Source organism: Triturus cristatus, chromosome 3_2, assembly GCF_964204655.1.
Source record: "Triturus cristatus chromosome 3_2, aTriCri1.1, whole genome shotgun sequence".
NCBI classification, from domain to species: Eukaryota; Metazoa; Chordata; class Amphibia; order Caudata; family Salamandridae; genus Triturus; species Triturus cristatus.
This window is the reverse complement of record NC_140584.1, coordinates 77,553,581-78,467,393: the sequence shown is the minus strand read 5'-3', so window position 1 is coordinate 78,467,393 and position 913,813 is coordinate 77,553,581. Positions and strand designations below refer to the sequence as shown.

At 43.9% G+C, this 913,813-nt stretch overlaps 3 protein-coding genes across 7 annotated transcripts; all 3 read right to left on the bottom strand.

Moving 5' to 3' along the window:
• Nucleotides 1–5,212: 5,212 nt before the first annotated feature.
• On the bottom strand, nt 5,213–504,530 carry LOC146856835 (uncharacterized). Its single transcript, XM_085647270.1, has 23 exons — nt 504,329–504,530; nt 487,224–487,330; nt 466,548–466,592; nt 412,910–413,063; nt 345,015–345,086; nt 320,937–321,025; nt 311,782–311,938; nt 304,189–304,266; nt 290,979–291,070; nt 289,347–289,452; nt 241,559–241,638; nt 184,124–184,192; nt 181,430–181,490; nt 145,002–145,018; nt 132,368–132,425; nt 105,015–105,107; nt 99,492–99,552; nt 86,533–86,646; nt 48,836–48,893; nt 44,418–44,486; nt 19,228–19,291; nt 6,113–6,184; nt 5,213–6,027 (listed from the first exon to the last, which is right to left on the bottom strand). Exons 1-23 carry the CDS (start codon nt 504,383–504,385, stop codon nt 5,938–5,940), a joined length of 1,863 nt encoding a protein of 620 aa, XP_085503396.1. The 5' UTR covers nt 504,386–504,530; the 3' UTR covers nt 5,213–5,937.
• Nucleotides 504,531–588,613: 84,083 nt separating this feature from the next.
• Nucleotides 588,614–795,830, bottom strand: LOC146856834 (uncharacterized). Of its 2 annotated transcripts, none has more exons than XM_085647265.1 (2): nt 795,731–795,830; nt 588,614–590,133 (listed from the first exon to the last, which is right to left on the bottom strand). In XM_085647265.1, the coding sequence occupies exons 1-2, from the start codon at nt 795,808–795,810 to the stop codon at nt 589,497–589,499; spliced, it is 717 nt and encodes a 238-aa protein (XP_085503391.1). In that variant the 5' UTR covers nt 795,811–795,830; the 3' UTR covers nt 588,614–589,496. The 2 variants fall into 2 exon arrangements, with proteins under 2 accessions (XP_085503391.1, XP_085503392.1); XM_085647266.1 differs by lacking the exon at nt 795,731–795,830 and adding an exon at nt 665,788–665,907.
• Nucleotides 665,787–828,137, bottom strand: LOC146856833 (uncharacterized). Of its 4 annotated transcripts, XR_014979818.1 has the most exons (4): nt 828,052–828,092; nt 795,731–795,827; nt 775,507–775,583; nt 665,787–665,908 (listed from the first exon to the last, which is right to left on the bottom strand). XR_014979818.1 is itself a non-coding variant. In XM_085647267.1 (3 exons), the coding sequence occupies exon 3, from the start codon at nt 719,897–719,899 to the stop codon at nt 719,279–719,281; it is 621 nt and encodes a 206-aa protein (XP_085503393.1). In that variant the 5' UTR covers nt 719,900–719,907; nt 775,507–775,583; nt 795,731–795,793; the 3' UTR covers nt 715,669–719,278. The 4 variants fall into 4 exon arrangements, 3 of the variants coding, with proteins under 3 accessions (XP_085503393.1, XP_085503395.1, XP_085503394.1); XM_085647267.1 differs by lacking the exons at nt 665,787–665,908; nt 828,052–828,092 and adding an exon at nt 715,669–719,907 and having other exon boundaries at nt 795,731–795,793; XM_085647269.1 differs by lacking the exons at nt 665,787–665,908; nt 775,507–775,583; nt 795,731–795,827 and adding an exon at nt 715,669–719,907 and having other exon boundaries at nt 828,052–828,137.
• Nucleotides 828,138–913,813: the final 85,676 nt, after the last annotated feature.

The following is a 913,813-nucleotide window of genomic DNA, read 5'->3' as shown; positions in this document are numbered from 1 at the left end:
CATTCCCCCCCCCCACTTTAATCCCCCATTATGGTTGAGAAACAGACCTCCCCACCCAGGGAACCCCAACTTGGCGGGTACCAACGTGGGCTCAACAAGACATTGGCAGGGTGGCAGAGCACGGCAGGTCGCAACAGGGGGAAAATTAAGTATGGTTAAATCACAGCAGTTAGGGTAAAGCAGGAATACAGTGAAGAATTTTACTATTAAACTAGAATTAGTGAAGGCCTATTGCCAACAGGGCCACACCACAGCCACTACCAATCATAAACAACCTTTAGTCATTGTCACTTGCGTGGCTTTCTTCAGTGGGCGTCTGACGATTTCGGGGAAGCGATTTTTGCAGTTGTTTAGTGAACATTAAGGCAGCCTTAGGATCGGTGAAGTAACAGGGCTTATTTCCAGAGTCTCTGCGCAGCTTGGCAGGGTACATGAGCGAATATGTGATGTGAAGTTGCTGGAGTATACACTTTGTTGGGAGGAAGTCTCTACGGGTACCTTGCACAGTTAATGTAAAGTCAGGGTAGAAGGGTAATGTGTTACCTTGATGCCTGACCTCCCCCATCTCTCTTGCCTTCTAGAGTATTGAGTTGAGGTCGTGGTAGTTCAATAAGCGAGCTATTATTGGCCATACGGGGGTCCCCAGGGAAGGCCGCGGCCAAGTGATCTGCGTACCTACTCAACGATGAAGAAGTCTGAAAGGGCCGCGCCGAACAGTTCACGCAGCAAAGATTCCAGGTAAGTCTCCATTTTGTCAATGGCGGTGAATTCAGGGAGTCCCACAATGCGTATGTTGTTCCTGCGGGAGCGAGATTCAAGGTAATTTTTTGCTGGATAATTTCCAGCACCTTGTCCATTTTCAGGAGCCGCTGTCAGTTCTCCGCCCCGGTGTCGTCTGCATCAGAGTTGCGAGGTGCGGGTATCATGAGTGTCCACCCGTAGTTTGACCTGGTCAAGACTGGAGGTGAGATTGTCGATCTTGGAATCTATAGTCTTTAAGATAGATTTAACTTCGAGGAGCAGAGAAAATGTACAGCTGTCCTGTACTTCTGGGGTTTCCGTCTGCGTAGTCCACTCACCAGCCGCCTGGGGTGATTCTTTGACCCTGCCTGTCCTGCGGCCCTCGAATGGAAGCCTGGATTGCTTTGCATCGGCCTTTCCCATTCCCACGGTTTGCAAGGGGCCTGCACCAGGAGTGCCGATGAGGAAGGAGCGTACCAGCGTCAGGCAGACACTGGAGTGGTGTGTCTACCCAGCCCAATCACCACCGCGACTCTCAAGTAAATGGTGCCGGGTGGGGCAGACGTCGTGTGAGTACAGTTCTGTGCGCTCAGGCAGACAGGTGGTGTGTCACGATGTTCATAAGAGTGGAGGGGCTAGCACAGCCTCTACCGCACCACAGGGTAAATGGTGATCACAGATAGGGGCCCAAACCAGGCAACAGGTCAGGTGGTGTCCGCCAAGGTTCTCTGGGGATCGAGTGTCAGCAGCCCTGATAAATACTTGGCGTCCTGTGGCAGGGCCGGCAGCGGTCAGACTAGACGGGACTGACACGCCCCAGGCAGCCAGAGCTACCCGCCCCCAGGCCAGGAGGAGGAAACCGCAATGTGGATGGAGTGGGGGGAGCAGGCCCAGGGAGTCCAGGAGTAGCGGCCGGGTGGCCCTCGAGTGTCCAAATATTTGCCTTCCCCGCTTCAGATCCTTACCCTAATGTTGATGAGTTGCACCGGGACCGCGGTGCAGCCAGCCCGCTGCGCCGCCGAGTTTCTGCTGCGGCAAACAGTTTACTCAGGCATGGGCGAGCCCAAGCCTCCAGGCCCGCACTCACCATGCAGGCTTTTCCGATGTGAGGGCCGAGACCCAGCCAGGCCCCGAACCGCATGCAGCAGGTGTCAGCGGCGCCAGCACTCCCAACCAGGCGGGGCCACCCCGATGCAATCAAACGGTGAGTTTGGGGACCGCGCAGGCCAGTCCCCTGAAGAGGGGAGCATTCTGTTCCCACCCAGTAGGCCGCAGTTCACTCGCAGGCATAGATGGTGTCCTGGTCGGCTCCGTCGGGCTCAGTTTTCGGCGATCAAGGCCGCCCGAGTCAATGAGGACCAGCGATATCGGCACCTGGGGTATTCTGCCAGCTGAGCTTGCCTGCTATGCGAGTCAGCCCCCTTGCTGCTGCAAGATGATGAAGAATTCTTTCGCCCAGCCAGCAGAGCTCGCTTAAAGCGCAGCCATCTTGCCGCTGGGAAAACCATGCCCCCAGTCTTAATCAGGGATGAACTGCATAGTGACCCAAAGAAGTCTGAGTTGGTATCTTGCATTCATGGCCATTGCAGATTTTTGCTTTTTATCAGTTAAGCCTGTTGTCGATGATAAATCCCGGGGATTTGGCATTCTCTACAATGCATGTTCTGAAACCTACGAGAGAGCCACATTTGAATGGAAAGGTGGGCGTTTTTTGGAGAGATTAGTAGGAATTCCATTTTAGTTGGGTTTAGTTTTCAGTAGTGATTGACGTCATTTTTTGAGTATTTCAGGGTGTTGTTGAGAAGGCAGATGCCATTTAGAGAGAAGATCTTCGGATAAATCTGGGTATCATTCAGGTATTGGTGATAGAGTATGCCTGAGATTTTAAGGATATTTCCATATGGTTCCAGATAGAGGTTAAATAGGGTAGGAGACAAACATCAAGCCTAGGGTAACCCTTTGTCAAAAGATACAAATTGAATAATCTTAGAACTCTTCCATCAAAGACAATGCAATCCTTCAGTATGTTAACCAGAGCACTGTAGTTGACTGTGCTGAATGCTGCCAAGAGGTGAAGAAGGATGAATAAGGCATGCGTTTCCTGAGTTGAGGAAGTAGACAGCGCTGTCACCAGCTGAAGCAGGGCATACTTGGTACTGCAATCCTGCCTGAAAACCCAGATAGGAGATCACTTAGGAGGTTATTTGTTTGGATATGATGAGAGAGTGGGGAGGCTACAGAGCTTTTAGTAGCCTTCCTCGGGGAGAGAAGCAAGGAGACAGGTTGGAAATTATTCAGGTCACTGGCATCAGATTTTTTTCAAGAGCAGAGAAACCTGGTCAATTTTTAGACAGTCAGGGAAGGAACCATGCATAAGTAAATATTTCACCAAAGAGACAGGGTAAGGACGTCGAAGCATGCCAAGTTCTTTGATTATGATTCCTGGCACAGCGTTGTTGAAGTTATTTGAAGGCTTAACCTTGGCATAAGTTCATCAAACTGAGGCCAGGTTGACTGCATCTTGCAAACTAACTTGTGGTAATCAGAGGTGACAGAAAATGAAGTAAGAGAGAGCTGAATGGACTTTACTTTTTTAACGAAGAAATTCAGAAACAGTTAAAAATGGCTTTTTATTTGTCCTCGGAGCATGGACCAGGCAGTCGCTGTATTTTTCATCAATATTTCCCTGCCAGACATTCAGAAAATGACATTTGCACTGATTGTCCAAGTTCAAAAATGTAATTTTAAGCTCCATATCTTGATGGAAAATTGAAGCAAACATGAACAAATGATCTCACCCAGAAAGCCCTTCACTAGCTTCCAGTGAAGTTCAGTATCACGTTTAGAACTCTGCATCATTCACAATTCTTAGTGGGTCAGAGGGCCCTGAAATCTCTAATAACTGGCACCGCAGTGCATTACCACCAAGTGGTAGGTGTTCAGACCCCTGTCACCAGATTCACCAATGGTCCTTCAGATATAAACTGTGGAATAAACCTAACATATTACTGAGTGCAGAAGCAATCTACCCACAATTCAGAAAACGTCTGGATATGCACCAGTTTAGAAAAGTATCCAACCCAAAGACCTAACGCGAGACAGCACTTGAAAAATGTCTGATGGAGAAGGAAATTTTTCTACACCCTTGCATCTCACTGGACTCTAATTACTTATAGGAACCTTGAAGAATAATTAACATATGATGCTCTTTTTGTACATTTGAACAAAAAAAATGTAATAAATCACAGGCATTACGACAGCTAAATGCACCTGTACGTCTGGGCCTGTGTCATTGTGAAAGGCAGAGGCACTGGATACAGTGCGCCCCGGGCCTGGAATGCCCTCCCACTGTCCTTACGAAAGAGTGAGAGCTTACTGTCATTCAGAAAGGAGCTCAAAACGTGGCTGTTCGGCCAATAAGTCTCCTCTATTTCGCCGGGGCTCTGTTGTTATGGGTCTGATGGCGCCGGGACACTCTGTTAGAGTAGCTGAGCGCTTAATAAAACACCAGCTAACATAACATAACATAACAAATATGTGTTCAGGGCAAGGTAAGTTCCAAGGTTTTGTCTGACAAAGAGAGAAACCAGGGGCTAAATCACAAAACATTTTTGAGTGGCACTACCAGTTGTAGATGTTTATAAGTAAAGTATGGTAAGTTCAAACATCTTATACTACAGACTTATGTAAGTAGATTTCTGGATGGGACACAGTGTGGCAAGGATGTTTATGCATTTTCATTGTGTGTCATTTTGTTTTGGTACTGTTTTTCCTCTGTTATGCTGCATTACTACAAGCTGATTTTGTCTTTTTCTGTGGCCATTGTGTTGTGTTCACATGTTAACTGTAGTGTTCTGCTGTGTGATGTTTTAATTGTGTTGTTAGGCTGCTTCTGTTTGCTTTTGTTTACTTTAGGGATGTCAAAATGCTGCTACTTTTCCAGCCCAATGCACCACATGCCTTTAAAGTTCTTATGACAAGCACCATTTACAACTGTCTGAGGTGACAAAATAGCGCTGCTCCAACTCTTCAACTATTTAAGACAACAGTCATGCCAAAACTGTGGTACAGACCTGCCTTAAATTAGCTTCTGGCCCTCTGCATTTCGCCGCTCTTCATCAAGAGAAATACAAATATTTTCTTTAAATAGAGTTGTAAAATTAGAAATGCAAACATGGTCTTGCTCAAATCAAAAGTATCACTAAATTGTCAATGCTTTTTTTGAACTCTGCTCAAAGTATTTCAAACAAGCTGTTCTCTTGTCCAAAAACCTCACCATTACACTAAACACTTCCCAGGAACCTCCCATTATCAACACAAAGAATGTAAATTCCGCATCAATACATCACACAAGTTGAAAAGCGAAAATGATCCACTCGATATAATGATCCTTTCTGAGATTTCAGACTAATTGTTTGCATTTGTTCCCACAGCTTACAATATGGTTGATATCAAGAACTCAACTCATCACTTACGTTAAATGACAGAATATGTCAGACTTTTTAGTAACTAAAATACCATAATTGTCAGAACAAGTGTGAAAAGAAGCTTACAACTTTCATAGTTATTTCTCCTCTTTAATCCAAAGACTGCGGACATTGTTTCAAAAGTCCATTTTGCAGCAGGTTATACGAATCCTGTTGTAGTCCCATATGTTTGTACTTAAAATAGTGTACTAGGAAAGACAACCTAGCATATCTGTCAGATGAAACATTATTATCATAGTGTAAACATGGACTCTAGTACCTATTTCGGCATTCATTTACTACTAGTGTCGAAGAACAATTACACATCCTGTTACTAAAATGTAGGGAATATGTAATATCTAATTCTTGATCAGGCAACTAGTCATCTGTAGTAAAGTACGGGGTGAAATTTAGGGTGACGATCATTATCACTACAATGCCCCAGTCTAAGCTCGCACAGTAGCTACACAAAATTTGGCACTTCAAACACTTACATTCCTAGTCATTCAGTTGTTGTCAGTCTGCCTGGAAGTTGGCACAATACAAATACTCCTTCTCTTTACTGCCCAATGCTTTGGACCAGGGATGAAGCAAAATAAACTACAATTGCCTTTCACAAAGGAATTAAGCTATAGAAAATGCTGACTCATGGGGGTTTTGTTGGTGAAAAGGCACATAACAAATAGTTCCATGAGAGAACAGTTCTTTCCGTAAAATGCTAGTTTGTGAGCTAAGAGTTTTGGCAGCTGTTGACAGGGCAGTATGGAATGACATGGCAAAAGACAAAGCCTGCCTCCTGAAAAGTCTTCTTTAATGCCACCTGAAAACAAAGGAAACCATGTGTTAGTCACAGGTGAAACACAACTTTCTTGTCAACATTTTGACGCAGATGGAGAAAAACCTACCAATTTTTCAGGATCGAGGCACAATCCAACCACAGCTCCTCCACTCCCTGGCAGTTTAGCAGCTGAACCATGCTGAAGGAAAAAGGTATAAAATCAGTCAAGACTGCAAGATAGCTATTTTAACATTTACTGCTGTTGAAGTCAGTTGAAAGAGTTAAAACATCTATGGAAAAAGTATATAATGGACCATTCTTGCTAAGATTAAAGCATATCTCAGATTTCTGATACATTTTTTAACATTCTTTTTTAATTAATTTTCACTATAATAAATAAAGAATAACACATATATTCCATTACAAGACATACATTTAGACCAACAAACATCTCTTTCTTGGCCACGTACACAGATTATGGTAGCCACTATAAGATTACATAATATGGTCATTAGTATTCTGACAATGTACTTTTTTAGATAACTAAATCTTCATCTTCTTATGGCAGCTAGTTATTGGGAGGAACCACCAGTGTGGCCAGCATCGCCGTCCCCTCTGCCAAGTTTCCTGTCAACTTCTCGTCCTTTATTGGGAATTTCATATGTTGCTCATCCGCCAAAGCCCATTCAATTAAATCATGTCTCAAGAGTTCAATCTCTAGGGCAAAACAGCTCACCAAATTAATAGTTATGTGCCACTTGGCAAGGCCCGTACCCAACAATGCCATCCTCTTTTTAATTTTATGTTACTGTTTCACGGGAATACATCCCCAGCAAATATTGCTTTAATGCATTTAGTGGGGGTAAATCCATGGCTGAATACAAACTTTTAACTACCTTTTTCTCGAAATCAGCTACTTTGTTTGAGATCCAAACTGTATGATGAAAGCCACCATCCCATGCTGACATCTCGCCCAGGCAGATCTACCAAGGTAAAAAAGTGCTAACATTTAAGGAGTAAGAGTCATTAGTAAATATTGAACCTGAACTAACTTGAAGTGTGAATTAAGTGAAATACTTTGTACTTGTTTGCACGCTGTGTTCTACTCAGAATTCGTACAAGGCTCAGGGCACTCTAGAGACCACGTCCCTCTTTTTAAGTTTGTATCTTCTCTTTTATCCTGCAGTAAAGCAAAGAATAAATTTAGTGAATGATTGCCTATCTCCGGCAGGACAAACTCAATAAGATGATGGACAGAGCGCTGAAACTTTTCAGGCACTCACCCCCAGTCACAGATCTGAGTTGAATCCATCATCGTTCTTTAGCTCACTTCGCCACCCCAGTTCAAACACAGCTATATGCAAATCAGTCTTGACCCTGTCCCTCATGGGAACAGTCCAGCCCAAACTGCCAAGCCATGTCTTCCTCGGACTGGAAACAAGCATCCTGGGACTGGTTTCGGGCTAAAAGCCCTCATCAGCCAGGCTAGCTTAAATCCAGTGGCAAAGTGAGCAAGGGACCCATGTCTGGGCATACCCTGCCAACTTAGGGCGAAAAAGCAAACACAAGGAGATGATGGACGGAGCGCTGAAACTTTTCAGACACTCACCCCCAGTCACAGATCTGAGTTGAATCCATCATCGTTCTTTAGCTCACTTCGCTACCACAGTTCAGACACAGCTATATGTAAATCAGTCTTGACCCTGTGCCTCATTGGAACAGTCCAGCCCGAACTGCCAAGCCATGTCTTCCCTGGACTAGAAACAAGCATCCTGGGACCGGTTTCGAGCTACCAGCCCTCATCAGCCAGGCTAGCTTGAATCCAGTGGCAAAGTGGGCAAGCAACCCACATCTGGGCATACCCTGCCAACTTAGGGTGAACAAAGCAAACACAAGGATATGGTGGAAAGAGCGCTGAAACTTTTCAGACACTCACCCCCAGTCACAGATCTGAGTTGAATCCATCATCGTACTTTAGCTCACTTCGCCACCCCAGTTCAAACACAGCTATACGCAAATCAGTCTTGATCCTGTGCCTCATGGGAACAGTCCAGCCCAAACTGCCAAGCCATGTCTTCCCCGGACCGGAAAGAAGCATCCTGGGACTGGTTTCGGACTAAAAGCCCTCATCAGCCAGGCTAGCTTAAATCCAGTGGCAAAGTGAGCAAGGGACCCACGTCTGGGCATACCCTGCCAACTTAGGGCGAACAAAGCAAACACAAGGAGATGATGGACGGAGCGCTGAAACTTTTCAGACACTCACCCCCAGTCACAGATCTGAGTTGAATCCATCATCTTTCTTTAGCTCACTTCGCTACCCCAGTTCAGACACAGCTATATGCAAATCAGTCTTGACCCTGTGCCTCATGGGAACAGTCCAGCCCGAACTGCCAAGCCATGTCTTCCCTGGACCAGAAGCAAGCATCCTGGGACCGGTTTTGAGCTACCAGCCCTCATCAGCCAGGCTAGCTTGAATCCAGTGGCAAAGTGAGCAAGCAACCCACGTCTGGGCATACCCTGCCAACTTAGGGTGAACAAAGCAAACACAAGGATATGATGGAAAGAGCGCTGAAACTTTTCAGACACTCACCCACAGTCACAGATCTGAGTTGAATCCATCATCGTACTTTAGCTCACTTCGCCACCCCAGTTCAAACACAGCTAAACGCAAATCAGTCTTGACCCTGTGCCTCATGGGAACAGTCCAGCCCAAACTGCCAAGCCATGTCTTCCCCGGACCGGAAACAAGCATCCTGGGACCGGTTTCGGGCTGCCAGCCCTCATCAGCCAGGCTAGCTTAAATCCAGTGGCAAAGTGAGCAAGGGACCCACGTCTGGGCATACCCTGCTAACTTAGGGCGAACAAAGCAAACACAAGGAGATGATGGACGGAGCGCTGAAACGTTTCAGACACTCACCCCCAGTCACAGACCTGAGTTGAATCCATCATCGTTGTTTAGCTCACTTCGCCACCCCAGTTCAGACACAGCTATATGCAAATCAGTCTTGACCCTGTGCCTCATGTGAACAGTCCAGCCTGAACTGCCAAGCGATGTCTTCCCCGGACCGGAAACAAACGTCCTGGGACCGGTTTCGGGCTACCAGCCCTCATCAGCCAGGCTAGCTTAAATCCAGTGGCAAAGTGAGCAAGGGACCCACGTCTGGGCATACCCTGCCGACTTAGGGCGAACAAAGCAAACACAAGGAGATGATGGACGGAGCGCTGAAACGTTTCAGACACTCACCCCCAGTCACAGACCTGAGTTGAATCCATCATCGTTGTTTAGCTCACTTCGCCACCCCAGTTCAGACACAGCTATATGCAAATCAGTCTTGACCCTGTGCCTCATGTGAACAGTCCAGCCCGAACTGCCAAGCCATGTCTTCCCCGGACCGGAAACAAACGTCCTGGGACCGGTTTCGGGCTAACAGCTAGCCTGGCTCATGAAGGGTGTTACCCAGAAACCGGTCCCAGGATCCTTGTTTCCGGTTCAAGGAAGACCTGGACTGTTCCCATGAGGCACAGGGTCATGACTGATTTGCATATACCTGGGTCTGAACTGAGGTGGCGAAGTGAGCTAAAGCATGATGATGGATTCAACCCAGATCTTTGACTGGGGGTGAGTGTCTGAAAAGTTTCAGCGCTCCGTCCATCATCTCCTTGTGTTTGCTTAGTTCGCTCTAAGTTGGCAGGGTATGCCCAGACATGGGTCCCTTGCTCACTTTGCCACTGGATCCAAGTTAGCCTGGCTGATGAAGGGTGTTACCCAGAAACCGGGTCCCAGGATGCTTGTTTCCGGTTCAGGGAAGACCTGGCTAGGCAGTTTGGGCTGGACTGTTCCCATGAGGCGCAGGGTGAAGACTGCTTCCATATAGGTGGGTCTGAACTAAGGTGGCGAAGTGAGCTAAAGAATGATGATGGATTCAACCCAGATCTGTGACTGGGGTGAGTGTCTGAAAAGTTTCAGCACTCCGGCCATCATCTCCTTGTGTTTGCTTTATCTCCGTCAGGAAGCAGAATATTGGTCATAACCTTTGTCACAGGTGGCAGTGTGCCTTAGGGAATGTCACCCATATCTCCCCAGTGATACATGCCAGGCTCTGATGATGTAGGAACTGACCCAGGCCAACACCATACGTTTCCTTAGCTTCTTCAAATGTAAAAAATTCCATTAACGTACAAATCCCCCACTGTTTGGCAGCCACACTTTCCCATTTAACCATAGACAGCTTTGCTACTATCTCTGAAGGGTTTAATGGTCCAGAGGGATAATGAGGGGGTAAGGATTCCTCTAATGTTTAGTGGTCACCATTCTTTCCTGTATCATACCGACTTGTTGGACCAAGTATAGACCATTTTTAAGGCAGTCTTATCAGACGGCAAATCTGTCAAGATTAGAACCACCAGAAGGTTTTTTTCCCCACTTGTCTCCTCCATCGAACCAATGCATCACTTACTGCAGCTAGGAAGCCGCATAGTATATCAATCAATCAATCAATATGAACTTTATTCGGATAAAAACAACATATCCATAAAAGTGCAGTTAAAAAACATTATTTACAGTTGGACATAGAAGAAATTAGTCCGAAATCATAGAATTACGAAAACGTACAGCCATTTTTAAAAAGGATCCAACTCGGAAACATAATTCATCATTATCAATTGCAAGCATCAACTCATAGGCTATTTTATAATCAGTTACGCATCGGGATTTAAAGTACGGAATCAGAAATTTTTTCGTGAGCGGTAAATAGAAGGAACAAAAGAATGAGAAATGTAACATTGATTGTTTCAGATTGTGGGTACATGGACAGGGGGTGTGATCAAGGTTCAGAGAATAGCCAGTTGGAAAAGACAGTAAGTATTTCATGGTGTCGGTCCTTAGCCTGAAGAATAGACCCCGTTCCCAACAGCCAACAGGTTTTAAGAGATATGTAGGCATTACTGTGGATACATGCTCTATTCGCATATATCTAGCAACTGAGGTTTTATTACGTTCAGCTGCTAGCCTAGTTTCTTTATACGATGCATAGAGTAGTTTTTCCACAGTTTTCATGCTTGGGGGGTTGTGGGCTAAAGGGTTTATAAAAAGATGTTCCAAATTCAGGCTAATTAAGCTTTTGTGGACTCCGGCCAACCATGATATGACCAGCCCTCTGTCACATTTTAAACAATCCAGGATAATTTCCCTAGTCAGTTGTGCGGCCGGGTTTTTCCAAATCCTAAGCCAGAATAATGTCGGGCGTGCCTTAATAAAATCCTCTATATAGGATAAGTGAAGCTCGCCGTGACAAGCATATGTAGATGAGGAAAATGGGGCACCCAATATTTTGCGACAAAACCTGTTCTCTTCTCGTTGGATAGGTGAGCTGGCAGTGTTCCCCCATACCTCTGCGCCGTACGTAACGGTTGGAATGCATTGTTGTCTGTAAATTTTGACAATAGCAGGCACTACCTCTATGTTTTTGGGTTTGGGTAGCCTGAGAATTGTATTAATAGAATTAATAAATTTCCTATTGCAATGGGCAATGTGATCATTCCACAAACCGTTAGATGCAAAGACCTGGCCCAGATACGGAAAAGTGCTGGTGCTAGACAATCTGGTAGAGTTAGATACAATAGAAAGGTTAAAATACTTCTTAGTCCCACATGACATTAAAAATGATTTCTTAAAATTAGTACACAGATCTAATGTTGCCATAAATTCCACAAAACCGTTGACCAAAGCTCTCAGGGCATTAGGGGTACGCCCCATTAGCACAGCATCATCTGCATAAAGCAGCGCGGGGATTTTATTCCCGTCGATGCTAGGGACGTCCTCAGTTAGGGGCAGTAGAGATTTAGATAGGTCATTGATGTATAAAATGAATAGGAGGGGGGCCAAGACACAGCCCTGTCTGACCCCCCTACCAATTTCAATTGGCTTAGAGACCTCACCGTTCCTTCCAATGCGAACCCTGGCTTTCAGGTCTCTGTGTATATATGCTAAAAAGGAGACTAATGAGTCGTCAAGGCCGAGAATTAAAAGGGTTTTCCACAGCTGGGATCTGTTTACAAAATCAAAGGCTGAGGTAAGGTCCATGAATGCCAGATACATTGGTGTTTTCTTAGCTACGGTGTATTTACTGACAATCAGGTGAAGATTCAGGCATTGTTCAACAGTGCCGACCCTACTCCTAAAACCCAATTGAGACCGATGCAGGATCTTGTTATCCTCAGCCCATGAATTAATTCTGTTAAATAACACCCGTCCCAGGATTTTTAGGGTGTTATCAATCAATGAGATTGGCCTATAACAGCTCGGGTTGGATCGGTCTCCTTTCTTAAAAATTGGGACAATAGTGCTAACTGACCAAGTGTCTGGGATAGATGAGTTGGTGAGATTGTTAAAAACATTCGTAAGAAGTGGCGCCCAAAAATCAGGTTTACTTTTAATAAGGTCGATAGGGAGACCGTCTGGTCCGGGGGCTTTGCCCCCCAGGCTTTGAGTTATTGCTTCTTCGACCTCATATAGTTCAATCAATATCCCACCAGTGTATATGTATTCTTTTTTGGGATTATTGGAAATTGGGGCAGCATAAATCTTACTAAAATGATCTTCCCAAGATTCACTCATAATGTTACATGCAATTGGTGTGGGGATATTACCCATAGATTTCATATCCTTAACTGCCTTCCAAAAATTCTTGCTGTTTTTTAACACATTAGCCTGCACAAGATTTGCCCAGTTGTTATTAGTAAGCTCTTCCTTTCTGCGTTTTATAACTTTTTTATAGTTTGCCCTGAGTGATGATATAGCGGACGCCACTCTGGGTTTGCTTACAAGGGCCTTTCTTAATGCTCTATTAGCCGCAGAGCATTCAGCATTAAACCAACCAAGCTCATAATTCGGCTCCCTTATTGGTTTAGACAGTATATTTTTAATGCCAGAGCATAGCCCTGAAAAGGCGTTAACTACCTTTATATTATAAAGGCAGGGCGTTAAACAAATGTCCACCAGATTTGAGTGGTGTTTAATCATTTTTTCAAATAAAGTGTTGTTGTCAATATTGCGCCAAACTACTCTGAGTTTGTCATTTGATGCCACCAGATCTCGTGCACCGAGCGCAAAATCATGCGCAGGGCGACGTGAAAAGCTTAGAGTAGTACTAATCGGATTATGGTCGCTTTGCATAGTTTGTATCACCTCTGCCTTTAACACATAACTTTCTAAAGAGGCGGTTACAAATATATAGTCAATAATAGAAGTGGAGCCTCTGCTTCTATAGGTAGGAATTGCGCTACTGTCAGGGGGGGAGGGATCGGCAATCTGCATAACATTCCGGAAATTATGGGAACTTAAAAGATTCACTAGTTGTTCCCCTCGTTGACTCAGAGGAACTCGTGTGTCAAGTCGGATAGCAGAAAAAATGTCTTTGTGAATCTTAACATTAAAATCACCGCCCAAACATATACCCATAATTTGGTCATCGCACGTACTAGATTGTAATTGTAAAACAAAATTAAACAGAGATGAAAAGTTCATATTGGGCACAGTTTTAAAATCATCATTGTAAAAATTTATCAAATAAATTGAAACTCCCCTAGTATAAAGAACTGCATGAAATTTGTCGCTGTTCGTAGGTATAATTCTGAAACGACCACCTGCCTTAATATTAATCCAAATTGACAGACCTCCAGCAGGTCTGCCTGATGTGGGGATGGGGGACAAGATATTAAAACATTCAAACCCCTCCATATACAAATCCTGGGTTGCCCAAGTCTCCTGGAACATAACAACATCCTGCTGATTAATTAATGCTTGCCAATCCACTAAATTTAGCTTGGATGACAAACCAGCTATATTCCAACTTAAGATTTTAAGTGTCTGATTATTTTCCCTGGTGTCTAATATATCCAATATGGGAGCATGGGGACTATCTTGGGTTGGTACTAGGATTGTAGCGTTAGTTCTTGGAGCATTCACTGACTGAGTACGCAGTCAATCTTGACAGTCCAAGCCCGACAACGGGGTAAATCTGTTATAAGTTGTAGTGTAATCATGTATATTACGGGGTGGCACTTCAAATACAGGTTTATAGAAATAACCTAAAGGTAGGGCCCAGATATTAGTATCTTGACCCATCTGTTCCATCTGGGGTGTCAAAATAGTTTTAGCCACTGATTGTCGTCGAAAATTGATGATAATGCAGTCACCATCGATATCTTTGGGTGAAGTCCCCAACCAGCCTACTCGTCGTACCATAATTATGTTCCCGATCAATGAGGGCCTGAATCTCTTATGTTTGGTAAGCCAATCCACGCACTTGCAGCGTAGTTGCTCCCAGGACTCAAACTGATCTTCTCTTAAGGGGGGAACACCTGCTAAAATTACGACGTATGGGCATGCCTCAGGGGGCAGGTTTAACACCTCCTTGTTGCCCACAAGATTAGTTGTTGGCTTTGGGTTAGTATCGGCCTCTTGTATGATTTTATTTATTTGGTTTATGGGTACATTTATGGTGTGTGACTTGTTATTTGATACATTACCATCTGAAATTTCAATAACACGGTCCAAAGGGCTATTGGCATCCCTAATATTTCTCACATCAAGACAGGTGCGAATCTTATTACAAGTCACGCAATTACTAGGTCCCGGAATTGGATTGGGTGTCACTTCAGTATTTGGCTGGGGAATACATTTACTATTTGAGAGAATATTAGCATTTCGCCCGCCAATATCGGCACGGTCACATGTATAGGCAACTGCTTGAGGTACCACGTTCGGAGGCTGTGGTACCGGATTAGGAAATTGAACAAGCAGCAGGCCGTTAATACGGTCTTGTAAAGAGGAGAGGAAATTATCGAGAACTGGCTTAATATGATCTGTAATAACAGTTACTAGATAACTAGTATCAATTACTCTGTTTACAAAATCATTGTCAGTAGTGGAAAAAGGGCGACTATTGTCTGTTTGTGTTCCAACCGTACGGGAGATCATATCAACCAGAGAAATGTCCTCAGATATTTGATTAGTGGATGGGTGAAACCATGAGGTTAGGGTCGAGCGTGTAGAGCAGGGTCGGCTAGGTTGTTTTCTCTTCACGCTTGCAATCTCTCCGACTTTCCTTTTGCGTTTGGCCCCCATAGTAGATGTCGGTACGTTTCTAGCATCAGGGTTTGGTACAGGTGAATCTGATGTTATAATGTCACATGCCGCTTCAGAAACTGAAGCAGGGGCTATGGAATTGTTAGCGGATAGGTCACAAGTCTCGTCAGTGAATCCGGTAAGTGGTGCAATAAGTGGAGCAGATTGTCCAAGACCGAGAGATAGCCGCCTCTCCGTAAGTTCAATTTCATTACTTACGATGCTAACTGCCCTTTCCAACATATTTTCAATACAAGTAGTAGTTGATTTCGTAACCGTAGCGTTAGTGCGCTTCCCCATGGTTTTCAAAGTGGCTATACAACAGTATTACAGGGGAGTAACAATGTCAGAATAGAATAGAATAACAATGGGGGCGGGTGGCGCTCACCTGCGCAGCGATCGATGGCTGCTTTCAATTGTCGGAGGTGTGGCCCAGACCAGACTCCTCCGGGCTCTGACGGGCAAGGACGGGCCCGCCCTTCGCCCGGGCGTCGCCCGCGCGCGTCCCGCGCCGCGTTGAGCCTGTGTGGGTTTTAAACAGGCTGGGCGCAGGCTGATCTCCTCACAGCCGGGCGCCCAGCAGCAGGGCCTCTGGGTAATGTAGTTCTCCTCCCTCACGGTGTGGCCTCGGGAAGTGACAAGCACAGATTTCCCCAGCAGCAGGGCCGTTCCCCTCACGGCGATAGCAGCAGCAAGTTTGCCAGGTCACAGGTAAGGTCTTCAAAGAGCGCGTCCCGCGCCGCGTTGAGCCTGTGTGGGTTTTAAACAGGCTGGGCGCAGGCTGATCTCCTCACAGCCGGGCGCCCAGCAGCAGGGCCTCTGGGTAATGTAGTTCTCCTCCCTCACGGTGTGGCCTCGGGAAGTGACAAGCACAGATTTCCCCAGCAGCAGGGCCGTTCCCCTCACGGCGATGATAGCAGCAAGTTTGCCAGGTCACAGGTAAGGTCTTCAAAGAGCGCGTCCCGCGCTGCGTTGAGCCTGTGTGGGTTTTAAACAGGCTGGGCACAGGCTGATCTCCTCACAGCCGGGCGCCCAGCAGCAGGGCCTCTGGGTAATGTAGTTCTCCTCCCTCACGGTGTGGCCTCGGGAAGTGACAAGCACAGATTTCCCCAGCAGCAGGGCCGTTCCCCTCACGGCGATAGCAGCAGCAAGTTTGCCAGGTCACAGGTAAGGTCTTCAAAGAGCGCGTCCCGCATAGTATAGGACAAGATGAGGGAGCCCCAGACCACCCCTCAACCATGGAAGCTTTAATGTTGGCAGCCTCACTGAGTTTTTTCTCCCAAACCAATGAGGAAATTAATCTATGCAATTCTTAAAATGCCCCACATTGTACGGGGCACGTTGAATTTTGTAGGATATAAAGGCATCTGAGCTACAAAACCTTTTGCTTCAGGGATATTCTCCCTATGATTGATAAGGATAGCATCTGCCAAAACTCCTTCAATTGTTTAAATCCCTCCACCACTCTTCCGATGTTGAGAGTATGCTGGGCTTTCTTGCCCATTGTAATCTGTATGCCCAGATTTCTAAAGCTGCCATTTGCCCAGATCAGAACTAAGTCTGGGAAGGCATCCTGTGCCGCCCTCCCCAGTTCCCCAAAACCCAAAAGGGAAAGATTTCAATTTACTCTAATTTGTTTTCAATCCAATAATTTTCCCAAGCTCTGCAAGGAGAGGCGGAGTGAGTGTACTGGATCCCTCAAAAAAGACTATGGTGTCATCAGTACAAAGCTTACTTATAACACCCACCTGGCCTTCCCAACTGCCTGGGCTGCCCATAGCCTGCATGCCATCAGCTCCATTGCCATGCTGAACAAAATGAGGCATATTTGTTGAATGCTGCATATCTGATACCCCTCCTCAGTTTGAACTCTTGCAACATGGTCCTTGTAGAGAGGTCTAACCCAGTCATGGAAACTAGGACTGAAACCCATCATTCCAATGACTGTCCAGAGATACTCCTATTTCACCGTATCAAAGGGTCGCTCAATGTCAAGGACGTCAGTGCATACTCATCACTCGAGAGTGCTAGAGATGTAAGCACATGCGTTAGTCGGCGGAGGTTGTGAGTGGTAGTCCTCCGCAGGATGAATCCTGATTGATCCGTGTGGGCCGATCTACCAATCACTGATCAACAGGGCCTTACTGAGGAGTTTCACAGTTACATTTAGCATAGACAAAGGCAAATATGATTCCAAATGCAAGGGGATTTTATCTGCTTTAGGGATCAGAGTGATAAGTGCTTCCCTAAGGAATGAAGGAAGTTTCCCCAACCGTTTGGCTTCCTCAAAGACCCTCAGTAGGATCTCCAAGAAGGACTTGGGTATGAACTGGTACAAGCCAGCAGCATACCACTGATTCCTGGCACCTTATGTTTTTGCAAGGAGGATACAGCTTCATTGAGCTCTTCCTATGAAAATAGGTCCTCTTGTTGGGCTCACTGCCATCCTGATATTTCGGGCATTATCAACTCTGAAAAGTAGTCTATTATTTCCTGTGTAGGTAAAGCTTTTGGTTGGATGTATCCTGCTGCAAAGTTACTACTGCGTGCTTTGATAATTTCTGCCCAGTTGACTTTACACCCTCCATCTTCCCTGTTTCAACCTCAATATATGTGTGTGGGGTTTTTCGTTTCTCAATAACCAAGCTAGCATACAGCACAATTTGTCCCCCTCTCTAAACTCTGATACATTTGTAAATGGTTTTATATTGTGAATGTTCCTACAAAAGTCAGAGTGAATTTCCAATTCCATCATTCCCAGATGAAGAGACAGCAGATCATTAAGCTCTTTGACTGCTAGGCCTTAGTCAGCCTTTCTATTTCATGGAAATAAGGAAGAGAAGACAGGAAAGTCTTCTGGTTTGACACAGACCCAAAGAGGACCCAAGAAGAACAAGAGGATTAAACGGTGATAGAGGAAATCTAGACATCCGCCCATTACAAAGTGGCATTTTTCATGTAAACCAATATTGAATAAGTGTTTAATGTAAATCTGTATTCATCGAGCATTTATTATTCATGGGTTGAAAGCAACTGTTAAAAAAGAGAATTGGAGAAATGGATAAAAGACATTCTGAAAAATTACCAGACATTAGCAAAGTCAAACAGCAACAACCACACAACAAAGGTAGCGCCAAAGGAAGAAACTATTCAGCAGATGGGGTTGAGACCACAGTTACTACTGCTGACCACGGAACTCCTCAGCAGCATCAGAAAAGGACAGCGGCTTACCAGTAAGTCATTGGTGCTTTCAAGACAGGAAGGGTAAGCACAGATGGATGTACAGTAGTCATTTTCACTTGAGAGATGAAAACACTGCAGGTATTGATGCCCTTGGCCTTATTAACATTGAGGGGCCATTCAAAGTGTGGCAAAATGTGGAGTTCTCCAACCCCATTAATAGGTGGGGAACCACAAGGTTTCTGGTGAAGAAGCCACTATTTGCTTTGCCATCAGAAATCTCTGACCTGGCAGCCCATATGGCGCAGGATCTCTGGTCATAGTGCTGCACGCCCCCACCTTATTTATGTCAGGGCAATTGTCACTAAATTGCCCTGCCGAAGACTGCCATGCGAGGAATGGCAGTTCCAGGCAAGGATATCAAACAGTAATTCCAAAGTGTATGAAAAAATCTCCCCCTGCAACATGGCCATTGCATTTTATTTTAAAAAAACAAACTCCTGCTATGAGAAGTTAACAATAAATCTTTGCTGACTGGGCGCAACTAAGTCAGCGCCTGCTCGGTAAAGTTCAGTGGCCTTAGTAAAGTCCCTGTACAAAGAAACCAGCCTGCCAAGTTGGGTCTGTAAATTTGTTAGATGGTCCAAAACCAAGCAAGTGAAGCCATGGGCTCCACGGAAGTGATGGACCGCCTGCCAGGGTCTTAAGAACCCCATGAGAGTTAGCCATTTGTCTGGACACACCAGAGCTAACAGGCGACATATGAACTTATTGTACTGTTTAATCCAATATACAGACCACATAGCCTCACCAGTACACCAGCAAAAACATGTACAATCTTATTCATGTAATTGGTATGTTTGATTAACAGTGAAAGGAAATGACTATGTGGGAATGCCATAGAACAAGATGAAGACAAAAAACACCAAAATTACCTGTTTGGCTATGTCAATCATTTTCAAGTTCCCTGGGCCCAGGCTTACATCTGTGAAAAGAGATCTGGAAGAATAACACACCACAGTCAGAAACTGAGGATCCTTACAGAACTGCTTTACTAACCTTTCTGAGAAATCACTTCAATGCAGGCAATATTTTAAATGGGTGAAAGTGACACAGAACAGATTTTGCGAACAATCACTAAACACATCTATATTCACATCCTGTAAATACTATGCAGGTCTGGTTCAAAGATTTTAGAAGTTACATGTAGATTGACAATCTGTCATTTGGACGATTTCCATCACCTACCATCAAGGGCATTTTTCAAGTCATTTGTCACAATCTGATGCTCGCTTGTAGCATCTTGTATTGGGGCTGTAAAGCATCTCTCTTCAGTAGCCTTAATGTATCTTGGGCCCTGAGGCTACCCAATAATTTTGAGACATTTGTATTGTCAAAGTTAGGAAAGGAGCTACAGCCCGCAAATGGAGATCAAATAAATAGAGGGCTGAACACACAGCATACTACAATTGACAGAGGCTAATCAGAGAAGACAACACATACTCAATTTAGACTAACAAATGAACCACCATTTTTCTCATGCAAATTTTGATCCGAATGGACAAACATTCTTAGAAAAATGATGACATTTATGAATTGCAGGTATCCTGTTATTATTTTCGTAGATTCTGCATTTTATGGGTTAGCGGTAGCAGATACCCATGTACCAAAAATAAATAGATACATCCTACAGGCAAGAGCAGCACATTCTTCAAACATTGACATCACTAAATCCATCTTTCTTCCACATATCTCCCCGGTAATCTCTGAAATAAAAGCATCCACAAGACAGCGCAGGCATAAAGGGGGCACCAAGGACGACGGCGCCGACTTAAAAGACAAAGAGGCTGACTTTGGCAAGAGAAAAGGAAGGGGTAAGAAGGTGTCTTCTTCAAAAGTCAAATTTACCCCCTCGCTTAAAACCTATTATAAAGTCATGTCTACCTCTACTGCCTTAGTATGTGATACCTTAAAGAGCGTGGGCCAAGGCAGTCTCCCAGAAAAAGCACCCAGCTCCTCAAGCTCCCCAAAGGAGGGGGCGGGTAACATCTTGAATGTACCAGATACAGCTTCCGACAAGATATTAAGTACACATCCAGCAGTGAGCCTATCAAATAGATACTCCGCTTTGGCTATACCCGGATTTGTTTGCAAAATCACTTAAGGCCTCTAACACTACATCCTCCAACATCACAGAAGATAACGCAACTATGGATATATCAACAGGCACAACAGGCACAACATCACACTCCCTGGCTGATATATTACTTGCTATGAAGGATGAAATGAACAATAGATTCATTGTGTCTGAGACAAATCAAGCTGAAATGACCAACAGATTTCTAGTCTCCGAAGCGAACCAGGCAGCTATTCAAGCTTCCTGTGAAGTACTAGCTAAAAAGCTAGATGAAGTCGCATTAAGAACAGATGCAATTGAATTGGAAATTCCCAAAATTAAGGATACCATGTACATTACCACAGTGGAGCTGGCTAAACTATCGACCCAGAACAAAGAACTGAAAGACGATCTTGAGCGCCTGGAGAATCACTCCAGGAGGAACAACCTAAGGCTTTTGAATGTACCTGAAGCCTTGGAGGGATCAGATATAAAGGGGTTCGTGATAGCCGTGTTAAAAGGGACAGTGTTAAAGAACGCGCCAGAAGTGGATCTAGCATGTGAGATACAAAGGGTACATCGCGATCCCTTTAAAAGGAACCTTGCTAGACAAAAACCTAGGAAGATACTGGTTAACTTTTTAACTTACTCAGTTAAGGAGCAGATTTTGTCATTCGCCCTCAAGGAAGGTACCATAGCTTTCAATAGTTCCAGCTCCTTTTCTTTTCAAATAAGATCAGACATCTCCCACATGACTGCAACACGACAGTGGGAGCTGGGGAAAAGGTTAGAGGAGTTGAAAAGCATTGGGGCCAAGGCACAGTTGAAGTTCCCTGCACAACTCTGCGTAATGTGGAACAACCAAATGCATCAGATAAGATCTGGCGAGGAGGCAGATGCCCTCATAGTGAAAATTAAAGCTGAGCGGGGGGAGAGAAGGGGGACATTGAGGAAAAGGGGAGGTATTTGTTTTCACTGATAGCAAGACCCAAGTTATAAATGCAGTTCTTTATCCCGAGGGGGAGAGGGAGGCCCAATAGGCTTGCCTATTGGAAGGGAGGGTTCCTCATGGGACGGGAGGGACTGGGGGCGTTGGGAGGGGGTGGGAGGGGCACACTGGGTGGGGAGCAGTGGGTAAAAAAGAATAAAATGAACCTCATCATACTTTAGATTTAAGGAAATCCCGTCATGCCGGTATAACAGATCTGCAGGTCAATGGCAGGAAATCAAAACAAAAGGGATAGTAAGACCATCTTTATCTTTGGAATGTTAACGGGTTAAGGTGTCCTCGCAGGCAAAGGCTGATTTTAAAATATTTAGAGCTCTCCTCGGCCCAAGTATGTATTTTGCAGGAGACGCATTTGAGTTTCACGGAAAGCCGCTCAATTTTTTCAAGAGTGCCCTACTCTTGCTACTGTACATTGCAACAGTCGATCCACAGTAGATGCGTTGCAATCTTGATTAAATATGGCGCCCCTTGTTCCATAAAAACTTTGCAGTCGGACCACACCGGGAGGTGGTTGGTTGCACAACTGGCCCTGGAGAATTCAGACTCAGTCTGTGCCTCATTTTATGGCCCAAATGAAGACGACCCGACATATATTTGCAAATTGCAATCAATATTGACGACGGAAACCCCTCCTCTTATAATTGGTGGCGACTTTAATGTTCTCTTGGACCCATCAAAAGAAGGTCCAATTTGAGTCACCATGTTGGGGCCCCTAGGGTACATCGCGCTTTGTTAAATATGTTACATGACTTGGATTTGGTTGATGTGTGGAGGGCAAAGAAGGGAGACTTACAGGGCTTTACGTTTTACAGAAAAAGTACTGTCACTCTTCCAGGATCGATTATATCTTGACGGAAAGATCCACTCTGGTCGGCCTGGAGGGGATTTCAGTCTTGCCAAGCCACCTCTCAGATCACGCCCCAGATATCAAAGCAAAAGGCTCTCGCTGCAGACAAGATGGACGCTTAATAGGGCCATGCTCAAATTATCCAGGTTGTTAAAAATTCCTCATTAGAATTTTTTCTCTGAACATGGGCTCTACAACCATGGACTTTATCTGGGATGCCTACAAGGCAAACTTGAGGGGGAGGCTTCATGGCCTCATATGTTCCAAGAATAGGGCCGAGGCTAGGGCTCTAAATACAACAGAGGAAATACTCCAGCTAGAGAATGAGAGGAACAGATTAACCCATGGAAACCCAGGTCGTCTGGCGCAAGTCCTGAGTGATCTAGACGGCGCAAGACAGGAATATAGGGGGAAACTAGATTTAAAGTGTAGGGCACAATGGCTTACCAAGCATATGCAAAATTTTGAATACGGAGAGAAAGCAGGTACCATATTGGCTTGGAAAGCAAGAGCTAATCGCTCTAAGAACGATATTAACAAATTGATAGTTAATAGCAATGGGGTGAAATCGAGTAGCATCGAAGATATGCAAACCTGTTTGCTTTCCCTTTTTTTGGACCTTTACAAAGAGGATCTGGCTCTGTTCCCAAGTTCTATACAATCATGGCTGAGGACTAAATCCTTGCCTTCCTTGTCAGAGGAGAGTCATAACAACTTAGACGCTCCCATCACTTTAGAGGAGATAACTGAGCAAATTAAAAAATGTAAGAATTAAAAGGCTGCAGTTATGGACTTGCCTCCGAATGAAGTATAATAACTGCTAGCAGAGGAATTGACCCCCGTACTGGGTATCACCTGTAACTCAGTTTACTGCCTTACTGGTAAAGTCTCCGAGTCCTGGAAGGAGGCCACAATTGTCCTGATTTTAAAACCAGGCAAGGACCCGTTAAAAGCCGACTCATATCGCCCAATCTCTATGCTGAACGCCGATGATAAGATCTTTATGGGTATTCTAGCAGGGAGATTGGTGAAACTGGTCCCCAACCTGGTCTACATTGACCAGAAGGGCTTCTTTGCAGGAAGGTACATCCAGGAACAGACACAACTGCTAATACGCAAAATTTACTTGGCCATTGAAAGATCCGATCCTTTGCCCACAGTGGCCTTGGACGCGGCAAAGGCCTTTGACAGGGTCTGTTGGTGTACCTTTGGGAAGTACTGGAGGTAATGGGTTTTGGCCCTATTTTTATCCACACCCTGAGGAATTAATATCAGGGAGCCTCTGCTTGGATTCTTTTGAATGGTTTGCTGACCTCTAGTTTTAATATCCAGCGGGGGACCCGGCAGGGCTGCCCGATTTCGCCTCTCTTGTTTAATATCTATATTGAGCCATTGGCGCAGGCTATCAGATTAGACGACTCAATTTACCCCTTTAAGTCCCAACATTATAGCTGTAAGTTAGCCTTGTACGCTGACGATTTAATATTATACACGAATGATCCCGAGGTGGTTATCCCTCGCGTGGAGGCGCTCTTGGAGGGGTTTGGGTCTGTCAGGTTATTTAGCAAACACATCAATGACCGAGGTGATGTGCTGGAACCTAGACCAATGGGAGGGCACAACTAGCAACGAGCTAAGATACTTAAGTATTTATATTGTTAAAGACCTGGAAAAAATTCCCCAGATCAATCTAAACAGAACCATCAAAGAAATAGACCGCCTCTTTAGCAGATGGAGGAACCTCCCCTTAACTATCTACGGGAAAGTCAACTTAGTAAAGTTGGTCATTCTTCCCAAGCTTTCTTACCTGTTCACCACAATACCCCTGGCCTTTCCATATAAGAGCATTAGCAAGGTGCAGAGTAAGATTGGAAGTTTTGTCTGGGGAGACAAGGGTGTAAGGCTGTCCTGGAAGAAACTGAGACGCAGACTCAATAAAGAGGGGCTGGCTATTCCTTATATCAGTTGGTATGCAGTAGCATTTCAATTTAAAGGAGTTCGGATGTTACTTGCGAAACCAGAAGAGTCGGCTTGGGGAAGGTTGTTGGGAGAAATGGCAATAACGGAAGGAGGAGGAGGTGGTGAGGCTTTCCTATATAAGTTCGGGGCTCCAAAATACTTCAAGCGAGTACGTCTGAAGGTTCTCTGGGCAGCCTTGGAAAAATGGTACAAAGTCAGAATCAGATGGGGGATAGGATACTACTCTGACCTAGCTCCTATCTGGGACTCCCCTGGAACACCTTGTTATCTCAGAAACAGTTTGGTGGTACCCATCAAGAGAGCGGACATAAATATCTGGTCCGACCTGTTAGACTCAGAGGGGATCCACCCCTGGGAATTACTGAGGGCTAGGATTGGTACAGGGTTTTCCAGATTTAAGTATCTAGAACTGGTATCCTGGTTTGACGCAAAAAAAGGTGAAGTAAGAGGGAATTGGGATATTGAAAGTTTGTGTCAATAAATACACCCAATAAAGAAAGATATATCAGTGTGGTATAACCATCTATCAGAAGCTGAAGATCTGGAAATCCCATCACTATCTTTGTTCTGGAATCAAACCTCCCTTGAACCCGGGAGGGGGGGGGGGGGCGCTAGAGGGCGCAGGGTGGAATGGCTGGCTACTGAGGTAGCTCCGCCGGTCAAGTCCACTCTTTGACCAAAAAGATATGTGGGTCTGTAACTGACTGCAACGAGCGCATGAGTGCAGCGGAAGACATTGGGCACAGGATGCGGGTATTGTGAGACCGGCCGCACTCTGTTTAAGCTGAATAAAGTCTCCTCGAGGTTTCCCCGTGTAGTGACGGGAAAGCGACACAAGATGGCGGCGCCCTACGGTACGACTGCTCCGCTGCCCATCCAGCTCCTGACCTATTAGCGGTGTGTACCGTGCTCAATTCTTGCTCCTGAATGAGCGAATCCACGGAGGAGCATCTGCTAATTTAGCCTTCAACTGCTCGCAGTGAGTATGTATGCCAGGCGTGTCTGCTAGCCGAGTAGAGGAAAGAACGAAACGCCAGCATAAAATGGTGGCCCATACTAACGGTGCCACCGCTACCGCCGATCTCCGCTATTAAGCGGCGCATTCTGCCAGTGCAGGGCGGCATAGGAGCCCTGTGGAAGTACAGGCTGGGACAAAGTTAGGCAACTAAGCACCCTCTAATGTAAGGATCCTCACCATATATACCAATGACACCTGCTTTGCTCTGGGAAGTATGCGGGCTGATGAAAGCATGTCCCTGGCGTGACTTACTTAAAAAACGCAGCTGTGAGGTGGGACATCACCGGGACAAGTACCAACTGTACCTCACCAGAACTGTGGGATTCGGAGTGTGCTGGTCCCCCTGTGATTGCGTGGTGGATGCTGCTGTTTCCACGTATGTACAGAGGGGGTAGATGAAACCTATATCGCAAAATGGCTGTACCCCACTTAACGGACTGTGCTCTGTGGCCTAGAGATAGCGGGTCACTAGGAGGTGCATGTAACATTGGGGCGCTGTCGCAGATGGAGACCCTGTGACCTACTAATAACGGGCTACAGTTCCTACTGGATGTTGGGTGCAACTGCGGTGGTGGTCTAAGCCATTGGCACTATGATATAGGCTGCGATTAACATCTGCTATCATCGGAGGACGGTGCTGTGTGACGCATATCATTGCAAGATCTCTTTGGGCGGTGCCGAGGACTGGAGGCGCAGGAAGCCGCAAAGTGGAGCATAGGACAAGCTGCCTCCCCATCGGTGGTGATAAAAAGCATTAGGTGTCGCCGTCTTTAGGGCAGAGTACAGTCATCATGGGAAAGCCGGACAAGCAGCAGTCAAAACTCTCATTTGAAACGAAGCGCCAAACCAAAGGTGCAACGGCGCTCTCGGATACCGAATTGGAAGGGGGAAATAAGACGAGCAACGCAATGGAGCAAGTCCTCAAGGCGATACAACAAAGCTTACAGGACATCAATGGCAAACTGGATTCCCTCATGCATCGTGTTGACAATATGTCGGCAAAACTGTATAAGCAAGGGGAGCGACTTGATGAGACCGAGAGGTGTATCACCACCGTGGAGGATGAATCACAAACCACAACTCGCAAGTGCACGGATATGGAAAATGTGGTGGAGGTCCTTAAAAACAAGGTGGAGGATTTGGAGGCGAGGTCCCATCGCAATAACATCAGAATCGCGGGAATTCTAGAATCCACAAATACGGGACGGATGGAGACCTATGTGGAGGATATGCTTCGTGAGGTGTTTGGTGCTAATCATTTCTCGACGGTCCTCATAGTGGAACGCGCACATAGGTCCCTGGCTCCAAGACCCCCGCCAGGCGCCACGCCTAGACCTATAGTTGCCCGGATCCTGAATTATAGGGATCGTGATGCCATATTGCGTATGGCACGTGACAAGCAACAGGTAACCTACCAGGGCAACACATTGGCGTTTTATCAGGACTTTAAATGGGAGTGGAGTATGCAATGCTTTATCCAGCTCGGCTGAAGGTGACACACGATGGCCGCTCTACGGTTCTCCATTCTCCAAAGGCAGCGCAAGATTTTATTAAGAAGTTGATTGGCCAACGCGAAAGCAAGCTGTGCAGACCCAAGATTCTGAATGAGGTCAGCCGTCATACGATTCACGAGATGGCGAGACACAAATTTGCGATGTATGCGATACGGCCAGCTTGAGCTGTGGATGTAATATGCTGGTCGGCCTGTACACTGCACTGACGCCAACTGTAAGGTCTGTACGATTCTGATGCCCACCAGAGGGACTCCCTGGATTTTGCAAAAATGGAACAGTTAAGGTTGAGTGGTCAGCGACTAGACAATATATTCCTGTTAGTGCACAGAGACGCTGCATACAATGGGGGGTAATATACATACCATGTACATTGGGCACTGTTCTTGACGGTGCTCATGGCTATGATGTTTCTATATTATTGGAGTAATTTGCTATGCCTTTGAATCCCTGCTGTGACTGGTCGCTTATCTCTTTAGAGCAAAAAAATAAAAAACGCTACAAACTATCAGTCTTGGCAAATGGTTACGAATCTTTACTCTATAGAATATAACATTCAGATATACATGGTGACGTGGCGTTATCATGTCACTTGACAAACTATTGGAAAGAATCAGATCTGCATGTATAACGTATGCCTGACCACATCCACTTTGATGGATGGAGTTGTGTGCTCTTGGCGGTACCCCTAGGCAATCCCCACAAAGGGGTTTTGTTATGTTGTTTTCTACACTAGGGATTTGTCTTTGGCATGGTTGGGGTGCTGAAGTGGGTTGGAGGGGGCGGGATTGGAAACTGTTATACAGACTGTTGTACTTGAGAAACATTGCGGATATCCAGCTGAACTGTCACATGATTGCAGTTGCCAGCTTTTCACTAAGTAACATAAGATGTACAAGAAGGGGAAATAGTACCTGTTTTTAGGATATATTTCACTATTTAACGTTGTCCGAAAATAGGCTACGGCCAGCTCATTTAAATATGATTACTTGGAATGTCAGAGGGCTCAACAACCCGAAAAAAATCAGGCAAATATTTGCTTACCTTGACAGACTACACATTGATATAGCATTTCTTCAGGAAACGCATATCGCTCCTAGTTCTACTAATCACATTGGGCGCAAATGGGCGGAGGCAATATACTCCTCTTACTCCAGAGGGGTCATCATTTTGATCAAAAAGGGGACACGACTTCAAGTAGACAGTACGTTACAGGATGAACTAGGGCGCTATGTTTTTATCACGGGGCGACTACGCGGTCAGCGTATAGCGTTCATCAACACCTATGGCCCAAACGTGGACGACCCAGACTTCTATCATGCAATTTGGCGTGAAATAAATGACTTGTCGGGCATGGCTATATTCTGGGGTGGAGACTTTAATGCTGCTCTGTGTGATAGTCTGGACAGATCAAACGCATCTAAAGAACCACATCAGAGGGCAGTGGAGGTATTGCAAAATATTATGAGTGAAGCAAGTCTCCATGACATTTGGAGAACTCGCAATCCGGGTAGAAGGGAGGCCACACACACCACAGCGGCTCATAATAGCTGGTCTCGTATAGACTACTGGTTGGGAACTAGCGAGGTACTGTTGTGGACGCGAGCTGTGAGTCACCTGCCCAGAACATTATCTGACCACAATCCAGTGCTGCCATCTATTAACATACCACACTATATACCGCCCCTTACACTTGGAGATTTAACTCAAAAGCGCTGTTGGACTCAGTGTACACTGATACTATCAGTCAGGCTATCACTGAATATTTTGAGCTGAATAAACTCAATACAGAGGATCCTGGCTTACTCTGGGAAGCGTTTAAAGCGACAATCAGGGGAGTATGTATTAGCACTAGCGCTGGTATTTTGAAGGACATACGTCAACAGCTTAGCAAATGGGAAAGCACCCTAAAAACCCTAGAGCGGGAATCCGAAAGCACACAGAATGTAAAAATATTAGGTGACATTCGGGCGTGCTATCGGAATATCAAACATACGCAGAGGAAGAACTGAAGTATGTTACGAAACGCCAGATAGCACGGTCATATGGGGAGGGGGGTAGGCCGGGAACGGTATTGGCATCCAAGATATGCGCAGGTTGTCCGCCACAGGCAGTACTAGCGATCAGGAATATGCAGGGGGAGTTACAGCAAGATGCGCAGGGGATATTGCGTGAATCTATGAGAACATATGGGGAATTGTATGCTGCGCGGAAAACGGCCACACCGTCTGAGGTCATGGATTACTTAGAGGATGTGGCGATAGCTTGGCTATCTGATACACATAGGGATTATGTGTCCTTGCCCATCACAGTAGAAGAGGTCACGGAAATTATTAAATCACTTCCTAATGGAAAAGCGCCTGGCCCTGATGGGTTAACCTGCAAATTTTATAAGTCTTTTGCAGATCAACTGGCGCCTCATCTGGTTGAAATGTACGGTGATGCGCACGACAAGCAATTGCTACTGCCCACGTTGAGAGAAGCTGTGCTCGTCGCCCTTTTAAAACCAAACAAAGATCCAGAATATTGCGAATCCTACAGGCCGCTGTCTCTCATAGATGTAGATACTAACATATTAGCCACAATTCTGGCCACCAGGTTACAACCCCTAATGACCAGACTGGTATTACCAGATCAGTCTGGGTTTATGCCAACTAGAACAACAGCCCACAACACAAGAACATTATTTGCGTTATCGCATTACTTAATTCCTAGCACCAAAGCCGCTGCGGTTCTATTAGATGCTGCAAAAGCATTTGATTCTATTGAATGACCATATCTACACACTGTGTTACGTCGAATGGGATTCCCACAATTTTTTACGATGGGTGCAGACATTATACGGCACGAATTAAAGTTAACAACTATATATCAGATGCCATTTCGATAGCAAGGGGGACGAGGCAAGGTTGCCCGCTGTCCCCATTGCTATTCGGGTTAGCACTTGAGCCACTTGCCTGTAAGATAAGGCAGGGCCATCATTATTCGGCACTCCAATTTCCGCAACGTCCATTACATATATTTCATTATGCGGATGACATGATGCTATATGATGCTATATGTGCGTGACCCGGAGAAGAATTTTGCCCCTCTGCTGAGGGAATATATTCGTTTTGGTCACCACTCAGGGCTTCAAATTAACTGGTCCAAATGCCTCATAATACCGTTAACGGACTCAACGCTTCCACACCAAACCGAATTCCCTCTAGAATGGCATTCAGACCCAGTTAAGTATCTGGGTGTCTGGTATCACCGGGATCCAGAGGTAGTGATTCGTAATAACTATGGCAGGGCGATTGACGCCATGGAGGATAAAATAGGCAGATGGATCCAACTACCTTTAACGTTAGCTGATCGTCTGGCAATTGTTAAAATGGTCGTCTTACCTAAATTCTTATATCTTTTCAATAACATCCCGATCACTCCCCCAACAGTGATTTTTAAACGAATGTCAACAATGGTAAAATGACTGCTTTGGGCAGGTAAGCAGGCCCGTATTAAACTGCATACACTTACACTACCATACTCACGTAGTGGTTTTACAGTCCCGGACTTTTTGCTTTACTTTTTGTATGCCCAAGCGCAATTTGCGCACTATTGGTATCATACTGTCCCGTATGTCACACATGTAGCCATTGAAGAAGGCGACGCGCTCCCTATACCATTATCGGCTATCATTAGTCATCGTAGGCCCCCTCTTCATAATCGTGATATAAACACTATAGACACGACAAATGCTGCCTGGCATAGAATGGGGAAATTAGCAGGCAAACTCCCGCTATATGCTCCGGCACTACCACTGTCACACCACCCAGAACTGTCCGTTACTCAAGAAAAGGTGGGCCTGAACTTGCTGAAACAGGTAGGTATAGATAAAATGGGGGACCTTTACCACAATGGTGTTTTTAGGGCACTCATCGACCTTACATACATCAGTAATCAAATGCTGCTGTTTCGATTCACGTATTATAGACTGCAAAACGCAATCAAAAAACGACATCCCTCTTATCCTGCAGAGCTGTCACAACTGTCGACATTACAGTGGATGCTTACTACACCTAGCAATGCACACATGGTATCTAAATGTAATGTAATGTAAAGGAGTTTTGTAAAGCGCAGACAGTTACCCTGAGGCATCCAGGCGCTGGTGGATAGAGAACTTCTGCTGTGGTACTATACGTTAAATTGCAGGAGGATATAGCTGACACAGCTCATGCGCTGGAGAAGTGGAATGAGGTTCTAGATGTTCCACTCACGGAGGAGGAATGGGCCACGACATGCGCTCTAACTGGCATGTTCACGCCAAACGGAAACTTGCGTATGGTGCATTATAAATACCTAACCCAAACCACACGAAACGTACTATACACCAGCCAGGTTATGTCCATACAAACAGATGTGAAATGTAAACGCTGTAAGGCGGATGGGGCTGACTTTATACATCTTGCATGGTCTTGTGCGACAGTGAATGAGTACTGGATAAGCGTTATGAGGGCATTGGGGAAAATGGTGGACACAAATATTGAATGTACCATTCACACCTGCTTGTTGGGCCTCGTTCAAGGTGTACGCGCTAGTAAGCGCAAATTCTGTGTAATTGCTCTGCTGCTAGCAAAGCGTAGAATTTCGTTGTGCTGGGATAGTAAAGTGACTCCAAAGCTTAGACAGTGGCTTCAGGATCTGACGTATTGTAGAGATGCCTTACAAACATACACGGAGGAGTTGCCCACTGGAGCCAAACCAAGAGACTATTGGACATACTTGATTGACTTTTTACAAACGCACCAAATGGATTAGTTGTGCATTCTAGTATACTTGTAGTGTATGTTAATTACTGGCAACTTGTAGGCTATGCAGTCACTGGATGATGGATGTTGTTGTGCTACAGTCTGAGGGTTTATTTCCTTGGTTTGCATATTGTATAATTTTGAAATGCAAATAAAAAATAAAAATAAAAAAAAACCTCCCTTGAACCCTCTATAGACGCCCTGTTTGAGCCTTCATTGAAATTACTATATAAATACATCAAACCCGCAAGTCCAAAAAAGAATCACTTCTTTGTCATCAATAGACTTTATTATACCCCAGCTAAGATAGCCAAGTTTGCTCCATCCCCAACACCAAAATGCCCCAGATGTATGATGCCCATTGCCAATGACCTTCACATCTTTTTTGAGTGTCCCAAACTAAAAATCTTCTGGAAGGGGATCGGTGACATTCTTCAAGATGTTTTTAAAGCTAACATTGATGTTAATTTGTCACTAGTCTTTTTTGGGGATGATAGTTTATTTTGTCAGACCGTACCGCAGATTCTTCGTGGGTTATTATTATATTTGGTGCTACTTGCACAGAGAGAGGTCTGTAAAAAGTGGAAAGATCCCCTTCCTCCGAAGAGCGAGGACTGGCTTAAAGCCACATTTGCTATGGCTCACCTGGACCATGAAGGAGAAGGGGACAGTTCGACAAACATCTGGATGCCCCTTATGAGATGGGGACGTAATCTGAGATTAATATAGTTGGTCCTATGATTACACCAAGTCCCCCTACAAATGGGACCGGTCGGGCGACCTATGCAAGTGCAGTAAGCCGGGGGGGCCCACAGATCGAAACATCGGCTTCATAAGACCTGTATAAGCTTATTGGTGAGATGAGGACAAAAAAAAAACAGCTTTGAATAACAAAGAATTTAGAAAATCAATTTCATACATCAAATTCCAAGGGAGAACTAGAGGATTTGGTTAAAAGCCAATCTACATTTCAACAAATTCTCCACTGACAATGCTTGCATTTTTCTTCTCAAGAGTAGTGCAAGATTTTATATGGGTGAAAATAAAATGGGTCAGTTATTTGCAAATGTTATTACAACTAGAAAGGAGCTAAAGAAAGTGAAATGGTTGCTCAATAGCAAGGAGTTTTTATTTACAAAGATGAAGATATTGTAAATGGATTTGCTAAATGTTATGATCATCTTTATATATATGAAATTATTTCTAAGGATGACGATTTCATATTCTATCTGAATTAAACTAAGAAATTTGTCAGAGATGCATTAAACGTTTCTTCTTCTCAACAAAACACCTCAGTGGAGGACATAATCAGCACAGGTTGTCTTGAAAAGAGGTAAAGCCCCTGGCCGGGCCAGCTTTTCAATATAGTTTTATTCTCACTCTTACATTATTATATTTCCTAAATTATCTGAATTGTTCAATTATTTCACACCCACTGGTTCTGCAAATGGCTCCTAACAAGATACTGCAATTTGTGATATTCCAAAAGTCTACACTTTAAGTAAAAATTATAGATCTATTTCTCTAGTATGTTGATTATAGGATTTTTGCTAAAATCTTAGCATCACGTCTAGAACCTTTATTGTATAGACTTACTGACTGAGAGCAATCCGGATTTGTAAAAAAGAGATTGTCCTAGGGAAACCCATGAGTATTTTTGATGTCTTAAGTAAATTTATTCATTTTGAAGCCCCTCTGGCACCTGTAACTATTGATGCAGAAAATGCTTGTGACAGAGTAGGATGACATTTTATTTTTAAACTCTTGAAGTGGAACAGATTTGGTCCCATAATAATATCTGTGATCTCTTTTCTTTATATTTGCCTAAAACGAGAGATCGTGTTAATGGTTTAATTTTAAACTATTTCCTATTGAATAGGGCACTGTGTCAGGGATGTCCTTTATCCACCCTTATATTTATTTCAGCAATAGAACCATTTTTATTCAAAACCATACAATTTCTGGTTGCAACTATGTGCCTTAATCAATTAAAATTAGCAACATACGCTGATGATGCTTTTTGTTTCCAAGTCTGAAATCTCTCTCCTAGCTACTTTGTAGGAAATTACCTCATTTTCTGAGGTTTCAGGATATAAAAGTCTTCCTCTATACAAATTCTGTACTAAACACATGTTTGACTACACAGGCTTTGCCTGGGCTCCTTCTAAAATAAAATATTTAGGTATATGGTGTAGCACGTCAGTTAGAGAAATTTCAAGAAATTCTAAAACTAGAGTCTCTCATAACTAGGTGGAATCCTTTATACCCTTGGAAACAAAAGGTCCAATGAATGATTAGATTCCATAAAAATTGTGTCATCTCACTTTGAACTATATACTATTCTATCACACCACTAACTATTCTATTCACCTTATTTAAGAAAATTGATTTTCTTTCCAAATTTTTATGGAATAGTAAAAATTCAATATTATCTTTAGCCAAACTTGAAGTTGGGAAGCAGCATGGAGGGGTGAAATATACAGATTTCCGCTTATATCATGAAGATTTTTCTTCAAGACAGGCTTACTAATGGTAACTAAAAAAGGACAATGTTACTTTCCCTGTAAGCATCTGTCCGTCACATGTAGTGCTGTAGATTCACATGCTGTGCATACTCCTGCCATCTAGCATTGGGTCTGGATGTGTGGAAGTTGTTTATCCTCGAAGAAGTCTTCTTGAGTCACGAGGCAGTGGGGCTGCACCTCTAATTGGTAAGGCACATGGGCATCAGCTACATTGTTAGATTGTTTTCCTGCATGGCAGGTGAGTATGGAGATGGAGCGAAGTGATATTGGACAGTGAAAGAGATGACCATGCAAGACCGAGAGTAATGACTAAAGAGTAAAGATGAAAGATTACTGCAATGGCCAAAGGCATCCAGGAAGGTGGGTGGATGCATGTGAATCTAGACCACTACATGTCACAAACAGATGCTTACGGAGTAAAAAATATTTTCAGTTCGAGGCATGTGTGGCTGTAGATACACATGCTGTGCATAGACTGTAAAGTGGCGGCAAGCCTGTGGGCACTGCAGTATACTGGAATAGTGTTCAGAGTACAGTGTGGCCAACATTGGCTTGCTGTCGGTCTAGTATGTCCACACAGTAATGTTTTGTGAAAGTATGTCGTGTGGCACAAGGAGCTGCTTTGCAGATATCAGCTATGGGAACATTTCCAAGGAAGGCCATAGAGGCCCCCCTTTTTCCATGTTGAGTGGGCACTAGGAGGCTTAGGCAAACCTTTCTTGGCTTTTGAGTAACACATTTGAATACATTTGACAATCTTCCTAGCTATGCCTGAGCTAGACAGAGCAGTGCTTTTCTATGGTTTAGAAAGGTCAACAAAGAGTTGTTGCACCTTTTGAAAGAGACTTAGTACTGTTTATATGGTACAGTGTTTGTTTTATATCTAGGGTATGGAGAACCCATTTTGAAAATGAGTCAGGCAGGGGAAAGAAAACTGGTAGCTCGATAGACTGGATCAGGTGGAACAAAGAGACCACCTTAGGAAGAAATTTAGAGTTGGTGCGCAGGACAGCCCTATCCCTGTGAACCTGAAAAAAGGGCTCTTCCAGGGATAAAGCCTGAAGCCAACTGACACGTATGAATTATAGCTGTAGCAACAAGAGGCACCACCTTCCAGGAGAGGGATTGAAGGGGGCAGGAATGTAGGGGCTCAAATGGAGAACCATAATTCTCAAAAAGGACAATATTGATATTCCATTCTGTAGCCCATGGACGAATGACCCTCTTGAGAGTCTCCATAAAGGCTTTAATGACAGGAATCCTAAAAAGGGAAACATGTTGCCAACTCTTGAGGTAGACAGCTACAGAGGCTAGGTGAAAGCAGATGTAAGTAAAGGCTAGCCCACAGGTCTGCAGATGTATTCTGTAACAGACAATGTGTTGGACACTGGCTGCCAAGGGATCAGATGTGTTTTGAGTGACAGTAGTGAAGAAACCTTTTCAACTTAGCAGTATAGCAGATGCGAGTAGTAGGCCTGCGTGCCTCCTTGGGAATGAACATGCATTCAGGAGGTAGTTTAAGGTAACCAAATTCTAGGACCTCAGGAGTCAGATCGCAAGGTTGAGCAACCTAGGGTTGGGGTGCCTGATTTCTTCATGGTTCAAATGGAAAAGGTCTAGCCTGTTGGAAAGCCACTTGTGAAGGACCACCAAGAGGTGGAGGAGAGTGAAGAACCAGGGCTTGGAACCACCAGATTGAGACTGAAAGACGTTCGCAGAAGCCTACCACTTCAAATGGAAGGAGGAGGAGAGTGTAAAAGTGACCGTATCATCCATATTGCTGTGGGTGTGGAAACCTGGAGGCAAAGTTTGGGCATTTGGCGTTTTCTGCTGTGGCAAAGAGATCTATGTTGGGAAACTCACAACTCTGGAAGTACGGGAGGAATGCTCATGGGTGGAGTTTCCACTCTGGAGTTGTTGCCACATCCTGTTGAGGATGTCATAGAAGGTGGATGCCTAACAGCTCCAGGCAGTAGACGTGGAGATCCTGGTGAGCGAGTACCCATTGACCTTGGACAGTCAGGTCCTGCACTAGGTGAGTGAGGTGTTTGTTGTGATTGTCAACTACAGAACTGGATCAGGAAAAGGCCTGTTGTCTAACAAGTAGTTGGTGTTCCACCACTGTAGAGAGTGGTGGGTGCGGAGGCCGATCAACACTAGGTTGCCCAAATGGCCCTCCATTTGGGACCATTGATGCTCTAAGCATTATTGCAACGGGTGCATGTGTTACCTGGTGTGAAGGACTATAGCTATACATGAGGCCATCATACTTAGGACCGAGCATGACTGTGCACAAACTGACCTGCTGATTTGGCTGGAAAATGTGGAACAACGTCTGAAAGGACTGCATCCTTGCAGCGCTGGTGTAGGCTTTGCCCAACTCAGAATTGGAGCTCACCCATAGGTAAGGTTGTACCTGCATGGGTTGGAGGTTGGACTTGATGGCATTGACTGTACACTTCAGGTCGCATAGGAGGTTGATGGTGGCCGGAATGTGGGAAAAACACTGTTGCTGAGTGGTGCTCTTTATCAATCAGTCGTCTAAGTAGGGAGACACGCATGCCCCATCTCTGCAGGTGTGTGACTACCACTGCGAGGCATTTGGTAAACACTTGTGGTGGTGTGAGGACCCCGAGGGCTGGACCTTGAATTGACAGTGTTTGCCACTTACCTCAAACCTGAGATAGCAGTGATGTGCAGGAAGGCTCAAGATGTGGAATTATGCATCTTTGAGGTCGAATGCAGCCATAAAGTGCCTTGTTGTAGCAGTGGAATGGCATCCGGAAGTGGGACCATATGGAAATGTTCCTAAAGGTTGTATTTGTTGAGGGGCCTGAGGTCCAGGATAGGTTGGAGGGATCCATCTTTCTTGGAAATGAGAAAGTACAGGGAATTCACCCCTGTTCCCTCTAGATGATGTGGCACAGGCTCAATGGCCCCTCTGAGTGCTTTGACCTCGTCCCAAAGTAGGCGCTGGTGTTTTGGAGAGAGGATGTGTCAATGGGGTGATATGTTGGGAGGTGTGGAAGTGAGCGCCAGACAGTAACCTTTTTGTCCAATACTCAGCAGTAGGAGGTGATGTGTCTCCATGTGGGGAAGGAACTCTGGAGGTGACCCCGACTGGTGTATTGTAGTGGGGGTGAGAGTAAGCCTTTGCTTGGCTGGGGCAGCTCCTACAGGGGAGACACCTTTGTCTCTACCCTTAGTGCTGTTGTCATAGTAGGCACCTGTGAAGTAGCCTCTTGTGTAGGTTTGGTGGACCTGCTGACGCTGGACAGTAGTTAAAGCATCAGGGGAGGTGGTCTGGGAGCCTCCACGGTAAGGTTAAAGTCGAAAGGATCCATGAGGGTGAGTGTTTGTAGGTCGCCCATTGCTTTCGCTGTGTCCTTTTTTTTATCTACTCCAACATCTCATCAACCTGTGGCCCACAGAGATGTTCCCCCTCAAAAAGCAGGTTGAGGAGAAATCATTGAAAGTCCGGCTTGAAGTTGGAGACACAAAGCCAAGAATGTCTGCGATGGAGCACACTAGAGTTAATGCCCCGAGCGGCCGTATCATCAGCATCAAGGGTACATCAATTGGTGGTGTTCGAAATGAGCTTGCTCTCTGAGACTATTTGTATGCCCTCTCTTGCAGTGTTCCTCTGGGAGATATTAGAGAAGCTCAGCCCTCTTGTCCTAGGAGGCCCGGTCATACCAGGAAAGCAGGTTGATGGAGTCGACGATGGACCAGTGATTGGCCGATTGAGCAACAACGAGCTTGCCCGCTGAGCCAATATGTTTGCGTTCTTTGTCCGGCGATGGGGCCTTGCCGGTACCCACTGTGTTGGCGCATTTGTGGGGGGTATGCACTACTGGGCTATTTGGAGGGAGTTGACCCGTCATGTACGGGGTTCTGATGGGGAAGCCTCATACTTCTTGCCAAATCGGGGAGTGATTACTCGAGCCTTCACCTGCGCCTTGAAAATGTCAGGGGCTGGCTTGATCATGCCCTTCAGCATGGACAAATACTGGTTAGAGCGGAAGCAGAGAAGAGTTTTGAAGAGGAAGTCCTCCTCAATAGGTTTTTCATTCATGTCCTCCTTAAATGGTATGAGGAAGTACTTCCTAGGACCTTGTGATAAGAGGTAGTGTCACATAGAGGGAGGAGATGGGCGGGGTAGAAGTCAGGGTTTGTATCTCTTGCCGAAGAGGTCTGGGGTGTGCAACATTTCGAGTTGACTGGCCGGTGGTCTGAAAGTGTCGTTTTTGACAGAAAGGAGCGGCATACGTTGCAGGAGGCCTCCTCGTAATCGGGCAAGAGTCAACGTTTGTATACTTGGTGTAGGTCGTTCTAGGGGTATTTCGCACAACACTGACAGCAGATTCTACAAAATATCAGGGGTTGACCTAATACAAAGTAAAACGTACTCGTAGACAATACCGACAGAGGGAGAGGAACTGTGACAACTGGAAGTGAGACCGCAACGGCATTGATCTAGACCATGGGAACACATGTCCAAACCCAACAGCGGAAAGAAAACCATCTAACAATGAAGCCCATGCGCATTGCCAGCAAGAGGTGGAGTCACACTAGCCTGTGACTTGAGAAGACTTTTCCGAAGAAAAACAACATACACACACCAGGACACGTCATAGGAATCCCAAGGATTTCCTTGCGTGGGCATGTCACATGGGTCTTATTCTTGGAGAGACAGAGGAATAATGTAGATTCCTCAACTTTTTTAGGATGCAGCTCCTTTATCTTTTTCTGACTTTCAAATAAAATATATGACAGCCTCTTTCCTTTAAAATGTATTTGACTCAATTATTAAAAGAGATTATTGGCAACTATTTAATGCAGGATGCTACATACTCCAACAATGATACAAAGAAAAATCTCATGCATATATTAATGTACAACCCTAAAGCCTCAATTATATCTGAATTATTTCAATATGTGTCTGTCTGTTTTATTTTGGAACAAATTATGGATGCAAAAAACATCAATTGCAGTAAATTCCACTCAAACATTATACTTTATTTACAATAATTTGCCTGTAAAGCCAAAATCAGTTTTGAATATTTATAAATCAAATGAGTCTAAATGTTGGTCTCATAAATGTAGTCATACAATAACAACAGATAAGTAATGTTTCTGTCCAAATATTGTAGTTTTCAGCAACAAAAATGGAAACAAATTAATGAACATTTTCAAGTCAGTACTCCTTTAAAGTACATAAACATATTTCTTGGCAGTGTATCCAATGTTTGGCCCCAAAGTTACTTGATAATTGAATGTTTTGAAAGCTAAATAACAGCCAACAGGAAGAATTGCTACCAATGTTTCGTTTAAGGCAAAGTAATATGCAATTTGTTTCAATCACACATTAGATACATCATGTGTTATTCTCTTATTGGTATTAACTATCAAAAAAACTAGTATGTTCACTGATTACACAATTTCCTAATAAATCTAGCTTTTAAAACAGTGGTTGAAGAGAAATGTTAAGCTTCCTAAATAAGGTGTTCTCTCTATTTTATCACTTTTTGTCATAGTTTTTCATTATCTGAATTCATGATAGTACGTGGTCTAAGTTTTTTGTTGTTCAGATTAGGTTGTTTACTGTCTTATATTTTTAATATGGTGAAAATCAATATTTTATCCCTCCCTTCCTCTCCTTAATTCATTATTCAATTCAATTAACTTTATTCTGTTTACAACTGTAAATCCATAAAAGTTCACATAAATAAAACAATTATTAAGACAGTTATAAAATTTCATAAAGCCATTACACAATTCATTACATACAAATGTCGAACCATGAATAAAATACCGGTCAAAAGCTTGGGCCCATAGGGTCAGGAATTCAAGTACACCAGTGACTGAATAGAAACCAGGATCCTGACAGGAAATATATCACATGCAGGGGACTACGTTAGTGTATGGCCTTCGAAAATAGTGCCATCCATTCAGAGGATGCCCTACATTTTACTGCTGACTTAAGAAAGTTAAGGACAAATAGGACGGAGTCGTCAGGCAGCAACTGTAGGTAAATGAGAGCTGGGCGGGCCTGACTAAACTTAGCTCTCCTTAAAATTGGAACAATGAATTTTTTCCGGGCGATCACATATAACCTGCAAAAAAATAGAAAATGAAGCAGATCCTGTGGAGACACACCGTCGCAGTCACAGGATGCTAAAAGCTGTCCTCTAGTGCACCCCCTTGGAAAAGCTAGCAGGAGATGAAAAAAGCCCAAGCGGAACCTAGTCAACAGGATACAATCATACGTGTTAAAAAAAACAGAAGATAAGGCTCTATGGCTAATGTTGTTTTGAAGATTATAAATTTCCGCACACTGGGTTTCCACAATTCCAGCTCTTCCCTCTCCAGTTTCAGTAAACTGCAGAAAGACTCCCTGACCCAAGCCAAGTCCTTTTTTAATGCCATTTCTGGTTTTATATATATTTCTGGTCTACCCAGTCTGTTAAAACAGAACTTCATATATCTGAGCCATGGTATACAATGCGATTGATCCAGAGCCATGCACTCTCTCAATATCTGCTAGGTCAGTGGCAACTCATCATTCCGCCATATTTTCAACCAAAAGGCTAGTGGTCGTAGAGCCAGGGTGTCACTCAGGAAAGGGATCCCTAGTTCTTCATGCGCAACCATATTTGAAGTTCCAATTGAAACACTGAATAACCACTTCAAGAACCTCTTCTCGACCACTTGCAAATCTTCCATTACTGCATGCCCCATATTTCACTACCATAACTGACCATCGCGACACAGTTTGCCTGATATATCTTTAGAAGTGCTGCTATAGGTCTTTTGCCTAGTTTTGTAGCAAAGTTAAAAATAGCTGCATTTGCTCGCACTAGGTCACCCCTCTTTCTCTGTTTTAAAGGGCCCCAATTCTGATGTTCATCCAGAGTGACTTCCATATTCGAGAAAACCTTGGTGCGGGGAACCTTTGCGGTGCCTACTCTGAACTGAAAGGTCTTTTTAATGTGGATGCCCATCTGCATCACAAAAGATTTTGAGTCGTTTATGGACAGATCCCTGTACCTCATAAAAGCAGAAAATGAATCAAGCAGAGTTTGTAGCCCCCTAGCGGTTCTGAATATAAGGACCGCATCGTCCGCATATAGTAAAACTGGGAGGCCATGACGGGCTACCTGCTGAAATTCAACCCTTGTATCTTGTAGTACACCATCTAGGTCGTTGCTGTATAAATTAAACAAAAAAGGGGCCAGGATACAACCCTGTCTTACACCTCACTTAATGGCCACAGTGCGGGAGACTCTTAGGTCCTGAGAAAATCTAATCGGCACCCTAGTTGCTTGATGGAGACTTTCTAAGAAAGAGACAATATTACCATCTACCCCAATAGCAAGCATGGACTGACAAAGTTTTCCCCTATTCACGCAGTCGAACGCGGAAGACAAGTCCATGAATGCTAAAAAGATCGTTCCGGGACGGGCAACCGTGTATTTATTCAAAATCATGGACAGATTGAGACATTGTGCCATGGTAGACCTTTCGGGACGGCACCCATACTGTATATTTGATAAAATAGCGTGTTCCTCTGTCCAGGTTGTCAATATTTCCAAAAGCACCCGACCCACCACCTTGACCACCGAATCCAGCAGGAAAATAGGTCTATAGCAGTGAGTGCTATCACGGTTGCCCTTGTTAAAAACTGGCACTATAGTTGAGGTTGCCCAAGACACAGGGCAACCGGATTTTGCCGCTGCATTCTGTACTGCTGCAAGTACTGGAGCCCAGAGGGTTGGGTTTAGTTTGAATAGGTCGGCTGGGATGGCATCAGGTCCCGGCGCTTTACTGCTAGTCAATCCCAAAATGCCTTCCTTAACCTCAAAACAAATAAAAACAAAGTCAGAATCAGCAACCACTCTTGGTAGAGAACAGGTTATCTCAGAAGAGCACTCAAACATATCTACGTAGTGGCGAACCCAGTCCTCTTCTATTATATTGGCAGCTACCGCTCTCCCCTCCTCAGGGTTTAAAAAAGGGCTATTAATTCTCATACAAAATCTTGAACTATCTCTCAACGAACTCCCTCCAAGCTTCCTCTTTTAAAGCAGATTTCCATCTTGCAAGTTCGAATTTATATTCCCTGCGGCAGGATCTCACCTGTATAGGATCCCTGGGGCATTTGATAAGTGCCCCCTGCAACTTCCTGGCCACCTTGGAACAGAGAGAGTCAAACCATCTGGGGGACTCAGCAATAGACTTAGAAAGTCACTCATTTTACCTGAGAGGATGTTAATGGCACCAATGACCTCCTCCGGAGGCTCTGAAGTTACAGAACAGCACCTAGCCAACTCATTGGCACACGAGGTCGACATGTACTCATAAAACACATCTGGGGATATCTGGGACCATTTCAAATGCCTCCCACCGTCTGTTGGTCTCACCACCCCACACTGGCCGGCCCCACCGCTGTGTAGCATTAAGGGCCCTTAATGCTACACATAGGGGGTTATGGTCCCTGTGAACACTCGCTTGTATGGCAACTCCTGAGAATGAGTCTAATATGGGAGAGGATACCAGAATAAAAATTATAAAAGATCCATCACCCCTGCCTTGAAAAGATGAAATAGTGGACTTGCTCCATGGATCAGATAAACAAATAAGGGACAACAGGTCAAATTCATGGAGGAGGCCATTCAATAACCCCCCATGTGGGGAGTGTTCAAAGTGAATTCCATGCACCCATGGACACCCCAAGTCAGCCACATAAACTACCCTGGGATCGCCACAGGTGTGAATATTAAAATCCCTGGCAATCAGAAGATCTCGAAAAGTCGTGTTAAGGTGCTGCTTTACAAAGGAGCCTAACAAAGTTATATGACATACTTCCTTATTATAAGATGTAGAGTTATAAACATTTATGAGGCCTAACTTATGAGACCCCCGTTCATTAGTATTTTAGTTCTTAGCAGTTATGCATAGTTTTTATTGGTCTCAGATACACTTATCCCACTCTTTGAGGTATAGCCAAAATGTATTTGCATATATCCCACTCCGTTAACTTTGAATTTCTTCTACTTATACTTTGCAGTCTTGATGACATATTGTTGGATTTTCAGCTTTTTGTTTACAAAGTAATGGCATGCACACAAGTAATCTTTCGCACAGCTGCACCAACAAAACTGAAAAGTATTTATTATACAATACTTTGCTATTTATGCTTTTTAATTTCACCATGTGCAACCTAGTTATTCTTCTACCTCATTTTATAGCGCTCTTTTTTGAGGTTACAGCTTCAATCTGCTAATGCAGTCTGTTCAACAAGAGGCCCTATACCCAGCCTTCCCTTTGTTGTACCCCAAGAGGCTCCTTTATTATAGTATTTTTTTCCAGGACAGCTGGGAGCAACATTTCCTAAAACAAAAGCCAAACCTATTAGCTTTGCCACTGCATGTTTAGAAAGCTGAGACATATTAACTTTGGCAATGATTTTTAGAAAATCTTATTTTTCTCATTTACATTTCTACCCGCCTACATTTCACCTTAACTTTTACCCCTTTTTTCAACAAAAGAGGCCCTTTTCACCATGGAATACCTACTATTTTTTAAATCTCAACACCCCTTGTTAGTCTGCCCACTTTCTTTTTTTAGATCTGGCTTAATAGTACAGCTGTTTTCAAGACCTTCTGTTACTAATTCCTTACAATATACGAAGAGTGTGTTTTGGCTCACCTCATGCTATTGGCTGTTTGGTGTTTCATTCCACCTTCTAAGATGTGCTTCCATTAGAATGCATGAGGGTCTATTTTACATCTCACAAGATAATCAATGATCACACATTTTCACACAGTTCTTTATTTGATGTATTCATTCTATATTGAAAGCAATGCATTTTTGCCACTTTTCTGCTCACAGGGAGCAAATCCAAAAGGGCTGGTTTTTACATGCTGAACATCATTTGTGCACACAACATACGATCTGAACTCTGAATGCCAGTGTTTGCATGTGTCAGAGTGTTAAAGCCACATCTAGTGGTTTTGCCAATGGCTATCTTACTTGTTTTCCAAGAGCCCATGTCTGTCATCCATGCTCCCTTTTTGTGAAGGGATGTGGTAGTCATAGAAACACTCATTGCTTGAGTTTTAAAAAAAAAATATAATCTTCCAGACCCAGGATCGGATTCAAGTGAATCTTTATTTAGCCTTTTCTCTGATTGTTTTACTTTTTTCTGTTTTTCTCCATTTGTGAATTCAAAACTTAGTTTTTTCAAAATAATTTTTTTTCGCATTTCACTCAGAAAGCACATAATACTGTATTTGGTATCTAATCAAACAAAGTTAAAGTACCACTTACCTCCTCAGCTCAAAGTTTATGTTCATAAGGTCTGCCAATTCAGTCCAACTGTGAGACTCTATTGCTTGTCTAGTTAACAAAAAAATAAAACATTCATAAGTGCCAATTGGTATATCCATAATGGTCACAGCAAGATATTTTTCAAAAAGGTATTTAAGTGTCATAAGAAATGCATACGTTTTCAATTTCATTTTTATAGCTCAATTGAACTGAATACAGAATAATGCACATGCATTAACATCTCCTTTCAGCGAGCAAAAAATGCATCGACATGAATAAAAAAGGCCAGAGCTGATATAAGGATTCGACTGCATCTTTACTGCTTTTCTCTGACTCAGAGGAGACACACGTACATCTGAATTCCAATTTACAATTAAGCCATTGTGATATTTATGGCAGGTATCTATGTAGCTATCCATCAGTTGTTATCTTCTATAGAAATGTTTAAAATAAAGTGTTTTTGTGAATGGCAGCACATATAAATTGATGGTCTTCGCCCACCATAATACTAAAGGTTAGTGCATTTCCAGGTGGGACTAATGCCTGTTTAGACTTAACGAAATGGAACACAGAGTGTCCATGGTAACCAGTCTGTAGACTAGAAAAACTCATCTTGCCTATCATAGATACGAAAATAAATGACTTACTTAATTTACCTCACTGGTAAGATTTGATCGAAAACCACAATATCTAAGGTCTTCATACAACACTTTATTTGTTAATTAACAGTGTAAGGATAAATATTTTGCCTATTAATTTTGTAAAATGTTGGTACGTTAGGTGGATTGCAAAGCAAGGTAGCATTCGTTTTTTCCTAAAACAATTTGCCAGGGCTATAACAAGCTGAAGGGAGCTGGGGTTCAATGTATCATTGCATTTTGTGGTTGTAAAGTCTGGGTATCACACATTCACAAGCTTTGCAACTGTAAAATGCAAGGATGCGGTGTATCAAAGGGCTTTCCAACAGGGCAGAGGAGCTTAAAAGGCACATTCCATCTTAATTCTGAGTTGCAATGAAATGAATCAATAGTTGGTGACCACAACTGAAATACTCCTGGAGTAGGCACAGGGGCAAAACCTTTCAATCTGCCTCCCCACAGGGTCAGAAATATTTGTTGTTGTCCGTGGATGGGAGGGTGCAGACTGATTCAAGGATGGATCACTCCCTCCCCCTGACTGACATAAAAAATACATTGCTGGCGTCTAGTGGGCTTTTTGGTCCACTGTGGGGTGGACATGTATTGGTATGCCCACCAATTGCTGCCCCCCATTGGGTAGAAACTGCCCAGTTGGGGGTGTATGGCCGATACCAGGACAGGTTCCACCCACATCATTCTTAGTTTAAAACAATTTTACCCTGGTGGTTTAGAGTTCTTTCTACACTCTGGGGAGGACAGAAAGACAGTCCAGGTCATGGTGGGAGGGGGCAGCCAGATCCAGTACAGGTGTACCACCATCCCATATACATCTTTCAAAAAGCTCTCCCAGGTGGTTAATGGATTTCTGCCCACAAGCAACAGACAGATTAGTGGAGAGGGCTGGCCCTGTGAAGGAACCAGCCAACCTCCCATTGTTTCCTTTTTTCCCAAATATGTTTTCTGGCTTTATGAAACCCCTGGGGGTGGGGAGTAAACAATTCAATATGCAATCCAGATGGGGACAGAAAGATTGTCTACGGCATGGTGGGGAGGGGTGACCCGACGTCAATACAGACCAGGTCCCCACTGCATTGCTTTTGCAACCATTTTGCCTGGTGTCAAGTGGGTTTACTGTCCCACTAGTGTGAAAAGATCCAGAGTAATGCCCCAATTTAGCCCCCTAGGGGACAGAAAGACCAATATTGCCAGATGGCAATACTGAATGTGATTTGATAGAAATAGAAATCTTGTTTTCTAAAGAGTATAGAAGATTAACCATAATTGTACTCATTTACACTTTGGAACTGATGGCTCCAATTCATGTTTACTCACCACCAACAAAATTAACTGAAACTATGGCAATTTGTGATTTAAAGGAGAAATATGGAAAGAAAAAAGAACATATACATGTTAGAGTATAAATTCCGCCACTTTACTTAATGCCCAAAAACACAAAACAAAATACTTTATTTGACAGAATACTTCTTTGGACTACATACGAGGTTGCAACAGAGGGCCTGATTTAGATCTTGGCAGAATCTTGGCAGGACTCCCGTCGGCTTTCTGTAGCAGCGTTTACATGTACTACGTTGAGCCAACGGATTCCCGCCCGCCATAATTAGATGTGGGCTGGCTGATCCTCCATCCACCTTTTCCCATCGCATTAGCAGCTCACTGCTATCGACACAGCAGACTCCTCCGCTGGCTAACATTATTGCGTCAGAGTGGCATGAATTAGCCGAGCCTGTGTAAATTTTACAGTTGTGGTGGCGCTGTCCTGGTGGCTAATTGCCGATGGCGGGATTCTGTCACGGGACATGTTCAACATTGTTCTAGTCCTGTGGCTTTTGGATGGATGCTAGCATCACACACCCGATGTGTGAACACACTCCACTTCAGACTGTGATCCTTTGTCATTCCACTACAGCAGAGCCTTGTTCATGAGTATTTTTGTAGTGAAGTCAGGTGGTTTGTTGGCCTTCTCTGTTTCTTGTTCATTTTGTTTCATTTTCTAATTATTAACTTGTGAGTTAATAAAATCATTTCAGTTTATTTTTTCACAGGCACCTCACCCCCATCCCATGTCACCCAGTCTGTGCTGAGTGAGGAGGCAATTGACCTCTTACACAACATCTCTGTAGGCTAAACTGCGATAGAAAATGGCACAAATGGTTGCATTTCTGGATGCCATTAAAAGTTCAAGTCTGGCATTCAGAGATTGCCTGCCAAAACAGCAGCATCCTCACTCACCCCAGCCTTCCAACCAGCCCTCCCTTCTGCTCCCCAACTCAGGTCCCGTCCTCAACCCCAATCCAAACTCCCACCCCAATCCCAAGCACACACATTTTTTTGCAGACACCCACTACAATAGACACAAGCAGCACAATCATACACACGCATAAACACAAACACACAAAGAAACACAAACACACAAACATGCACACACTATTGAAACTACACCCACAAGCACAACACCCGCGACCACAACAATCACCACCACACCCACCACCACACCTACGAGTGCCACAACCACACAACCTACCACAACACACATCAAAATCAAAAGTAACATTATAATTTGTATACAATTTAATTATTAAAAATGTTAATGAGGAATATGTGTAATACTTATTCTTACTCACATTTATGACAGTAACTACTATAGTTTTCTAAATTACATCTTTGTACAGTCCAAACATTAGTAATACAAAAATAACAATGGACAATAATATTTTGGTGCAAGCATTCCTCAGGATAATGGACACTTACAACAAAAATACAATTGCTTTTGTGATTTATTTTTTGTGTGTCAATGCAGGTGTGTTTATTTTAACTTAATAAGTGACAAAAATAAACATGTGCATTACACCTTGGAAAAAAAATAGAAAAATAAAATGTAATACAATACAGAAAATGCACTAGACAAGGGGAAATGACAATGATTCAAGTTAAGAACTAACATTGTTTAGTGCAATTCATAAATGATATTAAGTTTAACTTTTCCAAAATGTGTATAATCATATGTTTATAATTCAATAGTTTAAAAAAATTAATTCAACACAGCGCTATGAACACATTATGAATTTTGATTAATGTAAAGTTTTGTGAAACTGTCCATTATCCTGAAGGCAGTTTGCACCAAATTTTAAAATAACACCCAATATTCATACAGGTGTGTTTCTTTAAATTTCTTAAACTACAACATTACAAACATATGCATTATAAAAATATTGTTCGAAAGAGAGATTTAAAAATGCATGAGTCCAGAGCAAATGTATAAAGATAATTCAAAAGGAAACAAGTAACAAGAAGCTTACCTTTGATTTTGCTGCAGACAGGGTTGATTTGCTTCGTGGTCAAGTAGCAGCAGCAAAGGAAGGACTTGTACAATCGGATTCATGGCAGAAAAGGACATGGAAACAGTAAAAAAGGTAAGCTTATATGCCTATGGAACCACTAACCCAGTTGTGGAGGATTTCCTGGCAGTTGTGTTGGCGGGAAGGGATAACGTGATTGGCCCGGCGAATAATTGGCTGTGCTCCCTCTGACCGCCACTTTTTCCTACGGCACCGTTGATGTGGCTGGAAAAATCTGTCGGAGTTGGCGGGAATCTGATGGACTATCATCCATAGAGCCAACAACATCTAAATAGAGCAGGCAGACCACCTAGTAGGCGGGCGGAGATACCGACAAAAATGTGACAGCGAGACCAGCTCTGCCAAGATCTTAATCAGGCCCAGAGTTCTTGCACTCAACATAGAAAGTGAAATCAAGACATACTTAGCTTGATCTGTGAGATCAGCAAATTTCTTCATTGCTTCCAGAACTATGGGATCTCCTACAAAACAAAGCAAAATAAGAGTTACAATTCGGTTCTACACAAACTAAAGACTGTAGTTCTAAAATCAAGAACATATTATGAACATTTGCGAGGAAAAAACATTTTGTTTGACATACATAGTTTCATAACAAAGTCCTCATATATTGAGAGTAAATCCTACTTCAGATATATAAAAAAAAAATTCTACCTTAACAAAGATCACAAGTTGGAATACACCCTCATATTTTGCCAAAACAATCTTGATAAAATGTGAAAGAGGAAGACCCAGTATCTTGGGAGAAATGCTGAAGTGCTCAAGCACTGACTTCTTCAGTTATTTCTGATTTCTAGGTGGAAAATACATAACGGGTAGCTAATAGTGACCCATAGAAAAAACAATTTCTGGGGTTTCTGTACCTTGTCAAGTCGGAGATACCAAACTCATTACCACCTGAAGTGTAATGAGTGACCTAAAGTCTAGACAATTAATCAAGGTCATTCTCTAAGTACTAGTTTGTGTATCCTCACACTGCTTAAAAACTCCATTTAGCATTACCAGTTACACTTTCAGTAAGGTCAAGATCTCTCCTTAATATCTATCAAACTAATAACCTTAATATCTATCAAACTAATAAAATCAATTTTGAAGATGATTATTTTTATTTGTTAAATGTTTTGTTAAATGTTTTGTTATTCTGTGAGGACTTTGCACAGTCACATGCAGAACCTTAACACCAAGCAGGAGCAATGTTATAATAAATTATGTAATATATGAAACAAAATAGCTACCTTTGATTATTAAGGGGATGAGATAAACCAGCAAGCCACCACAATGTTGTTCCCAAACCAGGAACCACTGAAAGGTGATATGGGTTCGAAAAAATATAAAATGCCCAAATTATCAAATTACCAAAAGTGTTTTTTGTAATTCCAAAAATAAATTAATTGAAGTCTCAGTATTCATACTGCAAGGCTATACGTGAGGTACCTGATCAGAGAAAAATTGGGTGGTATCCTCGTTTAATGTGGAAGAGGTGTGGCGCAGCGACCAGGGCGACTGACTCCGGAACACGTGGGCTCACGGTTCGATCCCCAGTTCCGGTGGCAGATCAGACCAGCACCATGTGACTCTGGGCAATAGCTCGTTTAATCTTCCAGATGGCCCCCAGTGCCTTGACACCTTCGGGTAATTGTTTGCGTGTTACAAATACTGGACATTGACATTAACAATGAGAAGAACTTAAAAACAGCCTGCAGAACTGATTATATGTAGAGGAATTCCAATATGTCTGGAATCGATCTGTATTACAATGGTCTTTGAATACAGTCCGTTTTAAACTGGCATCTGTGGTATATTTTTGGGAGAGGTGATGCACCAACTTTAATATACATTATATCAAGTTTGGTGTGCTTTCCCCTTTCAGCTGTTGCAAACCTTGCTTGAAAAATTTCACTGGAGTTTTGCCTTCATTAATCCAGGAAATTGCTATTCCTCAGGAAGGTGGCAGATATTAATCAACTCTACAGAAACAATGTGTCAATACATTGTGTCAAGATCAATATTTACACAATGCACTGTTTCAACTTCATAAATATGATATTTGCTATCAGGCATTGATATATTTTTAACAGTATCCACATTGAGTATTTGTAAAGATATAAGACAATCTAGTTACACATAGGGACACATCTGAGATTATATTTTATGTATTTTTGGTCTAATGAAAACCCTTTCACTAATAAATTACTGTGAACATTTCAAACAAGGTTTCGTGATTTGTACATTGTGCATTTTATTGTTTTGTTTCAAATTCTTTTTATTGATTTGTAAAGTCAACACATAGAAATAGCACAATTGCAACATTTTTCATATAAGCCAAGAGAAACAGATAGCACATGAAGGTTACAGCTTATTCACAAGATCTTTGGCAAGCCAGGCCTACTTGTAGGCGTGGTTGTGGCATGTCACAATTGGTATCCTGCAACATTTCTTTTACCATACCTCCAAGCAGAGGATCAAAAGATAAGAAAAATGGAAAAAAGAAAACCTAAGTTAAACAATATAACATTGATGTCATGATGCATATGTTGCTTTGTTGGTCAGGAGAGGAGAGTGTCTGACCCAATGAAGAGACCACTTCCTAGAAGTAGGCCCCTGTCTGCTCCCCCGTAAGGTCATATATGAAACAAATGAAGGGCCCTCAGCCGTGGAGCGCACGCCGCCAACGGGAGCCCTTCCAATAAATAACCCACCAGCGGAGACCAAATATACTCAAACCCTTTCCTTGAGTCTTCCACAATGTCGGTCATGCGCTCCATAGCCAACGCACTCCACAGCTGCGCGTGCCATTGAGTTAGAGATTGTGCCTCTTGTTTCTTCCATGCAGCTGCCACTGCCATTTTTGCCGCCCTCAAACAGAGCCACATAACTGATCTATCCCTTTACGTTTGATGTACCAGGGTTAGATCTCTCACTCCCAGCAGTGTGTGTTCCAGTGAATTTGGGATTGGATAACCTAAAATGAGTTTGATTTGGGACAGGATCTCCTTCCAAAATGGCTGTATGGTGTATGGTGGGACAGTCCCACCAGATCTGACGAAAGTCGCCTATCAAACCGCACCCCCGCCAGCATCTATCAGACGAGTTGGGGAAGATCTTGCGAAGTTTCTGGGGGTGTAGGTACCAATCGTACATGATTTTGTAGTGAGCCTCTCCAAGAAACATTGAGCGATTGAATTTGGTTATGTCTCTACACAAGTAAACCCACTGTTTTTCCGCTACAGGGGTGTCTAGGATTATGTCCCAGAAGTGTTTGTGTCGCGGGGTCGACCTTGGGCTCAGCGCCTAAATGAGGGCGCACAGGAAGGAGATGCAGCCCTTGGAAGAGGACCCAGACCTGGCTAATTTTGTCTATGGGGAGCATGTCTCTGGTAGTGGCCTGCCGCACCAGAGGTTGCTGTATCCAGTGTTTCATCTGCAACTAGTGGAATTCCTCCTTGGCAGTCAGAGTAAATTGTTTCATGCATTCTCGAAAGGTGAGTAATTCCCCCCTGCTGAACAAATCGGAGATCATGAGACAACCCCCTACCCGCCATGCCTCGAAAGGGCCTTTGTGAAGCACTGGGGGAAATGCAGCGTTAAAATGTATGGGAGTGTAGGGAGACCGAAAAGTAGTCAATTGTACCCTCTTAGTGAGGTCATCCCAGACACGTAATTTGGTAGCTGTGGGCGTACTAAGGTAGGCATTGGGCGGTCTATCATGTTTTGGCTTCCATAGGAGGTCCCAGATGGTCCTGCTTGTTACCTGCCTATCTATGTGCAGCCAGTGCTTCTCAGAGGCTCGCAGCGACCACTCAGTAAGTACTCGCAACTGGGCAGCCCTATAGTACCCCAAAAAGTCCAGCAGAGCCAGACCCCCCTCCCTGCGGGTCTAATGAGAAGGAGATGGGACAGGCGCACCCTCTTTCCCTGCCAAATGAATTTAGTGACCATCTGTCGCAGCTCCCTGAAAAGACCTTTTGCTCCCTGTATAGGTAGCCCCTGAAAGAGGTAGAGCAAGCGGGGGAGAGCGTTCATCTTGATGGCATTGATCCTACCCATCCAAGAGATATATGCGACGCTCCATTTACCCAAGTCTGCTTTTAACTGTCGCAGTAGGGGGAGAAAGTTGGACTTGTATGGGTCCGAGACACAGGGAGTGAGCTTGATGCCCATGTAGGTGATTTCCTTGGCTGTGGAGCGGAAGGGCGTCACTCCCTCCACCTGTCACCACTCCACCTGGGATAAAGTCAAATTAAGTAAGAAGGACTTAGCTAAATTAACCCTAAATCCCGCTACTTTCTCGAACAGGGAGAGCGCCGCCTGAATAGCCGGAGTAGAGGTCAATGGCTCCGTGACTGAGAGAAGCACATCGTCTGCAAAGAGCGAGATCTTATGATCATCCGTGCCAAACCACACCCCCGTATGTCGGGGTGCTCTCTAATTTTATGAGCTAGGGGTTCAACACAAAGGGCGCAGAGCAGGGGAAACATCTAATTTTCAGAAATGTGTGGGTTTGGTAGGTTTCCCTAGATTGCCGCCGATCCCGGGGCCAAAAACTCATGGGACCCCCCTTGCAAAACGAGGTTGTTTTGTGATAGGTAATTTTGATGTCGCCTCAATAGGTTTTGGGCCCTTGCCTGTCGCGGGTACTTGACCCACCCACGTGAGTGAGGTACCATTTTTCTTGGGAGACCTGGGGGAATGCTGTGTAGAAGGAAATTTCTGGATCCACGCAAATTCCAGGACTTTCCTACACAGAAATTTGAGAAAAAAGTGATTTTTTTCAGCTAAATTTGAGATTTGCAGGGGATTCTGGGTAGGGAAATGTTGGGGGACCCACGCAAGCCATACCTTGCTGGACTCCCCCGGGTGTCAAGTTTTTGGAAATGTGTGGGGTTGGTAGGTGTCCCGAGATGGCCGATGGGGCCAAAAACTCATGGGACCACCCATGCAAAGCAGGTAGTTTTGTGATAGGAAATTTTGAGGTGGTCTCAATAGGTTTTGGGCCCTTGCCTGTCGCGGGTACTTGACCCACCCACAAAAGTGAGGTACCATTTTTCTCTGAAGACTTTGGGGAATGCGGGGTGGGTGGAATTATGTGGATCCACACAGATTCCAGAACCTTCCACTACAGAAATGTGAGAAAAATGTGATTTTGGACAAATTCTGAGGTTTGCAAGGGATTCTGGTTAACAGAACCTAGTGAGAGCCAGACACGTCACCCCATCCTGGATTCCCCTCAGTGTCTAGTTCTCAAAAATATATAGATTTGCTACGCTTCCCTAGGTGCCGGCTGCGCTAGGACCCAAAATCCACAGGTAGGCACATTCCGAAAAAAAGTCAGTGCCTAGTGGGCTTTCTGCCGCCCTGGGGTGGGGGGAAATCGGGGGCTATTGCCCCGCTATGCCCCTGAGGGGGGCAGAAAGACTATGGCTATTCTTTAGGGGGTTGGGGGCATTGGGATGCCCATTCTGGTGAGCCCCCACCCCTGCGTATAAAAAAGCCAGCATAATCGCTGGCGTATAGTGGGCTTTTTGCCCCCCCGGGACAGATCAGGGGCTACTGCTCCCATCTGCCTCTGGGGGGGCAGAAGGTCTTTTGTTTTCTTTGAGGGGTAGGGTGGAGGCATTTGCATGCCCATTCTGGGCAGCCCCCACCCGGGGCCTATAAAAAAAAGAATCCCTGGCATCTAGGGTGCTTTCTGTCTCCCGGGGGGGCAGAAAGACTGTAATTATGTGGGGGGATGGGGGCATTGGCATGCCCATCTTGGGCAACCCCCACCCCTAAATTCATCGGGGGAAAAAACCCTGGTGTCTAGTGGGCTTTCTGCCCCCCGGGGGGGCCAGAAAGTCTGTAATTATGTGGGGGGGTGGGGGCATTGGCATGCCCATATTGGGCAGCCCCCACCCCTAATTTGCATTTAAAACAAAATCCCTGGTTTCTAGTGGGCTTTCTGCCCCCCCGGGGGCAGAAAGACTGAATAGCCCAAAATAATATGGGGGAGCAAAGGCTCTTGCCCAAGGGGCAGCTCGCCCCTCCTTGGTGCCTAGTGGGTGGATCCCTGCTTGGGGATCGCCCTCCTGGGTCTATCCCCAAGCAGGGATCCACTAGGGAGGGGTACCATTGGAATGGGGAGATTCTCCCCTTTGCAACAATACCTCTCCTGACATTCTACATGCTCAGGGAGCTGAGATAGCCCCCTGAGCACGTAGAAAGCGAAAGTGAAATGAGCCTCTTGGCTCATTTCAGTTTCGGTTTCACTGAAATGACGTCAGTGCGACGTGCGTGCTGATCGTCATTTAAAAGAAACCATGCATGCAGCCTCTGGAGCCTGTGAAGCTCTTCCCCAGCTCCCGAAGCTGTTGGTGGGTTAAGGGAATCCCTCTGGTGCCCGCACCAGAGGGATTCCCTGTGCCAAGTGCGAGGACAACCGGGGCCATCGTACGCACATGAGAACATGTGTATCGGACGGCCCCTGGCTGTCCGACGCACAGAAGGGGTTAAGGCAAATATCCATTCTGAACCATTACTGAGTTTCGAAAGCAAAGCAGGTTTGTCTGCTAATCATTGTTTTATTAAAATGTAAAAACTAGAACAGAACAGGCCTTTTAGGTTGACCAATTATGTAAATGTTATTTCAATACAGCTACAATAGTATTAAATATTCTTCACTAGTAAAAAAGGGTGTGTACGGGCTCAAATGTGATCATGCTGAAAAGGGCAGATTACTGTGAGGTGCTATAAATTATTTAATAATTAAAACTGGCTTAATAAATAAATATCAACCAGACTTAATGAGTTCAATAAACTCCAAGCTATCCTATAAAAGTGTACATAAAAATTAGTTCTGAAATCATTGTATCATATTCTGAAATTTTACTAAGTACTTAAAAATTCACTAATAGCAAGTGGACGATTAATTTGGGAAGCATGGGCTTGCTACCTGAATAAAACATAATCTTGTTAAGTTATGACACATTTTGCTGAGGAAAGCTACCCAACCCTCTTTCTAGCTTTGGCTCATGCAGGATATGTTTCCTCAAAGAAATGCTTGATAGATTCAAGCAACACCAATCAAGATTAAAGTCAACAATGCAGAACCATACAACGTCCAACCAGATTAATAAGAATCAAGAAAAATGTACTAAGAAAAATGACACAAATTCGGTAAAAAAACAGATTAAGCATAGGTATCGATTTAGAAAGTTTTAAGGCACAAAGGATCAAGAAAGGGCAAAGCTTAAATTAAAGTCAATGTTCCCAGTAGACCAAAACCTAAGCATGTGTTCTGGTGCTCCGTGATAGAGCGAAGGTCAAGGAAGCCTTGTCACACGGCTCAAAGGTTTTACCTAATAATTTTGTTACATTTTTATTCCTAATTTCTTACATCAGGACAATTCAGGATACTCAAAACTACAGAGCTCCTTTAAAGTCAGACATGCAGTCGTCAAACTCCAGCTGAAGCCTTCAGTTTTGGCACAAACAGCTCCAAAAGTAACAAAACTGGCCTTCTTAATAATCAAGAGTGCTTCGCCATAGGGATAAAGATGTCACCTTGCCCTCCAGCCAAGTCATGTGTTGGAACTTATTCTCATTTTGATTATGAGAGTTTTCCAGCGGAGAAAGGGAGAAGACTGTAGTTGAAGAAGACTCCATTGAATCAGATAAATCTTGGTGTCAATCTCATGGTAGCCGTAAATGACGACAGAAAGAGAAGAAAAGCTTCTCTCTAAGTTTCCTCTCAGATTAGCCTATTGTAAATATGGATCTAGAAACTCTTCCAGATTGTAGAACCCCTTCCTCTCCTGCTGTTGGCAGAGACAAATGTCCAAATGGACTCTCGATGAAAAGCTTCTGTCGTTTGACCTCCTTCAGGCATCTCAATGTCAAACACATGCTGCTGCTCTAGTCCTCTCTGTTATAACATCTGTAATGGTACCCTCCTAAATTGCCCCTATCAGCCAAGCGTTCAGTGATTTCTTTAAAATGCTTTTCAGGACTTTAGTAGCTGGAGTTTTGTTTCTTGACCACTCACCTGTTCCTATCTAATAGGGATGGAAACTACTGCCACTAGAGGGAAGGAGAAGCCAACAGAACTGGGTTAATGCTTCTAGGCTTTTAGGCTGCACAAAGTAAGATTTGTAAATGTTACCTTTCCACTACAGATATCACAAATCTACTTTCACTACTGAACTAGATTTTTGATAATTAGGACAGAGTGACTTACACAATCATTATTTATAATCAGCAAATTGGGTGTAACTAATTTTTCCTCATGTTTAGGGGGACACAGCACAGGCACTGTAACACTAAATAGCAGAATCAGTGAACAGACCCCAACACCAGACAGATTCAATCCAATAAAGAGAGTGGCCCACAAAAAAATGATACTTTCTTAGGTTTTGTAAATGTGCGATCGGCACAGGGCTGGACTGGCCGTAGCGGGCACAGGGCCTTTCCCCAGTGGGCCGGAGGGGTGGGGGCTGATATTGTCACTGAGGGCCGGTTTTGCAGCGGTCCTGCAATATAGGTCTCTTGTAACAATAAAAGCCGAAGCGGGGCTCGCAATTAGAGCTTCTCAGTGCCACTACCCCCTCACTGCCCCCCCACCTCCCTTCGGACGGTTGAGTGGAATTGCCAGGGCTGGTTTCTCTTAAGTCCGGCCACGGATCTGCAGAACAAAGCCTACTGCTCAGGTTTTACAATACATTGTATTATAAGCTTACCATTGCTATTACCCTTTATCATGTGTCTCAGGCTCAAAATGCAAATTGTTTGGCACCATATTGCACTATAAAGCTAATGTTATGTACACCTTCATTTAGAAATCTAGACAATATCATGTGTAATTGGTATTCAAATGTTATCAAGTTCATATTAATCAACCAGCAATGTGAAACATGCATGGGGATGCTTCTGCAGAACCAGCACACAGATATATTGGCATGTGGAGAGTGATTACTAACTCCATGACTCTTCTCTCGCTTGCAGGACAATAAGCCACCATTAAAGGGATAGCTACTGTTAGGCAAAACACATACTACCATATCTAGCTACTTGTTATATTTATGAGTATAAATTAGGTTCTAAAGTTATACAATACACCCAGAATATGTTAACCATGTTTATATGTAACAGAAATTTAAAAGGACACACAGTAACTGTGTCCACTAAGTGATGGTTTTTCCATGAAAGATCATTTAATCACCATAGCTTGTCTGTAGTGACAGTCAGAATAAGCCAGCTCTGAGATCCTGGGTGAAATTCAAATTATGTTACTTGCAAGCAGACCAAGACATTCTAGACCTCTGCACAATAACCAAATAAATATTACTATTAAACAGAAACAGCAAAGAAAGAGGAACAAGAGGAGAATTAATTAGATTGTCCTACCTGATTAGACATGTGCTATTACTAGTTTTTCAACATTATTTTAAAAGACTGGTTTTCAATGATTTGCAGAAAGGTATTAATTAAAATGTAGTAAGAATTTATTTCAGTTAAGCGTTCTACGGTGACACATTAGAACAACACAGAGGATTAATAAATCTCTTGCTAATCTTTGGAGAAAACTAATAGGTCAAAACAGCAGATTTGCTTTAAAGAGATACTAGTGTTTCCTAACTGACAGTCCTAAACAATGTGTAAATGTGGCTTCACAGATAAAATGTTTGTTAAATGTCATCTTCATCCAATTGGATATTTTTCTGGATATTGGCTCAATTACTCGCTCGGTAAGGGCGGGGTAAGAAACTCTTAGACACCAGGTCTTTCTGAGGGAATTGGTGTAATTCCTTTTTCTAGAGTCCCTGCACTACATGATAGAAGTCCTGCTTATCCTGGACTTCAACACCACCAAGCTGCCTCAGAACCTCCCATTCCCTAGACAATGGCAGTATGCTGCTGATGCTAGCTTTGTAGAATACATCAGTGCAGAGATAACATGGTCGGGCTGCAATGCTGATGTCCCAGATTGCATCACTTTCCTCTTGGGACATCCTCATCAGTAAACTCGTCCCTGTACCGATTCTTATGGAAGATCTGCCAATCAAGGGAGGTGAGGAGCTGCTCACTGGGGTATGGTTGCCCTTGATGGCTCCCCTTGCCAGCTGTCAACAGAGCATGACAGATACTGACCGTATCACTCCCATTACAGCTGATGCTGAGGTCCTGGGGAGAAGACACCTTTTATTGGCTGAGGGGAGACCTGGGTAGCACATGGGCTCCTGTATGGAAGTACCTCTTCTTACATGATCACCCCAAGGTTTTGGACTGATGTTTCTGTGTTTCTGACTCTGAGAGTGCAGTGAGACCTGCTAACCAAACCAGAGTGCCAGTGCCCTGACCCTTCAAAGTATACATTTGATTGCCTTATACCCAATTGATGTAACTTTACTTACTTACAAGTCCCTCATATGGTACCAGGGGTACTCAGGGCATATAAGGGCCTATTAATTAAAGTGTCCCACCAGGCCTGTAGCACTTATGTTGCCACCCTGGATGTGATAACATGAAAAAATGTCTCCCAGCCTGCCATTGCACATAGCTGCGCAGTTTAAACTGCTAACTCGACATTGTCATTTAAACTACTGGCTTAGCCCAAGCCTCCCTTTTTTAATATAAATGTCATCCTTACAGCAGGTCTATTGAGTCCTAAGGCAGAGTGTTATATATTAAAAAGTAGGACATGTATTTTTATGTGTAAAAACGACAAATAGTTGTTTTTACCACAGAAAAGCTAGTAGCCCCATTGCATGTACTGGGTTGCATGCTGACAACTCAGCTGTGCTAACCTCTGAATGGTAAAGTTGGTACTTCAAGGTATGCAATTAACCATTACATTAAACCCGACTTGATGCCCAAGTCGAATTTAATTTAAATTATACAGAAATGCAACTTTTAGAAAGATGCAAATATGTTGTAAAGGTTTTCCAGTGGCCACGTGCAAATGTTGGTGTGAGCCTGCACACCTACCCTGGCTCCTGTGCCGGGGTAGGTGTGCAGGCTCACGCCACACCACGAACAAGTTGTGAGTGAGCGGTTCGCTCTGTTGTCCCATTTGACCCTAACCGATGCCAAAACGGGTCAGTTCGATAAACAAGGTAGAATCTTGCTTTGTTACGTATGGTGTGACTGATTACTTGAATTATCTGCACACCTTGAAGAATCAGTCACGCAGTAGTGTAGGTTATTTATTCTTCGGTCCTGATGAATTGACCCCTTAGGGGCTGGAATAGGCAAGAACCATGTTGACCTCACATTTCAGAAACAAAGCACGACTGCTCTTTTGGACCATTGTATCAAACACAAGAAACACTGATTTTAATTAGGTTAGTGAGCTACAAAATTAAAATGTACTCAAACCCAGCATCACTAAACCTATTTTAATCACCCGTTTCACCACACTACTCTTCACACCCCACATACCCACACTCATAAGATGTCAAAACCAAAAGATCTTTGGAAAAGAGCCCCTTCGCGGGTGCCCGTTGGGCGATTGCAGCGCCGGCCCGACGAGGAGCTTGCCCAGATGATGAAGCATGACACCTCTCGGGGTGTGTGAGGGCACTTGCTCCTACTGGAGCATATTCCACTGACCTGACAGACTATTAGCATTTTTACCTTGTCGAAGGAACTGCACACCCTTGCATCTAAGCCATTGAATAAGGGAGAACGTGTGCTGGACCTAAACAATAGCTCCCGGTTCCTGTTGTTTAAGTGATGGGTTTATAAAATACTGCAATAAACTGTTACGGTGAGTCCCATGTGCCACTATGTACCAAAACCAGATTATTTTCCCTTTTCCTTACTGCCTTGGTGATACCTAGCTAAATGTTGTCATCCAACTCCCTCTTTGTTAACATAAATGATTTTTTGTATGCATGTCTTGCAAGTCTATGGTATCACTGTCCTTACTTCTAATTGCGGAAACCAATACACATTTTTCATCTTTACAATCCTCCATAAACCAGGACATATTTTTAGTAATATTTAAGATAGGACTTGTTCCTTTGAAGAAATGAATTTAGAGGGAGATGCACTAAGAATACATTGCACTACAATCATTTCTGCAAACTTGCTGCACAAACTCCATTCAGTCAGCTACATTCTTATACAACATTGCTAATGACTCTCGATGCTCCAAGAGAGACTTCCACTTTACTGCTCGCCTATCGTTTGTAAGGACAGTTCCCTCCAATCAGCTGGCAAAGATACAACTGCCAAAGAGAAGCATATCCCTTCAAAGTCGGGTTTAGGGAATTAGGACCATTATCAACCTTCACTAAAATAGCCGTACCTATCAAATCCTTCCATAGCATAAGATCTAACATAATGTAATAAATCCTGCTTGTTTGATTTGGTATATTGTAAGTATGCAGACCACTCGCATCAGAACAAGAGCATCCATTGCAGGATTTAAGTCCAAGTGACAAGGTTAAAGCATTCAGCTGGATAGACATTGTAGACAAATGTTTTATGGGAGGCAATTGTAAAGCGGGGATATCCCATAATTCATCTTCAATAGCGAAATTTGAGTTTTCTAAAATATCCAGAGGTTTATAAGTATTATTAAAGTCTCCTGCAATCATCATGTGGCCCCTATCATTAATGTTTTCAATAAATGTCTGAGTGTTTCAGAGCAATTGCTACCCCTTGTTGTACAAACTATAAACCTTATGTATATATAAAACTGCTTTGACCAGAGACAGATTTAATACAAATGCCTAGTATATCATGAAAGTCAATATCAACAGATTTCATTTCTCCTAAAAGGGCAGTTTTTATCTAAATTGTAAGACCCACCCCCATATAGTTGTCCCAAACTCTTTGACAGTGCATCTGTATTGTAGTTCATTAAACTGGAATCATACACAAGATTCAGACACCAAGTCTCCTGGAAGATGCAAATATTAAGTTTATCTATGAACCCGAACCAGCCAGGGTTGACTAGCTTAGCTAGCAACCCAGCTATGTTCCAGAATAGAATGCTCACTGTATTTGTATCACAAGTAATAGGACTGGCCTGTATTATTGGGACCTTAAAATTAGGCTCATTGGTAAAATATCCATGTTGTGAATAGGGTGTATAAATAATTTAGTTAGCACGGCTATCTGATGAATCTTGAGATTTTTAAATTGTTCCAAATTTTCTGATTTTTCAGAGGTGCGCATGGATTAAAAAAACAATTTGTCACACAGGCAGTCAAGTTCCTTAAATACAGAGTCTCCTCCATGTAAAGATACGTGGGGGAACGTTTTAGCTGGTAAACAGTGAGACTTCATCACCGGGAGACTATATTTAAATTGGATGAAATTATTCACAGCCTGGTACGTACAAAGGTTCAAGCCCACCCTTCCGTCTGCAAGCTTCCCATCAATTAGCATTACCTCAATGGAATCAAATTTGCTATTATGAAGAATGTGACGTTTGCTCTCAAAACATCAGAACACATTAATGAGTGGCGAACGCTCCTTATTCAGTGTTAATCAAGAAGTCTCCATCCTCTCCAGAAAAGGCATGACAGTTTGGGAAAATTAGAGAAGTTATGAGGAAGGAGAGCACTCCTGTGGTTGTTGATTATACTTCTTTAAACTGCAATTTTAACTTAAGTGCAACAGTTATGTAGAAGTTTGTCCCCTTCTACCAAGAGAAGACTAAGTTATTGACAGGATGAGAACCTGTGTATAGCTGTGCACTATTCACAAAGTGCCTACTGTGACACTGTGTAATTGTTTAGCAAGTTGTACATTTATTTCTCACCGTTACAACTGGCAATTTGTGTAAAAGCATACCATTCTATACATAACAACGTTTCAGTAATGCTTAACAGTGAGCAATACAGTCAGCGTTAACATAATGAACATCTGCAGTAATTGTCATATATTATGCTTTCATTCACATGACTCAATAAAGTTTTTTGACATTAACAAATTCGTGACAACATATATGTCAGTGCCCAATGCATTTCGGAACCTTCCGGTTCCTTCGTCAGGGGCCAATCTGAAATGAGAGTAAACAATTTGCGAATGAGTAATTACTTCGGGGCTCAATCTCATAATGTACTTGTGCTACACAGACGTAGCTGTGTGTGTTACCTGTATGAGTGTTCTTATGTGGTGCACTCTGAAAATAACAAGCGGCAGAGAAAAATTAAGTAAAAATTAAGTGTTTTGGTATTGTCAATGAAATGCGAATACGGTCTGCGTAAAGAAACCGGGCTTACCTGAGGGGATATAAGCTTGTATCTGTGAGGAGAAAAAAGAGCTAAACTAAGCACATAATGCATCGTGCGAAATTTTTTCAGGCTGCGAGAAGACTCGCATTGTGAAGTCTAAAGATGCTAGATTTTACCTCAAAGTAGCGGTTCATGAAGTACTGTGAAAGCAAAAAAGAAAAAGAAGAAGAAAACGCATGAGTAGACGTGTCGGCGTGAAAAGATTAGATAACGGGGCTCGAACTATATCGCTTCGAAAAAGCCTTACCAATTAGTAGATCGATGATGAGGTAAACAGCAGTGCACCGCCAAAGAGGAAGCAAGTATGATACACCGGGATGCTCGCGTTTAAACGTGAGAACAGAACCGGAACTGCAAAGTTCTAACGAGATCTAAAGGAAGGACTAAAATACTGAATGAATACGCTGGTATCAGTCGGCGCCATCTTAGCAAGATATAAAGAAACCGGTAGCGCTGGAGCCTGGAAATAAAAAAACATTTAAACTGAGCATACTTAGAACTGAAAACGCATGAAATGAAAGATTAGGATCAGAATAACTGATGAAAGATTAACGTTGGCGGTAGAGGTCGCATGCGTTTATTCATAGGTCCGAATATTATTAATAAATGTGTCAAAAAGTGGCATAATCGGTATGGGAGTGACTAGTGGGTTATTTGGCTCTTAATAAAAGTGAGAGAACGGAGAAAAGAACTTAGAAATGACTAAAAAGGTGTCATAATAGAGAATTGCTTGTGATAGACTGGCGGTGAGATATAGATGCTGGTGATGTTGTATTAGCTTAGCCAAGTGGATGCCTGTATAATGCTCATGTGGATGACTAAAAAGGTGTCATAATAGAGAATTGCTTGGGATAGACTGGCGGTGAGATATGGATGCTGGTGATGTTGTATTAGCTTAGCCAAGTGGATGCCTGTATAATGCTCATGTGGACGGGTAGTGGAAAAGATGGTAGGTCATACTACCCCCGGAGGGGTTGTGAATATACCGTGTGGGAAAATTGATGTTTAAATAAAACATGACATATCAAGCCTATCATTCAACCCTTTTGGGAGCATTGTGTCTAGATATTTGATCCAATATACCTCTCTCTGCAAGAGTTTGAGGTGAGTGTTTACTCCGTTTTGTGGCATGATGTGTTCTATAATTTGGAACCTTAGTTGGGATATTGAATGACATGCCTCGTTCCAATGGTGGGCCAGAGGAGAATTTTTGTTCTTGGTCCTAATCCGGCTCTTGTGCTCTGTGAGACGTACTTTGACTTTCCGTTCAGTTTTACCCACGTACAGTTTGCCACATGGGCATTTGATTCCATATATGACATTGGTGGTGTTGCAGTCACTGGTGTGTCTGAGCAAGACGACTTTACCTGTAGTTGGATGTGTTAAAGTATTGCCCAAAATGATGATGTTGCAATGTGAGCAGTTTTGGCATTTCATGGTGCCTTTGTTGATAGTTTTATTTTTTGGTCTTCTGGTGGCTGTGATGAGTTCCCGAACGTTTTGGCCTCTTGTGTAGGCGTGCAAAGGTGGTTGCTGAAAAATATGATTGAAGTCCGGTTCATTGGATAGAAGTTCCCATCGTGTGTTAATAATCTTTTTGATGGCTATGGAGCTGGTAGAAAATTTGGAAATGAACACTGTGTTGGTTTTGTTTGGTGACTTGGTGGTTGTAAGCAATTCACTGCGTGATTTTTTCATGGCTCTTTGCTCACATGCTTGGAGTATTTTTGTGGGGTAGCCTCGTTGTTAATATTTCTCCTTGTACTCAGTGATTTTAGCTGTGCAGTCCTGTGTATCTGAACAAATGCGTTTAATCCTGATAAATTGTGAATAAGGAAGATTGTTGATGAGGTTGCTGGGATGAAAACTTGAGTGTTGTAGTGCGTTGTTACGATCCGTGGGTTTAGTGTAGACTGTTGTGATCAGGCCGCTGCCTTCAGGATTTTTAGTGATGTTGACGTCCAGATATTGAATAGTTTGTGCGTGAATTTTGTGGGTGAATTGGATCCTTGGATTGTGAGAATTCAATGTAGCAATCATCTGCTCAAGTAGTTGTTGTGAGTTAGTCCAAACAAGAAAAATATCATCAATGTAACGGCAATATGTATAGATGTTAGACCACCACTGAGGAATGTCCATGATGTGTTCTTGTTCGAACATTGCCATGAAAATATTGGCATACGATGGCGCCCCCGGAAAACCCATGGAGGTTCTCGAGAGCTGTGCGTAGTACTTTTCGTCCCATTGGAAGTAGCTGTGGTGTAGGCAGAAGTGTAAAAGTTGTAACAGGAACACTTTCTCTGTGTTATCATCTTCTCTTTGTAGGATGGCCCATTCAACTGCCTCCATGCCTGTAGTGTGTGGAATTGAAGTGTATAATGCCACAACATCTATTGTGCAAAGTAACCATGATGGTTGAATATTAGGTTGTATGTTATCCAGTTTCTTGAGAAAATCCGTTGTGTCTCTGATGTATGACCACCAGTTTTGTACAAACTTCTGGAGATAGTAATCCAAATATTTACCAATGGAATCAAATATGGACCCGCATCCTGATACAATTGGTCTGAATGGTGGTTTGTGCAGATTCTTATGTATTTTAGGTAACATATATAGATGTGGTCTGCGCGGGTCCAGGGTAGTGAGAAACTGTTTGGTGGATTGATCTATCCAGCCCATAGTGAGGGCATTTTGTAAAATGTCTTGTAAGATGGCTTCAAGTTGCGTCGTTGGATCTGTTTGTAGTTGTAGATATGTGTCTTGGTCGTTTACATGTATGTTAACTTGTTGATGATAAAAGTCGGTGTCCATAATAACTATAGCTCCTCCCTTGTCAGCTGGTTGAATTGTGATTTCAGGGTTGCTTGCTATAGTTTTAAGTGTAATTCTTTCTTTTTTCGTCAGGTTTTGATGCTTGTTTTTGGTAAGATTCAGGTTTTGTATGTCTTTCTTCACCATAATCTCAAAGGTGTCTAACATCTTATGTGACACTGGAGCTTGGAAGGTGCTTCTGGGTTTAAATTTGGATGATGTTGAGATGTCTTGGGTTACCTCTTGGGTCACAACATTCGAGAAAAAATGGCGCAGACGCAATGTGCGCATAAATTTATACAAGGTTACTTCAATTTCCAGGCTATTCGTGTGGTTGGGTGGAACAAAAGACAGCCCTCTGTTTAAGACTGCTTTTTGGTGAGGTGTGATGTTAATGGAAGAAATGTTAATGATTAAGGAATGTTCTTCCCGCCGCGTAGCGATTTTCTTCCCCTTTCCTCGCCTGGTCGGTCTGTTATATTTTGTTTCTCTTGTTGTTGGACTGGTGGTAGACCTTGATCCGGGGCCTGTGACAAAAAAGACACCGCCCTCGTTTTTTCTGAGTGTTCAGTAGTATCCAACGTCGGTGCTTGATGTCTAGAGGATGATGTCCCTGGCTGAACTGGTGTTCTGGATGATGCAATATCCTTATCCGATACCAGACTTTCTTCTGATGAATGAGTAGTCGGTTTTCGGGGTTCAAATCTTTTTCGTGCGTATATTTCAGCCCAGGTGTATACCTCGTTTAATTTGTAATCGATGGTATCTCTTCTATATTTTCTGAGTTTGCCCTCTTGGAGTTCTTTACTGTATTTGTCTAGTTTGATGTTTAAACCTTCCAAGTTAATTCTCCATGTGTCATGTTCTAACCTGAGTTCAAGTTCTCCCTTCAGTGTGGTGATTTCTGCCTCAAGATCTTTGATGGATTTGGAAAGTTCCTGTATAATTAGTAAAATGAGGTCCAAAGAGCATTTGTTGAGTATTGAATACCATTTGTTCATGAAGGTTGGATAGAGGTGAAAACGAAATAACATGGGTCTTATTGAGAGCCGGAGTCCTCTGGGTATCCGTTTGGCTTTGTGATACTGCACCAGTGTGGATACATGTAATTGTTGGTTCAATTGGCGTCTGGTGATGTATTCAAGTTGTTTGAGTTGTTGTGAGATTGAGCCGCTATGGGTATCCATGTTTTTGACTTCCTGAATTAAGGAGTAAATTTCAGTAGCTTGGTCTGATGTATAAACAATGGTAGTGGCTCGGTTGTCCGTGATGTTTGCTATTGATTCAAACGACATCTTTTTTTGTTTTTTGCGTGGGTGCTACTCCAGACTGGACAAAATAAGAGCTGAGAAGTTATGAGGAAGGAGAGCACTCCTGTGGTTGTTGATTATACTTCTTTAAACTGCAATTTTAACTTCGGTGCAACAGTTATGTAGAAGTTTGTCCCCTTCTACCAAGAAAAGACTAAGTTATTGACAGGATGAGAACCTGTGTATAGCTGTGCACTATTCACAAAGTGCCTACTGTGACACTGTGTAATTGTTTAGCAAGTTGTACATTTATTTCTCAACGTTACAACTGGCAATTTGTGTAAAAGCATACCATTCGTCATTCGAGAAAAAATGGCGCAGACGCAATGTGCGCATAAATTTATACAAGGTTACTTCAATTTCCAGGCTATTCGTGTAGTTGGTTGGATCAAAAGACAGCCCTCTGTTTAAGACTGCTTTTTGGTGAGGTGTGATGTTAATGGAAGAAATGTTAATGATTAAGGAATGTTCTTCCCGCCGCGTAGCGATTTTCCTCCCCTTTCCTCGCTTGGTCGGTCTGTTATATTTTGTTTCTCTTGTTGTTGGACTGGTGGTAGACCTTGATCCGGGGCCTGTGACAAAAAAGACACCGCCCTCGTTTTTTCTGAGTGTTCAGTAGTATCCAACGTCGGTGCTTGATGTCTAGAGGATGATGTCCCTGGCTGAAGTGGTGTTCTGGATGATGCAATATCCTTATCCGATACCAGACTTTCCTCTGATGAATGAGTAGTCGGTTTTCGGGGTTCAAATCTTTTTCGTGCGTATATTTCAGCCGAGGTGTATACCTCGTTTAATTTGTAATCGATGGTATCTCTTCTATATTTTCTGAGTTTGCCCTCTTGGAGTTCCTGTGTAGCACAAGTACATTATGAGATTGAGCCCCAAAGTAATTACTCATTCGCAAATTGTTTACTCTCATTTCAGATTGGCCCCTGACGAAGGAACCGGAAGGTTCCGAAATGCATTGGGCACTGACATATATGTTGTCACGAATTTGTTAATGTCAAAAAACTTTATTGAGTCATGTGAATGAAAGCATAATATATGACAATTACTGCAGATGTTCATTATGTTAACGCTGACTGTATTGCTCACTGTTAAGCATTACTGAAACGTTGTTATGTATAGAATGGTATGCATTTACACAAATTGCCAGTTGTAACGTTGAGAAATAAATGTACAACTTGCTAAACAATTACACAGTGTCACAGTAGGCACTTTGTGAATAGTGCACAGCTATACACAGGTTCTCATCCTGTCAATAACTTAGTTTGGGAAAATTAGCCATAAACAGAAAGCCACTTTTTGCATAACTAGAAGTAGTAAAACTACTTTCCAGACCAACAGGATTTAAGGGTCCTAGATAAATGCCCCAGCCGTGGGTGACCCTTTCTGCAGAGGATATGTGCAAAGTGCAATGTCTAGTATTGTTCTGTATAGGCATGGACTTGCTAGATCTTCGTACTCTACCATCATCCACAGGACAGGCGAGGGTACTGGGATTTCTCTCTTGACAGAGGCCTTTCTGCTCTGACATCTTGTGGTCTTACAGTTTTACATTTTGTTTATGTGTAGGCTCGGATGCCACCAGCCCATGTAACGCTGTGCTTTCTATCTGAGCAGCAGATTGTATTTGTGAATATCAGTACTCTTTTTATACGAACTGCCACTCTGGTGGCACTCAATGGTGCCATTTCCTACAAAGGTGCTACCTTTTTTAAGCTGTTTTTTCAACCCTTTAACTTTATCCCATAACTCTTATATAAAATTGAGCATCATGTCCACTGATGTAGTGTCTAGGACCTTTGAATTAGACTTCAATTATGTACTTGCAGAATTACCCTCATCCACTACCAGTGGAGTAAATCTGTTTTTACAAACAACATGTACCTCAAAGAGGACACAAGTAGTTGTAGATTGCAAATAATGTCCATCCTTTCTCTTTGCCTCAATTTGTTATGGGGTATTTCTAAGGCAAACAATGTTGGGAGCAGGGTAGGCAGCAGTTTTTGTTTAAACAATTTATCAATCAATGATTGATTGTTACTTGAACCTCTATTAGGAGTCTCTTTAGGATTAATAGAAGACTCTACTTCCTCAATCAAACCATATGTTGAGTCATATCAGCCAGGAAAATACCTCAGAGACCCAACCAAACACGGACAAATCAAGCATTTTTCTTCGTATACCTGACTTTGCCGCCGAGTCTACCAAATATTGACATCACAGAACTAGAGGGGCTGGTAAGTTTTCAAAATGTATGGCTGCAAAAATGTGATCCTGGCAAGGATGAAGGTCAGGTTGGATGGGGTAGGAGACCACTAGAGTTCCCTAGGATGGGAGAAAGGAAGAGTCATGGATTACCCCCTTTAAGCAAGCACCTTCAGTAAAATTCTCTTTCAATATTACAGGGGAAGAGCATGTACCGCTCCAGCCTCCGATTTGAGTAGTCCTCAGTGCAGGCCAACATAGTTGGGCCTTCAGTGCTACATAATATGACTAACACTGTAGCACCACTTCCTACCGCTGTTTCCATAACAGTGACACTCATGCTGGATAAACCCTGGACCACAATTTGGTCACGGGCAATAGGCCCAGGGCTGTTTCTCTGGTACAAGAGATATAAGAGGCCTTAATAGGCAGTGGAATTATAGTTTTATGGGGCTAGAATTCATTGGAGGCAAAAAACATGGCCCAAGCCAAATACTTTGCAGGGAGTTTCTTAATAGATCTGTTGAGCAGTTGGTAATGATAAATAAGTTCAAGTTCTCTGGAAAATATCAAAAGGAGCCACTTGCGGTTTCTGGTCAAAGATCAAGCCATTTCTGAGAGGCTGGAGATCACTGAGAATCAGGTCAGGCAAAACAGATACTTACATTAAATGTCCCAGAAGCTGCAGAGGGCAATGATATGAAGATCTTTGGGATCAAGTTATTACAGAATGGTGTAATAAATAGCCATAGGTCTATTACTCTTGATAAAGAAACATAAATGGTGCACGGAGATTAATTTATATTAAATATGAATAGTAAGAGGCCGTGGAAGATCCTGGTGAACATTTAAATATACAGTTTTGCCTTGAGAACCTACCTGTTACAAGGTATTTTTTTCTTTTTACATTCTGACTTCTGTGGATTCACTGATAACAGATTGTGGGGATTGGGGAGAAGGATGAATGGATGAGTTAAAGAAGATGGAGGCTAGAGTTGAGATAGCATTTCCTGATGAACCTAGACTTATATTGCATAATAACATGCACAGCATGTGCCAGGTTGAGGAGGTTGATTAACTGATCTCAACTATCCATACGGACAAAGAGAGAAGCACTGATAAGTAAGGAGTATCAAGGCGGTATAAAAGGGGGTGGTGATGGACGGAGCATCAGAACCAATCAAACACTCACACCCAGTCAACAGATCTGGGTTTGATCCATCACCGTTCTTTAGCCCACTCTGCCACCCCAGTTCAGACATGGCCATATGCAAATCAGTCTGACCCTGTGCCTCATGGGAACAGTCCAGCCCGAACTGCCAAGCCATGCCTTCCCTGGACCAGAAACAAGCTTCCTAGGACCGGTTTCTGGCATTTCAGCCGTCTTCAGCCAGGCTTGCTTGAATCCAGTGGCAAAGTGAGCAAGGGACTCACGTCTGAGCATACCCTGCCAACTTATGGCGAACAAAGCGGTATAAAAGGGGGTGGTGATGGACGGAGCATCAGAACCAATCAAACACTCACACCCAGTCAACAGATCTGGGTTTGATCCATCACCGTTCTTTAGCCCACTCTGCCACCCCAGTTCAGACATGGCCATATGCAAATCAGTCTGACCCTGTGCCTCATGGGAACAGTCCAGCCCGAACTGCCAAGCCATGCCTTCCCTGGACCAGAAACAAGCTTCCTAGGACCGGTTTCTGGCATTTCAGCCGTCTTCAGCCAGGCTTGCTTGAATCCAGTGGCAAAGTGAGCAAGGGACTCACGTCTGAGCATACCCTGCCAACTTATGGCGAACAAAGCGGTATAAAAGGGGGTGGTGATGGACGGAGCATCAGAACCAATCAAACACTCACACCCAGTCAACAGATCTGGGTTTGATCCATCACCGTTCTTTAGCCCACTCTGCCACCCCAGTTCAGACATGGCCATATGCAAATCAGTCTGACCCTGTGCCTCATGGGAACAGTCCAGCCCGAACTGCCAAGCCATGCCTTCCCTGGACCAGAAACAAGCTTCCTAGGACCGGTTTCTGGCATTTCAGCCGTCTTCAGCCAGGCTTGCTTGAATCCAGTGGCAAAGTGAGCAAGGGACTCACGTCTGAGCATACCCTGCCAACTTATGGCGAACAAAGCGGTATAAAAGGGGGTGGTGATGGACGGAGCATCAGAACCAATCAAACACTCACACCCAGTCAACAGATCTGGGTTTGATCCATCACCGTTCTTTAGCCCACTCTGCCACCCCAGTTCAGACATGGCCATATGCAAATCAGTCTGACCCTGTGCCTCATGGGAACAGTCCAGCCCGAACTGCCAAGCCATGCCTTCCCTGGACCAGAAACAAGCTTCCTAGGACCGGTTTCTGGCATTTCAGCCGTCTTCAGCCAGGCTTGCTTGAATCCAGTGGCAAAGTGAGCAAGGGACTCACGTCTGAGCATACCCTGCCAACTTATGGCGAACAAAGCGGTATAAAAGGGGGTGGTGATGGACGGAGCATCAGAACCAATCAAACACTCACACCCAGTCAACAGATCTGGGTTTGATCCATCACCGTTCTTTAGCCCACTCTGCCACCCCAGTTCAGACATGGCCATATGCAAATCAGTCTGACCCTGTGCCTCATGGGAACAGTCCAGCCCGAACTGCCAAGCCATGCCTTCCCTGGACCAGAAACAAGCTTCCTAGGACCGGTTTCTGGCATTTCAGCCGTCTTCAGCCAGGCTTGCTTGAATCCAGTGGCAAAGTGAGCAAGGGACTCACGTCTGAGCATACCCTGCCAACTTATGGCGAACAAAGCGGTATAAAAGGGGGTGGTGATGGACGGAGCATCAGAACCAATCAAACACTCACACCCAGTCAACAGATCTGGGTTTGATCCATCACCGTTCTTTAGCCCACTCTGCCACCCCAGTTCAGACATGGCCATATGCAAATCAGTCTGACCCTGTGCCTCATGGGAACAGTCCAGCCCGAACTGCCAAGCCATGCCTTCCCTGGACCAGAAACAAGCTTCCTAGGACCGGTTTCTGGCATTTCAGCCGTCTTCAGCCAGGCTTGCTTGAATCCAGTGGCAAAGTGAGCAAGGGACTCACGTCTGAGCATACCCTGCCAACTTATGGCGAACAAAGCGGTATAAAAGGAGGTGGTGATGGACGGAGCATCAGAACCAATCAAACACTCACACCCAGTCAACAGATCTGGGTTTGATCCATCACCGTTCTTTAGCCCACTCTGCCACCCCAGTTCAGACATGGCCATATGCAAATCAGTCTGACCCTGTGCCTCATGGGAACAGTCCAGCCCGAACTGCCAAGCCATGCCTTCCCTGGACCAGAAACAAGCTTCCTAGGACCGGTTTCTGGCATTTCAGCCGTCTTCAGCCAGGCTTGCTTGAATCCAGTGGCAAAGTGAGCAAGGGACTCACGTCTGAGCATACCCTGCCAACTTATGGCGAACAAAGCGGTATAAAAGGGGGTGGTGATGGACGGAGCATCAGAACCAATCAAACACTCACACCCAGTCAACAGATCTGGGTTTGATCCATCACCGTTCTTTAGCCCACTCTGCCACCCCAGTTCAGACATGGCCATATGCAAATCAGTCTGACCCTGTGCCTCATGGGAACAGTCCAGCCCGAACTGCCAAGCCATGCCTTCCCTGGACCAGAAACAAGCTTCCTAGGACCGGTTTCTGGCATTTCAGCCGTCTTCAGCCAGGCTTGCTTGAATCCAGTGGCAAAGTGAGCAAGAGACTCACGTCTGAGCATACCCTGCCAACTTATGGCGAACAAAGCGGTATAAAAGGGGGTGGTGATGGACGGAGCATCAGAACCAATCAAACACTCACACCCAGTCAACAGATCTGGGTTTGATCCATCACCGTTCTTTAGCCCACTCTGCCACCCCAGTTCAGACATGGCCATATGCAAATCAGTCTGACCCTGTGCCTCATGGGAACAGTCCAGCCCGAACTGCCAAGCCATGCCTTCCCTGGACCAGAAACAAGCTTCCTAGGACCGGTTTCTGGCATTTCAGCCGTCTTCAGCCAGGCTTGCTTGAATCCAGTGGCAAAGTGAGCAAGGGACTCACGTCTGAGCATACCCTGCCAACTTATGGCGAACAAAGCGGTATAAAAGGGGGTGGTGATGGACGGAGCATCAGAACCAATCAAACACTCACACCCAGTCAACAGATCTGAGTTTGATCCATCACCGTTCTTTAGCCCACTCTGCCACCCCAGTTCAGACATGGCCATATGCAAATCAGTCTGACCCTGTGCCTCATGGGAACAGTCCAGCCCGAACTGCCAAGCCATGCCTTCCCTGGACCAGAAACAAGCTTCCTAGGACCGGTTTCTGGCATTTCAGCCGTCTTCAGCCAGGCTTGCTTGAATCCAGTGGCAAAGTGAGCAAGGGACTCACGTCTGAGCATACCCTGCCAACTTATGGCGAACAAAGCGGTATAAAAGGGGGTGGTGATGGACGGAGCATCAGAACCAATCAAACACTCACACCCAGTCAACAGATCTGGGTTTGATCCATCACCGTTCTTTAGCCCACTCTGCCACCCCAGTTCAGACATGGCCATATGCAAATCAGTCTGACCCTGTGCCTCATGGGAACAGTCCAGCCCGAACTGCCAAGCCATGCCTTCCCTGGACCAGAAACAAGCTTCCTAGGACCGGTTTCTGGCATTTCAGCCGTCTTCAGCCAGGCTTGCTTGAATCCAGTGGCAAAGTGAGCAAGGGACTCACGTCTGAGCATACCCTGCCAACTTATGGCGAACAAAGCGGTATAAAAGGGGGTGGTGATGGACGGAGCATCAGAACCAATCAAACACTCACACCCAGTCAACAGATCTGGGTTTGATCCATCACCGTTCTTTAGCCCACTCTGCCACCCCAGTTCAGACATGGCCATATGCAAATCAGTCTGACCCTGTGCCTCATGGGAACAGTCCAGCCCGAACTGCCAAGCCATGCCTTCCCTGGACCAGAAACAAGCTTCCTAGGACCGGTTTCTGGCATTTCAGCCGTCTTCAGCCAGGCTTGCTTGAATCCAGTGGCAAAGTGAGCAAGGGACTCACGTCTGAGCATACCCTGCCAACTTATGGCGAACAAAGCGGTATAAAAGGGGGTGGTGATGGACGGAGCATCAGAACCAATCAAACACTCACACCCAGTCAACAGATCTGGGTTTGATCCATCACCGTTCTTTAGCCCACTCTGCCACCCCAGTTCAGACATGGCCATATGCAAATCAGTCTGACCCTGTGCCTCATGGGAACAGTCCAGCCCGAACTGCCAAGCCATGCCTTCCCTGGACCAGAAACAAGCTTCCTAGGACCGGTTTCTGGCATTTCAGCCGTCTTCAGCCAGGCTTGCTTGAATCCAGTGGCAAAGTGAGCAAGGGACTCACGTCTGAGCATACCCTGCCAACTTATGGCGAACAAAGCGGTATAAAAGGGGGTGGTGATGGACGGAGCATCAGAACCAATCAAACACTCACACCCAGTCAACAGATCTGGGTTTGATCCATCACCGTTCTTTAGCCCACTCTGCCACCCCAGTTCAGACATGGCCATATGCAAATCAGTCTGACCCTGTGCCTCATGGGAACAGTCCAGCCCGAACTGCCAAGCCATGCCTTCCCTGGACCAGAAACAAGCTTCCTAGGACCGGTTTCTGGCATTTCAGCCGTCTTCAGCCAGGCTTGCTTGAATCCAGTGGCAAAGTGAGCAAGGGACTCACGTCTGAGCATACCCTGCCAACTTATGGCGAACAAAGCGGTATAAAAGGGGGTGGTGATGGACGGAGCATCAGAACCAATCAAACACTCACACCCAGTCAACAGATCTGGGTTTGATCCATCACCGTTCTTTAGCCCACTCTGCCACCCCAGTTCAGACATGGCCATATGCAAATCAGTCTGACCCTGTGCCTCATGGGAACAGTCCAGCCCGAACTGCCAAGCCATGCCTTCCCTGGACCAGAAACAAGCTTCCTAGGACCGGTTTCTGGCATTTCAGCCGTCTTCAGCCAGGCTTGCTTGAATCCAGTGGCAAAGTGAGCAAGGGACTCACGTCTGAGCATACCCTGCCAACTTATGGCGAACAAAGCGGTATAAAAGGGGGTGGTGATGGACGGAGCATCAGAACCAATCAAACACTCACACCCAGTCAACAGATCTGGGTTTGATCCATCACCGTTCTTTAGCCCACTCTGCCACCCCAGTTCAGACATGGCCATATGCAAATCAGTCTGACCCTGTGCCTCATGGGAACAGTCCAGCCCGAACTGCCAAGCCATGCCTTCCCTGGACCAGAAACAAGCTTCCTAGGACCGGTTTCTGGCATTTCAGCCGTCTTCAGCCAGGCTTGCTTGAATCCAGTGGCAAAGTGAGCAAGGGACTCACGTCTGAGCATACCCTGCCAACTTATGGCGAACAAAGCGGTATAAAAGGGGGTGGTGATGGACGGAGCATCAGAACCAATCAAACACTCACACCCAGTCAACAGATCTGGGTTTGATCCATCACCGTTCTTTAGCCCACTCTGCCACCCCAGTTCAGACATGGCCATATGCAAATCAGTCTGACCCTGTGCCTCATGGGAACAGTCCAGCCCGAACTGCCAAGCCATGCCTTCCCTGGACCAGAAACAAGCTTCCTAGGACCGGTTTCTGGCATTTCAGCCGTCTTCAGCCAGGCTTGCTTGAATCCAGTGGCAAAGTGAGCAAGGGACTCACGTCTGAGCATACCCTGCCAACTTATGGCGAACAAAGCGGTATAAAAGGGGGTGGTGATGGACGGAGCATCAGAACCAATCAAACACTCACACCCAGTCAACAGATCTGGGTTTGATCCATCACCGTTCTTTACGGTCCAGGGAAGGCATGGCTTGGCAGTTCGGGCTGGACTGTTCCCATGAGGTACAGGGTCAGACTGATTTGCATATGGCCATGTCTGAACTGGGGTGGCAGAGTGGGTTAAAGAACGGTGATGAATCAAACTCGGATCTGTTGACTGGGTATGAGTGTTTTATTGGTTCTGATGCTCCGTCCATCACCACCCCCTTTTGTACCGCTTTGTTCGCCATAAGTTGGCAGGGTATGCTCAGACGTGAGTCCCTTGCTCACTTTGCCACTGGATTCAAGCAAGCCTGGCTGAAGACGGCTGAAATGCCAGTAACCGGTCCTAGGAAGCTTGTTTACGGTCCAGGGAAGGCATGGCTTGGCAGTTCGGGCTGGACTGTTCCCATGAGGTACAGGGTCAGACTGATTTGCATATGGCCATGTCTGAACTGGGGTGGCAGAGTGGGTTAAAGAACGGTGATTGATCAAACTCGGATCTGTTGACTGGGTATGAGTGTTTTATTGGTTCTGATGCTCCGTCCATCACCACCCCCTTTTGTACCGCTTTGTTCGCCATAAGTTGGCAGGGTATGCTCAGACGTGAGTCCCTTGCTCACTTTGCCACTGGATTCAAGCAAGCCTGGCTGAAGACGGCTGAAATGCCAGAAACCGGTCCTAGGAAGCTTGTTTACGGTCCAGGGAAGGCATGGCTTGGCAGTTCGGGCTGGACTGTTCCCATGAGGTACAGGGTCAGACTGATTTGCATATGGCCATGTCTGAACTGGGGTGGCAGAGTGGGTTAAAGAACGGTGATGGATCAAACTCGGATCTGTTGACTGGGTATGAGTGTTTTATTGGTTCTGATGCTCCGTCCATCACCACCCCCTTTTGTACCGCTTTGTTCGCCATAAGTTGGCAGGGTATGCTCAGACGTGAGTCCCTTGCTCACTTTGCCACTGGATTCAAGCAAGCCTGGCTGAAGACGGCTGAAATGCCAGAAACCGGTCCTAGGAAGCTTGTTTACGGTCCAGGGAAGGCATGGCTTGGCAGTTCGGGCTGGACTGTTCCCATGAGGTACAGGGTCAGACTGATTTGCATATGGCCATGTCTGAACTGGGGTGGCAGAGTGGGTTAAAGAACGGTGATGGATCAAACTCGGATCTGTTGACTGGGTATGAGTGTTTTATTGGTTCTGATGCTCCGTCCATCACCACCCCCTTTTGTACCGCTTTGTTCGCCATAAGTTGGCAGGGTATGCTCAGACGTGAGTCCCTTGCTCACTTTGCCACTGGATTCAAGCAAGCCTGGCTGAAGACGGCTGAAATGCCAGAAACCGGTCCTAGGAAGCTTGTTTACGGTCCAGGGAAGGCATGGCTTGGCAGTTCGGGCTGGACTGTTCCCATGAGGTACAGGGTCAGACTGATTTGCATATGGCCATGTCTGAACTGGGGTGGCAGAGTGGGTTAAAGAACGGTGATGGATCAAACTCGGATCTGTTGACTGGGTATGAGTGTTTTATTGGTTCTGATGCTCCGTCCATCACCACCCCCTTTTGTACCGAAGTAAGGAGTATCAGGCTGAAAGGCTACAGGTTTCTGTCAGTGCATAATTAGGCATACAAAGGAAAAGGAATGTTCCTCAAGGTACGTGGATCACATATGGAGCACATGTAAGTTAAGGAAAAATAACAGAACACAATTCTCGAATATTTATGATTGCTTAGTGCTAATTAAACTCTAATCAGTGCATTCCTGTTAAGGAATCTAAGACCATATGAGGGAGGTGGACAGTAAGACAGTGAACGCTCTCTCCTAAAATGCTAATGATCTGCAGAAGGGATCAAAACGTTTGAGACTGCAAAGCAAAAACATTCACATTACACTCCCCCAGAGATGCATCTCATGAAATCATTAAGCTTAAGATAAAGAAAGCCTTTTCAGGTATATTGTTCAAAGGCATCCACCCAATCCTGCCAATATAGAGTAGCTATTTTTATGGTCCAAATAGTGACACACCTAACAGCTTTTAGTGGTTCCCTAATGAGTTAATTGCTTCTAGCCCTGCCTGTGACTGAAGAGGTCTTTGATATCATCATGAATAAATTGCTAAACCTTTCTGACACAGAATGCAAAGAGTAAGTCTAATCCAGGGTGTTAGACTTGGCATCCTTGACATGGTTTCCTCAGACTTTTTGCCTCTGTCTTCGGTATTTTTGATGCTGTGCTGGATTTTGTTTTTGCTGGCTTAGATGCTTTGGGCACTTTGCCACTGCTGGTCAGTGTCAAAGTGCAAATGCTCCCTGTGTAAATTGTTATCATGATTGGTTACTAGTAAGCCCCTAGTAAAGTGTACCAAGTGTGCCAGGGCTGTAAATTAAATGCTACTAGTGGGCCTGCAGCAATGATTGTGTCACCCACATAAGTAGCCTTGAAAAGGTATCTCACACCTGCCACTGCAGTGTCTGCGCACAGTTTTAAACTGCCCTGTCGACCTGGCAAGTGCACCCACTTGCTAGGCCCTAACCTTCCCTTTTCTTACACGTAAGGCCAAAGGTACCTCTAAGGGCACGGTGCAGTGTATGTAAAAGGTGAGACATGTACTGATGTGTTTTACATGTCCTAATAGTGAAATAGTGCCTATTTTGTTTTTCACTATTGAAAGGCTATCTGTCCCATAGGCTAACATGGGAGTTACTTTGTAACATCTTACAAGTATAACTTTCCATTGGGACAATATGGAAAAGTGGAGTTTAGGCTCTATGAAATCATAATTTAATAGTACATCTTTTAGGGATATGGTTTTAAAATCGTGTGTTTGAAAATGCAACTTTTAGACAGTAGGCATTTTCTTATTTAACAATGCTGTGTGCCTTTGCTAAGTTGTGTATTGACGGTCTGGCTTTGGACAGGGGCTGGGGATGTGCATTCACTGTAGACAGCCAAAAAAGGGTTTGGGGTGTGTCCTGCCTTTCCTGGGTGACTCAGAGCTAAGCTGAATAGACCTTGGCGGCATTTAGAGTGGTGGGAGGAGTTTCACTTACAGCTGAATAGGCAGTGTCTCCTCTGCACACTGCTGTCTCCACCTCCTGTAGTGATGCTGCATCAGAGAGGACAGAACTGGTTTGGACTGGGCACAGAGACCCTTGCCAAAAAGAGAATAAAGACAAAATGGGGTATAAGTAGTGGACCTTAAGTCCCAATGAATAAGATCACTTCTGGACTCAAGAGAAACCTTTGCCAAGGAGAAGAGCTGGAGAGCTGTGAGGAGGAGTACTGCCCCTTTTCTCAGTGCTGTGTGGGGTTGGTCTGCAGTTGCAGCTTCTGCCAAGGAAAGGACAAAGCCATGAACTTTGCTAAGAACCCTGCTTGAAGATGAATCTCCAAGGGCTTGTGTTTGCTGCCCTCCTGTTCTGAAGTCTAAGGGACACAATGACTTCACCCCCAGCTCCCCTGAACTCCACTGCTGGGAGTTCCGACCTGCCAGGAGGTGCCTATTCCAGTTTTGGGCCTCTGGCTGTTGTTCCTGCTGTTGGGAGCTGGACTAAACCTAAAAGAAGCAAGGAAAACAATCTCCACCACCGTCAGAGCACCTGCAGTTATCAGCCTTCCCAATGCCAGCATTCGCACTGACGCCAGCACCACCAGCTCCTGCATCCTGTTATCGCGGAGCCGATAACCACTGAGGGTGACTCCACGAGTCTACGACTTAGCATCACCTCACCAGAACCGACACCTCACCGCTGACACAACCAACTTCCCCTGTCCTGGACTCGACACGTCTCCTCCTCACGGACATGACATATAACCTCCCCCATGGCATCCAGGGAGCCGGCTTCAACCTCAGCGCCAACGCCTTATCTCCACGACGCCGTGCATCATCCAAAGACTTTGTTTCAATGTACTGTTATTTGAGGTTCCGTGTGACTCCGTGCCCGACGCTGCACACCTCGTGGTCGACGCCGTACTTTGGATTATTGCCGGTCACGACATCGTAATAGCCCCAGGTGGAGCTACTTGTTTGCTACAAGTTCTATTTTTCAAATAACTGTACTAAAGTCATATTTTACTACCTGTATGTTGTTTTTTTGTCATTTTGGTCTTGTTTGGTTTAGATAAAGATACTGTATTTTTCTAAACTGGTGTTGGTGTCCATTTGTGGTGTTTGCACTGCATTACTGTGCATTTTGAGTACAAATACTTTAAACGTTGCCTTTGGGATAAGCCTGTTTGCTCGCGTCAAGCTACCAAGGGGGTGAGCAGGGGTTATATAAACTGTGTATCCTCCTTTCCCTGACTATAAGCAAGGGTTCCTATTTGGATAAAGGTACCTAACTCTGCTAATTAGAGACCCCCATTTCTAACACTGGGGAATTACCAATTCATTTTGTGAAATGACTTGGTGACACCGAAAGTGTATATCCCAGAGGGAATGAGTGGGAGGCTACCAACTTAACGGCACCGATTAGTGTGTATGCTGAGTGCCTAGATTGCCATTTAGAGATAAAACCATTTTGATCGTGATATACTTGAAAATGTCAATATACAGTAGCTATCTTTTATCGTCCAAATAGTGACAAACCTAACAGCTTTCAAAGGTTCCTAATTACTTAATTGACTTTCTAGCCCTGCCTGTGACTGCAGAGGTCTTTGAAATATCATCATGAATAAATCACTAAACTTTTCTGACACATAATGCAAACAGTAGGTCTAATCCAGGGGAATTACCAATTAATTTTGTCAAATGACTTGGTGGCACCAAAAGAGTATATCCCCAGAGGAAATGAGCGGGAGGCTGTCAACTTGATGGCACCTATTAATCTGTTTCCTGAGTGCCTAGGTTGCCAGGTAGGGATAAAACCCTTTTGATTGTCATATACTTTAAAATATATTCATTTATATAGCCTACCCGCTAAAATACCTGAGAAACATTTATAGTCACTATTAAGCAGTGTGATGGATCTATATCCAGAGTTGCTAGAGCCAAGGTGTAAGGAAGATTTCCAACTGACAAAATAAGATAAAGAAAGTTTCACCAAGATGTGAGCAACCTGATCTATAACAGTTTTAAAGATCTATGAAGAAAGGCCATTTGGCCCGACAGTTTTGTTATATTTTAGTTTCTGTATACTGTCACTAACCTCTTCCTCAGCAGGGTTAATTGTGATAGACTTAGGCAGGTTAGCCAGTTTATGACTTTGTGCATGTCAACACACTTGGGTGGGGGGTCATTCTGATGGGGTCGGACCGCAACTGATGACACATCAGATGCGGTCCGACCACCATCTGCTGCTGCGATCTGACCAATTCATTACAATGCATGCAGTCGGAGGCAGCAAGCAGAGGGACAGTCCGACGGGCTCAAGAAGCCGGTCTGACTGTCGGAGGGTCAGTAATCCCTACAATAGGAGCAGTGCCTTCTCAGGCACCGCCATAGGGATTACAATGTACCTTTCCGCCTGCCCATTAATGGCGGTTCGCCTGTCATGAAAAGGCAAGCGGAAAGTGATTTTGGGGGACCCTAGCGTGCCCCCCTTCCCCTCTGGCCTTCCGCTATGGGCCTGGGGGCACCTATGGTGTCCTCCTTAAACATGTTTTTAAAGTGTATATTTTCTATTGCAGTTTGTGCTGCAGCCAGCAGCACAAGCCTCAATTGAAAATATACACGTTGCGACTGCCGTGAAGGTGGTCACATTGTAATAAGGGCTGGGAGACTATCAGCTTATTGTCACGCGGTCCCTCTTGCGCTATGGGGTCAGTTGGACGAGACTCCGACTGGCATCGTAATGATACCCATACTCTCTTGAAAGGTAGTCAAAAAGTCTTGTAGACTGATTGGTTTGATCTGATCACAAGCCTCTGTTTTGGTGGCCACAATTCAATGAAAAATAATTTCTCCTTGCATATATGTTTGTTTTCTAGTTTACAATCAAGCTCTTGTTTCCCCATACTCAAAGAGCTGTGGTTTTCTACTCTGCCATTTTTCTTGTTCAAATAAGCTAAATTGTAGTTACTAATTCTCTTTTCAGTCTGTCAATGTTGCAATTAGCCTAGCATGTGCCTCCTGAATCTGCTTTTTTAAATGCATCAGTTCTGCCTCATATTATTAATATGGAGTGCTGCATCAAAATCCCTCTTTGTTAGGCTTTGGGTGAACACCTCGCTGCATGTTCTTATGAACACTGTTTGCAGTTAGGACTTTTGTGAGATAGCTTCAAGCATGCTTAGTGTTGTAGTGTTGTTTTGCTTCAATTGAACTCAATATATTAACACACCTGGAACCAATAATATGTAGGTGACAAGTTCAGAACTGGAGACACTCTCCATAATGACCTAGAATGGGAAGTCACCTTTGGTAAGCTTTGTAGGAGTCCCAAATTATCTGCGCAATTTGAGTCTAAGTTGCACTGAAATAAACCAATTGTACATCTCTTACATTTACTTCAATGGCAACTTGTAAGAATAGAGAAAACTAATGAAATTAGACACAGCATTTTCAGCCATGCTTAGTCTGAGAGGTGAATATGATGGTCACTTTTACCAGAAATGCCAGCCAAGGAATTCTGAATTAGAAAGCAATCCAGTCTTCGTAAATATCTGTATATTTTAGAATGGAAGGTGTAGCCCTAATGTTGACATTTTTGGACCTCCAGACTGTAACTATAATGAAACATGTTAGCTTAGGTGAGAAGATGCAGTCTACAGTACCTGTATTGCATAAAGCTCCTTGAGCTGAAATCTTTATGTTTGGATTTCCAATTATTAAGGGCAAAGGGTGGCAACCATCCATGAGTCTGAGTGACCTTTATGGTGAGACCTTAGTGCAAAATTTCAGAAAGGACACCAGAGCGGACCCAGTTAGATGTCTGGGTTAATAAAGCACATTTTCGTTATTTGTCTAATGGTTTAAACTTCTGATCCCACATCTGCTAATATACAAGTCAACATAATTATAGATATATTTAGCACTTGATCGTTGAATTTCCTTGAGACTGTTTGACCTTTATGTTGAGAACTAGGACATAATTGAAGGGTGATGTGGTGGTTAAATCTGTTCAAGGTTACATGAAATTATGCTGTGAAGCAGGGCCTACTGGAGTGGATCAAAAAAGTATGTTTAAGGTTTGGTCACTGGCCATGGTAGGGCAAGGCACTGTTCACAGTCAGAGACTACAAGTTGTTTTAGTTGTCTCCATGTGAATTGTTTGATGCAGAAACAAAACATTGACACATTTAAAAACTTGTCATGACTAGAAGATGAGAAACAGATTCAATCTTGTAAAAGTGCACAAATGGGACACCATTGGTATATCACAAGCTGGTAATCTAATAAAGAAAGTCAACATTTTGACATCTGCGGAACTACACAATTAATGTAAATTAGCCGTTGGTGAAACATTCAGATACCTACAGATAAGGCATGCCTTAGTGGTTGCTATAGAAGACATGGATGAGATCCCGGAAGCCACCCCACTCGAAGATAGATTATCGGCTGATACCATGGAGAGCAAAGCAATCTCACTCACGTACCGAAAGATAATAATTCACCAGAACCACTAAAACATTTATATGTGCGCTGGCTGGCTGATATTGGGGACTTGGAAGAAGAGGATTGGCGCGATGCACTGGCTTCCCCATGGGAGATAGCCAAACCATCACAACTGCGGTTGGTCCAACTAAAAGTTTTGCATCGCACATATATCACATGCACTATACTGGTTAAGATGGGTCATAGTTGTTCGGCTGATTGTCGATGGAAATGTAGAGAGGCAGGCACGTTCTACCATACACTTTGGAGGTGTCCCCTGATCCAGGCGTTTTGGGAGGCGATCAATAGGGTGGTTGGCGAGGTATACGGGGTTACCCTGATGCTATACCCCAAGATATGCCTGCTGAATATATGGGATGCCACGGATCTCAATCGTATGGACCAACTATGGGCAGCCACTGGCTTTATACTTGCAAAGCTTAATATTGCACGTCGATGGGGGTCCCTGAGCCGCCACTGATAGTTGAATGGGAACGGGATGTTGATTGGTGCATGTTGGCCGAACAGGCGGTCTATATAAACAGAGGATGCCCCAAGAAGTGGGACAAGGTATGGGGGAAATGTAATACATATAGAGGTAACATCTGCACCTCCCTATCAGTACAAATGCATGGACCAAGATGACTCTCAGATGAGGGAAGGGGAAGGGGGCGTCACTTCAATGATGTCTTGTGCTGGGATGTAATTAGTTGTACATGACTTGTTGTGATGCATAAGTTTTATTGTAATATGCCATTTTAATTAATCCAAAATATCTTTTTGAGTGAATTCATGATTAATACTATTACTAATAAGATGAACTCTCAGGATTCTTCTAAAATGAACACTGTTAGGAATCCTGGCTTAGCAGATATAAACTATTGTTAATTGTTTTTTTCAATACTCATAAGTTGTGTCCTGATACAAACAATTCATTTGGTCTGTTTATACAGAGTTCTTACGCTTGGCATGCTCAAAATAAGCATGCACACAAAAAAGTGTGTAGTTTATTTCAGTTGAAATATGGTTGGCTTGTATGGTTGAACATGTCTGATTCATGTAGGCCAACGGTGCAATGACCGCTTCCGCATCATGATTCGGCCATTACAGGACAAGCTCTACCGAGCACAGATTAATTTTTTCAGAGTTCTTGAAATGCATTAAATCTCACTTGGTTAGCAATTTAAAATCATCCTATTTTCTTTGCGCTTCTAAATATTTAATCTCTAAAATACATCGACCAAATTAAAGGTTTTATTTACAGTCGTTTACACTTCCTCAAGTGTTTAAGTGAACCAAAACTAACAAAGATTCGTTCATACAATATTTGTATTTGAACTTGCAGTACCAAATGGTTTTTTTGTTAGAAGCTTGAGATGAGATGTGATGAGTGTACTGGATTAACAAAAATAATGCAAACATTTCATTATATGTTATGTTTCAGGATTACACATATTTCTTCTGTGCTGCCTTCATAGGAGACATTTGTGGTACAAAGATCTGCATATTAAAACCTCTGTACCTGGGCAGGTTCCTTCAGTTTGGAATTTCAAAAGCCATTAAACCATTTTCTCAGTGCCTCTGCACTCCACACATGAAACACAACACCCACTAACTTTATACTCCTCCCCCCCCCACACACGGTTAATTATAGATAATTAATATACCGGTACCCTCAGTGCCTGCATCATGTAAGCCTCCAATGCTTTAACATCGGGATCATATATCGACCTGAACATTCCCTTCCCCCTTCGTCCCCTAACCTGGCCCCCGGGTTTCACCAAGTAACGCAACCATCTCCCTACATACAGCGATTTTACCTAAATGTATTTTAGACAATCCATGTTATGTAAACAACCAAACCTCTATATGCACTGCAGTGGGTTCACAAACATTTTTCTATGAGGAGTCGTGGCACACTCCTGACTAATATGTGCCTTACCACAACATTTCTGGGAGTATGTACACAGAGGAAAAAAAAGCTTTGTGAATTAAGACTGAAATATGCGAACAACCCCATGATCCTCGCACCCAAACAAGGCCTGCCACTTTGTAAACTATGCACTGCTATGTCATCTATCACTGCACCACATAAAGTATATCTCTTTATTATGGAAGATGCGCTACTGCCCTCAAGGCCTCAGAGTGTGCGATTTAGAAATCTTAATACTATTAATGCATAATTCATTAATGGGATAGGCCAATAGCAATTAAGCCAATTGAGTGCAAACTCTTTGCATTATCATGTAACGTGTATTATAAGAATATTTCTCGTTACAACGTGTGGTGTTACCATGCGGTAGGTAACGCTGTCATTACAACGACCGCGTTGTTACCACGCATGGCTTTACATAGCAAGTCGTTACTACGACTTGCGCTGGATGGCGTGCTGGATTTAGGAATAGTATAAATTACTATTCCTTCTCCAGATAGCGCAACAGCAGGGAATGTGTTGGATTTAAAATCCAACACATTCCCTGGTGTTGCACGCCACCTAGCGCAAGTCGTAGAAACGACTTGCGATGTAAAGCCACACATGGTAACAATGCGGTCGTTGTAATGACCGTGTTGTTAACTACCTGCATGGTAACACCCGCGTTGACACCGCTGTTTCCCATATTATAATAGACATATGATGCTCCCAGTTTTTACAGCTTTTTAATGATCAATGCAAACCATAAAGGACACAAATGGAAATTATGTTGTTTTTTGAGCGATTCTAAATGACTGTCTGGCTGATAGCTGTATGGAGCGACATTATTTTAAAAAAAGAGAGAAAGTCTCCAAATGAGGCTTAAACAGCTGTAAACGCGCACAAGGTTAATACTAAAATGTTCATGTTTTCATATTAGTGTATTGTTGTGTAGTAGTGGGATGAGAAAATAGAGCAAAACTAGACACTCTTGATGCAGTGAACCAAGGAAAAAATCCACCCCACACCTGCCAGACTCTTCCTTACTCCCTACTGATATATATGTCCCTCATAAGTGATAGTGGTGAGACAACTGGGGACTAGCAGAGAGAGAGTGTGGCTTAGGTTTACAATGGATGCTTCATGTGCCACTAGAAGGACATTCGCCTTTGAAGAGGTCAAGACATCAGGTGCACCTGGACACAAACTCATCACATAAAGTGCAGCCGTTCAACCGTGGGATTAACTACGGAACGTACCATTCAACCACCTCTGACGTACATCGCTGTGAATCACTCCAGAGTCACTCGGGTCCCGAAGGTACGCCAGCCAAAAAGGAGGTAGGCAGCTGGGGTCCATGTACACGTAATTTCCTGCATTAAATAATAAAAAGGGATTATTAACACTTTTGTAATCATTAAAACTACGTCCATAATGTTAGATTGAAAAATCTAATTAAGGGTAGTTAACAATGATTTAGACGATTGAAAGGGAAAAAAAGTTAAGCTGTTTTATGTTTCTGCAATTTTATCAATTTCTGCTAAATTAAAACGGAAAAAAAATAGTTTTTCGGGAAGGCGAATATGCACTTGTCTTACAAAAAAACAAAATGTTTTCTGCAGTGATTTTAGATTATTTAAACAAGAAAGCTGGAATGGATGCAACGCCATTTCGCAAATTAAACACCTGAGTGCAGTGACTAGCAGAAACTGTGGTAGGGGGCTGGTGGTCCTCAAATAAACACACTCTAGGGGGGCTGTGTATGAGCGCCTTTGGCTAGAGAAAGGATTAACATTATTAATATAATATTTTAACTACTGTATCTTAAACAGAACTTAAACTATTCATGTAACTTTCAGGCTTTGATATGTTAACAGAATTAATCCCTGGAATTTCCTCCCTCAGAATTAGCATTACTGGAGCTATCAAATTATTAGTCCACCCGTAATAAAGGCCTTAGCATCTCATGAACGCTTAGGCCCTGAGTACAAGCAGTTGTGTAACAAAACTTGAGCGGCCCCCCAGGAAAATACATGGAGAGGTCCCCCACGCTCCGGACCCAGTCAGGATCTCTCAGACCAGAGGCCCGTAGCCTGTGCACAGTGCCGGGGAGGCCCCTTGAACCTCGGGGGCCCACCTGCACTGTGGGAGCTGCGGGCCGCATATTACGCCACTGATTACAAGTTGGTCGGTATATTCCAACCTGCTTGTAAACCCCAGTTTATGCACAGGTAGGAATCAGGGCCGGACTGGGAACCACAACCGGCCCTGGCAAAGTGCTCGGCCGGCCCCCATGGGGGTGGGGAGGGAGAGGGGGGGGGGCGAGCTCTTTGCCAGGGTCTGTTTTCGGCCGATTTTGTTACAGGGACGATTCTGCAAAAACAGCCCTGTAACAAAAACGGCCCCCAGGGGCCCAAACCGGCCCCCACCTGTGGGGCGCACCGGGGGATTGCCCGGTGCCCGCTACGGCCAGTCCGGCCCTGGTCGGAATTACTGTTAGGTATTTAACGCATCTGATAATTATCAGATGCGTTAAATACCTCAACAACAATTACATTTTGCAAAGTTTAACAAGGCAAAAGTATACGCTATTTTTCGTATCATGTGGATTTTGGTGGGTTAAGCACTAAAATCCACACATTATTCCCTACCAACTTGTAATAGGTGTGATTTATCGCACCCGATGAATAATGTACCCCGAGGTGTTGTTATTTATCAGGTGTGATAAATAACATTTAAGCTCATAATCAATCAAGTCCTAAATGTGTGTGAAGATACAGAAGTATTTCCTGTGAAAATCCAAGAATGTGATTGTTAAACTTTCAATTTTCATAAATGAATGAATTTTGTGAATCATTTACAAAAGTAAACAACGGAAGAAAGCTTCTCCTATAAATTGCATTTTTAGTAAGAATCTCTCCCCAAAAATATGCGTGCAAGTGCATCCTACGCAATCCTCACACAGTATGACATTTATCAACTTTGTTAAACTTTGAATGCACTATTTTAATTTCGCCCAGCACTAAAAAACATTTACATTATGCAGGGGAGCACATGGGGTGCCCCCCTGTTTATCTGCACCATCAGTTCCAGGACGGCATGGACTTTACAGTCCATGCTGTACTGGAACGGGCTGTGGCTGGCCCACTGTGCTACCTTTCTAAGGCTCTCCTTGGAGCCTTTGAAAGGCAGTGCCGTGAGCCAGCTGCCACAGGACTGTCTGAAGGATTTTAATGCGTAAACAGGCAGGCAGTGAGTGGATGGCTTTGAAGGTCCTGGAGCGGGGTGGCGGTCAGCTCCAGGAGCACCAATGTCGTAATCAGGCCCTTAGATTTGTAAGCTCACATTGAAAATAGGTAAAGGTGAAGTTAGTAGACTCTCCACAAATCCAATCTTAAGAAAGGGGAGCACAACATCACAAATGGCATTCAGTTTCCCACACTTTAAGCAAGGAGAGTGGTGACACTGAGATTGGGGCACCACTCAAAAAGTAGTGTATTGGATTCTTATTCTCCCAGCACCAAGTTCTCAGAGGTTTCGTCCAAGCTTGTCAAAATCTGCTTCATTCAGTGAAACATGTGGCCCAAGCAAGTGGTGACGGTTGCTCAGCTAGTTGAAAACATATATGAGTTTCATATGCATACCTTTGCTGGCACTACACTAGGGTCAGATCGCTGGTTATGGGGGAAGCAGGTAAGTGCCACGATCTGTCAAAGCTGTCTTTTGAACTCTTTTTGCTTTTGCTGAGGCTGAATGACCTGTTCGCTGAAGAATAGCTAGTACAGAGCCTATGAATGATTCAGAGAAGAAAGGAGGCATTGATCATGGAAGTTACTACAGTGTGGTGATGCGAGTTATTTTGAATACATGGTTGCGCACGACTCGTGATGCAGACATACAATGTTGACTTACAAAAGGCATTTGTAGTACATAAAGTTGTACTTCAAGAGCACTAATTCTTCACGTAGTTCAACATCCAATTCACAAAACTAAGGCGCGATATCTCTACACACATAACTGTAGAATTTAGGAGTAAATGTAAGAGGGACAAGGGTGAGTGGTGGGAAATTGGAGAAATTATCGCTATAAAATTGGTGGGGTAAAGGGAAATTTAAAAGGAGCTTAGGGAGGGACAAGCTAATACAAAGCCCACTCACAAAAGGGTAGAACCATTGCAATTCACAAAATACAGCTCAGCAATACTACAGTCCCATTAGTGATAAAAGAGGCTTAAATATACTCTAGCCCAGCCCTGGAGTAACTCAAGAACCATACATGGCCAGCCACTGGTACTGCAACGCACTCCCACAGAAAATAATGGAAGCATGTATAACACAGACAAAAAGTGGGAATAAATGTAAAATTAATTAATTTCAAATTTAAAAATGGATATATCGATTTAAAACTTTAAAAATGTACAAATAATTCGTGCTATTACTTAATTTAATAATACATTTAAAACAGATTTAATTACATTAACTTAGTTTTAAAAGTCTAAAAATTATTCCAAATAATTAAAAACATAACACAATCAAGTTTGTTACAAATTAAATAAAACGAAAATGTTAGTGAGGGTGGTTGATTTTAATTTCAAAGTATTGTCCAAAATTATTGTTTAAATAAGTAATTAATATAATTTAATTATTTTACAATTTACTAAAAAGTTAATTTTAGGAGGTAGTTTGCTGTATATTTTTATTTAAGTGGTTCTATGTTGGTATGGTTTGGACAAATATATTTTACAGTAAATTAACTTTATTTAATTTTTAAATAATCAACTGTATTAAATCTCCCTATATTTTCCTATAAAGGGGTCAGGGTCATCTAGGAAGGGAAAGCTGTATATTACTGCCACAATGAACAAGCAGTTGTACAAGTTACTTACCCTCGGTAACGATGTATCTGGTAGAGACGATTCTAGCCGCAGATTCCTTCACGTAGAATTATCCCCAGGCATGAGACTGGATCTGGAAAATCTTTTGCCACAGCATCTCTGCACGCCGGGGGTGGTACCACGCGACCCCGCCCTGACGTCGTCTGCGGACGTGACGTCAGCGAGGTCACATAAGCCCCACCCGGACGCGCTGACATCAGTTTTCTTCGGAGAAATTTTCCATGCCACAACACGGAGCCAGCACAAATAGAACTGTGAGAGTATGGGAACAGTGTGCGAAAATATCAGTGAAACATAAAGGGAAGAAGCGAATGGTGAGGAACAGCACCATTAGGGACAGTGCCAAGCACTGCGTTACTGAAAGTCATGGAAAGGAAAGAGCAGAGCACCGTTCTGAAAAGCAACCCTGCAAAGCGAAGGCGATATCCTCCCTGGAGGCAGAAAAAAACATGTGAAAAATGTCGTGGCAAATGACAGAAAGTCTGCAACCACAATCTATAACAGCGAAGGGCAACAAGTCCCGGACAGATGAGTAACGACAAATCACCCCAAGACAACACCATCAAGGAGTGTTGTATCCCCTGTAAAAACTAAGGGCTGAGGCACAGCCAAGAGACCCCAGCCCAGAGGATTGCAGAGGAGTCAGAAACCCCAAACAATGAAAAAAGGGAGAAGATTATGAGTAGGCCCCACACTGGAAGAATCAGGGTGCAGGGATTCAAAAGTACACATGAACCTACTGTCTAAGAAAAGAAGGAGTGGAACAAAGAAACAGACTGAAGCATCCCACTAGGGAGGAAGAGAAAGAGGGCACCCGCATAAGACAAATGCCACCCGGAGGGAGGCGAGTGCAGAAGACCAAGCTGAAGGGTTCTCGCAGAACGGGGAGGAAGGGCAGGCCGTGAAGGAATCTGCGGCTAGAATCGTCTCTACCAGATACATCGGTACCGAAGGTAAGTAATTTGTACATCTGATAGAGACTACTAGCCGCAGATTCCTTAACATAGAATAGATACCCTAGCCATACCCAGAGGGGAGGAGGGGTGCAAGAGAACCTCACCAGCTTGGAAGAACACAGGGCCCCAACAGGGGATGTGTCCTGGGGACAGGAAGGACGGTCCAGACCCTCCAAGCAGAAGTAAACAAGAACAAGGAGAAAGGAAGGCCAGGATACCACAAGCCAACCTGAGGAGCAAAGGGCGTCCACCAGAAAACCCAGAGGGACAGACAGCACCCAGCGAGTACCAAAGGAAGAAAAGAACCACCCGCAAATCCAAGGAGAAGAGGAGTAACGGAGGCAGAGCCAGCTTCAGGAGAACACACACAGCGAAGGGGACAGCTGAACGGGTGTCCATCCCGAGGCAGGGAACAAGGCAGGAACGGCTCCACAGTCGATAAGCTCAGACGTGAGAAGGAAGACACAGACGCACAAAAGCCCCAGCAAAGCAAGGGACAGGAGCACACGGTTACACGCCGAGGCCCTCGGAGGTGGACCATAACTACCAGGCGTGCGCAGCAGACAGCTGGTAAATACTATGAAGTAGCGTGCCCAGAATCAGCTGAGCGCAAGACGAAGACAGAGGCAAGAGAACCCCAGAACAAGCCCTAGAGAAGGACCATCCCAGTAGCACCACCCGGCCCACGAAGAGAAGTGGGACCGGCCAGAAGATAAAGAGGGGGAAAGCGAAGCGGCCCTCGGGAAGTGAGACATATGTAGTACAGACCGAAAGCCGGCAACCAGAACACAGGAGAGCACCAGGATTACCCTAGCCCCCCTGGAACACAAGGCAGAGGCCCAGGCCGAAACATCGGATAACAAGGTGGAAACACCAAGACACGACACCGTAAACGGCATGAAAAAAGTCTGAAAAGGGAAGGCAAAATGCAGAGAAGCAGATATCCTGCAGGAACAAAGGGCAAAGTGGACGACAGGCAAACCCTGTAGAAGAAGGATAGAAACACCATCGGATACTGAGCGGGACAGAACCTGGAGTAGCGCAAGCTGCGCTAAGGCCGAAGAAAAAGAGAGACCGCACCAAGCGGTATACAGTGACACCAGGAAACCGCGAGGAACCCGAGAAGGTATCCACACCCACCCAGCTTAAGACAGAGCTATACAATAGCCAACAAGTACCCCACCTAGGGTATCACTCATCCCAAAACAAAACAGGGAAACACCTCTTAGGGAAACCCGCAGCAGAGGTCAAGAACATAAAAGACCTGTGGAAACACCACAGGCGGCTTACCAAGCAGCCAAAACATACACAGAGGGTCCAACCAGAGGACCTACACGGCTTCACTAACAGCCAAAAATCACTCACCAGAAAGCTGAAGGGCTGAATTAGCAGCCAAAAGTACAGAAAGGCCAACTTAAGGACCCTGAAGGCATTCTAAGCCACACACAGCACACAGACGGGCCAACCAAAACACAAGGCCCCAAAGAGAAAGGTGGGATTAACGCTTCCCATAAGACACCTGAGGACCGACAAGCCGAAGCTTACGGAGGGGAGGGGGACGGAGACCCGCAAGGAGTCGTTGAATAGCGGAGTCGGCGTGGGTGTTAAATAACAGAATCCCATCAAAAGGCAGGTCAACAAGACGCTCCTGAACATTCTCCGGAAAGACGCTATCCCGCAACCAAGCATGGTGGCGGAGGGCCACAGAACTTGCTATTGTGTGGGCGAGAGAATCAGAGACATCCAAGGCCGAACGGATGGGTGGGAAAAAAGGCAGACTGGATCGTGCGGGGCAGGACGGTGGCAGTGAGGGAGCGGCTGAGGCACTGGATCCCCCGTAGCAGGACGCCCCCAGGCCCCCAGAAGAGAGTTGTGGAGCGAAGCTTCAAATGGGAGAAGAGGCTCCCCTCCAACAGATCCCTGGTGGAGAACCTCCAACAAGTGGTCGGTTGAGAGTGGAACGACCGGGTTGCCCAATTGCAAAATGCCGGTGGCCGTGGAGATGGCCCAGACAAAGGCTACATTCGCCTCCGTAGGGCGTCGTGGAGGGGAAAGCAACTCTTCTGTGGGCGATGGCTACAAACTACAAACTAAGCCACCCATCCCCGTGCCCTGCTGGAGCAAAAAAAGGCCAGCCCCTGTAGGATGGAAGACCCATGGACGAGTGAGGGGCCTGAGGGGTCTCCGGAGAAGGCGGAGAAGCCTGTGGGGCAGTCAACTGCAGGGAGTGGAAGAGTGGGTCCGGGGGCTGCGGACACGGAGACGGCGTAGAACCCGCCCTAGAAGCCGCCTGGGAAAATGCAACGATGCGGCGTCCAGTCTCCGGTGAGGAGGAGACAAGGAGACGACATTCCTCCGGAGAGGAAGGGACATCCGGAGAAGAGTAGACGATCTGACGTCGGGACGGCGCCGGGGAGTCCACCATAGGCACCGGAGTGTCCTCGATCGGCGCCGAAGCGTCCACCAGGGGTGCCGAGTTGACCTCCACCACCACGTGCCTCATCGGAGAAGGGGGCAGGGTCAGAGCCAAGCAGCCAGTGAACGGCGCCGAAAAGGCGCCGGCTCGACCTCCGACGAGGCAGCCGCCTGCGCAGAGGACCGAGAGGGGCTCGGGCAGGCGCCCCAGGTCCCGGCCTCCACCAGCGGCACCGCCAGGGCCGGGGAGGAAAGCCGTTGACGCCGGACAGGTGTCGGCTCGACCTCCGGTAAGACAGCCGCCTGCCCAGAGGACCGAGGGGGACTCGGGGACGAGCCGTGAGTCACGGGGACCTCCTGCGACACCGCAGGGAACCCCACAGGGTTTTGCGGCGAGGCAGGGATGCCGTGGGTCGAAGAGGGGAACCCCGTAGGGCCAGGCCTCGACGACACCACACCTCCAACACCTGAAGCCAAACTCGTCGGCACTGGGGATGAAGCCAATGGCGAGTCCGTAGAAGGCCCAGCGCATGGCGAGGGATCCTCGGACATCTCAGGAAGAGGAGGGGGGGCCCAAAGAAGCCTGCAGAGCCGTAGCGTAGGCCTTCATCTGGGCCCTTGTCGCCCCAATGCCAGGAAACGGTGGAAAGGGTGGTGACGGTTGAGGGCGCACGTACCGAGAGGAACCCGCGCCCTCTGCAGAAGGAGGACAGGCCCTCGGTGGCAAGCTGTAGGACTTATCCGTGGGCGAACAACGCCCGTAGGGCCTCAGTGAAGGGGTATGCCGCAGCCGGAATTGGTGGCTTCTGGACCCTTCTGAGGTAGGAGACGGGCGCTGTGACCAGACCGATCTGGACAAGCGGGCTGAAAGCAATTTCATCTGACGCTCCCGCTGGGACTTCGGTTTGAGATGCTGACAAGCTTCGCAGTCCGTAGAATCATGGTGCTTACCCAAACACCACATACAAATAGGGTGATGGCCAGCCACTGTAGGATGGAAGACCCATGGACGAGTGAGGGGCCTGAGGGGTCTCCGGAGAAGGCGGAGAAGCCTGTGGGGAAGTCAACTGCAGGGAGTGGAAGAGCGGGTCCGAGGGCTGCGGACACGGAGACGGCGTAGAACCCGCCCTAGAAGCCGCCGGGGAAAATGCAACGATGCGGCGTCCAGTCTCCGGTGAGGAGGAGACAAGGAGACGACATTCCTCCGGAGAGGAAGGGACATCCGGAGAAGAGTAGACGATCTGACGTCGGGACGGCGCCGGGGAGTCCACCTCAGGCACCGGAGTGTCCTCGATCGGCGCCGAAGCGTCCACCAGGGGTGCCGAGTTGACCTCCACCACCACGTGCCTCATCGGAGAAGGGGGCAGGGTCGGAGCCGAAGCAGCCAGTGAACGGCGCCGAAAAGGCGCCGGCTCGACCTCCGACGAGGCAGCCGCCTGCGCAGAGGACCGAGAGGGGCTCGGGCAGGCGCCCCAGGTCCCGGCCTCCACCAGCGGCACCGCCAGGGCCGGGGAGGAACGCCGTTGACACCGGACAGGTGTCGGCTCGATCTCCGGTAAGACAGCCGCCTGCCCAGAGGACCGAGGGGGACTCGGGGACGAGCCGTGAGTCACGGGGACCTCCTGCGACACCGCAGGGAACCCCACAGGGTTTTGCGGCGAGGCAGGGATGCCGTGGGTCGAAGAGGGGAACCCCGTAGGGCCACGCGCTCGACGACACCACACCTCCAACACCTGAAGCCAAACTCGTCGGCACTGGGGATGAAGCCAATGGCGAGTCCGTAGAAGGCCCAGCACATGGCGAGGGATCCTCGGACATCTCAGGAAGAGGAGGGGGGCCCAAAGAAGCCTGCAGAGCCGTAGCGTAGGCCTTCATCTGGGCCCTTGTTGCCCCAACGCCAGGAAACGGTGGAAAGGGTGGTGACGGTTGAGGGCGCACGTCCCGAGAGGAACCCGCGCCCTCTGCAGAAGGAGGACAGGCCCTCAGTGGCAAGCTGTAGGACTTATCCGTGGGCGAACAACGCCCGTAGGGCCTCAGTGAAGGGGTATGCCGCAGCCGGAATTGGTGGCTTCTGGACCCTTCTGAGGTAGGAGACGGGCGCTGTGACGAGACCGATCTGGACAAGCGGGCTGAAAGCAATTTCATCTGACGCTCCCGCTGGGACTTCGGTTTGAGATGCTGACAAGCTTCGCAGTCCGTAGAATCATGGTGCTTACCCAAACACCACATACAAATAGGGTGATGGTCCGTCGCCGACATCTGACGGGCACAAGAAGCACATGTCTTGAAACCCGAAGGCATTGCACACTGTTCCCAACTCAAAGGCGTTAAAAGAGGCCTGAAAACAGGTCAAGGGAACACACTCCGGATCCGCGTTGCACGTGGAATGGAAGGAAACTGATGTCAGCGTGCCAGGGTGGGACTTATGTGACCTCGCTGACGTCACGTCTGCGGACGACGTTAGGGCAGGGTTGCGTGGTACAGCCCCTGGCGCGCAGAGATGCTGTGGCAAAAGATTTTCCGGATCCAGTCTCACGCATGGGGATAATTCTATGTGAAAGAATCTGTGGCTAGTAGTCTCTATCAGATAAGTTAATTTAACTAGCAGGGATACTTTATTCCTTATAATACAAGGTCATATAAACACCCTTGCAAACACAAGGAGATGATGGACGGAGTGCTGAAACTTTTCAAACACTCATCCCCAGTCACAAATCTGGGTTGAATCCATCATCATTCTTTAGCTCACTTTGCCACCCCAGTTCAGACACAGCTATATCCAAAACAGTCTTGACCCTGTGCCCCATGGGAACAGTCCAGCCCGAACTGCCAAGCCATGTCTTCCCTGGACCGGAAACAAGCATCCTGGGACCGGTTTCGAGATAACAGACCAATTTTTAATTTCAAAAAAAGATATCAGAAGAAGAATAAGCCATTTTTTGTTTCCTTTGTTTAAGCTGTGGCTTTATATATGCTTTATGACCTGCCTTTCACCTTGGCTGCTCGCTCTGGAAGCAGTCACTGTGACAACAGAACTCAACTGTATTATGCAGTTGAGCAGCGACATCATTTCTTTATAACATGTGACTAGAAATGTCACAAGTTGCCTGTAATAAGCAAATTAAAGTGGTGCTTTTAAAAAGGGATTGCAAGCTCCTATGTGTTGCAAGATTACATTTTTATTTAGGAAATAATTTTTATATAAATAATGCATTTATTTAAATATAAAATTTCATTTTTTTTTATTAATTGATACAATTGTTGCATTTTGCTATATGAATTTTGAACAATTTTTTAAAGTTCATATATTAATGTCTATATTTTATTTGTTTAATTTCATTTTAAGTTATTTTTTTAGTGGACAAGTGCATGGCCAGACGTGGGTCCCTTGCTCACATTCCCACTGGAACCGAGCTGCACACGACTGAAGGGGCCCAATCAGGCTGCACCTGGTCTTGAGTTGCTTGGGTTCCAGTTCTGAGAGAACCTTGCTTGGCAGTTTGGGATGGACTATTCCTACTGGACGAGGATCAAGACTGATTTGCATAGAGCACTGTTTAATCTGATGTGGCATAGTGGGCAATAGAACGATGGGTTGGCACAACAGCAAATTGCAAGCATTCCACCCATCACCTTTTGCATGTTTATTAACATACAGCCAGATGGTCTGTCTTCCTTTTACCAATATTAATCCAATAGAAATTGTTACGTTACCATAACGTAACGTAACGTAACGTATTTTGTTATGGATACGTTGTACTCCTTTATTGCCATGCTATGTAAAAAAAACACTTGGGGACGATGGGAAACGTCCGAGGTCTGGAAGAAAGCCCAGTGTATCCATTAGGTACACATTACGGGGCTGAAACGTATTGATCAACATAAGGCAGTGAGGGAGGAAGCTTAACAGTTACCTAATACCCCACTCTTTCTTCTGTTATTAACCCTTATAGAGCAGGTGTAACTAAATAAATAAACGAAATGCTTCTTATCTCAAAACAACTTTAAACCCTGTTCATGACCCTCCACCTTTTACTATAATCTTCGAAAATATATAGAGTATTAGCCATCTACTCTGTATCAGTCCATGGTTGCCGAAAGTGAGGTGCTTTTCAATTACACTCTATATTTTGATTAAACAGCACCTGAAAAGTGGCTGATACAGTCACGTTGTAGCGGAGAGTGAAACACATGACCTTTGAACCGACAGTAGCTCTGAACACTTTCCCATATTCAGATAGTAGAATTTATTGTAAATAAAAACATATTTCAGATTACCTTTTGAAGAACAGTGTCCAGTTCTGGAGGCTCACAGGTCCACGTAGGAGAAGCCCAAATCCATATTTTTTGTTTACATTCTGCGACTTAATGCCCCGTTTATCACATTATAAAAACAGTCATAGAATTAAATGCAAAACTTTGACTTAATGAGGTACTCCTTCATGGACCCGGGAAACTTGAGGGCTATGAGAGGAAGGTAATGGATAACATGTTTTTGTACAGCCCTCTTGTTTGCAAAGTATAATGACTTGTTCATCGCCACAAATCGCAATTGCTGATTTGTGCATTTTTATGGCATTGTTTAGAATGGCAACTGGTACTCGGAAACACTTTCCATGTTTTCGTTACTTAATAAATTAACAAGAAACTCACACTTCCTTTCCACAACTTGTTAAATCAGATTCCTTGACATTACGTGTTCGCGTGTCCTATAGGGATGTGGGTGAATTTGTAAATAAGCTATTTCACAAAATACCAATACAGAGAAACTATTTCAAGGGAACTGTTTGATGGATATTTTCAAGATGATATCTAGAACTATGCACTATTTTTGGGAGTAGATTCCGCTTAAATGGGAAAGCTCTTGGATCACTGGAATTTATTCAGGAACAAACCCGTGTATCAGATTCACCCAGCCTTTATCCTAGCGCCGACACCCCCCATATTTGAGGCAGAAAGGTTAAAGTATTTTGAGATGACAGAACCCCATTTACAGAAGAACATAAATGTTACGTACCATGAGGTACCAACCCCAGTAAAACAAGCTCTACATCAAGGCCATCAGATCTATAAATCATTACACTTAAGCATTCAATGGCTACAGTCCTGTATCTGTGCCAGTGGTTTCAGGTGGTGGGCACCACCACAAATCTTTGGGAAATGTGACCATGTTTCATGATCAGACTTCAAACGAGTTCCAGAAAGTGAAAGGCTGACCAGGGATAACATAGGGGTGAAAGAAAGATAGGACAGGACAACAGCACCACAAGGAGAAGGTAGGGAAGAAAGGGAACCTACAAGAGTGAGATAAAGAAACAGGGAGTGTAGGGTGGTGGAGGAAAGAGCAACGAGAGCTTGGCTGTCTCGAAAGATATTAGAGCCATCAACTTTTGTATTAATTTTACAAATTAAGCATCGGAAAGATTGGACAAGCACGACTATTTCAAAAGAATAATCTTCTGTATTCCTGAAAGGTCAAACTACCTGATGCCCTGCTCCAATTGGTGCCAGACTTTTACTGCTTTGGGGATCAGAGTATTTTCAGAACACGCCTTGTAAGACCCAATCAATATATTCCAAGTTATGTACAGCAGAACATTACTCGCAGCTGGGCTACTGATCAGTTGTGTTAATTGTTATCTTTTTCTCCCGATCAAAAGTCAAATGAAAAGCATAAAGTACTGCTCTTGGAAAAAAAATCAGCTAATATTGCAAAGTCTGGTTTTGAGCAATCGGTTAAAGGAAACGCATATTACACGATTTGCCTTGAAATTAGATTACAAAGAGGGATTAGATATTAAAAATAGTAAGCATACCACAAAAAAATCTAATTTAGACACGTAATATTCTCTCTCACACTCGTTAAGCATAAGGTGCAACACATTTAAGCCCTTAGTAGAATACTGTATATAATAGGAATTAATGAGTACACTATAAAAATATGCATACTTACCAAAACCTTGTTTCTCCATTAGATCTTTGCTAAAATCCATATAGATGAGCCCTTCGTAAACCTAGACACAGAGCACAGCTTAATTAACAGCTTGCAATTGGGGTCTAGAAGGGCACTTTAGAAATCACGGTATTCTTATTCATGTACTATCAGAAAATTGGATAATTATTTCGGAAAGGGGTACATCTTATAGCTTATTAAACACATTCTGGTTAGGTTACTTCACAGTTCAAAGTGAGTCTGCTTAACCCCCGGTAACTACTGCACAAGAAGCAGGCGATTGCTGAGAGACACTTGTGTTACGTTAAAGCAGTACCAAGCAACATTAAAATTAGGAACACAAGTGCATAGACGTCCAAAAACAATTTGGAAAAATCAAGGAACATGTAAAAAGCAAATAAAGCTACAAATAGTAAAATTCATAAGGTGAACATGAGAGATGATTTTTTTAAGTTTTAGGGTACAATGTGTCAAGAAAAGGAAAACTTTATTAAAAGGCAATGTTTGCAGTAGACCGAGACTTCACTGTAATTTCAATTGAGCATCAGCCCTGTAATGCCTCCCAGGTTACACATAATCTTTCAGCAGGGAAGGACAGGAGGCTGAAGCTGACGAGGGGTCCTCAATGCCAAATACATTGTTGTCAAGCTCGCTTTGGGGGCCTTCAGTTTTGGCAACAAAACCACAGAAGGAGACAAAGATTGATTTTGCAGGTCCCGGAGTAATTTCAAGGCTGGAGTAACTTTACCACGTTGCCCTGGTCAAACGTTTGACATCTGTACTGTCACTTTTTTGCCTTGCAAAATCTTCAAGTGATCTAAGGCTGATTTATGGAACCGGGCAGGGCTTCACGAGCCCTAAAAAGGTACAAGCAGGACAAAACTGAAAATCTGGCCTGCCAAGGGTGCCCCTTCCCTAGACCAACCTCAGCACCTTGTCCCAGACCAAATCTCGACTGTAGTCAATTCTAGTCCCTCTTAAAGACTTCAGGGAAATCCTCTGGGTATCAAGTCTATTTTCAGCCAAGGCTCCCTAAAGGCCTATTGCGGAAGGCTCAAACCTAGTCAGCTGAAACGTCTACAGTATATGGACTCCTTCTACGGTTTTTAATACTGTAGCAACAGGTGGGCAACCAAATAACCCTTGGTGAAGAGTTATTATATCAGAGTGTCAGCAGGAGTCAGGAGTCCTTCCATTATCTTTCCTCAGACAGAATCTTCTGCTTCCTTCAGATGTTCTTCAAGGTCCATGCATTTCTGAGGATTTGTTGGTGAGGTGCCATTTTTATCCTATACACTAGGCAGTGATTGGGCTAGTCCTAAACCCAATCCAAGCAACTTTGCCATGTAAGTCCGAACTCCTTTTACAGCATTTCCTCTCTCGCTTTACTGAAAACATTCTCCCGGCCAATCATTGAACTTGGTTCTAGCCTTTTCCCTTTGCAAGGGCGGTATACTTCTTCTCTGGCATATCCGTATTTAGATAAGGGAAAACCCACTCACTCTATGCTAGAACCAGTTTTACTTGCATTGGACACAGGTGATTGAGAGTGCTCTGTGGTTGATTAGGTTTCTGTTCCTGGGATCCCCACTGGGATTTTTCCATGAAATAAAGACTATGGGCCCCATTAGAATGGCGGGTGGATCGCCCCCGCCGGACCGGCGGCAGCCACCCCTGGCCCGGCGGGGGCGATCCACCCGCCATCCATACCTAAAAGACCCCCCGCCATATTAGGATGGCTGGGGGGTCCGCCGGTCAACTCGTCGACCGGGAGGAAAACATGTACAATATGGTGGCGGTGTCTGCAAGACACCGCCATCCATATTACGATGATGGCCGCAATTGGCCTTTCCGGTCTTCTGTGTTGGGGGCCCGTTGGCGGGGTGGGGGGTGCACTTGTGGGTACCCATGGTACCCCCCGACATTTGCATGCACAAGGTGGCAGGCACCGCGTGGTGCCTGTCACATTGTGCATGCAAATGCACAACATGCAGTTTTTACATTGCGGCGGGTGCTGCTTGCGGCACCGCCCTCCGCAATGTAAAATCTGCGTGATGCGCCCGCCAGTGTGGCGTGCGCATCATAATAGGCACAGCGGGACCGCCGCAGCCCTGGCGGGTGCACCGCATACTGTTACGGTGGCGGGCAGACACGTAATGGTGCCCTTGTATTCCTTTCTTCATCCACCGGGTTGATTTATCCTTGCTAAGTGATAAGTGTTTACACCACTTCAGCTTTGCTGCTCCCAAAAGCAGCTGCATTGTCATCCAGGAGGCCAGTAGTTCCCACCTAATATGCATGCTAATTGCAGTCATAGAAGTGAAGGGAGACAGCCAAAGTAGTTTGAACCCATTTGCTCTCAGGCACCACAAAACGTTGTTTTTAAACATTATCTTTTTACTAACTTTGAAAAAATATTTCCTTCACTACCAAGTAAAAAATAGCTTTTAAACAAGTCTCTACATTTTCTCCACACTGAATTCTGAAAACATACTTTTATTCACAATAAGGTCTGTTCATGGAAAATGTTAATGCCAACAGAGAGACAAAGAGACTTTGGTAACGTCACTGTGGGTACATAATTTTCTTTACTGTTTACCATGTTTTACTTTTGCACATTAGCCCACCAGCCTTGGTGGCCTGCAAAGCACAGTAAAGGGGGAATTAGATATTGTACAAAAATATGTTTTCTACATTGCAAGGCAGTGTTCCTTTAAAACCACAACATCATGAACAAGGTCTACAAAACTGATCATATTAGATCAGTCATCCAAGAGTAGTCTCTGTATGTTTAATAATTTCCTTTGTTTAGGACGCAAAGCCTCACCCACCTTTAGGTAGCATGCTTTATCATAGGGTCACACCAATCAGAAGGATCACTGGGTGTGCCCTACAACTCCCTCCTAAAAGGGAGGTGCTTTTGGAGTGTTTCTGTGTGTGATCTCAATGGCCCTATGTGAGCTGCATGTATAGATGAGGTATGCAGATTGCAGGCAAAGTGGCAAGGAAGGATAAGGGACTGAACAGTAACTTTATTCTGGTGTACCCAACGGATAGATTAAAGCTGAGAGGGGAGTGAAACTGTACCCAATAAAGGTGTGTGGTCAACATGTTTCTGTCCAACTTGTGACCTTACAAAGAGGTTCTGGGCATTCTTCAGGACCAATGTTTCATGTTGTCACTCTGTCACATGGCTGGGTTAGGCTCGGGAGAAACACTGCCATTTTTATATGCACATGTTTCTTAAGTTGCCCTCTTTTCTACATGTTGAGTTTTCACCCACATTTGCTTGTGTGACAGTGCAAGATTAGTTTCCCTGAATCCATGTTGCTTACAAATTCCACTTCATACATATACTAATTGTTAAAAAAAAATGGAAAAGGCCCCCTGTGTATTTTCTTGTGTATTTATCTGAGTATGTACGAGTGACTGAGCAAAAAGGTTCTAGATCCGTTCCCACGATTCCTTGGGGAGTCAGGGTTGTCATGTTCTAAGGATGCCCAAACCATTGGTTACCCTTCTATGTTTACCGTGACTTAGGGAGGCACTTTGAGCTAGCAGGACTATCAGCCAACATATCCTGAAGGGTGATTGCAATTTGTCTACCACCATCTCAACGTATGTTGTCCAAACAAACATACAGTTTACACTGAGAAAGTGGAAACCTAATGAGAACTATGCCAAACAAAGTGGTATGAATTGTACGTAAATATATACAGCTGTATGAAAAGATAACAATAGACAGTGACCCAAATTAGTTGTGGTACTTGTCCACTGTCATCGTCACCGGAACAAATATAAAACAATTAGAGACATATATGTAAATTAAATTGTTTCTTTGGAAACAATAAAATTACTGAGGGTAATGATATAACCCATGTAGGATAATAGGCTTCCAAGTGAAGTATATTTATATTCTACCTGCAGAGTGGTGACCTGAATAGGAACGAGTGTAGTACGCAAAGAAGCATATTATAGGTCCTCAACAGTAAGTTCCATATCAAGTACAATTAGAGAGATTTGATTGAGATGTCAGTGAACACTAATAACAGAGCTCGATTGATATTCCAAAACTAGGACCTGGATTGTGGACAATAAGGGCAAGAATACATACCCACAGCATAACAGTAAGTCATAATTTATAACAAATCGACTTATTAAAAGGATATTCCACCTCTGGTGATAAAATAACCCCAGCGATCTAAAATTCTACTCTGAAGAAAATCATTTGGAATGAATTAAGCGAGTTATCAGTGCATGGAAGAAGACTAAGGGCACTGGCTTTAAGGTAGAGTTGTGCAATATATGGATGCACCCATTGATCAATTTTTAGGAAAGCAGAATATATTTAAATATAAGATAATAATTCCTCCATGTCACTTAGTAGAAAGGGGATGATGCCTCTGCACATATCATACGTGATTTACAAGTGAGTAACTGATCAAGAGACAGTATTGCTCCTGCAATAAGTGAAAATATACGAGGGCACCTAAGGGGCATTTTTTAGGAAGTGGAATATAGTTAAATATAAGACAATCACTCCTCCATGACCCTCAGTATAAAGGGCATGATGCATTTGCACGCATTATACTTGAGTCATAGGGGAGCAATTGATCAAGGGACATTATTGCTCCTGCAAAAAATGAAAGGTGTTAAGTAGAGCCGCTAATGTGGATATAAACTGTTGGAGGGAATGATTCGCACTAATATACAACTGAGCTGGTTTTGTAAACATATCTAATATGAGGTTTTAAAATAGGAAATTGAATCTGATTTCTTTGTTTTCTAAATATTGCATATGTTTTCTAATATTGTGTCCTGAAGAGGGTGGGGTGAACCAACTCAATACCACTGAAATGCTGCATCGAAAGTACTTGGTTAATTGTTTTTGTGAAAGGTTTTTATGAATAGTCCAAAACAACTTTATCCTTGTCTTAAATTGTTTATGTGAATTGCTTTGATAAACAGTTTTTAAACTGTATGAAAATGTTTTAAGGACGTCATAAGAAGAGATCCATTTACCTGTACAAGTGGAATAATGCCGAAATTGTGTGTAATGTGTTTTTAAATACATAGGTATGATTTCATGAAACAATAATATTTGATTGCACTAAATAAAATTAGACATTTTTACAGAAGACAGTGTTCAGTGTTTAAACAATATCCCTATAAAGTCCATTTAAATACGTACATTTGTGGTGGTGTATCCTCATAGCCTCTCAACTAACATATTCCACGTGAGTTAGTTACACAAAAGGGACCCCTCATTTCTTAGATTTCTAGTCACTACGCCCATTGTGAATACCAATGTCCTAACACAGGAAAAGGTTCTTCCCCAGAGCGCTCATCAAACTTAGGTAGTATAATAGCTTTGAGTCACTAGGCCATAAACCTTCTACTATTAGCCATTTCGAACTTAATTGCCCCGGTTTCCTGCAGTCACTGGTCACCCACATAGCATAGAGGAGGAATATTAAAGATTCACAATGAAATTCTCCAAACATGCATAAAATACCAAATTACCTGAACCACACGATCCTGCAACCCTGCTACAATAAACAGCTCTTCCCTTTCCACATCAAGAATAAAATTAGCCCGGATTGATTTTGGGAGATCCTGCAAGATAAGGCAAATTACACTTTAGTAAAAAGCTACAGCATCTTTGCATCTGTTTGTCCATGGTTAGTACACTTGCTATAACGCTATATGTAATGTGCCACAACAGTGCCATTGCCATAAGTTGAAAGCCACAGGAGGATACATTCACTCTCAGTCACCATGGCCATTTTTAAAAACGTTTTGAAAAATGTCTATTTTCTCAGAATATAGCACCCTGATAAGTGGACCTGTTTTTTTCTCAAAAGATGCCGTCCTTTCTCCATGGAAGCTCAGCTATTGCTATGAAGAAAACATTTGTAAATGCATTACGTTTATTCAGTGGCACTATATGATTATCTACTGATAATCATTGATCTATGCCAGTGATGTATTTTAGTACTCAATTGCTTGGTCATATCGGGGCCTCATCCATATCTTATCACTTATTTTGAGGTGGTAAATTGTTATTTATTTATATTCAGTGACATGCAATAAACAGATTTTTTTTAAATGTCAGGCGCATGCCCACTGCATTTTAACAGGATATACAAAAAGTCCCTCCGACACCAACCAAACACAACAGCCCTGCCGCACCATAATTACCATCCAACGCCCTAAAAAAGATAATAAATTAGCATTGGCACATTTTGATTCCAAAGTGCTTGTCCTATGTTTTCCTTCAGAAAAGGTGGCAAAATTTAAAACATACTAGTCTATACTAGACTTCAAGAGAGAGTGACCGCACCTGAGCCTACATTTTGGTGTCTTCTCCCTGCGAAAGGTCATTACACTTGCTTTGACTGAGGTGTATGCCACCTGACATGTACAGCCAAAACCATTGATATTGGCCTAAGATGACCATGGATTCTTAACTATTATGCAAACTAAAATTTTGAAAATGTTATGTATCTCATTACATGCTCATGTAGTTTTAACTACATGGGCATGACAACCGGAAAAGTCAAAGTGTGGATATAAGGCACTAAATTGAATATTCGGTGTAAAAAACAAAAACCATAACCAAACTGATGACTCAACTTTAGGGAAAGTAATCACATGATAGATAAACTGAGATGGGTAGTACTTAAAGACTGTTGTAATATGTTCTCATATGGAGAATTGTAACTAGATAGGTAACGCAGACAATGACTGGTGCCCATCCTGGAAAATGCAGCGGTACATTAACCACCTGGTCCTCAAATTTTTTTCAAAACATTTTGAGGATCAATACAAATAAATGATATAGATGCCATCTGAGTGCAGATAATGGTTGTGGACAAAAATTGGAATGTTAAACTGTACAGTCGGGCAACATAATGGTAAGAGTATCAACCGTTTTCCCGAATGTTTTTTGTTACTTGATTTACATCAAGGGAAAAATGCAAAAAACAAATGACATTTAATTTTCTGTAAAGTAGGAGGATTCATTTGCAACATTAAGTAAATGATTAATCAAACATAATAATTATTCAATTTTACAAGTGTTATCAGAGATACTTTGTATTCAGGATTTTTGCAGGAAGATGTTTGTGTTCTGTAACAAGGATTCAGTTAACACGTTTCACCCTATAAACAAGGACAGCAAAGTCAAAACAAGAAGAAACACAACACAAACAAAAACCGCAGTATATGGAGAAGGTTAAATTACTTCTGATAGGTAAGGAGTCTTACGAGCTCTCCTCTCTTGACTTCCTTTGCCTACGTTTTAAGACATACTAATAAAAACCTATGAGTCATATTCTTCTTCACTTCCCCCAATACCTCTGTTATTGTCCACACGCATATCACAACCTATATAATTTATAATTCATGTGTGCTGTGTTCAACTCAATGTGCTCAAGTACTTGAAAGATTATACTTATCAGAAGTATTTTAACCTTCAACTCATACCATGTTTTTCTCTTGGTCTTGAGTATCTCCTTGTTTTTGCATTGTTATCCTTGTTTATATTTCAGTCTTGAAAAAGTCTTAGGCCTGCCTGCCGTCATAGGGAAAATTGCTCATTGGCTGAATCCTTGTTACAAAACACAAGCATGAATTGGTTTTGCTTGCCGGTATGTTTAATTGTTCAGTTAATGTGGCAAATGCATCATTTACAAACATTTGTCTCTCGCTACAAGGGTTGTATTCTAGTCAGGTACTTCCCCAGTCACAGGCAGATTCCTCTACGAGAACAGGGTACTATAGGACATAGCTAATAGCCCTTCCTTTCTGAAATTATATTTCATTTTCGTACAGGGTGCATAAAAAAGGATCGGTTTTAGGATCTCTTCACTGCACACGTACTTAGGTAACACGCAGTGTAGTTGTTGACAGTGAACGGAACATATGGGCTCGGAGCACAGTACTCTCTAGGAGTGCGATGACCTCATGTCTCCGAACACTATCTCTATGCGCTCCTAGCGAACAGCCCTGTTTTTGGCTGAGTAGGATGCAGTTTGTTTACTGACGGAGGGACAAGGGGATGCAAGGGCAGCATCAAATCCCTTGATGAAGTAAGTTGGGTTGAGGGGGGCTCCCGGTCCACTGTTTGATTTTCATCAGTGCCATAGCTTCAATATCTGGACCACTAATAGGCATATTTTGCACTAAACTGTTGGAGCGGTACAACATTATCAGACCAAGGAGGCTATTATGCGTTATCTGGACTGAGCTATACTTCCAGCTCATTGTCCTCAACATGCATTACGAAATACCGCAATGTGTGGTTTTTTTCGGAATATTTTTTTCTTTTGTACTAATATAACTACTGTAGGTCCCCTTCTCATAACACCAATTAGAGCAAGCGCCCTTGAGCTACTGCTCTATTAAGTAGAAAATTACTGAGTTCGAAGGATACCAATCTCTGCATGTATTTTTATGTAGTGTGTGACTACATGAAGAGGCTTGTGTGTTCCCCCCCGTCTAAGAGCATCTAGTTTAATGACTGGGTAAGGATGATAATTCCGGTTTTGTCCCAAGAACAAAAAACAAGCATTTGCAATGCAATAAGTCTTGCATTTGTGAGAGGTTGAGCTATTGGCATTGTAAGTGACACATGCCAATAGCTTAAACTTTCCTTTTACAGACAATAGGCGGTGGTTTTGCGCACATTTGCCCCTCAACTCATGCATGATCACAGCACAGTAGCATTTGGGTGTGATCAGAAAAGGGGAGAAGTTAAGCTCGCCCCCAGTCTATACCCCCCTGAAAAAGGCTCTAATTGCGCGCATTCCTGCGGGAGATCTGTCCCACCGGAATTCAATTAAGCTAATAGGCTCTACCTAACAGGCATGTACTTTATGTCCTGATGATGAACCGCCTATTCACTCCATGGTTCGACACTTTGATACACCTTATACGAAAAAACGTTCATTTACTTCATTGTAAAGGTGTTCCTTGCGATTTGTTCCCCATAATACTGTGTATTATTTGTGTGAAACAAACCAATAAGCTTTGCCTGAGCCTCTTGCTGTTCGCCCTTTTCTTTGTACCTCATGGCTAAGTAGGACACAGGCTTGTGTCCCACTTTTTGTATTGTTTGTACTAATTGTTTCTTAATTGCTAAGAAGTAAATATTAGACCTCTGTCCGGCTGGGCAAGTCAACCCAATATAGTAACGATTGAGTCTATATTCATTCCTTGCTCTTAATTTTTTCCTTTTAGGGACCACTGTTGTCTAGATTTATGTGAATCTCGAGGCACGAGAAAAACATGCGTTTTACCAGAGCACTTTCAGTCCTATAAATCGGATAACACAGCTATCTGTAAGAAGAGCTGTGAGTCCATAGCCATATGCTGTCTGCAGGGCACAGAGGCTGCCCCGCCCAACGCTCCTAATGTATGGAGATGACCTTCGCGTTCAGTGCTTCCAGAAGCCTTGATTCCAACACAAACTTCCTCTCGAACAAGTGGCTTCGTCCTCGATGTGTCAGCAGATTACAATCCCAATTGTTTTTTTATTTACTTGTCAATACGGCTAATGATGAAAATAGTGCAATTTTCTGGTATTTTCCATGTCGGAAGAGAAGCAATTATGCTCCTAATCAGAAATTTCCCATGATTAACCGCCTGTACTTTGTTTGAAATTGCTGCTGTAAAATTCAGAACAATTTGCTTGTAATGATTAATGACGGGGTTTATTTTGGGAGGTGGAATAAAAGTGGCCATAGCATAAATTATCCCCTAATTATACACCAAAAGCGCAAGAATGAGGAAGCAATGGAACAAGGCTGCACCATGCCTGTAGTGAATAAAGAAAAGAGTTCTCAAAATAAACAGATAAAGAATGAAACTGCAAAGGAAACTGTAATCAGCCGGTGCTCCTCTGTCTTGAACGGAACTGAGCTATCAGCACCCAGAATGAGTCAGGATGAAGCAATTAAGAGGGGCACCAGGGCACCGGAGGTAATATATGGCAAGCAGCAGGCGAGCATAAAAATGATGTAAGTAATTCCAAAAGGTCATGCAGACAGTGCTTGCATTGTAGGCTCGACCTAAGAACCAACCAACACTGTGTGTTTCACATTTGTGTGCTGTGCTCCAAATTTTGTAGTGTGTCACTTTTTCTGAGTTTTACTAACCTGAACTGTGGACAGTATGACGACTTTATCAGAAACTTTGTTTTCCAAAGCACCTAATACGACATAAACATTGTACATCGGCTAACATATTGTTATGAATATATACATAAAGCCACAAATATCATAGCCCACAAGGTACTGGACCCGTAATAGGGTTCAGAAAGTGAAGAGTATAAATCAACAGCATAAGATGTGACCTTACAAGATGACCAATTAATTTATTGAGCTTAAAAAAGTGCAAAATGTGCCTAGTCCAAAAACATATACAGCAGCTAACATATCATTACAAATACAAATTCATAAATACACTTTCAGATGTCACAGCCCATCAGACATTCAAACTAGACTTGATAGAGTTCAGAAAGTGCAAGGTGCAAAATAGCAGCAGCTGGAATATCTTTACAAGTTCACAAATAGGATCTCAGATATTGCTAACCCCCCCAATTCCCTAAATTCTAGATTAAACAGAGAAAGTGCCTCGTACAGAACATATTATGGCAGCTTATATATCTATATATCCTTGCAAAATCAGGAGTTGTATATATAACAACCCCTCAAGTCGCTTTAGCTTTGCACTTTTTGCAGTAGACATTGCACCTCTTCTAAGGTGAGGGATAAAAGAAAATTGACCATTATTCAGAAATTTCAATTTCAACTTCGCTGTAAAGTGTCCAACCAACCATAAAATGTTTCTCCGCTGGCAAGCCACTATAGCTGACATATCTGGAAAAACTCAAATCTGCACCTTGTTGGGCGTCATAAATTTTTTTTTTCTGAATAGCATTTGTGAGAATACTCTCCTTTATACAATGGTCAGAAAAATTCACAATGATAGTTCGGCTTTCCTGTTTTCAGTTTCTATTTTTGGTAATTTCTGGTGGTTTTTTTTCAATACCTTAAACAAACAATGGCTACACATTTTTGCACCATTAAAAACAACAGAAACAGCGTTTTTCCGGTGTTTATGGAATGTTTTGCTTTTAATTATTGCTTGCTTTCTGCACTGATAGTGCATGTGTATAGATAGCGTGTGTACAGGGTATATGAGGTCCAAATACATTTTTACAAATCATACTTATTGTAGGACACCATACAATACTTCTTTAGAAAGTCTTTGGTCATGCGTGTTCGCTCTTTCCTTCCTATGTAAACGTTGATCTGTGAAAAGGCCCTCTCAACATTGGCACTTGAGACGGGCAACTCCAAACCAGCCAGTAGACAATTTGCTAGCTCTGGCCAATGAAATAGCTTTCCATGCCAATATTGGTGCACCTGAAGATTGTGATTGTCTAGGACATGTTCTGCAACATATGTGTTGACTTGGGCACATATGCCCTCAGTTATTGAAGCGGTCAAAAATGAAGCAGTACCTTTCAAAATCTGGAGAAAGTTCAGAAGGGATCTAGAACTTGTGCGGAGTACCTCAGTGAGGCTTCATTAGCTTCAAATGCCATGGTTGGTTAAGGGACATTTCTATGCATCATTGCAAGCCATTTCCCATAGACTGTAAAATAAAATTTTCTGAATTGCTCCTCAACATTTCTTTGCTTACCAAGTGGCAAGAGTTCTAACATGGAGCATGTTGCAGTGCCAAAGTCACTAAAAGTGTCGCCCAGCCTACTCTCAAGGAGATGTTTCACATCTACACCAATTACGCTGAACACTTGGTAGACAAGGGTGTTTTCAGACTCTAGTATTTTGATTAAGTCCACTACAGCAGTCATGTTTTCCTGTAAAAACCTAAGCATGCAGTAGACTGTACTGATCATCACATTTCTTGCCTTTGGCATCATTACCTTAACAAAAATCCCGTTGCCACATGGATAATATGGCATTCACAGCCTCTAGGACTGAGAACCACCAGCTAAATGACACAGTTAGGATGACTCTTTGATGCCACACAAAGCACAAAATTAGAAATACTCGCATTTTAGTTCCGGGGCATAACGAAACGGTGCACCAGAATAGACAACAAAGTCAATAGCATTCTTCATTAACTCTGAAGATTATAAAGATGCTTTCAGCATACCATCTAGCAAGTGACAAGGATCTCTTACAGGGAAGCACTTCAGCTCAGGTAGCGATTTTGACAGGTCATCATACAACTTTTTCATCTACATGGCTGAATTACTGCAAATACAAGCAATATCACTCCAATCTTTATTGAATTGGTAGGAACTTTTTCCAGCAGCATTCCAAGTGACACTGCGTTCCATGTTTACCAATGTCTGGTGTCATGTTTTCACCACTATATCAGATGCTTGGTGACAACATTCTTTTCACATATACCTGTCACTACACCTTGCATTGAATGTTTAAAGCCTGGGGTGTTTGGCAATTCACCTACAATCAATACTGACTCGCTAGAAAAGGGGGCTGATATATCGAAGGATTTCACCCATTCTCTGTGGGTAAATGTGATGGTACATATTGGGAAATATTTTTATGAAACCAGCCATTTTACCTATCAGTGAAATCAAATGTAGCCAAAATATCAAAAATGATTTTGATATTTCCCGATTCTCTACAGTTTTTAAAATAACAAAATAACACCTAAAACATGCTTCGAAACACTGCATCTTTAGACCAAGGACCACAAAACTGAAAAAAGCAGAAGGAAGAAGAGACAATATTTTAGTGACATCCCTAAACAACAAAACTCAAGCAGCTTAATGTTAGCCCATTCTTTCTTGCTGCTGCCTGGTCTAACAAAGTTGCATTGTATTCGCGCGCCTTCGGGAAGAAATTAAAATGACTCTTTCACTCATCTTTTCTTTTTTTTTAAATGGCACTTGGTTTGTGGTTGCGAAGTTGTTTTTTCAGTGTTTATATGTTTACACTGGTGATGGCTATTTTCCTTCCGGTGGGGTTTTATCAGTTATTAAACCTAAAACCAGATAGCCTAATGATAGTGTAAGGATACTCTGAATTAACTGGGCGCTGAGTGGAGAACCAATGAGCCCTCATCTTAGAAAGATCTGACGAAGCTTCCTCAAGAATGCATGTTCTGATCAGTGATTCCATAAATTAGAGAGTGCTCTTGTGGCTCCCCGTAATTTCAGCTCCTTCAAGTACCCCCACAAAGCGTAGATCGGCTCTCCTGGTATAATTTTCCATTTCACTGATTTTATTCTGTGGATCCAAAAGCTTCTTTTGAATATTGCTTATGTGCTCATCCCAGTTGAGGGAACGATACTTAAGATCTAACACCCGTTGTTCAACCTCTTGCAGTTGTTCTGATGTTTGCAGCACAATCTCCTCTATGTTCCTTAGTCTTTGACAGAGCACAGCTATTTCTTGGGCCTCAATTGTGTTAAGATCTCACATTTCTACCAAGATAGTTCCTAAGAGAGGCTGCAGCAATACTGGTTAATTCTAATTAATGGGGTTTATGGGTCCAGTAATTAAAACAATCAGCGCAGTGCCCACACTTGCCTGCAACTGAGGTTGAGCCCCTATTTCTTTTGCCTGATCTGGGTGTTGTGTGACTATTATTTTCTGTGGACTAATTGATTGTACTGGTGATGACTGCTCTATACCCTGTCTCTGCATATTTGAGGATTCATTCAATGTGGGAGAAAGAACAAGAATAGCCCTGGATTATTTCATGCATACTGACACCAATCCAGGACCCGAAAGAAGCAGTTGTGCATTTTGGGGATTTCGGCGCAGCCTTTTTGAAGCCGTGCAAATAGTGGGTAGTCCTTTAGCACGTTATCAGTCCCATTTGAACTTCCCAAACTGGGGCCAAACTGTGGTAGATGTACGTGGCTTTCATCTGGGCTGCCACCTCATTCTTTCTCTCCTTTCTCCAAAGAACTATTGCCAGACCCTGTACCACCAGGGCTAATGACTCTGGAGAAAGTCAGCACCACGCCCTTCTGACAAGAATTGGGAGCAGTGCTCAATAATGTTTATGTGTCTTCTCCTTGTTGGGCATGAGACCCAAGAGTATCTACCAAAGTATCTACTTCCATGCCTAATCCTTGCGAGATGCCTCTATGTGTTGTCAGTTTCTGCAGGAGAGGCGATGTATCCGTAGCTGCAGCTGCTGCAGTTGACCCTCCCGAAGAATGCTGTTACCTCATTTTAGCCCTTACAAACTACAGTACACCTGCGGGCCCTGACCCATCTAAAGAACACTATACCCCAGCGAATGGTAGTGTTTTTAATGCTTCATTGAAGGACTTGTTTCACAATAAGGGAACACTGACTAGGAGACCCGTTATTGTATTTTGGACAACGTTTTTCTTTTCCTTTTTTTGCACCGACACTTACTTTTTATGTTTGTTTGGTGTGTATGTGTGTTGGTGGGGGATCTTGCTAGAGCTTAGCCAGGTGCAGCAACAGGACACTAAAGAAGAGGTGGGGTACAGGGAGTACAGTGGGCAATTCTCACTCACAGGGCAATGGGCAGGGGTGGGATTTGAGAGAGTCACATGCAGAGAAAATGAGAAGCTACATGGTTAAGATGGTTTATTTTATTATTCAGCCAAATTGTAGTAATTCTTTAAGTAATAATGAGAAAAAGGGGTTAAGGATGTCATTAAGACTACATTTTTGTATGGCCCAAGGGATTAAGATTGTCACATGTAATGCCAATGGGATGTTAAATAAGCGTTAATACGAGCCATGATGAACTGGTTGTCAACATTCAAACCAGACGTGATATGTTTTCAGGAAACTCATTACAAGGTTAATAATCCAAAGTCTTTTATCCCCAAAAGATACTCACATGCATTTTATGCATCAACAGGGGCTGCTGTGAGGAGAATAGCAATCTTTCAGGCAACCACTATTAACTGGCAAGTGAGAGATGTGATTAGAGATGGAAAAGGGAGGTGGCTGTGGATCAAAGTATAAGTCATGGGTAACACCCTAAATTTGGTGAATTATCATGGTCCTATTAGTGATGACATAAAGCCATTGACACAACTGCATAATTTATCAATGGCAGCAGAAGGATTGATAATCTGAGGGGGCAATTTTAATTTCATTCAGGATACTTCTAATAGAGCAAAAAAACAACTCAAAACTCGTTCGTTAAAAGTTCTTGCAGCTTTTAACCATGATTTTTAATTGATCGATTCCAGGTGCGCAGACTTTCCGCGGTATGAACAGTTTACTTGCTTCTCGCTGCAATTTCATTATGCCTCGCGCTTTGATTTTTTTCTTCTAACTTGATCAATTAAGTGGAGAGCGGTTAACATCTGGGCAAATGCTTTTTTACACCATTTGATTGTTTTTCTCCGATATGAGTTAGCTATCCCCCACAGAGATAGACTTAGATGGCGTTTTGACAGCTCTCTACTCTCAGACCAGATGTGGCTAGAAAATACAATAACCTGTATAAAGCTGTTTTTTAGGTCAATTGCAATACAGTGGATGATTCAGTAGCATTGGAGGCCTTTAAGGCTGCCGTCCCCGTTATGTCATAGCTTGCCAGTCTCATAGAAATAGGGAGCATAACGTCAGAGCGCGTGCGCTACATGCAGAGGTCGATGGTACCATGAATGCCTATATGTTTAGGGGGAATGAGGATGAGCGAAAAAAGAACAGCTCGACATATCAAGGCAGGAACTGCAATATTTCTTCTTAACTGAAGAGATCAACAGTTATCAAACTTTCCAACAAAAATGTTTGAAGAAAGCCAACATATAGGCAAATTTCTTGCATGGTCCACGAATCTTAGAAAGAATAAGCAGGAAATAAGTATAATCATGAAACCCAAAACCAGTCTCAAGGTCGAAGAAAGTAGTGAGATCGCCACAGTCTTTGTTCATCACTATTGAAAGTTGTATGAGAAAACGGATTCTATTATATGATCCAGGCTGGTCCAATCTTTTAGTATCCTCACTTTACAGCAGGTTACGAGGGAGCAAAACAATTTATTTTTAGAGAAAGTTCAGCTTGCAGAGTAGTTATGCACTTGAGAATATGCCCAAAAGCGGTGGTATCCCCACCGAAGTCTATCAAATGTTTGTCAAGGAGTTGCTCCCCTTTTAGCCAATCTGTATAATCAGTATAGGAAGGAATAGTTATCCCTAAATCTTTTAAACAATCGATACTAGTCAGTTTTCTTAAAAAAGATCGAATCGCAACAAGTGTCAAATCATATAGACCTATTAGTCTTTTGAATTCTGAATACAAATTGTTTGCTAAAATCTGTGTTTCGCATATTTTCCCATTGGCCCAAAATGGGATCCAAAAGGATCAGAGTGGCTTTTTGACAGCTCAGCAAATTTCTGCTAATACAAATTTTTAATACAATCGATTGATTATTTTTCAGTTAATCAAGAGAAGGCTGCTATTCTGATGATGGATAATAATAATCCACATTTGTAAAGCGTGAACAATCACCCGTAAGGGTCTCTAGGCGCTGGGAGCCGTCGGGAAGATTAAGCAAGCTATTGCCCAGAGTCACATGGTGCTGGGCTAATCTGCCGCCGGCGCTGGGGATCGAACTGTGATCCCCAGATTCCGGAGTCAGTCACCCTGGCTGCGGCGCCACACCTCTTCCCTGGATGCAGAAAGAATCTTCAGTTTGGTCAACTGGGAGACATTGTTTTTTGGTTTTAATGAAATTTGGTTTTACTGACCAATTTCTGATAATGTTAAAAAATCTCTACAAGGACGCCAAAGTGACTACCAATTCAAAGGAAGGAGGTGTGGTGAGAATCAGTAGAGGAACCCGTCAGGGATTCCTGGTGGCCTCAGTACTTTTTGCTCTTTTTATTGAGCTGTTAGCGGTGAGAATATGTGATGAGGGATTAATAGTTCCACCACTAGTGGGAATGTAAAAAATAAAACTTTTTTTTTACATCATACTGTACTTAAAAACAGGTGGGGGAAAATCCAAGGGATGCTGAATGCGATTGTAGAATACACAGGGGTGGGGGCTAAAAAGTGAATCAAACAAAAACTGAAATTTTACTGTTTATCTCCTTCCCAGTGGATCTTCCTCAAGGTTTAAGAAATCAGTATAGAACTCAATGCCCCATTCGGTATTTGGGTACTTATGTCATTAATAACTACTCCCAATTGTTTGAAGTCAACTATAAAGCAACTATTTTAAAGAGAAGAATTTTAATGAATAGATGGCATACACTTCCTCTATCTTTGCTAGGGTTGCCTTGATTAAACTGATAATGCTTCCTTTAGTTTTATTCTCATTGGCAAATCTTCCTATCAACATAAATGCATCATATTTTAAAGAATTCAACCAATTATTTAAAAAATGTGTAAGGAATATTAAACGGTCTAGAGTGAAGTTTGCAGATTTTACAACTGGATAAATCTCAGGGGGGGACTCGCTCTGTCTCATTGTCAGACTTACTATCAAGCTTTTAGAGAATATAGTTTGAATAATGGTTGACGCAGACGCATTTGATAATTGTTTTGTAACATGTATGGTTAAGGAGTCCTTAATCGATATACCTGCCTTCTTCAAGATAGCATAGCTCTGAAAAAAAAGAAGATACCAGACACTTCAGTCTTTTGAGCATCGTATTAAGTCATTTTATGTGGTTTGCTGGGTCTCGAAATGTCATTTGCTTACGGCAATACAAAATTGTAAAGCTTTAGGTCTTGCTCTACCTAAATCAACTATGGAAGTTTGGAAGAGTAAGGGATTCGCCAGGCTGGGGATGTTTTTGTGGTTGGAAGTCAGCTATCATGGGATGAGGTCATTTTACGTCTGGGGGGAGAAGCCCGCTGGTTAATGTTTAGTTTTAGGCAGATGACTAGTTTTCTTACTGAAAATTATCAGGAGATGCCTTAGGAGACATTTGGGGTAATTCATATCATGGTCAAAAGTAAATTAACCGGTGTGGTCAATTGGTATCGTACATGGCGTAAAATATAGAGCCCAATTTATTCTCTGAAATGCTAAACAAGATTTATAGACCAACCAGCTGCAAGATAACCAATGGGGAGTGGTAATACATTTCGGATATGGGGCTCAAATCCTTGTGAGCTGTAACTTTTAAAAGGGTGGCCTTTTTGCTTCGGTGGTTGGCATATTATACCCCCCATACTCTGCATAAGATGATAGACACAATTACTGATCATTATTTTAGATGGCGATCTAATGTGTCAACAAATATTTTCTGGAACTAAGAAACTGTGGCCAATTTTCGATAGTGCCCAAGATCACACTAGCATTGTTTGGCTCATCTCACGCTGTTATTCATGCTAACAAAAATGTGCAATATTTGGTGCAGTTGCTCGCAGCCTAATGTTGTTAAAATGAAGAACGTCAGATATTCCAACAATTGATCAATGGCAGGCAAAAATGACAAGCACTAAAGCATTTGAGGAAGCCTATGCACAATGGGTGGGGTGACTCCCGAGGTTCCCAGAAGTCTGGGATACCTTTGAGTCATGTAATCATAATTCCGCATGAAAAAGGTATTTTTTATGTATTTAGATTCAGGATGATTCTCCTATGGAAGCTTTTCTTTTAAGATGCTATATATTGTTTTGTATTAGGGCACTTTTTTGCACATTTTCTAGAATGTAGGAAATCTATTAATTTTTTTTTTAAACAGATTTTATTTGCCAAAATATCACATATGGCGCAGATTTCTGAACTCAAGAGACACCTGCCGCATGTTAGATACAAACATTGAATTTGACCATTTTACGTAAGAATTAGGAGAAAATGAAAGGCGATGCAAATAAAATCAAACCCTTAAAACAACAACCCCCACACCCCGCGCACTGCCATCTATTCCAGAGCAACATATCATTTACACAAACTGTCATTGTACAATATAAGACATCATCAGCCATGTAACAATTGTCCTACCCAGGGGCAACAAACAAATCACAGATAAAAAGTAAATAAAAGAAAACATACTGCAGGAGGTATAGAGGTATAGAGGTCACCCTGGGCCCCGACTCTGGTCTTCCGGGGGTGGCTCAAGCTCCAAGCCTCGATAGTCAGCCCAGCGCCTCCAGATCTTTTAGTGCTTCCGGGTACATTCCCTGGCCTCAAATACTGGGATCTCCAGGCCCATACAAATATCTAGACCATTGTTCCACGCGTAGATCAAAGGAGCGACCGCTGCTTTCCAGGCCCTAGCTATGTCCCTCTTTGCCAAGGTAAAGCCCGGGAGCATAAGATGGCGTTTGTAGATGTTGTCCCCAATCCCTTCCATCACATGCAGGAGGACTAGCTTTGGCGAGTTGGGGAGCTCCCACCCCAGCACTTCAGAGAGACAGGCCAGCACCCCCTCCATAATCTTGCTAGTGCAGTGCAGTGCCAGATGGTATGCAACAGGGTCCCATCCTCATGATTACATCGGAGACACGCCGGAGAAGCCACCAAGCCCGCCCTACAAAGCCTGACCCTAGTATAATAAACTCTATGTAGGTACTTGAATTGAATGAGCCATAGGCTCATTTCGATGGCTGTCCCATGCGGAGATGCCAGAGCCTCTGTCCAGTCTTCCTCTTCCATCTGACCCACATCACCCTCCCAGGCCTCCCTCAAGCGCTGCAGTGAGGGGGAACAGTATGTTACCAGAGACTGGTAGATTTTGGAGATCTTATGGTCAAGGAGGTCCCCCATAAATACTTTGGCTTCTTCCGGGCTGAACTCCGGCAGGGACTCCAAACCCTCCAAGCTGGGAGAGATAGCATGCCTGAACTGTAAGTATTTTAAAAAAATTGGGTTTTCGGCATCTGAAAGTCTTTCTGGATGTCCTGAAAGGATTTTAATATCGGACCCCGCATAACCTCACCCAGGGTGGAGATCCCAATATTATCCCAAATGCAGAACCCCTGTAGGGACGCCAGTTGTGGGAAGCGACCATTATGCCAAAGTGGGGTCTTCCGAGTCAGTCTGTTCCACCAACCCATCTTCCGTAGCGCCTGCTTACAGATTTGAAAGACAATCCGTGTGGCAGACGGTAGCGAGCGTCTCGGCGGGGCGGAGAAAAGAATCGTATGTAGAGTGTGATCCCCATGCACCGTCGCTCAACTGCATAGGCCGGGTCCGTCCTGTCCCCGTACCACCACTCATTTAAGACGAGCAGACCAAACCAAACCTACGTTAATCACCAAGTACTGATCTATGGCATCCTACGGCTGTTCCCTATAATCCTCCTTTTGGAGATTTCAGGCCAAGAGACGTCACCGGAAGGGCCCATGGGCCCCACCAGCCCGTATAGTGAGGGCCACTGGTGAGTGATCTGAAAGCCCCCGAGGGAGAAATCAGCTGCCACCACCCTGCAATCAAAAGCCCTTGGGACAAATAAATAGTCAAGGCGGGAGAAGGAGTCATGAACCACCGAAACATAAGTGTAGCCCCGTGTCGTACCATGCAGCCTACGCCAGGGGTCGACCCAGTCGAGACTAGTCACCAGGGAATATAAATTGGTAGGATGTCGGACTTCCAGTTGACCCCCTGACCTCCATCGATCCCTGGCCATATCCATCACATCGTTCCAGTCACCACCAACTACCACCAGGCCCTCGGGTATTGCTGCCCATATGGTCATAATTTTCTCCGCCAGCCCCCTGGACAGAGGCAGGGGGGGCATAAACGCTCCCTAGGACTAAGGTATCTCCACCCACTGCACCCTGCATGAACAGGTATCTGCCCTGTATATCCCCCCACGACTTAACATGTGTGTATGCAACTCTGCGATGTATTAGAATAGCAAACCCCCGGGACCCCATAACAAACCCTGAGTGAAAGACATGAACATATCCAAAGCACGGGAAACACCTTAGTCCCCATGAGGTGAGTCTCCTGCAGCATCAAAACGTAAGCGTTGGCGCGCTTGGCCAACTGCAGAATAGACCCCTGTTTGATCTTGTTGAGCGCCCCTCGAACATTCCAGCTGAGGACCCAGAGGAGCCCAGTGGCCTCCCGTGTACTATTGGTCATTCCTACTCTGCGCAGGCCCCATGTACCTCAATAGCATTAGCAACAAATCTCCATACAGACTGACAAGCTCCGGAACTCTAATAGACAGTGGAATAACACAACAACCCCCCCCCCAACCTCAACCCAACTGACCCCCCCCACCCTGTACCTCAAGAACAGTGAAGTACCTGTCGCGGCAGGCAGAGCAGGCTGACCCCAACAGGAGGTCCCAACCCTCACCCGCCAATGGATCCCCAGTTCACAGCCCATTGTCAGCTGGCCTTCTCTCCGTACGTAGAGCCCCACGAAGAGAACGGCCTTCGTATGAGCCACTCCAGTCAATGCCAACTGTTTAAGTTCAAGAAATTACACAATCATCCCGCGTTCAGTCTGCCGAAAAATGTTGTCTGGAAGTCGACCCCTCACGTGCCGAAGCACCAACCGACTGGGACCAACGCCTTGACTTTGAACGCCTGCCACCTCTCCCCCTCGGCTTCAGTTGATTCCAGACAGTCTTGAGGAGGAGTCGGACTCCCTCCCTGGTGGCGTATGGGGACGCAGCCGCACCGTCTCGTCAGTCCATAGGAACACTTCCTTCGGCGTGTCAAAGAAGTGGGTGCGGGACTGGTACACCACACATAGCCTTGCTGGATAAAGCAAGGCATAGGGAAGTTTGAGCTCCCGGAGGCGGGCCTTGGCAGCCAGGAAAGACTGCCGCCGTTGCTGCACCTGTTTCGTGTAATCCGGGAAGATCAGTAAGCAGGAATTGTCGAAGAGCAACGGCTCCTTGGCTCGGCCCTGTTTCAGGATAACGTCCCAATCATGATAATTGAGAAGTCTTGCAATTATAGGCCCCGGGCGGGTTCCCGGTGGGGGCTTCTGTATCAGGGCCGTATGTGCACGTTCCACCACAAAACATCTTAACAACTCCCCAGAGGGGAGCCAGCCGTCGAGCCATTCTGTAAGAAACCGCTCCATGTTACCACTCTCGCATCCCTCCGGGAAGCCCACGAAGCGCAGGATGTTGCGCCGTGCTCTCCCTTCAGCATCCTCCACACTCGATGCTAGGCCCCGTTGCGCGGTCTCGAGAGACAATACCCTTTGCTGCAGCTCGGTGACCACATCCTCCAATCCCGAGACCCTCGTCTCCGTCTCCGGAATACGGGCAACTGTGTTCTGCAAGTCCTGACGCAGCAGCATTATGTCGGAGCCAACCGCCCCGATCTTGGCCTCCAGGGCATCCTTGGACTGGGTGATGGTGGCCAGGAGGGCAGCATTATCTGGCACTGTGCCTTGTGACCCCCCCTAGTCACCGCTGCCTGGGTCCCTTGACCCGTGAATTTGTCAATCGTGCTCTGCTTGGTTGAGCTGCTGCCCGGCTTGTCTCTCATCTTGATGGCCCGCTCACCTCCGCAGACCCCGAGGCAGAGGTCGCTAATGATCAAAGCACCACGTGGCAGACAAGTAAATAAATCACAGTCAAGCAGAGGCAGGCAATGCGTAATACCTCGGCCCCAACAGCCTCGCGCTCGGCGACACCAGGGACCCAACAACACCCCCTGCAGCAGAGCAGACGGAGTCCAGAACACTATACACTGGTCCATGCGGCCCAATGTCCCACCGAAAGGAGCCCTCAGCGGGACCCCCTCAAGGCGTCCTCAGTGCGCACTTCCCCCCTGCTGCCCGGCAAGACCATCGAATCCCCAGAAGAGCAACACAAGGAGAAATGGGGGGAAGAGGTCAGAGTTCAGAGACGTACAAGGGGGTGCGGGCTCCAGCCAGCCACTGGTATGGGGAAGGCCACAAATGCTGTAATGGGCCTCCCTCACAGCCCGGGCCCAGCCAGACCACCGCCACTCAGCAATACAACTCCAGGACGGCGGCTGGCCGACCGCGCCACGCACACCCCACAGCACCGCAACACCACAGCCCGATACGGCCGCTGAGCCACGCAACACCCCTCACTGGAGTCCTTGATACCCGGGGGCTGCCCGCCCCTGCTGCACCCCCCGCACAGAGCCTGGCCTACCGCCGGTGTCCAATAGATGATGGGGGAAGGGAGGAAGATGGCAAAGCAATGGGCACTAGCCCCACCCATACGCCGGCGGGCCGCCTCTCGGTGTCTCCCCACAGCCTTAGGCCCTCAGGGTCCCCCTCAATGTGAGATATCTATGCACTCCCCCCCTGCGGCCCGACAAGACCACCGAGCCCCCAGCCAACACGCGCATAGAGGGGGGGAAAAGAGGAGCCAGCGTCCAGGGATGATGGGGGTGTGGGCCACCATCAGGCTGCACATCCAGGAAGCACGAAGGCACTCACGTGTCCCAGCCGACCGCTGAGACAGAAGGTTCCAAGCATTACAAAGGGCCCCCTTCACCTGCAGTATCTGGTCGAACTACCACTGCGCAGAGACGCAGCACCAAGATGACGGCCAGCTGACCACACTATGTCCTCTCCTCAATGCCAGGCAGCCGCGGCCCGAAATGGCCGCAGAGCCGCTCTGCGCCTCCGTAGGAGACCTCGAGGCTGTGGGGGCAGCCAATTCCCGGGAAAGGATCGCCGCCCCGCCAGCACCGGCCGGGGCTCCAGCGAATTCCAGTGCGCAACTTGCCAACACCGCCGCTGCCACAGCATCACACCGCCTCAGCCGGGGAGCCAGGCGACTCCCCGGGTGCACTCTGAGCCGCACCACCAACAGGCCACGTCCCCCTCCAGGTGCCGCATAGGAGACTCCACCCTTGTATTTGTAAGAATATGTATGTAAGCTGCTATACTACGTTTTGCACTACGAACTTTCAACATTTTGTCTAGGACTACGTGAACTCTATGGTCGTTATATTTGAGATATTATTCTTGAGTCCGCACAGATAGCTATTGTTGATTTCTATTCTGCACCAATTTTGAAACCTACTAAGAGTCTAATGCTTTATCGACTACAATATATACGATTGTATCTGTATATTTGCAACAAAATGCTGATATAGTATGTTCTGCACTAGGCACTTTCTGGATCTTACTTAGGACTTAATGAATTAAGCGGTCATTACATTAGTGATCATTTGTTCCTTTTGTTCTTTTTTTATCTTTCTTCGCGCATAGACACTTTTCCAAGGCTAATTAGCAAAGCAAGTACTTGATGATGTATACTTATCAAGTTTATGGCAGGAGACATCAGGAACACTATTATTTTTGTATATGCATCATCATTTGAACAGGGTACTTGCTATGGATTTTATACTGCATGTTATAGTATTTTAAATGTATACTTATTGATATATTATTTGTATTTGTATGTTTCACACGTGCTGCTCAATAAAAATAAAAAAAATAAAAAGAGCTTTGTTGTTCCATAACCTTCTATTTACAATTGTGTCCATGATTTCACAACAGAAAAATGTAATTGTTACATATGCACGAGTATCTTGCTACTATTCATACTATTTTGTGTATCATTTTGTGATGACTCTATGACTACTGACACCGAAATACCAATGTAATAGGGATGTTATAGTCCTGAAGAAGGTTTTCAACCCACTTGGGGCATTACATTTATGGCTTACACATGCTGATATAAATAAAGAGATGGTTCGGTGATAATTTCCCATAGGCCAGCTAATATGTTATGCTTTTAATCCTGTATGGGGAACCCACAATAAAAAACAAAATGATTGGGCATCATAATTAGCCAATTTCAACTTTCTTTAATTCAGATCCCTATGTATATACTCCAGCTCTCAATGGAAGACTGAGCTCTACCTATGTACATTAAACAGTACATTAGGTGTTGAAGCATGCCCAGTAATGAAGCATGCCATGGTAAGTGAGTGAGGGCATCACTTTGCAAGTGATGGGATCATGGTAGAAGGTGGATCTTTGCTTATGTATCATCAGTTTTTCTGTGTTTGGTGTCTTGTGCTGGGAGGCATTTAGATAATTGCTGCTGATGTCATCACCACAACTGCAAATGGGAGCGAAGAAAGCCATGAAAATATTAAGTTGACTTGGCTTGGCCTTGTGGGCTGTGGGAATGGTTGCATTTTCTGGAGCCCTGCGAGTAGACATGTTTTGACTGGGCCTTCCCCCACCTGTAGACATCGTGTCACCTCATATCTGATGGAGCAGTTGGTGGAAGCGAAGGAGCATCTGTTACACTGAGAGGAAGCATGAATCAGTGGAGATGAAATATTCAAATAGTGGGACACCTTCCTTTTGACACATGGAGTGAAGATGGTGTTTCCCATCTAAGAATACAATGGGAGATCACCAATAATGTATGTGAGGAGAACAGAAGGGATTTTTTTTTTACCAGAAGGGGTCAGTGGTACTTTTGATGAGCAGTGCCTCCTACTGAAAACAGCAAAGGGAGGGGTCCCGCGTTGGGTGGAACTGGGTATAGAATCACAGGATATGCAGTAGGAGAACACCATCAATCCCCTGGCTACACATTTACCTGTCCCTACTATGGAGGTGAATGATGGGCCCAAGCTAATATGACACTAGTGACATTAATTGAAGGAGACTCACCTGACTCTTAGTGTATTTCTCACTGTTTCCCAGTGATGACACTGCTGCAGCGTTCAGAAGTGCACAGCATTGGAAGGTGCGGTATAAGTAGAAGCATAATGAACATCCGAAATGTGGGGGAAAAGCAGAAGGGGACCCCATATGCCACACAGAAAAAGCTTAGAAGAGTGTCCACTAACTCAGGAGTCTTCTTAAAACAAAGGATCCTAATGGGTGCAGAGGCACAGCCTAGAGAGAAGGCGTGCAGGGAAGAGATGTCAAACGGAGAGAGGGCCCTTCTATCTGCTAAGAAGAAAATAGATCAGACATTTGGCAAAGGAGATAGGCAGATGAAAGCCTTTGAAACCAGAGTTAAGCAACTAGAGAAAAAGTCCAATGTCATTTGACATGAGGTGACTTATGCTGATACAATCTTACAAATACGGAGACAGAACTGTGAAGTGTGGAAGAGTTCACTGCATGGAAAACGGTGACACAAGCATTTGTGCTATTAGTGGTGGCATGCCCAGAAATGAAAGTGGAATGCCTAGAGCATGCAAGACGAGCATAGAACCTATGAGGTCTGAGGTGGCCAGGGATGGACGAAACCAAGAAGCTCACAGTGCTGATAGGGACCTTTTCACTGAAGTGATAGACCTAGAAGTGGAGTACAGTACCTTGTCTATGGAAATAGTGATAAAGCTACCAACAAAGGCTGGTGAAGGCAGTGGTGGGTGGAAAACAAGGCATGGTTGCGTTGTACTTAAGATAGAGTCAATGAGTGTAAAAGCCATTAAAAAATAAGTTAGTTTCCAAGGTGGAAGGATATTGTTGTTCTATGACCTCAATTTAGAGTTACTTGAAAGATGAAACAGCCTTTAAGATGTTTGCAAGAAACTGTTTTCTTTTGTTGTGTATGCCTTTGTCTTTTTCCCGACTCTCTTGAGGGTAGCTTACGAAAGCTGGTCCTATGTTTTTTGTCACTTTGATGCTGCAAATAATTATGTAGCAAGCCTGAAACCTTGTGAGGAGAGAGTGGGTGATAAAGAGACATGAGGAGGCAAAGGTGCACGAACGACCCTACACCAGGAAAAATCTACCTGCTAAACTTTACTTCATTATCAAGTGAGTAAGATCATTCTTCATTCTAGTATGATGCTTACTATACATTTTTGATTGTGTCAAAAGATAAAGGTGCATTCTTGAAGGACTTCGTTATTTATTTAGTATTTTGTATGAGTGTTTTGCGCTGGGACCTTCTTGGTACAACAAAGATAAACCTAGAAGAGAGAGAATTTTTCAGATAACATCGATATGTATTTAAAGAAGCGTAATGAAAAGATATATCAATGTTTATATTAAATGTGAGTTCTGTACAGTATTCATTTGTTTGTTAAATGATGAGAAACAGAATGGAACCATAAGAAATACTATGTGGCCAAGGACTTCAAGTATGAAAATGTGTGTCAGTAGAAAGCACATCCTTTGATCCTGCTGCAAGATCTTGCAATACATAGTTTTGGAAATAAGAATATAATGACCTGTTCAAAGAAGTTTGTGGTCACTATTTCCCAAAATAATTTACTTCATGGTTAGGCTATCCTGTTTTAGTTTAAACTTATAATAACTGATAAAACTCCATTTAACGGGAAACGTCCATCATCAATGTAAATATATATACACTGTTAAAAACCTGCACAACCAAAAACTACAATTTTATTCAAAGACAGGAAAGTGAGAGAAAATGAGTGATTTTTATTTCTTCCTGAAGAGACCACCTAATCATGGGTCCCACGCTGCAACTCTGGGCAATAGCTTGCTTAGTCTCCACAACGGCCCCCACAGCGCGAGGGATGCCTGGTTTCACCATGGGGGTGCCCAGGAGTGGACACTTCACAAGGAAAACCAGGAAGGGTTCCCTGGCGGTATTCGTACAAGCGCCGGGAAACCCACTGCGGGTAGCTGTGTGCTATACAAGTACAAAAACATTTACATTTACATTTACATTTGCTGTAAAAGGCATTAGCAAGAAAAATGGGTCTTAGATTATTCTGCTTGAATATTGTTGCTTAGGAATGCCACTCAAAATTTTATTTTCTCTTTTTGTTTCTTCCTGTTTTGTGTGCTTGGATTAAGGGTGTGTGGCTTAGAAGCTTGTTTTAGATCTGATCTCATTATAGAATATACTGTAGAGAATCTGGAAATATTACAATTAACATTTTAACAGTGATTATTTCTTTCACTGATGGGGTGAAATGGCTGGCTCATGAGAATCAGAGCCAATATATACTATCACATCTACCCACAGATACAGAATGGGTAAAACCATTTGATACATCAGCCGTTTTTCAAACAAGTCAGCAAGATAGAAGGCGATTTTTTTAAACACCACATGAACTAAACATTCAATGCAAGAAGTAGTAACAGGTACTGTGGAAAGAGTGCTGTGACAAGGCACATGGGATAGTGGCGAAAACATGACAGAAGACTTTCCACTTCAGGACAAAATTCATAGTTGCAAGGGGTCCTGTTTGTATGCATGATACCTTCAGCTAACCATGGCCTTTCACCCAACTGCATCTCATTGTTTTTGAGTTTTGAGTGCATAGTTACAATGTTAACAGCAACATTTAAATACAATGTGATGTCTGTGAAAGGTCTGGTCTGACTTAAAGTGAGACACTTGCTATAGGCAGCTATGAATGTCCTTAAAATAGCAGCACCACTTTAATTAATCGGGCAAGGAGTGTAAAAAAGCAGGGTCAAGCATGCTTAAACATCAAGTTTTAGGTATCTTAGAATGCACTGCTACAAATTATTTTGCTGCAATTCAAATCTGTAGAGGTTTCACAAGGTACTAGGCCGTTGGTAGGGTAAACCACTTGTACATGGTCATAATATTCAGTAAGTAGTAGGTGAATGATTCCCAATTGTGACCAGGATTTTGTTTATTACAACATTTGAATAAAGTACGTGTATGTTCTTTAATCTAATAATAGACTTATAAACTAGGCCTGGGCATAATCAAATTAGGAAGGCTGGGCAGATGACATGGTCCACTGAGTTGGCACACCCATACTCATCCCCTGGCTGGATTGGCCTCGAGAATCAAATGTCACTAGTGACATGTTTGGCCACATAAATTTGACAAGCTAACTAGTGGACATCTTGAGATCTGGCAAACCCTAGCAGGTGGCGCACCTCCCTGACCTGGGCAGGGTAGAAGGCTCTGCCTGCTGGCTGGTGCCACCACTCTGTGGGGACCAGGCTTCCAACAGGGATTACGGGAGCTGTTCAGCCCGTAGGAGCCCCAGATAGCTCTCTGGTTTAACACCATCCTGCCCTGTGTAGGCCGAGCCATGAGATCCTTGACATTTGTGGACTGAACCTTCCAGATGAAATCCATGGCTTCATCCTGCTCTCACAGGGGATTATGGGAGCTGTTCAGCCTGCAGGAGCCCCAAACTCCTCCCCGGGCTCAGCCTGGGCCTTGATGTTGGGTCCCGTCTCTGCTCCACACTCCAGAGGTGCACAAGGGTCCTCTGCAGGCTGCAGCCAACGTGCCCTGGCTAGGAACTATCACCCCAGTCCATTGGATAAGGGTGCCTCGGGTCAGTACATTTCACCTTCCTGGTGCCTGAGCCTGGGGAGCTAAGGAGGGCAAAGCCCCCAGTCAACCCCCCTCTCCCCTTGAGTCTGCCTGGAAAGCCATCTTTCCCCAACTAATAAACCTCAACAAAGTGTGGGCTTACAGAACCAAGCGGGAAACAAAAGTCAGAGTTAGTTGGGCCAGCTGGCCCGCCAGTCATCTTGTCGGCCAGCCACTGGTTGATCATGTGATCAGCCAGCCCTGTGACCTGATGGCTCGGGCCTACCTGGTAACCAGAGTACCGAGGCAGCAGTTGCTGACAAGGGCAGAGCACAGGAAGCTCCCTTCTGGAGCCACCAACTGACTTCTTGCCTCCGGGGCCTCTGCTGGTGCCTATTCCGGCCTTCTTGTCACCATGAGTGACCTACAAGGGATCATGCCCACCATCCCTATTCCTGGCGGAACAGGGTGGGAGGGGGAGGCCATCATGCCCCACGGCACATGGTGGAGGCAGCCTCCAATGGGCCTTTACCCTGTTCCTCTCACCGGCCTGGCGGTAGAAGGCCCCCAGGGGGCACAAGCGCCCACAAATGGAGATCAAAGCTTAGCTCAGAAGGAGACTTTCTATAAATCGCAAATAATTCTAACCCAGAATTAGGTAGTCTAATTATTTCCCTAATTAATTTAGCATCATTTGCCCATGAATATCTGGTGCACTTGGGGCGATGGAGGCGGCCCCCTTCTGTCCCCAAGCGAGCAGTTCTACTCACTGGGTCAGAGGCCGGCTATCTCAGGCCAACAGAGGCTACACAGCACTGCAGAACTGTTATGGTTTAGGGGGGATTCTGACTTAAAGGCATTCAGTCCTAATCACAGAGACGGCAGCTTCGCTGCATTGTCTCCACAGCCGAGCACATACATCAAAAGCCTGAACCTGGGGTTCCTCTCATACTGAGTAAGATTCCTATTGCAACTACACATCATCAGTAGGGTAGAACTAACCTAAACTTATGATGGTCTAAACCCAGCTTACATTGCCTATTAGCGGGTTAAAAATCCAATGCCTGGTGAATTCAGCTTTATAATGATAGGAGAAGCTTACACCGAAGGATCAAAAAGCGACTTTGCAATGCACACTTGGCCAACACAAGCCAGTTATCAATGTGGCAACTTTTCTGAGACCTCCTGCTTGAAACCCAAGAAGTAAGAACGATTGTGAGACCCCGCAGTGACAGTCTATATTCATGTTGAAAATCAAGATCATGAGAACTTTTGCCTGTCTGCTCCCTAGGAGGTTTCTGTCCTTCCTGAGCTTGCCTTAGGACACCTGCATTATCGTTTGACAGGTGCACCGCCCCAGTCAAACTTTCCACATACCCTTGTCCCTGGAGAAGGTTGTGCCTGGTAGGCGCCGGGTGCTTGGAGCCAGAAGCCAGAGACCCACGCAGATCGCCCCCGCCTCACCGGGTTAGTGAAAAATCGATAATAATAGAATTTTATCAGAGTCCTTAGGGACTCCCACTTATACTACACCTCTTAGGGTTTTCTTTCTGCACTGATTCTGTCAAGCCCATTCGCTTGACTGTAGTTTGGCTAGATGGTAGGTCATCTAAATAGTCACTAATTAGATGAAGAGGCAGTTTGCTATCTTAAGAGAATCATAATTACTCCAGCCGTTTACTCATGCTTCGTTGAATTTCTTCAGTTTGACATTCAGAACACTGGGCAGAAATCACTTTGTGTCAACACAAGTCTCATGCCTTCGCAAAGCTTTGTTTTAATTAAACAGTTGCTGTTTACCCTGGATACCTGCTCTGGATATGGGTACGGTCAAACATGATATTTACACCATCTCCTCCAGATGTTTAAGGAACAGCGAGAACTCACTGGATGCTGCTAGAACTGTGACGCTTTCCACTGCTCGTGGCAAACTCATTCCAGGGCAATCTGCCCTTCACAAGGAAAAAATAACTATCCCCAGGGCTCCCGCCAGCTTCTCCATGTTTGTTTGCATACCCACACTGGACTCCCTGAGGGTGTCCAGCTCCACCAATCCAGGTTTGAGACCTCAATTAGACTTCCTTTTGATCAGCTGAGGGCAATGGAGGCCATCGCCCATCATTTCCGGACAGCACTTGTCCATCTCTTAGATCCAACTGATCCATATTCAACTCCTGTTCACATGAAACCCTTCTTCAATTTAACCTTCGAAGTTCTTGTTTTAATAATTAATACTACCACCAAGATCTGCTCCTGTGGCAGCTCCATCTGGACCCTCGTCCCAGGCTTCCATGTGCACTGCAGGGGCCCTCCTAGTTATCACGGCTTAGCCCCTACCTCTCTCAGCACCGGTGAAGGTCAGGTACTGGGCCAATGCTCCTGTGCCATCCTTTTCAGGGCTACTTGATTTGGCATGTGAGTTGTTACACATTCCTTAGTGGATTACAACTTTCATAGCCTCCATCCTACTTTTCAACCAGCACAATCAGACACATAAGGGGAGGGCCGGACCCCTGCCTTTGGTTCTGTTTGGGAGACAACCAACCCAGTCCCACTGGAGCTCTGACCCTGGGCTTGGCCAGAGCTTCTTATCCCAGGCAAGCAGGGCAGACCTCCTCTTGCCTGCGGGTCCCCGTCCAGGGCACTTTGACACATGGCAGGCCAGGGAACACAGCCCAAAGCTGAACCCTTCTACTCCATTGTCTGCTGGCACTCTGACCCAGGGCCCACTCAGAGGTTCGTATCTCAGGCAAGTAGGGGAGGCCTCCCTAGGCAGAATGCGGTAGAGAAGTGTACACCCTTGCCCCCTGCACAGGTGGTTCTTGTTCCTTGTTGGCAGTGAAAGAAGAATCAAATAATGCTGAGTAAACAAGGGTTTAGTGATAAAGCACTCTCTGACTGCAGTCTCAGTGCCTGCTATGCAAGATTCCAACTGTCAATTCTTCGGGGTGGAATGTTCCTAGTAACAGGGTGATGGGGAGATAACAAGGAAAGGGGAAGTGGGAATTCTGATAAAACATGTAACAAGACAGGTAATAGATAGATGAATGGGGCAGGTAAAGTGAAGTGCTAAAAATTACATCATTATTATTCTAAATTACAACGCCTTCCCAAAAGTGTTTAAATTGTTTTGATTATAAACCAAATTAAAAGAAAGCATTAGTCTGTCCCAGCAGTGTACCCCGCAAATAAATAAAATTGCAATAAACACATGAAAAACTGTTTTAAAGAAATGAATAGCTTTGTGCCTTTTGTTTAAGACAGCCTGGGGTAGGAAAGGGAATTGAATTGGGAAATAGTGGGTCCAGGGTGGTGGAGATCACATGGTTTGCATGCAAGAGGTCTTCCAGTTTACTCTTAGGAAAAAGGAAAATGTCATAAGTTCGGGAAGTTCTTCTGGTCTCTGAGAAGATCCCCTCAACAGTGGTTATGAACAATAGGGAAGAAAGTTTTTTCTGCAAGTGTGTATGTTAATTTGCAGCTATTTGATGAATCTGTGACATAAAACATCATTCAACTAGAATGACCAATTTGAGGTAATCCATAATTATAGGGAACTAAGTTGAAGTAACTTCAATGCTGGCACATGTGTAAATGTCAGCATGTGTAAATTCGAACACATGCGTTAATTCCAGGTCCAATCGGTAACATACACCATATACTAACACATCATACGGCATATCTTAAATGCAAAGAAAATGCATGAATTTATGGCAGTAAACGCCAACATTATGTTCAAACTACTCACATCATCCTTCAGATTGTAGAACTGCATTAGACATTTCAGTGTAGCTGAAACAATGGCACTGTAACAAAAATGCATTTAACAATCACTTTCTTGGTATAAGCCTTTCGGGCTAATCAACTATGTCGATATGAATAAATAATATAAAAAAATGTAACTTTTTAAAGAGTTTTAAAAGCATGGGCCAAGATATCTGGAAAATAAATATTTTGAGAAGTGGTAGGACTATTCATCAGACATAAGTTGACTGATTAAAGTAGCAAAAACATGCAATTTATAGGCCCTATTCACAAAGGTAAATCAACGCATATAGATATGAATAAATAATATCAAAAAATGTAACTTTTTTAAAGAGTTTTAAAAGCATGGGCCAAGATATCTGGAAAATAAATCATTTGAGAAGTGGTAGGACTATTCATCAGACATAAGTTGACTGATTAAAGTAGCAAAAACATGCAATTTATAGGCCCTATTCACAAAGGTAAATCAACGCATATATTGGAATTAAGTGTGCAAATTCTTCAGTTTATGAATGTAAAACCGTTTGGTATTTTAAATTTGTAATCAGACCTGCTCACATCTGAAATTACACCAGTAAAATATGATATTATGTGTGAGCCACATGGGTTGGGAGGGGCATTTCCAGGCACGAGCGGAGGCGTCAGTGAGTGAGCACCAATAAAACTGCACATTTGTGGGTGTTCACCAATTTTTGCAGCCACATTCCTACTCTAGATTCAAATGGAGATTTACAACTTGCAGAAGTGAAATAAAACAAGTGATTAAATGCAAATGTATTGGGGTGGCATATTCCTGCATGCGCCACAGTCTACTTACTACCTCTCTCATGGGAGCAACTTGGAATTTACAAAAAACTCAATACTCCTAGAAAGCAGCAACATTGACAGCTTTCAGGGGGGCTGCGTCAATACACCGTGAATTCCCAAAAAGTAGCACATTTACTTTAAACATAGATGTAAGTTTACTGGAGTAGATTTCTAATTCTGGATTTTAAATAGCGGTGTTAACTGTCCTATGTGAAGTCTAGAATACTGCGGACATGCAAAAGTGCCTATATTTAACAGTAGTAGACAATTAAAAGTAGTAGACAATTAAAATTATCACTGTGAAGGAGACAGATAGGCCTGTGTCTGCAAAACTATTTACGGAATGTAAATGACATTCACAGGATGGTGCTTGTCCCGTTTCTCTGTCTAAAATGCTTGGCAGAGTGACCTTGCTGAATGGAATCTTTGGAAATATTCTTGTCTCTGGTGTTTGTCTCTGATAGTGGTTGAACACTATATACACACACCTAAGTGTGTCAATGTTTTTTTTACATGTTCATCGTCTTTTATAAACATATAGATGTGTCTAGAATGTAGACAGTATTGTTTTTATTGACAATGGTGGTTCAAATCTGAATATCATGCATTTCTGCTGAAATGATAGATGTATGATTTATGTAAAGGAGCTGTGTCTCAGCATGCTGGCCAGTGCTAGAGGACGCAAACAGAAATTAGTTCCATACTATAAAAGTTATGATATAAACAAGATGATCACCGCAGAACAGTACAGAATGAAGAGTAAGAGGAAAATCATCTATTCAGCTCTTGGTTCAAATCGTTACTTAACTGTAAAAAAAAAAAGCCTGCAACGTTTAGTGCTGAAGTGCTTTAGTGCCATGCACTCTCCTGCCATCTTGTGTTGGGTGTAGAATAATACAACCTGTTTTTCTTCAAATATTTGCTTTTGCGATGACTCATGATATATCCCCCGAAGCCCACATTGAATCAGGACTCCGATTACATCTTAGATTGCGCTTTCCACTCAAAAGGATGAGTCACTAACTTGAGGTGTAAAGCAGAAGTCTGTGTACTTAGAATATTCCATTTTCAATATTCCAGAGCAACCTGAAGAAATAGTGGCAGGTAGGTGGAATTAATCACTGCACCTCCCAATATAGTCATAAAAAATATAACCTTCTACACCAATATTGCAATATGGCCCACTTCAGATGGCCAGCTGCCAAGTGGTCATATATCAAACATAATAGAACACAAGCGATGAGAGGCAACGTATAATCAGAACAAAACCGTTCAACATTGAATCAATTTTTAGTATAGTCGGCAAATGTATCCATAGACTCCAGTTTTGCTTGAATGTTTTTTTTTATTTTTATTTTATTTCATTTCAAACTTGAAGTTTAATACAAAACAGACACACCCAAAACATTTTGCCTCAGACAACAAAGGCTTCTTTAGGGCTGCAAACAAATATAAAAAGACAAATATATATACATAGACTAAGACAAACTTACATGAAAAGGACATAATAGCATAAATACAGTTTGATATAATACTTAGTCCAGATAGAATAGTTAAAGAAACAAACTGGAATAGACCCAGTAGTGCATGAGCACCCACAATCAATCAAGCAGTGCACAATTAACTCAGCAGTAACATCTGGATGCAGCTCATCCTTCTAATATCCCCTTAGCACGAAAAATTTATAAAACATTAATTTTATAAATGCACATGTCTTCACATACAAGTGTTTTGTACACCATTTTCTTAAAAACACCCAATTATAGAAAACAGCACCTATCCATTATTTGTAATCCCACTCCTTTAAAAGTATAACAGAATGGAAACAGAGCAAGATAGCTCTAAAAGGGATAGGAAAAGACCTGCAGGTAAAGGCAACTAGGGTGACACTAGTGACATGGACTCAATATCTCATGCCCACAACAGCATGACATTGTAAATAAGTAGTATTCTACTTATCGATTCACATCACCTTTTAATTGGATACACCTGCGCATTCCAGGGAGCAAAAGTACACTCAAAAGGTCACAGAAACGTGCTAACCACAACACGTCTTGTGCAGGCGATGATAAAAGCAAAGGGCAGCCAAAGTCCTACCAGAGTCCCAAGGTCTGAAAAGGTGAAGTGAATCGATAAAGTTCAATGGGCACATATGTAGTTGAGCACTGGGGATCATTGCAATGCCTGAAGTCATAGTTCCCATCAGCTCCATTATTATTATTATTATTAGTATTATTATTATTATTATTATTATTATTACTGTAAGGCACAATGTCTGGTAATAGTGACACCAAAATGTAGTTGAAAGTATTTCCCATGAGTTATGCTGTATAATTGGTAAGGTTGTTTCCTCTAGGCAACATGGTTTTATACCAGGGAGGGTGGGGGGCACAGATCATATCTGCCAGGTTATTACTCTTTTAGATGCTTCTTTGGTGGCAGGAGACTCTATGGCTCTGACATTATTAGACGCCTAAAAAGTGTTCGATAGGGTCTCCTGGAAGTATCTCTGGGTCATCATGAACTGGTTTGAAATTGTGCCTGAGCATATTAAAGCAGTAAAAGCACTGTATTGCAATCACAGCACTAGGATAGCAATAATGGGGGAGACAATCAAAACAGACCCAACAAGGTACAAGGCAAGGGTGTCCCTGTTCCCCATTGCTGTTCACTCTTTACATAGACTCCTTAATACGGATATATGACAACAATGCCGTAATAACACCTATGCGTTATCATGGATGGGGCACAAAAGTGCTGACCTATGCTGACAAAGTTGCCATAGTCACTCTCAATCCAGCGACAGCTCTGAAAGCAATCGAAAATGAGAAAGGCATCTTTGTTTGATTCTCGGGGTACTCTTTAAATTGGGATAAAACGCAAGTAGTTATTAACAGTAATCTACAGCTTAATGATATCTGTGTGGCAGAGAAGACGGTGTATCTGGGTGTTAGTATTACCGACGAAATTGATCAAATATTGGAAAGGCAAAGAAAGATCTTTCAAGAATAGATAGTTTGCATATGTCTATAATTGGCAGAAGTAATGTTGTTAAAATGACGTTTCTCCCCAAAGTGTAATATTTCTTCCAGGCCATCACACTTGAATTTGGAAATAACTTATTTAAGCAAATTGACAATATGGTGAACAGATTTATCTGGGCTTACTCTAAAACCAGGGGGGCTCTCAAACTTTGAACAGTTCTCAAAACAGAGAGGGGTGGACATCGCACACTTAAATTGTATTACTGGGCAGCAGCTCCGCAACATATGGTTACCTTAATTGAGGAGGTGGATGAAGCTCGCTCTGTAAGAGAAGAAATTCCCCCGGGGTTTGAACTATTGCTCAGTGCAGAAGCTAGGTGGTGCCTTCGCTGTCAAATAGAACCCAGCTATTTTAAAAAGACCAGCTTCAAGGCTATCCAGGGAGCTTACAAAATCTGGACAGCACACCGGAAGAAACTGGGGCTAGGGAGATTTAATGTTTACCCTAAGATTCAAGAAAATCCTAGTCTACCGGGGACTCTTATGTACTTGAGTGAAACTGTCATGGACTTATAAGATATGGGGACTTTCATACCGATGTTGGAAAAACATCCTTTGTGGAACTGAGGACAAAGTATGAGCTTAATCAGGAGGAATTTTTTTTAATTTCTGCAAGTTCAGGATTTTGTAATTAAGAAGGATGGGGGCCATCAAGGTTTTTCTAGAAAAGAGCTAGCGGATATATTAGTGGGGGGGAGGCGGGGCGGGGCACACTGTACAATACGTTGTATTTACAGAGTATCAAATTTTCTCTCACAGGACAACCTAGAGAGGTAATCTGTAAAAATTGTAAACTAAACTGGAGGCCACAGAGAACTCTTTTTTTGGAATCCCTAGAGCTAGATCATTCTATATTATTATCGTCAACTTATTGGCTCAACACTATAAAACCATCTATCACCTATATTACACTCCTGGTAAGATTAAGGGGGGTGAAGGTACTAGATGTCCACGATGCCAGTGTTTGAGGGCAGATCTGGTTCACATGTATGGCAATTGTACCACACTTGAATTGCTTAGAGTGGAGATTAATACGTTCCTTGACAAAAGCCTAAATCTCAAAGTATACCTTACCCCTAGCTCATTCTGCTGGGTACACATAGTGGAGAGGCTGCTAATTCTGCCCAGCACTTCATGTACATGGCCATGGCTGTATTTCAATTATGTATTGCGTCAGCCTGCCTCAATCAATCCCCGCCCTCTTTTAATCAATGGCTAGCGCGATTATTAGCAATGTATAATTTTGAGTTCTCGCTATATTCACACAAGGGTAGGAAGGCCAGGAAGAAGTGGAACCAAATGTGGGCTCCCTTTATAGATTGGAAAGCTGATCAGCTAGTCTGATAGTATTATCTGGTGGGCAAATGCATAAAAGGTGCTCCTGCCATCACTGTTTGTGTTTATGCCCCTCAGGGATATACCCACAATGCATTATGGTATGCTGTCTGATCACCCCGTGTGTGCACTTTGTATATATCAGGGATGCTGGGTAGGACCCAGTCTGTTTTACTGAATTAAGGTTAAATATAGTTGATCTTATATCAGTTACTATCATTATTTATGATGTATTAAAATGCCGCTAGAGCCGATTCATAGGCTTGCCGTTATGTTGTAATTAATTTTGTATACTATGCTCTATGTGGTGTTTCAGTTTCAGTGCTCTCCTCTTGTGTTAATTGGCAAAAATGGAAAAATCTGTGCAATAAAAATGTATTAAAAAAAATGAAATGATCGCTTCATTCTGAAACTTCAGGATCATTGCCTTAATATCTTGAAGCCTCTGGGGAGGAGGGAGTGCTTGAGATGAAGTGGTGTCCAGTACTGCCCCTATAAACAGGATGCACTGAGATGGCACCAGGTGAGATTTGGTTGTGTTGATCGAAAAGCCCAGGTCGAACAACAGCGTGATTGTGACCTGCAAGTGATGGGTCAAAATCTATGGAGAGCAGGGTTTGATGAGCGTATAGGTAAGAGAATACTGGGATTATCACCCGTCTGAGATGAGCTGCAATCACGACCATCACCACTGTGAAAACTCACAGAGCTAATATCCACATTTAGCTACATGTTGTTCAATGTCTATATTAGAGCACTAGCCCTTCTAATAAGATCACAGGGCATATATTTTGCTGACTATGCAGACAACACACACTTGATCATTACTTTTGATCACATCACCCCAGAGCCCTTAACTGCTTTTCACAACTGTATGAGGGACATCTTGCAATGTTTAGGGGGAAATACTTGCCTAATGAGTTTTGGCCCTCTAAAGGCAGTGTTGCTCCAGTTGTAGCAACCTCTGACTGGAACCTGGGGGTGCAAATGTATTGGGATCTGTTGCTTGTGTGTCATGTTAACAAACTGTCCAACTCCAACTTTCCTCTGATGAGAATCTTATGTAAAATACTACCTCTTCTTCCCACTCACTGGCACCCAGTACAGGTGCGTAGAGCCATAACAAGTAGAAAGGACTATGGAAACTCTGTTCCTGGGAGCCACTCTTTACCTTTGTATGAATCCTGTTCAGAGGGCCACAGGGCAAGCAGGAGATACTGGGCCAAACAACTGGAGGGGGGGGGAGGAGGGGGTTAACATTATCGTCCTGATGTCCCAGGGCCCGACATACTATGGACCCAGAGCAACTGGCCTGAGTACCTCTTCAGCACGCGAATCTCTGCGGTATCGCTGGTCGAGCGGTCCAAGGTTTCTCAGAGTAGGGTAGACACAGGGGGATGAACACAGGCTCTCCACCCAAAATACGCGTAGCAGCAATAAAAGATTGTCTAGTCAAAAACCTGCTTTTATGAAAAAAGGAGTATTTATTTATGACCACAAAGTAAAATTCCATATTCACAAACAATACACAGAGTTGCCTAAGGTCTAAGCTCTAGTGTTTCACTGAAGGTTCCCTGAATATTACTTCCCTCAAGCTAGCAGTATTGGTTATTCCCCATTCATTATAGGTGACATTTAGGTTAAGCCCAACTAGTAGTCCAATGCCTCAGGAGTCCCACTCTGCCTCTGTATTAAAGTTCAAAGTGTTACAGCGCAAAAGCTCTATTAGGCAAGCAACTTTCCTTGGCGCCGCCTGGCCCACAATCAGTCCTACTTACACCAACAGGAACGGAGTGACTAGAGTCTCTGAGCGTACCCCCGCTCCTGGTGCTGGAGTTGCAGTGGCTGTCTCAGGTAAGTATTTCACCTGCGGCCCCGGCAGCCTGCGACGGGCTGTCCTAGAGTTCCTCATGCGCAGTCAAGCAGCAGCAGGGACTGTGGGGTTCTTATTGTTCCTTCACCCTAGGTAGGTCCTTTGGCTCTCCCCACAGGTAGTTGGGGGGGTTTGTAGAGGGTAAGGATCTCTCCACTGTAGCCCTCCTCAGCATACGGGGTCACAAGACCACAGCACACAGTCTTCAGCCCACTCTGCAGGGCAATGCTATTCACGGCAGCCCCATCAGGCAGACAGGGTCGGTGAATTCACAATGCACATGAGCGATGACCCATTCAGTGCAGCGACAATCATAGCTTATTTCACGGTGGCCTCCCCTGGCACACAAGGGTTGCCAAATTTCCCTGCACAAGGGCAATGACCCTAATTGGTAAAACAGCCGATTCCTAACACCTTGCTAAGGGTATTCACTCGTCAGGATTCGCCCTGGATGTCGCTCCGTCCAACGCTCTCCTCTTCCTCACATGACACACTGGTGTTAGCAAGCAGGTAAGCACTAGTGCTCCAGGCTCCACTGCAGGTGGTCTTGGATTCCCTGGGTGATGTCCACTCTCCCAGCTGGGAGACTAGCAGGCCTTGTCCCCCAGATCTGGTCACAGGAGGAAGTCTTGCAGAACAGAGCTTCTCCTCCTTACACAGCCCGACTAGGGGCTTGACATATGACAATTTTTAGGGTCTCAAGCTCTCCTTCTTATAGTCCATTTCCAGACACCACATGTGATTTAGTCTGAGCATTTGAAATTTATGTTATATATGTTGGGGGTCTGTTTCCTTTGAAGTGCCCAATCCTCTGTCCTCTGCCCCCTCTTCCTCCAGAAAGCAGTCTGTCACAGCAGGAGCGACTCCAAATCTGATAGCCCCACAACACAGGCCAAGGGAGGGTTTAGAAGTTTACACCTAGCTGTGACCCACAGTGATATGTGTATCAAAGGGTTACCCCAGGGCCTCAGCTCTACTCTTTATGATCCTCTTTAAAGCCCCATCTTCTTCTTGAGAGGTGCCCAAGCCCCTTTCTTGTGACCTCTGTGAATCAACGAGCCCTCTTTGAAGTGTCCTGGGGAGACTGGCTCTCCCTTTTTCGATTGTGCCCCACCCAGTTTACAGGAATGCAGCAAAACACAAAGTTGTCTGAGGGGATTCCTCCATTCTTCTACCTCCTCTCCTTGTGCTTCACCATGCATTCCTGAGTCTCCCAAAATGGAACGTAGAGTCTGCCATGTATTGTACCATTCACAAGCACAAATACAGGAAGCACATGCATACAACATTCACACAAAGCAGCTTCCCTTCATGTATTGTACCACTCGCAGGCACACATACACCCAGCATATGCATATAACATACATGTGCTGCAATGTACTGTTTTATTCCTATAGTATACAATTCACAGGCACATATACTCGCAGCACATGTACACTTCAAATGCACTGCGCAGCATTACAAACCAAACAAATAAAGGCCAAGGGAAAGTTAAGCACTGAGTAGCAGAACTTAAAATGAGTAAGCCTGTAGGTGACATAGGTAAAAAAAAGACCTGTTCGCTCCTACTTACTACATAGTCTGCTGCACCACAGTGCATATGCTGCTTAGCTCCTGGTAAAGGCAGCAACCTTTCACAACTATGAGGGGAGAGCTTTGGGCACCCCTCCCGGTCCAACAAGACCACAATCTGTGAGACATGCTAATGTCATGGGGCAAATGCATGATACGTGTTTGTCCATGATAACAAAAAAAAGCAGCATCATGAATCCTGAAATCAGTACAGTTGGGGCACTCAGGGCAGGGCAGCACATCAATCACCATATAAAGGATGTTTCCATTCCAACAACCTTATTAAGAGGTTAACAAGGATTCAGTCAACAGCAGCATTGGATGCTCTCCACTGGATCCCTGTGCACAACAGTGTCTTGTGTAAGGCATTTTATATAGTTGACAAGTCTTTCTATTGGGTTGGACCACAGTTCTCCAATGCTAACCTGCCTAAGGCACTCAAGTTTAATAAAGCCCAAGCTGGTTGGCCAAGTCTTTTCGATTGAAGTGCCTTAGCTCTAAAATCGTCTGCCCTTTACCCCTGGGCTACGATTGATCATCTAGCCTTCAGAAAATTGCTAAAAACCTTGAATTTACACATAGTAGGTCATTCCCTTTTTGCTTTTATTGTCCTGTTTAGCCAGCGCCAGAATACCTTTTTTAGGTTACAGTGCACTTTACAAGTATTTGATTAACTGATTGTTTGAAGTGAGACCAAATGGAAGAACCTCACACTGGTAATGTACGGATCCAACCTTGAAGTGAAGATACCTCCTGTGTGACTGTAGGATAGGTATGTTAAAACAGGCATCCTGCAGGTCGACAGACACCATTCAGTCTTCTTCTTCCAAAGCAAGCAGAACCTGAGCTAGGGATAACATTTAGAACTTTTCCTTTTTGAGCAACCAGTATAAAATCCTAAGGACTATGATCAGATGGAGGCAGCCTTCCTTTTTTGGGGACTAGGAAGTACCGGGAGTAGGACCACTCTTTGAACTTCCGGTTGCAAGACTCGTAGATGGTCTGCTGGGAGCATATCCGGTCAGAAGGGGAAAGGTGGGGGTGTTTGATGGAAGGCTAGGGTCTATCCTTCTTCCCAATTTGCAAGTCCCAAAGGTTTGAAGTTATGGTGCCAAAAATTGTGGAGAGGAGTATACCTGTCTTCAAACGGGTAAGTCAGACATATGGCTGCTTCCTTGCAATGGCTAGAAAAGAGGAAGAGGAGTAGGTAGAAAGCGATATAGTTTGTGTTTGGTCCTTGCCTCGTACTCTATATTGTACTCTATATTGTTTGTAGAGGTGATTCGCCTGCTGTTGCTGCTGTTGTTGAGCAGCGACCAGTTAACAGCCTCAAAATGAAAAGCCACTGCTAAAGCCGCAAGCCTTTCAAAACTGAAGGTAGGTTGTGTTTGAAGACCGGGGGATCTGGACACGTCTTTACTATTTATAAACCCCTCCAATGCAGAGTCTGCTTTGGAACAGAAGAGTCTAGATCTGTTGAACACAGGGTCTACTAGGGTAATTTGCACATCTGGCGAAAAGCCTCCGTTTCTCAACCAGGCATGACGATGTAGGAGATCAATGTCCCCATGGCTCTTGCCACTGAATACCTGGTGTCCAGGCCCAACTGTATCACCTGGTTTGTGGCAGCCTCACCATCCCAGATGAGCTCTGTGAAATGTGTGTGAGGGTCATTGGCAAGCTTGGGTGTGACCGCCTGTGCAGAATCTAATAGGGTTTGCACGTATCTACCCATAAGACAGGTGGCATTTATGGATTTGGAGCAATACTCCCCACTGAAATCATAATCTTGGAAACTTATTCGGTTTTCCTCGAATCCCTTGATGGAAAGTGGCTCCTTTAGAGGAGCAAGAGGCTTGTACCACTAAACTCTCCAAAGATGGATGAGCTGATAAGAAGCTGGGATCTCCCAAAGCTGGCTTATATCACCAGGCAGTCTGTCTTGAGATGACAGTAGAGGTCATCGGTTTCTCCCATATAGCCATTAAGGGCTCCATCAGTGCCTTATTAAACGGAATTAATAGTTCTGGTTTGTGGGAGGTGGAGTGCAGGACCTCAGTGAAGATGTTAGATTTGACTTCAGTGGATGAGAACTGCAGGTCTAACGTATCCAGTCCTCCTGATTACTGCATGACAGAAGGTCACTTCTGGTGGTGGAATACCTGTCAGTTGAAGTAGTTCCCACATCAGCTAGGTATCAAGCCAGCTGGCATTCTTTAATCCTTCTCTAGTCTAGGTCTAGTGAGCTGTCCTCTTCATCATTTGCACTGGGGACTTCTTAAGGGTCCATCTCCCCCAAAGATATATCTGCCATCTTCCAAGAGCTGCTGAACCTCTCTTCTAGAGTGATGGGATATCAGTGGTGGTGCTAGCGGGGGTGAAGATAGTGGCTGCATTGGCTGTAGCACTTTTGTGGTGCCGGTGGCATAGAGTGCGATCCGGTGGTGTCATCTGCGGCGCCATCTGCATTGTTGTTTAAATATTGATTTGAGACTGAGGAAAGGTTGATGACCAAAGGCGGTGGTGTCAGTCTTGGCATCAACCGCGCTAGCATAGATGGTGTCGGGTTTAGATGCGCCCATGACACAGGAGGGAATAGTGTGAAGGGTGCAGAGTGGTAGGATGTTGACAAACCTCCCAAGGAGTATCCCATCTGACCCAAAGGGCCAGCCGCTGCACCAGATGGGATCATAGCACTGCTGAAAAAGCTAAACATTGTGTTCAGAAAGGCTAATGGATCCATCCCACGGATTTGAAACTCTGGGTACGGTTGTAAATGCTAGAGATTTGGAGATGGTGATGTTGGCATTTGATTGTTCAAGACATGCACTGGGTCAGATGGGGCCGTACATGCCGGATACAGCGTCGGATGAGGGGAACTCGAAGGGTGCAGCAACTTATTTCTCCAAGTGTGGCAGCGAGATGTATGCCTCCTCTTCTCGTATTTCTTTCAAGAAGATTTCAATGAAGGTGGTGATTCGGATGTCTTCGACATAATACCTTGTGACTCACGGCATAGGCGCCGACATCATGCTCAAATCCTAGGCACCACAGACAGCCGTCATGAGGGTCCATAATGGACATCTGCCCACCACAGTCCCAATACGGTTTAAATCCTGATCACCTTGGCACTGACATTTCGATGGAAAACTTCACCTAAATGGATTTGATGTGAAAAAATCATCAACAACATCGATACTTCTGAGGAGAGTAGGAGAGCTCAGGAACACTGCAAGGGTGCAGAAAACAGGGCACTTACGTCATCACAGAGACAGGAGTGATTTATGGCTCCAGTGACATCATGAGGCATCTCATGCAGTGTGGAGATGAAGCCCCCATCCCCTACCAGCATGGGGAGAGCTATTGAAAACTTTCCAGATCCAGACTGGCACCTAGGATAGTCAAAAGGTTAAGAATCTGCTGGTATAAGTATGCACCAGAAATGGCAGGTACAGAAAACATGTATGACTTAGTTTTTTAAACCTTAAGCTGAGTTGGCAAACACTGTGGTGATTCATTTTGTGAAAAGGGGCATTTGGAATTGCCTCTACTCTAATGAAGGCCAGGATGTACATACTATACCCCTATTAGGCAAACAGAATCTATTTTCACAATGAGGATTGCAAACTGGATTGGGGTTTGTAAATCAAGAAATGACTGCCAGAGCTCAAATGACCAGCTCTTCCAAGATATATCTCATGGGTTCACAAAATGTATACTGAAGCAAACATCAAGCTCTGTCTAGATATCAGGAGTATACAGTGCTTATGTAGCAGTCTGCTAGCAGCGGAGGGCTACAAGCACTGTGATTCCCATTGGAGTCCATTGGCCGTTGTTAAGTTTCTCCATTGGCTGTTGTTAAGTTTCTCCATTGCGATTCATATTTGCTCTATGTATATTTTAAAGTATTGAATTTAGTACTCATTTGCACTTTGTTTTGACATATACAGTGTGATAGGAATACAACTGAATATTTCTCTACTGACCTGCTTCCAGCCAGCCCCTGCGTTAAAAAACAAAAAAAAAGAATTTTTTTTAGGACAGCAGTCTTAAATTTGCATCATCATTTACAAAATGTTAATGTATTATGTGATAATCATTTTGCTAATGTTTCTTTAGCCATCCAAAATATTATTTATTAACCAGTTTAAAAAGATTTACTATTTGATGAATTACACAATAAATTGTTAATCAGATTAATAGTCCGTGCAAGGACCAAAATAGAACTTCATCCGCACTCAGATGTTATAGAAAACATACATATTTGTAATGCACTTTAAAGCCTCAGTATCATTGTCAGCAACAAGATAACCACACAGATATCATTTGTACAACAAAGGCCATATTTCCAACCATAAAATAAGATTCAAACAGTGTAATAATGTGTCTTCAGTGATGTCACTGAGGAGGTCATTAATGGTACGATGTGTGATAATTAGTTAAGCTATCAATGGCATTTATGAGGTTATAAGCAGTGAATGGGTGGTTAAAAATGAAAAACAATATCTAAACAATTAAAAAAAAATTACAATTATTAATATTACAAATATTAAAACTAACCAAGATATTTATAATAAAAACATACATCTATTCTTACTTAATAAAAACAATTAAAACAAACACTAAAAATACCCATGAAAAATACAAAGGATTTGTTTTTATAAATCCTTAAAAAAACTAAAAAAATATAAATAGAAACAAACAATAGCATGGAAGTATTGAACTTTGGAGTCAGATTTATTATTCTAAATCCGTAAGCAAAGGTGGGTAAAGTGCTGGACCTTGGAGAGGTCACATTTGATATTTCAACTCCAAATAAAAAAAAGTAGGAAAGGTGTTAAAATTGTTTTTTTTAATTTTTTTTATTTTTTTTTATTTTAGACAACTCCAAAGAAACCACAAACAATAACATCATAATTGACAGATGATAAAGGTTATGAGGAAAAATACAAAAAAAAAAAAAAAAACATATAATGCGTTAATACCTGCTGAGTAAAAAAAATACAAACTAAACGAGTTCTTACAGAGTCCAAATGAAACAATAACAGCTATTGCAGAAAAAGAAATATGAGAAACACATTAGCAGGTTTTTTGTACACTAATTTGAAACATCTGCTGCAGTAACCCAAGCTGCAATAGGGGACCAAATCTTATCGCCTCTTCTTTTGGATTTAAGACCCCTGGTGGCATATATTGCTGTCTCATAATTATATACAGATAGAAATCTGGATAACCACATTTGAAAACTAGGGGCATCACAGTTTTTCCATAATGCAGCAAGAATAATTCTATATATCGCTGTTCCAATAAAAAGAACAGCTTCCTCGCTAGAGTTCAACTCGAGCGTACCGTCATATCCAACCATGCAGATGGTGGGTGACTCGGGCAGTTTGCGCCCAAAGATTTCCTCCCAGAATTCCCAAATAATTTTTTTTAATGGTGTAAGCTTATCGCAGTAGTAAAACATATGTGTTAACGTAGCGGGTCCCAGATTACACCTGGGGCATTGATCGTTACTTCTTCTACCCCATGAATATAATTTAGCTGGAGTGAAATAAAGGTTGTAAATAGTTTTATATAGTTGTGATTTTAAATTAGTGGAAAGTAATAGTTGTGAAGACATAGCCAAAACCTTATCAATGTCTATATCTGGGTTGTCAAGCCGATTTATCCATAATAATTCGGTCTGTACTATATCATCTGGTGAAATCTCGTGGAGGAGCGTATAGATTGTACCAATTCTGGAGGAGAGCCTAACGGTAACTTCGATAAGAGAATTTCTAATCCAACTTATGTTAGGCAGCTGGGAGTTTATATTTGATCTTACTTGAAGGTATTTTAGATAATCAGACTCAGGAATATTAAATTGATTTTGGAGAGTTGTAAAATTAGCCTTCATATCAATACCCAGAAAATCAAAAAGAGAAATAATTCCCAGTCTCTCCCATCTGGCAGAGATAGGGTCATTCATGCTTTGCGGTAACAAACAGGAGTGCCAGAGTGGAGTATAACGGCTTAACCTGGAAATATTCATATATTTTGTGATTTTTCGCCATACTTTCCATGCCCCGGTAACAGTTTTAAACTTGACTTTCTTAAAATAACTGGGCTCGAGTTGTCTCAGGAAGAGTCCTTTAGAATTGGCACCGAGGGCTAGTTCGTATATAGATGGTAAATCGAACTCTTCCCTATTAGCTACTAGGTTAACCAATGGGGCGAATTGTTGGAGGAAGGCAGCCCAAAAATATAAAAGTAGCTGTGGGATTGCTAGCCCCCCTCTATCACACGGAAGAGACAAATATTTAAGCGATCTTCTAATCTTGCCGTTTTGCCAAACAAATTTTGAAAATTGTGAATCCAGAATTTTAATAAATTTGTCTTCAACTAGCAAAGGAATTGCACGAAATAAGTACAATATTTTAGGAAAGATGGTCATTTTAATGAAGTTCCCTCTCCCTATGATAGAGAGCTGTAAGCTGTTTACTCTTGTTAGGGCTTGTTTGATTGAATCAATCAGGGGCTCATAGTTAGCTTTGGTAATTTTTTGTACTGTAGCAGATATGCAGATCCCTAAATAAGTTGCTATTTTGGTCCGTCTAACATCCACAAACAGTGCATTTTCTGTACATAATATAATGGTTTTATTTTTGTTCAAGGAGTATCCTGAATAAGTATCGAACTGCTGTGTGATTGCCTCTATCTCAGTTATGGCTGTCTCGGGGTCAGGTGTTACAACAGCAACGTCGTCTGCGTATGCCAAGACTTTGGTTTCAAATGGTCCTGTCACCACAGGTGTAATTCTACTGTTCTCTAAGATTTTAAGTATCAGAGGATTGATGTATAGGGCAAATAATATCGGAGAGCACTGGCAGCCCTGCCTTGTCCCTCTTGAAATTTTGATGGTATTTGATTCGCACCCCATAACCTGAAGCTTAGCCTTTGAATCAGTATACATTGCCTTAATTGATTTGATAAAACCATGCCCAAAATTATATCGTTCTAGAATAGCCCACAAAAACTCCCATGACACTCTGTCAAATGCCTTCTCGGCATCTAGAAGAATCATTGACATCTGGCCATCTGTTGTTGCAATAATATCAAATAATGTGATTACTCTACGAATGTGATCAGTAGTACCCTTCCCGGGAATGAAACCATGTTGCCATGGGGTGACCAGATGCACAATGACCCCCCTTAACCGATTGGCAAGTATTTTTGCGTATAATTTCGAATCTGAATTAATCAGTGAAATTGGGCAGTAGGATGATGGAGAGTCTGTGGGTTTATCTTTCTTGGCAAAGATGATAATATTGGTATCCTGCCAAGATACAGGAGTGTTTCCACTCCACTGAATTCCAAGAAATAGATCTAGTAGAAGTGGTAATATCATTTTACCAAGGACTTGGTATAGCTCCAAAGGCAGTTTGTCCGGACCTGCTGCTTTCCCCGAAGCAAGTTCCGCAAGGGCGAGTTCGATCTCGGTTAGTGTTATTTCTTTCTCCAAGTCATTCTTAGTGGTATTGTCTAGTCTACTATCTGAGCGAGTTACAAAGTTGCTCAAAAATGTATTTATTTCCGCCTTGTTGCAGAGAATGTCATCCTGATACAGACCCTGGTAGTAGTGTTGAAGTATATCAACTATATCTTTAGGTTGTGTATAATCATGACCATTCGATTTAATAAAGGAAATTGTGTTTTGGGAGGCCCTTTGTCTTGTTCGCAAAGCCAATTGTCTACCAACTTTCTCACCATTCTCGTAGAGGTTTCTTTGCTGGACTCTGAAAGTTTCCGCGGATTTCTTTGTTATTTCTTTGTTTAAATCATTTTTTAAAATTAGAATCTGATGAAGCAGGTCTGAACCATCTGTTTTTTGTGCTAATGATAGTGTATGCGCGGCTTCTAAACTAGCTAGTTCCCCTAATTTCTTGCTGAACTCAGTAGTTTGTTGTTTCTTAGTCCTGGCTACAAAGCTGAGGGTTTCCCCTCTAAGCGCAGCTTTAAAACAATCCCATACTATATTTCTAGGGGCACTGTAGCGGTTGGTGTCAAAGTAGGACTGAGCCCAGTTCCTAATAAAATTAACATACTCGCTATTAACCAATAGTTTTCTATCAAAAGTCCAAACTGAGGGTTTCCTTGCCGTGCTTGTTAGATTGATGGTGAGAGCTAGGGCATTATGATCTGAGATTAACTTAGGATGTTTTACAATCATTGCTGAATCGGAGATATCTCTTGTGGTAAATATATAGTCGATTCTGCTGTATTTATTCTATGGATTTGAAAAAAATGTGTACCCCGGGTCCCCTTGATGTTTAAGGGACCAGATATCAACTAGATTATGGCTCATCAGAAGTGAGTTAATAGCTCTAAATACTCTTGGCTTTCGACCATGGTAACTATGCCTGCCATGAATATCATAGACAGGGTCAAGTGTGATATTAAAGTCGCCGGCCAAGATTAGCGGGCCAGGCCAGCCTGCCAGCTCTACCTCTAGGCTTTCGAACATAGATGGATCGTCTAGGTTTGACCCGTATACAGAGCAGATGGTTATCCCTACAGCAAGCTCCACGATTACCCATCTACCAAACTGATCCGTTGCTTGGCGTTTGGGCCTCCCTATATTGTTTTTGCCACACCCCGAGTATTTGTCGTTTGAGTTGCAGTTGCCAATAGATTGTACCCCTGAATTTTGAGTAAACTTCTCATTGCCCAGGGTAGATGAGTTTCTTGCAGACATATAATATCTAGGGGATTTCGCTTTATTATTTCCGACAACCGCCCTCGCTTACCTCTGTCATTTAGCCCTGCTATGTTCCAGCTATATATATTTATCCTCCCCATGGTACTGAGTAGTTTGATCCTTTGCTGATATTTAAATCTATATTTGCCCTATAATAACAGAATATTCTGCCTCTTATTGTGAAGGTTTGGATTCTTTTGTATGGAGTTGTCTGTTTTTTATTAGTTTTGCTCCCTACCCCACCCACAACCCCACCCACCCCCCCTGCTCATCCCCCCCCGTTCCCCCCTGCCCCCAAAATGAGGCAATAAGACTCCATTAGAGTCTAGATGTGATGAAGGTGCATCACGCTGTCAGGCCCCCAACCAGTAAGCCAAGTAAAAAAATACCCTTTTTTCTCATTTTTTTTTTTAATTGCTCTCCTCCCCCTTTGTTTTGTTTTTTTTGTTTTTCGGGTATTCCTAAAATGCGCAAGTTGTTTCTGCGCTGGCGATTCTCAAAGTCCTCCAATTTCCATCTGATATCCCCTATCTGTAGTTCGTTTGACTCCACCCGTTCCTGGATTGTGACGACTTCGGTTTCATTAGCCAGAGTTCTAGATTCAATCTCAGTCAATCGGTCTCCAAAAGAGCTGCAAGTCTTAACCAGCTTCCTCACCACGCCTTGCACCTTACGAAGAGCTGCTTGTGCCCTGCGCCCATCCTGTGAGGTCTCTTCGCGGTGTGAGGCTATCGCCTGTAAGACAGTATCTATAGACACAACTGCCGGATTGTTTTGAGGAATTTGAATTGTTGGAGTTAGCTGCTCAGTATGAGTGTGGTCCCAGTGTAGAGCCATCCCATGTGATTTACTACCCCGCTTATTGAGGATTTTTTGTTTTAGTTTGACAGTAGTTGGCTCTCCCTCTGCATCTGTTGTGCTATCTGACTCATCGGACAGATATGAGGCTGATGTATCGCCCCACGCTGCTCCTAGTTCAGCTTTGTCGGAAAAAGAGAAAAAGTCGCTAGCTTCTTTCTCAGGATCATTGTGAATTAGGCTGGCAGCGCCTAAATTATCTAGAGCCGATATAGCTCCTTTGCCTTTAGGCTTCTCCTGGATCCTACTTAGAGCTTGTTTCGGGTCAGAGTTTGTATTAGCTATCAGCCCTGGTTGATTGTGTTGATTGTGTGATCTTTGGCTGAGACCGTCCTGCAGCAGCGCTTGCTTGCTAAGCGATCCGCACATTAAGCCTATATCTGTTTCAGCAGTTTTACTTAGACCAAGGCCCCCCACCGCTGTAAAAGATGATTCATTAGCAATGGAGGCCACAGTGTCACCATGTATGCCAAGTTGTATACCCACCTCGGGGTTTGCTTGTATCTGTGCTTGTTGTAGAGATGGAGTTAGACTGCCTGAGTCTAGCTGAAGTCCTTTAGATGAAGTAGTTTTGTTGCCAATTGACATCGTTAGGGGAGATGGGCCATTGAGAGATCCGGAGCAGGGCCCTCAGTATACGAAGCCTGTTGCTGCCTCTCCTGGCCTGGAAGCATACAGGAGCCCTTCCGCATTAGATCCACAACTGACGGCCCAGCAGCCTCTCTTCGTGCGTCTTTCTTCCGGGTCGCGACTCCCGATTTGGAAGAGTCGATCATGGCCGCCTTAGCTCTCTGATTCCGTGCGTCAGCTTTCCCCTGCACTGTTGTTTTGTCTATCCCCCGGCGCTCCGGTGCTTCCCGCAGGGCTTGCCTTGCTGCTCTTGAACGGGCAGCTGCCGGCAGAGTAGCGGACGGAGCTGCAACTTTAGGACCCATTTCCATTTCCGCGATGGCCGTGGCTTGCATCCCCACGTCCCGATACTGTTTTGTCTCGGTCCGACATGCACGAGTGCAGCAGCCCAGTCTACTTATGGGGGTGAGTGAATTGAGATGGAAAACACGATTTAGCACTGTCCAGCCAATGTAGGAGTAGCAAATCCAAGCTGCGTAGCGTGCCTGGGGGGGTGAAATCCATAGATGCTACTCGTTAATGTTAGGTTTGTGATTATTTTAGGCGACCGCTATTCACCACAAGAAATGAAGCGCTCTTCAGTAGGACTTCCAGCAGGGCCATAGCACTAATAGGTGGCTGTCAAACCTCGGCTTGCATCAGTGGTTAGGGAGACAGGGTTCTCTCAGCGTGGCTCTCGGCATGACTGGTCAGGGTTTCCTGATGCGTGAGCACCTCGATCCGTGTCAGATCGCCATCTTGCCTCCGGCACCTGGAAAGGTGTTAAAATTGGAGGGGTGAAATTTACTACCACTATAAAGGAAGTGGGAGGATGTTAATTGGCAAGACATGCTTCAGAGCCTTAAAATGAATGATGGCAGGACATTCTGGCATATTATTGCTCATGGGGCAATTGGAGGCTGTGTCCCAAGAAGGAATAATATTCTGCCAGAAAGATAGGAAGAACATTTTGAAAAACGATATGCTCAGACTCCACTCATAAAATTGTCTCCCAATGTGGTTGATGAGTACTCAGAGGGTGAAATTAGCAAGATGGGAACTGGGAAGACAGATAAGATCTTTTTCAGCCTAGAGGATACTCTTTCGGCGATTAATAGACTCAAGGCTTTAAAGGCCCCCGGTCCCGATTGTATTCCATGATTTATATAAATCAGAACCTGGGCTGTGGGCTAGTTATGTGAACATCCTCTCTAATGCAATAGCAAGGGGTGGGGAGAACCTGGACACCTGGAGGGGGGCTGAAATGATCCCGATATTTAAAAAAGACGACGCTAACTGTCTGTCAAATAATAGGTCTATTAGCCTAGTAGATCTTCAAAAAATATTTGCCAGGCAGGTCTTAAATGGATTGCGGGAGTGGATTGAAGAACGGATGATTTTAACTTCCTTTCAGGTAGGATTTCATGCTAAAGTTAGCACTTTAGATCAGGTTTTTAAATTTTCCCTCCTTTATTGGAAATATGTCCTGTTGGGCAACCAGAAACATTATGTGGCATTTGCCGATCTGCGTGCTGCATTTGATCTGATACCCTGGGGGAGACTATGGGGAGTACTGGCAATCATGGGAGTTCCAGGTGGGTTAATTGAGTTAGTAACTAGGTTGCATGAAAAAAACTACACGCAGATCAGGTAGGGTGATAGAGGTGAGTTAACAAAGAACATCCGAATTGCAAGAGGGGTTCGACAGGGGTGTGTTTTGGCTCCACCTTGTTCACCCTATATATAAATGATATGATCGGGGAACTGTAAAGGAATATAAATGACTCTCCACTCTTAATGGGGCTAAAATACCTATCCTTTGTTTTGCAGATGACTTATTATTAATTTCTAAGTCCCCAATGGGGTTACAGAATCTGCTAAATACATTTTTGGAGTTCTGTGGCCACAGAGGTTGAGAATTAAATGCAGCAAAAACTAAATACATGGTCTTTGGTAGGAATGTTAACAAGGGGTGTCCAATTATGGTGTGGAATGACCATTTAGAAAAGGTTTTAAGCTTTGAATATTTGGGGGTGACCCTCCAGACAAATTTAGGTGGGTACACCAAATAAATAAATGAGCCCTCATGATATCACATAGATCTAAGGCCATCCTACGCTTTCAGAAAAACACATATTTGCGTTCTATCTCACGGGCCTTGGAAGCCTATGGAGCGAGGCCCAAAGCGCCGCACATAATGGTGCTGAGGTTTGGGGTTACACTTATACCACGAGGCTCGCAGTGACAGAGAATTTATTTGTCAGAGCCTTGCTCTCGGTCCATGCAAGTACCCCCATGGCCCCGCTTTACTTTGATACGGGATGAAAAGAGTATCTGATCAGGCGCCCTTAAAACCACTACTCTTCTGGATTTGTATCTGGACTACTCCTGAATTAGGTGAATATAAAGATTCCTTAAGTGACGTAAAGAATATGGATCGCACCTTTGCGATCCCTTGGTTGCGGTTTGTACGCGACTAGTGCAAAAAAAAAATTGGGTTTGTGAGCCGGTTCTTGTTTAACATCTGGATTAAGCTGGAGTATTTATTGAAAGTATTGTAAATTCTAGTATTTTTTGTGCATCTGATGTTCTGAGGAAATAATTTTAAGTATTTATGCATCGTGTCTACATGTTTTTATAGGTATTATTTATTGGCTATTTATCTCTAAATACTCTTTTCTGAATATTGCACTTTTTAATACATAACAAGTTTTCTTAATTAGGAAAGTTTTATGATTGCATCTTGTTGTTTTATTCACTACATTTATGTATCAAGTTACTGAATGAAGCAACATTTGCTATATGTATTATATGGATGTTTTGTACCTTTGATGGTTTGAAATCGAATAAAGAATCTTGATGATGGGACTAACCCCACTCCAACTTGAGCAAAAGCTGGGAAAGTATTGGACTTTGGGGGGGGGGGGGGGTTAGATTTAATATTCCCACTTCAATCTGGGAAACAGTAGGGTAAGTGTTGAAGCATGGAGTGGTCAAATTTACTATTCCCACCCCAACGTTAGCAAAAGCAGGGAAAGAGTTGGAATCTGTAGGGGTAGATATACTATTCCCACTCCAATCCTAACAACATTAGGGAGAGAGCTGGACTTTGGAGTGATCAGATATGCTATTCCAACTCACATCTGGGTAACGGTAGGGAACAAGTTGACCTTTGGAGGGTTTAGATATACCAACCTGCTCCAATCTGAGCTGCAGTAGGTAAAGTATTGGAAGGTTCAAACTTACTATTCCTACTCCAAAGAAAGCAAAAGTGGGGATAACTGTTGGACTTTAGAGGGGTGAGATTTACACTCCAAACTTAGCAACAGAAGTAAGCAAAAGTAGCGAAACTGTTGGAATTTGGAGGGATTAGATTTTCTATTACAACTGCTAAACTTAAAAAAACAACATTAAATATAAAACAAAATAAACATATCTAAGCATATTTAAAATTATAAATATATTAATGGAAGAAAAATTACATGAAAAAAATGGAAATGTCATAATATAAAATACATAAAAAATGTAAAAAGTGCAAAGATTTAAAAAACACAATTCCCTCCTACCCCACACAAATACACCAACAATTAAGACTATTTAAAATATTTTTAAAGATTCAAAATTGATATTAAATTAATTATTAAACAAAAACAAAATTAAAACAAATAATAATACAACCAATTTTCTAATTAAATATAATGATCAAGCAATTAACAAATAACTAGAGTATCAATTAGCCAATTACATATATAACAATTATACATGTACCTAATTAACATACAAATGAATAACAAATAAAAACAATCACTTATATATTAAATAACACCCTAACACCCTTCAAACGCAACAAACCGCTCCTAAATGTACAATTACTATTTAAATAAAAAGAAATTCATATTTAAAATTACAACCTGTATGAAGAAATATCATATAGTAATACCTGCTAATAATACACTTAATTAAAACACTATATTTTCTGCAAATATTTTATAGAAAGCAATATTATATATGATATTGAAAAAAGCATTATATACCTAAAAAACAATATTCTCACATTCTGTATTAAGTCACGCTATATTTGTTGACAATATTTTTGACACAATATATTTGTATCACAATATTTTTTCTTTGCTTTTTGGCTGACTACAGGCATAACCCATATATGCATATAGGGAGAATGTAAGACTGTAATACGCTGATTATTACCATTGTTAAGGGGAGAAGAGGCACACCATGATCCATTCAAGGCTTCGCCTCACAAGAGTCATGGTGCATCCCTTCTATCAACAATGGTCATAAATAGCATATTATATATATATATATATTACCTACTGGCGGTCGCCAGTAGGTAGTTATAGTTAGGACCCCTTTTCCATAGGAAATCCGCAACATTCTATTTTGAATAACTTTGGCGCCGGTCGATGAATCCTCGCGAATTTCTCAAAATAGGTGGGGCGCTACGCTCCGCTCCTTCCCTGAAAGTCTCGGGGGGATCCGTCAAGCGGGGGCTGAGATAAAAGGGGGGTCCCAAAACGCGTTTTTCCCATGCAATTTTCCATAGGACCTTTAGACAGGGCTACAGCCCGAACGGCTGAACAGAATTACTAGAAATTTGGCAGAGAGGTAGTCCTCAGGTCAAGGAAGTGCCTTTTGTAGGTTTGGTGTAAATCTGTTCAGTAGATTCTGAGAAAATAGCCTTTAAATCAATATATATATCTGAGCCCGCTTACGGTACGCTTACCGTACGCTTACGGTAAGCGTACGGCGGCGTGCGCGAGCGCGATTCTGATTGGCTGTTAGATCTTAGTAAACATTCGAATCGGCCGAAACCAGGAAGCGGCGGCCGCCATTTTGTGTATTTCACTCTGAAAAAAAAGAGTGAAAACAAGGAAAGGGGGCAATGAGGAGAGTTACAGACCCCCTAACATTTGTAAGGGGGTCAAAGAAGGACAGAAAAGTACAAAAAAAACATTTATTGATTTAAAAAAAAATCACGGGGTACGCGTACGGTAAGCTTACGGTAAGCGTACGGTAAAAAAAAAAAAAAATAGATAAATGAAAAGCAGATTTAAGAGTTTAGAAATTAGGGAGCTCTAAAAAGAGCTGTTGTGTTTATGAAGTCATTTTTTTAGTGGTACCTACAAGTAAGTACCGATGCAGAGTCTAAGGTTCAAGAGGAAGACTCTGTTCCCTTCATCATTGAAGTGCACACCATCTCCTCTATAAATGTCTTGCATGTCATAACGCAAGTTGTTGTGGTAAATGGCACCCATACCATAGTCACGGAGGAAAGCAGAAACAGATTTGTTGACGTGCTTTCTTGCTTTGTCAATCTGTGGACAGAAATGATTGGACCAGTTCCATTTTTGCCTTTGGCATATGTTGGAAAACACAAAGGCAGTTTTAGGGAAAAGTGTAAACAGTTGTGCAAAGGTGTCCTTCATAAGCATTTCCAGACCTACCCCAGTCAAAGTGCCTAGGTCATTGCCACCACAGTGCACTATTATGAGGTCAGGGTGTTGGATTTGAATGAAGGATTTCACCAATGGCATCAATTGGTGCCACTTTAACCCTCTCTGACCAATCCATTTAATGTCTACATTTGGCAAAGCAAGGTCTCTCACCATATCTGTTTTCTCTGCAAACTTTTCACTCCAGAAGACATAGCTGTGCCCTACAATCCACACTGTGAACATCTTCAAAGGAGAACTGGATGCACTCAGGAGGTGTCTTTCAGTAGAATGGCAATAAGAAAAGAAAGACAGTTTGGAAATGGAGGCATACATATTTTTTTAAAACAAAAAGAACTGATTGGCTGTTTCATACCATTCTAGAATAAAAACTAGGCTGTATGTGAAAATTAATAGAAGCATGTTTTGTATTGGTACAAAAAAATGTGTAACCAAAGAACAGTACTATGGATTTGCTGTAAGGTTTGAAAAGTCAAGCACTCTTGCTCTGTGGAATTGAAACATTGTGTGTCGAACTTCTGACCTAACTGCACACAGCAGTGTTCCATGAGCTGTTGCTATGGTAGCAGGCAGAAGTCAAGTTGGGGGAAGGGTACTAGGCAGAAGTCAAGTTGGGGGCAGGGTACTTTTGGAAAAGGGTTGGTTTTCAACCAATAGAAATGTGTGAATACATGTGAAAAAAAGGGGGAAGCACTGAGATTTGAAACTTACATGTATATGTGTGGAAAAATAGAGGGAAAGTTTGCCATTATCTGGTTCTGCTGAGAGGAGAGAGGTGAACAGAACAGAGATCCTGGCTCTGATAATCTGCTGTTTGAGTGTCACATTTCTTTCACAACTAACTAATTTTAAAGGTGAGTTTACAGTTTGAGAGGGGATGTATGTGGTAACTTAAGAAATGAATAATAGAAATGGGAATTGTTTTTGTTGTAGTTACACATGGTGGTTTCATAATGTGTCAGTGTGTAAAAGTGATTTACACTTGCCCCGAAAAAAAAAAAGAGCAGTAAGTGTGCTTTCAAATTGGCAAAGAAATTTCGTTTTGGCACTAATGTGAAAACATGACTCTGTGTGCATAGAAGAATTATAGGCAGAGATTTATTGCGTCTTGCTCTGGTGATTTCACAGTTGCATTAGATGGAAAGGGGGAGCGAATTTTTGGGGGAAGAAGCAGAGGCTTAGCACACACCCATGTCCTTGCCGTGTATAGTCATGCACAGTATTTACAAGCGAGTGGGGTTTTCAGGTTTAAGTCTGTAATGCAAATACATTCAGCATCACTAAGGCTGGTTGCCCTTGGTGGAGTGTAGGCAGTCACAGAGAATGCACATGGTGGTGGTCTGAAAAAAAAACAGCTTGGACACGTGCAATTAAATAAATCAAAAATAGTGGTTTCATAATGTGTCAGTCTGTAAAAGTGATTTCAAATTGTAAAAAGAGATTTTCACTTGGCCCGAAAAAAAAAAGAGCAGTAAGTGTGCTTTCAAATTGGCAAAGAAATTTCGTTGTGGGACTAATGTGAAAACATGACTCTGTGTGCATAGAAGAATTATAGGCAGAGATTTATTGCGTCTTGCTCTGGTGATTTCACAGTTGCATTAGATGGAAAGGGGGAGCGAATTATTGGGGGAAGAAGCAGAGGCTTAGCACACACCCATGTCCTTGCCGTGTATAGTCATGCACAGTATTTACAAGCCAGTGGGGTTTTCAGGTTTAAGTCTGTAATGCAAATACATTCAGCATCACTAAGGCTGGTTGCCCTTGCTGGAGTGTAGGCAGTCACAGAGAATGCACATGGTGTTGGTCTGAAAAAAAAACAGCTTGGACACGTCCAATTAAATAAATCAAAAATAGTGGTTTCATAATGTGTCAGTCTGTAAAAGTGATTTCAAATTGTAAAAAGAGATTTTCACTTGGCCCGAAAAAAAAAGAGCAGTAAGTGTGCTTTCAAATTGGTAAAGAAATTTCGTTTTGGCACTAATGTGAAAACATGACTCTGTGTGCATAGAAGAATTATAGGCAGAGATTTATTGCGTCTTGCTCTGGTGATTTCACAGTTGCATTAGATGGAAAGGGGGAGCGAATTATTGGGGGAAGAAGCAGAGGCTTAGCACACACCCATGTCCTTGCCGTGTATAGTCATGCACAGTATTTACAAGCCAGTGGGGTTTTCAGGTTTAAGTCTGTAATGCAAATACATTCAGCATCACTAAGGCTGGTTGCCCTTGCTGGAGTGTAGGCAGTCACAGAGAATGCACATGGTGGTGGTCTGAAAAAAAAACAGCTTGGACACGTGCAATTAAATAAATCAAAAATAGTGGTTTCATAATGTGTCAGTCTGTAAAAGTGATTTCAAATTGTAAAAAGAGATTTTCACTTGGCCCGAAAAAAAAAGAGCAGTAAGTGTGCTTTCAAATTGGTAAAGAAATTTCGTTTTGGCACTAATGTGAAAACATGACTCTGTGTGCATAGAAGAATTATAGGCAGAGATTTATTGCGTCTTGCTCTGGTGATTTCACAGTTGCATTAGATGGAAAGGGGGAGCGAATTATTGGGGGAAGAAGCAGAGGCTTAGCACACACCCATGTCCTTGCCGTGTATAGTCATGCACAGTATTTACAAGCCAGTGGGGTTTTCAGGTTTAAGTCTGTAATGCAAATACATTCAGCATCACTAAGGCTGGTTGCCCTTGCTGGAGTGTAGGCAGTCACAGAGAATGCACATGGTGGTGGTCTGAAAAAAAAACAGCTTGGACACGTGCAATTAAATAAATCAAAAATAGTGGTTTCATAATGTGTCAGTCTGTAAAAGTGATTTCAAATTGTAAAAAGAGATTTTCACTTGGCCCGAAAAAAAAAGAGCAGTAAGTGTGCTTTCAAATTGGCAAAGAAATTTCGTTTTGGCACTAATGTGAAAACATGACTCTGTGTGCATAGAAGAATTATAGGCAGAGATTTATTGCGTCTTGCTCTGGTGATTTCACAGTTGCATTAGATGGAAAGGGGGAGCGAATTTTTGGGGGAAGAAGCAGAGGCTTAGCACACACCCATGTCCTTGCCGTGTATAGTCATGCACAGTATTTACAAGCCAGTGGGGTTTTCAGGTTTAAGTCTGTAATGCAAATACATTCAGCATCACTAAGGCTGGTTGCCCTTGGTGGAGTGTAGGCAGTCACAGAGAATGCACATGGTGTTGGTCTGAAAAAAAAACAGCTTGGACACGTCCAATTAAATAAATCAAAAATAGTGGTTTCATAATGTGTCAGTCTGTAAAAGTGATTTCAAATTGTAAAAAGAGATTTTCACTTGGCCCGAAAAAAAAAGAGCAGTAAGTGTGCTTTGAAATTGGCAAAGAAATTTCGTTTTGGCACTAATGTGAAAACATGACTCTGTGTGCATAGAAGAATTATAGGCAGAGATTTATTGCGTCTTGCTCTGGTGATTTCACAGTTGCATTAGATGGAAAGGGGGAGCGAATTTTTGGGGGAAGAAGCAGAGGCTTAGCACACACCCATGTCCTTGCCGTGTATAGTCATGCACAGTATTTACAAGCCAGTGGGGTTTTCAGGTTTAAGTCTGTAATGCAAATACATTCAGCATCACTAAGGCTGGTTGCCCTTGCTGGAGTGTAGGCAGTCACAGAGAATACACATGGTGGTGGTCTGAAAAAACAGCTTGGACATGTGCATTTAAATAAATCAAAAAAAGTGGTTTTATAATGTGTCAGTCTGTAAAAGTGATTTCAAATTGTAAAAAGAGATTTTCACTTGGCCCGAAAAAAAAAGAGCAGTAAGTGTGCTTTCAAAATGGCAAAGAAATTTCGTTTTGGGACTAATGTGAAAACATGACTCTGTGTGCATAGAAGAATTATAGGCAGAGATTTATTGCGTCTTGCTCTGGTGATTTCACAGTTGCATTAGATGGAAAGGGGGAGCGAATTATTGGGGGAAGAAGCAGAGGCTTAGCACACACCCATGTCCTTGCCATGTATAGTCATGCACAGTATTTACAAGCCAGTGGGGTTTTCAGGTTTAAGTCTGTAATGCAAATACATTCAGCATCACTAAGGCTGGTTGCCCTTGCTGGAGTGTAGGCAGTCACAGAGAATACACATGGTGGTGGTCTGAAAAAAAAACAGCTTGGACACGTGCAATTAAATAAATCAAAAATAGTGGTTTCATAATGTGTCAGTCTGTAAAAGTGATTTCAAATTGTAAAAAGAGATTTTCACTTGGCCCGAAAAAAAAAGAGCAGTAAGTGTGCTTTCAAATTGGTAAAGAAATTTCGTTTTGGCACTAATGTGAAAACATGACTCTGTGTGCATAGAAGAATTATAGGCAGAGATTTATTGCGTCTTGCTCTGGTGATTTCACAGTTGCATTAGATGGAAAGGGGGAGCGAATTATTGGGGGAAGAAGCAGAGGCTTAGCACACACCCATGTCCTTGCCGTGTATAGTCATGCACAGTATTTACAAGCCAGTGGGGTTTTCAGGTTTAAGTCTGTAATGCAAATACATTCAGCATCACTAAGGCTGGTTGCCCTTGCTGGAGTGTAGGCAGTCACAGAGAATGCACATGGTGGTGGTCTGAAAAAAAAACAGCTTGGACACGTGCAATTAAATAAATCAAAAATAGTGGTTTCATAATGTGTCAGTCTGTAAAAGTGATTTCAAATTGTAAAAAGAGATTTTCACTTGGCCCGAAAAAAAAAGAGCAGTAAGTGTGCTTTCAAATTGGTAAAGAAATTTTGTTTTGGCACTAATGTGAAAACATGACTCTGTGTGCATAGAAGAATTATAGGCAGAGATTTATTGCGTCTTGCTCTGGTGATTTCACAGTTGCATTAGATGGAAAGGGGGAGCGAATTATTGGGGGAAGAAGCAGAGGCTTAGCACACACCCATGTCCTTGCCGTGTATAGTCATGCACAGTATTTACAAGCCAGTGGGGTTTTCAGGTTTAAGTCTGTAATGCAAATACATTCAGCATCACTAAGGCTGGTTGCCCTTGCTGGAGTGTAGGCAGTCACAGAGAATGCACATGGTGGTGGTCTGAAAAAAAAACAGCTTGGACACGTGCAATTAAATAAATCAAAAATAGTGGTTTCATAATGTGTCAGTCTGTAAAAGTGATTTCAAATTGTAAAAAGAGATTTTCACTTGGCCCGAAAAAAAAAGAGCAGTAAGTGTGCTTTCAAATTGGCAAAGAAATTTCGTTTTGGCACTAATGTGAAAACATGACTCTGTGTGCATAGAAGAATTATAGGCAGAGATTTATTGCGTCTTGCTCTGGTGATTTCACAGTTGCATTAGATGGAAAGGGGGAGCGAATTTTTGGGGGAAGAAGCAGAGGCTTAGCACACACCCATGTCCTTGCCGTGTATAGTCATGCACAGTATTTACAAGCCAGTGGGGTTTTCAGGTTTAAGTCTGTAATGCAAATACATTCAGCATCACTAAGGCTGGTTGCCCTTGGTGGAGTGTAGGCAGTCACAGAGAATGCACATGGTGTTGGTCTGAAAAAAAAACAGCTTGGACACGTCCAATTAAATAAATCAAAAATAGTGGTTTCATAATGTGTCAGTCTGTAAAAGTGATTTCAAATTGTAAAAAGAGATTTTCACTTGGCCCGAAAAAAAAAGAGCAGTAAGTGTGCTTTGAAATTGGCAAAGAAATTTCGTTTTGGCACTAATGTGAAAACATGACTCTGTGTGCATAGAAGAATTATAGGCAGAGATTTATTGCGTCTTGCTCTGGTGATTTCACAGTTGCATTAGATGGAAAGGGGGAGCGAATTTTTGGGGGAAGAAGCAGAGGCTTAGCACACACCCATGTCCTTGCCGTGTATAGTCATGCACAGTATTTACAAGCCAGTGGGGTTTTCAGGTTTAAGTCTGTAATGCAAATACATTCAGCATCACTAAGGCTGGTTGCCCTTGCTGGAGTGTAGGCAGTCACAGAGAATACACATGGTGGTGGTCTGAAAAAACAGCTTGGACATGTGCATTTAAATAAATCAAAAAAAGTGGTTTTATAATGTGTCAGTCTGTAAAAGTGATTTCAAATTGTAAAAAGAGATTTTCACTTGGCCCGAAAAAAAAGAGCAGTAAGTGTGCTTTCAAAATGGCAAAGAAATTTCGTTTTGGGACTAATGTGAAAACATGACTCTGTGTGCATAGAAGAATTATAGGCAGAGATTTATTGCGTCTTGCTCTGGTGATTTCACAGTTGCATTAGATGGAAAGGGGGAGCGAATTATTGGGGGAAGAAGCAGAGGCTTAGCACACACCCATGTCCTTGCCATGTATAGTCATGCACAGTATTTACAAGCCAGTGGGGTTTTCAGGTTTAAGTCTGTAATGCAAATACATTCAGCATCACTAAGGCTGGTTGCCCTTGCTGGAGTGTAGGCAGTCACAGAGAATACACATGGTGGTGGTCTGAAAAAAAAACAGCTTGGACACATGCAATTAAATAAATCAAAAATAGTGGTTTTATAATGTGTCAGTCTGTAAAAGTGATTTCAAATTGTAAAAAGAGATTTTCACTTGGCCCGAAAAAAAAAGAGCAGTAAGTGTGCTTTCAAAATGGCAAAGAAATTTCGTTTTGGGACTAATGTGAAAACATGACTCTGTGTGCATAGAAGAATTATAGGCAGAGATTTATTGCGTCTTGCTCTGGTGATTTCACAGTTGCATTAGATGGAAAGGGGGAGCGAATTATTGGGGGAAGAAGCAGAGGCTTAGCACACACCCATGTCCTTGCCGTGTATAGTCATGCACAGTATTTACAAGCCAGTGGGGTTTTCAGGTTTAAGTCTGTAATGCAAATACATTCAGCATCACTAAGGCTGGTTGCCCTTGGTGGAGTGTAGCACTGTGGACATGGGCTTTTTAAAAAATCTGAAAAGTGGTTTCATAATGTGACAGTTTGTAAAAGAGATTTTCACTTGCCCAAAAAAAAAGAGCAGTTTGTGTGCATTCAAATTGGCAAAGAAATTTCGTTTTGTGACTATTGTGAAAAGAAATGTAGTAATATATTTAAATACAATAACAGATTTTTTTTTTAGTTTTTTTCAGGTATTGCTGAAGAACAGTGAACAAAATTTAAGATGCCTACAAAATCTCGAGTTCAAAAAACGCTAAAAAAAAAACAATATTTGAAGACAACTGGAGGACCAAAGTTAGTAGAAGATGCTGATGTTGGGAAAAAGAAAAAATCTTCTGGTAAGCAAAAAAAACAATTCCTAAACAAAATATTTAAAACAAAGAAAAATGTACAAAATGTCTGTTCTCGGAAAAATGTAACAAAACATAGAGAACAGCAAAAAATTGAGAATTTAGTTAATGCAAATATACCTTCTGCAATTGAAAAGTTTAACATAAACAGAAAAACAGCATTTAAAGAGATACGTAGAAAAATGTTTCAGAGAAGAGTTATGTCCAATTTGATAAAGGATATAAAGAAATATAAGCAAAAGGCTAAATATTACAAGAGAAAAAAAGAAATTGAAGCCATTGCAGCAAAAGCATTAGAATTAAAAAGGAAACTATTCATATTAATTTTGAATAGGATGCGTACATTAGATAAAATGGTTAAAGTACTGAAATCACAAAGCAAAAGCAAAAGAGTAGTGAACAGAACAAACTTTTGTAAAGTGTTTTTAGGAAAGTGGATGCATAGTTCAAGTAGTGAACCTTTTTTTAATGAAGAGAGCTATTTTCAAAGTAATAGTTTGCTGCATGCAGTTGACACCAGAGGTCGTTCATACGAAGTAAAAAATGGTTGCATAATGGAGAAGGAGATAATGGTTCCAAGAGATGAGGTACAAGTGATGGCAGATGAGGCAATGGGGAGACGTCCTAAAGCCCCAGTGTACACTTGGAATTGTAGTAGTATTTGCACTGTGCGTCAGGAATCTATTGACAGATTTCGAGAGTTTCTAAGAGAATATAGTAAAAAAAGTGTAAAACAAAAGATTAAGGTGCTTCAAAGTCTGGATCCATGCAGAGTGAGAGAGAATACTGGTTTGCAGGGTCATTCTCTTGCTTGTCTATCTAGAAAAGTGTGCAATAGTGTTTTCTATCATTTTAGGATGCTGGCTGTTCATCATACTGAAATGAGAAAGTTTGTGAGACGGTTGTATTTTGCCAAAAGTCCAGCAATAAAGTTAAATGAATTGAATAGGGCTCTGTTCCGAGGAACGGTATCAGATGTAGAGAAGGTTGTTGATGAAATTCAGTTTTGTTACTTTGGTCCTGAACAAAACAGTGCAGAGAAGGACACAGTAAATGAGGAAGAAGTGGAAGAGAATGTAGAACCCTCTGTAAGTAACACATTTAATGATCACATAACAAAATTTGCAATAGTCTCTAATGAAAGACCAAATTTTACTTGTATTTGTTGCCGCAGAACTCATTATAGAAAACAAACTAGGAATGTTGATCTCTACAGAAAGAGTGAAAATGAAGATAATTATAAGTGGAAGGATTTTGCCACATATATATTTCTAGAAAATTGTTTTGAATTGGGTGAAGATCAGCGTATTTGTAAATACTGTTATAACAAGTTAGAGGAAAATAGAATGCTGACCAGAGCTGTACATAATAATTTAGAATTGGATGCTATTCCTGCTGAACTTTCTGAATTAAATACATATGAGTCTATACTCATTCAATGTGTTCATCCGTTCCAGACCATAGTACGTATGGAGCCCAAAACTGGTAAATTACCTCCTTCAGATTTACTGAGAGGTTTAAAAGGTAGAGTGGTGTATTTGCCCTTGGATTTGAAAAAAAATATGGAAACTATTGATGCGGATACTTTGGAAACTGAACCATTAATTATTCTGGTTAATGGTGTACCTACAAAGAATAAGAAGATTTGGCAGGAGCTGGTAGATGTGCGGAAAGTACAAAGAGCAAATTTGTATTTGAAAAAAAATAACAAATGGTATGAATCAATTTATATAGAAGAAGAAGAAGAAGAAGAAGATTTACAAGGAGACACAGAAACACCAACTGGACAAATTGAAAAAGTGGACAAGTCAAAGGAAGAAGAAATTTATGAACATTTTAGCATACATCCTCTCCATTCGAAAGAAGTTATGGGAGACAATATTGATCTCTTTCAGATGAAGAAAGCAAAATTAAATCCCGTGAGTGTATGGGAGGAGAGCTTGGAAGCTCGATGTTTTCCCCAGCTGTTTCCTAAAGGAAAAGGAGGACGATACGATGAACGTCCAGAACAGATTCCAGCTTCAGAGTATCGAACTACAAGACTATATGCTGAAGATCCCAGATTTCGACAAAATATTCCTTATTTGTTCCATCTTTTATTTGAAAGCGACTTGTCTGCACTGTCTTATGCAGTAAATCACATTTTAAAAAGTGGAGTACATTTACAAAATGTGTCTGCTAAGGATTTCATGGAGAAAGTGCAGCACCGAGATGATCATTTGGAAACACAACTGATCAATCTGATGGCTTGTCAGCGTGGGACAAATGAATATTGGTACCGACGCCATGGTGAACTAAAATGCATGTTACGCAATTTAGGAACACCAACATGGTTCCTTACCCTAAGATGTGCCGAGTACGCTTGGGATGATTTACTGGATTTTCTACGAGAGGCCAATTCAAACATTAAAAACATCGAATACAAGACAGCAGGAGAACTGTGCTCATTGGATCCGGTTAATGTTTGCAGATATTTCAATCATAGATTTGAGGCTATGATGTCCTTCATCTGCAATAAAAAAAATCCACCCCTTGGAGAAGTAGTGGATTTCTTTTGGAGAAAAGAGTACCAGGCAAGAGGTGCTCCTCATATTCATATGCTGCTGTGGATCAAGGATGCCCCAAAGTTTGGAACAGATACTGATGAAGCAGTGTTATCTTACATTGAAGAATATGCAACATGTGCTATACCAAAAAGCACAGAAGAGAACAAGTTAAAGGAGCAAGTTCTACGTTTCCAAAGTCATCGGTGTGGAAAATACTGTCGACGGAAATACAAGAGCAAAGAAAAATACTACACTAAATGTCGATTTGGATTTCCTAGACCTGTTCTTTCAAATGGAAGAGTCAACAGTTTTATGTCAGCTGTGAGACATACTATCACAAGAAAATCACCTAAGAATACCTACAACCTTAAAAGAAAAGAAGAATCTAAAAATATAAATGACTACAACCCAGTCATTTTATCCATGTGGAACGCTAACATGGATATACAGTATGTTGCTGACAATTCCATTGCTGTTGCTCGATATGTAACGTCTTACATTACGAAATCAGAAAAAACAGAATTGAAGGAAATGTGGGAAGAGATTTCTCACGAGAAGACTGTCAGTAAGAAGCTGTACAGTTTCAGTTTGAAGATGTTATCGCATCGAGAAATTGGATCCTACGAATGTTCAGATAGGTTATCTTCTGCAAGTCTCTACTCGAAGTCAAGAAGAATAATTTGGGCAAGTTTAGGCCTTGCAGCAATGAGAAATCGGGTACTGAAATCTGTTGGAGAAATTGAATATTTGGCTGAGAATGACCCAGAAAGTACAGATATATTGAAAACAAACATGTTGGACACATATTATCCCAAGAGAAGTCATCATCTGGAGAACATGTGTCTCTATGAAGTGTTACAGAACTACATTTATTCACGGAAAGCTGCAGAAGACATTAACAGTGGAAAATATAAAGTTGTTGGTGAAGAAGGATGTTTGGTGAAGCAAACCAAAGGAAGTTTGATAAATCACCGGAAGCTGAGTTGCGACACTACCGACAAGAAAGAATTTTACTACTTGGCTCTTTTACAGTTGTTTAAACCATGGCGTACAGAGGATGAACTACTGGGAGAATTCCAGAGCTATGAAGATTCTTTTAATGCTTGTAAAGACAGCATACAATGCAGTACATTCTCAACTTATCTGCAAATGTTAAATGAAGAAATTGAACAGGAAACTACAATTGCAGCAGAAATAGCTAGAGACAGTTCTCAGGACAGCCAAAGTTCAGGAACATACAGTCAAGATCCCCTAGGACAACCAATCGTTGAAAATGAAGCATCAATAGCCATGAATGAAGTGGAAACAGCTATGAATCAAGGTCAAGAAGAATTTATAGACTTAGAAAATTTGGAAAGACAACTGAATCAAGAGCAGCAACAAATTTATGAAGAGATCAAAAACAAAATTGATCACGGATTTCTACATATCAAAAAAGAGTGCTCATGCACATCATTTCATCCAATCAGGATGTATGTAAGCGGACAAGCTGGCACTGGAAAAAGTTTCCTAATTAAAGTCATCAGAAGCTACCTAAAGCAAAAAACGGATTCTACTTTGTCTTGTGTGGTTACTGCTCCAACTGGGTTAGCAGCATATAACATAAAAGGAATCACCTTACATCGTTTGCTAATGTTACCAGTGGAGCATGAGAACAAAATACAATTCAACAAGCTAACAGGAGAAGCATCCTTGGAAGTTTCAAGAGTATTGAAGAAGATGCAAGTTCTCATTATTGATGAGGTGAGCATGGTATCGAACTTAATGCTTGCCTTTGTGCATTTAAGAATGCAGCAAATTTTGAAGACAGACTATGACGTGTTATTTGGTGGAAAACACGTCATAGTTTTTGGGGATCTTTTGCAACTTACTCCAGTTAAAGGACAACCAGTGTTTAATACTGTGACACATGAAGACACGAAGAAGTCATTGGGAAGCATTGGAAATACAAATATTTGGTCCTTCTTTGAGTACAAGGAACTTACAACTAATATGAGGCAAGCAAACGATGAAGAATATGGAAGTATTCTGAAAGATATCAGGATTGGAATACTCACAGAAGTTGGGAAAAAAGCATTACAGAGTCGGCTGCTACATAATTTATTTCCAAAGGAAGAAATAGTTGCAGAGAAAATATACAAGAATATTGCAGAAAACAAAAGTGTCATCTGCTTAATGCCAACTCTACGTGAATGCTCAATATTTAATGAGGAGCTTTTGAAATTGGAAAAGGAAGACATCAGGAAATTGGAAGCAGTGGACAAAATTGAGGATGGAAGAATTACTGTCACAGTAACAGGCAAACTGAAAAATAAATTGGACTCACTAGAGAAGAACATCTCCAAAACAGCAGGATTAGAAAAAAATCTATATGTTTGCATGAACTGTAGAGTGTTTTTAAGGAGAAATTTGGATGTTGAGAAAGGCTTAGTGAATGGAGCAATGGGAAGAGTTGTGGGTTTTATTAATTATCAGAAAAAAGAAGGAATTGAATGTTTAAAAATAAAATTTGATCAGATAGAAGAAGTTAAAGATATTTGTCGTTGTACAGTTCGTTTTATGCTTGTGAAAGACTTATATGTACGTAGGAAGCAGTTTCCGTTTTCTCTAGCATATGCTGTAACTATCCACAAGTCTCAAGGATTGACTGTAGATTGTGCATTTGTGAACATTGGTTCAACTGTGTTCAAAGAAGGTATGGCTTATGTTGCTTTGTCACGAGTCAAAACATTATCAGGTTTATTCATGATAGACTTTGATGATTCAAAAGTTAGTGCTGATACAAATTGTGTAAAGGAGTATAATAGATTAAGAAGAAGCTATGCTCCTCATTTAGGTCAGTATCCTGTGTTGGAGAAACGTGTAGTTTCTCGTAAAAGGAAAAATGAGAATATCTGTAGTGAAGATGTAGAGAAGAGGAAAAAAAAGAGGAGTGATGTAATTGCAAGCAAAAAGAGTAAGGAAAAAGAAGAACAGGTTGTAGGATGTCATTTTGAAAATAGCTCTGGTGTCAACTGCTACGCAAATGTAGTGCTGAATGTTGCATTTTATCTGGAAAGTTTGCAAGAGCAGATAATAGTAAATCAGGGAAAAAGATTCTGTTCAGAGCTGAGTCTCCTTTTTCAAAAGCTGAGTAAAGATAAAACTCAAATAGAAAGTGCTACTGACATTAGAAAACTTTTAGATGTATGTTCAGGACGAACACAGTTTTCTCAAAATGAACAGCAAGATGCACACGAATTTTTGATGTATTTTCTTCAGGTAGTGGAAGAAGAAGGAGTTCCCATTGACATTTTTTTTGGTCTCTCTTATAAATGGGAACATAGTTGTGATAATTGTTATAATATATGTGGCTCTATTGTTGATAATGAAAGGTTTATTTATTTGACATTGCCAGAGAGTAAAACAGTCACTTTTGCAAAATTAGTTAAAGATGCTAATCATAGCATGAAATGTGGTGAGTGTAATTCTGACATGTTATCAACATTAATTTTAAGGGAATACGGACAGTATGTAATTTTAATGATGCAACGATGTAGAGCTGATGGATCAAAATTGGATACTTTAATAAAGAAGTTTACAGGACAGCAATTATCAATTTCAGGAAAAACTTTTGTAACTGTTGCAATAATTTTCCATGATGGACCTACTGTTACTTCTGGACATTACACAGTTTATCTAAAATGTGAAAAAGGCTGGACACTGTGTAATGATTCCCAATTGATTTTCAAACAACGTTTGCCTTTTGATTTAGCAAATTCCTATCTAATCTTCCTGAAACCTAAATTTTAGAGAGACTTGGCAAGATCTGGACAAAATAATTTTACCATTTTACTGGATTACCATTGCAATTTTGTAGAAAAAATATTTTTAAAATTATCATTTGGCCTAAAGGAAAGATAACCAATTGTAATGTGGACTTTTTTAATTTTTAATGCAATTTTGAAAAACCAATAATTTAGAGATAATCGGTAACTTCTGCACATTTTAAATTTTGGAATGCTATTGAACTGCCATTGGAAATTTTTTTCAAAAATGATTTAAAAAATTACTATTTGGCCATGTGGAAAAGTAAGCAATTCTATTGTGGACTAAATAAATTATTCAAAAAATTTTCGTGAACCAAAATGTTACAGAGAATCGGTGAGATCTGGACAGATTAAACTTTAGAATTTTAATGGATTTCCCTTGGAAATTTATTCCAGGAAAAAAAAAAAAATACTATTTGGCCTAAAGGAAATAAAATCAGATGTATTTTGGAGTTATTTGAGATATAATATTGTGATTATACTTCTCAAACAAACATATCAGACGGTATTTTAAAGAAAAAAGTATTGTTTTTAGATGATATTTTTTTAGAATAATATGCATTTCTGTAATGATAAGTTTAAGTGAGAAGAGATTCTGGGCTTTTTTAATACAATCTTTGTGATTGTTAATTTTTTTTGCCCGCTGTAAAATGATGAATGCAATTGCTTTCACAATTAATAGTGAAATGCAATTTATTCTGAAAACAGCAGAAATAAGGCAAAAATATTTTTTGGTAAAAAATGTAAATATGTGTACTGTATTATTAAATGGTTTAAAAATATTAATACTTTTTTCTTTATTTTCAGATCGATATAGAAAATTTTCGGAAACTACAACCATTTTAAAAACTATTTTTTAAAAAAACAAATGAATAAATATTTTTTTGAGTGAGTATGGTAAGTCAATAATAAAAATTGTAGTCTCTCAAGGACTTTATAATGTGATAAATGATTTTTAGTGTTTTTTTTTAAAAAATAAAAAAAAGGTACGCTTACCGTACGCGTACGGTAAAAAAAAAAAAAAAAAAGTTTTTAAAAACAAGTAAAAAAAAGATGGAAGATAAGGTTGGCTCTTAAAAGAACCGTTGTGTTCATGCAGGGACAGAGGAAAGGAAGCATGGGAAAATCATTCAAAGCTACAAATGTGCTGATCTATTTTGTTGTTCACTAGGGAAACACTGGTCTCCCTATGACAAATTAGACCTTTACAAAATGTGCAATGAATATCAACCTTCCGAAATCGAAGGTTCATTTCCAGAGGGCCAGCAAAAGGAGATTCTCCCCCCACAGATGAAGGGCTCACCTGACCTGCAGAAGAAGGAGTAAGCCCTGCAGGTGATGGTCCAGGCTGAGCTGCTGTGGATGTACTGGCTCGTCTTTCTGAAGAGTTACCTCCAAAAAGATGACCATGTGTCCTTCTGTGTACATCCTGGAGGTGTCTCTTCATGGTGTGATTCCCAAAGGAATACTTCCTGTTAGGATTACCTCTAGAAAGTACACGCTTACACAGCTTGCAAGTAACTAAGGGTGCATTCACCTTTTGCTGGCCTTCTGGAAAAGTAAAATAATCCCAAACATAAGAAGGCTTTACTTTCCTCGCTCTCTGCCTCAAGACAGTGCTGCTGGTGCTAGCCTCACTCTCAGAAGAGCTCTGCTGTTCTGCCATCGTATCCCAAAGACAAACCAGCTCCTTCTCCCAAGGGATCACAAGCAGAAATGAGGGGAATGGGTGTGGTGTAGGAGAGTTCTAGAACTGAAAGTACTTTCAACCAATCAAAAGTTGTGTTTCATGATCACATGACCTACCGTACGCTTACGGTACGCTTACGGTACGCTTACGGCAAAAAGTACGCGTGCGCGTAAAAAAGACACGCGCTTCCGCGCATGCGCATAACAGTCACTCCCCGGCACTTCCGCGTAACGTGCGCGTGTGGCGTAAGCGCGCACGCGTCCCACGCGCAGTACGCGCGGTTACGCAAATTGCGTAACTATACGCAAGCAGCGTAGATAGATTACGGACGTTGCGTAAACCGTACGCTTACCGTGAGCTTACGGTACGCGTACTAAAAAAAATAAAATAAAAAAAAATAAAAATCTGGTAATAAATTTTACATGTTTATTTTAAAAAATATATTAAAAAAAAATATTTAAGGATTTTAAAAATTTAAGCATAGTCTTTATAAAATGAAAGAAAATTAAATTAAAAATATGTTTGAAAAAAATGAAGAATAAAAAAAAAAATTAGCATTTAAAAAACCTTGCAAATTCACTGAAAAAACCATGGGTTACACACACGTTATAGTAAGGAATTAGCATTTAAAAAACCTTGCAAATTCACTGAAAAAACCATGGGTTTCACACACGTTATAGTTAGGAATTAGCATTTAAAAAACCTTAGAAATTCACTGAAAAAACCATAGGTTTCACACATGTTATAGTTAGCTGGACATTTTACTCGTAAAAAACCAATGAAATTGCCCCGTTATAGTTAGTTCAGCTAACTATAACTCGCGCGCCCGCAATGCACTGCTGATGACGTCACATATTACATCACTCATGACATGGTCAGTGACATCACTCATGACATCACTGATGACATCTCAAATGACATCACTGATGACCTCACTGATGACATCATCCTTGTGATAGAGTGGCAGACCTCCTCTCACCTTAATATAAGCTTTGATACACACATTCAAAAATAGAGACTAAAATTTTCAAAACAATGGACATACCAATACCAGTTACAACAACCTCTTCAGTAATTCTAAGATCAACATACACATCCACTCATTCACCAACAGTCCTATACAGTCACTCATACATGTACTCACTCATCATATGTACTCATACACCTATACATCCTGTTACATAATGCCACTCATCCATAGAGTTACTCACACACATAGTCACTCATGCTAATAAAGAATCAAACATACATTCACCTGCATATACAGTTATACACACACCACCACACTTACTTCTACGGAAACTTACACATACTTAGTCTTTTAAACAATCACTTATAGAAACACATACTTATTCATACAGGAACTCTTTCAATCTGTCCCTCTCACATATACTCACATATATACACCAATAGTCACATATACTAGTTTAAAACATATGTAGTTACTCCTGAAGACACTATTGGGACAGTCATTCACTCACTAACACACCCATACACACACTCATCCACCCATACAGTCCTGCACACATGCTGTCTTCAACACATACAAACAGTGAGTCACTCATTCATGCACCTATGCACTACGTAATACCCCCCACCGAACCATACAGACACTCAGACTGATACTCAAAAAAACAACTACTAACCTATATAGACACCCATGTAGCTACTCACCAACCCATGCAGCCACTTATACACAAAGTGAGAGATACACTTAATCAGTCAGTTACACAATCAATTTTTTAAAAACAAATCATCCATTTAGACACTTATATACCCATTTATTCTTCCATCGACCTTGAGATATACATATATAAAACATATTTAATTTTCAGAAAAACACACATTCACTGGATGATGTCATCAGTGAGGTCATCAGTGATGTCATTTGAGATGTCATCAGTGATGTCATGAGTGATGTCACTGACCATGTCATGAGTGATGTAATATGTGACGTCATCAGCAGTGCATTGCGGGCGCGCGAGTTATAGTTAGCTGAACTAACTATAACGGGGCAATTTCATTGGTTTTTTACGAGTAAAATGTCCAGCTAACTATAACATGTGTGAAACCTATGGTTTTTTCAGTGAATATATATATATATATATATATTACCTACTGGCGGTCGCCAGTAGGTAGTTATAGTTAGGACCACGTTTCCATAGGAAATCCGCAACATTCTATTTTGAATAACTTTGGCGCCGGTCGACGAATCCTCGCGAATTTCTCAAAATAGGTGGGGCGCTACGCTCCGCTCCTACCCTGAAAGTCTCGGGGGGATCCGTCAAGCGGGGGCTGAGATAAAAGGGGGGTCCCAAAACGCGTTTTTCCCATGCATTTTTCCATAGGACCTTTAGAACGAGCTACAGCCCGAACGGCTGAACAGAATTACTCAAAATTTGGCAGAGAGGTAGTCCCTAGGTCAAGGAAGTGCCTTTTGTAGGTTTGGTGTAAATCTGTTCAGTAGATTCTGAGAAAATAGCCTTTAAATCAATATATATATCTGAGCCCGCTTACGGTACGCTTACCGTACGCTTACGGTAAGCGTACGGTGGCGTGCGCGAGCGCGATTCTGATTGGCTCTTAGATCTTAGTAAACATTCGAATCGGCCGAAACCAGGAAGCGGCGGCCGCCATTTTGTGTATTTCACTCTGAAAAAAAAGAGTGAAAACAAGGAAAGGGGGCAATGAGGAGAGTTACAGACCCCCTAACATTTGTAAGGGGGTCAAAGAAGGACAGAAAAGTACAAAAAAAACATTTATTGATTTTAAAAAAAATCACGGGGTACGCGTACGGTAAGCTTACGGTAAGCGTACGGTAAAAAAAATAAAAATAAATAAATGAAAAGCAGATTTAAGAGTTTAGAAATTAGGGAGCTCTAAAAAGAGCTGTTGTGTTTATGGAGTCATTTTTTTAGTGGTACCTACAAGTAAGTACCGATGCAGAGTCTAAGGTTCAAGAGGAAGACTCTGTTCCCTTCATCATTGAAGTGCACACCATCTCCTCTATAAATGTCTTGCATGTCGTAACGCAAGTTGTTGTGGTAAATGGCACCCATACCATAGTCACGGAGGAAAGCAGAAACAGATTTGTTGACGTGCTTTCTTGCTTTGTCAATCTGTGGACAGAAATGATTGGACCAGTTCCATTTTTGCCTTTGGCATATGTTGGAAAACACAAAGGCAGTTTTAGGGAAAAGTGTAAACAGTTGTGCAAAGGTGTCCTTCATAAGCATTTCCAGACCTACCCCAGTCAAAGTGCCTAGGTCATTGCCACCACAGTGCACTATTATGAGGTCAGGGTGTTGGATTTGAATGAAGGATTTCACCAATGGCATCAATTGGTGCCACTTTAACCCTCTCTGACCAATCCATTTAATGTCTACATTTGGCAAAGCAAGGTCTCTCACCATATCTGTTTTCTCTGCAAACTTTTCACTCCAGAAGACATAGCTGTGCCCTACAATCCACACTGTGAACATCTTCAAAGGAGAACTGGATGCACTCAGGAGGTGTCTTTCAGTAGAATGGCAATATGAAAAGAAAGACAGTTTGGAAATGGAGGCATACATATTTTTTACAAAACAAAAAGAACTGATTGGCTGTTTCATACCATTCTAGAAAAAAAACAAGGCTGTATGTGAAAATTAATAGAAGCATGTTTTGTATTGGTACAAAAAAATGTGTAACCAAAGAACAGTACTATGGATTTGCTGTTAGGTTTGAAAAGTCAAGCACTCTTGCTCTGTGGAATTGAAACATTGTGTGTCGAACTTCTGACCTAACTGCACACAGCAGTGTTCCATGAGCTGTTGCTATGGTAGCAGGCAGAAGTCAAGTTGGGGGAAGGGTACTAGGCAGAAGTCAAGTTGGGGGCAGGGTACTTTTGGAAAAGGGTTGGTTTTCAACCAATAGAAATGTGTCATTACATTTGAAAAAAAGGGGGAAGCACTGAGATTTGAAACTTACATGTATATGTGTGGAAAAATAGAGGGAAAGTTTGCCATTATCTGGTTCTGCTGAGAGGAGAGAGGTGAACACAACAGAGATCCTGGCTCTGATAATCTGCTGTTTGAGTGTCACATTTCTTTCACAACTAACTAATTTTAAAGGTGAGTTTACAGTTTGAGAGGGGATGTATGTGGTAACTTAAGAAATGAATAATAGAAATGGGAATTGTTTTTGTTGTAGTTACACATGGTGGTTTCATAATGTGTCAGTCTGTAAAAGTGATTTTCACTTGGCCCGAAAAAAAAAGAGCAGTAAGTGTGCTTTCAAATTGGCAAAGAAATTTCGTTTTGGCACTAATGTGAAAACATGACTCTGTGTGCATAGAAGAATTATAGGCAGAGATTTATTGCGTCTTGCTCTGGTGATTTCACAGTTGCAGTAGATGGAAAAGAGGAGCGAATTTTTGGGGGAAGAAGCAGAGGCTTAGCACACACCCATGTGCTTGCCATGTATAGTCATGCACAGTAATTAGAAGCGAGTGGGGTTTTCAGGTTTAAGTCTGTAATGCAAATACATTCAGCATCACTAAGGCTGGTTGCCCCTGCTGGAGTGTAGGCAGTCACAGAGAATACACACGGTGGTGGTCTGAAAAAAAAACAGCTTGGACATGTGCATTTAAATAAATTTAAAAAAAAGGTTTCAGAATGTGTCAGTCTGTAAAAGTGATTTCAAATTGTAAAAAGAGATTTTCATTTTAAAAACTATTTTTTAAAAAAACAAATGAATAAATATTTTTTTGAGTGAGTATGGTAAGTCAATAATAATAATTGTAGTCTCTCAAGGACCTTCTAATGTGATAAATGATTTTTAGTGTTTTTTTTAAAAAATAAAAAAAAAGGTACGCTTACCGTACGCGTACGGTAAAAAAAAATAAAAAAAAGTTTTTAAAAACATATGTAAAAAAAAGATGAAAGATAAGGTTGGCTCTTAAAAGAACCGTTGTGTTCATGCAGGGACAGAGGAAAGAAAGATTGGGAATATTAGACGGTACGACAAGTGTGCTGATCTATTTTACTGTTCACCAGGGAAACACTGGTCTCCCTATAAGTAATTAGATCGTGACAAGTGGCGCACCGTACTTCAACCCTCGCAAACCGAGGGTTAATTTCCAGAGGGCCAGCAAAAGGAGATTCTCCCCCCACAGATGAAGGGCTCACCTGACCTGCAGAAGAAGGAGTCTGCCCTGCAGGTGATGGTCCAGGCTGAGCTGCTGTGGATGTACTGGCTCGTCTTTCTGAAGAGTTACCTCCAAAAAGATGACCATGTGTCCTTCTGTGTACATCCTGGAGGTGTCTCTTCATGGTGTGATTCCCAAAGGAATACTTCCTGTTAGGATTACCTCTAGAAAGTACACGCTTACACAGCTTGCAAGTAACTAAGGGTGCATTCACCTTTTGCTGGCCTTCTGGAAAAGTAAAATAATCCCAAACATAAGAAGGCTTTACTTTCCTCGCTCTCTGCCTCAAGACAGTGCTGCTGGTGCTAGCCTCACTCTCAGAAGAGCTCTGCTGTTCTGCCATCGTATCCCAAAGACAAACCAGCTCCTTCTCCCAAGGGATCACAAGCAGAAATGAGGGGAATGGGTGTGGTGTAGGAGAGTTCTAGAACTGAAAGTAGTTTCAACCAATCAAAAGTTGTGTTTCATGATCACATGACCAACCGTACGCTTACGGTACGCTTACGGTGCGCTTACGGCAAAAAGTACGCGTGCGCGTAAAAAAGACACGCGCTTGCGCGCATGCGCATAACAGTCACTCCCCGGCACTTCCGCGTAACGTGCGCGTGTTGCGTAAGCGCGCACGCGTCCCACGCGCAGTACGCGCGGCTACGCAAAGTACGTAACTATACGCAAGCAGCGTAGATAGATTACGGACGTTGCGTAAACCGTACGCTTACCGTGAGCTTACGGTACGCGTACTATAAAAAAAAAAAAAAAAAAAAAAAAAAATCTGGAAATAAATTTTACATGTTTATTTTAAAAAATATATATAAAAAAAATATTTAAGGATTTTAAAAATTTAAGCATAGTCTTTATAAAAGATAAGAAAATTAAATTAAAAATATGTTTGAAAAAAATGAAGAATAAAAAAAAAAAATAGCATTTAAAAAACCTTGCAAATTCACTGAAAAAACCATGGGTTTCACACACGTTATAGTTAGGAATTAGCATTTAAAAAACCTTGCAAATTCACTGAAAAAACCATGGGTTTCACACACGTTATAGTTAGGAATTAGCATTTAAAAAACCTTAGAAATTCACTGAAAAAACCATAGGTTTCACACACGTTATAGTTAGGAATTAGCATTTAAAAAACCTTAGAAATTCAGTGAAAAAACCATAGGTTTCACACATGTTATAGTTAGCTGGACATTTTACTCGTAAAAAACCAATGAAATTGCCCCGTTATAGTTAGTTCAGCTAACTATAACTCGCGCGCCCGCAATGCACTGCTGATGACGTCACATATTACATCACTCATGACATGGTCAGTGACATCACTCATGACATCACTGATGACATCTCAAATGACATCACTGATGACATCACTGATGACATCATCCTTGTGATAGAGTGGCAGACCTCCTCTCACCTTAATATAAGCTTTGATACACACATTCAAAAATAGAGACTAAAAATTTCAAAACAATGGACATACCAATACCAGTTACAACAACCTCTTCAGTAATTCTAAGATCCACATACACATCCACTCATTCACCAACAGTCCTATACAGTCACTCATACATGTACTCACTCATCATATGTACTCATACATCTATACATCCTGTTACACAATGCCACTCATCCATAGAGTTACTCACACACATAGTCACTCATGCTAATAAAGAATAAAACATACATTTACTTGCATATACAGTAATACACACACCACCATACTTACTTCTACGGAAACTTACACATACTTAGTCTTTTAAACAATCACTTATAGAAACACATACTTATTCATACAGGAACTCTTTCAATCTCTCCCTCTCACATATACTCACATATATACACCAATAGTCACATATACTAGTTTAAAACATATGTAGTTACTCCTGAAGACACTATTGAGACAGTCATTCACTCACTAACACACCCATACACACACTCATCCACCCATACAGTCCTGCACACATGCTGTCTTCAACACATACAAACAGTGAGTCACTCATTCATGCATCTATGCACTACGTAATACCCCCCACCGTACCATACAGACACTCAGACTGATACTCAAAAAAACAACTAATAACCTATATAGACACCCATGTAGCTACTCACCAACCCATGCAGCCACTTATACACAAAGTGAGAGATACACTTAATCAGTCAGTTACACAATCAATTTTTCAAAAACAAATCATCCATTTAGACACTTATATACCCATTTATTCTTCCATCGACCTTGAGATATACATATATAAAACATATTTAATTTTCAGAAAAACACACATTCACTGGATGATGTCATCAGTGATGTCATCAGTGATGTCATTTGAGATGTCATCAGTGATGTCATGAGTGATGTCACTGACCATGTCATGAGTGATGTAATATGTGACGTCATCAGCAGTGCATTGCGGGCGCGCGAGTTATAGTTAGCTGAACTAACTATAACGGGGCAATTTCATTGGTTTTTTACGAGTAAAATGTCCAGCTAACTATAACATGTGTGAAACCTATGGTTTTTTCACTGAATTTCTAAGGTTTTTTAAATGCTAATTCCTAACTATAACGTGTGTGAAACCTATGGTTTTTTCAGTGAATTTCTAAGGTTTTTTAAATGCTAATTCCTAACTATAACGTGTGTGAAACCCATGGTTTTTTCAGTGAATATATATATATATATATATTTACTGAAAAAAACATAGGTTTCAGGGGCGTTATAGTTAGGTGGACATTTCCCTCGTACAAAACCCTAGATATTCCACCGTTATAGTTAGTTCAGCTAACTATAACTCGCGCCCCCGCAATGCACTGCTGATGACGTCACATATTACATCACTCATGACATGGTCAGTGACATCACTGATGACATCACTGATGACGTCTGAAATGACATCACTGATGACGTCATCCAGTGAGTGTGTGTTTCCATACATTTTAAATATGTTTAATATATATATATAGGGAAGAACCTATGGAAGAATGAGTGGGTGTATAAGTGTGTGAATGGATGATTTAGTAGGTGCGTGACTGACTCTATAAGTGAGTCATTAAACGTATCTTACTGCAGACTAGTGACTAAACTGTGTGAATGTCTGTATCTGTCTGTCTGTTGGTGTGTAAGCAGCTGCATGGTTTTCTGAATAGCTATATGAGTGTCTCTATGGGTTATTGATTGGTTGTCTGAGTATCTGTTTGGGTGCCTGAGTGTTTGTGTGGGTGGGGTGTGTGTGACTCTGTGCATACATGTGTGAGTGGGTGATTCTATGGGTGCATGGTTTTAAGAGTGCATCTGTGATGGACTGTATGGTTGGGTGAGTGTATGTATGGGTGTGTTAGTGATTGAATATATATCTCAGTGGTACATGTGTGAGTAACTACATATGTGAAAGGTAGTATATATGTGTGTAAGAGTATATAAGTGGGTATATGTGAGAGTGTGTGATTGTGAGAGTGGCTGTATGGATGAGTGTGTGCTTGTATCAGTGATTGTATAAGAGCGTAAGAATGTGGTACTATTTTTATGAGTAAGTGAACTTGTGTGTGTATAACTGCATATGTGAGTAAATGGGAGTGTGATTAATTAATTGCATGACTGACTAAGTGTGAGAGTACCTATATGGATGATTGGTGGTGTGTGAGTGTCTATGTAGGTGTATAAATGCATATGATAGTCCTGTACTGAGTGACTGTAAGTATTAGTGACTGTACAGGTGAGTGAGTGGATGTGTGTGTAGATCTAAGAGTCAATGAGTGGGTATGTAGTTATTGGTATTGGAGTATCTATGGTTTTAAGAATGGACGTCTGAAATTTTGATTGAGTATATCAAAGGGTGTGAGAAGGTGCACTAATTTATCACATGGATGACGTCATCAGTGATGTCATTTCAGATGTCATCAGTGATGTCATCAGTGATGTCACTAACCATGTCATGAGTGATGTAATATGTGACGTCATCAGCAGTGCATTGCGGGGGCGCGAGTTATAGTTAGCTGAACTAACTATAACAGTGGAATTTCTAGGGTTTTGTACGAGGGAAATGTCCAGCTAACTATAACGCCCCTGAAACCTATGGTTTTTTCAGTGAATATATATATATATATATATATATATATTCATCCAGGTGACTGTGTCATCAGCACCACTTGATTACTACTGCAAGAAATGTTTACTAAGTAAAATACTTCATTTTTTCTGAATTGTACGGCACTTTTTGTGAAATAAACAACTTTATCAAATACATATTTAGAACAAACTAAATTAATGACTTACCACCTGCCTCGGAATATTTACATTGTACTTCAATGTAAAATTCTGTTTTGGTAGCGCAATTCTAAGAAAGAGTGTAAAACAGTAAAGTCATTTTGATACATTGATTACAGCATCATCGTTCAGTATTGGGTATATATCAACACAAAAACACAGACACACATATGCACACAAAAATAACAGAAATGAAGTGGGCATTTATATGTTCCCTGATGTTTTAAATCATTCTTATTTGGGCTCTACTCCTCAAACTGGCAATTTACCAAAAAATAATCCTGGGATTCTGGGAACTGATAAACTGAGATTCTCTGTATGCTGCTTTGTCTTGGAATTGCCAATGGTAAGGTTCTAGACTTCCTTAGCAAGGTTATGAACATCTCGCACCAGAATCCTAGGTTTGGCAGTCAAGCTTAAATTAGAAAATAAATCAAACTGTGAGTATGAAATCTTGAAAAAACACAGAAGGTCATTAGCAAAGAAGCATGGTGTAATCGTCCTGAAATTCATGTAACTGATGCAGATGATGTCTATCTGAGCTGCATTGAGGATGTGAGCAACTTGGAAGTAAACATATTTTGACAGGACCTTTTCCACATAGTTGTAATTTCCCTCCTCACTAGAAGAGAATATGCATATCCGGTGATTACAATTTGAAAGAATGCATGGTTGTGGTTTTTGTAGTGGGGACGATTTAATGTTTCTTTCTGTCATTAAGAGGGGCAAATAGGGAAATTATTCAAATCATTTAGTAGAATGAAAAGGTGCTAAATTCTGTCTGTTTATCCTTTTGAAAGAAATGTAAGCCTTTGATATGAACTAGCTCAATATTGCTTTTGCATTGCCAGTCAGAAGGTAACGCTGAATTTAAAACTAATGTAATATTTATGGTAATAATTAGCTTTAGATTTACCAAAACAATATCAAATATTGAAACTGTAGTATAAAACCGACCTTGTGATTTAAGTTTGATCATATTAAACATTGCCTGACTGCACTGATCCAAATTTTCTTTTGTCACATTCTGTGCTCATGATCTACTATATACTACCACAAAATCACTTTCCTCAGGGGCTCAGTCAGTATGTCTTCACAAAAGTCATGTTAACTCACGTTTTCTGACCAAAACAATTGGCCCCTCTAACAAGGCCATACAATGGACCCCTGAGAAAATTGTCAGACCCCCTTGCAATATATAGTTCACCGAAAAATAACCCAAAGATTTAAAAGACGTTACAGTTAGGTGAAACAGTCAGTTGAAACATACTGTTTCAAATTAACAAAACCACTGAAACTCAACTATTATAGTTACCTCAAGTAATTATAACTTGTGCCCTAAAGTAACTATACCTGGCATCCCTCCATGCACAGTGTTTTCATCAATGATGTAATTTCATAAGTTACAGTCATATTATCAATTATGTCATGGTGCAGCGGCTCAGTGGCGACGATTTAAACAAAATTACATATTTGGCCCATAGGGGGACCACCAGGCATTTCCTACCCTGCCCTGTATATTTTCTTTTTATATTTTTTCTAAAGGACAGAGGCCACAAATCATAAAATGGCTGCTGCCACATTTTTGTTGATGTGGTGGTAGACAATCAGATCTTATCTTAAGATCTGTCAGCTCCACAGATTTTCCAGGCGTGAATTATACTAAGTTTTTTAACCTTAGTTTCTCAAAAACGTCTGAAAGTATATACAACAATTCACAAAAAGCACGCTTACTGGACCCAATCCGGGGAAATTCAGTTCAGTCATTTTTTACGCTTGACAGATCATCCCAAAGCTTTCCAGGAAGGAGCTGAGGTGGCTAAACTTTCTTTTGGAAAGTTTTGTGAAGAGTCGGTAAACAGCGCCAAAGTTCTTAGCAAGCCCATAAATTATTTTCCTATGGAAACGAGGTCTAGAGAAACTAGGTGAGGAGCCTGTATTGTTTCCTTTGCGGTACCCTGGCAAGGCGCTGCATTCAATAGCTGTGCTGGTGGAGACCACAGGAGGGGAAGCATGATAAATGACGCTAGGTATGGGCCCCATTTGTCTCTGCCATTCCTTTCTCAGACGTCAGCACCCAAAAGTATCAATGTTTGACACCTGCACAACATGGAAGGATTCATAATTTTCAAACTGTCAATTATCATAACAATTGCCATGATTAATAAATGCAACATAACAAAGGACGTTATGGACATATCCAACCTATCCGTGCACTTGAATCATTTAAAAATCAAAAAATTTTCTTTCACAATTTGTTTCAGAACACTTTTATTCGTTGTATCTCATCAGTAAATGTTGGAGAAAAGGAAGCATGTTTTAAGGTTTCTTTCTATTCGTTACAAACAATTATTTTCCCCACACCTTAATCGATAAGTTTCACAAGACAGCTTAATGTGACTTGTGCTTAGCTAATAGCATTCATATTCATTTACCATATGTGATTGGAGAGACACAAATCACGAACTAAATTATTTTATGTTTTACTTTTGTATATTTACACCACTTCCTGTGCTTTTACTTGCAGTACAATGTAATTTTGAAAGAGGAGTATGAATGCTAAAGTAAATATTGACCAGTTATTGACATGTCTAAGAAAAAGAAATGTAATTGTGACTAAAATAACATTTTGTTCCTGCCACAATATAAACAGGGTAAAAGCTGTATGCTCTGAATATGTCAATGTTACAAAAGGTACATTACCCTTTCTCAGAACAGTAATGATAAAACTTCTTGCATGTTGCTTGCAGAAGCCTTAAACCTCCCAGATACCTTAAAATCAAGTGTTAAAAGAACATTATTTTAAACTCCAGCCTCCAAAATCATCAAGTCATTAAAAATTCAACTCTCCGTCAAATTCTAGAATTTATAAAATGAGCATGAAGTATAAATGCATTGATACAGTTGTGTCAGGATATGCTGGTTAATCCAAATAGCAGCTAAAGGAAGGAACACACGAGTAAAAAGATAATAGGATGGCAAAATGAAAGCAAGAAAAGAAAACTTGGCAAAAGATACATTACATAAATGATGAAGTGGATGGCACAAACATTTCATAAAGATCAAAGAAATCCAGAGAATTGCTAATGAGTGGAAAATTAATTCTAGGGAAATCCCTCAAATGTGGCAGTTACCTTGAGCTATTCATAGTTTGATAACAATGAATGGAGACCTTGAACTCTGAATTTCAGAAAACACTACTTTGATAAGGAAAATATCATTAATTTTCATGACACAAAGATGTGCAAGAGACATCCGACTGTATGTTTTAGTAAAATGATCTTCAGAGCAGGGGTGAGAAAAACTATGTATGGAATTAATGCATTATATAGAAATCTCAGTAAATATTTTGAACACTGTGTGACACTATTAATGTGGTAGGACAAGACATGGCTGTGAGCTGTCATCTTTGCCAGAAATATTTTCAGACTATCTTTGTCAGAAGTATTTTCAAACTACCTAGCACATCTGCTCTAGAGATAAGTAAGTCAATTGCATGAAACTGTTATTGAATCAGAAATTGCTTTTGTATGATAATGGCTAGTAACCTACTCCGCAAGTTAAACTCAGCTATGCAAGACATCATGGCTTAATCAAGGACGCTGGTGCATACAATTAGTTCTAGCTGCTGCAGAGACTGATATTAGGAATGAATAATAAATGGTGAAAATCCATGAGATCCTATTTGTGGAACAATTTTTATAAATGTTTCTAAAAAGTACAAATGATTATAGAATCAGCTAAATAAGAAATATCATTTTGTTCTGCTTTATAGACTTTACTAAGCTCCACAAAGGGAATTTTCTCAACCTATTCAGTATATTGCCTAAGTATACAGAAAATTAAACAAACAATGCACACGTGTCTGTGTGGCTCAATGGTTAGAGCGGCATACCCTGATGCAGAGGTCTGGCCTGGGACCAGGGTTCAATTCCCCGCCCTGGCGGGTCTTGGGCTCAAAATTCCACGGACCTGATAATTCTCGCCTCGGTGCCTATTCCAATCATGGAGTCCCACTCTGCAACTCTGGGCAATAGCTTGCTTAATCTCCACAACGGCCCCCACAATGCTAAAGGATGCCTGGCCTCCACCTTGGGGGTGCCCAGGAGTGGACGCCTCACAGGGAAAGCCAGGATGGGTTCCACAGTGGTATTCGTACAAGCGCCTTGAGACCCTTGCGGGTGAGTAGTGCGCTATACAAGTATCAATTTACTTTACTTCGCAATAATTGCAAGGATAAGTATGCAAAATAATCACAACATATCCAGAAAATTCCACGCTACTCTCTTGGTGTTTTCTTGAATTCTTTATTTAGAAGAGAGGTGTCCACGTATGTCGGGAGGGCCGGTTTAATGCCACACATTCAGGCCACCCACCCATTATGTAAATTACTTCTAGTTAAATTAATTACATTTTTAAAGTTTGAGTAGGCAGTTGCTGCTTCTAATGGTTCTTTATTGGATGCATAATATTAAGAATTCATGCATGTTAAAATATGGAAGGTTACACGACAAGAACCTATAAATAAATGGCAACATTAGCACTACGGTGTAATAAGCGTGGGTAATGTCTGTGGTAAATTTGTAATACAATAAATACTGAATATTTCGATTTTGTTCTCCTTTTCTTAAAAAAAAATAAATCCTATACAGGTATTCATCGCTCCCTCTAAAAAGAGAGCTAAGAAACTCTCAGTAGCCGTTTTCTTCTCTTTATATACATATTGGCATTGCATACACCTGTAAATGTTTTCCAAAAGCAGAGTTAGACACAGAAAATATAAATGGATTTAAATTATAGAGAAATGTGGGGGCGTGGCCAAGGAAGATTGCCAAAATGACACGTCCTTGGGCGGCTCCTCGCAGGCTCCGGGGTTATCCTTCAACATCACAGTGGTGGCCGGCACAGGTAAGGGCAGCGTTGCGAGGCGGGGGGAAGGGTCCGGGAAGTCGACAGGCGACGGGCTAAGTAAAATTGAATGAACATATAAATAAAACCCCTTACCTTGCGCTTGCCGCATCAATGAGTTGAGACACCTGCCTCACCCTCCACTCTTACCTGTGCCAGCCGTCACTGCTAAATCCTGCAGTAATTGCAACATCGTCAGGCTTTTAGCCGTGGACCAGGAAAAGAGTATTATGCTGCACCCATGGGCAGTTTTTTGCCCGCCTCCGGGGGCTACTGAAGCGATGTGTGAGCCTGGTGAGGGGCGGGCCTGCCGACTGAATGCGGGCCTAAGACCGGCCCTTGAAGAAAAGTCAGACGTACTGCGTGAACCAAGCGGTCGCGACAGGGGGAGCCCCACAGCGAATCGGTACAGCGGCGGCAGATGACGCCAGGGTCAGCCTGCACTCGCCCCCCCCTCATTATACATGTTAGGAGGCAAGGAGGAGGGTAACCGAAAAGTGATGGTTGCCGGTGAATAGAGTGGCCCTAGTGGGCTGAATGAGCTGATGGGGCATGCGGATCACCGCAACGCTGGGCTATTGTGGAGCCCTGTTGTTTTTGGCCATGGGAGTGTGCCCCGCTTGGGACTACTGGCGAGTGTTGGGAGGCTTGCGGACACAAAACAGGTGAGTGCTGGCAAGGAAGGGCCCTCCCAAGGTTTGCCGCGCAGAGGCTGCTGGTTATGAAGTGGTGCGGGAGCCCTCTACATCCCCCTGCCACAAAAGGCATCATTGGGGCAGACAGCAGTGAACATGGGGCCTGCGCTTGAGATCTGGGGGCCACCCAGGTTGCCACTGGATGAGTGGTCTGACTGGGGGCATAACTGTGACCGTGTGGGGTGGCCTCTTCTCCCAGGCAGGGACTAACAGGGCACTGGAGAGCAACCTGGCGCATTTGCCGGACCCCTGAGGCCTCGAGGGGTCACCCCTGGCTGGCGCCTACATCATTGAAAGTAAGGAGGGGGCACTTGGGGTGTACCTGGGACACTTCTGGGGCAATCGGCCTCGAGGAAGCTCAAGAACAGTGTTGTGGGTGCAGTGGGGCTGTGCACCCTGTGAGAGGTGGATGCCCGGTGCCCAGAGATTCAGAGCATAACTGTGGTGTCCTCAAATGTAAATTTCTAATGGGGAAGGGAAAAATGCCGAGTCCCCTGTAGAAAAACACCATGGAGCACTATACTACCCATCCACCAGCTTCACAGAGACAGACACTCGGGGGGATTTCGCAGTGATCAGCGAATAAACCGCCCTCGGAGGAGCCATCCCGAGCAGACTTCCTGGCGGCCATTCAAGGGCCCTGTGTGGCATTGGAGGGAAAGATAGAGACTATGTCTATTAAGTTCAACCTCATCCGTGCAGACCTGCAGAGGGTGTCGAATAAGGTGCATGCCCCAGAAGGGTCCATTGCCGAACTTCAGGCAGAGCTGACCTCACTTAAAAAGCAGGTGACCACCATAACATCAAAAACTGGGGCCCTGGAAGCACGGGCTGAAGACGCAGAGTGGAGATCACAGTGAAATAATGTTTGCCTGCTGGGATTCCCTGAACGGGCTTAGGGTGGTGCAACAGAGAGCTTTGTTGAACGCTAGATATGAGACACGCTGAAACCCAGCAGTTTCTCGCCATCTTTTTGCTATCAAGAGGGCAAACCAGGCGTTGGTGGCCCCTGAGACCAGGGGTGTCCCCGTGGGCTATCATAGCACAAGTCCTAAACTACAAAGATAGAGACTGGATATTTGAGGAGCCCGAGAAACTGATGATGCCCATTATGAGAACCATAAGATCTCCATATACCTGGAGTGCACATAAAAAGTTCAGGGGAATCGGAAATCCTTCTTGGAGGTCAAAAGGTAGGCTGAAATCATGGGACTAAGATGCATGCTCTTGTATCCTGCCAGACTGCATGTGATCTCAGAGGGCAGGTCTCACTTCTTTGACTTACCAGAGGATCTCTGGAGGTGGCTAGAGATGTGGGAGAAGGTGCCATGGAATAAAGTGGGCTCCTGGAGAAATGGGGCTCGCAATGAAGTGGGGCCATACAGCCCAGATTGAAGGGACTGCACAAAGGCATAGTTGGGGACATGAAGGTTGGGAGTCCTCGAGGATTGTAACTCAGGGTGATGGTCTCAAAATGCTGGATTCCTCCACCGCTGTGTGTGTCAGAGGGGAGCTCGGCCACCCCAACAATGGACATGGAAATCAGTGACACCGCCAATTGACAGGGGCACCCCGTGCTACTAGTGTATTCCTTTTTGGGGGAGGCCATGGGGGGTCAGAAGGATCCTATCAAGGGTGTGGATGGAGCTAAGTTTTGTTTGCCTCCTGGACTTCGTATTGGTCTGTTTCATTATATGAACATGGGACAGTTTTACAACACTGCAAAGGGGTTCTGGGGAGCCCTCTCCACGTAAAGTGGTAGTCCACGTTTGAGGGAAAGGGTTTAGGCTGATGGTCCTGAAGCACATTGACAAAAATGAGCAAACAAAACCGTTTGTTGTTGTGTCATTTGTCCAGGGTGGTGGGAGTTTGTCAGGCTTCAATAATAGTTCTTGTGGGGGGTTGGTGTGTATTTACAGTGCATGTGCTAGTCCAAAGTGCTGAGTTTCGTATGGGTGAGGGTTCCTGGGTTGGTTTTCTCTTTGGGAGGTGGGCCAGTCCAGGCTTGGGAGGTGGACAAAAACTTCTAATAGCTGACTGTACAAATATTGTCACAAGTAATGTCAGGGGGCTGAAGAGATACGCTTAACGGTACAGGGTTCACCTGTATCGGAGGTGCAATCAGGTCCAGATTGCCTGTTTACAGTAAAGACATCTAATTGGTAGTGAGGCTCAGAAGTTGGCAAAAAAAAGTAGAGAGGACAGTTTTTCTCAGCGGCCTACACATCTTATGCTGGGGGGGCGCAATTTGGAATATTGGATGGTAAAGATATTACTATTCTGTACACTTACGTCCCCAATGTAGAAGGTGGGAAGTATTATGAGGTGGCAAAGGAGCTGCTAGAGGGCAGTATAGGCTCCCTGAAAATCTGGGCAGGGGATTTTAATTGTGTCCTAGATGGGAACAGGGACCGGAATCCATCTAGGCAAGGTACGAAGCCCCTTATGACACAGCCACTCACTCAAAATCTGGGGTTCTTGGATGGCTGGTGCACACTCCACCCACAGGAATACACTTTCCACTCATGACGCATAATACATATCGTACCCTGAACAGGTTCTGCTCCGTTTATGACAGGAAGGGGATGCGAGCACTGGCCAATGTTGGCATATGTCTCTCAAGCTTCTAAGAAATGTGTCTGTTGAGAGTCACTGGTGGATGAGCTCAAGGATACTTAGCATGCGACTGGGGTTCCACTGCCACTCAGGCCACTGAGTGGGAGGCCCTTAAGGCGGTACTGAGGGGGTCTTCATAGGGACCACTTGCAGTGTCTGGAGGCAATTGAAAGCAAACATTAAGGTTCAGGAACAGCAATTAGCAGAACTCCATAAGAGGGAAGCGAGCTCTGCGGATGTGCATTGGGGTTGTAGGGACTATGCAAACATTACAGGTCTTTTGGGAAACTCTAGACAAATATACCCCTAAGGCTTACCGAAAGTGTCTATATAGGAAAGGAGGTAAGTCAGGCAGGCTCTTAGCCTGAATATTAAAACATGAACAGGAGGTCCCACTTATACTTCATCTTCGAACACTGGGAGGGGGTAAAAGGGGGGGAGTTTGGTGACAAGCCAGGAAGATATCCAGAATACCATTGGGGTACACTTTTGAGACGTCAATTGTGCCAAGGAGGTATGTCAGCAGGGTACTGCAGAGGCATTTCTTGCGGGATGAACCTGCCACCCCCATTGCCAGATTGTTCACGCGACTTGGATGAGGCCATTTCACTGGAGGAATTAAAGTTGGCCTTATGAGATCCCAACAAAGCTAAGGCCTCGGGTGGGGATGGATTCCCAGTAGAAGTCTTTTAGATGTACTCTGCATTGCTCACAGAGAACCTCTTGGAGGTCTTTCTGGAGGCGCAGAAAGAAAAGATCCTCTCCCTCACTATGCGTGAGGACATTATCTGCCTCATGTTAAAGCAGGGGATCCCAAGGACCCCTCCTCATATAGACCACCCACTATTATCAACTTCAATGTCTAGATTCTCTGCAAATTATTGGCCACAAGATTGTAAGGAGTAGTACAGGAGCTGGTGCACAAGGATCAATGTGGGTTAATACTGGCTCTTAGCACAGCCCTCTATATCCGTTGATGGTCCCATGTACTGCATGAGACCGCAGAGGTAGACTAAAATATGGCACGTGTATCAATAGACTTGGAGAAAGCATTTGATACAGCTAACTGGAGCTATCTGATAGCAGTATTGCGGGGGATGAGACTTGGGCCAGTCTTTAAAGATTGGAAGCAACTACTTTACACCAAACATCTGGCTAGGATTAGAGTGGGGGGGTGCAGTTTTAGAGGCCTAGGTGGTTCAGAGCTGTCCTCTTTCGTCACTCTTATTTGTCTAGGTGCTCGAGCCTTTAGTGATTCTACTATGTAGGGAGCAGGAACTCTGGCACAAACGGGTGGGAGAGTCCACCCATATCATTTCATTATATGCAGATGATGCGTTGATCTATGCTCATTCACCCAAGGAGGCGCTGCCACTGTTGATGAGGCACATGGCCAAGTTCGGAGGGATTTCTGGCTTTCAAGTTAATATTAGGAAGACTCTGTAATTGCCAATGGGAAGGCAAGTGGCTACACCCCGTGAGCGGCTTCCTGACCTCTACATCAGATGGGAAACTGAGAGCCTTTGATTTCTGGGAATTATTGTTACCCACAAAGAGACTACTCATCAACGTTTGAACGTAGATAGAGTTCTGGAGGGTCTTACAGGGTTGATTGGGTTTTGGAACTCATTGCCCCAGTCGTTTAGGAGTAGGGCAGCCATTGCTAAGATGGCTTTTCTCCCCCAATGTCTCAATCTGGAACAGAATTTGTTGTTCCAGCTTGGCCCCACGAGTATGTAAAAAACTGAGTAGCCTGTTAATTTCTTTGTTATGGGCGGAAAGGCAGAGCAGGACCTTGTCGGTCCTTAAAAGGGAATTGGAGGAGGGAGGCATGGCTTTTCCTGACATGCAACTCTATTATTTTGAAGTCCACTTACAACACGCCGCTGGGTAACTCGCGCAGTCCAATAACTGGGAAAAGGCTCTTATGAGGCATGATTGGGGGGGACACTCTGGCACATCTGCTGATGACAGGGGGCTGTTCAGAGATTTCAATTCTGTATCTGGTGAGGCACTCAGCCGCGATATGGGAAGCAGTGGTTAAAAAGGTGCTTTGCAGGGCTCCGTTTGCAGGGAGCTATGTCTCCGGGAACTCGAGCCATTTCATACTATCGACCTTGATATGTCCATCGAACGTTGGAGGGCTGGTGGTTGTCTCCTAACTGGGGACATATACCCGGGTGAGGTCTTTGAAAGTTTCTAGGATGTGCAGCACATGTTTAAAGTGGGGCTGGAACACTTTTTGCAGTATGCTAAATTGGAAAGCACTGCGAGAGAAGTATGGTGCACTTTCTGGTGGCACCGCTGCCGTTCCAGAATTGGGGGAGCCCCTCACATAAGTGGATTTTGCCTGTGGGCTGGTGCGAACGGTCCCTTGTAACAGGAGGTTTACGTTATTACATTTCAACTAACTGAATCACATGTATGTGACACCTTTTCAGCTGAATAGGATAGATCCTACCAAGGCAAACAAGCATTGGCATAGCCAATAGGTCTCGCCTTTGGGACATTATAAGTGTTTAGCCATGCAACAGTTGATGTTGCACCAAGGATATTGTGCTGCATAATTAAATACTTATAAGGTCCTATTGGCTATGCTAATGCTTTTTTTTTTTGCATTCCCCCGCCTCCCTTTTCTGTACTCATCCCCAGCTTCCGCTGCGTCGCCTTCTACATATGTTTGATGCCAGCGGCGAGCGAGTCATGCAAATTGGGTAGCAGTGCATAGGTTTCAGCAGGCATATTCAGGGTTAACACCGAATAAGCAAAATACAGGACACTTACAAATCTCTCGTGGAAACCATCACGTTTGAAGCTGAAGTGGAGTTCACTAGTTGGGAGAAGTCCATCCCTTCATACTGGGTAACTTGCTCCTGCAGGGAGGAAGCAGTTCTGTGACCTAAATGCATGAAGATGCCCGTGGTATGGCCAACACTCCTGGATCTGAGCAAGGATGAGTGCAAGAGGATTCTGCGCAAATAACCCTTATAGAAGGTTAACCTCTCACCAAGAAACTTGCAACAAAAACGGTAAAACATAAACGTGCGTTGCAGAAATCTGGGTGTGGTGTCCTATACTAGTTAGCTAACTCAGCCTTTCAGTATTTCTTTCGAAAATGCTCTCATCCTGGGCTTTCCAAGCATGCACATCCTGCATTGCCGTTATCCTACTGGCAGACAGATCTTATCAGTCATGTGTTATTTACCACCCTTGTAAATCAGTATCGACTTCCTACTTTTCAGTTTGAAGAGGAATCCCAGACATACTTCACTCTTACACTCCCCCAAAAAATCACAGCTATTAACTAGCTATTTAACAAGACACTTTTAAAAATGTGGCTCATCTCTGCAAGGTATCCACTTACTAACAGGCTAACAAACTGGAAGACATTGTATAAGTTAATTCTTTTTTTAATAGGGTTGTTCATTTGTACCTAATGTTTACTTGGTTATATATAAGGTAACAAAAATGCTTATAACTCTTTATTATAACTTTTCAACATGCTGCACAGCAGCCACACTGCTCTACAACATAGCTTAAACACATTGTCAAATCCAATAGCTCTCGCTAAACACTTATAAGGTCCCAAAGGCGAGACCTATTGGTTATGCCAATGCTTGTTTTTAAAGGAAATCTGCCTTACTGGGCAAAATACTTTACCCCATTATTCAACGAGCTATACATTACAAACTCCGTCCAGGATTCCTGGAGAGGCAGCATTTTCCTGGCCATATATAAAATCAGAAACCCTTCAAAACCAAGCTATAGACTTATAGTATTAACAGACATGGAGGCGAAACTATATGCAGCCAATCTTCTACAGCACCTCAAATCGTGGCTAGAAGTATACAACATTTTACACCGACTACAAACAGGGTTTAGGGCTGGAATGAGGACTTTAACAAATCCAACAGCCCTGACACTGTTAGGAGAAAAGGCCAAAACAAGAACAACGCAGCTATTTACCTCCTTTGTAGATCTCAAGTCTGCATTCTATCGAGTGCCACGTGAGAACTTGTGGAAAAAAATGGCTGTATGGGGCATACCGAATAGCCTATTAAAGGCAATCAAATAGTTATATACAGAAACTTGGGCCCAGGTCAAAATTGGAGATGGCAAGAGTGTAACAAATAAAGTATACACAAACAAAGGATTAAAACAGGGGTGCGTATTAGCTCCATGCCTGTTCAACATAGATCTAGCACAAACCGTACGGAACATCAATGCTCACCCGCCCATACTGGCTCAAGAAGAAATAGAATACCTGCAGTACGCCGATGACATCGTCTTATTGAGCCACACGCCAATAGGCTAAACCTGAGGAAGACCAAGGTGGTTCGATTGGTAGACTCGAAGAACAAGAAGTACACCTGGTTCTTGCAAGGGAACAAAGTCAAGGAAGTTAAGTCATAAATATTTAGGATTCAACATGGAGCATCAAATGAAAGGCAAACAACACTTAGAAACAATTCAGGCAAAAGCGCAATCTTTAACCGACGGCTTCAAAACCTTAAACACGAAATTGTGCTGTCTTTCATTTGACCATCTTTTAATAGTGATGAGTACTCAGTTAATGCCAACAGTGACTTATGGTATGGAAACACTGAAAGGACGTGCCGAAGGCATCTTAAACAAAATCCAAACAAGCGTATACAAATCTGTGTTCAGCATCACGAAAACTGCATCTCCAGCACAGGTGCGTTTAGAGTTTGGACTGCTGAACCAAAAATACCAATGTCAAGGAACCCTTGTAAAACTATGCTGGAGACTACGCTCGTTGGAAAGAGGGTCAATCAACCACATTTGCTGGAAGGAAATTGAGGAGCAAACACAGCAAAATAAAAGATATCATGGGGGCTATATCTAAAACAGGCTATCAAGGAACTTGGAATACAAGATGCCTAGAGTGCACGTATTGGGAAACAGGCCTTTTATAAAGTAATAAAAGCCACAAACAAGCATTTTTCATACATTACAGATAAGACAAGCCTTGCACTCAGACGTCACGCCTGGACAGTGATAAATTCCTATAAAAACCTACAGCACCAGGATTACCTTACAGCACATATTTCACTGAAAATAAAACACCAGTTTATGCAGTACCATTTCGGAAAATGGGAAACAAAAGATCTAATGCCATCCTGGAAGGATCAGATATCGAACAAAGAATGTCACTCATGTAAATATAAGGAAGAAAGCCTTGCACACGTATTCTGTGCTGGCCCGAGCTACCTGACAGAAAGGAAGAGAATGCTGAAAATAATTTTTAGAGAGTTAGAAATAAGAACATGGAGGCAAGCGGTAACATATTGGCTGGGAGGCTCCTTTATACTGTCATATGCCGGGGAGTGAAATTCGTATAAGTAATTATGAAAGCAATAGAACAATCAATTTAGGGCACCAGCACCACGACATAGAACTACAACTGGGAAGCAAAACCAGTAGACCATCAATATTAAAGCAAAACAATGGTCTTTATATAAAGCACCTGCACTTTAACCCAGGCTTTACTTAACGTACAAGGGAAGAACAGTAATTACTTTGAGTAAAAGATCGGAAGGTTATTTAATAGAAATTAGTGTTGTAAGAGCGGTTAAACAAAAGAACAAAGAAAACTCACTTTAAACCCTAGGACAACGTGAAGAAAGACATTCAAATTAAAATGTACCTCAGCACAATAGCACTATAAACATTGACTCTTGCACTTTAAACAACGGGATCACACAATGATATGAGGAAAATGGGCAAGCTCCGAGTTGCAAGCTCTTAAAGAACAATCATTTGAGTCAAGGCCTCATAAGAATTGCATTAATGAAATTTTTATATTCGTTTTACCTTGGAGTTTATCGGTCCACTTTAAAAGACTTGTTAGGAACCTACGCTTAAATCAATTTTTATGAAATGTAAGGAATGAACGATTGTGTAATAGTTTTTATTGACTAAATACAAAAATAAATAAAATATGAAAAAACGAAATACTATGTAGTTGTTAATTTGATTTTTTAAAGTTTGTATAAAATACATATAGACACAGAGAACTAAATTATTCCACTCATGATAAAGTGTCACAATGAGTCAAAAGTTAGACTTTATAGTGATTCTTTTAGGCACACTGCAAACATGGACATGTCACAAATAAGCAAGCTGAACATTTAGCAGTTATGTTATTTAAGTGGGAGATAACCAAAATATCAAATTCAAGAATTTGCCATTAGGACTCTCTCATCCCTGGGCATCCAGTGCATCTTTTCATCAATCTCGTATGGGTGATTGCTCGTTCTCTTATTTGAACCCTATGTTTTGGAACACGCTGCCCGATTCACTGAGAAGCTGCCAATCTCTATCTTTTGCAAAAACCTCAAAACGTGATTGTTCTACTTCTCTTCTTCTTTCTGTGGCTATTTACCTACCTATATTTGCCTAGCTCTGGGAAACCCTTTTGGGTAACTATGCACTATATAAGGCTTTATGATAATATTTGGGATGGTCGCTTCAGAAAACCTCTCCGCATTACACTGAAAACAGTAAAACGATAAGTTGTGGTTCTTCAAATAAGAGCCAACTGGGAGCTATACACCGCCAACTGTAAATGGCTGTTTCTAGTACCTACCAGGTGTCTCAGACTGCCGAATTCAATGTGTCTCAGGATATGGTAATCTACGGGTCACTGGTAAAGTAAATCACATTAGCCTGCAACACTAACCTGCGACTATTGCTCCCGCAAAGACAAACTTGCTCTTGTGCCGCTTCAAGAAAATCCACACGGACAGCATCTTCCGTGCGGCACAGGCAGAGGTGGCTTTAGCCTCGGACAGCAACACCTGACGCGCACACAGAAGCTACTAATGCGCATGCGCTGCTACAGGTGGAAGTAAGCTTGGTAGAGTGACAAGTGTCTGGGGATGACCAGAACGCACACGTACAGAACCGTGCGCTGGATCCAGGTGTCTGAAGCAGGCGGCGCACCACCCAATCCGCTCCTCCAGAAACTACGAATCAATTTTCATGGTTCCAGGGGTTCTGGACACGCTTAGACACAGATGTAGGACTAAAATAGTGTTCTCACTCACTGGGCTGTGCTGAAAACAGATACCCATCTTCTTTTTTGATAACTATCTACTTTTCTAAATAAGTGTAAACGTGGCAGTGCAGTTAGCTTTCTCAAGCTTCCTTTCCTTGTTAGTGACACAAGAACCTGGTCCTTTCTGCGCCCGGTGTATAGTTGTACACTTCAGACCAAAGTCTATCAAGCTGCTACCTTTCAATATGTCAGAATAATTCGCCATCATAATCACCAACGGGTAGGAGGTTGAAAGGGAATACCGAACCACGAAACCTCATTAAATTTTCCGAATTGTAGGCGCCATCTTAGAATAGTAAATACTCGCAGCTGTTTGGCGGTCACGTGCCTTCAACTGATCACTTGCTTATATTTTACTAATTAAATGTCCAATGGCAAATTAATTGATAAACAGTGAACGATGACTGCTCGTTTTATAAGAGAGTTTTTGCATACCACAAACACTTTTTACTTTTGACAGCTGTCATAAACAGCTGGGGAAGCGGCACTATGATGAGGCCTACTGGGGACACAGAACAAGCAGTCTAGCGTACATTTCAAAACGAGTGGTGCGCACGCGCGCCACAGCAGACATGTGCTTTCAATTATCGCACCCGTATCTGGGCACGATAATTGAAACCACATGACGGCCGGTGCTCGTAACAGACACCAATAGGTCGTGGGCGGAGCTATGCGCCCGCCTTTGGCCAATTGTGTGCAGTCTTTCATTTAAAGACGCACGCAAAGGCCAATAGCATGGCCCAAAAGGAGGGTTCCAAAACGAGCGTGTGCGATTCCAGGCTCCGTTTTGGAACCCTCTACAAAAGGACTCGTGCTGCACACTGCATCGCTAGGCGCGAGACCTAAAAACATATGCATGTTGTGGAGAGGAGGGTACCACATTTTTACATCTCTCTTGGCTCTGTGATGAGGTTCACATGTTTTGGAGGGAGGTGATGCCTTGAGTTGACATGGCTACGGGGGTCACAATACCCTTTAACCTAGGGCTTGCTGCTAGGGGTGGTGGCAAAACTCAGGGGACAGAAGAGTCCCTGTAAGTCTTTATAACTTGCACTCCTTTTGGCTCAACAGCGGGTGGCTATTGGGTGGATGAGGACTTGTGCGCCACAGGTGGCACAGTGGTTCAAGAATGTGCGTGAATGGGGGGAGCGAAGGAACAACATTTGTGTTTATCGGACAGATTTAATGAACATGGAGACCCACATACCTACTCGGAATTAAGAGAAGTGGGAATGCAGACTAGCACTTAGTCATGTTGTGTGTTGGAGCCACGTCCACCAGATGTAGTCATATGTATATGTTTGAATAAACCAGCAGACTTGGTCTATGCAGCAATGTCTCCCTTGTATTGTCCCTTAATGTTGGGAACGTCTGATATGCCATGGAGCACTTGTAACTGGTGAATTGCACTGGTTATATGTTTAATTGATTGTAAGAAATGGGAAAATTAAGTTTATAAAAACAAATAAAAGAGAAATTAATATTGCTATGTGTAACTATTCTCAATAATAGTTATAATTCCTTGTGGAATCCTTTTTAATCAATCTATGGATTTAGAAGAAAGCATATTGTCTAAGAACAAGTAATCCTTGGTCAAGTGATAGTAACATGTATCTCTACACAATGCCATCTCAGCTTAAAGATCGTAACGGTCATAGCAAACAATTTAAATGATTTGATGTCTCAGGATAAATTCTCACAATTCAACTGTATTCAGACACTTTTGTCTTTAAGAAACAATTAATGCTAGACACCACTCTATTAGAATAACGCTACTTACTAAAACCTTGTTCCCTAACAAGCTGCACCTAAACCCAGTACTTTTAAACCTATTATATCACATTGATGTCTGTCAGTAAAATGCATGGCTGCGGGGTAATGAGCATCCACATTCTTAACCGCACATAAACACACCAAAAATTGTAGCTTCACAGATCAAATAGTAATCCTTCTAAAATATTAGCCTACAAGGGCAAATCATGTCAGAAATTCCATTCACTATGCCACTTGATAAATCTTCTGATCTAAAAGATCTTATTATTAATGGTATTCCAATCTATGTAAACGTATTTCATACAAATATATACATATCTTGAAATTACATAACAGCAACAAAAAACCTGAGTGGTAACAGTAGCCAGACTCTACCCTTTCTCATTGCAAAAGAACTTGTAGTTACAATGCCTCTGACAAACTGCTTTTCCTATATGCAATCCTATAATTGTCCAAAATATAATCAATCAACTATGGTTCCAATCTTTTCATGAAATTAGTGTCATTTTATTTTGCTGTTCACAGTGTACTTGGTGATAAATCTAAAATGAGATTGATTTTCAGTTTTTCTCAATTTGGGTGCCAAGAGATCGCTTCTACAACTCCTAACAGTAGAGCTAAATTTAATTATATTCTATTGTGAGGAGCTTCCTTCTTTAAAAATGTGCCTCAATGCTATAAGTATTCAGACTAGAAAAATTCTGGAGTACTCTGAGCACCTCACCATATGGAATAGAGCCCATTAATTTTGAAGAGTGATTGCTCTTGGTGTGCAAGATTATATTAGTGGCTGCAAATTAACAAAAGAGTCAATTGTGAAGCTCACTGGACGTAACATATACTTTCAAACCTAGAAACTCTATTCTCTGAAAACTACAAGTGAATGTCAAATTACATATATATATATATATATATTCACTGAAAATAACCATAGGTTTCAGGCACGTTATAGTTAGGAATTAGCATTTAAAAAAGCTTAGAAATTCACTGAAAAAACCACAGGTTTCAGGGGCGTTATAGTTAGCTGGACTTTTCACTCGTACAAACCATTGAAATTCCCCCGTTATAGTTAGTTCAGCTAACTATAACTCGCGCGCCCGCAATGCACTGTTGATGACGTCACATATTACATCACTCATGACATGGTCAGTGACATCACTCATGACATCACTGATGACATCTCAAATGACATCACTGATGACATCATCCAGTGAATGTGTGTTTTTCTGAAAATTATATTTGTTTTATATATGTATATCTCAAGGTCGATGGAAGAATAAATGGGTATATAAGTGTCTAAATGGATGATTTGTTTTTGAAAAATTGATTGTATAACTGACTGATTAAGTGTATCTTAGTGAATACATGGCTTAGTGAGTAATGTTAAAATGTGTAAATATCTGTATCAGTCTCTCACTTTGTGTATAAGTGGCTGCATGGGTTGGTGAGTAGCTACATGAGTGTCTATATAGGTTATTAGTTGGTTTTTTGAGTATCAGTATGAGTGTCTGAGTGTCTGTATGGTTCGGTGGGGGGTATTACGTAGTGCATAGGTGCATGAATGAGTGACTCACTGTTTGTATGTGTTGAAGACAGCATGTGTGCAGGACTGTATGGGTGGATGAGTGTGTGCATGGGTGTGTTAGTGAGTGATAGACTGTCTCAATAGTGTCTTTATGAGTAACTACATATGTTTTAAACTAGTACATGTGACTATTGGTGTTTATAAGTGAGTATATGTGAGAGTGAGAGATTGAAAGAGTTCCTGTATGAATAAGTATGTGTTTCTATAAGTGATTGTTTAAAACACTAAGTATGTGTAAGTTTCTGTAGAAGTAAGTGTGGTGGTGTGTGTATAACTGTATATGCAAGTAAATGGATGTTTGATTCTTTATTAGCATGAGTGACTATGTGTGTGAGTAACTCTATGGATGAGTGGCGTTGTGTAACAGGATGTATAGGTGTGTGAGTACATATGATGAGTGAGTACATGTATGAGTGACTGTATAGGACTGTTGGTGAATGAGTGGATGTGTATGTGGATCTTAGAATTACTGAATAGGTTGTTGTAACTGGTATTGGTATGTCCATTGTTTTGAACATTGTAGTTTCTATTTTTGAATGTGTGTATCAAAGGTTATATTAGGGGAAGAGGAGGTCTGCCACTCTATCACAAGGATGATGTCATCAGTGATGTCATTAGTGATGTCATTTCAGATGTCATCAGTGATGTCATGAGGTATGTCACTGACCATGTCATGAGTGATGTAATATGTGACGTCATCAGCAGTGCATTGCGGGCGCGCGAGTTATAGTTAGCTGAACTAACTATAACGGGGGAATTTCAATGGTTTTGTACGAGTGAAAAGTCCAGCTAACTATAACGCCCCTGAAACCTATGGTTTTTTTCAGTGAATTTCGAAGGTTTTTTAAATGCTAATTCCTAACTATAACGTGCCTGAAACCTATGGTTTTTTCAGTGAATTTCAAAGGTTTTTTAAATGCTAATTTCTAACTATGCCTACAGAGATAGGACATGTGAAGAAAGAAGAAAAAACGCACAGAAACAAAAAAAAGAAATGCAGAAAGAAGCAACAGAAGTCCTCAAAGACGAAGAAAAGTGCAGGAAGAAGGATAACGTGCAGAAAGAACAAACAGAAGAGCAGAAAGAAGCCTTGTTGCAAAATCATCCTGTACACTCAACTTTTTCAGACGGATACTGGTGGTAACTGAGTCTGACTAACCAGTCCTAGAGCCAGTGCTATGTTAAAAGACACTCAGAATACAGTGAAAACACTTACATACACTAGGGAACACTATGCGTTGGGGTCCCCCTGTGATCAGCATGACCTCCTCTGTAAGCCCCTAGTATATAATAGGGCAGGGGATTAAAATTACCTCTTAAAACGCGCCACAGGGCGTGTTTGCACACGTCACCTCAGGCCCCGTCCCCTCACTTCCCCACTGTGTAAACACGCCCTGTGGCCGTTTTAAGTTGGGAGATTAAGTCCCCTTGAATCCTGAGGGTCCCTAGGGTCCAACTAGACCACTAGGTACCTCCAGTAAGCGCCACAGAGCTGCGTTGCAGAGAGATGTAAAAAGGGGCACGGCCTAGACCACCTCTCTGCAACGCAGCGGAGTGGTGCTTACTGGAAGCACCTGGTGGGCTAGTTGGCCCCCAGGGTCCCTCAGGATTGAAGGGGAATTATTTCCCCAACTTAAAACGCGCCACAGGGCTTGTTTGCACACGTTAACTCAGGCCCCGTCCCCTCCCTTCACCACTGTGTAAACACGCCCTGTGGCCGTTTTTAGTTGGGAGATTAAGTTCATTTGAATCCTGAGGGTCCCTAGGGTCCAACTAGCCCACTAGGTACCTACAGTATGCGCCACAGAGCTGCGTTGCAGAGAGGTATAAAAAGTGGCACGGCCTGGACCACCTCTCTGCAACGCAGCTCAGTGGCGCTTACTGGAAGCACCTGGTGGGCTTGTTAGCCCCCAGGGGCCCTCAGGATTGAAGGGGAATTGTTTCCCCAACTTAAAACGCGCCACAGGGCTTGTTTGCACACGTTAACTCAGGCCCCGTCCCCTCCCTTCACCACTGTGTAAACATGCCCTGTGGCCGTTTTTAGTTGGGAGATTAAGTTCATTTGAATCCTGAGGGTCCCTAGGGTCCAACTAGCCCACTAGGTACCTACAGTATGCGCCACAGAGCTGCGTTGCAGAGAGGTGTAAAAAGTGGCAGGGCCTGGACCACCTCTCTGCAACGCAGCTCAGTGGCGCTTACTGGAAGCACCTGGTGGGCTAGTTAGCCCCCAGGGGCCCTCAGGATTGAAGGGGTATTATTTCTCCAACTTAAAACGTGCCACAGGGCTTGTTTGCACACGTTAACTCAGGCCCCGTCCCCTCCCTTCACCACTGTGTAAACACGCCCTGTGGCCGTTTTTAGTTGGGAGACTAAGTTAATTTGAATCCTGAGGGTCCCTAGGGTCCAACTAGCCCACTAGGTACCTCCAGTATGCGCTAAAGAGCTGCGTTGCAGAGAGGTGTAAAAAGTGGCACGGCCTGGACCACCTCTCTGCAACGCAGCTCAGTGGCGCTTACTGGAAGCACCTGGTGGGCTAGTTAGCCCCCAGGGGCCCTCAGGATTGAAGAGGAATTATTTACCCAACTTAAAACGCGCCATAGGGCGTGTTTGCACACGTCACCTCAGGCCCCGTCCCCTTCCTTCCCCACTGTGTAAACATGCCCTGTGGCCGTTTTTTAAGTTGGGAGATTAAGTCCCCTTGAATCCTAAGGGTCCCTAGGGTCAAACTAGCCCACTAGGTACCTCCAGTAAGAGCCACAGAGCTGCGTTGCATAGAGGTGTAAAAAGGGGCATGGTCTCAGAACACCTGTCTGCAACGCAGCTCCCTGGCGCACACTGGAGATACCTGTTGGGCTAGTTTGCCCTCAGGGACCCTCAGTATTGAAGGGGAATTAATTCCTCAACTTATAACTGCCTGGGGGCGCGTTTGCAGAGTGCTGCAAGGAGGGGGCGTGGCCTCCAGCGCGATGCCGGTCTTTTATTTATTTTATTTTTTTAAGAAGGAGGGCTGTGTGGCCCCCCTTCTTTTTCTAATTTACTGGCCCTGGGGACCCCATCCCCCAGGGCCTGCACCCTATTTTTTTTGTTGAAAAAAATAAATTTGGCCCTACCAAGACCTTAATCGGCCCCGGGGACCCCAACCCCCGGGTCATGCCCTTTTTTTAATTTAAATTCTTTAGGAGGGGGCTGCGTTGCCCCCCTCCTCAGGCCACTTATGGCTCCGGGGACCCCATCCTCTGGGGCCGGCCTTTGTTTTTTATTATTTTAAAAATATATATATTTATAGAAACACCTAGGACATGCTGGACAAACCGTATGTACCTATCACCATGACGATTTGCGTGATATTCATTAAAAGGCGACTATGCATAGAATGAATCCACATGGAATGTATTTACACCGCGAGTGAAGTTCTGACGTGTCTGACGCCCTACCGTGCCTAATCCCGGCGCCCCCGCCGGTGGGTACTCTCCAAGTAGACACCCTTGTCGTTTATTTATACAAACATGGGTAGCTATTGACGGGCACATTTAATATACACGCACACCAAGCCATTCAAAGGGGATTCGACCAAAATTCGACCAAACTATGCAAGAAACCCCCCTCACGGTTAATAAAAAACACATCCACCGCCAGATGTGTAATACTTTTTATTTTACTCTCTGGAAAGGAGACGAACCTCACTTGAGAGTCACAGCTTGCTCCTGGCTGAGCCCAATGCTGTGTTACACCCACCAGTGCCCGCCGATTGCCTCACACCTCTGTGTTGTATTCCACCAGCTAGTGCGTATGCTATAACACTTTCTAGCCCATGTGCACTGTAACACCACCCCGTGAATATGTCATACCACACTTGCCTTCGCACGGGTTATATTGCCCCATCTAACGTGCCTTCCTCGATGTGTATGTTATAACGCACAGCGCTATGCCATACATATTACAATCTGGGATCTATATCTTTGTCACAGTGCATATGCAACGTTACACTCCCCAGCACATATTTTATATTACAACTTTAGAGACTAGTTATGTTACACAACACTGCCCTGTGCATATTACACTCCAAGGCGCATATCGCATAGCATGCGCTAGTGCCTGTGCTATCTCGCGCTCTCCAATGAATCTGTCATTCCGCACAATGTATTGCATATTATATTTCACGCCCGGTTCATCTTATATCACACTTTTTGGTGCATAGTTTATACCATATACTACTTCTAGTTTTCATTTTCAATCGTGCTCTCAGGACTATGTTCTATATAACACTGCGTCCACCTACCCTTTTCACGGGCATTACATTTTGCGATGGGGGTGGAGGGTCAGTGGGTGTTTCTGCCAAGTGAGCCCGGAGTCACAGTCACAAACGTCCTCTTCTTCCTGAATAAAAGTGAGATTATGCTGCATACTTGTTCATATTTTAAGTAGTTCGCACAGACACACATTTTAAAAACAATAAAGTTCCTAATACCCACCTTCTCTGAACAGTTAGCTTGCTGCCCCATCCACCTCCTCCCTATCCTCTGTTGTCTGAATCCATGGACTAGCCTCCTCCCTCCTGCCATGCATGGTCTGCTGTGCTGCCACTGCCCTCCATTTAGCATGATGTACCAGTCCACTCCTCCTGCCCTCCATTGCCCAATTCTATGGCCCATCATTGACCTCCTGCTTAGCCTCTGTGCTTAGCTTGCTGCCCCTATTCTCCTTCCCCCTGCCCTCCGATGTCTTTGTGCATGCCCCTGCTCCATCCTTTTTGCCCACTATGTTCCATGGACCTGCCACTCCTATCTACTCTGAGTGTTCTGTTGAGCTGCCACTCCCCTCCCACCTGCCTAGCATTGTCAGATGGCTGTAACCTGTACCTGTCACCTCCACCCTGCCTGTCCACATGCCATGCCCCTATCCCCTTCCACCTGTCCTCCATGGTCCATTTTACTGCCACACCCTTCTGCCCTCCCTGATCTGTTGTGCTGCAACTGCTCCTCCTGCCTGCCCCGCGCGGTCTGTTGTGAGGCTCCTTCCCCTGAACTCTCTTGTCTGTGCCCAGGTCCTGACCCTCCCTTCTATCCTCCATGGTCCTTTGTGCATGCCCCTGCACCCTCCTTCTTGCCCATCATAGCCATTGTGCTGCCACTAACCCTCCCGCTTGCCATGCATGGTCTTCTGTGCTGCCATGGCCCCTCCCACCTTCCCTGTGTGGTCAGCTAGCTGCCCCTGACCCCCTCCCACCTTCCCTCCATGGTATGTGTGTATGCCACCATAGTCTCATTGTTGCTCTCCATGGTCTGTCTTGTTTCTAGTGCCCATCCCGTCTGACCTCCATGGTCATCTTGCCGCTCCTGCCCTGCCACCTTGCACCCAGCCCTCTGTTTCCATGTGCAGACCCCCTATTCCCTCCCTCCTGGCTTGTCTGTTCCATTGTAATGCCCATGATCCGTCCCTCCTGCCCTTTATGGTCTGTTATGCTGCAGCTTTCTCTCCTGTCTGTCCATTATGGTCAGCTAGCTACCATTGCCTCTTTCCCATCTGTTCTCTGTTGTCCATGTGCATGGTCCTGTCCCCTCCCTATTGCTTTCTATGGATTGTTGTGCTGCACTCCCGTCCCGCATGCGCTGTGTGGTGTATTGTGCTGCTGCAAACCCTGATGCCTGCCCTGTAGGGTCAGTTTGGTGCACCTCTGCATGTCCCTCCTGTCCTCTGTTATCCGAGTCCATGTCCCTACCCCAATTCCTCCTGCCTACCATGATTCAATGTACTATACTTGCGAACATTTTGAACTTGGTAAGAGGGAGATTTTGAAAAAAAAACTGGGGTATTGATTTTCCCCTTTGAGTTACATTGAAAAAGAGGAGATTGTAGACAGGAGACAGATCAAATAAAGCCCATTTGAGCTTAAAAACATTGGATGTTTCCTGGCTGAAACGGGTCTGTTGGCATGTATGGTTGTACTACCACTGCCTCTTCCTTCTGCCCACAATGGTCTATTATATTGCCACAGCCTCTCTTGCCAGTCCTGTATTGTTGGTTTGTTGCCCCTGCCCCCCTTTCCACTGCCCTCCATAGTCTGTTGTGCTGCCACTGCCCTTCCTGCCTGCCCAGTGTGGTCAAATTGTTGCCTCTGCACTCTCCTACCTGCCTTCAATTTTCAGAGTCCGTGCCCCTGGCCTCTGCCTCTCAACAGTATCCCAATGAACAACTAGATTGCTAACATTCTATATTTATTACAAAAGTGTGGAACGCCTGACGTCATCTTGATGTAATCAAAACTGTAATGCCTAGAGCATTTCCTTTAGAAATTACATATATGAGAGGGTCTTATTTGCATCAAAATTATGGTTAGTGCTCTAAAAAACTAAAATGAGGACATATTTTCTGAGTTTTCAAATAGCGACAAAGAACTTTTAAATTATTTGTAATCTTTATGTTTTTTTTATCCAGTTGACCACTTGATTAAATGTTGCACCTTGGTGAGAGGATGTGGTGTTACTTCCAGAGCTGCAGACTTTGCAACTGGGGAACCAGGTTGGAGTTTCTGCTTCAGCTCATCATTCTGTGATTGTGGTCAAATCACTTAATCTCCCCATGTCTACAACCAAAATGAATTTGATCTTGTGTGATGTAACCAATGCTCATGTAAAGCATTCCAATACCTGACAAGTCTGCACTATATAAAACTGCAAATACACAAAAAATAAGTGTTTTGCACACTTCTGTCATTGGGCTACATGTGGGCTACATCTGGGTGATATTTGTGCTGCATTTAGGCTCTTTTGTGTCTGGTGGCCATCTTGGGAGATTTATTTGTTATGAAGTTTCCTAATTTCCTCATTTACTGGAGTCTCCTCAGTAGGAAATGCTTTCAGTTTTTTACTTTGATTCCATCAAGAAGGTATTCAGATATGTCACACATTTGCCATAAATTCTGAATGTTAGCACTCTAGTTGCTCATTAGATCACTGTAGTAAAGCTACTGCTCACCACGGAAGTCTGCTGCTGGTATTAAAAGTGCATGTTTCAGTCTGCATATCAGAAGTTTTTAATGAAATAGAAGAGGATTTGAGTAGTCACTCAAAATGTGCCCTAATTTTTCTTTCTGCAGAACTAATCATAATTTCTATGGCAAAATGAACCCCCTCATTTTGTTCCTTTGTAAATTAAATGTTTTAAGTGTTACCACTTTATTCCAATCAAGATGGCTTCAGGTGTGTCATACTTTTATCATAAGTAAGACTGTTAGCGCTCTGGTTGTTCGTTAGAACACTCTGGGACATTCTGTCATTGGGCTATACTTGGGCTACATCTGGGTGATATTTGGGCTACATTTGGGCTCTTTTGTCTCTGGTGGCCATCTTGGGAGATTTATTTGTTATGAAGTTTCCTAATTTCCTCATTTACTGCAGTCTCCTCAGTAGGAAATACTTTCAATTTTTTACTTGGTTCCATCAAGAAGGCATTCAGATGTGTCACACATTTGCCATAAATTCTGAATGTTAGCACTCTAGTTGCTTATTAGATCACTGTAGTAAAGCTACTGCTCACCAGGGAAATCTGCTGCTGATATTGAAAGTGCATGTTTCAGTCTGCATGTCAGAATTAATTTTTTAATGAAATAGAAGAGGATTTGAGAAGTCACTCAAAATGTGCCCTAATTTTTCTTTCTGCAGCACTAATCATAATTTCTATGGCAAAATGAATCCCCTCATTGTGTTCCTTTGTAAATTAAATGTTTTAAGTGTTACGACTTTATTCCATTCAAGATGGCTTCAGGTGTGCCATACGTTTGTCATAAGTAGGACTGCTAGCGCTCTAGTTGTTCTTTAGAACACTCTGGGAAGCTGCAGTAGAACACAAAGGAATCAACTGACAGTCTCTGCCCTTGTTGGATGTACATGTTTTGCTCAGAATGTCAGACTTCATTCTCACATGACTGAGAAAGATAATGTGAATATACAGAAAATATGCTCTTAGTTAGCTTATAGATCACCTTCCAAACCTCTGTGGGAAAAGCATGAGAAACATGATTCATAATATCACGCCAGAAGGCTTTTTCACATGGTAAAATCACCTTAGAACACACCACAATTCCTAAAATGAGTATGGTACCATCAACAAATGATGTATAATGTAACTAAAGTCTTAAAACCTTCTATTAACTGCAATGCTTTTTAATGAGGTGCTATCATGTATATTGGTCCCAAGATGGCTGCCAACACTTCTTGGATGAAGTGCTGACAGTCAATCAGATCTCACGATGAGATGTGTGGTTAGGCTCCGCCCAGATATATATGTGATTTTACTTTTGATTTTCTCAGGAACTACTGAACGGATTTACACCATTTAAGCCAAAGGCACATGCCTGACCTGAGGACTACCTCTTTGCCAAATTTCAAGTAATTCTGTTCAGCCGTTCGGGCTGTACCTTCGACTAAAGGTCCTATGGGAAAATGCATGGGGAAAACGCATTTTGGGACCCCCCTTTTTTCTAAGCCCCCGCTTGACGAATCACCCCGAGACTTTCATGGTAGGAGCTGAGCGGAGCGCCCCATTAGTTTTGAAAATTTCACGAAGATAAGTCAACCGGCGCCAAAGTTATTCAAAATTGAATTTTCAGATTTGCTATGGGGACTCGGTCCTAACTATAACTATCTACTACTATATAATATGTATATATATATATATTACATCACTGATTACATATGTGTCTTTCTGAAAAATAAATATTTGTAATATATGTATAGCTAAAGATTAATGGAAGAAGACATGGGTAAATAAGTGTCTAAATACAGTGATGTAATATCTGACGTCATCAGCAGAGGATTGCGGTCGCGTGAGTTATAGTTGCCTGCACTAACTATAACGGGGGAATTTCAATGGTTTTTTACGAGGGAAATGTCCAGCTAACTATAACATGTGTGAAACCTATGGTGAAAAAAAAATAATATATATATATATATATATATACATATATATATATATATTCACTGAAAAAACCATAGGTTTCAGAGGCGTTATAGTTAGCTGGACATTTCCCTCGTACAAAACCCTAGATATTCCACCGTTATAGTTAGTTCAGCTAACTATAACTCGCGCCCCCGCAATGCACTGCTGATGACGTCACATATTACATCACTCATGACATGGTCAGTGACATCACTGATGACATCACTGATGACATCTGAAATGACATCACTGATGACGTCATCCAGTGAGTGTGTGTTTCCATACATTTTAAATATGTTTAATATATATATAGGGAAGAACCTATGGAAGAATGAGTGGGTGTATAAGTGTGTGAATGGATGATTTAGTAGGTGCGTGACTGACTCTATAAGTGAGTCATTAAACGTATCTTACTGCAGACTAGTGACTAAACTGTGTGAATGTCTGTATCTGTCTGTCTGTTGGTGTGTAAGCAGCTGCATGGTTTTCTGAATAGCTATATGAGTGTCTCTATGGGTTATTGATTGGTTGTCTGAGTATCTGTTTGGGTGCCTGAGTGTTTGTGTGGGTGGGGTGTGTGTGACTCTGTGCATACATGTGCGAGTGGGTGATTCTATGGGTGCATGGTTTTAAGAGTGCATCTGTGATGGACTGTATGGTTGGGTGAGTGTATGTATGGGTGTGTTAGTGATTGAATATATATCTCAGTGGTACATGTGTGAGTAACTACATATGTGAAAGGCAGTATATATGTGTGTAAGAGTATATAAGTGGGTATATGTGAGAGTGTGTGATTGTGAGAGTGGCTGTATGGATGAGTGTGTGCTTGTATCAGTGATTGTATAAGAGCGTAAGAATGTGGTACTATTTTTATGAGTAAGTGAACTTGTGTGTGTATAACTGCATATGTGAGTAAATGGGAGTGTGATTAATTATTTGCATGACTGACTAAGTGTGAGAGAACCTCTATGGATGATTGGTGGTGTGTGAGTGTCTATGTAGGTGTATAAATGCATATGATAGTCCTGTACTGAGTGACTGTAAGTATTAGTGACTATACAGGTGAGTGAGTGGATGTGTGTGTAGATCTAAGAGTCAATGAGTGGGTATGTAGTTATTGGTATTGGAGTATCTATGGTTTTGAGAATGGACGTCTGAAATTTTGATTGAGTATATCAAAGGGTGTGAGAAGGTGCACTCATTTATCACATGGATGACGTCATCAGTGATGTCATTTCAGATGTCATCAGTGATGTCATCAGTGATGTCACTGACCATGTCATGAGTGATGTAATATGTGACGTCATCAGCAGTGCATTGCGGGGGCACGAGTTATAGTTAGCTGAACTAACTATAACAGTGGAATTTCTAGGGTTTTGTACGAGGGAAATGTCCAGCTAACTATAACGCCCCTGAAACCTATGGTTTTTTCAGTGAATTTCAAAGGTTTTTTAAATGCCAATTCCTAACTATAACGCCCCTGAAACCTATGTTTTTTCAGTGAATTTGAAAGGTTTTTTAAATGCTAATTCCTAACTACATCAGGCCTGAAACCTATGGTTTTTTCAGTGAATTTCAAAGGTTTTGTAAATGACAATTTTGAATGTATTAATTATTATACTGATTTTTTTTATAATGATTTACTACATTTTTTAAACTATTTATTTTTAGATATATATTTTTAATTACATTATAATTACATTATACATTACAATACAAAATATACTTTCTCAGAATGAATTACTTTAGTTTAAATACTTGGCAAATAGGCAACAGACTTTTAAGTACAGTAGTTACAGTTGTTGCAATGGACAACACAATTTCAAACACAAAGCAACATTGAACTCAATGTGAATTTCTACTTAAATGCAATTAGTTACTTTATGGATTACTTTTCTAACCACAGGACTGGATCCTAGATTCAGTCCTTGGACATCTCCTGTAAACAGTTGAATAAAAGCGCTTTGGTTACAGTAGTAATTTTTAAGGAATATTATTGTATTTTAAAAGTTGACACTTAGAAACTTTTTCCCATAGAATCACCAATGTTATCCTATGGCAGAAAATTCACTTAGCAGGTAAGTAGTGTTATCGTTACTTTTTCTTACTCAGTGGTGGATCCTGGATCCAGCACTGGCCAACCTCCTGTAAACAGTTGAAAGAATGTGTTTAAGTCATACAGACGATTTTTTAGGAATATTTTTAGTTTGTGAAAATAGACACTTAGAAACTTTTCTGCTCAAAACCACACAATTGATTCCTATGGAAGGAAATACAAGTTACTGGTAAGTACGCTTAAAATTACTTTTCAGGGTCAGTGCTGGGCTAAAAGATGCAGCCCTGGATTCTCTCCTAATAACAGGTGAGTAAATTGGAATTCGTAGTTCGGCTGATTTTAGAGGAATATTTGTACGTTTCAAAAATGGACACTTTGAAAATTTTCTGCTGAAAACCACACAATGGATTCCTATGGAAGGAAATACAAGTTACTGGTAAATACGCTTAAAATTACTTTTCAGGGTCAGTGCTGGGCTAAAAGATGCAGCCCTGGGTTCTCTCCTGATAACAGGTGAGTAAATCGGAATTCGTAGTTCGGCTGATTTTAGAGGAATATTTGTACGTTTCAAAAATGGACACTGAAAATTTTCTGGTGAAAACCACACAATGGATTCCTATGGAAGGAAATACAAGTTACTGGTAAGTACGCTTAGAATTACTTTTCAGGGTCAGTGCTGGGCTAAAAGATGCAGCACTGGGTTCTCTCCTGATTACAGGTGAGTAAATCGGAAATCGTAGTTGGGCTGATTTTAGAGGAATATTTGTACAATGGTGAAGGAAGGTCAGGGATGTGCCTTTTGCAGGTCTGGTGTAAATCTGTTCAGTATTTCCTGAGAAAATAGCATTTAAATCAATATATATATCTATAAGCGCGCTCCGAGCGCGTACGGTAAGCTTACCGAACGCGCACGCTGCCGTGCGCGAGCTTAATTCTGATTGGTGGTTACATGACTGTAAACATTCGAATCGGTCGAAATAAGGAAGTGTCGGCCGCCATTTTGTGTGTCTCACACTGATAAACAAAGGTGGAGAACGTGAAAAGGGGGCAACGAAGAGAGTTGCAGACCCCCTAGCGTTTGTCAGGGGGTCCAAGAAGGTCCCAAAAGTATGAAAAATACATTTTAAATTTTTTTTAAAAAATCGCGGGGTGCGCATACGGTAAGCTTACCGTACGCGCACGGCAGAAAAAAATCATTAAAAAAAATAGAAAATATGAATAAATACATAACTTAGCATTTAAAAAAACGTACAAATTCACTTAAAAAACCATAGGTTTCACACACGTTATAGTTAGGAATTAGTATTTAAAAAACCTTGCAAATTCACTTAAAAAACCATAGGTTTCACACATGTTATAGTTAGCTGGACATTTCCCTCGTAAAAAACCAATGAAATTCCCCCGTTATAGTTAGTGCAGGCAACTATAACTCACGCGACCGCAATCCTCTGCTGATGACGTCAGATATTACATCACTGATTACATATGTGTCTTTCTGAAAAATAAATATTTGTAATATATGTATAGCTAAAGATTAATGGAAGAAGACATGGGTAAATAAGTGTCTAAATACAGTGATGTAATATCTGACGTCATCAGCAGAGGATTGCGGTCGCGTGAGTTATAGTTGCCTGCACTAACTATAACGGGGGGAATTTCATTGTTTTTTTACGAGGGAAATGTCCAGCTAACTATAACATGTGTGAAACCTATGGTTTTTTAAGTGAAAAAAAAAAAAAAAAATATATATATATATATATATATATTACCTACTGGCGGTCGCCAGTAGGTAGTTATAGTTAGGACCCCTTTTCCATAGGAAATCCGCAACATTCTATTTTGAATAACTTTGGCGCCGGTCGATGAATCCTCGCGAATTTCTCAAAATAGGTGGGGCGCTACGCTCCGCTCCTTCCCTGAAAGTCTCGGGGGGATCCGTCAAGCGGGGGCTGAGATAAAAGGGGGGTCCCAAAACGCGTTTTTCCCATGCATTTTTCCATAGGACCTTTAGACAGGGCTACAGCCCGAACGGCTGAACAGAATTACTAGAAATTTGGCAGAGAGGTAGTCCTCAGGTCAAGGAAGTGCCTTTTGTAGGTTTGGTGTAAATCTGTTCAGTAGATTCTGAGAAAATAGCCTTTAAATCAATATATATATCTGAGCCCGCTTACGGTACGCTTACCGTACGCTTACGGTAAGCGTACGGCGGCGTGCGCGAGCGCGATTCTGATTGGCTGTTAGATCTTAGTAAACATTCGAATCGGCCGAAACCAGGAAGCGGCGGCCGCCATTTTGTGTATTTCACTCTGAAAAAAAAGAGTGAAAACAAGGAAAGGGGTCAATGAGGAGAGTTACAGACCCCCTAACATTTGTAAGGGGGTCAAAGAAGGACAGAAAAGTACAAAAAAACCATTTATTGATTAAAAAAAAATCACGGGGTACGCGTACGGTAAGCTTACGGTAAGCGTACGGTAAAAAAAAAAAAAAATAGATAAATGAAAAGCAGATTTAAGAGTTTAGAAATTAGGGAGCTCTAAAAAGAGCTGTTGTGTTTATGAAGTCATTTTTTTAGTGGTACCTACAAGTAAGTACCGATGCAGAGTCTAAGGTTCAAGAGGAAGACTCTGTTCCCTTCATCATTGAAGTGCACACCATCTCCTCTATAAATGTCTTGCATGTCATAACGCAAGTTGTTGTGGTAAATGGCACCCATACCATAGTCACGGAGGAAAGCAGAAACAGATTTGTTGACGTGCTTTCTTGCTTTGTCAATCTGTGGACAGAAATGATTGGACCAGTTCCATTTTTGCCTTTGGCATATGTTGGAAAACACAAAGGCAGTTTTAGGGAAAAGTGTAAACAGTTGTGCAAAGGTGTCCTTCATAAGCATTTCCAGACCTACCCCAGTCAAAGTGCCTAGGTCATTGCCACCACAGTGCACTATTATGAGGTCAGGGTGTTGGATTTGAATGAAGGATTTCACCAATGGCATCAATTGGTGCCACTTTAACCCTCTCTGACCAATCCATTTAATGTCTACATTTGGCAAAGCAAGGTCTCTCACCATATCTGTTTTCTCTGCAAACTTTTCACTCCAGAAGACATAGCTGTGCCCTACAATCCACACTGTGAACATCTTCAAAGGAGAACTGGATGCACTCAGGAGGTGTCTTTCAGTAGAATGGCAATAAGAAAAGAAAGACAGTTTGGAAATGGAGGCATACATATTTTTTTAAAACAAAAAGAACTGATTGGCTGTTTCATACCATTCTAGAATAAAAACTAGGCTGTATGTGAAAATTAATAGAAGCATGTTTTGTATTGGTACAAAAAAATGTGTAACCAAAGAACAGTACTATGGATTTGCTGTAAGGTTTGAAAAGTCAAGCACTCTTGCTCTGTGGAATTGAAACATTGTGTGTCGAACTTCTGACCTAACTGCACACAGCAGTGTTCCATGAGCTGTTGCTATGGTAGCAGGCAGAAGTCAAGTTGGGGGAAGGGTACTAGGCAGAAGTCAAGTTGGGGGCAGGGTACTTTTAGAAAAGGGTTGGTTTTCAACCAATAGAAATGTGTGAATACATGTGAAAAAAAGGGGGAAGCACTGAGATTTGAAACTTACATGTATATGTGTGGAAAAATAGAGGGAAAGTTTGCCATTATCTGGTTCTGCTGAGAGGAGAGAGGTGAACAGAACAGAGATCCTGGCTCTGATAATCTGCTGTTTGAGTGTCACATTTCTTTCACAACTAACTAATTTTAAAGGTGAGTTTACAGTTTGAGAGGGGATGTATGTGGTAACTTAAGAAATGAATAATAGAAATGGGAATTGTTTTTGTTGTAGTTACACATGGTGGTTTCATAATGTGTCAGTGTGTAAAAGTGATTTACACTTGCCCCGAAAAAAAAAAAGAGCAGTAAGTGTGCTTTCAAATTGGCAAAGAAATTTCGTTTTGGCACTAATGTGAAAACATGACTCTGTGTGCATAGAAGAATTATAGGCAGAGATTTATTGCGTCTTGCTCTGGTGATTTCACAGTTGCATTAGATGGAAAGGGGGAGCGAATTTTTGGGGGAAGAAGCAGAGGCTTAGCACACACCCATGTCCTTGCCGTGTATAGTCATGCACAGTATTTACAAGCGAGTGGGGTTTTCAGGTTTAAGTCTGTAATGCAAATACATTCAGCATCACTAAGGCTGGTTGCCCTTGGTGGAGTATAGGCAGTCACAGAGAATGCACATGGTGGTGGTCTGAAAAAAAAACAGCTTGGACACGTGCAATTAAATAAATCAAAAATAGTGGTTTCATAATGTGTCAGTCTGTAAAAGTGATTTCAAATTGTAAAAAGAGATTTTCACTTGGCTCGAAAAAAAAAAGAGCAGTAAGTGTGCTTTCAAATTGGCAAAGAAATTTCGTTGTGGGACTAATGTGAAAACATGACTCTGTGTGCATAGAAGAATTATAGGCAGAGATTTATTGCGTCTTGCTCTGGTGATTTCACAGTTGCATTAGATGGAAAGGGGGAGCGAATTATTGGGGGAAGAAGCAGAGGCTTAGCACACACCCATGTCCTTGCCGTGTATAGTCATGCACAGTATTTACAAGCCAGTGGGGTTTTCAGGTTTAAGTCTGTAATGCAAATACATTCAGCATCACTAAGGCTGGTTGCCCTTGCTGGAGTGTAGGCAGTCACAGAGAATGCACATGGTGTTGGTCTGAAAAAAAAACAGCTTGGACACGTCCAATTAAATAAATCAAAAATAGTGGTTTCATAATGTGTCAGTCTGTAAAAGTGATTTCAAATTGTAAAAAGAGATTTTCACTTGGCCCGAAAAAAAAAGAGCAGTAAGTGTGCTTTCAAATTGGTAAAGAAATTTCGTTTTGGCACTAATGTGAAAACATGACTCTGTGTGCATAGAAGAATTATAGGCAGAGATTTATTGCGTCTTGCTCTGGTGATTTCACAGTTGCATTAGATGGAAAGGGGGAGCGAATTATTGGGGGAAGAAGCAGAGGCTTAGCACACACCCATGTCCTTGCCGTGTATAGTCATGCACAGTATTTACAAGCCAGTGGGGTTTTCAGGTTTAAGTCTGTAATGCAAATACATTCAGCATCACTAAGGCTGGTTGCCCTTGCTGGAGTGTAGGCAGTCACAGAGAATGCACATGGTGGTGGTCTGAAAAAAAAACAGCTTGGACACGTGCAATTAAATAAATCAAAAATAGTGGTTTCATAATGTGTCAGTCTGTAAAAGTGATTTCAAATTGTAAAAAGAGATTTTCACTTGGCCCGAAAAAAAAAGAGCAGTAAGTGTGCTTTCAAATTGGTAAAGAAATTTCGTTTTGGCACTAATGTGAAAACATGACTCTGTGTGCATAGAAGAATTATAGGCAGAGATTTATTGCGTCTTGCTCTGGTGATTTCACAGTTGCATTAGATGGAAAGGGGGAGCGAATTATTGGGGGAAGAAGCAGAGGCTTAGCACACACCCATGTCCTTGCCGTGTATAGTCATGCACAGTATTTACAAGCCAGTGGGGTTTTCAGGTTTAAGTCTGTAATGCAAATACATTCAGCATCACTAAGGCTGGTTGCCCTTGCTGGAGTGTAGGCAGTCACAGAGAATGCACATGGTGGTGGTCTGAAAAAAAACCAGCTTGGACACGTGCAATTAAATAAATCAAAAATAGTGGTTTCATAATGTGTCAGTCTGTAAAAGTGATTTCAAATTGTAAAAAGAGATTTTCACTTGGCCCGAAAAAAAAAGAGCAGTAAGTGTGCTTTCAAATTGGCAAAGAAATTTCGTTTTGGCACTAATGTGAAAACATGACTCTGTGTGCATAGAAGAATTATAGGCAGAGATTTATTGCGTCTTGCTCTGGTGATTTCACAGTTGCATTAGATGGAAAGGGGAAGCGAATTTTTGGGGGAAGAAGCAGAGGCTTAGCACACACCCATGTCCTTGCCGTGTATAGTCATGCACAGTATTTACAAGCCAGTGGGGTTTTCAGGTTTAAGTCTGTAATGCAAATACATTCAGCATCACTAAGGCTGGTTGCCCTTGGTGGAGTGTAGGCAGTCACAGAGAATGCACATGGTGTTGGTCTGAAAAAAAAACAGCTTGGACACGTCCAATTAAATAAATCAAAAATAGTGGTTTCATAATGTGTCAGTCTGTAAAAGTGATTTCAAATTGTAAAAAGAGATTTTCACTTGGCCCGAAAAAAAAAGAGCAGTAAGTGTGCTTTGAAATTGGCAAAGAAATTTCGTTTTGGCACTAATGTGAAAACATGACTCTGTGTGCATAGAAGAATTATAGGCAGAGATTTATTGCGTCTTGCTCTGGTGATTTCACAGTTGCATTAGATGGAAAGGGGGAGCGAATTTTTGGGGGAAGAAGCAGAGGCTTAGCACACACCCATGTCCTTGCCGTGTATAGTCATGCACAGTATTTACAAGCCAGTGGGGTTTTCAGGTTTAAGTCTGTAATGCAAATACATTCAGCATCACTAAGGCTGGTTGCCCTTGCTGGAGTGTAGGCAGTCACAGAGAATACACATGGTGGTGGTCTGAAAAAACAGCTTGGACATGTGCATTTAAATAAATCAAAAAAAGTGGTTTTATAATGTGTCAGTCTGTAAAAGTGATTTCAAATTGTAAAAAGAGATTTTCACTTGGCCCGAAAAAAAAAGAGCAGTAAGTGTGCTTTCAAAATGGCAAAGAAATTTCGTTTTGGGACTAATGTGAAAACATGACTCTGTGTGCATAGAAGAATTATAGGCAGAGATTTATTGCGTCTTGCTCTGGTGATTTCACAGTTGCATTAGATGGAAAGGGGGAGCGAATTATTGGGGGAAGAAGCAGAGGCTTAGCACACACCCATGTCCTTGCCGTGTATAGTCATGCACAGTATTTACAAGCCAGTGGGGTTTTCAGGTTTAAGTCTGTAATGCAAATACATTCAGCATCACTAAGGCTGGTTGCCCTTGCTGGAGTGTAGGCAGTCACAGAGAATACACATGGTGGTGGTCTGAAAAAAAAACAGCTTGGACACGTGCAATTAAATAAATCAAAAATAGTGGTTTTATAATGTGTCAGTCTGTAAAAGTGATTTCAAATTGTAAAAAGAGATTTTCACTTGGCCCGAAAAAAAAAGAGCAGTAAGTGTGCTTTCAAAATGGCAAAGAAATTTCGTTTTGGGACTAATGTGAAAACATGACTCTGTGTGCATAGAAGAATTATAGGCAGAGATTTATTGCGTCTTGCTCTGGTGATTTCACAGTTGCATTAGATGGAAAGGGGGAGCGAATTATTGGGGGAAGAAGCAGAGGCTTAGCACACACCCATGTCCTTGCCGTGTATAGTCATGCACAGTATTTACAAGCCAGTGGGGTTTTCAGGTTTAAGTCTGTAATGCAAATACATTCAGCATCACTAAGGCTGGTTGCCCTTGGTGGAGTGTAGCACTGTGGACATGGGCTTTTTAAAAAATCTGAAAAGTGGTTTCATAATGTGACAGTTTGTAAAAGAGATTTTCACTTGCCCAAAAAAAAAGAGCAGTTTGTGTGCATTCAAATTGGCAAAGAAATTTCGTTTTGTGACTATTGTGAAAAGAAATGTAGTCATATATTTAAATACAATAACAGATTTTTTTTTTAGTTTTTTTCAGGTATTGCTGAAGAACAGTGAACAAAATTTAAGATGCCTACAAAATCTCGAGTTCAAAAAACGCTAAAAAAAAAACAATATTTGAAGACAACTGGAGGACCAAAGTTAGTAGAAGATGCTGATGTTGGGAAAAAGAAAAAATCTTCTGGTAAGCAAAAAAAACAATTCCTAAACAAAATATTTAAAACAAAGAAAAATGTACAAAATGTCTGTTCTCGGAAAAATGTAACAAAACATAGAGAACAGCAAAAAATTGAGAATTTAGTTAATGCAAATATACCTTCTGCAATTGAAAAGTTTAACATAAACAGAAAAACAGCATTTAAAGAGATACGTAGAAAAATGTTTCAGAGAAGAGTTATGTCCAATTTGATAAAGGATATAAAGAAATATAAGCAAAAGGCTAAATATTACAAGAGAAAAAAAGAAATTGAAGCCATTGCAGCAAAAGCATTAGAATTAAAAAGGAAACTATTCATATTAATTTTGAATAGGATGCGTACATTAGATAAAATGGTTAATGTACTGAAATCACAAAGCAAAAGCAAAAGAGTAGTGAACAGAACAAACTTTTGTAAAGTGTTTTTAGGAAAGTGGATGCATAGTTCAAGTAGTGAACCTTTTTTTAATGAAGAGAGCTATTTTCAAAGTAATAGTTTGCTGCATGCAGTTGACACCAGAGGTCGTTCATACGAAGTAAAAAATGGTTGCATAATGGAGAAGGAGATAATGGTTCCAAGAGATGAGGTACAAGTGATGGCAGATGAGGCAATGGGGAGACGTCCTAAAGCCCCAGTGTACACTTGGAATTGTAGTAGTATTTGCACTGTGCGTCAGGAATCTATTGACAGATTTCGAGAGTTTCTAAGAGAATATAGTAAAAAAAGTGTAAAACAAAAGATTAAGGTGCTTCAAAGTCTGGATCCATGCAGAGTGAGAGAGAATACTGGTTTGCAGGGTCATTCTCTTGCTTGTCTATCTAGAAAAGTGTGCAATAGTGTTTTCCATCATTTTAGGATGCTGGCTGTTCATCATACTGAAATGAGAAAGTTTGTGAGACGGTTGTATTTTGCCAAAAGTCCAGCAATAAAGTTAAATGAATTGAATAGGGCTCTGTTCCGAGGAACGGTATCAGATGTAGAGAAGGTTGTTGATGAAATTCAGTTTTGTTACTTTGGTCCTGAACAAAACAGTGCAGAGAAGGACACAGTAAATGAGGAAGAAGTGGAAGAGAATGTAGAACCCTCTGTAAGTAACACATTTAATGATCACATAACAAAATTTGCAATAGTCTCTAATGAAAGACCAAATTTTACTTGTATTTGTTGCCGCAGAACTCATTATAGAAAACAAACTAGGAATGTTGATCTCTACAGAAAGAGTGAAAATGAAGATAATTATAAGTGGAAGGATTTTGCCACATATATATTTCTAGAAAATTGTTTTGAATTGGGTGAAGATCAGCGTATTTGTAAATACTGTTATAACAAGTTAGAGGAAAATAGAATGCCGACCAGAGCTGTACATAATAATTTAGAATTGGATGCTATTCCTGCTGAACTTTCTGAATTAAATACATATGAGTCTATACTCATTCAATGTGTTCATCCGTTCCAGACCATAGTACGTATGGAGCCCAAAACTGGTAAATTACCTCCTTCAGATTTACTGAGAGGTTTAAAAGGTAGAGTGGTGTATTTGCCCTTGGATTTGAAAAAAAATATGGAAACTATTGATGCGGATACTTTGGAAACTGAACCATTAATTATTCTGGTTAATGGTGTACCTACAAAGAATAAGAAGATTTGGCAGGAGCTGGTAGATGTGCGGAAAGTACAAAGAGCAAATTTGTATTTGAAAAAAAATAACAAATGGTATGAATCAATTTATATAGAAGAAGAAGAAGAAGAAGAAGAAGATTTACAAGGAGACACAGAAACACCAACTGGACAAATTGAAAAAGTGGACAAGTCAAAGGAAGAAGAAATTTATGAACATTTTAGCATACATCCTCTCCATTCGAAAGAAGTTATGGGAGACAATATTGATCTCTTTCAGATGAAGAAAGCAAAATTAAATCCCGTGAGTGTATGGGAGGAGAGCTTGGAAGCTCGATGTTTTCCCCAGCTGTTTCCTAAAGGAAAAGGAGGACGATACGATGAACGTCCAGAACAGATTCCAGCTTCAGAGTATCGAACTACAAGACTATATGCTGAAGATCCCAGATTTCGACAAAGTATTCCTTATTTGTTCCATCTTTTATTTGAAAGCGACTTGTCTGCACTGTCTTATGCAGTAAATCACATTTTAAAAAGTGGAGTACATTTACAAAATGTGTCTGCTAAGGATTTTATGGAGAAAGTGCAGCACCGAGATGATCATTTGGAAACACAACTGATCAATCTGATGGCTTGTCAGCGTGGGACAAATGAATATTGGTACCGACGCCATGGTGAACTAAAATGCATGTTACGCAATTTAGGAACACCAACATGGTTCCTTACCCTAAGCTGTGCCGAGTACGCTTGGGATGATTTACTGGATTTTCTACGAGAGGCCAATTCAAACATTAAAAACATCGAATACAAGACAGCAGGAGAACTGTGCTCATTGGATCCGGTTAATGTTTGCAGATATTTCAATCATAGATTTGAGGCTATGATGTCCTTCATCTGCAATAAAAAAAATCCACCCCTTGGAGAAGTAGTGGATTTCTTTTGGAGAAAAGAGTACCAGGCAAGAGGTGCTCCTCATATTCATATGCTGCTGTGGATCAAGGATGCCCCAAAGTTTGGAACAGATACTGATGAAGCAGTGTTATCTTACATTGAAGAATATGCAACATGTGCTATACCAAAAAGCACAGAAGAGAACAAGTTAAAGGAGCAAGTTCTACGTTTCCAAAGTCATCGGTGTGGAAAATACTGTCGACGGAAATACAAGAGCAAAGAAAAATACTACACTAAATGTCGATTTGGATTTCCTAGACCTGTTCTTTCAAATGGAAGAGTCAACAGTTTTATGTCAGCTGTGAGACATACTATCACAAGAAAATCACCTAAGAATACCTACAACCTTAAAAGAAAAGAAGAATCTAAAAATATAAATGACTACAACCCAGTCATTTTATCCATGTGGAACGCTAACATGGATATACAGTATGTTGCTGACAATTCCATTGCTGTTGCTCGATATGTAACGTCTTACATTACGAAATCAGAAAAAACAGAATTGAAGGAAATGTGGGAAGAGATTTCTCACGAGAAGACTGTCAGTAAGAAGCTGTACAGTTTCAGTTTGAAGATGTTATCGCATCGAGAAATTGGATCCTACGAATGTTCAGATAGGTTATCTTCTGCAAGTCTCTACTCGAAGTCAAGAAGAATAATTTGGGCAAGTTTAGGCCTTGCAGCAATGAGAAATCGGGTACTGAAATCTGTTGGAGAAATTGAATATTTGGCTGAGAATGACCCAGAAAGTACAGATATATTGAAAACAAACATGTTGGACACATATTATCCCAAGAGAAGTCATCATCTGGAGAACATGTGTCTCTATGAAGTGTTACAGAACTACATTTATTCACGGAAAGCTGCAGAAGACATCAACAGTGGAAAATATAAAGTTGTTGGTGAAGAAGGATGTTTGGTGAAGCAAACCAAAGGAAGTTTGATAAATCACCGGAAGCTGAGTTGCGACACTACCGACAAGAAAGAATTTTACTACTTGGCTCTTTTACAGTTGTTTAAACCATGGCGTACAGAGGATGAACTACTGGGAGAATTCCAGAGCTATGAAGATTCTTTTAATGCTTGTAAAGACAGCATACAATGCAGTACATTCTCAACTTATCTGCAAATGTTAAATGAAGAAATTGAACAGGAAACTACAATTGCAGCAGAAATAGCTAGAGACAGTTCTCAGGACAGCCAAAGTTCAGGAACATACAGTCAAGATCCCCTAGGACAACCAATCGTTGAAAATGAAGCATCAATAGCCATGAATGAAGTGGAAACGGCTATGAATCAAGGTCAAGAAGAATTTATAGACTTAGAAAATTTGGAAAGACAACTGAATCAAGAGCAGCAACAAATTTATGAAGAGATCAAAAACAAAATTGATCACGGATTTCTACATATCAAAAAAGAGTGCTCATGCACATCATTTCATCCAATCAGGATGTATGTAAGCGGACAAGCTGGCACTGGAAAAAGTTTCCTAATTAAAGTCATCAGAAGCTACCTAAAGCAAAAAACGGATTCTACTTTGTCTTGTGTGGTTACTGCTCCAACTGGGTTAGCAGCATATAACATAAAAGGAATCACCTTACATCGTTTGCTAATGTTACCAGTGGAGCATGAGAACAAAATACAATTCAACAAGCTAACTGGAGAAGCATCCTTGGAAGTTTCAAGAGTATTGAAGAAGATGCAAGTTCTCATTATTGATGAGGTGAGCATGGTATCGAACTTAATGCTTGCCTTTGTGCATTTAAGAATGCAGCAAATTTTGAAGACAGACTATGACGTGTTATTTGGTGGAAAACACGTCATAGTTTTTGGGGATCTTTTGCAACTTACTCCAGTTAAAGGACAACCAGTGTTTAATACTGTGACACATGAAGACACGAAGAAGTCATTGGGAAGCATTGGAAATACAAATATTTGGTCCTTCTTTGAGTACAAGGAACTTACAACTAATATGAGGCAAGCAAACGATGAAGAATATGGAAGTATTCTGAAAGATATCAGGATTGGAATACTCACAGAAGTTGGGAAAAAAGCATTACAGAGTCGGCTGCTACATAATTTATTTCCAAAGGAAGAAATAGTTGCAGAGAAAATATACAAGAATATTGCAGAAAACAAAAGTGTCATCTGCTTAATGCCAACTCTACGTGAATGCTCAATATTTAATGAGGAGCTTTTGAAATTGGAAAAGGAAGACATCAGGAAATTGGAAGCAGTGGACAAAATTGAGGATGGAAGAATTACTGTCACAGTAACAGGCAAACTGAAAAATAAATTGGACTCACTAGAGAAGAACATCTCCGAAACAGCAGGATTAGAAAAAAATCTATATGTTTGCATGAACTGTAGAGTGTTTTTAAGGAGAAATTTGGATGTTGAGAAAGGCTTAGTGAATGGAGCAATGGGAAGAGTTGTGGGTTTTATTAATTATCAGAAAAAAGAAGGAATTGAATGTTTAAAAATAAAATTTGATCAGATAGAAGAAGTTAAAGATATTTGTCGTTGTACAGTTCGTTTTATGCTTGTGAAAGACTTATATGTACGTAGGAAGCAGTTTCCGTTTTCTCTAGCATATGCTGTAACTATTCACAAGTCTCAAGGATTGACTGTAGATTGTGCATTTGTGAACATTGGTTCAACTGTGTTCAAAGAAGGTATGGCTTATGTTGCTTTGTCACGAGTCAAAACATTATCAGGTTTATTCATGATAGACTTTGATGATTCAAAAGTTAGTGCTGATACAAATTGTGTAAAGGAGTATAATAGATTAAGAAGAAGCTATGCTCCTCATTTAGGTCAGTATCCTGTGTTGGAGAAACGTGTAGTTTCTCGTAAAAGGAAAAATGAGAATATCTGTAGTGAAGATGTAGAGAAGAGGAAAAAAAAGAGGAGTGATGTAATTGCAAGCAAAAAGAGTAAGGAAAAAGAAGAACAGGTTGTAGGATGTCATTTTGAAAATAGCTCTGGTGTCAACTGCTACGCAAATGTAGTGCTGAATGTTGCATTTTATCTGGAAAGTTTGCAAGAGCAGATAATAGTAAATCAGGGAAAAAGATTCTGTTCAGAGCTGAGTCTCCTTTTTCAAAAGCTGAGTAAAGATAAAACTCAAATAGAAAGTGCTACTGACATTAGAAAACTTTTAGATGTATGTTCAGGACGAACACAGTTTTCTCAAAATGAACAGCAAGATGCACACGAATTTTTGATGTATTTTCTTCAGGTAGTGGAAGAAGAAGGAGTTCCCATTGACATTTTTTTTGGTCTCTCTTATAAATGGGAACATAGTTGTGATAATTGTTATAATATATGTGGCTCTATTGTTGATAATGAAAGGTTTATTTATTTGACATTGCCAGAGAGTAAAACAGTCACTTTTGCAAAATTAGTTAAAGATGCTAATCATAGCATGAAATGTGGTGAGTGTAATTCTGACATGTTATCAACATTAATTTTAAGGGAATACGGACAGTATGTAATTTTAATGATGCAACGATGTAGAGCTGATGGATCAAAATTGGATACTTTAATAAAGAAGTTTACAGGACAGCAATTATCAATTTCAGGAAAAACTTTTGTAACTGTTGCAATAATTTTCCATGATGGACCTACTGTTACTTCTGGACATTACACAGTTTATCTAAAATGTGAAAAAGGCTGGACACTGTGTAATGATTCCCAATTGATTTTCAAACAACGTTTGCCTTTTGATTTAGCAAATTCCTATCTAATCTTCCTGAAACCTAAATTTTAGAGAGACTTGGCAAGATCTGGACAAAATAATTTTACCATTTTACTGGATTACCATTGCAATTTTGTAGAAAAAATATTTTTAAAATTATCATTTGGCCTAAAGGAAAGATAACCAATTGTAATGTGGACTTTTTTAATTTTTAATGCAATTTTGAAAAACCAATAATTTAGAGATAATCGGTAACTTCTGCACATTTTAAATTTTGGAATGCTATTGAACTGCCATTGGAAATTTTTTTCAAAAATGATTTAAAAAATTACTATTTGGCCATGTGGAAAAGTAAGCAATTCTATTGTGGACTAAATAAATTATTCAAAAAATTTTCGTGAACCAAAATGTTACAGAGAATCGGTGAGATCTGGACAGATTAAACTTTAGAATTTTAATGGATTTCCCTTGGAAATTTATTCCAGGAAAAAAAAAAAAAATACTATTTGGCCTAAAGGAAATAAAATCAGATGTATTTTGGAGTTATTTGAGATATAATATTGTGATTATACTTCTCAAACAAACATATCAGACGGTATTTTAAAGAAAAAAGTATTGTTTTTAGATGATATTTTTTTAGAATAATATGCATTTCTGTAATGATAAGTTTAAGTGAGAAGAGATTCTGGGCTTTTTTAATACAATCTTTGTGATTGTTAATTTTTTTTGCCCGCTGTAAAATGATGAATGCAATTGCTTTCACAATTAATAGTGAAATGCAATTTATTCTGAAAACAGCAAAAATAAGGCAAAAATATTTTTTGGTAAAAAATGTAAATATGTGTACTGTATTATTAAATGGTTTAAAAATATTAATACTTTTTTCTTTATTTTCAGATCGATATAGAAAATTTTCGGAAACTACAACCATTTTAAAAACTATTTTTTAAAAAAACAAATGAATAAATATTTTTTTGAGTGAGTATGGTAAGTCAATAATAAAAATTGTAGTCTCTCAAGGACTTTATAATGTGATAAATGATTTTTAGTGTTTTTTTTTAAAAAATAAAAAAAAGGTACGCTTACCGTACGCGTACGGTAAAAAAAAAAAAAAAAAAGTTTTTAAAAACAAGTAAAAAAAAGATGGAAGATAAGGTTGGCTCTTAAAAGAACCGTTGTGTTCATGCAGGGACAGAGGAAAGGAAGCATGGGAAAATCATTCAAAGCTACAAATGTGCTGATCTATTTTGTTGTTCACTAGGGAAACACTGGTCTCCCTATGACAAATTAGACCTTTACAAAATGTGCAATGAATATCAACCTTCCGAAATCGAAGGTTCATTTCCAGAGGGCCAGCAAAAGGAGATTCTCCCCCCACAGATGAAGGGCTCACCTGACCTGCAGAAGAAGGAGTAAGCCCTGCAGGTGATGGTCCAGGCTGAGCTGCTGTGGATGTACTGGCTCGTCTTTCTGAAGAGTTACCTCCAAAAAGATGACCATGTGTCCTTCTGTGTACATCCTGGAGGTGTCTCTTCATGGTGTGATTCCCAAAGGAATACTTCCTGTTAGGATTACCTCTAGAAAGTACACGCTTACACAGCTTGCAAGTAACTAAGGGTGCATTCACCTTTTGCTGGCCTTCTGGAAAAGTAAAATAATCCCAAACATAAGAAGGCTTTACTTTCCTCGCTCTCTGCCTCAAGACAGTGCTGCTGGTGCTAGCCTCACTCTCAGAAGAGCTCTGCTGTTCTGCCATCGTATCCCAAAGACAAACCAGCTCCTTCTCCCAAGGGATCACAAGCAGAAATGAGGGGAATGGGTGTGGTGTAGGAGAGTTCTAGAACTGAAAGTACTTTCAACCAATCAAAAGTTGTGTTTCATGATCACATGACCTACCGTACGCTTACGGTACGCTTACGGTACGCTTACGGCAAAAAGTACGCGTGCGCGTAAAAAAGACACGCGCTTCCGCGCATGCGCATAACAGTCACTCCCCGGCACTTCCACGTAACGTGCGCGTGTGGCGTAAGCGCGCACGCGTCCCACGCGCAGTACGCGCGGTTACGCAAATTGCGTAACTATACGCAAGCAGCGTAGATAGATTACGGACGTTGCGTAAACCGTACGCTTACCGTGAGCTTACGGTACGCGTACTAAAAAAAAAAAAATAAAAAAAATAAAAAATCTGGTAATAAATTTTACATGTTTATTTTAAAAAATATATTAAAAAAAAATATTTAAGGATTTTAAAAATTTAAGCATAGTCTTTATAAAATGAAAGAAAATTAAATTAAAAATATGTTTGAAAAAAATGAAGAATAAAAAAAAAAATTAGCATTTAAAAAACCTTGCAAATTCACTGAAAAAACCATGGGTTACACACACGTTATAGTAAGGAATTAGCATTTAAAAAACCTTGCAAATTCACTGAAAAAACCATGGGTTTCACACACGTTATAGTTAGGAATTAGCATTTAAAAAACCTTAGAAATTCACTGAAAAAACCATAGGTTTCACACATGTTATAGTTAGCTGGACATTTTACTCGTAAAAAACCAATGAAATTGCCCCGTTATAGTTAGTTCAGCTAACTATAACTCGCGCGCCCGCAATGCACTGCTGATGACGTCACATATTACATCACTCATGACATGGTCAGTGACATCACTCATGACATCACTGATGACATCTCAAATGACATCACTGATGACCTCACTGATGACATCATCCTTGTGATAGAGTGGCAGACCTCCTCTCACCTTAATATAAGCTTTGATACACACATTCAAAAATAGAGACTAAAATTTTCAAAACAATGGACATACCAATACCAGTTACAACAACCTCTTCAGTAATTCTAAGATCAACATACACATCCACTCATTCACCAACAGTCCTATACAGTCACTCATACATGTACTCACTCATCATATGTACTCATACACCTATACATCCTGTTACATAATGCCACTCATCCATAGAGTTACTCACACACATAGTCACTCATGCTAATAAAGAATCAAACATACATTCACCTGCATATACAGTTATACACACACCACCACACTTACTTCTACGGAAACTTACACATACTTAGTCTTTTAAACAATCACTTATAGAAACACATACTTATTCATACAGGAACTCTTTCAATCTGTCCCTCTCACATATACTCACATATATACACCAATAGTCACATATACTAGTTTAAAACATATGTAGTTACTCCTGAAGACACTATTGGGACAGTCATTCACTCACTAACACACCCATACACACACTCATCCACCCATACAGTCCTGCACACATGCTGTCTTCAACACATACAAACAGTGAGTCACTCATTCATGCACCTATGCACTACGTAATACCCCCCACCGAACCATACAGACACTCAGACTGATACTCAAAAAAACAACTACTAACCTATATAGACACCCATGTAGCTACTCACCAACCCATGCAGCCACTTATACACAAAGTGAGAGATACACTTAATCAGTCAGTTACACAATCAATTTTTTAAAAACAAATCATCCATTTAGACACTTATATACCCATTTATTCTTCCATCGACCTTGAGATATACATATATAAAACATATTTAATTTTCAGAAAAACACACATTCACTGGATGATGTCATCAGTGAGGTCATCAGTGATGTCATTTGAGATGTCATCAGTGATGTCATGAGTGATGTCACTGACCATGTCATGAGTGATGTAATATGTGACGTCATCAGCAGTGCATTGCGGGCGCGCGAGTTATAGTTAGCTGAACTAACTATAACGGGGCAATTTCATTGGTTTTTTACGAGTAAAATGTCCAGCTAACTATAACATGTGTGAAACCTATGGTTTTTTCAGTGAATATATATATATATATATATATATATATATATATATATATATATTTATTTACTGAAAAAAACATAGGTTTCAGGGGCGTTATAGTTAGGTGGACATTTCCCTCGTACAAAACCCTAGATATTCCACCGTTATAGTTAGTTCAGCTAACTATAACTCGCGCCCCCGCAATGCACTGCTGATGACGTCACATATTACATCACTCATGACATGGTCAGTGACATCACTGATGACATCACTGATGACGTCTGAAATGACATCACTGATGACGTCATCCAGTGAGTGTGTGTTTCCATACATTTTAAATATGTTTAATATATATATATATAGGGAAGAACCTATGGAAGAATGAGTGGGTGTATAAGTGTGTGAATGGATGATTTAGTAGGTGCGTGACTGACTCTATAAGTGAGTCATTAAACGTATCTTACTGCAGACTAGTGACTAAACTGTGTGAATGTCTGTATCTGTCTGTCTGTTGGTGTGTAAGCAGCTGCATGGTTTTCTGAATAGCTATATGAGTGTCTCTATGGGTTATTGATTGGTTGTCTGAGTATCTGTTTGGGTGCCTGAGTGTTTGTGTGGGTGGGGTGTGTGTGACTCTGTGCATACATGTCTTGAGTGGGTGATTCTATGGGTGCATGGTTTTAAGAGTGCATCTGTGATGGACTGTATGGTTGGGTGAGTGTATGTATGGGTGTGTTAGTGATTGAATATATATCTCAGTGGTACATGTGTGAGTAACTACATATGTGAAAGGTAGTATATATGTGTGTAAGAGTATATAAGTGGGTATATGTGAGAGTGTGTGATTGTGAGAGTGGCTGTATGGATGAGTGTGTGCTTGTATCAGTGATTGTATAAGAGCGTAAGAATGTGGTACTATTTTTATGAGTAAGTGAACTTGTGTGTGTATAACTGCATATGTGAGTAAATGGGAGTGTGATTAATTAATTGCATGACTGACTAAGTGTGAGAGTACCTATATGGATGATTGGTGGTGTGTGAGTGTCTATGTAGGTGTATAAATGCATATGATAGTCCTGTACTGAGTGACTGTAAGTATTAGTGACTGTACAGGTGAGTGAGTGGATGTGTGTGTAGATCTAAGAGTCAATGAGTGGGTATGTAGTTATTGGTATTGGAGTATCTATGGTTTTAAGAATGGACGTCTGAAATTTTGATTGAGTATATCAAAGGGTGTGAGAAGGTGCACTAATTTATCACATGGATGACGTCATCAGTGATGTCATTTCAGATGTCATCAGTGATGTCATCAGTGATGTCACTAACCATGTCATGAGTGATGTAATATGTGACGTCATCAGCAGTGCATTGCGGGGGCGCGAGTTATAGTTAGCTGAACTAACTATAACAGTGGAATTTCTAGGGTTTTGTACGAGGGAAATGTCCAGCTAACTATAACGCCCCTGAAACCTATGGTTTTTTCAGTGAATTTCAAAGGTTTTTTAAATGCCAATTCCTAACTATAACGCCCCTGAAACCTATGTTTTTTCAGTGAATTTGAAAGGTTTTTTAAATGCTAATTCCTAACTACATCAGGCCTGAAACCTATGGTTTTTTCAGTGAATTTCAAAGGTTTTGTAAATGACAATTTTGAATGTATTAATTATTATACTGATTTTTTTTATACTGATTTACTACATTTTTTAAAGTATTTATTTTTAGATATATATTTTTTAATTACATTATAATTACATTATACATTACAATACAAAATATACTTTCTCAGAAGGAATTACTTTAGTTTAAATACTTGGCAAATAGGCAACAGACTTTTAAGTACAGTAGTTACAGTTGTTGCAATGGACAACACAATTTCAAACACAAAGCAACATTGAGCTCAATGTGAATTTCTACTTAAATGCAATTAGTTACTTTATGGATTACTTTTCTAACCACAGGACTGGATCCTAGATTCAGTCCTTGGACATCTCCTGTAAACAGTTGAATAAAAGCGCTTTGGTTACAGTAGTAATTTTTAAGGAATATTATTGTATTTTAAAAGTTGACACTTAGAAACTTTTTCCCATAGAATCACCAATGTTATCCTATGGCAGAAAATTCACTTAGCAGGTAAGTAGTGTTATCGTTACTTTTTCTTACTGAGTGGTGGATTCTGGATCCAGCACTGGCCAACCTCCAGTAAACAGTTGAAAGAATGTGTTTAAGTCATACAGACGCTATTTTAGGAATATTTTTAGTTTGTGAAAATAGACACTTAGAAACTTTTCTGCTCAAAACCACACAATGGATTCCTATGGAAGGAAATACAAGTTACTGGTAAGTACGCTTAAAATTACTTTTCAGGGTCAGTGCTGGGCTAAAAGATGCAGCCCTGGGTTCTCTCCTAATAACAGGTGAGTAAATCGGAATTCGTAGTTCGGTTGATTTTAGAGGAATATTTGTACGTTTCAAAAATGGACACTTTGAAAATTTTCTGCTGAAAACCACACAATGGATTCCTATGGAAGGAAATACAAGTTACTGGTAAATACGCTTAAAATTATTTTTCAGGGTCAGTGCTGGGCTAAAAGATGCAGCCCTGGGTTCTCTCCTGATAACAGGTGAGTAAATCGGAATTCGTAGTTCGGCTGATTTTAGAGGAATATTTGTACGTTTCAAAAATGGACACTTTGAAAATTTTCTGCTGAAAACCACACAATGGATTCCTATGGAAGGAAATACAAGTTACTGGTAAATACGCTTAAAATTACTTTTCAGGGTCAGTGCTGGGCTAAAAGATGCAGCCCTGGGTTCTCTCCTGATAACAGGTGAGTAAATCGGAATTCGTAGTTCGGCTGATTTTAGAGGAATATTTGTACGTTTCAAAAATGGACACTTTGAAAATTTTCTGGTGAAAACCACACAATGGATTCCTATGGCAGGAAATACAAGTTACTGGTAAGTGCGCTTAGAATTACTTTTCAGGGTCAGTGCTGGGCTAAAAGATGTAGCACTTGTTTCTCTCCTGATAACAGATGAGTAAATCGAAATTCGTAGTTTGGCTGATTTTAGAGGAATATTTGTACGTTTCAAAAATGGACACTTTGAAAATTTTCCGCTGAAAACCACACAATGGATTCCTAGGGAAGGAAATACAAGTTACTGGTAAGTACGCTTAGAATTACTTTTCAGGGTCAGTGCTGCGCTAAAAGATGCAGCACTTGTTTCTCTCCTGATAACAGATGAGTAAATCGAAATTCGTAGTTTGGCTGATTTTCGGGGAATATTTGTACGTTTCAAAAATGGACACTGAAAATTTTCTGCTGAAAACCACACAATGGATTCCTATGGAAGGAAATACAAGTTACTGGTAAATACGCTTAAAATTACTTTTCAGGGTCAGTGCTGGGCTAAAAGATGCAGCCCTGGGTTCTCTCCTGATAACAGGTGAGTAAATCGGAATTCGTAGTTCGGCTAATTTTAGAGGAATATTTGTAGAATGGTGAAGGAAGGGGGAGGGGCCTGAGGAGATCTGTGCAAACACGACTGTGGCGCGTTTTAAGTTGGGGAATTAATTCCTCTTCAATCCTGTGGTCCCCTGGGGGCCAGCTAGCCCACCAGGTACCTCCAGTATGCGCCAGGGAGCTGCATTGCAGAGAGGTAGTCAGAGGCCACGCCCCTTTTTACAACACTGCAACACAGGTCCATGGCGCTTACTGGAGGTACCTGGTGGGCTAGTTGGTCCCCTGGGACCCTCAGGATTGAAGAGGAATTAATTCCCCAACTTAAAACGCGCCAGAGTGCATGTTTGCACAGATCTCACCTCAGGCCCCGCCCCCTACCTTCACCCCTGTGCAAACGCGTCCCATGGGGTGTTTTAAGTTGGGGGATTAAGTCCCCTTGAATCCTGAGGTCCCCTGGCGGCCAACTAGCCCACCAGGTACCTCCTGTATGTGCCAGGGAGCTGTGTTGCAGAGAGGTGTTCAGAGGCCACACCCCTTTTTACAACACTCTGCAACGCAGCTCCGTGGCGCTTAGTGGAGGTACCTGATGGGCTAATTGTCCCCTAGGGGACCTCTGGATTGAAGAGGAATGAATACCCCAACTTAAAACGCGCCACAGGGCGTGTTTGCACAGTATCACCTCAGGCCCCGCCCCCTACCTTCACCACTGTGCAAACGCGCCCGTGGCGCATTTTAAGTTGGGGAATTAATTCCTCTTCAATCCTGTGGTCCCCTGGGGGCCAGCTAGCCCACCAGGTACCTCCAGTATGCGCCAGGGAGCTGCATTGCAGAGAGTTAGTCAGAGGCCACGACCCTTTTTACAACACTGCAACACAGGTCCGTGGCGCTTACTGGAGGTACCTGGTGGGCTAGTTGGTCCCCAGGGACCCTCAGGATTGAAGAGGAATTAATTCTCCAACTTAAAACGCGCCACAGATCTCACCTCAGGCCCCGCCCCCTACTTACACCACTGTGCAAACGCGTCCCATGGGGTGTTTTAAGTTGGGGGATTAAGTCCCCTTGAATCCTGAGGTCCCCTGGCGGCAAACTAGCCTACCAGGTACCTCCAGTATGTGCCAGGGAGCTGTGTTGCAGAGAGGTGTTCAGAGGCCACACCCCTTTTTACAACACTCTGCAACGCAGCTCCGTGGTGCTTAGTGGAGGTACCTGATGGGCTAATTGTCCCCTAGGGGACCTCTGGATTGAAGAGGAATGAATAGCCCAACTTAAAACGCGCCACAGGGCGTGTTTGCACAGTATCACCTCAGGCCCCGCCCCCTACTTTCACCATTGTGCAAACGCGCCCCGTGGCGCGTTTTACGTTGGGAGATTAAGTCCCCTTGAAGCCTGAGGTCCCCTGGCAGCCAACTAGCCCACCAGGTACCTCCAGTAAGCGCCAGGGAGCTGCGTTGCAGAGAGGTGTAAAAAGGGGTGTGGCCTCATTACACCTCTCTGCAACGCAGCCCCCTGGCGCATACTGGAGGTTCCTGGTGGGCTAGTTGGCCCCCAGGGACCCCCAGTATTGAAGGGGAATTCGTTCCCCCTTTGCAAACGCGCCAGGGGGCGCGTTTGCAGAGTGATGAAAGGAGGGGGTGTGGCCTCCTTCCGATCCAGTTTTTTTATTTTTCTCCATTTTAAGAAGGGGGGCTGTGTAGCCCCCCTTCTTTTTCTTATTTTTTGGCCCTGGGGACCCCATCCCCCAGGGCTTGCCCCCAATTTGGTTTTTTTATTTAAAAAAAAAAAAGAAATCGGGAAGGGGGCCGCATGGCCCCCCTCCCGAGGCCATAATTTGCCCCGGGGACCCCATCCCACGGGGGCTAAATAAAAACGAAGCGCGGGAGTCCGTGCTTCGTTTTTTTTTCATTAGTGGGATGCGCGGACCCTACGTGCATCCCGCGATTTTTAAAAAAAAATAATAATTTTTGGGGGCCTTGGGGGTCCTTGTGGGACCCCCTGAGCAGGCCTAGGGGGTCAGGGTGTTTCTACCCTGCCCCCTTGTCGCGTTTTGCGTCTTTGTTTTTGTGGTTTCTTGTGCCTCGGTTCTACCGAGGCACAAGATGGCTGCCAACACTTCCTGATTCAGAGTGTTGGCAGCCAATTAGCATTCACTGAAAAAACCAAAGGTTTCAGGCCTGATATAGTTAGGAATTAGCATTTAAAAAACCTTTGAAATTCACTGAAAAAACCATAGGTTTCAGGCCTGATATAGTTAGGAATTAGGAATTAGAGGTGTATCTGATTGTCATGTGGATGATGTCATCAGTGATGTAATTTGAGATGTCATCAGTGATGTCACTGACCATGTCAAGAATGATGTAATATGTGACATCATCAGGAGTGGATTGGGGGCGCGCGAGATGTAGTTAGCACAACTGACTATATCGGAGGAATTTCAATCGTTTTTGTTCGAGTGAAATGTCCAGCTAACTATAACACCCCTAAAACCTATTGTTTTTTCAGTGAATTTCTAAGCTTTTTTAAATGCTAATTGCTAACTATATCAGGCCTGAAACCTATAGTTTTTTCAGTGAATTTCAAAGGTTTTTTAAATGCCAATTCCTAACTATATCAGGCCTGAAACCTATATATATATATAAACCACAACATCCAGCTCCCACAGAGGCATCCATGGAAGAAGGCACGGACTCGAGGCAGTCAGGATACAGCATCTGATTTATTGGATCAAGTCACCCTCAATCTCAAAAGTAACAGAAAGACGCATTTCATCTTACTAGAAACCCTTATCAATATATATATATGCATTCTGGAACGGATAAATATCCTGCCAGCTGGCTGTTGAAGGCTGGACATCTGCAGATCTAAATGCTGTTTAGCTTGCTGACATGCTAAATCACAAGAGAGGTTAATGACCCTTTGTGGATGCTCACTGAGCAATATCGATAGACACAAAACATACTTCAGCTATGCTCAGGATTCATGAGCCTAGATGAGCCTCATGTCTGCGTTCATGATGGAGAGTAGCCCAAAGATTAAGCATGCCAATTATAGTGGGTTAAGGCATGGCATCTTTTTACTATATGATGTACATAATGTTATACATACTTAGTTAACCACTCTAATGGAAAATTGAAATCTCAACATAGGCCAGCAGAAGTTACAGGTCCCTGTCATGTGAAAGCAAATGTATTTTTGAGAGACTGACCTACTTTTCATTGCAAAACAAATACCCTCTTACTCCCTGTAAATTAATTATTAAGAAATGGAAGGTGCAATTTAAAACAACATTTATTATGGGCAGTAGTTCAAAATAATTTAAAATGAAAATAAAGTTAAACAGGGCATGCTTCTTCTACGTAAATGGTTATATGAGATTCTGGCTTTTTTTGAAGGTTATAGATGAAAAGCACAAGAAAAGCATGAATTTGATAATATAATCAAGACATTTTCTAAATAACCTTCACCAATATTAATAGACCTGAACTTGATTTCTGATTGGTGTTTGTCAATGTAACTAGGAAAATATTGTTTACACCATGCCCAGGTTAAACTAAATTCAGAGTTCCAAATGGACCACATTTGTTACCCAACTCTTTTGCCTTTGTCTCACTATAATCTGTAGATGCCATCTGGAAAACGGAAGTGTGGCATGTAGGTAAAAAGGAGAAACGTCCTCTAGCAACTCTTTATGCACCATAAAAAAAACTTAATTATTTAAGAATATATTCTCAAAAACATATAACAATTAAAGAGAGATCAACCACAGGTCTGACTGAAATCAGAACAGACCAAATGATGAGCGTTTTACCAATGGGGGACAAAAGTGAGGAAGCACCTTTTTTGATTTTGACAGGATAAAGGTGACAAGTTTGCAGGAATTAAAGAGGTAGAGCACGAGCAAGGATGCAGAAGGGCAGGTGGGCAAGAAAAGAGTTAACTAGCTGCTAAGAGAGGCCAAAATAGGCAGAGAATGAGAGGTGGGTCTACTGAACTGTGAGGCAAGCAATGAAAAGAGGCAATCACCATGGAGAGCAAGGCGCGGTTAATGGATACAAGGAAGCAGTGTGAGATGAAATAATGACCTGCTACTGAACCCGCCAACGAAGAAAAGAAATCAGGATCCCTGAAAACACTTTGGAAGAAAATGTGAAATTAGATATTGATGTAGCTAGGACTTGTGGCAAAGCGGCCAGTCAAAGTGAAAATTTCAGGTTTCTGCGTCACTTTTATAATATAAACAACATGATGAGAGAAAGGATTGTTATATATCCATTCAGTACCCTCCTACATTGCGGTACTATTGCATAGAAAAAGTTGAATGAGAATACATTACAGACAATGAGCAACTGATACTTAAATTGAACAACAAACTAAACAAGTGTTGTTAGTGAGTGGTCACTTTAGAAGCAGACAGAGAGAATCAGAAATGAATGACCAGGCACCAGGAGTGACAACAGAGTCTTTCAGCCAGAAATTTCAAACATAAGTAAGAAAGCAGAATCTGTCTTGAAATAAAAGGAAAATCTGGCTTTTATAGCAGAAATGTTGCTGAACAATAGTCATGTGAAAAAGGCCATGGCCAGTCAAATATTGAATCGCTTAAAATAGATGTGGAGCAAGACTGGTAGAGCATATAGCTCAAGGTAAATAGGAAGAAAGAACACCGCAGATAAAAATCAGGAATTACAGAAATTAGTTGAATATTTGACACAAATGGATAAAAGTGAATTTCAGAAGTGTTGGTAAGAAAATGAAAGAGGGCCTTACTTACAAAGGGGAAAGGTTTTTGCTGATCCCTGATGGGGCACTAGAAATATTGTTTAATAAAAGCTTTTAAATACTGTAGTTGCCGCGGAAGCTCAGATTATTTGTATCCACAGGGTCCATACCTTACCATTTAAGACAACTGCCGATTTTCTCACTATATTCAATTTTGATCTCTACTCACACCCATGAGCCCTTGGCCCCCTGATGGTCCTTGCTCGTCGCATTGAGGGGTGAGGAACTAGGGTCTACCCAATGAGAACCAATTAATTGGCAACCAACTCACAAACTGGAAATCGAATTCAAGTATATAACCCTCAAGATCATACTGCAAATGTATAAGATGACAACAGGAATTCTGAGCCTCCTAAAGAAGTTCCGTCGAGCCAAAATCACACAAACCATTAGTACTGCTGTAGCAGTGCAGAATAACAGCAAAAGAATCTGGTGTTCTGAGAATAATCTAAGGTTATCCCCGCTATACATTAGAATTTTAGTTATAGTATGCGTAGTCTCTGTGGAAGGAATAGTTCAGGTTACGATAAGGAAGACTCAGACAATGTGGGTAAAATTTTGTTATTGGCAAAGATTTAAACAATTTAGAATTCAAAGTAAAGGGTCAGTATTTAGGCCATAAGTAATGAGTCTCGATAAGAAATTGCAAATGTAGTCAAAAACCCACATATAGAAAAGATAAATCAAAGGCAATCTTACAAAGAAATCTGGAAACTAGTATTTAACCACAGAGTCTGTATAGTTCGCTAAGCAAAGAGAATTCACATTACCATTAAAGGCAGGAGGATGGCTCGGAACAGGTATTTAACACAGGCATATAGGTCGATCAGATTTAGGACTGAGCAAGGTGGCAAAAACTGGTAAGTCAACAATGTCAGCAAGCCTCACTGACATGAGTTCCAAAGGTAGCTAAGTAGAGGAAAGGGAGCATTAGCAGCATCAGGAAAATGAGGACTGCCACAGAAAGGATGTCTCAGTCCAAGAATCTCAGAGCATGTCTCTGAGAACCAGCATCTGCAAGTGTCCAAAAGCATGCCAGGAAGTGTCTCCAAGTATCGCATATGCTTTTGCGCAGTCCCATGGGTCCCTTCAATAATATATTACTTGCTGCATCTGAAGGTGAAATCAACCGTCACCCTGCAATGGACAGTCACCCATGTGACCATCTTCCGCTCACAAGGTGTAAAAGAAGATACTTTAGAGAAATTTCCCATACCATCTATGGGAATCAATCGTCTGTTCTGGGCACAAAGGTCAATCCACAAAGAACAATTCAGTGTTGCTTTCCATGAACTACTGTCAAGGGTTCAGGTTCTCACATGGGAAACCATGTCGTAGTGTCGAAAAAATATTCTTTAGGCATTAGAAATGTTATGTGAAAGAACAGAAAAAGTTACATGAATAGCCAAGCAAAGTTATTTCTCATCAGTCTATGAGGTAGAATGCAATCCTAAAGGGAAAATCATTTAATGAATATAAAGTAATTCAATTCTTATTAATAAACTATGCACAATTCGATCTAAGCATAATAAATGCAAGTATTGATATCAAATAATCAAGTAGATGGAGTTGTCATAAATGATTGTATACAAATGTTCAGTCCTAACTATGGCCTATTACTAAGTGTCATAAAAGCACCAATTTGTAAAATAATTCTATAAAACATATAATTGTCGCTTGAATAAATGTAAGTTGTTACAAGTGTAATGCAGCTACATAGAAAGTTTCATTCATGTAAGTTGCATTATGAAATTTTTGCACTAGCTATTCGATCTCTTTGGTGTATTGCAATTAAAGCATAAAAGATGGCTTTTACATTTGTTATAAACGCTGCATTACTAAATCGAGACTCCGGTAAGCATACATATATGACTTATCAGGTTTAGTTTACATTATTCTGCATATCATCAGTGCATAATTTTATGAATTTTCATTTCAACATTATTAAGTCATCAGTAAAGATGATTATTAAACATGTTAAACACAATATATGAATTCTTTATATTTTGACAGCTCAAAGATCTTTTACGGTGCTTCTTTTCTCATCTTCACTCAGTGTCATTGAAATACACTTAATGTGTGCAAGGTGCACATTTGGTTTCGGGTTTATCGCACTGAGTATTAACTGTCATAAAACTAGTTGACAGGGCTTGTGCTACATCACTATCAAGAAACAGACATTAACTTGGGGCAAGGAACAACAACAAAAAATCCGCAAACCTGAGGGTAATTTATGAGGAGAATGGGCTTCTGTTTTGGGACTCTGATAGAGATTAACCCCAGGCGTAATTTGCGTAGTAGCACTACGCGTAGCTACACAAAGTGCACTTCGCGCTACGCGTAGCTACACGAACTGCGTAGTGCGGTAGGGAAATCCTATTCGCACTGATTGCACAGTGCCGGATGCTTGTCCGCACTGTGCAATCATTGCAAACGGCCTCTTGCACAGTGCAAGCTGTCGTTTTCTGCCGCTCGAGTAGATTTGTACTCAAGCGGCAGCTTTCTCAACGCGGACTGGTAGTTTCTCATCGCGAGCAGTCGCAAGCATATGCGACCACTCGCAATGAGAAACCTGATCTCCCCGCGTTGAGAATCTCGCCGGGAGGTTTATTTTCCACGCTCGCAATCGGCATCTTGATGTTGCTGATCGCGAACGAGGACAAAGTCTCGCCGGGATGTGGACTTTGCTTGCTCGCGGTCGCCAACTTGACGTCGAGGATCGCGAGCACACAAAAAATGCCGGCTCCGTTACGCGTTTTTGCACTGTGCTACGTGCAATTCGCGTAGTGTATAGTAGCGCATACCACGCACGCTCCGTGAGCGTAGCGTAGTACTACGCCCAGGGGTTAATAGAGATGCTTTTTGAAATCAAAACCACTGACTGAAGAGGGAGGGGCAGACAAAGAAGAGTGCTTAGTATGTCTTAGTAAGTAAATAATGTATTTAAGTGCTGAAAATTTCTTCTGATTTTGTGCCACTGAAGACTTGGGTGCTGTTAGGATGAGAGAATATTGGATTGCACACCACAGAATATAATAAATGTGATTAAATGATACAAGACTAAGAGGCCTGTAGAGCGAAATCACTAACAAGATGAAACTCAAAGGACAGAAGAAGTGGCAAACATGTGAAAAGTAGGTATGGTGAAAATTATTTTAATTCCCAATTTCCTCAGATGCCATGATATTCACAGAAAGTTGTTTCCTTTGACCAAATTTAACAACAAGGGGAAATTTAAAAAAAGATGTCCGCAAATATAATAAGTTAATGGATTAAACATTCCTCAGAGTTTAAATTTAAAATGTGTGGTTACAGAACTGGGGTTTAACAAAAATTGTATTTTTAATGATGACAATATTCCGTTCAAAAGACAATTCTCTTACAAAAAAGTTTCTTGAAACAGAGGTTTTCAATGCAAATGATAAGCGATCCAGGTGTATGTTAAACTTACAAAATGAACATCGACAATGTAAAAAAAATTCCATTCAGATTCTTTGCTTTTACATTTATCTTTTGTGGATTCCTTGGCCTATGTTGCACACTCATTTCTTAAAGCACAGTGTCTACTTCTAAATTCATGGATAGATATGAATTAATAGTATTGCCAGTGACTAGAAAAGGAAAAACACAGATGGAACAATAATTTGGAATCCACCAGAATCTGGAAGTGAGGCTCTTCAAACCAAAATGGGGAAAGGCATTTTTTTCCATGATGTGGACAGATGAGTACACGACTACCCTAACTTTATTTAGAGTTTTAGAAGGGTTCTTGCTATGACTAGATTACTCCACTTAAAGTCCGCAATGACTTGAGGTCATCATACACTCACGGTAGGAACATTCTACAATGGGTAGTTTGATATCTAACTTTACACTTTACCCTGCCCTGCAAAGTCAGATTTTGACCTTGGGATGACTCTTTCCAGAACTGAACATTCAGTACAGTACAGAATGTTTAAGTGAGTTAACACACATAAAATTACTAGGGACAATTTCCAGTAAATTGTAGAAAATAATCACTACATCGAGAACTCACAAAACAAAGAAAAGTGAGTTTGTGCATTTAATTGGATATGTCCTTACTGGAGCAATAAGAGGTCAGACGTCATATGGGGCCACCAAGGTACTGACTTAGAAAGCTTGAAAAATTCCTTAAACTACTTCAAAGAGCCTCATCATTACAAAACAAATTGTGATATGGGGTCTCTCAACGCTTTTCATCTGGCTTAACCCAAAATGGAAACAATGCACTTTTATCCCCAAGCATTTAATTTCACAAGGTTAGATGCTCTTCAGATTTCAATTGCACTCACCCTTCTTTTCTGCTTATAAGGTATAAATCCTGAAGGCTTCCAAATTCTGTGGGGTCATTGAGAGGATGAGGAAGCAAAATCTGATGAAGAAGGATTAACAAAAAGAATAATCCATAAAATTAGCAATGTCCATCAATTTAAACTAACTGACATTTTTTCAATTTTGGACAATGATTTTTAAGCTTTGAAATGTATTTCCCTATTTGGATTTAAATAGATTAGTGTCTAAGTAAATATGAATCGTTAAGCACAACTTTGGAATCAGTGCTTAATTTGTGCCGGTGGTAGTGTTAGGCATCTGCAGTCATTTTTGAGGACCAGGAAATATCTGTCATTAGACTTTGACCCAGAGTAGCGAGAGAAAGACAAAAAAGGCATAAAGAAGGAGGAAGAGAAAGATAGGTAAGCAGTGACAAAGGCAGAACACAGGGATGAAAAAGAACCTGAATGAGTTAAATAAAGAGGCAGGAAGTATAAAGTGGCTGAAGAAAGAGGAATAAGGTGGAGTCAAGACTAGCAATTTTGTTAGTCATCAACCCTGGTATTTGGCAGTGCTGGTGGGGGGTTCCCAAGGAAAGCTTTGGTCACTTGCACTTATTCTTTTTTAACAAACTAAGCCCTAATCACACTCATATTTTAATATTTAGACACCAAGTTACCTGGAAGGATTCAGGTATGGGTACTGGCATGTTAAGTACTGTCTTCATTTATAATAAAAAGAGAGAAGGAAAAAGAGTGGAGGAGGGTTGTCTGTATGGGAGGACATGGGCAGAAAAAGATGTTTCATGGGAGTATCTGCAATCAATGTTTGGTGATTTCTTTTTAAATAATCCTTGCCACCTGATAGGAGTACTGCTATGAGGGGGCTATATTACTATTCACTTCCTCAAGTTCTAAATGCTTAAAACTTGTTTTTTTACAACACTTCATACAGCACTTCTGCAATTTCTAAGCACTTGAAAGAAAATGTTACTTACCCTGTAAGCATCTGTTCATGTCATGTAGTGCTGTAGATTCACATGCTGTGCATACTCCTGCCATCTAGTGTTGGGCTTGGGCATCTGCAATTTGCTTTTCTTCAATTAAGTGCTTAGGTTACGAGGTATTGTGACTCCACCTATGAGCCCCCAGCACTCAGCACTTTTTGGTCAATCCCTGCCAGGCCCTTGGAGGTGGGGCCGCGTTATCTTCCAGCGCAGGAGCGCTTTAAAAACCGTACGGGTGTCCCGCAGCACGGGAGCCCCCAGTGCTCACCACTTTTTGGTAAATCCCTGCTGGGCACTTGGAGGCAGGCCACGCTATCTTCCAGCGCAGGAGCGCTTTAAAAACCGGACGGGTGTCCCGCACCGCGGGAGCCCCCAGCACTCAGCACTTTTTGGTCAATCCCTGCCAGGCCCTTGGAGGCGGGGCCACGTTATCTTCTAGCGCAGGGGCGCTTTAAAAACCGGACGGGCGTCCAGCAGTACAGGAGCCCCTAGCACTCAGCACTTTTTGGTCAATCCCTGCCAGGTCCCTGGCGGCAGGGCCACATTACCCTCCAGCGCCATCAAAGCCATTAACAGAACCTATAAGGGCTCCATTTGACCTTTCTCCTGTTGACTCAACTAGAGTAAACCCTATAAAAGAGGAACTCTCTTGGGCTCCTTTTTCCACCCAGCCAAGTCCTATCCATCCTATTATGCCCCGATCCCAAAATATGCAGCAGTCAGAGTTGCCTTGCTTGGATTTACCACCGGAAGCAACCCCATACATTATAATTCTGGAAAAAGTCCCGAGACTTTCTGCTCAAGTACCGGAATCCTGGGATACTTTAAGGAATAAATCTTTATTTTGGTTGGGTACCAAATAAGGGCTAACTGAAGTACTTTTCAATGAGTTTAAGATGACTAGAAGAGTTTGCTGGATCGGCAGAAATTCTGAAACACTCTATGGTGATTGTGTGGTATTAATATTTAAAACCCCACATTTAGTCCAAAGTATCCTGAGGAGATCAGGGAACCACTTCATTATGACTGAGGGTATTAATTTAGTACACTATTACACTGTTATTTTTACCAGCCACCGAAGGACCAATATACCAGACCCTTTTGTAGAAACCACCCTGACAACGTCCACTACATGTATAACTTTTCAGTTAGTAACCGATTCGAAAGCCTTGAGGAGGTAGACTGGCTAAACATGATAGACCCATTTGTTACACAAATAAATGAATATAGCAAAATTATAACAGCAGAGTCACAAACACACGTACCCAACCCCGGCCAAATCCCAGAAGCAGGAATAAACCAAGACACTTTAAAAAGCTTCCCTATTAACATCTATCCAGTAGCTGGTATGGTATCTTCCACTGAAGGTACAATAGCCACCCAAGATAAGTGTCCAATTCCTGTAACAATTTCAATTTCCACAGGACTACCTGATAAAGCTAATGTGCTGAACCATACAGGCAATAGTTACCAGGATCTGTATCACTTGCTATTTTGGAACATCGCAGGTATACGCTCAAAGCTTGTCAATCCGCTTTGGCTAGACTTTATACGGAAATTCAACATAATGTGTTTTCAGGAAACTTGGTCTGAGGACATTGTGCATATTAATGGTTACAAAACTTTTCATACCATCGCAACATGGGAGACCCAAGGGTGGGCTATCTACATATGTATCGAACTGTGTGAATTTAAGCAAAATCAAAATGAAGAAATGAGAAATATACAATCAACTAATTATATTTCACGTCGATGGGTTGTCTTGTATCGCTCTAATAAACTTCTATAATAATGTCCCACCAGATCAGATTGGGGGGGTAATGAGAAAATTGGGTGATGATCTTAAACTTATTCAGAGCGATTCTGTACAAGACGTACTCATAATATGGGGTGGAGATTTTAACTCCGCTTTGTGTCCACATGATGGGGGGGATGTGTGCGGGCTCACGTCTGATGACGGGAACAGTTATACGCATTTCCCGCACACAACTTATGGGGAGCTTCTAATTGAAGTTATGTTCACGTCAGATATAGGGTTTGCAAATGAGTTATGCACACCGGCAGTCCCCTGCAGCTTCACTTTCAATGGGAGAGGTTCTTACTCGATTATTGACTACATAATGATGTCAAATAGACATTTAACTAGACTAAAGTCCTTTGTTACAGACAAAAATGCCCTGAGTGACAATTTCCCACTAAGCGTATCCCTCATATTATCACGCTAAATACTAAGGGTAAATCGCTCCATGTTGTGCAGAACTTAGCTTGAAGCAAAACTAATGGCTATTCTTTGCGTTGGCCCATGGTGGACCCACTGTATTTTACAAAGAAAGTAGTGACTAAATGTGAATTTGCTCTTATAGCCTGTCTTGATGATACAACCCCCATGCCATTTTCATATATAACCTGACACATAAAAAAGGCTTTATTTGTGGAGAATAAAAACTCGTGCACCAGGAATTCAGGGTGGTTTGATGCACACGCTCATAGTCTAGACTGAAACACGAGCGACACAAATAAACTGAAAAAACCCATGATATTAGAATGGTTCGGGGGGTTTACAAACGTGAACTTAAAGAACGTAAAGATATGCAGAGAGAAGAAGTATGGTTAGTTTTGCATGAAGCCTCCCTAACTAAAGACAACACAACATTTTGGAAGGTAGTAAACGCCCCTTTTTTGGCTACCCGTGACATACCAACTATCAAGATAGCAATAGCAGAAGATAAATGGGTGGAACATTACTCAAATATGTACAAATGTGCCATGCCTGAAAAATCAATGGGAAACCAACAGCTCCAAGATATAACTCTGTTACCTGTTAATTATCCTACTGACCTACAGTTTATATTAGAAGAGCTTAATTGTGGTATTATGGTAAGTACGGGCGGGAAAGCCCCTGGGCCCGATGGAGTCCCTGTAGATCTTTATAAATCTAATCTGTTACTATGGAGCACGCTTCTAACCCAAGTACTAACGGCATGCTGTTCTTCTCATTTTATAACAACCTAGTCCGAATCAATCTTGGTTGCAATTTTTTTTTTAAGTGATCACAAGAGTCCTGCATGCTATCGGCCTATTTCACTGTTAGATTCCCTGGTCATGATAGCGGGCGTAGGATACTCAATAGAATACAGGACTGGGCCGATGACAATAGAATAATTTCAGACTTGCAATTTGGCTTCTGTGAGGGTTGAGGCACAGTCGAGCGGAATCTAAATTTAAACATCTTTGTGGGGAAGTATACTCAGGCTAAGCAGAGCAGGCTGTACTTAGCATTTCTAGACCTTACAGCAGCCTTTGACTGCGTTGTGCGTGACAAGTTATGGAGGATCTTGGAAGAACTAGGTGTGGAAACCCACTCATACATTTTTTAAGACAACTATATAGCAACGCAAAGGCAAGGGTGCCATATGGGGCCAGTGGGGAGTGCACGGCCATGTTTAAAATTCCAAGAGGGGTAAGACAAGACTGTGTGCTGGCCCCCCTCCTATTTACACTCTATAAATGAACTAAGTCAAGTCCTAGAGAACCATTGCCAAGACTTGTCTCAAATTGGCCAACGGCCCTTACCTGCCCTATTGAACGTGGACTACGCTGTCTTGATGTCACGCACGCAGCTGGGGCTCGAAGAGTTGTGACCGTTTTTTTTAATGTTTATGCACAAGTTGGGTCGAAGGGTGAACATTTCAAACATTTTTATCATGAAATGTGGGGGTGGCAGCACAAAATGCAGAGACATATACATTGATAATAAAAAGGTCAAATTTACAAATATATTTTCCTACCTGGGTATTCTCATTGAAAATAGGGGACATGGTCGCAGGCGATTTAAGCAAGGAAGTTAATGTTCATGAAAGCCACTACCGCTGTAGTTAATTTTTCCAGAAAGCTAGGTAGATGGCCGCCAGTAGAGTTATTACATATCTACCAGGCTAAATGTATCACCACCGCTATGTACGGTTCAGGTGTTTGGGGCTAGACAGGCTCACAGCCACTACAAGTTGAGAATGCTTATTAAAAATTTCTGTTAGCAGTCCCAAGCAGTTTATCTTCCTATGTATGCCATTCTCAATTAGCGTTGCCATACATTTCTGATCTTAGAAAACTAGAGCCTGTTTAACTGTGGCACTGGTTTGAGACACCACCAAAAACCACACTTAATCCGGACATATTAAATGATAGTCTTAAGCTAGAAAGGATTTTAACATGCCTTGGCTAAAATATGTCAAAAATTTCATGAACAACCTTGGACATCCTGAACACTATATTGATCCAAGTAGTATGTCCGCTATCACAAGAAAACAGCTAAAGGGAAACAGTCTGACACTACTGGACTCTATTAGATTATCCACGGAAATAGTGAAGCCAATTGTATTGGCAAACCAAATTATTTTAACTACAGATTGTATTCAGCCTCATCTTAAAATCATACATGGCGTATATATGATAGATTCCTTCTGACTAGATTTAGATTAGGGATCATCCACAGACTAACTAGTTTCTCTATTATGAATGACTGGTCCAGAGATATGAGTAGGTGTCCATGTGACAATGTTTCCCAACAATCAACTATGCATGTTGTTATATTTTGTACATTTTATTCCGTAGAAAGAAAAAGATGGATTTTACAAATTTTAAAGTTACTTGGCCTTAGACACTCGGCATTTATAGCCTTGCAATTTTTAAGAATTAACATTTTACAAGGGCATTATCTGTTTTTTAAAAGAATGTAATTAAATGTAGATAAACAATTTTAATATGAATCTTTATAATACTCAATTATTTGTGTATGTATACAGGAAGCAAGCAAAAATATTCCATTATGTATTTTTAAACCATTTTCTTTTTTATAATAATGATGTATGACTTTTTTATTATGAGCTTTTATGATTATCTTGAAAAGAAATCGAATAAAGCTTTATTGAATTGAATAAATTGACTCCACCTACGACTGGCAATGCATATGGGCATCGTCTCCATTGTTAGATTGTTCCGATGGGGAACAGGGTCAAGACTTATTTGCATATGGCTGGGCCAAACTGGAATGGCATGGTGAGCAAAAAAAATTATGGATTTAGTTCCAGATCTCTGTACTGGGGGTGAATATTTGACATTGTTCAGTTTTCCGTCCATCAATTCTTCTTTTTGCATTTGTCACCCCGAGTGGGATGGGTATGCCCAGACGTGGGTCCGGTGCTCTTCATGCCACTGGAGTCAAGCTAGACTGGCTGATGTGGGTGATACCCCAAAACCGGTTTCGGAATGCTTGTTTCCGGTACGGGGAGCCCCTAACCTGTCAGTTTGGAATGGACTGTTCCCATGACGAGCTGGGTCAAGACTGATTTGCATATGGCTGACTACAAACTGGATTGGCATGGTGAGCAAAAATACCCAATGGATTTAGGTCCAGATCTCTGTACTGGGGATGAACGTTTGACATTGTTTTGAATTACGTCTATCAATTCTTCTTTTTGTACCGTGGCCTTCAGGCAGTGGTGGGCCAAAAGTCTCAGCCTGGGTTTCGGGGCTCGACGTCCGACTCCTTCTAGAGCAGAGCTCGGCCTGTCGGTGCCGGTGTGGTGGGGGGATTACACAAATTACAGACCCAATAGTGAGCTGTCCAGGGGTAGTTAGAATAGCACTGTGAACAGTACTGGAAAGGGGATGTTTCCATGGTGGAGTCTGCATTCTTGATAGAAGACGAATAGAATGCCCCATGAAGGGGCAAGTTTAGTGAGGGGGATGATGGAAGGAACTTGGTCGATGAAGGTTGTCACAATCAATGTAGAAGGCCAATTGTTCATGCAAATCAGGGTGGAATAACTGAGAGATAGCAGTGACGAACAGCACAAGACGTCATCCAGGAGCTCGCAGGATGCACGTCCAAATACGACGGTAGAAAGAAACAATCTAACAATGGAGCCGATGACCATGCACATTACCAGTCAAACACTGAGACACCATACCCCATGACTTAAAGACTTCTTTGAAGAAAAAACAAATTGCACACATCCAAGCCTAACACTAGATGGTAGGAGTAAGCACAGCATGTGTATCTACAGCTACACATGCCATGAACATAAAGGTTAGTATTACAAAAAGCAATGGTACTCAGTTTATCGTAGAAGGGGTGGAGGACATAGATTCTCTTGCCAGAGTTTGGACCTCAGATCACTTAAGATATCAGTGCTGAGTGATAACTCACAGGCCCATTGTCAACATTTTGTGCATTTCTATGCTTACTATAGGTGTGGTCAGAGCTATTTAGCTACACATGGCAGTCACATAATGCATTAACTACTTTCTATTGGGGCTGCACTGCACCTCATAGCCCAAATATACACAATAAATTAAGAGGAACAGAACTTGTCAAATGACAAATGTAATCCTCTACAGGATGGGTTGCACTATAAAAAATTCCCTAATGCATAATGTAATCTGTTCCAAAATATAAATGCTGTACTGGGTGTGGATCGGGCTGCCTACCAGCTGACAGTCACTGGTCCTTATCCACTAAATCTAGCCATATCTTCGCCATCCCTTATGGAGGAGTTCAACACAAGCATGAGTCTTTTCACTGGGGCAGGGAGCAAGTCTTGGAATGTGATAGGGAGACACCAATGAGGAAGGTTCACCCATGGCTAAGGCAAGATAATGGCTGTGTGTCACTGAGCTTCCAAGAAGAGGCCCAGGGAACAGTAGGAGTCGGAAGGAGGCAGCCTCGGTGCAGAGCAACAGCAGCAGTGGCTGTTGATCCCTTCTCACTGACTGGGGCGATGGAGAATCAAGGATGTTGCGGAAAGGGAGAAAATGCTCTGCCACCCTGGACAGAGGAGAGGCTTGGTGGCACAACTAGCAGGACTCTGCTTTCTGGAAGTATCAAGGTCAGATACTAAATACTGGGTAAGGCTTGAGAGTTTGAAGGCCAAACACAGTGCCCTTGGTTGTGCACTGCTGCAAAATATTGGGGAGACCCAGCAGGGTACATTCTGTCAAAGAGATGCGAGGGCCTGCGGTCGACATGATGGATCCAAACTGGAGCAGATGTGTTGTGGAAAGACGGCAGCTGAGAACCCCAAAGTTTTCTTAGGAAGAGCTCTGTGTGCACACTATCCACAGAGAAAATACTGCAAATGGGACATTATTGGTCAGCAAAGGCCTCCGCAATGAGCAAGAAAGAGCCAGCAGTGAAAGGAACTGTTCAAGCAATCATCTTCCTCTAAGAATGAGCAGTGAAAGAACAAATCAAGTGCCCCTGCCAAGCTGGATTAATGCCAGTAATCAATTTAGCAAACCTTGAGAAACTCTTCAGAGGTCACTAGGGAGTTCTTGGTGCAACTGTTCTGTGAAATGAAACATGAAATAGGAGCCCTAAGAGCAAAGTTAAGTAGGGACCTCCAGGAAGTCAAGAAAGATGTCCAAGTCATTGGAGAAAGGGTCTCACTCCTGGAGGACGCAAATGACAAGGGCTTTAAGGAACAGGAAATCCTGCAGCAAGAATTGCTGGCACTGCAGGTGCAGAAAATTATTGCGCTGAAAAAGTATGAGGACTTTGAGAACTGCTCTCATCACAATTAAGTCAGAATCATTGGAAGTTCACACAGAGCAGAAGGTTTTGAAGTTGAAAGATACAGTAAGTGGCTATTTAGGTTGCTATTGCGAGAGGGTACCGACTTTGAAACAGCGCTGGACAGGACACAAAGCGCAGCAGAACCGTAAGTATAATCTACTACAGGGTCGGACATTCTGACAAGAGTGCCTCAAGGGACTTGTAAATATGCACCTAAAATCAATAGTAATTGGAGTATTTGTTTTGTGTGCACAAGTGTGTTAATGTTTTTCGAATTACTGTTTTAATGTTTGAAATTTAAATCCTACAAATTGCTTGGGGGTCCCCGGCTTCCAGTGGTGACTGAATGGGGGTCCTCAGGAGTCAAAAGTTTGGGAACCACTGTTCTAGATGTTTTCCCAGTCATTACTTTCGGCTGACAAACCTAAAATACCTGGAGTGGGGAATCCTAATCGCACCACGTACACAGTTTTCACTGTCCGAGTCTTACAGTGACCAAGAAAGAAGGTGGCTCCTACTCTTTGGACTGGTATTCTGGTCGGAGGAGGATTCCTACAAAAGGTTCAAAGGGCTTACTTCATCTATGTGAGGGGGAGGAAGAAGGATGAGGATGGACAGCAGGCAAAGCCTCTTATCTACTAAGCAGGGCAGTATGGAACTTCTGGATCTGGTTTCATACAATACAGCAGCCCAGTTACGATACATGTGGGAATGGTCCAGATCCAGCATTGAGAAGCAGTGGTGCCTCAATACTCACTCTTTAATGGGTCCCTGTATTGAGAACTTCCCTGGATCAAGGAAGAATTTAGGGCAACAATGGTGTGAAACTCCATTGTTTTAAATGTAATATTACAAGCCTCTTACACAGTGAAGGACAATCTGGGACTGACAAGCTATCTATAGCGTCAATCTAATCCACCAATGTGGAACAGGAGGTCTTCCTTAGATCAATTAAGCAAAGGCTTCTCTCTCTCGCCACAGGCCTATTAATAACAGGAGGACATGAAACTTCATGTTAAATGCAAGGCAAGCAGCAGGGATACAACCACACACTCAGGTAGGTAGCCAATGCCTTTGTAGTGTAGTTTCAATAGTACCCTTTCATGCAGGACCTACGCTGTTTACGGATAACATATACTGCGGGTCTAGTGGTAGACTGACTCTGTACACCCCCACCGAATATGTTAGCCTATGTTTTTGCATTAGCTAGCTTGCAGTGCCACTAGAATCTCCTGTAATCAGAGAGATTCGTTTTGGGCAACCTCAGAACACAATAACCTCAGACTCGTGGACAGGGCCGGACTGGCCGTAGCGGGCACCGGGCAATCCCCCGGTGGGCCGCACGGGCAGGGGACGGTTTCGGGCCCCTGGGGGCTGTTTTTGTTACAGGGCCAATTTTGCAGCATAGCTGCAAAATCGGCCCTGTAACAAAATCGGCCGAAAACCGGCCCTGGCAAAGAGCTTGGCCGCACCCCCAACCCCCGGGGGGGGCAGCCGAGCACTTTGCCAGGGCCGGTTTTGGTTCCCAGTATGGCCCTGCTCGTGGAAACAAAATACTACTTTTCACCCAGTCACTCGTGCTTGCTTGTTTTGCAGATACATAGAGATACATAGAAGAAACAGTCAAGCGTGTTTACAATAAGAATTTATTGTACCATTGTTCTTCTCATGTAAAATAAGTGCGCTGTTACAACTGTAACACACTAGCAGAGATATAGAACCAGCAGTACAGTGAATAAAAAGGAATAGTATTGTTCTACCATTTTGCGATAGTCATGAACACATACATGAATATAAAATGCATTTATAAAATAGAGTGCGTACTCCTAAGATGCCTGTCTAGATGTACGTAAGTGCACCTAGCATGTGAGTGGGTGCGAAAGAGCCTAAAGCCTAGAGTCTAAGATCCTAAGAGTCTAAGAGCCAAGAATCCCACTAGGATTTAGTCGAGCACCCATACCTGAATAGTGAGAGTGTGGGACTTCGTCTTGGACTTGAGTTGGACACCCCGCAAGGGATAGTCAGGCCACTGTCAGCAGGAACGATGGCAAGCCGGAGCCGCAGCGTCTCTGGTCAGTGTGTCGGCCTTGAAGCCTTGGTTCCCTCCTGCTTACTGATAGCAAGATGTGCTGTATTTATACAGTCTATGTACATGTGTTACCCATTGTTCAGTATGAGGATGACGGGGATTAAACCTTGTGCGTTGATAGGAGAGGTGAAGTATACCCCCTGGAGAGTGTACTCGTCAATTATTCATATGAGCTAAGGATGACGTCTTAGCAATATCGATTGGGAAAAACCCAACCTCGGCATGGAACTAGGTGAAAGGTTTAGTCCATAAAAGGCTGCAGTCCTTATAAGGCGTTCAGTCCCTATAAGGCATTCTCTTCTTATTTGGAGTTATGTCCTTATAAGGCTCGTTCATATGAAATGACGGGGAGATAATGTAGGGAAAGTGTACGATGTTCCCTGGACCTATATTAGGGTACCGATATGAAATAGAACACCTTCAGAAGGTAAGCCTGGTGGATGCATGGCAGTAATTTAACCCAATGCAGACAGACTACTCACTAGAAGTGAAAGAGGAAGTGAAAACGTATGCCAGAACAGACATGATATTCATTGACCATACCATTTTGAGTGTGGGGTCGGGCTGCGAGTGGGCTCCAGTCTTGTTGCTAATTCTGTGTGCTTTTTAAACTTTTTACTGAACTGTGTGATATTGCCAGCAATTACAAGTTTTTAAAAGTATTTTGCCTCCATTTGCTCTGTCTAAAACCGGGAGCTCCTCTCCCGGCTCCACTTCCTTGGTGCGCGGTGCCCGTCCGTGCGAGCGGGCCCACCCACCTACTTCCTGCGAGACTAGCGGTCTAGTTCTTCGCTTCCACCAACTACTTAGCTCACGCTGGCGCGAGCGCGCAGCGTGTGTCAGTACAGCTGAGAGTTTTGAGTGTGGGGTCGGGCTGCAAGTGGGCTCCAGTCTTGTTGCTAATTCTGTGTGCTTTTTAAACTTTTTACTGAACTGTGTGATATTGCCAGCAATTACAAGTTTTTAAAAGTATTTTACCTCCGTTTGCTCTGTCTAAAACCGGGAGCTCCTCTCCCGGCTCCACTTCCTTGGTGCGCGGTGCCCGTCCGTGCGAGCGGGCCCACCCACCTACTTCCTGCGAGACTAGCGGTCTAGTTCTTTGCTTCCACCAACTACTTAGCTTACGCGTGCGCGCAGCGGGCGCGCCGGCGGCGCGCCGAAAGCGCGCCAAAGGCAAGCCCGTCAGCGCCCGTCCGCGCTCGAACAGGCTTAGGGCCGGAACCTATGCCGGGCGTGGATACCGATAAGGTGAGCTATTCGCGTCGTGCCTTACTAAGTCTTAGATCTACAAAGAACGCACAGTGTAATTATGTACACGAATTAGATGGTCATTTTATAAATTGTGTACTCTGCCACCCGGTCAACTTACAACTGACTCAGGCACCTATTTTACACTCTGGCCTGAAATTAGCAGAATTGAACTGTAGGTCGCTCCCCATGCACGCTCTGCTTATTAACCACCTGCTCGTGGACCACGAGCTAGACATCCTGTTTCTTACGGAAACTTGGCTTACAACACACTCGGATTCGGATGTGGTCTTGGCTCTGGCCCCGGGTTTTCTTATCCAGTCCCAAGTACGTCCCTCTGGTAGAGGGGGCGGGCTGGCCATTTTGCACAGAGATTATCTCTCTTGCAGAATTAGCGACGCTCATATCACAGACTCAGAGAGCTGCCATTTTACCATCTATCTGGCCCCGACAACCTCTATGACAGGTCTTTTGGTGTATCGCCCCCCCGGCCATTCTGGTCCCTTTGCCAGCGCCCTACTAGAATCTATTTCAGCACTTGCCCACTCTACACCTAATTTTACTGTGCTAGGGGACCTCAATATTCACTTTGATGATCCCCTAGACACAGGGGCTGCTGATCTGATACTAGACTTGGCTGCTTACGGCCTCCAACTGGCCAATACCGGAGCTACTCATATCAAGGGCCACCTGCTAGACCCAGTTTTTACAAATGTTCGCACCCTCCAGGCCAAACCTTCCTGCCCCCTCCCGTGGACAGACCACTTTTTGGTTCCTTTTTTCTGGCCAGGAAAATTCAGGAAGCCCCACAAGCCCGTCACGTACACCCAGGACAGGGCATGGTCCAGACTCTCAACTGAGGACTGGGCCAGAGCTCTGGAATCGACGACCTACGCCCCCTCAGAGGACCCTGTCATAGCTGATAGCAATTTTAGGAAGTGGATTTCAGACTCACTTGACTCTATCATACCTATAAAAACCCGTGAAGACAAGAGCGGAAAGACATGCTCGGCCCCCTGGTTTAGCCTGGAACTCAGAGCCCTCCGCAAGGAATGTAAAAAAGCGGAGCGATTGTGGAGGAAGGACTGGCTCCACTCTAGTAAAGACTCCTACCGGAAGATTGTGAGAGTATACAAATCTGCCTTAAAACTTTCTAAGGCCTCCTACTATGACAATAGGATAAAAAATGCCACAAACCCCGCAAGAGAATCCTATCTCATCGTCAAGGAACTCCTAAAGATACCACAACCCCCTTCACTGACCAGGGCCCCACCGAACAGGAGTAACGAACTGGCAAAATATTTTGACTCTAAAGTCTCCCACATTTTAACTTCACTGCCACTGCCTAACCAGCTACCCTGCTGGGACAATGTGACGCCTGACACTTGTCCAGTAGGTGACCCTTGCCCGCAGCTCAATGCTTTTAGGGCGGTCTCATCGGACGAAGTTGAAAAAACTCTGGCCAAGATGAAAAGTGGCTCCCCCCGTGACCCTGCTCCTATGAGGTTTTTGAAAGCAGTCGCCTCTGTGATTGTTCCTCCAGTTTTGGAGTTGATTAATGCCTCACTGTCCCAAGGCTCCGTCCCTCCTAGTTGGAAGGGGGCGGTAGTTAAAGCCCTTCTCAAAAAACCACAATTGGATCCCGCTGATCTGGCCAACTACAGGCCGATCTCGCTCCTCCCGGGCATCAGCAAAATTGATGAAAAACTGGTTAACGTCCAGCTGTCCCAGTTTCTGGAATCTAACAATCTGCTGCGACGCTCCCAAACGGGGTTTCGCCCTGGCCATGGTACGGACACTACCCTCCTCGCCGTCATCGAGGAGGCAAGGTGCATATTGGATTCAGGGGGGTCAGTGGCAGTGATCCTCCTGGACCTTAGTGCAGCCTTTGACACGGTGAATCACCGTGTCTTGCTACACTGGCTGGCCGGGGCAGGACTCGGGGGCACTGCGTTGGCCTGGATAGAGTCATTCCTGTCGGACCGTTCGTTCCAGGTCTGGGATGGCAACTCCCGTTCTGACTCTCTTCCTTTGACAAGTGGGGTTCCCCAGGGCTCCTCACTTAGTCCCACTCTTTTTAACGCATATATGGCCCCTCTGGAGGATGTAGTTGCCCCCTTCGGCATCAAGATTGTGAGTTATGCGGACGACACGCAACTGGTCGTCTCTCTCTCACATCTTGATCAATGCCCAGATAATCTCCTGCATTGCCTCCAGAAAATCCATCTCTGGATGTGCGAGTCCTCACTCAAACTTAATGGGTCCAAAACAGAAGTTATGCTGATGGGCAAGAAGTGGTCAGCAATTCCATCATCTGTCTGGCCCGATATTATGGGTGAGGTTCCCGCCCCTAAGAAAGAAATTAAGAATCTTGGGGTCTGTCTCGAACCGGACTTATCAATGAAAATTCAGGCAACTAAAACAGCTGGAACCTGCTTTGGACTTATGCGGTCAGTCCGCAAGATCCTTCCTTTGCTTCCCCTTCAATCCAGGAAACTCCTGGTTCAAGGACTGGTCCTTGCACGATTGGACTACAGCAATGCTGTCTATTTAGGAGCCCCTGAAGCTACTCTGGGCAAGCTACAACGAACCCAAAATGCGGCCGCCCGGATGCTGATGGGTCTTCCTTCCAGAACCTCTGCCAGATCTGCGCTTAAGGCTCTGCACTGGTTACCAGTGCGAGAGAGGATTGAGTTCAAGACAATGTGCATCGCTTACAAGCTCCTCAATGGACAAGGTCCTTCGATCCTAGGAGATATGGTTACCCCGTACAAAGCTTCGAGATCTCTGCGCTCGGACAATGAGCGACTGGCAATTGTTCCCAAGTTTAGGAGGGTGCGTGCTGGTGGCCGTCGTTTCTCCGTAAAGGCAGCCACTCGCTGGAATTCGCTTCCCCGCAGTTTGCGGTTGGAACCCTGCTACCTGCGTTTTCGCAAGCAGCTTAAAACTCTGCTTTTCCCTAAATAAGTTTTTTCCCTCCCTTCTTGGCCTTCTTCAAGCTCTCACAGCGCGGGGATGCCTCCGGGTCACCAGGCGCTCTACAAATCTCTAAATAAATAAATAAATAATAAATAAATAGTACAATGAATAGAACGGGGTCACTTGGAAGTCCTCTTCTTTTTGAATCCTGTCCCAGTGCTGTTTCAGATGCCATTGGATGAAAGATCTGAGAGAGTCAAGGAGAGCTGCAGCCTGAATTATAAGCTACTCAGAGATACAATGTAGTAAGAGATCAGTTAGGGGAGTTTTTTATTACTCAAATAAGGCATCCTGCTAGAAATGACTTGGGATGCCCTAGAGACAGTGGTGCAAGGTCATCTGATGGAGGAAAGCAGCCAGCTTAGAAGAATAAGGGAGACACAAGGCTTAAACTGGGGAAAATCTGAGGGCAGTGGAAAACACACAAAACATTATGTCACAGAAACCCCGGGCTAAACGTCTTACGTCTCAGGGAACAGCTTCACTACTTGATCTAAACAAAGCAGAATATGTCCTGGACATAATAGGACAAATATGTTATCAAGGAGGTGACGAAGCCAAAAGGCTATGGGCGTCCAGGTTGAAGTGAAGGGGACTCATGACAGTATCTTGTCGATAGTGGATGATAAATGGGGATGTTTAAGGTCAAAATGGAGATCCTGGAGTGCTCCCACTGGTTGTACCATGACCTGTGTAGTGCACAGCCAGCTCATTCTAAGGGGAAGGCTGACTATTTTGACCAAGCAATCATAGACACACTTACACCCAAAAAGATGGAAGCGTTGGATCAAAGTATAATAAAAGAGGAAATCGCAAAGGTGATCAAGGCTCTAAAGCACCTGGCCCTGGTGGGTTTATGCCACAATTTTACAAAGTCTTCTGACCCAGGACCATAGAACTAATGGCTAGATTATTCAATTATTTGGCTGACACAGCTGTTGTGATGCTGCCTATGGTAAAAGATAGAATAACAGTCCTGCTTAATCCCGGGAAGGATGGGGAAGACTGTGACAATATCAACGTTTTTCACTCCTCAACATTAATATTTTTTTTGCTACAATTCTGGCAACTATGATTGGAAGAATGCTACCACACATCCAGGCAGATTAATCAAGTTTTGACCCAGGTCGGAGGGTAAGTGACAACATGAGGAAAGTGATACACTAGGGGACCAGGTTTTACAGAGTGGTGGTACTTCTTTCTGTCCGTGTACAATAAGAAGGCCTTTTATAGGGTGGACGGAGGCTTTCTCATGGAGATGATAAGCGCAAAGGGGTTTGGAGATAAATTCTACAAAATGCCATGGGCGATTTACATAGTTCCAATTGTGAAAATTAAGATAAATGCATGGAAACTAGGCATAATAAGGACAAGCTAGTGTACAAAACAGGCTGCTCGTTGTCGCCACTTCTATTTGTACGATATATTGAAGCTCGGACCCAGAGGATCAGAAACAACCTTGAGATTCTGGGGATTGGCTTAGGAGCTGGCCTGATCAAGCTCACCAGCTTTGTACATGGCAAGCATATCTCATTCCTTCAAAAGCTGATGTAAGAGCTTGAGAATTTCGTTTCAATCTCAGACTTCAAAATACACAGGACTCGGAAGCCCTAAACCTGAACATCTCGCTGGGTCCTCTGTATTACCTGCAGAGGGGAATGCCCTTCCGTTGGGTGAAAAAATCAATTAGATAACTTGGGCATAGTGAAGACCTATTTGGGGCTAACTACCTACCTTTATTAGCGTTGATTAAAAGTGACATACAACAATGCCACCTCAAACATTTGTCATCGCTGGGGTGCCTAGTTTCCCTCAAAATGGCAACCATGCCGACACTGCTCTTCTAGGCCCTACCCATCCTGGTCTGTAGATAATTCATGCAACAAGTTCAAGTGGCTTCTTTTAACTATGTGGGGGAAGAGAGAATGATTAGGGTGGGCAGCAGGCAATTCTCTCTTTTTTTAAATACATGTTTATATTACTTGCAGCTTATAGATATTTTGACCAATAAACATTGAAAAAAACAAATCCATTTGCAAAAATATGTTTTTCAAATACATCTCAAATGACAAAAAACGCACCCTTCACTAGTGCTATTACAAACGTAAATAAAACAATTCATGGCACAGAAAAGTACATCAATACTCCCAAATACAATCCTCTCAAGTGAGCGTGCAAAATAAAGTGGATAAATTATCTGGACCAGTCCCAACTCTGGCACAATTACATACCATAAAACATAATATTGTTGAGTACCAAAGTGCATAAATAAATGGATAAGACATTCTCTACAGAATTCAGCATGCTGGGATATCCAAAGCAAAATTTTATCGTATTCACCTACACAGCAAATTCATCAGCAGATTGCCAAAGGGTCAGTGTATATCAAGGTGCCTATTATCCAAAAACATTTGCTTCTAAAAGTCAAAACTCTTCCTAAAGCTTGGATACCAACTAGGAACAGATAAGCTTGGAGACCAGCTTGGGCTTGGGCCCCTGCAGATAGTAGCGCCAGAGATCAGCTTGTAGCAGCTTGGATGCAACCTAGGAACAGAGCAGCTTGGGTCAGCTTGGAGGCCAGCTGGGTTAAAGCGTCCTAATGAGCAGCTGGGCACTATTTTGGCACCATTTCAGGTTAATTGCTGAAATTGCCGCGATTGCCGAGAATGTTTAGCTGAAGCAATCTAAAAATGTGTGCGTTTTTGCTTCAGATATCGTTCATTCAAAGATATTCAAATATCATTATTAATTGCAAGCGGGGGAAACACAGCGGGGTGATTGCCAAATTTCACGATTGCCGGTGGAACGCGCTGATTCACAATGAGGCCGCCATCTTAGGATCAGGCAGTGCCTCCGGCTAACTTTGCTCGATAAAGTAGCTGGTAGCTGCGAAGGCGGTGTTACCTTAGACGAAGATGGGGAGATTAGTGGCACCTTGATATCACTTTGGAAGCCGCATAGGTAGGAAGCTCAATACGATAGCGATCTGCCGTATCTGTAGGTTGTAGTCATTAGTTGGTCGCCATTTTAGGTCCACTGCATGAAAGATAGCGGAGAAGGCACCGGCAGTGAATTAATCGGTTTTCTTTTTAGGGCAAACTGGCATCATCTGGTGAATTCAATCTGTGCCTCATAGCGTGTTGGTCGGAGGTCTGGTATTACTGTGGTGGATCGCCGCTATTGTTGACTGCAGCATTAAGTGGCCACCATTTTGGGACCACTATTTTTAAGAGGTAGATTAGTTTTTTGCAAAAGATAAATGCAGATGCTCCAAAAGTTGGCCAAAGTCTAACACAGGTACTCCTGTAGGCTGATGACGCCATCTGATATCTAGAACTCGTAAAGGTCTCCAGCACCTGATAGATGGTTTCACCACGTATATGGAGGCCAAGGATATGAAATGTAATCTAAAGATAATCTTTACCATGACGAGTGGGAAAGGGAGACCCAAAAAGAAAACTCATCATATTAAGGGAGTAGCACTTGCTGCAACAGAAAGTTTTACATATTTGGATATGAACTTCTCTAGTAATGGTCAATGGGGGACTCATGTAGAAGGAATAAAACTGAAATTCATTAGATCTTCAAAAGCCCTTTTTAGGTTTGCCATCAAAAATTGGCAATAAGCCCATCAGGGAGCTGTCAACCATATATAGAAGTAAATGTATCCCTAGTGTCAATTATGGAGCCCCGTTGTGGGGACTGACAAATTGTAAATTGTAGTAATCACAGGAAAATCTTTTCCTATGCAGACTATTAGCATTGCCCGATTCAACCTTCTCTTATATTGCGCATAATGAATTAGGAGTACCCTAGTTAGAGGATGGCTTGTAGACAAGCCCCAATACACTCTGGTATAGTATATGGAGTAAAGATGGCACTAAATTCCCCAAATAGATAATAAACTGTCTTACACTGAAACGTAGAGCAAGAATATCTTGGTTGGCTTATGTAAACCATATGCTAAAGGAGGATGGGAAATTGAGCATTGATAAGCCGGAGGGAGTATTACAATCTAGTAAGAAAGATTTAAAATGTGTTCGGATGGAAAAAAGGATGTACGATAGAGAGAAGAGAGAGTGTGCCAAACCGAATGTGTCAATGTACCTCTCAGGCCCCATACAATCAAATGCCCAGACCTACCTCATCTTAGTACTAAATATTCAACACAGATTTTATTTAACAAGATTGCGGATAGGCACATTTCACTATTTGGTTGCTTTTTCTGAGCTGGGCTTTTGTCCCAAAAAGTTACCCAAATGCCCATGTGATGGCAAATCCAACCAGACTACACTGCATGTTTGACTTTTATGTAATTTTTATAGGGATTTGAGGAAACAAATGTTACAGCCACTGTTTTTGAAAGAAAAAATTATTTATTATAAAAATGCTTTTCATTTTCTCCGTAGTCTTAATACTGTTAATCTGTGCTATCGAGTTTCATCTATGTTTCTAATGCCATCCTAAGAAGGAAACAGCTACTACAGCTGGACATTTTAAAGATATGAAAATGAATTGCCCATTAATTATCCCTTAACTGATGTCTTTGACAATGCCTGTACATTTAACTGTCCATGTTATGAGATCCTTTTTATGTTTTTTATATAGAATTCTTAATAAGATATTTTGTAAATGTTATCTTTGCAATTCTTTTACGGATATTTTTATCAGAATAAAGATTCTTTTGATTTGATTTTGTGTTGCACAGTAATACTAGGGCAGGTAATTAGAGTTCGTAGCAACTCTACTGTGTATAGTTGTTTAGTGCTCTATGCATGTGTTGACGAATTGGAGTTGTAATGTTGTTCCCAGAAATGCCATAATGTAAATAAGCAAAAAGTAAAAGCATAGAGGATACAAAGTTGTAAAGAAAGGCAAAGAAAAGACAAACAAGCAATAACAAAACAGTCCTAGGGGTAGAAGTATCAGGGAAACATAGAGGGACCCACTTTAGTTCAGATGATTCTCAGGGTCCCAAAGCGTATGTGTCAGTATGATGGGGTAGGGGAAGATAGGGGGAAGGCATCCCGAAGACAATTCAACAGGATAGTCAAGCAAGCAAACATCCCGGGTGGTCCATGGAGACCGCCCTTCACCTGACGGCCACGCTTCACATCTCAGAGGAGCTCTATGAATAGCTCCAACAGAAGCCCATGTCTATATTGCACAGTCAAACAAGTTTCTATTGATCATCCAGGCCACTTCAGGGGGAATCCACAGCACCCTGATCGCATGAAGCACCATCCCCAGGTTCCCCCTCATTACCATATTTCCTGCTATGCCAGACGCCAAGCACCTCCGCCCAGAGTGCGACGTCTTATCCTCGGTGCTTCCTCTCTAATCACTGTTTGTTTCTCTACTCTGCCCCATATGTCAACATCTCTTTCCCAGGTCACAGTCACTGGGCCCTTCCCGGACTGCCACCACATTGTCTTCTTGCCAAAACCAAAGCCAGATCTACAAATCTGGTACCCACTTTGCATGCTTTGGGTTTGTGGAACAATCCTAAGAGGCAAACCTCTGATGTGCAGGTGAGTGTGCACTCTAGCACTCCATTAAGTGTGGCAACTACTGTATTTCAAAATACCCACAACCCCGGGCAACTCCACATCATGTGGTCTAAATCCACCTACGGCTCCATACATTTGGGACAAATCCTCAGGTCTCCGCCATGGATGACTCATAATTTATTGGGGGATCAGATAGCTCATATGTATATAATTAAATTGGACATACTTAAATCTAGTATTCTAAGAAATAGGCTTAGGGTTCACCACAATCTTACCCCATTCCGAGACCGAAAGATCTCCGCCTAGTAATGCTCCCCACTTCACCTGAATCTTTACTAATGGGTTAATAAGCATCTCTAGTTGGGCTCTATAAAGCCACTTCACCAGGTGGCGTGCAGAGTCTAGGGTCACCAGCGCCTGAAGGACAGCATGTGTTCCAAGCTCTAGTCTGCCCTCCGACCACAAGTCCAGTCAAGAATTGGCCAGGGGGCAACGCACACTGTGTCATCAAGTGGGATGAGTTTTCCCAGCTGGTAAAAATCACTCACCGTTACTAAACCTGCTGTCATACAGTCTAATAGCTGTTGTCTTGTACTGGGGGAAGGAGGATCCCCATGAGGTAACCTTACCAACAACAAGGCTGGAGCATATAAGGCGGTGCCGGCCATTCTCCTCCAACACCTCCGCCTGCACTGCAGTGCTACTCTCAACAATACTTGGGGGGCAACTACCTCTCCTGTTACATTCCTTAAGTCCCACACTGCAGGATTGCTGAGAGTTTTCAGTGGTCACACCCCCTTTCTCCACCACCCTGCAAACGCATCTCCTGGTGCACTACTAGTTGGGGGGGGGAATGAAGTCCCCTTTGCTCAGCTGAGACCCCTTAATTAAATGATGGCTGTGTATAGTAGGGTGTTGGAAGAGCCCTAACTCTACTTAAAACTCTTCCCAAGCCGATGGGCATAAATAGTAGAGTGTGATAAACACCGTCTCCACTAAAACTCCTTCCTACAGTAACAAGCGTGCATGTAATTTTCACGATCCTACGAGAGTTTCGCGAGATCATAACAATTTTTTAAATTTTTTTTACCTTCCACTCATCACAGTACTTATGTCTTACACACTTCCTCTTAATAACAAGGGCCGCAATATGCATTTCTACTAGTAGAATGTACTGAGAACTCACCTCTTCCTTTTTAGGTCTCGCCTGACCCAGCGCATGCGCTGGTCTGGCGAGACTTATTGAGAGGGCTCCAAAAAGTGCTACCAGGCCAGCCTAGAGCTACAGTGCATGTGCGCGGGCGCGCGCTCTGCTTTTACCGCGATAACTTTCACGGCCGCTTTGATGTTTGATCGCATCGCGATCACTTCCACTTTCGCGGCCGCACGGCCGCTTGGCATAGCCAATAGGTCTCGCTTTTGCGACCTTATAAGTGTTTAGTTATGCAACTGTTTCATGGCTAAACACTTATAAGGTCCCAAAGGCGAGACCTATTGGCTATGCCAATGCTTGTTACTATTTGCAGTCCTGCAAGAGTCCCGCTAGATCGTACTTAAAAAAAAAAAAACAACATACATTTATTTTCATTACAGCAGTTATGCCTTAGAGAACTTGTCTCCAAATCTAGGGGGACAGGATGCCCTTCTGCTGCCCCCTGCTACTGTTTTTTTACTTCATCTCTACAACATTTTCACAGTAAAGAGTAATGGCTGCCATTTCATTTCTAAAACTATAACAGACAGGCAGCACCGCCCCAGCTTGATGGATCTCCCAAAACTTTCCAGAAAGGAGCTGAGGTGGATGATCTTTTATTTTGGAACGTTTTGTGAAGACTAGTCAAATGGGGCCAAAGTTATTAGCAAACCACAAAAACTCCATCTATGGAAACGCAGACCAAAATATAACCGCCAATAGGTAATATATATATTACCTACTGGCGGTCGCCAGTAGGTAGTTATAGTTAGGACCCCTTTTCCATAGGAAATCCGCAACATTCTATTTTGAATAACTTTGGCGCCGGTCGATGAATCCTCGCGAATTTCTCAAAATAGGTGGGGCGCTACGCTCCGCTCCTACCCTGAAAGTCTCGGGGGGATTCGTCAAGCGGGGGCTGAGATAAAAGGGGGGTCCCAAAACGCGTTTTTCCCATGCATTTTTCCATAGGACCTTTAGAACGAGCTACAGCCCGAACGGCTGAACAGAATTACTAGAAATTTGGCAGAGAGGTAGCCATAAGGTCAAGGAAGTGCCTTTTGCAGGTCTGGTGTAAATCTGTTCAGTATTTCCTGAGTAAATAGCATTTAAAAGCATATATATATGTGGGCGGAGCCTAACCACACATCTCATCCTGAGATCTGATTGGCTGTCAGCACTTCATCTCAGAAGTGTTGGCAGCCATCTTGGGACAAATATACATGATAGCACCTCATTAAAAAGCATTGCAGTTAATAGAAGGTTTTAAGACTTTAGTTACATTATAAATCATTTGTTGATGGTACCATACTCATTTTAGGAATTGTGGTATGTTCTAAGGTGATTTCACCATGTGAAAAAGCCTTCTGCTGGGATATCATGATTGAGAGAAAAATATTTTCTCATGCTTTTACCACAGAGGTTTGGAAGGTGATCTATAGGCTAAACTGAGAGCTTATTTTTTGTAAATTCACATTATCTTTCTCAGTCATGTGAGAATGAAGTCTGATATTCTCAGTAAAACATGTACATCCAACAAGGGCAGAGACTGTCAGTTGATTCCTTTGTGTTCTACTGCAGCTTCCCAGAGTGTTCCAAAGAACTACTAGAGCGCTAACAGTCCTACTTATGATAAACGTATGGCACACCTGAAGCCATCTTGCTTGGATTAAAGTGGTAACTCTTAAAACATTTAATTTAAAAAGGAACAAAATGAGGGGGTTCATTTTTCCATAAAAAGTATGATTAGTGCTGCAGAAAGAAAAATTAGGGCACATTTTGAGTGACTTCTCAAATCCTCTTCTATTTCATTAAAAAATTCTGACATGCAGACTGAAACATGCACTTTCAATACCAGCAGCAGTTTTCCCTGGTGAGCAGTAGCTTTACTACAGTGATCTAATGAGCAAAAAGAGTGCTAACATTCTGAATTTATGGCAAATGTGTGACACATCTGAATGCCTTCTTGATGGAATCAAAGTAAAAAACTGAAAGTATTTCCTACTGAGGAGACTGCAGTAAATGAGGAAATTAGGAAACTTCATAACAAATAAGTCTCCCAAGATGGCCACCAGAGACAAAAGAGCCCAAATGTAGCCCAAATATCACCCAGATGTAGCCCAAGTATAGCCCAATGACAGAATGTCCCAGAATGTTCTTAAAAACAACTAGAGCGCTTACTGTCTTCATTATGACAAAAGTATGGCACACCTGAAGCCATCTTGATTGGAATAAACTGGTAACACTTAAAACATTTAATTTAAAAAGGAACACAATGAGGAGGTTCATTTTGCCATAGAAATTATGATTAATACTGAAGAAAGAAAATGAGGGCACATTTTGAGTGACTTCTCAAATCCTCTTCTATTTCATTAAAAAATTCTGACATGCAGACTGAAACATGCACTTTTAATACCAGGAGCAGACTTCCATGGTGGAGTAGTTTTACTACAGTGATCTAATGAGCAACTAGAGTGCTAACATTCAGAATTTATGGCAAATGTGTGACATATCTGAATACCTTCATGATGGAATCAAAGTAAAAAACTGAAAGCATTTCCTACTGAGGAGACTGCAGTACATGAGGAAATTAGGAAACTTCATATCAAATAAATCTCCCAAGATGGCCACCGGAGACAAAAGAGCCCAAATGTAGCCCAAAATCAACCAGATGTAGCCCAAATATAGCCCAATGACAGAAGTGTGCAAAACACTTATTATTTTGTGTTTTTGCAGTGTTATATAGTGCAGACTTGTCAGGTATTGGAGTGCTTTACATGAGCATTGGTTACATCACACAAGAACAAATTCATTTTGGTTGTAGACATGGGGAGACTAAGTGATTTGACCAGAATCACAGAATGTCGAGCTGAAGCAGAAACTTCAACCTGGTTCCCCAGTTGCAAAGTCTGCAGTTCTGGAAGTAACACCACATCCTCTCCCCTAAGTGCAACATTTAATCAAGTGGTCAACTGGATAAAAAAACATAAAGATAACAAATAATTTAAAAGTGCTTTGTCGCTATTTGAAAACTCAGAAAATATGTCCTTATTTTAGTCTTTTAGAGCACTAACCATAATTTTGATGCCAATAAGACCCTCTCATATATGTAATTTCTAAAGGAAATGCTCTAGGTATTACAGTTTTGATTACATCAAGATGATGTCAGGCGTTCCACACTTTTGTAATAAATATAGAATGTTAGCAATCTAGTTGTTCATTAGGATACTGTTGAGAGGCAGAGGCCAGGGGCACGGACTCTGAAAATTGAAGGCAGGTAGGAGGGTGCAAAGGCAACAATTTAACCACACTGAGCAGGCAGGAAGGGCCGTGGAAGCACAACAGACTATGGAGGGCAGTGGAAAGGGGGGCAGGGGCAACAAACCAACAATACAGGACTTGCAAGAGAGGCTGTTGGAGGGAAGATCTATTACGGGTCAAGGAAGCTAGGGGCGGTCCCCAGATCCCCGGGAGCCACCACAGAACTGAGCAGGAGAGTGAGTCAGGGACAAAAGGGGCACCTTAATTTGAGCCGGGGTGCCTAGGAACGCTTGCTCCAAAAATGAAGAAAACAGACATATGAGACATGGAATTGGAGGCAGAATACAATGGCAGTTTAATGAGAAGATGCAACTTCAAAGAAACCGCAGAATAGAGACATAAAGTACAAAAAACAGAATCCAGATAATCATACAGCTGTCATAATATTCTCTGTATCTCAATTAATGTACTGACAGAGAGAGAGAGAAAACACATCTATAAATGCATCATGAGAAACAAGTTACACCAAGGAAAATGTTACCTAGGAACACTCACGTTTACTCTTAGAGCAAGCATTCCTGCAATTACAATACAAAATCTTTTAAATGCAAAAGTAAAGAGAACAATGGTTAAACATAACATGACATTTCATATAGGTAAAATAGAATAAGATACTTCAAGCAAAGCAGAGCAAGACATTTTAAGCAAAGGAAGACAAGAGCTCCCAGCTCTTGGGGAAAACCTGCACTGCCTGTTAACCTACATACAGACGGCGAGGTAGTCCGTCGATATCTGTGGGTGCTCCCTTTTTGTATCATTTTGTGGGCTCCTTTGCACGCTACATCTACCTACGTATGCTACCCAAAAGCTTCGACTGCAGATTTTACCAGACATTTCGTCATTTACCCACTTAATGCTGACAATGGACTGGGTGAAAAGGTCAGTCTCTCAGGCCAATCGCTTATCGTAAGTTCCATAGAGCAAGCAGAAAATAATGGGTATTGTACGGGAATTCAATATATTCATGTATAAAATCTCCTCAGTTCTCCTAACTTGACGCTCTGCGGTTGCCACTTCCTTAAAAGCGGGAAACCTGCCCAGGAAGCAAGTACCAGTCCAGGATGCAGCCTACTGTATGTCGACAGCTTCAGGGGGATGTTGAACTTTGATACCGAGCACGGAGCACTCGGGTAGGGTGGGGGCTACTAGTTTGGATCAGAAGGCCTCGCAGACCTGCCTTCAGACTGCTATACACTAAAATTGCAGAGCTATGGTCAATTTAACAAAGAGGCCTACATATTGAACAGAAGGGCCTACACAGGGGTTTTATGCTGGCTGAGTGGTAAGGATGTCTCAGGATAATTATATAGCAATACAGGACCCGCTGGTCAATTTAATACGGCCTACAAATGCAGCTGGCAGGGCAAGGACAAGGGTTTCATACTTCAGGTGTGGACAGAACGGGCCAGGGGCCCCCTGTGATACAAAATCTACCCTCCTTCAAGGCTGTGGCAATGTAATAGACCATTGTGGGCAGAAGGAAGAGGCAATGGTAGTACAACCATACATGCCAACAGACCCGATTCAGCCAGGAAACGTCCAATGTTTTTAAGCTCAAATGGGCTTTATTTGATCTGTCTCCTGTCTACAATATCCTCTTTTTCAATGTAACTCAAAGGGGAAAATCAATACCCCAGTTTTTTTTCAAAATCTCCCTCTTACCAAGTTCAAAATGTTCGCAAGTATGGTACATTGGATCATGGAAGGAAATGGGATAGGGACATGGACTTGGATAACAGAGGACAGGAGGGACATGGAGAGGTGCACCAAACTGACCCTGCAGGGCAGGCATCAGGGTTTGCAGCAGCACAATACACCACACAGGGCATGCAGGACGGGAGTGCAGCACAACAATCCATAGAAAGCAAGAGGGAGGGGACAGGACCATGCACATGGACAACAGAGAACAGAGGGGCAAGAGGCAATGGTAGCTAGCTGACCATAATGGACAGACAGGAGAGAAAGCTGCAGCATAACAGACCATAAAGGGCAGGAGGGACGGATCAGGGGCATTACAATGGAACAGACAAGCCAGGAGGGAGGGAGTAGGGCTGGGGGCAAGGGGGCAGGGCAGGAGCAGCAAGATAGCCATGGAGGTCAGGCAGGATGGGCACTAGAAGCAAGACACACCATGAAGAGCAACAGTGAGACTGTGATGGCATACACACAGACCATGGAGGGAAGGTGGGAGGGGGTCAGGGGCAGCTAACTGACCACACAGGGAAGGTGGGAGGGGCCATGGCAGCACAGAAGACCATGCATGGCAAGTGGGAGGGTTAGTGGCAGCACAATGGCTATGGTGGGCAAGAAGGAGGGTGGAGGGGCATGCACAAAGGACAATGGAGGATAGAAGGGAGGGTCAGGACCTGTGCACAGACAAGAAAGTTCAGGGGAAGGGACCTCACAACAGACCACACGGGGCAGGCAGGAGGAGCAGTTGCAGCACAACAGACCAGGGAGGGCAGAAGGGTGTGGCAGTACAATGGACCATGTAGGACAGGAGGAAGAGGATAGGGGCATGGCATGTGGACAGGCAGGGTGGAGGTGGCAGGGACAGGTTACAGTCATCTGACAATGCTAGGCAGGTGGGAGGGGAGTGGCAGCTCAACAGAACACTCAGAGTAGATAGGAGTGGCAGGTCCATGGGACATGGTGGGCAAAAAGGATGGAGCAGGGGCATGCACAAAGACATCGGAGGGCAGGGGGAAGGAGAATAGGGGCAGCAAGCTAGGCACAGAGTTTAAGCAGGAGGTCAATGATGGGGCATAGAATTGGGCAATGGAGGGCAGGAGGACTGGACTGGTACATCATACTAAATTGAGGGCAGTGGCAGCACATCAGACCATGCATGGCAGGAGGGAGGAGGCTAGTCCATGGATTCACACAACAGAGGATAGGGAGGAAGGGGATGGGGCAGCAAGCTAACTGTTCAGAGAAGGCGGGTATTAGGAACTTTATTGTTTTTAAAACATTGTGTCTGTGCGAACTACTTAAAATATGAACAAGTATGCAGCATAATCTCACTTTTATTCAGGAAGAAGAGGACGTTTGTGACTGTGACTCCGGGCTCACTTGGCAGAAACACCCCCTGACCCTCCACCCCCTATCGCAAAATGTAATGCCCGTGAAAAGGGTAGGTGAACACAGTGTTATATAGAACATAGTCCTGAGAGCACGATTGAAAATGAAAACTAGATATAGTGTATGGTATAAACTATGCACCAAAAAGTGTGATATAAGATGAACCGGGCGTGAAATATAATTTGCAATACATTGTGCGCAATGACAGATTCATTGGAGAGCGCGAGATAGCACAGGCACTAGCGCGTGCTATGCGATATGCGCCTTGGAGTGTAATATGCACAGGGCAGTGTTGTGTAACCTAACTAGTCTCTAAAGTTGTAATATAAAATATGTGCTGGGGAGTGTAACGTTGCATATGCACTGTGACAAATATATGGATCCCAGATTGTAATATGTATGGCATAGCACTGTGCGTTATAACATAGGCATCGAGAAAGGCACGTTAGATGGGGCAATATAACCCGTGCGAAGACAAGTGTGGCATGACATATTCACGGGGTGGTGTTACAGTGCACATGGGCTAGAGAGTGTCATAGCATATGCACTAGCTAGTGGAATACAACACAGAGGTGTGTGGCACTCGGCAGGCAATGGTGGGTGTAACACAGCATTGGGCTCTGTCAGGAGCACGCTGTGACTCTCAAGTGATGTTCGTCCCCTTTCCAGAGAGTAAAATAAAAAGTATTACACATCCGGCAGTGGATGTGTGTTTTATTAACCGTGAGGGGGGTTTCTTGCATAGTTTTGGTCGAATTTTTGTCGAATCCCCTTTGAATGGCTTGGTGTGCATGTGTATTAAATGTGCCCGTCAATAGCTACCCATGTTTGTATAAATAAACGACACGGGTGTCTACCAGGATTAGGCACGGTAGGGCATCAGACATGTCAGAGCTTCACTAGTGGTGTAAATACATTCCACGTGGATTCATTGCATGCATAGTCGCCTTTTAATGAATATCACGCAAATCATCATGGTGATAGGTACGTACGGTTTGTCCAGCATGTCCTAGGTGTGTCTATAAATATATATTTTTTAAAAATAATAAAAAACAGTGGCCGGCCCTGGGGATTGGGGTCAAAAAAATATAATTAGGAGACTGGCCCTGGGGGATAGGGTCATCAGGGCCAATAAATTAGAATAAGAAGGGGAACCAAACAGCCCCCCTTCTTAAAAAACTAAAATAAATCAAAAGACTGGCATCGTGCCGGAGGCCATGCCCCCTCCGTGCAGCACTCTGCAAACGCGCCCCCAACAGGCATCTCCAGTATGCGCCAGGGAGCTGCGCTGCAGCCAGGTGTTCTGAGGCCAAGCCCCTTTTTACACCTCTCTGCAACGCAGCTCTGTGGCGCTTACTGGAGGTACCTAGTGGTCTAGTTTGACCCTAGGGACCCTTAGGATTCAGGGGGACTCTCAACTTAGAACAGCCACAGGGCGCGTTTACACAGTGGTGAAGGGAGGGGACGGGGCCTGAGGTGACGTGTGCAAACACGCACTATGGCATGTTTTAAATTGGGGATATAATTTCCCTTCAATACTGAGGGCCCCTGGGGGCTAACTAGCCCACCAAGTGCTTCCAGTAAGCGCCACTGAGCTGCATTGCAGAGAGGTGGTCCAGGCCGTGCCACTTTTTACACCTCTCTGCAATGCAGCTCTGTGGCACTTACTGGAGGTACCTAGTGGGCTAGTTGGACCCTAGGGACCCTCAGGATTCAAATGAACTTAATCTCCCAACTAAAAATGGACACAGGGCGTGTTTACACAGTGGTGAAGGGAGGGGACGGGGCCTGAGTTAATGTGTGCAAAAACGCCCTGTGGCCTGTTTTAAGAGGTAGATTTAATCCCCATGCCCTATTATACACTAGGGGCTTACAGAGGAGGTCATGCTAATCACAGGGGGACCCCAACGCATAATGTTCCCTAGTGTATGTAGGTGTTTTCACTGTATTCTAAGTGTCTTTTAACATAGCACTGGCTCTAGGACTGGTTAGTCAGACTCAGTTACCACCAGTATCCGTCTGAAAAAGTTGAGGGTACAGGATGATTTTGCAACAAGGCTTCTTTCTGCTCTTCTTTTTGTTCTTTCTGCACGTTATCCTTCTTCCTGCACTTATCTTCGTATTTGAGGACTTCTGTTGCTTCTTTCTGCACTTCTTTTGTTTCTTTCTGTGCATTTTTTCTTATTTCTTCACATGTCCTATCTCTGTAGGCATAGTTAGAAATTAGCATTTAAAAAACCTTTGAAATTCACTGAAAAAACCATGGGTTTCACACACGTTATAGTTAGGAATTAGCATTTAAAAAACCTTAGAAATTCAATGAAAAAACCAAAGGTTTCACACATGTTATAGTTAGCTGGACATTTCACTCGTAAAAAACCATTGAAATTCCCCCGTTATAGTTAGTTCAGCTAACTATAACTCGCGCGCCCGCAATGCACTACTGATGACGTCACATATTACATCACTCATGACATGGTCACTGACATCACTCATGACATCACTGATGACATCTCAAATGACATCACTGATGACATCACTGATGACATCATCCAGTGATTGTGTGTTTTTATGAAAATTATATATTTTTTATATTTATGTATATCTCAAGGTCAAAGGAAGAATAAATGGGTATATAAGTGTCTAAATGGATACTTTTTTTTGGAATTTTTTTTGTGTAACTGACTGTTTAAGTGTATCATAGTGAATACATGGCTTACTGAGTAATCTTTAAATATTTAAATATGTGTATCAGTTTCTTACTTTGTGTATAAGTGGCTGCATGGGTTGGTGGGTAGCTACATGAGTGTCTATATAGGTTATTAGTTGGTTTTTTATCACTATGAGTGTCTGAGTTTCTGTATGGTTCGGTGGGGGGTATTACTTAGTGCATAGGTGCATGAATGAGTGACTCACTGTTTGTATGTGTTGAATACAGCATGTGTGCAGGACTGTATGGGTGGATGAGTGTGTGCATGGGTGTGTTAGTGAGTGAATGACTGTCTCAATAGTGTCTTTATGAGTAACTACATATGTTTTAAACTAGTATATATGACTATTGGTGTATATAAGTGAGTATATGTGAGAGTGAGAGATTGGAAGAGTTCCTGTATGAATAAGTATGTGTTTCTATAAGTGATTGTTTAAAAGAGTAAGTATATGTAAGTTTCTGTAGAAGTAAGTGTGGTGGTGTGTGTATAACTGTATATGCAAGTAAATGGATGATTGATTCTTTATTAGCATGAGTGACTATGTGTGTGAGTTACTCTATGGATGAGTGGCATTGTGTAACGGGATGTACAGGTGTATGAGTACATATGATGAGTGAGTACATGTATGAGTGACTGTAGAGGACTGTTGGTGAATTACTGTATGTGTATGTGGTTCTTAGAATTACTGAATAGGTTGTTGTAACTGATATTGATATGTTCATTATTTTGAACATTTTAGTTTCTATTTTTGAATGTGTGTTTCAATGGTTATATTAGGGGGAGAGGAGGTCTGCCACTCTATCACAAGGATGATGTCATCAGTGATGTCATTTGAGATGTCATCAGTGATGTCATGAGTGATGTCAGTGACCATGTCATGAGTGATGTAATATGTGACGTCATCAGTAGTGCATTGCGGGCGCGCGAGTTATAGTTAGCTGAACTAACTATAACGGGGGAATTTCAATGGTTTTTTACGAGTGAAATGTCCAGCTAACTATAACATGTGTGAAACCTTTGGTTTTTTCATTGAATATATATATATATATATCGATATATATATATATATATTTTATTTTTCTACTTTTATATATATCTAATATATATCCAAATTGACCGGCTCAACATTATTTCCAATTTATCCTATTCCTTCTTTGCATGCTTGATAAAAATGAAATGAAATGAAAATGTATACTGCACACTACTACCCGAAGGTGTCTAGGTGACACATGCTTAGATGCTCCATTTACTGTACAGACTCCATCATTGCTACCTACAGTAATTTTTCACACCCGGGGTAACTTCCCAACTTTCTTAGATAAAATCTATGAACGCACTCATGAATGCCCAACACCCATTCTTGATATCTTAGCACCTGTCAAACCCGGAAAACCAAAGAAGGTCATTAAAGCAATCAACAAGTAGTTCAATGGAGAACCAGCAGAGCTGATATGCATTACGAGCAACCTAGAACTGCCAAGGTTCAAATCATGGACATTGAGGACATGCTATATAGGACAGGATACCGCAAAGCCATGAAAACAGCTTAAATGGCATACTACGCAGACCGCATCCTAGAAACAGGAAATACAATTTAAGGCCTATGTACCACCCATACTTGAGCAAGAGCTCAGAATATAGAAATTGGCATCTCACTATGCACCAACAAGGATCCTCGGTTTAGTATCTGCCTATCTCAGCTACCAACAATCTTTCAAACAAGGGACTCGATCCCTGGGTTTGCAAGGACCCTGGCACTGGACCACCATTAACCCAAACCCGAGATCTGAGCCAATTCAGACTTGGAGCAAGAATCCTTTGAAAACTAATCTATTTAGCCATGCCTTCAATTGAACTATCCATGAATTCTGAAAAACAACGCATATGGGTTCTAGCATATATGATCAGACTCTAAACCCTACCTGTATGTCTTGCATTTTTTTCCTGCGATAATCTCTGCATTGTGAAGTAACCAAATGCCTATACACATATTTACAAAACTTCGAAATAAATAAGCACATGAATATCGTGAAAATATAGCACCTATCAGCACTCCAAAGTAAACTTACTGATTAATCTATTTATGAAGGTGTTCTGCATTGTCTGTCGGCCTTCAAAATCGTATATGCAATTATGAATTCATAAAAAGTATTCAGTGGAACAGAAGGGGAAGCAAAGAGTAATGAACTGGAAAGACTGAAAAATAAATAAATAAAAAATACATCTAAATACGATATATTTATATAGAGAAGATAGAGACAAGAAAATAAGGATACGGAAATAAAACAAAGGGAAACCAAGCAGAAAGAAGGAAATGACCAAAATTGTGGAAAGGGGAGGATATAAAAGAAAAGAAGAGCAATTTACAAGAGAAGAAGGGCGTTAAGGAAAAGGTGAGCGGGGGAAGGAAATGAAGGACAAACTTTTAAATCTCGAAGTGAAAAGTGCCATCAATAACCACGGCTGAACAATAGCTATCTATCACTACCAATGTATAAACCGTACACGGCAATAGTTTGCCAAGGAACACAAAAAAGAAAACTGCAGAAAACCAGATAAACAAATAAAGAGAAAGAAGAGCAACAGAAACAAAACGAAAAGAGGAGATAACCCCGGAGAGGGCATAAGGCGAGAGGAAAAGGGCAAAGACAAAAGTAGAGGGAAGCATGCAAAGGGAAAAGACAGAAGAGAGAAGTTGGAAGGTGAAAGAAGGGAAAAGAACGAGAGAAAACGAAACAGAGACAGAAGAAGAAACAATGAAACCAAATCTGCATATAAATTAGAGACAAAGATGAAAACAAGCAGGGAAAACAATAAAAAGAAGACAGGACAGGGAAAGAGCAGGATGAGGAAGGGATAAGAGCTGAGGAAGAGATAAGAGCAAATGAAGGAGGTTCATGGCAGGAATCAGGACCCTAACACAAAACATCCTATTGCATGTTCTCCTCCTCCAACCACAAAACTGCCGAAAAGAACATTTGCCATCTTCAAACACTTCATGCAACAATTTGAACAGTTGTGTGAGAATGACAGTAGGAAACAAAAAATAAAAACAAGCGTCTCAGAAGTAGGTGACATTTACTGTGAAATGTGAATGCTTCTGATTAGGATCCAAAGGTGGGATTATATCCACCCCCCTTGGCGTTGGGGGCTGGGCTAATTCTAAACCGCAATCTTCAAACCACGCTAAAATCCATGTATAAATTAGATGCCAGGAGCTCCTAGCCACTCTCCTTCAAAAAACTCAATGCGCTGTAAACATTTAATTCCAAAACCCCTGCAGTGACCAAGGCTCTTTTAAAGGTTTATACTGTCACAGGCTTAATCTTCTTTCGGAGGGGATGCAGATTTTCACATTTAGCAGCATGCTCTAAGGGAAGTCTCTTTCAAGGGATTTGTCAATTCTTCTTCAAAAGGGATTTAGCATCAATTACATAATCAAGCTCACTGATGTGTCGTTAACCTGAATGGAAGATTACCCGATGGGGATGGAACTTTCACACAATACTTCATCTTTGCTATTTCATCAGAATAAAAGGGATAGATAGTCTTGTAAGGAAATGCACAGCAACTCTATGGAACTGACATTCAGAATCAAGTGGATCAGTTTAAAGGGTGGTAGCACAGCCCCAGAATCGCCCCTTTGCATTTTTTTCCATATGTCCACCATGCCAAAAGGAAGGAGCAATCTTTGGAACACAAGTCCACAAAATCTAATCAAACCCCATCAAGGTGCTGCAGGGCAATACTAATAAAAGATTGTGCGCCTCACAAGAGTTAATTAACAACAATATAATTGAGCGTCACAGGGTTCAGAAAAATGATATTGCATAGATACAGTGGTGTGTCAGCTCCTAAAATCTCCAACCTAACTATAATGATGGATTCTATAATTAGATCTGGTTTTTAGAACATGGACTTTTACAAAATAAGTGTTTTACTGACCATGGGCTCCATTCTCAAAATCTTTTTAGTATCCAAGTCCCCACCTATGGGTTCCAGAACAGGAATCTGCAACGTCAAATTCAGTAGGATGCTGACTGAGAAAAAAGATACATGGAATTTTATACCCGGTCGGATGAATTGTCTGTATTTCTAAATGCAGCGAAGCCATGGAGCTATGGATGTTTATGAAGGGCTGCACTATTTAGGAGATGAACATTGAGCTTCTCTTGAAAGTTCGCGCTACTCTCAACATGTTCAACTAGGGCAGACTTTAGAACTTGTCATAGTTGAACTATTTTTGAAGTAAAAAATGCACAATGTTGAAGCTCTCTTTGGAAAGGTACTTAGTTCTTTCCTAATTTTTGCAGACAAAAATATTGTCATGTATACATGTGTATAGTATTTTCATTGTGCATAGCTAACTTAAAGTCAGTGATGTAGTAGTGGGTCAAAGGTGCAGTCAACTCAACATTAGAGTGGTAGCTTGGTTCCAAAAGTGTAAGAACAGGTACTTTGTCATGATGCAGTGCTCTTTTAAGGGGTGTGCCTTCGTTCCAAAATTGGAGCAGGGGTGGGAAGGTTATGATGGACGTTGAAATGCTCAGAATTTTTACTGAATAGATGGAGATGTGCTGAGTGCTGACATCGTCAGCCAGATAGGCAGGCGTGCCGGAAGAGAGAGCTTTGTAGAAGATGGAGCTGGCTTTGAAGATGGTGTGGGCTGGTAAGGGGGCCAGTGATGTCCATCATGGTGTTGTTTCATGGGGTCATTTCCTTCAGGCCCATGATGAGGCATCCTGCAGCGGGTAGGATGCCCTTTAAGAGGGGGGCAGTCATAACACAGAAACACACGGCTCTGTGCCACACTACACACAGCCTTAGAGAGCTCGCTATAACCAAGTACAGAGCCTGCCTGGCTCATTGCCCTGTGTAATGGGACAAACTGAGCAGGCGCAGCATTAGGTTGGTCTTCTCCCGTCCTGAGAGTCAGTACTGAAATTGAGGCCTCGGGGAGTGGTGGTGCTGTTTCTGGGCATCACAGGTAGTACTGGTGTCACGTGGCAGTGGGGTAAAAGGGGGCTTTGCAAGGAGTCAGATTACAAGTGGTGGCCATTTCACAGGCACTATTTTTGTCTCCAGCCGCAGACAAACGAGCCCGGGTGCCTGCTGCCACTTCTCATCTTAAAAACTGTTAAGTTCTCCATACAACGAAAATAGACAATAATGCAAACAATCAAAATGGGAAATAATAAAACCTTATTTTGAAAACGTCACAATAAAAATATTCATCCTGAGGCAAAATGAGAAAGAGAAGGGAGAATAGACATGGAGGAAGAGAAACAAAATGGATAGAGCGGTGTGAGTAATGAGATGAGAGACAAAATGAGAAGTGAGATGGGTAGAGTGGAGAAGAATGAAAAAAGGAAGGTAAGAGAAAAGGGAAATCAAGGGAAAGAAGAAGGGAGAGGAGGGAGGATAATAATGCTAGAGGGAGGGAGGGGAAGAGATTAGGGAGCAGAAGTGATGATAGTAGAGAGAAGGGTCAACATTTATGAAGGTAGAGAGAGAGTGAAAGCTGGAAAAAGGAGATGAGAGGAATGAGACGGGAAAGTGAATGACGAAGCAATTGATGGAGAGGAGAGGAAGGCAGAAGAGGGTGTCAAACGTTTCCTGGTCCATGAGGACAAAGGATGGACTGATACTATCTCACATGCACTATCCTAGTTCCCTCCCAGCAGTCTAAGGCTTAGTTTAGAGACTGCTGGCATTGTGAGAGGTAGTGCTAAATGTAGAGTCCAATCTACCGATGGGATTTCCTTCATTATAACGATAGACTGGCAAATGCACTTCCTAAAAAACAGTGGCTCCTTATCAGGGGCTAAGAAGCATAGCCCTGCCTCCTGTGAGGCACCACTTTTTGCCTCCTGTTGCTAAAGATTTAACTGAGCAGCATTCATTAAAACACAAGTTTCATGTTTCCATGAACACTGCTAGTGTGCAGGTCAGCCATATCAGCCTCCTCTTCAGGCTCCTGAAGAGAGGAGGATGGGGGGGGGGGGCTGAGGCAGATCCAGCTAAAAAGAGCAGTTAAACACATCACTGTAGATGGATGTCTGGGTTGTGCATGTGAGGGATGTACTTAAACTATGATCCCCTCACACAGGCAATATCCATTCTGATTATCAGACATAATGTGCATGCCTCAAGCAGCACAGTATATCTGCTAAAATGTGGCTGTAACGGTGCACATAAGGGCATCCCTAAAGCCAATGATGAGCCAGACAGTGTAGCCGGAGGGGGATCCCAAGCACTATTAGCTTCTTATAGGGCGGTGCTTCCGGTACAATCAAGAATTTGGGAGAGGGATTGAGGTGGGTCTTTTCGCTTTCAATCCTGGCCTTGGTGATCTGTCTGGCTCCTCACTGGGAATCATGGGTAATGCTCAGCACCAGATTCCTGCTCTGCTTCTGCCATGGAGCCTCCGTATTGCCATGTAAGGGAGCAAGGTAAGTAAAACCAATTTTACTTCTCCGTGCATGTGTGTGTGAGTGTGTTTGACAGTGACTAAGATTGAGTTAGAGTGTGTGTGAAAGTGCTTGCGAGTGTAAATAAAGTGCGAAATTGAGTGGGAGTCTTAGTTTGAAGGAGTGTATGAATACATGAAAGTTAGTAAGGGAGCGGGTGAAGGAGAGTGAGTGCATTTAAAGGAATGAGTGATTATAAACTGTGAGAAAGCGTGGATGGGCAGTAGGTGAGTACCTATCAATGGTGCGGCAGGTGCAGTTGCACCAGGGCCCTGAGTCATTGAGTGTGAAATGATGAGTGTGTGTGTTTGTAAGTGAGTGAGAGAGCCAGGGAGTATGACTATGTTTGTGTGTGAGTAACTGTGAGTGGGAGTGAGTATGGGTGAGATAGTGCTAGTTACAGTGAGAGAGGAGGAAGAGAGTGATTGAGAGAGGAAGAGAGTAGGAGTGAGAGAGTGTGAGTAAGAGTGTGCTCATGGCGGCACCCAAGGTAACATGCTGCTGCTGGCATTTTGAAAATAATTATTGCCGTAAGAAATAGGCCCATGGCAAAATGCAGGCCCTGATATACTAGAAATAATTCTTGCTGTGGCCATGTGGACAAATTCTGGCACTTGCATACTGTAGGAAATTCTTAGCATAGGGCACCGGTGGCAGCATGCTTTTCCTGAGATTATTGAGGTAATTCTTGGCAGATAGGAGGACACCCAAGGCAAAATGCAGACCCTGAAGTACTGGAAGTAGTACCTGACATAAAGGGACCCCTGTGGCAAAATGATGGTGCTGGCATACTGGAGACCATTGTTTACCTTACAGGTTGCAGTCATGGCATACTGGGGCCGACGGAGAGGGTTAGGGGAAGCAAACCGTGATAAAATGCTGCCTCTGAAATACACGTCCTATTTTGCAGCAGCAAATGTACAGTGATTGTCTCAATTCATATATTATTGTATGCTAGCACCACAAGCTTTGATTTTAATATCAGTACAATGCTGACAAGATGTATAATACATTTCTCTTTCCAAAACGTTACATGGTCATTGTCCGTTAACTTATGTCATGGGAAAAAAGTGAAAAAGAAGATGGACAAATAATGGATGAATGAGCGTGTTACTTAGCTCGGGAAAAATTTCAGCTACGCCAGCTGAAGTCGCGTTATTTCAATGATTTAGCATTACGCTTGTTACTCAAATTCAGGACATCACACCATACTGCCATACTGTGTAATTACGACGTGTTTGCATCAAAATCATAGCTGAAGAGCGCGGGTAAAAGGCAAACGACCAGACAGCAAGTTGCGACTTTTCACACCACTTGTATTTTTGGTGCAAATACTTTTAGCATGAAATGTGCTTTTGCATCAAAAATAAGCGCAAAAACGCATTCCGCACTAAAATTGTCATGTAATTATGTGTCATTTTGAGTAATTTACCCAAAGGAAATGATGCAAACTTCAAACATTCTTACATAATTAACTTCGATAACCCCTATATGGCACCTACAAATTGGTAAACAAAACACAAACGGATTAATCAAATTGCTGTACTGTAAATATTGCAAAGAACGTGCACATCTTTTCATTCGCCTTGCATTTTATTCAAAGTATGCTGTGGAAAGAGTGACTACATCAGAACTGGAAACAAAGAGTCCCTTTAGATTCCCATTTCTATTTCTGAACTCAGTCTGGAAGGCATAAATTGCGATCTCAACAGGAATGCCTGCGCATGGTAACTGATTCATTACAAGTGAATAACATTAGTGTAGGTCGCTTTTGAGCCAGTCGTCCGTTGTGTGCTTTTCTTAACTGAAAGCATAAACAGAAAGGTAGCACAAATCAAGATAGTGTATGCCTTCTTTAGAAACAGAGAGAACGGGATAAGGTGGGGAGGGGAGTATGCCCAGGGCAAGGACCCAACAAGACGGGTGCTGTCTGAGCTCCACTGGAGCTCTTGGCGGAGACTCTAGGGGCACAAGGGACTCTCCCAAAAATTGAATAGAGCAGCCTGAGTTTACTCCCCTGTCTTCGAGCTGACATGGAGAGAGGATTGGGGAGGGAAAGCAAGCAATTTGTGAGGTCGAAGTGAGGTGGTATTGTACTGATCCAAGATGGTGCCCACCTCAATTGGCTCAGCCTGGCAGTGACTGGCTGCACAGAAAGGCGTCCCGAAAGAGGCTGCTTCGGGGGTTCCAGACATGGCCACAACAGTGAAACCAGACGGTAGAGATAGCGATGGAAGTAGAGCCTGGAGCCGCCCCATCCACCACAAACACATGGTAATGGTAAGTTGAGAGCTGATTTGGATTGGAGGCCAGCACAGCTCAGGGCCTCTGGCCATCAAGCTACTAGGGCACCTCTGATTGCATACTCGGGTCTGCTAGAGGAGAGAAGAAAAGAACATCTACAACATGCATCTGGGAGGGGAATAGGGACAACCTTGCATCGTGACTACCCCCCACCAGCCTCTACAGCAGGGTTTTCCAAAGGCGGTCCCGGAGGGCTGGATCGATAACAGATTTTTAAAATAATTCCATTTATCTAAATGGGGCTATACCAAAAAACTGGCATGGATCTGGCCCTCCAGGACCGACTTGGTTGAACTCTGCTCTACAGTCTAGGGTGGTTTCCAGTAGCACATCAGTGCACACCCCTGGATGCCCACCCTTAAATCAATAAGTATTGCAGCAGACTCCTGCTGCCAAATAGGGACTACGGCTCCAGCTGCCAGGGCAAGAATAAAGGGTGTTGGGTGGAAAGTATGGAGGCCCAGGCACATCGCATAACGACAGTCTTCAAGCAAAAGCAGTCAAAAACCCCATCTACAAAGGACCTAATGCAAGGCCAGAAGAAAGAATGGACAAGGTGGCAACTCAAAGTCAACAAGACAACCATAACTTTATTGCAGCTGTAGACCCTCCAGCGGCACAAGTGCTAGCCACTAAGGGAGGCTTTTAATTCCTCATTAAACAATACATGACAGAGTTCTCCTTCCTGCACATGGACTTGGCGACATCAATCTCCGATCTGGACCAGAATCGACAGAATGCGGAGAGTAGACTAAAGCAGGTCGAGATTGCAGTAGCAAAGCAAGAACATGCACAAAAAACCCTCATGAAAATGTTGGAAGCACTGAAGACCCAATACATCAGATTTTTTAAGAGACTCAAGGGGGTAAGAATTGGTCCCGAAGGAACAATATTAGAATATGTGGAATAAACCAAGACATCCCTAACCCCTTTTAAGAGCCTTCTTTGACACATTATGCAAGCAGGAGAAGACACAGATATTGTGCCTCGACTGCACAAACCGAGTATGCTCTGCCTACCAAATGCGACAAAAGTTACTCATAGACACACTGACCATGGTACACATTTTCAAATTGAAAGAACAAAAAAGTGAGGGAGCAAAATCGGCTAGACTTCTCTCTTTTCGTGATGTACAATTTCTGTATTTCAGGATATTAGCTCCAGCAACCCTGCTCAGGTGCAAAACCTTCAGTAATGGCTTGGCTGGACCAAACTCGATCAAATACAAAAGGGCGCATCCGGTCAGACTGTTCTTCGGAATATATCTATCACAACCTGGATAAATCATATGAGACTATGAGATCTGCTATCAGGCTGGCAGAAGCCAGTAGTAATGACCGGGACCAAGACAAGCAATCAAATGCTTGGAAATGGCAATTGTCGGCCAAAGAATGTAAAAAAGCATGAATGTGAAGATGAAATAGAAAGTAGCACGTTCCACAGTATTTGATGAAGGCTGATACCCCTGAGATACAACTTAAATCTTCTATTATATTTCCTACTGTGGGCCTAACATACAGCTCCCGGCACTACAGATTGCATAACACACTGTATGAAACTGGTTCCACTTGCTGCGGGCTTGGCCAAGATTCTGGCAGAGTGGCATTACTCACAACAGACTCGGTTTTATCTCCTTAACCTCCCCTTTTTCTCCTTCTCTTCTATCCATAGCTCTTTTAAGTGCCAGATAATGCACATCAGCCCCTGCCCCTTCAATGGCTCTTCCTGATGCCCAGCCTAGACCCTCACCCACTAGTAGGTCTCCGATGCTACCCCACCAAAACACAGAGGGCATTATTGCATGGCTCATTTAAATTGAATGCTCATGAGATTTGAGCCACAATGTTACACTTGTTATTTTTTTCTTCTTAATTTATCTCAATTTTTTATTTTCCTACGATACAGTTTTGGGAGGGTCTGGGGGTGGGATATGTGAGCCGTTGAAATGGTCTGCCATGGGTTACCTTTAGTTGACAGAGAATACCTAGCAGGATACAAGGGAAAGTGAATCCATGGTGTCCTGGGTGTTAGCATGTGAGGACATTCAGGCCCCTGGACAAGCAAGCACCTTCTACATGTCCCATAGTAAAGATGCACCTAGACTCAGATCCTATTGGTTCACACGGCAGTTTCATTCAAATGCCCCAAGTAAGACAAAGGGAGTATCAGCATTACTGAGAAGACGCCAAATCTTTTACCACGATGCTTTCCAAAAAAATACAGATATGGAGAACAGTAGTGATTGAAGACAAGCTTCAAAATAGACATATCACAATTTTATCAATTTGTGTGTCAAATGACTATTATTCATCACTGTTCCCTCAAATCAAGGTTTTTGCCTGAGGCCTCCTGATAATAAGAGGGGATTTTAACATGGTTCTCTACAAGAGATGGATAGGTCAGTTTCAAGATTAGGCTATAAAAACACGCCAGAGGACATTAAGGCGCTTCACTTCTTTTGGAGATATTGCATTTGCAGCACACCAGTGAGAAGGACTAGAAGTTCTTCTTTTGGATGCACAAAACCTACTTTAGGCTCCGATTTCTTTCTAGAGATCAGTCACAAATTTGAACTGGTCCTAGATGCCATGATAGGGATTTGCCCACTTTCCGACCATCCTCCTGTAATATTAAACCGGGAGCTCTTAGCCTGAAAGCTCCTGGTGATCAGGTTCTGAAGCCTTACCAAAGTAGCCCTCATGGTAATCTCCCTCTGAAATACTATAGTTGAAGCTAGCCATTATTATTTCCAAGAGAACACAGATGAACAAACACCCAGAACAATATGGGGTGCGGCAAAGCTGTCATGGCAGGGGAACTCACTTGGAACAAATCTAGATTTCAGAAACTATCTGCGGAAAAGAAGCAAGAGCTTGAGACCCAAATCGTAACCCTAGAGCTTTAACAGAATATCGACTGCTTACACAGTACATTTTATGCCTTTAGAAAATGTTCTACACTTGTAAGAAGTATCATGAAAATATAGACAAGGCAGACTTGGCATTCAAACTAAAGGCCATACGTACATGAACCCACATTTCATTTCAATGGGTTGATAGTGAACCACTTATACAACATACTGATAGTCTTCTCCAATTTCTACATACCTGTACTGTGGCCACACCATAGATCAGGACTTGCAAAGAGCCTATTTGAGGAATTATAAATCAACACAGGTATCCCCCCAAACTCTACAAGAACTCAAAGTGCTCAATTCAGTCAGAAGAAAAAAAGGCTATTCAAGGAACGTCGAGAAGTGAGGAACCAGGTTCTGATGGTTTCCAAATGTCCCCTTATGAAGCGTACCAAGACGTTCAATGTGAACTCCTGCTGAAGTTGTTTAATCATATTGGGATGGTCTAGCAGGTTTCTGACCCCATGAGAGGAGTAATTATCACAGTCACTTTAAAGACCCTTTAAATAGTGGCTTCTATCGCCCAATAATGCTTAATATTGACGCAAACATTTTCACTAAACTCCTTCTTATGAGGCTGAGCCTAATCTGACCCAATACTGGTATCCCCTCTATATTCAGTATTTGTCCTTGGTTAGCACACCTTCACGATAAGAAGCAGGTGGTCAATCTGATTGATTTAGCCACCAAAAACAAAACCCAGATGGGCCTCATCTCACTTGATGGGAAGAAGACTTTCGATTGGGTCAACTGTAAATTTGTATTCAAAGTCAAGTCTAAAACCCCATCGTCCCAACAATGACCTTGTTCATCATTGTCAGTTATGTGGCCCCTTCAGAACAGACTAAAATAAATGGGGAGCCATTACCATTTAAATGACTTTCAAGAGGAACAATAAAAGGGTGCCCCAAGCCCTGTCATTTTTGCTCTTGCAATGAAACCCGCCATACAAAAGAAATAATGATAATCAAGCAATAACAGAAGTTGAAGTCAAAGGTAAGATGTACAAAATTGTCCTTTATGCGGACAATGTACTCTGTTTCCTAATGAACCCAGGAATCTACATCCCAGTATTGAAATAGGAAGTGGAAGCCTACTCAATAGTACTAGGACTCAAAGTTAGCTACGCAGTCTGCAGCAACGGGAGTAATTTGCTGAATAATGGCTTCACATCCTCAGAGGACTCCTTGCACTATCTAGGCTTTGGACAACAGCAAACTGCAGTGCTTTGTCCGCTAATAACATACCAGCCCTGTTGGCTATTTTATTTAAAGACCAATAGAGTTGGAGAAGATCATACTTGTTCTGGATTAGCTGAATTAATAGGATCTAAATTAAATGTCTCCCTCATATACTATACATAGCACAAACTCTCCTTCTGAGATTACCTAAGCATATCCTGCCCAAATTACAATCTTGTTTGCTACAATTTCTTTGGAAGAACAAGTCCATCCAAGTTGACCCTCTCCAAAATACAATGAGATGGAGGCCTGACTTACTCCAAAAGCTCTTATCCGGCTAGCTGCACCTAGTACTCAAGTGGATGGACCCAATAAAGTAAAGCCCTGAGTGTCAATAGATGAGGCTCTCCCCCATTCATTGGCAGCATCTTTTATGGCTCTCCAAGTAGCACAGTCTCAGCGAAGGCACCTTCCTGCACAGTGTAAATATGCTAATGAATCCCTGGAAGAATCTGCTAGGAATAAGAGAGTAAATACCTTTCCATCGCCTCTGTCTTCCCTATCATATAACCAAGATTTATGACACTCACTTCTTAGACATGGGTGACTTAGACTGGGAAAGGCTATGTAGTTTTCGAGAATGGGGACCTAAGAACAATGGAAGAAACCACGCTAATTCAACCAGTACATTGGGCTGGGATGGGGAAGAGGAGCAATCGGGGTGGTGGGTCAACTCTTGAGTTGACTCATTTGGAGTCCCCTGTTGTGCACGTCTCAACTCAGCAGGGAGTCTCTTGTCAATATCAAGATCTAGACATGGATCCTATTCAAGTTTTGCACAGCTACATGACAAAGTGGGAAGAGGAGCTCGTGAGAAGCCTGGCGAGGAGGAGTGGGAAGCCATGGAGAGCAGCCACAATTTCAATTACACAAAATATAAAGAGAATGCATACAAGGTCCTGACCAAGTGATACCTTTTCCACGCTTGCCTAAGGCCCTGCTCGGAGGAGGGGGAAAGCAAGGGGGAGGTGGGTTTTGGAGAGATTGTCAGATGAGGCCATCATGGCACATGTCTGGTAGTCCTGTCCATGAATCCAATCCTTTTGGGTGTCTTTGGTGCTCCTTATCAAGAATATCATGGGATAAACATACTCCAGAACCCTGTGATACGTTTGGGCCACCCGGGAGAGGACAGAACAAATGCCTTGTGTTCTCACAGCATGCTAAGAGAACAATTGATGGACAGAATGCTGAACAAGGTCAAACATTCACCCCAGTACAGAGATCTGGGCCTAAATCCATAGTTATTTGGGTCCCCATGTATTCTCACAGGGCAAACTGATCACACGCACTTCCTGTTGGCAGATAGGCTAACTCTTTCTCAATGTTGTCAGCAGGTCACACCGCCCCTAATTAGTATATGGTGAGCTAAAGTCTGGCACATCTATTCAATGGAAAAAGAGACTGCAATCACAACAGAGAAGATGTACCATTTAAAAAAACATGGACAGCCTTTAGAACGTACATCAAAGGTTAAAGGGGGTTCATCTGAAGACATTGATTTAGAGACTGAAAAATTTGGCGGGTCTTAAAGTACATTGACGAGGATGACGTCCTCAATCCCTCTCTACAGGGTGCTGGGATATGCTCGTTTGCCCATCTTACTTGACTCAGGCCCTTTATGCACCTCCATTCTTCCCTTCCTCCTCGCTAATAAAAATAAACCGAAAAGAATTTGGCCAATGCCATCTTTGCCATTGTGCTACCACATCAGTTCCTCCCTCCTCCCTTTTTTCTTTCTGCTTCCTCCATTGATAGTTTCTATTTGCTCTCCCAAATCACGGTCCTATTTATTTATTTTGTTGCAATTGTCCTGTTCGCAATGACTTTTTTGCTTTGCCGTTTGTACTTAAAACCTAAATCAGGTGTTAAAAAAATAAATGGAGAGGAGAGACACAGAAGCTGCATTGGGGATCAGACAAAGATAAGGACTTAAAGGGAGTTGGGGCACAGCGCGGATGCAGAAGAGGTGCAGGACATTCAGAAGGGCTCCTGAGGGGCATACAAAGGGATTTGCACGGCAGTACCCAAGAGTTGCAAGGACTGGTGAGGGGAGACAGGAGCTTCTCATTAGGTGGAGATGTGGTAAACAGAGAGGCCCCAGGGGAGGGAGATGATGAGACATAGAGCAGTTGAATGGGAGTCGTACACAAAGAGTAGGAAGGAGGGCAGGGGTACACAGAGGCTGCAGGGCTGGTAGGGGGCACATGAAGAGGGTAAAAGGAGTGAAGGGCCACACAGGGCCAGCAATGGCAGGCAGTGTGACTCGCACAGGTTGGAGGGCACACAAATACTCTGCAAGGGGCAAAAGCAAAAAGAGGTGATGTAGAAGGAGGCAAGAAACACATGGAGGAGGACGCAGAGTATAACAGAAGGTTTGCAGTGGCTGGGTAGAGCACAGAGGCTGCAGGGGTACTAGCACTCAGATGATCTGCAGGAGGCCAGGGGCACACAAGAGGGAGTTGGACAACCTACAAAGTTGCTACAGGGGGCACATAAGAAGAGAAGTAATTGAACAGAGGGCACACATAAACATAATCAATTAGTCTCTGAAACACATCTCATTTCGAGTTTCTCTACGTAATAAGAAGGTTGGAAGTTAAAGGTTGAGTTTGTACGGTGGGGTTTTGACAGATACAGATATTTTTTATTACATTTTATTGACAAAAAAATCTCAAAAATACTAACATAGAAAGGGTGGTGAGGTTGATGACTATATTTATAATGGCTTCGCCATGAAAAAAAAAAAGTTCATGAGCTTCACTGCAGACATGTTAGTCAACCTTAACTCCCTTTCTGCAGTGGTATACACATCCATAGGTTACAGGGACCCATGCAATATGAAAAATATTTAATAGCTCTTTGAGATCAGCTATGTAGAGATTTACCCTTCTCCATTAATTTGTCGACATTCTATTGATGTAGCATAAACATAAACATAAGATTCTAATTCCCATCATGTGCATATTGTTAGCTGCAATCAACGTGTGTAGTAGAGACCCATATTGCCATTTCTGCATTCTGGTGACATTTATGAACCAATCAGCTGGCAGCATCATAATTTATTATATGTTAACAGAAATCCTCCTTTGAAATATGGGACCATATTACACACTTACCTGATATGCTGGTATGCAGGAGCCTCTTACTAATTTTCAAAGAGGCTGCCTGGAAGAGGAGTGGACAGGAGTTGTGAGATACTAGTGGAGAAAGGTGTTACAGTGACTCACAGCAAGTTGACCTGCCATGATCTTTTAACTCTTTCCTGAGTCAGCGTGAATGGTATTATCTTACAACTTTCTTATGGAACAGTGATCTGTGAAGTTAGTGGGTGAGTGGGGTTCTTCTCTGTAAGACGTGGTGGTGGTGTGGGTATGAGGGCTGAAAACATGCCTCTAGGAATCCCATGGGGAATTACTGAGACACGCTCAATATAAAGTTTCAAAGACCTGCAAATTTATGAGATGTCTTTATCCATTCAGATGCATCATGCCAATCGTCATAAAACTACCTCTTGGATTTGAGATTCTTCCTGTTTCTTATCTTCTCTCAATCTCTCTCCGTTCTCTTGTATTCTCTCTGTGTCTCTGTCTCTTGTCACTCTTCCTTCGGTCATCTCACCCTCTGTATTTAGTCAGACTCCTCTCTGCCTCTTGTCACTCTCCTCCCTCTGTCTCCTAGTCTCTTTCTCTCTGTCTCATGCAACTCTTTGTCACCTCTCTCCTCACGTTGTCTATAATGCCAATGTTCTCTCTCTTTCTTTGTCTCTCTCGCTATGTCTCGTGACACTGTTATGTCTTTCTCTCTCGCATCACAAGCTCTCTACGTCTTTGGGCATTTACTTCTCCCACTGTCACTCTCTGCCTCCATTCACACTCAATATACCCTCTCTCTCTTCCTTCATCCCACCCTCTCAATCTCTCTCTCTTTCTACCGTAGGTCTCCTCTCTAACCTTCCATTCCTCTACCTCATTTTATCATTCCCAGTCATGCTGTCGATCTACTCTCTTTGTCTTTCAGTCTCTCTTTTTTACCTTCTATCTAATCTCTCTCTTTTTTTCAGTATTACACCTTGCTTAAGAATCGAACAAGGAACTCAAAGTACACCTTTGTTCAATTTGGCAGGGAGCAGACACACTCAAATAGTAACACAATAACATATTACTCACCAGGTTTTTGCTCTCTGAAATGGTGGACTCAGCCCAAAAGTTCGCAATTGTCATGGCTATTGTTTTGCCATTGTAGCCATCTGAAGGATTTCCAATGATTCCAATCCTGAAATATACGAAACACAGGAATTTTAGTTGGACGGAGAACAGTAACAATATTTATATTCCCTGAAGCTTTACCGGGCCTGGTTCAATTTTATTTGTGATGTCATATTCAACATACATTCATTAGGTGCTGACTAAAAACACTTACAAAACTGCTGTCAAACAGAAAAAAAGCTGATCAAATGAGCATTTTACGATAGACAACCAATCTCAGTTGCTTCATTTTGAGGTGGGGCACTCACACTTCCCTTGCATCACTCCTAAACTCTAATTTCCAGAGAGAATTAGAGGAAATGGTTTCCCATTCTACCTATTGGCGCACATGACTCGTACATAGCCACGTGTAGACAGTGCATGAGCAGTTCATCCAGTTCTATTTTTATGTTGCATTCTGGTACTTAATTTGGGTTCCCATTTCCAGAAGCAGGGCTACAAGTACCAGAATCAGGACTAAAAGTACCATAATTCAAAAGAAAAAAACACAAGACCGTTTGAGTTTCGTATGCCAGCGCGACGCACGCACACCTTCAAGAAGGCACAAAATAATGCACGAAGCCTAGGGCATGGGAGCACTAAAGGCGAGATAATATAAAGGTTGGCACCATGGTAAAAAAAAAGTTAGAGCAAAGCAAAGCTGCTAAATTTCTGTTGTGTTTACAAAGCACAATGTCAAACTGTTTTTTATCCATTTATGAAATGCAAAGATCGGCGAAGGTTTGAGGTATAACAATTTGTTCTTTTTTGATTAAGCAAGAAACAAAATATGCACAAAACAGGTTTGCTCCATTTTTTACAACAATTTTCTAGGTACCAAATTTTGCAACTTTATTATAAACTTCAATTGATTTTTTACCACAATGCAAAGTTAGTTTCACATTTTAAGTAGAAGTAATATTAGGTACATAGCACAAAATCATCTTTATGTAACATGGTTTGTAACATAATCTGGTTGTTTTATTCTCTATTGTGCAGGAGGAAAACAATTACAAAATTGAAGTGCACATTTTACACAATATAGCCCCTTGGCTTTGATATTTTCACCTCCCTCTGAATATTTACCCAGAACTCTGGTAGACCTACTGCAGTACTAAAGTACACCATGTGCACAAAGGTAGAGTATAGTTTGTGGCGGTATTATACATAGGTTAAAATAACCAATATTTCCTATGGATAACTAACGTATTACATTAAAATTACTTATACCAGTAATCCACAATACGGATTACACCACATCTTTAATAATCAATTTTATTGAGGACCAACAATTGAATTACTGAAAAGCGCGTGAAATCATAAGTTCATAGGTTAGTGGAGAAAAACTCATAAATTAATTTGTGAAAGCTGTACATACATTAAAAATACCCTGCTTGAATCGGTGTTCACATTTTAGACAAACAACGAGTTTAATACAATTAACAATGCTATTCTGGATATATACACCAACATAAATAGGCATTCCTTAGTCTTTACCCGAAACAACATGCCATCTTCCCCCTGGCCAGCCATTAGTTTGTGGATATACCATACCTTGCATAGGATCGACAGGTAATTGGTTTGGCAGCAGTCACATTCTTTTTGGCAGAATAACGTGTTAACCATTTTGTATAGTCAGACAGACCCTGTGGGAAAAATATTACTTAATTACCATAACGCACTGTTAGTTGCGCTTAGCATTATTTTACAAGTGAAGTAAACTACGCAAAATGGAAGTGTTATGTAGCTACAAAAACATTATCCAGAGAATATGAAAAATATCAATACAAAAATAATCATATGGAAAGCTGTGCGATTTAGACTGGAAACATATTAATTTGCTGTAGCTTTCCAAAACGAAAGCAATCTAAAGCACAGGGCATTGAGCACAATGTCCACCAAAAGACAAGGGCTTAATAAATTACCATCACCATAGCTGACCTGCTTAGCTGAAGGTTAATAAAGGGTCAAATAAAAGTTCAGTAAAAGATGGGTCAGCACACTGTAAAATCTTCCATAAATAAAGGCGTAATTCCAAGATACAGGTTTAACTTTACTTTATTCTCATCTCAGCCAAAGTCACTGGCTCAGATGACACACTAGTTCCTTATTCAAACCACAGCACCCTTGATAGATGTGGAGCATAGATCTGAAGGTTGTATGTGGTTTCATAGAAAAAACGATTTCATGGAATACCACTACTAAGAAACCTTCGCCAGCCCTAAACTCCACCCATCCATGAACCCTAAAACTGATAAGATAATCCCTATATAATTCTTCCTCTTTCTTCCCACTGTCGTATTCTAAAATTCAAAAAAGTTAATAATGGCGAGATCATACTTAATTTTCCTTTGTGCCATCATCCTTCCCTCTCACCACTTCATCCATTTCCTATCATACACAGCTTTCCTTCTGCCACCTCATCCATGCAGGTGATAAAAGAACATTTGTCTTTCTCCCTATTAACATTTCAGAAGTGATATTTCCTGTTGTAGGATGAGGAATCATTCTGTAACCCATCACAAATTTAATTGCATCCTCTTTCCATGCTTTACACATTCCTTTATAAAGTTGAATTATTTCTTTAATTGTTTTATTAAATGGCTTCATGACTCAATTTCCTTTCAGATGATATAAAGTACACTTCTAATGGCCCATACCTCTACTTTTTAAAAACAACTTGTTTGCTTCCATTTGTCAGTCAGCAAACTAGATGGAAACGTTCACTAATAGAAACCTCTTTTAAGAACTCAGACGTTTAGTTTTAGAGTTGCCCACATACTTAATTTCAAGCCTTTGTGAAAATATGCCTATCAGGAATAGAGCATATTTTTCTGACCACAAATGGGACCTATTATCGCAAAGTCAAGAACATCCCAGGACTTGCCTGAGATCATTCTATAAGTCAGGGGAGGTGTCCTGATTTTTCTCCCTTATAAGTAAACCAGCACTCCACAAATTCTAAAATAATCTTTCAATCTCACTACTTATACCAAGTCACCAACATCATTCACAAAGCCTACAGTTAGTTTTAAAGATAGATTTGCTCCTCCTGAGCTAAGTCAATTCATTTTCTTTGAAGACACTTATAGGGAATAAGCCTAGTCCTTCTAAATAGAGAATATTCCTCCAAGGCAAATTCATTCCTCACAATGCACAATCCTACTAAATCTGTCGCAGTGCAGCTGCAGACCCATGCTTTAAGCATTTTGTCTTTCACTTTACTTCAAGTAGGATCAGCATTCATTGTTCTTAACCATTTATCTCTACATATAGCAACACTTTAATCAACTCTGCATTTAATATATCTTCCTGACGTTGGGTAGCTTGTGCATCTTCCTTCACCAGATGTGAAAGACAGTCTGCTGCTTTAATATACACTCTTGGAATAGGCGAAAGAAAATTCATACAGAGCTACAACCTATCTCATAATACAAACTGATATAGAATCCAAACCTATCTTTTCAAGAACTTGTACCAGGGAATATCAAATCCGTAACCCCACACAGCTTTATTATGCTTCTTCATGTCTAAATGTACAGCTAAAGTCTCTCGCTCAATAACTGAACAATTTATTCATTAACCTTTCAAATTTTTAGAAACAAAAGGAATGGTCTTCAACTAAAACTTACTACCTAGCTGCACAAATACAGCTGTTAGTCCTTTTGCACTGGCATGCCTTAAAACACAACTTCCCTTTTAGATTTGAAATTCAGAACATTCTGCAGTTCACTTTTCACTGTATGAAATTACTTCTCACTCTCACTTGACCAAATTAATTTGCATCCTTTCTTCATTAACCTCCATATTATAGATGCTTTTCCTGCAAAACCTTAAATTAATTTAGAATAGAATTCCACCATGCCGAATGCAGCCACTTCCTTTTTTCCAGTAGGGGACTGCAACTAATCAATCATTTCTACCATCTCAGGTTTGGGTCTAATGCCAGTAAATGTGAGCAAATGGCCCAAGTATTCAATTTCAGACAGTCCAAACGATCACTTCTTGCTTGTTAATGTTAAACTATTGGTCTTTAACAAATTCAACAGTGTTCTTACTCTCATATTATTTTCTCCGCTGTGCATCCGTAATTCAAAATATCATCCTGATAATACCATCCAAATGTCTACACATTGCATGGTGAAAAACCAAAGAAAAACATCCAAAAGTCATTGTCACAAATCAGTAAGTATCAGAAGGTGTCACAAAAGCAGTAAGATTCTTCATGAAGTCTGATCTCATAGTACGGCAATGCAAGGTCTAAGGTATTGAAGAACCTTGCAGTGGCAAAGAATACTACCATTTCCAATAATTTGGCCAAGGGAAACTTGTCTACCACAAATTGTCAACAGTCCTCAAAACCATGCATAAGCTTATAAAGCCCGAAGGATTATGCATTAATTTACAAAGACTACCCACAGTCTTAGGGCCTGAATTAGATGTCGGCGGATGGGATATCTGTCACCGCTTTGAAAGGGTAACCCATCCCCAGACATCTAGATCAGGCCCTTATTCATTACAGACCTGGACAACTTTCCTAAATCGGCTTTGGTTGACTCGCACCAAATGGCATGCCCCTCATCTTACTAATTACAGGAACTGAACTAGATAGAGTTGAATCCTATGAGCAAAGTCATTCAAAAAGCCAAACTCTTCCTTAAATACTTCAGGAAACTCAACGGAAAAACTGACTTCATCTTCAACTCATGTAAACTACACTTTTTCCTATCTATGGTAGTGATCACTAAGGTTTTTAGGAGATAGGGAACCTGGATGCAGTAAGGCGCTCAATTCCCTTGACGTGGCCAATTTAAAATGCTTTCCCAAACGTTTGGTACATGCAGTTTACTTTTACAACAATTCACTGCTGGCATAGAAAAAGCCTAATAAATCTTGGGTTTTCCCCCCATAGCTCTATGGAGTTACATCTAGTTTCACCAAACTATATTTTGAAATCATTTAGATGATACATCATGAGATACTAATGTCAACTATGACCCAGAATCCATCAAACCTTCAACGGGTTTGTTGTTAATTCGTGCAACTTTTGTTTGATAATCAGTTGATTTGCCCCTTTGAGAAAGTGTGTTGTTGGTTGACTGGGATGTGACCCCTAGTCAAGAAACAGTCCCAATGTCTCACAGGGTGAACCACAAGAAGTCACTACATTAACCTGTGTTTAACCCTGGATAGGTGGCACAAAAAGGGGTCAGGCTTAACTTAGAAGCAATGTGTAAAGTATTTATGCAGCAAACAATCAATAATAAAGTGAAAACACAACACAAGAAGAATCCCAACAAATCTATTCAGTAGAACCGGAGTTATTCATTTTTAAATTTTAAGGTTCAAAATAGTGCCTAAAAGATCAAAGCACCAACCACGGATATCTGGTTATGCGCACCAGATCAAAGGCGAAAGACAAGGTCTACGGAGCGCGGTTTGGATACAAGACGTGGACCTTACCTTCGGACTAAAAAAGAATTCTGGAGAAAAGTGCCTGCGAAGTAAAGTTCTGCAGGGCAAGGCTGAAGGAGGTGTCGGAGGAGGGAGCGTCATTGTCGGATGGTCTTGTGTTGAAGCCGCGGTGAAGATTTTTCTGCTTGAATTTAGTGGCTGAAATGGAAGTTGGAAAACCTCAGCAGCACAAGGCAGAAGGCTGAGGCCGAAGGCAGACCCACAAGGTTGAATACCACTTTGGTGAAGGACTGCTGAAACTGATTTGCTACTGTGGAGAAGAACTCAGAGGGAGAAGCCTCAAAGTCAATCCAACCAGTAATGCACCTTGGGCGGATAGGCAAGCAGTTTGGTCCCAGTCTTCTTCTGGTTATTGGAGCCCTTTTTGGCCAAATTCCTCAGTTTTGGAAACTGGCCATCTGGGTACCTTTAGCACCACAACCAAAAGTCCAGGACTGGTTAGACATCTCTTGGGGGTTTAGGAATCACTCAGGCTGGGTCCAGGTTCTAGATGGTGGGAAATTGTTATGTTACTGTGGCTCTGAACAGGAGGCCAGAAACTACCCTTTGGAGTCACTTCTGGTAGTCCTGGGTGCAGGTGCAGTTTCAGGGCTCAACAGAAGGGCTGGCCTCTGAGCGTTCAAGGCAAGCTCAGGCAGCAAAGCAGTCGTTCCGGGGACAGAAGCAGTCTGGCAGAGTGCTCAGAAGGTCACAGCAGCAAGCAGTCTTCTGAGAATCCTACCGTAGGTCCAGCAGTGAACTGAAGAGTGCCTCTGAAGGTCCTATTTTTATGCCCTGGTTCTGGAAGGTGGGAGAAGCTTCTGGAAAGGTTCTTTGAAGTGCAGGGAATTCCCTGACTCCCATCCCCTGGCTATAAGCTGTCTGCAGTGATAATACAGGCGTGTTAGGCCCTTTGTGTGAAGGCAGAGCACTGGCTATTCTTGTGTAAGCGGGGCTGTGCTGAGCTTCACCCCTACCATCCCGCCTGTGAATGGCTAATTGAGACACACCTAATCCCTCTATTGTGTGATTGTCTGGGAATAAATCACAAAGTCTGTCAGCTGCACCCAGTCATGAGCCCCAGACAGCTACAGGCACAAAATGGCTAAGGGAAGGAAAATGCAAACTTTCTGAAAATGACATTTTAAAAATGGTATTGAAAAATCTGACTGACAGTAAAGAGGAATTATCATTACAATTTCATAGGTACCACACATAAGATATCTACCTCCTCTCAAATAGGAATTACAGCGTATTAAATGTAATAAGGAGTGCCCAATGTTATCCTATGGGAGTGGTAGACCTCACATTAGTGAATAACTAATTTGGGAGTTTTTCACTACAGGACATGTAAAACTCAAAAGGTACATGCCCAACCTTTAATTTACACAGCACCTCGCCCTATGAGTTATCTAGGGCCTACCTTAGGGGTGAAATGTAATAAAAGGGGAGTTTAAAGCTTGGCAAGGGGGTTTAAAAACTAAGTCGCAATGGCAGTGAGACACTGCACTCAGGCTGCAATGGCAGGCGGGGACATGTTTTGGAGAGCTACTTGAGTTGGTGGCACAATACGTGCTGCAGGCCCACTGGTAGCATTTAATTTACAGGCCCTGGGTATATGATATACCATTATCCAAGGGACTTATAGGTAAATTGAATACGCCAATTAGGTATATGCCAATCAAACCATGTTTAAGGGGGTAAGCACAAGCCTTTTGGCACTGGTTAGCAGTGGCAAAGTGCACAGAGCCCTAAGATCAACGAAAGCAAACATCCCACAAAACTGAAAGTAAGTAGACAAAAGGTTTGGGGGAAGACCACCCTAATGCTGGCAGGTTGAACAGCCCACATCTTTAAATGCAACGCCTTAAGTATTTCTAATTTGCACTTTTTTAAAAAATAGTTTTTCTTCGCTCTGAATCTACAGCACTTGCTGGAATCACTTTTTATTTTGCAATTTTTATAAATAATTTTAAGAACAGGGAAGTCTTTAGAGTTTGTAAAATGACCAGAGGAACCACATCTAAAACATACCCCTTCAATTTCCTTACATCCCCATTTTTACGGTCTGCTTTATTTTGACCTTTACTTGATGAAGCTCCATTAAGAGCATTAGAGTTCTTTTTTAGTTGAGTTACACAGGCAATGGAGGGTTTGGTTCATTTGGCCATTCCAAACAGTTACAATAGGTTTGGATCATCTTTTAGTCAAATTTCATTCCTAATTTTATTCTGATGACAGTGCAATATGAACTGATCTCTGAAATGCTCTTCCAAGGAGGCACCAATATTGGAGGAGGCTGCTATCGTTCTTAATTCAGTTATGTATTACTCTAAATTACTACCTCATGCTGATAGCTCATTTCAAAATAATATCAATTTAGAATTGTGCTCCCCTTTGGATGCAGATCTCTTTGTAAGCTTAATGTCTAGTATCTGCTTTTAGTATTGATGTGTGTTGCATCATGATTAGGTCTGATGCAGTGCAACACTGCCTGTAGTTCTACTGTTCTATATTCAGACCTATGCTTTGGTTTGAATGAGGTTCTGGTGATTCATCTGAGCCAGGGATTGCAGCTAATGTGCAGTATAAACAAGAAGCTGAACCAGTACCCTTTAGTTATGTAACGAAGATCTCATACTGGCAATGAACAGAAACTTCACCCAACACCTGAACACCACATGTGTTGACTAAAAGGAGGATCAAGATGACATCAATAGTAACACTAACATTGCTCTCAGATTTGAAACAGAAGTTCATTTTAGAAGCAACTTTCACTAAAAACAGCGAGAAGGCAAGGGCAGCAATGTTGTGAAACTACTATGGAACTGCATCCAAGTTTAGTCTTTATTCATTAGCAACAATAGCACAGGAGTTGCATATGTTACCTTTCCACTATGGGACAACAAGTTACTAGCATTTATTAGCTATAGCAGAGTCTTTTGGTGCCATGATGAAAGAAATACAATTGCTACTGCCAGGTAACCTGAGCTGCTAATCAACAGAACAATTGTGGCTAAAACGAGCTATTTAAGAACCTACTCAAAGCAGCCATTGGATGAGTTCTGCAGGTTAGCTTGGTTCTGGAAATATAAGATAGATATCCGATCTCAGAGCTAAATGAACTCCTTTGCCCTCATTTAAGCCTTTTTCGTCAACTGTATATCAAACAGAAGAGGTAGACAATAAATTACTGAAATTCAAGTAGCATTTGTGCCACTTACCCACAAAGAAGGAGGGTGGAAATAAAGAGCCCTGAAGTGGTAAATAATTTGATTCATAGGCTCATGGTTACATCTTTAAAAATATTATAAGACACCATGCTTGGTTTATGTAGAAACAATTTACTCTTCCAAAAGACTTTTAGGCTTTACATTTAAAAAATAAACATCGTAAGTCAGAAAAAAGCAATGACATTTGTGGTTTATGACAAGCTAAGAGATTCCACCAGTTTTAAGACATTGCCGGAGGCGAGAGTTCTGCTATTCTCTTTTCACCGATTTTATTAGCAGCTCATACCAAAGTATAAGAACTGCACCATCCATGACCAACACTGAATCAAAGACACAAGTCAAAGTATATTCAACAACCAAAATCATGAGTAATAAAGAGCATAACAACAACCTGCACTGATATATTGTCCTCCTTTCATTGTGGCCCGCAACTCTATTTGTTTTAGGTATTTTAGCTCTCACCAGCACAAGCTGTCATGTTGAGAAATACCTTTAGTGGGCTTATCTAAACATGCAGTGAGCTCAGAGGATGCCTATAGTTGAATATTTGTTTGCTTGTCAATTACTTTCATTATATTCAATGGCTTGCTTTCCTAAGCCATCCTCCTCTTGTGGTTGTCCCTTCCCTTGAGCATCTTTACCATCTTTACCATCCTTTTCATTGGCTGATTTGTATCCTTCCACAGCTCATATTTTGGGAACTAATTTTTCATTAAGCACTACATAAGAATGCAATTATTTCCTTTCTCTTTCTCGTGCTGATCCCCCTCTTAACCCCTTCCATGCGGGGCGGATTCCCCCGCGGTGCTGACCGTTACCTGCGCGGGCGTGGTCATGACGGAACGGTTCCGTCATGAGCACAGCTCAACCGACGCTCATGACGGAACCGTTCCGTCATGAGCGTCGAAGGGGTTAATAAACACCCCCAAACTCCACTACTCCCTTTACACTCCATTGTTAGGTTGGTGAGGGTGGAGGAGGGAGACCGGACTGCCAACAGGAAGACAGCCAGTGATCTCTAACTTGCCCAAACAGAAAACTCTTTGTTTCGTTAGCACTGTAGATGGCATATACACAACTGGGAAGCATTTCAAACAAGATTCTCAATTGACAGTCAACCCTATTTTAGAAGTAAAACTGAGGTACAAGGCAAGTGACTTGTCACGACTGACAAGCCCTAACCCTGGATGCTCGGGTTCTGACAGAGATGGTAGTTCATCTAGAATCCTACCTCTAGTCAACCTAAACCGATCTTTTCAGACCTATGATTTTTGTGTTGCCAGGACTGAAATCTGATAGATTTAGAAGTCAGCAAGCTCATCCAAAAAAGATGCCATTACCTGCGCTCCCTACCAATCCGTGGATTGAGTAGGTGGAATAAGCAATGTATACTTGGCACAGAAGGACAAAGGGTTTCCCTTAATGAGAACTTTGAGGTATCTATTTTACTTTAATCTCTACAGACACTTCAAGATGAGGGGATTCCCCTCCTCAAGGATGCCTTAGTCCAAGGGATATAGATTTTCTGGTTATACCTCAAAAATGCCTACCTGACCATCCCAATTTTCCTTCTCCTCAGAGATATCTCCAGTTTATCTAGAACGGGCTGACATGCAGTTTGTAGTCCTCCCCATTGGGTTGCCATTTGCGCCTTGGTGCTGCGCCAAGCTTTTGAAACAGGTAGTGGAGAACCACAGGTCACTGGAATCCAGTTAATATTTAGAAATATATAGACAACATAATTCAAAGGTCACAAGATGGGGCTCTTCTGTGACGACTGCTTGCTGTGACTGTGGACCTGCATCAGAATCTAGGTAGGGGCGCACTGGATGTTGGAATAGAATAATTTACTATTCCAACTCCAGTCTGTGTGGACACTAGGGAAGGTGTTGGATTTGAAATCCAACACCTTCTCTCCCTTCCGCAAATCATTGTTATGACTTGTGGGTAATGGTATGCGTTGTTACAACGCAATTGTTGTAACAACCGCTTTTTAACAACATGCGGGGTGACAGTTTCGTGGTCAGGGTTGTTTACTGATAGAAAGTAATATTTCCTAGCATTTGAGTCTGAAAGTTTCTATTATAGACACAGAGGTGAGGATTCTCAGTCTGCTAAAAAATATTAAACATCCGGAATCACTGCATCATTGTGAGCTTCGGGAATAGACATATTACTAACAACCAACTTCTTCCAAAAGTAGATGCTTGCACCATATGACCGATGGGTGTCTCCAATCACCCACCCATTACCATCTTGCTGGATTTTTAATTAGTTGTCCCTAAAGCACAGACCTGAAGAATGAATACCCTATATTACAGACAACTGATATGAGAAAAGGCAGCTGTGGAAACAAGTGCAAGAGTACCTTGGTCTCAATGAGAACTCTATTGCATTGGCCCAAACTGTATGGCAAGCTGCTTAAGGATGCAAGACCCAACGGAAACAAGCACATGATCAAAAAATGTCTCAAGACCATGAAGTACTCTCCGCCCAATAGTGCTACACAACCTCCCAACCTGCAGAAAATGTCAGACTACTGATTAAGAAGAAATGTGAAGTAAATACCCTGTACACAACTGAAAATCAACATCTTAGCCAACCAGACCTGACCAGGCTGAGGCAGTCACAATGATTGCCTTCCTTGAGGGATCGATCTACAAACCAAATGAAGAGTCTCTAAATCTGAGGAAATTTGGATTTTTTTCTCAATAACATATCGTGATCCGACACTACAGACTCTTTGTAGCAGTCTCGATGACACTGTCATTCTACTAGAGAACTCTGCCTCGATTACATTATCTGATAACGGCTTCTTTCGCTGGCCCTGATTGTCATGCCTTGAATTATTTGTGTGTGATCTGTTGGAAAGTAGTATCTGCTTCTTATGGTTACCCCCACTTTTTGCTGATGTTACACTGTTTTTGGCCTAGTCTGACTGGGATCCTGCTATTCAGGACCCCAGTCTATCTGCTTTCTACTGTAAATTGATATGCATGTACTTTAGGTACACTCCAGATTGAATTCTGGGGTACCCTTATCAGTCCCTAGTATATGGTACACAATGTGCCCAGGGCATAGGTACCCCAGAGGCATCCCATGGGCTGAAGCAAGTATTATGCCACCCCTGAGAGGCCATCGAAATTGACACAAACGGCCTGCTACAGCAGACTGTGTAAGCTGTTGCTTGCACCACATACTTAAGATATAGGTTCACTAAATCTATTTAAATCACTACACTTAAATACCTATCAATCACCCCTATGACAGGCCTTAACAATCCTAAAGGCAGGGATTTACGTGAGAGGGTGCCCCTGCATGAACAGAGCCCCTCTGCAGCCTTCGGAGACCATTCTCCCGGGTTGTCTGTGATGCAGCCAGACATATATGTTTAAGTGCATTATAACCTCGCTGTAAATGCTAACTTTAAAACGGCTGCTTAGAAACAGGTCGTGTTTGGTGTCAAACACCTTGGAATCATACCTCCACGCCAGTAACTGGTGTGGGAGGTATGAGTCCACCCTTTTGAAGGGACATATGTGGGTCACCGGTATACCTGGTACCAGCTTTCTCAACCTGGACAGCACAAAATTGATGCTGCCAGCCACAGACACGATTCTGCTCTCCTGCTGCTAGGCCAAGCTCGCGCAGAGGAAGGCATGACAATAGGCATTCTGTCACAGGGAGGTGTAACCACCTCCCAGGCAGGATTAAGTGTATTGGGGCTGGGTGGGTGCACTCTTAGAGTTCCAGAAAGTCTGCACTGGGGGCACATTTGGTGTCCCTGTGCATAGTCCAGCTCAAATCAGTTCTAGGAGCCATTTGCTCCTGCTCTGGTGCGAAACTGGACAAAGGACATGGGTGTAGCCACCCCTCTGTCCTGCCCCTCCCCTGGGAGGGTCCACAGAATCTTTCCAGCCCCTTCACATGGGTATAAAGTGGGTTACCTGACTACAGGACTTTAGATTTTACATCGACAAGATTCTTCTAAGAAGAAACCAAGTACTTCGACTACCTGCATGAGGGTGGACGACTGAAGAATCTCCCTTGGAGTAAAGGAGTTACTACCCTGCTAAAGCAGGCACCTAAACGCATCTGACCAGTTTGCTTCTCCCGAGCTCCTGAGGACTCTAAAGATTTCAGCAACACAGTAGGTGGGTTCCCGAAGTTCCCTGAGGGCGATCTGCCCTCTCAGCGATTCTGAGACCAGTATCCCTCGTGGGGACCGTGCAATCCAAACCCCTGTGAACCGTGCACTTTTGCAATTGCATATGCTTGTTGATGATTCCCGAGCTTGTGCATTGGACTCCGTGTAGTCCTGACCCCGAGCAGTACTTGCATCGAAGATTTCCGGCCTCCACTCCACAAGTGTTCTGTGGTCTGGTGTTTTGCAGACTTGCTTGAGGTCCCCTCGCGATCCCTGGTCTGTTGGCCTGTGGGTCCTGGGGAGGGTTACCTTGTTAATTCTTGGGCTTACCTGGTTGCTCCATACGTGCCCTGGCTCTCCATTGCTTGGAGAGTCCCCTGGATCTTGCTGGTCCTTACCGTAACCTGTTTCCTTTGACCACATGGCTTGCAGTTGCCAAGGCTTGTTCATGCTCCAGCCAGACATTGACCCCTCAGCTCTCGACATCCTTCATGGGACAGCTCACCTCCGGACTCTGGTTGTCCTCGACATCTCCTGGTCCCCGTGGCTGCAGAGTCAAGCAACCCTTCTTCACTCCTGAAGCACTCGACATTTGTGGGCATTCGACTACTGAGTCCCTGGTCACCTGAAGTTACCCAGACTCTGTCCCCTCTGCTTTCAGGTTCTTTTCACCTCGAATCCAGGCTTGGATTCCACTCGACATTCTTCGCCCTCCTGGCAGCAGGACTTCTTTGCAGCTCTCCATTGAAAACGACGAAGGTTTCCGACACCACTTGACCCCTATGCACCCGGCTCCTCTAGGATGAGGTAACACGGGTACTTCGGTACTCACTGGTGGGTTGGCCTTAGAACCTCCTAAGTTCCAAACGGTTTGCTCAAAGTCCTCTTAGAAGTGTCCTTAACTTGTAAATTTCCAACCGCGACTTTCCCATAGAGTTGTACGGAGCACGCGTCTGTGTTTCGTCACTGCACCTGTCCTCCGTGGTCTCCCTGTGTCACTCTTCTGGGTGGTTCCTTGGGGTCCCAGTGATTCTACGTGCTCTAGGCACTGTATCTATTGAAGTCGTTGTTGTTACACCATTTGTTTAGTATATGGTTCGGTCTCCCCTGGAGCCCGCTGTGTATTTCGCTATTTACAAATGTTCTATTGATTTAGTATTGTGTGCTTTATGCCCTAGTCTTGTGTAGAGACTAGTAGAGAGTGTTTTACTAATAAATACATATTTTGATATAAACACTGTGTGGTTCTCCTTTCATTTAATCATTTAGGAGGTGATATTCTGGTAAAACAAGCTGCTTTACATTCCTTCAAGATTAAGCCTGAAGGCTGCTCTCCATAGCTACCACTAGGATAGCTTTCAATAAGGTTATCTTTGACCTCTGACATCATAAGAGTTGTGTAGCCTGGTACAAGGTGTCCACTTTAAATAGTGGACAGCATATACCAACCCACCTTCTCACATGATCCGATTCCCATGTATGAAAGCGCACTGTGATGATCTGAACAGGACAGGCAGCAAACCTGTTTCTTTTGTATACTCTATTTGATTTAATTTCATGTTACCTGCTTTTTTCTCCTATGGTATTTTATCTGGCACTCTTGATATGCGTTCAATAGTTCCTGAACTCACTATTTTCCTGCTACGGTATTAATATGATGAGTTACTATTTTATTTGTTGAAAAACTACCTAGTAAAGAGTATTTGTACTGAATGGGATGGTGTGGTTAGCACATAATCAGACAGAAAGCTATCTTCCTGATTTCTCCACTGAGCCACATGGATAATTGTCATGACAGCTACTGTATTAGATACCTTATAGCATATTTCACAGAGAGCGGGGTCCAATCTTTCTCCGACCTGATTACTTTAAGGGCTGGAGTAAGTACTGGTATGGTATTTCATCCAAAACCACAATATTGTATTCTTACCACTTGGCCAATTAGCTGGAAACCGGTTGGTAGTTTCATTCCATACACAGGAACACCAGTCACATTGATGAGCCACTCCTTACAACAAAACAGTAAGAACAAATATTTAGCAAGTGCAGAAACACTTATGTTTAAAACAAAAAAAAGAGAGAACAAATAAAGAGAGCATTTTACAACAGCAATGATTAAGCAACTAGGTCTGGGTTTTGAAGAAAATTTGGCAAGAGTGAATGGAAGGGCAGAATGAACCATCTGTTTTTGTACTTTCTATTTAGTAAAACACATTGGAAGTGTCAGAACTTAAAGATGCAAATGGTGTGAACTGAATTAATGGCGTGATTGTTCGTTTTATATGTTTATGGTTGCTAGAATGCAATGGCGCACTATAGGTAAAACAGCATTCTAATACAGTGTAAAGTATATTATTGTATAAGCTCTACATGTTCTGGAATATATGGCAACTCTTGGACGACCACAACATTGGCAAACTACCATACTGACCTATCACTGACATATCATCACATCAATATATTAAAATGATTAAAATAGCTCACCACTGTTCTCAACTCTGATGCACAACATATTTCACCACTAACCCCAATGATATGACCATGTCTAACCGTAGATGTAATATGACTGTTATCTAAACTTAACCTTTACATAAAAAATAAACTTTACATTAAACTGAACTAAATCAAAACAATAGGAACCCTTTATACCTAACCCTATTTTTTACTTCACCATAATGAATTTCTTAACCATCAAAAAGGAAAATGTTACATTAAAATATATTATACTAAATTCAAGTGCATTACCAATAAGGAAAACTTTATCCTAACCAAATATTTCATTTAAAATGTTTTAAAATAAAGAAATTAGAACGCCGAACTAACCTTAAGCTCTATGAAAATAAAAAAATGATGTAAAATGAAAGTGATTTCAGCTGAATTTAATGAAAAAATCTTGGTGAACATAAAAGGGTGAGAGAAATGTGTGTATTTATAGTGAAGACTTTATATATTTTAATGGGAATGGATATGTTAATTTGTTTTTAAACCTTCAAAGTCGTTCGGAATTCACAAATAGCATTAATAGATTGGCTTTGTAAAAATGTTGGTTTGTCGATGGGGTGGAGGCACCTTGGGGGGAGAGGGTGAGTTGATGTAATAGGGTGCACCACATTTTCTTTTTCTAATAGGTCCTCTGGTAAACACAGAACCTAAGGAGAAAGGGTAGATATTATGCGATCAAATACAGAACAATTTGTTTGTCCATAAACTGGTTTATGGCTTTGTAAACATCAGCCTTAGAACCATTTTAAAGTTTTTTTTATGTATATATTATAGAGTGACCTTGAGAGAAATCTTACATTTTGTAATCATATTTTTAAATTATTTTCACAATTTCCACAGACAAGGCTACAAGAGATTGTATTCAACAATCCCGGTTTCTGGTTCATTAATACTGAGCTGCTGCCTGGAAAAGACAGACACTTTCCAAAAGAGATCTACTGAGGGAAGGACAGTGGTGGCTCCCAAGATGGATGCTTACTTCTGTGGCTCCTGGTAAGGCTTGCCTGTCTTTGCGGTCTACTCCACCCTGACTGAGCTTGTAGTCCTAGCAGTCAGAGGTATAGAAACAATTACGGTGAAGCACCCACTGAAAAGATTGTGCTGAAATGACTGTCTGTATCTTCATGCCTTAAGCTATCCTCTTGCATTGAAAACAGTAGAGGGACTGTAGTGGCAAACCCATGAATGACCCATGAATGACTTCTGTGGTCATGCTGGACTGTTAGATTCCTACTGGGGACTGCTTGAATGTGGGAAGAATATGCTGGTGCTGAAGCTACATCTGGATGTGTGTCACAGGGAGAAGTAGTTGCCACTTAGAACTTGAAACCCACAGAGGAAATTCAGTCGGAGGGAGGATACCTCTATTACCTCGGGTGACTTTATGCCACATGGCCGTGGTGCCTGAAGATAAAGAGACTGATGTGCTTGGCACCTCCCCTCGATCACCCAGCTGGGCCACCCACACCAATGGGATGAGCAGGATAATAAGCTCTCTGGCCCATAAACTGCATTAAAACTGATGGGTGAGAGCCTGCTATTTTGAATTGGCTAGCTGATTCTGAGAAATAGCTGAGAGGACAGGAAGTGACTTAAGCAGAGATTTTCAAGTCCCACAGTGCGATGTGCTACAAGTGATAAAAGGAAGTTATGAAGAAGGGAGCATGATAGGATGTAAGACGACCTGTAAGATGGAACAAGGTGTTGCTATGTTCCATAAGTGCAGTATATACTGACCTTAAAGGGAGGAGCGCAATTTGTAGGGCCTACCAGAAAGAATGGTCGGGTCGAAACAAGTGAGTCTTAGGGCAATTTCACCTAGAAGTTTGGAGATATTTAAATATTGTGTCTCAGAACAATTGGGGAAGTTGGACCCTAAGTAGAGGGGTTGGTTAACCTAAGAGAGGAGCCAATATGATAATCATGTGGATGCTCAGCAGGAAACAATGGAGTAAATTCTCATGAATCTGTCAGGTGTTAGTGAATATATGTAACACCAACTGATTTGAAGGCTCTATAGAAGTTTTATGGGGATATCCGCACCCTGGGTGTTCCAGCTGCATCTGCAGATATATGAAAAGCAATCATAAAGGAAGTATTATATCGGTAGGAGTCTTTGGTAGACTGAGTCACATCTCAATGCCTCTCAAATTGAGTCATGAGAATGTAATGGTATTTAAGTAGTTATGAAAAATCTGAGCATGATCATCGTCAAACGTAAATTTTGAATCTTTACACTGGTAGAGGTGGCAAGAGGCTTGCACACATTTTAGAAGAACTGTATGCTTCAAAGGGCTATTCTCCAGGACTGCCAGCGTGGTTACACTCCAACATGTAGAAATCAGTTGTCGTGGCCAAGACTGAGGACTCCTCACTGTGTTTGGTGCCTAATGGTTAGGAGGCTATTATACAGGGTTAGTTGGAGACTGTTTTGGCAAATGTGTTGGGTGAAAATGTATTTTTGCTCTCTCGCTGCACTTTTGTTCATTTTTTTTTACTTTCCTTCACACTTTTTTCCTGGGCTGGACCAAGTGGGGGCATTTGCAAGGGAAATACTTGCAAACTGCTGTGTTGTGTTCTTGGTAACGTGCGTTATCATTGACTGTCTCTGATACTACCAATAAAATATGTAAGACTTGAAAGGCAGCTACTTAAAGCATGTACCGAAAAACGGTAATACCATGCAGGACATCTGCATCTACACTAGAGAGCAGAATGCAGAGCCATGCATGCACAGATTTGGATGCACTTCTTCAGGGTGCACACCCCAATATCCTTTGAATGAGCCTTCTTCTCCCATCCCTCCCATCTGCCGGATCAGAAGACAAGGACCCAAGGATTGACACTGTGCACCTCCCAGAGCCCTGTGCTGATCTGATCAGGCGTCCATGTCTTCCTTACAGGGAGGAGATTGAGCATCCACCTACCCATGGTGTATGCCTATATGGAGCCAGCTCAGTAACAGAGAAGAGAAAACTTTGCATTGTGGGAGATGAAGTTGGCCTTAAGAATAGAGATCTGTGGTACCCACACCGAATCACTGACAGAATATCGAAGGTCAAAATATCGACCTACAAAAATATCGCAGCAAGAATATCGACATCCTATCTACATTATGGCAAGTACAAAAATATCGGCAAAAAAAAAATTGTTGTCAAAAACATCGTTGTTAAAAATATCGGTTTTTTTTAAAGTTAAAAAATAATGTAAAATTAAGTAAATAATACATATAATTAAAATAAACATAGTTAAAACTATTTTAAAATGTTAAAAAATTATATATATAATTTATAAATACATTTAATATATAATATATAATATATACACGTATTAATATGTATTAATTATTTTAATAACTTGATTAGTACCTTTTTTGTATAAATTATAAATACATCTATACACATTAAACAATAATATAAATACAAATTAAATAAATATATGTAACAAATTAAAAAATATATATATTTTTCATCTTTTTAAAATTAATTATATACTACATTATCTAAAATAATACAAAAAATATTAGATAGTGGAGGGAATAAAATTACGATTCCAACTCCAAACAGTGCAACAGTAGGGTAAATGTTGGATAGCGTATTACTATTCCCACTCCAGTGAGTGCAACGGTAGGGAAAAGTGTAGGAAAGCTTAGGGGTAAAAAATAGTATTCTCACTCCAGTGAGTGCAACAGTAGGGAAAGTGTTGGATAGCGTAGGGGTAAAAATTACTATTCCCACTCCACAGTGCAACAGTAGGGAAAGTGTTGGATAGCGTAGAAGTAATAATTACTAATCCCACTCCAGTGAGTGCAACAGTAGGGAAAGTGTTGGATAGCATAGGGGTAAAAATTACTATTGCCACTCCAGTGAATGCAACAGTAGGGAAAGTGTTGGATAGCGTAGGGGTAAAAATTACTATTCCCACTCCAGTGAGTGCAACAGTAGGGAAAGTGTTGGATAGCGTAGGGGTTAAAAATAACCTACTTATAATGAAAATAATTTTGTACAATAAATAATGTTTTAATTACTAAATAACAATACATTAATTATCGATACCAATAAATAATTAATAAAACCTAATTACCAATTAATAATTAATTAACAAAAAATGAATGATAAACACCAATAATTAATTATTAAAAATTAATCACCAAATAAAAATTAATTGGCAATAAATTAATTTTCAATACCCAAAAATAGTTATTAAAAAGTAATTACAATTTAATAATTAATTAGCAAAAAATTGATTTTCAATACCAAAAAATAGTTATTTTAAAAAAAAAATTTCAAATCAATATTTAATAAAAAATAAATTAATTATCAATACACAAAAATAAAATGTATAATTACTTAATTACAATTAAATTACTTCCCACCCTATTGCCCTATAAACCCACAACCCTCTACAGAACTAAAACGCAAAATTTAATTAAAATTAATGAATAATTCCTAAAAATTATTAATTCATTTCCTATAATTAAATTTCTTCCCACCCTATTCCCCTATAAACCCACACCCGCTACAGTACTAAAATGCATAATTTAAATAAAATTAATAATTACTAAAAATTATAAATTCATTTACTATAATTAAATTACTTCCCAACCTATTCCCCTATAAACCCACAACCTGCTACAGTACTAAAACGCATAATTTACTTAAAAAAACATTACTAACTTCTACAAAATGTATACATATATTTAAAAACAAGCACAATACCTAACAAAAAATATATAACAAATAATTATAAAATACATAATAAAATACATTTTGCTATCGATATTACTAACTTCGATATTAACAAAAACGATATTTCTTACCTTAAGGTCGATATTCTGGTCGTCGATATTCTTGATTTCGATATTCTGTCCCTACGATATTTGCAACTCAATATTTCTGTAGGTCGATATTTAAAAGTTGATATTTAGAGGAATTTGAAGGTCTTCCATTAAGAATTTAGTACTGCGGGACCCAGTCTAGAACTCAAATCCACTCTCCATTTCACACTCCAGCAGCACTAATGGGGCTGGTTCGATAGGAAAGAATACAACCATGAGTCAAGTACCCATGGCCATCTTTGAAGAGGGAGAAAACTGATGGATTACCTGAGAGGGATCCAATTTTGGGATTAGGATATCCTTTAGGACAATATTTCCAAATCCATGGGAAGCTTTCAGTGAAGAAAAACATAATGAGGTACATTATGAATTGGTGGTACACACCAACCATGCTTTCTTTACATATAGCTACGAAATAAATAGGTGCTGAAGATGCTGTAGAGCCACAGGCAATGCTTTGGTGAGATTTTCTCTTTGCTATTATGGATAACCAGGGGTGTTCTTTCGTAGTGGCTACGGCAATTGCTGCATTAGTCTGATACTCACAGGGATGTCATCTACGTCAAACGTAATAGGGCATTGATTTGAAATTGTCTCTTGGTAGCAAAATTGTTTCTAGACTTCCACAGGCATGCTCATTAATGGAACATACTGCCCAATGAGATGCTTACCTATAATTGGACTTGAGATGATGTTTGGTTTGACATAGGCTTACAGACACGGCCCAATTGTCAGGCGTTAAGAACTGGTATTGTGTAGTGATTAATTATTAACTAAGCTTATGTTTCCACTTCCCTCTTTGATAATGGGGAGGTTCCTGTTAAAGGTGTGCACTGGACACTTGAGAGACTTCATTTATGAATATGCTCCACTTTCTGTCAAGTGATATTAGAAAGCTGCCCTGTTGGGAAGGTGGCCATAAAATGCTGGTGTTACTTGAAATTATGGAGTTTTTGATTAAGCTGCAGCTGCAAATGTGAATATTGATCGACTACCTTGTCAATCCCTTTGTATCAGTGACCTACGTGGGAGCAGATTGTGTTCGATGGGAGTAGATAGTGGTCCAGGGGCCAGCTCCTGCCAATGTCTCTCCAGCCTGCCAACATAAAAAAAAAAATCGCACCTACAGGCTACTTAAAGAAAATTGAAATGGTGGGAATGTGAAGTTAACAGGCCATCCGAGTCTTCATCCCTGCGTTTGCAGCCTTCCAGAGGGTTGCAAATACTATCTGCCTCATTAATTTTGATGATGCAAGAGATTTTGCGCCTCTCTTTGAATGTACATTTTGCAATGCAAATTATTGGAACTTCAGTTGCATTGCAAAATAAATGACAGTTTGGAAATCAATTGGTGTGGAATTTGCACATCCTGGTTCAGTAACAGCCCGTAGCACATCTAAATCTAAATTAATTAAGTAGTTGGAGTAACATTCCAAGTGAAGCCAGTTGTAAAACATATAGATGCACCATATATTGAAGGCAAACTCTAGATAAGATGAAGGAAGAGCCAGAATTCTAGGGAACACTTTGCATAAGACACATGAACCCTATTGTGCCCCAAGCTGCTAACCAAAACCATCAAGTGAGTCAATGCAAAGTGTTGGAAAGTCCTCTTGAAACAGCTGACATGTTAAAATCCATAGGTAATGCCATACCAAGTAACTGAAATCACTTAGCCAGGTCAAAAGTAAGATCATTTTAAATGGTGGTAGTCACGTTTTTTTCATAAAGGGTCTGATTCTCAAATTTTTTCCAACAAATTCAATAGTAGGTCACACCTAAGTTAGAAGTAAGACATCTGCTCACAGGCAAACCTTTGTAAATCTGGGCCACAGCTGTCTGAGACATCAATGCAATAGCAGTAGCAGAGCTACAGAGGTTTATCAGGCAAAAGGGAAGAGGATGTAGCCTTACGGCTAGAGCGGTCAATCTCGAAGCTAGGGAACCGGGTTCGAGTCTCCACAGGGATGCTCAACATCCTGTGATTCAGGGCAAATCACTTAAACTCCCCGTGCCTAACAAAAAAATTAATGTGCCCTTGTGTTAGGAAACTGGTGCTCATGTAAAGCGCTCTGATACCTAATATCTTCGGGTCGAGTTCGCACCATATAAAACTCTAAAAAAATAATATAAAATGACAGCACTGTACAAATCACAAAAAAAGTCAAACAAAATAAATAGTACCATATACTTTCCCAAAACTCTGTCTTCTACATTTTCGTGGAGATTTAGAAACTGTCCAAGAGTTCCGAGTGTCTGTCTTTTCAAGCAGTAAAACACAACACTGGCCAGCCTAGAATTGGTCATGTCCGGGGAGGGTTTCTCAATGAATTTTGTAATCCTGTAAAAACATTCACACTGGTTAGTTATAAGAATCCGTTTTAAAAGCTCTATTTTTGTTTTCAGCCAAGACGTAAAATAGAAATATTTCACAAGTGACACATCGAACATAAAAAAATATTTGTCGTTATATTGAATGTACAAGGTTAGATAAACAAGAACAATATACATTCAACACTTTCCAATAAAACCCATACCAATAATATAGCTAAACCCTCCCACAGGTATGGGTATTATGATTTTTCAGACACCCACTTTTATAATGACAGTCTTTTTTACTTTAGAGCAGAGCAAAAAGCATAGCTCAAAATGTTCCCAATCTGTAGCTCATAACGTGCAGAGGGTGTAAAAGAGATGGCACATGCAAAAGTAATTCCTCAAACTAATACAAGTAGGCACAATTGACAAACTTTGAAAATATCTACAATTCACTCATGAGTGTGAAAAAAGCTAAATACGAATATTGGTTTTAAAAGGGAAGGCCTGACTTACAAGAGCAGGATTTCCCTGCAAGATCCAGTTACTCAGGTTAAAAGGTATGCCTCCATGGTAGCTTTTTCTATACCATTTTAGGTAAGAGATGGAAAATACAGATACAAGTGGGAAACTGTGGTAGAACAGTGAGGTGCAGGCAGCCATGCAAAAGTTTTTTAGGAACTCCCACAAACTAAGCAATTTGTAAGATTCTTAAATCTTTTGCAGGCAGTTTCCATCCACCTGCAAATATACAGCAAATTTAAGACTCTGTATTTGTGGTTTTAGTATTGGTAAGTGGCAAAGAACCAACCTAATGTGTAGAGAAGAATTTTCTCCACTGAGAAATTATTTTTAATATAACGAAAGTGCAGGATTACAAATCACTGAAAATCTCCCTAGCACAGAGCCGCGATGTCCTAGTGTTCGCTTGGTAAATTGTGATAGTACAGTTCCATTATCTGTATCTTAAAATGAAACAGGCTTTATGAATCACTGAGAATCTCCGTTCTTAGACCAGAATTGACATTTCTATTCACTAAGAATCATCATGTTTCAGTGAAACATGCTCCAGTCAAAACGAATTACTCATGTTTTACATCAAACTTATTCTCTGTAGTTCTGCAAGTTATCAGCAGGCAATGCTTTTCAAGCTGAGATAAAGCTCACAATACAGAAACAAGGTGATAGATGGCCTTGATTGGCAGTTCAGGAAGGACTGTTCCCATGAGGAAAAGGGTCGGGACTGATTTGCATACAGAGGGCATTTGTTTACAGTGGCATGATGGGCAAAAAATGATGGACTGAAATGCGGACTGAGCGATTGCCAGTGGCTGAGGTGAATTCAAGCATTCCATCCATCACCTTGTTGTTGTAGTAGTTTAGGCCTTAAGTGCGAAGGGTATGCCCAAATGTGGGTCCGTGCTCCCTGTGCCACAGGACTCAAGCTAAACTTCAGTGATGAGACCTAAGTAGGTCGAAACTGGTATGGGGTGATTGTGGTCCCATCTGGAGGGAGCCATGCCTGGTAGTTAGGGATGGACTGTTCTAATGGGGGCTGGGTCAGTTCAGATTTGTAGAAGGCGAAGGTTTGTCCAGAGTGGCATGGTGGGAGAACATTTTTTACTGGAATGCAGCTAGAGTGGTTGAGAGTGGCTGAGATTAATTAGAGCATTTCAGTCACCACCTTGCTGTTGTTGCAGTTTACACCCTAAGTGCAATGGATATGGCCAGACGTGGGTCCTGCACTGACTGTGCCACAGGACTCAACCGTAACCTCACTGAGGAGACCTAATAAGGTCAAAACTGGTATGGGGTGATTGTGGTTCCTTAGAGGGCATGCCTTGCAATTTAGGACAACCAGTTCTCATGCAGGGTCGAGATTGACTTTTAGAAGGCTGGCCTTTGCCTAGTGTTTCATGGTGGGTGAGAAACGATGGGATGGTAATGTCAGAGCTGTTGCCAGTGGCTGAGATTAATTCAAGCATTTCATCCATCACCTTGTTGTTAATGTTGAAGTTTATGCCCTAAGTGCAACAGGTACCTTGCTCACTGTGCAACAGACCTCAAGCTGTATTTACTGATGAGACCTAAGTATGTCTAAACCAGTCTGAGATTGCTTGTGGTTCTTTCTGGAGATGGTATGGCGTAGCAGTTCGGGACGGACTGGTCCCATGAGGAGCAGGGTCGGTACTGTATTTGCATAAGGTGGACCTTTGTCTAGAGTGGCATGGTGGGTAAAAAATGATGGACTGGAATGCGGCTGTGGTGACTGGCAGTGGCTGAGATTAATTCAAACATTCAAACCATCACCTTGTTGCTGATGCGACTGTTTGACAATGTACAGGAAGTTTCAGCCATTGGAATCCATTAGGTAGATAAGACTGCCAAAGATAGATAATACTGCCACGCTGCTGTTGTATTAAGGTAGAAACGTACAATGAAGAGGATCAAGGATGAAAATGACTAAATTTAGTAAGAAAAAATATATTCAGGAGTTTTGCCAAGGAATGGAATTACAGCCAATTGGTGATAATGGTTGATCTCCAACTAGGAATACTTGTGGTGAAAATATGGTGAGGAGACATTCTGGATTTAAAAGGACAAGGAAGGAGAAGCAGATAGAAGTATCTCAGGTGATGTAATTATTTTCATGGGTATGAGTTTTTGATTTTCTCAACTTTGTCCTAAACAGATATCTCTATTTCAATGCACCGTTCTCTTGTGATGTGCAAGACAAAAAGTTGGGAGTGACGCTGATTTGTACTCTGGAGCCGTCTTATTTTGTAACATTGGAAAATGTATGAGATTGCAGAAAACAGTGCTTGTACTAGCAGCAAGTGGTGGTTGATGGATTGCAATGCGTAATCTAGGGGTCACATCTTGCATTAACAATCTCAGTTCAGAGATTTATTTTAAAGTACACTTTTTTCTGTGATGTTGACTATCTTATATCATAACATGATCTGAGCAAAATCTGTAAGATGTAAAGCAATGAACAGAGGATATTATTCACTGATGGTAAAACGTGGATGTCAACAGCCAGAAAAGATCATGGTTAGACTACTGTGAGAAGTGCTAGGGGTGGGCCATAAATTCTGCTTCGCATGCGCAACACGGAATTTCATCCAAGTTCTGCCAACCTCTGCGTACTGGAAATATTTCTTGCACGCGGCTCAAGAGTAAGTTGGCGAGCTAGAATTGATGTCCCCAAGCACAATTTTCAGGCACCTGGCAAGATTTTCTCAAAGTGGACGGTCACAAACTGTCGTGGTGAGAAAGCTGCCGCTCAAGTAGAAAATCTACTCGAGCGGCAGCAAAGAAGCAGTGCCCAAATGGTGTCATTCTCATTGATTTTGTAGCGCAAAACAAGCTTTGGTGCTAAAAATCAGTGCAAGCAGCGTGACATACCGATTTCCAACCATTTGCGGAACTCCACGATATCTTACGGAGTTTTCATGTAGTTCCCTGGAATTCTACGGAGTGAAACTGTGTGAGTTCTATCCACTCCTACAAAGTACTTAAGTTGCAATTATTTAGGAAATCAATCAATCCCTCAGGATTTGTAAAGCACAGCTAATCACTGATAGGGTATACAGGTGCTTGCAGGTCCCAAAGGTTCATCCGCAGAGCCAGTTAATTAGGGACCTTAGGAATTCGGGAAGTGAGGTGGTTGTCCAGAGCTGCGTGGGGAGGCTGCGCAAAAAACGGGAGAATAAGCAAGGAGAAAGCAGTGAAAATAGGGAAAAGGAGAAGGCACACTAAAACGGGGGGAAAAACAAGGAGAAGGCGGTGAATATGAGAGAAAAGCAAGGAGAAGTAACACAAAAGATAGGGGGGAAAACAAGGAGAAAACAGTGAGAGCGAGGGCCTGGGACCTGGGAAAGGGGAGAAAGTTAAAAGATGCTAAGCAAAATATTCCAATGGAGACTGGGGAGACGCCATGCTCATCAGTGATAACAAATACAATAAAAAGATGCCAACTTTACAGTCATGAAGATAACATCTCCATTTATGTATGATGAAAATAAGGTAACTGGCAACTGAAAAAAGTATACAAGTAGAAGCAAAAAACAAGAGATGCAAGCCGGAAGTTTGAAGAAAATAAGGTGTTCTTTGTCCCTGACCTGTAAACTGAAAATTATGAAAGTAGAAACAAAAACAAAAGAAGCAAGCCTGGTTGTTACTCCAGCAAGCCCCAGTTCCCCAAGTACTCAGACTAGTAAAAGGCACAAACCTTCCTGTAATTACTTTTGGGATAAATGGTTTAGGAAGGTTAGCAGAGACATGGTTCTGTATCAGGTATGGACAAGCTTATTGAAGGACTCAGATTGGTCCATATTTTACCCTTTGCCAGAAGTGTGAGAGATTGCTGAAAATTAACAGTACAGAGTCTAGATTGTATATTAAGCCACACTGACATGCTACAATAGACACCTGATGTTTGTGAAACCCCAATAAAACGGGATTGAAACTTTTGTGAATGTACTTTTTTCACTGAAAAATATAACATAAATTAAAATAAAATGAGGTGTGGCTTGCTCGGCCACAATGACAGATGCACGTTAATTCTGCTCCAAAAGATACCTGCAACAACTTGCAACCTCCCTGCATTTATACATACAACAGAGGTTCAAGGTGACAATGAGGCAACATACCTCAAGCCCCTGAACCAGTTAGAGGCCATTGGATGCTCAGAATCAAGACTACTTAGAACAAAAGAGGATAAGGCCTGACAGGAGGAGATCCACACTGGATCTGAGCCGAGCTGAGTAACAGTGTGTCGCAGAGCTCCACTCTGTGGCTACTGTAGAAGAAACCGAGTCACCCCAGAGACCCGGGGTGAGTCGACACAAGGTGAGAAAGAATTTCAATGCACGCCTAACCCTCCCTAGCCACTATGGTGCCATCATATATCGATGGTGTGCAGGGGGTTGTGGGAAGCCCCTGAGATTCGGAGGAATAAGAGAGAAGCAGCCCAGTAGGAGAGGCACTCAAACAAATGATTAAGGTGAGGCCCATACTCCAATACAAGAGCTGATGACACCGCTGCTGCACTCCAGTTTAGTATCACTTGATTTCAGCGTTAGAAGAAAACTCATTTATGGTGAGAGAGAAATACACTCAAGGCCCTAAACAAGGCACACTGGATAAATGTACGCAGTCTAACACCTCTATCGGACATAGGCACAACCCAGCCACCTGAGAGATGGACGGGCAGTTTTGGGACAAGGGGTCCAAACAATACACAGACACAATCATATAGGCTATCCAGGCCTCTAGGCAAGCCCATTATGCCACAATTCAGGAGGAGGCATTACTCTGCCAAGACTATAGAAAGGCAGTTACAGAATTAGAGGCCGAAGGTAGAATATTTGAAATTCATGAATAGCGTGAAATCCCAACAAAGCAGTCAGCAGTTGTCCGCTACAACCTAATTGCCGGAAGATAGGGTGCAAGATGTGTAAGGATGCGTATGAAGAAATAACTTACATTTCTTAGGCTTCCCAGAAAGCACAGTGGGCTCGTACCCCGAACAGTGATTGAGTGGCCTAAACCCCAAAGCCTGCCTATGAATTATAAGGTCAAAGAAGAACACGTTAAAATAGACCAGGTAATAGGAACAATTCTAGATAAATCCCTTTGGATAATAATCATCATGGTGTACACAAGAAATCTTGACACTAGGTCTGACGATTCGCCTGCCTGACCACAACCACTAGATCGAATACAATTCTGGAAAAACCAATGAGACTAAATTGCAGCAACAACAAACAAAACGCTCCAAGTCAGTCCACTGAGGAGTCCAGTGGACACCAAACTCAACTCTCTCTGAAACTGAAGAACAGGTAGAGCCCAACTCACAAACACTGGAAAGAGTAGAACAATATGAAGATATGGTAGCATAGTCTGCCTCAGACTTGCAGAATAATATTGGTCCGAAGAACGATATTACGCAAATCCTTATCCCCCATGCTCTCAACTCCTTCCAGAAAATAACACCCATCTACCCTTGATGCACAACTTTTACACATTTATTTTTAGAGGAGGATGGCTTGGAGAATGAGGGAGGGAGGGTTCAGAGGAACTTAGCTTTTGTGCACTGCAAAGAACCTATAGGTATTATTAAGTGACAAGTAAGGATAATAGCAGCACTTGGTTTGAACCAGGGTACATCCTTGAAATACGATTTCAGTTACACAGAATTAAGCTGGGAGGACATAAGGCATATAGATGATCTGGTGTCCTCCTGAAGGTAGGACCAGTAGTGTGAGTTTACTCCACAGATGCTTCAGATTCAGAAGCATGTGGAGGGTGGGCGGAAATGTTTTACTGTTAATCTATGAATTAGTTTACATCACATGGCACACCCAAATGCAGATTCCCAAAGCCATATTTACAAACAGACACCATATCTAGACAGCACTCATAAAAGGTTCAGATGTATCACATGGAATACAAATTGCTTATTAAACAAAATAAAGAGACGCACATTCTTTAAAGCAGCAAAGCAGTGCAACGCATATGTTCTTATGCTACAAGAAAATCATCATGTAGGCAGTGACTTTTGATGTCTATACCGAAAAAGCTATACATCCACCTACCACTCCGGTTCCTAGAAGATACATAGGACTTGCTATACTGATTATTCAGAACCTCCTACTCCAAATAACCCATATATGGACAGATAAATTAGGGAGATATATCAAGTTATATGCCAACTAATTAAAAATGGTAATCATCAACTGCCTCACAGAGGCCTTAGCTCCCAGATTTATAAAAACTCTAGGCGTTAACACTCCAGACATTTTCCACAAATTAAGGGAAACATGGGAAGCATAAATAGAAGCCCTATAAGAATGAAGGATGGATGTTTGCCTTGAAGGCACCGAGAGAAGATGCTATAATTTCCAGATACTGCAATGTATATACCTATATAGGATCTAATTAACACCGCACTGATTGTGGATACTGCAGCGTAGCCTGGACTCAAACTGCCTCAAATGCCGAACAGAAGTATCAGAGTTTCTACACACACTATGGTCATTCATGGATCATTAAGTCACACTTGGTACCCCTGTTTAACACATTAAAGACTGCCCTAGGTCACATGATCGAATAAGACCCCAAGCTAGCCTAGTTAAACATTTCAGAAGAGTAGGAAAGCACAAAGGTAGAGAAGGTGTTACTAAGGTAGGGTCTGGTGTTGGCCAAAAGAGATTCTGCACAGAACTGGAGAAACCCAGCCTCCCTCTCCAATGGAGCTGGATATCACTAGCATCCTTGAATTTCCAATTTCCAAAACCAGGCGAAGGCCCTCAAAAACACCTAAAGAATTGGGAGAAGTGGTCCCAATATAGAGGAGACACAGCAGAATAAAGCAAAGAGTTGCTGATGGATTGATCTACGTGTGGCACAAAATCGTATAAAAGAACCTGTAAATGTGTAATCCTGGTCAATTGTCTAATGCTGGAGTATGGAAGGAAATGTTGAGAAACATGTTTGTGGTGCCTAATAATTGTATATGCTTAACGCATATGCTTGTGAATTTTTTACAAGTCGATTAAAAGATATATTAAAAAACTGAAAATAAAAAAGAACTGTGGTCTGTCATGTCATTGTCATCATTTCACTGCTTCAGCTCAATAGACTGTCATGTTATGTATGTAATGCATATAGCATAGCAAAACAAATATCTTCATTTTAAGAAAAAACACTATGGCCATCATTACGAATGACCTGAAGCGGTATCCCCATGGTCACACCAGCTAAGGAAATTCTGAGTATCTTGGTGCTTCTGGGTCCCACATCAATTGGTCTTTAAATCCCAGACCTGGTAATTCAAGTTCTGGAGACCCCGGGCATGGTTTTATTGGGTAAAGCTGCACACCCCGGAAAATACTGCAAGAACAGGGGCAAGAGCAAAGGCCAGTTCCTGTTGAACCTTGCAGCACCAACGGGGTGGCATACAGTGCTCTCCCAATTAACAGGTCTTCCTCAGCCCAGTCCCCCAAACAGCAAGGCCAGATGCAAGTACGCACCCAGCTTATCCAGAACCCCGCACCAGAGGCTGCAGCCAAGACACACAATCTGCCTCAACACCTCCACGGGAGAGCAGACTGCCTTCGACCTTCCCTAGTCGTCCCCTGAACTGCGATGCCAGATGCGAGTCCATACTTGGAAAAAGAAGGAAGCCCTGGGTCACTGACAGAATCTACAGTAGATCGATACCCTCTGACCCTATCCTGAGGAAAGACAGCCGTGAGTCACTCATGGATGACCCGGGCTGAGTGCACCCCTACCCATCCAGAGTAGAACAACGCAACTCCAGACTGACCCTACCCTGTCTGGCCTGTCCTAACCCCCTACCCTTAAACTTCCACCCCTGTCCCATTTATATTTCTGTCCCGGTTGAAGCAGGTGGAAAATGTCAAAGGCTTTGACCCCCAATAAATGTAAAAACCAATGCTAGGTTTGTACCCAGAATAAGGAATAATCATGTGGCTATTCCTCATTCCAGGGACACATTGCATAATTGCTGGACTGTGGTGTAAGGATACTGCCATGAATTAGAAATTCTGGCTCCCCATATGGCCACATCAAAATCTGGCAAAATCATAAAGGGAGCCCATGATGCTTAAAACACTGATTTAGCAATGCTAACCACTCATGGTGTGCTATCAAAATATTTTTAAAAATCGAGTGCATCCATGGAGTCCACTATATTAACTTGCACTATATTGTCAGGTTAAGTAAATGTGAAATAGTACATCTATACTTCCCTACGTATGCTTACCTGCAGGATATAGAGGTGGTTAATTTTTGATTTCAGTATACGGGTAGGTTGAAATTTCTGTAGTACATATTCGAAATATAACCAACCCAATTCCATCAAACTTTTACTAATGTTACTAAAACTTAAATAAGAAAACCAAAAGTTTCTGTGGACTATATTCAACATAAGAATGCATCAACAAACAGAACACTAACGACATATTCATTACAATGACTAATTTGTTTCATACCTGTGAGTGTCAGGACACACTTCTACAATACCCCTGGAAGAAGTCATTTCCCCCTTTTCCATCTCATAATAAATAGTAAGATCACCTTCCTATAAAACAAACAGATAATTTCAGTTATCCACAGTTATGGAATGTGAAACAACATCACTATCAAAAATCTGATGGTGCAAACCTGGTGATGAATAATTCAAATAATTTGGATGGAATAGCATGTAGTTCGAGCCAAGGGCCACGTGTATGACAGGTTTTAGAAGTCGCAAATGGAGAATCGGGCAGTTTGCGACTGCTAAAAAGTCTTTAGGCATGTACTAACCCTATCTGGTGAGTCGGTATCCTATTACCGACCCGCAAAATAGGGTTTGTGAGTCAGTATTAGAAAGGGGCGTGTCAAGGGCGTTCCTTCCTAACAGAGAGTCACAGGGGAACGTATAAATGTTTTGCGACCAGAATGCGGTTGAAAAACATTTGCAGTTTACCGCCTACTTCAAGTAGGTGGTAAGCCAGTTGCACACAGGAAGGGATCCCCACCCTTTGTGAATGGTAATGAAAATGATTTTTAAGAGCAGGCGGTTGGTCTCAAGGGCCACTGCCTACTTTTAAAAATTGAAACTTAAACATTTCATTTTTCTTTTTGAAACGCGCCCTATTTGCCTTTAAGGAAAACGGGTTGCATTTCAAAATGAAAAAGTTGCTTTATTTAAAAGCAAACACAGACATGGTGGTCTGCTGTCCCCGGCAGGCCATCACCCCTGTGTCTTCAGCAATTTCCAGTGAGTTGAAAATTGCAACCTACCTCATGAATATTGATGAGGTAGGTCTACTGCGACCCCATTAGGAATTGCTAAATGTGTCTGAGACACATTAGTGCATCACATTTTGCGACTTCCTAATTGCGAGTCGCAAAAAGTAACAACTAGGAACTCGTAAAACGTTTCCCTCGTACATGGGGGCCCAAATGATTTAAACCAATGTGTATTTCAGTGCAAATAGGTATTTTTTAAACAGTTCTCTTGAAACCGTTTGATTTGTATCACATGCCATTCAAACAAAATCGCTCAAAATGCTCACATAGAATTGTGAAGTTTAAATATCTATTTCATGCAATAAAGGGCGTGAAGGTAGCCTATGTTTGGTTCTGCTGTGCAGAGTGGAATGCTTAAAAAGTATTTGCTCCGTCACCCAGCCTATACTCTCCTAAGAAAAGAGCAGAGCTGTACTCTTCGAATTCCACAATGTAACAGTAGCCTATGCTTCATAATTTATGTAAATGTTTTCACACTTTTGTCAAAACAATTCAGAAGCAAGGCTACTGCAATCTTTAGCATGTGGTAATAATGTTTGTAAAATAACTTTTCAAAAACATCTTTTAAAATAACCTTATTTTTCCATAACACACAAATTCGAGACTATGGCACAAAAGAAGCAAATTAGCCTCTATACATTTATTTATAATTTGATAACATAATAAATGAATCAAGAAATAAAAACAAAGACTTCGATAGTGAATATATAGATACACATCTCCACAAACATGCCCTCAAAAAAGAAATTACATAATGAACAAGTTACATACCTTCAGTAACGCCTTATCTGACTATCTAGTCGCAGAGTTGCTACCTCGCGAGCCACAAAGTACACTGATAACTGGTGTTGAAAACTAGAGCCCAGAAAAGGGAAAGCCCTGTTCCTAGAAATCCGTTCGCAGAATGGGTAGGATGGGTGAATCGGTAAGGAATCAGCCGCTTATTAGAGTCTCTACCAGTTAAGGTGTTACCGAGTGTAAGTAACTTGTTCATCTGATAGAGACTTCTAGCTGCAGATTTCTTACCTTAGAATAGAAACCCAAGCAATACCTCCACGTAGGTGGGTCTGCAGTCCAATTGCACATGAGGAAGTCCTGCAGGCAGGATCGAATGGGCAAAGTGCCCATTCCTATGGCCCTGACTGTCCAGCAGTAGTGTTTGGTAAGCGTGTGCAGGAAAGCTCAATTTGCTTCCAGGCAAATGTCCAGGACCGGAACTCCACAAGCTAATGCAGTGGTCGCAGCTTTAGCCCTTCTGGAATGACCTTGGGGTGTTTTTTCTTAGCCAATACAAATCAGGTTTTAATACAGAGCATGATCCATTGTTTAATGGTTCTCTTATGTACAGCCAATCCTTTCTTCCCTCCAACATACCCCACGAAGAGTTGGGCGTCCAACCAGAAATCTCGTGTATGATCAAGCTAGAACAACGCTCTTTTTGGGTTCAGGCGGTCACTCCTCTTAAATGGAGGAAAGAAGTGGAGTGTAAAAAGTAGGCAAAGAGAAGGATTGGCCTACGTGAAATAGAGTGACCACTTTCGGGAGAAAGGAAGCCCTTGTACCAAGCACCAGTTTATCTAGGTGGATGTTCAGATAAGGAGTCTCGGATGACAAGGCCTGAAGCTCATCGACCCTCCGGACAGATGCTTTTGTTACCAGGAAGGCCGTCTTGATGGTAAGGAGCCTGAGAGGACAATTGTGCAGGGGCTCAAAGGGAGCGCCCATAAGGAAAGTGAGGATAAGACTGAGGTCCCACTTGAGCATAATAAAGGGCAAAGGTGGAAACAAATGTTGTAAACCTTTCAGAAACCTATGTACAATAGGGGATTTAAATAGGGATGGCTGATCAGGCGACCGCAAAAAAGCTGAAATAGCTGAGATATAGTCCTTCAGAGTGGAACCCTGCTGGGCAAGGGAAAGGAAGAACAGGAGAACCTGAGAAAGGGTGGCAGAAAGGAGATCAATGTGTCTTTCTGTACATCATGGAACAAATTTTACCCAATGACAGGCGTAAACCATTTTGGTGGAGGGACACTTGGCTGCCAAAATAACACCACAGACTTCAGGAGGAAGGCCAAAAGCTGCCAAATGTCGCTGCTCAATCTCCATGAAAAAAGGCAGAGTGGTGACAGGTTCTGGTGGAGAACCCACCCCTGCTGCTCCGACAGAAGACCCTCCCAAAGGGGCAGCCTGATCGGACAACAAATGGCCATGCTCAACAGCTCAGGATGCCAGACTCTCTGTGCCTAATCCGGAGCCACAAGCATGACTTGGGCCCGGTCATTCCTGATCCTCTTGAGAACGTACAGGCGTACAGGAGGCCTGAGCTCCACTTGAGACAAAAAGCATCTCCAAGCGAGAGCCGTCTTGGAAACTACAGGGTGCAGAACAACTGACATTGCACGTTCTCACTGGTGGTGAACAGATCGAACCACGGCTCTCCCCACTGCACAACCTTCGAATGGAGGTGCCATTCGTGATCAGCAAGACATCTGCAAATGAGTTTGTCCGCTCTGCATTTAGAGAGCCCGTCAGATGTTGAACAACCTGAGATATGCCCTGCTGTTCCAGCCATGTACAGAGACAAAGGGCCTCTTGCCAAGGGATCCATGACCCCACTCCGCCCTGCTTGTTGCAGTAACAAATGGCGGTGGTGTTGCCGAACACCTGCACTAGCCATCCCATGGCCACCCAATCCCAGGAGTGACGCATCTGTCACTATTGTCAGATCTGGTTGGGGGAAGGAAAGGTTCAGCTGCTAACCAAATTGCCGCTCGTAAGCTACCACTACAGGTCCTTTGCAGTCCCCTTTGAGATCTGGACCATGTCAAAAAGATTCAGGGATGCTGTGCCCACTGGAACTTCAGGTTCCACTGCAGAACCTGCATCTCCCAACGGGCATGAGTCACAAGCAGCATGCAAGAGGCAATGAGGCCCAGCAGCCTGAGATTCAGTCTCAACAAAATCCAGGATAGAGGCTGAAACATCGGTTTCATAGCCTGAATATCCTAGACTTGCAGTGCGGGAGTAGAAAACAGCTCCAATAAAAGGAAGCATCTGAGAGGGAGTCAGGTGTGACTTTGGCATGTTGATAGTGAACCCCAGCGAATGCATGAAGTCTGCCGTAGTCTGGAGGGAGGAGACGACAGCCTGGGATGAGCCTGCCTTCAACAGCCAGTCAATAGGGAAAACTGATTTTTTAGACATTTGTTTTTGTGTTATTTCAACAGCTAACTAGAAGTGTGTCTTTAACTTTGTTTTTTCCAGTGAATTTCTCGGGTTTTCTTAGCGTAAGCTGAAATCTTATTACCATACCCAACTATAATGTCACTTTAACCTTTTGCTTTTTCAGTGAATTCATGGAGTTTTTTTATCATATTCATCCACCTCTACCGCTGAGCACAGCTTAAGCCACGCCGTGCACCCAACCATTACGAGCACACACCGTCCACCAAGCAAGAGTATTGGGTAGGCCACAAGATCTACAGCCAATTCCCTGCGAGAACCCAACTCCAGCCACATGGGAACCCAACCCCCCTCTAGGATACCAACACCCCTCCCCCCCCATTCTTGATCTTTGGCCGTGCACAGTTTGGGGTTGCACACAACCCTGTGGGCACCCAACCTTATCATCTGCCTGGGGGCCAGGCCCTGCAAACAAACCCCCCTACGGATGCCCAAACCCTGGCCATGTGCAGCGGGGACTGGCCGCAGGCCCTGTGTCAAATGCCCATGCGGATGCCAATACCCCCAGAGACCCTCAACCTCCAAGTATTTTTCTTTTGATTTTTATAGAATCACTGCACTCCTGCAGTACTGATGCCCAAGCGTGACCTCCCTGATACTGCAGGACTATGAAAGCTTCACCCAGGGAAGCCTGCATGGTCCTGCAGTACGGCTTCCGTGTGAGTACTGCAATATCTTAAAGGAGGACCATGCTTCGGCCTATGGAAGTACAGTGATACAAAAATAAATGTGTCCCTCTGGGTCCCGCATCGAGTGCCAGTGGGTCAGAGAGACCCTACTCTGCCTCCTTATATGTATAATTGTATTTTATTTTTTACAATTTTAGGAAGCGAAGATAGAGTCCCTTTGGCCTATAACGGTGGCTGCAACATTTTTCTTTAAGTTGCGGCCAGCCAATTAGATAGTTCAGTCCTGCAGACCCGTCCAGTTAACCAAAAAAGGCCAATGGGAGAAAAACCTCTTTTGGGCAATCAGAAGCCCTTATTTGTTTACATTTATGATACCACAGGATTTAAACAACACCGGCGCAGGACCAGGAAGACGATAAATCGCTGGAGTTATCTTGACATTTTAATTGATGCCCGACAATTGCAGGAGGCAAGAAACGAGGTGCTTTTAAAAGGATAATATACTTTAAAAAATTACGCCCCACCCCAAGCCAGTGCGGTGGCACCGATCGCACCGCCCTAGAGCCGGCCCTGGGTGTGAGTGGGTGTATGAATGGTTCTGTAGAGGATGTCATTTGAGATGTCATGAGTGATGTCACTAACCATGTCATGAGTGATGTAATATGTGAGGTCATAAGCAGTGCATTGTAGGATCGCAAGTTATAGTTAGCTCAGGTTACTACAACTACTGAATTCCAGTAGTTTTGTATGAGTGAAATCTGAGACTAACTATAACTTCCCTCTAACCTTTAATTTTTTCAGTGAATTTCTAAGGTGTTTTCAATTATATTTCCTAACTATACTGTCCCTGTAATCTTTGGCTTTTTCTGTGAATTTCTAAGGTTTGTTTAATTCTATATTTCATAACTATAACGTCCATGTAAACTTTGACTTTTCCAGTGAATTTCTACTTTTTTTAATGTTATTTCCCAACTGTAACTTGTAACTTTTGAGACTGAGTGTGTGAGTAAGTGCATGAGTGTCTCAGTGGATATATGAGTGAGTGCATGAGTGTCTCACCGAGTGTGTGCCTGAGTGGGTTCTGCTAGTTTTCTGCCTTTTTTCTGCTCACTTATGACCTTTATTTTGCTTCTTCCAGCTTGTTGCTGACCTTTATTTTTCCTCTTTTTGCTAGGCCTGGGTGGAACTCTCAGAGTTTGACTCAGCTGAATTCCATGCAGTTACCGAAAAACGATGAGTTATGTGAGCAAGCAGAGTATTACTACCCCACCCCTAATTAAGTCCCCTTGAATGCTGAGAGTAGATAGGGGCCAAGAACCCCTTTTACCATCATTAAGTCCCTCACAGCGGAATTGCTTCGACCTCAGCGGAGGCACCGCCCCCTTTCTCAGCCACTCTGCAAATGCACTTCCTGGTGCACTACTGGTTGCGGGATGAAGTCCCCTTGGTCGCGGAGGGCAATGAACTTCTACTTTTGCCACCAGTAAGTCCCCCACAGCGTGACTGCTGAGACCTAGTGGGAGGCCCCGTCCCCTTTCTCAACCACTCTGCAATCACACCTCCTGGCGCACTACTGGTTGGGGGATGAATTCCCCTTGGCTGCTGAGGGTCAGTGGGGGCATCTTTCTGCTAATTTCTGAACATTATTTTGCTTCTTTCTGCTCGTTTCCGATCTCTATTTTGCCTCTTTCTATTGGTTTCTGGTCTCTATTTTGCCTCTTTCTGCTAGTTTCTAACCTTTATTTTGCCTCTTTAAGCTCGTTTCTGATCTCTATTTTGCTCTTTCTTCTCGTTTCTGACCTTTATTTTGCCTCTTGCTGCTCCTTTCTGTCAATTATTTGGCATCTTTCTGTTCATTACTTACTTTTATTTTGCCTCTCTCCTCTCATTTCACACCTTTATTTTGCCTATTTCTGCTCGTTTCTGACCTTTATTTTGCCTCTTGCTGCTCATTTCGGACTTCTATTCTGCCACTTTCTGCTCACTCCTCACCTTTATCAGGCTTCTTTCTGCTCGTTGCTGACACTATTCTGCCTTTTTCTGCTCGTTTCACACCTTTATTTTGCCTCTTTCTGCTTGTTATGACCTCTGTTCTGACTCTTTTTGCATGTTTGACCCCCCTTGATTTGGCCTCTTTCTGCTCGGTGCTGGCCTTTATTCTGACTCTTTTTGCCCATTTCTGACCTTTATTCTACTCCTCTATGAGCTTTATTTTGCCTCTTTCTGCTCGTTCCGGACGTTTATTCTGTCTCTTTCTGCGCGTTTCTCACATTTATTTTGCCTCTTGCTGCTCTTTTCCCCCAGGACAGAGGGGGAGCCTCAAGGACCCCAGGGTCCCTGCTGGCTCTCTGCCTCCTGGGGGAGCCAGCATTGCTGCTGCATTGGAGGAGCTGCTAAAAGGCAGCTCCCTCTGTGCTGGAGAAATCCTTTTTTCTATTCCCCTGCCTGCTGGAAACAGACGAAACGCAGAGTGTTTGCTGTGACTGCTACTGCCAAGTTACAGCAAGTAGCTATCAGTGGCGGCTGGTGACATTTGAAAGTGGTAAGCCGTAAAAGTTTTGGATGAGTGCCCTGTGGCTAGCTAGTCCGACTGTCATAAGGAGGATTGGGGGGTTTCACACCCGGGGAAAATTTTGAAAAGAGTGGGCAAGTGGTGCATTCTCAAGCAAATTTGAAAAAGCTAGTAGGTCAATAAAGCAATTGCAGTAAGGGCATCATTATGGCGCAAAATAATTTTAGCCTGTAACTCTTAACACAGGCTGATACTATTATGCATATTATGGAGCCTCTGGTGATCTTTTAATAAAAATATCTCTGTAGTCTGAGAGCGTCCATGGTCCTACCATAAGGCAGAAAACAAAACCCATATAACTGTAAGTATTTTTAGAAAAACACAACTATACGATAACCATAACAAACTACAAATCCCATGTATGTTCAAACAGCTTTACAGAAGCATACTGTTGTGCTAGAGTATACTGTGACTCAACAGGCAGACAAACAACACGTCCAAAGCAGTAACATAATGAGCCAAATTATGTGGTTTCAGACAAAGAAGATCGTTTAGTACAGATGGCGATGTCACATCCCTCGCAGTGTAGGAACGGTTGCTTACACACAGAGACTTCGAAAAATATGGGGAAAGGTCACAACACATATCATCAAAATGAGCTAAACGAAACAAACATTTTTGGAAGGAGTCTGACTGGCAACGCGGACATTAAAGGTATATATTCATATATGGCTGTGCAGATCTGCCTTTCAGGACCAATAAATCTGATTTCCAATGTTACCTTCTCAGGGAAACTAGAAAAAGGTTTATAGAAACACATTTGCTGTTCTGCTGGTTATTTCTGTCAGTCTAGATCTGTGTTTATATACTTTGCATTTGCACTTCCGCAACACCATTGGCACTTAAGGACAAGCCTGCTTTTGTGCGGTTCAGCTGCTCTCCTATTCAAACACAACCTGCTAGTTTAGCAAGATCACACTTATCGTTCTCTCCCATAGTGCTAGGTGCCTGTTCTGAATCACAAGAAGCCTGAGACAATATCACGACCACTAGGGTTGTGCTGCGAGCGACTACATACATACACAAAACAACATGAAAGATGACACAAGCCACAAGCCAATCTGGAGATACATTATTTGTCAAGATGGGTTGTAAATGAGCGTGTGTTTATTAACTTTATCAGAGTAACCTTTGAATGTGGTAACCAGCTAGTTTTGATGACCACAGTAAAACTTTCTCCAAAAACTTCATATAATTAAATTTGATGCTGTCCTTGTGTAAACAACAAAATATTTACCTTAGTTAAGTCAATACTGAAATGTCAAAATTGTACTACCATTCAGGATAGCAATTTAACACGCGAACATCAGGTAGAAAACTCCATTTTAAATAAAGTATGTCAAAAATATAGGCATGTAAATGACACTTGCCCATTTAAACTCTTTGGATTTCTCACCAGCTACTTTTCCCCCTCCTTCAAAAATACAAGTCTGAAACGAGTCTTAGTATGCATGCCAAATTACAGATGCCCTTTAGGTTACAGGAAGATCTCTACAATGCGTGCATTGTTCACTGAGCTACCTTACTATTGAGGTAATTTGCCATAACAGACAAAAGCGCACTAGAAGAGCTCTGCATAGTTTTTTTTCCAGCATCCTCCTGCCTCATGTTTAGTTTAAGACCAAAGAGTTGCACAATTCCCAAACGGATTAAAGATATTTAGCTTAAAAATCAGAACCCACCCCTTTATATCCTGCTCCTACTGTTATGTACTCCCTGATTAAATGTTTAACAAAATGACCAAAGCATGCTTTTAATCATCTTTACTCGAAGTCAGACACGCCTCAAGCACAACAGTGCCCAGTAACATGCCATCCTTGGCAGTGGTGCAGAAACCTCTCTCTCTTGGCTCTAGTGGGGTTAATTTTGGCTTGGTTTCAGGAGTGCTTTAGAACATCATGTTTCTGCATTTGGCCTTGATCAATGTAGTCCTTTGGCCACCAAGCGCATAGACTGGACTGGGGTTTTTATAATCCTCACCGTCACTTGGCCTTCCGCCCCCTTCCACCTCTTGCTGAATGTGCTTCCCTGCACACCACTCTCACATTTAGTGGAAGAGCCGATACAGCTCACCCATTCCAGTTCATGAATGGGATGGCTGCACTGCTCTGGCACTGTCAGCTCCTCTCCTCTCCTCACACACAAGTACCAGATACTTAATGGCCTCTCTAACGCTTTGGTTCACTCTGTGAAACCAGCAGTTCCAGCGCTATAGACTCAGCTTCACTGAAGTATGTCCTGCACGCTCATCCTCCTCTCTCTCTTTTACCCTTCCCTCTTTCTCAGTCTCTACCAGTTTTTTATGTCTCTTTCTTGCCCCTCCCTCTTTCTTCTCCTCCTCTTTCACTCTCTTCTGCTGGCTATCATTTCTCTTTAAACCTCTCTCTTTTTTTCTCTCCCTCTCTCTGTCCCTCTTGGACAGCCTCTTTATTTTTAATTTCTCCCAATAACCCTCTCTTTCTCGCTCTTTATCTCTCTCTTTCTCACAGACACTCTCCCTTCATGCATCCTCTCGTTCATTTCTTCCTACTCTCTTGCTCTTCCTCTTTTCATGTCCAGTTAGCAGTATTACTGCAGGCCTCCTTGTGAAAAATATATAGCTCAACCATAGCCTGAAAGTCAGACCCGTGCTATTTGTTATCCAACCGCCACTCTATCACAAGGATGATGTCATCAGTGATGTCATGAGTGATGCCACTGACCATGTCATGAGTGATGTAATATGTGACGTCATGAGCAGTGGATTGCGGGCGCGCGAGTTATAGTTATCTGAACTAACTATAACGGGGGAATTTCATTGTTTTTTTACGAGTGAAATGTCCACCTAACTATAACCTGTGTGAAACCTATGTTTTTTTAAGTGAATTTGCAAGGTTTTTTAAATGCTAATTCCTAACTATAACGTGTGTGAAACCTATGGTTTTTTAAGTGAATATATATATATACACATACATATATAATGTAGAGCGACAAACGATTCCTTACGCAAGACCTTAAAGCAATCCCCTAGAGACAAGAGTGCTATTATAGCCAGTAGAAAGATATACCAGCATGCAGTAAAGAGAATGAAATTGGCCATGAAGGAGGAGAAATAGGAATCCATAGTTGGAGCCTGTCAATCAAAGGACCCACAAGCTTTTTGGAAAGCTGTGTGGTCTGTTTTATCCCCCATATCACCTCAAGATAAAGTAACAGTCCATATCTCGGCTGAGGCCTGGTTGGCGCATTTCCCTGGGTTGTATTCAACTGACAGCAGGGCCGATGAAGCATCCTTGTCGATGATTCCATTGTGTCCAAGCCTTGTGATTAGAGAGGACAAGGTCCTTAAAGCGATTGTAGATAGTAGATGTAAGAAGGCTCCGGGACCGGATGGTATCCCACTTGATCTAATAAGGGAGGACCCAGGATTTTGGACTCCGGTCCTTACTTCAGTATTTAACTCTATCAGTAGTCAGGTCGTGCCGCTCATCAATAATTGTCCCGTTTAAAAAAAAGGAACTGTGCAGGACGTCAACTGCTATCACCCAATATCAACCTAGACTCCACAGCTAAAATTATTGGGAGAGTAGTTCTGGACCGCCTACTTGACTGTATTAATAATAATAGTATATTTTCCCCAAGTCAGTATGGGTTCACAAAGGGGCTTGGTACTATTGAACAGTGCCTCAATCTCCATCTTATTGTGGCAAAATACAAATACGCCAAGGGAGTCTTGACCCATTTGGCATTTATGGATTTCTCAAGCGCTTTTGACTACACTGTAGATTATTTTAGAGAGTATAGGTGTTGATGCGGGGCTGGTTACATTTTCAAGGTTCCTCCATCACGATCTCACAGCAACAGTTAGGTTTGGTAGCGCTGGCGAATGCACAGAGCCTTTCAGCATCAAGGGTGAGGTGCGCCAAGGTTGCGTCCTTGCCCCAATCCCTTTTCTCCTTTGTACGAATGATTTGGAGAAAACCTTTGGATCTGTTGGGGCGGACGTTCCGTATGTGGAGAAATAGGCTGTGCCCGCACTGTTATATGCTGATGATGCGGTTCTCCTGGCAAGACGGCCAATGGCAGCTTCATGAGAGACCTGGCCCTGGAGCCAAAATTTATGAAAACATTTACTATGGTATGAGGCCCAAGAAACACTAAAACCCGTACCCTAAATATCGATGGCAAAACTTTAGATAGGGTTAGCTGCTTCCCCTACTTACGCTTGGAGTTTGATGATGGTTGCATTTGGCTCACTTGTATTAAAAACAGAATATTCCGATATACCCAAGCTGTAGGTACCACTTCCTTACTTGCGAAGTTAACTGGTAAAAAGCCTATGGCTCCTATTTATATAACCGGAAATGCCTGCTGATTTTAACATATGGAATGGGTATCTGGGGATGCAGGGATGTACATGCGATGCAGACGGAGAACAGATTCTGTCGCTGGATACTAGGCGTTCTTCCTTCAACCCCGCATTTCCCACTACACCTGGAGCTAGGCATGGAGTACATCCAAGACACGATCAATGCTGCCCCTTTGGCTCTTTGGTGCTCAATTTGGTTGAATAAAGAAGCTGAACTTAACCGGGCAGTCATTAGAGACTGTTTAACTTGTGCTCACGGTTTGCCCATCCCATGGCTACAATATATTAAAAACTGCTTCCCGGCTCTCAGCTGTGCCCATTTGTTTGAGCATCCAGAGTCTATCCAAAAAAAGGACAACAATTTGGTCCAGGTCAGTTTTCATAAGCACAAACAAGCCACTAGGGAACTAACGGAAGTGTCCAAACCTTTAGTCAGAAATTACTGTATTATTCAAGCGCACTCAACAATTTCCCTGTATTTATTCAACGTGGCCAACGTTTTTGAAAGAACACTGTTGGCAAGATTCAGGCTAGGCTCCATCTGCTGGTTAATATGTTTGCCCTTAGGCTAGTACTCCTCAGGCACTATTGGTACCTGCCCATGTGATGAGCAATCTAGTAAAACCATTTTACACTTAGTTTTCTTCTGTCAATTTTATTTGACGTCTGCTATAAAGTTTTTATTACCTTTGCTACGCAGACACAAATTCTCCAAGAGCCAAGCCACCCTATTTTATTTATTGTAACTTAACGACTTTAATGTTTGCTATGCAGTTGCTAGGTTTCTGAAGTGAATTTTAGCTAAAAGAAGGAGTATGCTGTTCTGATAAAAAAGTTTTTGCATCCTTTTTTAGGTCTCGCGAGCCAAAGGCTCGAAGAGACATTTTATATCTGGGCTTCTCAAAGTGCTGCCGTGGCCTAAAGCTACAGTGCACGTGAACGTGCACGCGCGCAGCGCCATGTGTCTTTCCTCCGTGGGGATCGTAAACACGATCACTTTCACTTTTGCGGGCTCCTCTGTTGCTCACATTCCCCCCTCCCTTCTCGTTCCTCATCCTGCTCTAACTGTCACCGGAGAGGGAGGAGGGGACGGACCCAGGCGCATTTTTCCAGCTCCTTTCTTGATCAGACCCGGGAGTTTTTTTTTTTCTCGAGTGTGGCCAGTACTTGTGCAGCCTCCTTCGCTCCCTCCCTCTCGCTCCCGTCAGCTGTCTGCTTCTCGGAATATTTTCCGATTTCCTCAGCTTTCGGAGTGCGGGAGCCCAGACTTGCAGCGAATGCAGCGTGGCCCAGTGCCAGCCCCCTTATCAGCATCCAGGCCCTTCCACCCCATGGATCACTCACAGCAGCGCTCCCTCCACGGACTGCCGTCACACTCCCACCGCTTACTTTCCCCCCACCGTTGATGTTATCTGTTCACCTGGTGGAGTTTTTTTTTTTTTCGAGTGTGGCCAGTACTTGTGCAGCCTCCTTCGCTCCCTCCCTCTCGCTCCCGTCAGCTGTCTGCTTCTCGGAATATTTTCCGATTTCCTCATCTTTCGGAGTGCGGGAGCCCAGACTTGCAGCGAATGCAGCGTGGCCCAGTGCCAGCCCCCTTATCAGCATCCAGGCCCTTCCACCCCATGGATCACTCACAGCAGCGCTCCCTCCACGGACTGCCGTCACACTCCCACCGCTTACTTTCCCCCCACCGTTGATGTTATCTGTTCACCTGGTTTTCAATCATGAGGGTATATTAGATGGGAAAATAGCAAGGCCGGGAGAGAAAAGCGCCCAGAAGAAAGAGAGGAATGTAAAATTCTTACTGCTTGGGAAACCCCGTCTTCTCCCTCGTTAAGGAGATCGTTGGACATGTGCTTTTTAAACGAGGCGCAGATGCAACGAACGGAATGAGCTTGTTGCACACAACGGATTAATAAATGAATGAACATAGACACCTGTCGGGTGCGAGTGCTTATTCACACACGTGCAATAAGCAAGCTGGAGGCAGCTGTGCAGAAGCAAACATCTCGAGGGCCCAAGCAGCCGATGTTGAGCATTCTATAAGTGCACATCTGGAGTTTGTTCTCATTTTACCCAAAGTGCCAGGGGCAAAGGCCGAGCCAACCTATCTTAGACTCTGAGCTCTCTTTGGCGCACTTTGAGGCACTTTGCTATAGTTTGCTGTTGAAGTCTCTCTTATTGGACCCTTTCCAGAGTTTGCAGGCTGCTCAGACTGCAGGCCCATCCATACCTGCACATTAGGGGAGAGGATGTGGTCCGTCGGCTGTGCTGCCGCCTCTGGTGCAGGAAACCAGGGTTCGAGCCTCGACGTCGCGTCCACATCCGTCAGTGTCAGCAATGAATCCGTTATGTCGCTGCTAATCTGACGATGTGATGGAGAAACCCCCTGTGCTGCCAGAGCATTTGCTATCATGACAAGCATTTGCAATGCATTAGGTCTCGCATTTACGCGAGTTTGAGCTATTGACATTGCAAATAACAATGCCTATTGGCATTGTCATTTACAATGCCAATAGCTTTAACTCGTGTAACTGCGAGACCTAATGCATTGCAAATGCTTGTCTAATAACTACTGTTGATCTTGCACCTCTAAGTGAATATTATTGCTCGCAACCTTCATTCATTCGGCACACTGTCATACTAGATATGATGCTCCTGGAATCAAATGTATTGCACTTGTCACTTTATTTAATGTAAACCAACATAATGACCTCTTCTTTTTATGTGTGGTTGCTTTTAACATGCGTGATCATTTTTATATTAGATTTGATGCTCCTGGAACTACATTTTACACACTGTCATTTTATCAAATGTAAATCAACACAATGAGTTCTTCTTTTTAATTGTGGTCGTTTTTTAACATGTGTGCATTATGTAGCATGATCTTTTATTTGTGTGTATCTTTTATGATCCGCCTCTGGAAGATCGAATAAAGGTAATTGATTGATATTGGATAGATGGATAGATGAATAGATGGATGGATAGATGGATGGATGGATGGATGGGATAGATAGATAGATAGATAGATAGATAGATAGATAGATAGATAGATAGATAGATAGATAGATAGATAGATAGATAGATAGATAGATAGATAGATAGATAGATAGATAGATAGATAGATAGATAGATAGATAGATAGATAGATAGATAGATAGATAGATAGATAGATAGATAGATAGATAGATAGATAGATAGATAGATGGATGGATAGATGGATGGATGGATGGGATAGATGGATAGATAGATAGATAGATAGATAGATAGATAGATAGATAGATAGATAGATAGATAGATAGATAGATAGATAGATAGATAGATAGATAGATAGATAGATAGATAGATAGATAGATAGATAGATAGATAGATAGATAGATAGATAGATAGATAGATAGATAGATAGATAGAGCCAGTGAATAGGGAGTATGGCAAAGTTAAAGAGAGTGTGTGCATGTGTGAGCATGTTTAATAGAAAATATTAATTGATGATTGTATACTAACAAAATAGGGTTGTTTTACTTATTTACTGTCTGTATATTATTTGATTGATGTGATATTTACCAATTTTTTACACTAATGTAAACTAAAAAAAAGTGTTGTAGGAAAAATATAAGTTGACTCAGATATAACTCTTCCAAAATAAGGTTAATTGGAAATATACTCCCAATAAGATGCCAAATTGTTAAAAATATACTCTACATTTAGAGTACCTCTGACATCTGGGCTTTGTGAACGTTACCAAACGGAGATATGTGTTAAGTGGCTGGTTAAGTTTGGCTACACCTCTCCCACAACAAAAAAACATGCCCCACATATTTTCTGAATTAGATATTGCCACCCCGCCTTGAGACATACACAACTCCCAAATATACCATCACAAGATCATGCAAACTCTGATCTAAGATGGACATCCCTGATACCTGCGGAAGGCAATGGTTGAAAAACAGTGTTACGAAGGCCCACTATGGCACAGTGTGCTTACAAATGTACAAATGCCACTAACATAAAATACCACATAGCATAGCACAGAATATAACATATACACAAGTGACATAACTGAACTCTTTAATAAGGCTGCGTTGTGTAATGCATCAAATGTAATTCCCAACAGTTTCCAGTCAATTCATTTAACTAATACCCCTGGGTTGAAGCACCTTTTACTGAGAGAAACTGCAGGAGGAACTGATTAGGAACACATTACAAAAAAAGAAAAAACGTATTTTCGCATCTCTTAATTGATAATCTGAAATGCCTCATTAGAAGGGCCATTGCCGCTCTCTCTTGGAAACGAGTGCTGCCCAAGGAGAGAGCCGGGCTGAGAGTCCTGTTGAATTAGCCGCCGCCTGTGAAGGCAGATAATCTCCCAGTCACTGTCTAATAATGTCATGCGCGCGGACGGCGCAGCCAGACTTCCATTAGCCCTTTTCCCCGCGCCGTAACTGAGTGCTAAAAATTGATTGTTAACGAAGCAAATGAATGAAGCAACTACAGCTTGGAAACCATCGAGCAGACGCGCATATGCTCCCCAAAGGATCCATTTGGACAAAGTGAGTTGTAACAAGTTAAAAGGCACTTTACGATCTATCGCACCGTTCTGCTTCCGTCGTCCCCCAGACTAAAAATAAGCCCGGTTAAAAATCATTTGCTTAAATTTCAAGTTCGTCTTGAATCAAATTGCTTGGTAATGTACAGCGAACACTAAGTGCTTCTGCTTTTAAGCGATTGATTGCTCGAATTGATGAAGAAATCTTTAAATGTGACCTTTAACTGTACGAACAGCAAGCGGCTTAGAGCGACAAAAGGGACGCGGCCACAAGAGCAGCAACAAAAGGCTGAAGTTCCACTCAGACTGATTTAAAAAAAAAAAAAAAAAACTCCACAAAACTTTAATCCATGTCAGACGTTAATCAATCGCAGATTGTTTAAAAATGGCTCGAAATGTGTTGCATTTCTTAATGGATCCAATGATTAGTCAAGATAATCCTTTTGATTTAGGAAAATTGCTCTATTAACTTACCCCAAAAAACATACAAAGGCCATTCGTGGCCAAGAATTCAGAAAGCATTCACCGGGGTCTGAGGAAAAGCAAAGCAGAGAGGGTGAGATGATATAACTGCGTTTACAAAACCAAATAGGAGCAGGCACCCTGTGGGGCGCTTTTGTTTCATCGCAAGACCCTCACGCACTGCGCTACACAGGCGCGTGCCCTTTATTTATAGTATGTATGATGACAAATATAGACCCTAACTTCTAGTGCCGGCGACGTGGGGACGTGCCAACTCCTGTCCACTCCAACCGACACTACATTCCTCCTAACCGTTAGAACCTTTACATTGGAACAATAAGGTAGAGAGGCACAAAAAGAACAACTGAGACATGTCAATCAACAGGGTAGTATTGGTAAGGCGGGCAATGGGCCGGTGTCTGAGTTGCAGCTGTGCGCCGCTATTTTGGGCAGTGTAGTGACCGGGTTGGGCGGTGTCTGTGCTGTTCAGATGCCACCCGCGGCCCAGTGGGGCCTGATTGGCGTTTTTGAAGGCAGATGAGCCTCTGACCTACCTGTTTCCAACAGGGCAGAGGTGTTATTCCCAGTCTCTTTCTGGGTCGGACCATTAATATATGCAGATTGAGCAGGGACAAAGGGACCTGAGCAGAAGTGGCCTCACTTATATTCAGGTGTGGTTCACCAGTGTGAACTAATCCCTCCACGAAGAGTGCAGGCAACATTTGCATTGTTTAAATCTTGATGAAGTTAAGAAAACTTTTAGAGAACCCCTCCCTTTCTTTTCATAATACTTAAAACACTGAAGCAGTGATTTGCGAAACAGTGCAATCTGCAAATGTGGGCCACTTATTTTTAGGGCGCCCGGTCCTATCCTAATCCAACCCTGTCAACCAACAGTATATGCCGCCATCTCAGGTTCCTTAACCCCTTCCCCGCTCATGACGGAACCGCTCCGTCATGAGCCACGGTTGCCGTGTGCTCATGACGGAACGGTTCCGTCATGCCACGGCCGTTGGCGGCCGCTCCGCCCACGCGGCGCTGTTTCCCCGCCTGTGCGGGGGGACAACGCAACTGGGCGGAGTCATGACGGAACCGTTCCGTCATGAGCACAGCTCAACCGTGGCTCATGACGGAGCGGCTCCGTCATGAGCACAGCGCCACCGCGCTGCCCCCCCGCACCCCCCAGTGCCGCGGCGGAATTCCCGCCGCGGCGAAGGGGTTAAGGAACTCAAACCATGACATCTGGACCATCCACAACCAGCTTTGGCTCACAACTCATAGTCTTTGTAGCACTGAGACTGCAGTGAAAGGAATCTCAGCAAGTACTGATGCCGAAAACAGCAGTAGCATCGACATCAGCTAATGATGGCATGGGTGGGGGGCATAATTCTGCAGAAACATTCCTGGTAGGGTGTCTGCTATTACGACTGACGCAGGAGGCATATGCAGCAGTCCTTCAGAGGGCCACACACTGACAGCCACAGGGAGTAATCAAACAACAGGGTGAGAGGTTAAAGATAACTTGTTCACCTTGCAAAGAATTAACTGATATAGCAACAACAAAAAATAGTTAGCTACCTACTCAACTACAGTTAGAAGGATGGATTTCTCATAATTCTTAAGGCTAAGATGCCTTGGAACCCGCAGGGTGTTTTTAAAGAACTCTCACCCAGCAGTGTGTGTGATGGTGAATGGTGATTAAAAATAGAGGTTCTGGTCAACTTTTTTAAAAAGTGGTGGATACTTGTGGGACTTAAGTTGATCCTAATTTTCCTCAATATCAGCATGTTTCAGCCTTCGGTCTAAGTGTCTCTAAGGTCAACGTGACTTTAGTCAGGAACAGAGATCATACATGCATGCACACTACAGCATGCGGAATGGAGGTTTGTACTTACAAACCCATTCAGTTATGGAGAGAGTCATTTCTTGCGACTAATTCTGTAAAAATAAGATTATGAGGAAAACCTAAGTATTATTACCATGTAGGTAGACATATAAAGGGGCCGTCTGCAGCCTTCCTTGCGCTGCTTCTAATACCCACATAAGACAATTTTTCATTGCGTTAATCAGTAACTTGGTTTTTGCATTTTCTTAGTTAGAAGTGTATGCCCAAATTCTTAGAAAACGATGTGCACATTAACATATAGCATACGTGATCTAGACAAGCAAGTCACAGGCCAGACATCATGTAAAAAGGAGGAAATGCCTCTCCTTTATGACGGGCATATCTACATTAATTAAACAGCTGATAGCATTTTGCACCTGTGTGTAAATTCATGTGCATGCAATATTGTGAATTACTAACTCGCAATATTGTAGTCGATCACTACATGGGATGCACCTATGGGGTGTACCCTGTTGTCACACTCTGTAAACCACAAAGCAGTGGTTATTTATTGCAACAATTTTAAAATAGAGGAAATGTCTATGCAAACGCGGTCAGGCTCCCCCCCTAGTTTTCCCCACCTACTTACTCAAGGTGTCTTACCCTCCAATGCACCTATCAATCCTCCTCATAAGCCCCACATCTTGTGCAGTCCTGAGGGTTTTTACCTTAAGTCCTTTTTTTTCAGATTCACCTGCTCACGGGCGGGGCTGTCGTGGAATATGCTCATTGGATGATACCGATCGGTAATGTGTTTCATTGCTAGAGGGCCCCCCGTTTGGTTATCGGTGGCGCTGTCAGCTGTATCCTCCAGGGTTAGAGTATTGACCCCGAAACGCCGTTGTGAGCGTGAGATCATAGCGTGTGTGCCTTTGGTCACCATGGTAACATAAGCGGCATGTAAGGTACTCTCTCCCAGTCACCTGGATGTCAGTATGTCTATGCTGTAAGAGTTTTGTTTCCATTTTGGCAGCGCGTCCCAAAGGGGACTACTTTGATGTTGTTCCTTGTATTTGTTTGATTGGTAACCATGGGAACCCGGGGCAGTCCTTGCCCTCCCCTACAGCTGGCTAATTCGATTCCTAGTCGGGTGATCGAACAATGATAGGTTGTAAAAAATGAAGCACATATCTTTTGGACCCATAGTAAAAGTGAAATGTGGTGCAACTATTTCTAAATAAATTTGCTGCTCCATATTGGACCTAGATATATAAATAACAGATCCAATTTATTTTCTCCTATATTTGCAAAATACTGGTCTTAATCACTGGAAAAAGGGGAATGTATATATTATCCTATTTTCTTATTCATAGGGGAACTGGTGTTTGTTTTTATATATCCTTAAAAGTGGAGATTATTTTCACTAGAGGGCACAGATTCTCATCTGTTGCTTGAATTCATGTCAGGCAGGTTACCGTTGACAATCAGGCTACAGAATCGTGTTCCAAGAAATATTGTCATTTATTCCCGTTTATTGGGTAGCTATTCTGTAGATCCATTGTTGTTCCTTCTCAAATTGATGTTTCTCTATGTTGTCCATGTTATGGTCTAGCTTGTAAATAATTACCCAGGTCATGTCACTGGGTTTGTGCCCTTGGGTCAGAAAATGATCCTTCAGTTTTGTTGTGTTCCTTTTACACCTTACATTACTGCGGGTGTTCACTGATCTGGATTTTTATCTTCCTCATGGTCATACCCACATATCTGAGACGGCAGGTGCATGTGATCAGATAGACCACATTCATGGAGTTACAGTAGTGTCCAAGTCTTCCCTGGTTCAAGTTCTATGGTCTTCGTTGTCCGTTTCAGGTGACAGACACTGCAGGTGCCACAGGCGAAGTAACTGTCACTTCTGGTAACCCCCACAGATTCCATACAGTGTTTATTGATTACTTTCTTTACCTCATTGGAAATGGTGTTATATGTTGTCACACATGTGAGGGGAGTAGTGTTGTCATTTCTATGGTTCTAGCAGCCCTTCTCTGTTTTGATTGCATTCCCGCTTGTAGGTTATCTGTATGATGTTTTTTGGTAGTTGCAATCCAATAGCTTTTCTTTAAAAGCTTTTGCCTGTATGTTAAAGTCGGTTGTCTCTGTGTAAATCTGAGAAATTGTCCATATGGGAGGTTTTCACAGAATGCCCTGGGGAGAAAGCTATACACGAGTCTCGCACAAGATGACACACTAGTAGTAATAGAAAGAGACTGTGACCAGAAAGAATGGGATTTTATGACACCAAAACACTTTATCATAGAGTGTGCCTGCCTTGCCCTTAAAGAAAATTTCTTTGGATTTGAAGGTAACATCTACCTACAAACCTTCGGAACATTGATGGGCAGTACCTTTGACCCAAGTGTAGCTGGACTTTACGTGTTTGAGTTTAAATATGTCCTGCACAATGGTAACCCTTTCAGAGATAACATACAACTTTAGAAACGCTATATTGACGACATCCTAGTGGTGTAGAGAGGAGACAATACGTCCATTGACCTCATTATGACATGGATCAACAGTTGTGATCCCAACCTCAAGTTCAGACACACACACACACAGAAAAGAAGCCATAACTTTTCTGGATGTCACCATATATGTGGAGAATGAGAAACTGGGAACCAGAACCAACTAAAAACCCACCGACAAAAACACACTGCTGAAATTTGGCAGCTTTGATCCCAAGGCCCTCCGTGAAAACATCCCATATGGCCAATTTCTCAGACTTAGAAGAAATTTCACAAAAAGCCCCAACTTTATCAGACAGGCAAAAGCTTTTAAAGAAAAGCTACAAGATCGCAACTACCCCGAAAACATCATACAGAAAACCTACAAGCGGGAAAGCGTTGCGAGGGAACACATCTGTAATTAATCTAGCATCAGCACAATACCTTGTTGCTGTACCATAAACCCAAAGTATCTGTGTTAGGGATCTGCAGCGATGCAGCCAATTAGGTTGGTGCCTTTAGTCTTGGTCTCAAAAAATAGGCTGAGATGAACTCTTTTTGGTGTACCACTTTGGTAGCTGGGTATTGGGGTCCTTGGTGTTGCAGGTTACCACAGTATCTGCAAAGCTTGTTTTGCTTTCTATTTGGTGGTTTCTTGAAAATGGCATGGGCTTCTCCACTGGGTTAGTTCGGCTCTGTCTTGATGGTTTTAAACATTACTGAGGATCAAATGTGTACAGCTATTGCATCTGAGAGTTCATGAGCTTGCCCAAGAGTATGCATAGTGGTCAGGGGCATTTTGCTGTCCTCAATCTCTTATCAGAGATCTGATGAGTGTCACCCTTGAATGATTTGGGCATGCAGTTCTTCGAAGATGTTAACAAATTCGTACATGCTTGCCAGCTGATGTAGATGAGTGTAGAAGGAATCTATGGACTCATTTTGTCCTTGTTTCACCAACATAAGAACAGAGCATAATAATATGGGTTCACCTGTGTGCTGAGTTGCAGATTCAGCGCTGTCAATGCTTTGACACAGTCAATTTAGTAAATTCACAGCATAGCCTCTCGGAAATTGTTGATTAACAAAACTAGAATGTTTACCATGATATGTGGCCCAGAACCAAAGAAATGTAAAACCTTTTATATCGATAGTACCCCAGTACAAACTGTCAACTCGTGCTGTTATTTAGGGTAATCTATTGTGGCAATGGTAAATGGAACTTGGAAGTATCTAATGTTCGCTCCAAGATGACTAAGAGGGCTCATGGGGTATTTAGATTTGCATCCAAACTAGGCAACCACCCAGTAAAGGGAATGTTGACAATATATAAGGCGCAATGTGTCACTACTGCCCTACATGGTTTGGGGTCATTGCAGCTGCCTGTCCCTATTACAAGAAGAAAATGCCTTTTTAAAACGTCTCTTAAGCCTGCCGCCTTCAGCTTCTACAGAACTAATACACCAGGAGGTGGATCTGACATACCTTACAGACTTAATTGCCATGCGGCCACTGATGGGATGGAGATCTATTTAGGCTAAAGATGAGACTATTTTTACTAAATCTATTATTGAAGATTGCTTACTTCTTGAGAAAAAATCCCAGATCCCATGGTTAACATATATTAATGATGTATATAGTAAACTATTTAATATACAGATTTTTGTAAATCCGGGACAGGTGGCTTTCCTGAGCAAACGGGAGATTAAGGATTTATTCCTGGCATAAAAAAGAGAAACCCATAGGGAAGGTATTGAGATACAATCGAGTTTTATATTTTATCAAACAATTGAATCTGGCAGTGGAATTCAAGATTATTTAATTACTGTGACTAAATCTTCGCACCATTATGTATTGACTAGATTGAGATTAGGTATAGTGCATCATCTAGTCACCTTCCCTGTTACGAAAATGTGTCCTCTAGATTTAACACTATGTGCCTGCGATGAGCTTTCTAAACAAAGCACAGTGCACTTTTTGCTCTTTTGTAAGTTTTATCTGTATTTTAGGCTATTTTACCTGAAACCACTTTTTATCAAATATAATGTGAGATCGTATCATGCTGCTATAAATTTGCTCGTTGCACTGAATGACCCTGGAATATGTTTTTATGTTGCATGATACATTTTAAAAGCTATTAGTGTAAGGAAAGGTATTGTCCCTGTAAGTTGATTTTTAAAGAATGCTATTTATTCTGGAATATGTTTTTTATGATGCATTATACAATCTAAAAGCAATTAATGTAAGGAAAGGTTTGTCTCTTTAAATTGATTTTTAAAGAATGTTATTTATTATGCAATTGCTTTTATGGTTGTTTTACAATCCAAATAAAGTGTATTGAACTGAACTGACACAGTCACTGTGCTGGCCAATGTCTAGAAAGGTGAGTTCACGTTGCTAAGGGTTGGGGCTATCGCTATGTGGGATGCATAGCTGTGCTTTCATACAGCATCTAGGAAGAGTTCTCTATAACTCTGCCCACACACCTGGCCACCAGGCTCACATGTACCTCTTGGTTTATATTGATGCTGGTTCGCCACTTCTCTTCAAGAAAGAACCACAGCACACTCATCTGTCCCTTAAGTATAGTGCCCTTGTGCTATCTCAAGTTCATGGAAAGTACTCCAGCAGGGCTGCCTTGCCTCCACTGACCATTAGGGGGAGTAATCTCATCGGCAACAAACGACCACACCCCCAGTATGCAAACTCAGGCAGGCACACAGGCTTGGTTACTCACAGTGCATGCACTGCTCTCCACAGGCGTGCATCCGTTACTCATAGTATGCACAATGACAGAGAGGGCCAAACCACTAGTGCAAGCGATGTGGGGGGAGTGCCAACTCCTATCCACTCCTACCGGCACTACAAAACGGACGTAGTAGGTGAGCATCACATACACACTCTGTTTGGGGAACAAATTTACCTGTCTCTGTCTATTGCAGAGAGAAGTCAATTTCATGCATTTTGGGGGTCGGCTCTATAAAGTTCAGCTTAGGCTTCGTGTGGCCAAATGATGAGTTGAGGCCTTTTTAACATTAACTCAAGTTTTCTTTGTTTGCATAAATATAAAAAAAATGCCTTGTGTAAGTGAAGCCCATGAAATTCAGCTAATTTTGAAAAAAAAAATTTGTAACCAAAAACTTGAATTACCTTTAGTTGAAAGAATTTGAGAACTTGAGCTATATCAAAATTCTGATCAGCACACAGCATGTCTGCAGCAATCTAGGTAAAAGAAAAAAGAAAAAACGGTTACATAATAGATTATTTATATATATATAATTGGGACAGCAAGTATATTCAGATGAAAAGAGTGTATAATGCTATTTATTGCCATTATTAAGTGTGGTGTGCTGGGTGGGAGGAGCCAAGATGGCGACCGGGACGGCAGCGTAGGCTCCCGGCTCCGTGAACCTCCACATCCCGCACAGATATCCTGCATGTGATCCTCAGCCTGCGCTACATGCCCGTGTTGGTGATTGAGAGCAGCAACCGATCGTGTGATCCTGAAGTTTCTGGCGGCGGTACCGCCTGAGAAATGTTCGTTTGAAGTTTGCGGCCTGTGCAGCCCTGGGGCCGGGACCTCGGGTGGACAACATGGCCGGGCGGCAGTTCAACAACAGCGGCCATTGGTGACCGGGTGGAGTCGGAATACCGAAGCGGAGCGAATATTGGCCTGAATCTCGCTGTGGTCGCTCCTACCATCGAGCGTGGCGTAACGGGTGCATACCCGGGGTGACGATTCCAGGGTCTTTCGGCGATTGCCTGGGCCCTTGCCGGTGAACTGATCGGACGCGGCCTGTGGCTCGTCCCGCTTTGCGCGGGCTGCTCCCGGTTTTCGCGGGCACTGGCCCAGGAGGAGAACGACTGTTACCTGTGACCACACACTGGATGCATATTTTGCCTGCCTCCGGAACCCTGTTTGCAGTGACATGGAACTTGATGCGCTTGTGCCTGAGTCCCGGTTCCCATCTGGGGTGGCCCTGCCCTGCGGCCATCTTGATGGGATGGACTCTATCATCCTGTACATTGGGTCACAGCAAGATTGGGAGTGTGTGGCGCAGAGGAGCGTAGCGGAGCGAGCGCAGGGGGCTGTGCTGGGGTACGGTGACCTTCTCGACGCTCTCGGAGCCCTTCATTCCACCCTGGTTCACGGCGCCCGGGTATTGGGGAGGAAGCTGGATGGTATTGCGTCAGCGTCGGAACAGTTGCGGTCTGCCTGTCCCCAGGTACACAAGGATCTGCTTCACCCTACACAGGAGGAAAGTAACGTGACCGCCTCTGTGAATAAGGGACAGCTGGAAATTTCGGACACTGTGGCAGCATGTGGTCGGCTGGCTGTGGGGTCGGCCTGTTCCGGAGATTTTGGACTTGAGCAGAAGGTGGTGACTTTGTCCCATGCGCGGCCTCCGGCGACCCAGGCGATCTTCCCGCAGCGGTCGCCTGCTCTGGCTGATTCCTCCTTCCTGGACCTTGTGTGCGGCCCAGGCCTTGGGGCAGTACTGGGAAAGGTGATCTTCCATGACGATGACTGTGTTGGTGTTCAGAGACATCCTCCCTACATGTGTGTGTCCCTTCCTGGTCTTCTTTGGACGCTCCTCTTCCTTGTAACTTTGGACATGATAATGGGTCGCTGGGTATGCATTGGTGGATTCGCAAAGCGTGGCCAAGGATAAGGCTGATCCTTCAGAGGTTGTCATTTAATAGGCGGGCGGGCTTGGGGGTTGTGTGCTCTCACGGCATAACTGATAGTGTAGTCTGTGAATAATGCTCCCCATTTCTCTTAGACATGGTCGAATTTTTGTTGTTTACTGTTTGTTTTGGGGAGGAATATATTGTGCGGGAGGGAGAAGCCAGGGGCATGGTCGAAGGCCCTCCTCCAGTTTATTACTACTCTCTCCCCTTCTCTGTTAGGGGGGGTTTCCTCTCTTTCCCCTTTTTCTCTGTTTCTTCTATATTTCGGGTCTGGTTCTGGGGCGACAGGCACACTGCGGGGGGGGGGGGGCCGTAGTCATCTGCAGAGGTGCAGGGTGGGGGGTTGGGGGAGGGGCTTCTTTAGTCCTTTACTTTGTTCCTATGGCCTCCTTTTTCTTCTCTTATTCTTCTTTGTCTTTCTTTTCTGGGGTCAGTACGGTAGGTTTCCTTCGTTGCCAATCATTGTTTTTATTTGTGCATCAATTTCCGTGATGTCTTCTGGGTCCTTGGGCAGGGGACTGCAGGCGCAAACGGCTCGTGACATTCCTCCACATCCTGAACCTCCTGTTTCTGCGCCATTGACTTGATAGATTGCTGTTCATTGTTGGCGTTCACTACTCTGCCTGCCATTTTTCGCTGCTGAGAACTTGATTGGCACCTGATCCTTCTATCCCTTATTGTAAAATGAAAACCTTTTATATCCTGGTTTCCCCTTTGGGCTGTTCGCTGGACTAGAGTATACTAGCATGGAGAATCTGCTTCCCGAGGTGCTGCGTGTGATTAAGATTTGCTTGCTGTTACTTTAACTGCTTAGCGGCCGGCCCCGAGGGTTGTAGGCCCATACTTGTCTTTGGTTGCAATGTCAATAAAGGTTTTTCAAAAAAAAAAAAAAAAAAAAAAGTGTGGTGTGCTGGAGTAGTCATGGCAAGCGACAGGTGAAATCTTGGGTGGGTCAGGATGTCCCGTCCCTCCCCTCCTTCAACAATGGCAATTATCAACATTTTATTCTCTGCACATCTGCATATATGATTTACACCATGCTATACCCTTATGCACATTATTTATAACCAGAGGTATCATAGCAGACTCAGAGCTGAATCTCATAGTATAGGTTGTTAGTGCTGAAAGTGAGTGCATATTATTTACAAGACATACGTCATAAAACAATTCATTAAAATGTAAAAAGCACAAAGGCTTATAGTGAAATTAAACATGCATTTGTATTATTCAAAGCTTAACTCCTAAAATAACTACAATATTAAATTGCTAAATCTATATAAACAATTTCTGTACAGTTTCTAAAAATGAAGCTACAGCAACCATCCGGCTTATTGTGTCTAATCAATTAGCTACTGCATGTTTTTTAAAGAGTCACAGTATCCTCCTAGTGAATTGGCAAAGTATAAGTACAATCTAATAAACGACAAAGTACATCATATTTTCCTTAAAGTTTATATACAAATCTCTACCTTCACATTTGTTGGAGGCATCAAGCTTTTGATCAGCCACCCAGGGTTTATGCCCACCGTTAAGAGTAATAACAAAAGACAATTTTCCTGTCTGACATATTTTGTGGGTCTTGCTTAACAGCACAACTATAAATCAACCTTATGTGATCACCAGAAAAAGATCTTTACAAAGCAGTACTGAGAGGGAATTAGGCTCCACCCACTTTTTGTTTGTCAAGATTTCAATTGTAGAGTAGGCACTTTTGTATCCTAGAGTCACATGCATTGTTGCCCTAGGATGCCACACAGCTGAATTCAAGATTGGAACTTAAAAAGAGAGTCCGTTGGTGGAGTTGTCCTGTGTGCATGTCATGTACCTGTGCTCTCCTACTGTACATGGAATAAACTTCTTAATACCTGCATTTGCTGAGTCCAGTCTTCACTACAATTTGCCGACGTTTGGACCTGGACCCAGGTACATCGAACCTACTGCCATACTGCCATCTCCGTGAGGTGCCTCTACTTCAGCTCATATGGCTGTCCAGCGCTTTGTACTTTGGTGGGGTACCGCGACCGGTGCACTACGGTTCCCATTACTGTTGGGGTCCGTGGAAGACTCCGGTAGATGATGGGGAGAGCATAGCGACGTGCAAGCTGCCAGACTTGGGAAGCCGCTGCAGTGCATGAGCACTGTAATACGCTCGCCACGGCATGCGCGCCACTCAAATACTGACGTCAATCTGTCTGCTAGCCTGCATACATAACGCTTCTTACTGGCTGACCTCAATGTCTGCTCCAGGCCTACATACGTACTGCCTGTCCTTGGCGTTTGCTCCTCACATTGCTCCGCATCACGCTGGAAGGTCCAGGGAAGACATGGCTTGGCAGTTCGGGCTGGACTGTTCCCATGAGGCACAGGGTCAGACTGATTTGCATATGGCCATGTCTGAACTGGGGTGGCAGAGTGGGCTAAAGAACGGTGATGGATTAAACCCAGATCAGTTGACTGGGGGTGAGTGCTTGCAATGTTCAACACTCCGTCCATCATTTCCTTTGGTTTTGCTTCATTCTTCGAATTAGCCTCATATCTGGGATTTCTGTTACCTCAACTTTGGATGCTGGAGCACGTCATTGTGCATCCAGTGTAGCAGCCATTTGGAATGTATACCTTCGGTGATACGCACACCGGGCATTCACTGGATAAATTAGATGCCTGAAGTCCTTGAGGTATAGGTCGTGACGCGCAGACCAGGCGGGCATTGTTTTTGTTTTTTTTAAATATATTTATTGGCATTTTCTTAATTGCAGTACAAAAACATAGTTCAGCAGCAATTCGTATTGGCATATTCAATTTGACATCTGTATCATATTCAAATAGCAGTGGCGGACAATCAAATAACTGTATCATACACCAGCACATCATTGTGGGCCCCTTCCTTTCCCTCCACCCGTACACCCACCGCCGTAGGAGATCATTGTGAATCAGAGAGTGAGAGTCCATAACGTGTGAGCTATGGTTTACATATTTTCCAGAACTTTCTGGGACAATCCCGTACTTTATAGGTTGTCTTTTCCCCCAACAGGCATTGTTTTCTTGCTTTTATTCATAAATCCTTATTTCACATTAATAATTAAAGACTCTTTTTGTCATACTTAGAGTTGTTACCTCCATGGTGACACGCACACAATGCGTGTGGCTTAAGGTAACATCGTTTTTTAGGTCTCGCCTAGCGTTGCTGAGCACATGCGCAACTCGCTCGGCGAGATTTAATGCATATGAGTAATTTCTGAAAAGGGCTTGAAGTCCCGCCCCTTATTCCCATTGGCTCACGTCACCATTTATGTTAAACGGTGCACCGCCATTGGGAATAAGCTTTCGTCACGCTTCCTTGCACATGCCAGTCTGGCTCTTTGATTGGGCCGGACAAAAAAGCAGACAGGGTGCCGCGTGTTTATTTTTGCATCTCGCTTTCACTTTAAAGTGAAAGCGTGATGCAAAAATAAACAGCGGATGCCTGCGTGTATGGCGAGCGCTTGCTTCATAATACAAAGTCGGCCCAAGGGCTTTTAACACAAACACCAAATGTATTCATAGGCATAGAGCGATTACGGGATTTACCCAGAATCACAAGCTGGTGAGCAGACGACGGGACTCGAAGCTGGATCCCCAGTTCCTACGTCGGCAGCTTAGGCGATAAAGCCTCAACTTCACCATATTGCTCGATCTAGTCAGTGTGGTTCTCTCTGCCCTCTGCGTTGATTAAGTTGTTTATATAATATCGGTAAATTCGAGCTGTAAAAAGGAATGTCCCGCATGAAATGCCATTAGTCATGTGGCAGAAACTGAGCCACCCCAAGAACTAACTTGGAATATGCCGCAGTAGAAAGTTATTGTGATGAGGAAGGCGTGTTGCACTGAGTTTAAAGAACACCCTATGAGTGAGCAGAGAGGCTACAGTAAAATACAGCCGATAATCTGGTACGTGTGTTCGGGTTAATCACAGCTGACCCGAACACAGGCTTTCTTTTGGCGCAGTGCAACGAAAGAAAGTTTGTTTACACAGGCTATTTGTTTGGATAATGCAGCTTCAGTGGCACCCATCCGTGAAGGTGCATTTTCCAACTAATAGCCTGTGTAAAAAACACTTTCTTTTGGTGCAGCGCTCCCGCTTCACGGACGAGTGCCACGCTTCGTGTTAATTCTTTTTATGTTTTACTTTCGCACTGCGGATTTACTAAAAGTATGAGTAGCACCAGAGCTGAGTACATAATGCCTGCATTCGAACCCTTGTGCGTTAGACTTCCCTTATTCGCCAGCCGCTGGCGCTCAACTTCCTAAATCAAGCATACATTTGTAACAAAAACAAATAAAATACGTTTATTTGCCTTGCCCTTCTCCGTCTCTCTCGCTCCTCTTCCCATCACTCCAGCCTTCTCCTAATTGTCGCTCACATGGCTGCCTCCCCTTCACTGTTTGCCTCGAGACACTGGCTCATTCTGTGCCACATAATTAAACGAATGTTGAACTTTCGTTCGTTTGTGTCAAGCGCGGGTTTTACAAATGCAGATGCACAGAGCCAAGCCATGAAAAGGTCTGCCATGTAAATGATGTAATAAGACCATGTAAAGTATAGCATACTCTTTTAAAAAGCCAAAGAAGTGTATTTCTTTAACATGAAAAAAACCTTTTTCTTAAATCACATCTACTTTCCACTGAGTCCCTGATTTGTATCCTGTTCATGTGATCCCTCCCTCTGTTCACCACTCACCACATAATTTGACACCAAACCACATATTTCATCTCAACAACACAATTACACACGCACCACATACAATCAATCCACACCACACAATTTCACATCATGCCACAAACTTCAACAGCACACCAAACAAACTCCACTACATATCACACCACAGCACAATATACCATTCCACATAATGACACTCCATAACACACAATCCCACTCCATATAATTCCAATACACTCAATAAAACATATTTATTATCCAAATATTTCCACTGCACACTATACCACATAATTATACTGCACAAATTAATTCCACACCACACAATTCCACGCCTCATAATTCCACATCTAACAATTCCAATCCAACCCACATAATTCCACTACACACCACATACATACACTCCATAACAGATGGGTAAAAGACATTGCCATTTACAACTCCAATTTCTCTAACTCAAGCAAATGCGAAACCTATAGCATTTCTAATGCTTGCGTTTTTTTAAGGCACTGTCCCACCCATTTGCTGCACCACCATACTCTGTAAAATACATTTCATTTAAAATGGCCACCCATTACGGAGTTGGATCTCAGAGAAGCCAACATCTAATGAAACTAAAGTGGCAGGCAGCTAATTGGACTGCCTGGCACCCAGTGCATTCTGCAACCACTTGATGAATGTTGCGTGAATTAAAAAAAAAACATGTATAATCAATTTTGTGATAGTTCAGCATGTTTGCTTAAGTGAAGACGGGCCTCACTAAAATGACCATTTCAGGGGAGCCTACTATAACCTGCCCCTGAAGAGCCCGTTAACTTTAACCATAACAAAAATTCCCGCAAAAAACCACTAAATCTTAGATCAGACTCAAAAGCGACCCATAAGTAGAGCGGGCGCCTTGTCATATGTCTTGGGGTGTTTTTACTCCCTTCTAACAACGGCCTTATATCTACCACAAATAGGGAAGGAGGACACACTACATGTAGTGGCATTATGTGGAATCTTGGTGTCTGCATTCTCCTTTTGTGATTGCATGTATATGGGATAGGGGCCATACCCCAGGTGAGTGGAATGTATACACACCAACCAGACAATTGAGAAACTTCAATCTTGGCTATGAAGTGGCAGGACAGGTCTTTCAGCCCCCTCACCTAGGCTTTATATTGAAGGCTAGACTATCAAATCATAAATGATCTTTTTTTTTTTGTGTAAATTTTTTATTGATAAGACAAAACAGAGACATAACAAACATGTCATAATGCACACAGTACATAACGTTTAACACAGATGGGGCAATGCAAATATCAGGAAGCATACTATATCAATGTCAGCAACGTACAATTCGCAACAATTATGCTCACAGTGCCATGTAATGATGTAAGTGCTTAGCGCACAGTGCTACGTTAGAGGCGACAAAAGGGCGAACAACAGCCAAGGGTTTACACACAGATCAGCAACTATTCGTGCAGCACTACAGTGCTATGGTTCAAAATCATAAATGATCTTTATTCGGTTTCAGACAGTAAAACTATAAAAGCACACAACAAAATATGATAAAATGGTCCTCTCATGCACATACCATATTAAACAATAACCTTAGTTAAAAATTAAGTCAGGGTGCAATGGCCTCATAGTCAGGCATACAAAACCAAGTGGAAAGATCGCTCTAATTAACACAATTAATCACATCTGCAAAATACATTAATAATACAGCAGGTGAGCAAAAAGATACAAAGTGCGTGGTGCCATAGATGGTACGCTGAAAACACGATGATTAGTCGCAACTAGACCTGAGCCTGAGAGCAGATTAAAACATTTTTAGCACATAAACAGTGCTGCCCGTAAGCATTTATAAAAACGATCTTAAGTCACTAATGACCCTTTCTGGTTTAGCCCATATACCGTGGTTAGTATACATTAAGAAGGAACTTACTAGATTGGGAATTTCTGCTCTATGGCACCATCCCGAGATAATTGCCCTTAAATTTTCTAGAGCTGAGTTGGTTAATGCATTTTGGTCAAATAGCAAAAATATGATGCTAACCAATAACAAATTAGGCCCACTGACTACGGATTTTTTTTAAATCAAGGAGGAGTTTAAAATAGAACCCGTTTTAGATTTGATTGAGCCAAGTGTTTCTAGAAAGCTGTACATGCAATTCAGATATGGTACACTGCCCTTGAGAGCTTTCTCGGGAAAGTGGTCGATAGATAACCCTTCTGATTGCCCAACTTGGGAGCTACAAGCGAAACTGATTTACATGTTCTTTTTTTCTGTCCCACATATAAATTAATCAGAAAACGTTGGCTCCTCCAACTCTGTAGGAATTTGGGGACTACACAATGTAAGGTTGCCTACAGAATCTTGAAGACTGATACGTCATTACCCATAGTCTTCTCGGTATCACGCTATTGGCATGCCGTGTGGCGAAGGAGATGTTCCCTTCTTTTTTCTAATTCTTAGGTTTATTTAAACAGTTACTGATTTTATGTGTCACTGTTTTTACGACTATTTTAACCTTTTACTGTTTTATTGTTCTAAAGAATTGCTTATGAACTAATGTAATCTTTATTGTACATACTTTTTATCAATTGTAATATTTATTTATTTTTAAATATGTATGTTTGTAAGGATTGATTATCTTTTATGGTCTATGACCGAAATAAAGATTACCTTGAATAAAAAGATAAAAGCAGGTCGCACTTGCCGGAAACAAACAAACTCCACTACATGGTTCGACCGTGACTCTCCAAATCGAGAAACCATGTTGGTGGATAGGTGAGTATGCCGTAAGGCACACAAGAAAACCTAATAAATGCAAACAGATTTTTTTAGGGTTTCAAAATCTTGCGGATGTGAACCCAAACTTGCAACTGAATCTTTTGGTGAGGGCTGACTTTTCAGATCCGGTGTTAGAAGAAAGTCAAATCGTTGACCCAGTGATACTTTATAGTCCAAGGATGGCTGAGGTTTTTATTTTTGTGGAGGCTGAGTGACAGCTGCATGTGGGTGTGGTAGGTTGACCTGATTTTCAAAACCCCAAACCTAGACCAGTGCAGAGCAGAGAACTGGTAGCAACTATGGATGCATTCCTTGCCGACACAGGATCCTAAAAACAGAGCTCCCAAGACGTGGTTACACAGAAATTTCACTTAGAAACTTAATAGCGAGATACTGTAAATTCTAGATAAGACAGTGTTATAGTAATTCCATAGGGAAAATGAAATCCCAAGTTTGTAATCATTTTTAAGTGTGTACATTAGGACACACACACAAACGCATCAATAGCCAGCTCAACAAAGACAGGGTAGCGCTAAGAACCTAGACCATGGAAGGGGATCAGGGAGTAATCTGTTGAGCTGGTGAAAGCCATCTAAACCGACCTGTAGCTTGCATACTACTATTCATTTGTTTATGTTTGGTTTAACAACACAGGAGTCTGTAAGGCGTACTGTTGCAAATTCTTTACTTATTCAAATATACAGGGTGGGCTTTGGCTCCTCTCAGGATTGTTTTTGTGCAGGAAGGTGCCCCTCCTGCAGAAAAACAATCTTGTCTGCAAAGGAGGCTATGATGATGCTGGGCCCTGAGTTAAGAGGGCCATTATGATTGCAGTCTGAGAGCTGCACCAGGCTGTGAACGGGGAACTGGGTGTTAAACTTGGAAATCTACCTTTTTAAAGTTGAACCCGGCAAAAACCGAAATCCCAGTGATGGGATTTGATAGGATCAATATTATCAGCTCAAGAGAACAAAGCTTCGAGCCTTGGTGAAGCCTCCAGCCCAGTTTTCAAAGTTCTGAATATAGGGGCTATTGACTTGGATTTAACATCAGATGCCCATGAGTCCCAATTCATGCTTTTTCCATCTGTGAATTCTCTGCAGCAATTTCTGAACTTAACACAAGGATTCTCACAATGAATACTGTAAGATAAGCAAATCTGGAACGCTTCAGTAATAATACATCGTAAACTTAGAGTAATGTCGAGGAGTAAAGTTTATTCCCTCTTCTCAGTTCCAGGCTCTCCAGTTAAGTCCCGAACCCCCACAACGTAAATCCCCGAACCAACAGTCCATTCCAAAATTAAACACTCCACAGTAATATAGTCACGAGCGCTTAGAAGACGCTCGTGACAACACTGAGCATAACAACAATGAACATATGTAACAAATAAATTTATCCAATCTTGAAGGGATTATGGGAAAACCGTTTTTCTTGGCATGTCCACACACAAATTTAACAAGTTGCAATATATCCAAAACACAGCCCTCTCAACTCCTTTCAAGATGCTAGAAATTTGGCCATGTTTCAGGAAAGTGCACTGGCTTCCAGTAAGGCAAGCATTGGCATAGCCAATAGGTCTCGCCTTTGGGGCCTTATAAGTGTTTAGTTACCCAGCACAATATCCTTGGTGCAACAACATCAATTGTTGCACGGCTAAACACTTATAAGGTCCCAAAGGAGAGACCTATTGGCTATGCCAATGCTTGTTCTCAACTTTTGGACAAGGACTTCTCTGTGGCACACTCACATTTCCAGTTTGTTAATTCTAAATTGGAAAAATATTGTACTAAACACACGCTACATTGGTTAATTTTGGCTTTTTGTTGTAGTTTACTGTTGACTTGAACTCGATACAATGTGTGTGCAAGCCTTTTCGCTTAATCCACCCTTGCCATTCCTTCATACTCCTGGTGAACCTTCTATGAAAGGGCCAAAGTGAAAGGAGTACTCTTTAGATTATATCTCGGCCATTGAAGATGAGGGCGCAGAAGAATTTTCGGCAGCAAGGAAGAAGAAAATCCTGTTACACAGGTTGGGCCCTGAAGGGTTGAGAGTATTTAATCAGGTGGAAAAGAAAACAAGAACAGGTAGTAAACAAAATGTATTTTTTAATGCTCTTGAGGATCTTGATCATTATTGTCAACCTACAGTATGCGCGGCAATAGATAGGTTCCATTTTTTCCAACAAAAGCAAGGAAAACAGAACCAATTGATGACAACGTGTCAGCACTCAAAAAGTTAGCCATATCTTGCAGATTTGGTGTGATACGTGATGAGTTGGTCTGTTATGAGATCATCATGCACACTAATGACCCGAGTTTGCAAGAAAGACTTTGGGTAAATGATGATGCTCCCTTGAAGAATATCATTATTTTAGCAAAAAAAGTGAATTTTCAAAGAGGTATGCTAGAGCAGCTGTTAGTTCTTTAGCGGGTTCAGAATCTCAAGAGAAAGATGGTGTTTCTGTGTGCAAGATTTCAAATGCTCGCATGAGCAAGGGCAAAGAATGCGAGGTGACCAAGAGAAAGACGAAAGAATGCTTCTGTGATAAGAATTGGAGCTGTTACAGGTACGGTAGTAAGGATCACCTAGCCAAAGATAAGGGGTTTCCCGCCCTGCAAGTTAAATGCCTTGATTGTGGATTACTAGGCCATTTTGCTAAGGTGTACAGAAGGAAGAGCACGAAGCATCAGAGTGTGAGGCTCTTTTCTTGTAAATCACGAAGTAGTCTGATGAGAGTAACCTGGAATCGGAAGGTGTTTTATGTATTAAGGCTCCTAGTCTCAATCTTAATGGGCATTCTAAATCTAAACCCACGTGCAACATAACATGGTAATAGAAGGGGTTGACATAACCATAGTTGCTGACTCCGGGTCACCCTGCACCATAGTCAATAAAAAAGTGTGTGAGGAAACGTTTGTACCGATTCTTGGGAGTCAGTTGATTGAGTCAGACATCCATCCTGTCACTTTCACAGAGGAGAAAATACCCATGTTGTTATATGAGAAACTTAGCTTTGAATTCAAAGTAGCTGAACAGGAAGCACATTGTATGTTTAGGAAGTAGGGCCCTCAGTCCTCGGGTGGGTTGATCAGAAAGCCCTTGACGGGGGCGTGGCTAGGCGCCCGACGAGGATGGCGGCGCCGAGTTAGGAGCTCCGCCCGCATCGGAGTGTGCAGGCGGTTTGCGCTCCTTCCAGGAGTTTCAAAAGGAGGATCCCGTCGTGGGATGCTGTCAGGCATGCCCTGAGTGCCTTTTCGCCATCGAGACGGCCTTGCAGGAGTCTGGCTGCTCATTTTTATCTCGGTCGCGGCTCGGATTCGGCCGCGGCCGCCATTTTGTTTTCGCCGTGCTCGAACTCTCCTCAGCAGCGCGTTTCATCGCGCAATGGCCCCCAGCTGTTATGGTACCATTATAATGCTTCTAGCACCCCCAGCGGCATAATTGTTATGCACCAGCTCATACAGGTGACTTTTTATTTATTATAATGACTCTTTTATGACCCTAATGGACTTCCTTTATTTACCTCATATCAGGCAGCCATTTTAGGTCCCCAATTCGTTTCTCCTGGCTAATATTACTTGCTTTGCTCCCAGCTTGCACGTGTGCTCTTGGTGTTCCTGCATTTTACAGACGTGTCGATGGCTGACTGTTCTGGCAAAGTCTGCAAGCGCAACTACATTAAAAATTCCAAGCTTTTTACGGAATTAGCCCATTTAGAAGCCTCTCAGTCTCTCCCTTTTGGTGAAGTGTCGTCGAACATGGAATCCTCCTCACAATCTTCAACGAAGACGACGCCGAAGAGATTGAAAAAAGATCCGCCTTCGCCTCCCAAGTCCTCCTCGGTCATTTCGATGGAATTAATCCTTGAAGAGATACGGGCCTTGCGCCCGTTTATGGAAGAAACCAACGCAAAGTTGCAAGTCCTTACTGACAACTGGGCCTCAATGGATGAAAGAGTGTCATTGGTAGAGCGTGATGTCTCGTCTCTTCAGGATTCTGCGGCCAAGGTCACCCACATGCATACGCAGATTTCGTATCTCCAGAAGCAGGTGGAGGACTTGGAAAATCGCAACAGACGCAATAATCTCCGCCTTTACGGCCTGGTGGAGGGCTGTGAGGGGAACGATCCTGTCAATTTCTTCAAGTCTTTTCTCCCCAAGATTTTACACTTGCCCGAGGATACTTCTCTAAACATCCAACGCGCCCACAGACTTGGTCGAGCTAACTCCTCTTCAGCCTCATCAGTAAAGCCCAGAGGGGTAATAATGTATTTTTTGGAATACACAGATCTGCTGAAAGTCCTTTCAGCTGCCAGAGCTTCTCCTCGTCTTGCATGGTCGGGCTCCACTTTGTTCTTTGCGCAGGATTATGCCAGAGCCACTGCGAATCGTCGTAAGGCCTTCTTGGACATGAGACCGGACCTCCGCTCCATTGGTGCCAGATACGGTCTCTTCCATCCTTGTTTGTTCAAAGTCACCTACAACAATAAGACTACGACCTATGAGGAGCCTGCGCGCCTTCGAAGCTTCCTGAATTCCTGCGGCCATGCTGACATGGAGTTTTCTGGACCTTCTTCTTCTCTCCCAACATGACTTATTGCCGAAGTTGTATTATGATGTCCTCGCTCTTATGTTCGCTGGTTTTTCTCATTTAATGGATCTTATAATTTGCATGTTTCTCTTGTTGGGTCTTACTTTTCATTGAAATGTTTGTTATTCATGTTGTGGTTCCTTTTTATATTCCAATCATCACCTGTCCCATGACTTTGTCTCCTGTTGTTGTCTAACCTTATTACCATTCCTCCTTCACAGATCAATGTTCTGCGTTCCGCCTGTTCCTCCGGTTGGACGTCTCACTGACCCCGAGTGCCTGCCTTCTCCAGTTGGCCCTACCTCCCTTCCCCGTCTTCACGTCCGTCCTTGCTTGTCTCTTTTCCTGATTGTATCCTCCCTAAGTTACCCCTTGTAAGTATTCTCCATTCTGCTTCTGTCGAGCTGGTTCTTGTTTTGTTTCTTTTGACTATGCTTATTCCTCGTTTACCTTCAGATTCATTGGCTAAATTTGACACTGTTGCCTTTCATTCTTTCCTCCTTGCTATTGCTCACATTGTCGATTTTCTATTCTTGAGCCTTTATCTCAGCATGTCTTTATTGATTTTTCTTCTTTCTTTTTGTCTCTTCTCCTTTTCATGGGTTTTTCTTTCATTGGTTCTGGTTTTCATCTTTTTTGAAATTAAGCAACTGTTATGTCATTGAATATATTGTCATGGAATGTGAAGGGTATCAACTCTCCGATTAAGCGTCAACGGATTTTATCACATCTAACCAAATTGAATGTTGATATTGCATTTATCCAGGAAACGCATTTAACTGATGTAGAATCTGCTAAGCTTAAACGTGGATGGGTGGGTGAACTATTCTATTCACAGGGTGACGGCAAACGAAATGGTGTGGCAATCCTATGTCGCAAGTCTCTCCCCTTTCAGATCCTTACTCACGAATCGGATACCTCTGGTCGATGGGTTTATGCCAAGCTGTCACTCAGAGGTGTTCCAATTTCTCTGCTCAATGTATACGGCCCAACAACGGGTGAACCTTCTTTTTGGACTGATTTCTCTCCACTTTTAACAAAATTTGTGGACCATAATTTTATTTTGGCATGGGATTGTAATCAACCTCTAGACCCCTTTGTCGATAGGGCGTCCACGACCCCCCACATTCCTAATAGACCTCACAAGTTGTTTAACCTTGCTATTTCACAGCATAAGTTAGTAGACTCCTGGCGCCTTTGTAATCCAAAGTTACGGGAGTTCACTTTTTACTCTCCCTGTCACCATTCCCAGTCACGACTTGATTACATCTTTGTCTCACACAGCCTCGCTCAATCACTTCTACACTCTGAGATAGGCCCAATACTACTTTCCGATCATGCCCCTGTTCTTACTAGTGTTGACATACTTCCTAAAATTGATGCCCCCAGAAGATGGCGATTTAATAACTCCCTCCTCGCCGATCCCAAGTTTACAACCTCTTTTACCTCCTTTTTTGACGAATATTTTTTGATTAATACAGACGATGCCCTCCCTGATCACATTATCTGGGATGCTTTTAAAGCAGCTGCACGTGACTTTATTATTCGTTATGTGGCAGATAAACGCAAGACTGCGCGTAGCTTCACCAAAAAGCTCCTTTCTTACATCAAGAAATTGGAACATGCCTACTTTACATCTCACTCTGCCGACAGCTTGAATGCCCTTGTTGCTGCCAAAATGAAATTCAATGAGAAGTCCACGGAGGACGCCTCTCTGTACTTGCTGAAGTCTTCTGCTAAATTCTATGGGGGAAGGAATAAAGCAGGGAAGCTCCTAGCTAATTATTTGAAGATCAAACATAATAAGTTAAATATTGAATCTGTTTATGACCCTGATGACACCTTGAAACACACGGATGCAGATATTCTCGCTGCATTCTCACGCTTTTATAAGTCTTTATATACATCTGAAACTCAATCCTCTCCCAGCTCCCTTGCTAATTTTTTCTCCACCATTCACACACCACCTAATTTTCCCCCTGATCTTTCCTCCTTAGAGTCTGATGTCACACAAAAGGAATTGTTCACTGCACTGCAACATCTCAAACCCAATAAAGCTCCTGGCCCTGACGGTTTTACCGTCGAATTTTACCTCCATTTCTCTAAGTTATTGATTCCACGGCTTCATTCCCTTCTTCACACTTTTGTTGATCGCGGCGCCTCTTCGGGGACCTTTTCGGATGCCCACATTTGCCTAATACCTAAGCCTGGGAAAGATGTAAAATATTGCAAAAACTACAGGCCCATATCCTTAGTCAATATTGACTACAAACTCTTCGCAAAAGCGCTAGCGATCCGATTAGATCACCTTCTCCCCGATCTTCTAGGCGAAGAACAATCTGGGTTTGTCAAGGGCCGACATATTACAGACAACACCAGACTTTTATTCAATATCCTGTCAAAGTCCTCCCGTTGTCAACACTCACTGGCAGCGATTGCCCTTGACGCCGAAAAGGCGTTCGATCGGGTCGAATGGCGCTATCTCTTTCACACCCTTACCTGGTTTGGTTTTGGCCCTAGATTTATTTCCTTAGTTTCCCTATTATATTCTCACCCCAGAGCTGCTGTCTTTGCGAATGGTCAAATCTCCTCTTATTTTGATTTAGGTCGAGGCGTTCGCCAGGGTTGCCCTTTGTCCCCCTTTCTTTTCAACCTTGCTTTAGAGCCGTTCCTGTCCAAATTGCGTCAAAACCCTGCTATTCGTGGTTTTCAGATTGCAGATTCTCACATTAAACTTGCTGCTTATGCGGATGATATTTTACTTTTTCTCTCTAACCCTGCAGAATCTATTCCGGCTTTTCTGAACGAAGTCCGAAATTACTCCTCTATTTCTGGGTATAAACTTAACCATGACAAATGTGAGATCCTTCCCCTAACCAAATTTACTTTCAAACAGGACTTCAGCGACTCTCAGTTCACTTGGTGTCCTTCCCATATCAAATACCTGGGTTTATATATCACCCCCTCTGTTTCGGACACTGTCTCTTTATGTATGTCCAAATGCGCACAAAAGATTGCTGACCTCACTGTAAGGTGGCATCCCTTATACCTGTCCTGGTGGGGTCGTCTTGACACTATTAAAATGATGCTCTCCCCTATCATCCTTTATACACTTTCTAATATTCCTGTACCCATCCCACTGAAATTCTTTAAAAAGGTCAACTCAACGTTATCTTCATTTTTATGGAATTCTAAAAAACCCAGAATGTCTCTTGCCAGACTAATCCGTCCCGCCTCTGAGGGTGGTGTCAATTTCCCTGACTTCCCTGCTTATCAGAAGGCCTTTTTGTTACGCCAAGCTTCCCTCTGGTTGCAAGATCCCGCTTCTCCTTGTCCTCTATGGACTAAGGTTGAACGCGCTCTCCTTTCTCCGTTTTCTTTCGCAGAATATCTTGCTTTTTCCCGCAAACCCTCATTGCTCCCTACTTCTATTCATAAATACACCCTTAAGCTTTTACTGTCTGCTACACCCGGTCCCCCTACAACTGTCACTGATTTCCTTTCTTCTACCATTTGGCATAATAAATTTCTCTTAATTGGTTGCAAGCCCTTTTATTGGAAATCTTGGAGAAGCCGAGGATTGATTTGGATCTCGCAGCTCTTCTCTGGTTCTACCTTCCTCTCTTTTCCTGATCTTCGTTCTTCCTTTGATTTGCCTTTATCCTTTCTCTCTAAGTATCTTCTACTCAAGACTGCGGTTTTGGAGGTTTATAAGCGGCTCTCGGTTTCTCCTCCCTCTCCTGCTTCGTCCACCCCCATTTCTCAACTTCACTCTATCTTGCGTACTACTCCCAAAGCATCCTCTATTTATAAGCACCTTCATACACACAAGCTCCCCAGACCCAAATCCAAGGTTGAATCTCAGTGGGAATTGGATCTTGGAATAACCTGGCCGGTATCTTTATGGGATAAAATTTGGACAAAAATCCGTAAAACTTCTAGAGCAGCTTCCTTGACACAATCTTTATTTTTTATTTATAACAGACTACTTTACACTCCTTCCACACTACACAAGCGATTCCCCAGTACCTCAGACAATTGCTGGTCGTGTGGCTCTCCTAATGCTACACTACCTCATATGCTATTTCTTTGTAAACATGTGCATGATTTTTGGCTACAGGTATGGGCTCAAGTCAATGTTATCTTCCACACTTGTATTCCCTTTTCTCTCACTCAACTTTTCTTGGGTAGTTTATCCCCTAGTTGGGACAACGTAGATATGCATGTTCGTATTGTTGATTTGCTATTTGCCATTGCTTTTCAGCAGATCACGGTTAATTGGAAAAATGCGACCAATATTTCCTTCAAAGCGTGGTGGTACAATGTCTGTCACAATCATAGACTTGACAATGCTTTTGTTTCTTCTGTTCACTCAGCAACCAAACGTGCAGACTTATGGCACCCCATTACGTTATATTTAGATAATTGTGTTTCTCATTCCTCTCGTCCATCGCCTGCTCAACAAGAAGTTCCTAAACCCCCATGATGCCCTTCTAGTGTCCATAACTTTTCAACTATACTGTTTTGTCTTTACTCTTTTTTTGCACTTAGATGTTTAGTCATGATTGATGCAATCTCTTTGCTTCTTTTAGCTTGCCCATGAATATTATTATTTTGTTGTAGTCTCTCTTTCACAAATTTTAATTCGTTGTAAACCCTCTCTGACATGTTGTATTCTGCAATCCCCTTCCTTCCCCTCCCTCCCCTCTCCCCTCCATACCTGATATTCTGTATTGCATTCTCATTTTCCTTTGCTTAATAAATTCTTTTAAACTTAGAAAGCCCTTGACATTGTATTGAATCCTCATCGATTGACCAAGTATTGTTATTGGACGAGGTGGAACAAACATTTTTGTGTAAATCTTTCCAGATGTATATTCCGGCAAAGTTGGCAAACTCAAAGACTTTGTGCATGGCACTGTTCTAAAGAAAAAGTTTTGGAAATGTTTGCGTGTTCTGCTAGGATGAGTGATGGGAAGGTTGGACACGTCAGCAATCTTTCCAAATGTAACAGAATTTTAGCTTGGAAAAACAAACGTATGGGTTCATAACATAACATGTGTATTTGTAAAGCGCACGTCCCCCCCAAAGTGGCCTCTTGGCGCTGAATAACAGATGTTTATTGTTACCCAACTCAATAGTACTCATTTTATCAACCTCAGAAAGGATGACAGGCTGAGTAGACCCACCGGGAATTGAACCTGTGGCCATGAGGTCGATCACAGGCTCCTGCAGTAGATGCATTAGTCCACTAAGCCACTAGATCCAAGCAGTGGGTGTGGGATGAAGAGAATGCCTCCACTTCGACCTTACTCTTTTCTTCTGCTGCTTCTACTTTGACTTTACAATCTACAATCTCACTTTTACTGAGATTTTCTGACGATCTCTGTTATACTATGCTGTTACTTTGTATTTGTTGGTCTTATTTTTATGTATGCTATGTTGATACTAATTGCGTTACTTGTACCCTGATCACCATGTAAAGCGCTCTGTTCCCCTACTCTGGGTCTGGTTCGCGCTATATAAAACTTTAAAACTAAATAAATAATAATAAAAACGTTTTCTTCTTTCAACCGTTCTGGTCAAACTGAGAACTTGAGTCCTGTATACAGTTTTGATACTGAAGGTGTAAGGAGGATGGAGGGTTTACAAACAGAGAGATCAAGCACCCATAAGGATTTGAAGTTAACTAAGTCAGGAAGAATGGTCACTGTATCTGTGATGTATAAAGATTTTGTAGTGGAGTGATTATATTCTGTAGTGGAGTGGTTATATTCACACTTTTGTTATTCTTTTCACATTTGTTTTCCTTATCTTCTTTTGGGTAATGCTATTATTCCTTGTATCGTTTCTTACGAATTACTTCTGTTAGTTTTTGTCAACTTGTTCCATTTGTATAAAAAGGGAAGTTGTGTGGTATCCTAGAGTCATATGCATTGTGACATAGGATGCCACCGAGCTGAATTCTAGATTGAAACTTAATGAGAGTGTCAGTTGGTGGAGTTGCCCTGCAGACAGGACATGTACCTGTGCTCTCCTCCTGTACATCGAATAAACGTCTTCTTACATGCATTTGCCGAGTCCAGTCTTCACTACAGGCATGTGCTTCCACTACATAAAAGTCATAGTGCATTTCAGGCATTTTTAAAGTGTTTGTCAGCTACAGTAGAATGATAGTGTTATACAGTGATTTGAATAAAAGAGATAAAAGAACTGCTGCTGATGTTTTAGTTAAAACACTGTTTCATGCCATGTGAGCCAGTAGCAAATGGGAAGAAGTATGATTTGCAGAGTGGGCTTCGCAGAAATAGCAACAGTGGTCAGCAAGCATGGACAATGAGCTTGTGAAATGGTGTACTAGAAGGTTTCTGTGGTAGTGGTGGCCGCCATGTTAGGTGGAAAGGCGGCCTAGTGAGCATAGGAGAAGAGGCAGTCACAGAGATTTGTTTTTTTCCCAGTAATTTTTCTATTCGATCATTGCAGGGAGGGCTTTGTACTTCAGTTCAGATTGCATCAGGAATGCAGGTGTACTCCCAGTGAAGATGGCCGTCATGATCTTTGGAGCTTCAAGGACCTGCTAAGGCTTCATCAATTCAGACGTGTGCTGTGGACTACGCAGACGGGTTCTTAAAGGAGCATGCCTTTTTTGTGGCTGGCAGTTTGTGGCACTTCGGTGGTGTTCCCTGGGAGTAAGTCTATTGTGCTGTCAGCAGTGTAGTATTGACGAGGCTGCTAGGCGACACGGACTTTTGATTGTTTGTATCCACCGCCTGGAAACAGGAGGAGATCAACGTAAGAAGGCCCCCGGAAAGCATATATTGGAAATGATACAGAGCGTTTGTTCAGAGAGACCAGTGCCCAATGAAAGCCCCAAATGTTGCTGCTAACATTTGAAATAGGATGGTAAGTTACCCACAAGTGCAGGAGAGTATAACATACTGAAAATGCATGGATTATATGTGTACTTTATGCTGTGATGTGTTGTGAGGGATCAAAGGCAGTATGCATGTGTGTATGAGACAGATATTTATATTACAGAAACTAATAAGCTGCGTTACATGAGATGGGGATGCGGGTTCTGAAACAAGAGGGTGCTGAAAATGAGGCAGAGTGTGCAATGTTTGATACAATGTGTGAGTCGAAAACCTCCAACCATCCTCTCTCCCTCTTTCTCTCCTTCAATTTCACTCTCCCTAATTTCTTCATACTGTGCCTCCTGTCTCGAGATTTTGATTTGATTTGATATTTATAAAGCGCAGCAATTACCCTAAGCCATCAAGGCGCTAAAGACCGGCCGTCCATAAACAGGAAGTAAGGGGAAAAGAGTTTCCAGCTAGATGCTAGACCGCGAAAAGCCAGGTCTTAAGAGCTTTTCTAAAAGGGAGCAGAAGGGGAATAGACCTGAGGGCAAGGGGTAGGGAGTTCTACAGCTTGGAACTCCCTGGTCCACAGGGCTCAGAGGTCAATTTGATCCCCTTGCTTGACACCCGCCAACTGTACCCTTTGTGCTCTGTTGGTTCTACAATGCCTGCACCATGGCAAGGTACGTGGGTTAGGTGCAGGTGTTTGGGTTCGTGTGTCAGGGTGTGGGTGTAGACTGTGTGTCAGGGATATAAACTAGATTAGGAGTGTGTGGAGGCGTGCGTCCGTGTAAGTCTAGGCCTTCCATGTCTAGTGTGTTCAGGGGGTTTGTTTGTGTCATATTCTTCAATTCATGATACACAAGATTTCTAGTGTTTGTTCCTTTTATGTGTGTGCAGGAGTGTGTGGAATTGCCATTTTTGTTTGCTGTTTTACCTAATATTGTGTTTGTATCTGTCTGTAACGGTAGAGACTAGGGGCCGGATTTAGAGTTCGGTTGATGATTTACTCAAGGGATGTCCTCAACACCGTATTACAAGTGCCATTTGATATAATCCCCTTGAAATATGGTGTACGAGACATCCTTCACGTTTGTGATGGAGTAATTCATCCGGCAAACGCTAAATCAGGCCTTGTGTGTGGGTGGCATGAGTTATGAGCCATTTCTGTTTACAGACGCCTGTGTCTGTGTGTGCGTTAGGAGGGTAGGTTTGCTTTGTTACTAAGTTGCTTATACATGCAAGACATCCATGTTTCGCGACCGTGGGTGTGTAGCGTGTTTTTTGTGTGGTGGGTAAACGTGTGTGGTTATTTTTTTTCCAATCTGTAGACACTCTTGCTGGAGTATGCTTGCAGACCTCCTATGCTGTATGTTAATGTCTGGAGTGTGAAGGAAGAATTTGTGGTCTTTGTTTATGGCTGGATGGTGCTTTCAAGCTTGGCAGAAAGTATATATGTGCTTGTAAAAACTGTATTGTGTGCACATAAGTTGCTGTAATGTTTGTAGGCTGAGGAGAGCGTGTGTGCACCTATAGTTTGATGACGGTGGTAATAACGTATGGGTTCATAACAGAACATGTGTATTTGTAAAGCGCACATTCCCCACCCAAAGTGGCCTCTTGGCGCTGAATAACAGATGTTTATTGTTACCCAACTCAATAGTACTCATTTTATCAACCTCAGAAAGGATGACAGGCTGAGTAGACCCGCCGGGAATTGAACCTGTGGCCATGAGGTCGATCACAGGCTCCTGCAGTGGATGCATTAGTCCACTAAGCCACTAGATCCAAGCAGTGGGTGTGGGATGAAGAGAATGCCTCCACTTCGACCCTACTCTCTTCTTCTGCTGCTTCCACTTTGACTTTACATTCTTCTTTTTCTTCTTTCAACCGTTCTGGTCAAACTGAGAACTTGAGTCCTGTATACAGTTTTGATACTCAAGGTGTAAGGGAGAGGGGGAGTTTACCCACAGAGATATCAAGCACCCATAAGGATTTGAAGTGAACATAGTGAGGAAGAATGGTCCCTGTACCTGTGAGTTTTGAGGATTTTGTATTAGAGTGATTATATTCTGTAGTAGAGGGGTTATATTCACACTTGTGTTATTCTTTTCACATCTGTTTTCCTTACCTTCTTTTGGGTAATGCTATTATTTCTTGTATCACTTCTCATGAATTACTTCTGTTAGTTTTTGACAACTTGTTCCATTTGTATAAAAAGGGAAGGTGTGTGGTATCCTAGAGTCATATGCATTGTGATATAGGATGCCACCGAGCTGAATTCTAGATTGAAACTTAATGAGAGTGTCAGTTGGTGGAGTTGCCCTGCGGGCAGGACATGTACCTGTGCTCTCCTCCTGTACATCGAATAAACGTCTTCTTACATGCATTTGCCGAGTCCAGTCTTCACTACAGGCATGTGCTTCCACTACATAAAAGTCATAGTGCATTTCAGGCATTTTTAAAGTGTTTGTCAGCTACAGTAGAATGATAGTGTTATACAGTGATTTGAATAAAAGAGATAAAAGAACTGCTGCTGATGTTTTAGTTAAAACACTGTTTCATGCCATGTGAGCCAGTAGCAAATGGGAAGAAGTATGATTTGCAGAGTGGGCTTCGCAGAAATAGCAACAGTGGTCAGCAAGCATGGACAATGAGCTTGTGAAATGGTGTACTAGAAGGTTTCTGTGGTAGTGGTGGCCACCATGTTAGGTGGAAAGGCGGCCTAGTGAGTATAGGAGAAGAGGCAGTCACAGAGATTTGGGTTTTTTCCAGTAATTTTTCTATTCTATCATTGCAGGGAGGGCTTTGTACTTCCGTTCAGATTGCATCAGGAATGCAGGTGTACTCCCAGTGAAGATGGCCGTCATGATCTTTGGAGCTTCAAGGACCTGCTAAGGCTTCATCAATTCAGACGTGTGCTGTGGACTACGCAGACTGGTTCTTAAAGGAGCATGCCTTTTTTGTGGCTGGCAGTCTGAGGCACTTCGGTGGTGTTCCCTGGGAGTAAGTCTATTGTGCTGTCAGCAGTGTAGTATTGACGAGGCTGCTAGGCGACACGGACTGCTGACTGTTTGTATCCACTGCCTGGAAACAGGTGGAGATCAACGTAAGGAGGCCCCCGGAAAGCATATGTTGGAAATGATACAGAGCGTTTGTTCAGAGAGACCAGTGCCCAATGAAAGCCCCAAATGTTGCTGCTAACATTTGAAATAGGATGGTAAGTTACCCACAAGTGCAGGAGAGTATAACATAATGAAAATGCATGGATTATATGTGTACTTTATGCTGTGATGTGTTGTGAGGGATCAAATGCAGTATGTATGTGTGTATGAGACAGATATTTATATTACAGAAACTAATAAGCTGCGTTACATGAGATGGGGATGCGGGTTCTGAAACAGGAGGGTGCTGAAAATGAGGCAGAGTGTGCAATGTTTGATACAATGTGTGAGTCGAAAACCTCCAACCATCCTCTCTCCCTCTTTCTCCCCTTCAATTTCACTCTCCCTAATTTCTTCATACTGTGCCTCCTGTCTCGAGATTTTGATTTGATTTGATATTTATAAAGCGCAGCAATCACCCTAAGCCATCAATGCGTAGAGACCGGCCGTCCATAAACAGGAAGTAAGGGGAAAAGAGTTTCCAGCTAGATGCTGGACAGCGAAAAGCCAGGTCTTAAGAGCTTTTCTAAAAGGGAGCAGAAGGGGAATAGACCTGAGGGCAAGGGGTAGGGAGTTCTACAGCTTGGAACTCCCTGGTAGACAGGGCTCAGAGGTCAATTTGATCCCCTTGCTTGACACCCGCCAACTGCACCCTTTGTGCTCTGCTGGTTCTACAATGTCTGCACCATGGCAAGGTACGTGGGTTAGGTGCAGGTGTTTGGGTTCGTGTGTCAGGGTGTGGGTGTAGACTGTGTGTCAGGGATATAAACTAGATTAGGAGTGTGTTGAGGCGTGCGTCCGTGTAAGTCTAGGCCTTCCATGTCTAGTATGTTTGTGTGTTCAGGGGGTTTGTTTGTGTCATATTCTTCAATTCATGATACACAAGATTTCTATTGTTTGTTCCTTTTATGTGTGTGCAGGAGTGTGTGGAATTGCCATTTTTGTTTGCTGTTTTACCTAATATTGTGTTTGTATCTGTCTGTAACGGTAGAGACTAGGGGCCGGATTTAGAGTTCGGTTGATGATTTACTCAAGGGATGTCCTCAACACCGTATTACAAGTGCCATTTGATATAATCCACTTGAAATATGGTGTACGAGACATCCTTCAGGTTTGTGATGGAGTAATTCATCCGGCAAACGCTAAATCAGGCCTTGTGTGTGGGTGGCATGAGTTATGAGCCATTTCTGTTTACAGACGCCTGTGTCTGTGTGTGCGTTAGGAGGGTAGGTTTGCTTTGTTACTAAGTTGCTTATACATGCAAGACATCCATGTTTCACGACCGTGGGTGTGTAGCGTGTTTTTTGTGTGGTGGGTAAACGTGTGCGGTTATTTTTTTTCCAATCTGTAGACACTCTTGCTGGAGTATGCTTGCAGACCTCCTATGCTGTATGTTAATGTCTGGAGTGTGAAGGAAGAATTTGTGGTCTTGGTTTATGGCTGGATGGTGCTTTCAGGCTTGGCAGAAAGTATATATGTGCTTGTAAAAACTGTATTGTGTGCACATAAGTTGCTGTAATGTTTGTAGGCTGAGGAGAGCGTGTGTGCACCTATAGTTTGATGACGGTGGTAATACTGACTGCAAATCTTCTGTGTTCCGACTGGTATTTCTGCAACATTTTAAGGCCATGTGTGTTGGTGAGTAGCACATTAGGTATGCCTGCAGATCCAAATGTTGAAACAAAATAATATGTGCAGTAAAAAGGCCTATGAAAGAGAATGTGGACAGCGGAACCGAGGGTTGACAGGTTAATATGGAGACCTAGCATACAAAAGTGTGGAACCAAATATATGTTTATGAATGTAGTCGCAGAAACCCATAATAAATATTGTTTTTTGCTGTTTAAAACTTCACACAGTATTATGTGTGCTGATACATCTGCAGGGCCATACTATGCCCAGGAATCATGATGTCTTGTGGTGTACATTGCACATTTTCAGTAACTGTAACCTCATTTTGAATTCTGGCAACGGAAGCAGGGTTCCTGTGGGAAGAAGATTTAGTATTTGTGGATCTAAATGCTCCCTTCTGTCAGAACCCCTATCGGAGAGCCACATGGGCTACTGTCCCCAACCTGATGTCCCAGTACCCAACTTACTATGAATCCTGAGCAGCTGCGCCAAGTACCCCTTCTGCACTTGACTCTCAGTGGTAGCTAAGAACAAGCAGTCAAAGGCTTCCTCGGGAGAAGTATAGACACAATTAAGTGAACATGACTCATAACTCAAAGTGCATACAGTTTTTAACAAATCAATATCCGGTCCAAGACTTGCTTTTATAAGAAAAAGAAATATTTTATTTCTAACTCTACACATTGAATTGAATAACAACATTCATGAGTAAAAACACAACGTTTTGAGGTCGGGGCTCTAATAATTTTCAGGCAAATCCCTGTCCGGCCCTCCTTATAACGTGATCGGTTTATTTCTATTCACAGGTGGCTGCATCCAGGGAATGCTCACTAGTAGACCATACTCAAGAGTTCCCCTTTAACTCTTAGCAGTTAGTCAAAAGGGCCTCTGGTGCAGCAGCACCTTTAGAAATGAATCCCCCGGGACCCCACAACTCCAGTTCATGTCTTACCCGCTCCTGCCGCTTGGAAGAGTTCGATGTTGCAGGGGGTGCCCTGAGCACGGGCACTCGCTAGCTCTGATCTTGCTTGGAGAAGTCGGGAAGCTTGCGGGACATGCGGCAGCCCTCAGCACATGCATTAATCCCACATGTACTACACAGTACTGCTATACCCCTGTACTGTACCCTACCAACGCAAACATACATCCAGCGCAGAGTCACCACTCCAGAGCTGCTCAGCACTCCACATCTATCTGAAGTAGGCCAAGGGCAAGTTAGGCACACAGCAGCAGAACTTTTAAAAAGGTGAGTGGCCCTGTAGGCCTCACTACAGTGACACAGTGTAAAAAGGACTGATCACTACACTGTAAGCTGCCACCACTGCTCTTGTGCTGCTTAACTCCAGACGAAGGCGGTAGCCTTCCACCAATATAAGGGTATAGCTTTGGGTGCCCATTCAGGGCCAACAAGACAGCAATCTGTGAGTCAGCCTATGTCATGGCGCACACACATGATCCATGTTTACCTGTGATAAAAAAAAACGGCATTAGGGATCCAGACAACAGTATAGTTGGGCACTCAGAGCAACAGTAAACATCTTTAAACACGCAGAGGACTTTTCCGTCCCAAAACCTTCCATCCAAGGAAGTCCTGTGCCTTTTTAGAGCAATGATCTGGACTCCTGCATAAAATACATAGGTTTCTGCTAAAACTAACTAATTGCTATCACATAATCCCATTGCATTGACTTGTATTAATAGAAATTGTATATGTATCAGAGTGAATTTTACATGTATTTAGGGCACTCCTCCAACCAACCATTTTCTAGCGAGTACCCTGGTCTGTTGTAATGTCAATTGTCTATTGATATTTTACTTAGGAGTTAGCAATTTTGCAAAAAACACTGTTTCGAATTGGTTTTCCCTTCATGTTATGTTTTATTTTTAACAGGAACAAATCCCACCCTGCTATGTGTGTTCTGGAGAGGTTATAGCTCAGCATGGGAGTGAGATTTCACTGTCTAGTATATGGAGGGACAACAGCCCAACCTGTGGGAGCCTGAAAGCCCAACTGGTGAGAGAGGGCTCGCTCAAAGACCAGGAGGTAGAGATTGGGTTGGTCAAAGTTCAGCCTGGGATGGGGTGTGTTGAGGAAACATGGTAGCTAAGCCTGGAGAGGGAACATCTTGTGGAAAGGTGATAGTGGAAGACGAGCCAGAGAAGGAGCAGCAACAGCCCAGGCAGAGAGGAAGGAGAGCTATGAGCCTTGCAGTACTTAACATCAGGCTGTACTCGCAGTCTGCAAAAGACATGAGCATTGGCTTGCATTTTCAGTTATACGCCAGACCTATTGGCTTATAACTGAAATGCTTGTTGAAATACAACAAGGTAAATCATTGCACTTGTGAACTCAGAAAAGACGATGCTGGCATTAACTCACCCAGATAGTCGAAGTCACTTTGCCTTCAGTAGATGGCATCTTGATATCGCTGGATAGATTGTAACGTGGTTGTTGAAAAACTGTCTTCCATTAAAGACAATCCTGTCCAATCTAAGAGCCCATAAGTATACTTATCTATATCTCCGGAGAAGGAAATAGGTTGTCCTTCAAAGCTTTTCAACACACTATTGGCAATTTATTTTGCTTGGTGAGTGTCTTGGTGAATAGATATATCTTAGACCATGAAAATCGGCCATTACAGAGAACAATGCGTGGCCTAGACCTGCATCTTTGAACTGGAAGGAAGGGAATAGAAATGCTTTTAACATCAAGCCTCTATTTTTGCCAGTCAATTCTAGAGTTTATGGCTAACAGTTCAGCATCAATAGAGCTTCAATGATAACTTCCGCTTTAAACGCTACCAACAGCCGATCTGAAGAATATCCTCAATATTCTATATCGAAGAAACAACGTCCATTTGCTGAAGCAAGAGCTTTGATTGACAGTGACTCCCCAGTGCTTGGAGGGGCCAAAACTCCAGAATTATTGTTCGCATATGACATACTGCTGATTTTAAAACTCCAATGGGCATCAAGAAACTCCTTTTAAGGTTTTGTTTTGCAAGTATTTTTATTGAAGGTTACCAACTTATACCACAATGTAAAACGTATGACAGGCAGCTGATATTGATAGTCAGGTCTAATACACATAAGGCATACATTGAAAGCGAGTGTCTTCTTCGGTCGCACATCCAGCAACATAATGATTGAAGGAAGAGCTGTTTCCTGCCGGAACGGTGCTATCTGTGGCAGGGGCGGGTGGGGGGGGAAACCGAGAAGTGAAGGGGAAACCTAGAAGGGGAGGGCTGGGTAAAAGGGGGGAAAGAGGAGGAAAGAGAGAGAGGAAGATGTGCCAACCAGGGCAGAATCTGCACTGGTTAGGGAGCCATCTTCAAACAATTGGAGGGTGCAGAGCTGAGGAGGAGTAAAGCAAGTGTATTTTAGTATGGAGAAGTGGTTGCCAGACGCGGCTGAATTTGGGTTCCGTGTGTGTCACTCGGCATGATAAGAGTTCAATCGCCATGACGTGCCAGAGTCGGTGAACCATGAAGCGATAAGTTTCGCAGTTGGCTTTTTCCGGTGAAGGGCCAATATTTGTTAGGTCGCACCTAGCATTTGTACAGTGAGATGCCATTTGGCATGGTTCATAGCGGTAAGTGTCGGGGGTCAATCAATCAATCAATAAATCATAGCATTTGTAAAGAGCACTACATACCTGTGAGGGTCTCAAGGCGCTGGGGGGGGAATGCTGCTACTGTTCGAAGAGCCAGGTCTTGAGGAGTCTCCTGAAGGATAGAAGGTCTTCGGTCTGCCGTAGGTGGATAGGGAGGGTGTTCCAGCGTTCACTCTTCGGATGCGGGGGATGGTGGCGAGGGCATGGTCTGCGGAGCGGAGCTGGCGGGCGGGGGTGTAGAGGCTGAGTCGTCTGTTGAGGTACGCTGGTCCGGTGTCGTGGAGTGCCTTGTGTGCGTGGGTGAGGAGTTTGAAGGTTATCCTCTTGTTGATGGGAAGCCAGTGCAGGTATTTCAAGTGGGGTGTGATGTGGCTGCAGCAGGAGATGTCCAGGATCAGGCGAGCGGAAGCGTTCTGGATGCGTTGGAGTCGTTTCAGGAGTTTGGCCGGGGCTCCTGCGTAGAGTGCGTTGCCGTAGTCCAGTCTGCTGCTGACGAGGGCCTGGGTGACCGTCCTTCTAGTTTCGATGGGGATCCACTTGAAGATCCTGTGAAGCATGCAGAGGGTGTTGAAGCAGGAGGAGGAGATGGCGTTGACTTGCTTTGTCATGGGGAGTGTGGAGTCGAGGATGACCCCTAGGTTTTGTGCGTGGTTGGTGGGTGTAGGGGGTGCTCTTAGTGCCATCGGCCACCAGAAGTCGTCCCAGGCCGAGGGAGTGGAGCCGAGGATGAGGACCTCCGTCTTGTTCGAGTTCAGCTTCAGTCGGCTGTTCCTCATCCAGGCGGCGATGGCCTTCAATCCTTCGTGGAGGTTGGTTTTGGCAGTGTGGGGGTCCTTGGTGAGCGAGAGGATCAGCTGGGTGTCGTCAGCGTAGGAAATGAAGTTAAGGTCGTGTAGTCGGGCGACGTGGGCGAGTGGTGCCATGTAGACGTTGAATAACGTTGGGCTGAGAGATGAGCCTTGAGGTACGCCGCAGATGATCTCGGTGGCTTTGGAGCGGAAGGGAGGGAGGCGGACGCTCTGGGTTCTTCCGGAGAGGAAGGAGGTGGTCCAGTCCAGGGCCTTCTCTTGGATTCCAGCGTCATGGAGGCATGCTCTAAGTGTGCGGTGGCAGACTGTGTCGAAGGTGGCTGACAGGTCCAGGAGCATGAGGGCCGCGGTTTCTCCGTTGTCGAGCATGATCCTGATGTCGTCGGTGGCGGCGATGAGGGCAGTTTCGGTGCTGTGGTTGCTGCGGAACCCTGACTGGGATGGGTCTAGGATGTTGTTCTCTTCGAGGAAGCTGGTCAGTTGTTTGTTGACGGCCTTTTCGATGACCTTCGCCGGGAATGGGAGCAGGGAGATGGGTCAGAAGTTCTTGAGGTCCTTGGGGTCAGCCTTGGGTTTCTTTAGTAAGGTGTTGATCTCTGCGTGATTCCAGCTCTCCGGGAAGGTCGCTGTCTCGAAGGAGATGTTGATGGTTTTCCGAAGGTGGGGAGCGATGGTCCTACTGGCTTTGTTGAAGATGTGGTGTGGGCAGGGGTCTTACGAGGATCCAGAGTGGACGGTGTTCATGATCTTGATGGTGTCGTCGTTGTTGGTGTTGGTCCAGGCGAGCAGGCGGTTGGTGCGGGTGGAGGTCATGGGAGCGGGGGTGTCGGCTGTTGTCGGAGTGGTGACGGCGTCAAAGCTGTCGTGGATGTCTGTGATCCTGTGGTGGAAGAAGGTGGCCAGCGAGTCGCACAGTTCTTGTGACGGTGGGATGTCGTTGGTGTTGGAGCTGGGGTTGGAGAGTTCCTTCACAATGCTGAAGAGCTCTTTGCTGTTGTGTGCGTTGTTGTCGAGGCGGTCTCTGAAGGCGGACCTTTTGGCGGATCTGATGAGTTGGTGATGTCGGCGGGTGGCGTTCCTGTGGGCTGTGTAGCTTACCGGTGTTCTTTCGTAGGTCCAGTTTTTTTCTAGTTTTCGGCAGGTTCGTTTGGAGGCCTGGAGGTCTTCGGTGAACCAGCTGGCTCTCTTGCTGGTGTGGGTGTTGGGGGGTTTCTTGAGCGGAGCGAGGGTGTTGGTGCAGTCGTTGATCCATTGTTTGAGGTTACGGGCTGCGGCGTTGGGGTTGGTTGGGTCTGTGGGTGGGCTCTGGGCGAGGGCGGCGGTTAGCTGGTCCTCGGTGATCTTGCCCCAGCTACGGCGAGGCATCTGCTGGGTGTGGTGGTGTGTGGTGGGTTTCCCGAAGGTGAACTGGATGCAGCAGTGGTCGGTCCAGTGGAGTTCGGTGGAACAGTTGAAGGAGACATGGTGCCCGCTGAGAAGATGGGGTCAAGTGTGTGGCCGGCAGAGTGTGTGGGTGCTGTGATGAGTTGTCTGAGTCCGAGGTTGCCAAGGTTGTCGATCAGGGTGGAGGAGTTGGGGTCTTTGTTGTTCTCGAGGTGGAAGTTCAGGTCCCCGAGGAGGATGTAGTCTGTGGAGGCGAGGGCGTGTGTGCTGACGAGGTCGGTGATGGAGTCGCTGAACTGTGGTCGGGGTCCGGGGGGTCTGTAGATGAGGGTGCCTCTGACGGTGGTTTTGGGGTCGGTGTGGATCTGGAAGTGCAGGTGTTCGGCAGTGCTGAGGGTGTCGTCGGCGTGTGTCGAGATTTTGAGAGTGTTCCTGTGGACGATGGCGATTTCTCCTCCTGTTCCGTTGGTGCGGTCCTTGCGGGTGATCTTGTAGCCTTCCGGGATGGCTATGGCGATGTCGAGTGCTGAGGAGGGGGTCAGCCAGGTCTCCGTCAGGAAGGCGACGTCTGGGGAGGTTGAGTCGAGTAGGTCCCAGAGTTTGACGGCGTGTTTGCGGGCGGAGCGGGTGTTGATCAGGATACATCTGAGGAAGTTGGTTTCCATGTTGGGTGGGTTGGCGGGCCGGATGCTGTAGAAGCTGCAGTTCCGGCAGGAGAAGGGTCCTTGGGAGCGCTTCGGGGTGGCCAGGAAGTAGGTGCGTGATCGACCGGCGTTGAGTGCGTGGAGGGTGCTGGAGTCGTAGTGGAGGCGGGCGTCGTGGTGCGTGCGGGGGCCAGGGTTCCTGGCGCTGGGTGCGGTCCAGACACGGACGGGCGCAGACGGGCTTGCCTTAGGCGCGCCTTCGGCACGCCAGCGTGTCACCCGCTGCGCGCGGCTGCACGCGGCTGCGCAGCGTCTGGCATATATGGGGAGATGGGAGGGAGGAGCAGCTGGGAGGCGGGATCAGCGAATGGGCAGTCAGGGGGGCGGGGCCGCAGGGTGCACAGCGGCGGGGGAGACAAGGGCACAGAAAGCAAAATGGGGCAGCAAGGGGGAAAAACAGTGGCACAGAAGGCAAAAAACGGGGCAGCAAAGGGGGAAAACAGTGGGGCAGCAAAGGGGAGAAACAGTGGCACAGAAGACAAAAAATGGGGCAGCAAAGGGGAGAAACAGTGGAACAGAAGGCAAAAAACGGGGCAGCAAAGGGGAGAAACAGTGACACAGAAGGCAAAAAACGGGGCAGCAAAGAGCAAAGAACAGTGGCGCAGAAGCAAAGCAACGGGGCACAGAAACGGAGGTATCACACTTACGGGCGAAATTTCAGCAGCGGCAGTTGGGGCAGGAGCACACAGGCGGAGCTGTGCGGCAGGGGAGCGACCTATCAGGAGGGTCAGGGGTCGCTCCCCCGCCGAATGGGTTGAATGACCAATATGGCACGGTGTGTGTGTTCGGGACAGGGAAGCCTATAGTGTCTTTTATGTGGCTCAGGATTTCCTTCCAGTATAGGGTAAGTAGCGGGCAGGACCACCAGATTTGGATAAAGTCGCCGGTCGCAGATTGACAACGCCAACAGCTTGGGGAGGAGGTGGGAAAACGTTTTTGAAAACGCAGGGGAATGTATTACCATCTAGTCATGATTTTGTAAGCGGTTTTGTGTTGGGTATGGTCCTATATATTTTTGGGATATCGTGCCATAGATGTTCCCATTGTTTTGGAGATATTTCCTTTTAAGTATCCAGATGCCAGTGTGTTTAATAGGCGTGTGGTTGGACAGGGGTGGAGTGTTGCTACACTTGATATGTGTGGGATATCAAAACCTGTGTGCCATCAAAGGAGCGTACCAGAGTCTCAAAAGGAGTGAGTGGTCTGGTTTCCCCTTGTGTGTTTGATGGTGCGATCAGCCAGTGTCAAAGTTGATAATATTGTAGTCGGGAGGCTTCCCTAAGACGATAGTCTCTTTTGCATTGGCAGAAAGATTTGAACGTGTCCCGCACAAACAGGTCTTGGATCGTGCAGCACTCCCCCTCCCTCCATGCCAAGAATGATTGCGGTTGCAAAGCAGGGGGGGGGTCAGGGTTGCGAGCCAAAGGAGTGTTAGGGGAAGGGAAGGATGCAAGGCCCCTAGAGAGTGCACTCTTGTCCGAGATGTCAAGGACTATTTTCATGGGGGTGGCTATGTAAGCGCTACGGGCCGGAGATGGTTCGGGAGCCAAGCCAGATACCAGTGTGGTCTGCAGGCCACCTCGCAGTCTTTATGAAACATGTGTTTTTCCCTATCGTGAACAACCCACTCCAAGATATATCTAAGGTGCAACACCCACTAATATTCCAGTATGTTGGGGCACGCCAGTCCTCCCCTTTCTATGGGCATCATAAGGTGTTCTTTAGAGAATCTCAGGCGTTTCCCGCCCAGATAAAAGCAGACACATGTTGGAGGCGTATGAGAGCGGCCTGCAGAATAGGAGTATTATTATGAGGAAACAAGGGACCTTGGGAATTGAGAAATTATTGAGAAGAGTGGTCCCTAGAGAAACAAAAATAGGAACAAGGGAATGAATATAGACCCAATCAGTACTATGTTTGTTAGACTTGTTCAGCCGGACAGAGGTCTAATATTTAATATTTTGAATCCAATGGAAACAATATAAACAAAAAATTCCAAGTGAGACACAAGCCAGCATCCTACTGAAACAAAACAGGACAAACAATAGGACACACAAAAAGCTCAGGCAAAGCTGTGGATTTGTTACACATAAAATTCTTGATTTGACAAACAAATCGCAAAAGAACACCTTTACACATTAAATGACAGTGCATAAGGCGTTTTAGAGTGTCAACGGTGTTTCAATCCATATAAACAATAAATGGATCATCATCAGGACATTTAAAATAAGCATGCCTGTGTACAATTGCCTGTAATGAGTGTTTTCAAGTCTCGTGTAGATATAGATGTGAGGCTGATGCAGGGGTGGGGGAATCATATCGCCCGACGCCCGAACCAAGTTGTTTTTATCGGTGGGCAAGAAGATTTAATGTCTATTTCGTCCGACGGACAAGTAGACATTAAATCACGTAAATGAAACAGGCTGTGAGCACTATGGGGCTCACAGCCAATCAGAGAAGCGTGCCGGGAGCCTTTGGAGGCTTCTGATTGGCTGGCAGCCCATAACTTGGCTCTAGACAGTGATTGGCTGAGGGAGTGAAACGTCACTCAGTCTCTGCAAGTAGGAGTTTGTGGCCGCCGCGAGGTAAAATAAGGCGCACTAGCATAATGCCCGCCATAGCACTTGTAGAGTGTTCAAAAGGGTTATATTTTGCTCAGCTTGCAGATCGCTCCATAGAACCGGTGTGCCTGCTGTGAGAGACCGTGTGTAACCTTGTGGTTCCAGAAAGCGCGGGCTCTCATCCCTGCTATTGGAGCGTGAGACGGAGCATAAAACGTAGGGGCGCTGAAGCAGAGGGCACAGTAAAGCAGTGCCGCAGTACCGGGGGATCCGCAAATAAATTGACATTCTGCCCCCACTTGTTTACACGAGGCCCCCGTTATGTTGCAGGACCCTGCCGCCGCCTCTACCTAGTCCTCCTGTCCCATGGGCACCCGGAGATCACTGCTGCCACTGGCTTCCGATCCTCATTGCTTCGGGGTTGAGTGAGCGAGAGCCGACTGTGGGGTTTTGGAGGGGCTGTGGCCGAAGCGCTAGCAGAGACCACTGTAAACATCACTGGTTTCCACTTCCAGAGAAGCCCGCCAAAGGATCCGGTTTACGCGGCATTTGCATCAACCACGGTAAGGTGGGAAGTCGGATCGGCCTTTCCAGCCTACAGCTCTTCACGCTGCTGCTCCTGTCTTATCGGTTCAGGTAGGAAAGTTCCATCTGTGTGCTTTGAGGCTGCAGCCCTACCCCTTGTCCCCCCAACCCCCTCTTCCACCTGGTGGATATTGCACTTCAACAGAGGCGCAACTAGAGCCAAATTTCGGGGGGGGGCTAAGAAATAATTTCGGGGGGGGGCTGAAACTTTAAGCAATAGGCAGAGTGGAGCTGCAGGGGCTCTTAGAAGGGGTGAGCAATAGGCAGAATGGAGCTGCAGGGGCTCGTAGAAGGGGTGAAACAACAGCAACAGGCCTCATTAACATGGGAATGGTCGTCTTTTAAAGACCTGTGAATTGCTCGGGTGCGGCTGTGTGACTGCCCGGGAAGCTGTCTCATCCCGGGCTGCCACACGCGACGGGGGGGGGGGCTGAAGCCCTGTGAGTCCAATGGGTGTTGCGCGCCTGCACTTCAAAGATTAGCGGGTTTCAAGCCTGGCTTGACCATGAACCCACTGAGTTCCTATTATTGGGGCCCAGTCACTGCGTGTTTACTATGGCTTGTGACCTTTTACCAAATCCTCCCAGCACTAGCTGCCTCAGTTTGTAGGGTTTTGAATATTAATATATAGCTGTTAGCAGCACTTTCGGCCTTACATTTCAACTTCCCTTCCCCCCCTCCCGTTTTGTGCTGTTGATAACATGTCAGGAAAGAGTGTCTTTGTTGCCCATGCTGTTCGGCGTCAGTGCCCTAGCTCCGGGAGCCCCAGAATTCAGTTAATTCCACACCTGAAGTACCAACAGATGTGACCAACCGTTGCTATTGTAGCCGTGCTGTAAGTCATGCCAACTGCGCACGTTTCCATTGCTATGCAGAGAGCTGATTAGAACCAGATGTGTGACACAGAATTGCCATACTGGGCAATTTCCCTCACAAATGGGCGATATCTTTCCCATTTGTGAGAGAAAATGCTCAATTGGCCGGTGCCTAGTATTTTAGTTTGTATAATTAAGTCCGTTGTACGCATTTCATTTAAGCTGCCGCAGCGCTGCAGTTTCTTTCTTGAGCTGCCAGGATTGCTTAGATGCTAACTTTAACTGTAAAAGGACACTGGATAATTAATAGGTAAAGAGGTTGTCCAGATTATACCACGTTGGTAAAGCGGGGACGTGAGCTTGGATTAGAAGGCGCATTTTCGGACTCTACAACCAAATGTCCCCTCTGCATAACACATTTGATTTACAGTGCAGTGGCGCCAATTGAATAGTGCTACTTAAGAAAAATAAATGAATGTGACAGTCCTTGTGTAAATGTAACTGGCGCTCATGTAAAGCGCTCCAATACCTTCAGATCGAATTCGCGCTCTATAAAACCGCAAAAAATGCCATTCTTTTATTAGCACTCAAAGTCTTATGCAAGCGTATTCAGGCCATATTAAAATTCACATTGATCCATCGGGTGAAGAAAATGAATGTCCTGCATTTTTTAAGTGCGTGCGCACAACCTAACCGTGCAAGTGGCTGTGGGCACAGGCCATCTGCTCAGAGCATGGATACCCCTTTAAAAGCAAGACATTCTTTCCCTCCTTTATTGTGCCCCAAGGTGAGAGAACCGCACAGGGGGTCTGCATTAGGGACATTTCTGCAAGCCTCACCGCCCACGGGTATTTCCACAATATCTGCACACAGCAACAGAAAAGGCGAAACTTGACCCAGGCGAGAACAGGCAGCGCAATGGCTCTATTTCCATTTCAAAAGGTTGAAGCTGTTTTTTCCTCACCTTCTTATCTGTAACTCAGTGGTGTGCTGAACCTTCCCCCACCCCCTCGCTCTGTCAGCTGGAAGAGGGAGTGAGGGCTACAACTGGGCCCCTCTTAGCCTGTCAACCTCAAAATAAAGAGCAATGAATTCTACTTATGTTTGATGTGTGGACGGGAGTAGGTGGGACAAGTGGATTTTACAGGACATGTAGATCTCAGTGGCATTTTGTCCCATGGACAAGTAGATTATTTTGAAAATTCCACACCCCTGTGATGGTACAGTCAACGAACTGACAGACCATGAAATTTCACGGAAAAGTATTGGAGGAACCCAGACCGCTGCGGGCGTCAAAGGCGATGGCGCGGTGTGTGAAGAAGTGACCCATCCAGTGATGAGAAACGCTCAATGTCGTTTCTGTCGTAATTAATGAGGAGCCGCAGCCGCGTGCTCCAGGGGTCCGATAGGGATAAATGCCTCAGTCTTGGTTCCTCAGTGGCAGGCATGGTATGACGGCTTCCGGGATGCGGAACGGGAGTAGGCAACGTTTGGAAAAGGTATAGGATTTTGGGGAGAAGGGACATCTTGACTGCGTTGAGGCAGCCCAGCCAGGACATAGGGAGTGGCATGTAGGTCCTCCAGAAATGGATTTCCTACACTCCAACCAGCTAGACTGGGTCCACATTGCCAAGGAGGGAGTTAGATTCAAGCCTAGGTAGTGCAACGAATGTGGAGCCCATTGGAAGGGAGCAAGTGATTGTAATTCAGGTATATCTTGGACAGGAGTCGACAAATTTAACACCTCAGATCATGTTTATCTTAAATCCTGAGATTCCATCAAAGGATTGAAGAAGGGTTACTAGGGTAGGTAGGGAGGTTTTAGGGTTGGTTAGCATAAATAGGAGGTCGTCAGCTAATAAGGCAACCTTGTGTTCCGGCCGCTGAAAGAGACCCCCTCGATGTCTATAGTTTGGCGTATTGAAATTGCCAGTGGTTCGACCACCAATGCAAAAAGTAGGGGTGAGATTGGGCAGCCCTGTCTAGTGCCCCTTTATATGTATATGGGCGGGAAGGGCTGGCCATTAACCCGGATCTGCGCTATGGGGTAGAAGTAGGATGTCATGATTTGGGAGATCATAGTCAGGCCCAGCCCTACTTTCCAGCCGACGCGGTCAAATGCTTTTTCAGCATCCAGGGAAAGCAAACATGCTGGGATGTCCCGCGGTGGACCTTTTCAACTAGGTGGGCTACCTGACGTATGTTATCCGTGCCCTGACACTGACATATAAATCCGACCTGGTCCGGGTCAACCAGTCCAGCTAATGGGGTGCCAGGCGATTCGCTTGGATTTTGGTGCAAAATCTTGGCATCTGTGTTTAAGGAGGGCAATAGGGCGGTATGATGTGCACAGGGAGGGGTCCTTACCTGGCTTGGGGATGAGAGCTATTTCAGCCATGGACATATTAGAAGTGAGGCCCAGGTTATCCAATAAAAAATTAAAAAGACACAACAGGTGATCTGGGGTAGAAACATGCGATAAAATGAGACCGGGAAGCCATCTGGGCCAGGGGTTTCCCAACTGGTAGGTCTTTGAGAGCCCGCTGCAACTCAGCCAAAGTGATTAGGGCCTCTAAGAGTTGTGAATGAGGAGTATAAATGGGAGTCCACGGGCAAGAGGACAAGAAAGAGTTGATGTCCTCCTGGGAATTATATTCCTCCTTAAAGAGAGTGGTATAGAACACATGGAACACATGCTGCTTATCACACTCTGAGGTAGCCCATGTACCATCTGTACATTTGATCTTGGAGATGTGGGCCAGTGTTGCCCGCTGGCAAAGTCAATGAGCTAGGACAGATCCCACTTTATCTCCCTCCTTGTACTATCTCTACTTCAGCGCCAGCAATGATCGTTCTGCTTTGTCAGGTGTACCCTCAGCTGGCCCTGAAGTAGAGCAAGCTGCTTTTTAGATCATCTAGAGGGCACCATGTGGTCTAGGCGTTCCAGGACTTTAATGACCCTGGTCAGCCCAGTCTCCACTAGTCTTGCCTCCCGTCTGCGGGCTATCATGATTGAAGTGATGACGCTCCGGGTTGTTGCCTTAAAGGCGTCCCACATGATTAAGCTTAGAGTTTCAGGACGGTTATTTGATGTAAAATAAGCAGAGATCTCCCGCAGTAGCTTGTCTAAATTAACCTGGTTGCGTAAGATATGGGGGGGGGGTCACCAGCAAGGGGGAGATTGTGTTGTATAATTTCAAGGTGGGCATGGTCTGAGATAGAGATGTCTGAGATAAAAGCCGACTCCAGATCCTGAATTAGCGAGTGTGAGAGGAAGAAATAATCGATATGTGAGTAGGAGCGGTGGACATGTGAGTAATAGCCTTGTGTGTCTGGGTGTTTGTAACGCCAGGCATATGTGAGGCCCGAGTCTGTGAGAGCCCTGGAAGGAAGCAGCACTGCGGTCTAACTTGGAATCCTAGACTAAGTTGAAGTCTCCTCCCACAATCAAGCAATCCCCTTCTCGTGACTTGGTCATTCAATAGTGTTCTAAGATAAAGGTCTTGTGACTGGTTGGGTGCATACACATTAAGCAAGGTGAGGGGTTGGGCGTTGTGTCGAACTACAATTTTTTTTAACTGGCCTTCCCTGTCCCTAAACATCCGCGAGCCTTGAGAGTGCAGACCTTCCTTACATAAGATTGCAACTACAGCTGTCTTGGTTGGGGAGGGTGCTCAGTATTGTGTGGACTATTTTGGATGGGCCATTCGATATGTATTCGCTTGCAGGAGGGGAGTCTCTTGCAGGAAGATAATGTCTGGATCGTGTATAAGTAGGTAGCGCCAGATTTGATGCCTCTTATTCAGGCATTAAGTCCCCTCACATTAAGAGAAAGAAGTTTGATGTGGAGGGTGTCAGCCATTATCTGGAGAAAGTTGGACAGCTACTAAGGCAGGATAAGTATAGCAGGGGTAGTTCCGACATTAGGGCTCAGGGGCTGCGCCCCTCTGAATTCCTACACATTTACATAAAAACATATTAAACAATTTATTTAGAGATACATTTGTATCTCTAAATAAATAAAAGTATTTAGTTCCCTGGGCTGTCTGTTTCAGGCTGCCTGCCCTGCCTCACTCTGAAGCAGGAGACGGAAGTCAGGCAGTACATCAACTTTCTCAACTGTGATGCATGACCCAGGGCTTTCTGTTTTAAAGCACTTCATTGCCATTGTAGTCTATGGTTGTATGCACTATGCAGGTTATTGATTCAATCAGCGTCTCGGTTTCAGGTTTCAGAGACTTCATCCCTGCGTGATTTAAGACGTCCGTCATTCAAAGGCATAGATCTCACCCTTTCGTCATTTGTGAGAGTGGATGCAAGCATGTCAGATCTGGTGCCTTGTTTTGGTAATGGTAAGCATTTGCAAATGTTGTGTTATGTAGATTGTGCTGAGACCCCTCATCACGCTAACCTTCCCCACAGTGACAACCCAAGCCCTCACTGCAGATCGCTGGCTCCTTTAGGAGTGGAGTTGCTGTACTGATTCCCCCTCTAAATGGATCCAAATAAGAAGCAGGGTTCTTGTTCCCATGCAAAGTTGATCCAAATATTCGAGTCAAGCAAGGCCAGAAATATATGCTTACAGTGGACAGTTCTCTGATGTATGACTGGCCCTTTCTTCATGCCCCAAAGTTAACACTGATGCCAAAAACATGGATTGACTTGTAAACAATGAATGTTAAAAACGCTAAGTGAATGCATTTCCGCGATTTAGTTACTCTCTTATTTCACATGATTTACTTAATCTTGCATTCCCCTAGAGATAGCTATTTTGTAATGTTGTTTATCTGTAGTTTTTTCTGTGCATACTTTGAGGCTTGAGCCATACCAGGTGTTTATGAGGGGTTTTGATTGAGCGCACAGGCACTAAGGCTGAATCCATACAAAGTGCCTGTCAGTGGTTTTGCCTCTCTACAGAGCACACAGAACAATGTTTATCAATTCCATCTGCAACCCAAATTCTGTGGATATGTGTGTGAAGGGCATACACAGATGTCAAAATATTTGCAAGGCAAAAGTAAGAGAAATTAAAGTGCTTAAATTTGAAGGAGTGCAGTGCATGTTTGGGGGTGGTGAAGTGACAGATGCGAGGAGGTGCATTCGGGGAAGAGTGAAAAGAGGTTGCTAAAGAGGAAAGAGAGGTGGTTGAAGATGTGCAGATGGACAAGATATTCAGAAAATAGAGGATACATATCGGACATAAAGCACGCATAACTGAAGGCCAAAGCTCCTTCCACAGGCCTCAATGATGTTTAATTCACAGAATCACAGTTACAGAATTTAAACATTTCCAACGTTGATTATTTATAACAAATCATTGTTGTTACTCATTTATCTTAAACATCTAACACCCATTGGCAAAGCCAATCATACCAACAGGATTTAGGTGTATGTCAGTTGGCATTTATCTGGATACAATTACATCTCAGAGAAAAACCAAAATACTGGTCAGGTGGCACACTATGGTAGTCACAGAAATGTATTTGACCTGTTCCTTTAAAGAGAGCCCCCACTTTTTTCATCCCACTTAAAGATCTGTCTGCACATATTTCTATATGACTGGTTGCAGCCAGCAGCTGTGAGTGCTTCTTGAAGTCCAGTTAGAGCATATTTTTCCAAGGTTAATGCAGAATGCAGTTCAAGACACTAGGCAAGCATACATTTTAAAGAGCTAAAGTTATAATTCTGTACAATTTACACATTACAGTACCCGTTGAACATATTAATGCAGGAAGATATCGGACAGGTTTTAAAGTGATTAATATTTCAAGACAACATGTTCCCACTGCTTTATAAGCCTTGCTTCATCAACTTATTTTGAAATGCACCATTTGCCAATCTTTTTTTTATTTATTTCTCGGGAGAGGGACTCACCCTGGACCCCAGGTTTGTCCATTGAACTTGATCGCATTGCTCACTATATAAAAGGCATGCCCAAGGTTTATGCCCACCACTTTCAAATGTCACCAGCTGCCACTGGAGTATAGGATGTTGCCCACCCCGGGGTTTGTAGGGCTGGGTATCGAGAGAGTCATTGGGTAGGTTTAGTGTTCAACATAGGTGTCCCCGTGGCAAAGAGGGAGAGGAGAGGCTAGAGTAAACGAGTCTAAAAGGTTGCGGTAAAAGCTGTGATAGGTAGCAGATCCTCTATAGAATCAGGCGGGTATAAGGGGTAGCCAGTAGGCTTCCACCTCCCTCCCAGGACCCCCCCCGAGGGCACAATAGAGAGAGGGTAGGATAGATAGGTAGGAACATAAACAGTAAGGCCAACAGGGCCAAAAAACGCTATTCCAGTCTTGGAATGGCCTCTCTGGTCTGTGCACGGGTCATTCGGGAGAAGTCAATCTCCTGTGGCACGAATCGAGTGGGGGGGTGGGGGGGAGTGGGAAAAGATCCATGAGCTCTCCATGCTCCAACCGCAGCTTGCGGTCATCAGGACAAAGGAGTGCCTCGCTGTAGAGCCAGAGTCACTGTCAGAGGAGGAGCCACCGGCGCATTCTGCAACAGGGACCTCATCAGCGGACGGCAGAGGAGGAGGTCAGGAGGGCCGGTGTATTATGCTGTCCACAGTCTCTGGGTACTCGGCATTCACAACGGTCTTGTGTCGACAACTGAGGCTCTTTCACATCAGGTAGAGCTTTCAAGCTTCAGCCAAGAGGAGGAGGTCACTGTATTTATTCGGAGACCGCTTGTGAGCAGGCAGGGGAGTGCGCACCGTCTATGGAGCGGAAATGCTGGATGATATCTTGCTTAACCTGGGAGGAGGATTGTTCCTTAGCAGGAGTTCTGTGTTTGGACCGGGGTACCGTGGACCACTCAGGGCATATAGGTTCTTGAGACGATATAGGTGTAGGAGAGGGGCTAGTCTCACAGGAGGCTATTGGGAGCTTTAAGAGCTGCATGGCATCTCGTAGCGAGTGGAACACCCAGCGTCTGCCCTCCCAAGTAAAGATTAAGGAAAAAGGATGGCCCCACTGGTAATTGATATGCAGAGTATGTAATTGATCCGTGACCGGATTTAATTCTCTGTGTCCTCGTAGAGTCACTGGGGCAATGTCTTGAAATATTTGGCTCGTGCTCCCCTTGTAAACCAGCTCCGACTTCCTTCGTGAGGCCTCCAGAATAGCTTCCTTTTCCGTGAAAGTATATGAGGCACAAAGTCAGGGTGGCCCGGGGCAGAAGCGACTCAATGGGCTCTATCCAAGACCGGTGGAGAGGCGTCCTCTTCGCCTCAGATTTCTTGGAGTAGGTCCGCCGTGAACACCATGATGACCGTACCCTCGACCCCCTTAGGTAGCCCCCTGATGCGGAGGTTGTTTCTTCTGCTTCTGTTTTCTAAGTCCTTCTGTTTGAACTGCAGGTCAATGTGTTTCTCCTTAAAGGCAGCCATCAGCTGCCACAGGTTCACCGAGTCCTCGAGCGTGCGTCTACTGTGCATTCAAGGTCGTCAACTCTTCCCCCAATCTCCGCAATATCGCACTTGAGGTCTTGAAGACAGGTCTTGAATTCAGTCTTGAGGGAGCCAATCTCAGATTTTATTTTGTGTACAAAATTGTTCATGAAGGCCTGTGTAAGGGTCTACCCAGTCCCAATGCAGGCTTAGGCTCCCCCGGGTACACCAGGCCCCAGAAGAGGGTACAGCCCTCTAGGACACAGAGGATGCCATGAGAGAGAGTCACAGGTGCTGAAGTAGTGGCATAAGGAGGAGTGGCAGCAGAAGGATGGGCCCCATGACAGCGTTGGATCAGAGTCAAGTTGCAGAGGCAGTGAAGCTTCAAAGCACAGCTGGTGGGCCCTGGGGGGCATCAGAGTAGACCATTGAGGCAGGGGCTGCACCCAGCAAGGGGCTCTAAGATGCAATTCAGCCAGTGCTTCGGGCATTCAATAATTCTATTTATTAGCCAGTACAGGAGCAGGGAGATGACCCAGAGGTGGGGTAGGGAGTGAGGCCCGCTATACGATCCCACAGCTGTCTGCCCCTTACCTCTGGTGTGTAGTTGATGCCTTGTGGGGCCCAGTCAGCTTCAGTTGGGTCCTCGGAAGCACCACTCCTTTTGCAAGTGAGATTTCACAGATTCTTCGCACCGCACTCCGCTGCGTGTTTCCGATTGACCATGAGTCAGCAGCACCGGGGCTACAACAGCGTGAGAGTAAGTCCCTGCACCCTGGCAGCATTGCAGCCCTCACCTCAGTTCAGACGCACAGGTGGGCCTCCACCGGTGACACTGAGGCTTTTGGTCCCTGCCAGGCAGCAGCTGCAGTCCTCTCCCTCTCAGGCTGCCACGACCCACTGCTGTGTAGAGCAGTCCACCCAGCAAGGGCCCGGGAGCAGGGCGCTACCCAGCAGGGTCCCAGGCTGCCGCAGCCGCAGGCCACAAGATGACTGGGCAGCCCGGCTGGGGACCGCAGAGCAGTATACACAAGGAGCACCGGGAAGGAGTCCAGTCTGCTCTCCCCCCACAGAGAACGAAGGGCCGCCGCTGGGGCTCCAGGGGGTCAGATGGAGATCAGGTAAGGCCCAGGGTGGGTCACCAAGAGTCAATGGGCCGCACCGTCGGCAATGCTGTAGGCCGCAAGGCTGCTGGCCGGCTCTTCCTGGGGCCGCGGAAATGAGGACACAGGAGGCGCCAGGAGGAAGTCTGGTCTATTCCTGTCCCACCGCGGATGAGAGGTCGTCTGCAGGGACCTCCGGGAGCCAGACATGGAGCTGGCACCAGGGAAGACGGGCCCCCATGTTGTAGGCTGCAAGATGGCAGATCGGGCTGCACGTGGGTCCCAGACAGCAGCCTGGGGCAGGGAACACTTGGCTCGATCTCCACTCAGCAGTCAGCGGCAGAATGCTCGGGAGGTCTGTGCAGGAAGATTTGCGTGCCCCAACGCTGTGGGATTAGCTGTAGCAAGCTGCGGTGGAGCAGAGACACGGAAAGGTAAGTCTAATTCCATCGGCTGCTTGGCCATTTTCATCCTGTTTCCCCACTCTTAGAAATATGGAGAGCCCAGGCAGTAGCAGCTGCTGCCTACAGTGCAGAACTCTGGGGGCACAGTAAAATAAGTGCACTGAGCATAGCTGAAAATAAATTCCTGAGCATGGCTCTTAAACTACCCCATAGCACCCCCCTTGATTTTTAAGCAAGATCTAGGTATTTGCCTTATATCCTCCCTGTTGTGGCTGAAACCCCTACTGTACTGGTTACATGTTTGGTCTGTTCCTGAGTTGTTAAACTACAGGACGGGTTTTAGTGACATCCTGGCTAGGCAAAAAATGGGGTCCTGTTGCCATGGCTGTGTAATATTAAACAGACCCTACATTCCCTTGGGATGCAAGAGCTCTGTGAAAATACTTCAACCATTACATATCAAGCTGATTAATCAACTAAAACCCGGGTCCCTCAGTGATAGTTACATACGATTCAAACCCTTGTCAGCTTTTGAGGCCGACATGGACCAGATTGACCCTCCCTCCGGTTTAGATTAGGGCACCATTCCTGTGGCTTCATTCACTTCCAAATGGAAAAGCGGTTCAGAGGGAAGCAATCTTTGTCCAGCATGCAGTGGGAGTGTGGAAACTGATGACCATCTGCTGTTTTTTGTTCCTTCTACTCGAAACAGCATAAGAGCTGGAATATTCCTTTTTTACGCCTGATAGGCGTGCGCCAGTATAGGGTTGCCCTGAGAATTTGCAGGGTTAAATCCTCATCCACCATTGTGATCTCCATTGCTAAGTTTTTAGAGAGCATTTGGCCGATTCGGCGTTAAGTTATCTCGCTCTCACCCCTCACTGGCTGATTAACTCCGTTTCTCGATCTTGTCGATTTGGGTATTTTTCCTTGCTTTGTGCAGAGTGCCAATTTCAGTAATTATGTAAACCCAATGCGTCATTTTAACGTTTAGAATATTTTCTCATCTAATTTCTGATTATACTAATCATTATTTTACTCTATAGTTTTATGATTTTATGTCATTTGTTATATTGTCAGTCAACTGAGCCCACACTGTATTTTAAACATTGTGGCACTTTACTGCCAGGGACTCCAGGGTCCACATCGCCTTGCGAAAGGAGCCGCCATCGATCCTGGGAGCGCAGCAGGCGCTTTAAAAGCGCGACCGTGCTGACTCGTTTGTCACTGCACTCTGCACTTTATTGCCAGGCACTCCAGGGTCCACAACGCCTTGCGGTAGAAGTCGCCATCGATCCTGGGAGAGCGCCAGGCACTTTAAAAGCGCGACCGGGCTCCCGCAGCGCGGGAGCCCCTGCTGACTCGTTTGTCCCTGCAATCTGCACTTTATTGCCAAGGACTCCAAGGTCCACATCGCCTTGCGGCAGGAGCCGCCATCCATCCTGGGAGCGCGCCAGGCACTTTAAAAGCGCGACCGGGCTCCCGCAGCGCGGGACGCGTGTGGGCGAGCCCGGGTGAAGCCCGGGCCAAGGGTGGGCCCGTCCGAGCCTGAAGGAGGCCGGGCTGGGCCACGTTGTTGACACTTGTGACTCTGGGTCAATCTATCCTTGCTGTGGAAGGTACTGTCCTAAATATTAATTCTGATATCGTCATTAACACCTGGGCCCACTAAAATGAGTAAGCGCAAGTCTGGCGCTGGGTATGGAGTTGGGGGGACACTTGATGCTTGCCTTTTAAGGGCAGAGTCAGCACTTATTCATGAGATTGATCTTACAGAGCGTAGATTATCGATAGAGCCCCAGTTTCCACAGAATCGAACTGTACCTGTAGGGCCACTTTTGCAAATTAACTCTGATGATGCCTCCCCCAAATCAACCAGACACAGCCTATAGGGCTAGATCTTGAATCTACCACATCCTCTGAGCCAGAAAGCAGACCAAGTAGGCCTAATGTAACTACTAGGGGCCAGAAGGCCAAAATAAGTCAAGGCAATAGCCATGAACCACCATCTAAGAAGAGGAAGGGTCCACAGAAACATAAACAACAATCACCAAAGGCAATGAGACAAAAAACTAAAACCACTGACATTGATTGTAGTGAGGGGCCTAACATAACGTCAACGTCCATGGTACAAATGGGCTATCATTGTGGTAAAATGAGGAGGAGTTTTGTAAAAGGTTAGAGACAATGGTATCAGTTTTGCTGGATCCATAGTCACAGAAATGATCACAAATCGAAGTTAGACTCATCAAGCTGGAGGGGCTCGTCACCAGCATTTCCCCAGCCCATTTGGATATATGCCCATGTAGAGGCACTAATACGCTGCTTAATACGGGGATGGGAATAGTGGCTAGTCTGTGAGTAATTCGGCCAATGGACAAGCACACTGTCCTAGTAAACACTCCAACATAGTCGAAGACTCAGTAGGGGCTGGCCTCCCAGAACAAAGAGCAGCACCCCCTTCATCAGATTATCAAGGGCTTCCGTATTGCTTAGAAGGCCCAAACTCTACCCGTACACAGGTCACAAAACCTTTAAATGGGCCTTCGACTGTCATGGGGAGTACTATATCAGGGGATGGGATGCGAGCCACAAACACACGGAGATTTAATCAGGGAAACTTCACCAATCCAAATCCGCATTTGCATCTTCCACCGGAAGCAACTCCATACACTGTTGTGCTGACAAATGTCCCCTCTTTACCGCCCAATGTTTCTGAACATTGGTCGACATTGCGGAATAAGTCATTGCACTTATTGAACACCAGGACTGGTATAACCAACACACTTATTTCTGAGTTTAAAATGGCACGAAGAATCGGTTGGGTGGGTAAAACATCCAAGTCTTTGCCTGGCGATTGTATGGTTCTAACCTTTAGGTCTCCGAGTCTGGTGCAGCCTATCCTTGATAGGGCTGGTAATCGGTATATCATGGCGCAGGGCATAAATATTCTACCATTGGGGTACTTTTATCAACCCCCTAGAGACCCAAGGAATAATCCTGGGAGGGAGACATTCCTAGGGAATAGGCAGATTGGTTTTGCGGTCTCACTAAGTAACCAATATGCAATTTTCAACTCATTAGAAGATATAGACGGACTGACTTATTCAAGAGTGCTCTCTTCAACTTATAAGTCTGATCAAAATGGACACTGAAGTGACAAAGCGAACAAACACAAAATTACCCCCAACCAGGCCCATGGAGCAATATGTACTCTTTTGTTACAGCCAGTTTTTACTGAGCAGGGGCAAGAAGGTAGGGGCACTATTAATCCGACTCTGGGTGTGTCTTCTGAATCTATTAAACTCACAACCATAGATGAGGTATGTCATAATAATGGTGGATTATCATCTAGTAAAGCAACATTAATTAGCCCCCTAGGCAATAGGGACATAGCTTTCTGCAACCTTGTTTTATGGAACATTGCGGGACTGCACTCCAAGCTGATTAATCCCATTTGGTGCGACTTTTTAATAAATCATGACGTATTATGCTTGCAGGAAACATGGGTTCAGGAAATAATCCACATTAATGGGATTAAAACATTTCACACCCCGGTTGTTGAGGGATTGAGTGGAAGGGTAAAGGGTGGACTTGGTTCCTACATATCCAATAGGCTAAAAATAAAAAAGATACAGTTGTACACAGAGAAAACATTACCAACTGATTAAATTCTATGTAGATAGCAAACATTGTATTGTAGTGACAAATTTTTACAATAACATTCCCCCCGCTAAAGTGGGGTTTGTAGTAAAAAAAAATGGGCAACGGTTTGAAATCTTTATGCAGTGATAATACCAAAGATACAATGTTAATTTTGGGAGGGAATTTTAACTGTGCTTTGTGCCCTAATGTTGATGGTAAATTATGTGGTTTCACAAATGAAGATGGGCTCACTAATACCCGTTTTCGACACTCTATACTGGAAGAGTTGTACAATGAAATGATTTTTGGCCTCGATTTGGGTTTTGCAAACGAGCTATGTGCGACAGCTGTTCCCATAAATCACACCTTCAATGGCAGAGGACTATGCACTACTATAGATTACATTTTATTGCCAAATAGCCATGCCTGCAGACTTCACTCTTTTTCTATAGATGACATCTCACTGAAGGATCACTTTCCACTATGTCTTTCTGTATTATTGACGAGAAGTAAGTCTGACAGACACGACAAAGTTGACCAGGCTTCAGCAAACATTATAATTGATAAGACAAATGGTTATACACAGCGCTGGTCAATGGTGGATCCCTTAATGATTACCAAACACGTGGTAGCTAAATACAAATCGGCTTTTGAGACTTGCCTGAGTGAAACAGCTGCCCCAGACATTATCTTATCCTCCTTTCAATCAATATCAGGTGCTGTATGGGAGGCATTATTTGTTCATAACCGAAAAAAAGCTAAAACTTAGGGATGGTTTGATTCAAATTGTACGCAAGCATATATCAACTTAAAATTGAACTACATAAGATCCCCAGAAATTCAAATGATGTGAGGCAGGCAAGAGGGGATTACAGGTTAGCACTCAAGGAAAGAAAAACTGCCCTGAGAAATGAAGCTTGGGAATCCTTGCACAATGCCTCTCTAAGGGGAGATAGCTCGGCTTTCTGGAAAGCTGTAAAAGCCCCTTTCCTGACCTCCGGAGGTGGTCCGACAATTAAAATTGCTATTACTGAGGACCTATGGATCGAGCACTTCTTAAGGGTATATAATGGCGAGGGTAATAACGACGTGCAAGTAAATAATAACCAAGGGGAAATTTCCCAGGATTCTCTGACCGAATACTCTGATCTTCAGTTTACACTGGAGGAAGTGGATAGGGATATCTCTGCAAGTCAGGGTGGTAAGGCTCCTGGGCCAGATGAGGTCCCTGTAGACTTGTTTAAGTCAAACATGACTTTATGTGGGCCAATTATCACCCAGGTAATTAATGCTACCTGCCTCGCCCCTTTCTTGACAACTTGGGTTGAATCTATTGCCGTGCCAATCTTCAAAAAGGGGAACCGTCAGGATCCTGGATGCTATAGGCCCATTTCATTATTGGATTCTTTGACTAAAGTAGTTGGCAGAATAATTTTAGAACGTTTACACGTATGGGCAGAGGACCACAAAGTCTTATCTGATATTCAATATGGCTTTCGAGAGGGCCTAGGTACGATTGAGCAGAGTTTAAATGTAGCTATTTTTGTGGGGAAGTATACACGGGTGAAGGAAGGCAGGCTGTTTTTAGCCTTTGTGGATCTCACTGCAGCTTTCGATTCTGTGAGACATGATAAGCTCTGGGAGATCCTCGAGGATATGGGGGTGGATATTCAAATTATCCATTTTCTTAGGTGCTTATATAGCGGTGCTAAGGCGCAAGTTATTTTCGGCCTGAGCGGTGACCGCTCTGCCCCATTCCCAATAAGTAGGGGGTTAGGCAAGGATGTGTCTTAGCCCCCTTTCTTTTTAACCTCTATATTAACGGCCTGGGAGAGGCGTTGCTCAAAGATAGTCAAGATTTCACCCAAATAGCTGGATGCCCAATACCTACCCTCCTTTACGCGGACGACGCGGTCTTAATGTCGTGCACGCAAGTAGGTCAGCAGAGGGTTTTACATAGTTTTTCTAATTTCATGAGTAATCTTGGTCTCAGGGTGAACACCTCAAAGACCTTTAAAATGAGATGTGGCTGTGGTAGTCGAAGGTGCAGGGATTTGTTTGTGGAAGGACAGAAGATAGGGCCCACAAAGAGATTTTCATATCTCGGAATACTCTTTGATCAAAATGACCCATGGGTACAAGCCGTATTAGCAAAAAACTAGCGTTCTTGAGGACTACAACCGCACTTGTTAATTTTTCATGAAAACTGGGCAGGAGACCCCCAGTAGAGCTTATTCAGATTCACAAATCGAAATGTATCCCCACAGCCACGTATGGGGCAGGGGGGTGGGGTCTTGCTGCTACGCATCTGTTACAAATGGTGGAAAATACCTTTTTAAGATACATTCTGTCTGTTCCGAGTAGTGCATCCTCATATGTTTGTCACGCTGAGTTGGGCTTGCCATTAATCTCTGATCTTGTAAAAATGGCGTCTATTCTTTTATGGCACAGGATCTGAACAAAAGCAGAGACACAGTTAAATCGGGATACTTTAATGGACAGTTTGAAATTGTAGGGGCCCTAAAGATCCCCAGGGTAAGGTATGTCCGAGATTTTCTGTGTGACCTAGGTCACACAGAATACTTTACTGACCCAGACACCATACAGATGGTCATGAGAAAGGACCTAAACAAAGAGGGCCTTCAGTTACTGGACACAATAAGAACGACAGGAGAGATTACAAAGCCAGGTGTGCAGTATAACCAGCTGATTTTAACTACTTTCGGTATACAACCATACTTAACAATTGTACCTGGTGGCCATGATAGGTTTTTACTCACTAGATTCAGGCTTGGGATCTTCCACAGACTTGTAAGTTAGCCCAAAATGAATGACTGGGCCAGAGAAATGCAACTGTGTCTTTGTGATAATCACAGATTTTTATAGCGATCTAAGGAAAGTCTGGATTGTTCCAATTTTAAAATCTCTGGGTCTTAGACAATGTCGCCCAGCGTTCATTGTATTACAGCTTTTGGATAATGTACATAGAGTGTGGAGGATAGGAATGTTCCTAAAGAAAGTATTTAGCCACAGGAAATGCATTGTAATTTAAGTACCGTGGTCCTAGAGACGCAAGGGTATATCATTATTAACTCCAAATTTTATAATGGTTTATATATAACATGTTTTTATTGCTATTTTGTGTAACAAATTGTTTGTTTTTATGTGCTTTTATGATTGTCTGAAATAGCAATCGAATAAAGCTGTTTTTGATTTAATCGGACTTGTGACTTTTTGGATCTATGCCCCAAATAAAGTTTTTCATCGAAATCCACATTGTCAACATGTGGGCTTCTCAGCTAAACTTTGATGGAAAAAAAAATTCAAAAATATTTATACGATTCCACTAGTTCAAGCTCTTCATCATAACCCATGTATTACCCAGACTCCTATGACCCCAAATTAACAAATTCTTTTTTCTGTGTTAATAGTGAACGTATTAGAATTGTATTTATTTTGTAGTACAAACAATGTGCAGGGACACCCATTTTGGGTGAAAATGACTGCATAGCACATGGCACCTGTGAAACATTAGCTAAATACAGCCTAAAAGGCGTAAGAGCCAAAACACATGCCGGTTTTAAACCAATGATTTTCCTTTAGGCCTATTTCCGCTCTGGCCCAATTATCTCTCAACTCAAAATTTGTTATTCGGCCGAATAAAATAGACCATAAAAGCATGATAATATCAAAATACAAATCCGCAGTGTGACAATGGTAAGAATCTAAATTTACATTAATTTAAAAACATTTAAAAGTGTGATCACATCAGTGCATTTTAGGTCTCTGAATTGATCATATAACCAAGTTAAAAAACGCAAACACAGACACGAACAGAAACATGGACACAAATACCCAATTATCAAGCAAGATAGGAGGACAAAAAACCTCAATTTGGCCTTCCATGTGCTCCTAGCTAACGCTAAAAGAATAGAAGAGAAACACCTCGATCTAATGCCATCTGACGGAGGGGGGTTTCAGTGCAAGTGAGTTAGACATCCATAGTTTTTTGGGCCCGAATGGCTGCTTTCAGAAAAGCACACACAGAAAATTAAATTTTGTATGAGTTTAAAAACTGTAAGTGGAGCAGGGCTACTCTACACTGTCTCAAACCTAGTTTGCGTAGCAAAGACTGGATAAAGTGCTTACGTGCTAGACTGTACGATTTGCAAAAGAACATAAAGTGCAAAAGTAATTGTGCATATTGATTATCACTGGGGCAGATCGAATCTGTGTTATCAGCGGAGTCAGAGGTTTTTCAAAAAACAGTAACCAATGAATGGATCCTGCCCTGAGATGCAAAAGAAGAGACCTCTCCTATCTTGTGAGTTCTAAAGACAGATACATGGGAGATAAGCCTGCTAATAAGGATCTGTAGTAAGTAAAAACTGATGATTTAACCAACTCGGTTTTCGTTCTTCGATCTTCATTATGCTCCATGTATGCTGCTTTCACCTCTGCCTTTGATGTATGAATACTGTTACATTCAGAGAACCAGGTGGATAAGCCCAGGGTTTCTAAAGTGTTCCAAATGTAATTTAGCCAAGGGATAGACAGGACCTTTTGTGTGCAAGGTAATCAAATATAATGTCCCTACATAGTTTTACTGCTGGGTTCGCCCAGACGCTGACCCACAGTAGGAGTGGTGCCATGCAAACTTTGTCTAGTATAATGGCCTGATGTAATGCCGAAGAAAGCAGTTTTCTTCATACTGAAGGCCAGAGCATTTGTTAAAACCGCAAACACCCGCGCCATAGGAGGCTGCTCTAATGCACTGAGAATTATATACTTTCAGTGGAGGAAGAAGAGTCCCTCTAGACTCTGCTCTTGAGATACTGCAAAGAGTCCCTGCAGTTCTGCAAAGCTTTTGGCTGGCCTGCACCAGGTGGAGCTTCCAAGACCCTGATGAACTAAAAGTTAAGCCTGGGTAGCAGAAGTTGTCCACAGCCATTAGGTCTTGCCCATTCAAGTTGATTTGATCCAGCCTTATTTTCACTGGTCCACAGGACATGATGTGCGACTTTGTGTAATTGGTTTTCAGATTCAGGTCAGACATAAAAGAGGAGAAAATCGCCATCTGAAGCCTCGGAGTAAGGGCAAACAGCACTTCCTAGTGGGCATAGAGTAGCACAGGAATTGGGGAGCCTGCTATTTTAGGGATATCTGAGGGGCGGGAAGTTAAATGGGCTGTTAGTCCGTTTATATATAAAATGAATAATAAAGGGGCCAATATGCCTCCCTGCCGCATTCCACTCCTCAGGTGGAAAGCAGCAGAAATGATCTATTTGTGTCCTTTGTAAGATCCACAAAAGCCCTGCAGTGATATTCCAATAATGTATCTCACTCTACAGTTTATTACAGCTAGAATGAAAGTAGACCGGAAACCCACGAATAAGCAGCATCAGTAGCCTGCTTCTTTAGTACATTTTCAGCTAGTGGCTCGTAGAACAGAACAGTAGGCAATCCTTGAAAGATTTTCAGGAAACTCTCTTTGCTCATAGAGAACTACATCAATTTCAGACGAGTTAGTTGTCAAGCATATGAGCACTGGTGTAGCACTAGCATATACTTTAGCTATGGTGTCCAAAGCAGATATCACTCGATAATTTGAAGGAGTATCTCTATCTTACTTCGTGTTGTATAGGTTTGATTCAGGCACCTCTCCAAGAATCTGAAATGTTTTTGGGGTTCGTAACCCACCTAAAGAAGGGACACAGCACAAAATCCCACCATACAAGATAGCCATCCCCTCAACTGCCAGGATAATATCCGGACCTCCCTCCCTAGAATGTTTCATTAACAAGTTTACTTTTCTTATCTTTCCTTTTTTAGATCTATTAAAACTAGCTCTGCTACTTAATTTTCATCCTTTTTACTAATATTTGTAGGGTCCAAACTTCCATAAAGCTGACTAAGAAAAGAAACCAGCATGGATTCTGGGACTACTTATTTTAATTATACTGTTTACAATACACCATAATTGTCTCATAATAGCTCTTTCATTATATCATTGATTATTTCCCAGTTGTGTTTAAAATATTGGACCTTTCTTCCACCAATCAGTCTTCTGTACTTAGATTTAACTTCCAGACATTCAGTTCGCATTAGCGGATTGCCTTTTTTTCCATTCTTGTGCAGCTGTCTAGCCTTTTCTTTTTTCAGGTCAAAACACTCCTGGTTGAATCAAGTCTTATTATTACTTCTCTCTAAGCTGAGTAGCCAGGGTGGAATTGAGTCAGAAAATAGACCCGGGCAAAAAAGATATTGGAGTGTCCACCATTAAACGAACCAGACCGATAAAAACGTGCCCACATTTGAGGCAGCTTTGAACATGTAAAGACATGCTGGACAGATGTTTTGAAAGATATGGCAGACTGCAGGCATTTGTGCTTGCAGCAGGCAACGTTTGTAGTAATATCAACAGTAAAAACAAGCATTTGCAATGCAATAGGTCTCGCCTTTGCATAAGTTTTAGCTATTGGCATTGTAAATGACAATGCCTTTTATTTATGTGTTTTGAAAACCTGCAAGCGGTGCGTAAACACGCACTTTGTACTTATAGTCGTTGCTTACGAGAAGCAAGGCTGGCAGTAACTGCGCCTCTTTTATTGCCAACCATGCTTCTCGTAAGCAAAGACTATAAGTGCAAAGTGTGTGTTTACGCACGCTTGCAGGTTTTCAAAACACATAAATTAAAGGCATTGTCATTTACAATGCCAATAGCTCAAACTTATGCAAAGGCGAGACCTATTGCATTGCAAATGCTTGTTTATGTTCTGCTCTGGAAGCCCATGGAGCATGACTCAGGTTTCTTCTGGCAAACCCAGCTGTCTAGCGAACTAAACGAGGAAAAATGATCAACTCACTTGAAGTTGTACATCCGGGTCCTGAGATGGACTAGACTTAGGTTCCGTTATTATAAATGTGTACTTCAGTGGTATTTTACGCCATCTAAGCTGCATAGTGGCCTGTGCCCAAGTGATTCTTGTTGGAGGTGTAAAAAACCAGCGTGTGATGTTATACATGTCCTCTGCTGGTCCCTTAATCTTGCTTCCTACTGATCTGCCACATGGTGGGCATTTCCTGAATCTAGTGACTACTTTTTTTCACGGATCACCTAGTTTGGCCATGCTGCACGAATATCTGACATTAAGTGTGTTACTCCGCACTGGGGTAAGTGGATAGCATCCCTCACTTACACAAATGTTTCAGTAGGACAGGCTCTGGTGATATCATAATCCACGAAGCCTAAGGCTGTGTAGTTTATAAGTGTCACGAGAACTCTGAGATGGTAATATAGGACCATCTTATACACGGCACCCATTATGTATTTTATGTGTTAAGTGCTTGTTTTGCATCAGTTAGATTGAAAAGGCAGATTTCCTCAAACTGCACTAAACAGTGGTCACAGATCGGTATTAGAATATTTAGGCTTTGCTTTCTTTTCTTGAATAAATCATTAAAAAACAATTGCCAGTGTCAAGGGCCAGTGGTTATAGGCGATTCCGTGGCTGCATCATTTATAATCTGTAATATACGTCTATATGTTGCATGAGCAAATGGATATTCTTGAGTGCATATTTAGATATGCAGCTTCCTCCTCCTCCTTCTTCCTACTTCACCTCACTCTCCCTGCTGTTCTATGCTTTAGACGTCATGACGAGAAATTGTATGGATTTGTGTAAAGCTTGCATACAAGCTTGACTAATCCGTACTTTACAAGGTTTCCAGTTTTGTACTACTTTTAAAACTCCTGTACCAGTTACCAGTTGCGGTGTTGGCTCCTTACGTTCTCCACAAGCTTGTTAAACAGCGCCACTCATGCGGTCTGTTCATTGGCCATACACTGCCTGCCCATGGGTTCTAAGCTACCTTGCACAGTTCCAAGGCCCAGTCTCATCACACTGTCTATCCAAGTGCCCAAACATACCCTACATGATCTCTCCATGTGGCCCAGGCCCCTCACACAGTCTGTCTGTGACTCCCGAGACCTCATTAAGGTCAAGGAGCCGAGATCCCTCCCACTCTGTCCAGCAGTTCATCGCTACTCCACATCGTACATAATCCTCAAGCCCTTCAACACGTTGGGGTCCATGTAACCAAAGCTACCTCATACTCTCAGCCAGGAACATCTTAGACTGCATATGGCTATACTAGACGCTACTCACGCTGACCGTTCATATGTCTCAAACTTAGGTAGGTAAACGTGCCAAGATGATGGGCAAGCAGGTTTTATATTTAATAATTTTATACTTTTAATTAACAATAGAGACACTTGAATGTAATGGTTGTACTGTGTTTAATATAACAACGTTTTATGGTTCACATGGGTAGGCCCAGGACCGGCTTTAGGGCAGTGCGACTGGTGCGGCCGCACTGGGCGCTAGCCTGTGGAGAGGGTGCTGACCTCAGGGGGGCGCTGTGTTTAACAATAACTTATGATTGAAGAGATGAGGGGCACTTGTGCCCTGTGGAAGTGAGAGAATCAGAGGAGGCGGTCATTGGGTGTGGGGGCGCCAAAACTGATTGTCGCATCGGGTGCCACCAGTGCTAGAGCCGGCGATGGGTAAGCCTAGTCTTGTTTTCAATTGCACGTGGCAAGTGCCGCTTTGCAGTGACTGCCTTGTCTTCTCTTACTCTGCTGTGCACCGGGAAATCTCTAATGTGGCCTTAATTATTTGATTAATTGCACAAGATAACATTTTTAAATGCATTATTTTGTATTCATGTTGTTCCTGAGGAAAGGATATAGGATTTCAATTGTATATAATTAAAGGCATTTCCATCGGCCGAGCCAAGGTGTTGTTTATATTTGGAATGTGCTTTTGTTGTAGGGCATAATACCTGATTATTTAATAGATGTAGAAAAAGGCATTTTTCCATGTGATCTGTTTTCTGTTTTACTATTGGATAGAAATAAGCAACTTTTTTGCGAACCACAGTGACGCTACGATTTTTCTGTCAAAGTGTAGAAAAACTCAAGATTTGGGAAAGGAGCCAAGTTCTTACTATAGAGGCAGACTTTATGTAAAGCCTTTTATTGTTTTGCACCCTCAATATTTTCCTATTCTTTCTCGCCTGCTAATTTGTCCAGTCCATAAGACTGTATGATCTTTGACTACTATTGCTTTGGACGAAACCATGTTCGGTTCTGACAATTTACGAGATAAGGACTCCGTTTCCACTGTAAATGCCGATTTACATGTATTTGCCTTTTGAGTATTATTAATTGATTGACTAAATGTTATATTTTACCTTCTGTAGTGACTTATTACATTTGAAATAGACAGTCATGATTTGCACTTCGAACCTTGTCTCCTACGAATGTACCAGTGTGGTTTCTCTGGGTTTACATGTTTTTATGTTAAAGGCCCTGGTCTTTAAAAACTCATACATAGCTCCTATCCATCAATCGGCCCTCTTGCTATAAAAAGCACCATGAATGGGACTCAAGGCGTCTTGGTTGCCATGTTGATGTATTGAAAAAGCGACCTAACAAAATGGAAAATATTCGGTTCCAACGGCAACATCCATCAAAATGAAATTAGCTCTTGTATCTCATCAGAGGTTAAAAGAATATCAAAATGCTAGAGTTGAGAAGTTACGCAATCCCCCACCCTCGCTTATCGGAAGCGAGTATGAGGAGGTTGTATATCTGCTTTTCATAGCCATGGGAACGCGGGTGGGACCAGCGGGCACCCAGGAAGCAAATCTCGAACATTCTCCACATGGCGTGTCTGTCCTCTGGGACCCGCACCGCGACGCCATACCTTGGAGTTTACCCTACCCCTGTCCATAGCTGCCAAGGTTTCAAATTGCTAATGTGTGACATTTTCATAATTTCACTGTAATTATGAGTGACATTCAAGAACTATGAGTGACACGTTCTCGCAATCAAAAATCAAGTTATGAAGAAAAAGGAATCATGAATTTCAGAAATTACACCAATTTGAGGAACAAAAAAACTCTAATACGATCTTACAACTGCTTCAAAGCACCAGAAACCGAGGCCGCCACGTGCTTTCTCCTGCACCACTACATTTACAAGTATGTTTGCGGCAATTACTTCTCCACAACTGGGAAGAAACATGAAACTGGAAAGCTAGCACCAAAAGAGAAGAGGATGAAAGTCCACTTCAAGAATCCAAGAGGCAAGATGAACTGTAGCTCACAAACTGGCCTAGAAATGCACTTACATATTTATAGTTTTTGTAAGATCAATTGTAGGCATGTTGTTATCTGTCTAGCACATTATGCAACTTAAGACGAAATTATTGTCCACTAGATTGTAATTACATTCTGACATACTGAGGAGCTGAAAGTATCGAGCAAGGGCGGGTCGGGTCAGGATAAAGGAGTGGGTTGCCTGGGCACCTTTGTCAATGGCTTGGACAATGTACTGAGGGCTGGGGTAGGAGCAGTGGCAGTAGAGGGGGTTAGTGTGGGCAGCAGTATAAGAGATGGAATGTGACCAGGCCGAGCCAGGTTCACCGCTCATCCATCAGCTGCCACCGAGCCTTTCACAGGCAGTTCTCCTGACGGGCAGCGAGCCACCGGAGGCATGTGGCAGAGCACTCCGCACACCAAGTGCTTCCAGAGCAAGAGTCTGCCCGACAGAGACCGGGGCAGCCAGTGCCAGTGTGGGCGGAGGGAGGAGTCCCGAAGCAGGGGACGTGAATAAAAGGCCTCTACTGGTCTTTCACAAGCACAGTTCTGTCTCTCTCTATCTGCGGGTTTACGTACAGGCCAGTCTGCAAGCAGTAGGTATTTCCCTAGGACACACGCAGCATAAGAATCATTTAAAAAAGCAAAGGCGCTTCAGAACTACTGTCATTCACACTCGCATTCGGGAGCCCAATAGATCTTCGCATTACCAAATTAACACACTGTATACACTTGGCGAGTCCCCGAGCCACTGCAATGGGTGTACCGCGCTGGTGCGGCGGCAGCCTTCTCAGTCCGGTCCTGGCCTCGGCAGCGTCACTCCCTCTACAATTTGCGGTGGGGTGACGGTCATCATCATTTAACAATTACTGCAACCATGGTGGTTCTTGCAGTGCTGCCATGATGTGCTCCAATCACCTAAGAGCCTCCCACTAACAACTTTCGAAAACGTGTATTTTGAGGGTCATTTCTTGCCCGCTTGGTGGCGTAATTGCTACCTGTGCCCGTTCTAATTGGGAGCCGCACTCCGGTGGCGACTTGCTGTTCCCTACGCGATGGTTAGTTCAATGTTTCAGCGCGGCATTGATGGGGGCAGGTCGCTTGCCCTCCCAGCTGAATGCAGCTTATTTGTACAAAGGCAGCTGCTGCTGTCGACCTCTATATGCGCCTATTTATTTAATAGAGCGTCACGCGGCGCTGTGAGGTCATTCATTGCATTGGGGGTTGTGCCATACAAAGGTGCGGGTTGCAGGGGAAATACCCGCAGTTTAGGAGATTGGCGTAGATTTGCTCATCAGTTTTGCTTGTGTTGTAGTTAAAAAAAAATAGTGCTCTGCGTGGCCCCTATATAAATTTGGAATGGCCATGTCTCAGTGCGTGTAATGCTACAACGTTTTTCTCACAAACGTAATTATGGTGGCTATGAAGATTACTACCCGGAGGTCGCAAAGGTCTGCCGTTCTCTACAAGACTTTTTTCCTGTAAACATTTGGACTTCAGCAGCCCTTTAAAAACAAGCACACCACCGCCTTTCTCCGAGGCGAAGCTGAAATGCCTCGGAGAAAGGCAGCGGCGTTTCCGGATTCGGGGGCGTGTTTTTCTTTTCTCTCCTCTTGCCATTGGCTGGAGGAGAAAATTAGAAAAGTAGCAAAAAACACGCCCCCGAATCCGAAAAGGACGGGGCCTTTTCGGAGAGACAAACCTCTTCTCCAATGGCTGGCCAGCATTCAAGAGGCCAGCCAATGGAGAAGAGGGGAGTAGAGGGGCGGGTTCAAGCCCCTCTTCTCCAAGTCATTAAATCTCGGACCGAGACTGCGCAAGTGAAGCCTTCGAGCTGAGACCTAACCAGCCAGGCAGATCATAAAACAGGCCAAAACCAGCCAAATATAGGTCCAAACACTGACCTATCAGACAAGCCCTTCTGGCACTGTCAGATTGACCTATAGGCAGTTCAATCCTGGGAGTAGCTGATCTTAATCGTTCTACTACCTTAGTGGCGACTTGCTGTTCCCTACGCGATGGTTAGTTCAATGTTTCAGCGCGGCATTGGTGGGGGCGGGTCGCTTGCCCTCCCAGCTGAATGCAGCTTATTTGTACAAAGGCAGCTGCTGCTGTCGACCTCTATATGCGCCTATTTATTTAATAGAGCGGCACGCGGTGCTGTGAGGTCATTCATTGCATTGGGGGTTGTGCCATACAAAGGTGCGGGTTGCAGGGGAAATACCCGCAGTTTAGGAGATTGGCGTAGATTTGCTCATCAGTTTTGCTTGTGTTGTAGTTAAAAAAAAATAGTGCTCTGCGTGGCTCATATATAAATTTGGAATGGCCATGTCTCAGTGCGTGTAATGCTACAACGTTTTTCTCACAAACGTAATTATGGTGGCTATGAAGATTACTACCCGGAGGTCGCAAAGGTCTGCCGTTCTCTACAAGACTTTTCCTGTAAACATTTGGACTTCAGCAGCCCTTTAAAAACAAGCACACCACCGCCTTTCTCCGAGGCGAAGCTGAAATGCCTCGGAGAAAGGCAGCGGCGTTTCCGGATTCGGGGGCGTGTTTTTCTTTTCTCTCCTCTTGCCATTGGCTGGAGGAGATAATTAGAAAAGTAGCAAAAAACACGCCCCCAAATCCGAAAAGGATGGGGCCTGTTCGGAGAGACAAACCTCTTCTCCAATGGCTGGCCAGCATTCAAGAGGCCAGCCAATGGAGAAGAGGGGAGAAGAGGGGCGGGTTCAAGCCCCTCTTCTCCAAGTCATTAAATCTCGGACCGAGACTGTGCAAGTGCAGCCTTCGAGCTGAGACCTAACCAGCCAGGCAGATCATAAAACAGGCCAAAACCAGCCAAATATAGGTCCAAACACTGACCTATCAGACAAGCCCTTCTGGCACTGTCATATTGACCTATAGGCAGTTCAATCCTGGGAGTAGCTGATCTTAATCGTTCTACTACCTTATGGGTAAATTGAACTATAAAATTGCAAAGGACATTCCATTGTAACCTCCAATCAAGAGCATGAAGACCCAGAAAGGTCCCCTCTAGTATGGCAGGCGTATGGGATTTGATAATTGTGCTGTAGTAATAAATAAATAACTATGTGTTTATTACCATACAGTCGCCAAACAACATACTTACTGGGATACATTTATTTTCATTGCCATGACAAACTCAGAATAATTAGTGTTTACTGCTACGGGTAATCACCCCATGGGGGTGTATCGGTATCATTATGGTACTGTAAATACCGCCCCCTATTATAACCAGCTCATAATCAGGGCCTTAGTGGTTCTTGCAAGATTGAAACTTGTGAATTCAGAGGTCTTCAGCTGCAACAATACATACACTGGCATTGGTGCAGGACAATGCTGCACCAACTAATGCACCAGTTGAACAGTACAAAAGAACAAGTTACTAACCTTCGGTAACGATGTATCTGTAAGAAACATTAGTTAGTTAGATTCCTCACCTTAGAATATCCCCAGGCGTCAGACTGGATCCGGAAGATTTTTCGTCAGCAATACCCCTTGCGCGTCGCTAGGCGTCGTCTGCGGCTCCGCGTCCGTCGTCGGCGTCGTGCGCCGGGATGACGTCGTCGGAGTACTTAGACGCCGCCCTCGCGCGCTGACGTCAGTTCTTGTACATAGCCTTCCGCGCCAGGAACGCAGAGCCATGCAAAGACCGACACTGGTGCCAAAAATAAAATCTAGGGGCCTGAAAGGACAACCTTAACCCTAGATGTCAGTTCGCAGAACGGGGAGGATGGGTGGGTCGGTGAGGAATCTAACTAACTAATGTTTCTTACAGATACATCGTTACCGAAGGTTAGTAACTTGTTCATCTGAAAGAAACACGTTAGTTAGATTCCTCACCTTAGAATAGATACCCAAGCAATACCATCCCCGGAGGTGGGTCTGCGAACCAAGATCACACCAGAAAGTCCTGGAGGACAGAACGGCCAAAGAAGCCATCCCTCCGGACTTGGCTGTCAAGGCAATAATGCCTGGCAAACGTGTGTAGCGAAGCCCACGTCGCCGCCTGACAGATGTCCTGCAAAGGGACTCCCCGTCCCAAGGCAGTAGTAGCCGCCGTGGCCCGAGTAGAATGGGCGCGCAGCCCAACAGGAGGGTCCTTTTTAGCCAAGGAATAGCAGATTTTTATACACAAAACGACCCACCGAGAGATGGTTCGTTTGTGCACAGCTTTCCCCTTCTTAGCGCCCACGTACCCAACAAAAAGCTGGTCGTCCACCCGGAACTGCTTTGTGCGGTCCAGATAAAAAGAGAGCGCACGTTTTGGGTCCAGACGGTGGAGCCTCTCTTCCTCTTTGGAAGGATGCGGAGGCGGAAAGAAGGTGGGCAAGGTGACAGACTGCCCAAGGTGAAATGGAGTCACCACTTTAGGAAGAAAGGAGGGACGAGGCCGAAGGACAACCTTGTCCGGATGAACAGATAGAAAAGGAGGCTTTGAAGATAAAGCCTGGAGCTCACTCACCCGTCTAGCCGAGGTGATGGCTACCAGAAAAGCAGTCTTTAGAGTTAAAAGACGAAGAGGGCAATTGTGAAGAGGCTCGAAGGGAGCGCACATCAGGAACGTCAAAACCAGATTCAAGTCCCACTGAGGCATTACAAAAGGGACAGGAGGGAACGTGTGTGTAATGCCTTTGAGAAAGCGTGACACTACAGGGGACTTGAAAAGAGAAGGCTGATCAGGAAGCCGCAAGAAGGCGGAGAGGGCAGCAAGATAACCTTTCAGGGTGCCCAGGGCAGAGCCCTGCCGGGCCAGAGAAAGAAGGAAGAGGAGAACCTCAGAAAGAGGGGCGGAAAGGGGATCCACAGCCTTTGCTGTGCACCATGCCACAAATTTGTTCCACCGGCAGGCGTATACCGACTTTGTGGAGGGACGCCTGGCTGCCAGAATGATATCACAGACTTCAGGAGGCAAGTCAAATGGCATCAACTGCCGCCGCTCAATCTCCACGCATGGAGGTGGAGGCTGGACAGGTTCGGGTGGAGGACCGTCCCCTGCTGCTGCGACAGAAGATCCTCCCGAAGGGGCAGACGTATCGGGGGATCGGTCAACAGACTGAGTAGCTCGGGATACCAGTATCTTCGTGCCCAATCCGGAGCCACCAAGATGACTTGGGCCCGGTCGCGCCTGATCTTCTTCAGCACTCTGGGCAGAAGTGGTATAGGCGGAAAGGCGTACAACAGACCGCAACTCCACTCGTGACGAAAAGCGTCGCCGAGCGAGTGCCGCCTTGGAAATTCCAACGCGCAGAACTGCTGACATTGCGCGTTCTCTTCGGTGGCGAATAGATCTAACCAAGGCTCTCCCCACTGCTGAAAGAGGCCTTGCACCACTTCGGAGTTCAGACGCCATTCGTGATCCATCATGCACCGGCGGCTGAGTTCGTCTGCTCTGGCGTTCAGAGAGCCCGCCAGATGTTGAACCACCAGGGTGACGCCCTGGTGTTCCAGCCATGTCCAGAGGCGCAGAGCCTCCTGACAAAGGGTCCACGACCCCACCCCGCCCTGTTTGTTGCAGTACCACATGGCGGTGGTGTTGTCCGTGAACACCTGCACGACACTTCCCCGGACAGAGGGAAGGAAGGCTTTCAGTGCAAGCCGGATCGCTCTCAACTCCAACAGGTTGATGTGGAGACGAGACTCCGCCGGAGACCAGAGGCCTCTGATCTCCGCCTCTCCCATATGGCCACCCCATCCCAGGAGGGACGCATCCGTCACTACGACATGCTCCGGTTGGGGAAGGGAGAGGCTCTTGCCCTTGACCCACTCGCGGTCCGTGAGCCACCACTGCAACTGCTGTGCAGTACCCTCCGAGATCAAGACATGGTCGGACAGGTTGCCGTGATGCTGGGCCCACTGAAACTTCAGGTCCCACTGCAGAGCCCGCATGCGCCGCCTGGCGTGATGCACTAGTAGGATGCAGGAGGCCATCAGCCCCAGAAGCCGCAACACTAGCCTGACCGAAACCCGGGATAGAGGCCGAAAGATGGGAATCAGGGCCTGTATATCCCGGACCCGCTGTTCCGGAGGATGGACCCGGAACTGCGCCGAATCTAGAACCGCTCCGATGAAGAGGAGCTTCTGAGAGGGACTCAAGTGTGACTTCGGCACGTTGATGGAAAACCCCAGCAAATGCAGGAGATCCGCCGTAGTCTGGAGGTGGGAGACGACTGCCTGGGGCGAGCCCGCCTTCAACAACCAGTCGTCGAGATAGGGGAAGACTGGGACCCCTGATCTGCGCAGATGAGCTGCGACCACCGCCATCACTTTCGTGAACACCCGAGGGGCACTGGTGAGGCCGAAGGGGAGCACGGTAAACTGAAAGTGCTCTTGGCCCACCGTGAACCGCAGGTAACGCCGGTGGGCCGGCAGGACGGGGATATGGAAATACGCGTCCTGCAAGTCCAACGCTACCATCCAGTCTCCAGGGTCTAGGGCAGCTAAGACCTGAGCCAACGTTAGCATCTTGAACCTTTCCTTTCGGAGGAAGGCATTGACGTTCCGGAGGTCCAAGATAGGGCGCAGGCCCCCCTTGCCCTTCTTGGGAACCAGAAAGTAGTGGGAATAACAACCACGACCTACTTCTGGACTCGGAACGCGCTCGACGGCCCTCTTGGCCAAGAGAGCCGAAACTTCCTCGCGGAGAAGATCCAAATGATCCCCCGAGATACGGTGGTGCTGTGGTGGCATGGCTGGAGGGGTCGTCTCGAAGGGGAGGGAGTAGCCCCTTCGGACGATTTGCAGCACCCACCTGTCCGATGTTATGGACCGCCAGTGGAGCAGGTGATGGCGAACTCTGCCGCCCACTGGCGTGGTATGGGCCTGAAAGCTCGGACTAGGAAGGCTTTGAGGCGGATGCTGCCGGGGTGGATGTGGGCTGACCACGTCGTCCTCCATTTCCGCCACGGCGGAAGCCACGTCCGCGACCGCGCGCAGGTTGGTTCTGCGGCTGGTGGCTTTGCGGACGTGAGGAGGCGCCCCTTCCTTGGCCACGAAAGGGGCGAAAAGCGGAAGTGTGCGCCCGCGGAGCCGAGAGGCCCAAGGACTTGGCCGTAGCCCGGGAGTCCTTGAAACGGTTCAGCGCACTGTCCGCCTTCTCACCAAACAGGCGAGTGCCATCAAAGGGCATGTCCATGAGGGTGTTCTGGACATCCCCGGAAAATGACGTGGACCGCATCCAGGCGTGGCGGCGGAGCGCCACCGTGGTGGAAATCGCCCGACCTAGCGAGTCCGTGGTGTCAAGCCCACATCTTATGGCGTGCCGTGCTGCATCCCTCCCATCGGCCAAAGCCTGGGTAAGACGCGTCCGGACCTCCTCCGGACACAGGGGCAGCGCGTCCTCCACCGTATCCCACAGGGAGTGGGAATAACGGTCCAAGAGACAGGCGGTATTTAAGGACCGCAGGCCCAAACTAAGGGACGAGAACAGTTTCTTGCCAAACTGCTCGAGTCTCTTGGAATCCCGGTCCGGCGGAGCGGTCGGGAAGGAGGACTGGGAGGTAGAGGCCTGGATAACCAGACTCTCGGGGGTGGGGTGTTGGGACAGGAAACTGGGGTCGCCCGGAGCAGGGCGGTGGCGCCTGGCAACGTTCCTATCCACAGGAGGAACTGTGGAGGGCTTGGACCAGGTGCCCTGCAGAACGTCAGTGAGGGCCTCGTTGAACGGCAGCAGAGGCTCAGTGGAGCTTGCTGAGGTTTGAAGCACCTCAGTGAGGATGTTGGTCCTCACAGCCACGGCAGGCAACTCGAGCCCAAGGGCCTCAGCCGCCTTGCGCAGCACCACAGAAAATGCTGCACCCTCCTCCGAAGCCACGGTCGGAGGAGAAGTGAATCCAGCGTCTGGCGAGGTGTCCAGGCCGCTGGCCTCCCCCAGTTCATCTGCCCAGTCCTGAGAAAGCTGTGACTGAACAGCCAGAGGGTCCTCGAACCCCTCCCAGTCGCCCCCTTCTTCCGATTCCTGATAAACAGGAGGAATGATCGGAACCGGACTGTAGAGATGGTAGGTCTCAAGCGGCGTCGGATGCGGCGTCGGCGGACGCCGTGCCGGCGTCGGGTCCGGATGAGGGCTAAACCGGGGCGTCGGCGTCACAGGCGTCGGCGTCGGTGGCGCCGGTGACGGCGTCGGTGGTTCAGGCGTCGGCGCCGGTGGAGGAGTGACAAGGTCAACCGGCGTCGACTGGGGCCCAGGCAAGGGCCCCGCGGGGACCTGCGGCGTCGAGACCGGAGTCGTCGACGGCGCCGGGGCCGGAGCCGCCGGCACGCGAGGTCGCCCAGTCGAGTCCGCGGGGCCCGAAGGCGCGCCAGCGAGCGTCGACGGCGGGGCCAGGCTCCTCATGGCCGAGAGGAAGGCACTGATCTCCGCCGGCGCCGCGTCAGCCCCAGGGACCGGAAGGTATGGGGGCGGACGCGGCACCTGCGGCTCCGCCGGAGCCGCGGGGGTGGAACCACTTGGACCCTCGGCCGAGTCGCGCGACCGGCGAGGGGAGTCCGAAGAGCGATGTCGCCGCTTCGACTTCTTAGAGTGTTTAGACTTACCCGACGACTTGGAGCCCGACGAGCGATGGTGGCGTCGGCTAGGGCTCCGCGAGCGATCCTTGGACCTCCTCCTGGACCGGGATCGCGCACGACGCGGAGCCGAGTGGCGAAGCTCCAGAAACTTGCGGGACCGCTCCCGCCTAGCCTTCGAAGTCAGGGCCTGACAGTCGTTGCACGACTCCGCGTCGTGGTCGAGGCCTAAGCAGTAGAGGCACCGGCGGTGGTGATCGGTCACCGACATCAGTCGATGACAATCTTCACAAGCCTTGAACCCAGGCATCCTACCGGCACCAGATGTCGACAGACAAGGATCAAAAATGATCAAAAAGATTTAGTCAAAAAAGACTAAAAGGGGTAGCTCTCCCGGATCTGCGCTTACTGGCGCGGAAAAAAAAAAAGAACTGACGTCAGCGCGCGAGGGCGGCGTCTAAGTACTCCGACGACGTCATCCCGGCGCACGACGCCGACGACGGACGCGGAGCCGCAGACGACGCCTAGCGACGCGCAAGGGGTATTGCTGACGAAAAATCTTCCGGATCCAGTCTGACGCCTGGGGATATTCTAAGGTGAGGAATCTAACTAACGTGTTTCTTTCAGATCCAAATTTACATCATCTTACCAGTAAAAATGTGCAAGTTTTTCACTTGTTAACTACTGAAAATGTTTTGTACTTTCAGTGAATGAAAATTTCATGAAAAACTGCTCAGCACTAGTGAAAATGTATGTATCAGGTCCTAACACTCTGGGCGGACTGTGGCCTACTCCTCTATCTTCCCAACAGTTCCCCCAGATTTCCTATATTTTTGGTGTTGCTCCGCAATCGACAGAATGAGAAAGAATGGTATTTTATCATGAGGGAATATGAATTAAGAGGCATAGATTTGAACTCACCACCATAATATCCTCATCCAACCTCTTGCATGATATCACAAGTTCCAAATCAGCAACTGCCCCAAGTCTGGCCTCATAGGTGGTAGTTCCATCATTAATAATATTCTCCACAGAAAAGTTATTGGCCGTCGCCCAGCGTTCATAGTGCTTGTATCTGGAAATTCATAAAATGAGAAAAATTAGCCTTCGCATTTTAGAACATAGTTAGACAGTGCTATTTATTATCCAGCCATTTCTCACAATTTCCCTCACAGATTAAGGGGCAATTTACAAGATGTATGTCTACCAAGCATTGGAAGACCAGGGCCAGACTTTTCATTACAAGCCTGTATTACCACGCCTGCACTGTGCAATTGCAGGTTTTTGGCTTGGAATGGGGACTACAAGCGAGTCCCAAATTTATTTGACCCTTTCCCACATCTTATATTACTGATTCCGGGCCCCTTTTGCCAATTTTTGTGCAGAATCAGAAGAGGAGCTGCTGGGTGCAAGTACACACCCAGTAAAACTGGACTAGAGAAGGATGGTATTCCACTCAACTCTTAGCTGGCCCATAAATTTAAACATTGTAACAATGAAAAAAGGCACATGTATAATAACTAGTGCAACTGTTTTCCTTGCGTTCCAAAATAGCTCTCAAAAACAGATTTTCGTTTTTTCTCTCACACATAACATTTTATAAATACATTTTGTACGGCATGGAAAATCACACACCAAAGCAAATACAATGAACCACATTCGGAACTTTTTACTACCTATTCATATAAACCCTGGTCCTTGCTTCATATTAGTCCATAGGTAGGGGCAGCTCCAATGCATTCACACTTAGATTTGACCAGATTCCTACATATTGGTCCAGTAAAATAATAGAGACCAATCATGGACAGGAATAAGATAGCCGAACACCTGTTTTCAATCTTAGCGAAAGGCGACACTGTGGCCGCTTCTGTGAAAAGTGGCAACCTCTCACGGAGTGAGTGACTGAGGGAGAAATGTATCAAACTAGAGAAACTGAAGAAAAATGAAGATAGTAAATGGTGGGATGGGATCCCCAGGGGCCTAAGAGCCCAAATATCCCCAACATATGATGAGCTTGACGAAGATCTTCTCAAACACTGGGAAGACACCCTCACTACCAATTCTAAAACCTTGATGGGCATTCTGATAGAAAATGCTGACCGTAAAGTTGCGGCGTTACAAATGGAAATCAACAAGTTGGAGGGAGAAATCAGGGATTTGGGTCTGAAAGAAGCCACAGACAAGAACTATGCGATTTAAGCGTAAGTTCTCTCTAAACACCAGGAGGACATAAAACAACGATAGCCTAGAAAACCTAAAAAAGATGAGATTGATTATAGAGTGAGGCAGGTGTTCATGTTTGCTAAAAAGTATGATCAGTTATTAGCCATTGAACAGGACAGGGTCACAACAGGCAGACCAGCCACCATCTCGATCTCATCCAGCTCGACCTACATGAACGTTCCAGCATCTAGTGACAGTGAGGCTGACAATGCACCCAACATCTCCACCACAGACAGACCAGGCAACTCTTTTTTAAAAGAGGTACAACGAATCAAAAAAGGGAACATATTTCAATCCAGCCTTGGAGATCAAACAAAAAAACACGCAGAGGGAAAAGAGAAGGGCACAACAGACCTCAGAATGAACCTAAGATCAGGGGACAAGAGGAACTGATAACTGGGAACACTGGGGTGGACATAATCAATCTATCCTCACAGGAAATGACAGACGACATGACTTAGGCCTAGGTTTCTGCCCAGTTGAGAGGGGTGATATATGCATGGCTAAAATTGATTTTTTCAAGTATATAAGGAACTTGAAATTAAAGAAATTTTTGGGGAATAATCAGAATGAGACTTAAAGCATCAAAAACATTCCCACATGTGGCATTCTAGATGGTCTTAGCATACAAGACGTCTATGACACCCAACTTCTTCTATCCATCACAGATCAGGAACAAACTCCCATTGACTTAAGTACTCTCCTACAGGAACTCAATGTAGATACCGACTACTCCATAGCCAGTGGACTCAAGTCCAAATGGACACAGATATTACCAGGGGGCAACACCATAGATGTGTTCCAGAAACTAGTCTTGGGAGACCTTGACAAATACGAGCGTAAAAAGAGATTTCACAGACCTCACACAACAGATAACCTAATACAAGGGGAAAGACAGGCCCTGACGCATTTGGCTTCCCTCAATGAGGTTATATTTAGAGAGGCTGATAAAGGGGGCAACATTGTGGTCATTAACAGGGAGGACTACAATGGTGATATCCTGACACAACTGGCAGACGCCAATTGCTATGAACCACTACCTACAAACCCTATAGGGGCACTTACCCTGCATATCAACGGACACCCCAGGGATTGGCATTCAGAAGGACTTCTCAGTGAAGAAGAGCACCTTTACCTAAAGGTAAACAGACCCACATTCCCTGTCCTATATACCCTGCCCAAGGTGCAAAAGCACCTTCCCTTCCCGCCTGGCAGACCGATTGTGTTGTGTATTGGCGGCCCAACCGAGAGACTAGCAGAATATGTGGACATGTTTCTGCAACCCATCGTACAGAATCTTCCCTCCTACATCAGGGACACGAAACACATCCTCAGCGTCCTAGCAGATCTGACCTGGCAGAATGATATAATCCTGGCAACTCTGGACGTCGTCTCTCTTTACACTAACATCCAACCAAATTTTGGCATGCAAGCCATGGACTGGCATCTGAGTAAAAGACCTGCTATTCAATGGAATCACACCAGGATGCTCTTGTCAATGACTGAACTGATCCTGAACAACAACTGCTTCATATTTGAGGGGCAGTGGTATAAACAAACACAAGGGGTGGCTATGGGGGTCTAAATTCTATCCGTCATTTGCCAATCTTTTCATGGGCTACTTTGAACAAAAATGGATTTGGGACCAGAGTGGTAATACCTTTAACCAATACATAGTCTACTGGGGACGCTATATAGATGACTGCCTCCTCCTATGGTCAGGGACAGAAGAAAAACTACAGGAATTCTACCAGTATATGAATTCTAACACACTGGGAGTCAAATTCACACACATATTATTTTCCTGGATATTGAGTTGTATATCAGCAATGGCTCCTTGCGCAGTAAATTATATCACAAACCCACCTCATGCAATGCTATTCTCCATGCAGACAGCTCACATCCCATTACATCAAATCAGGGCCATTCCGTTTGGTGAATTCACCAGGGCCAGGAGAAATTGCAGCGAGGAGCCAAAGTTCCTCTCCTGTCTTGACAGCATGAAGTCCAGATTCAGGGCAAGAGGCTACAACCCAGCCACCCTTGCAAAGGCAGAACGTCATATTCTAAAACTACCCAGAAACGAGACCCTCCAAGATAAGAGCAACACACCACGCCGCAATCAACCTGTCAGATTGGTCACCAACTATAATGATCTCAATCTAGTCAAAAGCATGAGAAAATATTGGAACATACTCAGAGCAGATCCAACCTGGACACAGTTTACCACACACCCCCCCAGATCACTTACAGAAGAGGCAGAACACTCAAATCGATTCTCAGCCCGACGGTTCCCCCTAACAACATTCCCAGCAACTGGCTTTCCCAACACTCACAGGGTTTTCATAAATGTGGGTGCTGTGGTGTATGCAGATGGGCTAAGGACACCAAAGTATTCCATGGACCAGATGGATACACGCATAAAATCAAAAGTCACATGAACTGCACCACCAAGTTTGTTGTATACATAATTACCTGTAAATGCAACAAACAATACGTGGGAAGTACCATCAGGATGCTGTAGGAAAGAATCAGCGAGCATGCCAGAGCCCTTAAACAGGGCAATGAAAAGTATGCTTTGACCTGCCAGGCCCAAGGCACCTATAAACAACTGTCGTTTTTTGGCATAGAACATGTCCCACCTAGACAAAGGGGGGGCAATAGAGAACTATTTATGCGCCGCTCGGTAGCAAAGTGGATCATGTGCTTAAAAGCGGAAGACCATGGTCTAAACACTGACCATGAGATGCAATATTTCCTGGGGGACTAGACCAACGAATGCTCTCACATACCAGCAATGCAGGTGATACGTACTGATGCTCTGAACCCCTACAGGTTGCATTTGAGTAGTAATGATGTTTGAGTTTGATGGCCTTATGGATTACCTTACTGTGTGAATTGTTCTATATGCCAACCCAAGACATGAAGCTTTCGGGGTAGGATTTTAGACGCTGCAATCTATGCCCATCAAACAACTGCCCCTCCTGCGTTGTGTTCTTATGACTGTCGTGCACAGGCTACATACATGACTTATAAACCTCTGTCTCCTCTACAGTTAAATGTGAAGTCCTGTCCTACAGGGTCAGAAATTATCAGGAACTCATTGTCCCATTGGATGTTAAATGTATTACCTATTGTGTGCGTTTGAGTATGGGGGAACCTTCTGCAAGCCAACATCGGACGAACTCTTTGTCCTACATTAATCCAGATGTGTGAATATTCATGGTATTTTCCGCTCATGGGATTTTTCAATGTATTTCTTCCTATGTGCAGTAGAAGCTTGGGGCACCCACTACAAGTCGCGCTCCATTACCTGTTAAGTATGAAAAAAAAATCCGATATTCTTTGTGTCTGTATAATACTCTAAGAATTGATGGGAGATGCACTACTTGTGGTCCTAAACTGACCAGTCTATACAGTTTTTCACCCCCATCCTTCACTTTTTATCTCCCTTCTCCTTTGGGCCCGTGGTGAACCCTTCTTTTTTGGATTTCTCCACATACACACTTCTGCTCCTGTTACTCGGCAGCGGTCTAGTCTTTCTTTTTCGGATACTACTTCTTCCTCATACAGCATCCGGTAAAACTCTTCCAGTTCCAAACGGTGCGATTGTTTTTGTTGGACCAGCGCACTCGCTGTGTCAGGTCAGCTCTTCCTGCTCCAGGACGTAATCTACCCCCTCTCTGAATTGTACGTATGTACTGATAGGGAGTTTTGCGAACCTTTGGCTAATCTCTTCGAGGTTACGGCACATATTACTTTTAATCCCTCCCTTCCTACAGCTATTACCTCGGTGAACTTTCGATTAATCCACATCCCCATCAGTGCTTAGGAAGCCTCCTCCCCATTTTTGTGGCCACGTTCGATTACTTGTAGTATGGAGATTAGACACTCACTTTTCTCTCAGAGCACCTCACCATTTTGTGGCCAGTTTCGATTAATTGTAATATGGAAACTAGATACTCACTTTTCTCCCATAGCGCCCATCACGTGCCACCTCAGATTAGATATTATCGGTCCTTTAACGTGCTCTACCCAGGGGCGATCACAAACTGATTCGATCTTACCTTGATTGAGCCCGAGCATCCTCACCCATTGGAGTGCTTTCCAGGCACTATCCATGGCACACTGTACAAAGCCGTAGGTGATTTCTGTCCCATCTGGCATGCTTACGCTGCACTTTCAATGACAACATCTCTCCCCACTCCCTTTTTTTTCAGCCAAGCTACTCCTCTGTCCTCTGCCTGAATTTCTCTGGCAACCGTGACAGACCCAAATTGTGTCCGCACTGCCTGCAGATCATCCTTGCTCCATCAATCCCCTCTCTGATGGCATTTTGAGCCCTCACAAAATTACCCATCCCAATCAGATGCCAACTTTAGCATAACTCAATTTCTTTTCCTCCCTTTTTGTTCTTGTTCTCATCTTGATTTTTCAAATCTTTCATTCTTTTGTATAATTTCCCTTTCATTTCTTCTAATAGGATCTCTTCATATTTTCTTTTCTTTCCCTTTCCATTAACTTCATATTTTCTTCCTTACCCTTTGTTTCTGCAACATTTACACCATATCATTATTGCTAAAACTATTATTGTTAAAACTATTATTGTTACACCAACTAATGGAAAGACTACTTGACCTATAATACCTTTCCCAAGATTAGTAAACCAAGTCCCTATTGAAGAAATACTCTTTGTTAGTCTCTCCCATACACTGTCAACCTCCAGTGGTTTCAATTCTTCTTGAAGTTTTTTTATATTTTTAATATATCTTCTGATTTCCTTGCTTTTATCAGGTTTGTAAGTGCGACAATGTTGCACTTTTAGCTTTTTACAGACTCCGCCTTCCTTTGCCAATAATATATCAAGCGCAAGTCGATTTTGTAAAACAATAGACCTAATTGCAACCATTTCTGTATTAATCATCAAGAAACCCCCAGCAGTATCAGTCGAAAGACGATCAACTACTGTTGACAATTGACAGATTCTATGCGAATTCAGAATTACTCCCACTGAAGGTATCAATGCACCAAAAATGTCACCTATCATTTCTGTAAAACTAGCTCTCTTTCTTCGTGTTAGTTCATTAGTCTTTTCATTGCTTCCAGTGATTCTTTTTACGTGGTATATTTTTGGAAATACAATCCCAAAGTAGCAACTCCCGTACCACCTTGCAGGCAGCTTATAATAACCATTATTCCCACACAAGTAGTAAACCCCAGGAAATACTGGATCAGTTCCCCCTTTTAGTCCCCAACCTCCCAGAATCAGGAAGTTATGTTCACATTCACTGGAACCAATAAATACATTATTATAGTCTGTCTTTAAACTATGGAGGCATGTTTTCCCTGTCTTCACATAGTCTAGGGACATCGCAGCATGAGCTTTGCCAGCTGTATTAATTTCCTCTTTCTCAGCCCACCGTGGAATATGGGTTTTCAGTTCAGCAGCTTTTCTTTGGAAATCCTGTCTCCTTTCTTCAACTAAATTCAAAAACACTTTCTCTTCTTCAAGTAGTGAGCATGTTAAATTATTTTTGTGTGCCTTTAATATATCTATTGTAAATGTGTGTAAATGTGTTTGTACTTATATAGCGCGCAGCTACCCCGGTCCGGGGTCTCCCGGCGCTGTACTCATACCGCTAGGGAACCCTTCCTGGCTTTTTCCCTGTGAAATGTCCACTCCTGGGCATCCCAGGGTGAAGCCAGGCATCCCCAGCGCTGTGGGGCCGTTGTGGAGATTAAGCAAGCTATTCCCCAGAGTTGCAGCGTGGGACCCATGATTAGAATAGGCACTGAGGCGAGAATATCCGGTCCGCGGAATTTATAGCCCGAGACCCTGCCGCAACGGGAATCGAACCCTGGTCCCGGACCAGTGCTCTGCATCGAGGTCTGCCGCTCTAACCATTGAGCCACACTTCTCCACATTGACTTCATTGTTAAGAAAAATTCATCCGTAAACTGTGCATCTGGACTACTGAGCACTGGATTCATATTCTTTCGAATAGGGATTTCTGAAAATACTACATCTAAATTTGAATAACAATACTGAAGTTTTCCTGTTCTATAAAAAAAACTGGTCAGTACACTACATGAAATGCCATATGTTAAAGGTAAATAATGGTATCAATCAATCAATCAATACATTTGTAGAGCGCACAACTCACCCGTGAGGGTCCCAAGGTGCTGGAGGGGCGGGGGTGCTGCTACTGCTTGAACAGCCAGGTCTTGAAGAGCCTCCTGAAGGCCAGCAGCTCATGGTTCTGTCGTAAGCGGATGGGGAGGGTGTTCCAGGTTTTTGCGGCGAGGAGGGAGAACGATCTGCCACTGCCGGTTGCTTGACAGATGCGGGGGACAGTGGCAAGGGCGAAGTCAGCGGAGCGAAGCAGGCGGTTCGGGTGTAGAAGGTTCGTTGAGGTACGCTGGTCCGGTGTTGTGGAGAGCTTTGTGAGCGTGGGTGAGGAGCTTGAAGGTGATCCTCTTGTTGATGGGGAGCCAGTGTAGGTCTTTCAGGTGGGCTGCGATGTGCTGTGGCGGGGGATGTCGAGGATGAGGCGTGCAGAGGCGTTCTGTATGTGTTGTAGTAGTTTCTGGAGTTTGGCTGATGTTCCTGCGTAGAGAGCGTTGCCGTAGTCCAGTCTTCTGGTGACGAGGGCCTGGGTGACTGTCCTTCTGGTACCGGTGGGGATCCATCTGTAGATCTTGCGGAGCATGCTAGGGTGTTGAAGCAGGAAGGGGGGTATGGCATTCACTTGCTGGGTCATTCACAATGCGGAGTCCAGGATGACTCCCAGGTTGCATGCGTGGTTAAGTGGGCGTCGGTGCAACTCCCAGTGGGGTCAGCCACCATGAGTCGTCCCAGGCAGAGGTTGTGGATCCGATGATGAGGACATCCGTCTTGTCCGAGTTCAGTTTTAGGCGGCTGATAGTCATCCATTCGGCGATGGCCTTAATTCCTTCGTGGAGGTTGGATTTGGCGGTGGTCGGGGCCTTGGTGAGGGAGAGGATCAGCTGAGTGTCGTCGGCGTATGAGACGATGTTGAGGTCGTGTGATCTGGGGATGTTGGTGAGCGGTGTCATGTAGATGTTGAAGAGTGTCGGGCTGAGGGACGATCGTTGCAGTATGCCGCAGATGATCTTGGTGTCTTTAGAGCGGAATGGGGGGAGGCGGACATTCTGGGTTCTGCCGGTGAGGAAGATGGTGGTCCAGTCCAGTGCTTTGTCACAGATCCCTGCATTGTTGAGACGTGTGCGGAGGGTGTGGTGGCAGACGGTGTCGAAGGCGGCTGAGAGGTCCAGGAGGATGATGGCCGCAGTTTCTCCGTTGTCCATCATGGCCCTGATGTCGTCGGTTATGGCGATGAGGGCTGTTTCGGTGCTGTGAATGCTGCAGAATCCGGATTGTGACCGGTCCAGGATGTTGTTCTTTTCGAGGAAGGAGGTCAGTTGCCTGTTGACAATCTTCTCGATGACTTTCGCCGGGAACGGGAGGAGGGAGATGGGCCGGAAGTTCTTGAGGTCAGCTTTGGGTTTTTTGAGTAGGGCATTGATCTTGGCGTGCTTCCAGCTCTCCGGGAAGGTGGCAGTCTCGAAGGAGCTGTTGATGATTTTGCGGAGATGGGGTGCGATGGTGGATCTTGCTTTGTTGAAGATGTGGTGCGGGCAGGGGTCGAATGGTGAATCGGAGGGGATGGTGTTCATGATTTTGATGGTATCTTCGTCGTTGACGTGGGTCCAGGAAAGCAGAGGGTCAATATCGATGTGGCTGGGGGGCGGTGAGTCTGAGGTGTCTGTGTCTGTCGGGGGGCCTGGTTGCTGAAGCTGTCATGGATGTCTGCGAACTTGCGGTGGAAGAAGGTGGCTTGGGAGTCGCAGAGGTCTTGTGATGGTGGGATGTCGTTGGAGTTGGAGCTGGGGTTGGAGAGTTCCTTCAAGATGTAGAAGAGCTCTTTCCTTTGGTGTGCATTGTTGTCAATGTGCTCTTTGAAGGAGGTCCTTTTGGCAGTACGGATGAGTTGGTGGTGTCTGCGGATGGCGCTCTTGTAGGCTGTGTTGCTCTCCGGTGTCTGTCGTGGTGCCACTTCTTCTTGAGGCTACGGCAGGCCTGCTTGGATGCCTGGAGGTCGGCGGTGAACCAGATGGCTTTTCTGTCGGTGCGTCTGTTCGAGGGTTTCTCGATGCGGTCCCTGCGGGTGATCTTGTAGCCGTCAGGGATCGCTAGGGCGATGTTGGGTGCCGAGGAGGGGTCATCCAGGTCTCCGTCAGGAAGGCGACGTCTGAGGTGGTGGAGTCGAGTAGGACCCAGAGTTCGATGGGGTGTTTGCGGGCGGAGCGGGTGTTAAGTAGAAGACATCGGAGGCTGTTGCGACCTACCCCGGTGGGCGTGGTGGTGGTTTGGAGGCTGGTGTAGCGGCAGTTCCGGCATGAGAAGGGTCCATGGGTCCGCTTCGGGTGGCCTGGAAGCAGGTGTGTGATCGGACGGTGTTGAGTGCGTGGAGGGTGCTGGCGTCGTAGCGGCATCGGGCGTCGTGGTGTTCGCGGGGGCCAGGGGGTCTGGCGTTGGGCGCCGTCCAGGTGCAGACAGGCGCAGATGGGCTTGCCTTGGGCGCACCTTCGGCGCGCCAGTGTTGCGTCCCCTTCGTGCGGCCGCCCAGCGGCCGCCATAAGAATGGGAGGTGGGAGGGAGGAGCAGCTGGGAGGCGGGAGCAATTGGGCGAGCGAGGGGGGCAGGGCTGCAGGGGATGCAGCGGCGGGAGAGGAGACGGCTGAAAAACAAAAGGAAGGGCTGAGGGGAGAACGGACAGAGAACGAACTACATGGGCAGAAGAAAAAAGACTACAGCGCAAATACAATAAAATTACAAATACAACACAGTACAATTATAGCTAAGAAAACAAGCATTGGCATAGCCAATCGGTCTCGCCTTTGGGACCTTATAAGTGTTTAGCCATGCAACAGTTGAGCGTGGGACTGCCAGGGGTATTGCTGGTCTGTAGAGTCTAACTAGTGTTACAGGCAGTTGAAACTGTTTAAATGAAGAGGAGAAGGGCCTGATGTCAGAGGTTGAACATATTGAGCTAGTAGCAATCAATAACACTAATTAGAGTGCCCTACTCTCAATCCCCGTCAGCTGCAGTTCTGGCCTTTATGCCTAGAAAAGACCAGAAAGGAGAGTACATTGCTTGGCAGTAGAAGAGTGATTGTCCATATATTGTAGAGCTGTTAATGAAAGATAAAGAAAATGGTGGAGTTGCGTGTAGAGAAAGAGGATTTAAAAATAATGTTGAGGTTTGACCAGACGTGGCTAAGGAGCACTAGTTTTAGGAAAGAAGACCACAGGGAAGGAAGGAAGGGAGACACTCTTCATATAGAGCAATATGTGATTGTAGACAAATGACAGTAGACCATAAGCAAATATTCAATTTTTCAGTACCAAAATTACTATTGAAAGCAAGTTAACCACCCGGCGTCATTAAATTACCATTTCAGGATCTACCAACACGTTGTCTTACTTTCAGTTTACAATCTAAAGGAAAATTACTTAGGTCAATTAATATATACCACATAATAGACCCCCCGCCCCAGCAGTGCATAAATAATTTAATGTGCAGTTCAACTGGTCTCATAATTGAAACCGTACCTTGACCAAATATGTTAGTCCCTATGATACAATGAGGACACTTGCCATTAGGATGACTAAGAATCTATTGAAATCTGTTCTAGTCTGAGAAGATGGTAGAGGTGGTGTGGATTAAGAGTCAAGTTATTATGGTCTGTCTTTCTGAAAAGAGACAAGGGCTGCCAGGAAACAGATGAAACAGTAAATAAACTATTGCTAGAATAACCACGCAAAAGAGGTTAGCCAAGGCCACCATTGGTATGAAACTCAGGGATTCGAGGTGGTCTTGGTATATAGTGTTTTATTTAAGAAGATTAATTTACAGATATGTATGACATTCGTTCCAGACACAATGCAAATCCCATGCATTGTCCGTATATTTCCTATTATATAAAACCAACTATGACAGTTTGAAATTGAAAATTTAAGAACTAGGCTAAAGTATTGCGGTTTCAGTTTCACAATTGTGTTAGATGTGTAGCTCTTTTGGTTAGGAAAGTTGGTGTAAATAATTTGCCATTTAAATATGTCGCTTTTATATAACACCTCACATATTTGTCTATGAGCAAATATGTTACAATTGTTTGGGACCTTGTATTTTTATTTATTTCTCTGTAAATCTGTAAAATCTATGTTTCATTCTTCAAAAATCTTGACATGGCTTTTAATTCCTATAGCAAGCTTAGTCTAAACTAATGTAACATAAACAGCCTTTCTTAATGATAAAAGTTAGCACTTAGTCAAAGTATAATTATAAAAACAGCCCGGACTCCAATATAAAGCAGATTATTGAAACCAGAAGCGAGACTTCCAAAATTATATTAATTTTAGGCCATCCTATTCCATATGACTGATTGCAGTTGGTATTTACACATCAAAGCCTCCTTGCTTAGTGAAGATACCATTTTAAAGCGTTGTGAGCACCATTTGATCCGACGAAAGTGCCAAAAGGTTTAGCAAATGTGAGCATGCCAAGTTTGAGTTTTGCTTAATCAATAATGCTTATCCAACACTGGCACCAAGCCTTAACCTCTCCAGTCATGAGAAGGCATGCCAGATTACTGAGCCATATCCATCCCCTGAAAATGGTTTGCGACTTTTTGCATTTTGCTTTTCTTTTTATTACGGGGTTCTGCTAAACAGCCACGGTCAAGTACTTTTGTGTTATATCTGTAGTAAATGGTTCATCTTAAAGGAGAGAAAAGATGACCGTTTGAAGAGGCACCTCCAAACACCCTCCCTTTGGAATGTCAACTTTCCAATGCTACATTTCCACCACACTCTGCTTTCGGAGAGTTAAAATTGGAATGTGAAATTCGCTTTTACGAATGATTTTTCTTGTCTCCCGAGTGGACTTTAGATGTGCAGATAATTTGTGTCTATCAGTCCTTTATCGGAGGCAGCATAGTCATTAATTGCCTACAGTTAAAGATATCCTCTGGCCATCATTTGCACTGCCCTTCATTTTGGTTTTGCAAACCATCTCTAGTCTTAATGGCAATCCCCTAAATAATTGAAGAGCCTTCATCCCCACAGACCTAGGTTAAGTTGATTGGGAGTTTAGAAGGTCTCCAACTAGATGTTGCTTTTCTAACCAGTAATCCCGGGTGCTCTGCTTGTGAAAAGATTTTTTGAACGTGTAACCCATAAAGCGCAGCACATATTCGCATCCTCTGTTTCACTCACGAAGCATTGCATTAGTTAATATGAGAGTGGGACATCAAGTCACAGCGGGTCCGCCACTAATTTTGCATATTTACATCACTATTATGAATAGAATTACATGCCTATTTGTAGAACATAAATCTTCAGTAATGAGTGCGGTAAGGAAAATTAGAGTTTTCAGGAAACAATCACTGTCAAAGTCCCATCATTACACCTTTGTATCCATCTGAGCATATGTGGGGCATTGACAGGCCCTGGGAGATAGCTTGCACTTCTACAGTGAACTGTAATTTCCATCCAGCACTGAAGCCCAAGCGCTTAGAAGCTGTTCAGCTCATACTGATGGCGCCTGAGGCAGTGAAAGTAATCACGCTCCAGATGGCACTCGGGCGTTCAAAGCTCGATGACTCGGCAAACTGCGGCCAATCGAAGGCCGTGGAAAAACGATGAAAGGGGAAAGGATCAAATCGGTCTCTTCCCTACGCAAATAGGTAATACACACAGGCCAGACATTTGACAAGGTCAAAGGACCGAGCAGTGATTAATGGCGAAGTTGAATTAGTCAGGAGAAAGCGAGCAGCGGAGGCAGTTTGATAAATGGCCCACGCAGTTTCTGCACATCAGGGTTTCCAAAATACTTTGCTAATCTTGTATAAACAAACTTTGACGTAGATGGTAATAAGCCAAGAGTACTTTTTTTCCTCCAAATAACTTGATTCACTACTTTACTCTTAGTGAGAATAAAACTGCAGCCTCATGCTAAAAAAAATTAAACACAGAAAAAGAAACAAAACAACACAAATTATTTTGTGTACCCAAGAATGAGATTCCTTTTCTTGTGGTTTCTGAAGGTAACTGCTGCTATTGTGCTGTATTTAAACAGAGGGGAATGCATAGCTTAATTATCTTTCCCCGAAACAGTTGCTGTACTCTTGAAAGGAGAGGGGTTGTGAGCACCGGTATGCATATTTACTAACAAAAACAAGCATTGGTCGCGGGGAATGCAAAGATGGGGGCTGCAGTGGGAGAGAGAGGCAGAGGGAGTTGTGTGCACGTGAGCGAGTGCTGGCAAACACGCGAGAGGTGCAGGCACAGCAGCAACCAAAGTGAAAGTAATCAGAAAGCTGGCAGCTGTGCACGTTCACGTTAACGCAAGCATTAGGCCAGCAAAAGCCGGTGGGAAGCCCACTTACTAAAAGCCGAGCAACAGCGCATGCACTGCTGTAGGCTCGACCTAAAAAGGAAATAAAGAAATACAGACAAGGGGCAGAGCGAGCAGAGAGATACTTACGGCTTACCACTTGGCCACCAGGGATGAAGCGCAGGTGGGAGCTTGTGGGTGGAGGAGGGCCTCGAAATCGCAGCAGCAGCGAGAGATAAGGAGCAAGGGACCCGGGCAAAATTGATGTAGCTGTGCGGCGTGGGGAGCGACCTGCCTACAACAGGGTCAAGGGTCGCTCTCCTCACCGCGCAGCGGCCGCCATAAGAAGAAGAGGTGGGAGGGAGGAGCAGCTGGGAGGCCAGAGCGATTGGGCGAGCGAGCGGGGCGGGGCTGCAGGGGACGCAGCGGTGGGAGAGGAGACGGCTGAAAAACACAAGGAAGGGAAAACGGACAGAGAACGGACAGAGAACGAACTACAGGGGCAGAAGAAAACAGACTACAGCACAAATACAATACAATTACAAATACAACACAGTACAATTATAGCTAAAAAAAAAGGAAATAAAGAAATACAGACAAGGGACAGAGCGAGCAGAGAGATACTTACGGCTCACCACTGGCCCACCATGGTATGTGACTCCTTCTGCCATGGAAGCTGGTAATTTCATACAAACATAACAATCACTAATCTCCATTGTGTCTACATACTGACACAACAACTTTGTGAATACATTTAAAGATGTGTCATTATCTGATATTGTGTGATGTAAATCTATCTCATCTGCTGTTTCTAATTCTACTCTATCTCCTTTCATGGTAGCTGTCTTTTCATTAGTATCTGTATCATTCGTCTTGTCTGTTATCAGGAGATAAGGAACTGCTACTGTTAGGAATAGCCATACTGTAACTACTAAAAAATGCTACATATGCAAGCCCTACAGCATTTTTTAGTACAACTTCGTTTTGGTCTTCATTTTAGTTTCAGAAGATTCCTCTTCCTTTCTTTTCTTTACTTGTGAATTCAAATCTTTGGTACTTCAAGGAGGTCTCACGTTCCCTTCATCAATCTGTTTAGCATTTATTTCTTCTTCGTCTGTCTCTTCATTCAAATCCAAATTTTCAAACTCTTCCAATATCACGTAGATCCACTTGGACTTCTTCAAGTGTTTTTAGTTTGACTAGTAACTTCATTCATTTGTTCAGGTTTTTCACTTGTTTTTCTCAAATGTCATTTTAGTCTATCATCCCATTGTTCATAGATCCAACCCCTTAATATTTATTCCAAAAATAAAGCATGAATCATTTTATCAATGCATAAGCAAAGACTGGCTTCTAATGCTATTAAAACTTGACAACATGACAGGTTTTAAAAGAGTTATCTGTCACCAAATACACAATGTTACCAAATGCTTCTCTCACAGTGGTTCCCAAATGCACAGAGACTCACAGTGTAATTCTAGACAACAACCACTATACCTAGGAGTTTACCAAAAATCATTCACTACTGTGGAAGTGGTAAGGGAACTGCACACAATCTACATATTAAAGGACTGCACTTATGTGTCAAAGCCTGACTTATTTTATCAATGCATAAGCAAAGACTGGCTTCTAATGCTACTAAAACTTGACAACATGACAGGTTTTAAAACAGTTATCTGTCAGTAAATACACAATGTTACCAAATGCTTCTCTCACAGTGGTTCCCAAATGCACACAGACTCACTGTGTGATTCTAGACAAACAACACTATCCCTTGCACTATACCAAAACACATTTCTTCATCTAGAAGGAGTGCTACATTTTAGTGTAGAAACATAACTCATTTAACAAATTCATAAACAATGACTGGTTTCTAATTCTACCAAAATATAAAAACAGCACAATTATAAGTCTGCAAACACATGAAAAACACAAATGCTTATCACAGAATGGTTTCTACGTGCACACACACTGTCAACAAAATTGTAGAGAAAAAAGTACTCCCTACACTTTAGCAGGAGAAATACATTAGTTTGATTAAAATCAAAATAGTCTACATACATCCCCTCATAATTAAAAAACTCACCTTTCAAGTTGTTTTGTAGATTAAGAAGTATATCAGTCACACACCAGATATCAGTCACACACCAGATTTTCTTATACAGAATCTCTGCACTGTGCACCTGTCAGCAGAACCAAAGAATGGCAAAGTTTCCCTCATTTCCCACACATATACATGTAAACATCAAATCACATTCCTTCCCACATAAATTCAAAAGCAAACACACATTTCTATTGGTTAAACATTTCCATCCTTTCCAAATGACATAAATTTGAACCTTTCCCCCAATCTCCCTTCTGCCCGTTACCATAGAAACAGGTCATGGAACACTGTACTGAGCACACAATGTTGCTAATCAAGACAGCAAGTGTGCTTGACTTTTCAACATATCAGCTTATCATATATAATGTTCCTTACAATCAGTTTTTGTTAACCAATAAGAATCATGCGTTTAAAAAACAGAAATATAAACCTACCTTTCAGTGTAGAAGGTTGTCAAACAACCAATGATTTCTTGTCTTTTTTCAAAACTGCATCTTAGCCACCATTTTAGAAACATCTTACTTTCCAAACTGCCATTTCATTTACAGAGACCATCTGAGTGCATCCAGACCTCCTTTCAAGATGCTTAGAGTGTGGATTGTGGGACACAGCTATATTTTGTGGAGCCAAAGGTATGCAAAAAACAAAGGCATTCACAAAGACCTAGGTTTGCCAAATGTAGACATTAAATGGATTGGACAGAGAGGGTTAAAGTGGCACCAATTGATGCCATTGGTGAAATACTTCATGCATATCCAACACCCTGACCTCATAATAGTGCACTGTGGTGGCAATGACCTATGCACTTTGACTGGGGTAGGTCTGGAAATCCTTATGAAGGACACCTTTGCAGAACTGATTTCACTTTTCCCCAAAACTGCCTTTGTGTATTCTAACATATGCCAAAGGCAGAAATGGAACTGGTCCGATCATTTTTGTCCACAAATTGAGAAAGTTAGGAAACATGTGAATAAATCTGTTTCTGCTTTTCTCCGAGACTATAGAATGGGGTCCATTTATAATAACAATCTGCGCTTTCATATGCAAGAGATGTATAGGAGAGATGGAGTACACTTTACTGATGAAGGAAACAGAGTCTTCCTCAACAACTTTAGACTCTGTATAGGTACTTACTTATTAGTACCAAAAACTCTCAATGAACACAACGGCTCTTTTTAGAGCCACTCAAGAATAAAACACTTAAGCTTGATCTTTATCTCCCAAAAATGTCAATTTTTTTTTCCTTGGGTCCGCGCACCCAACGCAAGAGGATCCGTGCACCCAACGCGTTAGGATGCGCGCACCCTGCGCGCATTTCGCCGAATTAGATTTTTAAAAAAAAGGGGGGCCCCAGGGGGTCCTTCTGGGACCCCCTAAGCACCTCTAGAGGGTCAGAGTATTTCCACTTTGCCCCCTTTATATGTTTTACACACTTATTCCCCTTGCTTCTTCAGCCTCGCTTCTACCGAGGCAGAAAATGGCTGCCAACAGTTCCTGGTTTCAAATGTAGACAGACACTCGACAGCCAATTAGCATTCAGCGCGCGATCAGGAGGGTGCGCGCTCGGTTCGGGTAGGGTGCGCGGATCCTCCCCGGCCATAGATATCACTAACTTTTTTACCCTCAATTTCGCAGGAACTACTGAACAGATTTACACCATTTATGAAAAAAGGCACGAGTCTGAACTGAGGACTACCTCTTTGCCAAATTTGGTGTCATTCTGTTCAGCGGTTCAGGCTGTAGCTGCGACAACTGATCCTATGGGAAATTACATGGGGAAAACGTGTTTTGGGACCCCCCTTTTCTCTCGGCCCACGCTTGACGAATCACCACGAAACTTTCAGGGTCGGAGCGGAGCTGGCCAAAAGTTTGGAAAATTTTGCGAAGATTCGTCAACCGGCGCCAGACTTATTGGGAATAGAATGTTACGGATTTCCTATTGAAAATAGGTCCTAACTATAACTATCTACTGGCGACCGCCAGTAGATAATATATATATATAAACATATATATATATATTTACTGAAAAAACCATAGGTTTCAGGCACGTTATAGTTAGGAATTAGCATTTAAAAAACCTTAGAAATTCACTGAAGAAACCATAGGTTTCAGGGGCGTTATAGTTAGCTGGACTTTTCACTCGTACAAAACCATTGAAATTCCCCCGTTATAGTTAGTTCAGCTAACTATAACTCGCGCGACCGCAATGCACTGCTGATGACGTCACAAATTACATCACTCATGACATGGTCACGTGGTCATGGTCACGTGGAGAAGTGTGGCTCACTGGTTAGAGTAGGCAGACCTGGAAGCAGAGGTCAGCCCGGGACCAGGGTTCATTTCCCGGCTCGGCTGGGCTTTGAGTCCATAAATTGTCCATGGACTTGATAATTCTCGCTCCAGTGCATACTTGATTCATGGGTTCACACTCTGCGACTCTGGGCAATAGCTTGCTTAATCTCCACAATGGCCCCTCGTGGCGGGATGCCTGGCTTTCACCTTGTGGATGCCCTGCTGGGTTATCTCACAGGGGAATACCAGGACGGGTTCCCTAAGCAAGCGCTTAGAGACCGGTTGGTGATTTGCGCTATATAAATATCTGCACATTTACATTTACATTTACATTACTGATGACATCACTGATGACATCTCAAATGACATCACTGATGACATCATCCAGTGAATGTGTGTTTTTCTGAAAATTACATATGTTTTATATATGTATACCTCAAGGTCGATGGAAGAATAAATGGGTATATAAGTGTCTAAATGGATGATTTGTTTTTGAAAAATTGATTATATAACTGACTGATTAAGTGTATCTTAGTGAATACATAACTTAGGGCCATATGTATGAACACATTTTCCCATAGACACATAATGGGTAAAACCCTTTGATACATATGGCCCTTAGTGAGTAATGTTTAAATATGTAAATATCTGTATCAGTCTCTCACTTTGTGTATAAGTGGCTGCATGGGTTGGTGAGTAGCTACATGAGTGTCTATATAGGTTATTAGTTGGTTTTTTGAGTATCAGTATGAGTGTCTGAGTGTCTGTATGGTTCGGTGGGGGTATTACGTAGTGCATAGGTGCATGAATGAGTGACTCACTGTTTGTATGTGTTGAAGACAGCATGTGTGCAGGACTGTATGGGTGGATGAGTGTGTGCATGCGTGTGTTAGTGAGTGAATGACTGTCTCAATAGTGTCTTTATGCGTAACTACATATGTTTGAACTAGTATATGTGACAATTGGTGTATATAAGTGAGTATATGTGAGAGTGAGAGATTGGAAGAGCTCCTGTATGAATAAGTATGTGTTTCTATAAGTGATTGTTTAAAAGACTAAGTATGTGTAAGTTTCTGTAGAAGTAAGTGTGGTGGTGTGTGTATAACTGTATATGCAAGTAAATGGATGTTTGATTCTTTATTAGCATGAGTGACTATGTGTGTGAGTAACTCTATGGATGAGTGGCGTTGTGTAACAGGATGTATAGGTGTGTGAGTACATATGATGAGTGAGTACATGTGTGAGTGACTGTATAGGACTGTTGGTGAATGAGTGGATGTGTATGTGGATCTTAGAATTACTGAATAGGTTGTTGTAACTGGTATTGGTATGTCCATTGTTTTGAGAATGTTAGTTTCTATTTTTGAATGTGTGTATCAAAGGTTATATTAGGGGGAGAGGAGGTCTGCCACTCTATCACAAGGATGATGCCATCAGTGATGTAATTTGAGATGTCATGAGTGATGTCATCAGTGATGTCACTGACCATGTCATGAGTGATGTAATATGTGACATCATCAGCAGTGCATTGCGGGCGCGCAAGTTATAGTTAGCTGAACTAACTATAACGGGGGACTTTCAATGGTTTGGTACGAGTGAAAAGTCCAGCTAGCTATAACGCCCCTGAAACCTATGGTTTCTTCAGTGAATTTCTAAGGTTTATTAAATGCTAATTCCTAACTATAACGTGCCTGAAACCTATGGTTTTTTCAGTGAATTTCAAAGGTTTTTTAAATGCTAATTTCTAACTATGCCTACAGAGATAGGACATGTGAAGAAAGAAGAAAAAACGCACAGAAAGAAAAAAAAGAAATGCAGAAAGAAGCAACAGAAGTCCTCAAAGACGAAGAAAAGTGCAGGAAGAAGGATAACGTGCAGAAAGAACAAACAGGAGAGCAGAAAGAAGCCTTGTTGCAAAATCATCCTGTACCCTCAACTTTTTCAGACGGATACTAGTGGTAACTGAGTCTGACTAACCAGTCCAAGAGCCAGTGCTATGTTAAAAGACACTCAGAATACAGTGAAAACACCTACATACACTAGGGAACACTATGTGTTGGGGTCCCCCTGTGATTAGCATGACCTCCTCTGTAAGCCCCTAGTATATAATAGGGCAGGGGATTAAAACTACCTCTTAAAACGCGCAACAGTCCCCTTGAATCCTGAGAGTCCCTAGGGTCCAACTAGACCACTAGGTACCTCCAGTAAGTGCAACAGAGCTGCATTGCAGAGAGATGTAAAAAGGGGCACGGCCTAGACAACCTCTCTGCAACGCAGCGCAGTGGCGCTCACTGGAAGCACCGCGTGGGCTAGTTGGCCCCCAGGGTCCCTCAGGATTGAAGGGGAATTATTTCCCAAACTTAAAACACGCCACAGGGCGTGTTTGCGCACGTTAACTCAGGCCCCGTCCCCTCCCTTCACCACTGTGTAAACACGCCCTGTGGCCGTTTTTAGTTGAGATATTAAGTTCATTTGAATCCTGAGGGTCCCTAGGGTCCAACTAGCCCACTAGGTAACTCCAGTAAGCGCCACAGAGCTGCGTTGCAGAAAGGTGTAAAGATTGGCACGGCCTGGACCACCTCTCTGCAACGCAGCTCAGTGGCGCTTATTGGAAGCACCTGGTGGGCTAGTTAGCCCCCCGGGGCCCTCAGGATTGAAGGGGAATTATTTCCCCGACTTAAAATGCGCCATAGGGCGTGTTTACACACGTCACCTCAGGCCCCGTCCCCTCCCTTCCCCACTGTGTAAACACGCCCTGTGGCCGTTTTAAGTTGGGAGATTAAGTCCCCTTGAATTCTGAGGGTACCTAGGGGCAAAATATCCCACTAGGTACGTCCAGTAAGCGCCATTGCAGAGAGGTGTAAAAAGGGCACAGCCTGCACCACCTCTCTGCAACGCAGAGCAGTGGCGCTTACTGGAAGCACCTGGTGGGCTAGTTGGCCCCCAGGGTCCCTCAGGATTGAAAGGGAATTATTTCCCCAACTTAAAACGCGCCACAGGGCCTGTTTGCACACGTCACCTCAGGCCCCGTCCCCTCCCTTCACCACTGTGTAAACGCGCCCTGTGGCCGTTCTAAGTTGAGAGCCTTGAGTCCCCTTGAATCCTAAGGGTCCCTAGGGTCAAACTAGCCCACTAGGTACCTCCAGTAAGCGCCACAGAGCTGCGTTGCATAGAGGTGTAAAAAGGGGCGTGGCCTCAGAACACCTGTCTGCAACGCAGCTCCATGGCGCATACTGTTGGGCTAGTTGGCCCTCAGGGACCCTCAGTATTGAAGGGGAATTAATTCCCCAACTTACAACTGGCCAGGTGGCACGTTTGCAGAGTGCTGCAAGGAGGGGGCGTGGCCTCCGGCGCGATGCCGGTCTTTTATTTATTTTATTTTTTTAAGAAGGAGGGCTGTGTGGCCCCCCTTCTTTTTAGAATTTATTGGCCCTGGGGACCCCATCCCCCAGGGCCTGCACCCTAATTTTTTGGGTTGGAAAAAATAAATTTGGAAGGGGGCCGCGTGGCCCCACTCCCAAGGCCTTAATCGGCTCGGGGACCCCAACCCCCGGGTCATGGCCTTTTTTTTTTTTAATTCTTTAGGAGGGGGGCTGCGTTGTCCCCCTCCTCAGGCCACTTATGGCCCCGGGGACCCCATCCCCCGGGGCCGTCCCTTTGTTTTTTATTATTTTAAAAAATATATATATTTATAGAAACACCTAGGACATGCTGGACAAACTGTATGTACCTATCACCATGACGATTTGCGTGATATTCATTAAAAGGCGACTATGCATACAATTAATCCACATGGAATGTATTTACACCGCTAGTTAAGCTCTGACGTGTCTGACGCCCTACCGTGCCTAATCCCGGCACCCCCGCCGGTGGGTACTCTCCAAGTAGACACCCTTGTCGTTTATTTATACAAACATGGGTAGCTATTGATGGGCACATTTAATACACACACACACCAAGCCATTCAAAGGATATTCGACAAAAATTCAACCAAACTATGCACAAAAACCCCCCTCACAGTTAATAAAACACACATCCACCGCCGGATGTGTAATACTTTTTTATTTTACTCTCTGGAAAGGAGACGAACCTCACTTGAGAGTCACAGCGTGCTCCTGGCTGAGCCCAATGCTGTGTTACACCCACCAGTGCCCGCCGAGTGCCACATACCTCTGTGTTGTATTCCACCAACTAGTGCGTATGCTATGATACTCTCTAGCCCATGTGCACTGTATCACCACTCCGTAAATATGTCATGCCACACTTGCCTTCGCACGGGTTATATTGCCCCATCTAACGTGCCTTCCTCGATGCCTATGTTATAACGCACAGCGCTATGCCATACATATTACAATCTGGGATCCATATCTTTGTCACAGTGCATATGCAACGTTACACTCCCCAGCACATATTTTATATTACAACTTTAGAGACTAGTTAGGTTACACAACACTGCCCTGTGCATATTACACTCCAAGGCGCATATCGCATAGCACGCGCTAGTGCCTGTGCTATCTCGCGCTCTCCAATGAATCTGTCATTGCACACAATGTATTGCATATTATATTTCACGCCCCGGTTCATCTTATATCACACTTTTTGGTGCATAGTTTATACCATATACTATATCTAGTTTTCATTTTCAATCATGCTCTCAGGACTATGTTCTATATAACCCTGCGTCCACCTACCCTTTTCACGGGCATTACATTTTGCGATGAGGGGTGGAGGGTCAGGGGGTGTTTCTGCCAAGTGAGCCCGGAGTCACAGTCACAAACGTCTTCTTCTTCCTGAATGAAAGTGAGATTATGCTGCATACTTGTTCATATTTTAAGTAGTTCGCATAGACACACATTTTAAAAACAAAAAAGTTCCTAATACCCACCTTCTCTGAACAGTTAGCTTGCTGCCCCATCCACCTCCTCCCTATCCTCTGTTGTCTGAATCCATGGACTAGCCTCCTCCCTCCTGCCATGCATGGTCTGATGTGCTGCCACTGCCCTCCATTTAGCATGATGTACCAGTCCACTCCTCCTGCCCTCCATTGCCCAATTCTATGCCCCATCATTGACCTCCTGCTTAGCCTCTGTGCTTAGCTTGCTGCCCCTATTCTCCTTCCCCCTGCCCTCCAATGTCTTTGTGCATGCCCCTGCTCCATCCTTTTTGCCCACCATGTTCCATGGACCTGCCACTCCTATCTACTCTGAGAGCTCTGTTGAGCTGCCACTCCCCTCCCACCTGCCTAGCATTGTCAGATGACTGTAACCTGTCCCTGCCACCTCCACCCTGCCTGTCCACATGCCATGCCCCTATCCCCTTCCTCCTGTCCTCCATGGTACATTTTACTTTCACACCCTTCTGCCCTCCCTGGTCTGTTGTGCTGCAACTGCTCCTCCTGCCTGCCCCACGCGGTCTGTTGTGAGGCCCCTTCCCCTGAACTCTCTTGTCTGTGCCCAGGTCCTGACCCTCCTTTCTATCCTCCATGGTCCTTTGTGCATGCTCCTGCACCCTCCTTCTTGCCCATCATAGCCATTGTGCTGCCACTAACCCTCCCGCTTGCCATGCATGGTCTTCTGTGCTGCCATGGCCCCTCCCACCTTCCCTGTGTGGTCGGCTAGCTGCCCCTGACCCCCTCCCACCTTCCCTCCATGGTCTGTGTGTATGCCATCATAGTCTCACTGTTGCTCTCCGTGGTGTGTCTTGTTTCTAGTGCCCATCCTGCCTGACCTCCATGGTCATGTTGCTGCTCCTGCCCTGCCCCCTTGCCCCCAGCCCTCTGTTTCCATTTGCAGACCCCTATTCCCTCCCTCCTGGCTTGTCTGTTCCATTGTAATGCCCCTGATCCGTCCCTCCTGCCCTTTATGATCTGTTATGCTGCAGCTTTTTCTCCTGTCTGTCCATTATGGTCAGCTAGCTACCATTGCCTCTTTCCCCTCTGTTCTCTGTTGTCCATGTGCATGGTCCTGTCCCCTCCCTATTGCTTTCAATGGATTGTTGTGCTGCACTCCCGTCCCGCATGCCCTGTGTGGTGTATTGTGCTGCTGCAAACCCTGATGCCTGCCCTGTAGGGTCAGTTTGGTGCACCTCTCCATGTCCCTCCTGTCCTCTGTTATCCGAGTCCATGTCCCTACCCCAATTCTTCCTGCCTACCATGATCCAATGTACCATACTTGCGAACATTTTGAACTTGGTAAGAGGGAGATTTTGTAAAAAAAACTGGGGTATTGATTTACCCCTTTGAGTTACATTGAAAAAGAGGAGATTGTAGACAGGAGACAGATCAAATAAAGCCCATTTGAGCTTAAAAACATTTGACGTTTCCTGGCCGAAACGGGTCTGTTGGCATGTATGGTTGTACTACCACTGCCTCTTCCTTCTGCCCACAATGGTCTATTATATTGCCACAGCCTCTCTTGCCAGTCCTGTATTGTTGGTTTGTTGCCCCTGCCCCCCTTTCCACTGCCCTCCATAGTCTGTTGTGCTGCCACTGCCCTTCCTGCCTGCCCAGTGTGGTAAAAATTGTTGCCTCTGCACTCTCCTACCTGTCTTCTATTTTCAGAGTCCGTGCCCCTGGCCTCTACCTCTCAACAGTATCCCAATGAACAACTAGATTGCTAACATTCTATATTTATTACAATAGTGTGGAACGCCTGACGTCATCTTGATGTAATCAAAACTGTAATACCTAGAGCATTTCCTTAAGAAATTACATATATGAGAGGGTCTTATTTGCATCACAATTATGGTTATTGCGCTAAAAAAATAAAATGAGGACATATTTTCTGAGTTTTCAAATAGCGACAAAGATTATTTGTAATCTTTATGTTTTTTTATCCAGTTGACCACTTGGTTAAATGTTGCACTTAGGGGAGAGGATGAGGTGTTACTTCCAGTGCTGCAGACTTTGCAACTGGGGAACCAGGTTGGAGTTTCTGCTTCAGCTCAACATTCTGTGATTCTGGTCAAATCACTTAATCTCCCCATGTCTACAACCAAAATGAATTTGATCTTGTGTGATGTAACCAATGCTAATGTAAAGCACTCCAATACCTGACAAGGCTGCACTATATAAAACTGCAAATACACAAAAAAAAAAGTGTTTTGCACACTTCTGTCATTGGGCTACATGTGGGCTACATCTGGGTGATATTTGTGCTACATTTGGGCACTTTTGTCTCTGGTGGCCATTTTGGGAGACTTATTTGTTATGAAGTTTCCTAATTTCCTCATTTACTAAAGTCTCCTCAGTTGAAAATGCTTTCAGTTTTTTACTTTGATTCCATCAAGAAGGCATTCAGATGTGTCACACATTTGCCATAAATTCAGAATGTTAGCACTCTAGTTGCTCATTAGATCACTGTAGTAAAGCTACTGCTCACCAGGGAAGTCTGCTGCTGGTATTGAAAGTGCGTGTTTCAGTCTGCATGTCAGAATTTTTTAATGAAATAGAAGAGGATTTGAAAAGTCACTCAAAATGTGGCCTAATTTTTCTTTCTGCAGCACTAATCATACTTTCTATGGTAAAATGAACCCCCTCATTTTGTTACTTTTTAAATTAAATGTTTTAAGAGTTACCACTTTATTCCAATAAAGATGGCTTCAGATGTGCAATACGTTTGTCATAAGTAAGACTGTTAGCGCTCTAGTTGTTCTTTAGAACACTCTGGGAAGCTGCAGTAGAACACAAAGGAATCAACTGACAGTCTCTGCCCTTGTTGGAAGTACATGTTTTACTGAGAATGTCAGACTTCATTCTCACATTACTGAGAAAGATAATGTGAATTTACAGAAAATATGCTCTCAGTTTAGCTTATAGATCACCTTCCAAACTTCTGTGGGAAAAGCATGAGAAAATAGATTTCTCTCAAACATGATTCATGATATCACAGCAGGCTTTTTCACATGGTAAAATCACCTTAGAACACACCACGATTCCTAAAATGAGTATGGTACCATCAACAAATGATTTATAATGTAACTAAAGTCTTAAAACCTTCTATTAACTGCAATGCTTTTTAATGAGGTGTTATCATGTATATTCGTCCCAAGATGGCTGCCAACACTTCTTGGATGAAGTACTGACAGCCAATCAGATCTCACGATGAGATGTGTGGTTAGGCTCCGCCCAGATATATCTATCTTTTTAACTCTAATTTTCTCAGGAACTACTGAACGGATTTACACCATTTAAGCAAAAGGCACGAGTCTGAACTGAGGACTACCTCTTTGCCAAATTTGGTGTAATTCCGTTCAGCAGTTCGGGCTGTAGCTGCGTCAACAGGTCCTTTGGGAATATGCATGGGGAAAACGCGTTTTGGGACCCCCCTTTTTTCTTGACCCCCGCTTGACGAATCACCTTGAAATTTTCAGGATAGGAGCAGACCGGAGCTGGCCAAAAGTTTGGAAAATCTCGCAAAGATTCGTCAATCGGCGCCAACGTTATTCCAAATAGCATGTTGCGGATTTCCTACTGCCAGTAGGTAATATATATATATATATTCACTGAAAAAACCATAGGTTTCACACACGTTATAGTTAGGAATTAGCATTTAAAAAACCTTGCAAATTCACTGAAAAAACCATAGGTTTCACACATGTTATAGTTAGCTGGAAATTTTACTGATAAAAAACCAATGAAATTCCCCCGTTATAGTTACTGTAGGCAACTATAACTCACGCGACCATAATCCTCTGCTGATGCTAATACTGTATTTAGACACTTATTTGCCCATGTCTTCTTCCGTTAAATTTTAGCTATACATATATTACAAATATTTTTTTTTCATAAAGACACATATGTCATCAGCAGAGGATTACGGTTGTGTGAGTTATAGTTGCCTACAGTAACTATAACGGGGGAATTTCATTGGTTTTTTATCAGTAAAATGTCCAGCTAACTATAACATGTGTGAAACCTATGGTTTTTTCAGTGAATTTGCAAGGTTTTTTAAATGCTAATTCCTAACTATAACGTGTGTGAAACCTATCGTTTTTTCAGTGAATTTGTACGTTTTTTTAAATGCTAAGTTACTTTACGCCATTTGTGGCGTGCGCGCCCACTTAACGCAGTTCGTTCCGTGCGCGCACAGTGAGCACGCGGTGCGCTTTGCGCACCGAGTGCCCACGTTACGCTAGATGGGCCATGAACGCACGATGCGCTTCGCGCACCGTGCGCACATGGAGGACATATGATGAGCATCGTTGTGACAGGTAAAATATATGTTTGGTTTTGCAGTAATAAGCCATGCACAAATGGTGCCCTTCGGGCACCGTTTGCACACGGGGTGGGGAGAATGTGGATATATTTTTTTTTTTATTATTATTTATTACCGTACGCGTACGGTAAGCGTAATCGGCGAAATTTTCGAAAAAATTAAAATTGCCTTTTTTCACTTGGGGGATCGTTGGGGACTCCCTCGACATGGCTAGGTGCTTGGGAGCTGTCTAAACAGCCCCTTTACATGTTTTTGCACTTTGTTTTTCAACCCCCTGTCAGAGTGCGAGAGAGAAAATGGCGGCCGCCGCTTCCTGGTTTCGACCGATTCGAATGTTTACTAAGATCTAACGGCCAATCAGAATCGCGCTCGCGCACGTCACCGTACGCGTACGGTAAGCGCACCGTAAGCGCACCGTAAGCTGGCTCAGATACATATATTGATTTAAAGGCTATTTTCTCAGAATCTACTGAACAGATTTACACCAAACCTACAAAAGGCACTTCCTTGACCTGAGGACTACCTCTCTTCCAAATTTCATTAAATTCTGTTCAGCCGTTCGGGCTGTAGCTCTGTCTAAAGGTCCTATGGAAAAATGCATGGGAAAAACGCGTTTTGGGACCCCCCTTTTATCTCAGCCCCCGCTTGACGAATCCCCCCGAGACTTTCAGGGTAGGAGCGGAGCTCAACGCCCCACCTATTTTGAAAATTTTGCGAGGATTCGTCGACCGGCGCCAAAGTTATTCAAAATAGAATGTTGCGGATTTCCTATGGTAAGAGGGTCCTAACTATAACTATCTACTGGCGACCGCCAGTAGATAATATATATATATATATATATATTCACTGAAAAAACCATAGGTTTAATGCACATTATAGTTAGGAATTAGCATTTAAAAAACCTTAGAAATTCACTGAAAAAACCATAGGTTTCAGGGGCGTTATAATTAGCTGGACATTTCCCTCGTACAAAACCCTAGAAATTCCCCTGTTATAGTTAGTTCAGCTAACTATAACTCGCGCCCCCGCAATGCACTGCTGATGACGTCATATATTACATCACTCATGACATGGTCAGTGACATCACTGATGACATCACTGATGACATCTCAAATGACATCACTGATGACATCATGCATGTGACAAATTAGTGCACCTTCTCACACCCTAATATAACCTTTGATAAACCGACTCAAAATTTCAAACGGCTATTTTGACAACCATAGATACTCCAATACCAATAACTACACACCCACTCATTGACTTTTAGGTCTACATACATGTCCACTCACTCACCTGTACAGTCACTCTGTGCATTTATACACCTATATAGACACTCACACACCGCCAATCATCCATTGAGGTACTGACACATCTAGTCAGTCATGCAAATAATTAATCACAGTCCAATTTACTCACCTATACAGTTAAACACACTCAAGTTCACTTACTCATAAAAATACTAACAAATTCTGTCTTCCTGCAGAAAAACAAACAGCACATGACACAGATATCCTTGCACTATGGCGCATACAGCCACTCCCAAAATCACACACTCTCACATATAGATAGTTATATACTCTTACACACATATACACTGCGTTTCACATATGTACTTACTGACACATGTACAACTGAGATATGCATTCAATCACTAACACACCCTTACATACAGTCCCCCAACCATACAGTCCATCACAGATGCACTCTTAAAACCATGCACCTATAGAATCACTCACTCACACATCTAGTCACAGAGTCACACACACCCTACCCACACAAACACTCAGGCACCCATACAGATACTCAGACAACCAATAAATAACCCATATAGATACTCATATAGCTATTCACAAAACCATGCAGCCACTTATACACCAACACACAGACATTCACACAGTTTAGTCACTAGTCTGCAGTAAGATGCATTTAATGACTCACTTATAGAGTCAGTTACGCACCTAGAAAATCATCCATTCACACACTTGTACACCCACTTATTCTTCAACAGGCCTTTCCCTATATACATTAAACAAATTGAAACTGTTCAGAAACACATACTCAATGGATGATGTCATCAGTGATGTCATTTGAGATGTCATCAGTGATGTCATCAGTGATGTCACTGACCATGTCATGGGTGATGTAATATGTGACGTCATCAGCAGTGCATTGCGGGGGCGCGAGTTATAGTTAGCTGAACTAACTATAACAGGGGAATTTCTAGGGTTTTGTACGAGGGAAATGTCCAGCTAACTATAACGCCCCTGAAACCTATGGTTTTTTCAGGGAATTTCCAAGGTTTTTTAAATGCTAATTCCTAACTATAACGTGCATGAAACCTATGTTTTTTTCAGTGAATTTCAAAGGTTTTTTAAATGCTAATTCCTATCTATAGCTTATCTCTAAAGATATCATGAAAAGCATTCTTTTTTAAAAGTAGGGTGCACATTAGTTTTGTGGAAAAGCATCTTTGTGATTGGTTAAGAAAAAACAGTTTTAACGTGGAGTACATATCATAGGATAAAATTTGCTCAGCTCAACCACACCTGCTACTTGCATTTGGAAGGCACTGTTCGAACTTAAAACAATCGTAAAGTTTTAACCTGCACGTGTCGTTAAATGTTCAAGAAAATGTTGCAAAAAAATATCGTTACGTTTTAAAAAATTGATGAACTTTTAACCTGCATGTGCTGTAGATTGTTCTAGAAAGTGTGTTGATAGAATACGTTGCACTTCTGACTTCTATGTGTTGTTGAAAATTAAAAAAACGGTTCATATAAAAAATTTAAAAGAAACCAATAGAGAAGTTTTGAAACCTAAAAGAATCAAGGAACTATTCTAATTTATTCTTTACATGTATTTATGTGTGGAGCAACAAAATTATAGACACAACAGCACCAGGAAGAGGAAGAAGCAGGGAGTGGGGAGTGGGGGAGGGGGGAGATGGGCAGAATGGCACACATGCACAAATAAGTACAACACACATTTAGATTAACAATGGCCAAAATGAAACACACCAACAAGGAGCACAAGTCACACAACCTGCCAACATCACACCACTGAACGAGCATAGAAGTGAAAACCACGCTGCATTCATACAGGATGTGTACAAAGGCCAGTCGTTAGTGTTGTGGGATGTCTGCGACCGTGGTCATCATGGATGAGATGCCCAGCATGTGGCACATGGTCGAGTTCACTGTGTGTTATGTTGCCAAACAGCTGCACCTCCCTCCCACGAGCCCCCACACTTTTGTACGGTGCGCGGTTGAATCTCGTGCACTCGTACGGCACACCATTGTAATGCCTATTTGCGCATGTCCTGCTACATTCCAACTACAACATCACAGTGCCGTTTGGAGGTGGTGCATGCCACTTTACAACATCGACTGCTGCGGCTCTTGTAGCAGGCCACACCAGAACACAGAGACACACTTACCGCACTTCCTGTACACGGACATGTCCGAGACACCCCGTTCCCCTTGCCGGATAGGCACACCCCTGCACTGACCTGTGAACCCCAGACCAGCACACGCCAGTTGTGCATGCAGGAGGATGCGTGCGTAGGTACACGTCCAGGCTCACTGCACGCTGAGGTGACAGCACACTGTGATGTTGCAGGGCTCGTGCCTATCATGCTAAGACAATGATCACAGGGACACACTTGCTAAGATGTGGGTTTGGGGGGCATTGGCGGTCCTGGAGTTGTTGAGATGAGTCTTCTGGTCTCATGGGTATCCCTGTATCATGCTCATTGACTCTATGGCACCTGTGGGTGTTCTGGTGTGGCTCTTGGCTGTGTTCCCTTTCATGGTGCAGGTAGTTGTCCTGCTTAACACCAGCAGAAAGCAGGTGTAAAATCCCTGGTGCTAACGTGTCTTATCGCCGGAATTTGTTTCGCATTGCAATTGGTGTGAAAGTTGTGATGTGATTTTTTTCGTGTGCAGAACAATATACGAACTGAGCAGTGTATCTCGTCAAGATCCAGCACCTGACGCACTATTCCCAATCAATATAAATACAATGAGATTTCTTAATAGATTTTGTGTGTACACTGTAAGTGCAGCCAATACCTCAGTGCAATTCAATACAGGATTTTAGTATTTAGAATAAATCGGAAAGGTGCACCTCGTGTCTTTTTGCACGGGAACGGCTAGTCTCCATTTTATTATCAGCACTTTAACGGAAGTAAAGTTGAGATGAATCTAACACACTATTCAGAAGTTGGTGCAAACTGCAGATATCACCAGTATTCCAGCGATAAGTGCTCCAAAATTTAACACCATGGTGGACTCCATCAAATAACAGTAATAAGAACAAGAAAGAGTCACACAGCAGTTAAGAGAACAACAAAAAACGTTATTAATTTTTTTTTCAAACTTTATTTTTTATAATCATAAATATGTAAACGATAAACTATTTTCAAACTTTATTTTTTTATTTTTTTTGCAAATCTGTTTTTATTAAGTTTAAATCGTAGTACAGTAGTATATCGTACGGCATCAGGTTTCACATACATTAAGTCAGAAACGTACACAGGCTGGTAAATCATGCCAACTGTCAAGAGGGGGGGGGCAACCTGGTGTCTGTTAGCGCGCCCACCGCCACCCTCCTGAGATCCAGTCACTTCACCCTTAGCAGTTCCGATGCCATCTCTTGAGGAGGGGCCAACACCACCACCCACCAGCCATTGAGCCGTACAGGGAAACTAAGCTCGCCTACACAACTGAGGCATCAATAAAGTCAAAAAGGTTACATGCAATACAAAAGGGAGAACCCATAACAAAGGCAGCGTTTACAGTGATGCGCATGGTGTGCTCCTACCCCCTGCCCGCCCCGACCCCCCCCCCGAACTCCAGGAGCACCCCTCCAAGTCCCAATGGGCGCAAACATCCCCAAGTGTTCCCAGACGCCTCATCAATGGGCCAGTCATAATGGGGGCTATGCTATCTCGCCAGCGAGGCTGCCTACACTGCGCCGCCGCTTGCGCCATTGCCATCCTGCCTGGCCTCACCCGTGCAGCCTGTGGTACCCTCCCCCACCGAGCGCCGAAACTCAGCAAGCAACTGTTCCCAGCGGTCCGCCATGGGCTCCCTCCGCAGCCCCAGTGTATCCTCCCTGCGGATGGCCGTCCCCTCCGCTCTGGCCCATGCCTGAAACGATGAACTCCAGGCCCTCGCGTGCGGAGGGTCAGGTGCCTTCCATCTCCTGGTAATGAGGCGCTTCGCCACCACGAGCCCCAGGTCCAGGAATCTGGACACTACCTTGTCTTTGGGCGATCTGGTAAATTGATGCAAGATGTGTTCGGGCCAGTCAAAGGGAACGCTGCGCCCCACACTCCCCTGCAGCTGCCCACTAACCGCCCTCCAATAGGCATGCAGCACAGGACAGCCCCACAGCATGTGTAGCAGCCCCGCCCCTAGCTCACGGCACCGAGGGCAGAGCGCATCAACGCGGTGGAAGTACCTATTAATCAGCTCAGGTGTGAGGTAGGCCCTGTGGACTATGAACAGCTGGATTTGACGGATCCGCATATTGCGGGGGATACGCACTGGGCTCTTGAGTACCCTCTCCCACTCCCTGTCTGTCAGCAAACTTTATTTTTTTATTAACATATATATGAACAATAAACTAATAAACAAAATGTATCAACAATAATACAAAACAACAAGGCGGAACACTCCGGTGGGGACCATGGATGTCGACGACAGACCTGAAAAATCAGAAAGATTGTTAAAAAAAAACAACATGCTATTCTCAAGAAAATACCACAAGAAACAAATCAGAGATATATAAAATGCATACAGCTAACAAAATGTTATAAGTTTAACTTACAAAAACTGTAAATGTTGCCGCTTTAAAATATTTACAGAATCTGGGGAAATTTTTTTGCAGAAGGCACCACGCCCACAACGTTTTTCTTCAGTGGTGAGGAAACTTTTTACTTTTCCCAGGGGCAAACAAAGACCAATGCCACCTTGGTCACGTGCAAGATTTGCAAAAGAGTTCTGTCACGAGGGGATCCTAACAAGAAATACTCGTACGGCACGGCAAGTATGATGAAACACCTAAGGACCCTTCATCCGAACAATCTTGCACAAGAAGAGTGCAAACAGATGAGAAACACTCCTATTCTTATTCTGTAAAAAAGAATCACAAATAAATGTATATTAATAACTTTCTAAATTATACTATTCCATTACTGTACAAACACATTTTATATAAATACTGACTAAGAAACTATGTCCCTGAACCACAAGTGTGACGATGGTTAAAACACTACATGCATGGTACATACTACTTTGAAGCAGTTCATGCCCTAAAGCCTACCTCACTAAAACTCTACATGCTAACTGACTAAATGATTACAGTACTATAAGGAGACACACTGGGTGAGTGACAGGGTGTTTGCTAGAAGAGTATGAATACTAACTAGGGAATTGAAGGTGTGAAACACAACTGTGTAGGTGATTAGAGGACTGCATCCATTCTGCATAGGCATTTAAAGCAGTCCATGTGCTAAGGCCTGGCTCACTGCATGACTACTTGGGCACTGACTGAATGATTAGAGTACAGCAAGGAGAGTGCCTAGGTGAATTTATAAGTGCTAGGCTTTTCGCACAGGGAATGGATTAGTACTTGTTACTGAATGGGTCACTAGAAGAGTGCAAAGGCAGTGACAAGATGTTTGTTGGACTGTATGGATACTGACTAGGAAATTGAAAGTGTGAAAGACAAGTGTCTAGGTGGTTAGAAGACTGCATGCATAGTGGATAGGGTTTGAAGCAGTCCATGTGCTAAGGCCTGGCTCAGTGCATGAATACTTAGGCACTGACTGAATGATTAGAGTACTGCAAAGATAGTATCTTGGTGAATTTATAAGTGTTTGAGTTTTCGCACACTGAATGGATTAGTACATGATGCTGAATAGGTCACTAGAAGACTGCAAAGGGAGTGACAGGGTGTTTCCTGGAAGTGTATGGATACTGACTAGGGAATTGAAGGTGTGAAAGACAATTGTGTAGGTGGTTAGAGGACTGAATGCATAGTGGATAGGGGTTTTAAGCAGTCCACATACTAAGGCCTGGGTCACTGGATGAGTACTTGGGTACTGACTGAATGATTAGAGTACTGCAAGGAGAGTGCCTGAGTGAATTTATTGGGGTTTGGCGCAGTGAATGCATTAGTACATGATGCTGAATGGGTCCCTAGAGGAGTGCAACGGGAGTGACAGGGTGTTTGCTGGAAGTGAATGGATACTGACTGGGGAATTGAAGGTGTGAAAGACAAGTGTGTAGGTGCTTAGAGGACTGCATGCATAGTGGATAGGGGTTTGAAGAAGTCCATGTTCTAAGACCTGGCTCAGTGCATGAATACTTAGGCAGTGACTGAATCATGAGAGTACTGGAAAGAGAGTGTCTTGGTGAATTTATAAGTGTTTGGGTTTTGGCACAGTGAATGGATTAGTACATGCTCTTGAATGGGTCTCTAGAGGACTTCAAAGGAAGTGACAGGTTGTTTCCTGGAAGTGTATGGATACTGACTAGGGAATTGAAGGTGTAAAGGACAAGTTGTATAGTATGTTAGAACACTACATGCATACTGCATAGACATTTGAAGCAATCTATTTGGTACTTAGAAACTGACTAAATAATCAGACTACTTCTAGGACAGTGCTTAGGTAAAACTTTTAAATGTTCAGTTCTGCCACAGTAAACAGAATAGTACATGGTACTGCACCTTAGTGTCAAACCCTGACTAATTTTATCAATGCATAAGCAAAGACTAGCTTCTAATGCTACTAAAACTTGACAACATGACAGGTTTTAAAAGAGTTATCTGCTAAAAAATACACGATGTTACCAAATGCTTCTCTCACAGTGCTTCCCAAATGCACACAGACTCACAGTGTGATTCTAGACAACAACCACTATACCTAGGAGTTTACCAAAAATCATTCACTACTGTGGAAGTGGTAAGGGAACTGCACACAATCTTTATATTTCAGGACTGCACTTTTGTGTCAAAGCCGGACTCATTTAATCAAAGCATAAGCAAAGACTGGCTTCTAATGCTACTAAAACTTGACAACATGACCGGTTTTAAAACAGTTATCTGTCAGCAAATACACGATGTTACCAAATGCTTCTCTCACAATCCTTACCCAAATGCACACAGACTCACAGTGTGATTTTAGACAGGCAACACTATCCTAGGAATTTACCAAAACTCATTCACTTGTCTAGAAGAGTTAATGGTACTGCACACAATCTCCATATTTAAGTACAGCACATCAGTGTCAAAGCATGACTCATTTAATCAACGCATAAGCAAAGACTGGATTCTAATGCTACTAAAACTTCACAACATGACAGGTTTTAAAACAGTTATCTGTCAGCAAATACATGATGTTACCAAATGCTTCTCTCACAGTGATCCCAAATACACACTAACTCACAGTGTGATTCTAGACAAGCACCTCTATCCCTAGGAGTTTACCAAAACTCATTCACTACAGTGCAAGTGGTAAGCGAACTGCACACAATCTACATATTTCACGACTGCAATTTACTGTCAATGCCTGACTCATTTAATGAAAGCATAAGCCATAACTGTCTTCTAATGCTACTAAAACTTGACAACATGACATGTTTTAAAACAGTTATCTGTCCGCAAATACACGATGTTACCAAACACTTCTCTCACAGTGGTTCGCAAATGCACACAGACTCACAGTGTGATTCTAGACAAACAACACTATCCCTAGCAGCTTACCAAAACTCATTCACTACAGTGGAAGTGGTAAGGGAACTGCACACAATCTACATATTTCACGACTGCACTTTAGTGTCAATGCCTGACTCATTTAATCAACGCATAAGCAATGACTGGCTTCTAATGCTACTAAAACTTAACAACATGACAGGTTTTAAAAGAGTTATCTGTCAGCAAATACACGATGTTACCAAATGCTTCTCTCACAGTGGTTCCCAAATGCACACAGACTCACAGTGTGATTCTAGACAACAACCATTATACCTAGGAGTTTACCAAAAATCATTCACTACTGTGGAAGTGGTAAGGGAACTGCACAAAATCTTCATATTTCAGGACTGCACTTTTGTGTCAAAGCCTGACTCATTTAATCAAAGCATAAGCAAAGACTGGCTTCTAATGCTACTAAAACTTGAAAACATGACCGGTTTTAAAACAGTTATCTGTAAGCAAATACACGATGTTACCAAATGCTTCTCTCACAATCCTTACCCAAATGCACACAGACTCACAGTGTGATTTTAGACAATCACCACTATCCTAGGAGTTTACCAAAACTCATGCACTAGTCTAGAAGAGTTAATGGTACTGAACACAATCTACATATTTAAGTACAGCACATCAGTGTCAAAGCATGACTCATTTAATCAACGCATAAGCAAAGACTGGATTCTAATGCTACTAAAACTTCACAACATGACAGGTTTTAAAAAGTTATCTGTCAGCAAATACATGATGTCACCAAATGCTTCTCTCACATTGGTTCCCAAATGCACACAGACTCACAGTGTGATTCTAGACAAGCACCACTATCCATAGGAGTTTACCAAAACTCATTCACTACAGTGCAAGTGGTAAGGGAACTGCACACAATCTACATATTTCAGGACTGCACTTTTCTGTCAAAGCCTGACTCATTTAATCAAATCATAAGCCATAACTGTCTTCTAATGCAACTAAAACTTCACAACATGACAGGTTAAAACAGTTATCTGTCAGCAAATACACGATGTTACCAAATGATTCTCTCACAGTGGTTCCCGAATGCACACATACTCACTGTGTGATTCTAGACAAACAGCACTATCCCTTGCACTATACCAAAACACATTTCTTCATCTAGAAGTAGTACTACATTTTAGTATAGAAACATACCATAACTCATTTCACAAATTCATAAACAATGACTGGTTTCTAATTCTACCAAAATATAAAAACAGCACAGTTATCTGTCTGCAAACACATGAAAAACACAAATGCCTATCACAGAATGGTTTCTACATGCACACACACTGTCAATAAGATTGTAGAGAAAAAATGTACTCCCTACACTTTAGCAGGAGAAATACATTAGTCTGATTAAAATCAAAATACTCTACATACATTCCCTCACAATTAAATAACTCATCTTTCAAGTTCTTTTGTAGATTAAGAAGTATATCAGTCACTCACCATATTTTCTTTTACAGAATCTCTGCACTGTGCACCTCTCAGCAAAAACAAAGAATGGAAAAGTTTCCCTTTCATTTTCCACACATATACATGTAAACATCAAACATCAAATCGCGAAATTTTCCAAACTTTTGGCCAGCTCCGGTCCGCTCCTATCCTGAAAATTTCACGGTGATTCGTCAAGCGGGGGCCGAGAATAAAGAGGGGTCCCAAAACGCGTTTTCCCCATGCATTTTCAAATAGGACTGTTGACGCAGCTACAGCCCGAAGTGCTGAACGGAATTACACCAAATTTGGCAAAGAGGTAGTCCTCAGTTCAGACTCGTGCCTTTTGCTTAAATGGTGTAAATCCGTTCAGTAGTTCCTGAGAAAATCAAAAGTAAAATCACATATATATCTGGGCGGAGCCTAACCACACATCTCATCGTGAGATCTGATTGGCTGTCAGCACTTCATCCAAGAAGTGTTGGCAGCCATCTTGGGACCAATATACATGATAGCACCTCATTAAAAAGCATTGCAGTTAATAGAAGGTTTTAAGACTTTAGTTACATTATAAATAGGCTGTCCGGTTTTAGGTTTAAACCTATTATAACTGATAAAACACCACCGGAAGGGAAATAGCCCTCACCAGTGTAAACATATAAACACTGAAATAAACCCTGCACAACAACAAACTAAATGCCATTCAAAGAAAAGAAAAGGAGAGTGAAAGAATAATTTGTATTTTTTCCTGAAGGGGTCAATACAATGTAACTTTGTTATACAAGGTAGCAGTAAGAAAGACTGGGCTAACATTATTCTGCTTGAGATTTGTTGTTTAGAAATGTCACTAAAATATTGTATCTTCTTCCTTTTTTCAGTTTTGTGGTATTGTTTTAGGTTCTGTTTATTTATTTTATAAACTGTAGAGAATAAGGAAATATCAAAATCATATTTGATTGTTTGGCTACGTTTGAGTATTTCAATGATAGGAAAAATGTAGGTTTCATAAGAATCTTTCCCAATATGTACCATCACATATACCCACATAGAATTGGTAAAAACCCTTGATACATCTGCCCCCTTTTCTAGTGAGTCAGTATTGATAGTAAGTGAATTGCCAAACACCCCAGGCTTTAAAAATTCAATGCAAGGTATAGTGACAGGTATATGTGAAAAGAGTGCAGTCGCAAAGCATCTGGGATACTGGTGAAAACATAACACCAGACTTTTGGAAAAAATTTAATCATAACTCCTGTAGTGGACATAATAAAAAAACTGGAGTTTGAAAACGCCCTTTTATACCAAGTGTTCAGCATAATTGGTGTAGATGTGAAACATCTCCTTGAGAGTATGCTAGGCGACACTTTTAGTGACTTTGGCACTGCAACATGTTCCATGTTAGAGTGCTTGCCACTTGGTGAGCAAAGAAATGTTGAGGAGCAATTCAGGAACTTTTATTTTACAATGTATGAGAAATAGCCCTTCACCAACCATGGAATTTGAAGTCAATGAAGCCTCACTGTGGCACTCTGCACAAGTTATAGATCCCTTCAGTAAAGGAAAATTATCTCCGGAGTTTCAAAAGTGCTCCCTCATTTTTGACCGCTTCAATAACTCTGAGGGTATATGCACCCAGTTCAATTCATATGTTGCAGAACCTGTCGCAGAGAATCACAATCTTCAGGTACACCAGTAATAACATGGAAAGCTATGTCAGTGGCCAGCATTTGCAAATTGTGTACTGGCTATTTTGGCGTTGCCTGTCCCTAGTGCCAATGTTGGGAGGGCTTTTTCAGAGATAAGAGTTTATTTGTGAAGGAAAGAGTTAACGTGCATGACCAAAGACTCAATGAAGATGTATTGTATGGTGTACTACAATAAGTTTGATTTGTAAAAATGTATTTGGACCTCATATACATGGTACGTACACTATCTAAATACCATGCACTATCAGTGTAGAAAGCAAGCAATAGTAAAAGCAAAAAGTTACATAAACACCGGAAAAACACTGTTTATGTTGTTTTTAGTGGTGCGAAAATGTGTAACCACTGATAACCACTGTTTTTTTAAGGTACTGAAATCACTTGAAAACACTGAAAAAACCCCACCAGAATTTACCAAAAATAGAAACTGAAAACAGGAAAGCCTAATTATAAATCATTTGTTGATGGTGCAATACCCATTTTAGGAATTATGGTGTGTTCTAATGTGATTTTACCATGTGAAAAAGCCTTCTGCTGTGATATCATGAATCATGTTTGAGAGAAAATTATTTTCTCATGCTTTTCCCACAGAGGTTTGGAAGGTGATCTATAAGGTAAACTGAGAGCATATTTTCTGTAAATTCACATTATCTTTCTCAGTCATGTGAGAATGAAGTCTGACATTCTCAGTGATTGATTGATTGATTGATAGGGAATTTATAATGCGCTACTTTGCCCGAAGGCGTCAAGGCGCAACTGATGGACAGCAATCAGCCAGATCCAAGATAAGGAGAGGAAGAAGCATTAAGGGTAAGCTTCAGAGAAAAGCAAAGTTTTAAGGCCTCTGCGAAACAGAGTAAGAGATTCCTGATTCCTGAGATCAAGGGGAAGCTCGTTCCAAAGTCTGGGGGCAAGAGCGAAGAAGGCCCTGCCTCCCCACCTTGCTTTCGCAACGCGTGGGATGGTAAGCAACTTCTGACTGGCGGATAGCAGGGCCCTACCTGGGGTGTAGTACGACAGCAGAGACCTAATGCCCTCGGCCCCTGCGTCATGAAGAGCCCGGTGGAGGATAATCAGGGTTTAAAATGTTATTCTGGCATGCACCGGGAGCCAATGAAGATGTTTCCTGATCGCAGTTCCTGAGGAGCGTCTAGGGGCATTAACGACAAACCTTGCTGCCGCGTTCTGGACCACTTGCAGCCGATGAACCAGTTTGTTGCTCATCCCAAGATAAAGGGCGTTGCAGTAGTCCAAGCGCGAAGATAGGAGGGCAACCGAGACTTGTTTCCGGGCGTTAGGGGTGAGGTAATGGGTGAGATTTCTCAGCACCCTTAGGACCCCACAGCAGGTGGAAACGGTCCTATTCACTTGCTTATCAAAGGCAAGTGAGGTGTCAAATAGGACTCCCAGATTTCGGGCAACAGGGGATGGCTGGGGGCATACTCCCAGAGTCGATGGCCACCAATCGGCTGACCAAACCTCCTTGTTTCCCCCGAACACAAGGATCTCAGTCTTCTCCCCATTCAACTTTAGGAAGTTTGACGTCATCCAACCTGCCACGGCCCCCATACAGTTCCTAAAGTTTAGGGCCGTGGACCCAACAGATTGTGACAGGGAGACCATGATTTGGGTATCATCGGCGTACGAGAGTACTTCCAGTCCAAAGGACCTGACAAGCATAGCGAGTGGGGCCACATAAAGGTTGAAAAGTGTAGGGCTCAAAGAAGAGCCCTGAGGGACCCCGCACTGCAAAGGCTTGGCGGTGGAGAGGAAGTCACCCAATTTAACCCTTTGCTCCCTGTTGTTAAGAAAGGAGGTAAGGAGACTAAGAGCCAGACCCTCCACCCCATCTCACTGAGATGAGAGGCCAAGATAGTGGAGGACAGGGTGTCAAACGCGGCTGTAAGGTCGAGCAGGATCAGAAGGGTGGTCTGACCCCTGTCGACCTTAGCGCAGATATTATTGACCACCACTGTAAGAGCTGACTCAGTACTATGCGCCTTTCTGAAACCGTGCTGAGATGGATCAAGCAGGCAGGTTTTATCAAGAAAGGCGCTGAGATGGAAATTCAGATGAGCCTCCAACATCTTGAGGCAGGGAGAAGGGAGATGGGACGGAAGTTCTTTAAAGTCCCAGGGTCCAAAGTGGCCTTTTTTAAGAGGGGCTTTACAATAGCTGTTTTCCAGGAGGCTGGAAAAGCACCACTGGATATAGCCCTGTTCATAACTGCCAACAGGGGGGGGATTAGAGTTGCCCTACAGTTTTTTAAGACTTTGAGCGGACAGGGGTCAAGAGGAGAGCCAGACCTAAGAGAATCCAAGAGTTTATCGAGGTCCTTGGCCGTGAGAAGGGGGAATCTGGGGTAGGTTTCGATAGGGAGAGTAGTATTCCCCGAATCAGGAGAGAAGGCCCGAGTCAAATTGTCCGTCTGGAGGGCTGTGTAAATGTCTGAAAATTTGGTGTGGAAAAAGGAATGAATCTGATCAAAGAGTTCTTGTGAAGGGACTATGGGGTCTGGGTGATGGACAAGGGATAAGGTGTCTACAATTTTAAACAGGTCTCCAGGGGAAGTAAGAGAGGAAGTGAGGTTAGAGGAATAAGATTGCTTTTCAACCAGCACCGCCGCTTTATAGCTCTTAAGGAGATTTCTATGCTTAGTCTGACCTTCCGCATCGGGCTGTGCTTTCCAGAGCCTTTCTTGCCTCCTACATGCCTGCCTCTGAACTCTGAGAGAGTCGGAGTACCAGGGCGCTGAGAGGCGTTTCTTGGCACTATACAGAGATTTGAGGGGGGCAAGAGTGTCCACTGCCTTTGCGATAGTGCTCGCAAGCTCCTGTGCCGAAGAGTCGATATCCTGAGAGGGAAGAGACTTGAAATTGGCAATGAGGGGACCCAGGGAATGATCAGTCAACCCCCGGAAGCTCCTCTTCTGCACCCAACAGTTTATATATGTTCTAGGGGCGAGAGAGGCACAAGGAGTGAATTCCATAGAAACTGCGTTATGATCGGACCAAGAGAGGGGAAAGGAAGGACCCAACTCCAATCTAGGGTCATTCGTAAAGACTCCATCTAGCGTATGGCCGGCAGTATGGGTAGGAGATAATACCTTTTGAAAAAGATTGAGGGAGGCCAGCAGATCCACGAGGAATAGCGTATCACTAGAATTACTATTTTCCAAGTGGAAATTGAAATCCCCAAGAATAGTAAGGGAGGGCCTATTTAGAAAAGGCTCTATAGCTTCCAGAAGGTCGGAAACAAACGAGGATTTGGAACCTGGGGGTCTGTAAATAAGAATACCAGAGAAATTGTCTATGGGAGAGGAGCTAAGTGAAAAGAACATGGCCTGAAAGGAATTATAGGGAGAAGGAAGAGACTCCATACGACAGGTAAAGGCGGTCTTATAAATAATACCAATTCCCCCCGCTTTACGGCCCTCTCTATCCTGTCTTACCATGGCATAGCCGTCAGGGAGAGCGTTAACCAAATCAGGGCCTGCTGAGTCCGAACCCCACGTTTCAGTTACAAAAACCCAGGAGGGTTTCCTTTGAGATACAAAGTCTCTGAAGGCTAAATTATTTTTGACCAGAGAACGGGCATTGATGAGAAAGCCTAATTCTTTCAACGGAGGTGGGGTCTCCTGTGTCCCAGATTTCCTGACGGAGTTAGTAACAGGTGCTGGGAGTTCTGTCCCAGATTCCTTCAGACATCTACAGGTCAGACTACGGCGCAGTTGCCCAGGTGAAAGTTTATGATGACATTTTAACAGGGGGGGCTGAGAGATTTAAGGGTGCTGATTGAGTACAGCCGGTTAATAGGCGGAGAGCTAAGACACCGGACAGCATCCCTGGCCCCTTGCGCCTCCTTAGCGCTGACGGGCGCAGACGGGCAGGACTCTGGCATACCCCCAATATGGCCGCCAAAACCAGGTTCGCCTCCCCGGGGCCGAGCTCTTAGCGGCGATGCTCAGCTGAGAGCGGCCCGGGCAGCGACTGGTCGGGGAAGCACCTTGGCAGGTGACAAGGCAAATTACAGTCTCTGGGGGAAGTTTCAGACACAAAGCACAAATGCTGATAAAAACGCAATTTTAAAACAAGCAGAGTAAAAGCTTCGTAAAACAAGCAAATCAAACAGTGAAAATTAATTAAACAGGGCAGGAGTGCAAAGAAGGACCGCCCGGCTTTTCGCCTCAAGAGGGGGAAATGCGACTGGCTTTTCATGCCATGTACATCCAACAAGGGCAGAGACTATCAGTTGATTCCTTTGTGTTCTACTGCAGCTTCCCAGAGTGTTCTAAAGAACAACTAGAGCGCTAACAGTCCTACTTATTACAAACGTATGGCACACCTGAAGCCATCTTGGTTGGAATAAAGTGGTAACTCTTAAAACCTTTAATTTAAAAAGGAACAAAATGAGGGGGTTAATTTTGCCATAGAAAGTATGATTAGTGCTGCAGAAAGAAAAATTAGGGCACATTTTGAGTGACTTCTCAAATCCTCTTCTATTTCATAAAAAAATTCTGACATGCAGAATGAAACATGCACTTTGAATACCAGCAGCAGACTTCCCTGGTGAGCAGTAGTTTTACTACAGTGATCTAATAAGCAACTAGAGTGCTAACATTCAGAATTTATGGCAAATGTGTGACACATCTGAATGCCTTCTTGATGGAACCAAAATAAAAAACTGAAAGTATTCCCACTGAGGAGACTGCGGTAAATGAGGAAATTAGGAAACTTCATAACAAATAAATCTCCCAAGATGGCCATCAGAGACAAAAGAGCCCAAATGTAGCCCAAATATCACCCAGATGTAGCCCAAGTATAGCCCAATGACAGAATGTCCCAGAGTGTTCTAACGAACAACTAGAGCGCTAACAGTCTTACTTATGACAAAAGTATGGCACACCTGAAGCCATCTTGATTGGAATAAAGTGGTAACACTTAAAACATTTAATTTACAAAGGAACAAAATGAGGGGGTTCATTTTGCCATAGAAATTATGATTAGTGCTGCAGAAAGAAAAATGAGGGCACATTTTGACTTCTCAAATCCTCTTCTATTTCATAAAAAAATTCTGACATGCAGAATGAAACATGCACTTTGAATACCAGCAGCAGACTTCCCTGGTGAGCAGTATTTTACTACAGTGATCTAATGAGCAACTAGAGTGCTAACATTCAGAATTTATGGCAAATGTGTGACACATCTGAATGCCTTCTTGATGGAACCAAAATAAAAAACTGAAAGTATTCCCACTGAGGAGACTGCGGTAAATGAGGAAATTAGGAAACTTCATAACAAATAAATCTCCCAAGATGGCCATCAGAGACAAAAGAGCCCAAATGTAGCCCAAATATCACCCAGATGTAGCCCAAGTATAGCCCAATGACAGAAGTGTGCAAAACACTTATTTTTTGTGTATTTGCAGTTTTACATAGTGCAGACTTGTCAGGTATTGGAGTGCTTTACATGAGCATTGGTTACATCACGCAAGATCAAATTCATTTTGGTTGTAGACATGGGGAGATTAAGCGATTTGACCAGAATCACAGAATGTTGAGCTGAAGCAGAAACTCCAACCTGGTTCCCCAGTTGCAAAGTCTGCAGCTCTGGAAGTAACACCACATCCTCTCCCCTAGGTGCAACATTTAATCAAGTGGTCAACTGGATAAAAAAACATAAAGATTACAAATAATTTAAAAGTTCTTTGTCGCTATTTGAAAACTCAGAAAATATGTCCTCATATTAGTTTTTTAGAGCACTAACCATAATTTTGATGCAAATAAGACCCTCTCATATATGTAATTTCTAAAGGAAATACTCTAGGTATTACAGTTTTGATTACATCAAGATGACGTCAGGCGTTCCACACTTTTGTAATAAATATAGAATGTTAGCAATCTAGTTGTTCATTGGGATACTGTTGAGAGGCAGAGGCCAGGGGCACAGACTCTGAAAATTGAAGGCAGGTAGGAGAGTGAACATGCAACAATTTGACCACACTGGGCAGACAGGAAGGGCAGTGGCAGCACAACAGACTATGGAGGGCAGTGGAAAGGGGGGCAGGGGAAACAAACCAACAATACAGGACTGGCAAGAGAGGCTGTGGCAATATAATAGACCATTGTGGGCAGAAGGAAGAGGCAGTGGTAGTACAACCACATGCCAACAGACCAGTTTCAGCCAGGAAACGTCCAATGTTTTTAAGCTCAAATGGGCTTTATTTGATCTGTCTCCTATCTACAATCTCCTCTTTTTCAATGTAACTCAAAGGGGAAAATCAATACCCCAGTTTTTTTTCAAAATCTCCCTCTTACCAAGTTCAAAATGTTCGCAAGTATGGTAAATTGGATCATGGTAGGCAGGAGGAATTGGGGTAGGGACATGGACTCGGATAACAGAGGACAGGAGGGACATGGAGAGGTGCACCAAACTGACCCTACGGGGCAGGCATCAGGGTTTGCAGCAGCACAATACACCACACAGCGCATGCAGGACGGGAGTGCAGCACAACAATCCACAGAAAGCAATAGGGAGGGTACAGGACCATGCACATGGAGAACAGAGGTGAAAGAGGCAATGGTAGCTAGCTGACCATAATGGACGGACAGGAGAGAAAGTTGCAGCATAACAGACCATAAAGGGCAGGAGGGACGGATCAGGGGCATTACAATGGAACAGACAAGCCAGGAGGGAGGGAATAGGGGTCTGCACATGGAAAAAGAGGGCTGGGGGCAAGGGGCCAGGGCAGGAGCAGCAAGATGACCATGGAGGTCAGGCAGGATGGGCACTAGAAACAAGACACACCATGGAGAGCAACAATGAGACTATGATGGCATACACACAGACCATGGAGGGAAGGTGGGAGGGGGTCAGGGGCAGCTAGCTGACCACACAGGGAAGGTGGGAGGGACCATGGCAGCACAGAAGACCATGCATGGCAAGCAGGAGGGTTAGTGGCAGCACAATGGCTATGATGGGCAAGAAGGAGGGTGCAGGGGCATGCACAAAGGGCCTTGGAGGATGGAAGGGAGGGTCAGGACCTGGGCACAGACAAGAGAGTTCAGGGGAAGGGGCCTCACAACAGACCGCGTGGGGCAGGCAGGAGGAACAGTTGCAGCACAACAGACCAGGGAGGGCAGAAGGGTGTGGCAGTAAAATGGACCAAGGAGGACAGGAGGAAGGGGATAGGGGCATGGCATGTGGACGGGCAGTGTGGAGGTGGCAGGGACAGGTTACAGTCATCTGACAATGCTAGGCAGGTGGGAGGGGAGTGGCAGCTCAACAGAACACTCAGAGTAGATAGGAGTGGCAGGTCCATGGAACATGGTGGGCAAAAAGGATGGAGCAGGGGCATGCACAAAGACATCGGAGGGCAGGGGGAAGGAGAATAGGGGCAGCAAGCTAAGCACAGAGGCTAAGCAGGAGGTCAATGATGGGCCATAGAATTGGGCAATGGAGGGTAGGAGGAGTGGGCTGGTACATCATGCTAAATGGAGGGCAGTGGCAGCACATCAGACCATGCATGGCAGGAGGAGGAGGCTAGTCCATGGATTCAGACAACAGAGGATAGGGAGGAGGTGGATGGGGCAGCAGGCTAACTGTTCAGAGAAGGTGGGTATTAGGAACTTTATTTTTTTTTAAATGTGTGTCTGTGCGAACTACTTAAAATATGAACAAGTATGCAGCATAATCTCACTTTTATTCAGGAAGAAGAGGACGTTTGTGACTGTGACTCCGGGCTCACTTGGCAGAAACACCCCATGACCCTCCACCCCCCGTCGCAAAATGTAATGCCCGTGCAAAGGGTAGGTGGGCGCAGTGGTATATAGAACATAGTCCTGAGAGGACGATTGAAAATGAAAACTAGATATAGTATATGGTATAAACTATGCACCAAAAAGTATGATATAAGATGAACCGGGGCGTGAAATATAATATGCAATACATTGTGCACAATGACAGATTCATTGAAGAGCGCGAGATAGCACAGGCACTAGCGCGTGCTATGCGATATGCGCCTTGGAGTGTAATATGCACAGGGCAGTGTTGTGTAACCTAACTAGTCTCTAAAGTTGTAATATAAAATATGTGCTGGGGAGTGTAACGTTGCATATGCACTGTGACAAAGATATGGATCCCAGATTGTAATATGTATGGCATAGCGCTGTGCGTTATAACATAGGCATCGAGGAAGGCACGTTAGATGGGGCAATATAACCCGTGCGAAGGCAAGTGTGGCATGACATATTCACGGGGTGGTGTTACAGTGCACATGGGCTAGAGAGTGTCATAGCATACGCACTAGCTGGTGGAATACAACACAGAGGTGTGAGGCACTCGGTGGGCACTGGCACAGCATTGGGCTCAGCCAGGAGCACGCTGTGACTCTCAAGTGAGGTTCGTCTGCTTTGCAAAGAGTAAAATAAAAAGTATTACACATCTGGCTGTGGATGTGTGTTTTATTAACCGTGAGGGGGGTTTCTTGCATAGTTTGGTCGAATTTTGGTCGAATCCCCTTTGAATGGCTTGGTGTGCGTGTATATTAAATGTGCCCGTCAATAGCTACCCATGTTTGTATAAATAAACAACAAGGGTGTCTACTTGGAGAGTACCCACCGGGGCGCCGGGATTAGGCACGGTAGGGCGTCAGACACGTCAGAGCTTTACTAGCGGTGTAAATACATTCCGTGTGGATTCATTCTATGCATAGTCGCCTTTTAATGAATATCCCGAAAATCGTCATGGTGATAGGTACATACGGTTTGTCCAGCATGTCCTAGGTTTTTCTATAAATATATATTTTTTTTAAATAATAATAATAAAATAATAAAAAACAAAGGCTGGCCCCGGAGGATGGGGTCCCCGGGGCCATAAGTGGCGTGAGGAGGGGGGCAACGCAGCCCCCTCCTAAAGATTTTTTTTTTTAAAAAGGCCATGACCCGGGGGTTGGGGTCCCCGGGGCCGATTAAGGCCTTGGGAGGGCCAAATTTATTTTTTTCAACAATCAAAATTAGGGTGCAGGCCCTGGGGGATGGGATCCCCAGGGCCAGTAAATTAGAAAAAGAAGGGGGGCCACACAGCCCTCCTTCTTAAAAAAATAAAGTAAATAAAAGACCGGCATCGTGCCGGAGCCCATGCCCCCTCCTTGCAGCACTCTGCAAACGCGCCCCCTGGCCAGTTGTAAGTTGGGGAATTAATTCCCCTTCAATACTGAGGGTCCCTGAGGGCCAACTAGCCCAACAGGTATCTCCAGTATGCGCCAGGGAGCTGCGTTGCAGACAGGTGTTCTGAGGCCACGCCCCTTTTTACACCTCTATGCAACGCAGCTCTGTGGCGCTTACTGGAGGTACCTAGTGGGCTAGTTTGACCCTAGGGACCCCTAGTATTCAAGGGGACTTAATCTCTCAACTTAGAACGGCCACAGGGCGCGTTTACACAGTGGTGAAGAGAGGGGACGGGGCCGGAGGTGACCTGTGCAAACACGCCCTGTGGCGCGTTTTAAGTTGGGGAAATAATTCCCTTGCAATCCTGAGGGACCCTGGGGGCCAACTAGCCCACCAGGTGCTTCCAGTAAGCGGCACTGCTCTGCGTTGCAGAGAGGTGGTGCAGGCCGTGCCCCTTTTTACACCTCTCTGCAATGGCGCTTACTGGACGTACCTAGTGGGCTATTTTGCCCCTAGGGATCCTCAGGATTCAAGGGGACTTAATCTCCCAACTTAAAAAACGGCCACAGGGCGTGTTTACACAGTGGTGAAGAGAGGGGACGGGGCCTGAGGTGACGTGTGCAAACAAGCCCTGTGGCGCGTTTTAAGTTGGGGAAATAATTCCCCTTCAATCCTGAGGGACCCTGGAGGCCAACTAGCCCACCGGGTGCTTCCCGTAAGCGCCACTGCTCTGCATTGCAGAGAGGTGGTCAAGGCTGTGCCCCTTTTTACATCTCTCTGCAACGCAGCTCTGTGGCGCTTACTGGAGGTACCTAGTGGTCTAGTTGGACCCTAGGGACCCTCAGGATTCAAGGGGACTTAATCTCCCGACTTAAAACGGCCACAGGGCGTGTTTACACAGTGGGGAAGTGAGGGGACGGGGCCTGAGGTGACGTGTGCAAACACGCCCTGTGGCGCGTTTTAGGAGGTAGTTTTAATCCCCTGCCCTATTATATACTAGGGGCTTACAGAGGCAGTCATGCTGATCACAGGGGGACCCCAACGCATAGTGTTCCCTAGTGTATGTATGCGTTTTCACTGTATTCTGAGTGTCTTAACATAGCACTGGCTCCAGCACTGGTTAGTCAGACTCAGTTACCACCAGTATCCGTCTGAAAAAGTTGAGGGTACAGGATGATTTTGCAACAAGGCTTCTTTCTGTTCTTCTGCTTGTTCTTTCTGCACGTTATCCTTCTTCTTGCACTTTTCTTCGTCTTTGAGGACTTCTGTTGCTTCTTTCTGCATTTATTTTTTTCTTTCTGTGCGTTTTTTCTTCTTTCTTCACATGTCCCATCTCTGTAGGCATAGTTAGAAATTAGCATTTAAAAAACCTTTGAAATTCACTGAAAAAACCATAGGTTTCAGGCACGTTATAGTTAGGAATTAGCATTTAAAAAACCTTAGAAATTCACTGAAAAAAACATAGGTTTCAGGGGCGTTATAGTTAGCTGGACTTTTCTCTCGTACAAAACCATTGAAATTCCCCCGTTATAGTTAGTTCAGCTAACTATAACTCGCGCGCCCGCAATGCACTGCTGATGACGTCACATATTACATCACTCATGACATGGTCAGTGACATACCAACACCAGTTACTACATACTCACTCACTGATTCCTAAGTCTACACACACATCCACTCATTCACACATACAGTCACTCATACATGCAGTCACTCATCAATTCAGCACTATCATATGCACTCATACACCTATACAGACACTCACACACCGCCACTCACCCACAGAGTTACTCACACACCTAGTCAGTCATGTAAAGAATCAATCACACTCCCATTTACTCACCTATATAGTTATACACACACCACCTCACCTATTCATACAGATACTAACACATACTTACTCTCTTATACAATCACTGACACAAGCACACGCTCATTCATACAGCCACTCTCACAATCACTCACTCTCACATGTAGTCATTTATATACTCCAACACTCACATATACTGCCTTCCACATATGTAGTTACTCACATATATACCACTGAGATATCCATTCACTCACCAACACAGCCATACACACACTCACTGACCCATACAGCCTTTCACAGACACACTCTTGAACCCATATACCCAGTTAATCACCTGCTCTCACATCTATGCACAAAGTCACACAACACCGACCCACCCACACAGACACTCAGGCACCCATACAAATACTCAGGCAACCAATCAATAACCCATATAGACACTCATGTAGCTACTCATCAACCCATGCAGCAGCTTACACAACAACAGACAGACTGATAAAGACATTAACACAGTTTAGTCACTATCCCATGCATTCAATAAGACACATTTAATCACTCACTTATACAGTCAGTCACGCACCTACTAAATCCTCCATCCAGACACTTATACACCCACTCATTCTTCAATACACCTTGGCATATGTATAAAACATATTTAAACTTTATAGAAACACACAGTCACTGGATGATGTCATCAGTGATGTCATCAATGATGTCACTGACCATGTCATGAATGATGTAATATGTGATGTCATCAGCAGTGCATCGTGGGGGCGCGAGTTATAGTTAGCTGAACTAACTAGAATGGCCGAATTTCACTGGTTTTGTACATGAAATGACCCTACTAACTATAAAGTCCCTGAAAGCTGTGTTTTTTTCAGTGATATATATTACCTACTGGCGGTCGCCAGTAGGTAGTTATAGTTAGGACCACGTTTCCATAGGAAATCCGCAACATTCTATTTTCAATAACTTTGGCGCCGGTCGACGAATCCTCGCGAATTTTTCAAAATAGGTGGGGCGCTACGCTCCGCTCCTACCCTGAAAGTCTCGGGGGGATTCGTCAAGCGGGGGCTGAGATAAAAGGGGGGTCCCAAAACGCGTTTTTCCCATGCATTTTTCCATAGGACCTTTAGACAGGGCTACAGCCCGAACGGCTGAACAGAATTTAATGAAATTTGGCAGAGAGGTAGTCCCCAGGTCAAGGAAGTGCCTTTTGTAGGTTTGGTGTAAATCTGTTCAGTAGATTCTGAGAAAATAGCCTTTAAATCAATATATATATCTGTGGCAGCTTACGGTGCGCTTACCGTAAGCTTACCGTAAGCTTACCGTACGCGTACGGTGGCGTGCGCGAGCGCGATTCTGATTGGCTCTTAGATCTTAGCAAACATTCGAGTCGGTCGAAACCAGGAAGCGGCGGCCGCCATTTTCTCTCTCGCTTCCTGAGTTGGGCAGCAAAAACGTACCCCAAATATATGTAAAGAGGCAGTTTCATGAGATCCTAACCACCCAGCATTGATACAGGGGTCCCCAAACCACCCCCAAGCCCAAAAAAAAAAAATTTATTTTTTTCGGAAAATCGCCGATTACGCTTACCGTACGCGCACGGTAAAAAATTATAAAAAAAAAAAAAACTATCCACATTCTCCCCACCCCGTGTGCAAATGGTGCCCGAAGAATACATTTCACAAAGATGCGCAAAATATGTCCCCCATGTGCGCACGGTGCGCGAAGCGCATCGTGCGTACATGGCCCATCCCGCTTAACGTGGGCACGCGGTGCGCACAGCGCACCGCGTGACCACTGTGCGTGCACGGCACTAACTGCGTAAAGTGGGCGCGCGGTGCGCGAAGCGCACCGCGTGCTCACTGTGCACGCACGGTGCGCGAAGCGCACCGTGCGCGCACGGAACGAACTGCGTTAACTGGGCGCGCACGCCACGAATGGCGTAAAGTAACTTAGCATTTAAAAAACCTTGCAAATTCACTGAAAAAACCATAGGTTTCACACATGTTATAGTTAGCTGGACATTTTACTGATAAAAAACCAATGAAATTCCCCCGTTATAGTTACTGCAGGCAACTATAACTCACGCGACCGCAATCTTCTGCTGATGACATATGTGTCTTTATGAAAAAAAAATATTTGTAATATATGTAAAGCTAAAATTTAATGGAAGAAGACATGGGCAAATAAGTGTCTAAATACAGTATTAGCATCAGCAGAGGATTGCGGTCGCGTGAGTTATAGTTGCCTGCAGTAACTATAACGGGGGAATTTCATTGGTTTTTTATCAGTAAAATGTCCAGCTAACTATAACATGTGTGAAACCTATGGTTTTTTCAGTGAATATATATATACATACACACACACATATACTGTTTTGAGGTGTGCACATATGTTCACTTTCAGACTAGAGTTTGCTCATCTCCGTCAGTCAGGAGATTTGTAATATGATGAGTAATTTAAGGTTGTGTAAGTGTTTCTTTCTATGCTGTGCTCTCAGGGATCCATTCAAAAGGATTCAGGTAAGATAGTTTGAAACTATAGAGGCAGGCTGTATGTAATTAATATAGTAAATTGTAAGAGTGACTAAAATTCCTATGCCCAATGAAAATTAATGGTTTTATTGTGTCATTCAAGTTACTTTAACTAAACGCTATGGTGTATCTTGAGCAACATGGATTGAAATGTATAAAACCTAAAGTAAAATGCTGTACAGGGAGTTCAGAGCAAATTGCATCTGGACTGCACGCAGATGTGGATAAAGGTTTCCTTTGAACTTTACTGCATATTTATCTCATTGATGTTAGGCTTCTATACAATATGTTTTACATGTGAAATAATTCAATAGAAAAGCAATTCAACATTACATATCTGATATGTATTTTTAGGTGTTTTCATTTTGTCTACAATAAATGGATTATTTCCATTAAAATGCTAAGTGTTCATTGAAGCTTCCTAAAGCCTTACAGATCTACTTATCTCTTGGTTACAGTAGATGATTTGTGTTGAAAAGGGAAGAACTAAACATTGAATTATATAACCCCAAAATCAATAACCCTACTACCTACAGATATCTTAGAAGGACAGCTCCAGAATGTCCACTAAAATAATATAAACACCTCTAAGCTCAAGGTATTTCTTACCAGTTCAGTTTTGTTGTGCTTTAAACATTACAAAATCATGAACGGAAATAGACTGAATGAATAAAAAAATGAACTGCCATTCTCTACAAGAACACAAAGGAAATGTTCTTGTTTTTCGCTACTTCCAGAGCTTGGAATAATGTCCATGTCACAAGCTAAAAATGCACACACAGATATCAAAAAGGGCACCCAGAGATTAATTTTCTCATTTCTAAAATTGCAAAGATATTGTTTGTTAAATATATTGTATAGACAGAACTTACTTGTCTGCATTTGTAACGAGGTAGACCTCGCTGAAGAGATGCCTCCTAAAAAAACATAAAACGAAAACATTAGAAGAAAGAATCCAGATTTACAGAATCTATGTTTCCCAGAGTTAAAATGTTCACTGATGATTTAAGATTATAGGACACCCCTTCAGGTATTATTTAATGTTCAATTAAATCACATAACAGTGCCAGGACATTTTACACAAAAACAGTCATAAAACATGTAATCATACCAACCTGACTATTTCACTAAGATAGACACCATTTCCAATGCCTGATGGTATATTCACGTTCCTTTTAGAATGCATATTGTGTGGGGTTTTCAGAAGAGCTTCAGTATTTAAACCAGCTTAGGGGTACAAAACTTCTGAAGGTTCTTCCTCCTAAACTTCTAAAATCTATACAATCTTTCTAAACTACACAATGTCTGAGAAATGTGAAAATAGCTAAGGAAAAATGTTAAATTATGGTAGTGGGGAAAAAGCTGAGCCCAAAAAGGAATGCAATTGCAAAAGTGTATTTTATCACAAAATTAATTTTGTGGCATTTCTTACGCGCAAGTGAAATTGGAATACCCAGCAAAGTTCACAAATTGTGCAATGTGCAAAATTTGCTACATTTCAAGTGAATTTTAGTCTCCAGTAGTGCCTTATTTTTCCAAAGCAACTTGTTAAGAAAATCATTAGCGTGTGACACTTTACGAAATTATATTTTAGACACACATTTTATGAGACAGAGTGGTAAAAAGTGCATAATGGGGTTGTCACTGGTGCAATTATTGAAGACAAGACAAACCAGAACATATAGTACAATGTATTTTAAAAAATCTTATTCTTTATTAAATTAGCATTATATATATTCTATGGCAGATCCAAAAGGTGAGGATTATGCTCAACTTCCTTTTGCTTTATTTATCACATCAGTTCATTACCACACCATTACATTACAGAAACTGCAAACATTATCAGAAGGAACTAGAAAACATGTGATCCCCCCAACAACCAATGAACAATATCTTTATCAATAAGGTCCCAAGTAGCTGCCATTTCATACTTTCTTTTGTTGCGTCACCTCAAATACGATACATTCTTTTTCCTCCACTTTCTGCTAAATGATTGTAATTTTGGGACTTACTATTACTCACATGTTGAGAAGTTTGGCAATATTGTGCTTTTGGGTCTTCGCAGCCCCTCTGTATAACTTTCTCTTTCAGCTTGCCCTGGGGTCTGTCATACAGAAGCTTCGCTTCTGGGAAGCTGGGGGGTCAGTGGTGAGGCTCCATGAAACAGTCCCCTTTAACTTTCCGAACCCCTCAATAATCTTCAGGGTTGTAGGATCTTGTCTTCTTTTGACATGGTCACCCCAATTGTTTGCACTAGTACTGATGTTTTTTCGACTGAAAGTGCACTGGTTCCCTGCTAACCAGGCCCAAATGCTGGCACTCTTTCCCTTAAAAACAAGGTAAATGCAGGGCCGCACTGGCCATAGCGGGCACCAGCCATTCTCCCGGTGGGATGGAGGGGTGGGGACCGGTTTTTGAGTGGTGGGGGACAGCTGTGTTACTGGGGGACAGTTTTGGAGCAGTGCTGCATTTTTGGCTTCCTGTAACAAAAGCGGCAGCAGTGCTAAATCAATCGGCAGCAGTGCTTCTGAACTAGCAATCCCCCTCCCTCTGACGCCGGTGCAGCTGCATTGCCAGGGCTGGTTTGTGTTCCCAGTCCAACCCTGGGTAAAGGTCTAACTGTACCACAATTGGCAAGGCCTTTAGCACCCCTGTAAATCCCTAGTAAGTGGTACCCCTGGTACCAAGGGCATAGTACTAACAAGAGTCCCTAAATGCTGTGCATTGTACTAAGGCACTCTAAGGAACCCACAAACAAATTGAATGTGGAGTCACTGATTACTGTGTTTTGCAAATGCGACTGCATAAACTACCTGAGATATGGGTCCTGGTATTTGGAAAGAGTGAAGAAGCTAAAGGCAGAAAAACCATACCTCTGCAGAAAAAGTATCCAAAGACATTTTGTGGTGAAAGACAGAGAGACACATAAAAGTGAATATGTTGCATAATGGCAGCTAGTTTACCATGAAGTCCTTTCTATTTGCAATGCTTTCAAAGAGATGAGGAATTCAAAATAAATGGAATATCGTCAAACTGTTTCACACCATGAACTTTAGGGAAAGAGAAGGGAACACTTTAATAAACATGTTGACAGCCTTCTTCATTTCATGCAGCAGCAAGAAACCCCCTTTGAAATGTCTGAGCCTGTGCGACTACACAACTTCGTGCCCAAACAATATGTGGATAACAATATAAAGACATGTCTACTAGTTGCCCTGGAACATGGAACGAAACTTTACGCAGAACTGAAGCAAGAGAGAATTGTATTGAAATAGAAAAAAACTGCTTGACATAATCACTAAAGCTAAACTTCCAAGCTATAATTGACACAATACATTTTTGTCCATGCAGCCACTACAAAACAAGTTACAAAAAAACTACTTTCACAAACGCATAGAAAAATGGATGCAGCAAAAGAAAGGGGTACATTTATCAAGGGCATTCTGTCGTATGATCTTCTTCCAAAAAACGTATTATGTGATGGAGATGCTGCAACCAAGCCAGTGAAGCAGAAACTCGTACAAGAGCTTGAAAAAAAACTTTCACCAGAAGAATTCCAATTCAAAAAGGTGTACTCATTGAAAACTGCTGCTGTTGTTGACTATATGTCACAATTGCGAATGGTCAGGATTTCATATACTCAGTGTGCACCTTGCAAGAACTGCCCATTGTCGTTGACGGTTATCTTGATCTCTCTGTCAAAGAATGAGAGAATCAGACAAATGTCTACAAGTGGAACAATTCATCTTGCCTGCATCAAAAATTCGACATCTATACCTGTGCACCTTAATACATTTTGGTCATCAATATCGAACAAGATAAACTTGGAGGTGTTAACTCTCCAAGACATTGCTGATGCTTCATTTAAGACTAGACTGGATTTCCAATTATTACAAGTGGAATGATTGTCAAAGAGGAGTTGGTGCCTGAAGAGATATATACAAAAGTTATGGGCCATATTTTTCAAGAACTTAAGAGCAAATTGGCGAAAGCTGACCATCATGTTGTGCCACGTTGATTTGGCTGTTTCGAAATTGTTTCAATTGAGTCATTGTACTGTCAAATGACACAGATGTCATTATTGTGCTACTTAGATTTGTTGCAATGTTCATAAGTCAAGGATTGTCAGAGTTATAGATATGTTATGGAACAGGTGAGAAAATACACTTAATCCAGCTTCACATTCTGTCATTTGTTGCTAACTCCAGACGGACGAGGACATCTCCTTCCTGATTCTCTCTATTCTTGGTGATCTCTATGGCGGCACTCAACCCCATTCCACCAGCTGGTGATGACTAGATAAAAAAGTCTGCATAGAAGATCCTGAATGGTGTCGGCTGACACCTCCACAAGTAGGATAAAAGGAAGCAAATCACTACGCTTCCGTGCCACTAGGCTGTCTTATCCTTTCCTGTCCTAATGAAGACACGCCATAGATGCTTACGAATCAGCACTACATCTTAGGGTCAAAACGTCGACGTTGTTAGTCCAACTTGTCCACGCTACCCCACAACTAGAATAAGGAATACTATATCCTGCTGTGGTCTCTGCTTCTAATGTTGGACATCTGTGTAAAATTTCGTCCAGCACCATGTCACTAAACACGATCAGTCACTAATTGCTTCACAGTCCACGTGCTTTATAGGGTTGGACAGCCTTATATATTTTTGCTGATTCATCTAAAGAGTAAAAAGGAACTCATTCTCTGAAACTCAGTTTACCGTTATGTGTTTGTGTATTTACTTCATTGATGATTAATATAATATTCATGACACGTATTAAGTACATCAGAAACTAAGTATACGCGACTCCCGACAGAGCCACTGTTTTCGTTTTGCAGTATTCTAATCAAGGCACATATTCTTATGTGGGATGACACTATGAGCAAAATTGGAACAACGCTTAGAGCTTTAACTGACGAACCTGTGTAGTTTCTAAAATGATTTGCTGAGACAGAAGAAGGTGACTAAAGACATAGAAAAATACCTTGTGCATGTGTTGAATAAGAGTTCTGACTGTCACACGTTTGACGATCTTCGATTCAGTGAGTTTAAGAGATCAGTCCCGCTAAGTGACATTCCACCAACTCCATATCCTGTGCGTAGACACATTAAAAGAACGTTACACTTGGTCTGAAGATGTGGAAATGTTTTGGCTCACGCATATGTATAGAAAGATCCGTGTGAGTTTGCTGGGAAGAAATTGATGAGGTGCTAAAACCTATGAAATTTCTAAAGCCTCTACCCACAGAATTTACACGCACATGGACTTGCAAAATCTGTGCTACAAAAAACAGATGTCCCTGCCGATATATCTTCTCAAATGTTCAACATTCTGCAAATGTACCACAAGCGAGTGCTGAAACAAATGAATAAAGTAAACTATGAAAAAGTTTCTAAAACAGGAGTGATAAATTTTTTTCACATTCAGATCATAAACATTGTTTGGTGTATATATAAAGGATTAAAAGGCTTTATTATTTGTTTCATTTCTATATGTCTCTTCTTCCTCCATTATATCCACCATTTTGGAAAATGCCTGAAGGGTTACTCTGAAGAGTTATTCTGTTTCTTTAAGACTACTTGACCCCCAAAACCTATGTTTTGACACCAAAATAGAGTATACAGGTCTCATAGTTACTTAAATATTACATCATCACTGCAACACATCCGCGATTTTTTTAAATGATGTCCAGAAAAATTTGTCCCTGATCAGCAATATCTACCAAAGCTAAATTACTTCTCTAATGATCCAAAAATACAAATCAAAAATGAAAATCTCTGGACAACTAATTTTTTACACAAGTATGTCAGGGGGCCGGGATTATTAGTGGCATGCTTCATTATCAGGTTTCATTTTGTCCCTATAAACGATGATGGGCTTGACCATATTCCAGGGAGCACTTTTGATAATACTTTACTGGGTTGACAGAATAAAAATCCTAAAGGACACCCCAATCTCACTTTAATATTGTGTGCCCTTGGTATAATAATAAATGCATCATACCAACAGCATCCAATATTAAAGGCAAACTGAGATGCCCCTGAGGTATTTTTAAACTGTTTAAAAATTACTCACACCAAGAACACCCAATATTAAAGGGAAGCTAGGGTGGCCCAGATTAGTGATTACCCATTAATCCCAAAATTAAAGGGAAACTAGTGTGACTCCAGATAGATTTTTATTCTAGGAACCCTGATAGGTATTTCCAAAAGACTTCATCCATACAGCACTCTACTGGTAGCAGCTCTGACTGTACAAGCATGATCAAATATGAAAAAGAGGCTTCAAATAAGGGACAATATTACTTACTTAGGCATACTGCCCATCCGGGGGTACAAGCCATCAACCAGGACTCTACGGCCATCTTGTCCTGGGCTTTTCTTTCAATCTCTCTAAGGTGTAACCCATCTCCTTACTGTCAGCCTCAAGACCTTAACATCATGTGTTTCTTGGCCTTACTTTTATTTTGTTCTCTTGAAGGTGCCAGAGGATGGCTTGCTTGGTGGTGTTTGATGCAGGATTTTGGGGAATGGACTGGCAGCAAGTGTACATCATATCGGTGTCAAGTGTATGAGTTAAGACACTCTGAAGGAACAGTAACGGTTCGGAGCACGAGTTGTGGAAAGTAACCCTCTAGCACTTTAAAGTCCCTTTTGGAAGAGCTTAAAGTGTTGTGCTATCGGTCATAAGCAATTGGGAACCATTGTGGTTTAAATTAAGAGCAGCTTGTATGCGCGGATGAACTGTGATTTGGCCCCATTGAGTAATGGTGAGAGCGTGTGCTTACATGCGTGCCCTCTAGCTACGGTGACATGAAAAAAACAAAACACTACCTTAATGTGCAATGAAGCCAGATGAAGCACGTGCATTAGTGCTTTGTTTGAGCATGCTCACAGGGGAGAAGAGAACACGAGGAGCGTGTGCCAGCAGGAAAGGACTTGTGTGCAGTAAAGGATTGCGTGTGTCTCCTGGTAAGAGAGAGCTCATGAGGAGGTGCATTGGCAGGAAAAGAATAATAATAAAAGTGAAAAGTGAACATTTGTCTGTGTGTGCTTGCCCAAGAGCTGTCAGGAGCAGAGCGCTCGGTAGGAGGCAATGTCAAGGAAGGCAACAGCAGTTGGGAGACAATGTTGAGCCTGAAACCAGCCAAACCCCATTTAAGATGTAATAGAGCCTTTAAAGGTGAATGTGACATTTAGAAAAATAAAAAGGGGTGAGAACAACTTCACCTGGTGTACGGTCTTTCCTTCAAAAATATGCGTGGAGGGGGATGTGGCTGAATCCCAAGGAAGATTGCTACTTGATAGAGAGTCTCCGATACTCCACAGAGCAATCCTCTCATAATCCAACACCATATCCATACACTAGAGGACTAGACCGGCACTGCTGGGCTCCTGTAGTGCAGAGCCGAATGTGGTGAGTCGAATATTTCCCCCAGCACTCAGAACTGAAATATCGAGGGTGGTAGCCTGCTGAAGCGTATGCGCCGGGGCCTCACGTGAATAGACCTGTCCAGTTGTGATACTGGCTGTCAAGCCGGAGACGCAACCCCTGGAGCCCAAAGGATCATCGGCTGCTGAGTACTGCCGCCCCCCCAGAATGCTGAAGCGGGGCATCGAGGACGTGGAGAGCGGAGTCAATTGCCAAGACCGAACACTGAAGGGGAAATGGCCCTAGCCTGAGAGAAGAGACCAGCAAGGGACTCGCCTTACAGCCCAGAGGTGAGCGAGGCTGGGGAAGACTTCCGACTTGCCAGCGGAGTGGCGACCCAGCTGCCTGGCTGGGGAGGGGCCGTTAAAGTAGTGGAGTGCAGCAGGCGTCCCCAGTGGGCGCAGTGCAGGAGTTGGACCCAGCATGAGACTCAACTGCGATAGCGACATTTGTGAAGGACGTACCTGCCCGGCAGCTCCATAACGAGCGAAGAGGGATGGAAACGAGCAGTGAAAGCAGTCTGATGACTGTGCGGTGCAGGCCTTGGGGAGTGCCACCCCTTGCCCCAAATTCATCATGACAGCACGAGGGCCCCATTTAGGAGTAGACAGAGGAGGCCTGAGGTGGGGTTGCACCAGATCGTATCTCGCCTGGGCCTACTTCTTAGCTCGGAAAAGAGTGAGGTAGGTAGCAGTACTATCAGCGAACCCCCTGAACGGGCACACCCCCTCCCCCCCGGAAAAGGACAGAGAGGTACACACCGAAGTAAACTGGACAAATTTACGGTGCACAAGCACCAGGCTGCAGAACCAGTTGCTCGGACAAACTAGCTGCCACTTCCCAGACGCAGGCGGAAATCGGTGTCCCCACCTTGAAAGACATTTTGGAAAATCGAAAGGACTCCATCACATCTCAGGTTCCACAACTCAGAGCAGACCTCCGCAAAATGAGAGGCAAAGTCAATACAATAGAGGCCACTATGGCAGAACTCCAAGGGGACTCGAAAATCCCATAGCAACAAGTCAAAGACCTGCAAACGACCAGCCAAGCACTGGAAGCGAAGCTAGACAACTATGAGGGACGGTCGCGGTGCAATAATGTTACAGGACATAGGAGTCTCAGAACAAGCTGCAGGGCCAGCGGCGGACCTCTTTGTGGAAGAACTGATAACACCGAATTTACAACCGCGAGAGAGCTCTCAAAATTCTTCTTGGAGGAAAGGGCGCACAGTGTCCCTGGGGGTTAAACCAAGACCCGGAGTCCAGTCTAAGCCTATCTTTGCACGATCGTTCAACTTACGCGATAGAGATACCATTCTGCAAACAGCTAGCAGTGCACCGCCTGTTAAATATGAAAATAACAACGTAACTTTTTCCCCCGATTTCACCGTCAAGGTCCAGAAACAAAGGAGATAATTTAAGGAAGTCAAAAAGGAACTATGTGTCAAAGGAGTGAAATACTCCATGCTTTTCCTAGCAAGGTTGAGAGTCGAAGCTGAGGGCAAGGCGTGGTTCTTTGAGTCTCCAGAAATGGCTTGGGAATGGATAAAAGGATGGAGAGTGGTGGTGAGGATAGCCCCAGGGTGAGTTGGGATCAGATGGTGCAGGGTACCAGGCGTAAGAATCCTATGGAGAACGAGCCGCATAACTGAACCGCTCTTTCCAGCAACAGAGTTGCTGAACCGATGGGACTAACCTGGCACAGGTGAACCTTACAACATGCAATGCCGGGGACAAACAGACCTGTCATAGCACATAGGAGAACTTCCGCACAGACAGTTAACAATACCTGGTTCCCTAATGATACAGGGGAAGAGAAGTAGACACAGGACAGAAGCCCTGGTCCCCTACAATTCAGACTGGGATAGGGCGACAGGCACTCTGCATAGTTGAGGAAGAGGGTAGTTTTACACATGGATTGCAGGGAGGCAGGGAGGGGTTACACTAAGTCATATTCTTTACTGTTGTTATCTTGATGATGAGGAGGGAGCGGATGAGAAAGGGAAGAACAGCCACTCTTTGCAGTTAGGATTTTGTGTAAATAGGTTGTCAAGGGTACCGTTGATTGGATACACAATGCAATACAACAAGCTTAAACCTAGCATTGATACACCACATTGTACGCCAACCCTATGGCTATGCCTCGGAGCGGGTGCGAGTACACTAAAGGATCACAACATCAAGAATGGATCACCACATCAGACCCAGGATTGTGACTACTCTCCTGAAAAATGAATGGTCTGGGAGAGAAACTGAAACATGGGGTAATGCCCCAATATGTCAAGTGGCATTCCCCAGATGTGGTCCTGCTCCAGGAGACTCGCCTGCTTGGTAATTTCTGCAAGGCCACAGACCGTTAGGGGCATAAACTAGTAGCTCATGCAGGCTTCACCACCGGATCGAAGTGAGTGGGTAGGGTTTTCCCCTGGCCATCGACCGCACCTGGGTAGACATACAGGGCAGCTATGCGGCGGTGTCCGGGACATGGAATGGAATGGTAAGACAATCACCATACTGACGATATACGACCCCCAAGCTTTCCATGCAGTGGCCTTCCAAGACCAAGGTGGCGTGCTCTCAGACTTCCCAGAGGGGGAACTCCAGATCGGAGCGGATTTTAACACAACACTGTCCGATCAGAAGGACCTTTAACCCCCCGTCCCCAATACGCCCACTACGCCCAGACTCCTGACTCTCTGAGTTTCTGAATGCCATGGGATTAGTTGATGTGTGGTGAAATCATAACCCAGATGCACAGCTCTTTAAGTTCCACTCAGGGGCACACAATGGTCTCTCCAAAATGGATTACATACTTAAACTAGCGGATCTAGTTGTGCACTTCAGAGACATACATCACCTAGTGAGGGGATTTAAGTAGCGAATGCACCACGACCAAGGGGAAAAGTGTTGATTAATCCATGGTGCTTGAAAATCCCACAGGTGAGAAAGGAATTGCTTCATGCCATAAAGTGCTACTTCAAGGAAAATGAGGGATCTGTACAGTCTACACTGACCTTGAGAGAAGCCTTTACACTAGTCGTCAGAGGGCAAGCTATCTCACCAACAACGGGGTACAGAGAGGAAAAGAGAGCCGCATTTGAGACACTGGAGAAAGAACGCCTACAATTAGAAGTAGAGCAGAAGGGAAGTGACCCAGACAAAGCCAAACACACCCTGCACCTAAAGAGGAAAGAATATAGAGACTTAGCAACAGACACAGCAAAGTCCAGCTATGTGGCCGCATGGCATAAATTATATGAGGCAGGGGATAAGGCAGGGAAACTGCTGACCTGGCTCAACAGGCGTGAGCAAGCTAAAAGACTGGTCACTGCCATCAGTACTGATGCAGGTGAGACACTCAGTGACCGACAAAAAATAGCAGATGCATTTGCAACTCACTACTATCACGTCTATTTGCCGACATGAGCGAAAGCCAGGAAGTTATTAGTGAAATGCCCCTTCCCACCCTCCATCCTGAGGATCTAGCAGTGATGGAGGGCAATATAACTGACGAAGAAGTGTCCCAGGTGATCAAGAGTATACAATCTGCAAATGTGATGGGACCTAATGGTCACCCGATCGAGCTATATATACTAGCAGCCAACAAGATAGACCCCCACCTAAAAAGCAAGTAATTAGAAAATCAAACGAAGGGGAAGCTCCCAGAAGACCAGCGTCTGGCCTCCATAGTGGTGATCCATAAGGCAGGTAAGCCGAGGGATAGTTTCACACCCCATCACCCTATCTCCCTCCATAACACAGAAATCAAAATTCTCGCTAAATTACTCGCCTCACGTTTCATCCAGATCATCCCACAACTGTTACATCCTAATCAATCTGGCTTTTTGCCAGAAAGGAATACTGTGCTTAACCTACGCAGGCTCCAAGGGGGGCTGGGAAGAAGCAGTGGTCATGCCGTTTGTTGCTCGAATGGCCATATGTTTGCTGTTTTAACTTATGATCACAGCCCAATAGCATCAGGGTAGGAGATAGGTCGATCTTGTGGCCTAGCAGCCCCTCCCAAAACTTTCCCAATTCCCTCTGGATTGAAATCAATGAGCTGCAATAAAAAAACATATGCAAAAGATCAGCTTGCCCTGCGTTACACCTAGGGCATCTATCATCTGCCCTGAACCCCCAGGCGAATAATTTAGCGGGAGAATGATAAAGATTAAATATAGTTTTATAATGCTGGGCCCTCAAATTTGTAGATCTAAAAAAAAAATTATTTAAGGTGAGGGCCAAGTCGAGATCAACATCAGGGTCTCCCAATTTAATAGCCAGAGAGGACTCCGTTTTTTCCATATCATCTTGAAGTCCTGCCATTTGAAGCTTATAGACCAATCTGATCTTCTTACACCCCTTAATTAACATTTCGATCACGGGTGCACCCTCCGATAATGAAGGCTTTGGTCTCAATGCCTTTAATGACCATGCTACTTGACCATACAAAAACCATTGATTGACCGGGATATCAAACCTCTGTTGGAGGGCGTCAAACCCAAGTGGTTCAAGTCCTCCCCAGATATCCCCAAGAGTCTTGATGCCAAGATCCCTCCAAACCTGCAAGTTCCTATCAGCACCCACATAAGGGAGCAGGCTGGAATTACACAGATGGAGATATTGGGTTACCTTTGGAATTTTACATAGTCTTGACGTGGACCTCCAAACCCCCATGCCCCTTCCAAGATCTTCAGGCGGGGCCTCTAATAGTACCTACGATCGACTTCGCACAACAGCAGTCCAATGGCCTTTCTCCCTATTAATAACTCAAAGATAGATGGTGGGACCTGAGCGACTGGATTAGTGACACCACTATTTACCTCACACTGGAACAGAGTACCCATTTGGGACAGAAGACAGGACCAATGATATAATCTTAGGTTTGGTAGGGCCAGCCCTCCCCTTTCCCTAGGGAGTGACATAAGGTGTGTAGAGCGCCTGACATTGCCATACCGCCAGATGAATCTTATAAAAATAGAGTCCAGATTTTTAATCAATTTTTCCTCTAATAAGAGGGGTATGGCTCGGAACAAATATAAAATCTTTGGAATCATTGTCATTTTTAAAACATTTACCCGCCCAATCAAAGAAAGATGTAACACGTCTATTCTCTTTAGCTCTGCTTCGATAGATTTCATGAGAGGGGGATAATTCTCCGCTACTATTTTCTCCACTAGGGCATTGATCTTAATCCCTAAATAGATCGCCGAATGCACATATCTCATATCGTTTTTGACTATACTTCCAGTGCAGATTATTTGCGTTTTGGACTCGTTTAAGAGATAACCGGAACGCCTACCGAAATCCTCTGCTATTTCGACCAGGGCCGTAAGCGCCTGCTGAGGGTTGGTTGTGATGATTGCCAGGTCATCAGCATAGGCCAACATTTTACTGATATGACCATTACAAACCACCGGACTGATCCTGGAAGACCCTAGTATCTTCTGTATAAGTGGGTCGATATACAGAGCGAAAAGAATCGGGGAGCAGGGACACCCTTGTCGTGTGCCTCTCTTTATGACTATCTTCTCCGAGATCTCACCCATGACCACCACCCTCGCTACAGGATCTACATACATAGCTTTAAGAGCTCTGATGGCTTTCTCCCCAAATCCTCTCCCCGCCAGCACTCCCCATAAAAAATCCCAGACCACCCGGTCAAAGGCCTTTTCTGCGTCGAGCAGGATCATGGCCATCTCCCCTTCCCCGGCAACCTGGGCATCAAACAGCGCTATTGCTCTTCTAATATGATCCGTAGTACTGCGCTTCGGTATGAACCCATGTGCCAGGGGGAGACGAGACCAGCAATGATCCTGCCCATCCTATTCGCCCAGATCTTAGAATAAATCTTAGTATCCGCGTTAATTAGCGAAATTGGGCGGTAGGAGCCCAATTTCTCCCGGGGTTTACTCTTCTTATGGAAGACTACAATGTTAGTTTCCCGCCAAGAATCTGGGACCACTCCTGTACACAATATGCCGTTAAATAGATCCATTAATAATGGAATGATCTCTAATTCAATACATTTGTAGACCTCCAAAGGGATCCCATCCGGGCCTGCGGCCTTGCCCGAGGCAAGCTCTCGCAAAGCCTCCATTATCTCACTCCCACTAATATCCCTCTCCAGTTCATCCTTCTCGAGGGCGTTAAGTCGAGGACCATTATCCACCACCTCCTCCCCCTGATAACCATGCCGGGTTTCCTCATCATACAGGCGTTGGTAGAAGTTCTTAAAAGCCTGTATTATCTCGTTAGCCTGCGTAAATTCCTCCCCATTTTCTTCGATCAAGGAAATGATATTCCTTGCTTTCCCCTGTCTTATTTGCAAAGCTAACACTCTACCTGCCTGTTCTCCCGTTTCATAGCGATTGGCCCTGGATATTGGATAGTCTCCCGTAGCCTTCTGGGTGATCAACTTCTGTAGTTCTGCTCTAATTTTCAGCATCTCTCTCTGACTCTCACTACTATCCCCTCCATTAATTATATCCTTCATATGCTGGTCTTCAGCATCCGACAAATTCCCCACTAACCTTTCTACCTCCCTCCTGTCCTCCTTTCTTATCCTGGCCCCAAAGCTTATAGATTCGCCCCTTAGAGCGGCTTTAAATGCCTCCCAAACGCCATTTCTGGAAGTACTATATCTATTAGCCGCAAAAAATTCAGCTACCTATTTCAAAATATGTTCCGTAAATCTTCTATCTGTCAATAATCGTCTTTAGAATGTCCATCTAGTCCTGACCCTATCGAATCCAGATATTTCCTAAGACAATATCAAAGGGTAATGAACCGACAATAATTTCGGGAATTTAATTATTGCTACTCTATTTATTTCAGTTGAGGATATAAAAAAATAATCCAGCTTTGTAAACGTCTGGTAGGGGTTAGAATAAAATGTATAGCCAGGCTTTGATGGTTCTTTTTCCCCCCCACACATCCTTTAACCCATGGGAATTAATAAGGGCTTTTACTGGTTTCCGACCCTGATACAGAGCAGTATCGCCCCACTCTGCAGATATATTTAGATCACCACACAATATTATAGGAGTTGGCCAGCAAGCGAGCTCTAGTTCTAGGGAGTCGAAGATCGCAGGATCATCTTCATTTGACCCATACACTACACAGAGTGTCAGGCCCCTTTCCAATTCCGCTAAAACCCATCTACCGTGACTGTCCAACTTTGTCCTCTTGACCCCTCCCAAGAATGTTTTTATTAAGATCGCGACTCCCCTATTTGTTGACGATTGAGTGGAGCAAGCCGCCAACTCAAAACCACTGAGGGCCATAAGGTTCCTTTTAGACCAGGGAAGGTGGGTCTCCTGAAGACATAAAATATCAATCCTATTATTTTTAACAAAATGAGCCAATCTTAGACGTTTCCGCCAATCGTTTAACCCACCTATATTAACAGAGCATACCCTAATGCTTGCCATCTTGACAGACTATTTGAACATCGTAATGCACCTGTGGTTTAGACTGCTTCGGCATCTCTAAGGCCATAAGCTGACTAAAAAAAAAAATAATAATAATACATACTGCAATTTTTTCCCCAGTTTTTCCCCCACTTAACCCCCGAACCCCTGCCACCCCTCCTACTACCCCTGCCACCCTCCTCGCCACTGCAAACCCCACCCGGCTCGCCGGCCCTCACCCAAACCCTCCTTAGTGAAGCGCTCAGATCTAATCTGTGCATATAATGGAGCTGCAGCAAACGCAATGAGGACAAGCGCCATAGTACCGAAATATATGATCCTCTTTTAAAGCCCCTTAGCCCATTTTAGATATTACTTGAATCAAAAAAACTGCTAAAACCCCCCCGCACCCATCTCCCAACTCATGTCTGACCATTCCCAAGAAGAGTCAGACTATTTGCCCAGAGAGTCCAAATACTCCTTCGCTTTGATTTCAGATGTGAAAAATAAAGTCCTCCCTTCATTGATGACTTTTAGCTGGCATCCTCTTCTCCTGAAATGACTTAATCATTTCCCTCAGTCGCCATCTTCGCTCTACCGTCGTATGACAAAAGTCTGGGCGAACTAAGAAAGAAAACCCATTGCCGCTCCTCCTAGCATCTGGTCTGGCCTTTACAGCGATGGACTGTCACAGTATGAAGTTGCCCAAGAATATCAATACTGCTCTGGGTTTATCCCCTTCTTTAGCATTGCTATGGATCATAAAGGGGATACGGTGGACTCGTTGTACTTCGACGGACCAATTCCAGCTAGAGAGTTCTGGAAATGCTTGCTCAAAAAGCTTGATGACAAATGCCCTTATGTTGGAACCTTCGACCCCCTCCGGGATCCCCAAAACCCTCAGGTTATTCCGGCGGAGCCTGTTCTCCATCTCCTCCATTTTCCACTGTAGGTCCACAACCTGGGAGCATTGGGCACTGACTTTACTACTGGCTACAGCAACCTCTGCCTCTGTGGATACCACCCTCTCTTCCAGATTAGATACTCTGTCCTCCGTATTCGTGCAAGCTTTAGAGAGCTTCCTTACCACTCCCTGCAACTTCCTCATAGCGGCCTGCGCCTTACGATTATCCTGTCGGGTCTCTTCTCTGTCAGCCAATATCTCCTGGTGTATAGTCTCCAAAAGTGAGCGATGAGTAACATCCGCGGGGCCTCCCTGCAGGGCTAAGTCGGGAGAGTGATCCCCACTTAATTCTCTGTGAGAGTGGCCTAATTTTAAAGACTGACTCTTTGCTCCAGGGGGCTGCACTGTGGTTGCAGGGAGGTCATGCTCAGGGTCAGATCCAGAGCCCAAATAGGAGCTGCGTTCATCCTCCTCAGACCACTCCGCACCATCAGACGGAAAAGAAATATTCACTCGGCACTTTTTCCCTCTCGATGATAATTCCTCCTGGTAACAGATCAACATTCTGAGGGTTAACATTTAATAATGTTCCTGGTTTTAGCTGGACTCTAGTACCACCACCCCCGCTGGCATCCTTCCTTACGTAGCTTCTCCCAAAACTTTGATAAACAGAATATTGAACATATTTATCAACTTTGAAAATACTCTGGTTACACCATTAACTGGTAAAAGTACATTATATATGTATAGCGTGGAGCGCTCCCTTCACTACCCAAAGAGTGTGAGGCAGAGGTGTAGATGGATGGCTTCCGTTACTTCGGCGTCTTCATCACCACTGACCCAATCGCTTTTACCATTGTAATCTCCTGTCCCCATTGCAGCAGTTGAAAGGTGGGGTGCGCCACTCGAGGACTCTGCCACTCTCCTTACTAGAGTGAGCAGCCCTCATCAAGATCATGGCTCTCCCCGATTTCTATAAATATTGCATTATACACCATTTTTAGGCCCCTCCAAGTACTTTAAGGGAACAGAGGACATTACTCTGTGTGGGAAAGCATATCAGAAACTCGTGTGAGGGTGGTTCGACGGAGGTGTAGCATTGCCGGACATACAGAAATATTACTGGCCGCACAGCTAATGGTAATTAACCATTGTCTCCACCGACCCCTACAAAAACCAGAGTATAGAATGGACAGATACGTCCTGGGGACAGGAGGTTTCACCTAGGCACTTTACACTCCTTCTAGACATCTCCAGCTCACAGGCCAAACAAAAAACACTGGCCAGCTTTGGCACACAGTTCATAAAAAACATAGGATGGAACAACAAGATAACACAGGCCACCACACTGTGGGATGCCAAAAGCCTAAGCACCTTAAGGGGAATCCCCAGCTTCAACAAATGGGACCTTATAGGTATTTTCAGTGTGGGCAACCTCCGGTCACTTGGGGAAGTCATACCCTTCACAGCACAACAGTGAGAGTACAAATTATCAGTCGCAGAGACGTTCCGTTGCCTCCAAATCAGACATGCACTCCAAGATGCCATCACCAAGGGAACAGGATTCCCTGAGTTTACCCACTGGAAGACAAGATCCTGACAGACTATATGAACCAGAAGGTCTTGGACGACGAGGATTGGCAGGAAGCATTGGCCTCCCCAAGGGAAGTGGCCATATTGACTAGATTTAAATTATGCAACTTAAAATACTACAAAGAACTTACTTTTCCTGTCAAACCCTGGCTACAATGGGTAGAGGGTCGGACCCTAGTTGTAGAAGACGGTGCGGCCAAGAAGGCACATAATAAAACATACTATGGGACTGTCCATTTAAAAAAACAGTATTGGGAAGCAATCATCCGCATTTTTAGTGAAGTATTGGGACTGGTAATCGCTAAGCACAATATCGCAAAACTGTGGGAAACACCCAACATGCCAACGCCACAAGATTAGATGAAAGACCTCAATTGGTGTAAAGTAGCGGAGAAGATGGTGTATGAGGGTAGGTGTTGTCCCAGAAATTGGGAACAGGTCTGAGGAAAATGGAATGTTTATCCGGGGAGCCCCTGCATGGACCCAGTGATGGTACCACACAGTTGGACGCATATGGACCCAGTGATGGTACCACACAGTTGGACGCATAGATAGGGAATGGTTACCCTGGGTGTATAGTCAAGAGCAATCTATCAATTGTAAATGGCGGCAATGTGGTGTTTAAGATTATAACCAATTCTTTCCGATAGTGTACACAGAAGTACATGACTTGTCATGTGCCCTGTCATATTATAAAAAAAAAGCCAATGAGTATGGAGTTGCCGAGTTGCTCTTCCCCATATGCATGGAGAGGTCATTGGACAGCCTGATTGTTCAAGAAAACAGTCTAGCAGGAACCTAGTAGGCTGACCCAAGGACAAAGAATTGACCACAGTGGGAACAGAGCATATTTTACTGAAACTACTTATGACGAATTAATGGCTCTGTGGAAGCACCTAAGATGAGCTAGCTAATTATCTGTTTTTCGATAGTTTGGTTGGTGTAGTCTTTTCTCTATCTCCGGTAGAGAGCAGTGCTATTTTAGATGGAAATCTGTTTTCATTCCCTATTATTAATTTGCTTCATATCCTTGTTTCGGTTTTGATAGGATCAAAAGGGACTTTTTGTTGGGAGGTTGCTTTGATATATTCTCCATTTGGACCTCCTCATGCCACACTTTGTTGGATTTGTCTCTTATCAATTGTAAGTGGCTTGATTAACTTTGGAATTTTTTAAAAGCATTAGAGTAGTCACAATCTAGTTTGTACATGTATGCATTTTTATTTCAGGCAGCTGTGTTGCAGCTTATTTGTGAGGCCCTCAGTAATTCGTTTCCTGATAGGTGATGGGTCTTGGTAAATATAATTGCTTTATGAGGTGATTTGGCTGCCTTTTCATGTAGTTTCTCTTTTCATTCTTAAAATAGTGGTCTATGTTATAGTTTAGGTTAAACATGGTATACACAACTTTGGTGACTATATGCTTGAGCTATTATCTCTAATTTAACTTTTTGAATTTCAGCTCCATAAAATAAACTCACACTGGGTGATTGTTTAACTTTTTTTCGAGGGATTTTTGTGTCATGATTCCATTTATGGGGTATAATCAAAAAATCTTTTACCTTCTGTACCCCCGTATTTAAGAATTTGTCTTTACTTACAGATTGAAAATTGATGGTTGCTCTCTACGTTTGATTTTGTCCTGATGATAACCTGATAAGCAAAAAGGTTGAAACACCGTTGGCACCTTTCTTTGGCAAAATCAAGAGAAAGCATATGTTGTGTTTTGTGTTTGTCGTTTGACAAACCTATTTTCATTATCCTTCTCTTCTCCGTTGTTCTTTTGTTTACACCTACGTTTGTATTTTCTTAATTGTATATGTTTGTGTAACCTTTTGAGCACCAGTTTATTCTTGTTTATTATTTTTTGCGTATTTTGTCTTCATTTATTAACAAACCCCTCTTCTGATAAATGATTGTGGGTACTGTGTTATTTTTTCTTTTGAAAAAATTGTCATGCCATTTATTGGGTTGTAATGGGTTATAATTGTTTTTCCTTGTTTTAATTATGCCCTGAACCATTGGTTCTTTCATACTGTTTATTGACCCCAGGTTTGGTACACACGGCTGCCCCTGTTTGTTGCCATCAACCTCTTCCAGAGCATCGCCTGCAGGAGTGACTGCAGTTGTGATGGATGTGTTAGCATAAGGGATCTTGGTTTTTTCCCTGTGTATGTGATGAACAAGTTGTGCTCATGTGGCTGTCACTTTGTCAGTTTTCTCTTGCATCTGCAGATGGGTATTGGAGAGTAGGGTCTGGTCGTCTGCAAAGTCCAGGTCATTGAGTGGAACCCCAGGTGTCCACTGGATCCCATTTCTTTTCCTTGCTGTGGATGTCTTTATGATTCAGGCTATGTCCAACAGGGAGAGAAAATGTGAGAGCAAACAACCCTGGCCGACTTCAGGCCTCAATTCGCTGGCTTCTGCAGGTTGTTGGCTTCTGCAGGTTGTCCTCCATGGACTATCTTGCAGGTCATTCCCTCGTATGTGTTCCAGATGGTTCTTACGAGTGTACTTGGCACACCATAGTGGCGGAGGAGTTTCCAAAGGGTCTCTCGTCCCAGGCTATTTCGATGCCTTCTGATAGTCAATGAAGTAGACATGGGTGGGGTGAGTTCCATTCCAGGGACTGCTCAATGATGATGTGCAGTGTTGCAATCTGGTCTGTAAAGATCTATCTTTGTGGACACCAGCTTGCTAGTCTCGTAACTGAGTGCTCACTTGTTATTTCATTCTGTTCAGGACAACTCTGTTGAGCACTTTGCCTGGGATAGATACAAGAGTTATCACTCTGCAGTTTGCACAATACTCAGGAGGTCACCTGTCTTGGGTATCTTGATCAGATATCCCTCCTTTAAGTCTGGTGGCACCTTTTTCTCTTCCCAGATCCTTCCAAACATAGGGTAGAGCTGGGTGTCTTCAAACTAGGGGGCGGGCCCACACTAGGGGGCCTCAAATGATCCCAGGGGCACCAGGCTCCGGTCAAAAGAAACATTATGCTGATAACAGGGCTTTTCTTTAAGCTGACAACAAAATGAGCAGCAGTAAACTGCTCTGTAATGGGCCATTACCAACATCTTTTGTCATATATATCCTAGCTGGGAGTAGGTTTAAAAGGGGAAGGGACTCCAAATACTCAAAACCTCCACCCCCACCTCCAATATTCACACTGTGGATTATTTCACACATTAGTAAGGCCTGCCTGATCATATAACAGTATGTACGGCATCATGTATTTGATGGTATTTTTCAAACTGTAACAGAACTTAACTGCATTGTTTAAAAGGCTAGGCATATTTAAACATTGCCAATTTAATAGAATAATTGTGAAACATTTGGCGGGAGGGGGCAATAAAAAATAAATTTCATGGGGGTGCGGCATTAAAAGGTTTGAAGACCACTGGGGTAGAGTCTGTCTACTGATGTTTCAATGTCTGCCTTCAGTGCCTCTGCAGAAATGTTGTACGGTCCTGCTGTTTTCCATTTCTCAGATGTTTTCGTCCTTGGTTGGTCTGCAGTAGTCAACTGGCAAGTCCTCGCCAGCTGGCTGTATGCCTGAAGGCATGGGCTGTTTCAGCAGTTCTTCAAAGTGCGCCACTCATCTTCATTTTTGGCCTTTGTTACCCATGATTGTCTTCCCAGCTTTGTCTTTAACAGGTCTTTCTGGCTTGCTATATCTGTCAGAGAGTTTCCTTGTTATGTCGTAAAGTTCTTTTAAGTTTCCATGGCTTGCTGATTCCTGGACATCAATGGCAAGACCATTGATGAATCTTCGTTTGTCTGCTCTTAAGGTTTTCTTTGCTTCTTAAGGGACGTTATAACTGGAAACATTTATAAGAGTTTTAACGTCTTGCATTCAGATTATCGATATTCTCTCTAGAGAGCAGGTCAGACAATTGAATAACTACAAAACGGTTCCTGAGGCCAAGCAAAAAAAGATATCAGAAGCCAAACTGTCAGCATTGAAGAGCATGGAATTTCAATCAAGATCAAGAGAGAAAAGAGAATGCAATTAGGCAGAGAAAAATACAGGTTAATGCAAGTAGAACTGATGGTCTTCTAACACCCAAAACAGAAATATGAGTACTGTGGAGTAAAGCTACTATTTTCATAGAAACAAATTGTAAGCAATACACTAATTCGGACAGGCAAGCAAAAAGCAGTCATGATACTAAATTTGCCAATTTGCAATGGAATAATCACTTACTTGTTCACAACTTTCCACCAAAAATCTAAGATTTTCTTCCTTCCAACTCCAGGTAACAGTGCTTTAGGAACCCCTTCTAAATACGAATAGAGTCCTGTAGAGTCATTCTGGGGGAAAAAGTAGGCAGTCATTATATGACATTTAGGAGGAATGGTTTACATGATGTTGCACATGATGAACTTTTCTGGGTTTGTACAAACTGCACTTACATTCCAACAAGGTCCTTCCAAGGTAAAACCAGCATTGGCATAGCCAATAGGTCTCGCATTTGGGAACTTCAACAGAAATACTTTATCTGCAGTCCAGGACACCTGTATTTTTACTGCGTGTAAATGTTTTGTCCAAAATCACACCCTATTGAGCAACATTTGAGAATGGAACCTAGTTTCCGAGCTACTACAGTTAGAAATTTGGCCCTTGAAAGCACAATCACTTCCCATTAACACAAGTTGTGGGATGCCTGTTAGACAGGCTAAAAAAAGAAGTATGTTGTCTGAAGCTGTTGCCTTATAAAAGCCCCGGCAGTTGCAAGGTTACAAATTAAGCATTAATAGTGCGACTGGAGCCAGATGTGTTTTGTCCTAAAGCACATTCCCTTCATATTTACACGGGTTGTGTGCTGCCGTTTAGGCAGGCTAAAAAAAGAAGTATGTTGTCTGAAGCTGCTGCCTAATAAAAGCCCCGGCAGTTACAAGGTTACAAATTAAGCCTTGGGAGTGCAACTGGAGCTGGAAGTTTTGTCCCTTACAGTAACATTCTCTTCATATTTACACTGGTTCTGCGCTGTGTTTTAATAGTGAAACCAATGTTGAATGTAGGTTGCTCTGTTTTATATTATGGAGTGGTGTTTTAAACATAGGGAAAGTGCAGTGCTAAATATGAGCTGGTGGTTTCTGGTGCTCAACAGCAGCACATAATAATCAACAGAAATACTTTATCTGCAGTCCAGGACACCTGTATTTTTACTGTGTATGGAAATTAAATGCTTTGCCCAAAATCACACCCTACTGAGCAGAATTTGAGAATGGAGCTCGTACAGTTAGAAGTTTTGTCCTTGAAAGCACACGCACTTCCCATTAACACAAGTTGTGGGCTACCTGTTAGGCAAGGTAAAAAAAGAAGTATGTTGTCTGAAGCTGCTGCCCAGTAAAAGCCCCGGCAGTTGTAAGGTTACAAATTAAGCATTGGGAGTGCGACTGGAACTAGAAGTTTTGTCCTTTATAGCACATTCCCTTCATATTTACACGAGTTGTGCTCTGCCTGTTAGGCAGGCTTAACAAGCGTGGTCGCAAAAGTGAAAACGACCGCGCTGGGTTAATGAGTAACATGATCCAGGAATGCAGCTGGCACCCGGCGCGATGCTGCTCGCTCCCGAGACCCAAAGGTCATGGGAGTGAAAGTTTAGAGACCGGTGAACAAACCATGCAGGAGCAAAAGAAAACAAGCAGAAGGGGGAAGTGCACAGAAAAGGCACCCTCGGAACGCGTCCGATGAGACGCAAAAGCTGTGTTTGTTAGCTCGAAAGCCAATGCATGAGTGGGAAGTACACGGAACATGCGCCCTCGGACGCATTTGATGAGTCCAGGAAGTCCTGTAGTACCTGCAACGCCAGCTGTGAAACTGAAAATAAAAAGTACAGAGTAAGGTCATGTGTACCGAAGCAGTCCTCGTGGGAAGTTACAACAGTAGAAAAGCAGGGACTACTAAAGAAATTACCCAAAGAAAAAGAAGCAAGTCCAAAAGACAGTCAAAGAAGCCAATTAAAAACAAGAGTGGAAGATTGGCGGAGCTTAAAAGCCCATGTTCTGAATACAGCATGTCTCGGAGAGACAGCGCAAGCACTGCCCAGGCGAGACCTAAAAAACTGCTTCATATTGTATTCATAAGAGAGATCACAATATTAAAACCCCTTCTACCTGTATTTTTCACAGGTTACACCATGTAAATACATTTTCTATTGTATTTAGTACTTGGTCTACATCAAAAATATCTCTATTAGATATGAGAAATGTCACTACTTCATAGGTGTGATAACACAACTGCTGCCCAATCAAATGCCTGAAAGGAAGAACAACAACATATATACGAAAAAGTGCCTCTCTCTCAATACTGCTTCTTAAATTCCTTTTTGGTGACTGTACTAGCTCTGTAAAACAGATAAAGTGCTCTCTGGTCATGCCTAAAAATACTTTAATTCGCAAACTAAATAGTAAAGATAAATTTACAAATATCCAAAATAAAAAAACAGACCCCCCAGGTCCTCTTGAACTAAAGATCTGTGATCGATGGTCTCCAAGAATTAAACAATGTAAAGTCCCTTCAAATGATGTTGATCACAGAATTCACAGTTATAAACCCTTCCTGTAGTATGTGTCAGAGAACTTCCAATATAATAGACCTTCCTTTTTGCATTTGTCTGAGGGTTCACAATATAAAATCTTTCATTTTGGAATGGTCACTGGATTTCCTCATGCAAAGCACATTCCTATTGTATTTGACATGGGGGCTGCTTCAATAATATCAATATCCCAAGCTCCCTTGAGTCCATTTAGATACTTTATATGGCGTATAATACAGCATACATATAGTGCATAATTGTTGTAGTCTCAAACTGACCGAGTGGACGGCAACAGCAATAGTTCCAAAAGCATGTTTAATAACAATTGGTGTTACCACCGCCCCCAGAGTTTGGCTCCAGCGTGCCGCTAACCGTTCGCTATTGTCCTGTCTATAATTATTAAGGTGTTTACACATTTCACTAATCAGAGATTTGATTTTACCCCCATGCAAACAGTCCCAGATATCAGAGTCAATTGTTAAAGTCAGAGCCAGATGTTTTACTAAATAATCCCTGATCTGCAAATACATAAAATAAAAATGACCAGGTAGTTTAAAATGGAGTTGTAAACTCTCAACTGTCGCTGGCCCATTTTTATCAGATAGGTCCTCAAGACACAGGATCCTGTATTTAACCCATTGTTTACCTACATTATCATGAAACACCTCAGGAAACATAGGATTACCCCATAGTGGAAGTTTATCATAGTATAGTGACAGATTATATCTAGCAGCCATTGCGCACCATATATGTATGCTATCTCGAATAGTCTTCAACCTGACTCTCTTAAAATAGTTTGGATCATTAGTCCGATATAAGAACATATGGCTATCATTTCCCAAGATCAAGCGATATAGTCTTTCTGATTAAGACTTAAGAGACTACAAAATCACCCAGAGAACGCCGCCCAAAAATAAATTTTAGAGTCAGGGAAATCAAGTCCTCCTTGATTGTAAGGGAGTTTAAGCAACTCTTATCGCCCGTCTGGCTTTTTTGTGTCCCCAAATGAAACTACTAAATATACCTTCAAGTTTCTTAAAAAATAAATTAGGAACCCTCAAGGAAATTGATTGAAATAAATATAAGAATTTGGGTAGTATTTTCATTTTAATTAAATTGCATCTCCCTAAGATTCCTATTGGGAGTTTATGCCAATTTTGTAGCTGTGTAGCAGTCTCCATTAATATTAATTCATAATTTAAAGCAAAATTGGATCAATCTTAGCTGAGATCGTGACCCCCAAATAAGTAGCTACCGGGCAAGTGCCCATAATTGAACATTCAGGTTTAAAATTAATAAGCACTTGCGTTTTATTTACATTCAATTTATATCCGGACAGAGCACCAAACTTAATCGCTTTCTCCTCAACAGATGTTAACGCCCTGGCAGGATTAGTTGTAAAAACCGCAATATCATCCGCTTATGCAATTATCTTTAGCTTGATTGTCTCTGATGATAGTGGATTTATTTGTAAATTGGATTGTAATGCACAGATGAATGGCTCAATGTAAAGAGCAAATAGCAGAGGGGAGAGAGGGCAGCCCTGCCTAGTACCACATAAAATTCTGAATGGTGGTGAATATAGTCCTAAGTATGATAGTTTTGCTTGGGGTTTATTATATAAAGCTTGGACCCAGTGCATAAACTGTCCTTTAAAGCCAAAAGCTGCCAATGTAGCCCATAGGAAGTCCCACCCCACCCTGTCAAAGGCTTTTTCGGCATCTAAAAGAATCATGTCGAGGTCTATTGACAGCTTCTCGGCCATATCAAAATCCCCTACTGCCATATGAACATGAGCAGTAGTATCTCTGCCTGTAAAAAATCCATGTTAGTAATCAGACACTAATCCAGATATTACTGGAGCCAAACGATTTGCCAAGATTTTTGCAAAAATCTTGGCATCCGCATTTATAAGTGAAATCAGCCGATATGAGCCACACTCAGTGGGTGTTTTTTTTTTTTTTTATTAAAAAACTATCTGTGTCATATTCCATGATTCTAGTATATTCCCACTTGAACCGATATGTTGTATAACCATCATAAATGGCATAAGCAAGACATTTTTAAACTTTATAGCATTCTATAGGTATAGAATGCTCCCCAGCAGCTTTCCCATAAGGGAGAGCAGATATTGCTTTACTTATTTCTTCTGTCGAGATATTACTATCTAATAGAGCTGCATTTTCCTCACTCACAGCTGGGAGATTACTATCCTGAAGATATTGTACCATGTCTCCCTTATCAGGTATAAAAGTATGTGAATACAGTTTCTGATAATACATGGAAAACTGTTCTAGTACGGCTTGGGGATGAGTATACAAAATTCCATTTGTTCCTTTTATGACATTAATCTTTGTTTTGGCCCTTTCGTCTGCTACTCAAAAAGCCAGGACCTTCCCGATTTTCTCACCATATTCATATTGCGATAGCCAATATTTGTTATACCTGACTGCTATTTTCCCCCTAAAAGACTTCTTCACTGCTATTTTTGCATCTATCAGAGAGAGAAGCAACTGATTTTGATCCCTAGTATCCCGGATGACTGCCTTAACTGTTGCTTTTCAAGATTATATACTGATTGAATAAGCATCTCGGTCTTTTTTCCGCTCCTTGTTCTGCTGCCATATAAATTGCTGAGTAATGCCTCTAACAAATGCTTTCATAGTATCCCAAACAGTAAGCAAGGATGCTGTCCCAATATTCTCACTAAAGAATACCTCAAGCTGTTTAGCAATATTAGCCAGATATTCACTATATGTAAGTAAATATCTAGGAAAAGAAAAGGATCCTACTGTTTTACATTCAGCTGTGGCCTGAAAAGATAGTATAATAGGGTTATGATCAGATGTAACCGGAGGGCACATTTCCATGTCTGAAACTAACATTACATTATCCGAAAACCATGCCATGTCAATTCTTGAGTAAAGCCTACGAGGAGCAGAGTAAAACGTATAACCAGGGACCTCTGGATACAGCTGCCTCCATGCATCTCTTATTGACTGCAGCCGCGCCCTTTCCGATTTCGCAGCGCGCGCCCTTTGCATTCTAGGAGTAGCCCCCTGTTTTGTTGAGTCGATACTATAGTCCATAACACAATTAAAATCCCCCATCACCAGCCACTCCCTCTCCCAATCTAGCATTTCCATATTTAGCTAATCAAAAACAGTAGGATTGTCTATATTAGAGCTATAAACTGAGCAAAACACATACTTCTTGCCTCTAATTTCTAACTGTGCAAGTGCCCATCGACCCCTCTGGTCTGTCAGTGTCTTGCCTATTGTACATGAAAACCTCTTATCCTTTAGTATAGCAGTACCCCATATAGAAATGTTTTGTGTAGTGCATACTATTATTCCCAGATGTTTAAAAAGATTCCAATCTTTATATGCAAGATGTGTCCACTAGATATGTGGGCGGTACATTTTCAGCTCCTCATACACTAATTGTCGCTTATTTGCACTATTCAATCCTGCGACATTCCATGCTAAACATTTAACCCAATCCATAGTAATAATCATTCTTATCGGCTAAATTGCTTCTAGACCAAATACCCTTCTTTATTCTTACGCATCTGCCTAAGTCAAGCTGTCTACTTAACGTCCTCTTGATGTCATTTTTTCGCACCTCGTGTTTACCACATAACAACCCCCCACCTCTCCTAGAACCTCTAGGGTTCTCTCCCACCACCCTGTTCCATGAAGGAGAAAGCCTCACCTTTTACCTGCTGCCGCTTGTTTGGGCAGCTCCTCGGAGACAGTGCCACTAGTGGCCCCCCGCACCCTATCCCATATAAATAAGTGGAAAAAAGGAAAAGAAAGAAAGAAAAACCATAGAGAAAAGAACCAACAGTAAAGGTACCATAGCAAAAAGAGAGATTAAGTCTAACTCCCAACCCCCTTGCAACTTTAAACATCTGAGAGCGATATGTAGTCTTTTTTTTTAAGTCTTATTTGCTGCCTCCGCTTGCCACTTGCAGATCGCTTGCTTAGTCTCTAGCTCGTCTGAAAAGAAATATGAATGTCCACCCTTCAAGACCTTTAGCCGTGCAGGCTCCTGTAAAAATACTTGTGCTCCTGCAGCCTTTAATGGATCTATTATATGGCGTTACTTCCAGCGTCTGTCCATTGTTATCTTGCAGAGATAATATCGAACAAAGAAAGTAATAGAGTTCGCTGTAACAGAAGCGCTAGGGCGAGCTTTCAGAGACATAGCCTGTCTAAGCAGGAAATTTCCCCCAAAAATCAAGAGTGGTCGAGGGTATCGAGCTCCTTGCTTATGCTGAACCAACGGAAGTCTATGAACTCTTTGTAACCGAGAGTCCCAGTCCCAATCTGCCAGATTATGAAAGGCCTTCTGGAACCGCTGAACCACGAATGCCCTTGGGTCTGAGCCCTGCTCCCCCTCCGGGACCCCAAATAGCCTTAAATTATGCCATCGCTGGCGATTCTTTAAGTCCTCTAGCTTAACTTGCATTGCTAGGATCTGAGCGTCGTGCTTCTGTACCAAGTTGACTGTTAAGGTGAAAGACTCTTCAGTATCAGTGACACTCTGCTGTAGCTCCAAACTATCCTTCGTAAGTGACCCTATTTTGGTTGTCATCTCTTGTAATGACTGTTGTATGCTATGATTATCCACTCTAGCCCGTGCATAATGTTCCTGAGCTTCGAGTCTTTGATCTTTTAATGCCTGAAGGATCAGGAGGAGGGATGGCTCCGTGGAGTCTTGAAGTTTCTCATTTGTCTGTGCCTCCACATTGATAGGAGCTGAAATTGATGTCAGGGGTTGTCTTGGAGCTAGAACAAGCTCTAACTCAGGATTGCCTCCCACTGCACCTCTACTTTCCAAACTACACTCTCCAAGGCTGTTATCCGTAGGGCAGCCATCTGTAGGGCCAGTACCTGATAATCGTGTTATCATAGTATTGATCCCCCCTTTAGCCTGAACCCATTTATGGAGAGGACTATCTTCAGAGATAACTTTGGCTCATTGAGCCACCATATTTTGTCGCAGATTATCGTATCCATAAAGTATTTTCTTCTCAGATCGCGTTATTTTGGCCTTTTCCTTTGACTTTTTGCCATAAGATACGTTAGGTGATTTAGGCACAGTTCCAGCCTTCTCTGTTGTACCCTTTGAAACTGCCGGCACATCGCTCTCTTTTTCCAGTGATTTGGAATTGTCTAATCTCTGGCCATCATCTTGTAATAAAGGTAGTTCCTCGCTACCCCCATCACCGTTTAATATCAGAGTAGCTGGCAGCACATTTCCATCGCCCTCTAAGCTTCCATCAAGTGAGATGCTAGCCATATCCTCCCTATCAACTTCTAGTAGAAGTCTTGCTGAGTCCACGAGCGCCGAATGTTCTTGCACAAGTTCTATAGGATTCTCGTTTTGTCTGCGATTTTCCCTCTCTCCTCCGTTATTAGCATTCTCCTGGAGATCACAAACAAATGAGCCTATTGCCAAATAATGAGTCTCAGCACTCTCTGAGTTTAAATCCCCCTCCTTCTCCAATCGACCTAGAGAATTCTTCCTCTCAAGCTTGTGGTCCTTTAAACTATTACTGGAGGCTTCACAAGCAACATTATAGAATAGCGAAATCGCCTCCAACAAAGCGTCTGCTATTTTGTTGCCATCTGTAAGCTCATTAGGCTCGCCGGTAGAAAAGAGGTTTGCTGCTTTCCCAGATCGCAACAATCGCAGGAGTAGCTTACCTACTTTAGAGGAGTTCTTAGAGGTAGTCGTTTTCTGTACCATGGAGCCCTCCTCCGTATTGTCCGTTTCAGCCTCCAAAGCTCCTGCGGTATTAGCGAGGACTTGAGCAGCCCATGTACTTCTCAGGGCCGTTTTCGGTGGCGCCATATCTATCTTCACAAAGGCTGAGGCAGGGATTAGGAACAGTCTTGACCAGCCGACTGCCGATCCACAGCCAGCTTTCCAACGTGCAAGCCGAGACATAAAAAGCAAGTGTACGGCATCAACCACCGCAAGCACCCGAATTCACGAGCTCTCTTAGATGTGTCCGAGTCTCTCTGATGGTAATTAATTTTTAATAATCTCACATTTGCCTTATCTTCTCCTCCTCTAAGCAGTTTCCTTAAGTCAGAATTCACCGGATAAGCGGGCGTTGGGGAGCCTCTCCGCAAGGCTGTGCTTCGTGGCAGCGTCAATCCGCTATCTTGCTCCTCCCAATTTGCATCTTTCAGACTAAGCAGCAGGAAGCGATGTCTAATCGAAACATAATATTTACAAAAGAACAACAAGTGCAAAGTGTATTAAGTAGATTGATCATCACAGGGGCCTAGAGGTAAAATCACATGATATAATTTTATATCATGTCGGAAAAGCCACCGTGAAGTACTAAATCTCAAAGATGTTAACAAATGCCTATAAAAGCTGATTGGAACCCAGAACAAATATGAATCACCCAGAAGGCTATTGGTGTGCAAAGTATAATTACTCACAGAGGCCTTGCTGACTTCATTGTGCATTCTTAAATCCAAAAAACAACTAAATACTTATTTAAAAACTACAAATGCACACCATGATAACCAGGTTCTACAGCTTATCTGGAGATCCATGTAAGTATGTCTCACAGTGTTAAACAATATAGAGTCTTTAAATTGGTACTTGGTGAGAGGAAGCACACTGCTGACAAATCAGTAATGCTAACAGTGTTAGTGTGCGCCCGTTGGGCTATTTTTATACGCACCTAATTAGTTCTCCGAGTCGGGTGAGACTCAGCCCATTTACTCCCAGGGAGCACCAGATGCCTGTAGCCCCTCAAGTGTCTAATGTTGATAATCATTGTGGGTATGGTCCTAATATCACCACCCATAATAGATATGGGGCACTTTCGGGCCTGGAGGCCTGTGATTGACGAGAGGTCCCTGAGATTCAGGGAAGTGCCAGCCCGGCTGTTCTGGGTTATCAAGATATTGTAGAACCAATAATGAAACATGGAAACTCACAAATTAATTTTGATAGCATTGAATCTGACACAGGGGAAATGGTAAAATTGCTAAGTTGGAACATTGCAGGCTTACGGACTAAAAAGAATGATAGTGGTTGGCTAAATATTCTTAAACAATATGACATTATAGCCCTCCAAGAGACTTGGGATAAGGACTGTGATTTCTGGATTGATGGTTTTACTTCCTATTTTGTTCCGGCCCAGAAATCTATAGCAGGAAGAGATAGGGGTGGTCTCATGTTTTTGATCTCAGTAAATATTATAGGAAGACTTAAGAAGGTTGTATGTACTTCCTATATTTGCCTTATTCTGGAAGTAAGTCTGGCAAATAACACCAAGCTTTTATTAATTAATTGTTATAATTCACAGCACGAAGAGTCCCCTAATGAGCATATTCACTGGCTGTCAAAATTTCTAGAATTCTATAAAGTCAATCAATCCACTTTTTGTTATTATATCCTGATGGGTGATTTTAATGTGCATTTATGTAATCTAAATTGCCATTATAGAGATAAGGATGGCCCACAATTCACAACCCCTCAACATTTTGAACATAGTTCCAAAGGGGAAGCCTTGGAGTCCCTTTTGAGTAATAATGATCTGTATGAAGTGGGGTTCCCGGACAAGAATTTCCGTGTCCCCACGTATGATGCTAGGGACTGTGAATCTATTATAGATTACATATTTTTATCTGCAGGGCTTTTAAGGTATGTGATTTTTTATAATGCTCTACGTTCCTGTTTTAGCGATCATAACCCGGTGGTAATGATATTAGCTAATGTTTTCCCCCTTATGGATAAATCAGCTCTGAGTCCTGCCTTAGTTACTGTGAAAGCTAAAGATCAGGGGAGGAGATTAAAATGGAGTAAGGTAATCCCTGAAGATTTTTTTAAGTCAATTACCTTAAAGGTTGGCCCACATTTAAGCATATGTGCTGATCCGCCATCTTATGGCAGGGATGTAATTACTGCTTTCGAAGCTATTTGTTCTCAAGTGGCTAATGAACTCACTACGAAAGGCAGTGTTAAAAAAAGCAACCCTGCCTGTGGTTGGTTTAATTATAATTGCTCTGCAGCTCATAATCGACTTCAAAAAGCCCTTAATGACAAACCTAGAAATAAAGGGCTAGTTATCCTCTTAAGGAAAGAGTATTCGCAAGCAATTCAGGCACGTAAAAGGGAAATTAAACAAGAAGCATGGGTAGCCCTAATGGATAAAGCAATTTTGAAAGATAGCTCTAAATTTTGGGAAATTATTAATTCCCCTTTGCTATCTGGCTCCCAGAACTCTGTGCTAGAATTGAATATCCCAGAGGAGGATTGGTTAGGTCACTTTGAAAAAATCTATGGGAGTAACCTTGAGCTGGAATCCTTTGTGGTACCAATTTTCAGTCCTCCCCTTCCTCTTATTAGCTTTACTACTGAAGAGGTGGAGAAAGCCATTGAGGGTACGGCCGGGCGCAAGGCGCCAGGCCCAGACGGGGTGCCTTCTGATATGTATAAGGCTGACTCTAAGTACTGGGCTAAAATATTGCTAAATGTTTTTAACTCTGCGGCCGTAACAGCTCCCCCGAAGTCGTGGTCCCAATCGATTATAATCCCTGTGTTTAAAAAGGGCCAAAGGGGAGACCCTAGATGCTATAGGCCCATATCCCTGTTGGACTCTTCGTTTAAAATCCTAGGAAAGGTTATTTTGGCTAGGATATCAAACTGGGCCACAGAGAAAGGAGTAATCTCCAACGCCCAGTATGGTTTTAGATCAGGGAGGGGAACAGAGGATCAATGTCTTAATTTACACCTAATTGTTGCAAAGTACACAAAAGCTTCAGGGGGCTCGATTTTTCTAGGTTTCATGGACCTGTCCACGGCTTTTGACCTGGTTAACAGGTCTAAGCTTTGGTCTATGCTCCTGGATTTGGGTCTGGATAGGCCCCTTGTGTACTTTCTGGCAGAACTACATAAAGATGTGAAAGCCTCAATAAGGATGACCCAGGAGGGGAAATGTACTGCTAGTTTTAAATCTGGTAGAGGGGTACGCCAGGGTTGTATTCTTGCCCCTATGTTATTCACATTGTACATAAATTCCCTTGAAGATAAATTGCTATCTGCATCTCTTGACATTCCATGGGTAGAAGGTACTCCTATACCCGTACTTCTTTATGCGGATGACACAGTTTTATTGGCCCGGACTCCGCTCGGGCTACAAAGATTATTGAATTCTTTTGGGGATTTTATGAAATCTTTGGACCTTGTGGTTAACAATGGTAAATCCCACATTATGGCTCTGGGTAAGGGAAAGAACCTCCCCAAAACATTTTATTGCAATGGAGAAGTTATCACTAGAGTGAAAGTGTTCACCTACCTAGGAGTCGTCTTTGACGAAAAAGGTACCTGGGCTCCTCAATTATCTATCAAGGTGAATGCGGTGCGTAGCTCCTCGGCTGCAATATTGGGGTTCGCGAAAAGGTTGGGAGGGAAACCCTGTGAGGCAATTCTAAATTTATACCAAGCTAAAACGGTTTCAATAGCTAGGTATGGGGCCGCAATTTGGGGGTACATTAAACCTGATCCCATTCAAACAGAAGAGAATAAATTTTTACGTGCTCTTCTTGGTCTCCCCCAATCCACTGCGACACATTCTGTCCATCTTGAATTGGGGACAGGATATATTTCTGACATTATAAAAATTGCTTTGGGAAAAAAGGGGGTGGTGATGGACAGAGTTTCTGAATGATGCAGAATACTCTTACCAAGTCAAGAGATCATGGTTTTAATCCATCACCGTTTTTTAGCTCACTGCACCTTCCCAGCTCAGAACCTGGCTACATGCAAATTAGTCTGTACCTGTCCCAGTGCATGATGGGAACAGGGCAAACCAAACTACCAAGCCAATTCTTATACTGGGAAGGAAACAAGCTTCCGGGGACCGGTTTCTGGCATCACAGCCTTCGTCGGCCCGGCTTGCCTGAATCCTGATGGTGCAATGAGCAAGGGACTCACGTCTGAGCATACCCTCCCACACTGAGTGTGGATAAAATCGATTTGGGAAAAAAGGGGGTGGTGATGGACAGAGTTTCTGAATGATGCAGAATACTCTTACCAAGTCAAGAGATGGTTTTAATCCATCACCGTTTTTTAGCTCACTGCACCATCCCAGCTCAGAACCTGGCTACATGCAAATTAGTCTGTACCTGTCCCAGTGCATGATGGGAACAGGTCAAACCAAACTACCAAGCCAATTCTTATACTGGGAAGGAAACAAGCTTCCGGGGACCGGTTTCTGGCATCACAGCCTTCGTCGGCCCGGCTTGCCTGAATCCTGATGGTGCAATGAGCAAGGGACTCACGTCTGAGCATACCCTCCCACACTGAGTGTGGATAAAATCGATTTGGGAAAAAAGGGGGTGGTGATGGACAGAGTTTCTGAATGATGCAGAATACTCTTACCAAGTCAAGAGATCATGGTTTTAATCCATCACCGTTTTTTAGCTCACTGCACCATCCCAGCTCAGAACCTGGCTACATGCAAATTAGTCTGTACCTGTCCCAGTGCATGATGGGAACAGGGCAAACCAAACTACCAAGCCAATTCTTATACTGGGAAGGAAACAAGCTTCCGGGGACCGGTTTCTGGCATCACAGCCTTCGTCGGCCCGGCTTGCCTGAATCCTGATGGTGCAATGAGCAAGGGACTCACGTCTGAGCATACCCTCCCACACTGAGTGTGGATAAAATCGATTTGGGAAAAAAGGGGGTGGTGATGGACAGAGTTTCTGAATGATGCAGAATACTCTTACCAAGTCAAGAGATCATGGTTTTAATCCATCACCGTTTTTTAGCTCACTGCACCATCCCAGCTCAGAACCTGGCTACATGCAAATTAGTCTGTACCTGTCCCAGTGCATGATGGGAACAGGGCAAACCAAACTACCAAGCCAATTCTTATACTGGGAAGGAAACAAGCTTCCGGGGACCGGTTTCTGGTATCACAGCCTTCGTCGGCCCAGCTTGCCTGAATCCTGATGGTGCAATGAGCAAGGGACTCACGTCTGAGCATACCCTCCCACACTGAGTGTGGATAAAATCGATTTGGGAAAAAAGGGGGTGGTGATGGACAGAGTTTCTGAATGATGCAGAATACTCTTACCAAGTCAAGAGATCATGGTTTTAATCCATCACCGTTTTTTAGCTCACTGCACCATCCCAGCTCAGAACCTGGCTACATGCAAATTAGTCTGTACCTGTCCCAGTGCATGATGGGAACAGGGCAAACCAAACTACCAAGCCAATTCTTATACTGGGAAGGAAACAAGCTTCCGGGGACCGGTTTCTGGCATCACAGCCTTCGTCGGCCCGGCTTGCCTTAATCCTGATGGTGCAATGAGCAAGGGACTCACGTCTGAGCATACCCTCCCACACTGAGTGTGGATAAAATCGATTTGGGAAAAAAGGGGGTGGTGATGGACAGAGTTTCTGAATGATGCAGAATACTCTTACCAAGTCAAGAGATCATGGTTTTAATCCATCACCGTTTTTTAGCTCACTGCACCATCCCAGCTCAGAACCTGGATACATGCAAATTAGTCTGTACCTGTCCCAGTGCATGATGGGAACAGGGCAAACCAAACTACCAAGCTAGGTATGGGGCCGCAATTTGGGGGTACATTAAACCTGATCCCATTCAAACAGAAGAGAATAAATTTTTACGTGCTCTTCTTGGTCTCCCCCAATCCACTGCGACACATTCGGTCCATCTTGAATTGGGGACAGGATATATTTCTGACATTATAAAAATTGCTCCAATTCTGTTATGGATCAGAACCTGGTTGAATTCGGATCTTACGTTGAACCATAGTATCCTGAAAGATTGTATTAAATTAGATAACATGAAGGAAATTCAGTGCCTGTCCTATATTAAACTGATATCTAAGAAAATTGGACGCCCGTAGCTTTTCACCAATCCCGAAGGCCTATGCAAAGCCGATTTAATGTGGGTTAAAACTTATTATATTAAGCACTGCGAGGTTGAGCGTGAATCCCAGGAGTTATGTAAACCTACAGTAAGGGCTCACCTCTTGCTTATTTTAACTATGGCCATGCACCCATATCTGTCAACTGTTACGAACTCTTATCACAGATGGCTATTGACTAAATTCCGTTTCAACCAGATCCATTTAGTATTAAGTGTCCCCCAGGGCTGGTCTAGGCCGGAAGACATGGCCCCTTGTAAATGTGATGATTTTTCTTTCCAAGATACAATGCACTTTATGTTTTTTTGTCCTTTGTACCTGGAAGCAAGGAAAAGGTTTATTTTCCCTATTCTGAGGGGGAAAGCCTTTGTACAAGTTAAACCTGCATTGTTGTTTCTACAATTAATGGAATCCCCTGCAACTATGTTTGGTGTTGCCAGCTTCCTCGTTGCAGCCATTAGGTCAAGAAGGAATAGACAGGCAGCATTGGAGGAAATTAATTAGCTTTTATAAATCTGATCCACCGTGATAAATTATCTTTTTTAATCATGAAACTGTTGGAATGTTTTTAAACTGTTAATCATGTACTGTATACTTTTATGATTTTAAATATTCGAATAAAGTGGTTCTTGATTGAAAAAAAAAAAAAAAAAAATTGATCATCACAGGGGCCTAGAGGTAAAATCACATGATATAATTTTATATCATGTCGGAAAAGCCACCGTGAAGTACTAAATCTCAAAGATGTTAACAGATGCCTATAAAAGCTGATTGGAACCCAGAACACATATGAATCACCCAGAAGGCTATTGGTGTGCAAAGTATAATTACTCACAGAGGCCTTGCTGACTTCATTGTGCATTCTTAAATCCAAAAAACAACTAAATACTTATTTAAAAACTACAAATGCACACCATGATAACCAGGTTCTACAGCTTATCTGGAGATCCATGTAAGTAGGTCTCACAGTGTTAAACAATATAGAGTCTTTAAATTGGTACTTGGTGAGAGGAAGCACACTGCTGACAAATCAGTAGAAGTGCCTCATTAAGTTGTGTTAATTGCAATTCGTAATATTTTCAGTAACTCGCAACTAAGAAATTGCTCACTGTCCATTTGTACAACCAATGTGGTTAATTCTGAGCATTCCTGGACACATTTCTGACTGACAGAAAGTAGCTCCTTTCAGATTTGGGGTGCTTGAAATGCTGCTTGTATTTCATCAGATCAAGTAACACTCAAACGTGTGCAGGGTGTTCCAAGTCTTGTCATCATGAAGGAGTTTTAGCAATACTTGTAAGTGAGAGGCTATAAGCAGCATTTTAAGCACTCACTAACCTACCTGCTACTGCTACGCTCTGGAAATGACTGACAAGAATCTAGAAATGCATGTTTCCAGATATTCAAACACTGGCTGCGCCAGCACTGGTCTGGCCCGCTCTTCTACCTGCAGGTGAAACTGACTGAATAGAATATGTACTGAATAATGTATCTCAGAGAACTGCTGCTGTTATACCAGCAATGTGCTCCCTCCTCTCTTTGCCACGGTGGTCAAAATACAATGCAACACTCCTCCCTATGTATTTGCCAGTAGTGCGCAATTTAAAGTTCAAAATGTGAAACCTCTTCCCTATTGCATTTGCCAGAGTTCACACTGTAAAACCTGCCTAAGCATCTCTCAGAGAAATCATAATGTTAAATCCCTTCCTTAGTGGGCACACGGCTAGACCATGCACACATGCCAACAGACACGATTCTAGCGAGACTCACAATTTTTGGGGGCAACAATTGCCTTATTCCCCCCCCCCCCCCTTCAAATTTGCCTTTGCTTCAATATTAGTCCCATAGCTGCCAAGTTTCCAAGGTCCATGAGTGATGAGCTGCGTTGAGTTGGACGAGAGTACCTTACTCGACCAGCCCGAAGTGAAGGAAGGGCTGTCGAGGAAAGGGTAGGGAGGAATTAGGAGGGGAGACAGAGAAAGGCATTTAGATGGGTGCAGATGGCTGCCTATGAGCAACAGATTACATATTAATAGAATAGTGTGCCCTAAAGAAGTCTGTGTCGTTATTGAGGACTCTACACGCTGCTTCCCAGTTTGAAAATATTGGCATGTATACACAATACACATGCCCCGCTGAATGTTTTTGTTATGGTGCCTGTTAACTATATTTCTCTAAATATTGGCGGAGCGAAATGCCCACTTTCAAAACAGTTAAAAAAAATTCAAATAAAAAACATATCGAACTGCTTCTAATTCGACCTAAAAATCAACATAACAGGGGGCGTATCTGAAAGCTCCAATAAAAAAAAAAAAGAACGCAAGAGGATAGGTCTACAACCCACGCACCGTAAAGCATTTGAACGGAAAGGAAGTTTGATGTAAGTAAATGAAGCGGCCATCTTGAAGCTGTTTTCTTGATTAAAAGTTACACTGAACGGAGCACGTACTAGTGCCACGGTGCAAAACGCAAATACTGATTTTGGCAGGTAATAAAATATAATAAGGTCGAAATAGAAAATAAAGTAAAATATGGACGCCTCCTCTGATGAGCCTGATTAATAGGCAGCATTCTTATGAGCCTGATTAATAGGCAGCATTCTTATATCATATTTTTTTCGACTCAAACTATTAATACAGATTACCCCGGACGTCGATACTGTAGTGACAGTTACGTGCTCTTTACAGTCTTAAAGTTGTGTGTTACGTTCTATATTGACAGGCTCACTTTATCGCATTTAAGAGGCGGGGCTTAGGTTCTCTTGTCCAACTTCTGTTTCTCGGTTTTAGGGAATGATCCCCCCTGAAGCTGTTCAAGTTTCTCACCTTAATCTGGCTCTCGAGCACGGTTCCGTGTCCCGCCACCAGCAAGATGCAGATCATTGCGCGACCGCCGTGTTCGCTGAAACGTGCTGGGGTTGTGGGTCTAAAAAGCAGAGTCCGAGAGGGAGAATGGAAGGAGGGAATGGGGGATTAGTCTTGTTTGTAACTAAAATTTCTCGCTTCAGTCTTCCGAGCTCGGTGTGGGGCGTGGCGTAAAAAAAACGGGCGTGGTCAATGTTACACGACACCTTTAGGAACGTTGAATACATCAAGTTAAGTAACGTTCAACAAGCAGTGTTTTTATTGAAATGGCTAGCATTTTTGTTAAATCGCAGTAACTATGAATATCAGCAGAGGTATACAAGAAGCATGGTTTGAACCGCGTTCGAGGTGGCCAGGACCAGAGGGGCAGGACGTGCACATTCTGTTTTTTCATTTAAGAAAAACAGTTCCCCCAACCTTTATGTGGAAAGATAATCGTCCCGGGACCGTTAATTCCGAGAACTGAAATGTAATGCATGTAGTATCCTGTGCTTTGAACCCGAGAAAGGGGCCGACCTCTAAACAGGAATCTTGCAGGTGTTTCTTCTTGCCTTAAATGTAAATGTGCACAGCTAGTTAATCTGCAAATGTAAATGGTGATTGAAATCCAGTATTGTGTTTAATTGATGGAGTCACTTGAAGCTGCCTGAATGCAGATGCATTCTTTTTTATTCGTAATACAAGAGCGTTACCAGATGAGCTGTGAAGTGTGTGCTTTTGCACTATGCAGTCTGGGCCAGTGCTTTAAATGGAAAGAAATAAGGGCGGGTACTCATTAAATTGAGTTAGGGGCGTGGCTAGTGAGCGTGGTGAGACATGATGATAGAAACACTTATTGAGTATTCATTTTTCCCTTGCATTGCCCTTGACAGATGTCTCAAACTTTCCATATGTGCAGATTAATAGGTACATATGCTAATAAAGGGTGATGTGAAGTACTTTTGGGAGCAATGCAAGGAGCTTCTCAACCCTGAATGCAGCCCAGCCATCAACAGCACTATAAGTCCTTCCAGGCTAAGAATCAATGTGCACCAGGACGAGAGACTGGCATAGCATCATTAATAACAAGTATTAGACTCATTTCTTTTCAAAATACCTCCTGTGTGTCCTGATTCTCTCCCTCTCTGATTTGGTTTCTCTCTTACACACAAACATACACACAACCAGGTAAACGCACACAAACAAGCAGACAAATACTCTATCAATCTTCACATCTCTAATCTCGCAATCCCTTCCCCACTCACTTCTCTCCCATTTGTATTGATTTCTCTTGCAGCCCCACTCTCTTTACCCCTAAGGTATCCTATAATCCTCTACTATCACTCTTTCTATTTCTAATCTGCCATCTCCGTGCCTGTGTTACTCTTTCCATAGCTGTCTCGATCTCTTCCCCATCTCTGTCTGCACTTACCCCTTCTGTCTTTTTCCCTCCCTCCTTTAAACTCTCCTCTGCTCCTTCTATCTCTGGCCCCTCACTCTTTACCTTCTTTCACCCCATTCTCCTTCCTCGTCCCTCGGCAGAAGGCCACATGGCCGGAGAGCTTGCAGTGGCAGACAGTGCGCTCTGCATGGTCGTGAGCATGTGCAGAGTCCAGTAGGGCAGATGTCAGGGGAAGAAACATACTGGCCTCTGATGGGAAGGTCATTAGATCTCCTCCCACCTCAACTGGGCTCCAGGCAGGCCGCGTCGGCCATCTCCACCACCACCACCTCATCCCTGTCAATGTCCCAGCGGGTGGACAGGGGTGGGGGTGCAATTGCCCATTGGCCCAAAAAATGTCCCTCCGCTCTTCTATTTATCACACAACATCCTCTCTTTCCCCACATCTCCCCTCCAACAGCATTGATTCACCACACTCTTACCTTTCTCACCCTCATCATCTCTTTCTCTGTCTAACATATTCTCCACTTCCCCTTACATCTATCCTTTTCTCACACACCCCATCTTTCTCCATTTTTTGAGACCCTCTATCTTCCTATCTCCACTTCACGGCATACACATGACTGACTCCCTTCCTCAGTATCGTCACCTTCAGACTTTTCTCAAAACTTTCTTTAAATTAATTTTCCACACTTTTTTTTTTTTTACTGCTTTTCACCCCCTTCTAAGGTTCTCCTATAAACATATCTTCTCTTGTCAACTTGCTGTCTGTCTCACACTGACTTTCTCACACCAGCCCCTCACAAAACTTTGCCTACAGACACCCTCTCTTAAATCCAATTTTCCCTCATTAATCCTTATCAGACACCTCTTCCTCCTGACTCTCTGAGGCCATAACCTCCCTCAAACTCTTTCTTCCCTCTATCATGCATCTCTACTTCTTTTTCGCATCACCTATTTCTCATATGAATTATCACTCCCTCAATTTATCAGACACACTCTGTTTCTCAAGCTGTCTATCACCCCGGCAAGTTTTTAATTATAAATTTACAAACGTACACAGAAGAAAAATCTGTGCTCCACAATTAGATAAAACTGACCTAGTGGCCTTGCTTTTTATGTCAGTTGAGCAAACTAAGCAAAAACCAAAGGAAATGATGGACGGAGTGTTGAACAATGCAAGCACTCAACCCCAGTCAACTGATCTGGGTTTAATCCATCACCGTTCTTTAGCCCACTCTGCCACCCCAGTTCAGACATGGCCATATGCAAATCAGTCTGACCCTGTGCCTCATGGGAACAGTCCAGCCCGAACTGCCAAGCCATGTCTTCCCTGGAACGGAAACAAGCTTCCTAGGACCGGTTTCTGGCATTTCAGCCGTTTTCAGCCAGGCTTGCTTGAATCCAGTGGCAAAGTGAGCAAGGGACTCACGTCTGAGCATACCCTGCCAACTTATGGCGAACAAAGCAAAAACCAAAGGAAATAATGGACGGAGTGTTGAACAATGCAAGCACTCACCCCCAGTCAACTGATCTGGGTTTAATCCATCACCGTTCTTTAGCCCACTCTGCCACCCCAGTTCAGTCATGGCCATATGCAAATCAGTCTGACCCTGTGCCTCATGGGAACAGTCCAGCCCAAACTGCCAAGCCATGTCTTCCCTGGACCGGAAACAAGCTTCCTAGGACCGGTTGAGCAAACTAACCACATGGCTGAAGATTTAAGTAAGTGCAGTGATGATATCAAGCTAAAAATGGCTATTTACTTGTTAAAAAAAAGAAGCAAATAAAGATTCCTGCCATTTTGAAATTGCTAGACGTGTGTATTCTTCCATTTTAGGTATTAAAGGGTTTAACTTATGCAGTTGGGTCCATAGGGGGCCAGTCTTATCTGGAGCAGCCCAGCCACCTCCTAAGGAAATACCCTCCAGCCAGGTGAACAGGGTTGGGGGTGGAATTGCAGGAGCAAGTGAGTCATGCCTCTGTCCATCATCTTGTGTTTGCTTTGTTCGCACTGAGTTGGCAGGGTATGCTCAGACGTGGGTCCCTTGCTCACTTTGCCACTGGATTCAAGCTAGCCGGCTGATAAAGGGTGTTACCCACAAACCGGTCCCAGGATGCTTGTTTCCGGTTCAGGAAAGACCTGGCTTGGCAGTTCGGGTTGGACTGTTACCATGAGGCACAAGGTCAAGAATGATTTGCATATAGCTGAGTGAACTGAGGTGGCGAAGTGAGCTAAAGAATGGTGATGGATTCAACCCAGATCTGTGACTGGGGGTGAGTGTCTGAAAAGTTTCAGCGCTCCGTCCTTCATCTTGTGTTTGCTTTGCTCGCCCTAAGTTGGCAGGGTATGCTCAGAAGTGGGTCCTTTGTTCACTTTGCCACTGGATTCAAGTTAACCTGGCTGATGAAGGGTGTTACCCACAAACCAGTCCCATGATGCTTGTTTCCGGTTCAGGGAAGACCTGGCTTGACTGTTCTGGTGAGGCACAGGGTCAAGACTGATTTGCATATAGCTGGGTCTGAACTGAGGTGGCAAAGTGAGCTAAAGAATGGTGATGGATTTAACCCAGATCTGTGACTGGGGGTGAGTGTCTGAAAAAGTTTCAGCGCTCCGTCCATCATCTCTTTGTGTTTGCTTTGTTCGCCCTAAGTTGGCAGGGTATGCTCATACGTGGGTACCTTGCTCACTTTGCCACTGGATTCAAGCTAGCCTGACTGATGAAGGGTGTTACCCACAAACCGGTACCAGGATGCTTGTTTCCGGTTTAGTAAAGACCTGGCTTGGCAGTTCAGCTTGGCAGTTCAGGTTGGACTGTTTCCATGAGGAACAGAGTCAAGACTGATTTGCATATAGCTGGGTCTGAACTGAAGTAGAGAAGTGAGCTAAAGAATGGTGATGGCTTTAACCCAGATCTGACTGAGGGTGAGTGTCTGAAAAGTTTCAGGGCTCCGTCCTTCATCTCTGTGTGTTTGCTTTGTTCGCCCTAAGTTGGCAGGGTATGCTCAGACGTGGGTCCCTTGCTCACTTTGCCACTGGATTCAAGCTAACCTGGCTGATGAAGGGTGTTATCCAGAAACCGATCCCAGGATACTTGTTTCCAGTTCAGGGAAGACCTGGCTTGGCAGTTCAGGTTGGACTGTTCCCAAGAGGCACAGGGTCAAACTGATTTGCATATCGCTGGGTCTGAACTGAGGTGGCGAAGTGAGCTAAAGAATGGTGATGGATTCAACCCAGATCTGTGACTGGGGATGAGTTTCTGAAAAGTTTCAGCGCTTTGTCCATCATCTCCTTGTGTTTGCTTTGTTCGCCCTAAGTTGGCAGGATATGCTCAGACTTGGGTCCCTAGCTCACTTTGCCACTGGATTCAAGCTAGCCTGGATGATGAAGGGTGTTACCCAGAAACCGGTCCAGTTCAGGGAAGACCTGGCTTGGCAGTTCAGGTTGGAGTGTTCCCATGAGGCACAGGGTCAGGACTGATTTGCATATACCTGGGCCTGGACTGAGGTGGCGAGGTGAGCTAAAAAATGGTGATGTATTCAACCTGTTATATTTCATATCGGTACCCTAATATAGGTCCAGCGAACATCGTACACTTTCCCTACATAAGCTCCCGTTATTTCATATGAACAAGCCTTATAAGGACATAACTCCAAATAAGGACAGAATGCCTTATAGGGACATCACGCCTTATAAGGACTATATCCTTTTATGGACTAAACCTTTCACCTAGTTCCATGCCGAGGGTGAGTTTTTCCCAATCGTTTTTGCTAAGAGGTCATCCTTAGCACATATGAATAATTGATGAGTACACTCTCCAGGAGGCATACTTCACCTCTCCCATCGACACACAAGGTTTAATCCCCGTCATACCTCATATTGAACAATGGGTAACACACATACATAGACTGTATAAATACAGCACCTCTTGCTATCAGAAAGCAGGAGGGAACCAAGACTTCAAGGCCGACACACTGACCAGAGACGCTGCAGCTCCGGCATGCCATCGCTCCAGCTGACAGTGGTCTGAAAATCCCTTGCGGGGTGTCCAGTTCAAGTCCAGGACGAAGTCTCACACTCTCACTATTCAGGTATGGGGGTTTGACTCAATCCTAGTGGGATTCATGGCTCTTAGACAGTAACCTCTTGGTCTTAGTAGATCTTTCGCACCTACTTACATGTTAGATACACTCAGGTACATCTAGTCGGGCATTTTAGGAATACACACGTTATTTTATAAATGCATTTCCTATTCATGTTTATGTTCGTGACTATTGCACAATGGTGGAACAATACTATTCCTTTTCATTCACTGTACTGCTGATTCTATATCTTTGCTACTGTGTTACAGTTGTAACAGCGCGCTTATTTTACATGAGAAGAACAACGGTACAATAAATTCTTATTATAAAAACGCTCGACAGTTTCTTGTCTGTATCTCTCTGAGAGCAAAACAAGCAAGCACAAGTGACTGGGTGAAAAGTAGTATATTGTTTCCACGAGTCTGAGGTTATTGTGTTCTGAGGTTACCAAAAACGAATCTCTCTGATAACAGGAGATTCTAGTGGCACTACAAGCTAGCTAATGCAAACCATAGGCTAACATGTGGCGGGGTGCACGGAGTCAGTCTGCCACCAGACCCACAGTATATGTTATCTGTAAACAGCGTAGGTCCTGCATGACAGGGTACTATTAGGACTACACTACATGGCGCCCAACGTGGTATATTGATGGCACACTTACTCAACAGTAGAATCTGAGTAGCCCAGTCGTGCTTATTCTCAGAGACCCTACTTACAAAACCCAGAGACGTCTGGAGTAAGTGGGCAAAAACTCTGCCACAGCTGAGTAGGCGAGATATCCTATGTATTGGCTGTTAGTTAATCAAGCTTGAAAGGACAATATTCCCAACATTTTGCATAAAACATTTGCATAAAACCTGTTTATCCTTTCCTTGGACAATAATTCCGTGTCTTAAACATGATGGCAGACGAGAAAGGAGTTTTAAACCAAGGACCTAATCAGACTGGTGAGGTCGATGCAGATGCAATAGGAATTGCACCCAAAGTAAGACAAACTTTAATAGTAAAACTACTCAAACATGGGTTACAACCCAGAGGGGGTGTAGTAATATTCGTGATAGAGGTGCACGAAGATGTCAAGACAGAGATATCATTCTCATGGGTTATATTCCCAGCAGCCGATGTTGTAACTAAAACATTTCATTATTACATACATGATGACATTCCAGTGGTCTACACGCCTTTTGAGGAGACTGAGGTTCCGCTTACTTTCCAGGAACATATTTTCTGGTTTGATGGCGCCCTACCCCACATAAAAACAAGAGCAAGGCTTGGACCTTTAGGGATTCCAGGAGCAACATGGCTGATATTAGCGACCTATGCACCACATCCAGACATTGACACAATGCCACAGGGTGAACTACTTGTGCAACACAAATAGTTGATAAAACGCTACAGAAACATGGCACACTTCGTCTTAAGGACACTAGCGGTCCTACCAACAGTAATTACACCAAATCCAGCCCCTACACAGAGCTCAGGTACTAAAATGACTCCACAAACATTACACGCAGTAATGGGCAAAGTGCCCACAAAACGTGAACAAATTCCTTTCTGGGTAGCTCAGAAAATAACCCAGTTAGAAGCAGTATTTCCAAATACCACACCATTTGAAAAACACAGAATGTTAATAATCTGTTTGCCCATGGGGATTACACCACAGTTAGAGGATTGCACCTCTTGGGGTACAGTCTTTGCTGCCATATATACCAGAACTCCTGGTATTCCTTCATTAGCAGTAGTACCAGATGTATTAAGACAAATACAAAACGACTATGGAGCAGAACCTGCCCTAAACTTAGAGATGAAGTTGTTAAACAACTATGACCAGGTATCAGCCATAATACTAGCTAACATTAAAGGAGAAGCAGCATCAGTGGCAATTCGCCAACACCTAAGTGAGTTCTCTCCATTAGAACAGGAGAATTAACTACCCAAAATAATTGACACTGCGTATGCAGAATTAGGCAGGGATAGTTTAGGGGGAAAAGCTTTAAAACTTCAACCACAGGGCAGTCCTGAGAAGGACACTTTTAAACAGACACCTACTTCTTCTAAAAAGAAGTGGAATAAAAAAGAAAACTATAAAGATAAGAGATCTCAGTCCTGAGGTAGGTCTCCTCAACAGGAGCACTCTGAAAAGGGGTACAGCCTTAGGAATAGGGATAATATTAGGAAACCTGACAGGTATCAGGATACTGATACACGTTCCTCTATTTCCTTTCAGGGCTCGAAGAAAGGCTCCAAAAGAGAAGGACAGTCAGAACACAGGAGCGCACACAGTCCAGAGACAAGCAGCGCATTCAAGACTTTACTTCTAAAATAGAAGATAAGCAAAATCCAAAACCTCAATTTAAAAAAAAGAAAGTTGCTGGTCAGACATGCCCAGAATTCTGAGGACACAACTTCTGAACGGGGAATGGGCTCTGACGATGCTAGACAGTGCGGCAGAAGTAACAATAGCTCACCTTAACCTGAAGGAATTTCTGGTGATAGCGGAGTTGAATGATTACATCACAGTTGAAGCTATACTCTCCTGAGGCGGAAGCCGGGAGAACTTTGCCGATAAATATTACTTTTTAATCACTGTTCTAAATTGTTTTTATCCTAAGGTAACTCACCTCTGGGCACTTCCCTGCTATTTGTCGCCATCTCATTCCCCCCCATACAGCAGATATTAGCGCTGCCGCGGGATCGGGAAATCAATCAGCGCCATCGCGCGCCAAGCCCCGGGCCTCGCCCATTCCTTGGAGGTCACACCTCCCACCATTCTATTTCCATGAGCATTTGCCGGACGCGCAGCGGACGAGCGCAGCGGGAGCGCCGGCAGCGCGCCGCAGGCGCGCCAAAGGCAAGCCCACCTGCGCCCGTCCCCGACTGAACGGGCCCGGGGCCAGACCCCCTGGCTCTCCTGCTCCCCTGGACATGACGGCAACTCACAGACAGGAGCTACATTATACTAAACAAGAACTGTGCTGGGAGGTAGCAGTGTGCTCCCATCCCCCTTCTGTTTCAAAAAGGCTCCCTTGAGCCACTGGGCTGACGAGCTCATGGGAGGCACCTGTGCGCCAGGGAGAGGTACAGAAACCTGAGAGGATTGTGGCAGCTTTCTCAGCAAACCCCAGAAGAATTTCGTTTTATCTCTACTGAAGAGGGATGAAATCCAGAAACACGTGTCTAGAGATTAACAGCACTAACCTGCACCAACTTTGGTGAGACACTCTGCAAAATTTCAAGTAAGCATTTAAATTGAACTGCATGTACCAGGATGCAAAGGGGCGAACTGTGCTGGGAGGTAGCAGTGTGCTCCCATCCCCCTTCTGTTTCAAAAAGGCCATGGAAGGAATGGGCATAGCATTAGGTTCTCATCTCCTTATCATCCTGAGGGAAATTCTGTTGTGTAGAGAAAAAAACTAGACTTAAAGCAATCTTTAACAGCTAGGGTATTAGGCAAGGGCGGTAGTTGGGTCACACACCTGTGTGGGGTACAGCGGGCATTAAATAACAAGCCAAGAATCTCTCTAGGGGTGTCACTCCATATGAAGTCCTCTTTGGGACACGAATGTGGGTACCTGATCTTGATTGTGAAGGCGCAGTGGCAGATGTAAAACCATTTGATATCCATGATCGTTTGGCTGTTTTACAGGATCTCAAAGAATCAAGGACAAAACAAAGCAATGTCCACCTAAAGCAGACCACCACTGAAGAAGTCAAGGTAGTCACGGCAAGGCCTATCTGGATCCCTAAAGTCAGGGATCTGGTCAGAGAGAAAATTGCAGACAAAAAGGAATTTGGACCCTCTTACAGAAAACTTGTACCAATCCTTGCGGTACATGGAACATTAACTTTGCTGCTCCCGTCTCTTGCCGGAAAAAAGGAGAAAAGATTTGTCTCAATTGACTTAATCAAACCACACTTTGTGGCTGATACTAAACAGTAGGCCTAGTGGGCTCCGATGTTGCAGACGTCCTCCTCTAGCTACAATCCAAGAAGTTCAAACAGAAAGACTCATCACGTTTGAAGAGCTACCTGTAAAGAATGAAGAACTAAGCAACAATGCTATGGAACTTGTTCCACTTGAACCAGACATTCAAATTCTAAATGAAAATCAGAAATCTTCACAAGTTGCAATTAGACCCAATACAGACATCTAAATCAACTTGCCTTGTCAAGAGGGAAATAACATTTCAACTAATCCCGATGCAATTCCAACAATTGATCGAACTGCTTCTGGCTACTTCATTAGTTTTGATACGTTTTCTCTGGATCCAATCGAGCCGGAAACGACGCCAGCCAAAACACCATTCAAGCAAGAATTAAATAACTTTCTTCTCTTTCTTCAGAAAACATACCTTGTATCACCATGGATTGAACTCTGGGTAATTTCTGGGATAATGTCTTTTCTTTTATGGCTAGGTTTAGTATTGACTTCTAGTATGCTTATTAATGGACATTATCTTCAACAACATTCCACAGCCCGAAAGATCAACATCCTCCTGAAGCCACACACATCGTCACTTCGTGAACGAAGAGACTTGTCATCAGTGAACATTACAGCAGGTCCTATAACCGATGGTATAGTATGGGACAAGGTTGATTTCAACATTTTCGGCCCGACCAAACTTTTAAAAATTAATCATGTATCTCATTGAGTGATATCATTACCTCCAGTACATTTCCTGATGATTGAGACACTGAAACAGTTATTAACATAATGTTTTCTGATTTAGAGAACTGCTGCGTTTTCTAATAATGAAATGTTAGAGTTTTCTTCAGACTATGACAAATTGTACTGTTATCAACATTTTGGTCATCATTTTCTCAACAAATCCATTTCACCTAGTAATGTATTTGAATACAATACAATTAGTGGGACCATTGCCCAACACCACCAAAAACTAGTTCACAAGTGTTTGCACAGAATTTTGCATACTTTTCAAGATTTAACACAACAGATCCAGCCTCATTTTATTATAAGGTTGCACCGACATCAGCACAGAAAATGATGTTGAAAAACACCAAACAGATTTACTCTGCTTCATGTTTGGCCCAATTGTCTGAACAGGGTTTCCACCTATGGAAGGAAGACATTGACTTAAAATCAATTTGGTGTTCAAGGAACTGGCAAGTCCAAGGTACAGAGGCACTATTTAGAGCATTCCTCATTCCACAGCAGATGATCTTTTGACATGATACTGTGCAACAGACATCCTGTCTTGGAATAGCCAAGGTAAAGAACCTGAACACTCTAAGGTTACCTACACCAACACAGGGGTGGCAGAATTCTTCTACAAAGGAAGGGGCAACAGTTCATGACATACTACAGTACAATAGATCAGACCCATGTTGGAAGGGGTGGGTGGTTTGGCCTTTAGACACAAACACATGTCGTAAAAGGTTCCTGAACATTATCAAGGGACTCTGTATGCATAGGCCAGATCCACGATATGTACAAAGAGAACATCTAGTCGTAGTGACATCCTATAGTGTTAGGAAGTTGTGCCTAGATTGGCTAGAAACCTCAACACTTACAGATGTGAAACAACACTTATCTTTACTCTCACAAGACAGGGACTTTTTACTGGGACCTAAGAAACAACGTCAAAACGTTTCATATAAGCAGGTATTTATGCTATCTATAATGAAATCTGGAAGATTTCCCAACAAGAAGCCGCAGAGAGAATACGGGCAATAGACCGTATAAACTTAGAGAAAGCTTTAGCTGTGGTGGATAATGGACTAACTACTTTGACCTCCAGAGTATATTCATTGGGCAACATTGTATCTTCTGCTATTGACATACTGGAACAGGATTTAGCCATATTACAACACGGCCAATCACAGTTAAGTTCTATTATGTTATTGAGCTGGACATAAAATCTTTGCGTGCAGGCCTTGTGCCTTGGCGTTTTATAAACAGTACGTCTGTTTTCAGAATACTATCTAACTGATACACAGATTGCAATGGCACAAAGGGGAGCTAAAAATACAATGCTACAAATTGAAAAGCTGGACAGACTACCATGTACAGTAGCTGAATTACCATCAACTGAGTTGCTAAGCCATGGCCAAATCACTCTCCCGGTCACTACATTTCAGTTTCACTATTGCCTTGAGCAAAGGCAGGCAGGCAGATATGAAAAATTGGGTAAAGAATACATTAAGAAATTCTGGGATTTACCATATAGATTTCGATACCGGATTGGGGACCGAGAAGTGTTTCTTAGTGGTACCAACTACAAGAATGCTTTCAGCAGTTCTCTCATATGCCAAGATATCGTTTTGCACGGAGTCTGTAATGGTTCAGTTTCAAATCAGTCTTCCCACATGAAAGGAACACCAGCTGCCGTAATATCGCCAGTGTTCAAGTTACTTTCGAATGGGAGTTACTTGATGCTGAACGATCAAGGACGTTGTGGCATGCTTCCAGGCGTTGCATCTGGTGACAGTAAACACCAGGGTTCCTTCCTGTATGCAAGTATTGTTTCCTCCAACAAATACAGTCAGGGAGGTGCTAGTATGGCCTTCACTGAATGTTTTGTTGATACAGTTTGATGCTTTGAGCAGAATGAAAGCCATGCTTTTACAGAAAACCATGCCACTGACCTCCGCTCGAGAAACCTTTGAACTTCAAGTTGCAAGGACCTCAACCGAGATACAGGCGCTAATTCGAACAAACTGCCCCCTAAGTTTCGTAGAAATGGTGGGATGTATCTTTAACATGTCTGATACGAGTGGCATTATATACCTATTTAAGACCATAGGGTATGGATTCCTTAGCACTTTCCAGACTATCCTCAGAGTTATTCCTAACTTCATACACTCCGTGTTTGGAAGTCTTTTCGGGGGTCTACCTCTGATACTGCTCGCTGTAGCTGGAATCCTGATTATCGTCTACCTGCTGCGCAATGGATGGACCATCTGCCAGCGAGATTGCCAACTATCTCCTGGAAATACAATACCCTGAGCGCATGGTACAGCATCTCGGTGCACCTCGCCTACGAGAACTAAGTGCTTCTTGGTTCTTATCCTTCAGACCAGTCTTTGAGGACTGCATCGTACCTGTCTTCTGATGCCTGTTCTGCGGAGGCAAATGCTAGTTGGACATCTGTCTGACACCTCTGACGGAGACGCCAGCGGACTTAGACTTATGTCCCATGCACGACTCTGTCCCCAGCGTATTCCCATCTTGACGTATGCCTTCCTTGAGGAACCGCAGGTTCCTTTCATGACTGGATTAAATTTCAGCTCCAGCACTGACACCAAGGTTTCGAATCCAGTACCGACAGCCTACACACCAGCTGTTGGCAGCGAGGAATTCCATCTATGCACACTTGACGTGCCATACGAGGTATTGCAGTGTTTGTCCCCTGCAGTAGCAGGCAGCGATAATGTTATGTCTCTCAGCCAGGACTTCTAATCTAAATCTGGCTCACTGTGTGCTGGGAACAAATATGGAACTTATTCCTTTCCTTTATATTTCTAAATAACTTTTTCAAATTGACACTTTCTATCACGAAGCATGGCCTTCTAAGTACGCTTGCAGTAGTTCAACTTGTGTGATCAAACTTGTTTAGAACTGTGATTTACGGAACTTTACGACAATGTCAAACCTTACCAGAGAACATTTTTCCTCGTTTTTTTAAAACTGTTTTGAAATGGTTTTTTAAACTTATTTAGAAACATTTTAAATAACTGCTTGATAATTGTATACACAGACACTGGTATAAAAATGTGTATCTCAGAATGTGTATTATTATTGTTAAGTGTAAGGTGGAGTGGGTGTTATATTTCATATCGGTACCCTAATATAGGTCCAGGGAACATCGTACTCTTTCCCTACATCAGCTCCCGTTATTTCATATGAACGAGCCTTATAAGGAGATAACTCCAAATAAGGACAGAATGCCTTATAGTGACATTGCTGGAGCGGGTAATACAAACAGTTTGTATACCCTCCCCATTTTGCATGTTTACTAATTTAATTAATTAATTATAATTGAACTAATGAATTGATGTGGAAGTTACTAATCAACCTTATTAATGATTGAAATACACGTGAGATTGCTTTGCATGACTTTATTAAATCGAAAATTAAATTATGTACGCATACTAATCATAGACAATTAGAAATTTCCATGATATATGTTGCTTTTGTGATGTATTTGTGATTTATGCTTTATTTTGTAAGTATAAAACCGCTTGAGTGTTGCTTATTGCTAGATGAATACACACACATATGGGTATTAGTGAGGGAATAACATTTATTTAGTCATTTCTATGTATTAATTATGTTTTGTGTTTCTTTTGCTTAAGTTGACCATATGGGCCTGCCACAAAATGGCTGCCTCTGGTATCTAACCCGACCGTCGACACATGAGGTTTGGGTGAAGTGCGCCTGCGCTGACGCCAGCTACAGTGGCCTCGTCATGACCCTAACCAGACTGTACCCATCAAGGTCATCCTGGGAAGCAAGCCAGCTTTTCAGAAAGAACAATTAAACGCCTTTAAAAACCGGAACAAGCAAGATTGATGACATCAGAGACATTATTTGGTGTGAACATTGTCAGACGATTTCGATTGACCAATCAGAGGAACTGAAGACCTGTTTTTGTTACAATTTGTCAATGATTTTTACTATAAATTATGGTAGAATAGAGAGGTTGGTGCGGGTTCGTTTCTGGCCTTTCTCGATTTCCTGACGTTATGCTGACGGAGAGGACGGTGACGCTGCAGGACAGCTGTTTCCCTGAATCTTTGACGGACTGAATTAATGCCCAAAATCCTGATGAACTGAAATTACTAAATTTGATGGGCATAGATTTGCGAGACTACCAGATTTGACATAGAGGACGACAATTAGCCAGAATAGGTAAATATGATTGGCGACTTGATTAAATGAATGATTTAATTTGCATTAATTAGATAAAGATTGAATTGAATAACTACAGAATGAGTTGGGTTGTTTATTCATTAAAAATGTATTAATGAAAGGTAAATTAGAGAATTGGAAGATAACCTAAACCTACAACTAACTGATCCATCCCGATTTATGAGAGGAATACTAAAAGGTGAAGTTCAGGGCCTAATGAGTATCAGAAGGTTACGTAGATTTGTTACTCATTAGGGTAAAAGGGTAATTCCTATCATGTCAGCGTTTGGAAGATAATCGCCTCCCGAGAAACACAGATTGATGGTGAGTGAATGTTGGTGTTATGGGCCCCACCAGCGAATGTATGGATAGTGTGTGTTTGTGAGATCCTTGGTCTGTGACGGAGGGAGGGATATTTTGCACTCCACGCTGAAGCAACATCATGCCTTATAAGGACTATATCCTTTTATGGACTAAACCTTTCACCTAGTTCCATGCCGAGGGTGGGTTTTTCCCAATCGATACTGCTAAGACGTCATCCTTAGCACATATGAATAATTAATGAGTACACTCTCCAGGAGGCATACTTCACCTCTCCCATCAATGCACAAGGTTTTAATCCCCAACGTCATACCTCATACTGAACAATGGGTAACACACATACATAGACTGTATAAATACAGCACCTCTTGCTATCAGAAAGCAGGAGGGAACCGAGACTTCAAGGCCGACACACTGACCAAAGACGCTGCAGCTCCGGCATGCCATCGCTCCAGCCGACAGTGGTCTGACGATCCCTTGCGGGGTGTCCAGCTCAAGTCCAGGATGAAGTCCCATACTCTCTCTATTCAGGTATGGGAGTTCGACTAAATCCTAGCAGGTTTCTTGACTCTTAGATAGTAGGCTCTTGGGCTTAGTAGCTCTTTCGCACCTACTTACATGTTAGATACACTCAGGTACATCTAGTCGGGCATCTTAGGAGTACACATGTTATTTTATAAATGCATTTCCTATTCATGTATATGTTCGTGACTATTGCACAATGGTAGGTCAATACTATTCCTTTTTATTCACTGTACGGATGGTTCTATATCTTTGCTACTGTGTTACAATTGTAACGGCGAACTTATTTTACATGAGAAGAACAACGGTACGATAAATTCTTATTGTAAAAATGCTCGACTGTTTCTTCTCTGTATCTCTCTGAGAACAAAATAAGCAAGCACAAGTGACTGGGTGAAAAGTAGTATATTGTTTCCACAAGTCTGAGGTTATTGTGTTCTGAGGTTGCCAAAAACAAATCTCTCTGATAACAGGAGATTCTAGTGGCACTAATGCAAACCAGACCCACAGTATATGTTATCCATAAACAGCTTAGGTCCTGCATGACAGGGTACTATTAGGACTACACTACAAACCCAGATCTGTGACTGGGGGTGAGTGTCTGAAAAGTTTCAGGGCTCCATCCATCATCACCTTATGTTTGCTTTGTTCACCCTAAGTTGGCAGGGTATGCTCAGACGTGGGTCCCTTGCTCACTTTGCCACTGGATTCAAGCTAGCCTGGCTGATGAAGGGTGTTACCCACAAACCGGTCCCAGGATGCTTGTTTCCGGTTCAGGGAAGACCTGGCTTGGCAGTTCGGGTTGGACTGTTCCCATGAAGCACAGGGTCAAGACTGATTTGAAAATAGCTGGGTCTGAACTGAGGTGGCGAAGTGAGCTAAAGAATGGTGATGGATTCAACCCAGATATGTGACTGGGGATGAGTGTCTGAACATTTCAGTGCTCAGTCCATCATCTCCTTGTGTTTGCTTTGTTCGCCCTAAGTTGGCAGGGTATAGTCAGACGTGGGTCCCTTGCTCACTTTTTTCACTGGATTCAAGCTAGCCTGGCTGATGAAGGGTGTTACCCAAAAAACAGTCCCAGTATGCTTGTTTCCGGTTCAGGGAAGACCTGGCTTGGCAGTTCGGGTTGGACTGTTCCCACGAGGCACAGGGTCAACATTGATTTGCATATAGCTGGGTCTGAACTGAGGTGGCGAAGTGAGCTAAAGAATGGTGATGGATTCAACCCAGATATGGGACTGGGGATGAGTGTCTGAAAAGTTTCAGTGGTCCGTCCATCATCTCCTTGTGTTTGCTTTGTAGCCCTAAGTTGGCAGTATATATGCTCAGACGTGGGTCCCTTGCTCACTTTGCCACTGCATTCAAGCTAGCCTGGCTGATGAAGGGTGTTACCCACAAACCGGTCCCAGGATGATTTTTTCCAGTTCATGGAAGACCTGGCTTGGTAGTTCAGATTGGACTGTTCCCATGAGGCACAGGATCAAGACTAATTTGCATATAGCTGGGTCTGAACTGAAGTGGTGAAGTGAGCTTAAGAATGGTGATGGATTCAACCCACATCTGTGAGTGGGGGTGAGTGTCTGAAAAATTTCAGCGCTCCGTCCATCATCTCCTTGTATTTTCTTTGTTTGCAGTAAGTTGGCAGGGTATGCTCAGACGTGGGTCCCTTGCTCACTTTGCCACTGGATTCAAGCTAGCCTGGCTGATGAAGGGTGTTACCCATAAACCGGTCCCAGGATGCTTGTTTCCGCTTCAGGGAAGACCTGGCTTGGCAGTTTGGGTTGGACTATTCCCATGAGGCACAGGGTCAAGACTGATTTGCATATAGTTGGGTCTGAACTGAGATGGCAAAGTGAGGTAAAGAATGATGATGGATTCAACCCAGATCTGTGACTGGGGTGAGCGTCTGAAAAGTTACAGCGCTCCGTGAATCATCTCCTTGTGCTTGCTTTGTTCGCCCTAAGTTGGCAGTGTATGCTCAGACGTGGGTCCCTTGCTCACTTTGCCACAGGATTCAAGCTAGCCAGGCTGATGAAGGGTGTTACGCACAAACCGGTTCCAGGATGCTTGTTTCCGGAAGACCTGGCTTGGCAGTTCGGGTTGGACTGTTCCCATGAGGCCCAGGGTCATGACTGATTTGCATATAGCTGGGTCTGAACTGAGGTGGCGAAGTGAGCTAAAGAATGGTGATGGATTCAACCCAGATATGGGACTGGGGATGAGTGTCTGAAAAGTTTCAGTGGTCCGTCCATCATCTCCTTGTGTTTGCTTTGTAGCCCTAAGTTGGCAGTATATATGCTCAGACGTGGGTCCCTTGCTCACTTTGCCACTGCATTCAAGCTAGCCTGGCTGATGAAGGGTGTTACCCACAAACCGGTCCCAGGATGATTTTTTCCAGTTCATGGAAGACCTGGCTTGGTAGTTCAGATTGGACTGTTCCCATGAGGCACAGGATCAAGACTAATTTGCATATAGCTGGGTCTGAACTGAGGTAGCGAAGTGAGCTAAAGAATGGTGATGGATTCAACCAAGATCTGTGAATGAGGGTGAGTGTCTGAAAAGTTTCAGCGCTCCGTGAATCATCTCCTTGTGTTTGCTTTGTTCACCCTAAGTTGGCAGTGTATGCTCAGACATGGGTCCCTTGCTCACTTTGCCACTGGATTCAAGCTAGCCTGGCTGATGAAGGGTGTTACCCACAAACCGGTCCCAGGATGCTTGTTTCCGGTCCATAGAAGACCTGGCTTGGCAGTCCAGGTTGGACTGTTCCCATGAGGCACAGAGTCAAGACTGATTTACATATATCTATGTCTGAACTGAAGTGGCGAAGTGAGCTAAAGAATGGTGATTGATTTAACCAAGATCTGTGAATGAGGGTGAGTGTCTGAAAAGTTTCAGCACTCCGTGAATCATCTCCTTGTGTTTGATTTGTTCACCCTAAGTTGGCAGTGTATGCTCAGACGTGGGACCCTTGCTCACTTTGCCACTGGATTCAAGCTAGCCTGGCTGATGAAGGGTGTTACCCACAAACCGGTCCCAGGATGCTTGTTTCCGGTCCAGGTTGGATTGTTCCCATGAGGCACAGGGTCAAGACTGATTTGCATATAGCTGGGTCTGAACTGAAGGGGCGAAGTGAGCTAAAGAATGGTGATGGATTTAACCCACATCTGTGACTGAGAGTGAGCGTCTGAAAAGTTTCAGGGCTCCGTCCATCATTTCCTTGTGTTTGCTTTGAAGCCATAAATTGGCAGGATATGCTCAGACGTGGGTCCATTGCTCACTTTGCCACTGGATTCAAGCTAGCCTGGCTGATGAAGGGTGTTACCCAGAAACCGGTCCCAGGTTGCTTGTTTCCAGTTCAGGTAAGACCTGGCTTGGCAGCTCAGGTTGGACTATTCCCATGAGGCACAGGGTCAAGACTGATTTGTATATAGCTGGGTCTGAACTGAAGTGGTGAGGTGAGCTAAAGAATGGTGATGGATTTAACCCAGATTCGTGACTGGGGGTTAGTGTCTGAAAAGTTTCAGGGCTCCATCCATAATCTCCTTGTGTTTGCTTTGTGCGCCCTAAGTTGGCAGGGTATGCTCAGACGTGGGTCCCTTGCTCACTTTGCCACTGGATTCAAGCTAGTCTGACTGATGAAGGGTGTTACCTAGAAATCGGTTGAAGACAAAGGGGAGGGGATTAGGAATCTAGGGTTTTTTATATTAAGGTCCAGCATACGTACCCAAGTAATTAAGTATAAACAACAAAGTATGCAGTTCCTAACTAAAGAGGCAAAACAAAGACAAAATTCTAACTGTAATAAGGAATACCAGTGAACGACAGGAGAGTGATCGCCTTTTTTTTTGGAATAAGGCCCTCACACACCTGACAAGAAGGTGTCTTGCTTCATCATCGGGCCTGCTCCTACTCGGGCCGGCGCTGCAATGCCCGATCAGGCGCCCGTGATGGGGCCTACTTATCGGAGATCTTTTTTCCAAAGCCGTTAGGTAAGATGTAAGTGAGGGTCTTAGTGTAGGTGAATGAGTGAGTATGTGAAGTGATTTAAAATAGGGAAAAAAATCCAATCAAAACTAGCTAGCGTATAAAAACACAACATTGTGTGTACATACGCGATTTTTTCATATTTTTTAATTAGGGGAAGAACCATGTACATTAAAATAGTTTTGATTGGATTTTTTTCCCTATTTTAAATCACTTCACATACTCACTCATTCACCTACACTAAGACCCTCACTTACATCTTACCTAACGGCTTTGGAAAAAAGATCTCCGATAAGACTGATTTGCATATAGCTGGGTCTGAACTGAGGTGGCAAAGTGAGCTAAAGAATGGTGATGGATTCAACCCAGATCTCTGACTGGGGGTGAGTGTCTGAAAAAGTTCGGGACTCTGTCTATCATCTCCTTGTGTTTGCTTTATTCGCCCTAACTTGGCAGAGTATGCTCAGACATGGGTCCCTTGCTCACTTTGCCACTGGATTCAAGCTAGCCTGGCTGATGAAGGGTGATACCCAGAAACCGTCCCCAGGATGATTGTTTCCGGTTCAGGGAAGATCGGCTTGGTAGTTCGGGTTGGACTGTTCCCATAAGGCACAGGATCAAGACTGATTTGCATGTAGCTTGGTCTGAACTGAGGTGGCGAAGTGAGCTAAAGAATGGTGATGGTTTTAACCCAGATATGGGACTGGGCATTAGTGTCTGAAAAGTTTCAGCGGTCCGTCCATCATCTCCTTGTGTTTGCTTTGTAGCCCTAAGTTGTCTCGATATGGTCAGAAGGGGGTCCCATGCTCACTTTGTCACTGGATTCAAGCCTGCCTGGCTGATGAAGAGTGTTACCCAGTAACCGGTCCCAGGATGCTTGTTTCCGGTTCAGGGAAGACCTTGCTTGGCAGTTTGGGCTGGACTGTTCCCATGAGGCACAGGGTCAAGACTGATTTGCCTATAGCTGGGTCTGAACTGAGGTGGCGAAGTGAGCTAAAGAATGGTGATAGATTCAACCCAGATCTGTGACCGGGGGGGGGTGAGTGTCTGAAAAGTTTCAGGGCTCCGTCTATCATCTCCTTTTGTTTGCTTTGTTCGCCCTAAGTTGGCAGGGTATGCTCAGACATGGGTCCCATGGTCACTTTGCCACTGGATTCAAGCTAGCCTTCCTGACAAAGAGTGTTACCCACACATCGGCCCCAGGATGCTTGTTTCCGGTTCAGGGAAGACCTGGCTTGGCAGTTCAGGCTGGACTGTTCCCATGAGGCACAGGGTCAAGACTGATTTGCATATAACTGGGTCTTAACTGAAGTAGAGAAGTGCGCTAAAGAATGGTGATGTATTCAACCCAGATCTGTGACTGGGGGTTAGTGTCTGAAAAGTTTCAGGGCTCCGTCCATAATCTCCTTGTGTTTGCTTTGTGCGCCCTAAGTTGGCAGGGTATGCTCAGACGTGGGTCCCTTGCTCACTTTGCCACTGGATTCAAGCTAGTCTGGCTGATGAAGGGTGTTACCCACAAACCGGTCCCAGGATGCTTGTTTCCGGTTCAGGGAAGACCTGGCTTGGCAGTTCGGTCTGGACTGTTCCCATGAGGCACAGGGTCAAGACTGATTTGCATATAGCTGGGTCTGAACTGAGGTGGCGAAGTGAGCTAAAGAATGGTGATGGATTCAACCCAGATCTGTGATTGGTGGTGAGTGTCTGAAAAGTTTTAGCGCTCCATCCATCATCTCCTTGTGTTTGCTTTGTTTGCCCTAAGTTGCCAGGGAGTGCTCAGACATGGGTCCCTTGCTCACTTTGCCACTGGATTCAAGCTAGTCTGACTGATGAAGGGTGTTACCTAGAAATCGGTCCCAGGATACTTGTTTCAGGTTCAGGGAATACCTGGCTTGGCAGTTCGGTCTAGACTGTTCCCATGAGGCACAGGGTCAAGACTGATTTGCATATAGCTGGGTCTGAACTGAGGTGGCGAAGTGAGCTAAAGAATGGTGATGGATTCAACCCAGATCTGTGACTGGGGGTGAGTTTCTGAAATGTTTCAGCGCTCTGTCCATCATCTCCTTGTGTTTGCTTTGTTCGCCCTAAGTTGGCAGGGTATGCTCAGACCTGGGTCCCTTGCTCACTTTGCTACTGGATTCAAGCTAGCCTGGCTGATGAAGGGTGTTACCCCGAATCCGATCCCAAGGTGCTTGTTTTCAGTTCAGGGAAGATCTGGCTTGGCAGTTCGGGTTGGACTGTTCCCATGAGGCACAGGGTCAAGACTGATTTGCATATAGCTGGGTCTGAACTGAGGTGGCAAAGTGAGCTAAAGAATGGTGATGGATTCAACCCAGATCTCTGACTGGGGGTGAGTGTCTGAAAAAGTTCGGGACTCTGTCCATCATCTCCTTGTGTTTGCTTTATTCGCCCTAACTTGGCAGAGTATGCTCAGACATGGGTCCCTTGCTCACTTTGCCACTGGATTCAAGCTAGCCTGGCTGATGAAGGGTGATACCCAGAAACCGTTCCCAGGATGATTGTTTCAGGTTCAGGGTAGATCGGCTTGGTAGTTCGGGTTGGACTGTTCCCATAAGGCACAGGATCAAGACTGATTTGCATGTAGCTTGGTCTGAACTGAGGTGGCGAAGTGAGCTAAAGAATGGTGATGGTTTTAACCCAGATATGGGACTGGGCATTAGTGTCTGAAAAGTTTCAGCGGTCCGTCCATCATCTCCTTGTATTTGCTTTGTAGCCCTAAGTTGTCTCGGTATGGTCAGAAGTGGGTCCCATGCTCACTTTGTCACTGGATTCAAGCCTGCCTGGCTGATGAAGAGTGTTACCCAGTAACCGGTCCCAGGATGCTTGTTTCCGGTTCAGGGAAGACCTTGCTTGGCAGTTTGGGATGGACTGTTCCCATGAGGCACAGGGTCAAGACTGATTTGCCTATAGCTGGGTCTGAACTGAGGTGGCGAAGTGAGCTGAAGAATGGTGGTAGATTCAACCCAGATCTGTGACCAGGGGGGGGGGGGTGAGTGTCTGAAAAGTTTCAGGGCTCCGTCTATCATCTCCTTGTGTTTGCTTTGTTCGCCCTAAGTTGGCAGGGTATGCTCAGACATGGGTCCCATGGTCACTTTGCCACTGGATTCAAGCTAGCCTTCCTGACAAAGAGTGTTACCCACACATCGGTCCCAGGATGCGTGTTTCCGGTTCAGGGAAGACCTGGCTTGGCAGTTCAGGCTGGACTGTTCCATGAGGCACAGGGTCAAGACTGATTTGCATATAGCTGGGTCTGAACTGAAGTAGAGAAGTGCGCTAAAGAATGGTGATGTATTCAACCCAGATCTGTGACTGGGGGTGAGTGTCTGAAAAGTTTCAGCGCTCCTTCCATCATCTCCTTGTGTCTGCTTTGTTCGCCCTGAGTTGGCAGGGTATGCTCAGACATGGGTCCCTTGCTCACCTTGCCACTGTATTCAAGCTACCTGGCTGATGAAGGGTGTTACCCAGAAACCGTTCCCAGGATGCTTGTTTCCGGTTCAGGGAAGATCGGCTTGGTAGTTCGGATTGGACTGTTCCCATGAGGCACAGGGTCAAGACTGATTTGTATATAGCTGGGTCTGAACTGAAGTGGTGAAGTGAGCTAAAGAATGGTGATGGATTCAACCCAGATCTCTGACTGGGGGTGAGTGTCTGAAAAAGTTCGGGACTCTGTCTATCATCTCCTTGTGTTTGCTTTATTCGCCCTAACTTGGCAGAGTATGCTCAGACATGGGTCCCTTGCTCACTTTGCCACTGGATTCAAGCTAGCCTGGCTGATGAAGGGTGATACCCAGAAACCGTTCCCAGGATGATTGTTTCCGGTTCAGGGAAGATCGGCTTGGTAGTTCGGGTTGGACTGTTCCCATAAGGCACAGGATCAAGACTGATTTGCATCTAGCTTGGTCTGAACTGAGGTGGCAATGTGAGCTACAGAATGGTGATGGATTTAACCCAGATATGGGACTGGGGATTAGTGTCTAAAAAGTTTCAGCGGTCCGTCCATCATCTCCTTGTGTTTGCTTTGTAGCCCTGAGTTGGCAGGGTATGCTCAGACCCTTGCTCACCTTGCCACTGTATTCAAGCTACCTGGCTGATGAAGGGTGTTACCCAGAAACCGGTCCCAGGATGCTTGTTTTGAGTACAGGTAAGACCTGGCTTGGCAATTCAAGTTGGACTGTTAACATGAGGCACAAGGTCAAGACTGATTTGCATATAGCTGGGTCTGAACTGAGGTGGCAAAGTGAGCTAAAGAATGGTGATGGATTCAACCCAGATCTTTGACTGGGGGTGAGTGTCTGAAATGTATCAGCGCACTGTCCTTCATTTCCTTGTGTTTGCTGTATTCAGGATATGGGCATGAAACTCTGCCCATATTTTTAATTGGCTCCTTTCACTGTTCTTTGTAAATGGTGGTTTCTCATTGGTCAATAGGCTTAGCAGTCTCTCCTTAGTACGGTCTATCCTCTTCTTGTAAACTCCCATTAGGACATCCCTGTCACAGTGTGTTCTTACTCAGTAGGTTTTCATTACAGCCTCCGAGCACTATTTTCTTGAATGGTTTTCTTCTGACTGCTGTTGGAGGCAGGACTCGCTCTCCTGCAACACTATAAAAAAAAAATGTTGGCAGCGCGGCACGCCACGGCAGGAACAATTTTGGCTGCGCCTTTCTTTTATTATTTGCGGTGCCGAACACGGCCGAATTCCTTTCTTCTTCTGTTTATTTTACTTTTTTTTCTTTTTCTTTACAATTGCAGTACCTGCACCTTAGCTTCATACATCGTCAGTGAAAGCTTGGGTGCCAGGATTGCTTAACAAAAATAGAAAAAAATGCTTATTTTTCCCTATTTATTTACTTTTGATGCAATCGCGGCACCCGCGCTTTAGGTTAATGTTTAAAGCTAAAGCACAGGTTCCACGATTGTAGCAAAAGTAAATAAATAGAAAAAAAGTGTTCGCCTGCCATTTTGTTTCCTTTTAAACATCTTAAGCTAAAACACGGTGATGCGATTACTTCAAAAGTAAAGAAATAAAAAAACAAGCATTTGCAATGCAATAGGTCTCGCATTTACGTGAGTTTAAGCTATTGGCATTAAAAAATGACAATACCTTTTCTTTGTTTTAGAAACAAAAACAAAAATAAAAGGCATAGTTATTTGCAATGTCAATAGCTCAAAGCTGCGTAAATGCGAGACCTATTGCATTGCAAATGCTTGTTCAATTGTGCCTCTTAGTGCGCATTCTTCACAGGGGGCATATTGGTGTGTGCCATTTCTGATGCACGTATTAGTGGGCACTCTTCCCAGGGTGTACCTTTCTACTTCACGTTGGTGTGTGCATTTTGCACACTGGTGAGTGTGCACTATTGACACTGCACCTTCCGACCGCACGTTGGTGTGCGTGTTGCACATTGGTGTATGCGTGTTCTAATGTACACGCCAGTGTGCACTCTTGACACGGCGCACCTTCCTACTGCACTTCTGTGTGTTGCACACTGGTGAGTGTGTGTCCTAATGCACAACACAGTGTGCACTTTGACACGGTACAGTTTTCTATTGCACTTCGGTGTGTGTGTTTCACATTGATGGGTCAGTGTGCACTCTTGACACAGTGTATATTACTACTGCACATTAGGTGTAGTTTTGCACTACACATCACCACGCATACTTTTCTACCACGCATCATTACGTGCACTCCAGGATTAGAGCTCTAAAGAGAATCCTACACATTGAACAGTGAGTGTGGGTGTGAGTTAAAGATGGGACACTGCTTCTTTTGGGGAGGCCTGCTGGCGCGGGGTGGGGCGCTGCTATCCAAGTATCTATCACTAATGCACTCTACTCCCCATCTGTACCAATGAAAAGGGTGATGGAGAGATGCAGAGGTCAGAGGGTAAACTCCACGACTGCCGCACGTCATAACAGTGAGCCCACAACAGCCTCGCCCAAAGCAGATCTCGCATACCACAATATCCCAGAGACTGGAAGCCCCCAGCATGGCTGTGAGTGTTAAGTGACTTGAAAAGAAGGGGGCTGTAACCAACACCACCCCCACTCCACCACTACCCAACCCGATGTTTCATGTGCATTGCATTTGTAGGAACTGTAACTGGTTAGAGTAGAGTACACATGCATCTGAGAAAGAGAAAAATAGAGACCGGAAAGGCAAGAGAGAGAGACAGAGAAAGAGTGACTGTGAGAGAAAGAGAGAGATAGAAAGAGAGAGATAGTGACTGAGAAATAGTGAGGCATGCAAGAGCGCTGCACTGGAAGAAAGAAGACTGGAGCTGTCCGTCTGCGCCCGTCCCGGTGAGTGACATCCGCCCTGCAGTGGGTTCGGGGCCAAAGAAATGAGGTAGGAAAACGGAGAATGCGCACAACTGGACGAGTTAGTAACCGGAGTGCAGTGACATGAAGCAGGCCAGAGGCAGGGCTCGCTGGGAGGGACAGCACTCGGCAAGGGACGGTGGAAGTGCCCACGTGGAGCTCTACATATGTGAGGCAGGTATAGGAGAGTTCACTTCACCAGGGGTCCAGGGAGGTAAAGAAACCGACACAGACCAGAGAGGTAGGACGTAGTGGATTAGAGGTAGGCGAGCCACTGAAAGCTGGAGCTTGAAGCGTGGCTCAGGCCGAGTTTCTGTTTGAACCTCGAGCCCATAACGAGCCAAGCTTTCATGTGGCTTCTGCCTGCCCCACTCACTCTACCCAGGATGTAGCGTTACGGAAAGAGCTGCCGATCCGAGTCTCGGCGTCGACTCAACATCCCAGGTTTCTGGGCAAATCACTAAATGTAAACTAAGCACTTCTCGGTGCAGTGCCATAATGTGCTCTATTAATGTCAAAGCTCCACATGTTAAGGAAATACACTGTATTAAATTGTGAGGCATTGTGAGGCAGCTTTATCACAGTTTACGTCAGGTTTGTTGTAGGATTTTAACAACAAACATGTTCAGGGTTGGCTGGTGCACGGCCTCCAAGATCCTGGTCATAACCTTGGATCGGCTCTGGCAGTAACTCTGTTCACTCGCCCAGCTCTATAGATTAGAAGGGGGGTGGGGAGGGCAGAGGGGAGCGGCGGCGGCCAGGCGGTGTGCGTGAGTTGACAGGTTAATATCACGGGTGAAAGTGTGTGAAAGAAAGTTAGGCCGGAGGCAAAGGACTTCACAGAGGCAGGGCAGTGATATCGTGGAGGGCAGGGAAAAGTACGCAGAATGAGAGATCACATACACCTGAGAAAGAGAACAAGCCCGGCGGAGCGTGGCGCGCGAGCGCTTGGGGCGGGGGAGGACCCTTTGAAGTGCTCGGGGGTGGGGAGGGCAGAGGGGAGCGGCGGCGGCCAGGCGGTGTGCGTGAGTTGACAGGTTAATATCACGGGTGAAAGTGTGTGAAAGAAAGTTAGGCCGGAGGCAAAGGACTTCACAGAGGCAGGGCAGTGATATCGTGGAGGCAGGGAACAGGTTAATATTAAGCCTGGGCGAAGCACTATGCTACGCTCGCGTAGTTTGCAAAGTTCGCGCTACTTCGCACTACGCGAACTGCACGTAGCACAATGCAAACACGCGTAGCGTAGTGTTGCGTAGTGCTGCGGTCATTTTTTGCTTGCTCGCGGTCCTCAACGTCAAGTTGGCGACCGCGAGCAAGCAAAATGACATCCTGGCGAGACTTTTTCCTTGTTCGTGATCAGCAACATCAAGTTGGGGATCGCGAGCATGGAAAATAAACCTCCCGGCGAGATTCCCAACGCGAGGAGGTCAGGTTTCTCATTGCGAGGGGTCACGTATGCTCGCGACCGCTCGCGATGAGAAACTACCAGTTCGCGTTGAGAAAGCTGCCGCTCGAGTAAAAATCTACTCGAGCAGCAGAAAACTACAGCTCGCACTGTGCAAGATGCCATTTTCAATGATTGCAAAGTGCCGGTTGCTTGTCCGCACTGTGCAATCATTGAAAACAACATCTTGCACAGTGCGAACATGTTACTACGCAGTTCGCGAAGTGCTATGCGTAGCTCGCGTAGTGCGAACTTCACTTTGCGTAGCTTCGCGAAGTGCTACTTCGCGAACTACGCCCACCCTTAGTTAATATCACGGGTGAAAGTGTGTGAAAGAAAGTTAGGCCGGAGGCAAAGGACTTCACAGAGGCAGGGCAGTGATATCGTGGAGGGCAGGGAAAAGTACGCAGAATGAGAGATCACATACACCTGAGAAAGAGAACAAGCCCGGCGGAGCGTGGCGCGCGAGCGCTTGGGGGCGGGGGAGCGGACCCTTTGAAGTGCTCCCAAAAGGCGAAAAAACAAAGGAGCCAAAGCTATAGAGAAGGGAGGGGGAGTGGGAGCAGCTGTGCACGTGCATGTGATCGTGCACTCAAGGTTTAGGCCAGCCAAAAGACTGGGTAGCACTTTGAAAATCCCACATACAAAATGTCTCTTCGAGCCTTTGGCTCGCGAGACCTAAAAAGTAAATGTGGCACAGTTACTGCCAGCCTTTCTTCTCATAAACAACAATTATAAGTACAGAGTGCATGTTTACGCACCACTTGCAGGTTTTCAAGACACATATATAAAAGGCATTGTCATTAACAATCCCAATAGCACAAAACACATAAATAAAAGGCATTGTCATTTACAATGCCAATAGCTCAAACTCTCGCAAATGCAAGACCTATTGCATTGTAAATACTAGTTTTAATGCTCTGAGAAATGGGTTTGAATGTTTCTTGGATAGCTCTGATCAACACTTTAGTAAATGGTGCATTCTTCAAATGCTATACCTGTTAACTTTCCCTCTTTTGGCTAGTGTCACTGTTAGACTTGGCATCTTTTGGCGTATTTCCCCTGAGTTTTTGCTCTCTGACCGCCCGGTTTTGACTGACGTAGTGTTTCTGCGCACTTTTCACACTGCTGATCAGTGGTAAAGTGCAAGTGCTCCTGTGGTAAATTGTGTTATGGATTGGTGTTTCCATGATTGGATATTTGATTTACTTGTTAGTCCCTAGTAAAGTGCACTGAGTGTGGCAGGGCCTGTAAATCAAATGCTACTAGTGGGCCTGCAGCACTGATTGTGACACCCACGTGAGTAGCCCGGGAAAGGTAACTCAGACCTGCCATTTCAGAGTCTGCATGCAGTTTGTAACTGCCATATTTACTTGGCCAGTACACACAATTGCCAGTCCCTAACCTTCCCTTTTCTTACATGTCAGCCACCCCTAAGGTAGGCCCAAGGTACTCCTGTGGGCAGGGTGCAGTGTGTGTGAAAGGTAGGACATGCCCTGGTGTGTGTGGCATGTCCTGATAGTCAATTACAGGCAATATTGTTTTTCACTATTGCAAGGCTACCTGTTCCCCATAGGAGAGAATGGGGAGTTTGTTTATAACATCTTATAAACATAACTGGCCCGGGGAATTAGGTAGGAAAATAAAGTTTAGTATTCCTGAACTCAGAATCTAAAGATGCATCTTTTAGGGAAGGTGCTTTTTACATTCTGTGTTTGAAAATACCCCAGTCATCCCGTGTGGTTCTGCTGGAATGTGGATTGCCTGTCTGGGTTTTGGATGACAGAAGGCTGGGGAGCAGGAGTGGCTCCAGATAGACTAGGTGGGTCAGGAAAGGGCTGAATAGACCTGGCTGCAATTGAGGAAGGGGAGGAGATTTCCTTGCACCTCAAAGGGCCTGGTCTACCTATGACCATGCCAGCTCCACCTCCTGCCAGGAAGTCACACCAGAGAAGGGTGAACTGGTTCTGGCTGGGCACAGACACTTTCAGCCTAGGAGCTCAAAGCATTTTGGGATATAAATATTGGGGCCCAGACTCCTGACCTTTAGAACTCTTTTGGACCAAGGAGACTGCCAAGAAGACGAGCTGGAGAAGCTGTGAGGAGGACCTACCACTTTGCTGTGTGCTTTGCTGTGTTGGCAAGCAGTAGCTGCTTCTGTCGTGGGAAGTGAAAGGACTGGACTGAACTTTCTGCAATCTACTTTTGTGATTTCTCCAAGGACTTGAGGTAGAGCTTGCCCCTTGTTCAAGAAGTCTCAGGAACAGCAAAGACTTAAAGCTCTTCTGCCCTCAGCACTGGGGACTGTGTGTTTTGTGCTGCAACAGAAGAAGAAGCAACCCGACGACATCAAGAACGCCGCTGCTGACTCTGTGTCCTGAAGGCATCGCAGAGGGCACCGCCACAACTTTGCACCACGACCCTGGTCTCACGAAGATGCCTGCTGACGCCGCCGTTGCTCGCACCAGGACCTGTGGGCACCGCACTCCCCACCGCCTGGCTTTACGACGACGCCTTGGTATCCCCAATGCCGCAGCTCCATGCCGTAATCTATGCCGCTGCTTGCACTGTGGTAAGGGGGCACCGCTCGTAAAGTTACACAACGCACCACCCTCATCCCACATGGAGCCTTGGCCTGCCGGCGACATCGACTCCCGCTCGTTAGCCGACGACAGTGCTTCAGCAATGACGACACCGCTGCTTGCACCGCAACCTGCCAGAACCGTGACGAGCACCGCATTCACTTTGCACCACGACCCTTATCTCACCGACGACGCCATCTGACACCGCCACTAAGACGCTGCTCGCACCGCGACTAGAGGGCACCACACCGCTGCAATTCGCACCGCAGCACTTGACGCCTACCGACGCCAGCGCTCCTGACTTCAACAGAGAGAAGTTCGATCTGCTACATGTGTGACTTCGAGGGCCCAAACGACTCCTGCACTGACCTCCGGAACCGACGCCTGCGGACGCCGTGCTTTCAGAAGCTCAACAAGAGGTCGCCGACGCCCTCCATTTCTAAAAGGTACTGTTTGCGGGTCTTCCCGACACCGTAGCTGGCCCATGACTCCGCGGTCAGCCAGAACTGTTTGGATTTGTTTGCACCCGAAGCCGTGATAGTCCCGGATGGAGCTATCGACATCAAGGAACTGTTTTTCAAGTATATTTTGATAGCTGAAGATTTTTAAGTACTGTATTGTGGATTGTTATCGTTTTTGGTCTTGTCTTAAGTATATAAAAATATTGGATATTTTTCTAAACTGGTGTGGTGTTCTTTTGTAGTGCTTACACTGTGCTACTGTTGGTTATGTGCAAATGATTTACACACTGCCTCTAAAATAAGCCTGACTTCTTGTGCCAAGCTACCAAAGGGCTGAGCAGGGGTTATTTTAGGAGTGTAACTCCATTATCCTGACTAAAGTGGTGGTTTCTGCCTGGCTTTAGCACATGCCCTAGCCTACCGAAAATCCAATTTCTAACAGTCACCTTAGTGAATATACACCCAACCTAAAAGCAGTATTCCTCAAAGATTTTCATGAGGGCAGCCTCCCTCCAAACCCACTTGGGTCACTGTCCAAAAATGTAATTTTTTCTCCATTTTTATTACATTACCCTGATAAGTGTCTGGACTCACCCTCATTCAAGTGCCATCTGCCTAACAGATATGAAATATGGTAATACTTCAGGTTCTGGCAGCGCACAGATGTTATTTTTCCAGAGCACCACATCAAATTTGCCTTTCAGGAACAATGTTTATGATCCAATAGAAACAAAAGATGAAAAACTATTTGAAAAGTTCATATCTGAATCCCATCTGAAGGCTAAATTAAGAAAAACTCCCAAAAATGTGTCTGTTTTGTGATTGGTGTCTTGTCCGGAACTCCGGGAGCATAGGAGAGGCTTTGCTTTTATTCTATCCTGTCCTCTTTCTATTGTTGGTGGTTTGTCGGTGGTTTGTCAGGGTGGGAGGGTTTACCTGTGCATGCACAGCAGTAGCTCTGTATTCAATTCGAGCTCGCCAGTGTTTCCGTGCTTGGTTTTGTTTCCGGTCCCTGGCCCCCGGAAGGATTTTTTTTCAGCGTCCTGGACTCGCGCTGGATATTTCTTGCTGGACGACGTCAAGAAAGCGGAAGGAATCATGTTCCTTAGAGCTTGCTGCGGGTTGTTACTTTGATGACCTGGATTAGGATTGGGACACTGGCTTTGTTTTTTTTTTCCCCTCGGATATTTGCCTTGAACAGTGTTAGAAGGTGCAATACCGGAATTCAGTACTACTGAACAAAGGAAGCCACGCCCCCTTTCAGCTCCTCCGTACTATTCATTTATTTGGGCTTGCCTTTTTCCCTCCATGACGCCTCTCCTGCAGCTACGGTTAGTGGCTTATCAGCGTCCCCTTTCTCTTTTTGGATCCCCTTTTGTTTTTTTTCCCCCTTTTTGTTCATTAAATTAGCATATAAGGGATCTCTTTCGGAATTTACCTTATTTTTACGGTTCTCTGGAACGGGTTTTTTCCCAGTTTGGGTTTTTACCGAAAGGACTGAGTGCATTAGCAGACTCCGGTTTGCCTACTTGGACTGCTGAACACAGAACTTAGTAGAGGACTTATAGAGGCTGTTCCTTTGCTCCGCTGGCGTAAGACATTCCCAATTAACCCTGGTGATGGATTGTTTGGGTTATGGGGGGATGGGGGGATGGGTTCTGGTAGATGTTTATTAATTATTTTCTTGTTTATTTTCTTCTTTCTGTAGTCACTCAAGTGCCCCCTGGAAATGGTCGTAGTCAGACTAATTAGTCAAAAGCAGTAGTCCCTCACCATGGGTCCTTATTGATTTCTTTTGTCTTTGTTTCTCCACCTTCTCCCATAAGTATTCTTCTACTTTCACCTTATTATTATATGAGTGGGAGTGTTGAATGCATGAGTAGAAGACTGGGATAATCTTCGTTCCTGCAGTGTTTAGTTGTGTATGGGGGCAGGACAATTGGCAGAAACTGTTGAAATATCTGAAACAAATGTCTTACAACTTTGCAATTGCAACAACTCTGTGAACAAGCTAGAGCTTAGCTGCAGTAGGGACTCTTGACAGCATTAAGATTATTCATGAAGATGATTAAAGTGCTTCTAGGCAAAGTGATCAGCAATGTTGTGGTTGCTTTTTGCTACTCTAACAGATAATGCCCCAGTTACTTATCCGAAGCAACCACAGCACAGAGACTGCACTCCTCGCCGCCACAGATGACATCTGCTCCATCCTCGACCAGGGCGAGACAGCAGTCCTCCTAGTACTAGACTTCTTGGCCGCCTTCAACACCGTCTCACACTGCACTCTAATCACCGGACTCCACACAACAATGCCGGCATCCGCAATAGGGTTCTGGACTGAATCCATTCCTTCCGCACGGCCGAACCCAGCGAGTCAGACTACCACAGTTCTTCTCACAACCCATGGAGATCAGCTGTGGAGTCCCCAGGACTCCTCAGTTAGTCCCACCCTTTTCAATGTCTACATGGTCGCCCTCGCAGCCATCATCAGAATCCACCCAGCCTATCCTCTCCCTCTCCAATGAACCCTCAACCGCCAGAACCAGCTTTCACAGTGGGATGAAGGCCATCGCGACATGGATGAAAGACAGCTGCCTCAAGCTCAACTTGGACAAGACCGAACTGCTCATCCTGAGACCCATTGCATCAGCCTGGGATGACTGCTGGTGGCCAGCCACTCTAGGTGCTCCAACCACCCCGAAGGACCACGCACTCAACCTGGGTATCATACTGGACTCTTCGCTCATAATGGATCGCCAAACCAACACAGTTCCCTCAGCCTTCTTCCACACGCTCCACCTGCTCTAAAAGACTTTCAGATGGATCCTATGCTGGCTCCACCCAGAAACAGCTCAGTAAACTTCAATACATCCGAAACGCCACCTCCAGACCTCGACATCCCCCGCTGCAGCCACATCACACAACACCTCCGACAACTCCACTGTCTTCCAGTCAACGGGAGAGTCATTTTCAAGCTCCTCACTCATGCCTACAAAGCTCTACACAACGAAGGAACAGCATACCTGAACCACTGCCTCATTTTCCACATAACCACCAGACAACTTCGATCCTCCCAACTCACCCTCGCCTCCATCCCCAGGATCAACAAGACCTAAACCAGAGGAAGATCGTTCTCCTACCTCGCTGCCAAGGCATGGAACTCCCTGCACCTCAGGCAATCAGCGTCACTGACCCAATTCAGGAAGGACCTCAAGACCTGGCTCTAAGAATGATCCCCCAACCAGCAACCCGCCCACCCCCAGCTCCTTGAGACCCTCACGGCGAGTTGTCACGCTTCACAAGTCTCTGATTTATTGATTGATTGACTAATTGGTAACCTTCATTACTCCAAGTCTTTCTTGCCACGGTCATTAGCTCTATATTTTTCATCCTCATCCCAGTTATTACACCTTAAGGTGACTCTGCCCCCAGACAGAAAAAACACAGGAGAATTCACAGTAAGCCCTATTCACATTCTTGGGTGCTATTGAGGGGTAACTTACCTATAATACAGTTTTACTGTTCTCTAGGACGAGGAACGTTGGACGCAGAAATTGTTAGGGGTAGGACAGTCCTTCTGGGCTCATGGATCTCTCCTCGCCCTGAAAATGAATCTGTTTCCTCAAGGATTCATAACAGTACTTAACAGCGCTTGTCAGCGGTCCCGGTCCTGCTTTCCTGCCTCCTCTTGCATCAATACAGCTACACTGGGAGCAGGGAGGTTAAGTTCACTAGGGATTTCCTTGGTTCATTCCCAAGTGAGGAGTTCTGATGCTTGCAACACCACAGGGCACTGAGGAGAGGTTTTTGCATGCACACGTGCACTGTCGGCTCTGCGTATGTGCAAGCTTTCATTTAGGCAGTGAGGAGAAAGCAAGCCTTTCAGGTAGATTTATAAGGAGGACCTCACCAAAAAAAGGTAAGCATTCTCATTATTCTTGGATTTTTATTTCAAATTTTGGTTTGAGTCACTGCTGCCTTTGGATGTTTGCTATTTGGTTGGAGCAAATGCGCAACAATTCTTCCTATCAGAACACCATCCTCCTCTCATTCATTTGGGGACTCCTATCTCTCTCAACTAAGTGAAATAAAAGAGGTGGAGAGGAAGATGAAGAGAGGATCTGCAGGATTGTTTTGGATTTGGTGGTGTTCAAGGACGATTCTATAAAGGACAGAGGCAAGAAGACGACTGGTGAATCTCTTTAAGCTTCAGATATATTTTCTGAATTTCTCCCCTCCTGCAGATCACAAGGGCAAATACTTTTCCAAGGATCTGCTGCAGGAGGCCCCGTCCCATGACATGGAAAACATGGGTTTGGCTTCAATGGAAAAACCTTCCACGTCACAGAAATCTATGCTATGCCAGTTCCAGAAACCTCTCAAATCAGGATTACTCATATTTCAAAATGTTTTAGTGGTCATCAGCAGGGATGGAAAGATCCGGAGAAATTTCTCTCCCACGGTTCATGACAAAGCAATATCCTGTGTACTCTCTTTCAGACAAGAAATTGATTCTCTTCTTCCAGACAACATTCATGTTGATGCAGTAGTGCACAGTGTGGTCGGCAGATGATGGCTGAAGAAAATATATTGAAGAATTCCTCAGATAAGAACGTGGATTATTTTCTGAAGATGATGTTCTCCCAGTCCCATATTATTTTGAGAGCAAGCATTTATGGTACCTACAGGTCGCAGTCTTTAATTTTGAACTTTAAATCTTTGTTCCAGGCTATCAAAAATGAAACCAACGTTTTTGAGTTACTGGAGGCTATAGAGCGGCAAATGGAATTCTTATCAGACATGTCTTTTGATGTTTTTAGACTCCACGCTTTAGCCAGTGGTGCCTCGATTGCGGGTAGGCATATTTAATATCTGAAGTACTGGAATACTGATTCAGTTTAGAGATCCACCGCTCTGAAAATGCTTTTCAAGGGATCCAAGTTATTCAGAAAGGAATTAGAGGATAAACTCCATAGTTTGTTCATAGAAAGGAATCTTTCTTCCTTCTTCAAGAAAGACACTACGAGATCTTTTAGATCTTCAAAATGGAGATCCTTCAGACAACGGTCACGAAGACAGTCATACGCCCAAACGTCTAAATATCAAGGGAAGTCTTCTTCGTTTGGGTCATTTTGGAAACAGAATCAGGAGTCAAGACCCAAGCCTCATAATTTCTGACTATGCCAGGTACACACCGCCATTATAGGTCAGATAAGGAGATTTTTCTCCAAATGGGGAAGATCACATCAGACAAATGGGTTCTCAACATCGCCAAATCGGGTTATCAGATCAAGTTTCAACGCTCAGTACGTAAGAAGTGTAAAGGGAAAATCGCCAATCCCAGTTTATATAATAAAGCTTATATGGAACTGGGGTTCACATTTTCTGGTAATGAAAACCATCCTTGTCCCCAGTGTTTAGTTTGTGGGGAAATTCTTGCAAATGAAAGTATGGTACCAAATAAATTAAAACGCCATTTTACCACAAAACACAGCCATTTGTCAGAAAAACCAGTAGAATACTTTATTGAGCTTGCAAAATCTATTAGGAAGCAGTCTGCATCATTCGCAAAGAGAATGAAGACATCAGAGAAAGCTCAAAAGGCAAGTTACTTGGTTGCTCAAATAATTGCCAAAAACAAGGAACCACACACTGTTGCCGAAACCACCATAAGGCAATCTTGCTATGCTATAGTTCGAACAATGTATGGGCCAGAATTTGAGATCGAAGTTAATAAAATCCCTTTGGCAGATAACACAATTGGAAGATGGATTCAAGATATGTCTGCTAACATTAAGCTGCAAATGAAGGATATTTTTCAAGACGACAATATGATCTTTACATTGCAACTAGATGAATCAAAAGATGTCAGTGGGTTAGCTCAATTACTGGTTTTTATACGTTTCATTCATACTGACAAAATTATTGAGCAATTCCTGTGTTGCCTAGAACTTCCATTGAGAACTAGAGGTGAGGATATATTTCAAACTTTAGATTGCTTCATGAAGGAAAATAATTTGCGCTGGTTAAATTGTGTCGGGATATGCACGGATGGTTCACCCTTAATGGTTGGCTCAACAAAAGGTTTTATAGCTTTAGCAAAGAAAGAAAATGAAAATATCATATTTACTCATTGCTTTTTACATCGCGAGGCACTAGTCGCGCAAACCACTGGGAATTAATTAAGGGAAGTTATGAACAAAGTGATTCAAATGGCCAATTACATTAAAAGCCGACCTCTTAAATCAAGAATATTTGCTCATATTTGTGAACAAATGGGGGCAAGGTTTAAAAAGCTCCTACTGCACACAGACGTTCGTTGGCTCTCAAGAGGTTGAGTGCTTTGTCGTGTATACGAAATGCAGGAAATGATGCTTAAACTTTTTAAGGACAATAAGCAGCATGAATTCTGCGGTCTAATTCAAAAGAAACTTTGGTGCACAAAATTGGCATATCTTGCTGACTTATTTGAACATTTGAATAAAATTAACACTAATATGCAAGGAAAAGGAGAAAATATCTTAACAGCAGTTAATAAAATTTGTGCTTTGAGAGACAAAATAAAAATTTGGGAAAGGAACGTGAAAGAAGGCAGTTTTTAAATGTTTTCCAAAACAGAGTGCCAGCTGAAATGTGATATCAGCCCACTGATTGTTGACCATTTACCATTGCTCGGAGAGAAAGTTTCTCATTACTTCCCAAATGTTGAAATCCAAGACAATGATTGGATCAGCAATCCATTTCTTTCAACTGAAACTGGGAACTTGTCTCTTACTGAAGAAGAAGAATTAGCTGAAATAAAAAATAATCAGGAGAGGAGTTGGCCTAATGGCTAGGGCGCTCGACCTGGGGTCTGGGTTCAAGTCTCGGTAATGACGCTAAACATCCTGTGATTCTGGGCAAATCACTTAATCTCCCCGTGCCTGACAAAAAAAAAGAAAAATGAATGTGTGTCCTCATGTAACGTAACTGGTGCTATGTAAAGCACTCTGATACCCGATTGGAATCGGGTCAAGTTCGCGCTATATAAAACTCTGCAAAAAAAAAAAAAAGATGGATGAAGAGGGTGATTTAGACAGCTTTTGGGTTCGTGTTACAAAAATGCATCCAAACATAGGTGAAAAAGCGTTAAAAATTCTCTTGCAGTTTTCTACTACATACATTTGTGAAGTATCCTTTTCAACGATGACAAGCTTAAAGACACTGAAACGTGGATGCTTGAAAATGCTTGATGATGAAATGCGAGTGTCTTTATCTCATATTCAACGAAATATTGACCAGCTGTGTTCATCCAATCAGCCTCATATATCTCATTAAAATAGTAAGACAAGTGCTGTTGTTTTTATTCACTTTTTGTAATTCTTGTGCTATGAGAGACAAAAGAGCAATTTGGAAAAGCAAAGTGAACGAAGGAAATTTTGAAATGTTTTCCAAAACTGCTGAGTGCCAGCTGAAATGTGATATCAGCCCGCTGATTGTTGACCATTTAACATTGCTCGGAGACAACCTTCATCATTACTTTCCAAATGTTGAACTTCAAGACTATGATTGCATCAGAAATCCATTTCTTTCAACTGCAACTGGGAACTTTTCACTTTCTGAAGAAGAATTAGCTGAAATAAAACATGACACTGAAACGTGGAAGCTTGATAATGCTTAATGACAAAATGCGAGTGTCTTTATCTAATATTCCACCAAATATTGACCAGCTGTATTCATCCTATCCACCCCATTCACCTCAATAAAATAGAAAGTGCTGTTGTTTTTATTCAAAGTTTTTCATTCTTGCACATATTTACATATTGTTACTCATAAAGGACATCATGCTTTGGAAATGTATGTGTCTTATATTGCAAATCATATATTTTTAAAAAAATCAACGAACTGTTTTCGTGAGATATGTTGTGTCCCCATACATTTTGATATTTACAATTTCTATGACATATATATATTTGTCCTTATCTCTTATATGCAGTTAATTTTACCTCAAAGTGCTGAATGGAAAAACATGACTCGTCTTATATTCTGTTGCCTTTTGGCACGCTGCGCGGAGGAAAGCGGTCCCATCTGAGTTTAATGCGCAGAGACCGACCGATAAGTTGCATGATTGTTTTATCACTCACAATTCCCCCTTCCTGAATGGATATTTGTATAACTCATATTCAGCAAGGCAGCAGGTGGACTTTGTGCGTGGTTGAAAGGGTTGACAGTGCGTGCACCCGCTCTTTTTGTGCCGTAAATCACTGGGGCATGTGTTAATGTGTGCATGATTATATTCTTGTTTCATGCACAAACCTAACCTTGCTTACACTCAGTTTTGCCAGTCACTGTCTTTGTTAGAACAGATTCACAATTGCTTTATTAACCTTCCTGTTTTCTCAAATTTGCTTGGAAATGCACCATTTGCCTACTACATTTTCAAACATTTCTCGGGGGGAGAACCCCCCCGAACCCTCCTTAGATGGTTCAGGCTCATTTGCTGCGCTCGTGTTACCGTGTCGCTCAAAGAAGATTGCCAAAAAGGTGTGTCACCAACATGAAAAGTTTTGAAAGCTGTGCAGTAGGGTGTTTAGGAACTTCCCGACATTGAGGCCTGACTTAAAATCATTGTTTAATTCTTAGGATCTTCTTGCAATTCTTAAATCTCTTCAGGTTCCTACTTATGATCATGTAGAGGAGGCCGACTTGATTTTCTTTTCTTACAAGCTGGTCTTTCTGGTTGCTATCACTTCTGCTCGTAGGATTGGTCAACTATAGGCCCTTTGCTGTTGTGCTCCCTTTATAAGATTTTTCAAGGATGGAATATCCTAAAACCAGATCTTTCTTTTCTACCTAAACTTCATTCTTCCTTTCATAAATCACAAAAGGTGGTTCTTCCTTCTCCCCCCCCCCCCTCCTTCTCAGGAGTAACTTTCTGTATACTCTTTGGATGTTAAAAGAGCGCTTTCTATTGATCTTAACAGGTCACAACTTTTCGGGAAAGCAGACCACCTATTTATAATTTCCGATCAAGCTGGAAGAAAGCAACATAAATGACTCTGAACAGATGGTTAAAAGCTACTATTGTGCAGGCTGAGCAAGAATCCTCTGAGGGTGGCTCAGTTCAGGGAAGATCTGCAAGGGGATGACTACGTCTTAGGCAGAGTTCGATGGGGTATATATTCAAGAAATATGTAGGGCCGCTACCTGGCCCTAGGATTATACCTTTGTCAAATATTACAGATTAAATAATGTAGTTGGCTATGGTGTGTAATTTGGTGTAGGGGTCTCTAGTCATTTCTTGAGTAATCTTTCTCTTTGGTTTATTATTTCTTTTATCACTAAGGTGTACATTAAAGATCACTGGGTGTGCATACATGTGATGAAGTATTATTTTTTTTTTTCTTGATCAAAGGCATATGATTTGGTATACCACAAGGTATAATAACTGGGCTGAGGGATGTAGAAGCAATGTTCCGATTACTTACTAGTGATCTTCATTACTCTTAGTTCTACTCGTCACCTTCATTACAATCCCAATGCCTTTGATTTTGTATAGATATTTCTGGCGCATTCTGGATAAGCCGCCCTTATATAGCACTAAGGAGAGTGGGTAGGGCTTACTGAGAATTGTCCTGCTTTCTTTCTGTCTGGGAGATGGAGTCGCCTCAGTGTTTAATGACTGTGACAAGGACGAGTAGGACTAAGAGTAATGAAGATTACTAGTAAGTATTCAGAGCATTACTATATGAGCTGTAGCTTCTGTAGACAGAACCCTTTCAAACAAAATTCAGCACTCCAGCTTCTTATCCCTCTCAAGGTGGTCAACCTTTCTTCCTCTTAATTTACTTAAAAAGGAAGTCAACCCCTCCTGTCCTGTTATTTAACTAGCCTTCTAAAGTGCATAAAGCCGAAGACCCACTACTGGGATGGGAAATATGGGCAACCTTGACTGTTACGAGGAAGACTTGAACTTGGAGTAATTAAGTTTACAGGTAAGTACCCAGAGCATTATCTCCTTTTCCATCTTCCTCACCACAGTCATTACGACATGAGCTGATGCCAAAGTAGAAACTTGCTTCATTACACCAGAAATATAATGATTGATAAATTCTGCTATTGACTAGGTAATGAACTGCTCTTCCCTTTTTTCCTTTTCAGAGGTGACAAATGTTTAGTGAATTGGGTGAGTATATGACAACAAGTGCGAAGGTATGACGTGATCTACTTCCTCGCAATTCGGGTATTGTTGGAAGGATGTGGAGTTAATACCTCTAGTATTCTTGAAAGGTTTGTACATTCTGGATAAGATTAGTATTGAACTTTTGGGAATTATATTTTTCCTATGTGTTTAGCAGCTCTAGACTGATATTAATTGTTGATTTTGGACCCCTCCTTTTTTGTGGAGTTGATTACACACAAAGAGAGTTTGTGTCCTTCCAGTATGTTTAATACTTTTTGGTAAATTAATCATTAAGAATGAACTCTTTTAATCTCTGGACCCTCTCCTATACACTTTTTGATTGTCTTAGAGGTGAAGCATAATATGGGTGTGTTTATTCAGGAGGCAGTTGACTAGCGTACCAATACTTATAGCTCAATCATACCTTTACACTTTAGGGATTCAACCCTTAACGTCTAGAGTTCACCAAAATAGAGGTCTGCTTATGTATAACCATCAATTCCTCTGTGGCTGTTTTCTGTATTATCACACACCCAGTGGAACACTGTTTTTTGTTTGTGCTCTTTTACTTCACTTTGTTTGAATTTTGTTGTATGAGGTTTCTAATTTTAGGGTTTCACTGTACCTCTTTTGTACACCTTTTTGGTGTTTGTCCTGTGTGGATTTGAACACATGTGGGTATTTGTGTTTGTATCATATTGTTTTGTAATTTAGCATCATGAAATACACTTGTTTACTTGTATTTAGTATTCTAACAACCTGTGTGGGTTTATAGTGAGATTATCAAGGGGCATGTTTTTGTAAATGTTTGTATGTTGTGTTTTTTTATACATGTCATGTTTATTTTCAGTGGCGTTAACAATATCATATGGAACTTTGTATGGTTGTATATATATATGTTGATTTATGCTTGCAGCCCTGATGAAGCCTTTTTTAAGGTGAAACACATTGGCTGCGCCTTTGTAAGAAAAAGAAGAAAAAATAATTAATTAAAGCAAAGAAATTAATTCATCAACTAAGACTTGCAACCGTTTACTTACTTGTCTCCTAAATCTATGAAATCACTAATTAATTGTGGTAGCCTCTCTTTCTATTTATATTACATCAGAAATATTCACATGATCACGGTGAGATGTTCATGCCAACAGAAATAAAACTTTTAATTATTAGTAAACAATGTTATTCACATATTAGATGCTAATACTTGCACTTAAAACAGGAGAAGCAAAACAAAGTTATTAGAAGTATTGCCCCCTAATTCCAGTCTACAGTGATCCAAAACGTGTGTGGTGAAAACTAGGTAGGTACATTACAAATCTCTTCTGTTGTCACACCCTGAAAGGCTGCCTACATAAGCCAAAACAATAATCAGCTTGATCCATATACCTAAAATGGAATTTGATGATTTAAACAATTTCCTACTGGACCAAACATTACAAATAGACTTTCCCCTTTTCGGAAAGCCTCAGTTCTCTCTACATATGTCAAGACATCCCTTTTAACATCTAGCAGGTGAACGTGCCTCCTCTGAATGTGGATTAGGGTAAACAGGTCAAATTACTTCCTCTGACTCTACACAGGTGTTAGATAACCCCAATCCCAGTCTTAGTCCGGAGGTCCCACTGAGTCAACCACCCCGGCAGGGAGAGGATCAGAGGGGACAAGATACAGGATGCAGTTCATAGAAAGTCCTCTACAGAGTCCCTGCTGTCTACTCTAATCTCTGAAATGGGAGAGAAATTTGCAGTGTCAGAATGTAACCAGCAAAAGATTCAAGGGGTCTGCGAAACACTGGAAGTCAAAATAAATGACATAATGGAAAGAGTAGGAGTAGTGGAAACGGCAGTGGAAGACCTCTCAAAGCAAGTTGATAAAAATACATTGGAGGTCCTGAGGTTAAAGCAGAGGGATAGAGAACTGACAGATACGCTTGAAAGCCTAGAGAATAGCGCAAGAAAAAACAGTATTAGGATCCTAAATATTCCAGAAGACCTTGGGGGGGGACATAAGGTCCTTTGTCATTGACCTTCTCAATGAGCTCCATCCAGAGATGGAGAAACAACCCCTGGAAGGTGATATACAAAGAGTTCATTGAGAGCCCTTTACTAAAAGACCTGGCAAAAAAAACAGAGAAGAATGTTAGTAAATTTTAAAAACATATTTAACTAAAGAGAAGATTCTTGCTGGGGGTCTCAAAAAAGGAGTATATAATAAAGGGGACTGGTCTTATCATATCAGGTCGGACATCTCGCGCACCACACAAGATAGGCAGTCGGTGTTGGGAAAACACATACAAGAATTGAGGAGCCTGGGTGCTACTGCAAAACTCCAATTCCCCGCCTCCCTGAAGGTGATGTGGAGAAATAAAATGTATAACTTTAGAGATCCCGTCGAAGTCAGCTCTTTGATTGACCAGATTAAAAGTACATCCAAATAAAAAATGTATACGTTCTTTTTGTCTGCCCAGAAAGGGAGAGAGCCTGAAGCAGAGGCACTCTAGTATACCTGCAGAGTTGAGGGAGGGTTCCCTGGGGGTGGGAAAGGGATTGGTGGGGTTAAAACCAAAAATAAAATTAAAAAAAATCACAGGGTTTGTTTTTGGCACAGGGTGGGGGGACATATGGAAAAAAAAGTCCTCATTTACAAAAAAATCTCTCAAGTGAGCGAAATTTTAACTCTTCTTCTTCTGGGGGAAATACAAGAAATATGCCTACACACCTTTTTTTCCTATGACCGACTTGGGTAGACCTAAGAGCCCCAAAAATTTGAAAGTCTTATCCTGGAATGTGAATGGGCTCAGGGTTCTTCCTAGAAGAAGGAAAATCTTAGAATATTTGCGGCTCTTGGTTTATGATGTTATGATTATTCAAGAGTCACACTTATGTAAAGAAGAATGGGTAAGGATACTCAAAAATCAAAAATGGATAGAGCATTGCATTTATACTACTCAGACTCGCCCAACAAAAGGAGTTGCCATTATTTTAAAAAAGACAAGGCAAGCAATTTTAGGGAATGACCCTGCCTCTTTACAAGCCTTGTTTCTCCATTTAATCGACGTCAATGATCCTATTATAATGGGGGGGATTTCAACATAGTTTTAGACCCTAGGCACGACTCAACGTCCAAGAGAGCGGCAGGGGCTACATAGAGCACAAGAAAGGTCCTGAAACAACTGATGTTAGATATAGGACTCCTTGATATATGGGGAGTGAAGAGACTTAACTCTGGATCATCAGGGGTGACTTTACCTTTTATAATAAAAAATGTGGACACCGATCTAGGATCGATTTCTTTCTGGTAGACCTCTCCACTAGTAAGAACACGACTAAAGTTAGTCACATCCCAGAACATCTGTCCGATCATTCAGCCGTCCTCCTGGAAATTACTTTGCCAAAGAGTCCCCCTCCACGTAGATGGACATTAAATCGCTCAATACTCTTAGAGCCACTAGTCATTGATAGGCTAAAAAAAGATACAAATGAAATCTTTCTATTTAATACAAACTCTGCGTCCCCGCACATAGTTTGGGATACATATATAGCTTTTTTGAGAGGCATATTAACTTCTCACTCAATAGCCCAGAATAAGAAAGTGAGGGAGGAAATTAGAATTCTAGAAGCGACAATACATCTAAAACAGGTGGTGCTAGAACAGGCTCCGAATGATTCAAACAACATACAACAACTAACTGGCAAAAAATGAGTTGGCAGACTATCTAGAAGCAATAACTAAAAGGAAGTGGGAAGCGAGCAGGTTGTCCCATCATAAATACAGGGAGGGATGTGGCAAATTCCTGGCATGGAAAGCCAAGACGGACCACACCAGGAATATGATAAAGGACCTTAAATGCCCTACCTCTGGAAAAATCATCTCAGAGGATGCCGAGATTGAGGAGGCCTTTACGCAATTTTTCCAAGACCTCTATTCTAAAGATTTAACATTGAGCGTAGAACTTACAGAAATCTTCTTCTCAGACCTGCAACTCCCTGTACTGCTGGATTCTGATAAAAATAAGTTGAGCAACCCTATTACTTTGGAAGAAATCCTCCATACCATTACTACTCTAAAGAAAGGAAAAGCCGCAGGCCCTGACGCCATTCCAAATGAAATATAAAACATTTTAAAAGAAGAGTTAGCTCCATTCCTTCTCCAATTGAAACCCAATAAAAATCTGCGAGTTTGCGAATCGTACAGGCCTATCTCCCTCCTGAATAGTGAGCATAAAATATATACCCAGATTTCAACTAAATGGCTAGACAGGGTAGCAGGGTCAATAATACATCCTGATCAGAAGGGATTTATGAAGGGGAGGTAACTTCATGAATTAACTCAGGACTTAATTGGAACAATCGACATGGCCAAGGAACATGAGATCCCGCTAGCGGTTATGACCTTTGATGCTGCAAAAGCATTTGATAGGGTCAGCTGGCCCTTCCTACATAAAGCGATCCTGCATCTTAATTTAGGAGAAACTTTTATAGCACCGGTGAGGGCCCTATGTAAAAATCCTTCTTCCAGGGTTCTTGTTAATGGTAATTTAACAAAACAAATTAAAATCTCCAGAGAAACCAGAGAGGGCTGTCTCCTTTCGCCACACCTGTTTAATATATATATTGAGCCATTAACATGCAAATTAAGAGCTTGCCAGGGTATTTCTTCTTTTAGTTGTAATGGCTGAGAAAAGAAAATAGGCCTGTATGCTGATGACCTTCTGATTTTTACGGGGAATCTAGAACACTCACTCCCTAAGATCTGGGAGCAGTTGAAAATTTTGGGAGAGTATCTGGATATTCAATTAACCAGCAAAAAAATGAATTAATGACATGAAATACCCCCTAAAAGTGACTTTATAAAACGTGAAATAAGATATTTCGGGGTCCAAATAGTCGAAAATTTCGAAAAGATAGCTCAGGTGAATTTTGATAAAACAACTGTGAGTGTGAGATCACAGCTACAGGCATGGGAGACTCTTCCACTCTCTATCCAAGGTAGGTCAAATCTTTAACAAATGTCAATTTTTCCTAAGTTTACTTTTTTATTTGACTCTATCCCACTACAATTCTCAAAAATCTGATTTAGGAAAGTACAGGGGCTCTTTTCCTCATTTATTTGGGGAAGGAAAAATCCAAGAATATCTCAGAAGAAGTTTAGGAGAAAAAAAGTCCATGGCGACCTAGCCTCCCCGGACCTTTACATATACTACTGTGCTTTGCACCTACAAAAATCACCCCAACTATTAAAAGAAAGCTTGGCTTTTTCACCGCTCTTTAAGGCTCTAAGCATGAGCTTTATGAATCAAGCAGATTTCTTTTTTTTTTAATTCGGCCATCCCAAATTTTATAAGAAGGTTAGACTGAAAGTCCTTCTAGCTGCAACTAAGGTATGGTCTCAGGTGAGGTCAATGTTACATATCCTATACTATAGCAACGAAGCACCTATATGGGACTCTCCAAGTACCCCGGCATGCTTACTGGATGCATTTACAATTCCCCTGCGAAAATCTGGGGTATGGAAATGGGGGCAACTAATTGTGGGCAATGAGCTGATCTCATGGCAGTGCCTTTCTGCACTTTCAAAGAACCTGGTTTCAAAGTTCAAATATTATCAGATTTGGAGTTGGATAAAATCGATAGGGAAAAAGACAGAAGGGAACCGGGATCTGGTGATTGGGATCTGCACAAGGCCCACAAAGCTGAAAGAAGTAGCAGCATGGTATTGGTTGATAATTGAAACCGGGGAGGACACACAGAACCCATTTACAGAGAGCTGGAAGAAGGACCTGCCGGGCGAAGACCTCGAAACCTTAGGGCAAGTATCTATGTCTCTTTTGTGGTTTTATGTGAAAGCCGCACCTTTAAAGAGAAACCACCTTTTTACTGTACATAAGGCATACTGAACACCACATAAATTGTTGAAGATGGGGAATGGAGTAACAAAGAAGTGCCCGAAATGTGATGAGAACAAAGTGAACGAGATCCATATGTTCTGGCAGTGTCCTTCAATACAGTCTTTTTGGCAACACATGGGTAAGATCATCTCTGATATTATGGGTAGAGAAATTGGGTTGACCGGATCTTCAGTTATTTTTGGCGTGATCCCAGGTGGGGTGGATAACCAAACGTTCTCCAAAACCCAGAAGGCTCTCTTCTTTGTTCTGATCCTTTTGGCACGAAGGGAGTTATGTGTTAAATGGATCCTCCCTTCTCCCCCAACTAAAACTGAATGGATTGGTTCAATACAGAGAATTTCAAACTTGATCGTGCAAATAAGTGGGTTAAGAAAACAAAATTCTGGGACCTTTGGGGCACTTAGTTTAAAACTTATGTCTTTAGTTTCTCTCACGGAACATACCTTCCACAAATTCTCTTTACTGGCACTTTTATGTGGGGCTTACTTTCTCTTTTTTATTTAAGTAAGAAACTAAGTGGTGTACTCAATGGTCCAATGATTACAACCTTGCTGCACAGGCTGTTATGTTGGTTGTTCAGTTATCCCAACACACTTGCCTGTAGAAGAATGGGGGCCAGGGTCAATCCAGGAGGTTTACTCTTACGACTGATCCCGGGGTAAAACTTACCCATCCTCCGGTGCGGAGTGACCGGGCTCTTTCTCGCCTCGTACTGGTCTGACTGGGCCCTATCTTCTTGAAATCAGAGCATTATTCATTGAATGAGGACTAAGAAAAAAAATCACGAAAAAAATCACTTCCGTAGCTCTATAAAAAAAGCAAAGGGATTTTACGCATAAACTCTGGCTTCAGTTTTAAGATAACTTCAGGCGAGTATCCAACCTCAGAAATTATTCTGATGCCCCCATTCTCCTGGCTGAGAAAATAGCCACTAAAAAGACAACCTTAAGAGCCAAACATTTTAGGCCCACTTCAAACAATTGTAAAAAATTGGAGCACCTTCAACACTAAAGGTAGGTTCCATGAAGGAGAAGGACACAAATGTGTTGGTCTCTTAAGAAAAGAACTCTTCATTAATCCAGACACCAAAGGCTTCATATCATAAAGCTGAGGGCTTCTGAATGCCTTCACCGCAGCCCATTGGGCAAGGAGAGTGCAATTAGCAAGCCCTAAAGTGAAAACATCTGATAGAAAATCCATATTCTTAATCGGTTCTACAGTGAAAGCTTCTTAATCCCTATCCTTACACCATTTTACGAAAGTCATCCAATGTCTGCAATACGCTTTAGGGTTAGCCAGGTGCCTTGAATTCTAACTTAACTCAACCACCTCAGAAGAACACCTCTTAGCTAACAGATGTAACCATTTAAGAGCCAAGCTGCCTGTAGACGTAATCTCTCTAACATTAGGAGAGGGAGGGTAGTTCCTACTAGAGGGTTAGAATGCAGGAGAATTACCCAACGAAGCTGAACTGTCAGCTCCAGCAATGGAACCAAGAATGTCTTTCCTATCCTAGAACTATTAGCCCAATGGCTTTGTCTTCCCTGATTTTCTGAAGCACCCTGGAAATCATAGGAATTAAGCAAATGCATTCAGGGGAGTCGATGGCCACCTGAATAACAGTATCCATCTTCCAAGCTTTTGGTCAGGGAATTGTGCAGAAGTATGGAAGTAAGCGCATTCTCCTTAGTGACAAACAGGTCGATCATAGGGTGCCTGAACATCCTCTGTAACCGAGGATGAGTTAAGGATAATGAACTAATTGGAGGAAATACTCTGCTTAGATAGTCCGTCTTCCAGTTCTCCCTCCCCGGAAGACCCAGTGCTTTCAGAGAACTGAGTTTGATCCACCCATGAACAGATGTTATGTGTCAACAGAAAAAGGGATTTGGTTTACGTACCTCATCACCACTCTTTTGTACGTCCTTATAAGATGTGGTTTGTAAGTTGAGAGGGGTGAAACACTACTCAAGCAATAACAACAAAAGTCACTCGATTAACCTGACCTTTATTTTCTGGTAGCTTGGCACAAATCAGTCAGGCTTGACTTAGAGACACGGTGTAAAGTATTTAGGCAACACACAGACATTAATAAAGTGAAAACACAACACAAGAAAAATTGTAAACCTATTTAGAAAAAATAGAGTACATTTTAACAAATGAAATGACACCAGAACTATCAAAATCCAATCAGTGGAACTGGGGATATTAACATTTAAACTGTTTAGTAAAAACAGCAACAATAAACAGATCTGCCACAATGGAGCATGGGTCGGATACAGGGACAGTTTAGTCCCACTTAAAATATACATTCTCTAGTCCAGCACAAAGAGTTCTGTTCACGTTGGAGGAGACCGTGAGGAGGAGGCTTTCAGTATGAAGAGTGGGTCGAGCGTCACGAACGGTTGTTGCAGTAGCATGAAAATTGGGTCATCGCTGGAGCTTTGTATATGTGTATCGTCGCAGACGGTCACTGTTAGCATGAAGAGTAGTTACCACTGGAACTTTGCATTGGTGGTTGTCACCGGCCACAGATTATTGGCACCAATAGGCCCATTTGTGGACGCAAGAGGACAGACTTCAGGATTTCACCGTTTTGTTTAGGATGATCTGTTAATGATTCCTGCCAAGGGTCCCGGACAAGGGGGGCAGCTCTTGGGGCTCAGGTCTCACTCTAGCAGCAGCCAGCAGCAGAGCTCAGGCAGGTCCAGTTGGTGCTTGGTCAGCTGGGCAGTTGCACAGAGGTCTCTGAAAGCTTGTTGTGTCGCTGTAGCTCACACAGGTCAGCCAACTGACCCTTTGAGTCACTGTGGTTAGCCTGGAATCAAGGCATGCAGGTCCAATCTTCCTCCATCAGACGAAAAAGGAAGTCCTTCCTAATCTTTCACAGTTACAGAAGTGTTCTGATGATTGGTTCTAAAGGTCCCAGCTTCCTTTGTCTCTCTGTCTGGAGGCAATGTACAATCCCCAACAGCAAAGCCATTCACAGTCATGTGACCTAGGGCACTGGCAGAAATGGAAAGTGTAAAATTTTCTAGCTTAATCGTCAAGAATTTTCAATTCTATTAAGGACACGGAGGCGAGGATTATGCTTCTCAATCTTTACTGACACAAAACACAATAAAAAAATGACATTACTCATAAACATTTAACCATTCCCAATCTGTATAAGCCCAACCCCATAAATGTCAGAGACACCATATTGCCTCTTTCATTGCTGAAGTCCCAATTAGACCCGATTAAGAACTGTTCAGTAGATGAAATTAAAAAGTCCTGGATTCTCCGCAGTGGCAGCAGCCCCAGAAATAGAAACTGGTAGGATCTCCCATATTCTTGGTGAACCGATGAACTTGAAAGCTCTCCACCCATTCTTGATCTGATAAGAGGAATGGATAGTATTCATCCCTGTTTGCCTTCAGAACCTGAAACCACACAAGAAAAGAAACGACCCATAACAATTGTAACGAGAACCATGAGCATAACATAAAAGGGGAGGGCATTAACAAAGAATACATGCAATATGCATAAATCACTTTGATGCATTATTGTTAAAATCTATACCAAGATTGATAGCAACAGAACAGCAACATTAGTCATTGGGGGGATAATCCTCGCCTCTGTGACATCAGTAGAATAGAAAATTCTTGAGGCTAAGCTACAAATGTTACCTTCTATGTCAAGACTTGAGGTTCAGGCTATGCTTGTTCAAAGCTGTCCTACAACCACAGCTGCTATGTCTACAATAGACTTATGGTAGAAAGTTCTAAATGTAGATAAAGACAACCAGTCAGCTGTGGCCGTGATGCCATCTAATTGTTACCCATGCAAAAAGAACAATTGATGGACAGAATCCAGAACAAAGTCATACATTCACCCCAGTATATAGATCTGGGCCTAAATCCATCGTTTTTGACCCCCAAGCCATTCCAGTTTGCATCCAGCCATATGCAGATCAGTCTTGACCCTGCACCCAATGGGAACAGTCCAGCCCGAATTGCCAGGTCAGGTCCTCCCTGGACTGGAAACAAGCATCCTAGGAACGGTTTTGGGTTTTCACCCCTCAACAGCCAGGATAGCTTGACTCCAGTGGCATGGAGAGCATGGGACCCCCGTCTGGGCATACCCGTCCCACTCGAGGTGACAAATGCAAAAAGAACAATTGATTGACAGAATGCAGAACAATGTCATACATTCACCCCAGTGCAGAGATCTCGGCCTAAATCCATCATTTATTTGGCTCCTTATGCCATTCCAGTTTGTACCCAGCCATATGCAAATCAGTCTTGACCCTGTGCCCAATGGTAACAGTCCAGCTTGAACTGCCAGGCCAGGTCCTCCGCGGCCTGGAAACCAGCATCCTGGGACCGGTTTTGGGGTTTCACCCTCCATCAGCCAGGATAGCTTGACTCCAGTGGCATGGAGAGCAAGGGGCCCATATCTGGACATGCCCGTCCCACTCGGGGTGACAAATGCAACAAGAACATTTGATGGACTGAATGCAGAACAATGTAATAAATTCACCTCCGTACAGAGATCTGGGCCTAAATTTTTCCTCTCCATGCCATTCCAGTTTGTATCCAGCCATATGCAAATCAGTCTTGACCCTGCGCCTGTGGAAGTGTATCTTTTAGCAGACACACTGGTGCAGTGTCATCCTTGGTCCGCGGGTTCAAACAAGTAAGGAGAATCGACAATGGAGTGAAGTAAAAATCCAATCATTTATTATCACTCATGAGCGGGGGCCTCGTCCAACAAGCACCAAGAGATACTGAAGGAGGAAGCTCCCCGAGCAATGATTACATGGGCTTTTATAGAAAAGGATCACAAACAGGGGACGCCCCATGGTAAATAGAGCTTTGAGAAAAACACACAAATGAGACAGCCTTGATGTTTTGAGCAATCTTCGCATCTTGAGGCTGCACAACAAGATATGTTATCTGTGTAAACTTTATTCAGGACTTAACAATTGTCTGGAAACTCCGAGCAGTCACCAGCTGTTCTTTTGTGCTGACTCTGCATGTATACACTGCCTGCAATACCCCAATCTAGATTCTTTACAAATGTTTGTGCAGGTGAGGTATCAAGGACAGAGCCGGGGCTAGAAAGGAAGGCAGGGGTAAAATGGATGACTCATAGCTCAACTCAAGACCAAGAAGGATCGGATTTTATATTTCAACAGTCCTTGCTTTTTAGCCTATGCTAATCCATTTTAAAGTACATATATTAATCTTGTATATCAATCCTCATGAGTTCATCAATTTCAAGTTGCATGATCATTTGTATATATGATTCATGACCATTAATTGGGGGAGGCTTGATACTGTTACAAGTAGCTATACAAACTGTACATATCACAGGGGCACACTGAATGCAGCAACAGCAAGTGAGAAAGATGATCCTATAATCACTATCACCATCAATATTTTCCAGCCCCAAGTAGAAAACATACCCCAAAACCAGTCTGACCAATTCCATGTTCCTTTTTCCTCATGTATTTCTGCAGCTATTTTATGTAGTTTGAAAATAGTGTCATAGACAGAAGGAGTGTTGTCAGGAATGAACACACAACAGCTACTTCCGATGATGCGACATGCTCCACCGCGATCAGCCAGTATCACATCTAGAACCATCCAGTTTTGTAAAGCCACAATTCTGGTAATTTGGAGCTCTTCTGTGATATTTCCAAGAGCCATTGCTGATTGATTAGTCAGTGCATCTACCACTCGGGTCAAGCGTCTGACTTTTCTGCTATTCAGGGCTGGACCAACAAAGAAAAGGAATCCCAAATTAAAATCAACATACTACTGTAATGAAGTGTTAGTTTGATCCACTTCATCACCATTTATAGTTCTTTTGAAACGTTTCAAGGAAGTGTCATTAAACAGTATTTGGTCTTTGTGATAAGATGCAGGTGCTAAAAACACAGGAGGAAACAAGAAGGACACATAGCATATTCCAGACCATTCGATTGGCAAATTATAGTAGCCTTTGTTTCCACAAATGAAGCAAGTGTTATATGATGATAGAAAACTGATATTGTTTGTTCCAGAGTTATTCAATAATGTAGCACAGTCACTTTTTCCGACAGGAATACTGCCAATACTGCTTAAACAGAGACTTGCTCGGGCTCTTGTAACAGCGATAACAGGAGGCCCATTGCGCTTGGCTGTTCGAGTGTTGGGGAAGACGTACTTTGTAGAGGAATTTCCTTTGCTGTATTCCTCAATTTCCCATATAGTTCCTTTGGCCTGTGGGAGGCCATCGTCATCGGGGTATCACACCTTATTCATCATCACAAGCTTTATTTCGACATAAAAAGTCACTCAATTCATTATTGCTCAAATTGCACGTCTTTACTAAAACGAAGTCAATATATGCACTTTTTTAATGCCACGCGTCACTTTTTGCGAAAAATGCATATAACATATCATTTAGATTTATAGAATAATTTTTAGTATAGATTCTGCTGGAATATATGTAGTTTTGCAGAAGGTTGTATTATACAATATATGTTACTATTGATATTAGTATTTAGGTCTCGCTGAGGCCAGCGCATGCGCTGGCTCGGAGAGACATTTTGTAGTTGGGATTTTTAAAGTGCTGCCTGTGGCCTAAAGCTTGAGTGCATGTGAGCGTGCATGCGCGCAGCCGCCAATCACTGCTGCGCGCGCACCACTCGCGTGCTTGCCACACAGCGCTCCCGTCCAAGCGATCGCGATCACTTTTGCTTTGATCGCGATCGCTATTACTTTCACGCGCAGCCGCCAATCACTGCTGCGCGCGCACCACTCGCGTGCTTGCCACACAGCGCTCCCGTCCAAGCGATCGCGATCACTTTCGCTTTGATCGCGATCGCTATTACTTTCGTTTTCACGGCCGCGCGGCCGTTACTTTGCCGTCAACCAATCCACTAGCATTCTCTTGTTTTACAAGGCACACCTCCCATTGCCTGCCGCCTGGTGTGGACTACACTACAAGTCCCGTGATGACCCTCTATGCTTCGCCCTCATACTTTCTCTGCCCCGTGCAGTCTGTGCCCGGGCTTGGATCGATGTAAGCCTGCTGGGCTTTGCTGCTCGCTCCTCACGGTGCCCTATATCAGGTCAGTGCTGCTGCTTTTAAGCTCACTCCATTTCTGAGCCTGCCCAGTGACGCGCATTGTACACACTGAGTGCAGAGTGCTTCATTCATTCACTGTGCGCGCTCCCAGCAGTCACCGCCGAGCAGAGAGGGGACACAGCCTGTACAGGGGCCATAGCGTGCATCTGTGGGCACAAGGACCGCTTCTTCGATGTGTCTGCACACCACACAGCAGAGCACCATTTCTTGCCATGCACGGGACGGGAAGCAATGCATGCATAACTCACCACCGTAGATTGAGTGCACTGCACAGCAGAGCACCATACCTTGCCATGCACGGTATGGAAAGCACTACATGCATAACTCTCCCCAATAGATAGAATGAACCACACAGCAGAACACCACACCTTGCCATGCACGGGACAGGAAACACTACATGCATAACCCAGCACAACAGATACAGAGTGCGCCGCCCTGCAAAAGAAGCACAGTATGCAAACACTACGGGGAGCAAGGCACCTATCACCCGCGTAAGGACCAGAGAACACGCTGCATGCTTGAACAGCGCGTGCACCGCACTGCAAAAAATGCACTTCCTGCAACATCCTGCACAGTGAAAACAATCTATCCCTCTACTTAAGGCGTCCTTTGTACAGGCGGTGCACTATCCATTGTGCTACAATACTGATCATACTACAAAAAATGCATATTCCATCACCATGCACACCGGGCAGGCAGAGCACTCACCACCCCACAGAGGCCACAAGATGCACGAATCTGCCCATGGGCACCGTGTGGATCACGCTGTACAGAAAGCACAGCATGCGCCGCCCTGCCCAAGTTCCCAGAAGGGCCCAGGGACACCTCACACAGGTTGTCGCATGCATTGCCTTTCCTAAAGACACAATGCAGTCTGTGCTTGTTTAGAGCTGATTTCACATCTCTATCCCCCTACCTCTTGTGTCGGCTTTATTAATGTGCCCTTCGATTTATTCATGTTTTTCTCTTTTTAACAATATTCTACTTTCTGAGAGCCCCCCGCCCCCATTCCATTTGTCATCAACAGCTTCTCTTCTTTACTCCTTTCCCGTTTGTATCGATTACTTTCCTTCCTTCCATTTTCTTTTTTCGTTGTGATATATATCCTTCATCTTGGCCCAACTCCCAATTGGACACATGCAGTCAAGAGGCGTGGCACAACTGAATTCGGGAGTTGTTGTTGTTTGTTCATTTTACAGAAAATATACCTTAAGGTGGAAGGGACTTTTTAAAGTTTGTTACTTTAGAATCACCCTCTTGCCTTTTCAACTCGATTCCATCCTACCGAAGACCAGCCAAACGCGCTTCACTTGTTAGTAATACATTCATCCACTTGTCCATTTATTTATTCATTTATTCCGGGGTTCCACTGAGCTCACTTCTTGACATTTTGCAAATGTCATTTTGCACCATGCGTGCGTTAGTAAAAGGCACACGCATTTTGATCGGCACACTTAACAGCATTCGTTTGCTATGTTTTGTGTGTGTGTGCAACAGGAGGGGGGCTTGGTGAAAATTTTAGCTTTTACTGCAAATTGTCATGCTGTATTACCATTCTTCTTCAAAACACAATGTGAGTGATTGGGTCACGCCAGTCCACTTTCATCTTCACAAATTAAATTGCATGTGGAAATGAAATCACTCTATAGCGTGCGCGTCACCCGCCAGCATATTCGTGTTTCATGCTTGTAGAAGCTTTTAAACGGTATTTTGCAATCTTCCTGCTAAAGCTCCTTGACAGTCGTGCAAGGTGATGATTTACTGCTCTCCTCCAAAATGCTGTTTAAGATCCCAAAGTTCACATTTCCGTGATTCCTCAGATTCCCAGAGACAAAGGGTAGGGGTGGGGTGCATTATCCCAGCGTTGTAGTGGTATGATAGGCAATTGTTTTAATTTATTTGTTTTTGTTTGGGTTTTTTAAATGATGTGCAGTGTGTCGTTTGTCTGCTTCTAAGTTAACTATTGAGTAACTTGATCTGGTCGCCCTAAAGATCTCGATGGCTCAACAGTTCTATGTATGTTTGTAAGTTCTAAACTGCCCAATTTGTAAACAGGGACTACTTTTTAGCAATCTAATGCACTAAATGGGCCGCTTAAGCTCGTAAACACACTACCAAGCATCAACACATCAGAAGTTTTAAATATGAAATTATGAAAACACTTTCTTTTGAAGAATTATTTAAACACGTACAAAAACAATGATTAAAAAAATGTGTTCAAAGTTTAAAAATATCCTATTGGTTATATATAAGGTAAGAAAAATGCTTAAAATACGTTTTTATTATAACTTTTCAACATGTTGCACAGCACCCATGCGGCTCTACAACATAGCTTAAAGACACTGACAAAGCCAATAGCTATGCCTAAACACTTACAAGACCCCAAAGGCGAGACCTATTGGCTATGCCAATGCTTGTTAAATTTTGTGAAGGTATTGCTGTTGTTCTGCTTATATGGTTATGTTTAACAAACCGAATAAAGCTTTGAACTTGAACTTGAGTGAAATGTTGGGGATCCATTGTCTACAGTAAGAGGTAATGTCAATAAGTGCTCTAACTTCTTTTTGTGTATGGGGAATGGGAGTGGCAAAGGAAGTTTGTCCAACTGTCGTTTGAGTGCCTGACTGTAAATGCTAGGACTTTCTGTGTAGCCTTGGGGAGCCCTACAAAATCTGAATGAAGCTCGTGAGGACATCGCCACCACTGCCGCTGGTATTTTGTTTGGGAACAGGAGCGGAACTGGACTACACGTCCCAGGCTTCTTTGCCATCAGTGCAGCTGACCACACGCCCGGAGGTGCCTACTTAAACCACAAAACTCTCCCACAGCACGGGAAGTACGTGAGGACATTGCCACCACTGCCGCCGGTATTGAGTTTGGGAGCAGGATCGGGACTGGACTACACGTCCCAGGCTCCTTTGCCATCAGTGCAACTCACCACGTGCCCGGAGGCACCTACTTAAACCACGGAACTCTACCGCAGCGTGGGACACACGCGGGCCTGCCCAGGCTGCGCCCGGGCCAAGGGTGGGCCCGTTTACGCCTGTTGGAGCCCAGAGGAGGCTTGGCCTACTCTCTTTCATCTGCATTTTGGTCAAGGTACTGTTTATCCCTTACTTCTCCTGTTTGTTAACATGTCGTTAGGAAAGGGATTTAAAGAGCAGTCTGGAGGGAGAGTTGGATCAACGCTGGACTCTTTCTTAGTTAGAGCAGCAAGCGCTCTTTCACATGAGATAGAGCTGACCAAAAGACGTCTTTCCCTGGACCTACCTCATTTAATACTCCTCACCGCTGCCGCCTGCCAAACAAACCAGAGCAGGGGGGCCACTAAAGGTGCAATACACACAAAAACAAAAAACATTTGTGCTCCTAAACTTAAAACTGCCGAAATAAGGGTTCCCTACATGAACTCTAAAGTGATAACACCACCGGAGCTAGTAAACACTTCTTGCCTTAAGTATTGCAACTGGTTCCCAGCGGTTCAGAGATCGGGTTGGAGATCACAGTAAAACTGAACGAGATATTGGCTCCCATTCTTGTCAAATTGTCCCAAATAGAGTCACGTTTGGCGGCGTTAGAATCACAGAATCGGACCCTACTTGCCTGAACGCCTGCTATGCATGACCCCCACCTGTTACATCTACAATCCAAGTACCATCAAGAGAAATATTGGGACCCACTCTTAGTGGCAAATACGACGCAATCATCAGCACCACCTCTACCATCTGGAGGCCCCATAAGTCATGCAACGCAGTCTGTCAATACTCCCTCAAATTCCAATCTAACTAGGGCTACACAATGTCTTTCAGGTTCGAATGAAGAGTTTCTACCTCTCAGCCACCATTACCCCCAGAAGGGACCAACAGGAGTAGCACACAAGGCAAGACGCCAAGATTACAATAACGGCGCACAAGAGCATTTCCGGCAACAAACTCTTCATCTCCCACCCGCCGTTGCCCCACTGGTTCTGGTTTTGGCAAACGTTCCCTCCCCCCCATCCCCCCGGGAAAACCAGAGTGAATCTACCGGACAGTTAATGAACAAATGCCTGCACTGGTTATTGTATAATGTTAATGTGACTGACCGGGGGAGGAGGCTGTTGGCCCACAAATTAATTATGGCCAGGAGAGGTGGTAATTAATTTTAATAATGCATACGCAAGTGCTTTCCTTTTGGCTAACCATCACAGTCCCGCTTTAAGGAACACCCTGATAGTACCTTTAGCGTTGGAATTCTTTTATACTGGCCAGGATGTTTCCATGGGGAGGGTTCTCATGGACAGAAATACGAATCCATTTATTGACCAGAATGGGGGTCCCATTACAAACTCTGGGATTAGATTACACAATAGATTTGCTGCCCTGTCGAATCTGGAGGATTGTGATTGGCTAACCCTGTCACCACCTCAATAATCCATCAGGCCATCCACCGCGGCCACAGTAGAATACAGCCCACGGGGACCTTCATCTAGTATATTACCTTCTGAGGTGGTCCCTGCAGCTGTAACTTTAGCGCAAGGTACGCAGGGACGTGGGTAGATTCCATCACCCCCTGCGAACATAACTGAGGGTACTAGAGCAAACATGGTATCATGGAATGTGGCAGGCTTAGCTTCCAGAATAGTGAACCCACACTGGCTAAATGAGTGGCAAGCCATAGAGATAGTATTATTCCAGGAAACCTGGGCAATAGAACCTCCCTTTTTTATGGGGTTTCGCACCTTCCACTCTCCAGCTGTTCCCGCAGCTTCTGGAAGGGCAAAGGGGGGTTTACTTACTTTAATTTCAAATACTACTCCACTCTAAGTCAGACAAGTTGGGCCCCCACATATCCATTTCCAGATTTTAGAGTTGGACATCAGGAAACCAATCATCTGCTCTCTTGTTAACTTTTATAACAATGAATTTTGTAGGAACTTGAGGGTTATGGTGGATGCTTTAGTGGTGGAGATTGATAAACTGTATAAAGGGAAAAAAGGGGCAAATATGAATCTTTTATGGGCGGGGGACTTTAACACCCACCCTTGTAAGCTTATTGGGACCAGAGTTTGTGCTGTAGAAGATATTCATGGTAATCTCCTCCCGCATTTTTCACATAACGGGTAAGGAGAGGCTCTAAATAGCCTGTTATTTCAGTGGAATTTGTCTATGCTAGGCGTGTTGATTGAGAGAGAGCAAGGGACGACCTTTAGAAGGGGTACTCAGGAATCCACTATTGACTTTGTTTTAGTGTCCAGTCAACGACTTCGGAAGGTGGCCCTTAAGAGCATCCGGTTTTCACCCTATTGTGATCATGCTATGTTATTGACTCATTTAAATATCCTACCCACACCTAAAGAACATAATCAGGTTGTTGAGGATGTGAACCTGTCTAGGAAAATTGGCATCAATTGAAATGGACAGTGGTAATAAAATCAAATTTGGTTCCCGAAATTCTTTCACTAGTAAAGAATGACATTATAGAATGCTTGGAAGAAAAGGTATTGCCCACAGACCTGGTCACCAGATTCATCGCCCTTTTGGCAAAAATAAAAATAGCAATCATGTGGGTGAAGTCATCAAACTCTACAGCAAAAAAGGGGTGGTTTGACTCAGCCTGTACCAAAGCAAAAACAGCCCTCGTAAATGCCTTAAAAACTCTCCCCAGAGATTACCTTAAGATCCGCTCACTACGAAATGAGTACAAATTAGCCAGGAGGGTGAGAGAGAATGATCTAAGGGCACAGGCGTGTGAAGACCATGAGCAAGCAGCCAGCTCTGGCAGCAGCAAAGCTTTTTGGGAAGTTGTAAATGCCCCTTAGTTTAAAGACATTAGTGACCCTGTACAAGATGTCCAGGTAGAGGAAGAGGCATGGGTGAGACATTTTGAAGGTATTTTTGGGCTATCACCTCCTTCACACACACTAGCATGCCACCCAGATAATTCCCCTCAGGAAGGACTAATTTTCACTTTATCTGAGGTTTGAAAGGCACTAGAATCCTGTACCCCGGTAAGGCTCCAGGGCCGGACGGCGTACCAAATGACCTCTTCCAATATGATTACGATATGTGGGCCCCCCTACTTGCAAATATTTTTAACAGCATTCTGATAGCAGGTCCACCACCATCATGAACCAGAGCGTAATAGTCCCGATTTATAAAAAAGGGGATAGGGGCTCTCCGAAGAATTACCGCCCTATATCTCTCCTTGATACCACTGCCAAACTAATGGGGTGGGTCCTATTGGCCAGATTGGAGGATTGGGAAGAATCGCACAATATAATCATGAAGGCACAATATGGGTTCTGTAGAGGTATGGAGACAGTTGACCAGTGCCTAAACCACTCCCTAACCATAGGGAAATACTTGAAGGCTAGAAACGGGAAGCTATACATGGCCTTCATGGACTTAACATCAGCCTTCGATTGTGTGTCACATTCTAGGCTATGGTCCATGATGGAGAATATGGGCATAGACCCGCCGATCATTGGGTTCATCCGCCAGCTATATGCCAACGCTACTGCCTGCGTAAGGTACGGTAGAAAGGGGGAGTGCACTCGTCATTTTAAAATCAAAAAGGGCGTAAGACAGGGGTGTGTGCTCGCCCTGTTTCTTTTTTAATTCTATACGAACGGAGTCGAGTCCTCCCTGTCCCCCCTCTCATTGGACGTGCCCAAATTCGATCAAACCCCCCTTCCGATCTTGGCATACGCTGATCACGCGGTACTGATGGCAAGAACGGGGCTGGCCCTACAAAAACGAATTAAAGCTTATTCCATCTTCATGGCTTCCCTTGACTTAAAAGTCAATAAATCAAAATCATTTATAATTGTGGCCGGAGAGACTAGAGGTGAGAAACATCCCCACTTTCAGATGGCTGGCAAGGAAATCAAGGTGGTCGACTCCTTTTCATACCTAGGAGTGCTCTTTGATAAGGATCACTTGTGATCCAAATTAGTAAAAACCAGAGGCCAGGGTATGCAGAGGAGCCTCAATACTGTCAAGAGATTCGCAAAAAATTTGGGTGGAAGCACATTGGATGTAACTAGAAATATTTACCTAGCTAAAATAAAATCAGCTGTAATATATGGAGCAGGTATTTGGGGGATGGTCAACGCTGGCCTGTTACAGGAAAGGGAAGACTCCTTTTTTTTAAATCGTGTGTCTTTACCTCTATCGGCCCCAAATCACATTTTAAATTTTGAACTGGGGCTTCCTTTCTTGAGTGACACCATAAGGTTGGCCCCGGTCCTCATGTGGCTATCAATATGGCCGAGAACTACGGTCAACTTGACACAAACCATTATAAGAGAATGCTGTAATTTAGATCACTACAAAAGGATTGGGTGGCTAAATCATGTAGCTACTGTACTGAAAGCTCTAGGGATGGTAAAACTTTTTCAGGACCCTAATTCCTGTAAAGAGGTCAAGAAGCAATGGTTAATAAATTTATACTCCCAAAGAGCAGAACACGCCCGTAGGGAAAAAAAAAGGATCCATCAATCTTCCATTGCATACGACCTGGTCCCACTGATATCAGGAGAAGGTTTTCATTATCTAGCTCGTATAAATAATGTGCAGCACAGATTTATATTATTGCCCTTCAGATTGAACATGATCCCGTTACTCCTGGGATACCGACAAAATAAAAATAGATTAGCAGATCTCGCCCCCTGCCCTTGTAATAACCATGCCATGCAATCAGAGCTGCATATCCTAATATTTTGTAAAAATTATTCAGAGGAAAGGAAAATATTTATACTTCCACTTCTGAGGTACCATAAATTTAGGCAATGTCGGGTCGCCATGTATTTTCTAATTGTCTTACTGGATCCATTTGCATGTTTCTGTGTCGCTTCATATTTATGGGCCTGTTTCAGGAAGAGGAAAAAGGTGGGCACACATTTTAGTAGTATTCTGTAATTTTAATTATGAATTGTTCTTCCTTTTATATAAATGATTTTAAAGGTCTTATTTGGATCAAAGCAAACTTGTTTAATACTCGTTTTAACCAATTATATATGTATATTTATTGACTTAGAAATGTTATATGTATCTTTCTGCTTTTATGGTCTATTTACAAAACTCGAATAAAGCTGTGTGACTGACTGACTGAATGAACGGCCCGAAGTGAAAATCCCCAAAAATATCTACTATCCTCATGTATAGGGATAGATAAAAAGGCGGTGGCTGTGGGTGGGACCAAAGTCAACAGGGTGGTAATATCAGAAACAACAGGATATTGAGGAACTACTATCTTGTTAATTTCTCTCAAATCAATCACAAATCAATACACTTTATCCTGTATTCCATCCCCTCTTTAAGGACAGGAAGAATAGGACTATTACACACATTAGAGGAGAGTTCCTCAATGACTCCTGTAGGTACCATGTCAGCAATGATGTGTATTAGTGCATCTTCACCTTCTTTTGATGTTTTGTATTGCGGGACACGTGGCAAAAGAACACCTTCCCCAACCTGTATGTGTACTGGGGAAATGTTCATTCTCCCAAAATCTGTGTATGCAGTAGCCCAGACACATGGGGGGAACGAAATTGAGGTCCGAGCATGGGGAAATATTACAATGTTTGGGTGGTTCTTCCATGGGGAGCAATGTATGGAAGCATGAAAATATTTCAAAAGGTCAAGTCCCAGCAAATTATCAGGGGCATGCAGGGGAGGCAAAAAGGGTGCAGAAGTACTAAAATTGTTAACCTGTAAAGGTATTTTTAGGGACACAGGGCTAGGGGTTGGTGTTCCATCGAACTCCACTGATGTTATTATCTGAACAGACAAGGGTGTCCCAGGAACCAGTTGTTGAGATATTGTGCTACGGGTCGCCCCTGTATCTACTAGGAATTTCTGATCCTGCCCAAGTATGGTAGCTGTTATATAGGGTCCTGACTGATCTACAGGTATCTCAACTGGTCCTCCTCGTCCTATGCTGCCCAGGCAAAGTGCATTCCTATGGCATCATCTGGTTCGTAGTCATCCCAAAAATATTGATTATTTCTTTGATCAAAATAATGATCTGACCTGTTTCTGCCTGAATTTTGTTGTGGGTGTCGGGGGATCGAGCTCCCCTATTATTACTTGCTTGTCCCCTGGCTTTCCCACTAGAAGCTAAGACAGGGCATTCAGAGTGCCAGAGTCCTATTTCCTTGCAATAGGCAAACTGATCTGGTCCTAGTGGTATCGGTCTATTGGGGGCATTTGTCTGGTATTCTAACCACGGCCTCGACCCTGGGGTCCATAAGCCTGAACCATCATAACCGTAGTCTTTAAATCCTTTATTTTACCCTCTATCCTGTCATGCTCATCTGTCACCTGATTCTGGTAATACTGAGCCATATCCAATATGCCCTTAGGGGATACTGAGGCCCATGTACTTTCAGACCCTTTTAAACTAACAGATATTTCGGGAAGCAAGTTTTTAACAAATCTGTCTACAAATAAATGTGAGCCCGTGGGGGTAGATGTGTCTTGACCACTAAAGTAATGGAAACTTCCTCAAAGCGAGTAAAGAAATCAGGGACGGACACGTCCTTTCTTTGTTTACAAGCAGTAAGGAGCATCCAATCTATCTTCAGTGGGGGAATTATCATTTTTATATAAGTTAGTATGTTGCCAGCAAGGTCCAGTATAAGTTGAGCGGGTTTTTTTTTACCAGGCTTCCTATCTGCTTCAGCCGCTATTAATGCAGTCCAATCTCCTCCTAGCTCAGCAACAAAATCCTGTTTCCTAGTTAGTCACCACATATCTGGCGGTAAGATCATGCCAAAAAACATACCAATGTCAGCTAGCGTCATAACACAAGAGTCAATGGCTGCCTGTACGTCATCATAGAAACCTCTGGGGTTCTTTCGAATTTCAGGTAAAGAGGCATTAAGAGTAAGAACATCCGTCCTTTTCCAAGGCGTATATATCCAATTATAAATGAAATGGGCTCTAGCATCGGGGCTGTTAGGATCATCATTATTTGCGTTCCTTCTCCCAGGGATAGACTGGGGTGCAGATTCCCTCATAGGTCTTATCCGAGGAGAGGCAAATAGTTCATCATGGTGCCGCATTATTGTTGCTATGGCAGTATTAACCCTTCCTGCAGGGAAAGCCCCTACCTGGCACTGACAATTAATAGCTCTAACATCGTCAGGACCAAGTTCCCCTGTAATCATCTCCCATTGGGCCAAAAACTGGTAAGAAAGTTTGGTTATGAGACAAAGGAGCTCGTCTTCAAAGAAATCTTGTATCTGGTCTATCATTTCTCTTGCCTCCATTTCCAAATCACTTAACCAACTCAATACTATCTGTTGTAGTAGATTTTGGCGTGGCTGATGTATGGCACAGCGGAGAATTCGGGGGGTTGGGATTGGTACAGGACCATCTGCCTGTTCATACGCGATGGCTTGGGATTGAGGGGATAAGGGATGGATCTGCACAGGTTAAAAAGTAGGGGGTTGAACAATCATCGGTGGAGGAGGTGGGGCCGGCGGTGCAGCAAGTACAGGATTTGGTGGTCCAGGGGGAGGGGTGACAAAGGTGCGTATGGGGGTGGGGGTCGTTCAATCAATAATCCGTCGGTTTCTGAGTCAACATCATCATGGTGGACCTGAGCCGTTGCTGTTGGCCTAACGACATATTCTTTAGATGTTGTCAATGTATATTCTCGATCTAAACATTCTATAATTTCCTGAACTTCTTTATCCTTTAACTCCTTAAACTTTTGATAAACTGTCTTCCTTTCCTGTTTCCTTCTCACTTTCTCTGCCTTGAGCTGTCGCTCCCTACCTTCCTTCCTCCACATACGCAGACTGTCAAAAATAGCTGGTCTAACTTTCCTAGCAAACAATTCTTTTTCTAAGTACTCAAGTTTATGAGGGTCCATCGTCCTCTCTAATGGCCACTGAAATTCGGGATACCCTTTTGTATATTTGTTCCACAATGCACTATACATGATGAGACAAATACCATGTTTAACATACATTTCAAAATTCGGTGTACCTTCTGGTGGCGCGGCTGACTTTCTTCTAAAATGCGCTGCTTATCACAGCATCAACAACAAAACTTCCATAACTTACTAAACACAGGCATGGTTATAATATATAAATAATAACTCTTCAGACAGAAATTAGGAGAGAAACCTCTCACATTACCTATGGTATTAACATTTGCAAATGTTAAAAAAACAAATACCAAACAAAGAAAAACCGGTTCAATACAATCCTGCCTATTCATAGTCTTCAACTCCCCACCTGTCTATCCTCCGTGATCAAATGATCAATTCCAAATAGCCGCCCGGAAGCCCCAGACAGGGTCAGCAGCCGCCGGGAAGATCAGAGTCGGGAAGCCGAAAAAATCACCTTGGCCACGAGAACTAGTCTCCTCAGGTGGTGTGCTCCTTAGTGAAGTTCTTCTCACCGACACAATCTCCTTCCCCGGTCCAACTGCAGGCCTCTGAAGGGGCCCCACGTTTGGCTGCCAATTTGTGGAAGTGTGTCTTTTAGCAGACACAATGGCGCAGGGTCACCCTTGGTCCACAGGTTCAAACAAGTAAGGGGAATCGACACTGGAGTGAAGTAAAAATCAGATCATTTATTATCACTCATGAGCGGGGGCCTCGTCCAACAAGCACCAAGAGATACTGACGGAGCAAGCACCCCGAGCAATGATTACATGGGCTTTTATAGAAAAGGGTCACAAACAGGGGACGCCCCATGGTAAATAGAGCTTTGAGAAAAACACACAAATGAGGTAAGAATCGACAGCCTTGGTGTTTTGAGCAATCTTCGTGTCTTGAGGCTGCACAACAAGTTATGTTATCTGTGTAAACTTTATTCAGGACTTAATTGTCTGGAAACTCCGAGCAGACGCCAGCTGTTCTTTGGTGATGACTCTGCATGTATACCCAGACTGCAATACCCCCAATCTAGATTATTTACAAATGTTTGTGAAGGTGAGATGCCAAGGACAGAGCCGGGGCTAGAAAGGAGGGCAGGGGTAAAATGAATGACGCATAGCTCAACTCAAAAACAAGAAGGATTGGATTTTATATTTCAACACACCCAATGGGAACAGTCCAGCCCGAAGTGCCAGGCCAGGTCCTCCCTGGACTGGAAACAAGCCTCCTAGAACCGGTTTCGGGGTCTCAACACTCATCAGCCAGGATAGCTTGATTCCAGTGGCAAGGAGAGCACAGGACCCACATCTGGACATACCCATCCCACTTGGGGTGACAAATGCAAAAAGAACAATTTACTGACAGAATGAAGAACAATGTCATACATTCACCCCAGTACAGAGATCTGGGCCTAAATCCATTGCTTGTTTGCTCCCCATGCCATTCCAGTTTGTACCCAGCCATATGCAAATCATCCTTGACCCTCCCCCAATGGGAATAGCACAGCCCGAACTGCCAGGCCAGGTCCTCCCACACCACACCACCTCCTTACTAAAACCGGTCCCAGGATGCTTGTTTCTATCCAGGGAGGACCTGGCTTGGCATTTCGGGCTGGACTGTTCACATAAGGAACAGTTCTCCTAAGGAACAGGGTCAAGATGGATTTGCATATGGCTGGGTCCAAACTGTGGTGGTGGGGTGAGCAAAATAATGATGGATTAAACCCAGATCTTTGTGACTGGGAGTGAATGTTTGCATTGTCCAACATTCCATCCATCAATTGTTTCTTTTGCATATGTTGCACTAAGTGGGAAGGGTATGCCCAGACGTGAGTCTCATGCTCACTACACCACTGGAATCAAGCTAGCCTGGCTGATGAAGGGTGTTGCCCTGAAACTGTTCCCAGGATGCTTTTTTCAGGTCCAGGGAGGACCTGGCTTGGCAGTTTGGGCTGGACTGTTCCCATAAGGAACAGGGTCAAGACTGATTAGCATATGACTGGGTCCAAACAGAGGTGGTGTGGTGAGCAAAAGAATGATGGTTGAAACCCAGATCATTGTGACTGGGGGTAAATGTCTGCATTGTTCAGCATTTTGTCCATCAATTGTTTCTTTTGCATATGTTGCCCTAAGTGGGAAGGGTATGCCCAGACGTGGGTCCTGTGCTCACTACACCACTGGATTCAAGCTAGCCTGGCTGATGAAGGGAGATGCCCTGAAACCAGTCCCAGGATACTTGTTTCTGGTCCAGGGAGGACCTGGCTTGGCAGTTTGGGCTGGACTTTTCCCATAAGGAACAGGGTCAAGACTGATTTGCATATGGCTGGGTCCAAACTGGGGTGGTGTGGGGAGCAAATGAATGAAGGATGAAACCCATCTTTTTGTGACTGGGGTGAATGTTGGCTTTGTCCAGCATTCTGCCCATCAATTGTTTCGTTTGCATATGTTGCCCTAAGTGGGAAGGGTATGTCCAGACATGGGTCCCGTGCTCATTACACGACTGGATTCAAGCTAGCCTGGCTGATGAAGGGTGATGCCCGGAAACCGGTCCCAGGATGCTTGTTTCTGGTCCAGGGAGGACCTGGCTTGGCAGTTCGGGCTGACTGTTCCCATATGGAAGAGGGTCAAGACTGATTTGCATATGGGTGAGTCCAAACTGGGGTGGTGTGGTGAGCAAAAGAATGATGGATTAAACCCATATCTTTGTGACTGGGGTGAATGTTTGCATTGTCCAGCATTCCGCCCATCAATTGTTTCTTTTGCATATGTTGCCCTAAGTGGGAAGGGTATGCCCAGACATGGGTCCCGTGCTCATTACATGACTGGATTCAAGCTAGCCTGGCTGATGAAGGGTGATGCCCTGAAACCAGTCCCAGGATGCTGGTTTCTTGTCCAGGCTTGGCAGTTCGGGCTGAACTGTTCCCATTGGGCGCAGGGTGACCAACCACTTTCACCAAGCCAAGTCTTTCAGAGATGTCAGTGCTGCATGCTGGTTCAACATAGGCTCTTGCAATGTTATCCCTTATATTTGCTCATCTTTTAAATGCAAATAAGGGGAGTGGGGGTTTAAAGTTCCTAAAACACACCAAATGCTAATTCTTTCTAATGATATGTCATATTTCATTGCTTTGATTACCAATGGTAGATACACATACTTGTCTTGAAATTAAACTTTTCATTTTTCTTTCAAAGCTTTTATTCCCGTTATTTTACTATGCTTTTTTAAAGCCTGTCTCCATAGTTTTTTTAAATAACCCCATGCAACTAGTCCAACGGACAAGTTCTGTGCCTCCTTAAAATAATCTGTTCACTGTGCAAATTTTTACTATGTATCAACTGCCCAAAAGACATACTATCACATAAATTTCAAGGATGGTCACTCTTGCAACATGACAAATAATTCTGATCAGTTTCTTTCCTGGATACACTAGTGTAAAGTATCTCTGATTTTGCTTTGATCAATATATCCAAGAAATATATTTGTTCCTTACTGGATGAGATAGTAGACTTTAAATCATCAGATCTTGATTTAACAAATTATAAAACAACATAAGTGAGTCGTGTTACCACGCTAGATCATCAAAATAGAATTGACATTTATGAAAGTTATTTTCGGAAGGGATTTTTACTGCCATGGCGAAATGTTTATTCAAGGTCTGTGACGTATATAATGGCTATTTCATGAGAACTAGATACCCCCATCAAAGTTCCTTTGATCTGCTGGTCACATTTTTTCAGTCATTTCATTTCATAAGGCTTTATTCGGTACATTTGACAAGACCATAAAAGCACAGCATAAAATATAGGGCAGAATCATGAACAAAATATACAACAGTATTAAAAGTTAAAAAAGCATACTTTTCCTTGCATTAATTGATTTAAGAAGAAAGGTAGCTGTATAAAAACAAACATCAGGATGATGTAAATTAAAAAGCAAGCTCATACAGTCATGTATTGATCTAACTCCAAATTTTACAAATAAGGGTTTCAGGTAAGCAATCCGCAGATGTTTATACAGCTGACAAAGCAAAAGGAAGTGCACGGTACTTTGGGGGGTAGTATTGTCACATGGACAGGGGCCAACAGGATGTAGGTACTGAGAGGGGAAAGCAACAAGATTGTGGGCTATTCCTGTTCTAAATCTGGCCAACACAAACCGATGTGACTTCCAGCTCACTTGTAACAAATACGGTTGGAGACCTACAAATTCATTTAGATCATAATAAAGAACACAGGAAGAAAGTTCCAGACTGTTTTGTAACCTCCTAGTGGAGAGCTGTTGTAAAAAGCAGTGCTTAAGCTCTGCTTTAGACAACACATTAGCCCCACAGTGATCCACCAAGATATTAATATTAAAGATCTCATGAAAACTATTCACGATATACTTTAACCATGGGATCTTCAGATGGTGGTCTAAAGAGAGGCAATCAGAAATTATAGCTCTACATAATGAGGTCTCTTCTTTTATCCAGATGGAACGCCATAGCAGCAGAGGCCTAAGGGGGATCAGATCGGCAAGATGGTGAATACCCAATTCGTTATGCACTAGAACATTGGAAACAGAGCTTGGCAAACACAAAAGTCTCTTCAGAAAAAGATTCTCCTCGACCTGAAGAGATCCCGCCGGGGCATAGCCCCAAATTCCAGCTCCATATAAGGCAATCGAAACACAGCGGGACTGAAAGATTTTAAGCATATCCTGAACCCGCCTGTCTCCAAGTTTCGTGGCCATGGAAAAAATTCCATGAGCACTCCTCGCCATCTTGGCCCTGACATTCCTATGTTCATTAACCCAAATATTTTTATTTGAAAAGGTGACTCCCAGGTATGAGAAATTATCAACAGCCTGAACCTTCTGTCCCTCTATAAAGAAGGAAGACTGTGTCTTTCTGTTCCTACGCCCACATACCATAACAAAGGTTTTGGCTTTGTTTATCACCAACTTTCTACTTGTGATAAATTGAGAAAAGCCATCCATCAATCGCTGAAGGCCATTAGGGGTACGTGAAATTAGGACCGCGTCATCCGCGTATAATAACACTGGGACTGGGTCCTTATTGATTTTGGGGGCGTCCGCTGCCAAAGATTTAAGAATAAGATCAATCTCATTAATAAAAAGTGTAAATAGCAGTGGCGCCGGCACACATCCCTGCCTAATTCCACGTCCGATTTTGAAGTTGGTGGTACATTCCCCGTTGGGACCATAACGGACACAAGCACGTAATTTGGCATAAAGACGTGCTAAGAAAAACACAATGCCCTCAGGTGCCCCGATTTCGATGAGCTTTGCCCAGAGAATGCCATGGTCCACCAAGTCGAAGGCACTACTCAAATCCGCAAAGCAGAGATAAATAGTGCCAGTCTTTGCCAGAGTATATTTACCGATGAGCAGGTCTAAGTTTAGACACTGCTCAATCGTACCTCGGCCCTTCCTGAACCCAAATTGGCTCTCTGCTAGAATGCCATTATCCTCCACCCATTCTTCCAGCCTTACTAGGAGCACTCTACTCATTACTTTTACGGAAGAATCCAACAAGGAGATTGGACGATAGTTCTTAACGTCCCCTCGATTTCCTTTCTTAAATATTGGTATTAGGATGGATTCTTCCCAAGTGGGGGGCACCTCATTACAGGCTGCTGCATTAAAGATATTAGTAAGCAAAGGTCCCCAGACTTCAGGGACCAGTTTGTAAACATCGATTGGGACGCCATCTGGTCCCTGAGCTTTTCCTCCTTTACTTGCCATTATGCTATCTAAAACCTCTTGAATGGTAATGTTCAATGGCATAAATGGCCACCTATCCCCAGGATCCCTACATACAGTATCAGACTCAAAGATTTTAGAGAAATGGGAAACCCACTCTTCCTTCATGACATTAGAAGTTAATTCTGGGATTTTGTCATCTTTGAGAAAAGGGGAATTAACTGTTTTCCAAAATAGGGTGCTATTATTAGATTCGGCGGCCAGGGACAAATTATCCCACGCTTCCTGTTTCAATTCCAGCTTCCTCCGTTTAAGGGTATCCTTATATCTAGTTCTAAGATCTGCAACCAAATCATTATCTCTAGGCGAGGCTGATAAGGCTAACTTTAATTCCTTTAAAGCCTGAGTACAAGCTGTATTGAACCACCCCCGCTGACGTTCTTCCTTTAGTTTAGATGTACTAGTAAACTTGGAGTCAATGACCGCATTAATACCTGTAAAGAGCTCAATAGAGCCAATAGTACCTTGGTTATCTTCTAAAATACCTGTGATACCAGCCAGGCAGCTGGTGATAATTGAGTCGGACAGGATTTCGGCTTTGTCCCCCCTCCATCTGAGTCTAAAACCATTAGGGCGTACAACTTCTATGTTATTGATACTGCCTGCAATATGGTTCCCATTGTTTTCCCATAATATATCCTCGACTGACAAACAATTATGGTCACTAAGCTGGATGTCTATGACTTTAGGTGCCATGGTCCAGGCCTCGAGACTCGAGGAAATGCAGATAAAATCAATAACAGAATTCACACCCCGACCTGTGAAAGTGGGACAAATCTTCTTCTGCCCATTTTTCTCATTCACCATAATAAACATATTATGTGAATCAAGGAGACTATTTAAGGCATCTCCATAACGATTATGTTGGAAGTGGGAAATTCCGTCTCCATAACAATCCACCACCCCACAAACATTGACGTTAGAGAATGGACAGGTAGTAACATTAAAATCTCCTGCCATGAACAGATCAAAAATTACGTTGGATTCCTTAAGGATATCATCCAACGCACTTGATAGTGCACTAACCACCTGAACCCTGGAATCATCAAAAACATTATTATAAAAATTTATTAAAAGAATGTTCCTGCCTCCGGTTTTATAGAGCCACAGGATCTGAGAATGAGCCCCAACTTGTATATATTTTTTAACCAGCAGTGGAGTTTGGACAGATATTAAGATCAAAAGGCCTCCCTTAGCTCTACCTGATACGGAGCCAGTGGCAGGTAACTGGTAAGAGACAAAACCATTATATCCTTCAAAGTCCCTACACCAAGTTTCCTGTAGACAGATAATATCGAAGAGAGCTAAGAATTCGGTCCAACTTAGGCAATCTGATTTGGACCTGATGCCCGCAATATTCCAACTTGCAATATAACATCTGGAAAAACCAGGTGCACCAGGCCCCTTAGGTAAACAATTACTACCTTGCTGGGAAATAGCAATATTTGAAGAATATGGTGATAACTCCGACCGGCCAAGAAGGATGCCCTCCCTGCCCATAGGCGTACAATCTACAGCTGCTCCAGAAGGGTTATCCGTGTACCCGGGGGTGTGGCCAATTTGATCAATACCAATCGGGATCCGTTCCAGCACGGTGACTGGGGGTAACATACCCAACAGCTTCGAAGATTCCGATTGACCAACTGTATCAGCCTTCAAGTCCCTAGGCAAACGATCTATACTTATCCCAGGGGTGTTGGTAGGAATCCATAAAGTACAAACATTTTGACCCAAGTCAGGCGGGGCCTGTCTCTCCAAAATCGCAGGGTGTATCTTGTATTCCAGTCAATCATTTTGATCTAGCCCGCTAAGGCACTCAAAACGATTAGCAGTATTCGCATGAAAACTATTTACAGACCATTCAACAACTTCTCCCCTCGTACTCACCCCCCATTGTTGCAAAAATGATGACTAATGCGTTGTCTATAAAAAAAGCCCAATGGACGGAGTGAGATGCCCTGCTCATTGCAAGGACGAGAGGTGGCTCGGATCAGAGCTGTTGTGGCAAGGTGTGGATTACTGAAGTTAACAATAATACAATCCCCAGAGATGTGCTTTGGGGATGTGCCAATCCAGTTGACTCTGGTGGTATCCAAGATTTGATCCGCCAGAGCCACTGGAAAGCCACACTCCCGATTTAGCCATGCCACAGTCTTATTTTTCAGGGACTCATGTGATTCAGTATAAAGATGAGGCCCATCCTCCCTAATTGGTGTAACATTGGTCAGGACAGCTACATACGGTGAGCAGTCCGGTGGGAGGTTTGGTTGAGGTAGGCCACGATTATTAGATCTCCCCCTATTTGAGATCTTCAGCTGGTTCCCTGGGGCCCGGGTGGTTGGCGGGTTCAGAGGGTCCTCATTAGTGCAAGCAGGTAATGCTGTAGTAACTGTTATAGAACCCCCTGAGGAGTGTGAGTTTAAATAACTCTCCTGCTCAGTAGCTATCATTGGATTACTATTTATCTGAGCAGGGTTACTAGAACCTATATACGTCGTTCCAACAATGGAGGTTCCTTTGTTAGGTTGCACATGCCTGCTGGTCCGACCCTCGACCATAGGGATCGCAGCGACAGCTGTGGCTGGTTGCTGGCTATTGGTAGGTTTCAGGGCAGATTGTACAAGCTCACTTAATCCAACAACCTCCCTAGAAACAACCTCGAGTTTGTCGAGGAGTCTAAGGACTATTTTATCCAGTTTAGCATCAATCATCCCTATAAGAAGCTCAAGCTGGTCTGGAGCTAATGTCGAATGGGTGGGATTATCATCATTTAGTAAGATGTTAGACTCGATGGGACCCCCGCTTGGTAAGGGGGCACTATTCTTTTTCTTGTTATGGCCCCCCTTCTTAGGTTGTATTGGTCTACTTAAGTGTCTCCCCGACCTCAGCACTCTATGAGGTTTAGGGGCCGCTATACCCGGGGCGACGGAGTCAAGATCAGGATGAAACTTATTTACAGCAGGTTCCTTATGGGAATCCTCAGCATCAGAAATAACCTGTGATTGTACTTTTTCATTGTTGCCCTCCCTGATTAAACTGTCTGGAGAGACCACTGAACAACTATCATCAATAGTGGGAAACAACGAATCAATGGGCAGAGGAGCAGAAATCTCCACAGTGGTAGGTTGTATCGTAGGGTCAGGTATACTTCCTAAACCCAAAGCTAGTCTACGTTCCTTATTAATTTTGTCTACTACTTTAACTAAATAGTTATCAAGTGTAGAAAGACCAGGGCGGGGATTCCCGACTGATTTAAGCATAGCGCGTTAAGAACAAAATACAAAGGCACAAAGAAATAGAATAACCAACACAAAATTACCGAACGCAGGAATTACTAGATTAAAAAGAAAGCATTTAATATGAAATGACATTAAAAAAATAACAGAATTTTAAAATTTATGATCGGAGGCCACCACTCAGCAGCCCCGGGCAGCCCACAATTACTAAGATGCAAAGCCTACAAAGGTGGCCGATCTTGATTAGTCACGTAGGTTGGGGCGGCGTTAATCCGGGGAAGGTTACTAAATGGTGCCTAGAAAGTTAGGGGTAGTGCTTCAGTATCACTCAACAGTCAGGGGTAACCAACAGCACAGCCAAAAGGTCGTTAGCGACACTTACAGTTCTGGTGTCCAGTGACAAATATTAGAGGGTGAGCCCGGCCCGGTCTTGAATGGTCCTTGACGGGCAAGGACGGGCCCGCCCTTGGCCCGGGCTTCGCCCGGGCGCTGCCCGCGCGCGTCCCGCGCTGCGGAGGCACCCAGCTGCTTTTGTAAGGCTCCGGGGCGCCCAGATGACGTCAGGCGCTTCACGGGAGCCAGGGGATGCTGGGCAATGGAGTTCGGTACAGCCGTTCCCCTCACGGCGATGGAAATGAGTGCAGGAAGCAAGATTCCCCCAGTTGGAGAGCCGTTCCCCTCACGGCGATGGAAATAAGTGCAGGAAGCAAGATTCCCCCAGTTAGAGAGCCGTTCACCTCACGGCAGGTAGGTTTGCACTCTGAAATAATTCTCGGGTCTTTAAGCGCGTCCCGCGCTGCGGAGGCACCCAGCTGCTTTTGTAAGGCTCCGGGGCGCCCAGATGACGTCAGGCGCTTCACGGGAGCCAGGGGATGCTGGGCAATGGAGTTCGGTACAGCCGTTCCCCTCACGGCGATGGAAATGAGTGCAGGAAGCAAGATTCCCCCAGTTGGAGAGCCGTTCCCCTCACGGCGATGGAAATAAGTGCAGGAAGCAAGATTCCCCCAGTTAGAGAGCCGTTCACCTCACGGCAGGTAGGTTTGCACTCTGAAATAATTCTCGGGTCTTTAAGCGCGTCCCCATTTTTTCAGTCATATTGATCCGAAACAATCAATTATGAAGGAGGATGGTCACTGATGATGATTTGCATGGCACTCCAAAATTGTTTCGATAATTGTAAGGAGCTGATTTTGTGGTGTACTGGTATACAGGTTATCAATTTCAAGAGTTACCAGTAGGTAGATCTCCAAATCTAATACACCATCTATATGACCAAAGTGCTATCTCTTACGTGTGATCTCGTTTGGTAGATAAAAGGTTTTAGAAAAAAATCTATATATTTTGACAAAGGTGCCAAATTCAATTGACGTCCTGCCACAATTGGGTGTCCAGGAGCAGAACCAAGATTCTTGTGTACCATGGACATGATGTGAACTGTATCAATGTGGTATTAGGGGTTATTGGGATAACTCTGTTCTCTCAGATTAATCTATCTAATTGCACAACTATCGAAAATTTAGTTTTGTATGCATTTTGTTGGGTATGATCGCTTTATTGGGAGCAGTTGTGTTCCTTGTTGGCTAGCTGATGATTAATTTCAGCCATATAGTTAATCTGTAGCTGAAGGACACTAGCTTCACTATTATAGGCTATTTTTATTATGAGTTCACTGGTATGTCTATATTGGTAAGTCTCTCAGTGGCTCTAGATTCCAGAACAGAGAGATTGAACCTATTTTCCCTTCTTCAAGAAGGCATCCATTCCTGTTAGGATAACATTTTCAAACAAGATAATTTCTTTGTTGACCTGGTGGGTGCCAGGATAATACGTAGAAGGGAGTTGTAATCCAGTAACTCCCACATCATCATAAAAAGAAGGTTTTTAGCCTACTTGTTCAGAAAAAAACCCAAAAAAGCAAACGTCTATATTCCTATACGTGAGAATGAAAGTCGGACATCTGCTAAGTAGTTGCACCTCATCTTTCACATTGTAAGTTGAAAGATTCATGTTGTCAACCATTCGTAGTACTGATTAATGGTTTGCTCGTGCCTGGGAACAGCCTTACAGTCCACCATGTGGTTATTATTGTAGAGATTTTGACATTTGTTTTCACCTTTACCTTCCTCTCCATTTGGGATTCTCCAGGCTGTGAAATGCCCAAGGGCTTAAGGGCCAATCACTCCCGGACATCACCAGGATTGGGAAAAATGCTATATTTTACCCACAGCAATGATGCATGGTCTAGACAGGAACATGTACTTAAGTTCTGTCATTCTGAGATCTTGCTTGACTACTTTAAAGTCACATTCTTGCATAAAGTTTGGGAATAGAAAAATATGGTGCCTTCATGCATTAATGGGTATTGTCTTCTGGCTGCTTTTAGAATTGTGTCTCTGTAGTTGAAAATGCATGTGATGAATGCCTGTGAGGGGATCCCCTGACCAAGGAATAAGTACTTGACCCCTATGAGCTCTTTCCAAACAGAAGAAATTAGACGAGCCCCTTGGGTGCAGATGCTTGAAGCTTAGATATTCAAGGAATATTTATAATATGTGTTCTGCCCCTCAACCCTCTAATGGACTCCCAACAAAGTGAATATTTTTGCACCTACAGCATCTTTTGGCTTCTTCTTCTTTTACTGCCTGATGCAGCAACACAAATTAAAGCCTGGTAACTGGTGCCTTCAACACCTTTGTGTCTTCTGACATCCTCTTTGTTGTTTTATACATCACAGTCACTCAACCAAACATGTTATGAAAGTCTGCACGTAGGAGGTTAAGGTAGGCCGTCATGAGAATCATTTTGTTCTGTAGTGCCATACGGGATTCCTTCACCAACCCCAGTACGTTCCATCTCATAGGCTCTGGGGATCCGTGCCTTCAACACAGCTTGCTATGAGTGGGTCGTCTTCACGTTAGGAGTCATCATAATGTACAAACGCATATTGTTGGTTCTTATGCTGTGAGGTTGTCATATAATCATGACCCATCTTTGCTCAGAAGTTTTTGTCTGTTTGTTGCAGGGCTTGTATACCTTAACATTAGTGGGTCAACATTGGTTATAAGGGATCAGAGGAGACTCTTGGGTGTCAGAGGTATGGATTCTCTACCAGCAACTGAGGTGAAACAAAAGCAGCAGCCCGTATTAAACAAGTCCTTATTGGTGTGTCTCAGCTGGTAAGACTCAGTATTGTCACCACTTGTTGTTTCTCCACCACGGCATGAGTCAGGGGTACACGCGGTGAACGGCGTTCCCCCACTATTTTTACAGGGTGGACGCTTTCTACCCTGCTGAAAAGCTGGTCATAACAAGAATGCACCAAGCATGTCCCGGTAATTGTAGCTGAATCCAGAAATTTCTCGGACTGACAGTCACCACGCCCCTGCACATACTTTCTTCCAAATGAAATGATTTACCAGCCCATCTCCACACTATAAGGCTGTCAATCTTGTGTAGCTTGCAAAAGCGCTACCAATGACAGCTTTGTCTTGCCCTTTGAACCTGCCCCCACACCCCGATACCTTGCCGGGTTGCCTCCCAGTAGACGCTTTGAGTGTGAGATCAAATAGTGGTCACATCAAACATCAAAGAACGGGCATGTGTGCAACTCTGGAGACTCGCCCTCATACTGTATTGCCCTTTTTTTTTAGGCTTGCCTCCTCTGGCTCCTTTCCTTTTGTGACCGGACCCGGATTTCGGCTTGCCTTGCCCTCCCACTCGAGACTGAACTTGCATTCCTGGCTCTTGCTGCTGCCTGGCCACTTCTTCGAGAGCGAGGCCTGAACAGCTAAGGATCAGAAGCTTTCCCCTGCTTCTTTGGCCCATTCCCTGCTGCCTGCCTCATAGTGCCGTAGTCCCTCCTTATTCCACCCTAACTGATCTCATTGACAAGACTGGACTGGATACAGGGTAATTCGAGGGGAAGGAAATGTTTAAAGCAAGCTAGCCACACCTCCCCTGCCTGTTTAGCTCAGTGTTGTATGCATTCACTGTACTGTTTAGTGTTTGTTTTGTGAAAAAAAACGATTTGGTCCTACTGGCAGACACTTGCCCCTCGCGTGGATCCGGAGGCAATGTAGTTGTTTTCGAAATTCCTACAAGGCGCCGGCCCCAATGTGTCCACACTAGGTAAACGGCCGCTGCTCTCATAGTGACTGCTTGTCCAAGTGTGACCAGTGGAGGAGTTTGCGCTCACTGGCAATGAGGCTGGCAGGATGTTTTGGAAAGTCCTGCGAGGCTCTGGGCCATCTGCTTCTGCAGCCCCCCTGCCTGCAGGTAGATTGGCATCACCCTGCCACCATGGCCAGATTACAAATGTTCACCTGCCCTCCATAGAAGGGAAGGCTTGGATGGGGCCTGTAGTCTTCTGCCTCAGCCTTTTACTTGTGCTTTAAAAGGCTGTGTAATTGTGTCCAAAGTGTGCAGGGTGATTAAAAATAAATGAAGGGGTAAAAAACAAAAAAGCAACAAAGATGGGTCACAGAAAGAGCTTAAATATCTGAGTCATGACCCCAGGTGGTGGCGGGCTCACATACTCTTTGGACGCTTCAGAAAGTACTGTAGCAGCAGGGTCTGCCTGACTCAGCAGTCACTCCATTCCTCGCCCTTAGGCAGATTCTCCTCACCTGGGCCCCAGCTTGTTTAGTGGGTGACAGGAATTCCAATTCTATGGCGCTCAGACCAATCACAATGCTGCATTGCAGCGTTGTGATTGGCTGCGGGGAGCCCTGGTGCTTCCTACTTCCTATTTCTCCCAATGAACCTTGGAAGAGGACGCAGGAGAGGCAGCGGCAGCCGGCCAGCCAGACGGTTGGGAGGTAAATGATTTTGTTTTAACCAGACCCTCCCCACATGCCCCACTGCTGCTTCCAGGTAGTAGCCACGACTGCCAGAGGTGGGCAGGCCACTAAAAGGTCGAGCAGATAACTGCCTTTGTCTTATCTAGAGGGCCTGGGATGAGGACCACCTTTCCAATTGACTTTCCTCTTAGTTCCATAGTGGCATTGTCGTCAGGGCAGCGGAACAGGGATGTTTCTATTTTCAGGTTTAAAAATGATCACTTTTCAAAGGTCTCAATGCAGTGAAATTATCTGATGTACAAGTGTAAGGGATTCAACATGTTATGGAAATGTTTTTATTTGAAAAAGGGCATTGTCATATTTTGAGGTGTACTGCATGATTTACTTGTTAAACATTTTCACAGCTCGCCTAATGCACAGCCTCTTAGATCCAAGCTAGACCCCTGGCTCTGGTCTGGCTTTGCTCTCACTGTTGATTTGTTGGCTCGCTGTAGCAGTATGAGGATTCTGTGCATTAACCCCAGTTCTTTTCTTCCTAATAAAAAGTATAGCTAAGCATTGACAATTATGTATGCCCTCACTGAGTAAGGAATGGGCCTAGAATGGGGATGGGCATATTATAAATTGATTACTTACTGGTAATCATTAGTACTCTGATTCTCACTTCTTCATCCTAGTACTTATATTAACACCCTTTCACCTACTATGATAGCAAGCTCTCCAATCTATTTTCTTTATTCTGTGAATTGAGGACCACAAATTGTTTCATGGGACCTGATCTAAATGTCATTAAAGGCAACCTGCTGTTCTGTCAACATCCCAAATCACTTCAACCTCTTCAAATATTAATATTTGGGTTCTGAAGACAGATGGCTATGTACGGAAGCCTCAGACTTGTTTCTAAGGAATGAATGACCATGGTAGCAGGATGCCACCTTTCTTTCAACTACAAAAAGTCTTACAATTGCCTAATGTGTAGTGTTTTATTTGTGCCACAGCTTGCAGAAGTTATCTTGAGAGCCATCCTAATCAACAGAGCCTTACGTGAATGTCTCACGCCCCATTACCTTGTCCTGCTCACACCTACCATGTCCATCCTTCAACACAGCAGGGCTGTGTTGTGTCCCATGCACAACCAGATCACCAGAAAGCCGCACAGGCAGTTGCCACTAGATAGAAAACCTTGGCTTCTCTCCCTAGCATGGAGGCTCATCAGTGGTAGCCAAGGTAGGTAAAAAGCACGGGTCATTTTTGCCAGAAAATGTATGGTTCATTTATGACCACAAATCCTTGTAATGTAATGTTCATACATTACATGGAAACTAAATGAGCAATATCACAAGGGTAGGTTTGAAGACTATTAATTGCTTATTGAGGGAAATTTTCTTTTTTGTGAAGGGCATTTTTGTGACTTCCTCTTTTTTTATTTTAATACCACCGCAATCCAGAATGAGTGGCTAATAGGGGAAGATTAAACAATGTATTTCTAAGCCACAAACATTTATCCAAGTGCAAAGTAAGTCACCTGGGCCTAGTAAGGCTGAAAAGATTTTTGCCAAGCAACATTGCACTTTTTTTCTACTAACCAAATATAAGAGTGACAAATGCAACAAAATATAGCTTATCCCATGCTTTCTGATTTCTACAGAAATAAGGAAACGCAAATCCAGCATCATGGATTTCTTTGGAAATGCGAACAAGAGATCACAGTTCGATTCTGAAAGTCGCTGAGTATAACCCAGTGCGTGCTTGCAAGATATACCTGCACAAGATTCAGAGAGGATGATGTCTAGCCAAGGACTGATTCAACCTGCTCCACTGGAAGACTCTACAAAAAATGTCCAAAATGTGGGTGCCAGTTTTGAAAGGGATACCAGCTCGCCAGAGTGTTGGGACCACAATTTAAACAAAAGTATCCATGGTTAAGCAATGAAAATGGTCGCCTTGGGTGCAACATATGCAGTGAGGTTAACCTGCTTGTAGTGTCAATATCACGGTGTGAGCAGGTCTAAAGAATAGATCACTTGGATCATTGCTGCATCTGGCCCAACAAAAGCTAGCCAGTTAACTTCACTGTGGAAAAAAAATCATAAGAACAAACTTTCTGAAGCACATTCTAAAGTATGTGAAATTCAAGCTGCATCCAAGAAGGAGGTACTGTGGTCAACTACCCTGGAGCAGCAGAGGCATTGCAGCGCTTCAACAGTTAAGGTTTTTTACATTCTTTACTTTTGGGAAACAGCGTTTACAACACTGCCATTACATTGCGGTTGTTATAACAACTGCGTTGTTAGAACGCAATGCCTTTACATCACAAGTCATTCATTCGACTTGCTGTAGGGGGCGCTCTAACCTAAGGAATAGTATAATTTACTATTCCAACACCTTCCCTACTGTTGCGCAGGCTGGAGTTGGAATAGAAAATTATACTATTCCCAAGTCCAGCCCGCACCCTACAGCAAGTCGATCTAATGACTTGCATTGTAAAGGTATTGCGTTCTAACAACGCAGTCATTGTAAGGACCGTTTTGTAATAGAACATGATGTAATAGCATGCAATGTAACATGTTATGTTCTTTACTTTTGTGCAAAAAATATTTGCCCCTTTTCAGACCTTCCAGGTCTAGTAGCCTTACAGGTTGCTAATGAGGCAGACATGGGCTCGATTCTATACAGTGAATATATTGCAGGACAGATAATGAAATGCCGAGAAAGCTTTGCTTGGGTATTGTTGAACAGGCTCCAAAAATCTCTGTTTATATTGATGAGTCGACAGACCATTTTTCCATGACTTTAGATATTTATGTCCATGCTGCAATCAGTGGAAAAGATCCCCTCACCATTTTCCTTGACTTGGTTGATTTGACTAGGGGAGATGCAGAATGCATTGAATCCCCACTGTTGAAATGTCTTGAGAAACATGGATTTTACAACAACTTCCTTGCAAACAATTGGTTAGGGAGGTGTAGTGATGGTGCCAGCTTAATGCATGGGAGAAACTCTTGGGTTTTGGAGAGACTATGTTCAAAATACCCTTGCCTTGTAAAATGACACTGCCAATATCACTGGCTTGAGCTCAGTGTAGGGGGCACGGTTGATACAGTGCCAGTCCTTAAGTACCTTGCATCATTTTTTAAAAAACTGTATGCCATGTACACCAACAATCTCCCAAAAATCAGCAGGAACTCTCTGCGTGTGCGAAAGAGTTAGAAATTGCAATTCTGAAAATTGGGAAAGTATTTTCAGTTCGGTGAATTCCTTTTAGCAAAAGAGCAATACAAGCAGTGTGGTAGTCATACCCAGCCCTTCACCATGATTTTTTTCAGTCCAGCTTAAGCACTTCTCGTGACGCCTACTTCAGCAGGCTAAATAAAATCCTGACATCAGATTTTTTGCTGAATCTTGCTGGTGTTGTTGATGCTGTTCATAAAATTGGAACAATGTCAGAAGCACTGAAAAGGGATAAAGTAACTCTGCCACGAGCTTACCAGCTCATTACTCATTCACTAAGGGCATATGATAATCCTAAGGAGTTACCAGGAACACATAGGAAGGAGGCTGAACAAGCTAGTGAGATTGGCTTATTTAGAGTTGTGCCAATCAGCTGTGGTAAAAATAAACCATCCCCAGATTTCCCAGAATTTGGCAGATAACTTTCACTCTAGGTTGTATGCACAGTCAGCAAGCAATAGGTCTGCCATGTCAATGGGACCAGATGAATTTGTAGAGCTTACATCAGAGATAGATGCTATCCACCCACACAAGTGGCCAAGCAACATTTAGAGCCCTTGGTATGAAGATGAAGAGAAACTGCAAAACCTGTGCAGGAGATTCTCTCTTAATTAAAAACTAATATCTGAAGGATTCAGAGACTATGTTGATCATGGTAGCAATGATATTCCAGATCAACTGCAATCTGTTTTGAGGGCAATACACACACTCCCTGTGATTTCAAGTTACTGCAAAAGGGGGTTCCAGCACCATAAACTGGATAACGTCACCCATAATAAATTGTCTTGGTATCGGACGTCTTTCCTCATTAATGTTTATAAACTTCATGGGCCCTCCTCTGCCGCTTTGGAATCCATTGCCATATGTCAACAGGTGGTTGATTGCTCATTGCCATGTGGATGAATCTGTACAGTGTGCAAGTTGCATTTTTTATCATGGTCAAAGTGTATTAAAATTGTCAGTGTATTTAAAAAGGTGATGTTCTAGGTAGCATAATACATGTTATAGTTTTGATATTCACAATTGCAGTTTTCAGCATGTTTTGTTTTTACAATTCATAAATTATGCTTTTGTTCAAGGTGCCAGGTTTAATATGCCTACCTTGCAGCACTTAGGGCCATATGTAGGTGGGCTACTACCGGTTGGTAACGGCCGAGAATCGGTAAATTTCCCGTTACCGACCGGTATTTAGGCCTTTGCGATGTAGGAGGCTGGATTTAAGGATTTGGTAATTTACCAATTCGTTATTTTAAGGAATCGGTAAAATACCGATTCCTTAATTTAAGGAATCGGTAAATTACCGAATCCTTAAATCCTATGTAGGGAGCACTCGAGTGAGTGCATTTTTGGTTTAAGGATTTGTTATTTACCACCAACTACAAGTTGGTGGTAAATACCGAATACCTTTTAAAAAGCAATTTTGTGCTTTTTTAAAAGTGCCATGTGGCAGACATACATGCCCTTGGGCATGTATGTGCGCCACATGTGCACACATGCATGATTCAGGGGTGCAGCAGGGTGTCAATGTGACACCCTGCCACTCTTGAATATGCTCCCCCTATTACCGATTTGGTATTTACCGAATCGGTAATAGTGAATGGCTTCCCATTCATTGCTATGGGCCTCCAGGCCCATAGGAATGAATGGGAAGGTATTCCTTATTACCGATTCGGTGAATACCGAATCGTTAATAACGAATATTACCGAATCGGTAAAATTTACCGATTGTTTACCTACATTCTATTTACCGATTCTTAAATACCGAATCGGTAAAATTCGGTATTTAGGAATCGGTAAATAGAAATTACCTACATATGGCCCTTAGTGGCTTGACTAATGTAGATGTCCCGCAACCGTAATCCACATTTGGGCTGGTAAATCCACCAGACAGGGACCTCAGGTAACAGGCTTAAGTCCTGAGCACCTTCAATTGTGAAATCTTCCAATTCGCTAAAATAATAGACCTGCTGAACATGTAATGTAAATTCCTGTGATGTTACGGACTTTCATGTCAATTCCTGTGATGTCACACACCATCATGTCACTTCCTGTGATAATTCCTAACTTGGAGAGTCCCCCCCACTTCTTTTTTTAGGACTTGTGCCCTGTTCTCCGCCCTCACTGTTCCAGACATCTTAAGATTTGGGGAATAAAGTCTAAATATACTCCTCTCCCTAGAGGACTTGGCGGTTTACCTTAGGAGTCTGACTTGCACACAGTGTCACATCTTTTCATTAGGATGAGGCCCGGGTCTCACCTCCTCAGTAGTTTATAGGACTCGATTTCTCTCCAGCCCATCAGCAGCATTGCGTAGAACGCAATGCCACACCAGGAACCTTGAATGTCTGCAAAGTCTGCATCTCTCTCTCAACCTGCATTCTTCCTTAAGGTATCAGGGTCTTCCAATTAGAGTGCCCATATTTTTGGCTTCAGCAATGATTGTCTCCAGGCATACATCAGGCATAGCGACTGGCTCGACCATAACTCCTGGCCACAACCGCTGCACCACCTGGGGTTTCCGACTTCACTCTTTATAGGAGGAGTTTTGCCATACTGCTTCTCCAGCATTCATCTTGATTTCTGGCTATTGTTCGAATGGTTCTGGCTCAAGGATCCTGTCAGATTCAGCACAGCTGAATTGGTTCTGCCAGGAGCTATTTCACAGAATCACCATCACCAACAGCATCCATGAAAGGCCCCTCAGTCTTACACTTTCTTGAATAACTAGCAATAAAGTAAGTCTGTCACAAAACGAAAACGTTTGGCCAGACTTTCAGACTTTTTTTGTTGTTACGTTGGATCACTGATAAAAAAAAATAAACTGTACATATTAAAGACGTTTACAACAAATAGAGCACTTTCAAGTTTTGTGAGAAATGTTCTCTGTTTTAAACTTGGCCTTACTGAAATATGTTATTTACTTGTCCACAAAACTTCATATTAAAATTATTCAGTTGAACAAATCAATAACAAGTCTGTGTAATAAAATTCGTTAGAGGATTCCTTCTATAAAAAAATGTCTGGACCCTGCAACTTATTCATAAAATGTTTGTTAAATTTCAAATGATGAAAAGCTGCTGAACACCACTTTAGATAAACTAAAAATAACTTTTGATTGGTAAATCTGCAGCCGTTTTAAATATCAGTAAATATCAAAGAATATAATCGATATTTTATTTTAAAAATGTATGATAGTTTTTTGATCAGTGTACAATGACAATTTTTTTTTTTTTGCATCTACACAAAACATATTCAATTTGGAGAGAGTAAAATGGCATTGAACAAGTTCATGGTAATGTGTGTTAAGGACAATTAAGTGGCAAATTTAAAACTGAAAGACCCTTCAATGCTAGAAATATAAACAAGTAATCAGTGGTTAATGCAGCTAAACTCATTATTTAGATGTAAACCCTGTAAACAAGGTGGAACGATTTCACTCCTTGTTAAAAGTATTTTGATTTGTGACAACACTATTAAAGGAAAATGAAAAGGAATTTTCTGTTTGCTTTTTGGTTTACCCCGGACATGTGACTTCAAGATATCAACTTACAAACTTATCCTTTGCATCATTTCAATCAATATCGGAACTTGCCGTAAACAATTATAATTAAATTGATGTTAGAAGTGACAGTGCTAAACCGAATCTATCCAGTCTGGCTTTTCTCTCTTACCTCTTCTGTCTACTAAGCCATGTTACAAGTGTGCTTAGAAACATTAAACTAGACTCTGAATTCATATTTCTTGTTTTTTTGTAAAACATGTCTGAAATGATCATTTATATACAGAATGTTTATTTATAGAATGGCAATAATAAACCACGACCTGTTCATCCCCACTGCTGTAAATCCAGTGACGTTATGCCATAGCCACGGATTGGCGTACCTCGCTTGGAAGCTGAATTATTCAGTGTACACAATGCACAACAGCAATCACAGATGCAGAAACCAAGAGAGTCTTAGGTTAGGTGGTATTTACAGTTTAGCTAACAAAATCTCCACAAAAAATGGCATTCGCAACAACTGAATGGCTGATTTGTCCTTGTGGGCTATTTGCACACATGCTTGGGCAAATACGGGCAGATACTTTTGCGACATTTCCAACATGGCAATATTTGATGGTTAAGATTCTTTCTACACAATGGGCATTTCCTTGTACTCTGTCCGGGGCTGCCCTGGTGAGTTTTTTTTAACAGTGATCTCAGGTCTTCCTGGATGGAGTTATCCGTAGCATGCTGAACGTCAATAACTTGGATCCTTAGTGGGTCCCAAACGCAGTCTTCTTCAAGACCACTAGGAACTGATTTCATGCCGCAGTTTGGGGGCACCCAGGCAGTGTCATAACCCTGTGAATGCCAACTCTTTTGCATTGGATGGTTATCCTGGTCTATCTTCTTAACTTTTCCAACGTCTACATTAAGTATCAACACAACTTTGTCTTTTGCCGCTGCCTTAAGGGGGTACCTATGGGCCTTTTTCATATCTCTGCTAATATAAACCCCTGGACCCAACATTCCATCTGCAGAGGGCTTGAATCCATTGGTGATGATGGAGCGCGCTACAGCAACAAACGTTCCATGATACATAGTGTAGCATCTTCCGGTTTCAGGTGTCTGTCCAGCATCTAGGTGAACATCGTCTTCCTGGAATATTTCCCATCCATGGAAATCAAGAGACATTTTTGGCCTGCAAAATAAAAATGTGTTTTGAATTAACTTCATATTTTAAGAAGCATGACTGAAGAAGATTGCCAACTAAACTCATGGTGCTTGCACTAGTTATCAAAATGTAATTGTCTAGTCTCTTTGAGAGTGCTAGTAAAGACTCTATTCCCGATGTAAGAGCAACAATTGATTGCTTTAGTCTCATAAGTATGCCATAATTACTCTTCCTAATAAGAATATGTATCTGTTACATTCAACACCATTAAAATATTTTGGATCAACCTGTTTAAAATCCAAGAAACCAAGATGTCGGGCTAATATTAGGTATGGATAGTGAACTGGCACTCTAGACATATCCTGTATATATCGTCTTGATTAATGGTAGACGGGTTTTGGATTTATGTTTTTAGATGTATAGGTTGACCCTTGACTCAGCAGATACCTTTTGTGGTGAGGCAAAGAGCCGCTGGAATAAAGAGTACAGCATTATAATTCATGTGCCATTACAGAATGTATTCTTTGACTTTCTGGTGGAGGTAACACATGACTTGTACATGAGTTTAGATATGAGCCTGGCATCCACTGAGAGCCAGAGCTGCCATTTTGAGGTGTGGTCTCTTTTTTTCCGGTACACCACCACTTGTCATGAGAGTAAACCTTTTGTTTAAAATAAGCTGACATGCTTAAACTCCATGATCCTTACTGGCCAATTACCAGAGAATGGTACCCAATAGGGCAAAATAATAACATACTCTAGCCATGTAAAGCTGTAATATATTGTTTTGCAACTGTGGCAATGGGTGCACCCCATGATAACTCTGACCCCTTCATTTTTTATATTATTTTCTTAGATCCCTCAACCTTCTCTTTCTCAAAAAGTAGAGCGAGAAAATCATAGTTTAACCCAGTTGGACACAAGTGAGATTTTAGTGAACGTTCAGGCATTGAGCATTAGCCAGTTGATCTGAATCAATTCCTCTATATAAGCCAGTCAGCTATGTAAGCCATCACATTGACTACCACATCCAATGACTCTCAGATAGGTCTTGGTTTGATGCTGCTGTAAGCATCCATCAAGGTCCAAAGCAGAGATTGACATGGACTGCAATTTACAATAAACCATGTGATACTTTTGAGGCAATGTTGGTTGCTGGGGGATTAGCAGATATTGACAGATACTTAGTAATATTCAGTGCTACTGAAATTATGAGGCAGTGGGGCACAAAATTATGCATGCAACAGCTAATTGTAATACCATGGTCCATTTTAGTGCTGTTGTCACTAGAATGACCGGTATCAGCATTTTCCTGGCACAGAAACTGTTTACATATGGTGAACTGGTTATTATAAATTTGAGTTGTGAGCTAGAATTTGTTGTGGCTGCAATCTATAACCGTGATGGGCACAGCTAAAGGAAATTTTAAAATTGCCAGGGTCGTGCTTACACATGCTTAATCTAGAAATGTGTTGTTTCTGAATGTTTGTCTGTTTGGTGAGAGTCCAGATCGAGGCAGGGAGTGAGTTCTAATCATACTCTACGTAGTCCTTCCCTGCTCCCATCAAACTGCAAGGCCTAGGGTGTTTTGGGTTAGATGCCTTCCTTCTATCACTGGTTCCCACACTCGGGCACTCCTGGCAAGGGTAATGGTATTACCCCTTGTTACATGCCTACCATCATCCAGCAGTGTGTTGGTGTGCAATTAGTATCGCCTGGGAATGAAACAAAGACCCAGATGCAGCATTTTCCCCAGTCCTCGAGTCAAATCTTTGGATATACACAATCATATCTCTTGTACGGGTTTTTACATATTTTTTGCTGTGCTATTTTACTTATTTAGCTGCATTCTGTAATTGAGACTAGTAGCCAACAAAGGAGTTTTAAATGCACCAGGGGCTTGCTTGTACATATTTTACCTTAGAAGTATTGTTTCAAACTGAGTGTCTACTTGTGTACAGGTGTACCTCTTTTTCACCCCTCCCCGGTAAGTGATACATTCTAATTGGTGTCCCTTCAGACCCTCCGTGCTCTCATCCCACTACCAGGCTTGGGGAACAGGGGTTAGATTGGATGCCTGTCTTACATCACAGGCTCACACCTTTGGGGCCTCTCTCCTTCTATCATCTGACTTAGCTACTTAACCCTTCCTTCCAGGGCGTTCAGGGGAATGGGAGATGCTTAAGGGTGTCTTCCCATTGTACCTTCTCTATTTGAGCATGTTAGGCCCAAACAGGCCCAAGGACCATCACCTGTGCCTTCCTTCTTTTGCCTATTCTTTATAAGCACCACAAAGCACTCTATATAACTCTTCTGGTGGGTCAGCAGTGCATCCAGTGGCCTGGGGCTTCTGACACTACTGAGTACATTCCATATACTCCAGTAAACCACAGCGTTTCTGCGGATTATGCACTTCCACACTAAAGTTAGCAAGTACCTCCATGCATGCAACACTCTGTAATACCCTGTGCTTATGCACAGTGACATTCAGTGCTTCCACTATGTCGTAGAACTCTACACCCCTTCACTCAAATTGTACCATGGAGACCAAACCACAAACAATGCCCTTTCCAACATTAATTTCAAAGGTTGCCCAGGAAGCACTTTATGGCCTCACCACTGGTATGAAGTGCTAAATAAATAATACTGTCAGACCAGCAGAAAGTACTTTGGGCCTCGCAGGCAACAAAAAAGCACTATACCATTACGATACTATAACTAATTTCTTTGTTAAATGCGCAAATTATTGTAGTGTATTGATATATACAAAGAGAGTTCCATGCATCTTGCAAGGCCTACAGCAGACGATGAGTTGTGTGGCAATTCTGACGAATCATGTTCAAGATGAAAATGCTGTTACTGCATATTCACATTTTTCCAGTGGTTGTGGTAATATTTTATCCAAGAATTACACCAATAATGTAACAATCCAGTTTTTTCACTCCTCCTACTGCATACCTGAACATTGACTGGGATGGAGTATCATGTGTCAAGTGTCATGAAGTGATCCAACATAATAAGCATGGGCAAGGGGAACACATCCACTACCTCCACACAGGATACCCCCATATATTTATTAATGCATTGTTTTCTGTGGCAAGGCCTGGGTCCAGAGTCCGTAACTGAAGATCACATGCAAGATCCCATTTGTCAAAATGTGTCAATGATGAGTCAGCCATCATCACTGGCATTTTTCAGACTATGCAGCCTAAATTACATTTAGGTCTTGTCTACAGACAGCTTTAACTGTCTATTGGCCAAAGCAATTGTTTCCAATATTCACAGAGTGCTCAATGAGTGCATGGCTTTATTGGCCTCCCTATTCTTGTCTTTGTCCCACGCAGCAGCATTTCACTCTCACAGTGTTCTGACTGGACGAGTTGTATTCTTCCACTGCTAATGTCTGGGAACTATTTATACTTTTACCTGTTCTGTTAGCATTTGACTTAATACCTGACGGGAGTCCATCTGTTGCTCCCGCTCTTCTACCTCTTTCTGTTTCTGCTCCTCCATCTTGCTCTTCACATCCTCACTGTGCTTTCTCATTGTGTTGCCTCGTAGTGTCACTCTCCCACCTGTGCCTCTGCATGCAGCCTCTATGCTGTTTCCACCGTGTCTCTCTTCCCCCATATACCTTCTTGCTCCATGGTTCTGCTGAACTTAAGTTTACTCCCCTAGCTACTTCCCCAGCTCATTGCATGTGCAATTTCATGGCATCCTCCTATCTCTCTCCACACCCCGCTCGCTGCAGCCTCGCTGTCTCTTGCTTAGTCAATCCATATATATTTTTTTATAGCAATTGCCCATTTTTCTAAGGTCAGTGCAGCTTGTTTTATGAACAGGAACAGTCCTCCTAAAACAAGCCCAGATGATTATAGACAATAAGCTCTGCACTGCAGTGGAGCAGTAGGTAATATTCCCACAACTCATTGTCGGCATGGCATTGCACTGAATTATAGAAGTGGTGATGGCTTGAGCATGCCTCACCTAGATCGTTAGTGTGTCTGCTTTTGTCCTCTGGGTCCTCAGCCCATTTGTTCAGCAAGTCCACTTTTTCGGTGAGGGCTGCAAGCTGTTTTTTCAGTGAATCTCTAATCAGGTTGATGGTGTGCAGTGCAGATACACTGCGTTCACTTTGACTGCCAATTTGCAGTGGTTGTTTCAGAGGATTCTCATATCTATCCTTATGCAATTAATTTTAGCTTCCAATGCCTCCATTGGGGCACTTATGGCATCCAGAATGCATTCCACTTTGTCAAGATCTGGCCCCGTCAATGCAAGAGTGAGTCAATGGGTGGATAAAAGGTGAGATGAATGCAGGTATGAATGACCAAGTGTATAGATAATCAGTGATAAAATCCTTGAATGGATGGATGAATCACTGCATGGATGGAAGCGTCTAAGCACTTTTAGCTACAGGCCAGATCAAGTGGCTTTGACAGTGGTTTTTGTCTGTTCTACTATTACATAAAAGCAAGTTACAGTTATTATTATTGGCTGGCATGGCCAAGCCGAGCACGAAGATGACAGCACACTAGAAAGCTCTGGCCTGCCCTTCCCCCATCTGTACTCAGTAAAGCGCACCTTACACCATACCGAGCTTCTGCGACAAGAGAGATGCTGTAGGAAGAAGCACTATTATATGGTGATGCTGGTTAGACTTCACCATGCAATACTCTCAGAATACCCCAAAGATGGTCCTTGGATTCACAATCATAAATCCTTAGCTCAGACTGTCAGAGGGTTCAATCACTCCTAGCTCTAGCATCTTGCTGACCTCAGTTTTGATGCAAGCTTTGACTTGATCAGACTGGCTGTATACTTTGTTTTTGACAGGGAGGCTGTCACCAGTGTCTACATCATGGGTACACCATGTTGTCTGACCAGGGGCCAAAGAAAAGAGCTCGGCAAACTGACCTATGTCTTGCCAGCAGTGAGCCTGCTATTGGTCAGTCAGAGAGTCTGATAAAACAAGACCCTGTACTGAACCACCTTGTGGGTTGTTTGACAGTAGGTCAGGCAGGGGTTTGCTTTCCTCTTCCTGGCCTCCATCAGTGACCATGCACATGGTCATGTCAGCTCTGTCCTGGTGTGGCTTTAGGTGATTTATATGGAGAACTCCATGAGGACTCCTAGAGATGCCTGTCTACTAAGTAGCAGACTTCCCCTTTCTTCTCCAAAATAGGATAGGGCCCAGACCACTTGTCCTGCAGGGCCCTGGGAGCCACAGGCTCAAACACCCACACCAATTGACCTGATTGGCACTCACCAGTGCTGATGTTTGGTCATACCAGTGTTTGATAAGCTCCTGGAGGGCCTCCAAATGTTTGTTTGGTCTCATGTACGAAGCCCTTCAGGAACGCAGGCCCAGTACACAGTCCACCATGTCCTGTTTGGGCTCTTTGAGAGGATCCCTTACTGTCTTACAGGTTGGCCAAATAAAACTGCAAAAGGGCTGAACCAAACCCCCTTTTGTGAAACCTCTCTATAGGCAAACAAGAGGCAAGGTAATAGCACATCCCCATCTTCTTCTGAGTTTTTCAGGGAGGCCCATTATCATGCCTTTCATGCTTTTGTTGAATTTTTCAACAAAACCATTTGTCTGAGGGTGATAGGGGTGGTTAACTTGTAGCTCACCAACATACTCAACATGTGTCACTACACTTGATACCTTACCGCACAGCAATCAAATTCATCGAACAATTTCAAACATGTTTAATATTGTACGCTATTTTCAAATAATCAAATTGAAGATCATCATTCTACTCTGGTTATTGAAGTAGAAATTATTCCATATGTGTTGATCTCTCTTAATCAAACGACATCTGCAGATACATTCTGGTTTGAAACAACATAAAGACTTTCTTGAAAAACATAACCAAGATGTCTTGTTTGAACATTGTGGAGAAATTCCTCGAAAACTCCATAGAAGATGCCTAATGCATTTCGGGATTAAAATTCCCTTCTTTAGGGGCCACTATAAATAGAAAATCATAAATATCATGTAGTGAGTTATCTCATAATAAACAGGGAGAAATAAGACCAATCAAATGCATGTCCATTAAATAATGCACTGAATTAACATAATCGTATTCGAATACTATAAAAAAGGTGGACCCTGAGATAAAAGTTAACTGATAGATGCCTGTGACCATAAACCTGAACCCAAACCTTGACCAATGCCATAAAACAAAAGATGACAAAAGAGAACTGACATTCTCAAACTGTGCACAAGGTGATAAAGTACAAAATTGAAAAACTAAACGCCAGAGTGCTATAACACTAAACAATGCAAAACCCCAGTGAAAATGTGACACAATTGCTCTATGAATTGGAGTGCTGTGTGGTCAGGTATCAAATGCAGTGACACTTTTTAAAATAAATCTTTTTATTAAACAACCAAACAATTATGGCAGTAAACTGCCACCGTACTTTGACATTAACGCTATCTTAGCCATCATTGGGTTACATTATACAGTTTTCAGAACATCGCATAAATTACAAATTCAAGGCAGTTCTACCCACTCTGGTACACATCCCCCCCTCCCTCTGTGCACATGTGCCTGATCAAGAGGTGCAGTTTGAGGGAAAAGGGGACCGGCAATGTCAATTCCCACCCTCTCAAAGAGAGTCCCAACCACTGGAAGTAGAGTTAGGGAAGTCTTTGGTTGTGCCCCTGTCTTGCCACTGGCTTGATATGTGACACAGGAGTGATAAAACTACTTCACTTTTCCAGACATCTGGGGCCAATGCAAAGTGGGCAACCAACCTGTCCCAGGTTTTGGTTGGTATCAGATGTCTAGCTAGGGGGATGTCATGTGCTAAGGACAGAATAAACTCTCTGCACTCCTGGAGAACCATCACTCTCCTGGCTGCCCCTGGTCTGGGGTCCCTGGCCTCAGTGTACAAAAGCCCATGTTCCCAGTAGACCCTATGGGTACCACTGACATCTCCTTATTCTTGCTTTGCAACTTGCTGCTTAAGGCCTTCATGAGTTGGGCATGTCTTTTGCTCTTGGCATAGGTAATCTCTGGAGAATTCCCTTGCACTTATGAGCTCTGCCAGGTCAGGTTAGACTCCTTTAGCTGCATTTCCCCCCTCCGGCACCTGAGCATCTCCCTCATGAGAACGCTCCCCGGTCCTGTGATTTCTTTGAAGCTGCCTTAGCAGTCTTCTTGCCCTTTCTCTTGCTCTAGGTGCCTTGGTCCACTGTTTTAGGATCCAAGCTCCCATGACTTTCCTGATGTGCTGCCTGTGCTCTTGTGGTAACACACCCACTCATGGAAACCCAGCATTTCTGCATGAGCCTTCCTCTCAACTTCTGCCCAAAAGAAGTCTCCAGATCATTTCCCAACAGGCACTCCACTGGGATGGCAGTGGACACAAAAGCCTTCTCTGGGCCAGTAACCCATCCCCACTCTAAGCTTATCAAGGCCATTGGATGGAGCTTAGTCTCACTGTCAGCATTGGTAATCTGGTGACTAACACCAGATATCATTTGGTCTGGGGAAACCAGTCTAGCAGCCACCATAGTGACACTGGCACCTGTATCCCTCAGAGCCTCTACCTCAGTCCCACTGATTTTAGGCCTTTGTCTATACTTCTCCAGGCTTAGAGACAAGACAGCCAGGGCTTCAATATCCACCCCACCCAGGGAAACTAAAGTAGCCTTGATGTATACTCTGGCCTCTAAGAGTACACTTCCACCCCTACACTTATGCGAGCCAATTCCTTGGATTGTCCACCACTAGGGGACTTTTTTGAGCATGCTGCAAATCCTCTCATGTCCTGGCTGATGAGAGTCATGACATAACTCAGTAGCCTTTACTGGATCCCAATTCTTACCCTGATTTCCTTTGCCTTTGGTCTGGGAAAAGTCTCCGGGTCCACCCTCCTGAGAAGAATTTTAGGGGCCTTTAGAGAACTCCTTCCTTTTATCTTTGTTGTTGCTTACCTACTTCCCTTGCTGGGAGGTCTAAGAAACCTTTTTTGATCACTCCCACCATGGGTCTTTCTGGACACCCTGGTTCGGACCCATTTGCCAGCTATCATCCCCAACTCTCTGGGATAAGACAACTTGGAATCCATCAAATGCTGATGCAATTTCTCTGTGGTACAATTAGACAGAACATGCTCTTTCATAATTAAATTATAAAGCTCATCATAAGTGTCCACCTCATTACCTTTTATCCAGCGTCCTAGTGCTCTCTAGTCCACAAAGTCCACCCATGTTTGGTTTTGACCTTTATAGGTGTCCCTAAACTTCAATCCGAATTCCTCCGTGGATAGCCCAAATCCTTTTATCAGGGTCTCCTTCATATGCTGATAGGACTCAGACACAACCTCATTAAGGGTCAGAAGTCTATCTCTGCCCTTCACTGAGAATAACTCCCACAGTAGAAAAGCCCCAGTGCTGGTGACCTATCCTCCTCATTTTACAGGTCCTCTCAAAGCTGCAAACCATTTTTTAAGGTCATCACCATTACTAAACCTGGGGACAATCCCTTTGAGGATCCTAGGGTCAAAAGATTCCTCCTCCCTAATAAAGCTGGTGTCACCATTATCTTTGGGCTTCAAGCCCATCTTGACCCTTCTTTCTTCAAGGGCTAGTCTCCTTTTCTAGAGTTCAATCTTTTTCTCTGGGGGTCTGCTAGAGTGACTCCAGAAGGGGGTCTGGGAAAGGGTATAGAGTTTTGGCATTCACCTTCTTCCCCATCATCATCAGTTTGGGCTACAGCATCATCCTCACCCTCTACAGGGTCTACGTCTGAGGAATTGCCCTTCATCTCTAGTTTTTCCTTTTTATTTGAGCTGAGGGCTTTTTCAAGTTCCTCCTTTTTAGCTGCAACTCTATAGCTAATCCCCTTGCTTTGTACAAAACACTCAGATCACTTATCTTCAGGCTGAGTTGAAGGACAGGTCAATATTCTCACCAGCCTCCATTCTGCCTCACATTTTACTTGGAAGTTGGGACCTTTTTAAAACTTTAAATACTTTTAAAACTTTTCCTAACTTTTCAACGTCTTTTTGTTGTACCATTGGAATGGGGGTCTACACAGGGCCCTAACATTCCAACATACACAAATCGAAAAAAAATTGAAAAAGTTATTTTTGAATCAAAAGTCAATAGTGGATTTCTCATGCAAAAATCACTTATGATCCAGTGGTACTGTGAAACACAAGTTCAGGATCCCACCACTGTAACACCAATGTAGGAAGGTGGAGTATTATGTGGTGATGCTGGTTATGCTTCACTATGCAATACTCTCACAATACCCCAAAGATGGTCCTTGGGTTCACAATATTAAATCCTTAGCTCAGTCCAGGTAGAGTGACATAGAGCAGTCAGGCTTTACAAGAGGAATGTGCGTTTAGCATTTCAGAGTACCAGCATGGATGATAAGTAATTGACACAACTCGAAAGAAATCCGACAATGATTTATAATAATAAAGCAGATTTTGATGTAAATTTAAACACCAAAACAAAGTAAATCAGATAAGTATTATCAGAGTTTTAGATTTTAGAAGCAAAAGTAAATAAGTGTAAAACAATACTGCAAAACGTTATCATTGAGATCAAAGGTAAAAAGCACTAGTGATAATCAGTCTCTTGTAGATCGAGTTGCGTGGAACCAAAGGAAGGTAAAGGTGACGCGGATACCAGGACCAAGCCATGACAGTCAGTTCAATTTTACCTGGCTCGAGAAGCCCGGGTGAAGAGTTGTGCTGGCTGTCCGTGGTGCTGAAGCGGGAGCTGGGGGGGAGCTGCTTTTATCACTTACACGGTGCTGGGGGGAACAGGGTGCAAAAATTTGACAACGTAGCAACTGCTGACGTCAGATGAAGGTTTTGCTGAGTTCATCCTTTGACTCCAGTACATTGTTTATACCTATGGTTTGGTGGGGATTAGGGCCACTAGTCCAGGGGAGTCTGGAGTTGCCTTTGGCTCTCAAAGGGGTCCCTCTGTCTTGGTGAACCGAGTTTTGGTCCAGGACGGTGCAGAGTATCACACCTTTGCTTTGTGCAGCTCCTGTTGTCGGAAACATGAGTCCCCTCTTTGTCCTCTGTCGCAAGTCTGATCAGAACTGAGGTTCTGGTTTCAGGGTTGGCCCTTAAATCCTAGATTTAGGGGCCTAGGTGCCAGTGGCCAATGGTTTATTAGCTCCAACATCTAATCCACCCCTGAAGTGACCACATCTGGGGATGTAGGTCACCTTTTCTACTCAGAACCCTCTATTCTACAAAATGTCATAAGTCTTCCTCAGCTGTACAGACCAGGTAGCCCACCCTATTGGTATAGCTAAGTGTACACCTCCTGAATACTTAATTTTCCCACCCGCCCAGGAGCAAATGTGTCTGGGGGTAGGGGCAAAGCTGTTTCCTCCTTTGGGAGGTAGCCTGGTTGCATATAACAGGCTATGCAGCTTTTGAAGCTCACCGCCTCGATGAGCCACTTCACTAGCCATCCTGTCAGGGACGGAGGTATGACCTTACTGTCCAGGCCATTGTTTCTGACCACTGGGAGAGTTCACACCTCTTGGCAGCAGGCAAGATTCCTGTCTTGGCGGCAGCAGCTGCAGGCTGACAGAGCACAAGAAAGGCTGGGGCACCCAGGTGGGCAACTGCAAAGGTAGCCATCTGAGTGCATGTCACATTGTCCCGAACACACGATTCATGTCATGGGTGATAAGGGACGTTGTTTGGTACCAAACATGACATATTTTGGTGGTACCATAATGGAGCTGCAAACCTCAGGATTCCCCGGGTGCAAGCTCATGTTATCATACAGGCTTTCTATCATTTATAGTACCCTATAATGGTAAAGACCACTTAAAGGACATATAAACTTGCACTTACATGTCAACACCTTTAATATAATGCCCTCTGGGTCTTAGGAGACCTCCCTTTATAGTGACTGGCATATATTAAAAAATAGTGCATTAGCTTTGCCACACATGGTGATGGCAAAGTCGAATTTGAGTAATTTGCACTGCTCCTGCAGTCTGCAATGGCAGGCCTGCTGTCAGTAGTTTACATGGGACACTCAGGGTGTCACAAACAGTGCTTCAGGCCCCGGTGACCCCTTTAACGATGATCCCCTGGGTACCATCAGTACCAAATACCAGGGACTTATGGGGGGTTATAGTCCTTGCCAATGGGGGTACCAATTCACACATACCAGTTTTAGGGAGAGAGTCCTATGGCCAGTGCAGCAGGTTTCAGTGAACGTTCAGAGGAATAACCAAGAGCATTGGAGCAAAAAGTGGAGGGGTGACCCTACAAAAAGTGCACTTTCCTACAGATGCCTTCCTGGGCTGTCTCATGCCAGGAGGGCCACAAATGCCAAGGCTAGATCCCTGAGCCTGGTACTGGTCTGTACCCGACAGGCCCTTGCAATGCATTGGAGTTCATCTGGGGCCCTCTATTGTAGGTGGAAACGTGAGGTCGACCGCTGGACTCTAGCACAGGAAACAGCACTGAGAAACGAAGAGAGGATGAGTCTGGGAGATCGGCCTATTGGGGAGGATTGGGCATCTGTCCTGGCAGCCTTTGTGGGGGCAGTGGATCCAGAGACAACCCAGCCAATGATAACACTGGTTCTGCTCAGGGCCGGACTGGGAACCAAAACCGGCCCTGGCAAAGTGCTCCCCCCCCCCCCCCACACACGTTGGGGGTGCGGCCGAGCTCTTTGCTAGGACCGGTTTTCGGCCGATCTTGTTACAGGGCCGATTTTGCAGCTATGCTGCAAAAACGGCCCTGTAACAAAAGCGGCCCGCCTGGGGCCCAAAACCGGCCCCCACCCTTGCAGCGCACCGGGGGATTGCCCGGTGCCCGCTACGGCCAGTCCGGCCCTGGTTCTGCTGTAGTTATTGTCTGCCCGATACATTATTAACATGCACACAAGACTAGAGACTGAATATAAGCCCGATGTTACCTTTGCATTACATGTTGATTGTCGATGCACTGCTGTTGCAATGCCTGAAACTGACCGACGAAGTTCTACTTGAATACCCCTAGTTATGCCATCTGAGCTCGCAGTTTTCTGACCCTTTACATTCTTCATATATAAGCTGTATGGGCCACCATGGATAATAGAGAACAGTCTGCTTCTGTTGTCGTTTATAATTGCTATGCATATGACTCAGCTTGTAACCAGAGAAGTTCGTAATACTATGGGTGGCTATGTTTACGACTGTCAGAGAGTGTATGTAAAAGCCAATAAATAAAGTTTAAAAAATAGTTATTATTATTCTTGTTATTACTATGAAACCAGAACCGAGGATTTTGGACAGTTCCAAAAGGTGAATATATTAATCTTTCACTTTAGAAAGCCGCATAGTATCACTGTAGTTATTGTTAATTAGAATATGTGTAGCAGTAAGCAGCCATTAGTGTGGCAGTGCAGCACCTCATCACACCCAGGTTCCTGTATTTGTCATTAAGGCACCAAAGAGTGTGAGATGGGATGAAGGATAGCAGAATGAGGAAAGGAGTCAAAAAAGACTATATAGGTGCATGCATTTGAGTGAGTTTAGGATGGAGGTTTAAATTCTGGTAGTTACTTTACAACACTTGTAAGCTCCTTGTGTGCAAGAATCATTGTAACCCCAGCAAGACGTTTTAAACATTTTTGGTGCTTACCCTCTTCTAGCAAATATGCTGGTTTCTTATTAATTATTGTGCCCTCTTGTGACCTCTGCTGGTGCTGCAACAAGAATACTTCCTATAGTCGCCTTAATGACACTGTAGCCCTGAGCAGCAATAATCTATTCTAAATAACGCATTACTAAACACTGCCTGACTAGGACTGAAGAAGGTGGATGCAGTGCACTAAACTCCCAATGGCTCAAAAGCACAGACTTATAGTCCCCATGCAGGTGGGTCATCCTGCGGCAAAAACCAGGAAAAGAGGTGGAATAGCAACAGACACACGCAGGCAGTAACCAAAGAGCCAAGATTTCAGCACACTCAGGGATTGGTAACAAACACGGTGTGCCCACCTGAGAAATGGCAGAAGAAATAAGCCGCAGTGAAGGGACAAACTGCAATGCAGTGAAAGGACACCTGTGTGAAAACAAGAGGCGACACCAATCGCTGGCACCCAGTGGCACGCATGGAGTATGCTAGTACAGAGAGGTGGATGCTAGTGCAGGACCTCAAGCACTTGATCTCGCCTCCCCCCACGACCCCAAGTAAGGTGAATGGCCACATAACCTGCAGGGGAATACTAGAGGGGACAGCCACTTAGTGTTTCCTCACTGCCTATTGGGTAGTATTTTTTCTGTGTCCTTCTGGCCTGAAAGTTGGCCAGTGTGAGATCTCGCCTCCCCATGACCCCAAGTATGATCCTACTTCCGGAAAGGCGGTGGGCACCACACCTGTATATTCCTATTTCGGTGGTCAGCAGCAGTTAGTCCTAAACGGCGCTGCACTCGTATGATCACCTGTAAGCTGACCCTATCTGTGTACTGCATAACAGAATATAAATAAACTTTCGACAGTTTTCCCACAAAAAAAGGTGGGTGGTCTGTTTTTTGTTGATGATGTAACTGTATTTGTCACAAAAGTATGTGCGTAGCCATGTCAGATGACAGAAGGGCTAGGGGTGGAACCGCTAAGACAGTAACTGTCTAGGGAGACCCATGCTGAAAAAATGACTGAGGAGAAATGAATGAGCAGGGAGTTGTCTCTGAACAAGCGCTGGATGTACTGTTCAAAGGAGTAGCAGAAAAGAAGAACAGCGTGGGAGCAAGGAGACGACCTCTGGATGCACACAACATGAAATGTTAAGGGAATAAATATCAGTGTAAAGACAACAGGTGGGGAGCAGGAAGGAGTGAGCTAAAGCGTGGGGTATAAAGCTTGGTTACAATTAAGGAGGTGCTGACCCAAAGTTATTTCTTCAGGCAGAGCCCTTCCCCCCACCCTTCGTACCAAAAAGTCTCTGATTTAAAGATATTTAAAAAAGTCCCGCCAGTCCAGTTGAACATTTTCTCTTAGTTCTTCAAAGGATTGTATCCCTGCAGGGGAGAGGAGGCACCCTATATGATTTATTCCTGCCTCGTTCCACTTGTTAATGCAATTATCTTTAAATATCTCCGGCAGAACAGGGTTATCCCTTAGGGGGGTATAAAATGATATTCACCCTATACCCAGCATTCTTCTCACAGCCTTCCATACCTTAAACCCACTAATCAGTGTTTTAAATTTCACTTTTTATCTTAGTTGTCGTACAAGTGTCGCCAGAGATATCTGTTACTTTTACTGTCCAAAATTAGCTGAAAGATAGATGGCAAGTCGCCCCCTGGTAACATCTCTATCCCAGTATTCTGTAATAGCTCACAACTATAAAGCAACACAGATGCCCAATAGTATGCTTTTAAATTTGGGAGAGCCAATCCTCCTCTTTCCTTTGGCAGGGTCAATAGTTTATATGCTCGCCGGGGTTGCACATATGCCCAGATGAAACTTGAGAAGGTGCGTTCCATAGATTTGAACCATTGATCTGAAAATTCTAAACATATAGCTCTGAATAGATATAACATTTTAGGGAAAAACACAATTTGCAAGGCATTAGCCCTACCAATTAGAGATAGATGTAGATTGTCTAGGCGACGGAGATCTTACTGCATTGTGCCCAGCATTGGATTCATGTTTAGGTCCACCATATTCTCGAGATTAGATGTAATGCAGATTCCTAAGTATGTAGCCTTATCTACCACTCGAGGGTAGCGCATCTCGCTTTTATTGTTCAGCACGATCTGTGTTTTCTCCTGATTGAGTGTGTATCCGGATACAAGCCCAAATGTATTAGCCGCACTTTCAATAACAGACATAGCTGTGCTAGGGTCATCTGTTACAACAGCAATGTCATCAGCGTATGCCAAGGTCTTGGTCGAATAATCCTGAGACAAAATCGGTGCTATTTCTCTGTTTCCCTCTAGTCTACGAATAAAGGGGTCAATATAGATCGCAAAGAGCAATGGCGAACATGGGCACCCCTGTCGAGTTCCACGAGATATGATCAACTCTTTAGTAAGGCTACCGTTCACCATTACCATGGCCCTGGGGTTCACATATAGTTTCTGCACAGCCTGGATAAACCCCATCTTGATTCCGACCCTAGACATAGCGGCCTACGAAAATTGCCATGACCCTATCAAAGGCCTTCCCGGCATCAAGAAGAACCAATGCCATGGGGTCTCCTGTACCTTCCATACTATCAAATAGGGTGATCACTCTCTGAATGTGATTAGTAGTTGATCTACCTGGAACGAAAACGTGTTGGTATTTAGCAATTACTTTATGAATGATCGGGGCGATTCGATTTGCCAAAACTTTTGAATATAATTTAGAATCTGCATTTATAAGAGTGATAGGGCGATATGAACCTAGCTGATCTGGAAGCTTGTTTTTTTAGGGAAAATGACTATCTTTACCCTAGACCAAGAATTTGGAGGCTGCCCCCCTTTGAAAATGTGTACGATTAAGTCAAATAAAATGCCTTTAATCTGATCTACAAACACTAAATAAAGTTACGAAGGTATATTATCCAATCCGGTTGCTTTCCCTTTCGGTAAGTTTTGGATTGTTGTTACAATTTCTTCTATGTTAGGGATTTCATCTAAGGTAAACTGATCTTCCTCATCAAACCTGTCGCTACCTCCTCTATCTAAATATCATAGGGGACGCCTTTCTGCATTTTTGCTGTGACCTGGTTGGAGTTGGGAGCTTGGAGTTTGCCATCAGCCGTCAACCCACTTCTTGCGGAACCCGCTCCGCGGGTCCCGCTGCGCTTGGAGTGCTGCCTGCCATTGTTTACAGGGGGATGCTGAGGGAAGGATATTGGTAGGGGCTGCGAGCGAGCGCGCGCGCTGCACTGGGACTACATATCCCAGGAGCGCCCGCCTGCCTGCCAGACTTGCTACACCTGGGCCGCTCTCCCCGACCCCTCCCCCCTCTCACCGAGCATTTATCAGCTGTTCTTTGGATCTGGCAAGTGGGACGCCTTTCTGCATTTTTGCTGTGACCTGGTTGGAGTTGGGAGCTTGGAGTTTGCCATCAGCCGTCAACCCACTTCTTGCGGAACCCGCTCCGCGGGTCCCGCTGCGCTTGGAGTGCTGCCTGCCATTGTTTACAGGGGGATGCTGAGGGAAGGATATTGGTAGGGGCTGCGAGCGAGCGCGCGCGCTGCACTGGGACTACATATCCCAGGAGCGCCCGCCTGCCTGCCTGACTTGCTACACCTGGGCCGCTCTCCCCGACCCCTCCCCCCTCTCACCGAGCATTTATCAGCTGTTCTTTGGATCTGGCAAGTGGGACGCCTTTCTGCATTTTTGCTGTGACCTGGTTGGAGTTGGGAGCTTGGAGTTTGCCATCAGCCGTCAACCCACTTCTTGCGGAACCCGCTCCGCGGGTCCCGCTGCGCTTGGAGTGCTGCCTGCCATTGTTTACAGGGGGATGCTGAGGTAAGGATATTGGTAGGGGCTGCGAGCGAGCGCGCGCGCTGCACTGGGACTACATATCCCAGGAGCGCCCGCCTGCCTGCCTGACTTGCTACACCTGGGCCGCTCTCCCCGACCCCTCCCCCCTTCTCACCTATTCGTGCATATATTACGGGCTCTGCTCTTCCGCTGCGCGGGAGCGCGCGGGAGGGCGCCGGGAGAAGCCCGGGACAAGGGCGGGACCGTCTGTGGCCGTCAGGGGCCAAAGGAGGCCGGGCTGGGCCACCCCACTGACGAGTAGGACTCGAGATCTGTTTCTTGTAATTCGTTGTTCTCGGGACTCCATTGATCCATTATATTGTGTGCCCCACTGTGTTTATGTACTCGTAAAACCTACCAATAATGTCTCACATGTTAAATACTACCAGCTTACCACCTCCCCATTCTGAGGGTGGTACGACCATTCTAGGCCCCTTGGACAAATTCTTTTCCAATCGTTCCAATCAAGATATAGACAAAGAGATCTCACTGGCGGAGAAAAGTGCAGACCGTAGGCTGTCCATTGAGCTTCTTAAAAGCTCTATGGAAAAAAGGTTGCCGCAAGCCTATCCGGCATTGGTAACCCCTCTGTCCTCTATAACTTTGCCTGGGGTGATTGAAATACAAAACACTTCTCCCTCTACTTTGGAGATTGAGGACGGCCCACTACAAAGATTGGACAATGCCACTCTGTCCACATCTTTACCTTTAGACCCCATTGTTCATTCATCTACAGTGAAAACCATAATTAAAACTAGTATGTCAGGCCTAAAACCATGTGTAAAAAGGAAAAGGATTACTGCCCCAAGGAAACTCCATCCTTCCAAACCCCCTAACAAGGTAAGAAAAGTGGTAAAAAACCCTTTATTTACACAAAAGGCACACAGTGGGGTAAGTGGAAGTGGCGACTTACTAAATGAGGGAGACAATGTAGTTATAGAGAGTTCTAATCCACTATTTAGTGATCCCCAGGGGAACGGGTTGGCTGCGAACATTCCTCCAATAGACTCATTGATACCTGAGCTGGAGAAATTACTAAGGTTGCTTCTGACACCCATTGAGGCCAAAGTAAATAAGCTAATGGATCGATTAGACCACTTTGAGCAGGCCACCTTGGATAATTTTTTCCATACTAAGTCACTAATTAAATTACAGCCCAAGATAACTGAGTCTAGTAGGGCTGAGGAAATTTCAGAAAAAGCACAAAATCTGCCTGTTGTTGTAACACTCCCCCAAGCAGGCTGCACTATAAGTAAGACCCAGGCAAAGGGACCAAGTCAACCGCTTATTTCACCAGAGCAGGTCTGTCCGAGCACTAGTGCAAGGGAAAAAGCATCTAAGGTCCAACACCCTATGGTAAAGGACAAGAATAAGACGGGCCTACAAAACAGCAACATTGTTGCAAGTAACCATCGGCCAATGCCAAGTATTTCCAATCCCAACATAAATATTGGAGCAGAGGGCCTTAATGGCCCCAGGACAACTAAAGCTTTATCCTCAAACCCTCAGCAAAAATCAAATATCCCTAACCCTTGTCCTAGTGCCCCGGTTAATAGACCACCACCGACTTATTTGGAGAAACAACCCCGAAAGATTCCTCCTGTGAATCTTACCCCGGATTCCCACCCTTTCGTGGCGGTTCTCACTAATGTTCCACCTCTTTTAGTCGGTCAAGGAGAAAACTTCCAGATGCTCAAAAATAAAGTAATGCACTGGTTGAAGGAAAATAGACCACTCCCGGGGGGGCTGGACGGGTTGATAATAGGGGTAAGGAGGATCGACTGGATTGGGTACACCAGTAAAAACTTGGGGGGTGACTGTATTATCATCAATTTTCAAGACCCCAGGGTGGCTGGTTGGATTACAAGGCAGGGCTGGGGTATAAGTAGTGGTGGAATTGGTATCGTGGATCTTTCTTTTTTCTACCCAAGACAAACATGCTTACTAAAAGGTGGGCCCATGAATCTAAATAGTTCCACCAATCCTCCGTTGGTAATGATTGCACCCTCACCCTCTACCCTACTGCAATGGCAACCCCAAAATATTGGTTCAAATTATAATAGTCTGGAAGGCACTGAATGTTTGAACTGGGGATATTGACCAAAGCTTAACATAAGGGGATGCCTTCCACACCAGAAGCCAATTTGGGTCCCCGAAACCCCGGAAATGACTACTGATGCTGTGTTGAAGGTAATAGAAGGCGATGAAAATGTTGCATCTGTAGAGGAAATTACCGGGGATTTAATGCAAAACATGAGTGGTGAGGTGTTAATGGAACAGAATACTGTGGACAATGCTCACAATTTGGGAGATGAGGATGATGGACAATTGAGTCCCATGGGATTGCCCATTTCTGATATAATGGGTAGTGATAGCCCTGCTATGGAAAGCTTTGTATCTTGGAACGTTGCAGGATTGGGGAGTAAGTTGATGTTACAATCGTGGGCCGACTTTATTAACGGGTTTGAACTGTGTTTCTTCCAGGAGACTTGGGCCTGTGATCCTATTTACCTCCAAGGCTATCTAAATTTTTCAATCCCGGCATGTCGAGGTCCTAGGGGTAGACCCAAAGGAGGCCTCACAGTTTGGATTAGACAGAGTTTCGGACTTACTGTGAAAATGTGGGACTTGGGCTGCAGAGATATTCAAATGCTACGAATTTCCTCAGTAGAGTGGGGTGTGATAGATTTATATAATGTCTATGCCAGAGGTTGTAATAACGGGAGTTCCCCCACTTTAGAGGCTCTATTTAATTTTCTGCAATCAAAGTCCCTTGGAAACAGAATAGTAATAGCTGGGGATTTAAATAGGACTTTTGAGCCTCTAGACAGTACCGAAAACCCATTAGGACAGGAAGAGGACAATCTATGGGGTGTTCCCTCCCTGAATCTTGCCCCTGTCAAACGTTGGTCAAAAGATATTCTTTCCTTAAATGCTATGTGTTTAGAATATGGGATGCGTGCCCTCAATGGTAGAACAAAGGGAGATAAGGAAGGTATGTGCACATATGATAATGGTCATAATAGAAGCAGGATAGACTACGTTATTTGTAGTCTTAATCTTTGGCAGGGGGTTTGTGACATGGAAGTTAAGGGCAGGATAGAAAGTGATCACAACCCCCTCTGTGTGACCCACACTTGGTGGAAGCACACTCAGCCTTATCTACATGCTAGTAATGGGTTGCTCCCAGACATGGCGAATAATATGCGTAGATTGAAATGGCCCTCGGTATTGGCGAATGCAGCCTCCATGGATTTTATTGGGTCTGAAGTGGACAAAGCAATTGTTTCCATGGAATTAGCTAGTGCAACACTGCCAGGATCTAGGGCGATCACTGAAATCCATAACAATCTTTTCGCCACCCTAAAACCATACTTTATGAGAACATGTAAGGGTAATCGCACAGCTTCCTCTAAACCAGCAGGGTGGTTTAACAAACAGTGCAGGGCAGCCAGATTAACACTGGGTAATGCTATTAGAAGCAGGGACAGTGTAGCAATCAAAACTGCCAGGAAGCAATACAATACTAGCATTTTCTTGGCTAAAAAAGACTGGGATGAGAAGCATTGGGAGGAACTGAAGGAGGCTTCTGGAGCAAAGGATTCCAGGCTTTTCTGGAAGATAGTAAAGTGGGGCAGAGGCGGTACCCCAAACAAACCGGATAATAATGTTGCTGAATCCGATTGGGTGAATTACTTTAGGCCCCAATATGCTGAAACAAAGGAGTGGGGTGGTGGGGATGTAATCTTGGCTGTATTTCCTAAGGATGATCTGTTTTCCTCCAAGGAAGTTGAATTTGTAATTAGCTCCGTTCAAGGGGGTAGGGCCCCGGGATTAGACGGGATACCCTCGGACGTTTTTAAAAATGATAAAGATAGGTGGGGCAGATATGTGCTCCTATTGGGGAACGCAATTGCAAAGGGTGCGCAAGTCCCGGAACAGTGGAGGGGAGCCATCATTATACCCGTCCACAAAAAAGGAGATCGATCCCTTCCAGCTAACTACAGGCCCATAAGTTTGATTGCCACCGTCCAAAAAGTAATTGGGAAGATGGTGGTAAACAAACTTATGGACTGGGTGGACGAAAATGATTCTCTTTCCCCTTTTCAGGCAGGCTTTCGAAGGGCTACCAGTACCATCGACCAGGTGTTTCGCTTCACTATGCTACGGTGGGGGACGGTTCTTCTTGGTGGGGGCAGCCTGTATGTCGCTTTTGTCGACCTGCGGGCTGCCTTCGACCTAGTCCCAAGGGGTAAGCTCTGGGCAGTGTTAAGTAAGATAGGCATTCCCGCAGAATTGCTTACTTTGGTTATGAGGTTGCACGAATGCAATTTTGCCAAAGTACAGTGGGGGTCAAATGGCCAATCCTCTACTGACTTCCCTGTGGAGCGTGGGGTGCGCCAAGGTTGTGCAATGGCGCCCTTGCTCTTCACATTATATATCAATGGGATAGTCAGCAGGATGCAGGACGCTAGTGTGGATGCGCCTTCGTTGGCGGGCATCAGGGTTCCGATCCTGATGTTCGCTGACGACACTTTGATAATATCCAAAACCCCAGCTGGATTGCAACGGGCCCTGAATGTTTTTGATGACTTTTGCCAGGAGCATGGCCTGGAAGTAAACATAGGCAAGACCAAGCTGATGGCTTTCTCCCAAGGACAGAAGCCTCGCCCTAGGATACACTTGAATAATATCGGGCTTGAGGTCGTAAGGGAGTTCACCTACTTAGGGGTACAAATCGCAAGTAATTATGGTTGGTCCCACCACATAGAAAAGGCGGTCCTGAAACATCAGCAAATATCGGGGGCCTTACGGGTGGAGCACAATAGATCCAAAACAAAACCCATAAAACCTGTCCTCGCTGTATACGATGCTAAGGCAATAGGATCGGCCTTATATGGGGCGGAGCTGTTTGGCTTTGACAACTTAACCTCATTACAGATAGCTGAGAACTGGTTTCTTAGGGGCATTACGGGATTGCCCCAGAGTACACCATTAATCCCCCTTAGTCTTGACCTGGGAAGAAGATCGGTAACCGACCGAGCCAGACTGCGTCCCATCTTATACTGGAGGCGACTTTGGTCCACCCCTGAAATTAGGCATTATGGGGAAGGCTTCCTGGCAATAATCAAGAGTGATACATTCCATAAAATATCATGGCTAAAAAACCTAAGGGTATTGCTAGGCGAACTAGGTCTTTCCAACCTTTGGGACAATCCGTCGGGGGAAGTGTTCCCAAGCAAAAATATACTTAAAGCACTATATTGGGAATGGATAGATGAGAGGCTTTGGAGAAGGGTTAAATCTGACTCAATGGGAGGTCGCTTTTTGGAAAGTAAAATGTGTCCTGCTTTAGAAAATTACTGGGACAGTATAACTGTTCCTATGGACAGAAAGTTGTTTTTCCAATTAAGATCTGGTTCCCTCCCGTTGAGAGATCTAACAGGCAGGTGGAAGAGTTTGAACACCCAGTGCTGCCCAGCATGCGGCGCAACTAAGGAAAGTGTGGGACACTTCCTATTTGCTTGTAAGGCTTATGCCTCCCCAAGAAGGGTCTGGTTAACCCCTATCTGCAAGAACCTTGGGACATCCAGTGCGGCTGAGGCACAGAGAATTATTTGCACTACTTCTGAGGAGCCTATTGTTATGGGAATAGCAAAGTACCTGGGGTGGGCTTGGTCCATTAGACGGAGAGCCCTTTCTGTTTCTCCTAATGTTTCTTGATTATGTTTTATTTGTATAATGTTTTGTTTTACAATGATTAAGCTTGCGCAACTGTTTTAATGTATTGAATGAAATGCCCTGATTAAGTGTGATGTTTTTATAATATGCATGTTGTGCTTTTATGAGTTTATAACTCGAATAAAGCCTTCTACTACTACTAAAAAAAAATATCTCTTGATATTTTCTGGGTCGCTCCCCACCTCCTCAGCATACAGAGTACTATAAAATCGCCAAAATGCCTCTCTAATTCATTCTCGGTCAAATATTTGGCCTTCCACTGGGTCCTGTATTTCCCGTATCAAGTTTACTGAGGCCTGTTGCCTCATACGAATAGCCAGCTGGTGGCCAACTTGCTCATTGACCTCGTACAACATCTCTTTATGAGCGGCAGCTTTTTTTATTCCTTTGGCAGTAAAAGTATTTCTAATTGTGGCCTTTGCGATTGAACCCTATGCATTTCTTCTAGCCCTTGGATCCCTCGGGTCACCCTTATCAGCTCTTCTTCGGCCAGTCGAAGATTTTCCTGCAGTTCCCTCATGTATTCCATAGCCATTTTGTTAGCCTTCAGTGAATATTGCATTGTTTCTCCTCGAATCCCTGCTTTTAGGGCGTCCCACATAACTTCAATTGATACACTCCCAATGTTGTCCTTTAAAAAGTTAGGGATCCACTCTCTCATGTGAGCGCAATATTTGTCATCTGAGAGCAAGGATTTCTCAAATGTCCATGAAGTAGATGTTATGTTTCCTGGTGTTGTTTCTACAGTGCAGATTAGAGGGTTGTGGTCTGAAAGAATTCGAGGGAGCTTCTCAATTTGAAACTTAGATCTAAGTGAATTAGACATCAGGATGTAGTCTATTTTTACATGTGTGCGATGCGGATTAGAGAAGAAGGTATACCCGGGATCATTAGGATTTAAAATCTGCCATCCGTCTACAAGCCCATGTGTATAGCACATATGTTTCATTGCCTTAAACACTTTGGGTTTCCGGCCCTTGTACTGCCATTCGTCTTTCAAAGACCAGTCACTGGGGAGATTGATGTTGAAATCCCTGCAGTTCAGTAAGGGTAGAGGCCAGTGTGTGAGTTCATTAGAAATCTCATGGAAGACTGATGGATCATCACTATTGCTCCCATATATAGCACAAAGAGTTATCTTTTGCCCCTGTCCATCTTGACACTCTGTAACTGCTCAGCGGCCAAATTTATCAGCTTTAGAGCGGTTAAAGGTGTACCCTGAGCCCCTGGCTAATATAGCAACCCCCTGTACCCGTGCCCCCTGTGAAGTTGCACATGACAGTTTATACCCCAGTGTTTTTAAAATATGTGTTAGTGCGCCCTTTATGTGAGTTTCCTGTAAACAGACAACATTCGTGCCCATGGTTTGTAATCCTATCGCAACGATTTGTCTCTTTTTAATGTCGTTCAAGCCACAAATATTTAAGGATAGCCCTTTTAGGACCCCCATCAAGCTAGTTCATGTGGTCCGAGTGTGTGCTCTGGATTTTGCATTGCCCCTTTACTACACCATAACCTGATATTTCCAGCATACCAGTTTGCCCTGTTGAGGTTGCCCTTACTCCTACTCAAAGTAACATCCTGTCTGACCTTCCACCCTACCCACCCTCTCCCATCCCGCCTCCCACCACCATTTTTGGAGGTTACCTGGCCATCACCGGGCAAGGGTTGTGACATCCGTCAAGCAAGACCCCGTGTGCCCGCTGAGACACCCCACTATAGAGTAACCTTCTGGTAAGAATACCAACAAAACCGACACACGGACACTGACACAGTGCCTAGTGCCAAGCAATTCACCAGGGGGAAAGGAGAAAAAAAATTGATTAATGAAGGCGATAACTAATAAAAAAAAATATATATATTTTTTTTTAAAAAGGGTGTACACAAGCAAAATAAATATCGTAGGTCCCCCACATTTAAGTTATAGCCTCTACTTCCTATATTCTATATCATATTTTTGCACAAGTTGTCAAGTCAGGGCATTTCTATTACCAGATTACGTAATTTACTTATGTCCCGAAATTTCTTCTAGATACTTTTTAGCCTGTACTTCGGAAATAAAACTATGAGTAGTCCCTTGGTGAACAACTTTTAGTCTGGCTGGATTTTGGAGATACACAATTGCCCCGAGCTTCTGAAAAGGATCGAAGAGCTTCCTCATTCTCCACCTGCGCTCAACTGTAGAGTGTGCAAAATCAGGCCTGGTAAAAAAAGTTATTCCATCAAACGACCACTTGCTTGTGGGTCGAGCCAGGTCATGGAGAGCTTGCCGGAGCAAGAAATTTCCCAAAAATAAAAGCATAGCGCGAGGATGTTCTTGGGATGCCGAGTTGCGTTTCTCGGGAGACAGAGGAAACCGATGGGCTCTTTGAATTTCCTTGTCCCAATCCCAGGATTGTAGTTCGGGGAATGAACCTTTAAGAAGCGTGATCATGAATTTCCTGGGATCATCTTTTTCAGCCCCCTCTGGAATTCCTAGGAAGCAGTTGGATATTGTCATCAACTCGGGTATCGATGTGCCTTTCACTAGACCCTTTGAGCATTACATGATTCTTGTTGAGGGTCTACTCACCCCCTCCCCCTGTCCTGAGGAAGATCCGCATGGCTGAGGCACTAAATTACCTCGGTTGCCATTAAGTTAACGCTATCCCTTCTCGCACCTGGAACATCCTCCCCATTTCCCTCGTTCCAAAAATTCGAATGATTACTTTTCAAATATGGCCAGGTTGCATTGAACTGTTTATTCATTATCAGTTTTTGTACATTTGTGTAAATATATGCCCCTTATCTTTTGTTTTGAAAACTCTGAGTCTCCTTGGCTCCTTCTAATTTTTTGAGCACCCCTTTCTACACGTTCCCTTGAACATTTTTCTCCTCTCCTTTCCATGACCCTCTAAATTTTATTTAATTTTGTCTTTTTACTCATCAAATACATTTTTTAATATAAACATAATTTTGTTTTGCACATCATGTTCTCTTGTCGATTTATATAAGTTTTGTGAGTTGACTATTGCGAGCTCCTAATAGTTTGCAAATATTACTGTTTCTAAATAATATAATTTCCAGAAAAATTGGTCCGGGACCATTGTTTTCTGTAACAATTGTATGTGTGGATCAGCATCTTGAGGTGACATCTCTTCTGGATGGGGAGCCAGTGAGTTTTCTGAGATGGGTGGTGATGTGGGTCCACCTGGGGAAGTTGAGGATAAGTCTTACCATGGAATTTCTATATAAAATATAGTCTCTTCAGGAGATATGATGTGACTCCTGCATAGAGTGCGTCACCGTAATCCAGTCTGCTGGTGATTAGGGCTTGGGTGACGGTTTGTCTGATGTTGACCGGGAGCAATTTGAAGATCTTTGTGAGCATTTGAAGATTGAGGAAGCATGCAGAGTATGCAGCGTGCGTCCAACTGTTTTTTCATGGTGAGCTTCCTGTTGTTGCAGGGATTCTGCTGGCGCAAAACTGTACCTTGGGAAAACAGAACATCAGAATGCAGGAACTGTGTCTCTCTGCCACATCAGTGCCTGTCAGCCCAAATTTCCTTGCTAGCTCACAGTGCCTTACCTGAACTGCTAAACTTCGCAAAGTAGAAGGTACTTTTGGCAACCTAGAACACAACACTAGTCCCCAAGTGAACCATGGAAACACATCATCACCTTTCGCTTCTCACTCATGCTTGTCCATAATAAACAAAATAAAGACGAGGAAAGTTTACAATATTTTTTACAATATTTATTAAAACTATCATGCTCTATTGCGAAGCAAGTGTGCTGCAATTAGAAAACATATACAACTAAGCAAAGTAATCAACTTTACTAGCAAACTGTACACAATGAAAAGCCCTATCATGGTAAAGGCTATATCTGTCTAAGCCTACCCTCATGACGTGAGCACAAGAATATATCAATGATCTCTGGGATTAGAACCTGACCCCATATCTGGTATTTTGTAGTTAGATGGTAAGTATCATAAGTGTAAACTCAATTAACGCAAGGTTGGGGCACCCGTTCCATGACCTGTCCCTCTCCAAAAATCCTCCTCTCTATTTTAAAAAAGGCAAGTCTTGGTTTATATGGTAAGAAGTGCCATGTTGGAAAACAGTAGCTGCGCTCTTGTGTTCTGCCTAAAACATTAGGAGGTATTGCTAACCGATCACATGAAAACAGTGCAACATGTTATGTGACCTTGTACGGAATGTTCAGACTGAATCCTGAGAAGGAGAACTAGATAACAATAACAAGTGCAGCAAATTTCTAAAATAATATGGTGGCACCAAAACAAATGTATTATGTGTGGCTATATGAAGCAAAAGGCAGCTTAAAATGTGTAATATGCAGACTAAGGGAGAACCAAAGAAGGTCCTGAAGGGAACTTCTTACACTGTTCAGGATGATACTAGGGTTGCAAGCATGGTCTGTCGGCGTGGGTAAGGGTCCTAGTTTGGAGGGCCACTAGGAGTCATTCCATGGGGAGGTGTTGTACCCGAAGATTAGAACTTCCTTTTTGTCAGTGATGAGTTGCAGGCAGTTGTCTTTCATTAATCGGAGATATTCATCATGGAGCTGTGGAAGTTGACCCTCATTGTGGGGGGCACTTCTGAGAGCAAGAGGATGAGCTGGGTGTCGTCGGTGTAGGAAATTATGTTCAGTCCGTGTGTTCTGGTGAATTTGGCCATGGGGGTCATGTAGGTGTTGAACAGGGTGGGGCTGAGGGAAGAGGCTTGAAGGACACCGCAGATGATGCTCTTATGTTCGGAGGTGAAGGGAGGAATGCAGATTCTCTGATTCTTCCAGTAATCCATCTGATGGATTACCCCATGAATTCTGATGTTGATAAGAGTATAGTGGGTTATGGTGTTGAAAGCTGCTTAGAGGTCTAGGAGGATCAGCGCTGCTCTTTCTCCTCAGTCAAGAAGGGCTCTGATGTCAGTGGCAGCGATGAGGGTGGTTTCCATGATGTGGTTGGTAATGAATCCAGACTGGGAGGTGTCCAGAAGGTTGCTGTTCTCCAGGAGTTTATTGAGTTGGCAGTTTATGGGTTTCACAAGGACCTCGGCGAGAAAGAAAAACAGAAAGATGGACTGGAAATTCATGAGTTCGCTGAGGTCGGGGGACGGTTTCTTTGAAGGGATTTGACTTCAGCGTGTTTCCATTCATCAGGAAAGGTGGCCATGGAGATAGATGCATTGAGGATTGCGGTGAGTTCTTTGCCGATCGACTTGTTTCCCAGGTTGAAAATGTGTTGGGTACAGGTTCCATAGGTGCTTCTGAGTGGACGGAGTTCATGATGTCTGTGGAATTTTGGGTGGTTTGCATTTGTAGGAGCGACGAAGCTGAGGATGCCAATGGCGGTGGGTTGGGGCTTGAAGTTTTTGTAGATGTGGAAGATCTTGTTGTTTAAGAAGTCCGCCTGGGTGTTTCAGAGTTCCTGGGAGGGGGTGTTGAGTTTTTCTGAAACTGAGGGGTTGGAGAACTCCCTGATGATGTTGAATAGCTCTTTACTGTATGGAACTGGCCTCAATGCGAGTGGAAAGTGCGTTCCTTTTAGTCCACTTCAGGAGTTGGTGGTATTGATTTTGAGAAGTTTTGAAGGAGCCTTGGTCTGTGGTGTCCTTGGTGGTGCGCAATCTTCTTTCGAGTTGCGTTTTGCTGCATTTAGCTCTGTGGTGTACCAGCTGGCCTGTTTGGAGGGTCTCTACGGCTTGCAGGCTTGACAGGGGCGAGACTGTCTGCGCATTCGGTGATCCAGGCAGAGAAGTTCTTGACAACTTGTTCTAGGTTGGCTGAGGTGCTCAGGTGGGAGGAGTTAAGGGTGTCAATCCATTGGTTCTCTGACATTTTTCTCCAGCTTTGGTGAGGGGTGCTGGGGGTCTTGCAGTGGTGCTGAGGGGACCTGAGATGGTGCGTGGTCTGTCTAGGTGAGTTTGGTGATGTGGCTGTACTTGACTCTGTCGCTGGCCGTGAACATAGGTTCCAGAATGTGTTCTGCGATGTGTGTGGGGTTGGTGACTAGTTGAGTGAGGCCGAGGGTGTTCATGCTTTTGAGGAGGTTGTGATGGCCAGGTTTACGAGGTGGAAGTTGAGGTCTCTGAGGAAGATGTAGTGGTTAGAGTCAATGCCGAGTGCGGCGATAAAATTGGGAATGGCGTACTACAAGCTGGGACAGGGGCCTGGAGGTGTGTAGCCGTGGATGCCTCTGAGGGTGGTTTTGCCATTGGTGTGGAGTTGGAAGTTGAGATGTTCCATGATTGGGTGGTGTTGTCAGCAGTAGTGATGCAGTGGATGGTTTCCTTGTGGATGATTGCGATTCCACCTCCATGTTTGTTGTTGCGGTCATGGTGTGTTATCTTCTAGCCATTGGTTGTTGAGGCAATATCGGGCACCGATGCAGGATTGAGCTAGGTCTCGATGAGGAAGACAAAGTCGGGGGAGGTGATGGTGTCCTAGATCTCGGTGGCATGTCTGCAGAGAGATTGTGCGTTGAGCAGGATGCAGTGAGATGTTCTGAGGTAATTGTGGTTGGTGTGGTAGGGGATGTAGTATGTAAGGGTGCTCCAGTGTTGCAGGCGAAGTGGCAGTGCTGGTAGGCAAAAGGTCCTATTGTGGTTCCAGGCAAGGTGCGGCAGCAGCAGCTGTTGCATGTTCTGGGGACCAGAGCTCGGTGGTGGTGTAGCGACAGGGGATGGGACAGCCAGGGTTCCTTGTGCTGGGTACAGTCCAGGCACGACTGGTGCAGATGGGCTATCCTCTGTCATATCTTTGGAGTGCGATCAGCGCACCTGCTTTGTGGCCTACATAAAGTTGGTCTTGGCCTGCAGGCAGGGCTTAGCTGGAGGCAGAAAGTGGGGTGAAGTGGGGGTGAAAAAACACCACCAAGAGCAGGCGGCAAACAGTGGAGCATCATTTAAACAATAGAAACATAGTCCGGTTAGTGCAGGCAGAGAGAGACTAAAACAAAGTTTTATGACAGAGGTACAAGGAATAAACAATACATACAGAGAAAAGTGGCTAAACAAAGTTACGTTTGTAGGAGATTTACTTTTACAGAGGGAGGTGGCTGAATTAATTTTAGCTACAGCAGATACACTGTTGCAGAACAAATTTATTTACAATGTTACACCGCAATGAAAGAAACCAAGCGGCTGGGAGTGGGGTACATAGCAGGGAGAGAGAGCTGGCACTGGTTCCCGCTCCCATCAAAATCAGTACAAAAGATAGACGGTCCCAATTTGAAAGAACACAATTATTTATGCAGCAGCATCCATTAAATCACTGTAAAATTCAGATCAATATTATTTATTCATATTGAACATGAATCTGAATGCTCAGAATCCAGCAAAACATCTGGAACATATGTATACAAGAGTCCCCCGAATGTGTAGAAGGGAGAAAGGAAGGATTTGTGTGCAAAGTGAGGGTTAAATGAGGGTGGAAAGGGAGTGACAATATATACATCAACAATATTATTCACAAAATAAATGGTTTGTCCTACATGACAATTATATACAAGCAAATTAATTAACAGCCATTATGTCACTGAAAAGGCACAATGAAAACAGCACTGTTGCCCACACTGGCATATATACAACAAAATGTCGAAGTTTCGACCCCTGAGAGACGAAGGTGACCTTGATCCTTACAATGGGTTCTTCCTCAGGACTGTGAAGGGGCACCGTGAACCATCATTGACTAGGTGGTTGAACTGATAGTAGTGGGCCCGTGGGCTCCTAGATCAGAGAACGGACAGATGGCAACTTCTTATCAGGTAATTTCACATTCCAACTATGTTTCTTTCAAAAATGTTCACTTAAAAAAGGGGGCAGTTCACAGTTACTCGTGAAATATAACTGACATTGTTACGTGTATACAAAATTCAGAATCCAAAAGGCCTCAGAGGTACCCAGTTTCTCAAAGTAAAGTGCATCCGTTTACTGCATCAAAATCATACAAAATCATACAGGGTGATCCCTCGGGGGGCCTCCAGGTTCCTAGCACTCCTCCAAGAGGCAGGAGGTGGCAGGGAATATGAGCAGTGCACCAGCTGCCGTGGGCAGTTTGGACAGCTAGGGCTTCTCACACCGGAGGTTGAACAGGGTTCCTATCCCCCCAGTTGAGGTCCCTTTCTCATTAACAAAAAAAGTATAAGAAGTAGTCAGTCTACAAATTTAAGTGCCATCTTCTTCAATTTCCTCAGTAGACTGGCCTCAACGTATCTGGGTGATGGTCTTAAGAAAGTCCTTTGATGCACTGGGTTTCACAAGTATTTTCTGTGTTCCACAATAGTCTATATGGATGTGTGCCAGGTAGAGCATAGCATAGGGAATTTTGGCCTTTTGCAGCTGTTTCTTGATGAGCAAACACTCCTTGTTGGCTGCATGCACTGCCATCAAAGTCGGGAAAGAAGGCGATCTGGTTACCCTGATAGGTAAGTTCTTTCTTCTCACACGCCAACCGGAGTACTGCATCACAATCACGATAATTGAACAATTTCGCAATGATGGGGGACCCCAGCAGGCAGCCACGCCATGAGTGATCGATGAACTCTCTCCACCACCAGCAGGTGTGATAATTTGTCAGGGTCAAAAAGCATAGTGAGCAACATGTTTACATAGGCCTCCTTTTTGCCCGTGTATGCGGATTCAGGGATGCCTTTGATGAACAGAATATTTCGGCGTTAGCCTGCCTCCAGATCTCCATTCGTGGCCTGTGTGATTGCCAGTACTTTCTCTAAGTCCAGGCATTTCGTATTCAAGGATTGTAGATCATCCTCCATGGTAGACAGCCACTGCTCTGCTGCTGAAAGTAGTGCTGTCTGCATATCGAGTTTTGGTGACTTGTGTTCCATTTGTATGTTTAGAGAGTCAATTTTCCCATCGACAGACTGTAGACTCTGCTGCACTGCCATCAGAGTGGCATCCAGAGAAGACGCAACCTGGGACCCCACTTCCTGTTCCAACAGCACCTCCCGCGGGGGCTTGGCAGAGCGCCTAGACTTGAAATTCAGGCGCATTTGGCTGCGATCTGGTTTCCGCATGGGCGGCAGCAGGTCTGTACGTACACTATTCGTATGCCACCAATCAACGTCTGTAAGCCAGGGTAGGATGCGTGTTGTAGCCAGTCCCCAAGCAATGAAGTAGCACAATAGCTGTGAAAGAAGGTCTCAGGTTCCCCGGCCTGCACCTGCACCACAGCCAGGGTATGTGGGCCTCCACAAACAGCCCTGAGATATACTTTCTCCAATGGCACGGAGCATATAGGGAACTATACATGTGTGGAGTTCTTGAGTCCAGCAGGACTCCGAGGGCAAGCAGCCACTCCACACCCAGCCTTGTTCACCAGTCTGGGTCACCCACAGATCTGGTCAAGGAATCAGCAAGCGGGCCCACCAGAGGATGGTATGAGCAAAAGCACCAGGTGACAACGTCAATAGAGTAGGCCCCAGTCCAGGCAACCACGTCACCCCAGAAGGCCAGCACCCAGTCCAAAAAATGGAACGGAGTCTGTGCACCCCCATGCTCTCACAGTCAATGAGTAGCTGTGGCACAACAGGTGAGTGCAGGCCCAGACACAAGAAAACCCAGCGATGTTTGTCTTGTTTTGAATGTGGGAGAAGGTGCCTCTCCAAAATCAGGCCACAGAACACGGGCCGTAAAGCAAGAATGTGTTGCTCAAGTGCGCTGCACGGGGACCTCACAGGCCTGCAAGGCGCGTGGCAGCAAGCGTCGACCCCAGCCATCGGGGGTGCTGTCTCCCAATCCTCATTAATCAGTGGGGCCCCCATGTCCTCAGGAGGTAGGGCCACACCACCACTGCTCTTAACATATCACGGCCCCACCAAGGGTTAACCGCTCCATAACAGTAAGGGCACGCCAATGCCTTAATCGCCCTCGACTGTACTGTCGAATCTCTTCAATCGAGTGCCTTTGCTCATGCAGGACTGCTCCACCCCTCCGATACGATCCAAGTCTTCCTACCACCCACAGCAGTAGGCACTCCTCCATGGAGGGTTAACAGGCTGCCCAGAGTCACCATTCCAGGCCTGCTATGCACCCTCCTTGCAGCGTGGCCTCGTCTCCGTCACCTTGGAGCGGCCCACGCAGCATCCAGTTGTGGGCCGCTATCTTTGTTAGAGGAGCCAAAGGGGCCATCTTAGGCAGACATTCAAATCTCCCCAGCCTCTCCCGCATATAGACTCTGTCTTGCCAGCATCTGGACAGGTGGATGGCAGAATATTTGTCAGATTATCAGTCCCAGCCGGCAGGGCAGCATTACAGTACAGCCATCTTGCAGTGGGCTCTCTGGCGTTCCCTCCACAGACAACAGATTTTCAATTGAAATGACCATTAAATTTGCACAGATATAGAGTTTTACTGATAAAAGTATACAGTGCACAAAAGATAATGTGTAGAAATGTCATAACAGTGTATTGATTTGTTTTGAATGTATTAAAATATTTGTGCCACCACACTTCAGAATTACAAAAAATGTGGTTCATTTGTGTTTTCCTAATTCTGATATATTCTGAAATATCTGCACAGTTAATTTACAGGCATTTACATTTTGTTGTGTGCTAGGAAAAGGCCTTTCCTTTCACAGCAAGATTGTCACATAAATCGTCTCACTTTGAAGTTAGACAAAAAAAAGTAAACACTAAGCTCCCTTGGAAGACAGAGTCTGACATTAGACGTCTGTCTTGAATGCAAGCAATTGGATAAGGAAAAGATTTAAAGGCCTGTTTACAGTAGGTGAGCACTCATGGAAGAATATATTAAATAGGCTATGCTCCATGGGAGGAATGGACTCAAGCTGAACAGCCCAAAACTAATAAAAACAACAAATAGAAAGCAAGTAAATGTGTGTTACAAAACACAATGCCAATGGGAAGCAATGGGCGAAATTCGTTCCAAGAGAAGCTTTCAGAATGTCCCCAAGAAGTTGTTAGCAAACCCAATGGCTGCACTGTCTGGTAGGCTTCAACCTAAAAAGGGGATGGAAGTTTACCACATAATTATAGGCTAATAGGCCTGACAGATATTGAGTAAAATATCTTTGCAAAAATTATTTTAATACACTTGGGAATGGACAATTGGTAAAAAAAATCTCATCCCGCTCTAGCAGGGGAGTTTCAAGAAGACTACTCGACGGTGGACCACAGATTTGCCTTGTGGGCTATAGTTCAGAAGTTGTTTGAGGTAAACAAAAGGCAACTTAAATAAAATCCCAGTACAAACCAGCCTGTGACAGGGCTGTGCCTTTGAACCTAAGTTGTTCAGTCTACATATAGTGGACCTTCCGTTCATTTTTAAAATCACTGACTCTTTTTGACCTAAGATAGGAAAGATACGTAGCCCATTTGATGCCCTTGCCTATTATTTTAAAATACATACAAATTTTTATGAACAAACTCAATTGAATTTTAGGCCATCCGAGATGACAGAGATAAACACACGGCACACGTACCGTGTAATATAGGATGGAGTACTTAGTCCAAGCAAAGTGTCCACAAATATAAGTCCACTACAAGTTACGTAACGTAAGCTGACACAACCACTTACAACCACTTACCCCACACCCATCCATGCTTCTAAGAGCACCCACGGGCTTCAATAACCACATGTTCCTGATGCACACCTCAATCCACACCCCTTCTCCATTCCGCCAATGTAGGGGAACTAAGGACATCCATCGCACAGTGATGTCTCATTTTGCCGCCAGGAGAGCTGTGCCCAGGAATGCCTTCTCGGCCCTTGTGCCTCCAGATCCTTCAAACACCCCGAGGAGAACCAGTAAGGGGGAAAGAGGAACATCCAATCCGAGAACATTGGACAGGTCTTGGGTCACCCTCGTCCAATACTGGAGTATCACTGCACAAGTCCATACCATATAATAAAAATCGGCTGGATCAACGACACAGCGAGGACAGGCTGAGGTTGGACCCAGGCATAGAAGATATAGGCTGGCTAGGGAGAGATATGCTGAATAGAGTTAATAGATTTGGATAGAGTCTTAATTTGGTAACAGGTAGTAAGTTCACTGGATGCCATCAGGGCGCCCCGCCAGTCTTCAACTTCCACAGTGTCCACCGAGTTCTCCCAGCGGGTTCGAAGGAGATCCAATGAGCTGGGAGAATTGATAATAAGCATCCAATAGATCTGGGAGATCCTCTCACGGCCCATATTTCCCATGACTAACTTAGCTTCCAAAGGATTGATTTCCAGGAGAGTGTTGGTTGGCAAGGAGTGAGTGTGAAGAGCATGACTGTAATGGAGATATCTATAAGATTGGGTATGGGTAAGGTTATATGTCTGCTGAAGATCTTGGAAGAAATGGATGTGTGTCCCTGACCATACATGTTCTAATTGAGTGATGCAAATAAAATCCCAAGATCGAAAATCACCAAGTTATGCCACTTCTCCCTCAACCAGGTGTTGTATCAAAGCGGGGTTTGCTGCGTAAGCCTATTTTCCCATTGTACGTGCCAAATGGCAGTTCTCCATGTGAGGAACACCATTCGAGTTACCAGGGGCATAGAGAGAGAGACTGGGGATCCATAAATCTTGGCCTGTAGATGGGGGAAACCCAGAAATGAAAGTTCCAAGCAATACGTGGGATCGGACCATCCCCAATTAAACCAATCATGGAGAACAAAAAGGTGAAAAGACAAATAGTAAAGACTGAGATTGATCATCCCCAGGCCAACATCATAGGGGCCCCATTGACAATGTGGAAAAGCCACACGTGGCCTTGAACCCCGCTGCAGAAATGTTTACGCAGCACTGTACAGGTCGTAAAATAATGTCTGGGGCAAGTGTTGTGGCAAGTTTTGGAAAACAGAGAAATTGTGGAAGGATCATCATCTTATATAAGGCAATGCACCCCTGGGTATTGACGAGAGCCCGCCATTTGGTGAGGTCAGACTTAGCTTTCTGAACTAGAGACTGAAGATTAAGTGTCCAGGTGAGTTCCGGATGTAAAGCAACCCATATGCCCAAATATTTAAAACTAGCCGGTGTAGAGGAATGTTCATCTGCCAGTCAAAGCAGTCTCTAGACAGCACCAGGGGGACCAGAACTGATTTAAAGGGGTTCATGCTAAGACCAGAAGCTCTTACGAAGCTTTCAAGCAACTGAAGACATTGGGGCCCACTCACTGATATGTTCGCAAGATGTAGTAGTATGTATAGTAGTATGTTGTCCGGTATTGGGCAATGTGGTCCTCGTGTTCAGCGCTCCAGGCCCATTCAGCGTATAGAGATCTGTCTGGATACGTTGGGCCAGGGCTTCTATCACTAGAGCAAAAAGAAGAGTAGGCATGGGGCAGCCCTGCCTAGCCCCTTGCTCTATATTAAAGGTATCGGAAAGGACCCCATTGACTCAGACCTGAGCAGTAGGGTTTGAAGAGAGGACCAAGACCATGTCTTGGAATGGTTTCCCAAAATCCGTCCATCATGTCGAAAGCCTTCTCAAAATCAAGAAGAAGCAGTGCTAGGTCTTGCGGCAGTCGATAACGGTGGGCCAGGGCCACTTGGAGCCGATGGATACAGGGTCTTGTGCTCCGGGATGGCATAATGCTACATTGGTACGGCTGCACCAACCCAGTCAGAACCTGTTTGAGCCAACTGACCAGTATCAGCACAAACAGTTTAACCTCGAAATTGAGGAGTGATATTGGACGATAACTTGCACAGGATGTAGAAGGAGACTGCGTCTGGGGTATTACTACTATGGTGGCTGGATTCCAACTCCACTAGAAAGAAACCCACATGGCAGGCCTCCTTGTAAGGCGATAGAAGATGAGGGATAAGCGTATCAAGAAACATAGTGTAATACTGCATGGGAAAGCCGTCAGGGCCCGGAGTCTTACCAGGTGCCAAGCTGGACAATGCCTCCCTAATCTCCTCCTCCGTAAAGGGTTACTCTAACTGTCGAAACTCAAAGCTGATAGCCCGGGGAAAGGAATCGAGGCAAGAAAAGAACTGGATAAGGTGGCATCCCTGCACAATAGTTTTGAGTACAGCATTAAATAATGGTGAGCAAAAGTTTGAGCTATCTCGGGGAGGGACTGCCAAAAGCCATCAGAGGCATCCATAATTTTAGGAACAATCCTATTGGCCTGTGGATGGGAGACCAACCAATAAAGCAGTTTCCCATTGTTGTCTCCCCAGCCATAAATCCTGGCCATCGTGGCTCGCCAGAGGTATTTGGCCACTTCAAGGGAGTGCAGACGAATATCTTTGTGGATAAGATCTAATTGGCAAGAAATAGTGGCTTGCAGATTGGACTTGTTAGGATTTCGTTGCCGGCAGAAACGCTACCTGCCCTTCCGAAACAAAACCGGCTGTAACGACAACCTCCACGGAACTACATTACCCATGGGGCAAAGCGAGGCACGTCGTACGTGCGTTTAGAGGCAGCGCCGGAAGCAGGAAATAAAGCTGCCTGAACTCCAGACTGCGCTGCTGATTATTCGACCCAGATCCTTCTTGAGAGCAGGACGATCCTTCAGGCTGCTCCGTTGGGCGGTAAGAGTGTCATAGACACGAAACATTTAAACCGCCATTATTTTCGGTGACGAGTTCCCCGGTTACGAGTAATTCCTCTGTTGGATGAGACCCGTTAAATAGCGGTCTCGCACAGGGGAGTGTCGGCGCCCGTAGAGGTGCTTGGGCTGCGTTCTCCCTGTTGGAGAAACCAGACACGGTTTCATGCAAGGAGAGTGATAGTGCCCACGAAACCCTCCCATTCAGTGTGTGTGTTAAATTCCCCGAAGGCAGGGCACGCGATTCGGTGCCTACATAGCGCTTGTGTGGGGGCATCCTCTGCTTGACTTTTTGCAACAACAACAGACCGTGTGCCTTACTTCCAAACCGCACAGTCATTTGAGACTTGGAGCTCTAGAGAACAGGGACAACGTGTTGGCTAACGTTTCCCCCCTGTGTTTGAATTGCCAGGAGGTCTCCTGGCACAATAACGTTATCTTGTAAATATTCTTCGCTGTTTCTGTTTTATTGTTTTATTTCTATCTTTCCTACCACACAGGAGAGAGAGAGCGCAGAGAGGGAGATAAAGGACATAACAGGACTAAGCCAGGTTACGCTGAACAGAAATTCCTGGTAGGTAGTGCCTGTACCCAGAGGAACAAAACTAACAAGGGGATAACCAGAAGTAATTGTCTCTTGTATTCCTTCTTGTTTTCTATCTCCCGATAGGGCTTTGTTCTGAAGGTGTCACCCTCAGCTCCTCCTCTGAAGTGTTCTGTTTTACCTTTATTTTCTTTACAGGTAGGAAGGGTGGGATAGAGGGGTGTTCAGGGGAAAAAGGGCTTAGTGGTAAAAGAAAAAGGTTAACAGGCAGAACCTCATAGTGTTTCTTTGTTTCCCACACAGGTCTCCCTCCCCGCAGTCCCTACCCTTTTCTTCCCCCGCTCAATTGCCCCAAAAGTCTGCGTATATACACACGTTCCAGACTTGGGTCAATTCAGAGGTGGGCCCCCTTTGAGCATCGACACACCCCTGAGGCAGAGGCGTAGCTAGAGCTTGTGGCGCCCGGGGCTATACCTCAGATTGCCGCCCCTGGGGGGGGGGGGGAGGGGTGCTGGGGAAAAAGGACGGCGAGCACTTGAAAGAGGTCCGAGAGAAACGTAGTATCGCCGCTAATAGTTCATCATACGCGCAGTCGGGTTCTCATATCACCATTGATCAGTGACATCCCAGGCTGTGCAGCTCCTTTAAACCTATCAGCCACTCGTGGATTTAAGCAGAGCAGCTCCTAAAACTGACTTTGCAATGGATCACTAATGGGCACTATAATCAGCTCCTTAAATTTCAAGGCAAAAGCATGGATCAATATCTCAGAAATGCTCAAAGTGTGAACGAAAATATATACACCTTTCTCAATAATGGCCATAAAAAAACCCTAAAGATAATCCATGTCAGCAATGCAGGTCCTGTTTACAGCACAGTACACCGTGTCACGACGCAGATGTTTACAGTTCATCTTCATTACATCTTTCATTACATGAGTATTTTCTATTTTTCTAGTTATGAGCTATATCGTTCCTAGACAACAAATTAACTTCTATTCAAATAAGAAGGCATCCTGAACCTTTCTTCTGACTAATAGAATTGAGTCTACAAACATTTTTTAAAAATAAGATTGAAGTAGAACATAAATAAATCCCACAGGACTATTGATGGAATATAATACAATTACCCTACTTCTCGTTGGCATAGGGTTCTCCATGTCCTGTTCACACGTAAACAGAATAGGGGCAGCTCTGGGGAGTATAAAGTTACATACTGTTTATGGTGCATGTTTTACATGAGATCTCTATCATTGTGTATATGTGGAAGAATACTACTGGATAAGCTCAGAGACACCCCTGCCTACTACTGTACTGGGTGAAAGATAGGGCAAACAGACTGGGGTCAGCACTAGGGAGTACTGTGTGTGCATGCTACTTATGGAGCATGTTCTACATGAGATCTCTCAAAACAAGGGTACCATTTAGTGTGTATGGAAAAATGCTACTAGCTAAGCTCTGAGACACTCCTGCCTGCTGCTGCCCTTGGAGAAAGACGGTTCACACAGAATGGGAGTATGCCTCTAAATAAGAGTGTCATGGTAGAGGTACCATCAAGTATGTATGGGATAATGATAATGGCAAGGCTGAGAGACGTCCCTAACTATTACTACCCTTAGACAAAGAAGATGGAAAAAGAATGGGACATCATAGGGGAGTCATGTGTGTGTGTGTGTGTGTACAGCATATGGTGCACGCCTCTACATGAGTTCTCTCACAGCAGAGGTACCATTTAGTATGTATGGAATCTCATGCATTATTGTGCTTTATGCATCATCATGCATTCATTGGAAATTCATGATAATTAACTTTCTCCAGTGCATTTTCAACACCCTACCCTTTGTCAGACACAGTCCCCACCTTCTTTGCATGTGCTGCCCCACCACACTTAGTCTCAACAAACATGGTGCCTCCAGAGCAGGTCAGAATTGAAGGTGGTATGACATAGTGTGCCTAATAGGGAATCCTGTGTGAAACATACCTCATCAGTAACAAACATCTTATCTAACAGCAAGAATGCCCAAAGGCTTGGATGCTTGCTTTACAACTGCAGATGTTACAGTCCGCATTTAAAAAGGACTTCATTAATCCCTGCTCCTAAAGCAAAACCTTTCCACATTTTCAAAATTACACATCCAGACACAATGAATCATACGTTTGTGAATTAGTGCATAGAAAATGTTATACAAGGCAAAGACCACCAAAAGGTGTAAGATTCATATACCACCCATGCTGGTAGGCACTTTTTAAGAGTGCTTGGTCCGGAGAAGGACAGACTCAGAACATAACACAAGTATTTAGGATCGACTTTAATAAAAATGTATTTCTACCCAAACAAACCTTTCTTAGCAACATCAAAATAGAAAGACTGGGAAAAAACACATCATTTTCTAACATGTACCATGCAGCTCTTAGATAGCAGTTCATAGCTCACTGTTCTAGATTACGAATGTAGCTTATGAACTACACAGTAACAACAGAATCTCTGTGACAAAAGCAGTAACCCACTGAGCTGTGCCCATAAAATATTATTCTTTGATATGCATGGCACAGGTCCTTTGCAGCAGGCGTATTACAGTCTTGCCAAGTACCACACATTAGGAGTTGGACTAAGGCATTTTAGTACTGATGTCCACATCACCGCACTAAAATTTGTTAGTCACGCATACTATAGCTCCTGGAAGAATCACAACACGTTGCTTCATATTATGACAAACGCAGCTACTACCAGCACCTGTTGCGCTACTGGTTGTCCAGCGCCGCAATTAGGAGCTTATAACCGACTACACTTTGGTTGTTAGGGAGTAGCGTTGTGACCTATAGTGTCAAAACTTCTCTAAAAACACACATATACTTCTGCCCTGCAGCTTAAATACATTTGTACCAGGCCCGGCCCTCCACCTGGTGATCTGGTGTCACTGCAGAACATAAACACAGCCAGGATCCGGCACTTCTGTACCATCAACAGAAAGCCTGCAACGAAAATCCCAGCCAGTGGCTGAATTTTGGTTTGTTTTCCTGTTACCATGCTCACCACGCAAATAGCTTTGTGAGACTCACAGCGTGCTCTCTATGATTGTGCTGCTGGCAGGCAGCTGGCACTGGAACAGTGTGGGGGAATTTTTCTGCTGTGAACATCCCAGATTCTGCCCTATGGACAGTTTGCCTAAAGATAGCAAGCAACTTAGCCATCACCAGCGCCTGGCCTTCAATCACGAAGGGTTCCCTGTAGACTGTCCAGTGGGCAGTGGCGGGCGCAGTTTAAAGGGGGCACTGCTAACTAGTACTTAGGAGCACCTTGTGTAACAGCAAGAGACAGTGACTAAGAAGGTCAAAGAGTAGCCTTGCCTGGCAGGCCTTGGGCCTGTAGGTAACCTCAGCAATGTCTGCAGACCGGTCCACCACGCACTCTGCAGGCTTTGCCCGGCAGCACCTTCAGAATACTACAGGTGAGTCCAGCGCACCTGATCACTAGACTAACTTGAGAGCTGCAGCTGGGGCAGTACCAGGCCGGACGAGGGGGATGAGGGTTGGAGGACTAAATAGGTTTATTCAGTCACTAGTTTTGATTGTCTTCACCTTCAGGTAACAGCATTCAAAATAAAGGCACACTGTATGTTTAAAGATAAATCCAAGTTAATGTAGTCAGTAGGAAATGCATTTGTTTGCATTATGAAATCTTATAGATTAATTCCGTCACTGCAGATTAATGTAACCAGACAGTAAAGGAACAGATTTTTGGCTGGCAGGGAGGTAAGGAGTGGTGGTTAACGACTTCTGTATTTATAGTGCTACGATGTCCAAGCTTATGACTTAAAGCACAATTCATTATTTTAACACAGTTTAAAGTGTTTTTGAAGTGTTACGTTTTGCTGTGAAATGTCATTCAGAAGTCACTGCAAACATGGAATGTCACATCAGCAATGCAAATACGTGGTCGCTACGATATTAACCCTCTGGGCTACCTTACACAAGTGAAAACTGCCACTAGACGAACCTCCCATCTCTCCCCAGCAGGTAAATCAATCACCAGAGTTAACTTGCCATTTTGTTTGTTGCCCAAAACTGCTCAATATACAAGGAACTTTCTTCTGCTTTAAACACAGCTACACTGCTACAAAGCTGCAAAATAATGTTCCATTACCGAAGAGAAAAATAATTACATGTGCAGGCCCATTTAAAACACTTTCCCGTTACTGTGAAGGTTTGTCCCTGGGTCCAAGGGCAAGGCCAGAGCCTGCAACACACTCTCTCTCTCTACACATGACACAGAAAGCACTTCTATTCGGTGCGCTGTCCTCCTTTCCCTAACGTCACCCCCAGAGTGACGCGTATTTTATCTTTTCAGAAGTGCCACCTCAAAAAACAGTGTATAAACTAGGGGGAAACGAACCTGCTGTTGCTTGAATCTCCCAACGACCCGCACACAGCACAAGGAGAGTTGAAAGTAAAAGTATTACTCTCACACGACCTGCCCCAGCCAGGCGCCCGAGGTTCAACTGACTCACTCAGTCAGAGTGACACGTGAAGCAAGTCACTCGCTAATGGCAGTGGTTCCTAAACTTTTTCAAATCACGGCTCCCTTGACGTATTGGCTGTTGGCCGTGGCTCCCCATTTGTTACTCTTTTTTTGCGGGTGGGGTGATGGAACCCTGGCCTTGGAAGTACTTCCATTTTTCTCCCTGAAAATAATTGGGATGAAGCCGATGAAGGTAAAATATCATACAGCCTCTCTCTTGCCTGCAGACCCCACAGTGGCAGCTGTGTGCACATTCATGGATGCAGGTGCTAGAGGGTCTTCCATCCAGCCTTTGCTGGACACTGTGTGCCAGATGTGCTCTTACAGCGTCTCAGAGATGACGTGTTTACTTTTTGTCTCCTCTGTCTGTCCGCAGTGTGCACACAGTGTGCACGTGGAGTAGTGGTCATCCTGGGCCTGCTCTTGCTTCTCCACTGAAGCTCACTCATTATGCCAGCAGTCTCATTCTACATCCCGGGGTGGAGGGATTGACCGTCTCCCCTCAAGCCCCATCAGTTTGTCCAGGGAAGGAGTTGGTCATCTTGGACTTGCTGACCCATAGAACCTCTATCCCCCTCAAGTACCAGTAGCACTTAGTCAATGCCGCAGCAGGAGGGGACTTACCTTGGTCCCGCTGTCACTCTCCCCTCTACTATTATTCCATCCAAATTTTCTTTTAACAGATTTTACGATTCTAGCTTTTTTTATGTTGATAAAGTGATCATGTTTTAATTTAACTGACCCATCTTAACTGTATCACTATCAGTCCAAATTTCAACTATGTATATATTACATGGATAAAGCAATGTACCTGTTATGCACTCAAAAATCCATACAAACACAGACATACAAAAATAAATCACAAACCATAATCATCATTATGTCCACCTGTGTTACATAACATGCATTACAAAAAAAGTCTGACCTATTTGCTTCTTAGAATATGTTCGTTCATAATTGCAGATCCAAAGCATGCTCTTAGCTCTGAGCAGGGCAATGCGTTTGTGTGCAATAAAAAAGAAAGCCTAAAGGGAACAGCGTATGAAGATACGTTGAGTGTCACTAACTGGGAGCAAGTCTAACATCTCGGAGCACAGTGTTTCTCTAGGATAATCTGAAAGACCCCAACTGCGCGTGCACTTGTACAATGCTAAAATTCTACACCTAATAGCCACGGGGGAAAAATCATTTTACATACGAAAATCAAAAATTTCGATTCCTACAAGTAGTTGGTTTCAAGGTGTGGCTACAAATTACGGACAGTTTACAAACTGGTTATATGCTGAGTTGAAGCAGTCCACTGACGCAAGAAACTCTTAATTCTTGCTCTTGGGGAAATGTGGTTTTTGTATTCTATCCCTCAGAACTTGTACATGGAATATCCTCGCTTTAACACTGCAGAGCAAGTGTGAACAACTGTTCAGAAAGTCACTGATATTCTAATTCAATTTGATCGCTAACAACACAGGATGAGATGATGCCACTGTGTTTACAAAATCACCGCCTGCAGGCTCCGCACACTTACAACAGCAAACACGCGTCCATGTTGCTCCTTTCTAATAAAACAGTGAGGCACCTTTGAGCACACGCACTCTTTCTTACCTTTGCAAGTCAGCTGCCTGGGCCATGCTATCCGCGCTTGGCATGGCCATTAAGCTGACCTTTGTGGGCTACCTCTGGCTGATGCTGGCAGTGGCTCTCCTGTTGGCGCAACTTCTACATCGGAGCGTGAGCACTGCCTACTTCCACGCCCTGCATTGTCTTGCTGTGACCTACTAAAGAGATCGGTACACCGAAAGGAAAACTTCAGCTGGAACTGAACTGCAGAACAGAAAGCACGAGTTTCAACTTAGGTCGTAGAGCAAAGTAGCAGCGATGTAAAAGGAAGGGATTAGTCCAGTGGTTCCCAAATTGATATGCATCTGTTTGCGGCGCCCCTAACGGCGCAGAGGAGCGTCCCGGCGCACAGATTGAGAACCACTGGCTTCTGGGCAGTGGGCTGAGACTGGGAGAGAGTCGGTTCGGGTCAACAGCTTGTGAGGTGTCAGTCACTGGATGCATGCATGCACGTCACCACGTGCGTTGGTGCGTGCAGCGCGCTAAACAACAGGACAGTTTACAAGTCTGCCATGAGTGGGCTCTGCATGATAAATGTTTGCAGGGCCGTCATTGGTAGCGCTTTCGCGCGCTACCAGATTGACGGCCCCGGACCCAAACATTTAGGTACACTTTTAAAATAAGCTAATGTGGTGCGTGCAAGGCAGTAGCATTTACACACACTGGCTAATCAAGGCTTAGTTATGCTACGCAATGCACTTTGGCTGCCAATGATTATTTTGTGTCGTGTTGATTTCGATACCGGCCACCCCTAAAATAGTGCCGCCTGGGGCGGACCGCCCCCCCCGCACCCCCCTAGCTACGCGGCTGCCCTGAGGATACGGAATTGGAGAGCCTGACAGAATAATCGGCCCAAGAATCAGTCTCCTCCTGGTTGTGTTGAACTCCGGTATGGCCACCCTGGAGGATGTAGTGGCGGCTTTAGCACTTGTTCAAGTGGAACTGGCCGCCTCACGGCAGGAGACAGCAGCACTACATTCCCGAGTAGATCGACTACAGAGAAACCCTTTTGACATCGGGGAAACTCCACACCCAACATCAGTAGTAGTGGAGATGCCTGCACAGATTCCGTTGGCCCCCCCTGAGAGGTTCTACAGAGACATAAAAAAGGTTCAGGTACTCCTTCACTTCTCCTGTAAGCCAAAAATGTTTGTCACTAACCAAGCAAGGGTAGCGTTTTAGATTTCATACCTGGGCGGAGAAGCGGCTCAATGGGCGGTTCCCATATTACGGAGAGACGACCCAAAGCTCTACGATTGGGATGATTTTCGGGAGAGCTTTGAAGAAACGTTTGCTAGGAGGGCAGAGACATTTTCCGCAGACAGAGACCTGTTGGAGCTACGACAAGGGTCTTCGGATTTGGTTAGCTACCTGAACAGCTTCCGGGGACTGGCAGCAGAAACCGACTGGCCAGAATCGAAACAGTCAGCTATATTCTACCAAGGGCTCACGGAGGAGTTAAAGGATGTGTTAGCGCAGAATGACCCCCAACCACGCACGTGTACAGCCCTCATTGACCTCACTCTCCGGCTGGATCATAGACTAAGGGAACGCCAAGGAGAACACAAGAGAAAAGAACAACCTGTACGGCGATCATACCTCCTTCCCCGAGAAGACAGCCTCACAGCCTGAGCCGATGGAAATAGGAACAGTAAGGGCCTCGCTAACGCTAAGTGAAAGGGACCATCACTGCAAACAAGGACTCTGTCTCTACTGTGGGAAGAAAGGACATTTGCTTCGGGAATGTCTGGTTAAACCCAAGAATGGCAGGGCTCGGACAGGACAAGCGACCGTCCTCACCTCAGAAAGAGAGGACGGAAACAGCAAAGCTTGAGGACGCAGGAAGGGAGGTCCTCAAGCGGTCACACCATCCCTTCGGTGGACACGTTTGTCTTTACGAAAACAGACCATTCCTTTATTCCACTGGCCATTGAAATTGATTAAGAAACCAAGCACATTCGGGCGATGATAGACTCGGGAGCCACAGGCTGCTTCATGGACAAAGGAGAGGTGCAATGTCTAGGAGTGCAACTAGTTCCCAAGCCCAACCCAGAGATGGTGTACGCAGTAGATGGCAAAGAACTGGAATCCGGGCCTATCACGCATAGCACACCGGAATATGAGCTATGTTATGAGGGATACCATAGGGAGAAGCTATCGTTATGTATAATACACGCCCCTCAATACGGGGTTATTCTTGGTCTCTCCTGGCTCCAGAGACACGACCCAACCATTCGGTGGGCCAACAAGACATTGAGTCTAGATTCAGAATAATGCTGGAATCATTGCACCACAACAACAGCCCGGCCATCAAGGATCCTAGCAACCAGACAACGCATCGCAACCGCGGCCGAAAAGAACGTGTCTCTGCCTTCATGTTACGCTGACTATGCCGACGTTTTTAGCGATACCAAGGCAGAGGAGTTGCCACCCACAGGGACTACGACTGTCGAATAGATCTGGTTCCGGGATCGGTTGTTCCTTGTGGGAGAATATACGCTCTTACGGTGCCTGAAACCACCTACCTACGTGGATACCTGGATAAACACCTGGAGCTGGGTTTCATACAGCCGTCCAGATCGCCGGCAGCCTCTCCCCTTTTTTTTATCCCGAAGGCCAACAGAGATTTGCGATGCTGCTTTGACTACAGGGCGCTAAATACCATAACTGTAAAAAATCAATACCCGCTTCCCCTGACACCGGTGCTGTTGGCACAAGTGCGGGCGGCAGGCATCTACACAAAATTAGACCTAAGGGGTGCCTACCATTTGGTCCGGATAAAGGAGGGGGACGAATAGAAGACCACATTTAAGACACGGTACGGGCTCTACGAATACCTTGTGATGCCCTTTGGGTTGTGTAATGCCCCAGCGGCGTTTCAGTTCTTTCTGAACAAGGTCCTAAGGGAATTTATGGACCTCTTTGTTGTGGTCTATATAGATGATATCCTCGTATATTCCGCCACAGAGGAAGAACACGTCTGTCACGTATGCCTGGTATTACAAGCCCTACGGAAACATCTGCTGTTTTGTAAGATCACGAAGTGCGAGTTCCACGTAACCACCGTTGAATTCCTTGGGGTTATGCTTACCCCCTCTTGCCAAGTCATGGCAGAAAGGAAGGTGAAGGCCATCATTGAGTGGCCCCGTCCTCGCAATGTTAAGGAGATCCAGAGCCTCTTGGGTTCTATCGCAGATTCATCCCGCAGTTCTCGGACATGGTGACCCCTTTGACCAGGTTAACAAGGAAAAAGACTCCGTTCCTGTGGACCGAAGACACCCAGAAGGTGTTCGACCGCCTCAAACATGCCTTCACAACAGCCCCGGTTCTCAGCCATGCCAATCCGGCATTGCCGTTCATAGTGGAGGCCGATGCATCCGAGGTAGCAATCGGAGCAGTGCTCTCCCAATGACATGAAACCACAGGCTACCTGCATCCCAGAACGTTCATGTCCTGGAAACTGAATACAGCAGAACAAAACTACACGATTGCAGAAAAAGAACTGTTGGCAATCAGAGACGCATTTCTTGAGTGGAGGCATTGGTTGATGGGGGCAGTCCACCAGGTTACGGTGTATTCTGATCACAGCAACCTCCAGTTCATGAGGGCCGCTCGTCACCTCACTGCACGTCAATTCCGGTGGATGCTCTTCTTCGCCAAATACCATTTTGTGGTGACCTTCCGACCTGGGGCGCAGAACAAGAAGGCTGACGCCCTGACAAGACAAGACGCTGCTCCACATGGTGTCAGTCCTACCGAAGACTCCATCATCGAACCTAGCCAGGTTCTGTGTACTATGCAAACCAACAGCTTTTTACGAGGAGTATGACTAGGGATTCAGACCTTCACATGGAGAAGCTGGCTCAAGGCACATCCGGAGTGGCGGATGCGACAAGGTCTCCCTATAAAAGGACGACAATTGTTACTCCCTACCCAAAAGCTATGCCAAACCGTGTTCTCATGGTGTCATGATCTCCCATGCGCAGGACACCTAGGAGGCACAAAGACATTGGAGACGGTGTTGCGTCAATTCTGGTGGCGATCAGTCCACCCGATGTGTTGACATGGGTACGGGAGTGTACCAAGTGTGCCCAAACAAAACCAGACCGCCAGTAAACATAAGGAAACCTGCAAATCATGCCCACACCTGAAACTCCGTGGGAATGGTTTTCAGTGGATTTCGTCGTGGGGTTGCCAGTGGACCAAGGCAACAACGCCATCATAGTGGTCGTAGACTACTTGACCAAGATGGGCCATTTCATAGCCTGCAAACAAACACCCACAGCTAGCCAGTTGGCCAAACTGCTGTTGGTCCACATCGTCCGGCTGCATGGCCTTCCCAAGCACATCGTCTCAGACCGAGGTGCCCAGTTCACCGCGGGTTTTTTAAAAACCTGGTGTTCTGAGCTGCAGATAACCACCTCTCTTTCCACTAGCTTTCACCCGCAAATGGACGGCCAAACAGAGCGGCTTAACCAAACACTAAAACAGTTCCTTAGGTGCTACGTCAAGACTAATACTGACGTGTGGGTGGACTGGTTATGGATAGCAGAGATCGCATACAACAGCGCCAAGCATTCCTCCATGCTGCACACTTTGTTTTTTGGCACATATGGGTTCCACCCTCGGTTCAACCCCTTAGTCCTTCCTAGCACCAACACCCGTTTTCCTGACGTTCGCACTAGACTATTGCACATGCGTAAAACACTTCTGGCCACACGTAACAACCTGATTAAGGCTAAAGAAAGATACAAGGCACATGTAGATAAACACCGGAGGCAAAGTCCTACGTACTGGAGCGGGGATTGGGTTAGATTGTCCACAAAACACATCAGGTTAAAAAAATATAGTGTGTTTAATCCCAGATTCATAGGCCCTTACCAGGTAGTTAAACATGTGAACCCAGTAGCAGTCAAGCTCAAGCTCCCTTCCCATCTACATATACATCTGGTGTTTCATGTGTCCCTCCTGAAACCCGTTCATGGTAGGGTGCAGAAAAAGCCAGCTCCTGTGTTGGTACAGGGTGAACCTGAGTTTGTAGTGCAGGGTGTTCTGAATGCTAAGAAGATACGAGGGAAGTTGTGGTACTTAGTGGCATGGAAGGGATATGGCCCGGAGGAGAATTCCTGGGAACCAAGAGAAGCAGGTCACGCGCCTAGCTTGGTAACCAGGTTTCATTGCTTACACCCCGGAAAACCATATGGCAGCTATCGTTCCTGGGAAGGGGAATGTTCTGTCAGGATTTCGTTGCCGGCAGAAACTCTACCTGCCCTTCCGAAATGAAACCGGCTGTAACGTCAACCTCCACGGAACTACATTACCCATGGGGCAAAGCGAGGCACGTCGTACGTGCGTTTAGAGGCAGCGCCGGAAGCAGGAAATGAAGTCGCCTGAACTCCGGACTGTGCTGCCGATTATTCGACCTGGATCCTTCTTGAGAGTGGGACGATCCTTCAGGCTGCTCCGTTGGGCGGTAAGAGTGTCACAGACACGAAACATTTAAACCGCCATAATTTTCGGTGACCGGTGACGAGTTCCCCGGTTATGAGTAACTCTTCTATTGGATGAGACCCGTTAAATAGTGGTCTCGTGCAGGGGAGTGTCGGCGCCCATAGAGGCGCTTGGGCTGCGTTCTCCCTGTTGGAGAAACCAGACACGGTTTCATGCAGGGGGAGTGATAGCGCCCGCGAAACCCTCCCATTCAGTGTGTGTGTGCTAAATTCCCCAAAGGCAGGGCAAGCGATTCGGTGCCTACATAGCGCTTGTGTGGGGGCATCCACTGCTTGACTTTTTGCAACAATAACAGACCGTGTGCCTTACTACCAAACCGCACAGTCATTTGAGACTTGGAGCTCTAGAGAACAGGGACAACGTGTTAGCTAACGTTTCCCCCCTGTGTTTGAATTTCCAGGAGGTCTCCTGGCACAATAACGTTATCTTGTAAATATTCTTCGCTGTTTCTGTTTTATTTCTATCTTTCCTACCACACAGGAGAGAGAGAGCACAGAGAGGGAGATAAAGGACATAACTGGACTAAGCCAGGTTACGCTGAACAGAAATTCCTGGTAGGTAGTGCCTGTACCCGGTGGGGTACTTCTTGAGGAACAAAACTAACAAGGGGATAACCAGAAGTAATTGTCTCTTGTATTCCTTCTTGTTTTATATCTCCCGAAAGGGCTTTGTTCTGAAGGTGTCACCCTCAGCTCCTCCTCTGAAGTGTTCTGTTTTACCTTTATTTTCTTTACAGGTAGGAAGGGTGGGATAGAGGGGTGTTCAGGGAAAAAAGGGCTTAGTGGTAGAAGAAAAAGGTTAACAGTGACAACCTCATAGTGTTTCTTTGTTTCCCACACAGGTCTCCCTCCCCGCAGTCCCTACCCTTTCCATCCCCCGCTCAATTGCCCCAAAAGTTTGCGTATATACACATGTTCCAGACTTGGGTCAATTCAGAGGTGGGCCCCCTTTGAGCCTTGACACAGCCCTGAGGATACGGAATTGGAGAGCCTGACAGGACTTTAGTTGTTGCTCCAGATGATGGTCATACGTTTCTAGGCGGGTAATGAGGGAAGATAGGTCACTCTCCTGGGCTCTAACATAACTCTTAGCAAAGTCCTGAAGCGACGCCTTACTGGCAGCCCATAAGGTTCCTACCTGTGTAACTGATCCCTTATTGTTATGGAAGTAAGTGCAAAGTTCAGACCCGAGTGAGTGGACAAAGCAACACAATTATAAATCCTCACCAAGGAAATAATAAAGGAAGTCAATAGTTATAAATATCAAGGTTTACTATTGACAAATATTTTAAACTGGGCAGATCACTTCCAGTTACAAAAAGTAAGATTTACAATATCGGAGTGGGCCCTATTAAGGTTCAATAGGAGGTATGCTGGGTACTATCTATCTCCTCTAATGAGAGCATTGCATCAAAAATTACACCAATGGTGTTATAAACAGCAGAAGTTTTACATCTGACCACAAAATCTCGTTGGGAACAACTAGAAAGTGCCATGTTAAAAAGAATATTTAACCTACCAAAAGGGTCAATGATGGAGGCTTTTATGGGCGAATTTCATCTAACATCGTGGTCAGAGTTTGCAGTAACACATCTATTACGATTTGTTAACAAACTATCAATGGAAGAAAACTCACACAGAGTAGCTTACCTTTATTGGCAAGAAGCACAAAACAGTGAATCAATATGATTGACAAGTGCGACGAGAAACACTAATTGATTGCAAATGTATAATTGTGGGAACCCTGTCCTGGTAGAAAAAAACATATAAATACTGGTCTGTAATTATATTACAGAGGTGCGACTTTGAGTACAGGAAGAAAATAGATCAATTGTGTTAACATTAGAGGCAATGACAGGTGAGGAAGTATTCCCCTATTTATATAAATGAATGGACCATATTCTATGTCTTAGGGTTCTAAAATTTAGAATAGGACATCACTCCATCTTTTTAATGCTAGGGTTGTATTGATAAATGTAGAGGAATTATAGGAAATGTCTCTGTCGATTGAATACTAAATGCACTTCACTACATATTTTAATGGATTCCTTTTTATTGCTGAACAGTGTAAAACGATTCTTGAACCTTTTTTTAAATACTATACTTTGACTAGAAAGAGGTGATAGACTTAATGGTCAATATGAAATCTTTAGATTTGCCAACTGCCTTACGATGTTTTATAAATGCTGTTGGAAGTAGGATAAAAGAATCCAATTGGCTGCTGTGATTGCCGATTTTTAATCTATTTATGCTGTTTGATGGTTTGTTTTAAGAACAATTTAGTGTTAATAAACCAGGACTGTTCCTAAACTATGATAGTCTCATACTGAATGTCAACTGAGGAAACATAATTCTGGATGAGGCCTTCCAAGCGTAAGACATCACACCTCACATTCATACTTGGAAGTAGGAAAAAGGTAGTCACAACAACATATAAAATGCTTCTGCTTTACTTAAAAGGGCACTTGCCCTGATGAAGACACAAACGAAATCACGTTTTGGGTCAGGATCTCTCAGACTGCGAATGGGAAACTGAAATGGGTCACCCTTCACGAGTGCAGAGAAATGCTATATATGAACTACAGGAGTTTAACTTCTGATATGGAGTATTCTTGACACCTAAAATAGTTGCAAAGATTTACCCAAGCAAATGCATTATGGAAGAAGCTGGGTTCTACCACTTCACATGGGCATGCTCAATCATGATGGACTATTGGAGGAACAACGTTACAACATTAGAGCAGACACCTGACAGAACAGGCTTTCTAGATCGGCAGGCCTACCTGTTGAGAGTATTCTCCTGTCCTAAGAAGAAAAAGTGGGAAAGAGATATCTGGATATAACCCTAATATTAGCCAGAAGATGTAAGATGGAAATTGACCACTGGCCCAGGAAAGCATCAATGGTCTAAAATTGTGCAATATTGGGCAGACATAGAAAGTGAGATGCTGAGACTAAAGTACTGCAAGGGCAAAGGTAAAAGGAAATTCACCCAAGGGTAGGAATATGTTTTGCAGTAATTCAAGAACGTCAAAACGGATAATGATAATTCAAATGACTGAGGAGAAGGAGCCATTTGAAGAGTGCATAATTATTCCTACAGATACTGCAGAGTAAAATGAAGGATAAGAAAACTAGCAATAACAAGTAAGCATAATGTTCCAGACACATACCAGTCATAACAGTTGTAAGCATTCAACCAATGGTTTTTGACGGCTACAGAGTGGAATTACTCCGTCATTTCATGGCATCCCTTGTTAGGATACAGGGTCCCTCCCCCATCGAGGTGTCATGCTTCATAATTGGAACCTCGTCCTAGTTGGATGGGAGGTACAAGCTTCTCCGGGGTTGTAATAAATAGAGTTTATTGTTACAATTTGAAGGAGTATTCATTACACGGATAGAAAATAATCTTTCATAGACACCCTCTGCCCATGGATGATTAGACTGCCAATGGATTGGCATTCTTGCTTAGTTGCCATGCTTTTCCGGGTGTCTGGATAGTAATTGCTGTTGGTAATGATTATTTCATCCCCACACACCCCACCTCCACCACCACAACCCGGTATCTGTTATTTGACCTTACTTATTAATCCAATCAATCTGTAATCTTTTAAAGCTCGACTACTCACCTGTGAGGGTCTCAAGGTGCTGAGGTTTGGGTCTGCAGTTCAGTCGAAGAGCCACATCTCCAATTGTGGCAGCGATGGTGATAGCCTGAGGTGCAGAGGCAGGGAGTTCCATGTCTTCACAGCGAAGCAGGAGAAAGATTTTCCTCCAGCTGTGGTCTTCCAGATCCGTGAGATGGTGGCCAGGGCCAGTGGAGCAGAGCTATCTGGTGGGAGTGTCGAAGGAGAGGCGGTGGTTGAGGTATGCAGGTCCAGCATTGTGAAGGTCTTTGTGCCTACATGAGAATGAGAATATTGAAGGTGATCCTTTTGCTGACAGGCAGCCAGTGAAGTTCTCTCATGTGGCCGGTGATGTTCAGAGTGAGTCTGTCGGAGGCATTCCGGGTGGTCTGCAGTTCTTTTTTGGAGTTTCTGGGTGGTGCTGGTGCAGAGTGCTTTGCGAAGTCAAGTCTGCTGCTGACGAGTGCATGGGTGACCATTTTCCTAGACTCAGAGGGGATCCACTTGAAGATCATTAAAAGGAGGCAGAGAGTGTGGAAGTAGGAGGATGAAACGGTGTTGATTTGGCAGATCATTGAGAGTGAAGAGTCCAGGATGATGTCGATGTTTTGTGCGTGGTTTGTGGGTGTGGGGGAAAATCCAAGCACAGTGGGCTACCAAGAGTCAGCCCAGGCAGAGGTGGATGAGCCCAGGATGAAGACTTTGGTCTTGTCTGAGTTAAGCTTGAGTCAGCTGTCCTTTGTTATGTCCATAAAACATAAACCGCCAGGTAAGTAACCACCAGGACACAGGAAGTACTCTGTTCAATTCCCGGTTGCACACCAGGTGTCTTTATTCCTCAAATAGCTCCACCCCCGAATCATCACATAGATAACCACGTGTGCATAAATCACAGGGGAGCTCCACTCTCGCCCCTCCGGGCTACGGCCATAACAGTCCGTGCAGCCAGTTACCACATCACACTCCTCCACAACCTACAAATAAAACACAACACAGAAATAAAAAGAAAACAATAAGACAAACAAACCAAACAAAACCCCACCAATATGTGTAGAACACACACAAGTCAAATATAATACAATGGCCAAGTAATTAAACCAAGTCAATATGTTAAATAGTTCCTCAATCTCGAAGACCTGGTGGGGAACGGCCGAAGCTGGTACCTCTCGATACCCCCTCGCTGCAAACCAGACTCAGGCCCCTGGGGTTCATCAGGCCGAGGCTTCAAATCACACTCAGGTGCCACATGGGGCAACCTCGTAGAGGAAGAAACACCACACTGTTCTGACACCACAAGACCCCCACCAGGAGGTTCATCCCATTCCAGTGCCCGATCAGGAGAAGATTCACGCCCACCCAAATCTGCACCATCCATAGTCTCCTCATCAGAAACCAGAGGTCCGTTATCCGGATTCATACCATCCTCCATTCGGCCACCACCAGGAATCCAGTAAGCTTTGAAGAAAGACACGTTTCTAGAGATGCTCATTCCATTTCTCACTGCTGTGATTTTAGTCCCACGAACAGCCTGAATAATCCACGGTTCAGGCTCAAAAGTCAAACTAAACTTCCATTTCAGATGCCAATTCCACACCATAACAGCATCCCCCACCTTAAAGGAACTCAATCTTGTCCCATGCCTGGAAGAAACCTTGTCATTCTTCGAATTGCGTTTCCGTAGTTCATCCGCCACCAATGCATGTTTGGCAGACACCGCCTCCATCTGAGGGACAAAGTCTCCCATAGGTCGATTCATACACAAAGACATCGGGCTGACCTTCATAGTGGAATAAGGGGTCATCCGATATTCCCTCAACAAACCATACACAGCACAATCCAAATCTTGCAGGTCAGCCACAGCAATCCTAATAGTTTTATTAAGGGTGCACATAAAGTGCTCAGCCTTCCCATTGGCCTGAGGCCATAAAGGAGTAATCTTTCTGTGACGAATTCCCCTGGATTGAAGGTAGGTAGAAAAGTCCTGACTGGAAAATGGAGGACCATTGTCAGTACGGAGCTCAGTGAACAAACCATGAGTGGCCATAATTTTCTCAAACAGAGGAATAGTCTGACAAGCCGTGGTAGTGTCCAGTATCTCAACCTCAGGATATTTAGAAAAATTGTGAATAACCACCAACATATGACGCCCATCCTGTAAACTCCCAAAGTCAGCACTTGCCCGCTGCCAAGGGAATGAAGGAATGTCTTCCGTAAGGATGGGAGCTGGAGAGTCCACAGTCCCAGCAGCCTGACAGGGTGCACACATCATCACAGTGCTCTCCACTAAAGCATCCAGGCCCGGAAACCACACTTCACAACGCAACCTGGATTTAGTCTTCACTACCCCTTGATGAGCCAAGTGGGCAAGATCCACCACCCTTTGTTGAAGACAACCAGGGATCACCAGCCGTGGACCTCTCATCAACCAGCCTTCCGGGGATATAACCAGCTCATCCTGTACATTGTAAAGGGACGCCAAGGTAGATTTAGCATCCTCAGTACGAAACTTGGCTTTATCCACCAGGACACTCTAATTCCCAGTACTCACTGCAGAAAGAAAAAGCTGGAAACACACATCCAGTTTCGTAGACTCCAAAATCTCCTCCAAAGAAATAGGAAGTGCCAGAGACCGCTCCACCACCAGACGCACCTATTGTCCTCAGCATCAGACTCCTCACTAAGAGTAGCAGTACAGAAATGTCTTGAAAGATAGTCAGCAGGATTTAGGGTCCCTGGACGAAACACCACTGTCAAACAATAATCCTGCAACTGCAGGATCCATTTCTCAATTTGTGGGGTAGGCTTGGAAGAAGACCCCATGAACAACGGAATGAGGGGTTTATGATCCATGTGTACAACAAACGGCTGGCCATATAGATATATATGAAAATGGCGACACCCCCAATGGATGGCTATAGCCTCCCTCTCAATATGAGAGTACCTTTGTTCAGTTGTAGTTAACGCAGGACTAGCATACGCCACCGGGGCCCATCCCCCCTTACCCTGCCGCTGAGAAAGAACAGCCCCCAAACCAATGAGACTAGCATCCACTGAAAACTCAGACTCCAGTGCTGGATTCAAATACACCTGAGTGGTATCAGCAGATAGGGCCTGCTTAGTAGCCTGAAAAGCACATTTCTGCTCCGGACCCCAGCTCCATGCAACATTGGATTTAGTAAGTTCCCACAAACAAGCCGTTAGATCAGTCAGGTTGCGGATAAAACGGCCACAAGAGTTCACCATCCCCATGAAACTCCGCACACCAGACACATTAATGGGAGCAGGAGCCGTCTGTATATCACAAACTTTCAGAGGATTCGGTGACACCCCATCCTGCGAAAAATGATAGCCAAAAAATGAAATGTCAGTTTTCAAGAATTCACATTTCTCTCTACGGAGCGTAAGTCCATGCTCCAGCAGCCGCTGAAATACACCCCGGAGGCAAGAAAAATGCTCATCCAAAGTAGGGGCATGCACCCAAATGTCATCACTAACAATAAATACACCATCCAGGCCAGAAAGGACCCCCGGATCATGCCCTATAAAACCTCCGCAGCACTGGAGATCCCAAAACGTAAACGCTTATACCTCCGCAGCCCCACATGTGTAGAAAACATGGTAATTGCACGGGAAGCAGGGTCAAGCATCAGCTGATGGTATCCGACACGAAGATCCATTTTAGAAAACCAACATGACCCACTCACCTCAACCACAATATCGTCCACGGTAGGGGTGAGGTGACGTTCACGCTTAATCACAAGATTAGGTAACCGCATATCCACACAAATGCGGACCACTCCAGGCTGCTTAGGTTTACAGGCCACCAGAATCGGGGACACCCATGGTGTTGGACAATCCACGTTTTCAATGATGTCAGCCAGCTCAAGTTTTGCCAGTTCTTCTTCCACCTTCGGCCGAAGATGGAACGCCACCCTCCAGTGTCGTAAAGCTACTGGCTGGACTGATTCATCAATATGAAGTTTGATCATACGACCTTTCAAACAGCCAATGCCTTCAAACAGAGGTGAAAACTGAGCCAACAACTCCTCCACATTCCATTGATGCACACTCAGGGCAAAAGACACCAATTGCAGAGTTTCCGCTGTCCGACAGCTCTGCAACATCCCTTGACCCCCTTGGGTGACGTATATCTGTGTCTTTATCGAATGAGAACCATGTGCCACCTCAGCAGTGAAAACAGCTGCCAACGGAAGGGGATCCGAGGAGCCATAGGCAAAAACCCTGGTAGTGGTCAAACTCAAAACAGGAAAAATGGGCAATGTCAGCATCATTGATTTGGCCATGACATTTATAGAAGCACCCATATCAACTAAGGCCTGCACCGGGTGACCATCCACCATCACATGACACTTAGGAATACACTTTCGCAGGTGACCCCCAAGTTGCAGAGCATGGATGACATGTATAGCCCCTTCCACATCATCATCGTCCATGTCCCTCTCCACCGGCAAATGATCAGCAACATACACCTGGCCGAAAGGTACAGGGACGGAACCTCGTGCCGGTGCAGAGCAACACATCTTCACAAAATGGTTATACTTATTGCAATTGGAACACCTTTTGCCATTAGCAGGACACCCCCCTTTATGAGGAAAAGGACCCCCTCAACCATAACAGTGTCTGGGCTGCTCCACTTTCCCGTTACTCCTCGGCTTCCTCCTGTCAGGGACTCGGGCTGAAACAACATTAACCGGCTCCACCTTCACCACCTGTTGGAGCACCGCCTCCATATGGGTTACTCGTACTTTTGAAAGTTTCTTGGATCTGCCCCGGGTCATACATATCAGCCATTGACATGCCCAGCACCTGTAGAATAGCTTCACGTAATTTACTAGAGGAACAGCCCTGAATAAATTGGGCCTTGATCTCATCTGCAGCATCGGGCAATGTACAGGTGCTGGCCAAATCACGCTGACAGGCATAAAATGTATCCCCGGACTCATCTGGTAGCTGTCACGCCTGACTCAACAGAAACCGCTCAAAATCCGAATTGGCCAGCGGTTCAAAATGGGCAGTAAGGGCTTGTTTCAAAGTACCATACGTGTGCGGTGGCCCACCTTCAACTACTGACCACCCCAAACGGTGAATGGCCACCCTCACAAATGTAACAGCATAGGACGTTCCTCCTCCAGGTCAATGGCATCAAAGTATGTCTCCAAACGGTCCACCCAGTCCTTCCGCCGGGCCGCCTGGGCTGACGGAGGACCATCCAGCAAAAAGGGCTCCACAGGAGGGATGGCCGACATAGCAACACCCTCCTGAAAAAAAACACCACAGTCCCGGACCAATAAGCAACAAAGGAACCTAGAAAGGACCCAGCAGAACTTTGCCTGAACAGGAAAAACCCAAAGTCTCGCACCAGAAAGCCAGGCAAAGCACCAGGCTCCAAACAGGCGAAACGCTCCTCACGGCAGGTGAATCGCTCCTCACACCCCCAGCAAAAGGACACTGAAGAAGGACACAGTCTGCGGGGCACCAGCAGCACAAAAGCAGCACACCCCTGCCGCTGCACTCCAACAAGCCACACCTGGCCCAGCCTCACGCAGCCACGCCCCCAGGAATGAACGGAGCTGACCGAACCACCAACTGAAGCCACAAGGCAGCGAGGTACCAGGAAATCAGGAAAACGAGAGGCAAGAAGCAGCCTGCACCCGGACCCCACCGCAGGGACCGGAAAAGCCCCACGGCACACCCACACCTTCCGCAGTCCAGCCACAGACCACCAGAGGAAACAGGAAACGCAGGAACACTCGCTTTGTCTCCAAAATGCTATGTCCATGTAACATAAACCGCCAGGTAAGTAACAACCAGGACACAGGAAGTACTTTGTTCAAGTCCCGGTTGCACACCAGGCGCCTTTATTCCTCAAGTAGCTCCAGCCCCCAATCATCACATGAGTGACCACCTGTGCATAAATCACAGGGGAGGTCCACTCCCGCCCCTCCGGGCTAAGGCCATAACGCCCACGCCGCCAGTGACCACATCACATCCTTCATCCAGGTGGCGACTGCCTTCATCCTGTTGTTGAAGTTGCTCTTGGCAGCTGTGGGTTAGTTTGTGAGGGAGAGAATCAGCTGGGTGTCGTCAGCGTAGATGACGATGTTTAGTACTTGGCTTCTGACGATGGCTGCAAGCGGGGCCATGTAGATGTTGAAGAGGGTGGGGCTCAGGGAGGATCCCTGAGGCACACTGCAGCTGATCTCTGTGGATTTTGAGTTGAACAGTGGAAGTCTGACTCTCTGTGTTCGGCTGGTGAGGAAAGAGTGGGTCCATTCTAGGGCTCTGTTGCAGATGCCAACATCGTGAAGTCTTGCACAGAGGGTGTGTTGGGAGACGGTGTCGAAGGCAGCTGAGAGGTCCAGGAGGATGAGGGCAGTAGTCTCTCCTCAGTCATTGAGGGTGCGGATGGCGTCTGTAGCCATGAGGAGAACAGTCTCAGTATTGTGGTTGCTTCTGAACCCAGTTGGGAGAGTTCCAGGATGTTGTTTGTTACAATGAATTCGGAGAGTTGGGCATTGATGGCTTTCTCAATGACTTTGGCTGGGAGGGGGAGCAGAGAGATGAGTCTGTAGTTCTTGAGGTCCGTCGGCTTGGCAGAAGGTTTCTTCAGCAGGGGGAGGTTGATCTCTGCATGCTTCCAGTCTTCCGGGAAAGTTTCAGACTCGATGGCGCAATTGATGGTGCGGTAGAGTTTGGGTGTGATGGAGGTGCCATCTGTTGAGGATATGGTGAGGGCAGGGATTCAAGGGGGCTCCTGAGTGGATACTCTTCATGATCCTGAGGGCGTTAGAGGTGAGGGTAGTACAGTTGGACACGGTCTGCCGGGGCAGGAGCCATTGGATGCAGTGGTTGCGGCTGGGGTGGGTGAGTCTTGGGTTGTGAAACTGTCATAGATCTTTTGATCTTGCAGCAGTTACTTTTGATTTAAGGATTGGTATTAATGGCAGCAGCCATCCTATTGCCTCAGACCATGCGTTTTCTGCTCGATTTACCTATTTTGCCGGAAATGGAAGGCCAGTAAATTAAACTTTGCCCTACCATTTCTCTTCTCCTCCCCCAAACCCTGAGCCCAGATCCCTGAGCTCAAAGGTTTCAGGGAAGACCAGAGGGCCCATCCTTCTTTAAATGGACCTGCAACTCCTCCAAGTCATAAATCCCCAATCTGGAACAAAGGTGCCAATTTTGATTACTCGTTTCAGATTTCCAGCAGACCCAGCAATATCCTATGTAGGAGAAAGATACAGACTTTTTTGTTTATAAGTGCTTAATTTATTTTGGGCAAAGTATTATTGTGTGTATCTGGGTGAAATTATACTTCAATGTCCGTTTTTCCCTTGCCCCCAGGCAGACCTTAACTCTCTCACAATTTTGACTGGGATGAATGATGACTGTTGAAGTGGGATAAAACATTTAACTGCAGGTGCCTCCTCCTTCATTGATGTGGGATATGAAAAGAGAATGCCTTTACTTGAGTAAACAGGGCTATTCATTGACTCTCTTGCCGCATATCAGTCACAAGACTCAACACTCTAACCAGGGCTCTATACCAGCCGACAGCAGACGGGGTGCCAACGCTGTGTGTCTCCCCCGCCGCCCAACAAACATCGCGGGCCGCAGTTGGGGGGAGACTACAGCTCCCGTGATCCTCAGCGGCCCACCTCATTTCCGGCCAACAGCGCGCCCGGAGGCGCTTGATAAACAGCGGCTCTCTCCGCGTCGCGGGATGCGCGCGGGCAGCGCCGGGCTGAGCCCGGGCAGAGGGCGGGCCGTCTGTGGCCGTCCGGGGCCAGAGGAGGCCGGGTCGGGCCACCCCCCTTTGCTGTGCCACCTAGATCCCATGAGAAAGTTATCCAGGCTCTTGGGCCAAAGACTACCGCCTCCTCACTGTTCTATACGGACTGGTTGAAGACAGCAGACGGTAAAGACTCATCGTCCTCTTAATAGAGCGCGAGCTGTATCGTGCAACTTGTCCACCCCGTTTTGCAATCCTTTCACCTCCTCAAAATGGAAACACGCAAAAGCACAGTGGGCACACTAGACGCCTACCTATTGAGAGCAGAATCCTTAATCATACAGGAAGTACAAACAACTGAAAGGAGGCTTTCACTAGAACCCTCGACAAGATCAACCAGAACTCTTGATGTCCCTAACCTACCCTCACCGACTAAATCACCCACTCTGATGACTGCCATTGAACTTTCGGGTAATCCCCCCTTAACTCCATCGGGTCGAAATGGATCCCTGCTAAAAGTCATCTCGTCACAACCAAAAGGTCCCTTAACACGAGGGAAAGCTAACTCTAAACCGAGTAATGGGAGGGGGGCATATAGAAAAGGCCAGCCTCCCAAAACGGCGAAGACTTCATCACATTTAGCTACTTGTGACATAGGTACACAAACAGAGGAAAAAAACCTACTTCCCCTCGACCAATTAGCTACCCTTGGCGAAACGATCGAGTTATCAATACAAAACAGTGTAAAGGCAATACAATTAGCAGTCAGTCATGACATAGAAGACAAACTTGGCGAAATAATCTCCTTACTTTCTTCGGTTTTTGAAGACAAATTTGTTCAACTTACAAAAACCTTACTTGATGGCATAACTAGATCAAATCCTCCCAATATACCGTTGGTAATGAGCAAACCTAACCTTCAACAAGAACGGAATTCACTTTCCTTAATCAATCATTCTAATAACCCTATTACAAACATTCCTATTACCCCTCCCATAATAAGACCGTTGAACAACCGGGCCACAAAGGGAGCTTCCAGATCAAACACTGAAGTAGAACCACTAGCGAGTCTTCTAGCAAGCCCAAACCATAACAAAAGGGTAGATCCCACAATCTCTACAATCCCAAACAAAGACCGCTTAAATCTACCACCGGCCGCTCGGCCATATGTCCTGGTCCTAACAAACGTTCCTCCTTTACAAAAAGATTCAATAGAAACATGGGTCTCACTAAGGAATAAGGTCACCAACTGGCTCACTAAAAACACCTACTTCCACCCAAGGCACATAAATCAGATCCTGATGGTGAGAAGAGTGGGCTGGATCGGTGACTCTCACAAAAAAAGTCCTGGAGACTGTATAGTCGTAAACTTTAGATCACCAGGCTTAGTTCGCTCCCTACTTAGGATTAACAGGGCAACAATACATGAAACTACACACATTAATCTGGTGTCACTCGACTATTTCTATCTTAGCGAGCAAACAAACGTCCATAGAGGGAACGGGTGCATCCTCACTCAAAACAGATTTGAACAACTTACCACACTAGAGGAGATGGACTGACAGCTAACATCATTGGATAATTCTGTCCCCCCAATCGTCACCCTGCCCCTTCCTACACCAACTGGACATTCTGATTTACATCCCGACAAAGACAAGATCTTGGTCCCTCTTCTCTCCACCTATCCAATATCTATAAATCAACTAGGGATCTCACCCAACTCCGATCATACCAGTATCCCTGAAAACACTCCCCCTGTGGCAGTTAGATCTCGCAGGGAGGGTGACATTAGCACCACTGAGGACTCTCTTGCACATAAGCAAAATACCCCCAGGACTTCCACTAGACGTAAGAAAATAAATTCACCTTTAAACATAACATTCTGGAACATATCAGGCCTTCGTCTAAAGATCCAAAACGAAGAATGGATTAAATTCATTAAAGAAAGCGAAATTATCGCTTTCCAGGAGACATGGGTAACCACTCCTATACACATAAATGGCTTTAAGACCTTTTTTAGCCCAGCACTCCCCTCGACATCAGGTAGAGCAAAGGGTGGATTAACCATTTACGTCTCAAACCTAATACCAACTTTGGAAGCCCACACTCTTAAAACCGAGCCACAATACCAGATTATACGAGTCACTATAAGTAGAATGCCACCTATTCTAATAGTTAACATCTATAATAACCTTCCGGATACGAGATTTACAGAGGTCATAAAAGAAATCCGTGACTCCCTACAAAAACAACTCACCTTTAGAAAAGGCAATGAACCAATAATAATCTGGGGGGGGATTTCAACTTGACATTATGCAAGAGTACTCTAAATGGTAATTGTGGTTACACGGATTACCTACAAAATAACATTTCTCATTTCTCACATTCCCATAAGGGGTCCCTCTTGAACGAGACCATGATCCTCCTCCAGTTGGCCTTTGTAAATGAACTTACCGTTCCCACAACTCCCTTCGCCCCAACTTTTAACGGCAGAGGATTATCCTCCTGCATCGATTTCATTTTGGCAGGGAACATTTCCCCAAATCTGATCACCGATGTCACCACTCACGACTGTGTATTTAGTGACCACTTTCCACTGTCCGTCACAATTCAAACCACCGCCCCACGAAAAAACGCCGAAACAATATATCACACTGAGCTTATTTCTATGTCCCATCTAAATGGCTACGCACTCAAATGGTCCAAAATCGACCCTGCCGCCATTTTAGAAACCGTAATTAACGCGGCTCGTCCAGCCTATGAAGTCTGCTTAACGGAGACGTCTTCTCCTGCAGAGATCGTGGCCAATTATGGAAAAATAACACAAGAGGTAAAGAACGCCCTGACAGTGCATCCTAGGGCGCAAAAAACATCAAAGGATAAACCTAAGTTCAGGTGGTTTAACTCAGTATTTTCCAGAGCCTACAAAAATCTTTAAAATACCATAAAACAATCCCCAAGAAATATCCTGGAAGTTTCAATGGCTAGGCAAAAATACAACAAAGCAGTGGCATCCAGGAAAAGGGAATTAAAAGAGGAACACTGGACTGCTTTACACGATAGCTGCCAAAATAAAGATTCGGTAACTTTCTGGGAGATCGTAAATTCCTCTTTCCTGACGGGACCAAAAGCCAGTGGTACATTTGAAACGACCATCCCTGAACAAGAGTGGGTTACCCACTTTTCAAAAAAAATTTCAATTCCGGTTGGGCAATCCACACACACTCACTGCTCACCAACGGTTCGAACCAACCCACTAACGATGAACTTCAACCTCGCCGAGGTAGAGCTGGCCCTGAACGTTAGCAGATCAGGAAAGGCCCCGGGACCTGATGCGGTCCCTATGGACCTTTATAAAACAAACATCGATCTCTGGGCCCCCCTGCTACTAAACGTCTTAGAGGCGTTGGGACATGTAGGACTACCAACTTCCTGGTCAGACTCGATCCTAGTCCCCATATTTAAAAAGGGTAATAGGAATAGTCCCGTGTGCTATAGACCTATATCCCTACTGGACTCTTTTGGAAAAGCAGTAGGTAGAATCCTTTTAGCACGCCTACAAAACTGGGCTGAGACAAACAACATTTTATCTGACCTTCAGTTTGGTTTCAGGAAAGGAAGAGGTACCATAGAACAGGTCCTTAACCTCACCCTCCTGAGAGGGAAGTATGTCCATGCAAAGGGTGGCAGTCTTTACATGGCATACGTGGACCTATCCGCAGCCTTTGACTGCGTAGACCACAACAAGCTTTGGACCGTAATAACTCAACTGGGCATTGATACCAACCTGGTCAACTACATCAGAGAAATCTATTCGAACACCACTACTAAAGTAAGATACGGCTCAGGGGGGCAGTTAACATCATCTTTTGGAATCGAGCGGGGGGTAAGGCAAGGCTGTGTCCTGGCTCCCTTTCTTTTTAACATATACACCAATGGCCTAGAAGTAGCCTTGTTAAAGGGTAGCCAGGACCAACCACACATCAAACTACGCCCAATCCCCGCCCTTCTATATGCGGACGACGCAGTCATACTCGCCCGTACCCCCCTTGAGTTACAACGGGCCCTGGTCAGATATACAAACTTCATGAAAGACCTGGACTTAAACATCAACGCCAAAAAGACTTTTATAATGTCATCAGGTAAACAATCACGTAAAATGAAAAATATCTATTTAAACGACACCAAAATAGAACATACCACCACTTATCCCTATTTGGGAGTCGTAATAGACAACAAAACCACTTGGAAAAGCGCTATAGAGAACAGAAATTTACAACTTTTAAAAGCAACAACGGCCCTGAGAGCGTTCGCCCGGAGATTGGGCAAAAGAGCATCTAAGGAAATGTTAGACATTTACAACTCAAAATGCCTTAGTACGGCGATCTACGGGGCCGGGATTTGGGGAAGCGCACGAGTCACTTTAATCCAAAAGACAGAGAACTCTTTTTTGAAATTTCTCTTGGCAGCCCCGTCGTCCACTTCGACTTTTAATATTCATAGCGAATTGGGACTTCCATACATCACAGATGTGATACGCATGCAGCCTATTCTTTTATGGCACCGCATCTGGTCCACATCGGAATTAAAATTCACCCAGGAACTCATTTTTGACTGTATGAAACTGGAGCACGGACTACACATCACCTGGCTTGCTTATGTTAAAAACTTTCTAACGGATTTAGGACTTGATCACCTTTTTACTAACCCTCGAAATATTAACCTAATCCCTAGAAAAAGACTGCGAGACATGTGTTCAAGCTACTTAGCAGACCTGCGCTTGGCACTTGAATTAAACAAAAATTCCGTGCAACTGTCTCTTCCCATTCAAACAACAGATCAAATAGAGCCTTACTTGAATTCCACTCTAAGTAACTACGAGAAATTCCTACTGACCAGATTGCGATTGAATATATTTCATCGCCTAATTGCCTTTCCTGTGACAAACGACTGGACCCCCCAATTGACGCTCTGCCCCTGTGACGACCTTTCTCCCCAATCGACATTGCATGTAATTATGTTTTGTAAATTTTATGTAGAGCCAAGAAAGTTATACCTGATTCCTTTTCTGAAACATTTGGGCCTAACTCAATGTCGGCCAGCTCTTATGGCCCTCCAAATGCTAGAAACAGAAACATTGGCAAAAAATATGGCAAAGTTCTAAAAAATTTTGCGTGCGACATAGAACAAACCTTTAAATGGAAATTTGCCCCCTCTGTTCTTTTTTAACATCCAAAAAGAGACGGTACTTATGAGCCACTTAAACATACCCTACGATGAACTGGGTTTAGCCCCCCTACACATCCTAAAATTGCCAGTGGGGGGTTTGTTTTTTCTGTACCGCCTAAATATTATTATTGTATTTTTATTACCCTAGTTACCGTCAAACCTTTTTAAAGCTATATGAATACTCCCTATTCGCTGTTTTTGCACTTACTGCCATTTAGTCAGGAAAAATCAATTCACCTTTTTTTTAACAATGTTATATGTATATTTGTAAAAAGTTTTTTTTTTTTTTAATATATATGTAAATGCTTTTATGGTATGTAATTGCCTTACCGAATAAAGCTTTTTTAAAGAGTAAACCAACTTTGACTGTGGTATATGTTTTCTACAGTTTTATCCAATCTAATTCCCATTCATGGGCTAGACACCTTGAATTTGAATATGCCACTTTTACTCCTGTGAAGATCTGAGTCCACTACCAGAATGGGTGCAGGCAGTCCCTTAAACGAGCCTCCACCACAAAAAGCGGGAGAGACACCGCCTCACCCTTAAAACCAAATACCTTCCACTAGGGACGGGTCCACCGCTAAGGCAGAGGAGCATTGCCTCGCTGCTTTGCGAGTAGTAATTAAAGGAAAACTAAAATTATAATAACCAGCGTTATTATCATTTTAGTTTTCAATTTCCTGGTGTGGGCAGGGCTGGACTGCCATGGCAGGGGTCAGGATGAGGAGTGGTTACTCCACTCTTAAGTGCGCATAACTGTTTGACCGGCCCTCTCGGGCTAGCTATAACAGTCATGCGCACTTTGCATATTCTGCACCCAGGCGGCATTATAGCCTGTGTGCAGAACATGCCCAGGCCCGCATTCCCCGTCTGAGCGCCGAATCACGGCGCTCAGACCACTCACAGTGCTGCTTTGCAGCATTGTGATTGGCTAGTAGAGTCAGGAGCCTGGGTGCTTCCTGGTTCCTGCTTCCAGCGAGAGGCAAGAGCGGACTGAGAAGCAGCGGCCGATCGGGTGGCTGGCCTGAAGGTTAGTGTTGCTTTTTATTATATAATATTTAAATTTACCCCCGCCCTCTCTTCCTTCCCCCACCCCTCAACCCCGGTAAATAGTGGCCGCCACTGCCTTCCACACAGCAAAACTTACCTATAAACCCCTCCGCACACTCTCCCAGGTGCTCCCCATTCTGTTCCCTATTCCTCTTCCTGTCATGCTCCCTATTTTATTGGTATTTTAAATGTATTCCTAGTGCCACTGGGCTGCCTGCTTTCCTTTTTTGGGTTTCAAGCAAACTTTTCCTGTTTTTTCAGATTTTTATTTATCATTCTTAAATTGACGTCCACCATGCTAAACTGGTAATTTACAAATCACTGCAAAGTGCTGTAGTGCATGTGCAAGTACCAATGACGACACATGCCTGTGTATACATCATGACGCTTATGTGCGCACTGGCAGCCATTTCGATGTGGATTTCTTTTAACAGAATACCCATTTCCAGATTATCAGCCACATGTGCCATTACAAAAAAGCATTGGCAAAGCCAATAGCTTGCCCTTTTGGAGCTCTGTCTTTCAGAATGCTTGTTTTAGTAGGGGTATGGGAATTCATTTTTGTGAGACGTACAATTCTTTATGTGATGAAAGGAATTATGGTATTGAAGGATATGGAAAGAGAGTGAGAGAACCTTATGATCGCCAGTCTTTGCTGGCAGAAAATATATTTTTTTCTTTCTGTTAGTAAGGTTTAGATATTTTGTGGTATCATTGACAGACCAAGAAAATAGGAATAGAAATGAAATGGAAAGTGTAACTGGACAACAAGTGGGGTTTGCAGTTTCCGGAGCCTGAACTTCATAACTGAAGACTTTTGTCAAAGAAACGCTTATCTGAATCATTACATGTGGTTTCGCGAAATCAGCATACATGTCAGTTCAGCACATTTTTGGTTTTTCATGCACGTATTTCACCAATGCAGTACATACATGAAATGCACTTTATATACACATGCATGCACAGGTACATCTTGGGTGCAATTTTTTGCAGTAAAAGGTAGATATTCAACCACAATCCAGTGGACTCAAGGTAGTCAACTGGCCAGTATTTTACTGTAATGACTGGCATTCTGATATCAAGACTATGGAATACCATTTACCCAACCTCATGAAGTGCAGCAAGCTCCTGAGAACTGAACTCTTCATTCTTGCTCTCAATTAAGATCAGCACAAGAAATAGCTATAACTGGTGGACAGGGCCGGACTGGCAGTAGCGGGCACCGGGCAATCCCCCGGTGCGCCGCACGGGTGGGGGCCGGTTTTGGGCCTCATGGGGCCGTTTTTGTTACAGGGCCGTTTTTGCAGCATAGCTGCAAAATCGGCCCTGTAACAAAATCGGCCGTAAACCGGCCCTCGCAAAGAGCTCGGCGGCACCCCCAAGCACTGGGGGGGCCGGCCGAGCACTTTGCCAGGGCCGGTTTTGGTTCCCAGTCCGGCCCTGCTGGTGGACTGAATAGGAGATGGAGTGACGTTTCAGAAAGTGACGCCATGCCCTATAATATCCCGCTGGTAAAAGGTCAAACCGAAAAATGAAACAACATTTTTATTCATTTTACTTTTTATAGATCATAAGTATCATTTCAATGTGAAACTGAGCTTCGAAAAGGCTGGACGACACAACATTTTTAAATAGTTTGGAACATGGTCATGACTTGTTAAACCGCTTTGACAGTGTAAATATGTGATGGGTATTTTGTTTCCCAAAGAGTAAATACTGAATTGTGGGCAGTTAAGTGATCCTAAAATAACCCTCAGCTCAGTTCTTCTCTCAGGCAGAGAACCCTGCCAGGGGGATGGATGGTTGAATACAGCCTGAGGTCACATTGCAAGCCTATGTGACACAATACAGTTTTCGAAAATAGATGCAGGGGAAGGGGTGGAACACAAAGTGACACCACTATCACCTCCTAGCCTCTCTCAGCAGCCTCTGGCTAGTGTAGGAACTGTATCCAACCGCGACCAACCTGACTTATATCTTGAGTGAGACCAACATAGACAAGCACTGGCAAAACAAATAGGTCTTGCTCATACAAGAGCTATTGGCTTTGGCGGTGTGTTTTTGCCATGTTGTAATCCAGTGTGGCTGCTGTTCAGCATGGCTAAATGTTAGTGCCCAGGAGTGTCGTAGAGTATCCTACACAGGATTTGTTGGAGTAAAGTGCCGTAGAGTGGAGTGGGAGAAGCAGTGTCGTAGAGTTCAGTGGCAGAGAGTGTCGTAGAGTGCAGTGTCGAGGATGTGCATTGTCTTACAGTGGATTGGTGTTGAGTGGGTTGGAGTGGAGGACTGAGGTAGTGGGGTGGCTTGGTTTTGGGGTAGAGTGGGTTGGATTGAGTGGAGTAGGGTGGACTGGATTGGATTGCAGTGGGGTGGATTGATATGGGGCGAAGTGGATTAGGTTGGTTTGAGGTGGAGTGGGGTGGATCGGGTGAGGTGGTTTGGATTAGAGTTAGGTGGTTTGGAGTGGGGTGAATTAGAGTAGAGGGGGGTGGATTGGAGTAGTGTGGATCGGACTGGAGTGGTATGGATTGGAGGAGTTGGGCTGAATGGACTGGATTGAGTGGGGTGGACTGAACTGGGGTGGATTGGACTGGGGTACAGTGCGGTGGACTGGAATAGAGTGGGACGGATTGGACTGCAGTGGAGTGGGGTGAATTGAAGTGGGGTGGACTGAACTGGTGTGGATTGGACTGGGGTACAGTGAGGCGGACTGGATTAGAGTGGGATGGATTGCACTGCAGTGGAGTGGATTGAACTGGGGAGGTCTTGATGGGGTGGATTAGATTGGAGTGGGGTGGATTGGGGTGGGTGGGATGGACTGGAGTGGGGTGGGGTGGACTGGATTGGCATGGGGTGGTCTGGATTGAAGAGCAGTAGATTGGTTTGCAGTGGTGTGGACTGGAGTGAGGTGGATTGGATTGAGAAGGGGTTGATTGGATTGAGGTGGATTGGATTCGATTGGGGTGAGGTGACCTGGATTGGGGTGGGTTAAATTGGAGTGGGGTGGACTGGTTGGGTTGAATTAGATTGGGATTGATTGGATTGGTTTGGGGGTGGGGTGGATTGGAATAGGTTGGATTGCAGTGGGGTGCATTGGAGTGAGGTGGATTGAACTGAGTGGGGTAGACTGGAGTGAGGTGGACTGATTTGGGGAGAGGTCAACTGGTTTGGGGACGATTGGATTAGACTGAGGTGGATTGGATTAGCTTGGGTGGATTGAAGTGGGGTGGAATGAAGTGAGGTGGGTGGGGGGATTGAAGTGGAGTGATTGGATTGCAGTGTGATGGGTTGGATTGGAGTGAGGTGCATTGGAATGAGTGGGGGGCTTGGATTGGGGTGGATTGGATTGAGGTGGATTGGACTGGAGTGGGGTGGAATTGAGTGGAGTAGATTGGATTGCAGTGGGGTGGATTGGAGTGAGTTGGATTGGATTAAGTGGGTGTATTGGATTGGGGTGGACTGGATTGAGGTAGATTGTATTGGGGTGGGGTGAATTGGATTGGGGTGGGGTGGATTGGGGTGGGGTGGGGTGGATTGGAATGGGGTAGATTGGATTTGGCTGGATTCAGGTGTATTGTATTGGTGTGGGTTGGATTGGGGTGGGGTGGATTAGAGTGGGGCAGATTGTTTTCGATTGGAGTGGAGCAGATTGTTTTGGATTCGAGTGGGACACATCGTTTTGGATTGGAGTAGGGCAGATTGTTTTGGATTGACCTGGGCGGATTGTTTTGGATTGGAGAGGGGAAGATTATTTTCGGTTAGAGTGGGGCTGATTGTTTTGGATTGAGTGGGGCAGATTGTTTTGGACTGGAGGGGTCAGATTGGTGTGGGGCTGATTGTTTTGGATTGGAGTGAGGTGGATTGATTGGAGTGGGAAGGAGTGGGGTGGATTGGGGTGAGGTGGTTTGGATTAGAGTAGGCTCGATTGGATTGGGGTGGACTGGATTGGAGTGGCGTGGACTGTGATGCCTTGGAGTGAATTGGGATGGAGTGGGTGGATTGGGGTGAGTGAAGGCTATTGGAGTGGGGTAGATTGGAGTGGGGCAGATTGGTTTGGATTGGAGTAGTGCAGACTGTTTAGTATTGGAGTGAGGTGCATTGGAGTGGGCAGATTGTTTTGGATTGGAGTGGGGTGGGTTAGAGTGAAGTAGATTGGTTTGGATTGCAGTGGGGCAGATTGGAGTGGATTGTTTTGAATTGGAGTCAGGCAGATTAGAGTGGGGTGGATTGTTTTGGATTGGGGCAGATTGTTTTTTATTGAAGTGGGGCAAATTGTTTTGGATTGGAGTGTAGCAGATTGGAGTAGGATAGACTGTTTTGGATGGGAGTAGGGGAAGATTGTTTAAGACTGGAGTGTGATAGATTGTTTTGGATTGGAGCAGTGCAGATTGTTTTGGATTGGAGTGGGTGTAGATGGCTTACTTAGTCTATGGTACACACTTATTTAGGTGGAGTGCCTTGCACTAATCCAGACAACCTTTATGGTGATTTTAGTGACCTTAGACAACCTTAGAAAGCTCTCTAAGCGGTAGCTGTGGAGAGCAAACTTCAGGCTTAGTCCAGAAGGAGTGTGAAGCAGCTTGTACCAGTACTAATCATATAGTGTAGGTTAAGTGAAAAAGAACCACACCGTGGAGTTATAAAAATATGTATTTATTATAAACACTCACTACTCCCTGGAGATATAATCATAATACACACAATACTTCAGCAATGGAACACGTGAGTAGCACAAATACACACCGGTCTCCAGGGGGAGACTGATCCATATACTAGTAAAGTGGAATGCGACCAACGACCAAAGTCAAGGCTGGACCCAGAAGACTTAGAAGAGCCTGGGATCCAAGGAACCACCCAAGGTAAATACTCAGGTACCCCACGGAGGCCGTGTGCAGAGTGGAAACATGACCGCATGCTTAATACAGGTCAATGGGGAAGACGCAGTTGCAGTTTTCAAGAATAAGGACCCTTCCTAGAGGACCCCGAAGAAACCCCATGGAAAATGGAAGGTTGGAGAGTCACCCCACCCGTGGATACCCCAGGAACCAGGATACCTACACCAGGGAAGCCGGGTGCATATGCGCAAAGTGACGTCGGATACTGTTGTAGACACAATGGAGGACTTCAGTAAAGATGCCGCCGGCGAAGAAGGTGAAAGAGTCCAGTGGAATCCAAGGGTGGATTCAGGAAGAAAGGTATCTGTAAGCAGAGGGGACTGAGTCTATGCCACTTAGGAGTGACCAGGAGGCACGGAAGACGAATGCCCACTGATGTCGGAAGATGCAGGAGAGTTGATGTGACCATGGTGCTGTAGCTGTGTGGACCAGGGGATGCTGTGGAAGACCAGGAGCTGTTCATGAGCTATACCACGTCGGATGTCGAGAGCCAGGGGGTCGGTGTCCGGCGGGAGAACCAACAAGTTTTAGCAGCGTCAACAAACGTGGCAGACGAAAAAGGTACAGTGTCGGGACCAGCAAGGTCCAAGGGAAGGTAGTCAGAGAAGGCCCCAAGCAAACAGGGAAGCCCACTGGAGCCAGAGAAGACCCTCAAGAGGACCCACGGGCTGAAGGCACAGGAGTCACAAGAGGACCTTGAGCAGCTCACTAACGATGCAGACCCAAGGTGCAGGAGATGCGGTGAGGACAAAGATCTTGGTAGCAAGAGATACTAGAGACTGCCGCTTCTTGGAGCCCGAGAGTCAACAAGCATTGGCAACGGCAAGTTGACATGGAGCACAGGTGCACTGCTCCAGTGGTATCGACGAGGGATAATGGTTCAAACTTGCTGTGAAGACAGTGCAGGCCTCGAGTGAGTAACAGAACCACACCAGTGTCGCTGAAGCTTTCAGAGCCTGTGGGCACTCAAGAACAGCAGACTGGTCAGCTTCGTTGTGGTGCCTGCAAATGCAGGAGAGTGACTCCTTTACTCCAAAGGAGAATCCTTTGAGTGTCTTGGATGCCCACAGGCCTGGAGAAGAACCTCTATGGAGCACAGGCACAGATGATGCAGAAGACTGGCAGGACGATGAGACCAGGAGAAGCCGGAGTCTTCCAGATGCAGTCTCAGTTCCCAAAGCAAAGTCCAACAAAGTCCAAAGTGCTCAGACGGTTGAAGATAAAGTGGTTTCAGACATGAATCTTGTCCCATGACAAATCTGAAGACCCACCCACAGGTAAGTCCTTAAGTACCCTAAGGAAAGGGTTGAGACGATTCAGGGATCCCTCCCAGAGGAGGGGCTGGACAGTGGGGAGGATACTCCCATCACCTTTGTTCAGTTTTGTGCCAGAGCTGGAGCCAACGGCTCCCTGAACTGATTCCAACTGGAGTATGCAATGAGGGCACCAAATGTACCATTCAAAGCAGTCTAGTGGCACTGGCAAGCGCCCCCCACCCTAGCCAAATACACTAAGTCCTGCCTGGGAGGTGGTCATGCCTCCCTGTGACAGGAAACCTATTGTCCTACCTTCCCCAGCTCGAACGTGGCTCAGCAGCAGGAGGGCAGAATCGTGTTTGTGGTCAGCAGCAGCCATAGCTTGCTTTCAGACTCTGGAAGACTGGTACCGGGAGCACGGAGGGCTTCCCGGAGGAGCCCCACAGTGCATGGGACCTCCAACACCGGTATGAACCCAAAATGTGTGATACCAAATACGCCAGGGGTCGTTACAGCCAGTATATAATTAACCATCGTGTAATGATGCATGGCCACTATACGTATCATAATGGCTGATGCACTTACAATGCCTAGAGAATGGACTCTGGGGTTTGTAGGGGTGTCCTGCTCATGCAGGGCCACCCTCACACTTATAACCAAGCACCCTGCCTTCAGGATTAAAAGGCCTGCCTTAAGGGTGACTTATACATTTTAAGTGTAGTGACCGCAGATATAAGAAATCTTATATTTGTTGTGAGTGATGCTAGCAACAGCTCACACACACTGCAATGGCATGCCCATAGTCACAAATTGAGTGGTCTCCCATGGGTGGCATAATACATGCTTCAGCCCATGGGGGATCCCTGGTGTACCTATGCCCTGGGTACCTTACTACCATATACTAGGGACTTACAAGGGTACACCAGTAGCCAATCTGGGGTACCAAAGTGCTCACCATGGTCCAATTTAGGGAGAAAGAAAAGAGACTGGGGTCCTGACTAGCAGGATCCCAGCCAGACTAGTCAGAAAACAAAATGGCACCAGCAAAAAGTGGGGGTAACCATGGAAACAGATCCTACTTTCCCACAGTGGGGAAGACTGTTTTGGATTGGAGAGGGCAGATAATTTTGAATTGGAGTGTGAAAGACTGGAGTTGGGCAGATTGTTTTGGATTAGAGTGGGGCGCACTGGAGTGGGGTCAGTTGGGAAGAATGGAGTGTGGTGGATTGGATTGTGGCAAGTAGTTTTGATTGGATTGGTCTGGGGTGGATTGGACTGAGTGGGGCAGATTGGTCTGGGGTGAGGTGGGGTAGATTGGCGTTGGGAGGATTCAAGTGGGGTGAATTGGGGTGTACTGCACGATTATGTATTAAAGAATCATTTCAGAAAGTACACATAGGAAAGGAACAATGTCCCTTAGCAATAACATAATCCTCATCTTTTGAGAACCGCACCCACGATCGAAAGCAAAAGAAAACGCGAGTGCAAAGTGAGAAAAGAAGACTTGCCAAAATAAAAGAAGTCAATAGAATAATTTATGGAAAGTTTTGCCATTTTATTTGTCCTGCTGGGCAAGTTTTTTGCCAGTCATACGCCTTTTGTTTGCACCGCTTTAACAGATAAAAATAACAATATAGTACCTCAATCACGTTGGGAGCAGCGACGGGCACTGATTAAGTTGAATCAACCTGCGCTTAGTCCCTGTGCCACAGAAAGGATCGGAAATTATGTTAGGCCTGCCTTGACGAATTAAGAAGCTGGAAAGAAGAGTGCCAAGTAAGCCAACTAATGAAAAGCGACTGCCGGAGTCCAAGCCCTTTTCTGTATACAAGAGTGTCTCGCAAGCGAGACGCATGCACCAGCGCCAGTGGTAGCCGGCACGGATCAGGGGTGGCGGGCGGGGAGGGGGGGATTAGGGGAATATAAAAAAAAATCATGTAATTTATCGCCGCGTCTCTGCTCTGTTGGACTCGGGCGAGGAACACAAATCAGAAAGCCCAACCAGGCTCCCCATACCAGTCACAACGCTGCAATGCAGCGTTGTAATTGGTAGGCACCCATGGCTTCCCTGACCAATCACAAGGCTGCAATGCAGCGTTGTGATTGGTCAAAGCGCCGTGGTTTGGCGCTCAGACGGGGACTGGGGGCCTGTGCATGTTCTCCATGCAGGCTGTAATGCAGCTTGTGTAGAGAACATGCCAAGTGTGCATGACTGTTTGGCCAGCCACAGAGGGCCGGCCAGCCATTCATGAGCACTTGGAGTAGGTAAAACACTCCTCCCCTGCTCTGAGAGCAGAGCAGCTCCGCGTGCAAAACAGCTGGAAACAATAAAATGATAACATTGAGTTTTATCATATTATTTTTCCTTTAGTCACACTGCTTAAAAGCAGTAGGGTGACGCTCCTCTGCCTTAGTGGAGGAGCCGCCACTGGCTAGCACATGCTCTTGCTTGCTCAACCTAAAAAGGGATACATGGAGGAATATCGTTCACTGTTACTCACGCTGCCAAACTGAATGCTAACTTCCCCTTACAACAAGCATGCTATATTTCATTTTCTTCAGCGATCTGCAGTCAGTGAAAGGCAAGTACAAAATACATATTAAAATTAAGTACTCTGGAAATTCAGAAAGCTGTTATTTACCCCTGTGAAATCAAAGCCGAAAACTGCAAAAACAGGAAGAACCCATTTTTAGAATATATATTAAAGTAAAAACACATGCAAAATTGCTACGTTAAGTAAAATATGGGTTTTGCACAGATTTTAATCAGGATCCTATCCCTTACACAGACCTAAGAAAAAAAGACCGGTATTGTTTTCTTAGGAAGGTGCGTGCTGACCTCCACGACAGCAAAGGGGATATTTAAAGTGAGGTACTAATTAAATCATGTTACGTTCATTAAAAACTCACCTTTTAATGCTCGTCTGGATGCAGGTTTAGTTACAGTGTCGCCTCTGTAAAGAGTACGGAAGTAAACCCAGTTTCACTTTCTTTTACTTGAGCTTTGAACTTCTGATTGGAAGCCCACACCCTGCAAGAAATAGGAGAAGCTGTGTTTTAAGCCTGTGTTCTGTACAGACTCATACTTTCAGTACATAATTTACAGAGCTCTCCCAAGATCATGGATGTGTAGCTTGTTAGTTAAGATTCCGTGACTTGTAGCCCGAGAATGCAAATAAAACAGCTACAGTGGATAAGCTGATCCCACATGGAAAACAGTCTGATGTTGCCTGTGTTCCCGTTTGACGGGGAACTTACCTGCTGTTTGCGATGGACTGGTCCTATGGGAGGAAGATCAAGAATGATTTGCACACAGCTGGCCTCTCCCAAGATTGTTACAGTGTGTAAAAAAATTGTTTAGAATGAGATATCACCAGAGGTAATTTAAGAACTCCTTCCATCATTTTGTTGTTTGTTTCAGTAGAAGCTTTAAGTGGGTTTGGTATGCCTTGATGTGGGCTCTCTGTGCCATAGGACTTAAGAAACACTTAACTGACGAGGCCTAAGTCAGCTTGTGTTCCCGTTTGGAGGGGACCTAGACGCTTCCTATAGGAGCAGAACAAAGGCTGAGTTACACATGGTGGTCGACACTCGACAGTGACGCTGTGGGGAAAAAACAGTCTGGGAATACCCCCTACCGACCACCAGGGGGTGAGATAAATGTAAGCATTCCTTCCATCGCTTTGTTTTTGATAAAGGAACTAATGCACATGAATATACCATCAATAGAAAAACATCACACAATTTGAGAGTGGAAGCCAGAATCTTAAGATAGGTGTTCTTGTTCCTGTTATATTCTCCAAACTGATTAAAGTGTTTTTATATGTACATTTGATAAGATGCATTGGAACACTGGCTGCTCCCTAGCAACCTGTCTTCCCTGAGTCTAGAGTGGAATGTAGACAGAGGCAGAAGGCAGTTGCAGAGGAAGGTGGCTAGTGTTTCCAGGGGTCGCTCCTGACATCTTAATAAATCATCTTAAATCTACCAATGTGTTCTGTCACTTCAAAACTGGCGACGAGGATGGGATAGCCCTCTTAAAGTAAAGGACACCAACGTATGAAGCTTCAATTCAACAACTTATTGATGAGGAACATACTTCAAACCGTGAGTGACCCCTGGACTGTCTTTTTGTTGGACATATGCTGACACTGATGTTATGGTGTCCATCTAGCCAATCAAGTAACTGCAGTTTCCACTGGTAACGCGTTGTGGAAGTGATCGTTGTTTTTCTTTTCTACTTGTCTAGTGCTGCCACGTGTGAACAGCCTTGAAATTACTCTATCTGTTACATAGGTATTGGAAAAAGGAAAACCTTTCTGGAGACAGTCAAAACGTGGCGTATGTTTTCTTTTTAAAAAAGGAGGGCAGTGACTATTGGCATTTGCGGTTTGGTTCTGGTAAACTGGAGTTGTGACCATTCTGAAACTTTATGCTTGAAAGATTTGTGCGCTTGCATTTTCATAATTTGAATTATTTGAGCGCAACCAAATCTGAGTGCCGAATTTGTTTTCAAGCAAGAACATCAGTTTAAAAAGGGAAGGGCCCGTGCGCCTACCTTGTCTGCCGCTCATTTTCAAATATCGCCATCTAAGAGTTCTCTCCATTCCCGATGACGCCTCACTGCGATCAAGCTGCATGACGCCCGACCACGAAGCCACGCACGACGTTCGAGGCACGACGTTCATGCAGTACGTGCCGCCATATTGGTAGTATAGAGCAGGAAGTATATCAAGCCCAACACCGGTGACACGCACACCACTTCAACTCGGATGCGTGCCACCAGTTAATTTACAGTGGGGCGGTCTAGTGTGATATTTTCTCTCCCCGTCGCACGCGCACCAGGAAGTGGCGTGTTTAAGCTGTTCAGTGCTAAAGTGCATATGCTTTCCCCATTGTAAATGTATATGTTGGTTGGATTCCATGATTGGCTTATTTGGTTTACTATCAGACCCCAGGAGTGCCCAGGGCTTGTAAATACAAATGCCGCTGGTGGGCATGCAGCACTGGTTGTGCCACCCACAGACGCGGCCTGGTAAAATGTGTCTAGGTCTGCCATTGCAGAACCTGCATGCAGTCTGGTACTGACATGCTGACTGGCAAGTGCACCCACTTGCCAGTACCTAAACCTTCCCTTAACTTCATGTTAGTCACCCCTATGGTAGGCCCAAGGGCAGGGTGCATTGTAGCATAAGGTAGGACAAGCCCTAATGTGTGTGGCATGTCCTAATAGTGAATTACAGCCATTTTCGTTTTTCACTATTGTAAGGCTACCCTGTTCTCATAGGCCCAGAATGGACTATTAAGATTGCTACATCCTATGATCCTAACAGACCCAGGGAACATGGTAGAAAATCGAGTTTAGTATGCCTGAACTCAGAATAATAAGGTACATCTTTTAGTAAGGTTTATTTTAATATTCTGCGTTTGCAAATGCCACTTTTAGAAAGTTAGCCTTTGCTTGCCTAACCATTTCAGCCCACCTCTGTGTGATGTGTATCTGCTGTCTGGCTTGTGTGAGTGACAGGGCTGGGGAAACCCAGATGGGCAGGGCTAGGTAGCCTGGTGGTGAATAGGAAGATTGACATATAGATGGGTGGGAGGAGTACACCTGGACTCTGAATAGGGCTGTGCTCTGCCACCACAATGCTGGCTCCGCCCCCTGTGGAGCATCTGATAGCTCTGCCCTGCACCCTGAAAGAAGAAGCCTGCATTGCATCAACAAAGTGCTCCAGAACTGGACTGAACTAGGCAAGGGCCCCCCTGGTCTGAGAGAACAAAGGATTTGTGGTATAAATGTAGGAGCCCTGCTCCTAAGAAACTAGATCCTGTCCTGCCAAGAAGAAACCTCTGTCCGACCTGAGGGAACTGAAAAAGCTGCATGGAGGAGTACTGTCCCTGACCTGGGGGATTGGCCTGCAGTGGTTGCCTTGCTGCTGAAGAAGAGGAAGAAAAGACTCAAGAAACTTTTATTTGACTTGTGCTGAGAGATCTCCATGGGCTTGTGAGTGAGCTTGCCCCCTGAACGAAGTCCCAGGACAAGTGGACTTCACCGCCGTGAGATCACCTTGGAAAACTGACCGTTTTCCCCGCATCTTCGACTCGAACTGCTACGTACGTCTTGCTGATCGCAGCGTACCCCCTGCAAGCTGATATCCCGCTGTCCGGCCCGAACAAAGCGTCTGAGGCCCCTCTACGAGCCGTAGCTCGCACCGCAAAGGAAGGTATCGTCTGGCCTGAGCAACGCGACTAACAGGCCCCTACGAGCCGTAGTTCGCACCGTAACGGAAGGACTACGAACCGTACTTGCTTCTATCCCCTACGAACCGTACTGCCCAGCGTACGCTCCTTTCACCTGCTTTGGAGAGGCTGCAGTGCGTACTGTAGTCGCGTACGTCTCCCCTGTGCGGAGCGTACTGTTCGCTTGTATCCAGCGCTTCGAATCAAGATTGCCGATCTCATGGTACGGCGTGAACGCCGCGACGAACATTGAACGCACCGTACCTACGCACCGTCCCATGAAGCTCTGCACGCCCAAGGTCTAACGTACCGTAGTACGCACTGCACCAGGAGGACAACGCACCGTACATCGTGCTTGATGTCAGCGCAGCATCCGTGACGAACCTGTTCGCACCGTAGGGTGTACGCTTCATCCCGAAGCGCCTACAGTGCGTGTGAGACCTGTTCCCAAGCAGTTTTTACCGCGTACAAAGCGTACGGAAAGGAACGAAGCACACAGAACTTTAAAACTACGCTAAACCCAAGAACTCTTTGTCCAATAAGTATTGTGGGCCGTTTAAACGTTATCTGGTCTTGTGCTAAGCCTAATATATATATATAAAGTGTTATTGTTTATATATCGCAGTGTGGAGTCCATTTGTGGGGTTTTCACTAAGTTACTGTGTGTGTTCACAAATGCTTAACCTAAACGCTCTGAGATAGGCCTTGTTTGCTCTCGCCAAGCTACCTAGAGGGTGAGCAGGGGTTATTGTTGGAGTGTACCCCCCTACCCTGACTAGAGGAACGGTTCCTTGCTTGACACAAGTACCTACCTGTGTAAACCAGAGAACCCGGATTCTAACAGTAAGGAACGAGGAGATTTAAGGATTTTTAAATGTCGATCAGAAGTGGCTGACTTTCTTCAGTATGAGGTGATTACAACTGTCTCTGTGTTGATTTACGTACAAATACATAAATAAACAACAAGCATTTTCAAAGCAATAGGTCTCGCATTTACGCAAATTTGACCTAAGGCATTGTAAATGACAATGCCTTTTATTTTTATTTCCGTGTTTAAAACATAAATAAAAGGTTTTGTCATTTACAATGCCAATAGCTTAAACGCGAGACCTATTGCATTGCAAATGCTTTTTTTGGGACGTTGCATGGAAGCCCAGGACCTAAAGAGGCGTGCATAGCCCTCTGGAGCTTAGCACGCACTGCTGGTGTTGTAGGCAGCGTGTTGAGGTGCGTGTGGCCCAAGATGTGGCCATCTCTGGAGGCGAAAGAGGCTGCTGGCCAGTCTGGGGCTACGCACGGACTTAGTCCCCGTTGTGCCCATTAATAACCTGTCGCTGTTCCTGTAGCAGCTACATGTGCCAATGTGTGGAGACAACTGAACGCAGCGCTACCTCCATGAAGGCCATGACACACCAACATGGAGGCGAGACTTGTGTAATGGCGGAATGGGACCTGCATAATGAGAATATGTGTGAGAGCCACATAGACAATGACAAGATGTACAAGGGGCCGAGGAGAGATGTGTGAGGGTGATATAGTCACTGATAGGACATACAGGGTGCTGAGGAAAGATGTGTGAGGGCAATAGAGTCACTGGTAGGATGTACAAGTGGCTGAGGAGAAATGTGTGAGGTTGATAGAGTCACTGGTAGGACATACAAGGAGCTGAGGAGAGATGCTTGAGAGTGACACAGGTAATCACAGGATGTACAGTGGAGCTGAGGAGAGATGTGTGATGGAAACAGAGGCACTGACAGGATACCCAAGTAGCTGATGAGATGTGTGAGGGTGATATAGTTGCTCATAGAACACACAAGGGGCTAAGAAGAGATGTGTGAAGGTGATACAGTCACTGATACGACATATAAGGAGAGATGTGTGAGGGTGATGGAGCCACTGATAGGACATACATGGGACTGAGAAGAGATAGGTATGAGGGACATAGACAATGACAAGATGGATAAGGGAGCTGAGGAGAGATGTGTGAGAGTGATATAGTCATTGATATGACATGCAAGCCAGCTGAGGAGAGATGTGTGAGAGGGACATAGACAATGACAAGTTGGATAAGGTAGCTGAGGAGAGATGTGTGAGAGAGATATAGTTAAGATAGGACATACAAGGGGCCGAGGAGAGATGTATGAGGGTGATATAGTCCCCGATAGGACATGCAAGGCCTGAGGAGAGATCTGAGAGAGGGACATAGACAATCACAGGATGGACAAAGGCCTGAGGAGAGATCTCTGTGGGCACAGGGGCACTGACAGGATACACAATCAGCTGAAGAGAGATGTGTGAGGGTGATATAGTCACTGGTAGGGCATGCAAGGGGATGAGGAGAGATGTGTGAGGGTGATAAAGTCACTGACAGGATATGCAAGGGGCTGAGGAGAGATGCCTGAGGGTGATAAAGTCACGGACAGGACATGCAAGGGGCTGAGGAGAGATGTGTGAGGGTGATATAGTTACTGATATGACATACAAGGCAGCTGAGGAGAGCTGTGTGAGAGGGACATAGACAATGACAAATTGAATAAGAGAGCTGAGGAAAGACGTGTGAGGGGGATACAGTTATTGATAGGAGATGCAAGGGGCTGAGGCAAGGTCTGTGAGAGGGTAATAAACAATCACAGGATGTACAAAGGCCTGTGGAGAGGTGTGTCCAGGGGACATCGACTAGGAGTTGACCAGGGGTTGAGAAAAGATGTGAGATGGAGACTGACACCTCGGCATCAGGGTTTAGGCTAAGGGAAAATTTCAATTTTAGCCAACGAACAGCAGTTTGAAACCCAAAATATGCTGGTGCGTAGACTGAGAACTGAGGCAGGTTATCTCCCAGAAAGTTTAAACCATAACTCACTATTACTTGGGGGGAAATCATCTTTTTGTAGTGAAGTCTTTCTTTTTTTTCTTCATATGAATTAATTTGTGTATTTTTAATTGATGCATTTGTCTTAAGTAAACTTGTATTCAACTCTTAATTTTCTTTTGTAGTGACACTGATCCTTTTCTTTGAATTGCTGTGTGTTTCTTTCAGGCACTGGGCTGCCTACATGCGGATTTTGCTTTTGACTGAACAGGACGTTTCTGCACAGCAGGAGGAGCAGACTGCTCACATTTCTTGCACGAGTGTGCGCTGTGACTCGGTCACTATGGGCCTCAGGGCGCAGTAGTACACTGCAACATCGTCCTGAAGGCTGGCCCGGGACAGCTGCAGCCGTACCTGCCTCCGATCCCCATCCATGGACGCTCAGAGGCGTCCGTCCGCCGAATGGTCATTTATTCTGTATTTGGCAACATGGAGGAGCCTGTGGGGAGGGCGGTGCTGGAGCTGTTGGTGCCAAAACACATCCGGGCTACTGACAGTTGGGGTGAAATTACAGTCAATGGAGGGAGCCCTGATGCCCCTCAGTGATTTGCATTGCAGGGGGGAACTGGAAGACAGAGTCACTCACAGCCACACCTGTGCAATGAGAGGGGTTATCAGTGGGTTGCACAGGAGACCTGGGGGCGCACAGTGAACGAAACCTCACCAGACAGAGCAGAACTGATGCATTGCAGAGCATGGTGCCCCCGAAGCGGGCGGCGCGCTCTTTACTAAAGTTCCCCCAAAAAATGAAACCGAGTGCGGTGTTCCTGAAGCGGGTGCCGCACTCAACATCAAAGCTTTAGAAAACAATATTTAAACTGAGCGCGGCATCCCTAAAGCGGGCGCCGTGCTCAATATGCATATACCAAGAAAATCAGCCGCCATTGTTCCCATCAGTGTATATTATCAAAAAAGTGCACACCCACTAGTTAAAGCCGGCCGTGTAACAAGCGAAGTAAAAGGTCCAGTCCTTATGGGCTGTAACAAATGGAGAAACTAACAAGCCTCATAATTAATTGGAAGCCAGCGTTTATGAGACACAATGACACAGAGCCAATGACAAATATGGGCGGAGAATGGGTTTGGCTGCTAGTGCATACCCTAATACAGCATGCCTCGCAGAGCGAGTGGCGCATGCGTGCTGCCTCTAGGCTTGACCTAAAAATTACAGACTAACCAAAGTCTAACCTTGAACAGCACAGACAGCAGTTAATACTATCTAGAGACAAAACACCAGTGAATTGTTGGCCAGCTACAAGGCACTTCTAAAAATATTTTGGGAAAATCATAAATGTTTATGAGAAGAAATAGCAATATGCCCTGAGACAAAACTGTCCTTTGATTAGAAGATACAGTTTAGTTAAATAAGTCCAATAGGCAGTTTTGCAGTTAGGTGAATATGACAACTTTGCAGGTTTGTGTGGTAAGTACCAAATCTGGAAGAAGAGAGAATTCTACTGCTAAGTTCTCCTCCAGAGTTTGCTCTCCCTAAACAAGTCAGAGGATTTTCCATTATGACCTGGCTCTAAATGAGGCAAAACAAGTTGATACCTTACCATCAGAAAAACTCCATAACTTGTTTCCTGTTCATGCCCTAACACCAGAAAATCAAAAGTCCAGAATTTGAAAACTTTGTTAAGTCAGAGTAGAACACTCTTCAGATTTACACTTCAAGTAAATGCCTGGTAAAATTATTGAAATGTGTAATAAAAAGCTCCTAAAATATGTATAAGCATGTAAAATGTAATTCAAATGTAGTGCAGATGCAATACGATTCATCAATCTGATCTCCGGGATAACTGCTTTGACCTATGTAATGCAAAATCTACTTGCAACTATAACTCCTTTATTAAGGACGACTCTGATTTACCTTTCCACATTGAAATCTAGAAAAACTACTGTGCCACCACCAGTGGTCCTTCCTACCAAATAAATGATTTTCAAGAACATCTCATGCTCTAAAACGACTGTGGTGACAGCTGGACAGGGACAAATAAATCATATGGTGCACAGGGTCCAGACAAGTTCCTACCTTTTGATAAACAAAGCAGTGCCAATCAACACTGGGCTTTTTCTTGGACCAGCCATAGCGGGGAAAATTAAACACCACTGGTAATTACGCCCGGCAGCATTTTGGTAGATGCTTTTGGCTCACTGTGCCACTAAAGAAGGGGACCAACCTTGTGCAAATCAACCTTAGTCCTACTCTGGTGGGAATAGGCCATCATGCATTGCTAGGCTGTACTCTCTGAACTGGAGTGCAAGCAACTCCAGACTGGCTTCAACATTATTGTTCTCATCAGTAAGGCACACCTTGAGATTGAGTGTGCACAAAGCAATGCAAACCCATGTCTGGGCATGCATGTTGTACTACGGCCTTTCACTGAGAAAGATAAAATAATGATGGATGGAATGATTTAATTAACCACAGTCTCTGATAATAGCTCTGATCACACTGTAGTACTTGGTTACTGTGCTTCTATAGAGGGTCACCAACCGTATGAAAATCAGCATCGACCCATTAACAGTAGGAACAATTCATCCCAAACTTCCAGGAACAGGGTTTTTACCAGGGACTGCTAGTAATTGAATGATTCCACCCATCACTGTTGTCTTTTCCTAAGATCAGCACCTAAAGGTTTAGTAAACATGTGCACAATTTTAGGACCCATAAAAAAGGCTTGGAAAATGCTATTAGATATGTGGGATTGACTGAGCATGTTTTTGAAATCACACTTGCATCCACTCAACATCATAACAAATCAGGAGTAGAAAACTCTAACAGTGGGAAGGACACAGTAGAACACATGTAAAATAAGCAGAAGAACTGATATCAAGGAGAGAGTTCAAAGTTGAATCAAAAGAGACAAATTAATTAAGGCCAGGTTCCAAAAAACGTGTTTCAAAGTCTAGGAAGAAAATGTAATCTCTCTTAGTAGACATACTAGGAGCTAAAGTATCTGCACAGAAAGCAGCCCCTGACTCCACAGTTACAACAGATGTATTAACCCTAAGTTTAACGTTAATTTTGCTTGTGTTTAAGTTAGCATACCCAGGCCTCGAGTTGATGTAACTGGGCCTTGGACTGCCTGTCAAATTTAAAAAGCCTGCTGGAGTTCTTTACCATTAACAGAAAATAGTCAAAATAGGATCTGTTTTATGGTGCAGCTTCTCGTACTATATCTAACTTCTGCTTTGAAAGAAGCCATGTCAGAGATGTTCTGATAATGTTGCAAATACTCATGGTTGTTGCAGTCACAGCTGTTTGTTTATTGATTTAAATTCATTTAAAAAGTGTATTATTTAGCAGTGCGAAGTCATTTACTCTGGTACGTGGATTAAATTAGACACAAGAAAAGTAATATTCAAGCGGTTCTCTGGGTGGTCTGTTTTACATAACACAATTTCTGAAAAGACGATTAGTTTAGGTCATGTAACTTTACTAGTTCAGCCCTATAATACCACCTCATGTTAGGTCTACAGTGTTCTTTTTTACTCCTCTGAAACTGTAAAAAGTGTTTATTGTGGGATGTGAGCCAGACCTCTACTTGCTTTCATACTGAAAAGTGTTTATGTTGGGCTGCTATTTAATTCTGTACTTACGCTACTTCAGAGCCACAGCTTTATGCCTATTCTCAAGAGGCAGACTTTATGTCAGTCCTCTTGCTCTTTGTAATGAAACAATTTACAGACATTTTGTTCATGTTAATTAATTTAGACTCTTTGACAGTCTGTCATCTAACTATATACTTAGACATTTTTCCTGACTTATGATATATATTGATGCAGATTTGCACTGACTACCTTTTTACTTCCTGTAATGATTAATAATTTTCAATTAGCCATCATGGTTTTGACATTGAATATTGTCCTGCATAGTTTTTTGTTTTTTTTAACTGAGGCCCTCATCCTTTGCGGCTCATACCGTCCCACTCCTGCATATTGGCCCTTTTACATTATATTGGTGCAAAGTGCAGACAGCCTGCATGTACTTTCTGGGTGTCGCACCCATGTAATTCTCCTAGTATGTATGTGCAAGCCAGTGACTCCAGACTGGGCTCAATGGGGCTTATCCTCCACCTACCAGGGATGCAATACCTTCAAGGTGTCCAAAAAGATTTGCATCAAGCGGAACAAGACAGCAGATGGGAACCCCCGGAGGCTGCTACTGACTCGCTTTCCATACGAAAAGAGGGAGAGTGGGCATAGATATGCTGAAAGCACGTACTGTGGATGATGCAGTACAGAAACCGGAAGGGATGGTGCACACAAATATAATGAAAGGGAGGAATGGTGGAAGACCAAGGTGACAATGCTTGTGAATGATGGTGTGATGTTACATCAGAGTCCAGGAAAACAACATATTAGAAAATTGTAATGTTGAGCACTCCAATGTAGATAATGAAATGCTCCAGGCTTATACTGGCTGGTAGAAGCCCGGAGAGCAACATTCCAATGTTGTTTTCCTTTGATAGCTGCTGCTGTGAACAAAGGCCTCTCGGAGCACAAGGGGATTTAAACCCAATCAAGCTCCAAGAGTCCTTTGTTTTGACTAATTTAAACATTCTGCCCTCCAAGGGCAAAATGTTCTAATAGCCTTAGATCCCTCCTAGTGGGCACTACCGGCAATTAAAGGCCCGCTCCCTTGTTAAACGCTGGAGTGGGCCTTTAAGGGCCGGCCGAGCCCGCTAGGTAGGGCTCTAAGGCTATATTACATTATCACTAGACTCAAGCCCTTACTTTGGCTGCGTTTGCCAAGATATGGTGACAAAATGATTATAAAAAACATAGACTGATGGTGATGTGTGTACTGCATTGGCAGGTTCTCAGAAAGTATCTGCTTCATAGTCAGACCGATTAACCAATTTGTATAATTTAAATTATGAATACAGGTTTTATGGCTACTTAACAAATGAATATACATACGTAATATTGTTACGGTTTTAACTAACCAAGCAATAAAGATTGATTTTGATTTTTTTGATTTCAAATAGTATAGTTAGCCATGACGAACAAGAGAATCCAAATTAATTCAGGTAGACCATCCAATACTCCCAGAGTGGAGGTGACTAAGTCATTAATGTATTCTCAATGCCTCTTTCAACAGTTAAACTGAAATACTGCCATATCTGCAGGAAGCACACAATGGGCCTAATTACAATGTTGGGCAGAAAGAATCTGACCGCTAGTCAGAGGCTTTCTGACCAACACGGTAGTTTTAACTCGATTGCCCCATTAGGATGGCGGCGGTCAGAGTTTAACTCGGCTGGGGAATCCGACGCACCATAATCCCTTAAGGATGGTGTTTCCGCTGTCGGGACTATGAATGTCACTTTCGGACAGCCTTTTCATGTTGGGCTTTCTGACATGAAAGGCTGTCCGAAAGTGTATTTAGGGGCCCCTTGCAAGAACCCCTCCCCCCTGGCCCTCCGCATTTGGGCCCTGAGGGCACCCTCAACCTACCACATGGTGCAGGGATGTGTACAAACTTCCATTTTTCAATGGGAGCTTGTGCTGCGGGTGGCTTCATACTGCTGCACAAGCTTCCAAATGGAAGTTTGAAACGCCCCATGTGCGGTCATATCCTAATGCGGAATGTGGAATTCCCAGCCCATGGTCGGGTGGTTCCTTTCCCGCATTGGCGACCCGACATCGTAATTTGGATCGTAGTATGTAAGCATGGGGAAGCAATGTGAAATTGTAAAAGATCATGTAAAATAAGGAGAACACCTCCTATGTTACCGGCTAATTTGTATACATTGTATACCCAACCATCACAAGTCACATAATGAATAAGTTTTGCTTCAGCTCTTTAAGGTGTTGCAATTTGTGGAATTCCTGAATGTGAGTCAAAGCTACTCTAGCACCTCGAGTATAGCAATTGTGTCACCCTTCCTGCATATTTAGGCAAGTAACATGGTGAAGAGTATTAAATTCAGCAAGGATTAGATATAATCACAATCTGTTGCCAAGTACACAGATCGCATTCTAAACTCAATTATAAATCACGATTTTCAGTTCCATGGTCGGGTACTTCCAATACATGTAGACAGTTGATGTCAATCTAGTTCTGATGTATAATTTTGTCCCAAATTTTGTTTTCATTTTTATTTGTCGAATAAACTAAATTAATTGTTCTCTACATAACTCACACATACATCCATATATTCCCATCGAAAATCTTACAATTGAAAATGATTTTTTTTAAAAGATGGCCGATAGTGATGATTGAAAAAGATGACTGATAGTGATAATTTTCCAACCTAATTTAATTAGTAACTGAACTGCAAAGTCCTTCAGATTTCCTTATTTGTGCAGCAATTACATTTTTATGTCTTCATATGCGCATACATATCATGAACCCTTGTAGCTCATGCCATATCCATTGCAGTGTTTTTTTAATGAAATCTGTTTGTGCTTCAAAATTACTTGTTATCATTACATTTGCAAAACAATTACTGACTTTTATTGTGGAAAAATAATATCGGTCGTGTGGGATAATCACCACAGTTAGTACTTTCGATTCAACTATATTATCTTTGCTTTACCAGTCCTGAATAAAAAGGTACTGTCACTTTCCATATAATAGTAATTATTATTTACCAAGCCATTTGTAGAAGATTTTTATATACAGTTCTTTTAAAACAATCAAAATTGGTACTTAATGTGTTGACATCAGAACGATAAAAGGCTGAAGCAATCTTGCTGATATACAAGACTTCAACATGCAGATGATCATACATAGAGTTCGTCAGCAAGTGAACATGCAGAAGAGTTATTACTGCAAAATGTCAAGCACACACATACATACACACCTTTACAAATGATGGGTTAAATGTGTTATGGCCCTCATACATTTATTAATTGCATCTACTGGTAGACAGTGCCTATTTCTTGGGGACTAGTAAAAATAGCTACTGCACTAAAACCCTCATCCTCATTATTTTTTATCATGTTTACTAAAAGCACCAATTTTTATATTTGAATTATACATCACTCTAAGAATGGACTGATATAATCCCTCATATAAAAATGAATAGATCTGTGTTATCTAGAGGCCTGAGTTTGTTCTCAATCTTTACTAAGGTGAAGACTCTTGGTAAAAGGAGCCAAATCGTCCCCAGTTTGTTAGGCTGTTGTAAATGTGAGTTATTAGGCAGCCTCATGTGAAAAAGTTTCAATTGTTTTTTGTGAAATTGTATATTATTTTGCTTTTTATACAGAAACTACAAAATTCTGCCTGTGAACAGGTATATTGTATTCCTGTCGTTCCAACAGAGAATTTGATTGATAATCGCTTTCTATAAAAAGCATGTACCAAATGCAAAATAAGGTGATCTTATTGTTGAAAATATGTGTTATATCATCTCCAGTGCTTGCTGGTGTCATTCATGCAATACGTTTCCACTTCTGCAAAACGAAAGCGACTCTTTACTTTAAAGAGCTTATTTATTCAGAGGAAAAAAGATGGTTGAAGCTGATGCATAAAACAACATAATTGAATAAATCATTGCAATTCTTTTTTTTCAATTTTTATTAGTTCAGAGAGGTATTATACATATATTCACATCCATAATTTATTCATTCGTTACAATATCAATTATTATCATATCATCTACATTAATACTTATTACAAATCGAGGAAAAATGACAGTTTCCAGAATATATATACAATTCATTATATGGCAATAACTCATAATCCGAATGCATTTGAAATAGAGAGAAAAGGAGAAGGAGAAAAAAAAGAGAAAGAAGGGAAAAATAACAGATCAGAGATTAATACAGAATTCATTATAGCCATAGTCTATACACATTACCCTACCCTAGATAGCCAATTTGTTATTGGGGCCCAAAGTTTCATAAAACACTTTTTGGCCTGATGCCCCTTACATTCGTATAAAACCTGTTCTAGTTTATATATGGCAATTAAGCGGGCCAGGCATTCATGGAAACTTGGGGGCACTCGATCCTTCCATCTAGTTGCAATAAGTAGCCTGAGTACAGTGACTGAGATAAATATAATACTGGTCTGGGCTTGATCCAGCCCTACACTGTTATCATACCCCACCATCATAAGCGAGGGGGTTAGGGCCACAGTTTTGCCCAAGATCTTCTCCCAAAACTTTGGCAGTTCTATTTTTAGCAAGTCGAGCTTTGGACAGCCGTAAAACATATGTATCTCCTCTGCTGGTCCTATCCCACACCTAGGGCATTTGTAAACCTCCCTTTTCTCCCCAATTGAAACAATTAGAAGAGGTGAAGTATAAATTATAAATCGTTTTATAGTGTTGCGCCTTTGTTTTCTTTTCCAGCAGCAGTGACATATCTATATCCAAATCCTCATTCTCTAGTCTGCTGGCCCATTTTGTTTCCGTTTTCTCAATGTCATCCGGAACTTCCTCCATCATCATACCATATGGGTGTTTAATTTTACAGATTGATCTCCCCATGGTCTCAAACAATAAGAGTTTAGCAGTTGAAATTGCCTGCCTCCATTCGCCAAAGAATCCCTTCATTTGTAGATCTTTAAAATAATGCCTATCAGGAATTCCATACTCTCTCTGCAACTCGGGGAAGAGATATAGTTGATCTTTTAGTTGGATATCTCCCACTATCCTTAGACCGAGTTGCTCCCATTGCACCTCGATAGCATCATAAAACCCGGGGGGATATAAAGATGATCGCCAGATAGGTGTATATCTTGTCAATTTCTCTATGCTCATATGTTTTTTAATTTTGCCCCAAATTTTTCACGCGTTCATGATGATCTTGAATCGTACCTTTTTATAGTAGCTAGGTTCCAGCTGACGGAGCAACAGTGCTCTTGCCCCTTCCCCAAGTGCCAACTCATAAATTGTTGGGGGAGCCTCAACCCCTACCGCTCTATCGCTACCATCGTTTTCAAAGTAGAGTATGTTCATATGTTGAAGTAATGGTGCCCAGTGATAAAAGGTAAGATTAGGAGCAGCCCAGCCACCCCGTATTTACGGCAGGGTAAGAAACTTCAGGGATCTCCTAATCTTACAAAAATGCCAAATGAAATTACTAAATATGGAATCTAATAGTTTTAATTATAGACCCTTCGATTTCTACTAGGAGTGCCCTAAACAGATACAATATCTTGGGGAGCATTACCATTTTGAGAACATTAATTCTTCCTATAATGGTCAGGTGCAATGAGTTCATCCGCCTGAGATCTGTGGCTATCTTATTAATCATGGGATCAAAATTAATTTGTGCGATCCGATCTATATCCGAACTAATCCTGACCCCAAGGTAGGTAGCCGTAGGTACTCGCTGACTATCCTGAAAGATGATATTTTCGGTACAAATTATTTGAGTCTTGGACTTATTCAGTAAATACCCCGACTCCTTTCCGAATATGATAGCCATGGCTTCTATTTCCTTCATTGCCTCCTCTGGATTAGATGTTAATAACGCGATGTCGTCTGAGTAGGCTAATACTTTAGTTTCGAACCCTTGAGTTACCACTGGGATATAGGCCTGATTTTCAATATTCTGTTGGATGAACGGATTGATATATAGGGCAAATAAGATTGGGGAGCAGGGACATCCCTTTCTTGTTCCCCTTGCCACTCTTATGATATCCGATTCTTTGCCCATCAACTGGAGCTTCGCGTGTGGTGCCCTATACATTGCTTTGATTGCAGTGATGACCCGAAGGCCAAATACCTTGGCTGCCTAGACTCCCCATAAGTACTCCATTCCATGGAGTTGGAATAGTAAATTATGCCTAGACTCCCCATAAGTACTCCATTCCATGGAATAGTAAATTATGCCTAGACTCCCCATAAGTACTCCATTCCATGGAGTTGGAATAGTAAATTATACTACTCCTAAGTCCTGCGCCCTCCAACGCAAGTCGTTGTAATGACTTGCGTTGTCAAAACCGCGATGTAATGTACCGCGATGTAAATGTATGCGTTGTAACGTCATACATCCGGTTAAATGCCTTTTCTGCATCCAGGAGGATCATAGCCAGATTCCCATTAGTTTCCTTGGTAACATCAAACAAGGCCACGGCTCGCCTTACATGATCTGTTGTATCTCTGCCGGGTACAAAGCCGTGTTGCCAAGGCGATACAAGACTGGCTATAACCCCCTGAAGACGATTTGCCAAATTCTTTGAATACATTTTTGCATCCGCATTGATTAGAGAGATAGGCCTATATGAAGTAGGCTTGTGCGGTGGCTTATCTTTCTTTGGGAAGAGAACAATATTGGAACCCATTCAATAATCTGGCGGGTTTCCAGAATATTGTACCTGCAAAAACAGATCCAGAAGCAGGGGGGCTAGCTCTTCTTGGAAAATTTTATAGAATTCTGATGGAAACTTATTGGGGACTGATGCCTTACCCGAGGCCCGCTGCTGTATCGCAGTTTGTACCTGTTCCAATACCAGTTCAGACGCTAACCTGTCCCTCTCGTCCCCCCAGCCTCCTACACTCTTCACTTACCCTCACAGATGGACTTTCCTGAAGGCCTTGTACCTCCTCCATATAGAAGTCTTGATAGAATTTGTGGAATACATTAATTATATCCACTGGTTCTGCATATGAGATCCCCCCACTTGTTATTGTGGATATCTGAATCTTCATCGATTTCTGTCTCGTCTTAAGAGCGAGTAGTCTCCCAACTGTTTCCCCATACTCATGCCTCTCCACCCTATGGGTCTGATATCCTGCTTCTGCCTTTTGAGTAGTACAAGCCTATCTCAGCTTAAGTTACAGTAATATCTAACTGAGTTGTGTCCACATCCACCACCCCGCACTATCTTACCCAGATGTTCTCTCTCTAAATCCCGGAGCTTAGCACGCAATTGCTTACTCTTCAGCTCTTGTTGCTGTTTTTTATTAGAGACGAAACTTACCATCTCCCCCCTTAATCCTGCCTTGAACGCATTCCAAACCATATTGCATGATGCACTATATCTGTTCATGTTGAAGAATTCTATTATCCACTTTTTAAAATAGCTGACAAATTCCTGCTCCACCAACAACTTCCTATCAAAGGTCCATTGAAATTGCTGCATTTGTATTTGTTGCATTCTTACCACTAAGGTCAAGGGATTATGATCGGACATTCATTTGGGTAATATTTCTATCCCAGCCCCACCGAGAATCTGCTTCAAGATAAAGATGTAATCCAACCTAACATATTTTCTGTGAGGGTTGGAAAAATATGTGTATCCAGGATTGGAAGGAAGCTTAGAATCCCATACATCCATTAACCCATGACTTTTAATTAGCGATACCTTAGGCTTCTGTCCTTGATACCTACTGGACATCATACTACCAACTCCTAAATGAATATTAAAATCCCCACACATAATCAAAGGCGTAGGCCAGGTTGCCAACTCCAATTCCAGATCTTCTAATATCTTAGGCTCGTCCTGGTTTGAGCCATAAACCATTCCTATTGTTATTCCCAACTCTAAATCTACCAGGGCCCATCTACCTCCAGCATCACCCAGTGTCCATTTGGCTAGTTCTATTTGATTCTTGGCTATAATGTCCACCCCTCTAATGTTGGAAGTTTGAGAAGAACAGGCCATTAGGGAGTACCCCTTTATCATAATTGACCACCTCTTATCCCAAGGTATGTGTGTCTCTTGGAGCCAGATGATATCCGAGTTGATAGATTTTTTCTGTCACACTCTTCACGAATCACTGTCGATTAATTGTAATTTTTGTGCCTTCAATGTCTTAAACCCTCCCAACTTTTGGTTGGTGTTTTGGAACATTGTGTTTTTCTATACCTTCTTTGGTTTTTTATTGCTGACATGGTTTTGCATGTTTTCGCTCTGTAGAGCTACATCTGAATATGGTCCGTTCCAATATCTTCTGTGTTTTCTCTCCTTGTTTCAACTCTCTGTCTACACGGTTACCTCACCACCTTTTGTGGTTTTCTATACAGAGAAAAAGTCACTGAATACTTGTACTTTCCACATATATAGGGTCTCCACTGTTTTCCTTTGTTCTTCACATTTCATTTTACTTCACACTGTAGTAGCCTATATCAGCCGTTTGCTTTTTCTTTACTCCCTTTTTATTTTGTGTCCTTCCCAGCCCTGAAGAGTCACAAGTGTAATACGTTGTGACAAAACACGTGTCGGCTGGTTTGTTTTTCACTCTGTATTGATCTTGATTAATATATATAAAAAGATCCTTGCATATGATACACCTGATGTCGACCTCCATAATTTCAAATACAAGAAAATGTTGATATCTGCGCCAATACCTATCGGGCACACCTTTACCATTATTCCAATACGTGTGCACATAACCTTACTTCTATCACCCCGTGTCTGTTTGGCTAGTTCTATTAGATTCTTGGCTATAATGGCCACCCCTCTAATGTTGGAAGTTTGAGAAGAACAGGCCATTAGGGAGTACCCCTTTCTCATAATTGACCCCCTCTTATCCCATGGTATGTGTGTCTCTTGGAGACAGATGATATCCGAGTTGATAGATTTTATCATCTACATAGTCCTGATCCGCTTGTTCCTATCCCCTAAACCCCCTATGTTGACAGAACAGATAGTAATCTTACCCATTTACTCTAAATAAGTGGTCCTTCTTAGTTTCCATGACAAACATTTCCCCCTCTGACCCTGGAGGGAACAATTTATTCCAGTTTCTGTCATTATTCTTAATACTTTTCAATCTTGCTTGAAAATCTTACTAATTGCCTCTCTGAATTTTTTCACTCCATTTTTCCTCCACCACCCGGACACCCTTTAACCCCCAAACCACCCCTCTCCCCCACCCCCTGATCCCTCTCTTTACCCCCTCCCATGTCCGACCACCCTCCCGCCCTCCCTCCCATCTTCGGGAAGTACCCAGACCGCACATTGGTCTGTTAGAAGATGGAAAGCAGATTGCCTACACCGTGAATTGCCATGCATACTACATTACAATTATAGGGAAAGACACTACAAGAAAAAGAGAAAAAAGAAAATAATTAGAGAAGGGGACCCTTCTCCCAGGATATCAAAAAAGAATTATCCTAGCAGTTTCCTAACTTCTGCTATTCTGAATTTATCCCAACCCATTAGGATGCTCAGACTTCAACCCTGGCAAGAACTCTTTGGCTTTTATTTCTGATTTACAAAACCTAGTTGAGCTTTGCCAGACTACTTTCAGGGAGGCTGGATTATTCAGAAAAGCATTAGCAACCTTATCCTGAAAGGGTTTTATTAGCTGGCGTAGTCGCCACCTTCTCTCAACGGTGACGTGGCAAAAGTCCGGTCTGACGAAAAAAGAGACATCACCTACACTTCTCCTAGCTTCGGGCCTGGCTCAAGAGAGAGTTCCCAAAGAAAACCAAGATGGCTCTTGGCTTTGCCCCTTCCCTGACGGGATGTCTCAGGGTGAAAGGTGTCCTATGTACTCGTTGAACCTCTTGTTGCCAGTTCCAATCCGAAAGTTCCGGGAATGCTTGCCGAAAGAGATCCAACACAAAGGTCCTGATGTTCCATAATTCCTTCCCTTCGGGGATTCCCAGGACCCTCAGATTATTACGCCGCTGGCGATTGTCGCTGTCCTCAAATCTCCATTGGATATCAGTGATCCGTTTCTCTTTTTCTCTAGAATGTGTAAGTTTTTCAGTCACCTCCATCTCGACATTACTGACTCTAGTTTCAACTCTGTAAGGCGCTCGCCTATAGTGTTACAGGTCTTTGCCATTTTCCATACTGTGCCCTGTACTTTCCTTGCCGCACTCTGGGCTTTGCGGACATCCGCCCTTGTCTCTTCCCGGTGCTTCATGATTATTTGCAGGACAGTTTCTAATGTCAGAGGATGCGAGCCAGGAATGCCCTGCGGTGCTGCATTTTGGCCGGTGTTTATCAAGTCAGTTAATGAATAGTCCCATTTCAGACTAGCTGCCCTTTGTAGATGAAGCCCAGTTTTCTTCCCCCCAATCCGTCAAGCTGTCATGAAGAGAGAGTCCCCAGCCTTATCTGGGTCGCGGTCATTTTCACTAGACACATTTGAGGATCTGAGCCATCAGCCGACCATTAGATAGGGAAAAAAACAGTTGTTGGGATCTATCTCAGCCTCAGTATTTATATGCGATATATCTTGATCCTGAAGTTGAGAGTGGGGCTGATCTGTAAAGTCCGCTTGCTGGACTGTCTCTATTTTGGGGGCCCATTACCCGTTGTATACCCTCCTGGCTCCCCTCCACCTATCTTCTGTACTCCTTCATTCTCCTCACCCTGGCTTAAATATGCCATGCTACGCCCCAATTCCCCCTGTTGGTTGAAACATATTGCTTTAGAATTTATAAGTTTGAGTACATCTCCCTTTCTTGAAACAGTACTTACACTCTGACTCCCTGAGTGTAGTTCTTCTGCCGGGCGTATATGGAGATTGGCCTCCCCAGCCGCCACTCAGCCTTTCCCTCGTCCAGATCCATGAGAGACAGCTGCCACCTCTGCCTCTGCTGTAGCTGTAGCTGTAACTGTAGTTGCAGTCTGCTTTCCACTGGGAGCGCACAGCATTTCCAACACTGAGCCCCTGGTATACGTCATCCTGATGAGATCCCGCCTCTTCCTTTTTCTGTACCCAGCTCCTTCTCCGGTGCTGGCGTTGCTGCTAGCGGCGTCAGTTTGCCAGCTTGATCCACCGTCGGGCGTACACCAGATTTCCCCTTTACAAATTTGACGGCCTTGGGAGCCATTTGTGCGGTCACTTTTGTCCCGGCAGCGCCGGCAGCCGATGGACGTGAGGATCCGCTCCACCAGCAAGACCAATACCGCCCGGCACTCCTGCGGCAGGGGGTCCCCTGGACAGCCTTCAGGTACTAGTCGAGTGTCAGCGATAGTGCAGAAGGTCCCGGCGTCGAAGAGCATTGAGCCGATATGTACAATATACTCTTTTTAGTTGTCTCCCTGTCCTGTCAGGTACATTTTGACGATGCTAGTTGGCAAGTCCACTACAACGACCTCAAGCGTCCGCCATGCTTCCCCTAGACACCTCTTGCTCTAAGTCATTACAATTCTTATAATCATATACTTTAATTCTACATGCAATTTTTAATTCATATATTATATCAGGACTCTTTTGGATTTAAAAATTGTATCCTTCAAATTTACAGTCCACAGGTACAAGGAATCCACTTTAAAAGAATGGGCAGTGAAACAGCAGTACGGTAGGAAAGAGGGGGCTAAGGGTGACATGAAGGTGCAGGACAATCATATAGCATTAAGCTGCCTTGACACTATACCATGCAGGTGACAGAATGTTTTTTTCTATATCAGACTCCTATTTAATTTCTGACTAAATCAGGCCAAGATAGGCTCACAATCTTTACTAAAATAATGGTAACACTATTTTTGAACATTGTAAGGTGTCACCCTTGTTCCATATGCTTTACATACATCACAAGAGTTTGATTAACAAAAGAAAAAAGGTATGGAGACTTGTTAGAAGCCATAGTACGGTGAGCACAAAGTCTTCACCGTCAGATAGGGACACTCCTTGGAGAAGAAGATAGGGAGATACCCTTCCCTGCCCATTTTTCCCCCATTCTCGTGTACTTCCTCAATTCTCAAGCTTCTCATAGCTCCCTTTATCTACAGTAATTACACAGTTTACAAATTCTAGGATGTGCTATGGCTAAAGATGAAGCTTTGTGCAGGTACTTCATTTTATTAAGACTGGTCGGACTTATGAGAAAAATCTCACATTTAAAACTCAGGAGTTTTGGACAAATAGCTAAGGAATTGTTATGAGAGAACAATATTTGTTTAAGAGGGTGTGTGTTTGTTCCAGCTACTGAATTGAGGACAGAATTATAAAAATTGCTTATGAGTGACACACAGGTGTTTCTGCCACTTACAAGAAGTTAAGGCAGATGTATTGGTTGCAGGGTTTAGACAAACAAGTATCCAATCATATTGATAAGTGCTCACAATGTATAGTTTCTGATAAACATTGGAAAACTGCTACCAAACCTTTGTTCGCAGTTCCTTTTCCAGAAAAGGCTTAGGAAAAACTAGCCTTTGATGTTTCTGGCCCATTCAGTTTATTGCCTAGAGACAGGAAGTATCTTATAGTGGCTATAGATTTTTTTTCCAAATGGATATATCGTTAATTTGTGCAAGATGCCAATGCTGATACAGTAATTTGTTTTCTGGATAGACTTTTCTTGGTAGAATGTTTCCGGTGTAGTGTTGTCACTGACAATGGGATGCACTTTGTGTCTAAACAAATGACTGAATTTATGAACAAATTCAATATTAAACATTATGAGATGGCTTTATATAGGCCTTCATCCAATGGTTTGTTAAGAATACTAATCTCATTATGAAGGATGGTATTCAAACTGCGATAACAGCCAATATTGATGTTTCTCAGTTTCTTCAAGAAAAAATGTGGGTGTACATCACTACTCCATATTCTACAACTGGACTATTCAAATTTAAACTTCTCAGGGGTAGGGATGCCAGGACCAAACAGTACCCAGATGGTATTCTGAGATTTTGGTGGGCAGACATAATGTAGCTGAAAGTAGTGATACAACTTATTTGCAACACAGAGTGGTGAAAAAACAACTAGCACAAAATACTATTATGCTAACAGGAAATGTATCAAGAATGTTCAGGTGAATGTGAATGATTGGGTTTTGATAAAAAAACTTCCAAGGTTATTGAGGGAGAATCTAAGTTTTCTTTACCTGTGAAAGTGCTTAAATCTGCCAGAGCTTCTGGGTTATTGTAAGGGAAAGGATGGTGGAACAGAGACAGTGTGGTCTCAATATCGGTCTCTCAAGCAGATATTTTCAGGCACGTTTACTCTAACAGAGACAATGGAAATGCTAAGTTGTCCACATATGTTGTAATTGATAACAATGTATCACCCTGTGTACATTATACCAGGCAGGTCATTGCTCAAACCAGCAAGAACAGTTCTTCACACAGAACTCTAATGAGTGGAAACTGTAGTGAGAGACGTCTAAAGTCGCCCACCAATGTGGTTAGTGACAAAGTTGGTAGTTTGTTTCCTAGGTCTGCTGAGGAGTTGTGTGTTGACCACAATCTTGACGAATATGTTCCTGAGTTGGGTAGAGATAATGCTACAGTGGTAAAAATTGTACAGGAACCTGTGTACACATGTAGTACTCGTATAGTTAAATTACCATCCACATTTCATGATTACATTATGTCTTAATTCTTGTTTTGAAATCTTATACAGGAACCTGTGCACCCTAGTAGTTGCTGTATGGTTATGTTACTCTAATGGTGAGATTGCTTTTTGTTTTGTTAAGAAAAGAGGGGTGATGTAGTATGGTACATTTTATTTTGTATTATTCACCCTAACTATGCTTTGTTAATTATTGTTTCCTGCATTTTCATACGATGTCATATGCATTCCTCTGTGGAACCACAAAGACATCAAGTGCTGGATTGGTTTAAGAACATAAGTCTTTGGTGAATTGCCTGCTGTTCTTTGGATTGATCGGTGGTTGATGCGCTTGTGGGTCCGTTCATTAACTGATCATTCTTTTGACTACAACGTGGCTCCAGCATGAAATGAAATGAAATAGTTTTATAAAGTGGGCAATACCCGAAGGCGTCTTAGCGCTAGGTGGAGCAAAAGGCCAGGACAAAACATAGAACTAGACAGGTCTGGGACAGCTATTAATCTATTGGGTAAATAGCTAGATCTTCAACTGCTTCCTAAATTTCTGCAGTGTAGCCTGTGAATGTAAAGCAAGCGGCAAAGTGTTCCAGTGTCCCTCACAATAAGAGAATGTTCTTCCCCACCATTTCACTTTGTATATTCTCGGGATCTTGATCTTCTGAGCCGAGCTCGACCTAAGGTACCTACTTGGGGGTATTTTAACAACAAAGATCTGGCACATATAGGCACTTATCTCAATTTATATATATACAGGACTGGGAAGAGGAAATATACTTTTATCAAAAACCTCAATCACCTATTTAATGGCTTAGTGTAGCCCAATCCTGCGTGCCTCGTAATCTATTGAAATAGAGAAGGCAGAAAGGAAATGAAGAAGTGGTCAGTCAGTGCTCTGAAAAAGTAATTGACACATACCACCAATTTCAAATGTATATGTGCAAAAAAAATTGTGTAAGAAAGGAGAAAGTATCTCACGTGCGCACCACCAGAGGAGCTACTGGCAGGTTCTCACCAGCTTGCCCACATTTGTATCATCATTGATAACTTTCTCACAAGAAAAGTGATGTGTCCAGTGGAGAAGAAAGTGAAAGAAACTTTTGTCCCTCAAGTCAAGGTCAGCTGCTGGGTTGAGTTACCTCCCTAAGTTGTTGGAACGCGATGCAAACACATAGCAACGAAAGTGCTTTTAAAAGGGACTAAAACTGTATTTTATACATATTCCCTTGACTTGGTGGGAGCTGGTATGTGGGCCCATAGCTCCTACTAGTCCTTTTTTTGATGTTGTTTGTCCAGGGAGGTGATTGCTGACCTTGTTTGCCCTGACAAATTTGCCACAAATAATATGGCACTGAAACATGTTGGCCGTCACTAAAGTGGTCTACAACATGCTGTGTTTTTAAATCTGGTACAGACTCACAGTTCGGAATAAAGGAAAATAGTGTCTGTGAGTTTAGTCCATTTTAAATTGAGACTTCTTGTGTCTCATCCTTTTCACGGGGGAAAAAAGTCTCTTTCTCTTTCACTTTCTTCTCCACTGGATACATCACTTTTCTTGTGAGAAAGTTATCAATGATGATACAAACGTGGGCAAGCTGGTGAGAACCTGCCAGTAGCTGCTCTGGTGGTGCGCAAGTGAGATACTTTCTCCTTTCTTACACAATTTTTTTTGCACATATACATTTGAAATTGGTGGTATGTGTCAATTAATTTTTCAGAGCACTGACTGACCACTTTTTCATTTCCTTTCTGTCTTCTCTATTTTAATAGATTATGAGGCACGCAGGATTGGGCTACAGTAAGCCATTAAATAGGTGATTGAGGTTTTTGATAAAAGTATCTTTCCTCTTCCCAGTCCTGTATATATATAAATTGAGATAAGTGCCTATATGTGCCAGATCTTTGTTGTTAAAATAGTGTTGAGTGGAGGGTGCTCTGGCACGTTTTTGCCCTCTATAGCTCCTTATTGGAATCACAACCTACTGGGGGTATACCAGGAGAACTGTTCGTGGATATATGTGGGGCCTGTCCGGGAGAGGGCTGTGCAGACTAGACCGCCATTTTGCTGAGGGCACGCTCTAGGCGTTGGGGGCATATTCTGCATAAATTATGCACGATGCGTGGACGCCAGTGCTAATAAGAGCGAGGAGGCGCTAGTATGCTGTTTCCTCTACTTGTACCATACTTAGTTGCTTAGAGTGTTTTAGTCTTGATATTGTGTTGTGACCTCATTTTTAAATAATCCATTTGCTGCTATTACTATTTTAAAATTTGATTGCGGCTCGACATGCTTTTTGAAATTTAATTGAAAACGATCACTCACTCCCATTCACCGCGCATCACGGGGAGTCCCGGCTGTGCAGACTAGGCCGCCATTTTGCTGAGGGCGCACTCTAGGCGCTGGGGGCATAATCTGCATAAATTATGCGCGCTGCACTGACGCTCCGAAGGCGCGCCTAAGGCAAGCCGGTGTGCGCCCGCCAGCGTCCCGGAAGTGGCTAGCGCCAGCAACGCTGCCCGTGCCCTAACGGAGCTGTCGCGCAGTCACCAGGTTTAAAGCCGAACAGACCTGTCAGCGTTAAACATCCAACGCGCTGAATGTGAAGGACATTGGCCAGTTTCTAATAACTGGAACAGGAGGTGTGAGAATTGTAAGTTCAGTTTCTGCACCAAGCTGGGTGACTTTATTCCGCTGGCAGCTCCCCCCTTAAACACCCGGAAAGGCAAACACATACGGGCAACGCTAATCAACGCCTACTCATTTGTTAAACATGCCTCGGATATATCTGAGCTCCTCTTAGATGAGCAGCTCGACATACTGTTTGTGACTGAGACATGGCTGAATGAGTTCACCGCACCAGCTATTGAGTTAGCTATTCCCAGGGGCTATAAAATAGTGAGGGCCGATCGCAAAGAGGGAAGAGGTGGTGGAATTGCGGTAGTGTTCAGGGACATGTGGGATTTTACCCGTGAAGACTCTTTGGGCATTGGTGATGGAGAGGCTCTAGACTTTTGTATTGCTATATCCCCGCACTTCACACTGGGCGGCACACTGTTGTACAGACCACCCGGTCCACCGGAGCCTTTTTGAAAGCCCTAGATGAGGTGATTGTCCCTAGGGCCCTCCACTTTTCGAACTTCCTGCTTCTTGGAGATTTTAATATCCATTTGGACTGTATAGAGGCTAGTGACACCAGGGAATTCTATGACTCGCTTGATATGGCACCACTCACTCAATGGACTAACTCTCCGTCTCATAGTGGGGGGCACATTTTAGATCCAGTAGGTTCAAATTTCCCTCTATTTATTAAGGTACCCCTACAAGTGTCCTGGTCTGACCATTTCCTGATACAGTTCTCCTGGACCATTCCGCCTTCTACCTCATCTAAGGGACCTCCTCATGGCAGACCATCGCCAAGAATTGATTCGGCTGCATTTTGCAAGGCACTGTCAGACACACATCCCACTCCCTCCACAAACTTGTCTAGAGCGCTGGAGAGTTCCACTAACTGGATCTCTCAGGCAATTGAGTTTTTAACCCCGCTCCATCTGAACAGACGAGCAAGAAAAGCCCCCTCGAAACCCTGGTATTGCAGTAAGCTTAGGGAATTAAAACAGTCCTGTAAAATATTGGAACGCAGTTGGAGACAGGCATACTGCCCCTTGGCTAAAATAGCGCTAAGGAAGGTCCAGCGAGTATACTATGCTGCTATCAGAGAGGCTAAAAGTTGCTTCTACGCGGAACGCATTGCCAAGTCTAAAAATAACTCAAAGGAAATTTTTGCTATTGTCCAGAGTTATTTAATGCCCAGCGCTGAACGTACTTCCCTTCCTGCCTCCACCGAATGGTGTGAGAAGTTATCATGTTTTTTTATTGAGAAGATCCAGGCAATCCAGGACAGTCTGGGGACTAACTCCCCCGGGAAAGCTGGGTTTGTCAGTCCGATCACCTCTGCTTCCACCCAGCCAGTTTCCCTCCTGACGGGGTTCTCACCCATCGCCCCGCTTGACACACTGTCCATTCTTAAATCGCTTAAATCAGGCTCGCCGACTGACCCGTGCCAGGCCAGGCTACTTGCCGAGGCAGCGGAGATTGTTAACCCTGAGGTAAATGCCATCATAAATTTATCCCTCCAGACTGCCACAGTCCCCCTGAATTGGAAGCAGGCTAAACTGTTACCGCTATTAAAAATGCCCTCCATTGACCCCAACACACTTGCTAGCTATAGACCTATACCTCTCTTTCCAGCCGTGGCAAAGGTGTGCCAGAAAGCAGTTTTTAAACAGCTATCCACCTTTGTTGAGGCATCTGGTGCCCTCCACCCAGCTCAATCCGGATTCAGGGCATCCTATAGCATGGAGATGGCCTTAGTCGAAATACCTGAGGCAATAAGGGAATGCTTGGATGCAGGCGGCAGAGCGGCTCTGATTTTATCGGACCTCTCTGCCGCCGTTGACACGGTGCCCCATAACCAACTGATTGCTCGCCTCTCAAGTATCGGGGTTTCTGGATGGGCCTGGGATTGGCTCAAATCCTTTCTAGAGGACAGAACCCAGCAGGTATGTCAGCCCCGTTCTTTTCGGCCCCCAGACAGGTGACTATGGAAGTACCGCAGGGGTCTACTTTGAGTCCCCTGCTTTTCAACATCTATGTCACTCCCCTGATTTACCTAGCAGGGGAGCTGGGAGCTAAGATTATAGCTTACGCCGATGATACCCAGCTCCCCTTCACCTGGAAGAAAAATGACCTGTCCCCGGACAAAGTGAAAGACTGTCTCTCCGCTGTTTTTAAATGAAATGAAAATAGGTATTTGTAAAGCGCACGGCTACTCACATAGAGTGTCCCGGCGCTAAACCACCCCAGCCGTAACAGAGGAGCTCCGCCTACCCTACTGAAGTACTATTTCTGGAACAGCCATGTTTTTAGTTGTGTTCTAAAAAGGAGCAGGTCCTGGGCCTGTCTGAGATGTAGAGGCAGATCATTCCACAAGCATGCAGCAAGAACCTGAAAGGAATGTCCCCCCATCCGGGAGCGAGCAAACTTAGGGATGAGCATGAGGGACTGCCCTGAGGACCTTAAAGCTCGTTGGGGCTGATAGTGATGAATCCTCTTTCTCAGATATACGGCACCCGTACCGTGGAATGCTTGGTGGGCCAGAACTAAAGCTTTGAACTGAATCCTTTTCCTAACTGGGAGCCAGTGCAATGCCTTCAGATAGGGTGACATATGCGTTCTGGGACTTACCATAAGAATAGCTCTGGCGGCGGCGTTCTGGACAACCTGTAGCCGATTGAGTAAATATTCAGGAAGGCCCAGATACAGGATGTTTACATAATCCAACCTGGATGTAATTAGAGCTTGCACTATGATCTTACGGTACTCCACCCGAAGCAAAGGAAGGAAATTTCTGACCGTTTTTATCAAACCAAAGCATGTGCCTGCAACAGCTTGTATTTGAGTCTTCATTACTAAGCTAGCATCAAGTCTCACTCCTAAATTCTTTACAGTACTAACTGGAGATGAGGGAGGAGCCATATTTTGGGGCCACCAAAGGCTCCACTCCTCACATGGAGGGCACCCAAAAAAATTATTTCGGACTTCTCAGGGTTGCACTTAAGTTCATTGAGATGTAACCATGAGAAGACCTCCGTCAAAGATCTATTAATCTCCATCCCTCTGAAATTCACCCCTTTGTCACACGTGAACAATAGTTGAGTATCATCTGCGTAAGAGACGATCTTCGCTCCGTGTGACTGCAAGGTGAGCAAGTGGGGCCATAGAGATATTAAAAAGTGTGGGACTTAAAATAGCGCCCTGTGGGACACCCACCTTTATTGGTGGAATTACAGCAGATAGGGGAGGAGACCAAATTTCCTGCTGCAGCTCGCTCAGAAATGAGGCAAACAAATTCTACACCGTGCCCCCAATACCACACTCCTCTAACCTGCGCAGAAGCCGATGATGGAGCACGGTGACAAAGGCCGCAGATAAATCTAGCAGTATCACCACGGCTCTGGCCCCTTTATCCAGCAGTGCTGTTTCCGTGCTAAGAGTGGCTCTAAAGCCTGACTGACTATCGTGAAGAACATGGTTTACTTCCACATAGTCTGTAAGCACTGTACTAACGTACCTCTTGAGTACCTTACAAAAGAAAGGCAACAGGGATATGGGCCTATAATTGGATGCAACTGTCGGGTCAGCTGTGCATTTCTTTAAGAGAGGAATGATTTTTGTCTTTTTCCAACAGTTAGGGACAATTCCCTTTCCAAGCGAAGTATTTAAAACTGAATTAACTGCAGGATTTATAGACTCTGCAATATTCTTCAAAATCTTTGCAGGACATTGGTCAGAGGAGGAGCCCGACTTCATTGATACCATGATCTCAAGGAATTTATCCAAAGAGATGGGAGGAAATTGGGTCAACGAGTGACTAACCCCAGAAAGCAAGGGGTCCACACCCCATGTCTCACCAATTCCAGAAGGGGCCATAGCATCAAATAATTTTTGTATAAGGCAGATCTTATCATAGAAAAAGCTGGTCATCTGATGGACCCAAGCGGAGGTGGGAATAAAAGGCATACATACAATGTAAATGGCTTGCACTGGCACAGCTGAAGTGCAATGAAGACATGTCAGAGGTTCTCCTGTACCGATCCTTTCCCCCGCATTTTAGGGAGGCTCTCTGACCCACTGAATACCCCCCACCCAATTCTGTCGGCAACCCTGCTAAGAACTTGGGAGTCTGGTTCAGTGTAGACCTCAGGTTTTCTACGCAGATTAAAAAACTTGCGGGAGTGTGCTTTGGCACGCTGAAATCCCTCAGAAAGTTTTTTCCACTGCTGCCCCGGCCAGCTAAGGAAATGGTGACTCGTGCTCTTATCCTGTCACGCATTGACTATGCCAATGCCCTATACATTGGCCTGCCCGGCTACCATTTAAAAAGACTGCAAACCATACAGAATGCGGCAGCTAGGGTTCTGCTCTGTATCCCAGGAAGATCAAGCATGAAGCAAAATATACGGGACCTTCATTGGCTTCCCGTGGCCCGCTGTGTCCAGTTTAAAGCTCTTACTTTGGCGCATGGAGCTCTACACGGAGAGGGGCCACTCTACTTTAGGAGATGATTCCCCTGCTATGTTCCACGAAGACATCTACGCTCCGCTGTACATCGTTTGGTAGTCATCCCCCGCTTCCACCTTACACGCATGGGCGGCAGCTCCCTATTTTTTAAGGCGGCTAAAGCCTGAAATTTCCTGCCGATGGAACTGCGCAACATCCAGGAAACCAGACCGTTCAAGAAACATCTTAAAACCCTGCTTTTTAACTAAATCTTGGTATGCTCAGCCTCCTCCGCTTCCTTCTATTAAGCACTCCGCGCCGGGTCACTCTTGAGTATCCGTGCACGCTATAAATGCAGTATAAAATAACATAACATGCACAAGGCCTTAAGCCTGTGCATTAGTTGAGATATTGGTGCAAACTTTGGAACTTTCAACAGCACTCTCACTGCCGACCTCTGCAATTATTGCAGTTTCCTTATCAGATGTTTATGGGTACCTAGATATAAGGCATTGCTGTAATCCATCTTAGAGAAAATGAGGGCCATCATCACTGTCTTTTGTAGATCAAAGGGATAAATGGGAGGATTTTTTAAAGAACTTTCAGCATAAAAAAAACCAGATGAGGTAACAGCATGGATTTGGTCTACAAAGCATAACTTCTTGTCCAAAATTACTCCCGGATTTCTTGCTTTCCAGGCTAGCCTCGGTAACGTGCCTAAGTCCAAAGGCCACCATGATGCATCCCAAAAAGTGATCTCATTTCCAAAGGGCATTACCTTCATCTTTTCTGAGTTCAGCTTAAGACAGTTTCTCTGCATCAAGCTGGTAACATGGGTCATACACCTACAGAAATTGCTTGCCTCTTTTTTGGCATCCGATGAGACAGACACTACAATTTGCGTGTCATCTGCATAAGAGAAAACAGCCAGACCATAACTACGAATAAGATTAACAAGGGGAGTAATATAAATATTAAACAAAGTGGGGCTAGAACCGACCCCTGGGGCACACCACAGGAGAGACAGAAAGGCCTGGAACCTGCATTTCCCATCTCTACCCGATGCTGTCTATCTTTGAGGAACAAGCTCAGCAATGCTGGAGCAGTGCTCGTGAAACCAAGCGAGTGTAGCCATTTGATGAGAATTACGTGGTGAACTGTATCGAAGGCAGCTGAGAAGTCTAATAATATCAGTGCTGCTCTAACTCCCTTGTCAACCGCCCTTTTTAGTTCCCCCGACGCTGCTACCAGAACTGATTCAGTACTACAGTTTGCTCTGAAGCCATACGGGAATGAATAAAGCTATTGGTAAACATCTAAGAATGTCAATATTTCCTCATTCATTGCTCTTTGTAGTATCTCGGCTGGAAAGTGTAAGCGAGATATAGGTCTGTAGCTTTCCACCTTTTTTGGATCCAGAGAGGGTTTTTTCAACAACGGAATGATCCCCAAGAACAAAACCTCATTCAATAGGTCCATGAGAGGTCCCACCACCAAACTGGCCAGTGAGTATATTACCTGAGGAGGGCAAGGGTCAGAGGGAGCACCAGATTTGATCAAGCTAATAAGATTTAGTATTTTTTCTTTAGTAAGAAAAGAAAACCTTTCAAAGTGAGGTATGTTAGAAAACAACCAATCTGATCCTGGGTTCAATCCCACAGTCTGCCCTGCCTCATCTTCTGAACTTAGCATATTTGAAGAGGCGGAAAAAGCTTGAAAGATAGACTCAACTTTAAGTTGAAAGAATTCAGCTAGCTGATTACAGAAATGTCCATCAGGCTTAAAACTGGTCCTGTTATTCCACTTAGACAAGGATTTAACCATTTCAAAAAGCTCTCTAAGTCTTGACTCTTTAAATTAATTCTTTATACTTTAAAAGGATTTATTTATATTTAATCTTTTCTTCAGGACAATATTTCTTTCTCCATATCCGCTCTTGCAATCTACACTTGAGCTGCGCAGTTTTTAATTCTTGGGAGAACAATGTGGCAGCAGGACTTTTTCTTGTGGCTCCTAAATGTTTTTCCAGTAACAGCCTCAATACGGCTGTGTCTAATCACTATGGGCCTCATGTAGGAAGCCTAATACCGGTCGGTAACGGCCGATTTTCGGTAATTATACCGTTACCGACCGGTATTTTGGTTTTGAGATGTAGGGGGAGTATTTCATGATTCGGTATTTACCGAATCGGTAAAATTACTGAATCGGTAATATTACCGATTCGGTAAATTTACCGATTCGGTAAATACCGAATCATGAAATGAGATGTAGGGGGAGTGTGTGGTGGGTGTGGGGATTCGTTATTTACCACCAACTAAAGGTTGGTGGTAAATGACGAATAGGTGAAAAAAAGCATTTTTGTGCACGTTTAAGTGTGCAATGTGGCAGACATACATGCCCTTAGGGCATGTATGTGCGCCACATGTGCACACATGGCCGAATCAGGGGTGCAACAGGGTGTCAATGTGACACCCTGCCACCCTTGCATGTGCTCCCCCATTACCGAATCGGTATTTACCGATTCGGTAATGAGGCATACCTTCCCATCAATGGGAAGGTATGCCTCATTACCGAATCGGTAAATACCGATTCGGTAATTACCGAATTTTTCCGATTCGGTAATATTTACCGACTCATTACCTACATTGCATTTACCACTTCATAAATACCGAATCGGTATGAGTCGGTATTTATGAAGTGGTAAATGCCAGCCCACCTACATAAGGCCCTTAGGCATGTATGTCTGCCACATTGCACACTTAAACGTGCACAAAAATGCTTTTTTTCACCTATTCGTCATTTACCACCAACCTTTAGTTGGTGGTAAATAACGAATCCCCACACCCACCACACACTCCCCCTACATCTCATTTCATGATTCGGTATTTACCGAATCGGTAAATTTACCGATTCGGTAATTTTACCGATTCGGTAAATACCGAATCATGAAATACTCCCCCTACATCTCAAAAGCCAAAATACCGGTCGGTAACGGTATAATTACCGAAAATCGGCCGTTACCGACCGGTATTAGGCTTCCTACATGAGGCCCTATGTGTTGTTGCTTGCTGCACTATTGACATTATTGTCTAGAGTAGACTTAGATTTTTAGAGAGCGTCTTTCAGTGCTTCCAAATGCAGGTTTTTCCATGACCGATATTTAATGGTTCTAGGTAAGTTGCTACATGTTGCTGTATTTAAGGAAGCTTTTATTGTAAAAAGAAATGGCCCTGTGATCTGATCAAATAACTGGTACGACTTTGTCTATCTTTGAATTGTGGTTGTTTGTAAAAATGTCATTCAAAGTATGATTGGCCAGATGGGTGGATTCTTCAATTATCTGCTGTAAATTAAAACTCATCTGAGTACCTACTAGGCGATCTGTATCTACATTAATGTAAAACTCAAGGAGCTTATACATGACTCTATAAAAGTCTGAATTGCTTGGATAAACTTAGCCCTGGGGCCTGTTGGTCAGTAGACTAGAAGTCCCTCAGACATAAATGTGTTGTCCAGTTTTATGCTAAAACTAAGGGCTTCACAGTCCAGATGGGATATAGGTTGAAAGACGGCATTAATAAAACTCTAATACACAACTGCAATCCCCCCGCCCGCCTATCTCTTCTGTCCAGTCTTTCCATATTAGAGCCATAGGGAATGGCTACATTAAGATCTAGGTTAGATATATTATCTGATATATTATCTGCCCAGGTCTCTGTAAGAAAGATGATGTCAGGATCATGCTTGAAACATGAAATCTACAAACTCATATTTATTTTTACTAACGGATCTAGTGTTGAGTAACAGGCAAGAATAGACTTTACCTGCCATTTGTCTGTCTATTGTCCCTGCTGTCAACTTTGTAGAGGAAATGTGGCCCTGCAGGTTCTTTTTCCCTTTCTTAAAAACAAGGTTTCAAGCTCTGCATTTAAAACTATCTATATGAAGACCCCAGCTATGAGTACTGCAAGTATTAGTTTCGCTGGTATAGTGTAATTCTAAAAGTTATTTTCTTGAATAACTTACTGGAGGAGCAGGGGTTCTGGTGCCTGGCACCATCCAGGCACAGACGGATGCAGACAGGCTTGCATTTGGCACGCCTGCAGCGTGCCCAGTCCATTCCTTCCATAAGTAGCCTGGCTACGAAAAGGCTAGACCGCTGACCCAAAAGATGGTGGCCAGCACGGAAGTAGGGAGGCTCTCTCTGCACAAACGGGAAGTACCTGCGGCGGACCGGAGAGTCAGGGACACTCACCAATTAAGTTGCCTCTGCTTGATTCCCAAAGTTGAAAAGAATAGTGCCCTAACGCAAAAAATTACATAAAGTACTGAAAGGTTTAAAAATGTAAAAGAAGTTAAAAACACAGCTCCGATTCACTAAATTAACCGATTGCAGCAGTACTAAGGTATACACATTAGTTTAAGAGCAGCTCCAACCTTACTATCCTTCTCTTCTATCATTATCATTTACTAGCCATAGTGGATGGCATGAACTTTGTGGTGTGGCTACAACACTGATTCCTCCATCTACCACCTTCTCCAAGTGACCTCTCAGTTTTGTCTCTGCCCCAGTTTGGCCGAGGGCCGTGCAGGGTGTCTGCATTGCTTGGATCCTGTATCGCTGGTGGGTCAAATTGTTTTCTCATAACACTAGTAGTTGTCAAATCTCCTTACACTCAAGCAGGGATCTCCAACCTTTTTTAATAAAGAGAGCTACTGACCAGCGAAAACAGTCTTGTGCTACTAATGGGTTTGAACATTATTGCGGCAGTGAACACAACAAATACAATTACAATAGTGACCACAATGCAATGTTACTTATAGTGACAACCCCAAATTATTTCACAATATCAAGTGACAAAATATCATCATGCCAAAATATCATGTACAGAATACTGACTAATACAATATCATGAAAGTATGTGTATACGTCTAAATTTACTACTCTTAACTCTAAATCCGTGTACCTTGAAGAAGCATGTATCTTCTAGATAAACAGACATGAAGTTAATAATGTAGCTATAAATAAACTTATCTATAAATACTTATCTTCATGATATTCTCGTAGTTGATATTCTAGATAAAAAAATGTTGGCTGTATGATTGTTAAAATTCAGTATCATAGTAGAACACCAACCACCCTAACCCAGTTGTTCTTAACAGTGGTCCTGGTAGCCGTGGGGGTATGCAGCGCCTACTGAGTGGGTCAGTGACACCGTAGAAAATTAAATATTAACAGATTAATAAAGTTATATAGTTAAAGAGGCAAAATGTAAAATTTGAACATTTTAAAACTATTTCAGGGAACAGTGCAAGTGTCTCAAACAGAATATACTGTGAACAATGGGTGGCCTCAAAATGAATTTAGAAAATCTCCAATCTTTCCATTAAAATTAATATGTTGATTTTTTGAAAATATGTGTGTGAATTAAATGAAATATTTAATAATTTGTGTACTTGCTGGATGAATGTTTGTCTTTGTATTTTTTGTGTAGTGTTCTGTGGTACAAATCATCAAAATTGCGTCGACCATTATCCCAGGCTTCTAGTAATGACTCAGTAGAAGTGCCAGATTCAAGCTATGATTCTGTGGTGGTTCCTGGATTCCAGTAAAGATTAAGGGGTTGTCCACCAAAGTAAAAGGGTTAGGAACCACTGCCCTAACTCAAAAGAAAGGGTTACTAACAGCAATGTTAGGAAAGGCTTTATCAATATAAAGTGACCTCACATTACTAATGAAATAATTGTCAAAGCAGAAGTACTAACAGCTATAAATCTCCTTAACTCAGTTTGAACTATCATTCAAAAAGCAGCTTTAAATAGGTTTTGAATTGTTATCTATTTATTTTCAAACTCAAGCTTATCAGTATCACCAAATGCATGCCTTTCTATCAAATATGCACTTTCCATGTTGGGTTAACAAAATCTTGCCTTTTTCTGAGAGAAAAAAACTAATGTTTGCATCCTTTCCAAATGTCAGCTTCAGATGTTCCTAATACAAATGCCTTACTGTGAGAAATTCTGCTCCGCCTGCCACGGTATTACCGGCACATAACACCATCACATCACACCATCATATTAAGACTGTTAGGGACGCCAACCATAATGCCAAAGATGTCTACTTTATGCCAAATATGCCCACCATTAGGTGAGGCCACAATTGTGCCATGACTGTGCATCATAATGCTCAACCACCACATCATGTCAGTAGTGGACATTATTATTCCAAAGATGGCAATGATTATGTAACAGATGGCCACAATAAGGCCAATATACTCTCAATAAGGCAAAGATAGCAGCCATTATTCCATTTGGCCAGGATCAGTACAAGGATGCTTAACATATGTCAATATTTACCATTATTATGCCAGTGCCAACATAATGTCAGAAAGAGTCATAATTGTGCCATAGGTGAGTCCATTAAATCGGGGGCACCAAAGACATTTGGTTTTCTCCGACACAATTAATGGCTTCAAGTGCCTGTTAATGAGGCACACACCACCAGCCACATATACATGAAATATATAATAGAGCACATATGCACAGAGAAACATTTCAGCAAACAAACATACACACACTATTTCCACCGTCTGAAACAAACAAAGTAATTACCTGTCTCCACTGTCAATCCAGCCTATGCTCTCCTTGGCTACAGGCCTACTAACAAATGGTTGTAACATAATCTAGGGCTGGGTTTATGCAACACAAATATGCCAGTAAAATGAATTAAAAAAATAAAATAAACACTGATAAGATGGGCTCTTTATATGGCTCTCTTCTCAATTAAGCTGTGATTCTATCATAGTACTTAAGCCACCTTTACCAATTTTGATAACTCTACAAATATTCTGAAAATGTACCAATGCTGCTTATTGGGGTTATATGTGAGGAGTCCAACGAAAAACTTTCAATGTATCCTTTGCAATACGGTCCCTTCTACTGCCAATGTTCCTCACCATAAGGCACATCTTTGCAATATTAATTCTTCTATTTTGTTCTCTGTAAATACTATATACATGGGTATATCTAGTGTTCTCTGCATTTCAAGGTTTGTACATTTATTTTAACTTAACAGGGCACCAGTGAGTTCATCAAAAGAAAGCCCTATCAACTGTATTGGCCTAGCACTATTATTCAAGACTTATTTACCATTATGTCTTTTAATGTGATCTATAGGAGCGTTTAGCTTAACTGTTAAATTTACAACTTCCTCATTTTAAATTGTTTCACACCTACCATGCTAGTTCCCATGACTGCTATTTATTGTGTGTCCATCACAGTCAGTGATATTTCCTTTACTTTAGTCAGTTGGACCAGGTCTAAATAATTAAACCATTATGTTTCTTCCAATATAAATCATATAAGCAAAACGTGATTCCATTAGTGCCTACAAGTCAGAAAGCACTTATATCAGATTGACACTTACCCTTAATTTAAACATCACTACACCCTCCCCGATGAATAATATGAAGGCCAAAGTAAGATTGTCAATTTATTTTTGACGATTATCAATCTGACTCACTCTGCTAGGACACATTTCTTTTATTACATTGGCTGCAACCACAAGAATCAGTGTAAATTTAGTATCGCTGTGCTTACCACCTTGATTTGTATACTACACACTTATTCATTTTCACTTAATCCTTCCTATTTAGCATCTTTATGTTTTGATTTTTTTATTTCCTCATACATAAAACAAAATGTGCAACCTTTCCTTCCTACATTTTTATCCACCAATTCAATGCCTTTAATAACATATAGACCTCTTTTCTTGGGTCATTATGACATAGTAAGATTGTTTCTAAACAGCAATATATCACTTTTTTCTTGTGTAAAGCCTCAGATTTCAAACTATTTATTGAGCCTTGGGCACTTCTTATTGCTTTCATTTCATACATGAGCAATCTTGTCATGGAGTTCTTTGATTATCTTTAACCCCATTTCTTCTTATTTGTTGGACATGACTAAAGGTTTGGTTGAGATATTTCACGAGTTCCTGTTTACAATTATTATTTTGGTGCAACAGGGCTTAGGATAATTGACTCATAAATCACCTTGTCCACACAGACATTTACCAATCGTTTCTACAGTATAAATTATTTGAGTGTACGGGGGGCACTAGAGGGCGCACAGCGAAATGGCTGCGATGTAACGCAGCTCCGCCGGACGGAGCAAAACACGCTTAACAATCCTACCGTTCCCATGCCTGTACACAATTGGAAGTCACGGAATCGAGTTGCTGAATGCCCCCAGCATTCCTTGAATAGTAATTGCGCCATCTGAATGCTGCTCCTCATCGGCTTTTCGACAGATTGATTCCGCGACCCGATGCTCGCAAAATGGTGGCGCCGCTATCCTACGCTCCGACGTCGGAGGCCTCACGCTCCGCCTGCAGCTTGCGCTGTACCCTGGAGTCCTTTGCTGTCATTGACTGCTCGCCTGACTGGCGGCGCCTAATCCCTGCCGACTTCTACCCCACAGGTGAGAGCCGAGTGAGTGCAAGGAGGGAGTGCCAGTTCCCTGTGAGGATCCTCCGAAGACGGAAGCCGCTGCATTGGTGAAGGGTGAGGCATGTCGGCGTCTCTGGGCTTGCAGCCTGGCGAAGTGCACGGGTGAACACCATAGCTTACATGCGACACGGAGCCCTGAATGCCGATCACGCATAGGTACCTGCTTGCCTCCGACGACATGCTGCCCTGCCAGCCTAGCCTAGCCGCGCCAGGTCAGACATTGCATTCGCCCCCCTGACTTGAGTGGACCAGGAGAATTGGCGGCGGCGGACAAACACTGTCACCAGAATACCTGCGTCCATACTGGTGCCACTGCGAAGTGTCCACATTGCTGGGGTGGTCAATCCTGCACGGTCTGGGGCTGTTGTGCACGCCGCTGGGCTGGCGGGGTCCCCGAGACGAGCACACACGACGCCGACATGGTTACTGCAGGATCCTCACTGCTATAAACCTTGCTGTGTTGGAGGGCCGTGCCCCCTGAACCTGATAACCGAACCACTGACATTGCTGCAGGGACATTGTAGGGATTTATTTTGATTTGTCTGAGCGGCGGAACCAGATCCCCTACCTCTGGACAGCCAAATTTCTAACGCATAAATCAGCCTCTACATAAGGGAGACGCTGTGTGATGTAACAGTGCCATTGAGACTGTGGTGGTGCATTGGAATCTTCTACACATTCTGTGATCCACAAACAGTGCCTACACGCCATCCAGCGCTTCCATCATGGGGAAATCTGAGCGCAACCAGCCACGACAAACTTTCAAACCGCGCAAATCTAGCAAATCCAGGCAACACGTGGCCTTGGACTCGGAAGCAGACGCTCCTTCAGATAGTCTCACAGCCATAGAGAAGATGCTACTAACCGTACAAAACAGTTTGCAAATGATCGACGGCAAAATTGACAATCTGAATCTCAGAATGGACCACATGTCCACTAAACTGGACAAGCATGCGTTGAGACTAGGGGAAGCCGGAACCCGCATTTCTGAAGCTGAAGATGGTCTGCAGCAAATGGCCGAGAAAACCTTTGCCATGGAAAAGATGCTTGCTGTGATCCAGGCAAAGAACGAAGATTTAGAGGCCAGATCAAGGCGCAAAAACATACGTATAATGGGACTGCCCGAATCCACCAATACCGGGCGCCTCGAACCTTATGCTGAGAATTTGCTACAATCCATATTTGGTGCTGAGAACTTTTCGAAAATGCTGATTGCGGAACGTGCTCATAGAACTCTAACAGGCCGGCCGCAACCTGGGGCTCCCCCAAGACCCCTGATAGCACGTTTACTCAACTACAGAGACCGTGACACGATCCTCCGGCTGACAAGAGAAAAAGGAGATATCGTTCATGAGGGGAACCATCTCGCTTTCTTTCCAGATTTTACGGCAGCAGTGCAGGCAGCGCAAAAGGAATATCTCCCAGCCAAGAAGCTCCTCATTGCTGAGAAGATCCCCTACGCAATGTTGTATCCTGCGCGGCTGCAGATAGACGTTGGTGGGAAATCGAAGATCTTTCACAATCCCAAATCGGCAACAGACTGTGTGAAAACCCTCAAACGGCGACATTGTGAAGCCTCCAACCGTCCTGGCAATGATGAAACACCTCACCAACAAAACTCGGACTGAGAAGTGGCGACGCCTGCCTGAATCTAATGGCAAATCCACCAAAGATGCTGTGGAGGGGCGAGAGAGGGACTGTACACCACCCTCGAGAACTCGTGATGAAAGACTGCTGTTATTTTGGTCAACGTCTTGATTGCTGGAATGGCAGATAAGATTTCCTCATTTTCTAAGGGAAATGTTTAATTTACGATTTTATTTATTTTGAAATGCAAGGGCGGGAACTTAGTTGACGGAGTCTCTGTTCACCTCCTGTAGATCTCAGGAGAGGTTCTGTGTCTCTATGCGCCCCAATGAGTGATCCCCAACACTGGTGGTTCTGTGTGTTTTGTTTTGCTTTCATTTTGGGGGGATCTGGGATGACTTTGGGAGGTTGGGGCTGCTGAAGTGGGTGGGGGGCTGGGGGGTGGGACTCAGGGGCACTTGGAGGGATCTGCCATGCTACTAGGTGGGAGGCAGGAGTTGGGGATATATTGAGTCCATGTTTGAATATGTTCCTCCTGATTGCACTGTGTACAGTGACCAAGCTTGCATGTACTGCACTGACTGATTACATGTCGACCTATGACTTGCCTCTACGAACACACCACCACCATGGTATCAGGTGATAGATGTACATATCTAACATGGAACGTTCACGGCCTCAACACTCCTCAAAAGATTAGGACGATATTCGCGTATTTAGACAGACAGGGGATACAGATCGCACTACTGCAGGAAACGCACCTTACCACTAAATCTGAGTCAGGGATAGCACGCAGGTGGGCCGGATACAAGCTGGCCTCTTCTTACTCCGCCTATGCTAGAGGGGTTCTGATCGTGGTCAAAAGAGGCATACCATTTACGCCCATTGACACATACACTGATAGCGAAGGGCGCTGTGCCATGGCAAACTAGGTATGACACTGATTACTATTGTCAATATATATGGTCCTGTTGTGGATGAGCCCCAGATTTTTCACCACATGTTTAATGTGTTACGACGCTGGCCGAAATCAACGATAATATGGGGGAGCGATCTCAACACTCATTTGGATCCACTAAGGGATAAGTCCAGTCCTCACATCTCTCGCACACTCAAGGTAGCGCCATGGTGGAATTTGGATTACTAGATGTTTGGCGCACTAGGCATGCTGAGACATACATCGGTACACATGCCACACCAGCACACAACACCTGGTCCCGCCTGGACTACTGGCTCTTGGGTGAGAAAGCTAATGACTGGGTTACAGGGTTGGAGATCCTACCTTGCACGCTGTCTGATCCCAACCCAGTGCGACTGACACTCACTATTACCGCTAATCTGCGGCGTCCATTTATCTGGCGATTCGCTGCAGAAGCTCTCTTGGACCCTGTATATGAAAATTCTGTCCGTACAGCGATAATATAGTACTTTGAGCTGAATGTAGGAACAGCGTGGACATCTTGTGGGAGGCCTTCAAAGTGACTATTCGTGGGGTCTGTATTAGCAACACATCGGGCATCCTGCGTGACATTAGAGGACAATTGCACAAACTAGAATCCTCCTTGGGGGGCCTTGAACAGGAATATGCATCCACACCATGCGCATCCACATTAGCTCGTATACAAGAGACGCTTATGGAATATGACTCATTAGCAAAGCATGAAGTCAATTACATCTCACGTAGGCACGTCGCCAGATTGTACGGAGAAGGGGGTAGACCAGGTAGGCAGCTGGCCTTTAAATTGAAGTTTAGGGCCGATCATCATCATATCTCTAAAATAGTTGATGACCGGGGCACTGAGCACTACGCGCCCCAAGATATAGTGGACCAATCTAGGGATTGTTACAAATCATTATACGCTCCTTCAGGGAGTTTAGATATTGAAGCACTAGAAGACTATGTCTCTGACATTGCATGTGCATGGTTGGGAGATGGACAGCGCGAATATCTTGGTCAGCCAATTGACGAAGCCGATGTGAGAACTGCAATTCTTTCTTTGCCCAACAAAAAGGCACCGGGACCAGATGGCTTGACAGCGGAATTTTATACAACGTATGTAGATCTGCTGACGCCTTACTTACTCAAAGTGTATGCCGAAGCACATGAGACTGGTGAGCTACCGCCTTCCCTCAGACAGGCTTTGGTCATAGCGCTGCTTAAGAAAGGCAAACCTCCATCCGCCTGTGATTCGTTCCGTCCCCTCTCATTGATCAAATTGGACACGAAAATCCTAACCAAAATCCTTGCTACCAAACTCCAACCGTTAATGCCTCATTTGGTCTTACCGGATCAATCTGGCTTTATACCCGAAAGATCCACATCTAACAACCTAAGAACCATTTTTGCCATGTTTCACGTATTGAACCCGGACCTCCCTGCAGCTGCAGTCATGCTCGGCGCGGCTAATGCATTCGACTCGATCGAATGGCCATACATTTTCCATGTTTTGACCCGTATGGGGTTTCCATCTGTCTTCTTAAAATGGGTGCAACTATTATATACCGACTCATCAGTGATGGTACGGGTCAGAGGATTCACCTCCAAGCCTTTTTGTATTGAACGAGGCACACGACAAGGGTGCCCACTGTCCCCTCTTGTAGTGAATGAGCCACTTTTGTGGTCTGACACCCTATGATGACCCTCAACCACCACCATTTTGTACTGACTTAAGTGTGTTATGTTACCCTAGCCTTAATGTAGGATGGGTTTGCATATGCCTGCTTCTCTTCTGTCCTGTAATCTTGCTGTCTTTTAGTAGAATAGTCTTGCCAAGAATAGAAGGTATGGGATGTTGAGGTGCAGTGTTGTGGGTGGTGGTGCACACATGTGCTTAATGTTGTATACTGAGGGATAAAGTCTATAGTGTTATTTGGGTTATGTGAATTATGTGTTGAACTATTGCCTTTGACATAGCTTCATGTCATTCTGATGTCTGACTTTACCTTGCTTTATGGCAGTGCTGACTATTGCCTTTGACATGGTTTCATGTCATCCTTGCTTTTCTGATTCCATCTTGCTTTGGGCCTTTGTGTGCATGGCTTAACTAACTCCATTTTCATGACTGAAGCTATTTTCTGTGCCTGCACGAAGCTACAGAGGTGGTGTGGGCATGTTTTGCTCTTCTCCTGTTTTTCGCACTTTACTGACTAGAGAGAACTGGTTCTTATCAGAAGAATGTACATGGTCTGTCTCGGAGCCATAGCAAAGGCCTGATCAACCGATGCAGTGGCCTTGGAGCAGGCTGGTACGGGCTCTCATGAGAACGAGGGGGCGAGTCTTGCTAGAAGCTTCGTTGTGTTTGAATTTGTAATAAAAAGGGGAGCCTACACTGGCCTGGTGAAAGTTCACGACATGGAGCAGACGTGTTGTCATGGAAGAGTGGAGGCTGGTGTCACCTCTGAGCTTTCACCCGGTTCAAGCAATGGACTCCCCTTGAGCAAAGTGGGGTGAAATTATAAAGCAGTAGATGAGGTGTCTCAGCTACTAACTGTCTCTTGATTCTTTACTGATCCTTTCCTTTCCTTCTTATTTTCTGATTCTTATATCCATACATATATATTTCTACATATATGTTTGCCTTGATTGTGTTTCAATCATACTATTGATATGTTAGAGTCTGCTATGATAGGTGCATTTGGCTTACCGTGTGGTGCTATTTACTAATAAATACATCCCAGATATAACAATTCGTCTTTTCCTTGTAGCAGGAGGTGTGGACTCTTCTTGGCCAAGTATTCTGTTGTAGAAGGATGGGTGAATTCCCTTCTAGCAGGTAATTGTGTTATAGGAAGTTGTTCTACTCCTGGCAAGTGATGTGCAAAGTATATTTCGCTCTAGAGAAGTGCGTGTATATATTGTTTTCTTGCCTGCCTTTGGGGGAGTGTTGAAAGTTTGCCCACCTTAGGAAGTGCTGTGTATATGTTATATTCCATAAGTTTGGAACTGATATTCTCTCCCTGGTAAAGTGACGGTACATACCTTGGTCCAGGGGAGATCTGAGACCTTTCATTACACCTCTATTGTTTGCCATTATGCTCAAACCCTTAGCCTGCATAATCAGACAGCGACACAGAGAAGCAGCACTAAATTTTCACCACCGTCCAGTGGGCATTTCTCTTTACGCTGACAACATGTTGTTGTTTATTCATGAACCACAGCGGTTCCTCGCCCCGGTACTATGGGAATATATCCGGCTCGGTTTATTTTCTGGTCTCAACATAAATTGGGATAAATCGGTTGTAGTACCACTGATGACAATCACTGCTACCCAAACTATGGAGTAACCGCTAATATGGTCTACGGAGCCGGTCAAGTATTTAGGAATATGGGTACACCGTGACCCTGAAGTGGTCATAAGGGAGAATTATGGTAAAGCATGTATGGATCTGGAGCAACAAGTAGACAGATGGTCGGCACTACCAATATCCCTGGCAGATCGCATAGCCTTGATAAAAATGGTTATCTTGCCTCGCTTCTTGTATCTTTTTGGTAATAGATTGACGGACCAATTTTTTACAACGGTGCACACTCTCCTACTACAACTGACTTGGAGAGGCAAAACGGCCCAAGAATGCTGGAATACGCTCACGCTGGACTATGATAGAGGAGGTTTTAACACCCCAGATTTATATGCATATTATTGGTATCACCCACACAACTTCACACCCCACGTAGCTGTAGAAGACGAAGACGCACACCCTGTCCCACTCGCTGGTGTACTAACGCATACACACAGGGGTTCCCCAAGGGCCGAACTCAGTACTTTGGATGTTACTATAGGGGCCTGGCAGCTGATAGGGAAAATGACAAATAAGCTCCCCCTGTATGTTCCTGCCCTGCCACTAGCACATCATGCAGCGCTCTCAGAGACTCATGAACACAGATCGATGCGGTTACTCAGTGAGGTTGGTATGGACTGCATGCAAGACATATACCCTGATGGGCACTTTATAACAGCGGACGATACACTATACATTATCAATCAACCTCTCTTATTCCAGTTCACAATCCATCGTCTGAAGCTCGCACTTAAAAAACATTATACGGCCTTCCCTTTTGAACCCGCTACACTAAAAGCTCTACAGCTGCTACTGGTGGCTCCCACGTGGCGCCAGATGATTACTAAACTATACAGGGTGGTGTGGGAAGAAAAAGTGAGAGCTATTAATAGAAGCCTACACCGCTGGAATGAGAGGCTTGATACCCCACTAACGTCCATAGAGTGGGAACAGATCTGTGCACTAACGGGCAAACTCACCTCTAATGCAAACTTGAGACTCATACATTTTAAATATATACATCAGGTATACCACACGCCTCTCAAATGATACACTTATGGTCTTAGAGACATGAGTAACTGTAAGATGTGGACACTTGGATGCGGACTTCTGGCATCTTGCGTGATACTGCACGCCAGTGGCTCAATATTGGGACGCAATACTGAACTACATTCAGCACATGTCGGGGGCTACAATGGAGTGTACACCTGTAGTATGCCTGCTCAGCTATATTCCTGGCCTTAAAGGAGTGCTAGGTAGATTTGTATGACTCACACTTTTATTGGCAAAGAAACGCGTTGCACTTACCTGGGAGAGTAAACTAACCCTATGTCTTAAACACTGGGTCCGTGACATGATATATTGTAAAGACAATTTTTAATTATATGCTGAAGAACTTTCTACGTCTGCTAAGCCTAAAGAAATATGGGAAACCTTGCGTAAATATCTCTTAGAACAGACTCAAGCAGAAGAGGTCCCTGCACATAAGGAAGGCTGAACCTTTGGTCTATATTTTGAATTTGACTGTGATATAGAGTGCATGCAATTCATATACCTCTACTTTACCTGCAATGTATATAACAGTGCTTATGTTATTATGTGCCATTATATGCCTTGTTACAACAACCGCACAGCGTGGCGTTAGCAGTCTCTTTCTATTGTTGATCTTAATAAAATGTATTAATAAATAAAAAAAGATATATTATTTGAGTGTACTTGCACCTTTTTATGCAAAGACAGTTGGCCAAATGTAAAATAAAAATGCAAGTCTAGCTTATAAATATGTATATATATGTTTCTTGATTTTAAAACCAGTATCTTTACTATTTTTATTAAATTCAGTATTTATGTTTTCGTGGTGTTCTCCTTTGCATAAGTTAAATATTTCTAGTGTGCCAATGCTTTACTTTTTCACTTAAAATACTAGCAAATAGAGTATTTCACCCCCTCCATCTAGTCTCTTTCCTCATTACAATTTTTTTAATTACAAAATAATTCAGTATAGCAGAAACATCATCTGTAACTAAGATCATTGTTTGGTCACTTTACAAATTATTTGTTTAAAGGTGATATGTTTTTAATTTATTTAAATGATCCTATACATGTACATGATACACATTTTGTAACAAGAGAACAATAAACAAAGAGTTTCATTAACACAAGTTATTTCCTATACCAATTGCTAGGAGAGGCACCACTAACCTATAATATTAAACAACAATAAAAATAACATCTATTGTGACTGACACACTCCATGTAATTAAAAGGAGAAAAGTGAACAAGCATACAATGGGCTGAACTTAGTATAAACATATAGAATTAAAAAAATATAGCTATAACTCTTAAAACTGATTCATATCATATGTTGTATTTCCAAATTCCCTATCTCGACAATGCCTCATTTCATAACTCATCTCTTTACGCATCTCGAGCATTCATTGCTCAATTAAACGTGAAGGGTTATGGGAAGATTTCCATTATCTAAGTATTATTTTTCCCCCTTTAATATAGCCAATAGAAAGAAGGGTCTTACATGTTGTGAAGACAATGCCCATAAGAGTACAGATATTTAAGAATGGCAAGCAACTATGACATTGGAAAATTATACACCGTAATCACGTTTATTCTTTCAAATATCACGGGCCATACATTTCCAGCTTTGGGGAAATCATATTGCAATGAGATCAAAGCTGATGGGGTGCGGTTACATGATCAGCATTTCTGATTATGTTGCAGTCCATGTAGATATTTCCTGACTAGTGTCCAGTACTTGTATTTCAACATTACATTCTAAAATTACACTGTTTCAAATTCAGTCTTGGAAGTGTTTTTCATTTGCTGAATTCCTGCCTGTGAGCCATGATTCATACCGAGTGGGGTCCATATCAATCACATTTGCCTTAAGTTAAACAGATTTACATTTACATTGGTCATTTTGTAGTTCTCTGCTGGGCAACAGAAGGAACAGATTTAGCAAAGCAATGCACATGTTGTTGGAACCAGAATATGAACCTTACAAGTCACCGAGTAGTGATAGTTACAGAAAAAACATTTGTCTCAAGGACAAGGTATGTGATCCATCTTTTCATTCATCAAGGAAATTACTAGACTAAAGCCAGTGATTGAAAATATGTTATTTGACGGATGCAGTAAAGGAGCCATAGTTAGGTACTGGCTGCAATTTTCTGATATATTCCATCTGGGACATCATCTGCTGATTCCCACTACACTAACCTATCCATTCTACCTCAAATAGATTAAGAGCCTGATTAAGAGTACGGCGATTCACAGGACCACGTACTCCTAGTTGACTGCCGCATTTTGAGTGCGATGGTCCCACCTCCACAAGACCGCAGCATATCCATGATCCCTTGGTGGTGATGCTTCGGTCTGGCCCAGGAAACATTTCTGGTGGTGCTGCTGCACCGCCAAGCATATTCGGAGTGAACCCGCCATGAAAACTGTGGCAGTGAGGAAACATAGTGGGCCCTCCAGTGCCCCCTGTATCCTCAGGGCCATGGGATTTATTTATTTATTTTATGCATGCAGGGGGGCACATTTTGTGTGCATGCATCCTCTTTCCTGCATGGCATAGACTGCAGAGTCTATGCCATGCAAGAACGGCCTTTGACGCTTTAATTGCGGTGCCTTTTTAATGGGCACTACAGTGGGACCGTCAAAGCACTGCCAGACATGAGGAATCTCAAAATCTGGTGGGCGGTATTCACACGGCTTTGGCCGAATGGCAGCGAGGTGGCGGGCCAGCTGGCACACCGTCAAAGTCATAACTAGGCCCTAAATGATGTACATAGCACAGTTTTATGAATGAAAATGCAACTGTGTAACAGAAGTTACCTGCCCATTTTTCACGTTTTGATTAAATAATTCAGACCTAAGTGCCTTAGCAATGTGAGAATCTCTCTCTAGCTTCCTCCAACAATTTCAACAAAAATGTATGGCAGATCATGGGGCCAATATCGCTAATGGTGTTTTCATGCCACATCTAATGACAAAACACTATAGATACGTTTATGACTGATTGGAAAGAATAATTAATTATTTGCAATGAAATGTGTTATTTGCTGTAGCAAAGTTTCAGTGTTAATATCTCAAAAAGAAAAGACACAGAGTAAAAAAAACATGAAGTATATAATAGAATGAATCCTAGGTGAATTAACAACATATTGGCTTAATGTCGAAGAGTCCAATTCATTTTGTCACCTACATTGTACTTAGGTGTGCAACTGAAATGGTTTAGGAATGCCAATGTATGCGAACCAGCTTACTCCCAAATGACCAATGTGGTGTAAAATTGCATTTGTGAAAATCTGCCCACTGTAAATGCCACCTGAGTTCCCATACCACATAGGTTGGGGGTTTCTACTATGAATGATAAGAGTAAATTGTATGAATGGGGAGGAAATACTCCCAAAACTGGTATTAGTTTAGTAGGCAAGGTGGGGTTCTCAAAAGGAAAAAATATTTCCGCTATGAAAAAATAACATGCTTTAAAGGGCGTTTGCATTACTGCAGAGTATTTACCCAAGGTACATTTGTAGGAGAACATGCTTTTGTTTTTGAATAACTAGTCGCTCAAAAAAACTAACTCGAGCACTTGCCCAAGGAAACTGCAGCTATTGCACATTCCAATACCTACTCCAGGAAACATTTGTCAATTAAAAAAAATTAGTCATACATTTACTCCATTAGATTTACTGACTTTTTACAATCGAGCGCCTTTGCTAAATTATATTTTCTCTAATGTGCTTTACACACAATAAAACAACTCTTAAATGTCACAATGCAGGGCCTCTGCAAAGGCGAACTTACAAGCAATTGTATCCTTTTCCGTTCAGCTACTGTATTTTTGTGAACTGTAGCAAAAATAAATGCCTATTTGGAGTCCTGTCTGCCTAGTTTTGGTACTTGTAGCAATATATTTGTGTTTCCAATCAGATACACTTCAATCTTTTGGGATGTTTGAAATTACTTTCTCACTAGGCTCAAATGGAAACATGTAACAACATTTAAAGAAATTAGTGGAGTAGAACACACACAATAACACCACACACCACGAACTAGTTAGCATGTATCATTTATGTGGCCACTTTTATGTATATAAAGGCAAGTTTTGCTACTGGAAAAAGATACAAATACGGACATAATTGCAATAACATGGCAAATGGTATTTAAAAGCAAAATGGACAGAATAAACTTTTGTAGGTAAACTATTCGTTAGCGGTTCAACACATTTTTGCATTGTACTTTCCCAAGAAGATTATGATAAACGTTTTCCAATACTAAACTAATGATGATCAAATTTGAGTGACCCTAAAAATTCAGTTCAGACTATGTTTTTCTCAACCAGGTATAGGCGGCAGTACATACATCAATGTAATTTGTTTACCTAGTCCGCAAAGTATACAAAACCTTAAGAGAATGATCAAAATGCTAAATGTGTTCCCACAGTTTACCTTTAGCATTTGGAGCCAATTTTGGTTCTCGGAAAATATGACAAAAATTGCATGACTACTCACATACGTAATATTTACACAAATGAAAAATCATGCACATGGATTTTCACTTAACTTTTATTTAGTTTTTGAGGCGGAAAACCTTTTTACCCATCGAAAAAAACAGCTTCCTACACTGCCATTAAATATGCAGGGGTTGCCTTCCCATGCCTATCCTGAAAACACACTTACTCCTGCCCATTTTTAGAATAAACCTGCAAATGTTTTTAATGTAAGAAATCTACCATCAAGGATTATTTTAATGGATACGAACTTAGAAGTTTGTTGGTAGTCATCTTCTTTTGCAGAAAACACCCATATTTCTGTCCCTACATCTGAATTTGTAAATGAAGAAATTCCACAATCCTGGTGGAATTTCCAGAGAGTATTCAGGTGATGTCTAATGTATCTTAGTGTAACAAAATGATGTTACCTGACCGTTGAATCTTCAAAGTCATCACAGAGGGTCCACATAATGTACATGCAGACCATTTCCTGCACTCATTTAATGGCCCAACTTGCTCAGTCTACCTTTTTAATACAGCGTGTATTATTGGCATTTAACACTCACACAATTTTAGCACGGTAAGGGAAATGAGATACAGGAAGATTACATTATTTGCCAAGGATCACCCAATTTGTGTTGGTTGACGCCATTAATATAAACCAGGTATCATTAAGACGGAACAATCAACTCCTAGTTGGGTACTGCAAATGTAAATTTTTATTTTTCAGCATTCACAGGGCCTGATTACAAGTGGACCCTCCCAGGTGTGCTAATTATTCTGCATGACAAAAATCTAACTCCGATGTTTTCAGAATTTATCGGATGTGTTAATTATCTCATATTCCAGTTTTCCTGGGGACTAACATGCAAGTTCTGGTGCTTACCACATCAGAAAACTCATGAGGGAGAAGTGTGGGCGGCCACAGCGGCTGACTCCAGAGCACGGAATCACGGTTTGATTGCCGGCAACAGATCACCATCATGTGACTCTGGGCAATAGCTCACTTAATCTCCCCAACGGCCCTCAGCACCTTGAAACCTTAAGGGGTGATATGTTCGCGCTTTACAAATATGAATCATTATTATGTACAGGTAAATACCAGATTTGAAATGCTGAAATTTAAGGAAGGGTGCCATTTTTATCACATGTGGTAATTACCAGGTGCGATAAACCTCAGACCACTGGTACTTGCGATCCCTGCACAGGCTACCGAATGTTTGCAATCTGATGCGTTACTTGTAATTGGGCCCTCTGTAGATCACTAAAGCAGCTTTTCCCCATGTAGCTTATTGCCTTTTGAACTGATAAAAATGACATTTTGCGTTGCTGCAGCACTTTGAGTTCACTATAAGGGTTCATTTGATTCCCACATTTGAGAGGAATTCCAACTGATTCTATTGGAAAAATGATTTAAGTTGATTAGTTCTCATTGATTTTCTATCTCATAGATTCCACCGCTCATGCACAAAACACTCCCATTTTTACTACCTTTGATATTGGAATTGCACCACTTATTTTAATTTCCCCATCTAATCGTTGCTTTCACTGCTCTGTTCCTTTTTCAGCTTTCTGTTTTTGACTTACTTTTCACCCTATTTGATACTCGGGCGGAACATTGGTAAGGTGTGATTGTGCCTGGGAGATGAGTGGAGCATTTCTCATTACATTTAAAATAAAATCAAGCAATACACATTAAACTAAATTGTAGATATATGTATAAATTGCGAGTTATTATAATCAAGTGTGCGGTACTGAAATGCGTCGAATAGTTTAAGCGAGCTGAAGGGATTAAATTGGGACAGTGAAGCTATCATAAGAGGATACTTGTTCAAAGTTTTCTCTGCCCCAGTGGAGGTATGCGTAATTATCAACATCACGTGATGCGTCATGAAAATGTGCACTTGTAAAGGTCATAGCTGTGTGCTTATTTTTAAGTGGCTGCACTGTCTACATAAAGCTCATATATTTAATCTGGAAATTCTCTATTTGGTGCACACACTGCAGACATTGTTCCTGAGAAATGAGCAGTAGCTTCCTCTCTCTGTTTCCTAGCTGGGATTTCTGAAGCTCATGAACTAACACTGACAATACCTGCATAGAATATGTGCTTTAGATACTGCAGTTCCATAAAAACAGGCGTACAGCTGGGCCCTACAGGATATGAACCAAAGTTTACAGAATTTTTCACACTTTTACCTCTTGTTAAATAGGTGATTTGTGGGTCTGAAATTGCAAATTGAAGGCATATATTTAATTATTAAAAGAACTGCAAAAAGGAGTTATATCAGATAAAAGGCGTACTAGCAAGTAGCTTAACAGGTTCTAACAGAAAAGCTTTCTTTTCCCTCTCTTCAAAAGTACTCAAATGGGAGACAAGGTGTTTGGAAATATTTACAGTGAGAGAGGAGGCCACAGCTACCTGATTAGCCCAGTGGTCAATGAAGTCAGGAGAGAATATATTGCAAGGCAGTTATTGCTGGCAATAAGAAAAGGAAAATAGATTTTTCTTCCTCTCACTGTGAAACAAAATCGAACACATGCAGCTAAAATTACACTACCTAGCAAAACACCAAAATCTTAAAATTGAAAGGTAAACATAATATTGACAATAGAATAACCCACTGTTGAGTCTCTCCTTAGCTGCCCGCATCACTCAGAAGAGGTATATTGAAATGTGACTAGACTGATGCTACCTGATGAGGGGGGAGAGTTCATTCAGTTGTGTCAGTTCCATCTCCATGTGTTGCAAAAGGAAATTACGTTTTTTAAAATTTATTGAGTTTTATATAGTGCAAACATGGCCCTTTCAGGTATCAGAGCGCTATACAACATGGTGGCAAGTAGATAAGCATTAACAAGTGACCCTTTCGGGAACGAAAGCGCTGTACATCAGGAAAAGCAAACATATAAAAATTATCTTTTCGGAAGCCAGTTGGAGGTGATCAATTTTTAACGTCAATATTAAAACATTTTCACACCAACACATTTGTTTTTCTGATGTACTTTTGTTAATCGGTATTAGTTGTAACATTTTAAAACAATCACTTAAACACAGCAGTTTTTTGCACATTTGAATTAGAAAATGCAAGGGCTTAATAAGCCTCACTTTAGACACAAAATGCATTAATTACATGATTATGCAAAAATATGCATAGTTTCACTGTCCAATTACTTTCTTTTGTGGCACTTGTGCTTAATTTCGAACGGGCATATGGTAGCCCTGCAGGCCCAGCATCTTACAGTGATATGAGGTTTTTTGGTTTCTTGTCTGCAGATTTTGCATTTACCTTTGATGTTTTGTGTTTGACGTGTCTGTTTTATTTCTTTTTTTAACTCAGCCATGAGTTGTGCATCAGCACAGTGTGCAATGCCGACTATGGTGATGCGTTTGGGATCCCAAACACAGTCCTCTTCAAAGCGTCCATTGGTGGGAGGCAGCCATGCTGTATCATATCCATTCTGATGCCAGGTGGCTTGGAGTGAGACTCCAGCACCGTCAATCTTTTTCACCTTTCCAACTCGAACCTTCAGTATGAACACTACTCTATCGGAATCACTACAGAATGCGGGGTAACACATTGCTTTCTGCTTATCCCGGCTACAATACACGCCAGCCCCCAACGTGCCACCAGCGGATGGTCTAAAGCCAGAGGTAACAATGGATTTTGCGTTGCTTTTCATAGTCCCGTGATACATGGTGTAACCATGGCCCCTCTGAGGTTCCTGCCCAGGTTTCAGCTTCCTGTTTTCATCGGTGAATGTTTTCCATCCACTGAATGTAAGGGTCATTTCAACACCTGCATTATGAGGTAGCATAAATCAATATTAATGACACGAAATGCCAATATAAACAGAATATAATATTTATTATTATAATATGTTGATCAATTACAAAAAATCAATACACAATCATAATACATTGTGCAACATTAAAGTTTAGGTGCATTGCAACAAGATTGTAGAATATAGTGTTGACAAATCCTGCCAAGAAGGTCAAAGGGTAGTGGGGGAATGGATTTCTAGGGACACTAAGTATGGGAACATCTTTATTAGCCAAGACAAGGCTGTATGTGTTTGTAAGTATGGCAGATTTAGGTCCATTGATAAAGACCGCCCAAAGTGGTGAAATATGAAGGACAACACAATAATTGCCATGCTGTTATTTGACAGCATACACTCATGTCATAAACTTCTATTTGCGCTGCATGAAAAAGACATATTTGTAATAACTTGCCATTCTCACCCTGTAGCATTTTTTTCTCTCCACACAAGGAATTAGGAAACTAAAGAAGTGAACAGTATCATTAGGACAAGTTCACTATTGTAATTTCTACTGTATATTCTATCTCTACCTGTCCTTCTACAATTATTGCACTGCATTACCTCACTGGGAGCTTTCATTTCTGTCTATGATGTGCTCTGAGGAGAGAAAATATGTGCACACGCAACAATAGAGAAGCAACACTTAAATTAATAAATATATTCCTTCATGGATTTTAAACAAGAGGGTTACTTTGGGGAATGCCTTTCTGGGACTGGCAACATAATTTAGTGTCCCCCACAACTACTAATCCAAATGCAAACCTATTGTTTTGCCTACCAAAAATGCAGCCTTTTTATTTCTTCAATAGCTATTGTTGAATGTCATCTGATAAATATGTCTGTCGGGTCTCAAAAGCTAGCATAGTATTTTATAGTTAGTAAGTGCCATAAAACTATAAAAATCCTGTACTACCCTATGATTATCCAAATGGAATGTAGTTTCCACTGAAAATCTATTCTATTCAAAAGTTTGAGATCTGCAACAGTAAACCTACGATTGACTCAAGAAGAGTATCTTGAACCAACAACCATTGGGCAGAGGAGATTTGCCAATCCTACCATCCAGGTTCTGTACATAATTTTCTTTTGATGATCAAAAGCTTTGCATGGCAAGAGAACATCCCATCTCCTTTTGAGTTTTTCAGGGAGCCCCGTGATCATGCCCTTCAATGTCTTGTTAAACCTTTCAACAAGACCATTGGTTTGTGGATGATAGGGTGTAGTAAACTTGTACGGTAACTTCACACTCATTTCACATCTGTTTGAGGTATGTAGACATGAAGTTTGACTTTCTGTCTGACATCACCTCCTTGGGAAACCCTACCCTGGTGAAGACACCAATGAAGGCCATAGCTACTGCAGGAGCTGTAGCAGTCCCAAGGGGAAGTACTTCAGGACACCCGGTGGCATGATCCACTACCACCAGTATTAATGTGTTTCATGATGCTGTGGGAGGTTCAAGTGGACTATGTCCACTCCTACTCTTTCAAAGGGAGCCCCAACCACTGGTAGTGGGATTAAGGTGGCCTTTGAGTGTCCACCTATTTTGCCACTGGCTTGACAGGTGACGCAGGAGCAGACAAACTACTTTCCTTTATAGGACATCTGGGGCCAGTAGAAATGGCTGACAAGCCATTGGCAAGTTTTGGTCTGACCCAGACGCCCAGCTAGGGGGATGTCATGAGCCAATGTGAGTAAAAACTCTCTGTACATCTGAAGCACTACCACTCTCCGAGTGGCTCCAGGGTTGGGTTCTCTGGCCTCAGTATACAGGAGTCCCTTCTCCAAATAGACTCTGTGGGTTCCACTGACATCTCCCTTCTCCTGTGCAGCAGTTTGCTGCCTCAGGCCTTCAAGAGTTGGACAAGTCTGCTGTCCAAGAAACAGCTGTTCCCTTGTGGGTCCCCCTGGGCCTAAGAGGTCAACCTGGTAAGGGTCAAGCTCCATGGGCTCAGTTCCCTATGGGGCGGACAAGTCCCAGAGGTGAGGGGTCCTGAATCTTTTGCTGTCCAGAAGCTGGTTTCCCAGTCTTCTTACCTTTCCTTTTTAGAAGGTTGGGCCATTCTTCCAGGCTCCAACAATTCTTTTTTACCGTGTGCTCGGCTCTGTGCTCTAGTCTTGACACACACAATCTCAGGGACATCCAGCATTGCTGCATGGGTTTTCAATTCTACCTCAGCCCATGCTGAGGTCTCTAGGCCATTTCCAAGCAGACAGGCAGTAGGACGTTTTGGAGAGACCACTACTTGTTTCAGGCCAGTAACCCGCAGTCGAATGTCATCATTACCAGGCATAGTTAGTAGTAACAATGTCAGCGTTGGTGACTGAATATGACTTTCCAATCAGGTATTGCTCTGGGGAAACCAATGTGTCTCTCACCATGGTGACACTGGCACCGGTATCCCTCAGGGCTCCTATTCTAGTTCCATTTATCCAGGGGCATTCCAAATACTTCTTTAAGTTGGGGGACCACAGTGCTAAAGTGGCAAAATCAACTTCACCTTCAGTGACTAGAACTCGTGCAGTGTAAACCATGATTTTCTCTGGGGACACAGTTGATCCCATCTGACGATTGGCTACACCAGTACTAACTGGAGGAAGACTAGGGTTTTTTTTGTTAAGACAAGGAGCATCCCCAGTTAAGCGTACCAACTTCTTACAATTGAAACACTAGGCCTTCTGGGGATCAAAGTTCTTTCCTTTGTACCTACCATTAGACTGGAAAGAGTTTTGGGACCCACCCCTCTGAGCAAGTTTTGGGGGCCCTTTTGTAGACTGTTAGTATTTGTCTTTGGGGCTCTCACCCCCTTCCCCCTGGGGAGGTTTGGTAACCCCTTTCTTTGGGTCACCCCAAGTGGCCGCTTTTGTTACCCTAGTCTTGACCCAGTGGTCTGCCTTCTTTCCCAATTCTTGGGGATAAATTAGACCTAGGTTTACTAGAAGTTGATGCAACTTCTCATTGGTGCAAAAACTCAAGATATGTTCTTTCATAAAAAGTTTGTAAAGTCCATTGAAATCATGCACATTATTCTCAGTTATCATCTATCTAGTGTCTTAACTGAGTAGTCTATGAAGTCAAACCAGGACTGGATCTAACCCTACATTCCTCAGTTGTGAGCCCAAATCCCTCAATCAGAGTGTTTTTCATGAGGTCATAAGACTCAGCATCTGCCCCTGCAAAGGTCAGGCGTCTGTCCCTGCAGTTACCAGTGAACAGTTTCAAAGGAATGCCCCCCTAGTGTGACTTTCTCACTTTTCTCATTTCACAAGCCATCTCAAAGGCTGTGAACCATTTGGTGATCTCATCACCTTCCTCAAATTTGGGGACAATCCCTATGGGGATTTTGGGGTCATAAGATTGCTCTCTGTCTGTCTGTTCTAGAGCCTACCTATGTGGGGTCTAGGTGCTGTGAGTTGTATTCTTGGAGTCAGGGGGCCTGTTCTCCCTGTGAAGTGTGTGTGTGTGTGTGGGGAAGGTATCCTCATCCCCTCCATACTCTTCCCCATCTGTGAGCTCTTCACCTTGCTCAGAGGGGTGGTCCTTAGCATACCCTGCCAACAGCTCCTGGAACTTTTGTTTGGAGGGATGGGACCCCATGGTAATATTTTTAAGTTTACATAGAGATCTTAACTCCCTAATCACTAAATGGAGATGAGGGTTGAGGTCGAGCTCCTCAACCATGTTCTCTATGTCATTGGTTATATTTTCGCTAATAGCTGGGTTCTTGTTAAGAGACATTCTAAAAAATCTAACCCTTCTTACCCCTAACTAGTGAGTTTTTATTTTTCTAAAACAAAAAATCCAAAGGGACTTAACCAAGGCCCTAAGAAGACTTTTTGTAATTTGAAAAATATTGTCAATTAAAAAAATTTAGAATTCTTAAGACAATTTAGGAGTTCTGTTTTGTAATCAGGTGTTGACCAAGTCAGCCAAATAAATGCAAAGTTGTAGACACCACCGCTGATCCACCAATGTAGGAAGCTGGCTCTATATATACTATACCAAAGTAAGGTATAGTGTGCACAGAGTACAGCGGGTCCCTAAAGGTATGCAGAGGTAAAAGTAGATAATACCTTACTCTCTATTTATAGTAGTGTGGGCGAGCAGTAAGGCTTTATCAGAGGGTTGTGTTAAGCATTTATTGTACACACTCAGGCAAGAAATGATATCACACACTCAAAGACTGAACTCTGACCAATTTGTTTTGTATGAAAATATTATTTCGTCGTATTTCATTTGTAGAACTAAGCCAGGCCTGGTACAGGTAAGTGAAATAATACTTTGCAGGAATAATATAGTTCTATGAAATTGTATGTAATTGATTTTGGTACAGGTAGGTCAATTATTCAGCTACAGTTAAAATTACTTTTCAGTTACTTTGCAGTTACTGTAAGATTACTTTTTAGATTACTTTTCAAGTTACATTTTTCTACTCCTAGATATCGCACTGGGACATTTCCTAGACAAAAGGTAAGTGAAACATTTTTTGTAAATAGACAGTTTCTTATGTTTTCATACAATTTCTCAACTCCACACTTAGAACATTTTTCAAAGAAAAGCAGTCATTGCAATCCTATGGGAGGAAATTAAGTTATTGGTTTACCGGTAAGTACCTTGTTTTGGGAGTTGAGTTTCTGATGTTAGAAGAAGTGTTCCCCCAGGGTCACGGATGCACTCTCAAAGCACCCTAAGCGGCACTAGGGCACCCGGGTGCAGAGTGCTGAGGCCCAATGTTATCCAATCGGGGATAGGGTGCCTCTGGTTGGTGGCTACTCACGAGCAGGCCATTGGTTGTGGGAGCAAAGCACTTGAACTTAAGCTCAGGGCAAAGGGGGGAGGTTCAAAGTAGCACACAACTTGCTCTCACAGCGGCACAGGGGTGGCCTGGTGCAGGGTTATGTTTTGGCGTTGGGTTCCCTGTTGAATTCAATGGGGATTCTCTGGTGCCAACAAACACTGCAGGCTTGGAGACTAAGATCTTCTGGAGGCAACCACTGGTTGGAGAGGTAAGTTGAGATGTTGTGGGATGCCGGGACACCGTCGGTTGGGCCATCCAAGGCCTTGGGTGTTGGGTGCAGGGGTGTTTTTTGGCGTTGTTTTTTTCTTACCGGCTCCAGTCGCGGGTCCTCCAGAAAGAGGCTGCAGGCATCGGCTGGAGACTTGAGGTAGGTCAGGCATCACAAGATACCAGGTCAGGATCGCCAGGGAGAGCTCCTCGTGGTGTTGGGCCGCCCGAACTCAGGCCGTGGGTGTCAGTGGTGCAGACTCACGGATTTGGCTGTTGCCAGAGTCTGTTGGCGAGCAAATCCGGTGCTCATGGAGACAAAGTCTGGTTGGGGCAGGCAGGGCAGGTCCTCCGGGTTCTGGGGGGATGCTGGCTGCAGGAAACATAGGGATTTTGGTGGAGCAGGTCAAGGTCGGGACAGGCCGGTAGGGCTTGGGCCAAGTCAGTTGATGTCCTCCTCTTCTTCCTTCAGCACAGCTCTTCGGTCCTTCTTTTTCTTGTATCTTCTTTCTGAGGAGGCAAGGTTGGGGGTTGCCCCTAAGTACTACATTTAGGGCTGTTACAGGTAGGTACAGGTTGGGACCAATGGGTCCCTTCCTTGGGATGGGTACTCCCCCTATTATGCTATTCTCCAGTGGGAGGGGGGCATAAGCCTCACTCTGGTTGGCTGGGTCTCCCCATCTTCAAGATGGTGGGGACTGAGAGTTGTGCTTCGCCTCGCCTACCCAACCTGAGGGGTATGGTTGGCAAAGGTGGGCACCTCTTCTCCTATCTTGGTTTTCCTGACGATTCTCCCACACAACGTGGGAGTCAGAACCAGTGGGGGCCAGTTGCTGGGAGAAGCAAATGGCTGGGTCAGCTTACATAGACAGCTAGCCTTTGAAGCTTCCCCTTCATGGACCCTGCCCATCCTGGGGGTGGACGCTTGGCACCTCAACCCAGGATGTGCTTCGTTTCAGGACCCCGACAGCGGAAGGCTCTCAACCCAGGGGTCCAGAAACATGGCTGGTGGTGGCAGCTGGCGAGCATCCACTCAGCCAGGACACTAGAGTCAGGCCGTTTTTCAGAGGGCATCTGTAAGATGCCCTCTGAGAGCATTTTTCATTGTATCCCACACTGGCAGCAGTGTGGGTTTAATGTGTTGAGAAGTTTAATATCAAATGTCCCAGTTTTTAGTAAAGCCAATATGGTGCTGTGGAGTTTGTAATGGCAAACTCCCATACCATATACTCTTTATGGCTTTACTGCACTTACAATGTCTAAGAATTGACTTAGACACTGTAGGGGTACAGGGTGTATGCACCTGTACCCTTACCAGTGGCATAGTGCACCCAGTCAGAGTGGAGGCTAAACTATGCCAGAGGCAGTGGGTTGTAGGCATGGCACACAGGGAAGTGTGCCATATCAACCCTTCACTTTGTTCTTCAACAAAACAATCAGCATGCAATGGCAGTGTGCGTGTGTGAAGGTACATGGCCTCTAAGGGTGGCACAATAAGTGCTGCAGCCTTTAGAAGCCTTCCCTGGTCACAGTGCCCTTGGTACCTATTACAAGGAACTTACATGTAGCCAGGGAGTTGCCAATTGAGTGTTGCAACAGTACAATTTAGAGAAAGAACATAGGCCCTAGGTATCTGTTTAGCAGGAACCCAGGGCACATGAAGTCAAAGAGTATCAACATTAAGGCAAAAAGTGGGAGGCAACCATGCAAAAAAGGGCACTTTCCTCCAAACCCATAAATAAAAGAACAACTTTTGGGTATACCCTTATGTAGTATTTTTATCCTTTGCGCCTGGACACCTGCATTTGTCTTGTAAAAAAAAATATCTAAGAATGATTTAATCCGCCATCCACTGTCCTCCTTGGGTGTCTGCGGGCCCCTCAGGATGAAGTATGCCATGATAAGTTGTGGGTGAGGCGACCTCTCAAATATCTTGTGTTTGATCCTTCCATATGGTATCTTCTGTGACTTGCATGTGAGCTGCATTACTGGCTAATTTGTACTCAAGCACCTATATGATCTACTTAGATGTGCCCTTTTTACCCCTCTTTCTGTACATGGGGTGATTTTCTTTTGATAAAGTTTTTCTTGACCAACCATAACGGTGATACATTAAATCCTGAATTTTCTTGTAAAGGATTATGTAAGGTATAGTCACTGAGACCTAAAAACTATTTATCTTTGGCTAGTCCAATTAGAGTATTTAGATCAGGCATATATGCATGTACAATCAGATTGAATGAAGGCATGAATACCAGTTCACAGGGGTCACATGATACCTAATGATAACATGGGAGGTTTTCAGTATTGCTCTGATAATTCTTTTAATTATATCTAAAGCGATGCCGCATCCTAACATTTCTCTTAAACCATTCAACAACTACTGTTACATATTCACAACTACAACTCACAAATCATACACCTGAAATTTTAGAGAGATCTGGGAATAGAGTGGTGACAGAGTAGGTATATGTGTATGTTACTGTATTACTATCCTTGGGCCAGTCATTAAGCAATTTATTGTCTCTTACCTTCTTTATAACTCTTAGGCTGGAGATCTGTCTCTGCCGTTGGGTAAGGGACAATAACTAAGATTATTAACTGGCTCAGATCTCAGTAATGCTGCAGCAATTAGCTGAAAGGAAATGGTCTTTGTAATGCAGATAGATTCCAGTAGAAAGCGAACACAATTATTTTGATAATCCCACAAACAAATAGGCTTTTGGAGGGAGTGATCACACTATTAAAATGAGCTATGACTGAGCTTCAATGCTGCTCATACAGAAGACACCACAGAGACACACAGGTTTCAGTAAGAAAAACGTTTGACATCTTTAGTAGCTTGGCCCTAGCATTAAAGCAATACTTTGAGAAATTGTGAAAGGCGTTTTAATTAACAAATCAACCAAACTAATATACAGTAAAGGGAAAGACAAAATGTAAAGATCCAACAAGAGACAAATGTAATAATAACAAGAACGTATAAATGGAGAAAAGGGGTAGGGGTTAAAATGTTACAAAAATATAGAAAATGTATGATAATCAATGCTGAAAAATGCTCCTTGTCTCAGAAAAGGTGCAGTCAGGGGGATACTTCTGTTAAAAGTGTGCACTAAAGGGCAGTAATGCACAGCTGTGTTCACAGAGGTGGGGCCTGGTAAGAAGTTGGTGCTGCAGACTGCTTCTCTTGTGTGATGTTGCTGGCTTCGAATGTGATGTTGTTAGCGTTCGGATCAGCAGACTAGGATTGCTGCAGGTACAGCTCCCATGTTTTAGAATAAGTATAGAAAGTGTTTCTTTTTATTGATGTTCCTGGTCTGGTTCCTTGGTACTATAAAAAATAATTGTAGTGAGCTCCATTTAATCAGTACCCATATCTAGAGTATTGCCAGTATCACCCCAGTCACCTCTGATTTCTGTGGTTATTTCAGCTGAGTTACCCGATGAAGAGCTTTCTCAGTTCTTTAGAACTTCAGAGTCTCATGAGGAACAGTCCCCAGAAAACAGGCAGCTGACAGTTCTCAAAAACCTAGGTTTAAGGACCCAGTGGATGTGTTCATGTTTACGGAGGGCAGGTCCTGGATGACAAAGGAGAAATTATTCTTTCACATTTCTTCCAGCAGGGTGAAGGGGTTCTTCTCAGTATTAGGAGACAAGGAAATGTTTCCAGGTTCTTGGTCCAAAGATTCTTCTAAAGGTGCAGTGGGACAAGCATGGGTTTTAACCACCTTCCTTTTCAACTCTATACATCTGACTTTCAGGCAGGAGGGTATCGCCAAATTACATGGAGAAAAAATTGGAGCTTTATCTGGATCGCTAAGGGACCTAGGATTTCCTGGAAAAAATTGAGGAGGAATTTGGGGGCAGGGGTCTGGCTCTTCCCGATCTCCTGATGTATTGTTATGCATTCCATTTTAAGAATTTCCGTATGCTGGCTAATAAACCAGATCGTTGCTCTGTACGCAGATTATATGAGGCAATGCTTAGTGTATTGGGGCAGTGTCGCTTTTTAAAAAAAATATGCAGGCCCGAAATATAAAAATCAGGCTGAAAGTCTTGAGCACAGCATTAAGAACATGGGTATATTTTCAAAAGAGGTGTAATATTCCATATTATATGTCCTCTGCATCAATCTAGGATTCCCCAGGCACCCCAGATTGCTTGGTAGATCAGCTAAACCGACCTCTAAAATCAGCAGGCCTGAGTTGTTGGGCATTTCACAGAGCAGGATCGGGTTTGGTGGAGTGGAAAGTGTTGAAGGCATATACTAATGGCCAACTAACAAGATTCAAATATTACCAGCTATGATCATGGTGGGCAACTCAAGAGTGGGCAGAAGTGGAGGAGAACCATGGTTTGAGCCGGTGATGAAGGATGGCCCTTTAAAAAGGTAAGTCTCATTGTGGTACTGGGCCTTTCTTGAGGTCGAAGACAAAAATATGCCGGATATAACCACAATCTGGGAAGGGGGAATTGTGGAAGGAAACATAAGGAGATTATGGCAAGTATCATCTGCCTCACTCGAGAGAAATCCTTTCTTTACAACACACAGGGTCTACTGGTCACCAAGTAAGCTTTCAAAAAAGCCGGGAGAGAAACAGGATGTCCAATGTGTAGGTCTCCAACAGCAGATGATATACATATGTTTATACAATGCCTGATGATTGCCAGTTTTTGGATTTCTATATGTAATTTCATCAGTGAGGTGATAGGACACCAAATGGAGGTAGGCCTTAACTTATATTGTTTGGGATCAGTCTGGATGCAGGCTTTGGGGAAAATTCCCCTATAGTGAAATAATAGTTATTATTTGTAGGATAAAGGGCTTGGCCTCCAATTAGTCAGTAGACCTAGTGTTCCTATTAGTTGGAAGCTTAGAGTTTGGTTTCCTATTGGCTCCTAGGGCTAGGGTTTCCACAGGCTTGAGGCGTTTAGGGCTTGGTATCTTATTGGTTCCAAGGGCTAGGGTTCCTATTTGCTCAAAGTTTTAAGGCTTGACTTTTTATTGGTCAATAGGGCTACTGTCTTATTGGTTGGAAGATTAGGGCTTGGTTTCCTAATGGTTCCTAGGGCAAGGATTCCTATTAGCCCACTTCACTGGATTACTAGGGCCATTCATTATAGGGTTAGAGTACCCTACATGGACGATCAGGTAAAGGACAACCAGATAAGCATGCTGTCTGGCTCTAAAAAGGTCTTATGGCCGGAAACTCTGCATCACCACCATAATAACTTCAGTTAAGAATACACTTGTTTACAAAACATTTTTCTGTTACGACTCCCTAAATACTACTTATACTAAACTCACATGCCTCCTATACATTCACTGAATGACCATAACTACTACTAAACCACCAATATCAACCATAAAACCACTTCAACAGCAAATCAACTACTCCTACTACACCACACAAACTACCAAAAACAAGCCACCAACTCTAAAACCACTTCCCAAAGTACTGATAAACACAATGCCACTTGCCAGAATGCAACTCAAAATAATGAGAAGGCACAAAAGAATGATAACTAGGCTACCTTAGCATACCTTCGCTCCCAGAAACCTCCAAACCCGCTTCCAAATCACCGCACAACAAAGCACATGCAAAAACAGTGCCCTTACCAAAAAGCCCGCTCACTTGTCTCAGAATGTCTGAATTCTCTACCTAAACAGCCGCATTCACTGCCATTCCAATCTACCATTAGACTACCCCATCAAAGCACCCACACCAAAATCCCCTACTCCTGTTATTCCTTCCATAGTATATCACATAATCACCTCAAAGCCCTTTTAAAAGAAGTGGGAAGAAACAAAACAGCTACAGTGCTTGCTCTTCAACGCAAGACACATTCACCAAAATGTTTCAACATTTTTTACCTATTGTCAGAAACCATAGCAGAGTTCAGCTTCATTAAAGAAACATTACTCAGCAAAGACTTGGCACCCATATGTCACAAAGCCATCATACAATATCTTTGCATCAACAAAAATCATACTGGCAAAATTGGAGGAGGTCTGGCAGACATCTATAAAAACAAAACACAAAAAAATAACACAAAGTGAAAACTACACCATGGATGCTTGTGAAACCTTGATCATAAGATGCCACCCCACTCCAACTATCACTTACTTCTTCCTCTTAATAAATAGACCAACCCCAGCAATGCTGACTTTAAAGGTGTTTTACTCGGTACAGTCATCAAGACTCATATGGCCCACCCAAACCTATACATTCTAGGATACCTCAATATATGGAATTACAAGAAAAATCTAACCACAACCTCAGCATCTAACCCCCCAACCTCCAAAATATTGCTTCTGGCCCCCCTCACTCCACTGGATGCACTCTAGATCATGTCATATCTGCATCCTTAGGAAAAGCCAAAGTTAAAGACACGCCCCCGAAAGCTGGAGCAACTACAACACCATAACCTTTATAGTCACCACATCTGTCAATGACAACACTTCACAGACACCAAACACCAACAAGAAGCACTCAGACAGACAAGGGAAAAAAACGGACATCTACAAACTCAACTCACACCCTGAAAAAACTCCAATCAAAATGTGAGCAAAAGACATATACACCTTCTTAAACTGGAACTCCACAGCACTGGCCAAATAGTTACCAATAAAGACCACATCCAGGGTTGACTAAAAAATATAGAAAACCACATGGTTTAGTGACATCAAAAGAATGAAAACACAACCCAGCATAGTTCAATGCAAGTGGAGAAATGCAAGAAAAGAAACTGACAAAAGCACACTACATCACAATAACAGAGTCTAAAGAAGAGCCTTAAAGATCCACAAAAAGGCAGCATTACTCAATGGGCATAGCTGGAACCGACTTCCCTTCTAAAGAACCCCAAAAGATTCCATCAGAATTCCACAGTTCAGACTGCCAAAATATAGAAACACCAGAATCCCCAGACTGTTGTGACAAAATCTCCATGCAACTGATCTCATAAATTAAAATGTTGGAGAATTATCTTAAGAACACTGAGAAAATCACCCAAACAACACAGAAAGAGTCAAAAGCAACCTTTTACCACTACATACTTTAAAATACCCTCTCAGAAAAACATTTCCTTGACATCATCACAAGCAGACCATCAAGACCGCCTTCAGATACAACACCTCCAAAAATATTTAAAGAAATGTTTGCAAAGCCTGTAGCAGCCAGCTAAATGCTTAATTAACAAGTTAAGGGAACTAGGTTTAATCTATCCGAGCTACAAACTTCCTATGTTGACCAATAAACTAGCCATCACCAAATGAACATGCATGGAGTAACTGGAAAGATCTGTCACATACTGCTGATCATTTAGATTACTTTAATCTAGTCCACAACTGCAGGCACCAACTAACTTGCATCTATGACCCTTCCTTTACATCTCATAATGACAGTGAGATAAGGGATGATAGTACCAACACCCATCCTAGCAGACCTTCCCACTTTATTTCTCCCTTCACCAATGCCAGGTAGGAACCCAAACTATAAACAAAATTATGGGTTGGCCAACCCAGTGCAGTAACCAGGTAGGTAGAAAATGATCTAATACATACCATGAAGGGACCTGCAGAGCTGCTCAAGCTGCCAGCTTACTGAAAACCCTGAACTGTGCGCCTACATCTCACACCTCACCATCCACCACATTGTTAAGTGCAGTGTCCCTGAACATGGTGGTCATTATGCACAACGTCGAAACACTTCACACACAGAATCACAAAACAAAGACAAATTCCTTTCAGGCAGCACATGTCCCCCCACCCGAAATATCTGTATTGCCTCCCAATGGGTAGCAGTATTGAATTCAAGGCTCTGTCATTTGCTATCCGAGCAATGGATGATAGGGGCCCGGGCTATCTCAAGTGTCAGCTTAGCCCTTGAATCGGAATTCGAGCTCAGGAAGGCCTTAAAAACATGGCTTTTTAAGCAGGGATAAAATCTGTCGGCTGCTAGGTCGATGCTGTAGTCTGTGTAGCGCCAAGAAACCTCTGTTTGAGGTAGCTGTGCGCTTTATAAATTCTGTATTATTTATTATAATTTATCCTTCAAACCACACACCCTACATGGCATAGCTTGCTGCCAATGTAGGCAAGTGCTTTAGTGCTATACATAAGGGAAGTAAGCACTATGTATATGTTGCAATAATACAATGAAAGGGGCTAAGTGATCACATATTTCTAAGTGGCAGGGCAGGCGGCCCAGGCCAATTTTTCTCACCTATCTCATCGATATTGTGCTTGTTCCCTTTGAAGCACAAGCTGAAGAATATGAATTGGATGCTTGAGGGAGCCTACCCAAACCCGAAGAGGTGTATTTACTGAGTTTATTTTTTCTAGCTAAAAGCTTAAAAAAATTGCTCATAATGTATCTTTATTTGTGCTTTTCAGGCATAGCTACATTAAATCTGAAATTCTGCAGTCAATATCTGCAACCAGCCCAACTTTAGGACAAGTTGCTAAATTAATATTTGCGAGAAATAGGAGAAGGTAGTCGGGCATGTCAGCTTCTGCTTGTAGGCCTGTGCAAGCCAAATGAATATTTTACAGACATGTTACTCAACCAGTGTCAGCCTGGTGGTGTGATCAAAAAAGCCAGATCAGTCCCATAAAAGCAGGTACTTCACTGAGAATACATCTTATGTGAACGGAGAAGCAATCAGTACACTGCAGAGGATGAGAGCCAGAAGTCTAAAACAAAAAGAAATGTTGAACACCCTATGAAGAAGGGACACCTTTGAGTGGGTGTTGGGATACTCAACTACCAATGGGGACTATGTCTCAGCCTGTGCAATTACAATTAATCCCATGTCGCCCTGAGCTTAATTTATAGACTCTTGGGGTAGGAGCAGTGGGTTCTACCAGAGATACACACTACATTGAGCTATACAGGATGAAATCTCCATTGAATCAAGCTTAATGGGGGTGGTGGCCACGGTGAGACCCGTAAATGCTCTAGCTCTATTGTGTCTATGTGCATTTTTAAAAGTATTTGGGCTAAGCTTTCATACAGCTGAACATCATTCCTAAGGCACAGAAGGTGGTTTCAAGGGTCTGAGTTGTGGACAAGGCCTGTTTCAGGGTTCAAGTTCAGGTATCGTAACATGACAATTGTGCTGTGCTGTAAGAAACTTGCATATTAGTTGTAAAGGATGTGAGTCTGCAACTGTCTTTTTACTGGAACCAAGTACCCAAATGTAGCACTTGACACTATCAGGGCTGCGAAGCAGAGCAGTCCAGGGCCTACTCAGGGGCAACGGTGCAGGATAGTAAACACGGCTCGCTGGTTTGTAACAAATCTACATAAATCGTTGTCCTGTCAGTGTTTTTTCTTTAAAAAAGGAAAAGTACTTTTATTACACTCACACAAATAACTTTGGTGACATCCTCATATAACAGCCCTTAATATGCCCATCTTCATCTATACCAGAATCACTATCACAATATAGGGAGATGTCATTAGAAATGAGGCGGCCTCCTGGTTTTATCAGAGTTTCATCACATTAGTAGAAGCAGCCACAGATCATAAGTCAACATTGCAGCCACCTTTAAAATCAATGGGAACAGTACCTATCATCAACAGAATTCATTATATTGGTAAAAGCTGTACTGTAACTATTGATGTTGTCAATAAATCATTAAACATCAACACGTGTCTCAGAGTCTTTCTTTTACTATCATTAGAGTGCTACTGCACTCACAGGGCCAACAACAAGGGGGTTCCCGTGCTCCAGAGCACAAAAGCAAAGCTCCAGCTCAGGAACTGCTTAAAAATGTAAGGAAACTCAATTCCCTGGTAAAGGCAGGGTTGGTATCAGTAACACAGTCCAGGGGGGCTGCGGCAACTCTTGCAGCCCCCACAACACCTGTGCATAATGTTAGTCATGCCTCTTCCTCTATTGGGGCACCACAAAGGGAGTAACAAACACTATGGCCCGCACACGGGGCATTATGGGCATATCAGGCCGGATTTATGAATGTATATTTAGCGGCTTCGACAGCTCTCTTTTACTGTAGCCATGGGTCCCACCTGGGGCACCCACAGCTGCAGGCATCATTGGGGGCTGGGAGGGAAGCAACCAAGCCTCTGCGGTCTGCTGGTTCGGGCTGGACTGTTCCCATGAGGCACAGGGTCAAGACTGATTTGCATATACCTGTGTCTGAACTGGGGTGGCGAAGTGAGCTAAAGAACGATGATGGATTCAACCCAGATCTATGACTGGGGATGAGTGTTTGAAAAGTTTCAGCACTCCGTCCTTCATCTCCTTGTGCTTGCTTTGTTTGCCCTAAGTTGGGAGGGTATGCCCAAATGTGGGTCCCTTGCTCACATTGCCACTGGATTCAAGCTAGCCTGGCTGATGAGGGGTGTTACCCCGAAATCAGTCCCAGGATGCTTGTTTCCGGTCCAGGGAAGACATGGCTTGGCAGTTCGGCTGGATTTTACTCATGAGGCGCAGGGTCAAGACTGATTTGCATATAGCTATGTCTGTACTGGGGTGGCGAAGTGAGCTAAAGAACGATGATGGATTCAACCCAGATCTGTGACTAGGGGTGAGCGTTTGAAAAGTTTCAGCTCTCCGTCCTTCATCTCCTTGTGTTTTCTTTGTTTGCCCTAGGGTATGCCCAGACGTGGGTCCCTTGCTCACTTTGCCACTGGATTCAAGCTAGCCTGGCTGATGAGGAGTGTTACCCCGAAACCGGTCCCAGGATGCTTGTTTTTGGGGCAGGGAAGACATGGCTTGGCAGTTCGGGCTGGACTGTTCCCATGAGGCACAAGGTCAAGAATGATTTGCATTTAGCTATGTCCGAACTGGGGTGGCAAAGTGAGCTAAAGAACCATGATGGAGTCAACCCAGATCTGCGACTGGTGGTGAGTGTTCGAAAAGTGTCAGCACTCCATCCTTTATCTCCTTGTGTTTGCTTGGTTCTCGAGGTGCAGCACCTCTTTAGGTGCGAAGTGGTGGAAGGCAACTCGTTTCTGTACTCATGCTGGGTAGGAGAAGCCTTTATTCTTGGCTGCCCATGAGGAGTACGGGAAGGGCCCAGCCCGAAACTCACTGTAGCAGTGGCAGCTATTTTCTTGCTCAATGTTAATACATGATATTGAGTAGTCTCCAGCTGTGGCGCCTAAAGTCTTGTTCTTGAGTCTGGTATTGTAGGCAAGACATTTTTCATTAGCTTGAAAGTTTACATTTGTCCATCAGTTTGAAGGTCAAGTGTACACAGTTCCACAATTTCAGTACCTGCACCTGAATAACCTCTTTATGCAAGTTTCATCAAGTGATCATTGGAGATGTGTATATGAAAACATATACATTTGTGTCCTGTGCATCACCATAGGCCTAACTCTGAGATCCACGGACTACTTTTTTTCTGCTAGTAAACATTTCAGACTCCAATTGTCTTGAGCACAGGTTTTTTTCACAGACCAGACAGATGGTATGAGACCCACAAGGACCCTGCAGGGTTGAGACATTCACACCGGTACCGTTTGCTGAACACACGGACCCTAGACTGGGTCAGCAAAGGTAGCAAAAAATGTGAAAGTAGTGGAAAATGAGTAGATTGGTCTAATTCCCAAAAGACTACTTAGCTACACCAGCAACGGAGGGAGAATGAAGTTATGAATGATGAAATTTTCTGAGGCTGTCACTGTTACCACTGCCATTGGGGAATGAGAGTCACTAAGCTTGGAATTAGAAATAACAAGTAGGTACTTCAGCGCTGACTCAAAGAATGCTAATTTAACATGAACTTCGAGAGGTCTCTTTAGAGATTTAAAACCACTTTAAACGAAGAGGTGCCTTGGCAAAGACTCATGATAATGGCATATATATTGAAAATGTTCAGTAACTGTGAGTCATTAAGACAACCAGATAATCCTGCTGAAATCCAACCATAAGCATTTCATACACAATTGCGAATATCGACACTTAGGGGGTGATTACGATGGCGGAAGGCCCAACACCGCCAACCATGCAGTTGCGAGCTCTCTGCCATCGAACCTGGATTCACAGCTCACCAGATTAGGATGGCGGGCAGATCCAATCGGAACGATTGCCTGTGGCGGTTCCCTGACCGTGGCAGTCTTTGCGCCCGCCACGGTCAGGGAACCGCCACAGGCAATCGTTCCGATTGCCTGGCGGAGCGGTGCATCCCTAAAATGGTAGCTGTGCCTAGCAGGCTCCATCCGCCTAATTAGGATGCTGGCTTCAGCCAGCATTTAAATGGCAGCTAAACCGCCATGGAAAGGCTGGCAGGGATTGGTTCTGGGGCCCATTGCTGGCCCCCTTTGTGTTGGGGGGAGGTGTTGGTGCACTAACTTTCACTGCACTAAGTGGCAGGCACTGTGTGGTCTCTGCCATGTAGTGCAGTGAAATGCACCACATGCATTTTTGACATCGCGGCGGGTGCTGCAGTAAGTAGCTCCCGCCGCAATGTCAAATTGCAAGATGCGACCACCATGGTGGCGTTCGCATTCTTAATTTGGAGTGCGGGTTTGCCGCATGCATGGTGGGCGGTCCCAATCCCCACTACGATGGCGGGTTGACTCAAGTCCGCCCGCCATCGTAATCGGCCCCTTAGACCCATCCCAAATATCCAGGGACTTAGTTCCCCTTTTGAAAGATGTGCATTACTAAAATGCTTGCACACTACAGAGACAAATACAGCAGTGTTACAAGAAACTCATCTAAAACAGAAGACGTAATGAAAATGTGTTCATATTGGTTTCCCACTCAATTATATACACATGCATTCATCAAGAATAAAATGGTGTCAATATAAACATCAAGAGGAATTCCATTTTCCTTAGGCGCACAATTTAGAAATAACACAGGGGGAGTTCTAGGCCTCAGAGGAACCCATATTTATTGACAGGTTACTTCGGCTGTGATTTACGCCCCTAATGATAGTGTTCTAGTTTTACTCGTTCCTGGTACCCAGTGTGTTTTTAGAGGGAAACTCGTATTGAAAGGGGACTTTAAAACCACGCTGAATCCCATTATCAACAGCTCACTATCCAGAATATACTCTCAAACTACTTACTAGATAATGTGGAGAGATGGGAAGCATGCTTCATATTTGAAGGGAATGTCCTAGCATCAAACTGTTTTGGAGACACATTCTAGAAGATCTCCGATATTTTTAAGGTTTTTATGGATGATATAGCACATGTTCTACTGGGAACGAGAAAGGAGGTCAATATAAGACTAAAGGTGATAAAATACAGATGTGGAGCTGATTGGTAGCCGCAAAGGCAACTGAAGCGGCGTTTTGGATGAAAAAATAACCTCTTGAAAGAACACATTGGTACTCATGCCATTGGAATACAATGGCAATGGAAACATTGTCTTGCAACATGAGCGGGAGCACTACCAATTTCGAAGCGATCTTGAGCCCTCTGCTGTCGTTCTTGCCAAAGGTGGGAGCAGTGAAGTAGTTGTTGCTCTGAAGAGGGAGGTGGGGTGGTGTGGTCGACTATGTACTCATGCTATGGGAGTGCATTTGGAATAGTATGTAAAATGACCAAGAAATGTAGCGAACCTTGGGCAAATAGTACATGAGATTAAATTCATGGAATAGAATGAAGGCACCTCGGTTTGTTAGGGGTGGAGATTTTTTTTGGGGGGGGAATGTTTTTCTTATAAAATATTCTCTATTTCCAATAGATTAGGGGTGCAAATTTGAGGCTCTAGAATGTTAATTTCCTTTGCTTGTACATTTACATTCTGCTTCTAAATGCATGCTTTTTGAACAAAAACCAACAATAATTATTATGGTTAAAAATATTAGGAGAGTGGTAACAAAGCAGATTGCTTGCTAACCTACAAATGTAAAAAAACTCAGCCATGAAACCATGTCATGTACATTGTTGACAGTAACAATAACGTGGGCGTCAGGAACAGACAGCAGATACCATAAAAGGCTGAAAGATCTCTTTGTCTACGACTCAGGGAAGTGACTCCACTCACATTTAAATATATTTTGTCGGAGTGAACATTTCCCATGATTGACCATAAGCTAGCAGGGCAATTAGAGGGACTTAATTCTGAGGCAGACGTTGGATTAAAAATAAATGGCCTACCTAGTAGTAACATGCTGGACCCAGGCAGTTTCACAACCTCTCGCTATAAAACAAATAAAGACCTATTATTATGCCCACTAACAAAAGTCTTGAATTATTTTATGCACACAGACAATGTAAGGATACAACGACAGAGTCTACATTGACTCTATTGCTAACACCTGATAAAGACTCAACAAAACAAAGTTCTTATTGTCCCGTAGCTTTGCTAAAGTTAGATGCTAATATTTATACTAAAATTCTAGTAACTTGTTTTAATTTCAGCTGGACTGAGATCATATTTAGTTTTTGAATCATGTTTCATCAAAAACAAACATACATGGCAAAATATTTTCCTTGGGTTAGATAGCGGAATGCATGCATCAACGATTTATTTGCTGGGAAAGCATTCCATAGAATTGAATGGCTGTTCTTAGTCAAATGATTAAACATAATGAGTTTAGGACTTTAAGCCCAACAAATACATCTCAGCAAACTATGAACACCAAAGAGCTAAAATAAAGGTTAAAGAAGAATATTCAATAACCATAGCCATATACGGGTCCCTCACTCACCCATTTGTTTTTCATGCTTGATGGAATCACTGATCCATAAGATTTAAAATAATCTAAATATTATTGGTCTAGAAAAAAAAGTTGGGATCATATATTAACTCTCTGCTGATCATGAGCTGTTTTGTTGCCGGCCCTAAACGCTCCTAAGGTCTGGTGGTAGAGACTAAGGCCCCTGACCCTGTCGATCATTGCAAAGGACCATTGCTGAACTCCAGCTTTACCTGCACCACAGCTCCGATCAAATACTTGAGGGTATTCCTACTAGTATGCCTACATGCTTTATATGGGCACCATGTTCCACAAGTACTGGATATCCTGCATAATGATGTATATGGATACCTTGTAATGTCATGGTTTGACTCCCTTTCATACCTTAAAATGTACGTTATGGTACCTCTCCTTGTCAGAAACCCCCACAGGGCTAGCAGGAGCTACTGGGTCCAATCATAGTGAATGAGGCCTTACAACTCTGGACGTCCCAGGGCCCAGCTCCGAGCAACTGATGGGCTCTGAGAAACTGAGCCTGGTACCCTTTCAGCACCTATTAGTGGTAAGATGGGTCGAGCAGTCCAAGGCTTCTCGGGGATGAGGTAGGTGTAAGGAGAGTACAGACTCACAACTCAAAATACACCCAGCAACCCCAATAAATGACTGACCAGTCAAATACTTGCTTTTGAGTAAAAAGTAGTTTTCATCTACTAACACAAAGTACAATATAATATACTGCAAGTAATATACACAGTCTTATTAAGGCAGGCACACTAGCATTACCCAGGTCAGCTTTACAGTCCCACTTCCCCATCTATGGATGATGGTTATTCCCCATTCATGTATAGCAACATCCATGCTAGGCCCACTAGTGAATTCACATTTTAGAAGTTCTAATAGGGCTTTTAGCAAATGTTCATGTGTTACCACACATGAGTGTGTCAGTCAGAGCAAGTTCCGCTAGCACTAGACAGCCCGGTAATCAGTGTTACCCAACTTTACTGTGATGGTGGTCTGGAGTCTCCAGGCACAAGTTTCTGGCTCGGTGGTGGGCAGAAATCTAGAGTCTGTGACTGTGGCAGAAGACATCCACGGTGCTCCTCCGTTCAGTGGTAGGTCTTCTTTTTCCAGGGGTAGGTATTGGGTGCTCCTGGACTCGGGCAGGGGAAGCTTGGTTACAACTCTGAAGGTCACAACCAGTGAGGTGATTACAACTGCACAATCTCCTAGGGCAACGGCTCTCTTACTGGACTACAACTCCCTACTGATGGGCAGGAGGTCTTCAGAGTACACAGGGCAATGGCCCTTAGTTTTCTCCGTGATCTCCTCCAGGTATGCGGGGATAGCTTTGCAGAATCAATAAAGCATAGATAAGCTGTCAACACTCTTCGGAACCCTCCTTTGGTGGCAGTACATTACCATAGGGGCGATCCTTACTGGATCAGGGGGTTTCACAACACACAGTAATTAGCGGACGACTGGTGTAGTGGTACATTCCTCCTCATGGCCCTCACCTGGCACATAGGGGTAGAAAAGCACACACAGATAGACGACCTGATCGGTATGATGTTTACAAATGACTTGAATCTCACAATTTGCTCCTATCCTCTCGGAAGGACCCCCACTCCATGCTCCCTCCAGTCAATCTCCTTCTCCTTCTTCTTACAGGGCCCACTGGTCAGGCAGAAGCTGGTGCTCCATGCACCAGGCTTTAGCTGCATGTTCTTTATTCTCCTGGGTGATGTCACCTCACCTAGCATCGAAGACTGGCAGACCTGGTCTCAACCCGCAGAACTTTGGGTGCTTCAAAGTGGGTGGTTGCCCACTTTGAAGCATCCACTCGTTAGTTGTGCTCTTCCTACAGAGAGTTGTTTATCACAGCAGGACAGTCTCCAATCTTAATTGCCCCAAGCACAGGCCATGAGAGTGATTTAAGTTTCACACATGGATGCCAGTCTCAGTGAGATGTGCATCAAACGTTTACCAATGGGCCACAGCCCTACCGTGTATGATTTTCTTATCAGCCCCATTTCCTCTCTCAGATGTGCCCAGGCCCCCTCAACCAGTGCAATCTGCCAGAATAAAAAGAGTCTCTTTTGAAGGGCTGAAGAGACTGGCTATTTCTTCCTCCAGTGTGCCCCACCCAGCTCTTAGGAATGTTGCATTAAACAAATCTGTCCAGTCATCCAAGGTGTTGACAATATGTAACCAACAGGCCCTGATGCTCTGTACCCTCCCAGGCACTAATGCATCTTTGGCGCCACACACATATACAAGTGTAATTTCCCATGTACTGCGCCTATGGCTACTCAGACATACAAGTGCACTGTATGTAGACAAGCATGCAGGCCTCCAGGTGCTGCTACAATGGGCACACACACTAAATTACACTGTGGAGAAACATGCACACAGACCTCCATGTACTGCTACCAAGGACACACACACACACATAATGGCTTTGTGTTGAACCACATGCACAGACCTCCATGCACTGTTACCTTAGGCACACTCACACGACGACATGGTTTAGAAGCACACACACATCTGGGTGCTCTACCTATCCTGCTGGAGTTGAGAATAAGGTTGAGCTAAGCACACAGCAACAGTACTTTAATGGAGGGTGCCAGTAGGCCCCACTCCCATGATGCAGGCGAATCAGCCAGGTCATCCGACTGATCAATCTGTAATATATGGCATGCTGTCCCCATGTGCTTGAGCTGCTTAACTCCTGGGTAGGGCAGTAGCCCGTCACAATTATGAGGGTAACGCTTTGTGTCTAATCAGACCGCAATCCATGAGACAGTCCTAGGTCATAGCGCACACGCATGATCCGTGTTCCCTCATGACAAAATATCTTTACCAAGGATTAACAAATCACCGCTTCTGGGGCACTCAGGGCAAGGATACAAATCTATCACCACGCGAAAAGCTTTTCCATCCCAATACTCATATTAACACAGAAAATAAAATATAACGGATTGAAAAGCTAATTGGATTGTGCCGAGTACTGTTTAGACGAACCAGAATGCAATGTGGAATAATTTCAGTAAAGCCAACTTGCCAAGGATATATATATGTATATATTGACTGGAAAAAATAGACGTTATTGTTAAGCTTAAGTTTCACTCATACGAAAACAGTGAAATTCAGCAGTTATAAATAGCTGAGCTAACTATAACTCGCGCCCCCACAATGCACTTCTTATGACCTCACATATTACATCACTCATGAAATGGTCAGAGACATCACTGATGACATCTCAAATGACATCACTATTGATGTCATCCAGCGAATGATTTTAAAAGGTTTATGAGTGCTAAATATATATACCAATGTGTATTGGTGAATCAGTGGGTGTATGAGTGCCTCTATGGATGATTCAGTGGGTGCATGGCTGACTGTATAAGTGACTGATTTGGTGTCTCAGTGAATGAATGGGTGAGTGACTGGATGTGTGAATGTTTGTACCAGTCGGTCAGTTGATGTCTAAGTGACTGTATGGGTGATTAATTGGTTGCCTGAGTACCTGTGTGGGTGTATGAGTTTCTGTGTGGGTGGGTGAGGGTGGGTGGGTGTGACTGCCTGCATCAATGAGTGAGTGGGTGAGTCAGTGGCTGTATGGGTTAGTGAGAGCATCTGTGAGAGGCTGTATGGGTGACTGAGTATGGCTATGTCAGTGAATAAATGGATGTGTCAGTGGTATATGGGTGAGTAACTGCATATGTGAAAAGCAGTAAAGGTGAGTGTTGGAGTATATGAGTGACTATGGGTGAGTGAGTGAATTTGAGAGTGACTGTATGGGTAAGTGTTTGCTTTTGCCAGTAACTGTAGAGATGAGTGAGTATGTGTTAGTATCTGTATGAGTAAGCGTGTCTGTGTGATTGACTGTATGGGTGAGTGAGTAGGTGTGTGAGTAGCTCTATGAGTCTGTAACAGTGTGTGAGTAGTTGTATGTGTGTATGACTGGATATATAGCAGGCTGTATTAGTGAATGAGTTGGATTATAAGTGGCTGTATGGGTGACTGAGTGGATGTGTGTGTAGACCTATAAAATCAGTGAGTGGGTGTATAAGAACTGGTATGTGCGTATCATTGGTTTTGTATTAACAGTAGTGTGGAAGTTGGAGTGGGTGTATGAAAGGTTATACTATCTAAAAGAAGCTATAATAGCATGTATAATTCCCTTAATATCTCTATAACACAGTGTATAACTCTTTCAGTGGATTCTGTGACTGCATGCATCGCTGTATCAGTAAGTATCTCGTTCACTGTATATGTTTTTCAGTGGACCAGTGAGATGGTGCATCAGTCTTTCAGTAGTTGTGTAACGAACTGCGTGACTGTCTCAGTACATCTATGAGTGGGTGCATCAGTGTCTCAATGGTTCTGAGATTCATTGCATGAGTCTCTCAGTCAATCTGTGAGTGGGTGCATGGGTGCCTTTTTGCATTTGTGTCTGACTGGATCTGTGAGTGGATACATGAGAGTCTAAGTGCATCTCTCAGTGGATGAGTGAGTGGGTGCATGAGTGGGTGCATGAGTGTCTGAGTGGGTCTGTGACTGAGTGCATGAGTCTGTCAGTGGGTCTATGAGTGGGAGCTTGAGTGTCAGAGTGGTTCTGTGAGTTGATGTATGGATCTCGGAGTGCAACTATGACTTGGTGCGTGAGTCTCTGAATGTATGAGTGACTGGGTACATAAGCCCCTGAGTGGGTCTGTGAGTGACTGTATGGGTGTGTGAGTGTCTGAGTGGGTCTGTAGTGGGTGTATGAGTGTCTGAGTGGATCTGTGAGTGGGTGAACAAGTGTCTCAATGGGTGAGTGAGAGCATAAGCCTGAGTGGGTGAGTGAATGGGTGCATGCATAAGTGTCTGAGTGGGTCTGTTACTGGGAAGGCAAGTGTCTGGGTGGGTGTGAGAGTGGATGCATGAGTCTTTGAGCGAGTGAGAGGGTGGGTGTGTGTACGTCTGAGTGTGTCTGTGAGTAGGTGTGTGAGTCTCTGAGTATATGAGTATATGAGTGAGTGACTGAGTGCATAACTCTCTGACAGGAGTGTGTGAGTAACTGTATGGGTGCCTGAGGGGGTGTATGAGTATCTGAGTGGATCTGTGAGTGGGCGTACGAGTGTCTCAGTGGGTCCGCAGTGGGTGGGTGTCTCTGTGGGTCTGTGAGTACATACATGAGTGTGTGGGTAGGTTTGTAAGTGGGTGCGTAAATCTGACTGGGTCTGTACTTGGAAGAGTGACACTATGAGTGAGTCTGTAAGTGGGTGTCTGAGTATCTGAGTGGGTCTGTGAGTGGGTGTTTTAGTGTCTCTAAATGGGCATGAGACTATGCGCAGTACCCAAATGAGTGTGTGACTGGGTGCAAGTGTATCTGAGTGGGTATGTGACTGAATGTACAAGTGTGTGATTTGGTATGAAAATGGGTGTATAAGTGTCTGAGTGAGATTGTGAGTACGTACATGAGTCTGTGACTCTGACCAGTGAGTATGTACAAATATATCTTTTTTGTCTATTTTGACCTAAATTCGCACTAACATTGCGATATTTGCAATGTCCCTGTAATGGTACACATGGGGCCTCCCTGGCAGTAGCATGTTGGTCGCGAATATCGGCGCCACCAAAAAAATCCATTTTGGACACATAATTTGTGTCCCTAATACTCCCATTTCCCAAACATGGCATCAGAGTATCTCCACCCTGACCCCATATCTTAGCTTTGACACAAATCTTCAGCCACGGGAACCGCTCCTGGATGATAAAATGGCAGCCACAACTTTCTGTTTAGGTTATATCCAGACAGGATGGCGCGCGATTTAGAGATTTACCTCAAACACGTCACGATGTACCCATGATCACAGCAAAACCATCACAATTTACTGTTCATGTTGTGTCCAGCCAATAAGAACATTCCCGCTGGCACACACATTTGCGATTTACCTCAAACATGTTGCGATTTAACTGCATTCACAGCAAAATGTTGTGAAATATCCAGGGCCAGAGATATTACTATATTGTTAAGATTTAATTTTACAAAACCTACTGAATGAATTTGCTCCAAATAATAAATAGCATAATCTGGGTAACAACATCTACCTTGCTGCTAAATTTGGTGGAATTCCGTCCAGCGGTTTGGGCTGTGGGTTTGACAATGCGCTCCTATGAGAATTAACATTACAAACACGTCCTTATTTCATGCCCCTATTTCTTGGTCCCCACTTCACGGATCAGCCCCAAACATTCCATGACACACAGAAATTACTTTGAAACTTTGTTTGGAAAAATTTCAGGAAGATTCGTCATACGACGCCAAAGTTATACGCAAGTCAAAAAATGATTTTCCCATGGAAACTAGGTCCTAACTATAGCTACCTACCTACTGCAACCACTAGTAAGATATATATATATATATACACACACATATATATATATATATATATATATATATTCACTTAAAAAACCATAGGTTTCACACATGTTATAGTTAGGTGGACATTTCACTCGTAAAAAGCCAATGAAATTCCCCCGTTATAGTTAGTTCAGATAACTATAACTCGCGCGCCCGCAATCCACTGCTCATGACGTCACATATTTCATCACTCATGACTTGGTCAGTGGCATCACTCATGACATCACTGATGACATCATCCTTGTGATAGAGTGGCGGTCGTGCGAGTTATAGTTATCTGAACTAACTATAACGGGGGCATTTCATTGGTTTTTAACGAGTGAAATGTCCACCTAACTATAACATGTGTGAAACCTATGGTTTCTTAAGTGAATTTGCAAGGTTTTTTAAAGGCTAATTCCTAACTATAACGTGTGTAAAACCTATGTTTTTTTCAGTGAATTTGTACGTTTTTTTTAAATGCGTTATGTATGTATTATTATATGTTTTATATATTTATTTTACAATAAACTACGTATTAAAACGTTTTTCTTTTTTTAGGGTTTTTCACGGTGCGCGCACCGTGCGCGCACCCCGCGATTTTTTGAAGAAAATTAAAATGTTTTTTTCTGCCTTCGGGGTCCTTCAGGGACCCCCTGACAAAGGCTAGGGGGTCAGGAACTCTCTACCCTGCCCCCTTTTCACGTTCGCCACCTTCCTTTTTCACTCTCGCACTCAAAACAAACAAAATGGCGGCCGACACTTCCTGATTTCGACCGATTCGAACGTTGGCTGACATTTAACCACCAATCAGAATTACGCTCGCGCACGTTAGGGTGCGCGCACGGTGCACGCACGGTGCGCGGCTATAGATATTTATGTGCTTTTAACTCAATTTTCTCAGGAACTACTGAACAGATTGACTGCATATATGCAAAAGGCCTGACCTGAGGACTACCTCTTTGCCAAATTTCAAGTAATTCTGTTCTGCCGTTCGGGCTGTACCTTCGACTAAATGTCCTATGGGAAAATGCATGGGGAAAACGCGTTTTGGGACCCCCCTTTTTTCTCGGCCCCCGCTTGACGAATCCCCCCCCCGAGACTTTCAGGGTAGGAGCTGAGCGGAGCGCCCCATTAGTTTTGAAAATTTCGCGAAGATTCGGCAACCGGTGCCAAAGTTATTCAAAATAGAATTTTGAGATTTCCTATGGAAACACGGTCCTAACTATAACTATCTACTGGCTTAGTGAGTAATGTTTAAATATGTAAATATCTGTATCAGTCTCTCACTTTGTGTATAAGTGGCTGCATGGGTTGGTGAGTAGCTACATGGGTGTCTATATAGGTTATTAGTTGGTTTTTTGAGTATCAGTCTGAGTGTCTGCATGGTTCGGTGGGGGGTATTACGTAGTGCATAGGTGCATGAATGAGTGACTCACTGTTTGTATGTGTTGAAGACAGCATGTGTGCAGGACTGTATGGGTGGATGAGTGTGTGTATGGGTGTGTTAGTGAGTGAATGACTGTCTCAATAGTGTCTCTATGAGTAACTACATATGTTTTAAACTAGTATATGTGACTATTGGTGTATATAACTGAGTATATGTGAGAGTGAGAGATTGAAAGAGTTCCTGTATGAATAAGTATGTGTTTCTATAAGTGATTGTTTAAAAGACTAAGTATGTGTAAGTTCCCGTAGAAGTAAGTGTGGTGGTGTGTGTATAACTGTATATGCAAGTAAATGTATGTTTGTTTCTTTATTTTCATGAGTGACTATGTGTGTCAGTAACTCTGTGGATGAGAGGCATTGTGTAACAGGATGTATAGGTGTATGAGTACATATAATGAGTGAGTACATGTATGAGTGACTGTATAGGACTGTTGGTGAATGAGTGGATGTGTATGTGGATCTTATAATTACTGAAGAGGTTGTTGTAACTGGTATTGGTATGTCCATTGTTTTGAAAATTTTAGTCTCTATTTTTGAATGTGTGTATCAAAGGTTATATTAGGGTGAGAGGAGGTCTGCCACTCTATCACAAGGATGATGTCATCAGTGATGTCATCAGTGATGTCATTTGAGATGTCATCAGTGATGTCACTGACCATGTCATGAGTGATGTAATATGTGACGTCATCAGCAGTGCATTGCGGGTGCGCGAGTTATAGTTAGCTGAACTAACTATAACGGGGGAATTTCAATGGTTTTGTACAAGTGAAAAGTCCAGCTAACTATAACACCCCTGAAACCTATGGTTTTTTCAGTGAATTTCTGAGGTTTTTTAAATGCTAATTCCTAACTATAACGTGCCTGAAACCTATGGTTTTTTCTGTGAATTTCAAAGGTTTTTTAAATGCTAATTTCTAACTATGCCTACAGAGATAGGACATGTGAAGAAAGAAGAAAAAATGCACAGAAAGAAAAAAAAGAAGTGCAGAAAGAAGCAACAGAAGTCCTCAAAGACGAAGAAAAGTGCAGGAAGAAGGATAACGTGCAGAAAGAACAAAAAGAAGAGCAGAAAGAAGCCTTGTTGCAAAATCATCCTGTACCCTCAACTTTTTCAGACGGATACTGGTGGTAACTGAGTCTGACTAACCAGTCCTAGAGCCAGTGCTATGTTAAAAGACACTTAGAATACAGTGAAAACACCTACATACACTAGGGAACATTATGCGTTGGGGTCCCCCTGTGATTAGCATGACCTCCTCTGTAAGCCCCTAGTATATAATAGGGCAGGGGGGTTAAAACTACCTCTTATAACAGGCCACAGGGTGTTTTTGCACATGTTAACTCAGGCCCCTTCCCCTCCCTTCACCACTGTGTAAACACGCCCTGTGTCCGTTTTTAGTTGGGAGATTAAGTTAATTTGAATCGTGAGGGTCCCTAGGGTCCAACTAGCCTACTAGGTACCTCCAGTAAGTGCCACAGAGCTGCGTTGCAGAGAGGTGTAAAAAGTGGCACGGCCTGGACCACCTCTCTGCAATGCAGCTCAGTGGCGCTTACTGGAAGCACTTGGTGGGCTAGTTAGCCCCCAGGGGCCCTCAGTATTGAAGGGAAATTATATCCCCAATTTAAAACGTGTCATAGTGCGTGTTTGCACAAGTCACCTCAGGCCCCGTCCCCTCCCTTCACCACTGTGTAAACGAGCCCTGTGGCTGTTCTAAGTTAACAGATTAAGTCCCTTTGAATCCTAAGGGTCCCTAGGGTCATACTAGACCACTAGGTACCTCCAGTAAGCGCCACAGAGCTGTGTTGCAGAGAGGTGTAAAAAGGGGCTTGGCCTCAGAACACCTGTCTGCAGCGCAGCTCCCTGGCGCATACTGGAGATGCCTGTTGGGCTAGTTGGCCCTCAGGGACCCTCAGTATTGAAGAGGAATTAATTCCCCAACTTACAATTCGCCACGGGGCGTGTTTGCAGAGTGCTGCAAGGAGGGGGTGCGGCCTCCGGCACAATGCCAGTCTTTTATTTATTTTAATTTTTTAAGAAGGGGGGCTGTGTGGTTCCCCTTCCTATTCTAATTTATTGGCCCTGATGACCCCATCCCCCAGGGCCTGTCTCCTAATTATATTTTTTTGACCCCAATCCCCAGGGCCGGCCACTGTTTTTTATTATTTTTAAAAAATATATATTTATAGACACACCTAGGACATGCTGGACAAACCGTATGTACCTATCACCATGACGATTTGCGTGATATTCATTAAAAGGCGACTATGCATACAATGAATCCACGTGGAATGTATTTACACCACTAGTGAAGCTCTGACATGTCTGATGCCCTACCGTGCCTAATCCTGGTAGACACCCTTGTCATTTATTTATACAAACATGGGTAGCTATTGACGGGCACATTTAATACACATGCACACCAAGCCATTCAAAGGGGATTCGACAAAAATTCGACCAAAACTATGCAAGAAACCCCCCTCACGGTTAATAAAACAAGCATCCACTGCCGGATGTGTAATACTTTTTATTTTACTCTCTGGAAAGGGGACGAACATCACTTGAGAGTCACAGCGTGCTCCTGGCAGAGCCCAATGCTGTGTTACACCCACCATTGCCTGCTGAGTGCCACACACCTCTGTGTTGTATTCCACTAGCTAGTGCATATGCTATGACACTCTCTAGCCCATGTGCACTGTAACACCACCCCGTGAATATGTCATGCCACACTTGTCTTCGCACGGGTTATATTGCCCCATCTAACGTGCCTTCCTCGATGCCTATGTTATAACGCACAGTGCTATGCCATACATATTACAATCTGGGATCCTTATCTTTGTCACAGTGCATATGCAACGTTACACTCCCCAGCACATATTTGATATTACAACTTCTGAGACTAGTTAGGTTACACAACACTGCCCTGTGCATATTACACTCCAAGGCGCATATCGCATAGCACACGCTAGTGCCTGTGCTATCTCGCGCTCTCCAATGAATCTGTAATTGCGCACAATGTATTGCATATTATATTTCACGCTGGTTTATCTTATATCACACTTTTTGGTGCATAGTTTATACCATACACTATATCTAGTTTTCATTTTCAATCGTGCTCTCAGGACTATGTTCTATATAACACTGTGTTCACCTACCCTTTTCACGGGCATTACATTTTGCGATAGGGGGTGGAGGGTCAGGGGGTGTTTCTGCCAAGTGAGCCCGGAGTCACAGTCACAAACGTCCTCTTCTTCCTGAATAAAAGTGAGATTATGCTGCATACTTGTTCATATTTTAAGTAGTTCGCACAGACACACGTTTTAAAAACAATAAAGTTCCTAATACCCGCCTTCTCTGAACAGTTAGCTTGCTGCCCCATCCCCCTCCTCCCTATCCTCTGTTGTGTGAATCCATGGACTAGCCTCCTCCCTCCTGCCATGCATGGTCTGATGTGCTGCCACCGCCCTCAATTTAGTATGATGTACCAGTCCACTCCTCCTACCCTCCATTGCCCAATTCTATGCCCCATCATTGACCTCCTGCTTAAACTCTGTGCTTAGCTTGCTGCCCCTATTCTCCTTCCCCCTGCCCTCCGATGTCTTTGTGCATGCCCCTGCTCCATCCTTTTTGCCCACCATGTTCCATGGACCTGCCACTCCTATCTACTCTGAGTGTTCTGTTGAGCTGTCACTCCCCTCCCACCTGCCTAGCATTGTCAGATGACTGTAACCTGTCCCTGCCACCTCCACCCTGCCTGTCCACATACCATGCCCCTATCCTCTTCCTCCTGTCCTACATGGTCCATTGTACTGCCACACCCTTCTGCCCTCCCTGGTCTATTGTGCTGCAACTGCTCCTCCTGCCTGCCCCATGCGGTCTGTTGTGAGGCCCCTTCCCCTGAACTTTCTTGTCTGTGCACAGGTCCTGACCCTCCCTTCTATCCTCCATCGTCCTTTGTGCATGCCCCTGCACCCTCCTTCTTGCCCATCATAGCCATTGTGCTGCCACTAACCCTCCCACTTGCCATGCATGGTCTTCTGTGCTGCCATGGCCCCTCCCACCTTCCCTGTGTGGTCAGTTATCTGCCCCTGACCCCCTCCCACCTTCCCTCCATGGTCTGTGTGTATGCCATCACAGTCTCAGTGTTGCTCTTCATGGTGCGTCTTGCTTCTAGTGCCCATCCTGCCTGACCTCCATGGCTATCTTGCTGCTCTTGCCCTGCTCCCTTGCCCCCAGCCCTCTTTTTACATGTGCAGACCCCTACTCCCTCCCTCCTGGCTTGTCTGTTCCATTGTAATGCCCCTGATCCATCCCTCCTGCCCTTTATGGTCTGTTATGCTGCAGCTTTCTCTCCTGTCTGTCCATTATGGTCAGCTAGCTACCATTGCCTCTTGCCCCTCTGTTCTCTGTTGTCCATGTGCATGGTCCTGTCCCCTCCCTCTTGCTTTCTATGGATTGTTGTGCTGCATTTCCCGTCCCACATGCCCTGTGTGGTGTATTGTGCTGCTGCAAACCCTGATGCCTGCCCTGCAGGGTCAGTTTGGTGCACCTCTCCATGTCCCTCCTGTCCTCTGTTATCCAAGTCCATGTCCCTACCCCATTTCCTTCCATGATCCAATGTACCATACTTGCGAACATTTTGAACTTGGTAAGAGGGAGATTTTGAAAAAAAACTGGGGTATTGATTTTCCCCTTTGAGTTACATTGAAAAAGAGGAGATTGTAGACAGGAGACAGATCAAATAAAGCTTAAAAACATTGGACGTTTCCTGGCTGAATCGGGTCTGTTGGCATGTATGGTTGTACTACCATTGCCTCTTCCTTCTGCCCACAATGGTCTATTACATTGCCACAGCCTCTCTTGCAAGTCCTGTATTGTTGGTTTGTTGCCCCTGCCCCCCTTTCCACTGCCCTCCATAGTCTGTTGTGCTGCCACGGCCCTTCCTGCCTGCTCAGTGTGGTTAAATTGTTGCCTTTGCACCCTCCTACCTGCCTTCAATTTTCAGAGTCCGTGCCCCTGGCCTCTGCCTCTCAACAGTATCCTAATGAACAACTAGATTGCGAACATTCTATATTTATTACAAAAGTGTGGAACGCCTTACGTCATCTTGATGTAATCAAAACTGTAATACCTAGAGCATTTCCTTTAGAAATTACATATATGAGAGGGTCTTATTGGCATCAAAATTATGGTTAGTGCTCTAAAAGACTAAAATAAGGACATATTTTCTGAGTTTTCAAATAGCGACAAAGCACTTTTAAATTATTTGTTATCTTTATGTTTTTTTATCCAGTTGACCACTTGATTAAATGTTGCACTTAGGGGAGAGGATGTGGTGTTACTTCCAGAACTGCAGACTTTGCAACTGGGGAACCAGGTTGGAGTTTCTGCTTCAGCTCGACATTCTGTGATTCTGGTCAAATCACTTAGTCTCCCCATGTCTACAACCAAAAGGAATTTGTTCTTGTGTGATGTAACCAATGCTCATGTAAATCACTCTGTTGGAAGGCGGACCCCGAGGAGTCGGCGAGACTACCAAGGGGGGGGCCCTCACACTGTACGAAGTAGCCGAGCGCTGCCGAGAAGTCTCCTGAGAGATCCTTCTCCTATCACGTACTAGCACAGTAACACCACCACACAGGACTCAAGGAGGTTGTCTCAGGACAAGCAATTCTTTATCAGCAATAAAAAGGTTACGAGGTCAATATTTACACGAAGGGATCGAGGGATCCACCAAAAGTCTCAGTGTCTCTTTGGGAGGGTAAGGGTAGCGGGACAGTCCTTGGCAGGAGTGCGGTACGAGGGTACCTGGGGCCCAGTTCTTATCCTCAGCTGGAGGACCTCCGGATCTCGGAGGGGTCGAGCCGCGACGGCGTCAGCAGGGCTCCGGCGTACAGTTCGTGGAGAGCCGCGATCCAATCAGCAGGGCTCTCAAGGTGGTTTCTGCTCAGCTCGAGCCGCGACGTCGTCAGCAGGGCTCCGAGGGAGGTTTCAGCGAGGTTGGGCCGCGACAGCGTCAGCAGGGCTCCGATGTTCCAAGTGGCTTCAAAGTGTTCACAAGAAGGAGCCGCGACGCAGTCAGCAGGGCTCGTGATGGTTCCGACAAGAGTTCTTCTCCGTAGGGTCAGCCGCGATTCAATCAGCAGGGCTCTCGACTCCGGGATACAACTGCCGATCTGTGGCGGGGTCGCCCCAGATATATGTCTGGAGCCCTTTGATGTCCGGACCCAGGCGCCCGGGGGGGCGGAGAGGCCGGGTGGAGGTGGCCAGACGCCCAGCAGGAGAGGCGCCAGGCCCAAGGGAGTTGCAGGGCGATCACACCTCGAGGGGGGAGGACAGTTGGGGGTCCCATCGATACTGTCCTCCGCCGGGGGCGATGAATGGTTCCTGCGGCACCCCCTGGCCAGTTCGTGGTGCCTCGATGTCGGGGCTTCGCTGGGGTCGAGGCCGGGTTGAGCGGGGTCGCGCTGGCTGGTGCACAGAGTCACGTGGATGCCAACAAGATGGCGGAGCCACGAGGGGTATGCGACCTCGTGCAGCTCAGGATGGAGGGCCTCGGTGCAGTTCAGAAGGGTGGCCCGTGAAGGCCGGGGCGGGGAACGGGCACAATCCACGGGGTTAAGGACCACGCCACGAGGCCGGGTCCAACACACTCCAATACCTGACAAATCTGCACTATATAACACTGCAAAACACAAAATAATAAGTGTTTTGCACACTTCTGTCATTGGGCTATATTTGGGCTACATCTGGGTGATTTTGGGCTACATTTGGGCTCTTTTGTCTCCGGTGGCCATCTTGGGAGATTTATTTGTTTTGAAGTTTCCTAATTTCCTCATGTACTGCAGTCTCCTCAGTAGGAAATGCATTCAGTTTTTTACTTTGATTCCATCATGAAGGTATTCAGAAATGTCACACATTTGTCATAAATTCTGAATGTTAGCACTCTAGTTGCTCATTAGATCACTGTAGTAAAACTACTGTTCACCATGGAAGTCTGCTCCTGGTATTAAAAGTGCATGTTTCAGTCTGCATGTCAGAATTTTTTAATGAAATAGAAGAGGATTTGAGAAGTCACTCAAAATGTGCCCTCATTTTCTTTCTTCAGCATTAATCATAATTTCTATGGCAAAATGAACCCCCCTCATTGTGTTCCTTTTTAAATTAAATGTTTTAAGTGTTACCAGTTTATTCCAATCAAGATGGCTTCAGGTGTGCCATACTTTTGTCATAAGTAAGACTGTTAGCGCTCCAGTTGTTCGTTAGAACACTCTGGGACATTCTGTCATTGGGCTATACTTGGGCTACATCTGGGTGATATTTGGGCTACATTTGGGCTCTTTTGTCTCTGGTGGCCATCTTGGGAGACTTATTTGTTATGAAGTTTCCTAATTTCCTCATTTACTGCAGTCTCCTCAGTAGGAAATACTTTCAGTTTTTTACTTTGATTCCATCAAGAAGGCATTCAGATGTGTCACACATTTGCCATAAATTCAGAATGTTAGCACTATTTTTGCTCATTAGATCACTGTAGTAAAGCTACTGCTCACCAGGGAAAACTGCTGCTGGTATTGAAAGTGCATGTTTCAGTCTGCATGTCAGAATTTTTTAATGAAATAGAAGAGGATTTGAGAAGTCACTCAAAATGTGCCCTAATTTTTCTTTCTGCAGCACTAGTCATACTTTTTATGGAAAAATGAACCCCCTCATTTTGTTCCTTTTTAAATTAAATGTGTTAAGAGTTACCACTTTAATCCAGGCAAGATGGCTTCAGGTGTGCCATATGTTTATCATAAGTAGGACTGTTGGCGCTCTAGTTGTTCTTTGGAACACTCTGGGAAGCTGCAGTAGAACAAAAAGGAATCAACTGACAGTCTCTGCCCTTGTTGGATGTACATGTTTTACTGAGAATGTCAGACTTCATTCTCACATGACTGAGAAAGATAATGTGAATTTACAGAAAATAAGCTCTCAGTTTAGCTTATAGATCACCTTCCAAACCTCTGTGGGAAAAGCATGAGAAAATATTTTTCTCTAAATCATGATATCCCAGCAGAAGGCTTTTTCACATGGTGAAATCACCTTAGAACATACCACAATTCCTAAAATGAGTATGGTACCATCAACAAATGATTTATAATGTAACTAAAGTCTTAAAACCTTCTATTAACTGCAATGCTTTTTAATGAGGTGCTATCATGTATATTGGTCCCAAGATGGCTGCCAACACTTCTTGGATGAAGTGCTGACAGCCAATCAGATCTCAGGATGAGATGTGTGGTTAGGCTCCGCCCACATATATATATATGATTTTACTTTTGATTTTCTCAGTAACTACTGAACAGATTGACACCAGACCTGCAAAAGGCACTTCCCTGACCTGAGGACTACCTCTCTGCCAAATTTCAAGTAATTCTGTTCAGCCGTTCGGGCTGTACCTTGGACTAAAGGTCCCTATGGAAAATTGCATGGGGAAAATGTGTTTTGGGACCCCCCTTTTTTCTCAGCCCCCGTTTGACGAATCCCCCTGAGACTTTCAGGGTAGGAGCGGAGCGGAGCGCCCCACCTATTTTGAAAATATTGCGAGGATTCGTCAACCTGCGCCAAAGTTATTCCAAATAGAATGTTGCGGATTTCCTATGGAAACACGGTCCTAACTATAACTATCTAATATATATATATATATATATATATATATATATATATATATATATATATATATATATATATATATATCGCTCAAACATTGACTCTTGGATTTCAAAAACATTACTTAAAATGAAACAACAGAAACTGACAGCACTTACCTGCTCAAAAAAAAGCTCTCAGGGAAGCAAAAGAGATGCTACACAAGCTAACAACTGAATATTATTGGATTGCCAAAGGTTCAAAATTACATCTACGCCATCCAAATACACCCAGCCGAGCAGTAGTCAGCTACAAATGCTCTCCAAACCCTCCCCACTCCTTTGGTGGGAAAGCTATATAATAACTGCTCAGACCTTGAAAAGCATTATTGTATACCCAACAGAGCTGAAAATGGAAACACTTCAATCTGGGAACCCATAAATTGAAAGTCAAGTTGGGCTACAGAAAGGGTGTGGAGACACTAAGGGTGGAATCAGAAAAAGCAGTCTAAGAGTCTACCTAAACATTTTTTTTTAATTTTGTCACAAGGAACTTGGCACCAAGGAGAAAAGTGACAGTAATTCTGTTCTGGCTTAATTCGGAGCAAATGCAGCATTTTAAAATATCTGATAGGGTTAAAATACCTGTGCAGAGAACTTTGTCTGCCCAGTAAATGTCAGGGGATAATAATAATGGTAAGATTACTCTGGTGGTTAAAGCACTTGCTGGAGAGATCTGTGTTTTGTTTAGTCACAGTTTTGACTCATAAAGTAGCATAGAGGGTTAATGTGTCTTCTGCAAAGCACATTGCATAACATGCAGATAGATGTCAGATTATTGTGTTAAGTGAATAGGTGAGTCACTGCCTTTGGCACAGAGATCCTTTCATTACTTGCAGTTCATAAACTGCAATCCAGGACCGAACTGTATGCAAACTGCAAAACATTTTTTTCTCAATCTGTTATAAGGCTGACAAAACGGGTTTCTTGGATAGTAATAAAGGACAACTCCAGCACTGTGTTACATTTTAAATCCTGATGTTGTGTTTCTCCTTGGCATATCATTTTATCATTATAATCCCCAACAGTAAAGATGATGTGTGACTCCTATACCTTAAAACCCTATTTGTCTTAGTTAACATCTTGTACATTGATTTACTCTCCACAGTTGTATAATTGTCAATGTATAATGTGTGCTGTGATGTAAAGCGCTCTGACACTTCACATGGGATGAGTAGAGCTATAAAAGTGTTCAATAAAATCAAAAATAGTAATTGTTTTTTAAATTGTTATTTGTGTAAATCCTCATACATACTGATACATCTGACATTGTTTCAGAGCATGCTTATCTCTTACATATAGGGGTTGCACAAAGTCAAAAACCTTCCTCCAAATTTCTTAAACACTGCCTTTGTTTCCTAATTGCATTGCATGTAGGTGTTAGGCTACAGACAACTCCCAGCCAGGATTCTATTGCAATAAAAGGAGTGATGATGGCCCTTTAAATTGGCTGTCGTTTAGGGCCCAAACTGGAAGAGACAATAAAGAAATCCTTCACCACCTGCACACTGCTGCTCTGAGAAGACAATGTGCAGGCGCTGCTGAATTGTGTCCCAGTGACAGCAAATTACACCTGGATCAATTCAGCATATTTCACTGGGGCCAGAGAAATCCCCAATCTGACTGAATAACAGCTGGCGAATTGGGGAATTGGATGGTCCTGCCCCTTCATCCCAACACTGATAACCAACTTTACACTATCTCTTGCAGACAACTACAGACTTCTTCAAATATTACACTGGGTATAGACTGAAGCTTGTAACAAGCATTTACAATGCAATGGTCTCGGCATTGTTAAAGTTAGAGCTATTGGCATCGCTCATGACATTATTTTTGTTTTTAAAACATTTAAAGAAACGGCATTGTTATTTACAATGTCAATAGCTTAATCACTCTCAAATGCGAGACCTATTGCATTTGCACCCACACACAGAGCCACACACACAAAGCCACCCACACACACAGAGCCACTCACATAGTGCAACCCACACACAAATAGAGCTCTCCTCTGGTTGTAAGGTTGGGCTTGTGGGTGCGTCCTTGTGTGAAGAGTAGGGTTAGGCTGCCGCTGTACCTAGATGATTGATTGGTTGCGCAAAACGTGAATGTAGTGCCGTGAAGATGCGTGGGAGAGCTCACCTGCAGGGACCATAAACTGAGGCAGGGGGCGCCACAACCTAACTGTGGAAACATCACTGTCGGGGCTGTTACTAATGTGCAAAGAGAGTGCTGGGTTGACGAATTCTTTTCACTACACAAACAACATTTACTGCCTGCATAGGGGGCAGCCTTATGGTTACACAATCCACTATACAAACAGCATAAAAACTTCACAGCAAATGCACTCGATTCTACCACGTTACGATAGTGAGCCGATCCGTGATGCGCTTTAGAAAGTCCCATCACGTGACCGTATTATATTGTTTGGCCAGTAGAAGTAGTTTTTTTTAAGTATCGTTGAATGCACTTAAACATCTCACCGAACAGGTTATTGTGCAATGTTTATTTTTCGCATAGCTGTACTTACAGGCTGCTCTTGATTAATGCTGGCATTGTGTTTTTTTTTTAATTATTCCTCCCGAGATCCATGTGGAATTTGTTTTAAACATTAAACACTGAGCTCAGGACGTTATGCCACATCTTGTCCTCTCCTCTGGTTGTAAGGTTGGGCTTGTGGGTGCGTCGTTGTGTGAAGAGTAGGGTTAGGCTGCCGCTGTACCTAGATGATTGATTGGTTGCACAAAACGTGAATGTAGTGCCATGAAGATGCGTGGGAGAGCTCACCTGCAGGGACCATAAACTGAGGCAGGGGGCGCCACAACCTAACTGTGGAAACATCACTGTCGGGGCTGTTACTAATGTGCAAAGAGAGTGCTGGGTTGACGAATTCTTTTCACTGCACAAACAACATTTACTGCCTGCATAGGGGGCAGCCTTATGGTTACACAATGCACTATACAAACAGCATAAAAACTTCACAGCAAATGCACTCGATTCTACAACATGGTACGATAGTGAACCGATCCGTGATGCGCGGTTGACGAATTCTTCACTACACAAACCACGTTTACTGCTTGCATAGGGGGCAGCCTTATGGTTTCACAATCCACTATACAAACAGCATAAAAACTTCACAGCAATTGCACTCGATTCTACCACATGTTACGATAGTGAACCGATCCGTAATGCGCTTTAGAAAGTCCCATCACGTGACCGTATTATATTGTTTGGCCAGTAGAAGTAGTTTTTTTTAAGGATCGTTGAATGCAATTAAATATCTAACCGAACAGGTTATTGTACAATGTTTATTTTTCGCATAGCTGTACTTACAGGCTGCTCTTGATTAATGCTGGCATTGTGTTTTTTTTTTATTATTCCTCCCGAGATCCGTGTGGAATTTGGCAGGGGGGCCGGGGAAGATGAACAAACAGGAAACGAGCACGTCTCCCATCGACTGGCCTGTTTCTCTTTTACAGTGTTCTGTGTTGAATGCACTTAAGCATCTCACTGAACAGGTTATTGTACAATGTTTATTTTTTGCATAGCTGTACTTACAGGCTGCTCTTGATTAATGCTGGCCTTTTTTTTTTTATTATTCCTCCGGAGATCCGTGTGGCGAGATCCGTGTGGAATTAGGCAGGGGGGCGGGGGGTAGGGCGCACACGCCGGGGAAAGAGGAACAAACAGGGAACGAGCACGTCTCCCATCGACTGGCCTGTTTCTCTTTTACAGTGTTCTGTGTTGAATGCACTTAAGCATCTCTTGCCTGAGCGGAAAGCGTCACACACACAAGATGGCTACGTTGCAGGCAGAGCGAGTTGCAGCCGCGTTGAGGGCCTAGGCGGATTCAACGCATTGCCCACCTTCATTCAGGAAGGTGTGGGAACTTAGTTGGATAAAAGTAGTTCATGGTGATTTCTCGAAATATGATGATTCCGGATGGGTCGAGTTGGCAGTACGCTCCCCACCGTACCCGAACACAACAGTGTGACTTTGTAGAAAAGTAATAGTCGTCATACTTGGCTTGGTGGCACACAAACCTGAAGCAACGGAGGCGCAACTAACTCCACGTTGTAGCCGTGTAGGTTGTGTCTAACAATGTCCCGAAGGTCTTCATGTCGCCCAGTACCTGGAGGGTCGGGAGAGGCACCAGTAGTGGGTTAGTTGCGAGAAGGAAGTAGGGTCTATTGTCGGTCAACCAAGGTAGCATCCAGGCAACGTCCAAAATTAACCACCGCCTTTCTCCGAGGCGAAGCAGAAATGCCTCGGAGAAAGGCAGCGGCGCTTTCGGGGGCGTGTTCTCCTCTTGCCATTGGCTGGAGGAGATAATTAGAAAAGTTGCAAAAAACACGCCCCCGAATCCGAAAAGGACGGGGCCTGTTCGGAGTGACGAACCTGTTCTCCAATGGCTGGCCAGCATTCAAGAGGCCAGCCAATGGAGAAGAGGGGAGAAGAGGGGCGGGTTCAAGCCCCTCTTCTCCAAGTCATTAAATCTCGCGAGCGAGACTGCGCAAGCGCAGCCTTCGCTAGCCGAGACCTAAAAAGGGAAGACAAGACTGGATACTTAAAGAATCCTTTTTCTATGACAACAGAACTGCCTAAAGTCTATCAAACCTCTGTATGATGTTATTGAGAAATCATCATCCATACAAGCTTAAATCTATAATACAATGGTAGGAATATCTTGCTATCGAGAACCCTGAAAATAATTGGGACATTATATGGAGTAGGCCTGAGAAATCCTCTATATGTACATAACCCAACGGGAATTTATAAACCAATGCACTGACACTTTACCCCTGTAAGATTAAAGGCGATCCTTGGTTCTCCTGATGACTATTGGAGAGGGTGCAGTGGCTGTGGGACTATGTCCCCACCTGTGATGGATTTGCCACAAGATCCATAGCTAATGGACCATGATTCTTATGCTTTTTGTTAAAACATGTTAGAATAATGCAAAACTCTTTATAGAGGGCTAGTTAACTTTTTCCTCCTCTTTTATAATAAGAAGTAATTGCATTTAAAAAAATGTGTTTTACTTGTTATAAGAAGAGCGTATGGGTGTTAAATATAACAGGCATTGGCAAACCCAATGGGTCTTGCCTAGGTAAGAGCTATTGGCTTTGGCAATGCGTTTTAGCCATGTTGTACACCAGCTTGGCTGCTGTTCAACATAGCTACAGTTAGTGAGGTAGAGGAGACTAGCATAGAATAGAGTGGCGTAGAGTGGATAGTGTCGAGTGGTGAAGAGTGGAATCGAGTGACGAAGAGTAGAGTAGAGTGCCAAAGAGTGTCGTCGAGTGGAGTGTAAAGTGTGGAGTAGAGTATCGTCGAACAGAGTGGAGAGGCGTAGAGTGGAAAAAAGAGTCATGGAGTAGAGTGTTGTGAAGTGGAGTAGAGTGAAGAGGCATAGAGTGCAGCTGCATGAATTGGTATAGAGCGTATTGTACTGGAGTGGCATAGAGTGTAGATTAGTAGAATGGATTAGAGAGTCGTAAAGTGGAGCAAAGTGTCATAGAGTGGAGTGGCATAAGGCGGGGTAGAGTGGAGTGGCTTTGGGTGGAGTAGAGTGGATTGAAGTAGACTTTCATCGAGTGGAGGGGTGTTTAGTAGCAGGGCATAGAAGGAGTAAAATGTCTTAGAATGGTGTGGAGTGGCATTTTCAGGGACCATCGAATACACTGAGCAGCACTGGCGGTGAGCGATTAATTGCACCCTTGTGGATCTGTGCACGTCAGTACGGTTGTCATCACCGTTTAGCAAAATGTTGTGAAATATCCAGGGCCAGAGATATTACTATATTGTTAAGATTTAATTTCACAAAACCTACTGAATGAATTTGCTCCAAATAATAAATAGCATAATCTGGGTAACAACATCTACCTTGCTGCTAAATTTGGTGGAATTCCAACCAGCGGTTCGGGCTGCAGGTTTGACAATGCGCTCCTATGAGAATTAATATTAGCAAGTAGGCATGTGTTAGACCTGGTACCATTGGCGTGAGTCTCCCTTCCATTTTTTGCTGTTGTCGCCTCTGTTTTTGATATGTCTTTGCTGGTTAGACACTTTGGGCACTGTGCCACTGCTATTCAGTGCCACAGTGCAAGTGCTCCCTATGTTGATTTGACATAATGTATTAGTGACTCCATGATAGGCTTATTTGATTTACTTGTCAGACCCTAGTATAGTGCACCATGTGTGCCCAGCGCCTGTAGATCAAGTGCTGCTAGTGGGCTTGCAGCACTGACTGTGCCACCCACAGAAACAGCTTGTAAAGTGTGTCTCAGGCCTGCCATTGCAGAGCCTGTGTGCAGTCTAGTACTGCCATGTTGACTTGGTAAGTGCACCCACTTACCAGTCCCTAAACCTTCCCTTTTCTACACGTTAGCCACCCCTAAGGTAGGCCCTAGGGCAGGGTGTATTATATGTGAAAGGTAGGCCATGCCCTGATGTGTGTGGCATGTCCTGATAGTGAATTACGGCCAATTTCGTTTTTCACTTTTGCAAGGCTACCTTTCCCTATAGGCCATAATGGGCAGTTTGATTACAGCATTTTATAATCCTAACTGACCCTTGGAACATGGTAGAAATACGAATTTAGTGTGCCTGAACTCAGAATGATAAAATACATATTTTAGTAAAGTTGGTTTTAACATTCTATGTTTGAAAATGCCACTTTTAGAAAGTAGTTTTTTTGCCTAACCATCAAAGCCTGCCTCTGCTAGCTTGTGTATTCTATGTCTGGTTTGTGAGTGACAGGGGCTGAGGGGGCTCCAGGAGAAAGGATGAGTCAGCACAAGGCTAAATTGACCTATCGTCATTGAATAGGGCTGTACCTGCCTTCCACAATAATGGCTCCACCTCCTGTGGTGCGTCTGATGATCCTGGCCCACACTGACAAAGGAAGAAGTTCTGGACTGGCAGAATGCACCCAGAACTGGTTTGGACTAGGTACAGGACCCTTTGCCTTCCGAGAACAAAGGTTTTATTGGTATAAATATTGGGGCCCAGACCCCAGGACTTGAGATCACTTCTGGGAAAACAAGACCAACCTCTGCCAAGGAGAAGAACCAAGGAAGCTGCAGGAGTTTGGACTGCCCCTCTGCCAGTGTGCTGGTTTGCTGGGTTGGACTGCAGTGGTTTCTCTATTGCCAAGGAAAGGAGAAAGTACTTTTAAGTAACTTCCATCATCTTGCAGAATATTTCTCCAAGGGCTTGAATTTGAGCTTGCCTCCTGCCTGCAGTCTCAGGGATACAAAACTTCACCCCTTCTGCTTGCCTGCATCTGGAACTTGCTGTTCTAGTTGCTACAGAAGGAAATTGCAACAGCGACGCTGGTGAGCGACGCCGTACTCTGCTTCGCAGCCAGGAGAACTGCTCCAACTTACAACGTAGACCCGACGCCGGCTGCTGTGCCGCATCGACTCCGAAGCCGACATCATCGCAGAGCCGATCCTCGATGTCGGTGGTCAAGAATCCATCGACATCGTGACAACCTACGGAACCGTGGTTTTGGCGCCATCGTGACATCACCTCCTCTCCGGTAAGGAACCGAGGCCTCCCCTGCTTTGCGCAAGCATCGAGGACCCGACACATCGCGCCACGAAGCAAGGAACAGACGCCGCACAGCACCAACAACGTTGCATCTTGCCGACGCCGTGAGCTGTCTTTGTTTTTGTTCTTCCAAGGTACTGTTCTTTGCGGGTCTGTCTTGACTCCGGGCCCAATGCCGCGCACCTCGCGGTCGGCGCCTTACTTTGGTATTTCTTGAACCTCGACATTGTGATAACTCCCATTGGGGTTATCTCTTTCTAAAGACTGCTTTTAAGTGAATAACCTATTTTTGAGCTATTTCTACCATCTTGAAGTATTATTTTTGATTACAGTATTGTAGATTCTTGTCGTTTTGGTCATGTGTTAAGTCTATATAAAGAATACTTATTTTGATAAAACCTGTGTGGTGTCCATCTGTAGTGTTTTCACTGTATTACTGTATGTGTTCACAAATGCTTTACACACTGCCTCTGAGATAAGCCTGTCTGCTCGTGTCCAGGAGTGTAATCCCCTTTCCTTGACTAGAAGCAAGGGTCCCTATTTGGTCAAAGGTACCTACCTCTGCCAACTAGAGACCCCCAGTTCTAACATTGGTGGTCAGCGATGAGGATTCTGGACTTGCATTTGTCACTCATATACAGTAATTGGTGTACACTACTAGTGAGTGCAGATCAAACACAACCACATACCTTTTTGGTAGAATTAATTTTTTCCTTGGACTGTTATTTTTTTTCTGAGAGCTGCCAATTCTTACTGGCATGAGCAGATCAGCATCTGTTGAATCTATGGATCTAGATTTTGAGGAAGAGAGGTTGGAAACCTACAATGTGAAACAGCTGAAGCACTTCTGCAAACAATTTAAAGTTGCTACCCAAGGCATTTCCAAAAAGGATGAATATCAAAAGGCGCTGAGGGCCTGGGTGGAAGCAAGAAATACCCCTGAACTGGTGGTGGAGCCAGTAGGGGATGCAGATGGGCAGCTGGATAGGCCATTTTTTCTAGCCAGGGAATGGGTACCGTCCCCGCCTGGCAGTAGCATCTCTTCCAAGGACCTGTCCCCAAGAGAGCTGGAAGACAGGGAGAGAAATAGGTTGCACAAGCTGGAGGTGGCCAGGCTCAAGATGGAGGGTCAAAGGGACCTAGAGAATAACATGTTGTCCTTGGGGAGAGAGAGAATGAGATTGGAACATGAGAGAATGTTGAGAGAGATAGAGCTCAAAGCAAAAAGTTTAGAAATCAATCCCTCTGGTGGCAGAGCACTATCTGTGCCTGCAGAAGGCAGAGTCTATATTCCCAAGGATGTCATCAGAGAATTCCATAGACAGGAAGATATTGGGCAGTGGTTTGCAGCCTAAGAGATAGCAATGTTGGCCCACTGGGTCCTTGAGAAGGCTTGGGGAACGGGGTTGTGGGGCAGTTTTGTGAGTGATGGGAGGGATACATTGTTAGACCTACCCAGTGAGACTAGGATGTCTTATGCCCACATGAAGGAAGCCCTGATGACAAGGTATGGTTTGACCCCAGAACTCTACAGACAGAGGTTCAGGAATTGCAAGAAACTGGAGGCAACTACTTGGGTGGAGTATGTGTCTTTCTTTTGCAGACCTATGGATGGTTGGGTCAAGGGTAGCAAAGTGGATACTTTTGAAGCTCTCTATGATTTGTTTGCATGGAAGCACTTGTCTGCTAATTGTTTACCAGAGCTACGCCAGCACCTTATTGATAGCAAGTTAACTAACCCTAGGAAGCTTGCTGAGGAGGCGGATCGATGGGTCAGCATCCGGGTCCACAAGGGTCACGGGGAAGACTTTGCCAAAGGTGGGCAGGGTCCCCAGCAGAAGAGGAGGGGGGTGACAAGGGTAAAAAGAGGGAGTTCCAAAAAGGGCCCCCAAGTAATTCCCAAGGGAACCAAGGGAAGGGTTCCCAGCCTCCCCCTGAGAAAAATCAAGAGGCCCCGACAGGTAAACCTGTTCACAGGGGCCCCTCTAAGTGCTTTATGTGTGGTCAAGTGGGCCACCGTTGGTATGATGCACAGTGTCCCATGAGTGATTCCAAAGCACCACCTTGTGCACCACCCCGTCAGATGGCGAGTGTAGCCCTGGGGGGAGGAGATGGGTGTCCAAGGTGGGTGGGGTCCCGCAGAAATGTCCCTTGTCTCTTTAGGAGACTTTGAGATGGTCCCTAAGACCCAGATGCCTGATAACACTAAGAAGTACAGGCAGTGGGTGACCATCAATGGCCATAGGGTGGAGGCTCTAAGAGACACTGGGGCTAGTGTGACAGCTGTCAGTTGCCGGCTGGTGTCCAAAGAGCAGGTTATCCCCATGCATTCTTCCCTGTAGTTGCCGCAGACAACTCGCAGAGCCAGTGTGAGGTGGCTCAAGTTCCCTTTGAGTGACGGGGGTCTCAGGTACTCTTCAAGTAGCTGTGAGGCCAGCCATGCCTGTTGTTTGTCTGTTGGGCAATAATTTAGAGAACTCCCCTTGGGCTAAGGTGGAGAGAAGGTCTCATTTGGAGATGTTGAGTCTGCCTGAGTGGGCTGTGTGACCACTCGGTCTATGGCAGCCAGTAAGGGTGTTCAAGAGGGCCTGGAGCCTGAAAGTATGGCCCAGGCACCTGCCTTAAAGAGAAGAGGTAGGGGGCGTGGGAAACCCGCCCCCATAGTGCCCACGGTCCAGGAGGAGGCAGACCTTGAGGGGGATGCCCTGGAACCTACAGGGGAACAAGTGGCTGAACTGGGGGACCTGCGTGAGCTGACCCATTGACAGCAGGAAGGAGGACCCTCCAGGGAGGTATCTTGTGAGGAGCAGAAGAAGTGCCCTTCTCTTGTGGGTTTGCGGCAACAGGCCACAAACCTAGGCAGCAGGTGATCAGTCTGGATCACATTGGATCTACTGGGAGAACGATCTCCTGTATAGCAAGCCTAAGGTTGCTGAGCCTGGGGCAGCCCCTGTGCTGGTGGTACCCCAACGCTTCAGAGCCTTCCTACTGGGTTTGGCTCATGATGTGCCTTTGGCTGGACATCTGGGGCAGGACAAGACCTTTGAAAGGCTTGTCACCCACTTTTATTGGCCTCAGATGCGGAAGAGTTCAGACACTCATTGTAGGACTTGTTAAACCTGCCAGACAAGTGGGAAAAGTGGAAGGAAGCACAAGGCTCCTCTTGAACCTTTCCCTGTGGTCAGCAGCCCCTTTGAATGGGTGAGCATTGACATTGTGGGGCCACTGGATCCCAAGACAGCCATGGGCAACAGGTTTATCCTGGTCTTGGTGGACCATGCTACCCGGTACTCAGAAGCCATCCCTCTCAGGACAGTGACGGCCACCGTGGTGGGACGTGCACTGATGGGGATTTTTTCTCATGCAGGATTCCCCAGAGAGGTGGTGTTAGACCGTGGCACCAACTTCAAATCTAATTGTATGTAACACCGCACTCCTGCCACAGGGACTTCCTATAAGTTTACCACTCCTTACCACCCCCAAGGTAATGGGCTGGTTGAGAGATTAAACAGGACCCTTAAAGGCATGGTTATGGGCCTTGAGGAACCTATGAGGCGTAAGTGGGACATTCTCTTGCCATGCCTTCTTTTTGCGTACTGTGAGGTGCCACAGAAGTCCTTAGGGTTCAGCCCCTTTGAACTGCTGTATGGTCACCCGGTAAGTGGACCTTTGAGTCTGGTCAAGGAAGGCTGGGAGCAATCTCCCAGGAAACCTCCCAGGATGTATACACTTACATGCTGGCCTTCAGGAACCAGACTTGGCGATTCAGACAGCTCACTCAGGTGAATCTGGAGGCCAGCCAGGAAGAGATGAAGCTGTGGTACGATCAGAATGCTACTCTGAGTGAGCTTCAGTCTGGTCAGAAAGTTTGGGTCAAGGCCCCTGTAGAGCCCTGTGCAATCCAGGACAGGTGGACCGGACCATTTGAGGTGGTGGAGCGCAAGAGTGATGTCACCTACCTGGTGAACTTGCGGTCTCCTAGGAAACCTTTGCGGGTCCTGCATGTTAACCGCCTGAAGCCCCACTTAGAAAGATCCGAAGTGGGCAAGCTCCTAGCGACAGATTATGGAATGGAGGAGCAGACTGAGCCTCTTCCTGACCTCCTGTCTGCAACAGAGCAAGAAAGGTCAGTGGATGGTGTCAGCCTCTCTGCCACACTGACCCCTCAACAGCAGCAAGATTGTCACCAACTGTTGGGACAATTCTCTGATTTATTCTCCCTGGTTCCTGATGTCACTGAGTGGTGCATCCATGAAGTGGACACTGGGGACAGTCCTCCTGTGAAGCACAAGGCTTACAGAGTGACTGACAGGGTCAGATCAAGTAGGAGGTTTCCAAGATGTTTGCCTTAGGAGTTATTGAGTCCTCTAACAGCCCATGGGCCAGCCCAGTGGTCTTGGTCCCAAAAGCTGCTGCGCCTTGTACCACACCCGAACTCCGGTTCTGTGTGGACTATCGAGGGCTCAATTCAGGCACCAGGACTGATGCGCACCCCATCCCCAGAGCTGATGAGATCATTGATCGGTTAGGGGCTACACAATACCTCAGTACGTTTTATTTGACGTCTGGGTACTGGCAGATCGCCTTGACTGATGGGGCCAAAGAGAGGTCAGCATTCTCCACACCAGATGGGCACTACCAATTCCGGGTTATGCCCTTTGGGATGAAGAATGCCCCTGACACATTTCAGAGGTTGGTCAACCAGGTGCTGGCTGGACTGGAGGATTTCATTGCCGCCTACCTGGATGACATTGCACTGTTCAGCACCAGTTGGGGAGAACACCTGCGCCACCTCTAGGAAGTGTTGATGGCACTGCAAAAGGCAGGCCTCACGGTCAAGGTGAGTAAGTGCCAGATCGGGCAGGGTTCCGTGGTGTACTTGGGGCACTAGGTGGGGTGCGGCCAGTTGGCGCCCCTACAACCCAAAATTGATACCATCCTGGCATGGGAACCCCCCAAAACCCAGACAAAGGTGAGAGCCTTTTTAGGACTCACAGGGTGCTACAGGAGGTTAGTCAAGGGGTATGGCAACATTGTAGCACCCTTGACTGAGCTGACTTTCAGGAAGCAGCCCAAGAAAGTGAACTGGACTGACACCTGTCAGAAAGCTTATGACACCCTGAAGACTGCCATGTATGTGCACAACACCCGTGCTTCAGGTGCCCTACTTCTCAAAGGAATTCATTGTCCAAATAGATGCTTCAGAGCATGGTGTGGGGGCTATTCTTTCACTGATCAGTGAGGAGGGTCTAGACCAACCTGTAGCCTTCATCAGTAGGAGGTTACTTCCACGGGAACAGAGGCGGAGTGCAATTGAGAGTGAGGCATTTGCTGTGGTCTGGGCACTGAAGAAGTTGAGACCATACCTGTTTGGGACTCACTTCAGGGTTCAGACAGACCACAGGCCCCTCAGATGGTTGATGCAGATGAGGGGTGAGAACCCAAAGTTGTTGAGGTGGTCCATTTCCCTACAGGAGATGGACTTCACGGTGGAAAACAGCCCTGGTACAGAACACGCCAATGCTGATGGTCTGTCCAGATTTGTCTGCCTTAGTGAAGAGAACTCCCAAGGGGAAGGGTAGTTCTTCCCACATTTCAGCTGGAGGGGACACATGTTAAACCTGGTACCATTGGCGTGGGTCTCCCTTCCATTTTTTGCTGTTGTCTCCTCTGTTTTTGATATGTTTTTGCTGGTTAGACACTTTGGCACTGTGCCACTGCTATTCAGTGCCACAGTGCAAGTGCTTCCTATGTTAAATTGATGTAATGGATTAGTGACTCCATGATTGGCTTATTTGATTTACTTGTCAGATCCTAGTATAGTGCACCATGTGTGCCCAGGGCCTGTAGATCAAGTGCTGCTAGTGGGCTTGCAGCACTGATTGTGCCGCCCACAGAAGCAGCTTGTAAAGTGTGTCTCAGACCTGCCATTGCAGAGCCTGTGTGCAGTCTAGTACTGCCATGTTGACTTGGTAAGTGCACCCACTTAACAGTCCCTAAACCTTCACTTTTCTACATGTTAGCCACCCCTAAGGTAGGCCCTAGGACAGGAAGCATTGTATGTGAAAGGTAGGACATGCCCTGATGTGTGTGACATGTCCTGATAGTGAATTACGGCCACTTTCGTTTTCACTATCTCAAGGCTACCTGCCCCTATAGGCCAGAATGGGCAGTTTGATTATAACATCTTATAATCCTAACTGACCAAGGGAACATGGTAGAAAAACTAATTTAGTATGCCTGAACTCAGAATGATAAAATACATCTTTTAGTAAAGTTGGTTTTAACATTCTGTGTTTGAAAATACCACTTTTAGAAAGTAGGTATTTTTTTGCCTAACCATCCAAGCCTGTCTCTGCTAGGTTGTGTATCCCATGTCTGGTTTGTGAGTGACAGGGGCTGAGGGGGCTCCAGGAGACAGGGTGAGTCAGCACAAGGCTGAATAGACCTATCTGCATTGGGAGTGGTGGGAGGAGTAGCACCTGGGCCTGAATAGGGCTGTGCCTGCCTTCCACAATGCTGGCTCTACCTCCTGTGGTGTGTCTGATGACCCTGACCCACACTGAAAAAGGAAGAAGTTGTGCACTGGCAGAATGCACCCAGAACTGGTTAGGAATAGGTACAGGACCCTCTGCCTTCAGAGGACAAAGGATTTACTGATATAAATTTTGTGCCCCCCCCCCCCAGGACTTGAGATCACTTCTGGAAAAACAAGACAAACCTTTGCCAAGGAGAAGAACCAAGGAAGCTGCAGGAGTTTGGACTGCCCCTCTGCCAGTGTGCTGTTTTGCTGGGTTGGCCTGCAGTGGTTTCTTTATTGCCAAGGAAAGGAGAAGGTACTTTTAAGAAACATCTTGCAGAATATTTCTCCAAGGGCTTGAATTCGAGCTTGCCTCCTGCCTGAAGTCTCAGGGATACAAGACTTCACCCCTTCTGCTTGCCTGCATCTGGAACTTGCTGTTCTAGTTGCTACAGAAGGAAATTGCAACACCGACGAGCGATGCCGTACTCTGCATCACAACCGGGAGCGCTGCTTCGACTTAATTCGTAGACCCGATGCCGGCTGCTGTGCCGCTTCGACTCCGAAGCCGACATCATCGCAGGGCCGATCCTCGATGTGGATGGTCAAGAATCCATCAACATCGTGACATCGTACGGAACCGTGGTTTCGGCGCCATCGTGATGTCACCTCCTCTCCGGTAAGGAACCGATGCCTCCCCTGCTTTGCGCAAGCATCGAGGACCCGACGCATCGCCCCCCGAAGCAAGGAACCGATGCCGCACAGCGCCAACGACGTCGCATCCCGCGGACGCCGTGAGCGGTCTTTGTTTTCGCTTTTACAAGGTACTGTTCTTTGCGGGACTGTCTTGACTCCAGGACCGATGCTGCGCACCTCGCGGTCGGCGCCGTACTTTAAGATTTCTTTGACCTCAACGTCGGGATATCTCCCGTTGCGGTTATCTGTTGCTAAAGACTGCTTTTTTAAGTGAATAACCTATTTTTGAGCTTTTTCTACCATCCTGAAGTATTAGTTTAGATTACAGTATTGTGGATTCTTTTCGTTTTGGTCTTGTGTTAAGTCTATATAAAGAATACTTATTTTTATAAAACCTGTGAGGTGTCCATCTGTAGTGTTTTCACTGTATTACTGTATGTGTTCACAAATGCTTTACACACTGCCTCAGAGATAAGCCTGTCTGCTCGTGTCAAGCTACCAAGGGGGTGAGCAGGGGTTATCCAGGAGTGTAATCCCCTTTCCCTGACTAGAAGCAAGAGTCCCTATTTGGTCAAAGGTACCTACCTCTGCCAACTAGAGACCCCCAGTTCTAATAGCATGCCTTTATCGTGGCAGCCAATTAGGATGCACTGAGGGAAATTAGCCAATGCCTATGCTATCTGGATAGTTTTTCGAGAAAGTCTAGAATGTTGACTACCATAGCTATTGTGTCCTACGGTATCTGGAAGGAATAATTCAGTGGAACTTGGAGAGTGCATAAACAAGTCAGCCATTACAGTGACATTAGTGCAGCTTCCATTTGGATACCTTTAGAACTAGATTTCTTGGACTGTAGGCATCCTGTGTTATTATTTTGGAATGTTGTTTTAGCCTGTTATTTATGGAGTTGTTGTTTTAGTTTATTGATTGTGCAGTTGTTATTTCAATCTGTTGTTCTACCTTGTTATTTGGGCTTATTTTTTCTATGTTTACAGGTCGACTTGTCAGCAACAATTACGTTTCAGCCTTTGCAATTCTTATCTGACTGTGGGAATCTTTTTCGCCCTGGAACAAATGGAGGAAATGTCTTGACTCTTACTTAATTGCTATAGGGGGGAGAGAAATTCTTGGCGGCCAGGAAGTAGGATATTTTGTTGCACAACCTTGGCATCGAGAGTCGTAATATATACGAGAATCTTTGATGAGATCACGCTTAAACGTGAGAAGGACCAAGCTAGAGATGTTTTTGAGATGCCGCTTATGATGTTGAAGCAACATTTTGGCCCACGCATTAATGTCGTCATGGAGCGGCATACGTTTTTTTTCTCTAGAGTGCAAGCAAAAACTGAAAAGTTGGAAAAACTACATGGCCTTATTGAAGAGTTTGGTATGCACTTGCAATTCTAGTGACCTATTGGATTCAATTATAAGAGACCAACTGGTGTGTTGTACCAATAATCACTTCCCACCACTGTGGAGAGAGTTACAAGCAGCAATGTGGGGAAAGAGATAAATGAGGACAGTAAAAAAACACTTTAAAATCTGGTTCGGGCAAGGGGTTGGTCCAGGAAAAAGAAACCAAATCTGAATGCTTAAACATACCCAAGAAACATTCGACTTATTCATGGACTCTAGGTTAGATTTTTTGTTTATCACGGAGTCATGGCTTGAGGACTGGTGTAACCCTGACATTTTAAATGCACTTCCACAGGCATACGCCATGTCTAGACAAGATAGAATAGTAGCCTGTGGGGAGGCCTAGCTATAATCTTCAGAGATACATTCCAATGTCATACCTTTGATCTAGGTCTCTTTAAAGGAGCAGAAATCCTAGGGAATTAAGTTAAACCCTTCCGTGTCCTTTGCTGGTGCCCTTATCTACCGGCCCCCTAGCTCATGTTCTACTTTTCTGACCTCTCTCTTGGAGAAGCGATTGCTCCTGTTGTATCGCATTTTGTTAATTTCACTATGCTGGTAGATTTTAATCTCCATTTGGAATGTAGTAAAGACTCAGATATAGTCAACTTCTTAGACACTTTAAGTTCCCTGGGGCTCGCTCAATTGGTTATTTCACCTACACACACCTCTGGACATATCCTTGACAAGGTTTGTACAAATTACACTAGCCTAATAACCAAACCCCACCATCAGGCAGGCCTGGTCCGACTACATGTTCATACTGCTTAAAATTCATCCTGAGTTAGGCAACCCTCGCTGCTCCACACCAGGGAGAAGTCCCCAACCCTATCGATAAGGGGCAAATAAGTAAGAGACCCGACTCTCACCAGGATACTTTCTACATCCACCCCCACTTTGTCAGGCAATGTGGAAAATATGTTTCAGTTTTTACAAACTGGACCAGCCATTGTTTTAATAAAGTTGCTCCGGTAAAACCTTTCCAGAACAAATCAAATCCTCAGCCGTCAGCCCCATGGTATTCACAGACCACAGCAGAATAGCAACTTAGATGCAAACAGCATGAACACAGATGGCGAAGAGCCAATAATGCTGAAGATCTAGTTCAAAATAGAAAGGCCCTGAAAATATATCATGGCCAAATCACGATGGCAAAAAAGATCTATTTTACTGCCCTGATAGATAAAGCTCAACTCAATCAAAAATGATTTTTAAAATCACTCAATAGTTCCTACAGCCAACAGTCATTACTAGGGATATCCCACCCTCTCAGTCCCTATGCAATAAAGTTTCTACATTTTCTGAGGAGAAAATACATACCATTAAGCAGGAGTTTAGTACTTCCCCCCCTCTGGTTGATGCCTTGATAGGAACTACTACCCTGACAGGTCCATTATTGACAACTTTGCAGTCTATTTCTCTTTTTCAGTCTTGACAGGCTATTTTAACCTGCAAATTAGGATCTCCACATGATCCTTGCACTCCCATGTACTTCATACCATTGTAGATTGTGTAAATCCAGTAATTAATGAAATTATGAATGCTTCACTGGCAACAGCTGTAGTCTCACCTGATTGGAAACTAGCAGTAGTTAAACCACTACAGAAAAAGCAGCTAGACGATCCCACTGTCCTTTCAAACTTTCGCTTAATCTCACTACAACCGATTTTAAGTAAAATCACAGAAAAGCTGGTCAATGACCAACTAACAGTATTTCTAGAGGAGACAAATATTCTCAACCCACGGCAGTCCAGTTTCAGTCCAAGACACTCTACAGAGTCAGTCCTGTTGGAAGTTGCAGACACGCTGTAATTAACAATAGATGTAGGAATCAGCTGCATTTGATACCATCTCCCATGACATCTTGCTGCAAAGACTCAAGGACCGTGGGATTTCCCAACGATCATTGGCTTGGGTGAAATCATTCCTCTCTGACCGCAGACAGACGATGATGCTAAAAAACTTTTTTTCCTCAGAACAATGTCACCTTAGCGGTACCCCAGAGGTTTGAACTCAGCCCTGCACTATTTAACATCTATATAGCCCCTGTGATCTAGTTGATCACCTCCTTTGGTATTCAATCCACATCATACGCTGACGACACTCAATTAATTTTGTCATTGGATAAAGGTTCTATTGGTTCTGAGACAAATTATAAAAACTGCTTCACTGAAGTATTTGATGGATCCACACCAAACATCTCAAGTGCAACACACATAAAACAGAGATTATGCACCTCGGGAAGTCCAACCCCTTTGACTACTATGGTGGCCTAATGCTACTCCCCAACCACCTCCCTCAGTGGAGGTTGTAAAGAACCTTGGTGTAAAATGTGATGCCCCCTTGTCATTCAGTCCACAAGCCATAAAAGTAGCTTGAACTTGCTTCAATCTTATAAAAGCACTTTTTTATTTTATTTTTAGTATCTCCCATTATCGGCTAGAAAACCAGTTTCTTTTGCCTTGATAACTTCCAAAGCTAGACTTTTGTAATAGCTTGTACACAGGCTCTTCAAAACTAACCCTGCAGAAAGTCTTACTTACTACCGCTTAGTAACAGGATGCTCCCTTGTGAGGTGCAGTGCACAATCTAATTTCCACATACACTCATGAATTTAAGTGCGGTGGCTCTAACTATCTTTCCAATAGCCCCAATTCCTTTGAGAGCAATGCGACCTGTCAGAATTGTGGTAAAAAGGGGCATCATGTATGCAAAAACAGCAATTTACAGGAGGTGTTTGAAGCACATGAGGGGGATCAAAAAGTTATTTTGCAAGTGTCTCTTCCTGCACAAAGTGTCAATATTGTGGATAGGGATATTGAAAAGGGAATGTCGGAAGGGTCTTTTTCTGCACAAAGTGTTCATATTGTAGATGGAGATGTTGATAGGGGGCAACTTAGAATGCCAGAGTCTGTGATGACTATTATCAAGTGCAGCTGCATGAGAACTCCAGACCGTTGACATCTTTCATGACACCACTAGGGGCATTTACATTTAAGAGGCTGCCTTTTGGGCTAACCCTGGCCCCGGCATGTTTTCGGCATCTAACGAAGATCGTACTTAAGGGATTGACTCTGTGTTGTTTTTCCAGGATGATATCTTTGTATATGGGAAGGACACACAGAATCATGATCAGGTTTTGAGGCAGGTGTTAACAAGACTCAGAGACAGCAGTCTCACTCTCAAGGGGGAAAATGTAAATTTGGGGTTGGTTCTGTCTCTTACCTGGGACACACGATTTTCTGGGAAGGGGATAAGTCCCAAGTTGGAGTTAGTCAAATCGATTCTGGAAGCACCCGCACCTGTTAATAAGGATCAGATTAGATCATTCATGGGCCTCGCAGAATATTACGGAAAATTCATGTCAAACTTTGCTAGTGTGATACAACTTACTAGATTGCTTCTCAACAAGGGGGCTAGTTTTGCTTACACAGAAAATTGTGTGAAAGCATTTGTTGTAGTGAAAGATAGCATAGCTAAGATAGGTACTTTGGGACATTTCGACAGCTCCAAGAAAAAAACATATTACAACCGATGGGAGCATGAGAGGTTTGGGTGCCGTGTTGTCGCACATGATGGAGGGGAAGGAAAGGGTGGTTGCCTTTGCCTCTTGCTCACTCGTTAAGGGGTTTCGAGGAAAGGTATTCAGACATAGAGCTGGAGGCTTAGGCCTGTGTGTGGGCGGTGCACCATTTAAAATGTTTCCTGTGGAGTCTGACATTCTTTTAAAGAACTGACCATAAAATCTTTATTCAGTTATTTGGATGCAGAAATATCGACAATACCTCACCACGCATCAAGAGGTAGGTGAAAGGTCTAACTTAGTACAACTACCGGGCGGAGTATTTGTCAGGTGCTAGGAAGGTGCCTGCGGATTGTTTGTCAGGTTACCAATGGAAAGAACAGTTGGGCAAGATGGAGTAGACAAGCAAATAATGGGGTTCAAGGAGACAGCCGTAAATAAGTCTGAATTGGAGTTGAAGATAGAAAACAATCAAGTGATAAAACAGGTCATGCATTTCATGTTTGTGGGATGGCCTGATCTAAGGAGCAACCATGAGGAAGTCAAACCCTTTCGGGAGATTAGAGATGAATTGTATATCCTGAATGGAGAATTATATCGTGGAGAATGTATGCTTTCACCGGTGGGTCTGAGGGGTAAAATGATCAATATCACACATGAGGTACATCTTGGCAGGAACCTGATCAAGTCTTGAGGCAGGGAACATTACTGGTGGGCTGGTGTGGACAGGCAAGTTGAAGGGGTGGTTAAAGATTGCTTACCATGTGCTGGGATTGATCAAACTAGGTCTGTCAGGACAGCTCCTTTGTCTCCTGTTGAGCTCCTGTCAGAAAACGTTAGGGTTGGACATAGTAGGCCCTTTTGAGTTACTACTTGAGTTTTTATCTAGGTGTGATCCTAACAACCCCCCCCTGATCTTTGATCATGACGAGATAAAAGTAGTCCTTATGCAGTGCTCTGGAAACAAAGCGCCCAGACCAGACTGTACCCCTATAGATTTCTTCCTTGATCAGCCGGACTTATGGGGTCCAGTGCTGACAAACGTCTTTAATGTCATAGCTAAGGTGGGTCCTCCATACTCATGGAAGAAATCTATTTTAGTTCCAATTAATTAGAAATCGGACAAAGCCGAGGCCAAAAATGACAGGCCAATCTCGCTGCTAGATAGCACAGCTAAATTAATGGGAAGGGTTTTACTAAACAGACTAGAGGAGTGGGCAGGCAGCAATAAAGTTTTAATCCCAGACCAATATGGTTTTAAAAAAGGTATGGGCTCTCAGGACCAATGCCTTAATTTAAGCCTATTAATCGCCAAGTACTCTCAAGTAAAATCTGAAAGATTGTACTTGGCGTTTATGGACTTGTCGGCAGCGTTTGACTGCGTGGCACATCAACATCTATGGAGGATAATGGAAGAAATAAGCATAGATGAGGCTATTATATCTTTTATCAGACAGCTCTACTCATCAGCCACGGCCTGCGTCAAATACGGGAGAGAGGGGGAGTGCACCAGGTTGTTTCCAATTAACAGGGGTGTCTGGCAGGGTTCTGTGCTTGTCCCATTTCTTTTTTCTATTTACACCAATGGGGTGCAAGCTCCGCTGCTGGACTCAATACCAGACGACCCCAAAGTTAATAATGTTTGCACTCCCAATTTACCTGCATGCCGATGACGCGGTGCTAATTGACCGCACAGGCCTCGCCCTTCGAAAGTTACTAGATACCTATGTATCCTATATGTCAAAACTGGGGCTAAAAACCAATGAGGGCAAGTCCTTTATTTTAATTACTGGCCGTGAAAATAGGAAGGTCCCAAACTTCCATATATCAGGACAGAAAATAGCCCATACTAATAACTTTTCCTACCTTGGTGTAACGTTTGATAGGCAATTATCATGGTCAAATATGCTTGCTACTAGAGGATAATCACTTGAGAGAAGCATTATTGCCCTACACTCATTTATTAAAAAATTGGGAGTAAAACCCAATGACATGGCAAAAAAGGTTTATGCAGCAAAATCAGTCTCGATAGCAACCTACGGGGCAGGCATTTGGGGCAACATTAACCCCTCCGCCCTACAAGTTATAGAGGACACATTTTGAAAAAAACTAGTGGGCCTCCCCGTAAGCTGCTCCAGTCTTATTGTTCATGCAAAATTGGATGTCCCTTATGTGACTGACACAATTGCTTTGGCTCCGATAATGTTGTGGCACTCCATATGGAGAAGGGAATCTATCCATATCACACAAAAGTTAATTGAAGACTGCCTATCAATGGAAAATGCCCACAGGATCCCGTGGATTTTCTATATTAGATCTACTTTTTCATCTTTAGGATTAGAACGTCTATTCTCTGTCCCTAGCGACTGTGTGAATTTTCCAAAAAGAGATAAAATCCTGTTTCCTCAAATTAAGGGCTGAAGCAAGACTGAAAGCAAACAGTACAAAAGTATCGATCAAAGCATATTTAGAAAGCCCAATGGTACAGGAAGGGCCAACATCTTATATTTTTACTGTGACACATTCACGTCACAGATTTTTTCTAATTAGATTTCTTTTGAATTTTATTCCATGCATGTTGGCCCATCCAGCTGGAATTTACTCCATAAATGAATTGCCATTCTGTCCTTGCGATGGTATTTCTGCACAATCAAATCTTCATGTTTTCTTTTTTTTGCAAATTTTATGCAGAACCACATAAAAGATTTATTTTGCCCCTGATGCGTAAATATGATTTTAAACAATGTAGTGTCGCAATGTATTTTCTGCAATCTTTGCCTAATCCTATGGTCTGTTTTTCTGTGGCGTCCTTTTTAATCCAATCACGAAGAATTAGGAAATTGCACTATACATGAGAATGAATTCTAAACTGTTCCCATCAGCTGGCTTTTACTAACTGCTCCCTAATGGTGTTTGTTATGATGTTTTTATCTTTTTTATCTCTTTATTCATACATGTATTATGTATAGATGTTTTTTACTGTACTTTTATGATCTTATATTGTAAGCATCGAATAAAGTAAATTGACTGACTGACTTACTACTCACTTAAGAGAGGTCTGTTTTGGTCCTAGCTGACTATACCTCAAAATGAGTTACAGCAAGCTGTGTAAGCTCTATAACGAATAGTCATGTAATTCACTTTTTGCGTGACTTGTTCGCATGTGAGGGTGTACCCAAGACTATCATAACCAATAATGGTGTAGTAGGGAAAGTGTCGGATAGCGGAGGGGTACAAATTAGTATTCCCACTCCAGTGAGTGCAAGAGTAGGGAAAGTGTTGGATAGCAGAGGTCTAAAAATAACTATTCCCACTGCAGTGAGTGCAACAGTAGGAAAAATGTGTTGGATAGCGGAGGGGTAAAAATTATTATTACCACTCCAGTGAGCGCAACAGTAGGGAAAGTGTTGGATAGCAGAGGAGTAAAAATTACTATTCCCACTCCAGTGAGTGCAACATAGGGAAAGTTTTGGATAGTGGCAGGATAAAATTTACGATTTCCCACTCCAATCAGTGCAACAGTAGGGAACGTGTTGGATAGCAGAGGGGTAACAATTACTATTCCCACACCAGTCAGTGCAACAGTAGGGAAATTGTTGGATAGCGAAGGGGTGAAAATTACTATTCTCACTCCAATAATTGTAACAGTAGGAACAGTGTTGGATAGTGGAGGGGTAAAAATTACTATTCCCACTCCAGTGAGTGCAACAGTAGGGAAAGTTTTGGATTGCGGAGGAGTAACAATTAATATTCTAACTCCAGTCAGTTCAAAATTAAAAACAAAGAAAATAGTAACAACAAAAATATTTAAAAAACAAAATGAATAACAAATATATATAAATATGAATATTAAAAACCAAATATATTTAATATTAAAACAATTAAAAAACATAATGTTAAATACATGACAAATACCTACAAATATCATATTAAATAAAATAAAAAACTATTTTCAAACAAATAAATATTTTTAATAAGAAATTATTCAGAAACAAAATATTAATTATTACATGGATTTACTTTTACTATTTCCTACCCTACAACACTACACAATTCACAGCCCACATCTACATTTAAAAATAAATTACTTTCTTAATTAACATAATTATTTACCAATTAAAGAAATATTATTAATTAAAAAAATGAATTAAAACTCATAAACTATTTATTTCCCACACTTTACCCCTATAATCTTCACTACCCACAGCTAAAAGTAAACTGTAAAAAATTCATTACATAATTAAAACTTATTCTCAATTGAAAAACTAATAGTATTTAACAGCCTATTATGAAGTCATTAAAATTCATTTACTCCCCACACTGTACCCCTATAAAAGTAAACCCCCCTCACAAAAATATATACAAATACCCTAATTAAATATCAATAATTTATTCATATTAATGATCAACTTGTTAATTAATTGAACATAAATTACTTTCCACCCTTATAAACACCACAACCCACACCTAAAACTAATTACATATTTTCCATATTTAATTTCAATTAAATAATATTAACAATTATTAATTAAACAAATTACTTCCCACCCTTCACCCCTATAAACCCCACAACCCACACCTAAAATTAATTACACAATTTCCATAATTAATTTTCAATCAATTAATAAATATAAGAAGCCCTTAGAACTTTCAGTGAGGTAGTCACGGGGGTGGCTGCGTACCACGCCACGTAGCCGTACGTGATCTCCGCCCACCGCCAATGGCGGTCTGCTCTGTTCTCTCTGTATGCCAGTGAGGAGACGCAGAGACGCTGGTTCATTACCGACGGCTGCATTTCTCGTGCCCCCGGGAGGCGGAATCTTTTTTTTTTTTTTTTTGAAACCGTTTATTACATGTTAAAAAAGGTTACAGGTATGGGCCTACAACCATCCGGCCGGCCGCTAGAGTGGCAGAAGCATATGATCTACCTACAGTAAAAGTCTCTTGGCGGTGCAGATCGGTAAATCAGGAGATATCAATGGCGCAGGCCACATAGCTCCAAGCCCACAATACGGTTTCCTTTTTTCAAAACAGAACAACACAAAAAACCACACCCGCAAGGCAACCCGCAATCCAAAGTGACGGCACGTGCTCCTTAAGTGGGGGATCCCAACCAGCAGCCAAACTCTGAAGAGGGGAATGGGAATAGATCAAGGACAGGGGAACCACATGCCCGCGGCTAGGGGAGGGAGTCGGCTAGGGGGACGGAGCTGGTGAGGCGGCCGGTAGCAGTGGCGGCTCACAAATACCCCCGCGATAGGCGTTCCAGGGGCCCCAGATTTTCACCCACGCCCCAGGCTTACCCCTCGCCACATACACTACCTTTTCACGAAACATACACCAATCCATATGTTCTTTCCAGGCCAACACCGTCGGGGGCCTCTGGGATCCCCACAATTGAGCAATGTCACGCTTAGCTATCATGTATCCCAGAGTCACCCACCGCTTCTGCGGGACCGAATAGTCATTTGGTTCCCACACATTCAGCAAGCATCTCCTCGCTTCAGGCAACCGCGCGACACGCGTAACCACACGCAGGACCTCATGCACACCATGCCAGAATCGCTCCACCTTTGGGCACTCCCACAGAATATGCATGAAAGTTGCCAAAGCACCACAGCCACGCTTACACAATCCGTCACCAGCAAAGCCCATACGTAGAAGCCTTGGCCCCGTCACGTAAACCCGGTGGAGGATCTTAAGCTGGACGAAGCGAAGGCGAGCCGGGATGGCCACCTCCTTCGGAGAGGCCACCGCGGAGATCCAGTCCTCGTCGTCCAGTTCCAACCCGTCGGCAACCCAGGCCTCGCGGAGACTAGTCAGCAGGCACGATCTGTCATTGATCAGCTTTTTATATATGAGGGAGATCGTGCTGTCTGGGACATGGCCATCCAGCACTCGGTCCTCCAGGGGGGAGGACTCCGGAATGGACGCGACATCCGGAAAGACGGAGCCCAGCGCATGGCGGACTTGTAAGTACCGAAAGTACTCACTGCCTTGCAGCTGAAACTCCGTCTGCAGCGTCTCAAAAGTTTTGAATCCCCCCCTCGTCCAGAGATCTCCCACTGTGCTGATTCCGATCGTGTCCCACTTCTCGAAGCCCTTCGATGTCCACAGGGAGCCCAACCTCTCAGACGCATATAGCGGTGTCGCCCGGGTCAAACGGTCCCTCCACCCCATCGCTGCATTAGCCGCGTGCCAGACACACACCATGACACGCGTCGGTCCCGTCAGACGGGAGTCGGGCGCGCCAGAGTAGAGCGCTCGATTGTAGTCGCCACCGGGCAGGAGCATCTTGTCCATTTCAAATGCCGGGTTCAGGGCGGGCCCGTAAAGGCCGTGATTAATTGCAGCTAGCTGGGAGGCCCAGTAATACCTTTTAATGTCCGGGAGGGCGACCCCCCCATCGTACCACGGGAGCGTCAATTTAGCCAAAGCAATACGCGGCCTCCCGTCCCAGAACAGGCGCCGCTGCAGGCTCTCCACCTCACGGAAGTAGCGCGCCGGAACCAAGTCCATAGTATTCTGAAGCGCATACAGAAAGCGCGGCAAGGACATCATCTTAAACAAGGCCGCTCGGCCAAGCGGCGAAAGCGGAAGACGCCGCCAGCGCGCAACGTCCTCCCGCAAGCGCTGGAGGGGGGGCAGCAAGTTCCGCTCGTAGCGGACCTCCGGGTCTAGAGTAATATATATACCCAGGTACCGGAACCCCTGGGAGGCAATCTGGATCGGGCAGTCCCGTGGTAGGGCCGGAGCCTCCCCGGAGAGCACATACACGCAGGATTTCGCCCAGTTGATGACAAGGCCTGAGTTACGACCGAAGGAGCGCAAAACATCAACCAGGACAATCAGCGAGTTGCGCGGGGAGGCGAGATACAAAAGGATATCATCGGCGTAGAGGGACACGCGGTCCTCATGCTCGGGGGTCCAGCGGAGACCACGGATGGAGGGGTGCCACCGCAGCCACTCCGCCAAGGGCTCCAAGGCCAATGCAAACAGGAGCGGTGACAAGGGGCAACCCTGACGCGTGCCCCGCCCCAGCGCGAAGGGGGCCGAGACTCGCCCATTCACCACCACCTGCGCCAATGGGCCCGAATACAACAATTTGACCCAGCTAATGAATCCCGGTCCAAATCCAAATTTCGCCAGCATCGCCCAGATGTATGGCCATTCAAGCGTGTCAAACGCCATGGTGGCGTCCAAGGACGCCAAGATGGCCGGCTCCCGCACAAACGGGACACGCGCGAGCACCCCATGCAAGCGTCGCAGATTAAGAGCCGTGTTGCGATGGGGTATAAAGCCAGATTGGTCTTGGTGGACCAAATCGCCCACCACGCCAACCAGCCGGTTAGCCAGCACTTTGGCGAGGATTTTGGGCTCCGCGTTCAAGAGCGAGATAGGCCTATAGGATGTAACCCGCTCACGGGGTCTCCCCTCCTTGTGGATCACCACGATTGTGGCCAGACGCTGGTCCGGCGGGAGGGAACCCTGCGAGTGGGCCGCCAGGAACATGGCGCGCAGGTGGGGCGCCAGTACATCCGGTCGTAGCTTGTAGAGCTCGATGGGGATACCATTGGGGCCCATGGCCTTGCCGGATGCGACCGAGCGAATAGCCAGGGCAATTTCGTCCGAGGTGGGAGGAGCGTCCAGCAAATCCCTGTCCTCCACCGTAAGGGAGGGCAGCGCGATGTCCCGAAGCAGGGCATGGGAATCTTCCTCCGAGCAGGGAGAAACCGGGGAGTACACCTCGCGGAAGTAATCCGCGAAGCAGGAGACAATGGCTTCCGGCTCGGTGACAGGCACACCATCCATCCCCTCAATCAAAGGAACCACACGACTCGCTCTCTCCCTCTTGTCCAACCACGCAATCAATTTACCAGCCTTATCACCCACATCATACAGTCGCCCCTGTTGCTCTCTACTGAGGCCCCTGGCCGCCTCCGTGACGAGGGCCCTATAGGCCGCCTGCTTGAGGTGCAGAACATGCAACTTGGCGTCGGTTACCCCGCTCCCCAGGTCACCCTCTAGTTCCGCAATTTCGGCCTCCACCCGGGTTACCTCCTCCCGCTCGCGCCTCCGGGCCTGGGAGATAAAGGAGAGGGCCTCCCCTCTGAGAACTACCTTAAAAGCCTCCCACAGGGAGATGGCCGAAGGGACAGACCCCACATTCTCATCAAAGTATCGCTGTAAGGATTTGATCAAGTCGGCACGAATAGTGGGGTCACGCAAGTACCAAGCATTGATTGGAGCCACCCTGCCCCCCCCCCTAGGGAAGACATCGAAATGTAACAGTACTGGGGAGTGATCTGAAATGCCCCGCGCCAGATGGCACACCTCTCCCACCCTCCCAGCATGGGCCGCCGGGACAAGGATGTAATCAAGCCGCGAGAGGCTACCATGGGCACCCGAGTGGAAGGTGTATTGCCGCTGCGCGGGATGCTTTAGTCGCCAGCAATCCACCAGGCCCAGAGTATCTAAAAGGCCGGACAGCCAGGCCTGTGCCCGGGGGAGGTCCCTAGGGGGATGGCGATCCAGAGACCCAGAAACTACCGCATTAAAGTCCCCCCCAACCACCAGCAGGCCACCCGGGAGGTCCAGGAGGAGGCGCCCCAAATCCGCAAATGTAGTAGATTGTAACCCAGGCGGGACGTACACTGATATAAAAACAAACACTCTACCCTCCATTCTACCCACCAGAACAGCGTAGCGTCCCCTCTCATCATGGCGCACCTCATCAATCTCCAACGGGAGCGAGTTCTTAATCATGATACCCACCCCCCGCGAGCCCGAGGTGAAGCCCGAGTGGGCCACCAAACGATAGCCTCGCCGATTCATGGCATGAAAGGAGTTACCTATGAGGTGTGTCTCCTGCAGGAAGATAACATCTGGTGAGATACGTTTCAGGTACTGCAGGACCACACCACGCTTAATCCTGTCCCCCAGGCCGTTAACATTCCATGACAACACAGTCAAATCCCTACCCCCCATCATACGTAGAAGCAATCAGTCGTCCCCCACAGAGCATCTCGAGAGCAACAATACAGTAAAGGGCTTGCCTTGCGGTGCAAACAAACGACACACCCCCCCCACCCCCCCATCCCAACAGAACTCCCCCCTCCCTGCACCCCTGCATGAGCCCAAACAGCCCCCCCAAAGTGCAGTGTGCCTGTCGCCCCATAGATGAAAAACTAACTAGTCCCCCAGAGGAGGAGGGAAGCCCCCAACAGACCCCACACGACCTCCATCGGAGGGGAACATAAACGATCAGTAAATGGTAAAGGAATGTTGTCCAGAGCAAGGCCTATTCTTCACCCCTCAGTTCTGATCCGGCGGGCCCTCCCCGCCAACCGCACCCCCCCCACCCCCTCGGCCCCGATCTCCAGGCAGAGTGTCCAACCAGTCCCCAGCCGCCTCGGGTCGGTCAAAAAAGTGCGTGCGCCCATCCACCTCCACCCTTAGCTTAGCTGGAAAAAGCATTGAGTACTTAAGGTTCAGGTCCCGTAGGCAACGTTTGACTCCGAGAAAACTCAATCTCAGTTTTTGGACCGCCGGAGTAAAGTCTGGGTAGAAATGCACATCCATGTTATCAAGCTTGACCGGTCCCTGTTGCCTGGAGGTCTGCAGGATAGCGTCTCTGTCCCGAAAATTAAAAATCCGGGCAATGAGAGGCCGCGGCGGGGCACCGGCCTTAGGTCTGCCCCCAGGGACCCGGTGAGCACGTTCCACCGCAAAAAGCTTACTCAGCCCCCGGGGCTGAAGATGGGTAAGGATCAAGTCTTCCACAAAAAGATCTGCCGCCTCCGCCTCTCGGCCCTCCGGCACTCCCACAATGCGAACGTTATTCCTCCGGGCCCGACCCTCGGAATCCTCCAGTCGCCGGTCCATCAGGGCGCTCACCTGGCCAAGCCGGCGCACCTCCTTTTGGAGGGCCACCAAGTCCGTCGTGAGGCTCGTTGTGGTGTGGGCCAGGGAATCGACCCGGTCGTTGGTTTTGGACAAGTCAGCCCTCACAAGGCTAACATCCACCAGGACCGAGTCTATCTTTTGCGCTAAGGTGTCGAAGCGCTGGTCCACCGAGGCCTTCATCTCTGCGATGGCGCCCATGACGTCCCGGAGGGTCAGATCCACCGGTTGAGCAGATGCCTCCGTCGGGCCCGCCGGGGATGTGCGCGATGTCTCCGGAGATCCCTTCTGGAGGGTGTAGCGGTCCATACTGTTGGATTGAGGCGCCGGGCCGCGGCGGGTCGTCTTCACCTTCGCCCGGTCGCCATCTTGTTTGGTGGACATGCCTGCTCTCCCACCGTCGTGCCAATCTCCTCGAAAGGGCCGGTAAACCAGTTCACGGGTTCCGGGGGGGGGGAGGGCGACCACTGGGCCGCAGGACGACTCACGGCCGGCGGGTCAGCCGGACACCTGGACAAGGCCACACCAGCGCACCCCGCTCCGCAACCCTACCTCGCTTGAGGGCAAGGAGAGCGCAAAAGCGAAAGTGAAAGCACGGGATACGCGAGTCGCCCAGCCCTGCCCGCCGCTGTTGTTCGCTTTGTCCCCGGATCGCCCCACTACTCCAATCCGGGGGGCCAGCGCGGAGAAGGCCGCAACCTTCAATCGGTGCTCCCACCGGTGTCCGGGGTCCGATTCGAAAAGGAAAAACGGATGGCGCCTCAGCTCGGGTTCACCGATGCAGTCCCCTCAACAAGGACAGGATATAGCCAGGATTAATTCAGGAGGTCGTGGTGGTCCTCGGGAGCCTCGCACCTACGCGGCCATCTTGGTTGCGCGCTAGGCTCCTCCTCCGGAATCTTTTTTAAGAGGTAGCGGCTAGCTTGAGGCACTTGGCACATATGCTGGGATTATTGGACTTCGCTGGCTGCATTTTGGACATAATCCCGTGCTTCGTCCCGGGTGGAGGAAAATTTTGTGCTGGCTACTGGTGAGGAGGGGAAAAGCTGCTGGTTAAAAAGACCGTAATTAATACTGGAAATTGGGAAAACTTGAATGGCTGGTGTGAAGGAGGAAAAAACACTCTGAAATTTGAACAATTTAACATTCTCTACGTTTGTCCCTTCTTATAGGGTTTTTTTTTTAATTTGAAAAAGGTGTAGTAAGAAGTAGAAAGCCCTATAATAGGGTTGAGCCCAGGCCAGTAGTTTTTGAAGAGATCCAAAGGGCTGTGTTAGAGAATGAGAAGGAATATGAATACGCGTCGTAAAGCCAAAAAGCGCCTCCTACTGGCTAAAGAAACTAGAGAACTGGCTTATGGTGCCGATAAGGATATTAGCCTGAAATCACCTGGCTCTGACTCTATGTTTGAGAGTTCAGAAGAAGAGGAGAGTACTGGTGCAATTTTGGTGGAAAGGGACGACAAAATAGAAAAAAACAAGAGTGTTTGTATCTCTTTCCCAGCTTTAGCCCTTTCTCAGATCGCTGAGAATCAAAAGAAGCTGAAAGTAATTGAAGAAACAAAACAGATTCCAGTCTTTGCAAAAAAACCGGCAGCATTATCCTCCTCGGTTTTGAGTCCGGCTTTGAACCCTGCAGCAGTCTTGGTACTGCCGTCGACAGAAGGGGTCGTGTCAAAAGACTCCCACGATGTCTCAAAAGAAATTGGACTGGTTTCAATTCAAGGCAGCACTGGTTTGACTGCTGCAGAATGTCTGGAACAGGGGACGGACTCAGAGCCTCTGGAGGTTCTACAGGAGCCCGTCAAAACAGTTGTGGATATTCCTCCTCTAATTATGCCTGTAGCAGCAGTAGTTTTATCTAGCTTGGGACATAATCCTCTAACTTCTCCTAGTGGAGGGTTCAAACAATCAGAGGCCATTGGACAAGAAATGCAGCATATTGGACTTCCTAATAAGATTGGAGGTGAACAACTATTATCTGCTTCGGACTTATCTTTTGCGTCCCCTCTCGCTAATTTAAATTCTGTCATGGATTCAAATGGAGATTTTCAGCTGAGCATTAAAGATCTGCTAAATCTAATATTAGATGAGATCCGGGACTTTAAAAATTCGCAAAGATCCGAATTGGCCTCTATCCATCAAAGATTAGAAAAGATCGAAGGGACAATGCTAAGTCTTCCTACGAAACTGCAAGAAGCAGAAGCCAGAATTTCATCATTAGAAGATCAAATGGTTATTGTATCAGAAAAAGTTAAAGAAGCTGGTAAAGATAAGGATACCCTGATAAATAAATTAGAGGAATTGAAGAACCACTCTAGGAGATCTAACCTTCGAATTGTGGGTATACCAGACGGTCTTGAAGGATCTCAGCCCTTGCAGTGGATTAACTCTTTTATTAAACAAAAAGTGGTCCCGGAATTCGACGGCGATCTTACAATCACTAGAGCTCATCGGGTGCCGTCACATCCTTTTCCTAACTCCTCTTTGCCTCGAACATTCTTGCTAAATTTTGCAGACTTTCGTGTGAAATAATTTTTTTGTCTAAAGCCATTCAACAAAGACAGTTTGCAGTTAATGAGACAGCAAGTTGTCGGATCTTCTCAGATATGACAGCAGCTGCTGCACGTAGAAGAAAAGAATTTGTAAAAATGCTCCATCTTTTTAAAGCAAAAGGAGCACAAGCGTCGATCGCTCAACAATCTAAACTGAAAGTGTTGGTTAGAGGCAGATTTATAATACTTCCTGATTTAGAGGAAGCCCAGAAGCTGTTAAAAGAAATTTTCGTAAGGCCCTAAGCAGTATTAGTGGTCTATATTTAAGGAGGCTTTAGGTTAATACAATAGCTGGATTGTGGGTGTTTTGAGTTGTCCTTGGAGGTTAGATCCACTAGTTACGAGATGATTGAGTTTTGAGAATTAGGGGGTTGGGGGGGGCAAGGTCACGGGAGTGTAATTCCAAGACACCCAGGTTAATTGGGAGAGGTAAAATGTGGAAGGTGTGGTGTGGGGGAGGGGTTCCACATTTGGGGAAGGGCAGGGGGGGTGGCATAGGGGGAAAAACTGAAGTCCTTGATTTTTGTTTTTTTCAATTCTACTGTAAAATTATAAAAGATAGGTTGAATTTGATTCAGAGGAAGGTCCATAGGTTGACAGAGATCAAGTCGAGCAGATATGATGCCCAGTATTGAATTATTGAAGGTTATTTCATTTAATGTAAACGGCCTAAATAATGGCAACAAAATGCGGGCCATTGAAGTATGGATAAAAACAGAAAATCCGGCAGTGATAATGTTGCAAGAGACGCAACTTTCCGATATTAAGCTGCCTGATTTTTGTATGTTTCAATCGTGGGCTTTGTACCGGGGGCTTTCTTCATCCTCTGCCTCCTTGAGAGGTATGGCCATATATCTAAATAAAAAATGACATGCAGAGGTAGTGAATTTTGAAAAAGACCAAAATGGTCGTTGGTGCTGGGAAACTTGTACCCTTAGACAGTTTAAAAAACCTATAACTTTTGTCAATTTTTATGCACCAACAGAAGATAGACCCAAAGTCTATGAGGAGTTATTTCAATCTCTAATTCAGGTACCGGGGGATCTGATAATAGGGGGGGGTATTTTAATATCCTTATGAATCCTTTATTGGACTCCTCCGAGTCAAAGCGTAAGCAGTGGAAACCTAGATCTTTTAAAATTCTACAACAATATAGCGTTACTCTTGACTTCCATGATGCCTGGCGAATAACTAATTCAAGTAAATCCGCATTTACATGCTGGTCTGGGAGGTATCGTTCCTCATCTCGTATTGATTTCTTCCTGGTATCCCGGACGTTAGACTTTAATCATCAGGCCTTTCTTTTTAATGGATTTTCTGATCATGCGATGCTGAGGCTACAAATCGAACTGTCAGAGGTATCAAGAATCCTGAAAAAATGGTCTCTTAATCGACACTATCTATATGATGAAATTTGGGTGGGTGCCTCCATGGAGGAGATTCGATATTTTTTGAGCCGAAATATGGGCACAGCATCGCTACATATGATCTGGGATGCACTTAAAGCCTTTTTCCGGGGGTTAGCTATTGGAAGGGATTCTGAATATATTAAAAAAAGCGAAGAAGGACAAGAAAGATTTGGAAGATAAGGTGCAAATGGCATATGCTCTCTTCATAAAAACTCCTTCCCAGAATAATAAAAATTTGTTGACCCAGGCTAAGTATGATCTCACCTCTAATTATTATGCTCGGGGGGAATCAACTTTTCAGAATGCACAGCAAAAAATTTATAAGGAAAGTAATTTTACTGGCCATTTCCTAGCGTGGCAGGCTAGGGAACGAGCCGCCTCAAATCATATCAAAGCTTTAAGATGCCCGTTAACTCTTAGACTAAGTAAGGATCCTTCCTATATTGGGGATATTATGGTTTCACATTATGATTCTATATATGGCCACCAGCAAAATGTGGATTTGAATGCTCTTAAAAAAGTATTATTAGAAAATAATCTACCTAAACTTACTGAGTTAGACAATCTTTCTATGGCCAGCCCTTTCACAATGGAAGAACTTGAAAGGGTTGTTAAAAACTTGCCGAACGGCAAGGCCTGTGGCCCGGACGGACTACCATCAGTTTTTTAAGGTTTTCTTTAGTTCATTTTCGGAATTTTTTCTTCAATTATTGAATTCTATGTTAGAGGGGGGCGAAATACTGGAATCTTTTCGTCAAGGCAATATAGTTAGCTTTTTAAAAAAGGGGGAAAACAGTGAAGATCCGAATACCTACCGGCCGATAACGTCATTAAACTCAGATTATAAAATCTTAACTAAATTGTTATCACTTCGGTTTAATCAGTATGCAGATGACTTGATTCACCTGGATCAAAAGGGCTTTATTGCTTCTAGACAATTGGCTACCAATATTCATTACCTAACGGAAGCCCTTGACTATTTCGGGATACAGAAAATTCCAGCTCTTGTTTTATTATTAGACGCCGAGAAGGCTTTTGACCTTGTTGTCTGGGACACATTGTTTATGATTTTGGATCAATTAGGTATTTCTTTCAAAATTATATCATTAGTTCAGAAACTATACCAAAATGCAGAAGCAAATTTCATTGTTAATACTTCAGTCGCCGGGGTGGTTAAAGTGAGGAGAGGCACAAGGCATGGGTGCCCTCTCTCACCGGTTCTCTTTGCATTCTTTATTGAACCTTTGGTGGCGGCCATAAAGTAGTGCCTGATTATTTGCCCTCCAATACCGTCAATAGCAAAGTTAAAACTATACACGGATGATATAATACTTATCATCAAAATGGATTTGGAGGCTCAAACTAAAGCTTTTGAGCTTTTTGAGGTTTTTGAAGCCTTAGGTGGCTATCGTATTAACAAATCTAAAACAGAATTTATGCAATGTGGCGGAGACATCGGGGTCTTACATAGAGACATTCGGTCATGCATTAACACTAAACCAAAAAGATATCTTGGCGTACATTTCTCATGTTCGGTTTCTGATTTATATCAGTTGAATTATGTACCGCTTTTGCAGAAAATTCAAAGCCTTTTTGAACGCTGCGATTCTCTTCCCCTCTCTATCTTAGGTCGGGTTGCATTAATTAAAATGTCGGTTCTTCCTTTATTTAATTTTTTATTTTCAAGTATTCCATGCACTTTATCTAGCACATTTTTCAATCGAGTTGAGTCTATGTTTACATCTTTATTATGGGCGAAGAAGACTCCGCGTATTGCAATTAGCACTTTATATGAGGATGTGGATCAAGGAGGCTTAGCACTTCCGAATTTAAGGGATTATTACTATGCGTATTTTGCGCAATATTTATCTAGATTCAAGCCTCAACCACAGAGTTATCCCTTTATTAATAGTTTGATGGATCTAATGCTTAAGGAAACTCAGATTCAATCCCCCTGAAAATTTTTAAATCACCTATATTGGTCAGTTATAAATGTTTACACTGATTTTTTTTTAAACGACAGGCATTGTTTAAAAGATATGATATTCCGGTTATTAATTTAGCTTCACTACTCTCAAGGATTTTTTCATTAGCAGGGATTTCATTTTCCTTAGATCTCACTACGAAATGAGCTGCTGCTGGATTTTATAAGATGTCTGATTTTTTAAAAGATGGAAAATGGTTTACTAAGAATGAAATGTCTAATCGGATTCCTAATGATTTTATTCTTCATGGGTCTTATAACATTTTATATAATTTTTTATTGGTATTAGATATCCCCCAAATTTGTGCACAAAGTCAATTAGTTAATGATTTGCTTATGGAAACTGTTAAAAGAAAACCGGGTGCTTGGAAACGGTGTTTAGCATTAGCTAAGAGTGTGGATCTTGGAAATAAAGCAATCAAAAAATGGGCTGATCAGGAGAAAGTAGTGATGACTTCCGGGGTCTGGTTAATGATCAACAAACTTAATTTTCACACTTTGAGGGGCGCAAATTGGCGAAGAATGTTATTCTTTAGTAAATGGTTGCTTTATCGAACCCCCTCTCTTCTTCAAAAAATGTATCCTAATCACTCAGCAAGCTGTTTCCGCTGCATCAATCATCCAATAGCTAATTGGTCCCACATTATGTGGTCATGCTTAAAAATTCAGAAATTTTGGGAGGATATGTTTGGCTTTTTGGAGAATGAATGTGATTTACAATGTAGTAGGACCGAGAGACTGATTTTGTTGGGGTATGATATTGATGCTTTATTTTCACCCCAAATGATTAAATTAGTATATATTGCAACAGCAGTAGCTAGATCACTTCTTCTGCAGAATTGGCGGACCGAAGTAGTTCCATCAGTGGTAGAATGGTCCCGCAAGATGCAAAGGGTGAAAAAAAGTGAATACATTTATGTGAGGCGAATTGGAGGTCTTAAAAAATGTAATAAAATGTGGGCCTCCTACTTTGATTAGGAAAAAAAAAAGGGGGATTTTTTCCTATTAACCCTGTGGAGGTGGTTTTTAGATCTTGATGAGGTGTGATCTGCTGCTTCCTGATTTGAATGTATTATGTTATCTTCATGTATTATGGTGCTAATTGTTGGTCATATTTGTTATTGTTTTTAGTGTGTTTTTTATGTTTATGTCTTTTCTTGGACTTCTATAAAAAAACAAAATAATAATAAATATAAATTGACAACAAGTTATTAAGTTATCAAAAATTACTTCCCACCCTTTACCCCTGTAATTCCCACAACTCGTACCTCAACTAAATTACACAATTCCCATAATTAATTACCAATTATTTAACAACTAATTAATAATTAATACCAAATAGATTACTTTCCATCTTTTACCCCTATAAACCCCACAACCTTCACCTAAAAATATCACACAATTACCATAATTAATTACCAGTTAATTAATTATTGATTAACAACCAATTAATAAATTACAAATAAATTACTTCCCACAATTAACACTATAAAATCTCAATTAAATAAATATTAATAAACAAAAAATAATCATTAATTTATTATAATTCAATTACTTCCCACCCTATTCCCCTATAAACCCACAACCCGCTACGGAACTAAAAAATGAAAAATTACTTAAAATAAATTTGATAACTGCTAAAAGTTTAACACATATATTAAAAAACAAACAATACTTATTTAAAAAACATACATCACATACATTTAAAATATTTTTTTTAAAATCGATATTTTGAGCAACTATAATTTGCAAACGATATTAATGACTTCTATATTTTTTTTAACGATATTTCTTACCTTAAACTCGATTTTCTTGACCACGATATTCTTGCTGTCAATATTTCTGTGTCACGATATTTCCAACTCGATACTCTGTCTGAATACCGATGGTGGGGTATGGAGAATGTTCCGTTTAGCTAAATGAATGATGAGCTGGTGGTAAGGGAAGACAATGGACCATGCAGAATTCGCCTCAGTCACTGTCCCAGCAAGAGACCTCTACACCTCTACGTTTGAAGGATTATGTGCAACAACTAATAGTAAAGCTTTACCCTACATATTGTTTTCCTTTTGGAATCTTTTGTAATTTATATAGAATTTAAGTTTAGATGCTTGTAAAGACGTTATTGCTTCTAAATTGATAATGTTCTTTTCCACGATGTTCCTATCATCAAACATTCATTTGTTTTATTGTTGTTACATTGCTGTTAAACTGCATTCCTCTTATGTATTTATTCTTTATATTTATTTGTTTTATTTCTTTTGTGTCATTGTATTTAGATTCTGTTATCTTACTATTCCTTGGCTATAAATATTTCTGCATATTTGGTTGGTAAGGGAGATGTGTTGTAACCTACTGCAATGTAGAACCATGGCACTCTAAGGTGCCACATGAGGCCATTGAGCCACCACGGCAACAATAGAATTGTAAGTGGGGGAGTTGGCTGTTGAAGGGAAAGGGGCTGATCCAGGCTGTGTGCTACATGTTTGTGGAATAAAAGAAGACTCAAGCTGTTGCCATCCCCCGAGTGCTTCTTAACACTGTAGTTCTTGTAGTAAGTGGGATTTCTGCTATGATCTATGCTGCTGCGACAATTACTGTCATTGCTGTGGTCCCATTTGTGCATGTAGCTGTAGTTGCAGCTACCGTTGCTGCTGTTGTTCCTGTCGGGGCGACAGCTGTGATTTCTTCAGTGGCCCATTGGGGTTTAAGCTGATGTCAAAGATGTGCACCCGACTGTTGTTACATCTATTATTGCTACTGTGGCCCCTGTTGTGCATGCCCTTGTTGTTGCTGCTGTGGTAGTTATTCTAGCTGCTTAGGTGACAGCTGTTGTTGCTGGTGTATATGGCGCTATGTTGGTAGCGCTGGCTGTCGATGTGGTCCCAGCTGTGGATAAAGCAGGTTTTCTGCTGTGGCAGCTGTTGGAGGTGGGTCACAATTGTTGCCCCAGCCTTGTTGGCATCTATCATTGTTGGTGTGTTCTCTGAGATGGTGGCAGCTGTGCTTCCTGCTGTGGCCCCCCTGAGCTTACAGCAGTGGTTGCACATGTAGTCTCTCTTGTGGCAGCAGGGGTCGGTGCTGTGGTTCCCTTCTGATACGAAAGAAGTGGCTGTTGCTGCTGTGGTTGTTTATACAGTCCTCACTGTTGTCTGAGTTGAGGTTGCTGATCTGGTCTCTGATTTTGTGGCGGCTGATGTCCCAGCCATGGTGGCAGCTCTGGTCATGGCTGTAGCTGCTAGTATTGTCCCTGACATGGTGGCCTTTGTGGTTACTACTGTGATCCCTGCTGTGGTTGATGTTTTCACTTTCGTGGCTTCTGCTGCGCTTGCAATTATTGTTGCAGCTTTTGTTGCTACTATGGTGGCTACGGCTAATGTGGATAGTGTTCTGCCTCCCCTTGTTCTTGTTTGGTGCCTGCTGTGGTTGAAGCGGTTGTGGATAGGGTTCTGGCTCCTCTTGTTCTAATTTGGTCCCTGACTTTTTGTCAGCTTTGGCCATTCTTATGGTTCCTGCTGCCATAACAGTTCTGGTCACAGCTGATGGTGGCTGTTGTGGACAGCTATGTGGCTGCAGGATAACAGCTGTTTTCATTGCTGTGGTCCCTACTGTTGTGGCAACTGTTGTTGTCTATGGTGTGGTTATAACGACTTACTGCAGTTTTGCTTTCTGTTATGCTAGTTGATGCTGATGCTAAATTCCCTCACTTTGAGACAGCTGTAGTCAAGGCACTGATGGTAGATGTAGTTGCTCCTGCAATCTATGCTGTGAATGCATACCAACATGACCAGAAAAATATTCCTGAATGTGTGTCAGGGAAGGATCGTAATGCAATCGCAGATGGAACTACTTTTTGGGCTGACTCATAAATGCAAAACACTGCAACATGTATAACTGAAACAGTCAACACAGAAAGTCCCTCAAAGAATTCCGTTTTTTTTGCTACACAATTAGTTTTGGCATGCAACTAAACCTGTCTGAAGCCAGACCTCAAAACTTCTCTGGGTTATCTAGTCAATTAATTCTTTTTAGATGTGAACAGATTTTACCATTCCCCCATCTCAGGTACATCTTACCTTTTTGATTTGAGAGCTGTACAGTATGTTCGCCAAAGTGTGTTGATTGTTGTTGTGTTTTTAAGCAGTTCTTCAAGCATACAATTAAATAATTATGCTGCAAAAGAAGAAACATAGCTGAGTCATCCTTGGTGTGAATTCATGAATTCTCTTAAGCAGGATTTTGTACTCGATGAACGATAACTAGTGAACGTAGTAGGACTGATCTTCAACACAAATGATGTCCCAAGAAAGACACTAGTGGTTGAAGAGCTGAACAAACATCTGTTTAACCAGTAGATGTCAGGGTATATTCTCAGCAGGACTGACTCAGTCCTAAACCTCAACCTTCTAAGGTATTCAAAAATAGTAAGTCAAAGTGTACTTCATAAAACCACCCTTTAAACTGAACACAGATACATTTCTGGTGTGTGCTGTATAGCTCACAATAATTATAATCATTGTTTTAGTTGTTGCATTTATGATCAATCGAATCAATAGTAACAATGAAATTACAACAATTGTGAGTGAAAATATATAAGTGCTGACCAGCTCAAAATGTGAGAAATAACCTACTTCCTCATTAAATCTTTAAATTAAAAAAGCTTCTATGTCATTTGCAGATAGATGGTATGACACAATGTGGTGAGGGCAATAGGGAAGACTGACCAGTTGGTCTTGATAGGCATACTTGGGGTGTCTATGTCTAAGTTTTATTTTCTTATTGACTTTGGTTGTGCAACATAGCAAGGTTGTTGCAGTAAGCACAGATTGACACAATAAATGCCCAAAAAGGTCAATTCAGACTAAATGATAAGATGCCTCTGATGGATAAGTCCGGTGGTGACTGTAGATGAGTATGCAGCCATGAGAAGGGTAGGTGGAGTATGGATTATGACAGATAAAACCTCCTAATTTATTACACTTGCTAACTCTGCCTTTAGCGACAAGTCTATATGTGAGGTTTTGTTTAGGCTGTTTACCGACTATGGTGTTTAACTCCAAGTGGAATAAAGATTTGTCTTCCGCCATTTGCTGAGTTGGTGCTCAAACCTCTGACACTGAGGAACAAAATGCACAGGGAGAGTGGATACTGCAGATTTGTCAAAATATGGGTACCCTTCACTTTTTGGAAGCCTTGAGAGTTTTGAAAACAGACACTTCTGGGCCTATTGTTTTTGCAGTTAGCGCTTTTTGTTCAGTGCTTGGAACAAGCAAGCTAAATATTTGATAGTGTTGGGTGAATTAATTTAAATCTGTATGATAGTCAGTTTAAAGTCGAGTAGGGAGTTTTTCAAATTTGTTTTTGGATTTTAGCAAACTAGGTTTCTTAATTATTTGCTTTTTATGGGTCAGCGATGGTCTTAATAAATCTTAACAAAGCATCTTTTAATGTGCAAGAACCTTTAGCCTTGGCTATTTGATAATTGTAAGTATATATTAGATTAATATACATCATTTATTTGAACATTGTATCACAATGATTTTATCTGACTGTACTTTGATATCAAATCAAGCTTATTTATGATACACCTTGTTGTTCTTAATGTTTTATTCTTGTACTTTGATGGTTCTAGTTAACACCCAAAAATGTATTTCTGAAACTGAAACACTTGCCAAAAGCGCATCAGAAACCGTTTTAATGTGGAGCCTCATATCACAAAGCAGAATGTATACTAGGGGTGCGTAAGAGAAGAAAGTCACATAAAAACAAACAACCTTCTCTACAAAGTTTTTCCTACTATAAGTCTATTTCACAAGCTTAAGCACACACAGCTGGGTGGCCGAATGGGATTGGGGAGTCAGCCATTTCCAGGATACATTGCCTGTAATTTTCCAATGTATCCCACTTTGGCAATCTGTGTGCCAGGAGTGTGAGAGATAATCCAGAAGTAGCAGATATTTAGGAACAAGGAATATTGTCTAATGTAGGGGGTTCTCTAAAAAATCTGAATACATCTGAACCACTGCTGTGTGTAAGTGCACCAGGCACTATGGACCTGGGATACCCTAGTCTAGAGGCTGGCTGAAAGGACTCAGATTTAGCTCACTCCAATGGGCTCTACCACCCTAGCGACTCCAGCACAACTGGAATCTTCTATGGTTAAGAGACTGATCACTGCCTGCAGATGAAAGGTTTATGGCTAGATTTCTAGAGGGATAAGTGTATATCTTAGACATGCACAGGAAAAAAACACCTGATGCTTCACCTGCACCATGACATTGGTGGTACTGCATTATACCTATTGCTCCAATCAGGATGCCTCAGAGGGACCCTGAAAATGACACTTTAACAATAGCAAGGGCTCTAGACTCTGACAATAATGGACTGGTGAGATCTCCTGTGGAAAGCCAGAAGACTACACATTAAGAGAAAACCTATCTCACAACAGCCTAAATCAAGCTTAAAGCTGGCTAGCTAGCTACTACCTGAACTGCGGTCACCATGTTACCCTTGGGCAATGCTCCTCCGAAGCTCGTAATTCCTAGCCCGATTAGGAAGACTAGAAGTCACCGAAAGATATATGGTACTCACTTTATTGAACTCAGGACAAAAGATTGTTCTATAGGCCTTGTTGGAATTAGAAACAAAGACCTGTAACTCATAATAGAGGTCAGCAACAAGTGTTTAACACACTGATTAATCTAGCAGCTGAGTGGATTCACTTGGCATTATACTTCGTATCCTGCAACCCTTTTTCACAGGATGAACTTAGATATATGGGGATCGATTACAGTATTTTCTGCTGTATGATAGGAACATCTTTATCACTATCTCACAGATGTTGCCCTCGATAATATGATTTTGATCCTTCCCCCATCAGTACAGTAGTAGCTACAATTGCATCACACACTTGAGCTTTATATTGAATGAGCTTAAACGTTCATCTGGAGAAATACCCTTTAGACCATCCGCATCTTACTGTTAACTGACTAGTGTAGTCAGTCCCTTTCATTACACTGCAGGGTAATTGCAAAGAAATGGCCATGTTTGGCTGCGCCTAGCTTTTTTTGTATAAAAGCTTCGAATGGAAGCATTTTTACTTACTCATGTCTAAGGTAACCACCTCACTCTAGGTCATTAGGGACTCTGTCTTCAGTCCTGAAATTTTCACCTACTGTTTGATTTTAGGTGTATTAGTGTGACTAGTTTTAATGAAAGCAAAACATGATTACAACAACTAGGTGAGACACTCGTGGGTGTGATGGAGTTTGTTGAAAAATGTTACTACTTAGTAATTCTATACAGTGATATAATGTACCTGACAATGTCATCCCTCAAGTGAGTTCTTTCACTTACTATAGTGTTCGTTACAAACAGGGCCGTATTATGCATTGTGATTGTTTGCGCCCGGCGCACCTTTGAAAAGGTGCGCCATGTGCAATCACAATGCGCACTATTATGATGTATGCGCTGCCCCCAAGGCTGCCGCGAACTCGCCCTGCCCCCAGGGCAGTCATTCATGTGAAAACACGGAGCACCTGCTCAGTGTTTTAACAGTGCAGGCGGCACCCACCTGTACTTTTACAGGGTAATAGAGATCCCCTTGCAGGTGTGTGCAGTCACTGACTGTACCCGCCTGCAAGGGGATGTCTGGGGCGTCTATGAGACCCCCTTTACTCCCTATAGAGGGCTGCTGTCAGGAGCGCACTGACAGTGCACCACCTTTTAAATGGTGCACTGTCAGTGTGCCTCTTGAGGGCTCCTTTGACTCTGCGCCGACTTCTGTAATAGGGCGAGGGCACAGAGTCAAAGGAATCCCCTCATTTGTATAGGGCACGCCCCTATGCAAATGAGGGAACACCCTCTGAAGGTAGCGCTGGCGCTTTAAGTGCACCAGCGATATCGGTATTATAGAAAGGGACGCACAAGCATCTGCTCCCCCTTCTATAATACCAAAGTACCCTGGGGCACACAAAGCAGGCGCAAATGTCCGTTGCGCCTACGGGGCACTTATTGTAATACGGTCCCAGGTGTCCCCCGTAACATTTATTTTGATATTATTGCATTCATACAAAAATGTTTGGAACTTGAAAACTTGGAAACTTAGCCATCCGTTTCAATGGTTGTAAAAAGGAGAGACTACAGCTCAAATATTCCACATACATCAATTGAAAAGCAATAGTAAAAACAGGAAATGCCATCATCATAATAAGGATGGCGGTGCCTGCAAGGCACTGCCACCATATTGTGGGCCTTTTCCGCCCGGTAGGCAATCATGACGATTGCCTACTGGCGGAAAAGCGTTGGACGGTCTTTCCGTCCGCCGCGGTAACCCCCGCCATGCTAATGTGGCGGGGGTAATAGGCCGTCCGGCAGGGTGTTGTGGCGGGCGGATCGCCACCGCCGGTCAGGCGGTGGCAATCCGCCTGCCATGCTAATGACCCCCTAAGTCTTATGTAGCTGTTTTCGTCTTTCTAGGCCTAGGGATAGGGTGGAGGACTCAATCTAACTGTCAATAAGACTAACATCCTGTTCGACCTTGCCCAAGAGAGAGGGCTTTTCCTCTTCCAATCTACTGCAGAGGACTTCAGAATGTACTTTATGGAAGGCTCTTGCCATCTTCCCAGCTATTAGGAACTGGTAAAATAGTAAAAACATAATTTTTGGAATAATAGATTATGCATTTTTCTAAGTGTTAGTCGATTTTTCCCATTTTATGTGGTTTCTACCAACATGCAGTTTGTGGTGGAAAGAGGTATGAAACCTGATGGTGAATCCAGAAAATTATACATTTCGCAAATGTAGACAACAATTAGAATTCAGTAAGGGGTCATTTGTGCATCCAACAATTAGAATTCAGTAAGGGGTCATTTGTGCATCACTCATGGATTTCCCAAAGAAACTAATTGATGAATTGTTGAAATGAAAAAAATAATCAAAATAAGTAGGGAATATAGAAACAGAAGACAATGTTTGCATCTATAACTCTTTGCCCTGATGGCTGGTTTACGAAATGTTAAGCCCATCAGATCTTTTTGGTGGCAAGGATATGTAGTGCTTGTTAGTTGTCCAAAAACACGATACCCAGAGGCAACAACTGAGCTGAAGCTTATAATGATTTTTCATTATGTATTAACCAAGCGTTAACTCATACTAATGAATTAAGAATAGGTATGGAGGAAACCTATAATTTATTTTTAAATGTGCGCTAAATGCTGTGTTTAGGAATAGTGGTTATTTGTACAAATCTGAATGCAATTCAGAGGGCATTTTGCAAAATGTGTCCTTTCTTACATTTGAAAACCAAAAATGAAGAGAAATTCAATTGAGAATAAAAAAACTTTTACTATTTTGAGGTCCCATACTTCTCTCAATAAAAAGAGAAATGCAGTTGTATTCCTAGGCCACTCTCACACTACCACACAACAGGAGAAGCCCCCAAAATGCAAGCGGGAAAACTTAACAATTCACCATTCAAATCGACCCATTTTGGCAATGTAGGTAACAGTGGTATTTGGACGTGGGCTCACCCACCACCGAGGAAGGCCTAAGAAACCCAGAAATATCTGAAAACGAGACACCTTTGGAAGTTGAGGGTGGTGTCACTTGTGCGTGGCTCCCACTACATTTTCTTACCTAGAATGCCTTGCAAATGCCAAATTTTGGCTAAAATTACACAACATATGTAGGGGGCATGAATTTCCCTAGGCATTCAAAACGAATTGAGGGAACAAGAATTACACCTAAGAAAACAGAATCATGTATTGCTATGCCTTACTGCCAATGCTTTATCCTGAACACACAAATGCTCATGTATGCCTTTACATGTGCTGATATGTTACATGACAGAATCTCAGTGTGGTTTTCATATTCATCCGAAGTGAACTGTAATTCTAATATGCCTGCACAGCTTCATGTAGTGAGAATACCCAGAAGTAATTTTATTCAATGTCATGCAAGTGCATATTTCTTGCACACTGTAGTAAGCATATCCTCGTTCAGAGGAGAGGATTGTCATCAAGAAGCATGAAATGTAGAAAGTAGCGGAGTCAGCAGTTGTTTATACTTTAGCATCTAGTCTCCAATAACATTTCACATTATTTCTCATTAGAAGATCCTGCTATCTGCTCATTAGTTGAGTTTCGTCCAAGGTATTCGTCTCAATTACATGCTCACGTTTCCATGACCTTGTATTGAGAAAAACTGTATAAAAGTGTGTGTAGAATGCTCCAACTAGATTTTGGATGGAGGCTACGGTCCATAAAAATGACAACTGTCGCTCGTTATTTTGCTTGCATGCTGGCTATTTGTGCATTAAACACATGCTAGACTTCTCGAAGTGTTGTGTTTTAGTTTACACCCCAGGTATTCACAACTTTCCTCAAATTCTGATAGAGAACTCAAGAATCTATGGGGATCCACAAAATATGTACCATTCAGTGTTCCCAGACTTCCTTTGATGAAAAAGGTACCCCACTTGTTTGACTGGGCCTACCGCCTCAAAAGGAAAGGCCCCAAAACTCAACGTGGGCCCAGGCTCAGCTGGCACCCAGGGAAACATTCCAACCCCAGAGATGTCCGACAACTAGACACTAAAGTCATTCCAGATTGATGTGACAGGTGTGGATCGCACCAGAAGTATTTTTTGCTCTGGTGTGGAGGATAAGACGTTCATGTCATTCGCACTGAGGAAGTACTGAGGAGGACATGAACATCTTCTCCTAGGGGTAGACAAATGTAACACATATAAATAGCTTCAGTAATTCACAACAAATAGAGAGACGAAGATTTGTCACACATACTCCCTAAAAATAGAGGAAAAATTAATTGGCCCAATTATTTACGACATGAAGAGGGGGACATGAATTGCCCCAGGTAATCACAACGTATGTAGGGGACAGGATTTTCCCTTGGCACTCACAACAAATTGGGGGAACGTGAATTACACATAAGAAAACAGAATCATTTATGTCCATGCCTTACTGCCAATGCTTTATCCAGAGCACACAAATGCTCATGCATGTCTTAACATGTGCTGATATGCTACATGACAGAATCTCAGTGTCATTTTGATACTGATCTGAAGTGCACTGTAATTCCACTGTAGTACGTATGCCCAGAAGTAATTTTATTAATTGTCATACAAATGCACATTTCTTGCACAATGTAGTAAGCATATCCTCGTTCAGAGGAGAGGATTGGTTTTAGGAAGCATGAATTATAGAAAGTAGCAGAGTCAGCTGTTACAGTTGAATGAAAGATACGTAGTCCAGAAGGTAACTCAGGATCACAGCTTTTATTCTTAAGATCAGATCCATATTAAATCTCATGTTAGGCCCCACCAGGAGCAGCCTACTTGCTGCTCAGCCCATCCATTCCAACAGAATCGCTCTCCAACTCAAACAATTCAAACATTCCGATGACATCACCATTGGCTGAGCAGCAAGGCAGAGGACATCAATAAAGTAGGATGCATTAAACATGTAACACATTACAACATCAGCACTTGTTTATATTTTAGTATCTAGTCTTCAATAACATTTCACTTTCTTTCTCATTAGAAGACCCTACTATCTGCTCATTAGTTAAGTTTCATCCAAGGTCATAGTTTCAATCCCATGCTCACGTTTCCATGAACTTGTATTGAGAAAAACTGTATAAAAGTGTGTGTCAAATGCTCCAACTAGATTTTGGATGGAAGCCACGGTCCATCGAAATGACAATTGTCGCTCGTGATTTTGCTTGCATACTGGCTGTTTGTGCACTAAAGACATGCTAGACTGCTATGCTTCTCGACAAGTTGTGTTTTAGTTTACACCCCCAGTATTCACAACAAACAAAGGATACAAACAATTCCCTGAATATTCACAACACATGGATGGAACATGAATTTCCACAGCTATTCACAATTAATGGAGTGAACGTGAATTACCTCAGATATACACAACAAATGGAGGGATCCTAAATGACCTCCTTGTTCGGTCATTCTCGTCACAGCTCTTACATCATGATGATGACCCCATGCTTGATAAAAGCTAACTTAGATACACGAGTGCTGCAATCCACAAAGGTAATTGGAATAAAGTTGCTGTCGATATTGACACAACTTTTAGTCTTTTTTCCAGCTCTATTACTCCTCTGTGTAAGAAGCCTAGGCCCTCCTCTGACACTTTGGGCCCGATTCACAAAGTAAACTTAGACGAAAGTCAAACTTTACGACTTTCGTATTCAAGTCAATTCAAAGAACGCTTTATTTGACAGTATATGTCATAAAAGCATTAAAGATAAACAGATTCACCACATCCACCTTAAGAATTTTGCCATCGGAGTAGCGTACCTGGGTGATGGGTCTGTACAGAGAATTCAGAGAGCTGTGCTGCATAATCTAGTGCCCATGTTCCTGTATATTTGCGCCGACCAAACTTTGGCCGGACCAGAATATGCAGAGCAGACAAACAGCACATGTGCTGGGGTTTCTACGTGATCAGCACATGTTATACATTTATTGGTATTTGTGGTGGACCATTTAGCTGTAAAACTCTTTAGGGGTAAAGTTCCCGTTCTAAATTGGTAATACAATTTCTGATCAAGGGGCTTTGTGATAGCGTCCCAATATAGCTTAAGGTTCGGGGGTGGTTTAATCTGTAAGTAGAGCCCTGAAAGTGAAGAGGTGTCATGGCGCCTACACTCTTTGTGTGCATTCATCTCCCAGTACCTATCTTTGAGTATGTCGACGGGAACATGGAGCTAAAGGGACTATCCCACAGGTGTACGAGGCACAGTCTGTTAAATAGGCCCTTTAAATTTCGCAGCCAGATAAGTTTGTGGAATTGGTCCATATCAATGATGTCCCTTAAGCCCTCAGCATATACGGCCAGTTCCGGTGAGGACCATATCCTGCGCCAGTATAGGATGGATCGTAACCTTCAATGGTCCACCATAGCATTCCAACCCAGATCACTCCTTAAGGGGACAGTAGGTGTACTTTGTGGTAGACTGGTTATCGCACGCAGAAACTTATTCTCAGCGATAGTTAGCTGTGACAGATTCTCTAAACCCCATAGCTTAGCACCATAAAGGGCCGAGCTCACCACTTTGCTATTATAAATTTGGAGTACCAGGTTTTGTCAATGAGGTTTTCAATTCCTTTCTTAGGGCACCCGCTAACTGTTGATGTTATAGTGCCATCGCATCAATGTGCAACTTCCATCTCATATCCTTCAGCAGTTTGATGCCCAGATAGACAAATGCATCGAGCTGCTCAAGGTGAAGCCCATCCATTGTTATTTTACCCTTGAAGGATCTATGTTGATTGAAGGCCATGAACTTGGTCTTGTCAGCATTAATTTTTAAGCCTCATAAGAGACAGAATTCTTCATATCGTTGCAGTGCGAGTTGTAGACCACTTGGGGTTTTAGAGATAATCAGGGTATCATCTGCGAACATTAAAATCGGGATCTTTCTGCCAGCTAAAATAGGGGCATCAGTGTGAGTAGCAGCAAGAACATTTGCCACTCCAGTTATAAAAAGAGAAAACAGTGTTGGAGCTAACACACATCCTGGGCGGACACCCTTATGTACCAGAATGGAGTCTGTCTTATTTCCCTGCACTCCACATCGGATCTGCGCACAATTTTCCTTGTGAAGGCGGAAAATAAGGGAGAGTAAGTCCAGTGGCATCCCCAATTCTTTCAGTACCTCCCATAGTTTGGGCCATGAGTCCAGGTCAAAGGCTGATTTCAAATCAACTAAGGCAGCATATATGCTGTCCTTGCCGAGAACTACTGTCCGCCAATGTATTGTAACAAAGCAGAAGACCTGATCAATTGTACTTATATGGGCCCGAAAGCCTCCCTGGAGGTGGCTAATGATGGAGTTTTCGTCCATCCATACGTGAATTTTGGCCAACACAAATCGGGCCACCACCTTTTGTATGGAATCTATAAGGCTTATTGGCCTGTAGTTGGCAGGCATGGACTTGTCTCCATTTTTATATATTGGGATTATCTCTGCCCCCGCCAGGTGTCCGAGATAGGAGCACCATGGGCAATGGAGATTGCTAGTAAAAGTATATATTGGGTCCATTTTGGTCTGTCCTGCAAAGAAATGTCAGCGGGAACACAGTCTATCCCTGGTGCTCGACGTCCTGCCAGTGCATTAAGGGCAGCACTAACGTCTGCCTCACCAAATACCTTATCCGTGGAGTAGGGATGTATTGATACCAATCCACATTCTACTGCATCATCACTGGCATAGTGGAGGAAAAGTGACTAACCCACACACCAAGATCAATGTGGTATTCTGGGGATGGTGCCACTCCTCCCCTGCCCCATTTTACCAAGTATCATAAACAACCTGATTAATCAGGTTAAAAGAACCTAACCTAAGGGTGTCAGAAATCAGTTGGATTCCGGAGGTCACCCGACAAGGAAGAAAGGGGCAAGACTTCTCCTTTCTTGAGTCCTCTCACTCACCAGGGTTTGCCCACGGTGACATGCTTCATCATTGGGGTCCTCTCAGTCCTCTACGGGCTGAGGCGTGCTACAACTTGCGGATTACGTAGGAGCACTCAAAAGGTACAGATTATGTGTAGTGCAAGTGTAGTGAAATGGAGTGGGACAAAGTGAGTTAAAATAATCAACTAGTGGGCCAAATACATTTTATTCTTGCTCCTAGCTAATTGGTTAAAAACGGGGTAATATGCTAAAGGCCCTAACTATAATGGGTAGGTGTACCTAGCATATGGTCAACTAGTTTCGAGCTTCCCCCAGCTCTTCTTCAGGACTACACCGGGACCAGCCCAGTGTAAAAAACCACTCCTAGTACACCTGATTAAGGTGAAAAATGTGAGACGCTGCAACTAAAAGGCATGCATTATAATTAATACATACGTAAGTATACGTCTGGCAATATCTGTAGGGTATAAGAACACATATATTAAAGGGAACACAAGGTCATTAGCAATGTAATAGAACCAATAGTGATCACACTATACACCAGTGTTGGTACACTCTTTTCTCTAATGTGTCGCTATGTGGATTCACAAAACAGCGTTAAATCAAATACATTCTCCATGCAGGCGCTGTGCCGAGAAGTGAGTCGAAATTCAATGAATGCAAAAAATTGCACAAAAAACACTCATGCGTCTGACACAACATAAAACACATACAAGACTGACAAAAGCACAATATTACATACATTTCAAGAAGCACCAATATGCCTCATGGTCAACGGAGGGGGTGTGGAGATCTCGTACACCTAAAAAATGATGATACATGTGATTGTTAATAATGTAGGGCTCCGTATCCATGGCAGGCCCTTTAGGGAAGGAAACGGAAAAAGTACGATCTCCGTGATTCCAAGGGGCGTGCTGGACTTCCCAAAGGGGTACCCACTTACTTGTACGTTGAAAACCACACTCTGGAACACCTACTGGAACCCAAGCCTCTCGGACCGAATACTAAGTGATCCCGAGCGAGGGGCCTGTTATCTACGAGTGCTTCCGCATGGAAAGCGTGAAAGGACTTACCGGTGGAGGTCCTTTCTTTAGCGGCCATATTGGATAGGGGATGAGTCCTGAATTAGTATTTTAACCTTAAAGTTTGCCGATCCTTATTGGCAAGGATGAAGCCAAAGTGATTCAACGAATTACAGGAGACGAAAGGACTGATACCAAAAAATAGTATTAATATTGGCCATACACGAAGAATGACAAAAAAGAATCAGTAAATATCGTCTCGCAAGGTGTGGCCATGATGGATCGGGCTAGATAAAGAAAAAATGTTAATGGTAACACGGGTGAACTACCAAATAAAGCGAGTGTACTGTGCTTATATTCATAGCGTAAACAAAGGGGTTTTTTCTCAACAGACCTATCAATAAAGTTAATTGAAGGATAAAGGAAATAAGGGAAAAAAACTCAGAAGGAACCTGATACAACCTGTGTCCACCTTAGTTAGAAGTAAATTGTCCCCACGGTATATCATCGTTAAGACCTTTAGTGTCAGATCGTAACTTGAAAACCCAATGTTGCTCTTTTTCGTGCAGTTTTCTTTCGATGTTGGGGTGGTTGTCTACATGTTCAATGATGACCCAGTTAAGGTCGTTGGGTGTGTGTTGTTGTTCGAGGAAGTGAGTGGTCATTTTTGTGTTGTGTTTGCACCTAAAGTTGCTTCGTTGTTCAGTTATTCTTGTGTTCACCTTTCTTGTGGTCATCCCCACATACTGAAGGTTGCAAACGCAGGTGATAAGATATATCACACCTTTCGTATTGCAATTGGTGAAGGATCGAAGATTCCATGTCATGCCATTGTTAAAGGTGATGGTTTTGGTAGTACTGGTTAGGTGACACACACTACAGTTGCTGCATGGGTGATGGCCCTCAGGTAAGGGATGGAGCAGGCGTACAGGTCCGACGGTCTTGGTATCAATACTATTTTTTGGTATCAGTCCTTTCGTCTCCTGTAATTCGTTGAATCACTTTGGCTTCATCCTTGCCAATAAGGATCGGCAAACTTTAAGGTTAATATACTAATTTAGGACTCATTCCCTATCCAATATGGCCGCTACAGAAAGGACCTCCACCGGTAAGTCCTTTCACGCTTTCCATGCGGAAGCACTCGTAGAGAACAGGCCCCTCGCTCGGGATCACTTAGTATGCGGTCCGAGAGGCTTGGGCTCCAGTAGGTGTTCCAGAGTGTGGTTTTCAATGTACAAGTAAGTGGGTACCCCTGTGGGAAGTCCAGCACGCCCCTTGGAATCACGGAGATCGTACTTTTTCCGTTTCCTTCCCTAAAGGGCCTGCCATGGATACGGAGCCCTACATTATTAATGATCACATGTATCATCATTTTTTAGGTGTACGAGATCTCCACACCCCCTCCGTTGACCATGAGGCATATTGGTGCTTCTTGAAATGTATGTAATATCGTGCTTTTGTCAGTTTTATATGTGTTTTATGTTGTGTCAGACGCATGAGTGTTTTTTGTGCAATTTTTTGCATTCATTGAATTTCGACTCACTTCTCAGCACAGCGCCTGCATGGAGAATGTATTTGATTTAACGCTGTTTTGTGAATCCACATAGCGGCACATTAGAGAAAAGAATGTACCAACACTCGTGTATAGTGTGATCACTATTGGTTCTATTACATTGCTAATGACCTTTTGTTCCCTTTAATATATGTGTTCTTATACCCTACAGATATTGCCAGACGTATACTTACGTATGTATTAATTATAACGCATGCCTTTTAGTTGCAGCATCTCACATTTTTCACCTTAATCAGGTCTACTAGGAGGGGTTTTTTACACTGGGCTGGTCCCGGTGTAGTCCTGAAGAAGAGCTGGGGGAAGCTCGAAACTAGTTGACCATATGCTAGGTACACCTACCCATTATAGTTAGGGCCTTTAGCATATTACCCCGTTTTTAACCAATTAGCTAGGAGCAAGAATAAAATGTATTTAGCCCACTAGTTGATTATTTTAACTCACTTTGTCCCACTCCATTTCACTACACTTGCACTACACATAACCTGTACCTTTTGAGTGCTCCTACGTAATCCGCAAGTTGTAGCACGCCTCAGCCCGTAGAGGACTGAGAGGACCCCAATGATGAAACATGTCACCGTGGGGAAACCCTGGTGAGTGAGGGGACTCAAGAAAGGAGAAGTCTTGCCCCTTTCTTCCTTGTCGGATGACCTTCGGAATCCAACTGATTTCTGACACCCTTAGGTTAGGTTCTTTTAACCTGATTAATCAGGTTGTTTATGATATATGTAAAGATGGAGGGTGAACCTAACCTTTAAACCTCTATTTCCCCCCTTTTTTTGACAACCATTATTTACAGCGTGCAGCTGTGGGAAACCCATTTTTCTATTAAGCTCAGTCTGACACTTCACTTTACACATCTCTTTAGACATCACTGATACAAAATGACTGAAGTAACAGGTCTCACCTATTCACAAGAAGAGGTAGATAGAATCATAGCATCTATGCTTCCCATGGCTGGGACCAGTACCAGGGATACCAATGAAGCTAGTCAATGCTGGGATGAGTTGACAGAACTGAAACGTGAACAAATAAAAACATTGATACACGGGATTATGATGACCGAATATGTAAGAGCCAACATTGCGCCACATGGTCTGATAGTTAGAAATTAACCCTTCATATTCCAACATGATAAACTCTTTAAGAAGGATTGGTCATTAATATCCTGGCACTGTACCAGAGATTGGTTGGTGCTAATTATAAAAACAGCTACACGCCTATCAGAGGAAATGAAAATAGGCATTCATGACCTAGAGATTCGTTTGAAAACCTACCAGAGTACAGCGGAGCTAAAAAAACGACTGGAAGAACTCAACAAAACCATGACTGAATTTGAAATTGGCTTAAAAGATACTAAATACATAAAACTACAAAAAGATCAGAAAAACTTCTCACAAGAAAAAATGTACCCTATACTAGGGATGATTATATCCCAACAAATCGCAATCCAGGATACAACATGAACAGCGATGGCTCTAACACAGGCTCAGATTTTTCAGATCCAGGTAGTAATTACAACCTTACAAACAGGAACAGACGACCAAGAGGAGGACGTCCAAGAAACAGGGGCGGACCAAGATTTGGTTGGTCCCCATATCAAAACATTCCACCATACGCTCCTCCCCCACAGTTTTTCTATGGACCACCACCATTTCATCAATCATACCCACCACAACCCTACCCATACTGGGAAGAGTCTCGGAACCAAGAACAGAGTCAGTCTTTTTTAGGGAGAGGAAAGACCCCCCTAAGAGGAAAAAACAGACGAGGCCAACAGGTACAATGGGCTCAGCCCCTGGAAACGATGAGGAGCTACACACGGAGTATGGGTCCACCGAACATGCCCTCAACGAGCAGCAACCAAGCCTTGTAGTCAATCTATCCAATCTCACTCTTACACCTATCCAAAAAAGTGTATTGGAAAAAGGACTGGGTTTTGTTCCAACAGCAACGTTGGATAAATTTGGGTTGATCTGCGATTTGAAAGAGTTTATTCGCAAGATTAAATTGGAAGTCTATTTCAGAGACAAGGAACCAAACACTAACACCAATACGGATACTGGACTACATAAAAAATCTAACTTCACACCTCCATCAAATAACCTTCCCATTGAATTACTAGCTTTTGAAAAAGCAGTAATGAAGGAAGTCACAGAAATAGACCCAAAGTCAATAAGGGTATTTCACAACACAAGCAAAATTGAACAAGAGGCTATCCACCAACTTTCAAATGAAAAAAATCTCACAATAAAACCAGCTGATAAAGGGTGGAGCAATAGTCTTACAAAACACACCTGATTACCAAAAAGAATGTCTTCGGCTTTTGGCTGATGCAAGAAATTATTTGGCTATACCAAATGACCCCACAGAACGTCTACGGATAGAGATCGCAAGCTTGGTAGAGGAATCTCTGACCAATGATTGGATAAGTAAGAAAGAAGCGGATTTCTTGGAGAACAAAAAACCCATAATCCCTTATTTTTATACCATCCCAAAAATACATAAATCAATGGTCGCGCCTCCTGGCAGACCAATAGTATCAGGGATAGGTTCACTTTTGGAACCACTGTCAAAGTTTGCAGACGCATTCCTACGACCTTTGGTCTAAGCCACCGAAACGTATTTACAGGACACAAAAGCTGTCCATTGTTTGATTCAGAATCTTGAATTTAACCCCGTAACTAATATACTGATCAGTTTGGATGTGGAGAGCCTATACACTAGTCTACCACAGAAGGACACGTTGGATATCCTGGAGGAAGTACTCTTTCAAAACAATTGGGCATACCACACACCCAGACATGTGGTTCTTGAATGCTGTCGCCTAGCTCTGACCGAAAATTTCTTTCAATTCAACGACTCACTGTATAAACAAACACACGGTACCAGCATGGGAAGCACCTTTGCGCCGAGCGTAGCAGGGCTCTATGTACATCACCTGGAGAAACACAAGATTCTCCATGATAACAATCCGCACATCGACCAGATCAAATTATGGAAAAGATACATAGATGATGTGTTTTTGATTTGGGAAGGCAGCGAAGCTGGTTTTGAGTTTTTCCTAGTCTGGCTCAATCAACAAGACCCTTTTTTGAAATTTACCTTCACTATGAGTAGGTCAAATCTGGTTTTTCTTGACCTCAACATAACAGCGCATGAAGGTCGTCTGATCACTACCACACATTTCAAGCCTACGGCAAGAAACTGCCTCCTAGTGTATGACAGTTTCCATCCTAGAAGTCTGAAAGACAATCTCCCTTTCGGACAATTTTTGCGCCTGAGTCGCAATTGTACCACACGACATGATTACAACATCCAAGCAAAGGATCTATCACAGAAACTTGTGCGACGACAATACCCACAACATCTAGTGTCCAAGGCACAAAAAAGAGCTTCCAATAACAACCGGGAAGCCCTACTAGAACACAAACCTGAGGATACAGAAAAGAACCGTAAAAGACAAATCTGCATCACTACCTTCAACATCGCATCAGATAAAGTGACCAAAATAATAAATAAACATTGGCGAATCTTGAATAGTGGAGGCCTGGATTTACAAAAACCCATGTTCAGTCACAGAAAACCCAAAAACTTGAGAAACTATCTAGTACACACCCGTCCCAACTCTACCAAGACCGTCGGACCTGTACGACTGCTCCATCCCTTACCTGAGGGCCATCACCCATGCGGCAACTGTAGTGTGTGTCACCTAACCAGTACTACCAAAACCATCACCTTTAACAATGGCATGGAATCTTCGATCCTTCACCAATTGCAATACGAAAGGTGTGATATATCTTATCACCTGCGTTTGCAACCTTCAGTATGTGGGGATGACCACAAGAAAAGTGAACACAAGAATAACTGAACACCGAAGCAACTTTAGGTGCAAACACAACAACACAAAAATGACCACTCACTTCCTCGAACAACAACACACACCCAACGACCTTAACTGGGTCATCATTGAACATGTAGACAACCACCCCAACATCGAAAGAAAACTGCACGAAAAAGAGCAACATTGGGTTTTCAAGTTACGATCTGACACTAAAGGTCTTAACGATGATATACCGTGGGGACAATTTACTTCTAACTAATGTGGACACAGGTTGTATCAGGTTCCTTCTGAGTTTTTTCCCCTTATTTCCTTTATCCTTCAATTAACTTTATTGATAGGTCTGTTAAGGTTTTTTTTGCAGGTTTAAATTCACCACCCTGTGACTATTTTGTACCACGAACCAAATATCTTAGTTGAGAAAAAACCCCTGTGTTTACGCTATGAATATAAGCACAGTACACTCGCTTTATTTGGTAGTTCACCCGTGTTACCATTAACATTTTTTCTTTATCTAGCCCGATCCATCATGGCCACACCTTGCGAGACGATATTTAGGGATTCTTTTTTGTCATTCTTCGTGTATGGCCAATATTAATACTATTTTTTTGTATCAGTCCTTTCATCTCCTGTAATTCGTTGAATCACTTTGGCTTCATCCTTGCCAATAAGGATCGGCAAACTTTAAGGTTAAAATACTAATTCAGGACTCATCCCCTATCCAATATGGCCGCTACAGAAAGGACCTCCACCGGTAAGTCCTTTCACGCTTTCCATGCGGAAGCACTCGTAGATAACAAGCCCCTCGCTCGGGATCACTTAGTATGCGGTCCAAGAGGCTTGGGCTCCAGTAGGTGTTCCAGAGTGTGGTTTTCAACGTACAAGTAAGTGGGTACCCCTTTGGGAAGTCCAGCACGCCCCTTGGAATCACGGAGATCGTACTTTTTCCGTTTCCTTCCCTAAAGGGCCTGCCATGGATACGGAGCCCTACATTATTAACGATCACATGTATCATCATTTTTTAGGTGTACGAGATCTCCACACCCCCTCCGTTGACCATGAGGCATATTGGTGCTTCTTGAAATGTATGTAATATCGTGCTTTTGTCAGTCTTGTATGCGTTTTATGTTGTGTCAGACGCATGAGTGTTTTTTGTGCAATTGTTTTGCATTCATTGAATTTCTACTCACTTCTCAGCACAGCGCCTGCATGGAGAATGTATTTGATTTAACGCTGTTTTGTGAATCCACATAGCGGCACATTAGAGAAAAGAGTGTACCAACACTGGTGTATAGTGTGATCACTATTGGTTCTATTACATTGCTAATGACCTTTTGTTCCCTTTAATATATGTGTTCTTATACCCTACAGATATTGCCAGACGTATACTTACATATGTATTAATTATAACGCATGCCTTTTAGTTGCAGCGTCTCACATTTTTCACCTTAATCAGGTCTACTAGGAGTAGTTTTTTACACTGGGCTGGTCCCGGTGTAGTCCTGAGAAGAGCTGGGGGAAGCTCGAAACTAGTTGACCATATGCTAGGTACACCTACCCATTATAGTTAGGGCCTTTAGCATATTACCCCGTTTTTAACCAATTAGCTAGGAAAAAGAATAAAATGTATTTGGCCCACTAGTTGATTATTTTAACTCACTTTGTCCCACTCCATTTCACTACACTTGCACTACACATAATCTGTACCTTTTGAGTGCTCCTACGTAATCCGCAAGTTGTAGCACGCCTCAGCCCGTAGAGGACTGAGAGGACCCCAATGATGAAGCATGTCACCGTGGGGAAACCCTGGTGAGTGAGGGGACTCAAGAAAGGAGAAGTCTTGCCCCTTTCTTCCTTGCCGGGTGACCTTCGGAATCCAACTGATTTCTGACACCCTTAGGTTAGGTTCTTTTAACCTGATTAATCAGGTTGTTTATGATATATGTAAAGCTGGAGGGTGAACCTAACCTTTAAACCTCTATTCCCCCCTTTTTTGACAACCATTTTACCAAGTACCAGAACCGTTGTGAATGTTTACTACCACAGGCACGTTTTGATTCCAACCATCTATCCTCGTCCCAAACTTTTTTGGCATGGAGGGTAGCCTTCTTCTAGGTGGTTCTACCAGATCGCACTCAGGCCACATCGCCCGACTTAATTGCCTCACTAGCGGCACCACAGGAACTTCTACAGTCAATGTTATACCAATGATGCTTGGATTCTGTGTCTCTCGTCCTGGCTTTGCTGGGTCTTTGAAAGTAGGTACGGATATGTGAAAATAATGAGAGATGCAGTTGTGTAATGTCATTTAGCGACTGATGGTTAAGGAGGGATATCTACATCGCTTTTACTGTATATACCATCTCGCTAGTTATGGAGAGTAGGACTCCTGGGAGTTCTGAAATCATGGGCCATTTAACTCACCGTATGTTATTTGAAAGCTGGAGGTCACTGGTAATATGTGTAATATTAGTTTGTGCTTGTGACCTCAAACCCCTGAATGCAAGCCTAGATCACAGAGGGTTATGGTATCCACTATAATATGTATGTACCCCTTGTCTATCTGAAGTGGTTCTGCCGTTGGCTGCCTAAGACCATATTCTCAGCAGAGGGCTTTCATTTGGATGAGTAGTAAGTGCCCTTTGTGAATACCAAAAGTTGTAAAGTTAGACTGTAGTTTAACTCTACCATTGTGAATCGGGCCCTCTCTGTTTTTGCTTTGTCTACATTTGGAGACAAGCAAGTGTGCCACAATAAAAAGGTAAGCCGGCATATGTTTTAACATGTTAGTGCTTTGTAGATCATTAGAGTAAATGATTTCAAAGGTTTACAGCTCACAGTTGCACCACGTTCTGAGGCCCCATCTCTTGCTCTAGAGCATGAGGCTGTGTAATGCAGCATTCTGGGTTGAGCCGGCAGAGACGCACCTAATAGGGAAGAGGAAGCCGGGTTCAAGCCAATAGATTTATGCCTGTGGGCTGCTTAAGATCTCATAAGCCTTCACGATGGAAGGGAGTGATCAGGAGATACAGTGTGGTATATAAACACATTCAGCTGCAGTCTACCCAGTTGTGAGTTACTTTTGTTATCAACATGGAACCGAGCAAATGTGCAAAGAATTGGAGGCACACAAACTCCCTTCTCCTCAGTGCTCCTCTGTCAATATTTCACTAACCCCTGAGGAGTTTGAGAAATTAGTGGACAATGCAATTGCATCACTGCTGAAGTCCTATAAGAGAGCTAAAATACATGCCTTTGAGCCAAGGAAATTGAAGGTCTATAAGGACTATGGAGCAAAGCCTAGGAAGGGCATTAATTCAAGGTCCTCAAATGCTAGAGGTGTTAAAGCACACCAGAAATGTGTTAGGCTCTAAAACGACTGAGAAATGAGATGATAATTATTTTGCTCTTATGGTGTATCTATTTTACACACTTCGCCTCTAAATACAGTGATTAAACTAATTCTAGAGAGAGAGTGGAAATCCATTGAGAAAGCTAGATTGCCAAGATTTTTGGCCAAGAAATATGAACTGGATAATTTATATGTAGAATTTACACAAAGTAAACTCTGTTCTAGCCAGTGTGCCTTTGTACCTGGTATACGATAATGCTGCTCCTCAAGATGCCACTGACAACAAAATGGATGGGGCATTAAACAAGACTACTCTGTGGCAAACTTTTCATTTAGAGCATCGACAAATGTAGCCTGTGCCACACAAACACTGTTAAAGGGTTTTCAAACATATAATGATGGGGTGCAAAAAGAAGAAGACTGGACAGTTTGTTTGTGTAATATGGAACTAATATCTAGGTTTTCCTATAAGATACTACTTTTGATAATCGTTGTGCTACAGCAATTGTATCAGGAGCATTGACATCTGCCCTCTGGCACAAATTGTTGAATCCCTGGAAATTTGATATTGTCCAGACAGCAAAAATCTTGCATTCTTTCTTTGGTCAGACATTATTTTGGCATCAGCTGGAGGACACCTTGATGAGGTCTGCAGAGGAAAGGAAAATAATACAACCTTTCAAAGTAAGGTTAATTTGTTATACAACACAAAGATATGCAACAGCATTCTAACATTTGTTTCTGAATAAAAAAGGCCCTTTCGTAGGAGGGCCAGTGGTCAGAGGGTGGGTGGGGAGTGGTTTGCCTACAATAACAAATCCCAATTGCCTCTCTGCTGTACCACAACAAAACCCCCAAATGAGTGTCTATACTGGGAACCACATACAGCATGGGCCGAGGTTAATCAAATCTGTGAATTTTTGGCAGAGTCAGATTTGAGATCAGGGTGTCCTGGGGATAGAAACAGAAGGAATAAAGATTAATTTTTAGTCTCATCTTCAGAACCACATTTGCCAACAACACAGTTGCCCAAGGTTTCTCAAGGGGCGGCTCCTGTGCTTGAGGGGAGGAGTGTAGCCCCATTTAAATTCTCCACAAAGCCCCAGAGACAGGCGGGGCCCATGCATGTAAGACTGGTGGGGCAGGAGTCAGCAGACAATGATGAGGCAAACTTAAATTTAAAAAACTAAAACCACTAACCTTGCGCTCGCTGCATCGCTAAGTTAGCGTGCAGGAAGAGCAAGGTAAGTGTTTTTATTAAAGTTTACCCCGTCATCTTCTGTTGACTACCCCCCATCCCCATCCCCCCTCCCCCCACCTCTTAAATGCTCAGGCCTCGCCTGGCCAGAGATGAAAAATAAAATGGTAATTAATTACCATTATGTTTTTCATCCCCCCCATCCCAAGCCAAGCATCAGGACGGGGGTGCTGCTGAGTGACAGCAGCAGGAAGCAGGGTGGGCCGTCTAATGCACTGTTTAAAGTGCGCATGTCTTTTTGAACGACCATCTTGAGCCACACATGCGCACTTTAAACATCTCTAACCCAGCTGTCGTTAGAGAAAGCCAAAGCCTCTGGTGCAGAGTGAAGCTGCTCCCACCAATCCAAGCACTGCTCTCATGCTGGTGAGAACAGTGCTAGAATTGGTGAAGAGAGTTGCAGCATTCTGTTCCTGCAGGCGTTGGTGAAAGAAGAGCTCTGGAGCGGAGGATGTTGTGCTTAGTAAGTCTTTTACTTTAAAATTTAATTTTGTGTGTGCCCCCCCACACTCGTAGATGCCAACTGCCACCGAGTCTCTCTGAAGTTGATATCTTGTTGGAAGGAATTACAACTCTGATGGACAAAAATACATTAATGAAATACCTCTTCAACAGCAAGAAATGAGGGTATGTTCAATCTTATTTATGAGTCAGAGGTCAGCTGAAGAATCATTTGTTTTGAACTTAAAATGGCTAAATCACTTTGTTCAAACATCAAATTTCAAAAGTATTTCCTTCAATCAGTAATTCCTTTAATAAATCAAACAAGGGGATTTTATAACCACAATACTCTCACAGGACACATATTTACACATTCCCATCCTTCATCATTACCAGGGGATTCTGAGGTTTGTAGTTAGCCCCAATCATTACCAGGTCATGGTCCTTCCCTTTGGATTATTATCAGCACCCAGAACCTTCATCAAGGTATTAGCACCTGTGATGGCTCAGTTACAAATCCAAGGCATTCAACTGTTCCCTTATAAAGAAGATATTCTAATTTCTAATTCCTCTTTCTTTAAAGCTCAATAAAATATAGAGAGTGTGCCTCAAACACTACAGGACTTAGGGTTACTTCTAAACCTGAGCAAATCAAGGCATGTTCTGTTCCAGGACTGCCTGTTCATCGGAAGTGGAATACGGACAGATACGGATAGGGTCTTCCTTCCTCTAAATCAGATGGCAGCCATACGTTCAAGCCAGATGAATTTGATAGTGAAGGACAAAGTCAGAGCAACGGAATTACTTCATATCCATAGGTTTAAGGAAGCCACAACATCAGTAATGCCACTGACTCATTTGCATTTGGAACCCTTGGATTGTCACCTCCTTAGGACTATACTTCTGCAACTAGAGACTTAAAAGCAAACTATCCAGTACTGGGTCAGATCAAGCCAGCATTAACCTGGTGGTTAGTAGAAGACAACCTCTTATAGCGAGCATCTTTATATCTATCTACTGATTCCTAAGGTAATGAGAAAGGATATCAGTGATCTGGGCTAGGTGTCACTCTGGAGAGCAGAGTAGCTCTAGGGTGCTGCTCATGCAAGGTGAAAAAGCAAACCTCCAACTACAAGGAATTTAAAGCCGTTTTACAGCATTTGCTCCTTTAATTTGAATTTAGGTTGTATTTATTAAGAACAGACAATCAAATAATCCATGTCTATGGAAGCTAACAAGGGGACATGAGTGATCAATCCCTGGCAAATGTAGCCTATGTTATGGGCTGAGGGGCATAAAATAATCAGACTACCCTAAAAGTATGTTACGTTCTCAGGCAGGCAAAACATATGGCGGCCATCTGAGGAGCCGTTTCCCATCCATATTCCATTTATTTCTATCTGTAATGTAAAGCATTTCAAATCCTGATTCACCTGATGGGGAATCCATGGACAGATCTCGCCCTGTCACTAGAAGATGCAATGCTTCCCAGATTCAACACCAAAACTTGGTAGTCTCAGGGTTGGTCACGCTCTTCTTTAGCTGGTGAGAACAATTATATATGCGTTTTCCCCAAATTCCATTAATTCAGAGTGTGCTCAAAAATATTCATCGGGAAAAACAAAAGTCATTCTGATAGCCCCGTTTTGGCCCATGAGACAGTCGTTCACAATTTTGCTAAGGCTAACGAAGAATGTCCAATTCACTTACCAGTCATACCCAGTCCTATACAGAGGCCAGACTTACCAACCAGTGCCCTTAAGAAGTTAAAATTGTCGGCTTGGTGTACGAATGGGATAACCCTTTAGAAATTAGGTAGTTCCCCGGAAGTTGCAGAAATAATTCAGCAGAGTCATTAACCCCTTCGGTGCTCATGACGGAATGGTTCCGTCATGACCCACGGTTGAGCTGTGCTCATGACGGAACCATTCCGTCATGACCACACCCGCGCAAGATTCCGTCAGCACAGCGGCGGAATCTGCGCAGCATCGAAGGGGTTAAGAATCAACTCTGACTTCAAATAAGAAATACTGGAGACATTTCTATAAACGGTGTATAGGAAAATTACTGAATTATACACATGCACTCCATTTAAAATATTTGACTTCCGTAGAGATAGGTTCTCTCTGGGTTTAGTGGTCTTGTTGGACCACCCCCAAACTTTTTTCCTTTACCCTCAACTTCTTGCTGAATTTGATTTTGGTGCCTTCGGGACTCTGTGCACTTTACCACTGCTAACCAGTGCTAAAGTGCTTGTGCTCTCTCCTCTAAACATTGCAATATTGGCTTATCCCCAATTGGTATACTTAGTTTAAGTGCCTAGTAAAGTGGTACTACCTGTGCCCAGGGGCCTGTAAATGAAATGCTAGCAGCAAAGGACCCCAAAAGTCACACAACTAATGGACTGATGCAGCAGTATAGAGCACTTTATAACAAGGGGGAGGTACAACCCCCTGACAGGCAGCATAGGTATTTAAAAGTCGCACAGCTAATTAACTGATGCAGTAGCACAAAGCACTTTATAATTAGGGAAGGAATAACCTCTGGCCTGGCAGGAAAGGACACTAAAAGCTCTACAGCAAACAGTCTGACGTAGCAGCACAATGTGCCTTATAACATGGGGAGGACTAATGAAAGCTTGCAGCTCCCTAGACAGCAAGAACAGAAAGAAACATTATCGTGAAAAAATTAGCCCTTGAAGATGTAAGGCTTGGGGTCAATTTTAGGCTAATGTCGCGTATGATGCAAGCAGCGGAGGAACAGGGCCATGACCTACTGCCAGGCAATAAGGGACTCCAAAAGCCACGTAGTAAATGGACTGATGCAACAGCAACACAACCCCCTGGCAGGCAGTAAAGTCTGCATAAAGCCAGAGAGTTAATGGACTAATATTAAAGCTAATGGATGCAGCAGCACAAAGCACTTCATACTAAGGTGGGACTATTGAACTCTTGCAGCTTTCCAGCACAAAAGAACAGACTGAGATCTGGAAGACGGAAGGCAGTGGTAAGGGGGTACCACAGGAATTACTGAGACTAATAAACGTGTAATTCTTTTGCATTGTATAAAATGACTCACAGCTCCCTTTGAGCTGAGCACTGACTCTTATGAATATGTTTTTAGCACAATCGTAATGTTTTACAATAATTGTACAATACATCTTTCTTTCTTTCAAAATGCTACTAGTAGGCCTGCAGCACTGATTGTGCCACATACTTAAGTAGACCTTAAAACATGTCTCAGGCCAGCCATTAAACAGCCTGTGTGTGCAGTTAGTTTAAACTGCCATTTCGACCTCGCAAAATAAATCTTTTGCCAGGCACAAACCTTCCTTTTTTAAGTCAGCCATAAGGTAGGCCCTGGACAGCCCAGAGGGCAGGGTGCAATGTATTTAAATAGTAGGACATATACTTATCAGTTTCACATGTCCCGGTAGTGAAAAACTCTCACGTTTGTTTTTTTACTACTGCAAGGCCTATCTCTCCCATGGGATAACATTGGGGTTGCCTTATTACATTTTATAAGTGTAATTTCCAAATGGGAAGAGATTATCAGTTCATGTTTGGTGTTTCTGGAATCCTAATTTAAAATCCTAGTTTACGGTGAATTCAGATTTTAAATAACAATTCGGAAAATGCTGCTCTTGGAAAGTTGGCATTTTCTTGCCATAGCCAATTGGTGCCTGCAGCCTTTCTCTGGTCACATGCCTGGCTGTAGTTGGCAGTTAGGCTTTGTGTATTTCTCCTAGACAGCCACACACAATAGGAGCTTAGGTGTGATGAGATGGGCCATCACTGCTGTGCTGCTGAGGGACTGCCACTCTGCTGTACTGCACCCGGCTGGACTCCTGCTTTGTTGTGCTGCCCTGCTGTCTGGGTGATAAGGACTGGACCTGCATCTCTTGAATCCAGAGTGACTCCAAGGACTAGATGGCTAGCCTTCTGATCTGAAACCTCAGGAACACCACAGGCTTCCAACAACTTTGCATCCTCACCTGGAATCTGCCATCTGTGTGCTTACCCTTCCAAGTGGTGCCACCCCGGTCCTGGACTCTTGGAAGTGAGCTTAAGGTGCTTTGCAAGCCTCTGTGGATCCAGTGGAATCAAAACATCACCTCTGCTGCATGAAATGGACCACTCATAGAAGACTTTTATTGCCGCAGCGGCCCTCATCACCATCGGTACCGCCCCTGGGTGACAACCTCAGCACAGACCCTCGCATCGCTCGTTGATGGCAGCCGCGGCAAGAGACTCCTCAGCACAGCTCTTCAGAACCGCTGCATCACCCCAACTGCACACTGGATTCCTGATGCCAGGCTTCATATTGCAAACACTGTGGACAGGATCCTCAAAGTTAACGCAACAAGACTGCACACCGCAGCCTCTGCGCATTTCGGAGCCGACACATCACCTTGGCTACAAGACGCGTTTTAAACGCGGATCCACGCAATGCTCCGCAACCCAGGATTTAAGGTATTCTGTTCAGCGGGCCTAACTGGGTCCCTCTAGTTGAATCACTCACAAAGAAAGGGGCCCCTGAGGCGATTATAAGGCAGGGGACATTCAAAGACCAATCAGATAAAAACAATCTGCCTATAGATTTCTTTGTAAAGTGCTATACGTCACTGATATAAGAAAAACAGTTCTAACAGGGTATCCCAATCATAGTAAAAAATACTTGTGAGTTAGGGATATATTTATTTATATTCTTTGATCAACATAGTAGAAAAAACATAAAAGACAATAACTGTCCACAAACTCTACAAACATCCTAAGCCGCACACACACAATCTTTCAGACAAGCAGGCAAACACTGACTCAGAAATACTCATACATTCCATCAGGTAGCAATGCATTAAATAGTACCAAAAACATAATCAGAAAATAGTTCACATCAATAGTAAAGTCAAAAATATTGGGTAATATGGACAATCCAGGATCAGTTGGTCATCTTTTCAAGGCACTGATACAGTCCATAATCTGGTTTCTTCTCCAGGGAAAAGAAGCAAACAAAGGAGGCACAGGGGCTGCAGTGCTGACGCGCGTTTCGGTGTCAGACCCACCTATGGGTCACTGTTGGACTTGGCCCTTTTGGCAAGTTCACCCGTAAACTTTTTGCCTTTCCGGTGACCTGGTATTGGTGGTCCAGTGTAAAGTGTGTGCGCTCTCTGAGTGCGTGTGGTGAGATTGGCATGGGGGATATGTGTGTCCATGGTAATTCCTAGTGTGAGAGGACTGCAGGGTCGAGTTTAGTATGTGCAAACTCATGAGAATAAATGCTGCGCAATGGTGTGCGCAGATGTATTAAGACTGGTGGAGAAGTGCCACTTTTAGAAGTTGGCATTTCTGTGTGCTGTGTGTCCGCATGCCTGATGTGGAGTGCATGTCTGTCTTGTGTTTCACAGGTGCTGGATGGTGTGGGGAATTCCAGGAGCCAGGGAGAGTCTGCAAAGTGGTGAACAGAGAGATCTGCATGCAGATAGGAGGTAGGAGTTGCACCTGGGACCTGAATAGGGCTGTGCCTTCCCTCCACAATGCCGGCTCCGCCCGCTGTGGTGCGTCTGATCCCTGAGCCCCCACCTAACAAAGGAAAGAGGAGCTGATCAAAACAAAGTGCTCCAAAGCTCCCCTATACCAGTTCTAACTGGTATCCCTAAACCCTGTGCTGTGACACAAAAGGGAAATGAAGTATAAATATAGGGGCTGTGACCCCATGAACGTGTGTTCTGGTGTGTTGTTCCTGACTTGGGGGGGGGGCTGCTGCTGGGCTCCAGGAGGAACCGCCACTAGGGACTGCCTCCCTGCTGGAGGGCCCTATGAGCTGGCCTGCCTGGGCCCAACCTTTGCCCCCCCCCCCCCTTAATCCCAAAAGACTTCCCTGGACTTTGGACTGCAGCGCCTGTGAGCGCTTTATTTTTAATTTGTTTTAGAGCACTTGAACTTTGGGGTTGTGAGCACGCTGGTTCTGCCCCAGGAGGACTGCTGGTGGCCTGCAGCGCAAAGCTGCACTGTGTGGGATTCCCCTACATGGCGTGGGACAAGTGGCAACCCACCCGTGCTATCGCGGCTAATTTGTGCTAAAGAACCGAGCGGGAGCCGACCCCGCATTAGTGCCTTGAGGGCGGTTGCCCACCCCGCAGTGTTGCCTGTTTTGGCGCGGGTGCCCACCCCGCTATTTTATTTGATTTAAAAGAAGGCGGGAGCCCACCATGCGCTTCGGTGAGGAGGAGCTGCTGCACTACCGGGATCGGCCCGGAGGAAGTCAGGCGGCCGTGCCTGGTTGGAGGTGTGGCCTGCTTCCACCGAGCCGGAAGGAGAATCCAGGCAGGAGCCCACCCCGCGCTGGATGTGGCCAGAACCAGGGAACTGAGAGGCGTCATGAAGGCAGGGCTCCTGCAGCCGCGGTGTGAGCCCTGCGTTTGGTGTCTGCTGAAGCGGGGCTCCCAGAAGTGTGAGAGAGCCCTGTGGTGCCGGAGGAGAAGACCCAGAGCAGCCCGCCACAGGAGACAAGGAGTCTCGGTGAGTGGGGCGGAATTACCAGGATATCGGGGTTGCCGATCGAGGCACATTGCATTTCTCTTGATCCCCTGAGCGGACCCGCCGTTGCGGGCCCCTCTAACATGTGGCATATGCATTTCAAGAGCCCCCGAGAGGGGCTTCCTAATGGGTACCCTGCAGCTTACGCCCTGACTCTGTTGGACATAGGGCGTGGGATCCCCTGAGAGAGGCCAGTTGGCCTGGGGCCAGTTCCAGGTGGGGTGCCCCCGCTTGGGGCACCCTGTTTTTATGCCAATTTATTTCCTAAGGTTTATGCTGGGTATTGCATAATGTATTTAGGCTTGTGATGCCTATTGCGCAGTGCGTTCTCCTAATCTGTTTTATGCCTCATGATTCTTACATAATGTACGTTTGAGGTTGGTGCACAAGGTGTGGTCCTAAGGGGGTTTATGCCTAATATGATAATGCTGAGGTCATTCTTCTGCCAGTAGTTACTGGTTGTGCTCTACATTTACTACTTGTGCTACAATTACTGGTTGTGTTCTACGTTTAGGACAAATCTTACTTTTACTATTTCTACTAAGTGATTATTCTGACAGTGGTCCACGTGGCCCTGTCATGTGTATATAATCCCCTGTAAATATTGCCCAGTGCCAGTTGGTACAGTGTATATTGTGTGATTACCATCTAATGTGTTTTATGATAATACAAAGACTATTTTTGATATAACCTTGTGTGGAGTTCCTTTTGTGGTGTGCCTAGTGTGTTGCTGCTGTGTGTGTGTGTTGCGCAAACGCTTTACACATTGCCTCCGGGATAAGCCTGACTGCTCGTGCCAAGCTACCAAGGGGGTGTGCAGGGGTTATCTTTGGAGTGTAACTCCCTTACCCTGACTAGAGTGGTGGTCTCTGCCTGGCTTTGGAGCAAGCCTTAGCCAACCAGAGATCCCATTTCTAACAGTTACACCTTCTTCAGTTTGTGTGCGAGCAAAGGAAATATGAAGTGCCTAAGAAAACAAATATAATATAAACATGGACATGTATTTTGATCTAGGCTGATGAATCCGGGTGCAAATATTTAGTACATCCCTTATAAAAGCTCACAAAAAGAAGGAGGGTACCCGTCAGGAAAAACTGAAAACTATGAGACCATGATAGTTTCTATTTGACCAGGGAATGTGCACACTCAAAATAGATGAGAGAAAATATGTGACTGCTAGTGGATCACTGGCAGAAAAAAGAAAATCACCAAATAGCCCATGTGACTTGTAGATGTGCCGATCACAAGAGTGTAGAAAATAAACGTGACAACTAAAGAAGACCCGGTAGTGATACATATAGTGGAAGACTCAAATAAAGAAGAAGAAAGAAAGGAAGAAAATAACAGAAAGTTGCTAAGAAGGCACAAAGGTTTTGGGTTAGATAGCCAGGACGATGGCCCAAAGCATTAGAGGGCTGACAAAGAAGCTAAAAAATGCACAAAGGGCTCTAAGGTGAGGCCAACAAGATGAGTTTATCTACAAGTGTATACGGAAAAAGGAATAAAGCATACTAAAATTAATGGCTAACGGGGACATAGGAATAAAGTGGTTATATCGTATAATATAGTTAAGTGGGAAAAGTTGGCCGCAGCTTACTCAAATGATAGTGGACGCAGCCTAATCTTCATAATGTGAAAGGCATGACAAGAAACAAGAGTTCTAGGCGATATATGGCATGGTTAGCAACACTTGCAAATATGCATTGCTCTTTGGGTCCCTCTAGTTGGCCTGCGCTCCAGTCGCGTACAGCCTGAACTTGTGGCTTCGTCCCAGCCGGCACGACCAGATATCCACAGTTGACACTATATGCCTTTTGGTGCTATTTTTTCTAAAAACATTAGAATTCAATATCTCCAGTTCTACTAATTGGATTGTTGTTGTTTTGGTCTTGTTTTATTTATTAAAAATAACTTTATTTTTCTAATACTGTTGTGGGCTCCTCTTGTGGTGTGTTTTCACTATTTTACTGTTTGAAGTTTTGCACAAATACTTCACATATTTATTCAGCCTGCCTGCTCTGTGCCAAGCTACCAGGGGTTCAAGCACAGGTTAATTTGGGGTTTGCTTATGTCTTACCCTGACAAGTATTGTGGTTGCTCCGTGACCAGGGCTCACATCGCAGTCAACTAATAACCTAATCTTTTACAGGCCCTCGCACTTAAAAGTCCAGTGGGCCACAATCAAAGATAGAAGACACCATGGTCCACCTGTTTTCAATTCTGAGACCGCTACGGGACGTTTACTCATGATTTTTCGAAATTGTTGACCTATCCTTCAATCCATAATTCCAGCTTTGGATCTGCCGTTAGTTTTAAAGGGTTTTCAGATGGCTCCATTTGAATCTTTCAAGACAGTTCTTTTTCTTTCCTCTCTTCTAAAGTGGCCTTCTTACTGGACATCACTTCGGCCCAAAGATTGGGTTAAATAGGGTCTTTAGTTATAGCCAAACCTTACATGAAAATTCTTCATGACAGGATTATTCTTGGACCAGGTTCGTTATTTACACCAAAAGTTTTTATTAAATTTCAATAAGAGCAGGAAATAACTCTGCCAGTCTTCTTGAGTACCATTGAGTTGGGTGACAATAAACATCTGTTTTTCAGTGCCAAGGTAGCTACAGGTGAATGTGTGCTTTATAAATAAACGTGTTATGTTATGTCTTCTTCCCTAATGTCTCCAATCAGAAAGAATCTGGATTACATTTAATTCATGTCAAAAGGGTGGTACTGATTTCTCTTAGTCATACTGAATCTTTTTTAACTTGTTTTTTTTTAGTTACATTTGGTGCTAATAATAAAGGATCTTCTGCTTCAACATTAGCTGCTGGGTGAAAGCAGCTATAACCCAATCCTATAAGAATCCAAGCGCAGATATTCCCAGGAATGTTGTTGGAAGATCAGCCTGGGGTTTAGCAGCCTCCTGGGCAGAAGTAAAAGGAGTTTCTATGTTTGCGATTAGCAGGGCTGCTACAGGGACATTCCCAGACAAAATTCTGCACCCTTATTGTTTAAATTTAGCCACGAAGAATGAAAGGGGTTGGCTTGAGGAAGCTTTTAGCCCAGTCTAATGATTTCCCTACTTTGCCATATAATTAAATATTACACAGCATGTAGCATTGATATCAAGCATGCATTTTGATTTTAAGGAATGCTAGGTATATCTTCATGGTTTCACGACTGTGACGAGGATGAACGGATGAAGCGGTAATGCTCAGATTACTTACTTGCCATCTTCATTACTCCAAATCAAGGTCTTTTCGTCGCAGTGGTAGAATCCCACCCCTCCTCTCCCAGTGAATGGATTGCTTGAATAAACAGAAGGTTTTGGAGAAATGTGGATTCATACACACAGTGGTATGAGAACTGGAAAAAACTGGTTGCTTCAATAGCAACAACAACTTTGTTGCATCTTACGTTTCAGCAACAGTGTAATTTAGCCTGTTTCGAGAAAGGGGCCATTCCTCCTCGTAATGCAGGGGCCGTGATAACGAAAACACGCATTCGGAGTAATGTTAATTATTACCCAAATGGAAAGCACTGGGAAGAAGAAAGACTACGCTGGCCAATAGAACTGTGACGTGATCACTCAAGATCGCTAAAAGGGTGCATTAGTCCACTAAGCTACCTTGAATGGCGTATCCTGACTGGAGGGAAGTACCATTACAATCTGAATTTATGTTCCTAAACACTCGCCTCGCACTTACCGAACGTTCTTGGGCAACGTCATTACTGACACTGAACATCAGCAAGGAGTGAATTTTAACACAATCCCCGACCAGCCACGGCAGTTGCGTGTCACAGAACGGGTCGGGGGGGGGGGGGGGGCGGGGGCGGGCTTCCTGGAGTACAAAAAGTATATATATCCTATCGCGTGTTGAGTTCGCTACCAAAAATATTTTGGGAAATAAAAATATTGCTCACCTGATGTGTGTCTGAAAAAGAGAGACCTCCGCTTTAAAACGCGTCTTCTGTCCTGGGGCAGAGGCAGCTCGCAGCTGACCTGTCGACCTACAGAAACGTAAAGGAACTTTTAGTTTCGCTTTCGTGTTGACGCGCCCAGCCGCGCTTCTCCAAAAGCACGTGACCAGCCTGGCTGCTTCCCAAGTTATTTAAAACCGTGCAAAGGGGTTTTTAGGTATGGCCTAAAAACAGATTTGACCTACACGCTGGTATTCGGGTGTATTAAAAAAAATATGAACAAAAATACATTTTACAGAGCCTTTTAATCGATCCTTTTCATCCATGACGTTGGTCTGTTAAGTATCATTTATGTTTTGTTTCTATGGTGGAATGCCGCTGCCCGCGTCCCACGCAGGGGGACATCAGCAGGGCAGCCCTCTAGTGGGCACCTGTCGGAGCCTCCCCCCCCCCTGCTCCGCCTCTCTCGTGAGGCCACGCCCCGGGGAGGGGAGGCCCCCAATGGGTCTGGTTTGTGGAGGCGTGTCTCGGGGTTGGGCGAGGCTGTCCCCCCCCCCTTTATAAGCGTTGTATGAAATAAACCTGCAGCAGTTCTTCACCCATAACAAAGGTGTCAGTGTAATCTTTGGGTGACGTCTGTGCATGCGTGTTGAGTGGAGCGGATGACGGTGTGGTCACTATGGATCAGCCTCACCTCAACCACTGGCCACCTCGTTAATGACTGTATTTTGTCTGAACACAACGCACAGCTGCCTGAAGAGGAGTACACTTAAGTGCCAGGGGCTGGTATGCATGTCCTCCTTGGCCACTCCTTTATTTGTATATGTTTGCTTACTTTTTCATTGCGTTATGCATATGTTTGGGTTGGGACAGAAAACCCCTCTGCCGTAATGAGTGTGCACCCCTGCCCTGAGTGCCCAACTGTGCTGATATCTGGATCCCGAATGCTGATCTTTGTTGTCATAGGCAAACACAGATTATGCGTGGGATCCATTACACAGGCCTCTCTCATGGATTACGGTCCTGTTTGACCCTGAGGGGCGCCCAAAGTGCTGCCCTCATAGTGGTGGAAGCAGGCCCGGTTCTAGAGGGTAGACCAGACCCACTCAAGGAAGAGCCCTGGCCCTCCCAAGGCCCTTCAGAACTGGAAAAACAGCTTTTGTTCATTTTTCACCGGGGCCTGCAGCTCTGCAGGTTTAGCCTCATTGTTTCATTTTAATTATTAACACCATTGACTTGGGATACTTTCAGGTCTAGGGACAGGTTTGAAGTAAAGTTTGAAGTCAGTAGTCATGGTATCCTTGCAATCTTGTACAAATGAACGGGTCTCTTAAATATTTTTACTTAAATGAACGAGGCTGCAGACTCCCAATCCAAGGTACTTAAGAGTCGAAAACACTGATATGACCGGAATACTGTGCAAATGATTTTGCCTTTTCTAGAAAAGTAAACAAGAATGTTTAATGTCATCCTGCAGTGTGGCTATATCTAATTTGACGCACTACATGAAAAATAAATTAATAGAAAAGTCAACAAAAGAAATGTTGCATCATATCATTCGGTTAAAGCAGGAGTCTCCAAACTTTTCAGTAGAAGGGCCACATCGTCTATTATAAAAATATTCGCGGGCCAAAACAAATCAATGAATCAATCAATCAATCAAAGAATTTATATAGCGCACTACTCACCCAGAGGGTCTCAAGGCGCTGGGGGAGGGGGGTCCGCTACTGCTCGAACAGCCAGGTCTTGAGTTGCTTCCTGAAGGCGAGGTGGTCCTGGGCCAGGCGGAGGTGGGTCGGGAGGGAGTTCCATGTCTTGGCGGCGAGGTAGGAGAAGGACCATCCCCCTGTGGTGGCTCTTCGGATGCGGGGGACGGTGGCGAGGGCGTGGCCGGTCAATCGAAGCTGGCGTTTGGGAGCGTAGAAGTTGAGGCGGCTGTTGAGGTATCCTGGGCCTTGTTTGTGTAGGGCTTTGTGTGCGTGGGTGAGGTGTCGGAAGGTGATTCTCATGTTGACCGGGTGCCAGTGCAGGTCTCTCAGGTGTCCGGAGATGGGGCTGCGACGGGGGATGTCCAGGATGAGTCGTGCTGAGGTGTTCTGGATTCGCTGGAGTCTCTTCTGGAGTTTGGAGGTGGTTCCGGCGTAGAGGGAGTTGCCGTAGTCCAGACGGCTGGTGACGAGGGCCTGGGTGACCGTCTTCCTGGTCTCGGTGGGGATCCACCGGAAGATCTTACGTAGCATGCGCAGGATGTTGAAGCACGACGAGGAGACGGCGTTGACTTGTCTGGTCATGGAGAGGGAGGAGTCCAGGATGAAGCCCAGGTTGCGTGCGTGGTCTGTTGGTTTGGGTGCGCTGCCTAGGGCGGGGGGCCACCAGGAGTCGTCCCAGGCGGAGGGTGAGGACCCCATGATGAGGACTTCCGTCTTGTCCGAGTTCAGTTTCAGGCGGCTGCTCTTCATCCATTCGGCTACTTCTTTCATGCCTTCGTGAAGGTTGGCTCTGGCGGTGGCGTGTTCGTTGGTGAGGGAGAGAATTAGCTGGGTGTCGTCGGCGTAGGAGATGATGTTGAGGTTGTGCTGGCGTGCGATGTCTGCGAGGGGGCTCATGTAGACGTTGAAGAGGGTTGGACTGAGCGAGGAGCCTTGAGGAACGCCGCAGATGACTTTGGTGGTTTCAGATCTGAACGGGGGGAGGCGGACTCTCTGTGTCCTTCCGGCGAGGAAGGAGATGATCCAATCCAGTGCCTTCTCCTGGATTCCGACGTTGCTGAGTCGCTGCACTAGTGTACGGTGACAGACAGTGTCGAAGGCCGTGGAGAGGTCTAGGCGGATGAGGGCTGCTGTTTCTCCGTTGTCAAGCAGTGCTCGGATGTCGTCGGTGGCTGCGATCAGGGCGGTCTCGGTGCTGTGGTTGGCCCGGAAGCCAGACTGCGAGGGGTCGAGGGATCCGTTCGTCTCGAGGAAGGCGGCCAGCTGCTTGTTGACGGTCTTCTCGATGACTTTTGCAGGAAACGGGAGCAGCGAGATGGGGCGGTAGTTCTTGAGGTCGGTGGGGTCGGCTGATGGCTTCTTTAGTAGAGCGCTGAGTTCGGCGTGCTTCCAGCTCTCCGGTAAGGTAGCGGTGTCGAAGGAGGTGTTGATGATGTCCCGCAGGTGGGGTGCGATGACAGCGTCGGCCTTGTTGAAGGCGTGGTGAGGGCAGGGGTCGGTAGGAGATCCGGAGTGGATGGAGTTCATCGTGCGGACGGTGTTTTCGGTGCTGATCGGGGTCCAGGCGCGGAGGGTGGTGGTGGGGGGCGGTGGTTCGGTCGTGGCGTGCGTCGGTTGAGTGCTGAAGCTGTTGTGTATGTCCGCGATCTTGTTGTGGAAGTAGGAGGCGAGGGAGTTGCAGAGGTCTTGCGAAGGGGTGATGTCGTTGTTTCCGGCGTTGGGATTGGAGAGCTCTTTAACGATGTTGAAGAGTTCCTTGCTGTTGTGTGCGTTGTTGTCCAGTCGTTCCTTGAATGCGGTTTTCTTGGTGGCGTGGATGAGTTGGTGGTGCTTTCGGGTGGCGAGCTTGAGGGCAGTCATGTTGTCCGGTGTTGGGTCTCTGCGCCATGTTCTCTCGAGGGCTCGGCAGTTCTTCTTGGAGCTCTTGAGTTCGTCGGTGAACCATGGGGCTTTCTTGCTGCCGGGTCTGCTAGGCAGGGTCTTCAGAGGGGCGAGGTCGTCTGCGCAGTTGCTGATCCACTTCGCGAGGTTGGTGGCCGCCTGGCTTGGGTTCGTTGCGCTGGTGGGAGGGTTCATGCTCAGGGAGGTCGCGAGCTGGTCGGCTGTGATCTTGTTCCAGATTCTGCGTGCAACCTGTTGCTGGTGGTGGTGGATCGTGGTCCTTCTGAAGCTGAAGTGGACGCAGCTGTGGTCCGTCCAGTGGAGTCCGGTGGCGTGGCTGAAGGCGATGTCCTTGCTGGATGAGAAGACGGGGTCGAGTGTGTGTCCGGCGTAGCAGGTGTGGGTTTTGACCAGCTGCTTGAGTCCCAGGTTAGCGAGGTTGTCCAGCAGGGTAGTGGTGTTGCGGTCGTTGTTGTTCTCCAGGTGGAAGTTGAGGTCCCCGAGGAGGATGTAGTCAGCGGAGAGGAGGGCGTGCGGGCTGATGAAGTTGGCGATGTCTTCGCTGAATTGTGTGCGTGGTCCCGGGGGTCTGTAGATGAGGGTGCCTCTGAGGGTGGTCTTGGGGTTGATGTGGACCTGGAAGTGCAGGTGCTCGGCGGGTGCGAGGGTGTCGTCGGTGTTGGTCGTGATGCGGATGGTGTTCCTGTGGATGATGGCGATGCCTCCTCCGGTCTGGTTGATGCGGTCCCTTCGGATGATCTTGTAGCCGTCTGGGATGGCGATGGCGATGTCGGGCGCTGAAGAGGCGTTCATCCAGGTTTCCGTGAGGAAGGCGACGTCTGGTGAGGTTGTGTCGAGCAGGTTCCAGAGCTCGATGGCGTGTCTGTGGACGGAGCGGGTGTTGAGCAGGATGCATTTCAGGTGGCTGCTGCTGTTGCTCGTCTTGGTCTTGGTTGGTGCTGGAGTAGTGCTGGTCCGGATGCAGGTGAACTTGCAGGCGTTGCAGCAGAAGGGTCCGTGGGTGCGTCTCGGGGTGGCTCGGTAGCATCCTGGGATTTGGCCGGCGTTGAGTGCATTGAGGGTGGCGGCGTCGAACATCCGGCGGGTGGGCTGGGGTCTGCGGGGGCCAGGGGTCCTGGCGCTGGGCGTGGGCCAGGCGCGGACAGGCGCAGACGGGCTTACGTTTGGCGCACCTTCGGCGCTCAGTCGGCGCTCCCGCTGCGCGCGTCCGCTGCGCGGTCGCTCTGGGGGCCTCATTAGAAGGGGGACGAGAGGGCGGGTCAGCTGGGCGGCGGGAGCGGCTCGGCCAATGGGCCGGTGGTGGGTGGGGCCTGTGGCGAGCTGCGGCGGGAAACTGGCGAGCGGGCGGCTCTGCGGCAAGGCTGGCAGGCAGGAGCAGGAGGCGGCAGGAGGAGCAAGGGGGTGACCCGGCCTGGTGAGAGGCGCAGCGGTCACTCCCGAGCACTCCTTGCTGTCACCTTAAGAAGGGGGACGAGAGGGCGGGTCAGCTGGGCGGCGGGAGCGGCTTGGCCAATGGGCCGGTGGTGGGCGGGGCCTGTGGCGAGCTGCAGCGGGAAACTGGCGAGCGGGCGGCTCTGCGGCAAGGCTGGCAGGCAGGAGGCGGCAGGAGGAGCAAGGGGGTGACCCGGCCTGGTGAGAGGCGCAGCGGTCACTCCCGAGCACTTCTTGCTGTCCCCTTAAGAAGGGGGACGAGAGGGCGGGTCAGCTGGGCGGCGGGAGCGGCTCGGCCAATGGGCCGGTGGTGGGCGGGGCCTGTGGCGAGCTGCGGCGGGAAACTGGCGAGCGGGCGGCTCTGCGGCAAGGCTGGCAGGCAGGAGCAGAAGGCGGCAGGAGGAGCAAGGGGGTGACCCGGCCTGGTGAGAGGCGCAGCGGTCACTCAATCAGAGTGACTTCCTACCTAAGAACCAATGCCATTTGTCTCGTGCCTCTCTCAACACCCAGACCTGTGTGCCAGTACCCCTCACAACACTTCTCCTGACCCCTACTAGTCTTCCCTCCATATTTACTGTCCACTAACCCCATCCATCATTCGTTAATCACCCCTTACGACTATCTCTATCCACTTTCCCTACTCTTTCATTTAGTTGTCTTCTAATCTCTACCTTTACTCTTCTTGAGTTCACCCCTCGCACTCTCCTCTTATCACTGCCTCTTTCCCATCACTCCTAATTAGCCATCTGCTTTATCGACCTTCAATCACCTTTACTACTCCCCGCTTCAGTCTTCCTCCACTCTTACACCAAAAGCTCTCCCATCACATTTATCACTCCCTGCCACACATCTACTAATATTCCTTCCCATCTACCACTCTCCCTTTCCCCCTTTCCCCTCTATAGTAGGCCAGTCAGCCCCTTGTGCCCTCGTCCACAAATTCTCTTCAGTCAGTGAAGGTGAAAATCTCTCTATTCTGTCCAAGGTACAAATCACCAACACTCGTCCACGGCATGCTATACCCTGGGGTTGGAGTGCTCCCAAGGGGACACTTTAAATACAGTTAACCCACCGCTGCCTTTGCCACAGAATCCTGCCCCTTCCTGTGTGACTCAGTCTTTGGGGACAGAATACTCCTCCAAGGGTAGCCACGTGTTACTCTTCAGTCCACAGTGGATACCTTTGCAATACAAACTCACCCACATAAGTATTATCCAAATTGAAGGAATTTCAAACTGAATTTGGAGATAAAACCTTTCCAGACTCTGAGCTAACCCCTGTCTGTTCAATGATTATCATCTGCATATTGGAACAAAAAAAAAATTGCATGGAGTATTGTTTTTATCCCGCACTGAATTCCAGTCGGAATCTAATCCTGACAGTGCGGATCCGTTAACAAAGGATACCCGGGGGCAGGAGAGTTATCTGCACAGCCTCGCATTACCGGACCTCAATTGGGTTGATGCTTGAAACCATGATGGCAATCTATGATATGTAATTTAAGTTTGGTGCTGTGTGCTTGTTTCTGTATAACTCAATACAATCTGTTCACAAAAAAAGGATTTTTTACTCAGAGAAAGCCTGTGTCAAGCAGCTGATTTTCTGCCTTTGAAAGTGTAGTGGCCGGCACAGGTAAGAGCGGGGGGGGGGGGGGGCTGTGGTCGGGTAAGTCGATATACGACGGGAGAAGTAAAATTAAATAAAAAAATAAATACAAATTAAATAAAAGCACTTAACTTGTGCTCAACTCATCGCAGAGAGAGTAAGAGAGAGAATGAACTATGGGTGTGATAGTAAATAAGTATGTTTAATTGTGACTGCGATGCTGTAATCCTATGCCTTGCCTAATCTGTTATAAAATAAGTGCAGGGATACTGCATGTTCTTTATCCATCAGTGCCTTTTTTGCTATTATCCTAGCTTTCTCTTCCTGCTTCATTCTCCCTTTCCCCCTTTTTCTCTCTGGCTGTGGGTCAAACTCGGATATTAACAAGCATTGGCAAAGCCAACATGCCTCGTCTATACGAGATCTATTGATTTTATCAATGTTTTTTTAGCCATATCGTACAGCAGCACTGGCTTCAGTTCAACATCCTCTGTTTCTGGGTAAATCACTTAATCTCCCTGTGCATACCAAAAATGAATGTATTTTTGTGTAATGTAACTGGTGCTCATGTAAAGTGCTCCGATACCTGTGGGCCAATTTCGCATTATATAAAACTGAAAAAAAGTTGCCCGCCCACACAGCAGCAAGCAATACCATACATTACTGGAAGTCTCGCCAGTACGTGCATCACCATATTAAACGGGGTTGCCATGGAAACCGATTTTCATTTTTTACCCACTTTTAATATGTTGCAGCTACAGGTTAAGACTGCCCAACTGCAAATAATTGCTAATCTATCTTCAGACAACGTGACATCCCCACTCCATGGGGAGAGCATTCTGCCGTCCACCCGTAAACGCTCTCACTTTGAAGTCAGTCTCGGTCTTTGAATGCACAGTAACTGTGATGAGCTAAGAACAAGTTTAAAGGCCTTGAAAGCTCTTGAAAGGATACAGGTAAATAAGGTTTTAGCATGCATGGGAAGTATGAAGTGATCCTGGAGAGCCTAAGTCAGCAAATGAAAAAGCAAGAAAATGTGTGTTACAAACCAAAAAGACAATGGCAAGCAACCATAAGAATGCATTCCCAGGTCAAGTTCTAAAACTCCCCAAGATGTCTTTCAAATACCACACAGCCGCTCTGTCTGGTAGACTACAACCTAAAAAATAAATCTCTGTCCCCAAAATTGTGTAAGTTGGTGCCCACTACCTGCAATCATCGGCCCAAATAAAGCATTGCATTTGTGTGTTGGGGTTGTTGTGTGATTGAGCCTGTCTGCCGTAGTAAGATGAGGTGTGCTTGTGTGTGTGGAAGAGAGAGAACGTTGTATTCATGTGAGACAGCCTCTAGTACTCATGAGCGTTGTATGTTGCTGGGTTTTACCTTAGTCTTGAGGGAAGTAATAACTTTCAGAACTCGGCTTGTGACGTCATGTGGTATCTTGGCTGTTAGTAATTTGTGGATGGTGTAGGAAGCTGACTTTGTATATACTATACCAAAATGAGGAATAGTGAGCACAAAGTCCAGTGGAACCCCAAGGGGAGGCAGAGGTAAAAGTAGATAGCACCTTACTCTCTATTTGTGGTAGTGTGGGCGAGCTGTAAGGCTTTATCAGAGGGTAGTGTTAAGCAGTTGTTGTACACACTCAATCAGCAAATGATGTCACACACTCAAAGACTAAACTCAGACCAATTTTGGTTGTATAAAAATATTATAAAGTTATTTTATTTCTATAACCAATTCAAGCCTGGCACAGGTAAGTGAAATAAATGCTTTGCAAAATCTTATGCAATGTTTTGCAATTAAGTGTCACTTCAAGTGCAATGGATTGAAATACATGTACATCAATATGTTGAAATTACTGTTCCAATTACTTTTCAGTTACTTTTCAGATTACTTTTTGAGAAACTTTTTCTACTCAGTGTGATATGCTTAGATATCACACTGGGACATTTTCTAGAGAAAAGGTAAGTAAAATCACTTTTCCACAGTTGTAGTTTTTCAGGTTTTCATACAAATCAACTCCACACACAGAACCTTTTTCAAGGGAAAACAGTCAATGTATTCCCACGGAGAGAAATTAAGTTATCGGTTAACAGGTTAGTACTTTGTCGTACGAGTTGGTATTCTAGGTTTAGAACCAGGCTTACCCCAGGGTCAAGAATGCACTCTTGAAACACCCTCCACGGCACTAAAGCGGCCGGGTGCAGAGTGCTGAGGCGCAATGTTAATCAGTGAGGGATGGGGGCCTCCGGTTGGTGGTTGCTTGCGAGCAGGCCACTAGGTTGTGGGAGCAAAGCTCCTGGTGTTAGTCTCAGGGCATAGGAGGATCTGAGTTAGCACACAAGGTGCACCCGCAGTGGTGCAAGGGCAGCTGGGTGCAGGGTGCTGTTTCGGTGTTGGTTGCCCTGTTGTTTTCAATGGGGAGTCTTGGTTTTGGTTTTCAGCTGCAGGATCAGTCCAGGAAGACTTCTGGGAGGCACCAACAGCTGGGCAGGTAAGTTGGAGGACTCAGGGACATAGGTGCACCTCAGGTTTTTTTCTCCAGGGTGCAGGGGGGCTGGATGCAGGAGTGTCCTTTGAGGTCAGATTTCACCTTACCAGGACACTTGCAGTTTGGGGGTCTCCATGCAGAGGCTGCAGGTGAAGTCGGGGAGTCCAGGAGGGGTCAACCCACTGTGAGCTTGGACTCTGGATGGCTGGGGGACCTCGCTGGGACCGGTGGGCCACTCAGGTCGTAGGTGTCAGGTTTCTTTCACCTCAGCAGGCTCTGAATCTTTTTGGGCTGTTTTTTTCAACTGAGCTCCTGTTCACAGGAGATCCTGTCTTTGTTGACGGCCGTCAGTCCTCCCAGGATTCTGGAGGTCGCTGACTGTAGGACAGGGCGACTTCTGGCGCAGGATCTCTGGAAACTGCAGACGGGCCGGTAGGGCTGGGGCCAAGTCACTTGTTCTCTGCAGTCTCTTATGCTGGGCGTCTTCTTTCCTCCTTCTTCCTAGGTTGCGGGAATCTGTCTTCTTGGTTCAAGTCTGCCCCCTAAATACTGTATTTAGAGGGGTTTTAAAGGTCTCGAGGTCAGTAGCCAATGGGCAACTGACCTTAGGGTGACTACACCCTTGGTGTGCTCACCCCACATGGAGGAGTGTGCACAATCCTTAATCCTGTTTGAGGAGTGCCTGTCATCTGTAATATGGCAGGCACTGAAGAGTTGACTTCACCTTGCCTCCCTCACCTGAGGGGTGGGGTTGGCAGAGGTGGGAGCACCTTCTGGGCTGGCTAATTTTTCCCGCCTGTCTTCCTGCCTAAAAGGAGGGGAGACAGGAAGGGGGCCTACTCCTGCTAGCAGGAGAGGCTGGGGGTCACATTACAAAGGCGGCAAGGTCTTTGAAGCTCCCCTGCCACAGATGGCTCTTCCTGGCCTGGGGAGGTGTGAATACCCCGCCCAGGAAAGGCTTTGTTTCTGGGCTTAGGGAGCAAAGGCTCCCAATCCAGGGGTCCAGAAACATGTCTTGTTGTGGCAGGATGGTGTCTACCAGTCAGGGAACCTACCAGGGGGCTGGTCGTTTTTGAAGAGGCATCTCTAAGATGCCCTCTAAGATGCCCTGTGAGTGCATTTTTCATTAAAGCCCACACTGGCATCAGTGTGGGTTTAATGTGCTGAGAAGTTGGATACCAAATTTCTCTTAATGGCATTACTGCACTTATAATGTCTAAGAATTGGCTTAGACATTGTAGGGGTACAGTGCTCATGGACCTGTACCCTCACCACTGATATACTGTACACAAGTAGAGGGGTGGCTGACCTATGCCAGGGCAGTGTGTTGTAGGCATGGCACACAGGGATGTGTCAACAAGAATTGGCACTATTAAATTAATACTAGTGTGCCCAATGAGCACTCCTGTGAGACGTAGTCTCCTTTGTAATGCAGATCCGTTTCATGTAATAAAGACAGTAAGCTTTGTGCATATCCCAATTCAATTGGCGTTTTTTAATATATCGTCTTCTTTATTGTTGCATCACAATTAATTCATTTGGTATACATTGCATCACTTTCTATGAAATTGTAGTTACACTTCCCGAATTAGCTTCATTTAATACTATGCTTCCCTATGCATTTCGGGACTGAGCCCTTCTTCAGGGGAAGTGCAAGTGATCTAAAAAAAAATTAAATACAAAAATTGCGCTGTAATCCATGGATGTCAGTGAACCTTCCTAACAACACGATCACCCAACGTTCACTGATTTTATCATCTTAATCACCCTTAACTCTGTGCTTATGTGAGGGTTCACTGACATCCATGGATTACAGCGCAATTTTTGTATTTAATTTTTTTTAGATCACTTGCACTTCCCCTGAAGAGGGGCTCAGTCCCGAAATGCATAGGGAAGCATAGTATTAAATTAAGCTAATTCGGGAAGTGAAACTACAACTTCATAGAAAGTGATGCAATGTATACCAAATGAATTAATTGTGATGCAACAATGAAGAAGACGAGATATTAAAAAACGCCAATTGAATTGGGATATGTACAAAGCTTACTGTCTTTATTACATGAAACGGATCTACATTACAAAGGAGACTACGTCTCACAGGAGTGCTCATTGGGCACACTATTATTAATTTAATAGTGCCAATTCTTGTTGATATTGAACCTAACTCCCGATGGTCAGAAGGAGGTACCCATTAGCACCCAAAGTCATAAAGTGATTAACTCAGTTATACGAAGTCACAGACATCGAGTGTGCCCCACACCATTTCTTCAACACAGGGATGTGTGCCATGTCGACCCTTCACTTTGTTCTGCATCAAAGCACGTAGCCTGCAATGGCAGTGTGTGTGTGTAAAGGTACAAGCCCTCTAAGGGTGGCGCAATAAGTGTTGCAGCCCTTAGAGACCTTCCCTGGCCACAATGCCCTTGGTACCCATAGTACCTTTTACAAGGGACTGACATGTGGCCAGAGAGGTGCTAATTGGGGGGACAAGGTACAGTTATGGGAAAGAACACAGGCCCTGGGTACCTGACTGCCAGTGACCCAGGGCACATAGAGTCAAAGTTCATTAGTAGTTTGGCAAAAAGTGGGGGGGGTTACTGCAACAGAAACCCAGCTTCCTACAGATGGCTTACAAAGTGATGTCTTGTTAGGAACAAATCCGTATCTTTTGTCTCGATTTCATTTCAGTCATGAGTGCAACATCCATAAGAAATTCTGTGCAAACAAATGATGGATGAAATGCAGACCAAATTAAAAGTGGGAAGCGCATGCCCAGACGTGGGTCCCGTGCTCACTGTGTCACTGGATTTATGCTAGCCTGGCTGATGAGAGGTGATACCCAGAAACCTTGTTTCGCTTGGTTTAGCTGCTGTTAGGACACCAACGAAGCCAGGAACTGCTGCGAATGTCGTGGATGACAGAGCTGAGCGCCATGTGAAATTCCAATGTCCTGGATGCCAGGACTCATGGAACCTCACAAATGGGAAGGCATCTCCATTGCTTTCTCGACGCGAAGCGTGAAACAGCAGTCAGTGTAGTTTAAATAGACCACGACCAAGAATACGCTCCAAGCGCCATTGGAACGTTGCATGCGCTGTCCACAGCCAACAACTAGAGCGCTGCAGACTCCTTTTGGAACCAGGAAGTAGCGCAATATGTGCGGTTTTCCCTCTGCCGTCCAGCTGTTATGCAGAGTCTTCAACATTTACTCAGAATTCCTCATACATAACAGTAAGCCCTCATACATAACATAACAGTGAGTGCTAGTATACCAGTGAACAGTGCTGACTAGCAGAGTCCCTCATATATAACATGCTGTCCCTTTATACATGGCATGACAGTGAGTGTTAGCATACCAGTAAACAGTGATGACTAGTATTACATGCGTACCAATGGTGACTAACACTAGCATGATAATGATGATGGTTAACACATTGGCATTACAGTGACAATCAGCATAACAGGGATATCATGGGCTATTATATTGGGGTTATGACATCAGATCATGGGACTATGATATCGGATCAGAGGACTATGTTCTTATGATGAGCAGGGTCAGGATTGATTTGCATATAGCTGGGTCCAAACTGCGGTGGCATGGTGAGCGAAAAGACTACGGATTAAACTCAGATCTGTGACTGGTGGTGAATGCTCTTCATTGTTCAGCATTCCTTCCATCATTTGTTCTTTTTGATTTTGTCGTCCTAAGTGGTAAGGGTATGGCCGTACGTGGGTCCTGTGCTCACTGTGCAATTGAATTCAAGCTAGCCTGGATGATGGGCGGTGATACCCCGAAACCAGTACCAGGATGCTTCTTTCCAGTCCAGTGAGGACCTGGCTTGGCAGTTCGGGCTTGACGGTTCGCAAAAAGAGCAGGGTCAAGACTGATTTGGATATGGCTGGGTCAAAACTGGGGTGTAGTGGTGAGCAAAAAAACAATGGAGTAAAACCAGATCTGTGACTGGGGTGAATGTTGTTCATCGTTCAGCATTTCATCCATCATCTGTTCTTTTTCTTTCTGTCATTCTAAGTTTGAAAGGTATGCCCAGGCACGGGCCCCTTGCTCACTGTGCCACTAGATTCAAGCTAGCCTGGCTGATGAGGGGTGATATGCTGATGCTGGTTTCGGTCCAAAGATGACCTGGCTTAGCAGTTTGGCCTTGATTATTCCCAGGAGGAGCAAGGTCAAGACTGATTTGCATATGGCTGGGTCCAAACTTGGATGGCCTGGTGGGCAAAAAACAATGGATTAAACCCATATCTGTGACTTGGGACGAACAGCGGCAGCTTGCACAGATAAACGTGGTGGGGCGGGGAGGGAGGGGTAAAGTCGACATACAAAGGAATAGTTATAATTAAATATATAATGCCTATTTGTCATCTGTCGGCTTCTACACGCCCTGCTATGCCTCACCACACTTACTTGTGCCGGCCGCTGCTGAGGGTGAATGTTTGCATTGGTCAGCATTCCATCCATCATCTGCTTTTGTGGGAAGGGTATACCCAGACATGGGTACCATGCTCACTGTGCCCCCGTATTCAAGCTAGCCTGGCTGATGAGTGGTGATGCCCTGAAATTGGTCCCAGGATGCTTTTGTTTGGTCTAGGGAGGACCTGGATTAGCAGTTTGGGCTGGACTGTTCTCATGAGGAGCAGGGTCCAAACTTCAGAGGCGTGGTGAGCAAGACAACAATGGATTAAACCCAGATCTGTGAATGGGGGTGAATCTTTGCATTGTTCAGCAATCCGTCCATCGTCTCTTCTTTTATATCCATTAGTAAGGCAAACCAGTTCCAGTTCTGAGAAGACTATGTGATTGCTTTGGGTCAAAAGGCATTGACAATGTCAAGCAGGGGCAGTAGGTGAAAATCATTTCAGTGGCAGCTTACAAACAGAACTACTAAAATGCTACTTAGCTTCCCCTATACAAACAGCCAGGACCCCCTGCATATCCCTATTACTATTGAGTACAGAATAAATCAGGAATATCAGGATAGGAATATCATGTAGAAGCAAATGGTGTTTCCGTCAATGTTCACAGACTGGAGGAAAAAGCCCATATGGCATGTAAAGTTTCCAGACAGACAGGATATCCAAAGTAGAGAGTTCACGAGGAACCTGACACTCACAAAATCTGGACTGCAGTAAATGGGGATGAGATTCTGCAGGAGCATGATTCCAGGATATAAAACAAACATTCCTAGACAGGGTGCAGGATTTCATATGAAAAAGCAGGATTCCAGGAAATGGAGCAGGATTGAGGCATACATAGCAGGAAAACACCAGAAACTAGTGCCATGTAACCAGGAGTGAAACCGCACCACCACAGTTACTGTATCATTTTGTGGCACATGGTACTGAGAGTTCCAGCTCTAGTTATAGGGTGAAACAGGAAGTAGGTGAAAGAGGAAGCAGGAAGTGACATACAGGAGGTAGTGCTGCCATGATAGGTTGGAATGTGACAACATTACAGACTGCAGAGGTGCACATGATGATCTGGGAGGAATCAAACTTGACTTCCCGTTTACTCTCGGAAACTTTGAATAGGAACCTGCAGAGTTCATTTGTCACCCAAAGAAATATCCAGATGAGATACCTGTCAGAAGACGTTTATTTCACCAGAAAGACTTCATCCATCTGCATATGACATCTTACTCCCACCTCCCTCAAAAATAAACATTCTGAGAGCTATGGAATTGAACGGAAGCAGGGTTCTTAAGGCATAGCTAGACCACTGACTTCAAATACCTCACAGCCATTTTTTAAAATATTTTACAGACATAAGCTGAAAAGGAAATTCATAGGGTGCCGCTCGTAGGCTTGCCATCAGTTTCATTCCTCCTGGGCTCTGCTGCTGACAACAAGGTCACCACGGACATTGTGGACGCTGTGGGGAGTGCTTTTAACTAGCGAACTTACTGCTCGGGACTGCGAGGACCAGGCTGCTCGGCGGCCTCATCAGCTGTCTCCTCTTCCCGGCCCCTCCCCCCGCAGGTACTTAACGCCTCGCGGCCCCCGCTTCGCGGGTGCCGCTCGTAGGCTTGCCATCAGTTTCATTCCTCCTGGGCTCTGCTGCTGACAACAAGGTCACCACGGACATTGTGGACGCTGTGGGGAGTGCTTTTAACTAGCGAACTTACTGCTCGGGACTGCGAGGACCAGGCTGCTCGGCGGCCTCATCAGCTGTCTCCTCTTCCCGGCCCCTCCCCCCGCAGGTACTTAACGCCTCGCGGCCCCCGCTTCGCGGGTGCCGCTCGTAGGCTTGCCATCAGTTTCATTCCTCCTGGGCTCTGCTGCTGACAACAAGGTCACCACGGACATTGTGGACGCTGTGGGGAGTGCTTTTAACTAGCGAACTTACTGCTCGGGACTGCGAGGACCAGGCTGCTCGGCGGCCTCATCAGCTGTCTCCTCTTCCCGGCCCCTCCCCCCGCAGGTACTTAACGCCTCGCGGCCCCCGCTTCGCGGGTGCCGCTCGTAGGCTTGCCATCAGTTTCATTCCTCCTGGGCTCTGCTGCTGACAACAAGGTCACCACGGACATTGTGGACGCTGTGGGGAGTGCTTTTAACTAGCGAACTTACTGCTCGGGACTGCGAGGACCAGGCTGCTCGGCGGCCTCATCAGCTGTCTCCTCTTCCCGGCCCCTCCCCCTCAACACCCTCCGCCCATATAGCTGCAAATCCGTTCAACGCGCAAGCGGGACGCGCGCGGGACATAGCCCGGGGCTAAGCCTGGGCAAAGGGTGGGCCCTCTTAGGCCCTCAGAGGCCGGAAGAGGCCGGGCAGGGCTCGGATATTATCTCCCTAGTTATCACATCATATTATTTGTGATATGGCCATGATTGGAAACAAAGCTCATGGGGAGAAGTCGGGAGGCGTGCTAAACGGCCCACTAGACAGTTACTTTAAAAGGATCAGTACGGATGAAGGAAGGGGTTCTGTATTGGATGAACGCAGAACTGAGCGTCGTCGCTCAGTGGAGAACATGAAACGTAAGCCTCTTGAGATCTTTAGTTCCCAAAGTCTCCAGAAAGAAGATGGTAATAGCGGTACCCATGATCCCCCTTCTACTCAAGACAGTGTTCCTTTTTTATTACGCGATTGCTCACCAACTGACTGTGCCCCTAGTATACATGTTATTAGCGATTCACTCCCTATAAACTGCACAGATAGTCCTAGGGCTCCCAAAATACAACCGTCACGCCGAGTAAAAACTATTGGGAAAAAGGCTAGGTTTCTGGCCAAGGGGAAATCTTATGGTCCTCCCCCAAGGAAAATAAGACGCAAGGAGGGGGTAGGCCTGACTAAATCTAGGACCAATCACTTATCCTTTGGTCAACACACTAAGGCTCCAAATGTTAAGGATTTGGGGTCAGACACCGGGCCAGATAACAGCACTATACCGACCCCTTTACTCCCTTCTTCAGACTTAGTTGAAGTAGCAAATAACCCCCTGACCAATGTATCCTTAGAAGATCCATCTCAGTCGGTGCTGCTTTCCACCGCTTTTCAATCTAAATTGGGGGATCTGCTCAGGACTTTTATATCTCCCATTACTGATAGTCTGAGAAGGTTGGAACTTAGGTTAGAGGATGTTGAATCCGCACTGAGAAATATGATTGTTGCGGACAGGGATCAAGTGAATAGGCTAACTTCCTTGGCCCCGCTATCCCCTATTAATGTCTCACAAGAAAGACCCCCTGTAATTAACAACATTCCACAGGCTTCCAATCATTTAGTGTTGGATAATCATAGAGAAGGGTCATCACCAACTGGGAATCATTTAAATAACAAATCCACCATTGATATTCTAGAGGGGAACATCATTGATGCAGTGGGGCCCAAACATCAGGAGCAGGGAAGGGTCAGTCGGAATGGAGGTTTAGGGAATCATGGTCCTCAGGTAGAATTACCCCCTGAAGCTGTGCCCTTGGTGGTGGTTTTGACGGGTGTTCCGATATTGAAAGATAATATAAGAGAAGACTATCACCAGTTGAAAAATAAAACTATACACTGGTTAAGTATACACAGACCAATACCTAAGAGCTTTAATGGAGAGATACTGCATGTTAGACGTCTCCCTTGGCTTGGTAGCAAATGTAAAGATATTGAGGGTGATATAGTTTTGATTAATTTTAGAGACCCAGGAGTGGTTGATTTTATATTGAATTGGCCCGTGGGAAATAGCAATACCAGAATCAGTCCCCGTCCCTTGACTTATTTTTATCCTAGGACTCTAGTGTTCCCTCAATTCCATGCTAGGAATATGTCCAGTGCTCACCAAATCATTCCTACAACAGTATATAGCAGGAAAGTGCTACCTGACTCCCAGGGATGGACCACGATCGCTCCTAGAGGTATTAGGATTAGCAATCAGAGATTGGAGCACGTAAGAGCTTTTTCCCCCCTGGAGCTAGCAAATAGGTTTGATGTTTTCTCGGGCATGGACGACTGTGATTGAAGCTTAAAGATTGGGAAGGGCAACGGGGGAGGTCTTGACACAACTGGGGTACAGGGTAATATAAATGTGCTCCGTGAAGAGGTCATTGAACCTCCTTCTAGGGATATTATTCCACTAGATCCTGAGAGTGTGGTTGGCATTAGGCCTTATGCCATCACCCACTATTTGCCAATGGACCGCTCTGGTAATGGAAGCCACTTCCTAACCCTTACAGACCCCCCTGAAACCTCTAAAGAAATGACCCCACGGGTATCGTTTGACGATAAGGGTGCTACTCTTCCCGAACCCAATACTGGCAAGGAGGTTATTCGTCTGATATCTTGGAATATAGCCGGGTTAGGGAGAAAGTTGGCCCTTCCAGAATGGAACAACTTTATTGGAAAGTTCGACATATGTATGTTCCAAGAGACCTGGAGCTTATCACCTTTATATAAAGATGGATATGCAACCTTTTGGGTACCCGCTTATAGTTGTGGCAAGGGTAGACCAGCAGGGGGTCTCCACGTATGGATAAGAATAGACTTAAATTGGAACATTTTAACACACGACTCGGGCTCTAGGGATATCCAACACCTCTCATTTGATGGTCAAACGAAACATAGCAGGATTGAGCTATTTAATATCTATGCCAGAGGAACTCCGGGAGATAAATCGTCTTGTACTTTTACGTTGCTAGAACAGGCATTAATAAACTGCCCTACAAATTCTAAAATATTGGTGGGGGGGGATTTTAACTGCACATTTGAACCCCTAGGAGGGGATGATCCCATGGGCACAGAGGAGGAGGATGCTAGCTGGTCTATCCCCACATTGCTACTACCCCCGATAAAAAAATGGTCAGCAAAGGCTCTACAGATTAATGCTCTTACCGTGGATTTTAATTTAAGAGCATTGAATGGTAGGTCATCCTCTGATCGAGACGGAGCCATGACGTTTAACAGACTCAATGGCCCGTCTAGAATAGATTATATCCTAATGGATGTCACCATGTGGTGCGACTTAATTGACATGGAGGTGGTTCCTTCGCAGGATAGTGACCATAACCCCTTATGTTTGACATTAGGATGGAGCAATTTAAAAGATGTCAAGAATCTGGCCCCGTTGAAGTTAACAAAAGAGGTGGTCCCATATGATGGTAACCGTAGATTGAAATGGGATAAGGTCAGTTCCCACCCAGCTAAATTGGCAAGGATAAAGGTACACATTGACGAATTGACCGAAGAATTGGGGGGATTAACTTTAAGAACCGGGGAAGTTAAGGAGTCGCCCTTTCCCCGGATATATAAAAATGCCATTGAGGAAATTGGTAAATATTTTTTATCACAGAGCTCCAAATTAAAATCACTTAAACCCAGTACCCCCTGGTATTCTGCAAAGTGTAGGTCCAAAAGACGGGAGCTAACAGCAGCCCTACGCAAAAGGAATCAACCCCTAGTTAGATTAGCTAGGAGGGAATATGCAAAGGAGCAAGAGCGGGCAAAAAAAGAGTGGGAGGAACAGTTCTGGCAGGACCTAAAAGATGCATCTAAACTGAAAAATGCCTCGCTGTTTTGGGAATTGATTAACAAGGCCAGAAACCTTAATAGGCCCCATTTGGAAAATCACATCACTAGCCAACAATGGTATTCCCATTTTTTACATATATACGGTGGGCAGGATGCAATTAACACTCCCTCCCTTGTCCCCGGTGACAGGGCCCCTTACATAGCGACTCTTGAGGAGCCATTCTTGACTTCGGAGGTAGTATTAGCTATAAAACATCTAACTCCAAAGAAGGCTGCTGGTCAAGATGGCATCCCGGGGGATCTGCTTTTGGAGGAACCCACAGCCTGGGCCACACTTATTGCATCAGTAATGAATTTAATCTCCAAGGGTCATCCTGTCCCAGACTCTTGGAAGGGTGCAGAGGTGATTACCGTTTATAAAAAGGGCGACAGGGATGACCCTGCCAACTACAGACCGATTAGTCTGATTGACGTGATCCAGAAAGTGGTTGGCAGGGTCATCATCCTGCGAGTGGGTGTATGGATGGAGGAAAAACAGATTCTTTCCCATTTCCAGGCCGGTTTCCGGAAAAAAGTGGGTACGATGGACCAGGTCTTCCGCCTGTTTGCGATCTATTGGAAAACGGTGAAAATCAACCATGGTAGCCTTTACCTGGCCTTCATAGATCTCAGAATGGCGTTCGACCTGGTCCCTCGGGCTAGGTTATGGGATATTTTGAAAAAGATGGGTTTTCCGGGCCCGCTTCTGGACCTCATAGAAAAGTTACATGAGGGGAACTATGCAAGAATCAGGTGGGGTGCCCAAGGTCAGTTGACCGAGAGAGTGCCGGTGAGAAGGGGAGTTCGGCAGGGATGTGTTATGGCGCCGACTCTTTTCTCCCTGTTTGTGAATGGTGTGGTGGACTATCTGAGGGAAGAGTCGGCAGATGCACCATCCCTGGCAGGGGAAAAAACTCCAACCCTTCTCTTTGCGGACGATACCATCTTGATATCGAAATCCCCAGTAGGTCTACAAAAGTTATTAAATCGCTTTAGTGAGTTTTGTAAGGACAGGGGACTCACAATTAACACCTCCAAAACCAAACTCATGGCCCTATCCCCTTCCAAAAAGTTTAGGAATAATTTAACTCTCAATGGCGAGACCTTGGAGATGGTGGATTCCTTTGACTACCTGGGGGTCAGGGTGAACAGCCGGATGAGTTGGAACGATCACCTGGCGAAAATGCAATTAAATTTTAAAAGAGTTGCTGGGGCGGTTATGCGAGCGCACAGAGCGTCAGCGAGTAAACCTGTAGCCCCTGCCCTCGCAATTTATGAAAGCCAGATTTTACCCACTGCCCTGTATGGTTCGGAACTTTGGGGGTTCGAGAATATCCCAGATCTAACTATTGCAGAAAATAAGTTCTTGAGGGATTTGGTCGCTCTTCCGGTTTCTACCCCATTAATACCATTACGGTTAGACATGGGCAGGCGCCCACTTAAAGAAATTGTGCGCCTTCGCCCCTTACTCTTCTGGGTACGACTGAGAAGGACTGATGAGCTCAGGAACTATGCAGCTGCCCTGGATGAACTTATTTCGCTTGATAAAGGTAATAGGATCAAGTGGATGAGTAATCTGAGGAACCTGATTGGTTACTTGGGCCTAAGTGACCTCTGGAAGAGCCAATCCCCGCCACCTAAACTTGTTATCAAGAAGTTGTATTGGGACAGGGTCCAGCAGGAGGCCTTGGGCAGAAATGTAGGGGGCTCTCTCACAGAGCGCTTCCTTGAGTTTAAGGGGACTAGGCTATTTGAACCATTCCTTGACTTTATTGAGAAACCCCTGGATAGATTACTTTACTTAAAAACCAGGTTTGGGATTCTCCCTGTAAATGCATTTACCTTTGGGTGGAATATTCAAGGTGGATTATCAAAGGCCTGTCCGTGCTGCGCAGCCCCTATAGAGTCCGTGGCGCATCTTATGTTCGCTTGCCCAGCATATAAGGTACCTAGGAGAATCTGGTTAAAACCCTTATGTAAGGGCTTGGGCCTTAGATGCCATATAATGGCCATACGGGTTCTAAGCACTGACACATCCTCTCCTTCGTTAGTATGTGGTGTTGCCAAATTTATAGGAAGTGCTTGGAGGATAAGGATGCGAAAACTAAAATCCTAATACATCTTGTAGATAGTAGTACCCCTTGGAGGGTAAACCCAAAGGATATGTAAACTATCCCTGATTGTAATAAGGCTGGGGTGGTGTGGTTAGACTGTGGAAGGCAGAGTAAACAAGAGGAGTCTTAACTGTTTTTTTATATTGTGCAGTTTTATTATGTTTGTCAGTTAAGTAAGGCTGGTGTATTATCGCCTTTTACTTATGATGTTATATAGGCCATGTTTATTGTATTTTCACTTTTATGATGAAAAATTTTTTATCGAATAAAGTATTGACTTGACTTGACTTGACTTGAAATTCATAGAAAGTATTGAAAACTGGATTAAAGGCATGGGAGCAGGTAATGTGGTGTGTATTTCCCTTAGAGGCCACAGAAAGTAAACAGAGTGTCAAGACTGGTTCCCAAAGAGAGCAGTGTGCACCTGGTAGGAGAAGCATAAGAATCTGCTTCTTGCACTGTGCCAAGAGCAAGGACACTGCTGCGATCTGCAGACCACAGCCAAGATGAGATCTGTGTTGACAGCATGGCATAACACCTCCTCACTCTCTTAATCTATCTCTCTATCTCCTTTTCTGTTTCAGCTCATTCACAACTATCTCTTTCTCTCTACCCGATCCTCTCTCTTTAAATCTATATCAACCTCACATCTGTTTCTCTAACTCACCTATATATCTCTACGTCACCTGTGTTCTCTCTACACCCTTACTGTCCTGTCTTTCACACCTCATCTTTCTACCTTTCTTTCTGCCTAACAACCACCTTTACGTGATCTGTCTTTCTATGAGCCTTATTATGAGTTTGACAGTGTGGGAGAGAGACCACCCCCGACGGTACCGCCAAACCCGTGTAGGAACCTCCCACCAGATCAGGAGTTTTCCCCTGATCTGGCGAGCAGTTCTTTGGCATTCCCAGGGTGGTGCCTATGAAATAGGAACAGCAATGGGAATGTCAAAGGCAGTACCTGCACAGCATGAACTGCTGCAGTCCATGCTGTGCAGGTACTGGGGTGCATGAACACAAGGGGGCACATGTTGTGCTGTCCTGTGTGCACCCACATGGTGTGAGACACCAGGGGACCATGTAGGGCTCCCTTTGTTTCCTCTCCACCATAAAAACCGTGGCGGAGAGGAGACTCATTACATGCTTGGTTTTCTGGCAGTTGCAACAGTTGCTCCCGTCCCAGGATGGCCCAAGTGCCCTAGTCGTAAGAGGACGGTCGGGAGACAGCCTCCGTGAGTCTGGCAGTCCGTGGACTGCCAGACTCATAATAAGGGCCTATGTCTCTTCTCATTTTTGCCCCTTAGTCAACCGCTCTGTTATCACTATACTTCTCTTGCTGCCCCATCTGTCTACTGACTAATTTTACCTTTCTAACCCACTTCTTCTCTATATCTCACTATTCATTCCTCCCTCTAACTCATACACTTTCTCTACCTAACCTTTCAATGTTCATAATCTCTCACATTTCCTTCTCCATAATTCTCTCTCTGCTTTTTCAACTCACTCTAAAATCTTTACACATTTCCCTGTCTTTCTCCACCTACCTCATTGAATCTTTCTATCTCACTCTTCCCTCATTATCTTATGTATATCCCTGCCTCACCTATCTTTGTACCTCATCTATATCTCCCCCCTCTCCCTACTTCACCTCTCTTTCTATACATTTCTCTTTGTCACCCTGTTCTTCTACTGTCTCCCATTTCTCTTACACAGCAGAATAGGAGGTCAATGTCTACCCATACAAGTGTACACATGGAAATAGGGAAGCAGGGGCAAAGAAGATGAAGAAGACTAAAGGAAAAATAATCAGATTTCAGAAGGACAGAAATAGTAAATATCCAGAGCAGTCTTTTGATTTGCACTACTGTTCAGCAGTTCCAATTTTGAAGGGACACTTTTGGGGAATACAAATATCCAGCAATTAAGTGTTGTGCCTATATGCCATATTTTAATATTATGAATGAATACACTAAACATTCACCAAGTCACTATGCTTGTCGTAGAAAGACAAAAAAGAATCTACATCCAAGCACAAAGAGAAGTGGCTTTCTCAATGCTTCTTATAGCTTTCTTTCAGTACTATTTAGCTGGCAAATGCCAGGCAGCTTGTACTTTCAGCTATTTCTAATTTCTGAAGGTTTATTGTATTACTAAATAGTGTTCGTCATCACAGGGGCTTGAATTGTTAGAAAATATATAATAATACATTCAAAGTTTTTCAGACACAGGCCTCAAAAATACTTAAGAAGGCATTGCCTCCCAAAGTTCCAACCATTTATACCTGCAGTGTATTAGCCTGTTTTGCTATTGAAAGCCAAATGACGCAAGGGACAGATGGTAAAATGAGACACAATCAATCAATCAATCAATCAAACATTTGTAAAGCGTGCTACTCGCCTGTGAGGGGTCTCAAGGTGCTAGAGGGTGGGGGGAGGAACAGCAGCTACTGATCGAACAGCAAGGTCTTGAGAAGTTTCCTGAAAGTCAGCAGGTCCTGGGTTTGTCGCAGGTGAGTGGGGAGGGTGATTCCATGTCTTGGCGGCGAGGTGGGAGAATGATCTGCTGCTGGTGGTTGTTCAGCGGATGCGTGGAATGGTGGCGAGGGCAAGGTCTGTGGAGCGAAGCTGGCGGTTCGGGGTGTAGAAGGTGAGTTGTTCATTGAGGTATGCTAGTCCGGCGTTGTGGAGTGCTTTGTGAGCGTGGGTGAGGAGCTTGAAGGTGATCCTCTTGTTGACCGGGAGCCAGTGGAGGTCTCTCATGTGGGCGGTGATGTGGCTGTGGCAACGGATTCCAAGGATGAGGCGTGCGGAGGCGTTTTGTATGCGTTGAAGACTTTTCTGGAGTTTGGCCGTGGTTCCCGCATAGAGGGCGTTGCCGTAGTCCAGCCTGCTGCTGACGAGGGCTTGGGTGACTGTCCTTCTGGCTTCGGTGGGGATCCATCTGTAGATCTTGCGGAGCATGCAGAGGGTGTTGAAGCAGGAGGAGGAGACCGCGTTGACTTGCTGGGTCATGGAAAGTGTTGAGTCCAGGATGAACCCCAGGTTGTGAGCGTGGTTGATGGGTGTCGGGGCCATTCCCAGCGTGGCCAGCCACCAGGAGTCATTCCATGTGGAGGGGGTGGAGCGGAGTATGAGGACCTCCGTCTAGTCCGAGTTCAGTTTCAGGCGGGAGGTCTTCATCCACTCGTACGAGATGATGTTGAGGTGGTGCACCCTGACGATGTTGGCGAGAGGTGCCATGTAGATGTTGGAAAGGGTCGGGCTGAGTGATGATCCTTGGGGTACGCCGCAGGTGATCGTTGTGGCTTCGGATTGGAATGGGGAGATGCGGACTTTCTGGGTTCTGCCGGTATGGAAGGAGGTGATCCAGTTCAAGGTTTTGTCGTGGATCCCTGCGTCATGGAGGCGTGTGCGCAGGGTGTGGTGGCAGACGGTGTCGAAGGCGGCCGAGAGGTCCTGGAGGCTGAGGGCCACGGTTTCGCCGTTGTCCAGCAGGGCCCTTATGTCGTCGGTGGCGGCGATGAGGGCGGTTTCAGTGCTGTGATTGCTTCTGAAGCCAGAATTGGAGGAGTCCAGGATGTTGTTCTCCTCAAGGAAGTGGGTCAGTTGTCTGTTAGCGTTCTTCTCAATGACTTTAGTGGGGAACGGGAGCAGGGAGATGGGTCAAAAGTTCTTGAGGTCCTTTGGGTCCGCCTTGGGTTTTTTGAGTAGGGCGTTGATCTCGGCGTGTTTCCAGCTCTCTGGGTAGGTGGCAGTCTTGAAGGAGCTGTTGATGATCTTCCAGAGTTGGGGTGCGATGAAGGAGCTTGCTTTGTTGAAGATGTTGTGGGGGCAGGGGTCTGAAGGAGAGCCAGAGTGGATGTTGGGGATGTTGATGAGTGGGACACAGATGGGGATACATGCAAAGAAGGACAGATAGGGATCATCACTTGGGCAACAATCAAGAAACCGTTATGATGACAAAGGGATGCTAAATGGAACATAAGGCAATAGAGAGTAAGACAGGTGCTGAGCTCCAAGTGGTCAGAAAAAGGAACGGCAAGTAAGAGGACAAATCTTGAGCAAGCACTATCCATTCTTGCATTGTAGGGCTTCTTAGCTAATCAATTCCAGCATTGCTTACGCAAATTGGAGAGAACTTGAATGGGGACAATAGGGACATCTCTAGTTTTAGCTGGTGTTGTGTAATGGCATTTAAAGCAGCCAATTGCAGGGGAGTGGAACATGCAACCCCATTACGATGTACCTATAACCACAGGATAGAGAATGGTTAATGTAGACTTTTCCATATCAATCTGAAATAATCCATGTATGACCATCACAAATCCATACCCTGAGAAAGATAAATCAAGACCTGATGCTTCAATGAAAATGTGGACATTAGTGGGATTTTATTGAGAAGACTGGGGAGATCATACATGACATTGAAAAATCCTTTTGTGAACACCAATGAAGCCTCTATAAGCCCCTTAGTATTGTGTACTATAAAAACCAATCTTTTGGAGTAAATAGGTGATATGGAACATATCAGTGGAGATCTATTGCGACTGTAAATTGATCCAGTTGAGACTACAGGATAGAGATTAAGAATTACAAATCAAATAATCTGTAAAGGAACAGCTACATTACTATCTCTTCCTGAAGAAGTGACTTACCACCACAAAACACGTGTTGGCTGTAGTGCTTTTAAAAATATATAACCAGCATTGGTGATCAACATGAGGAATAGATTCAAAATTGTGTCATTTAAACAACAGTATGTGAAGGTTGAACTTGATCAAGAGGAAACGTGAGGACTCTAATGCTTATAGGATCCACTATATACATTTGTTATTGGATGTTTAAGTCTGTGAATGGACAACAATCAGTGATGTGTATTAGAAATAAAGTAAGATTGAGACAGAAAGAAGAGATGAGTTCTCGTTTTGTTTATGTTTTTAATAAAAGTCTAAATAGACTATACTTGGACTCCTATGGTATATCTATTGTTAGACCTTAAATCCTTGGCATGGTTTTCCCCCAAATGTTTTGCCTTCGCTGCTCCTGTTTTGCAGGATTGATTTTTGCTGGCTCTGGCACTCTGCACATTTTACCATTACTAACCAGTGTTAAAGTGTTTGTGCTCACTCTTGTAAACATGGTAAAATTGGCATACACCCAATTGGCATATTTAATTTACTTGTTAGTCCCTTGTAAAGTGGTGTGCCGTATATACAGGGTTAGTAAATGAAATGCTATTAGTGGGCCTGGAGCACTTATTGTGCCACCTACATAAGTAGCCCTTTAAAAACGTTTCAGACCTGTCAATGCAGCCTGTGTGTGCAGTTTTAAACTGCCTTTTCAACTTGGGAAAATATACCTTTTTCCAGGCCTCAACCTTTCATTTTAATACATATAAGTCACCCCTAAGGGAGGCCCTAAATAGCCTATAGGGCAGGGCGCGTTGTATTAAAAATGTTTGGCATACCCTTTTAAGTTTTACATGTCCAGGTAGTAAAACACTCTCAAATTCATTTGTCGCTAATGCAGGGCTTACCTCTCTCATAGGATAACATTGGGCTACTTTATTACATTTATTAAATAATAACCTTTGGGAGCAGGTGGTAATATCATGTTTGATGTCTGAGAAATTGTAATTTGCAATCCCCTTTAATGGTAAAGTAAAATTGTAAGTCATAATTGTGAATATTCCACATTTAGCCACGACCAAATAACATTGAGTGGCACTTTGTGCCTTGAAGTGCAATACTTAAATGTAATCTTTGAAATATCATAGCTCTGGTTCTACTGATTGGATTTCTGTTATTTTGGTGTCAAATTGTTTATTATATTTTACTCTATTTTACTGAATTGGTTTGTGAACTTTCTTGTGTTGTGTTTTACTTAAATACTGTTTTGTTCCACAAATTGCTGGTCAATAGAGTACCTTAGCATAGTCCACCCTGTAGGTCCCACATTGTCTGAGCATTGACAGCATATCATGATCAAAAGGATGACAGTAAGGAAGTCCATCTTGGCAAATCTCTTCAATTGACATTTTATGATGGCAGTCATATAAATGAGTACTGTAATGCCGTCTCTGGGCAGGTCTCTGATCCCCCTCACTCTTTATTGACACCTGTTCATTCTTGTGGATCTATGAGTCCACAAAGAGGGAGGATTTCTGTCAGAATTAGCATAAGAAGTCAGATTGAGAAAATTAGATCAACTACCAGTGCAATAAAGGGAATTGCAGAACTAATCAGGGTTGCCATAAATGTACATATTTTAAAAGTGCATGTCTATCTCTCACACCACTGTGCACTGCATCTCATAATACGATAACTGCACCTGAGCCATCATCTTGCTTGGAATGGACACACTTCCTGCATAGGTTTAAAGCAAAGACAAGGTTTTCCAACTGCACACCCATATCATGTAACATACTACCCACATGTACAAAGTTCAGGACCTCACATAGGGATAGAGTGCACTACACAAATACTATAATACAGCATTGTGCAATACACCAAATTGACACCCCAGTGTCCATCCAGACTAGTGGTAGTACCTCTTTAGCAAAGGACGTCTATATGACAGATCCAGCTTATTTTTCTACAGTCCATTTCTTGAAATCTAGAACATTCTTTTGTTCTCATTTGGAGTGGGAATGCAAAACTATTCCAAGAATAAACAAGTATTGGCATAGCCAATAGGTCTCGCCTTTGGGACCTTATGTGTTTAGCCAGAACTTTTGGCTGTGATGTGGAGCATTCTGGCTGCTGTGCATCATGTTGAAAAGTTATAATAAAAAATGTTAAGCATTTTTGTTATCTTTATACAAACCAAGACAACATTATATACATCTGAACAACCTGATTAAAAAATGATTTTGACATAAAAAATGGCTTCTAGTTTTTGTTGTACTTGCACTGCTTGTAACTTCTTCCTGCCTGTTTGCTTGTTTGTTATAATTTTTTTTCTTATGGGGGAGCAGGAGATAAATAACGGGGGAGTGGAGGTTGAAAAACAGTAATTTAATTAGAACACGAGCAGTGGACGGATACTAGGAGAGAATCAACATATGGCAGATTCCTAGGGCAAACTGAAGTGATGATTAGGTGATGCGCTGATGCAAAATGGTGGTGGTGAATGATGTTTGGTGCTCAGGTGGTGCCACTATATGGTGTGGATTGGAGGTACGCTCTGGATTGTGGAGTTGAAATATGTTGTTAGGTGTGTAATTATGTGGTGTGTATTGGAAATGTGTGCAGTTGAATTGTGTGGTGTTGAGTAAAATTATGCTTAGTGAAATTGTGTCATGGTGTGGAGTGCATTCATGTCGATTTGTGGTATGTGACATAGAGTGCATTTATGTGGAGTGTATTTATGTTGCATTCAGTAGAGTGTAATTATGTGGCACTGAGTGGTATTATGTGGAGTCTATTTATGTTGCATTGAGTAGAGTGTAATTATGTGGTACTGAGTGGTATGTGGATTGTATTTATGTTGCATTGAGTAGAGTGTAATTATGTGGTGTGTAACTATGTTGCACTGAGTGGTATTTTGTGGAGTGTATTTATATTGCAGTAAGTAGAGTGTAATTATGTGGCGTGTAATTATGTGGCACAGTGGTATTATGTGGAGTGTATTTATGTTGCATTGAATAGGGTGTAATTATGTGATGTGTAATTATGTGGTACTGAGTGGCGTTATGTTGAGTGTATTTATGTTGCATTGAGTAGAGTGTACCTGGCTGTCTTCCTCTGGCATCCTATTTTTTTCCTTCTAATGTTCTTTCCTTCATCGGTTGTTTTAGAAATATTATAACTTTGGCTGACGCATTACTGGAGGTTTGCCATAGGCTGTCATTTCTTTATATCTTCTGGTTGCAGTTTTATGTAGAATATTTCCTCGGACCTCTGTCCAAGTAGTAGAAGAATAAATTTGCTCTAGTTCTTCATTGCTGTCATTCTTTCAGCACATCAGTTGGATTCATTCATGCTCCATTTCTACGGACGACCTTTTTTTGTCGAGTATATTGAATGTTGTTAGACAAAAGGCTGACATTTGCTCTGACGTTTTTCGATTATTATTCGATGTTGATTTTATCCATTTGTAGAGCGCTCTAATGGCATGTCGGTGTTCTAAATCTGATCTATGTGACTGCACGTGGACAGATAGGGTGCAAGGTCAGCTTTCGAGGACAGGTGTTTCAATCCTTCCATTTATTTCATTCCAGGCTCTATCGTCTAGCTCGGGGTATTTTTGTTTCATGAAGGAAGCTCTTCGTTGTTTGTAGTTTCTAGCAGGTTCTGCATCCTCCGAGCGCTTTTAGTTGGTTGTACTGCATGTACTTTTACTCTTCTTCTCGACTCTCGGCGCTACCCTGAGCAGCCTGGGGCTTACATACTCAGGAGCCCCTTGTGCTGCTCTCGCTCAGGTGTGCAGGGAAAGAACAAGTCCAGTCCACGTATCAGAAGTGGCATCTACCTGCCTGTTTGTTTCCTGTCCTCTTTTCATGAGTCTGTCGACAGGTGACCTTTTTGAAAATAATCGGGAGGCACGTCACAGAGTTACCAGCACTGGCAAATGATACTGGGAATAAAGTCTGTTTTATTTTGCAGGGTTTGTGACTGAAACATAATCTTGAATTGCATATTTGCAAGCTATAGTTCATCCGTAAAATATAATATTTTATGAAGGAGGTACACACCTGCCCATCGCAATACAACTATTTAAATGTGCACTGTTACCCTTTCAAAAACCAGAATGCTTTTTTAAACAGTCTAACGCAGATGGAACAAGCGCGTTCCTCGCGGTAAAAGGAGGCATCAGGGGAAGGGGCGAGAGGAGGGGGCGAGTGCATTTCACTTGCGAGAGCGAGCAGCGCCAGGAGCGATAATTGCTCCCATATGGCGCTGTGCGCTCCCGCAAGTAAATCGCCACAAGTGCACGCGTTGCCATTAAAGGCAATGGAACGCGTGCACGTTTTTGGCTGAAAAGCCATAGCGATAGCAAAAGGTCTTTTTGCCTTTGCAGCGCATGCGCGCTGCGTAGGCGAGACGTTAAAACGCACTGAAAAACAACACTAACTACATTATAATATTTTTCAATTTCGTCCTTGACAGAAATGAGACTGTAAAGGCTGGCTTTGGTAAAGTCTCTCTTGAAAAAACTTTGTCAATCTCGGATCTGAACAATTTCAGACCCATTTTCTTACTCCAGTACGCTGTCAAACTGCAGAAACCGGTTATAAGGCAGGTACAACCTTTTGCAGAGTCCATCCAGGTGTTGAACACTTTCCAGGCTGGTTTCATTATCGCAACAGTCCTGAACTGCTGTTTTCTGTTCTAGATGGTAGTACATAGGAGGAAGGGTGCTGTGGTATCTGAGCACCTGTCCTTCTGGTCTTATTAGCACCTTTGACGCCACTGACCATGCTCTACCGTTGGATGGACTGTAGCAGGCAGGTCTCTGGCGAGTGCTATTTGAATGGTTTAATTCTTTCTTTACTGGCCTCTCCTAGGTGGAGCACTTCCAACATACAGCTCAGACCCCCAGAGACTTAGTTGGGGTTTTCCACATAGATCCATTTTGCCCCTGATCTTGTTCAACACCTATATTATTTTCCAGGTTGCGCCTTACATGAAATGTATGGAGATACACAATGCTGGTCAATAAAGTGGCAAGTAAGTGGCAGGGTACTGCCAATAAGTCTGAGTTTCCTAAGCTAACTTCCTGCCTGTCCCCAAGAGGAGGTGGATGTCTCCAAAAATGTATAAAACTTGTTGACCAAGAGAAAGTCACACTTCTGAGACACTTCATTCTGGCCTGCAGTAATGGGCTCTACCTCACTCAGCCTGAGGAAGTTAACATCTGGGCTGGCAATTGATGATGGCAAATGATAGCAAATGTCACTTACTCTGTTTTTACCTTTCAAAGATGCTAAGTAGAATCCCGTCTTTCTTGCAATCTCATTTCCATGTTGGTTGATGAATACCTTTGATACAGTTTGCGCTGGGCTATTTTTATGTGCCTTGCAGCCACACAGTGAAACTGACAAGGACCTGGATATCATTCATACTACAAGGCGTTCGCTAACCTCCGCTATATAAAGAAAATCATTTTATTAAAATCTTTGGTCCCAGTCCATAAAGCTAATTTTGCCCAAACTCCTTATTTTCTTGGAGCCATATTTAGTATATACATTCCTCCGTTCTGGTTGAGACCTTTACATCATGATCTCTTAGGGCCTTATTACAAGTTGGGGTGTTCCCACCTGCCAGATCTGAAGTTTAATCCTGGTCTGACGGGCGATGTTGCCTCTGTCTGACTTCGACAGTTTGCAGGGCTCATAGACGAGCCTTTATTGCAGACCACAGCAGTCAGATCGCTGACTGTACCTTTCTGCATGGTGTGGCATACATGCCACAACATGCAGAAAGTGGGGGGTGCAAATACACGGGGGCAATTGCAGCCCAAATCCGGCAGAGGGCCCTGTCAAGGCCCCCTTTGTTGCAGTTCCACCACCCTTTTCATGGCAGGATCACCGCCATGAAAAGGGCGCGAAAATGCAACTCACAATATGCTTGGCGGTGCCACTAGCATATTACAGTCGGTTGCAGACCGCCAGCCCTGGGGGATCCATGATCCCGATGGTACGGGCAGCCTTGTGGCAGTCGGACCACCGAAGTCGGACCACCAACATGGGTTCGGTGGTTCCATGGACCGCCCAACTCATGATAAGGCCCTTAGTATTGTCATTTATGTGATATGTGGCAATTGGGGGTAAAAACGTCTGTGTTGTAGCAGCCAAGTCATGGAATTCTCACCCTATACAATTGCGTTTAGAGCATTGTTTACTACCCCTTTTTAAATAGCTTGAAATTCCTTCTGTTTACTTCATAGGGGCTGGAGATGATGCAGTCTATTTGTTCTTACCAAATTAGTTCTAAGAGCGCTCTATGAAACTCAATTTGCCCAAAATCATACAATTTAATTTCAAAAAGGAAAGACTTAATAGATTGAATTTTATTAGAATCTAAAGCTGACAATTGAAAAATACATCACATTTGTACAGCCGTGCAATCTCCTACTTTTTAAAACATTTCTGTAGTAAATTTGTATCATTTATTTTCCGATGTGCTTCTGCTGCTTTCAATATTGCAGCTTGTGCATGGAGACTTCAATTTGCAAAGTAATTTACTATATTTGGACTGAGATTCGCTGCTAACATTTGATAGTTGTAGAACTTCTTTTGGCAAATGCATTCAATTTGTTCAATCAGAAAAGGTGATGCCCCATCCCAGAGACAAATTACAATATCAGAGATTCCTTGACTGGCGCCAGTCTCCAACACGAGGCCTACTGCCTACACCCATGTCCAGTTTAACTGGTAAAGCAATCACAAGGAGAATGTGGACGGAGTGCTGAAACTTTTCAGACACTCACCCCCAGTCACAGATCTGGGTTGAAACCAACATTGTTCTTTAGCTCACTTCGCCACCCCTGTAAAAGTTTAAGTGCTCCGTCCATCATCTCTTTGTGTTTGCTATGTTCACTTTAAGTTGGCAATGTATGCCCAGACGTGGGTCCCTTGCTTGCTTCTCCACTGGATTCAAGCTAGCCTGGCTGATGAGGTGTGTAACCCCGAAACCGGTCCCAGGATGCTTGTTTCCAGTCCAGGGAAGATCTGGCTTGGCAGTTCGGGCTGGACTGTTCCCATGAGGAACAGGGTCAAGACTGATTTGCATATAGCTGGATCTGAACTGGGGTGGCAAAGTGAGTTAAAGAATGATGATGGATTCAGCCCAGATCTGTGACTGGGGTTGAGTGTCTGAAAAGTTTCAGTGCTCCGTCCATCATCTCTTTGTGTTTGCTCTGTTTATCTGGTAGCCTGGACCCCCCGTGAGGACTGTAAATGGACTTAATTCTACAGTAACATTCTTTCGCTTTTAGACAACAATGGTCATGCTAATATTAACAATACATTTTTAGGTCGAGCTTAGGCAGCGCACGTGCACTGTCTGCAAGACCTGTTGTTTTCAATAAGGGACTTAGATCCTACCTGCTACTTACCATTCGTTCAGTGCAGTGCCGCTCTTCTTTGCTGCCTTTAACTGGCTTGGGCAGCGATACGTCACTTCAGTTTTTTTCAAGAGCAGCACCAACACATTACAGTTTTGTTACGCTTAGATAGCTTATCTGATGTTTGGGGAACTCTTTTAAAAAAATTGTTTTGCTTCATGCTATCTAAGTGGTTTTCAGCTTCGGTGCCTATCTGAGTCATCCTCCCCACCACACCCTACCAGTCATTGCCTGTTTACTTTTTGTCCATGGATGCCACGCTTTATACTGTGTGGCCAAAGTCACATCTTAAGGTCGTTTTCCTCACAGCATCGGCTTCATGGCCGCTGTGCTTCCTCTAATTCCCCCCCTTCCTCGGCGGTGCGCCTGCAAGCCTTCTATTAAAAAGCAATTTTAATTAGATTTTTTTAGGGTTACGGAGTGTGTGTGTTAACAGGGAGGTAATGCAGGAGTCCGTGCTACCGAAAGGGTAGGGTGGGCAGCCCCTGACACTGTCCATGCCGATGGTCCCACTGCTCCGGTGGTAGGCAGGACAGCACTGTGTAACACTGGAGATTCACCCTGGCCGGCACCGTAAGTGCTGCGGTGGCAGCGCAGACACATTCTCCTTCCTGCGCTACCTGGTGGGTTGGGGCGTCACTCTCTCCCACTGAAACTGCCATGGAGACTGCCGTGCCCATCACTTATTTCAAGTAACACTTCAGCTCAGTGACATGTCTGCTTGTCCCTATTGTCTCCCCATATTCATTAGACTTCCTACTGGTCCTCTCCATGTTACTTTAATACTGATCCCCCACTCAACCCCATATTGCTGTGACGCTGGACCGGTCTTAGGTAAGTACAAATCAATACTATTAAACATTATTTATTGTACCGGTTACCATTTTGAGGAATGAAACAGCCTTCATATATTTGGGTAAAAGGCATTTTCATGTACAACGCCAATACCTCTAACTCTTGCAAATGCGAGACCAATTGCATTGCAAATGCTTGTTTACTTTGACAGGGCTCTCATCCATTTTTATCAAAAATGGTTAAGGACCATTTTCATCATTTGCTCCTCTTTTTGAGTTTTTAAGTTGACAAATGTATGTATTGTAACCTTGGGTGGGCATATAGGGATGCTTAAAATTGTATGCACACCAAATGTAATTTGCAAGCAAACTTGGAAGGTCATTACACCATACCCCCACACACTTACACTAATTCTGATAGGCAGCTGGTGCTAAATTGATCCAAAGTATCTTCCCAGCTGATGACAAGGCAGGTGTAAGCAATTCCATCTATATATTGTATTTGCTCCAGTTTATTGTTTGTTTAATTTTGGACCTTTAGATTGAGAAATCTCATGTGGATTTAGGATTCCAAAACTTGCCTAAATTGCATTTTCTCATCTGAAGTGCACATCATTCTTTTCCTAGTACAGCCTACCCTACTTTGGGGTTAGCCTGATTGCTAGTCATGTCTTCAGTGTTAAGGCTCTGACACCCCACAGTCACCCTAACATTCAGAACACTGAACCAAGTCCCTGCACTATGATGCTCTTACCTGATACTTTGTTTGAGTTGAAGGGCACAGTGCTGTGGGTCCTGGGAAAGCAAGCGGAGATTGTGAAAGTAAAGATGTGTGATCTCTGGCTTCCGCTCACATTAGTATTAAACAATAAGTTATCATGTCAACGGTACCAGGTGAGACCATGGACGACTAGGAATATACAGTATCTTCTGTTTTTTCTCAAGGTACAAGCATTTTAATGTGTTGAATACTTTGCACAGGAAGGGTAGAGTTTGTAAATACACATACACACTGCGGCTAAGACTGCTCTAGAATTTACCACCGCCAAACTCTGACCCTGTGTTTTCTAGGAGCTCAGCACTGCTTCTATCGCATGGTATTTTCCAAAATGGACCTAGACAAGGACATGTATGTTTAACAGTGACTTCTGCTTATTAGAGTAGAAAGAGTAGGGATCATGTGTGTTTTAATGGTTGAAAATTGTTTATTAGTAAAAAAACGACCAGAGAGTATTGATAAACAAAAATAAACTCTCAGTAGTGCACTCTCACACAGCACAAAGTGAGGATCCATGTGAAAGCACAAAGTCTCATGTGGTATTCTCACTGTAGTGGAAATAAGATCTGCCCTTCAGTTTGTCACAGGATTCTGCCAGGATTCAGGAAGGAGAAACTGATAGCGGAGGGAAAACAAGACAAATAATCCTACAATAGCGCAAAGCTCCACCATGCCTGAGCCTGTCCTGCATCAATTGGGCACAAGGTAGAAAACTGCTAGGCCACACCTCCAAGAAGGACAAGCAGACCCCTTGACATCACTCAATACTCATCTGGCCTCAGGACCCAAATTGTCCAAAAACACATGAGTAGAGTCCAATTGCGTAAACACTAACATTGTTTTTCACTGTGCACTACTCCCAAGTAGAGTAGACAGCTAAGCCCACCAAAGACCCTTTGCCACCAGCTGACGTCTTATTGCTGTAAAGACCCCTTTCTTTTCTAGTGCACTTGAGTGCAGGTACGGGAAAAATAATATATGCTTTTCCACAATTTCCCAGTTTTTTCCACAGAAGCACATAGGGTCTTATCTCTGCACTCTGTAAAGTAACCACCATCATCACAATGCCACCTTCAGACTTCCGAGTAGTTGAAGCTCTAGGGGATTGACTGGAAACTTTTGATGCTTTCGCTAGTAGCACTCTACTGCAAATCCATCACGTGAACCAGCCATATGTGCACGGTACCTTGTGAGAACATCTGAGACATCTCTGATGGCACACTCAGCCTGTGAGTGCCCCATTGCACATTTTGCAACATCTTAGTCTTGTCATCCAAATGCAGCTGGTCACCAGCAGGGGTGCCATCTGAGACTAGGAAGTTGATGGGCAGACACCGAGGAGGGCTCGAACAGGAGCTCAACAGAGACGCAGCTATGGCAAATTCTGGGCAGCCCAGCCACTACTGTGTTAATTTTTAATGAAGAAGTTTAGCAATATCCCATGGTTTCAAAATAGCAGACATTTACTCACTGCAAATTATTTTGTGTCAAACGTTACAGGTTTTGTAACATTTGTCATCAAGAAGCAAAGCCACACTAAGAAAATACTACTCACTACCAGCTGATAGCTTCTAGGCTCTAGAATACCATTTGGCCATCACAGAGCAGCACACAACTATGGGCCTGATTATGACCTTGGCAGTGCAGCGGCAGGTCCGCCGCAACGCCACACGACAAAGCGATTGTCAGGCTGCCCCCCAGACTAGGAGTTTCCTCCTGTCTGGCGGGCTGGTTTTTGGCGTTCCCACGGCGGTGTGTCTCAGAAAATGGGCGCCACAATGGGAACACCAAAAACAGTTCCTGCACGGCGTGGACTGAAACGTCCACACCGTGCAGGAAATGGGGTGCATGCACACAGGAGGGCACATGGTGTGCCCCCCTGTATGCATCCCCATGCGGAGGTGGCGCAGAGTCCCCTCTGTTTCCTTCCGCCACGGAGTTCATGGAGTAGGAACCTCCATGACACGACCGGCAGAGAGGAAACTCGTAATATGTATATTTTGGCCTCCTGACTGCAGCAACACTTCCAGGGAACAGCGGTTCCCTGGGGTCTGCAGCGGGGCAAAGGTGGCCCAACCACCCTAATCGTAATAGGGCAGTCGATAGACCGCTGCTGCCACGCCCCCACAAGTCTGGCGGTCCGCCGTACTTGTAATTGGCCCCTATGCGTGAATAACCAGTGAATAACACCACTAAGCTGGCCTCTAACAACAACAGGTTACAGCAGCCGTTCTTTGGAATGCACACATTGTTATACACGATTAATCTCTAATTACTCAGCAGTGATACTCGCCTGGGAGCTTTGTCAAAGAAGAATACCCCTTATATTTGGATTACTTCTCGCGAAATTGTCTATCTAGATCTGAGAGAACAATCCACTACTACTTCAATGCTGAAACACCAAACCCCAGACGAAGCCTACATTGTGGAAATCAATGCACCTTCTGGTGCAGTTTTTTTCATGAAATGTTCATACTGTGCAATGGTTAGACTCTTTGGCTTTCCCATTGAACAGTACAGAGAGAGACTATGCCACCTTTGAAAAAAAGCTATTGATATTAAAGGAAGTTCATTCCATGAATCAAGGCACTATTTGGAAGGCACCAAACAGCCAACCACTGCCTGCACTGACCCATAAAACCTTGGACTTCCAAGGACGAGCTGGTTAAGTAATCAAAAGAAATCTTGATTGATTAATTTCTTTTCCAGATCCAGTTTTGTGATATCTGGCGAACCCAGTTCCTAGGCTAATGTGTTATCCTGTCTGCATCATGATGAGAAGGGAAAAGAAATAGAGGGAATACAACACTTATTCTGAGTTAAAATCCTGCCTGCAATTGATTCCACTGTTCTTGATTTTGAAGAGGCCTTCCATCTCTCTTAACATTTATTTGGCTGCACGAGTTTCTTTTATGTTGATCAAACACATTTTCTTCACAATGGAGTATATTTTTATGGCCAAAGGGTCTGGTTACTCAAATCAGAAGCTCAACAAATCGTGTTGGAATTGTGGTACAGCGAGTGATTTTGGCTTCAGGAAAACCCTCAAGTTAATCACTTTGCCTGGTGAAAAAAATGACAAGAGATGTGCATAGCTATGTTACCGGTCGCATTGTCTGTGCTAGGTCTAAGACTTGTAATGCAAACCAGCAGGGGTGTGCCAACCCTTCCCTGTGCTCCTTTTCATTGTCATACTTGCTCTATGGGTTTTCGGTGGACTTGGCCCTCTCTGCAGAGTCCTCCCCAAAGTTTTTGCCTTAAGCCTCCTCTGTTCTGAACCCATTTTCGTTGGCTTTTAGGACTTTGTGCACTGCACCACTGTTAACCAGCGCTAAAGTGCCTGTGCTCTCCCCTTTAAACATGGTAAGATTGGCTTACACCCAACTGACAGATTTAATTTACATATAAGTCCCTAGTAAAGTGGTACCACATGTCCCCAGGGCAAGTAAATGAAATGCTACTCGCGGGCCTGCAGCACCTATTGTGCCACCCACTAAGTAGCCTCATAAACATCTCTCAGGCTTGCCATTGCAGTCTGTGTGTGAAGTTTAAACTACCATTTCGACCTGGCAAAATAAACCTGTTGCCATGCCTAAACCTTTTTTAATACATATAATTCGTCATCCCTAGGGTAGGCCCTAAACAGCCCATATTAGATGCGGCCGCAATATACCCAAATAACAGGTGTTTCTGATTTTAACAATTCACACTGCACAGGTCTGTAGCGAGAAGCCTGTCTTGAGGATGCCAAGATGCAGAGAGCGAGGAGGGAAAACAATGTATCCACATCAGTAATGACCTGTCTGGATACAATATTAGAAAAGGTCATCAGCGGGGACAAGGAGAGTGAAAGGGAAGGCTTTGGCGCGTCCTTCTGCTTCACTTCGTGGCAAACCCCATTGAACTCCTGGCCCCCAGCTGATATCCTCCCTCCCCTTGGCATCCTCGAGACCGGCTTTACGCTACAGAAATGTGCAACATGCATTGTGGAAATCAGATTGTTGCACACTGGGTGTGGATTCATTCTCTGCTTTTCCCACCCTGCTATTTGGCTATATTGTGGCCGCATCTCCTCTACCGGCCTGTTACAGTGTGTGCGAACCATATTAATTCCTTTGGTCTCCTGGTGCCTCGATCGTGCCTGCTATTTCTGCTCCTTCATCTCTTCTTTACTGAACAATTCGCTTCATATGGGTAGTATCCCCATGCTATTCCTTCCCTACCATTGAGTAATAGTCTCAGGCATCATTCTGTACTGTCCTGATGAAGATCCTAATATTTTTTATAATATCGAAATGTCGTCGGCTCTTCCGTACCGTGCAAACAATTAATACAGGCTGGTTTTGCTGCTACATATTTATGGCCTGATTACAATGGCGGTGAGACATCCACCGACAGCCTGTTGGTGGTGGACCCACCGCCATTGGTGACTGATTTACCGCCTGACGCATGCCGATGATGGGTGGTGTGTTGGCGGTCGGAAAGACCGACCGCTATGCATCTGACGGGCTCTTTGAGCCCACTGGTGCGGCAGAAGGGCTCATAGTCCCTACAATGGTAGCATACCAGGCACCGCCGTAGGGATTACGATCCCTCCTGGCCCTAAGCTGTGGTCACTGTGGGGAACCTATGGTGCTCCCATACATATCCCTGTACAATGTGGCAGACACTGCATGGTGCCTGCCACGTAGTGCAGGGATATGTAAAATGTTCCATTTTTGCCTTGCGGCGGGTGTTGCAGCCAGCAGCACCCGCTGCAGTGCAAAAAATAGGCACTGCGACTGCCGTGGTGGCAGTCGCATTGTAATGCCTAGTGCAGGACCACCGACAGCCTGTCAGGTGGTCCCATCTACAACAGCATGGCGGCCAGACAAAAGTACACCCGCCAGCCTAATCGGGCCCTTATTTGTGAATTAAACTATTTTTTGATTTGGGTCATACATTATTGCCTGATTATTTCTATATGATTGTTGGCCTTCTGTTTTTTTGTTTCTACCCATCATTTTGACTTATTTTGTTACATAAATCTGATTTAATTTGCTTTCATGGACATTGTGTCAGGGTTCTAACTTTTTATTTTCAGTATTTGTAAGACTGTTGGTCATAGGGACCTTTGTTCCTTTAAAACAGTATGTACCCCTGGTCCCTATATATCCTTGGGTTTCCCTTGTATAGAACATGTTTTAGAAGGTTGCTATTTTACCACCCTAATCATTTGGTCTGTATCACTCAGCTAACAGACACAACGAAGATCAGCACAGCTCTCTAGAGCTCTGAAGGGGGTTTTCGGTCCCAATATTATAAATGTTACAACATTCTAGAAGTGAACAAGTCATATATCTCTTCACCTATCCCGCAACTTGTCTTTCAAGATTTTCACCTTGACTAAGACAGTGCCTGTTGGAACTCTGCTGGGTTGGCTCTAGAATGGATTTATTTCATTTACTAGAAACCCGTATCATACACGAATTGCCCATAATTGCTGTTTATCTCTGTAATTTTCTCCTCTTATAAGCCATGAAAAATATAAAAATGTACAATGTCACTCACTCAGTGTCCAAACAAATATAAAAATAAAAATATTGTGTAACATAAATATCATGTCAAGAATAATGTGACACATACATATCATTGTCTTTAATATCATTGTCAAAAATATCAGTTATAGTTGTTGAATTTAATATCGATGTATTTAATATCGATGTAGTTTATATCATAGCTCATAATTTTTATTGTTTATTGCTAGTCATATATCCTACTATTGTTTTTATATTTAGTTTTTTATTAATAGTAATTGTTTATCATTGTTTTAGTAATTATCTTAATAATAATTGTGTTTTGTAATTTTTTTTACTTTTTATTTTGTACAATTATATTTTTTAGTTGTGGGATGTTGGGTTTATAGTGGATAAGTGTGCGAAGTTGGGAAGTATTTAAAAATATTTATTAGTGTATATATATTTTAATGTTTTTTTTTATTTTGTAACAAGCAATTTAAAAATTTGGAGTGGTATGTTGGGTTTATATGGGATAAGGGTGGGAAGTATTTTATAAAATTAGTATTATCGGGTATTGTTTTATGTTATTACAAAAATAGATTTTTTAAAATTGTTGGAGCGGGATGGTCAGTTTATAGGGGATAAGGGTGCGGAGTATTTAAAGGAAAATATGTATTAGTGTTTATTTCTGGATGTGTATTTATTAAATGCTATAAATACAATTTTCAAAGGTTTTGGAAGTGGGGTGTAGAAATAAAATTGGATAAAGGTGTGGATATTAATTGTTTTGAATAATTAAAATAATTTAAATAAATCGTTTTAGAATTTTAATTTTATGAACATTTTTAGATTATTTATAAAACAATTTAATCTTTTTAAATAATTTAAAAATGTATAAATTATTGTTTATTATAAAAAAAATGTAAGTACTGAAAAAAGTGTACTGTGAGAAAATATGAATATTACTTTCTGAAAACAAAATAAATATTTTTATTAAAAAGATCTGAACAATGTCTAAAAATTATAACAAAATTGTTTTTGAATGTTGTAAAAATGGAAACAAATATTAAAACATTTATTATTATAGTAAATTTGAAAAAAATGCATTTAGATAGAAAATAAATGATGCAAATATTCTGATATATTATTTTCTAATTGGGAAAAATATTTAAAACATGCTATTTTGATGTAAATGTAATCATTTAAAAAAACAAATATGTTATATATTTTCAAAAAGTTTTTAAAACGATACTATTCATAATTATACATATAATTTTAGTTAAACTTTTTTTCTGTATTCAAATATTGTACTGTGTTAAATATGTTCACATACATTTTTGGGTGATTTTGAATGAAATATATTTAAAAAAATTGTATGGATAATAAACATTTAAATTATGAGATTTATTTAAATTTTGAAAACATATGTTATCTTTAGATGTTTACTTAGATGTTTGTTCAGCTTGTGGACATTGTGGTAGGTATAGTAAATGTTACTTTATAGTGTTCTATATTTTGGATTTCTTTTTTTGCAGTAGTGGGGATATTGTAATGTTTGTTTATTTAGAGCCCAATTACGACTAGGACGGTCTTAATGATGGCCATAGCCGTGGTGCGAGCACCGCCTCATCGTCAGTCCGACCACCCTATTATAACTTTGGCGGTCAGACTGTCATTGCACCGCCGCAACAGCCAGGGACCAGAGATCCCTGGCGGTGGCACGGCTGTCTTGAGCCTGCAATATGCTTGGCAGAACTGCTGCAGTCCCGCCAAGCATATTATCAGTTTTCTCTCCACCACGGTTGGTTTTCATGGTGGTTCCTACTCCAGGAAAACCACAGAGGAAGCAAAGGAGAATCCTATTGCCTCAGGGTCATGGGGTTCATGCAGGGGGCACATGTTGTTCCCCCTTGTGTGCATGCACCTCAGTACCTGCACGGCATGTACTCCAACAGTCCATGCAATATAGGTACTGCCTTAGATGTTCCCATAGTAGTGCCGATTTTTATAGGCACTGCCGTGGGACTGCCAGAGAACCACCAGTGACTATAAAAGTCAGAATCTGGCAGGCCGTGTGCGCACAGGTTTGGCAGTGTGGGAGCAGGGTGGCAGCATGGCAGTCCCACACCTCCAAACTCGTAACCGGGCCCTTCGTGTCCAGCATCTTTATTGTTATGGTATATTGGAGTGGGAAAGGACAATGTTGCCTCTTTAGTGTCCAGTCCCTTCCCTGAGATAAGGTTGATTGGAGTGGGAATAGTAATTGTTGCTTCTCTAGTGTCCAACACCTTCCTTGACTTATTTTTATCTTGGAGTGGTAATAGTATAATAGTATATTTAACTATTTTAGTGTCCAGAACCTTCACTGAGATCGGTTTTATTGCAGTGTAAAAGGTTAATGTTGTCTCTTCAGTGTTCAGCACCTTCCATGAGTTAAGGTAGATTGGAGTGGGAGTAGTAAATGTTGCCCCTTTAGTGTCCAGCACCTTTACTGACTTATGTTGGAGTGGGAATAGTATATTTAACCATTTTAGTGTCCAGAGACTTCCCTGTGATTTGTTTTATTGTAGTGTGAAAGTTCAATGGTGCCTCTTTAGGGCCCAATTATGATTTTGAGGATGCAGGAGCAAACCCCCATGTCGGCGTCCCGCTATCCTGTGGTTGGGCCATCTACCAAATTAGGAGTTTCCTCCTGTCTGGTGGGCTTTTTTTTAGAGTTCCGACGGCGGTGCCTCTAAAAAAGGACACCGCAATGGGAATGCTAAAAACAATTGCTGCACGGCACGGACTGCTAATTCAATGCCGTTCAGGACCTGGTGTGCATGCACACAGGAGGGCACTTGTTGTGCCCCTCTGTTTGCATCCACATGGAGTGAGGCACCAGGGGGACCTGCAGGGTCCCCTTTGTTTCTTCTCCCCAACAGTTTTCATGACAGTGGAACTGCCATGAAAACTGTGGCAGAAAGGAAACTTGTAATATGCTTTGCAGGACACCGATGGTCCTATTAAGCAGATTGCGGCCTCAGGACCACCGCACCGCCACCAGCGAACCATTGTTTCCTGGTGGCATTGGTGGTCAGATGGTGGTTCGACTGCCCAAGTCATAATGGGGTGGTCAGACCACTGGTGAGGTGGTGGCTGGACCGCCACTGCCGCACCACCATGAGACTGGCAGTACTCGAACCACCAGACTCATAATTAGGCCCTTAGTGTTCAGCACCTTCCCTGAGTAAAGTTAGATTGGAGTGGGAGTAGTAAATGTTGCCCCTTTAGTGTCCTAAACCTTCCCTGAATTATTTTATCTTGAAGTGAGAATAGTATATTTAACCCTTTTAGGGGGCGATTCCGATCTCGGTCAGAAAGCATACCGACCGACTCGGTTCCGGAATGCTTTCTGTACGACTCGGGTGAGTTAGACAGAACGAGTACGATCATTCCGTATGCATCCGGATCCGATTCGGTCAGACACCCATTGACTTCATTGGAGCCTGTGTTCCGAACGAGAACACAGGCTCCCATTGAAGAAAGGGGTGGCTTGGAAAAATCATGCACCTTGTGGCGGGTCCCCCATGGTGCCTGCCGCACTGTGCATAGTCCAAAAGAGGGGACCCATGGGTAACCCCACGGGCCTGATTCGGAGGGCCTCAAGTGAAGGGGGCCTGCTACTGGCTCCCAAAGACTGAATCCGACAGACGATTCATTCCGAAGAAACCGATTCAGAAAGGCTGTCCTAATTGGTCATCGTACTCGCTCGTTCGGAAAACAAGTCCATAGAGCTGTACGAATCGGCTTCAAAAAGGCTTGACCTCTCAGAATGCCATTCAGAACCGATTAGGTCAGCCCTAATGGTTTCCAGGCATCGTACTTGGTTGTCTGGAACTGGGAACGAGTCGCTTGGAAACAAGGGCTCCGGATCGGATTCGGCAAACCGAAATCCCATTCAGAGCCCTTCCGACCGAGATCGGAATGGACCCCTTAGTGTTGAAAACCTTCCCTAAGTTTTATTGCAGTGTTAAAGGCCAATGTTGCCTCTATAGTTTCCAGAACCTTCCTTGAGTTTAGTTAGATTGGAGTAGGAATAGTAAATGTTGCCCCTTTGGTATTCAACACATTCATTGAATTATTTTATCTTGGAGTGGGAATAGCATATTTGACAATTTTAGTGTTCAAAATCTTCCCCGAGATACGTTTTATTGTAGTGGGAATGGACAATGTTGCCTCTTTGGTGTCCAGCGCTTTTACTGAATTAAGTTAGATTGGAGTGTGAATAGTAAATATTGTCCCTTTAGTGTCCAACACCTTCACTGACTTATTTTATCTTAGAGTGGGAATAGTATATTTAATTATTTTAGTGTCCAAACCCTTCCCTGAGATACATTTTTTGTAGTGGGAATGGACAATGTTGCTTATTTAGTGTCCAGCACCTTTCCTGAGTTCCTTAGATTGGAATGTGAATGGTAAACGTTACCCCTTTAGTGTCCAACACCTTCCGTGAATTATTTTATCTTGGGAGCGGGAATAGTATATTCAACCCTTTCAGTGTCCAAAACCTTCCCTGAGATACGTTTTATTGTGGTAAAAAAGGTCAATGTTACCTCTTTAGTGTCCAGCACCTTCCCTAAATTAAGTTAGATTGGAGTAGGAATAGTAAATGTTGCCCATTTCATGTCCATCACCTTCCCTGCATTATTTTGTCTTGAATAGTATATTTAACTCCGTTCGTGTCCAACAACGTCCCTGATATAAGTTTTATGGCAGTGGGAATGGACATTGTTGCCTTTTTAGCATCCAATACCTTCCCTGAGTTACATTAGACTGGAGTGGGAATAGTAAATGTCACACCTTTAGTATCCAACACCTTCCCTAATTAATTTATCTTGGAATGGGAATAGTATATTTAATCCTTTGAGTATTCAAAACCTTCCCTGAGATAAGTTGTATTCTAGTGGTAATAAAGAATTCTAAATGCCTCATTACACGTTTGGCAGTCATCCTGCGGCCCCACCACTGCGCCATCTGCAGCAGGACTTCCAAAGCCGCGGTGCGCCCGCCCGCTGGATTACGATTGTAATCCATGGTGGGCAGGCGGTGCTGAGGCGATCTCACAGCGGTGGGCTGTTAGGCTCATAGGAGAGCCTTACATGCAGCCCACTGATGTGACAGCACCTGCAGCATGTTCCTGCACGATCTGGCATGCATGTTATACAGTGCAGGAACAGGAGTGTAATTCTAGGGGGCAAAACATATGCCCCCTGCATGCACCCCCAGGCCCAGGAGCAGCATGGGCTAATGCCATGAAAAGGGCAGCATATTTCTGCTCCTGACCGCTGCACCTTCGCAGCGGGATCCTGGATACCCGGCAGATGCATCAGTGCAGTGGCGGTCTGACAGCCAAACTCATAATACTGCGGGTGGGCCAGCACTGTGGCGGTGGTCAGACTGCCACTGTGAGTACGGCGGTCCAGTGGACCGCCATACTCGTAATAAGGACCTAAGTAATTAGTGCTATGGATATGTGTTTACTTTGTTTGTAATTAATGAAGTTGGACTAGTATGTGTTATGTTTGTAGTAACAAATAATCTGTTAAAGTAGATTTTGCATTGGTATGGTAAAAAAGCATAGCGCTTGCAATTCATTATTATTTCAACATTAATAAGTATTAGAAGAACACAATATGCATATAATGTTTGGTTATTTTTGTTTTGAAGAAAAAAACACTTAGGTCATTACGATATAGGGCGGAATTACTTCCACCCGACACTGCATCGGCCAAGGGGCCGACCAACACCAGGTCGTCGGTCCTGACCTCCTCATTAGGATGTAACCGAGCACTGTTCAGTCGCATTCCTACATTTTACTATGGCAGCATGCATTCTGGATGTAAACCGGCCGCCCCCACTCACAGGGCTTATGTTGCCCATCACCTCTGCCACCCCCAGTCACAGGGGACCTGTTGCCCATCACCCCTGCCACCCCCACTCACAGGGCTTATGTTGCCCATCACCCCTGCCAACCCCACTCACAGGGCTTATGTTTCCCATCACCCCTGCCACCCCCACTCACAGGGCTTATGTTGCCCATCACCCCTGCCACCCCCACTCACAGGGGACCTGTTGCCCATCACCCCTGCCACCACCACTCACAGGGGACCGGTTGCCCATCACCCCTGCCAACCCCACTCACAGGGCTTATGTTGCCCATCACCCCTGCCACCCCCACTCACAGGGCTTAAGTTTCCCATCACCCCTGCCACCCCCACTCACAGGGGACCTGTTGCCCATCACCCTGCCACCCCCACTCACAGGGCTTATGTTGCCCATCACCCCTGCCACCCACACCCATAGGGGGCCTGTTGCCCATCACCCCTGCCACCCCCACTCACAGGGGACCTGTTGCCCATCACCCCTGCCACCCCCACTCCCAGGGCTTATGTTGCCCATCACCCCTGCCACCCCCACTCACAGGGCTTATGTTGCCCATCACCCCTGCCACTCCCACTCACAGGGCTTATGTTTCCCATCACCCCTGCCACCCACACTCACGGGGGCCCTGTTGCCCATCACCCCTGCCACCCCCACTCACAGGGCTTATGTTTCCCATCACCCCTGCCACCCACACTCACAGAAGACCTGTTGCCCATCATCCCTGCCACCCCCACTCACAGGGCTTATGTTGCCCATCACCCCTGCCACTCCCACTCACAGGGGACCTGTTGTCCATCATCCCTGCCACCCCCACTCACAGGGCTTATGTTGCCCATCACCCCTGCCAACCCCACTCACAGGGCTTATGTTTCCCATCACCCCTGCCACCCCCACTCACAGGGGACCTGTTGCCCATCACCTCTGCCACCCCCACTCACAGGGGACCTGTAGCCCATCACCCCTGCCACCCCCACTCACAGGGCTTATGTTGCCCATAACCCCTGCCACCCCCACTCACAGGGCTTATGTTTCCAATCACTCCTGCCACCCCCACTCACAGGGGACCTGTTGGCCATTACCCCTGCCACCCCGAGCCATACGATGGGTGATGCGCAACACATCCAGCATACGCAAACATCAGGTATGTCCGCAAAATACATCCCCCACGACATCATGAAAACAGTGTGTAGTCTGTGACAAATGCCCACAACAGTGAATATGGCTACGAGCATACAATGTAAGTAACAGCACATGTGTGACCAACACATGAGTGTGACATACACAAGGCAAGCATCACCATAGCACTGTGGCAATGTAAAAAGAACACCCCCTCACTGTGTAGAACAGAAGTCAAGTGGGGGCTCACAAAATGCAGCAGATGTGGAGCATTGTGGTGATGAGGACCAAACCCCCCTCAACACAGTGACCAAAAGGTAAGTCTCATCATGGTCAAAGCTGCAAATAACAAACAGCATGTATGATCCCTGCTCCCAACACATCAAACACTTCTGGGGGAAAATAGTGGTTGTGTCCCATACACACAGAGATTTGTTGAGGCAAACAGTGCTGTGAAAACATAACACTCTCGGCCATGTGCAGACAAGCACCACACATGGGGGCTGACAATGCACACAGCGTACAATGACACAACAACAGAAGTGACCATCACCAAGCATGCACACATCCCGAAAATATACACACCAACCAAAACAACATGTGTAGACTGTAGGTGTCAGCTCACTAACTCACATTCCATGCAAGCAATGGCACTTAACAACCAGGATGAATGTGCACAATGATGTGAAATGACTTACAGGGACAGCATGCAAAATCACAGAAACAGCATCCAGACAAAGGCCCACAACAGCAATACCAATGCACTGGTGCAAATGCACAAACACAAACAGGCAAACTCACACTGCACATCGGACACAACATGTGTGTGTGTGTGTCACAGTATCCACAGGCAACTACACAACACATGAGAGGGCCTGAACCACAGTGACACAGATGTGGACACAGTGCCATACAAAAGGAAACCATCATTGGGACACCCTCAGTGGGCAATGAGGCGTTGGGAGATGAGAGGGAGCACAACAGACACATGTGACTCTAGCTGGAATGAACACCAACTAACACGGCAAGAGACTGACACACAACAGCACAATCCCCAGGGACAAGACATTGGTGTGACACAAGCATGCCTGACACCTCCACTGTGATGACAAAGGCAGATGTCGTACAAATTGGGAAACACAGACATGTGTCCTGATCCACAAACGTACATCACACATACACAATCACAAATCACTCAGCATGGCCCCTCATCCATGTACAAATGGGAGCTAAGGGACCATCCATGCAAACATTCACATAAGTCCACCATCAACACCACACACCTGAATTGCAACAATGTGTATCTGTGAAGCCCACATGGACAGGTGACATTGCACATGCCCACATGACAAACACAGGAATGTTGGCAGGAACTAAGGTGCACACACACATCACACCAGGACTGTTTACAACCCTGGGAAATGACAGACACACTGCACAGTATGTGGTACATGGCCATGACCTCAAAGCTCATGTGACCTTCACAATCCCTGCCACTGTCCCAGGACTATGCAGATGCCAAGGAGGAACACACGGCACCCATGCTGACACCTGCCAGCATCGCTGCCGTGAACCCGACAAGTGGGAGCAGTCACACACACATACAAATGTCTCAATCACTGAAAACTACCATCTAGGGACAACTACTTGATATTGCGAACAAACAAATGCCTTGAGGAACCCTCACTGTGTCCCATCTGTGTCTGACAACATCATCAACACTCAGAACTGACAAATCACAATGATGATACACCAATTAACAGTAGTGAGTCATGCACCCACACATCTGATAGCCCATTGGAAAAGTAGTGGGATTAACCCAGTACCACTCAGCAAGCATCAACAACACGAACATATCAAGGGAACACTGTCTGTGTATGAACAGGGATGTGGACACACACACATGCACATACAACACACACCATGGGCCCAGGCCATGTCACTGGACAACATACTAAGTTGAGGGGACACAACTCCTGTGGGAGCCCAGCTGTGCCAAACATATTCACCGCAAGTCCCACTCATGTCTGCAGAACACTTGGTCAGTCAGCCATCAGTTACCGCACAATGAAGGCTCTGGTCACAACAGCCTGGGTACGTGAGTCTCCCCTAAGTCATCTGCACATACTCAAGACATATGTACAACAAGTTGCACAGAGGACCCAGTTGCTCCTATACCAATGATGCCCACACCTGTAGGGCCAGTAGTGATGAGCACGAAGTATGTGGAAATGACAATTTGGACAATGGGAAGCACATCATATGTGCACGGGTGCAAGCCACAGATGTGACCATGGCAATTAAATGCTCGCAGAGAGATGTACACAACTGGTTGATCCAGACACACCCATGTAGCTGCAAAGGATGACATGGGTACCCATCAGAATAGGATACATATCTCATAGACCACAGGGAGTACCTCACATCAACACATCAGTATGCAACATTGTAAACCACACATTACAGGTGCAAGGGCATCTAAAACAACCTCAACATGATGTACAGCAAAATCAAGTTCACAGGGACAGGGACAAAGTACAAAGCTTTATTAAGCATATGAAAAGTGAAACGTCTGTTCCAACAAAAGGCCAATGGCCAGTCCATGTCCAAAGAGCAAGGAGTGAACTAGAGTCACAAATTCAGTATATGAAATTTGAAACGTCTGTGCAACCAAAAGGCCAATGGCCAGTCCATGTCAAATTGCCAAGGAGTGAACTAGAGTGACAACTGTCACACCTTGCTTGCCTGCACTGCTACGGACCGGGGTCATCCCCTCGGAGGGACATACATGGGGGCAGGCCTGGCACCGCAGGGACAGGATCAGGGCGCAGCAGAAGGAGGCAGTGAAGAGGTGGGGGATGCAGGCGAGACACTTGCAACTGCAGTGGAGATGACTGAAGTGGTGGGTGTTGTCACAACTGTGGGGCACAAGTCAGATGGAGTGGGTGCCGGCACAACTCAAGTGGGCAGGTCAGATGGAGTGGATTGGCTCACCACTGCAGTGCCCAAGTCAGACGGGGTGGGCGTGGACTCCAAAGCTGTGCCTACATCCATGGGAGCGGAACGGGGGACAGGTGAGGTCTGCAGGGCAGGGGGTGGTGACACGGTCCCCACATCAGTGGCAGCAACTGTCTGACCAGGTGTGGAGGAGCAAGTGCTTGGGAGGATGGCCTTAGCATTTTGGGGATGGTGTATCTGTGTGTGGGGGAACCCAGGGCAGGGAGTGGCGGGGGAACCTCTGGAGTGGTAGCCTGGGGGATGGAGGATGGAGACTTTGCCTTGGAGCTGCGTGCTGGCGGGGGGGTCTTGCTCTTCCTGCGCCGCGGGGACTTGCGGGTGGGCGTCTCAGTCTGAGTGTGCCTGGGGGAGGGTGTACGGGTGTGAGGGGCACTCCCTTCTGTGTGTGGGGACTTCCTCTTCCCCTTGTAATCAGGATCTGCTGGGTGCCAGTGCCACAGTGCAAGTGCTCCCTATGTAAAATATATATGTTGGTTGGATTCCATGATTGGCGTATTTGGTTTACTATCAGACCCCAGAAAAGTGCACCAGGAGTGCCAGGGCGTGTAAAAACAAATGCCGCTGGTGGGCTCGCAGCACTGGTTATGCCACCCACAGAAGCGGCCTGGTAAAATGTGTCTAGGTCTGCCATTGCAGAACCTGCGTGCAGTCTGGTACTGACATGCTGACTGGCAAGTGCACCCACTTGCCAGTCCCTAAACCTTCCCTTAACTTCATGTTAGTCACCCCTATGGTAGACCCAAGGGCAGGGTGCATTGTAGCATAAGGACAAGCCCTGATGTGTGTGGCATGTCCTAATAGTGAATTACAGCCATTTACGTTTTCACTATTGTAATGCTACCCTGTTCTTATAGGCCAGAATGGGCTGTTATGATTGTTACATCCTATGATCCTAACAGACCCAGGGAACATGGTAGAAAATCGAGTTTAGTATGCCTGAACTCAGAATAATAAGGTACATTTTTTAGTAAGGTTTATTTTAATATTCTGCGTTTGCAAATGCCACTTTTAGAAAGTTGGCCTTTGCTTGCCTAACCATTTCAGCCCGCCTCTGCGTGATGTGTATCTGCTGTCTGGCTTGTGTGAGTGACAGGGCTGGGGAAACCCAGATGGGCAGGGCTAGGTAGCCTGGTGGTGAATAGGAAGATTGACATATAGATGGGTGGGAGGAGTACACCTGGACTCTGAATAGGGCTGTGCTCTGCCACCACAATGCTGGCTCCGCCCCCTGTGGAGCGTCTGATAGCTCTGCCCTGCACCCTGAAAGAAGAAGCCTGCATCGCATCAACAAAGTGCTCCAGAACTGGACTGAACTACGCAAGGGCCCCCCTGGCCTGAGAGAACATAGGATTTGTGGTATAAATGTAGGAGCCCTGCTCCTAAGATACTAGATCCTGTCCTGCCAAGAAGAAACCTCTGTCCGACCTGAAGGAACTGGAAAAAGCTGCATGGAGGAGTACTGTCCCTGACCTGGGGGATTGGCCTGAAGTGGTTGCCTTGCTGCTGAAGAAGAGGAAGAAAGACTCAAGGATCTTTTATTTGACTTGTGCTGAGAGATCTCCAAGGGCTTGTGAGTGAGCTTGCCCCCAGAACAAAGTCCCAGGACCAGTGGACTTCACCGCCGTGAGATCGCCTTGGAAAACGGACCGTTTTCCCCGCATCTTCGACTCGAACTGCTGCGTACGTCTCGCTGATCGCAGCGTACCCCCTGAAAGCTAGTATCCTGCTGTCCGGCCCGAACAACGTGAGTAAGGCCGCTCTACGAGCTGTAGCTCGCACCTCAAAGGAAGGTATCGTCCGGCCTGAGCAACGTGACTAACAGGCCCCTACGAGCCGTAGCTCGCACCGTAACAAAAGGACTGCGAACCGTACTTTCTACTATCCCCTACGAACCGTACTACCGGCATACGCTCCTTTCCCCTGCTTTGGAAAGGCTGCAGCGCGTACGGTAGTTGTGTACGTCTCCCCTGTGCGGAGCGTACTGTTCGCTTGTATCCAGCGCTTCGAATCAAGATTGCCGATCTCATGTTATGGCACGAACGCCGCGATGAACTTTGAACGCACCGTACCTACGCACCGTCCCCTGAAGCCCTGCACGCCCAAGGTCTAACGTACCGTAGTACGCACCGCACCAGGAGGACAACGCACCGTACATCGCGCTTGATGTCAGCGCTGCATCCGTGACAAACTCACCAAAAGATTAAGGTACTGTGCCTGTTCGCACAGTAGGGTGTACGCTTCATCCCGAAGCACCTGCAGTGCAAGTGAGACCCGTTCCCAAGCAGTTTTTACCGCGTACGAAGCGTACGGAAAGGAACGAAGCGCACAGAACTTTAAAACTACGCTAAACCCAAGAACTCTTTGTCTAATAAGTATTGTGTGCCGTTTAAACGTTATCTGGTCTTGTGCTAAGCCTAATCTATATATATATAAAGTGTTATTTTTTATATATCCCAGTGTGGAGTCCATTTGTGGGGTTGTCACTGAGTTACTGTGTGTGTTCACAAATGCTTAACCTAAACGCCCTGAGATAGGGCTTGTCTGCTCGTGTCAAGCTACCTAGAGGGTGAGCAGGGGTTATTGTTGGAGTGTACCCCTCTACCCTGACTGGAGGAATGGTTCCCTGCTTGACACAAGTACCTATCTGTGCCAACCAGAGAACCCGGATTCTAACAGTGGGGAAGAGGCCAAGGTCACAGAGGAAGAGCTTCTGGGGGGATGGGTTGCAGGTGAGGCAAGGGAAGGGGGCTGGGAGGGAGAGGTCTCGGAGGTCTGTGGAGTGGTTGTGGATTACTGTGTGTGTGTCAGCAAACCAGCACCTGTGAGTGTGGAATCAGTACCCTGCACTTGCTTGTGTGCACGTCTAGCCCTTGGTTTGGGTGGTTTCTGTGCTTTGGACAGGTAGTGTGCTAGGAATTGTGGGTGCTGCAGGGGTAGGAGGGGTGTGGGACTGTTGGAGGAGGGACACTGCTGCCGTCAGGGAGGAGGCCACAGACTGGTTGGTCCTCTGTAAGGCAGACATGCCCAAGGAAATGCCCTCCATTAATGACACCAGTTGTGTCAACAGACCTGTGTGTGCATGGAGGACCTTCAGCATCGACATCTGTCTCACATGCATCTGTCTAAGTAAGTCCACATACTCCTCACTCAGGGCAGCAGGGGACACAGGGGCAGGGGGTGTGGTGCCTGGCACAAAGGAGACATACTCACAAACACCGGAGCCCACAGGGACCTCTGGGATGGGAGCCGATGGGAGGGGGGTGGTGGTGGTGGAGACAGAGTCATTAGCTGGGGTTTGGTGGCTGCTGACACCCGCCTCCATAGGGGAGTCATCCTCAGAGCTGCTGTGGCCTTCAGCCGGGGGGGGAGGGTGCTGACGACTCCTCTGTGTGGCTGAAATCGTCCTCCGTGCCACTGGGTCCACCTCTCCTTCTGTCCCTGTAAGGCTCTGTGGCTCCTCCTTTTCCGTGGAGCTGTCCCTTCCTGTTGCCGTGGATGTATCTGGATAGGAATAGGAAGTAACAGAACAATATCGGTCACTGGCACTGACTGCACACACCACAGTGAGTACATCACATCACAGGGCAAGCCCTGGCATCATCAGCTGAACATAGCTCAAAGTGCCAACACTGTTTAGAATAAGACAATTGTCATTTCCAACATCAACCATGGCACACATATCCCTCCTTGACTTGCACACATAAGTCTGTTGCATGTTGGATGCTAATACCCCAATGTGCCAACATGCACCACCCACACATTAGTTGTACATGCAAGTGAACATGTAGGAGTATGTCACTAGACCCACAGCACATCTCTTGTGACTGACTCAGCACAGGTGTCCGGATGAAGGGATGGGCAGAGACTCATTTCACATGCTTGGGATGCATGCCAGCAACACACACTATGATCTACTCATGTCCTGATGGGCAAGGCCACAATGGGGTGCATGGTGCACACTTGAACACAACGCAGACTCACTCATAGCAAGTTCAATGCCATGGCAGTGGGATGCCCTGTAAGTCAGTCAACACTGTCTCCTGTCACAGGGGCAGGGCATCCAGACAATAACAATATGCACTGACTCACAATCCTAGCTCAGGGGCAAATCTGACTCTGCAGATGACCGGCGCACTTGCCCATCCCATGCAAACAACATATCCAGGACCCAGAAGACCCCACATCATGAAAATCAGACATATGAGTCTCAGCAAACACAAATCCATGTACATTAACACATCGCAGACTGCCATGCATATAACCCAGCTGCATGAGGGACAGAGTTGCATACACCATTGTGCACTGTCAGATGCTCACACACCTATATGTCACACAGGTCTTGTCTCCCACAGTCACATTGCAGATGTCATGCTGACCCTCGGAATCATGGACACCCCAGTTGTACGTAGCAACAAGCCACACCCTAATGACACAGAGGCACACACCTGAGGGCACATGTCACGAAGCACAACCTGCAATTTCACACACAGGAGTCGGATTACAGAGTGTTTCTGAATGCCCTTGAGGGGGCAGGACTGGGCAGGACTAAGTGAAACAGTGTTTTGCCCCGGACAGTAGTCAGGTGGCTAAGCAATTGTGGCATACTTGCCATACCTACTCCTGATGCCAAAAAATTGGAGTACCCTGCTGCATGGTTTTGTATTGAATACCCCAGAAACATGTTGCGAGTCAGACAGCAATTGGTACATATCTCAAGGGCACACACAGTTCACATGTCAGATCTCAGGCATTGTGTAAACAATTGACCCACCCATGACACACACAACAGAGTCATGGGAACTGATGCTGACTGGTACCTGATACATAGCTGACTGCAGGGACACAGTGCCCTAGTGACACAATCCAAAGACTGTAGGGGCCACACCTGTGGAACAGATGAGGAGGGTGCATCACACAGATGAGGGACCTGATTTGGGGACTACAAGACCTACGTAATATGGAAGTGTGACCCGGACAAAAGACTGCTATTTGCATGTCAGACATAGTACACAGATCAGGCATGGACTTACCCCCTTCCCGCTGCCGCCTGGCCTTCAGCTGCCTATCCAGGTCCGGGAAGACCACCGCCAGTATCCGTAGCATGTGGGGAGTCCAATGTCCGCTCCTCCTGCGGGGAGGTGACAGCTTCAGCTGGACTCTAGCTATCCTCCGTGTCCAGCTCAGAAGGTCCTGCCACCTCTTCTGGAAGTTGTGGATCCGGCGCTTGTAGACGCCCACAGAACGAACGAGAGGATGCATAGACAGCAGCAGTGGTAGCAGGGATGTGGTCCAGTAGCATGTAGTGCAGGCAAGTGAGCTCTCTGGGGTCCAGCCAGCCTTATATCTGTGCTGCAGAGGCAGACTCTGTGCCATGTGTCCAAAGTGATAGGTCCAACACGGTTGCATTCTATGAATCTGGCCAATCCATTTAAAAGTACAACTCGTACACGCCTTCCGCATCGTTCAAATCTTCACCTTCATGGAACACTTGAAATTGCAACATTGTTGTAGGCATACAACTGAATTTCCAGTGCACAATTCGTACAAGTTTTGAATCCGCATCCGTCTCCATGACAGTCCTGAGCCAATGGGTGCGCCCGGCTCGTTCAACTGATTGTACAACGCGTATTTTGAAGGTACACATGCACCCGTCTCCATACGATTCAATGGCCAAGGCGTACGCACGGCTCGGACATGACCCGTGCAATGCGTATGCATTGTCACCCGCGTCGGACCTCATTGCATTCAATGACAAGGCGTACGCACGGCTCGGACATGACCAGTGCAATGCGTACGCATTGTCACCCGCGTTGGACCTCATTGCATTCAATGACAAGGCGTACGCACGGCTCGGACATGACCCGTGAAATGCGTACGCATTGTCACCCGCATCGGACCTAATTGCATTCAATGACAAGGCGTACGCACGGCTCGGACATGACCCGTGCAATGCGTACGCATTGTCACCCGCGTTGGACCTCATTGCATTCAATGACAAGGCGTACGCACGGCTCCGACATGACCTGTGCAATGCGTACGCATTGTCACACGCGTCAGACCGCATTAGTGTGACTATTAGACGGATGCAACACACATATACTGGCCATGGACACCTGCAGACACCTGCCACACTATAGCATTGGCCACACAGTGTCCCATGGCATGTGAGGCTGCATTCCCTGGGTGTTTGAGGGGGCCATAGCAGTTTTTTTGTCTGGCACTTTGTGCAGCCACTCCCAGGCTGTTATCTTGTACATGGGGGGAGAGTCCTTTGTGTGTTGTGCACATTAGCACTGTGATGTGCAATTGGACAGTAATTAGCATGAGTGAAGGCCACAGTGTCAGGTTGGATATGTTTGGGGCATGTCACATACACCCTGAGCCCTGGGGGTGATGGCATGTACGTCACAGTGAGACCTGTAGCCCCAATACTGATGTGCACCCACAGTCTGTGTGCATGTTGTGTCTCAGATGTGTCTGATCACATGTTACCAATGGGTGACAGTCTCCACATCCATGTGGTATATGCATCAACCTTGATGGGGTGTGTGTCTAAGAGACGTACATGTAGGGCCGGCATGGACAACAGTGGCCACTACCTGTGGGACTTACGCTTGCCTTGTGGTGTGTACGTGCTACGCCATGGCCATTGCTGTGTTGATGTGGCAATACAGGGAGCCTGGGTTTCTGCATGGCAAAGATCTGTGATGCCTGGGAGACATGAGTCCTCATTAGTCACTGGGGTGGGTTTTTTGCACGTTGCAGCAGCACATAGGTTGGGTGACACAGCCAGATGATTAGCCCATTGCACTATATGGGACTCATGTGGAATTGAGATGTGAGGTGGTGGTCTTGTAGGTGACATATGTGTCCATGACCAACACCACACACCTCAGTACATTGTGTAATGTCATGAACTAGCATGTGAGAGTGATCGTGGTCATGGCCACATGGGCGGATGTACTGACAATCTTCCTTTGTGCATCTCTGTACTGCAGGGCACCAGCTGTGCATCGTCCGTTCCCAGACCTTGCAACCATGCCAGAACGCGACAGCATCAAACGGTACCGCTTCACCAGGCCACTGATTGAGGAGTTGGCGGAGCAGTTGGTGCCACATCTCCTACCTGGGCGGACATACCCTACAGCACTGACCCCAGAGGTGAAGGTGATGGCAGCCCTGCACTTCTTTGCTACTGGTACCTTCCAGTACACTGTGGCTACTGCTGGTGGTATGTCGCAAACGATGTTTAGTCGGGTGCTACGCGATGTCTTGGAGGGGATGTTGCAATTACTCGACCTGTATATCAAGTTCCCGAGCCAAGATGAACTCCCTGAAATTAAGGATGCCTTGTATACACTGGGGAGGATGCCAAACGTCATTGGATCCATTGACGGGACACATGTTGCCCTGATACCACCACAGGCACATGAGCAGGCATACCGTAACAGGAAGCACTACCATTCGATCAATGCTCTGGTGGTCTGTCTTGCTGACATGTTGATCACACATGTGTGTGCACAGTTCCCTGGTTCGCCACACGATGCCTACATAATGAGGAGTAGTCACATTGCAACGCTGATGTCACAGATGCCAGCTCAGCGTGCCTGGCTTGTCGGTGTGTACTGACTGTTTCTCATTGTGTGTGTTTGTCATTGTTGTATTCCACACTCCTACCAAACTCATCTACTTTTTCATTTTTGTTTGTGTAGGTGACTCCGGATACCCCAACATGCTGTGGAACCGTGTGACACCAGCCCCTACAATGAGGCACATGGTCGGAGCCGGAGGGTGATTGAGAAGACATTCGGCCTCCTGAAAAGCCGCTTTCGCTGCCTGGACAAGACTGGAGGGGCCCTCCCATATGAGCCTGCAAAGGTGTGCAAAATAATACTGGTCTGCTGCATGCTACACAACCTGGCGGTGCGTAAGGAGGTGCCTCTCATCCTGGATGAGGATGACGACGACCAACGTCTGGCACCTGTGGAGGATCTCGGCCTGGGCCAGGATGCCAGTGATGATGAAGATGATGGTGACGTCCGCTCCCAGCTCATCAACAACTTCTTCACCTGAAAGTGCGTTTCCAGGGTTGTTATGTGAACGTATGGAGGTAGCCAGGAATGTGTTGAGCCAGCTCTGTTGCTGTCTGAGTGTGTCTGTGTGCCACTTGACTGGATGCATGCTGTGATGTGTCCATTCAGGTGGTGTGTACTCCACAATAGGGTAGTACTGCTAACTAGTGTTTGTGTAGGTGTTTTGCAACATGTTTTGTGCATGTGTATTGCATTTCTCTCCTGCTCGTCTGTGCTTTTGACTGTATCTTGTCTGTCCTTCCCAGGGTCCTTTGCCTGTTGTGTGGTCAACACTGACCCCCACCACCCAGAAGCCAACACCAGTGTGGAAGTTGAGAATTTCCATCAACTGATGTACCACACATTCCTGGACTTCCATTCTCAAAAACAATGTGAGCGTGTGTCCACTGTTACGTAGAATTACCGTGCAACTATTGTGGAATAAACGTGTTGCTGGTGTGCAATGAATCTGTGCTACGCTTTGTTATGTGCGTTGTCTGTCTTCCCACATCTGAGTGATATCTGCTTACCTCACCTGTGGACTTGTTACCACTGACTGTGCTTGGTGTTGTGTCTGTGCATACCAATGTGTTTCAGGTCAACATCATTGTGTGTGATGAGTCACATGGCCATGGTGAGTATGTTTTGTGTTGCCATAGTGGTGTGTCTCCCTCACATGTGTCACATCCTCATGACTGACCTTACGTTGGTCACATTGTTGCAGTATTTGGCATGCACTGTGTTGTGTAGCAGATTGGCTTCGCCCTGAACATGACAAGTTTGAATCACAACAGAGGCAAGTATGGTGTGCTGGTGAGTTTATTTACAAACATGTGTGAGTGAGGTGCACAGGATGTTGGGTGCTGTACAGTGGTTTGGGAATCCAAAGTTCACATTTGAGTTGGAAGTGCTGGTAGATGAAATGTCCAGAGTAAAGTCCACAGTCATCTGATACATTGGCCCAACACGAACCCTCCATGTCATGTGGGCGAGTTGTGTGCGATTGGACAAGGTGAACGGGTTGCGCACAAAGAACATTGTCCAGAACAGGTTAAGAGGCCCTGGGGGATGTGCTGGGACATCTGCCTCTCACATGTCTTTCTTCGGACGACCCCTCTTCTTCCGGGGGGGCCAATCCTCATGTGCAGGCCTCTGCGGTGCAGGGGACTCTCCGCCAGAGTCCTCCTCCCTCCCTGTGGCGCTGGCAGATGGTGTTGCGACAGATGTTGTGGGCACACAGGGGGGTGGGGACAGGTTGGTGTTGATCTGGTGGAGGCATTGTAGTATGTCCCGATGCACCGCAGTAAGGGCATCCCACTTTGCCTCCATACGGGCATGGTGGGCGACCTGCTCCTGTTTTATGTCCTTGAGGATCCCCACTACTTGGCCAAATCCTCTGGTGCTATCCTGGTACGCATCTATGATGCGTGCCAGTTGGGGGTCATCATGCAGTCCAGACCCCTCTGCAAGGTGTGCACTGTGCCTCCCACCCCTCCCAGTACCCCTCTCCACACGGACAGGACCAGCGGCGGTACGCACAGGTGACCCTGGGACCCCTTGGGTGGTGTTGCTGGTGGTGTTGGCTGTAGCTTCCGGGGGGTCTGTGTCCCTGTGCTGTGGGTGTTGATTGTACTTTATCTGTCCGTGTTGGTGGGGGTGCCCTGTCGATGTCCAGATGGTGGAGGCGTGGGTACAGGGGGGCAGATGTTGCTGCTGCTGGTGCTGCATGATGGCTCACACCGGAGGGGCCAGGTTGGTCGTCGTCATCCGAAGAGGACAGTGAGAGAGTCAGACCAGAGAGCTCAGTGTCCAACAGAGTCTGGGACTGGGTATCCTCGTCATTTGTCAGTGGGTGCCCAGCACGACCTGTGTTTGGAAGAGACACACAATGTGATTTATGTTTCTACATGCATCGTTGGTTCACAAACATGACATTTTCTACTTTTATAACAGATGCCTGCCTGTACGCTGCTTTTTCCCAGCTTGTCACGGACAGAGTTTGATCTTGTTGTTGGCCATTTGCCAGCATGGTCTTGTGCTCCCCACAACAGCGCCCAGTGTCAGACATCTTGTCGGTCCCTTCCCACTCCCTGTGAGGTGAGTATGGTTCAGGTTGATCTTGCTGGGTCATGTGGGTGGGTGTAGGTTGTCTGTGACTGCGAGTCCCATCATACTCTTGGCTACACCCCCCTTCCCAGCATGCCCATGCTTCCTCCCTCTTGACTCTGCTTCCCTGTGAGGGGGTGTGACAGCAATGGCAAGATGGCTGACAGTGGAATCCTGGTGTTTGTTTGGCTACAAGTCCCAAGTGAGCCCCTGTGCTTCACACAGCAGCAGCCAGTACGAGGGATCTTTTGCTGATATTTCAATGAGGTGTGTGCCAAAGCATTGTACCCGGTGAGTTGTGTGGAGTTTGTGTTGGGGGGTGTCTCCCCATGCTGATTAGTATGGTCAGGGCTGTCAGTTCTCCTTCCCATCATGACACGTGCTTCCAGTGTAGGGCATGCAAGTTGTCTTTCAGTATGTCAGTCAGTGGTGTTCTGCTTCTGATTTGCACACATGCCCTAGCAGGGCCTTGTGATCCCCACAGCAGGACCCAGTGTCAGCCATCCTGTCAGTCATTTTCTACTCCCTGTGATGTGGGCATGTTTCAGAGAGGTCTTGATGGGCCAATCAGGAGGGGGAGCATTATCTGTGACTACAGGCCCCATCATGCTTTTGGCTGTACTCATCTCACCTGCATCCCCACTATTCCTTTCTGACAGTCAGCTGCACCGTGAGGTGGTGTGTTTGTGGTGGCAAACTGTCTTTCTGGATGTATTTGGCTTAGTGCCAGTGGCTTGCTCTATTTGTTTGTAGGTTGGTGCATGTCATGACACAGTCCCCAGTCACTATGAGATGGCAGGTATTGTGTTTGTGTGGCTGGGATACACATCTTGGGTTGATTATCTATTGGTTAGTGTAGGTTTGCTTGGGGTGCATGGTTTCACTGTCCCCTTGCCACACAATCTTGGGTTTGTTGTTTGTGTACTCACCAGTCTCTGGGATGTCTGTTAGGCCATGGACGCTCTCTGGTGGTAGGATGTCCCGCACCTTCTCCTCCCAGGTCCTGAAGTAGACTGGTTTGGCAGGAGGGCCACCGCCGGTGCGCTGAATCAAGGCGTGATCTTTCTCGATGAGTTTCTTGACCCTCCTGCGCACGTCATACCACCTGTTCTGGATATCGTCCTTTGTATGCAACGTTGGTGCTTGTGCGTTCAACTTGTCCACAATCCTCGCCCACATCTTGGTTTTCTGTGAGATGGGGGTCCTTTGAACCAATGTATCAAACAAATGTGGCTCTACTCTGATGATCTCGTCTACCAGCACTTCTAACTCACTATCTGTGAACTTTGGATTCTTCTTTGGGGGCATGGTGATGGGTGGTGGTGGAGAGGGATGTGTGTGTGAGGGTGCAAGTGATGTTGGTTTGGTGTTGGTTTTGCTGTGTGTATGTGTGTGTGCTTTTGTATGAGGTGCTGATGGTGTGTGAGTTGTATGATGGGTGAGTTGTGAGTGTGTCTGTGGTTGCTGTGTACTGGTGTTTGCTGCTGGTTGTGTCTCCTGTTTGCAAGGGATGATGGTAGTGATTGTAGTTCTTTTTTTATAGTTGTAGTTGTGGGTGTGTCTTTGTCCAATTAATTTGTGTTGGGCATTTATTGGCTTAGTCATTGCTTGTTTGGTCCTTTTTTTGTGTTTTTTCCTTTGTGTTTTGTAGGCATGTAGGAGATGTTCATGTGACGGAAACGGAGGCTGCTGTTGTCTCATGCGTGCTTCTCCACTTCGTTCACGCTGCCTGTCTTCTGTGTTTGGTTGGCGTCGTTCGCGGCGGTCTCTATTGCTTGTGTGCCAGGTTGTCTGTGCGTGTCGGTCGTGCGGCTTGGTCTCCGTGCGAGTCGGTCTGGTTTTACACGCATTGCATCGTACTGCGCTAATCGTACATCGCGGGTACGGGTCGGTCGGGTTGATTCCGGGTTCGTGTCTGTCAGTGAAAATCGTGTCGGTTTTCCGGCCGGATCACTATTTTCCCTCCGGCTCGGTCGTACGGCTTGTATTCCGTACGTGTCGGTCGTAATTCACTTGCGTTGCATCATACTGCACGGGTCGTACGGCACTGGTCCGTGTCGGTCGGTATTCGGTCCGGGTCCGTGTCGGTCGGTTCATTTTGTGGCCGGAATCGGAATCGGACCCTTAATGTTATATATATTTTCATAATGTTTTTAACATAACTATTTTAATATATATTAAATATTGTTATATATGCTATGTTATTATTATATATATATTTTGCAATTTGTGTATTCATTTTTTACAGCATTTATGTACATGTGTTATATTTTTTTACATTTTTAATCATTTTATAAAAAACAAATTTAAGATATCAGCTCATTTTCCCATTGATTCCTATGGGGAGTTAGTCTTTTTTGTTTGTCTGTTTAAATAAACATTTTTTTCTACCGCTTTCTAAATTTAGTAGTCTATTGGTGTTATTTTGGGTTGCTTGTGGAAGAAAGAAGTTGCGGTAGGGTTCTGCTGTTCATCGATAAAGGTAAGTCAACTGATTTTTAGGATGTTTGTAAAGTAAGGGGAGGTAGGAGAGTTGTGTATATGATATGTGTGGTGTTTTTGGTGAATTTATTGTATGTTCTATTGTTTTTGTGGATGCTATTTAGGGACTGATTCCGATCCGGGTCGGAAGGGCACCGAACACGATCCGGCCGGAAAAACTACGTGTCGTACACATGTTTTCCGCCCGACTCGTACAGCTGTACAAGCGAGCCAGTACGATGTGAGCTACATGAAATTCACCGACCGAGTCGTTTCCGGGTCTGAACCGCTCCGTACGTCTCGGCCAAAAGCTAACCGTGGCCTGCAATGGATGCGATTTACGACCGAGCCAGTACGATGCACGCGTCGGACAGCTGGTGTGAGCCGGAGTGTCTGGCTCGCAAAAGCTCCCGGAGTCAGACTTCGGGGGTCCGCGTCGGACCCCCCGACATCCGCAGCCGTACGACTCGCAAACAGGGGGAGACCCATGGGTCTCCCCCACACAGGCATGTATGGCGCGGATGGCACCGACGCGTACCCACTGTAGGGGGCGCACTTGTTTGAGATGTACCCATTCAGTCAATGGGAGCGCATGTACGCGTCGTACAACTGATCCCATTGACTTCTATGGGAGTCTGAGTCCGACCAAACCGAGTCCGACAGCATACGTGCACATCGTACTCGCTCAGTCGGACTGTAGGGGTCCGGCTCGGTCGGAAAACACTCCGGATCCGACTCGGTCGGAATGCTTTCCGACCCGGATTGGAATCGGCCCCTAAGTGTTGCGTAGTTTTATTATATGTTATAGGAATTAGATTGTTTTTTAATGTAAATTATGAATATTGTATGTATTGCCAACTAGTTTTGAGTGGAATAATATTATGTATGTATATAATTGGGGCGGTTGTCTTATATATTTTTTGCAGGTTTTATTTTCCTGGACATTTCTAAGGGAAGTCGGATGTCCGTTTTTTTTTTTTAAGGAAGTCTGAATTTGTTTTTTATAAGTACCTTTAAAAAGAAAATTAGATTGACATGTTTTTCTGGTTTTCTGGAGCGGTTCTTTTTTTTAAACAATGTTTTGGTTTTTAATGGAACCTGCAGACTGTGGATTGCCTTGAGGGATTGTTTTTTTTTAAACTACAGTTTTGCATTTTTTGGGACTTTTTACTTTTGTTTAAACTACTTTTTGGTGGATTATGTTTTGGAACTATGCAGATTTGCAGAGAGATCTGCAGCAACAAAATTGTGAGTTAATTTTATTAATTTATGGTGGATGGGAAATGTTATATAATTAAATTATGTTGATATGTTTATTATGTTGTTCTGTTGTGATGTTTTAAAATAAAATATGTGTATGTGGTCTGTTAGTTTGTTTTATGTACTAAATAATTTAAAATATGTAAAAGAAATAGTATTAATATTTTATTATCTCATTGAGTAATGCAAAATTTAGAATTATATTTTTACTGATATAATAATAATATATTAATAGTTTTAAAAAAAATCTTTAAATTATTTTGATGTAGTATGTGGTAGTTTCTTAGATGCCTGGTAATTTTTATATGTGGTTTAGAGACTAGATTTGGTTATTACTTCAAAGTATTCGAGTCCTTTGTTATTTACAAATAGTCTAACTTTGAATTGTAGCATTTCATAAATGTTTCTTGGTTGATTGGTTAGTTTAGCACAGATTTCTGAAACCATTTGTTCTATTCTGAGTTCTTGGTAGCTTTGCTCTTTTTGTAAGGCATCTAGTAATTTATTTAATGTAGGTTGAGTTCTGCCTAGTGTGGATTGAAAGGCATTATGCAATCCTTCCATTGCATTGTTTTTTTTGCCTTCTGTGCGAAGGTGCTGTCATAGACATTCCACCGTGGTTTATGGAATTTTGGCTGGCATCTATGTCCTGACTTATGCAGTCTGCCTACCCAGGTATCCTCGAAGTAGTCCATTAGTGGAGCTAGTTAATTTTCATTATTTTGATAATGGAGACTTTCTAGTAGGATTTTGTAATGATTGGTTACTTCTGTCACAGGTGCATAGGCTAGTGCAATAATTTTTTTTTATTTCAAAGTTAAACTGGCTGTTGGTGGTGTATTCCACACTTAGGGGCTGGTATGAGTTTGGCGGTCTTGGGACCTCCATAGCGTCGGATCGAATGCCGCACTGCTGGCGGTCTGACCGGCATATTGCAAGACATGCGGTTACATAGACGAAAGGTCCCGCCACCACAGCCAGGAAATCCCAACTGCGGTGGCATTGGAATAGGCCAATGAGCCTGTCCGAGGGAAGATCACCAGTGTAATCAGAGACCCAATTACAAGGTGCCTTACAGCGGGAGTTAATGTGGCAGTCCAACCACCACATCTGAGCTGGCGGAAAGTGAGGTATATAAGGCTGAAACTCACCTGTACTCACCTCGACACGTCCTGTGCCGCCATGGAGCTAATCGTACATGTCCTGCTGCAGATATACCTGCTTGATCATGTCCAAAACCCAGATCGTCATGGACATAACCGCCAGTAAGTTATACTCCTACGTGTTCAAATACACTCCTAAGCAAATCGATGTCCAGCGATGGACCTGGCAAGGGTGTTAGAGTACCTTGGTCAAACATATTTTTGTGGATCCTGTTTGGGATTGCTTCAAATATATAACCCAAATATATTTGTATGATGCTCTCCTTGGCCACATCACTGACACTGCACAGGCACACTGTACACAAATGGACATGTGCTTACATCTCAGAATCAGTGACAGTGATGTGTTCAGTAAATTGAGTCACACAACAGCACCTCCACATCAATATTACACCTATTCATCTCTCTGATACCCTCAAATTTTACACATCATAGGTCCTGTTGAGATATCAAATATGCATCTGTATAGATGTGTCATTAAAATGAAACACACCTTCTCTGCTACACCTCTGTATTGGACTCCCACCCATATCAAAAGGGAATGTCAGTAAATGGGATTACAAATATTCAATGTGAGAAGCATTTAAAGGGCACAATGTAAACACTCTCTGCGGAATAGGTATGCCTTTACCAGGAGGAACCCTGAAAGGCTGGGCCCTGGGGCAGTGTCCATTTGGCACCTGCCTGAAAACCTCAATGTGCACAGGGCCTGTGGATTGAAGTATTCCAGGGACAACCAATAGCATAACCAAGTGCCATGCATGTGTAGGTAATGTGTGAGTACAAGTCATGAAAGCAAACACAGCACTAACAGCATTTGTCACATATGTTGAAAAAGTAGGTGTAAGGTACACACAGGAAAATGGACACATGTCTATACAAATGTCCACAAAGGTATGACAATATAAGACCCTCCATTTGTGGATAATCAAATATCTAACTTGAACACATCAAACACATATCCAACCTACATCACAGGGACAGGTGGAAACTAATGATGTTGACACTAGCCAGGCCAGGTTGAAATACTTACCATATATTATAAGGCCCAATGCAATGTCATCCCCAATTGAATTTCATCCCACATAGACATCCATTCAACATTTTCCCTTGTCCTGTGTAACTCCAGCATTGGGTTCAAGGTCAAATCCTACTTCAACTGGATCAGCAATAAGGATGAAACAAACACAACTGTATTCCAAATCACTTTATCCCATTGCATCAAATACTTTGAAAAGTAATGGCAGAACTACCATCTATGAAAGCTTTTAATGATTTGATGTAAAACATCATGTAAACAAAGACCAATGCCCTGTCCATAACATAGATGTTTGCCACAGCACAATGCTGTGCCACCAAACTTGACCTTACTGAAACTGCCACAGAACCTCAGCACAAAGGGGCATAGCAGGGACCTTGAAGATGGTACTTTGGGGGGAATGAGGGTTGGTTTAGGAAGGGATGGGTGTGGTTTTAGGAGGGGTTTTATTAGACGTCTTATTGGTATGGTTGGGTCTAGTGGGTTGGGGATCAGGTTTTTCAGGGGTGGAGTGAGATGTGAGAGGGAAGGGCTGGTCTTTGGCAGGGGGTTTCTTGGCCTTTTTGATGGTAGGGCTGGGTTAAGTGGGGTGGGTATCAGGTTTCTCAGGGGTGGTTAGGGATGTGGATGGGATGGGTGTGGGTTTGGGAGAGGTTTTTGGGAATTTGGGTGGGGACTGTTTTCAGAGGGGTAAGGCCAAGGACAAACAAGACATCTTCATGGGGTAAACGGGTAGGATGTTCGGGATGGAGTTTTGTCTGGATGCAGAAGGAGTGGAAGTGAGAGGTGTGTGTGCTGTATAAACTGTGTGTTGTGCTTTTGTCTGTTGTGTGGGTGACTGTGAGCATTTGCATTTCTTTGGTGTATGTGATGTGGACATGATGGGTGTTCTGGAGGGGTCTGTGTGTGTTGGTGTAGTATCTGGGGGTATTTTTGTGGAGGGCTCTGTGTTTGTTGGTGGGGTGTCTGGGGGATGGCTGTGGTTATGTAAGAGTCTGTGTTTGTGTGGTGTCTGGGGGTATGGCTGTAGGTGTGGAGGGGTCTGTGTATGTTGGTGTGGCATCTTGGAGTCTGGCTGTGGAAGGGCCTGTCTTGATGTTGTGTCTGGGGGTAGGGCTGTGGTTGTAAAGGGGTCTGTGGGTGTTGCTGTGGTGTCTGAGGGTATGACTGTGGTGGGGTGGTGAGGGGTGTGTGTGTCTAGTGAGTGGTTGCATGCCTGTGTAGTATTTGTTTGTGTGTGGTGCTTGGGTCTGATGAAGTGTGTATATGCTTATGTGTGCATGTGCTTGGGACTGCAATGATAATAGGGAATTTGGATGGGGAAGGGGTTGGAAGTGGAGGTGTGATGGAAGGTTAGGATGGTTGGAGGGCTGCTATGAGGGAGGAGGCCATAGCCTGAAAAGATCTCTAAAGGCCTCACATCACACTGTGACTGCCTTCCAGGTGGGCCACCATCTGTGTTAGTTGGTTGCCTTGCCCCTGGATGGCACTCAGGAGTGCAGTCTGACCCACAGAGATGTTTCCCAGGAGGATATAATTGCCTCCTCATTTAGGGCAGCAGGAATAACAGGGCAGGGTCTGTGGTGCCTTTTGGGGAAGGAGAATGCTCCCTTCTTAAGGTTGTGGGCCTGGACAATTAATTGGGGGACAACAAGGAGGGTGGCGATGGAACGCAGGGTGGCGGACAAGGATGAAGGCGGTGTTAATCCTGTGGGGTCCGCCACCCCTCGGGAGTGTCCACAGGAGGATGATTCTGATGAAGATGAGCTGCTGTCCTCCGTGGCAGTCCCCACATCCCCCTGATCACTGGGTCCCACCGTGTATGAGGTGTCACATCCGGAACCAATGTGACTAGCTGTGTCCCCAATGGCGTTGGCCCCTTCTTCACCTGCCCTGGATGAATCTAAAATGACATGTAAAATGTGCTAATTGCAACTGCTTTTCTACCCAAGACCAAAACCAAAGGTGATGATGGACGGGGGTGTTGAACATTGCAAGCACTCACCCCCAGTCAACTGATCTGGTTTTAATCCATCATCATTCTTTAGTTCACTCTGCCACCCCAGTTCAGACATGGCCATATGAAAATCAGTCTGACCCTGGGCCTCATGGGAACAGTCCAGCCCGAACTGCCAAGCCATGTCTTCCCTGGACCGGAAACAAGCATCCTAGGACCGGTTTCTGGCTAATCAGCCGTCATCAGCCAGGCTAGCTTGAATCCAGTGGCAAAGTGAGCAAGACCATCAAAAATCAACAGAGAAAATTTATTAAGTGCACATATCACACCAGCTTCATGGCTCACTCTATAGGCTTCAAATTCAGCATGAGCACATGCATGCATGCTACATAACCTGTGAACAGTTGGTTCCACTTATGTCAAAACTCCAGACTGCTCCAAATGCATTGGTGGACTTGTCTACACTCCATTCTTATTTCCATACCAGAATAGCTGTTCACCTTGCCTACTTTGGCACTTGTAGTATACCATAGTAAATGGATGGTACCAAAGAGGATGGATAGAATTTTGACATTTGTACACTGTTTACCCAAGGCCGAAATTTCAACCGATCACCTTTTGTTTCATAACACATGATAGTGCCATGAAGGTCAAGTGAACGGCCAATGTACCATCAGTATATGTTGTTACAGAAATCATGTTGCATGCTCATTGCACACCGATGAGACTTTTGAATACAAACTTCATCATATGTCCACCTGAAAAGTTTAATGAAAGCTGTACTGAAGTAGTTTAGCTATGCATCACATGTAACTTAAAACTCTTCCTTGAAACATTGAGGGCCAATGTTTTGGGAAATGGAAACTGCAAATTCACACAGCCCGAGACTTCATATAGCCATATGAACATCTCCAATATTGCTTGGTAGAGGAGATAACACCATTCATAGATTGTATTCCTACAAGCCGATACACCTTTGAAGGTTGTTGGGTGTCTGTAAATATCTATGACATGAAGATGTGGGATCACTAGAGTCCCAATAGGATAGCACATCACAGCACTCTTTGGTATTACAAGCTCAGACTGCCTTGTGTAGATACTCACATATGATCACAACAGTTCCACATCTCATTCCCTGACGGAAGTCACCAGTCAGTGAATGACTTTTTGAAACACTTTTGCAGATGTATGAACAAAAGACAAATATATATTGGGCAACATGCAGGCACTAATGCTGAAGGCACCAGTGATGTTTGCACACTCATGTCACTGTTGAAGGACAACTTACCAATGGGAAATGTTGTAGTCACTGCATATACTGTGCACTGTATGACATGTCACATGTAACAGGGCCACCGTCACATAAGAGACAGTAGTGGGAACATCACTCCTCACACAAAGAAGACAAGTAGCCTGTGTGGTACAATTGTTACCCAGAACAACTAAAGAAGATAAGATGATTAATCACTTTGCTCAGCCTGGTGTCATCTAAAAAATGAAAATTGGTAGTGGACTGGACTCAGCTGTGTTCTTGGTTATAAAGACAATAGGTACAGCAGCATGCACCTACTTCCAGACCTACCCAAACCATGACTCATTTTGTGTGTTGCACATGGGCCACCCCCAATATTGATGGGGAAATGCCTGCCTGCAGCACACAAAGTTGGCCATGTAACATGTATGACTCTGGCAGAACTCACCCCCTTGTAGCTGAAGTTCGTCCCTCAACTGCTCCTCAAGCTCTGGGTAGGCCAGCACAAGTATGCGGATCATTAGGGGGTCGGGGTTCAGCGTGCTCCCCGTCCACGCTGAGAGGACAGCCTCAGCTGGACCTCAACGATTTTCCTGGTCCAGCACCTCAGGTCCTCCAACCTCTTTCTGCAATGGACATTATGCCCGTTAAAGAACCCCAGAGTCCGCACCTTCCAGGTGACTGCTCTCCAAAGAGCTTTCTTCTGATGGGCGTTGACCTGTATGGATGCAATAGATGAAGAAACAGACTGTAACTACGCATGTTTGGATATCTGTTTGTTTGATCCACATTTTGCATATACCTAGCACAAGCATCAATCAATAGTCCACTCAGTGCATGTGTAAAGGTCACCTGCTAAGCACTACAAAAGCATGAATATACACTTTTGTGGTCATCCGCTGACTATCCTCATCCCTGGTCATGACCTACACTGAGTGAGCCAGCCTGCTAACATCATGTAGCCCACGACCATCCTACATGTAGTGTGATGTGAGGTTCTATGACACACAACACACCATTGAGACCTTCTGAAGGATGAACTAATTGTGCATGACTGTACAGTCACCTGTACAACCAGGCCCAGTGACTTGGTGCATATGGTCCATAGAGCCTGGTACCATAGTATAGACAACATCCTGAGACTTAGGTCAGAAAGTAAGGGCTGGGATGTGTGTCCCTGAGAGCTTCCTCTCAGGGGACGTATGGACATGTGGACTACTTAATCAGATATCATACTACGTCAGATTCAGTTTGTGTGGTTTGTACTGCCATCACAGAACACATCTTTTTCCATCTGTGGCACCGTAACAAGGATGGCATTCAACATACCATTGAATGTGTTGTTTCATTGGATTGAATGTAACAAAACTGGTGTATGACATTTCAAAGTCTCTTCAGAAGTAACCAGCTATCTACACTGGTAATGAGACAGATGGGCAATAGGCCCGTACAGTGAAAGCATGAATTATGGAAAAGTGACAACAGGCCTTTGGGAATAAAGGGAGAGTCATAAGTAAAAAAATACACATTGACAATGTGGGTCAATGGAAAGAAGTATCTGGTAAGGAGGTTACCTCAGCCACCATACCAAATAAAGTCCATGTAAAAGCAATCAGGGCTACCAATGCTTAATAAAACTAATTTTGGAAACATCCATGGATGTTTCCAAAAGAGATTACTCTGTGCATCAGTTGGCCTGCCACAGTAACTCTGCTCCAACCTTGGCCATGGCCCGCACTGTTCACCACTCATTGTTAGACCTTGCTCTCTGCAGGCTGTGAATACTGATCCCACATGAACATCACGTTTCTACCAATTCTATACATAAAAGTGAATCTTCTGGACATCAAATGCATGACATCAAGGTTCTATGGCACTCTGAAGGAGTCTGCGAGAAATAGCTAGCTCCCAGACAACAGTTTTTTAAAGCCTGATGTGGGTGAGTGATCTGTGGGATTGTACACATGGCTACCGTCATTCTCTACTGCTTCTTACAGTATACAGTCACAGCTCATGCTATACAGCCTGTACATTTCTTTGCACATATACCATGATTTGATGTGGTAACTTATAATAGGTACCATGTAATATAGACATGCATGGATATGTGCATGCAACACAAGAAGGATATTGGGCTTATCATACATTACAATGATGATGTCCATTCCACTAAGTACATTGCCCCATAATTCATTATGTAGAGACCTCTCAATCTCACCATAAATAGCATAGTTTCCCGCTGGGACTCAGAGGCACATTGTAGCCAATGGGAATTGCAAGGATGAAGTTAAACATAGTAAACCTATTTATTTGAAATAGTTACCTGTTCCTTTGGTGAGCCACAGAGCTGGCTGTACAGGGGAAGGACATCTTCAACCAGGGTTTCCAGCTCCTCTGGAGAGAAGGAACGGGCTCTTTCTCCTGCTTGACCTGGCATGATTGCTCCCAGAGGTGGCAAACAGCAGCTAAAGTTTAGGAGATGTTTATGGCAGAAGTGTCAGGAGGCACGTGAGTTATTTTCAAACCACAGCATACATTTACACCACATACGGTGTCATCAGCGTGGACTCACACAGACATTGGACCGTGACCGTCACAATCACCAATGTTAGCCTATGGCTGTGTTTGCCGTGGATACTTCCGCCGGTGGCAGTAGTTCCAAATGTCCCATATGCAAGGTCAGGCATCCACCATTTTAGTTGTTGGAATTACAGCAATGGTGACTGTTAAGTGTGTCACAACCACAGCTATTGAGGGCTAACATGTTTTTATTTGAAAACTCCCTTCCCATATAATTTTCAGTTCAAAGATCATCTGTGTGGTGCATTACTGTACATAAAAGCAAAATGTGCGAGGTGCACTGTGCACCGCAAGTGACTGTTTTTGACCTAAAATGTCATGAAAACCAAATTTTGGTGCAAATGTTACATTACAGAATTGGTGATTTGCACATTTCTGTTACAGACACATGTATTGGGGACATTGGTGCATGTTGAACAGTAGACACTGATAATGTGAACTATATGTAATGCTTCGTGAAGCAGTTATGTTATGCATGACTCTTAATACAGTGGGCGGAAGACCGCCGGTGCAGCGGTCTTATAGGGACCACAGAGGTTGGACTGCAAACTCAAGACGAGGCCCTTATTGGAGATTTCTGTAGTTGATATCATATACTTTTTTTTAAATGAAATCTTATTATTCAAATACAGATAAAAAATGAATGAAGAACACATCTTCAGTACAGCATGTTGTTCGCTGCTCGTACATTACAGTTTTTATAACTGTAAACATCATTGACAGCTTGGAATCGACTGCCCACCGGCCAAGAAGCTGACCATAGCCCCTTCCCATCCAACGTTCATGCCAAAGGTGTTGACCCTCTCCCCGGTCCATGATACATCCCACACCCTAATCTTCAGTTGTCAGATGTGTACCCATACCAGACCTCATCTAGGGACTCCTCTGCAACTAGTAAATGATCACTCTCTTTCCCTTTCCAGTTCCCATGTTCCCTGCCCCCGTCAGTTGTGTCGGATTAGTCAACAGATATGTGCGTAAGGGATCCCATATGTCTTTCGGTCTAGAGGTTAATGGGAGTAGTTCTGTATAGGTCAGTGACTGTTCCTGCCAGAAAATGAGGTCCTGTATCCAGTTTTTAAATTTGGACGTCGGCCCCCTACCCCATCTGCAGGCCACTTTGTATTTGTCTAACAGCAGCCCTAGTGCTACAAATTTCCTGTAGGCTGTTGTTCCTTTCGAAACATTCTCCAACGCCCTTTGGAAAACTGAGGCCGCTGAGACCAATCAAAAAGGAAATCTGACAAAGCGGTAGGTACCGAAAGAAGTAACAAATGCTGTTAAGGCCTTAGACTCATCATCTAACCTAATCTGATGATATGCAGACTTAAGGTTGATGGTGCTAACACCTTTGCACCTTGTAACAGCATCAAAATGTCTGCAATTTTTGGTAAGAATACCGGTCCACCACCACAAGTTTGTTCAACTCGCTAAGGTCCACACATGGGCGTAGAGAACCATCAGCCTTTTTAGCAGCTACAAACGGAGCAAGCCACTGTGTTGCCTCCACTTCCTCAATGATACCATCTGTCTTTAGACGTTCCAACTCTTTCTGCACTTGTTCTCTCTCCGCTACGGGGACATTGCACACTTTGTTACAGACTTGTTTGGCACCATCCACCAACCGAATGTGGTGGAGATAGTTTTGTAAAACACCCAACGTTTCTCAAAACACATGGGGAAATTTCTGTTTTAACATTTGTATAAAATCCTCAGCAGGATTACTATGTGTAGTAGCAACTGACTTGGCGTCAAAATGTTCCTTTATTCTAATGGGAGGTGATTCATTTGGGTACAAAATTACACCAAGATTCCTCTAGTGGAAACAACTCAATAAACTGTCTCCTTTCTGTGATATATATATTTTTGCATTAGTTAACCAGTTTTTTGTATTCTAGCAGACCCCAAAAGTAACCAAACAATTTGATCGGCTCTCCCCCATATGCACAGGGTCTTATATCAGGATGAAAAACCTTAATTTTATCCTTAATCTTCTTCAGATAGAATTCTTTTGACACGATGGTGATCTTTGGCACCTGAGTCAAAAAGAACGTTCGTTGGTTTACTTTCTACTAAATCCTTTTTTAGGTCTCGCCTGGCGTTAGCAGCGCATCGCTGCTTTCACCATGTGAGAGCCTTTTGTAATCAATTCAGCCAAAGCTGAATATGCACGGGTACCAATGGACAGAGATGTGCACGCGCACGCCGATGTGGACAGGCTGACTCCATTTTGTTTAAATTACAGCCCAGAATTTACGCTTAACTTATGATGTGCTGCCCTCTAGTGGACTCATGACAATCTTTAGGGCAGCAGCAGCACCTGACTTAATCAACAACATTTTCAATGCTTGTCTTCGCCCTGTCTCTTCCTTCTCGTCTGTCTCCCTGTTCTCGTTATCTGCCTCTTTCTCGTATGCTTTGCCTTCCAATCTTCCTATCTACTCTCCCTTTCAACAGCTGTCAATGTCTACCTTCTTTCCCTGCCCTTTCGTGTTCGGGTCTCCTCCATTCACCCTTTCCCTACTCTTGCTTGCCATCACATCTTTCCCTCTCGCTTGGACTCTCTCTTCCGTGGTCTCCTTTCCCCCATGCCCCACCCCTTCGGGATCTCAGCATTCCCAAGTCTCTGTCTCCCTCTCTCAATAACAACTCCATGCTTGCTATAAAAGTTAACGTAGAGGAACACATGAATAATTGAGAAAGTTCCGCGGACAATCTTCATATCTGGCTTCAGCTTAGAACTTTACAGCTGGTGCACGGCGGGTTTTAGTACAACTTAAAACAATTCATCGTCTAGTTCAGCTGTTTTGCATCTGTTGATAATTTACAGATCGTTGTCATATATTTTTTATAAACCTTGTATTACAAATCCTGTTGATACCCTTTGCAGATGCCATTCATTCCTTTGGAAAATATTTGGCCAAATGGCTAGCACACTTTGTTGTACAATCAAGAGAACCTGTGTACCGAGAACACGAACATTTCGCTTTAAAGTAACCTTCTTAAAGATTAAGCTAGCAAAGCTGGAAGTAATGGCTAACGCTGTGTTTCACCTGACAGCAACTTGTAAAGTAAAAACAAAGCATCTCGGGGAACTCGGCGACCCTCCAGTTTTGTAAGATAGTAGTTGACAGACACAAACACACACACATACACACCTCCTTACACACACACACCTCCTTACACACACACACCTCCTCACACACACACATCCCTCACACACACACACCTCCTCACACACACATCTCCACACACCTCCTTACACACACACACCTCCTCACATACACACAAACTCCACACAACTCCACACACTTCACACAGACAACTCTCTCTCTCACACACACATACACCCCACTCCACATATTGCACACACACAGCTCTCTCTCTATCACACACACCCTCCCCCTTCCACATATCTCACACCCATACCTTATGCTTCCTTTTTTATCTGGAAAACAAAAAGATATTATCACACAACTGATTTTGGCAGCATTTATCAAGAAGTGGGCTTGGGAGGAAAGATAGTGACAAAACAACATATTGCATCTGTGGCTTTTAGTATTTCTGTATAAGAGGCTGCCACAACTTTGCTCAATATCTTATTAGACACAATTGAGTATTTTTCTGTGGCTCTGTACCATTGTCTTGGAGGTTTATACTGAGATTCATGTGATTGAAACCACTTCCTTCGCCGTTGTTTGAGTATCACACTCCCCTGAAACAAAGGAGGCAATCTTTGGATGAAACAATTTTGTTGTGTATTAGAGGAACCTACCTTGTCTGCCTATTATACTTGTTGCTCTAGGACAGGGGTCTCCAACCTTTTCTGTAGTGAGAGTTACTTGTGTTCAATGAAAATCCTCCTGAGCTACTTATATTTTTAGAGATGTAGTAGTAACCACATCAGACAAGATTACTGGCCACCATAAGCAAGATTACTAGCAGTGATGATCTTCGTGCTTTAGGCATGGTTGCCAGCAGGAATGTAAACAAGCATTGAAAATGCAATAGGTCTCGCCTTTGGTTAAGTTAAAGCCATTTGCTTTGCTAATGGTATTGTATAGCAAAGCAAATGGCTTTAACTTAATAAATGTAATACTTGTTATCACTTCCACACTTTTACGAGAATGTTCAATTCTCTTCACAATGACAATTACATCTTCTAAAGACGGTTTGTCTTTTTGCCATAATTCTTCCCTAGCACGATCAATGCTACAGCCCAACATAAATTGGTCCTTAATTCTCTCATCAAGAGTAGATCCAAATTTAAATGAAGAAGACAATTTTCTCAGGGAAGTTATATAATTCTCAACTGATTCATCATCCAATTGAGTTTTGCAACCAAAATGATACCTTTCAAGGATGGTACTGACTTTGGGTAGGTAATGTTTGTCTAATTTTGCTATACAAATTCCATATTCGTTGAGATCGGGATCATGAACCTCAGGAAGATGATCAAAAACTTCCTGGCCTACAGATACTAGACAATGTAATAACAAAGCTGTCTTCCTCTAGGCACTCAATGAAGAGCATCATACGCTACTCCGGAAAGGAGAAAAAGGGTCTAAGGGAAAGTTTACCGACCAATCTACAGTTCCAGCCCCCAATACCTTAAACATACATACAAGAAGGAACTGGTGGTCTTATAGAAGACAACTTTTAAGGAACAAAACAACCAAACACCTAGCACCAAAGAGAACTCTCCTGTAAGGGACAATTACTGTGATAGAACATTCAGCAGAGATCGCACAAAGTTGACAGGATTTCCATCAACTGCCAAGAGAGGCCAGTGTCATCATCTGGTAATCCTTCAATCTTAGCCACTATTCCTCAAAGCCTTGAGGGAGATTATGTAGCAATAAGATCGCAACTGAGCAAGACAAAGTCAGGTCACAGAAAGAACGAAGCAAAAGGTTGCTGATCAATGTGATCATGAAAGGTAGTAAATGATCTCTTGCTTGATGGAAATAATGTTAGTGCAGTGCAGAACAGTGAGATTTAAAAAGGAGTTGGAGAAGAGAGAAACAGCCTTTAATCACCATCTCTATGCCAATCCTGTTAAAAAATGTTTAAGCAACTTTGAACAAATAGGTTGCTTCACAATGGGTCAACTAGTTTCAGCCTTGATGGAACTGTGTCCGGCTTTCTTCAGGACCTATATACCTAATTTAGCTACTGCAAACAGTGAAATTGTGATTTAAAACAAAATTGTCAAATGTGCAACCTTGGGTGATGAGATCTCAGAGAGGGCAGGGTGATCTTCACTCCTGCACCATCCGAGATACAGACCTCACCTCACCTGGTCACTAACTCAGGGATGGGAGACCTCGCTCTGTCCGTCGGTGCCTCGGGCTCCCCTGTGTTGACCTCCCACAAACACAGGGGAGCCCGAGGCACCGATGATGACACTGGCCTCTCTTGGCAGTTGATGGAAATCCTGTCAACTTTGTGCGATCTCTGCTGAATGTTCTATCACAGTAATTGTCCCTTACAGGAGAGTTCTCTTTGGTGCTAGGTGTTTGGTTGTTTTGTTCCTTAAAAGTTGTCACACAATGAAGAGCCACAAACCCTGGCGTATCTTTTCAATACCTCGCGCCATTTTTGCCATCTGATGGGTGGATCTCCAGGAAAAGACAAAAAAGGAGGTGCAGTTACTTTTTGTATATTTTATGTATAAATATATATGTAGATATATATATATATATATATATATATTCACTTAAAAAACCATAGGTTTCACACATGTTATAGTTAGGTGGACATTTCACTCGTAAAAAAACAATGAAATTCCCCCGTTATAGTTAGTGCAGGCAACTATAACTCACGCGACCGCAATCCTCTGCTGATGACGTCACATATTACATCACTGTATTTAGACACTTATTTACCCATGTCTTCTTCCATTAATCTTTAGCTATACATATATTACAAATATTTATTTTTCATAAAGACATATATGTCATCAGTGATGTAATATGTGACGTCATCAGCAGAGGATTGCGGTCGCGTGAGTTATAGTTGCCTGCACTAACTATAACGGGGGAATTTCATTGGTTTTTTACGAGTGAAATGTCCAGCTAACTATAACATGTGTGAAACCTATGGTTTTTTAAGTGAATTTGAAAGGTTTTTTAAATGCTAATTCGTAACTATAACGTTTATGAAACCTATGGTTTTTTCAGTGAATTTGTACGGTTTTTTAAATGCTAAGTTATGTATTTATAAAAAAATAAAATTCAGGTTTTTCACCGTGCGTGCATCGTGAATTTTTTTTTTTTTATTAAATTGCACTTCGCGCGCACCTCACGATTTTTAAAAAAACAAAAAAAATGTTTTTTTCGCCCTTGGGGGTCTTTCTGTGACCCCCTGACCAAGGCCAGGGGGTCAGGAACTGTCCACTCTGCCCCCTTTTCACGTTCTCCACCTTTTTTTTCCACCCCCTCAGACTGCGAGAGCCAAAATGGCGGCCGACACTTCCTGGTTTCGACCGATTCGAATGTTTACCGACATCTAACAACCAATCAGAATTGCGCTCGCGCACGGCGCGCGCGTACAGATATTGATATGCTTTTAAATGCTATTTTCTCAGGAAATACTGAACAGATTTACACCAGACCTGCAAAAGGCACTTCCTTGACCTTATGGCTACCTCTCTGCCAAATTTCACGTAATTCTGTTCAGCCGTTCGGGCTGTAGCTGCGACTAAAGGTCCTATGGAAAAATGCATAGGGAAAACGCGTTTTGGGACCCCCCCTTTTTCTCGGCCCCCGCTTGACAAATCACCCCGAGACTTTCAGGGTAGGAGCTGAACGGAGCGCCCTATTAGTTTTGAAAATTTCGCGAGGATTCATCAACCGGCGCCAAAGTTATTCAAAATAGAATTTTGAGATTTCCTATGGAAACACGGTCCTAACTATAACTATCTACTGGCGACCGCCAGTAGATAATATGTATATATATATATATATATATATATATATATATATATATATATATATATATATATATATATCGTCCCAGCTTCTCCCGAAGAGAAATTCCACACGCACTCGCAGGTATTAACTTGCAATTACTTTATTTCTGAATGCACTTCATACACAGCTCAACAGCCCAACGTTTCGGTCTGCCCTCAGACCTTGATCACGGGTATGCAGTGCAATGTCACATGTTACTTATTTAAAGGTACATTCACAGATATTACGCCATATCCTGTGACATGCTAAGCATTATGGGTCTTGCAGTTTCATGTGAACCCAACTTATTATTATTAGAATCCAAATAAATAAAAGAAAAGAAAGGGTTGTTTAGACATGTTATATTTTAAACCAATCATTACTTGTGACAATTTGACCCTCCGGTGGGTGACAATCTACCATGGGAAAATATTGCTGGGGTCACGGCTTGTTGTATACATACGTGTATGCTATATGGTTTGATATCCAACCTTGATCATATATTTCCATTTCGTATACCCCAGTGTTGCCTATAATATTGTGCCCTCCGGTGGGCAGACCCCATAGGTGATTGTTGCTTAATATTTTCCATTGTATGATTTTTGTGTACAACCCTTTTATTTATACTGCTAAGAAACCAGGCCATAAAAGGAATTTTGTCCCTCCCCTGTAACCATTCCCATTGTTACATTTATACTATTGCTAGTGCATAAGGTCTATGATTTTTACAGACCAACAGGGGAAACTTTATCATCCATCATCCAATATAACAATGTTTAGGAAAAACGTGATAGGACTACCCGACAGATGGGAAAATCATTATCATACTTATAAGTTCATTACAGGTGGGAATGCATCTCTTCATCCTTGTTTAGACCATACGGGGTCAGAGTTCTGAAAGACAGGATATACCGAGATTCTTTTTGTCGCAAAACCTTTTCGCGATTGCCACCTCTCACATGGCGTTCAACCATCTCCACACCATGGAATTTCAGTTTTTTCCAATCACCCTCATGGTGTTTCTCCATATGTTCAGCCACCGCATAGCTGCAGTCCCTGTTGATTGTTGCTCGCACATGTTCCAAAATGCGTTTCTTTAGTTCGCACACCGTGCTGCCAATGTATTTTAATTTACAGGGGCATTCTATCACATAAATTACATATTGACTTTTGCAATTTATTAGTTGATTGATTTTCCACATTTTGTTGTTTGCCATTTGTGCCTGTTTTGTATTGTGTGCAATCTGACACGCCTTACAAGTTGAGCATTTGAAAAACCCATTGCTGGTCATCCAGTTATTACGTTTTTTGGGTTTAAAATAGCTGTGAACTAAATCATCTTTCAAATTTTTCGCTCTTCGGTATGTAATTCTGGGATGTTTCCCCACCAATTTTGCCATTGTTGGATCCAGGCATAGAATACTCCAATTTTTTCTCAGGATGATTTCAATTTGTTTGGAATCCGTGGAGTAGGTTGTGATTAGTCAGATCACTCCGTCTTTCTCCGATGTTTTTGGTTTCTCCTTGTCTAGTATAATTTCAACCCGTTGCTTCTTCTCTACTTTCTCTAGACATGATGCTAGTATGTTTTTATTATATTTCCGTGTTTTGAATCTGTTGATTCCCAATTTGCTATGTTTTTGCCATTCTTGGTTATCGGAGCATATTCGTCATATCCTCAAAAGTTCACCATATGGGATGTTACTAACTAGGGAAGACTGATGAAAACTATCCGCATGTAGCGTTGCGTTACTTGTGGTGGCTTTGCGATGTAATGTTGTATGGATTCTATCATCCATAATGTAAATTTCCGTGTCCAGGAAGACCACTCTTGTTTCACTGATCTCATATGTGAAATGTAAATTTGTGTTTGTATTGTTGAGAATTTTGAAGTATGTCTCAAATTCTTCCTTTGATCCATCCCAGATTATCATGAGGTTGTCGATATATCTTAACCATGATCTAATTTTTTCCACATGTATATCATTTTCTGAACTCCAAGCTATTTTTTGCTCCCACCATCCCATGGTGAGGCAGGCGTAGCTTGGACTAAAGGAAAAACCCATCGCTGTGCCTTCTTTTTGTAAATATACTTCTTCACCAAACATAAATACATTCTGTGTCAGGCATAATTTGATCATTTCCATTAACATTGCGTTGTGATTTGAGTAATGGATATTGCGTTCTTTTAGAAAATACTCACATGCCTTCAGTCCAACCGAATTTTGTATGTTGGTGTATAGTGAGATCACATCCATGGTGATAAGTTTGTATGTTGCCTCCCATGTGATATTTTGTAAGATCCTTAATAAATCACTGGTATCTCGCAAGTATGATGTCAAGTTTTTGACATATGGTACCAATATCCATCAATGTAATTTGCAATTGGTTCCAAGAGAGATCCTTTCGTGGAAATAATGGGCCTGCCAGGTGGTTTGGTTGGATGTTTGTGTAATTTTGGTAAGAAGTATATTGTTGCAGTTATTGGAAAATCTGTTGTTAGGTATTTTTTCTCCTCACAGTCCAGTAGTCTTTCCTCTAGCCAGTTTTGTAGTTTGATGTCCAGATTTTGTTTGTATTGTGGTGTTGGGTTCTCTGATAAACGTTGGTAGTGATAAACGTTCATTAGTTGTGAGTGGGCTTCCTGGATATAATCCTCCCTATCCTGGATAATAATATTGCCACCTTTGTCCGCCATTTTTAGCACAATATTTTCATCACTTTTGAGTGTTTTTAACGCAGTCCATTCTTCTGGTGTAAGATTCTGTTTTCTTTTTTTACCATTCTATATATATATATTTTTTTTCAATAGTAAAATAGATCCCTTTAAACACAGAAGTGATGTAACATGACCCAAAGAAAATTATCATTAAAGTAAAATGCTCTCACTTTAACATGCAATATCAAAAATTACTCGGCACAGTGCCACTAACAACATAAATGCCTTCAACGAGGAGGAAAAGTGAAATTACAGAAAAACAGTGAGAATAACCATGTGGTGTGAAATACTCCCTTTCCTTTTTTTTGTAGAAATGAGTGCGTATGCCAATACTTCTGTGTAGAATGTTACGTGCGCGTGTCACGGAAAAGGTGCACGCAACAAAGAGTATGCCAACCCCTCTGTGTAGAATGATACGGCTGCCTGTCACGGAAAAGGTGCACGCAACAAAGATGATCACTTCTCCTCTTTCCCTTAATAGTAAATAGAGTGTGCGTGTCACGGAAGTCACGCGGTGAACATTGGAGGGAACAGGACCCCAGGACTATAAGATGAGAATCTTATAGTGTGTGTGTCACTGAAGTGGCACGCAGAGTGTTCAAGTTGATCTTCACGCAAGTAAATACAATCTCGTAGTGTGAGTGTCACTGAAGTGGCATGCAGGGTATTTACTGTGGTTTTCAGGCAACACCACGCAACATAGAAAATGCCTCAGTGATTCAATACAATCTTTAAGTGTGCACGTCACTGAATTGGCACGCAGAGTGTTGACATCGGTTTCCAGGCAACACAACGAAAGACTCATCAAAGATGGCTGCCACATATGCTACGCAGTGCGCAGGGACCGAGATGACGTAAGCAGCTGACAAGACGCTTTGAGAACGCTTGGAAGTTGCAGTTTTATGGCGTGTGGAAAGCGCGAGCTGGCTCATGAAATGGAAGTGCTTAAATTTAACTAAAAATATTGCCTCCAGGATGCTTGACAGAAAGCGTGAGCCACACCGGTGACAAGAGGGCACCTCCTCTTTGCCGCTCACACAAAGACACAAATTCTCCAACAATAACATGAACGAAGGGGAGGCACATAAAAGCTAAGGCATGCCAAGGCAGAAGTCTTGTATGAAGTAACACAGTCTAATTAAAAAACGAGGCCCATTCAATTTAAAAATCGAGTCCTCTCCAATATCCACAGCGGGTAGCAAGTTGGCAAAGGAAAGTGCCAAAGTATATAAAATTATGTACAGTACCTTAGATCACAAGGAAGTTGAGATTAATTTTCCCGAAAGATGCTTAATCTTGGAAATAAACTTAAGTTAGTAGTGTTGAAATCCTTCCCAGAATAGTAGAGCCAAATGTAACAAAGGTGCAACCTCAGGTTCATAGAATAAAGTAATATTTATTCTAGGATAAGGATCCCATCCACAGCAAGACTGTTACACAGCAGAAAGCCAAGCTCCAACTGCTACCAGGTGCATATTGACATCATTACATTCTGAAGCACCTGGCAACAAGTACAGAATCTTAGGATGCCACAGACCTCCTCTGTATTGCTCAGCAGTGCCGTGATCGGTGATGCCAGTGGGGGAGATCCCATCATTTGCCCCAGTGGTCTGAACACCGGCTGCCAATCTTGGTTAATGGCTGTACATTTCCAAGCTAGATGTAGAAAATCTGCACCCTCTGTCTGCAACAGTCACCTTTATCATTCTCCTGTAAATAAAATGTATGCATCTTAACTGGCGTGTAATACTGCCAGTGGAGGAACTAATAGTGTACTATAGGGAAACGGCTGCTGACCGAAATGCAACCAGTCTGTTGGCAGCCATATTTCCATTGCTTGTTGGACAAGGATATGCATAGTTCCACCTCCTAATGTATGCACAAACCTGTGTGGCTCCCATCCAGCGAAGTCTGTGTGTTGTGGTATAAGAGGGAGACCACATGTGTAGGAGAGGTGCATTGAAGTGAAATGTGTAACGGAGACATGTAGGTGGCTCGTGGGGAAACACAGGCATGGCCGCTTTAACACTCTGCCTCAGCTTAACATATAGGAATAAGTTCATGGGCGTGAGATCTATTCCGCACAAGAGATGCTCCATTGCGCTAAAAATTCCATCGGCATAAATGTCCCCCCATGTCTTAACATTTACCTTTCGCAGCAATTGTCTGCAGCCTGATTCTTGGGTCACCCCGAGATAAGGGTGATGGGGATGCTGTAGCAAAGGCAAATACAGCATCGGTATAACCAGTTTCTTTGGTGGTTCCATATACTTTAATTAAAATGATAGTAACATCCCTGTATGGCTGTGTGGGGGTATATTTTTGGCATAGATTGGATCATAGCTTGCTCAAAGTCAAATATTTTGGGGGGATAGTACTTGTTTGTCTTCTGCTTAATGTGGTTTAGCAGGTCCATATAGGTACTGCCTTGTTTGTTTGGGAGTAATGGATACACAAAAGGTATATTCATATTTGAAATTCACCATGTATGGTTTATAGTTGATGGAATGGTTTTGGACGCATTTTAAATGTGCCATCCGTCATCCATGTTTCACATTGGACTAGTTTTAGTAAGTTTCTAGGGGTAGCAAATATAAGTATATGTTTGTCATGAGTTTTATTATCAAATAATAGGAATTGCTCCTCTCTGTGGGTCATTGTAAGCTGTGGAGGAATGTCTATATCTGTGAATGTTTTAGGAGCAGGTGGGGTGTTGCTGGTGGCCCTTTTCAGTTCTTGTTATAAGGCGTTTTAAGGTGGGTATTGATGGTAACTGGCCTGTTATATGTTCTTGTATGTTGGGTAGTATATCTTGAAGTATTTGTGCTGTGGGTTCCTGGGAACTAGTGCTTGCCTATCTTATATTTTTTAACACTTCCCTGACTTCCAGTTTTCTTACACTGGGAGGGTGGTTATGCTCTTTTACATTTATTACTACCAATTATTTGGCAGTTGCCCTCCCATGACATGCATAAGAATAATATTTGGTATATCTCAAATGAATATGTTCAGAAGATGCACTTTCTTGACTGTACGTGTATCCCACGTAACACAGTAAACATTTGCTGTACTGTGATGTTATAAATTTGGCACCTTTAGTCATTATGTCTTTATTTACTGTAATAACATGAATATGAAAAAATATTTATTAAATAAATGTTGTTTGATAAAATACAGTTAAAAAGACATTTTTGTTTTTTTCAAAACGTACTTATACATCATTTAGCGAAGTTTTGTCTTTTTGGAAAGCTTTTCTTTGGCAAGCTTCTATTTGAAACAGGCGTGTTTTTCTGTTGGAAGAGAATAGGTAGTTTTATTTATTGCTGATATTATATTTTTCATGTTTAAGGAGGTTTAGGTTATTCAGAGTGTTAACTCTTGCTGTTTTAGTATGTTTAAAGCTTTTTTTAGATATACTTACTTTTTGTTGGTGTTTGATGTGTACTTGGCAATACATTTTAGTTGAAGGTTGAATAATCTGTAGAAAAAGATAAGTGTTAAAAAACTGTGTTAGTAATTGTTTAATAAGAATTGTTTCGTAAACTTAAAATAATTTAACTTCTTATTTTAAATAAAATTGTTACTTGGAAAGTGGATGTACGGTTGTATACGTTGCAGGCTTCTCTTTTGCAGGGGAAATCCAGCAGAGTTTCCTTCTCTTCAAATGTTTGACATTTTTTGAGCTAAGTTTTTAGTTATATTACTGTGGCTTTTATATGGTTT

Bases quoted from the DNA above. Each gene is read 5' to 3' on its own strand.
- LOC146856835 (XM_085647270.1), bottom strand. From the start codon at position 504,385: ATGATCTGCATCTTGCTGGTGGCGGGACACGGAACCGTGCTCGAGAGC. The intron at 413,064-466,547 runs GTAAGTTCTGTC...ATGAATTTCCAG, and splicing joins CTCGTTACAAATGCAGACAA to ATACAAGCACTATGAACGCT. The intron at 311,939-320,936 runs GTATGAAACAAA...ATGTTTTTACAG, and splicing joins GTGTGTCCTGACACTCACAG to GATTACAAAATTCATTGAGA.
- LOC146856833 (XM_085647269.1), bottom strand. From the start codon at position 719,899: ATGACCCTTACATTCAGTGGATGGAAAACATTCACCGATGAAAACAGG.
- LOC146856834 (XM_085647265.1), bottom strand. From the start codon at position 795,810: ATGCTTGAAGAACTGCTTAAAAACACAACAACAATCAACACACTTTGG. The intron at 590,134-795,730 runs GTAAGATGTACC...TTTATTTTGCAG, and splicing joins ACAGCTCTCAAATCAAAAAG to GCCAAAAATGTCTCTTGATT.